Source organism: Macrosteles quadrilineatus, unplaced genomic scaffold, assembly GCF_028750875.1.
Source record: "Macrosteles quadrilineatus isolate MER2022 unplaced genomic scaffold, UCM_ALF_1.0 Scaffold_2__2_contigs__length_208266976, whole genome shotgun sequence".
In the NCBI taxonomy this organism is placed as follows: Eukaryota; Metazoa; Arthropoda; class Insecta; order Hemiptera; family Cicadellidae; genus Macrosteles; species Macrosteles quadrilineatus.
The window spans coordinates 143,025,080-144,178,512 of NW_026542595.1; the positions used below are offsets into that span (position 1 = coordinate 143,025,080).

At 33.3% G+C, this 1,153,433-nt stretch overlaps 12 protein-coding genes and 1 non-coding gene across 32 annotated transcripts; 7 read left to right on the plus strand and 6 right to left on the minus strand.

The window, feature by feature from the left end:
• Window positions 1–13,250: 13,250 nt before the first annotated feature.
• Window positions 13,251–15,351, minus strand: LOC128984987 (uncharacterized). Its single transcript, XM_054404361.1, has 3 exons — window positions 15,331–15,351; window positions 14,760–14,844; window positions 13,251–13,649 (listed from the first exon to the last, which is right to left on the minus strand). The coding sequence occupies exons 1-3, from the start codon at window positions 15,349–15,351 to the stop codon at window positions 13,270–13,272; spliced, it is 486 nt and encodes a 161-aa protein (XP_054260336.1). The 3' UTR covers window positions 13,251–13,269.
• A 14,442-nt stretch (window positions 15,352–29,793) lies between these two features.
• LOC128987911 (uncharacterized) lies at window positions 29,794–47,931 on the minus strand. Of its 2 annotated transcripts, none has more exons than XR_008490292.1 (4): window positions 40,641–40,712; window positions 37,905–38,108; window positions 30,322–30,399; window positions 29,794–29,958 (listed from the first exon to the last, which is right to left on the minus strand). XR_008490292.1 is itself a non-coding variant. In XM_054409000.1 (4 exons), the coding sequence occupies exons 1-4, from the start codon at window positions 47,923–47,925 to the stop codon at window positions 29,903–29,905; spliced, it is 363 nt and encodes a 120-aa protein (XP_054264975.1). In that variant the 5' UTR covers window positions 47,926–47,931; the 3' UTR covers window positions 29,794–29,902. The 2 variants fall into 2 exon arrangements, 1 of the variants encoding a protein (XP_054264975.1); XM_054409000.1 differs by lacking the exon at window positions 40,641–40,712 and adding an exon at window positions 47,901–47,931.
• Window positions 47,932–76,203: 28,272 nt separating this feature from the next.
• Window positions 76,204–83,289, plus strand: LOC128985436 (uncharacterized). The gene is made up of 4 exons (XM_054404913.1): window positions 76,204–76,312; window positions 79,386–79,473; window positions 80,946–81,242; window positions 83,077–83,289. The coding sequence occupies exons 1-4, from the start codon at window positions 76,253–76,255 to the stop codon at window positions 83,163–83,165; spliced, it is 534 nt and encodes a 177-aa protein (XP_054260888.1). The 5' UTR covers window positions 76,204–76,252; the 3' UTR covers window positions 83,166–83,289.
• Window positions 83,290–133,056: 49,767 nt separating this feature from the next.
• Window positions 133,057–139,958, plus strand: LOC128985334 (uncharacterized). The gene is made up of 4 exons (XM_054404749.1): window positions 133,057–133,288; window positions 137,498–137,600; window positions 138,465–138,956; window positions 139,839–139,958. The coding sequence occupies exons 1-4, from the start codon at window positions 133,154–133,156 to the stop codon at window positions 139,922–139,924; spliced, it is 816 nt and encodes a 271-aa protein (XP_054260724.1). The 5' UTR covers window positions 133,057–133,153; the 3' UTR covers window positions 139,925–139,958.
• Window positions 139,959–176,553: 36,595 nt separating this feature from the next.
• Window positions 176,554–944,035, plus strand: LOC128986310 (CUGBP Elav-like family member 1). Of its 18 annotated transcripts, XM_054406611.1 has the most exons (20): window positions 176,554–176,665; window positions 202,581–202,630; window positions 252,942–252,971; window positions 327,756–327,954; window positions 556,664–556,690; window positions 582,134–582,300; window positions 703,752–703,834; window positions 785,343–785,391; window positions 908,273–908,398; window positions 910,273–910,352; window positions 912,524–912,664; window positions 913,033–913,138; window positions 919,822–919,923; window positions 921,218–921,283; window positions 922,602–922,631; window positions 923,351–923,386; window positions 928,659–928,688; window positions 932,754–932,855; window positions 936,792–936,968; window positions 941,189–944,035. In XM_054406611.1, the coding sequence occupies exons 4-20, from the start codon at window positions 327,797–327,799 to the stop codon at window positions 941,320–941,322; spliced, it is 1,614 nt and encodes a 537-aa protein (XP_054262586.1). In that variant the 5' UTR covers window positions 176,554–176,665; window positions 202,581–202,630; window positions 252,942–252,971; window positions 327,756–327,796; the 3' UTR covers window positions 941,323–944,035. The 18 variants fall into 18 exon arrangements, with proteins under 18 accessions (XP_054262586.1, XP_054262588.1, XP_054262597.1 ...); XM_054406613.1 differs by lacking the exon at window positions 252,942–252,971; XM_054406612.1 differs by lacking the exons at window positions 176,554–176,665; window positions 252,942–252,971 and adding an exon at window positions 195,741–195,861.
• On the plus strand, window positions 264,478–264,580 carry LOC128988223 (U6 spliceosomal RNA). Its single transcript, XR_008490347.1, has one exon. It is a non-coding gene; the product is annotated as a U6 spliceosomal RNA (small nuclear RNA).
• A 12,889-nt stretch (window positions 944,036–956,924) lies between the features above and the next one.
• Window positions 956,925–959,358, plus strand: LOC128984988 (ATP-dependent zinc metalloprotease YME1L-like). The gene is made up of 2 exons (XM_054404362.1): window positions 956,925–958,310; window positions 958,993–959,358. The coding sequence occupies exons 1-2, from the start codon at window positions 956,925–956,927 to the stop codon at window positions 959,356–959,358; spliced, it is 1,752 nt and encodes a 583-aa protein (XP_054260337.1).
• A 23,766-nt stretch (window positions 959,359–983,124) lies between these two features.
• Window positions 983,125–1,010,543, plus strand: LOC128986298 (protein-L-isoaspartate(D-aspartate) O-methyltransferase-like). Of its 2 annotated transcripts, none has more exons than XM_054406589.1 (7): window positions 983,125–983,264; window positions 985,810–985,949; window positions 986,693–986,829; window positions 994,017–994,242; window positions 1,000,630–1,000,715; window positions 1,003,031–1,003,203; window positions 1,010,269–1,010,543. In XM_054406589.1, exons 2-7 carry the CDS (start codon window positions 985,814–985,816, stop codon window positions 1,010,279–1,010,281), a joined length of 771 nt encoding a protein of 256 aa, XP_054262564.1. In that variant the 5' UTR covers window positions 983,125–983,264; window positions 985,810–985,813; the 3' UTR covers window positions 1,010,282–1,010,543. The 2 variants fall into 2 exon arrangements, with proteins under 2 accessions (XP_054262564.1, XP_054262563.1); XM_054406588.1 differs by having other exon boundaries at window positions 1,003,031–1,003,199.
• A 967-nt stretch (window positions 1,010,544–1,011,510) lies between these two features.
• On the minus strand, window positions 1,011,511–1,024,496 carry LOC128986777 (medium-chain acyl-CoA ligase ACSF2, mitochondrial-like). The gene is made up of 13 exons (XM_054407298.1): window positions 1,024,276–1,024,496; window positions 1,023,231–1,023,402; window positions 1,022,699–1,022,827; window positions 1,021,503–1,021,726; window positions 1,020,938–1,021,049; window positions 1,020,243–1,020,338; window positions 1,018,847–1,018,995; window positions 1,017,438–1,017,618; window positions 1,016,898–1,017,005; window positions 1,015,735–1,015,880; window positions 1,013,674–1,013,815; window positions 1,012,425–1,012,535; window positions 1,011,511–1,011,645 (listed from the first exon to the last, which is right to left on the minus strand). The coding sequence occupies exons 1-13, from the start codon at window positions 1,024,335–1,024,337 to the stop codon at window positions 1,011,523–1,011,525; spliced, it is 1,755 nt and encodes a 584-aa protein (XP_054263273.1). The 5' UTR covers window positions 1,024,338–1,024,496; the 3' UTR covers window positions 1,011,511–1,011,522.
• Window positions 1,024,497–1,026,788: 2,292 nt separating this feature from the next.
• Window positions 1,026,789–1,043,924, minus strand: LOC128984989 (medium-chain acyl-CoA ligase ACSF2, mitochondrial-like). The gene is made up of 12 exons (XM_054404363.1): window positions 1,043,858–1,043,924; window positions 1,039,083–1,039,254; window positions 1,038,198–1,038,326; window positions 1,036,844–1,037,067; window positions 1,036,275–1,036,386; window positions 1,032,195–1,032,290; window positions 1,031,501–1,031,649; window positions 1,030,800–1,030,980; window positions 1,030,325–1,030,432; window positions 1,029,478–1,029,626; window positions 1,028,459–1,028,711; window positions 1,026,789–1,026,914 (listed from the first exon to the last, which is right to left on the minus strand). Exons 1-12 carry the CDS (start codon window positions 1,043,920–1,043,922, stop codon window positions 1,026,789–1,026,791), a joined length of 1,764 nt encoding a protein of 587 aa, XP_054260338.1. The 5' UTR covers window positions 1,043,923–1,043,924.
• Window positions 1,043,925–1,045,582: 1,658 nt separating this feature from the next.
• LOC128984990 (medium-chain acyl-CoA ligase ACSF2, mitochondrial-like) lies at window positions 1,045,583–1,069,427 on the minus strand. Its single transcript, XM_054404364.1, has 13 exons — window positions 1,069,395–1,069,427; window positions 1,061,472–1,061,643; window positions 1,060,757–1,060,885; window positions 1,059,319–1,059,542; window positions 1,057,890–1,058,001; window positions 1,056,159–1,056,254; window positions 1,050,861–1,051,009; window positions 1,050,329–1,050,506; window positions 1,049,623–1,049,730; window positions 1,048,113–1,048,261; window positions 1,047,178–1,047,319; window positions 1,046,574–1,046,684; window positions 1,045,583–1,045,759 (listed from the first exon to the last, which is right to left on the minus strand). Exons 1-13 carry the CDS (start codon window positions 1,069,397–1,069,399, stop codon window positions 1,045,634–1,045,636), a joined length of 1,701 nt encoding a protein of 566 aa, XP_054260339.1. The 5' UTR covers window positions 1,069,400–1,069,427; the 3' UTR covers window positions 1,045,583–1,045,633.
• A 23,900-nt stretch (window positions 1,069,428–1,093,327) lies between these two features.
• On the plus strand, window positions 1,093,328–1,142,884 carry LOC128986132 (ankyrin-1-like). Its single transcript, XM_054406292.1, has 25 exons — window positions 1,093,328–1,093,407; window positions 1,107,743–1,107,943; window positions 1,110,155–1,110,260; window positions 1,110,890–1,111,086; window positions 1,112,041–1,112,139; window positions 1,114,666–1,114,759; window positions 1,116,015–1,116,223; window positions 1,119,908–1,120,069; window positions 1,120,826–1,120,930; window positions 1,121,572–1,121,835; window positions 1,122,053–1,122,159; window positions 1,122,685–1,122,931; window positions 1,123,725–1,123,931; window positions 1,124,032–1,124,079; window positions 1,126,950–1,127,105; window positions 1,127,533–1,127,730; window positions 1,131,152–1,131,358; window positions 1,131,863–1,131,994; window positions 1,132,234–1,132,440; window positions 1,132,675–1,132,752; window positions 1,133,146–1,133,377; window positions 1,139,070–1,139,281; window positions 1,139,694–1,139,829; window positions 1,141,506–1,141,634; window positions 1,142,629–1,142,884. Exons 1-25 carry the CDS (start codon window positions 1,093,393–1,093,395, stop codon window positions 1,142,853–1,142,855), a joined length of 3,975 nt encoding a protein of 1,324 aa, XP_054262267.1. The 5' UTR covers window positions 1,093,328–1,093,392; the 3' UTR covers window positions 1,142,856–1,142,884.
• Window positions 1,142,885–1,147,870: 4,986 nt separating this feature from the next.
• LOC128987310 (zinc metalloproteinase nas-15-like) lies at window positions 1,147,871–1,152,271 on the minus strand. The gene is made up of 6 exons (XM_054408085.1): window positions 1,151,995–1,152,271; window positions 1,151,195–1,151,374; window positions 1,150,360–1,150,565; window positions 1,148,860–1,148,959; window positions 1,148,512–1,148,645; window positions 1,147,871–1,147,954 (listed from the first exon to the last, which is right to left on the minus strand). The coding sequence occupies exons 1-6, from the start codon at window positions 1,152,173–1,152,175 to the stop codon at window positions 1,147,871–1,147,873; spliced, it is 885 nt and encodes a 294-aa protein (XP_054264060.1). The 5' UTR covers window positions 1,152,176–1,152,271.
• Window positions 1,152,272–1,153,433: the final 1,162 nt, after the last annotated feature.

The following is a 1,153,433-nucleotide window of genomic DNA, read 5'->3' on the forward strand; positions in this document are numbered from 1 at the left end:
GTCCCCCTGGACCCAAAAAAAGTGGTTTTCGAAGTGATGTCTGTGCGTGTGTGTGTCTGGATGTGTACAGAGCTAGAGACTTCACCTGTGGCCCGATTTAGATGAAATTTGGTATGTAGGTTCTAATCCATGGTATCTCCAGGCGTTTTTTTTTTTCATTTTTTTGAAATTTTAATTTTGATGGGGATTTGCCCATAAAAACCGGAAAAATCGGATTTTCTCTAAAATGGCCCAAACGATTTTGATAAAAATTTAGTATGTTGTAGCCCTTTAAGTTCTGAACAAAATGGAACAAATCCCATTTCTGTAAAAATTACGGTTCAAAAGTTATGGTAAATTGTGTTATTTTCCCATAAAAACTCCATAAAATAACGAACAATTGGATTTATGACAAAAATCCGGTTTTGATTATTTTTTTAATTTTTATTTTTAATGGGGATTTTTCCATTAACTCCATAAAATAACTGAAAAATCGGATTTTCCCAAAATTGGCTCGAACAATTTTGATAAAAATTTAGTATGTTATAGTCCTTTAAGTTCTGAACAAAATTGTACAAATCCCATTTCCGTATATTTACTCTCACCGCTTACACATAATAAAGGTTGTTGACGAACTTAAGGGAGAAAGTATGTGCCAGAATGCTGATACCGTTTGTTTTTCGTGGTTGAGCCCTCTCTGGAAATGCATCAAATACTAGTAATATGTAACTAGCAGGTCAGCATGATCTTTTATGGTTATTATTGTTGGTGAGGGTGTTAGAATTTTGCTCAGTTAAACCGAAGAATATGGTTGTAGATTAAGGATTAGATTATGTTGGACCTAACTCCTATCGCAGGACACTGTAAGTGTTGCTAAAAAAACTAATTTGGTAACTGAGAAGTCTTAGCACTAGACTTATGTGGTATTAGATAGGAAAATTTCAGGATCAGAAATCGATTTGATCATATCATTATAGCAATATTCTAAGTGAATTATTTACATCTGGGGGTTTTAATGTAGCATAAAACTATTACCGTATGCTAAATCTTAATGAAAAAAGGAGATAGAATTTCTTTAGAAGTAATAGCGCAAAAATCAAGAGTATATGAAGCTGATATTATTTTGTTTGAATCATACTTTTATCTGCAGTCATCGGTGAGGGAAAAGCCGAACTAATTTAATTGCTAGATGAGATAAGCATTCTGCGCGAGGGTGCATCTTATTTTTGTTTAAAGTTGCATACTTCTACAGAGCACAGGCACAGCATTGTAGTACAGAGTTGTTTATTTTTTCAGCGATCAAATGTGTATGGTTTGAAATTTAAAAAAATGTTCGTAAATAATATGATGTGTCTGTTTCGGTGCACTGATTTCGAGCACTCACTGAAGCGGCAGTAGTGGGATCGCTTATCCTGTGGTGATTTCGAGCACTCACTGAAACGGCAGTAGTCTGATCGCTTATCCTGTGGTGATTTCGAGCACTCACTGAAGCGGCAGTAGTGGGATCGCTTATCCTGTGGTGATTTCGAGCATGGAACCTCCAGGTCTGGAAGAAAAATACATCTACCTGTTCATTGATGAAATAAGTTGGATTGTATAACCTTCTATAACCTTATCAGTAGGCCTATAAACTATTTAACATTCTATTTGCTTGTACCGTATCTTGAAATAAGTCAATAAGTCATTTGTTCAAATATATCATTGATTTTGGATCTTAAGTAGCCTAGGCGTTCACAGTCTGAGTTAACAAAAACGTACTAGTTACTGTATTATGAAGTTAAATAATACCGTTCAATTTTGTCTCTTAATTAAATTGTAGGTGTGAAACCATTTTAAGACATTTTTAAAGAACCAACATTGTATCTTTTGCATACTGACCCCTTTGCATGAAACCCCATAAAATAACTGAAAAATAGGATTTTCCCAAAAATGGCCCGAACGATTTTGATAAAAATTTAGTATATTGTCCTTTATATTCTGAACAAAATGGTACAAATCCCATTTCTGTAAAAATTACGGTTCAAAAGTTATTGTAAATTATGTTATTTTCCCATAAAAAACGGAAAAATCGGATTTTTCCAAAATTGGCTTGAACAATTTTGATAAAAATTTAGTATGTTATATTCCTTTAAATTCTGAACAAAATTGTACAAATCCCATTTCCGTATATTTACTCTCACCGCTTACACATAATAAAGGTTGTTGACGAACTTAAGGGAGAAAGTATGTGCCAGAATGCTGATACCGTTTGTTTTCCGTGGTTGAGCCCTCTCTGGAAATGCATCAAATACTAGTAATATGTAACTAGCAGGTCAGCATGATCTTTTATGGTTATTACTGTTGGTGAGGATGTTAGAATTTAGCTCCCAGTTAGTTAGCCATCGATGATATAGAGAAGTTAACTACTGCAATAACACCAACCCAACTGCTAATGTTTTTGTTGTTGTTGGCGAGGTATTGTGTAGGCTTAACAGCTCCAACTTTGCTGATAGTTCTGTCGTCAATTAGAATACCAAATTGCTGACTGTTCATATCACCATTGGGGCTGATTTACAAGGCCTTACTATTGACACGTAGGTCAGAGTCTGATAATATTTATTTATTTTATTTGTAATGTAATTTATATTTTTATACTAAGTATATTTGTAAAATGCATGGATGCAATATAGTGTCAAATCAAAGTTGCGTTTTCTAAGTTTACTAAATCATACTGCTTATTAAGAAACAGTAGAAGAAATAAATTTTACAAAATGAATTATGGAATCGCCACAGTTTGCTTCAAATGGTGCCATTGAATAGAATCTTTTTACAGTACAGGTTAGAGTAAATGGCGAATTATTTCCAAAAAAACTACATTGAAGGTCATGGCAGTCAAATAACCCTTTTCATTTACATAAAATCATAGAGTTTGGGTAAAGCGCGGCCTGAGGCCCCCTTTATGTAATTTTGTAGTTGGCCCTACAATATTACACTACACATTTTCACTACGTATTGCTTGCCAGTAAAATTAACAAAATATATTAGAAAATGATACATATACCATAGCGACCTAAAATGTACTGGTTAAACATTATAAAGTAAAACAACACTTGATCGGCCTTATTTCCTACATCTACATCTAGTCTTCCTGTGATTAGGTCTGTTGAATCACAATAGAAGTATTATTCACCAGTCTACTACGCAGTGTTATCAGCTGTGGCGGCCATACTGATGACGTCACGTCGTCACCTGTCTGCACTCTCGAACCCCTTTGGTTCATCTCAACGATTATTGCTTTTGCTTGATGATTATTTTTGGGCACATAATTTTCTAAGAGGCAGGATGGAATTGAAATCATGACTTTCGAAGTAAATAAGTCGGCCATAGGTAAATTATGGCACATAAGTTAACACTATTTAACATAACCTTAACATAAGTTAACACTATAAACACTGTCAGCTCCCAACAGGTAATTTGACTCAATGTACACTTTTTTGCTGTGTAAGAAAGAAAGAGCTAAGAAGTAAAGTAGTTCCTTAGCCCAAAGTAAACAGCAAACTAGAGATCGTAATATTAAAACTAATTAACGGAAGATAAAGATATTCTCCAATGTTATCCTTATGGTTCAAAATATTGGAATAATAAATAGATAACTACAAACGTGTAAATAATAAAAAAGAGAGGTGTCAGGTAAACCTTTAATGTCAAAATATGTCGCCAATAGTTTACGTGCAGTAGTAGGTAAAACCAAGTATATAAAGTTCATGAATTCCAAGCTCACAATATGAAGGCGTGTTTTGTTGGCTTACAATACATTCGAACTTCTAATGGAGCGTGAGTTACCATAAACCACTATCAACAGTGTGAATGTGCTGATGTAGCGTCTACGAATATGATTCAGTTCAAAGAAGTCCTTGTCTCTTCTGGTTTAACGGTTTGGCTGTTTGCTAACTTCTGGCTGAAAACTAGAAGACATGGCTGGTAAAAATTCACACACTAATGTTTAAACGATTGTTTTACATTTTTTACATCTCTGATTAGTAGACTACAATACAAGTTTAACGGAGTAGGTGAGTAAAATGGAAATCAAGAGAAAAAGATTTGTAAAATATGCCAACTTAACAAAGTACAAAAACCTGTAAACTTGGTTTATTCTAAATATAATTAAACTTTAGATTAGATTATGGTTTTAAACGTGTGTAAGGAAAAAATCATATATACATTCATAATACTGACCCCCCACATCTAAATAATATAATGATTTGTTTTATTTTGTTACTAATTGACTATCATGAAACATCCTACATCAGATTTTTACTCCAATAGAATTTAATTATTAATTTATAAAGAATGCCGAGGAATGTAATAATTTAAAACCCTCTCGATGTAAATGGAATTTGATTTGTATTTTTTTTATGCTAACAGGTAATTAAATAGTTGATATTATGAATTGTTAACAAATTGTCATTCAATTTGTAAAGCCTTGTCACTCAACACACGAATAACAAAATGTAAGTTGAACAGTTTTTTAAACACGAATTTAATGGTCCTCTGAGCTTAGAACCAATTTAAAAGTTTACTTGATTTAAATATTCGTATATTGAAGAAGTTTTCTTGTTTTAAAGGATCGGCATTTAAAATCAAACAATTTGACGAAGAAACCAAAGTACATCATATCAGTTTAAAGGGGAGGTTTTATCTTCATTTTCTTATTTATGGTGATACAAGACTTAAGAGTGAGAGAGCTCTTGAAATTTTGGTTATTGTCACATTGTAACCGTCTTGAGCCTACTCCTTGTTGCTACCAAGTCATATATTGCTGTTATGATAATGCACCTGTGAAAACAATGTTTCCGTAAACCCCACTTTAACCTTATTTATGTAATGATTACAGAAGGAAACTATTCGTTTATACAAACGCACCGATTATGAATCTAATAATTATTTTAGTATCAAAAATTATCATAAACTAAATACGCGACCTGGTCTAGTGGTATGACAGGGCATCGGTCCTCAAGGTCCCAGGTTCAAATCCCGCCAATCACCATTGGATTTTATCCATGTGATAATGCCAAGGCATTCTAGTACTAGCCTGAATAATGTGTAAAACGCTTCCACGGAATCTAGCGTCTTAAAGATGTGCAGGAGGGACACAAAAAAGATTGAAAAATTACAATCTTTCAGCAAACTTTTGAATAAACAATAATAGAAACAAACAAATAAATAGAGAGATAGATCAAATAATTCATTACATTTAAATAATAATATCCAAAGCACCGCCAATGGGTTTATGTGATGAGACATGAATCCTAATACAGTGTTGTGACCTTGTGGTTCGGAGCCCATGAGTTGCATCTATTGTATCTAATGAACAAACCTAAAAACAAAGCCAAAATTCAAGTTTCAAGGAGTATGTATAGTAATGTTTTAATTCGTATTATCGAATAACATGCAGTAAAATCTTGGTTTTTTTTGTCATGGATAATTATTATTTTAAAGACAAAGAAAATAATAAGCACGTGTTAATATATTAATTCCAGGTGATTAATCACGTTTGACAGTGGTTATTGTTCCAAATGCTCTCCAACAATACAAGGTCATTTGTATGATAACAATGATCCCCTTTGTTTGAGGTCATTAATTATCTCTACATACAGACGAGGATACATCGCTGGACGAGTGTGGAAAAATTAGAAATTTATGTAATGTATGTGTACATGAAATAATGTGTACATATAATACATGGAAATATGGATGATTATAGTTAAGTCATATAAAATGTGTATGAGAATATATATATTATATCAGTAATTTTTACATTTAAAATAAATATATGGCCAATTTCTAGTTATTCAGTTAGATTTTTATTGTTTTCTTCTTTTTTGTTTCTAACCTACAATCAAAAAACTAATGCAACTTTCTCAGTTTTGTTACTATCCTCATTTACAGCTATTTGTTATGATTTATTAACGGTAGAATAGGTAAGTACATCTACAGGACTGTTCTTGCTAAGACAGCTCAGCCACAAAGCTTAAACATATTATGTATCTAATTACGATGTGGTAAATAGTTGAAAACCCTCAGAATCTTGTGGCAAAACTCCATAGCAAGCTACATTACTTGGTAAATTAACCGTCTCTATATATTGTTACACTTGATTAGGAATTTCTACATGGAATATAAGGAGAGAATTACATACAAATAAGTTGGTACAATGTGTTTAATAAAGACTGCTTGGTTAAAAATATTGAGTATAAAGAGATATAGAGGTTCTAAATATTTCAATTGTTCATCGAAAACCGACAGGTATTCAGCATAAGTATATATACCCTTTATATTTGAAGGAATTGTATTTTGTAATAATAGTCCACAAAAACACGATATGTAAGATATGTATGATATGTATAAATTGGGCCAAGTAACAGAAACAATATAATACTTGAATTGTTATATCCTTGAAAATTGTGTGTAAATTTGTTTTTTCTTGTTGCTTACTTAGTTATTTATAAACCACCAAAAACAATCCAGAAGCAGGCAAATTGCAAACAAATATAAAATGATATATCGTTATTGTTCTATTTTAAATGGTTGAAACCCAAAGATATATGCATACTAAGTGTTCAGTAAACAAATTTCCTTAATGGAACAATATGATTGTTTTATTTGTTCTTATTAGATAATCAATAAGAATATATTAATTTTGTTCACAATTATTGACACGCGAAAATAAAATAATTGTGGTTAAAGACTTTTCTGTGACAAACGAAAATAAAATTCCACCAATTGTAATTTCAAATATTTTAAACTCTTATTCGCTCATTGCTTTGAGTGTTATTATATTACAAAGTTTCCATTAAGCACTCAAGTTGTCAATGTTGATACAGAACTATCACAACTAAGTTAATGTTAGTGATTTACTTAATACATCAAGTAGATGTCTAACAGCTTCATCAAGTGCTCAATTAAGATTGAGGTAAGTTTGAGAGTGTCATGTTATTTACCGTGTATACTACCAATAACTTTGCTGATTATGAAAGTTTTTTATTTGAAAAGTCTCAGTGGATATATCATGTAGAAGCTTTTCAAACATCTTACTAAATTTCTCACTGATTGTTACTGATGAATATTCAAAAAATGCGATAAACTATGTTGTATTATGAACTAACTTTCCACTATTTTGAAAGGGAAGTTGAAAGTTGACAACTTTCAATTGAGATGAAAATTGCTAATACAATTTTATTCACTCAAGTAGACAAAGACAATTTTTCTTTGACCACGTTGTGTTCTAATGTCAATTCTAACAATAGCATAGTTCAATGAACAGCATAATGTATGAACAATAGTAAAATTATGAGTAGGCCAGCAGGCCATACTGTATATACTGTTTAAACTATACAAGAGACTGTCATCTATCTTTTAGCTGTGTTACCAAAGCTATAATGGTAAAACTTAAGGCCGTTGTTAAACACGAGACCAATAGGCATGCAGGGGGCATCAATAAATGCCAAACAAGGTTACAACAGTCTAAAAAGTCCTATAACAGCGTATTTAATACTTTTCCCACAATGTACCCTTTGTGACATATCAAATGAAAGGGCGTAAAACATAATGTCGCAAACTAGAGGTCTTTACGTCAATCCTATCAAAGTTATTGAAGTTAAAAATTTAAACTTCCCCTCCCCCTTTTTTTGGTATAACACGGTTTTCTTAACGGTTATAGTTCAAAAACAGGGAGAGTTAGCAAATATTTGAGAGAATTTTCATGTTAAATTAAATTATTTATTGTATAATTTATATTAAATATCTTACTATTTATAAATATTTAATATTTTTAAATTCTACAAAACACTCATATAAGCGTTTTCTGAAAAACGCACTTCTTCGCCTTCAAAGATCACCCTACTTTTAAAATATGTAAAATTTCTCGGATTTTTGACGTGGTTTTTATTGAAAAAGTATTTTTTTAAGGTGTGTCTATGTTGTTTAAAGGTCATCCTTGTTTAATAAAAACACGTCAAAATCCTATAAATTTTAAAAATTTTAGTAGTAGGGCGTTTTTTTAAGGCGAAGGAGTGCGATTTTTTGATAACTCCAGAGTTTTGTAGACAATTTAATTCCTGACCATGAAAATTCTTTCAAATTTTTGCTAACTCTTACTAATTTTGATGTTGACCGTTTAAACAAAAACGTGTTTTTCTCAAAGAAAAAGGGGGGGGAATTGTAAATTTTGAACTGCAATACATTTTTATAGGAATGACGTAGAGACCTCTAGTTTGCACCATTGTTTTTCCTTTTTAATATTTCACAAAATGTATCTTGTTAGTTAAAAGTTTTCATTTAAGGGTAGGGGGAGAAAGGGTGTGAATAGGAACTTAACGTTGAATTCACAACAATTAATTGTGGCCTCTACGTCAATAGATTATTCCCGCAAACTGCATCCATTGCCGTTTTTACATAAATAAAGAAGCATGTTAAATAAACACCCTACAACAGCTAGTGTAGTAATACAAACTTTATATTATTTAAGTTAACAAATACTACATACATCGATGACTACGGATAACATTAGTAATTAGTACATGTGTTTTAACTCAGATCTCATCTCCATTTTTTTGCTGCATCTGTAAATTGATTCATAAATTAAAATCCTGTTTGCAATGTTGTATTTAAAACAGTTAAAACCCCATCAAGCAATGTGAACTTTTACTGGACAGTTGAAGGTCGTTTGAAACAAAGGGGTTCGAGAGTGCAGACAGGTGACGAGGTGACGTCATCAATATGGCCGCCACAGCTGATAACACTGCGGAGTAGACTGCTGACTGGTGCTGATAACGTGTATTCAACAGACCATTTCTGAGAATAACAATCTAAAACTTCGAGAGTGCAGACAGGTGACGAGGTGACGTCATCAATATGGCCGCCACAGATTATCATCAGTAGACTGCTGACTGGTGCTGATAACGTGTATTCAACAGACCATTTCTGAGAAGAACAATCTAAAACCTTAACAACAATTATCTTGTAACTATAAATTTGAAGTGATTAATTTTATCAGGGATGTTTTCTGTCACTATTATTAGCTGGTTTTCACATTATGTTTGTAGGTAAAGGATTGAAAATTGTTTGTCATGCTTTTATTTTTTTTTTTTTATTTATGTACTTGTCTTCTATTCTATCCATGTATTTTGATTATTATTTGCTACTGATAGTATTACTGCACTCTGGTACACAGGGAAGTCCGAAGAGGAACCACCGTACCTCTTTGAAAGACTGGTCACCCGCGATCGGGCGTCTCAGCGCAATACCCGGGACAAGACAAAAATATTCATTTCCCGAAGAAGAGGTAGGAGGTTAGGAATTTGAGGTTTTTCGTTCTTTGGGCCTAAAATGTACAATGACCTCCCCTGTAACCTGAAGATGCTGGGTGTGCCAGCTTTTAGATATAGGCTAAAGAAAATGTATTTTTTGTAAATAGCCAAAATCTTGTAAATAGGGGGATCAGTATTTTTGTTTTGTATTTAGTTTTAAGTTAGGATTAGTTATTTGACAAGAGTCATCCTGTAAAACAGTTTGTACTGAGGAGCGCTTGCTAATAAAAGGCATTTTTATTTATTTATTATTATTAAAAAAATTAAATAACTTCTTGATCAGCATTGTACGTGTTATTAAATTTACGGAAAGTAAACAAAAGAAATGCACATTCTTATGCTTTCTTTAACATGCCGGTCCTTGATACCTCTTTTGTTTTAGTATTTTTCTTGTTAAATTGTTGATTTAAGATTATGCATCTTTAATTGAGTTTCATTCCAATAGTAATATTTATATATTTTTATTACCGTTTGTGGTATGTTATGTATTCTTAAATTTACGCTTACTGTTAATGTACAGAGTGAGGCAGTGAAACGACACGATTTTAAATTGCACAACTAATTAATTTAGAAAAAAATGATAGTTGTTTGAACATAAATCCTAAGTACATAAGTGGAAATTAATGTTTCACCTTAAAAAATTATTATATTTTTCCATACGGTGTCAGTAAAATTGTGTGGTTGCTTGTAAGTACCTTAGTTATTTTCACTGTAAGATAATCAATATTTTTTATCAATTAAGATGAATTTGACTTGGCTAATGCATGTATATGTTGATCTGGCCTAATAAATGACTTATTAACTTATTGTATTCGGTTTTGTACACATTGTTGAATTATGAATTGAAATGAGCCCATTACGTTTTTTTAGAGTTTGCATAAAGTCTGCCATCGTTTTATAGCGCTTTGTCGTGCTAAAAGTGGCTTCAAAGAATACCATCCACGTTTTTGTAATATGCATTTACAGCAATACACACTAACATTTCTCAAAGTTCGAAAACTAAACCATTGAGGGCTAAAACAAAGTGAAGCTGTTATGATAGTGATGAATGCTATCACTTTTGATTGTTTGTGAAAAAATAAGACTATCGTTTTGATATAAAATCATTCGAATCGTTTAGAAGAACGAAAATTCATATCGTTTGGTTAGCTAATGTTTCTATAGAAACAACTGCTATATCTATAGAACTGCTATCTAACATAAGCATACAATACAGTACACACACTTCACACACTTGTTATAAAATTGGTAAACTGAGTGAAATACTATGGCTGAAAAAGACAAAGATGTGAGCTATAGCGAATTCAATCCAGAACATTATTCAACAATGTCACAACCTGAGACGAGGAACGAAAATGTCTCTGTTGCGCAAGGAAATGACGTTGAAACAGTACAAGAAGCTCATAATAGCAATGCCAACACTCCCACCAGTCAATCAACAAAGAATGAAAGTAGTCATAATCAAAGAAAAATCGTTGTTGAATCCAGTAATACTCAAGTGGATACCCCTGAAAATATTGACGGTCATAGTTATATTGGGTTTAATCCAGAATTCCATTCAACATTCAAAGAACCAGATGTAAATCAGGATAATAGGTCAAATCTGCAAAACAAATCTGACGTTGATGGTGCAAACGAAAGCTACACGAAGTTCAACCCCAAATATCACTCAACAAAGACAGAAGACACGTCAAACAAGAAAAATCGAGCTAAAATCAAAAAGACAGATAGTGTGAATAAAGATAATAGTTTTAAATCAAACTACAGTAGTTTCAAGCCAAAACACCACTCATCACTAGATAAATCACGTGGTACAAATTCAATAGACGAGGATCCAATTATCCTGGAAACGAATGATTTGCTTAACGTATGTCTACAAAAGGTGATGGCACAAGAGAAATTGTTTACCTCAATGGCATGCAGAGTGTATAACATGCTCAACGATATAAAAATGTACAAAGTATTGGTCAACCAACAGGACAGATTCGAGCTGAATTACAACTCGGTTTTTCAAGCATTGCTACAAGCAGGTGATTACGAAACTGTCTCCATAGATGATCAAAGTCCTGAAGAGGAAATTTACCAGCAAATTCAAGACACGATTTATGCTTTTCAATTAGGCTTGAGAGGTCAGAACATGGTTGTGAAAGATGTGAGTCAACAAACTCCTGAGAGGCATTCGGCTGTATCAAAGTTCATGGATAAACACGAATTACGGTTAAAGCTGCTTGAAGATTCAATTGACGAGTTGAAAAGAATAGCTGATGGAATTATAAGGCTGAAAACACAGTTACACTTCATCGCAATTGGTGAATAACGTCATGGTATCTACTGGGTCTAGGTTCACAAATTAAAATTATAGTTATGGAGGGAGTGAGCATTTTGCAAATTAAATTAGAATACTTAAAATTTTAATATTCATTTGAAAAATTATTCAAAATATAATTTTTAAATCATTAAATAACCAAAGTCACTTATTAGGGTTCTAGAAATGAAATATGCTACTTGTTCATAATTCAAGAAGACTCAGATTTATGTTAACTCATCAATGTATTTCGGATAGTACAAACGCAAAATGAAATGATCCTTGGTTTGTTTATAATATTGAGAACAGTGACAAATGTAGCCTATAAGTGAAATTTTTACATTCAAAAATCCATTCAAGTCATTAGAATTGACACTCAAAGTAACGGAGTCGAACAGTTCAGTTGAGGAATTAAAGAATCGTCAAATCAATAGAATGAACGTTTTTATTTTATCAATCCTACATGATCAAACTTTACCAGACTACAAAACAAGCTACGTCCTACTGATTAATCTACATTAAATCTAAAACAACTCTCTAAATGCTATATGGACGGCATTTAAGAAATTTAATCTACTAATGCATTATAAAAAGACAACAATTAAAAACCTTGCAGATTGTACCTACATAATTGAACTTTAAACGTGTTTATTAGTAGAACCAAAAATAACCTAGATATATTGCCTTAATGATGACACAACTCAGTTAACCAACACAAGTCAGTGATTTAATCCATAGGCCTACGTAGTGAAGAAGGTTTGTTCGATATATTATTTATTTTGATTTTTTCCATTTACTTATCATTGAATACAACCGCATAGTAAAATTTTTGCTGTAGTAAACAATGTAATAAAGAATTTTCGCGGGTGATAAAAATGTAAAGAAAAGAGCGTATTTAACAGAAAACTTTTAGAAGTGATGATATTTCAAGCATAATTGGATTTAAACTAAAAAAATATAATCAAATAAAAAAAAGCAAATCCGGTTAAGGTACAAAAAATGATAAATACACCGTTCAACACAAAATTTACTTCAGTATTCTGAAATAACATTCAGGATGCCCATGCAATTTCGAAACGCCCACATCACTTTTTAAACTACAGAGCTGTCGACAGAGTTAAAGCTTTTTTAACAATAGCACCCACCACTCGGGAGATAAAAATTTGATTTTGATTACATCTTAGTCGTAAAATGTATGAATATTAAAATCAAACTAAACTTATTCATAATATTTTTAAATACACACAAGATTCAATATTAAAATTAATTTATCAAACTGATGAATGTTTTCTAAACAACAGAAGAATTATAAAGCAGAATGTAAATTATTTGCTAAATATAATCCTGAAGCGATGGACAGTGGGCGCAGCACACAAATAAACCTAGAAGAGACACACAAATACCCAACAGATATAGTGAAAGCAGATTCCAAACTAAAGTGTAGCCACAGAAACTAGAAAACAAAAGGCACTGCTGGCTCTTTGTTTCGATATTCTACCAAGAGCCACAAAAGTAAGATAAGATGAGCAAGTAACAAGACTCACTTTCTTACTTCTTTGTGCTTTATCACATAATCACACAAACTAGAAACCCGAGCTTCGACTGACTTCTGTGGCTTAACTACTCTCCTTGTCTCATCTAGCGCATTTGATTGTAAGGACAAACTGGGACAGTGGGTCTGGGGACAGTGTGTCCTGGGACGGTGCGTTCTGGGACAATGTACACTGGGAAGGTATATTCTAGGACCATGTGCCCTGAGCAGGTACATCCTGGGAAGCCGCATCCTGGGATGATGCACTCCTGGACTATACATTCTAAGTCGTAACATCCTGGGAAGACACATCTTGGGGCTGCGGGCACTGGGTTACTGGTATACAACATGTTGAAGTAGTACCCAGAGGATGTTGGGGCACAGCCGAGGTAGAGATGGTTGTTCAGCAGCTTGGCATGGATGTTCTCGATACTGGTCAGAAGAAGGTGTTGATGATTGCAAGTGTCACTGCTCATTTGGAAGTTAGCTGAAACAGTTGCAATTATGGCAATGACATGTATATTGATATATGGGAAACTCCCAATTTTAGTTGTGATGGTAATTAAAGCAATAAATAAACTCGAGTTTGACTTCCACGGAAAGAAAACACGTACATATAGACCAACGACTCAAACTATCCACAATTTCATAAGAGGGTGGATTAAATTCACTAATTCATAGATTACTCAATACATATTTAACTGAAGAAAGATTTACAAGGAACTAAAATTAAAAAAAAATTTAAAAACCAGAAAAATAAAAAAAACTACCCACATTTCAGTAAATAAAAAAGAAAAGAATTTGAGTAGTACAACGAAACGTACAGCTCAAAATTTGCAAGTAATATTAAGATCATTTTCAAGAATAAAATATCACAAAATTTAGCTTTCAGACCTATTAATCTACTGAAATCAAAATTAGGCTATCCTAAAGAAAAACCATTAAAATTTGACATGTCTGGAATTTATGAAACTAATTGTTATAATTGTAATATGAAATATATCGGCCAAACAAAAAGAAACCCCAAACCACATTCAAAGAACACCAAGCTCATACAAAATACGGAAGACCTAAAAAGTCAGCCCTTGTACAGTAGAGGACATAATTTCAATTTGGGAAACCTTATACTTTTAAAACAAATTATAAAACTTAACATCTTAATGCGTGGGAATCTTATTTTATAGAAAAAAAAGACCAAAATTATTTGTTAAATAATGAAGACAGCCCAATTATTAAGTCGGAAATACTGAAAATAATTACAACAAGTAGAACACTGTAATGTATCAACAATTTTATATTTTAATTGTTTTTCTAAAAGTATATTTTTATATTTTCCAACATACTTTACATAATCTGTCTTAACTTTATTTAAAGTTAATTTATTATTAAGTAAATATTTACTTTTTGTATAATGTAAACACAGCCTGACGATAGAAACCTAGTTTCTGAAAACGCCTGTGAATAAAACAAATTATTATATTTTGGCCTTGTTGAACAATTAAATTTAGTTATATATTCCATTATTAATTTTCCAACACTTAAATGTAAGACGAAAAATGCTAAAACAATGAGATATTTACACTGTCATGTTATTTACCAGATATGTGTTGAATGTCGCTCTTAATGCTGTTCCTGATTTGAGTGCTGGTACGAATGGTCCAGTTACTACACAGGATTTCCATCTGTAGTGGGTACATGTAATCATTAAATGCCTCCAAGAAGATTTCTTCCAGTTCTAAAATGCCAAATCACAAAGAGAATAATACACAGGTACAATACAGCTAACAAGCTATCTAAGCTTAGGTGCATTTATCTTTACTTTTATAAGTAGAAAACTCTTTTGTCTACAAATGTCACACAAACTGGCATATTTTAAACTAAATTTAGTTTGAAATACTGCTGATATATCGAATATCTACCCTACTTGTCTTGCTTGAAATGTTCTTTTAACAACATTATCAACCTAAAAATGTAAATGTTGGTATAGGATTCGTGCCAGTTACGTCATTTGTTTGTATGTTTGATCCATACAGGTCTGTTCTAATATTTTGAATTGTACAGAATAGATTTCAGACAAAACTGTATTCGTCCTATTTTTCCTTTAGCTATTTGTATTGACCCTAACCTTTCCCCATAAGAATAAACTATATGAGCAATCTGACACATACTTGCTCCGGATCGTTTGTCATTTTGTCAACAACCCTCACGATGGTAAGCGGTCGGAGTAACTAGTATATTTTATGAGGAAATTACAACAGTTTAGAGTAAATTTTTAACCGTAACCTGGTAATATAGCTTATAGTGTAAACTATAATTTCTACATCGATAGGAGTTGTACCATTTTGTTAGGAATTGAAAGAGCTTTACGTAATAAAGTTTAATTAAACCCATTTGGGTTTTTTATTATTTGATGGTACCATTATTTTATAGATTTTTTGTGAAAATTCATCATGGAATATCAAACTTAAAAAAATTAAAATAAACACATTTGTACCCAAATTCCATAATTTCATTGAAATCAGAACACACGTGTGGTTTGTAGCTCTGTACACATCCACCAACACCCTAAAGCACACAATATTATGTGATCTGCGATCCTCACACACACACACTCACAGACATCACTTCAAAAACGACATTTTTGGGTTCAGAGGGCAGGCGAGGATTTACCTACTGGTGCAGTTGGATAAGTATTTTACCTCATCAAGTGTCAATAAAATCCAACTATTACTGGATTAAAAGGCGGAACATAGTAAAAATGGTTAGAATACAATACACACCAGCATCAGAGTATCCCGAGCAATTACAGATTGAAAAGCAGTGCACCGCCGAGATGACTTCAGCGTTGTGCTCTTCACAGAACAACATCATCATAACTGAAACAGAACAAAAAACAGAAGCAACAAGTATTTTCATGTGTTGAAACCCAATCGTGAAAGGAAAACGCACAAACTTGTACCAGCAGAAGAATGTTATAAACACGTTAAAAAGGTTAAGTAAAAGTTGAAAGTTTCTTTTGCAGCTCAATGTCAAGCGTTTAGAGTAAATTATGGCTAAAAACAAGAGGAAAGGAATTAACACAATAGTTATTTGTGCAACTAGTGAGCAAAGTGCCTCACTTTGCCCTCGAGTTGCACACTATATTTTCCCTACAATTACCATAAAACAAATAAATTGGTAAAGAAACGTGCCTTCACGTTGCAAATCCGGAGTGAGACAATGTTAACATTGTCTCACTGATGAGCGAATTGGCCACTTTCGTGCTTTCACGTTGCAAATGGGGAGTGAGACAAAGTAATTAGAGTAAGACAATTTTAACATTGTCTCGCTGATGAGCGAATTGGCCACTTTCGTGCCTTCACGTTGCAAATCGGGAGTGAGACACAGTAATTAGAGTAAGACAATGTCAACATTGTCTCGCTGATGAGCGAATTGGCCACTTTTCTTTCTCAAATCAGTGAGAGAACATGTACTTTGTTAGGTAACTGTAGGAAAAGGGGTCATTTTCAATTAGCTAAACTCAGTTTTCCTCAAATGCTATTTAAAATTTCGTAAAATGTTATTAATCATAATTTTTGTTCAAAACTGCATAAACTCGCATCTACAAAAATTACTCTAAAACAGAGGAATAAGTTAACTTTTAATTATTTTATAATAGTTTTAACTTAACAATTTTTTTTACATGTTTAACAGTTTAACCGGTTAAACAAGGTGTATGGAAATAAACGAATCATAATTTAACTACAACGTTTAAATGTGATCATGCCAAGAAAATAATTTCATTTTAAAATTGGTATTAATCGAATTATTATATAGTTTAATAAAATGACAGATCATAAATCCTGTTTGTCTTAGGCCTTCTCATTTCCTTGAAAGAGATGTTTACAGATGTTTATAACATGTTCTAGTGTTCATGCGATGTAAAAGGTTTTTGTGCCTTTTGCATGGATTTAATTATCGTCTATAAATGGATACTGGATGAAAAAAATATTACGAAAAATATTTACCTTGACGACTTTCAATGAAATGTATAATTCATTGAATAATAATTCAACATTTTTTAAATCGATATCATGGGGGTTAAAAGATGTTGGAAATTTTATTGGGTTATCAAAGGTATTTTTTAACTTCATTTCAACTTTGTAAAAGTCGATCGAATAACCACCAACCTTTTACAGCCTATTCAAGTTCAAACCTATTTTCAAATTAAATTTTTTGTACGTAAATTTGAGTTTATACATGTGTATGATACACTTTTAGATTTGGCTGTATTGCTTGAAATCAGATAAACATGAGAAAATTAGGTTTGACAATAGTAGGTTAGACAATAGTAGGTGACAATAGTAGGTTTGACAATAGTAGGTTTGACAATAGTAGGTTTGACAATAGTAGGTTTGACAATAGTAGGTTTGACAATAGTAGGTTTGACAATAGTAGGTTTGACAATAGTAGGTTTGACAATAGTAGGTTTGACGATAGTAGGTTTGACAATAGTATGTTTGACAATAGTAGGTGACAATAGTTGCTTTGTAGGTTTGGTAGATACAAAGCTTTGATGGCACTTAAATTCAAAATAAACACATTAAAAATACTATAATGAGTATAAATTGTACTGTAGCCTTTCAACAGTTTTAAATTGCTTTGATCTTAATGTTTCATTTGTTTTTTGAATACCTTGAAGTATTAGCACGAAAAACTTACTTATTTTGTTACTCACCATGACTTATGATCATTGAGTTCTTGATTCGTGCTTTGTCCTCCAGAGATCCAATGATCAAATGATGATGGCTAAAACACAAATTTTTTATGTAAACACCAAAATACCCAGCTTAATATTTCGATATTTTTTATTTAAAAATTATAAAGCATCGTTATTATCAAGTTATTTCCAATGACTACTTTGTCTTTATCCAATGTCTTCAATGTACTCTCTTTTTGGAAAGCTTTGTTATAATTTTTTTTATAGCACATGGGGTTTAATGGCAGTGAGTAATAGGAATAGGAAGTTCCGTAAGGGGAACAAAGCTCAGGCCCAGTTTAAAAAAATATCTAAAATGTCTTAAATATTTTGACCCTTTTAAACTGTCTGTTACATGTAAAAGAGCGATCTGACAGCTCACTATACAAAAAAAAATGTATTCATAATCTAAAATAACCACTTTCAAGAATTATAAGATATCTAAGTTTTGTTATAAACCATCTCAACTTTTTGTATAAATTCTTAATCAATAATGTCAACCAAAAATTTCAAACATACCCTTGAATAGCTGTAACCAAAATGTTTTTCCTCAGTTGATGAATTCTTGGAGGTTTTAGATATTGTGGTACCTCTATAAAAAGACCCTCAATAACAAAACGAATTTAAAAAAGTGTAATTAAAAGCCATCCTGGATAACAAGTGAATATTTAAACACCATTGATTTATATCAAACCCATAACTAAATGTTATTACAAACTAATATGTATCCTTGATAAAAATTAGTTTTATTTGATAATCTCCATGAAAGCTTATCGAGGTTCTAGGTACCGTATGCATAACAAAATAAAAATACTGTTGTATCTGTATATTGAGTAATTTTTGGTTATTTTTACGTTTCATAGCATGAGAAACCCGAAACCAGTCTTTTCTCAATTTCTGTCCACCTGACCTATTTGTCTGTCTGTTACTGGTAATTCAAGAAAACTGAGGTCCCGATCAAGAAAAAGATTCAAATTGTTTTACCGAACATAATCACTAGATTGGTGAGAATTGCATTAACCTATTAAAACATGGTGTAATTTCAGTGGCAAATAACGAACGTCCAAACTCCAATTTGGTAACATTTTTGACAATTTCCAATTTTAGCGCATTTTAGGACCGGAATAGATTGATTGAATTCGGCAAATCACGTTCTCTAATCCATTCTTTTTCAAGTTTGATCATTTTCATTTGGCCATGATAGCCTCCTTTGATATATAGTCTTCCATAATAGTCATGGATCATGATAGTCTTCCAATGTTTCCCTGTTTAATAAGCCACCTTGTTTGCAAAACCCCTTGTCATATCCAACATCAATTTTCTTTTCTCATAAGATACGTTTTCTTATACTCGTAGCTGCAAGCGACGTCCAAACCAAAACGGACGAAGTCACGAGACAGCATTGAATCAAATGACGTAATCATCCATTCACCAAACAAAGATACGAGTAATTATGTTTACAACAGTTGTTTACAGATATGCTGAGGCGATGCGCCCAAACGTTCAGTGCCCGCAAACAACAGCGTGCGATGACCTTCAAACACAGCAGCGACTGTGTCACCCTGGCTGCTGGCTCCAGGGACCAGGGATGTACTTCTCAAACAGTACAGTATTTTTAAAATCTCCTGGTAAGACCTGGACCCGGGACCGATTTACATTTGTTACTAAAGCCTAGATACCTGTCAATTATTCAGTATAATTTACCTTTTTTATGTAGCCTAAGGTGTCAAACATTTACGTTGTTTTGATGTCCCCAAAAGCCTTCACCATCCATTGAAATTCATACAGTATAATTCATTATAAAATTATAATACAGGGGGTTTTAGAATGCAACCCAAATTATAGCTACCCCCATTAGCACTAAAACTCATAAATTATGCAACATTGTTTTAATTAGTTATTAATTTGTCAAAAGTTATCACAACCAAATGTCAAACTCTTTCTAAGCAATAAAAACTGCTTGCGTTTGTGCCAGGTGTCAACCATAGTATAAATATCTGTCTTGTTGACGTGACAATTGCATTCTAATGTTAAGGTTGCAATTGGGTTTAAAAGATAAAATAACCATTTAATTGATCACCACCAACATGATGAATTACTGTACTGTAAATTATGTTCATATACAGTAACACTAATTATTAATATCAAACTTAAAGAGAGAATAACTGTAGTCTATTTATAATTAACGTGTACTTGATAATCTCTTTATGGTTAAAAACCCCTCTGAAGCAAAACAAATTCTAAATTACAGGCAGTCAACTTAAAAGCGCTAAACTCTTACGGATTTTAACTCCAGGCTCGTGTGGGACTGTCTTGCTTCTGTGTCTGAGTTGGGTAGGAGAAATGACCTTACGCTTTGCTGGGTGCCAGGACACTCAGGCATAAAAGGTAATGAAGCTGCAGATAGATTGGCAAACACTGCCTCTGCGACAACAATGATAGGCCCACAACCCTTCTGTGGCATCTCACGAAACAGTGCATGTTCTGCGATATTGCGTCATGGGCCTAGGCAATGAATACAAACCACTATAGTGGTTTGTATTCATTGGCCTAGGCAAACATCACAAACGCTGGGTCGATGTTTCCCTTCGCTCCTTTCACACTATACGATTTCACTCGTGCGGTTATTAATCGTATTTGTTGTATCGCATTGGAGCTTATGGCCCCTTTCACATTATACGATTACCAACCGTGTACGATTTTCACCCGCGTAGCGACCGTAGGTGCACACGGTTGGTATCCGACTCCCGCACGAGTAAAAATCGTGTCTAGTGCTAGGTGCTAGTGGCCATGTGACCATATGGCCCCTTTCACACTACACGATTCTAGACGTGTTTTCAGATATTTTGCATTTAAAGTTGTTTAATTGTTTAATTATTGAGTTGAACTCTACCTGTGCATACTGTATTTTATTACTTAGTTTTTGTTATTAATTACAGTTTTGTCTATATAGTTAAAATTATGAATGTGATTGATCTTGAAGCTTTAAACGATTCTCTTAAAATCAGAAAATACTTGAAAAACTTTTCTTCGTCATTTCTCAGGCCTTGAAATAATGTTTTAAACATCACGTCTCAAATTTAAATACGACTATTATTAATTTTTTTTTCTCTGACAAATTATCAAAGTAGCAATAATTTCCTCGCGATCCATACTACTTAAAACTTTCCACTTTAATGTCAATAAACTCTGTTCTAGTGGAGTGCGGGTTAAGATTTTTTTAATCGTACGATTACAAATCGTATAGTGTGAAAGCAACAGACCCACGATCATCTGCCCGTACGATTAACACTCGTAAGAGCAAAATCGTATAGTGTGAAACAAGCGTAGGATCAGCAAGCTTACTCTGTTTAGGCCTTCCAAAAAGGTTGCCTCTGACCTCTTGAGACTAGACAGACGAAGAATTAAATTATCTGTTGAACTGATAACTGGTCATGGGAGATTCAGGAAACATTTACAACGGATGGCCGGATGGGCTTAATGATGGTGAACCGATCTGTAGGTACTGTGATAGGTCAGAAGAGACAGCTTTGATTGTAACGAGCTCTCTGAAGCTAGACTGATAACTCTTGGAAATATGGCTAGAGGTAGATATCTTCCTGAGGATGAACTAATTGGGAAACTACAGGCATTGGTCGCCTTATGTAAGGTCAACAAGAAAACAATTGTCTGGGGTGCGCAATGATTCGATTTCAGATGAAGTGCTTTAAGGTCTGGACCTGCCCCTGTTAGATAAGATAAGATAAGACAGGCAGTCAATTAAATTAAAAGTTAAAAACAATTTTGATAATAAATCCACAATTAAGAACCCACAACCCTCTTTCCAAACCATACAAATCAAGGTATACTTTCTTCTATTAGCTAAAGTATCGGTAAACAGAGAAAGTAGCTTAAAGGTTATGGGGTTAATCGCAAATAATTCTATATAAATATTGAGCTGTTAATTTTGGGGTTCAGGATGGCCTAAAACTGATATATCCACCCAAAACCCAAACTTGAATATTCATATAACAAAAACAACACCTTCTCATAATATGCTACGTGTGTAGTGGGTTGGAGGTGGGGGGGGGGGTTTATTCTTGATCTCTGTTAAAATTAAACCTTCCGACGAATATTCAACAAAAAGAGCTATTCAGGTTAACAAGTATGCAAGCCCCAAACAAAAAGCTAAAGCAAACAACTTCATTAATATTGTTTCCAACCAATCAAACGTTTTGTGATATTGAGGTGTCAAAAAAGGAATTTCAAATTCTAACACTAATACACTCTATTTTATTTACCAAGACTGATTTATGTAAAAATTGGATAAATGAATACATCGAGTTTTATGGTAGTTTGATGGTAAAGTTTGGACAAATGTAACCTCATTAACTAGTACTGTAGTTTCTCCTTGATCATTTGAGTCCAGTAAAATTATTGTTTCCAGCTTTTGACCCTCGGTTATGAGAAATAACCTAGGTATTACTCGTATATCTGTGTAATTGTGATTTGTATACAAATTTGGATGATATTGTGATAATCTAAATTTGACTCAAGAGCTTAAATTTCTATGATTCAAAAACTTACAGTTCTGCGCCATCAGGAGTCTCTATGGAGAGGAAGGCTTTAATCTGCACGTCGCGATTTCCGAAACGCATCGAATGGAAGGTAAAGGGTTTGGTGTGGAGGTGGGTGAAGGGTAGGGAATTTGACATGGTAACCGAGGTGACAACGACAATGACCGATACACTACACAGCCAGCGGTGGCAACTGACAACTGACGAAGTGATGAAATGGTGAGCGCTCGTGTCGCGGGTCGCGGCTGTCCAGCTGACGTCCGACAAACGTGGTAGGGGGAATATGCTTAGTAAGGGGAATATGCTTAGTAAGGGGGATATGACGTAGTAAGGGGAAATATGCGTAGTAAGGGGGATATGGCGTAGTAAGGGGGATATGACGTAGTATGGGGGATATGACGTAGTAAGGGGGATATGACGTAGTATGGGGGATATGAAGTAGTAAGGGGGATATGACGTAGTAAGGGGGATATAACGTAGTAAGGGGGAGTATGACGTAGTAAGGGGGATATGACGTAGTAAGGGGGATATAACGTAGTAAGGGGGAGTATGACGTAGTAAGGGGGAGTATGACGTAGTAAGGGGGATATAACGTAGTAAGGGGGAGTATGACGTAGTAAGGGGGAATATGCTTAGTAAGGGGAATATGCTTAGTAAGGGGGATATGACGTAGTAAGGGGAAATATGCGTAGTAAGGGGGATATGGCGTAGTAAGGGGGATATGACGTAGTATGGGGGATATGACGTAGTAAGGGGGATATGAAGTAGTAAGGGGGATATGACGTAGTAAGGGGGATATAACGTAGTAAGGGGGAGTATGACGTAGTAAGGGGGATATGACGTAGTAAGGGGGATATAACGTAGTAAGGGGGAGTATGACGTAGTAAAGGGGAGTATGACGTAGTAAGGGGTATATAACGTAGTAAGGGGGAGTATGACGTAGTAAGGGGGTATGGCGTAGTAAGGGGGGTATAATGAAGTAAGGGGATATGACGTAGTAAGGGGGTATGACGTAGTAAGGAGGGTATGACGTAGTAAGGGGGGTATAATGAAGTAAGGGGAGTATGACGTAGTAAGGGGGATATGACGTAGTAAGGGGGGTAAAATGAAGTAAGGGGGGTATGACGTAGTAAGGGGGATATGGCGTGGTAAGGGGGATATGACTTTGTAATGGGGGTATGTCGTAGTAAAGGGGTATGATGTAGTAAGGGGGTATAATGAAGTAAGGGGAGTATGACGTAGTAAGGGGGATATGACGTAGTAAGATGATATGAAGGGTAGGGAAGAGTAAGGGGGTATGTAGTATTAAGGAGGTATGACGTAGTAAGGGGGTATGATGAAGTAAGGGGGATATAACGTAGTAAGAGGGTTTGCCTTTATAAGAAGGGGTATGACCTAGTAAGAAGGGGAATATGACGTGGAGTAAGGGGAAACTGACGTGTTATTGTAAACTGAGGTAGGAACTGACGTCATAGGCAGTAAACCGATGTTGAGGGGGATGAAACGGCGTGGTTGGGAGTTTTAAGTGTAGGTCTTTTGGGGGAAATTATCGTAGTAGGAAACTAACGTAGTATTGGGAAAAATTACAACACTTACGGAGTAGGGGGAAAACTACCACTGAACAGGGGAGGGGTGTCCATCCCCCCCCCCAATGTTCACGACGCTGAATCCCTCCCGAATTCCTTGTTTAACCAGGTCTGGGGGCTAACCCACAGTTAAAATGCAGGGGGTTAGTGTCCCTGACTTTTCCTGAATTTGCGCTGAAAATTTATGGGAATTCAAGCTTTTGAATCAATCTTTTGACCAAATTGAAATTGACAATTCTTTTTTTAACGGCCAATTAATAGAAAACCTAATTATAGGTGGATTTTATAAATAATTCACTATTGCATCCAGTAGTCAAATTTCGTGTACTTTTTGACAAAGTCAACTCTCAAAATTGACGGAATAGGGATTCCTTTAATTATCTAACACATTTAATTCTATAATAAAAGCTTTGCTTGAGTAACTTATTAAGTCGGACTCTAATAGCAAATTATTTGTTAATTTAATTTAAACTTCAAATGAGTTAATAATAGCTTAATAAAATAGTTAATAAAATAGCTAGACAGTTTGCTTCCCGTAAACCAATTTATTTTTTGATGAAACCATAGTTAATTATCTTAAACATCTCATATAGTTCATATAGTCTCATTTGATACTATACCAAAAATTATTTTCATAGAAATGTAAAAGACAAGTCAACAGGTCAGTTGAAATAAGTAAATAACGTAAACTTATGATACAGCCGACAGGCCTTTAGTAGCACTGTATTTTATTTAATATAAGAATAATTTATTATTAGAATGATCTTTTTGCATTTTCAGTAAAATTACTTTATATTACGTTGGTTAGTAAATAAGTAAAATAAAGTATAAGGTTAGGCCTATGGTAAGGTTGTCAAGTAAGTCGGTATAGATTTTACCCAAAAAGAAAAAAATAAACAATTATCAGCAAGCACTCTGACACATACTTTTTCGATTAACTTATGAACAAACCTTAGCATCACATGGATTGAATAAGCAGAGATAGTATGAAACTTTGATAATTTATTGGGAAAATCACAAAAAATACATGAACGTTTAAACCGTAATTTTTACAGCAATAGGGCTTTTTTATTTGAGGTAAAAAGGACTATAACATACACACAATTTTAATAAAAATTGACCAAGTCGGTATTTTGAAAATCCGATTTTCCGTGAATTGAATTAATAGGTTTTTAAAAGAGAAAATCACAAAAGTTGCAATAACTTTTGAACCGTACTTTTAACAGCAATAAGGGTTATACCATCATGTTCAAAATCAAAAGGAGTATAACATATTACATTTTAATCCAAATCGTTCAGGTATGTTCTGAGAAAATTTGATTTGTCTATTATTATGGGCTTTTATGGAAAATCACAATTAAAGATTTAAATGTTAAAAAACACCTGGAGAAGCTATGGATTAGTAACCTACATACCAAATGTCATCAAAATCGGACCACAGGTGTGGTCTGTAGCTCTGTACACATCCCCATATGCAGACAGACACAATCCGACATCACTTCGAAAACCACTTTTTTTGGGATCAGGGGGACGGATATATCCAAAGAAAACGCAAACTTGAAAATGTTTACATAAACAATTCTTTTACCATATTAACTTGTATTCAAATCAAATCAAATCATCCTTTATTCATTATGTACAAAATATAGATGAATAGTGTCAATTATTAAGAATACCAATATAAAAATAATATAAATAAATAAGCCATACAAAACTCTGCTGAAAAAGTCATCGAGCTTGTAGCAACATTTGTTACATAAAAACTTAAATAAACTTTGTTTAAATGACCTGAGGGAAGGTGCAGACTTAATGCAATCAGGCAGGTTGTTATAAAATTTAATACCCGAGTAGTGGGGCGAAAGTTCAAAGGTAGAAGATTTGTGTTTGGGATATGTAAGGCAGTCTTTGTGTCTTGTGTCATAATTGTGGTTTTCAGAACTAACAGAAAATTAGGAGAGAAAGTAAAAGTTTTAAAATTTGGAGTACATAAAGTTTGAGATATTTACCTAAATTGCCCCTTAATACACGTCTGAGTTTGATCTGCCTTAAATAGTTGTCAAATATGTATATCAGTCCCAAAATTATTACTAGGCCTAACTTTAAATAAATCATTTTTATATCTATTTTAAAGATTAATACTATTTGTTTAAAGCTCTTTCTGAAATCAAGAAAACACAATAAGACAAATGCCATTTGATTAACCCCTAGAATAGATTTTTTCATTCTCAAAATTAACACGGCCTACTAAACAGCTTAGTTAAATTTTGTCACAGTATGACAATTTCTTCCAAAGAATCAAATGACCCAGGCATAATTATTTGGGAGAGACAATATACTCTTGAGGGACATCACAAGCTTACATGTTGTTGTTCATGTTGTAAAAATCGGAAAATGATTATCACAATTCTGTACTGGTTTCTATGAATCAAGTATAGAAAACAAACCTAAACAACCAAAAATATAGGTCATAAAATGTAATGATATTATTTGAGAATGATTTTGAGAATGAATCAAACTGCAGATAAAATTTAATAAGCAAACCATAATCCTTTGACAGGAGTTGGAACGGAGTGGTTCACATCGTTAAACATGATACGAGTCAGAAAATGGAAATTCACATAAAAGTATTTAAATATAGGCCTATTTTATAGCCATTATAAAAGGATTTTTTTATCAAGATAAAATTTCAAATGGGATTTTGATTGTATAATTACCCCAGTAATAAATTAAGGAAGTCATAAAGATTATTTGATAAATGTTTTATGTGCTTCTAACCAACCAATGGCTTGAATCCCCCCTAAAATCATAAAATCTCCCCCAAAAAATCGGATGTCGCGACTTGCTATATCAAACCCCCTGTGGGCACCCTTGCCACTGAAAATAAGAAGTTGGAGGGGGCGGCCAATTGCCGCAACCTCCAGTACTGCCACAATTTTAACTTAGGTAGCAAGTAGCAGGTTGTCATGGTGGCACCTTGACGGTGAGCGGCTAAATTGTTTATAATGTGGTTTATGTTTAAGTTCATTATTGCTCATCGTTGGAATGAATAATTATTATCGTCTTGTATCACTGGTATTTTGTTAGCCTTTACGAATCTGAATGTAAGTGTGAACTAAGTCACAAATTCTAAATTCATTAATGTTGAAATGTTATGTTCTGACGTAAATCTTTTGGCATTGCAATTACAGTATATAGAATCTCACAAATTAACTACAATACTCAGAACAACTTTGATTTGAGTGTTATCTTTTATATTGAACTATTAAATATATTACATTAATCCACACATACTTTTAGTTATTTGCAAGTTACACACTGTATAAGTTCAGCTCGTAACAAATAAGATACCCTGCATATGTGTAGAAATATAGAAATTAGCATCATATCGCAAGCAAAAATAAGTACAAACAGCACAAGAACTTACCTGTTCGCTAACTAGAGATAGTAAAAAAGCGACGATAGCTTGATAGATTTTTCAACAGTCAGCGATTTGGTTTTCTAATTGACGGCAGAACTATCAGCAAAGTTGAAGCTGTTAAGCCTACACAATACCTCGCCAACATCAACAAAAACTTTAGCAGTTGGGTTGGTGTTATTGCAGTAGTTAACTTCTCTATATCATCGATGACCATACTCAATACTGGGATTAATTGGGTGAAATTCTAACATCCTCACCCACAGTATCAACTGGAAAATAAAACTACTGTACATACAAGTATAATATTTCTATGCTGCGCTTTTTAGCCTGTTTTTGTGATTTACGCTTTTTGTCCCATAAACACTTCATTGCTGTATTCCAATTTTATATCGACCCTATTTTGTGGCTAAAGTAGTTGGTCAAGTGGTCGGAAAGTGACATTAATATTCTAGAGGCTGTGGTTTAATTCTTGCCAGTCGCAAATCGCTTCCAACAAATTGGGTTTCTAAAGCCCATCGATCTTGAAAAAATAGGATAGGACAATCTGATGAGAAGAGCTGTCTCTGATTGGAGAACTCGCAATACTTAAGTTGCATACATAACATAACATACATAATAAAAATACATATTTAAGAACACATTTCTCTGAAACAGTTGGAGTTAAATGAAAACTGTAAATACAATTTGTGTAGTAAATTTTGTGTACTTTAATTTTGTTACAGCATGTGGTAAGTAAAATGTTAATACTTTATAAGAAAATTAAGAAAACCAGAAAATTGAACCTAAAATCCAATATGGGGGCAAAAGCTCAAGTCCACGTTAGGGGACTTTCATGATAAAGTAGAAGCCTTAACTGACATTTTAAGCCAATTTGCAAAACTATACCATTTTTTGTTTTTCTTTATGAATTTTAAAGCTAATTTAAAAAAAAGAACTCCACTCTTCCTAACAAACTTCAATAAAAGTGAAACATGATACAGTACTTTCAAGGGCGAAGCCAGGATCAAAACTATGAGGGGGGGGGGCAAGAAGAGCGTCCTTGAAACAGGGGCTGGCCCACAGGGGCCCTGGGGTATGGAATGCTCCCCAGTCTGGAGGGGGTCCGGGGGTTCCCCACGAACATTTTTAAAACAATATGTTGAAATTAGCATTTTTTACACTATTTTCACACGTTAATATAATAAACCTAGCTCAAAGTGGGCGGCAATGGGGTCAGGTCAGGTTGCTTAGCTTTGCAATGCACATATAACTGTATTTTTTTGTGTCCATGACAACTTTTCACATCTATTTATAACGCCAGAAATGTATAAATTATTTTTAAAACTGCCTGATAAATTATGTCGCTAGAGCAATTTTGTTGGTTACATTATATTGTTAAAAGTAAATTAAAACTAAAAAATGAAACAAAATAGGTTTATATTAATTCATTATACTACACAAAATTTTTAGTTTATAACATTGCAAGATATTGGTCTGTTTATTACTACTGTTGGAATTGTTATTTATAAAAAATCTTGAAACTTTCTTACTCATCTTTTCTCATTTTTCTTGAATCTCAATTTGTCATACCTTATCTTGGGGGGGCAGCTCCCCCCCCCCTGAACCTTTCTGGGTACGCTCATGGATACTTTCTTTTAAGTACAGTTAGAAATATATTTGAAATGTCAAAACTTCTTAGGAAATATTTTACCAAACATTTAACTAGGCAAATATAAATTTTCTTAGTCTGCAGGTTTTCTGCAGTGGGAGATTTTTACAATATAATTACTGTAATGATGATTTTCTATTTAAATGAAATAGGTAACATTTGTAGGTGATGAAATGATTCAACTGAATATTGGTAAAAGTGCCAAAAAGATATAATTATTATATAGTCTATCATTTGTTGAATTTTACCATAAGATTATGTTCCGAACCAATAAAATGGAGCTTTCAATAAATTATGTTTGGTCAACATAATTTTAGTTGATTGTATCTTAAAACAGGTTATTGTAACTATCAAACTAAATCACTATTGATATTTTCATTGTCTTTTACTATGTTTGGGTTTAGCTGGCTAAGGTGTTACAAAAACAGCATGATATAGTTATGTTGGGTAATAATACAATATCACTGTAATGATCTTAAGTATGAAATACAAATATAAGATTTGGAATGTTTTCTGTTTGATTTTTAATATGAACAATGGTACCTTGAGAAGATTGTTAAAGTTACAAAACTAAATTAAATTCATTACTTATTCCAAAATCCGATCAATTACATAAAATCAAATTGAAAATCAATCAAATATTGTGTACTTCTGATTGTCAACTGCAGGTAAAAAACTAAATCAATTCAAGCAAAACCAATTATTTATTTATTGAATAACTTTAAAGCTATACAAATACAAATGTAATTTATATAATGAAAAAAAGAAACCTTAAATTGTTCTCTGCTCCGTGTTCAAAGGAAAACCTCGTTGTTGTTGACATCAATGTAGGAGACATAACCTGAGTCATCTGAAAAAGAGCAGAGTCCATTCAGTTTAAAATGGTTACAAACACCCATTTTAGTTTTATTGAAAATGCAAAAAAGTCTACTTAATTCGGTAGACAAAAAAAGAATCATGTTAATTAGGTTAACAACACCCATGAGCACATGTATCAGTAACAATAGTTTAAGAAAGTGCACAATGCCTCATTTCTGTATATTATTAGGTATTAAGGTTATTAAAAATTAAAATAATTAGATATAATATAACTAGTCCAACTAGACTCTCAACAAAATTGAGGGATGGGGTAATATTCAATGTTTTCAGATTTTTCTCTTTAAATGGTAAAAGTAAAATTACAAAGCTAAAGAAAGTTGACAATGAGTATTACCTAACCACTGGATCATGTAATGTGGCTCATCAGCTGTTACCAAGATTGGTGGATACCTTTGACCAGTCCTGGGGTACTCTGAAAAGCAACAAAAGTTGAATTATTCGAATTGTAGAGGTAGCTATGATCGAAAAAATCAATTTTTGGTATATTATTATTTGAATTTTGGTGGTATTCTGAGGCTAACAAACATTACTATTTTTAGAGGTTTTCGAATGATCGAGGTTCGAATTGGTGAGGTTCTACTATACAGGGTTGGGCAAATGTGTGGATACCCCTAGTTAACTTTTTAACGCGTTGCAATAGGAAAACCTAACTCGACACATATTTACAACATATGAAATTGCACTTTTTCATCAAAGTAACAACTTTGCCCCAAATTTTCAAATGTAAACACCTATCATGTGACCCCTCATCTTAAAGGGTTTATTGAGAGAAATTGAATGGCGCAAACCAGAGGTCAATATCACACGCAGCCATTTTAATTTAACATGAGCAATCATGATAAAGTCTGGACACCCCCAGTTAACTTTATAACGTGTGGCAGTGGGAAAACCAAACTCGGCACATGTTTACAACATAAAAAATGCACTTTTTCATTAAAGTTAGAACTTGTACCCGGCCCCCAAAATGGGGTATTTTAGGGGCAGCCCCAATTTTTTAAAAGTAAACACCTATCATGTGACCTCTCATTTTAAATGGTTTCTCAAGACAAATTAAATGGTGCAAACTAGAGGTCAATATCGCACCCATAATCAAAATGGCAGTCATTTTGGAATATCCCCTATTAATTTTTTAACAGGTTATAGCAGGAAAACTAAACTCAGCATACCTTTATGAAAAAAGAGAATTCACCTTTTGGTCAGTATTAAAATATTTAATTTATTAAATTTCACTGGGGGTGTCTAGACTTTATCATGATTGCTCATCTTAAATAATTAAAATGGCTGCCATTTTGATTATGCGTGGGATATTGACCTCTGGTTTGCGCCATCCAATTTCCCTTGATAAACCCTTTAAAATGATGGGTCACATGATAGGTGTTTACATTTGAAAATTTGGGGCTGCCCCCAAAATACCCCATTTTGGGGGCTGGGGCAAAGTTGTAACTTTGATGAAAAAGTGCAATTTCTTATGTTGTAAATATGTGCTGAGTTGGTTTTCCTATTGCAACGCGTTAAAAAGTTAACTAGGGGTATCAACACATTTACCCAACCCTGTATATATATATATATATATTAATATACATATTTAAATATATGTGTGTGTCCATTAACACAATAATTCAAACAAAAATTATCTGATTTTGATGAAATTTAGTATAAACGTGTAAACCTACATTTATTGAAACGAGTTCGCGAACCAGCATTGTCGGACTCTGGGAAAGGGGGTTTATGGGGTAAAAATTGGTTTTTCCCATTTTTGACCCAAAAAACATAATACTTTGCAATTTCTTTCTAAACCATTTTGTAGAGTTAAAAAAAATAAATAATTTAGTATATTAAAGCGTTATTAAGCACCTAATTGTTACAGAGAAAATATAAACAAAATGTTAATTTAAAGTTTTCATCTTATTCTTATGGAGAATAAGTAAACTGTTGTAGTTTGCTTGCCTATCGACATATTTTGATGAAATTTGGAAAATGCATTTGTTTCTTACTAAACTGTTAATATTTTACAATAAAAAAAACTCTTGCCCTCCCTGTTGCAATAAACCCAAGTTCTTGTTAAATTCATTCTATTTAATATAAGGAATAAATGTGATATTTTTAAGGAGGCATTTTTTTAAGAGACCTTTTTATGGAAAAAAGTGTTGTAGAGAGTCAATGTTACATTATTTTACTTTTAATTTTACTAAGTGGCGATATATAAACAAATCCTGGACCTTTCATACACAGTTGAAAATGATTCTATGAGCAAGGAACAGTGTCCTTACTGCCTAAAATATTTCAATCGACTAAAGCCACACATTAAAGCTTCACACAAAGATTTATCAGATCAAAAATTCTCAAAATCAAATCTACCAAGTAAACAGGTCAACCAGAAATCTAAAAATCATAATAAGGTAACTACAATAGCGTGCCACTCTTCTGAGGCAGGACCATCTACTGATAACCCTTACAGAATGGCACAGGTAATACCAGCAACAAGAGATCCCCCTCTATGTACGGCCTTACTACTCATATCTTGACGGAAGCAGTGATGATGAGATATTACCAGACAGCAATGAAAATTAGTCAACTGTACTGTTTACAAATCATACTGTTCTAACAAAAGATATTATATCTCATAGCCTAACTTTTAAAAGATCTCAACCTTATAATAAAAAAAGATTGACTAGGAATGATTCACAATTAAACACCTTAACAGATACCAGCAGTGTTAGCATTGATATCACAGGTAAGGAAAAACTAAAATGTTCAATTTTTTAGTGAAGGGTCTTAAAATTCACGTTACCAAATCTCATCCAGAGAATGGAAGGTGTTTAGTATTTAGAAGGAAAAAGGAACTATTAACTTGATATTAATTCAAAAGAAGAATATTTTTTTTATATTAAAAACAAATGGTAATGCCAAACACCAAAGCCACAGAACCCAAGTCCATTTTATCTTCAGACAACAATCTTATCGCTCTATTCATGTCGTTGTCCTTATCGCTTGTCGTTCGCCTCAGACGGGTATCCTGGTCATTCTCTCTCTGTCCACGGCCCTATTAATATGGTCTAGTACTGGCCACCTCTTTTAATCTCTTTTAAGCGTTTGGATTCTTTCTGCCCGCAGCGCAATACGCTCTCGAATTTTTAAGTGTGTCATCTGCTTTCGACACAAACCACATAATAAAATTCCACTGATGGGTGATCTCCCAAAATCCCGAGTGACACCTTCTCGTCCATTTCTCAACACGGGGCTGGACTACGGTGGTCCTTTCAACATCAAGGTTCATAACCTCCGTTCAATACGTTTGACAAAAGCGTACATTTGTATCTTCGTCTGCCTTGTAACAAAGGCTGTTCACATTGAAGTAGCTACTGACCTATCAACTGATGCCTTCATTGCTGCACTAACTCGTTTTGTGTCAAGACGTGGCCTCTGCAAGAACATATATTCGGACTGCGGGACAAACTTCGTTGGTGCTAATAACGCCTTTCAAGCTCTCTTCAAGTCAGCTGAACGAACATCTTTTCTTGAATTTTCCTCAAACCAAGACATTACCTTCCATTTCAACCCCCCAGCTGCTCCTCACCAAGGTGGTCTCTGGGAAGGAGCCGTTAAGAGTGCCAAGCATCACCTCCGCCGTGTCATCGGCGAACATGTCCTACCCCTCTCAGAGTTCATGACCCTGACTACTCAAGTGGAGGCGATACTTAATTCGAGACCTCTCACACCAATGTCAAACGACCCTTCAGATGTCACTGCGCTCACTCCAGGACATTTCTTGGTCGGAGCTCCACTTGTCTCTGTTCCTGATGAAAATCTGGAAGATGTTCCTGATAATCGCCTGAAACACTGGCATTTGGTCAAGGCCCTAAATCAACGCATCTGGAAGAGATGGCAACTGGAGTACATTCACACCCTCCATCAGCGGGTTAAATGGACTGAACAAAATTCCAATCTTCGCATTGGTGACCTCGCCTTAGTACATCAGCCTACTCCTCCTCTTTCTTGGCCGTTAGCTCGGATTGTGGGTGTCTCCCCTGGAAAGGATGAGGTTGTACGGGTCGTCCACTTGAAAACTCAACAAGGACTCTTGACTCGACCAGCTCACAAGGTTTTTCCTTTGCCTGCTTATCAAGAGTAACTTCAAGAACTTTAATTTGTAAATAGTATTTTTTCTCAACCACTTTGGAAAGAAGATTTATTTTATTGGAATATTATCTTTGTGTTGATTTGTTGAATCCTGGAGGATTCAAGGCCCCCTGTATGTTTAGTATTTAGAAGGAAAAAGGAACTATTAACTTTATATTAATTCAAAAGAAGAATATTTATTTTATATTAAAAACAAATGGTAATGCCAAACACCAAAGCCACAGAACCCAAGTCCATTTTATCTTCAGACAACAATCTTATCGCTCTATTCATGTCATTGTCCTTATCGCTTGTCGTTCGCCTCAGACAGGTATCCTGGTCATTCTCTCTCTGTCCACGGCCCTATTAATATGGTCTAGTACCGGCCACCTCTTTTAATCTTATTTCCATTTACATTATTTCATCAAGTTGTTTCAGTTTTCATTTTTATTGCAATTAATATTGCCCAATCTTGTTCTGAAGTTATTTTTGTTGTTTTAGTGACAAGTAGTATTTTTATTTGCGTTTTATTAACTCACGAATCATGCACCATCAAGTAATCAAAGTGTCCTGTGCGGTGTCGCGACTTCCGTGTAATTAAAGTGGCCACGAACAATAAAAGACTTAGCGTTACGTGCGAACATCAAGCCTTCAAGCAGAAAGAAGAGCAAAAATCGTCTCATCCAACATCCAACTACCAAGGGTTCGTCACAGCGCCGACACTAATCTGAAGTTCAAATACGCCATTTTTCCCACTTCCCCGTCCCCCTACGTCTGCACTGGAGTTTGTAAAGGTACATGTTTTCAAGTTTCTTATTATTTTCCGCAATGTAATTTGCGGTGGTCCTTCGTAATTTACCTATGAATAATCACTTTTAATATTCAATTTTTAAATAAATACACTCATACGTAACAGAAGGAAAGAGATAGTAGACAAAATAGTCAACAACACAAGTAATAAAAATAAAATAAAAAAATATACATGTAATAAGACAAAAATTCTCTACAACATAATGAAGACAAAATAACAATGTCCAATCCTTCAGTGAGTTAAAATATTCAAGATAAAATAGACACATTTGAAAAGACATTTAATATAATTTTAAATAGTGAAAATACACCGAGCATTGAATACTTAAATTCAGTTGTAGTTGAGAACTTACCAGAAACTTATCAGAACTTACCAAAGCAAATAATATTCTTAATGGTCCAAAACATCCTGCACAAAAATTGTATGAGGCTAGGAAAAATTTAACAACATTTGCCTACAATGACAAAAAGTATTCAGAAACATCAAATCCTCAAAGAAGATCTACACGTGATCGAGCTACAAGACGAGAGAAATATAATCAACTGATTCAATATTTATACTACAATGAAAGAAAATAATTTGTGAGAACTGTACTTTCTGATGAACAGAAACTATGTAATATTCCAATAAGAGAATTACAAGAATCCTTTCAAAACAGATGGTCAAAAAATAATTATTGAATGTCAAATTCATATAAAATAATTGATGAAACTTTACAAAACTCATTAGACACAGAGGTTTAAGTCAAAATTATCTGTAAAGAACTTTCACAGGCCTTGAAAGGAATGAAGATTGACATACACCTGGCCCTGACAGAGTGCTAATAAGAACCTTAAAGACAAACAATTGTATCCCAACAATATGTAATTTTACAAATATTATGTTGAAATTTAATTTAGTCGTAGAAAGTTTTAGGAAAGCAAAAACAATTTTAATATATAAATGGAATGATCCTGCTGATCCTGCTAATTGGTGACCAATTTCAGTCTGTTCAACTCTTAGAACATTGATAGAGAGAGTGCTGGAGAAAAGAACAAGAAATTATATAGAACTTAATGTCAACCAAAGAAGGTTTGTAGCTCAACCTGGAGCCTTCATAAACCTAGCCCTGGTCAATAGTTGTTTACAAGATGCATAAACGAATAAAAAAGACTGTATGATTGCTATGTTAGATGTTTCAAAGGCATTTGATTTTATTGGTAACGCACATTTGAAAGATGTCTTCAATCAACAGAAATGCCTTCAATATTAAAAAAACTTATTAATAAATTTAATACAAGATAACTATACAAAAATAAGGATTAAAAATACCAAATCTGAAATTTTTTTATTGAAACGAGGAGTTTTTCAAGGGTCTCCCCTTTCTCCAATCTTTTTTAATCTAGCTATAAATAATATTTCTGTAAAAAAGTATCTCTAATTTAGACAATATTTGCATCGCTGCCTTTGCAGATGACAAAGTGTTATTCTCTAACACAGAAAAATCAATGTCTAAATTGATTAGGACAAAAAAAGAACTACGTTCTCAAATTGACCTTGATATTAATATAAATAAATCAAAAATAATTAATATTAAAAAAGGTAAACCTGTTGAAGATGACATCTAGATTGAAAATTAACAAAATGTAATTAAATTTAATACTCTAAAACTTAAGGAAAAATTAAATATTTTGGTGTACATTTTGAAATGAAATAGTATTTGATAGGTGTGAAGTTATACAAAACTTTCGAAAAGATCTCAAAATATTAGTTGGAATAAATTTTTTAGGTCCAAATCAGAAATTGAATATCATAAATCAGTCAGAAATAAGGATTACCTCTGGCCTCAGTACCTCTGGCCTAGACTAACATATATTTTGCAAGTAACACCAAACGAATTAATAAGTATTACATTTCTTGAGGACATAGATAAAATTATTAGAAGTGCAGTAAAAGAAATTCTCACTCTACCAAGTGACACATCCAATTCTTTCTTCTATTCCCCTAAAAGATTCAAAGGTCTGGGAATAATTCTAGCAAAATTGGAAAGTTCTATAAGTACATGTCACTTCACCATGTCACTTCAAAAACTTGAGATATAAATTGATGATATTTTTACAAATGATTTTGAATTTGAAGAGAAAAAAGAATTGGTTTGGATTTGGGATCAAAATTACAGTTGAAAGAATTTGAACTTTGGTCTAAATTACCATGTAAAGGTAGAGGAATAGAATTATTCAAAGAAGTGCCTAGTAGCAACACATGGATATATTTAAAAAATGGCCTTACTACAGGAGAATGGATCACTTCATTAAAAATGATATCAGATGTTGTACCAGTACGCAGCGTACCAGGGCGAAGCCAGGATGGAACCTTTTGCAGACATTGCAAGGAGCCTGAAACCCTTCCGCATGTCCTTGGCTCTTGTCCCTTTAGTGCCTTACTGTGTAATGCAAGACACCATGCTGTAAGAGCAATGATCGCCGAAGAACTACGAAAAAAGTCTGGCAAGTAGTAGAAGAAATACATTGCATTGATGATGGTGTATCGAACAGAAGATTGGACATTTCAATATATGATGCAAAATCTAAAAGTGGAATTGTAATTGATCCAACTATAAAATTTGAAACATCAACAAACCAACTCATAGAAGTAGATAAAGAAAAGAGGAAAATTTATAGTAAATGTGAAACTTATTTAAGAAACAAATATAATCTAAATTCTATATCAGTAATTGGCATAATGATTGGTGCAAGATGGACTATAAAAATTGTTTTTTGACGAATGAAATAAATATAATCTTCCATCAAAATTAAAAAATGAAATAGTCATAAAAGTGTTAAAAGGATCATGTAAAATCAAATCATTCAAAATCATTTATATGGACAACGTTATTAATCTAAGTCACATATTATTTATATCATAAATTTAAATTTTTTTGTTACTTTGTCTAATGGGCAAAGTTTATTATATAAACTCATTTTTCAAAATAATAAATAAAATATTACCACCGCGATTAAGCCGCCATATTTCACGAAGCTGCAGTTCTCCGTTACCAGAAACAGCTAAATGGAAATGGGCAGCAACGTCTGGTTGTAGAGGATCCACAGAATACGGTTGTATTTCGTGAACCTGCAGCCCTTCAACAGTAGGGCTAGATAATGTACAACGATAATAGGTAACGTTTGGTTGTAGAGGAGCCACAGGATCATCTGAAAAATACATCAATCATTTTGGTCATATTATCTTGTTATATAGTTCTTAGTATTATAAAAAAATATATATTATAAAATAACCTGTAATAGGTGTTTTGATAGGACAGAAACCGGATTTTCCCAGTGTTGTGGTTGTGGCCAAATCCAATTGATTTTTGGTGGCAAAATACCCTATATTCAACAGAAACATCAAATATCCTTAGACGAAAATTAAAGTTTGCCCGTACACCCGCGTACTCACCTTGTTCTCAGTGACCACGTCACTAAAGAACTGCGTCGCTGGTCGGTGGCTGCCATCATACTTTGTCAATTTTCTATACTGTATGTATGAACAAATAACAGTTGAGTTTGAACAGTTTGAACAAATGGTGTTTTTAGCCTCTGGGGACATCAAAATGAAAAAGTAAATTGGTCCCGGGTCCAAGGTCTTACCATGCGACCTGCAGCAATAGCTTATATAGCTTACACAAGTCAAAGCCCTGACTGACTGACTGTTTTGTCACACTGACTGATTTCGCCAACTTACAGACCTGCTATAAGACTACAATTTGGTAAACTCTATACAGGGTGACAAAAAAGTCTGGAAACGGTTTAATATCTTTTTAACTAAATCCGTTAGAAAATTCAAACCTTTCACATCAACTTACATGTATGAAAACTACTTTTTCAAAGCATTGCAATTTTTTTACCTCTACCAGGGGACGACCCATGAGGAGTAGGTACATAATCTTTAATGTAAGCATAGGTTGATGTGCACACCATTTTAAAGGGTTAGTCAAGTGGAGTTCATTGCCGGATACCGCGTCCAAAAAGGTTCATCCGTTACAAAATGGCAGCTGTCCAAAGTTCTTGTGAAATATACCTGCACAGGCCTTAGTATGGGCAAATACTCGTATTAAACATTAGCTTGAGAGCTTAAACTGTATTTTAAAGTCAACTAGCTCATAGACTAATATTATTCAATCGTCAAAACAAATTTAACCGGGTTTCAGATTTCCCTGCTAATGTTGCTAATGTTTACCAATACTAAGGCCTCTGCAGGTATATTCCGCAAGAACTTTGGACCGCCGCCATTTTGTAATGGATGAACCTTTTTTGACGCGATTTTTGGTAATGAACTCCACATAACCAGACCTTTAAAATGATGTGCGTATCAACCTATGCTTCATTAAAGATTACCAATGTACCTACTTCTCGTGGGCCGTCCCCTGCTGAAGGTCAAATAATGCTAGTTGTTATTTTTAGTAAAATACTGTATTATTAGCTTAGTATAAAACAAATTGGCCAAGTTTAATCAAAATATATCCATACACAAGCAAATTCCAACACTTAACAACATTTTCTATAAGAATAACATGGCAACTTTTAATATACTCTTTTTTTTATTTTCTCCATAACTAATAACAGTACAAAAACACTTAAATATACTAAATAATTTGTTTTTAAGCTGATTAAAATTGTCTAGGGAGAAATTGTGATTTTTTTTAGTTTTATGGGTCAAAAATGACAACCCCACTTTTTTTGGCACATAAAACCCCATTCCCAAAGTATGTTCATGCTGGTTCGCGAACTCATTCAAATTTATCCCACCCTTCACCTTAAAACCAAATTTCTTCAAAATAGAACAAAAGTTACTCCAGTTATCGCGTTTACAGACATATTTAAATCTATATGAACGGATGGTGTTTTTGGCCTCTGGGCACATCAAAATGAAAAATTAAATCGGTCCCGGGCCTAGGTCTTACCATGCCACCTACAGAAATAACTTCGAGCTTTCGGTGGCTTAGCCTTAAAAGGAAACTTACTCACAAAAATAGTCTTAGTCCTGTAACTAAAAGTTGTTTGCGGCATAATCTTAAGCGTGATGTACATAATTATATGTATAGTTTGAACAAGTACATACATATTCTTTTTAATAATTCACATTTTAAATGTAGGGCGGTATTGGAATTTAAAAAAAAAAACATTAAGTAATTATTTTAAAGTTAGCTATATAAATGATTTTGGCCCAAGAGCCAAATTTTGGTGGAGCCAAAATGATGGGAGCCTTGGCCTGTTACAACGTTCTAGAATACGTAACTAATTGAGATTATATGGACTATTTACAAGCAAATATAATCGGAAAATTCATTTAAAAATACGTAGAAATGTGTGATTTTCACTTCAATTTATGCAAATGAATTGGGGGAACGAGTGGGGGAACACTCGGACCTCCCTTTTTGATGGGGGTATTATAACCCCAGACCCCAGGTAAGTCCGGCGCCACTGTGGCCCAGTGGAAATCCCTTAAAATATGCCCTGAACCTAAACACTCTTTAAATCTAATGTAATTTAAATTTGGAATAAATAAGTCTCATTTACTTATAAAAATATTTTTGTAAAAATGTAATCAGACAAGTTGAAATTTACTTAGTCTGCATACTTTGAAATATCTTACAGAACTACATATATTTTATCATGATTTTGGATGAAAAATGAAATTTACAAACTTTTTTATTCTTGATATGACATTAAAGTCAAAGTGTTTACCTTCGTCCGAGTCTGAATTGATCCTTGATACTTCAGAAGATGATGGCGAAGAAACTCTATCCTCCTCAGAATTAGAAGAGTTGTATGACTTAGGATGGTATTCTGAAAATAGCATTAGATAAAGGGTTAGTAATATATAACAATTAAAGTTTAATTACTCTGATCATATTGTAAAAATACTAACCAAAACCAATTGTTTAACAGCTCTTCATAATCACTGCAAATTTAGGTCATGTTCAATACAACTGCACTAACTGTAGCTAAATGCCTAGAGGTGACTACAAGTATTTTTGTTTACAACATTGTGCTGCACCGCTGCACTATTATTTTTTGTTTGTTTGAATTTCCAAAATCAAGTCTACACACAGTGGCGTTGCTTGGTTAAATTCTAGGGGGGGGAGAAGCCTCAAATTTCCCAACTGCTTAACATAGATTTCCCAACAATTTTTTTTTAGAAATCAATTTCTGTACTATTTTTAAAAATCTACAAATTATACTACACTGCATTAACATTCAATTCAGTATGTATAAACTTGCATTGACAAAACATAGCTAGTTTTACATATATACAAAATTTCTAAAACTTCTACCAGTTCATAATGAAATGTTATGACTTCAAAAAACTTGAACAAGTAATGTTTCAAAAAACTTTACAAACCATTGTGGTAGCAGACGTAGCAGTGTAAAATTTTAGGGATATAAAATGAGCCTCAGAGTACAAAGTAGTATAGAAAAAATATTTTATTACAAAATAATTAAATTAAAATACTTTTAGAAGTTAAAATCAACATTTTAACATTCATAAAACTTACAACTAGGGTAGGCCTAAACAAGTTTGTAATGATGAAATATTAATATCAGTGTTGTGAATAATATTATTCTAGTCTAGAAAAGAATAAACCTAAAATAAGACTCGACTCGTATAAAATAAAAACGTTCAACTTGGTTGATAATAAACTTATACATACAATAAAAATGTTAACCTTCATCTTCATCAAACTAGAACTTAAACAAAAATCAAACTTAGAGTGATAGTCAAACATCAAATTTTAGGCTATTTTTTGTCCACGTAGATCTGTTTCAGAGTAATTAGTTGATTAATTTTTGTAAATCCTTAATTAGGAATGATACATAACTTGTGTAGATTTTTAAAATATATTCAGATAATAAATATTGCATTTAGGTTATTAAAAAATAAGAGTTTTAAAGGTAATACAGATTCACAAAACCTATCTTTAATGTTATTTTAATAACAGGGGAGCGAGCTGGCGTAGTGGCTAGAGCGCGGGACTTCGGTCCGTGAGGTCCCGGGTTCGATCCCCGCCAAGTCACCAATGGATCTTATCTAAGTGATAATGCCGCAACCCCTAGGTCTAGCCTGAAGTAATGTGAAAAACAATCCCAGGCTCGTGCCTAGCGTCCTAGGACAAAAAAAAAAAAAAAATGTTATTTTAATCTGCTTATTAGCAAGTACTCCGGTCAGTTAGCCTGCTCCAAATACCACAAAAAGGGTATAAAATATATTTCATGTGACTGACGTGAAAAATATTTTTGAATTTCTTGTAAACACTAACAAACAACATAATTAAACAGAAGGGCTACATTGATTGCACTTTCAAAATTCAAACTCGCAGACGAATCATTCAGAATCATCAACACAGGACAGGATCAAGGTAGCCAACATAGTCCAATAAGGAACAAAAATTCTCGTATACGAAATTCCAACAAGCTATACCGCTATTTGATTATTGATTTCTTAAAATAAGGCGTGTTTAGCCATGGTTTAGCCTTGTTTAATCAAAGTTAAATTAAATCTAAGAAATGTCAAGTTTATTTGTCCAAGTATTTTGTCCAAGTCAAAGAAATTTTATCTTTGATGGATTTTCGCAAATATTTAATTTTTTTTCAGTTTAAAAATATATTTTTCTTGTATCTGACTTCCCAACTGTCCCAACTCGTGGCAAGGAAATTCCCAACTTTTCTCTTTCCCAGATTCTAGGGGGGGAGGCTCCCCCCCCTACCCCCCCCAAGGCGACGCCCCTGTCTACACAACTATAAAGATACTGACGGCACATAGTCCTTGAAGTTGTCATACCTTTCGCGTCCCTATCCACTTTTGTTCCTACCTGTTGTTAGTTCTCGATAGTTCCCCAATATTTTCGTAAGTTCTCAAAGAATTAAAATGTTATGGGTTAAATAAATGGGTACACTAGTTTCATGGTTCCGGTTTCTAGCAAGTGCCGTTATCAGATGAAAAATGTATACATGCCAATTTGTTAGTTTTTTGTTAGTTCTTCATAGTTCTCCAATATTAGTTCTCAAATAATAACAAAGTTACAAGGCATAAAAAGTGCCTTAATTGTGAAATTAGCGTAAACACTTTTTATGCCTTATCACTTCTTAATTTTTTGAAAACCAGCAACAATATTGGAGACTTATCGAGAACTAACGAAGAACTAGAGGTTGCTACATAGATACAAGCATTTCTCATCAGAGAACGGTGCACGCTGGAGGTTCTTTAGGTGTCAAGTTGGTGTAACCACGTTTAATGCCTTATGCTTATAGCCTTGTTATTTGTTTGAAAACCAACATTAAAATTTGAGACCTATCGAGAATTAACAAGGAACTACCGGTAATGATATATATATATATCTAATATTTTATCAGAAAACAATGCACGTTAGAAATGCCTTAATTGTAAAGTTAGCGTAACCACTTTTTCTTCCTTTTATCTGTTTTCTTTTAAAAGCTAGCAACAATGTGATCTATTGAGAACTAAAACTAATGTTTGGTATACAGGGTGATCAACTCAAGGAGGCCAACATTGGGATATCGGAAACAGTCAATAGGGAAAACTTTAAATGGGGGACAATTCCTTTATTTTTTGTGGCAGTTAAAAATATGAATTAATTTTTTTTAAGTTCAGACACCATTTTCCAATATTGCGGTCAACTTTGAAAATTCTTACAGAACACCCTATATATATTTTATCATGTTTTTTGATGAAAAATGTAATTTAAAAACTTTTTTGTCCTTGACATTAAAATCAAAGTTAAAATAGCTTCCAGTGTGTATTTTGCATCATGTAGCTCCTAAACGAGCACGTTTAGAGCAAAAATGTGAAGAGTAAATAAGTCTTAAAATTTCATATACTGCCATAAAATACAACAAAAATATTAAATCTACTATTTAAAAAATATTAATTTTATTTAAAAAATTATAATTTTACTATTTTAAAAACATTAATTCTACTATTTAAAAGAGCCGCTATCATCCAAAATGGTAGCAAACTTGAAAAATGGAAAATTGTGTATTTTAAGGTCGTTTATGGAATGTGGATGCAGTTTTAAGTCTTAATTTTTTCTACCCATTTTCGCTCTAAACTTACTCGTTTACGAGCTATATGATGCTAAATGTACACCGGAAGCCATTTTTTCTTCGCCTTAGCTCCTAAACAAGTAGCTTTTTAGAAAAAATGTAATGAACAAAAAAGGTTTTAAATTACATTTTCTATCCAAAAACATGATAAAATATAGAGTGGTCTGTAAGAAATTTCAAAGTTGGGCGCCATATTGGAAAATGGCGGTTGAATTTCAAAAAACTAAATTCATATTCTTAACTGCCACAAAAAATAAAGGACTGTCATCTGTTTAAAGTTTTCTCTAATTCTGACAGTTTCCAATATCCCGTGGCCTCCTTGAGTTGATCACCCTGTATAGATGTAAGCAATTTTCATCTGAAAGTTGCGCGCTAGAAACCGGAAGTGTGTAGGACTAATCTTTTATCAGACTTATTCTTACAATTAATTAAAAGGCAATTTTGTGCCCTAATGCTTACTGCGCCCTTTGCAGGAGCCACTGCCTCTAATGCCTTGCTACGTCCCCAGGTGGAAGTTATGGGATGGTTAAATATTAGGTACAAAAAAAGTTAGAGCTTAAAAATATAACTAAAATTATTTTAACACATTATCCAGTGATGGGCTGCCATACAGGATATGATTTCAATTATGTAACTGTGCATCATGCATTAAAGCTCTATCATCTTTATTACTTGTTTGTAAATATTTAACTGTCACAGTGGTGATCAAAATTACTTGTCGCCTATTTACAAATTACACTATTGTTTTTCAACAATTCCTATGATTATTTTAAAAATAGCTGTATTTATATATATCTATATAAAAGGCAAAGTCCTCACTGACTGACTCACTCATCACTAATTCTCCCACTTTCCACTTACCTAGAAGGCTGAAATTTGGTACACTGATTCTTTAGGCATTAAATAGGAAAACTAAGTGGTTTTTATTCTGATCGGACTCTCGGGCTCCACCCCAGTGGCTCTGGAGATTCCCATGTTAACCTAATGAGTACTCATATTTAAATAGAATTAATGAATCTTAACAGCTGTTTCAATTAAACAAGTTGGTTCTGTTCTATGATGTTAAATAGCATTAAAGTTACAAGGATTACCAACAGAGTGCAGCACTATTATTTTTTTTTAATATTTTACAACAGCTAATTTTAAACCAAAAGTGAGTGAGCGTAGCGAACGAACTTCAATCCGGAGGCGAGTTAGCGTAGCGAACGAGCTAAACTGAAGGCAAGTGAGCGCAGCGAACGAGCTCCTACCCTAAAGGTGAGTGAGCGTAGCGAACGAACCTCAACCAGGACGTGTGAGCGCAGCGAACGAGCTCCAACCTAAAGGTGAGTGAGCGTAGCGAACAAACTTCAACCAGGACGTGTGAGCGCAGCGAACGAGCTCCAACCTAAAGGTGAGTGAGCGTAGCGAACGAACTTGAACCAGGACGTGTGAGCGCAGCGAACGAGCTCCAACCTAAAGGTGAGTGAGCGTAGCGAACAAACTTCAATCCGGAGGCGAGTTAGCGTAGCGAACGAGCTAACCTGAAGGCAAGTGAGCGCAGCGAACGAGCTCCAACCTAAAGGTGAGTGAGCGTAGCGAACGAACTTCAACCAGGACGTGATTGAGCCATGCGAACGAGCTCACATATGAAGTTAAACGGGGCAAAGCCAGTGGGTACAGCTAGTAATGTATATTTAGTGAAAAATATTTTTGTTATAGCTTTTTTATTACTTTTTATCACTAAAAGATACAACATTTTACCTAATAACCTTTTCTATTGGCCATATTTTTTGATGAAAATTACGTTTTGACTGATGTCCCATCTTTTACGGTTATCGAGATATAGTTGTTTCAATGCATAGGGCTTTCCGCCATCTTTGTTCCCCTACCCACAATTTCTTGACCACCTGAAAAGTAGGCGACATGCATATTTTTTATCACCACAGTCCGTTTTACAAATATCAGCAAAGATATTTTATATTTATTCTTTGTGACACTCACAAATTAAGTCTACTTTTGGTAACAAAAAATACACACATATAGTCCATTTTTATATATTTTATACAATAACTAGCTGGCCCGACAGACGTCGTCCTGTCCTATTGTGGTTTTATGTCACATGCTCGTTCATTTTCAAGATGAGCTCGTTCGCATGGCTCAATCACGTCCTGGTTGAAGTTCGTTCGCTACGCTCACTCACCTTTAGGTTGGAGCTCGTTCGCTGCGCTCACTTGCCTTCAGGTTAGCTCGTTCGCTACGCTAACTCGCCTCCAGGTTGAAGTTCGTTTGCTACGCTCACTCACCTTTTGGTTGCAAATTAGCTGTTCTCATAAATTTAAAAAAATACAGGTCTGCACCCTGTTGGTAAACCTATTAACTTTTTAATGCTATATTGAACATCACAGAATCAAATTGTTTAGCTGCACGAGCTGTTAAGATTCTTTAATTCCATTTAAATATGAGTACTCATAAGGTTAACATGAGAAACTCCAGAGCCACTAGGGCGGAGCCCTATCGACGGATCTGCACCAAACTTCACACAAACCATCCTTGAATAATGCTTAATAATGCCTAAAAGTTTCATTACAATCTGTCTAGTGGTTTTGGAGTCCATAAAGGACAAACATACAAATATACAAATATACAAATATACAAACATACAAACATACAAACATACATTGGATTTTATATATATAGATTGTTTATTAATAAAGATACGACCTTGAACATAATAACCATTATTGTAGTCCACATTTTTGGACATTTACATTAATAATACTTTTAAAGCGGTTTGATTTATTAAAATTCTTCTCTGAGATTCTTTCTCTGTAAAATTAAACGCCACCTAATATATTGTACAGTTACAATACTGTGTTGGAGTAGAGTAATTCACCTAGTATATTGTTGTACGTTTTGAAGACGTTGTCTATTGCAATACTGAGCACATGTTAGCTGACAATAGAGATTCTGAAATGTAAATTGAAACACTTCTAATTCGTCCATTAGTTAGATATACCTAATGAAGTATTGTTAAATGTTGTTAACGTTTCCTATTAAACATTTAATTTTTATTATCAGCAAGTTTGTTTTCTTTACCTCAAGTTTACTAAATACTAAATTGGAATGCTCGTTTTATTAGGGAAAGGGAAAATTGTCAGATAAATTGGTGGGGGGAGGGTAGGTTTAAATAGACGGCAGCATAAATTGGGGGAGAGAACTACTCCTTTGGCTTGGGGGGGGGGGGGGGTTGCGCCTCTGGGTTTGGGGGGGATGGGCACCTCTGCATGAGGATCCTCAATGGAGACACTGCATGTAGGAAATTTAGCAAAAAGCCCATCAGTAGCTGACGTGCAATAGGACAAGGTCCGCACCTACAGATTAAATCAACTAACCAATGACATAATATACAGACCGCAATAAAAAGTTAAAATTGAATTAAAACGGGCGAAGCTGAGAACACAAGCTAATCTTATCAAAAAACTTCGACTTTTTCGCGCCATAGCAGTAACGCCTCTTTCACACGAAGCGGCGCGCGACGTACGGCGTCCGCCGCGCGGCGCTGCGCCGGAAGACTACAGACACTTCACACCAAGGTCAAAACGGTCATACGTCGTTTACGCGGTTGACGCAAAAACGTTTCAGATTAATGCACTTTTAACACATATAGCAAGCGATTGATCACATAAAATGTTACATTTCACAGTAGCCGGTAACAAAATTTAATGCGTAACATGATATAAAGTTTGTTGAAATAATATATTATCTAATTCCTAAGGTATGCAAATAATAACACTTTCTTGGTCCAATTTCTTACGATTAACTTATCACCAATTATTAAGTAATATACTGCTGACTTTTCATCATAAAGGCAACAAAAAACAACACTAAACATCTACTCACCCTTGTCTTGATCGTTGTTGGCCATTGTGTGTGACTGAACCGTCTGGGTCTGGGGTCTGGGTCTGCCTGCCACCTTACGTCTCACATCACTACACACACAACTCACTGCGACTGCGCAACGCACCTACGGGCGCCGCCCCCCTCTCTTCAAACTGTAGTAGTGGGGACTTTGGCGGGAAGGCGAATCAGCGGCAAGGCGGCAAAGATGGCGGCCACACCTAGTGGCGGAACATCGTACTCTCAGATCTCAGACACGGTTTGACTCTAATTGAAGTTTATTTATTTATGTATTTATTTATTTATTACAACGGGAAATCCATTGCATTGATACATTACAAAAAAATAACAATAATAAACAAGGCAAGATGTAATACTACAAACATTCAACAACAACAACAACAATATACAATAAGTCTAAATTACTACAGCAAAAAACACGTGCATTGACCAAGTAACAATATAACATAACCATGTAACGAACAATAAACAACAAATAAATATTTTCAGATTGACAACAAAAATAAATATTTTTTTTACTTTGATCATGCAACAATAACAACAAATAAATATTACAAAATGACAACAATGTAAATAATTTAATCTTTGTACAACTAATGAACACTGAATAATTGCTAACAAAAAATATAATCTATACAAAACTAACAAAGGTACAGAGTGTGTATACATACATTACAAACTATGAGTCATTGTCGCAGGCTGTAGAGCTCGTCAGTTGCGACTCTATAGCAGGCTCCTCTTGACTGATGTGGAACTGTCGGCGAAAAAGTCAATGCGGTGTGAGACTTAGTTCCCAAGTCTCTGGATTCTATTGAGGGTGATGTTTGCATCATAGTTGGTGCTCACATGCCGTCTTCCAAAAAGGTCCGTAGATCTGGTTGATATATGTATTTACCCTATTTTATTTACCCTATATCCTCCAAATTATTATAATCAATTATAATTATTACGGTACATTTACTGTAGCTGTGTGACACCTTAAAAGACGCACTTGGCGAAGAGTTCTTTGGACAAAACCCATCCAAACAGGCGGACAACCTCTTGCTGCAGCAACAGAATCAAATTGCAGAAAACCTAAGTACTCGTTAAACTAGTTTTATTGAAATAGGGTATAAATGTGACATTTTTAAGAAGAAATTTTAGTGTAAATCCAATCAGGCAAATGGAAATTTGCTAAGTCTGCAGGTTTGCTGTGGCGGGGATATTATTGTTTTGCCTTAGCCAGTTTTTATTAAGAAAACAAACAAAATGTCTACAACATCAAGGAGGAACAGGGCAATGGAAGAGCAGGTAATAATCATAACGACAGTACACGTAACAAAAATAACTTTGTGTCAAGGGTGCACATTTTTTAATGAAAACTATGCGCAAAAGGTTAAAAGACAAATTTGTATACTGTACACAACCATTGACTATTAATCCAATGGTACAACCATAACATCGTGTTTTATAGTAACTTATATAATTCAGTTTTTTTATATTTGTTAAACTTAACAAGTACTTAGGTTTGCTACAACAAGGAGGGTAAAAGTGTTTTTTTTTTCAAAATGTTAATAGTTTAGTAAATAATGAATGTATTGTCCGAATTTGATCTAAATATGTTCATAAAAAAGCAAACCATAGTTGACTTATTCTTAAATCTTGAGGAGATATTTGTTGTTGTTGTACATTACTTTCAAAATCTATACGCTTTTTCTGAAGTCCAAATTAATATTTAATATTTTTGTTATTATCTGCACAGTACTTTGTTAATGTTATTATCTGTTATTGTTGTTACACTGTTGTCTTGTTGTTATTATTTTTGTTGCAATGCTGCTTTGTTCAATGGTCATTATGTAACGTATCTTGTTATTTTTATCTTTTCATTCTGCTCATGTGCTTAAAACACTTATTATTGTGTAAATGGTGTATAGTATTGGTTGATATGAATCTATATAAATAAAATTAGATAAATAAATAAATAAGTACAGTACAATTAATTAATTAAGCTTTTTGCCACCGTGTCGGAAGACACGGGCTCGAACGGGAAATTTAGTTCCTAAATACTGACTACATCACTGCATTTACCTGGCAGTGTTGCCATTCGGCGGGAGGAAAGTTAAATTCAGGGGCGTAGACTCGCTGAATTAAATTAGTTATTGAGCCAAACCATATATGACTAAACTATACGTGTGGCATTTGTTGTTCTACTGGCATGTTAAGTTAAACTATGGGGTCTTTTTTCATATTTTCTTGCCACAAAGCTGGTTCGAAATTGAAGTGTTACATTCGTCAACCAGCTCAGCTCCTGTAATGTTACGGCCATTTCAGCATTAATGTGCTATCATCAAACTGTTCGGCCAAAAGGCGTTGTTATAACACAGAAACATTTCCACACGAAACACACACATAGACAAAATTGGTCAAAAAAGGCCTGTTAATAAATCGACCGCAGAGGAAGGTGGTACAGTATTCTGAAAGAGAATGAAATGTTCTACAATTGCTAGGCATTTCTTGAAAATACTTAATAAAGGTATAATTGTAATGGGAATAATATAATAGTAAACGTTATTAATATGTCAAATATTCCCACAATACAAAATAAATTTTATTCGCCTCGGATAAACCCACAGAGAAGGTTCGACCCTAATGGTAACACTAAAATTTGTCTGGAGGTAAGGAAATATCTCAGGAGATGAAAATTGTAACCACATCTAGTAAACAATCGATATTTATTACATTATCATTACAACTACGGAAATATATACACTGAAAGATGTTTCAAACTATAGGTACTCAATCAGAACGATATACAGTTTGCTCCTTTCTCGCACCAAACCTACACTACACACTTCACACCTCAGGGTGAATCGTAACACTTTATTATATGTAAAGCGGTATCCCAAGGTAACCGATACACAACGCATCGATACATTTACAAGGTGAATGATAAATTGGATTTCGTGAAGAGACAGATGCCCCTCCCGATATTCTATAAAACATATATTTACAAAATGTGTCGTACGAGACAAATGCCTCATACGACTTGATACGTCAATTAATCTGAAGGCGGGTGTAATTAATTTGAATAGACTATCGACGCGCGAGACATGTGCCTCACGCGGATTAACACGTAAAAATTGCCCAAAAGATCACCGCACCTTGGAGACAAAATATTGAGTAAAATTTGCTCGACCTTACGACTAAACGCCTAATAAACTGATTGCGTTAAGCCAGATTAATCTCAAACGTGCGGTAATAATACTATGCGAGACATATACCCCACACGGAATATTACGCGTAAGACAACGTTTCGTCTAAATTCTTCGTGGGAATTTAAAATACACGTATAAGATCAAAATCAAAAGGGGCTTTAAATTAAAGAATAAACGATAACCTAACACTCTCTATAAACGTGTCGCCATGCGAGATAATTAGGCCTACCCCACACGGAACACAACCTGCAATTTAATAAATTACACACTTTTTGGGTTATTAGAATACTACTAATATTGAATAGCAATTCTAAAGGGGACTTCAAATTGATGAATACAGGATACAATAACGCTCTCTGAAAATAAAATTATGCTTTATCCTCGCTTAACCTACGGAAAAACAAAATGGAATACTCTGAAATACAATTTCACTGACTTTTCACTTTACAAAAACTAAACCAAAATTACTTCTTACTTGAAATTAAGAGGGCCTTTTTATAATCGAACCGACGAGACAGATGCCTCCGTTCGATTATAAGATGTAAAATTTGTAAAAGAATTTAGAGTCTCGAGGTGAGAGACATTTGCCTCTAACCGAGGGTTAGAACGTTCGATACTTTATGGACTCGATACTGAAAAATTAAAATCGAGACAAACTTGGAGAAAATTGACATTAAAATCTGAGTTTGTCAAAGAATTAAAACTTACGACTTTTTGGAGGGACACTTACCCATATGGAAATATGCCCCCGTCGGTAATCGGCGACACTACACTCACTTCCGCCATAAACGAAAATTTACAACTTGATTACTAGACGGTATGGCACTGAATGTCCTCTGGTCACCTCCTAGAGCTCCTTCCCTCTCAAGGTCGTGGTGGGGGGTAGCTAAATGACGGTGGCGCCTGAAGTACTCCACGACAGATCTGCGATTTACTTATCTCGCGGGAAATTTGAAATTCACTGTCACAAAGTTTCCTCATAAAAAAACGTGTTAAATACAATTGTTTTATACCATTTCTTTATTCACAGTTAGTGTGAAAAATTGGTTTAAGCAATATCCATGTCATTTATAACGTAGTGACAATAATTTAATAACAACTTAGGCCTATTTATTACTTGATTTTGATTCATTGCTTGATATACCAGTTTATTTCTTTTGGTTTAATCTCAAAATTGGACAGGTATTAACACAGTGATCGCATTACTGCCAAAAAGGTTCATCTTCAAAGATATATTCGACCACATTAGTCGCTTCTACCACAGCAAACATACGGTTAACAGTAGTACGTTTTCTGTGCTTCTACCTAAAAAAGAAATCAAACTGTACAGCGTTATTCTTGCCGTTGATTATAATACAAAAATTGTTTATTACTTTCCCCTGTGCCCCCAAACCATTGTTTATAAATTGAACCACGTGTTATATTGTTAAATAAATCATTTTTAACTCAATTACAGAGTTATTCTTGCCTTTGATTATAGTACAACAAATGATTATTATCATCGTCTCTAACATATTATACAAATGTTTATGGACAGTACATGGACACGGCAGCAACATCGTCTCTAACAGAGGATCATTGTCTATGTTGCTGAAACACCAACACCATGTTTAGAATCAGAATTTGATAGAAAAAATTAAAACTACAGGACAAACGTCACTAAGACTAATCTTCCTGAAATGGCATACGCTTCCACGGTAACTTTAGAATCCTGGTCTTCTGGTGACGACCACTTAATTACTTACTGATGGTTTGTCACAAATATCAGTCGATTTTTAGCCTCGTAGATTAGCCGCCTCCACTCTTCTCTATCCTCCGCATTGGATCACATCCTTTTTAGCGAATTTCCCTATAGGGAAGTAGGTATTACCGTACGTCTCATGGTAAGACCTAGGCCCGGGACCGATTTACTTTTTCATTTTGATGTCCCCAGAGGCCAAAAACACCATTCGTTCAAATTTGTATTTATATTTATATGTGTAAAATTTGGTTTGAAGGTGTAAGGCGGGATAAACTTGAACGAGTTCGCAAACCAGCATGATCGGACTATGGGAACAAGGGTTTACGGGGGGTTTTATGGGGTAAAAATAGGTTTTTCCCATTTTTGACCAAAAAAAACATAACATTTAGCAATTTCTTTCCAAACCATTTTGTAGAGTTAAAAAAACAAATAATTTTGTATATTGAAGTGTTATTATGCACCTAATGGTTACGGAGAAAATTCCAAAAAAATGTAAATTTAAAATTCCCATGTTATTCTTATGGAGAACAAGTAAACTGTTGTAGTTTGCTTGTATATGAACATATTTTGATCAAATTTGGAAAATTTTTGTTAAACTAATTATATTTAATAGGAAATAAATGTTACATTTTTAAGTAGACATATGTAGTTTTTATGTAGTGTAAATCCAATCAGGCAAATGGAAATTCGCTTAGTCTGCAGGTTTGCTGCAGCGGGGCATTTACTTGGTCATACCATCTTAATTTAGGCCTACCCAACGGACGTCTTCCTGTAGGTACGGCCTCACAAACCTCCTTCAGTCTTGTGCCATCCTGTCTCCGAAGTGCATGTAAATATGGTGACAACCACTGGGGTGTCAAAATCGACGAAACACTTACCGAAACACTACACTCGTAGGAGGTACTTAACGTCAAAGCCGAAACATCGGTAAGTGTTTCGTCGATTTTGACGAGTGTAGGGGTCCTGGCTACTTGTCGTAAATTCAGGGGCCATATTTATATAATCTAACCTAACCTAACCTAACCTAACGTCTATAAGCGGATTGGGGCCAGAGGTGGCCAGTTCTCCGTTTCCCGCCTCCTACATTCCTGGGACGTAAAACCCGCACCCTTCCAGATATATTTTGTATAACCTACAACCTTGCTCTGTATGCTCCACTAGATTTTTTATCTGTGCTGAGTCATGGTGGCAGCCCTGAGGGTGGCACTCTACATCGATGGCGAAATGTCAGCTAAGCCGGGTTTACACGATGCCAGTTGGCGAGACAATTGTCAGGAGACAACTGACTGGCTTGAAATTACTGGCTTCGTGTAAACACTTCTGGCCAATTGGCAAGCCAATATCCTGGTTTAAAAACTAATGGTTTAATGTAGGTTTTCCTAGCTGCCAAATAAGGCAGTGTGGTTGTTAGTATTGAACACATTTTATATTTCTAGGGCCTGTTTTTATTTGCAATGCTATTTTCCTAGAACTGGGATATTCAATTGCGGAGTTTATTTATGTATAAGTTTTTAGTGGAGTATCCACCAGTTGCATCACAAAATTACATATGTCACTGGTATCACGGTTTGACCTAGGAATTTATATTAAGGAAAGGGCACACTAAAAGGGATACACATGTTGCGATGAAGCCAGCAGAACTTAGCAGATACTTAGTAGTTTACCAAAACAAGTCTTTTCACCAGATAAGAAACTTCTTGTATAAGTTTTGAAGAATGTGATGTCTGTTCTAGATTGAGTACCCGAAAAGCAACGAAGAAGAATGCGATGACGGAGCAAAAAAAAAACGGAGAGCAGGGGTACGATGACTGAAGGCGAACCCCTAAGGCCAGGGACACACTTACCGGCGAAACCACCGAGCGCCGGATCCGGCGGATCCGCCGGAGGTTGAGGGTCAGAACACACTTGTTCCGGCGAAAACTATTTTGCCGGAGCCGGAGACAATAAATAGAGTGCAATGAACTCTGAATCAGTTTTGTCTTAGTCTAGTACAATTCTAGTACAGTTTAGTCTTAGAAATGGTGCTGTCAAGACCTCAAAAGTTGGCCTTGTTGTGTTTGATCCACCTCAGATGAAGAGAAAACACCATCACCGAACTGTTTGGGTACATCCGATTCTGGAGAACAGACAGCTACATGGAGCTTTTTACACTCTATTTTTACAGTTGAGGAATGAAGAAAATAAGTTTTTTAATTATTTTCGAATGTCTGTCCCCTCATTCGACGAGCTACTATCGAAGATTACAGTGCAAATACAAGGACAAGACACATACATGAGACGCTGGAAAGGCTGGATTCAGTGCGGCACAAATTTGTCGCCAGCTACTGCTGTCCCTTGTTTTGTTTTTGTCTTTGTAAACTTCCAAGGACCTATCACAAAGTTCTGGTTTCTCATGAACCAAACTAATAAGTAAATCCATATCAATATCTACCATGATGATATAGAAAACTAAACAGACTAAAAATAAAAAATAAATTAACTAAATAGCAAAACAAAACTAAATACACCACTTGGACACTGCATTAAATCATAAACAATCACCACCCTCGAGGGATGAACCACGACTGAGGAGTGGGGGCAGTGGCAGTCCGGCTGTTTCGCCGGTAAGTGTGTTCATCTCTATAAGGCACAATGCCCCGCTACCCGCTGCTCCGGCGAAACCGCCGATCCGGTGGTCCGGCTAGGTAGAGAATATCCGGCGGTTTCGCCGGAGCATTTTCCCGCCGGATCGGCAGATTCGCCGAACCGGAGAAGTGTGGCCTGCCCCATGCCTTCCTGTGTATCTCAACTTGCTCCGGCGCCGCCGGATCCGGCGTCCGGCGGTTTCGCCGGTAAGTGTGTCCCTGGCCGCCAGGTGTCCATAGTTTAGGCCTTAATGTCCACCTATTTTTGGCGCATTTGCAAGGTTTTATTAAAACGGATCTGAGAAGCTTAAAACAATGTTAATTCTAATGTTCTATATACCATTTTGTTTGGAACATCATGGGCTTCAATATTATATATAAAACATAAGGAACATTTAAAAAAAAAAAAAAATTTAGGTAAAAAAAATATAATTTCGAAAATTTAAAAAAAAAAATAAGTTCGCGCTCAATGAAATTGTATAAATTATAGGCCTATAAATATTTGAAAATAGCCACTTTGTTCTAAATTTTATGAGGATTACAAATATATAATAATATAAGGAAGTATATTTGCAAATAAATAAGTTATGGGCAAAAAACTGATTTCAGTACATAGCGTTTAGCTAAGAATGCATAGCCTAACCATAGCTAGGAATCTGGCTGATAATTTACATCAATATCACTACCTACTTCTTCAGGATCATCAACCAGCACTTCAAAACCACTTAAATCTTCTTATAATGCACCACGTATATCACTACTTTTGATTTTTAACACTAAAACAATGATAAACGTAATAAAACACATCAGTCATCGGTCCGGGGGAACCTAGCTGTTTACAAATACACGCACGTCAGCTGTCTGCTACAATATTTTCGGAACTAAAATGAATAGCGCTTAGAGACAGACCTCTGGAGAAAGCTTAGAATATTACGGAAAGAACGATACCTAACTCGATCCAGTTCAATCCGATTCAGTCAGTCATAGAGCCTTCGCCGTAAACGATGTCTGCGTGTCGAAAAATCGACAAGTAACACTACACAAAGTGTGCTGCTTGTCGAATTTTCGTCAAGTAACACTGGGAGGGTTTATTAATTTCTCAACTGTAAAAATAGAGTGTAAAAAGCTCCATGTAGCTGTCTGATCTCCAGAATAGGATGCACCCAAACAGATCGGTGGTGTTTTCTCTTCCTTCTGTGGTGGATCAAACACAGCAAGGCCTTTTGAGGTATTGACAGCACCATTTCTTAGAGTAAACTGTACTAGAACTGTACTAGTCTAAGATAAAACTGATTAAGAGTTCATTGCACTCTTATTTATTGCCGCCGGATCCGGCAAAATAGTTTTCGCCGGAACAAGTGTGTTCTGACCCTCAACCTCCGGCGGATCCGCCGGATCCGGCGTTCGGCGGTTTCGCCGGTAAGTGTGTCCCTGGCCTAAGGAGACCGAAGTTGTGGTAGAGAAGAAGCCTCAACCAGCAGACGACGACAACAAGTTTGAATTTGATAGTGATTAGAACACATTCAAACTTGTCCTACACCCATCTCAACGCTAATATTATAATTTTGTTAATAGTTAAAAGATAGAACTATTATAATAGTTATGTATCGGATTATTTGTTAACAATAAGATTTATACTCCAGATTTTACGACAGTGCATTTGTTTAGTTTTGAAAGGGGATTTACGATACACACATTAACCGTTTGTTTTGTACCAGTTTTACACAGCCTGAAGATGGAAACAGTTTCCGAAAGCGCTTGTGATTAAAACAATTGGCTTTTTGGCCTTTGGCCTTTTATTGGCCTCTTTGAACTTTTAAAAGTAGTTATACATGTCATCATTCATTGCCAATATCTCCAATATAAGTTAACCACTAATACCTAATATTTTCAGTTTTAAAAAGTCTTTTGTTTTATAATGTATCAAAATATCGGTTAAAGTAAGTAATTGATGTTACAGGCAAGAGTGGAGTGGCGATCACGCCTGTAGAGCAGGTCTCACGCTCACGGTCAGTCTGCTGGAAGTAGTTACAGTAACTACACAGAAGCGGTGCGGGACACGCCACGCAGGACGAGATTGTTGGTTGGGGAGGTAATGGCATTGTCTGAGAATGTTAGGACCACCAGGCTGTAAAGATTGTGATGTAAAAATCGATTCAATCGACTAAAGAATACATTGGAATCACGAAAGTAGTATCTCATTCACAAACATACTCTTCTAAGTTGTACAAGCATACTGTAACAAGGGGCCAAGCCTGATAGGTTATTTGGAGTCCATAAAGGACAAACATACAAATATACAAACTTACATTGGATTTTATATATATAGATAGCATCCACAATAAATAATGAATCGAATCTTACACAGGATACAACCACATCGGCTTTCCAATTCTTTGATTTGCGTGTGACAAAAGCCACTTATGCATTTCGTGTCGACAAAAAGGGAGCGAGAACCAATTGACTCGTCATAGCATTGGATGAAATCCACAGTGGCATTTATATATCGCCCTTATAAATACATAATATACATATTATATATATATAATATAATATACATATGATAACAAATAATAACATACATAAAGATATGAAAGGTTGGAAATCAAATTTTAATTTTACAGGAACGCGTTATCAACAAAACATATCATTCCATGTCGATGAGTCATCCGGTAGCGGTAAACCGGTGTGTCGATGTTGAACGGATTCTTCGATTCTTGTACTGTACGGTAATTCGGTGTTGACCTTGACCATGGTGAGCAGCACACACTACGCAACGCAACAGTACGAGGTGCTATCTCTCCCCCTCCCGCCTTCCCCTTATCATCAAACCTTTTTCTTTCTCTTCTTCTCTTTGTTTTGGTTTCCGCGGGACCCATAACATAAACATGCCTAGTCAGCTGTCACTGCTATCGCTGTCAGTCTAGTCTGCTAGCCGCAGTCCTTGGATGTGTCAATGTTCAAGTCGTGATCGTGCTTGTACAGTGGCGTGTGTTAGTTGCGCAGGTTGTATAGTTTTGTATGCGTATTACCATGGATGCAGAGGAATTAGATTGCAACACCACCGGGTTGGAAATGAGGTTAGTTTGTTTACCTACCGTTTTTAAGGTCCTAGCCCCTAGCCGTTTTAGTTCAGTTCTTAGAATCGAACTGTTTCACATAACAGCATTGTTAACTTTCATAACAGCATAGTTTTACCATAGATGAAACATACTGTTTTACATAACAACACGGGTAACGGACCAATGAGGTTGAGGTTCAAAGATTGATAGAGAAGAAGTAAAGTTGTAATGATTCGAACTGCAACTAATCAGCTGTTCAGTGTTCAGGCCAATTTAATTGTTGAGTGGTGCAATTAGTGTTCGGTACAATGTTTCGTTGCATCGCTGTCAGTGGCATTGAATGGTTATAAACGAAAACATAACCTCTCTTTCTTAATATTAGAGGTTATGTGTAGAGATTTTTAGTACAGTAATTAAAACACTCCCGTAGGTTGTAGAAGTTAATACCCAAGACTATTACGGATAAACAGAGGACACGCAGAAATACTCTCACTCTCATAGCTAAAACTCATCTGAACTTACACATTTTATGAACGAGAACTAAATTATTTAAGAGCCTTCTTCACCCCTGCGAAGACAATAAAAACATGCCTTGGACGTCCCTCGCGCCGTATGGAATGTGTGAAGATATAATGTTAAAACTTTTTTCCCTTACAGATTAATGTTGGTTCTAGGGCCCTCATGCATGATATATCCAAGAAAATAAATAGTAGAGTACAAAAAAATCTTAAAGTAGCGTAAATTGAGTCACATTTTTTAACACTTACAAAACTAATTATTTTTTTTTCTCATTTTCAACCTTTTGAGGCCTTTTTAGGTGTGGTTTTCGACAATCGTATGAAATGGTCTGACCACATACATTTTTAACCTCTAAATTACGTAAATATATCTTTGCATTTAGGAAACTGCGTGACATATTAACAACGCAGGAAATGAAGCTAGCGTGTTACGCCTATGTCCAGTCGTTACTTTTATTTGGCATTATCGTATGGGGCGGAGCATTTCCCACTGTTTTAGAACCTCTCTTCGTCCTTTAAAAGTTGTTGATATTGACCATGGAGCCAATATAGCCCAGTAAAGTTTCGTATTCTTAAACAAATGCACAAATATTAAATATTTTAAAGATTGTGACATACTATCGATCCCCGATCAAGCCCTCGAACCGAGCAGGGAGGAGTGAGAAGGGAGGTGGAAGGGTTCGATTTTGTGGTTGTCATTATATATCTATGATTTTGTGTCGTCAGTGTTCCCATACACCAGGCGGCGAACTAGTCGAGCAGGGAGGCAAGCACTCTGGAGGAGGTTTTTTTGGCGAAATATCAGTCAAAGAAAAGATCGATATGTACGGAGTGGTGTACGATAGAAGACGGTGACACACTATCGATCTTTTCCCCGAACAAGACCCCGAACCGAGCAGGGAGAAGGGAGAAGGGAGGTCGAAGGGAGGATGTTCGATAGTGTGTCACGGGTCCGTACACCGATCAAGACGCCGAACAAGACATCAGGCCGAGCAGGGAGACGAGCGCTCTGGAGGCGGTTTTTTGGCGAAAGATCAAAGAAAAGATCGGTCCGATGTACGGTCCGATGTACGATAGTGTGTCACGGTACATTTTTGCCCCGTACATCGTCGCGAGCGCCGCACCGAGCGGCCGCCTGCGCTAGCATCGTTAGTTCTGATTTAATATGGCAATTAAACTCTTTAATTGGTAAAATAAATAAATTTTGGGTAATATGTTGCCGTTATATATTATAATCATTTAAGATGTAATGTTTGTGGTTTGTTTGGTCAAGGTTGTTAGTGTAGAAACCGTTAAATCAATTAAATCAATAATATTAAGGTTGAATTAAGTAATTGATGTTGACTTAAATTCTTTCAAAAATAATATAAACATTAATATTATTAAAGGCAATTAAAATGATCATTCTGTAACGGTATTTCAATGAATAATACCAATAGAACTCAATAGATATAACTAAGCATCCTTTCTAGAATATTTTATTTTTGCGACAAGTTTTCAAAATGCGACTTTTAACAATAATTTTTATCTTATAGAAACTTTTTGGCTTTGGTCTGGTGTGCATTTTTTAGATTCCACGGCACTGCCTCCGCGCTCTCACTCGCACACACTCTCTATCTCTCTCCAAACTTCCTTTTGCCGCGCTCGGTAGAATTCGTCTGGTCTTGGTCATGTTCGGGGAAATGTTCGGAGTAAAATTTTGCTGATATTTATCTCCCTTCTCCCTTCTCCCTGCTCGGTTCGGGGTCTTGATCGGGGAAAAGATCGATAGTGTGTCACCGCCTAGAGTGTCACACGGTATAGTTTTGCCCCGGACGCCGTCGCGAGCGCCTCACCGAGAAGGCTTGACGAGTGTCACGGTCAAACTGTTTCACGTGCGTCGCACGTGAAAACGGAGAAACAGTCTCGCTGATTAAAATTTACAAGTGTGGCCCCGGCCTAAAAAAATTGTTTTTTCAGTCCAACTATATACCCCAACTAGCCATAACAGCCCAGCTTTAGTTTTAACTATAGCTAAAAATTTATTTAGATAGCAGGACTATCGGGGCCAAATTACTCCTACTGATTACTTGTTTATTTTTCAACCGATTTAAAATTATAAACTGTTTTGTAATCAGTATACAAGTTGTTAAGGCACTATGCATCCCAATTTTTTAAAACATTACTAAATATATATTTTTTAAATTGTATAATAAGTTAAAATTTAACTGAAATAGGTAGTCAATTTAAGGGCAACATTTTTTAAATAATTTTAAAGTTTATTTCAAACAAATCGGCTGGACAGTTTTGTCAGAAACACGTCTTTTGTTTCAACGTTGTATACTGCAAAATTGTTCACTCGTTGAGCAGAGACTGGCACACGAAAACGCCGACGGAGCGCCTTCTCTCTCTCACACGCTGTCTCCCTCTCTCTCTCTCTCACTCCCCCCTCTCACTCTCTCTCTCTCTTTCTCTCAACCCTCACTCACAGCACAGCACCAGCACGGATAATATAACCCCTACTACACACACAGGCACATAGTGTAGTCTTCGACACAAACTCCTAGCGGCTCGCAGCTACACAGCCAATGACGTATATTCAGTGAACACATCCTGCGTATTGTTGTGGGAGGGATCAGATCAACAAAGTTTTCCACATATGTATTTTTGTGGGTGATGGTTCAATCAACAATAATTTGTCCAACAATTGAACGAAACTTTTGCAATGACGAAAACGAACAAATACAAGAGCCACTATCTTTACTCCATAAATTCCTATTCGCATGCTTGTTAGTAATGAAAACCTGTTGATTTATTTTAAAGAGAATGAAACAAAATTAGTTAGTTGTGTGATGGCTTTTGATCAAAGAAGAAATTGATAAAATGATGTTCAGTAATTACTTTCACCGAATACTTACTTTTGTCAGTTAGTTCAAACACAAAATGTAAACAAAAAACCAAAGCTGTTTTCAGTACATAAATAATATTACGAGTGAGCTACAAAATATTTAATTTTCTACATGTTATAGGTAGATTATTAAAGATACTGTATTAAACAGTGTAAGAATAACGAAAAGAATGTACTTAGAATAAAAACACGACTTTCCCTGTTTGAAGCTTAGCCAGTAAATACGTACGATGTTTATATCTAAATATTGTATGTAGTCAGTACCTCTAAAAATATTTTAGTTTCAATAATTATAGATCTTCCGATTGTACCATTTAAATAGGTTTAGTTAAAATTAGCCTACCTATAAAAAAAACTTACTAAATTATTATCGGGTATTATTATCGGGGTTATTAATACTGTATCCTGGTATTTTTTTGTCATGCGTGCATATCTAAATTGAATAACAATGAAACAAACAGAATAGTATATTTCGGCAACGACTTAGATTATCTGATTTCATACAAACGTGGCTTTGTTGTGTTTATAAATCAATAAACTTGCTTTTTGAAAGATTATTATAGGCAAGCTCGTCGGTAAGGTGAAGTGGCTTTACATGTGTTTCCAGGCTGTTGTTGCCAACCTCTCAAACAAAAATTCTCTGCGAATCATGTCTCGCCCAAAAATTAGCCCGGCTTTCACATCATTGCGCTTTTTCATTCCGAACCAAAGAAAATAGAACCTAAAGCCTAAAAACCTAAAACCTAAAGCCTTTAGGTTCTATTTTCATTTTGCTTCGAACGCCGCGGCCTTGAAAAATGCCGATGCATGAATAAAGGTGGTGACACACTATCGATCTTTTCCCCGATCAAGACCCCAAACCGAGCAGGGAGAAGGGAGAAGGGAGGTAGATATAAGCAAAATTTCAATCCGAACATTTCCCCGAACAAGACCAATACCAGACAAGTTCTACCGAGCGCGGCAAAAGGGAGTTTAGAGAGAGATGGAGAGCGTGTGTGAGTGAGAGCGCGGAGGCAGTAATAATAAAACAGTTATAAAACATGAAATAACATGTTACAGAATGATACTTTTAATTGTATTTAATAATATTTATTTTTATATTATTTTGAAAGAATTTATGTATAACATCAATTACTTACTTCAAGGTAAAAATTATTGGTAACATTGATTTAACTGTTTCAACCTGTAAAATACATTTTCAACCTTGACCAAACGAACCACAAACTTACAACATAAATGCCCATAATATATAACGGAAAAATATTACCCAACATTTATTTATTTTAATCAACGCTAGCGCAGGCGACCGCTCGGTGCGGCGCTCGCGACGACGTACATCGGACCGATCTTTTCTTTGATCTTTCGCCAAAAAACCGCCTCCAGAGCGCTCGTCTCCCTGCTCGGCCTGATGTCTGGTTCCGGGGTCTGGTTCGCCGTCTGGATCGGTGTACGGACCCGTGACACACTATCGAACATGCTCCCTTCGACCTCCCTTCTCCCTTCTCCCTGCTCGGTTCGGAGTCTTGTTCGGGGAAAAGACCGATAGAGTGTCACCGTCTTCTTAAACCACATGACTTTTGTGACATGATTGTGTTAGAGCTTTTGAAGACGCCGTCAGGGTTTGTATTTAGAGGCTACCTGGGACTTGAACGAATGGGATGTATGAATGTGGTTCGGCGATATGAAGGAAATCACTTTTATCTCTATAGTTGTTCAAGATCATACAATAAATTAGTTTTATAATCTCCAACCTTAAAGTAAATAAAGATATTTTGACTTGGACTTATCTCTGTGGACATCAATCAATCAATTACCTGTGATAAAGCAGTAGCTTTGTAGTTTATAATTTTTGTGTTTTTTTTTCAGATACGAAGATGATGGGATCAGTGGTTCGCCGGAAGTAGGCCTAGCTCCGGAAATAATAGCAGATAATGACGAAGCGGGTCTCTTTGGTGGGATATTTGAACCAGAGGATACAATTGCAGCAAATGGTCCTGAAATATTTCGATGTGAAACGCAAATGATAAAATCGTACAGTGAGTATAAAATATTACAATTAACTTATAATGAGCGTGAATAGTACAAATTATTGCAGGATTTGTCTAAATTTCAAATGTATTAATTACATTTTACTTAGGATAAACAGTTTAGTTTGCTATAAGTTAAACTGCTACTTATTTATAAGTCAAATGATACAAACCCTTGCTAACATAGGTAAAGGCCGGTCAAAGTTCTATTACATGCATCTATTATCAAATATACGATAATATGATCGTACTTCAACTATTATAATTGTTGGCTCATTACATTGTAATGCTTTTCATCAATGACATATGATAATAGATACCAGTAGTATATGTCGTAGTAGTATATGTCGTAGAACTGTGATAGTGTAATAACAAAATAACATATTTCAATTTGACTGCTAAAATTCAATAAAGGTTTTTTTACTTTTACCATTGAGTATAAACATAACTACAAATGTCAGTTTACAGTGTTAAGTAGATCGGATTTATAAACAAAAAGCCACCAAATGTGTACAAGAAAGTATTAACTACGTCGTAATAGTCCTACTTTACATCAACATAAGACCAATAAATATTTACTTTTGAAAACCTCACATCAAAACTTCCAAGGTGCGTAGCCCTATGGAAGGGACAATCTTTGTGCCGTATCAAATTTAGTATTTTAGTAGTGGCAGCCGGACATACAGACACCACCTCAATTTTATAATAGTACCAGCTGGCCCGACAGACGTCGTCCTGTCCTATGTGGGTTAATGTCAAAAACTCGTTCATTTTCAAGATGAGCTCGTTCGCATGGCTCAATCACATCCTGGTTGAAGTTCGTTCGCTACGCTCACTCACCTTTAGGTGGAAGCTCGTTCGCTGCGCTCACTTTATCTTTATTTCCGTGATTGAACGTGACGTGACCCTTCATATCCACATTTCCCCTTTCCCACGAGTTCCCAAAACAGTTGACTTCCTCCCACGTACTCAATTGGCAAAACGCTTTTTTAGTTAATGTTAAAGTTAACTAATTTTAAGTTAAGTGGGCAATTAACTTAAGTCAAAACGTTTGTGATTATTCACTCAAATTACTTTGCATAGCAGCTGACTTGTTAACTTAACCAAACTTAGATAATGTGGTTTAAAAATTAAACTGTTTTCGATTGTTTGACTGGGTACAATTAGAATAAACTAATGTTTAAATATTTTTTGTTGCTGCTGGGTAAAAGATACAAAATATGTTGTACAATTTTGTATACGAAATATAGTGCGCGATCCTGTGCTAAGTGTTTAAAACTTGATAAAATGTATGCAAACTGTAAACATGTTTCTTTTTTTAAAAGTTCCACTTTGCTTACTAGTCACTAGCTGCACAATAGTAGTTTTCACCACCAGTATTGAACATTTGTTTTTTAAAGAAAAAAAATAATGATTATATGTATCGCGATTTTATTTTGCATTTCTATTACGATGTACCATAAAACGACAATTTTGCCAACGATTTAAAAAAACTAAAAACCCGAGATTTCAGTATTAGATTTGACAGTATGATGAAAATAGCTATTACATGCAAATTAAATTAAAAATGCAACTGGGAGAGTAATTTTTGTAGGAATATATGACATCCACAGTCTGTTTTATATTTCCAGTTCGCCATGAACAGACGGACCCAGACACAAAAACCAGCAGAGTAGTTCATGCATTCTCCTTCTGCAACCATTCCAACCTGCCTGATGATGGTGAGTAGCAAGATGAAATCACTTTAACTAATTACTTTTACTTGCATTTACCTCTGCAGTTTTTCTGTTTGTAAACATTTTTGTGGGCTTCACTCGCCTTTATTTTTGTCTTGAGATATGCACGACTCACCATGAACACCCACACATTTTTTATATGTACATCATCACAGCAAAAAATTTGCAATACTGTTTTCCATCCTTACTATACAGTTGTACCAGAACTCTTATTAGATTTACACTTTACTTCTTTGACGAGAGCTATTGGTCTACTTCCCCATTTCTTATAAAATCACTATTTGAGAACCATCGGTCATCTCTATAATCATCTCTATTTCGTTAAAATGATAAAAACTGGTGGTCCCGTGCCACTTAAGAAACAGGCACACTTTGGCTACACAACAACTACGTTGTGAATAACAACTAATGATTTATGATGTTTGAAGAGAGCGTTCTCCAATTCAGAAGTTCTCACCTGAGAGGGCTCCGAACAACCAGGAAACACTATAAGACCAATATCATACTTCAAGACTACCCTCCTAGGAGCCTAGGAAACTCAAGTCCCAGGCTCTTCAAACACTACCTGTCACACCCCTTGCCAACGATCTACAGTACTTTAGATTCAGAGAGCACAGAGTGTTCGCTGTTTAGATTGCACTTTTTTAGTACAAAAGTCTGCACTTTACTATATTGTAGAGTTTCGTTGCTTTTCATAACTTTACATCACTCCTAACTCTATAAGGAAGGCACAACTACACAACGACATAAAGGCGAAAACCGTTTTTGAATCAGAATCAAGCAGTTTCTCACCCTTTTTGTAGAGACCGAATTTGAAAAATAGCCTAGTAGTTTACATCACTAGGAGCGAAAGTAGCTCTTTTTGGTACGCAATCGTATTTTACGATTTAGTACTAAAAAGACACTTTCACTTCGGCTGATGAACAAATATTTTCATCGTATTGTGGAAATAACCTTATAATCGTTACAAAATTAGACCACATAATTTGAGGTATGGTAATACAAAGTAGTTAGTTATCAACGTTTACATTCTGTTGTTTACAAACATAACTTAAAATATAGTATTAGCAGTGTTTTCAAACAAATTTGGAACAATGTAAGTAAACCGAATAACTTACCATTAGTTTTTTTTCTTTATTTGAAGTTACCCAAGAACGATGATTTTGCGGACGAGAGAACTGTTTTCCGGACAGTATGATGAAAATATACTTTTCTTAACAGTAGTTCAGTTTAAGCATGTTTAAAACTTCCAAATAACATGCATATATTTATAAATAAACACCAAAAATATTTTTTAATCTCATTTTGCTATAAACTCGACAAACTAATTGTTCTTTCAAGGTCACAGGGAGTTACAGTAACTTTGTCTCAAAATTATTAAAACAAATCAAAAAGTTTCGGTCAACGACGTCAAGAACTGCTCAACCATGTTTCGGCGTAGCAGTGAGCGAGTGGGCTGTTATGTAACTTGCTACTAACCGTTCTCAAATTGTCTGGCTGTTGTTGTTACTTTCGTCATCGATCGGTCATTGGACTAGACATCGTCACACAACCCAACACGCAGCTTATATTTTCTAGGTTGACTCGCCTGGTTGAGATCGATAGGTTTGACTAATGACTCGGTTGGTGTACACGTACAAGTGAAGAGAAGAACTTGTGGCCATGGCGTAGGCGCGGGCCCGGCGGCGGCGCCGTGTCTGGTTGATGTTTTCGGAAAGGCCCGCACAAACACAAACCCCGCGCTTCCCGCCGTCGCACACACGCACACACTCAACCAGTCTCCCCCCAAGGTCATACAGTACTTCCAATACGCCACTCCCTCGGGTCGGGTGATGAACACTCTGAAATGTAGTGGTAGTCCTCATTTTAATCCTTCCCTACTGTACTATTTTAAAACCCGCCAACTGGCAATCGGTGGAAGGCATTTTTGGCAATTTTGCGGTCATATTTTTCAAAATTCATATAAACTAAACCAACAGATCAAACCTATTGAACCGTATACTTGAATTGTTCGTAATGAAATGAAGAATTTGAAAATGGTAACAGGATAAATATTTAGAAGTATGTATTGGCATTACGAAGAAGAATATAAAAAAATTGAATAAGAAAACACACCCGTAAAACTCCGTTCCCATAGTCCGATCACGCTGTCGAATAAACGTCGGTTTACACGTCTGTACTAAATTGTGTGTGTGTGTGTTTTTTTTTCTCTGATGACATCAAAACAAAAATGTATATCGGTCCCAGGTCTAGGTCTTACTATGAGACCTACGGTAAATTCTTATTCCCTATAATGGGAAAGCTATCATGGGAAGTTCGCTAAAAGAATCCATTCTAATCTGTGTAGAAGTAGGCTACATGTTTACTGTATGAGATATCTCTGGTGGCTTGTATTAAACATGGTTTATCCAAAAAATATAATTAGATACCCCTACCACAGCAAACCTGCCGACTCGGCGAATTTCAATTTGTCTGATTGGTTTTTTACAAAAACATTCTCATAATCAAGACACATGTATACCCCATCTAAACAGGATTAGATTTACCGAGTACTTAGGGTTGCTGCAACAGGAACGCTTTTAAAAGTGTTATTTACACAAAATAAGTACAGGATGAAATAAATGAATTTGCCAAATTTGATCTACATGTCCATAAACAAGCAAGCTGAAACAGTATTTATTTTGCTCTATAAGAATAACATGGCTACTTTTATAGGGAAATTCGCTGATAGTTAAAAGATCACTTGGAGACAGTTTTGCTACTGATAGAATGTTTTGTTTCAGTTATAGAAACAATGATTCGAGGTTTGTGGACGGATCTTTTTGGACTGACTGGGCGAAAGGGCAACTCCATGGGGGTTGAAATGCCTGATAAAATAAACTTTGTTGACAACTCAACATCAAGTAAGTGTCGTTTAACTTTATTTTTAGCATACAAGTGTGTGTATAATACCTACAACACATAATTAACCGGTTTAATTATTAATAACCACAATCCATAATCTATGTAGCTACCACTGACAAGTATATAATTTTTCTGTCTATGTTTTGCACCTATGAATATTGTATATCGTGTACTGTGTTGTAATGTACACTAACCACAAAAGGACTAAAAAGCAAATTTAGGATTAATGATAGCCTAAATATCCAATACAACATGTTTCGGCATTTCATTTTATGTCCAATATTTTTTTAAATCTCAACTACCATACCTTATATTTTAGTACCTCTCCAAAAACTGAAATAAACTTGTATTCTAGTTGGAAGAGAGTATTATTGTGTCTAAAAGATTAAAGTAATTAAATTACTGTTTAGTGACTGGCCAAGAGCATTAAGATGCATAATTGTATATTTTTAATCATATTCAGAAGTTAGTAAAAACAATGAAAACACAAAAACAGTACAGCCTTCTCTAGTAACTGGCTACTAAATTTTCACTTTCTCCCCGTATACAGTTGTATAAAGATAAAGTATTGTTTTAGTAAAAAATTCGAGTTTAAGTGTTGGCTCCCCATGAACCAAAAAAGTGCTTTTTGAACGGAAGAGTCGCTTTATGTGGTTGGCTACCAGAAAGAGGTCGCTGTTGGTTACAGAAATACGGACTACAAACACATGTAGTCAAATTTTTCTAAAATTTGGTTTGTGGTTACTAATTTATAGTATCCCTAGTTTTTTTTAACTATGATTTTTAGTTACGAATTTCCTATGTTGGCTAAAATCGGATATCAGATACTCACTAAAACAGCTGTGATAGTGATACAAAATTTTGTATTTAATGGTTCTTTCAACTACTGTACATACAAAACGGTACAATCCCCAATGGTTACGGGTAAGTTACGGGTAAATAGTTATTGCAAATCTTCTAATTTCATCCATAAAACACAAAGTTACTTCCACCACACCCTTTAAATGAGGGTTTTACTAGCTAAAGGGAGAAAGTATAATAATTTGTTGGTACCGTTTATTATTCAATAGTTGGTCTTATGTGATCGTTGATAAAAACACACTACACTTTCATCCAGGCAAAATCCACTAATTTGATGTAATTATTGCTAGATGTTGAGAAGATCGTTCAACCAAAAGACGAGCCAGATAACCAATGCAACAACTGTGATTGGAATCGCCTTAAAGATGTAACTAAATATTACTTACAAAAGGAGATGAAGAGGAAAGACTAAACAAAGGGGAGAAATTATAATCTTACATGTCAGTTAATTTAGCGCTTGTTTGCAAGCGCTTGCAAGCTCGAACCGGCGTGAGAAAAGTTAACATAGTATCAAGCGTGTGTGTTCACAGACAAAGCTTGTACCGGCTAGCAAGCGCTGGTTACAAGCTCTGACAAGCACGCAAGAACGTTTCGTACTTGTTTTCCGGCGCTTGTTGACCGAACCAGTCAGTTACAAACTACTAACAGTGCAGTATGGATGTCGATGAGTTATGTATTAAGTATATGTACATATATGAGTATATGTATTAAGATGATAGACAAACACATTTAATTCAATATTAATTAAGTGTTGTGTTGGATTTTTTATAGATGAAACTTGTATACTTTTACTTTATTTACCTAGAAAATTAAAACATTTGAATATATCTCACAATATTATTTGCATCATAATTAATCAGCTACATAGGGTGTTTAAAACTCCCTTCAAGTATTTTTTTAGGTTTTATTATTGGTCCAAAATTCGTTCTGGTGCATGGATAGGTTGCTTATGCCAATCCACCCAATACTTCACTAAAACACTTTCAATTTTCTTGAGGATGTAATTAAACGTGATTAACTTCCGCGGTTAATTGTGTGAAAACCTTCCTAATTATACATCCTTTTAATTAATCTACATTCTCAATAAAAAATAACTCTTCATCACTTGAGGAAGATATTGTCTCAACCAGAGCTGAGACTACACTGAGCTTGAAATGCAAGCGTTTGTTGTGAACACACAACAGCATTCTCAAGCGCTTGGAACAAGTGCTGAAAGTAAGTTACTTGCAACCAGTTTTCTTTGTGAACGCCTATTCGTTGAATGATAAAAATTAAAAGCTAATTAAAACTATCCATAATCTTTAATCACTAAATTTAGTAAAACTAATCAATTCAGTTTTCAAGGAGTCAAATATGTTATGTTATGTAAATTATTTCTTTACTGAGTGATTGTTTTACCATCTTTAACAAGTAGTTAAAATGTTTTTCACGTTTGATCTCGATGTATATAAAATTGTGTGTTTAGGCCAACATTAAAATGTTATGCATTTTAAAACTATGTGTATAAAAACTACTTATTTTAGTGCTACAGTTAAAAAAAGTGATATTGGACTTAATCGATAGTTATATAGTTTTTTTAACCCTTGAAATCTGTTACCTTAATTTGTCAAAGTTATTTCTTTATTAATTGTATAGTGTTGTGATTCTTTTGACTTTCAATATTCAAAAGAATCAATGCGTTACATTATGGTGTTGTTATGTTTTATATATTAGTTTAATAGGTATACAATGATGTATTAAGATGTATTAATGATGTATTAGTTTAATAGGTATACAATGATGTATATGTGTTCATGTAAAATTAATCAGATTTTTAAACTCATCCATACTTATTTTAGTTAGTTGTTATAAGGTTTTGTTACTGTGATCTGTTGATATACTGTAGTATATTGTATAAGTGCATTTACTGTCTGATTGTAAAATGCAAATTCTGATCAATGATAGACATTATAGCATTTGTTACATCAAGACAAAACAGGATGTGCAGATGTGTTGGATTGTATGGCCTACGTGACTGCAGATAAAGATGCAATGGAGGTAATGTGCGTGTGTGCGTATGTGTGTGTGTGTGTGCGTACGTGAGTCATGGGCTGTACCGAAACTGCCACGACGTTTTATGATCATAATCCATACCGAAACTGCCACGCCAATTAGTGAGGATTATAAGGGTGTTTTTGAGAATGCTAGAAACACTGAAACTGCCACGGCGGATTCCTCAGGAAGGGGAGGTTGGTTTGGCAACGTGCAGGGAGAAACGGGAATGAGAATATCCCTCACTCATCACAGTGACGATTTTGAAACACAACACTTTACTTAGCTCATAACTTAGTTAAATGCTTTTCATGCCACTACTTAAAAGAGGCCATACTAACTTTGCAGTTATTTAAATCAAGTATCAATAGAAAAAGTCATTTAACTACCGATGAAGTCAGAAATAATTAAATAATATGTTCTAATGGATTAAGATTGCAATGGAATGTAAAATGTTTCTTACTAAATGTATTATATGAATGCTCTTAACCTGTTATAGTGAATTGCTGGTATTAAAGAAATCGATAAACACATATTTTATCATTAGATTTGAAGTTTTCAGTTTATAAATATACCAAGGTATAGGTAGGCATCGTCAAAATTGCACAAGAAGAAACATAATCTAATGCAAATAATAGCACAACAGGATACGTGTCCTGAAGTATAAATAAAACACAATTGTGTATATATTGATCATATTTGGCGATTTTATTGATTTCATCCTATACTATTAATATTTTGATTTTTTGGGCTGCGGTGGAGGTAATGTATTTAGAAATGAGCTGGGAATACTATGAAAACATGCTTTTCAGCAATGAGTTGGAAATACTGCGCGCACTGCGTTCCATTTGTCTTAGGAATTGGCGTCGAAGTATAAGATCCTTTGTGATGACTAGAATACACAGAATTAAGTTCGAGTCTTTCCAGTTTATTAAGTTTATACTGTACCAACCTCCATGGTCTGCAGAGGGGCGTTCTCGTGGAATCTCAGTGGAATGCCCTCCTATTAGCTTGATGTAATATTTTTCAAATTCGGTATTTCTCAACAGTTTTGTGCCATCCTTCAGAGAGTTAGTAGTAAGGTATGGTCTAGTCAATTAAGTTCGAATAATGTGCAGGTTTACATTAATAATACCAGATAAAAACTTCATAATTGATAAGTATACATTTTAGATACGGTTGGTAAAAAATAAATCTTAATTAGCCTAGGCTACTTGTAGTGATAATTCAGGGTCACTTAATTCTGCCAACCTAGAAACCGGGAATAGCGCGTGAATTTTAACTATCAGGAAAAAGTCCATGAGTTGTAATTGAATTTAGTAAGAAATCGAGAAATAAAAATGGTAAAATATTTGCCGTAAAATCCACCCGAAAACCCAGAGTTTACACGTATTGCGCAATCGAAAAACGCCATTGCGAGAAACTACTGTAGAAATGACCACGGACATTGCCGCAATATCGATAAATCATCACACACTAAGCCGCAAGGGCAAGATGATCATTAATTTTTCGTCGATCGCGAAAAATGGTTACGGGTGTTAAAATAATCGCTGGAGATGAATGCTAATGTTGCCGCAATTGTGAAATCATCACCGGTCATCATCATTGCTGTAGTAGTTTACCATCACAGTTATTTCTGCGGTGAATCACTAGAAATTATCACGGATTTGGCCACGATCGTAACATACGATCACGGATGTTTGTTAAAGTTTCTTACGACGATTCTCCATTTTTAGGCGTTTCCGTGATCGCAAGTAATAATCTCGGTCGTTTCTATGATCACAGAAAATCTTCACGGATGTTACGCCCGGTAGGAAATCAACACGAATTTGCTTCCCATTTTCTCATGTTTAATCAGAATGAAATGAGACTCGGTGTGTGTTTTTGCATATTTATTTAGTAATATACCTCAATTATAAATTTTGTTTATTCACATTTACAGGGCTGGGCAAAAGTATGGACATCACCAGTTAACCTTTTAAAGGGTTACGTCAAGAAAACAAAACTCTGTACACGTCTCTATCTCACGCAAGTGAACTTTTTGTTGTATTCAAATTTTGTTCTTAAACCCAAAATGGGTTATTTTGGTGGCCACATCGAGTGACACCTCATATTAATAGGCCATTAGTCGAAGAAATATATATCGAAGAAAGAATATCGACAAAAGCTAGAGGTCCCTATCTAAACTCAACCCACTACAGTGACTGAAGAATGGTAAGCGTTAAAATCGTTTCAGTTACTGTTACTCGTTGTTATATATAATCTGTGAAGCATTTTGCGCGACATCCTCCCCGATTTTTTCTCTAGCAAACCCACTTACTAACACCACACTTTGTATAACAAAACTGTAGCCGTCTACTAACAACGCCGCACCCTTTCTCTTCGTTTCAAATATCTTATCCTCCATCGAAAGACTATCAACTAAGTATAACTAACACACCAACACCCTTACTACTAACTCTCTGAAGGATGGCACAAAACTGTTGAGAAATACCGAATTTGAAAAATATTACATGAGTCAAGCTAATAGGAGGGCATTCCACTGAGATTTCACGAGAACGCCCCTCTGCAGACCATGGAGGTTGGTACAGTATTTGTAGTTCTGCAACCTAGCGTCTTGGGCGAATAAAACTATTTTTGAATATTACAGTTTTACAGTATTATATTAGTATTTGATCACCTCTAGTGTAATTAAAAGCGTCGAACAGATCATATAAAATGCAGTGTTATATAAGTGGTAAATGAACATGAAACTTGTTCCTTAGTGGTAAATAATTATTCAGAATAATTATATTTCAGAATAATTATAAAGTAAATATATTCTCAAGAGACGGAATAAATACTTATAAAGTAAATACTCTAACAGTCGCAACACTAAAAACTTATATTAACATAAAAATAAATCCTAAAATATAAATACGAAAGGGCAAATCAATCACTTATTTTTCCAATCAACGTATTATTGTGAAAGAAATTAAAAGGTTAAGACAGAAATGGGAATTTTAAGTCTCCCGTTTCTCCCCGTCTACCTGAGGAATCCGCCGTGGCAGTTTCAGTGTTTCTAGCCCTCTCAAAAACACCCTTATAATCCTCACTAATTGCCGTGGCAGTTTCAGTATGGAGCATGGTCGTAAAACGTCGTGGCAGTTTCGGTGTCCCCGAGTCATGGGCAGCGCAGGTGCCTCCAAAACACTATCTGTCTTTTGCAGTCAAATTTACTATTTCCATTAATTATTTTCAATAAAATAGGAAGACTGATAATTTCGTTTCGTAACAAAGTAGCACAAAAGTAAAATTCCGTAACCATGTTTAAGCATACAGTATTTGAATTGCAGTATTTTGTATACCCTAAAAATAATGTTAGTGTGTTACATAAGGTTTTAACAATAAAGTTTTATATTGGAGTTGTTTGAATTCTGATTTGAATTTGTTGATTAATCCTGATGTCCCGTGGTTTCTAAATTACCTGTATTTTTAAGGTTAAATTTTAAATGATTTAATTCACAATAAATTATAATTAAATTGTCTTGACTGTTGCAGGGTTCTCAGATTTTTTTTGCGAATCCGCTGGTTCGATTCCAAGGTGGATCAATTCTGTACCCTGTTGCCATTGATCATTGGGTTGTCAAGTAACACTGCCATTAGCAAAGTCTCCTATCAAGTTTTGGGTTTAGGCAGTTTCTATAAAAAAATAACCTTATACCGTAATGCGTAACTCGTAGATAAACACAGAGAAATCATGAATCAAATCATGATTCCCAGGCGTTTGCATTGTAAGGTCAAGTATTTAAAGGCTCGATTTATCTTAAATAAAAAATCACTACTTCAATCTTTTAAAGTTTAGTTGATGATTAAATCTTTTTGTAAATGTTGCACTGTATATCAATATTCTACAGCAACAGAATTGTGTGATGCTAGAATAGAAATTTCATGCTTCAACGACAAAGTGGAAAGGAATATGGAACACGTTGGGTAAAAGAACGAAGTCTGCAATACCATTTATGTTATCATACATCTTTGACTATTAATACAACCTTATACCACAGACAATTATATTGTCTATGCTTATACTGTACAGGACGTTTCTTTTAATGCAAGTCATACGAGTGTTAAGTGTAAAGAGTAAAGGGTCACTGGGACAAAACACACTCACAAGTTGGTAGCCCTGCTAACTGTCTTTGCCTTAATGCCGCTCAATAATTTTATTTACATCCATTCGTAAATGGAATTATCGTTACAGTTGGTGATATTTTAGTGAATTCAAGTAAAATATTGTAATGTCATTTGTATTTTATAAAGAAGGAAATTACTTACGTTGTGTTTTATATGATTATCAATTGAAAATTGTAAACTTATTCAAATAAATCGCGGATTTTAAGCCTGGTGGTATAGCGTTATTGCACTTTTAAAATCAACTAAGAAAAATCATTGAAATGTCGTTTTAAAATCGGTTTCCTATTTACGTTTACGTCCAGTTTGCACTGTTATCGGGAATACCTTCTATATCAGTTTACATTGCACTGAGTTATTCATACTGATTATTTATTACTCGCATATCGAAGTAGGCGAAGGCGAATGAGCAACAGACGACTGGCCGCTATTGGCTGACGTCAAAGATAAGACGTGAGGTGACCTACAGTGGAGGGGATTCAATCTACCTTTCTTCCATTGTGCTCAGTTTCGCAGGTCTTACCTTCAGTTCAAGTGTGCAAGTGTGTATCTTCTGCTGGTGTCAAGTGTTTGAGTGTGATGGCTTCCACGAACACCAGCGCAGCGAATGTCTCAGACGCCGGTTATTTCGGCTGTCAGGTAAGGCTGAGTCGTTGAGTGTATGTACCATAGAACTACTGGTATGTACCAAGCTGTTAACAATTTTTTCATTTTGTACAGCATACATTATCATAACACCGTTAAGGTTAAATTATTTTAATACAACAACTGTTCTTTATACCCAAATTGGTTTTCCAAAGTCAGTAAGGGAAGGTTATGTCAACGATTGATATTGTTTTCATTTTTGTACATTTATTTCATCGATATGCTAGAAACGTGGGACTTCCTTTTTGAATTTACTGGTTCAAATCACACCGGCTGCACTTTACGTCCTACACTCATTCGCATGATAATACCGATCGATATATCGATTTTAGGCTGACCTAACCTAGCTAACCAAACGATATATCGAATGAAACAATCGACAAATCGATATTTTCATTCGAATGAGTGTAGGGCGTACCCCTTTTATCCATGGTAAAATAAAGTGCAGCCATCGTAACAATCAAAAATTACTTTTTTATTTCGTAATTCGATAAATTTGTGGTTTCTGAGTCTACCGTAAGCTGTAAATGCACATATCTAGAAAATAAAGAGAAATACATGTCAATTCAAATAAATAATTACTATTGGAGAAATATAATACATATAATACAACAATCTTTATTACAGTACTATATTACAGAGTTGTGGTATGATTATGTGTGGTAGTGTTATCTTGCATCTGTTTATACCATAACACCTTTGAGACTAATTTGCATAATAGTGCTGTAATACATTTTTGCTAGAAAATCTTAAAACACCTTTCCTTCATTGCAAATTACTGTATATCTTAAACATTTTACTAAAACGTTGAAGAAATAAGTAAATAAAATATATTACTTGACACAGTATTAAAATGTTGACTAAAGTACATTTTTGAGAAGAATGTTGGATGGTTACTGAACATCTACTACAGTACTTCTTCGAACTACTTTGGAATTTTTTTCTCGTGTGTGCATTCTGAAAGGATGCGAAAGCCGAGAAGGCAAGGATATCATTCAGGGTGAGTTTTAAATCTCCCCTCTACTTTTTTCTACATTTCTTAAAATATTAATCCTGAACCACACTCTAACCACAGACAATGGAAACCTCTAACCTTGTTGGAAAGTCAGTTAAGTTACCTATTTTTTGCAGCCATTTTCGGCCGCCAACTTGGATCCGCCAAATTGCCCATATTGGAAAAATATTTTTTTTAATGTAGGCCTAAAGATTGGCATGAGACCCCTTATTTAACGCTGTTTTTCAATTCTGAATTCAATCCTGCAATCCATTTTTATACCTATAGCATTATTTGGCTTTTTGACGTTACAGTATTAAGATTTTCGTGACAAAAAAGTTTGGCATGAATATTTTTACGTTTGATCATATTTTCAAAATTCCACTTCAAATATCAACAGCGTACTACCAAATAACATTGTTAAAACGATAGTACTAAATTTTTAGAGAGTTAAAAAATGTTGGCCGCCATCTTGGATTCGCCATTTTGGATACGAAAAACAATATTACATAAAGGTAGGGTTGTGACCCATAATTTTAGACTGTAATTTTATTCTAAAACCAATTACGAAACCAGTTATTTATTTTTATTTTTTTTTACCCTAATTGTTCAAGTAAATATACTTGAAGACGTTTTTTATGGTGTTTTATTTACATTGAGGACCTTTGATAGTTATTTTGTAACCTAGTTAAAGAAAGGTAATAAAAGCTTTGTCAAATTTAACTCATAACTCATTTATTGAACCAATATAACAAATACAAAATTTGCATTGGTCATGTCAATTAATAGCGTAGAACTAAAATTAAAATAAACAATAGACAATGTTGCTTCAATAAAACAATACCAATTACTTCTTAAAAAAAAAAAAAAAAAAAAAAAAAAAAAAAAAAAAAAAAAAAAAACTACTTCTACTACAACCTCATAAATAGGTTTTTATTTGTGTCATAGTTTTCTTTGTAGGACTAATTTGTATAAAACGCTACAGGTTTGACTAAAATTGAATTAGGGTAAACCTTATACAGTACTGACGTGGTCTTAAGCGGCCTACACACTACACGTGCATTGCACGCCGTGCCATTTTTTATATTGGCACGACGTGCTTTGCACGGCACATTTTGCCCACACACTTGATCTTCAGTGTAGCCTGCAACGTGCTAAATTACATCGTCTGTTCGTACAAATGAAATGCAGAACACACACATGTTTTAAGAACATTGGACATGATTAATTGATTAATCATTAAAAATAGACACAAGGCAGCAGCACAAAGCCACCGTAGTGCCTAGGTTAGTCCAGACCTTGCACCTCGCTGCCGTACAGATATATGCCGGCAGGGCACTTGGTTCACAATACTGTGGTGGAGGATGTATGCTCTATGATATATTATATAGAGATCTATGACTGCGTCTCGGGTCACGCATCACATACAGCGTGCGATCCATTGTAATCTCGATGGTCGTGCCAATTATCAATGATCAATGATCAATGGTCAATTATCAATTATCAATAATTATTTAAGGTGGGGACGCCACTATATGCGTATTTAATCTGTGTTGCAAATGGCCAAGACAAAATGCCGTTGATTCACTAATAAGAAAGTACTATTATAGGGTCAAACCGATGGTCAAACCCTGTCAAAAGTGGTTGAACTACCAGCACGTGGCACGGGGACCACCTACACACTAGCACGTCAGAATGGCGTGCTTTGGCACGGCACGCCAAAAATCAAACTCGTCTTGATTTCCACCGTGCCATGCCAATGCACGCCGTGCTTGCACGGTGTTCACCACACACTTGCACGTTTCGTCAGTTTTTGGCATGACGTGCTTGCACGGCGTGCAATGCACGTGTAGTGTGTAGGCCGCTTTAACGTCTTAACTGATCGTAGGTACTGTACTGACATACAACATAGCCTACTGTTGACTTGGAATGTAGGATTCGTATCATTATTAGGCTATTATTTTTGAGTGTTTGATTATGATCCGCTGACTTGAAATGTAGGAGTAGTACAAACCTTATAGTACAGTTATTCATTTATTACATAAATTTAAGGCCAGTCGTAATTATTTCCAGGAGGACCAATCATGTTTGGAACAAGTTGTGATTATTCTGGCTGTAGTATCGGCATTCTACATGCTGATGATCATGTTTCTTCATCAAAGTAAGTATAATATGTTTCTATAACAGATTATATATTCCATCGGTTATTTCAGCGTTAAATTGCCAATCCCTCTCTTTCTTGTTTACAACTACCAGTAGTTTTCAGTAGTCAGCTAAATTTCAAGTGGATGCCGAAACAAAATTTAGTATATAACAAATACAAACTCAGCAGAAAAATCTTCCGAATGAAAATTAATCAACGTTGATATTATTTCCTTTTTGAATAAAGAATTATTTCAGCTTAACCGCCCGAGACTATCATTATCTAGTTTATATTCATATAGGCTGCTGCTGATTGTAGTCTAACTTCGAACGAATCTGAAGGGATCGAACGAATATTCGTTTTGTCAAGGATGCTGGATGAGAGGTTTGCAGGTTGCAATTTTCTTTAGGTCGAGGTTCGCATCGGCCAATATAAGGGTTGACCTCGTAAAAACACAATTAAGTAGCTTTATCGCAACAGAGGAATGTTGATAAATCAACTAGCATTGCTGTTTCCATAACCAATCTGAAAGCAATAAAAACATTAAATAAGTCATCAAAAAGTGCACAACCTTAAGAAAAACACCAGTAAAAATATAAAGATCAATATTGTTATCCTTTCTTTTCGTTCTATTCTTTTTTTTTTTTGTTTCTTTTTATCCAAAAGTTCAACAAGTTACCATGGTTACTTGTCTAAGTATTATGACGTCATCATCAGTACCCAGCTATTGACATCTGTCTGGACAAAGCGCATGTAGGTGTATGCTGACGGAGCAGACGATTGTCAACGCTTATTTGTGTTGCCTTGGCGCAAGCGTTGTTAACGCTTTCAACATTTCATTCCCATCAAAGGAACTGTGATGATTCAAAAATAGTAATGTAGAAGGATTGTTATATCAAAAAATCATGCAGGTGATTCGATATGTGGAGGATAAATTCGCTATATTCAATTAATGTATTATGTATAGGCTTTGATAATGATCAAATCGTTGTATTGAGGTGACATATTAGCCGGGATCGTCAAACATTCGTTAAATCAAGTTTGATGATATAGTTTGTTCGTTATGTAAAGGTGAAGTGAAATGTACATTTTTTCTTATGGAGGGATCTAGGGGATCTAGGAGTACTTTATCTAGGAGTTCTTTATATGAAGGTTGGACGTTAGACTGTTTACAAGAATATATATAAAATTCCTTAAACCATACACGTTTGGTTTAGTATGAGCTCAGCTCTGCTAGAGTATAGAGTCACGGTACTTCTGTCTTTGTGACGAAGGTTCGAATCCCGTCAGTAGGTAATAGCTTTCAATGTCATTGTCATAGTTCCGTGACTCGGTTATCTGAAGTCTACGTTAAATTTTTGGCTCGCCTAGAAAATGATTCCAGACATTGAAAAACATTGTTATTTTTTCAGAACTCCGTCCTTTTTAAGCCTTACGATATCCAAACCAATTCAGCTTCCCTTAGCAATACGATGTGTTTCCACTTCCAGTGATGTACTTGGGCATGCTTCCTCCAAGGCTGGCCCGGGTTCTCTGCCCTTGTCGACCTATCGCTCCTAGAGGAAGTACCAGGATAGCATCCACCGAGAGTGACCTCACCTCGGTCAACTCACTGGCCACCATGGATAACGAGGTCAACCTGCAAAGAGAAGAGAGTCTGAGAAGAGTGAGAATGTTGAAAAGACCTCTGCCTCCGACACCGGACGAATACGAGGAAATCGGAGGTGTTGATGTAACGAAGAAGAGGAAGATTTCAAGTCAGTCTACTGCAACGTACTGCGACATAGGTAATGGAATATATAATGTGTAGTGTATTTGTAACATTCAACTCATGAGTTAAAGTTTATGAATGTGTCAGTACAATGCGAGTGGTAGTGTGGGCATACAGTAAAATATTAAAAAATATTGTAAAATATTTTGTTTTTGTCAGCATGATTATCCAAGTTGCTGAAACTCCCAATGTATGTTACTTGCGTTATCTGTATCAAAATAAAATCTTAAATTAAACAAAAAGAATGCATATCCTTTGCAAAGGTTAGGTGAATAAGTAATGGAGATATTTCATTCTAATTTTGGCGATCAAAGCTAAATGTTGTGTTATGAGTACTATAGAACCATTTGAAACTCTTTGAACGGGTTCATAATACAACTATTGTTACCATTTAATGGTATATTGATTTAACTTCATGAAAACCTGGATCTAAAGTCACAGTTTAAAATTGTAATTTATACACCAAGAACATAGCATAATCTGTTGCTAATTATCTGATAGATTACTATCTTTGGTGTCTCTTTCGATCAAAAATCAAAATTACGTCATTACCCTGACGTTTTGTTATAAAAGTTGTTGATAAAATTCGTGGTAATCACCGTTTGTTCGTTTGTTACTAGACTAAATGTAGCTCCGGTGTTGAACACAATCAAGTTCTTTGTGATTCTTTATGTTCTATTATCAGCTGTATTTCGAAATACTGATTAGATTGGTTTCCTTGTAAAATACAAACTTAGTAACGTGTTTTATAATTTTTTTATCTTTATTTCATTGTTATCAGTTTATTAATTCCATTGTGTTCTTGGTTTTATCATTGACTTTTGGATAATTCTATATGCTTATCATGTGTAGCCTACATAATATCATAGACTACCAAAACAAGTAGACTTCCCACCCCATTATACATTTTGAAGCTCGTTTGTCGTGTATAGTTCATTTCCGGTGACACTGGTTGTTAGTGCTGACGAAATTTTGTTCTATTATTTTAGAGTTTACATTCATGATTTGTGCTTTACTATTTTGTTATATAACTAGTTGATGAGTTATTGTTTATAATTTAATTGGTTTATTTGACTAAACGGGGATTTTAATGACTGAAGTAACAAGAAACAAAATACGACCTCTTCAGTTCAACGGACAGAACTAACGATAAAATTGGCTTAAGCTGTTCCATAAGAATGGGAAATCTACTAAGGGAGTATGTTTTATCTCGTAAAAATATGATTCCAAATATTTATTTAAAGGCATATTTTATCGATCTAAACCGTTTTCAAAATAAAACAGCTTCACATTACTTGTTATTATATAAAATGACACATTTCTACGCCTAATATCTTTGAAAATGTTAGGCTCAAAAGCTACAAAAGACAAACATGTCTAAAACTTTACCACGAATCTGGATCATCTATAACATAGGTGTAGAGGATTTTTTTTTATTTTACTGCCATTTTGGATAGTTATGATTATATATGAATTGGGGCTCCCAATTAAAGGGAGTCTCTAAATTTAACAGATTCTATGAGGGTGGAAGAGTTGAGTTGCTTATGTGTTTCATTAATTAACCTAAAAAATCATACAAGAAAAGTAATAGAAAAATTGACCAGATAAAAAGCAGATACTGCAGAATGAACTCCGCTGGGCTATTGCTATTGGTCCCAGCACGAAAAATTCTTGGCATTCAAATCGCACTGAGCCAAAGGCTTTAGCAACTTGCTGCGACCCTTGAGTTAGTATTCCGCCATACGCTGCAGGTCTGCACAAAAATGACTCGTTCCTATAAAATAGTATTGGTACTTTAATAAGTATATTGTTTTGTAATAAGCTACAAACGACCTATTTTGTTTGCATAGATGAGTATGGTGGTTTCACAACGGCTCCTATTGCTACATCAGGTGGAGTTGAGGCCAAACCAATCGTCGATGCCTTCATTTCTACTTAAATTACATTATTTTGGTTGATCCAAACAATATATCTCACAGTGTTTACAATATATCACTTTCTAAAATTACAAATTACCATTGCCAATGTTAGCTTTTAGTTCTGTGACTAAAAAACTGACATGATAATTTATTCCATACAATTTTTCATGACAATTTATTTGTTCTGTAGTTATTGAAGTAAATAAAATTTGATTAATTTAATTGCTGAATATATTTTTTTATTTCTTACAACCTCAAGGGTACGAATAATGGCAGTTTAGTATAGAAAATGCATGCATTTTGATAGCGTTTAAAACTTTAAATATATTTTTATAACCACATCTTCTAGTCACCAGTTGGGCAAATACTCAATAAGTGGTTGGCTATTTACTGGTATCTGATGTTGTCTAAAATTTGTTCTTTGAAGTTGGTAGGCATTGGAAATCTAGACGATTCGTTGGATATTTTACATTTTACTTTTGTTTGTGGAATTATAAAACAGGATGGTATGGAATGCTGATTGGTCTATAGTCAGAAGGGGTATTGGGAGAAGAAATTTTCTGAAGTGGGCGAACAATTACAGCTTTCCAGATGAAGGGGAAGGTAGAAGTTGCTAATGATCTGTTAAATATTATTGTTTGTAGGTACCGGGAGAGTAGTTGGAAGAGTGTCTTTAATAAACCTGATAGGAATATCATCGGACTGACTGCGTTACTTGTCATCCCCAGAATTGCCCTGTGCACCTCAGATTCACTAACTGGGGAAAGGAAAAACTGATTTTCTGGCATATCAAGTGGTCTAGATGTGATATCGGCAACATAGAACCTGCAGAACGTATAGGAATATTCACAAAAAGTTGTTAATCGTGTCAAGACTGATGGTTATTTGATGTAAATAGTCATACTTGCCGATACCAAGGTTCTTAACTTTGGTCTACAAAGTTTAGGAGGATTATTTCTGGGAGAAAGATTTATAATAATACCTAGCTTTTGAGTTTCTGATCTGTTGTTGGGATTGATTCCTGAGCCTTTTGTAACAGGCCTAGTCATCAGGTAGCTTGGTGCGCTTGGCTTTACGAAATGCAGCATCTATATTTTTTTGAAGTTGTTGAATAAAATCATTTATCCAAGGAGCATGTGGCTTCGAAACTCTTTTAGATTCTATTGGACAGTGTTTATTATGAAGATTAGAAATGAGGGAAGTAAAATGTTCAACCATTGAATTGACACCAGGATCATTAGTAACCACATCCCACGGTAGGGTAGAAGCGTCGAAAAGCAGAGCATTGAGGTTAAGATTTCAATAGTAGCCTATCTGTATTTGATAAAATTTGGGCTAAATTTGCGCTTTTTAAATTTACATAGGTACACAGAAAATAAAGTCATGTTTAGAAAGTCCAGGCACAGCATATTGACCGTGGTGGGTGATTAGGGATGGGTCACTAACAGCATTGACTATATACCACTAGTGTTATATAGTCAATGCAGCTATGATATCTAACAGTGTGTCAGCAGTGGCAGTGTGATGTGTGGCAAGTAAAGTTAAGATGGTAATGTTGCAGGAGAAAAACAAATTTGTAAGTGTGGTTTGGTCAGTAAGTGGTCCCAGTAGGTCAGTGTAAGGGCGCTGTTCTACCCCTGACGCGCAACCGAATGCAAGGGTTTGCAAGATTCTGTTTTCACCAGCTACATTGAAAGTAGAATCAAAGTTAAGGTCTTATATTAAAGGGGATGAAATTTTCTATAGTTATTTGTTTCTATATTTCAATTATTTTAAATACACACCTTATAAACTTGGGTTGTAGTACAAGGAAAAAGGGTCTTTTCAACTAGCCTTAACTTATAAAAAAAAAGGTTTTTTGACCATTTGAAAAACGCAAACTATAGGTTGGTCTTTGTACTACTATAAGCCGCTTAGAGTGCGTAGCTATCATTATTTGTTAATTCTAAAACAGTAATATTGGAAACGTCTGCAAGCGCTTCTCGCAGTGCTATCCAATGGTGAAGCATAGCTACTGAAGCCCGAGCTGATATTTTCGAGCTGAGGTAAAGCGCACCCTTATCACAATGACATGACTATAGCGAGGCAGCAGACCCACCAAATCATGTTCAAACTCCGCCAAGAACCCAATGTGAGGTGCTCTGTAACAAACACAAATAAAAAATGTGTTTTAAAACACAAATATTCAAAAACAAATATTCAGGTCTTCCCGCTGTTTCTGAGTTAGGCTTTACAGAGGAAGGAAAGTGAGACTTGACATAAACAGCAATTCTCCACCACCCTTATGGAGACGATCATTTCTAAAAATGTAGTTGCCAGATAATTCAAGACATTTGTCATTTTAACGATGGTTTGAGCAAAGTTTCAGAAATAAAAATTATGTCTATTGAGGAATCTTGAAAAATTGTACGAAATTAGTCTATGTGACAAAAAAGAGATTTTGCGAGCTGAATGGAGACAGAGTTTCTCAGAGAAGTGAGATAACGGCGATAGATTAGGACCAGGACCGAGCAGGGTCGGGGCAGCGTTATCAGACTGAACTGATAAGCATTGATAAGCAGACTAGAGGCTGCACACGACAATGGCGGAAGTGAAGCAGGTGTCACACTCTTGAAACATGTTAAAAATACAAATAGTAAACAACACAAGGGGTCCACAACGGCTATACAACATATACTAAATACAACACAATTTAGTATTTAGAAAATACTTAATTAGATAGGTATATTTTTGTTAAACTTTGTACAACTAAATTGATTGTATAAATGATTGTATAAAGCATTGATTGTATAAATTCACTCCCACCCTTCATTGACGAAGTAACTGACGATAAAGAGGGAAAAGAAAGTTGATATGTTCTGTATCTGGTAGTTTATGCCTTACTTTAAGTGTTTTTAACTGTAATTAAATAAACTTGTTGAGCATATTTGCCTTTTCTTATAACTACCGATTACTTAATTTTCAATCCTTGTGAGTACTTATTTTCTTACTATTTTTTTAAATTCAGTGTTCTTATTTTGCTTGTTAAACATTCTCACAGGGTGTGTAAACAATAAATAAATAAAAAGTAATCATTTAGTAATATTTAACTATCAGAAAACACCCTTCCTATCATTCACTTATCACCATGCAAAAAAATCAGCTTTAAATCTTTCATGTCTTTGTTGGTCTTAAGTTACTGGGCTATATATACTATGGTGATTGTACGCAGCAAAACGGAATATTGAAATTTTGAGTGTTTGTACTATTCGTGTTTGTAGAAGCAACATGACGTGTCCGCGGGTGGTGACTACATCGCTAAATTCAGGTGACATCAATAATAAAACGCCCAACTACGAAAATACTATATGTAACCACTAGGGTCTTAAATGCCTCTTTTTGACCCGAGGTGTCGAAAATTAGCGAGGGTTAAAAAGTCACTTTTTGCCATCATATTGCACCTTTATTTGAACAAACTATGTTACAACACTTCTTAGAGTAACCTGTCAAAACTACTTCTAACTTGTTTTCAATTTAATTTGCTGATGAAAACAAGCAGCTGTTTAGTTAGTGATTAATTCGTTTCGTCCATTACGATTGTGTAGTGAACACTACAGTATACCATCGATATGTCGAGCAAACGACAACTAGGCTAAAACCTCACCTAATAAATCATTTCGATCGATACGATTGCCGCAATCGAAATGTACAACTGTTTACAACAGCTGATTTTTACTCCCTAGAGAATAAAAATGCTACTTTAGACCAGCAACGCACTCATTAAAAACTACTGTTTTTGCTGCAGTATGACGAAAATGTGTTTGGTTTATTTCATCAAAAAATAGATGATGAAAGTGTTAAAATTGTCCTCGGCTGATCAGTAAGGATGACAAAAGTACATGTGTAATAAAAATGAGATATGCATAGGTACAGTAGGCTATAATTCGGAAAGTGTCAGTACCCGCGGACAGCAGGAGCAGACCCGCAGCGGCTCTGGTCGGGATTTTCTATTTGTTTTGGTGGCAGCGCGGGCTTGGCGCTCGCGCATGTTTGCCAACACACCAATGTGACTACGACTGTCGACTACACTACACCGAAGGAATTCGCCGCGCTTAGTATAGTGCGCAGGCCGCAGTGTTCGTCGGCGTCGCATCACACAAAAGGTACGTTGATTATATTTTAAGCGTTATATTTATGAGTAGTAAAAACTTTATTAATATTCTCGTTGAACGACTCAGTTGTAAACCGGTAGGGTCCTTTTACCTAATATTGTTACCATGTTTACTAGTGTTATCCAGTTATCGTCCTGAAGGCGTGTTGATGATTATTTAGCAAACCATTTAAGCCGCGTTTACACCGGAGTTTCAAACAAAAAGTTGCAAACTTTTATTGCAAACACCAGTTGCAAACAGTAGTTTCAAATAAAAGTTTGCAATTTTTATTTCATGGTTTTGTTTCCATGTTTCATGAAAATGTTTGAAATAATTTCGACCTTGATTGAAATATCATTGATTGATAAAAAAAAACTCCCACTTGGTTTTCCCATCGTCGGCCCCCGATCCAGACTTATTGCCCTTTTTAGATTCTCTGTTAAATTGAATTATGAGGTTCCTCATCCTATTTTGGACCTCTGCCTTGCTTAAGTTAATTTCCCGTGAAATGTCATTCCACGCATAGTTTTTCTTGTTTTTGTTTTTATAGTCAGAAATAGTTTGATTCCAAAGCACTTCATGTTCTCTATAAAAGCTAATTAACTTAATAATATTGTAATCTCTTCACTCCATCTCACTCAGTAGATCATCACTCACAACACGCACGATACGAGATAAGTCACAACAATAACGAGGTAGCCGTCCAGACAGGGTACTGAGTCGAGATACAGGGTGGTGCGAGTGATCACGTGAGTGAGACAGGAGGTGGTAGCGTAGGGGATGGCGGAGAAATGTTTCTGTTTTGTGTTTCATCGGCTCATAGTGACCGAAACTAGTGTTGCAAACAAAGAGTTTGCAACTCCCTTTGATCTTTACCGACTTCAAGTGGAAACAAAAATTTCTGTTGCAAACACCGAAAAACTGTTTGCAACAGCGAAAAGTTTCGTCTGAAAATGGGCGTTTTTAGAGATGTTTGCAATTTCTGTTTGCAACTCGTGTTTCAAACTCCGGTGTAAACGCGGCTTTCAGGTGATTAAAACAGTGATGTTTATTTTCTCAATTTATTTATAGTGTCTATTTACATCAGTGGCAGTTATAATGTGTGAAGTGTGCAAACCCTGGTCTTGTTACTGTCGTCGACCTATCTGGGTCTGGTGCCGGTTAGTAACGACTAGAATCGAACGAGCGACCTAGAGATTTGAAGGCGAGCACTACTGCTCGGCTACCCAGGCAATTTCATTAACAGATTTTAGTTGTGTTAATTTTCTCAGAATAATATTGGTAACACGTTTAGTGCAATTGTTGGACTACTGTCGGGATGGTAAGAGCAGTAGTTGTGTTTGGAGTTCACTAATACTCTGTGATGCTTCAGATATCCAGTGGTCCAGAATTAGAGCGCAGCTTCAAGCCGATCTCTCCAAACCGACGACAGACGTCATAGGATATTCTTTCGTCTCTAAAAGGTAATGATCATTAATTTTATTCCTCATTTCTGTATAGTTCAATCATTGAAAGTTTCAAAATTTAATACTGTGTTTACTTACGTTTTTGATAATTATTGTTGTATGTGTTTTGATACCTTGGGTAAAAATCCCTTTGTTGTAGCAAATTGTAAAACTCATGTTTTATATTTTTCATACATTTTTTAATAATTAGGCCTTGAAAAATATAATTAAAAACATTTTTTTTCCAATATTCAATCCACACGGGGCTGTATGGGGTCAGACCATAGTTCTATATGGGCCAGGCTGTGCAGTGTGCAGTGTTGTGTGGACGTGTGGTGATGAGGGGAGGGGAGGCATAGCCAACAGCAACAGCCAACTGGCATCAGTGGCAACCCCCAACTCCGCTACTCCGCCTCCTGCCATCACGGCTGTCGGCTATCACTATTCACTCTGGCTGGGCTGGCGGCTGCGATTCTGTTGTGTTTGTGTTGCAGTTGCATTGGATATTAGCGCTCTACACGTGACATTTGGTGGCTCCACTACCAGCAGCAGCAGAGTACGAACTCCAATCTGAAGCCATCGGAATCGCTACGCAAATTAGGTCCCCACCTTTTTGAACAAACTGTAAAATTATAAAAACTCATCTTGTTGTTTCAGAAAACATAATATGCCTAACTGTTATTGAACATTATGTTTTTAAACTGATGATAAATCAGCCTTGTTTTAACATTTGTTATGATAAAGTGTATGGATAAAGGTCTAACTCATTTCATTTTCCTGTTTTTAGGTAGAACACCTAAGTACCTGATGGAGCAAATGACAAAAATCTCTTTGATCATAGCAGTAGAACAGCTAAGAGATATTCTCATTGAAGCATTGTGGCGGAAATTCTTCCCAGAAAACGTGCTGGCCGGTATTGCAGAGGCAGACTCCAAACGCAACCATGGTGAGTATTAAAAACATTATAGGTTTAATTACACGGGGCTAGTTTAAAGACTTACAAGCTTTGCTAAAAACCATTGAGTAGATCAGGCTTGTAGATACAAATGCATCGGCTTTTGAACTTAATATCTTAAGTTAAAACTATTGACATTGACGTGTACTCACAGTTTTGCTTTCGCACTAGTCTTGATGATGTCGTAGGAATTGGCTGAAAACATGAGTTGTATAATGTCATACTCGAGTATGTGCGAAAGCAAAACTGTGAGTTATACGTCAATAGCTTTAAGATATTACGTTCAAAAGCCGTTTGTGTATACAGAGAAGTAAGGTCTGGAGGAAACAAACTTATGCCACAACCATGCACTTTCAACTCTGGTATTTTGTGCCGGAAGTATTCTTGAGTTGAACGACGAAGAGTCAGAACTAAAAAGAGCTGTGTGAAAATTCCTATCACTCGGGGCCTTTCTCCATCGTGAGCGTTGTAGTACATGATGGTGAGGGGGTGGTGATGGACTTTGCCCTAGACACCAGCACTAGTGCTAGACACCAGTTAAGGCTTAAAGTGATTTCAGCGATAGCCGTGGAGCGTGGGCACTGATCTGACGGAGTTTGCACTGTCATGTTTTGCTTAGAGCGACTGTCGCAGGAGTCGCTAGCTACAGTCGCGGACCATTGCCCTGGGTACCAGTTTTGCGATAATCGCGCCGCGACTGATGCGCAGCGACACATGCGCAGAACCTCAAAACAGTCCAGTTCACTCACTAGGCAAATTAATTAATATTTGGGGGTTAAAATATCCATAATTTACTTTTTTGTTTACATTAATTTTTCTATTCATGTGCTGCTACGATTGTACTGTTTTGGTTGTATTTCCATACACATTCATTTCATTTTCCACATTAAATTGTAGAAGAAATAGGCGACTCTTTATTTCCAGTAAACTTTGCATTGTCATTGCTCAAATGGTTGTGTTTGTTTACATTTTTTTTTAGATAATCCTCGTCTATTTGAATTTAAATATAAAATACTTGACTGTTCCAAGTGGATTATGAGTTATTTAGTTGTGGGTGTTAATACACTGTATCAGTTTTTTGTATGAATAAATTTGGTTTTTAGACTCCAGGTTTTATTTTCCGACATTCATGTACTCCTATTGATGTCACTAATTTTTTTTTAATTGATAGAAATATATTTTTTCATTGATTCACTACAGTTTTCTATTTATATCCTATCTAGTGACGTCCAGTGATACGTATCCGTCCCAAATCCTACGTATCACTATGTATTTTCTATCGATCGTCTATTGATACTTCCACTAGAGTCAAGTAGAGCCTCTCGTCTTCTAACTCCTCATTGAGGAGATACTTTAAAAAGTTACATTATGCACTCATGACTTCACCATTGTGAGTGCTGGTATTGAACTAATTATGAAAAATCGTGCTGCGACCAAAAATCAATCGCTCTAAGCAAAACGGCTGCCGTAACAGCAATAATCGCTGTGCGAGTGCGACTATCGCTACGGTCGCTCCAAGCAAAGTGTACACTGGAGTGTACCGGATTCTCTGTCCTTTACTTTTCTGTGGTATAAAGTTGTTAGAAGAGTTAACTTTTTCCAGAAAACTCCACCCACAATTTTGTGCAAAGCATTATTTATAAAATTAGCTATTGGGCAAGTGCCTGAAAGTATGTTCAGTTTGATACTGAAATTTATACAGAACGATACATACAATATTTTGAAATAAGGTTCGATAATTATGAGGTTCGAATAATTATTATGGTTCGGTTCTTATTTAATGTACTGTACTTTGATTTTCAAGGGCTCAAATATATTTTTTTTTTCACGAGGACAAGTTATAGGCATAAATCTGGTAAAAAATGAACACACAAACTAAATAGCATTAGACAATCACCAGTTTCAGTTTGTGGTTGTTGTAGACGATGTTTTTATTCCCATTAAGGCATGAAGGAACCAGCTCAAGTCGCGACTCGGACTTGTGCAAACGCATTTATATTCACTTTAATTGGGAACCCTAAGACTGCGAAATTCGCATGTGGTTTGAAACTTGAGGTGCCACAAGATTTTTACCACTAACAAGATTGCGGCCCATGCCGCATCACATAAAAGCTCCAAATAAGCATAAATAAGACCCAATGTACCTACAGCCCCAAAAAGCTGTGTTTCTTAGGTCCACTGCACTGGACTTGCGGGCCGCAACTATAGAACAGGCCACACCACAGTACATAAAAACACTCATTTGAGTCAATGTACTTATAGAATCGCATCAGCTGCCGCAGTGCTGTGACCTCACCCCGCAGGTGCATAAAAGGATCCTAAATGTGTGTCAAAACTGATTTTTACTTTTCTTCAAAACTTTTACTCTAATTTCAATCGTGAAAGTCGTTCATAACGAACCACTCATCAATCTATGCAAAAAATAATTTTCTTACAGCCATTGCATTTCAATCGCGATTATTTGGACAATCGGGTCTACTCGGCTTTGTTAACTACAAATCTAACCAACAATTTGATCTACGACCATTGACTTTGAGCCAAGATTATTCTAATATCATCGTGCATCGTGTTTATTCAGCCACAGCTGAGTGAAAATTTAAAAACGTACGTTTTCAGGAAAAGCACTTTGCAAATTTTTTTCCCCTTTTTTCAAAACTTTCATTATTTTTTTTATTTTATTAACATTTGAAGTTTCATAAAATGTCCATGGTAACGCAATATCTTTGATAGCTTTTTTTTTAAAGAGCATCTTTAGTGGAAAAACACAAAATCCTGTCACGACCATAACGGACGTTTAAATGAATATTAAAAATAGTTAATATTATTTTTATAACTATGTTTTGCTATAAACTAATTTACTTTTATGACCATTATACAATAAAAAGGTCACTGAGCTTTTGGTATATTTGGTCTTTCTAGAAAAAAAGAAAAAAACTCAAAAAATTGAAAAAAAGCCAATAAAATCTTTTAAAGTTTGTATAACTCCGAAAAAACTTACCAGAGACCCGAAAAATCGTTATGTTTGTATAGAGGTGTGCTTCTTTTGTGTATAAAACATTGAAATATGACGATATTTTAATTTTTGAATTTTTTATGATAGAAATCATAAACGTGATGGTCAGGGACAAGCGGTACGGTCGTGAATTGTCTGGAATAATCTAAATCTTTCTAAACAATCATTCAATTATACTGTTAGATATAATAAAATTATGTGTTTCAATTGAACTAAACTGTTCAATTTACAATTATATTGTCACGACCAAACACACTATAATCCATAAGGCTGGATTGGTCGTGAAAAAAACCGCGATGGTCGTGAAACTTTGGTCGTGAAATTACGTGTTATTTGGCTCTGTTCTGGCGGTAGCCCTGCACCTCATGTTCGAGAATACAAAGTGGACTTCTAGGTTAATCTAGCAATTGAAATATCTTATAAACAAAAAATAACACCATGTCTACTTCATCGAATGACTACGTACGGTCATGGACACACCAAAATTACAAAAAGCACAATCTTTCCTTTATTAATCTTGTAATTCCTCCTTTCAACTCGAAACGACCGGCACTACAATCCTGACGTATACCCCGAACTAGTCTCTAAAACCAACTGACTCCATCGACGCCAGGCTTGCCACTGTCGTGCTCCAAAGTTGAAAATTTTTCCCAAATGGTCGTGACGCCAAATCGAGGGACAGACTTTTTTTGTCATGGTAGTCAGTTTGCAATGACAATAAAATTATAATATGCTCCTTTTTTGTAAGTTTAATAACCATTGATGACATAAAAATATGGCTTTATATATTTCGGCATGAATAATTAGTCTAAAAACAGCGTGAAAGTTGGAAAATGTACCCTAGGGACACGTCATGGTCGTGAATTTTGAGACTTTAAAAATACGAAAAAAATACCTAGAACCTATTTAAAACCAAATAAATGTGTGTAACATGTTGCCCCCGTCCCAAAAAATATTAAAACACATAATAATAAACTACAAATCCAGTATCTACGAAGTAAAAGGCCAGGGACATGAAAACGTACGTTTTTAAATTTTCACTCAGCTATGAATCCTATGATCTACTTCTCACCTCTATATTTTCAGCCGCTAGAACTTGAGTATCTGTTAAATATAATCGTATAATCCAAAATCTAATTTTAGTTTGAATTATTGTTTAGAATGTGTTCCTGCTGACACTTCTTCTGTCATCTGCTCACATAATCGAAAAACGCATCCTGCTATCCCATGGAAGCCAATACCCTGTCCGTTGTGTTGTAAACCCCGTGTGCCACCGCTGCCTTACGAATATTATGATTATTGCAAGAAACATCACTCCTTCGAGGGATGCGGTGCCTGCCACCATACGAGGAAGGAGGTAAAAGAAGATGTGAATAGGAAGAATTCACGGTGTTTCTAGTTGAATATTTTAGGCATACATTTCATGAGTAGAATAAAGAAAAATTAATATTGTTACAGGAAATATTGTTGTTACATTATTTTTTGCTTTTCAAAGAAAATGTAAACACAAAATTAACATTTAGAACAAAGAACTCAGTGAGTATACCTTACTCAATTATTTGTGTAACCATTTCAGGGATTAATATTAGTGAATAAGCGGTTTGTCTTTTTACTTTATGTATACTAATGTAAAGGTAAAGGATACTGAATAATGAGTTAAAATTATCCCCCCCTAAGGTTGCATCAAGTTTTTTAGCTTTATCTTTTATTATTTTACTAATTATTAACTTGTTCTGGGTTCTGCCCTGTATATAGGCTATGAATACATGTCAATTTTTTTTGTAATTTATTATACTCTTTATGCTCGCCTCTAGTTTGACCAAAACCTCCTGTTATCCCGCCCTAAGGTTGCATCAAGTTTTTTAGCTTTATCTTTTATTATTTTACTAATTATTAACTTGTTCTGGGTTCTGCCCTGTATATAGGTAATGAATACATGTAAATTTGTTTATAGTTTATTATACTCTTTATGCTCGCCTCTAGTTTGACCAAAACCTCCTGTAGTCAATATTCTGTTTAGTATACACTGAACACATTACTTTACAATTGCATATTCTCTGTTTATTTATTATTATGTGTACTATTTATTTATTATGTTTAAGATTTTTCCTACAGTTACCTGATTTGAGAAAGCCAAATCACTGAATTGATTTCTCTCGAGTGAGTCAATTGCTCCCTTTGCTCACTAGTTGCACAAATAACTAATGTTGTATCAAAGCTAGTAACTGTGTGTTTAACTCAGTAGGTTGTGTTCTATTACGCTCTCTCTCGCTTTTCTGGTTTTTCTTATTTTTGACCCACAAAAAGACTCTGAAATATCTATGTAAGCTGTAAAATTAAGATTTTCTATAAAAATAAACATAACTTGTTTTCACAATTAGACTTATGATTTAATCCTTCTCACTCAAGCTTCTACAAATGCAACAGTTCATTGTGGCTGCAGATTACAAATTGCAAGTCACCATTGCAAATATGGTCTTTATTGTGACTGAGTTCATTTTAACTTCACTGTATCTCATTCACTAAAATTAGAAGGATGGCTATCTTGTATTCTGGATTCTAGATTGTCATATTATATAAAATAATTTAAACAAATTGTGTTTGTTGTCGGTGTAAACAGGAGTTATGAAATATGAGAACCTATCAAAATAAGATTTGTCAATATAGCAACAGACTGTTATTCAATGTTTGAAATTATTAGAATATTATACTTATACATGAATGATGAAACTAAATAAAAAATGTTAGCATTGACTTTGGACATGAGAATGGAAATTTCACCTATAATTTGAAGTTTGTTTGGTGTGTGTTCCACATAAATCAATTTACTCATCTGTTGCAAAGTTTATAAATTGTAGTTTATTTGATAACGCTAACAGAATATTGAAAATATAAATTATTGTGATAAAAATAATGCATCATGGGATATAATTGAAGATAAGGAAAGTTTTTTTTAACATTTTCCCAACAATTAAAAGTTGTAAAAATTGCTATTGCTGGTTTTTAAAATGCTAGACAACTGTATTAAAAACCCATAATACAAGGTTAAACTCTTTTTTTGAAGTTCGTTGTTGGTGATGGTGAGTTAGTTGTTCAATGGTTTAATGGACATTTTCTATCACAATGGTAAAAACAATACTCAACGTTTCGGGATCTGGAACCTGGTCCCGTCCTCAGGTGAAATAACAAACACCAACACATTACAACAAACATACACAAAAAGCTCAACCTAAGTTGGAATACACTACAGAGAGTAGCATTAAAAAAATATGCACTGTATATCAGTCAAGTCATGATACAACAACATGCAAAAAATAACCAATCACAAAACACTATGGTCTATAAAAGGTGTAAGGTAGGGTAGTGACTGGTGGATTCATTGCTATTTCTGTAATTAATTAGTCCTTTGTGTGAGCTGGTTATCTAAACCTTTTATAGACTATAGTTTTTTGTGATTGTTCTTTTTTTTTGCATATTGTATCATGACTTTTCTGCTATAGGCCTACACTGCAAATCTTTTGACTGCCACTCTCTGTAGTGTATTCCAACTTAGGTTGGGCTTTTTGTGTATTGTTAAATGTGATGAATTAGATATGTTTTTTTTCACCTGAGGACGGGATCAGATTCCATGTGTATTATTTTTTACCATCGTAATGGAATATGTCCGCAATAAATCTTTTATCAACGAGGTTAAAGCTGTCAAAAAAGGACCTTGTTTGTCCCAGATCAAAGTAATCCCATTAACATTGTTTACGTTTACACTGTATGCAATTAGCCACTGTCACGTGTGAGTTGGAGTTTGTGTGTGAGTGTGTCAGTTCAGTAGTCAGTTGTGGAGGGGAGAGGCGGAGCTCTAGGTTTTGGAGGGAGAGCGTGAGCTTGTTGAAGCGAACTGTCGTTGCCGCCATAATCTCTGTCTCCCTCTCTGTCAGCTGTTCTCTGTCTCTGTCTATCTAGCCGCCTGGCCTTGTCGGATCGGACTTGGAGGACAATGAGCCTTCATCATGGTGATAAAAGTGGGGTAGGTCTATCGACATCTGTTTGATATCCGGCAGAACATCTGCTCGTCTATTGAATGATGTTAATTAAATACACGTTACAACATTTTGGAAGCAGACAAACGAAAATCATTTATTAATACAAGTTACCAACACATTAGGCCTATATTATGTACTCAACTACGCTCTAGGCACATAATTCAAACACGATTGAAAGCAGTGTAGGTGGGATGCTTATTGAGTGGCTTTGTGTCATTTTAAGCATTATTTTTAATCCTTTTGGTCTGACGGGCTCCTTTAGTAACCGACGAAAAATCGGATGTTTCCGATTTTTTTGTTAATGTTGGTTGCTGGAGTAGTGAAAGCCATTATGTGTCTATCCGATGGTTCTTTATTCGCATAATCTTAATCTATAATAGTTGGTCCACAATCACAATTCAAGAACCAATAAACCACTCGAATCCATAGAACTTGCATCAAAGAAAGCAATAGAATATTTTCAGGCTGCTTTTCTTACCTACTGCTTCAATCAAATAAAAGTAGTTCGTCTACACTCATGTCATACACGAGACGAAGCAAGACAGTGACTATAGGGCTAGGCCTGATGCACGCAGAAAAATCGGATCTGACGTTCGACAACGACAACAATGTCCCAGAGGGCATCGGGGGAGGTGTCGGAGTCGGTTTGGAACTGGTGGGAGCGGAGAGCATCATATTGCGTTTCCTGCTTGCCGTGAACCAGTGGACTGGACAGACATATGTCACACTTTCCCTCTTCCTATTGGCTACAACCTCCCGTTGGATTGGGAGGAACTGCATCCACACCAACACTAGCCAAATCCAAATACAGTAAACAGATAGTCATTCTGCAAAAAGCTCCCGCAACGGGTTTAGAGTTTAGAACCCCCTCCCCTAGAATAAGAACATTCGAATGCATCTGTATCTGGGGCTTTGTGTATTTTGCTGGTCTTGTAATAAACATTGTAAAAAATAAAGTGAAGTACTGCAAACATAGTTCGAAGCTACCTGAACAAATATTGTGGTCAAATATTCATCCTGTACATACATTGGTATTGGTTCATACATTGGTACAACGAAAGCGATAAGCTTAAAGCATTAGATGTTTCAACAAAAGACCAATGACATTTCCAGGATCTGATTTTTTTTTTTTTTGATCAATGCTTTTCACCACCTAGCGTACACAGATTCTTTATATTTTTCACGCTAAACTATTTTTTAGTGAGTAAACGATTTGTTTTAAGAACTCAATAATTCGTAAAGATCTGTTGTCTTATGAATCTTAATTTTGTATTAGTTGACTTTGCATCATGCAACTTCTTCGTATGATTTTTGTGTTCAGGTTCAGATTCAATTCGTTTATGTCAATTAAATGTTATTTTTTCTCTAGAATACCATATTCATACCTTTTACCAACTGCTTCTGGCTTTGACTTTAGATTAGAAAATAAACAACAGAGTACATAAAAAGTACTGTACTATTTACAGTCGGCGAGATAACAAAAAAAAAATATATTGTAGGCATCAAAGAAATTTTCTGTACCTGATCTATAAACAAAGCCAAACCTACAAGGTGTTTTGTAATCTATGGTAATAATTATTGCACTATTAGAAATTTACCAGGTATATAATACAATAAGCAATTATTTTTATGCTAGTCACGTTATTCACATTTAGTGCCTAGTAGAGTGCAGTAATTTGGCGCGCAGGTCACCCGCCAGACAGCTGTGTTAATGTGTTATCAGCTGACGGTGTCAGCACCTGTTATCAGCTGAGGTCCGTGAAGTTAGCCCCCCTCCCATAAAAGCACTAACAATTAATTAAACTAGTATTAATGGTTAGTGCTTCGTTAGTGCTGGTTAGTGCTTCAACTCCCATCGTTAGTGCTCTTACGGTTCAGGAGCTGTAACTAGAAAAACTGTTGAGTTGTCAACTTTACGGAAGTTAGCCCTTCCTAACCAGTAGTAACATGTGAGCACTAACTTTCAAAATAGTGTAAATGGTCAGCGCTGGTTAGTGAATGCTCCTGGAGTTGTAATGAAAATCTCTAGTTACGAGGTTAGATTTTTAAGGCGATTGAAAGAAAGCTCCACACAATTATATCGACTAGACTCCACACATTTTTTAAAACTTTAAATAAAAGGTAATATTTCCCCAGGGAAGAGTACTAAGAAGCAGGGAAGAGTAAGAGCACTAACGATGGGAGTTGAAGCACTAACCGTTGGTACAGTTTTAAAAGTTAGTGCTCACATATTACTACTGGGGGGGCTAACTTCCGTGAAGTTGGCCCCCCCCCACAGTTTTTCGGTTATAGCTCCTGAACCGTAAGAGCACTAACGATGGGAGTTGAAGCACTAACCAGCACTAACGAAGCACTAACCATTAATACTAGTTTAATTGTTAGTGCTTTTATGGGGGGGGGGAGCTAACTTCCGTGAAGTTGGCCCCCCCACAGTTTTTCGGTTATAGCTCCTGAACCGTAAGAGCACTAACGATGGGAGTTGAAGCACTAACGAAGCACTAACCGTTGGTACAGTTTTAAAAGTTAGTGCTCACATATATTCACATGTTCTAACTTCCGTGAAGTTGGCCCCCCCACAGTTTTTCGGTTATAGATCCTGAACCGTAAGAGCACTAACGATGGGAGTTGAAGCACTAACCAGCACTAACGAAGCACTTTGTTTTTTCTAGCAATGTAACACTGTAACGACAAAGTGGACTGTGTATTTGTTATTTTACGAAATTAAAAACATAATTTATATTTAATTTTAACAACATTTGGCTTGTTAGAACTAGTACTATGATTGATACAGTGCTCGCAGTTTGCTTTGATTATACATGATTTAATACACCATTTCCATAATATTAGAATTGGATAGGCTATCGTGTAAACATGTCGTCAGTAGTAGTACAACACACATGCCACTACTCACACAATGCAAACATTCTTAAAACCCTTATTTTATTCGCAAAGTATGATTGAATTCCACATCCAAACAAATTGTCATTTAGGTGCCCCGTTGCCATAGCATATATATTTGAAATTTGTTAGTTATTAAATAAAAAATAACAAAATGAAAATAATATATGGTTTCATCTTTCAACTCAGCATAAATGAATTGGATAAAACTGTATATGGATAACTGTTTTGACGACGGATGCTGAACTCAAACTCACAAACCAAGAAAACAACATTGGCGGAAGTTTCCCTTGGGTAATGAAAATTTGACGCTGATCACTCTGAGAAAACTTTGTCCAAGACTCGATAAAAAAAACGTCAGCTTGACTGTGACGAGCTAAACAACTTTTGAAACTTGACGCTTAACATTTTTACTTGTTGCGGTGGTTTATTCGTCTCTTGATGATCGAAAGGGTTTTCTATCCTCAGTCCTGGTAATATACAAAATGAAACAGTAGTATTGAAAGTTTGGTAATGATGAGCTGTCAATGTTTTTTTTCAAACATAGTGTTTATATGATACATTATTTTTCATCACTCTGTATTCGAAAATAGTCCATTTCCATACAACTGAGATCTTCGAAAATCGTAAATTTCCATACATAAAAAACAAATAGTGATCAGATGACTTTTCCTGACATAAACATTACTTTCGCTACACAAACAATACTTTGCCTGACATCAACAAAGTTACAACTGAAGTTCCCGATTAGCCCAAAAGGAGTGAGCACCGTTGTGTTTGAATAAAACATACATAACTGCTGAATTTTACACTAAAATTGATTCTACAGCCGTATTGAGTTAAGTTTAGAAAAATTGATGGATTACGAATTGTCACATATTTTTTAAAAGTTTGATGAAGTAGTGTTTTATCGTGATAAAAAGTATCGTTCAAAACTCACGAAAGACTCATTTCGGGGCGAGATGGCGTTTCCGATAGTAAAACACTATCTCGCCCCGTAGTACATTTTATCGTGACTAGTAGTACAGAAAACATACTACTGTACTAGTAGTGAAATATGTAGGCCTACTATTTCCCGAACGTGTAAGTTGATGTTTTGCACAAAATTCTGATAATAGTTTCTAAATGTATTTTTTGGTGTAAAAGATATACCTGTAAACACTTCTTTTACCAGAAAGTGAAAAAAACGCAGAATTTGTAATGGGCTAATGGCTTATGGTTAAAAATTTACTTGTGAATCGAGATAAAACTGGATTCCCAGGCGTTATCATAAAGGTTGACGAATCCGTTCCCACAGATTGACAGATTTGTTGGAAAATTCCGTTCCCACCGGATGGTTTCCTATTGTGACGGTTCCAAGAACTATTATTGTGTCTCTAACAGAATTAATGTGTTTATTTTTATCGTAGTTTTATTGCTCGTTGTACAGTTTGCTGATAGTGTTCGGCTGGATCCTCAGTGCGGACGCCTGGTGTTCTAGGAATCGATCGTTATCTCCCTCAACTTCCTGGACACTACGACACTACTTCTTTACCAATGTAAAGTTACTGGCGATCTGAATCCAGCTATATGACGGTTACCCATAAAATATTTGATGTAAATAACAGTTGATGTGGTGGTAAGTAAGAACGATTATTGATAAAATAACAATTAATTGCAAATCTTAAGTTTAATTTTGGTTTAGTAGGCTATTGTTTATCTACATCATTGGGAAAAAATTGCTTACGTTTTTTGTAAAAAAAGGTTCAACTTCCCCTGGTCTGCCAATTTGATATTAGTTTTGTCAATAAATAATCTCAACCTTTTGTTTGGTGATTAACATGGCATGGCTTTGTTGATCATAACAAATAGCTCAAACTACAAAATATGGTTGTACGGTATCCCAATATGACAAAGAAATAGCATGCCAGTCAAGAACCGACCTAGCTAGAATAATGAAGTAATTAGTAAAGAATAATTATAATGTAAAGTATGTGGAAAGATACTGGGATAAGATAACAAAGAGTAACAATTAATAAGAGTAACAAAGCTGGGTTTTTTGCAATAAATATTGTGAAAAAATGTAATTTTATTGTATTGTTTTGTGTTATGAATACCATAGATTATAGAGTAGGTCATGTCTAGCTTTAGTGTCTACTCATTCATCTATGTGAATACGTAAACGTAGGTCTACGATTTGAAAGATAGTTGTTAGAGTGGAGGTGGTAGCGTAGGGGATGGCGGAGAAATGTTTCTGTTTCGTGTTTCAACGGCTCATAGTGACCGAAACTAGTGTTGCAAGTTTGCACTCCCTTTGATCTTTACCGACTTCAAGTGGAAAAAAACATTTCTGTTGCAAACACCGAAAAACTGTTTGCAACAGCGAAATGTTTCGTCTAAAAAATGAGCGTTTTTAGAGATGTTTGTAACTTCTGTTTGCAACTCGTGTTTCAAACTCCGGTGTAACGCGGCTTTACACAATTGTATGGCTGGTTATCGAGCACCCAAATGTTCATATGAAATAGGTTTATACATCATATTTCAAACTCATTGATCAATTCACTGGCCAAGCTTAAAATTATGACCCCTACTATCCCTTTAGCACGTTTAGAGTCTTCATCACCCTGCGTTTTGGGGATATGGCCTTGGGGGGAAGGAGTTGGGAGGGTAGCGTGGGGTCATTATGCGCGCCATTATGAAAACATCGACACGTCGGTGATTCATCTGCCGCCTGAGCCAAGTTTTGTAAAAGGCTAGTAGCGAAGTAGCCTCCGACAAAACATCCCCCCGTTTCGGAGGCCGTTTTTCAACAAATGGTCTTGAAATTTGGCATCAATGTAGTTGAATAGTTATATTAGAGCTCTTATACCTCAAAAGGTTGAAAATGAAAAAAAATTTATAAGTGTTTTAAAGTGACTCAATTTACGTAACTTAAAGATTTTGTTTGTACTTATACTATTGATTTTCTTGGATATATCCCTAGAACCAACATTAATCTGTAAGGGAAAAAGGTTTTAACATTATATCTTCACACATTCCATCTTGAACGGACGTCCAAGGCATGTTTTTATTGTTTTCGCAGGGGTGAAGAAGACTCTTAAGGGCCATGCCAGTTTTTGGTTTGATTACGGCTGTGCCAAACAGAATTGCATAGTTCAATTTTCAGCTTCATGATATTTTTTTTTCGACCAGTGCGCGCTGTTCCGTTTAGTTCCAAAATCTTTCACCTAATCTGGAGGTCTGATAAAAGATTGTGGCCTAGTACGAACCTTGCTCGAGAAAACGTTGGGTCCATCATAGTCTCTTTCTAGATTCATTAGGCCCATGGTTCAGAAATATGAACCACGCACAGGATGTAATTACGTCCTCCTCGTCGGTCGCCATACCAACAAACACAATCAATTATCAATTATTTAAGATGGGGACGCCACTACTATGTGCGTATTTTAACCCAAATATGAGTGAAGGATGAGTGGTTACTATTAATTATGAGTGGCCACAAAAACACTGGCTGGCTAGTGTGGACGCAAAACACATCGGAAACTTGTATCCGAAACTGTGTTGACATACAGTCAGCAGACGATCGGCCTACTGTCTGTCGACTGTCCACGTACAGTTGGCAGACAGGCAGACAGTCGGCCGACTCAGTCTTTATGTGTGGATTTGGTTCAAGCCAGCAACTGAGCGAATGGAAAATAAAAAGCATGAACGACTACTCGCACGAGTTGACGAGTGGACAAGCTCAACTGCTTCTTTAAAGAAAAGAAAAGTATTAATTATTAAAAAAAGTATTAATTAAATTGCCATCAGGCGACTTGTTTTGGGTTGTTGTTAAATTTAGATCACTCCATAGACCATTGAATGTTGCTGCTAAAATAATCACGGCAACCACTATGACAAGCTTGTCACAAAAGTTGATCCCAACAATGCTAACATAGCGTTTAACGTTAGTGTTGTTAAACGTTTTCATACCCTCTCCTCTATACTGTTGGACTTAGGTCGAACTTTTGTTTGCAAGCAGTAATATACTAACAATCAGTAATCAATCGGTATTATGCCTTCAGGGGAATCAATTGCTCGGGAAAACCAACTACTTTTGATACTTTAATACTTATTATTTTTTTTATTACCCGTTGGCGAGTAGCCTAATAGTTCGGCCGCTTAGAAAGCGACCTCCTCCAGCATTGGTTTAGCATTAGCGCGCTGGTCGTTTTCTAAGCGGCCGAACTATAGCTTGTAAACTCGCCCCGTGTGAACGAGGCTGTCAAGTGGTCTTGTTCATATGTTTACCAATATCAAAATGAAGCTGTCCTTTGGGATATAAAATAAAATAAAAATTAATAAAATAAAAAGTTTGCCATTTTGTAAACGATTTCAGAAACTAGGCCTTGGCTTTTCACAATATTGATTGCATTTTTTACCGAATCAACATTCAGACGAGTCGGACTCTGATACAGTACTTTCATTGTTAGATGGTGTTGTACATTTGTTAACTAGTTCTTTAAAGAAAACCCGGTTTATTACTTTGAAGTGCTAGTTATTTAAGTTATATCTTTGTGAAAATTTTTCACGCAAACACGAGAATTGTTTGAAGTTGTCCAATCTGACCGAGGAATACGCGGCGCATCATTTGGAATCTTAAACAATATATCTTTCCTTTTGTTTTAATTGAGATTTTGTAATTACTCTTGCATCCAGACAGAACACATCTCTCTGGCATGTTGTAGTAACAAGTTCTTATCATTATTATGGTAGTAGACGTGCGAATAAGCAAGTCGGTACACGACTCCTCCATTCATTGCGACGTTGCCAGTTCTCGCTCGCCGCGGCCTTGTGTACGTGTATAGTCAGTCAATGGTTCTAGTCACCCACGGTGTATGTTTATGTACTTGTGAGTGTATCAACTACTGAGTGAACTAGACGCAAGTGAGATAGACAGGGACTACATAGTCAGATCAGATTGATTTTACAGTATTCTTCTATTAGTCGGTAGTCTACCACTGATCTCTAGGCCTATATCTCTAGCCCTTATCGGCGATTAGGTGAAACACTGCACAACCCTGGGCACCGGCCTTAGGGCCATGTCATACGAGCGCTATTGCCGTCGCGCAGATGCCGTCGCGTTAAAGTCGCTCCAACCCGGCAATGAGGTTCTTATGGAGCATGTCATACGGACGCTAATGCCGTCGGCGAGTCCGCGTTAGCCGGACGCTGAGCGCAGCCAACGCGGACGGTCGCGTTAGCGACGCGGCGCACGTGACGCGGGACCCTGTCACACGGAGCGCTAGCGCTAGCGGGACGCATTTGCCGCGTGAGCACTGTCAGAACAACTGGAACACCTTTGGAGCGATCATTACGATATTTGATACGATGTTTGATACGGAAAATTTTATTTATTTAGTTAAAAAACTGCCACCTCTGTACGATGTAAAAGTCGAGTGATTACAGCAACAGGCAACTGAAGGCACAGTGCTGGAACGAGGTTGGGGAGGCCATGCACGAAAACTGGAATCAGATGACAGGATTATTGGATTCTTCCGATAATACTATTCATATGTACCTGAAATGTGCAAAAAACTGGATGGTGTCCATCTTGGTAATAACATAATTGCCGCGACGGCAAATGCGCCCGGAAGACGCTACGTATGACAGGCACCCGGCGTTGGCGGGACGGCATCAACGCGACGCATTTGCCGTCACGTATGACATGCAAATTTTCCGGCGCTATCTCGACGGCATCTGCGCGACGGCAATAGCGCTCGTATGACATGGCCCTTATCGGGTCGGCACGAGGGCATGTTGTTTCGCCTCACCTACAGTTTGGCCAAAACTTGCGGACCGTTCACAAATCACAAATAACTACTACAACACAACTAGCATAGCCGTCTCTGGCCTCGGCGTGCGAAATCTGGCAACGTCGCAAACGAAGCATAGTCCAGCCGGCTCCCGCCATAGTTTGCACTGCAGCACTGCTATGAAAATTAAATGTTGTAGTTCCATTCAAGAGAGATCCATTAACCATAGGGCAATGTGATTGGTTTTGGAACAAAGTGTATTTATACGTTTTGCACTGCATATAGCAGTTGTTGTAAATAAAATCATTGACCCAACACTATTGTCTGGTTGTATGTCGTTATTGTTCATGTTGTTGTATGTCGTCTGTTTGTCGTCAAAGATGTAGGGTATCGACTCGTCGTCACGTCACTCGTCCTGATGTCGCAACAGCTGAAGTGAAGGAGTATTAAGTTCCTTTAAATTTAAATTGTTTATTTTATTTTACTTGAGTTTGTGTTTGTGAAGTTATATTCTTTGCTCCCGATAGTTTTCAATAGTTTTTGTTTGTTTCATTATGTAAGAAGGTTATTGGAAGTTTTAAATCGCTTAGATCCCTAAAGAGCTCCTCCTTGTATTGATCTATTCCAAACTAGACGGCGCATCACCGGTGATTAACCCGTCTGTTTTACACAATTAGAGATAATATGGTATTCGTAGTGACAGTACAAGTGTGTCGTACCGAGGTGCAATAGTAACCTCACAAAATTATTAAAGTCTGAGGGGTATATACAATTATTTCACTTCCCTCTAGAAGGTCCACATCGAGATAAGTGGGTTGAGCTATACATTTACACTTAATCAAGAAACGCATTCTGATAAAGAAAATACAGTACACGTTTCCTTTCCTACCTTATTTAAACTAAACGTAAAACATAATAGCTAAAAATATAAAACTAAAATAGCAATAGTAATATAGTATAAACAAACACTTTTTGTACCTCTTATGTATATCAAAATGAAAAATCAATACACTATTGATACTGATAATTTAAAATATTAAAAGAGGCGAGTGCTAACATTATTACAAACAAATTTATTGAGAGCTATACAAGTTTAAAACTCACAGGCTGAGCTTAAACAACCAGAATATCCGCATTTCTATCACCTCATCAAGCAAGTCTTACAATAAATACTGAACGATGAAACTAACCAGGTTATATTTAAAAATGTTCTTGGTGAAAACATAAGAAAATTCTAATCTTAACTGTTCATGGGTCCAACCTCAGCCAATTATTATTTAATGGAATGAACTTATGGCAGTTTGAACCCACTATAAATGAAGAACCAAGTTTCCTGATTGAACTTAGCATATGAGTGTCACCGTCTATTGCAGTAAAACCAGCGAACACAGAATATAAATCTATGACTGTTATTACCCATTTAAACTGCTGAAATGTATGCAACGATGTGTATACATATATACAGGGTGGCTGAAAAGTAACTTGCACCCCCCTTAACTTTTCAACCATTTGAGATATTTGAAATCGGTTTGCGGCCACCTTCTTAGATATGAGGGGCCACAATATTTATGGTCAATTTTGAAAATGCCCTTAGGGGTAGCGGGGGTAGGGGGTAGCTCAAAATTTTCAAATGACAAGTATAGTCAAGTTTGGTATCATTTTACAGGTCTTGACGAAACTTGAACATTGACATAAAGAAAACCAAAATCGGCCCACTAATAACAAAATGGCGCCCTAAAACGTTTCAAATCCAAATAACCATGAGGGTGGCAAAAAGATTAACTTTTACCCTCTTTAACTTTTCAACTATTTGAGTTTTTTGAAATCGGTTTGCAGCAACTTCTTTGGAAATGAAGGGCTACAAAAATTATGGTCAGTTTTGAAATTTTTGCCCATAGGGGTAGTGGGGGTAGGGGGTAGCTCAAAATTTTCAAACAGCAACTATAGTCGAATTTGGTATCATTTTGTAGGTCTTGACAAAACATAACAATTAACATAAAGAAAATAGAAATCGGACCAATAATAACAAAATGACAGCTAAAAATGATTGAAACAAAGGTTATTTAAAGTAATTTTGAGCTGCCATTTTGTTATTAATGGTCCGATTTCTATTTCCTTTATGTTAATTGTTATGTTTCGTCAAGACCTACAAAATGATACCAAACTCGTCTATAGTTGCTATTTGAAAATTTTGAGCTACCCCCTACCACCACTACCCCTAAGGGCAAAAATTTCAAAACTGACCATAATTATTGTAGCCCTTCATTTCCAAAGAAGTTGCCGCAAACCGATTTCAAATATCTCAAATAGTTGAAAAGTTAAAGAAAGTACAAGTTAATTTTTTTGCTATCCTCATGGTTATTTGGATTTGAAACGTTTTAGGCCGCCATTTTGTTATTAGTATGCCGATTTTGGTTTTCTTTATGTCAATGTTCATGTTTCGTCAAGACCTATAAAATGATAACAAACTCGACTATACTTGTCATTTGAAGATTTTGAGCTACCCCCTACCCCCGCTACCCCTAAGGGCAAAATTTTCAAAATTAACCATAATTATTGTAGCCCCTCATATCTAAGAAGGTTGCCGCAAACCGATTTCAAATATATCAAAGGGTTGAAAAGTTAAGTGGGGGTGCAAGTTACTTTTCAGCCACCCTGTATTTTTAATAACTGCTAGAATTAAATATACTGTACTCGAGATTAGTCAATTTACTTAAATCCCTACAGTTTTCTGTTACAGTATTGACAATCGAATATCTTACTCTACGTGGGAAATCATCATATATATTAAAACGACAGGGTTTTTTTTATATTCACGATTCTGAATCAACCACTTGACGGATTTTCATGATTTTTTGCAATCGAACCCCTCAAGCCACATTCTAGGTTTTCACCCCAATCTAGTCTATTAAACTGAGGTGAAAAACAGAAACTTGAGATCAATTTCGAATTAAAGCTCCCCAAGACGGTCCAACAGGTCGAGTTACCTCACAAGCAACACCTCCCTTAACAACTGGTCAGGACGTGTAATTTTATGGTTCCCTGAACACGTAGAAACTGCTTTCTGGAGGTGAAATAACAGAAAGTAAATTGGCAGCTCAACGCCAAACTATTGCGATCAAGGTACAAAATCAAATTTTTGTTTCAATTGGTAATGTAATTTTATTTTACTTTTGGATGATTCGTCAAAACCAAGAGTTAACGGGTAGGTGAACATTTGATTTTTCTTTTGGAAATATTCATGCTTTTACGCACGCCAGATAAATTTAGGCATAAGCATGCGTTTAGTGATTTACATGCCACCAAATTAATTTATAGTTATTATAAATACTGAATTTTAGTACCTATTTATAATAACTATAAATTAATTTGGTGGCATATTTGGTGGGATATTATGTACTGAGGCATAAATAATTAAACCATAAATCAACAATTATTCATTTATTGCTTCAGTAGTTAATGCATATAAGATATGCAATGTTTACATTTTGTATATGAAGCCGGTCTAATGAATTAACACTTATAATAAACATAATGAAGTAAATTACAAAGAGTTTTCTGTACGAAGGTACAGGAATAAAATTATGAGCTTGTATTCAAAATTATAAATTTTGTAGATACAGTTCAATGCTAAGCATATAAAAACTATTAAATATTACAGAGTATATGGAGTGGTTTCAAAAATTAATCGTTCGTTTTAAGATTTTTAAGGAATTTCAAATTGCATGAATATATATATACATAAAATCATTCGTTTATAAATACCAGACAATAAAATTGACAATTCAAGCGATATAATGAATTGAAATTGGACTGACTACCGGCAACTTAACTAACTAGTATATTCAAGTCAACATTTAAGAGACTTGTAGTTTGTTAACTGTTTATTTTATATTAAGATGTGTTATTTGTAAAAAAGTTTTTAAAAAGTGTGCGTAGATCCAATATACTGATACAATAGCACAAGGCATAACCTTTATTATAAATCATCACATACTTAAGGCATTAATGTAATCCGTCCTGTGATCTTTAACTTTAAACCACAATAGTAGTGTTATTTAATCATATAAAAATAATACAACACAGACTAAAACTAATAATCTTAAATACAGTGTACAACGTTAAACAAGAAATCAAATTGGTTATTATGAAATTACATGTAATTTAAACGGTACTGATTTATCCATAAAAAAGCACAAAAGTAAAAAGTGTTAGGATATATACATAGTATACAAATACATTTCTCAAACCGCACAATGATTATAAACAAAGGTAATTACTGGCTGATTGTATAAAAAGCTACAGAAGTGAGTGAGACTGAATGGAGTAAAACTATAATACCACTTCATCTCCGATTGCTTGAACACACCGGTATAGCAGAGTTTATTTCCTCCCCTCAAGAATGTTCTTAGAGCACTTGAGCATACAACTGTGGGCTGCCCCTGGCCCTGCTGATCATAATGGTGCGGATGTTCTTGAGGCTGGTCAGAAGAAGGTATTCTGTAGCGCAAGCGTTACTTTCATTGTTCTGTCCGACGTGAGCTGAAACAGTTAAAACCAAGTATCGTAAGACCAATAGATGCCAGATGGAGCACACCTGGCGCCTATCCACACTCACAAATTTCTTTCATTTGTCTTGATTTTGTTATTTTGTCACCTGCATGGTAAACAATATAGCCCACAGTAATATTTTAAAATTTTGAAATTCCTTATTTGTGCTTATTTTTTTAGCCCATTTTATTTTATAAAGGGATTAGGCTATGCACATCTAAATGAAAATATATTTCCAACAGTATATGTGTAGATTTTCCCTGCGATGCACACGAGCTGGGAAAAAGGTTTTAAAGAAACCTGCATGCTTGCTTATTAGTATTTACATATAAATAGGTTAAGATCACCTTTTTGCTGTCAAAACGATCTTCAACACGCAATCTACAACAACTAAACAAGCCACTGGAGTAGAAACACACAAATAAAATAAACTAAAGACGTTTTCTGCTAAAAAAAATAACACATTGAGAATGTCTTGCTAATAATCCCACTTGTGGAGGTTCGTTGAAAAGTATTAATAAAATGGGAAATATATAACGGATACCACACACATGATAATACATTTAAATAACTGGTCAATGAGACTTGATCATGAGTTGCGGCGCCGGTGGAAGGTGAGTCATACTACAGTAGAACTCCAATTAACCGAATCTCCGATTATCCGAATCGCTTACTTCAACAATTTTAAAAACGTAAAGCTACAGTATTAAGTTTTGCAAAATATCAAAGAATTGTTAATAAACACATTTAGCCAGTGTGTAATTTTTGACTTTGATGGAACACCAAAATCACACACTGGCTAAACTATTAACTTAATAACATGTATAGAACACTTGTACTAAGAGCATTGTAAACTGTAAAAATGTTCTGATTTCATTTATTATTAATTAAAAGTTCACTTAGTACCAAAAATTTAGGATTGATCTTTAAAATTCCCGGAATTCCGGTAAAACTCTGATTATCCGAATATTTGATTATCCGAATGGGGTGTGGTCCCTATTGATTCGGATAATCGAAGTTCTACTCCTTTGACAGCAAACAGGTTAACTATATAAGTTCATTCAGATGATCCAGAGGCCATTCCATCGTGAAACTGAAACCTATTTAAGATGGAAATTTTAAATACGTTTAACTTAAGGTAATAATACGGAAGGCAATGAAATATGCATTCTGTCACAATATTTACCAGATAGGTAGTCAATATCACGGCAGATCGTGTTCCAGGTATTCGAGTACGGTTGAAAGTAACCGTTACTCAACATGTCACTCTGTAATGGGAGCATGAAATCTCTGAAGGCCTCGTAGAATACCTCGATCAAAGCTGGAACGACAATTTACAATGAAATTAAGGCACAGTTCCAGGAGACCGAGCTTTGCTCGGATTGAATTAAAGATAAAGTTTATTATATTAGTTAATTAGCTAAATTAGAGATATTTATGTACCGCGTTCAATATGAATGAACATTTCAGACTTTTCAATGAATACATTACAATACACATTTGCTTTACAAATACATATATTGTATTAAAAATAACACCTGTTTCAGATATTTTTGTTAACTGCAGTTACAAAAAGACATTGAAGATAACATGGGCACTGTAACGGGCTGTAGGGCGGAAACATTATTTTCCCAGCCTTGCGACCAAATCAGATTGATTTGTCGTAGCTAAATTGATTGATTTGCTTAATTTAAGCAACAAGAAACTTATTTTATTTTTGACGAATTCCCCATAAGGAACAAGCTATTCCTGTTGGTGACCATGGTTGTGACCTAGCTCCGGGACTGCTTTACGCTGTCTTTTTGGGGTCCCCAGAGGCCAAATCCCACATATATATCCGTTAGCACAATAGCTCGAGTAAAACCTAAGTTTGAAGTAATACGTAAATGTAATGCAGTCAACAATTTCCCATTGCACCAAGTGGATTGTCTGTGGTGAGATGACTGCCTCCATAAGCATAGTCAAGATAGTTAGTATTAATAAAACTACCGATATCCAAAATATACAACTCACCAGCATCTGAGTATCCGGAGCAATTACAGATTGAAAAGCAATGAACCGCTGAGATGATCTCAGCGTTGTACTCGCACATAAGTATGGCTGAAACACAACAGTACTTTTAATCTATAAGGTAAACATTGCGAAAAAAACTTGTACTAGCTGAACAAAGTTAATATACGAGCTTATTCAAGTTTGGTGAATGGTCAAAGTTATTCATTTATCAGCTTTATCATAGTTGTTGTGCCAGTACTTTGCAACAGGATGAGGGCGAGGATAAAAGATGTCCCTTCTGTTGTCTGAAAGAGTGTGGTACGAAAGAGGTGCTGATGAATTTATGAACATACTTCAACTATATGGTTTAATTTTCAAAAGATCCACCTATCTAAAACTTGACGGAAACCTACATATATTCCAATAGAATAAGTTAAGATTTGATCAAAGTAGATAATTATTGTTTATAAGTTAGTTGGATACAATGGTATTCACTACAACTTTAAGAAAATTTCTATTTCCTACACATAATGTTTCTAGGATTGACAGAGTAGGGTTTCAAGAGTTTGTTTGAACAGTCTTCCCACAATGTGTGTTAATTGTGTGTTTTTTTTATGTTATATTAACATTGACCATATATAACCATATATACATACAGTATACCTACTGTAGGTCCTATATATAGTCAATGATATTACTTAACACAAAACTTTATCCTTCCGGGACTGTGCCGTGAATTATAAGATAATTTTTAAGATTTAATCTCAATCACAAACAAGTATGTTACGTGTTAAACAGAATAAGAAAAATATTAATACTAAAACCTCATTACATAATACATTTTACTTTACTACCTGAAAAAAAACATTGCATTATTGTGCAATTGCACAAAAATGGTTTGTGCTGTTTCAGTTCAAACTTTATAGATATTTTAATCATTATACGTTGTACTATATTAGTTAAGTTTTGGTTCAAAGTTTTTTTCTCTGTTTAAGTATTAAGTGAACAAAGTTTGATTTAAACCCTTCTTTACTTACCATGACTTTTGATCATTGCGTCCTTGATTCTTGCCCTATCCATTGGAGATCCAATGGCTATATCATGGTGGCTGAAACATAAGTTATTTATGACTAAACCATTGTACATTGCAAGTAACAAAAACAATGCAAGTCTAAACATTGTAGAAGTAACATCCACCAAGACAATAGTGCGTTTTATATCTAATACGCACTTTATAAGCATTTGTCATCTTTAGTTTAATAGATAAATAACGATTGGATTGAGTAAAACCCACAGAATGATTAGAATTATCATCGAAGTCCCACTAATTTCATACAGATCTGTTTTACTAGTTTATGGTAATCTTTGTCAGACTACAGACCAAATACCGTAGCAATAATGTGTATGAAACGTGTAGGCCTAACTGAAAGAAAAAAAATACCACTTGCAATTAATGTACCTACTTTATAAACTTCTGAGGCTGATTGCTGCATAATGGCATTGACTATACAGGGTGTTTTTTTTAAAAACTTGCATCTTTATTTATGTAAAAACCGCAATAGATAGAAATATGCAGTTTGCGGGAATCATTTATTGACGTAGGGGGCCAAATTGTTTTGAATTCAACGTTACATTCACATTCCCCCCCTTACCCCCCTGCCCCCAACTTATTTTTTTTTAATAGGAAGGTACACCTTGTGACATATCAAATGAAAGAGCATGAAAAAAAAATGTTTGATGAAAAAAAATTGAAAATCGGTTCATAAATTTCCGAGATATTTCCCCCCCCCCCCCTTCCCCGGAACTTAATTTTTTTTTAATAGCAAGGTACCCCTTGTGACATATCAAAATGAAAGAGCATGAAAAAAGAAAATGTTTGGTGAAATTTATTTTTCATTTGATATGTCACAAGGGCGGGTACCTTGCTATTAAAAAACAAGTTATGGGTAGGGGAAAAGGGGGGGGGATTAACTCACAAATTCATGAGCCGATTTTAATTTTTTCTCACCAAAAATTTTTTTTTTCATGCTCTTTCATTTGATATGTCACAAGGGGTACCTTGCTTTAAAAAAAATTAAGTTCCGGGGGGAGGGGGGGGGGGAATATCTCACAAATTTATAAACCGATTTTCAATTTTGTTTCATCAAACTTTTTCTTTTTTCATGCTCTTTTATTTGATATGTTACAAGGGGTACCTTGATATTTAAAAAAAATAAGTTGGTGGAAGGGGGGAAAGGGGGGGAATGTGAATGTAACGTTGTATTCAAAAAAATTGTGCCCCCTGCGTCAATAGATGATTCTCGCCAACTGCATATTTCTATCTATTGCGGTTTTTACATAAATAAAGATGCAAGTTAAAAAAAAAACACCCTGTATAGTCAATGATAATGGTTAGGGGGTATCGCGAAGAAGGGATTTTCTGCCGTATTTAGCCTGTTAAAACACATTTACAATATCAAGATGCTTACAGCCGATTAAAACATATTTATGGGAGGGTATAATATTTGACCTTTGTTTCAAAAATCAACCAGCAGTTTTCAAACCAAACAGGCTACTAAAGAAAAGTAACATATTTTTTTATCTATACTCTCTATATTTTTTGGAATTTTCTGATAAACGTGTGACAGAGTAAAAAAAACTCTCTATGCACATTCCAACACAACACATTTACCTGTTAACACTGCTAAATGTAATTATAGTAAAAGTTCAGAGAAATGTTTACCAATGGCGATGAAAGAAAATACTGTTCATTTCTAAAACTAAGAATACAACTACTTACAGCTCTGCACCATAAGGGTTCTCTATGGACAGCAAGAATTCATTTTGAACGGCAGGTTTATCCGAACGAGTCAAAATGCCTTGGAAGTACCTAATGCGAGGTTCATGGGTATTGAAAATGACGGGAACAAGAGACTGCCCCATGATAGCACAGTGTAACAAAACAACCGAAACACAACAAAACCGCGTCGACAACCGAAACACCACCGCGTCGACAAGACGACGACGACAACCGATACACAACTGCGATGGCGAATGGCGAGCGCTCGAATGAGGCCGAAGGCCGAGGCGAGGCGACAGCTGACGTGACGTGGTTGGTAGGGCCGGCCGCACACTGATCCAGCATTTCACCTGAAGCAAGTGTTGCGAGGCAAAATGTTTCGCTAGGTACGAGCTCCCCATGTATTTCAATGGGACGCCGCACACTGATCGTAGTGATGGCAAATGAATATCGATGTTTTCGAAACATCGATGTTTATCGTTTCAAACATCGATGTTTTAACATCGATTTTTTCAGTACGATATATATCGAGCATCGATGTTTTTACCCAAAAACATCGATTATTGCTCTTAATAGGTTATCAGCGGTTATTTATGTAGTTTTTTGCCAAACCCAAACCTGAACCAGAAATGCATTGTTCGAGCTATAATATTTTTATTTTGAACGAAATTTTACATCAACAGTATAATTTAACTGACTAGATAAAGTTATATAGTCTGAACACAGGCCAACGAGATGGACACGGCAGACGACAGCTCGCTACAAATTACTCGCTGCCAGTCGCTGCTGCTGGCCTGCTTGCTACAGAACAGTATAATTATATTTACCGATTTATTTTACTTATTTTGCAATTTTACACCAACGTTATATAATATGTAATATGAGGCTCATTTATTTTATGTTAGTTTAACATTTTATTTTCAGTTAAAACGTTTGTTATACCAATAAAACATATTACTTAATATGGATTTATTTTTATTCAACATTCTTATACTTTTCTGTGGTGTTTCAAAATTTTTTGCAAAATCCAAATTTTTAAATATCAATGTTAAATAAACTAAAAAACAATAAATAATTGTTTTATTGTGTTCTTTTGTTGTTAGAATGTTTTTAACTTGCGCCACTAGCATTTCCCCCCTTCTTTTACATTATTTTCTCGTCGATGTTAAAACATCGATGTATTAAAAACATCGATGTTTAGGACTCGATATTTTTATGCCATCGATTTCTTTTGATCGATACATCGATGTATCGAAACATCGATGTTTTGAGAAATTTTGCCACCACTATGATCAAGTTAAAACATTTGAGAAGTTGCTCGACGAATGGATCCCATACAGTACGATGTTTGATGTTTCAAGGAGCAAAACGTTCTGCGCATGCGTCAAATCCCTTCTGGCTTGTAAAGCCTAGTGGCTTTCAAAATTACGTTGACCATTTGTTATTTAAAAAATAACTCTTCTTTGAAAAATGAATTTAGTAGTTTCGTTGAAACTTAAAACTTTATTTTGAATTTACATTGAACAATATTGTTGTTAGATTTTTCTTGCTACCACCATAGAATAAATTACTTCATCTATGCTACCCCTTTGGTAGTCATACAGCCCATGCAAAGTAGTAAAATAATTAAGAAATTAGCAAGGTGACTCAGATTATTAATCATTATTTATATTTTGTAACTCTTACGTTATTTAAAACCCTTCTTTAAAATAGTATAGCAATTATTCCCTGGATCTGATTTAATTTCTGAGAGGAAAGCTGTCTATCAGCAGATTGATTCAGTGAACCCAATGTTGTCTTTTTACTGACATACAGCAATAGCTACGTTGACTTCCTCGTCACATTTTTGTTAAAACAATTCTGTAGTATAGGACCAGTAAACATAATATTTATTCTAATATTTATTTTTCTTAATTAAGAATTCTTTATCTTTTACTTTGCTTTGAACCAAATGCTGAATCATGCTTGAACCTCCCGCACACTGGAGAATCAAATAAACAAAACGCTTCAAGCAAATCGTTGTGCAACATTTTGCTTCAGGTAAAATGCTGGATCAGTGTGCGCCCAGCCTAGGAATCGTTGGTCCAAGGTTGCCACCCGTCCCGATTCTGCCGGGACAGTCCCGATTTTGGTTCCTTATGTCCGTATTTAAGCCTAAATGCTAATCCGGGGGGGAGGGGGACAATGTCCCGATTTTTTTCTGACCTGAGGTAACAACCCTGGTAGGAACTGTATGTTGTAGCCAGCGATCAGATAGATAGACCGAGCGACTAAGGGGATACAGATGTGGTAGGGGGAGAGCATTTACATAGGAGGAGACCGATGTTGTAGGGGAACTGACTTTTAGGGGACGGGGTAAACTGACGTAGTAAGGAATGGACTTTATTGGTAGGGAATAAACTTATGTAGTAAGGGATGAACGTAATTAGTAGGGAATAAACTGACGTAGGTTTAAAACTGAAGTCATATGGGCTAAGCAGACGTAGGAGGGGGTGAACTGACTTGGTGAGATGAACTAACTTATGTAATAGGGGATAAACTAAACTGACATGGTAAAGGGTGAACAGAGTTGGTAGGATTTTTTTCTGAACGAAAGGAAATTAGCTTGAAAAATTAAGTTTCAGAACCACTTAGATCACTTAGATCATGCTCCATACAAAATAAACATAGATGATTACAATTAAAATGTATTTAAAAAATTTGGTTTATATCAAACCTGCCTTTCAACGCTTTGTTTAGATTTTATGATGGAACGGAGTTGAGTTTCGGTTTCGGCCACCCTGTATATCCAGCAGGTGCGGTGCGGCGGGCGCTGCTGACCAATCAGAATGCGCAGACTTGTGATAAGACGATTACGTCACTCTCTGTGCAGACAGAGTGTTCTAGAAAACTATACAAATGACTTCCAAGCTAGGGAGTGTTATACATTACATGCCTGTGTTATATAGTCTGTGTATAAAGTTTTAAATCCCAAAATAAAATATGTTTCAAATGTAGGATATTTTTAATACGATAATGTACGATAATGTGATAATGTTGTAACATTTAGGTATAACATAGTTGGTTAAATTGTACAGGTCGTATTCCACTCAATAGTTTTATTTCATTACAAAAGGTGATTAACACTTTTTTCGAACCAGCGTCAGGGTGGATTCCGATCAGGCTCCAAATTTACCCTAAAACAGTTTTTGACAGACTAACAAATCTCAACACAGTATGATTTAGCTGTACAGAAAAAAATATATATATAACATTTTTACACTATTTTACTCACCCTTTATTATTACACACAAGTTCATACAATCTAAGTAAACGCCAACGCAAATATTTTACTAAAACCTGGTTTACACCAGTTTACACCTACACATTATTAATATGGAAACTTTGGAGCCAGTCGGGTGGAGCCTGAAGCCCTGCTGTAGTAGAATTTCAAAATAAAAATATTCATATAACCACCTGTGGTATATTATTGGCTATATTCCTGCAAATATTCAGCTCAATTTGTTTAGTGTGTTAACCGTAAACCACAACATACGGTATTCACAAACATCCAAACTTTTACAAATTATTAAGATAACATCAAGTTTAACAAGACAACTTTGAATGCCAGAGGGGCAGAATCTTAGCAGGATTTCAAAATAACAATATAATATGCTCATCCACCTCTGGTATTTTGGCTATATTTCTAAAAATATTCAGCTGTAGTGGTTTGTGACAAATTAATAAAATCAAAATTTTCTCGTTAAAAATATTAGCAACATAAGATTACGTTATTTAAACCCTGTCTAATTAAAAATTAGGTTTGTAATAACTTAACTTTATAATGTTTCTGGTGAAGATCAAGAGAGCGAGAGAGAGGGAGAGAGAGAGAGAGAGGGGGAGAGAGAGAGAGAGGGGGAGAGAGAGAGAGAGAGGGAGAGAGAGAGAGAGAGGGAGAGAGAGAGAGAGAGAGTAAATTAGTCACCACAGAAGCCACTAGAGTGCAGGGCAGTGTCGCTGTCACATCAACTACATTACTTTAACTTTTCTTCGATTCAAAATATGTTTCTCGAAAGTAATTTTAAGTAAATTCAAAAGTAGAGTTTTCTACGAGCCTCTTACTGAGAATATTTCTTAAGGATAAAATACCTTGAAACATGATAAAAATGTACAATTGTACAACTCGGATGAGTTTTGAAAGTTTTAACTTTTTCGAGTTCTTCCGTGCAATAGAAATATGAATCACAAAATAAAATAGGAAGTTTACGATTTGCACGCTAATCCGCTATACAAAAACGATTAGGCTTGTTTTACTGTGTTTTTATTGTTAATAAAATTACTTGAGTAGTACAGTAAAAACATAATCCGTTAATGAGTGTAACACTACACTATACTACATAGGCCTACACACCTATATTTATATTTACGTTTTTAATACGTTTTTAAGAGTACAATCGGTTTAGTTATAAACAACTTCGAATACAAATTTTGTTTTTATTTAAAATTTGTCTACAAAAATTTACAACACTAAACACTAAACACTTACTGGTTTATCGACAAACTCGGTAATAACATCATTATGGTTCATTTTAGGTTTACATCTCTTTCTGTACACATGATCAGTTCCTGCAGTAGTTGTTCCTTTTTACTGTATTAAGATCGTATAATGCTTTGCTTATAAATACAGAACATTCTACGATTCTTTGTTTACATCCATGTTGCTATTTCGTTTCCATAATCAAAACCCACCTAGTGTTAAAACTTGAAAAATATGTCAGTTTTAAATCGTACAGGCAATATGAATTTAAATGCTTGTTGAATAACTTACCTGCTGTTTGTAAAATTAAACTTGGTACGTTTGGCTACAATTTTCAGCCGTTATTGATGCGATTACAAAGTTTGTAAACTGCCCGATCTCAAAGAGCTCCACTCAATTGATATGAACGTACTTGATGGAAATATAACTATTAACTTTGAAGTAATAATAAACATATCAAATGTATCTCAACGCATTGTAATACAGTACACGAAGGGGAAGGACCGGAGTTTCGGTCACGGTCACCCTGTATATTCGTCAGGTGCGGCGGCACTGACCAATCAGAATGTGTAGACTTGTGATAAGACTATGACGCCAACGTCTATGCAAACATAATATTCCATGATTAAAAAAAAAATTATTTTAAAAGGATCTTTTGATATTCGTTACACATTTTCCAATATCTGTCAATTTATTAAGTAGGCAGGTATTCTGTTTTTAAAATCATACAGTTATCCCACAGTTATCATGCAGTTCTTATGGTAATCTAAAACACGTGTCAAAAATTGCCCGCACGTTCATTGTATTGAGTATAAACAACTTTTACTAATTTGTTTAAACAATAGTCCCCTGTTATTGATTTCTCCGGTAATAAATATAAGTCGAAGGCCACTAGTTTGATAGGCTAAGGCTACCAAGCACAGATCTAAAGATTTACAGTGTAAAAAGTACTAGCTGATATGTTGAAAGTTTATAAGTAAATTGAAGTTTTTATTCTAAGTTTCATGGTGAAGACATTTATATAAATTCAAATTCTTCTTTACCGTGACTAAAATAATTGTTAACAGCAATAACGAATTCACTGACCATTGTAAAAAGGGAAAAGGTGTTGCAAAAGCCTTAAAAAACAAAAAGGTCTATTTATTTATTGTTAAAGTAAATTTAGTTATAAATGACCTATTATAGACTTTATGGCACTACACCAGATAATTTTTGAATTTATTTTTGTGTGTTTGAGCTCATCCCAGTCAAGAAAAATGTAAATGTTAGGAGGACAGAAAAAATGGAGGAGGGAAGAAGATCTGAAGAAGATACAGAAGAATTGGATCTTATTGATATGGACAAGAATTGACATGGCACGCTACACTTTTTGGGCTGCAACCAATGGAAAAATAAAAATAAAAAGTTATAACAATTGTGTTTTTAATTAAAATATAAGAGGTAATTTTTAATTCTTTTTAGAAGGCAAGTCTACAACACGAGCTAATTTCCATTTGTCGGATTGGATTTTAACAAAAAGTCATTTTGAAAACTTCTACACATTGGAACGTGAATTAACTGTTTAGGGAAACATCCCTATTAAATATTGAAATTTATATTTGAGCACAGCTTGAATTTAGAGGGACTCAAACATTCAAACAATAGAAATTAGCTTATTTTGGAATCGTAGTTCTGCAGGATTTACAGTCAACGCACAGACAATGGAATCAACCAGTAAAGTAAAGTATTATATTGTCTGTGGTCAACGCATCTACCATCAGTAGCTGTAATGCTATTCAAGATTTTGTTAAGAAATTGCCAAATAAAAAATCTCTTCATCAAATTAAAGCCTTTAATTAAAATTAATAAGCTGATAATAATGTTGTTACTGCTTTTTGACGTAGTATGGTGCAATAAATTTGGCTGTGTAAACTCCAAGGTTCTGTAAATTCAATTTTAAATGTTTACAAACGTCCGATAACTAATCAGACTACTGAGTCACAGGGTTGTACTTTTTTCTGGTAGTTACAACATGATTAACTTATCGCAAGGAAACATTTTTGTTATTCATCTACCTGTGTCACAGTGATTCTATAGAGCAGTTTTGAACTAAGGTGCTATACTGTGACTGTAAATGTAAGCACAGACAATGTAAAAGTTGTCATATGTACGTTAAAACATACATGTTGGTTGGTTATGCACATTATTTTGTTATATGTGAGTTCATATAACAGCTGTTTATCTAGGAGCTGACAGCTGACAGAGTTGTGTGAATGGTAGACATGAAGACTTCCAGTGACAACCTCACCAAGCCCAACCTGCCCACAAGGTGTTCCTCAGCTAAATATGCGTGGACGTTTGTTGTTGAACCCACTGGGGATTCTAGGCCCCCGGCCCATTCAGTAAACTTCTTGTAATAACTAAGATTTCCACTTCTTAGATAACCTCTAGCTCTTCAATATACGGTTCTTACCATGTCTGGTTATTTTATTTTTACTCTCAATTACTAACTATATTGTTACATATACCTAACATTTTAACCCCAATCGAAACAGTTAAGACTTTAAAAGTGTTTATGAAAACACGATTCACTTTTTCACAATTCTCGAATTATATTTTAGTTCATTTTATTTATCTAAAGATTAGTTAAAAAAAAAACTATAAAGATCAAATAGTAGAATGGAGAGTGGAAAGAACGGATGCTCATAAGACTGTTGTTAAAATAGAAATAATAAAAGGGACATTTAAAGAAATAAAATATACTAACCCTTCAGCCTGCACTGAAGAAATACAATTAGAAATTGACTTGACATAGGAAATTTCCTTTTTTCAGTGAACACTAATACAAGTTGTCACCTAATAAAGAATTGTATGTTTAATCTTCTACCAGGAATGAAGTTTAATTGACATATTTAATTGGCCTTGTTAATTCGAGAAAATATATACCCTTCTAATAAATAGCTAATGTACGGTAAAATGAAAAAAAAAACAAAAAACAAGTCAATGCTCAGCAGTATTTATTAATATATAAAACATTACATTAAGGACACATATAGCCACTCTACCTCTTCTGCATGTATTTGGTGATTTTTCATTCAACGATCACGTTTTAAAAAGACTACAGTACAAAGTTAATCTAGATAATAATTAGAATTTAAGAAAGTATTTTTTAACATTTAACTGTGTAAATGTCACGTCTTTGAATTAAAATATTAATGAAAATACGTTGCACTACCTTAAAAAAGGTTTAGTAGCGTTTATAAACGGTCAACGTTGATACAAAATGTCTTAAATTAAAAAAGAATACATACGACACTATTGAACCTTATTTACATAAAATTAAATAATTTCCTCACTTGATGTTAGCTGACAAATGTAAACATGATTTTGTAAAATTTTCGATAGAGGTAAAAAAGTGGTCATTTATGGTTTAAAATCTTCTCCGAGTCTTGCCGAGTCCTTTTCCGGGTCCCACTGTTAATGGCCATTCTTAGATGTGTTGAATGATGTCGATGTGATTAAATGGTGGCTCTAGAAAATAAAAACAAATTAAAAACAAATCTAAATCAACAATAACATTCAAATTTATAGGTATACCACTCACCATCTGTAGAATCGGCTGTATAGAATTTGTATAACACTTTTTATATAACTACAGTAAAGAAAACATCATACTTTGGACCCGCAACTCTTTAGGACCTTAAAGGTTATAAAATCAACAAGAAAACGTTGCGCTATGTCTATACCAGTTGTATACTGTAGAATCAATTTAATTGCCATCAAGGTGTATATTTAATAATAGCCACTGCTATAAAATTTTTTTAACATCAATGTCGGTTTAAAATTTACAGATTTGTTTCCATAGTTTTGAAATTGGCGTTTTTCACATAGGCCTAAATACAATTTTGAAATTCCCGTCATTTTAGCTAGGGATGAGATATCCACCTTGGGTTTACGTCATTGCGTTTCTTTTGACCCCTTCATTTTGAATAGTTTGTCAAAAGAAATACAATGAGGCAAACCCGAGGTAGCTATTTCACCCCCAGCATAAATGGCGGGTATTTTAAAATTTGATTTTGGAATACCCACCATTTTGGCTAGGGGTGAAATGTTCACCTGGAGTTTGCATTGTGTTTCTTTTGACAAGCCCTTCAAAATGAAAGGTTACTCAATAGAGGTTGCTATTTAAAAAACAATAAGTCAACCCCACCCCCTAACCTGTTAGTGTGGCTAAACAATTGAGGAACCTTTGTTAAGAATCAATACCCCAAACAGAATATTTATATCTATTTCGTTAAAAAATACAGATTTGTTTCGATACTTAATTTACTAAGAGTTATTGTTTATGAGTATCTCGTTTTATCTGATTAAATGAGGCTTGAAACGACTGAAATAACAAGAAAAAAATTTAACAACTAAAAAACTATAATTCAAAGAAGCAGGGTAACCTACACCATTGAGATTAATTACCAACATTGTAAACCTGTTTACAATGGATTATAGAACCTATAGCACATACAAAAAGCATTTTTAAAAAGCATTTAATGTTCCTGTTTTAAGTTTGCAAAGCATTTTTATAAATTCACCTAATGGCTAATAACAGTAGGTTGAAGCACATAATCTTAAGTGATAAAATACACAGTGGGAATAGTATTCTGTTCAAAAACATTATGTAGTATGTGTTATGTAGAAGCATTATGTATGTGTTCAGGTTGTTGAACAAAGTGAGTGGTCCGAAGTCATAAGCAGTTATAGCTCCCAGTTTAAGTACAAATAGAGAAGAGTGTCCTAATAAAGAAGATGAGTATCCTTAAAAAGGATTACGTCACGATTCCATACCATGTACAACTCCTACAAATAGCAAAATCCTGTGTTTCCAACATTTTACTGCTTAGTAAGAGTTAATTTGAGCATAAGAGTATATATTAATAATATCTATGGTTCTTACGTCAACTCAATCAGGGGTGATATTCCTCTACGGCCGTTTCGGAGATAACTCCATCGTCAGGTGCGTAGTGGTACACTACTATAGTCTTGCCACATTTAACACTAATTGTCTTCATTTGCATTGCGTCAGGGGTTGAATAAATAATAGGGCCCCTACGCACCTGACGATGGAGTCATCTCCGAAACGGCCGTATTGGAATATCACCCCTGGTTGCGTTGACGGTAAGAACCACATACAATAACCATAGATATTATTATTTATTAGAGTATCTCATTCAAGTAACAAAAATATGATAATATTTGTGATTTTTTACTTTATATGAATTTGAATAGTAAATTAAAAGTAAGGCTTTCTCAAGGTGTTTGAATCAAAACACACTAAGTCAGGGACTTCACCCACAAACCATCAAACTATCCAATACAATGGGTTAATGTTAAGCTTAACACTTAAATATTTTCAAGTCGAAATACTCTAAGTCAAAATAAAGTGAAAAGACGATTGATTAAGTCTATACTGAATCATGCATGTCAATCACCTGTAATCCGCAATCTCTGTACCATTTAGCTACTCATTAGTGTTACGCAAATCATTTTTATAAACAGAACCACGATGATTAACTATCAAAATGAGTAGGTATACCCACCTTTATTCACATATTCCCCGCAAATCTTCCCCAATTTCTTCTCAAAGAAAGCATTCAAATTCGAGTAATAGTATCGTTGTCCCATATCATGTTTACAATTTTCTTCGTTCTTGGCATTAACTTTTCCATCCTTCTTTGGGGCGTGTACAACGATTTCATCCAAATCTACCACTTCTTTGTCATATTTGGAGGTCTTAGGGGCTTGCAGAATCTCCTTTGGTTGGATGTTCTTGGGAACTTCTGGAAACTCCGGGTGGGCGCCGCTACCGAAGCAACAGAAGGATGGAGGCTGCGAGTTGTTGTTGTTGGTACGGTCCCGGTTGTTGTTGTTGTTGTTGTTGTTGTTGTTGTTGTGTTCCTGAGCTCGTTCAATGTCATCAGAAGGGGTTGCATTTCGAATAAATACCCTGATGATGCAGGTGGCTATGTAGTTGTACAAAGGGGACATCAGGTCTGTGAAAACAAAACATCATTGGTAATAAAACCAATGTTTTATTACCATAAGTCATAAGTCGTAATTTAACCAGTAAATTCTACTATTGTTGGTGATTTACGGAATGTTATAGTAATCAATCTTCATTAGGTTTTTTTCATTTTTACAAAAAATAAGTTACATTGGTACAAATTATTCAGAGAAAAGCTCCTGTAACAATTCTTTGAATAGTCTTGTTATACTCATAATAGTTAAACATGTCTACTTTAAAACAGTAACATGATTGTGTCTCTTTAATATACTTGTAGAAATATGAATCATTTGTAAAAAGAAGTATCTGTCAGAATAGATGTCAGTATGATAAAAACTACAACACATTCCGTACAAGACAGTATCACTATGTATGGAATATACTAATTTGGTTTACAGTATTTGGTATTGTAATTAGGAGATCTTATTTATTTTGTTTAGCGTCTGCGCCAGTGCCCAAGTTAATTTTAAACGTCCTACCTTGTGGATAATATATTTTTAGAGAATCTAAAACATACGTGCTTAGGCTGTGTTACAAAAATACGGATTATATAACGGGAACGGCATGTCTCATAAACATAAACAAATAAGTAGCCTGAAACAAAACAAAGCTTATTTGATGGGAATATAATATGACAGCCAAGATATAAAGCAGAAAAGACTTTCGCGGTTAATAATTACAGGGTGTCCACAGAAAATTTGTCATTAATTTCCATGACTATCCATGACTATTTACCATTGATTTCCATGACTCACAAGCTTCCCACGAACTAAGACAACTCGAAACATTATGTAATAATATTTGTACTGTATTGCAATTTGAGTTTTAAAAATAAAGTTGTAACATATTAATATACACACTGTTGCAACAATACCCTACAATAATATTAAATTATAAGATAAGTAGGGACAGATGGTATTGAACTAATACAACTGTAATTAAATTGTCGTACAATTGTGAAAAATCCTGAAAAATGCTACAAAAGTCGGGGTTACGGCCGACTAGAAAATTGAGAAGTCCCGTCAAATCCATCTATCATTGGGAATTTCCATGACTTTCTATGACTATTCGCTTATTTCCATGACTTTCAATGACCAGCATTTGTTTCCATGACTATCCCTGACTTTCCAGAATGTGCACACCCTGAATTAGTTTAAATTCGGGCCGGTGACGTAATTTATTTATTCGTGGGCTATCTACATCGTTATCCGTTATAATATCCGTATTACCTAAGCTGGAAAAAAACCACAAGCCCTAAAACGTAATTCAAATCAATAAATAACAACGAAATATAAGATTACACAGTACCAATATAGAGTTTCCAGTAGACGAGACAGTGCAGCATGATGAACAAATCCATGCTGACGAGTATAATTGTGGCGTAATCCACAATCATTGACTTCCAGTTTGCCTAAAAAAAACCACAAATGATTAGTGTAGAGATGGTCACCATGCTATATGGTGGCCGAGCTTTCCTGGAAGGAATATCAATAACTCTAAAGATTCCCTCGTTACATACAATATATTTCTCAAAATATGTCTTCATGATTGCTATGATCTTCTTACGTTCAAAAATGCAACTTTTTATTTCACATTCTGTTTTACGATATAACTAAATTATTCACCCGAAATCTGATTTTTTTATTTGATAAAAAGGAACATTTTGATGACAGAAATACATGATAATAGTAATAAATGTGATTACAAAAGTATTTAGCTTGAAACGCTGGCTTCAAAGAATGCCGCTGTGTGTGTGTGAATGATGCTGATGGTATCCATCGCCACCGGTACCACTAAAGAACCATCGAAGTATATAACCATACTTTTTTATTTGTTTCATTCCAACGGCAAATAACCAATACTTATAGGATGCATGATGCAACATGGCTACATACAAAGAAAAAAATACAGAGAATACAATACAGAAATATACAGAAATATAAATACAGAAATATACTGAAATACATATAGAGATACAAAGATACGAAAAAAGATTACGAGATTCAAAAAGATTACGAGAGATTACAACAAATGCAAAACATGCAGGAATGACTATTTACAGTGCAAAGAGACTTTCAATCCACCGAATCAATCAGCTATAGGCCAGGGAGCAGCGAGCATCCGTCTTCTGATGGTAGTTGAACTGTCACAGAATAGGTCGACTGTGTCGCAGAGACCATTCCCAAGCCTCATCGTCCTTGCCCAGCGGACCGTGCAAGTCGTGGGATCGCTGGTAATGGCGCCTGCTGAACTTCGATGACGCTCAAAAAACTCACGACGATCACAACGAATCGTCAACTTAGAAACGCAGTGTTTGTAACAACAGACAGTAAAGGAAACTAATAATAAGATGGGCATCAATAATCTCCAAATATTCTCCAAAGGAATAAATGAAGGCGAGCTCACCCCTCCCCCCACCTAAACTACTAATAACGCGAAAAAATAGAAACCAAGATCACCATGTTCATTCAACAGTATCAACTCGGGTGGCTACACAGTACAAAGTATTAGTTCAAAATAACGAACCGCTGAGCCACAGACAAAATATCAAAGTTTGGCAGGTTCCAGGTATCCATATGGATACCGTAACACTGAATGTGTTAAGGATGTATAATGTTCTAAGTTTATTTAATTTTCTACTTATTTTTCTAATTTATTTAAGTTTTAAACTGTCACCTGATTAAAATATATTATAGACTTTCTTTAGTTAAAAGTTAGAATAAATCGCCCACTATTTACTGTAGGTGTCTTATAAGTATTTTAAACTTAATTGTAACTCTTATAGGATACACTATTAATTTTGATGATAATTAAACAAACCACGTCTTGGGATGTTGCATCAATTTGCATTTTTGAATTTTTGTTTCTTAAACCACAGAGACGTAAGGATAGTAAAGGCTAAAATTAGAGTGAAACGTTTTAAGTCAACGCAAGTGTCACTCAAATGTCGACGGTAAGGATATTTTTTCGATACTGATACACAGCAATTTACATACGAATGTGAATGTGCAACTGATGTTATTTACTTTTAAATAATATTTTTCATAATTTTGTGGGTTTTAACTATTTCAAAAATACAACCAGTAATTACACGTAAAGGTTTTAGATGTTAGCCATACATTTTCCAGCATTAAAGATGCATAATACAATGGTTTATTTTTAAATTGTTTGACCCCTTAAAGTTTAGACTGTTACTTTTGTTATTTGCATGCCTTACTCCGAAAACCGCTCGATTTAACAGTGACAACTTGTCCCAGGAATATAATGAACAGCCGCTGAGTGCTGAATAGTTTCTTTATCTCTCCGAATTTCCGTTGCCAATAATTCCCACCACTTGAGGCGTCTTCAACATCTTCTGCAAACACTATATTTACAGCTACTGAGCTACAGCATTGGTGTAAAATTATAAACCATAGCAACTCTGATACTGTTCTGCGCACAGATTTTTGACCATGCATACAGGCAATTTCCCTTGTCAGCAAATATATTTTGTTTCAGTTGATGTCCTTATTTGTATATATTATGGCCACATTCATAGCTATTTGTCCTATGGTACCTCACTGTGGGCCAACAGTTTTTATGCTAACAGGTTGCTTTTTACTTTACAAAAGAAGGCGGTGAGGTTAATTTGTAGTGTGAATAGAAGAACACACTGTAAGCCCCTTTTCGTAAGTCTTAACATTCTCACATTTCCATCCTTGTATGTTTTGGCAAGTTTGTTGTTTGTAAAAGAAAACATTACTCACTTTGAAAAGATATCTGATGTTCACAACTATTGTACTAGATCTAAAGATAATCTGTCAACACTAAGGCATAAGTATACAGCCACTCAAAATAGTTTTGAGTACCAAGGTGTTAAAATGTACAATTTCTTGCCTGCATCCATCAAAAACCTGTGTGTTTTAAAATTCAAACATGTTTTAAAAACTACTCTAGCCCAGGCTTGCCTGTATAAACATGAACTTTGGTTTAGAGTTTTAGATATTTTAGTTGCCAGAGCCATCTTGATTGTTTTGTTTTTCTTTTGACGATTGTCATGAACTTTGTACATAGTTTTAACGACAATAAATCATTTCATTTCATTTAATTTATTCGGGATTAAAATGGTATTAATCTCCAGTCATTTTCATAAACATATTGTACACAATTATTCTAAATTTAAATTAATTTAATGACTCTTTACGTTTGTACATAATACTATGGGAAATACAGATTTTTATTTCATTTAGGCCTCTTGATACGAAAAATTCGAGTCAAATTTGACCTTGGCGTTTGTTTGGTGATAATATGGACCTAATGCCAATTAAACTCTTCGTTTAAATGAACACATGCCCTACAGTATGCATAGTTTGATTGCTTTTAACTTGGAAAAAATACATTTTGATTGTAAATTGTTTTAAGATAGTGGAAGTTAAGACCTCTCTGGAGAGTAGTCTTTTCTTTAAAAATATTTTTTCATTTCACACTTACAGGCAAAAACAGCCCATTAATTTCCAAGCTGTACTTATGTTTTGTATGAATTTAGGCTATGAAGCTAATTAACACGTTTATTCTTATTCCATTTCTGAAAAGTACTCCATTCGGCTCAATGAATTGTCATATGAATGATCTAGTTCTTAGAGAGATTGTCGAAACTAAAATTTTCATCCTGTCAAACAAGAAAATAAATATTGTTCAGTATCAACAATCAAAACCAATTATAATGAAATAAAACCAACCTAACAAACCAAACTTGCTGTAACATTTCAACATTCCGTTTGATAGCCTATTACGCAATCTAAACCTAACCTTAACCAAACTGCAGCCATCTAAACCTCTTGGAATAAAATTTAAATTAACTGTTTACGTACATCAAGGGGATCCATTTTGCCTAGAAGTTCTGTTCACCCGTGTTCAGGGAGCACACCGCACAAACAAAAACCGCATAAACAAAAACAACGAACGACGAATGACTTGACTCGAATCAGTCGAATGAGCGAATGAGCTATGTTGTCGTTGTGATTTGACAGTCAGGTGAGTCGAGAGTCGAGCCTCAATGCAGCCAGTGATGCCACCGTCTCGAGACAAATTTGCCCTGCAAAACTCCAGATACTATATAAAGTATAAAGTGTATTTTTATATTGATTACTGCAACGACTTAATAAATCCTGATCCTCTTAACTTACCATGTACATTTTGCAGAAATATCCCACAGAAAATCGACTGACAGTTAGTTCTACACTTTCTAAACTAAAACGTGCGACACGATGTAAAATAAATAGTATATCGCTCGTGATAACAGCTTAAACATAGATTTACAAGTTACATGTTATCACCTGATTTCTTATTACTATTTTCTAATCGTATTAATCTAAACTAAGGTAAATGCACCAGTAGCTGACAGTGCTCCAGAAGCTGACAGTTTGAGTTTCTTTACATTATAATGTGGTCTCTTAAAAATATTTACACATGATTGCATTGTTAGAAGAACATATGTTTATTCCTGATTTGCTTACAAAAAATCAGTGAAATTTAGCACATACTCAATGAATGGTGGTGGTTTGAAAGCGACCCTGTCTGTACACATCACATTTAGTCGATTCCCTTAATGAAACTGTTAAGAAGGTAAGTTTGGTTTTTTGTCATTTCGCTAAATTTCTTAAATAGTATTAATGGTTAGGCTCATTATTTTTATCAATTATACCTTTGTTGACAATTTCATGATAAAATTGGGGTGTTAGGGGTTTTTGATTTAAAATTATATCAATGTCAGGCTTTGGTACACATAAGCCATACAAGTTCCACTAGCTGACAGGGGATATTTTGCTACTTGCACAATATGAAATTGGTTTTACCCATCGAAATTTGCATGCTATTTATAATTTATGTAATCTCACATTTTTATAAAATTATTTTAATTTTTTAATTAATAAGCCAAATATATTTACAAAATTTATATTTTTCTTAAATAGGTATATATAAAATATATATATATTTTTTAATGTAAATATTTTTTATTTTAAAATATGTAAAATAAATTTTCTTAATGACGTTTTACATGGTTTTATTTAGATTTTATTCGTCTTATAAATTATAAAACCCTTAGGCTTAGCAGCTAGTACATTTATAGTTCCAGTGTCAGCTACTGGGACAACACACAGTCAGCTACTGGTACAAGCACTTTTTTCACTGTCAGCCACTGGAACATGTACAAAGGTTGAATTAAGTTTGAAAATGTTATAAAATATATTTAAGAAACCCTTTTTGTATGACAAATTTGAAAACTACACTAAATTTAGAATCACATAAAATCCGTAATATCTCTTTAGTTCCTATTTATTCAAAACCACGGATTATTAAGTGCGTATAGTTTCTTATACTGTCAGCTACTGGTGCGTTTACCTTAGTTGTTATTATTGTGCTTTGTAACGGGGTGAGGAAACAGAGAAGAATAAGATAGTGGGTCTCTAAATCTATTGTAAAACAGTTACTCACTTACCAATGATTATTGATTATTGATTACAAAGAATCAACTGTACTGATCCAATTGACTGTACTGCTTATTTTTACGAATATCCATTTAAATCATCTATTTGGAAAATGAAGAGGTTAACTCAGGAAAAAAGTAAACAAACAATTTGTAAAGAAATACCCCTGCCGCAGCAAACCTGCAAACTAAGCGAATTTCCATTTACCTGGCTGGATTTCTACTAAAATGTTCCCTAAAAATTGTCAGATTTATTTCCTATTCAAACAAAAACATTAATTTTAGTGATTACTTAGGTTTGCTACTACAAGGAAGATATTGAGGTGTGTTTTTCATTGCAATGTTGATAGCTGAGAAGTATGAAATAAACAAAATTTCCAAATTTGGTTGAAATATATCCATAAACTACAACAGTGTTTATTTATTCTCTATAAGAATAACACGGAAGTTTTAAAAATACAGTATGAAATTTTTAAATGATCTCCGTAACCTTTGGGCATACAACAAATCTTCAATATACCAAATTATTTCTTTTATTAAGCTTTACAAAATGGTTTGGAGAGAAATTATGAAAATTTGTGTTTTTTGGGTCAAAAATAGGAAAAATCCATTTTTACCCCATAAAACCTCCCATAAACCCCCGTTCCCATAGTCCAATCATGCTGGTTCGCGAACTCGTTCGAATAAACGTAGGTTTACACGTTTGTACCAAATTCAATTAAAATCGGGTCATTTTTGCTCGAGTTATATAATATAATATAATTATTCATATATCTATATAATTATATTATATTAATGAATTTGAACGGATGGTGTTTTTGGCCTCTGGGGACATCAAAACGAAAAAGTAAATCGGTCCTGGGTCTAGGTCTTATCATGAGACTTACGGTAATAAATAAAAACAATAAAACAAATGTAACTGCTGACCAGCTGACCCACATTAAATATTTTAATGTGCTTGAATACAGACCTGTGCCCTTAGGAGAGAGTCAATAAAAAAACTGAAATTTTTTGTGGTTTTCTCAAAACTTCATGGTCCTTATTATTTTTATATTTAGTTTTAGGCTATAATGTACTTATGTATTTGAAATTTTCATATTGCTGTTTTATGATTTATAAGGAAACAGTTCAGCATCTTATTTAACAATTAACGTAAAAAATTACAGAAACTAATAGTGAAACATTTCATATAGTATACAGTAAGAAGATCAATTTTTTCTCGTGGCTAGAGTGGCACACCTGCTTGACAGCTGAGCTAGGAGCCCGCCATAACATAACATCTGACTGTCATACTGTCTCTACCTCCACTCCAGTCCTCAGTTGTGTATTATATAGCCCCGCCTCCTGCCACAGCTGAGTGTAGTGTCTCAGTGTCTCAGTTAGTCTGTTAGTTTGAAAGTCTGTACCTTGTATCGCGCATGAAGATGAATACATTCAATGAAGAAGTCAACGACACAGACCTTCTAGATTACATGGACATGTCTCCTCCCCCTATCTTCAACAACACACACCTTCCGGACTACATGGACGAGCCTCTCCCTGACCATAAAAAGGTAAATTTCATTTTATCCATCTGACGACTTGAAATTATTGTATTAACTATAGTGGGGGGTGTTTAAACAATTAAAAGCCATAACTAAGCGACATAAATATACTAGCCTAGTAAAACAGCTTTGCTTTATTGTTAGTTTAGTTATACTGTAAGTAGTTTTTTGTGAACATGAATTATGCGGTATTTTACAACTTACAATATTTTTTTTCATTAATAAGGTACTGCTGAGATTGAATACTTAACAATAATTGTTCAATTATTTGGGCAGGTTGAGTCTGAAATATTTCTAAAAATTCATTATTATTGAAATGTATTTTAAGACAATAGTAGTTTCGATTGAGTGTTTGATTTTTAATATGTTACACTTAAGCTATTTATAAGATTTATCAATTGCAGAACTGGCAGCTTAAAGTTTATACAATATCGATATACCTGTATATTGGACTTCTTTTGTTATTTGCAATGCAATCAGTGGCGTCATTTCATCAAATCGTTGGGGGGGGGCAAACACCGGGGGGTATGGGGGTATAGAATACCCCGCAGCAAACAAGGGGGGTCAGAGGGTCCTCCCCCGGAAAATTTTGCAGTTTTGAAACAAAAAAGGAGGGGTTTAAGCTTATTTTAATTGTCAAAAGCACTTCAAATAAAAACAAAATTATGAGTAAAATTTATTTAAATTCAGGCAGAAAGTTCATGAAACTAAGAATTATTGACAACAGACAGAAACACAATAATTTTATGTTGGTAAGTTTGTTATCTAAGAAACGTGATCAATAGTTCCATGATGTATTAATATAATGTTTGTTATTAGATTCATGACCAATTTCTCTTGTACAACATTTAGCAATGAATGTTTCAATGAATTGTTCATAGCCTATAGTTTATAACAGTTTATTTTGGTTTTTAAATAAAATACAAGTATTTAAGAACTAAAAGTAAATACAATTTTATCACCAATAAAGTAATTTGACACAAAAGTACAAAAGGTTCTATTTAACTATTATAAATTGGTATTCCACAATGTTAAAAAAATTACGTAAAATTTATACACATGTATAATTTTAATGCTTGAATAATTCATTAAAGTAAATGACAAAGCAATGCTTCTAAAACATCTGAATTTTTATGTATAGGCCTACTGTGTATATAAACTAGAAGTAAAGTGGTTTATCGTACTGCACCAAACAGAAAAAGTAAATGAATAACAAAACTACTAATTTATGTAAACTCAAAATGTGCTATCTAAGACAATAAAACAATAATAATTTTTGTTTCAAATTACTGTACAAGAATATACAGATTTTTGTCTGCTGTGCTTTTTAAGATTTGACAGGAGAAAATATTTGTATATTGGCTAGTACAGCATATTTTTTTTCTCTAGCCCAGGATCCAGGGGGGGGGAATGCCCCCCTCGCCCCCTGCTCATGTGCTTAAACATATTATTTTGAAAATGGTGTATCCGTTGAAATGAATAAATAAATGAAACAATCTGATGTGTGAAAGATTAATTCGGTTGTTCTGTGATTGACGACTCTCTTGTTAAGGTTTCTATCTGCTGTACTGCTCCGAAAGAATGTGACCGTTTAAAAAGTCACCGGTTTGAATTAACTATAAGTGCTAAGGATGCTCAATATTGCGTAATATTAGCTTCAACAATCCACTAACAGCTTTTACTACTGTTATATTGGAATATAAAAAAACGCGTGTACAACCGTTTCGCAGTTGACACCTTTATTTGAGCGTTTTTTATAATATTTAAACTATGGCAAAATTTAACTTTCTGGATATACTTAAATTATATGCATTGCTATTTCGTCAACATTTTCGAATTTGAGTTTTGAAGCCCAATATTCGTATTGGGCCCTCCTGACGCAAAGAATGACGAGTTTTCAAGGTGATGTCTGTGTGTGTGTGTGTTAGGGGTCTCAATCCCGGGATTTCGGTGGATTTTTGATACCTAGAAATCCCGGGATTTACGTCTTTTAAACCCGGGATTACCTGGATTTCAAAACCTATGTTTATATTTATTTTTTGTGAATTTGAGGAGTTTTTCTTATGAAAAATAAAATAATAATACGTAAAAACACACTTGAAACAAATATACTGTTTATTTTTAGGACGATAAATATATATGAAATATGGTATTAACTGTGATCTATTTGGATTAGACAATTTAATTATCATCACACTCAATAGACAAACGTAGTGTAAATATATATAATTATGTTTCATGTTTTTAGACGAATTGAATTTACTTTTTGTAAATCTTATTAAATTATTTAGAAGTTAATTAAACCTACAGTACGCCTATAGGTTATTTTTAGTTTTACTTTTGACATTAACGCAAACAACGCAATTGATGTGTCAAACATAGCATGGTAATCGGAAATTAAAGTATTATTTTCCCAATTACATTATAGGTCTAAAAATGAACTATAAACGCACTGTTATTATTATTTCATTATTATGATTGCTTATTTATGGTCTAAAACTTTATCTTTGTATTTCGTTTTTAGTGTGGTCATTAAATATTTTACAATCCTAAATTAGGTACTTTGTACACACGTTACTAGAGGCCTCTCGCCGACACTGTGTCGGACCGAAGGACCGACCACATTCCGATAGTGAACTATTGGACCTTTCAATAAAATTATGGATATCATCAAGGTGTTGTTTGTTCACACGAAAATATTTTCCTAATTGACCGGTCTGGCAGTTTATTTGATAAAAATTTCTCTCCATGGCTTAGTAGCCTATTTTATGTAATCACATTTGCAAAAACATTTTTACGTTTTTCGGTTAGCGAATAGAGTAAAACTAAATTATTCAACTCACAATCAGATTCAGTTAAGAAGTACGACCAAAGCTAGGAAACCTCTATCACAGAAAATATTTTTCTGTGCCTCTATCCGCCTCGCTTCAATGTGCGCATGTGCGGTGACCAGGAGGTGACACGAAAAATTCCTCGCTCCCGCCTGCACCTAGCCTGCATCCAATACTTCGATGCATCTCGCCTCGCTTCAATGAAAATAAAAATTAAATTAAAAGTGATTTATTTAGTCAGGCAAAGTTAGGGCCACATGGCCCTCTCTTACACTTAACCTGTTTAGGTTTATACAAATCTAAACATACATACAGGGTGATTTGTACTCAGTGTGACAACATTTTTTTGATGTAAGTACAAAGTAAATGAAGTGTGATGATGCATATCAAATGTTCAAAGTCTCAAAATTAGCGTAAAAAAAAGAAATTATTTTATGTTTTTCAAAAATAACCATGCTTTTAAACTTAATACAGCGATTTCTCAGTTACCTGTATATGGATTTGAGTAGATAATGTCATTTTCGTGTTCTACATTAAATTTTGAACAAGAATAATGGAAAATGACGGAGGATCAGTTGTAAAAACTCCATTGTAAATAGATTCAAAGATAAAAATTAAGATATTTGATAAAAATTTTAAAAACAATGGTCTATTGCATTTTTCACACCCTGTATACAAGAAAGTGTCGGATTATGTTAAAAACTGTGCCATTTTATAAGCTTTCCAACCATATTCTACACTATTGAGGTTTAGATTTTTTTTGTTTGTTTTAGTGGTTTGAATACCCGAAAACAGGGAACTTTTTTACTGCTTTTACTGTTCAAGCTGAATCAAAAATACAACAAGCCGACTTTCTATGTTTTAAATGTTAAAGACACCATGCTTTGTAGTCTTCAAACCATTAAAGCGTACATAAGCAGACATAAACCTCACAAATTTTGTCACACTGAGTACAAATCACCCTGTATAAAACAAAACAATGTACAAATACATGTTCAATGTGCGGCGGGCCAAATTCCGTTGCAATGCCTGGCTGTGCACATTCTTGGCTAAACGTCTGATCTCGCATATTCTGTTGAGGCAATGTGTGGCGGTGCTCCAAAAAGAATGTTCCGTTGAGGCACAACTAAATGCATGTATGCGACCAATTAGACACTGTTTTGAAAACATCATTTTGAAAGGAGCTGGTCTAAAATAATAAATAGCCGAGACAATGCTCCAAAAGATACAATTGCATAAGGTACTGTACTGCTAAGAAATGTACTGGTCCGGTAAAAGTTTTTAATTGAAGAAATTTTTAGTTTTATTGATCGTTATATAGGCTACTTTCCAGGAAATGTCGGCTACCATATAGCGTAGTCTACAGTTAATCATTTACGTGTTTCAGTCAATGAATGCTGATTACTACTTCAGACTTATCAACATGCTTGTCTTCCTCATACTTGTGATCTGCGTTCTGAATTATGTCGCTTACTCAAAATCATTCAGAGGTACAGTACAAGAATTTAAAGCTTAAAACTCTAAAGTTTGTGACTTCTTATTGATTTACATTACAATTCGATAAGTTACGTTTTTTTATCCTTGCAAAGGTGCAAAACGTGATTACGTTTAAACTAAGAACCAAGCAAATGAACAAAGTTAAAATATCAACCAAAATCAATACAGCGATCTTTTGTAGCTTAACTATTAAGGTTTTGTGATATCTTGACTCAAAATTCAACTGTAGTGAACGTAAAATATAGCAAAAATTTACAAGTCCATCCAGTCAAAGTACAATCGAAAACAATATATTACTACATAATAAATTGTGAGTCTAAAGATATATACCACTGCCCAGTCCAAGGAGGCTGATGGCCATCTTGGATTATTTCAAACAGCAGTTGTACCCCTCAAAATATTTGTTCAAATACCAAATTGATAGTAATTTGAATATCTAGGACACTATGATATAAAGTCATTTTCTTGGGGTTTTATAATTTTATTGTTTTCAATGAGAGTCCTTGGAAGTTGACAGCCCCCTTAAACATTTGCCCGACATAAGAGCAATGTTCATTTCAAATAGTCATGGAAGGGTTATTTTTATGGAAACAATAATTGATGAAGAAGGATAACAATATAATAATATTAAGCATCCGATTGATCTGTTTATAGGAGAACTTTAGTACAATACACAACAAATTGGAAAAATATTTGAAAACACGTAGAAGCAGTAAAAGAATAATCAGAACGACGTACATACATTACCGGCAAACACTACAGCACTACCACAAACACAGTGTAGCTGAACTATGGTGAGATAATGCCTTATGACAAAAAACGAGCTATATGATTTCATCTCCATTGTTTTTTCACAGATCTGATGCACGCTTTCTACAATTTCCTTCACCACAGCATCACCAGCATATTTGTTTCGGTCGTAAGACCTTCTACTGACATTGAACGATCTCCCACCAGAATAGATCCCTCGTGGTCCTTCAACAACGACATCTTCGATGAACTCATCATCGACAACGAGGACGTTAACAACTATCTGCCTCCATCCTTCAACAACTTCCGTGGCGGCTTTCGCTCTGAGTCTTCAGAAGTTACCAAGAAAAATATTCAACCTAAGGAGAATATGCAAGCCCCTGAGACCTCCATTGAGAATGTTGAATCAATGAAAGATCTGTACGAAATCATTGTGAACACCCCAGAGAAAGATGAATGTGTTAACGAAAAAAGGGAAGAAATTGGTGAACACGATTTCGAACGAAACAATGCTTTCGACGAAAATGTTGTTATATTGAAGAAGAAACTAGCTACAGTGCCTGAGAACAGCGAGGTGGACCTGCGTAACGTAGATGAAGGTGGGTAACTTGAATTTAACTTAGGTAACTTAAAAATTAATTTTTTACTGCATATGACTAGGATTGTCTTCGAATCAGTGAATGCCAGTTAGGCGGAGCGATCACGTTTATGATATTTTTTTCTTAATGTAAGAAATTAAAACAATGTCTATAGAGAAATAAAACTAGGATGAAATCTTATCAATTGAAATGATCAGTTTGTGTTAAAATATTACTAACATCCATACTACAGGGGGAGTTTTAATTGTCGATTTAATTGTCTATTAATCACATTTCAAAATGCCGATCCAAGATGGTGGCCAAAAAATTACATCCGTCATAACCAAGTGAAAATAGGTTGACAATGACCGTATTCTTATCTTTCTAGCACTATTTTGAGGTTATGGTCTTAGTTTATAAGTGCACAATGTTAAAATGGGCTAAAGGCATAAAATATCCTTATAACTTTGGAATGGATCAATATGTCTAAAAACGGATTGTTGCATAGGATACTATTATTATTTTCACATCTACATGAATGTAGATGTGGATCAGGGTAAAAATCTTGTTTTAAATAATGGGTCACAACCCCACCTTTACATTTGAAAAAATATTTTGCATCCAATATGTTGAATCCAAGACTGCGGCCGAAAATGACCATCTTGTCAAAAGAAGTACTTACTATATCCAAATATACCAAATAATGTTTGGAAGTGGATTTTGGATTGATATTTACATTTTATGACAAAAGAAAATCCATTTTGTTACCGCGCTCGCTTTATTTTTATACACATAACAAATCTGTATAATCTTGAAATCTGTATAAATTAAATGCTGTAAAAGGGTTTGTAAATTCAAATTAAATTAAAATGACTTGTGATTTTTTTATTGTGGTTTTTTCAGAGCCGACATTTGTTTACCGTTTCCAACCTCAGAAGGACCAAAAACCTAAGGACCATGGTGAGAAGGACGTGGAGTTCTTCATATAAAGGATCCAGAAAATCACAGAGAAGAATTCAAACCCAAACGGATTGCTCTCATTGCTCTAAATTTTTTTGTTCCTCTATCGCTAAGTATCCAAATGATATTTACATAATTTTTGGCATTTAATGAAGAATATGATAAAATTTTCTGTAAGAAAGGACTATGATATTTGTCTTTGGCATTTTTGGGATCTAGACTGATGTTGATGATTTTAATATCTAGTTTGTAATAGTACTTTAACTTAAGTATCGTGGCCGTTGAATTCTACTGTATCTCAGTGCGAACAAGAGTGTCCCTTGGCGTAGTTATTGTAGTTTTATATCTTTTCAATAAACATAACTAAGCATTAACTTATGTGTTTTAATTAATTCACAAAATAATTTAGTATTTTTCAAATCCTAATTTTAATTCGCCTAGAATAATAGTACATAAGAGCTTAATACCTAATACTTTACTTTGAAATGGCGACCATATGAATGCAATACTTGATGGGGATAAGTAAATCCTTTTTGCCTGTAAAATATTATAGTAGGCTTTTAATGAAAAATAATATTTTAAACTTCAATCCCCATTTTACAATGATTTTACGATACTTTAGGCACAAAATTTTGATTAGTTGTTTATATTTTTATATGATTTTTGCCAAGGTAAGAATTTTATAGTTTCTGTGTGACTCATTGACTATTGAAACAAGAAACGATTTCCCTCTAAATTCCAAGTAAACACTTATCATTAACAAAAAATATTTTAATATGCTGAGACGTTTTAGAAGAGAACTTTTAGAGCAGTCATTTGTGTACTATCCATCAATTGATGCAGTTTTTCTTGCGACAAAAAAAGTTGACCACTAGTCATCCAAATTTTTTTTAACTATTAAGTGACTGTTTCTATACTTAAAATATAATTAAATAATGCTCAGTAACACAGGTGTACAAAACGAATTATAAACACAACTGATGCCTATCAAAGGTACAGTAATTGAAAAATGATTACAGTAAAACAAAAGTTTCATTTATATCATACGTTTTTCCGACTCAACATGTTCTTCTTCAGCTATATCTGGTTCTTCTCAGAAATGCTCTGCTGAATACACGTTATCAGCACCAGTCAGCAGTTTACTCCGCAGTGTTATCAGCTGTGGCGGCCATATTGATGACGTCACCTCGTCACCTGTCTGCACTCTCGAACCCCTTTGTTTCATCTCAACAACCATCAACTGTCCAGTAAAAATTGACACTGTTGACAGCATCGTAATAGGTTTCACTTTTTCAATGTAGGCTATACGCATTGTAAACAGAATTTAAATTTTTAATTAATTTACAAGTGCAGTTAAATATTAAAACGTTTTCAAAATAAATTTTACACACTGGATAATCAAATCAAAATACAACTTATACAAAACATTACAAGTTACATGATGTTAATCCTAAACACAAATATTAACTGTATTATTTAGTTCTATAAATGATACAACAGTTTTTGTGTAAACATCTTTTTTAATTCCACTACCTACGCAACATTATATCTCACAAAGGATCGTGTATTTACTCCTGTGCGTGGAAGAGAGAAATTCAAATAAGATCACCAAGGTCATTAAGATCTCTAAGATTAAGTAGATTTAAGGTGCGTTAAGATTTCTAAGTCTCTGAGTCGCTGATATAATTATTGACTTTTAAAATAATATCAGTATTTTATTTTTTTAGTTTATCTAATTGAACCAACTGCAGATTTTTAGGTAGGGTAGGGAATTTCTTAGTTACATTTAAAATAAAATGAGTAATTCAGACAAGAGAATATAATGTAAAAAGCAAAGTGAATGAAATAGTTAAAAATAAAAATATGAAAGAGAACAAACACGTACACACCTCTTCAAGGGTTTATAAAACAAAGATTATTTATTTTTTACAAACAAACGTGTCTCTAAGCAATATAATAAACTGAATAAATTATTTAGATAACCAATAACCGTTATTATTTGTTAAAAATGATATAGTTAAATGAGAAACTCACTTAAGTGTCCCAAAAGTTTGTTTTTTCTAATTAATTTTTGGTTTCTGTGATAGTTAATGTGACATAAAATATGCTGCACTTTTCAATAAGTTTTCCTTTTCTAATTGTTAACAAATTGGGTTACTTGCAGAAATCAGAGATTTAAATCGTCGCAATCTGTTCCGACATTCACTATGTTCATTTTTATTTGTAACCTGGCTACAAACATGAGAATAGAACCACTGTTCACCGCTACGTAATAAAAAAGACAAAAGAATTAATTTTGAACTCTCCTCTACTCTTAATATCACTGTGATCTGAACTGAATCCAAATTTTGCACTTCTGGTTCAATCTTGCTACAACTTGCTCGCCCAATCAGCAAAGTGCTCTAGGTACAATAGAGCTGTTAAACTATTATTATAAACAATAAAGACAGAGCTTAGGCTACACAGCTTATACAGATTACAGTATGCTTTACTACAGTTTACTCAACTGTACAGTCATTGTTGTACATGTGACTGTAATGCATATACTTTACATTTGTGTATATACTGCACAAAGGATTTTCTTTGACATTATTTAATGAAGATCTTTTTCTTAACAGTAGGGATAATTACAGTCTACTCTACACTCTACACCTGATGTTTCCAACTGTGCCCTGCCCAAAACAGTATATACTATGTATATTATATTATCATAGATTAAATAACTCAATAACTCGTTTATTGAACCAAGTAGACACAATTACATGTATAGGTTAGGTCAAAATAATATAATATGCACTGGAATTGAACTTAAAATAATAAAATTAACTTAAACATACTTTTCACAAATCATTCTGTCTAAAGGAAAATTAAGATTCTAGCCGTCAGTCAGGAAGTCACGGACGCTGTAGTAGCATTTATTTAATAGAAAAGATTTTAACTTCCTTTTGAATTTCAGATGGTCTGACTGTGCCTTTAGCTGCATTGGAAGGTGGTTAAAGATATTTACTGCATTGTAACGGAGATTTTTATGAACAAAGGTTGTACAGTGGGCAGGGACTGGAAGATTATAAGAAGTTCTTAAATTGTAAGCATGGTTAAAGGAGTACACATAGGAAGGAGTAGTCTACTCCTATTAATCTATGGTATTATATATATTACGGCAATAGATGTGCTCGCCTACGGTCCGGCTCGTGCGTAGACATTTCTCTCGTGTTCAGCAAAGTGCCACTGCATCCACTAGTTACATAAATAACTATTACAGTCGAATAAAATGAAAGCATGCATTTTAGTACAACTACATGCCTTGAGAGTTGTCTTTTACTTCTTGATTGTTATTTACAAATTTTACAATCGAGAATGGCTAGAAATATGAAAATACATTTATTGCACATACTTTACCATAATCACTAATCTCATAATAAAACATATAATTGCATACTTCATGACTGTGCGATAATTAACAATAAATATTTCCATGTATTTACAAACATAGCTACATTACATGAATTTTACTCTTTTCCACACTTTGTCCAGCGATGTATCCTCGTCTGTCTGTAGACATAACTAGGTGGCGTTCGCAGAAGCATCCACAAAATTGAGCGGAGTCATCAAGGGTTTATATTATATTGTTTTGGTCATACTGCAGTAATACCAGTCGTTTTAATGCATGCGTTGCGGGTCTAAAGTAGCAATTTTACTTTTTAGGAAGTAAAAAAAGTTTTTATCCTCTATGGAGTAAAAATAAGCTATTGTCAACTCAGTTGTAAATTTCTATTATAAACGATTGCATGTATCGAAATATGTATCGATTCGTGCTTCGAAATTATTTTAACCTACAGTCTACAGTCTCTTCCCAAAGCGTTTTAGCTTTGCAGATACATTAATCCATTCCCACACTCAACACGCTCACCTTTACTACTTCCTTCACCACCCCCTACGTCGTGGACCTATTTCCCTCTCTTCCCATAACATTTTAGGATTGCAGATATATTAATGTAATTGCCAAAGACAGTTCCCACACTCTGCACTGCAAGCCTTACCACTTCCTTCACCATTTCCTACGTCATAGACTTGTTTCCTTCCCTTCTCATAGCATTTTTGGATTAAAGATACATCAATCTAACTGCCACAGACGGTTTTCACACTATGCTCATACTTTACTACTTTCTAAGCTTTTTTCTACATCGTGGACCTGTTTTCATCACTTTCCATAGCAATTTAGTATTTTAGATACGTTAATCTCGTTGCCACAAACATTCCGAACACTCCGCACTGCTAGCCTTTACTACTTCTTCCACCATTTTCTATGTCGTGGGGATGCTTCCATCCCTTCTCATAGCATTTCAGCATTGCAGATAAATTAATTTAACTGCTACAAACGGTTTCCAGTTCCCACACTCCACACTGCTCACCTTACTAATTCCTTCACCACTTCATAATTCTCAGACCTTTTCTCTCCCTTCCCATAGCATTTTATGATTGCAGATACCTTAATCTAATTGTCATAAACAGTTCCTATACTCCAGACAGCTAGCCTTGACAACTTCCTTCATCACTTCCTACGTCGCGGAGCCGTTATCCTCCCTTCCCATAGCATTTTATGATTGCAGTTATCTTCATCTAATCGTCATAAACAGTTCTTATACTCCGGACTGCTCGCCTTTACTACTTCCTTCAACACTTCCTACGTGACGGACCTGTTTCCCTCCCTTCCCATAGCATCATAGGATTGCAGATACCTTAATCTAATCGTCATAAACAGTTCCCACACTCCGGGCAGCTTGCCTTGACTACCTCCTTCACCACTTCCTACATTGTGGGCCTGTTTTCCTCCCTTCCCACAGCATTTTATGATTGCAGATACCTTAATCTAATCGTCATAAACAGTTCCCACACTCCGGACAGCTTGCCTTGACTACTTCGTTCATCACTTCTTACGTCGCGGACCCGTTATCCTCCCTTCCCATGGCATTTTATGATTGCAGATATCTTGATCTAATCGTCATTAACAGTTCCCTTACTCCGGACTCCTCGCCTTTACTACTTCCTTCACCACTTCCTACGTAACGGACATATTTCCATCCCTTCCCATAGCATCATAGGATTGCAAATACCTTAATATAATGGTCATAAGCAGTTCCCACACTCCGGACAGCTTGCCTTGACTACTTCCTTCATCACTTCCTACGTCGCGGACCCGTTTTCCTCCCTTCCCATAGCATTTTATGATTGCAGATACCTTAATCTTATCGTCATAAACAGTTCCAACACTCCGGACTGCACGCCTTTACTACTTCCTTCGCCACTTCCTACGCCACGGACCTGTTTCCCTCCCTTTATGTAGCATTTTATGATTGCAGATACCTTAATCTAATCGTCATAAACAGTTCCCACACTCCGGACAGCTTGCCTTGACTACTTCCTTCATCACTTCCTACGTCGCGGACCCGTTTTCCTCCCTTCCCATAGCATTTTATGATTGCAGATACCTTAATCTTATCGTCATAAACAGTTCCAACACTCCGGACTGCTCGCCTTTACTACTTCCTTCGCCACTTCCTACGCCACGGACCTGTTTCCCTCCCTTTATGTAGCATTTTATGATTGCAGATACCTTAATCTAATCGTCATAAACAGTTCCCACACTCCGGACAGCTTGCCTTGACTACTTCCTTAATCACTTCCTACGTCGCGGACCCGTTTTCCTCCCTTCCCATAGCATTTTATGATTGCAGATACCTTAATCTTATCGTCATAAACAGTTCCAACACTCCGGACTGCTCGCCTTTACTACTTCCTTCGCCACCTCCTACGCCACGGACCTGTTTCCCTCCCTTTATGTAGCATTTTATGATTGCAGATACCTTAATCTAATCGTCATAAACAGTTCCCACACTCCGGACAGCTTGCCTTGACTACTTCCTTCATCACTTCTTACGTCGCGGACCCGTTATCCCTCCTTCCCATGGCATTTTATGATTGCAGATATCTTGATCTAATCGTCATTAACAGTTCCCATACTCCGGACTCCTCGCCTTTACTACTTCCTTCACCACTTCCTACGTAACGGACATGTTTCCATCCCTTCCCATAGCATCATAGGATTGCAAATACCTTAATATAATGGACATAAGCAGTTCCCACACTCCGGACAGCTTGCCTTGACTACTTCCTTCATCACTTCATACGTCGCCGACCCGTTTTCCTCCCTTCCCATAGCATTTTATGATTGCAGATACCTTAATCTTATCGTCATAAACAGTTCCCACACTCCGGACAGCTTGCCTTGACTACTTCCTTCATCACTTCTTACGTCGCGGACCCGTTATCCCTCCTTCCCATGGCATTTTATGATTGCAGATATCTTGATCTAATCGTCATTAACAGTTCCCATACTCCGGACTCCTCGCCTTTACTACTTCCTTCACCACTTCCTACGTAACGGACATGTTTCCATCCCTTCCCATAGCATCATAGGATTGCAAATACCTTAATATAATGGACATAAGCAGTTCCCACACTCCGGACAGCTTGCCTTGACTACTTCCTTCATCACTTCCTACGTCGCGGACCCGTTTTCCTCCCTTCCCATAGCATTTTATGATTGCAGATACCTTAATCTTATCGTCATAAACAGTTCCAACACTCCGGACTGCACGCCTTTACTACTTCCTTCGCCACTTCCTACGCCACGGACCTGTTTCCCTCCCTTTATGTAGCATTTTATGATTGCAGATACCTTAATCTAATCGTCATAAACAGTTCCCACACTCCGGACAGCTTGCCTTGACTACTTCCTTCATCACTTCTTACGTCGCGGACCCGTTATCCCTCCTTCCCATGGCATTTTATGATTGCAGATATCTTGATCTAATCGTCATTAACAGTTCCCATACTCCGGACTCCTCGCCTTTACTACTTTCTTCACCACTTCCTACGTAACGGACATGTTTCCATCCCTTCCCATAGCATCATAGGATTGCAAATACCTTAATATAATGGTCATAAGCAGTTCCCACACTCCGGACAGCTTGCCTTGACTACTTCCTTCATCACTTCCTACGTCGCGGACCCGTTTTCCTCCCTTACCATAGCATTTTATGATTGCAGATACCTTAATCTTATCGTCATAAACGGTTCCAACACTCCGGACTGCTCGCCTTTACTACTTCCTTCGCCACTTCCTACGCCACGGACCTGTTTCCCTCCCTTTATGTAGCATTTTATGATTGCAGATACCTTAATCTAATCGTCATAAACAGTTCCCACACTCCGGACAGCTTGCCTTGACTACTTCCTTAATCACTTCCTACGTCGCGGACCCGTTTTCCTCCCTTCCCATAGCATTTTATGATTGCAGATACCTTAATCTTATCGTCATAAACAGTTCCAACACTCCGGACTGCTCGCCTTTACTACTTCCTTCGCCACTTCCTACGCCACGGACCTGTTTCCCTCCCTTTATGTAGCATTTTATGATTGCAGATACCTTAATCTAATCGTCATAAACAGTTCCCACACTCCGGACAGCTTGCCTTGACTACTTCCTTCATCACTTCTTACGTCGCGGACCCGTTATCCCTCCTTCCCATGGCATTTTATGATTGCAGATATCTTGATCTAATCGTCATTAACAGTTCCCATACTCCGGACTCCTCGCCTTTACTACTTCCTTCACCACTTCCTACGTAACGGACATGTTTCCATCCCTTCCCATAGCATCATAGGATTGCAAATACCTTAATATAATGGACATAAGCAAATCCCACACTCCGGACAGCTTGCCTTGACTACTTCCTTCATCACTTCATACGTCGCCGACCCGTTTTCCTCCCTTCCCATAGCATTTTATGATTGCAGATACCTTAATCTTATCGTCATAAACAGTTCCCACACTCCGGACAGCTTGCCTTGACTACTTCCTTCATCACTTCTTACGTCGCGGACCCGTTATCCCTCCTTCCCATGGCATTTTATGATTGCAGATATCTTGATCTAATCGTCATTAACAGTTCCCATACTCCGGACTCCTCGCCTTTACTACTTCCTTCACCACTTCCTACGTAACGGACATGTTTCCATCCCTTCCCATAGCATCATAGGATTGCAAATACCTTAATATAATGGACATAAGCAGTTCCCACACTCCGGACAGCTTGCCTTGACTACTTCCTTCATCACTTCCTACGTCGCGGACCCGTTTTCCTCCCTTCCCATAGCATTTTATGATTGCAGATACCTTAATCTTATCGTCATAAACAGTTCCAACACTCCGGTCTGCTCGCCTCCTTTACTACTTCCTTCGCTACTTCCTACGCCACGGACCTGTTTCCCTCCCTTCCCATAGCATTTTATGATTGCAGATACCTCAATCTAATCGTCATTAAAAGATCACGCACTCCGAAAAGCTTGCCTTTACTACTTCCTTCACCACTTCCTACGTCGCGGACCTGTTTCCCTCCCTTTCCAAAGCATCATAGGATTGCAAATACCCTTATCTAATCGTCATAAATAGATCTTGTACCCCGAACAGCTCGCCTTTACTACTTCCTTCACCACTTCCTACGTCACGGACCTCAAGTTAGTGTCGTCATTTGATTATATTTATGATCCATACCGTTTCTGTTCTAATATCTGTGAAATAATGCTATCAGCTATTTATTTATTTACTGCATTCAAAAGTCAACAGCTGATCACATGTCTTTGTTTATGTGTCAAATACTGCTTCCATAAGGATTACATTGAAACTTTGAGACCCAGTAGGGCGGATTCCTGAGAATTATTTTTAACGCTATATAGATGTTGGCACTCACCGATATGGTCTTTATCACCATCCAAAATTTGAAAACGATTGATTCAGCCGTCTAGGAGGAGTTTGCGTATTACGAAATGCATAAAAGTCGACGTATAAGAGCTTCGCTCGCTTCGCTCGCTCCGCTCAATTAATGACCTCAAACAAAGGGGATCATTGTTATCAGACAAATGACCTTGTATTGTTGGAGAGCATTTGGAACAATAACAGTTGTCAAATATTATTAATCACCTGGGATTAGTATATTCACATGAGTAATAATTTAGTTTTAGTTAGGAATTCATGGTAGTTTACCATTGAAGAAGTGTTTCAGATGATTCTACAACGTTTAGATTTTATTGTCTGTGTTCCAAGTTCTAACAGGATTTATATTATGGTTGGTAGATTTTATATTATGGTTGGTAGATTTTATTCTAGAAGATTTGCTTGTGAGAAAGGATAGAACCTACAGTTTATGGGTTGCTAACAACCACGTAAAGGTGATATGTGTTATTTTAACTACGGGCAAAACTCCACCACGGGCGAACCATGACAATATTTATAGAAAAATTATTTACTCAAAGGTTACTTGGATTTATCATAATAGTATATTTATTAAATCCATGAACACTATGTTTGTAGAAAGATTGAGTTGTGGTACTTTTGTTATTCATGTATGTCATGAGTACGTAATGATGATGACAAAATATAAGAAATCACTGATGTGTATGAGATAAGTATTTATAAATTCGTTATTAATTTTATAATTACAACTAAATATCAACTTAACGTTTATTCAATGGTTATACAATGAAAATACGCGTAACTAAAACATCAAGAGCTTGGTTTCTGCTACAAAAAATTAAGATAAAACTTATCTTGAAACTGTTTTGATGTACTTTGGTTTCTTCGCTAACTTATTTAATTTAAAATGCCGATCCTTTGAAACAAGAAAACTTCTTCAATATTTAAATCAAGTTAACTTGTATATTGGTTTTATGCTCAAAAGACCATTAAATTCGTGTTTAACAAACTGTTCATCTTACATTTTTATATTCTCGTCTTGAGCCGTGTGAGTTATAATCTCGTGTCATTGAAATATACATCAAAATTTGCATTAAATGTCATTATTGGGCGGAACCGTACCGGTTTCATTGGTAGGGCGGTGACGTACCTATTAGCATAGATTAACAAGGGAGTATGTCTAATCTAGGCTAGTAGTACACTAGTAGCACAGATTAAACATACGAACATGTTTATATGCTAGTAGCTTCTAGAACGTTCTCTCCTCGAATGTTCCAGCGTTTCATCGCTAATTTCTGGTTTGTGTGAATTGTGTGGACCTCTTGGGTGACTTTGACCGTGACACGAGCTCGTCGTTGGTTGGATCTTTGTTCTCGTTGTAGTAGCCATCTTCTTTGTTTGTCCTTGTGTTCAATGTGTTAGTCAAATGTGGATTTGTGCAATCTCAAGTTTATCGTAATTTCTCGTATCTCAGACATCATGTTTTAGAAAACTTTATTTATGTTGGAATAGAAAACTTTTATTGGAATAGAAGGCTGCTAAACAATTAATTGTAGCAGACATTTATGCTGTAATAGAAGTCTGCTTGTGACCATGGGTCGAACCTGGTTATTTAAGGGCCGTGGGTGATACTGTACAATATACTATATAAGTTACCACAACACAATATCTACGAAACACGAAACTGATTTACAGAGAAGTTATGCAATGGTTTACAAGATGACCCATTCACTCAAGAAAGAATTACTGAGTTCTATTCTATGTCTTATATAAAATATAATTCTTTTCTATTCAAAGCAACAGTACTGCTTTACTTAAAAAAGAAGAAAGTCAGCATACCCTAAATAAATGATTAAGCTCAAGAACCTTGAACAAGTTTGTTCTAATGCAATTTCAAAATGTTCAATGTCTGTAGGATTTATTCACTGTAGCATGATAATCGTCCTTTTTCGACACACTATAATCTAGAAAAAGCTCTCTTCTACTAAATTTTTAATAAGTCAGTGTCCTACTACTTCACTTAGCCGAGAGGAATAATTTTCACATTTTAAAGCTCTATTCCATTATCATTGTTCACGCTATTTTTCTGTTTATTACTATGTAAATATCCACAAATTAAAACTATTAGGACGAAAAATACAAATTATTCTATCATCAAAACTTTTTAGATTTTCCTTTTTTCCTTACAATATGCTGGAAAATAGTTCGATACCCAATAACCTGTTATTGATGTAATTTAAATGTAAAAAAACACAATATAGCTCAATATTCCTTCTTTTAGTTAAGTTTATTTTTCTATATGAGGTTTTCTTATCGCTACATGACACATACTAAATTTGAAACTTTACATTTCATAGAATTTCATGCTGTTAACCTGTCCATTGATAACTTCACCGAATTGGTACGACACAAAAGGTTTAAAACAATGAAGATGACAAACTGCCTGTCCGTCACTACATTGTTGTTTAAATTAAATTGCCACACCACGCTGCCACGTGGGATTAAACTTTTTTTCAAATATTTATAACCTAAACAGCAGAAAACCAGTTGATAACTATACTATATCTCACCACTAGGGCGAGAGTCTATCCGACCTGATCTCAAGTTTCACAAAAAAGAGCAAGGATTGAAAAGGCACAATTTGCCCGTTTGATGAAATTATATTTTTCATCATATTGCATCATTAATTAAGAAAACCAATACAGAAAACTAAAATACTCTTCATGTTAATATAGCCACTCAAAACGACTTCCAACTTGTTTTAAATTTTGATCATTCAAACCAGCAGCAGCTATTTAGTAACTAGTAAGTGATTAAATAATAATTCCTTCTATTACGATTGTGTTAATCGATATGTTGAACTATTGACAAGTATGCAACAACATTATGTTACAACATATACACTCGATACATACTTTCGATACATGCGATGCTTACAATCGCCACTCACAACTTATGACCATAGACAAAAAAATTAAATATAGACTGTCAGCCGTGCTGTGGCTGTGGTTATCATGGTTACCATAGGTTCTGGCGCACACCGATAGGAACGCCGTAACCGCAGCACGGCTGACGGTCTGTATTTAATTGTTTTTGTCTATGTTATGACGAAACATTCTCTTAAGTTCCTTAGTTTACTTCGTAAGTAGTTCCTTAGTAAGTTACTTAGAGTAGTAAATTTCAAATGTTAAATGTAAATGTCATAGAGTGAGGTACAGTATCAACGATGTGTACTTCACAAGATGTTTGTCGTTGGTGACGTATGAGCGTTCCTCGAACTCCAGATGGTGAACATATGGTTCAGAATCAGCACGGGAAGCTGATGTCAACCTGATGCTGCACCGACAAAGTGCATATCTCTACACGCAGATGGTGAACATCCGCCGCGGATACCTCCAGTCATGTCTACCTACACATTCTACCACCCAAGTCCTTTTCTCAGTAGTTAAACATTTGTGAGTGGTACAATGTGAGCTATCACGTAGTCCCTCTGATCTAGACCGTAGTGTCATTGTCGTCTTGTTCAAGTTCCAAATGAAATATGTCAATGTCAAGCGTGTGAACAAATAGAGAGTTTCACAAATATCATGACAGATCTTCAATGCAACTTACCTAAGCAGACTTGTTACCTATAAAATGTGTTCCTTCTGGGTTCCTGGATTAACTCGCAAATTAAGGTAGCAAATCGAAGTAAACTAAAATCATTTTATTTATCATTAATATTGATACACTAGTCTGTCATTTTTCCATCTCAATCTAACCCACTGATGATACAAAAATGAAAAATGTATTGAAAACCCTTATGGATAGTAATAACAAACATGCCAAACCATATAAAAGGGGTACACTTTATGACATTGTTACTCAAATTATTCTCCTTCTAAGACTATCAATACATTAGCATGAAAACTGATCGCATTCACGACCAAACGTAGCTAAAATATATTAATATTATCCAAAACAAACTAGCAACAATGTTTCATTATCAATGAATTCCCTCACTATAGTTCGGCCGCTTAGAAAACGACCTGCGTGCTAATGCTAAACCAATGCTGGAGGAGGTCGCTTTCTAAGCGGCCGAACTATAGTATGTGTATGTGTTACCTTGGGAGGGAAGGATGTAGGATGTGTCAAATATATATACTGTAGTTCACCGATAAAAAAAAATACTACCTTGCCTGTATTATGGGACATTTTTGAGTCTTTACTGGATTTTTATGATACTTTTTTCATACTTTTATAGTGATGGTCATTTCAATCGAAAAGATTCAAAGTTTAGGCAATATTATACAACATAGGTCTAAATTAAAATGTATTTAGTTTTTAATTTGCAATGTAGGTCTAAGCTGTAATTGAATCACCAAACTAGTAGCAGGTCATTCATTGTAGCTGCAGATTACAAATTGAAAGTCACGTCAATGCAGATAGACTTCATTGTGATTTAAATCCACACTGTCTAGTGTCTCTCCTTCACTAATTGAATTAGAAGGTCACGTGTCTTATGTTCTGTATTCTAGATTGATTTATTGTATAAACCCCTCAACACAGTGCGTCAGCATTGTTAACGTGTTTGAGTTAGTTGTGAAGCAAAATTTCTAGTAATTAATAGTGCTGTGGACTAAATTGTATACGTGACCCATAATCAAGCTTAAACACTTTTAACGTTTCAAGTGCCCATGTAAAAATGCAGTTGAAATGTTCAAGAGGCTACATTGAGTTTTTTTTTGTGGATACTAAATTTATGTTTAAAGCTGACGATGTTTAGGAAAGAATAACAACAGGGTTTCCGCATTTTACCGCTAATACTGTACTTTAAGTGATGTAGAATAATATTGTAGACACCGTCGTTTGTTACCGAGCGGCAATATAGGAGGGGGAGGGGCGGAGTTCCACGTTTTGGAGGGAGAACCGTGTGAAGTGAGCCGCAGTCGCCGCCATTCTCTCTCGCCGTTTGACCTTGAAGAAACACAAATCCGATGCAGAGCATGCAGGGCGGTCCCGCTCACCACTCGCCGCTCCCGCTCATTGCTCGCCGCTCACCGCTCGCCGCTCACCGCTCACCGCTCGCCGCTCTCCGCTCGCCGCACACCGCTCGCCGCTCTCCGCTCGCCGCTCACCGCTCTCCGCTCGCCGCTCACCGCTCGCCGCTCACCGCTCACCGCTCGTCTCTCGGATCGTACCCGGGCCACTTTTGGACGACAATGAACCTTTAATATAGCGAGTAGTGACCAGCGACCACAGAATTAAAAAAAAATAATTCTGTGGTCGCCATCGATGGATAAGTACTTCTATGGTGTTCGCTGGTAGTGACCGATGATAAACTAGATGAGATGTCGATTTGATATCATCTGTCGACTCATTGGCCCATCGATATATACTGTATAACCTAAAGACCTAGTTAGACTAATACATCGTGCATCGGCCAATAGAGCGATTCTTATGACAGGCCTGTGCAAACAACTAAAAAATACACATTCAGTCAGACATTAAACCATTAAATATTGTTTGACCAAATTACCTCGCGTTTGTACCGTGAATTTACAGTTCAAATGCACATTGAAATACTGTAATTATAAAAAGTATATTGAAACACAGCCTCAACTCAGAGAGATTAAATTAAACATTCAAATCATAAGAATTAGCTAATTTTGGAATCGCAATTCTACCTTCGCTAAATTGTAAAATGCTGCGAAAGATTTTCTGGGGACAGCTAAACTTATTCAAACTTAGTTTAGCCCAACAAATGACCATTTTAAATCACTGTTATCGTCAAGTGAATATAAATTTATAATTATGTGTTTATCAGAAGTTATTGGGCTCATTAAACATAATTGGCAAAGCACGCGAAATAGTTTGTGAAATGCAGTACGTGTTCAAAGATTTTATAACTTTCCCCAATAGGTTGCAAAACTCATTATCATATACAAACGTTAGTTAAATAATCTGCCACTGAAGCACAGGTTTGACATTCTCTCACATTCACAAAATAGATTATTTTATCATAATCTAATGTTTAATGTTAAGCAATAAACCTGCGTCACACTGGTTCAGTAGAAAATGGTTTTAGGTGAACGCTACAATTGTGACTGCAAGTTAAACAAATTTCTAATATTAATATTTTCAAATTTGCTAAGTGGTGTCTAAAGATTTAATATTATCACCGTCTACCATCTGTTTATCATCTGTTATAGACCTTGTTATATGCCATAATTTCTCAAGAAGCATTCTGTGCAGTTTATAAAATGCTATTGAATTTACTTAGTAAACAGATGTACCTTCTTAATTCGTCTTGTTTCTATTTTGTTAACGATGACTTAACATTTTAAAATGATTAAACTCTAATTAACTGAACAAGAGTCAAATTTCCCATAGTGTGTTTTCTCATATTGATTTTGCTCTGTTTGGTTTATGTGACGAAAACGTACTTGACAGTTATCATGAACCTACCAAGCTATGTGGTGATATAAAACAGGTAAAAGTGTTGTGAAGATGTAAACAACGTAGTCAAAACAGTGGTGACTAGTGACAAGAGAAAAAAACAGATGGTAGGTCTCGAACTAGCATTGTTTGGCTTATCACTCCAAGATAAGACGACACATCCGAGGCGATGTTTGTAAATAGAGCACTATACTATATGAATACTTGGACTCTATTATTATCTATATCCATCCCAAGATTAAAGACACATTTTTATTGTGAACCATTCATATGGATTTTTAGGATATAAATTTACACAGACGATAAACGTTTGTAGACTACATACCAATGCAATAAGTTTAATCTTTTTTTTTAGAAAAGACAGTATGAGAGTAGTATCAAACCGTTTTCGCGTCACTTGAAACTAACAGATAGTCATTCAGCAAACAGCTCCCGCGGGGGCTATTGACCCTCCTCCCCTAAACTGTGAATAAGAACATTCGGGTGAATCTTTATCTGGGTTTAGAGAAGGTCTATTTTACTTTGTATCGTAGTATCATTTTTTAAATACCGGTACCGAAATAAAACTGTGGAAGAAATTATTTTACTGCGGATGGATTCATATAAAAATGGATTTTAATTTTAAAAGTTATCATCCTGTAGAATAGAATGGGACAAAGGTTTTGATTGTGAACACATATCAGTTCAAAAAATATTTTGTCCGTGACATAATTTTAGAAGCAAGATCTCATCTTTATTTATGAAAAAAGCAAGGTTTGACATTATAAAATAATGTCAAATAGGCCTAAATTAAAATTATTAGGAAGGAAGTCATATATGAAATTGTTTATAGCTTTCATACAAAGTCATACTTTATACTTTATACTTTCTTATGAAATGGCGACCATACTATGTAGGTATTTTAAGCCAAGTATGAATGGAGATGAGTGTAGGATGAGTGTCATGAGGGTTTGAGTCCTTGATCACTGGACTTAAATGGCCCTGGCATATGAAACAGCTGGTCTTAGAAGCTAAAAAGCTATTCAAATAATCTCACTACATTGAAACTAATTTTGAATTTATATTCAACTTAAATACGAACCCAAGTAGGCGTTGCAGTTACAAATAATTGGTAATTAATAATAATGACTAATGAATGTCAATTTAACCTTTCATACAACCACAATTTGTTGCTTAAAGGATGATCTTCCCTTTGCCAAAGCAACATTAGGCCAGTCAAATTAGATAAAAATAATAAATTTTGAGGAATTAATTCCCAGCAAGCTGGAAATCGTTTTAATACCTTCATTTGGTCCCAAATAAGTGTAATCTGAGTTTGCACCATCCTATGAGGTGAGCTTACATTATCGCAGCCTAAAATAAACTAAATTTTTGCACTTTTTCAGTTTTTTCCGAGTAGCTCAAAAACAGTGTGTCGGACGCAAACAACGTGCTTTTAATTGATTGATAAAATAAAAATGTAAAAAACTTATTTCTGTATAAGTGATAATGTGTAATGAATAAAATAATAATCTGAACAATACACCAAATTTGTCACAACCAATAAAGTAAATAAATTGTTTCTTAACTCATAAAAAATTCTCCCTCATTATTAGGTGGAGTGGGTGAGGTTGCATAATTTGGCGCGCAGATCACCCGCCACAAATGAGGACAGCTGACTGCAATGTGTTATCAGCTGACGGTGTCAGCACCTGTTATAAGCTGTTGTCCGAATTATTTATGACGTCACTGCCACGTGATTACAGCACTTTGTCTTTTAATAGTGATGTAACATTGTAATGTCTAATATTTGTCATTTTACAAAGTAGAATAAAAGTAGTATAGTTGTTATAATATGAAATAATGCAACTTTTTGTAAGGGAGACTTATATTGATAACAATTGAAATAACCATTGCAAAGAGAAACTAAGATTGATTTGGTTATACTTTTAAATAATAACAGTATCACGATTCTTAAAGATAAGGTTACGGTTATGATATTGTCATCACGTGAATACCAATGATACTACTTAACAGTTTTAGAATATTTGTTATTCATAGAAGTCACTGCTGTTATTATATTGAGCAGATACTTCAACTTCCTTACGGTGTTATGCGAGTTTGCGAGAAGTTTTTTTTTTAAACACGTTCACGGCTAGACCATTTTCCCGAGCCGTATTCCCCATCCTAGTTACCGTGGCGGCCGCTGCCGCACCCTAGCAGCACCGTCCAAGAGAGTTGCTGTCCTCTCCCATTGCAAACGCAAAGTTTGAGTATAACTGCAATACGCATTTTATACTTATATGCAAACCCCGTACGAAGGACGGGTTCTCTGCTAGTTTATCTATACAAGTAAAAAGTTTGTACGCTGAGTGTTTTGTGCACGATGTGTAGTATTTAGGCTATAAGCATGAAAAGTAAATACTGTAGTATAAAACAGTAAGTAGATGTTTTGACGACGGAAGGTGAACCAGAACTCCCAAACCAAGAAAACAACATTGGCGGAAGTTTCCCTTGGGTAATGAAAATTTGACGCTGATCACTCAGAGAAAACTTTGTCCAAGACTCGATAAAAATAAAAACGTCAGCTTGACTGTGACGAACTGAACAACTTTTGAAACTTGACGCTTACATTTGTAATTGAAGGTTTATTTGGTTATTGATTTTTCGTCCAACTCATGGTTTACATGTTTTTCCAATCCTAAGTCTCGATAATATACTAGTTGTAGAAGTTTTGAGAGTGTGTAACATTAATCAATAAATCACTGTGTAAAAAGTCAAATGTAAGGAATTCAAAATATTTTTACTTTGCTCCTTTATTTGATAAAATAACAATTATGAATTAAAATTTCCATGGGTTTGCTGAGGTCAATAATTATGAATAATTTTAGATTTTCATTTTTTATACGTTTATGATTCTAATGCTATGCAGGGATCTTAAAGCATTATTATAGTTTTCTGATTTAGAATCTTGGCAAGCACTCTCAAACTTGAACCCTCGAGAGAAACAGAAAGCGTAGTAGCCTAAGTAAAAGAATTTGTTGCTTTTAGGGTTATTGCTAGCCCATTTTCCTGTTAATTTCTGTTCTTTGACGAATGTTATTTTACTTAAATATTAAGCTGTTTAATTCTCAAAGCTCCATAACAGAATAGCAGTAAAATATCTATACCGTAATGTTAACCAGAACTTCACAAGTTTCACTTACATAGCCCATTATAAGCCTGTGACAATATGTACGTTGCTATAAACCGTTGTTGTGTGGGTCTAATTATTGATATGGCGTAACTTGGGCAGTTTCAGTTCCCAAGATTCAATAATGACCAGTTTACAGCATGGAGCACCTGCAACGTTTATAACGTTGCCTGCAACATATTGTTACTGATAATTTACACATTGCCTTAATAGAGTTGAAGTGAACGCCAGGTTCACATTTGTTCATTTGTATAAAATATGGTTGCATTTATAAAATATACAAAACTAAGTGCAAGTGGAACAATGAATCAAATAGAATTTAGATAGGGCTAATGTAAATTATAATTTTTAAAACACTATCCCCTAGATGGAAATATTCTTGAATAAGGTGTAAATAAATTGAATGGGTGTATTCTTCTATTATGTAAGAATCAATTTAAGTCAAGTTGCTGGATGGATAATAATTAGTTTTTAATAAGTTTTTACAGCTATGAGTAGTCAAAAGTATTATGTCAACTTCTGACAACAGCAACATCGACGAAACACCAGTAAGAACATATAAATAAATGGAATATACGTAATAATTAATTTTAGGGTAGCCCTTTGTATTTAGAAATAGTAGGTGTTTATTTCAATGTTTAATTTATACAAGTAATAAGATATACACTGTATTGCAAGTACTGTCCCATTTACCTTCTCACACTATATTTTGATTTTCACATTTTCCGTTAGATTCAGCCACTTATGTACGCAGTTAATAAAAATTGTATTTGAACATGCATTGTGCATATCATGGTCTCAGTGCTGAGCAGTCTTCGCTTGTTATCAGCATTCATAAAAAACTGCCGTTGTTTTGCTGATATCTAGAATATTTGGCTGGCTCCTCACCCAGACACGTGGTGTTCTGCGAATTGGTCGTTATCTCACTCAACTTCCTGTACGCTGCTTACCACTGCTTGAGTTGTTAACGTACTCCTTTTATCTATGATAGAAGTTAGATGAAACTGAAAACTATGAGGGATATGGTAGAAGTAGTAATTACTATTATAAGAATATAAATTAAAAGATGACCTGCAGGATATGTTATAATTTTATTAATACTGTAAATGCTCGTGAATTAGAGGAAACTGTACATAATGAACTCTTGTAATATTACAACTTTATTGTAACAATTATCATAACTTTATAATAACTAATTTGTAGAATTATTATATCTTTAACTAGGTAGGCTCGGTAGGCTACGATCAAGGAAACAAATTTTGCATCACATTAATAACAAGTTAATAACAAGTGCGATTTGAAAGGAAGTGCTTATTTCAAAACTGCGCGTAGCCGGATAATGCGCACAAACACATTAATTAATTTAAGTTCCTCCTACTTGTTTCGTTATGATTTTCATAATATTAGCTACTAAACCGTTCATGAAACAAATTTGAGTGTTTCTTTGGGTAGACTTCCGCATCTGTTGGCACAAACAACCGAATGAAAATATCGATCAATATGTCGAATGAACCAATCGAATAATCGATATTTCCATTTGGTTGTTTGTGCCAACAGATACGGAAGTCTACCCGATTCTTGTTGCAGAAAACATACAAATTCGTAACGCAAAGCGCAAAAGCGTAATGAACCTGTGCAAAACTAGATGAACTGGAAATGATTATTCTAGAGAGCACATGACAGCAAATTCAAGTAAAGATTAAAAATTAAAAACAAAAAAACACAATAAAGTCATAAAAAGGCGTTTTTAAAGTCATAAAAACTTACAACCGTACAATCCAAAACAGAAGCAATAAGGATAAAAACTTTTCTATCTACCAAGGTAAGTTATTTTTACCCTTTATAAAAAAACTAACCAAGGTTAAGCTTAAGATTACTCCCACCGGAAATGATACCTAAATGCGAGTCTAAACTGTTCACAAGTCTAATCTCTGACAATTATAATTTCACGGAATGAACTTAAACGTAGCTAAGAACCAAGTTCTCTAGTTCAACTTAGCTCTGAGTGTCACAGCCTATTGTAGTAAAGAAACAGTTCGTGGCGTTAAATTTAATTTACACATTTCAACTGCAAATGGTTCATACAGTACAAGAAACATCATACATTTTTTACTTGTAATTATTTTGGAAAAGTTCACATGGCAAACAATAATTAGCAGTTAGTTACATCTCGATCGATACATACGCAGTGAAATATTCTGTGCCATGTAAATATTCAAAGAGTTTTAAGGGTTCACGCAAACAAATACAGTATCTAAGTTTGTTATCTAAGTAGTTAGACTAATAATATTTCAGTTGTAGCAGCTTTGTATTTTTTATTCTCCTAATAATATAAGTATAATTAGAGGGTTCAGTGTACATGAATTAAAATTAAACATCATATACCTTACATGGGAGTAAAATATATTGTAAATGTATTTTTGTAACTAACCACTAGTATAATTTATCATACTGATTACAATATGGCCAACTTATTTTAATCACTATGGTATGATTATTGTTTTGACAATTGAAATCCCTTACTCCATAAATTATTAGCAACTGCTGTATAGTATATTACATCATCAATTTAGTTAAGTATACGTAAATATTGTGATAACTACCGTACGTTTTAACTTCTTACATCTATATCTCCTTACTTATATTGCAATCAAAATCATAAGGTCACATTGTCACGGGTTCTAGGTTTTTCACCCTAATCTAGTCTATAAATTGTGTTGAAAACAGCAACTCAGGATCAATTTCCAATTAAAGCTCCCCAAGACGGTCCAACAGGTCGAGTTACCTCACAAGCAACACCTCCATTAACAACTGGTCAGGACGTGTAATTTTATGGTTCCCTGAACACGTAGAAACTGCTATCTGGAGGTGAAATAACAACAAGTAAATTGGCAGCTCAACGCCAAACTATTGTTATGCGGAAATCGAAATAACATTCCATCCTAATATGAGTTGTAAGTGATAATGTTATCTCTTTTAATATTAGATACTGTACTGAATTAAACCAAACTACAGTTGTGCAGTTATCTCATGAATGTATTCACTGCACTTTAGAAATGAATATGAATGTTCAACAGTGAACGGAAATACTTTAATCACACAAAACATCATTTTTCCAAAATATTGTATGGTTGAAATAAATGTAATAGGAACTACTTTACAGTTGCACTGTACGGTAATAATTCTTACAGTTTTACCTAATCTGTATCCGAGAACGAAACAGGTTTAATAAGCTGTTTCAACTTGTAAGTCAGGGGTAAATTAAATAAACTTTACTCTCAGGTCAAGATCGACCGATTCACCAGAAGGTCTGGTTTGTTAGTAAACGTAAACCTTATTTTGATAAACTATTGACGTAGTTTTGCTGTTGTCTTTGAAGCGCTTTTTAGCGAATTTCCCTATAGGGAAGTAGCTATTACCGTAGGTGGCACGGTAAGACCTAGACCCAGGACCGATTTACTTTTTCATTTTGATGTCCCTAGAGGCCAAAAACACCGTTTGTTCAAATTTTTATATATGTATATATATATATATATATATTTAGACTTATATATATATATATACGTCCGTGAACGCGATGAGTAATTTTTGTCCGATTTTGATGAAATTTGGTTTAAAGGTGTAAAGCGGGATAAACTTGAGTGAGTTCGCGATCCAGCACGATCGGACCATGGGAACGGGGCTTTACAGGGGGTTTTATGGGTTAAAAATTGGTTTTTCTCACTTTTGCCCCTCAAAACATAAAATTTCCCAATTTCTCTTTAAACCTTTTTAAAGAGCTTAAAAAAACAAATAATTTAGTATATAAAAGTATTTTTGTTCGATTATTAGTAACGGAGAAAATTTAAAAAATTGTAAATTTAAAATTCCCATGTTATTCTTATGGAGAATATTGTCGAATGTTGTAGTTTGCTTGTTTATGGATATATTTTGATCAAACTTGGAAATTTTTTTTATTTTGTACTAAGCTATCAATATTTTAGTCAAAAACACACTTTATTAGTTTCCTTGTAGTTGTAGCAGCAAACCTAGGTACTCGTTAAACCTAATGTTATTAAATATATTTAACTGAAAATCAATTCAGACAAATGGAAATTCGCTTAGTTGGCAGGTTTGCTGTGGCGGGGGTATTTTGTAATACGTTTACATCGTTTACATGTCCTTACTGTCCTAGAGAAGACCGTAGTACCGTAAATAAATGGAAAAACGACTGGCCTAAGTTAACTTAATTGTGTCAACTATGTAATATCCATACATTTCCCAAAAACGGATTAAACTTAATCTAATGATTATCCACTGTGATTTGTACTGTGGTAAATCTAACACAACTGCAAGGACAAATAAAAAAAATTAAGGTAACATTTTCAACTTATGCCTTGCTAGCTAATGTCGACATGTCTCAACAACCGCCATTTTGCAAACAAATTACAACTCGATTAAAAAAATTAATACATCTTAATATAGATCTGTTTCAAAATGTTAGCCAACAATTTATACGACACACTTGTCCAGGGGTCCTTTTGTGCTAACACATTAAACACAAAAGGACGTTTAAAGAATTTCTATTATTATTTATTTTATTTAAGAGCCTCAGTGATTATTCACTAAGCGAATTCAACTGATCGAAGTTAATGGACTGTCACCACAATTAACATGTTTAATTCACGTTTATCACTCACTGCATGGACAATAATCGGGATGCTCAGTACTGCATTAATAAACCAACAGAAATTGGTCGATTCAGTAGTTTTTATGTTTATGCATATACGGCATGATTTATTCAGTCACCAAACTTTACACGCTAAGTGCTTAACACAATATTGAAAATAAATACAGTACTCAAAAACGTTAAGAAATGAAATATTGATTTCAAAATGTATTTAGTATAGCATTACTTTACTATATAGACATAGACTCAACAAACATCAAATTACATTCCCATATCTCCCCTTTATACAATCCCAATCCCATACCGACCCCAGGCCCAAAATAGTCTCATTGCTCCTTTTTGTTAATATTCCCCCATAATATGAAACATAATTTGTTATCTTGTTTGTCAAAGGAATTTAAAATCAATCATCATTTTTATTTAAGGGTATGAGGTTTTAAACATATAGAATATGATGGTACCTATTCACACAGTTAATGATACCACAAATTAAAATCGGGTTGTAATTGTGTTATGAAAGAACAGGTTTTTTTTAGGTTAGGAAGAAATTATGTACAATACAATTTTTAAATAACAAACCATTATATTTTGCTTTTATAATTGCAACTATGTGGAACAAAAAAATTCATAGGCCTATATATTATAGGTTAGAATCAATCTTAACTATTCACAAGTATAATCTCAGCCAATCATAACTAAGAATAAACTCTGGTGTTGTAGACTACCAAGTATCTGTTGAAGTTTGAGTCTGATTGTTACAGCCTATTGTTGCAGTAGGCAAAGTAGGCTACATCTGTTCAAGAACTTTCGCTGTCAATAGACCAAGAGTAAAATTGTTTAACATAATTGAAAAACCAAAGAAAAACTTTTAAATTAAACATGTCACCATGAGATAATTTTTAGTAGCATAAAGACACGTTAATTAGTGACTTAGTTTAAAATCCCATTATTTAAGGAATAAATGTAAAAATATAAGACGAAATTAGTTGTTCCCGTGAAATGTATTGTGTTCGGAAGTAAGCAATGTTGAATATGACGGAAAAAAATACCCCCGCCGCAGCAAACCTGCCGTCTAAGCGAATTTCCATTTGGCCGAATTGATTTTCAATTGATCTATTTAAATAACATTAGGTTTAACGAGTACCTAGGTTTGCTGCTACAAGGAAACTAATAAAGTAGTGTGGTTTTAGTAAAATATTGATAGCTTACTATAAAATAAATAAATTTGCCAAGTTTGATCAAAATATATCCATAAACAAGCAAACTACAACATTTTACAATATTCTCCATAAGAATAACATGGGAATTTTAAATTTACCATTTTTTTTGTTTTCTCCGTAACCAATAACCGTACAAAAACACTTTGATATACTGAATTTTTTGTTTTTTTAAGCTCTTTAAGAAGGTTTAGAGAAAAATTGGGAAATTTTGTGTTTTGAGGGTAAAAAGTGAGAAAAACCAATTTTTACCCTATAAAACCCCCCATAAAACCCTGTTCCCATGGTCCGATCATGCTGGATCGCGAACTCATTCAAGTTTATCCCGTCTTACACCTTCAAACCAAATTTCATCAAAATCGGATAAAAATTACTCAAGTTATCGTGTTCACGGACACATATATATATATATATATATATACATATATAAAAATTTGAACGAATGGTGTTTTTGGCCTCTGGGGACATTAAAATGAAAAAGTAAATCGGTCCCGGGCCTAAGTCTTACCATGAGACCTACGGTAATAGCTACTTCCCTATAGGGAAATTCGCTAAAACACATTTGCCAAGCTGGATTGAGTTTACCTATGGATACACCTACCTAATCACATTATTATTTGAGCAAATTTAGCCAATGTAACTGCCAGTTGCCTTTTATACAAGATAAAAATAATCACTGAAAAAACTTGAATTCCCAGTGATATGGCGACCGGAAGTGTACCCCACGAATCGGATATGGAAAGAGAAATACTATACATAGCTTTCGCAAACAAACCCAAGTAAACCAAACATATCCTAAATCAATATACCCTTAAATATGTTAATTAACTTTACCTACCATGACCTGACCAAACATAGCATAGCCTAAACTGACCTAACTGACCCAGAAAATATGCAAAAATTAATATATAAAAGACTTTTTCGTCAAAACAAGTACAATATAGTTCTTGTAGCCTATCAATCTGTTTGACATCAGTAAAATCTACAATTAATTATTATTTTCAAACGATTAAAAACTAATAACCTTTTAAACTCAATTTTAAGATTCAGGGAAAAAAGAAAACCTTGTGATCAATTTCCAATTAAAGCTCCCCAAGACGGTCCAACAGGTCGAGTTACCTCACAAGCAACACCTCCATTAACAACTGGTCAGGACGTGTAATTTTCTGGTTCCCTGAACACTAGAAACTGATTTCTGGAGGTGAAATAACAGAAAGTAAATTGGAAGCTCAACGCCACGCTATTGTGCTGTAGGTATCAAAATATTTCTTCAAATGATGAAAATTCAGTTCGCTAACAAGTACAATAGTAAAATAACAACAAGGGTCAATATGAGACTCTCTATAGCTATAAAAACAACGATTCTGTTAGGAGAAAAAGTAGAAAATACATACATCAATACAACCATTCAACTGACAATTCTTGCACTACCGCAAAAATAAATAATAGAGTTGAGAAACAAAGTACTGAACGGATGAATAGATGACGGAAATAAAATAAACAACAGAAACAAAAGATTTAGTGATTAACTTAGGTTAACAACCACTAGCATTACTCCATACCTACCCTTTTAAACCTACACTTATATAAGTTTATTATACATATTTTAAGCGCGACAGCCATTTCGAATTTTGTAAGGAGAACTATCGTTTGATGTCAGTCTGTTTATTATAATTTTATGGATCCGTCTACAAATTAACACTTGACAAGCATACAGCATACAGTATGTAAGAGTAAGTACAAAATGCATTGTGTAGACTTTACTGTTCTGAAGCCCCGCAATATACACATTTTAATTATTAAGCTGGCACTTAATTATCAGCGCAATCAGCATGTCCAAATTACGTTCATCACCAGTATTATTACATTGACTAACCAAAATAACTTTTTGTTAGTGGTTAATTGAATTTTGATTGTTTATCTTAAATAACCTAAAGTTTATTACATGAATCAATAGGATTTCTAACCTATCAAGGTGCGTAGAAACTATATGTAAACGATTACAGTGACAATAAAGTAGTCTAAGAAAGTGAAAAAGTAGAGAAACCTATTTACATAGAAATAATAAAAAAAAACATAAAGTAAAAAATCACATTACATCACATAACAAGAAGGTCCTCATATCTCCCCTTTATACCTCTATAATAGCCACCCCTGACACCAATATTGTTTCATCACCTTCCGTTTTCTCCCCCAAAAGAAATATTGGTAAATATCGCAAATATTTGTTATTTGTATCTGTTATCTGTTATGGGACACTTGACCATAGATATGTAATATATTGATCTTTAGTCATCCCGTATACCACGAAGAGAGTTAGGGCCTAAAATCTTTATTATGATAATGTTATTGTACTTAAATTATTGACATGACAAATGGTAGGTGGCGAGGTATGTAAATTTTGATAATTTGATTTTGTGGTTAAAAGGTTTATGATGAAAGCAACCTTTTTATTGACGAATCTTGTACAATATACATCAAGCCTAAAATAAGGGGCTATATTAATTTATGAATAATAATAGTACCTAACAGATGTCATTGTAGTAATTAGTAACTATGATAGTACATTTAGTACAGAACTGCCTTTTAAAGTCATTTTGCTCTATGCAGTTTTCAAATGTTAGAGACCCTCGTCAACTACATTAGAACCAAGCATATTACTCCTATAAAGGGCCAAATTTTTAAGTTATATTAATTAGTTTATTAATTTCTCTTAGCAAGGTTTGAAGTTTAACATTACAGTACTCTTACCTCAGGTTGTAGGTAAGGTAGAATGTAAACTATTAGCAAGGAAAATCTCAGCCAATTATCATACACAGAATAACCTGATGTTGCCAAGAACCAAGAAGTGTAGTTGAACTTAGATCTGAATGTTAGTCTATTGTTACAGTCAGTTGAGCAGTTCAGAACTGCTGTTCAAGAACTCTTTGAACGTGTAATACCTGATACGTACTAAGAAAAGTTTTACATTTATATGACCGAGTGAAATCAATTAAAATATAGCTGTGGCTGCAATTGTTTTGTATTTGTGATGAAATATCTAGTTCTGTAATCTAAGTTATCAAATGTGTTTGCAGTGAGTCGTGTAATCAGTGATTTAAATTCGGTTGTTCGCTACATAGAGAATCTGAGATTCAGCCCCAAAAAGTCACATGGCCGATCTTGTTTCTGTTTCTAATCAAATTATCACAAGTTGTACCAACGATGTAAATATACTACAGAAAAAACATGCTTAGGCACGCAATGAAAATGTTGGTATTTCTCATTGTAGAATTTGTTACCTCATTATTGTAGAAAATAACTTACTATAAATTTACTTAGGACCATCAACTAACAATATCAATGAAAAATGAATTGACTGTGGGCTATTTTAATAACGATACTTTGAAGGTGAAATTTAGGAATACTAATTGAAACTTTACCTTAGTGACGAGTAATGTGACAAAATGTTCACCTTTTTCTATATCACTGCTGTTTATAAACCCCAAGAAATCAAAGCAGGGTGGGGGGGTTAGTGGTAGAGCGCAGGGCTTCGGTACCTGATGTTTATGTGATTTTAACCATTTATCCATTTTTATAACTATCCATTTTTTCGGATTTGATCAATGTGATAATGTTGCAACCCTCTAGAAACTAACCTGAAGTAGTGTGTAAAACGGTCCCGAGTTAGAACTAGAGTCCTAGGATGTGAAGGTGGGACACAAAAAACTATTTATAAACCAAATAATTGAATTTCTTTCTTAATCATAATTTAAACCTCTGCGCTATTGAACCCATTGGCAGTGCGGACTTGAAGTTGTACCGTACCATAAAGGAGTAGACATGTCTATAATCCTTTTATCTATGACTGCACCTACATTCGAGCTATAGTGCTGTCACTACTATTGCCAATAAACAAAGAGGAAACGTGTTCAAAATATTTTACAGTAGGTCAAGACTTCTGTGTGAGAATATCGGGTTCAATCCCCAGTGTATCATAAAAGCTTATCAATGTCAGACAGTTTTACATAAGTCCTCTTAAGTGGATGCGAAATAATTTGAATTGTGTACAGTAATTATAAGATGTTAATGCGGAATGGTCAATTGCTAAGAATTAATTCTTCTTAGTAAATGCTAGGCAATTATAACTCGAACAATCTTGTAAGCTTCCAGTCACTAGCAAACTAAGAGGATTGCTGTGATACACTGGATTCATCACAATGGAATATTCTGATATAGGATTATAGAAATGGATGTTCCGCTATAATTCCCATCACCACAATCATTTCTAAACGTTCGATATTCTGTCATTATTGAAAGCATCATCGAAAATCAGTCTTCACGATAGGCAGAGAAGACATGAATACGATAGCACAGAATAGTTTTTTCAAATAAAGATAAATAAACTAACGCAAGCATCTTATATGTCTTAAATCCAGTACAGGATTACATGTGTTGTATGGGAAACTACTCATACTTGATCTAATTATTGTGTTCTAAAATTAAATTGACACGAATATTCAATTTTAACATATTTTTTTTAACATCTAAAAATAGAGCCTAATATAACTCAAAAAGGTTATGTAAGATTCATGTTATTGATAAAGAGCCCTCGTAATAATTCACTAAACGCAGTTAACGGATCGAAGTTAATGGACTGTCACCGCAATTAACATGTTTAATTCACTTTTATCACATCGCATGGGCATTGGACACTAATAGCGGATACCAAAACGGAATTGTGAAAAACTAACATTTGAACTTCTAATGGTAAATTCAAAATGTTTAAAGTTTCAAATATGGTTTTCAGGGAACCTTTAAGGTGCCAAGGTCTTTCTGAAACTACTAAACTTCAAAAGTGAATTAAATTGTCTGCAAGTTTACACAGTAGACATAATAGCTATTGATAAATTATCATACCTATTCAAACGTATCAGTACGATTGATCTCAAAATATAAACATAATATCACATAATCGTACTTGACCCTCACCATTATATTATGAGAAGGTCATCATCTCTCCCCTATATACCTCTACAAGACGGACCCCTGACACCAGTATTGTTTGATCACCCACAATATTGTTCTCTCACTTAATATCTATAAATACCACAAGCCACATTTGCTATCTTGTTCTCTCCTTGGTGGACAAAGGCATGCGAAATATTTCATGCAATTAAGGTAATTTATATATTAAAACTACTTCAATTAACTTATGCCCGAAATTCTCAACCAATAATACTTAGATGATCCTTTTCAATTTTTTTTTTTAGTACCCATTTAGTCCGTTAGCTTATTTGCTTTCCTTCGAGTAATCAGCTCCAAGTTAATTTATCCAAGAGTCCCTGAGATGTAGTTTGAACCACTTCAGGTAACAAGGGCTCTGGGAGTGATAATACAAGTTGCAACTGTTACTTGGCGACAACCGTTCCAGGAACTTAATATCTATTAAGGTGTTCAAGGTGTATTGAAGGGTCTAAAATAATGTGTTTTGCGTGTTTTAGAGAACCAACAATTAGATCAGCAGACAATTTAGTATATCTATTTATCTATTTATTTCATAACAAAATTGAGTAATGTGAAAAAATAGTAAACACCTGATAAAAAAAGGAAATATAGAAAAGAAATTAGAGAAGTATGTAGAAAAGAAAAATTGGAAAAGGAATTGGATAGGGGTTTGAAACATATGAAACATTTTTTATCATATCTTCTTCAGACACATTATACATTCTAAAGAAAATTTTACAAAACATCCTAATATTTAGTGTTATAATATTATAATTTCTTCATTGGCACATTTGTTCATGTAGTAAGACTATCATCATAAATAGAAAGTTAAGCAATGCGAGGTAGTAAACTAGAAGAAACAACAGTATATCAGAGTTAATTGTGTTAAACTCTGCAGGTTGTGTCGTAATATCGTACAATTATGTAACTCCTGGCCCTTCTACACATAAAGTACAGTAGTTCCACAACTAAGATGATATCGTTTATACTTTCGCTGTAAACTAAATTGGGGATTAAATTGTAAACCATCATATGTGATACTTAGTGATATAATGTTTAACATAAAACTAATTGTCCTGACATATGAAGACACAGTGTTACAGTAAGAGTGTCAAATCCTTAAGACTTAGATGAAAGGCGTGAGATATTGATCCCTGGATTGTGCATAACAGATATGATTTTAAGCAAACAATGTTTATATTTTGCTGATGTCAAGTAAGTTTCTCGGTTTTATAGATAATTCATTTTGTAAAAATACTAAACGCTGTACCATTTTAGCGAAATTCCCTATAGGGAAGTAACCATTACCATAGGTGCCACAAGACCTTGACACGGGGCCAATTTACCTTTTAATTTTGGTGTCCTCAGAGGCCAAAAACACTATTCGTTCATATTTCTATGGATACGTTTGGTCAAAAACACTTTATCCCTTCACCGTAGCAGCAAACCTAGAACTACTCGTAAAAATCGAATGCTATTTAAATAAGGGAATGAAATATTACTTGTTTAGGGAACTATTTGAATAAAAATCCAATCACACCATTTGAAACTCGCTTAGTCTGCAGGTTTGCCGCCGTGGGGGTATTGCAGCTTTTACCTCAGGGTCCAACGAGATATAATTTCATTGACAAATTTAAGAGCAAGTTGAGCTAATAACTTCTAGCAGTGAGCTGTTTAACAGAGTAAATGTTTAAACTTATATGCCTAGTTTAGATGTATTAATCTAATTAAATACATTGTGTATACATATATTTCAAAATAGAAAGAATTATATAGTTCTTAACACTCCTTTTTATCATAGAGTCAGTATACCAAACGTTTCTTTAAATTTTTGAATCTCAGTAGTTTACGCTACACTCATTTTACCTTTGTTACAGACTTGTAATTCATACGGCAAAAGTCTGGAGGAACTATTTAGGGGTATAAAAATAATGTGTATGATTTGTGGGGTTGGGGTTGGCCCCATGTAGCAATAACACATAACTACACTGTCCCTTCTAGTGGTGGGATGTACGTATTTGTGTTAGTGTCTAAACCCTGAACCAGGGGTTTACATTTTAAGAGGGGAAACACCACTTTTAAAAATCTTAATCCTGCCTTTTCCTACGCAAATATGTTCAAATATCTTGTTCAGAAACAACAACAAAAATGGTGTGTGAGAAAAGATTTTTGAGCTTAGCTCTTATTTGGTTTATAAATGAAGAAGAATTTGTTTCGACGCACTCCATTCGTCAGGAGGATCATTTAAAGAAATTGTATAACTACGTGCAAACACTGGTTGTACTATATTGTTATTGGTTTCAAACTAATTTCGTCAACTAAAATATGAAAGTAACTTAAGGAAACTAAAAGCGAGCGTATCAAGTTATCTCTCTCTCGGGGACAGTAAAGAGTGCCACTGTAACCCTGCTTGGAGACAAGGTTTATTTTAGGATGGTGTGATACATAAACACGCCATAAATAGTTTGAGAAAATTTGATAAGTAAACAAGACGTGTTAAAAACAAAATCTTTCCGAGAAAAGCCACTGAAACACTTTTTTACAGCCTAAGTGTTAGGTGCAAACATGGCTTAACAACTTTTAAGTAATAATACAATAGAGTTTATCAGTTATTTATAATGAAAACAAATATTAATGAATCATTTACCATTACGCAACTGGAAATTAAATTACGAACCAAAAATAAGTACAGTGATATGTCAAAGATACAGTACTTTTTGAAACAATTGTAAATATTGCATATATGAATTATTAAGCCAAACAAAGACCTGTAGTATAAACTGATAATTTTTTAAAAGTATACATCTGTCTGGTTTTACGACGTTTTACAATATACTATTAATATGTAAACTAGGGGCTAGTAGAGACATGAGTCCCTACAAATTATTGTTATATTTAAACAAACTAAGAATTAAATGATTTTTCATGCAGCTTGCAGCTGCTCTGACAATTTTAAGTTAGTAATTTTTAGACCTCTTTAGTAAAACAGAATATATTTAATTTTGTAGATTAGTAACTAACTTTCATGCACTCCATCAACAGAATTAAAATTAGGAAAAAATGATAATATTACGTGGTAATCACATATAAAATGTACAAAAATCTGACTTTTTTCGATCACAATGCATTTTAAATGGGAGACATTTTTCGTTAATTCTCATTTTCTGGTAGATTTGGAGATAATATACTATTTTCCCGACCCCCTGTGACCAAGACAGTAATAAAGTTGATTCACACAGAATACAGAATACACTCTCCCACCATCCTGTGAGCTGTCAAACTCTCATAATTTTGATTTCTGCTTATGGAATTAATAATATAGATATATTTGCAGGTACCTAAAGAATAAAAAAAGTACCTTTAAACCAATCTTATTTGTCCTATACTCTATGCCATAGAGCCTATGGTATTTGTACAAGCTTAAGAACAACCTAAAAACTATTAAATTACCTGTGCACGCATTGCATACCACTTATTATTATGAAATACGAAAACTGACAAATTATTTGTATTACATGTTTTTAATTTAAATACTTCTTGTACAATATTATTTAAAATGTTTGCAATTGTTTAAACTTTTATGTTCATAAATTACGACACTACATGTAAATTACAATACTGAAAAGATTATTGTTAAATCGAAATATAAATGTAAATATATCTACATAACATATTAATACACGATATATTTAGGTAAAAATTGCTGTTTGACAAAAATACAATAATAAGGTTTTGATCATTTCAAGACTCGATATAGGACGACAACTCTCGGTCAATATTTCGGACATCTTTGATTATGGTATTCCTTTTGATCTTTATTCCACGTCTGGGAATTTTCCGAAAATAATTTTCCTTTGAGAAAGCTGCCTTAGGTATTTGCTAGCTCGGGTATCACGTCTCTAGAAATATTTATATCAAGTGGATGAAAACCTTACAGAATATTTATTTGTGGTTCTATAGAGATTTTTAAATATAAACCACATCGCAATCACAATATAAAAATTACTATACAAATTAAAAATTAAATTATTAAGTATTTCAAAGCATAACCATTCTTAGAATACCTAAAAAGTAATTTGTATTGGTTAACTTTTTATCTTGTCACTCATGGAAATTCAGTTTAAAACTAAAAAAAATGTTTTAATAATTAAAAATATTAATGAAGCACATTACCAGCTATGAAAATAATTTATAGCTTGTATTTTTACTATTAATAAATCATTTTCAATTATATTAAACAACAATAAAGGATAGAATAATTTTATTTGTATGCTTCAATTTTAAAAACTTTTGCTATACTCTAGCAAAATGTCGAAACCCGTTTTCTTTGAATAAATTAATAATGTTTTTATCAATAATCAAAAATATTTTAACTGAACATTTGAAGTTTTCGACGTTGAATACTATTGAAAGCTATTTTCAAAACTACCGAAAATATTAAAATGCTACGAAGTAAGTTTTATAGTTTTCTCAGCGCCTGCAATTTAAAGGTTGTTTACTCGTTGCGTTTAAGTTTTTAAACAGTTTGTTCTACTGTTCAGGCGCTATTGATTGTTCAAACATTTTAAAATAAACTCTTTAAGTTCCATTATTAATAAAATTGTGTTAAACTTTTATGGTGAAAGTACAACAAATAGATGGATTTTATGATAAATAAAATATGATTAAACTATTTTTTACTTATTTGCATTTAAATCTTCTAAAGTCACTTGGACAAACTACAAAAACTATAATTGAAATGGTCAAAAGAAACTTTATTCATCAATAAACACAGATTTCATTAGTAGTTGTTAAAAAACACAAACAATTGTATCAAATGTTACCTCTTTTCACCCGTCAAGAAGTTATAGACTCAAAGGAATATGACACTTCCTGAATCGTATATTTTATACTTTTCGTTAAATACAAACATTTCAAGGATTTAGAATCGAAGTTTTATTTTGCAAACATACATTAACGTAATCTAAATGATTGTTAAAATGTTTGACGTACTTTAGACGTCGAATTGTTGAATGAAACAATTGGACAGTTACTTATTTGTGTTGTTTGGTTGCCAAGTAACTTGCGTGCGTTCCTTTAGTCTTTTCATCTGCTTCAAGAACATTTACGAAAGAAAGATGCAATTATAATGCACCACTTTTGTTGTAATTTTAATTACCCAAGATCTGAGATATTATTGTTTACAGACTGACTCGAAACGAATTGAGTAACAAAATAATTCCACCCAAACGTTTCCATTTCATGTATAATCTAGTTCGTGTAATTTCAATCTAGTAATCTATAAGAATTATTCCTGTTTATAAAAAGTTAAAACGTAGGCCTACGAATAAATCAGTCATATTTGTTGCATATTTGAAATCATACTAAACTCTTATTTTAACCCCCTTGCTGTATTCTGTGACTCAGTGTTGACATAAATTAGATATAAAGATTTATTTTAACTAGAGAAGTATATATTTTTATTTGTTCTTAAGGGTTTTGGTGGGTTTGAAGCTATTTGGTCTCGATTTTAATACAAATCTGTATATTCAAAATAGCTGAGACTAGTGCTGTCTCCTAGCATTAATAATTTGTAAGCTCTGGCTAGACCAAGAACTATCATTAAATTGTTAAGTATTTTATCTCGATAATGCTAATAGATGACATTTTACCACATAACTCTTTACAATAACACTCTATCTATTAAAATATTCTTGAAAATAGCACAATAGACCATGTACCAGTTAACTTTACCACTTTTTCAGTGGTTGCATATAGGGGGGTTTGATGTGGGTTTACATTGCGAAGGGCTTTGTAGTTATATATGTGTCCGTGAACGCGATAACTTGAGTAATTTTTGTCCGATTTTTATGAAATTTGGTTTAAAGGTGTGAGGCAAGGTAAACTTGAATGAGTTCGCGAACCAGCATGATCAGACCATGGGGATGGGGGTTTTACGGGTCGTTTTATGGGGGTAAACATTGGGTGTTTCCCATATTTGTATTGCTGTAAAATGTAGTTTGCTTGTTTATGGGTATATTTTGATTAAACTTGGCAAATTTATTTATTTTATACTAAGAGATTAAAATTTTACTAAAACCAACACTTTATTAGTTTCCTTGTAGCAGCAAACCTAGGTACTCGTTAAACCTAATGTTATTTAAATAGATTTAATTGATAATCAATACAGACAAATAGAAATTCGCTTAGTCGGCAGGTTTGCTGCGTCGGGGGTGTTTTATATGTTTAGAACTACCATTTTTAACGTGAAAATTCAATATTCTTTTATTCGATAGCGTTAACAACTATTATAATCAACGGTTATATATGAATCTTGTTGACTCGTGTGGTTTCTACATGTGCATTCTGAGGCAAAGTGTCTGCCAATGGTGATTGGTTTATTGGGGCTACCGAGCCAAGAATGGTGAGGGAATGTGCCCATTGTAGCTACCTAGACAACAAGACAGGAGAGGTATGTAGGCAGACGAGAATAGAGAATAGCTGCTTGAATGAAGAACAGAAAATGTTTGGACTATCTTATTTTATAGAGTTTTTATATAATTTTGAAGTATTGGGATCCAAAATATCTTTGAGCAATAATATAAAAATCTTTAGTCAAAATACGTTTTTATCTGTTAAAAATTCCTTATAAAGATCAATGTTATAAGTTTTCAATACCCAACTAGTTACCAATCCCATATTAAAATCATCCAAGCAAGCACGGAAGTAGTCTGTTTATTTATAGCATTCTGTTGACTATAGAATCAATGTGATGTTTTGTAATAACAGGGGCACTGGTGTTCTACAATAAATAACAATTTATAACGGGTTTTTTTAGCTCAGTGACATATTCACGAAGCAAGGTCAAAACTTCCAATACTTAACAAGAAGCGAAATTTAGAAAACTGTTATAGTAATCATTGCAGCATAACATTTAGCCAAAAGAAAATTATAATGCTTAAATATACATGACATTGATAATTTTGTAAATCGGCTACTTAGTTGTCACTATAATATTTATGAGATAAACCACAGTTCTATATTTTAACCACAACATAACATCCACCAAACGTTTTGGATTGCATTTACAAATATGGGCTAAATTCGTAATGCGTGTAATTTAAATCATTCTAACTGCCCTAACAAAAATTAAAAACACTTCATTTCATTACAATAAGCTGATAAAACCTGTATAATATTCTGGTTAAGCTCCTTTCGTTCAGAAATATCAAGGTCAAGTTTCAACACATGAAACGTCATATAAATCTACGCTGTGATGAACCAAGCTATTAACGGACGGATAAGTTATCAGCTGACCTCTAGTTCTCGCCACGGCCGCTGTCAGACAACAGCGCTAGTGTCGCCGCCGTTGCATTGTTGGAAGTTCTGTTTGTGTAGTTCGTGTCGCGTCGTGTTTTAAGTGCTCGTGTTGTGTGCGTTAAGTGTTTGTGAGTTAGTGTGTTTGTGTTTCAGGTCCATAATCTTTAAACTAAGGTAGGAAAGTTCTCTTGAGTAAATTGAACTTTTTATAAAATGGTTTGTTTATTCATCTTACCTATGTTTCCTTTTTTTTAAGAAATCAATGCTAAACAAAGGATTATGTGTTTCCAGCTATTTAAATAATGTTTTCCCTTATTGACAAAATACGTTTGTTTTGAATTGAAATACTCATTGATTAAGTTAAGAAAAACCTATCCCTACAAAACTCGTCTAACAAAGAGGACCTAATGAGTTTTTCTCAAATATACTATATTTTCCAAAATGTTACCAGCTTTATTAAACGGGCTATGTTCTAAACCTAGTTTATAGCTTAGTACATAAGTAATCTTGGTAAGCGGTGTATTTTGTACCTTTAGCTTGGTTCTAAGTTTTACCATTAATACGCTACTTAAAGGTTATAGTTTAAAGGTGGTAATTTTAAATTGCGAGGTTGATAACAATAAATAAGTTTAAATAAAAAAAATTCAATTTGTTTACCACATTAGGCTAGTATGTTTTCAGCTCAACTTAACGCAATTTTAAAGTTGAGTTTTGTGCAGATCAAGAGAAAACAATACTTCATTATGCTATTAAACACATTAATCAAGGAATTCCATTATTGGCTTGTACTGTAACATGTTACAGCCAAAGATAAGTATTTACTTTGTTGCTATCACTTAGAAACAATAATTAGCCTACAAAACGCAAAAGAGTTTATTTTAAAGATCAATATTATTGGCAGCATACCCATTACTGTTTCTGGGGCTTAGTATTTTTTCTCTGAATTGTATTTATTAGTATTTTTCGCTAGTTTTGGATCTGAAACATTAAAACTAAGTGTAAACCATACAAGTTAGATTGTATAGCTAATTATAAAGCATATTAGCTTTTTAATAAGGAAATTTACTAATTGGTAATCACGAAACAGTAATTGCAAGAATGACGTAAGCCACAACTGATTATCACAAATATTGCTAATTATTAAGAATTTGTTTTTTAAAAGTCCTACATTGGAGTTAGTGATATACCAGTCCGAATATTTTAGTTAAATACGTTTTACATTGTTCAGTTTGTGATTTCGAAAATTATATATATTCCACTTTGATTCGGCTTTTTATGTTGTGAGATCGACTTCACCTTGCTATTGTTGTTGTAGTTTGACTAATTTTTTTCATCGTAAATTTAATACAATGTGTACAATGCGGGAATAGCTGAAAAACATTTTGGTTTATGCCTGGCAATTTGTTTACACTTTCAAATATGAAAAATCTTAAAAAGGAGATACATTCAATAAAATAATAGTTTTGAAGCTTTTAACAACAGCGGAAGCTTATGTTCAGTTTCAGATACGAATGGCTATGGATAACATACAAACATGTTATACAAATATACATGTTAAATATTATGTTATGTACCTTTCATTGTTCGTAATATATACACTGACTTGTGTTGTAGTTAACCTAAAACAGAGTGGCTTAAATGGCAGGTGAACTTCTAAGGCAGTTAAAGAGGCATCAAGTCCATGGGTTAAGTGGATCTAGCAGTTTATCGTAAACTGTTTACGACGAACACGTGCCTAAAACAAAGCTTTTCGCTTGTTTTGTTTACATTATTGTTTTTTATCCATTAAAACTGTCGTGAAAAATAGTAAATGCAGCAACCTATTTAGTAGCTTCTTTGCTCACAATGGAATTTTGCATTGTGTTTCAGTAAATATTTAACCATCTAAAGATATACTCAATTTCTTTTAAACATTGTTCGGTTAACTATTCTTTTACGAACATATACTTATGAAAACAGCGTTAAAAACGTTACTAACTGAAACTTGCATTCAGTTTCTGCTAAATATTTCTGTACCAACTTACAAAAAACGATAATTAGTACACATTTTAACTTTGGAGTGATACTATTAGAGGCATGGGGGCGAGTTGACTACGAAAAAAATGACTGAATGTTTCCTGTTCAAGATTATTGAACACTACTTCAAACATTTCGTATACCTACTTCATGTTTAAAGAGTAAACTAGGCATAAATAAAACAATTTACCTACGACCGTTTTTTAAAGTAGCCATTTCAGTCCAGTTCTTAGAATTGAAAAGTTTCACTTTACAGCTGTTTACTTTCATATCCGCATAGTTTCATTTCATATCCGCATAGTTTTCTCATATCCACACAGGTAACGGACCAATGAGGTTCAAGTATTGAGAGAAAAGAATTAAAATTGTAATGCTTCGAACGGCAACTAATCAGCTGATCAGCTGATCAGTAGACCAATTTAATTGTTGATCCGACTTGTTCATGTTGATACTCGCGTATTCTTAATTAAGTTGGTGGAAGTCCAAAAATAAATGAAATATTTGCCGAATTGTACCTGATACGATATTATTTATGGTAAGAATGCTGCTAGCAATGTAATATTTAACGAAGTTTAACAAACACGTAATTACGGGAAATCAGCTGATTATACAACAAGTCGTTGCATCACTTTCAGTGGCAATGACAATACACGAAAACATAACCTCTCTAAAAAGTTATCAGTAGTGATTGTTAGTAATTAAATCCAGATTGATAGTAATTAAAAAACGGTCGTAGGTAAAGTAGTGTACGCAACTCGCGTTAATAGTCTTTACGACACTCGTAGAAGTTTTTAAGGCACTCGCCAAGGCTCGTGCCTTAAATTTTCTACTCGTGTCGTAAAGACTCACTTAACGCAATCGTTGCGTAAACTACTATATTATCATCTCTTAAAAAACAATATTGATTTAAAAAAAATAATTGTTAGGGGAAAACTACATTTCTTTTTTCGCTAAAATATATATCGTAGAGGACGTTACGATTGGCCAGGAAACTGGATCACACATATCAGTAAGAATGTAAACAATATAAGACGAAATTAAAGGTACGAGAGGGCCAAAGAAAACAGCAAGCAGCGTTGAGGACGTTACGATTGGCCAGGAAACTGGATCACACATATCAGTAAGAATGTAAACAATATAAGACGAAATTAAAGGTACGAGAGGGCCAAAGAAAACAGCAAGCAGCGTTGAGGACGAAACCGACGCTGTTTTCTTTGGCACTAGCGCGGTCTCTATCTCAGAAGATACCAAGGAAGATATTGCTTAAAGTAGTTCCAAGTGGTAGGCTTATATTTTCCATATTTGCTTTAAAACCTTGAAGACCGCTCTTGGTTTGGAAAATGCATCGGTCCATACCTTTAAAGTGGTTTTCTAATATTACTCTAGGTATTGAAATGTTCCTTATATTTAGGTTAGCTAGGTAGTGACACAAACTGAATTTTATTACTACATATTGATGTTGATATTTAATGTTTCAACATACTTTTTTCTTAGATTTTATAATTAAAAAAACACTTTGTCAACGATGTGAAAGAATAATTTAGGATTGAATATGTGATTACCGTGTAGACTATAGAAATTTTTTAGTTATATTGTTTGCAAAAATACGATCTTTAACAACTACTGACAAAAATAACTTAATAAATTGCGAAAATAAAAGCTTTAATGGAGCTTGGTAAAATTGTTTTAAGATTAATTACAACGTTGTTCTTACAAAGTAATTTAAGCATAATTATAAGTATGTGTATTGATACGTCAGTTACATTTTTTTCAGATATATTTATTTCTATTGATACATTTCTATTGGCTGAAGTGATATAAGTTTAAAGTTTTTAAGCTGACCGGACCCTTATCAATATGCATAGCTTGTCAAAGGGTAGAATCGAGTTCTGATCTCTATGGAAATGCGGGCTTTATTGTAACTATTATGGCTAAGCCACAAGTGACTTTAACTAGTTACCTTTAACTTATACCTTTTACCTTATACCTTTTACTTTTACTTATCTTTTATTCAATTTTCTTTTTTTATAGATTTCTCCAATTCAGCTGTTACAAGTTAGTATTTCTGGAATAATATCTATGAGGCATAACTTTTTCATTAGCCAGTCTATTTTATGTTGTTGAAGGGTATTTATTCAATATCATTACAAAGGTATAATCAGCATCTAGTTAGATCAGGCTGTTTTAACCGAGACAGAAAAGCACAGAAATTTTATTGATTATTATATTAATTATTATTTCGGGTCTTATTTGCTTAATCCACCGGATGCGTGACTGAAAACAGGCATAATAAAATATGTTGTGAATAATATATGAGGGGGTCAGAATCAGAGTGGTCTAGGGTAGACTAACTTAATCCAATTTCTTTAATTCATTTCTACGTACTTTATTCAGAATCAGAACGAAATAAGCCCTAGAGAAATTTAGGGAAATCTAGTTTGGGACCAAAAAGAATGGGTAGCTGCTACTAACGTAATTCATCGAACATGAAACTCATTGGAGATAGTAAATGATTATTAATTATTATTTGTACTGTATTTGTTTCAGTTTATCTGTGACCATTGTAGTCGTCCACTTTAACAGTAATAATGTAATAGAACTTATTATAAAAAAAATAATACTTGGGGCTTGTAGGTTGTATATGAGTGTATATCAACCATAAAAGGCCTACATTGCTGTAATGACATTTATTGACATTGTATTCAGTTTCTTTGTGATTTCCTTTTCAAATAAGTATTTCTTACCTTCGCCTGTTCCACTGATAGTCACGTGGTTTTATTCAACATCAACGTGACCCGTCATGTTGAGCTGTCACTCAGTACCAACAACTTATTATGTAGCTTACCTTGAAGTAAAACATTCCGTACGCCATTTTCTTTTTGAATCATCAACATTGCATGCTCAACATAGTCCCTAATCTGATTTGACATTCATAAAGTAAGATGTTTTATCCTGTCGAAGAAAATTTTAACATTTCAAAAGAAATGTTAATACAATCTTTTCCACCTACCCTTACATTATTTATTTGCGTCTACCTTTCCATTTTTCCTTGTTAGTTCTCTATTATTTATTATTATTTCCAATAATAACATTCAATCAGCATTTCTCCATTTTGGGTTAAGATGTATTGAAAAGAATTACATTTGCGTAAATAGATTGGTTTAAAAAGTAACTTGGTGTGGGGTGGACAGGTTATTGGTATAGGCCTAATCAACATCATGGAGAGTAAGGGCATTGACTATATAGTCAATGGTAAGGGCTTCCGTTACGGCAGGCCTGGATACCAAGAATGGTATTTCAATAAATATTGAGAGTACAAGAACAAACTTGGCAATTGCTGGGAAGCTGAGTAACGTAGACATCGTAACATAGAATACATTGTATAATAGTACGAGTACTACCTCAGTTATGTGATTGCCGGTTCGATCCTGAGAAATTTAAGTAACACAAAACTCGACCCATTTGTCATTACCGGTATGTGTTGCTTTTGATAAAAAGTCCTGACAAAAAAATGTTATCATAATAAAGTCAAAACTCACCCCGTTCAGTCAATACTCGTCTTTCACCCAAAAATACCCACCCTAGTGTATTGGCGTTTAAATGTAATCTAATATCCAAACGTCTGTTTACATTATTTTACTAACTACTGCCCTGATAACAATGCGATACCGTACTTAATATGATATTTAATCCAACCCATATGTTATATCATGTTCAGCGTGAGTATACATTTCACACATGTATAAAACGTAATACATTGTAACATACGCTACACGTACAGATCACATGACGCCATACACAACCTGGACTTGCAATGCTATCAGCTGTGACGGGACTATAAATATTTATTGTATAAACCATCTATCTTCAATATCTGGTTTACTGTTCCATGCGCTGTTATATCGGTGAAATGAAAACAAACTCTTGTGAGAATTTTAGACGGTTTTGTAAATGAATTTTGTATTTATTTAAAATTAGGAAATATTGGAACCTCAATATATTATATTTATCTGGAAGCGTCATTTGATTTTAATTTTTAAAAATCATGTTAAAATGTTAACCCTTAATGAATTAAAATTAAACTATTATAGCATTGCAAATATTTTTCAAAAAATCTTTTCTTCTGTAGCATCAAACTTTATTTTATATATCTAAAGACTATAGCCCATTGGATGGAATCTAGTTCAACATTATATCCCGTTATAACCAAAGTACTTTTGCTACTTGTAATGCAGTTTTATCAAGTATTAAACATAGTTTATTCCTAAAAGTAATAGTGTGGGTAATTGTTGCCCATATAATTAATCTCATTGACTACGGATTAATTTAAAAAGTCTCAAAGATCGCAATAGTAAAAAATATAAATAATTTGCAAAGAATTAATTTGCATTTTTCTTGGAATACGTTGTTCCATTTTAGAATGTTTAAGGTCTGCAGTATCTATTCATGGAAGTTCTTTCAGCAAGTAACTCATCATATTTCTTGGAAATATTTCTAAAGGGCTCCTAATTGAGAAAATAAGTCATTATAAGATACTCAAGTCATTGAAGAATGCAACATTGAGCATTGCTTCTCGAAGAACTTATTTTCCTTTTTAATATATTTTCCTCAAGTCCATATACGTAGGCTATTAATGACAAACTAAACAAACCTTATCTTCAAACATAAAATGAATTATTTATTTGATTTTCAAACAATTTGAAGGGTTTGATGTAAACTTTTAGATTTTACTTGAAAACAGAAATATTTGTATCTTATACAAATTAAATGATCATAAAAATGCATGCGCCGTTTTTTAATTTCTGTAGTAAACTTTATTGGGGATATTTCCATCATGTTACGGGGTTTTGTACGTTATTTAAAGAGAACATAGTATTTAGTCACACTGAGCATGCTGATATTAAATTAATATTTTATGTATTAGATCATACACACAGTTATTAGGTACCTAATTAAAAGAAGCTGTAGTTATACAATAAAATTCCTTTCTATTGGTACCTATGCTTGGAAATAAATGGCTTTTTAGGGAATTTCCGTACTACACACTCTGTCACTAGCACAATTAATTAAAATAGGTTTATTAACTATATAATACTGGCTACAAATTTATTTGTGAGTATGGAATGTCACTTCTCTGTAGCGTAGTAATATTGCACATAACCTTCTACTAATTTGAATAAAATTAATTTACTACCTAACTTTATAGCTTAACTTTGGAATAGATAAGGCTTGGGTTCCATTGTGATATACATACAAAGTTTAATGATAGTGTGATACTCTTGGTCACATAGTAGATTACAATCTTCTACACACGTACCGGACAATATATTCTCTGATACAGATTGAACTTCCTACGTTGCTGTCTAATACTATATGTAAACTATTTTTAAATCCACGTATAGATCCCAAAATACCCATGAACTTATGAGAACACGAAAACTTACACCCCCATAGATTATATACCTAAAATGTTCATCATGACGACTATGACGAGAAACTTTGTGCAAAACTATCCATCATCTCATAAATTGCCCTTTAAGGTCGTAATTCCTTTCTAAAGGGAACTTTCCATATACCTAATGTTAAAAATACCTTAGCTGTACTTATTTGTCTGTTCTTCTTAAATTTTATTACCTTGTTAAAATCAGGCGTGATTTACTGTATTCTGTTTTGTTTAGGCCTATTTCAGCTTAACTTAAGCAATCAATTGTTTTATTAATACTTATGAAGTCAAACGGGGTGAAGCCCGTGGGTAGCAAGTCAAAAATTTCCGTTTGCTTGGATATCCTTTTGTCTGGCGTGTCCTATAAGTTTAGGTACAACTTAGTTGCAACATATTCTTTTAAACTAGCTAAATTTGCCTTTGTGCCCTATTTTATCATTCTACATTCATATACCTCGAATGTTATTCATATACTGTTTATGTATGTAGTAGACTGAGTAGTCCTGAACATTGATTATGAATCTTTGTGCAGCCTACAATATGATTAATTAGAATTATAAAATCGGAAATAAAGTTCAACAAAGATTTTTTTCCAATACTGTTTGGAAATTTTCTGTTTGTTGAAATAACGTAATGGTCTATCTACGAAGTTTGATTTAAAATCTCATTTACTTGTTTTTCACATTTCATTTTTATGTATTAACATTATTATGTTCAAACGAAGATCAGTTTGTGATGTTGATATCATAGTATTTAAAGTGTTGTATTGCTCTTATTACAGTTTAAGTTATTTCAATTCCTTGTACAATTTTGGTTCTCGAATGTTTATTTGATCATATTGTCTGGTTATTCGAATAGTTGTAGTGCTAGCCTTCAAATTCATAGGTTGCCTGTTCGATTTGAAGCGTTCGATTTGATTCTGGATTTAGATACTATTTGCCATTGGCCTGTCAATTAGTTATTCTTTCTAACAAAATTTTGACATAACAAAATGAAAATACCGTTGGCATTCAAGCACAAACAGCCCTAATACAATACATTATTGTTAAACAATTAGTTCTAATCAAGGTCACACTGTTCTTCAACATTCAATATTAACACACTCTTTTGTTTTTAACGTAGCTTCGTCTAAAACAAATCGACAGGTATTTTCTTATAAATAATTGTTTAACACAACCATCAAGGCTTACATGGCATGGGTTTTATTTAAGTTTATTCTAACTTTATTCATACCACCATAATTCCACCATATTATTCATAACTTTATTCGGAGTAGAAGTAAGGTCAAATCTGTAGGGATGGGGATATTTCCAGCATATAGCACTTAATTAGTTCTACTTAGTGTTAAAATTAACATTATTTGGATAAAAGTTAAAATAAACAAAACAGACTAATACAAACAAATACCCACACATTTAAATTATGCAATTTTGGGTAATTTGTAAAAAAAGTGAATAGGTATTTGTAAAGTTTTAAGCCAAATTTTTAAGTATATGGGTTCCCTACTGGTGTGCCTTAAAACTTCGTTGTTACTTAGAGACTACTGTTCCTTAATGACCTTGTCAACAACGGAATGGAGTTTAAGATAGACAATACAACGTTAAAACAATTCTGCAGTAAATCTGTCAGTGATCAGTCATGCAAGCGAGTTTTTAGTCGTAAAAGCAAAGCAAAGTGTGTCGTAGTCACGTTCTGACAGTAAACCTATCACAGCCTATAGTGGAGTTGTGCAGACTTGGTGGAGTGTGACACAGCGCATTGTGTCATTGACTACACACCTCTCTACAGTCAATGATGTATGCTGTGAGGAAGGCTACAAGTTTATCTCAGACTTTAGTTGTACTTTTTGCCAAATTGGTAATCTGATTTGGGAATATTTGAATGAATAGGACATAGGTGTGGGTGGCCATGTAAAATGGAGCTACATTGTCATGACAGTAACCCGAGGTGGGAAAAATTATATAGATGTTTGTCCATTGTTTGAATAGTCTTTGTAAGATGATTAAAAACTCTTAGCTATGTTTCCATGCTCATTGGGATTAGATAACGTACTACGGCTTGAAAAGTATATTTAATCACCAGTATGGTTATTTACTCTTTACGACACGAGCTTCATATAAGGAAAATGAAGGAATCCGAAAATATACAAATTGTTATCTCGTGATGACTTGTGAACTACATTTCCCTCCATGATCAGTTGAAGCTGGCTAGTTCATTATATTTAACACTATAAACTAATATAAAAATACTTTTGTCCCATGACGTGTATTTTATAAACATCATTTTTTATGTGGATAGCTCAAGATTGTAATTGAATAAATCATGTTGAATAAACGATTTAAAATGCCAATGTCGATTGATATCAGTCATTCAGTTTTCAGAGTAATGCAATTAATTGCAAAAATGGATATAATATATATTATCGATTTACAAATCGTATATACTCCTTTAATACATGATTACTCAATACAAAAGGCCGCTTACAGTGATCGTCAATAGACAGTTGAGGTATCGGACCATCGATAAACACGTTATCGATACATCGATTACACTTATCTCCATGAACACAGTGACAAACAATAGCTGATGATAAGTGGAACTGATTATATGATAGAGAACGAAATAAAATAAAATATATCTTTTGGTGTTTAACAAAAAAGTAAATAAATAGTACCTGATAAAATAAGTATTGCGCTAGCTGTTTGGTTGTTCTGTTTTCCTAAAATATAAATTCTTGTGCTACCCATGAATTGCAGGTTGCTTTATATGTATAATATACTAAACGTTTGATGCAATAGAGCCATTGACGATGGTCCTAGAAGATTAAATAAATTCATATTATTTTCCAACGAAATCAGAAAGTTGTGTTTGATATGTACTAATTCCAACATATTTATTTTATGCCTTTTCTTTTTGTCCCAAAAAAGATATTTTCTTACTTTGATAACCCTCCCGTCATATGTGCCTATTTTAAATTTACCCATATGTTGAAGTTTATTGTTTATAAATGTGTTACTTAACCATGGTTGTTTGATACATGGTGAGATGATTTATCTAGCAATAATAGTAAGGTTGAACTGTAAGTTTTACATAGGCCTAGTATATATTATATACTTTTTAGAATATTAGTATAATTTTTGAAAGGGCACAATTGCATATAGCTGCACTGTTTTTCTATAAAAGGATAGCCCTAAAACGAACTCTAAAAACTTAGAGTAGTTGCGTTCGTTTGTAAAAAATAATTTAGGGAACTGCATTTCATAATACAGTTTAAAATGTAGCTGTCATTGATTTTACATTATATAACTATTACTCCAGGTTAACATCTAATAAATAAAATACCTAAAAATCTTTTAGGATTCTTATGAGCTTTGCGTATTAACTCTAAATTAATAGACATCTAAAATACAAACTGCATTATTCCTCCTTACTTTTAATAATTTATAATGAAAAGTATGCTAGTTTTTCATTAAAAAAATCAAGGCATTCTTAATGATGTAATATACATGCAACGATGTTTTGTCGTTGATAATAAACTCAACGTTCGATCAAAATCGACGGAACTTCAAAGGGCGCGAAACTATAAAATGCAAATGGAGACTTGCAACACCTAGTAAAGTTTATTTATTGCATATTAAACTAGTCTGTTTCATTATTAAGTCAATTATTAATATACCTGGTGATAATTGATCAAGTTGGTACTCTGAAAATTGTGATTTGTGGGCCACTAATGCCTAGAGAAGATGTTTTCTGTGACACAATACGTGTATGGGCCTGGAAATTAAGATACAAGTCAATTTGCATAAACTATTATACATACTAAAACGCACAGCTGTACGTACACAGTGGGCACTTTACAAAGTTTAATATTAATACTGTTATGCACTAACCAAAGTTGAATCGTCATCTTCTTAGATAAAAAAAAATTGGTTTTTCTTTCCCGAGTTATTTGGCTCTTCTACCTGACCGATTTTCATGATTGAGGTCTTAAATTGGAGGTATGCATGCTAAAATTTCATATCAAGCATTGGCATATATTTATCTACAGTCCCACCTGGCTTATACATAAACGAAATTTGCTCCCAATGTATTCTTATGGAAGTTAAAATTTAGGTTTTCTTTTCCGAGTTCGTTTGGCTCTTCTACCCGACCGATCTTTATGATTGAGGTCTCAAATTAAAGGTATGCAGATTTCACATCAAGCATCGGTATATATTAATCTACTGTATTACTCGTAAAAAAAAACATAAATTTCATTTGTTTTCGAATTCTTACTCCATTTTTAGTTTTATTTTACCAGTTATATTTATAAATAATCCTATATATTTTGGTCTAAGCACAGTAAAACACCGGCTTTCATTTAAGCTATTAGTTATTCAAATCGGACGAGTTTCAAGCAAATGCCATGGGAACCTGTAACTTTCTTTTATTAAAAATAGTAGCTCCAGTGCTGTTTACGTTTTTTATATGTTTTAAATTCAAAATAATGTGTAAATTATAGGCTTTAATTTAAGCTATTGATTGTCTGAATAATTTAAGTTAAAGATACTGTATTACTCGATCAAAAATCATAAATTTGATTATTTCTCGGATATGATATTTATATCAACGCTGCAGCATAGCATGGGTCCTCTAGTAGTTTCATATTAATATAATATAGTATAATTCATACTGACGTTTTACTATACATATAAATGTGATTGCAATAATATTTTCCACCTCCTGTTCTCAGAGCACTCTTTTATTTATACCTTATACTACAGCTCTATTTATTACTTCTAAAGTACAGCTACTGATTAAAATATAAATAGTCCTTTGCTGATAGAATTATAGGCATGAATGATGAGAAATTATCACAAAATTAAAATATTATGTAAAACATGTAAAATCTAAGCACAAAAAATTCAAGAATTATTTTTATAAAATCTGTGTATTGACACTTGATGGTATTCTAAATCAGGAGTCAAAGTCTATTTACTTCTTGTGTTAGTTCAATGAAGCATATTCTGAGTATTTAAGCTGACCAGACCCTTATCAATATGCATAGCTTGTCAAAGGGTAGAATCGAGTTCTGATCTCTATGGAAATGCGGGCTTTATTGTAATTATGGCAAGCCACTAGCGAGTTCAATATATCTCTGCTTATGTTGCAGAGTATTAAAAGTAACTTACCTTACTCTAATGCAGTTGCCATTTTAGCAAATTTCCCATATAGGCAATAAGCTATTACCGTAGGTCTCATGGTAAGACCTATACCCAGGACCGATTTACGTTTTCGTTTTGAGGTCCCAGAGGCTAAAAACACCATCCGTTCAAATTCATATATATATATATATATATATATATATATATGACGTGTGTCCGTTACCGTGATAACTCGAGCAAAAATGATTCGATTTATATGAAGTTTGGTACAAAGGTGTAAACCTACGTTTATTCAAACGAGCTCGCGAACCAGCATAATCGGACTATGGGAACAGGGGTTTATGGGGTAAAAATTTATTTTTCCCATTATTGACCCTAAAAATTTTCCGATTTCTCTACAAACCATTTTGTAGAGCTTAAAAAAGAAATAATTTTGTATATTGAAGCGTGGTTGTACGCCTAACGGTTACGGAGATAATTAAAAAAATTGTCAATTTAAAATTCCCAAGTTATTCTTAAGGGTAATAAATTAACTGTTGTAGTTTGCTTGTTTATGGATGCATTTTAATCAAATTTGGCAATTTTGATTATTTCATACTAAGATTTCGAAATTTCAATAAAAAAAACACACGTCACTATCTTCCCCGTAGCAGTAAACCTAATCACTCACTAAAATATAATGTTAATTAAATAGGAAATAAATCTGACAAATTTTAGGGAATATTTTAGTAGAAATCAAGCCGGTTAAATGCAAATTCGCTTATTCTGCAGGTTTGCTGCGGCAGGGGTATTATTGTTGTATTATACTTTACACATGTCAATTTCATCAAAAATTAATACAATTGGTACTGTTAATCGCTATACAATCCATGTCACAATCAAAATTCTAGGTCTACCCGTCATAGTTCATATTAATCAGTAACGACGTATTTAGCGTTCACTAAATTAATATTGCTGTTAGAATAATTTAAAAAGATCTCCTAGAGCAATCCTTTAATGCAACGTGATACCTGTTTATTACACAGATTTTCAAGCAAACAAAACATTGTTCTCACCACCTCAATAGCAGAGTTTTGTATATGTATTTGATATTGTTTCACATGATAAAGTTATTTTTACAGTATTTCCTTTCATCAATCCCCGAAAAAAACTAGATCTGCTTTAGGTAAAATATGACTCAGAACTTATGGAAGTTCACGGTAGATGACCAATGGTCAGTCGAGGCAGTGGACAATCGATAAGTATCGATATATCGATAAACGTCGTCTCCATGTAGACGGTGACAAACAATAGGTGCAAAGTGGAACTGATGATTTATTTGTGGGCAACGATGCTGAATAATGGTTTTGAGCATTTGACTCTAACAACTATTGTTGCTTTGCTCCTACAATACCCCAATATACCATGAATATAATGAATATAATAATAGGTACTGAAAAAAATGTATTATAGTTTACCGAACGTGATATTAGTATACTCGTAGTAGCGATATTAACTTGTATTAGAATACTCACTTCATTATGAATTTCACGGACACTTCCAATAAGTGGGGGCAACGTTAACTTGGCAAAGAAGATCAAAATAAATCATCACATTAACCTACAATTGACAAAAGTTTTTACATTTCGTTCATATACATTCTTATTCGATATAGATTAAACAGATTTTGTTAAAAATTATACATTTTTTCATTAAAACAAAACACGGTGTTCTGATAGAGTGATAAATATGTAACAAAGTTTTGTTTTTGATGATAAACTCTCAGTTCAGTCAAGTTTGATGGAACATCAAAAGCCTGGAGACTATAAAATGCAAACTAGACTAGTCTGAAACTCGTAGGGAACTATATTATTTGTATATTTAAATATACTAAAAATACAATAAATGAAAATGTCTACAGTTAGTTACTGCCTAAAAGTAAAAATATAGGTTTGTTAAGATTAATAACATTTTCGGGGAGGACACGGAAAATGGCCAATACAGTGTCTGTACATTGAAAGCTCTTCTTTGTTATTACATACATAAGTTCTTCATAAATTTAAACATTCGCTTAGGTTTTCCTGTTTCATGATTTCAAATTATTATTTACTAAATGAAATGATGGAAACAATATTTTTGTATATTACAAACGCATCATTATATCTATCATAAAAACTAAACCTAAACTAAAACCTAAATAATATAGACAAAATTAATACTTCCTACTGTGACCCCTAGGACTAGAATCATACGGTGTTTTATTTAGGAGGGGCACGCCAGTTCCATGCTCTAAAGGAAAAGCTGACTTTTTCTATAAACAATTTCGAGAACAACGTTTTCTCAATACTTACAAAAAGGTTGTAGCTCAACTATTTGTACAACCGGATGCACTTTATGATATAGTTAATTTTTAAACGACAATCCACATTTACTAAATATACTAATCAAGTTTGAAATAATTATAAATTTGCTTTTTAATTATTCGCTGAAAAGGCATAAATTATCGTATTTAATTTCTGAAATAAAAATTGTTATCCTTGAATTACACAAAATAAAATAAAATATTTTTCAGTGGATTTGATAAAAATAGTTTTTGTTAAAAAAAAACCTAAAATGCGTTGGTTGTCAACTTCGAGGTTCGGTCAGAATGACCATCTCTATCACAGTCTAGAGTCTGTTTAGACTAGAACCCTGGCGCACAAGTGTCACCCTCTTATCAGCTATCACTGTTTATCAACAAATCACCCACGACTCCCTACAACTGATAAGTAAACTGAATGCCCTCGCCCTAGAGAGGGACTAGGTCAGTAGCAACTTCAGTGTTTTGAAATTAATATACAGCCAAAACTTTGTGATTTGATATTTTTTGAAGTGTTAGTTTAGGCTACCAAAAGATTCATAGTAGTTTTATTTTTTGAATGAGTAATTATAGTAAAGTGATAATAATTCCCGTAAAACATCCATCATGATCATCTGTAGAAATGGTAAATAATGAAAACCAAATTACCTCACAACCTACATAAAGTTGATTTAAGAACTATTGATTTTTGTATATTGTAGCCTACGTTGTATAGACAATATTGATCATATTACGAAAAAAGCTTGTTAACCGTTTACATTTTGCAGAAATGAAAAAAAAAATGTGCGGGAAAACGTTCTAATATAACGATAATGACCTAATTAGTTACCGTAATTAGTTTTTAAAAAACAAAACACATACCTTTGTGTTTCTAAAATGAAATATTTACAAATATCATTATTATTTACAGCATTGTGAGTTATACAGGGTTAGTAAAAAGTGTGGAGACCCCCTGTTATTTTTTTAACGGCCCATACTAGAAAAACTAAACTCGGCACACCTTTATGGCATGTTATGAAGTACTTTTTGGGCATAACCGTCCTTTGGTGTACATCCCCAAAATGGGGGATTTAGGGGAAAACTCAAAAATCTCAAATACAAAGCCCTATCGAGTGACCCCTCATTTTGAAGGTCCTCGTAAAAGAAAACCAAAAACGCAAACTAGAGGTCTTTATCTCAATCCAGTAAAAAATGGCAGCCAATTGAAATTCTCAGAAGTTGAATTTAACTTGAAGCTTTCCAAGTATGGAAATCCCCTGTAAATTTTGTAGCGGCTCACACTAGGAAAACTAAACTCTACACACCTCTTTGGCGTGTTATGAAGTACTTTTTAAGCCTAAGCCACTTGCTTACCAAACCCAAAATGGGGGATTTTGGGGAAACTCAAAAGTTTTAAATGATAAGCCCCATCAAGTGACCCCTCGTTTTGAAGGTCCTGGTAAAAGAAAACTAACAACGCAAACTAGAGGTTTCTATCTCAATCCAGTAAAAAATGGAAGCTGATTGAAATCTTTAGAAATTGGAAATAACTTGCAATTTTATATTCAATTGGCTGCCATATTTTACTGTATTAAGATAAAGACCTATAGTTTGCGTTGTTAGTTTTCTTTTATTATGACCTTCAAAATGAGGGGTCACTCAATGGGGCTTATCATTTAAAATTTTTGAGTTTCCCCCAAAATCCCCCATTTTGGGTTTAAGAACTTATGAGAATTTCAATTGGCTGCCATTTTGTACTGAACTGAGATAGCGACCTCTAGTTTGCGTTGTTGGTTTTCTTTTACCAGGACCTTCAAAATGAGGGGTCACTCGATGGGTCTTTGTATTTGAAATGTTTGAGTTTTCCCCAAAAACCCCCATTTTGGGGATGAACACCAAGTGGCCGTTATGCCCTTGTACTTCATAACATGCCATAATGGTGTGCCGAGTTTAGTTTTTCTAGTATGGGCCGTTAAAAAAATAACAGGGGGTCTCCACACTTTTTACTAACCCTGTATGATAAAATAATTTGAGATATACTTCACGAAAGTTCCGCCTTCGGTACAGCATCCAAGCATAAGCGAGATAAGTTGTCTATATGAAGATATCCAGACATTAACACGACCCCCATATGTTCTGCCCCTTGTGACGTAGTTCCAATGTTATCAGCTGACTTATAACGTCATAAACATTTATTGTATAAACGGCCCATCACGGTTATCTAATCTACCCCTGTGTATTGACTTGGGACTTAAATTTACAGTTTTTGTATGTTTTAGGTTTTTAATCTTTACGTTTGTTGGGTGAAAGATTTGTGAGGTGATATTTTTTGGAGCTCTTATTATTTACCTATTATTTACTCTTATTATTTACCTGCTAATTATTTACCTATCTATACTTCTTGTTATTCCCTAAAACAATTAATTTATGTGGTCGCAATATTATTATACTGTACCCGATTATTCCGTCGATGAAGTAAAATACAACCTTTGTCATATTAACCTAAGGCAATAAAAGAAAGGTGATCTTTGAAATAAATATATAGAACAGTTAAGGTTATTAGACTAGAACCGACTTAAAGTTTTAAATTATTTCAAAATAACTAAAAATACACTAATGATTTTTACCCCATTTAGCTTTTAATTTCATAATTTTTTTAACTTACTGAAATTTCTTTTGTAATTGAGAAACAACAATGTGCGATATTTGCCTTGATTAGGTTGTATTTGACTATGTAAAATCCACATTTTTACTACCAAACCCATTTTCAGTATTGAATGTGATTAATAAAGTATGAGAAACGTTACATTAAAAACTTTCCACTAGTTGTGGAGCCAATTACTGTTAAAGTCAAAGACATTTACACTTTATATAACTGGGAAAATATTTATTTGTTAAAATTTAGCCTACCAATATGGAACATATTTTGCTGGTAAACAACTGTTATTAATAAGGCACAGAAAATAATACTACATCTTGGCTCTAATGATTAGAGCAGCGCCCTACGTTTGTCTAGGATATGCGGGTTCAAACCATGCAAACTACAAAAGATTTTATGTAATTTATTGTTCCTGGAGTTCTTCACGACAAACTTTTTAGAAGGAATAAAACCCTCTTAAGTGAGGAGATTTAGAAGTCATGCTGGCCTATATTCATGCTGGGCAAATAAACCTTTTTTATGACAAAGAAAATCTCATCCATAAAATGCAAAGCGGCATATATGTAAACACGTTTCTTAATATAAGTAAACTAAACAAAAACTACTTTTTTAAATCCTTGCCTGTAATTGGCCCTGTGGCACGTCTTAGTCATAAAGTAGAAGATATCCTGGAGTTGACAGTTGGGCAGTTACTACACCCTTGGTGTGCTTTGATTGTCTTTGTTTTGGACGTAGGGGGAAGGGGAGGGGGGGGGGGTTGTATTAAATCAACGGTATGGATGATATTTAGTTGTGCTGTGTGCGGTTAATTACGATTTTTAACACGCGTTGTAGCTAATTTCCGTCCAGGAAATGAGTTACTAGCACAATAGGAGGAGTTGGAATTTAGCTTTATGTAACAGGCTCTGCTCTGTATTAATACAATTGGGTGAGTTCCCTTTATCAAGGGTTTAACCTTTTTGAACTTAACTACTGACTTTGAATAGTAAATTATACCTATCTACAAGGAATAGTTGTAAGTAGTTTATTACTCAAAGGAAAGATAGGTAACTGAATACTCATAAGGTATAATTGAAGTTATTATTCATCCATTGTTTTCATGCTAATTTTTACCTCCGTAATATTTTAGTATCTTATTGCAACTCACTTTATGGTGCATATTCAGGTAAGTTACATTTAATAAAGTGGTTTTTCAATGAATTTTGAATTATGAATTATCATACCGTTATAACTGTGTAAATGTTTACTTCAAGTTGGTGAATTTTAGGTTAATAGGTTTGCGTTATCAGTTTCTGTACCTTTAAGATTAAAAAATATAACATTTCATAAGTCTATACATGTGTATCTTGATCATTAACTAAAGGCAATAGCTCAACTAAAAGTAACACTAAAAGTTTGCTTTGTACAAAAGGGTACTTTTATATATTTTCAGGTTTTACTTAAATGATGGTAAACTTGAGCAATGAGATGATTAACGTTTGGTCAACAATCACTGGGTTTTCTTGTTGCATAACCAAATAACTAATAATGTGACTGATTTATTGTGCATTCTACTAGGTCGTAATCTTGGTAGTTAGTCTTATCTGCTGACCTCTAGTTGCCCATTCCCCCGCGGCGTCGCCTCAGCGCTAGTGTCGCTTCGCTAACAAGGCGTCAGTCTTCGCGCAAGTGTTGTGTCGTTACCTCGGGTTGTTTTTACGTGTTGTGTTTGTGATTTGTGCGTGTTTCTTTAGTGTGTGTTCCCAAAGTTTCATTTGGGTGTGCGTTTGTGAGAGCTATTTTTCTTTAAAGGTAAAAATATTTTTTAAACTTTAGTTGTATATTAGATTATCTTATTTAGTAAAATATTGTGAGGTTAATATATATGCAACTATATTAAGTTATACAGTTTATGTAGTGGTCATTAAAACGGCGAGAAAAAACGGTTCCGAAAACAGCATACAAAGTACAAAGATATGAATAAAAAGTAGTAAATAAAATACAACTGAGCACCCTGAAATAATTGTAATATTTTGTAGATGTAACATGTTTTGGGCAAAATATAATAATTATTTCAGAGTTATATTAGCAGTCCTATTTTGTGAAACCTAAATTAGAGTATAAAATGTATTTTCATCGATTCTGTTGAAAATCAATATGAAATGTTAAACACTAGACGCCAAACAGGTTACTTGAAAACGACAATGAAAAAAATTACCACAAATGTATGTGAGGTGTAATAGTAGGATTATAAAGAAATAAATTATTTGCAACCCAACACAACTTCCCATTTGGTTTTAACTGATGTTTCATAAGGCAATGTCCTTTGTACCCACAATGATAACCTTCTATCATCTTGAACTACATTACGATGAAACTGATGCGGCACAATATTATTAACATGCACTTGAATTCAACTATAAAACTTGTTCACAATTAATTAGGATCAGTTATTTTAATTTGCCTTACTATTTAAATTAAATGTTTACCTTAAGGCTATACATTGGTGTTGCGATAAACGTTCTAATGTGTGCAAGCATCTGTTGAATTTAACATGTCCACACTAATTTTAATCACGCTTCGTATTTTGTAATAGACATGTATACGTAAACGGATATTTTACATCTGTATAGCCTACGTACGGTTTTGTGGATAGTTTAGAATATATATTTTCCACATTAAACGCGATGAGAGGCCAAATTCTCCGTCTTATGAATAAATAAATAAATAATAATGCATAAGTAGTCAGATAATTTGATAAGGAATATTTTAATAGGCACACAGCATAGCTTCATGGAAACATGAGTAAATTTAGAGTGATGTCGTGGGGACCTGAACTTTAAGTATTGCCAAATATTTAATATTGTATGGGATGATAACGTTCTAACTATAGATAAAGTAATTTGGTTACATTATGTCATATTTTACCAATAGTCGTTTAAGGTTATTGCTAAGTTCGTCTATTTATTAGAACATGAGTGTGTTTTGGAGTTGATGACCTCAAATGAGGTGGCTTTATTTTGATAGGAAATTAATAGTTAGTTGTTTTAATAGTTTTTGTGTTCATTTTGATTTGCGAGCTAGTATGCACACCACTTTCTCAGTTTAGGACTATTTATGAAAAATAATCTTTTAAACACATTTGGAAGGTCTAAATTATTTATAAACAAATCACTTACAATACTTAAAACTGAAACATCCACATAGTTCTTGTTCATTTAAAAATATTAATACGATACTTAAAATGGCATACTGTATTAAGAAGAGATAGTTAAAAGGCGAATTTAGATAATTTATATGGATGGTAAATGTGTAGACAATATATGAAGGTTGATCATACAACTATAATATACATAGACATTTAAATTAGTTACAAAATTGATTTTTCATGCATGCACGATACACAGTACAACACTAATCCAATGTACATTTTAAATTAAAAATAACTGCTAATCTCGTAGCTCGTTATAATGTTCTTATAATATTTTTTTCATACGGTAAACTATAGACGGTATATTAGCAAGCACTTCAATGCCGGAGACTGGCAAATGACTGAGACAAAGACATGAAATGGAGCGGAACACACGAGTATAGTCGCAACACACCTGTGAATGTACTGTCTCCGAAGTGACATATTTACTAACAATAGTTTAACTAACAATACACCGCAAGAGAGCAGTGGTGTTGCACGTAAGCTGGGTTAAAACTGTAAAACTGCGACCAAATATGTGTGATTAGTCGAAATATTGTTCGCAGCGTAAGTCTGACATAATAATCAAACGATTGAAAACATCGATGAAGAAGTTGATTATTAACATGTTTAAAGTATAACTATTTCAGGAACATCATACATATTTTACAATGAAGAAATTTATTGTATGTTACACAATTATTTGACTTTTAACATAATTTTTGTACATTTATGAAATTAGCTGTAATTTATGACTCGGTTGTCCATTTGAGTTCAGGTTTGTGGAATTGTATCATACTAACAAAGATATTATATTTGATGTGTATATCAACCTATGCTTGCATTTAAGACTTTCTTCTCCTAGCAGTCCGTCCCTCTGAGGAGGTAGCGTATCACTAAACGATGTGTTAAGATGATTAGCCTATTATACTCAGTTAATTTTTACTTAGTTTTGTAGCTCTATCTTGATTACTTTTTGAATTATTTAACCGTCCCTATATAATGAATGCTACAAAGAAAGGGTTGTAAGAAAATAGTTTAATGCAATTAATTTTGTGTGTGAAATTATTAGAACCTAATAGTGATAGTTTATGTTATGAATTTGTATTTTTGCTTGTGAAAGTAACTATCGGACGCTCTGTGATTGTTTTGAGGCTCAACAATAAAGCAATGTAAAATGTTTTATTAAAACAATAGTGTATTTAAAAATGATCACCAGACACGGTCAATCGAAAAACCCGATTTATCAATGGTAAAAACAATGTTTGCAAAGCACTTTATTTACCAAACTAGTTTGTGATTAGGTTACAACTGATGAGCAAATTAACCATGGTGTATTGAACAAATCACATATATTTTAAAACACAAGCTACGTTCCTTTAAAAAGCTATGTTCGCACACATCTTTTGGTTTCGACTCATATTTTGAACCAAATGCAAAAAGACACCCTCAATTCGGTATAAAAATGAAAAGGCCTGTTGAATATTAACTTTGAGTCAAAGTGGAACGCGTTTTGGGTTTAAATCTGAAGGGACAATCAATATGCATAGCGTGTCAAAGGACGAATTGTGTTCTAAACTGTATGCAAATTTGAGCTTTATTGTAATCATTTCTGGAAAGCCGGTGATGAATTTCGCATGTACAATCCTGGTGTGAATGAATTATGCTAATGCGGAGTATTTAATTAGACTCTGAACCAGATACAATCAATGTTTAATTTCAAATTTCATCAATCCCTGGTTCTGCGTGGTATTAGTTACTGCTCAACGCTGATTTTTTAGTGATTTTTATCGCATAAGGCTTATTCATGCAAAACAATATGCAAGTTTTCGGGTTGATATACAATGCAATGAAAGGCGTATTTCATACGAATCATAAATACAATCAAAGTACTCAGTTTTCATGTTGTCTACTAACACAAATGAGAGATTAATGCTGTGTATATCTTGGATAGCAAGTCCATGGTAAATTAAATAAACGATTTATGTTTACACTTCCCTTGCCGATGTATAATTAAGGTACGCAAAATTTGTGCTTGTGAGTTTTTCCTAATATGTAAACGAGCATGTTTTTGTGAAGAATTATGCATCTTGCAAATAAATGTAACTAATTTTAAGGGAAATCTGTCGATTCCCCTATATATTGTGAATATGCCACGAATGTATTGAACCATAGACAAATTGAATACATACAGACCGGCAGCAGTGCTTCGGTTAGCGTATGTTCCTGTGCCCACCGCTAGGAGTGCCGTGTAGTTACTGCGCAGTGCGCACACCGCTGCAGCGTCTGCCGGTGCTGGTAGCTAGCATACTTCTGTTCCTGCGCTCCTCGCCTGCAGCGGCGTGCTCTGTAAATTCACGGTACTCCTAGCGGTTGGCGCCGAAACCTTCCTTTGACAGTCTATATTTATTATATTTGTTTATTATTAAACTCCTCTCCAGCATCGTAGTCAACTACTATTTTAATTACTTTTTTTGTCCTAGGATGCTAGGCACGAGCCCGGAATTGTTTTTCACATTACTTCAGGCTAGACCTAGGGGTTACGGCATTATCACTTAGATAAAACCCATTGGTGATATGGCGGGATTTGAACCTAGGACCCCAGTAACCGAAGTCCCGTGCTCTAACCACTAGACCAGCTCGCTTCCCCCTATTTTAATTACTTAGCCTATCCTTAATCACTATTAATAAGTGATGTATATATATATATATATATTAATATATATTTTGTTATTGTATACATCAATGAGGGCTACTTTAAATGTTACTAAGCAAATCAAAATACCACAGTACCCTAAAAACATTTTTTTTTTTTTTTTATTTTTTTTTTTTTTAATAATAAAATAATTAAAAATAAAATGTTTTTAGGGTACTGTGGTATTTTGATTTGCTTATTAATATATATATATATTAATATATATATATATAATATAATTAATAATATATATATATATATATATATATATATATATATATATATATATATATATTAATAAGTCTTTTGGGTTGGTTGTTGTTCGTCCAGATGATTGAGTTTTTCACTGTTACAAATTAGATATATTTTGCACAGTATTTCTTGTAAAATATCAGATAAATAATTAAAATACATAGAATCTTAAAAAGAATCATCGTTAAAATATAAAAAAATATGTCTTAGCTTTGATTTGAAGTCGAGAAAATGTAAATAAAGTACAGTACGACGTAGACGTTGGAGGCATTTAATGGTTATCACCCTTAAGACAAACTACCCTCAGTCTGACCTGACTGTGGGGGTCTTTTATTGGCGAACGTGACTGTCCACGTGTTGGTTGGCACGTGACATCACCATTTACACGAGCAGTAATAGTGTTTTTAATTGTTCAGTTGCTTAATTTTAATTTCTAAACTGATTTTACCTTTTGGTTTATATTGGAATTATTTTCTAATACAAATTATTTAAAACGATAATTCAATAAGTCAGACACGTAATCTTACCTCATGCTTGACCAGTAATAAATGTCTACATGAATTACATATACATTTTATATTAAAGCATAGCTTATTCCACACAACTTTTATTTGCAACCTTGATTTGACCCCTCAGCTGTATTTTTATCATGCATAAAAAACATATGCGAAATCAATAAATTTAATATTGATCAACAGATAATCAATGTAAACAACACATTAACTTACACATACGTAAAAAATACACAATTACCGTTAAGGAAAACAGTATTGCATTTTGTGTAGGAATTGACCTACTCAGTAACTGTGAAAACAAACTTCGAGGAAAATAAAAGGAAGACGGTCAGGTAATGTACAATGCAATATGATATTGACCAGACAAGTTGTTTGTCCCAGGTATCCATGGATACGAGTAACTTGTCAATGCCATCGACGTTTAACAGACTTGTAGACTGGACATTGGTAGCCGATCGTCTTTTATCCTGTAGTTGCTTGTATCTGCTTAAAGTTAGTGAAGTTGATTGATCAAGTAAATGTCCTCAATAATATGATATTGACCAGACAAGATGATTGTCTCAAGTATCCATGGATACGAATACTTTGTCAATGACGAAACACTTATTGAAGGGACACTGTTTCGTACATACTCTTGTAATCTGTAGCTGCTTGTTGTAGAAGTTGCAGGTATAAGCCACGGTATAAACGTTGATCCGTCCAGGTTGGGTGCCAGCATGTTTCTTAAACACATCTTTTGGAAAACCACATTTCAAATTGTGATCGCCGGCTAAGCGTTGAAAACATCGTAATGACTTTTTGGATTGTGACTGTTTTTTAACACACGTATGGTACTCTCCGGTGTAAATCGAGTTAGGTGTTGATTTATAAATTATACTATAATTGTAGGATTGTGATTTATTGTACTTACCAAATAACATGTATAGCATATTTCATTTCGTAGATGTATTTATTGAATTATGTGATAATAAAACACCAGCTCTGCAATAACTATGTCTCAAAACAAATCAATAAGCTAACCGTACTATTATCGACTAGTTTAAAATATCTATCTACTTCAAGGTACTTTTTATTATAATGTTATTATATTGTAAATACTTTTTTACCAATTAAAATTACAATTACCATGTTGAAGTAAGCATTACACAAAAAATACAAAATCCTCACAAAACCATTCGTAATGTACGCAAAACCGATCTATAGCTATCGCTAAGCAAATCCAATGGGTCGAAACCCTATTCTATTAATAAACATTAACACCCCACATAATCATATGAGCAATCAATTTGTTTATTCATTTCAGGATTCAAATTAAGTTGTCAATCAAATAATCGCAATTTTCAATCAAATCAGCTGTTTTATCAACTCAGATCTCTCCCTCTGTGATCATCTGTTTCACTGACCCCCCGCTGAGAAACTACCCCTCGGCTGTCCACAGCACCGCGGGGGTCTAGTATTGCGGCACGTGACTGTACACGTGCACCCAGCACGTGGCTACTCATCACTAGGTACAGTCACTTTCGATAACACATATTTACTTAAGATTTCCTTGTAGTCTTCAATCGTGTACCAATTTGGCAAATAGGTTGCATAGAATAAACAAAATTAGATTGAATGAAAATTCTATTGGCTTCGTGTACGAGTTTTGTAGGCTATTGCATACATACGTACAATTTCCTTAATTTTAAATACCCATTTGGACTGATAATACTTTAACAACAGCGAATCCTCTAGATCTAGTAGTTCTGTCATTGATCGGTTGGATAAGATAGCCTACTTCACATTTCACCCAAGTTTCAGATTGACAAAAGTATCCGTTTTCTTACTGATGGACTTACAGAAAAGTTTTACGAGAATGATGGTGTATTTTCTGTTGCAGGTTTTACATCGTTGTGTTTCCAGCCGTTTGTGTCAGGAGTATATTCGCAGGTAAGAGTTTCTTTGAATTAGTGTGATGTTCATATGTTTTAACAAATTTAATGTATCGGTTCACAATCTTATCCATGTTGATAAACCCAAATTATCAATTTACAAATATGGATGGTAAACTTAAGCAAAGGGATTATTACAAATTCAGTTTTGGAAACTGAAATAGGCCTCATATAAAAAAATGAATGTTCTTATAAATATTGACTTTAAGTAATAAGTTCTAGAGTAATGTGAGTAAAATCCAAACCTATGGAGGTGGATCGTTTTAGATGGTTGGTGGTGGTTTTGTATAAGTGAGTGAAGTTGTTTTATAAGGCTGTTTAAAGAGTTTTCCAAAAAAATACAAAATACCAAGCAAGTTTTACAAAAATTTCAAATTTTAGCTTCGTTTTAAGTATCTTTTTCAGCTATTTTATTTTTTAGTTAAGTTGAAAATTGAAATAAATTATCTGTGAAATATAAATTATTCCATCTATGCAGTTGTATGTGTGTCTATTTGTTAGGAATACACACAAACAATATTGAACTGACTGGAGGAAATCATTTACTTGATGACAATATTCAGTAAAATCTTTGAAGCAAAGCATAAAATACCTCAGTGCTAAAAATAAATGTTCATAGTCAGATTATGATGTAGTCTCCTGTTTTTTTAGAACTCCTAAGTCTTTCTTCTCGTTGCAAAGCTCATTGCAACATGTAATTGTTGTGTTCGTGCCAAGTAAACTAAACAAGTTGTCGAGGCCTCTGATACGCTGGACTGGTGTAACGAATACCGTGTGTGAGTTATTCCTGGCCGGGACATTAGACTTAGACAGAGGCAGTGGACACTAGATCAAAGAGGCGGTTTTATTGAATCCCTCAACATATGGTGAGCCGGCCTCGCGATGTTAGTGATCATGTCTAGGCTGAAGTCACCGCCCAGCTGTTGTGATTGTTGTGTTTACATGATAAGTTGAAACAAAGTTATAGTGTATACGTGAGAAAAGGGGTAATTAAGTTATTGATTAGGTCACCAGTTCAATTCCCAGTGAGTCGTTACTTGATCCAGGTGCAATTTTTGTCATTGCGCTCTTCATTAGCTATATCAACAAATTTGTTATCTAAAATATTTAAATATTTAAACTAAATGAAATCATATACACTCCACACTATTTGGATGATATCTCTTGTAATATGTCACAATGCCCAAAGAGTAAAGTGAAGAGTAAGTTCTATAATTTATCTTATTCATATTTTGTGCTCAGTATTTTTAGCCTATTTTAGTTTATGAAAGGATGTTGCACACCTACAGGCAAATATCGTTCTAACAGTATGCGTAGATTTTCCCTGCGATTCACACGAGCTGAGAAAAAGGTTTTAATAAACATGCTCGTCTATTAATATATAGAATTAGCCCCATGTTAAATCTTCATAAGAAAAGTTTAATTTATATTTTTGACCCAATTAACATAAATATTTTCTAAATATAAATAAAACTTGTACATATAGGACCAATAACCCTTATTTTGGTACAACCCGCGTGTAATTCGGTCCAATAGTATGGTCAGGCTAGCTGTCATAAGTTTTGCAAAAAAAATTTAATCTATAAGATTAGAGTACTTTAACCAAACTGGAAACGAAAAATTACGTTTTTAAACCGGTTTTACAGGCAAGGTTGAGAAATATGATTTTACTTAAAAAAATAAAATTTGCTTTGAAATTCCGTGAGCTTTACATTCACCCTATTAATTGGTAACAATACAACAACTGAACCGCATTAGGTTTGTAATATTCGTCATTAGAAATTTGACTATAGATAGTAATTTATTCTTGTTAAAAGTTTTTCGTAAATCTAGAATAGGATAATATTTGAAATTAAAAGGAAAGTCGTGACGTTATAAAACTAATTTATGCTTTTTACATAGAGATTGTAGATTCACCCTTTCGTCGTATATTTGATGCATACATGACCAATTAACAATACAAAAAAATCCAAACGATTTAGCAGTAAAATAACTACTACAACAATTAAGCACCAGACCAAAACACACTTTTATCGCATTGTAAAAATAAAACTCAAAGCAACGAGTGTTGTTTTGATTTAATTCCTCTTATAAAGAAGGGAGTCTTTTATAAAGATCTTTAGAGGTTTAAGACACAATGCCTTTGTTTAAAATAACATGATCCCCTATTATGCTGTGTATTCAATGGGGACGATGTTTCATTAATGTCTGTAGCACCACGGCCACCTAATTGCTCGCTTCTTTTACAAACACAGAAAACATTGCAGTCTTTACACAGCTTGGGTAATTACTCACAATTGGAAAACGTTTTTACAGTTTTCTTTTAAATGTTGAGGTAAAGATGAAACAGTTTGTATAAATTTAAGTTCTATGTTTATACTTTGAACTTAAAGGATGTTTTTCAGTTTTGCTTGTTCCAGTAACGTTTAACTAAACTTAATTATAAATAATTATTAATAGTTAAAAATTAAAATAGTGTTTTGTCATAGTCGTTCCTTAAAATAACTCAAAACACATCTTCCTGTTAAATATGGGTAAATGTAAAGTTTCTGCACTTTGAAGTGAAGAGTTCATGTTAAACCTATTTTTTCAAAGAGATTATTCATCATTTGAGTATGGTTAATTTTAAAGCTTCAATTCACAAGGCATGTCTTCAATAATATATTACGCAAAAGTAAATATATTCATGGACATAATGCACTAAGTCAAGTACAGGTGATAAAATATACATTACGATTACACTTTTAATATATACCTTTACACCGAATAAGAAAATGAAAGATGAAGACTAAGGAGTAATTTTTATACAGTTAAAGATTTTATAAATTTAATCTTTAATGTTGCGTTTAATGTTATTCACAAAGACAGACATTACAAAGTAAAATATACGCACGTTGAAATGTAGAGAGTGTTTATATAAAATAAAACGGTCGGAAAGGAAACCAGTAAGTTTTGCCATGAAATTGTTATTGCTGTAGCAAATGACATTAAAATGAACGTAATATAATGTATTTATTATTTACTTATGAAAGCTTTGACGTTTGTAAAAATGCATACTTGGAATTATGATTTAATATCATAAGCATATATTTTACTTTAAAACTCTCTTACTTATTAGAATATCAACCACTTGTATATTCGATTTATGTATAAACTATTCTCATTAGGCATGGACATTAATATAGTTTTTCCTAAAATGTATATAGGCCTACTGTAATATTATCATACTATTGCAGATTACTTATCCAGCTAATTAAAATACATTTTTACTCAAATAGTTTATTCTTAGATTTGGTTTGAGTTGAATAGTTTTGGGTTTACCAATTTCAGTATACAGTTGACAGAAATTTTAAGGCTAAACCACCTTAATGCAATAAATATCAAATTTGTTTAAGGTGGCAATCTTCTGCTTAACACACATATTTCGTTTTGAACTGCCATTTGGGATGGGCTACCACGATTCAAACTTAAATAAAATAAAATTAGAATATGAAGGTCACGAATTGTCAACTGTAACAACTTTCTACGTTGGTGAAGTAGGCCTAACTAATGCGGATTTTTAACCAATCGTTAACGAACTCTGATGGACAAGATAACATAGAATCGTAGTTATTGAGAGCAGCCAGAATCATCATTTAAGAGCTCATTGATTGTGTGTGACGTCTTTCTTATTTTCCTGGAGGATTTGGAAGGGGACACAGTCCTAAAACAGCCTCAGTCCAGTAGGGTTTCAGCTCCCTGGACTAAAACGTCACGGTGACGTTAACCAGGATTCGATTACGATTGCACCCTTAATAAATAGGTTTGGATTGGGGTTCAATAGTTTACTTCCCTGAATTTAGTAATGTAAAATGAGAATGCAAGAGTATAATTGTATGGGTAGCCAATCGGTTTCAGCATTCTCTTCAATATGATAGTCGCTTCTCCGGTTCTAAATGAGATTGTCATTGGACTAAGATGTTTCGTATTTTATTATGATAAATTATTAAATAATGGTGTAATTTAAGTGAAAGGAAATTATTTGGTCGCAAGATGTAGACCGTTACCATACAAAACTAAGCCAAAGTTATTGAATTAGATATACGAATTAAAAACCATCCAACAAAGCAATTTCGTTATTTTATCTTTAGCATTTGGACTTTCTTACATGACACTTGGGACTCATTGTTTTAAATTGGCAACTGTCAATGAAAGTTGTATGGAAATACCCAGGATCATTAGCAGAAAGAATTCGCGACGAATAAACGAAACACTGGACACTAAAAGCTACAATTTTCCTTACAAAACGCCATATAACGCAGTGATGAAGTTGTATCAATTAAAGCTGCTTAGAGGAAGTCTGACCGTCGCACAAACCCTCTCTGTCCAGATATGATCAATGTAATGAAGCGAGTTATTATGCTGGGGGTGGCGGAGGCGGTGCCGAGGTCGGTCGAGTGGTGACGGAAACGCCCGAAGTCCAGAGTCGTCCCGACGCCGCCGACCGTACACCAGTTAGTGACTCGACGCCGGTCAGAGCACCGCGACGCTCAGATCAGCTGTTGACGCTCGACTCCACCTGTGTACCTTGTAAGGTACAGGACGGTCAGTGACGTCATACCTCGTATAACCAGCTGATTGTAGTTGTGTAATTGTAAATCGTTAAGATGAAATCCACTCGGATCAGTTGATCTTCAGTGATGGTCTTGTGCGGTTTTGTGTTTTGAGTGACTGTTGGACATTGGATACTCGATTAGTCGGTGAGTGTTGAAATATATATATATTTTTTATACTATATGATATATTGCATCTTAATTAATTATTTTGGTATTGAGTGCTAGATTTAGGTTAATATATGTATCTTTTTAATGCAATCGAAATAAACAAATTCGTATTGTTAATTGGAAATTGGCGAGAGTTTTTATTCCAGGAGATAGTAAATAAAGCCATTTTTAAGAGAAACGTACACTGGTTTCCATAAGTAATTAGAAAAACATAAATTAGTTCATTCGCGTTAATTTTTTAAACTTTCATTTTCCCATCCATGTGGACATTTAATATATGTGTGAAATTTATCATGTAAACAAAGGGGCGAGGTCAAAAGGGTACATCAAAGAATATGATAAAAAAAACATAATTACAAAACTTTATTGAAATCTCGTAATTACAAGAACTCTAATCATGGTAGTAAATAAACTATCCAAATATTCAATGTAAATAAAACACAACATCGGAAACATTGTAACATCGTTATTCACTACACGAATCGTACTGCATGCATATTAAACAAAAATTAATAGAGGTTTAATCAAATGGAGAACAAAAGATATTTCATTTACGGCGCTGTGGAAGCGAACGTTATCTGAAATTGGAAAATTCTAATTTAATACAATGCTCTAGTAATCGAACGCCGTGGGCAAATAATTCCCAATATTGGAATTGTCATGTTTGAACATAACAGGCCGACCTTGCTGTATTACTAGACTATGTTACTTTCTTGTTCTGTAGCGTAAAGAGTGATGTTTTGTGTATGATACGGTGTTGGAAAATATTATGTTTTATGTAAAAGTACTACAATGTTGTGTTGAAGGTATAACTGTTGTGTAAAATTGAGTTTCTTGCTTTTTTACGACCTGTGATTCGTGTAAACTAATTTAGTGTTCTTTATAGTACGATGTTTTGTTTAAAACCTGGTATATTTGTGCATATTATTTGGAAATAATGTGTCTTGAATTAAAAAATGATATTAAATAAATAATAGGTTTTTAACTTGTATCCGTTGTTGATAAAATATTTCCTTCTTTCAATAAATGACTAATGGATTTCAAGGAATGTTGTTTTCCTGTCAAATCTTCTGTCTTCTTATTTTAATAAATATATAAGTGTTCAGCAAAATAGAAGATGACGAAAGGTATAAAATTGCAATATAGCCTTAAACTATTTTAATTTATTAAAACTATAGGATTGGAGACGGTAACAGGTTATTGACACATATTAATAGTTTCTTCTGTATAATACAGTAGTATGATTTAAGACCGATACAAAGTTTTTCAAACACATGTAAATTACTAGAGTTCATTAATTTTATACTGTGTATATAGTGAAGATTGTTTAAAAAATAAATATAGTTTTACAGTCACTAGGTTTCGATATTGTATGCATATTTAGGAAGAAGATTTTACTTAGATTTTTAAGAACTCAAGAAAAATATAAAACGATTCATTAATAAATACGGAGAAACTTGACGTCAAAACAATTAGTGAAATATTGAAACTTTTTTAAAATTTAATTTACTTTTGTTTTGCAGAGTTCAACGAAAAATTAGTTTAATTCTTTTATTCATAAGATAAGAAATATAATGGTAATTTTAATAAAAATAATTATGACTGACGATTTTATATTTCCTTGTACGAACTTTAAATTCAAAATAACGCCTGGTGGACAAAAACGGACGCTATCTTGGGACTTGTTATCTTGTGGACCTTACTCGACCTTTATAATGCAAACTTCTGGGCTTTCAACTTAATTAAAAAACTTGACACGTAATATTACTAAATCATTGCATATATAGATTATCTTTTGTTGAATGTGAGTATTTTAAAAGACCTTTTTAACTACTTGTTGTCTGTATTTTGCTTTAGAATTTAATATTTGTATAACAAATAATTAAGCTATTTGAAGGTATATTCAGTTTGGAATGTATAATTTGAATGAAACTACAAATAGATTGTGTACTTTTTACAAAATATAATAGTATAATGTTGTTGGATACATATTTTTATTAATAACACTTGAATTTATTATGTAAAAAATAACACGGTACGATCTACATATATTACTCGTATATATAATCGTCTTTGTTAAGATTGAGAAGTAGTAAAGAGCAAATGATACTACCATATTTTGAAATGGAAGCACTACGAATACCTAACTCATTCATAATACTTTTTTTAGTAAACATAACAACGTATGTAAACTATTATAGGCTACTCATGAGTATTAGAATTTTTATCAATTAAACGTGAGGTAAAGGAAAGTATAAAGTTTATAAATAAATTGTAATAATTTCAACCTATTTTTGCAATATGAAAAGCAAAGCTTACAAAAAATAAACACTAGCTACAATGCAAAAAAAATCTCAGTTTGAATAATATTTTAGTTTTTAAATTTCAAAAACATTCAACGTAAACTTACTAAAAATACAATTATATTAGAAACAGAGCAGAATGCAACAATAGTGTTTTTATGTCCATTGTGGCGTGCGTGTCCACGGATATACGCGTTGGCACCCGCTACAGCTATTATTCTCTCACCACGCAAACAATAATATTTACAATTAATTTTAACTACAAAACCCAATTAGTGTGGCCACTATCCTAGATTCAGTGTTGGCTTTTAATTACTTCTGTTGCGGCTGGATTTATTTCACTGATTTTATCATCAACATGTTGCAAAAACTACGTGATTTATTTGTCAGATTTTAAATAGTGGCAGTTTTTAAATTTTTAAGTTAAGTTTTGAGTTGTAAACTAAACTAAAAACTAAAAACATAAGTTTTTTTTGTTGCAGTTTATTATTTGCAAGATCTTTAGACTTGAGATCAAAGTACATATTTTTTATTCATAACATATGTGTTTTTAAGTGTACTATATTTACTTATAAGAATCTACAGCAAATATGTCAAAGATGTTTCAGCAAATCGAACCTACCTTTTCGCGACGATGACTTTTTTAATATCAAATAAGAACCGAAACATCATTCCTACTTGCGTTAGGCATTTCCTAAATTTGGTTACCTACCCAAAACTTGTTACATAGCAATAATTGTAATCATTTAACGAACGTAAGAAAGAAAAAAAATTACATCTTGATCAGCATCGTACGTGTTATTAAATTACCTGAAAGCGCAAAAAAATAGTCTAACAACACTTATAATAATATATTTAGTTATTTACACTTAATGTTTACTCACAAGACGGTAATTACATGTAAAAGGTGGTAAGTGGTGATCAATTTCGATTGGACACTCTAATCATGAGACAGCATTTGCCTATTGGGTCTGATGATGATTGTAGTGTCCAATCGAAATCGATCGCCACCTACCATCTTTTTTATGTATTTACCGTCTTGTGAGTAATCAGTATAGATGTAAATAAAAATACTAGTGTAATATAAACATTCAAAATATACAAAATGGCCCTCTTATTCGATGTATTTGTATCACCTGTATTTTTCTGAACATATTAGTTTAACTAAAGTGTTCTTATTCTGTGATATTATACTTTAAATTTCTTTCTATGTTCTCTGCAACAGATTGTATAGAATTTTTTATATGTTAAAATTTATGAAAAACCTTTAAATATTAACCTACCTCAGTAGTAATTTTCAACTTAAACTAATATTTTACGTATAGTAGGCATACTTAGTTCCGAATGAAATATTATTTTTGTTTGTTAAATTACCGTTAGGATTTTTATTTTTATTTTATTTTTGCAAAGTACATTTAGCGATGTACACTTGAGATGTTAAAGTCTGCGCTTGAGATGCAACAAGTACTGTATTCCCCTCGCGACCGCTTGTCTGTCTCTGTGTCTGTCTGTCTATCCGTCCGTCTGTCTGTATGTGTCTGTCTATCTGTCTATTTGTCTAATGCTACGGGGACCTCATGGGACACCGTGTTGGTTTATCTAACTCCGTTTGACAAACTATTGTCAACAATGCAACTAGCAATGCTGTTTGTACTGTTATACGACTCCAGGCTATCGTTTGTACTATGAATAGGAATTATTGTATTCATGTATAATGTTTTGTATACGCATGGGATTATATTTATGGAATATAAATTGATGGAGTGTATTTGTATTTCTGCAATGTTAAGTTATCTTACATACAGCAGAAACTTTGTCCAAAAATAATCTACGTAAAAAGTAGTGTTATACACACACTTGTTTCGATATCTTGACTTATGTTTACATTCAACTAGCTTGTTTTGTTTTATTGAATTTGACTAATTTTTACTTGACACAGATCTGGTTGAAATAAGAGGAAGATATTATGTTTTGTAAATTTTAGGTGAACAGCAGAAAATTTCTTAAATATAATTTAAGGTTACATGTTTGTACGAGTATTATTACATCGTGTTCTTATGCCAAGAGTGCAGTTACTATATGTATTGCAGCATAACAAGAGTTTATTTAGTAAATCTTTCTTTGAATGTTAGTTTCAAACTATTTGAAAAAATAAATCGTCAAAACACTAAAATATTACATCGTCAACATAAGTATTTGAAGAGCAATATTTATCAAATTTTAATGTATAGCAATCTTTTAAATGCAATTACATAAGAAATGCGTATTGTTAATTGAAATGAGCTAAATCTAAACTGTTCAACTGAAGAGTAAAGACAAACCTAATTGTGAAACATTGGATGTTCTTTATTGATATATGTAAAATGTTGCCAAAACGTATTGCAGCTATATTATAAATCGTCCGCCGCAAAACTAATCAATAAAGTAAAACACAAGGAAAAAAGGTATCAAACAATAAACTAAAATCAAATAGATTTCTTGCCTGTACAAACACATTAATCATCGAGCATTATTCATGCAATTTGGTTTGAAAACCAAATTGTTTGCACCACTTATATTTTCTTTTGTATTGAATAAACACTTGAATGTGTGTTAAAAAGCATGATCTAGGTCTCATTAATTACACCTAGTTCTAGAATTGAACATCCATAAATTTGCAACCAACAATAATATTAATTAATTAATCCACCTAAAAATAAACAATAAGTTCCAATGTCAACCTCAAAATTCCCCCTACCACAACAATCAACACGTGGGGGAGGGGTAACAGATGACCCGCGGACGGTGGCGCACCCTGTGTTAACCCTTGCCATTAATTTATTTCAATCCGCCATGTTTTGTGGTATTGATACGTTCCACGGGCATTTGTCTCTGTAACTAATGACACTCAACCCTGCCATGGGATTTATGTTCTTAATTTATCAAATTGATACTTTCCTGTAGAGCAACACTAGAATTAATCGTGGTACAAATTATGCGCGTCTAGTTATAGCGACGTTGACACGGTTTAGACTTTGGATATTGTTGGATGGACACGTAGCTAGTTTGATTTGTGTCCGGTTATGACTGAATGTGTTAGTTTTGTCAAAATTATTATTTATTTAGGTCTAGTTTTACAATATGTACTTTAAATTTTGGTTATAAAACAGAAATAGTTTAAGTTTAAACCAAATCGATTTGGTTGGTTTATAGATTATAAAGTTTATGACATAACGTGAAATAGACTCTACACACATTAAAACTATCTAGTATTTACTGGTACAGTAGTTTATATAGAGATTTAAAAATCACAGTAAGATTTACCGAGATTTACCTACAACAGTTATGTTTAGTCCTCACCTGGCAGTAACATGTATGATGTTTCATTTTAAAATACAATCAGTGCCCAATTGAAGGATGGACAATACTGTAAATCTAATTTTTGTTCACCCACTGAGTTTTTAGTAGCAAAAACATTACATTTATACTTAATAAGTTCGTCTTTGACTTTTTAATTAAATTTTACGAGTATCTACCGTATATTGTTTAAGCAACAGTTTTTTACGAAAAATTAATCCTGAATTGAATTAAAATCGCAACATTCCATCAACTAATCAGATAATCGAGTTAAAAATGAATTTATAAGTCTTATCTAACTTAACTAAAAGAATTGCAACACTATCCCCACTTCATTGAAAGCTGTTCAAGATTATGCATTAAGAGACTAAAAACATATTTGAACCCCTTGGAATATATTGTACATCAAATTTTAAATCTGATCGCTATGCATAAGTATGTAAATTGTAAAATTCTCTAAGATAGGTATCCTAACGAAATTTAATACTTAATCAAGCCTAAGTTTTGACATGACCTGTTGTCAGTAATACAGATATTATACATATCTGTCAGTTTTTAAACAAATGTTTCAAATTGAGTTGTATGAAATTTACATCTACAATATGTCATATTAAAATTAATTAAATTATTTAGAAAACTTATTCATACAATGTTATATTTTTATAAGCAAATACAAATAATCCTGTATACATTGTAGCAAGTTCAATGTTGAGGCGGCTCCGACTAAAGGACAAGTTGGCCCGCATTTGTGAGAAGGTCTGTTTCAGATATAAATAAAATATTTCTCATCTCTCGGCTCACTTTGAAACATCCTTACTCTTCTATTTATCATGCATATTACATAAGTTTGTATGGATTCGTGCTGTTATTTAAAAATGGAAAATAAAATAAATTTAAGGTATTTTTATGAATAAGAAAATAAAATATTGAAAAATCATCACTTATTGGTGTTTGATCTAATGTGTTAATGGCTGGTGTACTATGTTTGTTTAAATTTTCTAGTAATAACAATGAACTAACGATTAAAATTATATTTAATCCAACTACACGATTTTACTGTCCTTATTATGAAGAGGTCACTTAATAACCTCTTTTAATCGTCCAAATACAAATTTCCAAGACAAGTTGATATTCCCTAGCCTATTCATTTAGTCTAATAAGTATACGTAATTGTAAAGTCTATTGTAATGTTGTTCGACTTCATTTCACACTACCAAATAAACATACAAGCTTCAAAGAATATTAAAACTGTTCCCTTTCAAAACGAAGAAAATTGGCGTCGAAAACAACTACAAATTTTAAATTTGTATTATTCAAGATGTTGTAATTGGTTTATGTTAAAACTGTACGTTCAATTTTCAAAGATATTCCATCCAAGCCAAAACAAGTGCAGCATTAAATAAAAAACATTTACAATATGATTTATATTAGTTCGTGTTGTGTGAGATACATTATGTACGTTGAGTTGTAACTTCAACGGCGATGCAACTACGTCAGGTTGGCACTACTGCGGCGTCAATTAGATTCGCAATGTTTATTCACTAGAAAGCATTTGTCTGAGGAAATTGCCTCCTAACTGTATGACTGAAAATGCAACACTTCCTTCAGCGAATCCAATCTCAGACAGAATCAAGTTTGGAGCTACATTCCGTGTAGGAAGAGGGATCCTGTATATGGATATTTTATCTTTGGAAATAGGTGTTTCCAAAAAGCATTTCTTTGCTATATGTTGTGCTTTAGTACATTTACCTTTTTATTTCATTTTGTATGAAATATGAGAAATAAAGTGACTTTTCGTTATTTTACTCAGCATTAATTAAGCTTTAATTAAATACAATTTTCTTAATAGTTTAAATCAAATATTATTTAAAAGGTACAAAAGATTTTAAATGTATTTTTCTAATTGATTAAATCTATAAAAATAAACGGGATCAGCATTCTGACACATACTTTCTCCCATAAGTTTGTCAACAACCTTTATTATGTGTAAGCGGTGAGAGTAAATATACGGAAATGGGATTAGTACAATTTTGATCAGAATTAAAAGGACTATAACATACTAAATTTTTATCAAAATCGTTTGGGTCATTTTTGTGAAAATCCGATTTTTCTGTTATTTTATGGGGTTTTTATGGGAATATAACATAATTTACAATAACTTTTGAACAGTAAATTTTACAGAAATGGGATTTGTACCATTTTGTTCAGAATATAAAGGACTATAATATTCTAAATTTTTATCAAAATCGTTCGGGCCGTTAACCCGTTTTCAGTTTAAACCCGTTTTTAGTTTTTTAAGCAAATAAAATAATTAGTAGAGAGATATTAGCGAAGAAACACTAACATTTTCATGATAAAAAAACTGCTTCAAAATATGTTACTATTATTTTAAAAATTATTCGATTCATATTTGGATTCTACATCCCACAAACCGTAATCAATCATAGGGTTCTTTTAAAATACGTAGCCTGACTTTCTTCCCAAAGGAAACAAGTACATCAAGAGATTTTCTCCGACAAGTATGTACTTATCTTCAAAAGTTCCCCTTTCTAACGCCTGTAAAAAATAACGTCCCAAGCAATTAATTTGTGAAACCAGTGAGCTTGCCCCAGCCACAACTTTACAACTTCATGGACGATGTAGACGTCTATACTGCTATGAAGGGCTGGAAGGGATTTTATAACGGTCGATTGAGGGGGGAGATAATATGGGGCAAGTTTTGCCGCACCTGGGAAATGTTCAGTGTCAGACCCACTCAATGTAATTGAACCAGTGAAATGTGGAGTCAGAGTCGGCGAGCGCTGGCCACGTCGTTCTGGCTTGTGTCATACGTATTTTCAACAGATAAATTAAATTAGTTGAGTTTTTTAGGTATTTTTCTAAGGGTCTCTACATATGGCTCACTACAATCCTTAGCTATGATGTTTTACATGTAGGAATATGTGTTGTGTATATAGTATAATCGGTACGTTCGTAATACACCGACCACACCGATAAATCTACTTCCAAATAAGATTTTGATTAATTTGAATGACAAAATCTTCCTAACCTGACCCAAAACATAGTCCGTCCGCAGGATTTAATCAGGTCAGGTTAGGTTTGGTTAGGTTAGGTTAGGCTTTAAGTTAGGTTAGGTTAGGCCAGGTTATAATTATTATGCTTAGTCGGTACAGAACCAAAGTACGGTGTAATCGTAGAATCTTCAGTTTATGTTTATTTTGATTTGGGTTTGGTTCTTTTAGCTTTTGTATGATTTCACGAATATTGTGGTGAACCAATACATTTTTTGTTATGGTTTACCATGTTTGTTAAATTACAATAAACATGGAAAGTTTTTGAGAAATAAAAAAGAGTGGAACAAGAAATTAAGAAGTTTGTATACATATCTTTTATACAGAGGGTTAACGATATTGTTATATTGTTCATGATAGTGATTTTAATGTAATATCTTAACACATCATGGTGTTTACATATTTGTTCATATAGAAACAAAATGCTGTTAAATTTTAAATAAATGGGGTTTGCAAAAATGTTAAAAATCTTTAAGTGACTCCATGGTGTTTTTTTCCTGGTCAGGGTATTTAGTTGCAACCCTCGGATTTGAGAATGAATACAAAGCTGAAAAATCGTAACATATTCAACTCAACACTATGAAAAAATTACTTGTTGCATTTTGATTTGGTGTGACTTTTAAAAATGGAAAGCGCGAAATATGAAAACTGTTTTATGATGGTTGCATGGAAATATATTCGGCCGTTTTATATTATGATGTACGTTAACAGTTTAGTAAATGTAAAATTATAACTATTTTCATCGTAAAACTTACTTAATACCATTCTCGCAATCAGCAATGTACTTAAAGCTCACTATAAAATACCAACTAATATTAGGAAAATTAAAGTACATCAGAAGAATGTACTTTAAACGTAGACCAGAATTATCACCAGTAAATTCACCGTGAAAACTTATATCAAATGTCCTTCTACCGCCCTTGCTATACTTACACCACTGAAAATAGCCGTGACCTGCTAAGAACGTAAGGAACTATGCCTCGCCATGCGTTACAACTGGCTCTAGTTCATCACACTCAACCTAACATTGATAAAAATACCCTAAGCGTCCCCTGAGACACTGAAAGAATTTTTTTGTTTTGTTAAAACGACACGAGGCAAATCTCTGTTTAATATGAGACTGTTCAAAAGATATTTGCTCTTGCCCAGTATATCGCTAAACACGCCGTTTCCATCTGCAGTAATTTACATATTGTTTATTGATATTTCATTTTATTATTTTAATCTCTAAGTAGAACATTTTATTATCAGACCACCAATGTGACGAGATAGACAACTGGTCGTTGGTTTGTATGGCCTAGGCGTCGTTAAATTCTGTTACCATTTATTTGCACTTGTAGTAGACATGGGAAACGTCAAGGGAACAATGTACGCAAATCACATTATGCAATTAATATTCCTTAAATAACATAAGAGGGTAAGCTAGGCAAATACATGAAAAATTCAAAAATAGTGCATGTAAATTACACTATCAAATGGTTTGTATCACATCGTACCCTTACAAAAAATAAAATCATCATCATCACTTATAGTTGGAAACATAATATATGCACGTAGTAACTAGAGTTTGTAGAATATATATATATATATATATATATATATATATATATATCTCAAATAATCGTATGTCCCTAACGTATGAGAATAACAATAAGCACAAACACTAACTTCAACCCTAAATAGGTATATTTATCCAAGTAACATTACAAAGAATTTCAAAAAAATTTAAATGTATGAATTTGTTTCTTAGTTGCTCAGTATTTATGTTTAAAACGTGATGTCCTAAACATTTGAATCTTATTAGAAAGGATAGACTAATGACAAACACTGCATCCACTTCAACGTAATCTGTGTAGCAGACGACGTACAGCTTTGTGCAATAATTACCTTGAAACCACAAAGATGCAGCAGACAGCATATCAGTGTATGTGCTGGCTGCTAGGTGTCCAGTTCTGTGGAAGGATGCCAACTCCAAGCGGCTCTCATAATATGAGATATGATTTTATCTATACACTTCTTTTCTTTTTCATCCGAATTCAGAAATATTACCGAAATAAAAGACTACAGTAGTAAAACATGTAAGATGTACATTTTTTGTGAATTTTGTGTATAATATGAGTTTTTATATCAAAGTTGTACAAGTCAGGCTGTTGGAAAACTATTAACTTTCAATGTTAGTTTTGTGGCTACTCATGTTTATTTTAATCATATTTCGGGTATATAGAACTAAAAGGACCAAGATAAAAAATATAATTTGACAATGTCGTAACACAGAATGTGCACTTTTCTTTCATAACAGATTCAAAACAATTACAGTAGCCTATGCCACTATATATTTGTTAACAACATAAGGCTTATAGGGTATGCAAACATATTTCTATCAGATCTTCATGGTAAAATAAATTGCTGATCAAAATGTTAAATCAAAATTTTTTTGTTGATCTACGAAACAGAAATCAACATTTTAAGTATAGACGCCTAGTACTAAAAGTTGTGCTTTTAAATATATAAAACTAAAACACAATAGCTATAGCGTTCATAAAAAAAAAACAAAAAAAAAACAATTCAACCAGTTGGAAATTAAATTTAATATTTTACTCCCAATCGTACATCTTTGTATTACAAATGTTTTTGGGACAAATTAAATAAAATTTGTTTACGATTCATGATTTTATTTGACAACTACGTTGAAAAAATATCCGAAAAAAAAATCTGGATTGCAAATACATACAAAACCAGCTATTTATGCAAATACCCTTAGCGAAGTTTCCGTATATCACAGACACATAAATGAGTTTGAAAGTGATGCAAACAGAATTCATCACGGGATGTGACATGTGCCTCTTGCGATTGGAGGACATACGGCTAATTGGTTAATCCCTTTAGGTCAGACGAGCAGCAGAAATTTTATCATTCGCAGTGGAAATTCAGCCGAGGTTTGTGCAGGCTTTGTTTCCATCGTGAAATAGGTTAGGTCATATTTTAAATCCTAAAGCTTTAACATTGTAAATTGTGTTAGGGTTATGAACTGATTAAATATCAAAGCGAATATGTATCCACACCATACACGGATTGTATTGGATTGAGTTAATATGTTGTACAAAATGTAATAGTATACTTTAATATAATTGAGAAAACAATATAGATTCCCTAGACAACATAACTAGGATAACATTTTAAGTAGAGAAGTATTTTTAGTGGAAAACAAATTATTTCTTGTTTTAAATTATTTTAAAATTTGCAATGCCTTAAAAACGTTTTGAGAATTTTGGTTTTTTCTTATGACAAAAATACCAATGATGGTTTACTTTCTTAATTTTGTTAAAAACATGTAGGCCTAGTAAAGTAAACATTTAGTAACGCTTGCATAGTTTAAAACGAGAATAATCAAGTCAATGTTTATCTGACTGTTGTGTAAAAACGTAAGAATTATTGTTGGACTCAAGCAACGACTATTTCGATTCCTTTCCAGGATTCACAAAAGATTATTTAATCTTGAGCGTCATCCTTACTTGGTAATGCTGTAACTTTTGTTTCCGTTAGAGCGTTATAGCCGTTATTATTCTAGGCTTACAGTGTTCTCTAACAAACACAGTGCAGTCCGAAAATATATTTCAATAACAAAATCATTTTGAGATTTTTTAATTTCACATTTTTTGACTAATATACTAATAGGTAGTACCATAATATACCTAATTTTGAATGCAGTTAAGACTCCGAATTTAGGTTAATACTAGAAAATAATGCAAGATAAAAATAAGCCAAGAAAAGCTAAAAAAATTAAATTAAATGTTTTTTAATATTATTAAAATATTTTTCTTGAATTAGAGTGTTGTATTCTAGTAACATTATTTTCAATTTTAGTTTTTAATACATAATAATTAAGTGTCAAGTGTTAGTTTGTGGAGTTATACCGACAGTTGGTAACCCTGACGGAAAGGTGTAAATAAAACATGGCTCATCTCCCGCGCTATTGCTTGCAGATTGCCGCCATTTCTTATTCATGTATATTCTCCAATTCCGCTTTATTAAATAAGAAAATTTCTTTGGGTTGAGAAAAGAATGGGCTCTACACAAATACATACAAATTATGTCTGTTTTCACTCGGGGTTGCTAGCTGTGTTACTGAAAACAAAAATAAGTTATGAATTTGGTTATATGTTACGTTTAAAGTAGTTGGGTTGAAAAATACAAAAAAGTGGGATATTTCTTTTCTTAATTTCTTGAACTGTAGTCAGGTAATATTATTAGACTAAAAACTAACGAAGTAATCGTAAAGGCATTGGATAAATTCTCTGCTCCTTTCAACGAAACTAGTTGTAGAAAGACACTGAGGTGTAAATGTAGAAGCTATATGTTATTCTTGGAAAAGATATTGATTTTTGCTGAGTCATTTGAATATTCTATTCTAGCAATCCCATAATTTTGTAAAGGTTTTTTCTGTCTATGACTTCAATGATAAACCAGGACAACGTTTTTATCATAGGAACTAACAAAACCGACAGGCAATATTCCATATGATGTGAAAATCTGCAGAAAGTTCACTTAGCATTTTACTTTAACCCAAGCATATTTACAAATAACCTAATAATTCTTTTATTATAATTTTTTACCTAATTATTCCACTTTATAAAGTAAAAGACATAAACCACAACTGATAAAAAAAATAAACAGGCTAAATGCACAAAATGAACAAAGAATCTTGTCAATAATTTAATTCCAGCATACATCCATTAAAGTTTACAAACAATTTGGCTTGTATCTCTTTCGATCCCATCATAAGATATAAACGCCATGATCGCTCGTTGATAGGTAATTGAATAGTTTTCGAGTTGCAGCCCGAATTAAGTTACTGTCCATCGGTATTGAATTACTCCGAGAGAAAAATTGTGAAACATATTTTTTATTGGATGGTTTAAATGCAGCCAATTTTTACCCACTTTTAGTAATTGATGTGTATTACTTTGGACACCACATACATATATTTGTAATTTTGTACCAGATGTTTTAATGAATATTATTTTGTAAAATACGGTATAGGTAGTTATTTTCTGCAACAAATATTTCAGTTATTGTTGTGTAAACTACTTGTGTGTGAGTTACTTGGTAATCGGTATACGATCTTTACTTATGTTACAGCCGTAAATAACAAAAATAAGGTATACTTTAACAAATTTATTTTATAACTTTTAATGAATACTTTTTTATTGTGTTAACATTAGACTAACTGCTCGTATGTTAATTGCAATCAGGTATCTTACAATTAAAACAAAATACCACTCTAATACAACCAGATTGCACTGTTATAGCCAAAAGTAAAATGATTAACAATTGCTAGATTGTTTTCATAACCAACAGGGCTTTAAAGCTTAGTTTGTTACCAAACGAACCCCGAAAAACAATCACTTTATTTATAATTACTTACTTTGTTAATTGACTAGCTGATGCAGAAATACTGTAGGACAGTGTACCCACGTGATTTGTTTGCGTTTATCATTGAGTTTTTTGTTTTTTGTGGATTTTATACTAAATAAATTATTTATAGTACTAAAGTTTAGTTTTTCTTTGTGAAATAGCGTCTATAGAAATGTGACAAAATACGATAGAACATTCTGTTTGGAACACTCTTAAAACATTTAAAGGAAAACTCATGAACTTCGTAAATGCAATGTTAGACTATTTAGCAAAAATCATGGCCTTAAGGCAGTTGTTGGATAGTGATATTTTCACATGGTAGTACATTTTATATTAGTTTGTATTGTTCAAAACTAATATTTAATTTAGTGTTAAAAATATGCATAAATAGAAGAAAACAAATTCCATCACTATATTGGAAAATAAAATACATTTACCCAAAATCCTTCATACACAAACAAACAGTTAAAAACCGAAAGCAGTCCTGACACTTCAATAACAATTACCAAGGATATCTTTATAAAAGCTCTCAAGCTTATTGATTATACATTCGTACAACATACTTTCCAATAATTAGCTGGTTATATATCTCCAACACTAATTGATGCATACATCTCCATTCCATTTATAGACCCAAAGGAGCTCTTACAGGCCGGATATTTGAAGACGCAATTTGCTCCAGAAAGGTTAACCCAATATGGCGGCACTTGTGGTATAGAATCGCATTACAGGAACATGGCCTAGACAGCCTTTACTGGTCTTTGATCTCCGTAGATCCTTGAGGTTACGTCGTGTGACATAATTGAGGTTATGTTGGGAGAAATGCTTGTGGAATTGTGAATTGCATTTTTATAACTTTCTTGAATTTTGTGTAAACCAACTCAATGTGGTGATTTTAAAGCTATACACCTGTGAGGGTATTATAAAATCTTTAGTTAGGTAACTAAATAGTAGAGCCGTGTTAAGTTGCTTCAGGGACTTAAGGTTTGTGAAATTTACCATGGCATTCATATTTAGATGAAACTACTCTTTTAAGGCAAATTAGAGCGCGAAAATGTAGAGTGACCTGTAATGTGATTAAACGCGGTACAGTAACAGTGTGTTTGAGAACAAGTTTAGTTAGTTAATTAAGTAGAAATTTAACATTCCTATTCACATTTATTTGAAGAAATGGCAAAGAAATCGAAAATAATTTCTGTATAGTTTTCTTCATAATACTTGTTTCAATAGTAAATATCTATTTAGACTTTGGCTACTACCAACACAAAGAATTTCAACATTGTTATTTTCATATTGTATGCAGAAGGATAGGTTAGAGAACACTGGGTTTAGTTAGATTGAGCTGAGCATTGTTGAGTTAGGTTATGTGATGTTACACATGGCCTAAATTTTATGATATAAGCATTTTCTGATTGAATACAAAACTATTTAATACGACAAAGAATTAATGCCCACATTCACAAAATGTATCATACGTTCATACAGATCAATTAAAAACGCGAAAATACTAATTGAAGAATGTTTTTGGCGGATCTAATTGTTTTTAGTACCATAATACCCGTTGAGTCTAGCTTGTGTTATATTTGTAGAGATAATATTGTTGAAGGGTGGTGAGGGGAGGGGGGGGAGAGGGTAATATGAGACAAGTTTTCAAGCACCTGGGAAATGTTGAGTCAAAGCCACTCTCTCTAATTGAACTTGTGAATTGTGGTGTAAGTTGTACACTGGACAGAGCCCTTTATTGTAGTACTTAACGTTATAACGAGGTTGAACACAATCAGTGAATTTTATAATAATATTTTATATGGGAGATGGGAGGGTTATATTTTTTACTATCTCAAGCTGGAAAACATGCACATTAATCTGTTTCCCTTTCTACATCCTAGGACGCTAGGTATTGGCCCGGAACCGTTTTAAATAATAATTACAATAATAACAAGGCTTAGAGGGTCGTGGCAGTATCATTATTATATAGATAAAAATCATTTAAGATTATCGCGATTTTAACCAGGTAACCAAAGTTTCGTGCTTTACCCATACCTGCTCGCTTCCCTTGAAAAAAAAAACATAGCCTATTTATATTTAATAACTAGCTGACCCGGCGAACTTCGTATCGCCTAAGTTATAGGTTTCCCCTAAGACAGACCGATGGAAAGAAAGTACCGTTACGTTTAATTTTCAAGATGATCTCGTTCGCATCGCTCAATCACGTCCTGGTTGAAGTTCGTTCGCTACGCTCACTCACCTTTGGGTTGGAGCTCGTTCGCTACGCTCACTCACCTTTAGGTTGGAGCTCGTTCGCTGCGCTCACTTGCCTTCAGGTTAGCTCGTTCGCTACGCTCACTCGCCTCCAGGTTGAAGTTCGTTCGCTACGCTCACTCACCTTTTGGTTGCAAATTAGCTGTTGTCATAAATGTAAAAGAAATAATAGTGCTGCACCCTGTTGGTAATCCTTGTAACTTTAATGCTATTGAACATCATAGAACAGAACCAACTTGTTTAATTGAAACAGCTGTTAAGATTCATTAATTCCATTTCTCATAAGGTTAACATGGGAAACTCCAGAGCCACTGGGGCGGAGCCCTTTTAAGAATTTCGAAACGGGAAATAGTTTACGTCCGATTCGCATACCTACAGAATTTACACACCAAATTTCATAACGATCGGTGAAGTCGTTCCGGAGGAGTTTGCAGACAAACACTGTGACACGAGAATTTTATATATTAGATAGGGGTTAATATTTCCATGCTATTTGATACGATATTTTCTTCTAATATTTGAAATTGGACACATTGTATTATCAAACAGAAACAATATCTCATTACATGAACGGAAAGTAGCAGCAATATTATCTATTTATTTGTCAATTTAACTCTAAAATCAAATATTTTAACATATTTCTAATTCAAGTGTCATCCAAAGGTTCTGGGAAACGATCCTTTACCATCAATTTGGATTTGTCAATAGAAATTAGAAAATTGTAAATAAAGTTTTTACACTTCAAAGCATGAATTTCCCAATGTCCAACCACTGAAAGCAGTGATTGTCAAATGTATAATCTTACTATCTTTTTACTGGTAATTCCACGGAAGTAGGTCACTGTTCGTTTAAATGTTTTAATTGAAGATTTGTTATTGCTAGCCATTTTATTAAAACAAATACTGTATTTTTTATGGTGTTAAAATAAGAAAGGAATTAAAAAAAATATGTTTCATTCGTCTTCAATTAAGTTTTTGGAAGATAGGTACTGATATTCTTCAATCTGGATAGTTAAAGTTATTTTTTCTGTAGGATAATATTAATGGTTTCCTTTTTTTAATAAAGTTATATAGCGTTGTAATGTTTTGATTTCCTTAACGATCTTTGTTAAACTATCATTTTAACCAAATACCAGTGCTTTCAGTTTTGTACACCATTTCTCTCTGTTAGCTTAAAATAAATACAGTCCATCATTCATTGTGTACAATCATTTGCCTTTCTTTCTTCATGAAAATATATTATAATTTTTTTTACGCATAAAAAATCTCCGTCGCTGAAGTGTAAGGTTGGAATGGAGACTCCGAGTCAGTGAGACTCAAATTTCGCTCGTTCTAGCGTCAGCCTTTTACTGACGATTTCTTTGATCTTCTTACAAATACCTTCAGCGTATGACAACTGATATATGGGTTTATATCTTGTGTCTTAGGAAACTTGAGAGATCAGACATTGATACCTACATTTATACTTTAATACTTCAGTACACCTATGTTCTAGTGCTGACAGATAATGACATGGATATATTGTATGGGATATTGTATAGATTAAAACGTATGAATGCACGTTCACATGTTATTGATTGATTGCATTAATATAAAATTGTTTTGGTATATCTAGTTTTTGAATAAAACTGTATTACTCATCACCATTCAAAAGTACGGTGAGGAAGCTATGATAAAAAAACAATTTCTATTACTTTGTGGATACTTACCGTAACATAGGTTTTATCTTGGTATATAATGAGACCAATTGTTAAAATTGTATTAACTAATGTCAACTTCAGAGTATTTGAATACGGTCATAATGCATCACATTCAAAGAATTTGTAATATATTTAACTCAATAAATAATCACCATTTCGCTTAGAAACATTCATGTAAGATATTGTAATTAAACTTTATCCACACATATTTACAATATAAGTAGGTAGCATGGTACTATGGTAAAATTACCATTGCATCTAAGATCTTCACACGTTTAAAAATTTAAATTGAACTCAATATAAATCTATTCCAATACCTACTTCAATTACAGTATATTATACTTATTATATATGCCAGGCAATTTTAATTCACTTGAATACATCATAAAACGATCGTCAGCTATGCGATTTAGGGATGATGAAAATTTCCAGATCAGCGAGCTGTCTTCAAACGGTTATTCAATTATAATGAGAAGTCAGTTTGAACCCCACCCTCTGGCCAAACGTCCCCCAAAACTGAACTCAACCCCCTACGTCAATTATAAATGAGTTGTAAGAATACATGAGTAAGCAATAAAATTGAGGTAATTTGCGTCCGGTGTAAAGTGTAATAGCCGATTGTATGTTTCTTTTTCAAGCAAGTAATACCTGCTGCAGGGATGGTATAGTTCAGGGGGTCTGAAATCATTATCTCCTGCTATCAGTTCAGGTACAAAAGTAATAATACAAAAACATTTTAACGTTATTTTCATGTTTTATAATTATTATTTAATACATTTTAAATTTGTTTTAATTCCGTTGGTATTTCCATTCTAAAAACAAACCATTGCATTTAGATATACTTACCTAATTACTCAATCCTATTGTCACTCTAAACTTTGTTTTTAGGTTTCGCTCATGAATGCATATAGTCTCCTGAACACCCTGATTTTACTTCTGCTTTTTAATACTAGTAAAGTCCATAAACCATAAAATGCATCAGCTGAACCATGAAATGACACTCTTCATTGTTCACTATATCAGTGTACCACAAGTTTCATGCAAAGACTGAGCGTACTTTTCCCGGGAGTTTGGAGAAGCAGCAGTTGGAAAAGGGACCGGAAGCAAATGACAGAAAGACGTCGCGCTCCCATTTGGCATAGCTCCATGAGGAATGAACAACACCTAACCTTCACCAGGCCCTGAGTATACTTTCCCAACGTGTCATTGGTTTTGGTTACTGCAAGAAAATTTGTCGACCTTTTGTAATAACCAGTTATATTGTTTTTGTGCTTTATTCTGAAATGATGACTATACGAATTATGTAGTTATTTCAAGCTAAGTAGTGTAAAATGAGTGGCGCGATATTGTAGTCTTGGTAGTGAATTGTAGTCTTGTTGTGGCCGACATGTTCCTTAGACACAGCTGTTAATTAATAGCCCATACAGCCAATGACAACAAGGGACCTACAGTCTATAGTGGAATACGAACAGCATTTGCCTTTTAATTTAAACGAATTGTTATACTTTCATAGGCAATTGCGTTTCAGTGCGCTAATGACAACTGTGTGTTTTTTGTGCTAATATAGTAATAAAATAATATGCTATTGTCAAACACTTTTCAATTAAAGCTTAATAAAAGTAACTTAAGTAGTAAAAAAGTATAAACTAAAAGTGACACTTAAAGTAACTTATAATGGACTTATGAGACGTGTGTTTCGTTTGAACAGTTCTTTTGCCTACTCAAAATCGGGTTTCTATGTCGTGCTGGTTCGTTAGTTGATAAGTAAAAAGGAATTTTCTATTTACAAGAACACATTATTTGTTGTGAATAAGAAATTGGCCTCCAGACTTTATTATTGATTGTTACGCCATATCACGTGAATCTATATTGTTTATGATTCCCTACAAAAAAACATAGCTCCTAATAATATTAAAAAAATTATTGTAAGAAAAATTACAATATTCTGTGTTTTCATACAAATAACTAATTTCACCAAACAGAGAGACATGTAGGTAGAACTCCCGCAGCAGGACTATCGACCGACTGTGTAATGGTGGTTTCCGCCTGAATATTTTATATCGATACAAATCATTATTTGTACCCTGCTATGTTTCAAATCTTGAATTATATCCATTATAGCAATAATTTATGTTTACAATTCAGTAGTCCTGCACTTCTAATTGAGTTTTTATATGGGTTCATGCATAACTTAAGTTTTGACTAAATTAAAAGACTTAACTGAATAAAAAAAATACGTCGAATAACCCTTATAACACACCCCCTTTGGGGTAACACTTATACTGTTGACTCACAAGAAATACATAAAAAATACATAAAAGTAAATACATAAAAGATCGTGATCGATTTCGATTGGACATCACCATCAGACCAAATAGGCGAATAATCAAGAAGTTATTTATTAAAATACTTACTCGAAAGATACTTAGAAGGAAACGAACTATAGTTATTTGTGCAACTAGTGAGAAAAGTGAGCAATTGACTCACTCGAGAGAAATCCTTACTCACGAGCCAGAGCCGTGGGCGAGTGAGGAATGGTTTCTCGAGTGAGGCAATTGTACTTTGAACTCGAGTTGCACATTATACTTTTCCTACAGTTACCATAAAACAAATGAATTTGTGAAGAAACTTTACACAGAAGTGAACTTTTATTATAACATTTAATGTGAAGTGACAAATACAACAGTAGAACAGCTGACCAGCTGATTTACAGCCAGTGCTGCCAACGTATTTCGCGCGCATACGGCGTTGCCTGCATGTTACGCGCTCACTATTTCGTGCCTTCACGTTGCAAATCTGGAGTGAGACAAAGTAATTAGAGTGAGACAATGTTAACATTGTCTCACTGATGAGCGAATTGGCCACTTTGCTTTCTCAAATCAGTGAGAGAACATTTACATTGTTAGGTAACTGTAGGAAAAGATACATTTCCAAAGGTTTCGTTTTTTAAAGGGGTTTTCATATTTGTTTTTAATAAAGTCAGAAATCTTTTTTGATCGTAAGCTGAAGCAAAGTATTTATTCAAACTGTAAAATCGAAATTTTATCTTTAAATTATTTGCGAGACAATGTGTTATAAAATATCCAAACAAACTTATATTAATAACATTAATAGTTATGGAAGCATAACATATGAGACCAGTTAAAAACAATTAAAAAACTAATTTGAATGAAGGATCAATAATATAAAGTGCTTATAACTAATTATCCTATACATGGCTTAGCATTCTTATTACTTAGCGAATCTATCCTTAGACTCCCATTATTTGTGTGTTGATTATTTTCTAAAAATATATTTTGATTACAAATATTTACAAAATAATAAATTTTAAATAAAACATGGGAAATTACTATGTATTAGACCAGTCTGGCAATTGTAATAATAGTTCTTGGAACGCTGGGTAATTCTGTTATCCTCTTATAACGCTCAGTAGCGCGCAATATTTGTATTATCTTCATAGGGATTCGCTGGATCAAATTATCCTTAAGCCCTTCCATGGCTATTAGTTTGTAAAGTCAATACTTCATCCACTAATTTGAAATTTCGTTGGGAAAATGTTATAAAATCTTTACTACCTTAATTCGAAAGTCAATTAGCAAAATCCATAAACAACATTTTTATGTTTAAGTACAGAGATGTATTGTACTTCTTAGGGTTATATAGAAACAAATAAAAGTCATTCTTTCACTCTGGTCACATAAATGCATAATATCTTCGCTTTGATATTATAGTAAATACAAACGTCAAGGGAATCTCAAGAACACCTAAAAGATTGTAATGTTATTACGATATAGTGAATACCTTTTTGAAATCATGCAGTCTTTTCGAATTGTTCCCATCAAAGGTCGAACCCATGCCAAGTAAATTCTAAATTACGTATTATTATATTTTACAGTGGGCCACATCAGCTGAACAAACAGTGGTAGATGTGGTGAAGCTGAAAATATGTTATTTGCCATAGCAAAATCTATTACCGTTTTACACAGACTAGCAGATATATTAGTATATCAAAGTAACAATATAAACATATGTTCAAGGAACCAACACCACCTACTTCCTTACTGTTGTGAATCTGTTTACAGTGTATTTAAGTAATTTTACATTTATTCAAATATTTATTTTGTGATTTCTTGTTACAGGTAAGGACTATTTAAATGTTTAAATCCAAAAAGAGTTGTAAGTAATATTGTTAAGTGTCCTCAAATTTAGTCATAGATATGTTATAGAAATTTGAGATCATGTAGAGACTTTTAATAGTTTTAATATGATTATGTTTGATATGTTATAATACAATTACTGTTGGATAATATTTAAAAAGTAATATTGCTGTCATATTCCTAAATTTTACTAAACGAAATTGTATTTTTAAGATGTTAACTTGTAACATTTTGGATAATCAATTTGTAATTAAATGTAAGGAACCCGAACGTACAAGTTTGTTACAGAAATATTTTAGGATTATAATTGAAAGTAAGACTTACATTCAAATGGAACTTCTACATTAACTGAAGACATTTTCCACGATGTCGCAGATTGGTTTAGAAATTATAAAGACTCGTGGCAAGATAAAGTGATTAAGTCAAATTAGTGTTTAACTTTCGAAAAACGTCGTTCTTCGAAAACTTGAATGTTACGAAAGTTTTATCAGCTAATCTCGGGTAATTGGTTTTTGAATGATGGTTTCTTTAATTTTAAATACTGATTAGAACGGATTTTTAATTGTTTGAGTACCCAATTAATGCTAATGAGGTTATTAAAGTAATAATTAATGTGATTTTAAATGGAGTGTATAGGATATTGTGTTTTTGAACGATTTAAAATCTGAATATGCTATCCAGATACTTTACTATATTTATATGTCAAGTATACGTATTTAAGTTTATGATGAGTGTTTTGGACTAAAATAAGATGGCTTTATTTGTTATGATTGTGTAGACTATTTCAAAGCCTACTGGTTGTATAGGTTACGCATAATATTGTATCTAATAAGAAAGACTACGTATACTATGAAACATTTACTCTCCTTAAACGAAAAATTACGAATAAAAAATAAAGTAAGATACATAAAAGTCTTAGGTTTATTTGTTGTACTTTGTTAAAGTATGCATACATTTTGTAAATAAATGTTTGAACTAATACTTAAGGTTACAAATAACTATTAAAATGTTAAATACAAATATTACTGAAAAAGCTAAACACAAAAACATGTATGGATATTATTGTGCGAGCAAGTCTTCTCTATCATTTGAATTGAAAAGCCTGGACACTTAAATGACTGGTGAACACAATTTTGATAAATTCAGTTCTCTACATCATTGTAGAGAGGTAGGTGGGGAAGAAAAGCTTAATTTTATATATTGAAAAACCACACGTTATACTCAGGAACCGCGATATAACCGGAATATATGCTAATAATTAAGCAAATTAAACTAGTCTGATACAATAGTATTGCCTCCGAGATGCTCCACAGTCAGCCACTTCAATCGTTCGCTCTTGGCCTCCAAGAGCGCCTGTTCAGTCATTTGGCCTCCTTCCACATTCTAAACGACGCACCTGTTAATTAGGAAGAGCATATAAAAGTGTTTGGCGTTAAATATTCTTAAGAAATACCCCTCCTTTGTTTATAGTCCTTTGTTACCAGACGAATTGAAAGTTATTTAAATAATTTACAGTGTTTAGTTGTATCAAACGATGTTATTTTACCTTGTTAGGATTAGGGGTAATTAAGAATTGTACATAACATAAAGAAAATTTTGTATACGAATAAAAGTTATTTTCGATTCATGTTTTCAGTACAAATCTATCAAAATATTAGGTAATTACAAAAATAAACGTTCTGAACACCATTTTGAAGATTTTTAGGTAATCATGTTTTGAATAATACTATAAATAGTTGTTTGATAGAACACTAGTACCTCCATGCAATAAGATTAAACCTTAATAACCTAACATTTAATTTTCAATACAAAACCCCAAAGTTTTTCTCAATGCAAAACCAACCGTCTATAGAAGCTGAGATTCGCCAGGCTGATTGGACTTCGCGAGTTCACAGTGCATGTAGATGATTGATTTCGACAATGGATCCGACCCTTGTTGTCCAATATCCCCCCCTATCAATACCCCCCTCGGATCATCCCCCGACTCTTATCCTGATTAAAATTTGCGGAGGTCATGCACCCTTTCACGTTGACTGGTGGATGTTTCGGCCACAAAATACTCCTGTGCCAAAATGAATTACATGCACGTGGGCATGATTTATATAGTTATAGTTGAAAGAAACTGGTTAAATGTCACACGTTTAAAGATTTTCCTTAAAACTACAGGTTACTTTTCCGATGTAAGAGTAGGTCCATATGCATTTACGTAAATCCTCTTTAGACAACAAACCTGTTTCGTTCTGTTGGATTGATATTTAGATGTGTACGGTAATGTTTACACGAAAATCTTAGTTATAAAACACTATTTTAGTTTGATACCTGGTTATTAAATTAAAATTGGGTACCTACTGTATTTTTGTACGAACATAACTCTTACTCAAATTTATTTTTTTTTATAAAATAATTTCTGATAATATATGATAATTTAAGTTTGCGAATGTTAGTTGATTTTGAATACATGTAATGTATGTTATTGGGCGCAGTTATTTTAGGTTGAGCGTTGAACGTAAATTAAACTACAAAATATGAAACTGTTTAAACACTTTTAAATTACTGTGGTTTATACAAGTTTTGAACAACTAAAACATAATTCCAAAATACTTTCCGGTCACATAAGATTTTCAACAAACAAAAATATGATACAGTATTTGAATTCAGTGCAAGACGCAAGACAAAAGAATTTACTGAGTGAATTCAAACAACGTTTTAAGTTGAGCGAGCGCTTGATACAATTGTATAATAATTGCAGTCACTTGTGCAACTCGGGCGAACAATGTCTACCTCATTAACTGCACCCTTTATAATCACATTGATATAAAAACTTGTAGAGTTTGTATGGCATTCGGTTATCACAAATCTATTTTGTTTAGGCCTCTCTCTCGGGTTTACACGCTCCAATAAAACATAACGACTTGTCTGCAACGACTAATCGTTACGTTTTGTCGTAGATTGAGTGGACCATTTACACGTTCCGTCTTTTTCTCTAACTTTGGCTCTCAAACAACATCCAGATGTATCTTGTTGTGAAGTAGTTAATAGGCTCCCTGTATATTTGACGATGGATGAGTTATTGTTATGGTCTGTTTACATTATTTCTGTTTTAAAGTTTAAGTTTTAAGAGGAAAAGAAAACCTAGAAGTAAGTGGTGTCGGCATTGGCTTCTGAAAAAACAGTTATCTCATGTGGAGTTGCAAAGGAGTTGAGGAACGAACCCTCTGACTGGAGGAACTACTTAAGAATGACTCTCCACATATAAAAAAAAACACCATAATTAGAAAGGCAGTATCTCCCCATGAAAGACTCAGTGCAACTTTACGATTCCTTGCAACTGGTAGAAGTTTCAAAGACTTGGAATTCACAACACTCATTTATAAAACATCCCTCTGCAAAATAATACCTGAAACATGCAAGTTGATGACAATTGCCCTGTCTGCAGACGGGTTAATTTCTTTATATTTGTTGATTAATTCTACATAGGCCTCAACTCTATTAAAAAGTCACGAGAGGCTTGACGTATGTCTGACATAGTGAAAAATGTGACACAAAACAGTAAAGATAAACTACACTACTCTACACAGTCAAAATATACCACAACGGTTAAAACAACAGTACTACACAGTGCAATTACACAACAGTTTACTGGACCAACGCGACATCGGAGGGTCTACAGGTTGCAACGATGACTGAGTCACCGTTTACACGCAACGACTTGTCGCTACGATCTACAGAGAATCGCTACGATCTACAGAAATTGGTGGAAATTCCCACCAACCTTCCAACCTCTCTCCAACTCAGATAAAACGTAACGACTACCAGTTTACACGTTCCGTCTTGCATGAACGTTTTGTCGTTGCAGACAAATTGTTACGTTTTATCGTAGCGTGTAAATCCGGCTTTATTAGTTACCGGATAAAACTACTGTATTTGCGAAGATAGTGGTTAGTGTTATCTGAGTGGGAGTGGAGTTGTTTGGTATGCTGGATTTGGACTTAAACCATGAAACACCAACAAAGAATAAAATATAATAAAATTTGCCTACTTTCAAAAATTTATTAAGTTTGGACTAAGTTGCACTGAAAAGTCCCTTTTCAGTATGAAATTTTAAGTTCGAATATAGTTTTTACTGAAATACAAATTATTGTTCCTAAATGTACAATTAGTTTTTCGATATTTATCAAAAACATCAACACATCATTTGGGAGTAGAGTTCTTTAATTTTAACTTTTACATTGCATTCATATTTTTATAGTTTGGAGGATGTGTAAAATGTTCAAACTACGATTATAAGTTTTTTTTGTATAAACAATACTTCTCCAATAATATTTAATACATTAGATCCAAACACGCTTAAGAAAGTAATGCATAGTTTTTGTTTTGTAAACTATGTGAAACAGTAATAATTCCTATTTGGGTTTTACCTGCAAAGCAAACGTATACAGGGTGGCTGAAAAGTAACTTGCACCCCCCCTTAACTTTTCAACCACTTGAGATATTTGAAATCGGTTTGCGGCATCCTTCTTAGATATGAAGGGCTACAATAATTATGGTAAATTTTGAAAACTTTGCCCTTAGGGGTAGCAGGGGTAAGGGGTAGCTCAAAATTTTAAAATTACAAGTATAGTCGAGTTTGGTATCATTTTACAGGTCTTGACGAAACAAAACAATTGACATAAAGAAAACGAAAATCGGCCCACTAATAACAAAATGGCCCCCTAAAACATATCAAATCCAAATAACCATGAGGGTGGCTGAAAATTAACTTGCACCCCCCTTTATCTTTTTAACTATTTGAGATATTTCAAATCGGTTTGCAGCAACCTGTGTAGATATGAATGGCTACAATAATGATGGTTAATTTCAAAAATTTTGCCCTTAGGGGTAGTGGGGGTTGGGGGTACCTAGCTTAAAATGTTCAAACAGGAAGTATGGTCGAGTTTGGTATCATTTTACAGGTCTTGACCAAACTAAACAATTAACATAAAATTTAAATCGGACCACTAAAAACAAAATGGCAGTTAAAAAATTACTTTTAATAACCATTGTCTTAATCATTTTTAGCTGCCATTTTGTTACTAATGGTCCGATTTCTATTTTCTTTACGTTCATTGTTTAGTTATATCAAGACCTTTAAAATGATACCAAACTCGACCATACTTCATGTTTGAAAATTTTAAGCTACCCCTAACCGCCACTACCCCTAAAGGCAAAATTTTTAAAATTTACCATCATTATTGTAGCCTTTCATATCGAAACAGGTTGCCGCAAACTGATTTCAAATATCTCAAATAGTTAAAAAGGAAAAGGGGGGTGCAAGTTAATTTTCAGCCACCTTCATGATTATTTGGATTTGATACGTTTTAGGGCGCCATTTTGTTATTAGTGGGCCGATTTTCGTTTTCTTTATGTCAATTGTTTTGCTTCGTCAAGACCTGTAAAATGATACCAAACTCGACTATACTTGCCATTTGAAAATTTTGAGCTACCCCCCACCCCCACTACCCATAAGGGCAAAATTTTCAATATTTACCATAATTATTGTAGCCCCTCATATCTAAGAAGGTTGCTGCAAACCGATTTCAAATATCTCAAATGGTTGAAAAGTTAAGGGGGGGGGGGTGCAAGTTACTTTTCAGCCACCCTGTATAGTAATCTTTATAATTGCGTTGGTCTCGAATATTGGACTAACAGCATAACCATCTTTTGCCTTGCGCACAGAAATATCTTAGGTGTAAAATATGTAAGAATATTTTCTAAATGAAGACAACAAAATACATTGTGTTGAATCATACATCATTTCTAATGTAAACATTTGTTAAAATGGAACAAATTATTGCTGTTTTATAAACAAACGTTTTTAGTGGTGCAAAACCCCGTGATTTGTGAAGGTACGTTGAAGCCAAACTTGTAAACTTTCTGAATGATAATGAAAGAGAGTGACTAAAATTGATGATACCACTGCCTCTTATCATCTCATTACTTAACGAAGAGCCTAATGTTTATAGAACTCTGACAAATTACTAGGAAAATCTTTTCCGTCTTTGAAAATAAAAAAGGTTGGACGGAATAAAATACAAAGCAGTTCTTTGAAATTTTGTTTTACGTTGGCACTATGACATTCGTTAACGAGTAAACTATAATTCGTTTAGGGTAAAACATACTTTATTGCAAACAAAGACAAGGTTGACATTAATGTATTTTTCATAAATGACTAAATTTAGTAAATTTAAATTACGTATCACATCATATGGGTTTTTTTCTAAACGCGTTACTGTATGTCCTACAAAATATTTAAAAAGCTTTAAGAAATTATTTTTAAAAGTAAAATAATGTTTAGATTTTTACGAAACGCGCTGCTAATATACTTAAGTAGTAAAACGACTTAGCAAATAGTAACATACATATCATTTTCATGCATAGCATGTTTCGGAGTTGGTCCATCTTCATGAAACGATACATTAATTACATTGCGCTTGGTTGTTTTGATGTACTACTTTAATATATATTAGCAGCCCTGTTTTGGAGAAATCAAAACATAAATTTAAATAACAAATCTCTTTTAATAAATTCTCACCTGGAATAATCAACATAAATACAACTAATGGGAAAAAGATAGAGAAAAAGTTATTCTTCTCGTGTATTGTAAGAAACACCCCTTTTTATACACAATCAATCCAGTCGTAGTTTTCTTCTTTAAATTTAATAAAAAAATTCCTAATAAAGGATGGTAAAAAGAATTTTTAAAATACAAACAAATATAACACGTATTTACAAAATATAAAAAAATAACCCTCATTATCCATCAAATCAAAATTTCCAGCTTTAACTCCATAAAGAGGAAAATATGGTATGAAAATCTAACCTCTCTCGGTGGATTTCGAACTCTTGTAATAACTTAGATGGTGGCATTGTTGATAACCGGGTATTACCATAAAGATTAGAGGGATCCATTGTGGAAGAGCTGGACGTATAATTGAATGATCCTCTTATGCCTCTCGTACCAGATAGGGTTTGTCTTGCATGGGATGGATCATTTAGGAGGGAACATGCTATAAATAAACAGTAATAAATCTCATTTGGCCTACTATAAAAAAACGTACAAAATAAAAGGTAGACAAATCTTATCGTAACATCAATTGTCAAGGTAGAAGAATGGTCACATTATCTTATTGATGTAGTATATTTTAGTATTATTATATTTTTGTAATATTTCATTTATTGATTTTTAACATATCTTTTTGCATTTATTCTGAGCTTCAATATAGTATGCTTATACTTACTGTGTTGTTATGTGCAAGGAAAATTACTTATTTCACTCTGTTTTTATGTGTCTCAAACATGACTATATACTATTGTATCCATTGATATAAAAATAATAATAATTAAATAGTTCCGTAAAATATTTAAAACGGTGTAAAATTACAAATGTAGATATTTTAATATCTATAAGAATGGTGAATAGCAGTTTTAATGAGACAAATTTGTAAGAAAATTGCATTTAGGGTCAAAAGATCGAGTATTGAAACTAGAAAATTTGGATCCTCATTTTAAAATACTCTTTCAAGTTTCCCTATATATTTTATATATTTTAAAACTTTCAGCACATTCCGAGCGTATTTCAAAACCCAAGTCATCGTAGCAGACCTCTAAGACATCAACACAGATTTAAATTTCAAATCCTGACCTGGATGAGCACCGCTTGTTGAATACTGCTGAAGTATATGCTCGGGATAAAAGGAAAAGTTTGGCTACGGCTTATGCAATACTTCTTGAAAGCAAACTCTTCGTTCTGCGGACGGAAGGATAATCCACGACGATTGCGAGGAAATCTCCAACACACTCACGCCTCAGATGAATTTCAAAACTGTGATTTTACCTTTGAATTTCAATATTCAACTTTGTATGAATGTCATGCTTAGATTGGCAATTTTAATATTAGGTATTTTATAATTTTTCCTACCACTTCCTAGGTCTTTAGGCTCTATTCTGGAACGGTTTTACATATTTCGTCCCCCTAGGTCCAGAGGTTCGTGCATTATCATATATCCTAATTCATTGGTTATCGGCTGGATTTGAACCTGATGCCTCGGTGACTGAAACCTTGCTGTAATACTAAACCTGCTCCAAGCTGGTATTTTACAGTAATATAGTTAAGCGTTTGATGTTTTTTACATCATGAGATGTCGAATTGCCCCTGAACTGTTTAGGAACTAATATAATGGTTTAAATACCTTCAGTATACCGTTCAAAGAGGAGGCTGAAGGTTAAACCATTATATTAGTTAGTGTTTGAGTTTTAATGTTAAATTTTTAGTTTTTGATCAGAGTTTAGTAGCATTAGAAGTTCAACAATTTGTCACTGTTTAGGTTGTGCGTTAAGTAATGAGAGAGTGATAAGACGGTCATCAATATAAGTCACTCTGCCGTTGTCACTCTGGCTGTCAAGTCTAAAGTCCAGCTTCATTGTTGTCTTGGAGACTCATCAGAGATGTAATGCATAGTAGTATCGTTATAGGAAATGAAAGTAGCCGTTGCCAAGTAGTGTAAACACGGACAGGGAAATTAGTGTATTTTTCTCGTCCGTGGTGCTTAGTATTAGTTACCAACCATAGGTATTTTATTAGTGGTCACGTGATCAGTTTAAAGTCTTTAACATGTTTTAAATTATCACTACTATTTTTACAATTCCAAATAAACCTTTTAAAGACTAGTTATTGCTGTTTCATGTAGGTCGTGAAGTTCAGCTAAGCTTATTCACGTGAAACTAAATCGTTCGAATGATTATTTCACAAAAATCATAAAAATCCTTATCCTACCGAATTAAATAACTGTATTATTACGTGTTTATCAATTGTTAGCCTCTATTTTACTTAATTAATAAAAAAATTAGTTCTTTTAAATATTGAAAAATTTAAAACAAATTTGCAAATACGTATGAAAATACATCAGTTTTTATTTATCACCATAACATATTATACAGTCGTTTTCAGTGTGTAGGATAATACAAAACGATAACTGAAATATGAAATTTTAAAATTTAATTATATAAATGTTGTGTTTAATAAGCGAACAGAATAGACATTCTTCAAAGTGAAACAATATTGCAATGAATTCCACAAGTTCATCGAATGATCGCTAATAATGCACTGTTTATTAGTTAGCAATAAATCTGACATCATTTTCATTGTTGTGTTTGCTCTATTGATTTGGCCTCTATCTGTTTCGGATTACGTCACTATGCGAAGTGATACAAATTAACAAACATATTCAGAATATAATTTTTTATAATTTTAGTTTTATGATAGAACAAGTTTTGGTTGTATTATATTTGAACTACAGTTATTATTTACAACCACTATGTAATCATATTTGTACTGCCAGATCAAGGTAACATTTTTAGATTACCTCTTAAGGATCAGATTTATTATCATAAAAATTATCATTTTTTGATTTGGCATGATGAAGATAAATTCTCTTCCAATGGCAAAGAGGAAATTAAAATAGTGATATGATTGTCTTAATTTTTATAATTAGCAAAAGATATTTAGTTATAGGTGTAAAAATTGGTTAAAATCTCACTGAAAAGGGGTGAAAAAATGTAAATACATAAACCCGACGAGGAATAAACAATAAAAACAAAAAATTGAAAACCCTTAAGGAAATCAAAATAAAACATTCAAGAGCAATCTTGATTCACCAAATGCAAATTCAAACACGCATTCAAGCTTTTAGCATCTCAGCATAGCAAGGTTCAATATTTCCATTTGCATTCTAATGTCTTTGTAATACTATTATGAGGTTTGATTTATTAATGGCTGCAGGTATTACAAATACGAAACATATTATATTTGAATGATTAATTCAATTCAATGGGGGGGATTTTCGAAAGCTTTATTTAGCTATTCTTTAATAATTGATGCAGTTTAATAGAAGCAGTAATCATATAAAACAATAGTAGTTAATTTGATAGATTTATTTGGAAAAAAAGAAATTTTTTAGATAAGAAATAATACAACTCAATAGGTTAATTGATTGTAGTAAAGGATTATTGTTGCCAACTATAAACTAGTACGCCGAAACTAATAATTTCCTAAGCTAAAAAAAACGTTATAATCTTGTCATTTAATAGTAAGTAGAAGATTTTAGCAAACATAACATGTTATACTGCTGCAAATCGAGATACTCACATGCAGTGTAAAGTGTCATCTTCCCTACAAACAATTTCGACTGCGAAGAAACGGAAATGGAAACGTAAACCAATAAGAGGGCTTCTTCTCACTTCCGGCGACACGCGAACCTGCACTTTCAACCCCTGAGTCGATTAAGATACTAAATACCCTTCCTGCGCTACTTCCTTCCTATTAGGACTACAAAATTACTTACTAAACTACATACTTTCTACTACTGAATATTGCCTTTCTATAGCCATATATTTTGTGTTTTTATTCAAACTTGTTCAGTTTACAAGTGTTTCTTAACTTGGCTTAAGCAAACATCTATACTCTTTTTGTCTCTTATCGTTTACTCCCAATCCATTATCGTGCTACTTATTTTATGTTGTGCCCAAACAATCTGTGTTATTTTGTTTATATCCAAAAACTAATTTCTGTGCTTCTTCATTTATGCTTGGACCTAAAAATGTTTACTGTTTCTCTTTTTTCTGTTTAGACATAGTTTCAAAATAATACAATAATTCAAGACTTGGCCTTGTTGAGAAATTGGAATAGTGATTTTATCTTGTGATAGTAACGACATTCGCTAGCCCCCTCGTTTTTAGTTGGTAATGAAAAATCAAAAGTGTACTCAGAATTTCGATGCTGCAAAAAATAAACAAAAATAAGTATTAATAAGAATTATATTGTTCTAGATTGCTACATTTGATTTGCTGTCAAAATCCAGCGTTTTATTTTATATTAACATAGAATTTTATTCTATGTCTGTATTGTAATACTGGAAGTTAATATTAGAATAACTATATATAACTTTTAATGCGTCGTATTCTAATAAAAAATATGAATATCAATGCTCAATAATGATGAATATCAAAGGATGCTTTTAAATAATAATTGATATCGATAAGAAAATGCGGTGTCTATAATTTTGCTCAATGAAACAGCTGTACATCAATCTAGTTAAAATATCATGTGAGACTTACGAGTCAAACCTTGTTTAATTTCGTTCATTCTCTCATTTATTTATCAAAACAGTCTCTTTAATAAAAATAAAATTCGGTACTCATTATTACCCATAGTGTGGACAGGCAATGAATTTAAGTTTCAATCGATCTTGTGATACAAATTAAAACAATAAACTCTTTAAAAAGTGTTGGATTTTCACAAAAAAAAAAATATATATATGTCACAGAACAGGAGGACTGAGCTCAAGTAGACAAATCCCCGGTTACTTGTTGAAGATTCGAATTTCAACCGCTTCTTCACCTGATATTGCAATCTTGATTGAATCTTTAATGGTGTCTTTGAATTTTAATTTTTGTTCAGTCAAAAGAGCGGTTCCCAAGACATGGCATCATGTTATAGTACGATTATTGAGAACTGTGAGTGTAAATTATAGAACATCTCACTCATATAAATGATTTTTACAATACATATATTGTGTAAGCAATTTATATTTTCGCAATTTTTCATTACATAAAATAAATAAAGTACAATAGATTGTAAATATTAACTAGGTACGGAATTAAACTCGCCTGAGTTATCCAAACGAAGTTCAGTATAGTACTGCTTTAGGAAATATCAGCAAAACTTTTTTGTATACAAATGTATAGCTTTTCAGTTAAAATTAAGTAAACAGAATAAAAAGGTTTGTAAAGGTTCCCGAAAATATAAAAAAAGAGTTTCACAGCTAATTAAACGGCATGGTATTGTTTTAAATATTAATAACTATCAAATTTTTCTTTTGTAAATATAATAACACATAGTTTACAATAAGTTCAGAATTACATTAAATATCCAGTGGGTTAGTTAGACGTTGATTTATGTAATCATGGTTCTAGAGAACTGTGTAACTTTGAACATTGCTCAATGAAGCATCTAACGCTAGTGTAAAATTTCGTATTTATTTTCGGATATCATATTACCTGTCTGTTAGATTACATTGAAAATTCTAATATTGTAGACATGTTCTATTTGTGTACATATACTGGTACTTACGTATTATACGGAGGCCACTTATTTTACAGCGCGCTGCGGTGGTTAGGTTAGGTTGGTCTAAAATATGTTTGTAGGACTTTCCTACCTTCGTTATGAATCGAACCAGACAAGTCATAAAAGCTTCATGATGACCAAACCTATCCGCCGCAGCGCGTTGTATAAGGGTGGCCTCCGTATAATACGTAAGTACCCATTTACTCTGTATCAATGGAAAACAAAGTCTAATGGATTGAGAAATTTTAGGGGAATGTAGTTTAAAGGTAAAGAGGATTGAGAAAATGGACAGGAGAAAGTAATGTATACTAAAGTAAGAAATTAGAATGAATTAAAATAATTAACCAAAGTTGTTTGGAGGGCACTGCATTGAGAAAGTGGGCTTTATTTAAGAAGTGGATTGGAGTGAGAAAGTGGTGTGTATTGAAGTAGAAGTAGGAAAAAAACTAAAGTGAAAGGCCACTAATCAAAAGAATAACAATTGTCAAGAATGCATGTTACGAAGAAACATTACAAACACCACGTAAAGAACATCTTCAGTCCCTCATTCCTACTCAATGTATTCTGTATTTCTATATTCTTGAGAGTACAATTGTATTATACTTACATTTAAAAGAAGTCCTATGAGAGATAATTGAATCTGAAAACTCCTTCTCAGACAATTATTATTATTTTAAGGCCAACTCTACCCGTGCCTCGCAACCTCCGCTGTCCCAGTCAATTTGGAATATCAACGCCAGCAATTATTTATTCTGTCTTGATAAACAACGTTTTATGAAGAGTTGTTTAGTTTTAATTATTTGTTCAACTTCAATAATAAAAATTACCTTTAACAGAGATTCTGGATACTCTATTACAATACCGAAGTAATCATGTGCTAACCCTAAGATGGGAAACTAATTCTGAAATTTATGTTCAGGGAACAAAATAATTATAGTTTCAACAGTAATTGTTAAAGAGATCAAATCAATTTAATTTACATTCTTAACTTTAGATTTGAATTTATTATAACAGGGAAAACGGGGGCTCGTATGAGCAATGAAGGTAATACTGATACACAGACAATGTACCTCGTGGTGAATGATCACACTTTTCGAGCACTACCAGAAAAGATTAGTTATACACCGCAACGTAGTACGATTTTATTGTATCAAACAAAGTGTACAAATATGTCTCCAACACTGGAACTTCAAGTTATTTTACAATTATAAATCGTGAGTATAATATAGCATTGAAATACGAGTAATGCAAGCTTGTAAAAAATGTACGAGGTTTACAGTATTGCTTTTGTGTCTGCAAAACGTACAAAATAAGTGAATAGACAGGCATCAGAGGCAGTTAGTTAATCTCGTTCACCACTGAAATGTGGGTCTCATTCATCTTATGTTAACCGCGCACCACCCGCATACATTGACTTTTTATATTTAAAATGTGTGATACTTTGTACTTACACAGTAAAATTAACATTAATGTTTAAAGATTGAGTGATAAACAATGTTTCTATTAGCCTATTATTTTAATTTTTTATGTCAAGAAATGTTGGTTACAACAATAGTACTATTGAATTAAACCAAATTCCTTGAATGGATTTAATACAGTTATTTTCACTTATGGACTTATCATCATCTTTTAAGCTTAACATAACATTGTTGTTTTCCATGTTATATCGTAGCAGCTCCCCAATGAATGAAGATAATAACGATATTCCTGTCATTACATTTTACCAGTTTAATAGCATCATAACATTTGACGTCCTTTATATCTTTACTGAAGTAGAGATTAGTAAAGTTTCTTTTTTTTATAATGTTGTATAAAAAGATGTATAACAGTGGTTAGCAGAGACAGCGATGAGGTAGGTAGTGGTTTTATAGATGTATAGAAGGTATAAGGAAGCAAAGACAATATAAGACAAAATCCCTTAAAGTGTTTTCAGCCTCCCAAAGAGATGGGAGATAATCCAGATTTACTACATGCAAATCCAGAAACATGTTTTCTGTGTTCCATATTTGTTTAAGTACGTTACTGCTCTTTACGCCTTTCAATGTGAATACAAACAGATCCAATACAACACTTAAACTGGGGTTCAAATAGCAAAGTTAAATATGGGGGTTAAAAGTAAAGCATACATTTTGTTCCGACGTATTTTGTATCGACGAAAGTGTATCCATTGAGCTGCGCCAACACCCATAAATTATAATTACTAACAAAAAGTAACCATTGTTATACGGTTTATAAGCCCTACGTTTGCGGCTAATAAGCCATAATTTCAATACATTTCTCACAATTTCCATTATAAAATCATCTTTTCTTCATTTCCCATGAACGGCATGTCATGTTTAGGAAAAGATTACCAATTTATTACTTGAATTACGGTAACTATTCTCTTTTACCAGAAGCCCTTCTCAGTTTTTCCTTTTATAGATCGAGGTAGGAGTAAATACTATTAAGATTTAAGTATAATAAGGCATCATAGGCTACTTCGAAAGCTGTAATATAATCATCTGTTTACTCAACCTATTGCGATATGATTTCATACCCTATTAACGTTTCCTATCAGAAGGGTATAGCTTTCAGGTACCGTAACTTCCCTAACTTTGAATCATGTAAATTAAGGGAGATTAATAACACTGTCAAGCCATACCATATTAGCATAAATCCCTTCAAAATCGGCGAACACTGTGACACATTTGAAATGAATGTATGCTAAACTTTCTTCGATGTTATTATGGTATAGATTCTATATTTATTATACATTATGCGTGAACTGAATTAATTTTGAAGTTAACAATAATTAGAAATACTGCATTGATTTATGCAGTCAACTACAAAATATGCATAACCTTTTAGTAATGTTATTACTACCGTAGGCAAACAACCATGATGGTAAAAAAAATCATGAAAATCGTACATAAATAAAATACTGAGGAAAGGGAGCTGTGAAGGCTAATTAAGGTTGTATTCGATTTACCCATTAGATCTCGACGGTTCTCCATTCATGTTTTGTGTTGCTGACAGACGACTTATGAGAAAATCGAACACTCATTATACCTAGGTTTCTTTCAGATTTCATTCTTTATTGGTAAGTATTCCTATTGTATAACACTATAAAAATAGTTTTTAAGACGCGGAAACTTTAAAATTAATCAAATGTGGTAATCTTTATAAAAACTAGATTTTTTATAAAAAACTTAAGTTGATATAGTGTGAAGAGTGTTTAAGATGTAAATAGTACCTTTTTTGAAACTATCACAATCTGAACTAATATAACTCAAATGCATTAGCAAACTCAAAAATTCTTAAAGACCCTAAGAGATTTCCTGAAAGACAAATAACGGAGAATCGATATTTACATTTTATATTTATATTGATTGTCAATAGGCTATTTATATATATATATATATATTACATGAAATAAACAGTTAATCCAATACTATACCGTAATAGGTTCTTTAAGGAACTTTGTCCTGACATAAATGTGAAGCATATTTATTGTGAATGACATAGAGAAAGATATTGAATAACACATTGAATAAAACTTACACAGCTATGTCCAGGGGTTGAATTTTTCTCTTACGAAATTTACCAATTTATTGATCACTATCTTCATTTTTTTGTCCTTTTAATCTTCACCAAAGTAGGGATTGGTTTAGACTCGAGCGAGTAAGCACTTCTAAAACTTGGCTCTAGTCCACTTCCTTGCCAACAACACCTGCAAATTAACACAGTCAGGTTTAAGTTTCTAATCTAGTTTTAATACTTTTTATAATCCAAACTTTTCCTGCTGATTTGTACTGTGGAATTAAAAAGGTTTATTTAATTTATTTAACTGTACGATAGTAGAATAAATGTGACTTTTGTAACATTGTAATTACACGTTTACTTGCAAATGTATGGTAAATATAAAAAAAAAATTAGAATAGCTCAATTTGAACGTATAACTTAATTTACTATCTTATCATTATTCATGTTTGCCTAATATTTAAAGTGCGTGATTTAGCAAAAGTGTAACTGGCAAACCTTAATGACCATAGTAAGATGAAGTTCTGGGTAGATAGTTTTATAAAATGAGAAAGTGAAAAATAGGTTTTTATGTGTTTGCATTCTTTTTGCGTAGGAGTTAAATATTAAGTATATCTTACTAACCCCTTGATGCAGAAGAAAAATACCAAAGTTATAGAAATACAAAGGCATGACCGAAAATTATAGAATACAATCCACTGCCAAACAAATTATAAATAACATTTTCAAGATGGACTCAACTGGAAAAGTTATTACTGTCTGATAAAATTATAATTTATAATATATCTGGAATTAACTAATTTAATGACAGTTATGTGTCAGTAAAAATTGATTATTTCTAGTGTATTTTAAACACCACCTTTTAAACTGTTCGTATCACGTCAAAACCGTTAAGACTCATAAAACAACTAACTAAAATGTAGACATTAGGTCTAGAAATGTAACGGTTATAAGGAAGCAAAGCCAATCTTGGGCAATCCCCTTAAAGTGTTTTCAGCCCCCCAAAGAGATTGGAGATAATCCAGATTTACTACATGCAAATCCAGAAACATGTTTATTCCGAGTTCCGTATGTGTTTTTACACTTTAATGCTCTTTCCGCCGTCCAATGGGTTTATAAGGTGATGTAAAACAGGGATCAAGAAAAGGAAATATTGTACTGAAATATTTATACTAGTAAGGTAGAATCAATTCTACTTTCCAAGTAAAGATGACTAATAGTTATTCTGGTTTTTATATAACTAAAAAAAAAACATCTAAATGTACGTAACCACAGAAAAAAAAGTATATACTAGTAAATGATTTACATATTTTCTTATTGTATTTTAACTTTAATAACACTTAATAATGATGTATCTGTTTTAATTTTTATTCCCTTTGAATATTCATGTTGTTATCATCTCACTTTCATCTTTAACCATTGTATTTGTATACTTCTACTGGCTAAGCTCTGTATTTCGTTTATATCATGTAAGAATAAATAGCTTTTGTAACACATCTGACTTCATTCGATTAAATTATACATGTTCTCCATTTTGAGCCGTTCCATATATTTAAAGGAAAATACTTAATTACAGTAAGATTTAATTTAAAACTACTTTAAACTAATATTACAATACTGTTTGGATGAAGAATAACTATAAATTTGAAAACCAACGCGTACAAAACACAAAGCCCTGAGGTACTGTAACTTCCCTAACTTGGAATTATGCAAATTCAGGGGGAATAGTAACACTTCAAGCCACATCGTATAAGCATGAACCCCTTCAAAATTGACAACCAATCTCCTTTAAGTGACAATGTGAAATCTCATAATGTTGTTGTAATATTAAGGAAACATACGCTCTTTACCCAGTACATGGGTTTTAAACTCAAACCATAACTAAAAACTAAATATTGAAATAAATTGTTTAGTACACTCCTGAAAGTTTTGATGGGGTTTGTTATGACATTTTCGATAGATTTACTTTTCTCATTGAATTTGTATTTAACTAAGAGATGCTACTTAATTTATCTTGATGCTGTTTGATGATACGAATTCGTACTTGTAGCGCTTAACCTACTTTAAGTTAAAGTGAACAGTAAAAAATGTTAATAGACAAATAAAACAGTATAACAGCAGGTTAAGCAGGTTGCAGGTTAAGTGTTAGGCCATGTGGCCCTAACTTTGCCTGTTGAAATAAAGGATTTTCATTCATTCATTCATTCATTTTTCATTCATTCATTATTCATTTTTCATTCATTCATTCATTCATTCATTATAACATTATTTCCTTTGACTCTAAAATCTAACCAGGCTACCCCTAAATGTTTCTCTATTCTCGGCTTTTTAGTATTTTAGAAATAGAACTTTCGCACTTGGACTTTCATAAATAAATATCTTTGAAAGTACAAGGAAAAGGGCTCAAAAATTGAGAAGAAAACATGCAAAATACCAATTGAAGAGTTTGACCACATATATTTCACAGTCAAAAAATAGACAAAAATAGTCTTAGTATGTAAAATAAAGTGGTGACGTAAAATTGGGCTAAAAATCAAGTTTGATGAAAACTTACTTTGTAATTTATAAAATCTATTTGCCACTCAAAAGAAAAACACGTTATAATTAGTTAAGAAAAATAAGTTAAATAAATGCTGTTGAAAGGGAGCTATGAAGGCTAATTAAGGTTGTATTCGATTTAGCCATTAGAACTCGACGGTTCTCCATTCATGTTTTGTGTTGCTGACAGACGACTTATGAGAAAATCGAACACTCATTATACCTAGGTTTCTTTTATATTCTATTATATAATTCTTTATTATGTGTTTTACTGTAAAAATATAATTTTACAGTTTTAAAATAATGTCAAATAAATATATAAATGAAGAGGGAATAAAACATATAACATATATATATTTATGTAACATTTAACATATGAAATAAAAAACTAAACTATATTCTTTTCCTCAATTGAGCATGCTCCATCCTTTTCCATGCCAGGCATTCAATTGAGCATGCTTTTCTTTGATAGATGTTGATGCAATAACCGAACAAAACTAGTAGTCAATCTTAAGGCTTATAATAAATGGTGGCTAAGAACTAAAAGCTATACGAGTCTACTTTAGCCATTAGGCTGTATTTATGTCAATATTATCATATAATACGAACACTACTCATAATAACCTAACTTAACCTAAAAAACATTATATAATACCCTAAATGCCAATTAAAGCAGTTTTACACCACCATAGAATTTAAAAGGGTTTAAGTAATTATCACTACTTTAGATATATATTTTGCGATTGTTCCTTTGGAAAACATAACTGTAGAAACAGTTTGTTTCAAAGCTTTCAAATACTGGAACGATATAATGTTTAACCAGTAAAACATCCTTACAAATGTTCATCAAACTAGGTCAGAGTTATCAAGCTTATACTCAGCGTTCCTGACAGTGTTAAAGTAAGTACACTTTGTATCTTCAATTAAGGATGAAACAGTTCCTAATTCTTTGGATGGATCTGGGTGAATGGCTGATCCCTCTTATTTAATCAGACCCTACTTAATTTAATTCCGCATGACAAAAATATTAAGTCTTCTCAGTTTTTGAACATAACAGAATGTAGTTAAAAATTACTTTTATTGAAATTCTGCATTAATAGCTATTACACGCTTATTACGATTGTATCAACTCGAACAAAGAACAATTATACTGGTTCGAATGTTAAATGTCCCACCAATCTTCGTTCGCATTAGTTGGTTTAGTTTTGACTTAATGATCTAACATAGATGGATACATTCTATACACAGAATTGCGCAAAACAAAACACACAGTGCTACATCTGGTAATAAACATCATAAGAAATTACATGTTCTATTAGAAAATTAAATTCAACAATAACAACGGAGTATGTTTTATCGGGGTGAGATCATATTTTAGGTGGTTTGAAGCAAGTTTACAATTTAAACTCCTTATTTGTATTCTAAAACTACTTCACTATATAAGCCGCACTTTGTAAATGGAAAAAATAATTCCAATGTAGTATAAGTGGGTGATACGATTGTATTCATGATCAATGAAGTGATCACTGATGTTAGAATTTGACAAGGTGAATCATCAATCGGGAGAGTTCTAACTCTGTACTCTGGCTGGATATCAAAACTGTGACATTTTGCGGCCCACATCCCTCCTCCCCAACTAGCAAAAACATACTCAGACGCTGGGGTGATATATAACCTCGGTACCTCCATGTGATTTAACATTGTTGCTCATTCTAGCATGAATATACATTGAATACAAGTTTGTAATTCGAATATGACATAGAGACATGGTTTTGGTAGCTCTCAAATCTGTAGGGAAATAACAGTTTTTTAATCTACTGATTCCGTGATAGCAAATGGAAGTTGATTTTGTAATCTACACGCACAAAATATCAAGATCAACTAATTTATTTGGAATTCAAATTTTAAAAACTGCAACTATATCTATACTATGAGAAGTAATCTAATGAGGGATCAGACTTAGTTATTCAACATCTATTAAGGGAGGGGATAGTAGACTAAAAAGCCAATACAATATAGAGGACATGATAGGAATCTATGATTATATTAAAAAAATGATTAACATTTTAAATACTGGAATAAAATGACTCATATAAACTTATTAACACACAATTTACACGGCTTGAAAATTATTTCTTTTTGCAGTTTAGTAGCCATAAACATTGATTTTGTTCTACTTAGTTTTATAATGTTATATACTACTATGTGTGGTTTAATACTTTCTGTAAATATGCTATTTTCATCATGTTCTATCTAGTAAAAGATAGTACGTTTTACGACAGTCGTAAAAAAACATAACCAAACATGAAAATGAATAACTTTAGTTAGGAATTGACTTTAAAATAGTGTGTTGCTGGATCCTAATAGGTTTGACAACCATTTATACTCAATTGGCAAAACGTTCAAAATAAGTGAATAGACAGGCATCAGAGGCAGTTAGTTAATCTCGTTCACCACTGAAATGTGGGTCTCATTCATCTTATGTTAACCGCGCACCACCTGCATACATTGACTTTGCTTTTTATATATTCAAACTCTAAATGGCCTCTGTACTTTAGTGAACAATGCATTTACAAAACCGTATTAATAACACAAATTAATAATGACTGTATGCATACTTTAATACTTAATTTTAAACCTGTAAATTATTATTTTGCTTTTAAAATTGTTTTATAACACATTTGCAATTTATCTTAACGAACACTGCTTAATGGATGGATCAAGAACTATAATAGGATCTATAGATGTATATCGTGTAAGCGTCTATTTTCTTAAGACCAGTCTTGATTGAAATTTTGTTTAGTTCAAATGTTAAATAGCTTTTAACAAATTTTTATCATCATATATAACAAATAATAATGTCAAAATAAAATGGTTTCACGATGGACACAAAATACACTAAGTATATACTGTATATCAAAGCATAACAGTACCTCTTGATTTGATGTAAGTAATTTCATTGTTTCATAAATTGTCTACAATGTTTGATGTTTTTTATAATTCCCTTATTTAAAAGTGCTCTAAAATAATAATAAACCATTAATTCATTAAATTTAATAATTTATTCCATTAAATTTATCGCCATCACTCACTGTTCTATGATCAACTAGTCTTAATGTATTAAAACTGTTTAAATAGTTTGCTTTCATTGCAAGTCTTATGCAAGCTACATAATTATTCTTGAATACAGAACCGTCAACTCTTAATTGACAAATCAAATACTGCAACTTCTTAATTAGCATTTTCTTCTTTTATTTATTTTTTTATTCTGATTACTTTACTTTGTAACTAAGTTTAAACTTTTAATCACAACCATGATTTCTATAAGCTAACTCTACTACTATCTTGCACACAGTACTATCCTGTAAGTCATAAAGATAATACGCATGGTTTTAGTTTGTATGATTGTTTTTGGACCTTAAATCCAATGTTCAATTAGCTATGTGGATTACATGTATCATTAATTGACTATGTTGCCTGAGAGGCTATCTACTGCCTCATCTATTACCCTGTGTTTAGAAAAAATGCCTATGTTTGAGATTAATTAAAAAATATTTCCAGATTTTCCTATAACCTTATTACGAGGGAAGATCTGACAAAAGAATGCATCTTTGGACTTGAGATCACGGCAAACATTAACGTAACTATAATTAATAGGTAAAGCAACACACATAAACATACTTTTTGTAAGACCTAATTTTGTTAACCATCACAATATTGTATTTCTTCTGATTGTTCTTCTGTTTGTTATTTTCTGTTCATAATAAAAACATTTAGAACAAACTCGAGAACTATAGAAACAAATTAAAGGAATTTACAATTAAACTACAGTGTTTTTGCACCTATTGTCTACAAGGACATTCGCTAGAAACTTCACGATGTCTCCCATATCATATTTATTTAGTGCTGTATTTTCCATGTACTGTACCTTCAGTTTTTTGATTTTCAGGACATGATTTAATATTTAACAACAATTGTTTGCAATTACATTGTTTTAATATTCAATTTTAATGGACCAGTTTATGAAAAGGAAACTATTACTCGACCAGGGAACAGCACAATACGTAGGTTAGCTGCAACGAAATTTATTCAATCCTGCAGTAGACAGAAGTTGCACTTAAGTGTGGAAATGCACAGGAACACGGAGTAAAAATGTTTCTGGATTTGCATGTAGTAAATCTGGATTATCTGCAATCTCTTTGGGTGGTGGCGAGCGCTTTAAGGGGATTGCCTTAGATTGGCTTTGCTTTCTTTATACCTTCTTATACATCAGGACTCGTATACGATTTGGCTGCGAATTCAAACATAATAATATGGACTGTGAAATCATTTATAAGACAATTAAATAGGCCTAAACTAAGATTAAAGCTATTATTTGGACAGTGTGTCATTAATAAGTGCAGTTACTCTTACTTTGTGTGAAAAAAGGGTATAAAACTAATTATTATGTTCTCGGCAGTCTTTAAGAATTTATTTATATGTTTTTAGGGTTAAAAACATATAAGACGTTATTTAGATATTTACTATACGAAGCAAAAAATAATCAGGATACGGAAAATAAGTTGACTTGAGTGTGTTATCTACTGTCTTCCTCCTAGTTGCATTATGTATTTGCAAATATTGTACATGTAATTTGGAATTATTATGAAATATAAACTAAATATTTAACCATTTGGATCTGAATGGTCTAAGCACGATTAATATATGCCTATTTTAAAGCAAGCCACGGAAGCCTAACCGTTGGAAGCACAGGAGAGAAACAAAAAGTGACAACTAATCCGGGTAACTGAGTTTCCAGCTCATTATCTTATAAAAACTCTCAACCAACACTTCAACTTTTCATTTGCATTACTACTTCGTCGTTTAAAATTGTCTTACAGAAACGCAATGGTGGAATATCTGTGGATTTATTTTAAATTTTTAAGAGCGTCCAAAGTAAATAATTACAAGAGTATATACAATACTGCGTATTTATACATGTAATTAAAATTTATTTTCTTCAAATTTATATACGTGATTTACAATTTTGATTTAATTCTTTAGTTTTAATTGCAATTGGTTGACAATAATGTGATTTTTGTGTTTTCAGGTACGGGCGTGATTTTCGCGTCTTTTACAGGTAAGATTTTATATATTTGTCAATTTATATTATAGAATTTAATTTTAGTTACACCCCAACTCAAGATTCCCACTAAAGCTATAATACAACATATATTTATGCAAATGGGCATTGTGGTAGGGTTCTAATGCGTTGGTTACTTGGTTTTATCACAGATTTAGGTGGTTAGAAAAATTATATAACTCTTACAAATGACAACTGTTTTTGCTAATAATATTTAGTAGAGTATTCGTGGTGTCATACACAATTGCGAAAGAAAAGTTTTTATTCATTATCATTGTAATCTAGATTATTATTTTTTGAAATTGGGACGCCACTTATGTGCGTATTTTAACCCAGACATCAGTAAAGGATGAGTGTTAAATGGAGTGTGATACCTTGTGTAGCTTTGTTATTGACTAAGACCAGCTGTTTCATTAGCCAGAACCATTTATAAAACCCTAATGATCAAGGATAGCTGGGTTTTGAACCATTAAAAAGCTACACATTAATTTAATAGTTGAGTTAAGTAATGTTTCTAACCTGTAGGGTTCATAATAAGTTACTATGCCAACACTTAGGTTATTTCTTAGACAACCGTGTTACTAATTTCCTTTCCTGAGTAAAATTACAACAAACCCTAGACTGACTGGAAGGGTTGCTAATTAAATGCGGTACCCGATTTGTCCATTAGGGTGACTCTAATCCCTTTATCTGAAGTCTGCTTGATGAACTTCTTCAAGAGTCTTGTCTCTCTATTTTTAATTCAACAACGGAAAGAAACTTAATTAATTGCACTATCTGCTACTTCTAAGCGTTAGATGAATATATGTGCTAAATATATAGTCTGATTTTGTGATAGTTTTCATACTAAAATAGTTTGTAAAAACAACTTGTTGAGTAACTTAAAAAAATTGGGTATTTTCTTACTTTGAAATTTGGCATAATATTGCTAGATTTTTCGTTTTAAATTCTAAAGTTTTTCCACTATACTTCCTTGTTTAACGAATGCTGAATCTATCAACAATGGACAATTAAATTAGTGGTACACTTCCATTATCAACTTGGGATCTTTGGAACTCAGTAAGGTTAAAGTTGAAGGGCAGATTATGCTGCAACAAATAACGAATTGCCTCCAAGCACCGAGACAGCGCTCGTATGGTATAATAACTTTCTTTACGTTTAGACCTTTAGTCCCAATAGTCGATTAAAAAAAAAAAATCATCTAATAGCATAAATTTACACATTTTCTATTTATTAAGCTGTGTTTTCCTAAATTAAGTAGTGAAAATGTAAAGTTGTTTGTAGAAATACCAGTCCTAACAGTGAAAAATTACTATATAAATCAAAACGTAACGTGTAGTCCCAAACTCTATACAGACGTATAACAGACGTCAAAAAAATCTATAAAGTTAAAATATTTTAGCATTGGTACACAACTAAAAAAAATACTCACATTCTGTTAATACCAGACATATCAATTCCATTATCTTGAGACCTCTGATTGTTTTGATAGTCTATGGTTAGCTTTCAGATTTATAAAATTTCCTTTTTTAATAAACAATTAACTTTGAGCCTTTAAACCAAAAACTGAATGACCATGAATGAATAGGTTGCGTCACAGCAGTATCAGTATTGTGCATGGTACACGATATGTACATTGTACGCAATATTTACACAATATACAGTATACACAATTTTCAGTTTACAAACTCGTAACCCCCCTCGTATCCCTGGCTCCACGATGATCGTCCCGCGGGTGATTCATTAAAAACTTTATCAACTTGTTCCGCCTGTCAGCGGCTCGTGGATTATGAGCTGTGGAATGGAGAAGTACTCGAATTAACAACCCCGTTTGGGGAATCACTTTAGCAAAATTGACGGGTTTGAATCGTGCCTGTTTACGTTATGTTTTTTCGAGACATATAGTGTAGCGATTGTCTGATAAGATGGAACCAAAGGGGTTTCTTTTACAACGTAAAATCTTTTAAGCTGTCCCCGGATTTCTTATAGTTCAATGAACTTGTCGTCAAACGGATTTTTTACACAATACAAGGTGCAATATAAACGTTTTCCAGATTTTCTTAGCGATATCAAATATATTTAATTCTTACAGTCTTCGCAACCAGAAGTGATGCTGCACTATAGCTGTTTCGGAGATAACTCCATCGTCGGATGGTAGTGGTATACTAAATAAAATTTCTATTTTTACACTTATCACAAAATGTATTGACTTGCATTACATCAGTGGTTGAATAAAAGTAATACATATACAAGATACACAATACTACAAGAAAACATTTAGAGCACGTGCAGTGTGCACTGCATAGAAACAGACGACCGACATTGATATTAATTCTAAAGTGAACACGGCATAGAAAATAAGTTTATTTGTGTAATTCTGTAAAATCCAAACCGTAAAATTTGTGAATGACCAACTGTTACCTTACATGAAAATTTGCTGATGTTGCTGAATTTCTCTAGTTAGTTAGCCCTGCTACCTTAAAATTGATTCTTAATTGATTAATTGATTCATCCCCTTACAATTAATTGAGTTATTACTTAGCATTTGTTAAATTTGAAGCACATAAAAAAATAATAACAAATAAGGCAAAAACTATGATGACTCAGAGATGAGAATCTTGTATATATTATTTTACCAAAAAGTACTTTTTCAGATTACAAATTCTATTCTTAGATATCAACAAGGTCCAGTAGACCAGCGAACCACAGAGACTATTTCCGCTACGTCATTGGGGAGGGCAAAAGAGGTGGCACACATACCAAGGACAGTGCAATCCTTCATTTAATGCCAACGATGTGTCTAGATCGGCAGTGGAGTGACAACCTGGCTTACTGTCCAATGGCATCTCACACACTACAGAATGTGTTGTGATGCTACTTTTGTTCTTGTGTAGTTGTCACACTGTGATCCAAGTTGATTATGTTTGTGGATACAGAAATGGTATTATGTTTAGGAGGCGGGGGAACAATAACACCAATCACCAATGGAATTTTTCAATGTCATACCGTAAACCAGGGTTTAATTCCAAAAATTATATGTAAGAACACGTAAAAAGTTGGGTCATTTAATTATCCAACTGTATTGGTTATATCCTTCACGGATTTCTATGAACTTCGGATTACTCATATCGTATTTGTATCTGAGAAACTGATGACTGTTAACAGCTTGTTTATTTTTGATATTTTAGTTAAGTTTAAGGAAAAAAGTATTGGGAATGTAGTAACTAGAGTCGAGGTGCATGAGCATGACACAAGAAATAAATATCTAATAGATATACCTTATGTTAGACTTAGAAAAACTCAACTCAACTGTGATATCTTAGCAATAAATCTATTTAATGCATTGCCTTATTCAGCACGAAACCTGGAGATTCGTCAGTTTAAGCGGAAACTGCAAGAATTGTTATTGGCGCATCCTTTGTATGCTATAAAAGAATTTTTTGAAATTCCTACAGCTGTTGTAAGTAGATGCTTTTGATTGCTTTTGCTGTGCCTGAAGTTTGAAGTAGTTTGTGCATGGTGTGTTTTTTGAAAGTAGATAAGAGTAGTTTGTGCACTATTTATTCACTATTGTAGTTGCCATTATTTAACTATTTATTTATTTATTATATTTGCCTGTTTTTGTGCATGGTGTGATTTAAGCTAAGTCAACCCAGTTTACTAACTGGGACTGTTAGCCTAACTGATTGTTGCCAGATGATTATAGATGACTAGTCCGATTGCATGTAACTGCATGTTCAAAAGACCAAATAAAATTCTCATTCTCTTCTCAATCTCATTCTCATTCTTATTCTTATTCTCGTTAGGCTCGGGTCTAAATACTAAAATGGAATGCAAGACGTTGCCACATAATATTTAGGTCCACGTATAAAGTAAATAGCGTTTGATGTTATTTTGGACACACATAATTTGTTATAAATTATAATCAATTACGCTCTTAAATGTATTGGCTATAAAATAAAATATAGTTAAATGAGTGAAGAATTGTTTTTGTTTATTGTAATCGTGTGCGTTCTTTCACGTCTGTACTAGGTATATTGCTTCAGACTTTAAATGCAACATGCTATTTAGAGTAAAAAAAAATTATTAACACGAACAAAATTATAGACAATTCTTATCTTTGGAAGTGGGTTTTCCAAGCTCATTTAAAAACACAGTAATATTTTAACCTTGGGTTATTTCTCTCACTGAAACAATAGTAAGGTCTAGCTACTTCCTTTGTTAAACGTTTAGCCAAAATAGACCTATTGGAATTTCAAAGGTATTTTTAAGAGGATGGCAAAAAGCAATGTTTTAAGTGTAAATTCCTTGCGCGGAGAGCGAAGAGACAGACGAAGACACATCGACCGTCCCAGATCAAGATTGATAGAGCTTGGTTTGGCTTGCCTATTGATATTTGTTCTGGCGTCCTTTCGTGAAAATACCTTCCCGATGTTCATCTGATAACTTTTTATACTTCAACTAGTTGCTTTACAACAGGGCATAAGCACGAAATAATAAAATAAATCCTTGGAACTATGTGAGAACCAGTGTTAATTTGGCCATATAACTTTAAGGAGGTCATATAACTTAAAGTAAAGTATTGTCGCAGAAATTATGAACGTTTCGCAGCACCCAGCAATATATTTTAGCTTAGTGAAACTCTAGTTCGACAATTCGTATTCTTCTAATACAAATTTGATATTCATAGTCTTACTATAGTTACGAATTGTCAGTAGCTTAACGTGTAAGCTTTAAAAGTCTAAGTGACAGAGCTTTAGGGTGTATTGAGTCGAAAGGTATAGGCATCCCTTTAATTTAAATCCCGTCACATTTTCAGAAAAGGAGAATTAATAAGCGACTTAAATACTCCTGGGAATATTCTGATTGAACTGTAATAACTTGAAAAGCTAACTTTCCATTATTGTACAATTGCGATATAATTCACTCGGTCACATAATCTGTTGCCCGAAATATTTATTCCCCTTTTTAATATAAGAAGCTTAAGTCGGTTCACCTGCGTCGTAACCATCACCCTCTCATTACACAGGGATGAAGAACCGAGACCTTGCACAGTAAGGGTCGCCTCGCTATAATTATACGTGGTATCCGATTTGGCTTTGGGTTTCTTGTGATATAATGAAGGGTTGTGGGTTTCAACTTTCATACGATTACAATGTCATAAAACCCCTGACAGACGATTTTTATTGTGGTTTTACAGGGCAAGTTTTTTTTGGTATCCACTATGAATGCCTAAATGTCTTACAAATCATACCATTTCATAAATCACTATCATGGTATTGTAAATAAAAATGCTAGTAACAATTAAAATATATAGTAAGATTCATACTGTAATCGTATTCAAGACTGTCAATAAGTTTGAACCTTTTTACAAGTAATCAATCGTTTTCGAGGGGTCATACTAATCCATGCCAAACAATAATGACATGTACTCCTTGCTGAAACAAAGATTTAACCTTCTATGCAGATGTTTAATTAACTACGGTAGTTTATTAATTATGTTTATTATACTTCACCGCTTGAAATAAAAAATGAGATTGCAATTTAAATATCAAAGTTACATACATCACATGACAAAAGCTAAACATTAATATCAGAGGTCTTTACCATTTGTAAAAGTCCCAAATTGTAACTTTGCACATTCTACATCATGATGAAAAGAAATAAAAAATATTACTGCACTGATTATCTTGCTCAACAAAATTTTCAGCTTGGAAAACTGTTTTTATAACTTTGGTTTAACATTTGAACGAGAAACTTTGGTAACGCATTTGAAGGATGTATTGCAAGGAGTTGATCTTCTAGTGACGCTCACCCCGAGGGCTATTCATTAAAAGTTTTCCACTCTTTAGAATGCCACTCACTACAAGGGATGGTAGCTCTGCTGAACTAACAGAAGACCTGAGCAACATGGACAAACAGCCAATTGGAAATGGTAACGCTTTCCTCACATTGTAAGACGACTTATAATAAAAAGTCGCTCCAAAAACCTTTCGTTATGGTATATTTCTTTAAAAGTATCCATTATTTTTATATTTATAGCTCCAAGATAGAATATATTTAAAATATAATGAGGAATGAGGAGAAAACGTAAATAGATGACAATGATTTTTAAGATAATACATCATTGAATAATTAGGTTATTAAATTAAATCGATAAAACAGGGAACACTTATAATATATAATTAAAATATCTTTGTATTTAATTTGTTATATTTATAAGATATAAACTAATAATCTTATACAACCCTAACAAAATTATAAAAAAAAAAACAGGTAACACAATCCCATTGCCTGTACTTGAACCATGATAGTTATGAGTTAATTAAATTTAATTATTAGAAAAATCCAATATACATCAAGAACCGTAATACTAACTTTTTATTTTATTATTATGTTCACATATCGAGACTTTAATTTGACTTGAATAAGAATACACAGTTAATAACTCACACTGAGTAACAAGAAATAAATTTGCACTGGTAGAAACTAACTACACACTATTTTCACAATTTTCGATACACCCAAAAATAATTAAGGTGATCTAAAGTGTTCGTTCGTTAATTAGAATATAAAAATTGAAAATGTTTAATGTTTTTCCCCAAACAAGGTGTACAATCCAATCGTTGCGAGTGGTGTTTTACAGAAACACGAGAGGTAGCCTTAGCCTTACCCTTAGATCCAGATTGATGATCTTTTGTGGATGTCTACCGACATTAGCACTACCTCTCTGAAGAAATATTGGATTGCTTTTTGCTTTTGGCTTATCATTTATTACTCCTGTTATTTCGTTGATTCAATAAATGGTTCCTGAATTCTTTATTAGATCTTTCCTAATACTGGTTAAGAAATTGTAGACTGTGCAGTAAGGTTTTTATAACAGTTGTGATTGTAAAATAATAATTATAAATAGCTATTGGTTTCATTAAAACTAAAGATATTTCATTATATTCTTAGAATGAAGTACATCATACGGTAAGCCCCCCAAATGAGTTCACTTACATTTAAATAAAATAAACTTTAATTGCCAATAGGGAAATAACACACAAGCGGTCATAAATTATTGCAAATAAATAAAACAGTTGTGAAGAATGCTAGAAGAACATCATAGAAATACTGAATCATACACTAAATGTATTTTTAATGTAACATTAGGTTCACAATACTGATAATACCACGGATGAGTGGATTGACGGATTATAAGGTATAATCCTTAACCTGAGTTATGAATTTAAATTGTGAACAGGAGGCAAAAAACAACAAAAATATCGCACAATACTATCAAAGATCGTTCTTTATTACTTTATTTTAATATGTATTAATTTTATTCATATGTACGTTTCCATTGCAATTTCAAATTAGGCTTCAACTATTGTTTTTTCTTTTTTCTTTTTTTTTCAGAAATATTAAATTTTATTAAGTAGATGTCTATGTCTATATAGTTTTTGCTTGGAGCCTCGTCTCTAAAGTTATCTGGTTCGATCCTACCAATGAATAACCTCTTAATCTACAGTATCTAAAATACAATGATCCAATGGTTCTGAGACCTCACTTAAATGCAGAACCAGCAACAAAAGAGAAAGGATACAAATATTAATATTTTTGTATTGGCGAACTAAATCTACTGAAACATATATTACGATGATTCATTAAGCTTTTCTATAAGACCTTGAATTCAATTTGAACAAAATAAATCTATTATATTTACCGACTTAATCATTTCCAAAGAAAACACAATCACAAGAAATTCTGAAGGGTTAATAGAAAAAATATAACTATTTAACCAGATTTAGAGACAAATTTCCCCTATGTGTATTTAAATATAATTTCTCTGTACATTCTTGTACTTGTATATGTTTTAAGCTGTGTTAAAATTTAAGTATAATTTTTCCTCCGTACACCCTTGTACTCGTATGATGGCAGGCAACGTTCAGATGAAGCTCATTGTACATTCCGACTGTGAGGTAGGATTATACATGCCCGACTTGTGTTGCGTATGTCAGCTGGAGTCTTATTTTGGTGAACACAAGTAAGCCCCTGACACAAAATAGTAAATGTTTGGTAAACTTTACGTCTAAAGTTAAATGTTTCATAAAATTATGGGATTTTTGTCACGCTATAACATGTTTTTATATCTATGTTATAAGCTTTCTATATCACATAATCTAATCTATAATCCTTACTTTTACCCACAATGAGAAAGTGATTTTTTTGTTTTACCCCCTCTATACATATACTACTATACTAGTTTTGCAAATGTTTACAAAGGCAGGTTTTTTGTATTTTTTCATCGCCCTAAGAAAAATTTAGTTTTTTATAGTATTTTCCTCTGGACCCAAATCTGACCCTGAATACTGCAATAATAGTTAGGTAACTATTCATGATGAGGTAATCCTTTGGGGAAATTTGTCAACAAAAAATTTTCCTGGAATTATTTATCATGTGCAAAAGCAGCTTTTCTCATCTGGAGTGCATAAAGTACAACGTACACATGAAGCACAAAGCATCTTCCCTAAGCTCTTCAAATAGCGGGGTATTCTCGGTAATACTACTCAGACAGCTGCACTTCCATACTCATAACGTCATTATAAGTTTAACCGATTACAGGTTGGCAGACAGTTCGAGTATAAGTGGTTTGAACTTTCGATTGCTTCACATTCAACTGGTCTCGAGGAGCTTTAAAGTGAGGTAGCTACGTGTAAACCACTTTGTGGAATTATTCTCACTATTTCTCATGAAAATTACCCAAGTGCTCTAACTAGTATGTTATGTATAAACAATCGCCTTTGTCACGCTAGGGGCTTGGCCCCCAGGTCTCCATTGTGGGAATGTGGATAGTTAGCAGTAGTTGGTAAGTAAAGTTTTTGGTTCAGTCAGTTTTTGAGGAATGACATTAGTAAATGAAGAAGAATTGCGAAATATCCAACGATTGCAACTTCTAATAATAAAAAAATTATAGTAATTAATTTGTATTTTGCTACTTAGTTTAAATTGTCTATTTATCCTAAATCATAAACCAGTATTGTTGTGTTAGAGAATAAAAACTGTGTTGTCAAATTATTTTGTACTTCTAACCCGAAATATTTGAAAATAAAAATCGTTATGTAAAAAATATATCACTTAAACCTTACATAAAATAAGCAATCGAATTATTCACGTTTACAGAGGCTGTTATTATGTTAATTACGGAAGCGCCCAAGAAAAATGGACGACAACGTTTTTACGGTTCAAAACGCTGGTTTTCACCAGTTACCCTTTAACAATACCACATTGTTTATACAAACAAGCTCTGTTTCAGGAGCCTCCTTTTTGAGTTTTGGTATGACGAAAAATTATAATGAGTTTGCCGTTATGTTATAAATGAAAATAATAATACAAATACTTTATGGCTTGTGTGACTCTTTTCTTTAAATTAAGGGATTAATTAGGGGGAGTAAGTAATTTTTTGTAAGAATATAAATATATTTAAGCAACTAATTTGTTGTTTCATAGTTATTTACCTTATATAGTCATAGCACTCCTAAAGTAATAAAGTTGATTAAATGACGTAACATATACTCGTGGTTGTAAAAGGCAAATATAGCAGTTGACGAAATAACCTGCCAAATATTTTTAACTTAATTATTAATTAATATTAATAACTTATTATCAATTTGTATTTTGTAATATAAAACCATCGTATCTTTAGTTGTTTTAGTAAAGTTCATAATAAAGGAGGTTAAATTATTGTTATTAGATTTTACTCATCTTGTAACTTACACAGCTCAAAGAATGGTGCATTTGTGATCTAAATTTCACCACTAAAGGGACAAAGAAAAGTATTAAAATTACAGCATTAAATATTTGCATATTAGTTTTATTTTACAAACACAAAAATTCCGATGAAAATAGAAGAAATATTGCAGTAAGTTTCTTTTAGTTAAAAATTAATATTGCGATTAATGTGAGTTTAGAGTACAAAGAATTTCTTATTAAACAGTCGCGATAACTATTTCGCAATTGAATTGTTTGTTCTCAAAACATCTCACATTTCTTTATGAAAATGTCTTATTAAAATTCAAATAACATGAGCACGTAGTAGTACAGCATCGATCTCTAAGAGATCAATGCTGTACAGATATGTAATGTAATTATATTAAATTTCCATGTTGACTACATCACTGGCTAATGTTTGTTATGACATCAGTATTTCTACCACCCACACTATTAATAGTACAATGTTTAAATGAAAATAAAATCTAAACAAATTCAAAGTAATCTCATAGTTCAAGATGTTCTAACGCATAGTTTTTGTGTTTAAAAAATTTGTATCGTGTATTCAATCATTGATAAATAAGACATTTAATTTGTACGTTGAAGCTGTAGACAGATGGGAAGTCAAAATGAGTTTAAATAAACCTTTATATTGAGTAGTGCAAACGTACATTTTAACCAAAAGCATGCTGAAATACTGCTTATCGTTATCGCTTCAGCGACACCGTAAATGTCTTGTTAACCCACCCGACATAGTTTTTTTTTTTTTTTTTTTTTTTTTTTTTTTAACAAGTGTATGTGGATGAAGTTTTTTACTTTGAAAAATCCCAAAATATAGAGTTGTTTTCTTTTTAAAGCTTGTTGTGTTTCATGGCAGTTAAATATAAGTTGCCAAAGAGCTAAGAGATTATACATTGGAGAAATTGTATAATAATTACACAATCACAGTGAAGTAACTTAAACCTACAATTTTCAAGTTTAATTTGCCCTTCGTGTGTTCTATAGGTCTATGATAATCTCCATGGAGGTTTAAAGTTTCAAAGCTTCTTAACGATGCCTCCTCCACTCAACGGGGAAATTCCTTTTGCTCGAGTCGGAATTAACCCCGACCAACACGCACTTCCATACTTTTAACGTCATTATAAGTTTAACTGATTTCGGAGCGCAGACAGTTCAAACTTGGAACGGCAAACTCCAAATCGCATCACCTTCAATGGCTGTTTGACGAGCGAGTGCAGCCGACAAATTTATAACGAGGATAGTGGATTTACTTGAGCTATAGTGCAAGAAGTTAGTAGGAGTAAGTTTTCTAGATGCTATGAGTTTTAAGTAACTTATTTCTTAAGTTTCCATATCTTGTGAAGGTAGCAATATAAGTTGGTTACAATTAAAATGTAGTTATGCTTAAAAACTGTCAATTCATGAGACTTTGTGATAAAAACGTTCTATGGAATTGTTTAAATTCGAATAATTGGAGTCTAATGATACTAAAATGGCATTTTCCTCCCACTTAATCTACCAAAGTAAATATGGAGTGTGGTGGATAAAAAAGTTCAAGTATATACTAGTATGAAGCTAGTATCTACCACGACAGGCTTTGCTTTCCCGGTATGATTAAAATGAATACCGTAACTGTTCACAATTTAAGTGCAGGTTTATCAAAGAAGTTGAAGAACGGAAATATTTTATTATATTTTAACAATAGTGAAAATCCATCAAATGCTTAATACGAAGCTATTAAAGCTATTACCTGCTTCGGCAGTACGTATAATAAAATTGGAAATATACAGAGATAACTAGCATGACCCCTGCCTAAGGATGACAAGTAAAATCGTGAAGTGTTCCACCTGTTTATCATTTAATCCTCTTTTCACAAGTGTTGATGGAATTTTTGGGAATAAATTCCAAATTTTTTTAGGGTTATGGCTGAAGAATTATCATAATAATGGAAAAAAACCTTACAGTTTGGTAATTAATGGGATACGATCAAGAACAATTTGTGCAGTTTTAAGGACAACAGGTTTGTGTATAACTAGAAAGAAATTGCGGTCAGCGAGGGAATTTGAAGATGAAGCTGGGATTCCAATTTTTTTTAATGTAAAAATTAATTGTTGAATTCTGATAATACTCTACTTAAAAAAAATCCCCAATATAATAAATTCCTGCATTACAAATACGAAGCTATTACGTAGTATTCTTTTGGGAAAATCTGGTCAAATTAAAATAGCAATTTGACATCCTGAAAAATTGCTTAGGTAGACCCAATAAAGAAGTTTTAGCCACATAGTTATAATTTCACTGTAAATTCTAATAGCATGGACTTATAACGTAACTGTGATAAAAACAATGTTCATTTTCATTACGTAAGACCAACCAACCACATTTAAATACCTAAAACCAATTAGAATCCCGGAACAAACGGAACAAAGCTTACGACAAAGTCAAAACACGATTCAACAATGGTCAGACGCGGTTTGTGGTTGAGTCAACCTTCAAATGAACTGACTTTCAAATCAAACTGCAAACAACTGCTTATATCAAGCAAAGTGCTAGGAGTTTGAATTAAATTGTTAATTCATAGTTTTTTTAGTTCTTTTTTTTGGCATTGTGTATTTTTTAGGGTTTCTAAACTTAATATCTAGAAAAAATCATATTGCTTTTTGAAAAAAAAGTGAGCTATGGGTTTTTGTAGATAATCTTATAGTTCATTGTTATATGTCGTTACAAAGAAAAAAGTAATTTTTGTAGCATATTTCCGGTTATCGAAAATTTAATATTGAGCCGTAATACTGGTTCGTTATTAGATGTGTTTTCCTACACTTTTATCTATTCTTTTTAACTATTTTATTCTTTTTTCAAAAAATCGTTTGTTTTTGTGAAGAGTTTTGATTTTTCCACTGTACATTTGAGGATATAAAAATACAATAAAATGATACTTTAGCTACTTTTTCTAGAAATTAATACAAATCGTTTGTTATGTTTTTAACATCATGTTTTGGTTTAAGCAAGCTTATTTAGCACATATACAGGGTGAATAAAAAGTCAAGACCCCCCCCCTCTAATATTTTTCCAAGTAAATATACAGAGATATCGGTCGAGCAATCTTAGCAGGAAGTTTCATTTTATCATTTTGAAATTTTTGAGTGTCCCCCCAAAAGGGGGGCAACTCAAATATTTTAAATGTAAACCCCCTTCAAATGACACCTCATTTTGAAGTGTTAACAAAAACTTAAAGAATGGTGAAAACTAGAGGTCGCTATCTCTTCTCTATCCAAAATGGTAGCCCGTCAAATGTTGTGGAAAACCAACGGTAAAATTGTTAATATTGACTGCCATTTTGGATAGAGAAGGGATAGCGAGCTCTGGTTTACACCATTCTTTAAGTTTGTTTAAGCACTTCAAAATGAGGTGTCACTTGAAGGGGAATTACATTTAAAATTTTTGAGTGTCCCTCAAAAGGGGGGATTCGGGGGACAACTAAAAATGTTTCAATAGAAACCCCTATCAAGTGACACCTCATTTTGAAGTGCTTAAACAAACTTAAAGAATGGTGAGAACCAGAGCTTGCTATCTCTTCTCTATCCAAAATGGTAGTCAATATTAACAATTTTACCGTTGATTTTCCACAACATTTGACGGGCTACCATTTTGGATAGAGAAGAGATAGCGACCTCTAGTTTTCACCATTATTTAAGTTTTTGTTAACACTTCAAAATGAGGTGTCACTTGAAGGGGGTTTACATTAAAAATATTTGAGTTGCCCCCCAAATCCCCCCTTTTGGGGGGACACTCAAAAATTTCAAAATGATAAAATGAAACTTCCTGCTAAGATTGCTCGACCACCAAAAGGATATCTCTGTATATTTACTTGGAAAAATATTAGAGGGGGGGGGGTGTTGACTTTTTATTCACCCTGTATATTGCCTTCCTGTTGAGCACTTAACTATTTTATGTTATTTCGTAAATTAAGTGCCTTTAGTTGTATACATATTGCTTTACTTGTAAAAGTGAACTTGAAGAAACTGAAATTTTTTTATAAAAAGTGGCGAAAGAATGTATCAAAAAATCTTTAATTTTCAAAAGATAAGATCGTTACCTAATATAAATCTAATAACAAACTTCTTAAAATAGAAAATATAGAGGTTTTTCCACACGGTAATAACTTATTAAAGACAGAGCGAGAAAAGCTGAGTATGTCATATGTAGCGTACGAAGACTCTTTTATCTTGTGTTCTTTCAAAACATTAAAAGGAAATATTAAAGACATCCTTGAGGAATATAAAATGACCATAAGAAGAGACTTCAGTAAGAATTGCTAACTAGGGGATTTGTTACCAACCAAACTTCAGACAGCCAGCTAATTTTCTTTAGATTGAGTAATATTTTATTATGTCAACTCGTTGAAGATGAAGCTTTACGGGAATTTTCATACAAAACGCACTAAAACCTTTAAAAACTGTTTGTTGTCCTGTAAAATAAGTTTGTTAGTTGACTATTGAGTTTGTTGTGCTAGTTATTTATTTCATTTAATGTTTTTATTTTAAGATGTACGGAGTTTAAATTAGATATAAGTTTTTTCCATCCCCAAACAGTTCGTTTCTTTATTGCCATGCAGACCGTCTAAAATGAATAAATTGGATTTAGTCTTAACTGGTCAATAATTCATAATGTTGATGACTGATATAAGAGTTATTCATAATCAGTTTCTATTTTAAAACATGTAAAAAAAAACATTTTGGTTCTGTGTTATCTTATTTTCCTTTTGCGGAACTGTAGAAACAAAGTGCTCACAATACTTTCTATAGAATATAAACATACCAAGGAAGTGCTGGTCGTAGAGTCAGCTTCAAAAACTGAAATCCACTTTATGCAGAATGCTCTAATTTATTAAATTATGAGCTGGAATATTGATTATACTGTAAAATATTTTAGCTTTACATATACTCGTATATACCTATAATTGATATTTAGCTGAAATAACAGTAATATTATATCATCTATCAACCATTTATCATTTACAGAGGACTACCAGATTAGCAAAAAAACTATTTGGTGGAACTTTTTTAAGTACTTTAAGTTAAGTTACTTCTAGATTTACATTCATGGACTATTTTTTTTATAGTATATCCCTATAAGCAATAGCCTATTGATTTTAATAAGTAACTCCTTAAATATTCCCACATTATTATTGGACACTGCAATGTAACTTACTAAGATTTTTTACGTAATAGCAATGCAATGTTGTGCTGAAATTTTTTAAAAGAGTAACCTCAGTAAGACGTGTTTTTATTACACAGGATAACATGAACTGCATTTTTGGCAAATCTGTAGATGAATATGTGAAACTTCATTATCCTAATATGGATTGTAATGAAAATCATATTACGTATAATTGTGGATTTTTTAAAGCTTTCAACTTTTGAAGCTGAAGCTTGTACTCAAGCTTTTCAACACTGTACAATGTGGCTTCTCTTTGTGATTCACCGCAATTCCAGCAAGAGTTACTTTCGGGGACAGTCTGTGGGTATAAAGGGTGCGACATAAATACCAGATTGCAGCAACGACCATCAATGCCAAACATTCGGTCCTCGATGGACAGTCTGGCAAGAGATTCGCAACAGTGTAAATAATACGGATTATTTATAGTGGAACCAAACGGTGGATGAGATCAAAACATCGGTTGATTTATATTTGAAAACACACAAGTATGTGGTGAATATAAGAGATTAACATCATGCAACACCCATGTTTACGTGAAGCGCAGTTAATTGCAACTAAAAATATATATCATTCAGCCAACATGTGGTAACTGTGTAGTGCCAGGCTGTTATCAAACATGAGCAACAAAATCTACATACATTTAAAATTTATTTTGTACACATTTTTCATATACATCTTGTAGACGTCAACAATCATTACAGCTAGGAAAAAATAAACAGATGCAAACACATAAAGTAAATATTTGCATAAGTATTTTCAACCACGAGATAATGCAATAAAAGACAAGGTCTTAAATAAAGTAAAAAATGGACAGTTGTAAAATGAGTTGGCCTCAACAAAGTTCTAGTTTTGCGGAAGGCAATTTGTTTTAAAGTTGACACAACTTGTGGCCGCACGCTAGCCTAGCTTACTGCTTCATATTGTGTTTACTATTCCATGAGCTGAAACAGTCAATTTTCATACAATTGAGGTGATCAATTGCTTGTTTAATTGTAAAAGGAGTAACGAGAGTTTTATTATTAACGTTAAAGAACAATTGATACGTTTCATTTCTATCTCTTTACTTATGTTTTATTGCATGGTCAAGCCAAACGTTTACCCTAAACTATAACTCTCCAGAATACAAAAATGATTACGTACAAAATTTCATCATAATGTATAGCACCAGGTAATTCCAGTAAGATGAACCAGCTATCTATGACCACGACTTTTGAAAGGTCGTCTAGCTAAATTCACCCCCTTCTTTGTTCTATAGAAACAAGTGAAATAATTGTAAAAGCTGTAAGGATTACAGCATATCGTTAATTTTAATAATGCGTAATAAAATCAATTTTTTGCTTCTCTACCCCTATATATTCTTTCTTGACTATCCATGTAATTTTACTGGACATTTAGTGATGACGAACAAGCCATAAACCATCTTTTACCTTTAGGGAAGCTACAACAGCAAATATTTTGTTCAGATCCCTAATAGAAAGGGAGTTCGCTATTCTTATAAGACATCTTTGGTTTTTGCACTTTGTATGCGCACCTACCACGCTGCACCTCCGCTAGTTCTTAGTTACTATATTATATCGATAATCAAATCGCTATTGTTGCTTTATGTTGGACCGACATTTATGTGGAACCAAACCTCCAGGACAGAAATCCGTGAACCGAAACGAGAACAGACGCCCATCTGATGATTAAGTTGAAAATGTTTTGACGATGTCGATGGGAATAGAATATGTTGACTTTGTTGGTTAATATTCGGTCATTGAAACGAATCACGAATAAAAATGAGTTTTCTTCCAGCAAAACCGATACACATCATTCTTTCACTCATCATTTATTTCACATTTCCCCATTCTTGGTTTGAACTTTTGAACAGATAGCTTTTAAAACAATTGATCTTGATTGCGTTATTGGTGGTGGAAGTGAGCTAAATTAAGCCAAGCAGTGTCGGAATGCTCGATATGAAGCAGGAGCAAAGTTTGGTAGCGGAGGGCAATTCATTAGAAAGTTGACGTAGTTGGACCGCACGCCGGGCGAAACGTTGTTTATAGCTCCTAGCGTTTAAAATGCACCAAGCCCTTGGGTGGAAACCAAAATATATAGACTTCGGCTCAGCTGGGCCTCCGTGGTTTTGGAATCAGTGTCAAGTCTTGACTTTGTTACTAAATAATTTGTTTAAACTTAAATATGTAGATTTTAATCACTTCGACCAATTGGTTTGCCAGAATAAAATGAACTATAGAACCACATAAGATACAGTTAACGTTTCAGTCTTCGGTGTGGGAGGGATTGGTTTCGATTTTCGACACATCAACAACACATATGTGTTTGGACTGTTCCCATAAAGCGCGATATTTTAGTACACACTGTACATTATGTATTTTGTATTAAAATACCACTAGTGTCAAAAATAAGAACAGACCCAAATTTTATACTCATTTGGAGGAGTTTCTTAATTTTGACATCACTCACAAAGGACATTCACGATTAAAAATATTTGATTCTTCCACTGTCTATTCAGATCAGGTGCCAGATCACCGTAATCGAGTGGGAAATATGGAAATGTATTTATCCAAACAACAACAACACGATTAAAGGTCAATATAAACGCATTGATGCAAATTCATGTTGAACCGCTAAATATTTAATTAACTGATCATATAAACCTTAAATTATTCTGCCTTAGGCAGGAGCTTGAGGAGATGTCTAACACATGTTTATGTTTCATTTTTTCTAACTTTTGACATTCTATGAATAATGTTTGTAACTGATTTGTTAACTAAATTATTAGCTTGTTCTCTAGTCAAGTTATTCAGACACATAATAGCTAATCAAAGGCAGACCAACACTAAAATTTGACCATAATTGTCATTTAACTAAAATGAAATAGTTGTATGCTTTATTCCAAGCTTTAAGTGTTTTAAATAGAAATAAATAAACATCAAATAAACCTGTTGGCTATAAGGTTGCATGCGATTATAACTGCCGCAGACCTATATAAAAAAAATATTCAGCTCATAAGGATTTCAGATTATAAATCGTAACCGAATTTTATTTAGAAAGTTTAAAGTGCGGAGAACAAAAGGTAATATAGAATCAAAGGCAAAGACCGGGAAACAATCGGTTTATATTTCCCTGAAGGTTGATGGTGCAAATATCAATGAACGTCGCGCAAAGACCATCAATCTTGATCTGAGGTCGGCAGTGTGTCTTTGTCTTTGTCTCTCCTCTCAGACTTTAAACATTAAATATACTTTTGTGTACGTCTATACATCCGTAATGATAAAACGTATCTTTGTTCATGATCATACTCTACTTTGAGACTAATGTTCATAATTGTTGGTAGTGAACTTGTGTATACCAAGAGAACAAATAGGGTCAACTGTATTACCTGAAACTGATAGAGTGAAATAAAATGTAAAATGTAAACTTTGTGTACGAATTAAAAGCTTAAAATAGTATCTGCTTATTTTGGAGATTATTTTGTTCTATTCCGGAGAATGTTGTGCTCACTAAATTTATTTTGTTTTCATTCAAAGCAACTAATACTGTTTTACGACACAATTGTCTTTTTCTCTCTCAGCCTACTTAAGTGACACTTTGTGAAAGACAGTTTTAAACTAAAGTTGATCAAACTTCACCAAAAAGAAAAGGATTTGATGTTATAGTGAGTGTGGCCAACAATAAACCCCTTAAAGTCAATTGTAGTATCATTGTAAATATCTAAGAATAAATAAAACCATTTTATCATAAAGATTGTGCAGCAAAAAATACTTAGGCTGCTAAATAATAATACTAGAGGGTGATACACGTCACCGATGAGCGGTCACTGGTTTCAACCCGGCAAAGGGGTCATCCCCAGGCAATAAAAGAACATAAACATACTTTCTAACAACCTCTCCGGAGTGAATTTATGACGTTCTTTCATCGCCTGAAGACGACCCCATTGCCGGCTTGAAACCAGTCGCCGCTCTTTGGTGACGTTGACCACACTGACGGGTTAAAGGTATTTTAACCTCTAGTATTAATTTTAATTGTGATCAGAAATGTGCTAAAAATATCTCTATACATTTTCAAAACTAGTAGTATATTCCAAATCAACAAAAATGAAAAACATTAACTTTAAAAAAGCCTTGTAAAATAATTTTTTTAAATATCACAATTAAACATATTTTAACAGACCGTTTAGCACGAGTAAACCAACTACCCATATGAAAGATGATTCACCTTCCATGAATGTCAGCAAAGTAAGTGCGCCGCTTCGCATTAGAGTGGATTATTAATGAGGTTTTTGTCCGCTAGGAGCGTTCGTGTCCCGTTGGATAATCTTCAACAATGGGCGTTGTTCTTCTGACCAAGCAAGAACACAGCTTAACCGACCTGTTGGGACCTTTTGTCTAAACGCGCCTTTCTTATTCCTCCTTTTTACTGGGGGTGTATAATTTAATTATTCATAAGGGTTATAATAAATTTAATCGTGTGGGTTTGAAGTTTATTACATACTCTTTGTTTTGATTTGTTGATACATTGTCATAACAACTTCATTTTATTTAATGTAGGTTTAAACATTGTACTTATACACCAATTAATTGTGGGTACTGCAAAAGCAATTATAAAATAAAATATTTGTATCACAATATTCTATGTTATTTATTTAAATATTAACACCTCAAGTATTAAACAGTAAAAGCTATGTAAACAGCTATTAAACAGTAAGTCTATATTATAACTGAATGACATATGAATCAATAAATGAAAATTAAATGAAAAATATCGTAAATGGAGATTGTTAAAAAAAACCTAAAGCTATAGATAAAATTTTAATTAATTTAAAGAGGTGAGCTATGCTGTAAGCTTGATGAAAGGCGATGAATTTGCGCGACTTGGTTGGTATCCAAAGTTTCTGCCACATATACCAAAGAATAAGGGTTAAAACTAAATACCAATAAATTTCATATGAAATATGTATCTCTCTTGCACACTTTATACCTTAAAACGATTAACCCTAATGTTGATCTGCAAATAGTGTACACATAAAAATTATAAAAGTGTATATTATCATACGAAACATGAAAATATGAGTTTTTAGTCAAGTAACATTTTGTGCAAACTTCGTTCATGGTTATGCATTTAAACCACAAAATAACTCTTCGTCCATTTTTAAAACATGCCAAGATGACTTTCAAGTAAACAAGAATTCCTACAGAAGCCTTAAGCGCACTTGTCGGTCATTTAAAGGCCTCCCTAGGCTATTTTGCTTATTGCGGTCATCTTTTATTAAATTTCTCGAGATAACAATTTAACTTGCAAAAGAATTACAGAGAAGTTAAGCTTGTTATTATATGATGGATATAATTATAGGCCTAACCAGTAAATTTAATTCTAGATTACAACAATGCAAGTTAAATTTTACTAATGTAATACTGGGATAGTTTGTAATTGAGATTAAGTGAACTTGTAATTCAATTCATTAATTTTACACACAAATTCTCACTAAGCAACGGCTAATGGTATAGACATTTCAACAGACTGCGCGTTTGTTGACACAGATCTTTAAAACCACACCAACTTTACTGTTACTCAATAGGTCTAATGAACTAGGAGTTAAGTCAAATATCGGCAGAAAGTAAACAGATGGCCTAGCAGTTCATCAGCCAGTCTCCAGATAAAGGGATTAGAGTCACCCTAATGGACAAATCGGGTACCGCATTTAATTATCCAGCTCTCAGTGGGGTCATTTGACTGTCGTAGTCTTCGTTAAGATAATTTGAAACATTTGGTGAAATTGAATATGTGTAAGTATTAGCCTAGGGGATGATAAGTAGTTAAAACGAATGTTTTACAGAAGTAATGGTTTCTTTGTTTGAAGTTCATTGTTGGAGATGGTGAGTTAATGTTGTTCAAAGGTTTACTGCGGACATTTTACATGACAATGGTAAAAAAACAACAAAAAAACAAAAAAAAAACAACGTTATGGGATCTGGAATCCGATTCTGTCCTCAGGTGAAAAAAACTTTACCGAAACATTACAACTAACAATTCTCAAAAGCATATATTTGATTGTTACTCTCTGTATGTATTCCAACTTAGGTTGGGCTTTTGTGTATTGTTAGTTGTAATGTGTTAGTTATGTTTTTTTTTTTCACCTGAGGACGGGATCAGATTCCAGATCACGAAACGTTGTGTACTGTTTTTTACCATAATGATGGATAAGGTCCGCAGCAAACCTTTGAGCAAAAGTATTGGTTTCTTATAATTTTACCAATGAAATTTCAAATCAATAGGTGGCTGTTTTCATACATTTTAATACCAACTGTAGTCACGTATACAGGGTGATTGATATAAGTGTGCCAGCCGTTTTATTCGAAAACTATAAGAGATATCGAAAAAAGTTAAACGGTAAGTGCCTTGGATTTTTTATCTAAAAAATTGTAGTCAAGTAAAAAAAAATATTTTAGCCGCCATTTTTCCAATATGGCCGCCAACTTAGATTTTTCTTATGGAACACCCTATATTTTATGATGTATTCTGGTAGGAAATGTAATTTTAAGAAGATTTTATTCTTGTGATTTTATTCATAAACCTAACCGTTTCAAAGACAATAATGGTTAAAGTTTTGCAATTTCTGCATGAGAAAGAGTTTCGATAAAGGCCTAAGCAAGCATGCCAGCTTTTTTATTCGAAAACCATTCAAAATTTCACAACTTAAACCATTATTATCTTTGAAACGGTTAGGTTTATGAAAAAAATTGCAAGAATAAAATCGTCTTAAAATTACATTTTCTACCAGAATACATCATAAAATACAGGGTGTTCCGTAAGAAAAATCAAAGTTGGCAGCCATATTGGAAAAATGGCGGCTAAAATAATTTTTCCGACTTAACTACAATTTTTTAAATAAAAAGTCCAAGGCACTTACTATTTAACTTTTTTTGATATCTCTTATGGTTTTCGAATAAAACAGCTGGCACACTTATATCACTCACCCTGTATATCACGAATAAACGAATGTCTTTATTATTTGAATTTACATAAACCACTTACCACTACGTATCATTTAATAAAATTCCTTGTTAACCATATATTCCTTAAATAATCAGTTCAAGATTATATGTTACTTACACACGGATGAGTCGTAATCAAGTAATTAGATTTTGAATTGTTTGTACTTAACCAATATCGTGGTTATTGTTAGAGATCTTACTGGACCGATGCAAGTTAAGTTACAGCAATAAACCCCAGAAAGAGAGATATTCAGCATAGATTAATCATACATAATCATAGCTAGTAGCAACTTAAGCGGTAAAAGTGACGTCACTCGGTTTGGCAAAGGCCACAGATGTGTGAAGTGTAGCTGTTGACTTTGTCGTGGTTACAGTTCAGAGTTACATTGCTGCTCTCCTATTGTTCTACTACAACACTGTGTTTGGCTCATTCTCTCTACAACAATAGAAAACAAAAACAATGTTTGACTGTGTCGAATAGTAACCAGTCACCAATGAAAAATTAAAATGTAATTTAATATGAATAAAGAGAGTTTTGTAGTACAGTATGAAATTTAAAGTGGATTTGGACATCTTGGAGGATTTATTTAGCAAAGAATGTTAAGGGGGTAATTAGTATATATACAATAATGCTTCATTGATAGTTTCTGATTATATTTCTTGTTTTTTTTTCAATCAAGTTGATTTATTGATTCAAACATATAATATAATTGTCTAAACATTGTTATAAAGTCTTAAACTTTAAAACCTAGTTTTAACTTATACTGCAAATTTCAATATGTAGTTTTGTTATATAAACAATGTATCTAAAGATTTGTAATTTAAAACTCCATAAACGTACCAACGATGAAAATCACAGACTGGTTATTGAAACATAAAAGCTGTACAATAGTGTTCTGGTTCATTTTCGTTCTGGGATGTGCCATATATTTATCGCTTTTTCGTCAATTTGGAAACTAGTTAAAAAAAAACACCTTTTGATACTAATACACGTTCCTAAAAAACTAAAAAATATAAGTACAACAGTGTATTAGAACTGCATATTAAACAATTCTCTCTTAAAAATTCACTTAATTAATTCTACAACTGTACAACTAATTGCAAACGGGCCCAAAACATACATAAACAACAGATTTTGAAATAAGTTTAAAACCCGTATAAACTAAAGTCTATTGTTATTCGACTATACATCCTTAAAACATCTAGTCAAAACGAATACAAATAAACAATCCAATAGAGCCGAGCCTTTCTAATTAGAGGTAAAATTAAGTTCCCTGAAGGGGTTTCCCTGCTAAGTTCACTCCTACCCTTCTACGTAGGGGGATTACCACCCCTACTGCTGTGTACAGGATGTGTAGTAGAACGTGGAGTAGGGTAAAACAATAGAACAAAGAAGGCCATCTGTCGCACAATTATGTACTTCGCCTCTCTTATCAATACGTCTGAAGCCTGTACATTGTACAGGTGCTTTGTCGTTGTGGCTCTTTGATAAAATTGAAGGGTTGTCTGTGAAGCAGTAATTAAAAGATGTGTTGGGAACATTGTTGGGTAAATTATGTTGTGTGTAGATAACAGTAGTAGATATTTATAGTAGTTGGTTTCAAGTTTTTAGTGATATTATGTAACCTCTACTTTGACTTACTTTTTCGCTTTTTCTCTTATTTTTTTTTTTGTAATTAACCATCTTATTGTTTGCCATCATTGGTCTGTGTGGTTATTTGATTATAGTGGAGATACGTTTCGATAAGTCCAGTGAAAAACCAGTGGTAAGCCTGTATTGAACTACCATTGTCTTGATTGCCAGTTCAAGGTGATAAAATTGTGCTACCTTGCACAAAGTTAAGTAAAGTTCAAAATTTTGGTGTCACAAAATACTTGTAATTGTATAAAGTCTTATTACGGTACCTGGCAATGACCTTTGTAAAGGTGTTTACGTAATATTCCCTAACAATCCGCCATACAGTGTGGTTATAGTAAACATGTCTGATACATCTTTCAAACATACATATTTTCTTTGTTATTTATTTTGATCAATGCCTTTATAATATGTATTTCTATATAATCTATTCTCGTACCCATCGTGTCAATACTACTTTACGTCAGTATATTCAAATTAATGATACCAAACGCATCCGAGTAAATACACAAATGTCTAATGGTCATGGGGGGACAATATACAAATTGTTAACAAACACACAACCTTCCATTGCTAATGAAACACAAGCCCAAAAAGGGCTGCGAGTGATGAACGGTGGCAACAAAAGTCGATCAATATAAAGTGGGGGCAAAGTTTGGGTTTGCGGAAGGCAATTCATTTGAAAGTTGACACAGGTCGACCGCACGCTGCTCTGTTGTTTATTGACCCTTGTTTCGGCTTCAAATCCTCACGTCGTTTTATATCGTTACTGTTTATCCATTTAGAAACACCTTTATTTGTAGATCAAACAACATTTTGTGACGATTAAATGGTATTTCGCTTATGACCATATACCATGGTAAATTGAAAATACGGCTAAACTATGTAATTCAAAGAAATTTTCCTAGCAAATAATTTCATCCATATTAGTGTCATTCTTAGGTTGTACTTGGGCAAACACTTATTTTTGCCATCTTCTGATGCAGTTGTTGAAATGTCATCGGTTCACTATCATGTTGAAACCAAAGCTTAGTTTAATTTAACAATTGTAGTAAATAGAACACCAGATTATCATTTATTTTCCACTATTCGCATCATTGTAGCCCATTTACTTACAAATTAACTTCTTCTGTAGCACTAGCAATGCCCAAATTTTAAAACTTAAAAAGTCCAATACAAAAAATATTTCAGATCAACTAAACTAATAAATAATGTTAAAATCATTACTCTTCTAAATTCATTTTTCAGTATTTCAATAAAATTAAAACTTTACATCAGGGATTAGTGAAAAGGTCCGAATTTAGCTTACATTAGTATTGACAATAGATGTTGAGAAATAAAACAAATAGGGAGAAACCTAATTTGTAACGTATGTTTCAAGCATGAAAAAGTAAACTTGATTCAAACAATAATACGGGGTGAATAATCAAGGGTTAGGACCAAACACCGACTTGGACACGGCCCAAAACCGAAGATCAATGTGGGGTTGGCATCCACAGTGTACAGACGCTATGAATAATAAAATATTATTGGAAGACGCGTTTGAAGGAAGCCACTAGCTAAGAGGCTAAGAGGATGGTCCACTTCCGGTCACGTGATGGTGAAAGATTAATGACGTCACCACGCGCTATTTCCGTCTCACTATGCTTGACACTCCCAGGATGATTCTCTGTCTCGCTCACACTTTGGTATTTTTGTTGTACGAATTAAAAGTATTTACTTGTATAAATCTCATCAGTACATAACGAGAGCTCGCCTAGTGGTCGTAAACTCGACCAAAAGTATGTTTTATGCAAACTTCTCTATTTTAACCCCACGCTGTAAATAAAACACGTGATTTGGGATTTCTTCCATTTGTTTTGATTTTCTGTCTATATTTTGTTGTTATTTCGTCACCAACATGGCAACTCATAACACTCAGGTCATTTGTTTGAATTTTAAATCAATTTGCTGTGCTTATTTTTAGCCTATTTTAATTTGCAAAGGGATCCTGCCAATCTACAAGAAAATATCTTTCATTTGGTACCAACCGCGTGTGATTCGGTACAGTAGTATGGCCAGGTAGCCGTCACAAATTTTGCAAATTTTTTGTATATAAGATGTCATAAAGTCTTAAATGTCTATATCTAATTTCCGATTGTCTTACTTTTATCCTCAGGTTTCATTGTTGTTGCTGTCAGTCGTATATTTACGAAGAGGACCGAAAATATCCTCTAGATTTTCCTTGCACTAAATTATTGTGAGGTGTAATAAATATTCATCAAAGTTTCAAACTCAAAACTATACACTCTATGTTTTGGTTGACATTTTAAAGGTATTATTCCAAAATTAAAACTGGTTATAATCAATTTATTACTCGATTTATTGACCTTAGAGTTGAAAGTGTTTTTCGATCGTATGGTTGAAATTTAGATAGCAAAATATATTTTTATTCTTAGGAAAACAACTCTGGCTAAAATTATATGTTTATTAACTGACTGGAATTTTTGTGAATGGACTTTTGAACTGGACTCTATCTATAGCTGCGGACAAGCCTACTGAGGCTTTTGTAGCTTTGTATAAAATGTATTTTGTTTATTATGTTTTTGTTGCATGAAATAAATAAATAAATAAACAAGAAGAGTAAACAGACCTAGCTTGACAATACAGTATTCGTAACGCTTAGACTAAATTTGACGAGAATCTACATAACTTAATTGCACAAATCTTGAGAATAATGAAAACTTTTTCTACAAGCAGCTTAGTATTGCAATTTCTGATGTCCAGTATTGTTTACCATCTCCGTTGTGTTTACCTTGCCTCTACATTGGCCCGATATTGAGGAAAACTACTTCACCTACTTTGTGTTGTGTTTGTGACGTATAGATACAGCTTCTCATAAACTGCTTATGAAACTCCATGCAATACAATGTCCTGAAGAAATATTATTTATGTATTTAAATGGTTGTAGCATACAGTATTTATGGTAACTGATTTATTTGAATAACTAACTTTTTTACAGGTAAGCTTGGATATCCAACCAGAGTGGTATGTTAATTTCATATTTATGTAGTTTTATGGTTGTTTGGTCAAAGTAACTCCAAAGTTTTTACTCCACTAAGATAATTTAGATAGTTATTTCAATTGTATTATATGTACAGGGTTGGGCAAATGTGTGGATACCCCTAGTTAACTTTTTAATGGGTAACACCAGGAAAACTAAACTCCACATACCTTCATAAACAATAAAACTGCACTTTTTTGACGGTATCCCATTTTTTCCCGGGACCCGAAAATGGGGGTATTTTGGGGGTAGCTCCAAATTTTTAATGTTAAGCCCCATCGAGTGACACCTCATTTTAAAGGCCTTTATTAAAGAAGAATATCAGCGAAAACTAGAGTTCTCTATCTCAACCCAGTACAACATGGCGGTCATTTTAAATTTTCATCAGCCTGAGAGAAACTTTGAATGCGGTTAAATTGTACGATGCATTTTCAAATGACCGCCATGTCGTACTGGGTTGAGATAGAGACCTCTAGTTTTCTCTGATATTCTTCTTTAATAAAGGAATTTAAAATGAGGTGTCACTCGATGGGGCTTTACATTTAAAATTTTTGAGCTGCCCCCAAAATACCCCATTTCGGGATCCCGGTCAAAATTGTGATACCGACCAAAAAGTGAATTTTTGTTTCTTATGAAGGTATGCGGAGTTTAGTTTTCCTGGTATAACCCGCTAAAAAGTGAATATGGGATATTGATGCCTACATTTAAGTGGGTTCTCTCAGGCTGATGGAAATTTAAAATGACCGCCATGTCGTACTGGGTTGAGATAGAGACCTCTAGTTTTCGCTGATATTCTTCTTTAATAAAGGCCCTTAAAATGAGTTGTCACTCGATGGGGCTTTACATTTAAAATGTTGGAGCTACCCCCAAAATACCCCATTTTGGGGTCCCGGGAAAAATTGGGATACCGTCCAAAAAGTGCAGTTTTATTTTTTATGAAGGTATGTGGAGTTTAGTTTTCCTGGTGTCACCCATTAAAAAGTTAACTAGGGGTATCCACACATTTGCCCAACCCTGTATATTGCTTTCAGACTATTTTTAATGTATCTATGTTCATTTGAAAACCATTGTTTTAAAAGTATCCATTGGTTTTGAAATTAATTTAAAAGGCAACAAATGTGGACACCCCGTGATGAATGTAATAATTAATTCAAATTAATTAAATCTATAAATTCGCAAACAAATAAATAGTTTTAATGTTTATTACTCTGGTGGATTGTCGACAACCAAAATATTTTACGCCTGACGTAACCCGTAATTATTTAGGTGCTTGGAGCTATAAACTAGAAAAATATTTTAAACCATTTAAAAAACCTATTATTTGATTTGGAAAGTATTAAAGTAAACTTACTGTAACAGTTTGCGTCCCTGTCACTCTTCATTAAGGAAATTTCACACGAAACTTAAAATATTCGCACTGACATTTAACATGGAAAGGTGTGAGCACGAAGTCAAAACAGGAGAACCCTTTTCGACAATGAAAAATTCATAAAATGTCGAGAGAAGATTAAATTGCACGGATAACACTGCATATTGTGCGTTCCCCTTCACAATACTATTAAAATTCATCGTTTCGCCGGTGTCGACGTTGTTGCCGTGTGTGTATAATTCAAGAAAACACTTAGGTTTAGTGTCCAAGGGGGAGACGACCCTCCCAATAAAAACAAAGGGTGACCCGGACCGATAGGGTGGATTAATTTGTTTGGCTCAGGACCCTGCAGGGCTGTGTCGGCTGAGTCATTTAGATGTAAACAAGCTGGGTTGAGCTCACCTTGGATATATGGGTTCATGGGATCTAGGATTACGGAAATGTTGACTCAATACCTTTGCGTACAGGGGAAATTGAAATGAATTTGGTAAAATAAGGTTGTTAGTAACTACTGTTTTTCGTATATAATTGAAGATTTTAAAATTTAATTTGACTTGAAGAACGGAACGAAGTGATGTCGTGCATCTAAAATTGCAAGGTACAATAAAGATGTCACATACCATAGATTTTTGTATAAGAACTTAATATCAACGATTTAAAATGCAAACCTTAAACTTAAATGAATATGCGTGGATAAAACTATCAAGAATGTAGCCTCTCCTCTGACGTGCCGTTCTGTACTCAGGACTAATAAAGATTCTCAATTTAGGACTTGTTAGATTCTAATAAGGAGTATGCTATTTTTAATACAGTAAATTCATAATACTCGTACTTCTGACTTGTGGATTTTAATTGATATTATCAAACCATTTAACAAACATTATAGGCTAGCATACTTTTTGCATAGTCCGCCTAAAAGAAATGGTGGAAAATAAAAGATTTTATACCCTAATTAAAATGTATGATGAATTATCAATGCGTAAAGACAGTAACATGAAATACCCGTATAAAAAGGAATATAACTGGTTAAAGTAGCATAAAGAATTCAATATTACCTATGAACAATTTTAAAATCGTATTTAACTTGTTGACACAAAGACGTTGACCTGTATATTGAGGTCAACTTATTCTCGGTGTTGAGCCAGGGATATTAACAACAGCATAATACTAAGTGACGATGATCAGCTTTCCTGCTTCTGACATCTTTATTGCCACAGAAACCGGGTTTATATCACTTTTAGCGAGAACTAATATCCCTCAAACCTCGATTTAGAACGTTTCTGTGAAGTAAAATGGATAGCAAACTTGTTGATTGGTGTTCGTAGAAACATGTTCTTGAAAGTATTATAAAGATTAGTGTATTATTTAGCAATTTTTCGGTAAAATATTGTTGTACAGTATAATAAACATTGCTGTAAATAAAATTATTTAAAAAACGGGATTTCACTTAAATATTCTTAGGTGATGGCAATTTAAATTACACGTACAAACGTGTTAGGTGTAGAGGTTAACTGTAAGAAAGGACCATGAGGTCCCTAAGTTCGCCCCAATAAAGAAGGATTTTAATTTAATTTTACTTAAGGATGAATACTATTAGTTAGAGTACCTTTTAAAACACACTACATACAAATATATATCCATGAAGTTCAGAATAACAATTTTGAGAGGTTCACATTTTTTTAAACCCTGTTATCTTAAAGTTGTCCACAGTCCACGGTTATACTTATTAAATTTTTTAACAACTACCGAACATTGATTACTTTTCAAAATTTCTTACACTTCAAATCCCTTAAACATGGAATAGTCGAACTTTCCTCTACGCTATAATAACGTTAAGTTACCCAAGGTTATCGAACTTGCCACACTTAGCCGCGCAGGCGTGAGAAAGCTTCAGCTGTTGAGAGAGACGGTTTGCTCACAGTGTTTACCCAAAGTTGCTTTACGGGGTTGAGTGAGGCATTTAAGTTTTGTGTTACCGCATACAGACTTGGGCAAACTTTGAAAGCTCCTCATAACAACATGTGAACACTTCACTTGCTGGATGAGGTGCAACTTTATCCAAACTGTTGTGTACTAGCTTAGTTTTTAATTTCAAAATTAAATCGTAGTAGAAAGTGTCAAGGGAGAGTATGTAAATTAAATTTACTGGCCAAATGTTTCTTCATGAACCATTACCACATTATTACTCCTCAAACCAATACAGTATTTAGCGTCTAGTCAAGTGAGTAGAGTCAAAGACTTTATATAAACATATTTTTGCTTTCCGTAAACAGGTGTTCGGAAACTAACACAAATTATGAGTCAATTCATCAATTCAAATATGAGTCACATTTCGGAAGACAAATAAAGTGATCCTACGGTAATAAACTATTCCCTATGAATTGCACTAAAACAAGTATCCTTATAGTAAATTGCCTCCAACACAGATTGCATACAAGGGTACTCAAGCCATGTGTGTGATGTATGTAGTCTTAAGAACAAAATTGTTAATAAATATGGAACATTTGAAATTATATTATGATCCTAAATAAAGTAAATTGTAGGTTTTGTATTGACTAGGCCTACTAAAATAAAATTTCATTCGTAAAAGTTTTTTTAAAATTTTCAAAATTTAAACCTTTGTAATCAGTCAGAAAAAACCTGAAGAAAACCAGTTTTAGTGAGTTTACAACTATAAAATTCTTAAAGAAATATGGAATTTCCTTTCACCAAAACCTCACTACACCTAGTTTTCAGTTAGAAGCTAAGCCCTCTTACAGAAGTGTGTGGTTGTGGTATGGTCCTTTTCTAAGCTGAGTAGAGGAAGTGACACGTCATGCTGATTGTCGACGCATATGTACGTGTTGATTATATCAGCTTCATGTGTGTTTCTGGAAGCAGCACGGACCTGACTCAGCGCCAGGTGGTGATGAAGCATGTGTAGGAGCTGCAAGTCTCCTCTGGCATAACTATGTTTATAAATGATGTTACTAGAAAATTTTCCTTCACTTGACATACGTGAGAGTCTTAGAAAGATATTGTTGTGAATTGTGGAATTATAAATGATGTTTATTTTTCTAAAATGCACTTCTCGTAGGACCGACGACTTCAAAACATAGGCGATAAAACGGAAAAGGTTTTTATGACACAATACACTTTTTTAACGAACTTTCTACGCAAGGATTTAGTCCAGAAAACAGATGTTTGCCGCCAACTTAATCAAATGGGGTTTCATTACGTTTACTGCAATGAGTTGTTACCGGACACTATCCAGCTGATTATATTATATTTGGCCATGATTGGCTATAAACAAAAAAACATTGTTAGTCAATCAGTTGGTGGGAATACATAGGGGTTCGTACAGATTTTTAAGTTAGTTTAGAGTAGTATGGCGTAAAATATCGTACGTCACTCGTCCAAAATGTGTTTACCGGATGGCAATCCCACACTCGACTTCGTCTCGCACGGGAACGACTACAAACGTCCAGTAAACACATATTTTCAGGGATAGTAATACAAACGTAATATACTATTTGTATAAGCGTTAGGAAATAAAAAGTGGCATTTGTTCTACTTCTTCTTACTTATTGCCACTTACTACTTAGAATAATATACGATCCTCGATTCATTTTTGCTCCATTTCTAAGGCGAATGATTGTCATTACAATGGAAACTTATTAATTAATTCTAGTACTAAAAATCAATTACTATGAATATTTGAATTACGAGTACATCACAGCGAAATATCATTTTTTAAATGATATCTATTACATTTTTTGATCCAAATTGAACTATACCTAATTGATACAAAACAGTAAGATAAAAATAGAATTTCATATGTGACATATTTATTTATTTTGTCCCATGACATTTATTATTTAATTTTGAAAGTAGTAACGTTTTGCAAGTTGTTTTTTTTTTACTGTCGCAGTATTAGCTCACGGTCAAATGTACGAGTACAATATTGTCTACACACATGTAACTATTTCAAGAAAATAATAACTTTAAATTCATATAGTCCGGTAATTCAAATAATCGATTTCTGTGTCATGCGCTAATGCTGGCGATCGTTTGTAAACTGAACGTGTTGTTGTTTGGCTCATCCATCACCAATGTTTGACTGTAGATCGCAATCGTGTTTTGTGTAAGTTAAACGACCTTTGTGTACTTTACCTGTGTGATTTAGCTATTAGCTGGGTTAATAATACTCTACCAATATAAACTTTGTGTACACCTATATCTGTGTACAAAATATATCAAGATAGATTTACCTTTAATTTTATGATAGTAACAGTAAGATTTTCTGTTTAAAAATGCGTCGATTCATATAATCACAGACAATCCCAGACAGACAATACCTACTTAAGCTCTAAACATCTCTGTGATAATTGATGATTGTTACACAAATTACTTAACGTAGTATGATAACCCTGTAAAATATAATCCATAACTTCTAGTTATACGCTTACAGACAGCTACCTTTGACAATTTTTGAGTATTAAAATATCCTAGGTTCACTAGTCAAGGTGTAAAGATTTCGTAGACCGTTTGTATGATGCAAGTAAGATACAATTAAACGAACTTATTATGAAAAGTGTTTAAAACTGTATTACGACAAGGTCGATGAAAAATAATTAAGTTTATATTAACTGCATTGATAATTCTTTTGCAGAATACTTTTGATTTAACATAGGAAACTCGTGAATATAAATAGTACAACAGTAATAACTTATCGTCGATTATCTGTTTAGTATACTGTGGAGGAAATAATTTTTTAATCGACTGTTAAACATTTGAGAGTTTGGGAACACACTCAACAAAAATATTATTTTCATAGGACTATTGTAATTTTATTTAGACCCTACAATATTTGTTTACGTTCACGATGTCCATTTTTATATTAGAAATATTTCATAATATGTCATCGGAAATTTTAATAAGAGGGTCACGAATGACGGCCTATGCCCTACAGAACACAGAACCTCTATCTAGCAGCCTTGGGTACTAATCCGGCCGGTATCAATACAATTTAGCTATCGCCTATGAAAACCCGCTTTAAGTTGTATCTTCACCTTCTTGAACAGCAAAAAAGAAAAGATCCTTCTCTTCTGGGTCTGGAGAAATCCCTCACTTAAAGTAATTTTAATAATATTAATAATATTTAAATAATCTATTACAAACAAATTACACATTACATGGGTATTACAGAGTTTTCAGTTTTACCGGTTTATGCTAATTACTCCCAAGGTACGGTAACGCTAAGGACAACATAATCCTCGTACCGAGGAGCTGGCTGAGTATATTGAATGTTCTACTCAGTGTCTATAATCCGACGATAATCCCCATCATCAATCCTAGGCAGATATATTGTATTACGGCACAGGTCGTGGGAAAGTGCATATGTGAGAATTATGTCGTACCATTACTATAGATACTGTGTAAGCGTAAATATTGATTGTAGCAGTTGTAGCAAGTAGTATTAAATAACTTTTTATTCGGAATATAAATAGTTATTGTATTAAATAAATGTAAATAATAAATCTCAAAATATATATTTACAACTCTACTGTTTACTTAAAAGAGGTATAACTTGGTTTGTCATTCCAATCGTCAACATATCCAATAGGACGTTTAGGGGAAAGGTCAATTAAATTTCCTCACCTCCCTATAAAAATACTAAGTTTATTTTGTGAGACACTCTGCAGTTAATTACACGATCTAACCTTTAAATCGACTTGCTATTTGGAATTGTAAACCACACATATTTTAGTTAAATTTAAGTGTACAAAATCGATAGAAGTAATCGATAGTGTAAGTATAAGGCTGAAGTAGGTAAGTATAATTTAACGATTTAAATCTTAAAACTCAAAGTTCTTTGATATAACACTAAAATAAATAGTACCACTATTATATTTTGATTTCAAATTTAAATTATAAATATATTAATTTATATTTAACTATAAATAAGAAAAAATTATAAAACCACCAAGTGCTGAAATATGCACAATAAAATTTGCTTTTAACGATTTAATCCCTGCTCCAGCTGGAAGATGCCATCTGAAATATCTGGTTTTAATAAACACCAAGTGGTAAAGTCCGATGGGCCAATCAATTTCAAACGCCTGGCAAGAGTTTCAAATATAAAAACCTCAAAATAGGCCAACACAAAAATAGGACAGTCATATTGGATCCCGCTGTCGACAACGGAAATCTAAAAGATCACTTGGGAACATACAAACGACGGAATACTTGTATTTTTAAAGAAATAATAATGCTACTCATAGAAGAATGAATGTAAAAAGTACAAGGGATTAAAGGTTTTGTTCTTTACCAATTATGATGGACACTTCACACAATATTCCCTCAAATACAATTCCGCCACCACTAAAACTGATCCTCAAACACAGAATGTAGTTAGGAAAATAAAGTAATCTTATTGATTATTAACTGTGGTATAACTCTGTGGCTTATATCTCTTAATGCTAATTTCAAAAGTCTACAAACTTATTCTTTCTATGGATATAGAAGACATATTACTTATGTTTATGTGTTTATAATGTAAAAGAAATAATCTTTTTACGCTAGCTTATTGGTTAGTTAAAAATATAAGTAAAACTATGCCCTATTGTTGGACTAGTCAATATTTAAATTATTTGGACTTCCTTATATTGTATTAAGATATAGAACTTATAGAACTTTGTTAATATAACTTCAATCATATTATATGAGGTAAATAATATCACAATAACAGGTTACGTCCAGAGCTTATATCTAATACCCTAAAAATTACCTAGTTCACCTAACATATAATTATCGATGACATAATAATGTAACAGTGAAAATAAATTACGAAGTCAAAAACTTTATGAAACTTTCCGAAATTATTGTCTCGAAGGAGTTTTGATTGGTCGAACATAAAGCATTTCCATTGATTAATTCAATGTAAAACGGGGATCCACTCGAACTATTTGTAAAGCTGAAATTAGTTGAAGTTGGATGTTGTTAAATGTTCAGTGATGCATATAACGGGAGTAATTTCAAGGAGTTGGGACTTATCCTGTCCATTCTAGGGACTAAACTCGACATTTCTCCCACTCTAGTTGGACTAACTGAATAGCTGTGTTCTAATCTATATACTCACATTGAATGGTATGATTAAGGGTGTTTGGTCAAAAATTTGATGTCTAATTTTTTGTTATTGTTCAATTGTACTAAAAATTAGAGATACAAATATATAAGAAAAAAATATTTATTTTGAATATTAAGCGAGATATGGAGCTTGAAAGTAGTAAATTTTTAATCTTTGGTACCAGTTCACAGGGAGAATGGGTAATACGATTCTCACCAAAATTTGCATTCAGGTGTGGAAAAATAAGATAATAATCACTAGCTATTTAAAATTAAAAAATTAAAAAAAAATTATTTTTTATTTTTTATAATTTTTTACAAAATTAAAAAAAATTTAAAAAAAAATTAAAAATAGCTCTTTGTTTTTGGGAAAAATGTATCTGTATGTTGGAATAAAAAAAAATGTGATATGTTAACTCGTTTGGGCTGTGAATTCGTACCTTTGATGCCTTGCGCTGGTGGAGCACTACTCGTTGAGAGTGTGTACACTAACACCGGGGCTTTAGAATACAACGATAAACGTATTCTTTCAATGTTAAAGGATGTTAATAATTACGTGATGTTAAAGTATTCTAAAGCCCCGGTGTTAGTGTACAAACTCTCAACGAGTAGTGCTCCGACAGCGCAAGGCATCAAAGGTACGAATTCATAGCCCAAACGAGTTAACATATCACTTTTTTTTTATTCCAACATACAGATACATTTTTCCCAAAAACAAAGAGCTATTTTTAATTATTTTTTTTTTAAATTTTTTCTAATTTTTTAAAAAATTATAAAAAATAAAAAATAAATTTTTTTTTAATTTTTTTATTTTAAATAGCTAGTGATTATTATCTTATTTTTCCACACCTGAATGCAAATTTTGGTGAGAATCGTATTACCCATTCTCCCTGTGAACTGGTACCAAAGATTAAAAATTTACTACTTTCATGCTCCATATCTCGCTTAATATTCAAAATAAAACATTTTTTCTTATATATTTGTATCTCTAATTTTTAGTACAATTAAACAATAACAAAAAATCAGACATGAAAATTTGCGACCAAACACCCTTAAATTGATCCTGTCTGTATAGAATTTTTGAATTTATATTATACATTTTTTGATATGGGCAATTCGTTAGAAAGTTGAAATTCATGAAGAAATCATTGATGTAATATATGAAAGATTTGTCAATCATAAAATTTACAGATTAAAAAAAATAATTGAGAGAAACATACCTTAGGAGTACTAATAATAATAGGTTAAATACCTTATTTACGTCTTCAATCCAAGTGGTTTTTATTCGATGACCTAAGTTTCGGGGCCAACAGCCCCATTGTCAAATCTGTTGTCTTGTTAAATTACTGTTAATAGCATTGGTCATCGTTGAAGTCCACATATACACACTACACACACACTGATACACGAAACATTTATATTTACACATAACATTGAACATTAATAATTTTGACCGGCCTAAACAAAAGTAACTATATAACAAGACAAATAAGGATTTGACAATGGGGCTGTTGGCACCGAAACTATAGTCATCGAATAGAGACGACTTGGATTGAAGACGTAAATAAGGTATTTAACCTATTAGTATTAGTACTATTTATCAATCGAGGAGGCAAAACACGGATAAAATACCTTAGGAGCCACATTCCTAAGAGTACCTTAGAGCGCATTTAAAAAAGTCAGGAGCTTGATTTGCAAAATTGGTGACATTTCAAAACAGTTTTTCTTTACTAATCTGTAAGAAATCGAAGTCTTAATTTTTCTTACGATTACGACTTCTATAGTTTTTGAATAAATGTTTCAATATATTTAATTCTTTTAAAATGAGGACTTTGATTGCAGTTTTAGCTGCCCGAAGAAAAAAACCGTTACTCTTCGTTACAAAAACTTGTTACTTAAATTCAACAGACGTATAGGTCTGTTCAAATATTAAAAGTAGTCAGTAGAATCCTAAAAGGTTTTCGCACTGGCTGGCTAAAAAAGCAATACAAAATTTAAGAACCCTATATGCTATGGGGATTGAAAATTGATACTGGTGAAATCTCTGTCACGCGTTAATATATGCGTGATCAAGCTCTACACACGTACCCCATACCCATAGGATTTGCGTGGTAAGCCACGAGGGGAAGTTATCAATCACGAACCATCATAAATTTGACAAATATTAAAACAAATTTTACAAATATTTAATTAAATTTTATGGATCAAAAAACCTTTTACAGAATAATCTTTACTTCGTACGCGTTATTTTTGTCATGTGATTTCGAGAATACGTCAATACATATGTTAATTATATATTTATTACATTAGCCTTCTTGGTACATTGCGACATTGTAAGTGTAATTTGGGAAACGAATTTCCAAATTAATAATATAATTTTAAAATACCCTAAAATTAGATATTAAAACAATTAAGTTATCAATTGCGATCCAGACTTTTAAAATTGCATAATTTATTCTTCTCACCTCAAATTAATGTGGCTAATCAACTTATTCTTCACTGGCTGACCTATGTCCTAAAAAATGGGAGTAAGTTATTTCCTTGGGTAAAATGTCAGTCGTAATTTCACAGTACCCATTGGTTTTATACGTCTGCAGATACAGATATTACCTAAATGTTTTCAACGGAATTATTCTTAATTTCAGTTTATTAGAACTAAAAGAACATTTCGTTCAGTTTTATAATATAATATCAAGGATGACGGCCTATACTCAATAGAACACAGAACTATCTAGCAGCCTTGGGTACTAATCCGGCAAGTATCAATACAATTTATTTAAGATTATGAAAACCCGCTAAGTTGTATCTTCACCTTCTTGAACAGCAAAAAAAAAAAAAATTCTTCTCTTCTTTGGCATGGAGAACTACCTCACTTAAAGTAATTTTAATAATATTTAAATAATCTATTACAAACAAATTACACATTACATGGGTATTACAGAACTGCAGTTTTACCGATTTATGCTAATTACTCCGGAGGTAACGCTAAGGACAACTTAATCCTCATACCAAGGAGCTGGCTGAGTATATTGAATGTTCTACTCAGTGTCTATAATCTGACGATAATCCCTATCATCAATCCCAGTGCAGATATATTGTATTACGGCACAGGTCGTGGGAAAGTGCACATGTGAGAATTATGTCGTACCATTGACTATAGATACTCTGTAGCGTAAATATTGATTGTAGCAGTTGTAGCAAGTAGTAAAATACTCCCGCCGCAGCAAACCTGCAGACTAAGTGAATTTCCATTTGTATGATTTGATTTGCAATTAAATATATTGTAATAACATTAGGTTTAACGAGTTACTAGGTTTGCTGCCTACAGGAAAGGTAATAAAGTTGTTTAGTATAATAATGATAGCTTAGTATAAAATAAATAGATTTACCAAGTTTGATCCAAATATATCCAAAAACAAGCAAACTAGAACTGTTTACTTAACCTCCGTAAGAATAACATGGGAACTTTAAATTTACAGTTTTCTCCGTAACCAATAACAATACAAGAAAACTTCAATATACTAAATTATTTGTTTTTTAAGCTCTCCAAAATGGTCTTCGAAGTAACGCGAGTTAACACGTTTGTACCAAATTTCATCGAAATCGGATCATTTTTGCTCGAGTTATCCACTCATATCTATATTTGAATTTGAACGGATGGTGTTTTTGGCTTCTTGGGACATCAAAATGAAAAAGTAAATCGTTCCCGGGTCCAAGTCTCATCATGAGACCTACGGTAATAGCTTATTCCCTATATGGGAAATTTGCTAAAATAACTTTTTATTCAAAATGGAAATAGTTATTGTTTTTAAGAAAATGTAAATTAAAAATCTCAAAAAATATATTTAGAACTCTATACTTTTTACTTAAAAGAGGTAGAACTTGGTTTATCATTCCAATCGTCAACGGATTCAATAACACATTTGGGGAGGGGTCAATTAAATTTACTTACCCCCTATAAAATAACAAAGTTTTTTTTGTAAGACACTCTGTAGTGGATTACACGTTCCATCCTTAGAGTCGACTTGTTATTTGGAGTTGTAACCCACACATATTTTAGTTCAATTTAAGTGTACAAAATCGATACAAGTAACCATAAGGCTTAAGTAGGTAAGTAAAATTTAAGTTTTAAATCTTAAAATCCAAGTTCTTTGGTATAACATTTAAATAAATATTATATTTCACTATTATATTTCAATTTCAAATTTAAATTATATATATATTAATTTATATATAATTACAAATAAGAAAACATTAGAAAACCCAGGGCTAAAATATGGACAATAAAATTTGCTTTTAACGATTCAAACCCTGCTCCAGCTGGAAGATGCCAGCTGAAATATCTGGTTTTAATAAACACCAAGTGGTAAAGTCCGATGGGCCAATCAATTTCAAACGCCTGGCAAGAGTTTCAAATATAAAAACCTCAAAATAGGCCAACACAAAAATAGGACAGTCATATTGGATCCCTCTGTCGACAACGGAAATCTAAAAGATCACTTGGGAACATACAATAAAGACAGAATATTTGTATTTTTAAAGAAATAATAATGCTACTCATAGAAGAATGAATGTAAAAAGTATAAGGGATTAATGTTTTAGTTTTTTACCAATTTAGATGTACAATTCACGCAATATTTCCTCATATAGAATCCCGCCATCACTAAAAATGATCTTTAAACGAAGAATGAAAAAAGTAGTTTGGAAAATTAAGCAATATTATTCATTAACTAATTGTAGTATAGCTCGGTGGCGTATATCTCTTAATGGTAAATTCAAACGTCTACAGCATATTATTTCAATAAATATAGTATATATATTATTTATGCTTATGGGTTATACACGGCATGGGTTATACATGGGTTATATACGGGTTTTATACACACGTTTAATAGGATTCAATACATACTGAATACAAGACACTTTTGTACTAGTACTCCATTGCTGACTAGTCAATATTTAAATCATCCGGACTTCCTTATTGTAAGATACAGAACTTGGTTAATATAATGTAAATCATATTATATTAGGTAAAATATCACAATAATAGGTTACGTCCCGAGCGTTATATCTAATACTTTAAAAATAACCTGGTTTACCTACCATATAATTATCGATGGCATAATAATGTAACAGTCATAATAATTTATCAAGTCAAAAACGTTATGAAACTTTCCGAAATTATTGTTTCGAAGGAGTTTTGATTGGTTGAACATAAAGCATTTCCATTGATTAATTCAATGTAAAACGGGGATCCACTCGAACTATTTGTAAAGCTGAAATTAGTTGAAGTTGGATGTTGTTAAATGTTCAGTGATGCATATAACGGGAGTAATTTCAAGGAGTTGGGACTTATCCTGTCCATTCTAGGGACTAAACTCGACATTTCTCCCACTCTAGTTGGACTAACTGAATAGCTGTGTTCTAATCTATATACTCACATTGAATGGTATGATTAAATTGATCCTGTCTCTATAGAATTTTTGAATTTATATTAAAAATTTTTTGATACGGGCAATTCGTTAGAAAGTCGAAATTCATGAAGATATCATTGATGTAATATATGGAAGATTTGTCAATCATAAAATTTGCAGGTAAAAATAATTAATTTTGAAAAACATACCTAAGGAGCCTTAAGCCACATTCCTTAGAGCCCATTTAAAAAAGTTAGGAGCTTGATTTGCGAAATTGGTGACTTTTGAAAACAGTTTGTCATTACTCATTTTGTAAGAAATTGAAACCTTAATATTTCTTACTATTATGACTTTTATAATATTTGGAAAAAATATGTTTCAATATATTTTTATTATTTTTAAATAAGGATTTTGATTGCAGTTTTAGCTCCCCGAAGAAAAAAAAAACTTGTTACTAAAATTCAACAGGCGTATACTGATAGAATCCTAAAACGGTTTTCGCACAGGCTGGCTAACAAAGCAATACACAATATAAGTTCTCTAAATGCTATGGGGACTGAAAATTAATAATTGTGAAATCTCTGTCACGCGTTAATATATGCGTGATCAAGCTACACACACGTAACCCATACCAGCGAACACATAAGACCAAGCTGAACCCATACCAATAGGATTTGCGTGGTACTCTTAGCCCTAAAGCCACGAGGGGAAGTTACTGTTCAAAACCATAATAAATTTGTCAAATATTAAATCAACTTGACGGATCAAAACTCCTACAACATTGCAAGTGTGATCTGGGAAACGAGTTTCCAAATAAAATAATCTTAAAATACCTTAAAGTTAGATATTAAAACAATTAAGGTATCAATTGCAATTCAGCCTTTTAAAATTAAATAATTTATTCTTATCATCTCAAATTAGTGTGGCTAATCAACTTATTCTTCACTGGCTGACCTATGTCCTGATAAACGGGAGTAAGTTATTTCTTTGGGTAAAATGTCAGTCCTAATTTCACAGTACCCATTGGTTTTATACGTCTGCAGATACAGATATTACCTAAATGTTTTCAACGGAATTATTTTTAATTTCAGTTTATTAGAACTAAAAGAACATTTCGTTCAGTTTTATAATATACATTTCCTTCGAAATGTTCACTGTATTAATCTGGTAACTCTTTCAGCAGGTATTAGATTTATTTGCAAAGTTTGTACGAGTATGCACGAGACAAAGTTTCCCGTATAAGTGGAAGAGAGCTACAGATTGCAATAGACGTCTAGGTTAAGTAACATTCATTCTGATTCCCTCCACTCAATACCCAATCCCAACACTTGAAGGAAACCTTGGAGCCGTATTTACTCCTCCCTTGAGAGAGGAGAGTGAGGGTTGCATGGGAATCGTAGTATATATCAACAATAGAGATGCTGAATTAAGAGCAATACCATAAAATCTATCATTTCGAAAGGTATATAGGCACGTTAACACATATTTTAGAAATACAAAAAAGAATATGTATTGGTGGTGTAGTATCCTTGATTTATTTTATTTATGTTACTATCGCTTTTATGTGTATAAGCTTAATACTAAAATTTGGAAAATCAAAGACAAACTGACTTTATATCCTACCTTAAGTTGTAAGATTAAAATTACTACAAAAGGCCTAAAATATGATTACTCTAATAAGACATTATGGCTCCAAAAGTTGACCTTAAAAGAAGACAGTATTCGGGAGTTTCCACTGATGAAATGGTTATTTACGCGTAGTTTACACTTAATATTGAAGGAGAACCAATTACGTACAACAATTATTTTAAGTAACATTTCTCATGACTGACTTTTGATATATTTTGTGTTTTTATTGCAGCGCCCTTTGCTGAAATAGAAGACTTTTTTAATATCCAGTTACAACCAAATTCCGTATACAGTTTTAAGTTGTTTATTGATGATTTTTTACATCTCATGTTCTCAAAGATATCTACAGAAATGGAGACAATGAAAACATTTTGAAATATTGGAGAAAAACAATTTATTTATTTATTTTTGAGTTGAAACCAGTTTTCATGCTTACAAAGGGTGGTGAGACAAAGGAGTTTCATACCATTACATGGTTATGAGGATTGTTATCTGGTCAGGAAAGGTTGGAGGGTGGACTTAAATACTGGGTTTCCGGCAGGATTATCTTTAAAACTCTCTCTTGGCTTTTGCAATGTATATTAGAAACGATAACGAAATGCATTCCTTTACCACCCCTTTTTACGTAGGTTGCTATTTGCAAGCAAGTATGATAACGCCAATAGCTATTGCAACCTACGCTGTTGATAGAGACATGACAAATGCCTGTACAAGGGTTGAGCCACTCCCTTAAAGAGGGGATGTTCTCATCCCCACAACCCCAGGACAAGGGCTACACGCTGGACACTGTATACAGCACACGTATGAATTAATTACGGACTGTGATATCATCATTAATAATCCACCAGCCACGCCAATGTGAACAGGAACGATGCGTTTGGAATGTTAATGAAAGACACGGGCGTAACACGTGATTAGGGTGACACAATGACATTTTTCAACGTATATTACACGTAACTTTTTTTTCTTTATGACAATTTTACAATAAGAAAGTTTATGTTACTGGACACTAAGTAAAGGTACGTTTAGGAAAAAGAATGTCGATTCATGTGCTTAAAAAATAAATTTTCTTTAATAACTTTACTTACTTTGATTAAAGTCTTATTATGTAAGTTTTTCTCCGTTAGTGTATTTTATATAAGATATAAAACGCCATTTTATACTAAGAGTAAGGCGTCTACCTTTAGTTGGTTGGAGACAAGAGTTTTTGCAATTTTTTTCCGAGAAGTCCAAACAATACTAGTAGGATTCTTGTTAGTAGTTATACGTTTGAAACGGAATATTTTAAAAATTATGAATTATTATGAACGGCTGGTGAAAAAATCTTGAACCTTTGGCAACAGTATAGCCTCCTTTTATATAAGGCAACGGCGTTGGTGTGTGGCAACGTCGCACCGGCTGACCTATTGTCTTGATAATAACAGAAATACTTTTGCGCAGACTTTATTTTGAACAAGTGAAACCGCTGTAGTAGGACGGGTTTGCGACGTTGCCACGTTTGTCTCACCGGGCCTTATAATAGACGAAGCCATGTCAACAGCAATCAAGGGCTTAGTGTGAATTATGTAAGTATTACATATAAAAATATTCCGCTTTGTAAATTTCAATTTTCATTAAATAATTCGAAATTCCATTTTAGGTTCCATTTGAGCAACAGTTAATTAATAAATTAAATCTTAAAACTTAATTAATTAATGAAAAGATATTTGGAAATTTCTGTAATCTACGAAATAAATATTAACATATTTTGCATCCAGTTACATAAAAACTTTCCCTGGTGTTATCATATAGCAGTAAGGGTTGTCTTGACCCTGCGAGAGGATTTAGTAGGGTTTAGGTCCGGAACTGTCTGACTCGCTACCCTAGTATTTCAATAAGTCCTCGACCTTACATTAGCTTACACAAGTTTAAATGAAGTATTACTTTTTGAATATTTCGCTCGCCTTCTTGGTTTTCATTCCTGCTGACTTTAATCCAAAGTGCTAATTAGTTTTGTCATCAAAATAATATGTACCTAAAGTTGAATAGTATGCATTTTACTTGAGAAAGCTCTCCAAAACAAGGAAAGCTCTCCTGATCCAATAAATCTTTCCTTGTTTGTTTTTATAAATGGGTCTGCAACTCAAGTTGTGCATTGTGCTACCTTAAACATAAACACAAGTGCCATAGCACCTGAGTCCAATTGGTTACTGTTTAATGAATTTGCAAGTTTATTCCTGTTATGTATTTAATTAGTTTTCTTACCCAAAACATATTACACCAAAGGTTACGCTAATTTTAATTTTATATGAAGCATGATTAATTTTAATTGGGTTTAAATTAAATCGTCTTTACAGCTACCAAAAGTGTAGGTTGCTTATAACAAACTGGAATATGTAAAGTGGTCAAGCCACACAGTGTTTCAAGTGGAATTCAACACTTCAGCATATACATAAGTCAACTTTAAACTGGATTCGCTTGTTAGTTGCGCATTGTTGAAAAAGTCGGGGGTTGATTAAACTATATGTAGACTCAATAAAAGACTATACAGTGGAGCCTTGATAACAAGACCCTCGATAACAAGTAGCCCTTGATGACAAGTGTCATTTTCAAATCCCCTTGAATTTATTTTACCCTCTAGTTAACATGTTATTGCAAACCTCGATAAGAAGTCAACCTTGATAACAAGTCTTATTTGATAATCCCCCTGAGAGTCTCTTTATCAAGGTTCTACGTATAATTGCCTGTGTCGAGTGGCATGTGACTTTAGTTTGTTAGTTTTGTAACTTACTGTATTTATAGTTTGATCTTGAGTTAAAAAAACCGGTTTCACTAAACGTAAAATAAAATCTACATGCGTTATTTAACAGGAATATATATTTACTTAACCAATACTCTAAATAAGCTTTAAATTTACCCATGATGTATTCAAATATTTTAATAATTTCACTTCTTTTTTGGGTTTCTTTTTAAGTTAAATTCAGCAGTTTGAAGAAAGAGATTACAGTATCTTATACAGTCTTTGAGCTGTTTTATATGTAGTATATGTACGTAATAGAACACCCCAAACAGGTCTCAACCTGGTTATGAATTATTTCAACGTTAAATAATTCACAAGTGTGTAAGTTAGTTAATCTAAGTTACTTTTAGTTTACTCTGTGAGTAATCTTTGAAAATCAATATATGAAACAATAAAGATTTTCTGATTTCTGATTTCTTTGGCACACTCAAAAACTCCTAAACATTTTAATGTAACAGTTATTAAAAATCGTTTTACAATTATTATCTTGAGGGAATCAATCACTCAAGCGATTAATATGTCAAGAACAAAGGATTTCTTTTTTTCCACACCTTGACAAATTTTACAATACCACAGAAGCAAAAATGCAATCAATTATTGAAACAGTGTAAAATAAACGAAAAAGTAAATTTAACCAAGACAGTGGCTTAATAAAAGTAAAAAAAATCTTGACAAAGTGATTTCGCCCCGGGAAATATAAGTAGTCTTTACAGATACTTTTGTTTGGAGGGTACCTGACAATATTTTTCTCTGTAAGTGATTATTTTATCCATCTTATATTTAGATAATAAACGAGTTCATAGATAAAGTTTTCCGTGTGTGTGAATATACTGAACCAATGTGAACAGAGGGAAAGGTAGACAGAGAGTCGGGTAAAGTGAGACGGAAATAGCGCGTATCCGTGACGTCATTTTTCAACACAGCTCGGTGTCACGTGACCGGAAGTAGCTAACAGTTTGGCGGGAAACTAAACACCTGAATAAATCACGTGGTTCCTCTATTGTCGTATTATTTTCTGCTACATTGATTAATTTCTGTATCGTCATTGTTAGCTGTAAATCGTGCATTTTTTGAAAGAAACAGATTTTATAGTTGAATATCTAGCGTTTCGTATTATGGATTGCGTGGGCGTTGTTTTAAATAGGTAATTTTTTACGACATTGATTCTCTCTTATTGTATTTCTATTTTTAAATTTTGTTTCCATCTATTGTATGTTTCTATTATCGTTATTTTTTATTGGTTTCCTAAATATTTCCAGAGCCACTTTTTCTATCGTGTTTACTTCGCCGATTAATGTTGTATTGATATATTAATTTAACACAACTTAAATAATTCTATCCTTTTAAATATGACAATTACAATTTTAATTATTACTCCTACACATGTTAACTCATATATTGAGCTTATATTGTAAAAATAATTAAACGGTTTAGGGTTTTCCGTATTTCTTAATTATTACATGTTGTAATTACTATCTACTTAAAAGTAATCTGATTTATTCACATCGGTGAACAGAGAGCTTAGTTTTAGATAGTAATATCGGAAACATACGGTGGTGTGGAGTTCATTAAGGTCAGTGCATCTGGAGCAGATATTTTAGTTAAACTAATGTAACCCAAGAGACCCCAGAAATATTTTGTGGATATACTATTAGTCGAACCCGTTGCTCTACACGACACAAATTACTAAGCTAACACAACCCTATTTAATATGAAATACATTGGTTAAGTGCAATATTTTCCCTTTTAATTCGTTTCTTCATGAGAGTATAGAGTCATGTTCAATGTGCTAAAAAATTTTAAACATCACATTAAAGAGATACAATAATTCGAACGAAAACTTATAGTAACCACATATTCACAATTTATTTCATAACATTGTATGTCCCAACCAAATACCCACTGATTTTCAAAATATCTGAAACTTTACTGTTATTGTACTAAATTTACTACCGTCATACATATCTTTAAAAGTTAATAGTATCTGTACTTCAAGAAACCTCTATATCGTTATTGTACTAGTTTTCAAAGAAGGGAACTACAGATTCCTATAAAAGCTCTAGCGATATAACATGTAACTTGATTCTTCCCTCGATAACATCCTCTCAATTCAACACTCGAACAATAGAGGAATCTCTGTTTTATATTATAAGACATGGTTCTCCGTTTGTAGATATGTCAGGTACAATAAGTATGGACTATAATAACGGGGCTTTCTACAAATAAATTGTATATTGATCGGTAGCACTTTTTGTTCGTATTTCTTACATTTATCGGATTCAATAAAATGAATATTTCTAACTCACTTTTTTCATCGCATACTAAAGGTTACTAAAGGTCCGTAACTAATTTGTCCATCTCATAATTAGATTGAAAAATAAACTTTACTTTTTTACCTTAACTACTAAATACTGATTTATTTAAAGCAATGAAATACTAAACTATACGTTTAACACGTTTTAAATACTGGTTATATAAATAAAATGTGAGTTTAAATGATTATTCTGAGTTCATTACATAAACTGAAAACTATTTGATAGATTAAACGATAAGCTTTGACTGAGGAAGGTAAATACAGATTTAGTTGAATAATCAATTTCAACCGTTTGTATAAATAGTGATGCTTATCTTCATGTGTTTAGTGTTATTGAATTAATTCAATCAGATTATCATATGCAGTTCGATTGGTTTTAAAGTATCATTTTCTATTATCTATTTTACCCATATAAATACGTGTTTTATCATGCACAACACGTTTTCATGTTTGACATTATTGTATGTTTGCTTAGGGATGCATTTTATAGCACGATGTGTTGTATATCCTACATATGGAGCTATATATTTTTTTTTAGTTGAGTGTAACTGGATTCAAACAAATATTGTAAAATATAACATTACACCTTAATTGTGTTTTTATTTAACACGTAATTGAAGATTTGGAATCCTGATTTCCTTCTAATATCTTTAGTTCACATTTCTAAACGAGTAAGTTAAGTGATTGAGTGTTATATTGTTAAAATACCAATTCAATTATCTATGTCAATAGTAAAAAAGACTTTTAGTAAAACATATATTTAACAAACAAAACTTATATTTAACAAACTTATTTAATATATAACATATTATATTTTAGGTAAGGAGGGATTTTTTGGTTCACCACGGTACTTAGTTTCATAGATGCGATTTTTTCTTGTACCGTACATATATTTTACGATTATTATAAAACGTGGAACCAAAGTGACTAACATGAAATGAATTAAACAAAAATATGAATGAAAACAGGTGGTGAGAGTAGAGTACAAATTAAATGTCACACTTCCAACAAATGTGTCTTGGACTAGGTTCAACATGGATATGGTACAAACATAACCTGCACTAAATCGAAAATTTTAAAAATACATATGAATTTAGTTAAAATTGGAACATCTTATCAAAGAGGGATGATATTTTTGCTATTATAATTTAAATCGTAAAACATATTTTATTACTTTATACACGTGTAATTTTTCCGTGATATTTTTATTTATTTACGCTACTTGAAACAATGTTAGAAATGGAACCAAAATTTATAGGTATTACTTCAATCTTCGTACAGGATTTTGCTTGGGGAGAGCAAAAGTAATTAAAACTGGTTTAGCTCTCTAAAGACAGTTTAATCCTTGGATTAAGACGAACCTGGGATATATTGAATGTAAACCTGGTCCAATGTCATCTTGCGTTTACTGTTGTACTGAATGTAGCAAAGTGCGGCAAAAGGTAAACATTGGAATGCTTAAAAATAAATAAATACTTAACCTGTGTTAATAGGTCATTAAGGAAAAAGGGATTACACTTGTATAGAAAAATAGTTTAGTAGGTCTAATTTAATTCCTAAATTGTCAATTATATAACAGAAAACATTATTTTAATTGACATCAAACAAATATAGTCTATCAGATGCAAAAAATTACAGGTAAAGTCAAAGTTATTTACAAACTATATCACCTCATTATCATAAATTCTCTCTTTACAGAAAATAGATTTTTATAAGTTTTATAACTATAAAAATATCACTATCATAGGGACCATTTAGGTTTATGCATTATAGGCTATTAAAATATGTTTGATCAAGTATTGATTCTATATAAATCAGTGCATCTATTCTCATTGATTACTCACTAACGCATCCCTGTGTAAGTTGAATCAGTAAATTAAAATAACACGTACTGAAATTTGAAATACTATTTTACTGTACTTAGAGCTGGGGCTTCAGGTCCTAAATTCAAACCCAGCCATTCACAATTGGATTTTATATGTGTGATAATGCTGCGACTCTTCTAGGACTAGCCTGAAGTAATTTTTCAATAGTCCCGTGCTAGAACCAAGCGTCCTAGAATGTGACTGTAGGTCGACAAATTGTTTCCAAAATTATATACTTCAAAATTACAACTAAGTAAACATTTTTACTCAGTTAGATTCAAGCAAATTTAAATTTTATGGTGGTCAACAATTTTGAAGATTAATTTCCAACATTTTATATAGGAACACCGCAGGTTGCGTCTCTAACTTTATTAGCTGAAAATGAATAGTTTTGTTATAAATTTTCACAATACTATATTTCTCAACTCAAAAGAGTTCAAAGGTGATCAATACAATGTTACAGGAGAGGTTTTTTTTTCAAAATAAGGCCTGGTAAATTAGTGAATAACCACTTTAAAAACTATTAGAATGTTAACTATATAGGTTGTAGTACTTATGCAGCCTTTAAACTGATTCTACTCATTATTTAGACTAGCATTGGTTACAAATAAACCTGGTATATCGCACGGATATGACCGGTATTTTCTCTGAGATTAATTCCCTCCATGTCCGGTACAGTGTAGTTGCCACCCTTCGGCTAATATGGTCTGTTGTGTTGCAAGGGTCCTGACAATGGTCCTTCCTTTATGGGAACGTGAATAGGTATCTGGCGATTAGTACGGTATACTTATCGTGCCTATGTAACCATTTAATTAGGCTTATGATCACCAATATAAATTGAATTCACAGCATGCAAAGGGGTTTTTTTATTTGTATTAAATGTATTGGAGTTTACATTATTAATACCTGACATCAACGTTTTATTTTTAATTTTACAACCTCTCTCACTTTTGTGTAAATACGTCAGAGGTATTTTTATTTTTTTGCTATGGTTTTCTGAACTTTTTACCATGTAACTACGATTTCATTGACCCGTTAAAATGATGATAAATTGTGTGTAAACAAAGACTTATGTACGATGGACATTTTCGCACCTTGCTCTAAAACTTGTGTTTTTATTTACGAAACTAGCAAAATTTAAATTTGTAAAGTAAATCAAGTACTATCTGGGGTTTGGAATCTATGAATTATAAAATTGTAAGATCAAAATGTTATCAATTTTTACCATTTAAATTTTTAAACACAATAAAAGCGTTTTGAAAAGAAACGCCAAGAGTAATTTCTCAAAATTTGCACATATGAAAAAATAAATGCAAAAATGCATCTTTCTTTATACAATAGTTCAAAAGATGAAATTGGTAGATGGACATTGGTAGGCTGGACATTGGACATTGGTAGATGGACTAGGGTATTATATTTGGTATCATGGGTAGAAAGACTGCCATGTGGGCAGGAAAGGTTGGAGGGTGGACTTAAATACTGGGTTTCCGGCAGGATTATCTTTAAAACTCTCTCTTGGCTTTATAATGTATATTAGAAACCCTCGTAAACTCTATAGGGAAGCTAGTGTTTCGGAAATGTGAAAATACCAAGTCTAAAAGAATTTACTTTACTGTTATTTTGTTGGTAGTGTATGTTTTTTGTTTTATCTAAGACAATAATATGTGTACATTTTACAAAATATGTAGCCTAACAATGCTTAGATACTTTGAGAAGGAATGAAGAATTCTCGTGCACATTTGAAAAAATTCAATACTTACAAATTAGCATTAGGTTTCTAAGGAGTAAATGCGTTTTTCCTTAATTATTTAAAACAAAAGTAAAATAACAATACAATTCTTTTTACAATATATGTTTTCTTATGGGTCCTAACTTTAAAGCCTCGATCGTTGATTTTAAACCGTTCGGAATCGTTATTTTTTTCACCATATTTTAAAGATTATTAAAACTGATTGACAAAAAGATTTGCCCACCTATTGTTGTAATATTTTTGATTTGGGATCATTTTGGTTTGAATTTCGATCTTAGTGCTAAATAAAAAGAGTTTCATGGTATTTGAAATCCTAACTACTTCATACCAATACTGTACTTGATTTGTCGTTATACCCTTTTATCATGCATACTTGTGGTGAATGTATATAACTCTTTTTGTCCTTTAGTATGGTTAGGAGTCGCATACTTTCTAACATGAAGTAAGGCCATTACGATGCAACATTTTTAATGCGTTGCCAAAAAATATACGTACATAGGTGATTCATGTTTTGCATAAATATCAACTGAATTACACGATACAAGTGACACCGTATTGTTAGGAATAGAAGGAATCAGGTTGTTATTAATAAACTGTTGCGGGTTCTTATGTGGTTAGAGATGCAATTGATGGTATTTATTTTTAGCAAGTGTAGTAGTTAGCTTGTCAAAGAATATGGAACTGTTGCACTACTTATTGTTGGTTCGAATCATTGTGGCAAACTTCAAAATTATTATAAAAAATTGCTACTTTAAAGGGCTATAGTTTGTTAATTTTAATGGGGTTATAGAATGAATTTAAATGTCCTCTTCTTCACTGGGTTACATATAAACTTCCCCGGTGTTATCACAGTGTATTAAGGGTTGACCTGACCCTACGAGAGGATTTAGTAGGGTTTAGGTCTGGAACTGGGACTCGCTACCCTAGTATTTCAATAACTTGGACCTTGTGTCCTTACACCGATTTAAATGTAGTATTACCAAACTAATAGGAAGGATTGGAAAACATGAATTTATGATCTTTAGGCGGAAAATTAATTGATTCGTTCAATTTTTACACATAACGAAACCACAACACATATCCTATTAGGTCTTTACCACAAACAATAGACCAACTACCAAACATGATGTAGGTAGCCACTTTATCTTCATTTGTGTAGCTGCGTTGTAATCAATATATCAGAAATCAATATATGTAGTTAACTCTCTGTGCTTTGTTGTTATCGACTGTACTTAGAAGATTATGTTTTGAATCAATTTAATATATTTTCATTAGTTTTTAATTTAAACATGATTCAATCCGGTACTTTTTGTCATTTAAAAATCTTTTGCATCGTACTTTCTCCTTAAAAAGTAACATATGTACATAATGTTTGTTTCAAGTCAAATATAATTTCGTGGCATGAGGTTGTAATGGTTGTACGTAAGGTTTTTTTTCTAAAAATTAGTGTACATAGTGTATATTAGTGTAATTAGTGTGTTGTGTGTTATACTAAATAAATTTTAGTACAAGTAAATGGATATTAGCATGTTTTAATCAAACTACATACAGCTACATAGCCAACGATTGCTGAAAGAGTACAGGCTAAGCAAGTGAACTAGAACATGTAAGGGGGCAAGTTACGCGGGAATGCAACACTTCAGCATATTACATCGGTCAACTTTAAACTGGATTATACGGTTGTTAGTTGCACATTGTTGAACAAGTTGGGAGTTTTGATTAAATTCTATAACGGACGATTTAAGTGTCTGTGTTGAGTGGATTTCGTAAAACTAAAAGCAGAGAGTTGAATACTTTTGCATAGTTTTTGATCCCACTCCAATACACACCTATAAGCTTACGATAGAAAATAATTACCTACGATTGAAAATAATAATATATTTTAGATGCTTATTTAAATGATCCAATGATAATGATATGTACCGTTTTACAATTCAAACAGGCTATAAAATAGTCCTTGAATATTTTAAGTAAATTTGTTATACTCCCATTGTAAAACACGAAGCATATTATATGTGCATCATCACTGACAAGCAGGTTAGACTCAAATAAACATATTTTATATTAGGATTAACTTTTGAGGTAAAAAATTATCCTGAAGAACAAGACGTGTGGTAAAAATCTGTTATGAAAATTGGTCAAGAAATAAGGAAGTTATGGTCTACAAAAAAAAAAAAAAAAAAAAAAAAAAAAAAAAACACTTAAAAATATAATGTAGGTATTCATAAAATTAAAATAAAGGGAATTAAAAAGGTGGAGCGGAGATGAATGCTGCGAACTAATAATTTATAGTGGATTACGTGTAATTAATGATAATATGTAACATAGGACTCATCTTCCTTAAAACACAATATCCATTATGAACGCAAAGGCACATGTGCCAACCCGGCGCTTTGCTTTGTGACATTCAATTTGCGTTTACAAACTCACCTGCTTTTCATTCCAATTTCAAGAAGTCTCAAAATAACGCACTATCGTAATTAAATTCCTGGATTTATAAATCAACCTTTGCCTGCCACTTAGTTTCATGTCTAATTTTCGAGAACCTCCAATTTTGACAAACATTTTCATTAAATCTATCGAGGTATTTTGTGATTAGTTAAGCCTGATTAGTAGTAGTAGCCTACTTATGAAGTGATATTAGTTAGCATGAAATATTTTATCATTAAATTATAACCAGCTGCTGTACCCGCGCTCCGTAATGGGAAGAAAATTCAGTTTCGAAGAGCGGATGTAGCTTTTACATCATAACATATGTAAATTTAAAGAAATAGTTAAAACTATCTCTGGTTTGATACAGCATAGGTTATATATAACCCTTTTATTTCCTAAACAAACGTCAAAGTTTTAGAGTAAATAATCAATTAAAAAATTTAAGAACAAACAAACCTACCCCATTCCCGATAAAATTTATTTATATTGTAAATTTTTTCTTTCAATTTTGCTTCTTTTGTGTTGATTCTAAGTACCATGGTTTGTATATTTCTTGATAACATCACAATTTAAAGCAAGTTTTTTACAAGTTTGTATTTATCACAGCCCAATTAACTTGAACAAACAGTACTCACTGAGGTTTTGTGCCATGAAAAGTGTTTTCGCCAGTTGTTTTTTATAACTAATTAGAAGAAAAGTACTACAATTAGCTGATTAGAATTTTTACATGAATTTTTATGTTAGAATACTTTAAAATATGAAATATATTGATTATTTATCTATTGCACATTATTTTTATTTAAATACATTTAGTACTCGTATGTTTTAACAATTTTTGTAACTTAGTTACTCGTACACACAGGGAACAACTACAGATTCCAATAAAAGCCAGCGTTATAACATTTATCTTGATTCTCCCCTCGATAAAACCCTCTCAATCCAAACACTTGTGAAAAATCCGAAGAATCTTGGCTTTATATTGTAAGAAATGGTTTACCTATGTTCGGTAAAACGATAAATATAGATGATCTTGTTTTTCTAGTAATAAGATATTTGCTACGTCAGGTGGTTATAAGTTAGATGATGTTGTACATTTTGACCACTTTAAAAAAATCTCACAATTTTGCTTATTTATGCAACCTGACCTCACGAACGAATCTATTTTTCGTCACCTTTTAACAAGTGAAAGTTACCTATTTCCCAGGTAGATCAAACTAAATGTTTTTATATAGTAGTTATTGTTAAAATAACTCCCGATATGATTTGTTTAAGGTTATACATTGTTGATTGCGTTACAACATGACAGTTAGATTGGCATGTCTCATTATATCTCGGCAATTACTTATTTTGTATTTGTTTTCAGGTATGAGTCAATAAGACCAGTGGCAAACTAGTAAGTAAAATGTCCATTTGTAGATCACGTAATATAGTCGTAATTTTGTGATATGCATATTTATAGTTTATTTTTGGGCAATTCACGTTCCTGAACAATGTGAATTCGGTGTAGCTTACGATAAACTTAAAGCAATGTACCTTAAAAACTTAAGGATTCATTTGCTACTTGATACTTGATTTTATTTTAGTTAAATAAGATGCGTATTAGACCGTGGGGCTCTGTATGTGCAAGCTTTTAATGGAATAAATGGAAAAGTGCAACATAAATATTTGATAAACAATAGTCTACTGTGTGTTCTTGCTTTACAACAGTATTTATTGAGCCGAAGTAGAGTTAGTAATTGTTTACAGTATTGCATAAAACATATAATATTAAGCTTAAATATTAGTCTTATTACTTATTTACCAAGAAGTTTTCAATGTAAGGGTTGTTTTTAAATTTCCTTGAGGATCTGAAACCTTCCGTGTTGAGGGATGAGGTATTATCCTGTGGGATTACCAGGAGAGCCTCTCCTGACAACCAGGACGTGTCCTCATGTCCTTCCTGTGTTGTTTATTTAAGAGCTTCGTGAATTTAGAGGGTTTTCCTTTGTGATTAAATTAGTTAAAAACCATCAATTGATTCATAATCTCTTGTTGGAATCATCCTTTTATAACCGGATAACCAAATATTGTTTTAGCATGTGTGTATAAATGAATATTTGTGTGTTAACGAACATAAATCAACTGTACCAGAGTGCAGCTTAGGTACCATTTTAGAAGGAAAATTAATAACTACTATTGAAGTAATGGCAATGAACCCGAAAATTATATAAAAAGATCTTACAATAGAACAATACCATTATTTAAGGCTGTTTTACCCTCCACATTTAAATATAACTGTAAACAGTATAGTTAGTATAAACAAATATATTTCACTACTTGTAAAATACTAGAACAATCTTTACGGCCTTTTCTAGCTAGACTATGTTAATACCTTATTTTGATTAAAGTATATAGCGGACACTAATGATTGTTAAGGCACTTTTAAGACACTATTGATAGTTAAGTCACTTTTAATTAGTTTTTACATCTGAACAAGGTAAGGCCAAAGTCAAACACAGTGGATGAGCGTGAAATACCTCTTGTGAACTGCGGCTTTCCTAATGTTAGTTGTTTAGCTTAAATGAATAATTTCAAAGCGAAATTTCAGGGGGTAGCATGTAAATTTAGTTGACCAAATAGGTTTTAATTATTTGGTGAAAATACCATAATACTTTGACATCAAAGAATATTACCAATATTATGAAATAAGTTCTTTTTTGATTGTGGTAATTAGAAGTATCGTTTCTTACTAATATGTTATTTGGATATGGTGGGTTTCAAATATCACTACGGTCGGATAAAAAAGAGTATTAAAATTTATTATTAACTTCTATATTCTATATTCTATATTTTATAACGAGACCATCGCTAACTTGTATAAATATTCTTTTTGCACAACTTCTTACCATATATGTACCAATTAAAATAATAAATTTATAGATTAAAATATATGTTTATCCACAAAAACACAGAAATATGTGTAGCTAATAACATTTAATTCAAATTTAAATTGTACTTATTGTACTGGCGTGAAATTATTTTGAAAGCATCGAAAACATGGAAATTATTCAGTGGATAAAACGATAAGCTTAGACTATCATAGCAAATACGGCTTTGGTGGAATAATCGATGGCATATCTGTTTGTATAATTAATAAGGTTCAAATACGTTTAGTGTTAATAATCACATTAAATCAGATACAATTCAGTCAACAGTATAGCAGTTTGTTTTTAGTTGAAGTGAAATCTGTATTATTTCCAGTACTAGTGGAACTTACTGTTAGATCAATCATATAGTGTATCCCTGCTTACGCTTTTACATTGTGTTTACACAATATTAATAAATATTCAAAGGAGTTCTCTTTGTAAAATAAAATGTAGGCCTAATATAATCATTAGGTATTTTAATGTACGCTTATTAGCGTAAAGTTGCTTAATGTTGTGCGTAACGCAATGTATGAAATTGAAATGGATACAATCAAATGCAAAACAATTCAGTTAAATTAAATTGTTTCTTGGAATAGGTTCAGAGTTATGTATTAAAAATAAAATTTCTGGGATATTATTAGCAAGTTTGTTAACTTTTTAAAACAGAAATGGTACCACCTTTTTAAATTCTAAAAATTGTTTCTATTGATGTTTGACGATTTTACGTAATAGTCGTTTCGAGGGAACTATTCCTTTTCACTAGTACTAGACGAAAGATCTCCTTTTTGTATAAATTAAGTTGTATATGATGTATATGGCCTTTTATTCATCAATATTTTGCAACTGATTTTGCTGGCTAAAGACAGTTAGTAGCCTATATAATTTTTTTACAAACTTGAATTAATTGAATTAACCCATCACATGAACTTCATGGATTTGTTGTGTTTATTGCCGAAAACCATTAAATAACTTTTAATGCCTGTAAGCTATTAATGTTTATAGAGCCTCTTTGAGACATAAGTTTTCTTAAGGTGAAGACTCTTGGTAAAATTTTAAAGATAAACTAAACATGTATATACACAACACCTTTTGACTAAAAAATCCAAAACGTAGTTAACTAAGTCACAACTTATTTGTTAGGAGACTGTTTAAACACGTAAAACGTCAAACCTTATTTTATGTATAACCCGTTTTGACGGTTTGAAAACTTTTAAATTTACAAAACTTTAATTTTCAAATCCCCTTGGTTTCATTTTACAGACATACCAAACAAAATAATGTGTTATTTCAAGCCTTGATATGAAGTCAACCTTGTAATAGTAACAAATCTTATTTAATAATCTCCATAAGATTCTTGTTATCGAGGTTCTACTGTGGTATTTCATTTTTCTGTGACGTAGTGATTTTAAATGGGATGTCTGCGCCCTTAAACGCTTAAACTCTCCCTTTATAGCCCATCCTGAAAATGATAAAAATAACGTTGAAAAGGCCAGTACGATAACCTAATACTGTACTCCCTACTTATCTCTGAATTTATGAAGTCTTCGTAAAGATATCCCATGTCGAGTTTAACATTAGTCTTAATTTAATAGCTATGTTGAATGTACCAAATAAGTACTACATATTTAAATGAACTTTCCAATTAATTCTGTAGTGTCTATTTTAAAGTTATCTTACATAATTTTACAGGCTCTAAACGTATTTTAAAATTGATTATTGTATAACAGTAGAGATGTTTATTCTAAATAATATGTAGAATAAATGCATATGTATAACTCGATTAATTCATTAATTGAGTTTGTGCTTAAATATCGTCTAAATTAGTTTCACGTTTTTCTGCTTTTGTTTCTAAATATTTACTTTATGCTGTAAAGTTTATTTTATATAAAATTTTTATAACGATAGCCTAATATATATGCTTTTATATGACTGTTTTAAAATTAAATAACCCAATACTGTATTTTAGGTGTAATAAACCCCCAATAACTTCAATTCAAATAATGTAACGCAACTTGATATCTTTTTTGATTTCAAAGAAAAGTAACGGAAAAAAATTGAGCAGTAGTTTAAAGTAGATAGCTACACCGCCATTAGTTTTCCTTACCCTTCTTTTAAATAAAAAAGAATGACGAACGGGACATTATTATGAGGAACGTTTTAACTCAGTCAGAGAAACAAGTTCGGGAAGTAGCATATGACAGTTGGTAATTGCCTGTTTATATTTACGTGAAATATGAACCAAAACAAATGGAGTTTTCCATCTGTAATTGAATGTCAGATTTATAATGTTTTGCGCAATGTTTCATCTCGTCTCAGGTGGGTATTTAGGTGTTAATATTTTTTTCTTTTTAATTTAAAATATTTCTACGACATTTTTCTAAACTATTCGGTTCAGTTCTTATAATTGATAAGATTCACTTAACAGTATTCCTTACAGCTTTGTTTTACTTAAAAACACGGGTAGATGGTCAATGAGGTTCAACGATTGAGAGAATAAAAGTAAAATTCTAATTCTTCGAAATTCAAGTAATCAGCTGTTAGGAATTGTATGTATGTTTGTTGTTTTTGTATGTTTTTTCGAATTGTTGTATGTTTAATTGTTAATGAGTACTGCAATAATTAGTGTTAGGTACAATGATTCCTTGCACAACTGTCAGTGGAAATGAGAGGTTATTAACGAAAACATAACCTCTTTTAGAAGTTATGACTAGTGATTGTTAGTAAATAAAAAAAAACTGTCGTTGGTAAAGTAGTGTACGTAACTATTGTAAATAATCTTAACGACACTCATAGAAGTTTTTTAGCCCTCGCCAAGGCTCGTGCCTTAATTTTTACTCGTGTCGTTAAAACTATCTTGACGTGATCGTTGCGTCTATAGTATTAAATAGTTGAAAACTATAAAATAATATCTACTATACAGGGTGGCTGAAAAATAACTTGCACCCCCCCTTAACTTTTCAACCATTTAAGATATTTGAAATCGGTTTGCGGCAACCTTTTTAGATATGAGGGGCTACAATAATTATGGCCAATTTCGAAAATTTTGCCCTTAGGGGTAGCGGGGGTGGGGTGTAGCTCCAAATTTTCAAATGACAAGTATAGTCGAGTTTGGTATCATTTTACAGGTCTTGACAAAACATAAACATTGACATAAAGAAAACCAAAATCGGCTCACTAATAACAAAATGGCGCCCTAAAACGTTTCAAATCCAAATAACCATGAGGGTGGCAAAAAAATTAACTTGCACCCTCTTTAACTTTTTAACCATTAGAGATATTTAAAAATCAGTTTGTGGCAACTTGTTTGGATATAAAGGGCTACAATAATTATGGTCAGTTTTGAAAATTTTGCGCTTAGGGGTAGAGGGGGTAGGGGGTAGCTCAAAATTTTCAAACAGCAGGTATGGTCGAGTTTGGTATCATTTTGTAGGTCTTGACGAAACATAACAATTAACATAAAGAAAATAGAAATCGGATCATTAATAACAAAATGGCAGTTCAAAACTACTTTAAAAAACCATTGTTTCAATCATTTTTAGCTGCTATTTTGTTATTAACGGTCCGATTTCTATTTTCTCTATGTTATTTGTTGTGTTTTGTCAAGACCTACAAAATGATACCAAACTCGACTATACCTGCTATTTGAAAGTTTTGAGCTACCCCCTACCCCCGCTACCCCTAAGCGCAAAATTTTCAAAACTGACCATAATTATTGTAGCCCTTTATATCCAAACAAGTTGCCGCAAACCGATTTCAAATATCTCTAATGGTTAAAAAGTTAAAGAGGGTGCAAGTTAATTTTTTTGCCACCCTCATGGTTATTTGGATTTGAAACGTTTTAGGGCGCCATTTTGTTATTAGTGAGCTGATTTTGGTTTTCTTTATGTCAATGTTTATGTTTTGTCAAGACCTGTAAAATGATACCAAACTCGACTATACTTGTCATTCGAAAATTTTGAGCTACCCCCTACCCCCAATACCAAGGGAAAATATAAATAAATATAAATATAAATATAAATATAAATATAAATATAAATATAAATATAAATATAAATATAAATATAAATATAAATATAAATATAAATATAAATATAAATATAAATATAAATATAAATATAAATATAAATATAAATATAAATATAAATATAAATATAAATATAAATATAAATATAAATATAAATATAAATATAAATATAAATATAAATATAAATATAAATATAAATATAAATATAAATATAAATATAAATATAAATATAAATATAAATATAAATATAAATATAAATATAAATATAAATATAAATATAAATATAAATATAAATATAAATATAAATATAAATATAAATATAAATATAAATATAAATATAAATATAAATATAAATATAAATATAAATATAAATATAAATATAAATATAAATATAAATATAAATATAAATATAAATATAAATATAAATATAAATATAAATATAAATATAAATATAAATATAAATATAAATATAAATATAAATATAAATATAAATATAAATATAAATATAAATATAAATATAAATATAAATATAAATATAAATATAAATATAAATATAAATATAAATATAAATATAAATATAAATATAAATATAAATATAAATATAAATATAAATATAAAATATAAATCCAATATAAGGGAACAATTTTCAAAATTGGCCATAATTATTGTAGCCCCTCTTATCTAAGAAGGTTGCCACAAACCGATTTCAAATATCTCAAAGGGTTGAAAAGTTAAGGGGGATGCAAGTTACTTTTCAGCCACCCTGTATAAGGACGAGATACGTAGATTTAAACTTCAATTCCTTAAAATTAAGTTAATAGGACTTCTAATAGTTTATACACAATTTATAATATATTTAATTAATACAACCACATCAACAAAACTCTGGTATGTTTACTTTACCATCCTTTTACTTATCCACCATTTATACATTTTCTCCACATTTGATATCAAAAACACTGCGGGGTCTATAACGGCCTATTTTTCTTCCATTTCAGTTCATATTTACTCAACATCAACCAAGGCTCTCTTTTAATGTTTTTATTATTTTTGTTGAGTGAACGATATTTTCTTCGATGTTTTTTTTTAAATATTTTGATGATGAGTAAATATTCCAATAATCATTGAGATGTAACTATATTTAGATGTTTGAAGATTCATGTAAATTTAAAAACATTTCTTTAATTTTTGAAAATAAATATCTTATGCTAATTGTAAAACATATTAGTTTAAAGTGACACATAATCAATAAAATTGCCATAGGAATGAGAGGTATTCTACTTGATAGGCCTACGGCTTTAGAAGAAAGCTTAGGTAAGGTAGATATTATAGTTCTACAAACATAAGAGTAAATGCAATTGTGAATCAGAGTGTAAAACTCACTGTTTGTTCATCCGTCTACCTTCACTCTTTTTGCTGTCATAAATGTCACAAAAAGAAATCAGTGTTCATATTTGCGGAAAATGATGCTTAAACATTGTATCCAGTCAGCGTAAAGCATGCAGAATTTATGTTAAGGTTGATGGTGCAATTATTTATGTGTCTCGTATTGTAAGGGGCATTTTACAGTTATATGCGTTTTTTGTTGTTGGAAAATTGATGTTCTGTTTGTTTAAATATGCCACGATATAGTCCTTAGAATATTTTGCAATTAATCCTGTCAGTGGATGGTTGTATTTTAATGAGCATATATAATGGTAGTGAGTGTGGCAAATTCTTTTTGGTGTAAGTACAAAGTAAATGAAGTGTGATGATGCATATAAGAGGTTCCAAGTTATATTAGCTTCACAAAGAGTTATTTAACATTTTTCTAAAATAACCATGTTTTTATTTTCTTGTTAAATCTGACAATTAATGTTTTCTTGTTATTTATAAAACAAGCATAGGATAGAAGAATATCTTGATTATTTTTGTGATTTAGTTGCTGGGGTTCCGATAGTTTTGCCGTTAAATTCGTTGATACTCACGGAAATAAAAGGAAATTATCACAGTCCTTTAAACTGAAGGGACGAGTTTTATTAAACTCGTCATTAGAAGTTTTGCTATTGCAATAGTTATTCAATAGTGTATCCAATAGTACAATAGTGTATTCAAATCGGGCTCCGTGTTTAGTATGAAATATATGGTTATGTTTATAGAATGCATTCCTGTAGTAAGGGCAATGAATACACAGTTTGTGTATTCATTGGTAAGGGTGAACCATTTGGCAGTGAATTCAATATGACGATTAGATGGACGAAAAAACATAAAAAAGTGTAGATAAATGTTAGATGTGGTCAGGTAGAGTGCTAGCAGTCAGTGCAATCATGGATTAATCATTGTGATTACATAACATTTACTTCTCAAACGATCAGCTATAGTACTGTACACATAAACGTAATCAAATACACCCAGGTTTTATATTAATTACATAATCACACGTTTTACAGTTTATTTTATGTTTTTTGTGGCCATTAGCTGATCTGTACACGCAAGTAAATGCACAATCGTGATATTTCGGCACACTCAGATAATGATTGAAACTTGGCAAGACAAACGATTGGCGAAGTCGAAGCTTGATTGGTTGCTACGTTCCGGTCGGATGTTGATGTTAGAGATTGGGTGTAAGTTTTGTTATTGCTGTTTGTGCACAATTTATCACGGATGATTAGAAAATATGTGAATGAAATATTTTCTTTTCGAAATAGATAAATTAAATTCTTGCTTCGTCGAAACTGCTTGTAATATCCTACCCATACAATAAATTTCTAGTTCATTTTAAGTTCAAATTTTGTAAAATATGTAACTTATATTTAATTTAATGTAGAAAAGTTTGAAAATGATAATTCACTCTTTGTGGCACTTGTGTGGTAAAAAAAATCACAATTTCTTTACCAATTAAATTAGCTACGGTGGTTATAGATCTTTCTTTAGTCTACATTCAACAACAAAAGTTGCTTTTTTTGTCACTTGTTTCAAAGTGGGCTTACAAAAGTGTATGGACATCCTAGTGGTTATAGTGCTTGCCTTCAAATCTTAAATTTCACTGGTTTAGTTCTAAGTGAGGTCGTTTCTGAATCCAGATAGGTCTACTAACGATCGTTGGGCTGTCAATTATGATGCTATCTATCAAAATGGTCGTCGTTAGATAGTAGGAAGATCAGTATTTAGACTGTTAGCAAAAAGAAACTTAAGAATATTCCAATAAAATACAAACACAAAAAAGCTACCAAATGCAGTAGTTTAATAACTGATAGAACTGCATTTACATTTCATTTAATTTATTCCCAATTGAAAAGATAAAATTTATCTTATTTATTTTGACACACCCATGGTAATGCTATAAGTTTTGTACGGTTGGACCCCTCTGTTGGAAACTACCTCGGCCGCCCTTTATAGCCCATCCTGCAACTGATAAGGGATTCATTGAAACACCGGCGGATAACGGCCGCCAGGCGCCCTCACATGGACGGTCATTGAGTTTAAATATGAAGTGGTGCTGTCTTTGTAAAATATGCTAAAATAATAGTGAAACCCTTCAGGAAACATTTGTTTATGTCGAAGTTGGCGTGAAAAAATTTAGTAACGATTTAACATTTTATTAAAAAATTTGTTTCAGACTGGAAAGATTGGTTGAATCTGTATTTCAGTTCCTAGATATTTCTCCTGTAGAATTATCGGCGAAAAGGTGATAATTAAACCCAACAAAATCACAGTGATAATTTATTTATTGGAAGATTTGTACGTATCGCATTCATTAAAACGAATAATATTGTAAAAATGTCATTCACAATTCCTGTATCTACAATATTTATTCTCAGTCTAAACGGTTAGGCATCTTTTATTCAAAGATAACATTTTTTACGAATGTTTGCTTTCAATATGAAAGATGTGAAAGTCAACACAATAAGTTGATGATATTGCGTTTCCAACAGACAGATAATAATTGAAACTAAGCAAGACAAATGATGGCCGAAGTAAAGGCTTTATTGGTTCCTAAGGTTCAGAGCCGGATATTAATGGAGTTGATTGAGAACAATTCTGAACTCTCAATATGTTTCAGCTGCTGTGTATTGAAGTTCCTCATACACAATAATACAGCATTTGGACAGAAGGGAAACGGAGAGTTGGAAATGTAAACATATACGCTATCATTAGGATAGAATTAAAATAGTATTTCTAAACCACTCGGTTTACTTAAACTCATACCATAATATTTACAAGCAATTAATGTTTTTATAATTAAGTAGGGACAATCTTTGCTTAGTTATTTGACCAAGTATTGACTACGTTATTGACTATGTAATTTACATTATACATACTGTTAAAACTATGTGATATCATGGAATATACATGACTTCTGTGAGTACACACATTAGCATCGACCTCACGAAACAACTTATAATTGGCATGTGCTAAAATCTTACAGAATTTTATATCATAAATCCAGTATATAAATAAACCCATTTTTATCTTTTAAAGTCTTCAGACTACGCCCTGTGACCGTAAGAGGTTTCAAGATGTATCTTTTAAAATAAAAGATGAATGGTTGAAAATGTTTCCATTTAAATTTTTCACACAGGCGAATGAGTTTTACCGAATTGCATATTTTCAAGCTTAAGTGGGACAGTTGAAGTTTGGTTTGTATAGCCTAATAAATGTTTGGCGTGTGAGACCAAGGGAATAAATTATAAATTAGTCTTCTGTGTACTCACCAAGTTTTGAATCACTTGTAAATATTTAGTTATTAATTTTTTTAAGAAATATTTAATGGGATAAACGTAAAAAGCAAGCTGGTTATGTATTCTCTACCAATTACTCGTTTTATTATGCTGAAAAATAGTTCAGCTATTAACTAACCCATTCTATTTAAATTAATTAACCAGGAGTGAGTTATTTTTGTAATTTTTCTAATCGTTTTCCTACCCAATTAACATTCAAAGACTAATACAGTACCTAATGTTCACATATTTTGTCTGTATTAAAGCACTTTCACCCAAAGTTAACAATGATTTCGTATTGTTTAAACTACTAGATTTTACAAAGATATTATACGTAGTATAAATACTTTTGTACCACATTAAATTATATTACGTTATAAACTAAAACGTTTACAAATCATTCACATATTTTATCGCACTGGCCATTTGAATCTCAATTAGAATTTGACAGTAAACCGTTTATTCAACTACAGCATTTTATTCAAATTGTTCGTTTTAATCGGCAAAATCAGTTTTTATTCTCTAAGTCCTAACGCAGCGTGAGAAAGCTTCCAACCCCAATAAAAGTCTCGCCTTGGATAAACATTTGTCTTCGTTACCTTTTCCCAAATTGTTTCTCCAGCTTAGCAATCCTTTTGATTCTTTGCATAAATTTACGCTGTGGATTCTACCTGTGCAAGATCTCAATTCGGTATGAAATCAAAAATATAAACTATGTGGCAATGTACAAGGTGAAGAACATATTTAATACTACACAATATTAAATTCAATTATGTTTCTACTACCAAGTCAGGTAATGCAATAAAATAATTCAGTATTTACTCACAAAAATATAACAGGTCGTGTAAAACACATGTTTAAACAAATAACGTTGTTTCAAATATCCACTTGTAACCCAGTTATAATTCTACATTCTTGGTTGTTGGCTATCTTGAATTGTAGGAAAATGTTGAACACAATATGCATACATAATTATGTGTTTTCCCGTAAATTATGCTTTGTTTCGCCTGGTTTTGGGTTTCCATATTTAAAGTGATTGTTTACCACTAATTCATGGATATAAGCATTATACAAATTGTTCTGATCGGTGTTGATTACTTTGTAAAACTATCCGGACTTTTCAAAATCCCTTGGTTTTGTTGTGAAACAAATTGCACAATTATTTAACTCGAATGCAGTAGATACGTTTGGATTCAAATTTTCATCAGTTGCATCACCAAATAGCGGTATAGTAATGCAACAAAACAAATACGGACTCGTTTTGCTATGGCATTTTGTTAAAACATAACACATTAAATAATAATTAAGATAATGCCCTATACCTTAGGGTACCAAACTATTATTCACCCTGATACTTTAGGCTATATACTTCATAAATTGTGTGACAATTTATTTTTATTTTTTATTATACAATGATACAATGATTTTATTCGGCCAATCAACAATATTGTTACAGGCTATGTCAAACATTGTACAAGCATAAACAAAGAAAAAAATGGTCTGAAGCCTGTCGTAAAGTCAAATTCTACGATAACGACTACTGTAATGGATACTTCCCACAAATGAACGAGATTAAGATATATTATCCATGAAACAACCACCTCACCTTGTCAATCCAATACCAATTAAATTTCTTGTAGCAATTTCTTTTTCAGACCACCTCGCACTATCAGAAATATAGTGTACAATCCAACAATGAACCGTGTACTTACTTCGTAATCTTGCTTAGATTTTACTACGATTTTTAAATTATTTTTTCATTTAGGATTATTGATTAACAACAGTTATAATATTTTTTTGTTGTAAGAATTATCGTTTTAACATTACCCCTACTAAAATACAAATATGGAAAAAAACTAATAATTACGTTCGATACAATACAATGTGACATGTTTGATAGCAGATACATAAAATTTGCTTTTATCATTCCAATTCAGAAGCCGATGACAGAATGACAAACCCTAGCAATCAACTTGCTTTTCTAAAATCTTTGTAATTTCGTTGCAAATCGTCAACTGAGTAGGCCTAATCCCTGGGATATGGCCGAGACTGTACCCGGGTGTGACCAGACTGTACCGGGTGTGCCCTGATAACGGTCACCAATGATAACAGCTGTTTGCTCTCTCTCTCACACATGAGGCCATATGGCCGCACCTCTCCCTTATCTTATCTACCTCCTCTTAACTCTTAACTCACTAGTTTCGAGCCATCTCCGGTGTTAGTTGCAGCTTGTGGATTACTCCATAAGGTAATTATTTTTTGAATATAGTTAAAAATTTACTTTTTGTCGGATTTTGCGTAAAAAGAGATTGAGTTAAAAAGATCAGTACTGTCTAATTTTTAAAGTTTTAAGAAATCGCAATTCTCATGAAAATAAATGCCGTTTTAGCAAACCTGCGTACTAAGGAATATTTATCCTTCATTATTATTTATTTAGCTTATAAGTTTAAGTAAGGTAGGCTAAATGCATTGCGTACATTCTCGCTTACAAGGTCAAAATGGTAAATAATCTATTGCGTTTAGCGCTTTGAAAACCTCATTGTAAATATTCACGAAATGATAATGCTATTTACAAAACGCTTTTGACTTTTTCGTTGATTTAAATTAAAATTAATGTTATTCGGAGAAAACATTATGAATCTCAATTTCCTCATTTACCCCTTTTAATGTTGGGAAATAATCTATTTGCCAACGTATTGTAGGAAATAATGTTTTAAATTAATTTGAATACAAATGGTATTATTATCAGACGGCGGTATATACGTGATTTATCGTGTCCACTGCTTTAAATTTCGGTTTTAATTTTGTTAAACTTTCTAATCTTTTAAATATTTTAAATTCAAATTGGTATTTTATTTTTTCTTTGTTTATATAAATATAACAAATGCAACACTGTAGTAAAACATAGCTATACCGGTTCTTTTAGAAATTGATTAATGTTTTACACATTAGAGTATCCGACTTAGAGACATTCAGAGACGTTTCAAAATCTGTTGTTGTTCTTTTCCTTTAACTCAACTTATTAACAATTTTTCTAGTATAAAAAGCTGAAACAAAGGGATTTATCACTTTTTTGTTGACATAGCTAGCTCATTTCCTTAAACAATTTTCTAAATAAACTAGCATAGATTATTTAAAGTACTCTATCGAATGTTTGTTGCTGTGGAAATTTTAGAATCCAATTTATCACGTGGAAAGCATGTAGTACTGTATATCAAAACACAATAATCAATGGTCATCTGATGTAAAGAAATACCTAGTATATAATCCAATTACAAGTTCAAAGTTTTGGATGTGACAAAGCTGGCCAGTTATTGCAACTGTTCCACAAACGCTCCATCGTTACCGTGATTACCACAACTCAGTGCCGCGATTGTCGCGTTAGTTTTTATGATCAATTCCCGCGACAAGACGCAAAGTTTGTTAATCTGATAATTGTGCCTTGGGACGACACTGGCTTAACACAACGGCTTTACGACAAGGACGTTAGCTTCTGTAATTGGTTTAGGGGTTGGTAATGTTGATGATTGTTGTATGGGGGTTGAAGTTCTTCGTTGTGGATTTGTACGAAATTTCGATAGTTTGTATCGTTTAGTATCTTATGTTTCTTTCATGGGTGACGAAGTTTAATTTCATGAATGCTTTCTATAGAATTATCAGATTATCATAACGTGATTTGTATATGACATTTCTATCCCTAAAATATAAATTAACACATACAACTCAATCGGGTGTAAAAACCTATTGTGAGCACACGCCTAAGTCAATAATCAAAATTTCCACATTTTACGTTTCCCTATAGACTACTGTTATAAATTATAACACAACTAGCTGAACCCGCGGGCTTTGCCCCGTTTAGCTTCATAAGTATTCGCATGGCTCACTGTTATAAATTATAACACAATATATAAAAGATAAACAACTTATAATGAAATAACTTATAATGAAAATAACTTATAGTAAATACTTCGAATAAACCATTTGTCAGTCACCCATAAGAATAGAAGGCAAATAGAGTACTCATAATATAGCTAAATGTGGCAAAATTTAATTAAAATTAGAATTTACATGATTAATCATCCTTATTCATACTTAGCCTTAGTACTAGAAGTGCTGGAAGCTATTTGCGTTTACGCCTTCATGTTAGTGTCAAGAAAGCTGTAAAGGCGCAATAAAAGAGTAGTTAAAGAAGCGATAAAGACTAGAAATGGCGGGAAAATGTGTTACCGCTAACGACGGTCCTTAACTTTCTTGTCGAAATAATCTTGATTACCGAACGTTTACAGTCAAACTTTACGGGGTACTCAAGGGCCAAGCATTCACAAGGGATCTGCTAAGGGTAGTTTGTATTGTTGTATTTGTATTCATGAAATTTATGAATCATTAAATAGCTTATGAAGCCGTATTCTTACTGTTTGGAATGAATCTTTTATGTTGTGATAAAACCAAAGATATTTAAAGAATATTATACCAAAATTTCACAAAGCAAATCACAAGTAGTCTAGCGTTTTCCGTTAGATAAGGTCCAGTTCTGTGTTAGGTAAATGCTAAACATATTTTGTGATTTCCCAAGTTTTTTAAGAAACCGTAAAATATTCTCAACAAATATCAAGTGCTTATTTGTGAAGCAATACCTCTCCCTTATTAAATCTCACACCACACAGACATTGTACGTACAATGCTACACATCTGATAAACATAAAACTAATGGTATATTAACTGATAAGTGCACAATTTGTATATAATAATCTTATAATCTATTAGAAAAAAAATAGAAATAAGCAGAAAAACAATGCTTATGTAGATTGATCATATAATTTAGCCATTTTTAAATAAACAATAATGAAGTAAAAGTATCATTTTACACAAAATAATTTACCAATACTTGTTTTTGATAGTTTGAGAAAATAATACTGATTGTACATGATTAATTATTTACTTATATACTCGTTTCCGTATGAATTAGTAGACTCATGATGTCATATCATAGTACTCCCTAATGTGATGCACAAATCTATGGAAGGTAATAATTTAACCACTTAATCGTCACAGTTAATATTTTCAAATGATTAAATAACTTAACAACCTTCATTAAGGAAGACACGATTTCGGAAAATAATCTTTATGTACAAAAATAGGCTAAGTGAATAAATTTCTAACTGAAGGAATATTAACAGATGTAAAACTTAACTAATAATCTGCCAACACCTCTGGCAAGTGTCGGTAGGTCATAACCTAGAAGATGCAGTGGCATCTAAAAATTATATCGGTCGTCAAAGACATCATTAGGGTTTATAACCTTTACCCGGTGACTTTGGTCTATAAAACTGACAAAATTGTGCTTCGACTGAGTGATAACTCTTGAGGTGTAATGTTGTAACTTTTGACAACTGTCGTTGAAAACTTTGCTGTATTTCCTCCGTTTGTTATTAAATTATGAAGTGGCCTATGGAATATGAAAAAGGCATTAATATACAGTGGTAACAAAAAGTCTGGAGACCACTTTTAACTTCAAACGGATAAGTTTATATAATCAATACACAACTCGACTGTTTGGTGAATAAAAGCCGTATATGGTTCCAGAAGTGTATATTAGTGGTTATTCTAAGTTTTAAAATATAAACTCCTCGAGATACTCACAAGTTTTAGGTAAACAACCATTATAAATTTACTATTTTATAGCTCGTCAATCGTTAAAGAATCCAATGGTTAAATGGGAATTTAATCGAAACCACAGATTGTTAGGTACTTAATAAGCAATGTTTTTTTTCTTTTAACTTCACAAACAGTTTTAGAGGCAGCTTAACAAGTAAAATATTTACTATTGAGAGATATAACACAGTTTATTTTATATATACAGTTTTATAGTTTTATTTAACACAACGAAATTATATTTCCTATGATCGCTACAGTATGTATCCATGCACATACATGTGTGAAAAATGCATTTATTTAAATTATACATCATTATAAAAATAAACATAACATATTTAAAACATATTTAAAATATACAACATTAAAATATACCTCGTGTAGCTAAAGTTAACAGCTAAGCAAGCACCTGCGCAACTCTTTTGATTACATAATCGATAAGAGTACTTATATAGACATCAGCTATCTTATCTGAGTTACTCCCATCCAGAGCACATGAGTGTAACACGACCGAACCACAATGTTGATACTTTATTAATCATATACTATACTGGATTTTTAATAAGCGAGAGTTTAAAATGTCATATTTAATTGAGTATTTTTACTATAACCATAAACTGGTGGTTGATATTATTTTTTGTTTATACCAACTGATGTAGTAATTTACGTACAACACAGTGGGCAATTCCTATAAAGTTAACACGTAATTTAATTACTATATTGCTCCGAAAAATACTCTTATTTTAAACCAGATGTTTGCACAAATATAAATGTTAGTTTGTGCAGTCGCAATGAATTGATTTACCGAATTAAACCTTCTAACGTCAAACAATGTAACGTTTAAATTTTTCCGTTCTCCCTGTTTTCAAATTATTATTCAAAGTTGTTTGTAATTAACTTAAACCATTCAATCATACCCATAAACAGTTTATAGGAACCTACCTTACTAAGAGTATCCATTTGAGAACAGTCTGTAGTAAAAAGTAAAATGATCAAACGTTTTATCTTGTAATCTATATTTCAGAAACAAATAGCTTCCAATAGTAAATCTAAACCCCAATTTAAAAGTTCAAAAATGAAAACATCATTAAATTTTGCAAACTTTTAAATATATATTAGTTCGCTATCAAAAATAATCACGTTTCATTCAAAGTACAACACAGAACTTCAATTTCCACGCAACAATCATCAACATTACCAACCCCTAAACCAATTACAGAAGCTAACGTCCCTGTCGTAAAGCCGTTGTGTTAAGTCAGTGACGTCCCAAGGCACAATTACCAGATTAACAAACTTTGCGTCTTGTCGCGGGAATTGATCATAAAAACTAACGCGACACTCGTGGCACTGAGTTGTGGTAATCACGGTAACGATGGAGCGTTTGTGGAACTGTTGCAATAACTGGCCAGCTTTGTCACATTCAGAAACACGAATCTCTAACTATCTTGGTTTGTACTTTGTGTACTATCAATCAATTAGAAAATTTTAAAGAGAATAAGAAAGTGTTTTAGGCGACAAAACGATGTATCAATAATTTGAGGTGTGCATACAGTTACGATTTGCCGACTTAAAAATCACGCTCATATTTTATATTTTACTTCAATTAGACAGCTTCATTGAATAGGTAGACACATTTATTTTACAACGTTTAAAATAAATTATGGATAACGGAGTTTTTAATGCTAGACCTCAAATCCGGAGGTAGATGGTACAATTTTAAGTGAGATCGTTTTCAGACCGAAATATTCTTTGCTATCGAGTTGTCATTAAGTTCCCTTACAAAAACGTAAATAAATGCCACATGCTTAGGTATAAATTGTATTTATAAAATTTACACTCGATTGTGAGTTACGTATTGTATGAAACATGCAGTTCTAAATATATGATACAGCGTAATTTCTCTGCTTCAACCAGCAAAAATGCTACAATCAACAGAGGAAATACAGCAAAAGTGTTCAAAAGTTACAACATTACACCTCAAGAGTTATCACTCAGTCGAAGCACAATTTTGTCAGTTTTATAGACCGAAGTCACCGGGTAAAGGTTATAAACCCTAATGATGTCTTTGACGACCGATATAATTTTTAGATGCCACTGCATCTTCTAGGTTATGACCTCGTGACACTTGCCAAGGTGTTGGCTTGTGTATTATATCATGTTAAGACTTCTGGGTGCAAATAAGTTGGGAGTATTATATTTCTCTTATAGCTTTTATAGCTTATGTAAGTAGTTGACGTTTGTATGTACCAAAGTTCAGTTCTTATTACAAAAGATTGCTCCAAGTATTTCTATATAACTGCATATATGCATATCTTCCTTAACGCTTACCAAATATTTTGTAAATAAATTGTTATCTTCCTTTCGAGTGGGATGACAAAATTTAATGATCAAGTTCTGTATGCTACTTATTTTCTCCACGTACGAATTTATGGCTAGGTTGCTGGTTTGAATAATACTATAATCATCCTCAATAAAGCTATATTTTTATACTGAAATTATATGTTTTAAATCAGTAATATATATTGCGGACCTTTGAAATGTCTTGAAAAACATACAAGAATTAATACTGAACTAGTAAACTTTATATGATACACAGCCTTGTTGTAATTTAAACAGTGGCATTTGTGAACTTACGGTATACATTTAGCGAGACAAAATTAATATCTTTGGTTACAATCCTGTTTTATCACAACATAAAGCCTGTATTTAAACATTACGGATTCCTACAGCTTGATATTACGTTTAATGATTCATAAATTTCATGAATTCAAATACAACAATACAAACTACCCTTAGCAGATCCCTTTGAATACTTGGCCCTGGAGTACCCTGTAAAGTTTGACTGTAAACGTTCGGTAATCAAGATTATTTCGACAAGAAAGTTAAGGACCGTCGTTAGCGGTAACACATTTTCCCGCCATTTCTAGTCTTTATCGCTTCTTTAACTACTCTTTTATTGCGCCTTTACAGCTTTCTTGACACTAACATGAAGGCGTAAACGCAAATAGCTTCCATCACTTCTAGTGATAAGGCTAAGTATGCATAAGGATGATTAAGCATGTGGATAGAGATAATTTAATACGATTCAATCTTTCATCATTTAGGAAAAGGTTGTAGGATTAGACTTTCTTAAAACTGTCTTATTGAATTAGATTTTTTTACGCTAAGCAATGAACTGACATCATTGTAATAATGTCTATATGGAAAAAGTTACACAATTTTAATGATGGAAATAGTTAGAGCTTAAGAAAATGTCCTTTTCCGTGTTGATATCAATCATACGTGTGTATAATACATGTAAATCATTTAAAGCGAAGCCGTGGCAATCCTTAAAAGTCTTTGTTACATCCTTTAAGCTGTAACTGGATGACTACCATTACTATTTCGTTGTTTGCTGAATTATTGGTTGAAATAAGTTATGATAAGATGTGTTTGATATTGTTTTAGACAAATAATTTTATATACATTTGTTAAAAATTTTGTATTGGACAGTGGTACAGAAATTCTTTGAAAACGCGTCACTTATCCTGTTATTTTTGCTCAAATAAATTCTTCGTTTTTGGTTTTAACTCGTTAGGAATAAAAAAGGAACTCTCCTTACAATCAAAACTTGATTTGAGAACAAATCATTCATGTAAATTTAGATAATGGTTGATATTGTACTTGACTTTAAAAATACATTTTATGACTATTTATATAAACATGTTATAAACCAATAAGTAACCACATTTAACAACAATTTAAAAATCCGGAGTTTTTAACAAATTTTATAATACTAACCCTCAATTAGTCTTTCTCAGAAGTTCCTCACGTGTTTTAAATCTACTATAACCTGAAAGACCCATTAATCATTTTATAACTATTTTAATTGAGGTAAACGGCACTTGCTCTATTTTAATATAGGAGTATGTAAACTGTGTTTTCAATATTTTAGTGTATGCATTATCTCATTTTAAGTCGTAAAACTAGATTATTTATCAAATTAATAGTTAGCGCCCTTAAAATTAATGTTTCATACAAAACCCCTTATAAAGAGTTGTCAGAATAGGCTATATGCGGATATCACTTGTAAAATACAGTTTTAATTGTATTTCGTAAAACACTTTTGGTAGATTAATGTACATTTGGTATTTACATATAAGCTATTTATAAGTTTTACAAATTACAAATTATTATTTTTTTGTTTCAGATATTGACCGTGTGCGGAGTGCAGTGCAGTGCAGTGAAGTTATGTTGCAGAGTTTGAACACGTTGGCTGGCAAAATATCGCCCAACAGCCCAACCCAGGGTGGCCAACATCCGACAACCGACAACAACGCGAACAAGCTGCACCACCTCAACAACAACACACACCCTTACAGCAAGTCGTCGCCCAACAACACTGACAAGTAAGCTTGGCTGTTGTGGTAGTATTTGAGGTGGTGGTGTAAGCCTTCCATACAAGCATAGGTCAGCTCAGCTGTACAAGTTGACATCATTGGGATTGGATAAGCATTGAAAGTACAAAACGGCCGCATAAAAATTAGGAAAATATGTTTTAATTAAGGAAATTAATTTTTGGAATAGCTAGTAACTATTAAAAGGTGGGACTATTTTCCAATAAAATTACGTCACACGGTTGATGCCACAAACATTCGGTTAATAAGTAGAAAATGAATATGTTTTGAGGAAAATATTCTCTCAAACTTGCGAATTTATTACTTACTGACACAAGGCAACACATGAAATTGATCTACGGTTACTGATGTATCCTTAATGTATCATAACCTATATTAATACAACATTTAAAAGTATATTTCTAATTTCAATTAAAAAAACTAACGGTGAAAAAATCTAAATAAGGGTGTCAGCTGAGTGGTCTTGACTGAAATAATAATTTTAATAATTATCATAACTTTTATAAAGTGGAATTTACATTACCGTGATTTGAGCCTCCAAAAATTATATTTAAAAATTATAGATGGTTGTACTACTTAATTATAAAAATAGGCCATGCTTACATATTGCTCTTACACCAGGAGTTAATTTGAAACTATGTGCACAGCATACTGACATAACATTGTGTTATATTTATATGTTTCCTCTTAACAAAATATCGTACGTACTCTGATCACTTTAAACTTTAACAGGACCCTCCAAATCTAAGATGCAGCATTTGGCCAACAGCCAAGGACGAAAGAACTGTTTGGAGTGACTGTTATAAACGCCACTATTAACATTTGATCTCTACTTTTATGAGAGGGTTATAAAACTGCTTAGAGTTCGAGCTAATGATCTATTTTTAGATAATTGCTGAACCTAATACCCTTTGAGTTGTGAATTATAAATAACCCAAGAAAGTAGGCTATATTCAACAAAATAGGGCTATAGGCTGCTTTGCTAGTATGCTATGGTACCACCAAAGTTATTATAAAACGTATAACTTGTCTTATGAGCCAAATAAAAAAAATATATGCCGTCTTTAAGACAGTATATGTATACATGGTATAAATATAAATGTATCTGATTTGTTCAGTTAATTGTTGTATATTGTTTAAAAGCTCAAATCTAATATTTCCCATATTTTGGGAAATGGAATTGTATGAATGAATGATAAAATTGTATACGTTTAAATGTAAGACATAACATAGCACAACGAATGTGGTGGTGGGGCCTTGAGTTGGATTAGCAAACTTCGTTGGTTTTGGATCCAAACAACAAAATTAACATTTTTGTGTGTTGTTAAAAATCTCAGAATTCATAGCTTACGTTTTTTGAGAATTGTAGTGATAAGATTTAATAAAGATTGTTTAGAAATTTAATTGTATGATCAAATCATTTCATATGACGCAGTAACCCGGAGGATTAGGAAACATTGTTGGCTTTAGATCAAAACAACACTATTATCTTATCACTGAAGCCACCATGACTAGCCCATGTGATTGATACAGAAACACACTTGATACTTCACAATATTGTATTGAGATAACTCCTTAGATCTACAGTGAATAAAACGGAACCTAAACACAATATAAATTAGTGGAATAACATTTCGGCATTTGATCGGTCTAAAATCAAGACAAAGTCAACAGCAATCGAGATATAATTCAAGAACATTACCTCATTACTCACAATATTAACTCTTCAGTCTGGTATACAATACATAGACCAAAGCGAAGAGCGGTCTAGCTGATGTGAGCTGTTTGTGTTTGAGTCATCAATGACTTGTTGTTCCTCAGATCAAAGACGTCTGTATTGCCGTGGTAAACCAAATGATTGACTTTACGGTTTACAGACTGCACGTTTGTTTACATTAGTCTAATCCTCTATGCAGTCATTCGATTCATCTTTCGATTCAAGTTTACTTAGTTGTCTAAGAATTGTTTGTTACATTTAGGTTTCAGCAAATGCAGGTAAATGTTATAATTTAAAGATATTCGTCAGTTATTATATTTCCCACGTAGATAAGGTCGAGAATAATGGTGTAAGTGTGTGTGTTTGAGACCAGTTGGGTCTATTTTAGTAGCTTTTATTTGGCATTTAGTCTTTGCCATTATTTAGCGAAAATATTATGTCCAAATGCTGCTAGGTGTTTTTGAACCATTAATCATATACTTAACTGTTTAGAATTAAATTGATTTTTGTACTTAGAAGCAGTTTACCTCGTTGTTATATTCCGTAGAGAGGCAGTGGTCTTCAAAATTAATTATGTAACCACTTTGGTTCAGAATCAAACTTAATCCTAGTTCAATTTATGACGTATCGAAATTCTAGATATCAATCATTACTACAATTTTGTATTAATCTATTTAATTTGGAACACCGATGCAACATCAATTCACTGATGATATAGTGAGTGAAAACTCTAAACCTTCTAACTAAATATATGTTTTGAGCTTACACATTTGATTGTTTCTATGTTAAACCCTCGAGTGAAACGTTATCGTATGTTTGATATGATCTCTTATTGTAACAAATGTAGCAATTTTGAACCTCATACACGTTCTGATGAGTTTTAGAAAATAAAAATATTTTATACAATATATAGGCTAATAAAATACGAAACGAAAAATATTATTTAACCGTAATCTAAATATATAAAAGGCAAAGCCCTCACTGACACACTCACTCACTCACTCATCACTAATTCTCCCACTTCCCATTTACCTAGGAGGCTGAAATTTGGTACACCGATTCTTTAGGCATTAAATAGGAAAACTAAGTTGTTTTTATTCTGATCGGACTCTCGGGCTCCGCCCCAGTGGCTCTGGAGTTTCCCATGTTAACCTTATGATTTTTCATATTTAAAAGGAATTAATGAATCTTATCAGCTGTTTCAATTAAGTTAAACAAGTTGGTTCTGTTCTATGATGTTCAATAGCTTTAACGTTACAAGGATTGCCAACAGGGTGCAGCACTATTATTATTTTTTTAATTTATGACAACAGCTAATTTGCAACCAAAAGGTGAGTGAGCGTAGCGAACGAACTTCAACCTGGAGGCGAGTTAGCGTAGCGAACGAGCTAACCTGAAGGCAAGTGAGCGCAGCGAACGAGCTCCAACCTAAAGGTGAGTGAGCATAGCGAACGCACTTCAACCAGGACGTGATTGAGCCATGCGAACGAGCTCATCTTGAAAATTAAGAAGTTAAACGGGGCAAAGCCCGCGGGTACAGCTAGTACAGAATAAATTTAACAAACTTTACTTTTATGATACATTGGCAAGTGGAAATGTTAGTTCTGAGTTATTGAGTTTCTTTGTTCGTCGAGATAAGAACTTTAAGTACAGATTTATTTTTCTTACCCTAAGATTATTGATAAGGTGCCGTATTGGGATTTACGAAAGACTGGGGTAATTGAATCTTGGAGAAACCGTAATAGGAAAACTGTAAGTTTAGAAGATCTCTTGAGAGTTAGAGAAAAATAATTGCCATCTCCTTCAGGGGATCTGTTCTTCCCGACTTGGTTATCAAAGTATTCCTTCTGTGAGTTATCTCTTCCGGCAAAATATACTTTTGTAAAAAACTATCGTTAAAATGTACGAGGAAGGAAATAGTTCTGCATTTTAACCTTTATAAAGATACTTCCACAGTTAGATTTTTTACATTTTAATTCAATTAAAACTCTAGACCACGAAAATACTATTTCCACGAGTTATTTCAACTATATGTGTGTGGTTTCAACTAGAATATTCTAAAACAAAAGAGTAACGAGGGTTCAATAATGAGAGTGCACATCGCGCTCGTCATTTTTACGCGACCGGGACGCTGAGTTTGCGAATGGCGTGTTTCATCTTACTTACCTTTGGTTTGTTAATATCCTAAAAGCCTTCATGAGGCTTGTAGCTGCTATTAGGTGAAATATCCTACCTATTGGGTGAAAGTATAACTGTTTATGGTATAGCAACGTAATACTATTCAACTTTCTTTGTTATTACAAATGAAGATAATGAGTGTAACAAAAAATTATCAATTTGAAGGCCTATCTGATCATTTAAATTAGGCTTGGATTAGCTTGAGTATTTTTCCAAACTATGACTAACATTGTACAATAAACATTTAAATAATACATATTTGTATGCTTGACTATTTTTTTTTTAGATTTGGAGAATTAAAATTAAAACAGTATATTGCTTACGTATTTTGTCTAAAGAGTATGTAATTGTTCAAAGCTAAATCGGCTTTAACCATTATTTTTTGTTAATAAGCTATTGCTATTACTGTATACTATTTAAATGCAGCACACTAATTTTGTAGTTTGTAAGTTTGTAACATTTAACTTTTCAATCTGTTCACCGGGGAATATAAGATTGACTTAAAATATTTAGACATATAACACACTTGTAAGAGTTAACGAAAGAGGAAAAAAATAATACACTTTAAAAATCACTGTTATTATGTTTAGTGGGAAAATGAATAACATTCTTTGTAAAATTTTGTATACGTATAATTTTACATACTTTTGGTTGTTACTAGATTTGAGAATAATTTGAGAACCTTGTCAAACTGTTCGTCTCATACTAAGGATTCGTTAAATATCTATTTTGTCAATAGCATATCTGTAAGGATTTATGATTAAGTGATAAGTAAGCATAATACAGTTTATTTAAATTGAGTCCAAATGACGGTGTTATACAACAACATGCTATTGAATTCACGGAATTGGAAAATGTTTGATAAGTAATTTTGCAATCATAAACTACATCCACTTTAATCTCTATTTAATCTGTAAACACTTATTGAATATTATAACTACTTGATGTTAGCTGATGATTCAGGTTGATAAATGTAGTAAAAAAAAACAAAAAAAAAACTAAATTATAAAATAAAACTGGTAACTATATTGAACGAAATATAATCTAAACCAAGTGATGGGAACGAGTACACTTGTGGGCTTCAAAGATTGTAATAGTAATTTTAACTACTGAGAATAAAATGTTGGTATTATACGTGTCAATATAGTATAACTGTTGCTGGTGTAACAAAATTATCAAGCTTTTTACGCTGAGCTTTAACGTTTAACAGTAGATGAACAATGAATGTGCATGTGTAAAACAACAAAACAGAACATCAACTACCCTCTGGGAATGTACTCATTATTGGCGTTGTAAATGCCTTTGTTGAAAACGGCGTTAATTAACATCATGCCAGTCCAGTACAAATATAACTGTTAAAAAACACTAATGAGCACTGTGAAGTATTTTGTATACTAGTTAGTCAAATGGTGTCAGTTGACATAGCTTCTTGACTATTTCAGAAAAATCTTTGACATGGTTAATGAAAAGATGCTGGGTTAACAGTTTAAGATGGTAACTTGAGTTGTATATGCAACCTAAGAATTGGCGTATGTAGACATAAAAAATTTGATTGTGAAATTGTGGCGATCATAATATAAAAAATGCACAAGTACTTTTATATCAACGTTAGATAATAATATTAAATTACGTTTTGTGTTTAAAAATGAGTATAAATGAATATAAAGTTAAAAAGAGATTTTGTCAGAACACAAAGGTTATCATCCCTCGTTATTCTGTGGTTTAGGTGACATCAGTATCTGACTAGTCAGCTGTTCGTGACGCTCATTATTATTATGTTCAATATCCATTTTCTTACATAAATTTCTGAACGTAGAAAAAACGTAGTATCGTAGTGTTTTCGAACATTATTCAGTGTAGTATTTTGTCGAATCACCTACACACAAATCTTCCAACACTATTTCAACGCTTTCAGTCACCGTGTAAGATCGTTCACGAGACTTTCAGTTGTTCCAGTTTACGCTTATTAACATGTTACTGTCTAGCAATTTCAGAATTAGGCTGGTCTTTAATATTGCGTACAGCTAAAAGAATTGTGTGTTAGTATATTGTTCACCTGATAGGTTTTTGATCGATCCTGAAAAAAGTCAAAATCCTTAAAATGGTCCGAGACTGGATCTAGCTGGACAATTAATTGCGCATTTAAAATTTTCTTCCGGCTCAAAGAACCAGCAGACACTTTTCAGATACAATTCTGTAAACTCATCAATTCAAAACTCATTTTAACTCATCATCGTCTTAAAATACACAAAAACATATCTCCATACATTCTTAAACCATCAGAATTCAAGGGAGATTCATAGTAAATTTAACAACCAAAAGGTTGTAATTCTGTCCTTGTTAAATATGTTCTAAGTTAACTAAATTAGAGTGGGTATGCAACTTTTGAAGATGCACCTTTAAGAACTTTATGTATTAATGTGTCAAAAATCATCACGAAGAAATCAAATATTTGATATACATTATTAACTAGCATAATTTAAGTAGCTTCAACACAAAAGCCCAGTAAGAACTTTCAAAACCAGGACAGAATAAACAATAAACACTTTAACACTCCTATTAGTAAATACCACACCAAAAGATCTTTTAACCCAAAGAGTTGTGATATTTTAAGTGTTCTCAGCAAGATTTTGACACTGTGAAACTTAAGGACTCAACGCTGAAAATTTGAGACGTTGCTTTTGTAGGTGACGTTCGTTAACGCTAAAACGTCAGGTAAATCAAGCCATCTCCCAATTTGAATAAAAGGTGTTTTAGGTTTTATTGTAATATTTTTTTCTTGCTGAGGTGTCTTACTTTGTTAACGTGCAATACTAATTATAATATTTACATGTAAAGACAATATTAATCTAACGTTTAGTAGCCTACATAAATAATATTTAAGCTTGTGATTGTAAATTTATGATCGTTTATTCAACATGTTTTCAAAGTATTTAGTAAAAACAAGCAGATAAGAGTAATCTACTAAATCTCTATATTAAAGTGTTGTTTTAATGAAATACCTAAGATTATTCAAGTTGAACATAAATCAAATCATGCAAACTATTAGTAACTATTCAAAAGTTTTTTTCTGCTGATTAAATTATACTAATATTACTTAAATACCTTTGTCTTTTTGCAACAAACAGGTGTTTCTCGTAATATTAATTTTTATTTTTGTGTATTCATATTGACTATTGAAAACAATCCTCTTTTAACCTAATAACTACTTGAACAGAAAAAGTGTCATTAGAAATAACAGTTTACAGTCGTTATAGGCTAAGGTAGGAGGGTAAGTCACTTACTTCTCTCCCCTTCAAAGATCACTTGATTGATGAGAAAACGTATTGGGATCCACCAAAGTCTTATATAATTGAATCTCGTAGAACCCCTAACAGAAACGCTGATATTCCCATGAGGACACACCATTGTATTCCGACCAGAAATAAACTATTCAGTTTTATAACTTAACTATATGGTTTGTTCTTTCTAAAAGTAAAACACTAGGAATAGTATCTAGAATATAGATGTAATAAACTGCGTTCCTCATATCTGGACTCAGTTGAATTGCAAATATTAGTTTATTTGAGAGCTTCATACAACTTAAACAGTTTTGAATCGAGTTTAAGGCTAATAAGGTGTATGATTCACTCGGTTCAGAATGCTGAGCGTTCCGTTGTAACAGAATTGAAAATTTACGAAGTGCCACAAATAATAAGTAAATGCGATTTCAAACTAACAATGTCATGTAATATTCAGCGTTTTTTTAAATACAGAATTAAAATAAATAATTCGTTAACCTTAAAACAAAACTTTTTAAAGATACTTTTACTGTAAGTATCTTGGAGCAAACCCTTTTTAGTTAGTGATCTTGATTAATTTAATATCGATTCTCGTGTACAATTGATTGCAATTACTTATAAGTAAATTATTCAAATACTTAGATACATTATTAACAATTATATCTAAACCATCACCTAGTTAAAGTTTGTTTTAAACCAGTTCAGCTTAAGTGAGTAACCTAAAGCACAATGGAAACTGTAACAAATGGGTGAAGCTCATGTTTCCTTTGAGGGTGAAATCTTACTTAAAGTATATTTTTGTTACCTATATATATATATATATATATTTTTTTTTTTTTGAAATATGGTATAATTCTTCGTATTTTTCCAATTTGTAACAATCATAGTGATTATAAGTTTCCTTGTAAAAATCATTTAGGAACAATAGTAGGTACAATAGCAGTAAGGTGCAACATTTGCTATATGTACCACATCTACATAATTAATTTTGCAATAATAATGTTTAATGTTTTTTGTTTTATTTCTTAAAAGAACATAATTAGGTTTGATCAAACTTAGTTTCAGTATAATTGACATGGGACTGCTTTGTTTTTAAATACAATATGCAGACCTATTATTGGATAGCTTGGATATTATGCTATATATTAAAATTTCAATTACTTTAAAATGTGAAACGGAATTAAAAATAGGAATTTCCCAATGCTTATAATGTTTATAGTTTGTTAACAAATAGTTACTTAATGGAAAAAATGGACTGATACAAATACGTAAATAAATCTTCATTGCTGCAGGTGGCAGGTTGTAAATAATATCAGTTTAAACATTTCACTTGACCAATCAGTCAGAAAATTTAAAATGAATGTTATGCATATGTATTTAAAGTGACAAGGAATTCCATTAAATTTTCCTAGCATGGATTGAAAGAGACGTTAAATATAATTTTTACATGTTAACTACGCTGAGAGTGTTGAACATTTTTTTTTAAGTTTTGTAAAAGGCTCCCATGTTTTATACATTTATTTAAGATAACTTGATATCGCTGAAACGGACGAAATAAATAGATACATAAGCATACCTTAGCTATAATTAATAGATTGTAATATATATAATTTTATGTTTTTATTATTTTATTTTATTTATTAGTAAGGATATTTAGATAGAATCTTCACAAAGGAGGTTGTGATCAGAGCATTAGTCAACCATTGTGTCATTTTGGTACGATCGATTTATACGTAAAGCTTATTATGGTGTCAGTGTACCCATTTTTCATCTGTACATCTTAACTTATGTTACAAAACCTATATTTTCAGCACTTGTTTGTAGTCCCACTTAAATCGGACATGCAAAGTATATGAAATCTTCATTGTTTTTGGTTGAATATACACTTAGGCCTTAAAAAAACTTCCTTAAGATTTCCCCTGTTATCTTATGAGGAGTAATTTATTTTTGTAAAAGAACCATTGCATGTTTTAGTACATTGCTTTACTGTTTAAAACTGTATTTCAAGAATAAAGATAAATTCGACAGAATTCTATATGTATTTTTTAATCGTCAAACTTTTCACTACTTTGCCAGTCGACCTTAGTACGTGGCTTGAAGACGATAGTTTCAGTCCAGAGAGGATATGCAACTATTTTGCTGCAAAAAGCATTGATGAATGTCAAAAGTTGAACCCAGATTAATTTTCAGGACACTCTTTGCTCCAAACAATATTAAAGCTCTGATTCATTTAGGCCTGACTGTAAAAGATGAAATGTCATCACGCCAAGTTTTCTGACAACGGGTTTCGAATGATATCCCTAATAGCCAATATAAACAAGCTGTTATTTAGTGATAAGATAAACTTTTAACCCACCGCATTAAACCCATTCAATTATGCTCACCTGAGATAATTTGTTTGCACGATCTTATAAGCCAGCAGAGTTTCTACACAACAGATCAATCAATTTGTTCCATCTACCAGGCAGATCACGTCGGTCCGTTGTATCGGGGCGATTAATTCCCAAAACGAACAATAAATCGTTCCGAATCCTCTACGTGCCCAGAAACATACTAACAAACCGACCGATGTGGAAGAATGTTAAACTGGAGCTTTATAAAGTTAAAGCTGTTTCTCAACTAAGGTTTTGTGCAATCTAAATCTGAATATGGGAGGTTAAGATGGGGATTATTGCAATATAGGCTACATAATTTGATTGGTAGTAAAGTGGTAACAGAAATCACAATAGATGTTAGAATGGTTGGCTCGATCAAGAGAAGGATTCATTTGACACTAAGTTACAGACTGAAGTAGTGTTTCCAATAAAAAGTACATATTTGTCATCGATAAATGCTAGCTTTTATACTATTTAACACTAAAACCTACGTTGATGCTATACTAGGCTGTAACGATAGCGTTGTTCAAACCTTTTAGTTTCTAAGTGCAAAATCACCATTGGCCCCTTAAACCATAAGATGTTTTATGATTTCGACCTTTTTCACTGATTGAACTTTATTATAACACCTTGGTTTAATACTTGGTTTTAACTCTTTAGTAATAAACATCCTATGAACATTTTCTAGTATAAAGTTAAGTTTTAGATTCATCGCCTCCGTACAACTTTTTATTATATGTAATACGATTTTAAGTACGGATACAAAGAAGTTATCTTCACATGTAATTTTATAGTACAGTTGCAATGTTAAATCACATGTGTTAGAGTTTTGGCTTGCAATGAGGATATGTTACACTCAACATTTCTTGTTATCCCCATTGGCAGACTGCCACTCTGGGAAGATTATCTGCATCTTCATCTTACCACCTAGCATTTGGTTGAAACATTTACATTGTAAAATGTAAAGCTAGTGGCTATAGTGCTCACCTAGTAATCGTACGTTGGTAGCTGGGTGATAGATTGATACTAGGGCTTGTCCTTGATAAATTATACTGACTAATATCAGTTGCATATAGTTAGTAAAATGCTACCCTTATCATCTCAATCCAGTCTTCGCTCTCCTTGCCTTCATATTCAGCTCAGAATACGCATTTAAGAGTGCGGCGCTGTAAGAAAATCGTAATTGAAACCCTAATATTTATTGTATAATTTGGCTCTACAACCCAACAAGACAGTCATGAGTAATTTCTTAAGATAAAACGCAAAACAACAAGCTAACTCAAAATACTAATTTCACATCTTAAATGAAAATATTATAAAATATTTAGACTTAAATGATAGTTGGAAGTAAACTATATTTACGTTTTATAAAAATCCAAACGAATCTTCTAAGTTACTTTGTTGTTACAAACCCACAAATACACTTGGACATTAAAAACGTATCATAGTTAATAATCATAAAATAAAGCTTGTCTGGTTTTCTGCTTATAAAGCACTGACCTAAGGTCCAGAGTACCCGTGTTCAAATTCTACCCATGGCAAATAATGATTTTAAGATATTTACAAATGCCAAAACCAATTATGATTGTTATGATTGTTGTTGATAAATATGATTGTTTGAAGCCCAAATTTAGTGTTTTCTTCAATAATAGATAGCAATGTATTAGATTAGAGTACTGTCTCGGCGTTGAAGAGCTCGTTTACCAAAACATCAAAAAATAAACTCATAATACCCTTTTAAGAATATATTAAACATGTTATAAATGTGCAAAAAGAAAACTTCCTCTTTGTAACATTTTGCTCCATAGCGTGTCAACCACGCAAGTCGGTGAAATGACGGCTACAAAGTCTGACAAGCGGAAAATATGTGACGGCGGTCCGTCTCGTGGATCTCGGTAACATTTACCTTTGGAGAATATTCTCTTTCACTCAGCTTATATCAAAGGCCGATGAACTCCGTGCATCGAAAATACTACTTGTGTCAGCTGTGGGTTTCACTGATTATGTTTTCACTTTCATTAGTATTAGACGATAAATTAAGCGATAGTTCGATTACGATTCTGTTATACTAAAAACATTAAAATCGTGAGGACGAATATTTTGGGAAGACTGTTATACGTTTAAAAGTTTTTGAGGAAAATGAAGCTCAACGACATTCATTCAAATAGCATTTGTAAAGACAAAATATTTAACCATTAGGTTTTAAGGTATTGAAACTATGACGAAACAATTCTGGGGGAGCGAGCTGGTCTAGTGGTTAGAGCACGGGACTTCAGTTCCTGAGAACCCTGGTTCAAATCCCACCAAATCACCAATAGATTTTTATCTAATGTATAGGGTGTCCCACGAAGGGGTTTAAACGTTTGATTTTATATTACGTGCCCATTCATGCACCGAACTTTTTTAAACTTTGCACAGTTTACAAAGAAGGTTCTAAAAATATTCTGGAAAAATTTCAACTCCCTAACCTTAGTAGAAACAAAATGGCGGCATATTGAAAACAATAATTTAAAAACATTAAAAAAGGTATTTTTGGTTTTATAAAATTTTTTAATTAGTGTGTTGCTATGGATGGGTTACAGTTTGAATAATTTTAGACATTAAAGTTTTCCATTAGGCTATGTTCTAGTTTTTTTTTATTTAAAAGTCATATTGCCCTGGAAAATAACGATAAAAATATTTTATAAAACCAAAAATACCTTTTTTAATGTTTTTAAAGTATTGTTTTTCAATATGCCACCATTTTGTTTCTACTAATGTTAGGGAGTTGACATTTTTCCTGTATATATTTAGAACCTTCTTTGTAAACTGTGTAAAGTTTAAAAAAGTTTGGTGCATAAATGGGCACGTAATATAAAATAAAACGTTTAAACCCCTTCGTGGGACACCCGGTATATTGCCACAACCCGACAAAAAACTATCCTAAGGAAACAGCTTAACAAATGCCAGGGGGTTTCTAGCCTAACTAGAAACTATCGAATGTTTACTTATGGTAAGGTATTACATTTATTAAACCTTCAATTACTTTTGAGTAGACAAATTCAAATGGCCTAAGAAAGGGTGTGGTAAACAAACGACCCTCGAGTTAGAACACTTAAATGGCATTACGGTTGAAAGAATCAATTCATTTTGTCATTAGAGTACTAGAAGGAGTTAATATCGTATACACAGTTTGGAGAAGAGTGAAAAAATATATCATGAGGAACTAAACCACCTTTAGGCTGGCCTAATCTAAAAAAAAATAGTTTAGGAGATATCAAATTTCCTAAATCCAATCAAGTTCATTGTTGGATACTGTAAGCAACTTGGTTAAATTACTTTAACAACATGAGTGTTGGGAATTAAATTGTTGTCATAGTTCTGAAACTACGTTGGACTTGAAGAAAGTAAACAAATTTAGAGAAAATAGCGTAAACAACTTCTGAATTTGAGTACGATCCGGCTTTAGAACTGGACGAGTCACCAGCCTCGAGTCGCATTCTATTTGACGGCGAGCGACGACGGTGGTATTTTGGCAATTAACTGCTATTTTTAACCGCGTTTCGCGCCGTTTTTCATATCCTTGGCTGGTTTCCCGCCTCAAATTGCCTACTTTTACGAATAGTGACATCTCATTCTCTTTTATCAAAGGTGTTGCTATTTCAAATGGACCGTTAAGTGTTCTTTGAGCGGATAATTTCATGCCCACTAATATTGTGCTGTTCTTTTATAATTTTATTTTTCACGACGAACCGTAAGTTGATGTTTACAAATTGGGTATTCTATTTAGGCAGTAGTACAAATTAAGTAAAAATATAATTAATACGGATTTTTGGTTACTTTTCATTCGGGTATCCACTTATTTACTGCATTTGATAGTAAACAAAACAGCTAATTTAGTAGTTAAGAATTAATTGTATTATAACATTTAAACACTAAATAGACATTACAGACCTATTATTCCAAAAGAAAAAAATATATAGGATACATGTGACAGAAAAATGTGCATCTTCTTTCCATATCACTTTGTTTCATCATTTATATTTTCAATTTCATATTAAGGTTTTCATTTTTCATGTACAGTATATGGTGTATTAATTCGTTTACTACTTATATAGACTTGGTTACACTTTTATAATTTGATATTACTCTACTAAAAGAGCCACTAACATTTAAAATCAAAATCTAACAGGTTAAATCAATAATATTGAACGCTTATGTCACCTAAATATTTTCGGTAAATTTGTAAAGATAAATTATAGGATAAAACTAAAGGTATTGTGAGATGACAAGACTAGCTCGATTTGATCTTATTGGGCAATATCTAAAACGTTAAATTCTACTCAATCTGTATATTACAAACTAACTAATACCATTCGATTATTATACTAGTCTAAGTTTTTACATACCAAATAACAAACAACCAATGATTTTTTAATGTAAAGCCAGCAAACAATCACATTATGCACTCGCAATGGGGAAGTGGCGAGACACTGTCGCTTAGACGAAGTGACAGCACATTTTTCAGACATTGTGTCACCGGAAAAGCTGTTTATCTTGTCATAAGCTTACACTGTTTAGCTGCGGGCGAGTTTCTGATAACAATATCCCTGTGTGAAACTATAACAGTAGAAAAGAAGAACTTTGAAAATAATATTATTTGGTTTAAATGATTTTATTTTTCTTACCTAAAAATGTTTGCTATAATATTTTAAGCTGTGTATAAAAATCTGTGTCTAATAAAGATTTTTTACTAATGTTTGATTAAATACACAGTTTTAATAATTTATTATTTGGGAAGTACATCATCATGTAGAGTAATAAAATAATATTCTACAGAAGGGTTTTTCCAGTTGGTGACAGAAAAGGGCTATCTAAAAAGTAATTAAAGGACGATTTAGTTAAAACTGTTCATTTACATAGTAACAATACTAATACTTGCTTTCTTTTAAATTTAAGATATCAGAGCACAAAATTCAGGGCTATAGACAATATAAATGAGTTTCCACCAAGATTGAGTTTGACCATTGTAATGGATGTTTTGTTTAAAAGCTAATCTTTTGCAAACTAAAGCAATTTTTTCGTGGACTTCTTGTAATATATTTTAAGTGTAAAAAAAATCAATTCTGGGGTATAGTAGTTATTGACCTTATTATGTTACATAAACACAAATCTAATTTTAGACATTATTAAAAAAGCTTGATTACACAATTTTTTATGAAAATAAAGTAAATAAAATAACTTTTTTCATTTAGCCTTCAGAATTTTAAATAATTTCTTTACATTTGTAAAACTAACTTAATATTATAAAAAAATATTTCCTCTTCTTAATTGTGTCCCCAAAAAAAAATATGCTTAATTTTTCCTTAACTTTTGGCTGGTTTTGGATGGGGGTTCAACTTTTTGTTTTATTAATTTTATCGCAGATTTTGTGGTTCAAGGGGTCTAATATTTGCCCAACAAAACGATCGCTGTTTATGGGTATAAATACACCAGGGAGACCTCATTTATGAACACAACCTTTTATTATTATCCTACCCATTACACCGATAGTATTTAAGTCTACATTGTATTCTTGTCATTCTCTTATCGGGCAACATTGAGAGATTTAAGTCATGAGTAGTTTCGACCACTATGTTTATACACATAAACACTTAACGTCCTTGAAAAGAATACAAAATTGGGGTCCCCACGTTATATTGCTTCGGGTTAGAAGATTATTCCCTATCTCTTTGTCTAAATTTTGCCACGTCAGCCGTAGAAGATACTTCTACACAAGTTCAAGTAACAAATGACAGGATCTCCTGTTTCCTAAGGAAGGTAACGTCCTTAGCGTCTCTTTGTCGTAAACTGTTTCTTTGTCATTTTGAAAATAAATTGTATATGACTTCTCCTATTATTCTGTTTTATATTTAAATTGAATATGATAATTATGTTTGATTTAGCTTATTTAAAATATAAAATTTATTTACACGATATTGGTAAAAGTAATATTACTGGCTGTTATGAATATTTTTTTATTTCCAACTTCTAGATGTCAGAAATCTACTTGCATTCTATTAACAATCCCAAAAAGAAAGTTTTAAACTACGAATTTATTTGTTAAGTACAATTTAATTTATGCATACGCCAATGAAATACAAGTCTTCTTTAGTTCATATTATACACTTTTCAATTATTTATAAAAAGGTTAAAACATTATTCAATATGCAATTAGTTAATTATTTATTATTTAAAAATTATTATGTAGTTTTTACCATTTACATATTAGACTAACGTTGTTTAACAATACATTTTCGGTACGATTTCTGGAAAATAGGTTTTATGTTCTAAATATTATATGGTTTTAGATAGATAAATCTGTTCTGATGACTCATACCGGAAGCTTATCACGTTTTCTACGTGTGATTAAATCCCTAACCGAACTATAAATCGTTACAAATCTTGTACCTGCTGCAATGTGTTTTGTCGCGTTTTTATTATACTTCATTTCATCAAATTTTTAGTCTTTTTTTTCAAAAACTCAAATTCAGCAATATCTGAGACTATAGTATGAAAAGTTTCAAAATTCTTTAGATTAAAGTTTCGGTATCTCATAAAGATATCTCTTCTGGTATAGTAAATCAATTTCAATAACCATTCAACTGAATAGACTTTATTTAAAAAAACATTGACTTAAATTGTTTAACCAAAGAGAAACGTATGGGTTTTACCTAAATGTAACAATATTTAGGTTAAATAAGGATAAAATCTAACCAGCCAAACAAACTCAGTGTTCACACAAAAGCACGAGTAAAAAAGATGTACAGCACATTTGTAATATACAGTATCTTCAAAATACAGAATAATTTAGGACTATACAAAAAAGTTTAATTGGTTTGTAAATTATATTTAGGTCTTCTTAGAAACTACCAATATACTATTATAGGTACATAACTTACGTCACAGTTCAACTCACATTATTGAACTCTGTTGAAGTAAGGTATGTACCTATAGTCTATTTAAACCGTTCAGGGGCTACACAATGAATGTATATACCAATTACCCTAATGTGTTTAGGCTTAAGCATATCCTCCTTAGGTTTATTGTAATGTTTGTGATGCAAACCCGTAAAAATGTACAATATCCGTTGTCTAATCCACCATAATAGTTTCCGCACAGTGAACATGTAGATTTTTCAAATAATTCCATTTCCTCTATTTTAACCATGTTTTTATTTATCAGTTGCAAAATTACATGACAAAATATAAAGTCCCATGTATCATGTGATCGCGGGTTGGAGCACGGCCAGTCGTTGACATTGTTGTTTATTTGGTGCATTGACCTTCGTAGATGAAATATAGTAGCCAAGAGATGTAGTTTGTAAACTAATTACTGCATTAAAATGCTGTCTCGGGATTATGAGGCCAAAAATAGATTTCTGGATTCTCTGGTTTGTTTTTCACCTGACTGTTAGGTATTGTGGATAAAAATGTAGGGAGTTTTTTGGTGAAATGTTTTGAAGTAAGAATGCCTGTACACAGGGTGTCTCGGAACTCTATACCAATATTTTAGACCATTGTTACTGGGTAAGAAATATATCTAAATATCGTATTTAAATTGTCCGGAAGTCCTAAGTTAATCACACAGCCACCATTTTGTTTGTTTACTTTCTAATTTTGTTCTAAAAAAATCGTTAAACGTACGAAGTTGAAACTTTTGCAGTAACAATTCATGAAAACTAGACAAAACTAAAAAAGTTATGACGATTTTCCAAATTCGGCTATAAAAGTTATTTAATAAACAAGATTTTATAGGGTCGCCATTTTCGTTTATGATTTTGGAAAATTGTTATACTTTTTTGTAGCTTTGTCCAATTGTCATAAATGTTTCCGCATAGTTTCAATTCTGTATAAAAAAAATCTAAAATAATTAATAAGTTTAAAAAAACAAAATGGCGGCTGTGTGAGATAAGGACTTAAGGACAGTTTTAATATGATATTTTGATATTTTTACTACCCAGGAACAAAAAAATAAAATACTATGAAAGATTTCCAGGACACCCTGTATATTATTTATAGATTCCATTTAGTATCTTTTTGGAAGTGCTAGACAACAATTATGATACTTCTAAACACCAACTTTATTAATCATTTATTTTTGAAGAGCTATTGTTTATACTGTAAAAGAAATATATATTTTTTATACAGTTGATGCATTGTAAAGTGTGACATAACTTGAGTTACTTGAGTTAGTAACTTGAGTTTTGTGTATCTACACTATGTTTGATTTTCACTATCCTTACTCAGTATATACAATTAAAAATTTTCTAATACTAAATTATCTCGTCTAGAACAATTTGCTTACAGGTAGGCCTATTAACTGCTTTGATTCAACTGCTTCCTATCATTTTTCATTTTCCTGGCAACAGTTCTGTGTCGGATTATTTACACTGGTTACACGCTTTGCGCTAACGCGTTAGTATTTCAAAGAAACCGTGTAGCCGTTATCGCTTTGCTATTTATGTTTTCTATTAAAATGTTTCACGGTGAGATTTGAAAATAACTCAACAGCTTTGCTACAGACTGTTGATGGACTCTACAAATTGAAACATATATTAATATGAAATATAGTAAAATACACAAAAAAAAAAAAAAACATTTAAGAAAAACATTTATTTTTTCGAAACGTTTAAGAAAAATCATAGACACTAGCTTTCATATATGTTTTTGATTTTTCAAAATTCCTCCATATCTTCCATTGGGATTTGGAAAACCTAGTGTTGAAAAAAATAAAACTAACCTTTACGTCAATTTTGCTTCTACAGTATTCAAGAGATACGTAGAACTGTAAATTTCTGAGACACAAAGTCGTCCTAAAATTAGCCCAGCGTGCGTCCCTAGTCTTGTATCTCCAAATGGCTTATTAGAGCGTCCATGTTTTACAAAGTCAACACCACTTGGAGTTTTCTATATTTCGTTCAAGACCAAAATAGCTGTCTTTGTCAGAATGTGTTGGTGACACATTTAAGTAGAGGCAATATGCCGGTTTAAAGTCACTTGGGGCGTTTTTCCCCATAAGAATAACATGGTGAGCTTTTTTTGACCACTTTTTTAAAAATCCAGCTCTCGGCCTATACAAGCCTATATAAATGTTCAATACCATTGTACAACTCTATTACTATTTCAAATCCATATGCATTCACATGTATATTCTCAAAATCATCAACTTGACAGTGCGAGGTTTGCACGTGCTCCCGGCTCACGGCGGGCTCCCTTGGACATCCTTAGTGGAAATCCATGAATTCTGGCTACTTGGGAACCCAAGCCATTTGACATATAATAAATCACCTTTTCTCCTAATAACCTTTTCTATCAAATACATGTCTTTATATTTGGTCTTTAACAATTCCTCTGTATAGAAGCCTCCCCTGATTATATTACCATTTTCATCTTTCAAGATATAAGTCACAGGCTTTGTATTCTTTACTTCTGCTATTGTAAATAGCTCCCCTGTCCAATTCGGGGTATATCCTTTACTAAACACATGTTTATACTTGGAAATTCTCACACTATCACCTACCTTATATCTTGGCTTTTTAACTTGCACTACTTTAGAAGTCAACCTCTCATGCACATATTTACTATTCTTAATACTCACTTGGTTAGGCTTCATTCCTATAGATCTATGCACCTTATTATTATATTTTCGAATTAACTTTGGAAGTAAATCCAACCATTTATAACTTCCCTGAGCACTAAATTCCCTATATAACCAATTCTTTAAAGTTCTTTGAAACCTCTCAACAATTGCCGCCTTAGTTGTAGAAAATGTGTGATAGTGATTAATATTTAATTGTTTCATTAGTTTGCTAAAATATTGATTAAAAAATTCTTTTCCATTGTCAGATTGAATGTTTTTAACCCCCTTTGGTAGAATGGTTTTAATGGCTTCTGTAACCACCAAACCCGTCTTATTCTTTAGTGGAGCAGCATAAGCTTTTTTAGAAAATGTATCTATTAAAGTTAAAATATATTTATTGCCAGAATTCTCTCTAGCATAGTTTTGCATATCAATTAAATCTATTTGTACAGTTTCGTTTATACCTAATACTTTAAAAGACCTTCTAATGAAATTCTTTCTTGCAGGCTTATGAAGTTCATATGCAATTTCATTCATTTTTTATAACATCACTCTTTCCTTGTACTGTAAATATATTACCATTAGCCCCAATCAATAGATTATCTTCCATTCTTTTAAATACATAGTTTTCTGGTATATATGGTCTATTATCTATATACTTAAATCCACTCAAAGATGTGGGGTCGGCAACTAATAAATCAGGATTGTATTCCATCAAATTAAATTTTCTTCCTGCATATACAAATTTTGATCCATCATAATACATAGCTTGTGACATTAAACAAATATCATCTAAATATTCGCCCATTGGTAGATTTCTTATATATTGTTTTTTGGCATCCCAACATTTTTCTTTATTATCAAAAGTTATAGTCTGTTCTTTTGTAACACAGTCAGTATCATCAATGGCAGGTTTAATACATACTGACCTTTTATTATTAAAATCCCAATAGCCTGCTTCTATTTTTGGAACTTGTGAAACATTCACAGCATCTTTACTATCTGTACCCTCCATCAAATCGCTAAGTTTCTGTTTCTTAGCATTCCAAACACCATTTTCTGATTCTAAAAATTCATAATTATTATTGTCTTGTACAAATTTACCATCTTCTTTTCGTATTAAAGTCTGTTGTAAAGTGGGCACATCATCTAAACTTTCACCCTTTTCCACATTAGTAATTTTCCGTTTCTTAGCATTCCAAACACCATTTTCTGATTCTAAAAATTCATAATTATTATTGTCTTGTACAAATTTACCATCTTCTTTTCGTATTAAAGTCTGTTGTAAAGTGGGCACTCATCTAAACTTTCACCCTTTTCCACATTAGTAATTTTCTGTTTTTTAGCATTCCAATTTTTATTCTTAGATTCTAAAAACTCATATTTAGTTTTACCTTGTAAAAATACATCACCTTTTCTAGTTAATGTCTGACCCAAAGTTGATACATCATCTACAAACTCCCCATCTTTAACATTACCAATTTTACGGTTTAAACAATTCCAACTATCGTCTTTTAAATTTAAAGTAGGTTCATGACTAGCCCTGGGTTCTGCAGGCTTATTATATGGATTATATAAACGATAAAATTTATCTATAAACATATTTTTATTTAATAAATAATACCACTTTCTCTCAATTCCTCAATAATGGAATCTATTTCATTATCCACTCCTGAGTTACCGGCTTGACGACTTAGCCAAAGAAGTCTTAACCTATCTACAAGCTCATTAGGATCATCCCAATAAATATAGTCTATTTTATTACCAGTCACTTGTCTCAAACCTTCACCAACAGATTTAAAAAGAGGTTTAATTATATTAAGATATTTAGTATGTCTATTACTTGAAATTGGTGCACCGTCTTTGTAACTCTTTAAATGCCCATTTGTAGCTTCCAAAATTTCTTTATAATTTTGCAAATCAGCCGGAGTATAATCCTCAGGTTCTTTTAAAGTTAACAACTGCCACAAACCTTTTGTCCCCTTGTAGGTTTTATTTGCAACTGTAACATCATCATTGGCAATATCAACTTCCTTATTTCCAATAAAAAATTTATTTGCTTCTCGTCTAATACCATATGTAGTGTCTGTCATACTACTTTTACTGAGGTAATTTCCTAAATAGTCTGATGCTAAAAGACCAAAATCTTATTTCTGTGGAGTGGATTGCTGTAATGGTTGTAATGGTTGTAATCTTGGTATCATTGATATTCTAGATGGAGTCATTGGGAGTATCTCCATTCGAGGACTCTCTGATGTGATTTTCTTTAATTCTTGTAATGGCTCTATTAAAGGTTGGAATGTTTGGAACCTCTCTTCAGCCTCTAGAAACTTGCCACGTTTTAAAGCTCTATATTTCTCTCGTATTTGATTTGCAGAGTCAACTAATTCTTGTTGAATGTTTTTCATCTTTTATTTACATTTTATTTATCTCATTTGACAAAGGATTGTACTCAAACACTTTATCATGTATTATCAAACAATATGCAGATGTATTTGCTGGCACATTTTCTGCAGTTTCAATGTCTAATTTAATATCAACAATTCCTTCCTTCACTGTTTCATTCTGTCTAGAACAGTCTATTACAATTAGTGGATATTTCTTCATAAACTCAGCCCTACTAATCATAGGATCTGGGATAGTATTATAGTAAGTCTCTCTAAACCTCATAAACATCTCATAAGCTTTAGAGACATCTCCATTTTCAAAGTCGAGATTTAAATCACTATAAGGATAATATTCAGAGTTTAAAAATACTTTGAGATTTTTTAATTTACAGTGATCAAATTCATCAGTTCTTTTTCGTGCACTATTATCCCTAGCTGTTTGGAAACCAAATATAATATACCTAGGCTTCTCCAAACTTGAAGATGTCTTTACTGACCATGTATGTCTTGTGGTATTGGGATATGATGGAAGTTCATGCAGCTCTAAACTTCTAAATGCAATTTGCAAATTTTTATTTTGCAATAACATCTTTTGTAATTGTAACTTCTCCCCATCTGATGGTATCACATGTGGCATCACCCGTTGGATTGAGTTAAGTGTAATTTTGGGAATCACATCAACAGTGCCACTGGCTGGAGCACTAGTGGTTGTTAATATACAATTCAAATCATTTTTGGATCTTTTCAACACCAATTCTTGTTTGACATTTACTAATACCTTATTAAAATCTTCAAATACACCCATTAACAGCTCTAATGGCAAACATGTACTAAACTTGCCACCTTTATGGAACTCTTTTAAATTCGTGTCAGAATCAAATGCTACATTTGACAATTTAGTTGTTTTATTGTAAGAGCTCAATATTTTCATAAGACTAGATATTCCTGGGTTTCTTACAATGTCTATTTCTTTACCTGCGACTTCATATCTAATTTCATCAAATAAGAACGCAAATGCATTATTTATAAAATGACCTTTATCATGATTTTCAATTTCTCCCTTAATATACAGATAACTCCTACATGGGAGAGTTAGCAAATCTTGATTATTAATACATATTCGAATTTCATCAGAATTATTTATTGCCAAAGTGTTGTGGGGAACATAGGAGTGATTTGTAATTTTAACCACACTATCGTCGAATTGGGATTTCCCTGTAACGTCTAGAAAATCTTCCATTTTTATTAATAGAAAATTTTAACTTTAGTCCTATTGACTTTAGGAACCTAGCATTTTGTACACTTATAGATAAATTCTTATAAATTCTCATATCTTTTTTATATGACAAGTAATTGTAGTTTCTTCTCCGTTAAAGTCAATTGCCTTGTCGTGTTGATCGGCAAATGTAATACTGACAACATCTAAACTTCTCTTATTTACAGGAAAATATATAATATTTCTTGGAACTTCAATAATTTTGTAGCCAGGAGGAACTTCTGGATAAAAGCTATGTATGGTGTGTGATTTGTTGCCATTTAAATAGGACCCGTTTGCAATATTACATTTTACTCTAATCACATTTACATTATTAATGTTTATTTTATTTGTAGATTCAAACTGAACACCAGGAATAGAAACACCTTTAAATCCCAATAAGACAGACCCTAAACATGGTTTTGTAAAATCAAACACGTGGCTAGAAAGTAATGTCGCTTTCATAGTTTTATTATTAGCTGTAAGGAAAAAGTCTGGGATTTGCTTTTGAATTTCCTTTGCAAGCTCAACCACCTCATATGTTCCTTCAGAAATTTCTATTGTAACTGGAGCATTGTGATCATAATAGAAAACATCATCACCTTCTCCAATGGTTAATTTGTTGCCTTTAAGTTGATTTAATTTTGGAATAAGCCCTTTGAATAAAAGTTTGGATTTAGTATTAATTAATGCGTCTCCATTTTTATCTATTATAACTTTAAGTTTACCATCTAATAACTGGTTTAAATCATCAACTGAGATATCTCCTTTTGGTAATGTTTTTTTCTCTACTTTATACTATGTTAAAGTATTTAGAGGTTTTTTAACATTAAATATAGAATTATAACTTTGAAAATCTACTAATCCAATTACATAATCATCATTTAATTCTATGGGAGGAAAGAACACTGACTTAAGCTCTGGCTCTGTACCCGAAAATGTTATAGTAAATGAATCCATTTTTATAAACAAAAATTTTTTATGAATGATAAACATAAAATTCCACAAATAGAACTATTTAAATCTTGTATTTGATCGGTTGTATAGAAGATTTTATATCCCTCAAAATATTTAATTACTTCTTTTGGAGGTTGGATTCCAAATGGGTCAAAATAAATTACAATATCTTTATTTTTACGATATGCTGTCCAATGTGTGCCAGATGAGCTATCCAAATTAACTATTCCGCACTCTTTTACTCTTGGTTTTAGATTTTTTAGCTCGTTTTTTAGGTACACCCCCCTGAAGTGAGGCACGTCTTTTGCGGCCTCTAACAGCTGGTAGTTGTCCATCTTTTTTATTAAATTTTAATCCCATTCCCATTTTTGCTTTTGCCTTCATCAAATTTGTCACGGCATAAGCAGCAGCTTTTTCAGCAAGACTTGCGTCCTTGGCCGTAACTCTAGTCCAAGCTAAGTCTGCTAATCTCATGTCTGCTTTGTTCCGAGCAGCGGTATCGGGATTATTCATGTAGAATATGTCATGCTCTTTACAATAAGAGTCTAGTTTATTTTTTGGAGGTACATTTTTGGCTAGATTCCCACGTATATTCGTTCCAGGTCCACAGTACCGATATGATGGTATGTGAAGTGGGAATGGAAGGTTATTTATAAGAGTATTCAATAACCCTCGACCCCTGTAAGGCTTTAGGAATAAACCTTTGCCCTTTTTACATGTTTTCTTATTAACATTTTTTACCATTTTTATTATATAAAAAATGTCTTTTATTCAACAAAAACACAAATTTAAAATAGTACAGACTAAGGAAAATATACCAAAGAAGTTGGGTCTATTTCCTACCAATATTCGATGTGTTATTTGTGGTCCAAGTGGAAGTGGGAAGACGGTTGTAATTTACAATTTAATTGTAAGAAAGGAAGGATTAAAATTTACAAACTTATATTTAATATCTAAATCTTTAGAACAAGAAAAATATAAAAAAATAATTGAAATATTTAGTTTGTGTGACGAAGTGAAATTACACACGTTTACTGACTGTGAAATCACACCAAATGATGTAAAATCACAGTCAGTTGTTGTATTTGATGACATAAATAGTCCAAATATTACACAATTTTTCTCAATGGGTCGACACAAAAATATTAACTGTTTTTACTTGTGTCAATCTTACAGCAAAGTACACAAACATTTACGTGATAATGTAAATTTCCTAATATTATTCAAACAAGATGATTTAAATTTAAAACATGTATATCACAATCATGTTGGTAATGACTTTTCATTTGACCAATTTAAAAATCTCTGTCATCAATGTTGGGATAAAACTAAATATGGCTTTTTCGTAATAGACAAAGAAAGGTCAAAGAATAATGGTAAATATAGATTTATGTTTGACCAATTCTATCAAGAGGATGGTAAGGTTAAATAAATGAAAGACTGAAGTTTTTTAACATTTGCATTGAATATATATCTACACATACAATTCATGTTTGATCAATTTTATAATGACCAAGCGCAAGAGTATTAATGCCATCTTCAAGAATAAACCTCTTGTCATCGTCAAAGGATAGTACTTTCTTGTTCATGGTCAAGGTTTGAAGATGATGATTTGTAGATTTAATTCTTGTCACATTCTCATAGTAATCTTGCCCAGTTGCAAGACAGTTCAAATAATGTTGATGTCTAAGGAGATGTTTAACTGTAGCACCATCAGCTCCTTTAGCTTTCTTCACCTCTAAAGCTTGCTTGTCTTCTTCATATAACCATTTTAGAGGAATATAAGAATATAACTTTGGTCTTAAACCACAATATTCATACATAATATGACCATCTAATTCGTCTTTAAACTTGCCAGTGACTTTTTTATTTTTATCAGAGTATAAGAAATGGTCTTTACTATATCCAGAGGTATCAAAAAAGTGCAAGTCACATTCTATTTCCTTGTAAAAGTCCTGTGTAACTATAGAATACATTAAAGAATCTGTATCTGTCATAAGAAATCTTTTGTTCTTAAATTTTGACATATAATTATAGTGGAAATCATACATTATTACTTTACTGATATCCAAAATTGTCATTCCTAAATATATAGGTTTATTAAACTTTACAACTAATTTATTTAAATGTATAGCATGTAAATTGTTATCGAACTTTTTGCTACAGTCAAACCTTGGATTAGTGACATATTTTGTTAATAGTGACTCATCCTTGAGATAAATGTCACGAAACTTTCGTTGATTCATAATTGTTCGACCAAAGAGACTATTATTTAACAATTTGTAAAAGTCTTTTTCGAAATCATTTTTAGCCCATTTTCGTTTTTCAATATTAAAATTAATATAGGGCGCAAGCCATTTAGACTGTCTAAATTTTAAAATTCTGTGGTATTTTGTAACAACCAAACCTAATTCCTCATATTTTTGTAATGCTTTATAATGTAAAATATATTTAGTTTTGTCATTTAAATTAGGTATTAATTTGCCATTCATTTTCTCAGGTGCTAATGGATAGTCATTATGTAAATCATGTAAGCTTTTATCATATTTTAAATCAACTTCTAAAATGTATCCAAACTCATCATTTTGATTATATTTGTAGTCTATCTCATTAGTCCAATGGAATTCATCCACAGGCAGTGGCTCGCACATAGCTGTGGAGTATAGCGAGTTACAATCTAAATATATTAAATACACACTCTCTTGATTGGGATCATAATGTTCACCCATATATCTATTATTGGCTTTAGCATAACGTGTAGAAATCATACTGACTCCTTCTCTGATTGCACTTTCTATGAACAAATGCATGTCAATATCTTGAAATAATTGTAATTTTATACCAGTCATTCTAAGACAGGCCTCCCATGTTAATCCAGGAAGTGAATACATATGTACGGGGTCAAGTTTATAATCCTTTAAACACAGGTCTATAAAAGTCTCAAAGACATCAGCCAGTAGCAATACATCTGTTTTAAGATATAAATCATGATATTCTTGTAAATTATTTATATTAAAATGGGTCCAGACATTTTTAGCATGTTCATATTCAATGGGAGAGATATGTTCTTTAGTTAGAGTACTGTAAAATGCTTCAATTGGGGGTAGAGACTCTGCAAACTTATCTGGTCCCGTCATATATTCATAGGGAAATACGCCTTTACGTTGTAGTAGTGGATTTTGTATGAATCTAAATGTATTTAAATTGGAAGCCAATTTATATAATGGAAGGGACAGAAAGTTGTATGAATCTAAAAATACTATATCATCTACAGAGAATGATATATATTTTTCCATATCTTTAGCTATGCAATTTAATTTACGATTAAACTTTCCCAAGTGTTGCATTATTAAATGCCCATCGTAATTTTTCAAGTTATGGAAGAATACTGGTATTTTCTTTGTTACTTTATAGTTTAAATTACAATCATTGTGGGCAGCTCCACGGTATTGCCCAGAGGAATGGCAATGATCTCTCACCCTATCAAAATATAGGGGTTTTTCACAAATATGACAATGCGTTGAGTTTTGGAAAGATGCCTCTTGTTCAGGAGTCATTACAAGAGGAATATATATCGACATTTGACGTTTAATGAAGTCATAAGTCTCAAATAACCTTTTGAAAAATACATCCATTACATTTGCACCACTATATAACTCTTCAGAAATAATCTTAGAATCTCTCACTACAACAAATGCAAATCCAGATGGTGTATGTATATTAGAGTTTATAAAGCATTCAAAATCTGCATAAATTACATATGGGGCTTTAAGTTGATATTCATAATTTTTAAATTGTAATGTATCTTGTTTAGACATTTCCACTCGTTGAGCATCAAAGTTTTTACAATATGTTGCGTGACGTTCTAATATACCATTAGTGTAAAAATGTTGCAAACACAACTTGCAAAAATGCTTCTTATGGTCATATTTTGTAGAGTGGAACATTAACATATTAAAATCACGAATTAAACAGTAATGTGATTTACGACCTTCTTGTAATAATAATAAATCGATGTGAGTATTTCTATTTAGTTTGGTTGTTCTTAATGGATATATGCATTTCTGGTCTTCAACTCCAAATACATTAACACTTATATTATTTTGTGTTTCAAATTTATCTATATCAGATATTTTTACGGGATACTTTATGTTTGTCATATTCAGCTGACTTTCATGTGGTACATAATTGGAGACTCTATTAGCATTTTCATTAGAGTTCCTTGGATATAAAGCTGCTAATATCGACCAAAGGAAGCATTTATTATCAGCATTTTTTATATTTAGAACTGCCTTTGTCAATTTAATACTTTCTGGTGTGGGGATATTTGACTTTGGAGTTAGGGGCTTATACTTGTAAACATGCAGCTGCCAATATTTAGTATGGTCATATATCCATCCACTGCCTTGGGCTTGATATTTGTGTATGGATGCATCAATCTTTAAAAGTGAATTTTCAATTTGAGGCTTTAAATCTCTCTTCTCAATAGTTAAGGTAGTAAGGCTTCTAAAATCTGCAATACATTCTTTTTCATTGACTAATTTTCCATTTTGATCCATTGAATATTTCATAAATTTAATTCTCCTAACTAACGTCCATTTTATTGGAAGAGGACAAGACTGAAGAGTATTTTTAAGGTCAGCTCTAATCGATTCACCGACAAATTTAATCATTGTATATGGACATTTGATGCAAGAATTGGCGTGTCTTTTAAAATGTCCAACAACATTCGTTTTACAGAAATTACAAGTCTTATGATTTTGTAATATATGTGATTTTAAAGCCACATTATTATCACAGATTAAATTGCAAACTTTGCACAGTTTTACCTTCATTTGATGAATTACCTTGTAGTGGCGAATCAGGTTACTTTTGGTGGAGAGCGACACGGAGCAGTGTTGACAGGTGGGCCTCATGGTCCAGAATGAAATATCACCCTAATGTCACTTCTATTTATAGACTTTTCAAAAATTTCAAATTTTTTTAACCAGAAATTGTGAAATTTTCAAAATTTTTGGCTAGAAATTAAAAAATTTTAAACAATTTAACTAGAAATTACTTCAACAGGAGGTCACCCACCCAAGGCTTAATCAAGAGCTACCACTAGAGACGAGAAAACCGACCATGAGTCGGGAGCGAGAAGCCTAACCATAGGTCGGGAGCATGACCGGGAGCCCGCCGTGAGCCGGGAGCACGTGCAAACCTCGCACTGTCAAGTTGATGATTTTGAGAATATACATGTGAATGCATGTGGATTTGAAATAGTAATGGAGTTGTACAATGGTATTGAACATTTATATAGGCTTGTATAGGCCGAGAGCTGGATTTTTAAAAAAGTGGTCAAAAAAAGCTCACCATGTTATTCTTATGGGGAAAAACGCCCCAAGTGACTTTAAACCGGCATATTGCCTCTACTCATTTACAACTCAAAACATTCCAGACCCAACCAAACTGTTTTTGTAAAACTATCACGATCTCTTAAATTTGTATTGAATCATTTTAAAATGATTTGCTCCAAAATATTTAAAATGCAATATGGACATGATATGATGAACTTTTATGAACTTGGTAAAACACGATTTTGAAGAAATAGTACAAGTGTTTTCCCCTTTTGTAAAAAACATTCCTAACGTTAAAGCCGACAACTATCAACCAAAGAATGCATACTTAACTACTAAGGCCTATTTGAAAATAAAAAATGAACTACCTACCTTGTTCAAATACAATATCAAAATATTTTTCATTTACTCAAACATGACAAAATTGTTATAAGCTATATACTTGACTTTCAGCGAAAACTTCACCGATGTGTTAAAAGGAGTTAAGAATGATTCTATTTTATTCCCATAAACCCATTTAGCTTTATCGTCGAGATCGTTTGTTGTAAAATATTGCTCAGGTCGAGCGCGATATTTTACAGCTTGGCTCCTTTAATCTCCCTCGGCTCATACAAATTATTTGGAATACTCGCCATGTAATAAACCACTAAGGTTAATGCGACATTATACGTCTTGAGCAAATTATAGTTGACAAATGCATCTATTGTGGCGACTGGTGTTTAAAGTTATTTTTTCTAATTCACTGTTTCTAACAGCTGGTCTTATTTTATATCATGTTTACTTTTTGTTCAGTTTAAAGAAATACAGTCCACTAAAAACATCATCTAGTTTTTCTCTCTTAATTATCTATCTACATCTATCGTTCAATCTAAGTTTATCCATCAGTATCTAAATTCTTTAATCATTTGGTCCTTCTGACCCGGAATAAATAAGTAATTAACAGTTATTTTTTCAATTCAGTTATAAAAGTAATCAAGAAAATTTCCTGTTCTCAGTTGAAGTTATGTCCCTAGAATCCAAACTAGGTCTTCAAGCAACACGCTTAAAAATCTTAGAAAAAGCCACAGACTATTTCAAGGAAAAGGATATATCAACTATATTGAAGCCTCAAGTACAAACCCGGATTGATGTTATCGAAGCAGAATGGAGGAAATTCGAGAGGGATCACGAGAAAATATGTGAGTCAAAAGCTGACATACTAAAAGACCTAGCCTACATAAATGAAGATCACTACAGTCAAGCCCTTGAAGCCTATATGGTAAGCAAATCTGCATTGCTTGTTCTCTTAGAAGAGTTATCGGTAAATTCTCAACAAAATCAAAGCACATCTGATATCAATACATCTAGTTCTATGAGTAAATCAAATCAACCTATACTACCTAAAATATCTCTACCTCAATTCTCAGGAAATTACCAGTCTTGGAAACCATTCCATGATCTTTTTTCTTCACTAGTGATTCAAAATCCTAACTTAACTGATGTAGCTAAGTTACACTATCTAAAAACCAGTTTGTCTGGTGATGCTGCTCAATTGCTAACAAATTTCCAAATAACAGGAGAAAATTTCATGCCAGCTTGGGAAAAACTTGTGACTAGATATGAAAACAAACGTGTTTTAATCAAAAGGCATTTGGATGATATATTTAATTTAAAACCTCTAGAAAATAAATCTGCTAGTGGTCTCAATCACCTCATGTCTACTATCAATGAGTCTTTAGGTTCCCTCAAAGCGCTAGGATCTCCTACAGATAAATGGGATCACATCTTGGTGTACATGATTGTACAACGACTAGACCCAGAGACACACGAAGCATGGGAGATTCGTTACGGAGTCTCAACAGAACCCTCCACCCTAGAAGATCTTCAGACCTTCATCGAAGGTCGTATTCGAGCCCTGGAAAGTATTGAGTCACGAGCAACACCACCAAGCGATGTAACGGTAACTACACTACAATGTAAAGGTAAACCTCATCAAAATCTTAAAGTACATTCAGCACAAATTGTAGCAAAATCTCAGTCCAATATAGGAAATGATTGTCAACTGTGTAGTAAAGATCACTATTTAGCATTTTGCAAGGAGTTTCGTGAAAAAGTACCTAGTCAACGAAAAGAGGTTCTTGTGAACAAAATATTATGTTTCAACTGTCTTGGTTCACATTTGTTAAAGGACTGTCGCTCAAATAAATCTTGTTTACAATGTAAGAAAAGACATCACACTCTAATTCATGACGCTGTTAGCCAGACTACAAATATACCTCATATAAAAAAGTCAAGTTCTCTCATCCCTAACAAATTCATCTCATCTACAGATAACACATCATCAAGCTCACACGTCTCCTCTAATCACATGCTTCCATTTAAGGAAATTAATCGACAATCTGTGCTCCTAGCAACCGCTCAAGTTAAGGTAATTGGTCCTGAGGGAAATAGTGTTATTGCCAGAGCTTTAATCGACCAAGGATCTGAAATCTCTTTCATCAGTGAATACTTAGTACAAACTCTCAATCTGAAGCGTTCATACTCCTCAGTATCTCTTGTTGGTATCGGTGGACATCAAACCCCAACCACTCGTGGTATAGTTTCAATCAATCTTAGTTCTCTGTATGATACCAAAGTTAGCTGCTCTTTATCTTGTCACATCCTTTCAAATCTCACATCAAATTTGCCATCGATAACACCAAATCATTCATCGTGGAATCATATAAAGGGACTTCAACTAGCTGATCCTGCCTTCATGAAGTCTGAATCTGTAGATTTAGTCCTAGGAGCAGACATCTACAGGTCTATTATCCTTCCTGGTCTAATTAAAGGTCCACCCCTCTCCCCAGTAGCACAAGCAACAATTTTCGGTTGGATCTTGTCTGGACCTACTGGAATGACGGAAAATAAATCTACCTCATCAATGTTTCATTGCTTGATTGAAAACAAACTTGATGATTTTCTTCAAAAATTTTGGGTACAGGAAGAAATTCCTCAAATTAAAGAATCAGTCAAGTCTCCTGATGATCAAGTATGTGAGGAACATTATCAATCAACCTTTTCTAGAGAACCTTCCGGTCGCTATCAAGTCCGACTTCCCCTGAAGGAAACAGTCAATCAGCTTGGAGAATCTCAATCGTCAGCCTTTCAAATTTTAACAAAGCTAAATACTCGTCTCTCAAACGATCTTGAGTACAAAAACTTGTATACTAATTTCATAGAAGAATACAAGGACCTTGGTCACATGTCTGAAACTATTGAAGAAATAGATTCTACCATTCCCATATATTACCTACCTCATCATGGTGTTTTGCGTCCTTCTAGCACGACGACTAAATTAAGAGTAGTTTTTAATGCCTCATTCCCAACTAGTTCAGGATTATCTTTGAATGACGTACTCTACAGTGGTCCAAAACTCCAAACAGAACTACCTGATATTCTCACTTGGTTTAGGCGCTATAAATTCGTATTTGCCACTGATATCGAGAAAATGTATCGCCAGATTCTAGTACATCCCAGTGATCGAGATCTTCAAAGAATTCTCTGGATGGAAAATGGTCATCTTAGAAAATTTCAACTACAGACTGTTACATATGGGTTATCATGCGCTCCTTTTCTCGCCCTAAGAACAATGAATCAGCTTATCGTCGATCACGGTGATGCATATCCCCAAGCTAGTGAAATGTTGACAAGAGGGAGATATATGGATGACATTTTTGGTGGTGCAGACTCGATTGAAGAGTGCAGAGAAGTAGTAAAACAGACTGACGAGCTTTGCAAATTAGGTTGTTTTCCTTTACAGAAGTGGATCAGCAATGATCAAAATGTACTATCATACATATCGGAAAGTAATTGCGAAAAAGGCAATTCCTTATTGATAAACAAATCCTCCAGTATACGTACTCTTGGACTTACATGGAATCGATTCAGCGACGATTTTCAGTTTCTTCCTACTCTAAGTCCAAAAGACAAATGCACGAAAAGAAACGTTCTTTCTCAAATAGGTCAGTTATTCGATCCCTTGGGTTTTGTCTCTCCTATTATCATAAGGTTCAAACACTTCATGCAACAACTTTGGCTAGTAAAAATTCATTGGGACCAACTTTTACCTAATCACTTGCAAGACCAATGGAAACTCCTTGAAGCTGACCTACAATATTTGCCATTAGTTAAAGTACCTCGTTATCTTGGTCTTACCCAACTATCTTCGGTAGAAATTCATGGATTTTCAGATGCTTCTAAGCTTGCAATGAGTGCTGTAGTCTACCTAAGAATCGTTAATCGTGAAAATATCACTGTTAGTTTAGTTATTTCTAAAACTAAAGTAGCTCCTCTCAAGACAATGTCGATTCCTCGACTGGAACTCACTGCTGCTACACTACTAGTAAAACTTGTAAAGTATGTTCGGAAAATGCTCAACTTAGAATCTACCCAAGCATGGTTATGGACTGACTCTATGGTTTCCCTAACCTGGATCACAAATCAACCTTCAAAATGGAAAGACTTTGTGCGTAACAGAGTAAGTGTTATACAAGAGACAGAACCGCTCGCTAAGTGGAGGTATGTAGCAGGAAATGAAAATCCAGCCGACTGTGCTTCACGAGGTGTTACTGCTAAAATCCTTAGCAACCATAAGCTTTGGTGGACGGGTCCTCCGTGGCTGAATAAAGATGTTTATGAATGGCCATCCACGTCGTTTGATCCAGCTCAAGCAGCGAAATCTGAACTGCGAATCCCTCAATCAACTTGCCACATTTTAAACTTTGAACCAGAACCAGAAATGCTAGAGCGCTTCTCAACACTATCAAAACTATTACGTGTTACTGCCTGGTGTCAAAAGTTCATTGCCAAAACAAAAAAATCCATCCCTACTAATTGTCAATCTTTTTTAACTCCTCAAGATCTCAACTCATCCCTTTTGTTGTGGGTAAAACTCATTCAAAAACATGCCTTCAAAAATGAGCTTGCGCGGTTACAAAACAACAGACCTTTAGAAAAATCTAATCTTATAAGTCTTAACCCCTTTGTCGATAACACTGGTTTAATGAGAGTTGGAGGCAGACTTGAACAATCTTCATTAGAATATGATTCAAAGCATCCTTATATCCTTCCGAAGAATTCGAAGTTCTCAAAACTAGTGATAGATGATGCTCATCTCAGGACTCTGCATAGTGGCACCCGTTGTACACTTGCAACCGTTCGTCAGAAGTTCTGGGTTGTTGGAGGTAGACCTATCGTCAAACGAGAACTGTTAAAGTGTGTTACTTGTGCTCGTTATCGCTCTCAAAGAGCTCAACAATTAATGGGGCAGCTTCCTCCTACAAGAACATCACCATCACGTCCCTTTTTGCACTCTGGTGTAGATTACGCAGGCCCTTTTGTAATCAAAACATGGCATGGAAAGAGAGCAAAAACCTACAAAGGTTATATTGCGGTGTTCATCTGCTCGGCGACCTCAGCTATTCATCTAGAGTTGGTTTCCAACTACTCAGCAGAAGCCTTCATAGCGGCTTACAAACGATTCACCAGCCGTCGAGGCATCTGTGCTACTTTAACGAGTGACTGCGGGACAACATTTGTAGGAGCTGACAAAGAACTGAAAAGGTTGTTTTCATCGTCTTCAGCAGAATCAGGTCAACTCAAATCCCTGCTTGCTAATGATGGAACTGAATGGAAATTCAACCCTCCTGCTGCTCCACATTTTGGAGGTCATTGGGAAGCTGGTGTTAAATCAGTTAAATACCATCTCAAAAGAGTTATGAAGACCCACCTACTAACTTACGAAGAATTTTCGACAGTGCTGGTACAAATAGAAGCTGTACTCAATTCTCGCCCTCTCTGCCAGCTTACAGAAGATCCAGACGATCTAGCAATCCTAACCCCTGCGCACTTTTTAGTTGGCGAATCTTTAACTACTATCCCAGAACCTAATCAAGAAAACCAACCCACATCAAGACTTACTCGATGGAAATTAACTCGCCAAATGTTGGAATCATTTTGGAAGAAGTGGTCTCGGGAGTACCTTCAACAACTTCAAGCAATATACAAATGGAGATTTCCTTCCTGTTCAATAAAACTTGGATCAGTTGTTCTTGTTGTTGATGAGCAATTACCACCATCAAAGTGGCCGCTAGCAAGAGTGACTGAACTACATCCAGGTCGTGATGGACTTACCCGAGTAGCCACTCTGAGAACATCAAGTACCTCATTGAAAAGACCAATAGTCAAGCTTTGTCCTCTTCCAATTGAAGTCAGTGATTAATATTTATTGCTCCTTCGGTGCAATGGGGGGAGAATGTTTAAAGTTATTTTTTCTAATTCACTGTTTCTAACAGCTGGTCTTATTTTATATCATGTTTACTTTTTGTTCAGTTTAAAGAAATACAGTCCACTAAAAACATCATCTAGTTTTTCTCTCTTAATTATCTATCTACATCTATCGTTCAATCTAAGTTTATCCATCAGTATCTAAATTCTTTAATCAACTGGTCATATGTTGTTCTTACTAAACGTGGATAATTTCAATTGTTATTGGTGCCAAACACACGAAGGATTGGCCTATTTGTTTACTGTGTATGAAAAAACTAAACAAGATTTTGTTTAGTTTTGTTCAGATACATGCTGTCCCACGAAAAGGTTGCTTTCTTAAAGTCATGTGATATGTACGGGTCGAACACGCTACAGACTGTAAACTCTAAAAAGACAACATTTATAACAAATGCATAATTAAGAAATAACCCTGAGTCTCTTTTGATTATTATCAAAGCTAAAAAAAAAAAAAAAAAAATACGGAACATTAGAATAGGAGCTAAATTATAAACCTGATTGCTGGTTTCATTAAAAATGCATAACACAAAAAATGCATAGACATGGGTTTAAGGTTTGAATAAAGGATTCAAATATAGTTTATTTGTAATTTACCTCCATCTCTCTATTACTTAATTTTTTCACTAAAGGGGATCATTGTTTAAAATAAAGAATTAATTTTCAATTTGCAAATAAAATTACATCAACAAGAAGGCGACAACATTTGGTTGACGTTATGCTACTTCGCTCTGACTGGCTGCAATCAAACGGGAGTTGGCGGTTTTTTACATAGTATTTGCTTTTTACAGTTTTGGAGTTTCATGTTTGTTCCGTCTTTGATACGTCTGGCATATAAATAAATACCCCCGCCGCAGCAAACCTGCCGTCTAAGCGAATTTCCATTTGGCTGAATTGATTTTCAATCGATCTATTTAAATAACATTAGGTTTAACGAGTACCTAGGTTTGCTGCTACAAGGAAACTAATAAAGTGTGTGTTTTAAGTAAAATAATTATTGCTTAGTAGAAAATGAATATATTTGCCAAGTTTGATCAAAAGATATCCATAAACAAGCAAACTACAACATTTTACAATATTCTCCATAAGAATAACATGGGAATTTTAAATTTACAATTTTTTTAGTTTTCTCCGTAACCAATAACCGTACAAAAACACTTTGATATACTGAATTGTTTGTTTTTTTAAGCTCTTTAAGAAGGTTTAGATAAAAATTGGGAAATTTTGTGTTTTGAGGGTCAAAAGTGAGAAAAACCAATTTTTACCCCATAAAACCCCCCATAAAACCCTGTTCCCATGGTCCGATCATGCTGGATCGCAAACTCATTCAAGTTTATCCCGCCTTACACCTTCAAACCAAATTTCATCAAAATCGGATAAAAATTACTCAAGTTATCGTGTTCACGGACACATATATATATATATATATATATACATATATAAAAATTTGAACGAATGGTGTTTTTGGCCTCTGGGGACATCAAAATGAAAAAGTAAATCGGTCCCGGGCCTAAGTCTTACCATGAGACCTACGGTAATAGCTACTTCCCTATAGGGAAATTCGCTAAAAATAGCAACTACTTATTATACAAAAATATGTTAATATTACTAATATTACTATTAATATTATTAAATGTTTGGCTCAGTAGCTATTTTCAAATATACCGATAGATATCATTTTACAATATCACATAACTTAAGATATTAATGTAACTGTAAAAGATTTTTTATTATTGTAAATATGTATGTTTTATTAAAATATTTTTTTCAACACGATGAAAAAAGAGATCAATAGCATGCCACTTTTCTATTAGTTTATGTTATGGAGGGTTCTTATGTCGTACATTCAACTTGACGTAAATTTTTATTTTTTAAGTCCATGATTATGGAGTGTTGTTATTTAAAATTTAATTATAATGGGCATTTATGATCGGTAAGTGTTATAAGTAGTGTTTCTAGTGTAGTTAAAACTACTTATCTACAGGAAAGTGCATTAATTTTACCACTTAACTAAACTATCAGCATTACTAAGGGAACTGCAGTGATTTAATATAGGTCTAATCAGTTTAGTATTCCAGAATTATTCTGAATTTAATACGTTCATTAGGTGCGTGTAGTTACCAGATATTTATACCTACCAAACCGTGCCTGAGCTGGAAAAACAAGTTATTTCTTTCTGTAAATTATAATGCACAAACCATTTAAACCAATTCTACTTCTTTTTCGAACCTGTTCTAAAGTTTTTTTCAAAGCCTTAAAGGTTTAAGCTTTAAATTGCGGTTTCACTAAAAACCCCGTACAGGGTAAAACACATGATGTAAACCAGTTTTGTCAACAGAAACTTTATTAACTGGCAAATTTATTTGTGGCATTAAACGAAAACAAATTCTATAATTATAACAACGTATCAAGTTAATTAGTTTTGAAAGACCTATTCCTTCAAACAAAACTGTATATTTACCCTTAAAGTGATTTGGATTTTTAACTTTATACCTTAAGGCTAATTACATGCTTAGTTAACCATGGTTTATCAATTGCTAATTGATTTGTCTATATAGCCTTCACTCAACTATTTGTATGTATACACTCATTATATTACGTGTTTATATTGCGAAAGTTGTATGACCACTAGTCACCCATGTACCGTGTGCAGGTCTAAATATACTCCCGTCCTATGTATCTCATAGTTGATGAGCTGAAGAGAGCCAAATAGAGCCATAAACAAGACGCTTCATTATAACTACAAGATGACTGCGTTTTCTGCAGTGTAAATCTAAATTATTACGCTACTCTTACGTGAGTGAGTGTGATCTTGTGAATCAGTGTAATTGATTATATTTGTGTCATCTTGGTATAGGTTACACAGTATTAGAAACTACAAAAAATCCTTGTTTGTAGAAATGAATTAATGTAACGCTTTGGGGATAGCATTTTAGCTTAGATGTTGCCAAACCGAAAATATACAAGGAAAACCAAATTAGAATACAAACGAACAAAAGCCAATAAACATGTTTTTGCCTATTCGAAAACATTATTTTTGTTGTAATACTTTTATGAGAAAATCTCCACCTGACCTATTTCACTTTTATTCTATTCATACACAAATACGGGACAAAAATCACCGATAGTACAGAACCGAGAATAAACTATCCTATTGTTGCTAGGTTGGAGAGAATGAAATATTACTAGCACAAACAAATTAAAGTCAATCACAAATTGTTATGAGTATTAAGAATATGATTCAGTGTTATACTTACCTAACCTGAAGACGTTGCTCATACAATTTCGGGTTAGTCCTGTCTTGACTCTTCTACTTTTTAGCGAATTTCCTTATAGGGAAGTAGCTATTACCGTAGGTGGCACGGTAAGACCTAGACCCGGGACCGATTTACTTTTTCATTTTGATGTTCCTAGAGGCCAAAAACACAATTCGTTCAAATTTTTATATATGTATATATATAGACTTATATATATATATATATATATATACGTCCGTGAACGCGATAAGTTGAGTAATATTTGTCCGATTTTGATGAAAATTGGTTTAAAGGTGTAAAGCGGGATAAACGTGAATGAGTTCGCGCATAATCGGCATAATCGGACCATGGGAACGGGGCTTTACGGGGGGTTTTATGGGGTAAAAATTGGTTTTTCTCACTTTTGACCCTCAAAACACAAAATTTCTCTTTAGATCTTTTTAAAGAGCTTAAAAAAACAATTAATTTAGTATATAAAAGTATTTTTGTTCGGTTAATAGTAACAGAGAAAATTTAAAAAATTGTAAATTTAAAATTCCCATGTTATTCTTAAGGAGAATATTGTCAAATGTTGTAGTTTGCTTGTTTATGAATATATTTTGTATTTTGATTAAATTTATTTATTTTGTACTAAGCTATCAATATTTTACAAAAAAACACACTTTATTAGTTTCCTTGTAGCAGCAAACCTAGGTACTGGTTAAACCTAATGTTATTAAAATATATTTAATTGAAAATCAACTAAGACAAATGGAAATTCGCTTAATCGGCAGGTTTGCTGCGGCGGGGGTATTTTATTTGAATTCATCATTTTGTTAGATCAACAACAACATTTACATTCAACTGATATTCAATGAATAACCCCATTGCAGTAACCTTATACATAGTATTTCAAGTGTATCCATACAATGTGTCCCCAGTGTATAGTAGGTGATACAACATGCAAGTCGCCACGATACAACGTTTCCTTGTTATCCGAGCAGTTGGCCCAAGTCCACCACGACACCTCATTTATTGTTGTATCTTGCTCATCTACACGCCTTGTCAAAGCTGTAAATTAACTGGAAAATTAAAGTTCATCAATATGATCTTGTCAGATGTTTTTGTCATTTTTTTCAACACAACAATTTGTCTCGGGTTTCTAAAAATATTGATCTTGCTATTACATTAGGAATTGTTACCAAAGTTTTTTTGCGATGAGTTAGGTTCTTTAGAATGAATATGTTTAGTGAAATGTAGAATTAATTTGTAGCAGAAGACAGCTATATCTATTCTAAAAGTGACAGCTATTACAAATGTTATAAAGCCCTATATTAACCCTAAGAGATTACAAAGAAACAAACAAATACGGCGGAGAAGGTCCATTTAAACATTTTATTGAATATAGGCTTTAGACTTTTTGAAATAATATTTTCAGTTAATTGGTTTATAGTATTAAAGTATTATCAGGTTGTTAAATGAATGATTTCGAAACAACATAAACATAATATATATGAAAGGTTCTTATGAATATATAAGGCTTTTGTTTGACATTCTCTTCACAAAGGCGTTGAAGCAAAACAGATTTACGAGTGAGTAACGTTTACACTTGAAAGGTCAGTCAAACGTTGTCAAATGCCACTGAGCAATGTCTTGCTAATTTGTATGTATTGCAAATTTTCTATGTCAAAATTTAATTAACAGATGTGTACATTTAAAAGAAATTTAGCAATTTACATAGTTGGATTTTAGGTTGACTATTGTCTTGTCGCTTTGGACGGAAATCAAATTTGTATATATATTTTAAGAAATATAAAATTGATTTTTGAGTTAGTTTTGACGTAAAATAATGAACAAAAAATGAGTTTTGAATGAAAAAAAAACGTTAAATGCTTCTTCTTCGTAAAATATTGGATTCCTAATATGTCTACTGTTATTACACTTGCAGCCAATATTTTCTTTATTGTTTACTAAAAGATTTACAAAGGTGTTATAAAGTATTTAATTGTTTCATGTATAAGATAAATACAAATTAAATTCGGCTTCCCTTACGAAGAACACCACAATCACACAATAGATATACGAAGTACAGTCTGATCAACAAATATTAGAGCTCCACGCGGCAGACTACGCAGATTAGAGCTGCACACTTGTGCATATACCTGATTATATTTTTCGAGTTTTCCTCTAAGGTGTACTTCAAAGCGTTTTATTAAAGTGTTAAAGCAAGAAAATCTTATGGGTTTGATATTAGGGAATAATAAATCGTAAAATAATGTGGACTTATTTCAATATAAATTGTGATAAAATCTATTTTCCATGTAACGTACCACATAAATGTAAACATTACATAAACAATTAAATGAAAATATTTACATTATGGTTTGGATGTCAAGGACATCTAGACGTAGTCTGTCTTTGTGAATTATATATACAGTATTGAAATAAATAAAGCTGAAGCACATTATATTCAAAGCTTTTAAACTATAAATGTATTTTATAAAATGTGTGAACCGAAGGAGTTATAGTTATCCTACTTTAGCTAATAACTACACCTATTACTATAAAATTTTATATTAAATACTAGTAGGTGTGTTGGGCCTAAAATTAATTTGGATAGGTGCCAAACACTGTTAAAAATATAAAATTGCACTTTTTTATAAAGGTTCATTTGATTCATAATTGAAGCATCATTTACCAATCCAAAAAAACAATGGAAACATCTTAATTCAATTACTTATTGTAAGTGTATCGTACATATTTTATATTTTATAACTTCCTATTATAAGCTTTATTTTACCATGATTTAATTACCATTCCAAAGGTTACCGCACAGGACGCTTCACTATTGTTGTGTCATTGAATCATTAAAATACCTGTTCTAGTGCCAACTGGTGGTCAATAATTAACTTACGTTGGCTAGACACCAAACAACGAACAAACTTAATAGTGCATACAGAAAAAAAAGCTGTTATGTTCATGAAAAACTGTACATATTAATATTTAATTCAGTACAGCACATGTTTTCGACAAAGGTATGTAACCTTTATATCATTCCGTACAACCAGTCATGGTGGCAAGAATGTTTAAACTAAATATTAACTTTAGCTAAAATTTTGATCTCAGATGTATTTTAACTACGAGAAAAGCGTGGCGGATCACTCATCAAAATACTGCCTGCTTTGAAGCAAATTGTAAACAACAGCAATACTGTACATTATTTCCATAAAGTAAGGTAAGGAAAATTCTTTAGTCGAATTAAATCAGAAACAGCCAATTATTTTTTGTTAATCGATCGAAAAATTTATGCAATTTAAAAATGTCACGCACATATTATTTTTGTAAAAATATTGAACCAAATATATCAACAATAACTGGCAAGCCTGCTTTTCCTAGTTGTTGCAGTTGTGAGTGCGTACAAAAAATTGAGAACATTGTCTTCCAAGATTTTTTTCGAATTTTATATTTAAAACAAATTACCATAGTTTTGGATTTTGTTATTTACCATTACTGCAGTTAGCTAGTTACCTCGCCAAAAAAAGTAGCCTTAAACCATCCAAAATCTATAGTCTTTTCTCAGGAACGAACCGGTAATCTTCTGATTCCCAGTTGAGTACTACAAGTTAATCAGCAACCCAGCTATATTTAAATGTGCATGCTCATTTTTGTTATTTACTGGTATTTTGAAAGCGATGAATAAAAAAACTATAGATTAATACTTATGTTACTTTTAAATGCATTTTGTACCCTTTAGGTGGCATACATAGTACAATTTTTGCATTACGACAATCCACAAGTCAATCTTGTGGTAACACCGATGTGAAGCTAGTATTATACAAATAAAACTGTGGGTATTTTCATGCACTATATGATACATGATACCAGTAAGATGTGTTTTGCGTGCGCTAATTGGTGATCTATAGACGCACTTTGCGTGAGGTTCCCTGGACACGCTAGATATATCATGTCTGTGAACACCGACATTGACCAAGTACTTGTCGTAGCACTTAATGTCATGTCTGTATCAAGCTATGCATTGTAACTTAGTAGGAGAGTATATTAATATTGAGTTACACATTGGTTTTTTTATATTTATTTAGTATTAAAATGTATTAGTATAATTAAATAAATCTTCCAATGCTAAACGGTACGTTTGAACCTTATTTCTCTAATGAAGGATAACATATGTCGTGGCTTATAATATTTTTAAACTAATGACAAAGGAATTCTCAACATCTGGAGGGTTCAATAAAATTATATAATCAAGCAACAGTAACAATAAGAACCAATTGTATCAATATATATATATATATATTGTAATTGTATATATTTCGCCCTGATGCTTTGTGCTTTGCTACTAAAGTAATAAAGCAATGAGTCCTCGTGAAGGTGTCTTTGGTTTTCGTACTCACAGGAACATAATGTTTTAGCTGGACAAGGAGCGGTATACGTACAGGATAGTAAATTGATTCATAACTTCGTAAATTAAGTCATTACTCATTTCAATTATATAGGTACACATTTATAGTTGTCAAAATATTGTACGCTGCAACGCGAATTGAATGCATAACACTATAATGTAACCACATTACAAAAATAGACAAGGTCATGAGGTCACACAGGTTGCACTAAATTTGAACTGAACAAGAATATTTAGATAGAGTATTTGCTAACTTCAGAGCATTAGTCAAACATTGTGGCATGGTAGGTTGATTGATCGGTTTTGCCGTAAAGCTTATTATGGTGTCATAGAAACAATATATCATACGCAACATCTTACCTGACGTTGAACAGCATAGATCCTTTATCGATGTTACTACTTTTTCCCCAACCATCATCCTAGGACGTAGACTCTAGTCGGCGCCGTTTCACACGCCATCACTTTGATAAATCCATTGGTTATTGGAGGGATTCGAATTTAGATTCTTAATGACGGAAGTTCCACGATCTACACCAATTGAAGCTCACTCCTCGTCGATGTTTCTACACAATGCATTCAAGGACATCTTCCAATAATGTTCGACGCCTTTTCACTTTATTGTTAACATTTACCAACAACATGATAAATATATTAAAAAAAATACAATAGCATGCCATTATTACCAGTAAAACTGGTCATAATTTCGAATGATTTTGACATTACTGCATAGTAAAATAAAAACAACACGTACGGTAGGATACCAAATACAAAGCTAGTCATTCGCACGATACATTTTCTTTTAAGTTAGGCATAATGTTTACCAACCAGGTTTTCAAATCCTGGTAAGGTATAGATAGATACTTAAAATAAATTGTGATGATAATATATTTTTAATATTTGTTGTGTAAATAATAAATAAAAAGGACAAAATCAAGTTTAGTTTAGGTTCAGCCCATTTTGGCATACATACATATAGAATAATTAATTTATAAAACTCATTTAAGTAAACTCAATCAAAAACTATTTATTTACAAAAACAATAATCATGTAAACAAACCAAATAGCAGATGATTCATAACTTTATAACTCAGCTGATAACAATAATCCTACATTTCTCCCCACCCAATTTAGGCTGAATTTCAGAAACTGTGTTCATCTTCAGGTTCCGTTTGCATTTTCCATTGAGGTGGATCAGTTGCACCTTCTCTTGCTCTCAGCTGGTCAGCGTGTTTTCTCTTTATTTCACCCCCAACTAAAACGTTGTATGATAGCTCTCCCGTCCTTTCTTGTACAGTTCCTGGTCTCCAGCCCTTCTTCGTTTCATTTTGAACCCACACTTCTTGTTTGGCAGAAAACTCCTTTTGTTTAGATTTTAAGTCGTGGTAGTACTTCTGTCGCCACACTTGATTCTCTATTCTCTCTCTGCTATTACACCTCCACCTATCCAAAGCTGTTGGTATTCTTCTACCATAGAAAAGGACTGATGGTGGTTGTCCTGTGGTCTTTTGTGGGGTGTTTCGATACGCAAGCAACACTTGTAAAAGTGCAAGTGATGAACTGAGACCTTCTTGTTTGCAAGCACTGTATCTACTCTTGAAGGTTCTGATAATCCTCTCTACCAAACCATTGGTTTTTGGATGATACGGTGCCGATGTGACATGACATATGTTATTGTTCTTACAAAAAGTCTTAAACTCATGGGACGTGAAGGGGGTGCCATTATCGGATACAATTTTTTTAGGAACGCCGTACCTCGAAAACCAAGTCCTTAATCTATTTACAAGAGCAGCAGTTGTCGTACGGTCCATAACTTCGATCTCAACCCATTTTGAGTAAGCATCGATTCCTACTAACCAGAATCGGTTGTCGAATGGTCCTGCGAAGTCGAGATGAATTCGCTCCCAAGGATCACTTGGCACATTCCAAGGATATAGAGGTACTTCTGTGTCAAATGATCGGTTACTCTGGCAAGGGTGGCATCTACGGACATAAACCTCGACATCCTTATTCAGATTAGGCCACCATACATAATACCTTGATAGGGATCTCATGGCCTCTATTCCAGGATGTCCTTTGTGGAGTTCTTTTAATCCATTTTCTCTCAAAATCTGTGGCACCACTATTCTTCCTAATCGCATGATTATACCGTTTTCTAATGTCAGCTCTTCTCTCTTATTCCAATATGGTTTCATGGATGGTGGTAAGTTTCCTGTATCTTTTGGCCAACCATGTTCCAGGTAATCTATAAGTTTCTTCATATTTGGGTCTTTCTTATACTCCAGTACAAGTTCCTGATTTGGATAAACGACGTCGATTTTCTCCTGAACCAATGCTCGAATCTCTCTCTCATCTGGATCCAATACTTCTTGTGTCTTGAGTGAAAATCTAGACAAAAAATCAGCCAAACAATTATCCTGTCCTTTGATGTACTGGATCTCAAAATCATACTCCATTAAATACAAAGCCCAACGAACCAATCGGTTGTTTACTACTTTGGTAAGATCTCGATGCATTCCGAATATTCTTTCAAGTGGCTTGTGGTCCGTCCTCACCTTGAAATGTCTCCCACTGAGGTATTGTCTAAACTTCTTCACTGCAAAAACTAACGCCATCGCTTCCTTGTCAACTGTAGCATACCTTTTTTCTGCTTCCGTTAGTGTCCTCGAGGCGTACATGACTGGCCTTTCCGTTCCATCCGGCATCAAATGTAACAGTACTGCACCAACCCCTTGTTCACAAGCATCACATTCAATAATGATCGGCTTTGATATGTCGTATGGAACTAATGTCTTCTCTAATGACAGGATATTCTTCAACTTGTCGAACGTAGTTTGTTCGGTGTCAGTCCATTTCCATTTAGTCTTCGTACCAGTCAGCTTATGCAAGTTCGAAGCGATCGCATGAAGATTAGGTATGTCGTAACGCCATCTTTCGTAAAAGTTTAGTGCTCCTAGAAAAGCTCGTAATTCTTTCACGTTTCTTGGCCTTGGTGCGTGTCTACTTTGTCTTCGGAGGGATGAATACCATTCCCATCTATTGTATGACCTAAATACTTTACAGATTTCTGAAAGAACTTACATTTTGATAGTTTTGCTCTTATTCCACTTGATTCTAGCCGCCTCAAAACTTCTCTAAGAGTGGTTATATGGGTAGTCTTATCCTTACTAGAAATGATTATGTCATCAAGTAGAACTCCGACATTAAGTCCTTTTAGTAAACTTTCCATATACCTTTGAAATTTTGCCGGACTCGAGGAAAGTCCAAAGGGCAACCTTTTGTAGCGAAAGTAACCTACATGAGTTGCTATTGTCAGATACTTTTGGGACTCGGGGTGTACTTTCATTTGCAAGTACGCGTCTCGAAGATCTATGACTGAAAATATCTTTCCATCAGTTAATTTGGAAGTCAAGTCATCAAAGGTTGGCAAGAGGTGTCTTTCCGGGACGATGTTTGGATTCAAGGTTGTACGAAAATCGCCACAGATTCTTACTCTGCCTCCACCCTTGTCTACGTTGACTGTTGGGGTACTCCATTCTATCGGTGTTTCGGAAGGGTCCACTGCTTCCAAAACTCCTTCCTGTACTAATCTCTGTAATTCTCGCTCCACTGCCTCCCTTAAGGGGAATGGAACTCGTCGTGCCCCGTAAGATACAGGGTTTGTTCCACTTTTTAGATGAATGACCTCATTAGAGTCAGATATCGTTCCTAGCTCATCACGAAAGAGTTCGGAAAACTCCTGAGTTAATGCCTCTACTTCTTTTTGTAACTCTTTTCTATAACTTTCTTCGTTCTTACCTGCCTCTTTACTACTTGTCTTTCCATTGTCAATACGCCTAACCATTACTTCTCTAGGTAAATTAAGATTGAAAGCTACACTCCATGGCAACCCAAATAATGGAACATCATCTTCTAGTAATACAATGACCGGCAATCGCTTAGTGCGATTACGTAAAGTAACGTCCACAAAAGCCTTACCCATGACTTCTAGCTTATTTTTCCCATAGCCAGTGATGACATCAGACGTCTTTTTGAGAGATTCGCCACTTGAATTTATCCTATCCCAAAGAGACAAACTTATAGCACTTACCCGAGCCCCGGAATCAAACTCCATTCTAACATTATACCCGTTCAATTCTACATCTATTGTAGCTCTGGGAACCTTACTCTTGACTGACCTAATTTGTGTACCACTAACATCAATATCAGAACTACACTCATCATCATAAGTTTGATTACAAGAATCATCTACTTTTCTCAAATTACCATCTGTTCTCTTGACAAAATTATTTTTACTTTTGCACATTCTTGCGAAGTGGCCTTTCTTTGAACATTTCTTGCACACAGCAGAAATAGCAGGACATCTATCTTCACTAGGGTCATGTGTAAACCCACATCTATAACACCTATTGAAGCCCGTAGATTTCTGTACCTCTGGTTTCCTCTTTTCCTTACTGTCACTTACTTTGAAAATCTCATTTTTACACGCATGTTTGGAAACTTCTTCTCTCGCACGTTCCATGGATTGAGCTAACTCTAGTACTACTGTTGACTTAACACGCTCACCTCGGTTATCAACTCCCTCGGGCCATCTTTGTCTGACTTCGACTTCAAATTCTGGACAGTTGCTTCCTACTGCAAACCTATCTCGTACTCGTTCATCTAAGCTATCTCCATATTTACAACTTCTAGCTAAAGACTTCAATCTGTTATAAAACAAAATAAATGTCTCACCATCTTTTCTTATAGCTCTTTCAAACTCAAACCTTGTTGCAAAAAGGGTCCTTGTAGGCTTGAACAACCGGTTGGCTTCCTCTTTGACTTCGTCGTAGGTGCACTCCTCCCAGGCCCTTGGATACATCTGGTCCGACAGTGCCCTGAGGTGCTCCTCTCCGATATTTGCCAACAGAAGATCTCGCCGAGCCGCTTGTTCTTCTGAGTCAGCACCACCCAGTCCCTTAACTCTGCAGGTCAACTCAAAACGAGCTATGTAGTCTTCCCACAATTGTTCACTATTATATTCTTTAAATGAAAATCTGCTCATTCTATCTTGTATGCAAGACATCTTACTAAAATCAATTACACTCTTATACTGAGACTGGTCTGTTTTCCTCGGCATTTTCTCGTCGCCAATATAGAATAATTAATTTATAAAACTCATTTAAGTAAACTCAATCAAAAACTATTTATTTACAAAAACAATAATCATGTAAACAAACCAAATAGCAGATGATTCATAACTTTATAACTCAGCTGATAACAATAATCCTACAATACATAAACACAGACTCATTACTAGTCATTCCTCTTTTCCTAGTTGGCAATCCTGCCAGTGACGTAGCATTACCTACTCCTTTTCCCTCTTATCTCTTTTTCTTGTCAATGTCATTATCTACATTCCCGCCCGCTACCGCTTATCACGCACCAGTTTGTGCCTTGAACTATATTTATACCGTGATCGGTTTTAAATTCAATAATTATCGTGTCTCGCCTCCGGGTTATCTTTGTGTCCGTGAACGACTTTATCCACTACGGCAGGATGATCTTCGCTGGACCAAGGGGCCCCTGAGAATTCTACCCTCCACACTCCAGGCCACCGACCACGCTTCGTACAGAGAAGAAAGGATCGGTCGTGAGTGATACTTCAATTTTACTATTAGATAAGACTTCATTAATTATTTTCTTTCAAGTTTCAGATGTGTCATTTTACTGCTCAATTTATTCAAACGTCATAATACAATACAGTCCACTAATTAAATTACGCAACTAATTCAATTCTCAAACAATCCATAACATATTTGGCCTTACGAGTCGGATTATAAACTATTTCGCTATGGATATTGTTATTCAATCAAATTCATTTTAACTGAAACTCAGTTTTATTTTAATCATCCAAAAAGTAAAGCTATGAACATTTCTATCTCGAACAGGAATTTTCATTCAAGATAACAAGTGTCGTGAGTTTGCCGGTATTTCCAACAGGGATGCCAATCGCTGGTGCACAAAGTATCAATATCCCTACTTTTCCCACATATCCCGTACGTTCTAGAAAAATCCCCGCTCCAATAAAAATCCCTGAAAATCCCTAAAAATCCCTGAATATCCCTTAAGATCTAAAAATATCCCTGCATCAAAAATTATCCCTATTATCCCGTTTTTACCTTTGTTTACATTTTTAAACAATGAGGTTATATTGACATTTATTAATGAGTGAAATTTATTGAAGCAAATTTTCCTGCCATTTCATTTAACTTGTGTACACTCATGAAGATTGAAATTTAAAATTGACTCTTGAAAAATTACTGAATATAACTTGAATTCTCTGTGAAACTTATATCCTTAAGATACTATTTATATTGAAGATTTTACATTTTATTTTATTTCCTGAAGAAGCATATATTCTTATTTATTTTTACAATTCAAGAGGATTTAAGATTGATCTACTGCACACATTATCCTTTGTTAATCAGTGCATAATACATGCAAGTTGATAAGCTCACAGTAGAGATTGAAGATTGTTTCTACAGTATCAATATTGATTAAATTTAAATTACTCTGTACAACTGGGAGTAACTATCAATAGATGCATTGAAGAAAAATATTAATTTTACGGTCAATTTATTTACTGCATTGAACATTACCTCAATTCTAGCACTGTGTATCCTACTATTGAATATTATCAAGTCAATATGTATGAATGAATCTGATCTCTGTTCATATGCTCATTGGATATTAAGCTTAGCCTATTACTCTATTTATATTCTGACATTTATATGCATATTCATGTGTCAGTAATAATTTCTTACTCAATTTCAATTGAACTAATGTGTTCTGAGAATTTCCTCATTGCTTAAATAGGCTAATTAATTTCTCTGTGGTATTTTTACAATTATTAGTCCTACAATTATTGGAGTTTGGAATAGTGAGAACATGCTTTACACAATCTTTTGTGGCCTACCGCTAACTTCAATTTTATGCACCTAGTGTCCATACTATTTGCCTTGTAATATTTATGCAAACAAAATGCCTCCATTGCGCTTTTGTAATTTTACCAAGCAAGCTTCTCTGATAAAACTAAGGTTGAATTCTTTTGAACAACAAGTTACTGCATTCTCAGAGAAGACGGATCCTTTACTAGAAGCAGACTTAGCAAAAATCAAAATTATTGATGAAACTGCTACAAAGAAATATAATGATTTTGAGTCAATGGTTAGTAAATTATATAGTGCTGATAAACCAGATGAAGATATTAAGGATGCTGATGTTGTTAAACTCCAAGATGAAATCTCTGATCTTTATATTAAAATCCACAGCCTCTGTGCGATTCTTGTTCCCAAAGCGGATCCCAGACTGGACCAATCTTATTCCAGTGTCAATAGTGGTACAGTAGAATTTACAGGTGTAAAACTCCCTACTCTTAAGCTAGGTGAATTCTCTGGCCAAGCTGACAAATGGATAGCTTTTTATAGCTTATTTGAAAGCACTGTTCACAAAAACTCTAAACTCTCGGATGTCGAGAAATTTACCTACTTACTGTCTTGTCTACATGGAGAGCCATTAAATTTGATTAAATCATTGCCCATTACTGCTGCCAATTATCATATTGGTTATCAGCAACTGATTAAGCGCTACAACAATTCTAGGCTATTGATAACACTTCACATAAATAATATCATTGATTTGCCTTCTGTACATAATAGCTCCGTAAAACAAATGAGATCATTTGTGTCATCCCTACAGGAAAACATTAGTGCCTTGCGTGCCTTAAACGAGGACCTCAAAGATGAGAGCATATTTATGACTATATATCTCCTCAGGAAATTTGATAATGATTTCAGATCCAAGTTTGAACATGATAGGACTGATTCACAACAGGTATCAACCATCAAGGAACTCATTGATTTTATTGAAACCCAATGCAATCAACTAGAGGCAGCTAATCTCTCACTTGTACCTTCAAGAATCTTAACCAACGCCAGTATGCAAAGGAGTTCTTTGAGTAATCAAGTAGCATTCAAGTCTACTCGTGGATCTTACCAAAACCGCACTGCCCTACTGACTGCGCAAAATAATTGTAACTTCTGCTCTTCGTGTGATCATGTCATATACAAATGCTATAGATTTTCTAATTTAACCCCAGCAGATAGACTAAAGTTTGTACAAAGCAACTTATTGTGTAATAATTGTTTGGGTCAACATAATGTCAGAACTTGCAATTCTCTCCGATCTTGTAATATATGTCAACGTCGACATCATACTATGCTTCATTTGAATGCACAAAGCAACCATCAACCCTATAACCAATGTCTCAACAGTTCTAAACAATATCAATCAAGGAATAATCCTCGTAAACATACCTCTGATGGCTCAAAACCTAATTCTGCTGCTAGCAATGCCCCTTCTGAACCCACACAGAGCAATACCTCTGCAACTAAGGACTCTACATCAAATGCTACGGTCTTAGTAGGTTTATCTCATTGCAGTAACAATGTAGTTCTACTAGGAACAGCCCTAGTAAATGTATGCACTCCTAATGGAAATAATATTGTCGCACGCGCTGTGCTTGATAGCGCTGCCCAACAAAGTTTTCTCAGTGATTCATGTGCACGCAGATTAGGAATTTCTCGAGTAAAATCATCAAGTCATAAAATTCTGGGAATATCATCTGCTACTGTCTCCACTAAAGGACTCTGTTTTTTGAACATTACTTCAATGAGAGGCCACGTGGTTGCGAAAAATCATCCAGTTGTTGTACTCGATAACATTACTACTAACCTACCTGCTTGCCACATATCAAGAGAGGTTAAGGATCGTACATTCAACCTTGTTCTAGCTGATCCTACTTTTGATACGCCCGCTCCTGTCGACTTACTAATTGGCGCTGATCTCTTCGCCAGTACGCTAAAGGGTGATGCAATCCCTCTTGGTGATGATATGCCAACTGCACTGAATACAGTCTTTGGCTACGTATTGATCGGCAATACACCTGTCGAACCTGTAGAAGGCTTTTCATCAATTAATCTACTGACAATTACAAATACTGATCTTCACCAGTCAATTCAGAAGTTTTGGCTTCAAGAAAATGTGCCTGATGCACCATCACTTTCTCCAGATGAACTGAATTGTGAAACCCAGTTTAGAGAAGGTTATAGCAGGTGTAAAGATGGAAAATTTAAAGTACGTCTACCATTCAAGCAATCTCCCTCAGTTCTTGGGAATTCTTCTTCTTCTGCCCTTTGCATTTTCAAATCATTGGAAAATCGACTAAACCGCAACCCAGAATTAAGGAAGAAATATGTAGATTTTATGAAAGATTATGAAGAATCAGGTCACATGGTACGTTGTTCATCACCTATTGCATTGGAACAACCACATTTCTTTCTCCCTCATCATGAAGTTCTCCGAGGAGAAAAAATTCGTGTAGTTTTTAATGCTTCTGCTGCTACCTCCTCTGGTCTGGCACTAAATCATATTCTTCACTCTGGACCAAAACTACACAACGACATTACAGCCATCATCATGGGCTTCCGCCAACACCGCATTGTGTTTACATGTGACATTCGTCAAATGTTTAGAAATATTTGGATTCATCCAGAGGATCATAATTTCCAATTGATTTACTGGCGATATGATATATCACAGCCTATACAAGTGTACAAGCTTACTACTGTCACATATGGCATGGCTTCTTCGCCTTTTTTGGCAAATCGGGTCGTGCAACAGCTTATCGCTGATGAAAGTTCAAACCACCCTCTAGCAGCCAATGCTCTTCGTGGTCAAATCTATGTCGATGATGCTTTACTTGGAGCAAATACCGAAGAAGAAGCTCTAGCGTTGCAGGATGATGTAATTAGGTTGATGTCCAAAGGTGGCTTTCAACTCAGAAAATGGATTTCTAACTGTCAGAACATACTAAATGCAATACCATCAGATCACCATGGCGTACCTCTACAGTTCTTTTCAGAGAAAGAATCATCATGTAACGTTTTAGGCATAAAATGGCTTCCAGAAATTGATTCATTTTCGTACACTGTTACAATTCCAAATCTACCGCTAACCAAAAGAGCAGTTCTTTCTGCTATTGCTCAACTGTTTGATCCAATGGGTTGGATCACTCCACCTTTGTTTTGGGCTAAAGCTTTCATGCAAGTCTTATGGACTAAAGGATTGAAATGGGATGATCCATTACCAAGTGAATTATCTTCACAGTGGATTTCATTTCTGAAGGAGCTACCCTCGATTGCAGAGATACAAATACCTAGGCATGTAGATACTTACCAAGCAAAAAATATCCAAATTCATGGTTTTTGTGATGCTAGCGAATCAGGATATTGCGCCTCAGTGATTCTTAGAGTTGAAAAGGAGGACCACGGAGTTACAACCAATTTGTTGATAGCAAAGTCTCGTGTTGCACCGCTAAAGCGTTTATCTCTACCACGCTTGGAACTTTGTGGAGCTCATCTCCTCTCCAAACTAATCCAATATTGTGTCTCTTGTCTTAGTACATACTTAGCGATCAATGAAGTGTTCGCTTGGAGTGACTCAACTATCACTTTATCATGGATACATACTCCTGCCTATCGCCTCAAAACCTTTGTCTCCAATCGTGTGGCAGAAATTCAAGAAACTTCTACCCCAATTGTGTGGTCTCACATCACCTCAGAACAGAACCCAGCTGATTGTGGATCTAGAGGACTCCTCCCTTCGCTATTGGCCAACCACCCACTTTGGTGGACAGGACCTGACTGGCTCAAGCTCTCTCAATCACTCTGGCCCACTACATCATTCAAGTTGTCATGTTCACATTCACTTCCAGATATAAAACCTGTGCAACCAACTGCACTGCAAACTACAACATTACCTCAGTTGGAACTTCTTACAAGATTTTCTTCATGGACAAAACTGAGACATGTAACTGCATATGTTCTACGCTTCATCAACCGCTGCCGAACTAAGATCTCCTTGAAATATTTCAAGCCAGAATCGTCTACTCTACAAGATGTTCCATTAACTACTTCTTCAAGACTTTCACTGCAAGAAATCAACAAAGCTACAGTTTGCATTCTACATCTAGTACAACAAGAATCCTTTTCAAACGAAATTTTTGCTCTTCAAAAAGGCCAGACTCCTTCATTACCTCTTCAGCGTCTTTTGCCATTCCTGGACAAAGATGGTCTTCTCAGAGTTGGTGGACGACTGTCTAATGCCTATTTAAACTTCAACTCCAAGCATCCTATACTGTTGCCTAAACAACACTTCGTCACAAATCTGATCATAGACTACTACCACATTCTCTTCCTGCATTGTGGACCTCAATCACTACAATCCCTCATCTCCCAAAGGTATTGGATTTTATCCGCAAGAAGCAAGATAAGGAACAGAATCTTCCGCTGCCTACGGTGCTACCGCATCAAACCGAAGGTCACTGCGCCCCTAATGGCTGACCTACCCGCATCCAGAGTTCTACCTTCAAGAGCCTTTGAATCATCAGCTGTCGACTTCGCAGGTCCCTTCAACGTCAAGCTTTACCCTGTTCGCAGATTACAACACATCAAAGTCTACCTCTGCCTTTTCATTTGCATGACAACAAAGGCCATCCACCTAGAAGTTGTGACAGATTTGACAGCCGATGCTTTTTTGGCCTCATTGACTCGGTTTATTTCCCGTCGAGGACTTGTCAGGAATTTACACTCAGACAATGCCACAAATTTTGTCGGTGCTGCTCGACAACTCCGGAAAACGATAGAGATTATTCTGCAATCCCATCCTGTCAACACTTGGCTTCTTGAGAAAGAAATCACCTTTCACTTCATTCCTCCGAGGTCTCCCCATTTTGGAGGACTTTGGGAGCGTGCCGTACAAAGAGCTAAATATCACTTACGAAGAGTCATAGGTGAGCAAGTTCTCACACTTGAAGAATTCACTACTTTAACATGTAGAGTTGAAGCAATGCTAAATTCACGCCCAATTACCCCACTGTCATCAGATCCATGTGAATTAGAAGCTCTAACACCAGGTCATTTCTTGACTTTTGGACCTCATGCTCTTTTACCTGAAACGGATCAGACAAGTACTCCTATGAACCGTCTCAAGAGATGGCAATTGGTTCAATCCGTTGCACAAAATATATGGAAACGATGGCAACGCGATTACTTGTATACCTTGCAGAATCGCCCAAAATGGACAACTCCCCAGAAGCACATCAGCCCTGGCGATCTTGTCATTCTTCAAGAAGATAATCTCCCTCCACTCCAATGGAAAATGGGCAGAGTTATTTCCTTATTCCCTGGAAAGGACAATGTTCCTAGAGTTGCTGAAGTAAAAACAGCCTCTGGAGTCTTCAAACGACCAGTAATCAAACTCTCCCTATTACCATCGGAATGAAGACATCAGGATCTACATCCTTCAATTCTCATACCCCCTGTTTTATTTAAAGTGTTTTTTGTTTGATTTTAACCAGAAAAACTCTTATTTAGTGTGCAGGAGCACAAGTTTCTCTTTTTCTTTTTTCTTTTGAAGATGTTCTGTTGAACCTGCCGGTTCAAGGGGGGCCGGTATGTTGTGTAAATAATAAATAAAAAGGACAAAATCAAGTTTAGTTTAGGTTCAGCCCATTTTGGCATACATACATAAACACAGACTCATTACTAGTCATTCCTCTTTTCCTAGTTGGCAATCCTGCCAGTGACGTAGCATTACCTACTCCTTTTCCCTCTTATCTCTTTTTCTTGTCAATGTCATTATCTACATTCCCGCCCGCTACCGCTTATCACGCACCAGTTTGTGCCTTGAACTATATTTATACCGTGATCGGTTTTAAATTCAATAATTATCGTGTCTCGCCTCCGGGTTATCTTTGTGTCCGTGAACGACTTTATCCACTACGGCAGGATGATCTTCGCTGGACCAAGGGGCCCCTGAGAATTCTACCCTCCACACTCCAGGCCGCCGACCACGCTTCGTACAGAGAAGAAAGGATCGGTCGTGAGTGATACTTCAATTTTACTATTAGATAAGACTTCATTAATTATTTTCTTTCAAGTTTCAGATGTGTCATTTTACTGCTCAATTTATTCAAACGTCATAATACAATACAGTCCACTAATTAAATTACGCAACTAATTCAATTCTCAAACAATCCATAACAATATTTAAATGATATTGATTAAAATATCCATTTCCGTGAGGATGGCATTTTGTCACAATTATGTACATACGCAAATTCATAGGGACGTAGGCCTATTCTTCGCTCGCCTAGCAATCAAAAGGTCGCCGGTTCGATCCTGAGAAAGGTGAATAGCTTTTTGATGGTTTGAAAATGGACCTTGCTGTCCCTGATTATTGGGCTCTAAAAAACATGATCCTAAATGATAAAACATCTGATCTTAGTCAGTAACGCAGCTACACAGATCATCTCACACCATTCTACACTCATCGCATAGAATTGGGTTAAATATTTGGGTTGAACTCATATTTTGCTTAAAATACGCATCTAGGTGGCAACCCCACCTCAGTTGCCAGTTGATAATGGATAAATAATAGTTGATAAATTTAAGAAACCTTTACAAACTTTATCGAATTTTTAAAAGTGTGAGATTATAGTAAGGGTCCACCTTACACTAGATTTTCACCAATATTTATTCATCTTGTCTCTGATATATGCAACGTTAGTAGAACTGTTTTATCTATGTTTGTTCCTGCATCCATCCTATATTCATATTTATTGTACAATAATTTTACACTGTATTTTTTGATCTCACTCATGCACTTCATACTTGTTGCCATCTATAACATAATTGTAAATATTGATATTGTTACTTCGTTTGTTACTGTTGACTATTTGTTACTACTCATTTACTATTTATTTCTAGTTGTAAATGAAAGTGGCTATGCCGTTGGGAAATAATACAAAATAAAATAAACAATATGTATATCGTGTTTTTACGTCGATGGATGATAAAAATGGGGTTTTCTCGTTCATACTAATATAACTAACTCTTTCTTTATAACTATTAACCTAGTAAGTTAAATGTAGTTTAACGTTTCTTTACAGCTTTAAAATGCTTACATATTTATCAAATGTATGGTCTTGAAAGTAACGCTCAAAAGTATCTTACGTATGTAAGACAGAGGAAGCCGTGCCATCTGTTATAGAAACCATTTCAGCTTCCGGTTGCAAGTTGTAGAACTTCCTACCGGATATGACGTTTCCCAGGAATTGTTCCAGTAAAAGTGCATGAAATATGAAAGCTGAGATTCAATGAAAACTAATGAAATGATAACCTTTATTGTATACCCAACATCTATTTGTATTAATGTATTATTAAACAATGATGCCAATTACATAATCATAACAATACAATACCCCCGTCGTGGCAAACCTGCCGACTAAGCGAATTTCCATTTACCGGGATTTATACTAAAATATTCCCATAAAACTGTCACATTGAGTTACTATTGAAAAAGCAATAATTTTAGTGAGTACTTAAATTTGCTGCTCCAGGGAAGATATTGAGGTGGTTTTTTATTGCAATGTTGATAGCTTAGGATTAAATAAAAAATTCAAAATTTGGTTGAAATATATCCATAAACAAGCGAACTACAACGGCTGATTTATTCTCCATAAGAATACCGTGGGAGTTTTAAATTTACATTTTTTTACTATCTCCGTAACCATTGGGCATACAAAAACACTTCAGCATACATGTTTTTTTTCTTTTTTAAGCTCTACAAAATGTTTTGGAGAGAAATTATGAAATGTTGTGTTTTTAGGTTCAAAAATGGAAAACCCCCATTTTACCCCTTAAAACCCCCATAAACCCCTGTATCCATATTCTGATTATGCTGGTTCGAGAACCCGTTCGAATAAACGTAGCTTCACACGTGTGTACACAATTTCATCAAAAACGGATCATTTTTGCTTGAGTATCGACTAACGGACACGTATATTATGAATTTGAACGGATGGCGTTTTTGGCTTCTGGGGACCTCAAAAAAAAAATAAATAAACAAAAATTAATCGGTCCCGGGTCCAGGTCTTACTATGAGACCTACGGTAATGGCTTATTCCCTATATGGGAAATTTGCTAAAAAGGCGTAGTACATTAAATTCCTTAAACAATCTTAAAATTATATATCTTTTTGTATACAAATTGTTTTTGTTGTTGTTTATTGTTGATATTCTAATAAATTCGCTTTTTACACGTATATGCATACTTTAGGACACCTTTACCCTACAGATCGAGTTCCCAGGGAATTTCAGTGAACCTGTTTAAAATCGTACTCCATATGTTTGCATCAGTCAGTTTGTATTAGTCAGTAAAATTTGCACTAACAATGTAAATAAAATATTTTCTTTTAACAAAAGTGAATTTTACGGGGCTTAAAAATAATTTATGAAAGCGCTCACTCACTTGTATATGTTTTATAGTGTGATGTGTTTAAGATTTGTATATGGATATTATTTTGGACAACGCTTACACACTAGGCGTACTCTGAGACAAACTTCCAGTTCAAAAAATAAACAAGTTTGATTGATATCATGGTCTTGAGATTGATCTGGTTGTTTTAAAGTGCACTAATTGGCGATACAAGGGGATATACATTGCGTGCTGAAGAAGTTCACACACGCCACGTTAAACATAATCTATGTCCAAAGTAACTAACGTACATGTATGTAGGGGCTGGTTGAATTTGCGTCTTCCCTGCACAAATTTCCACTTGCAAAATAGTTACTTAAGTGGTAGGCATGTAACTAAATTTTAATTATATATCGTCTTGGCCTGTTAACTAACTCTAACGTTTTACTATTACAGGAGTTTGGTGTATTAAATCGTTTATTAATATCCCGAGAATAAAATTGATTGTCTCATCTACCTATGTAATTTGATTACTGCTGTCATGGGGATACGTACAATTGTTATGTTATTGTTGTTATTGTATATTGAATGATACATAAAGAATGCATTGTCATAAATAGCAAAAATAGTCAGAGGAATTAAGAAAATAATGTTTATAGGTAAATTTTTATATTAAAAAAAAAGGATTCATCTAAACTAGAAGAATATTTAGAACACAGTTAGTCCTTATGGATTCGCGAGTCTCGGAATCGAGATGAAATAATTTGTCAGAGTTTAAGGTGGACTCCACAATGGGCTGAGGACACGCTACTTAGCATGGCGAGCCAGTCGTCGCTTTCGTCTATGTTGGTAACTATGCGAAGATAAAGAATAAACTATTGAATCAGTAATGTTGGTTTAAAATACCATACCTCAAAATATGATAAGGTAAGGTACTTTACTTTTTGCTACATGGATACTTGCGTATTTTACCAAAAAGCACAGGGTCAAACCCCCATAATCTTCCAAATTGTCATAATTATTAATTCGCACTAAGTTTCGTGTTATAAAATAAGGATTGTAAAGTAGTTTCTTATAAGAAACCGATAACGAATAAAAGAAAAAAAATACGTAGATAGTATTAAGATTAAACACCCATGTTACACTTATGTTATATTATTAGAAACATCACAATGTACATAGCAAAAATGTTATTGCAATGTACATTATATATTATTTGGATTATTGAAGAGGATAAAAGTTATAGGAAAGTTTCAAGGAGTTTCATCGAAGTGTTAATCGTCTTCGAGAAATGTTATTTTATACGATGCTATGAAAGTTAAGTATTTCTGCTCTAATGCCGTTTTTTGCCATTAATACGTTATGAATGGCAATAGTAGTATGATATTTTGCACCTCAAATTAAACCAAATATAACAAAATCTTAAGATAATTTTTTTTTTATTTTCTACTATCTCGCATTCTAGGACGCTAGGTTCTAGTCCGGAACTGTTTTACACATTACTTCAGGCTAGTCCTAGAGGGTTTTGGCATAATCAGATAGATAAGAGTCCATCGGCACAGACAATATAAAAGTATTATATTGTCTGTGCCATCGGTGATTGGTAGGGATTTGAACCCGGGACCTTGGACTCTGAAGCCCCGCGCTCTACCCACTATTGCAGCTCACTCCCCCCCCCTAAAAAAACGAAATTAGAGTTTTATGTTGACGATTAAAAAGTTATAGGAAATATTTTAAACCTCAGTTCTATATAAAATAAAAAGTCAAGTGACAAGTAGGCTACATAGTGCAGATTAAGTTTATACATTTAAGTTTCACCTAAACGGTATACACATTTACGCTTATATGCACAAAGTAATATTTGTTCACTTGTCTTCTCTACTGTGATCGCTGATCAGTGATTGGCAACACATTGGTCCATTGCCAACCTGGCAGCCACAGTTGTTGTTGGGTTGGCATCATTGAGAAACTGACTCTAATGGAGTGCGCGTTTATTTCACAGGTTGAATGATAGGCATACAGTTAGACACGTAATGCTAAATTAATACTATAACTGAGTAACTCTAAAAGAGTTATAATGGTTGGACTATTTTATCTTCATAATCAGTCCATTCAAATTAAACATAAAATAACTGTCAAACATAAAACATAATAAATAACATGTCAAATTATTTTGGTAAACATAAAAACCTGAAAAATTGTTTTTCGCTCAAGGATTTAGTGAAACATAAGGGGTTACATGTCTAGCTGTTGATATATAAGTTAATCAATGTGAAATCTATTTACAAGAGAATTTAGTATTTGGTCACCAATAGCCAATATCAAATTGAGTGAATTTTAACACCTATTTGTGGTGGCATTTAAGACATACAAAAGTAAAAGGAAAGTTTTTTTTGTTAACTTTTATTTTGAATTTAATTATTTAGGATAAATAGTCCATTTAGCGTAAGTGAATCTATTTTCACGTTTTAGCATCCTGGAATATTACTCCTGATGTACTTGTGTGTTGTATTTGTTCCAAATACAGTCATACAATAAATAGCTACAGTATCCACCTACATTTTCTCCACGTTTTGAACCGACTACCTTTTTGGTCTTGTGTGTTAATTAGTGAAGGTAAGGCAAGGTTAGGTTTTGGATACAACCATTCATAGAAAACAATTAATTAATAATTAGTTAGACAATATTTAAACCATTTGGGGGTACTAGGCTTTTAAAGAAGACCCCCTAACGGTGAATATTGTTTTACCTCATCTACTATTAGTACAAATAAAAACAATGACATGGTTGCATACATTGTTTCACCAACAATATCAATTCAAAATCGTCGCTATATAACATCAACAGAGATGAAAACAATGTTTTAACAACTCTAGTTTCCCTCCAGGAAATCCAAAAGCAAATCCCGGCACCCTTTTAATTGAATTACTCAGTTTACCCACGTAACATAGCGTGCAGTGTTGTTGTCTCATACTGACTTAATCTTTGGAGGAACTGTTTACTGGATTTTGTAGAATGTCTATCAAAAATATTTAACGTAAATACAAGTAAGTAAATAATAATTTATTTGGTCATTAAGTTAATCTATGTTAAATCTGTTTACTAGACATATAAGTGTTAGGCAACCTATATAAAATTCAACAAATTTCAAGATTCTATGTGTGGGGGCGTTAGTTAAACTTGAACTTACAACGGTTTTGAAGGGTTAACTTAGTGTCAAAAATCGTCATAAGAAACTAATCGTTTGTTCTCATTTTTTATCACACTTAACATTTATTTTATTTTCATTCTACGTGCAGCTTTGAATTTGACCCAGTAACAAAAATCATTTTATTCCAAGTTGTCATGCATTTTACATACTAACTCATCATGAAATTAGAAATACATGCAAATGTAAAATATTATATATGTATTTTATGTTATAAATAATTTTATAATAAATTTGGGTGGTAATAATCATTACTTAGCGTCGATACCTTTTTATTAAAGCTATTTGTATTAAATACATTATGATACGATTTAAAATTACTTTTTTGCAATTAATCTGTTAGAGTATTTAGCCTTTGACCGTAGCTCATGTTGGACAAACAAAAAAGTTAATAAAATATTTTTGCTGGGTTTCGTTAATCTGTATATACAAATATTAACTTTGCAAGAAAATGGTTTTTCTTCTTTCATTAGTGAGCATTATTTTAAAACATTTTATGATCCCACAATACGCCACATTTTTTATTCTGTTTTTATCTTAACACATCCTATTTTATAAGTTTATTTTGTTACAAATTTAACGAAGGAAAATCCAAAGCTGTAAAACTAAGAATCCCAAACTTTAAACATCACAAACAAAGCCATCTCTAGTGCCGTAGGATGTCTAGTAACATAAAGACCATAGTTAAAGTCGAAACAGCAAATGTCATTAAAGTTACACCGTCGTTAGTTTGGAGTCATGAAACAACAAAATGTCTTCTGTCACTAAATAATCAACCTACACTTGGATCTGTTTGTCAACCTTCCAATTATAACTAAATAACAAGATTTCAACTTTTGCAACTTAGTGGAACCAACAAGATCTTAACTAGAATTTCATTTTTAATCGTTACAAATTGTAATTACTAGCATCATAATGTGGTTGGTGACAGGAAACAGTTATACGAATTATTTATTAATGACGAAATGGATAGTTAATTTTATGAGGTTTATTAACTTACTTACGTGTAAGAAATAAGAATTTTAAATTATAATTATATATAGTTAGGTTAGTCGGTAGCTCAGTCGGCAACAGCACGGACTTTGGTACCTGTACCGGCTTCTCCTTTAAAGAATACGTTCCACGCATAGGCCTCTGTAGTCCATGTGGTTGGGCAAAGAGATCACCAACCTATGCACAATGACAACAATAAAAAGTGCTGCGATTTTATACAGTGTTAAGATATAGACCTCTCCCTCTCCCTATTATTCTTTATAACTGGTGACCTTTAAAATTAAATGTAACTTTATAGAGCTTTATATTTATGGACTGGCCTCAAAATACCCCCTTTTCTGGTCCCTGGCAAAAGTGGTATACCGACCTAAAAGTACTTTTAGTTTTTTTTATGGTAACAATGAACTTACTTGTACCAGTACAACCTATTAAAGATTAATAGAATATATTGATGTATATTTTTAAGTGGGGTCTTTTAGACTGATTAAAAATAGAAATGGACGATATTCTGTAATGAGTTGAGATAGAGACCTCTGGTTTTCACCAATTTTCGTTGTAACTGTTGTCTTTTGAAATAAAGTATTACTTGATGGGGTTTTAACTTTACAATATTTTAGCTACCCCCAAAACACCTCATTTTGGTGTTCCGTTAAACATTTATTTTTAATGCCAAAAAACGTGTTTTTATGTCATATAGAGTTAAGCAGAGTTTGGCTTTCCTGGTGTAATCCATAAAAAAGTTAAAATGGGATGCCCATACTTTTTCCCAGCCCTGAATGATGAATATAGTTCTAAAACTCCAAAAAGTTGAAACTGTATCACCACCATTTATAAATAATATTTAGTAAAGTATCATACTAAGAGTATAGATGTTTTAAAAGGTAGGTAGTGTAGAGACTCATAAAGAAACAGTAGAAGCTCGCGTAGCAGACTGTACGTGACTTAGAGCTTTTCTCTTAAGGATATTCCTGGTTACTTTACTCGAGTTTTCCTCAAAGATACTTCAAACATTGTCATTGTCAAAAGTAAAAAAAACTGGAACAGTCTTAAATAAAAAAAATCCGATTCTCGATACAATGTTGGACATATTTGATGACAATACATACTTGAATGAGTAGTAAATTTGTGAAGTGTTTTTTTTTTACATGATAAGAGATTTTTTTTTAATATTTATGATTAATTCTAGTAACATATAAATAATACGTTTCTATTTTACTTAAATAAACCATATATTAAAAATTGGAAGTATTTTCTCAAAAAACTTTCATTATTGTAGTTGAAACATTAGTTTGAATTAAAAATTTCTAGGAAAACGCTCCTCTATGGAACCAGTTGTGCATTTACTATTCTAATGATAATGAAACGTGATCACCACATTCAACCTAACTGTACCGAGTGGGTATTTGTAGTTGTAAACTAACAATGCAAATTAGCCAGAATAGTTGCAGTTCTGTTGTTGCAACGCGTTGCTGTGTTTTGTGTACAATGGATTAAGGCGACCTAATTTCAATGATGCATTACATTCAAATTTCGCTTACGTTCCCAGCGATAGCTAAACATGCCCTTTGACATAAACGTTTTCGATTTTGTACGTTTGATTTGAATCAAAAATTAAATCTGAATGTTTTTTATTGTACTTTTCTAGTTTTTGACCAATGAGCACATTATTGAGGTCATTTTCACATAGTTTTACGCGATCACAGAGAGTTAAAAAATCAATAAATATTAGCATGTGCGTGCATGCATTTTCTTATGTTTGTAAATTATAGCTTTAACAATTTTCAACAATTTCTTAACCCGAATAAAAACACTCTATATGTCTGCGTGTTCTTCCATTATAAAAAAAAAACAACAAAAACATGAATAACCGCGATAGCTAACACTGTTGTGAATTTTGTATAGTAAATAGAACTGTTTGCATAATATAAACTGAACTATTGCATACTAAACTGTTGCTTGTGTAAACTGCATATAGGCTACAAAACACGTAGTATAAGTATATACAGGGTGTTCATTTGAAAACTTTCCATATCTGTTGGGTGCAAAGGTAAGGCTTTTAACACTTGTTTGTTCTCATTCCCCCCTAATTTGGACATGCCAAATCCAATAAAATTATTTTCAATTTTGAAAAATTCCCCAAAAGGGCCCAATTTGGGGGTAGGGGTGCTTTTTGAGAAATTTTCAAATGTAAACATGGGTTGTGTGATACATCAATTTAAAGGTCTAATCACCCCGATCATTTTGGTGCAAGAAAAGTTTAATTATCTTTAACCGTATTTACAGGGTGGGTCAAAACGTTTTAAAAAAGGACTTTGAGGTTAAGTACCGTATTACCCTAACTACTGAACGGAACAGCGCCAAATTTCTTTCCAAGCTTATTCTTGAGCTACTCTTTAAGATAACTTGTAGTAAGGGCATTTTCCATGTTATTTTCTAATTTTTTAAAAATCTCAAATTTTAAGAATAAGAGAAAGTTGAAAACTCAAAATTCTTAAATAGCAAGGTATAACAAATTTCATACCACGTGAAAGGTCCTTTTTTAACAAACATTGTACGTATTTAAGTTTTCTTTCCATCTCTTACCGTTTAAAAATTGCAGTAGAAAAACATAATTTTCTATGGTAAAATTGTAACTAGTTTTCTAATAAAACAGCCAAAATTCGTCTTTAGACACATTTAATGGTGCAATAACTGAAGGAAACAATTCATAATTATTTATAGGCAGATAGGCAAACAAGTTATTACGTTTTACTTTGTGAAAAACTAGTTTTATGGCTGATGAGAAAAACCCAAGCGTGGGCCGCTTTCTGTAGTACCATTGACTAGTCAATGGCAGTACTAATTTCAAAAGTACCATTTCCTGTAGTATCTAATCAAATATGGTGTACACTTAAATAAATAGACTTTATTTTTACTTATTGGTCAGAACAAAAGTGTTCCAGGATAACTGCAAAGTGTTTAACAATAGATATCCAGGTAAGACCTTGAGTCATATGGCTGTAAATGATTTAGTTAGGAAGTTTTCTGAAAGTGGCTCAGTTACCAATGAGAAAAGAACAGGATGAAGGGTCCAAGATGAATTCTGACACAAGTAAAAGTAGTCGATCAATTTGTAATTTATCCTACTACATCGTTGAGCAAAGTGCAATGTCTTTTATTAGAAAACTAGTTATAATTTTACCATATAAAATTATGTTTTTCTACTGCAATTTTTAAACGGTAAGAGATAGAAAGAAAACTTAAATACGTAAAATGTTTGTTAAAAAAGGACCTTTCACGTGGTATGAAATTTGTTATACCTTGCTATTTAAGAATTTTGAGTTTTCAGCATTCTTTTATTCTTAAAATTTGAGATTTTAAAAAATTTTTATATTAGAAAATAACATGGAAAATGCCCTTACTACAAGTTATCTTAAAGAGTAGCTCAAGAATAAGCTTAGAAATTTGGCGCTGTTCCGTTCAGTAGTTAGGGTAATACGGTACTTAACTTCAAAGTCCTTTTTTAAAACGTTTTGACCCACCCTGTAAATACGGTTAGATATAATTAAATTTTTTTGCACCAAAATGATCGGGGTGATTAGACCTTTAAATTGATGTATCACACAACCCATGTTTACATTTGAAAATTTCTAAAAAAGCACCCCTACCCCCAAATTGGGCCCCTTTTGGGACATTTTTCAAAATTGAAAATAGTTTTATTGGATTTGGCATGTCCAAATTAGGGGGAAATGAGAACGAACAAGTGTTAAAAGCCTTACCTCTGTACACAACAGATATGGAAAGTTTTCAAATGAACACCCTGTATGTTTAAAAGTGTGTATGGTGTTGTGCCAGTCAATGGTTGTGCGTGCTCCGATTAGTCTTCTCCACGGTTTGCTGTGTATGAGTTTGTAGTTATTTCATGATATATAGCCTGCAAGTAGGTGTAGGGTAACTTTGAACAAGTGGTTGGTAGATGAGCTATTAACTTGTCTACTTAAACCTATAGCTGGGTAGCTGAGTGTGTGTAGTGCTCGGCTGCTAATCAAAAGGTCGCTGTCCAATGGGCAGTGTCCATGATAATTGGGCTTTTTCAGGAATTAATGGCCCTGGATTATGAAGCTACCGATTTTAGTTATATCAAAGCATCACAAGGCATCTCACTTAATTTTACACTTATCCTTTCCTCTTATTTGGGTTAAAATCCGTACTCTGGTAGTGTTCTCATCACAATTAGTAATAATAACTCTTTAATTAGTAATGTTCCATCCAGTTATTGGATATTTTGTGAACTTTTAAACAATAATATTTAAATGTCGTATTCAGTTAACTTAGGCCTAAAACTTAATTAATTTTATTTTCAATATCGGCCACAAGTTGTCCTTTTCAGATGAACAATTAAATAATAAATCAATTAATAAATTAGAAAATATAAAAATAATAAAATACGGAAAAAATTTATTCATTTTATGAACACTTAGACTACAGCACCACATAATTGTAAGGGATATAATTCTAGGAAAAAACCTAAACATAACAACGTTTATAAATAAATAATAATTCGAAGACCAACCTCTTAAACATTAGGTAATATTATACGTTAAATTGTAACCCCCTTAAATAAAAAAAAGTGTAAAAAGTCTTTTACATATGTAAGACAAAGGAAACCACCCTGTCTGTTGTAGAAACCATTTTCGCTTCCGGTTGCAAGCTGTAGAGCTTCCTACAGGAAACAAAGTTGGCTCGGGAATTGATATGGTAAAAATGCATGAAATATGGTGCAAGCATGGTAAATCGATCTTTGTTACTGTACCTCAATAAATCATGAACATTAGTTAGCAACGGAGTTATACATCATTTACAGTTGATTGTTGAACCCTATAGAATAAATAATAGCTAGCACAAAAAGAGTCGGTTGTTTGTGGAAAAATTAATAAGTGAAACTAATTCGAGTACCAAAAGTATGATAATATCATAAGTGACATCTTCCTTCATGTTTAAAAAAAAATGAAGTCCAAACACTAATTGACATTAAAGTTATACGTTAGATTACAGTTATACTTATAACATAAGAGTTCTACATCAGAATTCACAAACAAAATACGTATTCTGTCACTAGTAATCAACCTACGCTTAGGTATGTTAAAAAACGTTTTAATGTTATTAGAATAAATAACCAAAGAAATATAATCAAATGAAGTGTAGAGGCAAATAACGGTAAAACTAGATATTTCCTAGGAAAAATATAAATCAACATACTTTTCTGACATTGAATTATTTTATCTATTTCCATTGAAACCGGATAATAATATTTTGAAATATATCAACTAAGGTGTAAAGAGTGTTCTCGTACATAATTTATAATATTTATCAATTCTAGATAGCAACGGTTCATCCTTGCAGGTATGCAAACAGCAAATTTAATTTGCTATTTGACATACACATTGATAAATCAATCGGTGAAGTAATGAAAAATTATACAGGATATAAATAGCTATGTATAAAATATTTTAAAACACTAGGTATATTTATTCCGAGCTTCGGGATCGAGATGAAATAATTCTTCAGAGTTTAAAGGTGGACTCCACAATGAGCTGGGGACACGCTACTTTGCATGGCGGGCCCAGTCGTCGCTTTTGTCAATGGTTTCTATGTCCCGAGCATAAACCGACATCAATTGAATAAGCATTGTTGATTTTGGAAGTCATCAATCATCTCTGGATTTGACGTACAATTCAATGTACGTTTCGTATTTTTCAGACTAAGTAATGCAGTTGAAGTTGGTACCATTCGTATCCTTTTAGTTGCGTTTATGAAATAGTATATTGAAATGGTTCAAATCACTATAATTTATTTATTCTGTCGCTTCCGTCAATCTAACGGTTGCTTAGTAAGGAAACATGTTCTTATCGTGTATTAAAATCCAATCCCGTGTTCTAACTACCTGTGTTTTCCTAGCCAGTCTAATTATTGTCTTATGATACAAGGAAAGTACCTTTGGGTAACTCAAAGATGGTTTCTTGCAGTATCCAATGCTCAACTTTTGAAAACCAGACTAGCTAGTCCTAAAACATTGCCCAAATTCGTCGTGAGATTTTTATCAAGGTTCATATTCACATCCATTAACGAACATGTAATGGCAGCATTTAGGTCTACAAAACTGTTCTCGCTGTCTCTTCAAATGATGTAAGTTCAGGATGTTAAATAGAAGACTGTTTTGTAAATGTGTAGAACACCACTGATGACTTCTCTACTAAAAATTTTCTCCAAGGATTGTCAGTTTTAACCAACAATAGTGTATTTGTTACTAACTATCCTATTAAACTGAATTTTTTATCTCAATTTATTTCAGTAGGCCTAATACAATGGAAAACACAATTACTTATGCTATTACCATCCAGCTATTATATTCCTTTAGGTGTATACGATGCATTCATAGAGAAGGTACATGCGAGAACATCACTTTATACTATCACAGTTATATTACTGTGTTAAATACTGTATGTGATCGTCGTTTGTTGGTATTATTGATATGTGGACATTGTTTAAAGTTAGTTGAGGAGAATAAAAGTTTCCTCAAAGTTTCAAGTGGTCGTTCAAAGTGTAGAGCAACTTCCTTGAACGATCCTTCAGACTATACTGTTATCGGTTATACAAGTTATTGTCACCGTTAGCAACAGGCAATACACAATAATTTCAGTTAATTGTTATAAAATTAAATTATAAAATCTAATTTGATCACTAAAATAATGTAATTACCTGCTTGGTGCCAATCCGTGAAGTTAACAAATCATTCTATTAATAACTACGACAAATGATAAATTCATGTTCTTACATTTTTACAATTTTAAATACACGATATATTTAAAAGTGTGACAGAATATTATTGGTTAATATATTTTATAATATAACCTAAATACCTATAAATAATACCAACAAAATAGAACTATCCTTTTAAAGAGACTCAGGTATAAATTATGCTTCAACCTATCTACGTTATAAAACGATTGTCAAAATATTCGCAAAAATACAAGCATTTTTTATTAACTGTATTTGGGTATAACCTCTTAATCATATTTGTAAAAAAAGTACAATTCCTTGGTAACACGTGCGTAATTAAGACGAAAACAACCATGATTGTGTTGAATGACAAGAAGTAATACTCAGTGATTGGCAATACATTGGGTCATAGCAAACTTGGCAGACATCGTTGTTGTTGGGTTGGCATCATTGAGTAACTGACTCTAATGGAGGAAAGTGGACTGAGAGTTTTGTCCACAGGTAAACTCAGCAACTTGAATGGATACATAATATGTATACATACAACTTTATTACTAAAATTATGCAGTTTTTCAAAACAGTTTTTTTTCGCAAAAAACTATTACCAAGATAAATACACTTTGAAGGAGGCTACTCTCAAGAAACTTCAAAATATTGTACATATACCTTAAACCCGTTTACTCTTAAATTCGCACTTAAACCGCCGAAAACCGACCTACTTATTTTAACCACTTACCATCTTTCATTATGTATTTTATGTATTATTTATGTATTTATTTATATTATTATGTATGTACTTTTATTATGGTAACTTATTGTGAGTAAACAGTGTAAATATAAATACACAGTGTAAAAGTGTACTTAACACCTAATTCATAAAGTGTTTAGTGTTTATAATTGTTATTTTTCGTATTTTTTGTGTTTTCAGGCAACTAATTTTAACCTATAAAATTGTTATCAATATTGAATTTGCATTTGAAACCTGATTAACGTTAGACATTTTTTTAGTAAAAATTAATCGTTATTAGGTTGAACCGCAAGAGTAATTTTATTAATATTTTTACTGGAAAACAATGCTGTTTCTTATTTTAGTAATTATCGTGTTTTTAGTAATTAATTAGATTTTTTAATCCATTGTCAGGTCACTTGACCAATTCGTAACGGTTGATTTAGCCGCCTTTTGTGTCAGCAAACGACAAAGTAAACTAAAATCACAGTTTTACAACTCTATTTACTAAAAGAGTTCCCCTCCAGGAAATCCAAAAGCAAGCTTCAGCGCCCTTTTAATTGAATTACTCAGTTTACCCACGTAACATAGCGTGCAGTGTTGTCTCATACTGACTTAATCTTTGGAGTAACTGTTTACTGGGCTCCTAAACGTTTAATAAATATTTAATGTAACTAGAACGTAAATACCTTTAAAAACTAGTGAATACGTAACTAGATATTTTCAGGCCAGTTTCTTTGAGAAGAATATACTATTATTCCCCAGAGCCAATTTATATTGCAGTTAAACAATTGTATCATGGCTGTTCAAAAGGTAAAAATACTCTTGGTCTTTTCCCTGGCGTAAGTCCTCTTGAAGGCTCAATGGTATTTTTCCCGCACAATATTAAGGATTACTGAGGATTCAAACTATCCCAACAAAACGGTTAAGCCATGTTATGACTTTTTATATAATTTATTAAAACAATGATGATGTTAGACGAGTGAAAGTTAGAACTAAGTTTAGTAATGCTGAATTTAAAGTTATTATTCCTTATGGTAATTTATGATAAGTATTCTTTTAAGGTAGGCCCTACTATGTGTGGTTAATGCAAGTAAATAAATTGCATTATCCAAATGAAATTCTAATAGTACAGGTAACAAGGTTATAAGCGTAATCAGCAATACTGGTAGACCGTAGTAATATTGGAACCAATAATTAAATTATTCACACCTCTATAATACATGATTAACTGCTTATTGTTACAAATCTAACTAACCGATATAAGTCTATGCATTTAATATTTTGGATATTTTAACTTTCAAAATTTATAAATGTGCATATGTGATTGTATATTGTATATTGTATGTACGTTTATTCTCATTACAAAACCACGAATATACTTTTTTGTAATATTAAACAATCTTTTATTAAAAAAACTATAAAAAATTTAGTCAAAATGACTAAGTAAGTTATGAATACTGAATATAGCAATGTACATTTCTTCACATTTAAATTATTTGCTAAAAATGCTTGTCACGGTTTATGTTAATTTTCCGCACACCACTGGGTGTTTGAACCACATCATTTTACTGGAAAAGGTAATTGCAACTAGTTAATTTTTAAATATTTTAAAGTACGAAATAAATAGGTACAACAAACTTACATGGAGATTTACTTGAAAATGCAGCTGAAGTGTCAAGTTAATAATTTTATATTCTGTGCAGTAAAGTTTGGACCGTTGAAAGAAATTTGCTAGTATATTGCTTTTCTAGTACAAAAGACATCAACCTGATGTCAGCCCAAACGAATTCACCATCCACCTCCGATACACACCGTTTGCCCCGTCGCATATTTTCTAAGAATATTTTGTAGTGTGTCAAAGTTTAATCACCTCTATCTTCTATGAGAATTAATTTGTCGGATTTATATCGTAAAAACATATATTTATTTGGTTCAGCGTGCCACAATGCTCTATTTGCAATTATGTAGTGTTCGTTGGTATTTAGGTGTATGGTGTACACTCTCTTTACAAAGGTAAAATTGGTTGTATTTGGTATGTCATTTAATACTTCTTCAATCATTTTAATATTTTTATTCGTTTAACGTATCCGAAAGAATTAAAGATATTTACAACATATTTTTGTGATAAATCAAGTTTAAAAAATGTTTTACACATTTGTTCAAAAGAAATTGTAAATACATAGCCTACATTATATGCTGAAATGTCCAATAACATTTCCACACTTGCAATATTTCAAGGAACTAAAAAAATGTGAAAATCGACCTGATAGTTGCTTGATCATGACAGTCGGGTTGTATTGTTCAAATTTTACATAACAGCTGTCATAAAAAAAGATAAGCCTAACTACATCCTCTCAAGAAGTAGACTAAACATTTAATAATCGCAAATTTTTGAAATATGTGTTATTTTTTCACCAACCGCTAAGAATAGTGTGAATAAATATGAAAGTAATGAGGATTTAAATGATCTTGTTTATGTATTCATATTCATAATTTTAAAAGGAAATCCTAGTTTATATTACTTTAAAATTGATTCAAATGAATTTTCCTTTCACAATTGACATTTTAATTTGTAGTTTGCCTTTTAATACATTTTCCCTCATAGTCCACCTAAACAACCTTTATTGACGTGTTTTCTTTTTTCAGGTAAGTCAAGAAATTACATGTGGTTGAATCTTAAGTCAGGTAAGATTTGGTTTTAAATGTCATAAATATAGAGTAGTGTTTACCTTCTTGTTATTACTTACTATAAAAATCTTGGAAGAATATGAAACATTTTAAAGGCAAGCCTACTCAGTTCCAAGCCAGGTCGTATCGCCTTCTGCTTGATTACCTCTCTTACGGTTGGTTGAACCCTTACATATCGAAGATACATCTGTTGTTAGAAGCCGATACTAAGCATAACCACCAATAATATAATGTCTTGGAACATTTTCACAAAACGTACATAAAAACAGTTGAAGAGTTTCCTTAGTTACAAGAGTGTAACATAAAAATTAACTAAATAGGCACATTGCTATTCATTTATAACATTAATTAAGTTGGTAAATTATTTGTGAAGTTTTACTGAAGAATATTTCATGTGTAAAAATTTGGTATTTATGTATAATTAGAGATCCTGTATGGTTAATATAATTATTTTGAAATTGTAGTCATTTTAGTGTTCAAAACTGGTTCAAAAGGGTTGGGGACATAACTTACAAGTGATTCCATGGGTCAAAAAAGCAATACGGTTCTATGAAAATGTAATCTTATCTCATTTTACAAAAACGTACACAACTGCTTAACGGTTTGAGCTACAGCGTTGACATTCTGCATGAATATTTATTTTATTGGCCATTACCTTTGCGTAAAATAAGAATAAAACTTTAAACTCGTTTCAAAATAGATTTTCTTACGTTTAATTCAAAATTTTAAGAAAACTTAATTTACCAAAACTTTTTTGCAAGATACATGGAGTTTAGTAAAATTTATGAAGATTTCAACTATACCTTATAGGATATCTTATAAACATTTATAAATAATTACCGAGAAATAATTTATTCTTTGCTACTCATTCACTTTTCTCAATTTAAACAACGTTAGATCAATGGAAAAATCTGTAGATCAATCACTAGGGGTCTACATAAATTTTGTCAACAGGTTTTTTAACACTCTGTATGTTTAGCATCTGGCAAAATATGTTATGCAAGTTCGTCATTTTAATTACTTGTGTTTTTTTCATGTTAGCAATACCAACAGTTTATGGTTTTGACTAAGAGTCATTAATAAATTAATGTACATAACTTTTTAAACACTAGCTTTGTGTCCACAAACTTAACATCGATTCCTGGTACTTCATTCACATAAAGCACTCCCGGTAAGATGCAATATGACATAATTAAGCCATCAAAGTGATGTTAAGCTCTCAGACAAGTCTGAAGCCATCAATCGGAGAGTCTGAGCCTTCTCTGTGCTCAGTCTACATTATAAGTGATTGGATAATTTTCCTATTTAGATATTAACAGGTCGCTGGTTAGATTCTTTTCAGACCCACGCACCATTTGTCATTGACCTACTAATCAATGGTGCTACCAAACAAAAAAATCGACGTTAGATAACAAGACCAGGGTTTGGACCGCTCCCTTTCAAAACGTAAAAAAATGCATTGGCGTAGAAAACGCACAAAATATATAGCTGAGCATACTACTTCCGTGGTTAAATGTAGACTCTTTGATTCAAATCGCGGAAATTAAATGTTTAATGTGCTCACCACCAAAGTATACCATAAACATAAAATATGATTAATATTTTTTCCTCCTCCTTTTCAAACGTACAATTGTATAGTGTTTTACACGAAATATTTGTTGGTTGTTATATCTAATTAGTTTTCGTACGTCGATATTCTATTTAAACATATTATTAAAGTAATTACATTCCATGCGCTGTGAATAACAATAACTTCCACGAGATGTTTAGCTGGTGGAGAGGAGACACGAGCGTAAGCGGCCTAAACACTATCTCTTTCTACCTGGCTAACCTTATGTGCTCGGCTTGCGCTCCGTTCTATAATATCCGTCTCTGCTCTGGTGCAAATACATTGTCTCTGCAGAAATATAAATGTTAGCTTTCTGTATTTGATATACATCTGAACGTAAGTCTTCGTGAGTGCATGACGAAACACAGTTATTGTTTATCACTATGTAATATAAAGTGTGTAGGTATTACAAAAATCATTATTATGCTAACCAAAGTTCATATGGGCGTACTGCATACCGGTACCGTGAGTTTAGAGATATTTATATGTTTTTTCCTTCAATATTTTTGGGATTTTAATTGCTTTCTCTGTTTACTTTTTAAAGAAAACTCACTTGACAAAACCTCTTTTAAAAACAGTGCATAGCAGTTAAAATTTATCTAAGCCATAAAACCGTTAAGTATTACAGTTTGATGCAGTTAGCAATACAAATTTGTTGCTTTACTTTCTCTTTTACCTTCTGGATATAAACATTTTTATGAAATAATGAAAACTTAACCACTTAAAGTTTTCGTTATTTCATTAAAATTTTTATATCCAAAAAAGAAATCAGCTATTGTGAATAATGTCTATAACTATCTCAAACAACATTTTGATAAATTAAGGCGAAATAAAGCAGCTTAGTGTACGTATATTCGAACCTCTACCGTACCAAAAAGTGATTATTTAACCTGTTAGCTGTAGTTTGAATTTCGAATCCAACATTCTATAAATTACATTCGCGCACTCTTATATTAGTAATATTTTTAGTCGTATGAGTGTAGCATCCTACTTGACGACAAATTACATCGACAACACCCCTTCCACTGTCACTTGAGTTTATAATGTTGTACCGATCTCACACGCTAGGTAGCGTGGCAGTATTTGACACTGTGGACAGACTCGTAGTACCACCTTTTTATGTATTTAAAACTTGTATCAGGTAAAAAAACTATGTAAACAAAATAGGATATGGTGTGTAATTGTTTGTTCTGACATTGTAAGTAAAATCATAACTACTTGACAGTATTTGACACTGTGGACGTACTCGTATTACTACATTTTTATGTATTTAAAACTTGTAGTAGGTAAAACACGATGTAAACAAAATAGGATATGTTGTGTAATTGTTTGTACTGATGTTGTAAGTAAAATCATAACTACTTGACTGTTGCTTATTTGTTAATTTAAGCATCTGATTGTTTATTGATGCATTCTTAATGGAATTTATGTTAACATAACGCTATTAGTTAATTTATAAACATTTTGCTGTACAAATTATTTTAATCACCGTTATGAACAACTAAATCAGTTAGGCTTATGTTACAAGTTATCGTTTTATAGCTAATTATGCTTATATTTTTAAAGAATATTAATATCGTCCTTTTGTATGATATTATTTTCAAAAACACCGACATTGTAAAAAAATAGCCTAATGATGCCTCGTCATGGGTTCGCAGGAGAAACATTCGTCTTGTTAGTTAGACTGATGTTGTAGCTGTCTACTGTGGTGGTTATATTTTAATATCATATTTAAAAACGAATGCATCAAAAACCTTAAAAATTGCCCAAATCCTTTTTTTCAAAACATAACTTAATAGCTAGTGCTGAATATACAAAAATATACTCCTTAAGAAAATATAACTCTTTGTTGTAGTTTCTTTATGTAGATAAACAATTACATATTTTTTTCTGTAGTAATAAAACAGTTAAAAGCATTAGCTACATGGTGAACTATAAATTACATACTTTTCTCACACCAATCAGTTTGAAACGTGTTTTATGGTCACTAAGGAACATTGGGTACCGTAAATAATTAGGGTAATTATTAGCGGTCTGCTTGGTAAAAAACTAATTTAGTTTTTGCTTGTTTTTTGTAATATGTATTTGTTTCTTTAAAAAATCTTAGGGAACTGTCCAATACCTGTTCTTACTTATATTCTTTTCCCAACGTCCACATGAATATCCAACGTTATGCTTATGAAAAACTTTAGTTTTATTTTGCTAGTAACAAAGTAGGACTCAAGTCGCAAATGATATCTGCTAAAGTACGTGGTTTACTTTGAATACACAACAAATATCGCTACAAGATGTGCAAGGGAGCGGACGGTGTTTAGCCAGGTGGAAGGTGATATCGCTTAGGCTGACATCAGGTGTGTGTCAAATTTATAGTACCAATTTTTAAATAATTCCTTATTGTTTACGATACCCTTAAGATAATTGTATCTTACTACCTTGAAATATTACAAAATTCGCAGGAACATTTTCTCACATAAATGTTAACATTTCCTTATTATTCCTACTAAATTGAAGAAGTTTATTATTGATGTCTCTTGAGTAGAGTGCATACATTTGTTTAAATTAAAATAATATTGAATTTGCCGTTATCTGGCAAAATAAGTGTTATTTTGTACCGTTCATAACATAAATAGACTCAATTCTTAATATATAAGTGTTTAAGACAAAGAAGTATTTCGTATTACAAGCTCTATGTTGGAATATATTACTTGAAATTATTTGAAATGATTAAACTCATAACTTAACTACTACCACTTCTAAACAGAGCAGGTTAATCAATTTGTACACAACTAACGCACTAAAATTCACTACAAATTTAACATTGTTTATTTCCAGCAGTAGGAGCTAAAATGTTCACTGCCTCTGAAAAAATAAGTATGTTTATACATATCTACAATATTGTTATTAGTTTTTATGTGAGCCAATTTAAGAGAGTGAGGAATTCGAATAACTTTTCCTATTCAGAATTTCATACGGTAACGTTAAATGGTTATATAGCCCAAGGTTAATGGTTATTGCAATCTTAACCCCAATAGACTAACTGTGTACTGGAAGGGATGATTATCTTTGTATTACAATACCTGACTATTCCTTTGAGGTTATTAGGTATCTAATTCGAATCCCGTAACAAACTATACATTTATTAAATTGTATCTTTCAGGTAATTGGTTTATTCTTTAATATTAAAAACCATATAAAATAATAATAGGCAACCATAAGAAAAAAACAAAAGAAAAACGCACATAATATAAAAGAAAGCTATACATTTCTTTCTAAAAGAAATACCTATATTTGTTGACAAGTGGAAACTTGTGATCAGTTAAGATGTAATGATACATACAATAGACTTATTATCAATTATGAACCAAAGTTTTGCGTGGTCAGTATGCACATTGATTTCCATTCACATGGTAAGATACTTAGTTGTATATTAGCTATTAAAAATCGAAAACTATCGGAAGAGGCTGAAATTATTAAAGTTTAATGGTCTATTTTGTAAAAGTTTACGCAGCCCAGTAGACTGTTACTGTAAAGATTGAGTAAGTAGGAGACTACGAGACTGCATGCCATGTTGCGTGAGCATACTAGGTAATTCAATTAAAATAGAACTGGAATTTGTTTCTGCATTTCCTGTAAAGGTAACCTATATTTTATAAAGACTTGAAATAGTGAGTACTTTTTAGAGGTCTTAGAATCCTAAGGCAGTTGGTTGGTTTTTGAACAGGCTTAAGTTTGGTGAATAAAATAAAACCGAGTCAAAAGTATATGACCAATAAGGTAGTTTTGACGAAGTTGTAGACACTAGGTTTCGTCGTACTGCTAATATTGTATTAATATTTACTTTTATCAAAAATTTGTAATAAGCTAACTTAAATTCTAGTGCCAGGTAAGGAGAATCTTCTATATATTTGAGAGATTGCTCGAAAAAAATCAACAAAAAGTCAAAGGCCAACCTGTAGATAAGACAGATGGTTGATATTCAAGCCCCATTAAGCGTGAGTTTCTCAATGATGCCAACACAACAACAACTGTGGCTGCCAAGTTGGCTGTGTACCAATGTATTGCCAATCACTGGTCAATGATCACAGCAGGGAAGTCAACTGATGTTCTCGAACATTAGCATACCTATGTGTGTGTGTAATCTTCGTGAAATGCTTATAACCATTCATAACGGGTGTATGGTTTTTATTAGTAGGTACAACCATCGATATATAACTACTATATCGATGGGTACAACAACAGTAAACGTAAAAAAGATTATGTTATGGTTCTATAGCACCAAATGATAAATCGTCGATAGCCAAATAAGTCATTTATTTGCTAGTGATACGCTAGTTACACCCCTTTTATATGGTTATTACTAAAAAAAGCTGACTGATCCTCCGTCATTTTCATTTTTTTTTTATTCAAAATTTAATTTAGAACACGATAATGACAATATCTATTCAAATACATTTACAGGTAATTGAGAAATTGCTGTATTAGGTTAAAAACATAGTTATTTAAAAAAAAAAACCATAAAATAATTCTTTGGGAAGCTAGTTTTAGACTTGGAACCTCTTGCATATCACACTTAATTTACTTTGTACTTACACCAAAACATTTTTCTCACACTGAGTACCAGTCACCCTGTATAGGTAATTTTAAGTTTAAAAAGTTCCAATTACACCAAATTACCTGAGTTAATCGTCATAAGCATTAATCAAGTAGATAATGCTTTTATAATTACATGTCACACTTACTTTAATTTTGCTTATTTATCCATTACCAATGAAAATATTCTTTGTCCAGTTTCTTATTGTACAAAGGTCAACTGCACAATATCCAATTTGTCATGTCACACTTACTTTAGTTTTGCTTATTTATCCATTACCAATGAAAATATTCTATGTTTAGTTTCTTATTGTACAACAATCAACTACACAATATCAATTTTTTATTTTTATTTTTCTGTATTTAATGCTACCTTTTTACTACTGTTCCTGTATACTCATTCAAGTGTAAATCTCGTTTGTTACATAGAACATTTATAAAGATATAAAAATAAAGATATTAAGTTCGAAAAAAGGTGTGTAGTAGAGAGCGTTTTTTTTTAACACAACCCAGTTTTAAAAAAGCATACCTCTAGTCACTGTTTAGGGTCCTACTTCTTTCACTTCATTACCGATCAGCTGATATTAAATTTTGCGTTGTTGTCTTCATGGTTGATGGGGTAAAATAGACTCAACGTGGATTTTCTCTAAAACACAAAACATGTTTAATATAAATAATAATTATAGAAAAATAAGTACTGTATTTATATATGATACATTTTTCACGACCTTTAGGTGATTTATTAGGTACCTGGAAACCATATTGCAAATCTTTCTGGACATATAACGAATGATTTATTTTTAATGTATTTTTCTAAAATATCAAGTCTCTGAGCTTGAAGAAATACAGAGGTGTGTCTTATTTACCTACATTCCTAAGAACACTAACCATGCAGACAACACTGTAACCACACTGTACCAGCTGATCAGTTGGCAATGGAGTAAAGGAAGCAGGCCTGCCAACTTATGACCTTGTTTTGTGCCTAAACAGTGTTCGTAATACTCGTAAATCGGGTTACGTTTTTTAAAATGAAATTAATTTAAATTTGCATCTATTAAGATGATTTCGCCTCTACACATTTGTTAGCTGTTAATCTGAAAACAATACCTTTTTTTTATTTAATCCAAGTTAATTAGTTAGTTGTTTGTATTTTAAACACTTTACTTAAGTATTGACGAAGGACAGGATGGGTCACATGCAAAGTAGCGTGTCTCCAGACCATAATAGGACTGAGTTTTAAACTTGATGAATTATTTCATCGCAGCGTGGAATCCCAATGTAATATTTGTATGCACAGTTTACCGCACCGCATTTAGGAGTATAGTAAATCAAGTTGAAGAGTTTTACTATTTGTTTGTTATTGTTTATTGTAGTCATATTTTTCTGTACGTACTTATAACATATAAATTTATCAGTTCAGATTATTTAATTAGTTCCTTTTGACTTTAAATTATTGGTTTCTTAGAAAATTTTACAGAATATATCTGTCGTTTTTGTTCCACGGAGTTACAAAGATTCAACTCTCTTTCTCACTAAAGAAGCACGGGGTTTCAAACATAATGTATGAAATAAAAAAAAAATAGATTTATATGTTCCTACATTTTTTATTCGTATTTCATTCAGTAGGGTTGCCGTTTCAGTGATCAACTCATAAAAAGTATTTCCAAATAACATTTTGTTTTTTTATGGCTTAAAATATCTAACTTATTTTGCTCTAATTTTCACATAAGATTGATATATGACTGTCAAAAAGCTATGTTTTTTTATATTAACGTATGATGAATATAATAAAAAAAATAAGTATAAAAATTATAGTTGTTGTTTTTGTTGAACATGTTTATTTTAGGCTATACCTTTATTGGTGTTCTTTGTTTTATTTTATCACTGTCATATTGTATAATAATTGTACGTATAGTTAAACAAAATAAACAAACTGGATAAGGTGTTACTTTTATAACAAACCTTATCAAAACTCGTTAGAATATCACGTAAATTAACTAAACAACACGCTATGTTTCGTGACTAAACTTGCGCTGGTTGGTGACAAATTATTTTAAATCATTTTAGTATTCAGAGATGCGATCAACATGTGTCCTAAAACTTTACCATATAGCTTGTGACTTCAGTTTTGATGCTCTTATATATATATGTATCATATGTTTTCAATTTTTAATTTTCATTATGTATTCCTTGTTTGTGGTATTTTTTTAGAGAAATTTTAAAAATGCTAAGGTGTTGGAAAATCCAAACACAACAAACGTTTTTAAGTATTTCTTCAATCTAAATGCTACTCTTGCGCAAAAATCCATAGTATGTGTGTGTTTTAAACTTAAACATATATTTGACATTAAAATTAAAAATATAATCTACAAGAATTGAATTACTCGATTCTATTTCTTCATAAAGGTTATATCAAGCACCAATTATACAGTTACGACTGGTTCATACGTTTAGTTTCCTTTTAAGTAATGCAGACAAGACACAGAGTTTACAAGCTGCCAGTTACCTTAGCTAGAGTTACTTGGACAAGACATGTTCTGCGTTGCAAGATATGCAGTCTCCGCACACGCAATCTGAACTTATTCGTTTCGATAATTAGTGCACTTGAAAACAAACAAATCGAAGATTTAACTGTAATTCTATAGCAATGATTTGAATGAAATGGACTTCAAATTTTTACCCACTGATTGTGATCAAAATAATTGAATGTTGGATTTAATTTGTTCATTCAAAATAGCAATACTTAACTTTATATTCATTAGAATAAAACTTAATGAAGTATCAGATAAATACGAGTATTTAATTTTAAAACACAACTGATCTGATTTTTACACAAAGACAAACATTTTCTAGGCCTATTACGATAAAACAGAAAAATACAATAAACATATTAAATTGTTTTTTAACAATCATATTGGTTGTTCTAGTGCATATTTTGTCAGTGTAATTAGTTAATTAAGTTGTAATACATTCTATGTAGATGTCGTGAAAATCGATGGGGAGATAATTTTTTCATTGGATTCTGTACGAAATTCATTCAATAGAAACGAATATAGTCAATGGACAAACAAACTAATGGAATCTAAGTATAATGGTCGGGTGAAAAAAAAAATAAAAAAAAATCATTACACTAAAATAATTTAATACAAGAACTTACAAATCACAACGCCTTAGGTTCGTCTGCAATATTAAACTATATGCTTATCATATAACATTTATATGTTAAGCATATATAGAACTGAAGTATTTAGTATTTATAAATTCAATTTTACCTCGGTAAAATCTTAACGATATCAGTTGATTCTACCTAATCGTCTGATGTACAGAGAAGGCTCAGACTCTCCGATTGATGGCTTTGGACTTGTCTGAGAGCTTATACCACTTTGATGGCTTAATGATATCAGACAGACTGTACCATCAAGTGGTTTATTAAACAGATGTACAGAGAATCTGCACCTACGTATACATGGTGTTACATTAGTACATAGTGTACATTAGTGTTTAGGTTCAGGTCTACCTTATAAGGTACACTTTGTATTTTACGGTTAAAACAACTCATCCTGGTGAAATTCGGGGGTTTTTCATTGTTTATTTCTAAAATATTTCCCAGAGTCTTGTTAGTATCTATGATGCATTTTAAGGTATTAGAATAATAATTTTTTTCTGAAATCAATTCCACGTTCACCGTACAACACACATCTCAAGGAAGATATTTGTGCTTGTATTATCACTGTAAAACAATAAGTACATGTACTTATGTGACCTAGGGTTTTTTTATTTAATTTTAATTAAAAAGTTTGATTTTTGCCTAGATATATTAAAAAACTAGTAAAGTCGTAACGAAGCTTTCGAAAAAACTAAAAGTCATAGAGCATTTCGCGGGTGCTGGTGTGTCTCGGGTGGCTAGGCTCATTGAATCTTCATTTAGACTTTGCTTATAGACACTCCGTGCTGTAATGGTGAAGTATACATAAGTATTCTTGTAATATCGTTTATACGTCACGTATTTTTCTGTTAATACTGTTCTAATACTGTTCTATGAAATGGCGACCATACAAAGTAGGTATTTTAAGCCAAGTATGAATGGAGATGATTGTAGGATGAGTACCACGATCTTGTAGTCTTGTTAGTGACTAAGGCCGACATTCCTTAGACACAGATGTTAATTAATAGCTAATGGCGATTAAGGGACCTACAGTTTATAGTGAAATCCGAACCACATTTTTGCCTTGGTAATTACGAATTGGTCTAATTAACTGGACCAATATTGGTATTGAGTAGTACTGTGGATAGTCGTAGCACTCACCCTTGCCGACGTTAATCCACACTGGGGAGTATCGCATCAACAGTGCATGCCTATAAATATCCACAATTCTTTTAATATTATAAATGTTTGCCTTTTTAAAATGGATAAAAAACTTTGCCTAATAAACTGGCATCAGGGCATGTCTCTAGTTTTACAAAAGTGATATGGTGAAGTAACAAAAGTGTGATGAACGTAGTAATCCAAAATACTTAGATCAAATAGAAAAAAAAATATTGTGAAGACACACTTTTAACAGTTGTATATTCATGGTGAAGTTGTTTGCCACTTAATTATGGGTCACTGACTCATACGTTAGAAACGATCACAACACATAATATGTCAGTTGGTCACAATATCAAATGTGGATATGGTTGTGTTGGCGGGAGTCGGTGGATGTCTGTTGTCACATGTTATACGGTCGATGAACACGCAAACTGGTGCCACCGAAACAGGGATTTAAAATTGAAATATCCCAAAACAATATTTTACAAACTAACCTATGGGAAAGGAATTCAAATGAGTAAGAATTTTTCTGTCAAAACTTTCATTTGATATAATATTAATAAATAATTTTTGGCGATTTTTTCCAATTCATCCCACATTTTTGATAACTTAGAGTTTGAGTATATTTAGACTTTAGTGATTTATAATAATTATTGACAATCTATTTTAAGACATTTTAATATTGCAAATTATAACACAATCTTACATATTATAATCATAGATAATAATTAGGGGTGAGGTTCATAATGTCCAAATTTCACAAACTCCAACGTCTAAAATATTAAATAAACAGTGCGTTTCATAACCTCCAAACATCATAAACTCCAAAACTATAACTTCCAAATAAGCACAGTTTCACAATGTCCAAATTTCACAAACTCCAACGATAATATATTAAATAAACAGTGCGTTTCATAACCTCCAAATTTCATAAAATCCAAAACTATAATTTTCAAATAATCACCGATTCACAATGTCCAAATTTCACAAACTCCAACTTTTAAATATCAAATAAACAGAGCGGTTCATAACCTCCAAGTTTCATAAGCTCCAACGGTACAGTCTCTGCCATAAGTCAATCGGGATACCGAGGCGGACGGGCCGAATGAACCTCTCTGTTTTACACAAACATACATTCACTCAACCTGCTCTGCTGCACTTATTTGTTAACATAAAAATTTCAAATTGATATATTATTTTTCTGGAAAAACCAGTGCTCATTACTATGTAGCTAGTTTTTACCTTAACATAATTTTTATAATTTATTTAGGCAAATTAAAACAGATGATTGTTTTTTAACACCATAAAAAACATGAAAAATGTAGTAAGCGAGGAACTTTTTTATTTTTTGGTCAGGAAAAAAAATCCTGCTGCAAAGTTTTAGATCAAAGAATGAATTTTATTTTTTATTTGAAGCTTTTTTTGATACGGAGCCTGCTTGTATCATTTTTAAGCGATTAAAAATAGGCCTAAAATCGCTTGGCGCGGCATTGGCGCTAGGAGTTTGGCCGGCTCAGCATCAGTTTGCGGGATATAGAAACTGAGTTTCTAGCATTTAATCATCATTATATTACATCAAATATGTCATTACATTACGAAGAATGGTAACTTAATTTACAGGCGTATGTTTGTGCATTTTAATGCTTACCGGTAGTCTATAGTTAACAAAATTTTTTGATATAAATGCTTTCCCGATTGTAATTTCGGAAATTGTCTTCGTGAAATGTGGAGATAATTTAAGTTCTTGGTAAAACCCACTGAATTAGCGACCTTGCCCAGTTATTATTTCTACTTTTATTCTCCTTTCGTTAAGGTAAACTAAATTAGTGTAAATGCATCCCTTTGACTAAACTTTACCCTAGATTTGGTTCTGGTCCAAATAATAGAAACAAAAATAGAAACTACTCTTATTCTAAGTTTATGTGGTGGAATTCCTGCTAAAAGTGCGATTGACTTTACATTCTATCGAAATAGGCCTATTTAAAACGTTCAGCGGGTTCATAGTTGAGACCATGGTTGAGACCACATTACAATACCTATTTATTTGTTTCTTCATCCTCTTTAGCCATTTAGTTGTTAGATAGTATTACATGTTATATTCAATTGATATATTATAATTTTATTTTAAAACATTTAACGAGTTTATATTCATCTATATTTGAAAAAGCTAATCAACGGCTCACGACTAACATTTTTGCCACTGCAGTGCATGGTTAGGGTTTGATTACCCATTTGTCGAAACCAATCACGAAATTACGTTTCTCCAGCATTGACATGCATATAAAGAAAAGGAAACTACCTCAAAATATTATTGTTATAGGTTTTGCCCTGTACTTTATTCATACTATGCATGCTAGTCTATATGATCTTAACCCCTTTTCCTTTTTGAAACAGAATGTACCTAGTTAAAACCTTCTCCAAACAAAATTAATAAATCCCGCTCACTGGAACTTGTCATAGTAATTGCTTTAGTGAAAAAATATATTGTCTCTACGAACTTTTTTAGTTTAATTCTCAGGTTAGTTCCAGAGTAGCCGTTGAGGTCATTCCACTTTAAACAAAATATTGATTAAACACTAAAGTAAGCGTCAAATGTTCATGTCTATGCTTCAACTGTATTTTGTATTTTAACTGTATTTTAACTGTATTTTGTGTAACAGAAACGTTTAGAATATATCATCTCATTATAATGTTTTTGAAATAAAAACAAAGCAGGAGTTTTCCATTTAATATTGAATCCATAATTAATTAGTGAAAGTGGCTATTGATTGTTAAACATTCCTTCAACACAATAATACGCTTGAAATATGAAGACATGTAAACAAAGTAAAATAATTTTGTAGACTTCGTAAACATATGTTTTAAAATGAAAATACCCCCGCCGCAGCAAACCTGCAGTTGCGTTACATACATTACATACACTCCAGCCAGCTGTTATCTTATTCTTAATGTATTGTTATTGCCTATTCGTGGTTCAGGAAATAAAACATGACATTTGTAGTTTATTTTATTTATCGATATTACTTTTATATAATCAGGTATATTGACAGTATGACCTATCACCTAACTGTCCTGTTCACCTGTTTGGTCCTGTTAGGAATCAAAGAAGTCTAGAGTTAACAAAATACTGTACTAAGGCAGAATTTTGTGGAGTGAATTAAAATATCAGTAACTAGTCAAGCGGATGTACTATAAATCCGTTATGGACGGGCGTGAGAAAAAAATAATGAAGGTCAACAAGGCACATTCTGGCGCCAAATATGAAGCACCCGAAAAGTCGCAAATGTACACAACATACTTAAAACAGTGCGCGCGCGTGAGCTTTTTACTATTCTCTTGGATACAGGTTCTTTTCCTGATTATCGTATGATATTATATCAAAACTTAAATATAATTTTTCAAGTCCTCTGCTCATAGATACTACGCACTATGTTCAAGTTGAGATAATCTTCGTCCTCTACTGTTAGACTCACACAATCAACAACAATTTTATCATGAATTATTTCGCTTATTTTTTTTTATAAATAAAATCGATATTCAATCCTTTAACTCGTATTTCAGTAGATCAAGACCAGAGATAATGTTCTCCATCTCTAAGTAGTTATTTTTTCAATTGGTAAATTTAATTTAAGAATTACTAGCTCTTATGTTTGCTGTTGTTTTACTAAATGCGATGCATTTTTTCATTGTAAATTAGGCACAGTTTATCTGAAATCACCAAACACAATACAGGAATCCCACCAAAGATTGATATCTCAAACTCTTGGTGTCTTAATAATTAAACCTGTCAATGTTCAACAGTTCAATAATACACCAGCTACTCATTCACTAGGATGGACTTTCATTAAACTGTGTGACACTTCACAATAAAAAACACGGAAGTAAAATAATTCGGGAAAAAACTCCTTTGCAATGTGTATCCTTAAATTCGTGATATTACTGTTTAACCTAGCAAAATAAATGGAATAAAATACAAATAAAAATGAAATAAATGTTGATTTACGTATCATTGATTGCAGATAAGTATTAAAACGATTATAATTATTGTTGAATCGTGAGTCAGCAGTGTGCTTTAGGTAAATAATGAATAGCTCAAACGAAAGCTGGTATTTCACTAAAGGTTTTTAGTCCAAAACATATAGGTTAATGTAATTAGAACTGCTGTAATACATCTTTAACTGAAAACATAGTGTTCGCAATGTACAAATTCATTGATAGAGCATTGAAGTTTTGTTATTAATTGTTGTAAGCAATTTAAGCTGGTTGGTATTACTAAAATATGTTTTATAAATAATAAAAACTAGCGAACCTGGCACACGTAACCGTGCACCAATTTACACAGTTTACAAATTTAAATATAACGGTCTCAACCCCTACGTCAAATAATGCTGATTCACAGAGGTTATTACAAATATGATCAATAATGTAGCCATAAGGTCAATAAAAATTAGTACGTTGAGCGCGATATTATAGTCGAGAACACTATTTTTAGAGATAGCACGGTAATGAAAACTCCGACAAATCCCGTCGATAGACTTAACTTATGAAACTCACTAATCAGAGGGGAGCCAATCCATCACCCGATGTCTTCTAACGAACAAGAATGGTCAATTCAGCTTGGATGCTTATTAAAAGGGAATCGTGTGGTGATTCCCAAACAACTTCGTGCAAGAATTAATTTTTGAAAGAACTTCATGAGGCTCATGTGGGTATAGTTCGCATGAAGGGACTAGCTCGTTCGTATGTTTGGTGGCCTAAAATTGATGCAGACATTGAGAATATGACTTTAAATTGTTTGGGATGTCAACGAGTACAGCATGAATCACCCAAAGCACCAGTTCACCATTGGGAATATCCTTCAAGGCCTATGCAAAGAATTCATGTTGATTTTGCTGGACCAAATGGTTAAAATTATGGCCATTTACTGTAGGCATCCACAATTAGTAGAAAATAATGGCCATAAAATGGTCCAGCAAAATCAACATGAATTCTTTGCATAGGCCTTGAAGGATATTCCCAATGGTGAACTGGTGCTTTGGGTGATTCATGCTGTACTCGATAACTCACTCCATATAGGAGTAAAGAGCCAGTTTGCGAATTTTGAATAACGAAATATTTGCCAAATATACATGTTTTGTACGATACATACCAGCTTTTAACAAGATTTTTGTGACAACTTTCAACGATAGCCAACGGTACAAATCTTAATATATGTTTCCCTTATTTGTATACAGTAGTACAAATTACAGTTGACTAAGTATAATCATGCATACATCTTAAATGCTTCCAAACACGTTTTTGTTTATCGTTTTTTTAATTTGCCCAAGATTTCTGTACGTTAATCATACTATTTCCCTCCCTTCCCATAGCACATTAGGATTGCAGATACATAAATCTAACTGCCACAAACGGTTCCCTCATTCTGCTCTGCCACATTAACTACTTCCTTCACTACTTTCTACGTCGTGGTCCTGTTTAACCCTATCTTCCCCTATCTTCCCCTATCTTCCCATAGCATTTTAGGATTGCAGATACATTAATCTAATTGTCACAACAGTTCCCACACTCCGCACTGCTAGCTTGGTTGGGCGAGTCATCAGTCCCAACCCTAGTCCATCGGGAGAACGCGTCTCGTTGTACCGCCGTCTACTTGTACCTCGATACCTAGGGACAACTAGTCGTAGGTACAACCAACGCAACTAGACGTAGGTACAACTAGACATGTATGCCCTCTCGTTGTACCGCCGTCTACTTGTACCTCGATTCCTAGGGACAACAACCTAGTTGTACCTACGCGTATTTGGCGTCCTTATACTGTAGTATAGTTGTACCTATCCTTCAATTCGTTACCCTGTTTATTTGATTACTGTACGAGTAATTTTTAACTATACCCTTAATATAAAATTAGAAACTGCAGTGGTTCGAACGTTTTTATTTTAACGTTGCTTTCTCAGACACTATTAGATTTAGAGAAAACATTTAGGAAGCATGAACTATTTTCTTTTAACAAATACAAATCCGCTGTTTTAAATATCCCCAATATTTTCCCTTATTAAAATTAACTTTAGTATTTTCTATCTGACAACTTGTATTTTATTGTGATTTCAGCATGTAATTGCAAATTAAAACTTTTTTTAAGTTGATTTTTTTTATAAAGCTACTTCCTTGTTTATGAGTAACAGTGTGTTACATTTGGAAAATATTGGATTTTTGTGAACATTTCACATGATGTAGTTCATATAAGAATATATTGTGAAATTCGTATTCTCTTTAACATGAATCTTTATATACGGGCTTTCTATCATTGAAAATCAATACTTCTAGTATTGTTTATGTTTTTTTTTCTATGTTTTAAACTCAAAATAATCAGTAAATTATAGGCTTTAATTTGAGCCATTGAACGTTTGAAGCCTTAAGTCAAGATAATGGATTACTCAATCAATATCATGGATTTGAACATTTCTTGGATATTATAATTATTTTAACGCTGCAAGAGTAGTATGGTTCCTCTCAGGGCATACAATAACATGTTAACTGGGCGACACAAGTGTCACCCAGTCCTGAGATTTTGTCGCCCAGTGACTATGGGTGGTGCCGGCATATTTTTTTAATGGTCCACATTTTAAATTTATCGGAATTTAAAAAGTAACATTAGGTAAATATTTTAGAGTAGGGTATTTAGGAAACTTATCAGCATTTAATTATTGCAATGGTTCTACGCTTCATCGACTGTTTTTACTTATCCTACATTCATTTGAAATTAATCACTAAACGGAGTTAATAACGGCAATGTTAAAAACTAAGAGTAGTTTTGTCTGGTAGATGACGTGGATTTTATCATTTGCACTTTGGAATTTTATATATCATTTAACCAGTTGCATTATGAGAATTTTAAATTAAAACAATTGAAACGATTGGTTAATAATACAGTAGTAAGTTTTGGGAAATTGTATGTTATATCATTCACTATTGGATACAGAAGAACTATTGTATTAATAGTCAAAGGTCATATGCGTGTTATAATAACGAGACAAAGTCCGTACATAATGGAAATTGTATAAATGAACGTAAAACTTCACAAAACGTGTGGCGTGACGAAGTGGCGCGGAGGGGGGACGGCAGGTAGTGATATCTCTGAATCTAAATATCAAGTAGCATTATCCATCCGTACATCGTTATTTATATACATATATAAAAATTTTAACGAATGGTGTTTTTGGCCTCTGGGGACATCAATAAATGAAAAAGTAAATCGGTCCCGGGTCTAGGTCTTACCATGCCACCTACGGTAATAGCTTACTTCGCTATAGGGAAATTCGCTAAAATTGACACCAAAAATGATTGAAGCAAGAATTATCAGTGGTAAGTTTAAAGGAGAAATAGTTTTAATCACATGAATACTGATGATTTCATCCGAATTACCCTCTGAATTTAAGAAACTAAAATTTCCTTTGTGTCTTGCTTTCGCAATAACCATTTTAAGACACCAGGGCAATCCCTGACTGTCGTCGGTTTAAATTTAGAATATGCATGCTTTCACACGGACAGCTGTATGTTGCGTGCTGACGTGGTGGTAGGTACGCCTGAAAACTTATATATTTATACACCTAATGAAAAAACAAAAAACATTGTTCATCCACTAGCAATTAAGTAAAATATGTTTTTTTTGTATACACTTTTATTATTCGTCGTAATGAACTAATTGCCATTTAAAATAATATTTGTTAAGTGCAGCAAAGCGCGCCGGGTAACTGCTAGTATATATATATATATATATATATATATATATATATATATATAAATCTATCTATCTATCTTACTAATAACCTAATTATAAATCTGAAAGTTTGTGAGTTTGTGTGTGTGTTTGTGTGTGTGTTGCTCAATCACGCATAAACTACTGGACGGATTGGGCTGAAATTTGGCATGATGATAGTTCACATTCCCGATTAACATTAAAGCATATTCTTATCTCAAAAATCCTTTCGGGTTCCGCCCCAGTGGCTCTTTAGTTAACTTTTATGTTAACTTTATAATTTTTCATATTTAAAAGGAATTAATGAATCTTAACAGCTGTTTCAATTAAACAAGTTGGTTCTGTCGTTATGTTCTATGATGTTCAATAGCATAAAAGTTACAAGGATTACCAACAGGGTGCAGCACTATTCTTTTTTTTAAATTTATGACAACAGCTAATTTCCAACTAAAAGGCGAGTTAGCGTAGCGAACGAGCTAACCTGAAGGCAAGTGAGCGCAGCGAACGAGCTCGAACCCGAAGGCAAGTGAGCGCAGCGAACGAGCTCGAACCTGAAGGCAAGTGAGCGCAGCGAACGAGCTCCAACCTAAAGGTGAGTGAGCGTAGCGAACGAACTTCAACCAGGACGTGAATGAGCCATGCGAATACTTATGAAGTTAAACGGGGCAAAGCCCGCGGGTACAGCTAGTATATACATATATAACAATTTTAACGAATGGTGTTTTTGGCCTCTGGGGACATCAAAATCAAAAAGTAAATCGGTCCCGGGCGTAGGTCTTACCATGCCATCTACGGTAATAGCTACTGTACTTCCTTATAGGGAAATTTGCTAAATAGAAACTAAAAACTATAAAAGGTACCTATCTAATAACTTGTTGAATTATTTACATTGAACATTATTTTTAAATAGAATATGCAATAATCGTTACAACAACAACTTCATACCTTAATATTTTATACGACAGTCAAAGACTCCACTGTTTGTGATTACGCATTTTTTTGGTAAATAAAAGGTATACAATGCCTAACTCTCCACTGAAAAGGCAAATCCAAATATAAATTATCACCTTGTCAAAACTTTAACATTATTGAACTACCCACATTAAGTTGCAAGGAGAAAACGAGACTGCTGTCGAGTAAAAAAGTGTAAATACTCGAGTATGAACTTTTATTGAAACTTGACCAGTATACCTACAATATGATGAATAAGTTAAATCCTATTTATAAAAATGTATTTCTGCGTTTATGTATTTTAGTTTCTACCTTTTTATGTTGTTTTAACTCTCGTCCTTTTAGTGGGTAGAATAAATAAAGTACAAGGTTTTCGGCACTTTTCTAACAAAGGGCTATTTTTACACATAACAAAAAAAAACTACTGATGTAATCATCATGAAATTTGAACAGCTAATAGAAAATATACTTATAAAACAAATTTATATGTTTTAAAATTTTTCATCGGTAAAAAAAATCTCTTACTATATTTGTAATGGCTTTTAATTGAGAGACGGAACAGTTAAGAAACTCAGCTGAAAGCTTGAATTAAAGCTATTAAAAATATAAATATGTAATTTGATTTGCAAATTATGTGCTAACACATATTTGAGTCACACAGCTGAGTGTGACTCGTAATCCGTGTTTTTCTAATTAGTTTAGTAACTTTCCTGTATAGCTCCAAATTTGAGTATCTAAACTGTATTACAAGTGACGTTGTAGGCAGAATCTGCCCGCATGACGCCACGCGGCGCGGCGGGTAGCCCCTATATTACAATTTAAATTACAACCAAACTACGCCAGCTAAAAATTTTAAAAAATATGATCCAAAAGGTTCAACTCTTTAGCTACAAAATCCACCGTTTTTTAACTTACCTGACCAAAAAATAAAAAAATTAGCAGCCGACGAACTTTTTCATGTCATATTTTAAAACTCATTTAAAAGTACCGACTTTATTTGAAGATTTAAAATAGAAAATACTAACTTTTAAGCTTTTAATTAAAACCAATAGTGTCATAGACTTATTGACTTCACTCATACGAAGTTTCAACCATATAACTTAAGTCTAAGTAGGCTAAATGTCGAGTTATTTTGAAGCGGAACATTGAGTTTTGGGGCCGTTTAATAAGCTGTGGCAACCACTGTAGAGACTTCTGGCTCAGACTGTACCGTTGGAGGTTATGAAATTTGGACATTATGAACCGCACTGTTTATTTGGTATCTTCACGTTGGAGTTTGTGAAATTTGGACATTGTGAAACAGTGATTATTTGAATGTTATAGATTTGGAGCTTATGAAATTTGGAGGTTATGAACCGCTCTGTTTATTTAATATTTAAACGTTGGAGTTTGTGAAACTTGGACATTGTGAACCAGTGATTATTTGAATGTTATAGATTTGGAGCTTATGAAATTTGGAGGTTATGAACCGCTCTGTTCATTTAATATTTTAAGCGTTGGAGTTTGTGAAATTTGGAGTTTATGAAACGCTCCCATAATTAGTTAGATTATAATCATCATATATTATAACACTTCTAGACAGTAAACTATATGGACGATTATTTTGTATGTAACAGTATGAATCTCTCTTTTGTAAAATAAATCAAAATTTGTGTATGTTTTTACGCCGATTTTGTGTAATTTAATGATGAAAACAATAAATTTATTCCAAAAAAACCTAAAACTCCTATTGGTACGCATAACATAATTCATTTTTCAATTAAAACATAGTTCACATTTAGCATATAGTACAGTATTTTATTGATAAGGTACTACACACAAGTTTCTTCTTCACTAACTGGACTGTGGTTTTTATGATATGTGGGTTTTCCTTGCCTTGCCATTTGTACATTAACTACTGTTAAGTCAACTATAACATACAACTGACAAGAAGTCAAGTATAGTAATCTTAATGTTTATTTGATGAGACAAAGATCTAAAATGTACATTTAGTGGAATTTAATGTCTGTCTATGTTAGTACAAAGAGAATTTAATATTTTCGTTAACAAGACAGAAACTGAAGAAACTTGTTCGTGATGATAACTGCCTGCTATTTAGGGGAAATCTACTTTTAATACTTGATCTTTTTCTAAGCAAAAACAATACGTAGCATTTTTTGAAACGGTCTGAAACTTTCCGATTTAAAAAATACTGTTTGTTGTCATTAATTTGTAAATAAACTTTAAACCTGATTGAAAATTCAAAATGTCCACCAACGCTTATATGTACAATAGTTTGTTGATAATATTATGTTGTTATTCGCGTACTTAACGAAAAGATAGCAAACCGCCAACGAATTGTGTTCACGCCTATACAAGGTAAATTGTTTTTACATGGACACCCAAATTGAAGATAACAAATTATGTGACTGGTGGTTTTGATAGAAAGTGAGCTATTGATAATCCTGATACACCTCACATCTTACATTTGGTTATTTGTTGACTGAAAATCAAAGTGATCTTCTTCCAAGTTATTTTATCTATGAAAATATTGTTTTGATTTGTTTAAGAGAAATCTTTGTTGACGCTATTATGCAGTTTGTAACAACTGTCAGAATATAGTTATTTGAGTTTGAGTTTAAGTTCTCATATATGACTCAAAGGTCACGTATTATAATCAATACCTTTGGAATTTAACAGTAGTGTAAAGGTGCAGTTTTGGATATTTTATCAAAGTTAAAGCAACGTCCATTTGGCTAGGTTATTAACGACGATAAAAAAATGTTCTCTGTGACTTTTATTTACGCATATTTACGCATCGATTTTAAAACCTTTTAAAATTGTGCGATCCTAGATTTTAAATAGGAATACACTCAGGGTGGGGATGCTGCTTGCTCAAATAAATATTCTCATTGGAAACAACTGAGGACATCATTAACCGACTGGCTGCAAGACCCATCTACATATACACTAGAAAATACACTCGAACCAGAAAAATACGCCTGTAACAAGTAATTAATTTTAAACTGATAGTATACATTGCTCCATAAAGTTAAAGTAACAACAATTTCCTTAATACTGTATAATAATTCAATGTTATTATTATTGGCTCTAAATATAAAAAAAACTTCAAAAAAGTGTAAAATAAACAAAGAGGATTTCGTTTTCCTAAAACAATAAACATAAGGTATTTACCATCAGATTTATTCTTTCACCATATATTAATGTATTAAAAGGTAATAGTATACTTATAAAAAGTACATCTTAATCCAGTGTCATGTAAATTATATGAAAAATTAGTGGTACATAACAATATTATCTGGTCGTTTAATTTTATTCGGTGTTCGTTAAATTTACAAACTGAAACATTTTGTGACATCATCCATGGTTGTTGTTGTGATTGGCTGCAGTTGGGCGCTCTTGTTCAATCCACAATGAATATTCTCGCCTTGTTAGGTAGCTTCTTGGCTGTTTGGCTGTGTTGGGTGCTAGCTTTCTGTTCACTGCAACCACCTTGGGTGAAAGGATTTGTCACCGCAACTTATCCTTTGCTTGGAATATGAAGGCCTTCATGTTCTACAAATCAACCAGGATACAATGATGTGTTACTCTCTTGCATACCAACAAATCTTGGCTGCAGACTTTATCTCTTCTTCACTTCTTAGGACAAATTTGGAAAACCGATGTAGCCTTCTGTGTAGAGTACAAGCCGTATCGATAGCCCCTCCTCAATTTAAACACTCAGTCATCTCCTTCGCAGTGGACTATTGGTGAACATTTTCTAGCCATGAGCTGAAACAATACAAAAACCGTTAGCTCCTTATACATAGGTATCTAAAGGTTGGATAACAGCCACATAATGCATATTTTAAACTACGACTAAAACTATAGAACGACTGCAAACCGCGTAATGTTGCCTGGCTGCCTGTCATCGCCCAAGACTGGTCCCAGCAACTTGAAGACGACTCTGCTACACACGGGACAACACCCACATTGGGGCAGTTGTCATACGACGATTATTAGGTACTGAAGAACGACTGCTGCCGCGTAATGTTGCCTGGCTGCCTGTCATCGCCCAAGACTGGTCCCAGCAACTTGAAGACGACTCTGCTACTCACGGGACAACACCCACATTGGGGCAGTTGTCATACGACGATTATTAGGTACTGAAGAACGACTGCTACCGCGTAATGTTGCCTGGCTGCCTGTCATCGCCCAAGACTGGTCCCAGCAACTTGAAGACGACTCTGCCACTCACGGGACAACACCCACATTGGGGCAGTTGTCATACGACGATTATTAGGTACTGAAGAACGACTGCTGCAACGTAATGTTGCCTGGCTGCCTGTCATCGCCCAAGACTGGTCCCAGCAACTTGAAGACGACTCTGCTACACATGGGACAACACCCACATTGGGGCAGTTGTCATACGACGATTATTAGGTACTGAAGAACGACTGCTACCGCGTAATGTTGCCTGGCTGCCTGTCGTCGCCCGAGACTGGTCCCAGCAACTTGAAGACGACTCTGCTACACACGGGACAACACCCACATTGGGGCAGTTGTCATACGACGATTATTATGATGTTCTGCTCTATGATCAGGGTTTTACAACTAAAATGTTATTCTAAAAACTATGATTTAAAATACAGCAAAGAGGTACTTATCTTTTGTTTCCCAGGCCTTGTGATTATATATTAACGATCCTCCTGAGCAGAAATGGTGGGATCTTGCAAGAGAGTTGGGACCAGCTCGAGATATAGTGTGATTGTAGGGCTATTAGCTGAGGTCTCCTAAATTGTCCTTTAGCAGTCCATTAGTAATCTACAAATAAAAACATCGTTACAATGGCTTAAACGTTCTTATCTCATATTAAATTTAGCACCTTCAAAATTTAGAAGCTTGCATGGCATTGATTGATTACCAAAAATTCAGAGCAAAAAGATTTAGTGCAAAATACTTAGCAAAGAATCAATTTTTAAATCAATTAACAACAAACTAATGTAGCGACTATTCAAAAGTGTTTTTACACCAAATTAAATAAAACTACAATGACACCAACACATATAAATAAAAACATTTACACACATAATACTGCTGAATAAATACAAACTTACCCATGGCAAGGCCGGGGTTGGTGTTGAGCATCCATGGCAGGTTACCAGAATGTGCAGGAGGCTGTTTCTGAGTCAAGGTTTCTGACTTCAGCTAACTTTGTCCAGTGTATGTGAAGTTTGGTCAGCCCCTTTTGTACCTTCTTTTAAATGATTGCTACTACTTACAGTCGACAATTTAGTAGGATTTTTTGTTCTTCCTTTACTTTGGATTGAGTGAATTTTATAATGATTTAAAAACAATATATTTCCATGGATACAAATATTGAGGTAGTTTTATCAAGACTTGCCCTTGTGTTGGATTGAACACATTGCTGTATAAGCATTATAAACTGTATCTTGCCTATTGTCCTTACTGTTTTTATATATATAATTTCTAAATCAACAGTGTTGCAATTTGTTCAGCACATCAATTAATTGTTGAATGTATCCATCCTGGATCACTTATAACCGACTTCCAGTGTTATGTGTTATGTTCTTGTGTTTCAGTTAGTTCTTTCAGTCTTAGTATTGAGTATTAAACATGTTATCTCCATAATTACAAAAAAATGTATATTCTTGTGTATGTGTATCACTTAAATGATCATGTACTAAAATAAACCAAAATATCTCATTGGAAATTTTTTTAAATTGAGTAATTGGGATTCAAAATCAATAAAAAAATATCTAATGTAATCAGTTAAACTTTTTTGTAATGAATGAACAAATATGAAAACCCATACTTCATCATTATTATTGCATAGCAGAAGCTAAATATATAAAACCAAGTTCTGCGTTATGCAACCCGAAGCAATTGAAGTAGATTGAATGTAAATGAAGAAACCCACATTAGCTGATTAAACTTGTAATCCGCACAGCTTTGTTCAGAGGATTTGTACTCGAATAATGCATTCGGTTTGAACAGTCAATACTTTTGTACCAGAGTCGTTAAATCTTGAGGTATTTTATAAAAATAGTATGCTATATCCCTGAATTTTTCATTTATTTCGGCTGAAATAGTTTACGTAAATTAATTCAAGAGGAATTTAATTCACTTTAGTTTTGTGTATCAATTAGGGATAGCGTAAACTTGTAATTTAGGTTCATACAAGAACTCGATCTTTCCAACATATATGTTTACAACACTGCAACAATATGTCCAGTATAAACCGTCCATCTAATTTGCTTTATTATTGGTTGTAGTTGTAAAATATACGAAACAATGATGAATGATGTGCAAAATAAAAAAAATCTAATTTGGATTGCACTGTGCAGATATTCCATCTACTTCCAAAAACATACATGGATTAATAAACATCATTGGCCAAAATAATTAATTGTGAACACAGTAAATAAATTGCATAATGCTTGATAGTTAAAATTGTTTGACAAATTAAAGTATTCGATCCAAAATAATCCAATGTAAATTTGTATTATTAGTTTGAATTAGACATATAATTTCAATAACGTGTATTATTACGGTTGGTTCTGGAGCCTCAGTCTTAGTATTACCGTGAGATCATGCCACTAAGTAGTGTAAGGGCCTCTAGGGGAGTTTGCTTGATTGGAACGTAATTGAACTATTTAGGTTTGTCCCTAAGGTTCACGATTACACAACATTGGTCTGCAGAGACCGGTAAGTAGGTTGATGGGTTTAATGGATTGATGATGACTTACAGTGGAGATGCAAGATATGCGATCATTGAGGAAAAGTGAAAACTTTGGTGACAGTTGATGAGTTCATTGATGTTTTTGGTACATCATTATTGATCATTATTTTATTTGGCTTTCAGTATAGTGGTCCTGGCTACAATAGCTAGTCTGTCAGCAACACTACGGGAATTATCTCAATTTGTTTGATACACACCTAATACTCATACTTGGCTTAGATTATGCCCCATTACACTAAAACAATTTTTTACAAATGTGATTTTTTGTCTTAGGACTCTAGACACAAGCACCGTATTGTTTTCACATTACTCTAGGCTAGACATAGGGGTTGCGGCAATATTACTTAGATAAAATCCATTGGTATTTTGGCGGGGTTTGAACCCGGGACCTCAGGACCGAAGTCCTGCGCTCTAACCACTAGACCAGCTCGCTCCGCTCCTGCAACCGATAAGTGATGTAAAGTAGGGTTTGTTGTTCGGAATATAGTTGAGATATTCCGAAACCATATTCTTTCCACCTATTTTAAGGTTAGACCAGTTTTGAACCTTTTTAATGCGAGGTTAACTATTGTGAAATTCATTTTATATTAAAGACAACCAGGTATTTTCACTTTAGAAACCATCAAAACTATAACGTTTTAACTAGACTACTTATCAAGTTATAAACTGATACAGTTTTCAGAATCATGAATAAATGGGAACGGAAATGACGTGAACAAGATGAAAGCTTTTAGAAAATTAGTTCCTCTTCAAACCATCTCTAATATCTTTTGAACCTTAGCGGTGAATTTGTATCTAAGATAAATGCGTTGCTTTAATTAATTATATAACTAGGAAGCTGATGTCAAACAATATTTGTAAATGTTAACTCTGGCTATGTAATTGGCAGACCTTAAGAATATATAGTAACACGTAGACATGTTAACACTTTACAATTTACTATAAATGTTTGGTTTTCTATTACCAACTAGTTATTGTTTTATTGTAATTTAATTAGAATGAACCCTGCATATAACACAATTAAAGTTAAAGCAAATTATACAGCCCAGCTTAAATGTCTTCTGGTAATAGAAATACCAAAACTTTATAAGAGAACGTGGTTCTAAATATTATTCTATGATTGCAAAGGAATATACGTAACTAATAGAATCCAATAGTCTGCATCCCGTAAAATAGTTGTACACCTGAACTGGCTACTAAAACTGCTCTTTGATTACAAACATATAATTCTGATTATTATACGCTTGACGTCATGCTATTAGAGACTTGAATACTCTATATAGCTTAGGTTATCGGTCTTACAACGAAAATAAATTATATTTCACATTCAACTTTCAGTATCGGTCATGCTTCGGATGCTGTAAGTAGGATTCTATTGTAAAATTTTGTGCTGGACTTTTTTGCCAATTTGTTCAGAATGTTCAAAACGTGCATTTAGGGTCTTAAATGTCGATCTTAATTAAAAAAATTATAATGTAAGCTTTACATCATGGCGTATTGCCAGTTTCTACTTAGGTTAAGCTGTTCTAGTAGTAGAGCCCTTGGTTTCCAAGGTTTTGGGTATAAATTCCGCTGATCACCAATGTATTGAACTACTTGATATAACCGCAACCTGTAGTCTTTGCGTGTGTAGTGTTAAACGTTCTTGTGCTAAACCCTAGCATCCTGAGAGGAAAGTTAGGACTTAAAATAGTACCAGTTAAAACAAATATTGTACTATCCGTAGCAATAAGCTATAGTACAACAGCTTAAACAAATAATATAATCTAAAGCTTTACCAGGTGTTTTATTTCGTCTAAGTGAAAAAAACACGTCATTAGATTACACAAATGCCGCCCATTTGTTAATTGGTTATTATTAGTATTATGATGTCAGCTAATACATTAAAAATTGTTTTACAGTATTTACTTCATCGCTGAAACCCTTTGTGGTGTATGAAACCCTAACGAAGTACAACAATAAAAGGGCACATCTTTGGCCATCTCATTGCGCTATTTTATTTATTTATTCCACTGGGAAACCCATTACATTGATATATAAAAAAATAACAATAATAATCAAGGCAAAATGTGTTACTACAAATATTCAACAACAACAGCATCAACGTATTAATACAATAAGTCTAAATTACTACAGCAAAAAATGTGTGCATTGACCATGTAACAATATAACATTTTAGTTGATATAACTGGATTTTCCACCCCTGTAAAGAGCTAGCTGTATGGTATGGTAGGCCTAAGTCGAGTGCGACTCATTGCTTAGAATCGGAAACACGTAAAATCATTTGACGTAACGTCACATTCGCTTGCATTTGCCGTGTAACAGTCGCAACGTTAGGTCAATAGTCACTAAATAGCTGACATCACAGCTGTCATTGGTACATGGTTCTGTTATTAACTCCGAGAGCCCGTGATTGGCAGGTTATTATTTAAGCTTGTCCTTGGTTAATGGAAACTAATTATCATACCTTAACTCAATTACACGCAGTGTAAGTAAACTCTGTTGAAGTATTAGAGTGCTTATTTTGTCCCCGATTTTCAAAGTAGTATCTCTCGAATTAGTAGTAAACATCCGCACCCTTCTTCGCTTACTCTCCTTAGGATTTTAGAGTAAATTTCTAGTCAAAGAGTCATTGTAAGCTCAGGAATTAAAATATGCCATTATGATAGCTTTCCATGGATTGATGATGATACATCATTAAGTACTGGTAAGCCTGAGGTATATTATCCACAAAGGTTCATTGTGGAATATACTTGACCACAAGAACATTGGCTACCAAAATCAAAGGCACTCGGTTGAGGAGGCTTCTTAGCACAGTGATGGTATGAGCTACTTAGCAATAAGTATTCTTAATGAGCTACTCAATTGAGCTTATTAGTTATGTGTGCCTAACTGGAGACCCACTTGGTTTTCTTTTATTAACATTGGTATAAAGGGACAAACTATGAAGAACTAATTATATACTAGACTACTATCTATTACTTAATTAGTCCTTTACTATTGTAACTTCTTGCAAAAACTGCGAAAATTCTTAATTTATGAGCTCTTATTATTGACCACGACCAAGTAAGATATGTTTATGACAATAACCGGTATGAATATCGTAATTTCATTCCGTGAACCTATTTCAATCACGCACACCCTAAGTTTGTCATCATAATTTATTTTTGATCTGATAAATATTTTAGAGTACTATTAACAGCTGACGTAAACACTTTGTACACACATCTAACTTGAGATCAGGCAATAACGCAGTCTCAGCGGAGTTTATGCTGGTAATATAGTAAAACCCGCAGATAGCAAAGTTCCTAACTAACCAATACGAGCAAGGCCCGATCGCTCGGCAAATGTTCACTAACTTCATTTATATCAACTTCGACATCCTGAATTTTAATGGTTGTTTCAACGAGTTCAAATTATTTTTTATTTCTCTCATACAACCTTAAGCGTCAGAGCAAATATATTAGTTAACAATATGAGTAAAGGTAAAGTCAACTAACATCTTAGTGGTTAAAAACAATAGGTCAAATACGAAAACACTATTCACGTTGTTGTTTGAACTATTGTAAGGAATTCGCTCATAATATTTTCCAATTTTTACAGAAATAAACTGGTTGGAGAAACAATCTACTTTTTAAAGTCCACGTTAATCTAATGTAGTTTTGTAAAGTTTTTACAACTAATTTTCTGTAAATTGTTAAATGATTGTAAGTGGTTTTTTATGCTCACTACGTTGAGATACGTTTCGTATATACTTTCAGGTGTATAAATCAAAACGATGCTAATTTTTACTCGTAAAATACAGTAAAACATTAGTTACGTGAGAACTTCAGGATTAAATACCTATTTTTGTATTAAGAGCACAAAGTACGTTATTGCTGCACGAAGCTTTTGCTGATTGTAGCCACACATTTCGAGAGCGGCAATGACGGTTTGTGCTTGTAATACACACAAGATTTTTCCTACAACCATAATTGACTTATCATAACACACAGATAAACTTTTTGACGAATATAAACTGTAATTTAGGCTATGTTATTCGCATACCGGTTATTAAAGTACCAGATCTAAGGCTGTGTACCTTAAGTACCTTAAGGCAGTGGTTGGTGTAGAAACGTCAACTGTGAAATCAGGTGATTATCGAGCGGAAATGTCACTTTCCCGCTCTAGAGCAGAAATGAGCTATTTTGCGTACTGTTTACAGGTGTGGTAATGTGATTCCATGCAATGGTAGGAAAAGGTGTTTTTCAACATATACTCTTAAAATGTAGATGATTAGTTGTTACAAATATAACCAAAATTGTAATAGAACCTCGTTTCGATGTCTTGTTACGTTGTTGTATGAATTTAGTTCTACGACTGAACATAAATGGAAAAATGAAGGCCTGATTGACTTACAACTAGACGCCGTTGAGACGTATTACAACAGAATACTGGCTCTTCAGCAGGCTCTAACAAAGGAGGCAATATTGCAACAAAGTCAACATAATAACGAAAGACTGTATTGAAAATCCTCCTAAAGAACGGTTGTTTATCAAGATGGTATATTGGAAAACTTGTTATCCATTGCTTACTCGCAATACCAGTGTTTTTGTTTGATTTTCTACATGTTTAATAGTTAAATCTTAGAAGCATTACTGATGTGGTTAGTACAGTAAATAGACCTAGAACATTGAATAATAAAATTGTGCAAAACTAAATGTTATTCCTTGTTTTATACCATCCCATATTGTGCGACACATTTTATTTAACATGATCATGAAATGTTGTATAAATTTAATAAAGAGGGGCGCATCTAACTATTCAAATAAATTGAATTATAAGATGTAAATATCATAAACTAGCTGAAACTATTTTGCTCATACCTTTACTTAATATGATTACATGCTTTTACAGGAACAAGGAAAAAAGTATCTAAACATAAATTTTTGAAAAAAAACATTTCGGTAAAACTAGAAAATCGTAAAATTTACTTCATATAGTACATTTTATCAAAATTACTGTAGATAGTTACAACAACATTATCCATTGCAGACACTTCAGAATATATTACTTTCCACAGTTACGAGGAATAGAAAAATACACATACAAATAATTTAGCACATCATAATAATTTAGCTTGGTCATAAATATTTGCAACCTTTAGTTTTGAAAGCAGCCACTTAATGCATAAATGCATACAATTTGAAGAAATAGCGGAGAAATTGTGCGGTGAGGTCCTGAAGAATATATTACTGAAAGATTCAACTGACGGAGAACTTGTATTGATGAAACGATAAAAACCAATGGACAAAAGCACGCGATCTGGCGTGCATCGGCGAATGTCATCGGGACAATCGATACTGATACGATTGTCGATATGATGATGAGTTATCAATAGTCATGAACAGTACTATATTAGTTGTTAAATACAGGCTTAAAATAACATTAGTCGGTGAATATCGTCATTACAATCGATATCGATACGATTACCTACGATTACGGTAACGATTTGTCAATAGTCATGAACTGTACTATTGGTTGTTAAATACGGACGTGAATTACCACTAGTCGGCGAACTTCATCGAAACAATCGATACCGAACAAATTGCTGATATGATTAACATATCGTATTTTTCATAATATGAATAAATGAACTACCGTTCTTTGAGGAATTTCGTCGGGAAAATCGATATAGATACGATAACCGTTGTGATAATTAGCTATCTATAGCCATGAATAGTATTGTAAATTACTCGTCGAATACACACATGAACAGTACTACTTTAGTTGTTTTATGCAGACGTGAACTAACATTAGTCAGTGAATGTAGTCGAAACAATCGATATAGATATGATTACCGATGGCAATGACTTGTCAATAGTCATGAAATTTCGCATATTAGTTGTTAAATACAGAAGTGTACTACCAGTCAGTGAATGTCATCGTAACAATCGTTACCGTTATGATTATCGATAATAATGAGCTCGCAATAGTCATAGACATTTGCATATTAGCTGTAAAATGTATAAATGAACTAACATTTGTCGGTGAATGTCATCAAAACAATCAATACCGATACCATGATTGGTATGATGATGAATTATTTTTAGGTCAATAGTCATGAACTGTAGACTATAAGTCGTTAAATACAGACGTGGAACTACCATTATTCGGTGAATATCATCGAAATAATCGATTACCGATGATGATGAGTTGTCAATACTCATAAAAATTTGCATATTAGGTTTGTAATAATGAAGAAATGAACTTACGTTAATTAGTGAATTTCATGGGGAAAATCGATATGGATACGTCACAGATGTGATAATTAGCTAATAATAGCCATGAATAGTATTGTAAATTAATTTTCGTAAACACACGTTGCAGCCTACTCTTCTTTATTAATGGATTTAAAAATATGAATTTACTTAAAATAGATAATAAAATTCCAATAAAGTTACAATAAAATATATTTAGGTTCTATAGCTATTACAACAATCTCATTTTGGCTATGACAGTGAAATTATATTTTGGTCTAGGTTTTTGATGGGCTAGGCTAGATAACAATTTGGAGAGAAAATTATCTTAATCTAGGGGTTGATTAGTGCCGGGTATGAAATTCTGATAGGCTAATTAACTTAATTTATACAGTACTAATATAGGCTAAATAATATGAGATAGGCTAATAATGAGAGTTAAAAATTTAGGCTATAAGTTCTTAGTTTGAAAACAGTCACTTGAATTTAATCAATTCACAATGGTGTGATGGTGGTTGGAAATTGATGATGAGTTTTTGAAGTGTTAATTGAAGTTGATATTACCAATTTTTGTTGAATAGTGATTATCTTCTTTCTTTATGTCTCTTTATATTCAATATTTATATGTATTCTGAATGTTAATTTTTACTTTTGAATATTTAAATCACTGGAGACTTGGCTCCCACATCCATCTCTATCTATATCTTCCACCACAAGCCATTTTTCCTCCTTTTCTTTAGCTTTCCTTCCAACAATGCTACTTCACACCTGGACATTGGACAGTACAAAAGAAATATTTCCTACCTAGTCACTATTTAATTTTAGAATATTATTTTTGCATATAGTTTTTCTTCTTCACTAATTTATATTTCATTAAATTTAAATATTCTTTTTGAAAATACAGTAATTAATAAATATTGAAAGTAATTTAGCTACAATTCACATATGAGTACATTCATGTTTTATCTCAACGTGAACTACCGTGCATGGATAAAAGTAAACAATATGTGACGTGGTTCCTTTTAGTTCACCACTCAAAAAAGGAAGAGGAGAACTCTCTTTAAAATATCTGGATTGTAAAAAGGTAATATTTTTGTAGGCCTATGGAAAGAGATATTAAATCATAGAAGTATTTCTCGATTAGTCTTTTTGAAACTAATGTGTTTTGATGTATGATTACATTTTTCATTGCTTTACACTTTAAGTTAGAGTTTCTTAATGGTAGAATCTTTTATTGGTTAGGAATATCTTTTACCAAAAATATTAAGAATCAATTTAAGTTATATATTAAAAGGCAATAATGATAACTTATAATCGATCAGCCAAACAATAGAATATTGGGTGAATTAAATAATCATAAACTACTGTATTTTCAAATATTTGTAAAAGTATGTAAGTACAGACGGAATGTGTTTTTTGTTATTTCCAAATCACTTAAACATACATGAATCATTAGAGTGACCAATATAAATCGATAGCCATGTATTGGCTGTACTGTACGTGTGTTGTGATTTTAATCATCATCGTTGTTTTATTATGTTTTTTCATATATTTGCTATCCATATATAAGTAATCACAGTAGTATACAGATTATTGAGTCTATAATCGTTCCATATTATTTTCTCGATGAATAAAGCGCAATAACCTATTATCGAGAGCGACCACGCTAACACGCTCAAAGAAAGGTAATTAATAAGCCGTTAAATAAATGAGTTGGAAAGAACTGAAGACATTATCAGTGGAAGGCTTTTAGCAAATTAGTTTTCCTCCGACCACGACTGACTCAGTTTCCACAAATCTAACTTTATTTTATCAATAAATTACAACTGGATTATTTAAACGCAATAAAGAAATAACTAACTTAATTATTTACCGCCATTTTTAATATTTCGCATTCCTTCATCTAACATAAAATCACTTCTTAAACTTGAAATTCAAGCAATACATCTAATCATTATTAGGACATTTGCAAAAATATACAATGGTTTTCGATCCCTTGTAGTTCAACCCAATTAATTATGTTATTATGAGAAACTATATTTTAACAAAATTCTTTTTAAATTTTTAAACAGTAAAAAAGAAAACTGGATTAAATGTTATGTTGTTAGTACGTGTTCTGTTGAAGATAAATTTAAATAATTCTAGGTAATAATGTTTAATAATTGTTATTGTATTCAAAAAGTACCATCATTATTCATGTCGTTATTAAGTTTGAGCAAATACTGATAATGTCTCCTTAGTTACGAACAGTGACTTGGACCAATTCACGTTATTGACTGATTGAGGTTTTAGTGCATTTTCCTATAGAGGAAAGCTTATGGGAAATAGCTATTAGTGTCTACCTGGGAAGACATATGCATGTGTATTTTAATTAATGTGTGCATCCGCAACCACAATATACGGGCTTAGACTGGAGTAGAAATCAAAATTATTTTTATAGTATATATATATATATATAATTTTGTACTGCACATGCGATGTTTAACTGACCTAGAGATAACTCAATAACATATTTATTTGGACCAAATTAACAAATGCTATATAGTGCTTTCATAATGGCTTTAGCTGTGTCAATTTATGTTAAAAATAATCACAATGGATTTATACGGAAAAAACGCACTATTTATTAATCTTATTTTAGTTTCTTTTACTCTGAATCCTTCAGTAATATATTCAGATATTTGTTAAACACCATAAACTTTTTCATAACAAAATGTTATCGATAGAGATCGATGGTCTTACTATATCAACAATCTACTATATCTGGTATCTTGGTATATAAAGCCAAAAGTACCCATGAACTTTTGAGAAAACTACAAGTCACATCCCCATAAACCATATACTTAAAATGTTTATCATGACGAGAAACCTTTTATTTGTAATACACAAACATAATTAGTAACCTTAGAAACGAAGTCGAGTCATCTATAAATTCTAAGTTATTAGTAAATTTTTGTTGAGCGTACCTACTAACCGAAGTAATACAATGGAAAATGAAACTCTTGATGTACCATTAAACCCAATAGAGCCGAGTTCTGAGGATGCGGAGAAAAATCCTGCAAACAATGAGGAAGCTCCTGGACCAGTAAACCCAGAACCGCCAAAGCCCGATGAACCGACCAAGCCCAAGGAACCTGCTCCCGAAGAACCTTCAAAGCCACCAGAACAAACCAAGCCTAAAGAACAAACCAAGCCCAAAGAACAAACCAAGCCCAAAGAACAAACCAAGCTTGATTCCTTCGAGGTTTGTGTCTCCCCTACACCTTCCGGTGAAGACCTTCCTCCGGACGAGACCAAGAAGATCATAACGTTGACAAACGACATTTTACAACGCTGCCAGAAGAAGGTCGACGACCAGAAAATCAGTAGCCACAGTCTGTCATACATGCTACTAAGAATCAAAGAGAGTCTGAACGCCTATTTCGACGATTACGTTCCCAAGCTCAACACTTTTATACATCACGCTGATAAAATCACGGCGGACTATTACGCGGAAATGTGCTGTAATCTTCCGAAGTACGGGGACTACGTGAAGGCCATTGAGGCAGTTCAGGGCGATACTATAGAAGTTGGGTTCTCCCATCCAGTCAGCAAAAAGGAGTTGATTGATTTGGTTCAAGACGTCACTGACAACTACATGTCACTCGCGTTGTTCGTGAAAACCGCCAGAGGAAACTACAAGGACGTACACAGCCAAATGTTCGAGAGGAAGGAGATGGTGTATAGAGTAGAGATGAACATACCCGGTTGGCTAAAGCTACAGGACAACATAACCCAAGGGCTGGAAGATATTAGAGATCAAACGTTTAAAATATCGGCCTACCTTGACTTCTTGAGGCAAGGAGAATCTAGAACTTCCCCCACGCTTGATCTGTCTGCTCTAAACAAAACAGGGATTGATGATGGTGATACAGTCACTGTCTTGATGCCACAGAAAGATATCGACAAAGAGGGTTAGTGAGTCGTCTATGTTCCTTGTGTTGTGACCGTTTTGTTCATGTTTAATTTATTTAAATTTGTGTAATAGATAACTTCAATACTATCTTGCACTTCTTTGACCTAAAATAGTTTCAGAATTAACTAGATTGTTGTGATAAATACGTTAATTGGGCATTCAAAATAAAGATAAATCCCTACACATTACTACAGTGGTAAGCAACAAATTGTCTAAAGAAGTAGGCCAACGTTAAAATCAAGTAAGTGGTTCTAGTTGGGTTGGAAATAAAAAGCAGCACACCACAAATGAGTAAATTTACTGTTTATCCTTTTTCATTTCCGAAAACACTATCTCAAGTTGTTTGTTGTCAACAGTTGGCAACTTTTCGAAATAACTAAACTAGTTTAGATGAGAAAAGGGAAACACTCATTCCATTTACGATAAAAAAATATAAGTAATTCAATGCACTATAAAATGTAATTTTACAAAACCGATATTCGTATCGTAGCAAAATATTGTTTATATCATGTTAATCATTTAACATATTGAGAAGCCCATATTTAAATACGCTTTAATTTTTTTATTTACCATTTCAAGATTTTTAATTACTTCTAAATTACCGGTTGAGTTTAAAGTTCTAGTTTTTAAAATTATAACTCATCATAAAAACCTCCAAAAACAAAAATAATGCAATATTTTGTCAAACAGACACTTATTTGAACATACCGCAGGTTTATGCAGGCTCTAGATCGCTAATGGATTTACATTAGCTGTTCGGTTGATGAGAGTGATCGGCAAACATTCACGGGATTGGCCGCATACAATCACAGCGAAGTGAATGTGAGCCTAATATCATCTTTGTGAAAATCACAACTACACCTAATTTAACAAATCAATTATTCTTCTAGGTAGGACAGTTTTTGCATAAAGATAAAGTTATTTTCGTCGAAGAGACCTTTTTTGTAGAGACAAATTCTACCATTTCAATTTACTTTCTTTACATAATAGAACCCTAGGCTCTATGCCTGAACTGTTTCATGCTTTGCATCAGTCTAGGCTTAGAGCGACGCAGACGTTGACATGGTAAAATTAATTCTTGATTGCCGGGATTTGAACTCAGTTCTCGGGAATCGGAGCCCCTCGTCCTACGACAATAGCAAAACCTGCTCACAAATTTACCACTGCAGTAGGATTCGACTTACATACTCTTGTACCTTTGGCTAGACGACGATTTTCTTCGTTATTCTTGAGATGGAAAATGTTAGATGAACGAAAACGTAACACGATATTATTGTATTGTAAGCACATGTATAACAATGAAAAAAATGCAATATTTTTATATATTATATTTATAAATGCACAATGTTATACTATTTTCATAAGCATAACATTTAACATGGAATATTCCAAGAGATATTGAAATGTTGATAAAACCTGTCAAGTGGCGAAAAGCGTTGCCAAAAAAGTGCAATTTGTCAAGCATCGGCGTGGCTCGATTTATCTTCCATTGAACATTGATTCCGCTTCGCCAAAGAGGATTTTGTGAAGTTTATTGATAACGTTGGATCTTTATCACCTGGTGAAAACCTCTTCCACCATTAGCAATATTCGTACGATCAATCGTATTATTCATAGCTTCAAATCCTGTATTGACAAAGACAAAGACAAAGTTAGCTTGTAAAACTCAATATCTAACTGATGACAAATTATAATTTAAAATTGACACATTTAAGTGTTAGTTTCGTTTGGGTATGCTGCTAGAATTGGGTTTGCTTCTTGGACTTCAGTGCGGGATGGACGGGTTCAATTCCTGCACACCTTCAAAACTTTAATGGGTTTAAAGGCACTTAAGAGCCCTTACAAGAGTTTAGGCAAATTTTGACTTAAATAAAAAATGCAACTGGTGTAGAAAAAAAAATGAGTTTGTAAGAAAATATTCTACTAGGCAATGAAAAACTGTGTCCAAAGTGTCCAAGTAGAATTATGTGAACCCCAATAAAACAAAAAAATATAATATAAATAAAGTACATCATAGTAGGTACACTACGTATGTGACCAGCCCATCTCCCTACACCTCTAAGGATGAAGTATTTATGACTTAAACCTCACTTACTCCTTCGATACTGCTTGTTTAGCCCCTTTATATGTTTACAAACTCTTCAGAAAGTTTGTAAACAGACCTTCACCGATAAACATTTGCTTATTCACTATAAACGGATCCCATCTAATGTTTAATCGATTTGTCTATTTGTTGTACAAACGTTACGATTCATTAACCATTCCGATGTCACCACTAGTATAATATACATTATAACATATCCTACAAATAGCACAACTGTAGAATGCATTTAGACAATATATCTATTGGCTGTTTAAATAAAATATGAATTAGTACGTAATGAACATTTTCTTGACAGAAATTCTGAATTAATCGACCTTTTTGAAGGTGGTTGAAGGTTTATTGCTAGAGTTAGGGTGATAAAAGTGAGATAAAGTATATACATAAAATTAATAACCACTTTCAATCTTTACATTAACTAATTATTTATTGCAAAACTATAAATTTTGTTTGAAATTAAATTAAGAAGCTAAAAAAGTATTCTTTTACGTTCTATTGAAGTTTTTTTTTACTTTATAACTACTTTTCCTATGGCATTGCATTGATCTAACCGAACACACCAACTTTCGCAACATAGACGAAATACAAGAAATTGGACGTCATGCAAACTTCACTCTAACGGTTTTGGTTTATAAATGTTTGTTTTGTAATTTATTTTATACGTGATATACAAGTTGTCCCATATAGAGCTCAAGTGACAAGCATACAGGGCCAATAATGAGCGACAAAGCCGTCGATATTGCCAATATTGGCCGTTATATTCTACACTTCAATAGAGAGCCGCCGAAATAAAACACTATTGCATCCCTGGCATAACGTGCGTCAGAAAACCATACCGTTCGGTGTAGTATTTTTAATGCAACAAAAAAATATTGCAACATACTGTAGTAAAATTTTAATATGTACTGTAAACAAAATAAAATAAAACTCGTGCAAGGTCTACGTCAAATTGAAGGTCTAATCGTACAAAAGGAAAAATTAATTGCAAGCGGTCAGAAAGTAAACATTTTCTTAAAATTTTAGCGTATTATAAATGCTTCAAAGAGTTTGTTCAGAAAACCCTTTTAACTGGATTTATTTTCGTAGAATTTTGATAAGCTTTAATTTTTGTAATGTAGAGAAGGTTAAACGACAGTGTGACTTTTTATCAATACGATGGCCTGTACGTCCTAGCACTATGATCTGTAGGTGATCGATTGTCTTTTTTTCGGGACGTACTTCTAAAATAGCGTTAATTTATTGTAGCTTAGGAGCTATCAATATTATAATTTATAATTTAGGAGTCTCACTCTTTTTACGTTAAATATCTATACTGTATCATCCATCAATAATAAAATACAAATTAATGAATTGAAACTTTTTATGCACAAATTTTATGTTATATTTGGAAGGTGTTTTATGAAAAGATTTTGTATGAATTTGATTTATCCAAATAAATATTACCCAAAAAGAAAAAAAATATTCTAGTAAAGCATATGTAAAGAAATATTCCTCTATTGCTGTTCGACAATATGTATTAACAGTAGAGAAATGTCACTAGTGTACATTTAATGATTAGAAAGTACGCAATAAATAATACAAAATCTAACTAATGCAAGTAATATTGGTTAACGATTACAGCATTCTGTGATCACATCAAGTTGCCATCATGACATAAGCTCTACATGGGAGTCGGGGGAAATCTTGGAGTAGGTTTTAATGGCAGCTTGGTTGATCAACCCAAGCAATTCTCCTAATTGGTTTATCAACTTACGACTCACCTCAAACCAGAGTACACTAATTTTGCTGTAGTTTATTTCTTGTTTCCCCACATTTAGTGTAATAGGAAGTGTGATTAGTTTTTTAGTAACCGTTGGCTTGAATGGACTTCGGTGTGTCAACGTTTGTATGTAATTGAATATGGTTCTATGTGTGCATTGAATAAGTTAATACAAGTACTAACCCAATACGTTATTGATTTATTTTACATACTTTTATTAGATTTAGAAAGTATTCCTAAAAAAACTTAAAAAGTGAACATAGAAAAAAAATCCTCTACTTATTTCTATCAACGTTTTTGTTTGCTAAGCTTCCTGTCCCCAAACAAATAAAGGAACCAATAACTAAGACTGTTTAAAAGCTATACAGTGTGGCATTAAATGGACAAACAAACAAAGGAGAACAATAAGGAAATAATTAAAATACACTTTGTCGATAAAAGATTTGTTATACATACCAAGCGACTCTTCGTAGTATTTCTGTTTAGACTAATAAAACTAAGAGTTGTATTTTTACGACAAAAGATTTAAAGTATGTTAGTTGTCATTTGGTTCATTTATTGCAGTTAATAGAGTGTTTAAACTACTATTTACTACATTTTATCTAACTGTGTAAGCTCGTGTAAATAGCAAACTGGAAAAATGGTACTTAAAACCTACTAAACAAATGTAAGTTTGCCAACCTTTAGCTTGTTAGTGCTTAATTGTATCAAGCATGATTTAGAGTGTGAAGTTACCTGTAACACCTTATCATGTTGTTACACTTGGTTAATTGCATCTGCTCGTTCGTGTGATACATCTGTACCGATGTCATCCATTGTTGAAAACATCACAATACCTACGTTATCACTGATTCTGTGTGTTGGTCTGACTCAATAGAACGAGCACTATCAAAGAGTGAAACAACGTGTAAACCGTATCTGAATCAGATCCTCATTTCTATTTGAAGTATTTTTGTTTTTCCAACTATTACAGCGTTATTGACTGGAAATTTTATACCAAGCGCTTTCTCAAGGGTTGATAAATTTGGCACACATCCAGCCTGTGTAATATGTACTTTATCAATGTGTTTTGTTTAGAGAATGTCGTTCTACAAATGTATTTGTGTATCATAGTTGAACTAATTTTTACTTTTTTTCAGGTAAGTTCATTGTGGAAGACTGCCAATTTGCTCTTACTAGAAGGTATTTATAACGCAAATTACATGCAAGTCTGTTAGAATATATTATTATTTATTATTTAACCCGTTTTTGGAACATATATATATAATGTACTTTGTAGTCAATGTTAGTAGGAATTTAACTTTGATGTCAAAAGAATGAGCTTCAAGGGGCCAGCCATAATCAAACTCTTAAAGATATGCTGAAAAGCTATTTTAACTGCATTTTCTTAACACTATACTAGTTGTGGTCATTTAAGCACTCGAATATACATTTTTATATTTAGGGTACATCAGTATAACTGGCCAAACGTAAATAGTATTTAAAAATTTTACTCACATTTTATCTTTTACATTCGTAATGTTCCATATTAAACAAACATCCATCGTTATTATATTACAAAATAAATATTCGACATTTTAAGCGTTGTTGCAGGACTAAAATATACGCTACCATCATACAGGTTTATTTAAAGACAAAAGGGTTTTAACAGTTTTGTTTCTAATAATGTATAGATGGTAATATTGCAGTTAAATTAATATTTTAATTAATATTAAATTAATATTCTCTCACTGATTTGAGAAAGCAAAGTGGCCAATTTGCTCATCAGTGAGACAATGTTAACATTGTCTCACTCTAATTACTTTGTCTCACTCCAGATTTGCAACGTGAAGGCACGGAATAGTGAGCGCGTAACATGCAGGCAACGTCGTATGCGCGCGAAAAACGTTGGCAGCACTGGCTATAGCTGGTCAGCTGTTGTACTGTTGTATTTGTCACTTCACATTAAATGTTATATTAAAAGTTCACTTCTGTGTAAAAATAGGTTATGTTTCTTCACCAATTTATTTTGTTTTATGGTAACTGTAGGAAAAGTATAATGTGCAACTCGAGTTCAAAGTACAATTGCCTCACTCGAGAAACCATTCCTCACTCGCCTACGGCTCGTGAGTAAGGATTTCTCTCGAGTGAGTCAATTGCTACTTTTCTCACTAGTTGCACAAATAACTATTGTATTCGTGTAAAAATGTTAGCTGAAAATCTACCCTCAGACCTGGTACCCTTAGTACCTTGACCTGGGGAAATACACATAAAAGAAAGGAGAAAACATCGATATCATTTAGTAGTCTTCGCCAATAGAAAAAAAATGGAAGACTAAATCAAATGTTTTTCCTGATCCTGTAAATAAATTGCATAACTTTTTAAGCGAATTCTTTCTTTTGCTGAATAGGACTTGGTCCAGGGAAAAGTATTTTTTAAGGATAACCATAAAATCAGTTTGTAAAAAATTGCAATTATGAAATGAAATGAAATGAAATGAAAATGAAATAATATTTTATTTCCCATTAATTATTTACAGACAAGTACATTGTATTTTTTTATTTTCTTAAATATGAAACAGCAAAATATTACTAACTAGCTAACAAAACAAAAATTATATACTGTAGAAATAAGTAAATAAAAGTGTTAAAAAAAAATACATTCTATAAGAAAGGAAAAAGTCTACATAGGCAGGGCCTGTGCGTAGACTGAGTTGCGAAAAGATTAATTTAAATGGGATGTAAAAAATATATAGGAGAAAAAAATCGTATAATTTAAACCTTTTTTTTTGTCTTGCTTGAAGCTGAATTTTTAGTGTTCTGGAATAAATTGACGGTAAAAAAAAAAAACTCTTTGTGCAAACAGAGGTAATTTATAATATCTGGTGAAGATTGAAGAGGAGAGGTGGGGTGTAGTGTATTAGTCAGTCAGTGAAAGTGGTGTATCAGTGATTGTGTAGGGTCAACGGTCAGGTCCGCCCAACGCGATAACGGCCTCGGTGTCCTCTGTACTCAGACCAACAAGCCACCCCACAACATGCTTCTTAAATAGAGAGAGAGAGGGTGAATTTAGAATGTTGACATTTTGATATCTGTTACACATGTTACGATAAATGATTTGGGTTAAGTGAAAGCAATTCGTATTTGAAAATGATTTGAAAGTTTGTGGAACACTTACACCAACATTTCGAGAAAAGCGCGTATTGTGGGGATGAGTAATTTTTACAAAAATATTATCAAAGTTTTTGTACATGTGAACTAAAATAAATTTTAAAAATAACTGCCTGACTGTCAAAACTCCCGATTCTACAAAAAGATCGTCAGTTGAATATCTAAAGTGTTTTTTAAAAGCAACTTTAAGTATTGTTTTCTGCACTACAAACACAGGTTGCAAGATAGTTTTGTAAGCACCACCAAAAGCAATAATTCCAAAAGACAACAATGATTGAACATATGCATAGTATGCTATTTTAATTTCTTGCTCTTCGAGAATATCACTAAGTTGCCTAAATGCATAAATATATTTACGTAATTTATTTTTTAGGTATTCAACATGTTCCGACCATTTCATCTTTGAATCAAAAACAATACCAAGATATTTGTATGAATCAACTTTTTTCAATTTTGCTACAAAAACAAGAGTTATTGAAATGATTTCCACAGACATGAATAGTTAGGTTATCAAGTTTGTATTCGGTTATCTTGCGTAATGAAATTGGCATAAATTTTGTTTTAGATATATTAAGGGACAATACATTTTGATCAAGCCATTTTTTTAGTAAACAGAGGTCTGATTCTGCCTTGTTTTTAACCTCCTCCCAGGATGCTCCGGTTACAAATATTAGAGTATCATCAGCAAATAATGTTAATTTTCCTTCTGTTTGAATTTTAGAAATATTATTAATATAAATGAGGAATAAAACAGGACCAAGGGTCGAACCCTGGACTACACCATACTCCACTGGCAATACATCGCTTGCCACTTCACCAAGTGCGACAGTTTGCAGCCTATCAGAGAGGTAGCTGCTGAACCAAGCGAGCGAGGTGCCACGCACCCCGACAAGCTCAAGTTTACGCAACAATCTACTTCTGTCCACTGAGTCAAAAGCTTTTTTCAAGTCTAAGAAAATTAACATGCTTCGTTTGTTGCCATAAATTGCCTCGTTAATGTATTTATTAATATCAAATAAAGCATCAGATATGTTTTTGTCACTCCTGAAACCATACTGATTTTCACTTAAAATATTGCACTAGTGGAGGTAAAAAACAAGTTGGTCTTTTGCAATTTTCTCTAAAAGCTTAGCAATTACACTTAACAAAGAAATCGGACGATAGTTATTCATGTCTGTGAAATCATTAGATTTGTGCAATGGAATGATCTTGGCCAATTTCAGCTCGTTTGGGAATATACCAGATGTCAGGCTAATATTGACAATGTGCAGAAGAGGAGCACATAGAGAGTGGATGTTTTCTTTAAGAACAAAGGCCGAGATACCATCATGGCCCGGTGCAGACCCTCCGCGCAGACCCTGGACGTAACGTTCTATGTCAGCGTGTGTGACCGTGTTGAATGTAAAATTCGTGTCAAGTGAGAAGTCAGCGTCGTTTACGACTGGAGCCCCAGCTGAATTTATTGAGTTGGCCAATTTAGAACCTACTGATGTAAAAAAGTTATTGAAATCGTTTGCTATTTTAATCTTAATGTTCGCATTATTCGGAGAACCAGGTAAAACTTTTTCAAATGGGAAATGGTCCTTAGTGCAATTCCTGCCTGATATTTCTTTCACTAACTATGCCCCAAAATAATTTTGGATCCCTGTTAGATTCTGAAATTTTACCCCTATAATAATTTTTCTTTGCAATTTTTATGTTTTGATTTAAAGATAGGCGCAGGGCTCTGAATCTATCTAGTAGTAATAAATTAAACGGTTGGGTTTTGATCTGAACTTTGGTTTTGATTATTAGAAGTTGATAGTTCAAGTTGTATCCTAGTATTAGTGAAGACCTATATTAAGCACCTTGGTATCCAATATGTTTTGTGTAGGAAACAATATTGATGTCACCGTCACTTTTATATCGCTTTGCTTCAGGTGACAATACCTGCGAAACGAAGAACCCCCTCAGGGTGCAATATTGGGACCTACAACCCTTAACTATACATCCGTACTTTCCCATAAGGTGGAACTTATAATGCGGTACTTCGTTATAGTTGTACATAAACAGTGTTTTAAATAACTATACCGCAGAGACCAATAAGACTTATTAATTAGCTTTAAAAAACTACTGAATTGTAAAATAATGTAAAAGTATAACCATAAAACTACACACAATGAAATTTTTGCATGCATTCCTATACTGAATTCTACCTTCACAGTGGTTACAGGTCTTATGGGAGATCTTTACATGATACAAATATTTAAAAACATAATTTTATAAGTATAGTATTTCGACTTTTACATCTTTGGATTAAAATCAAAATACATAAGAATCAGCATTTATAGGCCCTGGTGTGGTTTGGGACCTTATTGAGGAAAATAATACCAACAAGCTATTAAAAATAGTGACTATAATTGAACACAATCCTTACGCCTACACACATTTGCTGAAATAAACTAGCTTACACCACGCCAATATTCTGGGAATGTAAGTGAAGCACTTGTATTCTAAACTACGAACTACAAAAACTTTTCATTGTTGTTTACCATTATGTGTCTCATATTGATGCAGTGTTTTACGTGGCATATTTATATTCGTAACCAGACTGCACGCTGATTCGTTGTGTGTCTTCAGATCATGAATGTATCTCTGATTACTTGTGAATACAAGAATATTCCTTTCAATCTTCCCGCTTGTTTGTGTATCTTGTGTCTTCATCAGACTGAGCCACACACACATTATTATGCTACACATTAACATTTGCGCTATTTATTTACATAACTGCATGTACCTATTTGGGAACTGTTTTTTTTTAGCAATAACTGGATTTTTGAGTATGTGTTGATCATTATAAAGCATAAAATAAACTAAATTATTTTTCTTATAGTAACACGATAAGCTTTTTGTTTATTCAATGACTAAATAGACATGAATTATAAAACTTTTCAATGACAAATTTTATTTATTGTTTAGTTAGCATAACATTGTGTATTTCTATATTATTGATATCCATCCTTATATTTGGGCCTAAACTCACCTATTCAAATCGATATAATAATCTATACATATTTAAAACAACATATATAGGAATATATTTATGCACGAATCGTACATAAAACTCTTATAGTTTTAAAATTAACTGACGTTTTAATCAGTACAGCATTTTTTATTATTCAATCTAAATAGTCTACATTTGATGATAGAGACCAACATGTTCACTTTTCACCCTAATATAGAGATTGGAGTTGGGGATTTCCGTTCAATTAGGAAAATGAAAACTCGACGAGACATCTACTCCGGATGTCAACAATTACGGTCAATTTTTATGTCAAGCGCTTATTTGAATACAGCACTTAATATGATTAAATTCATGATGATTTTGATAGGGATGTATCATTAATCACATAACTTCTTTTATTACTAAGTTTAGTTTCCAAACTAATACAATGTTTATGATCACAACTCCATTATAAACGTGTTCAAATTGAATGTAATCTATTCACACAGTCAATGTATCCAAATCAGCTACTCCTTTATTATTTTTTAATGTTATAGTTTTTCACTAGAAATTATCCAAAAGTGAACCTAAACAAAATGTATGCTTCTTAGTTAACGCTCTCTTTTACATTTATAAAATAAATTCAATATTTTATACTATCTTTTAAACTGTAACACCTGTAGAGCTGTGTTTTGGCTATAAACACCTAAAGGGTTAAACACATTTTATGTATTAATTTTGACAATTATAAACGAAAATTAACCAACCAGTGGTAGGATGTAAAAACTAAACAAATAAAAACATTACTACGGCAAACTATTTTTACAATTTATTTTTTTTTACAGTTAAAACTACAATAACAAAAAAACGGCGCTTAATTTTTTGTTATTATATATTTTTGTTTCTATGATGTTTATATTTATAGAACTTTGCTCTTGTGTCCAAGATACATATCTCAACACCGGACGACGACATGTGATACAGTAGATCTATGAGGTTCTTTTCACTACACAATGGAGCTCTCAGCCTCGCCAGACAACAATGGTTTGTAATGGACGACCTGTGTCTGATCCTACAAGTATATTTGACCTGTGGATACACTGTATGGGATAATACGCTTCATCGCGTAGATATAAATAACTAATTTCTGTTCGTAGTTTCCTTTAGTCACTAAGATAATGGAATATCAATATTAAATACGGAATATTTAACAAGAATAAACTGTAATAACTTCACAAAAAATCTAAAAATTTCATTTTGTAGTAGGCTACTTTTTATTTTGAAAGTAATTATTTAACTTAATTCATTAATGGTATTGAGTGTGTAATATCTTTGGCTGTTATAAAATCCAACCTGTTCATAACTCTTACTTTTTCAATAAAAAACAATATCGTTGTTTACCAGTTACAAAATTCGTTCGGAAGTTCTTTTTTAACTTTAAACATATGGATAATTTCTCAGACATAAAAAAGAACAATATTTAGGTCACCAGTTTTAGAAACGTATTTTAACTTTACACAGATGAGTAGACTTCTTATGTGCGGCTCTTTCTTCATAATTGTTTAAAAAAATTTGTAAAACATTGCTGATACGTAATGCTTAACATCCTATACATCTACAAAATATATTACTGATGACAGATATACGAAATCTATTTCCATGTAAAATAGGCCTACTATGTAAATGTAAAGTAGAAACAAGATTTAAACGTAAAATTTATGTTTACGGGAAAAGTTACAAGTTTATCGCATTAAAAAAAATGTTTGTACAATGTTTTATCTGCCAGTTAGCACGCATGGATGACTCTATGCACTCGATCAAGCAAACTATCTGTGCATTCCATTGTTGAGAAAGCATAATGCTTCTGGCTACGTACAGTCCTATTGGACGAACTAAACTGTAGATGTGTTTAGTTCTTACCAAATAAATTTTATGTTATCAAGTTTTCTTTTTTTCTTTTAACAATTTTTTTTTAAATGTTTAGTAATTTAATTCCTTGTAGGATTTTTTGGATTGACAAATTATTTTAGTCGGAAGTATTTCAGTATTCCCTCTTTGACAAATTCAATCGATCAATTAAACTTAGGAAGCAAATAGGTTTGACTGGCCAGTAATTCTTTATCATAATACTTTTACGTACGGTACTAAATTGATAACTTGGATAATTACTGTACGATTACTATTCTATCGGGAGAGGTAAATGTTTTAAGGAACGAACAGTCTCTTTCGTATAACTTTTTATAATGCAGCACGTACACTAATTAATTTGTTTTAATTTATACTATGCTTAATCTAAATGTTTACTGAATAGTTCACTAGTACAGCATTTATTGAATTGAAAGGCAAAAGAAATGCATCAGTACAAATATTAGTAGAGTAAAAATAAGCTGGGTTACAATGCTGACAACTAGTAAAGGATATTTCCTGGTCATTGGAACGTGGTCAGAATTGGTCTACAGATTGGGTAAATAAAATGATGGATAGACCCAACGTACCTGACCTTCATGACAATTCAAGGTACAGTAACAAACATCATTATATACTTGCCAAGAACATTGTAATATTTTAAGTAAAATACACAAGCTGAATTAATAACTTGTTTTACAAACTAGGCACTAAGACTACCAGATACACTAGTGCGTATTACCACGGTCTACCATTACAGTCTAGGCCTTGATAAAATTACCTTTGCGTGTTGGTTTTCCTTGCCAATAATTTCATTCCATTACTTGCCATGTGTAATTTGTACATTGCTTTATAGCAGTCCTTAATGATAATGTTATTTTTGCTACATCTAAATAAATTTCTCTTAATGTTTATGCTAATTTGGTGTAATGTATAAATAAATTTATAGTTTGCATGTTTTCATTTCAATCATAAGCCATGACATCCTTAAACGTTGTATCAGGATTTTATCACTTGATTGACCTTGATTCTTCCTAATCGTACTCATCTGGGTAAATGAGCTGTTGTATTTTAGGGGTTGCCTTAAAAACATGTTACTAGTACTCTTAAAGTTATTCATTTGCTAATTTTTGGGTAAAATACTTAAAATTGAGTCTTAATACTAGGTTTGACTATTAGTGCTATTTTATATAGCTTAAGACTTTATTTTAAAACCATGTGTGTGTGAGGTTATATTTGCAAACCAAGAATCATACTTTTTTTGTCATCAAAGAGCCGTCTCTCCCCTATAATAACAAAATATTCTGAGAAAAGGAGTTTGTTTTTGTTTTTTGTATAGCTCAGATGACAATTTTTTAATCGCAATAATTCTTAATGAGCAATAATATTCCAATGACTTTCCCCCACCAAGCAGAGCAGATAGACTCCCCTGCTGTCACATTGTAGGGAGAGACGCATCTGATTATAAGGTGACGACTGATTCTGTGGTATCAAAGCAGTGAAGTATCTCCTTTAACTCCAAGTTATCATATTACATATCCTATTACTATAATTAAATAAAATAATACAATTAATTATATTCCAGATAACAGGTTGACTTTCAAGGTGTCATTCGAATTACTTTAATTTCTTATAATCTCATACATAAAGATTATACACAATATTATAGAGCCAAAGTTGTAATGAAACGTCAAACACAATGTTACGTTGGTATGTCAGTAAGGATATTGACTTTCGTGATGTCAATTGCAGAATTATTGAAACACAATGGGACTGTAATGACAGACAGAGAATGTTAGCGTGGGGTTCCTTGGTCATTATATAGTTCTAAAACATGCGATATCAAATTGAAGAACCATATATGAGAAAAATACTAGGAATTATATAAATAGAAGTGACGCCTTTAGGGTCTGAACTACAATGTCGGTGTGTTAAACGACGTTCTCAATATTAAGGTGAATGTAGTGGACCCACAGTAATCCCTAAGTCCTAAATTACAATCAATTTAGGATAATGTACTGGATATGCACAACGTTGTATATTTTCTATTGGTAGCATTGGATCACTTGTGTCATGGAAAGTGTTTTTATCGACTGAATCCTAGATGGTGCTGTAGTTTCATCGTGATTGAGTTACACGCTTACAAACACACACACATAATAGATGCTGTTAGATTTATATTAGATAGTATATTTTATATGTAGTATAGATGTCTAGAAATTCAATTCGCGGACTAATACTAAACTATGTAAAACAGCCATGTCAGTCATGTCCACAAAAGATTTAATTTAGATAAACGTTTTTACGACTTGTGTTTTAAAAAGCCACCTTGTGGGTTTAAACTGAGGCCTTTTTGTCTCTGCAATTCTATAAAAGTAAACCGTATTTGATTTTGAATTATAAATGTTTATACAGTTTAAAAGTATACAAAAATTACAAATGGTTTTTAGATCAGGTTGTGATGTACAGTATTGACGTTTCGGATACTAACGGCCGTCTAAAAAAACAACTAAAAAACAGTATTTGGTTACAGTTAAGGTCTAAGGCTCTCGATTGTCTAAGTTATATCGACCGATGACTGATTACCTTAGCTAATAGTCATATTGCCCCGAGAGCTCTGCCGTGTAATTGTGTTGACGTATCATAGTCTAGAATAATTAAACGATGGTCTGTACCTGATATCAATCTGACATCTCTACTAATAAACCTACTGAAGAGATATAATGAACAATTAACTACACATAAACTGTTTGTATGGTTCTATTACAATTAGATTTTTTACTTATCTTGTTTGTTACTAATACAATACCATTTAGTTGTTACTATTTAGGGAGCGAGCTTTTCTAGTGGTCTAGTGGGGCTTCGGAGCCCGAGGTCCCGTGTTCACATCCTGCAAATAAGTAATAGATTTTATCCACGCAATAATGTCGCGACTTCTAGGACTAGCCTAAAGTATTAAGTAAAACAGTCCCTCAATAGAAAATAGCGTCCTAGGATGTAAACGTAAAAAATCAAAATATATATATACTGTATATATATATATATATTTGTTTTATGTTTTTATAGTATTCGGGGATGTTAAATTAGTAAAAAAACAATGTAATGTACATTCCCTTAGAGTCAAGTTTATAAAACACCTTAACGATGTTTATAGCTAAACAAATCGTTGTTTAAAATTTTTCAATCACCTGAAGTATACGCCAGAAATCAGGTGCAAAACTGTCAAGTAAGGTTTCCCTTCTTTAAAGGTGTACTTTAGGGGACGTCACAGGCTTAATACCATAGAATCAACCACCACCTGATCACCAGATACGTCACTCCTTAGAATGTGACGGATGAGAGGGGACTTAGTGATTAGATGAATGAGGGAGGGTAGTGAATAGAAAAATTGTGATGCTCGTCACACTGATGACGAGGGGAAACAGTTTATCCAAAGGGATTCATAAAGTACAACTATTTAAAAGTGAAAACTACACTAACTATTTAAAATACAAGATAACATAATAAAGATATAAATGCTGTTTGACATACGAGCTAAGAAAATATATGTTTGTTGGTCTGCATAATATAGAACAGAATGTCCCGTAAGATACTACAAAATCTTTAAAAATATGTTTTTCCTACAGTTACCTAACAATGTACATGTTCTCTCACTGACTTGAGAAAGCAAAGTGGCCAATTCGCTCATCACTCTAATTACTTTGTCTCACTCCAGATTTGCAAGGAGAAGGCACGAAATAGTGAGCGCGTAACATGCAGGCAACGTCGTATGCGCGCGAAATACGTTGGCAGCACTGGCTGTAAATCAGCTGGTCAGCTGTTGTACAGTTGCATTTGTCACTTCACATTAAATGTTATATTAAAAGTTCACTTCTGTGTAAAAATAGGTTATGTTTCTTCACCAATTTATTTATTTTATGGTAACTGTAGGAAAAGTATAATGTGCAACTCGAGTTCAAAGTACAATTGCCTCACTCGAGAAACCATTCCTCACTCGCCTACGGCTCGTGAGTAAGGATTTCTCTCGAGTGAGTCAATTGCTCACTTTTCTCACTAGTTGCACAAATAACTATTGTTAAACGGTTGCTTAAGTGTGTTTACTTAAGGGAAACTTTGTATATAAATATCTAAATAAAAAAATAACATTGATCCACTACCTGATTCAAATAAGCGTGCCTATACTCGAATAATATAATTAAGAGATTATTATAGCAATGCAGATTATTTTCAATACGACGATACTTTGAATTAAGTATTATCAAATGAAATGCGTTAACATTCAAACCAAATATATTGACTATGGTTAAATACTTATTAAATTATAATTGGTTATTTATTAATCTGATTTTCATATATGTCTATTGAATGATTACAATATTTTAGGGGTTTTTATTCTTGGCAAGTGTATAAATATTGTTGTACCTCGAGTTTCCATGTAGGTCAGGTACGTCGGGTCTATGTCCATCATTTTATTTACTCAATCTGTAGACCGATTCTGACCACGTTCCTACGACCAGAAATGTCTTTTACTTGTTTTCAGCATTGTAACCCAGCTTACACTTACTCCACTGATACTGTCATTTTAAATTGTACTACATACCTACAAAAAGTATGCTTTTGAATACAATGACTGACTAACCACTTAAGGATTGGTGGGGTTTTCGCATGAAAACCAATGAATCAATTAATATATATCTGACATTCAAAACTGCTTAAGAGAGGAAATTGTGTCAAAAGTAGTAATAGCTGTTATATCAATAAATACAACGTAGGTTCGTTATACTTGAAATACCTGTAATTCTTGATAGCTCTGTATATCTGTAGCTCAAATTAGGCTTAGAACCACTGGTTAGTTTAACAATCCCTAGACATTATTGAACAATATACAGACTGTCCTAAAAGTCCCGGACCGGTTTAATATTTTCCAAACGACAACAGATATCTCAATAAGGTTATAATGCCGCAAATTTGAACTCAAACGGACAACCGAGTCAAGAATGACAGTGGTTCAAAGATTCATTTAATTTGCATTGCCATTATACGCTTACTCCTCGGGGGGCACAGCCCTAGGAATCGGAAGGACATTGTTAACGTAAGCATAGGTCGATATGCACATCAAATTAAAGGTCTTCACTAGTAGATTACAATGCCGTAAACTCAAGCTCAAAAGAACGCCTGAGTAAAAAATGGCAGTCGTTCAAAGATTCAAAATGGCGGATTCAAGAAATCTTTGAACGGCTGCCATTTTTTATTCAGTTATCCGTTTGAGTTCAAATTTGCGGCATTATATTCTGCTAGTAAAGGTCTTTAATTTGATGTGCATATCAAACTATGCTTCTATTTAAGATTTCCTTCTGACTCCTTGCGGGACGACCCCATGGTATAACAGAAAATTTATAGTTCCTTAAAAAAGTAGATTTTTAGGTGTGGTGTTGATGTGCAAAATCTTATTGGTTTATCTGTTGTCGTTTAGAAAATATTCAACCGCTCCGGGACTTTTGGGACAGTCTGTAAAGGTGGATAAATAGAAAAGTAGGTTGTACGTTTCGTCATAATAAATAAACTAAAGGCAAATGTAAGATACAGCTTAACGATATCCGCAAAAGAATTATATGATCACATCAAGTTGCCATCATGACGTTGGGAGCTATACATGGGAGCCGGGGGAAATCTTGGAGTAGGTTTTAATGGCAGCTTGGTTGACCATACCCAACAATTCTCTTTTCCTACAGTTACCTAACAATGTACATGTTCTCTCACTGATTTGAGAAAGCAAAGTGGTCAATTCGCTCACCAGTGAGACAATGTTAACATTGTCTCACTCTAATTACTTTGTCTCACTCCAGATTTGCCACGTGAAGGCACGAAATAGTGAGCGCGTAACATGCAGTCAACGTCGTATGCGCTCGAAATACGTTGGCAGCACTGGCTGTAAATCAGCTGGTCAGCTGTTGTACTGTTGTATTTGTCACTTCACATTAAATGTTATATTTAAAGTTCACTTCTGTGCAAAAATAGGTTATGTTTCTTCATAAATTATGGTAACAAATTATGGTTTTATGGTAACTGTAGGAAAAGTATAATGTGCAACTCGAGTTCAAAGTACAATTGCCTCACTCGAGAAACAATTCCTCACTCGCCTACGGCTCGTGAGTAAGGATTTCTCTCGAGTGAGTCAATTGCTCACTTTTCTCACTAGTTGCACAAATAACTATAATTGGCTTATCAACTTACGACTCGACTCAAACCAGAATAAGGGAAATTTATAGCACCTTATTTCCCTAACGACATTAATTGAAATAAGATGGATTTTGTTGGGTTCTGTTGTATGAAATACTTGTTTAGGTTTTATTATATCGAACAAAATGTGTTACGTGCATTTTTACTTTCGTTGTGGGATTCTGAATGTAATGTTTGTATACGGATGTGTAGAGAGTTAGATTATGTTGATTGATTAAATTTGGTTTTGTAGGTATTGAACCTCATTGAAACATGTTTTAAACATTTATTGGTTTCTGGTATTCTAATATACAATGATGGGTATTCATAAATTGCAATAAATGTTTTTAGATGTAAAAAAATTAAGATATTTTATCACCTACCTCCCCAGCCTCTAAAGTACATAACCGATAAAAACTTGCGTCATAAGCTATATTGCACAAAAGAAATATAATATACAACAATTAGGAAACTGTGCTAGATAATTGATGGAAGAGTTGTTAGATACTAATTGGCACTTTGATAAGATGTTTTCTCTTTGATAATGATAACGAATAACCATTCTAAATAACACTTATTTATGTTCAGACCAAAGGAGAAAACAACGATTTTAACAAACGTGGTAAAAATCTCAGTAGAATGTTTTAATTATTATTTAATTGTTTAAACAAGTTAATAGCTAATTAGAAATAATTGCTCTTAAAATCTATTAAGAACATGTAAGGTGGCTAACCTTCAGCTTGTTAGTGCTTAATTGTATCAAGCATGATTTAGAGTGTGAAGTTACCTGTAACGCCTTATCATGTTGTTACACTTGGTTAATTGCATCTGCTCGTTCGTGTGATACATCTGTACCGTTGTCATTCATTGTTGAAAACATCACAATACCTACGTTATCACTGGTTCTGTTTGTTAGTCTGACTCAATTTGGAGAGTGAAATAGTTGATCCATAAAAAGTATTTGAACCTGTTTCTAAGAGAAGCTCTAATTTTAAACCATATTAAATATTACGTATTGTCATATTACAAACTGAATGCCGATTCATTATGTATCTTGGCATCCGTATCTGATTACTCACGAATACAAGTATTCCTTTCTATCTTCCCGCTTGTTAGTGTATCTTATGTATTCATCAGACCGAGCCGCAAAAACGTGTCCAATATTTATTTTGGCTACTGCATGGTACTCCATAATTTGACTATATCAGTTGGTATACAAATGGTTAACATTGTTTTTAAAAAGTTGAAATTATAGTTACAATATATTTGTAGTTTTGGATAGGGTTATTCTTATAGGTTTTTAAATAGGCCTATGTTATATTAATAATATGATTGACAAGCAGTTTTTGAGCATTGTTATACTAAAAATAAAGGATTGAAAATTAAAAGAGGTGCGGTAAAAACGCAACAGGGGTAAGATAAAAATAATATTGTCCATTTAACAAATTACGAACAAACAAACGATTAATTTAATTTTCACCCTAAGACCAATTAAAGACAATAAACTATAATTTCTATATTCATTCGTGGAACGTTTCTCAAATTTAAAAAATTAACTTACGTTTATATTAGTATCACAGTTTTTACCAGAAAACCTAAATAGCGCATTGATTACTACTTAGGATGATGGACACCAATATTTTCACCCTAATATAGGAGATTGCAGTTGGGAATTTCCGTTCAATTTGGGATATTGAAAACTCAACGAGACATCAAACCTACAAATGACAGCCATTGCGGACATTACTGATGTCCAGCGCAAACATAAAAAAAAAACTTTAAGTGATTAGCTTTGTTAAAATATCACGTCATTTTGAATTAATTATTCGTCAATAATTAATCCTGATCCCAATTAGTTTTTAATCTCAATTTAAGTGGTAGTTGTCAGTAAAACATACGACAAAGTTTGCCATCCATTCCCGGTCGTTTTGCACGTGAAAGTTGGCGTAACTGTGTCCACATGATTCTCGTGCGTGGCGTATACGCCACTTCCGGTAACTTAAATACAATATATTATTAACACTAATAATTTAAGTATTTAAAATAAATATTAAACCTTGCCATGTATTACGTATTTATTTATTTTTATCAAAAGGTACCTTCGCCGAACAAACATTCCCTTTCTATGTCAGTTACAAATATCCTTTACAATGTCCTCTCTTTATCAACCTTAAAGCATGTGAATCATTTCTCAGACATAAGAACACTTCAAACGGTCACCAGTTGTAGAAATGTGTTTGAAGTTTTCCCGGATGAGTACCCTTCTTATGTGCCACTCTTTTTTCAAAATGTTCAAAGCATTTTTTAAAGCTTTGCTGGCATACAGCAAACTTAAATGTTTAAAACTTTTAATTCGTATGTAAAGAATATCAAAACGTTAACGAGGTACACTATAGTACAATAAAAATTTAAGTTTCCTAATGAATTGAAATCACTTTTAAACCTACAATTGTATGTTTATAAGGAATGTAAAACGTATACCACATTTTAAAATGTGTGTGCAATGTTTTATCTGCCAGTTAGCACGCATGGATGACTTTATGCACTCGATCAAGCGAACTATCTGTGCATTCCATTGTTGAGAAAGCATAATGCCTCTGGCTACGTACAATCCTATTGAACGGACTCAAATATAGATAGATGTGGAACGTTTGCTTTTGTTCTCAATTAGTTATTGACCAGGAGTTTTTGCATTGATGAAATATTCCCTTATTCTATCCCAGTCTAATATATCTAATGATTTATTGGTTATCCAATTAAATATGCATTGATGGAACCATTTGCGTAGTTTGTTTGTGGTTTTTAATTCATCAAAGCTACTTCCTATCAACATAATAATAGTAAATTTCGTACGTAGGGCCGAAAATGAGGTTTTGCCGGATCGAGATGGTTAAAGTTCGAGACGAAATCGAGCGATTAAAACGAGGGCTACAAAACCATTTCGGTCCGTGTGTACGGACGATATTTTTCACCACACTATACCCTATTACCACTATTCACCACAATAATAATGCACACTGATAGTCAACATAACTATTTCTTTAAGGTTATGAAAAAAAGTGATTTGAGGAATCAGCAAAAATGATAATAAATAGTTGCTAGGCAGTGGTGACAATAAAATAAGTCTATTGCAATGCTATTAATACTGATTGTGTATTTAATATGCATTAATGTTTTAAGAAAGTAAGTGGGCAGCTGATTTTAGGCCCTAGGGATGTAAAAACCTGCTCGGTCCCCAAATAACGACGACAGTTGGCAAGGACAGCAAAACGTAGATTTCAGCATCCAGTTATTAACGTTTGTAAAACAGCTAAAAACATGATAGTGTGTTGAAAATGTTTTTTTTTGTACTTGAAACATTACAATCTAAAAGCAAATTTATTTTGTATCATCTTCATGAATACAAAATGAAGATTATACAAGAATTTACAAGATTATACAAACATATAAACAAGATTTATACTATTATCGACAGTATAGTCAACATTTTCTGTTCGTGCTTCACATAATTTCGTTTAATAATAGGCCTACTCTTGTAAAAAAAATCATAATACAATTTTACATTATTTAAAAATAAACATTTACAATAAAATTTCGAGAGGTGTCAAAAATATAGTCCATTATGGTTTGTAATGTATATGTGTAAAAAATATATAAATTTATGATTTGAAACGATAGATTTTTACACATTAGGCTACTTACCCGTTCATGTAGTGTGTTGAACTGTTGTCTACCATTACAGTCTAGTGTACGATAAAATTATATTTGCGTGTTGGTTTTCTTTGCAATTTTAATTCATTACTTAGCGTGTGTGGGCTACATTGGTTTATAACAGCCCTTAATGGTATTTTGACTGCTTCTAAGTTTCTCTAAGTACTATGCTACTTAGGTGTAAACTATGAATAATTTTATCGTTTGCAAGTATTCATGTGGAATATACTTGTAAATCGAATATGCAAATTTTAAAATTTTCGTATGAGGGCTTGAGCACTTAATTAAAACATCTTTTTCAATCCATCATTTGGTATTTGGGTTAACTATTGTGTTCTTATTTGTAAGGGTTAGCCATTTGATTTAAAATGTGTGAGCAGTCTTGGATGGTTCTTAGATGGCCTAGATGGTTACATACTTTCCGTGTCCGGAAATCAGAATTCGCTTTACCAAAAATTTTAGCTACCGATATGGCCTAGATGGTTGAAAATTACGCTCCACAAGAAGTTTTCTAGTTGTAAAATAGTAAATCTTATTTATTGGCATAACGAAATAAGGAAAGGCACTGTACCTGTAGTCCTAATAGACCTGGCATTAAGAGTTCACTGATTTTGAACAAGATTTTTATCATTGTAAAAGTAATTTAGAAATGTAAAACCTTAACTAAAAAACATAATTAGATGGTATCTGGTTTCATGAATTTAAAGTGGTGACCTTTCTCCCCCCCCCCCGCCCACTACCAACCTAAGAAATCCTAATATGCAGTATATAAATATTGTAAAACTCTTATTTTACAGACTTTGAGTATTGTTACAATTTAAGACTGTTCAAACAGAGAATTTTAAAAGTATGATTAACTATGACTTCTAAAAACTTCTAAAAAAAGCTTAACTACACTATCAGTAATTCGAATCTATATCCATTTGTGTTATAGTAATCAAACTTAATAACATGGCTGCATAGATCAGTCTCGGGTCTAGTTTCTACAATGAGACCTAAGGTAATAACTTATTTCTTATAATAATAATTCTTTACGAACGAAATATTAGACCTATCATGCCTATAGAATACCTATAGATAATACCTGTAGAACGCATGTATACCATTTGTCAACTGTTTGACTAACTCAGTTTTATGTGCGGAAGAATAACGTGTGTCTCTATAGAACCTGCTTGTTAAACCAATCATTAACTACAATCTTCCGGGTATTATGTAAGTAAGAGTATTGACATTTGTGATGTTAGTTGCTGAATTGTTGGAACGGAATGGGGCTGTAGAGAGAATGATAGCGTGGGGCTCCTTGGTCATTAGGCAGTTCTACAACATGCGATATCAAACCGGGGACTAGTATATATGAGTATTGATGGAGATTAAATAACCAGCACGATCGTTGATGGTGTGAACTACGTTGTCAAGCTATAAACAAAATGGTCTTAAAATGTCGCAAAGAGTAAACTCTCAGTTATACTTGAAGTACCATATTGTTATTGTAGTTATGTTACACATTTAGTACATACATAAATGTCCGATATTCAATACTTTAAATTTGAAGTTCATAAACCAGAGAGATGTAAATGTTAACGATTACAACATTATGTGATTACATCAAGTTGCCATCATGACATAAGCTCTACATGGGAGTCTGGGGAAATCTTGGAGTAGGTTTTAATGGCAGCTTGGTTGATCAACCCAAGCAATTCTCCTAATTGGTTTATCAACTTACGACTCACATCAAACCAGAGAGCGCTAGATAATTTTTACGCCTTTTGTACCACATTTAGCACGAATTCTAGAACAGAAACGGCATGGATCATAAACATAAACAAATTATGTCATTGGCCAGAAAGTAAACATGACTTATGGAACCGTCTAAACCATATATTAATGTCATTAGTTTAGGACTTGGGCCAGTTACGTCATTTGGTTATGTTTATGCTCCATACAGGTTTCTGTTCTGAAATTCGTGACATTTAGTATTATATAATAAGTTGGTATTTTTCCATTTCAGGCTCCTCTGAATAAATATTATTTTTTTAGGTTTACATGAATTTAAAATGGTTTTCAAGTGAGTAGTTGGAGTTTTATATGTACATTTGTGTATTTGGATGTCCACACATCATTTGTGTATTTAATTATGGTAGTGTAGTTACTGAACCACTACCTTATTAATCGATTTCAAGAACATTTATTAGACAGGTAATTAGTGCGTGAAAGATAACATAACAGAAAAAGGAATTAAATATACTTCTATTGTGATTTCAATAATAGTTTAAATACAATTCTTATCTCCCTATACAAATGGTACTAACAAAAACTAGGTTTCTTCCCCAAAATACTATATGAAAGGAACATATATAACACAATGAGGGAGCTGTTTTAAATTAGTTTTATTGATTTACGAGATGTTGCATATAAAGATTTGAAACGTTTGTTAGAAAGAAATTTATACAGAATAGGCATTCTAACGATAGGTTAATCGTACTAAGACTAAAAAATAAGAAAGTAGATTAGAATATGTTTTTCTCTAAAGCAGCTGTAATATGTAAAGTGATCACAAGTCCGATACCTACAATATAACGTTGTTAATTGATATGGATGACCAATTGGAAATAATTGCTCTTAAACCATAATAAACAGATATAAACGTGATTCAACCTTGTTATAGCTTAATTGTATGAAACATGATTTCGAGTGTAAAGTTACCTATAACGCAACACCTTATCATGTTGTTACACTTGGTTAATTACATCTGCTCGTTCGTGTGATACATCTGTACCGATGTCATCCATTGTTGAAAACATCACAATACCTACGTTATCACTGATTCTGTTTTGTTAGTCTGAAACAATAGAACAAGAACTATCAAAGGATGAAACAATGCGTTAAACGTATCTCAATCAGTTTCTTTTTTACATTTTAATCAAATTTATATTTGGTTTAGAATGTAATTAACTATAAGGTTGGTAGAAGATGTTTTGTATAATGTATGGTTTTCAATGCTAGAATTTTATTTTACTAAATTCAAAATAGTGAGCGTATTATTCTTTAAATGTCTCACTGACGGTATCATTATGTGATACTCTACTGTACTTAGTTTTCGTTTAACGAAAGAAACCTGAAAGCACAAAAAAACTTCAAATAACACTTGTAATAATATATTCACACTAATACTGTTTACTCATGAGGCGGTAAATACATATAAGGGATGATAAGTGGTAATCGATGTCGATTGGACATTCCAACCATCATTAGACCTAATACGTGAATTAAGTACTACCTAACCTTTTAGGTGAAAAAGTACCGATGTATTAATCACTTTAGTACGTCCACTTTAGAATACAGCTTTACTTACCTGTTGTACTAAATAGGTATATTTTAAAACCGTAATAAGTACCATTTAAAATAAAACAGTTAACACAAATGGTGTTTTGGCATTCAATAATGTTTATATAGAAAGAATATCGACGTGCCCTTCAATTGTATATAGCTTTGCAATTGTATATAGTTGGAATGATTTGAGTATTCATTTTTGACTCAGAAAATATGGCCTAAATATAACAGGTCAAAGACGATTTGGTGCTCGGAACAGTTAAATGAATAATTACTGTAAATTCATAGCTGTGGAAAGGTAACTGTAATTTATTATTGAACATAAATGTTTATTCTTGGGATGTATATGTTTAACCATAATAGTTTAAAATCTCTCATTAACAGAGCTTACAAACATAAAGATTCACAAAGAGTTATTATAAATATACAATTATAAACTGTAAAAGAACAAAGGATAAATTAATATTAAATTTTAATAAAAAAAAGTGCTAGAAGAATATTGTTTTCATACACCAAATTCAAGCTAAACATGTTATTTTTATATCTGTCCATCGTTTAATGCATATAATTAGCACCAATAAATTAATTGAAGTTGATCATTACTCCAGTTTTAATCAGGCAATCTATATAGCATACTGATTATTTCATGTGTTTTTCAGGACCAAAATATTCACTCTAATATAGGAGATTGCAGTTGGAGATTTCCCTTCAATTAGGGATATTGAAAACTCAAAGAGACATTAACCTACAGATGACAAGAATTACAAACATTTCAAATGTCAAGCGCGAATTTAAAAATAACTATCAATGCAATTAATGCATGTACTAACAATTCAAATTCATTATTCATCAATATCTTAAACTTATTTTAAGTATAATAAAACACAAATTACTAGGATTAGTAAAACTCTCCAAACGGATGTAAAGTACGCTTTCTCATAGTACTCCATAACGATTTACTATTCATAGACAATTCATTTGAATACGAATTTAAATTTCTTTACAAGTTTTACTACTAGAGTTAAACTAGAGATTTTACACATGAAGTTTCACACCAAAGTAAAAAAAAAAAGTAACATTTACCTTATGGCGTTCTAAGTTGTGACGCATTTCGTCTATCCACTGACACGTTCACTGTTCAGGTATCCGCTATAATAGATTTGGCATAGATATTTTCATAAAACAGCCATTGCACATGATAAAAAAAAAATATTATTTTAATATTTTTATATTTATTATGAAGCTATTGTGGATGTCAGTGTTTTGTCAAAACGCTTCGCAACTAAGCAGCAAAGCAGCAAATAGGAAGGACAGAAGGTAAAATTTAATATTCATTAATATTTGTCGTTTCATTTGTAAGAAAATAACTCAAAGGTGTAAATGTTAGGTAAAGTAGTTAAATTAATAGATATAAATCAAAGTATTTGTCATGTCATCACTAGTAAATAACTTCTTCATCAGCACCGTTAGTGTTTTCAAGCTACCTGAAAGCCCCAAAAATACGTCAAATAACACTTTACACTGTTTACTCATAAGACGGTAAATAAAAGATGGTAAGTGGTGATCGATTTCGATTGGACACTCCAATTATATGATACTAACCAAAAACAATATTTTAAATCTTTTAGTTCCCGTGTCTAAGATACATATCTCAACACCGGACGACGACATGTGATACAGTAGATCTATGAGGTTCTTTTCACTACACAATGGAGCTCTCAGCCTCGCCAGACAACAATGGTTTGTAATGGACGACCTGTGTCTGATCCTACAAGTATATTTGACCTGAGGATACACTGTATTTGATAATAGGCTTCATCACGTAAATAACTAACTAATTTCTGTTCATAGTTTAGTCACTAAGATAATAGAATATCATTATTAAATACGGAATATTTAACAAGAATAAACTGTAATAACCTCACAAAAAATCTAAAAATTTCATTTTGTAGTAGGCTACGTTTATTTTTGAAATTAATTATTTAACTTAATTCATTAATGGTATTGAGTGTGTAATATCTATGGCTGTTATAAAATCCAACCTGTTCATAACTCTTACTTTTTCAATAAAAAAACAATATCGTTGTTTACTAGTTACAAAATTCGTTCGGAAGTTCTTTCTTAACTTTAAACATATGGATAATTTCTCAGACATAAAAAAGAACAATATTTAGGTCACCAGTTTTAGAAACGTATTTTAACTTTACACAGATGAGTAGACTTCTTAAGTGTGGCTCTTTCTTCATAATTGTTTAAAAAAATTTGTAAAACATTGCTGATACGTAATGCTTAACATCCTTTACATCTACAAAATATATCACTGATGACAGATGTACGAAATATATGTCCATGTATAATAGGCCTACTATGTAAATGTAAAGTAGAAACAAGATTTAAACTTAAAATTTATGTTTACAGGAAAATTGTAAAGTTTATCGCATTAAAAAAATGTGTGTACAATGTTTTATCTGCCAGTTAGCACGCATGGATGACTCTATGCACTCGATCAAGCGAACTATCTGTGCGATCTATTGTTGAGAAAGCATAGTGCTTCTGGCTATGTGAAGTGCTATTGGAAGGACTAAATTGTAGATATGTTTAATGTTGGTATTTTTTACCAAATCAATTAATGTCATCAATTTTCCTTTTTATGACGATCCTTTAACATGTTTAATATTTTAATTCCTTTTAATGATATTGACTTTCGTGAGGTCAATTGCAGAATTGGAATTATTGAAACTCAATGGGACTGTAATGACAGAGAGAGAATGATAGCGTGGGGTTCCATGGTCATTATATAGTTCTACAACATGCGATATCGAATTTTAGAACCATATATGAGAAAAATATTAGGAATTATATAACTAGCAGTAACGTCTTTATGGTCTGAACTGTAATGTCGGTGCATTAGACGGTGTCCTCAATATTATGGTGAATGTAGTGGACCAAAAGTAATCCCCAAAGTACCAAATTGCAATCAATGTAGGATCATGAACTGGAACTGCACAATTTTCTTTAAAAATGTTTAGTAGCATTAGATCACTTGTGTTATGTAAAGTAGTTTACGAATAAAGCCCATACAGTTCTATAGTTCTCTGGTGATTGAGGAACACACATAAAAACACACACACTAAGACAGATACAGTTAGATTTTAACATAATAATGATGAGCCTAGCTATTTAATTGGTGGACTTATACTAAACTATGTAAAACAGCCATGTCTGTCTAGTCCACAAAAGATTTAATTTAGATAAACGTTTTACGACTTGTGTTTTAAAAAGCCACCTTTTGCTTTAAAACTGTTATGCCATTTTGTCTCTGCAATTCTATAAAAGTAAGCTGTATTTGATTTTGAATTATAAATGTTTATACAGTTTAAAAATATACATTGAATTGCTTATTAAACAAAATACAACTGGTTTTTAGATCAGGCTGTGAAGTACAGTGTTGACGTTTCGGATACTTACAGCCGTCATCAGGGCAGTGTTTACTTGGTATGATGGTAGAAAAGCTTAGTTAGTGTAACACAAATATTTACGTCACTTCGATACCGATCGGAAACAGCACGAAATTAACTCAGCATAACCAATACGGTACAGAATTTTGGTTACAGTTAAGGTCTAGGCTCGATTGTCGAAGTTATATCGACCGATTACTGATTACCTTAGCTAATAGTCATATTGCCTTGAGAGCTCTGCCGTGTAATTGTGTTGACGTATCATAGTCTAGAATAATTAAACGATGGTCTGTACCTGATGTCAATCCGACATCTCTACTAATAGACCTACTGAAGAGATATAATGAACAATTAATAAGATATACATTGTTTAGATTGTCCTTTTGCTATTAGATATTTTTCTTGCTTCCTGTCTGTTACTAATACAATACTATTTATATTAGCTGTTGCTATTTAGGGAGTGAGCTGGTCTAGTGGTTACGCTTGGGTCTTTGGAACCCGAGGTCCCGTGTTCCAATCCCGCAAATCAGTAATGGATTTTATCCACGCAATAATGTCGCAACTTCTAGGACTAGCCTGAAGTAGTGTTTAAAACAGTTAACGGCTAGAGTATAGAGTCCTAGGATGTGAACGTGAAAAATTAAAAGTAAATTAAATATATAAAGTTATGTTTCTATAGTATTGGGCGATGTTAAATTAGTCAAAAAACTATGTAATGTCAATTCCCTTAGATTAAAGTTTATAAAACACCATAAACATATTTAGCTAAATGAAGCTTTCTTCAAAAATGTTCAATCACCTGAAGTATACGCCAGAAATCAGGTGCAAAACTGTCAATTAAGGTTTACCTTCTAACGATGTACTGAAAATGGGGGGGACGTCACAGGTTTAATACCATAGAATCAACCACCACCTGATCACCAGATACGTCACTCCTTAGAATGTGACAGATGAGAGGGGACTTAGTGATGAGATGAATGAGGGGGAGGGTAGGAATGGAGAAATTGTGGTGCTCGTCACACTGATGACAAGGGAAAACATTTTATACAGAAGGATTAATAAAGTGCAACTTTATAAAAGTGAAAACCACACTACCTATTTCAAATACCAGATAATATAATAAAGAGATAAATGATCTTTGACATACGAGCTAAGAAAATCTATGTTTTTTTGGTCCGTATAATATAAATCTGCATAACCCGTAAGATACTACAACATCTCAAAAATATGTTTTTTAAACGATTGCTAAAGTTCTTATACTCAAGGGACACATTGTATACAAATATCTGAATTGTTAAAACAAACTTAAAAATAATGTACCACTTGGTAACATTGATCCACTAACAAACTCAAATAAGCGCGCTCAAATAATATAATTAAGAGATAATGATAGCAATGCAGATTATTTTCAATACGGCAAGGCTTTGAATTGAGTATTAAAGTAAACATATTTACAAGGGCAAGTGTAACAAGATTTTTCTTACCTCTAGTTTCCATGTAGGTCAGGGACGTCTGGTCTATGTGCATCATTTTATTTACCCAATCTGCAGACCGATTCTGACCACGTCCCAACGAGCGGGAAATATCCTATTGTGTCAGCATTGTAACCCAGCATTCACTTATTTGACTGATACTGTAATTTTTAATTGTACTAAATACAAATATTATGCTTTTAATACAATGACTGACTAACCACTGGTTGGTGGGGTTTTCGCATGAAAATCACTCAAATAATTAAAATATATCTGACATCTTAACTAATAAACCTGCAAAAGAGAGGATTTGTGTAAAAAGTAGTTAAACATTGTTATCTTTCAAATGTTAACAAATGTTTTAAAAAGTTACTGAATAGCTGTTATATTAATAAATACAACGTAGGTTCGTTATACTTAAAATCCCTTGATAAGTCTGTAATCTGTAGCTCAAATTAGGCTTTGAACCAATGCCAATTTTAACAATCACCAGACATTATTGAACAATATAAAGGTGGATAAATAGAAAAGTAGATTAAATAGAAAAGTACATTTAATGTTTCGTCATAATAAATAAACTAAAGGCAAATGCAAGATACAGCTTAACGATATCCGCAAAAGCATTATGTGATCACATCAAGTTGCCATCATGACATTGGGAGCTGTACATGGGAGTCGGGGGAAATCTTGGAATAGGTTTTAATGGCTGCATGGTTGACCATACCCAACAATTCTCCTATTTGGTTCATCAACTTACGACTCACCTCAAACCAGAAGAAGGGAAATTTATAGTAACTTATTCCTACCCTAACGACATTAAATGAAATAAGTGTGATTTTGTTGGGTTGAGTTCTGTTGTATGAAATACTTATTTTATGAAAAAATGTGTTATGTGCATTTTTACCTTTGGTGTGGGATTCTGAATGTAATTTTTGTATACGGATGTGTAGAGATTTAGATTATGTTGATTAAATTTGGTTTTCTAGGTATTCAACCTCATTGAAACATCTTTTAAACATTTATTAGTTTCAGGTATTCCCATATACAACGATGGGTATTAGTAACCGGAAAAATTTTACAAATGAAAATATAAATTGTAATATCTGCTTTTCTGGTTTAAATAAAAGATTTAGAGATATTTTATTACCTACCCTCCCAGCCCCTAAAGTATAGAACAAAAAAAAAAAACGTTCGTCAAAGCTATATGGCATATAAGGAATATATACAACAATTAGGAAACTGTGCTAATTGATTTAAGAGTTGTTATATACTTATTTACACTTATATAAGAAGTTATCTTTTTGATAATGATAATGAGTAACCATTCTAAATAACATGTATTTATGTTCAGACCAAAGGAGAAAGTATATCAGAGATGATGTAATCTATTTTTATCAAACGTTTTTGAAATCCCAGTAGAATGTTGAAATAATTATTTACTTCTTTCTACACATTAATAGCTAATTAGAAATAATTTCTCTTAAAACCTATTAAGAATATGTAAGGTCTAAACCTTCAGTTTGTTAGTGCTTTGATCAAGCATGATTTCACGAGTAAAGTTACCTGCAACGCAACACCTTATCATGTTGTTACACTTGGTTAATTGCATCTGCTCGTTCGTGTGATACATCTGTACCGATGTCATCCATTGTTGAAAACATCACAATACCTACGCTATCTCTGAATCTGTGTGTTAGTCTGACTCAATAGAACGAACACTGTCCAAGAATGAAACAACGCTTTGCGTATCTAAAATAAATCCCCATTTCAATTATTGTATTTTTAAAACAAATCTGTGATTATTTAGTTTTGCCATACCATTTATTACTGTAAAATACTGTCAATACTTAACTCAAGCATATTAATTTGTTTTAACAACTAATTAATATTTTATTATTGCGATACTGTTACAAACGTTTCATTAATAATATGTATGACAAGCAGTTTTTGTGCAGGGTTTCACTGAAAATACGGCATAGCAAATTAAACGTGGTGAGGTAAAAACACAACACGGTTAAGATAAAAATAATATTGTCCACTTAACAAATTACAAACAAACAAATTAACAATCTCATTTTTGTTGTAAGACCAATTTAAGACAATAAATTTCTATATTCTTTCATCGAATGTTTCTCAAAATTTACAAAATTAACTTACGTTTATATTTGTATCACAGTTTTTACCAGCAATCTAAATAGCGTATTGATTACTACTTGTGATGATAGACATCAACATTTTCTCCCTAATATAGGAGATTGCAGTTGGGAATTTCCGTTCAATTGGGATATTGAAAACTCAACGAGACATCAAACTTACAAATGACAGCCATTGCGGACATTACTGATGTCCAGCGCAAACATAAAAAAAACCTTTAAGTGATTAGCTTTGTTTAAAATATCACGTCATTTTGAATTGATTATTCGTCAATAATTAATCCTGATCCCAATTATTTTTTAATCTCAATTTAAGTGGCAGTTGTCAGTAAAACATACGATAAAGTTTGCCATCCATTCCCGGTTGTATTGCACGTAAAAGTTGGCGTAACTGTGTCCACATGAACCTTGCGCGTGCCCCGTATACGCCACTTCCGGTACCTTAAATGCAATATACTATTAACACTAATAATTTAATTATCTAAAATAAATATTAAACCTTGCTATGTATTACGTATTCATTTAATTTTTATCAAAAGGTACCTTCGCCGAACAAACATTCCCTTTCTATGTCAGTTACAAATATCCTTTACAATGTCCTCTCTTTATCAACCTTAAAGCATGTGAATCATTTCTCAGACATAAGAACACTTCAAACGGTCACCAGTTGTAGAAATGTGTTTGAAGTTTTCGCGGATGAGTACCCTTCTTATGTGCCACTCTTTTTTCAAAATGTTCAAAGCATATTTTAAAGCTTTGCTGTCATACACCAAACTTAAATGTTCAAAACTTTTAATTCGTATATATATAGAATATCAAAAGGTTAAAGAGGTACACTATAGTACAATAAATATTTAAGTTTCCTAAATAATCGGAGTCACCTTTAAGCCCACAATTGTATGTTTATAAGGAAGGTAAAAAGTATACCGCATTTTAAAATGTGTGTACAATCTTCTGTCTGCCAGTTAGCACGCTTGGATGACTTTATGCACTCGATCAAGCGAACTATCTGTGCATTCCATTGTTGAGAAAGCATAATGCCTCTGGCTACGTACAGAACGGACTCAAATATAGATAGATGTGGAACGTTTGCTTTTGTTCTCAATTAGTTATTGACTAAGAGTTTTTGCATTGACGAAATATTCCCTTATTCTATCCCAGTCTAATATGTCTAATGATTTATTGGTTATCTAATTGATTATGTATTGGTGGAATTATTTGCGTAGTTTTAGTAGTGGTTTTCGATTCATCAAAGCTAGTTCATATCAACATATCAATAGTATATTTCGTACCTAAGGCCTAAAATGAGGTTTCGCCGGCTCGAGATGGTTAAAGTTCGATAGGAAATCGAGCAATTAAAACGATCGAGAGCTACAAAACCATTTCGGTCCGTGGTACGAACGGTATGTTTCACCACACTATACCCTATTACCAATATTCACCACAATAATGATGCACACTGATAGTCAACATAACTATTTCTTTAAGGTTATGTAAAGAAATGATTTGAGGAATCAGCATAAACAATAATAAACAGTTGCTAGGCAGCGTTGACAATAAAATAATTCTATTGCAATGCTATGGATATACTGATTGTGTATTTAATATGCATTCATGTTTTAAGAAAGTAAGTGGGCAGCTGATTTCCGGCCCTAGGGATGTAAAAACTTGCTCGGTCCCCAAATAACAATGACAGTAGGCATGAACAGCATAACGTAGATTTCAGCCTCCAATTAACGTTTGTAAAACAGCTAAAACATCATAGTGTGGTGAAAATGTATTTTACCTACGACCGTTTTTTAAAGTAGCCATTTCAGTCCAGTTCTTAGAATTGAAAAGTTTCACTTTACAGCTGTTTACTTTCATATCCGCATAGTTTCATTTCATATCCGCATAGTTTTCTCATATCCACACAGGTAACGGACCAATGAGGTTCAAGTATTGAGAGAAAAGAATTAAAATTGTAATGCTTCGAACGTCAACTAATCAGCTGATCAGCTGATCAGTTGACCAATTTAATTGTTGATCCGACTTGTTCATGTTGATACTCGCGTATTCTTAATTAAGTTGGTGGAAGTCCAAAAATAAATGAAATATTTGCCGAATTGTACCTGATACAATATTATTTATGGTAAGAATGCTGCTAGCAATGTAATATTTAACGAAGTTTAACAAACACGTAATTACAGGAAATCAGCTGATTATACAACAAGTCCTTGCATCACTTTCAGTGGCAATGACAATACACGAAAACATAACCTCTCTAAAAAGTTATCAGTAGTGATTGTTAGTAATTAAATCCAGATTGATAGTAATTAAAAAACGGTCGTAGGTAAAGTAGTGTACGCAACTCGCGTTAATAGTCTTTACGACACTCGTAGAAGTTTTTAAGGCACTCGCCAAGGCTCGTGCCTTAAATTTTCTACTCGTGTCGTAAAGACTCACTTAACGCAATCGTTGCGTAAACTACTATTTTTTTACTTGAAACATTGCAATCTAAAAGCAAATTTCTTCTGTTCATCTTCATAAATATACTATAAACACGATTTGTATTTTTAGCTACAGTATGGTCAACATTTTCAGTTCGTGCTTTACGTAATTTTGTTTGATAATACTCTTATTAGAAATAATCTCATAATACAATTTTACATTATATAAAAAAAATAAAGTGCAACAATTAACATTGAAATTTAGAGAGTCATTAAAGATATAGTTCATTTTGGTTTGTAATGTGTTTGTGTAAAACTATAAATTTATTATTTTAAACGACAGTTTTTACACATTAGGTTACTTACTCGTTCATGTAGTGTGTTGAACTGTTGTCTACCATTACAGTCTAGTGTACGATAAAATTATATTTGCGTGTTGGTTTTCTCCGCCATTTTATTTCATTACTTAGCGTGTGTGGGCTACATTGGTTTATAACAGCCCTTAATGGTATTTTGACTGCATCTAAGTTTCTCTAAGTACTATGCTACTTAGGTGTAAGCTATGAATAATTTTATCGTTTGCAAGTATTCATGTGAAATATACTTGCAATTTGACTATGCAAATTTTCGTATAAGGCCTTGATTACTTGATTGAATAATCTTTTCCAATCCATCATTTTGTATTTGGATTAAATACTTTGTTCTTATTTGTAAGGGTTAGTCATTTGATTTCAAATGTGTTAGCACTCTTGCATGGTTCTTAGATGGCCTAGATGGTTCGGAAATCAGACTTCGCTTTTCCAAAAATTTTAGCTACCGATATGGCCTAGATGGTTGAAAATTACGCTCCATAAGAAGTTTTCTAGTTGTAAAATATTAAATATTAAATTATTGGCATAACGAAATAAGGAAAGGCACTGTACCTGTAGTCCTAACAGACTTGGCATCAAGAGTTCACTGATTTTGAACAAGATTTTTATCATCGTAAAAGTACTTTAGAAATGTTAAACCTTAACTAAAAGAAATAATCATGTGGTAGCTGGTTTCATGAATTTAAAGTCGTGACCTTTCTCCCCCCCCCTACCAACCTAAGAAATCCTAATCTGCAGTATGTAAATCTTGTAAAAATTCTTATTTTACATACTTTGAGTATTGTTACAATTTTAGACTGTTCAAACAGAGAATTTTAAAAGTATGATTAACTATGACTTCTAAAAACTTCTAAAAAAAGCTTAACTACACTATCAGTAATTCGAATCTATATCCATTTGTGTTATAGAGATCGAACTTAATAACATGGCTGCATAGATCAGTCTCGGGTCTAGGTCTTACATGAGACCTAAGGTAATAACTTATTTCTTACATTACTTCTTTTCGAATCATGCCTATAGAATACCTATAGATAATACTTGTAGAACGCAAGTAGTAGGCATATATGCCTAATGTCAACTGATGAACTAAGTTTTAAAATTAGCGGAAGAATAACATTTGTCTCTATAGAACCTGCTTGTTAAACCAATCATTAACTACAATCTTACAGGTATTATGTCAGTAAGAGTATTGACATTTGTGATGTTACTTGCTGAATTGTTGAAACGGAATGGGACTGTATAGAGAATGATAGCGTGGGGCTCCTTGGTCATTACAGTTCTACAACATGCGATATCAAACCGGAGACTCTAGTATATATGAGTATTGATGGAAATTAAATAACCAGTACGATCGTTGATGATAGTTAATGATGTGAACTGAGTTGTCAAAGTTATTAAAAAATGGTCTTAAAATGTCGCAAAGAGTAAACTCACAGTTATACTTGAAGTACCATATTGTTATTGTAGTTATGTTACACATTTAGTACATACATAAATGTTTGATATTCAATACTTTAAATTTGAAGTTCATAAACCAGAGAGATGTAAATGTTAACGATTACAGCACTCCGTGATCACATCAAGTTGCCATCATGACATAAGCTCTACATGGGAGTCGGGGGAAATCTTGGAGTAGGTTTTAATGGCAGCTTGGTTGATCAATCCAAGCAATTCTCCTAATTGGTTTATCAACTTACGACTCACATCAAACCAGAGAGCGCTAGATAATTTTTACGCCTTTTGTACCACATTTAGCACGAATTCTAGAACAGAAACGGCATGGATCATAAACATAAACAAATTATGTCATTGGCCAGAAAGTAAACATGACTTATGGAACCGTCTAAACCATATATTAATGTCATTAGTTTAGGACTTGGGCCAGTTACGTCATTTGGTTATGTTTATGCTCCATACAGGTTTCTGTTCTGAAATTCGTGACATTTAGTATTATATAATAAGTTGGTATTTTTCCATTTCAGGCTCCTCTGAATAAATATTATTTTTTTAGGTTTACATGAATTTAAAATGGTTTTCAAGTGAGTAGTTGGAGTTTTATATGTACATTTGTGTATTTGGATGTCCACACATCATTTGTGTATTTAATTATGGTAGTGTAGTTACTGAACCACTACCTTATTAATCGATTTCAAGAACATTTATTAGACAGGTAATTAGTGCGTGAAAGATAACATAACAGAAAAAGGAATTAAATATACTTCTATTGTGATTTCAATAATAGTTTAAATACAATTCTTATCTCCCTATACAAATGGTACTAACAAAAACTAGGTTTCTTCCCCAAAATACTATATGAAAGGAACATATATAACACAATGAGGGAGCTGTTTTAAATTAGTTTTATTGATTTACGAGATGTTGCATATAAAGATTTGAAACGTTTGTTAGAAAGAAATTTATACAGAATAGGCATTCTAACGATAGGTTAATCGTACTAAGACTAAAAAATAAGAAAGTAGATTAGAATACGTTTTTCTCTAAAGCAGCTGTAATATGTAAAGTGATCACAAGTCCGATACCTACAATATAACGTTGTTAATTGATATGGATGACCAATTGGAAATAATTGCTCTTAAACCATAATAAACAGATATAAACGTGATTCAACCTTGTTATAGCTTAATTGTATGAAACATGATTTCGAGTGTAAAGTTACCTATAACGCAACACCTTATCATGTTGTTACACTTGGTTAATTACATCTGCTCGTTCGTGTGATACATCTGTACCGATGTCATCCATTGTTGAAAACATCACAATACCTACGTTATCACTGATTCTGTTTTGTTAGTCTGAAACAATAGAACAAGAACTATCAAAGGATGAAACAATGCGTTAAACGTATCTCAATCAGTTTCTTTTTTACATTTTAATCAAATTTATATTTGGTTTAGAATGTAATTAACTATAAGGTTGGTAGAAGATGTTTTGTATAATGTATGGTTTTCAATGCTAGAATTTTATTTTACTAAATTCAAAATAGTGAGCGTATTATTCTTTAAATGTCTCACTGACGGTATCATTATGTGATACTCTACTGTACTTAGTTTTCGTTTAACGAAAGAAACCTGAAAGCACAAAAAAACTTCAAATAACACTTGTAATAATATATTCACACTAATACTGTTTACTCATGAGGCGGTAAATACATATAAGGGATGATAAGTGGTAATCGATGTCGATTGGACATTCCAACCATCATTAGACCTAATACGTGAATTAAGTACTACCTAACCTTTTAGGTGAAAAAGTACCGATGTATTAATCACTTTAGTACGTCCACTTTAGAATACAGCTTTACTTACCTGTTGTACTAAATAGGTATATTTTAAAACCGTAATAAGTACCATTTAAAATAAAACAGTTAACACAAATGGTGTTTTGGCATTCAATAATGTTTATATAGAAAGAATATCGACGTGCCCTTCAATTGTATATAGCTTTGCAATTGTATATAGTTGGAATGATTTGAGTATTCATTTTTGACTCAGAAAATATGGCCTAAATATAACAGGTCAAAGACGATTTGGTGCTCGGAACAGTTAAATGAATAATTACTGTAAATTCATAGCTGTGGAAAGGTAACTGTAATTTATTATTGAACATAAATGTTTATTCTTGGGATGTATATGTTTAACCATAATAGTTTAAAATCTCTCATTAACAGAGCTTACAAACATAAAGATTCACAAAGAGTTATTATAAATATACAATTATAAACTGTAAAAGAACAAAGGATAAATTAATATTAAATTTTAATAAAAAAAAGTGCTAGAAGAATATTGTTTTCATACACCAAATTCAAGCTAAACATGTTATTTTTATATCTGTCCATCGTTTAATGCATATAATTAGTACCAATAAATTAATTGAAGTTGATCATTACTCCAGTTTTAATCAGGCAATCTATATAGCATACTGATTATTTCATGTGTTTTTCAGGACCAAAATATTCACTCTAATATAGGAGATTGCAGTTGGAGATTTCCCTTCAATTAGGGATATTGAAAACTCAAAGAGACATTAACCTACAGATGACAAGAATTACAAACATTTCAAATGTCAAGCGCGAATTTAAAAATAACTATCAATGCAATTAATGCATGTACTAACAATTCAAATTCATTATTCATCAATATCTTAAACTTATTTTAAGTATAATAAAACACAAATTACTAGGATTAGTAAAACTCTCCAAACGGATGTAAAGTACGCTTTCTCATAGTACTCCATAACGATTTACTATTCATAGACAATTCATTTGAATACGAATTTAAATTTCTTTACAAGTTTTACTACTCGAGTTTAACTAGAGATTTTACACATGAAGTTTCACACCAAAGTAAAAAAAAAGTAACATTTACCTTATGGCGTTCTAAGTTGTGACGCATTTCGTCTATCCACTGACACGTTCACTGTTCAGGTATCCGCTATAATAGATTTGGCATAGATATTTTCATAAAACAGCCATTGCACATGATAAAAAAAAATATATTATTTTAATATTTTTATATTTATTATGAAGCTATTGTGGATGTCAGTGTTTTGTCAAAACGCTTCGCAACTAAGCAGCAAAGCAGCAAATAGGAAGGACAGAAGGTAAAATTTAATATTCATTAATATTTGTCGTTTCATTTGTAAGAAAATAACTCAAAGGTGTAAATGTTAGGTAAAGTAGTTAAATTAATAGATATAAATCAAAGTATTTGTCATGTCATCACTAGTAAATAACTTCTTCATCAGCACCGTTAGTGTTTTCAAGCTACCTGAAAGCCCCAAAAATACGTCAAATAACACTTTACACTGTTTACTCATAAGACGGTAAATAAAAGATGGTAAGTGGTGATCGATTTCGATTGGACACTCCAATTATATGATACTAACCAAAAACAATATTTTAAATCTTTTAGTTCCCGTGTCCAAGATACATATCTCAACAGCGGACGACGACATGTGATACAGTAGATCTATGAGGTTCTTTTCACTACACAATGGAGCTCTCAGCCTCGCCAGACAACAATGGTTTGTAATGGACGACCTGTGTCTGATCCTGCAAGTATATTTGACCTGTGGATACACTGTATGGGATAATAGGCCAAGTGCCATCGAATAAATCTGAAACATTGTTTTAGGTTGCCGAAGAAATATTTGCTGTTTATCAATGTCCTACTTACAACTATAATAACCTACGATTTAGTAGATTTTCCCTCTTATATAGGACGTATTAAATTAATATAAGCCCGTACCCGGAAATTGTGTTTTATTAATGGTAATGAAAACCTATGGTGATCGTAAAAAAAAAATAAAATATTGAAATTATCATTTACATTATTAAAAGGCGACCCAAATTTGTTGAATAAAGCATCCAGTGTTAATTTTCTTAGGCAATTTTAAAATTATACCTTCTACAGGGTTTAATCTTGAAAAAATACCATTTATAGTAAAAGAAAATATATCTTACTTCTATAAAAAGTTGCAACAAAACGTACCTTGCCCCTCCCTAAACAATTATATTTTTTTTGTCCGGTTACAAACATTTTTACGACGTCCTCCCTTTATAAACCTTAAAACATGTGGACGGTCACCAGTTCTAGAATAGGATTTGAAGTTTTTACAGATGAGTAGCCTTCCTATGTGCGGCTCTCTTAATTTGTTGGTTTTTAATGTTCTTTTTGTTTTTTTTTATTTGTTTAATGCAGTTCATAAAGCTTTGCTTATAACATTTAGTCTTTTAGAGCAAACTGAACTCTTTACACCCCTCATCTACACCTACGAAATAAAAAAAACCGATGGCAAATATACGAGCTCCAAGTCCATGTATGGTATAATAAAAATGTCTTGTTCTTAGTTAGATTAAATATAATGTTTAAACCCAAAAATTTTCATTTTGAAAATAAAACGTTTATTAAATGGTTCCAATATGTGTAGTGCATTCAATGTTTTATCTGCCAGTTAGCACGCATGGATGACTTTATGCACTCGATCAAGCGAACTATCTGTGCATTCCATTGTTGAGAAAGCATAATGCTTCTGGCTACGTGAAGTCCTATTGAACGGACTCAAATGTGATATGAATAACAGGTTTTTGTTGTTCCTGGGTGAATTTCACAAAATATATTCACGTTATTTACCGTATATTTTAGATTTTATTATTTTTATGGTTTATCAACAAAGTTACTCGTAATTTGACTTTTGGCATTGTAAAATTGTATTTTAACCCTAACGTCTCTAATACTTAATTGATTTCGTTTTATTATAAGATAGTTTTGTAAAGTTAGATTTGCTTGGCGTCCAGCATGTATTTATTACTAAACGCATTAATCCTTAGTGTATATTAATCCTTCCTTTGATTTTATTGATTGCTCTCAACTTAAAAAGATTCTTCCTGAATAACAAAGTGTATGGATTAATCAATTAAACGTACCTTAAATACGTTTAGGTAATTTAAATGAGTCTTTGCTCTCAAAATTGGATAGCTAAAACAAATATAGAATTTGAACTCCTTCAAGCCCGTATACAACTTACTGGTGTGCAAGTAGTTCCTCAATGAACTATGCAATTTTGTAACCAATTATACGTAAATTTTAATTTTTACTCGTAACCCCAACCAACATTTTCGTCAAGTCTTTTATTGTATTCAAAACATTATTATTACTAACAAGTTAAAACTATCAGTCGAATAAGTGTAACTGACAACTAGTAAAGGATATTTCCTGGTAATTGAAACGTGGTCAGAATTGGTCTACAGATTGGGTAAATAAAATGATGGACATAGACCCGACGTACCTGACCTACATGGAATCTCGAGTTAACAAAATTCTTTTACACAAGTGTTCATTTTACGTGTATTTGTGTGGAATTAAAAAACGATATATATGATTTGATAGGTTTTCACAAATTTATAACCAAGATTACCACGTAGTGCGTTGAACCGTTATTCACCATTACAGTCCGTTGTAAAATTACGTTTGCGTGTTGGTTTTGCCTGCAATTTTATTTCGTTACTTGGCGTGTGTATGCCATATTGCTTTATAACAGCCCTTAATGATATTCTGACTGCATCTAAATTTCTCTAAGTATTATGCTTCTAGAGTGTAAAGTATGAACAATTTTACCGTTTGGTCGCTTTAGTTTAGTTTTAGTTTAACTACGGTATGAAAAAGTTAGAAATATCTGCACTGTAATACAAAAAAAAAAACTTACTGTTTTACTTTACTCAAATTCTAAAAGATAGGTAAATTAATCGTAAAATCTTCTGTTTAGATGAATGATTAATCTTAGTGAGTAACATAACGAAAAAAACATTATTTATAAACTGATCTCTAACTCATATTGTTGTGTTAAATTCGCATAATTGATTACTTGTTACTCAGACTATTTCAGTGATCAATGTTACCTGCGGTACTGTATATGCTTTTCGATATTATTTTTAAACGATTCGGATTTTCATATACATGGTTTCCTTCGTGTAAAAACATTGTGCATGCAAACTACAAAAGTTGTACGAATTGTGAAGATTTTCCCAGATCTTCTGCCAAAGAGAATTTCTTTAGTAATATCATTGACTATAATGCTTACAAAAATAGTTTTCATTTTAAACAGTTTTATACTTTTTTGTAAATTTAGGATATACATTTTCTACACGTCATCAGTTCAACGAGGACCCTTCGATTACCTTAATCTACAACCTTCCCCCCATTGCAGCTGATCACGACGAATCCCCTCCCAGCTGTCATATTCTATCAGGTATTGGTTGATTTTATGGTATTAAACCAGTGATGGTTCCCCTACCTTTAGCATATTTTGAGAGTAGATAAATTTTTAACGATAAATATTGCAGCTAATCTAAGGCTTATATTTTACACCATTGGGAATTTTTAAACAAAACAAACTGTTTGGTTATGTATATGTATTCTGTTTACATAATTTTAATTTAAGGGCAATTGCATAAAGTTCTATAATAACACGTAGAATAGTGTTTATATCCAGGAACATAACTAGTCTAATCAAATGGTAACAGAACTATCCATAGCATGTGCTGCTACTGTTCATCACCTTTGACATAGTTTCCTTTCCTCAGTAGGTCTATTAGTAGGGATGTCAGATTGATATCAGGTACAGACCATCGTTTAATTATTCTGACTATGATACGTCAACACAATTACAAGGCAGGGCTCTCAGGGCAATATGACTATTAGCTAAGGTAATCAATAGTCAGTCAATAATTTAGGCAAGCCAAACATTGGTAGGACGTTTTCCTGGATGCAACCTTTACAATTCAAGTTATTTATAGCTTGCAAACAACATTTGTTTGCACGTGTTTATGTTATATGATTTTAAAATTAATTACTTTATTTAGTTTATTGTTCATTTAATACTAATTTTAACGTATCAATGGCGTTTTCTTGGTATTTCATAATGGTAGACGATACGAAATAGCAAAGTTTTAGTGACTTTACGTCCTACATTATCAGGGGGATTTAAATATGGGTTGAAGTTAATTTTAGTATTACTAACCGTCGTCCTGATGATGGAGGTTTGTAACATTTTCGAAACATCATTAATTTACTCCACACTGACATACAGCCTATCTTAGGAACCGTCTGTTTCTTTAAAGGATAATAATTATATAAACAATTATACTTTTTCTAATAACTACTCTATTTTTCTTTGAATAGTTTATCTATTGGAGGTAAGAATAAAAGTTGTACATGATCATATTTTTTAAGTTCTTACATCTCAATTTTTTTGTTTGCCGTAAAGGATGGTTCAGTTTGGGAAATATATACTTCATAACACTTCCAGTTCAGTGTGTTTTTGACCCTAGCTCATTTTCCGACTTCAGCGTCACCTAATTAAATGAGACTTCGGTTTGGAAACACTAGCAGTAATACTACAAACCATAAAACATCTTTTTACATCTATAAAACAAAGCTATTGTGTGGTTATAATAAATCCTTTTTTTATAAACTACACCTGGTGGCTTTTAAAACACGGTTCGTAAAACGTTTATCTAAATTGAATCTGTTGAAGAGGAACATCACATCGTTGTTTACATATTTTATGTTGGTATATAAAAGATAGAAAAGTTTAATAGAAGTATAATATTTGTCTAAAGATTTAAATAACGTCCCAATAGTATTTTAAATAAGCAAATTCGCTCTCGTACTATACTATGGATTTGAATGTTGATCAATGATCAAAAAGAAATTTCAGTAATTAACATGATAGTTGCTTTTTAACTGCTAGCCATGTACTTGCAGTCTACATAGTAAATGCACTGAATCTCTATAAAATTATTGATTACTTAACTGCTAATTTAGACATTACATTTCAGATGGCTAATTGCCTTGAGGCCACCGTTACATAAGTGCTACATATTTAATATCTAGTATTTCTTCAATTTATGAGTGTACATTTTGATATTGCATGTTGTAGAACTGTCTAATGACCAAGGAACCCCACGCTAACATTCTCTCTCTGTCATTACAGTTCCATTGTGTTTCAATAATTCTGCAATTGACATCACGAATGTCAATATCCTTACTGACATAACGATATAAAATTTTATTGTATCGTTTGTATGATTAAAATCTTGCTATGGACTAGAGGTACAAGTTGTTTTACCGCACACTTGAAAACATTGACATAAAATGAGGTTACTAACCTGTCGTCTATCAGTCCTCTATTGTCGTGGATGACTAGTTTCGGGGTTAAAACCCCATTTTCAAATCTTCTCTTCAGTCGTCAAATGTCAAACATATTTTCTTGCATAAGCCGTCGTCAAAATTACTTCACATATGCACATGCATATGCACGAAAACATTTATAATTACAAATCATGTATGAGGCCGGCCAAGGCCAAACCCGACTGCCAAAAATGTGACTTTCCCCTGGATGAATGCAAGAAAAAACTATCGTAATTTTCTAATGGGTCATAATGGTTGCGATATTTCATTAGTGGACAAAAGATTATTCATAAATTTTAATTATACGCATAAAACATCCATCCTAAAATATTGTCAAAATATACGCTAGCAGATCACCAACGCATTTGTACACAAATCTTAAACCTTTTAGTTTTTTTTTTTTTTCAAATAAAGTAACGTTTTTGAATAATCATAAACCTTATGGAATAGCTAAGCCGAAACCTAAAAAAATCTTTGGTTCGACGGGTACTAAACCCATTACTCTCAAGTGCCAGTAGCACCCCTACATACTCACGTGCTATGAGTGTATAAGAGTACAAGCAAGGGTATATTGTGATCAGTACCCTTTACCATATTACACTCGCGTGCCGGTTTACACTGTAATTTTATTTCATTACCTCGCGTGTGTAAGGTATATTCCTACGTAACAGTCTCTAATGACATTTTCACTGCACCTAAATTTCCCCAAGTATGAGCTACTTTTCTGTAGCATCTGCCAAATGTTTGAACCAACATTGTTTTGATGTATGTTTAGTAAAAGTGGTAGTAACAAACTATTCTATTAACTGAGGATTTTTAAATTTGTATTATTTTGATTTTGACTATTATGTACGGAGTTAGAACAAATGTTTTAATTCGATTTGTTTGAAATATATTTGATCTTAATGTGAATAATATTAACCACAAATATGGGAAATAAGGTATCAGAAATTTACTATGAAATTTATAGAAAATATTGGAATTAAAATCAAACCTTTTTTAATTTTAAGTAAGGTCTTTAGGTTAAATTTCAGGCTTGGGGAATCCACGATTAAGTCTTCAACATCACTGATGGGTTATATATATTCATTGTCTCTGTGGTTTTTGGTAATTTTAAAACTTAAGTTTTTCTGGAGAGGGAAATAATCCCTATTTTATTTATCGTATAAGTGTATAGCTTTATTGTTAAAATCAATACAAATATAATAGTATTATATTTAGTATGTCCCATGATAACTTGAAAAGCTCAGAACATGTATGTGTTCTGATGACACTGTACGGTTTTGAAAAGTTAGGCCCAATATTAGATAGATAGATTGTTGAATTATATCAACAATACAAATAATAGCCTACTTAATTTTCCTGATCTTACCATTTTTTATGAACTAAAGAACTCAATTAAATTGCTTTACATATCGTTACAACAACAACAATCTAATAAAAAGAGGCATTCCACATAACGCCCAACGACTATCACTTAAATTTATTCACAGACCAGCTGAGTTTGGCTTGTTCGAGTGAAGGGATGAAGTTATGCATTATCTTCCAATTCCCTAAAAGCTGGTTTCAATCACGGTATTAGTTACACAAGGGAAATCACTAATATTTTCTTGCTAAGTTATGGCATGATTACAGGCCCCAGTTTGTAAAGTATTTCCATAAAGTGGTCATGTAATATCCCTGTCTTAGAAATTGTGTTGTCCCAATTTATTATACAACTCATTATTAACAATGTTATCGTAAGTTTTGAGACATTTAAACCTCTGGTTAGATTATTTTTCTATTTGGTAAGGTGTCTCTAATCTTGGATAATATTGGGTGTCAAAAATTGATGATGTATAAGCTATGTTGTTTCATAACTCCTATACACCTTCAACTTTTCATCTTATTATAATCGCCTACAATAGGCTACTAACTGATTCAATCTTATAATACGTTTTGGATTACATATTTAGACTATATTATTTATGTTTATTGCTCAATATCAGAAATGGTTGAGATTTCCCCCGTCGTGTAAATGTTGATCATAAACTTCTTTAAAATATTAGGTTCTGTTTATTATTTTTTGTTTGACATTTAAAGTACAATACTTGTTTATTCCTTGGTTAACGTTATTTTAGTCTGAACTTTATATGAGTCTGGAATTTTAAATATACTCTTAAGATGGGATCGAGCAAGAAATTAAATATAAAAAAAACTGAAACATATTATTTTAATTGCAACTTAAGAAAAGTTTTCGATCAACGTGAAGTTCATTGTTGGACCAGACCAGTATTGTCAACTCGTGGTGTTTCTATGCCCGAGTGATACATCACCAGGGCTTGTAGATGGTAGAAGGGGACTGAAGACAATATATTGCTGTGATCAGGTGGCTAGTTCCCCACAATGATCCCTACTTTACCTACCAAAATATTCACGTACAGTAACAATCTGTCACATCTAGTTATTTTACTGTTTGATCCTTCCTAAAATATTCACAGTTGATTTTATGTAGCAAAACATATTCACAGTCAAATAATATTTTAGTATTTATTTCTCTATGGTTCTTAGTCGTAAATTGAGCAAATTAATATTACAAAATTACCAATTAATTGGTTGTTTAGCTTTCGATTGGGTTAGGGTAAATTTATCACACTTAATTAGAATCTGTCTGAGGTTAGGTATCAAAGTGCTAAATAATTACATCTTGATATCATGAACACGATAATCTGCTGTCTAGCTCGATAAGTTTACCAAGTTTATAAACATGCTTCAAACAGAACATGTCTATTTGAGTTGAAACTTTGTGATTTGCTAACTACTCTGTAAACTGAATAAAAAGATTTATCAATGCTACCCACCACATGAACTATGTATTTTGTTCTTCTCATGTTTTCCAAATGTTTCTGATTAAAGCTTAAATAAGTGACACAAAACTGTATTTTTGTGCTATTCCAGTTCAAGAAGTACAACAATTTACTTTGTTATCCTTTAGGACATTATTATTGATCACATGTCTTAAATATTTGTTTTTTTTGCAAAGAAATTATGAGTTATATAATATATCTTACACTATAAAAAATAGACGGATAACCGGGAATCACCAGGATTTTAAAATATAGTGACGTATTTCTTAATTCATATCCTTCAGGGTTTAAGTTGATGCAGTTTGGTTATGTTTATTTAAGTATATTTATTTATATTTAGATTATATTATTCATATTTATATATGCTAAGTATATTTATTTAGGGCCACTTGATGAAAGTATTTAAAAAAATTGTTCTCTAAACATTAGTGTTGATATACATAACATTGAAACAAACTGTATCGGAATCAATGCTGAATCTCGCTGACATTACAACTCCGTGGACGATTTATTAGCTTAGTTATTCAAGAATTTCACGTCACTTAATTGTTTCCCTTGTTATCCTTGACTTCTCTTCACTTCAAGATTTGCTGAAACGTTGACAATCCAAACTCTGAAGACACTTACTAATAACAAATATTTATCGCATTTACGTTTCTTTCTTCTCACAAACTTATCTTTAGTGAGGTTTTTTACAAACTGAAGAGTAATTTTTTAATGATTCGTTTTAGTGTTTTTTTTTTTAATAAAATTATCATATCTTTTTTGCTTTTTGATAGAAATATCATGTAACTTCTATTTTTATTTGTTTAACCAGATCTCTTTTTGAGTTTTAACTAGTTTTTCATATTATATAATTTATTTGCCTTGTGTTTATATATAATCGTCATAATTGGTTAATTCATTAATTTTTTCACTATGTTCATAAATTATCTATTAATAATATGAATTGCATCCATCCCCAATAAGATTGTTCAATGTTATAATCAAATATACTAAAAGGTGAACGAGTCGTGCAGTACAATATTCTGTGACTATGAACATTTTCCTGTATACAGGGTTTTCTAGAACTAGTGATTTTGATTTTTAAACACGTTCTAGGTAAAACCTAAAATGTTCACTCCCTTATACGAACGTAAATAATCTTGAAGCGTTATTCCTTCCAGATAAATGTATTAACCATGTCTACAAAAAGATAGAAAATTCAAGATAACACCATGAATTAGTGAGGAATTTGAGGTGTAATTGTCATTAAAGGTATCACAGTCTTGGAAGGCTTTATATTTTTTCAAACGAAGTTAACTGAGCTATACGTTTATTATTTCGTAAACTATGTAAACAATAGGGTCAAGTACGTGAATACACATGTCAGATACATAAATTGTAGCCTAGGTTGATTTTTAATCTTCCATTAATATTTTAAGTTTTGGGAATGGTCAACTTGTATGGATATAAATTGTAGTTAAATTCAAGTGAAACTAATGCATTCGTCAATTTGTTAAGTACGTTACATATTATGTTAAATAAGTTTAGAGTTTCATGCATGACTGCAATTTTGTTGATGTTTGTGTGAAAAGCCACTGCAGTCCCTATCAGCATGTGTACTGGATACATTACTTTCTAAGAGTATTCAGCACCTAACTTTCTAAGTTTTAAAGAGTTTAATTATTTTATTATTGTTGTAAAAAGATAATCTATGCACTTTGAGTGCAACATGTAAAGTTGAAAATGAAGCGCTAAAGTAATGAATATAGACTATAACAAATACATAGTTTAACATTGGATTTTGCGTTCAATCCGTATAGTTTCTTTAAATATATAAATGGCTATTACCGTTGTATGTGGGCCTACAAATGTTTAAGGTAATGAAATAAGTTTGTGTTTGAATATAGGCTACACATTGTTTATTTCTTTCAACAACCGAATGACATTTAAATTGATCCCATAATTTATCCAGCTAAGATATCATGTTGCACATGTTCGTTAACTTGCCACAAACGTTGACTATAATCTACTCTGATGGTGTAATTACATTTATACCTCAAGAAACACAGTCTTCCTAAGTAGTTTCCACACATTACTCATCGTAGACCGATCAAAGAACCAGTTTCTCTATTGGGAAATCACAGCATAACTTTACTTTGAAACTTCGATGATGTAATAACCAGCTTGTCATGTGTAACCTAATGGTATTCTCAAGTTTCCAAACGTACTGTGGTTGTAGCAAAACTCTACTATTTGTCTGGTTACTTCTCATTAATATAACTACACATAAAATATACATTAATTTGATCTTTTGTAATCAATGAGGAAATACTTACAGTCCTGATTAGAAATGCCTGAAAATACATTAATAAAATATTGATTAAGACATTGATTATGCTAATAAAGAAATGCCTTACTTATTGATGTCATTTACTGAATCTCTTATTGATTATAAACCATCTTTAGTTGAATTTCAAGTTTAAGTAGTTAGCAATGACTCCTCCAAAGTTGAGAATCCTCTTAAACTTTAACAATCCGCATTGTGTCTTGAGTAAGCACTTACTAGTTTCTTAAACCTTTAACGATGCAACTTGAAGTGGTGTTCATTATTGAACAGTTGTGCTTTTCACCTTTATTACATAAATCAACTATCTGAAAAAGGGATTTCTTAAGTTTATAATTAATAATTTTATAGTTAATAATTTTTATAATTATTAAAGGTTTTCAGATCTCTACATCATAACGGCCTATGTCTTAGTAATGTAGTACTATACATAGACCACAATTTAATGTCAGTGAATGCAAATTTAAGTTGGTTGACAAGTTTATAATTTAATGATTGAAAATCCAACGAAACAATGAAATTAGATACTGAATTGTTCATGTGAAATTGATATACTTCAATATCTATTTCTATTTATCTCATCTTCGAATACATCAATCATATCCTGTTTAATTAAATTATAAAATATAAAAAAATCTTGTATCGAAAACACACCGAATTTTCTGATTCCTAATATTTATTAGCGAAAAATCAATTCTCGATAAAATTTAGTAATTAATTCTGGGTAATTTGTACTGTGACAAGAAGTTTTCTTGGTATATCTGGCAGATTTATAATTAATTGTATGAATAAATTTTTGACCGAAGTTAGCAAATAAAATCAGGCATTGTCATTAATAAATTTTTAGTTACATTATGAGCAGTTAGATTAGTAGTGTCTACAATTTTAAAGTAGCTTAGGTTTTGTGATATTTTTTTTCTAAATCAAACCCCAAAAACAATAGGTAAGTGGTAAACATTAGTTACATGGTTGAAACAAAAAAGGAGAGATAGGCTGGTTTCAGTTAAATATCTTGTAAATAAACGAAGTTTGGAAGGTATAGATAGATGACACAAATCAGAAATATTTTGTAGAAACTCTTCGCAAAGGATATTAAGGCCTGTCAGCAGTAAAACTAGTTTTACCGTATTTATCGTAAGTATCAAGTGTGAGTTCTGATACTTTAAGCAATTATAGACTATTCAATACAACTGCAATGTGAAACCTTGATCTTATGAAAAGTTTGGTAACAACTAATTACGCATAGGAAACAACTGTTAAAGATGAAAATAACTAAAGATATAGAAAAAAGAGAACGGGTTGAACGATTCCTAACATTGAAAAGAAAACTTAGCTCTTAAACTTTGAATTGATGAAGTAACCATTTTGAACTCTCCAGTGGTCTTTTCTTGGAAGTCTACAATCAAAGACGCTTAACGTTTAGATATCTGTTGGATTACCTTGACGTAAACTCTTGTATAAAAACTGTGTCTCGTAGAAGAGTAGTTGTTCTAACAAATGGTAAAATCATAAACATAGATGATAATACTCATAATTGTAAATAAGTAGTTTAAATACATATTTTTCCTTGGCAATAGGAACATTGTTTTAGCTGAAAACATGCATAGAAACTAAACTTAAACTCAGCTTACTGACTGTTTTTAGGTCTTATTGAACCTAACCCTTTTAACGCCAGCCTGGCTTGAATTTTTCTATAAGAGTTTCAACATGTTTCCTTAAAATATAACGGTGGAAAACTGCTCACAAAGCATTTACATGTTCAACATGTCGAAGTTTACAAGATTGGGGTTTCTATAACTACCAGGTAAAGATATAATAGATCGCATCGGATTTCTTTTCAAATTCCAACGGCATTCACATTAGACCAAAACAAGAACATCAATACGTTACAGTTGGTCCTGTATCTGACATTTTAAGCATTGCAAGGATATTTCGTCTCTGTGATCGTAGTGAATTGCTAACCACGTGATTCACTCGCATAGCCTTAAGGTACTGTGTAATGAGCTGTCCACTAACTCGGCCTATATGCTTTATAAGGGATCCTGCATTACAATATAATGTGGGGTTATTGGAAGGGAGGGATTATGTAAATTTATTTTAAACAAAATACAAAAAAAGATTCTTTTACTGAATAACGAAATAAAATTGTTCTTATATTTTTAAATTAAAAAAGGCAGTCTCCAGTTTAAGATTAAAATTTAATTAAGAAATATCTTTCGATTAAATTGCATTTAACGCAAAAAATTTGCATTTCTTGCATTTATATACATATATAGTTTGGACGTACTGTCTGAGAAAATATTACTAAAACAAACCTTAAGATTCCGTTTTGCTTGGTGATTAATATGTCCACTTACAATACATTTCAATCAGATCTCATAAACTTTTCTTTTATCACAAATTAAGATGATAATTCTTTTTCTATTTGAATATATCACTTTAAGCTTCGTTACGATAAGGATGTGACTGCTATGGTATGAAAGATCTCTTTGTCCATTACCAATATTTTAAGCTTGTTACAAGTAGTTTGTATACAAACGGTTGTAGTAACTTCAAGATTCGTTTGGCGATGCGGTGTTTGAAAAATAATTTACATCAATACATTTACTAATTTTTAACATATTAATGTCACACAATTTGTAGTTGGGCAAAACATAGAGCTCTTAGCATGAGTCACATTGTTAGGTGTGTATTGTGTATGTATGCATGTAGGATATACACAACAATTAGCCTACATGTGGTTTTGTGCCAGTCAGATTTCCCTACAGACATCTCAACTTGCGGCTAGCCACGATACAATAGAGGTCTCGGATTCAGATAGTTGTGTTAATTCGTACACTAAAAAACCTCCTGGATCTATTTAGTTAGCTATCCATGATATGTTTAAAATCTTTGGTTTAAATTTAGTAAGTTACCTGCTACTGATATAGAAATTTCACCTCTATCAATATTTGAATAAACTGTATTACAGTACTTGAATTACGGTGAGTAGAGAATCAAAAAGTTCGATTAAACTTAGGAATACGTTTTTTTAAACATTATATCACAAGATAACATATGAATTAATTACATACTGTTAATATGCCGTGATTGTACCAGTGTGTAGGCCTAATTACTCGGTGAGATAAGCCCTTAAGCATTGCGTATTTGAATTGCAGAACCGCTCAAATAAGTCAAACAATACACAATCAATCGTCACTGACCCTTAGGGGTGAAATGTCTATATTGGACTGGTAGGGATATATTCACTTTTACTATCAAAGAGGCATCTCGCTTTGACACCTTGTAGTGAAATAAATTCTTAGGACTCGTAGATAACGGATGTAATGTTTTCACCTTTATAGTTGCGGCTGGTTTGGTAATTAGAGTGCCGGACATCTAGTCTGACGGCAAGAGTTCGAATCGAAACAATTATAAGTAGTTTTAAACCCATGAAATAATACTGTGACTCATTTTTTGTAGTCCACAATAAGCTGTAAGTGCACTGATCGAAAACCAAATCTACAACGCTATAACATTTGGCTTTCTAACTTATATTTTGTATGTATTCACTATTATGTATCCCTTATCAATCGTAGCTAATTGTTTTACTTATTTTCAAAACTCTTCTTCGTTTATTTCTAATTCACCACGTTGCTAATATTGATAGATATGTCTAAATTATTAACTTATCCAGCATATGCACCGAAGAGTAGGAAAAATGTGTCGTTAGTTTTTGAAGCTTAACACGTTTTTCTTGTATTATGACTACTATCATTTGTTGCTTATATGTTCTATGTTAATCAAGATATGCTTCTGTTTTTAACGTAAAACACTAGTTTCTGCCATCTGATGTTTTTTTGGAAAACTTATTTGTGTTTTTCATTTTTTTCTCTAATCTCTTATACCATAAATTACTTTCTCTCCCCTAACATGTCATCCTGTTCCTCGCTGTCACATTGACGGGAGTGACGTATCTGAGGAAAGCATCAGGTGGTGGGTGATTTTACGGTAATGACAGCATATCTCCTGTACAAAAATTTAAAAAATGCATTTCTCCGAGCTGTACACAAATCAAGTTATGATCTCACTTTAGTTTGACGAAACAAACGTTTGCTCTATTTAGAAAAATATGTTGTGAGCAAATTTAAAAACTTGGATCTTATTTCTTTGGAACATTTTTGTCTCACGATTTTCTTGCAAGTTTCAGCGAACTGTTCTCTGTTTACCCAATTATTTTACATTTAAGTATTTCAAATACGCTTCAATTAGATTTAGTGCAAGTTTTTTTCTTATGTTCGTATAGGTTTTTATGTTCATTTTCCATTATTAGGAAGGATAATTTGTAAATTTCAATAATTTGTTACTCATGGAAAAGTATACTGAGTTGTTTCAAAAAACGTACTGGATCCCTTCTAATAAACTTGAAGTTCATTGAACTTGTCAGATGTGTAAAGTCCACTCGTGGTGTTCTACGCCCGAGTGATGCATCACCAGGCTTGTAGATGGTAGAAGGGGACTGAAGACAATATATTGCTGTGATCAGGTGGCTAGTTCCCCACAATGATCCCTACTTTACCTACCAAATGTTTATGTTCTGCAACATTACTCTGCTATATTCCCACTTAGGATATTTCTTAGATGAATATTTGTAACTGTGAAGACAATACAAATCACCTATTCAGAGTTATATTGAACTACTAAAGCTGTGTTTTAGACAAATGAAAACGTATAATACTCTTAGCTTCTTATTCTGAAGTCTGGTTTATTAAGTAACTTTGCATATTATTTGTAAATTTTTGAATTAATATTGTACCATGAAAATATAACTGTCGATAAACTTATTTTTTTTATGAGCGACTTCTCTTTTGCTTTGTAACCAACAAGTGTTGGAAATCGTATTACAATTTAAAATACGTTCTCCTTTTGATCACCCAGTGAAGATGCAACACCTACACAAATGCGCAGTTTAAAATATCTAGTTCTTAAGTAACAGGGAGGGCATTTATTCTGCTAGAACATGGTAAAAGTATATTATACAATGATCTCCTTCAGATTTGATAATTTGAAACAAAATGTCTGGTTAAGTATTTAAATACACAAAGATCATAATGCTCTTGTTGTTTCTCTTTATTACCTTGTAAGTTAAATTATTTAAACAATTCCCTCGTCCGATTTAGTTTCGTAACATTTCTTTGGTTTGGTAATAATTTATGAAATACTAGCTGTAACCCGCGGGCTTTGCCCCGTTTAACTTCTTAATTTTCAAGATTATCTCGTTCGCATGCCTCAATCACGTCCTGGTTGAAGTTTGTTCGCTACGTTCATCACCTTTAGGTTGGAGCTCGTTCGCTACGCTCACTCACCTTAAGGTTGGAGCTCGTTCGCTGCGCTCACTTCCCTTCAGGTTAGCTCGTTCGCTACGCTAACTCACCTCCAGGTTGAAGTTCGTTCGCTACGCTCACTCACCTTTTGGTTGCAAATTAGCTGTTGTCATAAATGTAAAAGAAATAATAGTGCTTCACCCTGTTGGTAATTTTTGTAACTTTAATGCTATTGAACATCACAGAACAGAACCAACTTGTTTAATTGAAACAGCTGTTAAGATTCAATAATTTCATTTCTCATAAGGTTAACATGGGAAACTCCAGAGCCACTGGGGCGGAGCCCGAAAGGATTTTTGAAATAAGAATATGCCTATATGTTAATCGGGAATGTGAGCTATCATCATGCCAAATTTCAGCCCAATCCGACCAGTATTTTTCGCGTTCACTTGTCACAAACATACATCCATCCATACATCCAAACTTTCTCATTTATAATATTAGTAGGATTCATTGTTATAGCTAATGTATTTTATAGTAATTGTGTGTTTTATTTTCAGGTAAGTTTGCTGTTAGAGATGTTTCCCTCTATCTAGTTTTAGGTAAGTAAAAAACTGTAATGCCTCGGCAAATTCCTAGTAAAATGTGACCTTTACAATGTAAAAGTGGAGGTAAGGACTCCGGGCTTCTATCTTTAAGGCCTGATATTAAATCCTAACTCTATTTTTATATTTCCTGCATATAAAATGCTCGCCGTGTATAGTGTATAAACCATTATACATAGCAGTTCCTGAGTATCTGATCTGGGTTGTTGATCTGTAGGTCAACCGATTTTGAAATGAGGAAACCTTAAAGTTAAAAGAACTCCCCCCCATAATAAAACTGCTATCTCAAAAATGTATCCACATTTGACAATTTTTGCTACCAAATGTTATTGAAATTTCTTTGTAGTGTATAAAACTGGTTGACAAATTTACTTACTAAACCTTAAGTTTTTTGTGCTTTTTTATACTTACTAACTGTCTTGTAATAATGCTGCACAACTAATCTATGTTTATTACGTTATTACACGTAATTACAATCTGTCTGAGGTTAGGTATCAAAGTGCTGTGTAATTATATCACAATATCATGAACATGATAATCTGCCATATTGCTTGATAACTTTGCTAAGTTTGTAAACATGCTGGGAGCGTTTCATAAACTCCAAATTTCACAAACTCCAACGCTTAAAATATTAAATAAACAGAGCGGTTCATAACCTCCAATTTTCATAAGCTCCAAATCTATAACATTCAAATAATCACTGTTTCACAATGTCCAAATTTCACAAACTCCAACGTTAAGATACCAAATAAACAGTGCGGTTCATAATGTCCAAATTTCATAACCTCCAACGGTACAGTCTGAGCCAGAAGTCTCTACAGTGGTTGACACAGTCAGATAGCAGGCACCGTTCGCCAGCGCTCAACTACTGATTATACGTCCATTTTATGATTGAAGAACACTCAGCTGTATGACTCAAATATGTGTTAGCACACAATGTGCAAATCAAATTTACATTTTTACATTTTTAATACCTTTAATTCAAGCTTTCAGCTGAGTTTCTTAACTGTTCCGTCTCTCAATTAAAAAGCCAATTATTACATTACAAATATCGTAAGAGATTTTTTTACCGATGAAAAATTTTAAAACATATAAATATGTTTTATAAGTATATTTTCTAATAGCTGTTAAAATTTCATAATGATTACATCAGTTGTTTTTTTGTTATGTGTAAAAATAGCCATTTATTAGAAAAGTGCCGAAAACCTTGTACTTTATTCATTCTACCCACTGAAAGGATGAGTTTAAACTACATAAAAAGGTAGAAACTAACATACATAAACGCAGAAATACATTTTTATAAGTAGGATTTAACTTATACATCATATTGTAGGTACACTGGTCACGTTTCAATAAAAGCTCAAACTCGAGTATTTACACTTTTTTACTCGACAGCAGTCTTGTTTCTCTTTGCAATTTAATGTGGCTAGTTCAATAATGTTAAAGTTTTGACAAGGTGATAATTTATATTTTGATTTGCCTTTTCAGTGGAGGGCTAAGCATTGTATACCTTTTATTTACCAATAAAAATGCGTAATCACAAACAGTGGAGTCTTTGACTGTCGTATAAAATATTAAGGTATGAAGTTGTTGTTGTTGTAACGATTATTGCATTCTATTTAGTGTTCAATGTAAATAATTCAACAAGTTATTAGATAGGTACCTTTTATAGTTTTTAGATTCTATTTAGCAAATTTCCCTATAAGAAAGTACAGTAGCTGTAGGTGGCATGGTAAGACCTAGGCCCGGGACCGATTTACTTTTTGATTTTGATGTCCCCAGAGGCTAAAAACACAATTCGTTAAAATTGTTATATTTGTATATATATGTGTACAGCTGTCCGTGTGAAAGCATGCATTTTCTAAATTAAAACCGACGACAGTCAGGGATTGCCCTAGTGTCTTAAAATGGTTATTGCGAAAGCAAGACAAAAAGGAAATTTTAGTTTCTTAAATTCAGAGGGTAATTCGGATGAAATCATCATTATTCTTTGGATTATGACTATTTCTCCTTTAAACTTACCACTGATAATTTTTGCTTCAATCACTTTTGGTGTCATTTTTAGAGAATTTCCTTATAGGGAAATAAGCTATTACCGTAGGTGGCATGGTAAGACCTAGACCCGGGATGGATTTACTCTTTCATTTTGATGTCCCCAGAGGCCAAAAACACCATTCGTTAAAATTTTTATATATGTATATATTCAATTCAACTCAATTCAAACAATTTTAATTAATGCAATTTTTTTATTAAAAACATAATCCCTCGTGACATACAAAGCACGCGCGGGATGAAAAACATATTTTTATTAATACATTTCATTTTCTTGTTTCTGGCAGAAAAAAGCACATTTTTCCTTCTTTGTCACTTTAACAGAACAGTGAGTAGACATTTCCTATTGCAACAGTTTTAATCATATAAATAACACTTAGACAAATTAGAATAATTTAATAAGAACACGGTTTTTAGAAAGACAATAAATTCTACATGCAAATATAAATAGTTATTTATCTAAAACAAAGCTAAAAATAAGTTACAGATTAGTTATGCTATATTATGATTGATAGAAAACAACAAAGCTTTTGACTTTATCACAGACCTTTTATCATTATAAACTTCATTACCGGACATTTTTTTTAATTAAGACTTTTTAGGGTTATAGAATGTTGAAGTAAATTATTTTACTGTGAAACTTTTCAAATTTGTGTATTTTTAACGTTTTACATGAAATAACCACGTTGACTAAATAATTAACGATTCAAGATGGAAAACTCCTGCTTTGTTTTTATTTCAAAAACATTATAATGAGATGATATATTCTAAACGTTTCTGTAAACATTTGACGCTTACTTTAGTGTTTAATCAATATTTTTTTTTTAAGTGGAATGACCTCAACGGCTACTCTGGAACTAACCTGAGAATTAAACTAAAAAAGTTCGTAGAGACAATATATTTTTTCACTAAAGCAATTACTATGACAAGTTCCAGTGAGCGGGATTTATTAATTTTGTTTGGAGAAGGTTTTAACTAGGTACATTCTGTTTCTCAAAGGAAAAGGGGTTAAAATCATATAGACTAGCATGCATAGTATGAATAAAGTACAGGGAAAACCTATAACAGTAATATTTTGAGGTAGTTTCCTTTTCTTTATATGCTTGTCAATGCTGGAGAAACGTAATTTCGTGATTGGTTTCGACAAATGGGTAATCAAACCCTAACCATGCACTGCAGTGGCAAAAATGTTAGACGTGAGCCGTTGATTAGCTTTTTCAAATATAGATGAATATAAACTCGTTAAATGTTTTAAAATAAAATCATAATATATCCATTGAATATAACATGTAATACTATCTAACAACTAAATGGCTAAAGAGGATGAAGAAGCAAATAAATAGGTATTGTAATGTGGTCTCAACCATGGTCTCAACTATGAACCCGCTGAACGTTTTAAATAGGCCTATTTCGATAGAATGTAAAGTCAATCGCACTTTTAGCAGGAATTCCACCACATAAACTTAGAATAAGAGTAGTTTCTATTTTTGTTTATATTATTTTGACCAGAACCAAATCTAGGGTAAAGTTTAGTCAAAGGGATGCATTTACACTAATTTAGTTTACCTTAACGAAAGGAGAATAAAAGTAGAAATAATAACTGGGCCAGGTCGCTAATTCAGTGGGTTTTACCAAGAACTTAAATTATCTCCACATCTTTATATGCCTTTTCATATTTCACGAAGACAATTTCCGAAATTACAATCGGGGAAGCATTTATATCAAAGAATTTTGTTAACTATAGACTACCGGTAAGCATTAAAATGCACAAACATACGCCTGTAAATTAAGTTACCATTCTTCGTAATGTAATGACATATTTGATGTAATATAATTATAATTAAATGCTAAAATGCTAGAAACTCAGTTTCTATATCCCGTAAACTGATGCTGAGCCGGCCAAACTCCTAGCGCCAATGCCGCGCCAAGCGATTTTATGCCTATTTTTAATCGCTTAAAAATGATACAAGCAGGCTTCGTATCAAAAAAAGCTTCAATTAAAAAATAAAATTCATACTTTGATCTAAAACTTTGCCGCAGGAATTTTTTTCCTGACCAAAAAATAAAAAAGTTCCTCGCTTACTACATTTTTCATGTTTTTTATGGTGTTAAAAAACAATCATCTGTTTTAATTTGCCTAAATAAATTATAAAAATTATGTTAAGGTAAAAGCTAGCTACATAGTAATGAGCACTGGTTTTTCCAGAAAAATAATATATCAATTTGAAATTTGTATGTTAACAAATAAGTGTAGCAGAGCAGGTTGAGTGAATGTATGTTTGTGTAAAACAGAGAGGTTCATTCGGCCCGTCCGCCTCGGTATCCCGCCAATTCGATTGACTCATGGCAGAGACTGTACCGTTGGAGCTTATGAAACTTGGAGGTTATGAACCGCTCTGTTTATTTGATATTTAAAAGTTGGAGTTTGTGAAATTTGGACATTGTGAAACTGTGCTTATTTGAAAGTTATAGTTTTGGAGTTTATGAAGTTTGGAGGTTATGAAACACACTGTTTATTTAATATTTTAGACGTTGGAGTTTGTGAAATTTGGACATTATGAACCTCACCCAACATGCTTCATACAGAAATTCCCTGATTGAGTTGAAACTTCGTAATTTGTAAACACCTTAAGACAGAAAATATAAAACTTGTAATTGATTTATGGCTGATTTTACATAAATAATGAACCATAGGTAATTTTTACATTAAAATTAGTTAAATTCCGTTAAGGGAAACAGGATAAAAACTATAGTATCCTACATTTGCTATCAAAATCAAACAATGATGTTTACGGTGCAATGTTGTTACATAGCTTAAATATTTTTTTCAATCTAGAAAAGGACTTAGATGCTTAAAAGTAGGTTTAAGATAAAAAATATTCTCACGTGAGTTCCCCCCCCCCCCCTACTTTTTTCTACATTTCTTAAGATATCAACTCCGGACCACGTCAGATCATTAAAGAGTAGTAAGTACTTCATTTTGACTGGGTATAAATTTTTGGCCGCCATCTTGGATCCGCCAAATTGGATAAACATTTTTTTTTTTCATATGTAAAGGTAAGGTTGTGACCCATCGTTTTGAACTACATTTTTATGCTGAATACAATGCTGCAGTCCGTTTTTAAAAATCTTGATCCATTCTAAAGTTATGAGAACTTTTTATAACATTATTTTTAGCCCATTTTAACATTGTGCATTTAGAAACTAAGAACATAATCGCAAAATAATGCTAGAAAAAGATGTATGTATATTATGTGGTGTATACTTATCTTTATCTAGCACTATTTTGCGATTATGTTGTACTCATTTAAAACTCACCCTGTATAATAATAATAGAGGCCAACAAATTTGTAAAATGATAAAGAATTAACATAATCAAACTATTAAGAACATTTGCATCTTGCATGGTATGATATTTGAATCCCGTGAAACTATTATTGGATTAGTTATACGACAGTTTGTCTTGACTTATTCGTATTGCTTGTCTGACTGCTCATGACTGCTCTGGATTCACTTCAGGACTTGTTGAAACATTAATGATCCAAACTGTGAAATGACACTTACTTGTTTCGCAAATCTTTAACGACGTCAAGTTTAAGTTGTCATCCTTTAATATAATTGTCTTTTACATTAGTGACTGTTAGTGACTACCCCTAATCGTGTCGGTGATAGTTTTTTTTTTATTTTTTCATAGTGTAATTTAGGGCTTTTCACCGTAAAGTATGTTTTTTTATTGAAATAAACACATGTTGAAGATTACGATAAAAAGCTCATTCATGACACTTGAAGTTCCATCATGAAAACACAATCAGAGGCAATGTTTACTGGTCGAAATTTATGCCTAATACAAATCACGAATATTTGAAACATTCTATTGTAAGCTTTCCTTTAAGACGGTCACACACTATGGTGAACTTGTATGGTCTTGGTCTTGCTCTGGGAAAGGTTCGGATTGAAATTTTGCTTATATTTACCTCCCTTCTTCCTTCTCCCTGCTCGGTCTTGATCGGGGAAAAGATCGATAGTGTGTCACCACTCACCACCTTTAACCAATCTCGAATCTTCGGTTTAAGGATTGTTATTCATTTCGTATTTGGTTTTTGGAACAATATTGAAATTGTTTTCCAATGTGCCTATAATATAATACTGTATACGAAATGCAACAAGTTCCAACCATCAGTTCATTTAAATAATAAGTAAATAAATAATAAAAAATATAGCATTTTCGACCTGTGGTTCAACGAATAGCAACTCATTATACGTACTGCGCTGGATTCCTACCTTTCTAAACCTCAACCACGTACAAGTCATAAACCTCAGACCAACCTAACTCTCAGTTCCAACGTGTAACTTATGTTTACTGTTCACAGCTTCACATATTGTTTGCAGTTTTATTTTTACAAGATAGTATATTCAATCTTTAAAGAAATGTGGGTGGAATATTTTAGTACCACCTTTAACATAGATGTGAAATATTACTTTACTATCCTACTATATTGTCTGTATTCTTGCATATTTGACTTCGTCGAAAAGAATAAGTGGAATAATCTTGGATCTGATATTTACCAGAAATGCCATGGCCTAACCAATTTCCTTCAAAGGAAAGTTTTATTACTGTCCCACCTTCACATCCTAGAACGGTAGAACTTCGCCCGGAACTGTTTTCTACATTACTTCAGACTATTCCTAGAGGGTCGTGACATTATCACATGGATTTAATCCATTGGTGGTTAGTGGTAATTGAACCCGGTGTACCTAGGGAACCGGAGCCCCGAACTCTACCACTGGACCAGATTGGTTCCCGTTATGGTAAATTAGGTATCGCTCATAAACAAGAATACAACTATCAATAAAATGTATAGGGTGATTACTGTATAGGATTCCAAAATTGTTATCTCAAAATATAAACTTACCATTTAAAAAAATCTAAACGTCATTGAATCTGATACCTTCTCTGCCCAACCAAAAACTCATTTCTTATTTTGGTTTGTAAGTATAATAAAATGTTTAACTTATTTTAACCTATCATTATGTCTTAGTGTCAGTGACGCTTTCTGCACCGAAGGTGAAAAGCACAACTGTTCAATAATGAACACCACTTCAACTTGCATCGTTAAAGGTTTAAACTAGTAAGTGCTTACTCAAGACAATGCGGATTGTTAAAGTTTAAGAGGATTCTCAACTTTGGAGGAGTCATTGCTAACTACTTAAACTTGAAAGCCTACTAACGTTGGATTTTCAGTTAACAACTGACAGCATTAAATTACTTTACAATCGTAACTAATAACTTATGAATCAAAGAGTTGCATTGATAATGGTCTAGTTAAAAGAGAACTATGGTTGTTTGCAAGGCGTGGTTCATAATGTTGCGATAACAAAACATATACACTATATTAGTCACATGATACAATACAATATGTTCGCGAATGCAGCTTTCCATTATTCTTTTTTCAACTTGGATACTTTATGACATATATTGTATATGTTTGCAAATCTAACATTAACATTAGGTTACACATGACAAGCTGGTTATTACATCATCGAAGTTTCAAAGTAAAGTTATGCTGTGATTTCCCAGTAGACATAACTGGTTCTTTGATCGGTCTACGATGAGTAATGTGTGGAAACTACTTAGCAAGACTGTGTTTCTTGAGGTATAAATGTAATTAAACCATCAAGAATGATTATAGTTATGAGTGTATGTTCAAAAGCTACAAACGACGATTGACATAGTTTTTAATACGACCCTTTGTCTTTGTTAGCCCAATATGATTTTTACAACAGATTATTATTCTTATTTGAGATGCAATTTTCTACTAAAGGCAGCCCACTTTTATATTTTGACCGATGATCTGTCTACTTTCAAAATGGCAGAAGTAGAGTAAAAAATTTTAATATGTGTTTGAAAACAGGTCCAAGTGGCGTAGGAAGTAGTTAAGTTTAGCATCGCAGAGTGTGGGAACCGTTTGTGGCAGTTAGATTAATGTATCTTCAATCCTAAAATGCTATGAGAAGGGAAGGAAACAGGCCCACGACGTAGGAAGTGGTGAAGAAAGTAGTAAAGGCTGGCATCGCAGAGTGGGGAACCGTTTGTGGCAGTTAGATTAGATTAATGTATCTGTAATACTTAAATGCTATGAGAAGGGAAGGAAACAGGTCCATGACGTAGGAAATGGTGAAGGAAGTAGTAAGTCTAGCAGTGCAGAGTGTAGGAACTGTCTGTGGCAATTACATTAATGTATCTGCAATCCTAAAATGCTAAGGGAAGGGAAGGAAACATGTCCACGACGTAGGGAGTGGTGAAGGAAGTAGTAAAGGCGAGCAGTGTGGAGTTTGGAAATGGATTAATGTATCTGCAATACTAAGACTGCTTTCAGAGTAAGCTTATGATTTTCCCCAAGCTAAGCTCGGTTCCCGAGTACTTTTACCATAAAATATTAAATTGTTCCAATAACACATAGAGCGACATTAAAAAACTGTGAACTTTAAAAATTACGGTGTTAAGTACATTTAGAAAGCTATATATCTTTTACACATGCTAGATTAGATAAAACTGCAGTGGTTTTTGCACGCATACATCAATATAACTGCACTCAGGCACGCAACGCTCAACTTAGTTAACAAACAACTACAGTTCGAGTCATTATAGTCAGTTGTTCATCTTTATACAACATCAATACATATTTTTGTTTCGTTTTTATTCGTTGAAATTATACACTTAAGCTAATGTTTAAGTTATTTATATCTCATTAATATGTTTGTACATTATACATGTTATTATTTAATCTAAATAAATTTGTAAAGATAATCGACTTTCAAAGATTTTCGTAAAACTACCTCGTTTATATTTATTTTCTTAAGTTTATTTGGATACCAAATACATTAATTTTTGGTTCGAACCGGGAATTTGAGTTAAGAATTACTGATCTTTATCAATGGCAACTACTATATAGACATACGGTTATTTGTGTTAGTGAACTATAATTTAATCAAGTTTAAATATCAAGGTATTAATGACTTTGATATGTCTAGTCTATTCAAATACATGTTAAAGGTCTCATCAATATCTTAATATTGTCTTGTGCCCTTTGCTGGTGATATTATTGATAAATTTAGCTATAGGATACAAAGATCACCATCAACAATAAACAATCAGTAATAACAAGATGTAATTGAAAATATTGGAACACATCTAGAAATACTGTAGGAATCGAGTATATTTGTTGTTTTTCTTAAAATAGATAATGTTGATGTAAAATATTCGGGATATACCTAAGTAATAAACATAATACTGTATAAATAATCATTTTAATAACTTGTGAAAGATCGCAAACCCTTTTTAATTGACTAAGGTACATCAAAAACTGTCTTGCGTCTTGTATAAAAATTTACATTCTTGGTTTATAATTTAGTTACCTACCAGTATATGATACAACTAATGTTACTAAAATGTATTCAAAAGTAGTTTAGGCACATCAATATATCACCCAGTGTTCAGCGAGCGTATTATCATGGTAATTTAATCGTGATTAATTACAATCCGTTCTCATCTGTGGTTTACGTCTGTAATTAATTACTCTTTACAGGTAGGAAATCAAACAATTACTTCATTGAAATTATACATGCGTGTTTAGTTTCTAATAGGCTCAATTTAAACTCAATAACACACTATTGGTCTGTATATAGTCTGTTTATTTACCTAAAGAGGGGTGTATGACAATAGAACAGTTGAATCTTGTTATTTATGTATATAATTTTACATAGTGAAGTAAACTTTCTAGGTTAATTAAGTGTAGATGAAAAGGTATGTGTTAACATTTCTACTACCGTGAAATAGAGATAGTAAAAATAAATCACATGTCTATGGTTAAAAAAATGTATATATATTCAACTGGCAATCAAATGTTTATCTTAACTATTATTCTAGATTAAACAAACTATCATTCTTTGTTAGAGTATGTTATATTGTTAAAAGATCAATTAAATACAATTAATTCCCTTCTTTTTGAATAAAAACACACGAATTAGTGTATTCTTTATATCTTGTTAACCTTCGGCTTCAATCCATCTCGACATAGCACCATTGCATAGCTTGAAGATTTTTGGGAGATTTAAACACAGAACAAAGGCCTCACTCTCTATCCATAGGCTAATAGATGGATCCAATTGATAAACTAGTGATACCCAGCAAGTAGATTTGAAATAAAATAAAGTCTAGTTCTACCACTTTGAACTTTGTTTTAATTATGTTAATTCCAGAAAATGAACACATTTTAACTTATTGTACAGCGATAGAATTACTTAAAATGCTCAGCAAAGCTACCTTTGGACGGAATAAGCAAGTGAGAACAGGTTAAACAATTCCTAACACGGAGTAGAAAACTTTGCTCTTAGACGTTGAATGGACAAAGTGAACATTTTCAACTTCTTCGTGGTCTTTTCTTAGAAGACTAGATTGAAAGACGCCCAAAATTGACATAAATTTTGGTTGGGTGTAATGAAATACTTGATTATAATTGAGTTTAACAGTTTATCAGTAACATTTACAACCTTTGAGGTGCATAAACATAAATTAACAATAAAGTATTTTTGTACATCAAAATACATCGAGGGAAACGAATATTTTGTTACACGTGTAATTAATTGACATGGTATATGCACATTACTCGAAATCCCATTATATTCGTTTAATTAACTCTAAGGAGGTTTATTTTATCTAGGTAACCTAGAATATAATATAATAGTGAAGTGGTAATCAATATATTAGCATGTTTAAAGTCAATGGTAATCTATATTTGCGTCAGACATGTTATGAAATTAAGTTTCACATTATATTTTCGTACAACCAGTATTTTCTTAGTAGTAAAAAAATGTCCTAACCTCAACATCCAAAGTGAAAGTTAAACTCTAAACTGTTCAATAGTCAACATGTTATATGCTAAAAAGTTACATCGTTTTGAGCTTCGGGATTGGAGATGGAGGATAGAAGTTAAACATCTTTTACCTTTGTATTTTAATGCAATATTTTGAAAACTTTGCATTTAAGCACAATAAATTTAAAATAAGAATTGGCATCATAAATCTACGTGAAGTTAATATCTTTAATATCTTTGTTAATAAATTGAAAGGCAAATTGATTGTTTATTAAATATTTCAGATGTGTCGTATCCAAAATGTCAATATTTTATTTAGCCTGAGGTAGCACTGCAGGGGTCTTCTGTTCAACGTATTATGAACCACATGACTTCACCATTTACTTACACTGCCTCAGGGTACTGTTTAATGAACTGTCCTATTGGTCCCCTATGTATGTTCCTTCCCATATGAATGTTAAAAGGGGATTTTAGATTATTGTAAAATGTTTTTCACCACACTACAATGTTTTACCCGTTTTACAAACGTTTATTGGGGGGCGAAAGGTTTTTACATCCCTAGGTCTGAAAATCAGCATTTCGATTACATTCTTAAAACGATAACGCATACATACACAATCAGTATCCATAGCATTGCAATTGCAATAGACTTGTTTTACTGTCACCGCTGTATAGCAACTATTTATTATTATTTTTTCTGATTCCTCAAGATATTTCTTGACATAAACCTAAAGTTGTAGTTGTGTTAACTTTTAGTGTGCATTATTATTGTGATGAATAGTGGTAAAAGGGAATAGTGTGGTGTAAAATAGCGTTCAACAAAGAATTCACGCAAAATACAGTCTACATCTAAAAACAGTGTTTCCTATTATCACAGCTGTAGAGGAATCTTCTTTAGTTGTTTTATTAAATTTATTTTAGGGTTGTTTTAAAAAACACCCTTTTTAGTCTTTCCCATCCCAATGTTTATTCTCGTTTGAACCGACAAAACATCTTCATTGTAAATAAGCGAGTTTAATTATACATTCTCATCGGCTTCAATTATCGTGTATAGCCTACTTGCCTTACCATACAATAGTTTTTTCATAGTTAGAAACTGGATCCAGCTGTTTCTGATCATCTGCGTTGAATAAATGATCCTCGCTAATGAATCAGCTGGTCTTAAACAGTAACAAAGCTACACAGATCATCTCACACCGTTCTACCATAGATTAAACGGAGTATGTTTAATCTATGGTTCGACAATGATCTTTTACTTATATATAGGTTACAAATCACGCCTAGAAGGCGTCCCCATGTCGATGATAGATAATAACTGATACACTACATTGTAAATATATTTTAAGCTACAAAGTCTGAGCTAAGTCATTTTTGTACCAACTTGATACAATAACATTTCCTTGTATCATATTCATATTATATATTATTTCTACGTTATTTAAGCTATGAAGAAAGATTAATTTAGTTACTTATTTAATACAGTATACAACAAAAAGAACACTTGTGCTACATTATAACCTAATTACCTTCGACATAACGACACTACTAGCGTGTGTAGACCTACACAACAATTACATGTGGTTGTGTGCCAGTCAGATTTCCCTACAGACACTTCTACTGACTTGTGGCTAGCCTGTGTGTGATGTCGGATACTTTCGTTATAAACAATCGCCTAATGAACTTAATTTAATGTGGTACTGTAAATACATAAAGTTGTATTTATACTGTAGGGACATCAAATTTTGGCATCAAACTAAAAATTATAAATTAAGGAAATTGAATATAATGTTCTATGATAAATCTCAATATTGATTAAGCTTAAAGATCCCTTTTAGGGTACACCACAGACTATTCATTTGAATTGTACATTGTTTTTTTAAAGGTTTTAAAGTTCTGTCCAATACAACTGTTTCTAGCGTAAATCGTACACAAAATGTAAAAAAAAATTAAGTTTGCAATATTTATACTACGTGTGGACGTAAGTTCAATAAAATCTAGTGTATTATATGGTAAACATAATTTGAATACACATCCTATACAGCGATATGAGAAAAAGTGGTTTTTAATAGTTTGTATAAAAACGACTCCGACAATGGGTCAATTCCTTACATATCCACAAAATATTGCCCATAGGTTTCCATATAAATTGTTTGCATAACGTCATAGAAAGTTGTATTGGCCATTGGCCTGGGTGGAAATAGTGTGAAGAAAAAACATTTTAACTACAATATTAAAACGAGCAAACCGTATTAAAATATATGGGTAGCACCTTTCTAGTCTACCCAGGGGGTTTTGTTTTACAAATACTACTATTTATACTGTTCTAATTTAACTCAACTATTTCACAACCAGTATGTATTGCTTTCATGTGTAGTTTAACCTTTCCGCAGATTATTGTTTACAGCGAATCATCTAATATTGACAAAAGTTCTACTGAGTAACGTTACTAAGTTACTTACGTATTTTACCTCCTGCTAAGGTTTATATTACCTTTAAATCTTTGTATTGATAAAATGTTTAAAATAAGTAAAAATAATTTGCATTGTACATAGTATATGAGAGTTCTGAGAAGTGCCTATTTTTAATAGCAATTGAAAATTGTTTTACTACATCTAGAGAAATGCACTCTTACATATTATTTATTGTAAGGAATAATTGAGCCATTTGAGTGTTTGCTGTCAAAACTTCCCCTGTCTTCGCCCCACGCTAAGTCTGAGAGCAAAGTTTTGTCGCCGCGTGCTCTGAATGACTCCACCTGGCCGCTCTCACTCTCTCTTTCTCTTTATCCTTCTTTGTCTTTCCTTTCCCCTCTTCCTTTCCATTTTCATAGCGTTTACCAGACAGTGTCTTTGTTACATGTCATACTCAAAATATAGCATAATCTCGGACTTATATTATTGATACTGTATTAGTAAAGAACGGTTACATGAATGTTACGGTGTGTACGGTTCTATGTTGGCTGAAGCCAACTATTCCGGTTGTAAAAACTTTGAGGCAAATTTAATAGAAGTTGTATTCTTTTCTATTTTGCTTTTGGAAAAGTCAAACATATACATTGTGTTCGAAAGAGTAATTTCAGCCCTGGAAGATCAATCATGTACAAACACATTGTTTATGACCTGTGAAATTTTATAACAAAATGGAAAACTTAACCGTTAATGGCCAATTTGAGACTAAACGAAAGCCAAAGTAATTGGTAATTGGTAATGGTTCACAATTACCTGTAGAATCCCGACGCTTAAATCCCGTATGAACTTTCACTTGAATGTTAAACCCTTACACTGTCCGAAACTTCACTTGGGAATCGTCATTGTTTAGTAAGACGCTGAGAAATAAAATTAGACTAAGCAGATTTTTGCTGACAAGAACACAATCGATCCGCTAATTTTTGTATAATTAGACATTCACCAGCATTTTTTTGGATTTCAATTATCTAAGCTACTTTTTGAGTATTGAAATTTATTCGCTTCTGTTTTGTCCGGCACAATACGGTCAGTAATATATTCAGTGTGGAGGGGTCGAGAAGATTGCTAGGTCGGCGACGCCCCAGGCTTGGCACGCGTCAATTAAAAGAGTCGTTGGGGTGAACCATCTACCCTCGGGCGATTATCAATTCTTTATCTCTGACGAGACTCAAGCTCAATACTAGCAACTGGTAACTCCCTATCATTAGCATGAATATTTAGTACAATTAAATTGATTTGCCCATATTATACCATTGGCTGTAAGATAAAAATCTGAAAATCACAATAGTTGGTCTAAATTATAGTAAAACTGTTTGGATGTTTTTACAACCCTAATAACTTTATTTTAGTCAAAAAATTATTTAAATTTGAATAGAAACTCATCAAGTACAATTAAAATCCTCTCTGTTTTTAAGTGAATAATTAAACATAATTGAGTAGTAATTTTATACCTTTATAAGTAGTTTTTCTCAATTTTTGAACATTGACTTATTATTATAACAATTTTTTCAATATATTCCCTAAATATAATCTGTTATTCTACTCGTAGTGGTCATAATGCAGTAGGTATCAGGTACTTCATTTACTATATTTTAAATGTTACTACAATACGATAAATGTTGGACTAAATCAGATAGGACTATAATATCCTTGAATATATCCTTAAACAGGAAAATTTTGAAACACTTAGTTTACGGTATGACAAGGAATAGAAAATAATTGACTTAATTTAATAAATAATTAAAGTAATAAACAATACAGCATTCATTGTTTGATCGAACGTTTGTAAGAGTCGAATTATTATTGTTAAGTTTACGTACGTTTAGGACATGGCTTCTTCAATAAGAACATTGAAGAGAGTCATTCAAAAATTAAATAAAGATATAATAAACATTCAAAGGCGCAAACAATATAAAAGTTACTCGGATGCGTGTGCAAGTTAAAATACCGGATGAGTGATCAAAGTCTTGTTTCATCCAGTTAAAGCTTTGTAACCCACTTCACTGATCCACTCTTCACTCCTTTGTTTATTACAAAAGTTCATTCGATTCAGAAGCAATCTTGAATATGTGGCAATCGTCTATTATCTCTTTTATCCGGATTAATTAATAGTGTGGTGTGTTGAAACGGATTTGCTATGTTTTAGTTTGGTATATTTTAGTTTTAGTTTTAGAGTTAAAGTTCCTAAAACCATAGTATGTGTACATACTGAAAGATCTCCCATCTATATGGACCAGCTGTCTCCAATATTATATTAAAATACCCCCGCCGCAGCAAACCTGCAGACTAAGCGAATTTCAACTCGTCTGATTACATTTTTACTAAAATATTTCCATAAAGAAGACATATTATTCCCTATTTAAATAACATTAGATTTAACAAGTGCTTAGGTTTGCTGCTACGGGGAAGGTAAAAAGTGTTTTTTGACCATACGTCAATAGTATAGGATGAAATAAATAAATTTGCCAAATTTTATCAATATATACCCATAAACAAGTAAACTACAACAATTTTCATTTTCTCCATAAGAATAACATAGGAATTTTTAATTACACTATTTTTGAATTTTCTCCGTGACCGTTAGGCATACAACAGCGCTTCAATATACTAAATTATTTCTTTTTTTAAGCTCTACAAAACGGTTTATAAAGAAATCGCAATTTTTTTTGTTTTTAGGTTAAAAAATGGGAAAAACCCATTTTTACCCCATAAAACCCCCGTTCCCATGGTCCGATTATGCTGGATCGCGAACTCGTTCGAATAAACGTAGGTTTACACGTTTGTACCAAATTTCATCAAAATCGGATCATTTTTGCTCGAGTTATCGCGCTAACGGACACACACACATGTATATATATATATATATATATATATATATATATATATATATATATATATATGAATTTGAACGGATGGTGTTTTTGGCCTCTAGGGACCTCAAAATGAAAAATTAAATCGGTCTCGAGTCCAGGTCTTACCATGAGTACTACGGTAATAGCTTATTCCCTATATGGGAAATTCGCTAAAAGAATGTAGTTGTGTGAGCCAGTCACAGAATGAGCTTGTGTCTAAAATTCTATTTTACAACTTATTTTTTGTCGCTGACTAGGTTGAGTGTATTCGGCAGAATTTAGTAATTTAGATCAGCGCAATCTGTAGGTGGCTCACATGAATTACGACGATTTTGATCAAAACGCAGGCTACAATTTTAACATGGGGATGGAATATCTAGTCTCCAATATTATATTTTAAAAAAATGTAGTTGTGTGAGCCAGTCACAGAATTCGCTCGTGTCTAAAATTCTATTTTATAACTTATTTTTTGTTGCTGACTAGGTTGATGGGTCATAACAGTTGCAGTAACTCATCATAAGTCATTCTCTAAGATTGCCTTGGTTAAAACGATTGTGTATTCGGCAGAATTTAGATCAGCGCAATCTATAGGTGGCTCACATCAATTACGACGATTTTGATCAAAAAGCTGGCTACAAAGTTAACATGAGGATGGAATATCTAGACTATGTTATAGCCTAGGTATTGTATGGATGAATCCTGCTGGGAATCAGTTAATTGGAAATATTCACCATATGTTTTCTCAGTTAGTAGGAATTAGAAAACAGATCTAAGGTAAAAAAAAAGCTTAAAGAACACACACACACACAGTAGAATTATTGAAGTAATGCTGACATCAAGTAAGGAGATGGTGCAAAGGTGAACGTGGTCAGAATGGTGCTGTAGATTGGGTAAATAAAATGATGGATACAGACCTCCACGTACCTGACCTACATGACAAGCACTAGTAACATTCTATGTTGCATTTACAACTGTGTAACATTCGCACTGTGTAGCAAAATATGTTTAAATGTCTCTTGCTATTTTCACTATCGATTTCTTTTAAGAGTTGCAACATTTTTCCATTAGCAAATGAGTAAAGATAATTAATGAATTAATATGTTATTGCTGTACACTGTAAATCGCTCGTACTATATAGATAGGGAATCCTACTAAAAAGAGGCCCTAAAGGTAAATTATTTAATATCTTATATACATCCTGAAAACATCTATCCTAGCTTCCCAATAGATCAGTTTTGAATTTCATTTTTAACATAACTTGCAACAATTACTATTTATCAGTTTCCTGGTAAAAAATGTTACATACCAATATTCAAAAAGGAATATGCATATCATCTACAATTTCAACTAAGTCAAAATTAATAAATAACTTAAAATGTTAATATTGAAAATATTTAATTATTGATGGCTATGTACTTTTTAGTACATATACGTTTCGTTATTACTAGTGGCATGACATAAGTCTCTAAAAAGTTCAACAGCCAAACAAACTAAGAATGTACCTAATTATTTATTTGTCTAGATAATTAATAGATAATGATACATTAACCAATAAATGTATCATTATTCCTGTACACCATATCTTTGTGTTAAAAAAGTATCTCTGTTTGCTTTGGTTTTTGTTAATAGTAATATACAAAAATGATAATTTTTATCACCCACATTGAGTTATATTTTATGGTGTTTAGGGTTCCATTTCTCTTGTCACAGCCAATCACAAAATTACTTTCCATCAGAATTGACAATTTACACCAAAATCATTGGTTTGGTTTTTGGTTTTCAAAAATGATCGATTATATCGTTATCCCTATGGTTTTAATATAGTATACAGTGCGTTATAGAGTATCTGTCTAAGAAGTAAATAAACTGCGTGTATTTGAATAGTAACTTGGAGATATAGGGGTCTGACTTACGGGAGGTATAAAAGAGGCAACGATGACATCATAGTTTAGTTCAACATTCCTCCGTGGACAGCATTGTAGTAGAGAGCACAGCGCGTAATTTTTATTTCACCACTAGCTGCCCCGACAGACGTCGTCCTGTCCTAATGTGGTTTTATAAAAAATGCTCCTTCATTTTCAAGATGAGCTCGTCCGCATGGCTCAATCACGTCCTGGTTGAAGTTCGTTCGCTACGCTCACTCACCTTTTGGTTGCAAATTAGCTGTTGTCATAAAAAGATAATATTGCTGCACCCTGGTAAACCTATTAACTTTTTAATGCTATTGAACATCACAGAATCAAATTGTTTAGTTGAACCAGCTGATAAGATTCTTTAATTCCATATAAATATGAGTACTCATAAGGTTAACATACTACTACATGCTACTACAGATCCACTGGGGCGGAGCCCTTTTGACAGATCTGCACCAAACTTCACACAAACTGTCCTTTAATAATACTTAATAATGCCTGAAAGTTTCATTACAATCTGTCGAACGGTTTCGGAGTCCATAAGGACAAACAAACAAACAAACATACATACATTGTATTTTATATATTTAGAAGATTCATTTTGCCATCAGTGTTATTTGGAGGCTTCAGATTGGCTACTGATCCATGAAGTCATATTTAATTATAAATTATTGTCATAACCTTAACATACTGCTGATAATGAAAAAATCTAACGACGGTGTACTAATCGAAAATATAGTTCTGTTCATAAAATAAAATTATAAATGCCTTAAGTTCTAATAAAAAATTTACTACGGTTAAGAAGTAATCGCATTCTAAGCTAAATCGTTGACAAAATGGGTAAGTTGGTTCATAGCTTTACTCATGCGTTTAACCTAACTTCATTATATTTTAAATAGAAATAAAAATGTGATATTACATTGCATATCCGAATTTCAAAACGATAAAAATACGCCGTATGACTTTTCCCTCCATCCAAAGCGGACGATTGGCAAAACTACAATAGCTGTTTACGGAAGAAATTCAAGTGAGTTGAGTGTTTGCTGTCAAAACTTCCCCTGTCTTAGCCCAACGCTAAGTCTGAGAGCAAAGTTTTGTCACCGCGTGCTCTGAATGACTCCACCTGGTCGCTCTCACTCTTTATTTCTTTTCTCTAATTTTCACTTGACTCTATATCAGTTCATTTATGTCAGGTGAAATTGTGGGTTTTACACCTTAATTAAATTAACAAATATCTGTTTAACAAAATAAATTATACCAAATTAAACTTAAAGTTTCGGGATCCATGTGTTTTGGTATTAAAGGGACATTTATACAGATTATGTTATGCATACTGTGGAAAATGTACGTAATTTAGTCAAAGGTATACGTATATTGTAGGTGTACATACTTTAATGCCTTAATACTTTGATACTTTATCCTACTCCCAAGAATAAGTGATTTACCCTCACACTTTATTTCATTAACATATTTGACATGTGCATACTTAAATTAATACATCCCTGTTAAATATATTTCGGTAGAAGGTAAACTCGTAACAAAGTAGTAAACAATTTGGAAAGTTGATGCGTGTGTAAGTTAAACACTGGATGAACGATCAAAGACTTGCATAATCCAGTTAAATCTCTCAACCCACTTTTGTGATCTATTCTTCAGCCCTTTGTTGTTTATTGGAAAAGCTCTTTCGTCCCATAACCTATCAATAAAACATTTTTATTCTACCATTCATTCCAATCGGAGTTAAACGACCAGCATGGCCTGAATAATGATGCCTCTTGATAAGATGACATTGGTACATTAGCTCTCATGACATCACAGTAAGTCACCCGAGCTGCATGTTAATGTATCCTTGAACGTAGTATGATACAACAGAACATTAGCAAACATGTGTCTACCAGCACGGCCTGAATACTGATGCCTCTTGATAAGATGACATTGGTAAATTAGCTTTCATGACGGCACAGTAAGTCACCCGAGCTGCATGTTAATGTATCCTTGAACGTCGTATGATACAATAGAACATTAGCAAACATGTGTCGACCAGCCTTGCCTGAATACCGATGCCTCTTGTTAAGATGATATTGGTAAATTAGCTTTCATGACGTCACACCAAGTTACACGAGCTACATGTTAATGTATCCTTGAACGTAGTATGATACAACAGAACATCAGCAAACATGTGTCGACCAGCACGTCCTGTATACTGATGCCTCTTAAAAAGATGACATTGGTAAATTAGCTTTCATGACGTAACAGTGAGTACCCCGAGCTGCATGGTAATGTATCCTTGAGCGTAGTATGATACAATAAAACATTAGCAAACATGTGTCGACCAGCACGGCCTGAATACGGATGACTCTTGATAAGATGGCATTGGTAAATTAGCTTTCATGTCGTCACTATAAGTCACCCGAGCTGCATGTTAATGTAGCCATGAACGTAATATGATACTAGAGAACATTAGCAAACATGTGTCGACCAGCATGGCCTGAATACTGATGCCTCTTGATAAGATGACATTGGTAAATTAGCTTTCATGACGTCACTATAAGACACCCGAGCTGCATGATAATGTAGCCTTGAACGTAGTATGTTACAACAGAACATTAGCAAACATGTGTCGACCAATACGGCCTGAATACTGATGCCTCTTGATAAGATGATATTGGTGAATTAGCTTTCATGACGTCACAGTGAGTACTCCGAGCTGCATGTTAATGTATCCTTGAACGTAGTATGATCCTACAGAACATTAGCAAACATGTGTCGACCAGCATGCAGCATGGCCTTAATACTTATGACTCTTGATAAGATGACATTGGTAAATTAGCTTCCATGACGTCACTGTAAGACACCCTAGCTGCATGTTAATGTATCCTTGAATGTAGTATGATACAACAGAACATGAAAAAACATATGTTGACAAGCACAGCCTGCATACTGATGACTCCTGATAAGATGACATTGGTAAATTAGCTTTCATGACGTCACTGTAAGACACCCGAGCTGCATGTTAATGTATCCTTGAACGTAGTATGATACAACAGAACATTAGCAAACGTGTCGACCAGCACGGCCTGAATACTGATGCCTCTTGATAAGATGACATTGGTAAATTAGCTTTCATGACGTCACAGTGAGTACCCCGAGCTGCATGTTAATGTAGCCTTGAACGTAGTATGTTACAACAGAACATTAGCAAACATGTGTGGACCAGCATGCAGCACGGCCTGAATACTGATGCCTCTTGATAAGCTGACATTGGTAAATTAGCTTTCATGACTTCACTGTAAGTCACCCGAGCTGCATGTTAATGTATCCTTGAATGTAATATGATATAACAGAACATTAGTGAACATGTGTCAACCAGCACGGCCTGAATACTGATGTCTCTTGATAAGATGACATTGGTAAATTAGCTTTCGTGACGTCACAGTGAGTACCCCGAGCTGCATGTTAATGTATCCTTGAACGTAGTATGATACAACAGAACATTAGCAAACATGTGTCGACCAGCACGGCCTGAATACTGATGCCTCTTGATAAGCTGACATTGGTAAATTAGCTTTCATGATGTCACTGTAAGTCACCCGAGCTGCATGTTAATGTATTCTTAAGCGTAGAATGGTACATCAGAACATTAGCAAACATATGTCGACCAGCCTGGCCTGAATACTGATGCCTCTTGATAAGATTACATTGGTAAAATTAGCTTTCGTGACGTCACAGTGAGTACCCCTAGCTGCATGTTAATGTATCCTTGAACGTTGTATGATACAACAGAACATTAGCAAACATGTGTCGACCAGCCTGGCCTGAATACTGATGCCTCTTGATAAGCTGACATTGGTAAATTAGCTTTCGTGACATCACAGTAAGTCACCCGAGATGCATGTTAATGAATTCTTGAACGTCGTATGATACAATAGAACATTAGCAAACATGTGTCGACCAGCCTGGCCTGAATACTGATGCCTCTTGATAAGATGACATTGGTAAATTAGCTTTCGTGACGTCACAGTGAGTACCCCGAGCTGCATGTTAATGTATCCTTGAACGTAGTATGATACAACAGAACATTAGCAAACATGTGTCGACCAGCACGGCCTGAATACTGATGCCTCTTGATAAGCTGACATTGGTAAATTAGCTTTCATGATGTCACTGTAAGTCACCCGAGCTGCATGTTAATGTATTCTTAAGCGTAGAATGGTACATCAGAACATTAGCAAACATGTGTCGACCAGCCTGGCCTGAATACTGATGCCTCTTGATAAGATGACATTGGTAAATTAGCTTTCGTGACATCACACTAAATCACCCGAGATGCATGTTAATGAATTCTTGAACGTCGTATGATACAATAGAACATTAGCAAACATGTGTCGACCAGCCTGGCCTGAATACTGATGCCTCTTGATAAGATGACATTGGTAAATTAGCTTTCGTGACGTCACAGTGAGTACCCCGAGCTGCATGTTAATGTATCCTTGAACATTGTATGATACAACAGAACATTAGCAAACATGTGTCGACCAGCCTGGCCTGAATACTGATGCCTCTTGATAAGATGACATTGGTAAATTAGCTTTCGTGACATCACACTAAATCACCCGAGATGCATGTTAATGAATTCTTGAACGTCGTATGATACAATAGAACATTAGCAAACATGTGTCGACCAGCCTGGCCTGAATACTGATGCCTCTTGATAAGATGACATTGGTAAATTAGCTTTCGTGACGTCACAGTGAGTACCCCGAGCTGCATGTTAATGTATCCTTGAACGTTGTATGATACAACAGAACATTAGCAAACATGTGTCGACCAGCACGGCCTGAATACTGATGCCTCTTGATAAGATGACATTGGTAAATTAGCTTTCGTGACGTCACAGTAAGTCACCCGAGCTGCATGTTAATGTATCCTTGAACGTCATATGATACAATAGAACATTAGCAAACATGTGTCGACCAGCCTTGCCTGAATACCGATGCCTCTTGTTAAGATGACATTGGTAAATTAGCTTTCGTGACATCACACTAAGTCACCCGAGCTGCATGTTAACACGTTGGGTGCTGATGACGGGAATTCCCGCCATTGCTTAACATTGAAATAAATGCAATTTTCATGTTTAAACAAGTCATCGGCACTTTAAGTGTTAATGAATTCTTGAACGTCATATGATACAAGAGAACATTAGCAAACATGTGTCGACCAGGACGGCCTGAATACTGATGCCTCTTGATAAGATAACGTTGGTAAATTAGCTTTCATGACGTCACTGTAAGTCACCCGAGCTGCATGTTAATGTATCCTTGAACGTAGTATGATACAATAGAACATTAGCAAACATGTGTCGACCAGCATGGCCTGAATACTGATGCCTCTTGATAAGATGACATTGTTAAATTAGCTTTCATGACGTCACTGTAAGTCATCCGAGCTGCATGTTAATGTATCCTTGAACGTAGTATGATACAACAGAACATTAGCAAACATGTGTCGACCAGCACGGCCTGAATACTGATGCCTCTTGATAAGCTGACATTGGTAAATTAGCTTTCATGATGTCACTGTAAGTCACCCGAGCTGCATGTTAATGTAGCCTTGAACGTAATATGATACTACAGAACAATAGCAAACATGTGTCGAACAGGACTGCCTGAATACTGATGCCTTTTGATAACATGACGTTGTCGACATTGTTGAGAACTGTCAAACAAACATAAACATAAAATTAAAACAAACAAAACCAAAGCAATTTAAAAACAATTTATTCCCCTATGTTAGAACCTTATGGTAGAAAACCAAACTTTGATGAAAGCTACAGACCAAACAAGTACAAAAAAAAAACAATGTAAAAAATTCAGTGCAATAAATCAGGGCTAATGCTGTGACCCTTCAATAATAAAAATCGGTCTAAAATGATAAATCAATATTAAAAATTAGGGTGCAGTTCTGTCATAGACTAAGCAACACAAAGGAGCATGTTTTATCTGTGGTTGTGTTTACAAAATTCGGCTAATGGTAGACAATTTTTAAAATTGTACTGAGAAGCAGTACAACACTTCAATGTCCATACAACAATGTTTTGGAACCAACCTATGTAGGAAGTGCACAGGCCATGCTGCAGGATCCATGACGTTACACTGGTGGATAGACTCATTGATAAATTCATTGCCATATCCCATAGATTTTAGGTAAATGAGCTGGCTGTTTGTCAGATTTCAATGGTAAGAGTTTAGTACAACCATTGAGTATAAACATAACGTACAACTATCCACCAAAGTGACGTAGTGTTGCGCTGCCCACGCTGCAGCATGGCCGCGCTAGTGACCTAGAAGTGCTATAGGGAATACGATGGGTTGTTAATCATATGACCCACGTAGACGCATGGTGGATCCACTGCATGCAGACCATTTATATAAAAGTCACTATACTTTTATATAAAAAAATATAAAAAAATGTTTCCATTCGTCATCATAGTCCTCAGCTGACGAAACTCTTTTCTTGAAACCTAAATCTAATGCATACTTCTAATCTTTCCAATTGATTTGCTTGTTAGGGCCTGACACCTTGTGGAACTAATCCCTAATTTGTTTGCCACTTTTGAAATCTGTTTAATAGTTTCTGTTATTGTTCGTGAAACCGGTGGGTCACTGTATCTTCCGGTGAAAGACCTACTTAAGTACAAGAATCTGGGTCCTTGATTAGTGTTTTGTTTTCGGTATTGATTTTAAAAGGAAATCTCGATTTCTTCCGTTATATGGTAAAAGGAATTACGGAATAGGCTCATAGCTTAAACTCATACACACCTTTTACTTTACGTAAACCGTTTAGGGCGATGGAGCCAGCTGGTTGGTTGGTTTTTAGAAGGTCTTAGTCCAAAGTGGGTTGATTCAAGTCAGAAATACGGTAAACCTTAAACCCCAGTTCTTAAGTACTCACTTTAGGCTGCAGATGTTTTTACTACTACCGCAATTATCACGGAGCACTCATCGTTGTCACCGTCCGCTAAACTTAGCTTAAACTTGGGGATTCTAATGCAGGAATCTGAATCCTCGAGCTTTCACACCTTTTGTTCACCTAGGTACCTTTGAACATAACCAAGTGCCACAGTCCGACATCTGTGTTCTGCCCGTAAGCGTTGAAATATATGTTTGGACTTTAATAGGAAATACCAACATACCCGAAGTATGAGCAAAGTCTGAAAATTCCATCACGAATTCCTCATAATTCCGGTTAACCACTGCTAGTTCTTCTTTGAGAGCTTCAAGAATAATACGCACTCCCGCTTTCCTTTGCTCCACGTGTCATTCTACAAGTTCCCCAGAGGCTTCAGAGACGAATCAAAAGAACTTCTCCAAGCCCAAGAACATTAACGGTCTTTGCACCAGTCATCGCGTATGTGTGGTCCCTGACTAAACGTTGGGGAGTGGTATATCCTTTGGTGGGGGTGGGATTTACAGAGATGTTACAACCTATAGCAATCGTCTTGCAAAAGCCTTGAGCAAAGTTTTTCATATGTTTTGGGGATATTACGAAGAGAAATTTGCTCTACTACTCCACCCGTGAAATCCTGCATAGCTTCGTAAATAAACTCCCATTCGTCTTTGTATGGACCTTACAGAAATCTGCACCTGTTAGGAAAGTACGCCTTTTCTAACAGAGCCAGCCAGAGAAAAATATTGGTGCTCCTGTGGAGACCAATGCTGGGGAGGTGGTCATCTAACACTACACCATATCGTCTTCTGAATCTCCATAACCGAAAGTATTATCCCTGTGTATTTGCCATAAATGCTCTGATCAGAAGGGACCACTTGCTTCACAAGCTCTGGTTGAATACCCAAAGCTCTAAATAGCAGTTTGACAGCTGTACTTGGAAGACAACGGTTTGAGTCGTTTCTTCCACGAACTGTTGAGACCAGTTGAGGCTCTTTCATTATCTTCCATGGTCAACGCAAATTGTATTTCTCATCTAACTTGAAATAAGGAAAATATACACAAATAGAAATTGGTATTTAACCTCTTTACAAAAACAAATCTATCCTAAAGCTCAAATACCATTGACTCACTCATCACGAAATCTCAGAAACCATAAGACCAAGGAACCTGAAACTTGGCAGGCATCTTCCTTTTGGGTAGTAGACGCTCACTAAGAAAGGATTTTACCCTCCGACCTCTGGGCTCCGCCCCAGTGGCTCTGGAGTCTCCCATGTTAACCTTATGAGTACTCATATTTAAATGGAATTAATGAATCTTAACAGCTGTTTCAATTAAACAAGTTGGTTCTGTTCTATGATGTTCAATAGCATTAAAGTTACAAGGATTACCAACAGGGTGCAGCACTATTATTTCTTTAACATTTATGACAACAGCTAATTTGCAACCAAAAGGTGAGTGAGCGTAGCGAACGAACTTTAACCCGGAGGCGAGTTAGCGTAGCGAACGAGCTAACCTGAAGGCAAGTGAGCGCAGCGAACGAGCTCTAACCCAAAAGTGAGTGAGCGTAGCGAACGAACTTCAACCAGGACGTCAGGACGTGATTGAGCCATGCGAACGAGATCATCTTGAAAATTAAGAAGTTAAACGGGGCAAAGCCCGCGGGTTACAGCTAGTCCCTTATATTATTTACAAAATCCTGGTTGAGTAGTTTGTAAGCTGGCTGGTCTTTATTCTACTGCATTTGTTTTCCTGGCGGGTACACTTCCATATCTGTTGGCACTAAAAACCTTATGAGTAATATTGATTATTCGATTGTTTAATTCGATATATCGTTTGGTTAGCTAGGTTAGGTTAACCTTACGTAACTAACCAAGCGATGTATCGAATAATCGATATATCGATCGATATTTTTATTCGGTTGTTTGTGCCAACAGGTATGGATTACCCTTCCTGGGTATTTAAACAACTAATGTAAAATTCACTAGCCTAATAAAAACTTTCTGTTTAGTGAATCATGTGTTATGTAGATTAATATGTTTACTGTCAATAGTTTAGCCTCAGCTGTGTGCTGTAAATTTGACTGGTTATCTTTGTATAGGAGTGTTTAACCACTGACTAATAGTCAAAGGTTTTACCCTATGTGTAAGACTACTTAAACAACGATCTTATCATGGAATACCCACGTCGCATCAAACCTGCAGACTAAGCGAATTTCCATTAGCCTGATTGGATTTACACTAAAATGCCTCCCTAAAATATCACATTTATTCCCTATTTAAATATAATTCGTTTAACGAGTACTTAGTTTGCACAAACGTAAATATAAATGAATTTGAATTGACAACGTTTATGGTCTCTGGCTCTATGGACCCTGGAAAAGTAAATTGGTCCCTGGGCTAGGTGTCACCATGAGACCTACGGTTATAGCTTTTTTCCGTATATGGAATATTAGTTATACTGAATACTCTAATTAAGAGGCACAGGAAGATATTATTTTATGAGTATAAACTTTAACATTTCAAAGTTGCACTGCACTATTATTTTGAAAAATTTAATAATATTTTATCAACAAGCCCTCCTTCCTTTGGTCCCTTTAGTAAATAATTGCATAACTAAAGGATTCTAGTCAATAATAAAAAATCAAAAAAAAAAAAATCAATTAAATCTTTATTAAACATTTAAGAGTACAGTGATTTCTCCATGAACTCATCGAATGTAAACTCTGCTTTGTTAGAGACGTGTTCATCTTTCGACTTGAAAATCTCCGCCATCGCCTTTGTTTTTATAACACAGTGTAGAAAATCGTCAAAAGGTATGTTACCGTCTGTTGACGAGTACCTGTGAATAATATCTCTGAGTATACGTGTGTTGAAATTGAACCCGACTGCATCCAAAGCTTTTTTAAGACCAGATGAATTCAAATATCCGCTAGTCTTATCACTGTGCAGTTCATACGTGGATTTCAAATGTCTTATCTCATTCCACAAATCTTGAAACTCGTCGGATCCCAATTTTCCAGAATGGTCTATATCTAGCAAAGCAATCATACTTCTACAAAGGTCGTATGAGAAACCCCCAGGCCCTATAGTTTCAAAAGAACTTCTTGCTTTTTGAGATGATGAACCAGCAATGCTTTTGTATAATGAGTTTGCAAGATTGAGGATATAATTTCCCAATCCTTTAGGTTCATCCTCTGGCAGAAACACGTTATTTTTAACAGCAAAATCCAAAACATTCTTTAGCTCCCTCCAGTCAACCTCTTTGTCATCCCCTGACGCCCATTCGAAATAATCTTCAACTTTAAGTTTCACTTTCTCGTCTTTGATTCCTTCTGTTATTTTAATCGGTGGACTCATATTTTCCTCAGTATCAGGTGAAAGTCCTATTGTAGCGTCCATGTTACTCATTGATGCACTTTTTTCCGAGTAAATTCTTACGAGAAATTCCCCTTCCCTCCCTGACATATATGTAAAAGGTACAATACAATAGGTACCTAGGGGCAAGTTGAATCTATCCGCTACTTCTCTAACTCTCTTAAGAGGTACACTAGCTACTGCACGATTTCGTTGGAAAAAGTTCCAATCTAAAGTTGCTTGATTTACATCGTGCAGCTTGTAAACCTTGAACCCTATTTCGAAATAATCTCCAGCGCTCGCAGTAGCCTTTTGCAACAACGCGATAAGAACGGAGCACAACCCATCTTGGTTGTCATCGTCTGCTTCGCTCAGGATCAGTTTTATCTGTGGGTTTCGGTGGATCTTCCTTGCTCCTCCGTCGGTTAAGCCTCTCACCCACCTGTCCGTGATCGAACTCAACTGCCAAGTCGCAATTTCCGTTTTACCGTAGGCCTCGATAAATCCGCCAGGAGCCAAATGACAAACGTCCATCCACTGGAAGTTTGCCACAAAGTCAGAGTATGACATCCAGAATTCACCATCATCTTTGTTAACTAATCCTAACTGCTTCTTGGTACTTTCTGGAACCGACCTCCACTCTGGGGATCGATCACTCCAAGGTCCTTTCCACTCAAAGGACCCCCAGGGATTCCTCACGCGTATCAACACAATGTTCCCGTATTGAGGAAGGTTAATATTCACACCTCCGGTCACACTATATGAATGTCCTCTGACCAAACCAAGAGGTGTGGGAGCTTGGTAGGTCCCAGGTTCATCATCTATGAAACACCCTACGAGAGAACGTCTCGCGATCGCCTTCAATAACGAGTACTGGAAATTCTGTGGAAGAGTCTCAAGAAGATACTGTTGCGTTATTCCTCCCGTGAAGTCTTCCAACGCTTCACAAAGATTGCCAGCGTCAGCCACTTTGTACTCACCGCCGAGTATTTTGCAATATGCCTTTTCCAACAAGGCGGTCCAAAATTCATTCTGAGAGACAGACTTTGTAAAGACCAGTTCACCTCTTTTAGTTGGCAAACGGTCATCGATTACTACATCGAACCACTTCCCGAATCTCCAAAAGCGAAAGTGGAAAATACCTGCGTATTTGTATGCGAAACCTTGGTCCGGAGGAATAACTTTCTTGACGAGGTCTGGGTACATACCTAGCAAAGCAATCGACGCCAACATCCAACAGTCGCCTAACTCACCTTGAAGGACGTCGAACTGTGCAGTTCCACTAACGTACAACTGGGGGTTTCTCGTGATCTGCGTAGGTCTTCGCCACTCGTAACGACGGTCCAGTTTGAAATATGGATCCTCGAATAGGCGACCACTTCCCAAACACTGACTCCTTAATGTGTTAAAGTCTTGATTTTGATAGTTGTAAAATACTTCGCCAGTGTTTCGTTGCATTGTATGTTTGTTTATTGAAACTTGTTCTTGGTGAAAAGATACAGGAAATTTAATGATTGACTTGAAATGCCAAGTGTATTATTATGATAGTCAAATGTGTAAATAAACAAAGTCAGCTGTATTAACATTTAAGATCGTAATTGTTCGTACAGTATATTATAGAATACAATTTTTAAGGTGACATGACGGAATTACACAAGCATATTAGCAAAGATTATATATGCTACGCAGAAATTGATATAAAAAATGGCTTGGATACAATATCTATTTTGCGTAGCATATGTAATCTGTGATATTAGTAACAAGGACAAAGTTCTCCAGGTTTATATGTTCAAGCGCAGTAAGACACGACCACCTTTAACTCCAAGCTGCGGCCTAGTAGAGTTGGCAACGTCACAAGTAGTGTTGTTTAGTGCCATACGTCCCATAAGATAACGGTAATACATTGAAATGGAGTAAATATTTTCAAAGCCCAGTAACCAAGCTTTCGTATTCAAAAAATACACAAATACCATAAGCTGTCACGACTCAAAAAGCTGTAACAACACTACTTGTGACGTTGTCACTTCGAAGGCCGCGGCCTGGAGTCAAATGTGACCGTGAGTAAGGTCAGGTAATATTATTCCATCTTTCTTGGTCAGATTTTGTTGCAACACTGATATATTTTACACATTTACAGAGATATTTTGGAAGACCACAGATTTAAAGTTTTAGGTGTGTAGTTCTTCGCCGTTCAGTTGCTCAGGATATATTTTATGGGGTAGTTCCGTTCGTTATGCTTATAGAAGCAAAGCAATGACATTGTTATTGTTGTCGGCAGCAAGAAGTGAGGTTAGAACTCATACGGTGTTATAATATATCAGTGATATGTTCCTCGCCGTTTTCTTACATAACACAAGTGGTTCTACCATAAATCTATCAAGAAAGATATGGTTTATGAAAAAACACATATTGCTGGAGTAAGGACATGGGAATAGCATTGACTATAGATAATGTAAATTTAATTCCTCAAATTACGCTCTCTTTTCCAGTTGATGATTTTGGGATCAATTGTGTGGTTATTTGCAAATGCAAGTATTTACAAAGCCCTTGTAAAATCATAACATTGACCAAATTTATTTTGTAACCTGATAATAAAAACCTTTACAGTCGGAATTTGACAGTCCAATCTAAGGACATATTCTAACTACTTTCTATTAAATAATCTCAAATTGGACGGGACTCACTTGATATAATCTTCTACTTTATATAAATAAAATTACAGCTTTTTTCTTTACATTGCGTAGAATCATAAAGTTGTTGGTTATTTTTACGTGTTATACCTTTAGAAAGCTGAAACGAGGCTTATCACAATTTCTGTCTGTCTGTTTTCCTATTAGTAATATTAATTTTGTGTCAAGTCTTCTCCCTATGTTTACTACGTACGTCATTAAAAAATAATTATATTCTCTGTTCATAGAATACATCTTCTATGAAATAACGAACAGCTGTTTGGATAAAGATTCTTCTTTCTAGCTGTCACTGATATGTTTACATTTAATTTTGTTTACAAATACTGTAAACATTTTCAATCACGTTTTGTATGCAAATCCAAACCGAAGTGAGATTAGTAATAATTGTGAATTAATTGATTGATTTGGATGGATTTTATCCAAAAGTACAATAACGTGTAACTGCAAATGAAACTAAATAACTAGGTATCATCAAGGTTGGGAACCGGAGATTCTGTGTGTATCAAATTATACTTGAGTTTTGATAACCGGTGAAAAGTGGAAGTGGAAGTGTGGTTCAGTGTTATATAATACTTGGAAACTTGCATTTTTTTAATCATCTGTGCCAATAGCCTACAATCAAGGTTTCCTTTGATGGCTGTTGTGTCAAGTAAAAAATTCACAACTACAGGGGGTGATCTTGGGTGCTGCTGCGATCTTGGAAGATCTTTGCGGTTTAGTTGTGACCGTGACAAAGGTTTCTGGTTGCTGGTAAACTTGCTTCTCCAATGTGTCGCGTTCTGTATGACTCACCGCTATAATTGCGCTGCAATCGCTGGGTCGCCACAATCTGGTCCATCTATTGGCAAGTAGGCATACCAAATTATTCATCACATTACGACGAAGATTCTCGTTAACGATACCTGTCCCAAGAACTAGTATTAGTGAGAATCAATAATTTAAACCACCAACACATCGTACCACATAACTACGTGCATCTTAGTTATCGTCCGTGTCGCATTTTTCTTACAGTAGGCCTAAATGATTTTCAAGAAATGTGTGATGTTAACTTTATATCCCTGTGCAGATCCATTTTCCCGTAAAACGTTCTTGATGTGTACAAAATGTAAGTTTATTCCAAGACATTGCCAATTTAACACAATGAAATTGAACATTTTCGAGCATTTAATCATAAATTGTGTTTACTTTACGTCGTTTACATAACAATAGTCCACAGCCTGTGTAACTGTTCTTTACCTCAAATTTTTATCAAAATCACCTTTAGAACATTTCAATACTAAAAACATTTGTTCAAAAACCGGATCTGGTAATTTCGGGTCATCTTGACCAAGCAAATATACATTTTCTTACCAACGGTATAATCACTCCACGAAAAGTTGATAAGTAAATACGATACAATACAATTTTATGACAGAAAAGGGGTTTTGAATAGCAATTTAATTTGTAGCCTACATTTCTTTGGTTTAGCGTTGTAAATTTCCTAACTAGATTCTTTCTTGCTTTTGAAATTCAAATTAATTATCAATTATCAATCATTGAGATGGGGACGCCACCAGGTACATATTTTAACCCAAATATGAGTGAAGGATGAGTTTAGAATGGTGTGAGCTGATCTAGGTACAGTAGCTTTGTTAATGACTAAGATCAGCTGTTTCATTAGCCAAGATAATAATAATTTAATAATAATAATAATAATTATAATAATAATATTTAATAATAATAATTTATTTACAACCCAATGATCAGGAACAGGTGGGTCCACTTTTAAATAATGAAAATCATAAAAAATAAAATTAAAGACAGGTACAATCTGTAGAATTGTCAAGTTAGTTTCTTTTACGTTTCATAGCCTTAGAGAGCCGAAACGAGTCTTATCTCAGTTTCTGGCTGTCTGTCTGTACTTGTGTCTGTCATTGTGTCTGTGATGCTAAAATGCGAAGTTACGTGGCATGCCGATCAAATTCAAACCATTTTACCGTGTAGTCACAGTATTGGTTTCATACTTAAAATAAATTTAAAAAAATTGAAATAAAATTTCTATTGTTGAAAGCCCCAATTTTTAACAAAAAGATGTTTTGAGAATAGTTATTTGTGTAACTAGTGGTGAAAGTGGCATTTTGCTGCACACGAGAGCCCCGCGGAATGATCTCGAGTGCAGCAAAGGCCTTTTTCACTCGTGTTACACATTATATTTTTCCTACAGTCACTATAAATCATATAAATAATTAGTCTTTCAAACACTATACAACACGTTTTTAGATTCAGCTGGCAACACAAATGGCGTCCTTAGAGAAAGTAGTACCCGCGGTCCGTATCACTCCGCTATTTTTCCTCGGCAAGAAATGTGCTCCGCGTTTTGAGAATATAGTTCCGTATGTTTTTGTAATTTGAAGTGGTTTCCGCGCCTAAAAAATGCTTTAAATGTATTTTTTTTTTTATTAAGATCGTATGAATGTTTTAAAAGCGTTTAAAAGAAAAGTCCAGGAAGTTCAGAAATACCGAAACTATAAACACCAAATGACAGATTAAATCGAAGTTATAATAGTCAATCAGCTGCTCATAGTATTATTATCTTTAAGTGTTGCCAACCTATTTCCAAGCGTACACGGATTACGTGCATAATAGAACCACGCTGTTTTGTGTTGTTTCGTTGGAATCCTGATGTGCGGCAAAGTATAAACCGTACGGCAAAGTATAAACCGTACGGCAAAGTATAAATATGCAGCAATTAGAAGCTTTCTGTACTATAAACAGTACAAGGAAGCCAACTTTGTCGGGTGACTGTAGGAAAAGGTTCTTTGTTGAACTGCCTCTGTTTTGTTTACATTAAAAGCGGTTTACAAATACTGAAATAAATGGATAATGATAATTTCTGATTACGTTTTGTCGGCAAATCCAAAACCAAGGGCGTTTAATAAACTTTTTACTTAAATAACACATTTAATTGATCATTTGAAGAAATAAAATGACTATGTACCATTCAGGCCAGGAAACCTGAAGTTCTGCGTGTTTCAAAATACACTGTACTTGGCTGTTGATAACCGGGTAAAAGACTATGAATGAGATTTGTATAGGACTGAGAAGCTTATGTTTAAATATTCTTCACCAACAGCCTACAATCGAGGCTTCCATTCATTAACGGCGTTTCGATGTCATACGTGTCAAGGTGTCAAGTAAATATCACAACTGCGGTGATCATTGATGTTGTTGTCATCTCGAGGGATCTTTATGATGTCGTTGTGATCGTAACGTTTTCGCTCTCTCAATATGTCAATTTCGGTTTCGACTCACCACTATTGCGCTGCCATCGCTGGACCGTACCGCCAATAGGCATATGGCCCATTTTCTATCGGTATGCAGTATACCTATATACCCATACCCAATCGTCCGTAATCACATTTCGACGTCAGTTTTCGGTACTGGTACATTTCCCTAGAACCGGTGGTGGCGATAATCATTTTTTTGTATACCGACACATCACTATTTACTGTATAGTATTTGCCTTTTTGTCCGGATTCCAAATGTTAATTGAAGCTGTATCAATTTTAAACTCAAGGTGAAAGCGTAGGTTGTTAAAACAACGGTTATGCAATCTTACTTAATTCCATAATCAATTACAAAATCTAGAATAAATAAACCAAATAGGTAAACGAAATATGATATTTTTTTTTTCGATCAGCTGTCTGAAATTGTGAAATAAGCCTTTTGTAGTTCTGCATGTTTCCATTGAAATGTCAACGCAAAGGTAAACATCTTGAGTTTTCTCATACTGCCATGGTGTTAATATATTTAGTGCATTACTGATCAAGTCAGTGACTTGGATGGAAGACTAGTATTATACATGTACAAGTTTGGAGCATGACTCTTGGTCAATTACGTGGAAGCTACTAGACGAAAATTGGGACAAATGAAATTATATGCCTAATGGGAAAAAGTATTTTTTATTTTAACCCTATCCTAGGGCTCTGCTCTGACGCCTTCCAAAGTGTCAATGATATTCCTAAGAATATACTTAATATTTACTACAATGTGTACAATTGGATCTTACAACCCTTTATTGGTTTTATCACGTGTTACCCGATATGTGAGTGAGACATTCTCCGTCTAAATGTATCAGCTTTAACAATGTTTCAGTGCCACCTCAATTTCATGGTCGAGTGGCCATGACGGGCTTACACCATTATCCGTCTCTAACTAAACTTACAACTGGACTTGGGTGGATAAACTTACTGTAACTGTTTTAAACGTAGGATCACAACTGAGATAAAAGTTAAATATATATTTTCATGTGTTTTGTGTTGCCTGAAAATATTGCAGCAGAGTAACTTTGTATATGATGTATTACATGTTTACAGAGAGTTCAAAGAACGCAATTTTTAAAGATATTTTGATTAAGTTAGTTTGAAAAAGGTCTAAGCTAAATCGATACCGTGGTATTGAGAGTGTGATTTAAGTTTACGCATAGTTAATTTACAGAGTGTAACAAAACAACCAGACGTATCATATAATCCCGTCACAATCATATAACTTTTACAAGTCAATATACACACCCGTAATAATCACGGATTAAAATATTTTGGTAAATATACTTTAATACTTTCTTATGAAATGGCGATCATACAAAGTAGGTATTTTAAGCAAAGTATGAATGGAGATGAGTGTAGGATGAGTGGCGCGATCTTGTAGTCTTGTTAGTGAATAAGGCCGACATATCAAATAAAATCAGTTTTATTTCCACAATATAAAATTTTTCAAAAAATAAAATACTAATATACAGGGTGTTGAAAATTTCTGGAACCAACATTATATCTGGTGGGTGGTTAAAGAAAAACAACTGATATTTTGTGTACGGATATACTATGGTTTTACCTATCTTTTGGTGCCTTATGAAAATTTTTACCACTTATAGGGAACGTCCTGTCGAGGATGCAGTAAAAAGTTTTAATGGAAGCCTATGGTAAATGTTACATCATTTTAAAGGCCATTTTTTTCTGAGTAAGGAGCCACAAGTTTCATCTCAAAAGGACCACCCTAGCAAAAATGGCGACTGTTTGAAATTTTAAAAACCACTTATAGGTAACGGAATTTTTAAATTTCAAACAGTCGCCATTTTTGCTAGGGGTGTCCTTTTGAGATGAAACTTGTGGCTCCTTACTCAGAAAAAAATGACCTTTAAAATTATGTATCATTTACCATAGGCTTCCATTAAAACTTTTACTGCATCCTCCACAGGACGTTCCCTATAAGTGGTTTTTTTAAATTTCAAACAGTCGCCATTTTTGCTAGGGTGGTCCTTTTGAGATGAAACTTGTGGCTCCTTACTCAGAAAAATATGGCCTTTAAAACTATGTATCATTTACCATAGGCTTCCATTAAAACTTTTTACTGCATCCTCGACAGGACGTTCCCTATAAGTGGTAAAAACTTTCATAAGGCACCAAAAGGTAGGTAAAACCATAGTATCTCCGTACACAAAATATCAGTTGTTTTTCTTTAACCACTCACCAGATATAATGTTGGTTCCAGACATTTTCAACACCCTGTATATAGTCTTGAAGCATTCCTTAAACATATTCCTTAGACCCAGCTGTTAATTAATAGCCCATACAGATAATGGCAACTAAGGGACCTACAGTTTATTATAGTGGAATCCGAACCACATTTTTGCCTTAGTATCAACGAATTGGTCTAATTATCGGGATAGCACTGTGAATAGTCGTAGTTCTCACTAGTGCGGACGTTAATCCACACCAGGGAGTATGGTATCCACAGTGCATGCCTATAAATATCCACAATTAATACAGGGTTACAGTCCATTCCACTTATTTATCGTGTCTAAACAACAATTTGATGTAGACTCAATTAATCTACATAGTTCAACTCTTAAAATTATTATCATTGTTATTTAATCTCAATGAATTCCAGTTATACACGGTGCATTGAAAAAACTAATTACTGTACGTATACAAAATATTGTATTTGCGTGGTGAAATAAAGCTTTATTATTAAATTATAAATTGTATTCCTGATTCGGACGAGCTGATAAACTTTATTGTAAAGCTTTTTTAAATTAAAATATATTGAAAAATATTGAAAAAGTAATCGATGGAATTAATTTTCGCATCATTGTAAACATTTTCCATCTGAACATATTCCATGTAGGGGTTGCTCCCTCTAGTGGGATCACAAGTATAAGCCGCTAACGCCACATTGATTGATTTTATAATCCGAAGACTTACAAACCAATCAATGGTTGCTACTAGGCAAATGTTGCAACTCTTTTTCATAATCCTTGTTTATGGATGTGTTTTGTTTTTGATTAGACAATCGTTGTGTTATGTTTCAAACGAAGGTGCAATGTATACCATTCCAAAATAAGGTACTAGGCCCAAAAGACATTTTCTAGAGTCGTTAGTAATTACAGTTTTGTTTATTTACTAGATTTATTCAATTTGTTTTATTATACTTGTTTATAGTCCCTTCCACTTTAAACGATTTTTAGCATTGTAATGTTGGGCTTATTTCTAAAGTTTGTAGTAAAGAAGAAATTAAAGTGGTTAAAAATATAATATTTCCTTCTGATGTGGTAGTAATTTATACAGTGTTTATTTGACTGTTTTTTACGCAATAATTGCTAAATTTAAGTATTTGCCCATTTTTTTTACGCATTAATTATTTTACTGTGATATTTCTAAATACCATAAATCATCACTAACCATTTTTATTATTTTTCAGGTAAGTCACTGGAACAGCTCTTGCGTGTTTGTAAGTTAACTTTTTAATTTTGACGTAATTTTTCATATTTCACATTTGAAAATTATTTACACGGTAATATACCTTTTCAAGTTTGGATTAGAATGATTGGATAAGATTATAATTATTTACTTCTAATTATGTCACATGTTTTATGCTCATATTTAACGAAGACGGATTATAATACCATTACAGTGGTGGTGGATTACTGTTCTTGCATATAAAAAATGCAAATCTACTCTGTACAATATAACAACACGTGCATTTTACCAGTTTTAACTGTGGAAGAACGTAAAAGGGAAAATATATTACAAACAGGCCTATTACATGCCCAGTTTACCGAACGTATCCTCATTTACTAGATCCTACGTTTACCTTCCTTAAAAAGTTGTACTTCGTGTCTTATCTTTATAAATTGTCATCATATTTACTATACTTTACACTCGTTGACCGTACAGTATTGTGTAACACCGGTAAATGAAATTACATGTTCGGACATGACTTCGTTTCTAAACCTCACTTAACAGCTTCAGACCGACAAGACTGTACGTGTCCATTCAAGCTCTGAGCATCTCCTTTACAGAAGTGGACCGAGACAGAATATAAAATTAGGGTCACAGACTGAACTGCATTCACTGGATGGTTTCTAAATTCCATTGATGGACGTAAAGAAACATGGACGTTTTACGTTGTCAATTCCTTTAGAAGTAGTATTTATGATAACATATTACTGGTGAATAAATGCAGGTAACTAAAATAGGTGAATCATTTCTGATCTGGATAAGTCATTGTGAATGAAATGACTTAATGAAATAACTTATATTTTCTGAACTGATAATTTTTCACTACCTTTACCTATCCCTGTTTTGTTCATAGTTAATGATTTTGCTCATTCAGTATTTGCATTTTAAATATTATACCAAAACGTCACTAGAAAGGGTTGTTTACTGGAGGTACAGAAACGTTTCGGGTGGGCGAAGAATTGTTTTATGAAGTAATCAGCAAAGGTACAAAGACATAAATGCATGACACGTACGTGTATAGTGGATAAAGATCAGCTGACATAACCACAACAAAACGTCAACATAACACACACAAAATTGGGACTTAGCAGACTCACAGCCAGAACTTCGTCTACTTTTGAAGATTTCACAGACATAAATTGAAATCTTTAATTGAAAAAAAAATTTTACAGTTTTATCAAAGCTGTACACTACTTTGTTAATTTGTTTTCTTGAACATAATAATGTTAATATTATGTTTTTTATATGTATATTTTTAAAATCTCTTTTATGGTTGTATATTCTTGTAAACATTTGTATTGCGTAGAATTTTTTTCAAAACATAATCCTTTCATTCGTGCATATCCATTGTAATAAAAGTAAAGCGGCACAACTTAATCTCATTCACATCGCAGCATGTATAAACTAAACACCAATAATCTCGATTAAGGTTTGAGCAGTTCATTTTTTATCGTTAAGGTCCCTTGGTTTTGACAAACGACCAAATTTTCAATTATCAAAACAGTTTACAGCTTACTTAAATAGCTATTATTATATCCAGTTCAAAACATTGATGTTTGTAATGAATGGCAATATTTGGATGTAAAAAGTGAGGTTTAGTTATCCCCTGGATGACGAACGATTTACACAGTTGATTATTGAGGGATTATGAACCGTCGGCGTTATCAGTTTGGCAGCCTTCAGGGGCTTGTTATCAGTCGATTACTCAATGTTCCCGTCATCGCCAGTTCAGTTTGCCAGGAAAAATGAAACTATAAGTCAGTTCAGTAAACATTCGATTTTAACAAATGTTGAAATCAAAAAAAGGTTTTTTTAGCTGTATAATGAAGAAATTACGTACGTAACCACAATATCGGTAAATGTATTTACTAGGGAGACTCCATATTACTCTGGTTTTGAACCATAAGTAGTTGACTGTGCATTGTATTTTATATTATAACAGCTGACCGCACTATTGAATGCTTAAAGAAAGCCAGAATGTAAACAAGAGGCAACACAGTTTATGAAAATTGATTTTAAATATAGGTAACGTTTAGACAAATTGTATACTAATTGAGGTTACCTCCTTTATGCCGTTGGTACAAAAAAATTTATTTTATTTTATTGGAATGTAGTTAAGTTTCATTTACCAAATAATTGACCAAAGCATACATAATCTTCGAAAAGGAAAATGTTATATTGTTAGTAGCTTTGCCTTGAAAACCAGTTTTTAGCCCTTTCATAATGCACAATTACTCCAGGCGACCCCTTATTCTCTTGTAAATTGACTTTAACGAGGTAAAAAAAAACTAGGTTTATTTTGAACCAATTGTAAAGTTAACATGTTACACATGTTTAGTTACACATGCACATGTTAGTTGTTTAGTTATCCATGCAGTTTGGAGTGAATGTTAATTAAAATACGCTACACAACTAGTTACAGAGTATTTTAATTAGTTACGACAGAAGTCTTGCTTCCTTCAGTTTTGTTCCAAGTCCCAGGAGAGCTTGTGACCACTGCGGATGGGTTAACTTTCTAGAGTTTAATTTGTCTTGTACTTTCTTAATATTTGTTCATGTTTCTGTGTTAAGTTTCCTTCTGCTAAGCAAGTTTAACTAGTATTAAAGTTGTGTGTTTACAAATGATTATTTAACGTTGAAGAAATACTCCTACAAAGATACTTAAATGCAATTTCAAATTTAAAAAATAAAATTATGGTGTATTTTAAAATTAGCTTATAAAACTCATAGCGGTACTCTTGTTAAAAAGATCGTTTCGGGGTTAGATCTCCTGCCTTGAAGGCATGCGTTCATATTTGGCAAATAATCAATAACAATTTATTTTTTGCCCTATTGTTTTCAGTCAATCTAATACCGTAGGTACGGTATATTTATCTAGATAATCAAAATAATGGGTTCATTAGGTGAGAAGGTAAATATTTGTCCTACAAAACTCTTCGCACTTATAAAAAAACAAACAAAGCTATTATACAAGATAGAAGTAATTTTGAGGATTTCATTCAACAAAATTACATAAGTAGTAATAGTATGATTAGAATATTTTCAAAATAAACGTTGCTCTTTAGAGTAAGTTAATTGGTGCATTTTAGAATTATTTATGCAATTTACCTGTTATATAATATTTATTATAATGCTACATGCTACAGATGGAAGACATAATTCCATGTATTGCAATTTAATCGCTCAGCGTTGATAACCACCCTGAGGGTGTATTTGCAGTTTGATCCTTCTCTGAATTGCATATTCCTCTGAAACGTGCAATTTACCATTCGTATTTTATTTCATGTTTAATTTTTAAAAAGCACCATCACAATGTAAGGCAAAATGTGTATCCCACTAATGCAAATTTAAATCTACTACCAAAAATAATTTACACTTGATCAAAGATTGAATTTATTTTAAAAAATCGTGCAAATGAAGTTTCATAAGTGAAATAGAAATTGCTACTTTAAATAAAAAAAATATTGATGATTCTAATATTTCTTCTAATTACGTAGATATTGAAAAATAAATAAACTAACTAGGGAACGAACAGTTACTTTTAACAGCTAATTAACCTTTTTGTACGAAAATGACCTTTATAGGTGTAAAACTCCCTTAAGTTAAAACTCTGTTATGGGAATAAAAGCTACATAAAAAAATATAATCAGTACAAATTTATTTTGGAACTTCTTGCATCTGCAGAAACAACTAATTCCTTTGGGTCTGAGTCAAAACTGCGTGAAACAAGACTTTCTTCTCTTACTAATTAAGATGTTTTAATCGAGTTTAACATAGGCTTGTAAATTTAATAGCGATTTGCGTACTTTCTGGTAACCCAAAGTTTGTTAAACCAAGCATTACAATATTATGTTGTAGCTAAGAAAACCTTACGCTCATATAAAGGCAAGTAACTAGCCCGTCTAACAATGTTTTAGTGATTTTATGTTTCTTTGTCTAACATTACTATTACCAAGTAACAAATTTAATTTTCTTTAATAAACACCACACTACGTACTACTTTTGCAGTTATGACGATTGAAACACATATGATTTATATAATTTGACTTTGTTATCATTTATATATTTTAATATGTTATCGTAGAACAATTCATTCTAAAACTTAGAAGTAGATCTACTGAGGGTCAAGAAGGACCTCTGCCTTTGCTGGTATTCCATGAATGAAGTTCTATCTGACCCCTATTTTATATTCTAACGCAGTCTTTTCTCAGTAAAGGATTTTATCTTATTGAGAGTGGCAGTACAGGACTGAGAAAATGTAAATACATTTCCAAAATAAAAAAGGACTAACATATACTCCTATTACTAATACAGTAAATGTGTTATGTTAAACACGGTACTAATTTTATTTATTCCAGCCCAAAGTAAATGTACTGTCAAACAGAAAGATATAAAAGAAGGGATACGTTCAAGTTCGAAAACAATACTACATAGAATTTACTTTACTTCATGACAAATTTCATTACCCAAAATGATATGCCAGTTACCATCCTATCTTTTTTCTTGCAATTTATTTGGTAAAATAAGTATAACTATCATTTTGAGAAAATACATTATTTCTATCTCATCCCACAAGAAAACTTTATTTTTATTGTTCAACTATGGACGAGTGAACGTAAGAAGATATCTCCTATCGCATGACAAAAATAGAACAAAGGTTGTTGTTGCAAAAGTAAATAAGACCGTTTTTCCTGGACAGGTTTCATATTAACACTCTTGGTGTAAGTTTCACTCAATTTCACGGTTTGGCTGCCATGACGGAGATTTTGAGAAAATACATTATTTCTATCTCATCCCACAAGAAAACTTTATTTTTATTGTTCAACTATGGACGAGTGAACGTAAGAAGATATCTCCTATCGCATGACAAAAATAGAACAAAGGTTGTTGTTGCAAAAGTAAATAAGACCGTTTTTCCTGGACAGGTTTCATATTAACACTCTTGGTGTAAGTTTCACTCAATTTCACGGTTTGGCTGCCATGACGGAGAACTGGGCAAATACTTATTGTCCACTAAACTTTCCCTTCAGTCTAAGTTGCTGTTAGGTTAATGGTATGAACTTAAAAAACATTAAAACATTTTTTGTTTTGCTTGAATTTATTTAACTTTTATTTGTTTATATAGTTTTCATGGTTAATCACATGGTGGTAACAAAAACCATAAAGCTCGCGTTGAACATTAATTTTTGAATTTTAGTCTTTAAAGCACGGAGTACTTAAAGCAGCTAATTATATAATTGTTAATATATTCTTCTCCAGGCAAAGTATAAAGTAAAATAATAGCCCTGTACCACAAATTGCAGTAGTGTAAAGTAATAGGTTGATTGATTGATTGATAAAGGTAGATTTTGTCCTGTATTTTAAGAATTAAACGTTTTTTTTTATTGCGGACACGAATGCTATTTTACCACAGGAAGTTTAAAATGTTACCCAACTGAAATTTATACTAAACCTTGATATTGACACAGCCTTAAACGAAACCTATGTTTGAAACCATTAAACGAGGTTATCCCAAATAACAATGGTTTTTAAGATTTCGAACAATCAGTTTTTACTTAAACATAATACTTACCCTTGGAAGACATAGCTTCATCGTTGGATGATTAATGTTTAAGAGGATAGTCAGTCCCTCTGGTAATAAAGGGAATTTTAAAGCAATAAGAAGATTTTCTTACAAAAGCTCCTTCACTCTAATTATAGAAAGGGAAGCAACTTTGACTTTGAATCCCTTAGGTATTTTATTGTAAAAAATAATATTCTAATTATTAAAATTTGGTTAAAAGGAAAGCGTTTTGTGAAACGTGCCATATTTATATACATGTTAACATTTATTTTCGGAGATAGGCTAACATTTTTTTAATGTTAATTATCCAATTGTTAGTTACGTGTTTTCACATATAGTTTTCACGTTGACTGCTTTAACACCGTTTATAATAAAACCGAACTGTTTATATGTCAAATGTTGTTACAAAGGCCACATAATTCAAAATCGCACAAAGGATTTAATATAGTATTTTTTACACAGGCCATTTAACACTAAAGGCTGGAAGAATTTTCAGACTTAAAGTGTGTTTCAAGTTGAACACTTAATCAAAAGCGTGACAAAATCAAGAACTTTCAAACCACTTTCGTCCAAGATGGAATGTATACCTTAAAAAGTGAACAATAATACAAAACTCATTGATATACGTTGTACTTCATTTTGGGGTTATGTTTGTTACAAATAACGACAATGCATGTTATAAATTTAATCAATGGATTTAATTACAAGTTTTATAAAAGAAATTAGGTACTGAAAAATCCCCTTACAACCTTCTAAATGATTGAACGACAAAATTCAAATGATTGAACTTTTCAAATGACGTACCAAAACATCCCCCAGGGATCATAGAATGTTGTGGTGAACTTTTTAAGGTTAAAAACTAAAGGTACACTGTTCATCACAGTGTACAAACACAGCACACTAAACCAAATGTTCCTGTTATTTTTAAACTATTCTAAATAGTTAAATAGAAAATCATAAATTTTAACTCACCGTCAACAACTTTCTGAAAAGGATTTATTTGTATGTTTACGACGTTGTGGGATTCTAAATGCAACTAAATTTAATCATAACTAAATTAATACATGAATTACTCACTGATTGTTATTGCAGTTTAGAGAGCAGATCAAATGTGATTATTACACTAATACACCCTCAGGAAGATTATCAACTCTGTGAGATTATAGTGCGTGCATAATATCGAGTATTATTTAGTAGCATAGTAATTTATAAAAAAAATTTAAACAATTAAATACAATTTTAAGAACATTTACTTTTTTTCAATTATATAAACTTGAAACCTATTTATATACGTTGTCTAAATATTTATAACTAATTCGTGATGTATTGATAATATTTATATCGCCATTCGTGTAATATATTAATATACTACTGATTTTAAACCGTCGCTTATCTTATTATTATACATTTTATAGCAATACCTATTTATGATTACCAATGTACTTTATGGAATAAATCTTCTTAAAGACTTTCCCCTAGTATAATATTATATTGTGCTTATTTTTACACTGTTAAAATGGAATCGTCATAGTAGGATGTTATTTTGTTTAGAAGATTTCATTGGTTGATTGGGTACGGTATGGTAATATTTTTCAATTTACTTAACACACGAAAGAAAATCAACCCGGAAAGCATTATCGCTTATCACGAAAAAACAGATAATATAAACCATCGAGAAAGTTTACTTATCTGTTAGAAGTTACAACTTAAGACCTATTGGGATTCGGAACAAGTCTAAAGGAATCAAGACTTCCGCCTTACTAATTAAAATAGTTTGAATAAAAACATACTTGTATAAAAGTACTTGTAAATAGTTGTGTAACCATTTTAATTGTCGTTTTCACCTCTACATGCTATGAACAATTGGAAACTTACTACTTACATTCATGATCAGCCAACAAATATTAATTAATAATAGACGAACTTAATTTTCCTAAAAGTTGACTTATTTATAAAATTACTTATGTTGTTGGGTAGGCCTAGTTTAAAACAATATAAAATTTACATCAAGAAAACAAATATATTTAAATAGATAGCATTTTTAACGACCCTTGTAAGTAAATGGAACATTACATCGAGGACGTAACGTGCTATCTTTAAGACTTCAAGGCCATTAGATTCTTTCTTCTACAGCTTATATGCTGCTACGGGGGTAATTTGTCTGTTATTTTAGCTATAATTATGGATAGTCAATTTCATAATAGAAAAAAATATGTTATTAACATAGGTTGATTTTATATATTTTTACATAACATTATTTTACTTTAATTCCTCTACATTACTATAATTGATCTCATGAATCATACAATAATATAAGCCCAGACAGCACACTTTATCCCAGGGACATCCCATAGTAGTCCCCCATATGTCCTGAGAATGTCCTGAGGACCCTGGGATGACCTCGGATGTCCCACGGATATGCTGTGAGCTTATCCGTAGGACATCACTGGGCGGGGACATTACGCATTCCTGCGGATATCCTGGAATATCCCAGGTTGACCATAGGACTACTATGGGATATCTTGCATATCCTGTCGCAATATCCGTGGGATGTCCTGAGGAGAAAGTGTGCTGGGATGTCCTTGCTGGTAATGTACTGCGTTAGAAAATAAACTTATGCTAAACTGCATTCTGGGAATATAAGACCCAAATGTTTCCTCTCCGTTATTTGTAAATCGAATATTTGTCTATGTTTTTATTAGGTGACAAATTCAATATTAAAAAAATCATATCCCATAAAAAAAAAAAAAAATAGTCTATAGCTATAAAAGTTGTATAATATAATAGACAGTTGTATAATATAATAACTATTTCTGTGTGTCAAAAGTTGTGGACTATTTACTTCTAAACCCTTTTTAAAAGCTATTTACGATATAAAATCGATAAACACCTTAAAATCTTAAAAGCATGGCAACGGATTATGGCAGTTCTAGTTCTGCGCTATACTTAAACAAGATAGATTGTATTTATAGATCTTGTAAGTTGTTTGACTAAAATAACCATAACTTCAACCTCATTTCATACTACAATTGTTTACTTTAACTATAAGTTATAATTCTTAATGTTTTATAATATTTTTTGTTGGTTATTTTGTTTGAATTGCTGTTTTCTTAATTGAATCCCTTAAAAATAAAAGATTATAAATAATCTGTTCTTTTTGTGATTTAAGTATTGCCGCAATACAGTACTTAAATCTCAAAAAGATCAGATTATTTATAATCTTTTATTTTTAAGGGAAAATATTGTTTTTATTGAGTCTCTGAATAGGGAATACAGCGGTGGCTTAAAGAACATTAACTAAATAGAAACTTGTTAATTAGTAACGGTGGAAAGTCTTGTTCTACGCAGTTTTGTTTCATTCCCAGAAGACTTTGATGTAACTGCAGATGTAAGAAGTTCCAAAAGAAGTAATACCCTGATACTAGGTTTTCTTTATTTAAGTTCTATAATCCTGAAAGAGTTTTCACTTATTTTGTGTTAATCAAATAGATAAAAGTAACATTAACATGGTTGTAACAGTTGTAATGTAAGTTTTAACAAATCTTATGATCCGTGCATGAATTTTTAATGTAAAAAATCTTTGTAAACCTATTTTATGAAATGCAACTTTGAACATCATATCTATTTCATACTAATTTACATTAAACATAAAACCCTCATATGGACCTACTGGTAAAAAACATCTACATATAAGCCGATAGAAACTAATTACGCACAAAATATTCGTTTTGTTTTCAATGTTCCCTAAGTCACAGGCCCCAAGGTGCCTGTTACGTGTTTCATTTCCATTCCAATTTCAGTAACTATATTGAAACCTGTCCCCTCAAGCAACATTATTGCTAGCTGAAGAATCTACTTCAGTGTTCTGTCAATATATCGTTACCAAACAACAGTATCAAATAACATACATATATAAACTTTTGGTTATTAACAAAACATGTATGATGTCCTCATTCGATGATTGCATTTGTTGTGATGACTAATACTGTGTGTTAAATTATTGAGATAGTTATTAGATAATAGAATTATCTGGGTAGCAGTCTGGTAATAGTGCTCAGGGCTAATAGTGCTCGTCTTAAAATCTGAAGTTCGCAGGTTCGATTCAAGGCAAGATTGTTGTCAGATTCAGATCTCATTTGTCACTGAACTATAAATTCTTTCTAAGAACAGGTCGAGGTTTGATAGTGAACAAGACCAGTGTTTCCACCGTTCCTTTATAAAAAATCTCTAATAAATTCAACTGGCGTTTATAGTAGCAATACAAAATAAAAATTAACATATGCTAGTTTCACATATTTTTATTTGAGCTGTGAATAAATCATTTTCTAATGTATTTCCACATCAAAGTCAGTGTACAACCGCAGGTTAAAAACCCAGATTACGGAACCAAATCCTCTTTTAATGAAATGTTTGTGAAGTCAAACAGCTTAGGTTTTGTTCTGGCCAGACAACACAACTTAGTTTATTAAATGTATTGTTGAGATAGCATCGATTTTAAATACCTATGGTGTACATTTATGTTACGACTTTACTTTACTATACTAACATACGATAATCAGTGAAACCAATTTTGGTAGTGTTGCACATTTTGTAAGTACAGTACGGTATATAGATACTTTTATAACTATGATTCAGTAAAGATTAAATAAATACTTGTTAAGCATTTATACTTCTTCACATTTTCAATACGTTATGTTTTCACGCCTGAAGAGCCTGCATTGTCATATATTACTATTATGGAACCACGCAAACATAAAACAATAACCTAAATTTGAATAGACATATAAATATATTATTAAACCATGATTAATTAGCTCTCAGGATTTCTCAGGAAAACAAAGAACAAAGTTTTAAAGTAATAAATTCAATGAAAGTTGCTAAAATATCTTTAGTTAAACTTCTACGAAATCCTCTTTTATTTAGTTTTGAGTACATTTAAGTGATGCTTGTAAAACTTCGTTGTATTCAATTATTTATAAGACGCGCTCTTAAAAACGTTGCAATTTATACGACGTAAACTTAAGACCTTTTAATTAAAAGGCTCAGTTCCCCAATCCCGGTAGAATTCAGGGGCAACAAAAACATAAAGCGCTTAAAGACTTTCGGGAGACATTTATACAAAAGGGTTCTCTTTATTTTACCCATTAATTAGTTGGTTTTAGCATTGGTTTAGTTAAGTTATAGTACTCTAAAAATTCCCTTTGTTTTTGTAAACTAATATCTTATCTTTGTGTTTTTATAAGATCTCTTGAATACATTTGTCCTATGTTGTTATACGTTGAATAAAATGCATATCTTCTAATGATCAACCCTAATTAGTTTTTTGATAAAAAGTGAATCTTTAATTAAAAATATTAACTTAGACCATAGTTTTTTGACAGCTATTAATTACGATTCAAACCTCGTTTAATAGGGTGAATCTTTCTTAATCCCTAAAATTAATTAAACCGTTTGGGATGCAATTTGATGGATATACTACTAAATCCCGTTCAAACATTTCCTCCCCACGATTCACACACGCCTTGGGTCTTGTTTTACAGAGAACAATCTTAACCCTAACCCTTCCACCCTATCCAATATATATACCCTGATTGTCCCTTAACCCTTCCCGTTTCAAATAACACCTCCCCAGCCAACAAGTTGCGGATTTGGTGTTTATGAATATTGCAACAATTCCAGCTGATTATCTTACTAAATGGGTTTTAAGACCCACTTTGCGCATAGAAATGGGTACACATATGACCATACAGGGTTGGATAAAAGTATGGACATCCTTTTTTTAAGTTTTTAATACGTTAAACTAGACTATGCGCACCTCTATTTGGCATAAAAGTACCTTATTTTGTTGGTATCCCTATTTTGTCCGGAGCCCCAAAACAAGGTATTTGGGAGCAGCTCAAAAATGTTAAATGTAAAGTCACATCTAAAGACACCTCAATTTAATGGACATAAGTTAAAAATAATATCGGCAAAACTAGAGGTCTCTACTTAAACCCATTACAGGATGGTGGCCATATTTATTTTTCATCAGCCTCGGAGAACTCTCTTATAGACATCAATATCTCCTGATAAACTTTTAATGGTTGTATCTGGAAAATTTAACTTAGTATTACCGTAACAAGACACTAAAAAGTGCTTTTTGATTGGTATGACACTTTGGCCTGGGACCCCAAAATGGAATATTTTGGGAGCAGGTCAAAATGTTAAGATGCAAAGCCCCATAAAGTGACACGTCATTTGAAAGGCAATCAGTTAAGAAGACTGCCAGTGAAAATTTGAGATACCTATCATAACCTGGTATAACACGGTGGCAGTTTTTAATTTTCATCAATCGGAGAGACCCCACCTAAATATATCAATATCCCTATTATTATTTATTCGGGTGGTATTTGACTATTTTAGAATGAGACTGTGAAGATCTAAAGCTCCTAGCTATCTGTCTTGGAGGAACAATGAACGGGAAGCCATGTATAAGGCCGGATATGCGTCCCATAGCTAACGCTTCCCAAGGTGGCAGTTTCGCGTTTCATTTCCCATTCCAATTCCAACGACAGTATTGAAATCCGCTCCCCGAGGCTCTACTTGTCTGGCCAAAGTATTTACATTTTCCCGCCCAAGTCTCTGTAAAATCGTCAAAGAGAATTATCTGTCAAATATTCACGGTAATTTGTCTACAATCTGTAACACGTTATTTTAGAAAGTAAATATTTTTATGGATTAGGTTTCGATTTTTACTAAAATATTGTATAACTTATTGTCCTGATCCTTCAAAATCATACTGTAGTGAAAAATATTTTATAGTAATTGGAATGATTTAGCAGAAATATAATTGTCATTCGCCGATTGTGTCTGATGATTGGAGAGACCAATCGAAATCGATTACCACTAACCATAATATATATTTATTTATTTATAGTCTTGTGACTTAACAGTAACATGTATGTAGGCTTTCTTTGCTTTGAGATTTTATTTAAATAAATAAAACTATTTAATCAAGTATTAACTTCTCTAAATGCGAAAATGTTCTAGATATAAAACGTATAAATTACCACAAAAATGTAAAGATGATCACTACGAAATAATTCCTGTAACAAAATTAATTTCTACATATTACACTTACTCGTTTTTAAATTGAATAGTAGGTTGTAGTTCTTAACTGCTTCAGCAACTAATTATACAAATGGATGGCCAAAATGTCGATTGTCACATTGGACAGAGACGAGGGTCTAGACATGCTCAAGACACTGTCTAAGACCCTCCCTTTGTGATGTTGGACTGTCTTTGATTCTTGGCACTATCTTGCTACCTCACTGGTTCATCTATTGATTTCCTGTTTGTAATAGTTGGTATTATTTTTTATTTATTCTGCTCTTTACTTCTTCTTTTTACAATTTTGCAATTGTGTGTATCTTACAATTGTTTTATTGCTGTTAGAATAATTTAGAAATTATCATTTAATTTCGGTACACTTCAAATTTACATTAAGTTAGGAAGGTTTTATGTGAGTATTTTTAAGTGCACTATTTTCTACTAAGTGTTCGTGTTAATTTAGTTCGATCTATGTGAAAATAATTTACTTAAACTATGCAAAATATTATATATGAGTCATAATTTAGTCATAATAATTCTTACCTTCGTAAAGTAATGAGAAATAACGATAAGATATCAACAAATATAAGTTTTCATAGAAAGAGATAGTCATTATATTGTCCTTATTTGTAAGAAACTAATCAATAAAGAAAGTAAAATTTAAAAGGGAATGGTTGAATTTGGTTCTTTTGTAGAATAGTTAAACCATAGTCAGTGTACATAATTTATATAAAAACTTTTAAGTAAAAAAATAACAGAATTATATTTCAATTTATGTAATGCATAATTTTATGCAATGAAATTATCTAAAATAATTAATAAGTTTGATCAATTTTAATATGAGTTTACATGAATGTCTTTGACATCCAACATGACTAATATTATTGGTTTTACCACTCGAGCATTAGTTGGAATTTCACTAGTCATAAAAATCATAAAGAAACATAACGTCTATATAATGCAGCCTAAATTTACGTTTATTCATTACAGCCTATATTTGCACAATTAGTTTTCGTACAACAAAACATGCTAAAATAAATTATGATAAAACACTCAATAGAGTTACCATATTTTATTAAGTATGAAGTCATTTGACACAATATATTTCGGCAATGCTGATTTAAAATTTAAATCACCTTAGGGTGATATTACCTTCGGGTATAAAGCGGGCATAAATTAAAGTAAATATTTACATAAACCGAAACCCTTCAGTGAATACTACTGTGGGCTCCAAATGAGGGTTTAAATGGCCAACAAGGGGATTGTAGACGTAGAGACTACCTCATGGGTAGCTTTCGTAAGCTATTAATTCCGCTTTTCATAAAGTATACTTAATAATTAGGTATGTTTTAATAATTTATTCAAACAATAACGATATATTTAATTATTGTTTAGCACACCTTGATAATGTGTTCTGGTATGTTTCGACTGTGGTAGACAGGGTTTAGATCGAATACCTTGTAATTTCTTCGTTTTAAAATGGCAAGCCAACCCCACTCTCTATTCTTGTAAAATTGTTGACATCTTTATTTACCATAAAATCAAATTAACTGTCATTGCTCTGTTTCGTGTTTGTTACTCCCCCAAAAGTAAAATATGATTCTAAATTATACTGATTTCCATGCTATTGTTCAGCATTTTAAATCGCATTGCGTGCAGAACGCTTTCTTTGCGCTTATATATTACAATATTTATTAAAATATAACATCCAAACAGTTAACGTGTTTTAATATTGTTTTAATTTTGAATACATTGTGCTAGCGGTGAGAATGGATTTACAATATAATAAGTTTAAAAGATACCTTAATTTATGAAATAAAAAGAAATACAGTGGAACCTCGATAACAAGACATGTAATAACAAGTCGCCCTTTATAACCAGTGTCCTTTTTCAAAACCTCTTGAATTTATTTAACCCCTCATCACATGTTATTGCAAACCTCGTTAAGAAGTCAACATTGATAAGAAGTGACGTTTAACCGTCCCTATGAGAGTCTTGTTATCGAGGTTCTATTGCTGTTTACAGATACACCGTGAGGCCAATGAAGTCCTATAACACACTTGTTGTGCTGAACAAGCTTTCCAACATTAATGACAATGACGCAAAATTCAATACAGTATAAATATACTACTTAGTTTAAGCTACTCCAAACCAACCAAACTGAAAAGTGTGCCCCAATTTAAACTTGCAATTGCACATTTATTAAAAACTAATACCACCTCATAATATAATATTAAGTAGTATCTGTCAAAGTCTAACAGGTGAGGTCCGATTTCGTATGAAAAGGGATTATACATCACAATGGAAGTCAAGTAGCACGTACACTTGATATACGAGCCAAAGGCTGTAAGGTGACGGGAAATGGCAGTAAGATGTCAAACAATGCCTTTCAATTAAAAGTTTCAGCTGAGGCAAAACAAAACACCGCCTCGTAATCTCTCGTAATCCTCGGTTGTTGTTTTACCGTGTTTTGCCTCGTTTGAAAGTCCACTAATTACAGTGGAGTTGTCGACCGATGGTTTGTTTAACTGCTATTCCAACTGGACTTTCGTACCTTGTGTTGCGAAACAATAGCTGGAGGCTACACTTGTGATGTTTACATGGTGGTTTTGGTAGCTTAAAAGTGCACAAGTTTTTTTGTTTTTTGTTTTAACAACGTTAATTTTATGGAATTCGCTTTAAATTCAACGTTTGGCTCTAAAAACTTAAGCAAACTCTTTTTTGTGTGTTTGGTTGTTTTTTATGTGCGGAAACACAATTGTAAGACATATAACTTACGTAAATTCTGGTCAAAATTCTGAATGGTAAATTTCAGGACATGTTTCGATCGACACATGTGTGACATCATCAGCTGAGTACTATTGAAGTATATTCACCAAAATGGCTTCGTCATGGTGTTGAAAGGAACCAAGACGAAGACATTTTGGTGAATGAAATTTCGAAGATGTCACACGTGTCGAACATGTCCTGAAAATCACCATTCAGAATTTTTAGCAGAGTTGACGCAAGTAATATGTCTTACAATAATTATCTCTAGCTCAGGGGCTCAACAATGAATTTTAATAAAACACCATAACAACTTTGCATTGTCCTTTTGATATTTATGTCATTTTAAGAATAAAAAACGTTACCGAAAATTTTTTTAAAATTACTATACTAATTTAGTAATAACTCAAAGAGTATCAAATTAGTCGAATTACAAAACTGTTTCATGGTTTGTGTATCGATGTTGTTGCTCTTAAATATGCAAAATCTGTTACAATTTAATTTTGCTATGAGTTGTGTATAACTATAGCTATCAGCAACTAGTAATGTATTCGACATTATTTATTAAGATTGCATTTTCAACCATTTATTTACACATAAATAATATATTTCATGAAACAAGGAATAAACACGTTCTTAGTAAAAAAAAAGGAATTAAATTAATAATCAGAATAATCGTGGAAGGCGCACTCGGCAGAATTGATGTTTCAGTTATTGATGAAACATCCGCAACAATGCATTTCGAGATAAGGACCAGTCAAGGAAGCAGTGTTCCATTGTCTTGTTTTGAAGGGTTACGTTTGCCCTTTCAAGTCTATCAAGCACTTCCCCCTGATTGTATGTCCGTATTCATTCGAGCACTTGGAAATGTCTTATTTGCTCCCTTCATTGCGCAATATTAATTTCCAACACGAGATTAACATCTTAATATTTAGTATTGTTTCGAGCTTGTAATAGTAATCTAATTTTAAATCACTATAATGTGACTGATTGATTACTACTTCCAATTATGTATAGTTATAACATTACTACAGCCATTTTAAGAAATTTATGAAATTATATTAATATTTGTAAACAGTATGAACATGGTATGAACATTTCATTCACTACAACGGATTGAAGTTATTATATAAAGTTCTAGTAGTAAACGATTAGAAACTTAACGGTTTTCTTGTAAACAAAATGGAAAATTCAAGTAGCATTAACATTCATTAAATTAAATACTAATGATTAATTCCAAGACTGTACTATCGTGATACAGGTATTTTTAGAAGTGATATTTTTGCATTTTAACAATAATTATTTTGTTTGATTATTTTGACGTTAAAATTTTTTTGGTCGGCAAAGTTGGTACGAGTGAAGGCCTTCCGCCAGTGTTGCCACTTGAATAAATGGAGTGACACAAGGGCTGGAGTCGAGTGTATAATAAACATTCTCCCTTCATTCCGGCACTTCCAGTCCTTGTTGTTGTAAGATTAAAACGCCTCAACACTCGACACTCTTAGTTTGCATGTATTTTACCTTTTAGTGCGTTGGAATTATTCTTTCTTTCTTTTCTTGAGTAAACTATAATACCTAAATAATTGGTATAGGCTTTCGATTTTACAGAAAGGCCTAATATATTATGGCAAAGGTTAAGATGGTAGTGTGTGTTTTTGGTTTCATAGGTATAGGGTTCAAAGTTAATTGTGGTCAAGGGATACGGTTTATATTACAATTGGATATAACTACAGACAAATAAAGCAATAAAATATGAAAAGACAAGTGATTAGTGTTGAATAATTGTTGTAGATAGTGTTTCAAATAATATTAAAAACGGTGATGAGAATCAAACATTAACCTCAAAACGCAACGAACAACATGCGTGTATTTTGAAAAACTTTTTTTCAAAACAATGAAAAATTACAAGCTATGTTTAATCTATGGAATTAGTCTACAACGTAATTATTTTGTGTGTTTTGGTAATTTTAAGGGCTGTGTAAAATAATTGTACACATAATTTTTTTTATATAATTTTAAGGGCTGTGTATAATGTTGTGAGTATGTGAGTAATTAAAAATTTTTTCCTAATAATTAATTTTTGTTTTCAGGTAAGTTACGCAACCAAATATTGTCTTTGATTCGTTGGTGAGTAGCTGAAAATTTTGGGTTTACGCCAGTTATAAGAGAAAATTGAAATCACAGTTGCCAAGAAGGAAAATAATCTATCTGAATAATTTTTGAAATAATTTTTTGATTGATACATATGCATTTCACCTTTGACATCGCGTCTTATATTCGGAGAAGACAAGGGAAGTGTTTTCACATTACGTTTCCTAAAACGCCATTTATTGTTCAAAGAGGTAAAACCTATCTTCCCTGTTGGTTAAGAACAAACGGAAAGAACAGGTTTGAATCGTAAGTAAATAAGAGGATTGAGCAACCGTTAAGCTGTTTAGGCTCTTCAAATATGAAAGTAATATTCACGAATAATTCGCTTCTGAAAAGTAATACTCGTACTTCTTTAGTATTATGGTTGAAATATCAATTAGGTTAGTTATAAAAGAAAACATAGTATAATCACTGGATTGTTGGTTTTTACTATTTAATTCACTTAATTTTTGTATTGACCCAAAATAACTGTGAGGCTGTTGAAAGTTTTTCCCTCATAGACATCTTACGAGTAACTCACTATTACGACATAATAATAAATTCTGTTGAGGATGTGTTATGCCCTTAAATATATTAAATTAAAACCCATTTTGTTAGAGCCACTTCTTTCATTGTATTTAATAACAAAAACCAAAACTTAAAGTAAACATGAAACAATAATATATCAAACCAGATGACAAGCAAATAAACAAACTATTAATGTAGACCTCAGGACATCTCCCTCTTAAAGTTCTTCTATGAACCTCTTGGCAGGTTTAACAATTCTGGTAGGTCTGTGTATGGTTGAAGAATGATTATGTAGGTTGGATCTTGGTGTATGTGTCTGTCTTGGAGGAAGTGTCTGTGTATGGGGGTTTTCTTTATCAGGATTTTCTCTTTCTCCAGAGGAGAACATAGGGAATAAGAATTTTGAATTCCTGATATATCTTCCTCCCTTTTTTGTTTCAACGTTATATTTCCTGTTCTCTAACTTCTCCTTGATTACCCCTTCTTCTCTTCGGTCCGATACCCAAACTTTAGCGTTTTCTGGGTAATCCTTGACCTGGGTCACTCTATGTCTTTTATTGAACTGTTGTTCCTGTTTCCTCTTTTCTTCCATTTGTCTAAGTCTATATCTATTGTGATTTGGAGTGGCTGGAAGTAGAGTTGCTATATTCACTGGTAGATTTGTTCTTAAAATCCGTCCCATTAATAGTTGTGATGGGCTATAACCACATTCCTTTGGCGTCGTATTGTATGCCAATAAGCCCAGATGTCTATCCTTACACTTCTTTAATATGTTTTTGAAGATTTTCACACCACTTTCAGCTTGACCATTGCACTGATGATGGTATGGTGAACTAGTTTCCACTGTGAAGTCGTATTCTGATTTGAATAGTTCCCATTCTTCTGATAGAAATTGCACACCTGAGTCTGATCTAATTGACTCGGGGATGCCATGCTTTTCAAACGATGTCTTCATTGATTTAATCAATATTGCCGTTGAACAGTTAGATACCTTTTATACATCGATGTATTTGGAATAATAATCCATGAGAATTATGTATTTATCATTGTTGAATTCACAAAAATCTACTCCGATTTTCTGCCATGGTCTTTCAGGAACCTCTGTAGGAATCATAGGATGGCGAGGAGGCACTCTGTCAGCAATGCATTGCGGGCAATAGGTTACTTTTTGTTCGATGTGATGATTAATTTTGGGCCACCATACTGACATTTTAGCCCTTTCTTTACATCGTTTAATACCTTGATGACCTTGATGAATATTATCTAACATTTCTTTTCTCAAGGATGGAGGAATCACTATTTGATTATTTCTCATAAGTATATCTTCATTGATCGACAATTCTGCTTGATGATCCCAGTATTCTTTTAATCTTTCATTTAATAGGTTCTTATTTTTAGGCCATCCTTGAATTGTAATATCTAACAATTCCTGTAATTCTTCTCTTTGATTTTTTATTATTACATCTAAATTTTGAATACCATTTGGAATTCCCTAGACATCCAAGTAAGTCCTCAACAGTATTAAAAACGTTATTTTCTCTCTGAAAATGGTTGTTTAAAGCTGAAGGATCAATGCATATTCTTACACTGCCATTAGGTTTAGGTCTTACCACCATTGGATGACACCACTCCGTAGGTCCGCAAACTTCTTCAATGATTCCCGCTTCAACCATTCTTTTAAGTTCATTTTTCACTTTTTCTCTTAATGGAATAGGTATGTTTCTAGGAGTTTTTAACTCCATCGGTACCGCATTTTGTTTCAGTTTAAGTTGAGCTCCTTTCTTCATCTTACCAATCCCATTAAATAAACTTGGATATTATTCTTGATCTTCTGTAGGTCTGTGTTGATATTCTGGTTGCTACAATATTCACTTGACTGAATGTCATTTTTAACTCCTCTGATGACCCTTAAGAACCCTAGGGCTGAGATGCATGGTTTCCCAATCAATGCTTCCTCTTGACCATTGATCACATATATTGTTTGACGAGTTGTTTTATTCTTATACTGAATTACACCTTCAAATTTACCTAAAACTGTTAAATACTTCCCCCCAGGTGTTTTTAAAACAATGTTTGATTTAGTCAATAATTTGTTTCTAGCCATTCTTGGAGGCACAATCGTCACGTCGGCTCCACTGTCAATCTTGAAATGTTCCAATTTCCCATCAAGTTTTACATCAATTTCAAATTCATTCTGTTTATTGTAGTTCCTTGTTGTCGCTCTTATTTTCTTAACTTCAGCTCTGTTAATGTAATACCCGTCCTCGCTTCTATTATCCTGTTCCAATCTGTTCTCGGTATTTTCCTGAATTTGATTCATGGTTGGGTTTCTGTATTTATTGTTCTGATTTCTGTATTTATTATTCTGTCTCTTTTTACAACATCGGCTGAAGTGTCCTTGCAATCCACAGTAGTAGCATTCAATATTCTGAGCAGGACATTCCTCCTTAGGATGCCTCTGTCCTCCACAGTAAAAACAATTAGAAGTATATTGTCTTATGTTTTGTTTCAAGTTCGGATGTTTTTTCACTTGGTCTATTTCTGCAAAATCTTGTTCTCTTGATCTGTTAACAGTAATTTGTTGGTTCTTTATAATTTCACTTTGTTTCAATCTATTTATTGTTTCATGCAAGGTTAGGTCAGCCATCAGTTGAAGTTCCTTAGATAACTTTGAATCTGTTATTCCAACAATGAGTTTATCTCTAATAAGGCTGTCTTTCATGTCTTTGTAATCACATGAAGAAGCTAATTGATGTACATCTGTTATAAAATCGGATATCGGTTCATTTTGCTTTTGTACTCGTTGATTGAATTTCGCTCTCTCATAGGTCAAATTCACCCTTGGTGTAAAATACTTATTAAGTTTTTCCACCACTTTATCATAAGTCTTTTCATCTTCTTCTGTTACTCCTGCTGCTATTAATACATTTTCTGCATTATCACCCATGGATATTATAAGGAAATTTACTTGCTTTTCTCCATCTATTTGATCTAAATTGGTAGCATTTCTGTACCTATTGAGCTTTTTTAACCATGGGCCCCAATCTTCTGGTTTAAAGGAGTATTTATCAATGAAGCCCAATGTTGCTGAATGTTGTGTCATTTTAGATGTTTGTCTTCTTACTGTTATATCTGAGTTTTCTGAGTCTGACATTGTAATGCATCATATATATTAGACACCCTGTTACTCAATTTATTGGGTCTTTACCGCTGCCACCATGTTGTGCCCTTAAATATATTAAATTAAAACCCATTTTGTTAGAGCCACTTCTTTCATTGTATTTAATAACAAAAACCAAAACTTAAAGTAAACATGAAACAATAATATATCAAACCAGATGACAAGCAAATAAACAAACTATTAATGTAGACCTCAGGACAGGATGAAAAACACATTATATTCAAGGAGGTGTGTTTTCTAAAACGTAAATACTTTTAACATATTTGGTCTTGTATCCTTAATTTGGTAGTATATTATGTTAAATTACAATGAAAAAAGAAATGCTAGTCTATAATAGTTATAATTAATCATCAGTAATATAGAACGTGTGTGAATTACGTTTTGAATGCACATCTTTATTGAAGTTTACCTATTACAACAGCCTCTTTATTAACAATATTATAGAAAAAAGTATAGTTGAAAAATGTAGCTTTTCATAATTAAAATTATTAAGAATTCGGTGAAGTAATAAGAAATAAATCATAAACAATCGAGCAAAAATATGCTTATCTTTGACAACATATTTTGAAGTTATAATATCATATAGATTTCAAATCGTTTAAACACAGCTAAATTCTTGTTCTGCAGGATGAGTATTCTCAGAACTGTGGGACAAGGTTTGAAGCTATTGTCTCCAGAGGGTCACTTTTACTCTTAGAGTTAACAAGCTCTTGTCACCCCCTTGCGCGTTGCCACATAAATGTAACTGTTCATTTCTCCATGGTGGACATACTAGGACCAACTTTAACGTAGCTTGTGGTTTTGAACAAAGTATAATAATCAGTAAAAAAGTTACATCACTTTCCTCATTTCATTTTTGGAATTTTTCACCATTAGTATTTTCTGTATGATCTTCTACAATATTTTATTATTGACGATTGTTTGTGAATATCAATTGTCAACCGTAAAATAGTAGGCCTACTACTATCGCTTTCAGATCAATGAAAACCTGTTGAGCGAAGCGATCACGTTTCACGATTTGTTTTTGAAGTAAAGAAATTTAATCTATAGAGGAAATAAAACTATTTTATAAATTGGGACATAATCATGTCGTTTACTTGAACTGTTTCAAATCAATGGTAAAGAATTAAACAAATAAAGACAAATGTAAAATACCGTACTTATTTAATGAGTGGTAGTTTCCAAATGCCCTATTTATATACACGATGAGTATTTGTTTTCAATTTTCTTCACTCAAACAGCGTTTTACTTTTCTTCTGTATTTAGGTCACTTTATTTTCGTGTAAACATATATTATAATTTAGTTTACATTTACGTTGTTTTTCTAAAACCATCATGGAAACCCATAAGCCTAATCTTGAAAATGGAAATACCTCTGTAATATAAAATACCGGTAGTTTATGAATTCGTAATAATCAATTGAACTTTAGTAAAAAAATCATACACAAACACAAAACAAAAAACATAACCCAAACTGCGATGAAACTTTTCAGTTTTCATATTTGTAGAAATCGTAACAAATACAATTTTCCACCACGCTCATGAAACGGACAAATGCATTTTTAAACCCCAAGCCCCATTTACATGCATGATCCCGTTATCCGTTACAAAATCATCCAGCCATAAAACATTTCAATTACCCACGTGTAGCCCATTGCGATGCACCCCTATGATGAAGGGCGAGGGGGAAGGACGATCAACTGGGGAATTCCGCAAATTCAGACTCTTCCTATGCTCTGCACTTTTGTATTCCATCGCTGCCCGGCCTTTGAAAATTCAATCAAACCCTGTATCCGAATGTTTTCATGGGACCAGTGGAAATGCTCGGCGATAAAATGCAACGTTGTAACAGCGGTGAGTTTATTTTTTATTTTTACATTTTAAAGTGGCCATTGTCACCAACTGTTATAAGCTTGTGCTGTACGTCCATTAGTATATCATGGTTAGGAACTTGGGGTGTATTTAAAACTTACAGTATGCGAATCGTATATGGTATATTTTCAATTTTTTATACTAATATTCCTCAGTTTAAAGTTAGATTTTAATTTAAGTAGGGCCTACATGGCTTGATATTAGGGGCCTTCTTATACTCTAAAAAAGTAGACAAAATTACATTCATTAAGTACGGTCGAATTTATATTTTTACGGACTGAAATTTATACTATATATTCGTTTCATCACTATGACATGAAAACTTATCAAAACTATCTTTCAACCTATTAATTTACAGGTGACTTGATATTAGCTTGACTAATTACATGAAATAAACGGTACCTGATTTAAATAAATCTGTAGGTCCTGAGCTATCAAAAATGAGCCGGTTTTCGAAACGTCTAACTATTGTGTCAAAGGGTTGACACCAGACATAAATCGCCCTTAATTGGAGGGTGAGGACAAGAAAGCAATCAAGATATCATTTACTGCGATATATTGGAGAGGGTGCACGACTAGGTGGTGCTGGGGGAAATGTAGGGGGGGGGAGAGATTATTGTCTTCCAAGTCGGCTCTTGCAGCCCTTTGTTTCTATTATTGCTATAGACGATGTATTGTTAACAAAAATACTTGTGATGATTAGCAGATTTTTTTATTTTCGTGTTATTCTGGATAACAAATTTAATGATGGTTCGCATTGGTTTGTAGTTTTTGAGTACCTTGTTTTTAAGAAAAATCCAAGATTTCTAAACACTAAGTTATTTTATTTTGTGTAAAGTAAAAAATATAATCTGATGAATGAAAAGTTACTAGTTATTGTCATGTGTAAATATAAAAAATTAAAGTTTATAAATAAACCTTGTTATCCTAAATCGTAAGTCTATAACACACACTAAATTAACAATATTATAAATGCAATCATTTTTTTTTCTTTAAGTTTGCATATTTAACTAGCATAATTTTCAAAGTTTTTCTATTGTACTTTTATTATGGATACTAATAATAATTTGCTTGAGTTTTAGCCTCCTTATTGATTTGAATCTAGTACTATAATTGTTATGCATGTACTGGTTTCAATGCCATCCACAATGTTGAACATGACAAATAGTTGCGTCTACTTACTGGTGTGACAAATAGTTGTTATTTTCAGGCTCACTACTGGATGGTTATAAGATTGTAATATGACACCTATACTGTATATTATTGTTATCTAACATATTGTCAACCTTGAATTGAAAGTCAAAACTACATGTCTAATAACAGAATTTATTTTTCCATAAATACAAACACATTCACCGATTTGTTATTACACGAGTCAATTATTAGAACAAGTTCTTGTGGTAATGCGTAAAATAAGTTCTTGTGCATGTGTTTCGCATCCTACATAAGTTATACGACAAACCAGTGCACACATTAATATTACCGTATACGTCTATCGTCTTAATCAAGAAAGTAATTAAACAGTTTAAAATAGGAGAGGAAATCGCCCTATCGAAATCGGAACTTACCTTTTTCTTAAATATGTTTTTAATTATTTGGTAAAGATTATCGTTTAATCTTTGCTAATTAGTATATTTTGTCTGTACGTCTTCGTCACACACTTCTCATTTATGAATAAAAAAAAAATTATTTCTACAGGTAGATCCACTATTATCGTTTGTCCTTCTTCTAGACCGTAGCAACGCATTTTTTACCAGTGGTCCTTAATACAATAATTTTACAAAAAAACAAACAGACGGCATAAAACATTTTAATATCAAAAATCAATAAACAAATGCCATGTTGTAACTTCACTTACAATAGAAGTGTCAAGTTTGTAGATTTGACGCAGCGTCATTTGCTTGACAAACATTGGCAACACTGAATTCCCATTAGAGCCCGCCCGGGACTGTGCGCATTGCCGCCAACTGTCAAGTGATAAACGGTTAATTGACAGCTTGCAGAGTTTCAGTGGTGTTTGAATCCCATTATTGTTTATATTTCTTTAAAACTCATTTTTCTTCTCACTGCAGCATTATTAAATTACATTTCTACAAAAATGTGAACACTTTTCTAATTTAATCAATGATGAGTGGTTTTTGGTTAGAATTTTATTCAATTACTAAATTTTATTATCAGATTTTGGGTTTAGACAGAAATAAGAACTCTGCTTTTTTATTTATTCTAATTTTCTTTTCAACATTTTCATTTTCGTCCTTTAGGCTTGTGTTTATTTAACATGCTACAATTCATACGTTAAATATGCTCTTTTTTGTTTTGCAGTTTTGTGCTACATTTGAGATTCATTTAAAAATGGTTTACTATTTTCATTTTTATTCACAATTGTGCTTCGTATAAATCGTTCGAGGAAATTATATTTATATACTTCATGGTATGTTTATCATCAGGAAACTCTTAAAGATATTGTGTTGTGTTAATTTTAATCAGCTTATAAAAATCTTAATACTCTATTAATTACCAAACCCTAGAATAAAGGCATCTTGCTGACTATAATCTCATAACTGAACAAGCTTACTAATTTATTTCATTAAAAGACTAATATATGCATCACATTTTCTATACAAGTACTTCGTATTAATCATCTTCATTGTAATTTCCTTTTTTTAATTAAAAAACTATAATTTATCATTATACTTAATTGGTATTACAAGTAACATATTTTTACAAACTAAATATATTAATTTTACCTTTGTTTCAAACAATTAAGGTATATTATTTTGGCCATTTAAAAACAGGTTTTTAATTTCATTTTCATTTTACCGGTAGCTTATTTTATCCATTCAACAAAAGGTATGCATACTAACATTGTGTTACTGTTAACAGGCCGATTTTACGTCACGCGGTTAAGGGGTACGTAAGATATTAGAATAACATTACGTAACTGGTTAAACACAAATGCAGTAAACTCATATCGGCTTGGCTATTAAAATGGTGGAAGGTAGGGACTAAGTTACTGCTTATTGCTTTGTTTGCTTTTATTTTATGTGTACATTGCTTTAGTATAATTTTTTTAAATTTGAGTCTGAGCAAAAGTTTGAAAAGAAGATTTTTTATTTGCTCAACTCCATCTAGAATAACGCATGACCGTCGTTCTTTGATCGATTGAATTTCTCCCATTAACTTTATAGCATAATTTATCACATTAGCTATAATCCTTTATAGATGTTTATAAAATTGCCACTTTTTATAACCCTTTTCTTCTAAGTCGAATGACCTAATCGTTATTCATAACATTTAAAAATTTTAAGGCTTACTTTAAAAATTTTTATCATTCGTTTATACCCAATAAAAAGAATAATTGATAAATGTGATGCACCCATAGAATTTACCTCAATCTATTGCACATTTTCCCTCAAAACTTGATGTTTTCTCAATTATGAAATCTGAAATATTCAGACAACCCAAATCAAATATTTAATTTCACCCCAGTCAACCCCATATCAATGCTCATAATAACAAAACTAAATTCAACCTATTTCCCTTATATACTAGGATTTTACTTGTTTCTACTACTTATACATTAAGTACATTAATTAAATTTGCTTCCAAAAATAGTTTGTAGCTGATTTATAATGTAACGACTCAATATAATTTAAGCTATTTATTTTGTTGTATTGTTTATCCTGAAAATTCTGTTTACGAGTTAAGGATTAATGAAAGTTTTTCTGTTGTACAGTAAGTTTGTTGGGCTATAAAATATTTAAATTATTAAACTAAATTCATGAAATTCTATCACATAAATCAAATATTGTTTTTGTACAAAAGTATGGAATTCAACAAATTTTTTTACTAAATATGTAATATCAAACGTATTTCATTGATCAAACAGCTAGCGAGAACACTCGATAAATACACACTACATCCACAACATTAACGATCTCGTTAAAGGGGTCGTTTTATAATGAGAGGCTCAGTGATGCGGGGACAACAAAACATATCCGGTTACATGTTTTAGGTTATGTGAGAACAATGTAAATTGGATACAGTCGCGTAACATAATACACTAGAACGGTCCTCATTGTTGATGAGTTATACAATTTCACACTTTCATCATTTGTTTCACGTTACGCTGCATAAATCATTCTTGTTAGGTAAATATGAGTAGTGCTGAGTTTTTTGCTTATTACGTGGAATACAATAATTTTATAATTTGTGATTTACTGAATATATTGTGCGCTATGTTTTTGTTATCCTATTTCACTTTGAAGATTACAAAAAAAGTAATTCTTAAGACCTTAAAATTGTAGAGGAACCTTTCACCTTGGTAGAATAAGTAAGAGAACGAAAATTATATTACAACCTTTTTAATTGGTACCCATATATTTAATGAAATTTTTTTTGATGACTTTGAATGGAATATTTAATTAAAATTTTCAAAACTTAGATTATTTGGTATAACAAATAGTGAAGTTATTACCTAGATTATTTTGTTATTTTAGGCTATATAAATAAAAGATAGTATACCGTTACAAGAAAAAAAACATGATTTTACTTCTTTTTAAAATACATAAAACATCAATTGATGTTTACATATGACTATAACTGTATCAGTGTATGAGTTTGGAATTAAAAATAGATGTGTTAAGAAATTATCTCTATCTGGTTTATAAACAGAAAATAGTTTAATAATACAGTGATAAGTTCACAAATCTATAAATTATGAAGTTTAACAACATATTGTTTTTTTTACATAATGATATTAGTAGTATACCAGTACATGTCCCATAAAAATGAAAGAGGAAGTACAAATTTCTCACAACAAACCGTTGGATGCCATTGATATTCTGGAAGGGATCATGAACATAAATCTTATGACCTCTTCGAATGCCTTTGTTGACATAAACATGTTGTATGTTTTTATTCACCCGTACTTTTTAAAATCTACTTCTGTATTTATATTTAAGAACATCATATTTTGAAAACAAAAGCTAAAGCTTTTATTAACATTGGAATCTTTGGAAGTTTATATAAGTATAGTTGACAAACATATAACTATTTTAATAATTTTCTTATGTCTAAAGCTTGTAATACTGTTACTCAAAAAGTAAGAAAAATACAACCTAAATTTGTTTATTTTTATTCCAAAATGCTGGTAACCTAGTAAAATTGTGAGTTGTTTATGTTAGGCGTACAATACATGTACAATCAAATTTTTTTAAATCGTTAAATTTTTACATGCATACATGGTTAGTTTTTCAGATTGTAAAGATAAAAACCGGCGATAAACTATTTTAGAATACCCCCGGTGCAGAATACCTGCAGAGTAAGCCGATTTCAGTTTGCCTGATTATATGTTCACCAAAATACTAACTGAATCATGACAGAATAATGCCCTATTTAAATCAATAGTTTAAAATAGTAATTCGGTTAGCGAAATGTTCATAGATAAGTTTGAAATAAATAAATAAGCCTACTAAAATCAAAAATATAACCACAAACAAGCATACTACAAAAGGATATTATTCTCTATAAGAATAAAAAGATAATTTAAAATTTTTAGTTTTTGGGGATTTTCTCCTTAACCAATATTTGTAAAAATATGCTTCAAAATACTGAACTATTTTTTTTATTCCTACAACATGGTTTAGTAATAAATGGTATATTACTATTTTTAGGGTCCGAAAAAGGTAAATTTGATTTTCACCTTACACTACTGCATTCCAATTTTCTCATCATACTAATTCGAGGTCGATCTAAATAATACGTAGGTTTACACTTTTTCAATATTTTATGAAAAATGGATGTTTTTTACTCGAATCTATAACTGATGTAAAAATATGAATCCAAACGGATGGTGTTTTTAGCATAGAGTTACATTACATAAGACACAACAGTTAAAAAGTAAACAGATTCTGGATTCAGGTCTTAATACGATACCTACGCTAATTAATAGCTTATTCCTAGCGTGGAAGGTTCATCAATACTTAAGAAACCCATAGCACAAAATATATTCGTTTCAGAACCTCTTATCATGTTTCATTTCCAGGTGACTGTCGCGGTTTCTGATATGTAAACTTCATGTTTTTTTTATATTCGCATTTATCGTAAAATTATGTACACAAATTGTTACAGTGCACGAGAAACATTATGTTATTCCATATTGGAATCATGTAAGCCCGCCTAAGTGTAGTTGTATAGAGCTGCATTGTATACACAAACGATTACGGATCTTGCCAGCGACGTGAACGATTTTCTGAACCTCTCGAATGGGATTGTTTTCCTATTGCTTACCCTTATACCATTACAATTTCCCTACGAATGTTTTACAGACAATACGTATCAAAATAATCAAAATATTTGAGATAGCCTATAGCTTACAAAGTATATTTAATTATTTTCAGTATATGACTGACTTATGCGTTATTCTAAAGTAGCAAATGCTTAATTTTTATGATCAGTTTAGCACGGCGTTTTATATTACTTATTTAGTGTGTCCTTTTATTTTTCTGACTACTGATAGTAAATTAGAAAATTACCTTGTTTGGTATGGTAATAGTTTTCTTTTAATTTTTTGACCTGAAAGCAAAACGTAAAACAAAATGTATACCTTTAAAATCAATAATACGTTAATATCAATACGCTAAACGTAACAATACTTATATTAAAATACCCCCACCGCAGCAAACCTGCCATCTAAGAGAATTTCCATTTGCCTGAATTCATTTTCAATCTATATATATAATACGCTAAGCCGATTTTTGTGAACAGAACTCCTCTCTCATTTTTGGACCGATTTTGATGATTAAAGTGTAAAAAAAATTGCCCTGATCTGTAGTTTTGCAAAGTGTTTTTCGTTTTTTGATATCTTAATTAGTTTGGGCAGGATCTTCCATCAAAGTTGGATTTTTTCCCATAAGATTAACATGGTGGAAACTAAAAATTCAATTGGAAACTTTGTCTCCACTAATTTGAGAGAACGGCTGGGCGTAGAAACTTGGTAGGGGTGTCAAAATAAAGGTCTTGGTCTGTAGATGAGTTATCAAAAGAAAAACGAAGTAAATTCTCTTAAGGCTCTGCCCCAGAAGCCTTTAAAGATCCCTCTACAGATTTGTTTACATTTTGGCCATGTGGATAATACTTTTTAATGAAACAGCTGTTAATTTGTAAATTGTATTTTAAACAAGACACATTAATTGGGAGTTACTGATTTGTCCAAAGGAAGTATTTGCAATGTTATTTTCTGATTTTGAAAGCGATTTTCTTCTGTATCATGTCATGTTTTGTAATATACCCTTCCATTACGAAATCTGTGAAAAATCCTTTTATCACAGTAACTCTTACAATTATTTCTTATTGAACTATCTTATATCTATTTTACGGGTTGGTGTCTGCCTTTTTCACCACTTTTGCCTATATTTTATCAAATTATTCTAGACAGATCATCATAGGTTCATGAGATTATTGTCATACAGGTTTTCAATCTTTGGGAAAATCTTCGAGTGTGTAATACAGTACAAAATAATGCAAGTAAGAGCAGAAGTGCACGGGGGCCATTTGAGCCGTGTCCATATTTTGTTAAACTAATAGTAGTTTACGGCAACTTGATAAAACATTTTACAATATTTATGTAGAAATATGTGCATTATTTAGAACGTCATTAAGCTGGAAACCTGCAATTTACTGCAGACTTTTCAGAGAGGTTACTTTGATGTATTCATTCAGCTTAGTAAAAACATGATATATGTGTATACAAATAAGAACTTGAACTCATAGAGAACCTTTGAATGTTATTAGACTAACGAAAAGGTTTGTACATGTTTACTAGCGCTACTCAGCAACAAAAATAATTTAATTTATCTCAAAAAAATACTGTAGATTTTTAAAGTGCACTGAGCAGCAGCCTAAGAAATACTATGTAGCTTCCTCATATAGTTACAAAATGCTCAAACTCGCATTGTCACATTTATGATTCGGCTTATATTTCTCAAACATTTATTCATCTGCAGTAGAAGTTCAATGTGCTCTTATCGTGTCTAATAACATCTAAACACAAAAACCTTGCCTAAATGGTACCTATCTTGACAAAATTATTTGCAGTGGTCTATATTACGAACCGTGGCCATCCGTGGCCCACTGGGTTGGTAACATTATTGAAAGTAACATGATATTTTGGCTGTAAGAGTAAATACTATTTAAGCAGCTACTGTCATGACAGAAAGGTCATAATCCTTTTAAACTAGATCACATTATCCATTATAAGATACGTTGATTAACAATGCATGTAAACGTCAATATTTACGTAACAGCCAATTTACATGTTTTTCTCTTTGAAAGTACCACATTGCTATTTCATTTTCATTATTTGTTGCCAATGAAGCCACACGACCATATAAACGAGGAGGCCCCTTACCGTCGATTTCGACGGGTTTCACCTAGTTATATATATTTAAATAAACATTAAGTTATTTAGAGTGCATAAGAATGCTGCTACAGTGAAACTAGTAAAGTGTGTTTTAGTAAAAATATTAATAGCTTAGTATAAAATAAAAAAAATTTTGCCAAGGTTGATGAAAATATATCCATAAACAAGCAAACTACAACATCGTACACTATTCTTCATAAGAATAACATGGGAATTTTATATTTTAAAATTTTTGAATTTTCTTCGTAACCATTCACCGTACAAAAACACTTTAATATACTAAATTATTTGTTTTTTAAGCTCCTTAAAAAGATCTGGAGAGAAATTGTGAAAATTTGTGTTTTGATGGTCAAAGATGAGAAAACCCATATTTTACCCCATAAAACCCCGTTTCCATGGTCCGATCATGCTGGTTCGCGAACTCATTCAATTTTACCCTACCTTACACCTTTAAACTAAATTTTATTAAAATCGGACAAAGATCTAGTTATCGAGTTCATATATGAACATTTTAAAAAGTGGTGTTTTTGGCCTCTGGGGACATCGAAATATAAAAGTAAATCGGTCCTAGGCCTAGGTCTTACCGTGCGACCTACGGTAATAGCTACTTCCCTATAGGGAATTCCGCTAAAACAAACCAGGTTTAAGAAACGCCAACTAGATGTGACCATCGAACTATATAACACAACTTGTTGTTTTATATACTTTGATGGATGTGACGTGTACTACCAGTATCCGAAGTCAATGGTGTTATTTAAGCTGGGAATAACTGTGAGCCTCGGACACAACAGTGTCCACCGCCTCATCGATATTCTGCCCACAGCTGAAGGTATAAACCGGATAAACGTTGTACCTCTGTATATACAACCCTTCCCTCCCCCCCCTTGATATACAATCCCCTACACAATACCTCTCTACACCAAACATGTTCATCGTCACACTAGTGTAGTCAACATCACTTTCATAACAAGGAATAAACAACTATTGTTTTTACTCTGCTAGAAATCATTCGCCAAGGGAATATTTTATTACTCCAAGGCATAAAATGATGACTTGGTGCTATTTATTATGTTATAGCTATTTACGTTACTAGTGTAGTAAGAGTGTTTTACATCACGCAGGAGAATGATTCACCTAAGTAAACACGGTCTTGCGTAACGTGTAACGTACAAGATTTTACCAGACCCGACAATATACAGGGGGTTATATACAATATTTTTCATGTCCCCACAATATACAGGTGGGGTGTAAATAAGTTAATCTACAATATATAAACGTAGTTGTTTTTAACTGTTTTTATTGATTACAGGATATTTTTAATTATACTGATACTGTTACGGATACTAATTTTTAAATACAGGATATTTTTACTTGGGAACACAACATTTAAAACACAACATAAACCTTTCACTCATCTTCTAACAGATACAAGATGTATCTGCTATTGCCTATCTGTTGTAAAAGAACAGCTTTTGTCTGTTCTTTTACAGACAAAAGCTAGGGTAGGAAAATACTTTAAAGCATAACAATAACATTCAAGTGCACAGCTGATTTCTAGCGTTGAACGTCGGTGGCTCCATAGAGGTATATTTTATTAAGTTGATCACTCAATGTTATTTTAATGGATTCACCGAGTGATGTAAAGTAGTTATTTTCATCACGCTTGGGATAGGGAAGCTTAACATGGTGGGATGGATAAAAATATTACCTGTATGTACTACAGGGATTCTACTTTGACGAGAAATTAGCTTTTTCATGGATTCAACGCATTTTTATTAACTTGACCGTCAAATAAAATTCAGTATTTTTAACGTATTAATAAAGTTTTTAGACTTTCTTTATAACCTGTTAGGTTATTAACTAGTTGCTTTACAAGCTGTGATTGATTTTGTTGATTGAATTGTCTAACTTAATTTGTTATAATTTCACACAAAGAACACCACTTCAGGTTAGACATCCATGATTTACAATTTACATTGAGAAATAAAAATAGACTACTATTAAACGAGGTATCTCAAAGAAATAATAGAAAGATAATAAGGGGGTTTGGTTAATTTTCAATCAGCTGGGACTGAGTTTTAATTCCAGTTAATTACGTTAACTATTAAATTTTTCGATACCCATGTAACGGACATTCATGTATCCTAATGTATTCCGAAACTATTTTCAAATGTAACACAATCCGTTACACTACACACTCACGTATTTCCCACTCTTTTAAATACCCACATTTTCCGTTTGGAAATCTAATACACTTTCCCTCCGTACAAGCGCTATTGCCTTGCATTTGCATACAGAGAGGTTTACTTATGCTGTGGCTTCTGGTCTTAAATTATTGTCACCGTTTTGCCGCTAACCTGCGAAATAAAGTGAAAGGTCTGCTTTTGTTCTAAAGAGATTCTAGAACGGATTATTGTATGAAATTAAAAATATAATGGTAAGCTAGTACCAGGGCAAAATATTATGGTCTATTTGGCTGGCATATATACTTAATCGTAATTTAATAATCCGTATAAAAAAGTTGGGAAATTAATAGGACAGTGTGCGTTGGACAGTTCACCGTAAAATAATTTCAACTGTTCATTTATGGATTAGGATTGTCCTATAATTTATGTATTTTAAAGTAATATAGAGAACGTTATATTACAACATTTTTACCGCATTTATCCATTAATTTGCAGTCTAATTTTTCTTTGAATAATCCTGTCACCGATGGAAAAGTTTTTCACATAAAACTTGAACAAAACTTATCTTTAAAAATTAACCTTTAATGCAAAATTTGTTTTTATACATGATGAAAAATCCAGTCATAGGTCTTCATTTACAATAGGTACAATAGGTTCGTCACATTCAAAATAAAATCAAGCAAAAATCAAAATCTGTTAAAAAATGCAAAATAAACCAGCTCAAGGCAAAAATAAAAGAATACTGGTTTATGTTGTTGTAATCGAAATGATTGTAACAATATTATCCCTTCTTTAACTGAAAACAATAGAAATTTCCTTCCAGCAAGTACAATTGCAAAGACGTTGCCGTTAGATATTCGTTCCGATTGCCTCCCAAACGCTCGCAAATCCAAATCCAATCTTCCAGCAATTACCCATGGATAGGCTCAAGTACGTGGACTGTATGGAAATGAACCTTAGTCTGGATTCTGGAACAGTGGGTTTGAACCAAGATTATTGTGTTGTATAGACAATGCAAGACACGGAAAATGGTCGTTTGATTGGTGGTATGTTTCAGTTCTTCCAAGTTACATTTTAAATTAGCCCATATGGGATTTCAACAAAGACTATCATATTTTTTTCGCTAAATTTATAGTAGTTTCTATGACGATTTATTATCTATATATTTAATACATATAAGTAATTTAAACCTAATAAAATAACTTGATAATTTACGATTTGGTCTATCTACCAATTGAATCATTATTATCTATTGCATGCGCCCTTCCTTTCTCATTTTAAATCTAACAAGTATTTGTTCTCTCTACATATCTATAAATTATTTTATACTTTTTAGAGCGTTTAAAAACGTGAAATTTTAAAAATAATTTTTATTTATAAGTTAGTTATAGTATTTTATAATGCACAAAAGAATATATTATTTACTATGAATATACATATTACTTTTACCTGTATACCCCATTTTACGCTTAAATCCTTCATTAAAGCTCTCACAGAATTAAATATTAATTCTTAATTAATTCAATTAATTAAATAATTAAATATTTATTATTAATTTAAATAGTCTTGTCAATTAGTGACTGTTTGAAAATAGTAATACACTATTAACAAAAGACACTAACGATATTTGAATTCAAAGATTATTAAATTATTGTGTTGAATGATACCTTATAATACTTTATACAAAATTTTCCACAACTAATATCCTTTACGGGTAAGTCAGTTAAATTACTAAGATACCTCTTAAACACTTAAATATTTTAAACAATCCATAGATTTAAAAATCATTAAACTAAAGTTGATATCTTAGTTCCCTCTAAGTACTTACACTATTGTGATGTTGTACCTATTAGTCCAACTATAAACTGTTGCAAGTAGAAATGGGATGGCGGCTTAGACACTGCTGTTTCAAGTCGTAAACATTATTAACTTGGTTTACTGGGCCCCACTCATATGATTGCCTCGGCATCTTCCTCCCAACACTACAAGGTTTAATGGTTAGTTTGCCTGACTAATGTAAGATTATCAAAACATAATACTGTGTTATGATATGTATATGATTAAGTAGATTTATTGTTTAAAACAAACTTTAATTGCCCCTTACAATATATTATATGCTAAAAAAAATATTTTAGTTTTGATCAGGCATAACGGTCATAAACAGGCCCAACTGCAGACCATGACCTATCGTATGATTATGATTATACTATCATTAATTTGTTAAATGCGTATTTATTTGCCAATATAATATCACAAACGGGTAAAATTCCACGGATTTCTTTACAAAAGTTGGAAAAAGAATAACATCCTGACTCTCTGATGCAAGTTGCCGATGTTTCGTTTAGTATGTGTACTCAAACTCACCATCCTAGTAAATATAGGACAATCGTTTACGGAACAAAAAAATATTTTTAACATTTCCTACCCATTGCCAAATAACTATACTTGAATTATATAATTTAAAACTTAATTTTCTTATGTATACGTATCCTCTCGAACTTAGTTTTGTAAATATTTCTTTACGGTAACATTATCACTTCGAATAGGATTTAAAATACTGCGAGTGTTCTCTGTAATTTAGCGTCTCCATTGAGCTGCCAACGCGGTTAAGCATGCTAGTTCAAATCTTAGACCAACCTCGTTTACCTCACTTTGACCCCGACTTTTCTACTCGATTCCCATCATGGAGTTTGGTCTCGTCTTAGTTTTTAAAATAAATTTGAATGGAAATTGGTGTCCTCGCCAAGTATTAATCTTGTTAACTCAGATCACAAATCAGTTGCTGAAATTACTTTTATCTTATTTCACTTGTATTAAAAAAGGTATAATAATAAATTCATAGAGGTTTATAAACAATATAGTTTTCACTCCTAAAATATTTGACTACTTAAAAAGAGGGTTTTAATAGTAAAATAGACAAATGTAAAATGTATACCCTACTTGTGATACGGTAAGGAATAATATGTACGCCAACCTAGAGCAGAGTGTTAAGGCATATCCTCGCCAGCTAATGTGATAATATCTCCCGCCAATTGGCGACCATCAACTGAGAGAGAAGTGAGCGCATTTGCATTTTAATTCAAACTTAAACGCCAGAACAATTTTGACCGTACCTACAAGATTGAAAACATTAATACCTAACACCCCAGATTCGGTGGCTAGTTTACTGCATCTAGGACTTTTGAGACGATAAGGATGTATATAAGAAGATTATTTGTGTTTGCCTTTACAAGATTTTTTATAAAAAACATTACGAAAAATGTACCCCAGATTAGGGGGAACGAACATAACTGTATACTGTATATTTTATAAGTTATTCTGTATAAATGTAAACTGTATATACAATGCACGTTTATGAATGTATAGAAAATAACTTATCTTATAGAGATGGTTATATTTTCTCTCATAAAATTGTTTCGTAACGTAATATAATTGAGTTATGTTTATACTCAATGGTAATATCTTATCTCTGTTTTGAACTGGTTTCCCTTACATACATCTTAATTAGCATAAATGTTAAAGAAGTTTCAACTCAGAGTAAAGCTAAAAAATCAGCAGTGATAATAATTAAATGAAATCTGTTAACTAGGTATAATACCACTTACTCAATACAACTGTAAGTACTCCAGGGCGTTTTGGTCATAAAATTGTTTTCTAGACAAACACTACCACATAGATCCCATCTATAACATAAAAGTTTTTCGATTATGTAATTACTTAGGTGGATATTGATTTCCAAACCCATCACCTATCACCTAGAGTTTACTTGGCCGTCCCCTAGTTTCCTTTAGAGAAAATACATCGTATATCTACACTAAAAACTGGAGAACTCTCTCTATAATTTATCATTCTAAACATATCCTGAGTGATTAACCCAAGGTCGTCCAGGTATCTAAAGGTTTCCGTGGCCCTGACCCTCTTATTATGAGCAACATGACCTCACAGATCCATCTTACACGTCGTCACGACACCAACGATGATCCATCATACGGTGTCACCGGACAGGAACAATGGAGTGCTTTTATCTTCTTATAAAGATCGTGCTTAAGACTTATAATTTAAATAACTATGTATCTTTATATAACTAGGTATATACAATGTCATTTTGATGCACATTGCATAGGCTTAACTCGTTTGTAGTCCAGAGTATAAATTAATTTTTCGACCTTTAGCAATATTTAAATTCAATTTGCAAAGTAAGTCGATTATGACTCAAAGGATTATTTCATTCTTATCATTAATGAATTATCTCAACTATTATATAACTAACTAGTATCTACTACTTCAAGTTTTGCAGTCATAGTATTATTATATGTTAATTTTTTCAGTGTTTTGGTATTCAGTGTAAAATATTTTTATACATTATTATGCACTCAAATTGCGATAAAAATACACATATTGAATAGTTTTTTAGTTATATCTCACTCCTACTTCCGGCAGCAGACGAATTTAGATTTTTCTTAATTTCTTGACATTGCGTAATAAAATCTCGTTTTCCTCAACTTTTAGCCAACATACATAATGCCATTTTCAGTGTTTTTTTTTTTAAATCAGCTTTAAATATTCTATCAAAAACTTATGGTTTGTGACAGTTAACATAGAGTTAAAGCATTATAATAAATAATATTTTAAAATGTAATGTTATAATTCATATTTTACAGTCTTTTTCTATCGAGTAAATTAACATACCAATTACATCTAAGATCACAATAATATTTTAGGACTTATAGATTAGGCATCGGCAAATTGAAAATATAATCGTGAAAAACTGTACGAAAATTTTAAATTGATTATCATTTTATCTCGTAGATACTATATTATATTAAGTGTTAACTAAATTACAGAAAAGGTTGTTTTCTAAGCGTCTTATGGAAAAAAAAACACTTCCTTATCAATAATTCCATCCGTTTATCGAAGTTTATTCATTAACTACTATACACCTTTTGCAATGATTTATATTAGCATATTATATGTTCTTTTAGTAAAGGTATAAAAAACTGTACAGCAAAAAAATAAATAAAGCAAGTCAGACAAAGCGTTATAAGCAAAGTAACAAAATATTGATGGAAACAGTGGTTTTTGTAACTGCGACCACAGTCTCCCGCTCGCTACTGTTGTCGTTATTTAGTGCACAATTTACATATAAATAGGTTAGTTGTTGACGCAAATCGCTCCCATCATAAAATACTGCAACCGTTTTGTCATTTTCGTACAGTCGTCAACTTTCTGACGATTGAATTACTCTGCGTCACTAAATCACGCTAAAACGCATTTCGTGTTTTGCTTTTTCCCGCACTTTTGATTTATAGAGGTAAAAAGTTATATGGGAAATGTGATGTCAAAAATTTGACAGTTTTTCTTCGTACGAGTCCTTATTATTCACAGTTAAGGATTCATTTTTAAAATGTCATCACATATCTCTACGATATATGCTAGCCTATAGACACATGTTAACTTGAAGCTATTTTACGAGTAGTTGGGGGTTATACGCTACTAGAAAATAGCTAAAAATATCTAGTCGTGTTAAAAAACATCATCAAACTAAGGAGTCAACGGGTTAGAGAACTAGACACACAAAGTAAGAAATACCAACCAGCATCTTTTTTGAACCAACTGCATATTGCCATCGTATTAGATACCAGTATATGCATATTGAAGATAATTTTTTCTCAAGACGATAAAGTTAAAGTGTATATGTATGAAATTGTACTTTTGATATGATACAGCATAATTAATTGTACAATTTATATCCTTAAAATATTATTTGTATTTGAAATTGATTAAATGTGTATACAACAATAGGCTATTCGTACCATGTGATCTGTCGTGGTAGTTTATTTCTGTAAAAGCCACCAGTTACTACTCACTGAGAAAGCTGATTGCCATCGAAATTCCTAAGAACCATGCGTAGGTTATTAGACAAATACAATTTCGCTGGAACCAAAATAAAAGTTTGAACAATTGTAAATACAGACTTGTAATTGTTTTGTAATAGGTAAAACAAGAATTATAAGCTAAAACTATAAAACTTTACCTCGAAACTTGATAGACTATAGCCACTCACTCGATAAAATAAGGAACAATAGTTGCATACCTTTGACAAGTTGTAAAATAAATTATTACAAAAACTCTTCATAAATTCAATGAATGTACGCAATGAATGAATGTATGCAAATAAAATAGCGTATCATCTCATCGTGGGCTACACAAAACCCACAACCTTTTTACGTAATTTATTTTTGTACCCACGAAAAAAATTGGTTCCAACTTTATCTTTATAATCTCCCATTATAAGCAAAAATACCTATATGTAAAATAGTAAGTTTTTATCAAGTGTGTAAATAAGTGTTGAATAGTTACTGCGTGCCTGGTAGGTTTTAACCCTACCTCTGTCCTTGGTGGTAACTCTAGGGAGGGAAAGTTCTCCCCCGGTTCTCGTCGACGCTGTTTTATCCCCTTCATTGTTCGGGGCTGACCACAGATCCATCTTGTTACTTGTAGAGGGAGGTAGAGGGTTGCCATCTATCACTCGACAATTGACGTGTCTCCCTTTTTTGACGACAAGAAATGTGAAATGCTTTTTACAGTGTGTGAAGGCATTCAGGTGAATGCTACTAAACAAAATAAACATAATATTGTCAAAGTGTGCCGTAAATTTCTAGTATGTTCTGGAGTAACTTAGGCAAGGTAAATTATTAAAATAAATGCCAAGTCCCAGTGTAAGTGTTAAATTGTGGCTAGATTATTGTGTTACCTATCATATAAATTAGAATGAAAAATTATTAGTTAAGTTAATGTTTCAGCATTTACGTTCAGTTGGCATTCTCTAATAAAAGAAACTAAATGTATCCCAGTTAGTATAATTGCAACGTTTTATTCTTGCAAATTACAGTATAGTACAGTTTAAACATAGTATACGCAGTATAGTATAAACATTTCGTATAGTTGCTTCTCTTTGTTTTGAGCTTATGCTATAGGTAAAATCAATTTAAGCCCTAGGTGTGCGATATGTTTCGGGATATATTTAAATCAATTGAAACCTGTAATAACGGTGTCGTAAATTAATTTGTCAAACACTAGCCGCAAATTTTAATCCTACATGTTTTAAGGTTAGTTAAGCAGTTCATCTTACCTACATAGAATATTATTATTAGTATTTATTCTCAGTTAGAATTTTAGGTAGAATCAATAACAGAACGTATTAGTTTTTCCACGTAACGGTTGCTTATAGCACATTATTACTTGTTGTTTCGTAACAATAATACTATAGTGTGTAAATATGTAACCCCAAATTGCAAAATTTTTGTGAGGTTGGGATATTTAAACGGTGTCGCAGTATATTGAACAACAATAAACTAGAATATTTTCAAAAAGTAAAATTGATGATAATGTTCAAGTATGCAACAAAGTCAAAACGGTTTTAGCGTTTAACGCAGAATTTACATACAAATGGGTTCACTTCTGCCGCTTGGCCTGACGGAACCGCTTGGCTGAAAAATATTGTCATACACATAACTGGCTTGAAACTTAAGGCTCATTCATGTAAAAAGATTAAAGGTTGAAACTAGGCTAAAATACACTGTATGTATGTTTGCGATTTGTAATTTTTGTGTAAAATATTTGTTCACTAAATACTAATCTTTAACATTCAACATACTGTATACATATAGAAAGAGCTAATATAGCTTATTGTGGTAATTTTATTAGGGAACATTGAGGGATATTTAAATGTTTTATGTTTATTTCTTATTTTTCTTTACCACTCTTTATTATTTTATTTATCATTCCTTATCACTTTACCAATCCAAGGTTTAAATCAGTCAAGCTACCTTGTGTTAGCCGGTTTTATTAAAATCCTTTAACATTTTATGAATAAATGTATTAATTATACTAAGCAGATCAAGTAAAATATTTTAAAGGATTTTTCAGAGACAATTAAGTTAAATTAGTAGCTGCATATAACAATGAGAAAACTGTGTAGGCGTGTATCCATTAAAATCCTCTATAGTCTGCCATCCCAACAAACTAAAAAAAAATAAATTCTTGAGTATTAAAGTTCTATCTCGTTGTCTGGGGCAAAAAGTGTTCTGAATTGTATTCTTAACACACAGATATTTTTTTGTTAATATTTGTAATGTTTATGTGAATTATTGTTAAATATGTTGGTCTCATTGTTGCATTTTTTACCGTATAATTTAAAATTGAAAATTTGTATCGCATCGTCTTATGTGTTTTGAAAGAGTTGCGCCTTACGTTAATTAGATTTTAGATTTTTTCAGCTCTAGATGAAAAGGTCCAACGAAGCAATGTTCTAAGTTTCCAAAATTCAAAGGGTTCTTAGTTATTAAGTAATATGCTATACTATTTAGTGGGACTCAAAACATTATGGATGGATGGATGAATTGTCATCACTTAAACTAGCTGGTGTTGATTTATCGGCCTGCAATCTCAAAACTTGCATTCAGTTACACTGTTTCGTAACATATCTAATTTAATAAGTGGTCTGACATTTCCTTTGATGTGGAATGCCGGAGTTATGAAATCACATTAAATTAAGACGAGTGGCTTCAGCATTAATAGCCGCGTCTGGCGCTGACCAAATTATTATGAAGAGGGTCGGCCCTTCCAGCTTTGATGGCGAACTTATAATTAACTAATAATTTCTCTGGTAGGGGTTTAATACTTAAGATTGCTAAAGACACAAACTTAAAGCGTAAGCAGCTGTTAGGGTATCGCATATACACATTTACACTTTTATTTTCAACACATTTGATTCACCAAATTCATTTATATCCACGTTAACACCATTTTACAAAAAGTAGAACCAAGATCAAGTTTTTTCCTAACATGGGTCTCGTTTACTTTAACATACATACCAAGTTTCATAAAGTTTGGTTGAAAAATTCAAAGATAAAAATGTTTATGTAAAAAATATAAAAAGACGGATATATGGTTAACGAAGCGATTTTGGCTAATATGTTATTTTGATTTTCTTTTTATTTTGATCCAAGGAATCACTACGTAAATTATGTCCCCACCTTTGTTGAACACTCTGTATATCTTGTGTACTATATTTCCAAAATATAAGTTGTTAAGTTGGTTGCAGTGATGTGTGCACCCTTTAGTATCGCACAAAACGTAAAATTACTATTAATACGTCTTGTAAATAAATTAAAATACAAATATTGGAGCATCTTACTGATTTTGTCCATTTTACCATTTCATAATCGAGACTTCGCCTTTATGTTGGACATTTATAGAATGCAATCAAGTTTGATTACATTGCCTTTTGACAAGTTTGCAGAAACCACGACGAAAACTTTAATTTAAACTGTAGGGTATTTATCAAGTAGGCTTATAGGAGAAAACTTTTCCCACCACTGTATTTTTTACAATATTTTTGTTACAGAAAAGGATGCATACGTAGAGCCTTGGATTAAATTGTTATAGTAAAACCGGACGGTGACAGTAGCATGTAATTTATATTAGTAAACTTTTAAAATGTGTATGTGATACACTAAGGAGGGTGATAAAATGTAATACAAATTCAAATGTCACATAACTAACCCTTGATAAACATAATAACACTGTCGTGTAATTTTTAATGTAGATACTAATTAGAATGCATCTACTATTTAGAACTACTAGTATTATTATCAGACAAAATATTTAAATTATACGTAGGTCACATAAAAAACCAAATTTATACTATATTTAGTCGAACTTAAATGAAGAATTGAAGACATATGTTGCCAAAGTTATCTCCCAACTTCCTCAGATCTAACCAAGACATAAAACGCCAGTGAGTTCAAGCTTGGTTTATTGGTAGTTTCGAAGAGGTCGGTCAACAATAGTAAACATAGTAAGGACTTAACGTTTTAGCAGAAAATTAGCTTTTTAATAAACTTTATATGTTTTTTCGTAGCTTAATTTATGCTCTAAAGTCCAAAAATGGCTCTTCCTATTTTGCTATAGTAAGTTTGTATTGTATTGTCCAGGAAAACATTTAAATTTGTTTTCAAATTAACCCAAGTTTCGTTTTAAATTGATTTATATAAGCTGAAATATATTAAACCTATAATCCAATCTAAATAAAATTCGGCCATTTTATGAATTCAAAATTTCTTAAAAAGAACGCTACAGAATGTTTCAAAACTTGTCAGTACAGTGTGACTTTCATGACAATATTTTGAAAGGCTACGTTCATGTAGCATATGCCTGAAAAGACAAACATTTAGCACCGAAAATTACGTAATATAATTGCATTTAGGTTCTTTGTTTCAGTTTTTATTTCATTGTATATTCTTATAAAGTTTTCCTATTAATATTTTAAAATTAGAGTTTATTTAATTTATTGTTGGTGTAAAACAGTCGTACATTGATCAATTTGTATAATTTGAATTAAATTATTTAATGTAACAGTAACTAACAAGACATTTTTTGACCGCTTGGGACATAACTAAGATTTGCCATATATACTCAAATCTATATCTCAAATTTATTTTACTTCTATTTAACGTACTATAGTTATAGTTTTTGTTCGCAATTATTACTGTAAAAAGTATTAACTGCCCGTGACAACCCGATTTACTTTTGTGCGTCTGAACTGTTTGTTATTGAAACAAAAATAATTTTTACTATTTTAGGTAGCCTGTACTTCCAATTGTGTACACACAATTGTTGGTTATCTCGACTAAAATGTATACATTTAATCCATAACTCACCCTTACACATTACAAATTACAAACAAGCCTTTTAAAATTCATATTCTACATTCATTATTTTGTTCAAACAATTCCTGAGTTTATTTCCTTATCAAAGCGAATTATAGTTCATATTGTGATATGAACAAAAGGAGCTCATTAAGGATAACGGTAGACGCGTACGTGAGAACTGAGAAGCAACGCCTTTGAGAACTTCACACGAGCTTTCTTTGACGTAGGACAACCTCTAACAACACCTTTACACTTTGGGCTTTAGTAAGGTGTTATGTTAACACCTTAGACATGACATTATTATCATATATTTAATACACTCATTAAATTGCCATATACAGGGTGGCTGAAAAGTAACTTGCACCCCCCCCCCCTTAACTTTTCAAATTGAGATATTTGAAATCGGTTTGCTGCAACCTTCTTAGATATGAGGGGCCACAATAATTATGGTCAATTTTGAAAATTTTGCCCTTAGGGGTAGCGGGGGTAGGGGGTAGCTCAAAATTTTCAAATGACAAGTTTAGTCGAGTTTAGTATCATTTTACAGGTCTTGACGAAACATAAACATTGACATAAATAAAACCAAAATCGGCTCACTAATAACAAAATGGCGCCCTAAAACGTTTCAAATCCAAATAACCATGAGCGTGGCGAAAAAATTAACTTGCGCCCTCTTTAACTTTTTAACTATTTGAGATATTTGAAATAGGTTTGCGGCAACTTGTTTGGATATAAAGGGTTATAATAATTATGGTCAGTTCTGAAAGTTTTGCCCTTAGGGGTAGCGGAGGTTGGGGGTAGCTCAACATTTTCAAATAGCAAGTATAGTCGAGTTTAATATCATTTTGTAGGTCTTGACGAAACATAACAATTAACTTAAAGAAAATAGAAATCACACCATTAATAACAAAATGGCAGCTAAAAATGATTGAGACAATGGTTATTTAAAGTAGTTTTGAGCTGCCATTTTGTTATTAATGGTCCGATTTCTATTTTCTTTATGTTAATTGTTATGTTTTGTCAAGACCTACAAAATGATACCAAACTCGACTATACTTGCTATTTGAAAATTTTGAGCTACCCGAAACCCCCGCTACCCCTAAGGGCAAAATTTTCAAAACTGACCATAATTATTGTAGCCCTTTATATCCAAACAATTTGTCGCAAACCGATTTCAAATATCTCAAATAGTTAAAAAGTTAAAGAGGGTGCAAGTAAATTTTTTTGCCACCCTCATGGTTATTTGGATTTGAAACGTTTTAGGGCGCCATTTTGTTATTAGTGAGCCGATTTTGGTTTTCTTTATGTTAATGTTTACGTTTCGTCAAGACCTGTAAAATAATACTAAACTCGACTATACTTGTCATTTGAAAATGTTGAGCTACCTCCTACCTCTGCTACCCCTAAGGGCAAAATTTTCAAAATTGACCATAGTTGTTGTAGCCCCTCATATCTAAGAAGGTTGCCGCAAACCGATTTCAAATATCTCAAATGGTTGTAAAGTTAAGTGGGGGTGCAAGTTACTTTTCAGCCACCCTGTATAATCACTTGAAGGTTAATACAATATTGATCGTCATTGATAATGACAAGATGTTGTAAGTGTATGTAGAAAAAATATGTGTTTTTCATATCATTGTAATTGTATGTTATTTTATTAGTTAATAACTCGTTTTTAAATATAAACATTATTTCATTTATGAAATAATTCCGTGTTTTGAGGACCACAACTGAAAATCCTAATTGAACATAAGGAAAGCGAATTTAGTTGGCACATTTTACTTAAATATATTTGATAATAAAATAAATTTAAAACTCACGTTTTACAATGGAAAAATACCTTAAAGGATACCTAAGTTATTGTTGGGTGATTTACAAGTTTCCTCCTGGACAGCTAAAGGATTGAATACTTGTATTCTTTTATAAAACCATATAAAGATTAATAAATTAATTATTTTGTAAAAGTGCATTACAAGATGTTTGATTTTTATTTTGTACACATTAAACACACACTAAACAATGAAACTATATTATTTTCACCGTAGTTAATTACGGGACAGTATTAAATGTGTCCATCTACACAAACGTCTCACTTCCACTAATTATAGTAATAGTTACTCATTGCACGGAATTACTCTAAAATACAAGGCAATGCAACAAGCACAACATGCAGATATACAAAGCTTTGCTGACACTTGCTACTCTACTATTTATGACCTCAGACGAACTAATCATAAAATACATAATGTACAACATACGGTATACGAGCTGTGTGAAACATATAGTAGTTTACCGTTGGAGTATCTACATTGTTTGTGTTGTAAACATAGAGCTAGTAGTGGCTGTGTGCGAAGCTTTTAGTAACAAAATATAAGCATCTAATAGTTGTATTAATTTTAAATGACATTTTTATTTGAATAACTATCTTCTGTTTATCTAAAATATATATTAAAGTATCTATTACAACAAAAATTTATTTCAACAAAATGCATCTAGTAAAATATGAGTTTTTATATTTTCATTAAAGTACGGCAATTTAAGTATAAAAATTAATGTAATAAAGAAAGTGATATTAGCGAAGGAAAACTAAAGCTCACTAGGAAATGCTATTTTGAAGACAATTTAAAAAACAAATAAACTGTTTAGATTTGTTTTTTAGCTCAAATCATCAAAAATATGCTATTCTTAACCACTATTTGAAGAAACCTGTACATCTACCTCATATATGCCAAATTATATCAGTATTCTAACTGTTAAGCCAACACTTAGTTTATTACAAAAAAAAATACATTTAATTAAGTACTCAAGTTCGTATTTTTAAACTGCCCCCGTTATGACTAATATTCACTTTTGGAGGTCAAGGTTGCGGTGCTGTGTTTTTTATGGAATATACTTCTTGACATGCACTCTTATTAATGTATTCTAGCCTGTCTTTAATGATTCAAAGAAAAAAATCCTCTGGAGTTTTGGAGGATGTATATTGAGTATGCATACAGTACATATGTCGTATATAACAACACATCATCCTGTCGGTGTATGGGCTAACCACATCGTTACTACGAACCACAAGGGTGTGAAATAATACATACCTCGTCACAAACTGACCACATTATGTGTCAAAGAAATGTGGATATATGCTGTACATATCATGGTTATGTGTATAGTTAGTTTAGCTGCTGTAACCGTGCTTCGCAGAGGAAAGACAATTAATTCAGTTTAGAAGAACGAGTGTTCCCTTACCTTATTTTAGCGAATTTCCCTATAGGGAAGTAGCTATTACCGTAGCTGGCACGGTAAGACCTAGGCCCGGGACCGATTTACTTTTTCATTTTGATGTCCCCAGAGTCCAAAAACACCATTCGTTCACCATACGTCCCTGAACGCGATAACTTGAGTAACTTTTGTCCGATTTTGATTAAATCTGGTTGAAAGGTGTAAGGCGGTATAAACTTGAATGAGTTTGCAAACCAGCATGATCGGACCATGGGATCGGGGTTTTATGGGGTAAAATTGGGTTTTCTCATTTTTGACCCTCGAAACACAAAATATCCCATTTATCTCTAGACCTTTTTAAAGAACTTAAAAAAACAAATAATTTAGTATATCAAAGTGTATTTGTACAGTTATTGGTAACGGAGAAAATTAAAAAAAAATTAAATTAAAATTCCCATTCTTATGGAGAATATTGTAAAATGTTGTAGTTTGCTTGTTTATGGATATATTTTGATACAAATTGGCAAATTTGTTTAATTTATACTAAGCTATTAATATTTTACTAAAAACCCCACTTTAACAGTTTCCTTGTAGCAGCAAACCTAGGGTCTCGTTAAACCTAATGTTATTAAATAGATTTAATTGAAAATCAATTCCGACAAATGGAAATTCGCTTAGTCGGCAGGTTTGCTGCGGTGGGGGTATTTTATTTACATATTCATTTGCATAGTCTTAGAATTAAAAAAAAATTCAATGTTTTAGATTAAATAAACCTACCACATAGTTGTGTAAAATGTTATATTTAATTTGCTTGGACCTGTTGTCTGAAATTGTGAAAAAGCATTTGGCAGTTCTGCTTGTTTAGATTGCAATGTCAACGCAAAGGTAAACATTGTGGGGGCTCTACTTGTCCTGCCAGTGAGGCCAATTAATATTTACTGTACTTTGGAAAACCTCACCTCAGAACTTTGGACGTCCATGGGGCGTAGCCCAAGGAGAACTCATGGAAGTGATTCGGCTTAAGATATTCCACCAAATGTGTACTATCTTTGTGCCCAATTATATCGGTTTAGTATTTAGTCGTGACAGCCGCACAGACAAACAAACAGACATAAACCACCTCATTTTTATAATAGTATAGATATAACGACATATCGGTCTGTCGGTGTCATATGCTTACCACATCGTTACTACGAACTACAAGGGTGTGAAATAATACAGGCATCGTTACAAACTGACCACATATGTGTCAAAGAAACGCGGATATTCATTGGAGCGCACATAATTAAACCTGTGGAAGATTTCCCTTTATCAGGTATCTCGATTGTTTATATTTTCTTTGTCAATGAATCAATAATAATCTCAAGTGCACTGTTCAATGGAAATGCATTTTTATTCAATCATTCACTCAGTATTAGAAACATTGATATCTCCCAAACGTACGCCGACATGGAATATAAACAAGGCACAATAAAACATAGTAGGTTTATGGCCCCTCCTTCACCACTAAACTCCGCACTGGCTTATTGAGTATTTTATGTCTTACTCCGCAGTCTATGTTACGTCTGGTGTATAGAGTTAATAGTATGAAACACCTTAGCGTACCAACTGTATACTTGTGTGATGGTTTTTGTTAGTATTGCATTTGTGTTGTAACTTATTGTTCATAAATAACTATGTCATACAGTTTTCAATAGGTTTGACAAATGTGAGTTTACATCATGGATAATTTTTAATCAAAAATTTCGAGTTGTATCGCAAGAATTGTGGTAACCATATGAATAAATAATACCTAGTACTTGTAGGTCGTATGCATTTCAGACAATAAATAGAAACTATTTTTTTTCTTCAGGTGTTCAATCGTAAAATCCTTGTCATGGTTAAATACTCGTAACCGATATATCCAATAAAATCAGATCTAGATTGTCTTGTTACCACACTGTTTCTCTTATTAAATTGTATTAAACGTATCTCTACACAAAATGGATGGTAAATACCTAATCTTAAACCTAGACATGATGTTTTTAAAATACTCTCTATACACAAATGTTTCTCCTTGTGAAAAAACTTTTGACCTAACATCCAGAGAAAACTGTGCGATAAAATACTTCAACTAGAGTCCCTTTTTATTGATGATTAAACTTACTACAATAAAAAAATGTTTGCTAGGATTACAATTTATTTTATACCAAGGCAAATCTATTTGTTTTTTAATATTTCAACTAGTAAGTTACTATTGTTCAGTATTTTTTTTTTACTTAATCAAATAATCTTCACATCTAATGCACTGTGTGACGCTATGAAGCTACCATCCCGAACTGTTTTACATTATAGCCTACTCTAAGCCATAGGAATGAAACATGTATAACTCAAATTACTAAAGTATGACCCCGTTGATATAGACAGGTCGTTTCATTATTTTTGAAAATCAATTAATCAAACAAACAAATATTAATGTCTTCCTAACTACGCCAATTCTTTATCTCAATGAAGCCGCAATGTATTTTACTTATAGTTTACACCGCCCCCCACCCCACAATTTTGCGACACCTTCGCAACAGACGAGACGGAGATCAGAGCCATGATTTGTCACGTCCGAGATAAGCATCTTCACCCTTGTTTCCTAATGTTGCTTCTTATCAGATCGACAAACTCGTTTCCCCTTGCGTTCTTTGGAAAAGGTTTCTCCCTATGTAGGGATTTGTTGCGGATATTTGTTTTTCTGCTGCAGAATGGGATTACAGAATCTCAGACGTTTTCTTTACCGTAATTTATTCCTTTTCTTATAGCACACATACCGTTTCGATTTATTTAAAATGTCTATACTTTTTGAAGGTTTTGCTACTACATCATATTTTGAATTTTATAGAATGAGCTAACCTATTATGTTACAGCGGGCATTTTCTATCACGGTTAGAACAAAACAATTTTTCACTACATTTTTGGAACGATCTCCTCTGAGGATGGAGTCAAATTCCAGATACCAAACCGTCGTGAAATTCTTTCTTAGCAATCTAAAAAAAAATATCCACAATTTTAAATAACGTAAACTCGGAAAAAAATCATAAAACATAATTCACAAAGCGAGCTTCTAGTTACATTAAGAAATTATTACCCTAAATTATTACCAAAACAGTAATAATTTAGTTTAAACTTACACTCTTATTGTTCAAGAGTTTTGAGCTTATGGAGTGTTAGCACTGATACTAAAAGTGAAAATTTTTTCAGTTTCATCAACATATTCCTTGTAAGATTATGAAGACATTATTCTTTATGATGTGTTTTTCTGCTTCGAAATTTTTAGGGGATTAAATGGATAAATAACTTAAAACAGTATTAATTTCAGAATTATTTTTTTTGTTTTCCTTACAAAATTTTTGGGAAAAAAATTTATCTTTTATAAACTTACAAATACCTTATATTTGGGTTCAAAGAGTGTGAATAAGGGTTTATCCACACGAATGCCACTTGCAGTTTGTCCAAAATTTAGTAATTATGTTAAAAGAGTTTCCTCTCAATTAAACTAATGTCTCATTTATTTAATGAATATTTATAAAGGTTTCCTAACATATCTCACTTTATCTGTTTCTTCTAATACCACTAAAAAGTGTTTCTTCCTACTTGATATGTTCTTGTAATAACTACAAAATTTATAATTAGTGAATATTTGTAGTTTCACTCAATTTTTTTGCTCCTTGTTGTTTTTGTTTTATAGACAAAGCCCCTTTTAAGTCATACAGTAAAGATTTCTAACACTGCATTTCTTTCTAAAAATGTAATAACTTTTCTTTACAACACTAACACCCTGGGTTTGTTCCAGAAGTATGAACATGAACAATGACCAGCCTGACCCTGACTTCATCAAGATGTTCGTGGGGCAGATCCCGCACACCATGGACGAAAACGACCTCACAAAGATGTTCTCAGAGTTCGGCAGAGTTCACCAGATCAACGTCCTACGAGACAAGATCACCGGCAGAAGTAAAGGTGAGATAAAAATTAAACTTTTTAATACCACAAATATCACTTGTACTTAAGTTAAAAAATTTGAGAGAGCTGCTTTGAGAACCTTAAAGGACAATCAATTTACTTTAAAAAAATAATATTTATATCCTTATTTTGGCAGTGTCGTAAATATAATGATTATCTTACTCAAAGAAAACAAAATAAGACATATTCAAAGAACTTCACACAAAATGGCCACTTGTTCACAAATACTGTTATTATTTATCTTTTGAAGGCAGTCGTGGTTGGTTCTGTTCGGAGGCCCGGGCCACTTTAAAGCATTATCTATAAAAATGGATTTTTTTATGTGTGGTATGTGTCAATAAAGAAAAATATCTAATATATAAAATTCTCGTGGCACAGTGTTTGTCTGCAAACTCCTCCGGAACGACTTCACCGATCGTTATGAAATTTGGTGTGTAAATTCTGTAAGTATGCGAATCGGACGTAAACTATTTCCCGTTTCGAAATTCTTAAAAGGGCTCCGCCCCAGTGGCTCTGGAGTTTCCCATGTTAACCTTATGAGAAATGGAATTAATGAATCTTAACAGCTGTTTCAATTAAACAAGTTGGTTCTGTTCTATGATGTTCAATAGCATTAAAGTTACAAGGATTACCAACAGGGTGCAGCACTATTATTTCTTTTACATTAATTTATGACAACAGTTAATTTGCAACCAAAAGGTGAGTGAGCGTAGCGAACGAACTTCAACCTGGAGGCGAGTTAGCGTAGCGAACGAGCTAATCTGAAGGCAAGTGAGCGCAGCGAACGAGCTCCAACCTAAAGGTGAGTGAGCGTAGCGAACGAGCTCCAACCCAAAGGTGAGTGAGCGTAGCGAACGAACTTCAACCTGGAGGCGAGTTAGCGTAGCGAACGAGCTAACCTGAAGGCAAGTGAGCGCAGCGAACGAGCTCTAACCTAAAGGTGAGTGAGCGTAGCGAACGAGCTCCAACCCAAAGGTGAGTGAGCGTAGCGAACGAACTTCAACCAGGACGTGATTGAGCGATGCGAACGAGATCATCTTGAAAATTAAACGTAACGGTACTTTCTTTCCATCGGTCTGTCTTAGGGGAAACCTATAACTTAGGCGATACGAAGTTCGCCGGGTCAGCTAGTATTATATAAAATAAGGATAATGTGTCCGAAATTAAGAAATAGTTTGAATGGAATCGTTGATTTCTTTTTTTCCATTGAACGTAATTATTGGATTGTGTATCGAGAAGGTACTTTTACATTCACACAATATTACCTTTAACAATATTTTGTATAATTCATTCTAGTTCTCGGACAACTTTTCTGTGGAAAAATGTAGTTTGGAAGAAGAATTTTCTCCGTATATCAATAGATTAGAATTATTTGCTATCCATACATGATTGTTTCCATACCCTTGACTTATACCTTTTGTTTAATCACATGGTCAACCTATGTTTGTTTTGAGGGAATCCTGTTAAAAACTCCCAAGATGTATAGTTCCTTCTCTATTAAACATTTCTAAGATGATTGTATTTATTATTGAGAATTCAATTAATTTTTACCTTCGATGATAACAATTGAATTCAACATACATATTTGAGGTATGTTGCTTGTCTCAAATTAAAGAATAGATCTCCACTTAGGCATAATCACCTACAGACTAACCATCTTGTCAAGGATTTACGTCATGAATGGGCAAAGACGCGGGTGTCAGCGCGGGGCCGCCCATCCATAATTTCTTGCCTCGTCCCCAGTTTGTGAGGGTGGGGCTGTTTGTTTTGGGGGAGGAAATGTCTTATCATCTTCGGCCAACGCCTCTATATTCATTACACATCCGTCATACTCCGTCATTGTTTCGGACGAGTTGAAACATGTCAACTGCAGATGGCTAATGGCATTGCGTGTGGGGTTGACAAATTTATGAGAATTCTTGTATTTGCAGTATTTTTTCATAAAAACCACAATTAGTTACATTTGTTTAGTTTTAAGATCATCAATCTCGTGTTTAAGAACAAAAATAACTCTTATCAATTTTAACGCTGTTTAAGGTAGTTTTTTGAGTTGAGACAACCAAACTAGGAAAGTTTTCAAATATACATTATGTGAAGTATGAGTTTCCGTCTCACAGTTTCTAGACTAATCCAGGTTCCTCTACTTCGGAGTCATCGATTTGCAGACACTTTGTTACTTACTTTAGAGTTCGTAAGATGACAAGTATTTTACAAATTTTTGAAAACTTTCCAAATACACAACGTAACGATGAAGGATATATTGTAATGAGCTAATGTGCTTAAAATGAGATATAATTATTCACATCTATTAGATTTGGGTGATTAAATGAATTAACAAACTCAATTTGATTTAATTACATTCATATACCTATATTTTAAATAAATTTGAAATGTTATACTTTTACTAAAGTTGTTGTTGTTATAAACATACAACAATAGCTTGTGCATGATATCAGTCGTGTCGGCAACAGACAGTATTAAGCTGATATCTCTCACTATCTATTATTGAGTTAACATCTGTTATCGACAAACATTCATGGCAACGTTATTCTAAAGCTGTGTTTAATATACGTTGTTACACAATATACGATGGACAAAAGATAGTTTTGTTTAGAAGTTTTTTGCGTTGTATGATGGACTTTGTTCAAATGTTAGGTAATAAATTATTCACAGATAGTCTAGTGGACAGCCGATTTTCATGTATGTGCGCAGGTTCAAATTTTACTACTTGCCATATCTGACTGTATTTTAGAAAAATAGGATTAATAGGTTAAAAGAAATGACTAGTTGCTTTTGGGAACTCCTTCCACTTTTCATTTAAACGATTTCTTGTATTATTATATTATCAATACTTATATATATTCACGACCACACACATAATTTAGGATATTTAAAGATGCAATGAGCTTTAACCATTAGGAAATAATTTCGCCGAGTTTAATTTGCCACAAGCCATGTCAATTGCAGACATGTAATCAAGCGATCATCACGGTCAGGCTGGCCAACGAGAGTAATTAATTTCTCATCACGTAAGCATTTTAAACCCGCGATGGTCAAAACACGTAATACCCAACCTCGAAATATTTTAGAAATTCAGACAGCTAAAATATTTCAATCTCCAAAGACAAATTAGGGTTGGTGAAAATCATTCATCAGCCAATTGTCCTAGCTAGTCAATTGAATTTTGTTTAATATACATCGGTAAGGTAGTTTTGCCTGATTCCGTAATTGTTTGGGCATAATACTCAATTTACGCAGTATCTGATAGTTTTGTTTCATGCATCCGTTTTATAGATAAAATTTGAATCACCAATACACAAAAATATAGCGTGACACTATACTTCAAGTTCCAGAAGTAGGTGAAATATTTAAAAGATTGTGAGCTTTCAAAAAAAGTGCAATTAGTGTTTATACATACGAATGTATCATCTGCATACAGTATGAATGTTTCCACTGCCCGTCTATAGTGTAATCTGAACATCTGTTCAACGAACTAATTTTAAAAAGGTGTTCAATCGTTGTCTTGCCCCCTTAAATGGAGGCATAATAAGGGTGAAAACAGAAACAATTTTAAGTTAAGATAACGGTGATGGTCCTGCTGCGATAGTCCAAACCATCTGCTCCCTTTCTGAAGAGTCTTCCATATAACCTTCCAAGAATCTGAACTCTTGATTTGCCAAAACTCAGTTAATTAATAAAGGAATGAGAATGAGATGTTTAATCAACTGAAGAACAAGCTGATGTTTACAGTAAATCAAATCAATGTAAATCTAATCTGTATTAAAAAACTAATAGGCATTTGACCAACAATACAAAAGGTATTTGTTTTCCGCTCTAAGGAAAAAAAGGAAACATTGATGCCATTTTTAATTGAATCTTTTATACAGCACCGTATTTCAATCATAGTGTGTTAAAAATAATTGTTTCTATGTGCATAAACATAAACACTTTAATATAATATTAAAAATATTTGATAAAGTAGCATTACGTATAAATTATTAAATCGATTTTCACTAGTCGGTATTAAATAATAAAATCAACCTACTAACCCTTTTAAAAACATTTCTTCAGTAAACTGCAAAAAAGTAAATTGTTTTACCAAAGAAAGAGAAGTAGTTAGCAAAGGCTAATAAGTTTCGCGAAATTGGTTTTCGGTTCAGCCGAAGTAATCAGGTGTTTACTTCTCGCCATTTACTTGATTAAAGACCAGCTGTAAACAAGAAAGACTCTAGATAGCCATCTTTCCTTAGCTGCTTCGCCGTCTTTAGGTTGAAAAATAAATACCATTATTTAGTTACTTTCATTTAATAAATGTAAAAAATATTATATAGGTTATACTTGTTTAAAAAAATACTAGTAAATGAATAAATTGAAAAATAGTGGGAAGATGTAAGAACAAAAAGGGTTTACTCTGTCAATAAAAGATGCATCAAAGGTAATTTGTGCTATTATTATCATACAAATAATACACTGGTAGGCATACTAATGGAAACAGAACTAAGACTTAAAACCAGAAGGGTAAACGACACTTATCATAATTCAATTATAATATGTTGTAGTACAAAGCCCTTGGGGGAGCCAGCTTGTCTAGTGGTTAGAGCGCGGAACTTCGGTCCAAGAGGTCACGGGTTCAAATCCTGCCAAATCATCAATTATCTAAGTGATAATGCCGCAACCCCTAGAAGTAATGTGAAAATGATGTGTGAGTAATGTGGGCTATCGTGTCCAGCGTCCTAGGAAAAAAATATCATTTCGATGCATTTATTACCTTGTCCTAAATAATTTACCATAATATACACTAATAATAATTGATACCCTATTTATCTATGAAATCTGAAATAATATATTCAAAAAATAAATGCATCTTGTGAAACCCCAAAATGCCCTCCATGTAACTAACTTTTAATACTGAAAGGTTTACTGTGCTGGAACCGTTAGTGACTAAATTCAGATGTGAAAAATCAAAGAAACCATTATCCCGTTGACATTTAATCCGTTTTTCATAAAAACACCACCAGGGGCTTCTTTTTCATCTACTTTGATCCTAAGCTCACTAGTGAAGAAAGGTGGTCCAAATGTGACAAAGGACGGCTCATTAAAAAGACCCAAATGCGCTTTGACTGAGGACCGGAAGATTCATTCTGTCCCAAAGGACCCCTGGTTCTCTTGGAAAAATCGCCACATGGTCAGTCTTCTGTTTTACGTGGAAAAGAATTTTCAAGCCTCTGAATCTAAATAGAAGTTCTCTTGAGGTAATAACAGTATCTGATGTAACAGACGGTTTGATAATGTTCCGAATATATCTGCAAAATCATGTGTATTGAAAAACATATTTTCTCTTAGTTCCATTCTCTTAAAAAAACCACAAATAATCGGGTTAAGTTCAGGATCTCTTCAAACGAAGTTTTCAATATTTGTTTGATGATTAGCATAATTATTTTAGTAGCTTATTCAGTTTTTGATTTTGCATACTTTTATTTTTAATGTATGACATATGAAGTATAAGAACCATTACATATTTACGTACATATTGGTAACTAATTAAGCGCTCCTTCAATTAGACAATATACGTACTTTAAAATATATAGTATTTATTTATTAATCCTTATTTAATTTATTTCAGGTACGATTTCCAGTTAAACATGCATGCTGTAAGTAAAATTATTAATTAGCCATATCACTAACTTTAGATTTTTAGAAGGCATCCAAACTTTAACCTTTTACTAAAAGATATAATATTTGGTGTTACAGATTTTGTACTACAGTTATTTATTACATTTAATTTTAAATGCGATTATCGGTTGGAACCAACGTTGGAACAAAGTGAAACTTTAGTTTATGATAAGTCATCCTTCAATTAAGATCAATTTTAAAACAATATACAAGGAATTAATAGAGTTTTTTCATAAAGTTGACAAACTTGTAGAGAAATAGAGTTTTTTTTTTTTTTTATCTGAGTGCCAGCGCAAGGTATTACGTGTCCCAATATAAATTACGGACGAACAAATTGAGGTAATTACAGGTGCACAGCCATTAAATTGACATTTCTCAATCCCTTGTAAAAGCTCCGGGCAATAAGGCAATATTCATAGTCAATATTGAAGCTGCAAATTGATGTTTACAAGGCCGGCCCCTAGATCTTTGTTCGCCGATTAAAAAGCAATTTGAATTTCAATTACCTGATATTGACGTAAATCTTGTACCTTTAACTATCAGTCATGGACTTGGGAATTGAAATTTAATTTGTAAGGGAAATAATCTGGTGGTTTTTTAAAACAGGAATATATAAATACGACAGATGTGATAATTGTCAAGGTATTACTAAGGGTAGGTTTGGTAATGTACAGTTAGCCTCAGCTGGTTTCTGTATATTATAATGTGTAGGCAATTTTAATGGTCACGTTTTGAATTAAATGTACCGAATCCATGCGATATTAAATTAATAAGATCGAGATATTTATGTAATCAGTAAACAAATCAACAACACGCCTTGTCAAAAGCTGTATTGATGAATTGCTTTAAAAGTATGATTAATGGAAGAACTATATAAGGGAAATAGTTATTGGATTACAACATTACTCATTTTTCAAAGCACTAAAGTTATTTTTGTACATTCGTATATATGAAAACTTTAGGTAAAAACAGATAAGTTTTATTTCTTGGATCTTGAAATATAAATGCGTTTTATGGCATAGAAAGTGAATTTATGGCATTCACTATTTGATACTAATAGTCAAAGATTTTAACATATTGTATACAGTTTGCTGCTATTATTTCTACTCAAAATTATTTTCAGGTTTTTTTTCTATTTTGTATATTTCAACGAAATGTAAAAATGGCTTAATGTTACTTTAATATTTTCATAATCGTAAATTGAATATTTCTTTTTTAAACAAAAAATAGTCAAAATAAATCAAATCAACAACCTAAAAACCGAATATAATATGTCTATTTTAAAATATTTATTACAAATGTTTTGAAAAATACCAGTATCAGAGGACATTTCACTAAACATAGCATATTTCTGAAACTGTTAATAAAACCGAACAAAACCTTTTTATGGAGCATGTTTGTCAACCGTGTAAAATATAAAATTAATCATCAAAAGATACAGCGTTAAGAGTTTTGAGTCACTTTATTAATCATGAAGTATCTATTGCTATATAATAATAGAAATATGGTTAGTATTTAAGTTTTCAGCTGTTTATAAACTTTAGTATAATTTTTGTAATAAATGTGCTAAATTTTTTTCCCTTGTGTTATTCATGCCGACCCATACAATGGCACGTGCAGTAACATTACTGATGTTTGTTCCATGTTACATTTCCAATACTTCCAGTTTGTTTTCAAATCGGCGTTTTCAGGTAGAGCGCCACGCCGCTTCCAAGAGAATATTTATTGTTGAGACAGATGTTCTTGAGCTCTATCGACTCAGCTTTCTTGCTCCAACCAGTTTTTCAATTTTTACAAGAAAAATATTTTTTTTGAAAATACTTAATCCAAAAACCGTTTCTTGTTCATTTGACAACTTAAAAATGTTATATTTGACTTTGTAGTTATTTATCTAATTACCAGTGATATAACAATATTGTTTGCAATATTAATCAATACGGGGAAAAATTTCAAACGAACAACTTATAATGCCTAAGAAGTCAGGAAAATGATGTGTTATTTAATCTTTGGTAAACATAGGCTAATAATTAAAAGATGTTTATTGTTGGTTATAAGTATAGTGAAACTACGGCTGCAAAATCAGTGTGATTGATTTAATAGAATTGACTGTATGGTTACCCTTTGGTATTTTTAAATAAATGTAAAGAGTTCATACAATTATTTAAATTAGGTCTACATAAAAACTATCACAAAATATTCTGAAATACACTTAAGTATTTATTGCATTTAGTACTGTAGAGGAATATTTTGCTTACTCATCATATTTAATTAATTAAAGTCGAACAATTTTAACATTCCTGCGTTTACAAGGGAAGGTATGCGCGTTTTAAGTATTTTAATACTCTCCCAAACATCCTACGTTTTTCTAACATCTTCACTCTTTTACTCTCGCTTTAAATACATTTGTAATAAAATGATTAGCTTACAGAACGTATTAGCTTGTAAAGCATTACGTAAAACGTGTGATACAGTATATTTTAAGATATTTATTTAAATATATTCTAGATATTTTAATGGTGACCTGCGGATTCAGATGCAACTTAACTCGTTCGTAATATAGTATTTAATTCACATACTGAATGGAAAAAATATATGTTTATAAATTAATTACTTTTAACAATTGGTCAATAGGATCAAACGAGGAGATATATCATCATTTTGTACTTAAGATTTGGTTTGGAAACTCACTTTATCTTGTTAAATTAAATTCATGACTGGATGAACTTCAGTCATCATTCGGAAAGTAAGTAAATTAGGATAGTTCTGTTTAAACAAATACACATACAGATTAAATGTTTAACCAACAATACCTTAATATCTTAATACAGGTTATTTGATGTCTATATACCCTATCTAAGTGAAATATTAAGTGAGTTTTGTCCCTAACACTCACAGATAAAATATAATTTCAATAAACAAATGCATTTTTTTTTATTTCAGTTGACTAAAGTAATTTTACATTTTATTTTAATTGCTTAAACATTCTTTATTTACTTGTATTATAGAAAGTAATCCTGTAAACATTTCAGGTACGTGAAGATTATAGTGTGATAATATATTGTATGAACAGATGTTACAATCGCAATTCCAAAGTTTCCTTTGTCATTTATTTCACTTAAGGTTTCATACAGTATGGAAAATAATTCGGGTTATTTTCGGTCTTGCATCTAATGAATATGTAAAATTAGTAATTAAAAAATACATAAGTTAAATCTACTAGCCTTAACTCCTTAGTATAAAGTTACTTTTGTAACAAATATCAAGTAATTTTTAACTACGGCATTATCCTTTGGCACGTTATAACTTTTATTCACCTTCTATTGCAAAATATTTTACCGTTTATATACTCCCTCCTATAGCGCAATCCTACTAAATCTTGCAGCTTGCGTGTTTCCTTTCACGATTTCATGTGTTTAACACGTTATAACTCATCGGTCCCGCTGCTCTGTGTAGAAGAAACATGCTTTACTGGAAAAAATAACTGTCCTGCCAAACATTCCCCACTATGCTAATTGGCAACTAAATTAATTTTATTATATTTAACATTTTTTGGGTGCTTAAAATTGGGATAAAAGTTACATTGTGTACTTCAAAAAACTCTAGACGCTCATGAACATCTGTCAACAGGACCTTTCCAAATGTAGTCGATGATCTTTATTTCACCGCCCTTTTCGTTAGTGTCCGCCTTCCCTCCAAAACACATAGCCTAGTTTCCCGCCCTTTCAGTGTTCGCGCTCAACGATTCTAATGTTTATTGAATTGCATTATCCTTTGATTTATTGGTTCTGCTGGAGTTTTATTTGACTATGTCTCCTTTTACTTGCCATGATTACCAAACCATATAGTTTATTAAATATAATTCCAACATTTTATTTAAGTAATAAATTAGTAGTTCTTGGGATATCATAGCTATTTTAACTTTAATATGTGACCATCATCATATCAGGATATTTCGGAGCCTGTATTACAATTTAATATGTCTTAAAGGTTTTTTTTAAATGACAACGTGACGATTTTGTAATGAAAGCGTGCTCCACAAAATAAGTCAATTTTACAATTTACTGATAGGCTATTTATTATTAATGACCGTTTTGCAAGGTAATGGAATATTGTTTTAGCATTATTACATTTCCTAGTTGTACTTTGACAATATTACAACCAGAAACTGTTATTTACATTGTATTTTTAACTGTTATTGTAAGAATAAAGATACAGTTATTAACATCCTTCGATGGGATAGGATGAGAGTCTAAAGACTTCTTTAGTGAAAAAGGTTTCATGTGTAATATTGTGATAATTTCCATTAATTTTACCCTAAAATGTTTAATCTTTTGTATATTCAGACAGAGAAAAATACTGCAAAATTTGCAAAAAAAACTGTCATTAGTAATTATTCATAGATTTACTATATTTTACTGATATAAGTGAGCTTTATATTTTCAATAAGTGTATTTAGTGTACCAGGGTGGTGAAGTAAGGCAAATTAAAAATTCCAATGTCCCCTCAGAAAGGAATGCATGTTTAAAGAGGTTTTGCTAACTAAGCTCTCTCTACTTGTAAAAACCACACTCCGCCTGCCTTCTCATCCGATATTGTTTGTTTATTAAAAGATAGTGTTCAATAAAATTTTGCTCGTCTTAAATAATTAATTTTTTTGATTTAATAATTCCATACAGTTGTACGCATTCTGGAATATGTGTATCTTTAAATAATATAAGTGTATAAGTGTGTATTTGTATATTCTTGTATAAGTTTATACGCACGAAATTTATATACATTGCTTTATTAATGTAGACCTTTAAAAAATATGAACTAATTATAACTACTTCACCTTTGTGGTGATCAATATTAGAAAACTATTTTTATCTGTTACCTTTCATCTTAAAACCAGATAAGATAAAGAAAATGTATCATGGATTTTAATGATTAATCTTTCATGATTTCTAATGATTGATAGGTTTCAACACAGATTGAGGGATGAGGTTTTAACTTGGTGATAGATAATTTAAAATATGGTATGCGTATCTGTTAAGTGGTTTATAGGTTTTTTTTTTTGTTCTTTTTATATAAAGTACTATCATTAATAATATTTATTGCACAGAATGTAAATATTATTTTAGCTTACTGCAATTAAGTTATATAAGAGGTAAAATACCTGGTTGCCAAAGAATAAATCCAGAAGGAAACACCTCAACAATGAAAATAAACAACACCATTTAACTAAATTTATGGAAATTGTCTAAAAAAATCTAAGACTTTATATTTACATTATATTTAATTTCATTTCACTTTACTAAACTCCATCAAATAAGATACGTAAACGAATAATGGTGATTAAGAATTCTTTATTTTGCAAGTACTATTGTGAAAATACCGTGTGTAAAATGTAAACATGTTTTCAGCTGTTGTTCATTAAGAATCACAATCAGCTGTTTTCTTCCGTTCCCCCCTATTGGATACAAAGGCCAGTTGTAAACAAGTGTATTGATCGCCGTTACCGTCTTCAAGTAAACAAGGTTTACGTCACAGACTATAGAATACTGTATGGTTACGTGGTATACTCAGACTGATTAAAATAAAAATAAAATGTACAATACATTGACTAGGTAAAGTTTATTGAGTTGATCATTGCAAAATTATAACTTTTACAAGTTTTTCTTTTCAATTTTCATTTTAAATTTAGTTTTGACTAATAATGATTGGGAATGCCCGTAATCACTTCTTAAAAATAGTTCACGTTAGGTTAAAAAATAATCTGATGTCTTTTACACTAGTAGGCCTAGGCTTTGTATTGATGTCTTGACTTTTTAACTTCATAGTCAACCAGGGCAACTATCCTAACGTTTTTTACTGATTTCTATCAGACATAATATACGTTTACCTGAATTTGTCATGAGAACACCTGGAATAAAATAGAAAATAAATTTATGTTTTACAATTAGTTTAATATTCTTTTAAAAGAATTTAGTAAATTGAGATATCTGTTTTTCGTCATGGGCCCAATTAAAAAAAAACTTCATCATTGAAAATTTAAGGCTATAGCTACTCACTCAAGTGTTTTGACATTATTTACAATCAATTCTCAAAAAGAAAATTCTTCCAATTGTTATTTATGGTTAATATTTTGTTAATAACATATTGATGGTAACGTAGAAAAAACTTCTAATAAATAGGCGTAACCGGTTTTGATACTCATATTGATGAAATGAGATGTTTTAAGTTTTTTTTACAATTATTGCATGTATTTTGTATATTTTGATAGGTTACATTTCACATTGTGTACGCAGTAGGAGAGGTGTTGGTTATAGTAGACATTTACAGGCCATAACCCTTTAGTGCAATGTCTACATAGTGTAGTGCTAATAGGGAACTATATGTGTCAGTAGTGGCAAATGTATGGTAAATGCATCTGACATGGTTTTTACCCACATAAATTATAATAAATTTAGGTAATAATATAAGAATATTTGCGAAATTATTAAATTCACGATTCAAAATCGTTACCACTGTAGTATTGTAATCCATGAACTTATGAATATATATTTTAAAAACTAAACCCTTTTATATTATCTCGTTCAACTAGAAATATTAAATGTTCGAAATGTTTGTGCGTTCTAATCCATTAACAACACCTCTTAATTATATTTCCGTTCACTTTTTACTTGAAAGGTTCAATGAATCTCTAAAAGAACATTTCACTGGTTCGGATTGGAAATGATCGTACAAAGGGGAATGAAACAATGGCTTTAAGCTCTGGATTAATCAAGAGAGTGAAAGGTAAGGTTAATTTACTCCTTTGGTCAATAATTGATGAACTGATTCTAATTCGAGTCTAATTTATTTCATTCACCAACTGATTAAGGATTTACCGATTTAAGTTTTACTGTAACCTATGAATTGATTTTTGTATTAGTATGAAAATATCATATTTTGCTACGTTCAATTTCATTAAATGATAAAATAGTATATGGTAATCGGCATAGTTTCTAATTATTTACCAATTTACTATTGTTTTTAATACTAGCCCCAGGAGTAATTATAAAATTTTCGTATTATTTTGTTTAAGCAGAAATTAAAAATTCACCGCACTATTATAGTAAACAAATAAAGAAATACAGGTTGAATTAGGTCTTGAACCATCGAATTTTGAAATTATAATATATTTATAACAAATATTTTGGAAAAATGGGATAAAAATCAGTCGTCCGGAGCGTCAGTACCGACCGACCATAATGAGCGAGATCCATAAGTAAAATACCAGTCTACCTAAATAACATTATACAGTTAATTTCAAAACGTATGTATGGTAATGTTCAGGGCATATAACCACTGGTTTTTAATGCCTACAACACCACCTACATCTAGTGAATGTCACAGTAACTGACGTAAGTAGACTGTGTACATTAGCAGATAATGGTGACGTTCATAGCATATAACCTCTGGTTTGTAATGCCTACAACACCACCTACATCTAGTGAATGTCACAGTAACTGACGTAAGTAGACTGTGTACATTAGCAGATAATGGTGACGTTCATAGCATATAACCTCTGGTTTGTAATGCCTACAACACCACCTACATCTAGTGAATGTCACAGTAACTGACGTAAGTAGACTGTGTACGTTAGCAGATAATGGTGACGTTCATAGCATATAACCTCTGGTTTGTAATGCCTACAACACCACCTACATCTAGTGAATGTCACAGTAACTGACGTAAGTAGACTGTGTACGTTAGCAGATAATGGTGACGTTCATGGCATATAACCACTGGTTTGTAATGCCTACAACACTACCTGCATCTCGTGAATGTCACAGTAACTAATATAAGTAGACTGTGTGCATTATCAGATGTAGTGGTGACTTTCATAGCATATAACCTGTGGTTTGTAATGCCTACAACACCACCTACATCTAGTGAATGTCACAGTTACTAACGTAAGTAGACTGTGTGCATTATCAGATGTAGTAGTGACGCTCATGGTACATAATCACTGGTTTATAATGCCTACAACACCACCTACATCTAGTGAATGTTACAGTAACTAACGTAAGTAGACTGTGTGCATTATCAGATGTAGTGGTGACGTTCATATCATATAACCACTGGTTTTTAATGCCTACAACACCACCTACATCTAGTGAATGTTACAGTAACTAACGTAAGTAGACTTGTGTGCATTATCAGATGTAGTGGTGACGTTCGTGGCACATAACCACTGGTTTTTAATGCCTACAACACCACCTACATCTAGTGAATGTTACAGTAACTAACGTAAGTAGACTGTGTGCATTAGCAGATGTAGTGGTGACGTTCGTGGCACATAACCACTGGTTTTTAATGCCTACAACACCACCTACATCTAGTGAATGTTACAGTAACTAACGTAAGTAGACTGTGTGCATTATCAGATGTAGTGGTGACGTTCATAGCATATAACCTCTGGTTTGTAATGCCTACAACACCACCATCTAATGGAGTGTGTTGTCAAGCGTAGTTATGGTGTTATGTTGCTGGTCAGACGTACTTTACAATAACAATAAGTATATTTTTCTTGTAGAATAGTTTGATGATGAATAAATGACACTTTCCTAGTGTTTCCCTGATACAACTGATTTTGAGAACTATTTATCATTATAAAGCATAGGTGTACAAATTAGTGTTGAAAAAAAGGTAAATCAGTTGGATCGTTCTGATAATAAACGTGGTGGCAAATAAAAAGGCTCATAATTGTTTAATGTATTGTTGGGATATACTGCAATAATAAACGCGATCAGATAGAGCCTCGGCTTGTTTAATTTAATGAGATGAGAGAAATTGCAATGGATATCGTCATAAAAAATTTTAATGTTCGTTGCAGTTCATTGACCAATATTACAGTTTAATTTTCAAAAAAAGTATAATTGTAATTAACTCATGAATTGTGCAATGATAGTGTGAAAAACGTACTGAAGTGACCATTAAAAGGCAGTTTTTGTACGAAAATCTTTGGCCATACTGAACATTAGAGTTTGGGACGTTGAAATATTTATGTGATCATATATAATTAATTGTGTCTGCGCTAATTTATTTCCTAAACTTCTGTTAGGTTATTCATAGCGATTGTACGGCTATAAAGTGCGCCATTCAAATTCTCATTACAGTAGGATGCAAAGTATTATACATTCATATAGCACGTAAGTAGGCCTATACTAGCAGGAGAAATCAACTGTTTGTTAAAAATTACTCCGCAATTAAGAATGATGCTTCATTCAAAAGATTATGTATTGAGTTTCTAATTTTCAACAAATGCAATTTTTTAATTCTATATTCTTCAGGTGTTCAACACAAATTAAAAATATTTGCTACAAATACCACTTTTCAAATTTTTCAACAAAATACTCTTTGCTGAGGCGAACCAATGATGTATTAGATATAGTGTTCTGAAGTGAAGGTGTGCATATTAAAAATTCCAATGTTCCCTCGGAAAGGAATGCATATTTAACGATCTTCTCTTAACGAAGCTCGTTTTCTTGTTTGTAGCACATTCCTCGCAGTCTGACATGTTGTCTTATTATCTCTATAGAAATTTAATATTGAAAACCTAACGATGTATGCATTTTATATTGGTGGTAAAATATTGATGGGGAAAAATAGAGTGGCGAATTAGTGCAATGAGTTAGAAAATATATTGTTACAATATGTACATCGGCTCTTTATGATTAAAAACACCACTGACCTAAAAATGTAAACCCCTTTGCGAGATTGAAGTCATAAGTACTAATTATGAAGATAACTCTAATTTAAAAAGTACAAAGGTAAATGCAATGTTAAAGTTTCGTTAAATTTGGATTGGTTAAAAAAAGACGTAACTTTCAAATATGTTGAACCCTATTTTGGTTTGATGAAAATTTCTAAAATTAACTTTAGATACATTTTACTGTAGCCAGTGTGATATCCTATTGTTTGATGTACACTATAGTGCCATTTTTATGATACTGAAACATTAACCTTGTTTCTTAACTCTCACCGTTAGCATTATTTCTATCTTCATCTGCTTTACTGATGCAATATTCAAATAGACACTAAGTCTGTACACCCCACAGATGTAGTCTGTAAACGATACATTCAAAACGAAAACCTCCATTTGACTTTTTAATAAATATATTTACTTATAATGTATAAATAATCTTTTTGTTTGTTTGTCTGCAAATTAAGTTTCCAGTAAGCTAAGTATATATCCAACCTAGTTTCAATCCAACCAACGTCGTGTTCCTTACTTAATTCCCTAAAATTCTAAGTTTTCCAGTTACTGCTTTCAAGTTTAATTTTATTTAAACCGGATACTGGTTTCCATTGCCATAAGACAATTAGTCTCGTCATAGTATCCAAAAACGATTTGAAAGAAAACTGACGCTCAGCAAAGTATGAATAATACTTAGTAATTAAGTTTCCGTTGGAGGAGGACCGATTGTTTACGGTTACCAGGTAAAGGTTGACTTAAAAAAAAATCTGTTGGAAGTGTCCATAAGTGGCTAAGGGAGTTCACAGAAGGTCGTACACATTTTTGTTCAATTGGACCTGCAGTAGGGGTTCATCTGTTTTTAATCTGAAATTCAAGACAGTGATTAAGTTTTGAGAAACTTTGATTGCCTCGGTGTGTTGCAGACTTCCAGGACACCATAACCTTGACGAATTAGTTTGACCATTTCTCTCGTTAAGTCACACCATGATCCAAATGCAAATTCCTTCAACTTTGATCACTGATTCAAACCAATCAAATGAATGACAAAGTTAGCCTATAACATACAAAAGAAACCGTGTAAATGTTAAAGGCAACTTACGAACTCCCACCAACTCCTGCACACATTTCTAATTCAAACACTACTCGATTCAAGTCCATCAACTGCCGATAGAATTTAATATTCGTTTACAATTAAGGTAACAGATATTCAATCACTAAATACTAAAAGCAGGGTGTCAATTTTCTTTACGTTTCCGAATACTATGAAAGCACCAATCGTCTCATAGTGGTCCGAACCCCTAAAATGGTACTAGCCTTAGATTTAAACTAGCACGTTTCAACCGGAGCATGATGGAGACCTCAATTCCTGTATACTCAAGGAACACGCTTCATCTTTTATTTTTACTACTATTGTTGAATTTTTACCACGAAAACTACTTTGTTGCGAGTGTATTGTGAAGGATTGAATGTAAAATGAAACTTGTAAAGTTAACTCTCTATTTGATGATTAATAATTTTAATTAATGCTGGAACAAAGCTTTCACAATGTCATTAACAGAGAAGCTGAACAATAGAAGCTGCCATGGAAATGTTGTATTGATGTACTTGGGACTAATTGAGGATGAGAGTCAAAACAGGACAGTTATGGATAATCAAAATGTGTGTTCATGCTGAAGGTTTATTTTGGCAGAAATGCTTTAAAACTGACTGAAGTTTAAGAGGAAACTAAAGATAGAAATACGTACTGTACACTATTTTTAATCAGAATAACAGCCTATTCAATTGTTTCATGCCGATATTAGCCAGTATAAAATATACCCCTACCATGTAGCCAATTAGGTAGTATACTTCAATTTAGGATGAATCTAATTCAAGCTGGTAGTAGAAGTGAGATAAATTAAAAGACAAGGTAGGCCAAATACATATATATTTTACGGTTCTCAAATTACACCAAATACACTTTCCAAATAAAATCCATTATGGTCTTATTACTCCCAAATCTTGTACTAAATTATAAAATAGTGGAAAGATCTTACTTTAATCAGAGACACTGGTTTAATGGTCAGAACTGGCACTAGCAGATACCATGCAAAGCAACTAGAAGTGGTGCAAAAGCTACTGGACCAATCATAAGAAGGTGAACAAGAAGTCAATCTCAATATCAATGTGGTTGATTTCTGTCTGAAAACATCACACAAACCCAATAAAAACTATTCTCTACAAATTCTAATAATTAAAAGTGGATTTAAGATCCTTACAACTCCTTGTGAAAATGTGCTTCTCCTAGAACAAAACTCGACAGGTCTGTATAAACTTTACTTGTTATCTTTTCTTGTAAAATGCATTAAAAATTGATTTGAAAACTTTTCTTTACTTTACATCTTTTCCCAAAAATGATTTCTACAAATGCAGTATACAATAAATCTCCTAAAATCTTATTACTAAACAATATTAAAACTACTTACAATTTCTACAGCAACCACATATTTGTAGACCATATTTCCAGTGAACTTAACTGACAAAACTTGAAATGGGTTATCAATCGCCACTACCAACCCTACAAACTAAATCTTTTAAACTGCTGGACACTCTTTCTTAATCTTTCCTAGCCAATGGTTAAATAATATGATTTTGTTTTATTCTAATTTCAATTTAAAACTAACTACCATCGGTACAAAAATCAATCTTTTTTCCACTGACTAGATACTTATCTTCCCTTTAAATATTCACCAGGTGTGTTTACGCCATGTTATACGAAAATAATACCGTAATAAATACACTTTTGGAAAACATATGATCCAAAGTTTACTGCCGCCGCTATGAGACTATAAAACAGTTTTAACCAATAACTATTTTATAACGCTCTTTTTCACCTTCGCATGCTATATTGGACATAAAATATAGATATAAGGACATTAATTCAGCACTTAAAAAGTCTCCAGAGTCGGTTTTTTATTTTATGTTTAAACTATTATGCTGAAAACTAAATCATCTATAAAATTCTAAACACTATAACTGGGCCACCATGCAAGATTAAAGTCGTGTTTTAGAATATATGAGATAATATACAACCTCAGAAAAAAGTAGATTTATTAAACATTATTTCACTACTTATTGGGGGGGAGGGGGGCATCTCAAATACAGAAGAAGTTATCGTAGCCTGAAAAGCCTATAATTTTCTGTTCTTAGATGGATAGGTTCAACCAGTTGGTTTAAAACATTACCACACAAACATTAACTTTATTATGACTTTAACCTAAAGATCAGATAAAAGTCTCTTGCTCTTACCACTAGACCAGTGGAACCCCGTGCAAAATTTTGAAAAAATATATTTTTTTTTTCAAACTTGTTTCAAATCAACATTGAGTACGACAGTAACTTTATAAACCAGTTAAAAGTTTAATTTACTATGTAATTTTCAGCAAATAGGTATTATAACTTGACTTCATCAGTTTAAGCCATCTTAAGTCCTCATTAGGTTTATCCTGGTTGCGTGAGTAAGGATAGTAAACAGTTTATGGTCTTAACACACCATAATTCATGGGTTCGTGGTTCGTGCCTACGGTAGTTTGTTAGCTCGCGCATATAAGGCAGTCAAGATTCCGGAACTATGTAAATAAATTGATAACACTTTCTTCCTCGTCTCCAACGCAAGATCAGCAGTGCTGTCTGTACCGAGTAACATTAATTTTTTATTGTTGTAAATTAGCTACTGAAATAACAATCATTATTATTTGTAAGTTGAAAAACATTATTCTTTTTCTCTGTACAGCTGTAGTAAGATTCAGTGTATGTTTTGTCATTTTTTTAGTACACACAGATTTTTTCGAAAATATAAAATACTGACTTCTTCATATTGTTTCATATTGTTTTAAATTTCTTCTTAACACGTATAACAGAAACAAACTTATTTTATGTGTTATTTATTCAAATAGCATATTGTGTTATTTATTATATATCGAATTTATAATATTAGTAAGATTTAAATTACTTATTCAGATATCCAATAGTGTACAATCAGCCCTAAGTGATATAATAATTTCATGCAGTGGTAATTTTGCTTAAACCGCAACCCATAATTTCATGCATGATTTATATCACCATTTCAGCTAAATCAGATTAATTATGAAATGATGTAATTCATTACTGGACAGTGTTCGTGATACTGAATTCTAGGTTGACAATATGTAATATTTCAGCTGAGATTTTAATGTCGATACTGATAGATAGATGTTTTATTTATAAATTTATTTGCTCCAGTTTTGTAATGATCTTATATTGAACTTATAAATGGAATTTTTTGAAAAACATTTAAAAATAATTACTTAACATTTTTAATTATTGGTGGATTGACTGAACCCCGTCGTGGCATAATTTTTAGACATTGCCGTGGCTCACAGTGCCATAGAAAATACTTTTCCTCCATAACTCCTGCTTACACTATTCCCTGACTCTTCTTCCCAATCTTTTTGGGTATCTTCCCAGCTGGTCTTAATATTCTGGTATACCACCGTGGCATAATGTTTACGCATTGCCGTGGCCCTTAGTACCATTGAAAATACTTTGCCTTCATAACTCCTGCTTGCACTATTCCGTGTACTTTTCTTCACAGTATTTTTGGGTATCTTCCCAGTTAGTCTTAATATTCTGAGTATGCTTTATTGCTTTCTGGGTTGTTTGATGGAATTTCATATTATAAAAAAACATTGTCCCTTGTACGAGAGTGCGGAAAATAAACTCTTGTTTTTTACCAAATCAGTATGTATAAATTTTAAATTAATAATGTTTGATTCGCTATCCACCATTTCCAACTGTTGATTAAAAAATATATCATTTTTTTTGTTTAGGACGATTTTTTTTCTTCGTTTACTTATAACTATTGTATAAAAGTCGAAAAGAATAATTTATCTTTGATTGGTTTATTTATTAGTTTTGATTAAATGCGTAATTGTTGGCGGAAGTATCGGGCAATATTATACAACATAATAACCTGTAATATAAAAACTAACTTATCTTAAATAATATCACTCACAATTGTAAATAGAACATGGTGTAAATACACAATCAGTATTAATAGCATTGCAATTAAGCGAACGTTAAATCAAGTACCGTAGTTTTTTCTGTTACATGTTTTCAATATATAAGTAAACAAATTTAATGGTTTCAAATAATTTCCAATTAAGTTTGTTTTTCCAAAAACAACCCAATTTGTTTGTTCCAAGCGGCAGAACATTTCCAATGCCTCCAGTTTGTTTCCAAATCGCTGTAACAGGTAGAGCGCCGTTCCAGAATATTTATTGTCGAAACAGATGTTCCAGATCTCGTTCGAGCGCTGTTTTTCTTATTTCTCGATTTCTTTATTGTTCGAATCGGGCATACCGGTCGGAAACTGTGTATAAAATGCTAAAACCTGTGTTAGTTATTGATATGAATTGAACATCCGTATGATTATTAATATTTAAGGTTGGAAAGAATAATTAACATTAATTTGGAGTTATAGGAGTAATAGAACTATGGAATCGTGGTTTTATTTTCTTGTGATTATGACTTAAACTATAAAAAGTATAACAATTCTGATTGAATTGCATAAATTTAGACGATTAATTGTAGATTTGTTGTCAATATTACAAAAACGTTTTAATAATTATAAAAAGGAAGAAATTCAGCTGCAACCTGGTTTGCCTTTTAACATCCTTTTGTTTAGCTAGATCCAGTAAAATCGAGCTTATTAAAAATTCCTGTGCTTCATACGCAAAAGAATGCTTTGAAACAGGAATTGTCTCAAAAGAGTAGAATGGTTTGCTGGCCTTCTTTTAAAGACAACTTGGGTGAAGTCAACTTTATCCTTGCATTTAAACCTGTAACATTATGAGTGGTGTTTAAGCCAGGTAAAAATTGTAAAAAAACCATTATTCTTTATAAATATAAATTAAGTATGCAAGTAGCAGAAACGGAAAGAATAAAATATCCAACAATGAAGAAGTTTTTACATTTAATTTGACTTATATTTAACATGAAAAAAACATCCTCTAAATGTCTGTTTAAAGGGTCTTTTCAAATCAAAATTCCTTTGGTTTTTCTCTTATTTAAAAGGCAAATATTATACGTTTTAGTTTAAACAGATCCACTACATCGTAACCGTGTATAAAGCTATTAAAATAATTCAAATTTTGGTTTCCGTTTTTTAATATATTTTTTCTTGTAATTAATATCACGTTTTTTGAACTAACGTACTTACGTACTTTGAACTTGTGTGCTGCAAAATTCCGTATGAAATTGTAAAATCTTTTCTATTGTAGACAAAAAGAATGTTATGGCACTAATACTTTAGTAGTAAAATCCACTGATATAAAAATAATTAAATCACGTGTTTTTTTTTTAAATATCAAATTTAACTGCTCAATAAACATTTACGACTAGAACGCGTGTTTTTTAAACGACAACACCGTCAAGAGAGCTCGCAGGTAGATCGGGGTCGTACGTTTCCCGATATTTATCGTCGGAACAGATGTTCACAATTTCAATACAGAATATTTTTCTTGAAGCTATTTGTTATTTATTAGGTTTCCGTTCGAGAGAATACGATGTATTTTTAAATAGTTTTCCCATTCATATTTCAGGATTGATTACAATTTTTTGTATGAAATAAGTTTATGAAATTTTGTAGGTCTAATGTTGGCCGTATTTATGTATTTATTAGGTTTATAATGCTTTCCAGCCTATATCATTGATATTTTTTTTATAAATAAAAGTTGTGTGTAATTTATTACGTTGTCAACTGATTATATATCCCGTCGGCCATCATCGGCTCTATTCTGGGACTCTGAATCTTATAATTATTTACAAAGTCTCCTTTACTTTCAAATATTTAAAATTGATAGTAGTAAGGTTACTAAGCTGAAAAAGGGATAAGAAACATTGCGAAAAAAACACTGTAATACTATAGCCCGTTGGGGGAGCGAGCTGGTCTAGTGGTTAGAGTGCGGGACTTCAGTCCCTGAAATCCCAGGTTCAAATCCCGCCCAAACGCCAATGGATATTATCTAATTGGTATTGCCGCAACCCCTAGCTCTAGCCTGAAGTAATGTAAAAAACAATCCCAAGCTCGTGCCTAGCGTCTTAGGAAAAAAATAATTTAGCCCGAGGATACTATATCATATTTTTGTCACCCTTCCCTTTCTTATGCACTTCTTAAAAGTAGGTTTATGATAAAAATGGCTACGAAACTTAAATAAAAACACACATCACTGCTATAGGCTACTATAGGCTGCTATAGGCTGCTATAGGATACTATATCATATTTTTGTCACCCTTCCCTTTCTTATGCACTTCTTAAAAGTAGGTTTATGATAAAAATGGCTACGAAACTTAAATAAAAACACACATCACTGCTATAGGCTGTGTGGGATTATTTGAGCTATTCGCCATCCTATGCCCTTCTTGTGCCTAAGTTTTTCATAATAAACTTAGTATTTTTAATTAACTATTCTTGATAGCTTACGTGAACACCTGAGGGCAACAACAATTTGAACTGTTAAAACATCTTTAAGTTAATTACAATCTAAAAGCAATCCTGATTTTTACGATTGTTACTATTCAAAAATCAGGTAATGTACTATTTGCTTTTTCTGTGAAATAATCATAATATTCAAAAATATCCACTACATTACTTAAGGTTATCGGTAAATGTCTCATTAAAATTAACCAATTTAAGTAATTCATCATTTAAGCATTTCAAAAGAAAAATTCGGGACATTTGAATTTATTCAACATATTTTTACACAATAAAATATTTACTTCTAATTAAACAGTTAGAGAATACAGTTATTGTTTACAGTTTCTGTTATCCCAATAAAGATCACAAAAAATACAAATTAGTTCGCGTAATGACTGTTTGATGAACTAATTCTACCTGATTTTGACTAATTGCATTCTCAGAAACTTCCATGAATATTCGACGAATCGTTTATAAATGTTTTTTACATAATTATAAGTACACTAGTTCAGGAAAATATGGAACAATATTTCTGTTTATTTCTTTATAGATAAAATTCAACCATATTAATTCCTATGTAATTACCAGCAGAAAATTTAACGTTTTGGACTTATTGATTATTCACTTGCTGACGTGAACTCATTGATATGTATATTGTCTACTACAAGTACATGGTAAGTTTTCATTGAACTGTTACATAATTATTTACCCATGTAAATGTAATACCTAACAATACCTAACGAAAATTCTCTTGTAAATTTATTTGGTACAATTACCAATGTTATAATATGTTATAATGTTATATCGTGAGGAAAATGCGAAAATGCATCGTTTATATATAACAACAACTAACAGTAAACCAAAACATTCAGTGCTACAAATCTTGGTCATTACTGCATTGTTAACATGTGGTCTGACATTGGCCTCCCAAGTCCCTCTGCTGGCTGTAGCTTTATCACACAATACTAGTTAAACAGTAATGTTAACTACAACATACAACACAACAGCACTACAAATCTTGGTCATTACTGCATTGTTAACATGTGGTCTGACATTGGCCTCCCAAGTCCCTCTGCTGACTGTAGCTTTATCACACAATACTAGTTACACAGTAATGTTAACCACAACATACAACACAACGGTACTACAAATCTTGGTCATTACTGCATTGTTAACATGTGGTCTGACATTGGCCTCCCAAGTATCTCTGCTGGCTGTAGCTTTATCACACAATACTAGTTACACAGTAATACTAACCACAACATTCAACACAACAGTACTACAAATCTTGGTAATTACTGCATTGTTAACATGTGGTCTGACATTGGCCTCCCAAGTCCCTCTGCTGACTGTAGCTTTATCACACAATACTAGTTAAACAGTAATGTTAACCACAACATACAACACAACAGTACAACAAATCTTGGTCATTACTGCATTGTTAACATGTGGTCTGACATTGGCCTCCCAAGTCCCTCTGCTGACTGTAGCTTTATCACACAATACTAGTTAATCAGTAATGTTAACCACAACATTCAACACAACAGTACTACAAATCTTGGTCATTACTGCATTGTTAACATGTGGTCTGACATTGGCCTCCCAAGTCTCTCTGCTGGCTGTAGCTTTATCACACAATAATAGTTACACAGTAATGTTAACCACAACATACAACACAACAGTACAACAAATCTTGATCATTACTGCATTGTTAACATGTGGTCTGACATTGACCTCCCAAGTCTCTCTGCTGACTGTAGCTTTATCACACAATACTAGTTACACAGTAATGTTAACTACAACATACAACACAACAGTACTACAAATCTTGGTCATTAATGCATTGTTAACATGTGGTCTGACATTGGCCTCTCAAGTCCCTCTGCTGACTGTAGCTTTATCACACAATACTAGTTAAACAGTAATACTAACCACAACATACAACACAATAGTACTACAAATCTTGGTTATTACTGCATTGTTAACATGTGGTCTGACATTGGCCTCCCAAGTCCCTCTGCTGACTGTAGCTTTATCACACAATACTAGTTAAACAGTAATACTAACCACAACATACAACACAATAGTACTACAAATCTTGGTCATTACTGCATTGTTAACATGTGGTCTGACATTGGCCTCCCAAGTCCCTCTGCTGACTGTAGCTTTATCACACAATACTAGTTAAACAGTAATACTAACCACAACATACAACACAACAGTACTACAAATCTTGGTCATTACTGCATTGTTAACATGTGGTCTGACATTGGCCTCCAAAGTCTCTCTGCTGACTGTAGCTTTATCACACAATACTAGTTACACAGTAATGTTAACTACAACATACAACACAACAGTACTACAAATCTTGGTCATTACTGCATTGTTAACATGTGGTCTGACATTGGCCTCCCAAGTCCCTCTACTGGCTGTAGCTTTATCACACAATACTAGTTACTCAGTAATGTTACCAACAACATACAACACAACAGTACAACAAATCTTGGTCATTACTGCATTGTTAACATGTGGTCTGACATTGGCCTCCCAAGTCCCTCTGCTGACTGTAGCTTTATCACACAATACTAGTTAATCAGTAATGTTAACCACAACATACAACACAACGGTACTACAAATCTTGGTCATTACTGCATTGTTAACATGTGGTCTGACATTGGCCTCCCAAGTATCTCTGCTGGCTGTAGCTTTATCACACAATACTAGTTACACAGTAATACTAACCACAACATTCAACACAACAGTACTACAAATCTTGGTAATTACTGCATTGTTAACATGTGGTCTGACATTGGCCTCCCAAGTCCCTCTGCTGACTGTAGCTTTATCACACAATACTAGTTAAACAGTAATGTTAACCACAACATACAACACAACAGTACAACAAATCTTGGTCATTACTGCATTGTTAACATGTGGTCTGACATTGGCCTCCCAAGTCCCTCTGCTGACTGTAGCTTTATCACACAATACTAGTTAATCAGTAATGTTAACCACAACATTCAACACAACAGTACTACAAATCTTGGTCATTACTGCATTGTTAACATGTGGTCTGACATTGGCCTCCCAAGTCTCTCTGCTGGCTGTAGCTTTATCACACAATAATAGTTACACAGTAATGTTAACCACAACATACAACACAACAGTACAACAAATCTTGATCATTACTGCATTGTTAACATGTGGTCTGACATTGACCTCCCAAGTCTCTCTGCTGACTGTAGCTTTATCACACAATACTAGTTACACAGTAATGTTAACTACAACATACAACACAACAGTACTACAAATCTTGGTCATTAATGCATTGTTAACATGTGGTCTGACATTGGCCTCCCAAGTCCCTCTGCTGACTGTAGCTTTATCACACAATACTAGTTAAACAGTAATACTAACCACAACATACAACACAATAGTACTACAAATCTTGGTTATTACTGCATTGTTAACATGTGGTCTGACATTGGCCTCCCAAGTCCCTCTGCTGACTGTAGCTTTATCACACAATACTAGTTAAACAGTAATACTAACCACAACATACAACACAATAGTACTACAAATCTTGGTCATTACTGCATTGTTAACATGTGGTCTGACATTGGCCTCCCAAGTCCCTCTGCTGACTGTAGCTTTATCACACAATACAAGTTAAACAGTAATACTAACCACAACATACAACACAACAGTACTACAAATCTTGGTCATTACTGCATTGTTAACATGTGGTCTGACATTGGCCTCCAAAGTCTCTCTGCTGACTGTAGCTTTATCACACAATACTAGTTACACAGTAATGTTAACTACAACATACAACACAACAGTACTACAAATCTTGGTCATTACTGCATTGTTAACATGTGGTCTGACATTGGCCTCCCAAGTCCCTCTACTGGCTGTAGCTTTATCACACAATACTAGTTACTCAGTAATGTTACCCACAACATACAACACAACAGTACAACAAATCTTGGTCATTACTGCATTGTTAACATGTGGTCTGACATTGGCCTCCCAAGTCCCTCTGCTGACTGTAGCTTTATCACACAATACTAGTTAATCAGTAATGTTAACCACAACATTCAACACAACAGTACTACAAATCTTGGTCATTACTGCATTGTTAACATGTGGTCTGACATTGGCCTCCCAAGTCTCTCTGCTGGCTGTAGCTTTATCACACAATAATAGTTACACAGTAATGTTAACCACAACATACAACACAACAGTACAACAAATCTTGATCATTACTGCATTGTTAACATGTGGTCTGACATTGACCTCCCAAGTCTCTCTGCTGACTGTAGCTTTATCACACAATACTAGTTACACAGTAATGTTAACTACAACATACAACACAATAGTACTACAAATCTTGGTCATTACTGCATTGTTAACATGTGGTCTGACATTGGCGTCCCAAGTCCCTCTGTTGACTGTAGCTTTATCGAACAATACTAGTTAAACAGTAATACTAACCACAACATACAACACAATAGTACTACAAATCTTGGTCATTACTGCATTGTTAACATGTGGTCTGACATTGGCCTCCCAAGTCCCTCTGCTGACTGTAGCTTTATCATACAATACTAGTTAAACAGTAATACTAACCACAACATACAACACAATAGTACTACAAATCTTGGTCATTACTGCATTGTTAACATGTGGTCTGACATTGGCCTCCCAAGTCCCTCTGCTGACTGTAGCTTTATCACACAATACTAGTTAAACAGTAATACTAACCACAACATACAACACAATAGTACTACAAATCTTGGTCATTACTGCATTGTTAACATGTGGTCTGACATTGGCCTCCCAAGTCCCTCTGCTGACTGTAGCTTTATCACACAATACTAGTTACACAGTAATGTTAACTACAACATACAACACAATAGTACTACAAATCTTGGTCATTACTGCATTGTTAACATGTGGTCTGACATTGGCCTCCCAAGTCCTTCTACTGGCTGTAGCTTTATCACACAATACTAGTTACTCAGTAATGTTAACCACAACATACAACACAACAGTACAACAAATCTTGGTCATTACTGCATTGTTAACATGTGGTCTGACATTGGCCTCCCAAGTCCCTCTTCTGACTGTAGCTTTATCACACAATACTAGTTAATCAGTAATGTTAACCACAACATTCAACACAACAGTACTACAAATATTGGTCATTACTGCATTGTTAACATGTGGTCTGACATTGGCCTCCCAAGTCTCTCTGCTGGCTGTAGCTTTATCACACAATAATAGTTACACAGTAATGTTAACCACAACATACAACACAACAGTACAACAAATCTTGATCATTACTGCATTGTTAACATGTGGTCTGACATTGACCTCCCAAGTCTCTCTGCTGACTGTAGCTTTATCACACAATACTAGTTACACAGTAATGTTAACTACAACATACAACACAACAGTACTACAAATCTTGGTCATTACTGCATTGTTAACATGTGGTCTGACATTGGCCTCCCAAGTCTCTCTGCTGACTGAAGCTTTATCACACAATACTAGTTACACAGTAATGTTAACTACAACATACAACACAACAGTACTACAAATCTTGGTCATTACTGCATTGTTAACATGTGGTCTGACATTGGCCTCCAAAGTCTCTCTGCTGACTGTAGCTTTATCACACAATACTAGTTACACAGTAATGTTAACTACAACATACAACACAACAGTACTACAAATCTTGGTCATTACTGCATTGTTAACATGTGGTCTGACATTGGCCTCCCAAGTATCTCTGCTGACTGTAGCTTTATCACACAATACTAGTTACACAGTAATGTTAACCACAACATACAACACAACAGTACTACAAATCTTGGTCATTACTGCATTGTTAACATGTGGTCTGACATTGGCTTCCCAAGTCTCTTTGCTGACTGTAGCTTTATCACACAATACTAGTTACACAGTAATGTTAACCACAACATACAACACAACAGTACTACAAATCTTGGTCATTGCTGCATTGTTAACATGTGGTCTGACATTGGCCTCCCAAGTCCCTCTGCTGACTGTAGCTTTATCACACAATACTAGTTACACAGTAATGTTAACTACAACATACAACACAACAGTACTACAAATCTTGGTCATTACTGCATTGTTAACATGTGGTCTGACATTGGCCTCCCAAGTCCCTCTACTGGCTGTAGCTTTATCACACAATACTAGTTACTCAGTAATGTTAACCACAACATACAACACAACAGTACAACAAATCTTGGTCATTACTGCATTGTTAACATGTGGTCTGACATTGGCCTCCCAAGTCCCTCTGCTGACTGTAGCTTTATCACACAATACTAGTTAATCAGTAATGTTAACCACAACATTCAACACAACAGTACAACAAATCTTGGTCATTACTGCATTGTTAAAGGCCTGTTCACACCGGCGTAGCCCGACGTCTGCAGACGTATTCGGTGTATTAATACGTTGACCGTGCACTGTTCACACCGCAGCTACGTCTGACGGCTACGTAGCCGGTGAGCCGGCTGTTGTTGGTTTATTTTATTATATTATTTTATATTTGGTAATTTTATTGTTTATTTTTATTAGCGTTTTAAGGATTTCAGCTAAGATTGTCACGGTTCAATTGCTGCTTTTATAGTATACCCTGAAAAGTCTGTTGATTAATGAGTTAATGTTGATAAACATGTTTCACTCTAATTTTAGGCCGTATATACAGTAGTAGACTATAAAACTTGTGATATATTATAATATAAAATAAATATTATCAGAAAACATGCAATAATTTTGCTCATCCATGGATTACATGATAAAATATTCTATGGTGTAAGTAAGATGTAGGCCTATGTCTAAAAATAATTCATTAATGTTTCATAAATATCAGCCCACAATATGAACCATAATAAGCCATAGAGAGACGACTTTTTTGATAAGGAGATTTACAAGCAAAATGTTAGTGAACATTAGGTACTCGTATGATGAAGTATTATTATATTGATCATATAAAGTTTTCTTGGTTGTTATGTTATAGCATTGAGTATAAACCTGTTATAGTGATTTAATGATTTTTTAAAGTGATTCTTAATTTTTGTGTTATAATCCAACATTTACCGCTTAAATAAATTTATTATAAGGTGGAGGGAGGGTGGCGGTGACAGTCCGGTGTGCTAGTGCGCATGCGCGTATTCGGCGATGCGAGCTACGCGTAGCTAGCCGGCGTAGCGGCAGCGCCGTAGCTTCCGTAGCTCACGTATTAATACGCCGGTGTGAACACTCTCTATGAATTACATTAAGAGCTACGTCAGCTACGTATTTCGAAAAAGTATTAATACGTCTGGCTACGCCGGTGTGAACAGTCCTTAACATGTGGTCTGACATTGGCCTCCCAAGTCCCTCTGCTGACTGTAGCTTTATCACACAATACTAGTTAATCAGTAATGTTAACCACAACATTCAACACAACAGTACTACAAATCTTGGTCATTACTGCATTGTTAACATGTGGTCTGACATTGGCCTCCCAAGTCTCTCTGCTGGCTGTAGCTTTATCACACAATAATAGTTACACAGTAATGTTAACCACAACATACAACACAACAGTACAACAAATCTTGATCATTACTGCATTGTTAACATGTGGTCTGACATTGACCTCCCAAGTCTCTCTGCTGACTGTAGCTTTATCACACAATACTAGTTACACAGTAATGTTAACTACAACATACAACACAATAGTACTACAAATCTTGGTCATTACTGCATTGTTAACATGTGGTCTGACATTGGCGTCCCAAGTCCCTCTGTTGACTGTAGCTTTATCGAACAATACTAGTTAAACAGTAATACTAACCACAACATACAACACAATAGTACTACAAATCTTGGTCATTACTGCATTGTTAACATGTGGTCTGACATTGGCCTCCCAAGTCCCTCTGCTGACTGTAGCTTTATCACACAATACTAGTTAAACAGTAATACTAACCACAACATACAACACAATAGTACTACAAATCTTCGTCATTACTGCATTGTTAACATGTGGTCTGACATTGGCCTCCCAAGTCCCTCTGCTGACTGTAGCTTTATCACACAATACTAGTTAAACAGTAATACTAACCACAACATACAACACAATAGTACTACAAATCTTGGTCATTACTGCATTGTTAACATGTGGTCTGACATTGGCCTCCCAAGTCCCTCTGCTGACTGTAGCTTTATCACACAATACTAGTTACACAGTAATGTTAACTACAACATACAACACAATAGTACTACAAATCTTGGTCATTACTGCATTGTTAACATGTGGTCTGACATTGGCCTCCCAAGTCCTTCTACTGGCTGTAGCTTTATCACACAATACTAGTTACTCAGTAATGTTAACCACAACATACAACACAACAGTACAACAAATCTTGGTCATTACTGCATTGTTAACATGTGGTCTGACATTGGCCTCCCAAGTCCCTCTTCTGACTGTAGCTTTATCACACAATACTGGTTAATCAGTAATGTTAACCACAACATTCAACACAACAGTACTACAAATATTGGTCATTACTGCATTGTTAACATGTGGTCTGACATTGGCCTCCCAAGTCTCTCTGCTGGCTGTAGCTTTATCACACAATAATAGTTACACAGTAATGTTAACCACAACATACAACACAACAGTACAACAAATCTTGATCATTACTGCATTGTTAACATGTGGTCTGACATTGACCTCCCAAGTCTCTCTGCTGACTGTAGCTTTATCACACAATACTAGTTACACAGTAATGTTAACTACAACATACAACACAACAGTACTACAAATCTTGGTCATTACTGCATTGTTAACATGTGGTCTGACATTGGCCTCCCAAGTCTCTCTGCTGACTGAAGCTTTATCACACAATACTAGTTACACAGTAATGTTAACTACAACATACAACACAACAGTACTACAAATCTTGGTCATTACTGCATTGTTAACATGTGGTCTGATATTGGCCTCCAAAGTCTCTCTGCTGACTGTAGCTTTATCACACAATACTAGTTATACAGTAATGTTAACTACAACATACAACACAACAGTACTACAAATCTTGGTCATTACTGCATTGTTAACATGTGGTCTGACATTGGCCTTCCAAGTATCTCTGCTGACTGTAGCTTTATCACACAATACTAGTTACACAGTAATGTTAACCACAACATACAACACAACAGTACTACAAATCTTGGTCATTACTGCATTGTTAACATGTGGTCTGACATTGGCTTCCCAAGTCTCTCTGCTGACTGTAGCTTTATCACACAATACTAGTTACACAGTAATGTTAACCACAACATACAACACAACAGTACTACAAATCTTGGTCATTGCTGCATTGTTAACATGTGGTCTGACATTGGCCTCCCAAGTCCCTCTGCTGACTGTAGCTTTATCACACAATACTAGTTACACAGTAATGTTAACTACAACATACAACACAACAGTACTACAAATCTTGGTCATTACTGCATTGTTAACATGTGGTCTGACATTGGCCTCCCAAGTCCCTCTACTGGCTGTAGCTTTATCACACAATACTAGTTACTCAGTAATGTTAACCACAACATACAACACAACAGTACAACAAATCTTGGTCATTACTGCATTGTTAACATGTGGTCTGACATTGGCCTCCCAAGTCCCTCTGCTGACTGTAGCTTTATCACACAATACTAGTTAATCAGTAATGTTAACCACAACATTCAACACAACAGTACAACAAATCTTGGTCATTACTGCATTGTTAACATGTGGTCTGACATTGGCCTCCCAAGTCCCTCTGCTGACTGTAGCTTTATCACACAATACTAGTTAATCAGTAATGTTAACCACAACATTCAACACAACAGTACTACAAATCTTGGTCATTACTGCATTGTTAACATGTGGTCTGACATTGGCCTCCCAAGTCTCTCTGCTGGCTGTAGCTTTATCACACAATAATAGTTACACAGTAATGTTAACCACAACATACAACACAACAGTACAACAAATCTTGATCATTACTGCATTGTTAACATGTGGTCTGACATTGACCTCCCAAGTCTCTCTGCTGACTGTAGCTTTATCACACAATACTAGTTACACAGTAATGTTAACTACAACATACAACACAATAGTACTACAAATCTTGGTCATTACTGCATTGTTAACATGTGGTCTGACATTGGCGTCTCAAGTCCCTCTGTTGACTGTAGCTTTATCGAACAATACTAGTTAAACAGTAATACTAACCACAACATACAACACAATAGTACTACAAATCTTGGTCATTACTGCATTGTTAACATGTGGTCTGACATTGGCCTCCCAAGTCCCTCTGCTGACTGTAGCTTTATCACACAATACTAGTTAAACAGTAATACTAACCACAACATACAACACAATAGTACTACAAATCTTGGTCATTACTGCATTGTTAACATGTGGTCTGACATTGGCCTCCCAAGTCCCTCTGCTGACTGTAGCTTTATCACACAATACTAGTTAAACAGTAATACTAACCACAACATACAACACAATAGTACTACAAATCTTGGTCATTACTGCATTGTTAACATGTGGTCTGACATTGGCCTCCCAAGTCCCTCTGCTGACTGTAGCTTTATCACACAATACTAGTTACACAGTAATGTTAACTACAACATACAACACAATAGTACTACAAATCTTGGTCATTACTGCATTGTTAACATGTGGTCTGACATTGGCCTCCCAAGTCCTTCTACTGGCTGTAGCTTTATCACACAATACTAGTTACTCAGTAATGTTAACCACAACATACAACACAACAGTACAACAAATCTTGGTCATTACTGCATTGTTAACATGTGGTCTGACATTGGCCTCCCAAGTCCCTCTTCTGACTGTAGCTTTATCACACAATACTAGTTAATCAGTAATGTTAACCACAACATTCAACACAACAGTACTACAAATATTGGTCATTACTGCATTGTTAACATGTGGTCTGACATTGGCCTCCCAAGTCTCTCTGCTGGCTGTAGCTTTATCACACAATAATAGTTACACAGTAATGTTAACCACAACATACAACACAACAGTACAACAAATCTTGATCATTACTGCATTGTTAACATGTGGTCTGACATTGACCTCCCAAGTCTCTCTGCTGACTGTAGCTTTATCACACAATACTAGTTACACAGTAATGTTAACTACAACATACAACACAACAGTACTACAAATCTTGGTCATTACTGCATTGTTAACATGTGGTCTGACATTGGCCTCCCAAGTCTCTCTGCTGACTGAAGCTTTATCACACAATACTAGTTACACAGTAATGTTAACTACAACATACAACACAACAGTACTACAAATCTTGGTCATTACTGCATTGTTAACATGTGGTCTGATATTGGCCTCCAAAGTCTCTCTGCTGACTGTAGCTTTATCACACAATACTAGTTACACAGTAATGTTAACTACAACATACAACACAACAGTACTACAAATCTTGGTCATTACTGCATTGTTAACATGTGGTCTGACATTGGCCTTCCAAGTATCTCTGCTGACTTTAGCTTTATCACACAATACTAGTTACACAGTAATGTTAACCACAACATACAACACAACAGTACTACAAATCTTGGTCATTACTGCATTGTTAACATGTGGTCTGACATTGGCTTCCCAAGTCTCTCTGCTGACTGTAGCTTTATCACACAATACTAGTTACACAGTAATGTTAACCACAACATACAACACAACAGTACTACAAATCTTGGTCATTGCTGCATTGTTAACATGTGGTCTGACATTGGCCTCCCAAGTCCCTCTGCTGACTGTAGCTTTATCACACAATACTAGTTACACAGTAATGTTAACTACAACATACAACACAACAGTACTACAAATCTTGGTCATTACTGCATTGTTAACATGTGGTCTGACATTGGCCTCCCAAGTCCCTCTACTGGCTGTAGCTTTATCACACAATACTAGTTACTCAGTAATGTTAACCACAACATACAACACAACAGTACAACAAATCTTGGTCATTACTGCATTGTTAACATGTGGTCTGACATTGGCCTCCCAAGTCCCTCTGCTGACTGTAGCTTTATCACACAATACTAGTTAATCAGTAATGTTAACCACAACATTCAACACAACAGTACTACAAATCTTGGTCATTACTGCATTGTTAACATGTGGTCTGACATTGGCCTCCCAAGTCTCTCTGCTGGCTGTAGCTTTATCACACAATAATAGTTACACAGTAATGTTAACCACAACATACAACACAACAGTACAACAAATCTTGATCATTACTGCATTGTTAACATGTGGTCTGACATTGACCTCCCAAGTCTCTTTGCTGACTGTAGCTTTATCACACAATACTAGTTACACAGTAATGTTAACTACAACATACAACACAATAGTACTACAAATCTTGGTCATTACTGCATTGTTAACATGTGGTCTGACATTGGCCTCCCAAGTCCCTCTGCTGACTGTAGCTTTATCACACAATACTAGTTAAACAGTAATACTAACCACAACATACAACACAATAGTACTACAAATCTTGGTCATTACTGCATTGTTAACATGTGGTCTGACATTGGCCTCCCAAGTCCCTCTGCTGACTGTAGCTTTATCACACAATACTAGTTAAACAGTAATACTAACCACAACATACAACACAATAGTACTACAAATCTTTGTCATTACTGCATTGTTAACATGTGGTCTGACATTGGCCTCCCAAGTCCCTCTGCTGACTGTAGCTTTATCACAAAATACTAGTTAAACAGTAATACTAACCACAACATACAACACAATAGTACTACAAATCTTGGTCATTACTGCATTGTTAACATGTGGTCTGACATTGGCCTCCCAAGTCCCTCTGCTGACTGTAGCTTTATCACACAATACTAGTTACACAGTAATGTTAACTACAACATACAACACAATAGTACTACAAATCTTGGTCATTACTGCATTGTTAACATGTGGTCTGACATTGGCCTCCCAAGTCCCTCTACTGGCTGTAGCTTTATCACACAATACTAGTTACTCAGTAATGTTACCCACAACATACAACACAACAGTACAACAAATCTTGGTCATTACTGCATTGTTAACATGTGGTCTGACATTGGCCTCCCAAGTCCCTCTGCTGACTGTAGCTTTATCACACAATACTAGTTAATCAGTAATGTTAACCACAACATTCAACACAACAGTACTACAAATCTTGGTCATTACTGCATTGTTAACATGTGGTCTGACATTGGCCTCCCAAGTCTCTCTGCTGGCTGTAGCTTTATCACACAATAATAGTTACACAGTAATGTTAACCACAACATACAACACAACAGTACAACAAATCTTGATCATTACTGCATTGTTAACATGTGGTCTGACATTGACCTCCCAAGTCTCTTTGCTGACTGTAGCTTTATCACACAATTCTAGTTACACAGTAATGTTAACTACAACATACAACACAACAGTACTACAAATCTTGATCATTACTGCATTGTTAACATGTGGTCTGACATTGACCTCCCAAGTCTCTTTGCTGACTGTAGCTTTATCACACAATTCTAGTTACACAGTAATGTTAACTACAACATACAACACAACAGTACTACAAATCTTGGTCATTACTGCATTGTTAACATGTGGTCTGACATTGGCCTCCCAAGTCTCTCTGCTGACTGAAGCTTTATCACACAATACTAGTTACACAGTAATGTTAACTACAACATACAACACAACAGTACTACAAATCTTGGTCATTACTGCATTGTTAACATGTGGTCTGACATTGGCCTCCAAAGTCTCTCTGCTGACTGTAGCTTTATCACACAATACTAGTTACACAGTAATGTTAACTACAACATACAACACAACAGTACTACAAATCTTGGTCATTACTGCATTGTTAACATGTGGTCTGACATTGGCCTCCCAAGTATCTCTGCTGACTGTAGCTTTATCACACAATACTAGTTACACAGTAATGTTAACCACAACATACAACACAACAGTACTACAAATCTTGGTCATTACTGCATTGTTAACATGTGGTCTGACATTAGCCTCCCAAGTCTCTCTGCTGACTGTAGCTTTATCACACAATACTAGTTACACAGTAATGTTAATTACAACATACAACACAACAGTACTACAAATCTTGGTCATTACTGCATTGTTAACATGTGGCCTGACATTGGCCTCCCAAGTCTCTCTGCTGACTGTAGCTTTATCACACAATACTAGTTACACAGTAATGTAAATTACAACATACAACACAACAGTACTACAAATCTTGGTCATTACTGCATTGTTTACACGTGGTCTGACATTGGCCTCCCAAGTCCCTCTGCTGGCTGTAGCTTTATCACACAATACTAGTTACTCGGTAATGTTAACTACAACATACAACACAAGAGTACTACAAATCTTGGTCATTACTGCATTGATAACATGTGGTTTGACATTGGCCTCCCAAGTACCTCTGCTGGCTGTAGCTTTATCACACAATACTAGTTACACAGTAATGTAAACTACAACATACAACACAACAGTACTACAAATCTTGGTCATTACTGCATTGTTAACATGTGGTCTGACATTGGCCTCCAAGTCCCTCTGCTGACTGTAGCTTTATCACACCATACTAACTATAATACTAATAATGTGAAATTTGCAGATTTCAACGATATATAAACTGCATTATTGTCTGTTTCTCTATTTTAAAGTAAATAAACTGTATTTATTTCAATAGTTTCCGAAAGGACTCATTTCCCCCTTAATTTAAATTCAAATTTGTAAATAGAATAACTTTTTTAAATATTACCTTTTGGTCTTGTAACCTTAACAACCCTATCATACGAATACTAGTATAATATCTAATCGTCATCCAAGTATAATCCCAAAATAGTGCTAGATAATGATAAGTATACACTACCAGTAATTGTCCACCTATTTTCACTTGGTTATGACTGATGTATTTTTTTCGGCCGCCATCTTGGATCCGCCATTTTGAAATGAGATAAATTATTTTAAATATGAAGGGGGTGTTGTGACCCATCATTTCGAACTACTTTTTTTAGCTGAACTTAATTCCATAATCCGTTTTTCATTTTCATTTTTGATTTTGAAATATTGACATTTTTAACAAAAAGATTTCAATATTTCATAAATAAAACTTGATAACAAAAAATGGATTGCGGCATTGAGTTTAGCTTAAAAAAGTTGTTTAAAATGATGGGTCACAACACCCCCTTCATATTTAAAATAATTTATCACATTTCAAAATGGCGGATCCAAGATGGCGGCTGAAAAAATACATCTGTCATAACCAAGTGAAAATAGGTGGACAATTACTGGTAGTGTATACTTATCATTAACTAGCACTATTTTGGGATTTTGGTCTTAGTTTGTAAATGCACAATGTTAAAATGGGCTAAAAATAAAGTTTTAAAAAGCCCTCGTAACTTTAGAATGAATCAAGATTTTTAAAAACTGTTTGAGGCATTGTAATCAGGGTAAAATGTAGTTCGAAATAATGGGTCACAACCCCACCTATACATTTGAAAAAAAAAATTTTGCATCCAATATGGCGGATCCAAGATGGCGGCCGGAAATGACCACCTTGTCAAAATGAAGTACATACTACCCAACAATGTTTTGAAGTGGTCTGGGATTGATATTTTAAAAAAATGTTGGGGGGGGGGACAATTAAAACTCACCCTGTATATACAGCCTTATAAGTTTTTGTAAATGACATGTTCATTGTTTATTATTTATATAACACAGGCCTTCCATAAGGTAAAACCATACACTTGTATCATCATCTTTTTACAATTTAGATTTTAACAAATATAATTAATAATTGTATTAAAATCGGTAGCCTTTACGTTTTTTAAAATAATTTTTAAAGAATCGGGGTTTCAAAAAGGTGTTGATAAATACTGTACATAGGCCTACAAGAAGTTTTATATAGCAGTTACATTACGTCCCTCTAAATAACAACTATATTTATTCGTTCTAACTCTGCTTGATTTGGTGAATACATAAAAAGGGAAGATTACAAAGCGTGATATTTAATATAATTTCTTTTCTCACTTTTAGTAAAGAACTTGGCACTTAGGTTGAGGAAATAAAAGCAAAGTTTCTCTTGCCCTTTAGTCGTTAGTTATAATGACTTTCGTAAAGAAAAGACCTCACTTCTTCCTTCTTCCTACGTTATTACATCTTTCATATTGTATGGCTGGATATCATAAAAGTAAATTACTTAATGACTCTGTTAAACTAAAAAGTAAAAAAATATAAAACTACTGATAAAGATATTTTAATAAAATCCATTGCTTAGTGTAAAATATGATTATAACCTTGATGTAAGTACAAAAGTTTATAAAGCTTAATTGAATTTTACTTTATTCTAGCATACAATTTTTTGTGGTGCTTTATTACTTACTGTTTTGAGTTTGATCACTTATATGGTATATTACTTATTCATGTCTCGTCCTTTTCTCACACCCGGCTGATTACAAGAGCATTTACAATATTAACGCTTGCATAGCTGCCTTGATGCTGTATCAAAGGTAAACGTCTCCGAAGCTATATTACTAGATAATTACCCTCCTGTGTTTATAACACGATATAAATGGGTTATAAACGCTATAGAGGGTGTGTGTATTTTTAGAATGTACTACATTTAGCCTGAATCAGGTATTTTAAAATCATCAATGAAAAAACTTTTGTTTAGTATTTATTTAAATATAGCACTGGAAAATCTTCAATTATAAGGCAAACTGAATGCTACTTTTTCATCACTATGAAAGGTTTTGTTCCTACATTCTAATAATTAGATAATCCGTTCGTGCTTTATATCAACAAATAATTCATAAATGTCTAAAGGAGTTATCGTATGGATCCACGTCTACAGAACTGTTTTCAAAAGGGGAAAAGTGTAAAATGCATTTTTTTTTTTTATTCAATCGCCTCAACGATGACTTTCATAGTATCTAAAAACAATGTTTTTGGTTTTTTCGCTACACTCAAATTACTATATTGTTTCCATTTTCTTTGGGTTTTTGTCGTTTTAATGTTTTTGGTTAAACCTACAAAAAGTGTTATTTAATTTACTATTGCTTATTTGTAATATTTTTTGAACTTACACTTAGTCAGTTAATCCATCAGTAACAAACTTAATATTTATTTCTAGGAAATAATTATATATAATATGTTATAACTAGATTACCTTCAAGTGATTCTTATCCAACAGGGTCTGTATTTGAAGTTTAAGACGAGTGATAGATGAAAGTTGAATGAATTAATATGACAGATTCGTACTTGGATCAGCTGGGTATTTAGCGTAGATTAATAACTGAACACCCATTGATAAAGGTCCATTGGGTCTGTTTTGGGACCATCAAAAAAGCCTCCGACTTACTAGGATCGAACTAGCGACTTTTTAGTGACAAAGAAAGTATTATATCCACTCATATAACCTATTTCTCATCGTGTGACCTTAACTTGAGAACGTGTATACCTTAAAACACGATCTAGTGATAAAGCTATTTTATGTCGATATAGAATATAAATGTTCCAAGAACATAGAGTACAATCTATACAAAGCTGTATTTCATTTTATTTAGAAATGTGAGATCAAAGCCACAATACACCGGATCTCAAAATTACTATCGCGTTTCTTAAATAAAATCAGAGACACTGCTGTCATGTACGTGATTTCTGCTGTTGTTTCAAGACGGGTCGTTTAACCCGAGACGTGCCTAGTGTACGAGATGTCACGGCTGCCAACTTATGTTAGGATTATGTTATATGTTAAGCACAGAACCTATGTCAGCAGCTAGGTAAATATTTATAGTACATGCTTTTGTCAACATAAAATGACATGTAAGGTATGCATACTTTTGATATATGGCCGTGATCTGTGTTAAGTTGCTAAGTCATAACATCGAAGACAAAACAAATAGTATGGAAACTACATTTCGTGGGCCTTTATGGCTATAGGACCCGTTAAAATTAATGATTTTAGCTCCTGAGCCGTTGGGCATAATTTAATTTAGTGACTTACGTAGTTTATTCTTAGGACCATTCTTATTCTTATCCTTCTTAGGACCAGCCCTAAAGATACGACACCAAAAAGTTGGATTCAAATCAGTAAACCTGGCCCTTAAAATAAGAAACACAGTTTCCTTCAGATAGTTGTTGTTTAATTTTTTTTTCTGAATGAAAAAAACTTCTTTCTACCTTACGGATAGTGTTACGTTTTATAGTAATCGGCCGCAAGTATTTATGGAATACTTTGCATTATCATCAACAAAATATTAATTTGTTACAATTTTTTTATTAGAAACTGATTTATAGGAATACTCTATAATGATAGATAATTAATATTCTTTAATAATTAATTGCCTATCTTAATTAATTGTCTTTGAACATAACACAATTTATTTTATTTATTGGCATAAAAAATAATTAAGCGCACAATAAGCAAGCTTTATCTGTTTAAACAAGCTTTTTAACACTGATTTTATAATAATACTTTAATTATAGATCTTATAATTTTTTTTTGACATGCCGTTGTAATATTTTAAAACTAAATTTTCGAATGTGTTAAGCATATTTAGTGATGCAGCGATAGTCTAATACACATACTATATTTTATGGAGTAACTAGAAGTAGTGTAATGCATAATAACACTTTGTATCAAAGGTATTGTAATCACGTTGTACAACGTGTGAGATTGTAATTTCACATAATGCAGAGGCCTACTCCTTAAATTTATAAAATTCTTAAAATCAAATCGTAATGTTAACTAGGTGGCGTTTGCAGAGGCATCCACAAAATTGAGCGGAGTCATCAAGAGTTTATATTATATTGTTTTGGTCATACTACAGTAATACCAGTTGTTTTTAAAGCATGCGTTACGGGTCTCTTTAGGAAGTAAAAATAGTTTGTATCCTCTATGGAGTAAAAATCAGCTGTTGTCAACTCAGTTGTAAATTTCTATAATGTAAACGATTGCATGTATCGAAATATGTATCGATTCGTGCTTCGTAGTTATTTTAACCTACAGTCTACAGTCTCTTCCCATAGCCTTTTAGCATTGCAGATACATTAATCCATTCCCACACTCAACACGCTCACCTTTACTACTTCCTTCACCACCCCCAACGTCGTGGACCTGTTTCCCTCTCTTCCCACAGCATTTTAGGATTGCAGATACATTAATGTAATTGCCAAAGATAGTTCCCACACTCTGCACTGCAAACCTTACTACTTCCTTCACCATTTCCTACGTCAGAGACTTGTTTCCTTCCCTTCTCATAGCATTTTTGGATTAAAGATACATCAATCTAACTACCACAGACGGTTTTCACACTAAGCTCATACTTTACTGCTTTCTAAGCCATTTCCTACATCTCGGACCTTTTTTCACCACTTTCCGTAGCAATTTAGTACTTTAGATACGTTAATCTAATTGCCACAAACATTCCCCACACTCCGCACTGCTAGCCTTTACTACTTCTTTCACCATTTTCTATGTCGTGGGGATGCTTCCATCCCTTCTCATAGCATTTCAGCATTGCAGATACGTTAATCTAACTGCTACCAAACGGTTTCCAGTTCCCACACTCCACACTGCTCACCTTACCACTTCCTTCACCTCTTCTTACGTCGCGGACCTGTTTCCCTCTCTTCCCATAGAATTTTAAGATTGTAGATACCTTAATCTAATCGTCATAAACAGATCCCACACTCCGGACAGCTCACCTAGACGACCGCCTTAACCACTTCATACGTCTCAGACCTTTTCTCTCCCTTCCCATATCATTTTAGGATTGCAGATCCCTTAATCTAATCGTCATTATCAGTTCCCACACTCCGGACTGCTCGCATTTACTACTTCCTTCACCACTTCCTACGTCACGGACCTGTTTACCTCCCTTCCCATAGCATTTTAGGTATGCAGATACCTTGATCCAATGGTCATAAACAGATCCCACACTCCGGACAGTTTGCCTTGACTACTTCCTTCACCACTTCCTACATCGTGGACCTGTTTTCCTCCCTTCCCATGGCATTTTATGATTGCAGATACCTCAATCTAATCTTCATAACCAGTTCCCACCCTCCGGATAGCTCGCCTTGACTACTTCCTTCATCACTTCCTACGTCGCGGACCCGTTTTCCTCCCTTCCAAAAGCATTTTATGATTGCAGATACCTTAATCTAATCGTCATAACCAGTTCCCACACTCCGGACTGCTCGCCTTTACTACTTCCTTCACCACTTCTGACGTCGCGGACCTGTTTCCCTCCCTACCTATAGCACCATAGGATTGTAAATACCTTAATCTAATGGTCATAAACAGTTCCCACTCTCCAGACTACTCGTATTTACTACTTCCTTCACCACTTCCTACGTCACGGACCTGTTTACCTCCCTTCCCATAGCATTTTATGATTGCAGATACCTTAATCTAATCGTCATAAACAGTTCCAACACTCCGGACTGCTTGCTTTTACTACTTCCTTCACTACTTCTTACGCCACAACCCTGTTAACCTCCCTTTCCATAGCATTTTTGGATTGCAGATACCTTGATCTACTCGTCATAAAAAGTTCCCACACTCCGGACTGTTCGCCTTTACTACTTCTTTCACCACTTCCTACTTAGCGGACCTGTTTCCCTCCCTTCCCATAGCATCATAGGATTGCAAATGCCCTAATCTAATGGTCATAAACAGTTCCCACACTCCGCACTGCTAGCCTTTACTACTTCTTTAACCACTTCCTACGTCACGGACCTGTTTACCTTCCTTCCCATAGCATTTTATGATTGCAGATAACTTAATCTAATGGTCATAAACAGTTCCCACACTCCGGACTGCTCGTATTTACTACTTCCTTCGCCACTTCCTACGTAGCGGACCTGTTTCCCTCCCTTCCCATAGCATCATAGGATTGCAAATGCCTTAATCTAATGGCCATAAACAGTTCCCACACTCCCGACTGCTCGCCTTTACTACTTCCTTAATCACTTTATACGTCGTGGACCCGTATTCCTCCCTTCCCTTATAATTTTTTGAATGCAGATACCTAAATCTAATCGTCATAAACGGTTCCCACACTCTGGACTGCTCGTCTTTATTACTTCCTTCACCACTTCCTACGTAGCAGACCTGTTTCCATCCCTTCCCATAGCATCATAGGATTGCAATGCCTTAATCTAATGGTAATAAACAGTTCCCACACTCCGGACTGCTCGCATTTAATACTTCCTTCACCAATTCCTACGTCACGGACCCGTTTACCTCCCTTCCCATAGCATTTTATGATTGCAGATACCTTAATCTAATCGTCATAAACAGTTCCCACACTCCGGACTGCTCGCCTTTGATACTTCCTTCACCACTTCCTACGTAGCAGACCTGTTTCCCTCCCTTCCCATAGCATCATAGGATTGCAATGCCTTAATCTAATGGTCATAAACAGTTCCCACACTCCGGACTGCTCGCATTTACTACTTCCTTCACCACTTCCTACGTCACGGACCTGTTTACTTTCCTTCCCATAGCATTTTATGATTGCAGATACCTTAATCTAATGGTCATAAACAGTTTCCACACTCCGGACTGCTCGTATTTACTACTTCCTTTACCACTTCCTACGTAGTGGACCTGTTTCCCTCCCTTCCTATAGCATCATAGGATTGCAAATGCCTTAATCTAATGGTCATAAACAGTTCCAACACTCCCGACCGCTTACCTTTACTACTTCCTTCGCCACTTTTAACGCCACGGACCTGTTTCCCTCACTTTCCATAACATTTTATGATTGCAAATGCCTTAATCTAATGGTCATAAACAGTTCCCACACTCAAGACTGCTAACCTTTCGTACTTCCTTCACCACTTCCTACGTCGCGGACCCTTATTCCTCCCTTCCCATAGAATTTTAGGAATGCAGATACCTAAATCTAATCGTCATAAACAGTTTCCACACTCCAGACTGCTCACCTTTACTACTTCCTTTAGCACTTCCTACGTAACGGACCTCAAGCTAGTGTCGTCATTTGATTATATTTATGATTCATACCGTTTCTGTTCTAATATCTGTGGAATAATGCAATCAGCTATTTCTTCATCTGCTCCATTCAAAAGCCAACAGCTGATCATATGTCTTTGTTTATGTGTCAATTACTGCTTCCATAAGGATTACATTGAAACTTTGAGACCCAGTGGGGCGGATTCCTAAGAGTTATTTTTAACGCCATATAGATGTTGGCACTCACCGATATAGTATTTTTCACCATCCAAAATTTGAAAACGATTGATTCAGCCGTCTAGGAGGAGTTTGCGTATTACGAAATGCATAAAAGTCGACGTATAAGAGCTTCGCTCGCTCCGCTCAATAATTTCTCTTTCATGTAAAATCTTTAAAAAATGTGATTTCAAATTAGATAAAAAAAAGATGATGTGGAAAGTGATTTGTACACACCATGATCAAACTTAATTTAACGAATTTATATATAATTATTAATATTTTACAAGTTCCTACTACTTACAAACGTTTTGAAGTTGTCATTTTTTAAGCATCACATGGTATCAAATCTAATAAGGTTATCTAATTAAAAAAGTGTTACTCAAATGCAGAAGAATAATTTTTAATTTAAAATCAATGATTGAGGTTTTTCAAAAAAGAAGTAGGAGAAGGTTCTGATTTAGCAAATATAATATTCAAGCCACGACGCGTCTAAACGGTTCTCCTATAGTTTGGCGTCACGTCGCAGAAACGAAGACAGTGTTAATTTTATCGTCACAATTGGGATTTATTCAGTTTCGTTTTGTGAGGAAGATGTGCCATGAATATATTTTAAATTCTATCTGGGAATAATTCATTATTATTGCAGCCGTGTTCTTTTACCTTAACTTGTGTTAAAGGAAATGTTTAGGTCGGACTGAACTTTTATTGGAGATATTAAAGTTGTTAATACAGCTTTGCCAGTGACTTGTGGTTTTTTTTTGTGAAAAGTGTAGCGAAGAATTGATGACTGATTGTATTCGATGCATTTTGTGATAGAAGATGTTTCAAAATCGCATTTCTCCGTAACACGTACCAACCTGATTCTAAATGTTTTGCATTAGATATTTGCTAGATTTTTAAGCCCATATTTACCACTTACAGTTTTAGTGATTGTTAAATATGAAATCATTCAAGTTTAGGTTGTATGAGTAAACGGTGATTATAAAACTGAAAATATTTACTTTGGATACGAACTAGGTTTTAATACGTACTTTTTGACCCTTTGAAAAAGTATTCACGAAGGATGCATTCGATAATTATTTAGTTTTTAATTTCATAAATATTTACAGGTAATCATAAACATCACTAGTAATTTAAGTATGAAAGTACTGTAACATCGGGGTGTTTAACTCAACATTTATTTTTTTAAAGTATAATAATGCATATTCTTTGAAAATCACGTGATATATAAACAAACATAACCGTAGTTATTATTTTAAACCTATGTTGCTACAGTATATTATTAATTTAATTTAACAACTAATATCTTATTTTTAATCAAGGTGACAACCTAATTTGAATCTAAGTTATAGATTCAACAAATAATTGAAACCTTTATAATTAAGGCTACAAGAAGCCCTTTTACAAGGTCTTTGTTTTGTTTTAAAACTCTGCCCTAATTAAACATTCAAGACCTTTAAATGACGTCATAGAGACGGCAGACGTCTAATTATGGCGTCAAACACCTCCAACTGACGTTAATTGTTGTATCTGCTTTAGCACTTTCTTCTTATTTTCTCTAGATAGGATTTAATTTCACTTCATGTTTTCAACTTGATATTTATAGTATAATAGTTCAGATTTAAAATATCATTTTTTAGAAAGTTTTTACCTAAACCATACACTAAAATATATATTTGAAATAGAAGAACCAGAAACCAGAGTTAAACGTTCCATTGTCACTAAAAAGTACTAAGAAAATCTGTTGATATCCCAAGTATATGCAAATGGTATAAGCATAGTTTTTAGATATGAATCCTTCTGGTATATGCAGGGGTATTTTTAATATTTACGACTCATTTCCGGTAATTTCCTGATGTACATAAAATAAAACAATATTTTTTTGCGAATTTCCCCTATTAGTCCAGGACCTGACTAGGGTTCTGTGTGCATGTCGTGTATAGTGAATTTTACTTTTGCATTTCAATATAGGTGTCTTAGGAAGTGTTTTCCACTCGGGTGTCAAGTTCGCACTGGTACGTTTTCGAGCTATGACGTCATCAAGATGGCGGCTCAGCAATTTTTGAATGCGTATATTTCGCGAACCGTTTAATGGATCAGGATGATTTATTTTTTGTTTGAAAGATATTTTTACACCCTATCTTTCTTGTACTTACACTTTTGTTGTAAACTTAATATTTATCTCACTATATTAAAAAACGTGTTTTTTATTATTATTATATTTATTGTTTTGCTTATAACTTCTTAACCGCTGATAAAATCAAATACCACCCATTGCAAAAGTTGCAGATGATTCTATACCCTTTCCAATGATACCAAACAATATGTGATTAGACCTAAAGATAAAGCAAAGAGATTGAATAAATCGTAAACGAACACTGAAAGTGGTGTACGTTCCGGGAAAGATTTAGTCCTGGACATGACTATAATTCTGTGTGCATGTCGTGTATAGAGAATTTTGCTTTTGCATTTCAATATAGGTGTCTTAGGAAGTGTTTTCCACTCGGGTGTCAAGTTCGCACCTGGTACGTTTTCGAGCTATGACGTCATCAAAATGGCGGCCATTGATTTTTTTAAATCGTATATTTCGCAAACTATTTGTCGGATCGGAATGAATGTTTTTTTTGTTTGAAAGATAATTTTAAATGCTACCTGTTTTACATTTACACATTCGTTGTATGTTTAGTACATTCTTCGTAATTTTGCAAAAACCTGTATTTTTAAATATTTTTGAGTTGTTTTTGTTTGTAACGTTTTATTGATACAATTTATCAAAAACCACCAATGAAAAAAGTTGTAGAAAATTTAAAAATCTTTACAAAAATACCAAATTCGATATGTTTTACTCAAAAGATTACGTCAAGAAACTAGATAAATCTCATAAAAAAACCAATTTTGGCGCAAAAACGCCTATTAGTCCGGCCTCTAGGGCAGTTCGCAAGTCTTATAAAAACAGTTTCGCCATTCAATGTTGATGTACGTGTCTAAATAAGGGTTTTCAACTCGGGTGTCACGTCTGCACCCACTGCAGTTTCCGGTTATGACGTCATTAAAATGGCGGAAAGGGCTATATTAAAAATAACGATATTTTACATACCATGTATTGGATCGGAATGAACTTTTTTTGTTTGAAAGATAAGTTTACATGCTATCTTTCTTACATTTGCACTTTTGTTTTATGTTTAGTTCATTTTTCGTAATTTTGCAAAAACCTATATTTTTAAACATTTTTGTGTTATTTTTGTCGATAACGTTTTATTGATACAATATATCAGAAATAACTTAAAAACAAAGTTGTAGCACGTTAAAAGAGCTTTACAAAAATACCAAATTCGATATGCTTTACTCAAAAGATCACGTCAAGAAACTAGAAAATCGTACAAAACAACCTAATTTTGCGCAAAAACGCATATAAATCTCAATCCATGCAAATGGAAATTCGCTTAGTCGAAAGGATTGCTGCACCGGGGGTATTTATATAGTGGAAACATTCCTATGGACTAATTACATTGATTTGTTGTGCTTTTATTTGCATAAAAGAGGGTAATGGTCTTATTTTAAGTAAAATAGCTGGTGAAATCGTAACATGTAGCAATTTTTAAGACATCATAACCGGAAACTGCAGTGGGTCCAGACGTGACACCCGAGTTAAAAACACTTCTTTAGACACATACATCAACATTGAATGGTAAAACTGTCTATAAGGGTGAGTTTCTACTGACCGTGTTAACTTCGCCAGTGGGTTCTACTCACTAAAAGGAACAAAAAAGTTCCTATAAACCCATGTCCGATTTTCGACCGTTTGGCTGTTTTGGGGGATTTTGTGTTTTTCTTATGTTATTAGACTTTGCTCCACAATTTATGTAATAAAAACTTAACCAATTACTTTAGAGAGTTATAGTTAAAATCATTGGAAAGAACATTTAATTTGCTATAAATCAAAGGTTTCATTCAACAATTATACCATTACATAGTCCACGTTATAACCAAAATAAAGTAAAAAAGTCATTAAATTAATTAATTACGATAATTTTCATGGGCCTCCTTTGATACATAAACCTGCATTTATGCAATGTTGAAATGCATAAAAAACTTGGCATTTTAATAATCTTTCAAATGATATGCTATTCAATACTATTATTGATATAAACCAATGAGAAATTACTAATCAACTACAATAAAACACGGTTTACAGATTTTGTTTTTGCACAGTTTTACTGTTAATAATAATCACTGTATTCATCATGTTGGCATAATCTTGATTGGTAAAAGGCTCCATATTTTAATAAATGTTGAAAAACTCTTAATTGACTTGGAAATATAAAGTTAAAACAGCAAATTACTCAACAAGGTATGTTCAAGCAGCTGAGTTATCTAGCTATAGATGACAAATCAATAAAAGCTGACTTAATCAAGCACAAGGTAAAACTAATTACACAGCATTTAAGAATCAAACACACTACATCCTTGAAAATGTGAAAAACCTTGAGTTTATACATTTTATTAATTCAGATAATTTTAATAAATTTTTAAAAGTTAAAATAATGTACAAATTTTATCAGATAGTTCAATAAAATACATCATGGAGTATACAGTAATTATTATTAACAGTAAAACTGTGCAAAAACAAAATCTGTAAACCGTGTTTTATTGTAGTAGATTAGTAATTTCTCACTGGTTTATATCAATAATAGTATTGAATAGCATATCATTTGAAAGAGTATTAAAATGCCAAGTTTTTTATGCATTTCAACATTGCATAAATGCAGGTTTATGTATCAAAGGAGGCCCATGAAAATTATCGTAATTAATTAATTTAATGACATTTTTACTTTATTTTGGTTATAACGTGGACTATGTAATGGTATAATTGTTGAATGAAACCTTTGATTTATAGCAAATTAAATGTTCTTTCCAATGATTTTAACTATAACTCTCTAAAGTAATTGGTTAAGTTTTTATTACATAAATTGTGGAGCAAAGTCTAATAACATAAGAAAAACACAAAATCCCCCAAAACAGCCAAACGGTCGAAAATCGGACATGGGTTTATAGGAACTTTTTTGTTCCTTTTAGTGAGTAGAACCCACTGGCGAAGTTAACACGGTCAGTAGAAACTCACCCTGTATATGACTCGAACACAGCCATCGATGTCGGATTTATATGCGTTTTTGCGCAAAATTAGGTTGTTTTGTACGATTTTCTAGTTTCTTGACGTGATCTTTTGAGTAAAGCATATCGAATTTGGTATTTTTGTAAAGCTATTTTAACGTGCTACAACTTTGTCTATAAGTTATTTCTGATATATTGTATCAATAAAACGTTATCGACAAAATTAACACAAAAATGTTTAAAAATACAGGTTTTTGCAAAATTACGAAGAATGTACTAAACATACAACAAATGTGTAAATGTAAAACAGGTAGCATTTAAAATTATCTTTCAAACAAAAAAACATTCATTCCGATCCGACAAATAGTTTGCGAAATATACAATTTAAAAAAATCAATGGCCGCCATTTTGATGACGTCATAGCTCGAAAACGTACCAGGTGCGAACTTGACACCCGAGTGGAAAACACTTCCTAAGACACCTATATTGAAATGCAAAAGTAAAATTCACTATACACGACATGCACACAGAACCCTAGTCAGGTCCTGGACTATATAGGGAATAAGCTATTACCGTAGTACTCATGGTAAGACCTAGACCCGGGACCGATTTACTTTTTCGTTTTGAGGTCCCTTGAGGCCAAAAACACCATCCGATCAAATTCATATATATATATATAAATTAATTTGAACGGATGGTGTTGGTGGATGTGTGTATATATATGTGTGTGTCCGTTAGCGTGATAACTCAAGCAAAAATCGTCCGATTTTTATGAAATTTATTGTAGACGTGTAAATCTACATTTATTCGAACGAGTTCGCGAACCAGCATGATCGGACCATGGAGACAGGGGTTTATTGGGGGTTGTATGGGGTAAAAATTGGTTTTTCCCATTTTTGACCCTGAAAACTTAAAATTTAGCAATTTTTTCCAAATCATTTTGTAGACCTTTAAAAACTAATAATTTAGTATAGGCATTATTGCGTTATATGCGCCTAATGGTTACGGAGAAAATTCAAAAAATCTGTAAATTTAAAATTCTTATGTTATTCTAATGAAGAATAAGTAAACTGTTAATTTTTGCTTGTTTATGAAAATATTTTGATCAAATTTGGAAAATCAATTCATTTTATACTTAACTATTAACATAAAAAAACACATTTTTACCCTTCATGTTGCAGAAACCTAAGTACTCGTTTAACTAATGTTATTTAAATAGGGAGTAAATGTGATATGTTTAAGGTGACATTTTAGTGCAAATCCAATCAGGCAAATGGCAATTCGCTTAGTCTGCAGGTTTGCTGTGGCGGTTGTATTTAAATTCTTGCTGTTAATCGTGTGATATGAGCAAATGTTTCAAACACACTTTGCTCAATGTATTCAAAAGAGAAAAACGAGAAACAGCACAGAACTAAAGTGTTATTACATAAACACGCACCAAATGAACCATGCATGAGTAACCTAATTTGTATGTAACAATACATAGCCCGGATGAAGTTTAAAATTTAATACACCGGATAACAAAATTACTATCGCGTTTCTTAAATAAAATCAGAGACACTGCTGTCATGTACGTGATTTCTGCTGTTGTTTCAAGACAGGTCGTTTAACCCGAGACGTGCCTAGTGTACGAGATGTCACGGCTGCCAACTTATGCCTTCCAGAAAAAGATAGTTTTCATTAACAATCAGCAGATTTGCCAACCTACAAGAAATAAATAAACTTACGATCATAGAGTTTCCAATTACCATATTAGAAAAAGGGTTTGATGATCAAAGCAACTACATGTACTTAAAGAGTTATCATTAATTGGATTCAATTAGCACCCATATTCAAAAGCTTTATTTAATACTAAGCGCGTTAAAGAGGAAGCAAATCGTTATAATTTATGGATTTAGTTATCGTAGTTTAATCAATAAAAAAATTATTTTCCTGCAATAGTTGCAAACACGATTTCCCATTAATGAAGTCAAAGTATCCTTACTGAATCCTTTCTATTACCTATGTTATGGGTATGCTCTGATCTGATTTCATTATCACTTTTTAATCATGAGGACTTTATGTTTCAATTTTCCCAAATTTAATATTTATAAATTAGTTGTACAATGTTAGGGAAATTCAGAAATTTATAACTTTGCAAAGCGTAAAACATGGAACATTTAATCCATTACATTGCGCATTACTCTTGAAACAAGATACAAGAGTTTTGGCTCCGTATATTTTGGCTTTGGCCCAAACTTCCTATTTCCCCTCTTTGGGGTGAAAGTTACACGTTTTGCTTTTATTCTAATACTCTATCATTATAGCCTTACTTTAAATGTATTTTCTTAAAAGTTTCTAAATAACTGTTTTTACTTAAATCAGTCACTATATAAATCTATTTATGAAACAGTATTTTTAATATATTCCATCCTGCAGATTATGATGACGAGATTTTGAAATTATTCTTTCAAACCTATCTTTTTTATTCTCATATTACTTCCTAGAGGACGAGGTTTAACGATTAAATAGACACATACTACTTATGAAAATAAAGTTACAAAATGTCCCATTCATAAAAATTGGTCTTTATTAACGACTTATTTCTCTGAAATGTTATAAGACTACTGATTACTAGCCTAGTAGTATTGTTATTAGTATTGAGTGTTTATGGACCTTGTTATGTAGTCAGTAGTGGACATGGACGCTATTGCTAATATGCATGCTAATTAATACTACTACACATCAGCTAATTAGCAGGAAACGATTAGAACAGTATAGGTACAAACTGTATCGTAATACATGCCTCATTATTTAAACCATCCCAACAATATTTAACATTGTTATTATTTTATTATTTTACATTACCCCATATGCCAACTTAGTGGCCTAAAGTGATCATATGTTTCTATATTGTTTAACAAATGGTATCAGCTTTGATAAGCTTGTCACAAACCCTTATAATGGTTAAGCCAAAAGATTAACTATGACATTTTATGGGCAAAATCACGAAATTTAAGTTTTATTAACCCAACAGTTTTACAGCATTGGGGATGTACCATTTTGTTTAAGAGTTAGAAGGGCGATAACGTACTAAATGTTAATCAAAATGTAATTATTCCCTTGACTAGACGTCTTATGCTAGTGAAGTAGTTATTGTGATTTTGTGACATTTTGATTAGTGATTCTTACCTAGCAAATAATAAAACACCTTGCACGCAGCTAGATTTAATTCAAACGCAAATTAAAACGCTCTAACAATACAAAACGAGTTGTCTTCACAACTGAGGTTCAGAAGCACTTAGCCTATTGTTGTCGGACAATGGTCCGTCAACTAGATTAAATGCGGGGAGGTTATTAAAGAATTTTCTTCAGCCTCAAGTTATACCACTATACATGAAAATATAGCAATACATGTACACACATAGTCGTATGTCATTTCAAATAGTCCTATCAAGTTTGAATTATGTTTCATATTTTTGTTTTAATATTAAACATACTCTACAAATTTCTGGGTTGGTGTTATTTGTTTACTTTTGCTTTTCCAAAATGATGAAACTGTTATTGTAAGTAAAACGTTTATTTCCAATCAATAAGTTATAATATAATCAACAACTTAAAGTAAGCATCTTCATATATTGCAGGTTCAATAGATTTCTGTATAAAAAAAATACATCTTACACATAATGCAATGTAATCCTTTTTTAACTTGTAAATCAGTCAATACAAGTAAAGTCTCAGGATTACTCTTATGGTTTACACTTGGTCAATTTACAACTTGAGATGTAGTTTACATGGAAAAATCGTAAAGGTTTAAAGTAAGTGAGCTGGTCAATATTTTAAACATGTTGAGAAACTTGAACCTTCATCAGTTCTTTTCTCACAAAGTATTGTTTGCCACGACAACTTGGCTGTTGCCGCGATTCCTGCGAATGTCACAATGATGTACGACTACAATTAGTCTCGGTTTTATCCGGAGCATCTCAAGAAAACCAACCTAACCAGATGAAATCTGAAAGCAATCAGTATTTCTTCTTTTGTTTTTCAACCTCAACCTTATTTTTTAAAGGTCTGTGATACAGTACACGGATGCACAAGAAAAAAATATGAATATGGTTCTGAGTGTATTAGTGCTCAAATACTTATGAAACTGTTGTAAGGTACAACACATTACCTTATTTTAATACCGGTTCATGATCCCTCTTATATTTAATACATATTTTCAAACATCACTAAATATTTAATTAAATTTCAAAGAATTCAAAAGACACAAGCAATCGTTGTTATGTTGCGTAATTGAAATAAATCTGTATTTATAAAATATACCGGGTGCGGCAAAAGTCAGCGTACCGCTGCAGCGTCAATATATACAACATTAACTCACTGATCAGGTATACAAAAGATTAGGCACTTCTAGAATAGCTAGGGAGCTGAGATGTTTTGTGGAGGTCCGTCTAGGTCCCAAACCACCAGGAAAATCCCAAAAAGTTACATTTTCAAAATGCAACCCCCCAAAAAATTCCATTAAAACCCCCGTTTTTTGGGGAAAACATGTTTTTTTTAAACGGCTGTAGCTCGAAAACGGTAAGAGCTAGAAGGGATTTGAGGGAAAATCGTAGATTCGGAATTAAATTTTCTTCAAGACACTTCTTAGCGTTTTACGAAAATCTAACTCCTTCAACTTCAAAAAGTGGCCTACTTCCCAAAATTGTGAAAACATTTAAAAGAATTTGATAACGGAACATTTTGATGTTTTATTCACACCACAACTATGCAACAAAATGCGTAAGTCAGTGTTGAAAAGGTGCTACAAGTGTATAGACAATGATGGTGGTCACATTGAGCAGCTTCTCTAACAGGTACATTAAAATTATACTTTTATAGTTATGTTTAATGCTAGCTACAGTTTAACTGCTTTTTCGGTATACTGACTTTTGCCGCACCCGGTATATAGCTTGAAAATAACGTGTAGTTCACACACGCTTCATTAATTCTTTAAAAACTTAAAAAAGTTACTACAAAAACTTTAGTAACTAATAAACAAAGGAGAAGGTTTAAGACACATTTACTCTTATCTCAGAGAGCCACATTTTCCGTAATTAGGAGAGGAATTATGACAGCAATATCTCAGAAAATCTCTCGGTTTTAGGGAACTTTACCGTTTGAATTTGATTATATCTGTCAATTTCTTATTCGCCACTAAAAAGGAGTTTAATTACTAATTGATAGATGTTTCAAGTACATGGATTATTTCAGTTATTTAATCTTTATTTAAATATTTTTTTACCATGACTTTCTAAACGAATAACTAAGTTGCTATGAAAGATCATAACATTATAGCGTAGCTAAATCATTGACAAAGTAAAAGGATTTTTGGAATCGGTTGGTTGCTTGTCCGTCATAAATGTGAATAATTTTGAATAATTTTACAGCCAAATGTTGGGAAGAAAATGAACTAAATTCCAAGCTCTTTATGAGTATTCCCTACTTTTAATATGTATACCTTAATGTGTATACTTTAATGAGAATTCTCTTAACTTACATCAAAATTATATAAGTTTTTCAACAACTCTTTGTATGGGTGAAACATCTAATTTGACTTTGAAGAAGTTTTATTTAAATTGTTGTAAAATACACCATAATTCGCTCAAATACCTATATCCTATATATAATCCTAATGGGTGGCAATTATACAAGTGTTTAAGCAGTTACGTTAATGCAAAGACTACTCGTCTAAAAATAAAAATAAAACTACTACTTATTCTAGTCCTGCTTTAGTAAGTTTATATCTTTGAAACACTATCATAACGTTACAATTAAAAATAAACACATTGTAATGTCATAAAAACTTACTGCCTTTCTCTTTTCAATCATTTCAATGTCAGTTCCATAATGTATATTAGTAGATTTAAATCTTTAAAACAAGCTTTACTAATTTTACGTTTATATTGCATCAACTGCAATTTCAAATTACCTTGTTAGTTGGAATATCTCAAACATGTCTGTATTTCCTAAACTGTATTTTGACTAAATGACTTAGTTACTCTGACAAATGGTTCAACTTCGACATTATCCTCACAATTTGTAACACACAAGTTTATGACGGCTTATGAAGCTGGAGGGAAACAGCTGCAACTTACTTGGTGACCATTAATCTCCTGAATGTCTTGCTAAAATTATACCCTTCTGTTGTGCATCTCACTTCTTGATTAGTTTACAGAGACGCTGACGACACATGTGTGTAATGCGCTTCATCTAGTTGTCTATAATTATTGGTATAGTGTTATATATAAAAACTGTATGGTATAAAGATTAAATATACAGTATTAAAGCTCAATTGTATCAGAGAGTAACAACTTTACTGCGATGGATTTCTTTGTTTGATGAGTTTCAATAGTGTAATTTATTTTGGTAGCTATTTATATCAAACCTTCTTGGTTTCAGGACCTTTAACCGAATTAGATGGTAAGAGATATATTTTTAGGGGTTAAGCTATGTTTTTCAATAATTTTTCCCAGTCCCCTATCGTTTAATTATGTTCAAACAATCTCAATACTACCACTACTCAATAGAATCACTATTCTTTAAATATCTTTGCTAAAAAAAGTGTACATAATCCAATATGTTTACTAAAATTACATAGTTTAATTGAGGTTATATTCACAGCTGTCTGTTTATTGTTACATTACTTATTTTTATTTTCAGCGAAAGAAATTGAGGTGCTATCATTGTCTCACCCTGTATTTATCATGTTTATGCATTACATTTAACCACGGGAAATAAAAATCTTAACTAGAAAATGACTGGAAAAGTTAAATTGGAATGTATTCCGAGGTTTATTAGCGGGGTTGTTTTTACTCCGAGTAAACAAATTAGACGACCAAGCAGCAGCAATGTTTGTCGACCCCGGGGACGAATCTGTAACTCATTATACAAGGGGGGAAAACGGCGGGAGTCTTGTGATAAGGAGGGAAACTGTACCCCACTCCACACCCCTCCACTACTACTGTGACAGCCGACCTGTTGATGCGTGGGTGAACCTTTGGTTTCAGTAAAAAAATGTCATCACTTTTATTTTTATTTGTTTGTATACAAAAAGTCTTGTATGATATGTAGCTGATTGATTACTTTTTGTCCTATGCATTACATCTATTACAACATTTGAACAATTTGTTTTGTACATAATTTCCTGACAATACACTTTGTCTTCAGGGGTGATAAAACAATATTTTGACACATACAGAAACAAAATATCAATGAGAAACAAAATAGCAAACAACAAATGTTTATGACACTCAAACGTTTCCACTGATATTTCAATTAGTATGTTGTTATTATTGTAGATTGTTTACTTAGCCTTGATGGCTTTCATATGTGTATCATAAAGTAATGTATTTTATGTTCTGTAACACTCTTAGATGTAAAAAACTAAGGTTGTTTGGAATATATAGTCACAAGTTATAAACATAATGCACTTTAATAAATAGAGCCTTGGAACAATATACCAGCACGAATATATGATGATTTTATTTATGGCCAGTTAGTAAAATCATTATAAATTTTTAGTTTTGAAAGGTCAATTACTGATGTAAATATATTTCCTTTTCGCCAACTATCACATTTTACAGAGTTAAATACTTCTGCAAGATTAAATTAAGATAAATAACAAAAATAAGATAAGATCAAACTATTTTTAATTTGCTTTGAACTATTCAAAAGATGAAAATCAATGAAAAGTCAAGTAATTCGAGAATCGTTTACATCGTCTTCAAGAGACATATATTTTTGTAAATCTTAAAATTGTTTACTTATAAATGGAAATTTAATCTTGAACACAGATTGAAAGCGGGAATCCGTTAGCTTTGTCACTTTATGGGACGTTTTCCAAATTAAAATGTGCAACGAGGCAAAGATAATTGTGACTGTTGATGAGAACTGTTAGACACCGCCAAGAAAATTAAAACGTCTCCCAGCTTACATCTTAACAGTTTATCTGTCTTTAATTTTTTGTATTTCCCTTAATTTAATGACTTTTAAAGCCAACCCCTTTTTAAATGTTAAACGTTTTAAAAAACAACAAGATTTCGATATTTATAAACTATAAATAAATTAAATATTATTATGCTTTTGATCAACAAATATTAGGCATATTCGTTTATTGTGGAAGAAACATTCCTTTCTTTATCCTTACTTGTACTTAAAGTTCGATACATTATTTATCTGTCATTATAGGAAAGATAGTTTGATCTTAACCATATAATATTGACATTATTTACCCTAAACTATTTGTTTTGTTTTCAGGTATGGACACATTTTTATAGTGAGTCAAATAAAAGTAAAGTTAAGGTAAGTGTCGTTGTTACTTAAAAATATAAAAGCTAGAATAAACCGTTGTGATACGTATTGAGTCACTTGAAATTGGCTGAAACTTAATTCTTGATCATATTTTCTATCATTTAGTTTATGTTACGTTTAAAGCCGAAAACTACAACCAGTATCAAAGTACTTTTTTACAATCATTACATATGAATTAAATTATCACATCATTCTCGTGCTAAAACCAGAAATAACATAATGCTTACTGATCCACAATTTCAATTTAAACTATAAAATAATAGCTTCATATTTTATAGCCACATTTCCAATAACACCCTATACAACCATTTTAAGTTAAGGAAATGGCATTACAAGATATTCTGTTGTAACTAAACTTACTGGCAATGATGTAATAGATTGTTTACTTGACAAAAATAATACCAAAGCGTTTATAAATATTATGTATTCTGGACAAATACAACATCTTAAGAAGCTACATGATACGGTTTGGCTCTATACAATTTTGGCTGCCAGCCTAACTCTCCCTACAGAGGTTAAATTCGCTATTTTCGAGCTCGTTTTATGTGCAGTTCTTTCTGCAATATCCCCTATAAAAATACAATAGAAAATCTTGCAAAAGATCTCTACAGTGCGGCATTCTTTTGTGGCCCTTTTTGTAAAGTATATCCAAACTAAGCTAAATATGTTATTGAAATATTTACGTATTCATATACTGTATTATTTTTTTATTCGGGAAGCTCGTGAAATATAAAAAAGTATTCTTTATGTAACGTAACAATTCTGTGTTGAGTAAGTTTCCTACAGCGTAGGCTAAGCTCCAAAAATGTAGTCAATAGAAACATTTTGAGGATTGGTAGAATTTCAATCGAGGCGTCTAAGACAAGGGCAAACACTCATCAACTAGACCTATCGCGACCGATGCGTTTAGTATTATATCATGGGAAAACAACTTTATATTGTATAACGAAACCATAAGTTCATTTTCCATTTAGAATAAGTATAATCAGTAATAAACTTACCTCAATAATCATGAAAGTATCAATGATAACAGTAAACACCAACACGATCACATGTGAACGTCTCTGAACACAATAAATAAATAGGTTTCCCTCAAATACCCACATACCCTATCTAGTGGTGATGTGTTGAACTACAGGGGAACAGTTCCGAAATAATAGCTCTGTGTGTCTGGTTGGAAAAAAATAAAACATGTGGTGTTACACAAAGTGTAACACTGTGAAACAATGGACAAACATTTGGTGTTACATTTACTGTAACACTATGCTGCAATGAGTTAAGTAACTACATACAGTGTGACGATGAGTGATTAAGTTAAAATATCCTTGGTGAAGATTCTAAAATTTATAATGAATGAAACGCTGTCATTGGATTTCGTGGGATTTATACGGCGGTTACACATCGGATGTGTATTTCAAGGACAAGGTGTCGTTAAACACCAGGTTTATTGTTGATAGAATAATACAGTATCACCAGCTAAAACCAGAAGGTTCATTGACCAGGAATCCATTAAAATTCCAACGATTTTAAGACAAGCGAATTAGTTTATCTAAGTTTCTTTAGGAGACTTTAAGGATTGAACATTTGACTTTTTGACTACCACGAGAGTGCCACATCCATCGACCACCCTATCGACCACCTTATCGACTATTTGTGCCACATTATAAAATATGAATTTATAAGTTTCTTTACATATGTTTAGCAATGTACGTTGCAACACTGACTCAACGCGTATAGACGATAAAGCTGTTCAAACGTGACGTCATGAATACTCCATATATTGGCAGGTGTTCACTTCTGAAGGAACTGTTTAATAATGTAATGTTACCTGTGTCACCCGACACGCTACATAGCAAGTAGAACAAGCGATGAAACTGTGAACATAGCTTTATATGTTGATTCAAGTATAATATTTTTGCAAAAATTTAGTATTTTGGACAAACGATTTACGTTCTCACCGTGGATTACATTTTCCTTGTATTATGTTTTGTTCCGCTTTTCATTTTCTTGTCAGTAGTTAATAGAATATTTTATTTCGAGGCGCAAGGTCATTTCTAAGAAATATAGAGATTTCCAGGCGTTACAAATACTAGGTTGGAAACAACGATCGAGCCCTGAAATAGCGCTCTTGTGACGAGTAGTGAACGATATAGATTTCATCACGATTTAAATAATTACACAAAGCTTTTGGTTTTAGTTAATAGATCAATGAAACATTATTTCATTGTCTAGCTATTCCTTTATAATTTGCATTATAAAGTTACTTGTTCTATTTTGTAGACACAGTTCTTTCAACCATAACAAGTTCTCTTTACTTAACGTATTAATCGTAATCATAATTTAGATACTTGTTCTATGGTTTTCGTGGACATAGTTCTTCCATCCATAACATTCGTAAAAAGTAAGATCGGGGTCTTAAGGTCATAAGAACCTCTTTAAACCACTAGACTATTCGCACCCCTTTGCAAATGGAACAAATTTAACTAAATATAAAAGATTTTACATTGCACGATTAGTTCATAGTCCAGTGTAAATTATTCTTCTAAATCATTTTAAACACGAGATTAAAAAAAAAAAAAAAAAAAAAAAAAAAAAAACAACCACATGTAAGGCAAATTTAGAGGAAATTTTTTAATTGAGAACAACAATTTACTTGGTTCCTTAGCAGAGTCTTGGAGCAAGTCCTGGATCATAATGATATTTTACAGGAGCTATTAGTAATAAATTAAATAATTGAATAAATATGCAACTTTTAAAGAGGGCTTTTAGATGAAACAGCATATACAGGGTGAGGCAATGAGAACGCTACAATTTGTTTTACCTGTCACATGTTAATTGTTGCAACAATAAATGATCAGCTGTGCTTAAAACATCAATTAAACTATGCCATTTTAGTAAATATTATGCCTGAGGCTATTAACACTGAGATTTTGATGTGGAAACCTATTTATAAAATAGTGGTTCTTGTGCAAAAACCCAGAGATTGTTTGGATCGTATTCCATCTTTGGTCAACATGGCGCTGTTCCAGATTGGAAAACAATGTTGATCTGGGTAAAATTATTTAGGATAATCGCTTACACAAAAAAAAAAAATAATCGGTGGGTGCCGCAAAACTCTTTGTACACCAGCAAATGTTGAAAGAATATGAGTCCCCGTAACTCAAAGTCCGAAGAGATTTGCCAGGAAGCTTTTGTTGTTGAAAGCTTTACATTGGCAAATTTTTTTGGGAGGGGGGGGGTTGTTCTAATAAGCTACTTGACGTTCTAGGTTTTTCAAAGTCACCCCACAGATTTGCTTGAACCGAAGCTAAGGATAGTCCTAAAACTAAAGCGAGTAAACTAAGAAGTCGCTGGAGCGGTATTTGATGGAGTTTCAAGTGGCTAAAAAGGAATGTCAAGTAGGACAATGAAGTAACTTGTAGAATTTTGTTCTCAAGAAATGGAAAAATGACTTGTTAAGTTAAAATGGCAAAAGATAAGCTGTGTTTTGGTGTGCTATTTATATCCATAGGGTGAATATTATTGAGTTTATACTGTTTATAAATTGGGGCGCTTTCATTTCCCCACCCTGTATAATTAAAAATTATTAAAAGTTTTGTAACACGGTACATTGGTGAAGTACTATTGCAAATTGTCTGTAGTTCATTAATAATACACTCGGGATATGGCTGTGTCAACAGTATGTGGTCATTGCTATACACGGCCACTAGGTAGTATAGGCTACATGCTAATCAATGTATCCACATGTATAGTGGTTAGTGGGAACATGATTACTTTCTTCATCTCTTAGCATAAATTTGTCATTTTAAAATCATTCTTGTTTAATAATAAATTTAGTTAGAAAATTTCCAAAACTTAATAAATTACGTTTCGTGTTTTTGTTTATGTTTTTTTTTTTTTTACTTACTGTAATACATAAATTAAAATCTTTATATTTAACAACATGAAGAAATCTATAGAAACTGTAACTGATAAGTATAAAATCCTTATTATGAGAGAGAGAGGATGCGATTTAAGAAAGTTTTGTTATTTTAATTTTTACGGTATACAACAACCTATACCGTTAACAATAATCTTTTAGTCGTTGAATCTTTGGGTTTAGTATAGCACATCTACCATAGCCATAATGTTTAACTGCACCTAAACCCTAGAAAAAAAGTAAAGTTCATATTGTGTACCACAGCTTTTTTTTGCTAGTTGGTTCAAATTAGCTGTTGTCATAAATGCCAATAGTTGTCCTGCACCCTGTTGGTAAACCTTATATATTTTTTTTATTAAATTAAATATCATAGAACCAACGTGTGCAGTTGAAACAGTTAAAAAAAATTCTTCAATTCCTTATAAAACATGAATACTCATAATGTTAACTTGGGAAACGCCATTGGGGCGGAGCCCGAAAGGATTTTTTGAGATAAGAATATGTTTATATGTTAATCGGAAAAGTGAGTATCATCATAAAAAATTACAACCTAATTCGATCAGTAGTTAATACGTGATTGAACTTCAAACAAACAAACGCACAAACTTTCACATTTATAATATTAGTATAATAGAATGATTACTATCCTGGTTTGCCAAATTTGCAAATAACACAAGTATTGTTTGCCACGACAACTTGGCTGTTGCCGCGATTCCTGCGAATGTCACAATGATGTACGACTACAATTAGTCTCGGTTTTATCTGGAGCATCTCAAGAAAACCAACCTAACCAGATGAAATCTAAGAAGCTATTTCTCTGTTTTCTAATGTTTGTAACCTAACTAGGGCAAGTATTGTAGCAACAAAGCTTCTAGGAATATATATGGACATTCAAACTTTATTTCTGTGGGTTTCATTGTTTTATCTACAATGTTATTTCAATGAAATCAATATAAAAAAAGGATGTAATTACTAAAATGATATTTGAATCTACTGTTCTGCAAATAAAGTTTATATTAAATATATCGATTCAGTTTTATGAAAGTAACAGACAAAAAATAAAGAGACTGCTTGTAAAACGTAGTTTACTTCTTATTATTCCGTTGAAGGTACAGATTAATTCAAACCTAGTAAACTTTAGCGTACTTAATACTTGACGTAAAGTCATACTCGTTTATAAAATCATGCATTGGAAAAATTGTAATTACACATTTATATTTTACACTTAAACTTAAGATTGTATTTTAGAAACAAGTTTTTTTTTACCAGAATAAAATATCTCCTTAAAGCAATTCGACATTCAGTCGAGCAATTTCCTTAAATAATACTCAACAGGTTTACCTCATAAAAAATATATAAAAAAGTCACGATTTGAAATAAAACCGATGGTATAATTTATTAAAAGAAAAGGTCTGGATGTAAAAGTTGATCCGGAATTTCCGCTGATGTCAACGTCTGCAGGGACTTTCTAATTACGACAGCTTTGGTTTCTCTAATCGTTCCTCGTAATTTTACGCCTTGTTCGATGAAAGGTTTTGTCAAAGTCTGCAGGAGTTAGAATATTTTATGTTCTTTATCACACCCTATTTTCACGTAGAAATTTTAGATTGAAATCTATACGTCAGGAAGTTTTTCTTGTTTGCCCTATATGTTATTCTAGGGCTGATTATAGAATAAAAGTCTATTGGAAAACAAATATATTTATCTTCGACCGAAAAACTAGATTCTTTACATCTCCTTGGTAGTAGGCTATAATAAACTGATTTCTTACCGACGTGGTTAAGTGTAGTTCTTGGATTCAAGTGGGAATAGCTTTCATGTAAGTCATGCGTAGGATTAAAATTCAGGCATTTTCTCAAACAGTAAACTAGCCCTTTATAAAGCTTAAACTGGTTTTTAACTGTAGGCCTATGTTTATTTTTAATTTGTGTAATTAATGGACATAGTTTGTAATTAATTGGTCTAGGTGTGTTTCGTTACATAATTCAGTAGGTAACTACCGTGTAAGTAGGTATAACGAATTCTTGTAATTATCGTTTTAAAGTTGTCTATGAAAATTTAGTATTAAGATTCAAGTTTGTGTCCACAGTTTAAACAAATAATGCAAAACAACGGATCACAAATAGAAAACAAATAAGTAAAGAGTACCAAGAATGTGTTTTATTTATAATGCACAACCTTTGCATGCATTTGGTTATGCGCAGCATATTACGCTAACTATAAAATACCCCCGCCGCAGCAAACCTGCAGACTAAGCGAATTTCCATATGTCTGATTGGATTTACACTAAAATGTCTACTTAAAAATTTAACATTTATTTCCTATTTAAATAGAATTATTTTAACAGGTTCTTAGGTTTGCTGCATCAGGGAGGGTAAAACTTTTTTTTGTAAAATGTTAATAGTTAGTAAGAAATAAAAACATTTTCCAAATTTGATCAAAATATGTTCATAAACAAGCAAACTACAACAGTTTACTCATTCTCCATAAGAATAACATGGGAATTTAAAATTTACATTTTTTTGGAATTTTCTTCGTAACCATTAGGCGCATACTAACACTTCAATATACTAAATTATTTGTTTTTTTAAGCTCTACAAAATGGTTTGAAAAGATTTTGCAAAATTTTATTTTTTTTGGGTCAAAAATGGGAAAAACCTATTTTTACCCCATAAAACCCCCCGTAAACCCCCGTTCCCATAGTCCGATCATGCTGGTTCGCGAACTCGTTCGAGTTTATCCCGCCTTACACCTTCAAACCAAATTTTATCAAAATCGGACAAAAATTACTCAAGTTATCGTGCGGATGGACACATATATATATATATATATATATATATATATATATATATATCTATATATAGATATATAAAAATTTGAACGAATGGTGTTTTTGGCCTCTGGGGACATCAAAATGAAAAAGTAAATCGGTCCCGGGCCTAGGTCTTACCATGAGACCTACGGTAATAGCTACTTCCCTATAGGGAAATTCGCTAAAATAACTGTAGATTAACTAAAACCATTGAAGAACCTAAACTAGTTTTGAAGACCCGATGAAGAAGGTTTAAGACACATTTTACTCTTATCTGCGAGAGCCAGGCTTTCAGTAATTAGGAGAGAAATTATGACAGCAATATCTCAGAAAGTATCTTTGTTTCAAAGAACTTTGGCTTGGAATGTTAATTAATTACTGTTTAACATTATTCATCAAATTTAAGTTTAAAGTTATTTGTAAACATTTTGATGCTGCAAGAATAATTACTTTGCTTGAGAAATCATATTTTAAGTTTCGCAGTTTCTTATATTTTCAGGAGCAGTCCAAGGATTATATTATGGTAAAATGTTGCTGTATATAAAATACATGAACTTATGACTAGCTTCATAATCCATCATAAAAATCCATTATGTAGATATGTATACTATATCTCAATTCAAATCATAGGAATCATATAAAACTTGTATTTTAATTTATCACGGTAAAATTACTGCATAACAAATTTTATAGATATTGAAACTAGTTCCCATGTGTCTAACACAGTTAGATTTAAAATCGTCACTAAGATTGTCCTAGAGCAAATGTTTGCTTCAGTGAAAGAATTGGAAACATGTTAAATCGGTGACAATTACACTTTAATGCTATGGTAAATGTGTAAGTAAATTTTACAATAACTTGGATTTAAATATTACATTTTTAACTCATGTTTTTGATACTGTTGTATTTTGAAATCGATTCAAATTAGAGTCGATTTTGAATAGAAAATGTGTTTAAATATTTATCATGAAATGTCTAAAGAAGGTGAATTTTACCTAAGCCCTTCATAAAATGTAGTTTTAAGTTTTTACATAAATTAATCATTGAACATGGTATACCATAAGCGTAGCATGTTATATTGTTTTACTACAGTACTGTTACTGATACTTCTATGTAAATAACCCCATATTTCGTTTAACGATAATCAAAACTAAGCCAAAAAGTTTTAAATGAAAGTATGTACAAAACTAGCATCAACAGGTCGACGTCACAGTAGTAGTGGAAGGGTGTGGAGGGAGGGGGGTAAAGTCTCCCTCCTTATCACAAGACTCCCGCTGTTTTCCCTCCCTGTATAATGAGTTACAGAATCGTCCCCGGGGTCGACAAACATTGCTGCTGCTTGGTCGTCTAATTTGTTTACTCCGAGTAAAAACAACCTTGTTTATAAAACCAGGGCACTCCTTAACTTGTTTAGACTTTGAGTAATTAATTGCGTATTTATTTAGTCTTATAGTGGCTTATATACTCTAAATGCCAAGATTATAGAAGTTTTAACTTAAATGGATTACTATTGCTCAAAATTACAATATCTATTTTTATTTTATCGCCCATTCTGCCATCTATTCTTATATAATTGTATATTTTAAGTATAGACTCAGTTTTCTGTGATTATTCAATAAACTATAGACCCTAGTAATAACTGGACTCAGTGTGCAAGTCGAGATTATGCCATCATTGGTTGAATGTGATAAAAAATAATGGTTTACTAAAACTGGCTTATCCCATACGATACAGAAATTTAAGCATCGATTTTGACTAAAAGGAATAGGTAAACTCCTGGTGATTAAAATTAGGACAAGTCATAAATTAGTCATGTGGCTTTTGGTTTGGATTGACTCAAAGAAATTGTAATGTATTGGATTATTATACACCTAATTATCCCTACATTCACTGTGTATGAGCAAATATATTAATTAAACTAAGGATTAACCATCACTTAGTTTATAGGTTATTTTTGTTTCGACGAACAAAGCTGCGATTCCAACTGAATGGACAGAATTAAATTGAGCATCCACATTTTATAGGCAACAAACTGTCAACCTAAAATCTAAACAGTTAAGATTACAGTCATAATCGTTTTGATTGTACTGTTTCCTAAACGTTCACACATGGTAAATTTATTCATTCACAAATTGAAAGCAGGAACCCGTTAACTTTCTCACTTTACGTGGAAACGTTGACGTTTTCCAAATTAAAATGTGCAACGAGGCAAAGATAATTGTCATCGTTGATGAGAACTGTTAGACGCCGCCAAGCAAATTAAAACGTCTTCCCGCTTACATCTGTGTTGTAGAAATTCAAGTGTTGTGCATTTCCAAAATCTTTTTGTTGGGTTTCTCGAAACGCAGTTAAACATATTAATAATCATTATTTTCATGAATACATTGTAGCCAATTATTGTATTATCATATTTTAAAGGATGCTTTTGTACTTTATGAAGATATGGGTATGAGTCATTAGTTTATATTAGACTTAGATTCCTATGTGCTCAGATAGGGATTGTAGGAAGCTTATATATATACATCGTTCTAGTCTTTACCTAGGTATTTGTATTGCAACTTGGAAACGAAAAAAAATATAGAATCCATTTTTATAGATGGTGTATGCTTTAAATTATACATCGACCTGGTATGATTTGTTTGACGATCTCAAGAGTTAAGCTTCACTGAACTGGGGAAAATGCATAACAAATATTAATTGATTCGTTTGTGTAATAAGTATTCAAGGTCCATTCGATCAAAGAATGTGTATTGCCACGAAATATCAAAATAAGTAATAGGCCTATTATTGATTTTATCATTTTTATATGGTAAATATATGATTCAAACAGTGTTACACTATATTCAAGTGCAGGGTGAAACTATTGATTTTCCAAAAAATGGATTTGACATACAAAGTTTAGGTTGAAATTAGAAGTTATACACCTCATAACCAGTTACATACTATAGTCTATTCACATGCGTTCTCTTTAAGTCAATACTTGCCTTTAGTTAGTCCAAATAGAAGGGATGTAGTATCCAAAGTCAATAGCCACATACTCTACAAAATACTGAATTGAGTTCTATACTACTTTACCCACATGGTTATGTATGGGAATCCCGTTGTCAAGTTCTAGGTTTAAATCATTAATATATTTTGAATTTTTTAAATGCTAAATCCTAGCATTTTTTTTCTTTAGGTTTTTTTTTACAAAGTTACGCCTTTATTGTAGATCTCCTTATACTAAAATAATTTTAGTCAAAACGAAAAATAATTCGGCATCACGTAGGCGAGAAAAATTGATCTACCAGAACAAAGGGATTTTTCTTGTCCAATTATTATTTGCATGTAGTCCAATTACTTGTTGCATTTAAAATAAACCACTTTAAGTCAGCTTAAACAGGTAACCAATAGAACTCAACTGAAGCTTGTTTATATATGACCTAACAGTTTGCTTGTGTAAAATTATTTGAAAAGTTTAAACAATTTCAAAGGAGGTTTTGAAATCGTGATAAATCGTCATACAAAACGTATACATATTTACTTCACCGTTGTAAAAAACAGGTCCAAAATCTTATTTCTGCCAAGACTTTGGTTATTACAAATTTATCGAACTTACTTTTTCAATTATTCAGATGGAACCTGAGGTAAAGGAAACCAATAAACGTCGCTAATTAAAAGAGTTGTTGGGGTTTCCAGATTGACTTATTCCTTCGGGAGTTGTTGATTGAACTGCGACAACTTCATTCAATATCGTTTCTTTAGTTTGCTAAAGAGTAAAAATAAATATTAGTACTTATTGATCGTTTAAATATTTTCCCCGTGCGTATCCAACAGAATATTTACTGGCTATGTGTTGATATTTTTTAACATATATTCAAAAATATCTCATTGTACATAATAGGAATGGTTAACACTAATTGAGCATTTTTCTGATTATATTAATGTGGTTATTCCCAATATTAATGGGTTGTTATCTAGGTTTATCTTATGGTCGTCAGGTTCTTTAAAGTATGAAGCCCTATTTCTATCCTCGTTAGATATTACTTGGGTTGATGTTGGAATTAGATGTTTATTATGTCAGAAACTATTTTTGTTTGGTTTAAATTATGTCACATGCTAATTATGTTGAGTGTTAATTGTGCTAGGTGCTTATTTAAGGGCCTCCACTTAAATTTCCAGCTTAAATGTCCTACTTTAGAACTGGTCCAAGTGTAACTAATTGTTGACACCTTGAGATAAGACTTACTTTTATAATTAATGTCAGTTGATAAACTGTGTATATGAGCTTTAATAAATATTATGAGGAAATATAATGTAGGTATATTGAGGAGAGATTATGATTTAAAAAAGTATATCTCCTCATGAATAATTGAATTAGGATTAGTTGTGAAAACATTTATGTAGTTTCTTTTACTTTCTCCAAGTTTTCTCTAGTGTTATTTTGAATGTTTAAGTATTTAATTTTCAATCGTAGCTGCAACTATTGTCATCTGCGTTATAGATTTCTACCAATGGTTTTCAAAATTCAATTGTACACCAAACAATCCTATTCATACTAACTTACGTATACGTACGTATATGTACGTACATAGGTACGTTTAAAAAAAATTTAGGATTATACTACTACTAAGCGACTAAACTGTTTAGCATACTCGCAGGGACTTACTTATTGGCTGTAAAATAAATAGACCGATCCAACCCCTAAAACTATTTTAAAGTCACGCTTCTTATTCCAAAGTTGATCTCCAGATTTAGTTTTGCAAATGACTTAACGCATTTATTTGCTTGAGGTCCGTGAGAAGAAAAGTATCAACTGAGGCAAATTTCGTGTCTTAACAATCATTACGGATAAAATTATACTAGGATACTATTACTACTGCTATCACCCAAGTTAGGATACTAGGATGAAAACTGAACTATGTTAAGTATTTTGTACTTACGTCATCATACCTAACTACACTCTTTTTAAACCAATACGACACCTATGTTATCAAAATCTAGTATCAAAACGCTAAACAACAAAACTCCTCTGTTTAAGATAGTGTTGAGAGAAAACACTCGGTGTCGAGAAATTCATTAAGAAAACTCGTTAAACAGAAGAGAACTAATTTGCTGGATTGCATTTGAATTGCCCGTTAACTAGGTTGTTGTTACGGCTTTCTGGGATTGAAGATATTTCAATTTGGATGTAAGCAATCGCTTTATTAATCTCAGTTTACGTTTCTACCTTAACTTTAAAAGGATTTAACACTTTACACAACGTTCTTTATAGTTCCTTACATAGACAGTAAGCTAACCTATTAGTATTGTGAGATTAGGCACTACAGTTATGTGCTATAGTGAATTTGTAGTATATTATTTTAAAAGATAATTTAATTTATCCTACGGTAATATGTGTTGTTGTCATTAGTAAAATTACCATAAGACATTGTTTAAAATAAGAAACTGCATTATGAATATTTTACACGACACATTCTTAAAATTAATTTCATTTTGAAAGAAGCATAGTCTATATGATTCTGCGAGTTGAGCAAAAGCGTTTGTACGCTACAAAAGCGCCTAGGTACGAAAGTTTGAAATGCTAAAATATATAAGGAAAAAGGATAGTCCAATCAAATAAATTTAGTTTAGTCTTCATGACGTTGTAAAACATCTTTGTATCTGCATAAAAATTGAATTGTCAAAAGATTCCTATGGCGTATAATGGAATAAACACTAAACAGCACACGTGCTGGTATTTTCAGTTTCACTACAATTCATAAACGTTTTCCCAGGCTAAATGAAAATGAAAATATTAAACCTGCTACAAAAGAAACCAATAAATGTCGAAAATTAAAAGAGTTGCAAAGGTTCCGAGATTGATCTGTTCCCGTGTGGGTTGGTAATTAAATTAACGACGAGAATTGACTGTTATTCCCTATGGTACCTTAAACACCTGATTGAATAATTGAGTTTCTTATACCACCTGAAAATAGTGGAAGTTTTACGATTTTGTCAACAAAACTATCTTTATCATTTAATTTTAACTATTTTGTTTGTTATCGGTTATTTAGTGTATTACGTAAAAAATATTTTTAACTTACGGCTGAACAGATTTTTTAAGTTCGATATCGGTATATTTTTTTTATAAAACAAAAATTTCTTTGAGGAGTTTATAGGTTATTACTTTTTCGATCTTACGTTTATTTTACCAGTTTTTGTAGTTTATTTTGTAGTTAGTTTTGTAGTTTTTGTACTATCATTCGCCTATTGGGTCTGATGATGATTGGAGTGTCCTATCGAAATCAAATCGATCACCACTTACCATCTTTAAGTATATTTACTGTCTTGTTAGTTAGCAGTATAAGGGTAAATATATGTTTTAAGTGTTATTAGACGTATCTTTGATTTACCTTCCGTAAACCTAATAACACGTACAATGCTGGTCAAAAAGATGTTTAGCTTACTATGTATATTGTAAATTACAATCCAATTTATTGCCAAATGTTTGCAAAAAAATCCACTGACATAGGAATTACTAAACGTATTGTATATTGTTGGCAAAAGAAATTCAAGAATTTTGAAAATTGAAGGGTGAAGAAACGTGTGTAAAAGTGTTAACATAAAATGAAACGCCAGTCACCCAGTGCGGAAAGGAACATATAGGGGCAGTCCGCCGTTATAGTGTGGTCATTTGTATGGTCAATGTGAGAGGTGAGGGAGGAGGGGGATCTAATGGGGTAGATACTGAGATGAATTTATGAATAGTACAACATTGTACTGTCTTTGTTTTTTTATTATTATTGTTGTTTTGTTTAACAATTTTGAAACTTTATCCTAATACACAAGTTTTAAAAGGCGCTTTTCTTTCTATAAGAAATTTTTATCATAGAAAAAATTATTTTATACGGAATCGTGTTTTATAAACAATGAGGGTAATATGAATATTTTGCGTAACACTCAAGTTAATATTAGCTAAGAGGATAAAGCGTACGTTTCCATAATATTTGGTAAAAAAAGATTTCACTACAAAACCTAGAAATTTTCAAATAATCTCTTGAGCTTTTTTAAACTTACCATTAGCAAATATTAACTTTAAACAAGGAAAATGTTACATCATAGTGAGTTAAAAAATGTTAATTCTGTAAAACTAACTTATTTTACAAATTCTGAGAGAATGTATATTGTCCCTAATCAAAAATTTAAAAGACATGTTTTTAAGAAAATATAAGTGTTTTTGTGTAAATTCAACAACAAAATTACAAACAAATCTAAGGGCAATAGGTTTTTTCGTTATTATTCCAATACTTAATTTCACAAAGTATTCCTTTATATTTTCTTTCAAAAATCTTATTATTTTCAATAATATCATTATTACAAAAAATCATAACATTTTAAAATAAAACTCATACCTACTACATTCTGTATTGGTAAAAACTACAGGTTGAAAAGTCCACACGGAGGCGTAAAATGGACTTTAGCTGCAGGCTTAATTACTAGACTTGCGACAAAAGAGACAAAATCGGCCGATTGACTCTTTGATTATCCTTAGTCTGAAGTGACTCTTCATTGTGGGAAAGGGGAGATTCCGTTCACAAAATAACAGGATTATCGGACTCTTTATAGAAATGGATGCGTCAAATTTACATTGAAAATTGTTATTTACTGTGGAATTAAATGCTTGGATCGTTAAATATAAAGTTACTTTTTGGTTATATGTTGGCATTAATCGCTTTCATTTTTAAAATGAATTAACATTAATAGTGTTAAGTATATTTCAATCATACTTAGTTAAATATGTGAATCAAGGATTAGATAAATGGGAGCATAGCTAGATTATCAATTAGAAAGTGGGACTTTCAAAAAGAGTTTCTGGCTTGAAATTAAACCAGCCATCATTGACAATTCAGTGTGCAGAATTAATTCTGTGTTTATTTTTTTCGTAGCTCAGTAACTTAAGGTTCGCCTGTTAAGTAAATAATATTTGTCTCTTGGGGAGGTGTCTTTCAACTTTTACCCAAACCCATGTAATAGTTTTATACTTTTCAGTATTACCATATTTACAACTAATAGTATTCTTAAAAACTGAAATAATTTCCCAATCCCTCTAATTAAATCGAAGATATAAAAATCCTTGACTAATTTCTTAGGTAATATTTAATACTCGTGTATATGGTAATAGTAATTGTAGATTAATAAATAGATAATCGTGTAATTAACTGATGAAAACGCCAATTGATTAACGGTGAGCTTTCGTCCACAGTTCTACAGTTCATGTTTTCACCACTAATGCTAATTATTCAATCCTTTACAACACTGTTTAGTTTAGCATTATCGCCCATTTAACTAATTTGCCAATCCATTCATTGGTGTTCCAAAAAAGTGCTTACACCAACGCTAGGCCTTGATTCATTAGTTTACCATTGAAAAAGTAATTAGATTGCAATGAGATAACGATCAAATGTTTTTTTAGGTAAATAAAAGTTATTTAGTGTTCAAGTTTTTATCAAGATAGGATATTACGTTATGAACTTTCAATGAATCTTCATTTTGCTGCATTAATTCATCAAAACTATCTGTAAAATGTTCTCAACATTCACTAAGCATTATTAAATTGCTGCATATAGTTATAAAATTCAAAATTATAACTTCAACCAATTTTAAAATTATATATCACTACGTTTTCTCAATGGAAAACTTAAAACAGTGTATTTTTCTAATATGCACTTTAATATTATAAAATAATATTTTATTTGTCCCTAGTCGTATCATTATAAAATACATTCTAGGTTTATCGTGTTTCATAATTAAATCCGGTATTTATAGTGTTCGTCGTTATTTGTGTGCTCAATCTTAATGTTATTTTACTTCCTTCAAAATTATTTACGTAAGTAAAACTTTTTATTCTAACCTAGGATTGACAAACGAGAATATTTATTTTCTTTGAGCAAGTGTTTCCCAATTGGCGTATACCGACTAAAAACGTGTTAACTAAGTCAAATACAAAAACCTAAAGTAAAGAATAAAGAATTAGATACATGCTTATATTCTGAAGGTTAAGTAAATAGTATGGTCAACAGTTAAAATTTCAAACCCCTAAATTTGGAGGGGAGGTTCGCCGTCAAGATCCTTTAGTATTACCGAAAATCGCGCATCATATCAAGCTACAGTCTAAAAATAAGTTTACTTACACTACCCAACTATGTTTCACCCTCAAAACCACAAACCACATTTAGTTAACAAGTGAAACTACACTGAGAGTTTCCCATGTACCTTAAAACGTACAAGTCGAGAGCCTTGAATTGCTGCAGCTTGTTTCTAGAATGGTTACTGCTGGCGTATACGGCCTAGTTATCGTTAACTTAACCAACTCTGCCTCCTGCCTTTCTTCAGAACTAACAAAGGTGTTGTTACAGTGGGTTGAATTTATGTTCGGGAACTCTTTTCAAACTGGAGTTCAACTTTCCTAGAAATAGAGTATTTTTATGTCACAAACCTAATTGTTTTATACTGTAGAGATGTTGTAAAATTTAAGGATTACAGTAACATAAACTCTACAGTAATTAAAATGTTGTAAACCTTAAGAAGAACCGAGTACGGTGTTCACGGAAGTGACGTAGGTAGGTGGCTTTGTATAAATTTGTCAAAAAAGTTATTTAGGGGAAACTAACAGTAAAAAAGGGATAAAGGAAGTTTATAAGATTTTAGGATGAATAAAGGACGAAAGTATAAACAACTAAATTTTAACTCTATATAAAATTTTGTTACGGAATATAAAAATAAAAATATTATTTTAACAATGATTAATAAACCAAAACTGATATTATCATATGCTAATACTAAATAGAATCATGTAAGTATCATGTCGTATAATAAGCTTAATTTACTTTAGTATTTAGGAATTTAAGGAATACATTTCCATTGTAACACTCTTAATAAAGCAATAAAAGTTACAAGTCCCAAACATTTTCAAATTCCCCAACGGAAAGGGCTCAGTAAGGGCTAATAGGAAGAATTTGTCTCTCTTTTGTTAACGATTCACAAGTCTAGTAATTAAGTCTTCTTTGGAAGAGTTGCTTCTTTGTGTTGATTTTTCACTCTGTCACATTTTAGGGCTAATTAATTAGCTAACTACGACTAACTTTTCAAATTAGTCCAAATTCTACGAAATGTTTTATCAGATTTTTCCTGTTTTCAAATATGTAAACAATTTCTTAAATTATGTGTTTTAAAACAAGAATAAAAAAATACCTAAATATTGGCTATAAAATGGGATCTAAAATAACAAACTGAGAATTAAAAATATATGTTTTTTTAATATTTTCGAAATTATTTACCACTTTTGATTGCCTTTTGTTATTTAAGTTATACCAGTTACTTTTTTCGGAAAGAAAACATTAACGCTTATAAGGAAGTAGGACACACATAAGTTGTTGTATTTTAAAAGGAGAAACCCACCCTTCATGCACTTAAGAGTTCTTGAAGGCAAGCGGCTATCATGGATAGTTTCAAAAATCTGCTTAAGAGTTATTTATCGCCCAAAAATATTTTTTTTCAAATACCGAAAAGTTACTGTGAGCTTAGAAATGTTCTATGCAGTTTTGAATTGTTCTCCTAGGTAGGCCATGGAAACTCTTATGGTAAATCTTGGATTTACCTGCCATAAGAGCAATGTTAATTTTGTAAGTTTAAAATAGCCGCTGAAGAGTTATTTACCATCTCAATATATTGTTTCAAACATCATAGGGATTTTAATTTAAATATCTAGTATACTGTGAGATTAGAAGTTTACTTTGTAGTTCTTTAACTGTTTTACGAGTTATAACGTCTAGGCTCCAAGGACTGTTAAATTCAAAACGCTAAACAGTATTCCTTAACAATCCCGTAAAAAACTGAAATGAATGTAATGAGTAATTTTTCCACTGGAACAGTTATGTTTAGAGTATTGTTTGAGTACGCGAGTTCACATAAGCGCTGCGATGTTTGAATAACAGAATGTGCGCGATTTGAGTGCAGTTTGCGTTTTAATTGAATTACCTTTGCAATCCGGATAGAGCAAACAAACAAACATTCCACATGTGTTGATGTTAGCTCTGGATATGAATAAACGAGTTTCCACGATTGTATTTTTGTTGAAAATAACGTAAATTCTGTGAATATTTGTGCTTTAAATATACTATTAAAAAATTTGTAAAGAACACTTTTATTCGAAAGAATTCAAAAAATCATTGTTTTCCATTTATAAACTTATTTTATTATTGTGATAAACTCAAAATACCCTGTGAAAATGTAGCTATCCTTAGTAACACAGCAAATATCGTAATTAAACCTTTCTATACGTTACATTGCATTTTTATGTAATATTCATCAAACAATGAAAAATTCTCTTCTGCGCTGACGTTTCCCCAATAAACTATTTACAAAGTATTTTAAATATTTTGTAAATTACCTCCACCCAAATGTTACTTGGTCGAGTATGATATAGACATCCAAAAGATGGTTAGACAGCAAGGATATCTTGTCTTCGACACTTCGACTAGAATAAAGCTGCGTGTTAGATTAATGTTGCCATTTGTCTGCAGTGACTGGCGCAAGTGGTACAAAGTGTTTGGGGGAGAGGGTGAAGGATGGGGAGGGGGCAGATGGGTTAATCCTCGCAATAAATGTGACTTTGTCGAAATAACTTGTGTCTTATGTTCAGCCAATAACATTTGACAGAATGGCAATTTTAAATCATTACATTGTATCATAAACATTAGTTGTTATAGGAGTCATTTTTGCAATAATTTTACTATAGTTATTAAACAAATTAAGCCCCTGTGATTTGATACAGTAGACTATTAAGATTAAGTTGAAATATATTTCATCATTTAATCTATCTTGAGAGTACCCTTCCGGACAGAAACTGTGACTAATGAAAATAGTATTGATCAATGGAAAATGCTTGATTTACAAATAGCTATCTTTTAAAAGTAATTAAGGACACATAAACATGGATAAAAAAAGAAGTAAGCTTTGCAAACATTTTTTATTATTTTTCTCTGGTCCGTGGGAATGCGTACATGGGTATAAAGTTTCTCACTGAGAGGTTATTCTCACACACAAAAAACAACTATTAAATGTTTATATTTTTTACATTGCCTCTGCAAACAAAAAAGACATTGTCTACGAACCATTAAAAACAAAGACAACAAAATACAATGAACTCAGCAATCCAAATACAAAGCCCTAGGTTATGAAGCAATATTTCCATATTACACTAGAGTTGTAGTTCTGCTGCCAAATACTCTATTTCAGTTAAGTGCTCAAACCACCTTGGAGTAGTTTTAGATTAATTTTATCCATAAAAAAGAGGGTAAATAAAAGTTTTTTGTTACTTTTGTAGATTAGTTGGACCTCACCGTCAAGTTTTGTAATCCTGGCAAGATCGAGCTATAAATAAATAAATAAATTAATAAAGATGGATAGAATTTCAATTTAGGATTGTATAGTTCGTTGTTTGCTTCTTCCAGTTAAGCTGCTAATATAAAACAAATAAACTTTATTAAATGTACTATCGAAAATATTATTTTTTTATACAAACGGAGAGATCTCAGCTATCGTTTTAGATTCTGCTTAAAACGTACAAACAAAAGCATTTAGCATCTAATAGAAAAAGTGAAGGAAATGTTATTGATTAAACAGCAGCCAAAGTTCCACCGCAAGCAAATCCATTTAACTCGGGCAGTAAAGGGGTAGGAGGTTAACTAAAGACATAAATATTCTAAACCCTGTTCTTGTAGGGGGTGTTTTACTGGTTTTGCACACCGTAGGGACACAAAACAAATCCTTTCTTTACCTATCGGATTACCGCTTATTAAAAATCTCAAAAATCCTTTGTTACTTTGGGTTTATGTAAGTGTGGTGTGGTGTACGGTTTTTTTGTAGGTTGCGTGCTAATTGTGTTTTACAATATTTATTTTGTAATTTGTCATACCAATCAGGAGAAACATTGTCATGGTCATGGACATGGTCGAAGATAAATATGTAGGTTCTATGTCATTTATTGATTTCGATTACGATAAAAACTTAGTTACAAGGTAACTTTATCCACGTAAAATTTATCCTGAAAATAAACCAAGTTCAAATAATATAGGAAAATGAAACAATAATTACATGAACAAATAAAATTTTGAATATTCATTACGTTAATGTTACTTTAACATTATCATTATTTTGAATCCGAAGTACTTTAAAACCTTGTGTGCTTGAGGGTTGTTGCTGATCTTGAGAAAAAATATTTTGATCTATGATGTTTTCGTATAACGTTCATTTTGTTTTTGTTTGAGATGAGCATATTATACTAATACAAAACAACCTAACAGACAACGAATGATTCAGCTTTTTTAGAATTTTTTCAAAAACCCTGTCATGATTACTGAATAACCACCACCAGTTACATTTTACATCAAAGTAATAATGTGTCAATCTATATTGCATTCCCCTCTCTAAAAACAATACTTACCAAAGATAAATAACAGGGGACTATTTGCCTCTTAATGTAAACATCTATTGCTTGAAAGCCAACATGACTTAAAGCCAACGGTAAAGATTTGAAGAGCAATTAGTTACAAAACTGACTATCTTGAATCTGAAAAACGACGCTTTTTATATCAGCTCAAAGTTTCCCTCACTTTAAGTGCTCTCGGCAAAACAATAGATTATATCTGAAGTGGTTTCGAAGAATAAATGGAGTTTCCTTTATGGCATTTTTCTACCAAGACACTGTTTGTAAAATAAATCAAAGCTTTTGTTTAACCTTCCAGAAATTCTCAACTATTCTAATTTTTGTCGCATCCATTCAAAGTATCCTGAAATAAACAATGTGGGAAAGATATCAGAATTTTGTAATGGTTTACCGTCTAACATGTAAACAATTACTAAACAATTTAAGAAATAATATCATCGTGATATAGATGGTTGAACGGTGATACCTTCAAAATTAAAAACCATTACCAATACTAGCCCCAGGTAAGCTTATTAATCAGAAAATAATCTGTCAAAAAGTAACAGTTTACCTTTTTTTAGCGTGAAACAATTCTAAACACTACCAAACTATTAATTCCTATCGTGACATACATAATTGAACTGTGGTCCCTTTAAAATTTAAATCCCTCTCCAATAGGACTAGGTCCCAGGTAAGCTGGTGATACCGCTTCCCGAGAGACAACATAGCTTAGCCTGGGATTACTGCCTATATATGTCTCGGCCCAACTGCAAAGTGGTAGACATGACTGTTTGAGTTTGAGTTAGGGGAATTTTATTAAACTAAACGTGAAATTGTTTTTGAAACCATTTTGTTCTTTGATATTTATTTTCTTTTATTGTATTACGTAAGCTAATTGTTTGGGTAAGGACACTCTGTATTTCCTAAATTATGTATCAACATTAGTTTTATTGGTTTCACGATTATAGTCTATAATTATGAAAAATCACAAAATATTTAACATGAACAATCTTGAGTTTGGGGACGTATATTGTTAATGACAATGTTATAAATCGGAATAAAATATTAGTCGGTGAATCAATTGCTACTCTATTTTATTTGGGTTGACCTAGAAATAAATTAAACTAATGTGTAAGCGTTTACATCCTATAGTGCTAATTCATCACGTGATTTACAATGTACATTCAGTCATTCGGTTGATCAAATCTTTACACACTCAATCAGAGTAAAGGGCACGTGACAAAGGTCCTGAATCAAATGCTTTGATCACAAGTATTCTAATCAACGTAAGCTAATCAACTGAACTAACAAATCTGTTCGTTTGAAGGTAATTGAAAGGTTTACACTGACCTTTATGAATTGCTTTGTTTCGATATGTAAGTTTTCCATCCCACATTTGATTGTGCCAGATTCCAGGGCTGACCTTAATAGTGTCCTTTCAAGTGTTTTTTTTTTTTTTTTTTTTTTTTTTTACCGTTGCTGTACATTTGAAATACCCCTGATGCAGCAAAAATGCAAACGAAGCGATGTTCCATTTGCATGATATAATTTCCATTAAAATATTTCTTAAAAATGTTAAATCCATTCCAGATTCAAAATATAACATTGGATTGTTGAGGACTTAGGTTTGCTGCAACAGCGAACCTAATAAATATTTGTTAGTTAAATTGTAAGAGTTTTGTATAAAAAAAATAATACATTTGATCAAAATCTAATTTCTCTTGATGGGAAATTTACCAATGTACCTTGTATTGTAAATTCGCATATATTAGCGCACGCTATGCATGTTCGGGGAAAAGTTAAACATTTCAGAGTTTAACAATTTTAACCTGTATTCGCCTTATGGCTTTTTGGATTACCCACATTTGTTTATTGTGTTTCAGTATAATTCGAATATATCATGGTATTCCTATACGTATACATCGATTTTTCTACAACTATACATTATTTTCAACACAATTATGCTTGTAACCGGGAATGTTTGTCTGACAAGGGCTCGATGAAACTGCTCTTAAGTCGTTCAAGTCCCATTACCGTTACCTTACACTAGAATAGGCTTCGTTTGCTTCTTTAGGCTGTTTAACTTAAGATCTTAACGTAGGAAGTAAATGTCTGAAGGAAGATTAAATAGCAAAGGGATAGGGCAATTTGGGAATAATTTATGTAAGATATTTCAAAAAAACTGTTTAAATAGTTTGTAGAGAATACCAATTCGGTGTCATGATAATTTTTGACAATCAATAGAAATACCGGTAGATATTTGGGTACTACTTGTTTGTAATAAATGTATACTATTCCCATGTAGAAATCGTATCCAGTTTAAAAATAAAAGTGACTGCAGTTTGATTGGTTCTACGACTAAAAGTGTGTGGTTATAAACTACTGACTTTTGAAAATGCTGTTAGCTGTTTAACAAAGCATAACAGAAAACAATACCTTTGCAATAGTCAGTGATAATACCAACATCTGGTTTGTCACATCAGTTATCGTAGTATCAAACATTCAATACATTTTGTGACTGTATTTGATTCTGTGAGTAGCTAATTAACTACTTTAGTATCCAACAGTCTATCGTAGACTTTTGTCACAATATATAATTATATACTTACATTACATTTCCATTTAAACAAGTATGTTGGGCTGGTTTCTGTTTATTCTAGATAGTTATTAAAGATTTTTTTAAAAAAGAAATTAGTCTCCATTAAGAAAATTAGTTTTTTTTACCTTTGTATAAACGAAAATTTGTGCAAAAACGATTGCTAATAATGTAGAAATGGTGTACAATAAATATTTTAATTAAATTGGATACTAAAAAAGTTTTTCCTAAACATAAAAACACTGGGTTGCATTACGTTGTTGGTAATGACATAATGGAACAGGCTCCACGAATATGACGTTAGTGACGTTAACGTGATAACGTTAATGGCCTTAGTGATGGCTGGTCACCGTTGACAGGTCTTTGATGTTACAGGGCGTGCCGGAAATGTAATAATTGTGGATCTTTAATAAAGACTATTGGTGAATGTTGCTTTCTTTAAATGGAGCCATCGATTTACCTTGGTGACAAAAAAGTAATATTTCAACTATTAAATCTATTCATTATCCAACAAGTTTGCACTATAATTATTGCTAAAAGTACATTGTGCGTGTGTTGGCATCGGTTTGCTGAGGGTGATGCTTACCTCCGACCTTTGTACTACTCCACTCCTACTCTACCTGAACTCCTGCATCAATCTTTGCATGTTTCCAAACTTTCTATTTATTGCATTGTTATTTATTTTTGTTAATATAGTCTATCCTGTTGTTATTCCATTGCTATATCTTGTTCTTGTACAGAGTTTATCATATTGTTATTTTTCTGAAAGTTTTATCTGTTTTTCATTAAGTTTGTTCTGCCTCTTTACTGAAGTTTCACTCGGCTACTGCATTGCATCATTGTTATTGTTCCTATACTGGTTTTGTTTTTCGAATATCTCGTTTTGTCAACTTGTTCAGATAGTTTGTTATTTATAGTTTGTATGGTTTGTTTTTTTATAGTTGTTATTTATCGTTTTATGTCTTGTATTGAAGTCTTGTTTTCCAGTTTTTTTTCACTACTTTTGTACTGGCCTGTGATTTTTTTCTGCTTCTTCTGTATGTAAGATTATTGTATTATTCATGTAAAAATGGTGCAACCGTTAGTAAATAAATAAATACCTTGTAAATGCTTAAAAGTGCTTAAAATTTAAATTGTTATTTATCGTTAAAATGATCGTCACCCACAACCCTTGAAGTCACAAGGTTATCTCTGAATTACATTGATTGATTTGCAAGCTTTTGGATTTAGCCTTTATTTCTTTGAATTATTTTTTTTTTGCTGTTATTAAACTTGTACCTAATAGGATCTTCACATTCTAACCTTCTGTCTCTCTTTAATTTCACACTTATAACATTAATTTAATTATTTATTAACCAAAATGGTTAACCGTGTGCATTTCACTTGACTGTATCCATGCCACGGTCAGCTTTTCCCAAATTTCTAATTATTTGTAATCTGGTAGTTAATACTAGAAGTAATCTATCCTGATACAATGATCCTGTCTGACATTTAATCTTGCGTTGACTTGTGACGTATTCATTACGAGCTGCTTTACACGGGCCACAATGTGCCATCACAACCAATACAGAGATTTCCACACGTACAACGTGTTGCAATTACAAATAGACCTAAATGATGAACATAAATGACTTTTAACCCGAAATATTTGCGTTCAAAAATATGTACGTATTGATTGTTCTTAGATCTTGTAACTAAAAGAAACTTAAAAATGGTATTAGTCAAACTGTTTTCATCGTATATGTTTTAGAAAGACAAATTTCGATGCCAAAAAATAAATATTAATTAAGTTAAGGATAAATTAAGAATACCCATTAATTAAATGATAAAAGATTACCAATGCGTACTTCAAATTAAATATACTAGATTGCAACACGCCTAGACAAAGTGTTGTATATTTTAAAGTGATTGTATAAGCAAAGTGCGATTGTTTGAATAAGGTGACTTATTAGCTAGGATAATTTATTTACCTAATAGAATGTCCGGTACAGCTGAATCCAGTTTCAAATTATCAAAAAACTGTTGATTATTAGTTTTATGATTTCACTGCTATATGATAGCTGTTTTATGATTAGCACTGTATTTGGCCATCCAGTAAACCATTTATGAATTGAAATGACAGTATAGTGGCTAAACTAAGGTATATCTGGAGTTCTTTCATTAATTATATGGAAGGCTGCCTAGTGCCTAGTACTTATAGTACTGCAATGAAAATTACTTTCAAGGTTGTTTATAAACGAATCAAATTATAAATTATTGTTAACATGCATAATGTAAGGAGGCTTAAAAATACCGTATATAAATAGAACACAGGTAGGCCTACTAATGTAATCAGAGTTTAGACTTAAAAACAGAAGGGTAAACGACAACATAATTTACGTATAATATGTTGTAGTGCTAAGCCCTTGGGGAGCGAGCTGGTCTAGTGGTTAGAGCGCGTGACTTCGGTGTCCCGAGGTCCCGGGCTCAAATCCCGCCAAATCATCGATGTATCTAAGTGATAATGCCACAACCCCTAGGTCTAGCCTGAAGTAATGTGAAAAAATCCCGGGCTCGTGCTTAGCGTCCTAGAACAAAAAGTACTAAGCCCTTTCAAAAGAATGTAGTTGGATTTTATATTATTTTCATAACTTTTATGGAAACACTTAAGGGTATTTGGTCAAAAACTTGATGTCTTATTTTTTGTTATTGTTTGTTATTGTAACTTAATATCTCCCTTTCACTAAATTCATGATTTTTCTTTTCCTTTGTTTCATTCTTTGGTACAAATCCCTCATTTTCAAATCTCATGACAGAACTCCTCTACCGAGACTTCCGTCGCCTGATTGTAAAGGCTGGAGTCAAAGTCTCGTTAGGTTTGCATTAAATACAGTAATCTGCAATCATCTGTCGCTTGCATTTGCATGTCTTTGTATCCATGGGTGTTAGGTGCCGCCTTCAAAACTCCTTCAAAACTTGGAAACTTGGAATTAAGTCCAAAGGAAAGCACAAAAAATAATCCCCTTGGGCATACTACTTGATCATAGATATAATGTGAAACTATTTCAGGCTTCATCATCGAAATTATACAAAGACACCGCATTATTTATTATGAAATATACTTTTACAAATCATATAAGTTTCAAGTTAGAAAACAAATACATTTGGAAAATATTTTGGATCTTGAATAGTAATCATTAATGAGAAAATGTCCAGCGAAAAGTGTTAAATCCTTGTTAAGTGGTTACAACTATAACGGATAAAATATTAAATATAGGCAAAAATCTACTACAGAAGAGTCGTATAAACCTTTCATCTCATTACAGTAACTAATGCATCTTCTAAATAACATGCTTCTAATAGTTTTTTAAAACCTTATGAAACCTGGCACGAATCTATTTTTTGTGTCTGGAATTGGCTTGGTTGTATGCTTATCTTAAAATAATCACATCATTTATTCAAATATTTATGTATTGATGCGTAAAAAATATTTTTTACGGAGATTTCAGTGCAAACTTTGTCAATAGATGTGTATTCAAACATAACTGTCTTTTATCCATATATTTGATAAATATTTCCATATCTGCCTAAGATCCATTTATAACTAACGGATAACTATAACTTTCACCGATTACATCTGATATAAGTTTAAATAACTTTATTTTCATATACCTTGGAGTCTGGAAATATGACGGTAAAACAATAGTTATGATCCATCACCATTCTAAAACATTAGATCAATTGACTGATCAGAGGTGGTTTTTGTATAAAAGCAATACATTGGGCAGCGTTCATCACTCCATGACCACAATGGACGACAAAAACCCTTTATAAACCCTTTGTATGTTTAAATTGCTTTTGATGCCACCGCATGCTGTAGTTATATTTTCATATCACATACTCGAGTTGTATGTATATGCAAAATTGGGGTGGTAAAGATGATATGAAATGTAACATACATTGTATATCGCCTATACCTGTAGTCCAATTAAGCTGTATACAAACATCATAAGGCTTTTTGAATAAAAAGGAAATCTATGGCCACTCATAAAAATGTACAACGCTTATTGCAATATAATAGGGAAAAACTACAGTAAAATAATCGGAATTTTAACATTTTAACTTCTGATTATTTTACTGTGGTAGTTTTTTTTTATCAATATAGTTAGTTTTATTTAATAAAACTAAATATATTGATACAAAAAATATACCATAGTACTCTTTTTATTTTTATTTTTATTGACTAATGTATTTCGACTCTTAGGTCGTGGTAACCGTCATAATATTATATAAACCTAATATTATTTAGGTGTAGAAAATTAAGTGAGTTAATTTCTTCTTTTACATGTGTTATTGCAAATTTATATCTTAGGCTTGTAAAGTATCCATAGGTTATGATGGTAACAAAAAATGATGATAGACCGTATAATTTTACATTGTATAACTGAAATCTTTGAATGTGTAGGTCGGACCTATTAATTTATGAACAAAAAATATGTCGAACAAATTTTTGCTTAAAACATTGTGTACCTAATTCTACAGTTCATATATTGCATAAGACAATTAATTAATTGATTGATGACTATGTTTTTACCATCAGTTAAAGATATGTTAATCCCCAACCTAAGATCTAAAACTATTTCCTTTCTTCCAATTAGGAAAGAAGTGCATCTTACCAGTAAAGCAAGGGCACTTGATTTGGTAGTCAAAGGAATACTAATCGACCTCCCATTCGTTAGTCACTGTTTTCTCTTTAGAATTTAATGACCTTTAACCTCTTCAATTATTGTTGATGAACGTATTTCCTGATTTTGCATTACATTAAGAAACAACATAAAGAAAACGAATCTGATGAATTGATATGTGTACATTATTATTGTATTAGTAACAGCCAACATGTGTTTTTCATTTTACTCTTTGTATTTTTCAGAAATTTTATTACAGACGTATGTTTTTTAATTTTTTTAAACTATAAAAAATATGTAGTTTCAAGATTGGAGCAAATATATTTATGTAACGAAATTTGTTTATCTACAGAAATTATCTTCTTTATAAGTTAACAATTGAAGTTAATGTTAATTTATATATCAAACAAATTTAATTTAACTTTTTATTGATTTTGTTGACTAAGATCTGTCTGTACCAGGACAATTAGTTACAAAACTGACTATTTTGAATCTGAAAAACGACGCTTTTTATATCAGCTCAAAGTTTCCCTCACTTTAAGTGCTCTCGGCAAAACAATAGATTATATCTGAAGTGGTTTCGAAGAATAAATGGAGTTTCTTTACAGCATAACATTTTATTCTCTTCTTGTCAAGGAAAACAGTGTTCGGTAATCAAAGAAATCAATACTTAACGTCCATCACTTGTGCAATCTGTTTTTTTTTTTATTGCATCATACTTGGGTAATATTGTAGTTTCGTTTAATCGTTGCTATTGGTTACGTTGATGTACTCTAAACTATTACAATCAAATATTATCATCGATTCTTTGCATTTTACACAGTAAATAAGTGTAAACTAAAATTTCTATCTCCGTAAGTAACTTTGTTCGAATTTGAAACCAACCGAATGGAACCTCTTCTTTTAAACATTCTAATACTAAATATTATTAAGTATATACAGTATAACCTAAAAACTAGTTAAGGTTTTAACATTTAAATATTTAATTGAATGTGTTAAAAACAATTTATCAAAAAATCTTATCATGACGTACATAATTGATCAGTGATCTCTTTAAAATTTAAATCCCTCTCCAATAGGACTAGGTCCCAGGTAAGCTGGTGATACCGCTTCCCGAGAGACAACATAGCTTAGCCTGGGATTACTGCCTATATATGTCTCAGTGCAACTGCAAGTGGTTGCATTTCGGTGAGCGAGAATGAACTTGTTACAGTTCTCATTAATGAAATATCTCATAAAGCTATTAATTTTAGTTGATTGTTTATTGTTAACCATTTTATAGTGTATTTATTTATAAACATTCAAACAGTCATATTTTTACACTATTACCCTTATAACAATGTTTAATATGGTTTGAGGTCATAGTAATGCTATAGATGAAACATACTCTATTAGGAAATGCTATAATTAAATGAACAAAAGTTTCTTTGAAGCATGAATGATCCAACAACTTTTGTCTTTAACGTCAACCACGTACAATAAGTATAACACGTATTACTAAGATTATTTTTTAGAATAACGACATGAAGTAATGATAATTGTGACGGATAAATATTGAAATGTATTTATGCATTAGTGTTATATTTCTGATAGCTAATTTGAGCGTATCTATCTATATTATTAATACACTACATGAAACCTTGTAAACAATAAGGATTTTTTGTTTTAAGATGTAACCCTACATTTTATATACCAACATTTTTGTCTAGGTGTGTGGATTTGCAAACTGGCCTTACATTTGTTTGAAGTGCCTTGGGCTCTGCCCCAGTGGCTTTTAAAGTTCCCATGTTATTTTTATGAAGAATATATTTGTTTTCATTTTCAGCTGGATAATTTAATTGCTGTTAATATTTTGGTTGAAATTTAAGGAAACGTTTGCCACAAAAATTATTTAACTATTTCTAGATTTAGAAGTACCAATATATGTGTACATCTATGAAAACAGAAAAAAACATTATTCTATAACCACTTATTGTACATTGTGTAGTTTTACACGGGCAATGGCGGGTTTTGCTGCTAGTATTCGTTTATGTTGAGATTGTATGTATATGCACATACAACATTCATGTTTAATGTTGTTTTGATGAAATTTTTCAGGATGTATCTGGTTCAGGAAAGCCTTTAAAAGTGCAACTACAAATGTATTATTTCTATAGATTAAAAATTAAAATTGCATTATGTTGTTGCAGGTACGTTTGTTTGGGGATTTTTCAAACCGATTGCCCACAAGGTAAAGTTGAATTATTGGTTTACTTCTTCAACCAACCTTTTGTTTTTATTATACACTTTAATATACAACGCACTTTTAACGGTTATGGAGTTTTTTCCCCTCTTTTACATAGTTGCTTCTAGGTTATAAAGTATAGATAGTGTTGTTTTTAACGTTCTGAATAGCGCCTAATCTCCTGTAATAATTCATTGAACACATAATTGCGAATCAACTTTTGATCAAATCTTTACACACTCAATCAGAGTAAACGACAAAGGTCCAAAATCAAATGCTTTGATCACAAGTATTCTAATCAACCCAAGCTAATCAACTGAACTAACAAATCTGATCGTTCGCTTGAAGGTAAATGAGATGTGACGTTGACCCTTGTATACCTTTTTGTTTGGCAGCTAAGCTTCTCTGTATTCATCAATGTATTGTAATGCATGTTTAATCTGAGAGATCAGTTATATACCTTTATATCTTACAATAAATTATAACTTGTATACCGTATAGTTACTTATTTAAACTTATTATTATTCTATCCATAACATTTGCATTCATTACTGGCTACGAGAAATGGATCTTACCAATTCGCAGAAAACGTGTTCATTTTAGAAAAACTACAAAGCAACGTCTATTATTTTTATATTACTTTCTCTTTTAATAACTTTGTTGTTGGAGAATACATTTCAAATCAAAATACAAAAAGTGAAAAGATTTTAATTGGTCAGTTATCGATAGAAGGTATAAATATTTTCATCCCTCATACAATTACATAGATACTTCCTGAGATCTTCAATCATAGAGACAATGATGATGAAAAACTAAATGGAAACGCAATAATTGGGAAAGATATCAACACATACTACATTGGCATTAATCTTTTTCAATTGCAATTTTTTGACATCAAAAACCACTTCAAGGACTTCATCTAAAGGTGTTGAGGACTGATTTACATTCGTTAGCAAGTTTACAGGTTTGAAGGCGGAACCTAACAACCATGGATACAAAGACATGCAAATGCAAGCGACAGATGATTGCAGATTAATGTATTTAATGCAAACCTAACGAGACTTTGACTCCAGCCTTTACAATCAGGCGACGGAAGTCTCGTCAAAGCGACGATCTCACTGGAGAAATTTGACATTTAAACCAAGGAATGTTTATGAAATGAAATACTGAATAAGTGTAGGCAGAGGAAACACAACAAAAACATTTTGCAATATTATAATATGGTGAATGTGGCTATACTATTTAATGAATAAGGTTAGAACGATTGCAAACGTATATCGCTATCTTATACTCTAATGGCTTTTTCAGTAGATTGATTTTTTTTTTGGTTTGAGACAACCTAAGAATCTGTTTCGTCTAATTAAAGATACTTTATCTTCCTACAAAGTAAAAGCGCTTGATCTGGTATTTAAAGAATTGCATATTCACAGCCAATCGTTATTCAGAGTAACCTTGTTCTTTAGTGTCCTTTAGCTCTTCATCTGGTTCTACAGAGTGATTTACTGCTTCTGTTTAAATTGTCATAGAACACATGATAAATATTCAATGACTGCATTTTAAAATTATTAAAAGTACTATTTTAAGAGGGTTAATATTTTGCTGACCAAATTTCAGCTATTAGGTTGTTTTCAGAACAGTAAAGTAATCAAAGTATAGCCAAACTATATAAATTCTTGAATTTTTTTAATGAATATTAAGTCTTTTATGATTTTTTTTAAACCATGTCCAATGTGGATAGTAGGGTTTTTTAGTCATATAACACCTGTTTTATACGTCAACAGAAGATTATAGCTTAGATATATTTTGAATCACTTTATAAAACATTGGTTTGATGTTATAAAAAAACACATCGGGTGTGGAAGAGTGCTTAAATCATAATTAGGACAACATAGATGCTAAATACGAGAGCTCCCCCGCAAGCTAGTTGAAATCTGAACCAAAGTCGTGTTCCCTACTTCTATTCGACCTGGTCCAATCCACATACAGCGTTTCATCAGATACGTCAAGTTTCTTTCCCACCGATTTGTATTACCAAACTGAACAAACCATTGAGATGGGGAATAGTAGAAACTGGGGGGTGGGGGGTAGTTAGAATAGTAGTGAGTAAGGAAAAAAACGTTAGTTTCAAATTTGATCCAATTGGTTGGTTGCGAATGTTAATTTACAGACAGCTCTTGTATTTCCAAGTCGAGGTTTTTTAGGAACACTAAGAATTGTTGTTTTGCAATGGATTCCTCAGAAGAGGTAGCCTGCATCACATCGTTGTAAGATGTGACTAGAGATAACAAAATAGCCCACTTTATATCAACACAGTCCGTTTCAAAGTATTATTTACATAAATTAATTTTACAGAAATACATCGGTCTAAAACTTCTCAGCGATGTGTTCCCTACATCAAGACTCTTCATAAACCCGTGAAATGCCAATGAAAGGCTGCGATCGCTTCTAGAACACCGCACGTTTTATGTAGCCGATTTTATCTCTTGTTGTAAAACACGTCGTCTTTGTGAACTTCATTTGGTTCGTATTATTTATTTAATTTTATTTCCGGTTCTTCCATCGACATCTAAGCCCAAGAGACGTTACAAAATGTAGAGTTGTTTTTAATACATAGTTTGATACTAAGTTAACTTTGAATTCTACAACTTTTTTTAGCTTTCTTGTTTCAATATTTAATTTCAAAATCGTGATAAGTTAAACTTTTACGATTTTGATCACTTGTATGACACATAAATCAAGAATACTTTTGTCAACTTTTTTTATAAAAGCTTATGTTAATATTTTACTACACAATTTAATTACTTAATTATAAATTTGATCATACAATTTACAACTCATTCTAGCAACACATTAACATTTCATTGCAATTAATCTATTTCCGCTTTTATAAGAGACAACTACAGAATACCGAAAACGTCACTCGTGGTCAATTTGGAAACACCCTGTATATCTGTAAAATTAATTTATGTAAACAATATTGCGATGTAAACAATACTGTTATTTTATTAAGATTTAAGATTTATCTTACCAAAACCTTAAACTTGTTGTTTTAACATCATGGAATACTTATTCCCAACTAAAAAAAATTAGTGGCTTGTAGGGGCAAAAGTCCCTAAAATTTCAAATGTTAAACAAATTATTGTAAAATGTTAGCAAACTAAGAAAAAATTGATCAATGAGTCTGGATAATTTTCAACACATAATAATTACATTCCTTCCAGATTTTTAAATCTGCTTAAGGCAAAAAATGAATTTTTTTGTTAGTAAATACTGTTTTCCGTTTAAACACTGTTAAATTAATCATCGATTGATGTCTAAATACTTTGACACTCTGTTATAAGTCGCTAATAACTCAAATATTTAATGTTTAGAAATAACATATTATCCGCCGTTTTTAATTGCTCGGATCACAGACGAACACAATTAATGCACAAGCACGGTATTAGTGACCTAATTACTTGTTAAACTTAATATTAGACTGTTATAACAGAGTGATTTTTATACAAATCGCTTAAAACGTTGTCACTTACCCCCATCGCATAAACATCAAAATTTTTAGTTGTAAAGACTTAATTAGAAATCGCAATAAAATGCGGCATATGTGTGTTAAAAGCTCATTCCCATGACATTATGTTACTCTGTTTTCAAGTCCAAATCATACGTTTTCTTTAAGACTTGCTAATCTTAACGTACTAATTCGTGGTATAAATCTATTATATTGTGAGGATAAACGTGTACAATTTACTCTAACTCCACACGATGAAGTGTACAGTGTTGTAAACAACTGTTATCACTATTGTATCAAAATAAATTCTCCATAGTTTACCGATTTTGTACTACATCGCTTGTGTTCACTTTGAGTTTGTCAAACTTTGCCAAATTTGGCACATATCAATATAACTTAGAATTCCTTTTGACTTACAGTCACTGGTTCGATCAAATCCTTACACACACTCGATTAGTGTCCAATAGGTGACAAAGGTCCTCAATCAAATGCTTTGATCACAAGTATTCTAATCAACCCAAGCTAATCAACTGAACTAACAAATCTGATCGTTCGTTTGAAGGTAAATGAAATGTTTACATTGACCTTTTTGAATTTCTTTGTTTCAGAAATGTTTAATATACGAGATACGTTTGAAAATTACGTTTGTAGGCTAAAGGTTAACAGTATAATCCTTAGTTTAAATATCTTTGCTATTAACGCTTTAAAAATTTAATATAGTATAGAATAAGCGTTTGAAAACCTATTTGAACATGGGAATAATGTTGTTTGCATTTTTTTGCAAAGTGTCTTCAATTTAATTCATTGTGTGTTTGCGGATTTTACAATTCTTTTTTTGCTGTTTCCAATATTATAATTTTATTTTTTTAAAGTATTACAATTTGGATAAATAGGCTAACAAGTTATTAAAATGAAAAATTTATGGTTCTAATACTGGGAAAAACGTATATTTTAGCGAATTTGCCATATAGGTAATAAGCTATTACCTTAGTACTCATGGTAAGATCTGGACCTGGGATCGATTTACTTTTTCGTTTTGAGGTCCCTAGAGGCCAAAAACTACATCCGTTCATTTCGTATAAACGTGTAAACCAATATTTATTCGAACGAGTTCACAAACCACCATGATCGGACCATGGAAACGGGGTTTTATGGGGCTTTTTATGGGGATTAAAATAGGGTTTTCCCAGTTTTGAACCTTAAAACAAAAAATGTTGCAATTTCTTTCCTTACCATTTTGTAGAGCTTAAAATAAATAATTTGGTATATAAAAGCATCATAATGCGCCTAATGGTTGCGGAGAAAAAAATTAAATTTAAAATCCCTATTTTGTTTTATGGAGAATAAATAATGTTACTCAGTTTGCTTGTTTATGAACATATTTTGATCAAATTTGAAAAATAGATTAATTCCATACTAAACTACATACTGTAACAACATTTCACAAAAACACTTTTAAACCCTCCCTGCTGCAGCAAACCCAAGTACTTGTTAAACTAATGTTATTTAAATAGGGAATAATTTTGTGATATTTGTATTATTAAGGAGATATTTTTGTGTAAATCCAATCAAGCAAATGGAAATTCGTTTGGTCTGCAGGTTTGCTGTGGTGGGGGTATTTATATAATCTAATAAGTGTACAAGTATACTACAAGTGTATAGATGTTTGTCTGACAAGGGGTCGTTGGTGAAATTACGTCCAAAGTCGTTCAAGTCACATTATCGTTACCCCTACACTGGCAATGGCCTCCGTTTACTTATTTGGTCTGGTTAGCTTGAGATCTTAACTTATAATAAAAGACTTACAAGTAAAGAAGTCACATTTTCGTTTGAAGTTCATTGTTGGTGATGGTGAGTTAACGTTTTCCAATGTTAATCAACATTAATAAAAGTTTACAGGAAATTAATTTTGTATATAAAGCTAATATTGCCTTTAAAATATACAATATTGTATTAATATTAATAAATTATGTTTCATTTGTAAAAAATATTCAGTCATGGTCTATAAATTTAATTTTTTTTAATCAGCATTGTTTTGAAAAAAATAATATATTCCATAGAAACTTCAAACGTTACAAAAGATTCGTGGAATCAGGTTACTAATGCCTAATGACATAATGGAACAGGCACCACGAATATGACGTTAGTGACGTTAACGTGATAACGTTAATGGTCTTAGTGATGGCTGGTCACCGTTGACAGGTCTTTGATGTTACAGGGCGTGCCGGAAATGTAATAATTGTGGATACAGAAGAGAAAGCAGGCTGAATTTATTATACAGTAATAACCTTAATATATGTAGTTGTGAAGGTTTCCTTCGGTGAAAGGATTATATGAATGTATTAAGTGTTGCACTTTACACTAACGGCTGTACTTCTTGATTACCATACTATTTATTTTTGATGTGTGTTTGATTTAAACATTATGTAGATTTATCCCGATTTAAACGTGTTGGCACTAAACTTCCTAAGTTTTTTAATGTATTATAATAAAACTATATATTAATGACTAAATATGGTTGTCTGTTGCAAAATAAATCATTTAAGATGTTTTCAATATATAATAACATTTGACAAAATAAAAAGTTATAAAATTTAGGAGACGAAAGAATTAAACTAAAAAATAATTCAAAAGCGTTTTTTTTAACTTTTTATCCCTGAAGCACATTGTGTGTTTTGTTCTAATTAAAAAACTGCAATTACTAACTGCTAGATGATAGTCACATTTTAAACGGACATAACATGTTTACCTATATACAAATACTATTACTAATTATAGAGCACCTTGAAATTATCTGTCCAGAGTGTTGAATGAAGAGGTTGCTAATAAGAAACCAAACCTATTAAACACGCTACTCACTCCCCAATAAATAGGACATTCGGTAAGAAAAAAAGTACCACCAAGTCCCATTTGATTCGGAATAATCAGAGAAAAACGGCGAGGCAAAAAAGTAAGGTTGGCTATTGTAGTAAAAGTGCTTGGCCACTTATAGACATCAGTTTGAAGGAAAGTCTACGAATCACAATAACTCAATTTATGATTTACTTTTATTCCATCCCATTTCATCAATTTTATTTACGATATAAAATTGTAAAAAAACCAGCCAGAATAATTTGAAGTAGTTTTACAAACAAAATTAATTTAACGAAAACGCACCATTAATCTGCTACACCATTTCGTTGAGATTGGTCGGAATAAACTTGAGGGTGTGTTATTTATATTTTTGTTTATTGTAGCTTTAGAGCCAAATTTGCAGCTTGTTTAAAGTATCTGGAAAATTGGTTCAAAATATAAACCTCTTTGTAAAACACCCTAAATATGCTGAAAAGAATAAATAATGATATTTTTACAATTTTAATTTCTTAAAATAACTGTTACGTATTTACCGAAACGTAACTGTAAAGGCCGTCTTTGGATCGTTAGAGCTGAATTAAACACGTTAATTTGCAATCATGTAGCCCTTAAGATTTGCATCTCTTTGTGCCTCTAGTGTTTGATGCCGCTCTCAAACTTGGATCATAAATGGGTTAAACATTGTCTTCCAGATGTTTACATATTGACAAGGTAAGTGGACGATTTTAGAAAATGTGTACAAATTTTTCGTGTGAAAATTTTAAAAAGGTTGTTTTGAACGATAATCAGAGAAAGTATGGTAAGGCATATCGATGTTAAGGAAAAAATACTCTTTTTTTACTGAAACTGACTTAATTTTTTCAAAGCTGCGGGTAGTAGTTTTTTAGAACATAATAATAATTTTAATTGTAGACTTTCTTCAAAGTAGAAAATTATAATTATTACAAAATTATACCTATCTACAATATCTCATGCATAGAAATATTCATTTATGCCAAAGTAAATACATAAGCAATCCCTAAACAGTTGTAATCCCTCTTTAATAAGTGTCTTCTTTGTAATAATTTTTACCTGTACCAATAAGTAACCAAACCAACAAACATTAGTATTGTTTACCTATAGGGTATACTTTTTAGTAGGGGGAGCGAGCTGGTCTAGTGGTTAGAGCGTGGGACTTCGGTCCAAGATGTCCCGGGTTCAAATCCTGCCAAATCACCGATAGATTTCATCTAAATGATAATGCTGCAACTTCTAGGTCTAGCCTGAAAGTAATGTGAAAAACAATCCCAAGCTCGTGCCTAGCGTTCAAGGACAAAAAAAAATACATTTTAGTAGGCAAATACATAAAACCGCAATTGGAAATTAAATGAGAATAAATACCTTATATTACTATTCTTATTTTGTATACCGAAATAACACCTACAAATTTCACGTAATTACAACAAGCCGGGTGTTTAATACTAGAAGTCATCCAACCTGATACAACTCAACCTGACGTGTAATCTTGCGCTGACTGGTGATGTATTCATTATGAGTTGATTTGTACACGAGTAGACTCTCGATGTTTTGGTATTATTAATGAAAACAGATGCTCAAACGTATACCATTCTAGATTAATCAGAAATCAAGAATATTAAAACAAGGGTTACTATATATAAACATTTTGTATATAATTTTTAACATGTAAACTGAAATGGAATAAATATATTTCCTTCGGTCAGTCCATTATTAACAATGTTTTGCATTCTATATTATATCGTATGACACATTTGTATTATTGTATTTAGTTTTGGATAAAACAATGTTTATATTAAAGCTTTAATGCAAATTTAATACAGGGTGACAAAAAAGTCTGGAAACGGTTTAATATCGTTTTAACTAAATCCGTTAGAAAATTCAAACCGTTCACATCAACTTACATGTATGAAAACTACTTTTTCCAAGCAAAACCATTTTTTGACCTCTACCAGGGGACGACCCATGAGGAGTAGGTACATAATCTTTAATGTAAGCCTAGGTTGATATGCACATCATTTTAATGGTCTGGTCAAGTGAAGTTCATTGCCAGAAACCACGTCAAAAAAAGTTCATCCGTTACAAAATGGCGGCTGTCCAAAGTTCTTGTGGAATATTCCTTTACAGGCCTTAGTAATGGTAATACTCGTATTAAACATTATCTTGAGAGCTGAAATTCTATTTTAAAGTCAACTAGCTCATATACTAAGTTTATTCAATCTTCTTTAACGCATGAACCTTTTTTGACGGCAATGAACTCCATTTGACCAGACTTTTAAAATGATGTGCATATCAACCTACGCTTACATTAAAGATTATGTACCCCGGATCATCCTGATAGGCCGTCCCCTGGTGAAGGTACAAAAATGGTAATGCTTGCAAAAAGTAGTTTTCATACATATAGGTTGATGTGAAAGGTTTGAATTTTCTAACGAATTTAGTTAAAAAGATATCATGCCGTTTCCAGACTTTTTTGTCACCCTGTATATTTACCATATGTTTATGTACTGTCCATCAACCGTAATTGATATATTTGCAGCTAAAGATAGTTGCATATAAAATTTAACAAAAAACGTTATACAGCATTCTTCTTTTTATTTAGTTTCTGTTCATGTATTAACGAAAGTTGATTAAACCAGTGAGAGTTAAAGGTCCAAGTAAAGGTTGGGATCAATGTTACGCCGCACAATGTAGTTTTACAGTCCCGACTTTATACGCCACAATAAAGTAGGGCCAAGTCCAACGGGTTTTGCTGATTTAAACAAAACCCCAACGCTCCAAAAACGTTTCAAAAAGTTACAATAGTTTCATAATATTTCAACTTTCCATATTAAGTTATTAAACAAATTTAAATGTATGTCCAAAAAAGATAGGGTACAACAACTAGAAAGTAATTATTAATAATCGTTTTTTACCTGAACATGAATTACATTATATTAAATACTCTTCACCCTCTTCAGCTATTATGCTATAATAAAAAAAAATTATAATACTTAGTCTAAAACGTATTTCATCCAATGTACTACCCGTTTTCTTAAATGCGTTACTAACAATGTATTGCTTATACATTATGCTATCCAAAGTAGCATGCTATGAGAAATCAAAGAAATATAAATATGAATATTGCCATTAGGTTGAGAGCTCTTAAATTGGTAATCAAAGGAATGGTAATCACTAGAACTGTTCGTTAGTCAATGTTACTTCCGTGAATAATCATCAATGACCTCGTGAGTTATAAGTATGTTTATAGAAAAATAATCTAGGTGTAGTGCCTTTTTGGGCTTAATCAAAATTTCACAATGTCAAAGTTTGTTGCTTACTTAAATCATTTTAATTTTTTACATTAAAATATCACGTAGACGTTTTGTAAAATTTGTCTAGCTAGACTACTTATACTTGGAGATATATTAATGTATATCCTACGTTTGTAAAACAGAATGGATTAAGTACTTGACCATATAACATAATAACAAACGACGCAGTTAATCTTACAAGACATTTCCGATCCTGGGGTTGACGCTAATCTTTCCTTGGAGGAACGGGAGTTACTTTTCAATTACAAACAGGAGATAGCACCGAACTATATTTTCCTCTGTTCCATATCTTCTTCTAAGAGTGTTTTCTTTTACAACATTACCTGCCAATCTATAACCATTAAATCATATATGATCAAACATTGAATTTTTTATCTGACTTAACAGTAATTTTTCGACTTGGTTTTGAATCTTTATTGTTTATTACATTTTTTTTTAAACTAGCAGTGTACCCGTCTTTTGTACGGGGTTGGCAGATAAGTATAAAAAGCTTATTGCAGTTATACTCGTCCTTTGTGTTTGCAATGGGAGAGGACACGGTTTAAGAAATTTTTATTATTTTACTTTACGGAATGCTATAGAATAGCACATCTACCATAGCCATAATACCACTGTCCCTAAACAATAAAAAAGTGAAATTATTATTTTCACAGCTTTTTGTCGCTAGTGGGTTCAAATTAGCTGTTGTCATAAATGAAAAAATAAATAAAAAATGCTGCACCCTGTTAGTAAACCTTATAACTTTTTAATCCCATTTAATATCATAGAACCAACTGTAGTTGAAACAGCAGACAAAATTATTTTATTTCTTTGAAATATGAATACTCATAAGGTTAACATGGGAAACTCCAGACCCACTGGGTTGGCCCCGAAAGGATTTTTGAGATAAGAATGCGTTTATATGTTAATTAGGAATGTGAGCTATCATCACACCAAATTTCAGCCAAATCCGATCAGTATTTTTTGCGTTTACATGTCACAAACATCCAAACATCCAAACTTTCTCACTTATAATATTAGTAGGACATTCCCCTTGAAAAGAAGTGTTAAGGAACATGACAAGATCTTACTTTTTACAAATACTGGGCTCAAGAATGTTAACACTGCACCTATTATAAACATTGCTTCTTTTACCTAAAGCTGTGCTTTTACATAAGAAGATAGAAATACGCCAAAAAAGAATATTGACAAACAAAAACTATTCTATTAAAAATACATAATGAGTGGAATATCAAAGTTAGTTTTACCCATCCACAACCTGTATTTTCTGCTACCTCTTATCAGTTTCAAGATAACATGTCAATTAAATGATAATGGATTTCGAAATAATAACAAAATTGTCTTTATTTTACTGTTTTTAAAATTGGTCAATTTAATATTTACTAGAATATATTTAAAATGTGGTCAATTTAAAAAAGGTTTAACTGTATGTCAACATATATTTCCATTATGATAATGAGAAATAACCCTGTTTTCATTTAAAAACGTAACATTTTTCTAAATTACTTCTTGTTGACATTTTAAAGGAATCATAACAAGACGAAATTCATTAAAACCAGTGTTAATTGGTAACGGATCTGATCACAGACGACAACAATTAATTAATGCAGCATCACAGCCCCGGTGACGTCATTACTTGACGAACGTTACAATAACACCTATTTTTTAATGAGAAACTAAATTTAAATGTTACGTATTTTAAAAACTATTATTGCAACTCACTAGTGAAATGTGTTTCCCGTGCAAATGGTAATCTATGAGTAGTTTTCGTCTTGGTGTTTCATGTATAGCCCAGTCACAGTAACGTATGTGTGTATTTAAATAATTTATGAATGAAGTATTTAATATCATTTCAAACGAATAGGGAAAACAACAATATTGTAATTTGTTTGCCAAATGAAATGAACTGAACTTACAACAATGTCCTTTGATAATTTGTAGGTGTATACAAATTGCAAACTAATTGACATTGAAATAAAATCAATTATAAATTAACAATGGACATTTATTTACGTTAAGATAAAACGGCTGACATCGCAGTAAACAGGCAGCGTCATTATACAGCTCCATTGTGAATGTAATGATTTCTGGTTGGATTGTCGTCTACGCCCAGACACACAATGGTGCTAATTTGGCCACCGTTATTTCACCATTGTCTAAATAGATATAAATTCTTTAAATACTATAGTCTGATAAATTACATGTTATTAATAGAAACATAGTAAAAAATACGCCCTTTAATACTTTTTTATATCTTAATTATTGTATTCCTATAATATGTGTCAATATGTAAACATTTTGCAAATCAAAAAGTGATTACCTTATTACGGGTTCTTCATCTTTCACCCCGTAGGGGATTGATAGCATTATATCTGCTTTTAATACAAATGTGTAATTTGCTAATCACGAAACTATGTAAGCGTACGTTAGGTTTTTATATAGTAAGGAAACTTTATTTAATATGTTTTAGCAATGCGGTTGCATTAAATATATCCACAATTAGTACTATTAAAACTATTAGCCCCTCGTTTACAGAATTTCATTATTAATGTGATATACTTGAATGATGTAATAGACTATTGTAAAAATAAAACAATAACTAATTTCTAACCACCAACCTACATTTAATTACACGTAAAGCCTACAAAATAAATACAACCACATTATATCTACAGGTGTCAATATAAAGTAGAATTATTTGCTATACAAACACAGCCTGGGTAAATTTAATACAATATGTTCCTGTACTGCACCATAACTCAACACAGCAACCCAATACTGGCATCCACCTTCTGCCATGATATATCACAGGATTTCATACACCCTTGCAGTATGTTACAAAGCATTTGTACGAACACAAATATCTAATATTAGTCCAGAATACTTATTACTTAATTAGTTGTTGTTTTCTTTACCTTAAATATATTACCTTTTATCTACGCATTAATTCAGTTGTTCAACTTGTTATTATGTACATTTTTATTTTTTTATCAAGACTACTTTGTTCAAAAATATATTTTTATCTATTTATTTGTTCATTTATTTGGTTATAAATATTTTGTGACAACACTGTTCCTGTTAACCATTTTGTAGCCTAAATTAATAAATTTTTAAATATCAAATAGTTAACAATTTTGTTACTAGTATGTTTTTTTTTTATTTTTTTATTTCCCCACCAAATTAGGGTAGGATAATATAAAATTTCGTGAAATTACAAACACTTACTTTTCATACACCAACAGTTTATTTTCCAGGACTTGTTTTAGTAATAGGCAATTTTAGGTACTTGTTAATTTTTATGGCAGTTCAACTGACCACAAACGTCAGATCCAAACCCTGCTTGGTATTCAGTGGCCCTCAACCAGGTCCTTGTCAGATGTTGTAGTCCTAATGACAGTCTCATCTCAACACATTCATACAGTGATTGTACCACTATTGTTTCTCTATACAATGTAAGTGTATCCGAATAGATAGAATTAAAAAAAAAAATTATCGCATGTTGTCGCAGAACTATTTATAGAATTCTAACATTAATTTGTAAAATGTAAATAGATTATGAAAACACAATAATACTGACATGACATAAGTAGCGAATCTAAAATTCATTCTTATAAATCTTTTGAACATTTAACTGAAATAAACATGAACAAATGTATATTATGATAAGTAAGATAAGATTCGGGGAATACATGACTTATTGTACACAACAGAACTAAAACTGTTCTCTAACATTTTAAAAAGTCTGTGTTTATAAATATTTAGATACATTTGCAATTAAAATTAATTTTAATAATCATCAACTTTCTTTACAAACTAGCTGCAATTGAGTACGAGCTATTAAACCGTAACAATAGTAGTAATAATATGACATATCAAATTACAGTTTTCCCCTTTATTGTTAAGTTCGTCTAGTAATGACGTCAGCAGGTCTGTGTTGCTGCATTAATTGTCGTCGTCGGCGATGTGAGCCGTGACCAATTAACAGTAAATTTAATCAACTTTTCCTTGGCCTCATTTTATTATTTTTTTAATAAATTTATGTTTAGACCGCTATCGCTGACAGCGTATAAGTACTTCTTCCTCTAACTCTTCAATATTAAAAATGCCACTTGCGTAGACACCAAGAACCGAAAGAAAGCTGTTTTTTTTTACGAACCGAGAAAAAAACTGCGATTGTGGACTATTTCTTATCGGGCTTTGATTAAGCCGATTTGATTAAAAGGTTAATATTTAGAATAAGGTATGTAAGAATGATACGTATGCCGGTATAAATATCGCAATGCCCATGCTCAGTGTATGTTTCAAAATGTATATTTACTATTTATTTAAGTGATTTATTCTGAAAGCTTTACCTAATTCAACTTTTGATAGATTACAAAAGATAAGATACACCCGGTGTGTGAATTATTTTTACATACAATTATGACGTCGCTTTGATTACAACCGAACGTGTTACAAATATTTATGATACGTGTATTTTTTATTTTTTTTTATTTTTTTTTTTGTAAACAACAATTAGTGTAAGCAGAACACTATAGTGGATGCGTACTAAAACATTTGTTGGATTAAGAACGATTGGATTTTTATAGGCAATAAAGCTGATTACCCTTGAAACTACTTGGAGGAAATAAAACAAATTACCTCATCTTGTTTGGTAATGTATTTTCTCAAATACAAATTATAGTTAAAGGTTGTATTGTATCATTAATCTTACACCATCGGGTTAAAAATCCACATAAGTTAAAATGATTTTCCATTTTTAGCGTTGATAGACACTTGCAGCTCCTTATTAAGCTATATTAATTGATTGTTTTGTTAATATAACCACTAGAAACATAAGTTACGTAAACGGCTAACTGTGTATGTATTTTATTGATTCATATGTCTTGATTTTAAAATATTTATATTTTACCATGCGTTGCACACACTACCTTATAGATTAATAATTCCATTATGAGCTTAGGACAATTTTGAGTAAGTTTTTGTCATGTATCGAATGAGTGTGATAATCTTTTCTTATTAACGTATACAACGTATATTTCCATTATGATAATGACAACTAACCCTGTTTTCGTTTAAAAACGTAACATTTTTCTAAATTACTTCTTGTTGACATTTGAAAGGAATTATAACAAGACGAAATTCATTAAAACCAGTGTTAATTGGTAACGGATCTGATCACAGACTACAACAATTAATTAGCAGCATCACAGCCCCATTAACGTTATTACTTGACGAACATAACAATAACACCTATTTTTTAATGAGGAACTAAATTTAAGTTTAAATGTTATGTATTTTACAAAATAATATTGCAACTCACTATTTTAATGTGTTTCTCGTGCAAATGGTCATCGAAAGAGTATTGCAAACGTGCATTTTATATTGTTTGTTCGATTAATTGTTAAAAGTAATCTTGTCAAGACCTTTGAATGTCATTGATATCCAAGTCTTTTAGTGTGATATGCTGCGTATTTCTGTTACGGACTCACTATTATTGTGACTGTGCAGATACATTTTACTGAAAAACTACTATTGAAGTTGAGGTTATTAAGTAATTGTGTGTTACTGTTTCATGTGCAATCCAGCCACAGTAACAGTGTGTATTTCAGCTATTTAACAATGTAGGTATTTAATATCATTTCAAACAAATAGGGAAAACAACCATACTGTAATTTGTTTGGCAAATGAAATTTTTGAACTTACAACAATGTCCTTTGATAATTTGTAGGTGTATACAAATTGCAAATTAATTGACATTGAAATAAAATCAATACACTAACAATGGACATTTATTTACGTTAAGATAAAACGGCTGACATCATAGTAAACAGGCATGTAGCGTCATTATACAGCTCCATTGTTAATGTAATGATTTCTGGCTGGATTGTCGCCTACGCCCAGACACACTAATGGTGCTAATTTGGCCAACGTTATTTCACTATTGTTTAGATAGATATACATTCTATAAATACTATAGTATGATCTGTTACATTTTACTAATAGGAATAACATTTTATTATTTTATAGTAAAAAAAGCCCTCTAATACTTTTTTATATCTTAATCATTGTATTCCTATAATATGTGTCAATAAGTAAAAATTGTGCAAATCAAGAATTTATTACCTCAATACCCGGTTCTTCATCTTTCACTCCATAGCCATTGGTGATTGATGTGTTTACTATATCTGCTTTAAATACTAATGTATACCTTACTTATGTTCAAGAAACTATGTAAGGGTATGTTAGGCCTCTACTGTATACTGTGTGGGGACATTGTTTTTATTTTCTAGCAATAACTTTTATGGTTTTATGTCCTTATTACCATGATACACTTGAACGATGTAATAGACTATAGTAAAAATAAAACTATAGCTCATTTCTAACCACCAACCTACATTTAATTATACGTTAAGCTTCCAAAATAAATACATCCACATTATATCTACAGGTGTCAGTATGAAGTTAAATTATTTGCTATACAAACACAGGCCGGCTAAATTTAATACAATACAGTGTTCCTGTACTGCACCATAACTCAACACGGCAACCCAATACTGGCATCCACCTTCTGCCATGATATATCACAGGATTTCATACACCCTTGCAGTATGTTACAAAGCATTTGTACGAATACAAATATAGTATAACATATTATATAGTAATAATAATACAAATATCTAATATTAGTCCAGAATACTTTTTACTTAATTATTTGTTGTTTTCTTTACCTTGAATGTATTACCTTTTACACACGCATTAATTCAGTCGTTCAACTATTTACTATGTATATTTAATTTTTTTTATCAATAATACTTTGTAAAAAAATTTATGTAGTTTTTTTTCGTACTAAACAGTAGCGTACTTTTCTGTCAGTAATATTAGTTTAACTATTTATTATGTTTTGTTTATTTATTTATTTGTTAATTCGTTTAATTATAAATGTTTTGTAACTGCGTTTCAGTAAACTATTTTGTGGCCTAAATTAATAAATTTATAAATATTAATTTGTCATAATTTTTGTTGCTAGTATGTATTTTGCATTGTAATGTACGATTTTGTGAAATTAGAAACATTTAATTTTTCACCAACATTTTACTTACCAGGACCTGGCTTACTAATAGGCAATATTAGGCACTTATTAATTTTCATGGCAGCTCAACTGACCACAAGTCCTGTAATGTCAGATCCCTGCTTGGTATTCAGTGGCTCTCGACCGGGTCCTTGCCAGATGTTATAGTCCTAATTACAATCTCACCTCAACTCATTCATACAGTGATTGCACCACAATTGTTTATCTATATAATTTAAGTGTATCCGAATAGATAGAATTTTAAATAAATTACCACATGTTGTCACAGAAATATTTCTAGAATTCTGACATTAATTTGTAAAATGTAAATATGTGATGGAAACACCAAAATACTGACATGACATAAATCGCGAATTTAAAATTAACTTAGAAATCTTTTGAACATTTAACTGAAATTAACTTAAACCAAATGTATATTATGATAAGTAAGATAAGATACGGAGAATACATGACTTATTGTAAACGACAGAACTAAAACTGTTCTCTAATATTTTAACAAGTCTTCTAAAGTGTTTATAAATATTTATCTATATTTTAGATTTAGATTGATTTTAATAATTATCAACTTTCTTTACAAATTAGGTGCAATTGAGTACGAACCATTAATCCGTAAAAGTAGTAGTACATAGGATATATCAAATTACCGTTCTCATCGGTATTGTTAAGTTCGTCTAGTAATGACGTCAGCAGGGCTGTGTTGTTGCATTAATTTTCGTCGTCAGCGATGTGAGCCGTGACCAATTAACAGCAAATTTAATGAACTTTTCCTTGGCCCCATTTTATCATTATTAAAATACAGGAAATACAGAAGTTATGAAATTATTTCGTTAAAATCCGATCACATTCACAACACACAATATGGGCTTTAGACAGCTATCGCAGAAAGCGTATGAGTACTTCTCCCTCTTACTCTTCAATTAAAAATGCCGCTTGCCTAGGACACTAAGAACAAATAGAGTGCGGTTTTTGGGTCCTCGAGGAAAAAAACATCGATTGTTTACTAATACTTAGCGGGCTTTGTTTAACACAGATTTGATGTAAAGACTTATTATTTAGAATAGAATAAGGTATGTAAGAATGATACGTATGCCAGTATAAATATTGCAATACCATGCTCAGTGTATGCTTCAAAATTACATTTAAAATTTATTTAAGTGATTTATTCTGAAAGATGGATTACAAAAGATAAGATACACCCGGTGTGTGAATTATTTTAACTTACAATTATGACGCCGCTTTTATTCCAACCGAACGTGTTACAAATATTTATTATACATGTATTTTTTTTATTTTTGTGAATAACAGTTAGTGTAAGCAGAACATTATTGTGGGTGCGTACTAAAGCATTTGTTGGATTGAGAACGATTGGATTTTTATAGACAATAAAGCTGATTACCCTTGAAACATCTTGGAGGAAATAAAACAAATTACCTCATCTTGTTTGGAATGTATTTCCTCAAATACAAATTGATCGTTACAGTTTTGATTTTATCATTTATCTTACATCATCAGTTAAAAAAACGTAAAGATGTTAGGATGAGTTTCTACTCTCAGGGTTGATGGACACTTACAGCTACCAATTAGTTTCAATAGTTCATTATTTTTATTAGAACTACAACTACAAACATGCAATTATGTGAACTTTTGTGTGTGTATTTTATTGATTCATATGTCTTGATGTAAAAATATTCTTATTTTACCATGCGTTGCACACACTACCTTATAGATTCATAATTTCATTATGAGCTTAGAATAATTTTGAGTAAGTTTTTGTCATGTATGGAATGTGTGTGATAATCGTTTCTTATTTTTATGTTTATTTTTCCATCTTTAAGCAATACCGTACGAAATAATAAAATATTTTAGTACATAATGTAATGTGGTATAAGGCATGTAAATTCACTAAGTTAATGTATCGTAAAATAAAAACTAAATAATTATTCAAAATCTGGTTACTCAAAACTACCGGGAATGAAATACGAAAATATAAGCAACATTAATTGGATTAAGCTAAATAATTTAAAATTTTGAAGATAAACATCTAACTAATTTCTAGATTTTACAGTATGGAATAAATATAGTTTTTACTCTTGTAAATAACTATTTTAACCCCTCTCTCAGCTTTTGTTACATTTATTTATTCATATCAATGGTAAAACCAATACATAAATGACAAAACGTAAAATATGTACATGCTGCAAAGTTATATAAAAGTATTATGAAAGTAGAAAGTTGAAGGATTAACCATTAAGAGTATCTTTGTCCACTAGACAGCATTAAAGTGTTCTGATTGTCAGTGGAAATCAAATTTGTCAACTTGTTTTGTCTCCGCTCTAAGTATCTTTTTCTTCTTTTTCAACTTCATTGACACTTATTTTACCTTGAACTTTTACGTGGATTTTGTACGATTCTACAACATATAACCGTTAGTTGTTAGTTATTAGTACTCAATGCTAGGGCAGTAATATTGATTATATTATTTAGGCTTGGAGGTAACTTTTTGAGTCCCAACCAAAATTTGTTCCAATGAAAGATTTTATCAATACTGTTAATTATTTAAAAACCCATCAATCTTGTCGATCAAACCAGACTCGCTGCGTAACTGAGTGGTTATAGTGCTTCTCTAACAATTAAAGAGTTTCCGGATGGATCCTGAGAAATTCAGTAGCTTTTAGATGGTTCGAAACTGGACCCAGCTGTTCCTGATCATTGGGTTTTGAATACATGATCCTCGCTCATCTTAGTAACATAGATACACAGATGACTCACTCCATTCTACAATAATCCTACACTCATATTCAGGTTAAAATACGCACCGAGGCGTCACAATTTACAATTTGTTCTTAAAATACGAATATCAAGCCTACATTAAAAACATACCCGTCCGAATTCACTCACACAAAGCAATGTGTTGTAGATATTTAAATATTAAATGCACAGAATGGAGAGGAATTACACGGATGATGAGAGAATTGTAATCCAACGTTCACGAGAGAGAATTATTCAAACGTTGACACAAAGGTGGACACGTGATGCAACTCTCTGAATATTGTATATAAACTGTGTCACTGTCAAATATTGTATATAAACTGTGTCACTGTCAAATATTGTGTATACACTGTGTCACTGCCAAATATTGCTAGTATAAATGTAGAGAGGTATCTAAATACGTTACCAAGAATATATGCGGTTTTCATGATGTGTAAAACAATTAAAAATAATAGACAACAATAGTTTGATTTTAATTTTATATAGTACTTATAAGTGCTTAGTATAGTAGTGCTTATAAGTTATCAAAATATTTTTCATCTGCAACTACATCAAGTGTACGAGGGTTCTTGCTAGTTGTGACTAGAGAGTATTGAGTAGTGAAAGATGTTAATTTGTTTTAATCGAATCAATTACTAATATTATAACTACCATTTAGTTGGCAAAAAGTAGTAAGGTAGGTTTTTGAGTTATCAGTCATAAAAAGTAATTGGTCTATTGGTTATAAATAGATTTTTCTGAATTAAAGATATCTCTCCACTATAAATCATACGTGGTACCTTAGTGAAAAATAAGGTAAATATGAAAAAGTGTTATAAAGTCTCAGCATTTTCAATTTTAACAATACATTTTGATGATATATAGGGTTTCTTGCAAAATTATATTTTTAGAGCTGTTTAAATATTACAGTATTTTAAAACGTTATTTTAACTTGGCTATGCAAATTAGCCAAATTGAAACACGATTTGATTATAATTACATAATTTGTTGACAAATATGTATTTATAACTATGATTAGCAAAATCTTTGATATTCCTTATGTCCCCCCTTTCACTTTATTAAATACTCGTACTTCAAACTATAAGTGTAATTTATAAGGTAACTATAAACGATTTAAAAATATATAACCGTTACGTACTCATTTCATAATACCTCCTACTCTATGGTTAATATTATATGGAATCGCACATCAAAAACATTTAATCGAATACTTTGTTTTGTGTGGGACTTAAAACTCAGATCCTGAGTGAAAATTTATTTTATCCTAGCTGCAAAGTTGTCTCACCTCGACATAAATATCGTTCGATAGCGGTCTTTATGGCGTCGTAAATAGATCCAATATAAAAGCGTAACGATACTTGGGAAACTCGCGGGGAAAGTTAATCTCAGGAATAATTTGAATTTGGAACTAAATTAATATGTGACAAAATAAAAAAAAACCCATTATTATAGTCACATTATAGTTTTAATAATTTAGTCTCAATTTCATAATTCAAGAATTTTACCTTTTAAGAGGCAATTACAATATCGAATTTGATCCATAGTCACCTTTAGACACACCATATTGATTTATGGTCTTAAAATACGAATATTGGAGAAATTTTCTACTTGCAGTTGAATTAATCTTCGTATTGTATAATATCGGTATAGAATCTGATTAATAACGATAAAAATGTTTGTTCGGACCTGAAAATGTTTTTTCATCACGCTCAAAATATTGTAATCCAATGGAACTTAAAAAAAAGGACAACACATAATATCAATGTGTTTCATGGCTAAAGTAATATTCAAATAGTTAATTACGTGTATACATCCCAAAAAATGTTTAACCATACCTACTTTCCATATCTATTATTTTTTTTTTTTATTCGGTTAGCTCATTGGTTCGTTAAAGACGACCTTTTTTTTAAATTTTATCAAACAAAAACCAAACATATGATGATCAGAACAATTCTAAGTTCAGTAAATAAAAGGTAATAACACAATGTAATAGTTAGAAATATGCCACTTTGATGAATGGTAAATTATATAACACGAAACCTTTCGTAAATTCCATTCACACTAATCAATTATAACATAATTTTGCATGAGCTACGTTTACGGCAAAAGTAATTATTTACGTTATTTTTAAATTCACTCAAATGATTCATATTGAATGCTTCAAGTTGAAAACATAGGTAAAATGCGAAGAATACATTCTGTAAATCTGTCCAAGCAGAAATCCGTTGATAAAATTTTGTTTGTACAAACAGAATGGCAAAGACATTTTCAACACGAGTACAAAGGAACAAGTGAAATAGAAGTGTATGTGATTGTGACAGCTCGATTGAAGAACAAATGTGCCATGCAAAGAATTCGCAGCTGAGAAAATATGGGTCAAAACTTCTAGCTGAATTAACTTTGAACTGTTATAAAATGTAAATAAGTATGAATGGTTAATGTATTTGCAGCTGAGGAAATATGGGTCAAAACTTCTAGCTGAATTAACTTTGAACTTTTATAAAATGCAAATAAGTATGAACTTTCGATGTATTTTCAGCTGAGAAAATATGGGTCTAAACTTCTAGCTGAATTAACATTGAACTGTTATAAAATGTAAATAAGTATGAATGGTCAATGTATTTGCAGCTGAGGAAATATGGGTCAAAACTTCTAGCTGAATTAACTTTGAACTTTTATAAAATGCAAATAAGTATGAACTTTCGATGTATTTTCAGCTGAGAAAATATGGGTCTAAACTTCTAGCTGAATTAACTTTGAACTTTTATAAAATGTAAATAAGTATGAACAAATATAAATACTTGATCAGTTAGAAAGGTAACATTTTTTGGTTGGAACAGTAACAACATGGAATTGCAAATTTTGAAATCAAAGTTCAGAAACAATTTTTGTGAGAAATTTTATATTGCTTTGAAACACTGAAATGCCTAAGCTTGTAATTAAAAAAAGGTAGAATGATGTTGACAAAATATAAACAGATTACAGACGTACCATGGGAATATTTTCAAGTATAAGTTATCATTTCCTGGGGTGTTTAATTATTTTCCCGGTCAAAAAGCATAAAGTGAACACAATGTTTTAAATAAGTGAATTAAAATATTACGCGTTTGGGAAAACGAATCTTGGGGCTATCTAAAAGTTTAGTATGGCTTTTTTTAAGTAGTTTATTTTGCAGTGGTAAACAAATATGTGTTGTTTGCATAGTTATACTATGAAAAAAGATATTATGTTATTTATTTTGTTTTGGCGCAATTCTTAAGTTATTATATCTGATAAAATACGGAAAATAGAACAAATTATATTTGTATCATTTATCTAACTACAGTATATAATAAAATTTGAACCTTAAAAGTTACTGTAATTGACAAAAAATAACTAGAAAATAAAATATAGATTGTATATAGATCACAATAGTTCTTAATTTTTGTAAAAATATAACATCTTTCTTGATAGGCATACATTATAATATTTCACAGAATAATATAATAGGCAACTCCTCAGACTATTTTATAAGCTCTATATTATTTAGACAATGGTGATATAATGGTGGCCAAATTATCCCCATTAGTGTGTCTGGGCGTAGACAACAATCCAGCCAGAAATCATTACATTAAAAGTTGAGCTGTATAATGACGTCAAGCCCTGAAGTTTATTTTTATTTGTTCGTATTAATTTTGTATGTATGTTAGTGAGGCAACAAAATATGTAGCAATTAACAATATGTAAATATGCAGTAATGTTAATATGTAAATTAGGCAACAAAATATTAAGAGAATCTATATGGAAATATTAATTAATATTTTGATTAGAATACAAAAATCTGATGTTCCAAACTTCATTTAATGATGAGCTTTGTTTATTTTTAATGAGATCTGAGATCCAAGTATTTCTTCCCCATTAACAAGTTGGCTAACATGCACCAACTATTCTTAAGTTTTTTTTTATGGAAAATGTTCTTTTTACAAAAAAAAAACTTAGTTTTGTGCTTATGTCATTGTTCTTCTTAAATTTAAGGAACATAAACACGAACTTTATTTCATTGTTAATACGAATTATATAGGTTAGCATTTTCACGTTTTTCCTCGTTACGTTATAAATAAAAAGGCTAAATACCCGCTGTAGCGTCGGTGATCCGTTTTTTTCTCAGTCTGCGACCAAGTTTAGAACCTAAAAGTTCATTCTCAAGCAAAAATACCAACTGGTTAGAAATAAATACCACAATACCAACTTGGAATTGTGAGTGGTGTAGCTGGCAGAAGATGAGTCGTTACGATGAAGAGGATTTCTCCAAACACTTGGTATATTAGCTTGAGAATGAACCTTTAGGTTCGAAACCTTGGTGGCAGACTTAAGAAAATGATCACCGACAGTACAGTATGTATTTATTTGGAAAAAACTTGAATTTACTATGTAAATTGCTCCTTGCACCATCCGCTGGTAACATTTAAAGATATTCCCCATCATCAATCCATAAGTTAGTATTTTTCTTACACTGAAGCATTCGTTTAAAACACCAGAGGCGTAGAGAATCTTTTCAGCGCAAGATTTACTTTTTATATCGAGGGCTCTAAGTCACCAAGACACTTCTGTTAGAGACAAGTTCAAGAATCTTTGTCTCAGCGGCGTTATATTATACGCCACATTATAGCATTATAAGTTTGTACTGATCAACTTTATTCAGTTATATACCTGCGTTTGGGTTGTACTGGTTGTAGCAATATCAAAACAAGATATTTAGGAAGGGTTTTTTGAAGATCCAATATCACTCTTATAAAAACACGAATACGTTAAAACTGTGATTTTTTAAATTTAATAAAATAGGCTACTACTTTTTAAACAAGTAATGGTAGAAAAATAACAATGTCAAATGTTTTCATTACACAATAACAATGTTTGCAATACAATTCTCAAACATGTGAATAGTTATTACAGCTTAAAATATTATACCGCAATACATTACCGTTATAATATTCGTAGTTCAGCTTTAGTGCCGTTCTTCTCTCAAACCCATAAATAATTCTCTGTTTTCAGAACTGGGTTATCATTCTTACCTTATAACTAGCTTACCAACTCAATAACCTAACTTGAACTTTATTTGCAAAATAAAATAAAATCACTCCTAATACAGAGTATTTAGTATTTTGTGTTACGTATTGACTAGTTATTATCTGATACAATAACAGTTTAGCTTTTTCATTAATCTTCATTTAAGTTTCAACACGTGAAAGAGGCTACCGATGGTTTAGTTTCTAAGTATATGATAATTTCTTTTAACTTTACTTTCAACAAAAGAGGATAAGACTTAGGCAAATACATTAGGCTAAAAACCACTAAGTTACCAGTATGTTAATTTACTGATAGAAACATGTTTAACCACAAAACCAATCAAACTTTCCTGAAGAAACGTATATTCCTTTCTGGGAATATTTCAAATATTCTCTACAATGTCTACTAAGAAGAGTATTTATATAGTACATTTAAACTTATTCCCATGGACAACATTGAAAGACTAATACCATTTTAATGGCAATATTTTTTCTAAATTTCAAGTTTCCTTCACATAACAAAAGGTTTTCGTTCGTTTCTTTGACCTCTTAAGTCATTGTCCTTAATTATTGTAAAATATGTGGGAGTTTTAATAACATTAAATTATATATTAGGTCATTTAATAGTTGTATTATAAAATCAAATACCTTAACCTGCTGAGAACATAATTTCAAGAAAGACTTTCAAACCTGAAGTAAGAGGCCATCAAGGTAAGCGATGGACAAGTTGACAAATGACACGACCAAGAACAATCAGGACTCCTATTGGACCTGAACAGCCTCATTTTTTATTTCCTCAATGGATAATGTTCTATTTATATCATGTTATACTTCATTTATTGAAGTATTTTATTTTCATAACATAAAAAAATAAAATAATATTACATGTGTTCGGGTTCCAGATTTTTTAAGCAATTTGTACACACTTAAATAAAAATGTGTTCCTTTTAATGGACACATATAACTTTAACTTTTCATTTTAAGGAACCATGGCCCAAAAATTTCACTATAGCCTTTAAAGGTTTTATTAAAGTAATCTTGTATTATTTCTTCGAGCAGTTCATATTTACAGGGCGTTATTCAAAATATGCATTTAATTAATTAAATAATAAGATTTTGTAAATTTTCTAAGAATTTTCACTGTCTGTAGTTTGTCTATGACAGTGTTATTTATTATACATCATAACTGTTATATGTATAGCCCTTAATTGCTCATTCTTATCAAACTCCAATTAATTACAAATATTTATTAGTAAAAATAGAATAAGTTTTGGATTCAAACAGGCTTGCAATAATAATAAAATGTGTAGTATTAAATTTTAATATTTAATGTGTGGTTGTAAAATGTTTTCTTATTAGCTATTCATTCTAATTTACTTTGGCGTATCCTTATATAATACATTATGGGAAGTGGTGTTAAGCTCTAGTTGATAGTAATAATATCATAAATAACATTTTCTTTCTTTTCCAATATTACACCTTTAACTTCTTTAGGTATTTTGTGTATCAAAAACTGTTTTACTGTCAAAGAATGTCCATAAAATAAGAAAATACAGTTGTTATCTTGTATTGAGATGTGTATTTAGTTCAATTCAGAAACAATCACTGTATGAATGTGTTGAGATGAGGCTGTAATTAGAACTACAACATCTGGCGAGGACCCGGTAGAGAGGCCCTGAATACCAAGCAGGGTTTGGATCTGATGTTGTTTGTGGTCAGACTATCTGTCATGAAATCAAATGTAGTGTGACTATTGCAAAACTGTTAAACATAAGTTACTTAGCAAACATTCTTTGCCTTAAATATTTTCATTATCAAACAAAACAAAAACAACCCCTTCAACTATCCATGACTGGTGCTTTTTAAAATTCACAGTTAAAAAATACACTATGTTTATACGAGCAGCTATTAAAATATGCAATTAATTTTTCCTTGTTATACTTGGTATTATCTGAGGCATTAAATTTGCTTAGCTGTAAATAATCTAGTGTAAACAAAAGTGCCTGATGGCTTTATTTAAATATACTACCATAGACAACAAGATACTACCTAGTATAAAGTAGGAGTAGAAGAATTCTACAAATATCTTTATAATTTATAACTAAAACGCAGTAATTAGCGTCAAACTATATTTTAATACAGTTCACATAGTAGGTGACAATTAAAAGTAGGTTTTTTTTAACTAATCATAAAAAAATATGTTTTTTTTAACAAGCTACACTAAAGTTACATTGTCCTTCAATTGTTTTACTAATCCTCAGATACTCGTTATAGATAGGCAAATTTATTTGTAGATGAGGATTTAATGTTTTTGTAAACATTTTTTGTATGGTTTTAATTAAAGAAGATAAATTTATAAATGTACTAACGAGATCGGAGAACTGTCGTGCATGGCAACCCGTCTCCCAGACAGATCAATATGTGTCATACACTAGCTGTCAGTTGATCAAAATGTATTTCAATAGCTGTCAGTTTCATCAAAACTCGTGTTGTATAGACAGTAAATGTAATCAAAATTTGTGTCAACCTTTAGCTGTAAGATACACACCAAGTTATATTAAACACACCAGTGGTCGATGTGGATATTTTTTCCACTAACCAACCGCATTTTTCATCAAAATGTGTTTGTGTTTCAATCTCTTCCGCTTTACTCAAAATATGTGTCTTATAAACCATCAGTTTGGTCAAAATGAGCGCAACACATTCTTTGACAACCTACTCAGGTTTCTTTTTACTAGATTAACAGTTTATTCATCCATAAAACAACATTATACATTGTTTATCCTGTTTTTTTTTCTGTTCAAGATTGGATTAACTCAGCTGAAGATAAATCGGATTGGATTCCTATAAATAGTGTTTCTCCGAACTTTACTTTAAGAGTTACAGTATCAGAATAAAGTACCGGAGGGAATGAAACTTAAGCTGAATGAATATTTTAGGGGACAGGTATATGCTAAATAGTTTTTAAACATTCCAAACTTATTTGGTTGCTAATATATAGCTGTAAATAAATTTCCTAAACCTTACAGAAGTTTCACTAAAACGACTAACTGTTATATAGCTGTATAGCGCACGTTAAACGAATCCTAAAAATATATTAATTTACGAGATATTTTTTTCACTCTCTAACAAAAAGGCTGAAAAAGTATGAGAATTTCAAAAGAGATTGATTGAAGAGTTTCTCTATGATTTGTTATATCCGTATGGCATTTTAATTCTTTTCTAAGCTTAAAATTGAACCTTCGAAAATCCTAAATAAATAAATGTAAGTTCTCCTAGATGTTTAAAATAAAAACGTCCATATTTGTGACCTGTATTTTTGATTGACAACGAAAACATGTACTTTGTATTTACTTAACTGTGCTTTATTACTTATTGAGTATCTTTGTATTTTCTATCTAAATCTCAACCACAGTTTCATTACATTCAATAACACTCCTAGGATCGTATCTAGGTTTATTTCATCTGATTCAACAAAGGTTGTCTCACCTTCGCTATAAATTCTCACCAATGCCGCCACTTCTGGTGTCATAAAATAGCAATGGAGGTAAAGATTTAGGGCACCGTCTTGTCTTTTATCCTTTGTATTATTCTTAGTATACAACTTTTGAACTGCAGGTTATTTTAATACATATGAAAAGATACGAGTTTTCAAATTTTTTTTATTCTAAAAAAATATTTTCTACGTACCAATTTTCTGTCAATAAATAAAGGTTAACTATAGCATTCCAACTTTGGGTCGTTTGTTCCGACAGTACACCGTTGACTCAACAGTTAATCAATTTTTTATTAATATAAATTTTATATTCAAACTTAAGTTTTGTAAATTGGTAAAAATTTAAAGGAATGATAAATAGCATTGAATAGGTTCCAGACATCTGGCAAGGGCTGGGACCTAAAGGCCACTAAATGCCAAATAGATGATAGGGGTAGTTGTAGCGATGTAGCATTAGCATCTACTGTAAATACATCTCTGTATCGCTAATAGCAAAACGCAAAATGCGCATAGTGTCAGAAATCGGCCATATACGAAGGTAAAATAGTAGACAAATTTTAAAAGGATGTAAGTTAAGTGATATTTTGTACATTACCATTGCTCTCTGCGGTGAGAATGGTTCTAGTAATATTGTAAGTTTCAATACAAATTTAGTTGTGTGTTGTGTTTATTTCATGATAGTTATATTTAACCAAGTTATTTTGTTTTAGGATTTGAAAGTCTGTTTTTCTTTTCTAATCCTTGGTTGGCCACATAAGCCAAACCAAGAATAATTTAAAGAAAGATTCTTAGCATGGAGATAAACGTAGTTTAACTTATACCTTAAATGTGAGTAAAACTAGACGTTCCATTCTTTTGTTAAATTAATCACCTTGTGTATGCAACTGAATGTATTTTAAATTAAACCACCGATAGAGTGTGCTGAGGTAAATTATTTATGTAGCAAACGCCACCTTTTTTCACTGAATAAACCTATCGTAGCACTCAATTTATTGTACGTAATGTATCGTAACTTATTGGACAGTGTAAAGAATAACACGTTGTATTTCACCCTAATTTTCCAAACATAAAATAGGATAGGGGAAAACAGAGTTTTGGCAGTTATTGTCTCTATTGGTAGCTTGTCAATTATCAGCTTTAAACTTCAATATCCATTTTTTTTTAATTACTGAATTATACAACCATGTTTATAGAGGTGCAATTTTGCTCCAACAGCCAAACCTATTACGCCTTTTGAAGGATTTAAGACGTTTCTTGAACTTATTTTATGTGCACTTATAGTAGTTAGATAAATTATATCAATGATATAATTGATTTAAGTGATTAACTTTAATCAACTAAAAAATAAAATTGTATGATACAGCTGCAAACAACCGTCTCATAAACAAATATTGTATGGACTTATTATTTATTGTAAAATGTATTTAACCGGTACTAAGGCAGTGACATAGTGTTAGATATTCAATCACCCATCAGAACTTGTGGATTACATTTTACTTTACAAAATATGATACGAATAAAAATGGGAAATAAACAGGTAAAACTGGACACGATAATTTTTTTAACTCTTTAAAATTAAAGACTACGTAATTGTACTACAATTTTAATAGCTACTACAGCAAAGACAATTTAAATACAACAAAAAACTTTGACGTCCAATGGAATAGCATTCCTTACATTAAAATATAACTAAAATATTTTATCATTTAGAGTATTTTGAATTTGAACATAAACAAACATAATATATTCTGATAGCTTCAGCGACGAAAAAGTCAGGAAACAATTATAGCTGAGGGTCGCTTTAAATGCTGCTATTAGGGCTAAAACAGAGGGTCGGACCACCCGGCCCTCCTGAATGTTAACCACTGCACTCATTCTCTCGTCCTTAATTTAAAGAAAAAAATATAAATGCTAGACTGTTTTTATCGCTGTAATTAGTGTTTAAAATATTGAACCGCAGTGGCTCTTCAAGTTATTTAAAATACAATGTAATTGAAATGGTTTCATCATTTAATTTACTTATATTGAATAATGAAATTGTTCCAATAATTAATTTTAGTGGCATACTTATTATACAAAAATAATTATTGGATTGATGAAAACAACTAATTTATGCCTAAACTTTGAATCATGAATAATTGCTTAATGAAGTAGATAAATCATCTCAAAACATCGAGAGTTTGTCAAAATATAAAACAATAAATCGTAAGCAACAATATGTAGGATGCCACTAATATTCATAAAATTGGAACATAGGCAATAACGTTTAAAAATAATGTAAAAATCTATAATATTAAAACGAAACAGTGTTTTTTTTTTTTTTTTCACGATTCTGAATCAACTACTCGACGGATTTTCATGATTTTTGTGTTGAAAGAAAGATAATTTTGTGAACTAGGGAATGTCGAAGCCATAATTTTAGTTTAGGGTCCCAGTTTTTTTTTTAAATTAAGTTTTAATTTTTTTTTAGTCTAGCAGCCGACGCTAAGATTCTAAACTAGCTTTTGGCATAAAATAATTTGCTTAACATAACAGCTGTAAACATTCAGCTTTTGTGTCACAAATTCAGCATTTGGATCAAATTAAAAAACATACTAAGGGTTGACTTATTTATACTATGTGTAATGCTAATCATTGATACGTTCAATCCTTCGATAAGAGGATGACGGATTATTTAAATATACATAGTAAAATACTAGGATGTTCAAATTATTGTTTAAAGTAATCTTTGTAATCTTCGGTTTGTTTTAGTGCAATATAATTTGTTTTCACTAACAGCTGGTTCATTATAAAAATGCCTTATGGAACTATGGGGTTATTTACTCTGATTTTGTCATTGATTATAGGAAATAAGTAAGATTAGTAGACCACCGAGATAAGTAACACCACCGATGTGTACAAGTCGAGGCTCTGTACTCGAGTTTTTAAAAAAGATTATGCAAATTATTTTACTGCTCAACTTTTTTGGAAAGGGTAGGGAAATCACAATATTTTCATGTTTTAATTCAGCTTGGCAGCTTTTTGTTTACAATCAATGTTTTTGAATGCTTGAACTTTGTTTGGATTAGGCCTGGAAATATTGATGTCATAAAGATGGAGATCAAGAATCCTCAGGAATACGATTTGAACGATTTTTACGAGACCACAACCTCAGACGGGTTTTATCCAAAGATATACAGATGAATGATATAGATTGGACACAACGTCATCATTGACCTTGGATACTGCAATTAGACTAACCATGAAATCTAAAAAGTTGTTTGGCGTGTGTTTAGTTGTGGTTACGTTTGGAGGCGCTGAATATTTTATAATTTAAATAAATGAATATGGGGAGTTATAATGTACATTGATTCAATGAGGGTGGTTTAGCTAGCAAGGATATTAGAACTGATAACGGAATGGATAATAAACATAGACAATGGTAATTAATTACGTCACTAGCTTTAATAGGGAGTTTACTTTTTAAATTCCTTCAACATTTGACCAGTTCTTTTGTTCAAATGAATATTATTTTATTTTTGACTCAGCTGATATATAGCTGTTTACAAAACAAACTAATATGTTGTTGTGTTTACTTTTCTTTGTTTACATTTATTTATTTAGCAATTGATGCAGTGAAATTGACATAAATGATGTGTGTGGACGATTCGTTTAATGATGTCAGGACACCAACGTTAATTATGTGTACTGTGAATGTTATTGGATGTTTTCGTTTTATTTTAGGGAGTTTCAATTCAGACCTACTGGAAATTGTGTATAGTATGAGTAATTGTATTGTGTTGATATTGATTAAGGATGAGGCAGGTATGCGTTGGAAGGTGATATCATTGACTAGGCCTATACACTTTTAAATTGATAATTACTCTTTCTACTGTAGGCTGCAATAAAATTTGTCTTTGTACGTTTAAACTAGCTGTTCTGAATTATAGGCCTACACAGTTTTAACTGTCTACTCCCGTACGTAGGACGGGCTAACACCTCGTGTATATTAAAAACGCATATGACAATAAAGTTGTTAGATACTCAACCTAACAACCTAAACTTAATACATAAGTTTATGAATAATACATTTATGAATTTACGGTTTAATAAATTTAAAGATAAATTTAAAGTGTGGAACGTAATACTATTTTGTGGGGGAGGCTAAATTCATACTTTAAGTTATTGTTAAAATAAATTCATTAAATTTATGTGTGACCTGTGTTCCAACGTAAATAATAGTATTCTCACTGAGAGAGAGGCAAATATTTTTTGTATAGGTATAAGGATTATCAATGCTAGAAAGCATTTGCTGTAGTAAACCCATCAGTTGAATCCAAATAAATTTATAAGATAATTTTGGTGTGGAAAATAATACAATTTTGTAGGAGAGGCTAAATTCATAAAGTTTAAGTTATTGTCAAAAAAAAAAAAAAAATATTGATGTGTGTCCTGTCTTTCAACGTAAATAATTGTAGTATCCTCACTGAGTATCCTCACTGATATATATAATGTTTTATAGGTATAAGAATATGCATCTCAGAGGGATCAAGGATTATCACACATTGTGTACTATTTGATCCCTTACGTTTAGAGCAATGAATGTTCCTCTTGTAGCTAAATAGCAACTTAACACGATAGTATCCTCCACTTATAAAATCTTATTTGTTTTACAATCGATGCCATTACCGTACAACATGTCCTTCCTCATCTCATTTTTGAGCTCACGCTTAAAGAAAGTTAAGCATCTAGCTTCCGTCGTCACTTGACGCGTCACAATCTGCGGCTTCCGTTTCCGCTATCTGGCCAGTTCCGGTACTCAGACGTCGACAACTTACCGCGCTTCCGGTAGGAAGTCGTTCGCTCATAATGTTTCTCCCCTCTAACTTTTCCCTGAATCCCCGCAGAAACCGCATTACGATATTTATGCCGCTTGAAACTTCAGCTGCAGCGATTAAAATCAGATTCATTGTGTTTTTATTCTTCTCTCTAAAACGTTCTCTTTGTTCCAGGATGCTGTTTCGTCACGTTTTTTACGAGAAAAGCCGCCCTCGAAGCTCAAAACGCCCTCCATAATATTAAAACGTTACCTGGGGTGAGTATTAACTATTGTTTCATCTCTTGTGCAGTAATTGTTTTTACCCTCTAGCAGTGAAATTTGTTTTATTAACAAAGAAGATAAAGTTGTGAAGTTTTTGCTTTCACGTGAGTGTTTTGTAACGTTCATTTAAATGCAGGTAATTATTTTTATTTTATTGACAGTTAATATTTTGTGTGAATTGCATTTACGCTTTTTATATGCGTAACGAGGGTACACGTGCGCAATTTGCGCCTTTTAAAGGGTTCAAAACTTTGTTTCCGAGGAAAAAAGAATAATGTGATACCCTTTTTCTATTCAAAGATCATGTATGCTTTAGACAATTATTATTAGATGAGTACACCTACTATTTGAAAAAAAGCTTGGTTAAATTTTACTCCAACAGCTCAAAGATCAATTAACTACCTCAATCAGGTTACAATTTTCGAAAATTTACCTATTTAAAATCCATTGTAATAATCTGGTTCCTCTCTTCTTTACAATATGAGTGTTGTTAAACATTCAACTAAGCGATAGGTGGTTAAATTGGATTTCACATGTTGGTCAGCATTATTGAATCATTGAAAGTGAACTCTAGCATAAATATAACGTTAGGGACAAAACCTTGAATATTGCCTTTTTTAGTTACGATAGGTCAATCCACTCGATAATAAGGTTGTAAATTACATTTTACATATATCAATTTATCATTTTACATGTTTTACATCAATCGTAAAATTTTGTTGGAAAAGGGATGTTACAGCGAAACCCATTATTGTATTAGGTATACAGATTTTAACTAATTTTGTCGGATTTGGACATCGTTCGTATAATTTTCTGCGTTTAAATTTGATTTTTGAATAAAAACTACCCATTAATCACTTGTAATTTGATTTTAATGATGACCTTCCACACTAAAATACACAAAATATTTTTTTAGGTCATTAATGATTTCAGCAATTTATAAAACCAATGTTTTGTACACACACAAAACCATACTTAAAAATTCCTCTAAAATCCCTTAAACCACTCAAATAACTTTTCAAACGCAATTCCGTATAGAAACTACTTTACTTATCATAGAGTAATGAAAGATGCATGAAAATGTAATGAATTGGTAATACCATATAAAATATTGTCGAGCACAGTTCCTGAGGCCCCACTAATGAAGCCGTGTTCTTATATAAGCAGCAGAGGTAGGTGTAATCCACTGGGGGTCCTTCACCGGTCTCTCCCTTATGAATATGCGTAAACCTTCCACTAATGTCTGTAATGGATTTTATTTCTCTCCTGCACAAATTTATGACATAAAACATGTTGGTAGTACTGGACGTAGTAAAAACACGACGTGTAACCATTTCTAAATAGGTGAACAAATATTTTTGTTTTGTATTTCTTTAAAATATTTTATTGGTTTATGTCTAAAAATTGTTATTTTCAACATCAGTAAAATGTTGTATATGGAATTATTTTCACTAATGTAACAGGTATGATTTTAGAGAAGATGAAAGACAGAATAACTGAAAGACAGAGTCAGAAACAGGTAAAATCCTATAGAATGTTTTACCTATGACATAATTTGTCTTGGGACAAAAACTCCTTAGTTAAAAATAAAGAAAAGTCATGTTTTATCATATTTTATACGAAGGTCTGGCTAACAATAGTTTCTCTTTATCACCGTTTAGAAACTCTAGCAAGAGCAGTAAAGAAATTTTTAAACTTTTTGACATACAAAAATTGAAAACGTGAAAGAATATTTTTTTTTACTGGATCGAATTTGCTTGGGTACTTAGTCCTTGGAAAATATATAAATACAGGTTTTCCCTACACATTTAAATGTGCATGGCTAAAATAAATATCTTGTTTGATGCGAAATTAACTAAGGAAAACAAGTATTTATAATTACAATACCCTGGGTGGATTATGATTTCTTTGGATTTCAAGTGATTGATATTTTGAAGTATATCGTCGTGAGGTACATGGCCAGAATCGTTCCATTATAATACGAATTTTTTGTAAAATCAGAAAAAGCATGTACGATTCTATAATTTAGGCTTAACGCAATTATTTTATTATGAATTTGAAATAATCGTTCATTGTAATAGTTCGTCATATTGTTTGTTGGTTCCTCATATGTTGGATGTTTGAGAGGTAATAATAGACAAATAGGTGGTATAAATGAATATTCATGAAATAACAACATAATATATAATAACGTGTATAATAATATTGTAGTACAATGTATAACAGTAACACGCATTTTTTTTGAAAATCTTATTTTAATTACTTTAGAAACGTTAAAGCATGGTTCTAATGTTTTTAAAAAACAAAACATCCTTACTACTTACAACAAATATGATCTTCTGAAGGGTACGAAATATACTTATTTCTGTGTTTGTTTTCTTGAAAACCATTTCGGTTGTTACAAAAAAAGGAATGAAGAAGCAATGCGATTATGGTTCCAACGCTTGTTGTGTTTTAAAAAGCTATCTGGATGTTATTGGCTCATTTCAACCGGTAATAGCGTATTACAACCGGGTCGCATTTCCGAAACGAAATGTAAAACTGATTGGCCAATAAAATGCCAATTGGTAAACCACTCTTTCAGTTCATTGGAAACAATCATTATTTGTCGTTCTCATTGAAACTCTATAAACAGTGCTATGTGCAGTTAGGTTTTAGAATGACTAGCGTTATGTAGGAACACTTACAATTTTTAAATATCATTTTTTTTTACAAATAATTCGATTGGGTATATTTTTTCCCGATAAAAATCGTTGTTTGAATACATCCGATTTTAAATTTACACGATTGTACTACTGTTGGATCATGTGAAGATCTTGCCTATTATTGGATGCACATTGCAGATTCCTTACATCATTGATCAGTAAAACAAATATAACTTCTATTATTTAAAAGTATGGGAAAATCCTTAATACAGCATTGACTTATAATCACAAATAAACTTATAATTTTCTTAATAAAACATAATTATTCATTCATTTTATGAAAGGGGATTTTTTTCACATCCAAATTGTTATTCACAAGTCAAATGTCGACGATGCTTTACTGTCTTAAAAAATCTCCTTTATTGCTCATAAAACATACAGTTGTATGTTCATGAACCATTATAAATTAATGTAAATAGTTAATTCATTGGGCTCTCATTTAAATAAAAATATTTAGACAGCCCCTATTTTTGAAACAAACCTAAATCAATTTAAATCAATTAATTATGAACAAATTAGTGTATTTCATTCTAGAAAACGCGTATATAAATAAAATTATGAACATTAATTTAATACCAAATATTGTATGGATCTAGGATATCTAGAGGAATGTTCATGTTATTTATTTATTGTCATTTTTTATTCATTTTCATTTCATATTAGTGAGGTGGAAAAACTTCAATGTTAAGCAAATGTTTTTATTTATTTATAAATGCATTTGGCATTATTTTTCATGGAAAATGCATAGCTTCTATGTGATAAATAAATTAGTTGAGTATATAAGTAATGAAAAATAACTATAGACTTAAAAAAACATAATATTTAAATATAACTACAAAACAATGCATCAATGTAAATAGAGAGCAGGATTAATTGCATAATGAACTCAACGCAACAAAGATAAATAACAACACAATAACTTGTACGCAACAAAGAATATTTAGAACTCAATAAAATCCATGCAAAAAAATAGCACGAAAAACATTATTTGCGACAGATATAAAATCAGGGAAAATAATGTTGAGGAAAAAATAGAAGTACAATTGGAGGGCAAACAACAATTACCTAACGTTGTAAAAGTGGTCTAGACTCTAAACGAAACAGATTTGTTAAATATTTACTGTTTTTTCAAGTACAACAAAACATATGTATTCGGAATTTATCGTGGTTGCTTATTTGTGCATTGGTGTTGGGTTCAAGAAATATACTAGAAGAATTTATCCTTCTTATTCAAAAATGTACCATTATTTAGTAACAGATATCAATATATTTGAATACATAGGGAAATATTTACTCGCAGCAACACAGCGACCATCGTGAAATCGAGAGAGGAAACATAACCAAACCAAACAGAGAACTGATTGGTCGTAAAATGGTAATCCGTCCGATCCAAGTTTAGTTCATTGGAACAACTCACATTGGTGGGCTACAAACAGGTTTATTGTTGAAGATTGCCTCCACAGAAAAACACATACACACACACTTTGTGAAAGTGAACAAATAACTTTCAAAGTATATTTTAACTGGTTAGCAGTCCTGGAAAGGTCAGTTACTAAATAATAGTTCTAAACGTAGCCAATCTGATATTTACCATATGGTTTTTAATAATTTACACTTAATCGTGGGTTTAGACCATCTGAGTAACAAAACCACACCTTGAAACGATAGCTTGATTGTAATTAATTCCAAGGCTTTTTATAACCAACAATTTTTTCTTTGATACATTTTCCTCTCAATGAAATCTATAACCCTAATTTATCTATTAAAAAATAACATCCAATAAATGTCGATTGCTTCCAAAGTTATGTGATTTCATTTTGTGTTTTGTGATTTTAACTAGTCAATTAACTAGTTTTCGTTAATGTAAAAATTTCTTTAGAAGCAAAAATAGTAGCCTACGTCATTTTCCCATCATAATCATATTTTTCATTTCAACAAGACCAAATCAATTGCCTTATATTTATCATATCTAAACTGATATATTATTGAGTAAATACTCTTGTGTTGACCTATTTCTCATTCACAGATATTACTATTATTCTTTATTTATTTTATATAAACAGCATTTAATTCAAAGATTTCCTCGTTCAAATGAAGTTATTTCCATTTACTAAGGGACAAAATCCTCGGGAGAGAGGGAGCTTAACCCCAAAACAAACCGTCAACTCAGATCCGGCTAAGGAGTGAAATAAAGATTACTTCGGAGACAAAGGTCAAGAAACTTCAGTAAAGAATCTTCTGTTACAAATATTAGAGTGCATTTCTAGATTTAACTGTAATATATTCCAAATTTATATAGATAAAAAACTATCAATATAAAATCCTGCGTACTACTTTAGGATTACAGGTTTAAGTTTACAGACAGATTCTTAAGTTACTATCCACTCTTTATATAATTAAGTAAAGGGTAGTTCTTTTAGTAATTGTTGCTAATATCGTAGATTAAATGAGTAGACAATATCTTACATATATTAAAGGAGTATACAACGTGAGAATTTATATAATGTATAGTGTTTTTCCGTGAAGGTTGAGTTTTTTTTAGATTTTTCCGTATCGTTTATGTTTGTTGAGGTCTAATCCATTATGAATAATTCTGTTGTCCCAACATTGGGTCAACGATTTAATGTACTAAATTATAAAATAACGTTATTCTAGCGGACTTACTTAGTAATTGAATATGTAAAAAATTATTCATAGCAGTTCTTAATAACCTTTTATAACAGCCAGGATAGCATGTATAACCTGTCACGTATTTTTCGTAGTGTATTTTATTAGTAAATTTAAGCTGTTTAAAATATAAAAAATATTCACATTAAAAGACAGCCAAAATTGGAATTTCTTTGAGAACAAATATTTGGGTAGTTGTATTACTAAACAGAAATAAATTCATTTCAATCAGCAAAATCGCACATGATAGTTTGCAAATTCGTCATTCAGAGCGAACACACTGCATTATATGTTATTTAGTGATTCACATAAAATTCAATAAGGCAATAAACACACTTCAAAGTGTAAAATACACGTCTTGTTACGTTCAAGTGAAGTGGATTTCACAAAACACAATTAGGGAATGATTAATATCCAATCGGTGGATTACACTTTTTCTATGAGCAGCCTGTATCGTTTTTACCACAGGATAAATCGACGCAGGACTGCGGCCTCTAGAGAGCTTACCGAGGATAATTTATATTATCTGGGGTAGATTGCAAAAACACAATCCCTTTGTTTGGTTTGAAGGCATTGTTTGTTTTGTTTCGGGCTGATCCTTCTCCGTCTGTGGCGTTGTTTTCCATCAATTCCTGCACGTTTTCTTGCAACCTGGGTAATCTTCAGGATCGTAAACGAATCAATAAATATTGTATTGGAATGATTCGTTGGTAATTAGCTATTTTTCAAAATGGAAAATGTTTTATTGGTAATAATGATTAGTTTAATATTGTGTAATTTTGGTATGTTATTAAATAAAGGAAATTCGTATAGTAAATTTTATTGTTAAACTGTACAAGGGCTTAACATTCCTCTAATGCTAAATGGCGTAGATATAAAACAAAATAAAAATATAAACAAAACATCAAAACATAAATAACCATTCATAGCGTTATGGAATTTTATGGTTTCAATACTCTTTTGTACACTAATAAAGTTACAACAACAAATCATAAACATTTCTAAGGAACAGTATACAAACCTTGGAATTGAAAAATATTCGTCAATTGAGGAAAAGTAACTTTATACTCAATTTATTTTATAACGCATATTTAGGAATAATTAACTTATTAAGAGAAAGAGTAGGAAATTAAAAAATGATATCGTATTTACTAACATAGAAGACTCTGCTAAGCCTACTACATATTTCTTAAATTTACGTATCAGTCCTACTGGCCAAAATCACTTTTAGTAATAGTGCCTCTACTTAGTATTCACAACAGAGTAAGACCACACGGATAGATAAAGTAATTTTCTTAAAGCTAGTTTGGGGTCTAGTCAGGATATCTAGGAAAAATTATAGAAAATTATTAGATTACATAATTAATGGTCTCAAATAGGAAACGTACATTGTTAGAAATATCAAATGTCATTATTTGCAATGAAATCCCTTTAGGAATTGACATTCGTCGCAATTTGTAGCAGTGGATTGACGTAATCAAAGGATATGTAGGCCTAAGCAATGCAATGCAATTTTCTGTCAGTGCTTATGGAGACCAATAAATATATTACTACTAATAAATCCAAGTCAGATTTTTTTAAGTCTCGGAGCAGAACCTTAGATCAAATTTTAAAGGAAACTAGTTTATTTAGTTTTTTTTATATATATATATGATGTCTTTTGGTAAAATGTGTCACCCTGTGGGTTTTGTGTTATAAAAAAATCAAACGATGACATAAATTAATAAATGTATAGATTAATACCCCTTAAACAACACTAAGCACGATCACAAGGGTTTATTTCATCATAAGTAAAATAATAACATAATAAATCAGACTCAAAATTATTTTTATAATGTAAAAACTAAAACAAGCTCAGACGAGGGTGCGGCCTCGCGGTTTAAGAAAGGTCTCATTAATTCATCAGGGAATCCTTAATGTGGAGGATTAATGCCGCAGGTGTTTTCCTGCCGTGGTTATAAATTAAGGCTTGGAAAGAAAACAAAATTCTGCAATAACAAGAGAGTTAATACGCATTTACTGTATTACAATTTACAGAAAGTGTGTTGAGTTACTTTCTACCCCTGATATGGTTAAGGAAAGATTAGGGTAACTGTTATGTAATATGCACATCTAATATATTATATTAGTACAGTATATAGCTTAACTTCGTGAAATATGGAGAGAATGCTTTCCATAACTGAGTAGTCTGTCTTTTTCTGAGATTGGTGAACATCTTAACATAACCACTTGTGATTGGAAGGGAGTTACAGAATTATCGAAACGAGGCATTGGCATTAGGCTGGATTCAAAATAAGGACTCAACCATCGTATCCAAACCACTAAAGTAGAATTTCTCAGATTCAGATATAAACCGTGTAGAACAACCATTAATAACAGCAAAATTATTTTTATGGATTATTGTGGACGTTTTCATCATTAAAAACAATTTTCATGACATTTTGGGCACACATTGGGTGCACAATCAGCTGTTCTAGCTGCGCTGCAATCCCATGGTTACTTAAAGTCTGGCCCTCTATAAAAAATGACATTTTGGGATCCGGAATCTGAGCCAATCTTCGTGTTAGAAAGTACAGTTAGTAGTAACAAGATTTGTAAACAAATCCAGCTTAATGCGGACAAATACATGGAATAACCACTCATAAAACTGTATAGTAAGGAAAAACAACATACAAAAAAGATACCTAAACAATTCAATAATTAAGAACAAATGTAAAAACAAAATATACAAGTTTTCGCGGTGATCAGATTCGGAAACTTCTAGTGTTTTACTAACTGTGATGGAAAATGTGCACAAAAATCCCTAAATACCATAAACCCACCATCAACAAACAGTAATTTCAAACAAATGCTCAATTAATTGTTCAAGCAATAAAAAAGTAGCAAATTATTTAAAATATATACTCTTATTGTACGTTAAAACGTAAAATTTCCAAATAGGGTAATTGAGAATCATTGTAAAAATAACTAAACTAGAAACCACGAAACCGAAACAAATAGTTAAATAATACATAAATAAACAAAACTAATTACTTTAACTCTCTATACTACAGTGTTTTCTAGTAAACATATTTTAATAAGAGATTTAACTGCATTGCACCGCAGAGTAGGTATATCGTTGGTTGATGTTAACCACTCTGTCTAGGTTGTGGTGTGCAGACCTTAATCCTTCCGTTAACAATGATTACTTGCTATGCAGTAAAAACCACAGATTAAACTCTGGTGGATTATCATCATCAGCTGAATACATTGATAAAATGTTTTTTCGTCTGGTAACGCTAGAATGCGGTGTCCTATTTTGATGTCGTATACATTATTTATACATCTTTTATATTATTTGAAACAGAGCTTTTAAAAAACTGGTTTCAAAACCTAAGTAAAGCACACAGAATTTTATTGGACATGAAAGTGTCCCAGTGTCCTTATTGTACCCTGGAGAGCACAGATTGTATCAAACAATGTAAAAAATTGATAAAATTGCATTTCAGGTTTTAGTTTAATATTTAATTACTGTACATACAATCTGTTAAAAGTTACATAGTATTTGTAAAAATATAACCTTTATTGAAAAAATGTCACCATACAAACGTTCCAAATTAACATCTACGATTTTTAAGCTCTAACTTCAAAATGTTAGATACCTAACAATGATTAACCAATTTCTACTTTAAGATATATATATTTTTTTATTTCAAATAGATCTTTCCAAGGCCCATAGGACAATTTCACACTCTCATATCATTTACATTACGTATTTATATGTGATATTTTCTCCCGATCCATAAACTATTTTATGACCCAAGTCCATTGTTGTGGACAATATAATAGTTTTATGAACACCCAGAGCACAAGAGCTACTGTCGACTGGTATTGGTCCATAAATCAATGGGTGATCGGATTAAGAGGTTAAATAACAATTGTATGATAAAATAATATAAAAATAACAGTGTTAACCGAACACTAAATAGAGCTCAATACATTTTCGCACTTAAAAATAAAATTATGGAATTTGCATATTTCATCACTTAATCTATATTTGTATACACAATTAATTTACATTTTTATATCCACATATAACATTTAGTCCAATTATTTTATGATTGAATCAGGGGTTTCTCATATAAATTATTCACTTGTACTTTTAATTCAATTATTTTTGTTTCGATGATTGAAATGTCTGCTATATCTAATTTTAAGTTTGACCTAATAGATTACAATGTTGTAACTTGTGTAAAGACAATAGATCTTTCTGAAATGAATATTTTAATTTACAGTAAACCATCGAAGCACTCGATGATTGTATAACCATATTTATAACTCTGTTATCATTTGCATTGAGAATAATATGTCTTATTTGACTTAATCCCGTTGACTCCTTATGGAGCATAGGACCTCCACTGTTCCTCTCCACCGGACCAGTTAGTTGCTTCTTTTTTATCCCTTCCTAGTTTTATGCATATAATTTTAATTAATCCAGCACATAAAGTGCAGCAAAATCATATTTCTAGAATAAAATACTATCTGCTGTGCTGCAGTTACCGTTACAAAGCGCGTACGCCCTAACTACACGGCGATCCCAGTGGTGTACGCCAGAGCCTATGGTAACCACAGCAGAGCTGACAGTATATATTTAATTATTTTTGTCTATTTTTATACTGACCTGATATCATGCTATAGTATTATCTTGCTCACAATACCTTTACGGTAAATATGCTAATACTGATCTCATTAACAATTAGTATTGACTCTTATTACAGTATAACCATCGCCACGTTAATTTTTACAAACCACAATTCGTCGAATGATGTACTTTCATACCAACTAATCAAAAGATAGCTAACTTTTATGACCTGGGATTTTAAAAATATCCCCTACTACACCATAGCAATTTCAAACCCAACTAAATTACAAAAAACCAAGAAGCCATTAGAGGTAGCATCTTAACCGCAAAGTCCTAAACAATAAAGTGGGATCTTATTGTTCAAAATGAAAGGATCCAAGGAGACATTGGGTAATCCAGATATTGTTTGGTTTCAAGGGATTGTTGTTTTGTATCGATACTGATCTCCCGCTTCAGAGTGGTTCCCTTTCAATCAAAAACGGACACGTTTTGTAAAGCTTGTTGTTATTGCTTTATTTACTTGGTATATCGCACACGACATTTCATCAACTTGTTATACTTCTGACTCAACCAATAGCTTTTCGTGTAGAAGGTTGTATGATACACAGTTAGCTTTTCTAGTTTAAAATATATGTCTTTCTTTTATACGTAGACCTACAGCTTTGTGTGGTATCTATGCTACTGAAACATAGTCTTTATAGGGAGCGAGTTGGTCTAGTGGTTGAGTGTAGGATTGTGGATCCCAAAGTCCCACGTTCAAGTCCCGCCAATCGCGAATGGAGTTTACCCATGCGATAAAGCCGCAACCCTCTAGTACTAGCCTGAAGTAGTTCTGTGCTAGAATGTAGCGTTATAGGTTGTGAAGGTGGTACATGAAAAAGTCTTATTATCTGGATATAATCCATTGGTGATTTGCCGGACTTAAACTTAGGGACCCTAAGGACAGAAGTCTTGCTCTTCAACACTTGAACATGCTAACCCTCACATGTACAAAATATGTCAATACTTTTGATCTAGCCCATTTTTTAAGGTTGTTTCAGTTCGTCTAATTTCAATATATTTGATAAATTAATTGCAAACTTAATTCAACTTGAAAGTACAATCATAAATTTAATGATTTGAATATTTTATAACACACATCCTTACTAGCAGCGAGCTACAATAAAACAACAAAACAATTTCGTGTTCATTATAAAGAAAATGTGTTCATTTTGTTTGTTATTTTATGCTTAAGTTCTATTCATAAGGAAATAGGATATAAAAAACATTATAAGAGGCCAATGCACAATACTTATACAGCATTGCTGTTCTAGTACTGCACTAGATAGATTGCCATATAGTGTGTTGGGTTTATACATAATTATTATTCTCATTACATTAAATATGATACTTTTATTTAAAAATTCCACGAGTAACATTTAAGCTTCTATATTTTTTCTTTCAATCACTGATACACGAAAGAATTTTAAATGATATTATGTAAATTATGACGTAAACAAAAAGATTAACGGTTATTTTCTATTTTATGCAGAATCAAATTGTCAGTGTATTTATACTTTGTTGCATTTGTATGTTGAATATGTTTAATGCATGCAGCCTTTATAATTATTTAAAAATTAAATTCAATTAGATAATTTGTTGCAAAAAAACCCTGAAATATTGAACTGGTACACGTCGGCGTTAAATAACCACATATCAGACCAGGTGTATGATTTCACATTACGTATTTATGTGGTGATATTCTCCCCGAGCCATAAACTATTTATCACCACAGTCCATTGTTGTGGACCATATAATAGTTTTATGGGGGCCACAACGTTAAGGGCATTGTACACTGTTATAGGTCCTTACATTACATCCCTTAGTCATTGAAACTAGGGGTGGAGTGGAAGTTGGATTGACTTTTGTAGATAATTTTTTTTTTAATTAAATAACATTAAAATAGTAACATAAAATACAACTTTTAGATTCTTTGGTAAAGATCAAGTACTAAATTACTAAATTACTAAATTTAAGTACTATGCAGACGATCTTACTTCATGCTGGACAATTTACAATTAAGATTGTAGTAAAAGGTATGATGAGTGCAGGAAATATTTTTATTGTGAAAATACTTGTAATATAAAAATGCTTATTAGAATGATTAACTAATTAAGTTGATTGGATTTTTTGGAAGACGTGACATAAGCCTTGACTCATGTCTATGACATATTCTTCCCGCTTGGATAGATATGACATTGAGAATATAAACTAAACCCTATCAATTTTTTATTAAACCTGGATTTTATCATTCAAGACGACAAAAAAATTTTGGACACTTATTTGTACCTATAACTAAGCAATACAAAATATTTTCCAGATGGTCATTGGTATTTATTGTAAAAAAGACGTTAAATAGATGTTCAAAAATACGTTACCTTATATGACACATAATTTGCACTTGTCCTATACTTGGCCTATACTTAAACTGGCATTTCCTTTTTTTCAAGCATTGATAATTAAATTAAGCTTTAAGTTTTATTTGTTACTTACATCTTAATTTCAAACTATGCTTTATTTACTTATGTGTATTTAATAATGTCTACTACTATTAGCTTAGCTAAAAATTATGAAACTCAAAGATAAGAAATAACGCACCTAATTACTATTAAAAGCGTAAATAAGATAAAATTCCTAACAAACCAAAAATATCTTTCAAACTATCCAGTACGATGCTGAGAGCTACATACAATACCACCAATTTGGAGGGTAAAGTTCTATTACGGGGTAATTGCGCGGGAATTCGATCGTTCGGTTGTTACGGACGATTACGAAATTCCCTATTGTGAACTCTATATTCTGACCGAAATTGCTCAATTAGTACATAGAACTGTTTCCCATCAAGACAAATCTTCCTGGTACGAACTAAAAGTTATTTTAAATGTACAGTAAAAGAATAAATTAATTTTGTCTCTTCATATGTCATAGTTACTATCAAGATCAATTTATTTTAGGAAGATCTCCAAAAGATAGTCATTTCTCCTCGTCCAAAAGGTATTTTTTTTCCTTTTTGTCGCAACTAAGGAAAGGCTCTGAACAATTAATTGTGGTGCAACATCATCCCATGCTAAAAGCATAGATATTAAATACTCCCTTAGTAGATTTCTCATCCTTAAGGATCTGCTGAAGACAATTTTTTGTTAGTTCCGCCCGGTGCACTGTAGGTATCATGTTTTGTTTACAATTTTGTTTCTTGTTATTTCAGTCATTTAAAACTTCATTATACCAAATAAAACAATATAATCATAAACGATAATCGTCCTCTAGTTATACATAGTGGCTGAAAAGTAACTTGCACCTTCCTTAACATTTAAACTATTTGAAATATTTTAAATCGGTTTGCGGAAACAGATATGAGGGGCTACAATAATGATAGTTATTTTGAAAATTTTGCCCTCAGGGGTAGTGGGGGTAAGGGGTAGCTCAAAATGTTCAAACAGGAACTATATTTTGGTATCAATTTATAGGTCTTAACAAAACTAGATAATTAACATGTACATCGAAGAAAATAAAAATAGTACCACTATTAACAATATGGGGGAAAATTGCTTTTAATAACCAGCGTCTTAAACAATTTTAGCTGTCATTTAATCTAAGGTCCACACAAAGAACCAATGTAAAAAAAAGGCAACCCTCAATGGCAAAAAATTTATTTTATTTAATCAAGAACTACCTCAGCTAGGCTTGCCATAGTTAGTTTAGAATAAATGATAATACTACAATGTTAATAACTACAATATTATTGTAGTTGGAAGACTTCTGTATACTTCAATAGCTGTGCAATTTCTTGTTCAACAGTTAATGTCTAATTGAATGTTTTATTCATGATTTCGTTCTTGAACTACACTTAAACCATCTGTGTGGCAAAATTAATAACAGTCAGATACAGCCGAAGTTGAATGCCACATTTCATTAACTCACTTACATTATACAAAGTGGCGCTTAGCCCCAGTGCAGTGCTTAACATGGAAACTGTTTAGTTCTACAACTGTTATTAAAAGTCTGTAGAAAAGTAATAGAGCTTGTTCAATAGATATGTTATACATTTTGATAAAAGCAGATAACACTCACTTAACACATTCCTTATCAGTATTACATACTGTATGTTGGTTACACTAAAATATTTAAAGGACTTATTTAATTATTAGCACATTATATATTTTAAAATATCGTTGATAAAATAAGTTTTTATACAATTTTGAAATATTTGAGGTTTATTAATACAAAGGAAGAATTAGTCCAGTCAAAATATATACATTAATGAACCAACCTCCGAAAAAATTCCAAAGGTTTGAAACTTTGCACACTTATTTCTATGTACCTAGGGAAAATTACACCAAAAGTCCCCATAAATATGAGGTGAGCTCTAGTGGCGATTAGCGAAAACAGGGCTCATTATTTGGTTTTTTGCTAAAATCTCGAAAACCGTTTGTCGGAGCTAAAAGGGACCACACTAAATGGAAGATTGTTAAATTTTCAACAAAAATGATCCTTACACTTTTTTTTATTCCTTATGGTTAACGAGTTATAGGGTGCTAAAATATGACGTTTTTTCTCAAACTGTAAGTTCAGACAATTATGGACTGAACTTATATTTTAGTTTAATTAAACATATAATTATAAATGTTTTGTTTTCGCAATTACATATCTTAGATATTTTAAATATTGAAATATAATTGGGAATTTTTACGCACGAGATTCTGTCCAGTTAGATTTCAAACTTTTTAAATTTTAAATACCACACTAAACTTATAGTACGGTATTTGTATAGAAACATGTTAAATATTGTATGTAGGCCTACTCGTCATATTTAAAGTGATAACCGTTGTCGACTACGAGTATCGTCAAAGTTGGCCGCCTGGTTCCATTACCTCAATCACATTATACAAAGTGCCCCTTGGTCTCGGTATTTACACAGTTCGTCAGAAAGGGGCAAACTGGAATGTGAATCAAGTAATTATATTTAAAATTGTATACATGTTTTAACATTTGTAAATAATGTACAGTTATAGTATTTTAGATATTTGTTAAAAATGTTCATTTGTATATCAACACCATTATTTTACTGTAATATTTTTGCTGTATTAAAACGTAAAAGGTATCGGAAACTTTAAAAAAGGAAGTATCTTTTTCCAATATTTAACTAAATATATAATGCTTAAGGATTTTTTTTATGTCCCAACTTCATATTCTAGGGTTTACAGTTCAATCCTAGAGGTAAAATAGTTCTCGCCTGGAATTGTTTTACACAATACTTCAAGCTAGTCATAGAGGGCGCGTCGTTATCATATAGATAAAGTTAATTTTTGTTTAGTTTTTTTGTCCTAGGACACTAGGCACGAGCCCGGGATTGTTTTTCACAGACCTAGGGGTTACGAAATTATCACTTAGATAAAATCCATTGATGATTTGGCGGGATTCGAACCCGGAACCCCAGGTACCGGAGTCCTGCACTCTAATCACAAGTCCAGCTCGCTCCCCAGATAAGGTTAATTTGCGATTGGTAATATTTGAACCCGAGACCTCTACCTACCTGTCGGCTTGTACACAGTTGAAGTGTTGTTATTTGCTTAATAAATGCCCAAAACAACAAAAAAATATCTGTCCGGAAACTCATACATCGTTCACAGTTTGAGTTAAAATTCTAAAAGGTACTAAAAAAAAATTCCAGCGTGCTACAGTTTACAAAAAGTATTACAAATATTTTATCTCAAAAGTTTTAATTACAAATATTTTGCCCTGCAAAAATGTTGGTCTTGAAATAAATCAGCTATAATATAATTAGTTGTATGAATCGACAGAAATATGCACGGGGTTTGCATATACGTCAGCTAGACAGCAAAAAATGTGTACTTAGTTAAACCCATTTACTTTTCGTAGCTATGAAATTCGCTGATATCTAAATTTAATGAAACATTTTAGAATTCAATATTCATAAAGGATTTACGTGTATTGCCGGATTATATAAACTTACCTTTTAGTATTGGAAACTAAATATTCCATCTTTATTGATATAATAGATCACCACCACATACCAACCACGCAAATCGTTGTTTAGCCATAAAAGTTTAAACGTTTACCACAACGCCATATAACCCGAGTAACTGATACAGGCCGCAACGGTCTAATTGGGGTTTATTTGCAATAGTCGATTCAGATGTATATTGCGATATATTGAATTCGGTAAACGCGGTTTGGAAATGAGTTATTAGTTCATTGTAACCGAATATGAGCAGCAGAGTATGAATAAACGTATGAAATGTATATTTTGTAACGAGCGGCCAGTATCATTCATATCAGTTTTCATTAACAGTTTTTATACTTACGAATCATTTAGCTATATATTGTGTCTTTTACATCATGTTGGTATAGTTTTGGTATTTTTTGTATGTTCAGGAACTGAAATTGATTCCTTTTACGGTAGAATAAAAATTGTTTTTATCTTTAAAGTTGTAAGTAAAAGTTTAGCGTCAAATAGTTTGTGCTTCATAAAAAGTCTATTGAGGCGAATTGTTTGGAGTAAGAAGTATTTCCCGTCTCATAAAATATACTGTCCATCAAGGCTTATACTGTACATTTCTTATACGTAAATAAATTTGGTCAAATAATATTAGATAACTATTTATTTATTTTAACTTATAGTAAAACAATTGCAATTTCTTAAATGTATTTCCTATACTATATTAATGATATGTGAAATAATTCAAACATGTTAAACCCCCTTTGTAAAGCATGTTCCGTACATAATGATTATACCAAGTTACATTATACGAAGTAACATTGGCCTTGGTATTTACACAGGGAAACTGTTTACTCTTAACTTACTTAGATAAACCCTTCTGTCTCCTTGTTGGCTTGGAATACTCAAAACTCCATTAGCAAATGGAATAGAAATACCATATTTCACCGGTAGATAATTTTAGTTTAAATATACCCTGTAATAGTTCAGTGAATGAATTATTCTAATCTAAATAAAAAAGACAAAAGTATTAATTCCTTATCGTTGTAATATGCTTTGCAAATTTGTGCTGATTCAATAATAATTATATTGATTGATTTAACATTAAACACCTTTTCTTGATTTTTTATAGTCTAGGTTAAACCATAATTTAACTATTAAGTTTGAAATATGTGATTGATTGATATTGATAATAGAACATTTAAACGTATCAACGTAGAAATAACATGAGTAAAGTCTTTATTTATTATCAAAATTATTCCAATATAGCATTTCTATATTGATAGGCAAACTTATTTATTATATGTTTGTAACCATTCTGATGAAATGAAAATTTAAATATAATTTTAAATAATAAAAAAAAAACAACGGGTGCTAGTTTTTGTTATTTAATTAAATATAAAGTGTATTTATATGCGTATAATAATAGTAAACGTAAAATAAGACGAATTAATTGTTTCACAACCGACTGAAGAGTGTACCCCCCCACCTAGAAAAACAGCGGGGGGGGGTGTATACCCTCGAGCAGACTACGTAAGCTCTTCGCCCACTGAAGAGTCACAAGAAGTATTTATATCACGCTATTAGTTAAATTAACTATATATTAAATATATTAAAAGTAATCCTTAATTTTACTTTTGTAAGATTAGAGGGAGTATTTAGGCTAACACTTAAATTAAAACTGTATCCAACATTTTTTACAACAGATTTACCTCAAATATTTTACTTTTTACCTTCGATTTTCCTCAATTGTATAACTTAATATTCTGTCTTGTGCTCTTCCTTTATCCAGCTTAAAGCCAATAAAAAACATTAACGGTAATTTAATTTCAATCTAATAATTTCATTCGTTTTTTTTATAAATTTTTAATCAATTTTCTGTTGAGTATATTTTAATCACATTACTTGATTGATGTGTTCTAATCTCCTTCAAGTCCCAGAGATTTAGCTCTATTATCCATCAGCAATTTAGAATGAAGTTCTCAAGATCGGGCCGCCATTATATAATATCCGATCACTCAGCCATAACAGTGGAGTCTGCAGCCTAGTTATTGTTCACAGCATAACTTTAGCCATCGGAAATGGTACATTGTCTTTCCATTAAGATGAGAATTTACAATGGATTAAATATCCCACCTTAGAAGTATGTCTTTCTTAGGGATCATCTTAAGACAAAATGTCCAAGTATGTTTAGAACCGATGATCATACTGGATAGTTTAGGATTGTAATGAATATCTTGTTACTTCCCCCGATTGAAAATAAAATGTACCAAAAACTTCTATACAAAACGTGTAGGCTATCAAAATAAAATAAAATAATAAATTGATGATGAAGAATGCGTAAACTGTAATAGGATAAAAACCTTAGGTCTTATCCAGAATTGTCAGTTAACCCCATACATGACACAACCTTTAAATCAGCCTTTAAGTTTGGGAAACAAGTCTAATTACGAAATACATTGTTTTACTTAGGCATATTTTTGGCTAACCATATTCAAAATATATACGATGCCTAATCGTCATATTTTAATGGATGATGGACTAAGGCTTGACGACTTCTAATTATTGTTTCATTTTGTTATATTTTTTAGTATACAGGGTTTTTATATTAGGAAAACGGAGCATTTTCTTTGTATGTAGCATGGCTTGACTGTAGCCATAGCACTCAAATTTGTATAACCCTCGCTATACCCTGGATCCAATCATGCATACAGGGTGTAATGGTTTTACGGTGGGCCACTATGCGTTATGAACCCCATGTAACCATTAGGGACGCCATACAACTAATGGTGCGTCCTACCGGTGCAGTGCTATCAATATAAGGTCTTGCTGATTACTCTACTTCAGGTAAATGGCTTAATATCCAGGATCCAAAGCCATTGGACATAATTTCCTGGATATCAGCATTGCCTAGCTGAAGCACTAAAATAAATTGTGTTTATGTCCACATTATTTTTTATACCAAATCCAGGTCATAGAAATTTGTTAATACTTATAAACCAACAACCTTTCGAATGGGCAGGTTCAACTAAGACAAACATAATGAAAACGATAAGGAGGTTTTGAGCTCTAACTTTATATAATACTCTTGATCTGATTTTAAATTATATAGTATATTACGTTACTAGTCCTGAAAATAAGTGTTTACCGGACGAGTGTGGTCGTTCCCGTGCGAGACGAAGTCGAGTACGGGATTACCATACGAGTCCGGTACACACATTTTGGACGAGTTACGTACGATAGTTTACGCCATACTACTTAATCCGTACAAATCCTTATATATTTCCACCAACTAAAGGACTAATAAACACTAGTCATAACCTCTGAGAGAGGTTATGTTTTTGTTTATAACCACTAATTGCCACGAAAATACAGTATAATCAGCTGATTGGTGTCCGGTAAAACTCATTGCAGAACAGTATTACGCAATGAAACCCCATTTGAATAAGCTGGCGGCAAACAGCTGTTTTCTGGACTAAATCCTTGCGTGGAAAGTTCATCAAAATAATGTAGTGTGGCGTAAAAGAGTTTTACGCCACACTACATTATTTTGGCGAACTTCCCACGCAAGGATTTAGTCCAGAAAACAGCTGTTTGCCGCCAGCTTATTCAAATGGGGTTTCATTGCGTACTACTGTACTGCAATGAGTTTTACCGGACACCAATCAGCTGATTATACTGTATTTAGGTAACAGTGAGTGGTTATAAACAAAAACATAACCTCTCTTAGAGGTTATGACTAGTGATTTTTAGGAACTTTAGTTGGTGGAAATATATAAGGATTTGTAGGGATTTAGTAGTATGTCGTAAACTATCGTACGTAACTCGTCCAAAATGTGTGTACCAGACTCATATGGTAATCCCGTACTCGACTTCGTCTCGCACGGGAACAACCACACTCGTCCGGCAAACACTTATTTTCAGGACTAGTAACGTAATATACTATTACAGTTTAAAATTTTCAAATACTATTGCCATATGTATTTTTCCATTACAATGCCTACTGATTACCCTGTCTAAAGCAAGTTAATGCTGAATGTTACATCTAATTTTATTCTAATAATAGAGAATAAAATACTTATTTATTAAAATTGCTTGTGAATGGATATACCTCTATAATAATTGGCTAAAATCTTTAATTCTTTGTATCTGTTACAATTTAAGTAAATAATATTTTCGTTATTGTTGCTTAGCTTATTTATAATTTATAAAATTTCGACCATACCAATGTATTTTTTACGTGTTATTTCCTTGTTGACGAACCAGTAAAACATTAAATAAAGCCAACTTAATAACTAATAGGTCGTTAAAGTTTTCCATTATTCTTTTATTATTACAACTAGTTGGAATTATATCTGTTTTGTCAGAAAACAATAAAGAACATTGCCAAATCTTATGTTTAATAAAATGTCTTAACATGCAAATATCTAATATACGTTTCAAACTTTCCAGCCATGAACATTATGGACAGCACTTTCAGGCAAATAGTTTAGTTTTACCTAGGAATATCATTTTACAGTTATAGAACAAATTAAGTCAATAAAAACATATCTGACTTAAAAACACAGGGGTAAATGTATACAGTATATGTTTTTTAACAGTGTTTTGTAATATTGTAGGAAATGCCCTAAGAATTGACTGGTTGGATAAAAAAACGTAGAAGGTAGAAGATAAAATTTGATTGCAATTTTCACCAGTTTCTGAGGGCATCTGTAAGACGCAGTCTTCCTTTAGAATGCAGATTGTGCTGCATTCAGTAAACATATGGGTTTGCTCATATTTATGCAAATTGTTCTCTACGATCGGATGCCTATACGGTATCGAATATTACCTTATGGTTTAAGTTTATTTTATTCATGTTACTTTGCATCGCATATTTTTACCAAAAGATGAAATCTTTTCCGACTTTTTTATTTAGATATGAACTTTTTTGTTTTTTATTTACAAAACAATTGTACAAACTGTTATCAGTTTTTAGTTTTAAAATATAATGAAAAATCTTATTGGTCAGTGGCTTAAAGTATTTGTATTTCATTTCTTGTTTCTTAAAAGATTTATAGAAAATATAAGCGGCCATAATACTCTTTTTGATATTCTTTTTCTTCTAACTAGGATATCTATCGTACAATACAAAATATATCATCTGAACTTTAAAGTTACATAAGACTTAATTTTTACCCTTTCGGTCAATACTAATAAAGTTGGTTAATAATTTACACCCAAATCATATCCAAAGAAGCACAATACAGGCTAATTTGAACTATATAACTAGTATTGCATTTTTTGATAGCTCATCAATAAAAAGTAATTAGGTTACTATTCTATAAATTAAAAAATTTATGAATGGATTATTGCAACAAAATATTAAATTTCTCATCCTCTTATACTCTAACAGACCTTACAGTATGTAGTATCTACAGTCACAGTTGTTCACAACTATTTGTTATTTTACTGAACATATTTGACCTTCTTACTCTTACAATTACCTAACTTCTGTTTTTTATTCCAGGTAAGGAAAACATCGTAGGCTGGGTTAAGCTGTAAGTCATAAGCATTATTTTATCATTATACGCTCATACAGTATATATTGCTTAGTAAACTGTATTTTAAGTAACTTTATTTTAAGTAAATTGGTCAAATTGCTGAAATTTATTTCAAATTTTTTTTATTGTTATTACGAACGGGTGCATGTTCATATTTATGTACCTACCAGAAGAAAGACATATGTGAGTTTTATGATAGGAGCACTTTCCCAGAAATCATAAAACAACTTAGTGCTCGTTTGAGGTAATTTAGGCTCATGTTAAATGAGAGTGGTTCTTATTAAAAGAGGTGATGCTGTGTTTTTAAAATGGCTGGTGTATAAGGTATGGTAAATTTGTAAAATAGTATGGGAAGAAAGTAATTGTTATATTGTTATATCAGCCAAACAAATAATGAAGCTGTTGAATAGTGGTTTTCATGTTCTGTCATAATGGTTTTTGGAGGCCTGGTTTCAGAAGCCTGAAACTCTATAATGACTTTTTGCAATTAGATAATTGCGTAAGACAGTAATTTCATTACCAGCTTGGATCGTAGCAGTTTACATATCTTTAAAACAAGAAGATATGGCTCTCATGTAATGACAGCATTCTTTGTGTTAGAAAACACCTTTCACTACAAGCTATGCATTTTCCAATTTATAAAAACAAAATGTTTCATAAGTTTTTGCGTAACTGACAAACTTTTTATGTTTTATAAAAATAAGTATTTTATTGTTAAAACCAGATAGAAATTATCACTATTTCTTCACGAAATCTTTAACAAGAAAAAGCTTCAAATTGGTATAAAATAAATTAAGTTAATTGACTAACCTGTCTTACAACAAATTCTAACACACTCTAATAAATGGCTTTAGTCAGCTGGTCCTGGGTTCAAATCCCGCCAAATCACAAATGGATTTTATCTAAATGATAATGCCGCAACCCCTAGGTCTAGCCTGAATTAATGTGAAAAACAAATCCCGGGCTCGTGCCTTGCATCTTAAGAGAAAAATATGTTGTCTTGACATTTTATTTTCCAAATCCATATATTCGGATTGTATGTATGAAATGCCACAAGATGAGAACCTCAATATATCCGATCACTCAACCAAAAACCACTGACTCAGCAGACGATACTTTGTCGCTGACAACGCCGCATTTTTAGTTCCTGGATTGATCCGTTGTCTTCCTCTGAATATTTATGAATTTTCATTCAAACTAAAATGTATGTTATTGATAATTTTTTATCACGCAAGAACAGGGTGATGTTACTTACCATACGTAATGTATCAGGTCCATTAAGAATGTATTGTTAAGAATGTGTTTGTTTAACAAAATATATTCTTTCCTATTTTTTTATAATGTATCTCCCTTAAGCTACTATAAGGAAAATGCTCCTTAATAATTTGAACTGTCTTTAATTGCTGAAATAAACTAAAAGATGGTCTAAGTGATGTAGAATGAAAGAAATTTCCGGGAAATCCTGGCATTGTCTGTTCTTAGCTTCAGCTGGATTTGTTTTGTCACAAGCTGGTTTGTTTCATCATCAATCCACTCGCTAAAAGATCCATCTGTTATATAAACAGTATCAGTTAGTACCTAGTATTTAGTTAATAGGTTCGAATTATTATTTTGGTCAGTGTCAAAAATATGAGGGTTTTTGACTAGTATGAAGCTATATCAGATTATTTTCTCTCGGTATTTTGTTTCTGGATAAGGAAAGAATATCTATGAAATCTTTGCTAAATTATGAATTCGTTCAATATTGAGAAAGGAAATTGTCTGTTTGGGAAATTCGTGATGGTGTATTTTATTTTCGTGGATTAGATAAAGTTATCAAGCTTCAATATAACCTCTTATATTTTTTATATTTCCATTTACAAAATATACACCTCAAGATTCCTTTTTAACAAGTATGAACTCCGTTTACGATGCAAATTGTGCAATGTACAGTAAATGTGGTGCCTCGCATATGGGTTTTGCTCATATTTATGCAAATTGTCCTTCCGATCAGTCTACACACATGGTAGGCGAGGCATTGGCTCTGTAGTCTAACCACTTTGTTTACAGTTCTATTTGGGGTTTCTTTCTAGAATGAAAATTGCAATTTTTACGTGTAAACGCTTTTGAATCAGAATAGTTTTAGAATTGTCTATCGTGCAACTCCGGTTTAACTAGGTTGTGCACATTTGTAAACATATTATTTTCTCTTAAATTGTATTGCATTTATTTATTAAGGCACGAAACAGTAATGCATCGGTTTGGCTTGTGAAATTTAAATGGAACAATTTGCACTGTTTCGCACAAATTTGATTGGTTAAAGTCACATGTCCCAAATGTTCTTTAGTTAATCAAAAATACAACGTTTGTCAAGTTAAACAATGGTTTAACTGTTTTGTTATCAATTAAAACGAAAAGTCGAAACGGAATAGGTGTATATCATCAAACAAAACACCATCACTTAAACGTTTATGAATATGAAACATGATTGGTTATATTTTATTTTACCTATTGTTAAGTCGTATCACTTTAATTAATATCTGTCTTATATTCTCAATTCTTAGTTGTTAACTTTTACAATTTTAACTAAGTAAATCATGAAACGATAGGAAACCATAAGCATTCCGTTCTTAGGAGATATGTTAGTGTATCTGTCCGATAGTTAGTTTTCTTACTATTATTTGCCAACTTCACGTTTTCAAATCCAGAATAGCTAGTTTGAAAGATGTTTAGAACTAACTCCACGGTTGTTAATTTAAGCTGCATCCAAACTTAGAATTAGCACTTATAAGTATAATAGATAACATTTCTTCAATTGAATACCTCACAAATACCTTACTTCCATATTTAAAATATACACGTGCAATACATCATTGACTAAATGACAGATACGTAATGTTTTGTTTTTCCAACTAATGTACTGACTTTACGTTACTAAGCTAATACATTCTTTGCACACAACCCTTGCATGAGAAGAAATGCTTTAAGTGAATTTTATGATAGAAGCCACTTCCCCAGGACTCATAACACGACTTAGTGCTCGTTTGGGGCCATTAAGGCTCAGGTTATGTAGGGGTGACTTTTATTAAAACGCGAAAAGGAACCAGCGCTATGAGTACGGTGATAACATATGTTTTAACCCAGGTAAATCTTCTATTCCATCTTAAGTATGTTATTTTTTTGTCTGTATACGTATATATTTCTAAAATGTGTGAAAAGGACTTATATAATTTGTTTCACAAGTGACGTCAGATTAGTATTATTTTTATTTTTAATGGAAAATAAATCAATTATATAACATAGCTATTTAAGTGCAAAATCTATAGGCGCTTGAGTCCATGGTACAATACATAATCTAAAATAAAAAATTAGTCAAGGAACTCAATCTACCACTGTTAAGCCATTACAATGTTTCTAAATTTGCTACTTGCGCCTTAATATGTTGTAAAGAATAATGTAAAGTTAATTTAATTTTTTTTTTATTTCTTGAGGGATGAGAAACTAAACTATACAAAAGAGCAATACAAAAATAAAAGTCTTACCTTTAAGTTAAAGTTTCTTTGAACGATACAAGAGTGAAATCCTTTTCGTTACGATACAAAAATAATAAAACATGTTTTAATTATGATGGAAATAAGTGTTATTAAGTTTGTTTGGCAATTAATTCTTTTGTTACGTTTTCCTCCCTAAAAGATAATCGTAATAGAATATTTTTTCATTAAAATATTGGTCTTAGATCGTAGAAACTAAAGTTAACTAAGAAAAAAACTTAAGTGAAAAAAACTTAACTAAAAAAACTTAAGGAAAAAAAGCACACTAGCTAAATCTGCACTAAAAGCTGGTGTTATTTAGTTATTTTTGTGTTCATGCTCTCCGACATTGAACACTGCAGTAGAATAACGTTTGGTTAACCATCATGCAGTAATGATTATATGGTGGTACATGTATCGCAAAAGCCACTAAAAGCATTACAGGCTCCTGACCGACAAAGGCAAATCCCCCAAAAGTATGTCAAGTGTCGATATTGTCAAACAAATCTTGTTGGAGGATTTTGTACTAAAGTGGTGTTATTATTTGGTCTTTTTATCCGATTATCATCTATTCGAGTTTGAACTAATGCATCCGGTTTAGTAATAGTTCTTACATAGTGTAACTTTTTACTATGAATTAATTTTTAAATAACCGGGAGAAAATTGAGTGACAACAACTAATTAATCGTATAAAATAGTACATAAACTCTTAGAAATTCTAGATGTAAACCTCGTCAGGTCAATGTAGAATCAGGGGAAGGTTCTTAGTAAGTTAAGAGTAAACAGTTTCCCTGTGTAAATACTGTGGTCAAGTGGCACTCTGTATAATGTAACGGAGGTAATGGAACGACTAGGCTAACATTGGCAGAATATATTTACGTCATAGAAAGATTTGATGGATAACTTAAAATTAATCAGACGAATTAAACTTTAAATTTGTATTGCAATAGGGTTAAGCGTCGTAAAACAGGGTGTGTTTTGTTTTTATTTTTAAATCCTATTTCATTAATCAAAACTAGTTTGGTCACTTAAACAGCATACAAAATAAAACATTCATTGAACCTTAACTACATCGAGGTTTTTAAGTGAACTTTTCAACATTTATACACGTGTTCGCTAAAGAGAACAAAGCCAAGTGACAAAGAAAGTAGTCGTGTAAAGTACAAAAAGAAGGAAAGCAGATTCTGTCAATCTTTGTCAATGTCAATAAACAGCTGATTTTGTATTCAGCCTCTCCGCAAAAATAATAGTGTGGAAAGGCTCACGTTCACCCGTGCGGAGAAAATGAATCTTGCGGCCATGAATTGTTTATTATGTACCGCTTGGAACTTTGGGATCAACTTATTTTGTACAACAGTACTACAGAAATATTCAATACTAAACAAATATAAGGTACATACTTTTACGTCAACAGTCCAAATGTTGTAGAAAGTAAAACTCACGACGTGTTTCGCATATTCATGAATCGTCTGGTGATCTCCTAACAAGAATGTTTTATCCATTATAGAGTCTTCAAGAAACATTCAAATAAATACACAAAGACATAACTCACAAAAAACAATTAACGTTTAAAGTAGGCCTACTATCAATCGGTTGCCGAACGGAGGCAGAGTCTGCCTTGTGCCAGAGTCTGAAAATGTTTTGGATGGAGATCTCCAGACGATGCCTGAATAGGCGAAACATGTCATGAGTTTTACTTACTACAACATTTCAACTGTTGACGTAGAGGTACCTTATATTTGTCTAATTAAACAGTTCAGGGGCTACATCATGAATTATATCTAATAAATACAAAATTCTTTTGAGGAATTATGAAGTCTAGATTAAGCTTGACCTAAAAGAGTAAGAGATATTTGGATTCTTCGGCTACACGTACGTTCTCCACTATTAAGTTTTACAAAAAAACTATAACATATAAAAAAATAATAAAACTAAACTATACAATACACAACTAAACTATACACAATAAACACTATAAACTAAACCATAAAACTAAGGTACATCTAACCTATAAACTAAAAATAAGAAACTAGGCTATAACATTTTTATATTCTTGTGTACAAGAAGTTTCAAAAGTAACCATGTAAAATAAACTTGATGTCATTTGGGTTTCCTTCCTCAAAACAACTGTTAATTTTAGTTAATTATAAAAATGAAAAGAACTTGTTTATACGATTGTTTTGATATAGTTATGTCAAACTTTTAGCTGGTGCGGTTGTGACTATGAACAAAAAGGACCGGAAATATTCAGGAAAGATACCTTTCATTAACTGAACGAGTTTGAATAAAACGTTTAGTTTGACGGTCACATGGAACAAAGTGAGATTTACAAAACACATATTCTCTCTTTCCAACAGTCAGTTAATAAAAAAGTATGCCAAGTAATAAAATTTGTATTGAGTACCAGGGAAGAAACATAACCATATCAAAACCAATGCATATTCAATATCTTTCCATGCTAAACATTAACAGCCGTTTGATTAAGCTTAACAGAAAATACACCTGTTTATGCCTATTCTTGTTAATTCTTTTAATGTTCTGTCTATGAAACCCCCTAGATTCTCAACTCGAAACTCACAAATGTTCAGAATGATACAAAAATAAAATTTAATTAAAAGATTGTAACGAAAGAAACTTACTATACTAAGAAACAACACTCGTCTTGGTAAACTTAAAAAAAAAACTAGTTTGTTTTTCAATGGATTTCATACATTTCTTTGATAAAGTTTTTATTTCATAACTTTTGTAATCTTTTGAATAAGTCTAAGTTGTCCAAGAATATTTAAAAGTAAAGAGCATTTGAGAAATATAGTTAGAAATCTGGAATTTGCCTCAGGAAAGAGAAGTAACGATGGAATCCCTAGAGATCGCTGGACAGTCTGCCGCAGTTTTACAGGGGACGTTGAGGACTTTTATTGTTACCGACATCCCTTGATACGGATGACGTTTAAATCTTACCTGTAAATGTCAAATTCTTATTTTGTTCTATCGGGCTGTAAGGCGTTCTTCAAATAAATAAGTATATATACTAATAAGAGTTAAAATATTAGAATTTTTTATTTAGCTGCCATCTCACAAAATGTCGACAGTACATATTAACCATGGTTTGCAATATTCTCTTACATATAAAAACGTGTCTAAACCTTTTGTATAAAAATGATTTAGGTGCATTGTGGTAGTTTTTTGGGAAAATATTTAAAAAAATATTTCTTGTAAGGATTTTGGGCAGTTCTCCATCACACAGGCAGTCCTCATTACATACCGTACAAGATTTAGCTATTTGTTATAATGTGAGCCTAAAGTGGGCTTTATAAAGTGGTTATCTGTGTTATCACATAGTTAGTAGCTATTGGCGATAGGAAACATTCGATCCTTGGTCTTCCACAATACCAACTGAAAGGGAGGTCAAGGCTTTTATGTTATGCATTAGTTATATAATAAATATTAGAAACTCAAATTATTTAAATGGTTTTATAACATTTCAAAAGAATGAACCAAAGCCTGTCAAATCAAGTCTCAACTATGACTGTTTCCCATTTTGGCAGATTTATTGTTCATCTCGTGATTGTTGTCAGATCAGACATTGTCAGTCAAATTGCTGAACTGCAAGTGTTTACGTTGAATAAATTTCAATCCTAACAAATGATATTATTTTAACAAACTAATTTGACTTACAAACTAAAGGTTTAATCCTTTATAATTTAAAAATATATTATATGTTTTTACACTGAATATAACTTTACGATGCAACTTAAGTGGGAAAAATAAATAGGGGTTTTGAAAATGTTCCTAATTTTAGTAAGTAAAACCCCTACTCAATGACATTTGTTTGAAAAGGCGTTGTCAGGTAAAAATTTAAGATCGATTCCTCTCTTCCCTTTTTTTTTGTAGTTTGGTCAGTGTTCGCACATTACAATTCCAGCATAATGTGTTATTCCAAATCATAGTTGGAGAATCATGTAATTTAAAGATTACGTGTCATTAAGTGATATATGTGGAAAGTTTGTATCAATAATTTGTAAAACAGAAGTTTATTATTATCAGTTCTCGAGTCTGATTTTATCTTTATAGGAAAGGAACTCCCTACAACTCTGAGGACGTATTCAGGTAGCCAATATCTTCTTTGGTATTTATGTCTTTCAATACTTAAAAAATCTGTACATTACCTGTATTGTGGATGTGAATATTGTAAATTCAACAATTTGATGATATACAATTTATAGGTGGGGAATTATCGAGAAGTGATGTCTGCCAAGGAAGGCTGACAACTCTGTTTTATTCCAATATTGAGTTGATAACCCTCTCTAATCCTACACAGGATGATCCAGATCTAGCTTAATTCAAGCGTACCTCTCTCGCTGAATAAAATTGTAGAGACATTTAAAATGAAAAATTGGTTTTGTCATTGCTTAAGATTACGAAGATATATGTAGTTGAAACTTGATTTGTAAAATGATGAATGAAAATTATGATGATATCTATGAACACTAAGAATGATTTGGAGAATGAAAACTAGTTATTAGGCATTAGGGTGAATGTTAAATAGCATACAATTATTACAGTAAATTTTTCAGACAGAAACATTCTAAATGCATTTTACGTTGTTTTATTTACAACAAAGAGTATACAAAATGAAGTGAGTTAAAAAGTGTTATACCCTGTGAAATGAATGTTAAATAGCAAAACTCTGTTAAACCATATCCTGTATTTTCTAACCATACAGTAAAATAGTCCACGAGACTAGATACGTTGAGTTTACGATGCAAACCACTTTTCCGCGACCTCATAAGCGACTTGGAGCTCGTTTGGGACCATAAAGGTGCAGGTTATGTGGGGTGACTTTTATTAAAACACAAGCTGCAAAACTCTCAGATATACTGGAGGGCGTTATAAACCTTATCTGGAAACTTTAAATCAGATTTAAACTCCCGGTAATGCTGTTACTTGCGGTTGATTATGAAAAGCTTATTTTTACAAAACCCCTAGATACTCGTATCGCTTTTAAGTTTTGCTTTTTTTCTTTATTCAAATTGCATTTGACGTTAATGAATTATTAGCAGTAATGTCAGCTATGTAAGATTTAGAGTACTTAATTTAAGTCGACGATTGTTTCACTAACTTAGAGGTACACCCGTAAGTATAAATTACAGTCTTAAAGTGTCAATACGTTTGTTGAAGTAGCGCAGTAAACTAATAAATATTTCTAAATATATAATTTGCCCAAGCTAAAATTATGGTAGTTAGTCTTCTCATAAACATTTTTTATTAAAAAGATTTTCATCCGCTAAAAAATCAAAAATTATAATACCGTACCATGTTTGATTAAATTCAAATAATTAAATTAAATTCAAACATAACTAAACACTATATGTCCTATGGAAAATTGCATACAAATGTTACAAAATTCCAAGGAACGGATATTAGAGTCACAACGAAAAACGTGTAAAATATTTTGATTTTTAATGAGGCATACAATTTGAATAATAAACCAATAGCCAACGCGTATAATTCTGTTCTAATATAATATTGATTTCAAAAGTAGTTAATCATAATTCTTATGAATAGACCTTAAAGCAGTACACGATTTTAATTTTGTTTTTATACTTTTAAAATAACTTTTACATTAATAGCTCTTTTACTAACTTATATATTATTTTAAAATCAAATTTATAAAAGTTACTATTCAATCTCGACACGTTTAGCTCAGCAGTTTGTGTGAATGACTGACAACGTCAGATTTGACAACAATCACAGACTGAACAATAAATCTGCCAAAGCAGAACAGATTTGACATCCGTCGTTTGAAATCTCTTTTTTGAGATTTTCCAAAGCAATCAACAATAGGCATTGGCAATGTTTAGGACAATGTGGCAGATAACAAATGTTATGGCAAGTAACCTTATGAATGATAATATTATGTTTTGCACGTTAGAGGGAGTTTGTTAATTCTAAAAATTATCTTTCTGTCTTAGACCTAGTAAAAATACCGGCTGACAATATGGTACAGAATATAATTTTTTTTGACATTTACAGGTAAGATTTAAACGTCATCTGTGTCGAGGGATGTCGGTAACAATAAAAGTCCACAACGTCTCCTGTAAAACTGCGGCAGACTGTCCAGGGATCTCTAGGGATTCCATCGTTATTTCTCTTTCCTGAGGCAAATTCCAGATTTTCCAACTTGATTTAGCAAAGGTTCTTTATTTTTGAATATATTTGAACGTTTGAATATAAAAAAAAACTACATTAATGAGGAAAATATTAAAATATGATAAAAACACCCTTACTTTATTTTAACCCAAATTAACCTATAGCATCTTTGATTAAAACAATATATTTTTTTTAGCAATGGGATTTCTTCCTTTAACACTTAAGTCGACAATCATTTAAATAAAGATTAAGAGGCCATTTTTTTACGTTTTAATATACGACTATTGGCTTATTTTTCATGCATAAGAAAAATTATTGGTAAAACATACTACGTCCGTTATACCTGGTATTACTTTACTGTATTGCTCTATTATAGCATACATAAGCTCTACCCGAAACCACATTCTTCTATTTACTACATTTACACAAAATAAGTTGAACCCTGAGGTTACAAGAGCTACATAATAAACAATTCATGGCCACAAGATCCATTTTCTCCGCACGGGTGAACGTGAGCCTTTCCACACTATTATTTTTGCGGAGAGGCTGAATACAAAATCAGCTGTTTATTGGTTTATTGACATTGACAAAGATTGACAGAATCTGCCTTCCTTCTTCCTAAGGTAAGTATCTTCCTCGTTCACTCTCTTGTATCCTTTCTCATTTCAAAGAACATATTTTTTTTATGCCGACGAAGATAATGATGGGTAACCTGTAACTAAGCTTTCGTTTTTAGTGGTCTTAGCTTAAGTGTTTGTATACTCTATGTCCTAATAAATCTTAGAGTGTTTTCCTATTTTGATATGGTACTGAATTTGAACTAAGCATACTTCTTCAAGAAGAACTGTTAATATTGGAATTAATACTAATTTGAAATAATAACTTCGCCAATATTTCAGAATTTTTAATTTTTATGAGGTCTTTCGCCAGCTATGCTGGCATCATCAGACACATCACAAAACTGAAGGTTATGTTTATGTTTACAATTATAAATTTTAAAGAATGTAACATATGGGTAGTTAAAAATAAAAACTATTCTGATACAAAAATAAATCATATATGTATTAATGTAATACATATATGATTATTTTTTGTAACAGAATAGTTTTTATTAATGTAATACATATATGATTTATTTTTGTAACAGAATAGTTTTTATTTTTAACTACCCATATGTTACATTCTTTAAAATTTATAATTGTAAACATAAAAATAACCTTCAGTTTTGTGATGTGTCTGATGATGCCAGCAAAGCTGGCGAAAGGCCTCATAAAAATTAAAAATTCAGAAATACTGGCGAAGTTATTATTTCAAATTAGTAAGCATACTTCATAAGACATTATTCGTCAGCATGTTACTATTGGTATAATATTTATGTGTCAAAGAGTCTATGTTTCCCGAAATTGAATTGAATAAAAAATATATAAACTTGATAGTACTAGGCCTAAAACTAGTTAAGTTTAGTTTAATAATGTATATTAATGTACATGTGTTATATTAAAGTATGTATCAGTGAGTCGGTGGCTCAGTCGGTAGCGTCGCGGACTTCGGGCCCAAGGCAGTAGTGTCGTGGGTTCGGATCCTGGTCACTGCCGATAACATTTTATCAGTACAGTTCACCTTTGTACTGTACCGGCTCACTCCTTGCTTTGCTATAAACGATCCACGCACGGGCGCTTAGTCTATGTGGACGGGCAAATGCAAGGTTAAAAGAGGCAGCCAACCTCTTTTTAAAAAAAAAAAAAAAAAAAAAAAAAATATTATAGTCTAGTTCAAAATCCCTAATTATTTTCGAAAATGTTGATGGGAATTTGAGTGAATTTAAATATCACATATTGAATGGCAGTTTGGACCACTATCACATTTCATTCGAAGAGGAAACTTTTTTAATAAGAAAAAACAGATCTCTAAAAATGTAGGGCTAAAGAATTAAGTTAAATTGCACTACATTAACAAGTACATTTCAAGGGTGTACATACATTAACTAATTGTATAAATCTTCTTCTTACATAAATATATCCTGTTTAAGTTAGCCTAGTCGTTCCATTACCTCCGTTACATTATACAGAGTGCCACTTGGCCCCAGTATTTACACAGGGAAACTGTTTACTGTTAACTTACTAAGATTAACCTCCCCCTGATTCTACGAAGCGATGCAACTTCTGGTTCAAAATAACTGCAAATACATCAAAATTAATTTAATAATATTCAAGGATCAATCTTATAGCTAAGAGTTTAATGTTTATTATTTTAGATATTAGTGTACGACTGCGTGGCGAGTAGTAAACGATATTTATATTACGATGCAAATCGCGAGAAAGCTTCTTGGTTTTGAAAAATCAAATATTTTTCAGTAGCCTAGTAAATCTTGTTAGTTTTCCAAGCATAGTAACAAATAATCTATACGTCAGCTGTTTGAAAAATGTTCTCGTTTAAAATGATACATACACATGTACACCTGTAATCTTAACGGGAACTTACCTTGTTAAGAACAGGCCAAATATTGTTTGCAAAAGAAAAAGCAATATTTAAGGACAAGCAAAATCAGAAGAAAAGTCAGGAGAATGCAAAATCAGGAAAAATACAAATGTAACCACACTGTCCAATCAACATGATCACTACCACACAGTCCAATGAGTCGAGCGACATGTCGCTTACAATTTAGTAACAATATGGTCAGTTTCAGTATTGTATTGTCGCTTGACAATGCTGCGACATTTGGCGACATTGCGGCCTACGGGAGAATCCATCCCCGGATTGGATCTGGTAGAACCAATAGAGTTGTTTGAGCGGAAAAGCTGCTGGCTCACATATTGTGGTTCGCGATTCGGGAAATGTCTTGGCGATTGATTTGAACGAGTAATATGTATTAGGCCTACACAATAAATATCTAAGTGTATTAAAATTTTATATTATTTAAAAATAATCACTAATTTTGCATTCATAGTTCGATTTAGTAGTTTTCTTTCGATTATTGGATAATGTCTTATGATTTTTTTTTTGTCCTTTTTTATGAGTGAAAGTTATGTTTTATGACAGAAATAATTGAAAATATAGCTTATAATACGCAGATATTTACGAATAGTATTGAAGTAATATTTCTAAGTTAGTCTCTATGTTTAATTTTCTTCCAAAAATATCGTATAATTTTATAAATAACATGCCATAAACCTTATTTAAAACTGAATAGATCTTTATTGATCTGTGGTGTCACTATCTTGCCAGAGATATTTATTTCAAACATGTGTTTTGTTCTATAAATATTAGTTAGTTGTTCTTTTATTATTTAGTAGTCTAAAGCAAACCAGGCACATTGCTGTTTTATTATTCTAGATGACGATAAAAAATCTTTCCTTCTTTGTACATAAATTAATATTTTCTACCGGATTGAATTTTTCCAGTGTACAAATTCGCGAGAGGTCGGTGAAAAGTATTAATTTTATTTATTCGTGCAGATCATGTGCAATTTGTTTGCTTCATATATTAGGCATTTGGGTGAATGTTAAATAGCATACAACATTACAGTATATTTTTCAGACGGAAAAGTTCTAAATGTAGTTAACATTTTACGTAAAGTTTAATTAACAATAAAGATATAGGTCTAATACAAAATTAATTAAGTTAAAAGTATTATTTTCTGCTATATGAATTTGAAATAGCAAAACTCTGTTAAACCATAACCTGTATTTTCTAACCAAACAGTAAAATAGTCCACGAGACTAGATACGTAGAGTTTACGATGCAAACCACTTTTCCGCGACCTCATAAGCGACTTGGAGCTCGTTTGGGACCATAAAGGTGCAGGTTATGTGGGGTGACTTTTATTAAAACACAAGCTGCAAAACTCTCAGATATACTGGAGGGCGTTATAAACCTTATCTGGAAACTTTAAATCAGATTTAAACTCCCGGTAATGCTGTTACTTGCGGTTGATTATGAAAAGCTTATTTTTACAAAACCCCTAGATACTCGTATCGCTTTTAAGTTTTGCTTTTTTTCTTTATTCAAATTGCATTTGACGTTAATGAATTATTAGCAGTAATGACAGCTATGTAAGATTTAGAGTACTTAATTTAAGTCGACGATTGTTTCACCAACTTAGAGGTACACCCGTAAGTATAATTTACAGTCTTAAAGTGTCAATACGTTTGTTGAAGTAGCGCAGTAAACTAATAAATATTTCTAAATATATAATTTGCCCAAGCTAAAATTATGGTAGTTAGTCTTCTCATAAACATTTTTTATTAAAAAGATTTTCATCCGCTAAAAAATCAAAAATTATAATACCGTACCATGTTTGATTAAATTCAAATAATTAAATTAAATTCAAACATAACTAAACACTATATGTCCTATGGAAAATTGCATACAAATGTTACAAAATTCCAAGGAACGGATATTAGAGTCACAACGAAAAACGTGTAAAATATTTTGATTTTTAATGAGGCATACAATTTGAATAATAAACCAATAGCCAACGCGTATAATTCTGTTCTAATATAATATTGATTTCAAAAGTAGTTAATCATAATTCTTATGAATAGAGCTTAAAGCAGTACACGATTTTAATTTTGTTTTTATACTTTTAAAATAACTTTTACATTAATAGCTCTTTTACTAACTTATATATTATTTTAAAATCAAATTTATAAAAGTTACTATTCAATCTCGACACGTTTAGCTCAGCAGTTTGTGTGAATGACTGACAACGTCAGATTTGACAACAATCACAGACTGAACAATAAATCTGCCAAAGCAGAACAGATTTGACATCCGTCGTTTGAAATCTCTTTTTTGAGATTTTCCAAAGCAATCAACAATAGGCATTGGCAATGTTTAGGACAATGTGGCAGATAACAAATGTTATGGCAAGTAACCTTATGAATGATAATATTATGTTTTGCACGTTAGAGGGAGTTTGTTAATTCTAAAAATTATCTTTCTGTCTTAGACCTAGTAAAAATACCGGCTGACAATATGGTACAGAATATAATTTTTTTGACATTTACAGGTAAGATTTAAACGTCATCTGTTTCGAGGGATGTCGGTAACAATAAAAGTCCTCAACGTCTCCTGTAAAACTGCGGCAGACTGTCCAGGGATCTCTAGGGATTCCATCGTTATTTCTCTTTCCTGAGGCAAATTCCAGATTTTCCAACTTGATTTAGCAAAGGTTCTTTATTTTTGAATATATTTGAACGTTTGAATATAAAAAAAAACTACATTAATGAGGAAAATATTAAAATATGATAAAAACACCCTTACTTTATTTTAACCCAAATTAACCTATAGCATCTTTGTTTTAAAACAATATATTTTTTTTAGCAATGGGATTTCTTCCTTTAACACTTAAGTCGACAATCATTTAAATAAAGATTAAGAGGCCATTTTTTTACGTTTTAATATACGACTATTGGCTTATTTTTCATGCATAAGAAAAATTATTGGTAAAACATACTACGTCCGTTATACCTGGTATTACTTTACTGTATTGCTCTATTATAGCATACATAAGCTCTACCCGAAACCACATTCTTCTATTTACTACATTTACACAAAATAAGTTGAACCCTGAGGTTACAAGAGCTACATAATAAACAATTCATGGCCACAAGATTCATTTTCTCCGCACGGGTGAACGTGAGCCTTTCCACACTATTATTTTTGCGGAGAGGCTTAATACAAAATCAGCTGTTTATTGGTTTATTGACATTGACAAAGATTGACAGAATCTGCCTTCCTTCTTCCTAAGGTAAGTATCTTCCTCGTTCACTCTCTTGTATCCTTTCTCATTTCAAAGAACATATTTTTTTTATGCCGACGAAGATAATGATGGGTAACCTGTAACTAAGCTTTCGTTTTTAGTGGTCTTAGCTTAAGTGTTTGTATACTCTATGTCCTAATAAATCTTAGAGTGTTTTCCTATTTTGATATGGTACTGAATTTGAACTAAGCATACTTCTTCAAGAAGAACTGTTAATATTGGAATTAATACTAATTTGAAATAATAACTTCGCCAATATTTCAGAATTTTTAATTTTTATGAGGTCTTTCGCCAGCTATGCTGGCATCATCAGACACATCACAAAACTGAAGGTTATGTTTATGTTTACAATTATAAATTTTAAAGAATGTAACATATGGGTAGTTAAAAATAAAAACTATTCTGATACAAAAATAAATCATATATGTATTAATGTAATACATATATGATTATTTTTTGTAACAGAATAGTTTTTATTAATGTAATACATATATGATTTATTTTTGTAACAGAATAGTTTTTATTTTTAACTACCCATATGTTACATTCTTTAAAACTTATAATCTATATATATAAAATCCAATGTATGTTTGTATATTTGTATATTTGTATATTTGTATGTTTGTATATTTGTATGTTTGTCCTTTATGGACTCCAAAACCGCTCGACAGATTGTAATGAAACTTTCAGGCATTATTAAGCATTATTCAAGGATGGTTTGTGTGAAGTTTGGTGCAGATCCGTCAATAGGGCTCCGCCCCAATGGCTCTGGAGTTTCCCATGTTAACCTTATGAGTACTCATATTTAAATGGAATTAAAGAATCTTAACAGCTGGTGCAACTAAACAATTTGATTCTATGATGTTCAATAGAATTAAAAAGTTAATAGGTTTACGAACAGGGTGCAGCACTATATTTATTTTTAATTTATGAGAACAGCTAATTTGCAACCAAAAGGTGAGTGAGCGTAGCGAACGAACTTCAACCTGGAGGCGAGTTAGCGTAGCGAACGAGCTAACCTGAAGGCAAGTGAGCGCAGCGAACGAGCTCCAACCTAAAGGAGAGTGAGCGTAGCGAACGAACTTCAACCAGGACGTGATTGAGCCATGCGAACGAGCTCATCTTGAAAATGAACGAGCATGTGACATAAAACCACAATAGGACAGGACGACGTCTGTCGGGCCAGCTAGTTGTAAACATAAAAATAACCTTCAGTTTTGTGATGTGTCTGATGATGCCAGCATAGCTGGCGAAAGGCCTCATAAAAATTAAAAATTCTGAAATACTGGCGAAGTTATTATTTCAAATTAGTAAGCATACTTCATAAGACATTATTCGTCAGCATGTTACTATTGGTATAATATTTATGTGTCAAAGAGTCTATGTTTCCCGAAATTGAATTGAATAAAAAATATATAAACTTGATAGTACTAGGCCTAAAACTAGTTAAGTTTAGTTTAATAATGTATATTATAGTCTAGTTCAAAATCCCTAATTATTTTCGAAAATGTTGATGGGAATTTGAGTGAATTTAAATATCACATATTGAATGGCAGTTTGGACCACTATCATATTTCATTCGAAGAGGAAAATTTTTTAATAAGAAAAAACAGATCTCTAAAAATGTAGGGCTAAAGAATTAAGTTAAATTGCACTACATTAACAAGTACATTTCAAGGGTGTACATACATTAACTAATTGTATAAATCTTCTTCTTACATAAATATATCCTGTTTAAGTTAGCCTAGTCGTTCCATTACCTCCGTTACATTATACAGAGTGCCACTTGGCCCCAGTATTTACACAGGGAAACTGTTTACTGTTAACTTACTAAGATTAACCTCCCCCTGATTCTACGAAGCGATGCAACTTCTGGTTCAAAATAACTGCAAATACATCAAAATTAATTTAATAATATTCAAGGATCAATCTTATAGCTAAGAGTTTAATGTTTATTATTTTAGATATTAGTGTACGACTGCGTGGCGAGTAGTAAACGATATTTATATTACGATGCAAATCGCGAGAAAGCTTCTTGGTTTTGAAAAATCAAATATTTTTCAGTAGCCTAGTAAATCTTGTTAGTTTTCCAAGCATAGTAACAAATAATCTATACGTCAATTGTTTTAAAAATGTTCTCGTTTAAAATGATACATACACATGTACACCTGTAATCTTAACGGGAACTTACCTTGTTAAGAACAGGCCAAATATTGTTTGCAAAAGAAAAAACAATGTTTAAGGACAAGCAAAATCAGAAGAAAAGTCAGGAGAATGCAAAATCAGGAAAAATACAAATGTAACCACACTGCCCATCAACATGATCACTACCACACAGTCAAATGAGTCGAGCGACATGTCGCTTACAATTTGGTAACAATCGTATGGTCAGTTTCAGTATTGTATTGTCGCTTGACAATGCTGCGACATTTGGCGACATTGCGGCCTACGGGAGAATCCATCCCCGGATTGGATCCGGTAGAACCAATAGAGTTGTTTGAGCGGAAAAGCTGCTGGCTCACATATTGTGGTTCGCGACTCGGGAAATGTCTTGTCGATTGATTTGAACGAGTAAAATGTATTAGACAATAAATATCTTAGTGAATTGAAGTTATTATTTAGAAATAATCACTAATTTTGCATTCATAGTTGGATTTAGTAATTTTCATTCGATAATTGTATAATTTCTTATTTTGTTTTTCCTTTTTTATGACTGCAACTTATTTTTTTATGACAGAAACAATTGAAAACATAGCTTATAATACGCAGATATTTACATATAGTATCGAATTAATATTTCTAAGTTAGTCACTATATTTCATTTCTTCAAAAAATATCGTATAATTTTATAAATAACATGCCATAATCCTTATTTAAGAACTGAATTAATTTTTGGAGACATTTATTTCAAACATATGTTTTGTTCTATAAAAATGGTTAGTTGTTCCTTTATTATTTAATAGTCCATAGCAAACTAGACAACATTGCTGTTTTATTATTCTAGATAAAAAATAAAATTAGTATTTACTCCAATTTTTTATATAATCTTTAAACTTATCTTTATCTTTACACGTTCCCATAGCACATAGTAAATTTTTATTTAATTTTAAACTTTTTCTTCACTTGCAAATTAGCTCAAACAAATATATAATTTTTAACAACTCGAGTATACGCACAGACCACTGAGGTCTATGTAGACTCATTTCCATTACCTATTACATTAGTTATTATTCTAGCCGGAGCAAACATTCAACTAGTATTTAAGTTTTTACTAATATAACTTTATAAATTTAATTTTACTAGAATTATTTTACGTAAACAATTTACTGTATAATGCTTCAAGACTATATAATGTTCGTATTTTATTTTTTTGAAAAAATGTAATTTTTTATATATTGTGGAAATAAAACTGATTTGATTTGATGATAAACATGTTTTCCTTGTTTGTACATAAATTAACATTTTCTACCTAATTAAATTTTTGAAGTGCACAGATTCGCTAGAGATCCATGAAAAGTATTTCATTTTATTTATTCGTGCAGATAATGTGCAATTTGTTTGCTTTCCCTTGAATTTTTATGAATAAACTAGCTGGCCCGACAGACGTCGTCCTGTCCTAGTGTGGATTTATGTAAAATGCTCGTTCATTTTCAAGATGAGTTCGTTCGCATGGCTCAATCATGTCCTGGTTAAAGTTCGTTTGCTACGCTCACTCACCATTTGGTTGCTAATTAGCTGTTGAAGTTCGTTCGCTACGCTCACTCACCTTTAGGTTGGAGCTCGTTCGCTGCGCTCACTTGCCTTCAGGTTAGCTCGTTCGCTACGCTAACTCGCCTCCAGGTTGAAGTTCGTTCGCTACGCTCACTCACCTTTTGGTTGCAAGTTAGCTGTTATCATAAATTAAAAAAATATAGTGCTGCACCCTGTTGGTAAACCTATTAACTTTTTAATGCTATTGAACATCACAGAATCAGATAGTTTAGTTGAACCAGCTGTTAAGATTCTTTAATTCCATTTAAATATGAGTACTCATAAGGTTAACATGGGAAACTCCAGAGCCACTGGGGCGGAGCCCTTTTGACGGATCTGCACCAAACTTCACACAAACCATCCTTGAATAATGCTTAATAATGCCTGAAGGTTTCATTACAATCTGTCGAGCGGTTTCGGAGTCCATAAAGGACAAACATACAAATATACAAACATACAAATATACAAACATACAAATATACAAACATACAAACATACATTGGATTTTATATATATAGATATAATTGACAAAATAATATGGACGAAAGGTTTTGACAGTTCTAACAATATTAAGGCCCCGACGACCTGGCTAACCCCAGGGGAATACCGTCGTTATGTTGTTCTCAATTGGAATATTTCAGGCCTTTCAAGTCTTTGAATCGTTAAACAGAAAATCTTTTTTACGTAATTTAATATAACCCTTAAATATACCACATTTTAAACCACCGACTGCGACCAAAAGCACCTCTTTTTTAACTACTTTAAACGAACATCAAAATTATCGTTTTTAGTGCTAGAAATAGCATTAGAAGTCTTTTTGTAGTATTAAATGTCATAGCCTAACTCTAATCCATAGATATTGACAGTAATCATCAGCAACACATTTTGAACGCCACTTCAAAGAAGGTTCACATGTCTATGTTTTATTAACAAACTATTATTTGTAGCTCCAAGCAATGAGCAAAGATTTTGTAAATTACGAACTTAACTATTTCAATTAGTTTTTAAGAGTAGCTTAAAATTTAGAAAATTCTTATGCACTACCTTACAATTCACTTTAGTTCAAATAAACCGCAATTTAATAATTTTCATGCCTAATTACATTTTATGCTTTTTTAGTTACACAAAGGCCTACCTATAAAAAAAATACTAAAAAACTTTTTTCATAAGTCTCTTTTTTAAGAAGAGTGAAATGTTATTAGTTGACGTTTAAATTGTTATAAGTGCTTCTTTGTTTTAATTTTAAAATGCATGTTATGATGAAAGCATACTAAACATGAACCTGAATGAAAGAAATATGAAAATCTAGAAATATCTGAGTTTATTTTAGAGTTGTAATTTCATTATTTCGAAAACTTAGTTGTTCTCTTATGAAACAGTGTGATCACTAAATCTCTCTTATTAATAAAGGGAACCAAAACTTTATATTGTAGGAAAACATTCTTTTTATGCCATTTAAAATGCCTACTCAAAAAAAAAAATCGCGTTGCCTCTGTCTGTCAAATTTTAGTCTCGAGACATTGATGGCTAGGAGAACACAATAAATAGAAACACTGCTTGTGAAAAAATTAAATAAAGTTTTCGAAAAAATAAACTTAATTTTATGTTCCGGTTCCTTGTTGTGGACTGATTTGCAATTGTCTCAATAAATACACAATTTACATCACAAAATTACATATAAGATTTCTCAAAATCTCTTTTAGCTGAATCTTTTCTGCCAATGATAACATCTATTCCTTTTTAGCTATGTAGGAAATGCATCGCAATACGTATAATAGGCGTTTGCTGTCATTTATAAGTAAAATAACAGAATTCTTCGAAGTAAGCAACGTAAAAGTTTTAGTTTTGAGAATAAACACGGGAGAAGGGCTAAGTTGAGTGGAAGAGAAGCTCAACAGTTGCTCCTGTGTAAATACTAGGGCCAACACCAACAACCACTTTGTATAATGCGGTTCCAGACTTGGAACAACTGTCTGGGGACTTTTATAACGGCAGCGTTATTATTTCTTAGTCATTTTCTTCAACTTCAAAATTTTTCAATTTATTGTTCATACGATTCTTATAAATTATGCTGAAAATAAATATATAGAGCTTAGCAAAAATAAATTGAGTCTATAGTCTTAAAATCAAGTTTAAATCAAACCAATAACTAATATTTTATAGTATTAATATAATAGCGTAATGAAAAATCGTTGTCATTAAAATTAAAGATATTCAAAGTACATTGGCTTGCAATGTGGTGATAATGTTGTGACTTAAGTTTGTTAAAGCTTAAAGGTTGTTATTCATGTTGTATAAACAATGTGAAATATTAGAAATCCGATTCCGTGTTTTGATGTTACTCCCTTATGTAAAACAAAACATTGTAAATATTAAATTTGTATTTCGAGTTACCATCATTTTAAAGTAAGAAGATGTGATATACATTTACATATTCTTAGACACATAATTTTAAAAAAAGTTTAAAATTATTATTGGAAAAATGCAAATACTGTTAGTGCTAATTGTTTATATAAATCTAACATTTTGTATTACGATCAGTTCTTGTTGTAAATTATGCTATACTCTTATGAAGTACTATTAAAATTTATGAGAAACTATTTGTTACATTTCACAGTTTTTTACCTTTTTACCAAAACCACTTCCCAATTGTTCTTATTTTTGTCACAACATAAAACAAACTGATGAAGTGAGATAAAAAAGGAACTTTGATCTATATCTCCTTCACATCTATTATTTACTGTCTCGGACTTCTGTAAACACATCCATTTGTGGACTTGTGCGTTTAGTTTTATTTTATATTGGTCGATTGAAAAAAAAATACTTTGTGACTACAAGAATTAACGTTTTATATCACCAACACAATTAATGTTACAACCAAAACTACTACTAACGCATATACTAACTTATTTTAACTACTGGTTCTAACAGTATTTAATCTTTGCTTGCAGGTGAGTATCCATGCATTTCTGACGTAAGTATTTGGCATGTTTCGTTGCATACAAGGTTAGTGAAAATCAGGAAGGGAAATATCAAACTCTTCCACAACTTTCAAAGTAGAGAAATAACAGGATTGGTATAAAACTTACTAAAGTAACTGTAAATTTGCTTACTACTGTGTATGGTTTTATTAAAATTGAGGAGTATTAAGGGGAGAGATTGTTTTCTAGAATTGATATGCTTAACGTAAATGTTTTACATGTCCATATTTAGTATAAGAGGTAATGGTTAAGGTATGTTAAGCTCTCTATCAGTAAACCTTAAACTTTAATTTTTTTAAACATCATTTTACTTTAATTTTTCAAACCTAATATTTTGAGGGACTATACTTGGGATTTAAATACCTCAAAACCCCCCTACCTCCATGTTACCCTTATGTAGCTTTTTGTTTACCATGATTTTAAAACAAAATTGATCATAGCCCCACCATCAAACGAGGAAAATCGATACATTGTCAATAAAAACTTGTATATTGATTCTTTAAAATAAGTAAATAATTCGTCCTGTGGACGTCTTTAAATTACTAACACTTACACTAGTGAGTTTAAACTTAGTAAGTTCAACTTCTTCATTTAAATTTGCTACACATATGACGTTTGAAATTCGACGACCACTGGAAAAATATGTAATAGGTACAATGGCTTAAAGCGTATGAATCTTCAACATTCCAGTATAGCATGTAAGTTCCGTAAACCACTAATTATTATTACTTACATCATACAATTAACATAAAACCCGCAGTAGGAGATGCGAGGGGCTCGACAGACAGCTGTAGGTGTATGTTTATAGCCTATAACGTGGCACTGGTGGCTTTACTGTTCCTCTATGATTTACTGTAATGCCATACCCAGCGTTCCTCTGGGTAGTAAATCTATCTGATACCTACCTGCGCGTTATCCTGGGTATTTGGGTCGCATAGGACAGCTAGTAGTATATACGTTCATTGTAGTAAATACGCTTTCATTCATAAGTTTTAAACAAAACGCTTGTCATTTGCTACAATTTAATTTGCAAAACACATGTTTTGTAATTTTTAAAATTAATTAAGTATAATAATTTGCCGTTTTTAAAGTAAATACTTTTTAGGTATTTTTCCTCTTTAAGTCGAAATTCTAAACATTTTATTTAAAAAAAGTACAAAATATTAAATCAAAATTCCTACTTGAAGCAATCAAATTTTTGATGATTTTCTCTTTATGCATTAAAATAAATATGTATTCCATGTTAATGTGAATGTTACTGTCCAAAAGATTCACTTTGGTACAAGAGCTAAACAGTAGATCAATTGTTAAATTAAAACCCTTTATATACATCAATTCAACAAGGAATCCAACAGTATGAAAATTTATTTAATTCTAAGCCTGGTTCTGTAATAGTATATTACGTTACTAGTCATAAAAATAGGTGTTTACCGGACGATTGAGGTCGTTCCTGTGCGAGACGAAGTCGAGTACGGGATTACCATACGAGTACGGTTAACACATTTTGGACGAGTGACGTACGATATTTTACGCCATACTACTAAATCCGTACGAATCCTTATATACTTCCACCGACTAAAGGACAAACAATCACTACTCATAACCTTTAAGAGAGGTTATGTTTTTGTTTATAAACTAACCACTCTCACTAATTGCCAAATACAGCTGGTTGGTGTCCGGTAAAACTCATTACACTAACACTAGTACGTAGGCTAATTAAACCCCATTTGATTAAGCTGACGGCAAACGGCTGTTTTCTAGACTAAATCCTTGCGTGGGAAGTTCGTTAAAACAGTGTAGTGTGGCGTAAAATATTTTATTGGAAACTGCTCATAGATGGGTTAAAACCAATGATCGATATGACGTTAGTATGTCCAGTCATCTGATCGCTGGTGGTATAGTGCAAAACGTTGTTACACTATCGTGGCAAACACTAGAATCACAAATCAAGTGCACTTCCCCGATCGAAGCTTCCATGTGCTTTCACTTCAATTTTTTGAGAATTGTTCAGTAGTTCTGCTGTAAGTGGTTAATTCTAAAACTGCGCGACCATTGTACATATTTACTGTACACATTATTCTGAGACTCTAGAAGCATAAAAATGCAGTATGTTTAAATTGTATACGTACTTATGTGGGGGTGTATCCGTATAATAGTAAATTCATTTTAGCACTGTTGCTAACTTTCGTATACATTCTCTGCTTTTGTTGATAGGAACCGCAACATGTAAAAACATGTAGGATACAACATGTAAATTAAAAGAGTATTTTAACTAATAAAAAACGTGCTCAATAATGTCTTAGGAAATAAACATATAAACATACACCTTTTAGATTACTGTTTCAGGGAAACAATGAAGTTATTACTTTACTATTGTCAGAGTCGTCCTATAAAAAATTCTTTGAGACACAAAGATTAATATCATTTCTAGATGAGTAAATACATTTACAAGATAAAAGGTATTAAAAAAAACGAGCTTGCGCTGTGTAATAAAATCTAAAAATAAAAAAAGATTGTAAATTTAACCCTTGTTTAATTTATTTAGTTGGTAGTTCTTTACATCGTTGGTTGGTACATGTAACAATTATTTTTGTTAGAGGAATCAATTTACATAAACAAATTTATTTACGCCATTCAATGACTTAAATACAATTTTACTAAGTGCCACATAAACTAATGGTATATTTTGGTTTGACAAATAAAAATATGTTTTATAGTATCTGCCCTAGATTCCACAGGCGATAGACCGTGGTGAAAAGGTTGAGGGTTATTTAATACAATGGTATCTAGATCGATAGGGTCCTAGCTTGCTGCTTCTCTTTACTTAATATGACGCTAAAAACCAAATACAATAAAAGCTGTTTTAAAGCAATTACTCACTAAAATATTTGTAAAACTATATACAGTATGCGTGTTTCTCAATTATTGTATAGGTGTTTTACCTAAAATAATACTATGTCTTCTTTTTAGTCACAAAACAATAAAACCCTTATTTTTTGCTTCTTCGATAGTTAATAGAAACGGCATGCACTTTCATATGTGATCTTAACTAAAAAGTGAAATATAACGTGTTAAAAATCTGTATGCATAATTTGCTTCCTTTAGTGGATTGGCTAAATATGGAGGTCAGTTTAAATATTTTATAGCAACCCCAGCACATCTCTATTAAAGGCAAAGGTTAATTTTTATTTTGTGTTTGGGATATTTCATTCGTAATTAAAAAAAAGTAGGGCCAACTTTTAGTAAACACAATAACTACATTTTTGTCAAATTTTGATGAAATTTAGTTAAAAGCGAGATAAACTTAAATGAGCTCGCTAACCAGTATAATTAGACCATGGGAACGAGGTTTTACGGTGGGTTTTATGGGGTGAAAATTGGTTTTTCTCATTTTTGACCCTCAAAACAAAAGATTTCCCAATTTCTCTCTAGACCGTTTTAAATAGCTTTAAAAGCAAACAATTTAGTACAACGAAATGTTTTTGTACAGTTATTGGATACGGGGAAAGTTGAATTAAATTTAAATTTTAAATTCCCATGTTATTCTTATGGAGAATATTGTAAAATGTTGTAGTTTGCTTGCTTATAGATATATTTTTATCAAACTTATTTTAACAAAGGTATTTACTTTGTACAAAGCTATTACTATTTTACTAAAAAAACATTTTATTACCCTCCATATCACAGCAAACCTAGGTACTTGTTAAACCTGATGTAATTTGAATATGTAATTAAAACTCCAATCGTGCAAATGGAAATTCGCTCTGTCCGCAGGTTTTCTGTGGCGCGTGTATTATTCTTCGATACTTTAAAAATCAAACACTTCAAGACTTTTTTTACTTTAAATACGTGGGTTGTAATTTATGTTTGACAAGTCATTTCTAGAGTAGTTAGTCAAAGTCTCTAGTTCGGGAATTTTCCGCAGCAGCGCCACAGTGGCAATGATTATTGTTGATTAATCTCGTTGGTAAATTAAAGTAACAGAAAAATTGAGAGTATTTAACAAGTTAAAAGAACACCTCATCGAAGTTTATAACACCAATGGTTTCACATCTTTAATACAGAATTTAAATCAAACATATGGTTTGAAGTTTAGGAATTAAAAAAACAACTGTTAAATAACTAAGGGATAAAGGTAAAAGTATGTGTTTTCCTCCTAAGAAACATTTTAATGTTTGACACATAGAGTGTTTCAGATATCAAAAAAGCCAATACACCAAAGGTCAAGTCCGTCTCATCAGATATTTATCAATATTTCCTTCCGATATTTCTTTGGACTGATACCTTTTTCAATAACGAACAAAACAAACCAGCTAAGTATAAGCCCAATATTTTGAACATAGCGGTTTACTTTGGAAAATTAAACATTTAAAACTTGCTTTATATAAATCGAGATATGAAATGTGTTTGTCTCTTTGTTGATGTGTTTTACCTTTTATTTATTGCGGAAATGTTTTGTTATGGGAAATAAATTATTTTGATTAGGTTAAGTAATCATTTTATTACACGATCTATGACTACCTTTAATATAAATAACGAAAAACTGCAAATTTAATAAAGCCTTGTGTTTTTACACCTGTAGCACTTTCAGGTTAAAACATATTTACTGTATTAAAAATAATTCTATTTTAAACCTGGTAGGGTGCGTCCCATTTTCAACCATGGATTTTTTTGACAAAAAAGCACGATAGGGTAACATTATAATCCATACAAAAGCACACATGGACACTTCTCAATGGTATCATCATACACACTATCGTACATAAAGGCTAAATAAGTCACGTCATAGCTTTATGGTACTAACTGTTACAAAAGCAAACAAGATTTCCTGTGGATCACCTTTTAAGGATGGAAAAGTACGTTTATCGGATATCTGAGCTCTTCAATTCCAAGATATTGCAATAAATGAAATGGGAAGTTATGAACCATAAAGTTGAAATCTTTCTTTGTCAACCATCTGTCTTTGTGGCTGTAATGCACTGTTGTCAAGTTTACAAAATCTTAAAAATATTATTAGTAGGATAAAATGTATATTTTTAGTTAGGTATAGAGGTGAGGTAATTTCTTTTTTATTAAAGATTATGTTAAATAGATCTTAAGACAGTTTTTATCATTTTTTTTTATTTAATAGTTTGATTCTGATTCAAAAGTTAAAATTGAAAATCCCATTTATTTGTTTCCTTCTTTTAATTCTTATGTTCAGAAAGATTGGATATTTGTGTTGACTAAGCATGTGTTTTTTCCAACTTATTGGCTTTTGAAAGTTCAAGACTATTTAATTTATTAAATTAAACTCTCATAATTTTAAAACAAAAACTTTCAATTTGCTTTTTGAATTGTAAACACCTTTTTTCAGGATGTGTCAATTCTTTAAGTTGTTTAAACATTCGATTTGTTCCTTAAAATACATTATTCCACATGAAAAATACAGGTAATGACACAGTCGTTATATATTTCTTGTAGAAGTATCCGCTTAACCGTCCGTTAAACATAATTTACTTGTCCTATGTAACCTTATATTTTGGCCAGTTTGTCGTCTATATTGGCCATTTGCATCCCAAATACGACAAACACAAGTGCCTTATGGCCTGGAAGAGAAGTATATTCCATGAACAAGACTTTCAAATATCTTTCATCTTTAATGTCTTTACTTTTTTAAGGCCATTTTTGCTTGTGGTGGGTTTATGTAATTTAAGAGATTATGGCGCAGATTTTCCTTTACGGTTGGTAAAATAGCGTACAAAGTTTTCATGACGTTTTGGGATCTGCTATCTTATCCCGTCTTCAGGCAAAAAGTACGAAAACCCGTAGTAAAACATAACAAAATTAGTTCAAAACCCTGCCAAAGTTGGAACAACTCAATCGAAGGTACTAATTTTGGATATGCTAAGGAAGTTTTTCATCTGAGGATTGTATCAGATTGCAGATCATAAAACGACATGAAAACCATTTTGAACTAATTGTATTTGGAAATCTCGACAATAATCTCTATATTACATTAATTTTTATACCGAACAATACGTTACAATTACGAGTCAAACTGTGTTGTTTAGTTAATGAAAAGTGAAATACTGCTAATAAATGTCATAGGAAATATTTGAATGAAAAATAATTCGGGAATGCCTGGAAATATTTTGTAAAAATCTTGCAATTTCATTATACTTAATTGAATATTTTAATTCATGGATTTATAATTTGTATTAACTAAAGATTGTTCAGTTTTTTTTTCTTTTAGCTAACTTTTTCCCTTTTTTACCTGTGTATAAATTAAACTAACGACAGGTGATCTTTGTAAAACAATTGTTTTTTTTTAGAAATAAACATTCCATTCTGTTCTTCTTGTTACAATGACTTGAATAATTTTCTCTTTTCGTTTGTCATTTATTATACACAAAAACTCTACAAAGATTAAAGCACATTTTGGAAATTTTTAACTTTGTGTGTTTGACTGATAACAAGTCTAATACGACTATGCTGGTGGAACCCAAAAATAGTTTTTTCGTCATACTGCAGCAAAATCAGCCGTTTTTAATGCATGCGTTGCTGGTCTAAAGTGGCATTTTTATTCCCTATGAAGTAAAGATCAGCTGATGTCAACTCAGTTGTAAATTTCGATTGCAAACAATCGCATGTAACGAAAGTATATGTATCGATTGTAGTTTATTGTTGCCTTATTGTAACTGTAAATAGTTTGACATATTGATTATATAATGTACACTACAAACAATAATAATAATGTGCACGCAAATCGACAAAACCAAACAGCTACTTGTTTCCATTATCAAATTAAATTAAAAATAAGTTAGAAATAGTTTATTGAGATTACTTTAAATGAAAACTTTTTAGTTTTGTTACATATTTTATTCAAATAATGGTGCAATATTACGAAAAATATAGTTCATCACACGCGCAAAAAGTGTCTTTTCAACCCTCACTTATTTTCCGACCTCGGCTTTGCCTCGATCGTAAAACATGACCTCGGGACGAAAAGAGTCACTTTAGGCCCTAGTGATGAAATATACTATCATTGATAATATTACAGAGAAGAATGTAGAACCGCATTGAAGTAGTCATTGAGCTGAAAATATTTTACATTAAAACAACACTTTACACCATCCAACAATACATAATCAACAGCAAAGTCCACAAACCCAAACAACTACCGACGTACAATATTACGTTTGTTCAGATAATTAATTTTTCAAAAAAAAAAACATTAAACCAAATAATGAAATTAATGAAAAAAATGTTTCCTCTTTGTAGATGAAAGTGAAACTCACACAGATTGTTGATTGTGTATTGTTTGTTGGTAAATCGTCAACAATGCTGATGTCAAAGCAAGCTGCCCGCGGCGGTATTATAACATTCTTTAACTTTCACGCATAATAGGTTGTATTAAAACAGAAATTAGGCTCACAACACCGTTTGTACTTCAAAGCTTTATCAGCCGGATGAAATGTAAAATATTGTGAATAGTCTTTTATTAATTGTATTTAACAAACGCTACACAATTTACTATAACTTCTAATTTTAAAGCTGCAGACTAAGTCTATATTAAACCTCGTAATTTGGTGTGTCTTTATATTATTAGGCTATTTATTATGTTTATTAAAACTATATTTAGGATAGGGAACTGAATTACTACTTATCATTACTTAACTATTATTTGCCAAAGATAACTAATTTGTTAAAAAAGTGCTTTGGAAATAAAAAAATGCACTAGTGCTTTACAACCTCTAGTATGAATTTACTTAAAGATTGCTTTTAAGTCCACTTAAACAGCTTTCAAATTATTTTAAATTTTACATAGATATTAAAATCTGAGGCAATAAAAAGATACCAATACAGAGCTTAAATAGTTATATAATTTGTTATATTCACCTATGTTGTAAGTGTAAAGGATAAAGCATTTTATAATGTAGTTAATGTGACTGACGAAATTGCAACCGTATCATATTTTTCATAAAACCTATCAATAAAATAATTCTCATACACTGGTAACTCTGAAAGCACGGGAGGCAGATCCATAAGCGGTTTAAGGACCCATAATGAATCTCATGAACACATAAAATAGTTCCCCAAAGTTTTACATTGATAATTTGGTTAACCATATAATACAGACTGATACTAGTGGATTTTTTTTCTCTAAATAAAGACATTTCTCAATGTTATTTATTTGTAATAAATTATTAGTAAGCTTACATAATGTAACAATAACTATTTTGTAAGACCTTCGTGTAGCATATTTAAAATGAAACTATACAAAATTACCAAAATTCATAGTAAAATAAGAAGTAAAAACATAGGATGGAAATCCTTTGGGCGTAAATCAGTTAAACAGCTTCCGTGCTCGAGTTGTAGATCATCATCAGAAATATTACCACCTTGGGAGGAAGTTCCCTCCAATAAGTCAGTTTTGTGCCGATATTTCTAAACTCTCGTTGGAAATATGTATTTCAAAGTATGTTTTCCTCAAATGGCTTATAGGAAAACTAGCGTTCCTATCTTAAATCCGATTTCAAATGGACTTATGTTTGTATTTATTTTGTTTTTACAGATGTATTTGTTTATTTAAATATTACTTTTGTATTTAATGCAATTTATTTACTTCTCAGAAAATAATTAGTTTATTTTAATAAAATAATGAAGACAACTACACTAATTAAACCATGAAAATGAATAACAATTACAATAATTATAAGGAAATCAAACAGAAAATAAACAAAATAAATACCGTAATAAATTATTAATTAATTTTTATTATTTTTTGTACTTTCCGTTTGGTTTTCTTATAATTAATTGTAATCGTTAGTCATTTATATAGTTTAGTGTAAACTCCATTTGAAAAGACAACTTCTTTTGTTACAAATAGTGTAGGCTTTTGAAAAAAAATTTTTAAAAGATAAATACATGAGATTGTCTACCACATTTATCGGTTACTGTTCCATTATGGTTTCCAGGTAAATTATTATGGTACAAGTCTGAAGCTACGTTTTATTTTATTAGTCAATATCGAATTGTTATATGCGGTTGATTCGTTATTTATTAGTGTACCTGTTGCTCGATTTCGAGCAATTGCGACGTATTACATGCGTTATTTTAAAACGAATAACAGATAACAGTCGTAATTTCCTATGACTTTAAAGGAGTAGACTCAAAGATTATGGAAATACTTTAGATGTACATAACAGTTCGATGTAATCAACATTTATTGTTAATAACTTATCATTTTTCAAAAGCTTGTTTTTTAGTGTTTTCTACAAATATTTCCCACTCGTAGCCAGATTAGGTTGTCCATAATAACGATTAGAAAGTAAAAAAAAAAAACGTTATTTCTATTTCTTTTACTTAGTACTGTTATAACTTTCCTATGTTTCCATAGTTTGCAAATCGGCTCTTTCAGTGATTGCTCAAGAAATGCAGCACAGTGTTAATTCAGTTTTATTTTAAGTACATCAAATTGTCTAGTTATTCTCGCTTTTTTCAATTGTAATATTTACCCCAACCCAAATTAAAAGAGTAAATACTTCGTTTTAACCAAGTCAGTAAAATCTTTGAGCACACGTTTCCTTCAATTGTAAATCAAATATTAACAGCAATAAAATTATCCAGCTGATCATAATATAAACCAATACGTTCTTTATAAGGATAACATGAGAACTTTAAAAGCCATTGAGGAAGAGCCCGAGGGAATTATTAAAAAATGTAAGGTCAACTTGAAAATTTGCACACATATAAGAACATTTTTGTATATAGTATGTGGGGTTAAATCTTAAAACAAAAAAGCCTTATTGTTTACAATGATTCATGTAGCGTATTAATATAGATGGACCATGAAAAAATTTTCGATAGTCAATAAAATGCTTAGGAGAAATAAAATTTATTATACCTTGATAACATTTCAAAATCATCTACATCATTCTTCATCATGCACGATCTAATACCACTAGGCTGACACGAATTCATTTCTGGTGGTAGCAGCAAGTATAATGTTCGATTAATTCTCACCATTGATATATTAGTTTACTGTAGTTTATTCCTACAAATCTAACAATAGTATTTTTATTTCTATTTGAATTATATCTTTTAATACATTTGTCATTTCTTCTTTTTAATACCACGGTAAACGAAAAAACTCTAATGATTTCCATCACTGGTGCACCTGCTAGATGAGACTTATTGGTATATGAAACATGGAATTGCGACATAAAGATGTTTAATATTTATGTCGAGTATGCGCTGTATATCAGCATATGAAATATTGAAGGTAACGGTTCACTAAAAGTTTATTGCTGACGTCATGTGAATTATGCACATGAACATGCTGAGTAAGGAGGTTGCCGTCATTATATTAAACTATAAGGTATATGGTGTCTACCAAATTAAGAAACTGTTTGTTAACTAATTGAAGTAAGCTATGTAAATGATAACAACTTTTGTATTTATCAAATTAAGTGTGAAAATTAAATTTTTGAATTTAATTTACCAGGCCAGTTAGTTGTGAAATGGGTTTCAACATCACATTTTTTTAAGTGAAGGTTTTTAAAAACTCGTAACATTTTTACGAAGCTATTAATTTTATTTTTTTTTACTTATATGTACCGAAAAAAGAAAAATTCATCAAGATGACATCTATTTCATCAGTCCTCATAAAACAGTTCAACTAACGTATGTATCACCAATCTCATCAAAACCTATAATTAAACACATTTGTGAATACTCAAGTTATAGTTGAAACATCAAAGCTAAAACAACCATGCATATTGTTCATTCTTGTTTTATAATCATCCCGTTGAGTATGTCACAAACATTTTTCCAGAATCAGTAAAATAACTAGCCTAGTTAGTAATCACAAATATATTTTAAACATAAGCGGTCAACCATTGCCACTTTTCAGTATTGCACATTTTTTACTTCAAAATAACACTTTTACGATTGGTATTGAATTTTTACCCTGACAAATATTAGAAGCTGTTAAACTACCAAGATAGTGTATGGATAATCAGCAATACGAATTCAGACGTTGTTGTGCCTTATAGTATTTTTGTACATGTACTTTTCATTATTTTTTTAAACAAATAGTTGAAGGAGGAAACCAATTACACAATGCATTACGGTTATAATTAACTTTATGTTTTTACAACTGTTCATTAGATAGGATAATTAGGTAGCCAAAGTCATTAGCTCGAGTTCTGGGAACGACCGCATAAGCGCCACCGTCGCAATCCTCCATATTGTATTACCGTCTGTGTCAATTAATTGAACGGTTAAAATCTAAAAGATTAAGGAATTGTTCATTAAATTTTGTTTTTACAATCTCGACTAACTTAATAAAGGAATACTTAGCTATATAAAGGGCCTGCAATCCATTTTTTTACCATTCTGAAAAAAAAACTAAAAAATCTGTATATTATTTTATTTTACTCTATCAACAAACTATCAATGACACAATACACATAAAATACAAAAATAATTTTTAATACCCAAGCAATTTGTACTTCAGATGGAAATTTTTGACAGTAAGTGTAGTAATACCGCAACCTACATTATATAAATCAGGACAGCTGTGTGAAAATGCAAATCGTTGCCTTGTTTTCTTACGCGTCGATGAGTTCAATCCAATGGCGGGACCCAAGGAAAGAGGAATTAATTTGAATACGTTTGAATCTAAAATTACGTTACGTAAATCCCGATTGTCTTGTTTATACTCCACTTATAAATATTGTGACTTCAAAATCAAGTAATCTTCCATTACTAATTAAAAATACAGACGGTTCTGTATAATTAAATAGCTTTTATTACGAAGCATATTTATAAGATTATAAAAATCCGTAGTTATAGTTGATAATATTTTTTGGAGATTTGATATATGTAAATACTGCCATATATTCTTTCAATAATACATTTTAGATTTTTTTCTAAATTGGAAGCAAAAATAATCCTATGAGAAGGTAGTTGTTATGTTTTCAAATAATACGTTCATTATTTCAGTTGAGTTAAGCTCATAATTTTATGTAAGCAGGAAATCTAATACAAACGAAACTAAAACAAATAACAGGTTTAATAATACACCTACACATGGTCCTAAGTTAATTACATTAGTTATACTCATCAGTAGTAGACATTAAGTTTCAAGTTCATTGCTTTGGGTATTTTTAGATTAAATGTATTAAGTTTGAAGATTATTAAGTAGGGACATTTTATCCAATTAGTTGAGAAAGAGACGTTCATTGGTACTTACTCCGTATGTATACCAATAATTCTACTACAAATCACACTCAAAGTGGTTATTTCTTCTCTGCATCAGGTTCTCATCGTCGTCTGCAACATGGCCGGTGACCTGTTGATTTGTAATTGTGGTATTTGTAAAACTAAAGTTTTAGACAATGACTATGCTTTAAAATGTGATGGTTATTGCAGTTTTTGGTTCCACTCAAAATGTGTACACATTAATAAAAAAGACTATGAACAAATTAGCCGACTCTCTGAGAAAGTTAGATGGTATTGTGCCGACTGTGATCTACGTGTGCAATCTGAAGTCCAGAGAAATGATAATAATTACTGCGATCTGAAAATCTTACTTGAAACAGAGCTGCGGGATATCAAAGACATGGTAACTTCTCTAACTTCCACTCAATTAAATATGAAAAATAAACTTAACGTTCTAGTGAATCATGGTATCAAAACCAAGTCTAACATTAACCTTATTCTAGAACATTGTGGTCTCACTACCGATGTAACGGCAAATTCTGATGAGACGAAAATCATCGAACCTTCGGACAACTTGGTTGTTACATCTGATCCTGCCGTAGGCCTACTTAATTCGTCCATGAACGTTGCCCAAACTGTTTTAGATGAGTCTGCTAGTGTCAAACTGCCAAACGTCAACAACAGTGTATTTGAGGTTAGCCATTCTAACCTTCAACTAGTAAATAAAAACAAACACTCTTCTACCGTGGTGAATGTGAATAAACAGTCCACGAAAGTCGATCTATTACAACCAGGTACTCTACAAATTACTTGTAACACTTATAACAAAACTAACCCTAGTGAAGGATCAACTGTCACCAGTAAACCTAGCATTCAGCCTAGGCCTAGGCCTACTCGGATCTTCTCTAATACTAGTGAACGTTCTTCTGTAACTCGAGGTAATGTCCCTTCATATGCGGACGTTACAAAGCTTTACATGCCTACTCAAAACTACATGCCTAGAGCTCGAACTCAAGCTCATCAAGATAAACTTATCATTGGAACTAGGGGAATGAGCAGCTCATCTAACCTCAAAGTAGTTGAGAAGAGGACCTGGATTTTTGTCTCAAGACTGTCTCCTGGTATGGATTGTGAAGATGTAAAAACTTATTTAATGGACAATGGCGTACAAAATGCTGCCTGTCAAGAATTGCAAACTCGTTACTCGTCATACAAATCTTTTAAAGTTGGTCTCTATCCTCTGGATGCTGAGAAAGTGTTGGTGAGCGATTTTTGGCCTGCAGGTACTCTTGTATCCAACTATGTTCAACGTAAAAGAAGAACTTACGTTGACTCAGGGTCCCTGAATGAAAATGAAACCTCCGCTTCTTTAAACGAAGAGCGTCCCAGTCCCCCTGCGAAAACCTAGGTAATGTCCGTGTTGAGTTACCCACTGTTGACCCTAATACTGTTACAAATTTGACTGACAGTAAGAAGACGTCTGGTTTTAAGATTGTCTATGGCAACGTCCAGTGCTTGACAACCAAAGTTAATGAATTGGAAATGTTTGCAAACATCGAAGAGTACTCCGTCATTTGTGTAGTTGAACACTGGCTAAATGCTGAAAACTATAGCCTTTATAACCTTGAAGGTTACCAACTCGCCTCCATTTACCTTCGTAAGCAACACATCCATGGTGGAGCTGCTATTTTCATTAACTTGAGATTGGACTACCGTGTCATTGATATTGAGCAGTTTTGTGTTGAAATGCATTTTGAGGCCTGTGCTGTTAAATTAACGAAATCTAAGTTAATTGTTGTGTCTGTCTATAGGCCATGTCGCAGCAGTGTTAGCATATTCTCGAGCAATTGGAGCTGGTACTCAGTGTATTGGCTAGCTACAAATTAAAAGTTGTTTTGTTTGGTGACTTGAACATTGAAGCCAACAGTAGTGATGCGAACACAGCCACATTGCAAAATATCTGTAGGTCAGAAGGATTATACTCTACAAATTCTCTGCCCACTAGAGGTAATGCATGTTTGGACTATATTTTTACAGATTTATTACCAGTAAATTATCATCTAAAGGTTCTTGATGTACCCATTTCAGATCACTGCTTTATGTCTATAACAATTAATAGCAATGGTAGGCCTAAATCTGATCTTACTGACAGCTTGTCAATAAGGCCTACTCTATTAAGAAAAATATCCGAACCTAAAGTAACTGAGTTTAAGCTCTGCCTTGCCAATATTGACTGGGAAACTGCTTTGGCTAATCTAGGGTCAGAAGAAATGTATAACCGTTTTCACGACATTTTCTGCTACTGGATGAACATTTATTTCCCATTCAAGAAAGCAGCGCACCGAAACTCAAATAGTTATCTAGTAAAAAATTGGTACTCTCCTGATCTCAACAACTTGAAATGTCTTGTCATGTCTCCGTTTACTAAGTACAAAAATAGTAATTTACTCTGTGATAAAGAACTTTACCTAAATGCTAAGAAAGAATACAAACATGCCTTACAACAAGCCAAAAGAAATTCTTATGAAAATAGAATAAACTCTGCCCAGAACAAAGCGAAAGCTGCTTGGCAGATAATAAAAAAGGAGTCCGGCCCCAGCTCAACGATGAACACTGGTCCTGCAGCGTCTGACTTCAGCAGCTACCTGAACACTGTTGTTGAAGATGTCCGGAGCAGCATCCCTGCTAGCGCCTCTCCTACGCCAGCCCTCAGGACCCAACATAGAGCACCCCCCACAAACCTCAAATGGCAGCTTGTGAATCCTGGTGATGTGTGCAAAGTTGTATCCAAGTTTAAGTGCTCAAAAAGTGCCGATATTTATGATATTTCAAATTATTTATTGAAACAGGTCATCAGTGTGATATCAATTCCTTTAAGCATGTGCATTAATGTATGTTTATCTGAAGGTTTTTTCCCTCAAAGCTTAAAGTTTCAAAGGTTATACCTATTTACAAAAGAGGGTGTCGTGATTCTGTCAGTAGTTATAGGCCCATCTCTCTGGTCCCGACTTTCGGCAAGGTTTATGAATCGATTATTAAAACTCAGGTCAGTAATTTTTTTGAAGTTTTTAGCCTTTTTTCAAAGAATCAGTTTGGCTTTAGATCAGGAATGTCCACGATTGATGCAGTCGGAGAGCTAATCTCATCTATATTAACAAACTTTGAACTTGGTCAGCCTACAGGCGCAATTCTTTGCGACCTAACTAAAGCCTTTGACTGTGTGGATCATGGCATTCTTTTGAAAAAAATGGAATCATACGGAATAATTGGCATTCAAAATTGTCTTTTTAGATCATACCTCAGTAATCGGCAGCAAAAAGTTTATTCCAATCAAGTCTTCTCGGAACAAACTGAGGTGAAATATGGGGTACCACAGGGGTCGGTACTAGGCCCCTTCCTTTTTCTAGTCTTAATAAATGACCTAGATCTGAATGTGCATGCTAGTTCTATCCTGTTTGCAGATGACGTAACCTTTTTTAAGACAAGTCCCTTTACTGCCACAATTAGGGATGAATTCAGTAGCATCATAAGTGAAGCCAATGAGTGGTATAAGTCAAATCTTTTGTTTATGAATGTAGAGAAAACTCAAAGCATGATCTTCTCCTTGAACCCTGGCTTAGTAGATTCTAGTCATAGTGTTAAGTTGCTTGGTATTCACTTAGACCCTAAATTATCCTGGAATGTGCATGTAGAGTTTGTATGTAAAAAACTAAGTAGAATTAATTATTTATTGAAACACTTGAAGAAATATGTATCCTCTGACTATGTTAAAACTGTCTACTTTAGTCTATTTCAAAGTGCCTTTTCCTATGGTCTCTTGCTCTGGGGAAATAGCCCTTCTGTGATCGATGTACTTCTCGCCCAAAAGAAATGTATTAGAATAATGACCGATTCTGATTATAAAGATCACTGCAGACCACTTTTTATACAAGAAAAGATTTTAACTGTTGTAAATCTCTACATCCTTCACTGCATGCTCCACACAAAGAAAAATCTTAACAGTTTAACTCTTAACAGAAATGTTCATAGTTATAACACAAGAAATTGTAATTCAATAGCTAGACCCTACACCAGGCTGAGCAAGGTGCTCAATTCTTTTGAACAAGTTGGTGTAAAATTGTTTAACAGGCTGCCTTTTGAAGCCCATCTGGCTGATTTTGACCACTTCAAAAAAGTACTTCAAAGGTGGCTTTCAGTCACACCCTTCTACAGTATTGAAGAATTCTTTGCCTGTGATATTAGCCTAGTTTTTTAACCACATTGATTTTTTTTTTATCTGTGATTTTATATTGTGATTTTATCTTGTGTAAATTTCTAACTTGTAAAACTTTCATTGGTAGCTGCTAGCCTATTGTATTATTTATTCAAGTATGTCGCCCACTGTGATTTAACTTTTTTATACTTAATTACTATTGCATATATTATTTAGTAAGCCTGTCTGTATTATTCATAATTTATCTTATAAGTATCTATTTTTTGTGCATGTAAACCTTAATTGATGTAGCTTGATTGCATGTATCTCTCTGATTACGGTACCTTGTAAACTATATTGACATGATCTATTGCATTTATGTATAATGTTTAATGATCTAATAAAATCTATCTATCTATCTATCTATCTATCATCTGTACACATTTATTTATTTATTTATTCATTCCGACGGCAATCGCCATTTAAAAAATAATACATTAGACAAGATTTACATGCAACAAGATACAATAGAAAACATTAATAAATGAGTAAGAAATTTGGTGGTGGTGGTGAACAGTTCAGACTGGTATAAGTCTAGAAATATTATTACAAGTGTTATACAGTAGAACCTTGATAACAAGACTCTCATGGGGATGATGAAATAAGTCTGGTTATCAAGGTTGACTTTCTTATTGAGGTTTACAATAACATATGCTTAGAGGTAAAATAAATTCAAGAGGATTTAAAAAATACATTTGTTAGCAAGAGTGACTTGATATCGAGGGTCTTCTTAACGAGGTTCCACTGTATCCATCATAAACGTGTAGCTAAAAATGAGCTATTTTCTGCTCGATTCTGTCTCTACAACACTTACTTAATAAAAGTATTGGCAATGAAAACGTACACATAAATGTATCCATATTTTTTCTCCAGCTTTAAAAGAGATATTTTAAACGTGGTCTGTTATCGAAATAGTAAAACACAGGCTAAATATATGAAAATGCAAATTTTATTCTCTTGTTTTTCCCAAGACCAATCTAGTGCAGTGTCGTAAATTAGGCTGATTCGGAAATAAAACTGAATTATTTCCAATCTGGAAATTTAGATGTAAGGATTTAATAGAAATCATTTACAATAACACTATTGTTATGTATCAAGAAATAAGTCCATATGTTTTATTTATAACATCTGTCAGATGACTGTTTATATTATTATGTTTTGTTTACTTTTTAGTTTAGTCTGATTTGTGAGTTCAATAAATTCAGTTGTGTTAATTATGTTTCAATTTACTAAACTGGCGACGAGGATAATTGGATAATGGATCTCAATAAGCCTGATCGTTTTGACCCCCATACAAATCCTGCAAGTGTCGCACAGCGTTGGGGTACATGGATTAAGCAATTTGAGAGGTATGCTTTAGCTGCAGACATTACCAATGATGTAAGGAAAACTGCACTAGTACTTAATCTAGCTGGTGAGGAAGTGGCTTACATTTTTGACAGTTTACCACAACCTAATGAAATAACGTACAAAAATGTTATAAAACTATTAACTGACTATTTCGCTCCTTCCAAAAATGTCCTTTTTGAAATATTTAATTTTAGGAAGTGTCATCAAGCAGAATCGGAGTCGTTTAACTCTTTCTATTCTCGACTAAGAACATTAGCTGTGAATTGTGAATTCAAAGACTTGGATAGGGAATTAATTATGCAAATTTTGATTGGATCTAGAAGTGATGAGTTAAGGAATAAAATTTTTAAAGATCCTACTATTAAACTTCAGGATGTTGTTATTGCAGCTAAGTCAAATGAACTATTTCAAACTCAAAGTAAGGAACTTCCTTTTCCCCTCGAACCTGACTAAAAGCACACAACCAGGAAGGCGTATTAGAACCATCTTAGACAGAGTTCACCCAGATTATTCTTCAAGTGACAAAGAAGAGAAAATCTTGGATAAAGCGCTTCACGATTACCAACAGTCACCTCAGAGGAAATTTAAAGAAAATGACTCCGTATTTGCAAGAAACTATAATCAGCGAGGACCAAAGTGGATTCCTCCTAAAGTCACTAGAATAACTGGGCCGCTGAGCTACCATTTGATAACAAAAGAAGGCATTGAAATACGACGTCATATTGACCAATTGAGACCTCGCTCAGAAACATCAAAAGCATCTACTAACTCACACTTGGATAATCCTGAATCTCCAGTAAACCCACCATTCCACCCACTACTCCAGAATCCTATTCAAATGAGAACACCAGAAGCACATCATATCTCACTCCAGTGCAACCACCATCAATGGTTCGCAATCCTGTTATGATGAGAACACCAGACGTACAACCAATGCGACCATCAGTGATGCAACAATCTCGCAATTCCTTTAGTGGTATAGAAGGTTCAATTAACCCTCATCAAGAAGATGCTGGTTTCAACGTTTCTGGTTTAATTCAAGACTCCACTAGCATGAGCACGAGTCCACAACCTGTTCGGTCACGTGTCTCTAGATCAAACTCCCAAAACACTTCAATGAGCATGAGTCCTCGACCTGTTCGTATCCGTCGACCACCGGCATATCTGAAGGACTACCTAACGGGGGGAGGAGTGTTATGTATCAAGAAATAAGTCCAGATGTTTTATTTATAACATCTGTCAGATGACTGTTTATATTATTATGTTTTGTTTACTTTTTAGTTTAGTCTGATTTGTGAGTTCAATAAATTCAGTTGTGTTAATTATGTTTCAATTTACTAAAACTATCTCAATTTTTTTTGGATATTGATTAGTGTTACGTAAAAAATTTTAGAATATTTGAACTTTGTAATACGGTGAAACTAATTCTAACAAATGCATAAGTCAGGTCTAATGTATTTTTATTTCATACATTATTTACTTATGTAACTATGAGGGTACAAATTGATAAAATCGTATCAATGTCAAAATTAATTTCCTGAAATTCATCAAACCGTTAAGATAGTATATAGTTAAATATAAGAAAAAATTAAATAGGAAAGTAAGAAATGAACATTTTTTGTACATCTAGTAGTACGAACAAGAAGGAAAATGAAACACAATATAAAGGTGAAACTAGAAAATATATTGTAAGGACAAATAAAACTAGAAACCCTTGACATTTTCAACCCAATGTTTACGATAAAGGACGAAACTGAGATTTAGAAGACAACTCGGGGATTTCGAGACTGAAGCTGAAGTCCATAAAATAGTCAATACTCCAATATCTGTGAGATCGGTTGGTCCGACTCATCAATTATGTATCTATATATCTTCAGACATTTCTTGTGCCGTCTTCTATATCCGATGGACTTTAAAAAATAAACTCAGTTATGAACAGTATTAAGTATAGGCTATAATAAATAAATAACTTTTTGAAAACGATAACGTAAACAAAAACTTGATCTTGAATATTTGCTGTGTAATAGTTTTCCTTCACTCTAGAGATCGGATGGTCCGACTCATCAATTATGTATCTATATATCTTCAGACATTTCTTGTACCGTCTTCTCTATTCGATGAACTTTGAAAATTATCTGATTAATAAAAAATGAAAACGTTAACGCAAACAAAACTTTTTTTGTGAAATATTTTTCATCGCTCTACTACCGTAGCCAATCAATCAAATTGAATAACGGTTTATTTTTGTTTTGTACAATCACTGGGTTCAAACGAAAATACTGTGTTTAGGTTGAGTTGAATGTAAAATGTTAAAAATGCATATCCATAAGGATCTGGCATCTTTTAAGGATCTGGTGGATGTCTGATTGAACAACATGATTGAACGTGAAAATTATATTTAAAATTCTTTAAACATGATCAAGTTGAATAGACGATGAAAATCTTAATTTCGAGCTACATTCATTTATTTGAAAAGTTTTATATTAGAACTACATGTAGTAGTAAAACAATAATATTTAAAATAATTGATGCAAACAGAATCTTTTTTAGATATGAATAAAAAAATGACGAATACACACATAACTATTTTCGATATAGTAGAGCATTTTTATTCGTATAGAAGCTTCAGTAATCAATTCTGGACAGGATCATAAACTAATTTCAAAGTTTTGAGGCTGGATTTAGCCGTCATGTTCCATTAGTCCCATCAATACTGTTTCTATGGACAGGTTTAGATAGTGAATGCAATAATTGAACAAGTTGCACTTGAAAATAATGTGCATTTAAATAAAAGAATCGTAGATATTTTACCTTGATCAATAAATATCCAAAATACATTTTATTTAATCTTCACATGTATATATATTTACTAAACAAAATAAAAGGTAAACCAAGTAAAATTCCAAGTAACCAAGTAAAGAATATAAACCAGTTTGAATGTAGTGGGCATGGAAGACTTTAAGAAAGTATTTTAACCCATTGTCACAATATTTAAATCCAAGATTGTGTTGTTAAATTACTGATTAAACTGTCACTCAACTCTAATAACGAAGTAATTAACAAAAGTAACTAGTAGTACGCTTATTCTGCGCGTAACGGGATGAGTGAACATGAGCGCAATAATGAAAGAGTCCACCCACACCTAGCATACTTACCGGTGTCACTGGTGAACACAATAATGTTATTTGTATGGGCAAATCAACCCATGAGTCGGGGCAAATAATGGTGAGTCGGTGGCTCAGTCGGTAGCGTCACGCGGACTTCGGGCCCAAGGCAGCAATGTCGTGGGTTCGGATCCTGGTCACTGCCACTAAATTTTATCAGTACAGTTCACCTTTGTACCGTACCGGCTCACCCCTTGCTTTGCTGTAAACGATCCACGCACGGGCACTTAGTCTATGTGGACGGGCTAATGCAAGGTTAAAAGAGGCTGTCAACCTCTTAAAAAAACCAAATCTCAGTCAACAACAATCCTAACTTCTCGTCCATTAATTAACCAAAGTCATTGGTAATATACGTAATGTATTTCCTCTTTCCCTCCCTTCCCATAGCATTTTTAGAATTGCAGATGCATTATCTAACTGCCACCAACGGTTCCCACACTCCGCACTGCTCGCCTCATGCTCGATACTGTACATTATTCTAATTATCACAAAGGGTTTCTACACTCCGGAATGCTCGCCTCGACTACTTCCTTCACCACTTCCTACGTCGTAGACCTGTTTCCCTCCCTTCCTATAGCATTTTAAAATTTCAAATAGATTAATTTAACTTTCACAAAGGGTTCCCACACTCCGGACTGTTCACCTTGACTACATCCTTCACCGCTTCCTACGTCGTGGACCTGTTTCCCTCCCTTCCTATAGCATTTTAGAATTTCAAATAGATTAATTTAACTTTCACAAAGGGTTCCCACACTCCGGACTGCTCACCTTGACTACATCCTTCACCGCTTCCTATGTCGTGGATCTGTTTCCCTCCCTTCCTACAGCATTTTAGTATTGAATGTATATTAATCTAACTGTCACAAAGGGTTTCTACACTCCGGACTGCTCGCCTAGACTACTTCCATCACCGCTTCCTGCGTCGTGGACCTGTTTCCCTCCCTTCCCATAGCATTTTAGAATTGCAGTAACACTAATCTAACTGTCACAAGGGGTTTCTACACTCCAGAATGCTCGCTTCGACTACTTCCATTACCACTTCCTACGTCGTGGACCTGTTTCCCTCCCTTCCTATAGCATTTTAGTATTGCAGGTATATTAATCTAACTGTCACAAAGGGTTTCTACACCCCGGACTGCTCGCCTCGACTACTTCCATTACCACTTCCTACGTCGTGGACCTGTTTCCCTCCCTTCTTATAGCATTTTAGTATTGCAGGTATATTAATCTAACTGTCACAAAGGGTTTCTACACCCCGGACTGCTCGCCTCGACTACTTCCATTACCACTTCCTACGTCGTGGACCTGTTTCCCTCCCTTCCCATAGCATTTTAGAATTGTAGTTACATTAATCTAACTCTCACAAAGGGTTTCTACACTCCAGAATGCTCGCCTCGACTACTTCCATTACCACTTCCTACGTCGTGGACCTGTTTCCCTCCCTTCCTACACCATTTTAATATTGCAGTTACATTAAGCTAACTGTCACAAAGGGTTTCTACACTCCAGAATGCTCACCTCGACTACTTCCCTTACCACTTCCTACGTCGTGGACCTGTTTCCCTCCCTTCCCATAGCATTTTAGAATTGCAGTTACACTAATCTAACTGTAACAAAGGGTTTCTACACTCCAGAATGCTCGCCTCGACTACTTCCATTACCACTTCCTAAGTCGTGGACCTGTTTCCTTCCCTTCCTATAGCATTTTAGTATTGCAGGTATATTAATCTAACTGTCACAAAGGGTTTCTACACCCCGGACTGCTCGCCTCGACTACTTCCATTACCACTTCCTACGTCGTGGACCTGTTTCCCTCCCTTCCTATAGCATTTTAGTATTGCAGGTATATTAATCTAACTGTCACAAAGGGTTTCTACACTCCGGACTGCTCGCCTTGACTAATTCCATTACCGTTTACTACGTCGTGGACCTGTTTCCTTCCCTTCTTATAGCATTTTAGTATTGCAGGTATATTAATCTAGCTGCCACAAAGGGTTTCTACACTCCGGACTGCTCGCCTTGACTACTTTCTTTACCGCTTCCTACGTCGTGGACCTATTTCCCTCCCTTCCTATAGCATTTTATTATGGCAGATACATTAATCTAACTGCCACAAAGGGTTCCCACACTCCGGACTGCTCGCCTCGACTACTTCCTTCACCACTTCCTAAGTGTCGTGGACCTGTTTCCCTCCCTTCCCATAGCATTTTTAGAATTGCAGATACATTATTCTAATTGTCACAAAGGCTTCCCACACTCCGGACTGCTCACATTGACTACTTCCTTCACCACTTCTTACATCGTGGACCTGTTTCTCTCCCTTCCCATAGCATTTTAGTATTGCAGGTATATTAATCTAGCTGCCACAAAGGGTTTCTACACTCCGGACTGCTCGCCTTGACTACATTCTTTACCACTCCCTACGTCGTGGACCTGTTTCCCTACCTTCCTATAGCATTTTATTATGGCAGATACATTAATCTAACTGCCACAAAGGGTTCCCACACTCCGGACTGCTCGCCTCGACTACTTCCTTCACCACTTCCTAAGTGTCATGGACCTGTTTCCCTCCCTTCCCATAGCATTTTTAGAATTGCAGATACATTATTCTAATTGTCACAAAGGCTTCCCACACTCCGGACTGCTCACATTGACTACTTCCTTCACCACTTCCTACATCGTGGACCTGTTTCTCTCCCTTCCCATAGCATTTTTAGAATTGCAGATAAATTATTCCAACTGTCATAAAGGCCCCCCACACTCCGCAGCGCTCGCATTGACTACTTCCCTCACTATTACCTTCACTACTTCGTACATCGTAGACCTGTTTCTCTATTTTTCCATAGCATTTAAGTATTACAGATACGTTAATTTAACAGTCATAAAGGTTTTCCGTACTCCTTTCTTTTCACTGCTCACCTTTCCGCTTCCTTTACCACTCTCTACGTCGGGGACCTTTCCCCCCCCCCCTTCGCATAGCATTTTAGTATAAAAATATACCAACATCTTTGAATATTTAATATTCAATGCCAACATTAAATTATTGGATAATATAAAAAGCTGCTTTGTTCTAAATACATACATACCTATATACTTTTAATTTAAAGGCGAATTTTAATACTGAAAATAAACGGTATATAACTGCCAACTAATATTGTTAAGTTCAATTTATTATTCTGAAAGTTGTGAAATTTAATTAGCTTAAATAACATTATTCTGAAAGCTGTGAAATTATAATGATATATATTCATAGATGCCAAACTGTTTACTCCATGAATGAAAGAGCTTAGAGTAAAAGTCGTTCTCTCTGTCTTAAGTAGACAACAAAATTGTTGGTCGCAAAACGTAAACAAATAAAAAGAAGAAGAAGGTAGCTCCTAATGTTATTCTTATGGGACAAATTAAAAAATGTTTTTTAAGTATTTTATTATTACTACTGAGTGGAATCGTCTAGAATTTTAATGGTGTCTTTACACTGGTGTCATAACTATTTGTGCAAAATTTGAACGCTATAAGTGCAACGGTTCTTGAGTTTTAGGTGCGAACACACGCACACACACACACACATACTCCAGCGGACAACCTTTCTCCGACTCCGCTATACACGATACATAGATTCGTTCACTTCGTTCACTCATCTATTACAAAACTATATATTCACCACAATTTTTATAAAACCACATATATTAATTTTACTATGGCTCAAACCATTTCGTCCAAAACAGCATTATATCTATTAATTTACAGGGTGATCAACTCAAGGAGGCCACCATTTGATGATATCTCAATGGTGGTCTCCTTGAGTTGATCACCCTGTATAATAGGACATTTCAATGTTTATTATAAATACATACATACAATTTCCAGAACTTTGTGCAGGGGTTCATTTCAAAATATAATTTTTATGAACATTTCTTTATGTAACAATATTTAATTTTTTTATGCCCTAATAATAATCTATGCACTGTTAAAACTCCCATTGCCGCCAAACCATAATAACAATTGGCTCAACAGAATTACAACAGACATGTTTGTTTAAAAAGGATCGTACGGTTGATTTAATCATGAAAGATTGTATTCGTTGTTTAAATATCCTTTGAAATAAAGATATCATCAGCCTTATTGCCGACTTTGAGAATCTACTATATTGGGGAGTAAACGGAAAGTGAGATCTTAAATTGCATTCGCTCTTTTTATCAAATATTCCTCGGAATCCCTTTGAAGGAAGGGGCCAAATGCGCTCCCCTATAAATCTCAAGTCTATAAAACACTTTCCTTCGGTATGATATGTTTATCAGATAAATTTATCTTATATTCTCATAGTAAATCTAACGTTTTAGTAAAATTTGTGTGAATATAAATGTATGTATTCTATTATTACACATTGTAATTAAAACGTGAAATAACTCATGTGTCCTACTGCATAATGTATAGAAATTACCTCATAATACTTTTCAATCGTGATATCAATAATATTTATTTTAAAATTACCGTCATATATAAGCTTGTACTTAAAATTATACTTATAGGGGTGATTTTAGTAAAATGTATTTAGAAATTTATATTACTTTAAGCAGAAAAGATTATTTAGATTTGGGAAACTTATAAAGCACTTTACTTACATGTATTGACGACATTATTGACAATATAAGTCAATTAACAGCTTAAATTGTCTTTGTCTGGTAAGTATATCCTAAATGAAACGTTTGCATATTTAAATGTTCTTTTATAATATATAAGTGTTTACTTGGCTGGAAACGACAAGTTCAATACCTCAATCTTCCGAAAGTTTCATAAACAACACAACAAAAATGTATCTTTTAAAAATCAATTTTCTTAATTCGAAAAATTAAAGTAACAAGTTCTAAACCACCGAAACAAACAAAAACTTTGATTTGCCAACATTACAGCTTGAAACAATTTAGTTTCACAATACTTAGAAATCAATTTTTGTATTTAACTTCAAAGTAAGTTTTACACAGTTATTCATTTAAATCTCACTATCCAAGTAGGTTTTGGTCCAACATAATTTGCCAGAAGTAGAGTGTAAGTAATGTATGACTCACAAAGGTACAGCCCGGTGTTTGTGAAATATCGGTCCATAACTGACTTATTGGCAGAAACTTGGTTTCTCGAAGCTCCAATATTGCCTGATTTACAGCCTTAGTTTGTGACTCACTCAGACTGAGAAAACTGGTTCAAATTATATTTTCAGTTACGGTTCCGGTTTGATCAATTCAGGCAGTCAAATTAATGATTAAGTTTGTGTGTTACGTTCCATAAAGTGTTGTATGGGCTTGTAAATGTTTTTTTTCTTTTTTTACTTCGTGATTCGCCGTAGGTTACTCTTACATAGACTAGTAAACCTTACACGCTATTCGTAAGTTTTCACCCGATTTTCATATTAGAAAAATTTACTACCAAATCAAAGGAAATATGTCTCAGAAGGGCATGTACTACTAGTTGCGTCCAAAACTTAATAAAAATGTAATATAACAGAAAATCTCCGTGAACTAGAACTCGTCTACTACAACATTTTGCTTTGTGTCAATATGGCATAGTGAGATTGTTTATTAGTGGGGAGGCGAATGGCCAAAATTCCAAAGTTGGCTCACCCCGAAAGGTAACCGGTGAACACTATGCTAGATGATATTGTATAGTAGTAGAGATGATATTTTGACCGGTGTTCACTCTGTATGAGTGGGACTCCGTTTTCTGGACGCCATTTTCCAAAATGGCGGATGTCACTGTTTGATCTTTGTATAACTCGAGCAAAAATGAACTGATTTTGATGAAATTCAGTATAAACGTTTAAACTTACATTTATTCGAACGGGTTCACGAACCAGCATGATCTGATCATGGGAACGGGGGTTTATGTGGGTTTTATGGGGTAAAAATGGGATTTTTTTATTTTTTGCCCCCAAAGCACAAAATTTTCCTATTTTTCTCTAAACCATTTTAAAGAACTTAAAAAAACAAATAATTTAGTATATTAACGTATTTTTGTACCCTTATTGGTTACGGAGAAAATTCAAAAAATTGTTAATTTAAAATTCACATGTTATTCTTATGGAGGATATCGTCAACTCTTGTAGTTTGCTTGTTTATGGATATATTTTGATCATACTTGGTAAACTTATTTATTTATACTAAGATATTAATATTCTACTAACATTCACGCTTTATTAGCCTCCCTGTAACAGCAAACCTAGGTACTCGTTAAACCTAATGTTATTTAAATTGAATTAATTTAAAAACGAATCAGGCAATTGGAAATCCACTTAGTCTGCAGGTTCGCTGTGAGGCGGGTATTTTATTCTTGAAATTTCTTCCTATACCTAGTGGTTCAGGAGATATAAGCAGTTAAAGCTGGGGTTTCCTCCATGTTAATTAGATTGATCCGTTTTAACTGTCACCCTATGTATCCCGTTGGGCCTTCGCACTTTTCAATATACACAATTTATCTTCTATTTTTAAAATAATGGACCTCAATACAATGAGACATTAAATTAACTTTTATTTATTTATTATCAGTTATTACAATAATATTTCTTTAAACATAAATTCTTTACTGTTCGTATTTAACTTTATTCTATCGTGCTTAGTTTTGTAAAAATTTCGGATTGAACAGAGCGGCAAATCCTCATTTGGAGGGTTCGGCAGGTGCTAGCCACCCGCGGCTGTCGTAGCATCGCATTCGTACTGAAGCTTAGTCATAACCATCGACATATAAAACTAACTAATGTTATAGTTTTATACATCGATGGTCATAACTAAGCTTATACCCCTCTGATATGATATTCTTTCTACTTTCACGTAATTAGAAGAATTGTTACAGCCAACAGAACCGCATGTTGACATTTTTATGTCAGGTTTATTTACTACAATCGAATTCTATAGGTTCTACACTAACACAGTGCAGTCTCTACAACTCAAATTAAATGGTGTAGCCTAATACAGAAACTAATTTTAAATCGGTTTTAATCATTTTCTTGTAGTTTATTATTAATGTATATGATTTATTCATGTTGTCATTTATATGCAAAGCCCTTAACAAACACATCTTCATTTAAAAAGGTTGTCGTGTGATACATCAGAGTAATCTTTGGACTACTACAGGCATATGTAATGTGTTAGCATAGGTAAGGTAGCTTCGTGTACAAATTTACCAAAACAGAAAATTAACTAAAAGATTTCCAAATATGCATTTTAGTACAATTTGACCCACACATTCAATTTTTAAAAAAAAAATTGGACCAACATTGTACAACGGGTTGTTTGTTGCCTATCCACCAGTATGGTGTAAAACGTTCTCAAAGGCAATATCCAATGAATCTTATCTATCGATTTCGGTACATTGCAGTCAAGAATGTACTGTAAATCAGGCTGAGGTAGACTTGTCAAGGCTATTACGTAGAATTGTCAAGATTAAGAACAATTTAGGGCTTGTATGTTGAGCCATTTTCTATAGAGAGAGTGAAAAGCATAAATAAGAGAAGCAAATGGTAAGTAAAGAAAAAAGAGATGGCAATTGCTTATAACGATGGTTTAAATTCATGAGGTTTATTGATCAATAACATTTACTCATGTTTTTATTTTGTAATCTATAATATTTTTTTATAAAAAAATGTATTTGTAAATAAGGTTATTTGTTTATATCAATGCTCACTCCGTTCAATTGGCAGACAAGAGGCCACATACCAAGTATTTTAATGCATCGGGCGAATCTGAGATGTGCCTGATAATCTAGATTTGTTATTATATGTCAAGTCAAAAGTGTAACGAAATAGCACAGGAAATACATTAGGATTAGGTTGACAGTTAAAACGGATCAATGTAATTAACATGGAGGAAACCCCGACTTTAACTGCTTATACAGTATCTCCTGAACCACTAGGTATAGGAAGAAATGTCAAGAATAAAATACCCGCCTCACAGCGAACCTGCAGACTAAGTGGATTTCCAATTGCCTGATTCGTTTTTAAATTAATTCAATTTAAATAACATTAGGTTTAACGAGTACCTAGGTTTGCTGTTACAGGGAGGCTAATAAAGCGTGAATGTTAGTAGAATATTAATATCTTAGTATAAATAAATAAGTTTACCAAGTATGATCAAAATATATCCATAAACAAGCAAACTACAAGAGTTGATAATATCCTCCATAAGAATAACATGGGAATTTTGAATAACACTTTTTTGAATTTTCTCCGTAACCAATAAGGGTACAAAAATACGTTAATATACTAAATTATTTGTTTTTTTAAGTCCTTTAAAATGGTTTAGAGAAACATAGGAAAATTTTGTACTTTGGGGGCAAAGAATAAGAAAATCCCATCTTTACCCCATAAAACCCCCCATAAAACCCCCATAAACCCCCGCTCCCATGATCAGATCATGCTGGTTAGTGAACCCGTTCGAATGAATGTAAGTTTAAACGTTTATACCAAATTTCATCAAAATCGGTTCATTTTTGCTCGAGTTATACAAAGATCAAACAGTGACATCCGCCATTTTCCAAAATGGCGTCCAGAAAAGAGAGTCCCACTCATACAGAGTGAACACCGGTCAAAATATCATCTCTACTACTATACAATATCATCTAGCATAGTGTTCACCGGTTACCTTTCGGGGTGAGCCAACTTTGTTATTTTACATATTTTACTAAATTTGCCTCCCCACTATATGTCCTACTTTTACATTTCACCTTCCTGGGACTTTAGACTTTAGATCATACTAGGGTGGCAGCGCTGATACGCTAAAAGCCTTTGGTACCTTGCGGGATTTGAACCAAAGAATGTTCTGCGCACTACCACTAGACCTCCTCGCTTCCCAAGGCGTGGTTATAGTATATCGACGTAAGGTTTGAGTTTTCAACAATATTTTCAAACAAAAATTTCATATAATTCACAGTGCTGTTTACTTCACCAGTGACACTCCAAACTACTTCATGCTGGATTGCGTGGCTAGGGGAAGTTTTTTCTTCGACAAGCTGGCGAAGAATCTTTCGCTAATACCCGAAAATCTCCTAGACCTGGTTTAACGGTACAGATTACCCAACCAGTCGTTGGAGATGGATCATGCACAACAAGCTACAATTGACTTGGCTGGGCAACAGAGAAGTAGGGTACAGACGAAACACGCTTACTGGACGAACATGCGCTGTTATGGTTTGTTGTGCTGGAAATATACTTGTAAAGTTGCAGGTAGAGCTTGAGTGGCGAGCAAACAAAAGAGCACAGCGTCTTCCTTTCCCAGAAGCGTTGTAGTAAAATGTTTTGCAAACCGAAGCGGTCATGGTTTTAGAACGGCTTCAGTCCTGTGGAGTTTTGGCTCCCTGAACTGTAACATCACAAAACTAACTAACATGATGGTGAGTGGGCGGTGTTGAACTTTTTCCTAGACACCAGCACTAGTGCTAGACACCACTTAGGTGTACCATTACATGTTTCCCCTGTACCCAGAGTCTACGTCTTCGATTGCAACCAATCAATCAACTAACAAAATTATATGTTTTCAGAACCATGACAATAAATCGTAAAGTAAGACAGGTTCCAGCGACCCACAAACTAACAAGGGGGTGATAGACACTTGCGCCCTGGCCGTAACTTGGGGAGATTGAAGTCACCGGGGCGTAAAAACAAGGGCGCTGGATTTGCATGACATTGGAGAGGCGTCGATGTGTACTGCTAATCAAAGCTACACTCAAACTCTGGTGAAAAACTGTTAACATGTTCGGACATGTATGTTTTGAAATTTATATGACATAGTGGTTGAAACGCTGTAGCATGCACACTCACGTACCTCCTCGGTTAACAGCTGTTAACATGTTAGGACCATGTTTTTAATTTCATATTACATTTAGTTTTGATGAAATGCTATAGAGCTGTGTGTTTTTGTTTGGTTGTGTTTTTCTGTTGAATGTGTTAGTAAATGAGCAAAACGAATAAAATAGTTACTTAATTGATTTTTCGAATTATAACAATTTAGTTGGAAACCTAATTTAGTAACACATTACTGTAAAATGTAAAACAAGGGACGTAGGAATTTTTCAACATTCTTTATTGTCTTTATCACATTCACTTTTGTTAGTTTCAGTTGGTAACGTAGTGGTCGGTGAAAATTTGTGTTCTATAGTATGTTGTTAGTAATCTTTATTGGTTATAATTGATTACCTTTGAAAAAGCATGAAGATTTTAACCGTACCCAATAATGTCAACAAATAGATTATTAGTTCCACACTTTTCTAAAATAATTACCATTATTTGTATTCTATTGTAATTGACACAATAGAATTCGTAAGATAATATCTCAGAAGGTAAAGTATGCCGATACCATGTTAAAAATAAAAATACAAAACTACACAGCCACTTGACGCTAATTTGTAGGCCCTAGTACCAAGTTAGACCAGTATAAAATACAAGTATTATTTTACACCAGTTATAAACTGAGTTGTATCCTCGTGCGTTCAAAAACAGAAAAAAAACCTTCAATGACATCAAAACTCTTATAATTCGTGCATAATAAGCGAAACCGTTCAAGTGACATTACGCTCAACAAAGATATTGTTCAGGCGTTGCATTGTTGTAAAAACCGACGATCTATTCAATTTTCACTGAAACGGAAACTTTTTTCATTAAACTACAAGGCTTTCCACGACAATAGTTTAGTCGATAAACATGATGACGTTTAATTTTACGTCTAAAGGGGTTTTGATTGATATTTTCACATCATATTTGAATATATTACAATCATTTTGCTGGTGGTTTTACTATTAAAAATTATCACAGTAACAGAACAATTTCATTGTAAATTCCAAGTAGATTTCGCTCGAGTTATCGCGCTAACGGACACATATACAGGGAGATTTTAATTTTGTTTACTTTTTTATTTTTTTTATGATGTAATATTGTTCATAACCAAAAGTTGGCACACACGTAGTGTGCCAGAATTTCAACCGTTTTGCCGTATCTCAAACCGTTTTCGAGATATAAGCGTTTTTAAACAGTTTTATGGTATTAAACTGAATCTTCAAAATAAAACAAGCATTTTTCATCAAGTTGGAAAAAGTAATGCTTAGTGAAAAAAGCAATTATTTTTTATAAAGGGACCACTTGCATTTTTGAACTTTGTGTACTCCTCCAGCGAGTGACCCCCGGCGTATACTATGATTTCTTCAACCCCACGGAGGCAATGTGCCACTGTCAAGACCCATTCCTCAGTTATAATCGAACCTGTGCACAAACCTGCCATTTCACCGCCTTGTAGCATGATGAGGAGCACAGAATACGGGTATTGCTCTGGTTCTGTCAGGTTGTAAGAATCTCTTCTTCTTCAGTCGAAAGTGTCATGGTATTCACTGTTTTCACTGTCAAACTGCGAGTCGTGCAAGATTTCCTGTTCTTTTTTGTTGCCTAATTGAAATTTTTCAGTGGGATGAGACAAATTGATCAAATTTCCATCTTCGTTAAAATATGCAGTTGGCTTACTATGCAAGCCTACTATGCTTACTATGCTTGGGTGACGTTGAATTGAGTGCCTTCCGTGTGCCCAACGTCTGAGGGATGCATAGCGAAATCTACGTTTTGACCATTATTGTAAGACCCTTCGGGTTCTGTTTGGATGACGTCTGATTCAAATGTTTCTTTATGCATATCATTTTTAGATATCGTTGTAACTCCGTCTTCAACGACTTTGCTAGGAATCTTAATTTGGTTGAAGACAATCCTTTTTGTCTTGTTGACTTAGAATGCACTAATTTTGTGTTCTTGTTACAGGTACATCTTGAGTTCTCTCCAAAGCATAAAAATAAGCATATCTTTAACCTCTTTAGTAAAATTACCATCAGCACTTCGGTTGGTATTTAATAGATGTGTTTCATCGTTTGAATTTTTTGTTCCTGTTGATAAAGTTTGGGTCTGTTCTCCATTTGATTCCCCGGCTACAATTTGGTTAAATACGACTATTGTTTGAAAATAGAAAATAAATAATCCAAGTATCAATTTCATTGATGATTTTGCAACCGAAACAACAAAATTTTGAATTTAATGCGACGGTGTTAGAAGTATTTATGTTTGTTTACTAATAATTGTATAAAACGACGACATATGATCTAATTGACAGACTGGACGATTTATATTAGCCATAGTCATAGATAAAACATACTCCCTTGCGTTGGTTAGTCTATGCTTCTCGTTATTTCTTAAAGTGAATATTTGGAAATATAGTTTACTTGTAAAATAAATAGGCCATAAATCAGAAGTAGTTTTAGCATATTTGTATGCTAAAAACAAGTTTTATGGGCTGAAATTAAACGCTATTGTTTATATGGTTTGACAACGTATAACTGTAGTTAAATGGAATATTTTTACAAGTTTTTAACATTTCAGTTAGATAATTTTAGATAATTTAGATAATAAAATCAATGTTAGATTGTTTTTAACTGTGTGTATTTTCTGATGAATTTTGATGGCGTGAATTTGCCATCATATATTGAAGTAGTGTTTTACTTCAAGATGTTAGGTAGGTTTTTGAGGGTTAAACTAGTAAATATACAGTAATAGCCTTTAGTTTACATGTGTTTATTGTTACCCAACGTATATGATAGGGTGATCTAGCATTCAGGTGTCGACAACCTTTGAAATTTCTCTGTATTTTTTTGTAAAAAGTTAATAACAAATAATTATGTTCATAAAATGAAATTATAAATGCCTCCAATTCTAAAAAAAGTAGTCTACAGTAAAGAACAAATCACATTCTAAGCAAAACTTTTGTCAAAAAGATAACGCTGCTGGTGGGATTCGAACTCGCCCCTCAGGTCGACAGCCGAGCACTCTAACCATTATACCACGACCGCGGTTGGCTGTCAATCCGTATCGTTGCGCTAAACGTGTTCCATAAAAGAATTACCAGCTCGTTATACACATGTTTTAGCCACCTAAAACTACATATATTATTTAAGACTAGTGCACCTGTTGCTCAAATTCGAGCAATTGCAAAGTATTACAGGCGTTCAAAACTAATAACAATCGCGATTTCCGATGACTTAAAAATAGTCAACTCAAAGATGATGTAATCAATCACTCAACTGCTGTTATCGAAACTGGAAACGAACTCACTCTGAATACGAACACTCTTGGATGTATCATGTGTTTACTATGAACAGCTGTAATTAACACAAATAATTCGTCTGTTTAAGTAAACAAAATCTTTTCTTCATTAGAAATACATTGGGATTTTGATCGCCTGTGGGGCAAAGCCTGAGGACTTTTATTACAGGATTTGGTGAAAGAATTGGCCTACACAAAAAATACTTAATTTTGACACATCGTTTGTAAAAATCCGTCCATTATTAACGGAGGAGTAGTGTTTCGTACAAATCGCCTTCACGTATTATATATAAGGATTTTTTAATTACTATTAGCATTTGACTTTAAACAGAATGCTATTAGACAACTCAAGGCTATGCTAATGGTTTTTCTGAGCAAAACTTTGCCTCCACGTAATGTTATTTTAAATGAAGAATTATTGAGCGAAGCCAGTGAATCTCGTATACTAAATACAAGGCCTAGCCTACCACCAATTTATCTATACTTACTAATCTGTAACAATGTATCTGCAATTCTAAAATGCTATAGGAAGAGAGGGAAACAGGTCCACGACGTAAGAAGTGGTGAAGATAGTAGCCAAGGCCAGTAGTCCGGAGTGAAGGAACCCTTTGTGACAGTTAGATTAATGTACCTGCAATACTACAATGCAATGGAAAGGGAGGGAAACAGGTCCTCAGCGTAGGAAGTGATAAAGGAAGTAGTCAAGGCGAGAAGTGTAGAGTGTGGGAACTATTTGTGACAGTTAGATTTATGTATCTGCAATGAAACAGTTGCAATACTAAAATGCTATGGAAAGGGTGGGAAAAAGGTCCACGAAGTGGTGGAGGAAGTAGTCAATGCGAGCAGTGCGGAGTATGGAAACCGTTAGTGGCAGTTGGATTAATGCATCTGCAATACTAAAAGGCTATGGGAAGGGAGGAAAACAGGTTCACGTCGTAGGAAGTAGGGAAGGAAGTGGTAAAGGTGAGAAGTTCTGAGTGTGGGAACAGTTTGTGGCAGTTAGATTAATGTACATGCAATACTAAAATGCTGAGGGAAGGGAGGGAAACAGCAGTGCGGAGTGGGGGAACCGTTTATGGAATTTATATTCATTATTTAGATAAACATATATTGGATTTTTAATCATTTTTAGGTGATATAATAGCGCTATCGTTAATATGTGTTATATGTCATCATTATAAGCCATACGATATTTTAAAAAGACTCCTTTACACCGTGCTGTGGCAATTAGGTTAAGTTAGATTAGTTCAGTTTAGCTTAGTTTTGTTTATGATAGTCCTCATAACAAATAATGAAATAGGCTTCAATCAATCAAATGACGTTTTGTACAGGAACGATTGATTCCTATCGATAACTGTTGGAAATCCATTACGTATATTACCAATGACTTTGGTTAATTAATAGACGAGGAGTTAGGACTTTTGTTGACTGAGATTTGGTTGATTTGCCCATACAAATAACATTGTGTTCACCAGTGACACCGGTAAGTAGGCTAGGTGCGGGTGGACTCTTCCATTATTGCGCTCACGTTCACTCATCCAGTTACGCGCAGAATAAGCGTACTGTACAACTAGTTTTTTTTGTTTTTGTTTTTTTTTACTACTAGTTAAGTAAGTACCTAAATAAAACAGTTCATTACCCGAGAAATGAGTTTATTAAAACAATCAATACGATATTCATAAATAATAAACCATATGAGTTATTTGTTCGTGCTGATCCACTATATTTACATTTCTTCGAGATTTTCGTTCCATTGAAGACGTTCGTGTGCTCATTGATCCATGGAAGAAATGGACAGATATCCTGAAACATAATCAATATGAGACTGGAAAAACGTCATTATAGAAGGTGCAGTAAAACCTCTATAGCAAGCCTCTAGGGATTATCATATACGACTTCTTACCAAGGTTGACTTCTTAGCGAGATTTACAATAACATGTCATTTAGGACATTATAAATTCAAAGGGTATCATTATCAAGGGCCTTGTTATCAAAATTCAAATGTACCAGAAAACAGTGACCTAGGATTACAATAGTAATAACGGACAGCAGTATCCCGATTAGAACCATCACAACGCTACTGACTTTTCTCAGGAATGGACTACCGATCGTCTGGTTAATACGCGAGCAATATAACCGATAAGCTACCCAGCTCTATAAAATATAAGATAGGGAAAACAAAAATCCCAAATACCCCCGCCGCAGCAAACCTGCAGACTAAGCGAATTCAACTTATTACATATTTACTAAAATATTTTCACAAATAAGATATATTTATTCCCGGTTTAAATAACATTAGATTTAACAAGTGCTCAGGTTTGCTGCTGGGGAAGGTAAGCAGTGTTTTTTGACCAAACATCATACCAAACATGGTATAGGATGAAATAAATAAATTTGCTAAATTTGATCAACATATATCCATAAACAAGTAAACTACAGCAGTTTTCATTTTCTCCATAAGAATAACATGGGAATTTTGAATTTTAAATTTTTTGAATTTTCTCCGTAACCATTAGGCATACAACAATGCTTCAATATACTAAATTATTTCTTTTTTAAGCTCTACAAAATGTTGTTCAAAGGTGTATTGCGGACATTTTCCATCACGATGGTCAAATGTCAAATAAACCATAAATCAAAATGTCTGCAATAAACCTTTGAACAACAAAACTCCCCATCACCAACAATGAACTTCAAACAAAGAATCTACAAAATGGTTGGGAAAGAAATTTCAAAAACTTAAAGTTTTTTGGGTTAAAAATGGAAAACCCCCATTTTACCTCATAATAACGCCTATAAACCCCCGTTGCAATGGTCCAATCATGCTGGTTCGCAAACTCATTCGAATAAATGTAGGTTTACACGTTTATACAAAATTTCATCAAAATCGGATGATTTTTGTTCGAGTTATCGTTCACTTCGAAAACCACTTTTTTGGGTCCAGGGGGGCCCAAAACGAATATATCCACTCAAAACTCTAACTCGAAGATTTTGACGAAAACAATACTTTCTCCATATACTATGGTATAGGGGGAAAAAGTAAAAAAATTATCTGAATTTGTAAAAAAATACGTATGGACTAAATTAAATTTATTTTATGGTACAGAATTCAAAAAGTGGATTATTGGTGATACCCACTCTTCTTATCATCGGATCAGGCTGGTTCACAAAAGTATCCAAATAGAAGTTACTCCGGTCTTGTGTTGATTCGGGGAGAATACAAAAGCTGTTTCCTCTATTAGGACATCCACTTAAGATTCAAATTTAAAATCAAAATTTTGTCAAAATATACATAACTCGCTGCAAAACCATAAACTATGATGAATTGTGTCTAGCTTACATCAAAACTTTAAAATATCTTCAAAAGCTCATTTCCACTCTTCAACGTAATAAATTAATTTTACCAAAGAGATTTTGACTAAATAAACTAGTCGGTTGCAAACAATGGCCGCGATCTATTCAATTCTGTACTCCGAAATGGGAAAACTTTTTTCATTACCGCCGCAAGCCCACCCTTATAATGAACTGTCAAAGGTAATGAATGCTTATTGTGAACTAACCATGCCGGGCGGTTAGGTTAACTGGGTCTGGATGCGGAAGTTAACACTTGCTGTTTGTCGCAAGTGGAATTCCGGTTTAAAAAATGAGTACATTAATGTGAATATTCAATGTAAAGTAAATTTTGTTTGCAAACATAATGTTAAGCAATTTTTTTTTTTTGTTTCAGATGCATCATCCTATCCAGATGAAACCAGCCGATAGTGAAAACAGAAATGGTAAGTAAAAATGTCAGTGATTTTTCGTTTATCAACGACTTTAGTTGTTATTACGTTATGTGGTTGTATGGGAAAGGTATTGTAAATTTAACGTCGACCTTTTGTTAAAGCAAACACCAGTATTATTTCATTGATAGGTCAATTAAGAACCGATCTCTCTTGGAATAGAACTAGGGAATTATAAACTTGGAAGCGACCAAAAATACCAACCAGTTGGCTTCCTAGATAATTGTAATAAAATTTAGATTTACTTTTAGTTTTAGGTGTAAAATTGAACTTAATATTTCTAATGTATTGTATAACAGTCAAAAGAAGAAGTTTAAACTTGAAAAATCCTTAAATAGTATATTTCATTACTAAGACAAAAAGTGGCATTTTCCGGCGCACGCTCAAGTTTTTGTGCGAGGCGAAGCCGAACACAGGGAACCCCAATTTCACTTGTGAGGCGAAGCCGAGTACGGGAATAATGGAGCAAGTGCCAGATAATAACTTTCGGTACAGGTTATGAACGATACTTTTCATCACGACGTAAAAATACACGAACACAGAATAGCAAACCGCAGTAATATTGCAACTATTTTATCTCTCAACTAATTTGATTGAACATCAAAATAAAATAAAATCTTCTAAAAGGAAACCTACATATATTTTTGATTAACTTTTACAACAAAAAATAGGAGAAAATATTCTAAAGGAAACCTACGCATATTTCTCAATAGATTTTGTTTAAACATCAAAATATAAGATTAAAACAACTTTAACAATAAATACAGCTGATTCAAATCATTAAATTAAACCGTAACAAAATACTAGCACGCGTAGTGAATAAATGTAGAACTAACTGAGAGCGAGGGAAAATCAACTGATCGATTGTCCCTCGCCCTAAATTAGAGCTTGAAAAACGACTACTTTCATTGATGTCAGCTGTTATCGAAAATAGTTACTTTCGTTACGGAGTGATGAAAAATAAAATCTTATATCATCGTAATGTTTGAATTACTTTATGTATAACATTAATGGCTTTAACGAATTTCCCATATAGAGAATACACTATCACCGTATATCTCATGGGAAGACCTAGACCCGGGATCACTTTAATTTTTCGTTTTGAAGTCCCCCAGGGGCCAAAAACATTATCCGTGAACTCATACATATTTAACGTTTTAACTATAAAAAATATTCATATGTTTAGTTGTGTACCGACGTACCGTATATTTAGTATAACACTAGCTGTGTGCCCGTTCTACGCACGGGGATCTTATAGTAATTAGTTGAAACCTTCTTTAAAGAAAGAACAGCAGTTGGTTTGCATATTTTCAGATATGCTGGCCAAACTATTTATTATACATAACTTCATTTTATGTCGTTTGTTGTTGTTCCGGATCGGTATGACAATCAATAAAAGGCTAAATTACCTGTGTCCGCTGGTCGATCCTAATGTATCCTATTACAGGAGATGCATTTCGGCGAAATTAAATCGCCATCATCAGTCCTAAAGGTCTTGAGCTTCCCCATTAGGTGCGTCTTGGAGTTTTTGAAACACATACACGAACTGTACACTTATACACATGACGAATAAAACATAAATACACAGTAGGCCTACTTTTAGCGAATTTCCTTATAGGGAAGTAGCTAATACCGTAGGTGGCACGGTAAGACCTAGACCCGGGACCGATTTACTTTTTCATTTTGATGTCCCCAGAGGCCAAAAACACCATTCGTTCAAATTTTTATATATATATATATATATATATACATCCGTGAACGCGATAACTTGAGTAATTTTGGTCCGATTTTGATGAAATTTGGTTTAAAGGTGTAAAGCGGGATAAACTTGAATGAGTTCGCGAACCAGCACAAACGGACCATGGGAACGGGGCTTTACGGGGGGTTTTATGGGGTAAAAATTGGGTTTTCTCACTTTTGACCCTCAAAACACAAAATTTCCCGATTTCTCTTTGGACCTTTTTAAAGAGCTTAAAAAAACAAATAATTTAGTATAGTATATAAAAGTATTTTTGTTCGGTTATTAGTAATGGAGAAAATTAAAAAAAATTAAATTTTAAATTCCCATGTTATTTTTATGGAGAATATTGTCAAATGTTGTAGTTTGCTTGTTTATGGATCTATTTTGATCAAACTTGGCAAATTTATTTATATTGTACTAAGCTATCAATATTTTACTCAAAAACACACTTTATTAGTTTCCTTGTAGCAGCAAACCTGGGTACTCGTTAAACCTAATGTTATTAAAATATATTTAACTGAAAATCAATTCAGACAAATGGAAATTCGTTTAGTCGGCAGATTTGCTGCGGCGGGGGTATTATTTTTACTATAGACAAGTAGACGCGCGTCAGTCGTGTGCCGAGTCTCGACTGAAAACGCTCATTTAAAAAATGTAAGTTTCCCAGCAATATACAACACTGATTCAAGGTCTATTTAACCCGGTTATCAAAACTCAAGAACAGTTTTATACACAAAGAATCTCTATTTTCATTTACTGTTACCCTACATATTATTGCACTTACGATTAATTAAATCCGTTATGTAAGGAAAAACGTTTTTAATCTTAATTGGTTTGGATTTGCTTTCAAGACGTGATCGGAAATGGTTGCGGTATTGGTAAACAACATTCAATGTAAACATATCAATGACAGCTAGAAGAAATAATCTTGATTTGAACAGCTGTTCGTTATTTCATAGAAGAATATGTGCTAAACGTTGGGAGAAAGCTTTACAAAAAATCGCACAAAATTGGGTTTTTAAACGTCCGTTATTTTATTTACAAAGTGGTAACGCCATATTTTAATGGCTAAAGACAATCTCGCCAATCCAGTGAATACATTAAAATGATTTGGAACTTGATAGGTACTCTCGTTTTTCAGGAGAAGGCAGCGTAAAATGGCTCTTGGGTCGTAACAGACATGAAGACAGACAGAAATTTAGATGAGACTTGTTTCGGTTTCTCTAATGTATAAAACGTAAAAATAACCTAAAAGTTTATGATTCTGAGCAATGTACAGACAAAACTCTAATTTTATTTATATAGATTGTACCATGACGCGTACAAAAAGGTAATAAAGATACTCGTATAACAGATAAAGATAAACCGATGGTTTTTACCCCGCAAACCAGGTTAGGGCTTAATCATGGACGACATAATTGGCTATTTTCCGAGTGGTGGAATTGTAAAAACAACAACAGCTTGGTGAAAGCGCCTTTTAATTGCCACTCACCTCTGTTTGGACGAAAACCCGATACCTTTTTTGAATCGACGTGTTTTTGAACCAGTGAATACTTAGTTTTTTTTTATATATATATATTATATTAAGTAAACCGTCGTCTGTATTTAAAAAAAAATACCCTCGCCACAGCAAACCTGACGACTAAGCGAATTTCCATTTGTCAGAATTAATTTTTAATTAAATCCATTAAAAAAAAAAACATTAGGTTTAATGGGTACCTAAGTTTGCTGCTTCAAGGAAACTAATAAAGTGTATTTTATTTTTTTTATTTTTTATTAATAGGTTAGTGTAAAATTAATACATTTGCCAAGTTTGATCAAAATATATCCATAAACAAGCAAACTACAACATTTTACAATATTCTCTAAGAATAACATGGGCATTTTAAATTTACAATTTTTTGAACTTTCTCCGTAACCAATACCCGGACAAAAGAACGTTGATATACTAAATTATTATTTTTTTATCTCTTTAAAAAGGTCTAGAGATAAATTGGGAAGTGTTGTGTTTTGAGGACCAAAAATGAGAAAAACCATTTTTCTCATGAAACCCCCAGTAAAATCCAATTCCCATGGTCCGATCATGCTGGTTCGTGAACTCATTCAAGTTTGTCCTGCCTTGCTCCAATAAACCAAATTTCATCAAATTTGGACAAAAATTACTCAAGTTATCGAGTTATAGGACCTATAAAAGTTTGAACGAATGGTGTTTTTGGCCTCTGGGGACATCAAAAATTAAAAAGTAAATCGGTCCCGGGTCAGGGTCTTAACCGTGCCACCTACGGTAATAGCTACTTCCCTATAGGGAAATTCGGTAATAAATAATAATCTTATAGCTTTTAGAGAATATAATACTTTGTACAAAAGACCTCACCTGAAAGTTGCATACTTTTTACTGTGTGGAGCTTAAGGTGGGCTTCGCATAGTAATATTAAGGTAATAGTGGGAGTAGTAATATTAAACGCCGAAAACCAATGATAATAACTACTATAAATATTTTTGATTTGACGAGGATTTGAACTCGGCCCTCGTGGCTGGAACGGGGTTTTAATTAATAGACCGGCTGGTTCCTAATGTCAACAATATGAAGATATAGTTAAATTAATTGGTATAATAGAATACATTTATTCTCACAATAATATTGTACTATATTATATTTAATAATTGTTTTCGCAAATCGTCTGTTTAGATAAAACTATAGAGTTTGTATATTGTTTGATACTATTCTTGGATATTAATCCAAAGCCACTAATCTACGTATCATAAAATCCGTTCTTTATTATTTTTTTTTTATATTGTTCATATTTTTCAGTCTAAATTTTAAACCATAGAAATTTGAGCGATTTCATTTAGTAACACTGCTTTGCAGGAAAATATGTATTGAATCCATTTAGATATTTTTACATAAAAATATTAGTACGCTATTCCAAATTATTAGGAATTTCATAACGCCTGCTCTTCAGTGAATACCTACTACGTACAAATGAGTACGGTAAGTGTGCGTTGGGCTATTGCAGGCGCCAGAAAATGCCAAAAAATACCATTGTTATTATGTATATCAAAATTACGTTTTTTGATTAACTAAAATTCCTATTCTTTGTGTTTTAAGCAAAATAGTCATAGTTTCATTCAATCTGATAAGTATGACTTACAGTTTTTATGAAAGCAACAATATAAAGTATTTTTTTTTACATTCAGATATAATTCGGACTATGTAAATAGATCCAAAAATATGTAAAAAATAAATGAAGTACTCTATTTTCAAAATTAGTTTACTTAATTTATATACTTGACAGAAATTACATAATATATGATATAAGCTATTAATATAACATTACTATTAGTTTAATTGATGCTTTTGTTCGTTTGAGTATGTTTTGAATGCAGGATTTTGTAGTTGCGCCGAAAGTGGTCACTTTATTTTCATGTAGACAAGTCAAATATTTCATGTTAAAGACGAATATACTGGTCGACCCATATGAAAATCTACTAACTACACAATCATAATTAAACATAATAGGACTTTCATGTTATAAAAGAAATCGGATAGAAGTGTAGTGTCCTTATGATATCGTGCAGCTAAAGCGCTCAACTTTTTTTAATCATTGAAAATGTACATTTTTTAACCAGAAAATATTGCTACTGTAACACTATTTTCTAAACAATGCTGAATTCAATTTAGTAACTATTCATTATACAGTACAGCCATTAATTTCTCAAGAAGTACAGAAGTGTAAAATGGTGTAATGAGTGCATTGTTTGTCTCAATAAAACGCATTATGTGTGCTTTTATTTGCCTGCGTATTAGTAATGAATTGTGGCGCGGTAGTTTGGCTTTCTGCCACCGCGCGCGCCACTAGCAATGTTCCGGAACTGGCCGAGTGTTTTGTTTTGCTTCAAAGGTGGAAATCTAACATCTCACTTCAAAGTCAACGACATTTAATTAGCAGACTCCTCCTTCACCCTCCAATTTACAATGTTGCTAGATAACGCGTAGAATAAACATACTCACTTTAATAGCTTTCATCACTATAGATCAGCGAAGACTTGAGCACTATTAGCCCAATGTAAACGTTATTGCATGTATATACAGTAGTATTAATATCATCCAAAATTTGATATGCATGTAATTGATGCAAATTGATGTAATTGATTCATGGAAATTTTGCCATGAATGAATAAATAAATATTATGTTGCTACTTCGCAGTATCTTAAATACATGCTTACCGTAAGGTAGTTTCCTTTTACTTGTCCTGCTGTTGCCAACCTTTTGGGTTTTAATTTAGGCCTATATATATAAATTTTAAAATTAGCTTGGCCTATTTTCTGTGAGAAAATTGTGTAAGAAATTTAAAAAATAATTAAAAACACGTTAAAATGAAACTATAATTTTAAAAATAGTTATTGTGTTTAGCTTACGTCTGTAATGTTCTATATGCTGTCCAAACTACGTTGGTTCTATACAAAACAAAACTCAGATCGGTTTGTGGTGCCTACTAAAGCATTAGAAAATGAAAGTTGTTGCGCTTAATGTGCGACTATTAAATTCATTGTTGCTCAAAACTCTCGTATAATTCGCAAGGCAGAAGCAGAATCGAAGACTATATTTTTGGCAACTCCAATTCATTTAATAACAATCAGCGGACGGCTAGTAATTTTTTTTTTATTCCTTCACTCAAATTCAGAATGAATAGGTATATTTCAATTTCATCAATCCAAAAAGCTAAAAATAGAAATACCCAGAGGAACTTTAAGAGTCCAGTACACCCTCTCTACGTTTCACGCCAATGTTTGTCCAACTAAACCTAAATATCCTAATAATACACAATTAGTAATCCACAATACTATCAAACTAACCAAACAAAACAGATTTCTACAACAATGACTAAGCTGAAGCAGACGAGTCAGCTGATAAGGCAGTGGCTGTCTGCGCGTGCGCGTGCATAGACCACTGCCATTGCGATTGCGGGAGCGCGCCAGTCCATCAGTGACCAGTGATCAGTCTTCGTCTAGTCCACGACAGTCGCTGGTCGCTGTGTGTGTAGCATCGCCATTTCCCTCGTCAGTTCTGTGTCTTGTGAAGTGTCCTCCACCACCACGGGCGTCCCGGGATATGCAAAGATGAAGAGCAGCCATAGAGCCGCACCTTACCATCTACCCTCCAGCACCTCTAGCAATTGGTCCGCCTACTATGGCCCAGGGTTCAACAATTGGCTGGATAGTTCGGCGTTGTCCTCCACCTATTGGCCTGCAACATCTACTACCCCTGTGTCCGACCCTCCTGGACAAGGTAGGGTTGATTTGGATATACTGTACAATTAAGAGGTTTTGTTTTCGACTATTACCTGATTACCTTCCTCTTCACCAAGACCAGCTTTGCCGGGTAGGTTGTGTCATGATAAAATAAAAGTTAACTAGCCTAACTTGAACTTAAGACGATTAAAAACGTGTTTGCAAAGATGAAACTTGGTTATGTCTACCCTAGGCTAATTCAAGCTCGTGCCTCTTCCACGTGTTGTTTTTATTATCTGTTTAGGTATAGGATTCTGTATCCAATAGTCAATGGTATAGGCTAGTACCTAGTACATAAGACAAAAACGATCTAGATCTAGACTATGTACTATTCAGACCTCTCTAACTGCAACTAATCACAAACTATATTCGAGTGCGTTTTGGTAATGTCGACCGGTCTTTTAATTCCTTTTGGCGAGTTTAGAGAAAACCTCCCAGTTTTGAGAACTTAGCGTAGCATTCGTTCTACTATAGTTAAAACATACTTGGCATTTAGTTTATGATTCTACTCAACTCAATTATAACTGTCGAGTAAATACGAAATGTATAGTTCGTAAAATTTATAGTCAAGACTGTTTAAAGGAATAGGTTATCAAAATAATTTATCGTAAACTGAACATTCGATGTGAGACTATTAAAATTAAATTGTTGCGACTTTGGACAGAGTGACTTTGTCTAACTTTAAGAGATTTGGCCGCACGCTATTGGTTGGGGAATCGATTAGTTTATTGCCCTAGGAAATATTGAAATATAAAATCTTTCAAAGCATGTGTCATTTTTTTAGCCAGCATTACACAATAGTATCTATGTAGGCTCTAATAAAATATTAGTTGGGTGCTACGTTGCTAGTAATGTTTACAGACGTATGTTGTACCTTTTTAAAATGTTGTTGCTTGCATGTTGACAGAATTTATAAATGTAATCACTGTAAACCGATCAATTTATGGAATTCCAGATATTTTTATTTACATTTTTTTATTCAATTCTTGTAAAGTTAGTTTATATGCCCTACATTTATTCTTGATCATTGTTTTGCTCGTTAATATTATTTTCAGTTATGTATGATCCTAGTAAGCTCCGCCGTGTTTGTGCTATGCAATGAGATGAAATGGTGTTGAACGTTAATAAATAAACACATAACTTATATGGAAATATGTATTCATATTCATAAATTTGGGCAGCTTCGTTTTGGTATCGGATTGGTTAAAACTCTGGTGCCGTTTATTCGGAAGGAAGCACGTGGCCTGCCCTATCTCAATCAACCCACATTATTTGGGTGCAAGTTTTGACTAAGATAAGCTGATATAATTGTGTATAGCCTACTAGCTAGCCTATATCTCTTGTTTGGGTTAGGATTAAAGTTCTGAAAATTAGGTGTAAATATATTTTTTTTTACTTTGTTCCCTTCTTAATAATTTTGGGAAAAGTCTTCAAACCACCTCCTCCGTTAACCTTTTTTTTCAAATGAGCCCTGTATAATCCTAAACTGACGCTGTTGATAATGATACGAAATTAATTTAAGATTTTTAAAAGCTGTAAACTTAACACGTGAGCCCATTTGATGACAAAATACTGTTTGTGTAGGCCTATTCCCTGAATATTTTGGTTAAAATCCACATGCACACTTCAATATTTCTTTGAGAGTCGTCCTTATAACGGTTGACATTGTACGGAGCGATGGCGGCACAGTACATATCTTATTTTCGGCAGCATCAGCGAATTAAACATACGTATACTGCACTGCTGCAACGCATGAACTACAGCAACATGGTGTAAAATAAGATATGGGCTGCATGCATCGCACAATGCCTATTTAGTAGTAGTATACGCCTACTTCATACTTGCAAGAGTGGCAGGGAATGCGAAGTCATTTTATTGCTTTACACTCATTTTTTACTCATTAAATAAAGTTAAAAGATTTTAATAGTATCACCCTGAGTGGGATGAACTATTGTCAAAATCAAATGAAATCAAAAATCACTTTATTCAGCTTTAGAAATATACAGGAATACATTATTAGTGGTAGGAACAGTATTCCCCCGAATGGACTGCAAGTCCGTGCTCGAGGGAAGAGCTCTTACCAGCAGGAAATATGTTTTGGTTACTGTCCATAGGTCAAAAAACATGTGCACACTGTTTATAAATAATGTGTACATCTATACTTAAATACGTATCAGGAGCTCTTAATGCTATATATTCATATTTTATACTAGAATATTATTTAACAATAAACAGCCTTAAACAACAGTAAAAATATTAATCCATGAAGAAAAATTTATTTTGATAGCTATTATGTAAACCTGGAAATTAAGAGAGGATGGATAAGTAATGGTTTTACCCTAAGATTATTTTCCATTTCAATCTACGGAAACTACAACTTTACACACGTTCTATTTTAAACACGTAAATCATAGTCATAGTGAGGATTTTCCAATCTCTACTTTTTCTACACAGCCACAATTGATCGATACTAAGAAATAGGCAGCAGTGGTGCCAACTGCCAACACCGTCTAATTACTGACTTGTCTGTCATGTTGCATCACTGGGTTTGCGCATACAACAGCTGATAGCGCGTGCGCTGACGACCTTCGCGCCACTTTCTACCTGTATAATCACAGCGTGACCCGCGCTTTCTGTCATTGCGCATTCTTCTTCTCCGCTCTTCTTCATTCAAACTCTTCCCACACCGCAATCTGTGACATTTCGCACTTGTGACATTCTCGGGAAAAATGTGTTGGCCTGGGCATACTTAAGTGAATTTTTGTTAAGTACATTTATTTTTATAGTAGACGATTACGAGGCATGTCTGGTTAAATCACTCGATTTCTCTTCTTCAGGTGCAGGGTCAAGTACTCAGCGAAAAAATAAGTTATTATGAATGAAACCCTCATGTAAAAAGACATATGTTTTTGTTGTTAGTAATATTGTCTCATTCTTACAAATGTTTGAGGAAAATAGCAGGAGAGTGAAATAAGTTGTGGGCTTAAATATAAAAAAAAACTTGCTCAAATTTAGTTGTTGGCTTCCAAACCATGTCAAGTTTTGGCCAATAATTGTCATCCGCCTAAAGGGGATGCCCATAGGGACGATGGAAAATTAATGACAATTTTAAAAATTGACGTGCTGCGATGCAACAATTTTTTTTAGATTGTGTTTAATGAAACACTATGAAATATTTGTTTTTATCACAGGTTATCTTTGCACTATTCTTTTGTGTATCTACACTGAGCAAATTGTTTTCCATATACAAAGGCACTGATTAGTTTACAAAACAAGACATTTTGTTGCTGTTTAAAGATGAATGATTAAAAAAATAATAGCCTAGATATTATGTACCGCCTGTACAAACATCAGACCATCATACAACTGCACTGATGTACCCTTTGCAATCGATAAGGTAAAATTGTGTATATCCTATACTAAAAGTGACGTTTGCGCAAGCAATGATTTCAAGAGCGGCTCCTCCGATTCCCTCTTAGGCTAATTGTTAGAAATAGCCCTATCATAGTATCAGGATAAAAACAATAATACGGGCTCTGGGAAAGTTCGTTTTTCGCATTTACTTTGGATTGGCCCAGCAAAGCGAAGATACCACGCGTCTAGGCTAATATTAACCAGCTGCAGGTATTTTACTCAAAGATAACTAAGTAGAATGGGTTTTTGCAGAGAATGTTACAATTCAATTGAAGGGATGTTTGTCCTTTTATTACCGTACTATGATAGTTAATGGGGAAAGGAATTACAAAGGACAAAGTATTTGAGTAAGCCAGAGGATCGCGGTTAAAAAGTTGGTGTGTGTATCCCAAACTGCTTTTTAGATCGATCCACAAACCTTCGTTCAAACAAACTATATGAAACTTAGTAGGTACACATTTTACATCATAACATATTTTTATCTTATTTTTTATTAAAGACAGCAGTGTTTGTTTATTGTTGAAGATGAAATTCATTGTTCGATTGTTACAATTTTCAAACCCGACCTTCAAATATTATTCAGTGCAGGAGATTCACCAAAGTCGGTCAGTGTTTCTTTTCCATTTCCCAGATGGTATTGACTGCTTATTTTACCCGACGAGCAGGCACAATATTTTCTCACCCCCTGTTCGTATATTTGCCAGGTTGGTTGTTTAGGACTTGCGCTATGTTTGGTAAACAACGTGCAGTGGCTGCACAGGTAATAAACACTGCTGTGTTTACCAGAGAATGAAATTGAAAGGCCAAGAATAACCTTTGTGTTTTCCTCTACTGTTTGAGGAACTTGTAACTCAATACGAGCGTTGGCAGTTTATATCTAGCTTAACGTGTAAGCAATTTATACGAGGTGTGACATTTTCAAAATATGAGTTAATACAGTCCTAGGAACTAGCATTTTTCGTAAACATATTCCCAATATATAGTATATACTGTATAGGGTACAGTAGAACAACCTTAAAGATAGATCGTCAATTTGGTGTTTAATATTAAAAATGAAATCCAAGTGTTATTTGTTTTCAAACAGACTTAGTTAAAACTATTTTAATTTGCGCACAATTAAACAAAATTGCACAGTTAGTTCAAGGTGCAATCCCCTTATGCCAAATCGTAACTTATATAGTTGGTAGCCTATAATTTACTAGTAAAATATAAAACATGGAACCTCGATAACAAGTCCCTCTTGACAACAAGTGTCATTTTCAGATCCCTTCAAACTTAATTTACCCCTAACCACATGTTATTGCGAACCTTGATATGAAGTCAACCTTGATAACAAGTCTTATTTTATCCTCGTGAGAGTCTTGTTATGGAGGTCTACTGCAACAGTAACTTTGTTTAAACCTTCATTTATACAAAGAAACCATAAAAATTATTGTCAATTGTAAATTTGATATGTACAAAATGTACAATAAAACAACGTATAGGTACTGGTAAGTTGTTAGAAACGGGTCTTCTGTAATACATGTTCGGGTTCAAATCCTGCTTATCACAAAGTTTTACCAATGTATGTGTTTAAGCCGGGAAGAGGTTTAAGCTTTAGGTCCAACTATCAAGTAAACAACTAGGCCTGGCGATGAGATCTGTTTCTAAATTAGAGATTTTTAATCATATACAAGTCACCATGGCCATTCAATGGTTTTTAAACCTGTTCAACGTGAAGCAACAAAACACAGGCGGTATGAACAGAAACGTTTCAGGCCTGTAGAGTGTAGAGTATGACACTCCTATGTTGACAGGTGTTTCGTGTTAGGTGTTAGTCATCACATTCTTTAGCTGAGCAACCCAAACCTATTATCTCTACAGTTTTTACACGGAGAAAAGTAGATATCACTACACTGAGTCTAGACACTGTTGCTTTTTCGTTTTGTTGTTGAACTATTTTTTTAGGCACGGGGTTCAAATGTTATACTGTAGTTAGTTTTTATTGCCAAATTACTAGTAAAGACTTTGTCATATAAAAAAGTAGGCAAGCCTACTGTACGTACGACTGCAAAAAACTAATAATTTTTACGGCTACGACGTTAAAAAAACTTGATTCTTGTAAGATACCCTTCCTTTTATTATGAAGTAGGACCCAAAACTTATATGTTGCGCTCATAACAAACAGGTTCGGCATTATAACATGGTAAAAGCCATTGTGACTAGCGAGATTCGAATCGAAACCTCCAAGATTGTGCTCCAACCGCCATACAAAACACTCTCTCAGGAAATAAGGAGTTCGAGAAAAACAATATTACCCAACCAAGTAATTAACAACCGGTTTATTCCTCCTGTCTTTTTTATTGCTCTTATTCAGATTATACAAAGATATCAATGCTAATGTTGTATATTCCTGTTACACGATAAATGTTAGTTTTCCTACCTGTTATTGATGTAACTAGTTTTACTCTGATCGCTTCAATCAGTATTTTCAACATCAATAGTAAACTTCACAGAGACGGTTGGAGAGTGCTACGAAGGTTGTTTGGATCTTCTTTGTGTCACTAATTATCCGAGTCATTAATTACTGAACAGGGGTCTGGCGTTATTTGTGTCAAGAGATTGTTTATTCAAATTACACATTGACGTTTTTAAATATTTAATTATTCGACGTTGTTAAACGGTGAACAACAACAACATAATCAAAATAATTGATTAAGATTATTAATAAACACTAAACAACTGCCTGTTTGAAATGAAACACTTAAGGGAGTTCTAGGGATGACCAGAGATAAGTTGTCTACCTATTTCTTATGGTGTAACATCCTCTTCGTCATAAACTCACCGAGTTCTAAAGCGTTAGATTATATTACTTGACAAATTATTTAAGCATACAGTATGTGCAAAAGTACTGCTTCAAAAGTAAACCGGTTTTAAAATTGGTCCATTATAAATATTTCAGACTCTCACTTCCTGGAATAAAAAAAATGAAAAAACTGTTGGTCTGTGTAGAGTAAACCCCCCCCCCCCCTTCTACTGTAATATACACACTCGCTCCTATGGTATAGTTATGCGCGCTCGTCAGTCAGGCCGAGCTAAGTCTGTATTGTTTGCTTCAGGCTATCTTTGGCCTCCAGGTGTTTCAGTCGCTCCACCCGCGCCGAGCCTCTGTCTCCAGTCTCTAGTCTCTAGTATCTAGCCTCTCTAAATCCCTAGCCTCTGCCTAGAATCTCTAACTCCCTTGCCTCTGCCTAGTATCTCTAAATCCCTTGCCTCTGCCTAGAATCTCTAATTTGCTTTCCTCTACCTTCAACATTATTTAGTCTCTGGCCTCTATCTAGTTTCTCTAATTTTTAGCCTCTGTATCCAAATCCGTCTATTAAATCTTGTTCTCTAGGTTAAAATATCTAGCCTCTGTCTAGAAGCTCTAATCTCTAGCCTCTGCCTTCAACATTCTCAAGCCTTTTAGTACTTTTTTTCTCTAGTAGAATATCGAATCAATAGTCGCAACTATAGTGTCATCTAATCCCTAGAATCTGCCTTAAACATTCTTTAGTCGTAAGAAACTATAACTTTAGTCTCTAGTCAAAAAATTTAAATCCACTTTTCTCGAGAGTCTCTAATACCTAGACCTTCATCATTCTTTAGTCTGTAAGTAGGGTAAAAATGAGAGAGCTAGCACCACCGTGTTATTAAACGGCTGAGAGAACTGGCACGGGGAGAACGTACATGGGTGAGAGAGCTGGCACGGTGAGAGAGCTGGCACACGGTGTCGGAAGTTTTCGTCGGCGTGTCGGGGTGGACGGCTGAGAGAGCTGGCACCGCGGAGGCTGGCACACGGGAAAGGTGTCGGAGGTGTGTCGGTTTGGAAGGGTGTTTGTTACCTGATGTCGGGCGTACGACAAGATGTATTATAAATATTTTTATTTAAAACTCGATTTTTAAGGTGGTAACGTTTGACTGACAAACGCTTCTCGCTTCTGCCATTTAGTGTTGAGTGTAGATAGTTTTCCAAATGTGTGGAGTAAATAGAATGTTAAATTGTTAGCCTTATGTAAGAAATAATGGATAAATAATAATATCTTAATAAATTAATTTAAAAACACTTATGGTGGACTTAAAAGCGCTTTTATGGCATGTCATTTAACGATGACGTTGTTTACCATGAAAACAATTTGTTTAATAAGGATATTTGTACATTTATATCTGAAATTCATTTATATCTGAAATTCATTTATATCATAAAACTACTGTTTGTATATTTAAATAAATATTTAGCGCTGAGCTGATAATTATCCTTGATGATGCAAGGCTTATCGTGGCGTGCAAAAACTCTTGATAGGGATTATCATGGATGCAGCATTAGTTTATCAAAACATAATAATTTGCGTAACCATTACAAAGTGCAGCGTTGCAGCGTGTGTGTTTAATGACTTCCGACTGATAACGTAAATACCACGTGTGGAGGTTAAGGTCAAAGACGTCATATCTTATCAGTATATATATAGATATATAATTCGCGCACACAAAATCATTATCATCATGTCTTCCTCCAACGCGCTGACCACACCCTCCACCTGGGACGTTTCCATCGTCGAGGGATCAGGCCTGGAGAGTCTTGAAGATCTCTACATTATCTTGAAGGCAGTGTTCCCTCAACCTAATGTTCAGGTAGGAAAAAAATAAAAATATTATTGATAAAAAACTTTAGATTTATAAACGTTATACTTTATATCTTTAAAATGTTTTCAACCAAATTCACCTAAGATTCAATAGTGATGATATGTTATATCACTATCTGATAAATACACTGTATATTAAACTTATTTGCAAGTAATAATACCCTAAATTAAATAATCATACTTATGAATTAAATTATCAATGTCAATTTCTATTTTTATATCTACATTTTGAATTATGATTATTTCAAAAATGATTGCCCAAAAAACTAAATTGTCATTGTATGGAACAAGAAGGCTTTAATTTATCGTTTCATGTTCATCATTATTTTCTTTGTTAATTAATGTTTAGGTTGATTAATTATTTTTTTACCTATAAATTAAACTTATGACTAAACCTATAACTAAACTTTGATATATTTCTAGATAAGGTACAGAAGATAACAGCACTTAATTTATTTTAACACACGTTTAAAAAATATTATAAATTAATTTTATTTTACATGTTTGTTTAAGTTTGAACGGAGGGATGACCAAACATACAGAGTACGGCTGCCGTATTGTGTGAAGCTCACATCGCTCCAGGCCAGGTTTGGGGAGTATGCTGGGGCAGTGACAATAATCTCCGCGACGGCAGACCTCACGTTGGCTCAAACCAGACGCCTGGCTGAGCTGCGCTCGAAGATCATCAATAGTAAGAGATAGTGAAAAACCATCAATTACTATAGTACAATTCATCGTAGGGACTAGCCAATTATAGAAAAATACATTTTATAATTTGAATAAGAAATACTCCATATCATTGTCAAATATAAATTACTATTCTATTGTAATCTGTTAACGATGCAAAACTATCTTGCAACGATTAAACTCAAATTTTGTAAACCATGTAATACGTGGTACAGAGAATCTGACAATCACCCTGCAAGTAACACTCATTTAAAAAATACATTGGGCTATTTGCCAATTATTGAGACCGAGTCTGCTGCAAAATGTAGGCTTAAAACCTATTACTTAACAAATGGTGAAGGATACATCGATATAGGTAATTTTTTAAAATATCACACGAAACCTTTGATTATTTCAAAAATTCAAGAACACCTTCTTAAGTCGAAAACTCTGAAATGTAATATTATTTTAAAATGTATCTATGCAAGAACTGAAGGAGAAGAAGATGAAATCAAAGAACTGTCATTTAAGACTGCAAACGAGCCCATACTACTAGGTACAGATCTAAACACGTATTGTAAAAACGCTTTTGATAAACTTTTAACAGAACAATCAGAACACCAAGGTAAAGGTTCAGGATGGAGTCTAAAGAGTATTATAGGGCTGGAACTAAGAATTAATAAATACTATCCATTAAGAGGATGTAAACATATATCCTTACCAGCTTTCATTGCAAACAAGAAAGCTGTTGTAAATGTAAAGAATCAGGATGATTATTGCTTCAAGTATAGTATATGGGCGAAAAATGTACCTCGTAATCCACAAAGAGTCCGCAATTATATTGATAATGCAGAAATGAATGCAGCGTATGACTGGGACTGTATTAACTATCCTGTAAAACTTAAGTCAATACCTAAATTTGAACAGATAAACAATATGTCTATAAATATATTTGGAATAGAAAAGAAACACAATAGTGAGGAATATATTGTATATCCTATTAAAGTAACAAAACAAGAAAAAGATGATCACCGTGATTTATTACTATTGAAAAATGAAACAACATCTCACTATGTGTGGATTAAAAACTTTGATAAATTAGTAAGCGCGCAAACCTCTAACCACAACGGAAGAAAATTTGTTTGTAAATCATGTTTAATCCATTTTAATGATAAACCTACCTTCGATGTACATAAACAGCTATGTAACAATCATGAACCTGTTGCTGTAGAAATGCCTAATGAAGATAATTGTAAACTTAAATTTAAAAATTTCAAACACCAACAACAAGTCCCGTACATTGTATATGCTGATTTTGAAAGTATATTAATACAAAAAAGTCCATGTAATAATTGCAATTCTTTTACCTGTAAAAATCCCAATGAATGTTGTATTAACTGTTTCCGAGTCAACTGTAAAAATTTGAATCAATGCTGTTTGAACTGTAAAAGACCGAATTGTAAGAACTCCCACACCTGCAAAACTAAACATGCTACGCAAAATCAATCTACCTCTTCAACTGTTGACTATCAAAAGCACTACCCATCAAGTTTTTGTTATTATGTTGTTTCAAGTAATGGTGAAAAATCAGAACCAGTCCTTTTTCGCGGAGAAAATGCTGTGAAGGTATTTTGCCAAAAGATCAGAGATGAAGCTCTTAAAGTGTACGAGACGTACAAAAATAAGTTGCCTATGGAGTTAACGGATGAAGAAGTGGACATGTTTGAACGTTCATCTTGCTGTCACATATGTGAAGAACAGTTTACTGCCGATAATTTAAGGGTTAGAGATCACGACCCTAATACAGGGAAATTTAGAGGTGCAAGTCATTCAAATTGTAACTTGTCATATCAAAATCCACACTTTTTGCCCGTAGTCTTGCACAATATGTCAAATTATGACCTCCATTTTATTATTAAAAGTCTCGATTATGATGAAATGGAAATAAAGGTAATCCCTAATACAGAAGAACGGTATATCTCTTTATCAAAGAAAGTTGCTGCTAGATTTGAAATTCGTTTTCTTGATTCGTACAAATTTATGTCTAGAAGTCTTGATGAACTAGTCAAAAATCTTGACAAAAATCAATTCAATGAAACACTTTCTTATTTCGGTTATGATAAACTTAATATTGTTACAAAAAAAGGCTGTTTTCCCTACGAATACATAGATGGCTGGGAAAAATTTAATGAGACTAGCTTGCCTTCTATTGATCAGTTTTACAGCTCTCTAAATAAGTCAGAAGTTGCTGTAGAAGATTATAATAGGGCTGTTGAGGTTTGGAACAAATTTAACTGTCAAACCTTAGGAGAATTTTCTGATATCTACCTTAAGACTGATGTGTTACTATTAAGCGATGTATTTGAAAATTTCCGAAAAGTTTGTAAATCCAATTATGGTTTGGACCCAGGTTGGTATTTCACAGCTCCTGGCCTTTCGTTCGACGCGTGTCTTAAATTGACTAAAGTTGAAATCGATTTGTTAACAAGCTATGAACAGTACATGTTCATAGAAGCTGGTATTCGTGGTGGTATTTCTATGTGCACTAAACGTTACTGCGAGGCATCAAATAAGTATTTAGTTTCAGAAACAAATCTTGACTCGGAATCACAACCTGGTGTCAAACCTATGGATCAGGGACTCTGGACAGTTGATAATTCAAACTTTATATTATTCCTAGATATAAATAACCTTTATGGGGCTGCAATGGGAGAAAGTTTACCGTTAAAGGACTTTAAATGGTTAACCCCTGTTGAAATTGATGAAGTAAAAAATAAAATTAATGATATTGGTGAAAATGATGAAGTAGGGTTTATACTTGAGGTAGATCTAGATTATCCGGCACATCTACATGAACAACACAACGACTTACCATTTTGCGCCCAAAGAAAAGTACCACCAGGTAGTAAACATTCAAAATTGTTAACAACTTTAGAACCTAAACGTAATTACATAATTCACAGCCAAGCGTTAAAACAGGCCGTAGAGCATGGATTGGTTTTGGTTAAAATCCATAGAGGTATGAAATTTGTTCAGTCTAAGTGGTTGTATGGATACATCGAAAAAAACACAACATTTAGAAAAAATGCGCAAAATGAGTTTGAAAAGGAGTTTTTCAAACTCATGAACAATTCGGTTTATGGCAAATGTATGGAAAACGTAAGAAACAGAATGAATATGGAAATAGTTTGTAGCACTAAAGGCGGTGACACACTATCGATCTTTTCCCCGATCAAGACCCCGAACCGAGCAGGGAGAAGGGAGAAGGGAGATAAATATCAGCAAAATTTTACTCCGAACATTTCCCCGAACATGACCAAGACCAGACGAATTCTACCGAGCGCGGCAACAGGAAGTTTGAGAGAGATAGAGAGTGTGTGCGAGTGAGAGCGCGGAACTATCAATGCTAGCACAGGCGGCCGCTCGGTGCGGCGCTCGCGACGATGTACGGGGCAAAAATGTACCGTGACACACTATCGTACATCGGACCGTACATCGGACCGATCTTTTCTTTGATCTTTCGCCAAAAAACCGCCTCCAGAGCGCTCGTCTCCCTGCTCGGCCTGATGTCTTGTTCGGCGTCTTGATCGGTGTACGGACCCGTGACACACTATCGAACATCCTCCCTTCGACCTCCCTTCTCCCTTCTCCCTGCTCGGTTCGGGGTCTTGTTCGGGGAAAAGATCGATAGTGTGTCACCGTCTTAAAAGGCTCGATAAGCTTATTGCTAAGCCTAATTTTCGTGATAGAACTATATTTACAGAAAAACTGATAGCAGTTCATCTAAATAAAACTAAAGTAAATTTTAACAAACCCATTGCAGTAGGTATGGCTATTCTTGAACTAAGCAAAATCGTAATGTATAGATATTTTTATGATATTTTTCCTCGTGTATTTGGTCAAGGAAATGTAGAACTATTATATACAGATACGGATAGTTACCTTATAAATGTAAACTCAGTTGACGTATATGAGCAAATCAAGGAGAATATACATTACTTTGACACTAGTGAGTACCCAATAACACACGCTTGTTTCTCTCTCGATAATAAGAAAAGACTTGGTGTTATGAAAGATGAAACTTTATCAGTTCCCCTAAAGAAATTCATTGGTCTTAGGACAAAGCTATATACTACTCTTAGTAAGAATTATGATTGTAAGAAACGTGCTAAGGGTGTAAAGAAAAGTGTTGTTAAAAATGAAATAACTTTTCAGGACTACGAGAGAGCTTTGTTTTGTAATCAAAACCAGTACAAAGAAATGAATATAATTAGGAGTAGGAAACATGATGTATACACAACGAAAGTACGAAAACTAGCGTTATCGTCTCATGATGATAAAAGATTTGTATTAAATGATAATATCCATACCATGGCATATGGCCATTACAAACTAATTGAGAATAAAAAAAGGAAAATTGATTTACACAAAGAACTGATTGCAAAAAAAGCTAAAATGACCAATGATTCTTGTTAAGCTCAAATTATTTGTTAGATTTGTATGTAAGTTAATTTAGTTTTTTACTTTTCAGATAATGTTTTTTTGGAAACTGTACCGGTCAGGTACGAACAACTTTCTGTTGACGAGGGCTTCCTTAATATGCCTGAATACGAGAACATGGGTCGGGTTGCTATACCTCTGCACGCATTTTTCCCTTCCTGTATTTACACTATAACCTTAAATCCTGGAGAAAGAAAAACCATATCTGCGGGTATAAAAATTAGAATACCTGAAGGTTATGAAGGACAAATTCGACCGGTAGCATGGCAAGCGGAAACTTTCGGGGTGACAGTTTTAGACTCTCCAGCGTCTATTGACTCCAACCATACAGACGTAGTCAGGGTTAACCTAATAAATCATGGAAACGAGCCGTTCAGCATTAATTACTGTAGTCACATCGCAGATCTTGTCCTAATAAAGGTTGCTAGGGTGTGTTGGGTCTTAAACGGTGGTTCCGAAGATCACGATGATCCGGACTGTAAATTAGAGGAAATAATTGTTGACAATCATGTGTCTGTCATTGTAAGAAGGGACATTATCTAGTTACAAATAAATCAAGTAATTTGAGCTTTACAGTAAATTTATGTAAATAGTGGAATAATAGAAAGTATTATGACTGTAATGAAAAAAACTGTAAACTTAACTTATCTATTTAGTTTGATTGTTTATGTTTTTAATTACTGTAACCATTGAATCTTCAAATTAATACATAGATTTTTTTTCATAATTTTGTAAGTGTAACAATTATATTTGACATTTGTTATGTATATTTGTAATTTTGATATGTTTGTAAATAAATATAAATTATTTTGACATACAATCTGTGTTCAGTGTTATTTATTACCTACCTTGTTTCAGATTAATTTATCTCCCTTTCATTTATCTGATATAAATATATATTTATACACAATTAAATATTACGTCATGAATAAAAACATAGTTATATCAATCAAAATAAGAGAATAGCATCATTTGATGTTTGACTTTCAAGACGATGAAACCAAGTATCGACAAGTTTGGAGGTTATATAGGTTTTACTTCCAAAGAAAACGTTGTAGTAGGACCTTCAGGAATAGGTTTCAAGCTAACTGATAAACAAAATTTTAATATTGAAAACAAAAGGTTAACAAACGTAGGGGAAGCTGTCGATTCTAGTGATGCCGTTACTTTAAATTATATTTCATCAAAATGTCTATTGTTAGAGGATAAACAAGTTAATTTAAGAAAGAGAAAAATTGTTAATGTCAATGATCCTGAATCAGACATGGATGTTGTTAATAAGAGGTACTTTCAAAATAGTATGGACAAAGAACTACGAGATACTATTAAGTTTGATAGAAAGAAATTTATTATTGATTGCGAAAATCATAATATTAAAAATATATCAAACCCTGTAGATGGAAAAGATGCAATATCTCTCGATTATTTCAAAAGCAATACTTTAATGTATGAAAATGGCAATTTTAATGCTAAAAGAATGAGAATTAACAATATTGGAGATCCTACCGAGTTAACGGATGTAGTTTCTAAACAATACATCGAAAATTATGTTAATTCACAGATTAATTTAAAATGTGTGACTTTTGGTATCAATGATGAAATTAATATGAAGAATAAACGATTGAGCTTTTTTAAAATTGAAAAAGATCCAACCGATGACTCTGATGCAATAAATAAACTTTATCTAGATAAAGAATTAGTTAGGGTAAATCAAATAATTAGCAAGACGGTGGAATCCTTCATTAAACCAGAAAAAGGAGAATTAAACTTTAAAAAGTTTATAATTAATATAAATGAAGCCATAAATAATTATTCTCCCATTACTTTAGGTCAGGCAAGAACACTCATGCAGAAGTATTTATACATTGATGACAAAAGTGAAGTAAATATCAATAATTCAATAATAACAAATGTCAAAAAGCCAATTGAAAGACATGATGTTGCAAACAAAGAATATGTAGATGAAACAGTACGAAGCAACAATACAACTTTAGTTGAAGTGGTACTGAGGGAAATGATAAAGGATTATATTAAACCTGATATGAATGGTGTCATAGATTTAAAAAAGTATAATATTCAATTGGTTGTCAAAGCGAGCGAGAATGAAAATTCACCTGTGACTCGTAAACAATTAGATGCTTTCAAAAACAGGATAAACTCTGATATGTCACGTATTGATGAAAAGCTTAAGGTTTTTTATCCAGCTTCTTCGTTGACTGCAAGGTCCCGAAATAGAGAAGGTAAGCCCATATCAGATGTCATGAGTGCAATGATAAATGACTTAGCTTATCTTAGGTCTGAAATAAAAACCTTGAAAGAAAGTAAATCAACAGAAGATGATGATAAAGACGACTTTTGGGATAGGGTAGGTAAGTTGAATAGCAAGTAGGACTGGTCATCAGTATGGTTCTGAGCTTCAAACGAGGTGGAGGTCTAATTAATAAGCTTATTGATAACCTACCTTTTGAGGCACATCTGTTGGGTGGATACCAATTTTGTGGGGCTGGTACTAAATTGGAGAAACGTCTGGCAAGGGGCGACAAAGGGATCAATCCACTTGATAGTTACTGCAAGGAACACGATATAGCATACGCTCAGAACAAGGATTTAACGAGTAGACACAAAGCTGACAGGCTGCTGGCCGATAGGGCGTGGACGAGAGTATCGGCTCCGGACGCTAAACTCGGTGAAAAGGTAAACGCTTTTTTAGTAACGAACGCTATGAAAGCAAAACTTAAACTCGGTGCTGGTATGAAGAAATCGAAGTCAGAAAGTGTTACAAAGAAAAGGCAGAAAAGGAGTCCGAAACATGACAGTAAGAATGGAAATACACAGAAGAAACACCTCAAGGATGCTATACTGGCGGCTAAAAACGAACTTAAAAAGAGTAAAAGCAAAGAACTTAAGGTATTGGTTCCTGCAGCGTTGAAAGCTGCAAGAAATGCGATGAGGGGTGGTAAAAAGGATCAAATAAAAAAACCTAGAATCATACCCATACCCAAATCTGGAGGAGCGTTACCGTTCCTGTTGCCATTATTTGCCGGACTGTCTGCCATCGGAAGTCTGGCCGGCGGAGCTACCTCAGTGTATAAAGCCATAAACGAAGTTAACAGAGCAAGAAAGGAAAATGTAAGTGACGTTAAGATTAAAACAGGAAAAGGATTGTATTTGAGACCATACAAACAAGGGATGGGTATTTTTTTAGATCAAACGCACTAACCAATCTGGATTTGGAAAGGTATGCTAAACGATTGAAAATACCTTACTTTAGAGGAGTATTCTCTAAGGATAAACTGCCTTTGCATCCATGGAATAAAGAAGCGATAATCATAAACTTAGACGATGATGATGGGCCCGGGACTCATTGGGTCGCTTTACGTAAAGATGGATCACATGCAAAGTATTACGACAGTTTTGGGAACCTCAAACCACCAATGGAAGTTATACATTATTTAAAAAACTGTATTATTTTGTATAACTATGTTAGGGATCAAAATTTTAACACTGAAATATGTGGACAGTTGTGTTTGAAATTTCTGTCTGATTGTAATTAAAATATTCTCCAATAACTATCTCAGTCATTATTTGACCATCGTACAAGCAACATGTCTCACCTATTTGTAATTTCGGGAAATAGTTCACTCTTAAGCTGTGAAATATTCCCCAAAATTGAACTAGAAAATGATCGAGATTACGTGTTAGGGTTCATCAATTTTGAAACATTTAATTCAATTCCAAATGTTGAGGAAGGGTGTAATATGTTTTATTATCTTACCGATAAAAATGAAGAGGTGGGTATAGAAATACCTACTGGATCATATGAAGTTAAAGATTTGCAAAAGTATTTACGAAAGGTTCTTGGAGATAAGAGAGGTGAAACAGAAACTGACATCGATACTAGCTTATCATACAAAAATGCGTATCCCATTAATCATGATGTACTGATAACAATTCAACCAAACAATAATACGTTAAAAAGTGAGATAAAGTGTTCCAAAGACATCGACTTCACTCCTTCAGACTCAATAGGTCCTTTATTAGGTTTCAAAAATAGAAAATTAAACAAGTTTTTCACTCATGTGTCGGATGGAACGGTAAACGTCTTAAAAGTCAATACTATAAACGTGGAGTGTAATATAATTACGTCTTCGTTTGTAAATAGTAATCCAAGTCATGTGATACATACATTCTTTCCCACTGTTCCACCAGGATTTAAAATAGTTGAAACTCCCGCCAATATAATCTATCTTCCAATCAACACAAGGACGATTGATAACATATCCCTTAAAATAACTGATCAAAATGGTAAACCTATCAATTTCCGTGAAGAAACCATCACAGTAACATTACATCTTAAACGTTTGTAATCATGCCTATGATCTTCACCCCAGTTAAGAACATACCGTATTTGAAAACCGTGAACATTTCTACACCGGACACCGTGAAGAGAGGTTCTCTTTCTAAGAGTAATAGAGACTTTTTAGTATCATTAGGCTTAAAAATTAAACATGGCTGGTAGTATATTACAAGTAAGAGAGCAAATTTACTTTGACGAATCGATAAATAAAATAGAAGTACACGCACATCAACCATATGCTAATTCTTCATTCAACAATAATGATGAAATTAGAATACCAATCCAACATCAAGATATCTATACGTATCCCTGCAACAGTACTCTCTACATCGAGGGGGTGGTTAAATCAACAAATACAAAATTCATTAATAACGGATATGCTTATTTATTTGATGAAATACGATACGAAATCGGTGGAGTTGAAATAGATAGGGTGAAAAACGTTGGAATTACAAGTACAATGAAAGGTTATCTGTCTTTTAATGATAGTGACATTAAAATGTTAACTAATGCAGGCTGGACGAGTGAAAAAGGTAGTTTATTGACTCTCAAAGAAGACAGTACAAATAAAGGTACTTTCTATTTTAATGTCTGCATTCCTCTTAAGATTTTAATTGGGTTCGCTGAGGATTATAATAAAATTATATTAAACGTTAAACAGGAACTTATACTTATAAGATCAAGAACTGACCTAAATGCTATGCTTGGTGAGGTTAAGACTGAAACAGGAGCTGCAGGTACAAGTACAAGTATCGAGCCAACGATGGACATTAACATCAAGAAAATTCAATGGAGAGTTCCCTACGTATTCCCATCAGATCAAGAAAAACTATCTTTACTCAAAGTTATTGAAAAAAATCAATCAATTTTCATCAATTTTAGAACATGGGAGCTTTATGAATATCCTTTATTACCACAATCAAATAGACAGACATGGAATGTAAAAACATCAACTCAGTTGGAAAAACCACGATATGTTGTATTAGCATTTCAAACGGACAGATCAAACAATATCAAAAAAAATGTCAGCGAATTTGATATATGTGACGTTTCAAATGTAAAACTTTATTTGAATTCAGAGTGTTACCCGTATGACGATATGAACCTTGATCAGTCCAAGAATCAGCTAGCGATTCTTTATGAAATGTATGTAAAATTTCAAGAAAACTACTATTTTAAAAAGGGCGAACCCCTATTCACATATAGTGAATTTGTAACACATGCTCCGTTAATTGTAATCGATTGTTCCAGACAAAACGAATCCATAAAATCAGGACCAGTGGATATAAGATTAGAGTTTGAATCGAAAAGTACAATCGCAGCTAAAACTACAGCATATTGTTTAATATTACACGATCGTGTCGTTGAATACAACCCGATGACAAGTTTGGTAAAAAAGTTAGTATGAGGTGAAAAAAGGAAAACAAAAGGTCAGGAACAAGGTCAAGGGTTAGTAGGTTGAGATTAAACAAGTTGTAACGTGATAATTCACAATTTTTATTCCAGTTGCTAACAAGATGTCGAACAGAACAGTCGTATGTGATATCCAAGGGTTCCGTGGACTAAAAAATGAGTTCATCGTGAAGGAAGCAGCTTTTCTCACAACTTCAGGTAGTAAAGTGCAATCGATTATTTTCAAACCACCTTTTCCATATACAGCGTTACCTGAAACACAACAAAAGGTTGCAACATGGGTTAAGCAATTCTGTCATGGAATTGACTGGAATGACGGTTACACTCCATATTTCGAAATGAAGAATATTTTTAACAGGATATTAGGATCTTACGATGTTGTATTAGTCAAAGGTATGGAAAAAAAGATTTTTATTGAAAATACTTTATCGAATAAAACTGTGTCCGTGCGGGATATGGATGAAATTTGTTGTCCAAGAATCAACGATCTGAGAAAACAGATGAGCTTTAGAAAGTGTTTTTACCATTCTCGAACGACTGATCAATGTGCAAGTGAAAATGTTAGACTGTTGTTACACTGGTATATAAACAAGGTTGAAAAGAAATCCACATTATTGGAGATCGAAGACAAAACAGTTGACAAGATTGGAGAAATTATTGATAAATTCAATACGCTTGATAAATACGGTAACAGAACTTTAGCCAATTTAAAAATACAAGAAATATCTTACCTACCGAAAGAGTATTTTGTACATCACGTGTCCCCGAGTGACCTATGGCACGTGTGGGACCTTCTCCCAGATCACAAAAAAGATAAGCTAAAGGATATAATTTACTGCTATGAACATTACAACTCCTCAGGTGCGGGTACAGATCACATCGACGGAAAACCTCAGAGAAAAGAAAATTGTGCAAGATGTACGCAATCGAATTAGAGCTTTTTATTCAAAGTAATCCACAAATCGTTCAACATTTTAACGGAATATTTCACGCTGAAGGTAGAATACCTTCATACATCAACTATCCCTCATCATATATATTCAATACTGGAGACCGATGGGTAGCCGTTTACATTGACGAATTTCATCGGGGTGAATATTTTGATAGTTTCGGTTTACCTCCACCTTACAAAATATTTCTCTTCATTCAAAATGCTACTGAAAAATGGAGTTACAATCAACATCGAATACAGAGTGAATCATCAGACTACAGTGGATACTACACTTTGATGTATCTGATCCATCGATCTTCTGGGCAAGACATTGAGGGGTTTACATCATTATTTTCAGACTGCACAGACGAGGAGAAAGATAAGCGTATCGGTGATCTGTTTTCAAAAAGCTTTAATAGTTCAAAAATTAAGTCAGTAAAACTTGCTGTAGAAAAAATGAAATCTTTATATCATAGGATGGAAAATAGAACCATGTGGAAATAAAATAGTTTTCATTTATATTTTTTCGTTTATTATTTATATTCCCTTGTGTACTACTTATAAGATTACATAAGAATTTAAGAATGCCGATCAATCTCATTTCTGCATAGAACGTGGTAAGAGAAGGTTATCTCATAATAATGAAGGTGATTAATCAAAAACAAAAATTAAACATTGAAAGTTTTGATTTAAAACCTGTTGATAATAGACGAAGACATAGTGGGCTCCTTCCAAATCAAATCAGATGTTTAATTACAGGACCATCATCTTGTGGGAAAACTGCTGTGATGTTAAGCCTAATTACAGATCCTAATGGATTAAAATTTGAAAACATATATGTTTACTCAAAGTCCTTATATCAACCAAAATACCAGTTTTTGGAAAACGTTTTAAAAAATGTAAAAGGAATTGGTTATTATAAATTCTCTGAAAATGAAGAAGTAATTCAACCTTCTGAGGCTAAGAAACACTCGGTGTTTGTGTTTGATGATATAATATGTGATAAGCAAAACAACGTAAGTGCATTTTTTAGTATGGGTCGACACAAAGACGTGGATTGTTTTTATCTTTGTCAATCTTATTCCAGAATTCCGAAGCAGTTAATTAGAGATAATGCTAATATGATAATTGTTTTTAAACAGGATAATAATAATCTTAAACATGTTTATAACAATCATATTAATCCCGACTTAACATTTACGGAATTTGTAGATATGTGTCAAATTTGTTGGAATAAAAAATTTGGATTTTTCGTAATCGATAAAGAAAGTGATCTGAACAATGGTAGATATCGCAATGGGTTCGATAAATTTTTTATAAGGTAATATTGTATGTGATACCACACAGTCTTCATCCAACTTCGAAAGGAAATGGATGTTAAAAAGGAGTTAATCAAAACAAGTAATACGGTAAGAAAAAAATATTTAGCACTGAAACGAGGTATTGTGGATGAAGAAGAAATATTCAAAAAGAAATTTAAACCTATCGTCGATCCTATTAGTGAAATAGTAAAAAATATTGAAGAGAAAAAGAAAAAAAAGAGTGACAAGAATTCATCAATTCTTGATAGTGAACAAACTCCGTCGTCATCACTTAAAGTTATGAATGAAAGCAAACCTTCACAAATTCAAACCAATGAATCATTATCAGAAGAATCGGATTCCAATAGTGAACATGATGAAAACGAAGAAAATTTTAACGATTATATCAATAAATCTATTAACGATAGTAAAAATGAAATGGATCATACGTATGGTGTATATTTAGGTGATAATGATGAATGGATGATTGGAAATAGTAAAATTAACTACGATCCATCTGATAGTTTCATTAAAATAAAAGGTCAAAAATTTAAACCAACAATTGGTTTGTTGGAACTTATGTTTAAGAAGAAACCAAATAAGACACTTATCACTAAAGATGATCTGAATTCTTTTAAAGATATATTACTGCTTACAAATGCTCATTTAGTGAGACATTCTGATGGAGAGAAGGTTCAAGCTACAAATACATTTAAATACAGAAACTATATAAAAAATATTTTTAAGAAAGGGAGTGGGTTAAAAACTCCCTATTTAAAATTGGATACTTATCCATGTGCTCCAGACTATGTGCATTATGATAATATAAATGAAATTGTGGACAGGCTGCGATTATTGAAATTATCAGAGATTTCAGGTAATACTAGTCACAATAACGAAGTTATAAATATAATATCAGAGCTCAGAGATAAAGGAGTTATAGAGTAACTAATATTATGGGTATAAAAGAAGATATTGCTAACGAGTTACATAAGTCGGTAAGAAAGAATTTTCCTCGACGAAAGGTAGTTGTGAAAGGGTTTGACGACCTTTGGCAGTGTGATTTAATTGATATGACAAAATATTACAAGGTCAATAAGGGATTCAAGTATATAATCACAGTAATTGACGTTTTTTCAAAATATGCTTGGTCAAGACCTCTCAAAACTAAAACCAGTAAAGAGGTTACTTTTGCAATGGAAAACATATTAAAACAGGGAAGGGTTCCAAAAAATTTACAATCCGATTTAGGAACAGAATTCTACAATTCCGAGTTTAAAAAGTTGATGGGTGATTATAAAATTAACCACTATTCTACCTACAGCATTTTAAAGTCGAGCGTGGCAGAAAGATTTAATCGCACGTTAAAAAATTTTATGTGGAAAAAAATTTACAATTAATGGTACTTACAATTGGATCGACATACTAGACCAACTAATGGACTTCTACAATACAAAGAAACATTCGACTATAAAAATGAAGCCGTGTGACGTATCAAAGAAGAATGAAATGGAATTACTAAAGACCATTTATTCATATAAACAACCCAAACTACGAATGATACCTAAGTTTGAAATTAACGACTACGTCCGCATTAGCAAATATAAAGGGGAATTCGCCAAGGGATATACTCCGAATTATTCCACAGAAATATTTCGCATCACGCAAGTAGTTCCGACAGAACCCGTCACTTACAAGTTGGTAGATGCCGAGAACCAACCCATTGCCGGAGGATTCTATCAAGAAGAGCTAACTAAGGTTAAACATAAAGACGTTTACTTAGTCGAAAAGATTCTCAAGAAGAAGGATGATAAAGTGTTTGTAAAATGGCTTGGTTTTCCTTCGTCCAAAAACTCCTGGATTCAAAAAGATAATATTGTTTAACATGATATATAATAGACATTTTTTATACTGTAGTACTACTGCTTATTGTGAATAAATATATACTAAACTCAAAAACATTTCTTTTATTACATATATAAATTACAATTAAATATAGTAAAAATAAATTATCCTAATATACTTACCTTCGTCAGTCCCGAACCCGGTCCCGTGGCGTCGAAGCCCGAGACGATAACCGCTCGTCAACCTGAAACATGACCTACACAACCTACCTCGTATCGATATCAGTATAAAGACTTGCTTCAGATTGTAAACAAATAATTGGTATATAAATTAGACATCTTATCTGTTGTTTGACTCAAATGAATTGATGATGCACTCGCAGTTATCACTATCGCATGTTTTCTGCAACGTCACGATAAGCCACGATGCAAATCCATTAAGCGCTTATCTAAATACTATACAATCTGTAAATTGTTTAACTTATTTTAAAATACAACATATGTCAGTCCTAAGATTTTTTAAACAGATGAAACTAATATTTTATATATATATTTTTTTTTTTTTTTTATCACATGGTAGTTTTTAAAATATAAGTTTCGAACACAAATTCCCAAACAAAATATGTCACATATTTGTGGAAACAACCTCAACGTTAAATGATATACGAGCGCATGCCATAAAATCGCTTGCGATTCCACCATAATCGTTTTTAAATTAATCTATATAAACATATTATTTATCCATTATTCCTTACATCAGGCTAACAATTAAACACTCTATTTACTCCACGCATTTGGAAAACTATCTACACTCAACACTAATTGACAAAAGCGACAAGCGTTTGCGAGTTAATCATCACCACCTTAAAAATCAAAATGTTAATTTAAATATTTATAATACATCTTGTCACACCTGTACCCTCCACGGTGTCAGCTCTCTCGTCCGTCCACCACGACACACCACCGACACCTTTCCCGTGTGCCAGCCTCCGCGGTGCCAGCTCTCTCAGCCGTCCACCCCGACACGCCGACGGAAACTTTCGACACCGTGTGCCAGCTCTCTCACCGTGCCAGCTCTCTCACCCATGTACGTTCTCCCCGTGCCAGTTCTCTCAGCCGTTTAATAACACGGTGGTGCTAGCTCTCTCATTTTTACCCTACTTCTGTAGAAACCATAGCTAGTCTCTAATCAACGAAATTTCTAATCACTCGCCTCTATCTAGTGTCTCTATTTGTAGGCTGTATCTAACAGTCCTATTTATTATTTTAATACCTTATTTCAATTTCTAGCCTCTGTCTGGTGTCTCTAATGTTTTTCTCTTTAACAGAATCTCCTCATTGAAATGTTGCTCCACACACTTTCGCTAACCACAAGTAACTCTGTGACCTTGACAAATGAATTTGAAGGAATATCAGCTTACATCTTGCTTGAATAATTCATTTAAAATATGCATTCATCAGATTATTTCTTCTAATTTTAGAACGCGATTATGACTGAAACATAATATAATGCTGAAATATGTACCGTAGTTAATTATGATAGTCGACGAGACAGTTGAATCGTCTATTTCTTATTAAATTTTCCCGATATCTTTACATCATTGCATCATTTCCAATGCCAACATACAGTATACAAAGGCTACTCTCAGTTTTCAAAACAGTTCCAGACTAAGGTTTAACTGGTTAGTTCGTTAAGCCAACAAAACTTGTTAAGAAGTGTTATCAACTCATATAGCAGTTGTAACAACGTTGTGATAAGCTCAAATGGTGACTTGCGGCAGCCATTTTGTTTTAATTGCATGGTATCGTTTCTTTTCCTTGGTTTTAGTATTTTTTTCCTTCTTGGTCGCTCGAATTTATGTACACCTATAAAACTGTTACAAATTAACTCACGAATGTAAAGAACTTTTTGTACTGGTAATCAAAATTAATAAAATATTACCAATATTTTTCGTGTGCCAAGGGGACATAATACAAAGATATTTAAGTGGACAGTTACAAAATAAAAATAGGAAGTGGGAAAAAAGAAATCGCAAACTAACGAAAACGATAATAGTTAATACATTGACTTTGGTTATTAACTTTTTGTTATAAGTTTCATCCTTAGATTGATTTTATGTCTGATGTTCTTGTGTCGATGAACTGCCTTTTACTTATTTTTTGTAGATTTTGTTTAGATACCATAGGACTTGTCTAGTCATGTTTGCAATAGCTTGTAAAAAAATATGTATTGTTTTTTTATTTAAATGGTCGTACAGTTAGTGAACTTACAATAAACAAAAGTTATCGTCTAAACGCATACTAAAATTATCTTCAGCTTATCCATGCTAACGTTCAGGGTAATTACCAAATATACAAATTATCTAATGCATCGCTCAATTAATGTAGAAAAGCAGAGAAAATACGTGGTACATTATGGCATAGATGAAATAATATAATGGTTTGAGCTAAACCGAACAATAAAACAATGCGTTCGGATAGAACATTACCTAAACATAGGTTAGTTAGCATATTGTCAACAAACATCAACAAACGTCGCTTTTGTTTTGTTTTGCCTATCACGTCGACGTACTCCCCCCCCCCCTCTTTCATTGTGACGTCACATCCACCTATCACGCACCTCTATCTCGTGACCAGACTGTTAATGATGGATTCCGAACCACCACGACTCTTGCACGTCCTACGCATCCGCAACCAATGACTATCTAGTTACCACTGCAAAGGTTGAGGTAATGACGACGGAAGTATGGCCAATGGAATAACAACTATGGTCTCAAGGGAGCGGGTGATACATTGATTGGCGAGTGACGCAAAAAAAGTTTACTTGGTATTTTTGGGACGAGGCTGTTCTATTGGTTAAATGACAGCATTCCTGTTAAGGAAGTTTGAGTTCACAGTCCTACAATCACCATTTTGCTTAATTGTGTGACAATTCCTAAAAAGTGTTATGAAAGACTCCAAAAAGTCCAAAGAGAAAGAAATGTCTCTTATGCGAAGCAAACTGTTCATCTAATAGATATTCCATTCCAGAAAAAGCAATACGATTACTATTAAACTCTATAAAATCTAAGCTTCGCAGAGGTTTTGATGATAAGAATGTGCATGTCAAATGAGACATAAGAACAGTATTTTTGCTTAAATAGTTTTTTCTTGAAAAATGAAATGTAATGGTTTGGATTTTGTGTTAAAAACCTATGACAAATCACTATTCGGTCTACGTTACTTGAGAATGGTCACTCTTTTAAGTTTCTCTTCGTAAGCATATCATTTTGTATAAAATTATATTTACACTTTCTTAGTATTTAATTTTTTGTTTGGGGTACGAGACTGGCCCTACGCCTTAAAGCCCTGAATATTGTTGACGATTTACTGTCCTTTATACAGTATTGTAATTTATACATTGATTATTGAGTACCTATTTCGAGTTTGTGAAACAATATGTATTTGTAATGCATGTTACTTGATATTTATTTATGAATTAAATCTAAAAACACACAGAGAACTAATAATCCATAATAATAATTGCTTAACCTATTCAAAATTATTGCAGTTTCAACACTAGTTGTTTGTTTAAGCGAACAAAATTCGTCAATAACTGGAAACCTCTAAAATATCCACAGATCAACGGAAGTAGGCAAGTTTGTTAATACCACTTCTAAAAGCGAGACTTGGTGCCCAATCCATTCTGAAATGTTTACCAACTAGGGCTGTCTAGTGTTTGAAACACTAAAACAAACAACGGTGTTGAGGTACGTCTTGCCTACTGATCTAAAACCAATATCTTTGTACCAAATCTCCCGTAAGTGCCTCTTCGAATGCTTGTAAATTATGGATTCTAGCAATTCTGGCGCTAAACCATAGGCCAATATTTGTGAATACTATATGTTTTCCATATTTCCATTTGTTGCGAAACAAACATTCAGCTAAATAACACTAATTAGCAGCAAACCATAAACAATCAAGACAATATATTAGAAGCACAAATATACAGTCTAGAAGTGTGGAAGATTTACTTCTTCTAGGGACGGTACATTTGCAAGGACTGGGGCTATGCCAGTGTCTGGAGATATTCCAGACCATTCCAGACTACAAACTGTTCCTGCTCTAGCTTTGGTTGTGTTGGAGTACAAGGTAATCCTTGCTCGAAATCGAGCAAAGTATCTATATGACATATTATTTTTTCATCCATGGATAGTAGTTGGGTCACTGCATCATTTTTCTCCCTTCATAGCAATAAAATTGCCTGGATGCAATAACTCTATTAAAAGTGCATTCGTTGCTCGAAATCGATGTGATGTCGGTTTCTTTCTGGAAAATGTCAGTTTCCTTTGTTTTTGTTGTATACTCAGGTATACTACTCATTTTGCAAATACCTAGTTGATTTTTTTTATTAGATGTTTGTTAAACTATTAAGTCTTTTGGAATACTTGCACTACTTGAGGAAACCTAAACAAAACGTTACCTGAGGATTTGGAAAAAATTGGTTTAAAATTGTTGGAATCACATAAAATACCTTGCTTTGAATTGAAACTACTTTTATAGGCCTATCAAACGTAAATTTTCGTAAGGTTTATTTCAGCAGTTATATCCAGGAAGTATATTTTTGTAGACAAAAATCACCTCAATTGATAGTTTTGTAAAATTTTCAAGCCACTCATTTTAGAGTGCAAAACACTGAACTTGCAGTAAAAAGTTGCGCAGTCAACTGTACATGATTTACAGCTCGTTGTCATTGATATCAGGTGACGTAATCCCCAAGCCATAAAGCATATTTTCGCTCGTCACGTGTCTTAGTTAAATCACAACTGAAGCGATTATGGCCTTAATGTATGTTACGAAAAGTTAAAGTTGCAGAACAATGTCAAAACGACCTCCATGAATAAATTGATTCATAGCTTAAATGAGATTAAAAAATATTTTAAAACCGTTAATGTGTTTTATGGCTTGGTCATTTAGTTGTCACTTCATAACTACCGGTACTGTTGTAGATAACGAATGTATTTATTTATACATTTATCATACATACGGCAAACGCCAATTCCAATGGTTGACACACAAACAGAAGGCCTGAATTCGATAATAAATTTAACCATAGAATAAACTAAGCTGAACAATTTGTAGAAGGCTGACAAAAACGATCTAAGATGATTATTTAATCGAAAATGTGTGTGAACGTTCAACTTAAGATGGTTTTCTCTTCATGAAATATGTATGCTTACAAATTGTCGCGTGTTTCTTGTAGAGGAAAATATAAATTAAAATTAAAAAAATTAAATTCCAGATTTTTGAACATTTTTAGTACCGAACCCCCTTAAGTGATTGTAAGAACCATATTTCGTTCACAGCTCCGTGTACCTAACCAACAGCTGGGGTTTGTCAAAACATCAATCAACTGCAACATATAAATTACTATACTCCGTTCACAATATGTAGGCGGTTTGACGGGAAGAAATCTATCCCCTGCACTCTATCCTTACCTTTAAAATAGCTTAACAGGTGATTAAGCAATTTACGCACAAAAAATTGTGTAAGGGGCTACCCCTAAAAAATCGAAATATTGTAAACCGAGTATAAGCAAAATAAGTAGTGGGACAACTTACCATTAAACTGTCTAAATTTTGTGAACAGGCTATAATCAGAATCGCTGCCGCTGGGTAGTCCAGTCATTCAACTGTCGCTTGTTGTGACGCGAACTGACGTGTTTGGCCAACATAGAGGAAGTATCAACAAACTATCGTCACTGCCACTGACCTTCTTCTTCTCTTTTTCTCATAGTTCACAAATTTGTCGATTCCGTTGTCCTTTTTTATTCTATTCTCTTACATTTGTTGCTGTATTGATGATTAACAAGTTTGATGAAGTTAAATGGGTTGTTGAATACCTAAGATTACTTGATAAATTTTCTAAAAACTGACGTTTCTGTTTATTTATAGTTCAGTTTTTTTAGTATGAACTAATTATTATTAAAACATTCCACAGCCATATATCGGGATTAAAAAGATTGATCGCTCATCGTCCTGCAAATTTTATTCATCTTTAATTAAAGATTAACGATTTAAAGATTAAAGATTATTTTTTTAATTATCTGCACAACTCTGCATTGTTAAGGAGTTAGATCAAATGGCTTCAAAAAGAAGAAAATTTAATTTAGGATGGTAAAGGAATTTACTTTCATGGTCAAAATACACAAAGTCTTGCTCTCCAGGAGAGGGCAAAGATATAACACTTTAGCTTAAAATTGTCTTCAAACCAATATTTAAAACTTATTTACATATTTTTTAATTATTTATTTAAGCGTGGTTTGTTGCAATGCACTAAGGCCTAAACTTTTTAAACTGGTTGAATTATATTTATTTTGTAACAAAAAAATTAACTGATTCTTCCTCATTGAAGAAATGTTCTGACAGTGTCGCCGCAGACTCTAATTAACCTTCTTATTGCAGATATGTATTTAGAGGGAAGCCATTTCCTAAACCTTAAAGGTGTCGATTTCGTCGTCCCGCACACAAGGAGAACACCCATCTCTGACTACGCATAAAACATTTTCTTATTTTCATAATAGTTAAAGCTGAGCTAGCTAAACAACTCATTATTCTAGTAACTCACTTGGCTACTGAACGAGTGATGCAGGACATTGACATATTGTTTCTGGAAGTTTGTGAGACAAGATAGTCCTGTCGAGCATTACCAAGTCAAATATTGGACCAAGATAAACTACGACCAGTTCAAGGTCCACTCAGACAGCCATTATACACTCGTGCTAGACGTTAGAAGCTAGACAGACACTTGTCAACGCTGTAAATATTCTAAACGGAGGCCTAACTATGTCATCGGTCGAAGTTTTGCCGCCATTTCAGAACTGACGAATAGGTTTCAGGGAACAATGTTTGAAAATCAACCAAAGGTGTACTGAGAAGTCGGATAACAGTATCTGTAGGCTACTATATTCTAAAAACAGAAACTTTTCTCATATTGTATATACATCCATAAAATACATCGTAGTATAATTGATACATACATTGAATTTGAATACTATAGTCAGTCCGTTTATGAGACCCAACTGTAGTCACAGTTTAACTTCAAGAACATCAAATACTCAGGTTATTTTCTCTCTTTGTTTCTTTTATACTACAAAAGTCGATACTAGGAATGGGCAAAGATGTGGGGCTTAAGAAAAAAATTGGGAAGCATGTCCATGCCCTTTTTATATACACACTATAATATACTAGTATTATAATACTAGTTTAAAATTGATCAAAGGAATGCGGTTTACACAAGTGTATCTGTAGCCTAATACTAGACGGAGTATATTTTTAAAACAGGATTTTCCTGGATATCTTTAATTTTACGTAATGTAACTTAATTAAATCTATTACACTTACTACATTAAATATTTTTGTCTGTATTGCTTATTGTTAAACATCTAGAAATGCTTCTAGGCGAGGAGAACTGAATCTAAATTGAAGATGTCGCTCTAATAAAAGTCTATCATACGCATAAGTCTCTTTATGACTCTTGGGACATTTTGCCATTGTAAAAATGTTACTAGTGTTATTTTTTTGTAAATATTTGTGGAAATGATTTCGATTTTCTACGTTAAGTGTTGTGATCGAAATCCTCCCTCGTTAAGGGATGATAATGTTTGAGATGTCTGCTGCAAGGTTCCCCACCCACAAAACATGAATGGGACAACCCATTGTACTAGGTGTTGTAGTTTGGTATATGATCTCAATGCTGGTTGGCTGCCAACTATATCTTCTGTTCTCCTTTCAACAAGAAAGCAAAACCTGCAGAATGTATAACTGTTTCTTAAAATTTATAATTTACAAATTCTTTTCTTTACGTTTCTTTATCTTTGCGCCCTTCTCTGAGCGTAACAGACCAATCAATAGTGTCTTATTCTGGTTAGTTTTTCGTTTAAACAACTTTAACCTTTTCTGTTACGAAGTATATACAAATTATTGTAATTTGTCAGTGTAAAATTTCGATGTGGGTTGTGTTCTTATGTGTAAATGGTTAATAGACCACGATGTTAGCAAAGATGAATCACAGATGTATTTTAATCCATTGTTGCTCACAAACAAAGTTTTTATGGAAGCAGAGTTCTTCTATCAGATGTCAGGGTTTACCTCATGATGTTATAAGTACCTAAAAATCAAATACATGTTCGTTTTGTTCCTTAAAATCTTAACTTTAAATAAATACTCTGCGTTAATCCTAATAAATTTAAATGTTCTTTTTTCTGTTATTTAAGAAGTTTTCGTGAGAAAAAAACACTTATCCCAACTATATATTTTTTTTACTCATTGGTAATAAATAAAAAAAAAAAAAAAATTTCTTTTGCACATTTTGTAGTATAAATAGGGGTTTTAACCAATTTAATTTTTTGAAGCAGAAAGGCAGTTTTCACAAATTAATATCGTTAATTAACTCCAACATGAAAAACAAAACAACAAACCTGTTTTATTCTTTGCGTTGCGTCAATTATGATCCTCCAATAGTCATTCTATAAAATTGACAAACGAAATAAAAGAGCAAACGACATGAGAAGGTAAACAAATAAATTGAAATGTCATGTAACAATTAAAACAAAAGCTTTTGAGCTCTAAAATATCAACGGTGCAGTTGCGCATTTTTCAATTACGGATGCCGAGCCGATAAAAGCCGAATCCCGAGAGAATTTGATGAACAAAATATTCCCGGAAATGTATTAATAGTTATATTGAATCCGTGATTAAAATTGTTGCTGAAGTCAATCATCTGTACGAGAGTAAAGTTCGTGACAATGTTTAACGAGAGGAGTGTACAGTTTACAATTAATGTTTTGTACACGTGGTTTCGAAAAACATTTTTAACTCTTAGGTATTTAATACATTTGAACATTTAAAAAATGTAATCTATATCTTGCGTTCGGATTAATATTTGTTTCATATCGATCGTTGTACTTTTAATACAAAATAGATATTCACTCTGTTCGCAATTGTGATAATTTAACAATTTGTATTTATTTACTATTAGGGAATGGTATAAAAACCAGATTGTAGTTATTCCAATTTATATCTAATTGAAATCTATTGATGGAAACTTTGCGCGGGTTTTGATCGGGAAACGGAGCGAGTGCCGTTCTATTATTTGCCGTGGGCTATTGCTATTATAAACTGTCAAAACCGTCAGGTAGGCCGAGTGCCGTTTGACTCCCCAGAGCGAAAGAGGGATTCAGAGGAGGGGTATTAGTGGAAGGGGGTGTAGTAGTGGGCAGTATTAATGGAGACCGGGTACAGTTTCTTTAACTGGGCTACCCTAATATCGATTGAAGATTAATATAGATTCGATTAGTAAACCTTCATTCAATATTTTCATAATCAGCAAGTTTGGTTGTGTTAGGTTAGGTTATAACAGTTTCATTTTATCCCTAGAACAAATTTTGCTCATCCCCCTGGTCGATCTTTCCACCCCCATACCCGCCGAACCGTGGAACCAAACCGGTCACTGATACTTGGCCGGCACTCATCGCCCAAAATTCAAGTGAGTGCTTCATACAAACAAGTTAAGCTTGCAAACAATAATCAGTTACTTTACGATTAATAATTAATGTTTTCATTGTTCTAAAACATTAAAATAACGGATTTAGATAAAATCTTAACGTAAAATTTCATTTTACTAAATTTCCATCATGTAAAACTTTAAGCACTGAGTTATTATTATTATGCACATTCTATGTATACAATTTTTATCTTTAAGTTTATATAAATTTTACACACAAAACAAAACTTTATAATTCTACTTAATAATTGAAACCCCGCAACATCTCTTATTTAAGCTATCGGAGCCCGTTACCCTCGGTTAGCAAATACAGTATATAGACTAGGGAGTGAGTAGTGTTGTAGTGGTTAGAGCGTGGGACTTCGGCCATGAGTCCCCGGGTTCAAACCCGTCAAATCATCAATGGATTTTATTTAACTGATAATGCCGCAATTCCTAGGTCTACCTGAAGTAATGTGAAAAACATTCGCTGGCTCGTGTCTAGTGTCCCAGGAAAAAATCTAATCTGCTCTGTATTTTTATAAAGTAGGCCTATACAAGTATCAAAGTACCTTGTATGCCTACATACCATGCAGACTCCCCAGACTCCATTTTGTCTAATTGAAATGGAGACGAAATGTCTAAAGTCACGAGACGAAACACAAAAAAACTTTGTATACGATATTTGTTATTAAACCCAAATAAACTTTAAACCTCTCCCCGTCCCGCCAGAGTTATGGAGATGAGTCAGTGAGTGGCACTCTTCCCGTGGAAACGAAAAGCGAAACCGTGTTCCTCAAAAAGTGCACACATCATAAACACAAACACGCGCCCTACTTGGTGACTTGTGTTTGAACAGTTTGTTGGTCTTAACAGTATAGCTGAACCTTGAACTCAGCCTCGGTATCTTGGTCAAATATTACATATATTTGTAATGATTTTAAACAATGTGGAAAGTACCAAACGCAGGCCTTTTGTTCTAGAGGCTGCACTTAGGTTTTTATTCGTTGGTCGACTACATAGGCTCAAAGAAATTTACGTTTCGTCTCTACTAAAACGCTGAAAATGTAATTTGAGTGAAACACAATTAAAAACTACTTAGCAGTATACTCCTTTTATCTATGCTATGATCAATAAGCAATTCAGAGTTTCTGTGATTGACGTTTTTAACTTTCATCCAATGATGTAAATATTTATTTGATAGATCACAAATAATAATAATAATACTAATAATACAGTAATAATAATAATAGAAGCATAAATACTTGAAAAATAACCCATAAAAAACTACCAGCAACGCAATACATGACCTTTAGTAACCCTATTAGAACACGAAACCTAAATCTAAGCTAAATCATTAAATATAACATTTTTGATAACTATTACCTAATGATCATTTCAAGCACAATAAATGCGAATCCAACAAAGAAATTAAATACAAAGTTTTATAATATATTTTTTTATCTTGTAATAACATAACTAGCAATCTAAACAAAATATTTTGTTGAACGAAATACTGGTGCATTGAAGACCGATCAGTCTTTAATTAGCATCTTCTGTGTCTTGTAATTAAACACAAACTGAACAACACAGGCTGTGAGATTCGAGTTCATTATATGTACTTAATAATCAACCGAATGTTGTAGCAATAGGACATCTTGTGATATGCTTATTGCCAAAAGAGGTATACGGTGATGAAAATAATCCCAGTGGTTCGGAATCCAACGTATGCGTAGGTCCTCGTATCTAGGAAAAATAAATGAAGTTTTGATGAGCAGAACATTATTCTTGTGGCCATTTATACCATAGGTGGTGTTTAACCTACCAACAAGTTGCCTCAATCTTCTCTGAATATTCTTTGCTCTCAATTTTCGCAAATCTTTCTCCACCTGGTCCTTCCATCGATTCTTGGGTATTCCTCGGGGTCTTTTTCCTGCTGGGGTTTTCTCCAAACTTCTTTAATTAGTCCGCCATCTTCCCTCCTAAATACATGGCCAGCCCACCTCAGTCAAGGCTTTACACATTACACATTACTTCAGGGTATGTCTAGATGGTCGCGATATCAAATAACTGAAAGTTATTGGGGATTGGTGGGATTTGAACTACGTTCTTCAAGAAATGAAGTCCTTGCTCTGCCACTAGACCAGTTAGTTAGTTCCTTCAACATTAATTAACTGTGAAGCGCTTGTCTAGAGACACAACTTTCTTTTATTGTGTTTCGTAACATGTTATTGTATTTTAATCCGCTAACAGATCCATGATTCATTATCAAAACTGTTTACGACAAGTGTTTAACTGTTGCCTAGTCTAAAGGATATTAATTGTAGGTGGGTTTGAGGAAAAAAATTCTAAGCTTTGTAAAGAAAATTAATAGGCTACAAGGTCATCATTTATTTAGATTATACAGTACGTGCTCTATTTTTTGGACGTTATTAATTTTATTATTCAACAGTATTACATACTTTTAACTTTTACGTATACTCAACGTTACTATTTATTCTTGGAAAATTAAGATACTTTACGAATTTCTCGATATTTGACTGGTACATTTTATGTTGTAATCTGCATTTAAAAGCTATACTTAAGTGTTTTATATATAGTGTTGATATATCAAAACTATGACTTTGAATATAATCTTGTTCTAATCTTTACGTTATCCTATTTACTTTAAATTATATACTTTACTCCATATTCTATGCGTTGAAGAATGTATAATTTATCTGGCACACTTTGTTTGATCGGATTTACTGTTGTACTAGTCAATACGAAAATTAATATAAGTTTGGAACCCTGTTGTTTCCCATGGTCTACTTACAAATTTTCCCACAGACTGGTTAAACGTTTAAGCCCATGAAAAAATATTCCAAGATGTTTTAATCCTTTAACGTCACAGATATAACTAGTTATATCCACATAAATGCTATTAAAAGATTGACGTAATAACTATAGATTATGCAACTGTGACGGAAGTGCCGCGGTTCACCCAGTGCGCAGATGGAAGTTCCAGGGTTCATCCAGTGCGCAGATAGAAGTTCCTGTGAGTCATTGATATTCCACAGCTCCCGATCCCTAGGGATTTGTTCCTGTCCGTTAGATTCAATCGCACACATCGGTAAGTCCTGGATGACTGGGACACGTACAGCAGAATCGGGATATCGGGATATGGTAATGGCGACTGCAGGACTAGAGTAAATTGTTTTGCCATTTTTATCTCTCGTGTGTAGGGGAAAACTATTTGACCGACCTTTATCACAGCAAGTTAACTTTAAATTTATGCAGCTGATTTAGATGTGTTTTGTAGCTTTTTTTATTTTATTTGCGCTGTTTCTGTTATTTATCATGCGCTGTTTTACGGTTATACTAAATGGATAAGGACAGTTCATAACAATGTTGTTGTTTTGTTCATTACGTCTGCGTATTATATTGCCTATCAACTTTTTTACGCATATCAAAATTGTAAGACTCCACATGGTATTTTTGCAATCAATAGAGTATCTAAACACTACACACCACGTTGAGTCTTATTTCCAATAGATTCCCGTAATACTCATCCTCATACTGTAGACAACTATGTAACAACGCTTAAATGATATAAATTGATCGGCAAAGTAGTAAATAAAACAGGAATGCCAAGACAATAGCTAGTTTTGTCACTAAAACGTGTCTCACAGTGTTTGTAATTTCGGTTGTATTTTTTATCAACATTCTGTATTTAATCGCCTAACCTAGTAAGGAGAATCCTAGGAAAATCCACCTTTCTTGCGTCGTCGTCAAAATCTAAACACGATCCTCTCATCTATTGTCCGTATTTTTACCGCGTTTATAAAATTAACAGTTACAGAGACTAAGGCTTATTATAGTCTGTTTCTGTGTTGATTTTCTGGCACGAACCTCTTTAGGGTTTTAGTCGAAGTATGAAAATAAAATAGTAGCTTGGCCCGACTCAGGATGGACGAAGAAAATCTAGAGGTTAAAGCGCAGAACTTCAATCAAGTTTAAGGTGTAAGGTGTAAGGCTCAAGTTTAAATTTCGCGTAACACCAATTTATTTTATCATGTGTTCCAGTTATTTGAAACCCATCCTTATGTAGGTTGGTTTATTTATGCATCAAACCAAAAAGGATAGCATTATTAGACAGCTATTCTTTCCCAGCATTTTCTATGAATCGGCCTGAATCAGTAATGAACTCTCTTCACTAAAAACAAAACAATATTTTACCGATAACAAACCATTTATTTCACCATGCAACACATATTGCCCTCAATCACTTCAACCGTAGATAGATACTAATTCGTCCCCAGCAAACGTCTTTGATTTACATTTCAAATAGACAATTGATGCAGCAACAGTTTCCCGGTTATTAAATAAATTTGATTCTCGCTCTTGAAAATTGGAATCGTTGAATAAAACATGAAACAAAAACAAGAGCGGAGATCTCGTTTGGTGAAATACTTAAATAATGTAACGTCTCGACCTAAGGGCGCCTTCTGTGATAATTGGTTCAGCTATTATTTTTTGTTTGTTTGAGGAAAGTTGTAGTTTCTGTACCTTATTAAATTTAACCTTTATCTTCAACGAGAAGAATGTAGCAATGGAAGCTACTTTTGTAAAACCCTTTGTAAGTCAAACATATCAAGTATCCTTGTAAGCCGTATGTACACTATAATGTTTCGTTTGGTCGTGGGAATATGTTATTCAGTGTACATTGTACATAAATTAATGCATATTATTATTTACCTGTTGATAAATCTGTTTTAGTTGATTAAATATACACAGTATAATTAGCTATTTGTTTCTACAGAAACATTTGGTTTAACGTTGCAAAAAGCGAATTGTTTATTACATACTTCTTTGCAGATCTAATCTCCAACCAGGAGTCCAATGATTACAAGAAAGTAAATTAAATCTAATCCCCAAAAAACTTAACATGTTTCGTTAATCGTATTAGTTATTTTACATTGAATTGATTAAAATACAAAAAAAAACAGTGATATTACCTCGAAAAAGTATTTTGTAAACAAATGTCGGATCATGAATATTTTTACGATAAATATAAAGATTTCATCGTCGTCAGTATAAACCAATTTTTGAAGGTAGTGTCGTTAATTTTAATAACTGGCAAACATGTACAGGTTTCTTTTCAATCCTCAATGATCACAACATTCATAGTTCAGCAAAGAGTTTTGTTCTCTTTACTATTGTGTGGAAAACCCGTGAAGATTTTTACTCCAACACTTTTCTTGCGTCTGGTGAGCAACCCAAAACCTAGAAGGATTTAAATGTTTAATCCTCCTTGCCCAAAACGATGCGTGTGTTTCCATCTCAACCTCACGCGTGTCTTATGTTAACAGAAACGTCTACTTAGATTGATGGCGAGATATAACTGTGTAGCATCCGTCGTTCAAATGACTCGTTTACACAGATAAGCGATCGTTATCAGGGACAATGGATCGTTAAATGATACTTGAAGACTACACTTGTATTTATAGCTGCGAGCTGTTGCTTCCCTTCTCAATCGCTAGTGTCCATTTTAACACTGTCTAATAAGAGATAAGAAAATTTTACATTCTGTATTGGTGCCGTACGAATTGTGTAGGCTCGTCAAAGTTTAGAAGGACTTTGCAAAGTGTTGGTCAAACTGTACTATATTTATTCATTCTAACATGAAACGTTTTTAAATTTTGAAAAGGAAAGAGTTTTTTTTTGCAAACGTACATTACGATCAACCATTGGTTACTGGAAAGCCTTCGATTCTTGCAGTTCATTGGCTTATTTGAAAGGACCCCTTACGTAATACGTCTACCATGGGTTTAAATAGTACAATTATCTGAGATTCCGTTTAGGTCTAGGTCATTTTAGGGGTTGGTTTTGGTTAAGTAATGATAGAACCAAGACATAACCTAAAACTTTTAATGTGTATAGTTATATACAGCTTACGTAGTGGTAATCGTTATAACAGTGTTTTGAAAACAACTGTGTTTTCTTGTACCTAACTTATTTGAAAATGGCTTTCATGATGATAAAGTATTTGAAGAAATCATATTATATCAGTTGTCACCATGAAGATTTTAAATTTCACACACACTTATGTAACTCACGTGTAGCCAACTACTGCTAATAGTTGCATGTAGTAGACGCCTGAGTCTATGTCTAATCAGCATCTTTGTGTGCTGTGGACTTCTCTTTTCGTTGGCACCTGGCCAGCGGTGCGTGCGTTTGAAATGTTCCGGCCTGTCCGTTTTTTGGAACTGTCCCCATTACCATTTTAACATTGATTAACACCAACATCATTATTATTTTAATATAACTTGTCCTCCTGATTTCTTCTGAAATACTAAAAAAAAAACATTTAACGAGACATAGTTTTTGAAACTTTTTAGCTTTACCATTGTCTTTAGATACAACTACTGGACCAGTTTTAGTATGTTACTTACTAAAGAGAATATTGTTTAATTTGCCACTCTAGATTGTACTGTTGAAATATATTTACTCGTTTTCATACCGTGATTATTTTGATATGAACATAAAATATATTTACAATAAGTTGTCCCTTCAGTTTTTTACATGTTTTTTTTTGTTTTTTATGTTTGGCGTTTAAAAAATAAAAATGTATTTTACATCAGCACAACCTGTTAGTGGCTAAATTTAAGTAGGATATTTTCAGCTACAACTTAGCCTACGTGTAGATAAAGGGCCAACTTAACTTTTAGTATATCCATAGCCAACACTATACACAGAAAAATGCAAAGACTTCACATTAGTAGTATTTAAATGTGACCCAATTGTCAATGTTTTCTGTTTGTTACTCATACTCATGCATAAAATAGCTGCTATTGACGCAAACTTTAAGTTCATCACTAGCAGAAGTAACGGAACAATGCTTTCAATTATGCAGTGTTAAATCAGCTGTTGAATTAATGAAGTATTGTGCCAACTTTGTGGCATGAAATCACCACATGTCAAGCAATGGGAGTAATTCACTTGTTTTCCAATGTAATATCTTAGTTTTTAAACGAAAATGTACTGTTCTGAAATAATTTGAGTGTATGTTTTGTTTAATTATCGATTGAATAGTTTTGTAGCACTGTTCTGTGAGTTCTGTTTGTAATGAAATTGAGTCGAAATGTTATAATGTTGGTTTGCAAACATATCCCATTGAATACAAAAATATGTAGGTTATGGTGGACATTGGTTGCCCATTGATGAGATATTTTCACGTATTGCTTTTTAAACTTTTTAAATTATGAATTTACGGAAAGTAAATAAGAGAAACGTCTTATAACACTTAAAAGATATATTTACGCTTATACTGTTACTCAAAAGACTGTAAATATACAAAAAAGATGGTAAGTGGTGATCGATTTCGATTGGACACTCCAATCATCATCAGACCCAATAGGCGAATCCATCTTTTTTGTATATTTACCGTCTAGTGAGTAACAGTAAAAGCGTAAATATATCCTTTAAGTGTTATAAAGACGTTTCTCTTATTTACTTTCCGTAAATTTAATAACACGTACAATGCTGATCAAGAAGTTATTAAATTATGAATGACCATTCATCGGATGCAAAATTATTTATCCTTTTATTTCTGTTCTATTTTAGAGACCAACGATAAGTTTATTGTGTTAATCCCTTTCAGAACGAACAACGAATTTCAAATATGTCTAGTAACTCTTTTTGATTTGCCTTTCTTCTATTTTAGCCACCGAGTTGTTATACTAGTTAGAAAGTAAAACACTTTATATAAGTAGACTACTGAATTGGTTTTCTGTACCTTGCTTTTGAAGTTAATACAAATATATATTGTTAAAATCAACGCATATTCATTTTTAACGACGGTATTTTCCACAACAATGGTTTGTGGTTTATATTCCAGCGTTCATGGTTCAAATACTGCCAATCCTTGGGGAGCGAGCTGGTCTATTAGTTAGAGCACGGGACTTCGGTCCCAGCGGTCCCGGGTTCAAATCCCGTCAAATCACAAATGTATTTTATCTAGGTGATAATGCCGCAACCCCTAGGTCTAGTCTGAAGTAATGTGAAAAACAATCCGGGCTCGTGCCTAGCGTCTTAGAACAAAAAAACTGTCAATCCTTAATTAGGCTGCTTGATGCGTTGTGATAATTTTGTCGTCAGATAGCTCGGAGTTAACCTTAAGCTTTGGATTTACCACTTATCTATGACATAAAACTGGAGGAATTTCTTATTACGCCACAAACTTCCCCCACTAAAATACACACGATGTATTAAAAATAACATAATTGAGACGGATGAACAGCTGGGCCAATTAAAATCTTGTTAAAGGTACTCGACTCTTGATAGAAGTTGTAAACTAAGACGAGCGAACAAATTGTCTGGATTAAAACCTTATTAGGCGAGAGCTTTGGGCGGAGATGTTTATTTTGGAATTTCATCACAAAGTTTACTCCGCCCTGAAAGTTACACTTGGAAACATACGCAATAAATTAAACTCGCATAGAAAGACAAACATAAACCTTTTAACGTGTTTGGTTTGAAGATGTTTTAGGAAATTACATTCCAACATAAGTTGGCTGCTTTTGTCTGTGGGTTGAAATTCACTGTTCAAATCTCGCCTGGCTACGTTATGTTTGATTTAAAATTAATTTTTCAGAGGAAGGATATTTACATTTTATGTTTGGATAAATGGGTTGGCGAACTACAAAAAAAAGTGGTTGCCTACAGTTAGTTTATACAGAAAAAGAAATTTAAGTTAAGTTTGTTTTGGGTGGTTAATGGTAAGGGCAAGTCAACCTGATATCATATTATCTATGTTTCAATGTAATTTGCCAATTTTGTTGTTTTTACTATGTATCAAAGTTTCTTATTCTTTCTTATTACAATATAAAACGACTCGCTCCCACGCACGGGTTCTCCCATGCGGGATTAATTTCGTATATTTTTAAGTTATTTCGTTATAAACTTCTATTGTAATATTATATTTTGTAAAACTGTAAAAAATGATTATTTTATACGAAATAAAATAAATTTTGATTTGATTTGAGTATACTAACGAAAGGTGTAGTATCAAGCTCCCTCCGGTAGCATAACATTAATGTTAAATTTTTAATAGCTATATCGCATGATTTTAAATAGTTTTCAGTATACATAACATGTAATACATAGTAATGTAATCCCAAAATCTTCTTTGACCTATTAAAATTTATTTTATAAATTTTATTTTGTACTAATCACGCATTTTTTCTTTTCAGGTGAGGACTTTTTCAGAAATTCTTAGTCCCATTGGGTGAGCGACTAAATATAAGTTTTAGATTGCTTTAAGAAACAATATTCATCATCAAGTGTCCCAGAACAGTTGTAACAGTATTTCAACACAATTATTCCAATTTTTATTCCAAACTATGTTGCAATTCCACCCAATTTAAGTGACGAAGAGGTTGTTTCTTTATTGTTCGTATTGCGAATTAATTCAATAGCCAGAAGAGATGCGAAACAATTGGAAGAATATTTTAATGAATAAAATATCCCATCACTTGAGGGACTGGTGAATGTTTTATCAGGATTTTTATTGAAAGTGCACAGCTGTTGATAGGGGAGAACACTGATGTTTTATTTATATTTTAACAACCTTTTAATTTTATTTCATCCCTTGGCGATTTACAATATTCACAAAGTGGTGAATTCAGAACATTTTTGAAATATATTTTTTTGTTCTACTAATAAAGATTTATAGGGGGTTATTTTAATATATGTTGTTAAGCTTTTATTTCTTGTAATTTGTTTTAGTTTGGTTTCAAGATATTTACTTGTAAGCTCGTTTAGATGTAGAGTAAAATTTCCATCTCACAATTTGAAATATACACATTGAAATATACACATAATTTGAACTACAGTATGCTAAATATAGTTTAATTACACGTCCCTGTCGTATTATTCCAAGTATCATTCCTACTTGATTTATAAGTGAAATAGTATACGTCCCGTTTCTCAGTACTCGCTGCAGCCCTTTCTTTGAACTGGAAATTCGAATTATAGAGGTAATATCCATCAGTAGATTCCATAACTTCTATTTATGCTATTTAAGGCTCGTGGATATCATTATTAGGGCTATACTTTATCACATCCATAACCCTTTTTGTACTTTACTGCTTATTTAAAAACACATTTAAAAATTACATTTTATAGCTAACATTATAGGCATAAATATCAAGATTTATTCAGACAACTTTGTAAGTAATGTTATGTTGATTACACACTATCCAACAGATTGTTGTAGTTTGACCGGCTTGAAGATAGCTTAATAAAGTTTTCCACTATTCATTAGGTAGTCTACCTCAATGTGGCTTAACGTACATGATACACCAGAACGTCACAATAGATCGTTAGCTGCAGCTGAATCAACAGTTCCACCATTATTGCTACGTACTTCTGTTTGTAGATGAGTAGCTTATAAGATTTCAGTAACCATCTTTTTCGATTATTTTATCACCAGTACTTTTTTACTTAAAACACCCTAGTAGTACAGGCATAAATTCATGCTATTAACCACATAACTTTTCCACATATATGTTTGAAAACCTAAATTCGTATTATTCAGCTTAACAGTATAGAGTAATAATAAACAGTAAACGTTTTAGGGTATTGAGCAAATCTATTTGCAAATGAAACAAACATCTAAGTATGGTAGGAAATAACCATGATTGCACTGTGTAAAAACTGTATTAATACCATAGAAAACCCGCTTTCGTAGCCACATTCAATACATTTAGGTGAAAAATAGTCTGCTTATTATTACAGATTCAAATTAAGATCGTGTATGCATTGATGACTCGACACTTACAAAATCACGGTTGTATAGACATAATTTCAATTTATTTTAAACGTCCCACCTTCACCTAGGCACAGAATCGTGTTACACATTATGGTGTAGAGAATTTGTGGCATCACCACCAGGATGATTCCATTGGTGACTGGCGGGATTTGAACCTGGGACACATGAGATCCCTGCGTTCTACCTTTGATTATATATACACTTTGTGTATATAGTCAACACCTTATACATTTATATAGTGTTTATATATATATATATAGTCAGCCACTATACCAGCTCATTCGGTTGCCAGACACTCCCTAGTTTACGTGTTAAAACGTTGTGTTTGATATTGCAACGCCAAAATTGATAAGCGTAAGAACGTTTCAAAAAGTACCAGAAATATCGCGCAAATAACCACAACTGTTTTATCTTGTACGAGTTTCATAACGCATCATTTTGCAATTTAACCGTGGTTTTAGTCTAATTTATTAAGTTATAAGTTATGGCGGCATTGTACACTTTATAGTTTTCCTGTAGCAAATATACTTTAGACGAAACAATCTACTCATAAAGTTATGGGGGCAATGTACACTTGTGGTTTTCCTGTAGCAAATACACTGCAGATGAAACAATCGGCTAAGTGGTGGCGAAAGTAGATGAACAAGTACAGGGGCTGTCGGCAAACAGAGACGATCTAACACAAACAAGTAGAAACCGAGTTGTCCCCTAATATTTGTCTTCATATTTGTTCTCTGCGAACGGGAACGATTTAATAGCTTTAATTTACATAACAGCGGGCTTGTAATGCGATTATGTTGGATTTAGGTTTAGTCTTCGTGCATTGTACCTTAGTTCCTCAGGTAGAAGTGGGGGTGTTTGAAAATGTTCTAGAGTGAAATGTATTTGAATAGGTACTTGGGAACAAATATATTTATCTTTTATTTTGTCTGAAATTATTTTCTATGCTGGGTCAGATATCTTCGTCTACATTTTCTGGTAGGTGGTCCCACAGCTTATAGTGGACTCCGAATCACAAATATTGTATACACACAGCCTGAATCAAACTGGTTTTGTGGTGAAATTTTGAGGTTTAAAATAATATTTATACATCTTAAAAATAAATATTTTTACTGTTTTGTGCTACGTACTTAAAGTTTATTTCGATTACATTTTCAGTACTCATTTTTAATAAGAGTAATGAAACATGACATATTTACTAAGTGCAATGGTAACTGATTTCAAACTGATTTTACTTTGTATAACTCAAAATCAAAATTAACATAAGTTTAAAAGTCATAATCCTTTATCATGAATATATTTATCATCCTTTACTTGAATGTTGACGAAGTAACAGAGGTAATGTTATGCCTGAAATAATTGTATGCATAATTTATAATTTAAATTTTTCTTTTATTTATAATATGCATATTTTAATTTCCACAACTTGAGTTGAAATAACCTTTTTAGCTTGCAGTTTGAAACAAACAGTTTTAGAACTATGAAACTTTATAGAAAATTAAAATACTCTCTCTTTTGATGTTTCTTTTTACTCAACAATCATTACATTCCCGTTTAGATTCCTTACAACACTGACGTACGTGGAAATTTCAACCTGATATTCTACCCCTTTGTTCACCGTCGACCTGTCCAACCCCCTAAGGTACGCAAAATGTATCTGCCCCAGATGGTTTTCCGTTTAACAGAACCTCTAAAACCTTGGAAATATTAACAATGTTCTATCGTAAAGTGAAGGTCCCATGAGATTATCAACATAAGGTAGAGAGGTAAGGAGACGGTAAACTCTACCAGGCTACGATCAGGTCCAAACAATATGTGGTGTCGGTGTAGTGATCGGTTTTGTGGTAAGTTACCGTACTTTGTACATTGAGTAAGAATTTCTAAAATAAATGAGATACATAAATATATACCTACATAGTTCCTACCAAAATAGACTACTTTTGAATCACAGGGTGGAAATCGTTAGTTTTGCGTACCGATTTCAAACGATTTGTAAGTTTCGCGTTATGCGTTGGTTCAACATAAGCATTATTCTGCATCGACAGTTGTGTTTGCTTTGGCTGACTTAAACGCAAAAACTAACGATAAAATATCAACTGAGATGTTAATATTGCAATTTGTAGTTGGTGAATGTTATATTTTAAAATAATATATAAAAAAACTTGAGTGCAAATAAATATTTTTAGGAAAAAAATTCAATTTGAATTATTATAATCGTTACTTTTTGTAGGTGACCTGAATCTCAAACTGTAAATTACAACGGATATAACAAGATTTCATTTTTTATTTTTTTATTTGCTCGGAGTAAAACAATACATAAATGCTTTCAGCTCAAAATACATTTACCTGTGTATTTCATACTGGAGACAACTTATCGTTGTTCAATATGCTCTGAAGGATATTGTATTTCCGCCAGCAGTTCCATACATTACGTACCTTGGCTACAGAGCCCCAATATGCAGTTAGCCTGAATCTATGTATAATAGGCAATGGGCGTGCATTTTGCTGGGTTTAGACCTTTATCTGAGTAGAATATATTTTATTTTACTATGTCTTATCATATTACTACATTTTAAATACTACTGTAGGCCTAACTGTTACTACATATTACTACTGTTAAATTTAATGTATTTTTTTGTTATACACACTAAAAGAAAATTCATCTAACATTAATATACGAGTTAGTTTGTATGTTTTAAACAAATTTTTGCGCTTTAGTCAAACAGACATTGCAGAAATATCAAATCCGTTTGAAATCTCGTTGAGTTAGATAAACAGAGCAAATCGTCCAAGATTAAAATACTTAGGAAGCACCCTAGGGTGTTAGCTAATATTTAATATAGATTTTGTCGGGGTTTTTTACTAAAGTTTTTGACTGTTGGTTGCCTGTTCTAAGTGTACTTCGAGGAACATTCTTCTGACAAAAATGATAGTAAGTAATTTTAAGTTCTAAATAAGTTGAATGCGAAAATGTACCAAAATACTGCAATGCTCCTTCGATTTTACAGGGGGGGGGGGGCAGTTACATTTTAGTATTTTGGTATTATGTACTATTATGTATTAACATGCAAAGAGGCATTTTCATGTACCCCTAAATTGTACAAAACAATATGAAACATTTTAAGTATGCAATTGTACAGTTGGCCTTTTGTTTGAGCATAAAAGAGGATGCTACGCTGACCGTACTTCGCAACGGGTTACGAATACTGTACTAAGACAATAATATCTCTAAATGGTCTCTAAATATACTGTAAAAACAGTCACACACACTTACCATAGATTATACAGGCAAATTAACCGTATAAACAGCTTATTTCGATGAACATCTCTTGTGTATTTTGAATTGTGTATAGTGGCAGAATCAAAATGATGAACTTGAATAAGAAAACAAACAAACTATAAATTAAAACAATTGTAACAGCGAGTGCATCTTCAATATTTAAAAAATAATTCAATAGCTCTTTTTTTGAGGTTCGTGCCCTTAGGAGTTTATCGAAACACTTAAATGTTTTAGGGGATGTTTAACATCAAGACCTTATAAGTATGCGGGTAATGGTTGTGTAGCTTACAGTTTTCCCAAAAGTATGTCATAAAAATTTCGTGTTTTCTGAAAACTCACATGGTGTATTTAATTTTGTAAACACAACCATAATATTTAACACTGTTACAACTCATAAGTTGAACGGTTTTAAACAATAGCCGTAAAAAAACTCCCTGCCGTGTTTTGGAACTAAAATTTTAATCTAGTGAAGGTCCCTAGGGTAAATATTAAGTTGGTTGCGTGTATTGGTCGTTCGGTTGGACCTGGGGACGAAATATGCGTTAATTAATACAGAGAATAGCTTTGCCCAGACCCTTTGTGGACGACTGTTTATATTGCTTTCACTTGTATTGTAGGCTGTATTGTTGTTCTGATAAGTTTTACCATTGATTAAACATATATCATACGTATGAGTCAGTTGAATGTTTTATAAGTGTTTTCATTACACTCTCTAAAAACAGCTCTCTTACGGATCGTTTTGAGTCCTAAAAGATAGCTTTTTGCGGACTAGTCCATAACAGTTTACGGACTCGAATCATATGGTTGTGTCGAAAACAAATCAGTTGTTCTGATCCTTTCAAATGCTTCAACAATATATAAACGAACTTTGTTTGTTTCTTACATAACCTAATTCATTCAGTGTTACTGTATTTTGGGTTTTGGCTATATTTTGTTTTATCTGCTATAATATATGACAATGTAATGAAAAATATTGTCCGCAACTCAACTTAAAATCCGTTTTTGTGACTTAAGCCGGGTTTTCCTAGGCGCGGAGTCGGCCAGCCGAGAGAGGAACACGGAGAGCGGACTCAGCTTGTCTTAGGTAATTTAATGTTACTGTTTTCCTAGCAGCGGAGCGGAATGCCATGTTAATTTCAATTCCGCTCTCCGTTGTCCGCTCTCCGCTGGCCGACTCCGCGTCTAGGAAAACCCAGCTTTAAGCTGGGTTTTCCTAGACGAGGAGTCGGCCAGCGGAGAGCGGACAACGGAGAGCGGACTCAGCTTGTCTTAGGTAATTTAATGTTACTGTTTTCCTAGCAGCGGAGCGGAATGCCATGTTAATTTCAATTCCGCTCTCCGTTGTCCGCTCTCCGCTGGCCGACTCCGCGTCTAGGAAAACCCAGCTTTAATCGAATTTCCGTTAAACACGATACTAGTCCCAAAAATCCTACTTTAAGGACTAGTATCGAAAGCTACTATATCTGACACGTTGTAAGATATTTTGTGTAGAGATTGTAGAGGTTGTAAGCACTACGTGGACATAACAAGTACAATATAATACATAAACCCATTGTGTTGTATCGATTTTTTTCGAATTTTACACACCCAATTTTTATAAAATTATGAAATATTCTTTCCTCTTACAAAGTGTAAATTACTAAGTAAACACTGTATGAATGTGCGAATGAAAAAATATACTCCGTAAATGAAATGACATGAAGGTAAACAGTATCTACGTTTGTTTGAGTTTGTTTTCCGGCTGAAATGCTGTTGACGATGTTTTTCAAGCAGTATTTCTTTCGTTTGGAGAACATAAAAAAGGCAAAACGTGTACAGAGATAACTGCAAAGGAGGAAGGTATTTTTTGGTAAAGAGGCTTAAAAATTTCTGGCTATTGTTTTTAAGTGGTAAGCTGAGCGGTGTGCTAAAGTTGATATTTACTTATTTGTCGTACTTGGGGTAGATCAGATATGCAATAAATTGAGTAACTTTAATATGGCTCTTATTCTCAAAGAAGGTTTGAGGCTGATACAAAATAAAAGTAAAGTTATTACAAAGAAGGTAAAACATGCAAAATTTTTGAGTACTGAACGTATTTTCGGTATAGTATTGCTAGAATTTTTAAATTTTGTAAAATGGTTGTTGGCGGAATGTTCGTTTAATATTTTGATTAGTCCTTCTCTTAGAATAAACGTGTAATGTAATGGATTAGTGTAATTTTCATTCAGTTTTGTATAAAACTCGTAATTACAACAGGGTTTTAGATGAAAAAAGATAACTTGTGGCAGTAACGTTTACTGCTCCTTTTACAACAATACACTTTGAAGAGAACGTATGATAAACTAAATAGGTACTAGCAAAGTAAATATCATTGCAGTTTACGAAAATTATACTGCTAGTACGGCATTGCAAACCAAGCAGCATTGCAGATAACCTAGAGCAAATGTGATCTCAAACATACACTCATTTGCAGTAGTGGTTATACGCTCTTGTACACACAGCAAATACAGTTAAAACGTTTATGTTCATCTTGCATTGCATTACTTTGATGATATTCGTTATGGAAACTAGGGAAGAATATGACTTCCCATTATTGAAAGATAAATACATATCCAGCAACATAGTGTAACTGTTATAAATAAAATGTAATAGAATATACGTAAGTAAGGTTACAAATTTTATATAGTGGAAAGGTTTCAGTTTTTCGTTCGCTATTGAAATTATTCAATTTCTTAAAAAAATCCAGAAATATATCTGAGGTATGACGTTGATTTTGTAACCAATTCGTTAAAATGTACCAATGGAATGTAATGTTACTTCTGCCATGTTACCTGTTAAGTGATTCAATTACCGTAAACTCGATTAGCTACACTTCTCTGATTGCGTAATAGGTATTAGCTGCCTAATATCATAAATATTTTAGTTCAATTACCTACAATTACACTCAAGCAAATACATTAGTAACTATTGTTAAGTAGGCTACTAACATACATAGCAGTTTGTAACCAACACAAGTAGACTTTTCACACCATTGTAAAGTAAATCCTTTATTTTTTCATGTCTAGTTCATGTTGGTAACTTTGGTCACTAGTGTAGACGAAATTTTGTTTATATTATTTCACGGTTAATTTAATGATTTTGTGCTTTACTGTTTGGTTATAAAATCAGCAAACGAGCTATTGTTGATTATTAAATATTGTTTTATTCGGTAAAAATTTTTTAAATTACTGAAATAACAAGAAAAATATATAAACAAAACACGATCTTAGTGGGTTTATGGAGGGGACTAACAAAAAATAACTTCAGTTAATCCATATCGATGACAAATCCACTAAGGTTAGGTTATGTTTAATCTATGATTGGATTATTGAAGGTTCGTGAGTATCATGGGGCAAGGTTAGAAAATATACATTTGATCAATATCTTCGAATCTTTGAATAACCGACAACAATAAAGCCACCCATGTGGATATCAAAGATGTGAGTGTGAAATATAAATAATTAACAATTCCATTCAATTATTGATACAGCCTCCACTAGAGGAGGTGTCACACACAATATCTTGTTACTGCTGGCACACGGCCCGCTCTGCCACTGAGGAACAAGCACTTGGTTGTTGTGTGTAATGTTCTGTGATACACTGACAATTCATTCACGTCTTTTCGCTAATTGCTGGGTTTACTTTGTAGACGTGCAAACCCCCTATACTCTCATTTTAAACTTTTTTCCCAAAACTTTTAGTACTATGTCTAGTTTTAAAATATGCGATAGTGTAAGTATGTGTAGTGTGTGTTTAGTTCACCATGTTGTAAAAAACTATAAGCTGTAGGCCATCTTCAGGAAACCGAAAAATTGACAATTTTAGGTGAAGGAACCTCGCTTATATGTATGAAACCAAGAAAGACGAATGTATTAACTGTAACTTTATCTTTAAACCCTAAATGTAATTTTTAGCTGAATACAAAACCCAAAATGTACAATTTAGAGGAAATATACTCAGAGGAAGCGCATTTTGTTAAAATCCCGCCCTCTCATAATCCTTGCTTTTAGATACTACGGAAATTATTTTAATGCTTACGTACATGCAAGTTTTTCCCATGGATACATGGAATTTTTAAATGCATTGAGAAAGAATAGATTCTCATCAAAGGATTGCGAGTAGTCTCTGAATTGTTTCTACGATAAGATTATGTTTCAAGTTCGCTGATGAAGTTCTGAAGAGCCAAGTGCATTTCGCTCGTAAGATGAACTTTTCGATCGCATTACCCCGACAATATCTCTCTACTCTAGACGTTCTTTGATAAACGACGTTTGTTATCAAACAACAAGAACCATTCTTCAGGAGGTTCATTAATCTTCGAGCTTTTATATTTTATTTATAAATTTCATAAGCAGGGAGTAGAGTTGTTGATCAAACTTTAACATGAAGATAAGTAGTAAAACGTGTTTTTGCGTTCTCCAGCGGAAAGTATAATAACACCATTAATTTGGATAAAATTGACAAACTATTTAGTTCATTACCATTTAGTACATTAGTATATCAAGTGCATTGAAAGCGACATTCTCAATACCTAGTGTTCGTTATCTATAGTAAATTACCTGTAGATTTCTTGCTTACGGTTGTGCCTTCAAAAATTTAAACATTTTTACTTTGCTGTAAGTTTTTAAAGATTTTACCTCCCTCCTTCCCATGTTTTTTTTTTTTTTTTTTTTTTTTTTTCATGACAGCAATGGTAAATCCTTAATCGCCCAAGTGTATAAATTATTTGCTTAAATCTTAAATGGAAACACCTTTATTTAAACCTAGGTGTGAAAAAACAATTCTCGAAATACATAATCAGCATGTATGATTAGGACATGTATTTATTTTTACTAAAGAATTTCTTGTGTGTGGTAGGCAAGAGAAAAACACACACACCCTGATCCAAATCCACCATAGAATATAACAGGTTTTTATGTTCACTTAAACATGGAAATAGATTGTCCTTTCACGGTTATCTACGAGAATCAAAGGACAACTCAAGGTGTTAAAAGCTTGTTGTACTATCTTATAATCTTCGTCATTTAAATATTCTACCAAAACAACTTTAGATTTTACCGTATACGACAGTTACAAATCATACCATATTGGTAGGAAGGAAAAATCTAGTGTCTTATCTCTATGTCTAATCTCTTTTATACAATGAACTTAACAAATATAGGCTAGTTTTTTTTGGATATACACTATACAGTATATTTACTGTATTTTTGTATTGTAATTTGTTTAGTTTTGTACAAATAAAATAATTCTAAGTCAAACATTATTTTCCTTCCATAACCCACTTAATTCACTTTCCCTCCCTATCTTCACTGTAACTTTCTTTTGTCATTTCCGTAAAATATTCAGCCCTTTACAAAGTGGTATCTTTACTGTGTGCCGTGTTCTGTGTATTGACCGGGATTGACACATACTTTCGCCCTCGCCACTGTACGATACGCCCCTACTCCCTTTGTCGGAGAAAAGTTTTGATGGTTTGACATGTTTTGGATGCTTCAGTAAATGTTTTAGGCCAATATTTTGCCCTTTGACAACTGATCAGTTTTTACATTTAACTTGTCAGTGTTTTTCCTGATATTTTTAGGGGTATTTTCATCATTAGCTTTTGAAATACCGATGTGATTTTGCTAGGGACATTAATATTTTCTGAATACCTCCACCGTTTAAGGGTTCCGAAGCTTACATAATTATCACATCGCAGGAAATCATCGATTTGAAGGATTTAAACTCGTTGCTCTTATCATAAGACAACTAACTCCTATCTTATTCCTAATTCAATTTTGTTTCTCATAAATATTTCCTTACGCTTATAAAATTATTTTCAAATAATCGACGAAGCTACAGCGGGTTTTCTTGACAAAATGTGTTCGATAATGGTTCACTAGCGGAAACATGTAACACCAGGTCAATCGTTGAAAACTACAGTCGACCAAGGCATTTATACTTTTAGTGTCAACAAGGTCTCGGGGAATAAATTTGAAGTTAATAATCCATACACTTATATACATTGTTAGGCTACTTTGTGATTTAATAACCTACTGATGTTTTGGTATTTCCTGTTTTACTCAAGTCCCAGGAAAAATCCCTCATCATTTCTCTATCGGTCCAGTAAGTACGTTATACGAGTGAAGTATGTTTAATAAAAAAAAAGTTCGCTTTTTGTAATCACCTCTTTATTTCCATCCCTGATATAATTCCCTAAGTGCATACGAACGAACTTTCAAGAGATTGTAGAAACTCGAGATACGATGGGAAGTAGAAATGATGCAATAATAATCCGATCATAAACTCTATCATCGACGCCGGCGAGTCTTAAATAACTAACACCCCTTGACTGCGCGATGAACCGAGGCTAACGATCTCGAAATGTCGAGTAGAGATCGCCCTAGGTAAGCTGCACTCGAAATGTTCAACTCCACTTAAAAATAATTCGAAATTTGTTTTTTAGGAGAGGATTAAGATGTATGTGAAATTCAAGAATTAGTGAGGTTCCAGGAGGGTTTTATATTTAGTTGTTTTTTACTTTGCATGTATGGGTGGTTGGGTTTTCATTCCTTTTTAAACATGGAGGTGCTTAAAAGCTTAAAACAAGAAAAATTTAATATATTTTATTTGTATTAAAATACACAAACAACATTCCATAGCATTGCTCTCGAAATGTTCAACTCTACTTGAAAATCATTCGAAAGGTGTTGTTTTTTTAGGAAAGGGTTAAGATATATGTGAAATTCAGGAATTGGTGAGGTTCTAGGAGGGTTGTGGATTTAGTTGTTTTTTACTTTGCATGTAAGGGTTGGTTTTTCATTCCTTTTAAACATCGAGGTGCTTAAAACAAAAAAAATTTAATAGATTTTACTTTTATTTATTTGTATTAAAATACACAAACAACATTGCATAGCATATACGATGTCAACTCAAAAGTGGCCAGGTAACTTGATGGGTTATAAATGTGTCATTAAATTAGCAGAAATAGGTTATTTCAATGCGTTTTCGGACTTGTAATTCTATACACACTATCAAGCTATTTTTCGGCCCGATGTACGTATGAGTGCTATTTATTTTTACTAATTATGTAATCAAATAGTAAACATATATTGTGACACTACAAACGACGTTCTCTAGTACTGGCAAACGTTAAGCATTGCCTAGTTAATTTCTTCCTAAGATAAAACGAATTATCGACTAATTCTTTAAATAGCCGGACTTTATGCACACACACAGTAAGCTAATGTTATAACAAGATTACAATACCCACTTTATTTATAATGTTAAAGATACATTTAAAAAATTTAATTATGATTCTGCAAAGGGTCTAGATTGTGGTGAATTTCGCGATGAAATTTCAATATAATACCTTCCATTTTGCGAGAAGCTAATGAGGGTTTAAACACTGGAGATTATCCTGTAAAACTGTTTTCAATCAAACCTGTCTGTTAAAAAAAAATCGTATTACTTTTAACTAAAAAAAATATATAAATGTATGTAACAATTAAAAATGTATCATAGGTAAAAATGAGGTTTGTGTTGCTTTGTGTTTTAAAATATTTTACATATTTACCCAATATTATTTGCCTCAATATACATCTAGATACAAACATAGACTGATTGAAAATACCTTATAATATTTTTAATGGTAAACCACTCCAATACGTGATGAAATAAAGCATGGAAATTAAAAATATACTTGTAGGAAAATTGTACACAAATTGTAGGAAAATGGGTTAGGTAATTATTTCTATATTTTGGGGAACTATGAATGTTCATTATCAGTATATAATGAATGAATGAATGAATGAAAATACTTGTTTATTGAGGCCAACAATTAGGACCTCATGGTCCTTTCTTACAGTTAACCTCTATACCTCGTCACCTCGATATAATAACCTAAGTCCTAATCTAATCTACGCATGATTTTTTAAACGTATTAAATAAAAAATAAACAAAACAATAAATTGTGTAATTTTTCTGCCCTAATAAATGTGCTGATTATATGCAATAACGTGTTAATGAAAATATTTTGTCGACGCACACAAAGGTATTCAACGTAATTTTTTAATTCAGTATCAGTTTGAATGATACATTTCTTGAGGTGGGAATATTCATACAACCTTGCAGTTCATAGATCCGAGTATTCAGTTATTCGCTTCTATGTTTTAAATTCATTGCTCAGAACAAATTTCTGAAAAAATAGTGAGCAGTGACCAAACAGCTCGATTGTAACAATGCAGGCGCTGCTGAACATGAACATTGAACTTAGAATGTTGTACACATTGAACATTGAACATTTGTTGGAATGGACAGAACCACCTCTAGGGATTTGAGTCCGTGTTTATTCTGTTGTGAGGCCAGTGTCACTGAACCAGTCCAATCCACCTCTCTTATTTTATCTTAAAATGTTACATTTTAAACTGACATTGTCTCCTTAAATACCCTTTACCTATTTATAAAGGTAGGAATTCCATTCGAATTTTCAGTTGGAGTCGGTTTCAGCACAAAACTTTTCTTTATTATTGGCCACCAGATGCTTTTTGTTATTTTTTACCACAGACAAGTACGTACCATATTTTCTATCTCAGATCTGAATCGTGTTTAATGGATGACCCGAATAAAAAACTTTGTTGTCCTAAGACGCTAGGCACTATCCTGGGTTTTGTTTTTTTTCACATTACTTCAGGCTAGACTTAGGGGTTGCAGCATTATCGCTTAGATGAAATTAATGTCTTGGCGGGATTTGAACCCGGGCCTCAGAGAACGAAGCTCCGCGCTCAAGAACTAGACCGCTGCCTCCACATACAACTAAGTCAATTGAAGCTACAGAGTGTACAGATTTAAACTGCTGATTCGTGTGGCCAAGGTCACCTTTTAAACCAAGCTTAACTGAAAGGTGTAAAATAAAACTTCTTGTATACCATAATTAGCATATTAGGTCTATAAAAAGCTAATGAAAGAAATATAATTTGATTATCATTAATGTATTTATATTTTAAACATTGAAAATCTTACAAGTAATTTTGAATTTTTAAATTTTAGTTAACTTTCTATATTTGATCAATTTTTATTTCGCTACATCATTTTACATTGTGAAGAAAGAATTTACAAAGTAATCAACAAAATATTACATTGAAGAGGTCGTAATTCGGTTATCGTCGAAGTTTGAGAGTACTTAAGTGAGATATAGTGAAGATATTGTTTTAGATTATCGTGTTAATTTTGTTTAAGTGCATAACTCAGTTAATAATCAGCCCCACTCTAAACTAATATCGTTATGTAGTTATAAGTGAAACTTCGTATGAAAATATTTCTTTTTAACAAGTTTTGGAGAGAAGTGGGTTTTTTAACATGTCACAAATTCAAAGTTTATTTTATTCTGCTCTAATAAACTTTTAAAGAACATTACCCTTGGTGACTTGAGGACTCCATCCATGCCTTAGTAAAATGGTTTGGCAATAAAAGAGAAAATTTCCTTCTCTAAAAACTTGCCTGTGCTGATACAAAGGTGGACCAACTTCTGGGTACTTATTTTTAAGCATACCTAAATTTGGTAATGGCCTAAATTTGAACTAGGGCCGCAAAACATTTTAAGTACTACGGGCTGGAAGCTCTATTAAGAGCCTCGAAACTTTACTTTATGCCTATTACTGTATAGTAAAGTTTAATACTATTGTAATACTATTGATAAGCGAGTTGGTCTAGTGGCAGAGCTTGGGGGTCGGATCTCAAGGTTCTGGGTTCAAATCCCGTCAATAAATAATGTATTTTATCCATCTGATAATGCAGTTACCCTCTAGGACTAGTCTGAAGTTATGTGTAAAGCTTGGGGCTACAACTTAACGTTTTAGGATGTGAAGGTATTAATCACTATGTTACTTTTTCCAGGGGAAAACTTTTAAAAGTCCCCAAGCATTGCATCAGTATTTTCCACAACAAATTTATCAAACGTATTTTCATCTAAAGTTTGGTTTAAATATACCCAAACAAAGTAAACCAAGAAACGTGACGTAACAATTCAGTTTCAAGACGGGACAAGTTTATTTAATAACAATTCCATCAGAAGTTGAAGATCGGTTAGAAAGTTGTATCACAAAACAAGCGTAACAAGTTGAACATTTAAAGTGAATAAGTTCCAAGTCAAACATTTCAACATAACTCGGTTTGTATTTACGATGTTTGAGAATAATGTCGTTTAAAACGACTCCGATGACAAAAGGTTGGCGAATCAACCGTCTGTTTGCTGAAATATTTATGTCTGTGGTTTATTATTTTCCACTTTTCCTCCAAAGTTTTTTTTTGTTTGGTTGTGGTAAAGTGTGATATTTTGTAATGTTAAATTTTTAATGCACTTCATTGACTTGGAGGTGGAGTAATATGACAAACGTAAGTTAAATAAGTTTGAAATCGTTTTAAGCTATTGGAAAAAAAGATTCATGCGACAAACCTAGGTGCGTATTTGAAGGCAGGATGTGTGTAGGGTTAGTTTTGATTTTATTTTATTACAGTATAGCCTTTTTACTGACTGAAACTATACAACTCATAGCCAGATTCGTATATTAAAAGCTCGGTAGTTATAGGAAGTTTTCCATATTAATTTAAAAGGTTTGTAAAATTGCATGTAAAATTTCAGACCACCCGCATTAAGCTATATAGTCATAAATTATTACAAATTTAAGAATAAAACAACAATAAATTACTTCATTGTATGCTGTTTGTTAGATATATATTTTTTTATTATTGTTACAAAAAAAAATAACAGTAACGTTAAAAAAGTGTGTTGTGAATATCGTTAGTTAAAACAATCACACATTTATTTACCATTCAATTTAGAAGGAATATAATCCTCTTGTTAAGGGTCGACAGTTTTAAGTAAGTCATTTCGAGACCCAAGGTTTTCCAGCTATGTGCTTCGAGGACTTCGTTAAATCCCACCTTCAGGTCGAGTTCACTTCATTTAAGCCTTCGCTCCTTCGACGCCATTTTCTCAACTAATTGATCATTAAAGGCGTACTGAGTGGGTGATTGGAAAATTGATAGAAAAACGTTTCTTAGTTTGCAATAATTATAGTAGACTATTTCGTTTCTGGCCCCCCACTTCTTTTAAAAATAATTAATGTTAAATGAAAAGAATTCCCTTTCTTACCGTTGTTTTTTTGGCAGGATTCGTGTTAGCGATATTTTGTAAATTACACGTATACCTTAAAATATTACGCATATTTACAGGTTTCGTTTTGTCAAAAAAAGTATTGTTTTTGTGTAAATAATGTGTTAAATTGGATATTCTATTTTATATTTATAATTATGTATGCAGGTTAAGTGTAAGAAAGGGCCATGTGGCCCTAACTTTGCCTGTTGAAATAAAGGATTTTCATTTCATTTCATACCTGTTTTTAATTGTTATTCTAAACGAGTTATATTTTTACACGTTATTTCCTTTTCTAACTCTTTAAAATTGTGTATATTACAGTTGCAGGTAACGAGAATGCACTCATAAACTATTTTCGTCATCAACGATGTGCAATCTTACAGCTGATTTTGAACACAGTCAATAGATGACTAGTTATAGTTGTGCATTTAAAGCGTGTCTATCTGTATCTTACCATTAAAGTAAGCATTGCAAAAATTGTCATCAATATAAATAATGTGGATACTCCAATGAATTTATGAAAAATAATTATTAATCTACACAGTACATAATGCAGAATAAACTATTAAATACAATTCTTACAGATTTTACTCTTACGAAAAGAACGTATCTTTTAACACAGCATACGACGAAATTCTTTAACTAAACACCCAATTTATATACTTTTACCACACTCTTCTCACAGCAAAGACGCTGTGTGCTATATAACCTATGGTGTAATATTGACGTCAGGGTTCTAATAACTCTTTGGTATAAATCACACCACATCTCATCAAAGTACAAAGGCAAGAACGATCGCTTACAGCGCATCTGTTCTTTGTGTATCCGGTTATAATGTGATCTTTATGAGATAAGGATGGAAATAACTGTTTACTACTCTCTTTCAAAAGTAACTGTAACTAATTCTTTCATCCTTTGTGGTGTGTTGGAGAATATATTATGTTACCACATGTTCTTAGTGTTGTAACTGGTAAGTATTTGCAGATTGGGATGTAGTTGCTGATAGTTTTAGTTTGAAGATAGTATTTTAAAAGTTTTCAATTAGTGAAGAGATAGTTGTTGGAGTAAATATGTTTGTTTGTGGCATCGTTTAATCTTGTCTCTTGTCAGAATTGGTAATCATAGTAATCATAGGAGGAAAGTGCAACTTAAACTTATTAGGTTATTTTACTAACGTTTAATATAGTATCACTGAAAAAATATTCACTGTATTTTTTCAATTGCAAATTTTAATTTTCAAATTTATTATTAAAATCCATGAACACCATTTACAGTATTGGCATGTGTTCGAGCTAAAATTTATTTGCACGTCTTCAGTTTTGGTGCTACTCTAATGATTTTAACAAATTTGTGTTTAGGATTAGCTATGACCGTACGTATAACACAAAGAAGTATTGTTAAATCTAGAAGCTAAGAGATTGTTTTGTGTAGACTCACATAAAACTGAATGGTCACACCTATTGGTTACAGAATTATTGAACAAGCTAACCGTAGCTTTTTGTTTCAGTATACCATCCTCTTGGGAAATTAATTAGGAATCATTCATTACACATAATCCTACTTTTAGGAAATTGCTTTATTTCATAGTAATGTTTAAACAAATCAAAACACTTTTGGGTGTGTTTGTGGCAGCAATGACTGAATGCCTTGATTCTGTTAAATACGCGTGGGCCTACAATATGTTTTATGTTATGTTTTTTGTTATGAGTAGGCCTGCAATCTGTTTTTTTTTTCTTCGAAATATTCAAAAGCTATCTTAAATTTTGTATGTGTGCGTGCTACAACCGGAGTATGTAAATTATTTTTGCAAGACGTGCATTTTAAATATTTGCCATGACTGGCAATCAGTATGCTAATTTAGAAGTAAATTAACTGCGATTTTCGTTACTGTTTCATGCAATAATATAAAGTAATTTTTATCGTTCAGATCAAAATTTACCTATCATTTGTTTTTATTTCTATGTAAGATTTTCGCTAAAAACATTATTTTATTATAAACTACTTGATAATTTCAGAAAATTTTTACGTGAAGAGCATTTAAAATATAAACTACACTAGGCGACCTGTTACAAGTTGTATAAACTAGGGCTACAAGCGATACAAGTGACAGAGGTGTCGGAGTTTGATGTATGACAACTGCAATTGGCGCGACCTTCGGAGCGTCTGCTTGCGTAACTGCTCTACCTGGCGCAAACTTTGTAACTTGCTTAGCGTTACTGCTATACCTGGCGCAAACTTTGTAACGCTTGCATTACTGCTATGCCTAGCACAAACTTTGTAACTCGCTTAGCTTTACTGGTATACCTGGCGCAAACTTAACTTGCTTAGCATTACTGCTATACCTGGCGCAAACTTTGTAACCTACTTAGCATTACTGCTATACTTGGCACAAACCTTGTAACTTGCTTAGCATTACTGCTATACCTGGCACAAACGTAACTTGCTTAGCATTACTGCTATACCTGGCGCAAACTTTGTAACTTGCTTAGCATTACTGCTATACCTGGCACAAGCTTTGTAACTTGCTTAGCATTACTGCTATACCTGGCACAAACTTTGTAACTTGCTTAGCATTACTGCAATAACATAATAACAAATATTTTATATCTTTGAGATAAGGTTTTACTGTGTCACAAGTGCAATTAGATCTGCTCGCGTTTCTAATATATCTGGTGCAAACAGACTAAGAAACTAGTTATTGGGCATGTTTTCAATGAATTAGTTATCAAAACAAACGTAGAATACTTTGCTTACGTACCGATCGTACAAATAACTTATACACCTGTTAAAACTGACACGATGTTACGATAGATTTGTCAAACTTTCTTCAATTTTGATTTTTTATAACTTCGTCAATAAGTATGCAAGTTTCTTTTATTGCATAGTTTGATTGTTCAAAAGGTATTGCTTACTTTCAAACACAGCCTTATTTATTTTTAAACCTGTTGTGAAAAGTAATGTACATCTTGATTGCATTCATTTTTCAACGTTTATTTAACGTTTTACTAAATGACATACTGTATTCAATTAAATTGAAACTATTGCTTGATAAAAGTAACTTTTAATCTGTTGACTTAAAAATTATTCGGAACAAACCTATCCTTAAAAGAAACTTTCGTTGTCGGAAGGTTCTATGATTGTCATTTTAATTATTCTAGTTGATTGTGCATTTTTTACTCTGCCAAAAAATTTGTATTCTTTCTCAATTCTCCTAGTCGACAAGAAAGCAAAATGTTTTATTTCACACGTAGGTAACATTGGTATTGTTGTATTGTTGTATTGGACGGACCAATACGTTATGTTACAATGCTCCATACACACACGTTGTCCTCTGGGGGATCAACTCCCTGTACAATTATTGCTTTGTTTTGTATCCAGAACACAACTTGGCACTGTGTGTGTTGTGTATCGTAACACTTTCATATATATCTTATTACTATGTCCTTTTGGTCAAGTGTATTATTTTATTTTATGCAAAGAAGATACAAGATTATTTAGTAGAAAGACCAGTTACTTTATAAACAACTTTTTACACGCCCAAAAACCTTACCACGCGAAATTAAAACACAGACCATGAGCCTCGTTAAATGTATTAATGTAAAAATGTTAATATTTGATTTAATAATGGCTTTATCGCTGTTTATAACATACAGTCATGAATCAACCTCGTCTTGTAGAACTCAAACCAAGTTCAGCGGGATCGAGTTATGTTTGATTCAGAACTTATTCACTTTAACTGTTCCAACTTGTTACGCTTGTTTCGTTATTTACAGCACAGAGCTCTTTTATATCAAAGGATTTATTCTTAAATGAGGCGGGTTGTATTTCGTTTTCAAAGCTGTTTTGCGTTTTGCTATAATATAACGTAATATTTCTATCTTTAAAGATTATTGATCTATTTCGCATACATTTACAAACCTTTTTGTCCTAGGACGCTAGGCACGAGCCCGGAATTGTGTTTCACATTACTTCAGGCTAGACCTAGGGGTTGCGGCAATATCACTTGGATAAAATCCATTGGTGACTTAGCGAGATTTGAACCCGGGACCTCAGGTACTGAAATCCCGCGCTCTAACCACTACGCCAGCTCGCTCCCCTACATTTACATACTATAGTAGCCTACAAATAAACTTGTTTAGTTGCAGATTTAATTGTCAACGAACTGTGATCTAATATTTAAACTTGATTTTTCTAGAGATTGTTGTGTTATATCATTTTAACTCCCTCCCTCTCTACATAGTCATATGGAAAAAAAATATCGTTTTCCTGTTTTTCGAGTTTGAGTTTTAGATGGATGTATCCGTTTCGGGTCCTCTTGAATGCAAAAACATGGTTTTCGAAGATATGTCTAAAATGACACAGCAATCCTACAAATAGTTTAAGTAGGACAGCTGAAAAAGGTGTGTTAACAGAGAACCCCCTTATTGTATTAAGTATAAAGATGATTACATAATAACGTAGAATAATTTGTCTGAATCGTAGATGTATATTCCCAAAGCAATTGTTACAATTCGCTTACCGTTTACCCAATATCAGTTGCCAGTTTTTCATATGTTTTAAAACGTATTGTTACAGCCTTGTGCGTTTTGGGACCGCAGTTTGTATCCCAAAACAATGTGTTCCATCGGTGCCCAAGGGACTTTCAGGCTCCAAGCAATTATCATGGGTTTTGTGTCACGAGTAAAACCTGTATTTTCCTGTCAACTGTGCTAACTGCCAAATAAGCTCATGTAACTTGTGAAACAATAAAGTAGTATTTTAGATCGAGAAACGATGATTTTTACAGAGAAAAATTAATTTGATAAGATTTTATATGAATATTTCTATCATTCAATGAATGTTCCATATCCGTACATTATGCACTACATTTCAAACAGCCCCATCTCTACGTATTGTTCCACATTTATACTTGTAACAGAATAAACTAACACTATAATCTTTTAACTGTAGTTAACTGTGTTTACTGTAGATTGTCTCACAGTTTGCTGCAGGTAACGTAAGCTCGACAAGCCTGGAGAGCGACAATCCCTTTATTTCGCTGTGTCAGCTGGAAGCTACAATGACACAAAGACTACGCACAAAACATACTAAACATTCAGCATCAAACGCTTTGACTCTCAACATATGCGTTGTTACTTTTAACATGGAGTTTCCTACTTTAGTTGTCTTTGCTTTAATTAACTTGTTTCTGTTTCTCAAAACATTTTCCTGTTGTAGTTGGTCTTGGTTTCTTTTAATTTTGCTTTTTGTTTGCGTGTACTTTCTCTTCGCCATGTTAATAATGTTATGCCCTTAAACATTATATGTGGTATTTATTAACTATATAACAATGAGTAATTAGGCGAAATTTCCAATGGTTTGATTAAAATTTTGATTCTGTTATGATATAGTTTGTTTATGTGTACAACTTTTATTTTAAATTACCGTGTGTTGGTAATCGTAAGGGTGTTTTGTAGTACTCTTTCGTTTGTAGTTGTTTTTACTGTTCAGTGATTCTATAGTCCAGGCGCTAAACGGGTTGAGTATGCACTAAAAGTCTGACAAAATTTGACTTTTGATTATTGTTGGGGACATCTAGTAGATGAAAAAAATCGATGATGTCGCATTTCTAGGGTGGTCACAACTCGGGGGGGAGGGGGGGAAGTTGCGCGGGTCATCGGTTTACGTTTCCGCGTCTAACTCACAAACGGTTAATGATAGAAAGGTGAATTAAGCGTCTATCTATGCCTAAATATATTTTCCTTCAAAAAGGTTATTACAACCTTTCTTCTATCTCTTATACTTTAGGCGCTAATCTACAATTATTGCAAAAAATAAAATTTAAAAATACTTTAAAATGAAATATCGGAAATATTGCGCTTGTTTAGGGCATGTTACAAACTATTTATGGTTAGAAAAACTAACAAGTAGTACAACAGCACCAAGTTTAAAGAAATCTGTGCAAAAACAACAGAGCTACGTTGATTTCAGTAAGAGTAAACGTGGAAAATTCGTAGTAGTATCTAGGCGCGCATGGATGGTACGTAGCCTACAGTCAATATAGGTTTGATGTTGTAAGTAACTATGGGAAAGCTGAATTTTTCTATGCTGTTAGACCATGTTGAGATGATAATTTTCCCGATAGTCAACACTCCTCCCCCCTTGTGCTTTCCTCTAACCCCTCTTTTTAGATAAAGTTACAGCCTCTTAGCAATTAAGCTATAACTTTAAAACGGGTAAGGACAATAATGCAATCTTTAATTAATCATTTTGCGTTACGATAATATACAAAAAGTATTATGAGATAAATAAATATTTAAAAAGAATTATTATAAACTTCTGAAGAAGAAGAAGAAGAAGAAGAAAATTTGTTCATTGTAATAAAATATCAATACAGTGTTTTTTTTTTATTTTAAATATTTTAAAACAGTTTAAAAGAATTCCATGAATCACATACAATTATTCAAAAAATAAACTGATTTCAACTACAGAATATACACAAATAGCACTACATACTAATAAAGATCAGATAACAATTGAATGAATAATAAAATTTAAATGTAGCCTACTGAGAATCTGAATTTTTCCTACAAACAGTTAATAATTCATAAAACAAACCTGTTACTTTTATAATTTTTATAAATTATAAATTTTATAAATTTTTTAAATTACAAAAATTTTTCAATTTTTGTATTGATATCTCAATTCTTAAATTTAATAATTATACTCCATTATCAATTCCCACCCTTTACTCCACGCCTCTTTAAGATAATTTCCAAGTGCCCGCCAATCTTTGCCATTTAAAAATTCAAAAAAACTCATATTCATTTAAATATAACTTGTTGGACCAAAATTGACAGATCTTTTTAAAATTGGACATTCTGCTATAAAAGGGTACACGTTTCATCCCGGTTGAGATTACATAGTGAATATACATAAATTTTATTTTCCATATAGAATTAACTTTTTATTAGACGACCCCCTTTATTTGTAAAAAACGATTTTAGGGATGATTACGAATAAAAAAAAATATATCCACCATTTTCCAATATGGCCACCAACTTTGTTATTTCTTATGGAATACGCTGTAAATTAGTATTCTTGTAGAATTTAAAAGCTATTTTTTTATTCGTGACATTTTTTCTCTAAACCTACCCCATTTAGGAGTTACAGCCTGTTATATCTAAAAGAAAGGCTTGTGGTGTACATTCGGCATCCTGTAGCTCATAAACGAGTAAGTTGAGAGAGAAAGTGCAAAGAATAAATAAGTCACATATAAGTCCTCGTTCAAAAAAAGCTTACTTTGATATTGGAACAATTTATTTTATGTTTTTTTTTATGTAGATGTGATTTGAAAACTTGTTTATTCTTTGTATTTTCGCTCTTAAACTTATTCGTTTATGAGCTACAGGATGCAGGATGTAATCACAAACCACATGTTCTTCGATGTAACTCCTAAACAAGTAGCTTTAGAGAAAAATGTCAAGAATAAAAAGGTTTAAAAATTGAGAGTTTACATTCTAAAACAATCATAAAATACAGGGTATTCCATAGGACTAACAAAGTTGTCAACCATATTGGAAAATGGCGAACATATTTTTAAAATTCGAAACTACTAAAAAAACATCTTAAAATAAAGGGTAGTGTCCCATAAGAAGTTAACTCTATATCTCATAATAAAAAGTTATCTATTGGTTCACTTTAGGTGAGACACCCTGTATAATAAAATGAGGCTCTAGCGTACAGCAGCAAATGCACGATATTCATTCATATGTATCCACTATAGTCTGTATATGTACTGAATGAGCTACATAACGTTAATATAATCTATATAAAGCGGCAAATTCAAATACAAAAACCATAATATACGTAATTTTTTTCATTGTTGCGGTGCACAAAAAAGCCAGAGTCCTGTAAAATCAATATACTGTACTATCTATAACCACTATATGCAAACAAACTGTTAATAACTATGTATCATTTTAAAATGTAAGCTATGCACCCCAAATTTTGCATCAAACATTTTGTTGTGCGACCTCGTATAAAAAATCTACAAAGAAAAGTTTCATAAATTAATCCATAAAAATTACTTTTTTATGTTTATGATATTTTTTAACTATGAATATTTAGGATACCATGGTAAATACACTTTTTGTAGAATATCGTAACGCAAAATGAATAATTAAAGATTGCATTATTGTCCTTACCCGTTTTAAAGTTATAGCTTAATTGCTAAGAGGCTGTAACTTTATCTAAAAAGAGGGGTTAGAGGAAAGCACAAGGGGGGAGGAGTGTTGACTTTCGGGAAAATTATCATCTCAACATGGTCTAACAGCATAGAAAAATTCAGCTTTCCCATAGTTACTTACAACATCAAACCTATATCGACTGTGGGCTACGTACCATCCATGCGCGCCTCGATACTACTACGAATTTTCCACGTTTACTCTTACTGAAATCAACGTAGCTCTGTTGTTTTTGCACAGATTTCTTTAAACTTGGTGCTGTTGTACTACTTGTTAGTTTTTCTAAACATAAATAGTTTGTAACATGCCCTAAACAAGCGCAATATTTCCGATATTTCATTTTAAAGTATTTTTAAATTTTATTTTTTGCAATAATTGTAGATTAGCGCCTAAAGTATAAGAGATAGAAGAAAGGTTGTAATAACCTTTTTGAAGGACAATATATTTAGGCGTAGATAGACGCTTAATTCACCTTTCTATCATTAACCGTTTGTGAGTTAGACGCGGAAACGTAAACCGATGACCCGCGCAACTTCCCCCCCTCCCCCCCGAGTTGTGACCACCCTAGAAATGCGACATCATCGATTTTTTTCATCTACTAGATGTCCCCAACAATAATCAAAAGTCAAATTTTGTCAGACTTTCAGTGCATACTCAACCCGTTTAGCGCCTGGACTACTATTAAATGCGCAGTTTGAAAACAAAGAAATATGCTTAAACTCCCTAAAGAAGAAGAATCGTTAAATCTACTTCATCCAACAAACATATTTTTCATTTTAATTAATCAACTACAAATTTATTAAGGTAAAGGAAAAACTAAAGTAAATGCAGGTTCAAAATATTACACTTTTTAGTTTATGAAAGTGCAGGATATGTTCAGATGATATTATCCCGCTGCTACGAGCTTCGAGTGCCCAAGGGAGAATATTGAATTTCGTTGATTAAAACAACCAACAATAAAAGTCCCTAGAGCCCATTGTCATCGCATAGGAAAACAGGAGGCTTTGGAAATTTTAGAGGTACACGGATATTTCTGTCCCGCAACGTGTTTAAATACATTTTAATAAAAGATTTCATTGGTTTAGAATAGGTTACTAAAACCAACCTAGTGATTTGAAGCCCACATTCAGCTTTTTACTTCTGTCATTTTAATTATTTTTTCTGAGCTGTAAGTAGGCTACATGTTTTGAAAGTGGGAAATTTTTCGTTAGTGATTTTACATACTGTAGTTGACGTTGGTGATAGGCTATATAAGTCTGTAAAGTACTATTTTTTCTCCCTACAGTTAAATTAATGTCTGTTCGTCAACCTTGTAAAAGTGACATAACTATTTACAAAATTTTCTATTCATATTAAAAAAGAGGCTCTAACAAGGTTTTACAAGTCATGCTGTTAGAAATAATTAAGTAGGCTATAAAAAATGTTATTACTGTGCTATTTTAGAACCCTGACTACAAAAGATAAAAGAGCTTTCCACAATATCGTTATTTTATCACTCGCAGCTCTACAATGTATTTGACTAACTACAAGTGAGGTTAGAGAGTCATTACTGAGTCCTGTGTCACCTCGGGTGCTACGTTGGTGGATGATAACGACGCCTTCCACAATATCGTTATTTTATCACTCGCAGCTCTACAATATATTTGACTAACTACAAGTTGAAACCTGTATCACCATAATACTGTATTTAGTAAGTGAGTTTTCCCCTCTCAGTTTTTCGTATCGTATTATTTATTGGTGTGATACAAAATACACCAAATGCACAATTTTTTCTTGATTATGGGTATAGAAGTACATATTGCGTTTTAGTCCTTGTAACATTTAAAACAGTTACTAAAAAAATTACAATTACATTACATGATTGTAAAGTGATATTCTAGTATGGTGATATTGGATTATGGTTGATATGGTTGATATATGAATTATGGTGATATTATTAAGTGCTAGTTATTTTTAATAATTATCAATAAATTAGTCTACCTTTTGCATGTTTTTGGTTGTCATTATTGCAGTACTATTTATAGTGATTCTTATTTATTGCTTGTTGTTAATTTATCCCAGAGTTTTTTTCGTGATTTCATTTTAAAATATTCCGTCAAATCTTAACCCATTTTTATCTATTGATTTCGCTTTCTTTTTTTCAGGTAAGAAAACTCAGAATTTTCAAATGAGGTTGTAAGTAGCAGTAATAATAGGTATTTGAATAATTTAGTGTATGATATGTCTGTTTTTGTTTAAATAAGCACGTGTATTTAAAAGTTACCGTTTTTCAGTTTCCATTTTCAATTAAGTCTAATTGTCTACGTATATATTTTGAAAACCCAACTAGCCTAAAAAATCTAACTAATTTAATGCCAATCAAAAAACCTGTTCATTAGCAATCACTGATGGAAAATTGTTTCGCAAAAAATAGAAACGCGGCGACAGTAAACGACATTAAGGGAATTAGTAACGAAATTAACAATTATGGTAATTAGGCCAGGCTGAGGGCACCTCTATGGCTATTACCCCCCCCCCTCCACAACACACACTACCCATCGCATAAGCTTCATGGAAACCAGTGCTACCAACCAAAGTCAATAGTCGCCTGAACTAACTTTGGTGAGGTTTGTCGATGTAACAATCTTTAAGTTGGCAACTAATTTTTGTTCTTACAGTTAAACGTACATCATAGCTTAAAGATAAATTTTATCCTTTGTAATTTTGTTGTAAACTATTATGTCAAAAATATTACTATTTGGCACATTATTTTAGAAAATGTATAAATAACGTTTGAATGGTATTTTAGTCTCAGTCTTATCAGTTGAAGATTCGTATCAATATTAGAATGTCCAACTATATGGTCGATGAATTGTATTTCATTTCAGTTAGTTACAGTATTTGGGGGTTGAATCTAGTAAAATCCTATTTTTTTGTTTTGTTCTTCTGCTAGAGCTTCTCGTTGAGAATTTTCACTTAATTTGCTTAGTAATTAACAAAAACCTATTGTTACGTTATTTTCTAGTAGGCTATCCCTTCTAAAATTAAACTTATTTTATTGGTTTTACCAGGTTATGTGTCAAGGGACCTAGTTAACTAGTTTTATATACCAAATCCACTAATGTGGTAATAATACGACACGGTCGTAGAATTATCCAACAACATAACAAATATTTGTGACCCAACACAATAAACCCATCAACTGTGCCCAATGTTAAACACAATTTTCATTGTTGTATAACTTCATGTGGGTGATTATCTACTACTATTTTTACACTAGCTTGTGTTTCCGTTTTGAAATTAATCCATCCGAATTCCACGAGGGAAACGTTTTGAACGCAATCTCGGTAACGCTGACAGTTGGCGTTTTTATCATCAGTCGCCCATTTTAATGTCAGACGTCAGTTTTATCTTCAAAAGTCCTTGTCAAAGTGACGTCATCTGTCATGGCGGCTTTGCTTTGTTTCGTTGTATAGTTATCATTATGTGTTTAACAATGCGAAGTTAATTACTATTACACTGTTATGTACAGTGATAACATTTAAACATACATCGTCATACAAGAAAATAAAGGTTATGTATTTACTGCTTTTATTCCAAACAGCTTGTTTTCCCTTGATCTGAGTCATTTGTAACCATTGTCCCTGCATCTTAAGAGACTGGGACATTTTAGTTCGAAAAAATCAGCTGTTCTTAATTTTAACCATGCACACTAGTATTACCTAATGTCCTAAGCGGTACGGTTTATGTAGTTATGGATTATTATGGACATTGTTACATCAGTAAAAAACTTAATTGCATGTAACGTTTTAGAAAACATTTATTTTATACTCCATTCGAATTTAAAGTCGTAACATGTTGTTGCGAAGTGCTTATTACTCACTATTGGTTTTGCTGGTTGGCACACCTGCGAGTGTGGTTTAACAACTGATTATGCAAACTGCAGTGTTGCCAACATAACGTTTGTCACCACATAACGTTTCACATTATCTGAACTCATGATTTACACCAGTTATAGACTTATATCAGTGTAATCAGTTGATTGACCTATCTATGGCAATGTCCTGTGTACGATACTTAGGCCGTAATCGTCATTTCATACGTAATTTCTTCGACACACGCATTTTTCATAGTTATTCAAATGTTGAATATCTTAACGACATTTTATAAAGTTAATTTGTTTATAAGCTGCGTAAAGAGCTTAAACTTCAATATGCAACCTTTGTTGCCGAAATAAGTGTGTTTTATATCATTTTACACATTTCCTAAATTTTTTTTCAACGGCGAAAGTTAATGTTGCTTTGTGTTTTTAGAGTAATTTAATTTCGGATTTACCAATCTTAGTTTCATCGTTAATCAATATAAAAAAGTGCAACCAGAAAAGGTTCCATTATAGGTTGAAAACCAATATATCTCAAATTATTTTACTATTTATTGAAACTATGAGCTATTTCTTTTTGAAAGTAATACTCAATATCGTAATATTTACTGATAAGACTTAAACACGTTACATAATTATTTTTCATACTTCGGAAGATAATAATTTTTATCCACCTAATTTGTTTAGGCCATAAAGCCGTGTGAGTTCAATGGTTTCGAGGGATTTTGGATCATAAATACCTTAAATTTGTGGTGTTGAATCAACTATCATGTTTTCATTTGTATTATTTGTTTACATTTTATGTTTTGTATACAGTTTGAACATAATACATTAATCAGACATTAGTTAAATCTACCTAAATAAATGTTCGCTAAAACCAGTTTGTTAACTTACAATGCAAAACTTTACAATCTAATGTGAACGATAAACATTTCTTAACCAGAGGTGGAAGTATCATGTGTAAATGTGAAGAATAGGATCGTTTGAGCTGGTTATAAATAATTCCTATCGTTCACAACGGCCTTTAGTCAATGTTTTGAATATTCATGTGCCTAAACGGCGTTTGACTTGAAATAGGCCAGTTTTCACATACTTTACTTCCCAGCTGTGTGTTTTGTTAGTCAAATCCATAATTGGGCTTTTCAATACTAGTCAAGATAGGTGGTCTATGACTTAATATTTATTCATAGTATACTAGTGTTTGTGGAAATCACTTTTATGGACAAATAAAATATTTGTTTTGTAGGCCTAGTCTAGTTTTTATTAGAGGTTAGTATTTGTATTAATTTTATTGCCCTTGTAATTGCCCTCAGCAAGATTAGTTGCATTTTAGCGAATTTCCCTATAGGGAAGTAGCTATTACCGTAGGTCTCATGGTAAGACTTAGGCCCGGGACCGATTTACTTTTTCATTTTAATGTCCCCAGAGGCCAAAAACACCATTCGTTCAAATTTTTATATATGTATATATATATATATGTGTGTGTGTGTGTCCGTGAACACGATAACTTGAGTAATTTTTATCCGATTTTGATGAAATTTGGTTTGAAGGTGTAAGGCGGGATAAACTCGAATGAGTTCGCGATCTAGCATGATCGGACCATGGGAACAGGGTTTTATGGGGGGTTTTATGGGGTAAAAATTGGTTTTTACTCACTTCTTACCCTCAAAACACAAAATTTCCCAATTTTTCTCTAAACCTTCTTAAAGAGCTTAAAAAAAACAAACAATTCAGTATATCAAAGTGTTTTTGTACGGTTATTGGTTACGGAGAAAACTAAAATAATGGTAAATTTAAAATTCCCATGTTGTTCTTATGGAGAATATTGTAAAATGTTTTAGTTTGCTTGTTTATGGATATATTTTGATCAAACTTGGCAAATTTATTTATTTTATAGTAAGCTATCAATATTTTACTAAAAACACACTACTTTATTAGTTTCCTTGTAGCAGCAAACCTAGGTACTCGTTAAACCTAATGTTATTTAAATAGATCAATTGAAAATCAATTCGGCCAAATGGAAATTCGCTTAGACAGCAGGTTTGCTGCGGCGGGGGTATTTAAATATTTATGAGCATCTGACAGACTAACGTGTTTATTCCCTTTCAGTCTGAAAAATAATTAAGTTCACTGTTATAACTGTCTTCAACTCATCAAATAATTCAACTATCCTTGTAAAGAAACTGGTTCTTTGGTTTTCTTTTCATTCAAAGTAAGTCTTACGAAACTCAATATTCCATTTGATTCAAATGTTATGAACTGTTTGAATTCTTTTTTGGAAGTGAACTTCCAACAGATACCCGCCTATGACATGTGTTTTGATGCATCAAAGACAACTTTTTTTAACTTCACTTAAAACGAACCTGGTTAAAAATTGATGTTCCAATATATGTTACGTGTTAATGTTAACATTGACCATGGAAAGTAGACATTTATATGGCAGAATGGTTTTAGCATGGATTAAAGGAGTAGACAGCAGTAGAGTGTATACTCCTTCTATGGTTTTAGTGCTTTCTTATCCAATGGTGTCCAGTTCGATCCTGAATAGGGTCGGTTATAAAGTAATATTTTCCTTAAGGAAGTTCCATTTGACCTTACGATGAAGTTTAAAAGGGTTAACTTCAATAGACACCGCCTAATAACAACGAATACGACCTAATGTTTTCTAATAGGAAATTATGAGGTCGTAGCATAATAACTAGAATAAGTTTAATGACGTCCCTTGAAACCACTTAAAACCCCACCAAGTCCACATACACTAAATAAAAATATGTATTTTTTTACAGTGATTGATTTTTATCAACAAAATATCGACTGATATCGCTCCTGACCTTACGCTGGCTGGGATTCTGCTTGGGGATTACCGAACAGCGCTTGATTATTTTCCGATCGTTTTTGCAGAGATTGTCCAAACATTTAGCAGGATTATCGTTGCTAATTGGAATGGGAATTCTGTTTTTATACATTCAATAACGTAACAGATTACGTAAAGCCGGTTAAATCAAATCTAACCGTCGGTTCAAACTTTTACGTCCAGAATCCTGCATTTGTTAACTGTATGTGTATTTTACATGTTGACGATGTCACGTGTTGTTTTGACAAAAATTAACACACAGTACTTCATACTATTAAATTGTTTAAATACATCTTTTGCTCTGGAAATAACATAAGACTATGCAATAGTTAGTAAAAATGTAATTTATTGTTATGTACACAACATAGCCATTTCATTTTATTAATTACTGTAGTACCTTAGGATGCAAACCTAGCATAAATTTTCCGTAACCGTACGAACAGTATGTAAGCTCACAATTATTATGATATACCTCTACGTATAATACCTAGACATTAATTCCATTTTACCACAATCCCATACCGTGATGTAGGCCTTAGACATTTAAGGCGTTGCATCTGTAAATTCTAACGTTATACGCGGATTACCCACTACTGTATTTGGAGATATTTGGCAAATCGAGTAGTTTAATTTACCTCTTTAATTTTGTACTGAAATAGCTTTTTTCATAAAAAACATATCTTATGCATTTAATTGATCGTCTTGAAGGGGGTATTCTTGCTTTAGACTGCATTTATCGAATGATATGTGAATGATATACAAAGTGGGGGAAGGACCCCGCAATACAAATTTAAAATGATCTAGCCGAATTGTATATTTTAAACTTTAAAAATATCACTCAATATTTTGATGTAATTCAGTGCAAAAATGAATATTGTCAATATTGTTTGGCTAAGAGATGATTATGAATCTGTGTAGTTTGGTGCCCACTTGAGGCATATATAACAATCCACCTCAATAATTCATAGAGGGGTCATAAGTGTGGTCTTTGATCATTATAGCATTAGAGGTCAAGTTATAGTTTATTACAGTAGTAGATGGTAAAACTGTGTTTGATAGTTAATGCAACTTTAAGAAACAAGAAGAAAAGCTAAACTAAGAATGCACCGGACCACACCGTACAGAAACACGTCTTGAAATTTTCTTCAGCTAATTTATATCAAATTCAAATCCATATGGAAGTATGTTTATTCTATGGAAACATTTTACGTGTTGACCCTCGTATCCAGCTAGCACACTATCGAAACTTTCTGCACTCGTTCACTGGTATTTCTCTTGTTGAATTGCACCTCACTGCACTAAATTTTAACAAGTTTTTCCCTGAGATCGTAACAAATCCGCCAATAAGCGGAAAGCAGGAAAGTTGACCGCAGAATAGCAGCAGTGTCTTGCGAACAACAACAACAGTTATCCAAGTTCCAACAACGAGCACGTGTCTAGTGGGACAACTTGCGACTGGAGTTTTCAACTTCTTTTATTTGGTGTCGGGACGTTTATAGGTGCATGAAAAGAATATTCTTCCCCAAACATTCGTGGATTATTTCTTTGTCAAGAAAAATATATATTATTGGCTAATACTTTGTTCTACTATGTTTATTCATAAAGTCTGATTCGTGGTACTTTAAAATCTCGTTAAGTGTGGTTCAGTTTATAATTCAACCGATAAAAGAAAAAACAATATTAGAATAAAATGCATCTCATGTTGGGAAAAATCTGCGTTACCGTCCAAACTGATTTAACTTCGTTGCGAAGGAGACAAAATATAGTTGGTCGTGAAATAGCAGACTCCTTTGGGAGCTTTTAGTTAACGAAACGACGCTAGAGTGAGCACGATCATTAGGAACTAGAACTGTAACAATCCCTTATCAGCTGATAATAGAGATAACAGATGACAAGATATCTGTGTGACTAACCGATCAGATAAACTGCCAATCTGTGCGTATGAGACATCACTGAACTGATTGCCTAATCAGCTGTGTAATTATATCAGCTGATTACCAGCTGTTGAATGTGACAGGTGTACCTACTGAAGCTAAATGCAAAACTAAATTGGCTATGTGTGATATAGTTTTGTCCGTGTGCGATGTATACGATGTAAAATTTTGTTTTTAATTTGTTTAGTATTATGCTAAAAAATAGTTTTTTTATTAGAATTTTTATAACCTTCGACACCATTTATTTTGAATATTGAAGAAGACATTTTATCTTTGTTGACTAGCCATAGGTGAAATGTTTAAATGGACATGAAATAGCTATTTGTGAATTAAGAACGCAATGACTATGCCCGCAATGCACACAATTTTTCCTACCACCATAATGAACTTAGCATAACACCGTTGACTATACTATGTATAGTCTATATATACTATGTAGACATACCTACCAATACATACACAACACCTATACCAACCTATACATACTATAAGTATGATCAACGATGGCACACGGATTAACTACATTTCCTTTTTTAGGTTATTTCATTCGCTTACCAAATAGACCAATAGTGTTTTATAGTAATGCCAAATATGAAATCAGCTGATTCAGTAATTAAGCAAGCGGGAATAGTCATTCCCGCTCTTGAGTGGAAACGAGCTCTTTTGCGTATTGTTAACAGGTGAGGCAATGTTATTTTTGCATTGCAGTTGTAGGAAAAAATATGATCCTCGCCAAAATTTGCTAAACGTATATCTTATTTTTTCATATTATATTATGTCTTTCCATTGTTGATGTGGTATAAAATATGACATAGCTTCGTTCACAACATTTGGAAAAGTATTGTCTCCTATGAGGCCTATAGGCTGTCCTTACAGTTTGGTCTAGTTAAAAGGTTTTTGGTTGAAACCTTCTAGAACGTCACATGCAGTTAAGGTCAACTTTGTGCAATTCTACCGCCTACAAATTAAGCATGGGAGGGTGGTGATGACACGAAATGAAACTAGTGTATCCATAGAGTTATTTCAAAAGAAGCCTCAGCAACTTCTGAGTTTCTCAACCCGACTCTGTTTTCCGAAGAAGGATTTCAAGAATCACGCAACACTGTAGTTATCATACAGATAAGATGTGTTACACCGTAGGTTATTGACCCATGACGGGTGAATGGTCAACAAGGAGTCATCAGGTATTCTGTCACCAAGCGTCCGTTATACAACGTGGAATACTGATTAACAATGTTCAATGTTCCAGTGGAACTCTCCTGCTTAGGACTAGGCAATGATCAGAACAGTCACCAGTAAGCATTGTACAGCAACACATATTAAAACATCAAACCTAAACAGAATTTTGAAGAAGAGTCGTGACATCGAGGTGACTGATATAGTTGGGAGTAGGACTTCAAATCGCTTTATGTGATAAATGTCAGGTCGTGGTTCAGATGCCACACTGAAGTTGCAGCCCCACTATGTAGTCAAAACAAACGACAGGTCTTTCATTTGAGGCATTCTCTCTCAAGTAAATTAAAGGCTAGTTTTGTGACAATTAGTGTCTCTCAAACATGTATACGTGAGTTTTCAAAAGAATCTACGTATGTCTACACAGGAGCTGTCAGTATATTTCACGAAGAAGCTCTTAGTGACATAATTACCAAAAAACGGATGTTCTGGTGGACAAATCACAGTAATCACTCGCGTTCAATCTTGAAGATATTGTCGAAAAGTTAGTTTTATATGAATTTATAGCTTTTTGTTTAATTTTTCCATTGTTGAAACGACTCAAGAGTTTCGTCCGCTTTCCAAAATCACTCGACCGCGAAGGTAATTTGCGGACAGATAACAAAGCGCGTAACGAGTCCATGAATATGTAAAATCTGTCGATACAACAACGCGCTGTCGACTTTGGCAAAATAAGAGTCAGCACACCTTGCATGTCACCAGTCCTTTCTATAGAGCCCATGCACCACAACTCATTCTTAAACACGAATAAAGGCTAAGAGCTTTGAAAACCCTCTTACTAATTTTATCTTGTTCATGTTTTTTTTTTCCATAAAGATACAATAAAATATTATCTAATTAATTATAATAGGTGTTTCCAACTGATATAATATTCTGAGTCTCTCGCTTTGTCGGTAGCGCGGTGGACTGTTTAAATTCAGTCAGAACTGAGATCATGTTATTCCTTGGTCGCTGGTGTACGTCTCTATATCCATTATCGACTAAATACCAGATTGTCAGTCGTAAGATACATATTCAATGCTACTAGTCTATCTTGTAGGAGTAGGCCTACTGTAACGACTAGTAGTCCAGGCGCTAAACGGGTTGAGTATGCACTAAAAGTCTGACAAAATTTGACTTTTGATTATTGTTGGGGACATCTAGTAGATGAAAAAAATCGATGATGTCGCATTTCTAGGGTGGTCACAACTCGGGGGGGAGGGGGGGAAGTTGCGCGGGTCATCGGTTTACGTTTCCGCGTCTAACTCACAAACGGTTAATGATAGAAAGGTGAATTAAGCGTCTATCTATGCCTAAATATATTTTCCTTCAAAAAGGTTATTACAACCTTTCTTCTATCTCTTATACTTTAGGCGCTAATCTACAATTATTGCAAAAAATAAAATTTAAAAATACTTTAAAATGAAATATCGGAAATATTGCGCTTGTTTAGGGCATGTTACAAACTATTTATGGTTAGAAAAACTAACAAGTAGTACAACAGCACCAAGTTTAAAGAAATCTGTGCAAAAACAACAGAGCTACGTTGATTTCAGTAAGAGTAAACGTGGAAAATTCGTAGTAGTATCTAGGCGCGCATGGATGGTACGTAGCCTACAGTCAATATAGGTTTGATGTTGTAAGTAACTATGGGAAAGCTGAATTTTTCTATGCTGTTAGACCATGTTGAGATGATAATTTTCCCGATAGTCAACACTCCTCCCCCCTTGTGCTTTCCTCTAACCCCTCTTTTTAGATAAAGTTACAGCCTCTTAGCAATTAAGCTATAACTTTAAAACGGGTAAGGACAATAATGCAATCTTTAATTAATCATTTTGCGTTACGATAATATACAAAAAGTATTATGAGATAAATAAATATTTAAAAAGAATTATTATAAACTTCTGAAGAAGAAGAAGAAGAAGAAGAAAATTTGTTCATTGTAATAAAATATCAATACAGTGTTTTTTTTTTATTTTAAATATTTTAAAACAGTTTAAAAGAATTCCATGAATCACATACAATTATTCAAAAAATAAACTGATTTCAACTACAGAATATACACAAATAGCACTACATACTAATAAAGATCAGATAACAATTGAATGAATAATAAAATTTAAATGTAGCCTACTGAGAATCTGAATTTTTCCTACAAACAGTTAATAATTCATAAAACAAACCTGTTACTTTTATAATTTTTATAAATTATAAATTTTATAAATTTTTTAAATTACAAAAATTTTTCAATTTTTGTATTGATATCTCAATTCTTAAATTTAATAATTATACTCCATTATCAATTCCCACCCTTTACTCCACGCCTCTTTAAGATAATTTCCAAGTGCCCGCCAATCTTTGCCATTTAAAAATTCAAAAAAACTCATATTCATTTAAATATAACTTGTTGGACCAAAATTGACAGATCTTTTTAAAATTGGACATTCTGCTATAAAAGGGTACACGTTTCATCCCGGTTGAGATTACATAGTGAATATACATAAATTTTATTTTCCATATAGAATTAACTTTTTATTAGACGACCCCCTTTATTTGTAAAAAACGATTTTAGGGATGATTACGAATAAAAAAAAATATATCCACCATTTTCCAATATGGCCACCAACTTTGTTATTTCTTATGGAATACGCTGTAAATTAGTATTCTTGTAGAATTTAAAAGCTATTTTTTTATTCGTGACATTTTTTCTCTAAACCTACCCCATTTAGGAGTTACAGCCTGTTATATCTAAAAGAAAGGCTTGTGGTGTACATTCGGCATCCTGTAGCTCATAAACGAGTAAGTTGAGAGAGAAAGTGCAAAGAATAAATAAGTCACATATAAGTCCTCGTTCAAAAAAAGCTTACTTTGATATTGGAACAATTTATTTTATGTTTTTTTTTATGTAGATGTGATTTGAAAACTTGTTTATTCTTTGTATTTTCGCTCTTAAACTTATTCGTTTATGAGCTACAGGATGCAGGATGTAATCACAAACCACATGTTCTTCGATGTAACTCCTAAACAAGTAGCTTTAGAGAAAAATGTCAAGAATAAAAAGGTTTAAAAATTGAGAGTTTACATTCTAAAACAATCATAAAATACAGGGTATTCCATAGGACTAACAAAGTTGTCAACCATATTGGAAAATGGCGAACATATTTTTAAAATTCGAAACTACTAAAAAAACATCTTAAAATAAAGGGTAGTGTCCCATAAGAAGTTAACTCTATATCTCATAATAAAAAGTTATCTATTGGTTCACTTTAGGTGAGACACCCTGTATAATAAAATGAGGCTCTAGCGTACAGCAGCAAATGCACGATATTCATTCATATGTATCCACTATAGTCTGTATATGTACTGAATGAGCTACATAACGTTAATATAATCTATATAAAGCGGCAAATTCAAATACAAAAACCATAATATACGTAATTTTTTTCATTGTTGCGGTGCACAAAAAAGCCAGAGTCCTGTAAAATCAATATACTGTACTATCTATAACCACTATATGCAAACAAACTGTTAATAACTATGTATCATTTTAAAATGTAAGCTATGCACCCCAAATTTTGCATCAAACATTTTGTTGTGCGACCTCGTATAAAAAATCTACAAAGAAAAGTTTCATAAATTAATCCATAAAAATTACTTTTTTATGTTTATGATATTTTTTAACTATGAATATTTAGGATACCATGGTAAATACACTTTTTGTAGAATATCGTAACGCAAAATGAATAATTAAAGATTGCATTATTGTCCTTACCCGTTTTAAAGTTATAGCTTAATTGCTAAGAGGCTGTAACTTTATCTAAAAAGAGGGGTTAGAGGAAAGCACAAGGGGGGAGGAGTGTTGACTTTCGGGAAAATTATCATCTCAACATGGTCTAACAGCATAGAAAAATTCAGCTTTCCCATAGTTACTTACAACATCAAACCTATATCGACTGTGGGCTACGTACCATCCATGCGCGCCTCGATACTACTACGAATTTTCCACGTTTACTCTTACTGAAATCAACGTAGCTCTGTTGTTTTTGCACAGATTTCTTTAAACTTGGTGCTGTTGTACTACTTGTTAGTTTTTCTAAACATAAATAGTTTGTAACATGCCCTAAACAAGCGCAATATTTCCGATATTTCATTTTAAAGTATTTTTAAATTTTATTTTTTGCAATAATTGTAGATTAGCGCCTAAAGTATAAGAGATAGAAGAAAGGTTGTAATAACCTTTTTGAAGGACAATATATTTAGGCGTAGATAGACGCTTAATTCACCTTTCTATCATTAACCGTTTGTGAGTTAGACGCGGAAACGTAAACCGATGACCCGCGCAACTTCCCCCCCTCCCCCCCGAGTTGTGACCACCCTAGAAATGCGACATCATCGATTTTTTTCATCTACTAGATGTCCCCAACAATAATCAAAAGTCAAATTTTGTCAGACTTTCAGTGCATACTCAACCCGTTTAGCGCCTGGACTATAGTCCCTTGCTTAGCTTGAGACATTCCACTACAAAAAAAGTGTCTGCGTTTAATTGTTGGTGGTTCTATACACGGGCCTGATGTCCATGTGGACGGGCGCAATCAAAGTCAAAAGAGGCCGCCAACATTGTAACATAAAATCAAAATATGAGGATGAGAAAAGATTGATCGTGACATGATTCCGTAAACAAATTAGGAAATTACCTAGTTATGGATTATGGATAAATGATGAATTGATGGCTTTTGTTTTGTAAAATTAAGTTTCATTACTTTATGCTTAAGTTGAGGAAAAAGTTATTTTGTTCCATGCACGCCTCGTCATTAATCACATAAAAATATAAAAACAACTCGCAAAGAAAAACTACATAACGAAAAGCGCAGACAAAGTACGTGGCTTAAATAAATAAGTTATAAAAGTAATAAATTTATTTCTGATAATGTTTTTGTTTCAAAAATGTAGAGTAGAACCATGTAGAACTTAATATTATCAAACAATGTTTCTGAGCGGAAACTGTCCCAATGCGTCAATTACAGATAATGTAATCACTTAAACAAAAGAAATTATTACTCACATACCCTACTATCAGTGAGCCATACGATTGATAAGTAGGACAAAACAAAAGATTTCGTTTACATTTGGTTGTTAGTTTTCTGTAGTCAAATCTAGATCGTGTAGGATGTTTAAAAAGATCGTATAGTACAAGAGTAGTTTTTAAATTGGGTAACATTAAAAAACAATAAGTTAAAACCGGATGGTAGTTTCCATAATGGAGTATTTGAGATATTCCCCTCCTGCTATACGTAAAATTCAATTGTTATAGAGTATTTTCATTGTATTTATTTAATTTCCTATCTTCAGAAACATATTTAGGCTAAGTTACTCCAATCCAACTATTTATCAGAATTGTTATTACTACAGAAATAAAACATATACAAGAACTCAATACAGATTTAGTTTTCACTATTGTTTATTGACCAAAAACGATTTCAAGTTGAAACAGCTTGAATGCCAGGGGTTGGCACTAAAAGTGTAAACATTGCAGTACAAACGAAGATTGGTGTACAAGAGTTCTTCAGTGATGCAGCGCAAGTGTAGTGTAGTGTAGGGTCTGCTGCAGTAGTCGTAGTCGTAGACGGCGACTCAGCAGATCTGATTGCACCGTGCTGATTCAGCGAATCACACGATCACTGCCAATGCTGATACTATGCTGATATGCAAATTCCAAAACCTATAGAACTATCAGTACCTACATGTGTGCTACGAGAAACATTTGTTTATACATTTTTAGTGTTTTAAAGTATAAATTAAAGTACTTTAAAAGTAAGAAGCTATTAAAAGTACGCAATTTTATTGTAACTAAAGTTTTTAGATTTGTTTATGTGTAACTGATATGATTATAGCTGTTTAGTAAAGATAATTGTAGTAAAACGCAGCATCTCGAGATTCCCTTTCTTGTTATTACTGTCTTAATATCCTGTGATCCAAAATGAGTGAGTGTAAAATTTTATTTAGAATTATTTGTATATAGACTATTACTTGTAATAAAAACTAAGTTGTCAATTTTCTTTTCTATGTTTATTCACTTTTAATCTAATATAGACAACTTATTTTGGAATCTATTATGCATTTTATATTTTTAGTATTTTCGAATTGTTTTATATAACCTCTACCTTAGTCAAGGGTCTTTACTGATTTAGTTCATGTATTTCACAAGACGTATAACTTAACTACTAGTATCCACAATGGTACTTACTGATTACTTACTTACTCTTTACTGATTTAGTTCATGTATTTCACAAGACGTATAACTTAACTACTATAATCTACAATGGTACATGTTCTTAACAAATAGTTTAACAAATAGATTTGGTGTTAAACTGGTTTATGAGTAAACAACATTTGATCGTTTTCAACCAAATTATACTTTTTGTACTCATTTAAACAATACACTATATACCATTCATTAAATATTATTATATACTATATACTAGAATGTTGAAAATATTGCCAACATAAATTCAAAATAGCCTTGTAAATTCAAATTGAATTAATACTACACATTTTTCTTCCCACCCCATTAATAAACTGGATTAGTCTGGTTCAAAGGTAAACACAAAGTAAATGTAAAAGTACACATGTTCGATTGTAATCCGCGAATGTGTAGCGGTGAGAAAAGTTTTTTGTAAAACATGTTAAAACATGCAGCGATCACGCAGCAGGATTACCAACCCCGTGAGTGTTACTTGCGGTTTAATTCCGCCGAACTGTTTTCTGGTTTATTTTTCTCCTGAAAGCTTTTAAACGCGTGTAAATCCGGTCCGGACTTTAATTCGGTTCAGGTGGGAACTACGTGAGGGATGAGTGGGGTGAAAAACAAAGGATTAACATTTTATCCTACGGTGGTGTTGATCTACTGGGTCAAACTTGGTAGTTACATACGCTGAAAACACTAGATGTATTTCAGCTATTTGTTTGGATATGCGGAAAAAATAACGTTCTGGGTCAGGAAATGGTCCTTGGTTCTGGTGTCCTTGATAGAAGCAAAATTACGCAATGATCAATGGAAGATTCCAAGACATAACCAATGTGATAATGTGCAAAGACATGTAAAATACCCCCGCCGCAGCAAACCTGCAGACTAAGCGAATTTCCATTTGCCTGATTGGATTTACACTAAAATGTCTCCTAAAAATATCACATTTATTCCCTATTTAAATAGCATTAGTTTAACGAGTACTTACTGCTTTGCTGCAACAGGGAGAGTAAAGAGGGTTTTTTGTAAAATGTTAATAGTTTAGTATGAAATTAATGCATTTTCAAAATTTTATCAAAATATGTTCATAAACAAGCAAAATACAACAGTTTATTTATTCTCCATAAGAATAACATATGGGGATTTTTAATTTACAGTTTTTTTGAATTTTCTCCGTAACCATTAGGCGCATAATAACGCTTCAATATACTAAATTATTCGTTTTTTAAGTTCTACAAAATGGTTTAGAAAGAAATTGCTAAATTTTTAGTTTTTAGGGTCAAAAATGGGAAAAACCAATTTTTACCCCATAAAACCTCCTATAGACCCCTGTTCCCATAGTCCGATCATGCTGGTTCGCGAACTCGTTCGAATAAATATAGGTTTACACGTTTGTGCCAAATTTCATCAAAATCGGATGATTTTTGCTCGAGTTATCGTGCTAATGGACACATATATAAATATATATATGAATTTTAACGGATGGTGTTTTTGGGCTTATTTCGTTTTGTAACCTCAAAACGAAAAAGTAAATCGGTCCCAGTTTCAGGTCTTACCATGAGTACTACGTTAATAGCTTATTCCCTATATGGGAAATTCGCTAAAACTGGTTCAAAACATTGTTAAATTAGACAAGTTTATACTTGCTGACTTCCAGTATTACTCCAAGAAAATATTGTCGTTGTAGGGGAATTTGTGAAGAAAGGAAAAAAAATTGTGTACATTGGGTATTTGTTTATGTACATTCGATTTCAGCCTATTTTATTAAGGTTATTACCATATATAGCACTGAGTATTTAAAACTTTCATACGTGTTTTGTGTAACTCTTGTATAGTTAAAATCTGTCTAACTAACAGTCCTACCAACCCTGAGTATTTTAATGTTTTACTTGTGTAAACCACCTTCACCTGTTTCGCTGTACCCGCTTTTACTTTTGTGTACCGTTGACTTTGACTACAAATACCTACTTTACAAAAGTTGCCCAACCTCTACATATTCATGCTCTCATTACCCCTTTTGTCAACATCCTGTGTTGCGTAGAAAGCCGGCAAGTCGTTTACGCTTAATTTAAAGCATTGACTTTGGATACTGCAATTAGACTTATTATAACAGCGTAAAATCGAAAGCTTGATTTGTGTGTTCCATCTTCATGGATATGCTTCCACGGCCGTCACTGATATTTACACAATCTTGGTTTTCGGATTTCAACCGCGTCGTTTGCATATGTAGGCAACTATGTGCAGAAACTACCGACGTTTCGTCCACATACAGTCGGCCATCTTCAGGGCGAGCGAGCACTATCACCGTAGTCACAGAATATGTGTGTTCCAATTTTAGCTGGTGATCTCGACCAAATAATTAAATACAGATATATTCTTGAGGAGATCTTGGTAGAGTTTATGATGAATGAAACATGAAACAGAGCAAATTTTCGTTTTATACAAACGTGTTCAAGCAAAGAGAAATGAAAAATGTAAAGATTTCTCTTTGCTTGAAAACGTTTGTATTAAACGAAAATTTGCTCTGTTTCATGTTTCATTCATCATAAACTCTATCAAGATCTCCTCAAGAATATAAAAGTCATTTGGCATTTTCATCAAGAAACATAAATACAGATATATTTAGACATATAAGCTTTGACTTTGAATACAACTTGAAATCATAATGTAAACGTTTTCCCTAGGATTACTAACAAAAACCAACGTAGTTCAATCGAGTCACTGATAGTGTTTTTTTTTGTTTTTTTTATCACGGATTTCTCTCAAATAAGCGAAACTTATTTATGTATTTACTTATTTTTAACGAAGCGAAACCTAGATGACAAAACATTTCAAACTAGGCCCAACCATCGAGAGATCGATGGGTCCTACATCATCTGAACACAGTTACTACCAATAAAGAATAAAATACATTTGTAGACTGTATCACAAACTATGTTGACTCATTCAAACGTAGCCACATCTATTATACAGTTGTGTCTACAGTATCCAATAGTCAATGACAGTTTTGTGTTATATTTCTGTCTTTATTTAGGTTCAGTGTTACTCTCAAACACCTTTGGAACCTATTTTTAGCTAAATCATCTTTTAACTAGACCTATATCCCGCCACCAGCAAAGTAAAACTATAACTTCAACAATAAGTTAGCTTGTTTAATCATGATTTTGCAACAAATCCCATTTTATAAAATCTAGCCTCATATAAAATGGTCTATATGAAGTGAGTGTCCTTCCAAAAGAAAAATGCAATACATGCAAGTGTTCACAAATGTGCTGTGAGCACAGTTTCCTTACATACAACATAAGATTGGCAATCAATTCCTATAGAATACCTGAATAACAAATCCAGGCGACAAGAAAGTGTTTCAGCACAACATTTTCATTTACATTGTTGTGTTAAGACATGAACGCCTCTCTGTATTATCTATTTTCACTTTGCCAGAGTGTTGTGCGCTTCTGTTCATTTCCGGACTCTCTCTTATCTGTTTTCAATATCCGAACTGTCATCCCCCACATTTTTCATTTCATACCTTCGCTCGACTCCAACCCTTCTGTCCGGACTCTCCGCTTTTTGTTCCCCAGAACTCCTAATTTCCCATGAGAACTTGGCTTGTACGTGTAATCAGCGTTTTGACGATTCGTTTTAATTTTACTTTCTTTCAGTTGGTTTCTTTGTGGAAATCCAAAAGAATGGCACAACTTCTTTCAACAAACACAAACATGCGGAAATATTTTGTAATTATTCTGTAAGGAGCTTTCCTTAACACAATGACAAACTAATTAACACAGATTTCTTTGCGATTGTTATGGTAGTAAATAAATTTAGTGGTATTACGACATTTATTAGTATTAAGTGCAATTAATTTAATTAGGTTAACTCAGTTTGGTAGGAGAAAATCACTAAGAATAGTAACGATTTTAGTTCTACATAGAGTACAATGATCCAAGTCCGAAAAGGTAATTGTGTAAATAAGACGATCTTTGGGGAGTTTTTTCGAACACAAATTGTTCTACGTTAATTTCTGCCAAAAGTTTGAGATGTATTTACATTTTGTTAAGTAGATAAAATTTTTTTATCGTAACCAATTTTAGTATGGAATAATTCAGGTTAGTAATATAGCAAATAAAATACAGTTTTTCGTCAATATGAGCATTAGTAAGACAAGATTTTATCTATGTTATTATGTGGGCATAGGTAATCACATTACATATTATCAATGATCGTTGCACATTCGATAATCACTTGAGTCTTATGTGATCATTGGCTACACTACAAAGGTAAATTTTTACCTGAATATGAGTGAAATCTACAATGTGACGGATTTTTATTTCACACTTTGTTGTTCACTCAGACCAAATATTTATTTCGTTAAAATTATTCATGAAAATCTCAATGATAAAGGATAGCCGAGTAAAGTTTCTATAAAAAAATATGACTTATTAGGACCGAACTGGCTACATCTTACTTTAATGTGAATACTAAACTTCTGAGCTACCCAGCCATATAACCATGCATTTTGATAGAGAATATAGACAGACTAGATACGGTAGTATGAAGATAAATTACAAAATAGTATAAAATAATCCTAAAATACTGTTTATACACGTAGTTTTGGCGTTAATTAAAATGCAACCGGTGTAATACTATTATTTCTTGATTTATTTACCAAGTATCACATTTTTAGGAATAATCTAATTTCAAATTGGTTTTAGTGTTACCCCCAAAATATATTTCTCAATGTATAAAATACAAGAAAACAATTCCGTTTCAGTGAAAACGGTTATCACAGAAAAAAGGTGGGCAAAACCCCGAGCGCTGCAATATGCAGATACTCCCCCCTGGTCCATCCTGGATGTGGTTTAACCCCCCCCCCCCCCCAAATAAAACCCCACTTTTCCGGCGGGCTTAAACGTATTACTAATTTAATATGCTCTTAGTTCGTTAAACCCAGGTGGTTATTTAACCGCTTCCAAAGTTTTATTGCCCGTAAAACAATGTCTGGTTGCAATCATTTTTGCACCGATGAATAGCAAAATGTTATGGCTAACGATTACGTGAGGGCGTAAGGGGATAATGGGAGGATTTTTTAAACCTAGATCGATTTCTTTCATAAAATACCAAGTGTTTAGCAATCTTTGTATTATGTTTTTGACTACTTCACAAGATTCAGAAGTACAGGCTTATACTTAATGTACATAAAAATTTAGGGAATCAAGAATTAATTGGGTAATAATTTCCCAAAAGTGAGATGAATTTAGACTTATTTTTACGTGGTAACATATAAGTTAAAAATTACACTATGGCATTTTTTACATGTTAGTAGTAACTAATAAGAAGATTCGCCCGTTTTTTTTTGTTTTTTTTTTGTGTATTCTGGATATTAACCAGCGATTTAACTCGCACTTTATTTAAATATATACTAGTGTCCCAAAGGTAAAACCCCTTAGCTACTTATTGAAGCAAAATCGTAAATCTGTTTACCTAAAAGTGTTATTCCCCTACTAAAGTAGTAGATATAGGAGAGCAAGATTATTGACTACGTAATTTTGTTTAGTGACGTTAAATTAGGGTCTAGTGTTTGTTAACTTCCAACGCCATTTAAGTATACCACAAAATGTGTGACAAATTCACACGTTTGATACGTTAAGAAATTATTGTATTTATAATTGATTGACTATTTCGTAAGTCCCCTTGTTCGTTTGTTATGGAGTTGGTTAAATAGTAATTCCCTGTCGAAATACTGGATAGTATAGTATGAGTATAACTGTATAGTATGAGTTAAGGGATGTTCTGGTGGAGGGGGTAGAGTGATGTTGAACTTCCTGTTACGGCAGAACACTCCCCACTTCCGGTCTTTACATCACAAAGGCCGGGGCCACACGACGCGGATCATCCGCGCGGACGGACCACGCGGATGATCCGCGTGGTCCGACAACACATTGAATCAAATGAGAGTGGCCACACGGGGCGATCCTAAGCCGCCTGGGCGGATTGTCCGCGCCATGTCGCGGATTGTCCGCGCGATCATAAGCCGCGTTGGAGGGGATGACACACGTAGTCTTATGAGAGTGGCCACACGATACGGATTGTCCGCGCGGTTGGAGCTCATTTTCAAGCATTTGTATTGGTTTTTTTGTAGTTTGTGCTTGTGCATTTCGGTTTATAGGTGTAAAATGTTCGATACAGACATATCAGTAGAACTTGTTAAAGATAATGTGGGATTTCTCATGTTGTACATTTCTCATGAGTATATCTTCCTTAGTTATATGCGGTCAAAGCAATTGAAGTAGATTGTCAAACGATGCTATCTACACGCTATAGTAACAAAAAAAGACTCCGAACTATGGTTTCGCATGTGCTCGTAAAAGGTTTGGAACACAAATGGTTTATCGGTTATGAAATGATGATTTCGGTTTGCCTTCGGTTGCCTTGTGGTGAGGCTCTAGCTCACCACACGCTTCTAATGCACAAACTAACATACGTGTTTCTTCCATGACTACAACGAGGACGAGTGAATTAAACCATGTTAGAATCTCAGTAGGCCTACGTAGGCTGAGAAACCTCAACCGGAAGCGGTTCATCCGCTACGTGTGGCCGGGACATCGTCGCGCGGCTTATGATCGTACGATCATAAGCCGCGCGGACGATCCGCCACGTGTGGCCCCGGCCAAACATTAAACCAATACAAGATAACCACAAGAGATTAGTCCGAGCACAATACATGGGGATATGAAATGTTATGAATACTATTGCTGCCTATACAGTATGCTATATCTTTCTTTTACCACTTTTGTACGAACCCACTGCTGATGAAACAACATTTTATTTCAAAATAGCCATAATTATATTAAATTGGGAACAAAACCCGTTTGGTAAGTTAAGTTGGCTTAAATACACTCGAATGCTGGCCACAGTTCTAAAATATGATAATGGATTTTTTTTCTCTATATTGGAGTTTATTGTACAAAGAGGTACTTTGGTATGATACCGACCACAACGAAAAATTAACTTCCAACAATGATTTTAATTAGTTTAAAAAACAAAATCTTCCTAACCTAAACTGACCTAACCTAACCTAAACCATAGTCCACACTTAGGTTAGGTTAGGTTATAATTATTAAGTGTAGTCGGTATAATACCAAAGTACCTACTATTTGAACATTGTTGGAAGTTTATGCGACCAAGCAATCAAAAGATTGCAAGGCTTTACAAAAGTTACAAGAACTATTTTTTATCAAAGACAAAATTCTGAAAATCACTTGTGATGTTGATAAGTTACCAAGTAACATTGTATAAAAGTTTCAAAGTCCTGTAGTTAATAGTTTTCTTTGTACAGCACGAATTTTTAAAGTGCAAAAATACTATACATAAACTGTAAAAATCGGATCACTATAATAACTTTGTAGCATAGGTTCATACTCAATATTGCTTTTTGAATCGGACAGTAGAAAGGTGTTGAATATTGTATTATATGACATGGAAATATTGATTTTTTCTTCTCGACATTTGCAAACTTTATTCTTCTCATTTCAGGTAAGAAAAACAGATGCTGAATACTAAACTGTAAGTCATTATTGCTCATTTATTGTGTCCATCGTAAGTTTCTTTTATTACTTCTTCTGGCCATTTTTTTACGTCACGTAAACGCTAAACAATTTCGTAATGCTGTTTGAAAACTATGACAGCCTGCTTCCATTAGTAGGCTATGCAATGCACATCTTCATAATAGTCATAAAAATAATAAAGTGCGTATATTGCTAAGAAACGGGGTGTGCCACAATGGGTAGTTCAGTTCCACTAGACCTTGGGAGTAGTAAGAAGAACATATATCCATGTTTCATTGGGACTTTCTGAGCGCAAAACGCGTAATATCACTGCATAGTTCGAGCTAGTTGTGTCTGATTTTGTCCTTTCCTTCTTCACAAGTGGACTATGAACAGCTAACTTCATTTAACCACACCCAGATTAGTATCACCATTTGAAAAATACTAAACTACAGAGAAGATGTAATTACTTAACCTCTGTGATCCAAAGGTCATATCCCTCCAAATTTGGTATATTTTCCATTTAACCCTTTTTAGATTGCGAAAACAGACAGTTATGCAACAAACCAGTAAAAATGTTTTGAAATAAGCTGAACACTTACGATGTATTGACAATGTTGTGTGTTCACGGACATCTTATCACCTACCTGAAGACATTATCACCTCAACAGCTGTTCGCTAAAACCTGGTGATGTTAGTATTTGTGGTTAACTAACACATGACACTCTGTAACCTCAATACTCTTGAACACTACCCACGCATTTTTGCTAAACCCGTTAAGTTGTTAACTTTTCCGTTGAGATATTGCAGGGTTTCAAATATGTTATTTTAAAAGATCGACACATTTCTTAAGTATTGCTTTGAACCATATTTCCCTATGAAAATTCCAACCTATCTGAGTCAAAATGGTTTTGGTGGTCGCCTGGTTATCAAAAGGTTCGATCCTAAAAAAAAGCGTGTAGCTTTTATATGGTTCGTAACTTGACCTGTTTGCCCTTGGCTTTTAATAAATGGTCCTGGCTAATGAAACAGCTGATCTCAGTCAGATTTGAGTAAGTAAAAAGCACACAAGGCATCTCACTCCATTCTACACTCACTGGGTGAATATTTAGGTTAAAAAACTCAATTAGGTAACGTCAACATCTCAACTGAAAATGGCAATAAATTATAATTATAGTTTTTTTTTATTTTTTATTGTGAGCTAAGAACATAAGCGTATGCATTGTACAAAATACAACACTGTTCGCTAACAATAATATATATGGAACCGTTTTGTAGTTTTTTTAGGCTACTTGTCCTTAGTTTCCCAATATCACACTCGTACAGAACTTTGTTTTGTTTGCATTGTTGTTAACAACTGAACTTTGGTCCGGTTTATCTTTTATCATCTGCGAGGTACTTGAAAACTTTCGCTTTATTCGCATTGAATTCGTTATAAGTTAACGTTTAGAAATAAAATAATAAATGAAAAAAAATTCATGTTTAGAGGGTTACAACGAAAAATGAATGGATATGATTTTACTTTGCATAGATATCCAATTTTTTATATTTATACTATTTTACACGTGTATAAATATGCTTGTTTTTTGTTTATTGTTTTTTTTTTTTTGTGTATGCATGTTTTTAGCGTGTTATGGCTATTTTAAGTTTTTTTAAACCTTATCACCTATTAGTTTTTATTTGTGACTATTTTTGAAGAGGTGAAATATTCATTTTTTGTTTAGAATATACATAATCCATCATAAAATGTTGTGGGTTGCAAATTATTTTATTTTTACAACTTTAAACTGCTTAATCATGCTATTGCAGCGTTGTAAAAACACTTAACGTATAAACACAAATGGGTTTAATTTATCATGTCATATCCTTACCTGATCTCGTCCTAGGAAAAGACACCTATATACACATGTTTAAAATACACATTTAGAATACAAGAATCCCTACATAGAACTGTTATGAAAGAAATAAATATTGCTAAACCATTTGAAAATGAGATAATTACATTTACCCAACAATTTCTTCTACAGTAATGCATTTTAAATCAAATTTCACTAGGATTTACCTATAATCTCAGTTTGGGCAAACGTAAACTTATCAGCTAAATTTAATCTGGGAATGATACAGATACACAATACCGTATTGGAACCAAAGTCCTCTGCCTTGATGAGAATCGGGTTCCCTCCTCCATTTCCATTTCCACATTCACAGTCACATTTTCATTTCCATCCGAGCCACGGCGACTGCTCATTCCCTTGATTAAATCTGCCCTTTGCACTCATATGTATATTGTACCGAGCACAGAGTGCAGGATATATCTAAACATCGCTTTTCCAGCTTATGCTCTATTTTTGTGCTTTTTGTGAGAAAAGGCATCCGTTGCTTTCAATTTTAGGATTAAAGAATGATTAGTTTCGATGTTCTTTTTGGTTTCTGATTTCCTCGTTTTGATCCTTTGCAACAAATATAGCACAACGAAATATTAATATTTGCTCTATAGAGTATTAGATTAATCAGCAAAATTTTAACATTTGTTATCATCTAAATTTTGGTGTTATTATTTTGAATTAATTAGACACTAAAATCGTTTTCCAAATAGCATTCGTGCAGGTTACATTCATTTACATTTCAAGTAAGGCTTTTGAATGACATAAATTACTGTCATATAACTGTATATGTTAAAAATTTATTTTTGATTGGTAGTCAAATTGCACTGTCATTTCTTCACATATGTCATTAAATATCACATGTGCAATTTAATCACCCGAAATATAAAACGATCCTATTTTTTAAATTTTCTGGTTCCGTACAATTATTTGGTTTACAATTAATTTTGTCACTTTTATTGTCTGAATACGTATATTTAATTTTATTCTAATTAATCTTTAAACAATTATAATTATTTGCGTGTAAGGGTGTTCGAATTAGCCTATACTTTTCCATTTATTCTTTATTAAATTTAACAGTTATGTTGTCCTAGTTGGTACAAAATAACACAGGATGCAACTGATCGCTAAGTAATTCAATATCATAGTCTACTTTATATTTATGTACCTCATATTTATTGCTATTAGTTTTTTAAATTCATATCTTTGAAACGATTTAAGGTAGTTAAAAATTGCAAATTTCAATCTAGCATGTCATTTTAACCTATTTTTTCATGATAACGAGTAGAATGACTATTCTGTTGTTACCTTGTGCATGTTTTTTTTCCAGTACGATGAATTACTTATTTTTTCCTCCAAATAATATTAAACTTAGAAATAATGACAAAATTAGATAAACTGTGTTTCCATTATCTTAGAACCGGAAAATAAATCATTATATCCCGCGCACGTTCCGGGCTGAAGTAAAAAGGGCTTAAACTCTCTAATCAACTTTTAGGGGAGAGAAGGATCAGCAAACTTGGTCTAAGAGCGAATTGTGATATAAATATACCATTTATATCACCTAATGGGTGTATTGATGTAGTTTATCTATGGTGCACTGATAACTTGTGTTTTAATAATTTTAGGAATTTGTTTGTGTTCATGAAACTTTAACACATTAAAATAAGCATAGTTGAAGCTTTAAAGTTAGGTGTAAACAGATTTTACGGTAAATTATGTTTGAATTTTCAAACGTATTGAGCGTGAAAAAAACTAACTTTCTTTTGGTAAAATGAGTTTGGTAAATTTATTCGGATTTCAACAACTCTTCCTCCAGTTAGCGGATGCACTGGCTCTACACCAAGTTTGAACAAGCTTTTTGTCTTGACTACTACAGTGATAACTTACTTCCTTAAATGAGGAATTTGCAAAAGTACCTACTTAAAACCAGTTTTTACCCTAACTTACTGCAATATTTCAAACAATCGGACAGTCCACTCCCCCAGCGGAAAGTTAGAATCATGCACCCTTCCGTGGCCCAAATAAGCGCTAAAATAGGTATCTAAATAGTTACAATAGAATCATAGAGCATGAAATGTTGGCAAGAGATACGCTAATAGAAACTAATAGTGCAGTAAGTTGTGCAGTTATTGTAATTCTGGCGAAGAATTCACCTGGAAACGACAAAGTAAGCAATCACGTACGGGAAATAAAAATGAATTCTTCTTGGCACAACCTCTGCTCGGGCTGTATTTTACTCGAAATGGCAGTTGAGATGCTACCGGTGTCTCATTTTTAAATCTGGGTATATAACTCTGATAAAGAGATGTTTGTTTATTATCTCATTGCGTGGCCACAGTATACTTGGGCATTGTCAAGTCTACTTTTTTGTGAACAAGGTTGTTCAAGTCAAAAACTTAAATGTGTGAACTTAACTCACGTAATTCTATCAGACTTTAATTTTTTCCACGAAATGTCCCTACTTTTGTATTTATTAATTTTATTGGTTATACTTAATTTTTTAACTAAGCTTTGTCGATGTATTTTATTTTATTTCTTTAAAGCGAAAAAGTAATTTTAACGCATTAGGGTCTTGTTACTGTGCTAAAATTCCAAACCGACTGTATTCAGAATAGTTACAAATGCTGTATTGCTGTGAAAGATAGTTATTCATTGACAAACAATGGTAACCAATCCCAGAATCAAATCTTCTCAAGGTCTAATCGACAACCTTTCAATTTTAGTCAAACAAATTATACCTCTCAGCTACCTAGTCTAACTTTTGACTCGTCAAAATCCTCTGACGTCATAGTTGGATCTGGCTACAAAGGCAGGCTGTGTGAGACAACAACATGTCAGATGTATAAACAGCTGTTGATGAGCAACACCTGTAACTAACACACCTAGCCTGCGATATACTTGGAGAAATACTAGTGGCTATATTGAGACCGAGGCATTTATTGAAAGCTGATCCTGAATGTAAAGTGAGTGGTGGTTAGAGCACTGGACTTCAGTCCCTGAGGTCTCGGGTTCGATCCACGCCAAGTCATCAATGGAAAGGTTTTATCTAAGTGATAATGCCGCAACCCCTAGGTCTAGTATATCGATGGTCTAGTCTGAAGTTATGTGAAAAACGATCCCAGGCTCGTGCCTAGCGTCTTAGGAAAAATATATATATACCTCTTTCTGAAGCCAGGACCACATGGGTTCAGTTATAAACAATGAAAAAGTTACTTTTATCAGGTTTTAAGTACGTAATGTGGTATTCGACTAGTGGTAAGAGCATCGTCGGCTTTTCCTAGTTCTGGGTTAAATCTCACAATCACCAATTACAATTTGCTGTGTAACGCTAACCGTATTGCTCTGAACCCTCCAAGTCTACATAGCTGATTTTCATCGAAAATGACTCTTATTGTTTTCAATATCTTCTCTAATAAAGCCAAACGGTAAATTTTGTATAAGGTAATGATAACTCTATTATTGAGTAAGTTCTTCATTTCATAACCAAGGGACTTTTCTTACTTTCCCTACAACTTAAGGCAGTAATCGAATAATCTGACATGATCACTTAGCATATTGACACAAACGGTGGGCACAACTTGAATCTGTACTTCCAGTAACCGTGTTCTTATCACTAGACCATACCGTTACATTGGACAATATCATTTCGAAAAAATAACAAGTTGTTGGAAAGAAGCATGGTCAGAAACATCACATATTGATAAAGTGAGGTGAGAGTAAGTATTCTCTGTCCTTGTCTGCTCCAAGACTAGTTGAATATGGATGGTCTGAGATAGCTGACACAGACTGGCTACATTAACATAGGCTTTGCGTTGACAAAGGCTTTCTAATACTTGCTAAACAGTATGGTAAATCGATGTTTAAAAATCTTCTAGACAAGTCTTAATAGACTTGGATTTTTCTGATTCTTGTTGACACCTCAACAGAAAGGTGGTTTATGGTGTTTGCTAGTAAAACCAAAGTAGCAATGGATCTTTTCTCCTGTTCGTGCTATAACTCTTACCGACAACTGTAATAGTAACTTTGTCAATGCCACAATTTCCGTCAATCTATAACCACAGATAAAATTGGCTCGACAATATAATTCTGCAATCTCAGCGGAACACTAGCTGCAATCTGTGGCTGAAAAAACTTGACGGGAACTTCCGGTTAGCGACAGACGTCTAGTTGACTTATCAGGATGAGATAAGATTGTCTGATGTCTAGTAACTGACAGCTTCTACAGGTCCTTGCAGGATTGATGTTGGACATCCTCGTTTATACATCGACGTAGGAACCCTGTTGATGTATGTGGAGATGTAGTCTTACGACAAGAATGTATACTGTACATTGCAAACGTTGTCCGTGGTGTATCGATTAGAATTAAAACTTCTTTAACTTAGCTGATGATTGAAATGTTTGTTTAAGCAGGAAACCATTGATTATGCTACTAATCATAGCAACTTTAAAAACAAGAGTTTTAATACTTTTGCGTTCAAAACGGTAAAATATTACTCGACCAACGAAATATTCTAGGTTATAATGGGGGTTTAGAACAAAGTGTTTTGTTGATCGAATAGCGGGGGAAACAACATTAGATTTAATTTTAAGTAAAAAATTCGGTCGCTGTCACCAACTCGTCTTTCGTAAATTAGGCGAGGAAAATGTTTTATAGGAAATGAAGATCCTGAACTAATGCTACACATAATAGCCATAGACGTAAAAGTTAAATCAGCAGAGAATTAGTTTGTATGGATTAAATTCAGTAAAGTCATTCGGATAAATCAACGTTTTATTACTGTTTGCGGGAGATATTACCTTCACTTGCCTCTGGTTTAAGTTCCCTTAATATATCAAGTATTATATATTTTTAATCCATATGCATAATTAATCCAGGGTGTAACATTTGTACCTTACTAATTTGAGTTAACCAAATTGTAAGTAGGCCTCAGTAAGCATTAAGCAAGATTGTAAGTTAGTTCACTCACCATTTTATGATCACAATCATATTAAAGAAGACCTTGCAGTTGGCTTACTGAAAAAGATTAAATCAATATTTGTTTGACATACTTTGGCACTAATCGGTCGGGTGGAAATGTGGGAATGAACGTTTTTCTTGGCTCCAATCTTAGCAGGTGGTTCCCATCTCTAGTTTAGTATAGGTTTACGATCGAGGCAAATTATACTTAAATGGGGAAGTACCGAAATCGTTAGGTTCTTCTCGATTATATTTACCGAAGGTAATTTTTGTGGATGTTACGACTCCTATTTAAAGCCAAACAGAACCACTACATTCTACATTCTCACGAAAACCATACAGTAACTCAGTTAGCGATTCCCTTCGAAAAGATGTAAGAAATGAATTTGACGGTCATGTAATTGCAATTTCTATAGATCCCCAATGGTTGTTAACTGCACCTACCTGTTATGTTCATGGTCACTGGGCTTTTAATAAATCAGCTGATCTGAGTAAGTTAAGAGACCACGCGAAATCTCAGCCATTATTTTTTCTGCATTCAAAAATTCACTGATTTTAGTAAAGTGATTACTTATAAATATGATCTTGAAACTGATCCGATGAACGTGATTCTAAACAACATCGTCATAATTCAATCTAATCACTGTGAAGACTTTTCCACACACAAGGGAGAAACCAAAACTCAATAAACTAATAATAAGTTTTCTTCGTGTTAGGCTGAAAAGTGAAAACATGATTATACTACTTAAGTAACAGTTCAAGACGTCTTAACTGTGAGTGCAAGGCTTTGCAGGGGACAAAAATACATCTCAGTAAGCTGCTAAAAAGGCGCCCAAAACAAACAAGTTCGAATTACCAGTGGCTTGTACACAAGAACTTTTTAGTTCGTAGACCTCTGTGCAAAATTTAGATAGACCTTTAATGTCATTCTTCATTACTTACACAGGGTTACGAATTGACATTAGCCTTGTATGATATGTGCTGTAAAATAAACTAAGGTGGAATGTAGATCATTTTACAAGCAGAAGACTATGGGTCCATAGAAAACACTGACAAAATAAGAATTAAGTTATCTTCTTATCGATTAATCTTTCTACAGTTCAACCTTCAATTATCAATGTATAGTTTCAATGAGAAACATAATGTTATTTATCTGTAGTAGGTGCAGACAACCACCCTTTTTCAGGCTAGCTAGCATTAGCCAAGGTCAGGGTTGAGTCCATTTGTAGCTCACAGGGGAGGAAACGTGTCCAAATCTACTGAACTCGTTTTCTTTCGTTGTTTTAACTTGTTGGTCGTTGAATTTAATTTTAAAAGTTTGTAGTTTGGGGGTCTTACCACTTGGTGACAATCGACCTGTTAAATTTCAATCACAATCAAAAGGCAGACCGCGGTAAAATAATTATCTGCTAACATGTATGAGTTTTAATCACAAAACTTATAGGGTATTGAATAAGTATAGAACCAGTAGTAAATACTACCCTCATACCTAGATTAAACAACTATCTTATAGTTCCCATTACAATGGATAAAATTAGGGAATTTAAGGTAAGATTCCGACCGGATTATGCACCTTGTGTTATAATGTTTAATATTTGTCGTTGTTATTTTGCTAACTTAGTGTTATCTACATCAAACTAGATTGTTAATCTATTTGGAACCTTAACGAGAAAAGAAAATTTAGTTGGCATCGGCCTAACTAAACCTAACCAAACATGAAACACAACAGAATAGCTTGGTACAGTAAGATGTAAGTCTTATGGCAATATCATTAGTTCAATCAATTGTGAGCGCACAAAGTAAAAAGATTAATTTGCTAAGGTCCTGCCTTTGAGGATATCTGCGAATCTAAAAGATTCCCTACCAATAAGATCTCTAACAACTTTAACACATAAACTTGGAGCATTTTTGCAACACATTTAAAAGTTCCAAGAATAACAGGACAGTAAAACGTGAGGGAGGTTTATTTCTTTGATCTAATCCAACTTTCTCCATAAACGACTAGGAAAGTAGAAATATTCCAGAATTGAATTTACCCTTTTGGCGGGAGAATTGTCGGTGAATCCCAATACAAGTTTGGGCGAAGTCGTTCCGCGCATAAAGCAAACTTTTCTGCGGACTTTCTCTACACAATATATAGCTATTGTGAGAAATAATTTCTGGTTCTTCACTACTAGTAGTGCACTGGTAGTTAAACTCATAATTCGGGATTTTTATCAGAAACACATTTTTCTATGTGAAATAAACAAATTTCGAAATTCTTCTCAGTGATTACAAAAAAATGTATATTCATGTGTCACTTTGTTTTTCTGTGTTTCTGTACTTTGAATGGTTGATTTAGATTTTCACGAGTCCGGGATTGTTTTTCACATTACTTTAGGATAGATCTAGGGGTTGCGGCATTATCACTTTGATAAAAAGTCCATGGGTGATTTGGCGGGATTTGAACCCGGGGCCTCACGTACCGAAGTCCCGCGCTCTAACCACTACCATAGATTAAAAGAGCCACTACACTAGCTCGCTCCCCTGATTTAGATTGCAGTATTAACTTTGTAGGTATATACTGCAAGCTTTACTGAAAGCTATACCTGCTAAGCTTTGAAACATTTTATTTGAATGAATGGCAGTGTAACGTAAAAATGCACGGCGAATGTAGGTGTTCATACTTTTTTCGTGGAAACTTATCATAAAGTATTTGTAATTAAGTTTACTAATACTTCTCAATATCCTAAAGTGTTAACTTAGTAACCCCAATGATAGGGTTTAAGGAGATTTAAGATCGAGTGTAACACAAAACATCCCATTGTATTTGTAAGTTCCTTAAAGTTTCATAGGGATCGGATGGACTGTTTTTAACGCATATGAAACAAACAGGGAAACAATTTTATATAGAATTATTTTCAAATTTGAATTTACCAATTAAACTTTTAATTCTTGCCATTCCTCACAAAACCTCTTTGCCGAACTCAGTTTCAGCAGAGCGTAATTCACAATTCTGCTCGCGATAACGCTCACTGCTTGTATTTATACCCCAACTTTTACCTTCCAACTTTACCCATAAACTACGGCCAACTCAAACAAAGAAAGGAATTGAATTTGGCTTCTTTACCTTCGCACCGCCTTTCTGCTCTCCTCCCGCGAATATAAAAGAGTCCAGAGAAACACGTGACTTTTTCGTTTTCACTTCAATTTGAGCGTTTTAAGGAAACTTTAGTCAGCAGTACTGGTAGAGGTGTTTTGTAAATACTGTTTAAACTCTTTGGTTTAGTTAGAAATGTATTTGACGAATAGTCTAATAAATTGAGTTCAGGGTTAATTACATTTACTAGTAGAGTTTCTGGCTACAACCTAATATTTTGTATTTGTGTTATTTCCTTAATAACACAAAAGTAAAAAGTAAGTAAAAATCCTATTTTGTTATACTCCATTTTTACTTCAAAATAACCCCCCTAGTTCACTTGTAGGTTTTAATTATTTGCGGATCCCCTAATTTCAACCGATTGTAATAGTTATTTTATTGTTTGGTTACGTTTGTTGTTACGTCTAGAAGAAAGGTTTTCTAGAAGGAACATCACCCTAAAAGGTACAATCTGTCTTTGAACTTAACATTCACAAAAAGAATATAATTAACGCACATGTGCTTAATATTTTTCAAATGATTGATAAAAACAGGCAAATTTCACTCAAATCCATAATTATTGTGATGTTTTGATAGTTTTTAAATTATACAGAAAATAAAGGGAACGTCGGGGCCATTCAGGACTGCACTTAAAACACTAGTTATACATTTAGGAAGTTAAACTTTTGCTTATGGTTTACATTTATGAAATCTTACATTAGAAAAATGTCCAACAAACTTTCTCAAACCTAAATTTAAAAACGTTTCTCTAAAGCATTGTTTACTGAAATATATTCCTTACAGTGCGAAGTTCTTGGACAGCCAAAAAACAATTATCTTTCCAACACTGTTTACTTTTTTTGAGTTTTTAGGCTTTGTCAGTTGTTTAATGTGTACAATTGGATGTTTCGTACTTTTAGAATACGTTGATATGTTTTCTTTAATACTGGAATTGCGGAATCCCTGGAATCTACTTCGAGTAGCAGGCAAATTTATTGTTAAATCGGATATTTTGCAATTATGCTCTATGGTTAAAAATACTGTAGCTCTAATTTTAAGTGAACCCCTGGTATGTGAGCTGTTCCAGTTATGGAGTGCGGAAATGCTGTCTCTGAGGTACAATGTTCAAATCCAGTCAATCACTAATATTGATTTGTATCTAAGTGATAACGCCACGACCTCAGTACCTAGCGTTCTAGGATGTGTAATGAGGACATAAAAGAAAAATAATTTTTTGTCTAAACACCAGTCAGTGCATATAGTAGGAGGACACTTGTAAAGGAAAATACGTCCTATACACCTCGGAGCCAGAAAGAGTCGTAGGTAAGAGTGTATAATTGATTGTTTATCTACGTCTAAAATAAGAGAGGTCTGGCTCCGTTGTAACAGCAAGCTTCGATGTTCGGCCCAATTACATTTGAACGCTCGCCAGATGTAAGACAATACACAAATACATAGTATTTCGCCCCACCCTCTGGCTGTTAGAAATACAAATTGACCTCGTCAAGTGTTCTATTGCTAAAACAACGAATGGATATTCCGAAATATGTGTGTACAATTTTTATAAAATTCTCCTCTCCCTTTGGTTTAAATACTTCCTCACCAATTATGTACTTGACCACTGATTATGTGCACACGATACATTACGTGTATATTCATTGTCCTAACCACCGATTAACATTGGTAAAATACACTAACTTACTAATAACACTTAGTGTTAATGATGTTAACAAAACGCATTTCCAGTGCCAACGCCTGTGACATTCGTCTGCGTGTACCAAAAACAAGTTTTAATGCTCGAAAACTGCGAATTTGTTTAACATGTTACAAATTTTCAAAGTCTAACTTTGAAAACTATGAAATAACTATTGTTTTAAGTCATTTGTGATATAAGTTCAAATTGGAGATGTGTTATGTGTTCAATAACACTGAAACACTTGTTATTAGCCTCTTGATTTTACTGATAATTATTTAAAAAAATATTCCTAACAGCATAAGGAAACCAATAAGGTTTTACATATTTAACACATACAATCACATTGTGCTTAGATTTAATGAAAATAAAAAACAACCGCCATCGATAAATTATAGTTACAATTCCATGAAAGTAATATCGGTTGGATCTTAAAAATTAACTAGCCGATTATAAATCCCTCTCATATTCAGATAGGTGATTTTGATAAAAGTTAATTCTGTGAAATATGTCGTTGAACAATAGATACAAATTACAATCAAATTCGGTCAGGTAGAAATGATAACAGTTAGTTGTTGTGGATTTAACTAGCCGATATTGCATGTATAACAATCAAATCCAGTCGAGAAGTTGGGAAAACATCGCTTATCAGTTCAGCTTTTCAGCTATCGGATTTTTCAACGTTTTGCGTTTTAACGTGATTTTTGACCGGAGATAATTTAATCCTCACCATCGCATTATGGATTCAATCTGTTTTACAAATAATTAAGCTGACAATTTCCAATTCACCTGATCCGGATTTCGGCCAATTGTGAATTTGTTAAAAGCAAATTGGATTCGTGTTTTTGTTGAAGTGTTAATTTTGACTGTGGACGAGCTGGGGAATGTAAATGTATAGTGAAATGTTTCTGTCTGTTATAAATAAAATATTCGGTACCTTGATTTTTGATGGATTTATCTAGGAAATATTTTGTGGTGCAAGTAGTTCCTCAATAGTGACGAATTTGTCCTAAAACTCACACAAAGCGTTATTTACAAGTAGGCGTTTCTAGTAGAGAATTTAATTTAATTTGGTTACCATACGGATCAATTACTACGAGCTTTTGATATAACGTTCTGTATTCTTTATTTTTTTTAACTTAACAAACCCAGAGGTTTATAAATCTGTTACGAAAATGTATCCCATTGACAAGCGTTAACTGGGTAATAATTTTTGTGAAGTAGTAAATTCACACGCATTGACTATAATGATGGGATTTGATGGATAAGGTGTAGGAAGTACATTCTAGAAAAGTTCTAAATTATAAGACTTTTGTTAAATGCTTTAATGAACAATGTGCATTTTTGTACACAGATTAATTATAATTTGAAGAGTTTCCCCTTATTTAGGAATACTATTATTAACGCATCTGCGTTCAGTTCAAAATTATTGATGCGAGAAATACACAAAATATACAACTATCATTTACCAATCTATGTTTGTTTTAGTATTATATAAGCGAGAAGTATAACAAATATACAACCAAAAACTTCGTGATACCATACCACTTTCGATATTCTAACCTTACAACTATTTCACAAAAATCCTAACAAACGTATTTTAAGAAATATCTTTATTCAGTTCCATAACAAAACGCCCCACAGAATGTTGTTCCCGAGGTAAATTAAACTTTGTGATAACCTCGTTTTACTGGAAGAGAAAAGAAGACAAATATCTAAATCCGATGTGAATTACTTTGCGCGAGTTGAGGATCGGCGAAGTTGGTAGACCTGAGGCGTTCCTGCAACTCCATTCCTACAAATGTCCCTTACCTTATCTCCTGAGTTGACCTTCTGTCCCTAACTCCCTTGATAGCTCTGGGCCTTATCAGTCCTTACCTTCGTAAAGTACTATTCAGATTTGAATATTCTGGATTCGATTCTTGAACGGATTTGGCGGTGTATTTTTGGTTTTGCGTACTGTGATTGTATTAATTTATCCTAATGTTTTTCCATCTATGTCCTTTAAGTTTAGTAAATTCTGTTTAACTTTGTAAATGTCACATACAAAACATAACAAGACGGAAAGTGACTTTAAAATAGCGATATTGTTCAGGAACCGGGGCCAACTTATTTGTATTAGTTATTCAAGGTTTATTTATTGAACTGTAACTACAACAGTTTTTTTCCTCAAAATAGGAGGGATATTGACTTCTACAACTACTAACAGAAGGAAAATGCTTTTTAAAAGTTTTACGAATAACCATTTTTAATCACTTTTCACAGTTCAATTAAGCTTTGACGAATATTATACTTACACGATAAGAAACTTAATTTATCGGCCTCATATCTAGTTAATTGTTTTGTTACTAATTTAATCAACATTCCGATTAATTTAAAAGAAAATGTATTTACATAAAACCAAAATCGTGAAATGTGTGTTCAATTATGTTTTTCCCCCCAAACTCCTACATCAATCAGGGGGGGGGCAGATGTATAAAACTGTCCATACTAAATGTTTGAATCTAATATGAAAATTTAAATTTTTAAAAAATGCCAAAGCTATGAAGATACTTGAAAACCCAGATAATTATAATTTATTTTGGTAAAACTTGGAAGGGCAATCATAATCATGCCCTTCTTTAGTGGCCACCCTCTTTTTATCTTTTGCGGAAACCACATCACGTTGAATAATGCCTTACTAAGACACAAACTTATTCTGATTGGTTCTTAGTTTTAGGGGTTCCTGCAGCAAAATACGAGTACCTTAATTAAAAAAAAGGAAATGTTAAACACTCTTCAACTGTATTATAAGCCAGCAGTTGACCGTCGATTCCTAGGCCCGTTGTGTCCCCAGCTAAAGAAAGTGTACCAAGCAATAACCTTTTTATTGCTTGGCAAAGCTACAAAAGACCAATGAATACGTCCATAAGAGTAATGGCTTCCGAAAATAGCTAGGTGTTCGTCCAGCCATTTTATGATGGCGGAGTAAATATAGGAAACAATTAACTATAGGGAATGGAAAAAAATTCCATTTTTAAGGAGTTATTTTCTTAAAGTTAATTCAAATAGGTTTTGCGCGTATCCAGTTCTTTATTATCGGCGTACTTATTGAACATACATTGAAGTTTTGTGACAAGAACGTTTTAAGGCGATTTTTATGATTTTTGTAATGTGGGATGGGTTTTAACGTAAATTTATCTTCTCAAGTTGTTTAAATTTCGTCATGGACTAAAGGATCTGTCCTTCGATGTTACACGTTTCCATAGAAATATGAGTTATTAGGTTTTTAAGGCATAAAACTAGTATTTCAGAAAATACAACTTAAATTGTACATAGATCACCTTTATGTTTTTATAAACAAATGCCTAAAGGTTTAAAAAAGAAAATACTACACTAGATGTACAAATTATCGCATTAAGTTTTATATTAATTTTATCTTTTCTTGACAAACGAAATTACATTTTCCATTTTACCTTTGTACGCTTAAACTTATAACACCACAAAACTTGCGTTTGTCACACTTGTGTTTTCATCATGTATTTAGATTTTCATTGAGTGTTGTTTTTACCGTGTCAGCCACGTTGCTTTAATTTGACAGGGTTGTTGTCGTTTTGATGACAGTGTCAAATATGATGACAGGGTGAATACATCATCCCTGTGGAAACTCACCCTCTGTTGGCAAACCCTGCATATTTAACTTTGTAAATTCCACAAAACAGTTTAAAACTGATAAGCGTTTTTTAAAATAGATATTCCTTTAATTTTCATAGGAAGAAAGTATTGTTGGGTTTAACTAGTTACTTATGATATTGTTCTCTTACAGAAAGGCGCTTTAAATTATTTTTCAAGTATTTGTTGGTGCCAGAGTACTTATGCTAATTTTTTGTCATTAGTATAATGCTTTGCATTATTATACAGGGTGATTTGAAGTTGGTGTGACAAAATTTTTTCTGGTAAATTATGTAACAAGTCGAGTTCAAATCCACAGTTTTTATTGTTTTATCCCTCGTGGTCTCTTACCTATGATTTTTTTTAAAATTTTCAGAAAAAAACTGTATTAGCAATAGAAAAACTTACATTTCTCCACTTTCCTCTCATCTGATGATAATTATAATGGTATTTTCTGAAAGCTCATCAAATTTACATTTAGTCAAGTCAGTTTTGTGTCGTTAGTAACAGTTTTGTAGCGAAAGTGGTGTTGTAAATACAAGAAATATGTTTTTCAAGAAAAAAACTAAATTTTTAAATAAATAACATGTATGTTATTTTTTTGTGAAAAAAGTGTCAAATACGTTAAAAAACTTGTCCTTTTCCTGAGCTTTAATTTGATATAAGCATATTGTATTTTCCTTGGGAAAATGACTATGAAAATTATACTACAAGTGCAAAAAACATGGGTTAATAACAATACTCATAAACCAGTTTTTAAACTTTATTTCCCGTAAGGTTACACTATGAAAACCTTGAAAATCACACAACAACACTCGATTGCAAAAAAAACCCCAAAAACTATTTAATATTATGTTCAAAGTGCCTGCCTCCTTTTCTAATGCAAGCCCTCGCACGCTTTCTCATGGCTCCAACCGTTACGTTAAAACTTAATTTTTCTCGAACAACTTGAGCAGCTGCTTCAACTCGATCTGTCAACTCCTCCACTGAGTTCACTGGGGTCGAATAAACAATGTCTTTCATTGTGCCCCACACAAAGAAGTCCAAAGGAGTGAGATCAGGAGACCTCGCCGGCCAAGGCACAGGTCCTCCGCGTCCTATCCACGTAGGATAGTTCAGTGTCAACCAGTTCCGCACATCTTTGGAGAAGTGGGGAGGGGCTCCATCCTGCTGGAAAATGATATTGTCTATTTGGCGTTGGGTGAGGTCAAGACCATCAAGAAGATCGGGTAGGCTATGTTGAAGGAAGTCCAGATAAGCTTCACCACTTAGGTTTTCGGGGAAAATGTGAGGTCCTACAAGCTGGTTACCAATTACTCCAATCCAAACATTAAGATGGAACCTCGTTTGGTGAGAACCCTCCCGCATCACTTTGGGATTTTCTTTAGCCCAATGGTGATTGTTATGAATGTTAAAAACACCATCTCTCGTGAACCTTGATTCATCGGTGTACAGGATGTTTTTTAAGAACTGAGGCTGTTCAATGTCAGCATTTAATAGCCAACGACAGAATTGAACTCTTGGAGCATAATCTTGAGGTTCCAGACCTTGAACTTCGATGAAATGGTACGGATGAAATTGATTTTTATGTAATATGCTAAGAACTTTGCATTGAGAAACTCCTACATCATTGGCCACTTGTCGAGAGCTAATTTTAGGATTTTCTTCGACCATATTTAGAACTAATTCCTCCGTTTCCACATTATGACCTACAGGACCTACCTCATTCGGCTGTTTGAAGACTGTACCTCGTTCTAAAAGACGCAGATGCAATCTTGAGAATACTTGAGGACTAGGCACTCGTCTGTTAGGGTACCTGGCACGGTATTCTCGTTGCGCGGCTCGAGCATTTCCATTACAAAAACCGTACACAAAATGCATTTCAGCATACTCACGCGATGTGAACTCCATGATTGAACTGCAATAATAAACTTCTTATCCTTAATAACTGGGCCGCATAAGGTACGAGAATTGTGTTTTCTATTAGATAAGGTGTACTATCCTTTGTGATAACGATTGAGGTATGTTTTTTATCTATAAGTTTGATTATCTTATCTTTTATGGGTTACACTGAAAGGCACACTGTCCAATGGTGTAACTTAAGTACCAATTCACTTTTATTTCTTTTATTTAGTGATAAAAATTTAAATTTAAAATGTAGGAGGCATTGGAAGGATTTTCTTATAAAACATAATTTAGTCTCTTTACGTCCCACTAGTTTTTTAATCCATGTTTTTTGCACTTGTAGTATAATTTTCATAGTCATTTTCCCAAGGAAAATACAATATGCTTATATCAAATTAAAGCTCAGGAAAAGGACAAGTTTTTTAACGTATTTGACACTTTTTTCACAAAAAAATAACATACATGTTATTTATTTAAAAATTTAGTTTTTTTCTTGAAAAACATATTTCTTGTATTTACAACACCACTTTCGCTACAAAACTGTTACTAACGACACAAAACTGACTTGACTAAATGTAAATTTGATGAGCTTTCAGAAAATACCATTATAATTATCATCAGATGAGAGGAAAGTGGAGAAATGTAAGTTTTTCTATTGCTAATACAGTTTTTTCTGAAAATTTAAAAAAAAATCATAGGTAAGAGACCACGAGGGATAAAACAATAAAAACTGTGGATTTGAACTCGACTTGTTACATAATTTACCAGAAAAAATTTTGTCACACCAACTTCAAATCACCCTGTATTTGAGTTAAAATTATATTTTATAGTTAAATTGTTTAATGTATGTTATGTACTACTGTTTAAACCACAACGTCAAAGGGATACAATAAAAGAAGCTAGAGAATCATAATACTCGCATTTGTGAGTTTTGAGAGAATGTCAATTAAGCTTAAGTTCAGCTTAAACTTTTCAGTTATGCTAAATTACCAACAATTTAGTATGTAACATTATTATCCTGCGCCTGTTGGTTACCGTAACATTAAAAGCTTAAAACAAGACTTTATCTCCCAATTTCTGTTCTCTTCTGGAAAATTTACTGTTCAACTACTGTTTGTCTATAAATATATATCATCCATGAACATAAAATTGTTCCTATTCCAATAGAAATATACAGATAATCCGCATATTTAGGTTTGTTGCAAGGAAAGCATAGTTTTTCCTCCACCTTGTGACGTATATATATTAGACTGTGTGTATACGAGAGTTGATAAACAATGTTCCTGATGTCACATTCGCCGATGTTTGTCGTCAGTGTCATAAGTGTCAAACTTGTCTCGCTTCCTCTACAAACATTGCACCGCGAAAGTCCAGCAAAATATTGTCCCTCCCAGGATGTACCAACGTCAACAAGGATCCCCTACCTAATCCTGATAAAATTTATTATATTATTTTATTTTTAAAACATTTTCGTATTTGTGTCAATAGGTTTTTTGGGTCACGTCCTGAATGTTACGACTATATTCATGATACTTATGTCAGAATTGATACACTTATGTTATCAATTTGAGTGAATGAGTTATCAATTTATTTACATGTCCTTTTGAAGGTATTTTTGCTTTACCGTAAGAACACAAATTATTAAATTTGTATCTCAGTGATCCAAGTACAAATTTAACTATGCGAATTCAAACCCTATACAGTAATGAAACGTACCGTACGATATTATGAAGGAAACATTTCCTGTTTCATGTAATTTCTAAAGTGCTAATCTACATTCGACCAAGATTGAAGCACTTTTCACCACTCGATGTTATTTTAAATCTTAGTCCGTTTTCGGCCAACATTTTCGGACCTTGTGCGGATTTTTTTTTCATTCACTGATAAACGTAAAATAAATCTTAAACAAAAATAGCATAATTTATGTGTTATTGACTGTCGTAGCATTAAGTGAATAAACATCAATTTTCCACATCAAGCTGTTTCTCTATTCTATGGACGTAGTATCGAAAACTAAGAGAGAAATAATACCTTTTACAGTAGCGCATAGTTTAAGTATTAGTGGTTTTTATTCAACGTCAATGTAGGTGAGCATTATATAAAGAGTCGACAGAAAATAGATTTTGTAATTATTAATCCCCAGTTAATCGTTAAAAAAACGTTCAACTTCAAACTTTTACTAGCTTTATGTAGACGATTTCTAATCATTATATTTTGTTTGTTGTAGTCATTCTTGCAAACAAATGTTTAATTCCAGTGTTTCAGTGTCTCATTGTTAAAGAATTCAATTTTTAACCCAAAAGAATGTAGCAATCTAATGACTAATAGAGTTGAAATCCCGCCAGTGATAAAGTGTTCCGGGAAAGTGGGAACCAACAATTGCAATAGAAGTGCGGCAGTTTACAAAGATTTACACACATTGCAATACCCTATTTAATGGGGCGGAAACCTGAGGGCTGGGGATTTATAAAACTACCAGAAAACAACCTTCCACATATTACAGGGCTATGAATGAGTCGGAACGGTGTTTACCACTTGGAACTATCGTGAAAAAACGTAATCCGCGGAAATTGTAGTGGAATTAAATCAGCTATTTATAACTGTTTTAGTGACGGTAAATTTATTCAATTAGATTTAATTTTGAACAATTTTGTACATGAACATAAAAATAATTTTTCAAATGTGTAAGATTCACTTGCTGCTGATTCATTCAGTAACAGATTGCTTTTTAGTTTAAACTAATTGATAAAAATAGATAAAATCAAATCGTTTCCGTTACAGACTTCTATACTTTGGTGAAATTAGGTTTTATGTACAAACGTGCAATGGGTCCAATGGGTAATTGTTTCCATTGGTTTATTTTTAAATTACTATATTGATTAGTACAAATAAAAACGAATCAGTTACACATTTTTAATCGATCGTGAAACTGATAATCACTCGCATTGTAGACTTGCTGCATCATGAATAGGCATATTTGTTCATGTATTAGAAATAGTTTAATTTTATAAATCTATTAGGGTAAAAGTGTAAGTTTGTAGAAACATTATTGCAATTCTAACCCTAAGCTTGCAGTAGCCAGTAATGTGGATTTAACTTCTATAAGGTTAACTTTTAAAATATCCATCTTAAAGTGGTTGTAGAGAGGAAATGCTCTCGTCCCTTCCTGTAACCATGGTTATCTTGACCGGAAGTGGCGGGATTGTTAGCTGCCTCAAGTGGGCCTATTTTTGGAACAAACACAACCAAGACTACTTAAACCATTTGGTTAAACCTATTTAATTATTTAAGCTAACGGCTTTTATCTTTACCTGCAAAAACGTCTTCCGCGAAGTAATTATTTTATTCCCGTGTCAATTTTAGAATAAATAGATTAACAATGATGCTGTAAATTACAGTGTAATTCTTATACAGTCCTTTACATCATGCAAGATTATTCATATTGCTATGTGAAAAAGAGCAAAAATGCTGGAATATGAAACTAATTTAATAAAAAAATCACTAAAGTCACTAGAGGGTATTTTGAATGATATTTTTGTTGTAATATATTATGTAAAGAGTGGAAAGTGTACATTAAAATGCATAGGTTTTTTCCCCGATTAAGTTAGTTTTTGTATAAGACGGATACTCTTTTCTGTCAATCTAAGGCAAAAATGTATTTGTTAGAAACAAGATGTTTTTTATCCAATGGCAAAGATTTTAGGTGAAATTTTTGTGTTGAAATAACACACAATTGTTTTACATGAACCAAGTCACTGTTTGACTTATCAAAAGAAGCAGGGGTTAAAAAATATCTTCCTCTTGATGGGTCGTTCCAGTCTCGAGTTAATATTCATTTACACGAACCGCCGCGCCGCTAACTGTGAAAAACTCCACTCTTAAATTGTTCTTTCCAGCTTGAACCAGTTTTGTAGATTTCACGCGAATTTTTCCGTAATTGTACACATTATAACATCCAAGGGAATCTACTACGATCGTTTTGCATAGTAAAATACCCCCGCCGCAGCAAACCTTCAGACTAAGCGAATTTCCATTTGCCTGATTGGATTTATACACTAAAATGCCTCCTTAAAAATATCACATTTATTCCCTATTTAAATAGAATTAGTTTAATGAGTACAGTACTTAGGTTTGCTGCAACAGGGAGGGTAAACAGGTTTTTTCAATGTTAATAGTAATTGAGCTACCATCAGAAGTCACTGTTGTAAATTACAGATATTTTTTTAATACGCCAACATTTTAACCAAACTTAATTCACAGGACAACTTATATTATACTTTTTAATCTTGTAAAATTAACTAACTAATGGAGAAAAAAATTTTTTTTGTGAATTCCAGAATTTCCTTTTTTAATAACAATTTTGCTACGGTACTACAGTACTATTTAACCACCAGGCAAGCGATGCAGAGCCAAGTTCCAAATTGTAACGAGTTTGCTCTAAATGGAGAATCAAAAAATATTTCTAATATGACTCGAGCAGTGCGTCAAAAATATAAAAGAATAGTTGGTATGAATGCATGTATTAATTACTAACTAATTAATTGAATTTACTCGTTTCAAAATATGATTTTCATCACCTATTACAATACAACAAAGTTAATACAAAGCACCATGTTTACTAAAAGTGCTCATCTTGCAATTTTCCATTCAGGAAAGGCAAACATTGATTCTCCAAGCTAATTCTTTTGATGTAATTAACCCCCAGTTTTTACGTGGCCTCTACCGGCGAAGAGACGATAACGAAAGCGATTAACCGTCCGATGTAATGGTTATGGCGGTTTGATGACAATTTGTGGCAACGTTTCGTTTTTCCGTCAGACTCAAGAATTTCTTGTACTCTTGATAATCCTCCTCTGGAAAACCTGATTGAGATCGTTAAAACCAAATTTATAAGCATAAATTTTGCATCACGTATAATTTATGACAGTTATATGATGTTTTTCAATATATTTCATCATATAAAAACTATGCTGTATTAATTATTTTGAAGACATTTTACTCGTTTAGATATATAAAAGGCCAACTGTTTCATCAGCCAGTGCCATTTTATTAAAATCCAACGAAATTTGAACATAATATTGTTTAGGTAGCGGTAGCGAGCAACTAACCAAAATTACACAAAAATATGTTACACAACGAGTAATAAAGAAGGTTTTTACGGGTTTTAATAACGTCTAACGTGTTTTTTCTAGTTCTGTCGTCATTGAAAGTTAATTTTTAGTCTACTGTATGTATACAGCTGTATGCAATAGTTGATATATTTTTAATATAATTATGGGAAAAAATAATTAAATGTCCGTAAAGACGAATTTTAAGATTTATCTGCATGCATCTCTGAATGAGGAAGCTGTTTTATTTTTTTCAGTTTTTGTATTGCAATCCTTTCAGTATTATTTGAGAATTTTTTTTGTTAATGGTATTTGCTCACAATCATTGATAACTAACTGTGGTACTTAGGAGTAAACACTAGTTTAAATACACACTAGTTAACCGCCCGTGCTCCGCCACGGGAATATTGTCAGCAATAAAAGAAATAATAATTAACAAATACTGTTTATCTTTGTATTTTATTTAGGGGTTGTTTAATTTTTTACATGAAATAGAACTGATAGTTTGCCTGTATAAACTATTTTATGTTAATCAAACCGATATATTATTTTAACCAAATGGATGTTTAATATTAATTCGAGTTTCATTTGAAAAATAAATAGGTAGTATACGAACTGGGCAATGCTGATAATCTAATAAGCAGCTATTTATGATATTTAGATAATTTGCTCAAGCATATTCCTATATTCGTCGTTTTTTCATTACATTTGTTGTATGGAATAAAGATAGTCACTTAGCCTACATGTAAATCACGCATCAGCAGTCGGTCACATTTCACGAATCTTTGACCCATACTGTGAGTAAAAGCTGTGTTTACGTCGTATATATAAAGTTGGGCATACTTTGTTCAATGATAGAGGGTATTAACGGTCCAATTTGATGGAAAAGGAGTCGTGGATTTTAAAACTATGTAGACTACCATTGCCAGAAAGATGTTGATTCAAGTGAGACTTAAAACTGGCCATTTCAAATGCAGATTTGTATTATATTTTACTCAAATAGTTTTTGTCCCTTTTGACCCTTAATACTTTTTTTATAGTCGCTGTTGATAAGATTTTCCATAAACTCAAAATTTTGATAAGGAGTTCATTTTACCTTCCCCTTGTGACAACATAAGGAAAAAATATTTGTGTCCCAGTTAGTCTGTTCTGACTCAAAATTCATAGATTTGCAGTACTGACAAATCAAATCTAACGACCCCAATAAAAAAAATGGTATTTTTTAGAAGGGACTTCCAGAGCACATTTAACACCATCACTGCTCTTAACCTTTTTAGCTCGATGGTTCTCTACATGTTTTTTTTTCGATCTGTATGTCTCTTTACGCCCAGTTAATGATTACCTTTTCTTTTTCTTTTCGTACTTTTCACATCATGGGGTTAATGATAAGGTTTTATAACGCTATAATGACCCGAGTCAACATTGCCATTATATATCAAGTCAGATACTTCTTCGCCAGAACCGAAATCGTAAGTCACAGTTTCTCAAGCAACTTCCCTGTGTAGGCCTACTCGAACAAATATAGTTAGAGTACCTATGCCTATAGTTCACTGATAAATTGTAGTTCCAAATATCCCAGCGTACTCGCCATCTCGAGAAGGTAAAATTTGGACGTCGAACACTGGTCTTGAGTAAGATTAATCACTTACGATAAAATGTTTGTATGTTTACCAATCATTAGCAATTATCTGTACAACTTGCAAGCGGATTTCCCTATGATTGTGCTGGTGGCTATAGAGAATAAATTATATTGATCAAAACAATAAGTTTCCGTCCCCTATGGGTATTATTTCACATTCCATACTCAAACTTAAACACAATTACCACTTTCCTTCAGATCACTTTGCAAGAAAACTAAAACATTTTTGTGTCCCAGTTAGTCTGTTCTGACTCGAAATTCATAGATTTGAAGTAGTGACAAATCCAATCTAACGACCCCAATTCAAAAGAGTTGGTATTTTTTGTAGGGACTTCCAGAGCACATTTAACACCAACACTGCTCTTTACCTTTTTAGTTCGATGGTTCTTTACATTTTCCCCATGATTATTCTGGTGGCCGTAGAGAATAAATTATATTGATCAAAACAATAAGTTTACGTTCCCTACTATGGGTATTATTTCACATTCCATACTCAAACTTAAACTCAATTACCACTTTCCTTCAGATCACTTTGCAGGAAAACTAAAACATTGTAAAAATAAGTTAACAAATACACTTTCCTTGATCAAAATCGTGTGTTCATAAACAGAAACTCCAAGCTTAATAATTAATTGCATACTTAAAGTGAGGTTATAAAAATAATAACAAATGTCTGACAAACATTAAACAGCTGACGAATAATTTATAAACTGTGTATTATATTCTTCAATAAGAATTGTATTGACTCGACCTTTAAAGGGCTGTAGGTCGTAGCCCTTACAAAAAATGTAAATTCTAAGGAAGTTCGGCAAAGCTACACACTATCCCCTTTAATTTGAGACATAAATCTTGTAGATCGGTCCAGTAATTACTGAGAAAACAGTGTTACAACTGTGTATTAAATATATAGATTTAATATTAATAACTTTATAAAGCAATTACTGGAATATTTTAATTATTCATTGGTTTTTTCCTCTCTCGATTGAAAAACCAGAAAGTTTTCTTACTTCCATAACTTACCATCACCTATCCCTATCGAGTGCCACTCAAGTTTGTTTGGATCCACCTGACTGACTACCGAGGTACAGTCCCTGATGGTAGGAGGCACTTCTGGCTCAGACTGTACTTTAGCACGTGCTTCAGGTTAGAATAGAGGAAGGCTAATTCAGTGTCATGCTCCTCACAATCCCTTTGACGCTTGCTTACCATAAACTCTCCACTCCAACACGGACGCGGGAGTCAAATAGCTGTTTAAGTAATGTTGAAGAGCAATATTACTTGTCCTGATTTACTTTAAACACTTAACATGCCATATATATAAATGATCGGAACTAACATTAAAATTTTCTTCAGCTTAACTATGGATGATGAATCTGGGCGTATGTTTACTCTGTGCAACCATTAATAAAGAATTGACGGTAAAACAGCAATTCCTCTAAACACAGATCCGAATTACCAAATGCTAGATCATATCACCACAGAGAATAGACCATATAATATCACAGACTTTAAATACTCCCTATAGGTTTTGTGGAATTTTCTTGTTACCCAAATTTCAAACCTGTTTAACACAAAAATTATATTTTATACCCATTGCTACCATTGTAACGAAAGATTAAAGCAAAATTCGAGATAAAAGATAAGAGAAAATTATTTGAGCCAACATAAAACACACCTAAAATAATCGCCAAACTTTACTATAGCATGAGAAGACTTGTTTATTCAAAATAAATCCTACTATATTTGAACGTTGGCCACTCTTTCAAACTTTACATTCTAAAAATGAACAGTTAATTGAAAAATGTAATGCAATATTGTTTAACTAACATCTTGTTGATACTTCTGAGTGGTCTGAAAATCAGTTCCTAAAACAGTTGCTTTGTAGTATTTTTGTAGCTGAAGAATACTTTTGATGGCTTTGATTCTCGAGGTCCCGGGTTCGAATCCCGCGAATCACCATTTTATCTATGTGATGCCACAGCCCTCTACCCTATCTTGAAGTAACAGGGGCTAGATCCTAGCACCATGTAAAGGTGGGACATGAAAAATGTTTTCTTCATTCAATTTGACTCTCCCCAGCTCAATTGTATGTTGTATCATTGTCAATGGTTGTATAGACATATACAGTGTAGATCATCTGATGGTTTTGTTGCAGAACGGAAGCTGTTCGTGGGGATGCTGGCTAAGAGATGTACGGAGTTGGACGTAAGAGGAATGTTTGAGACGTTCGGACACATAGAAGAGTGTACTGTGCTGAGGGACGCCAATGGCCAGAGTAAAGGTGAGGCAGTGTTGCCAAGTGTACGTAATCATCGTATGTTTACAATAATTTTATTCATGTTGTAGTATGACAATAATAATAATTTGCACAGTATTTTTCTACAATTTTTTTTTTCTGTACAATAATTTTCATTTTCTCCCAATCAAAGTTAAGTATCACAATCATGCAAAGTATTATTGTTTTGAAATTCAAAATTAAATTATTAATTGTACATTCTCATAAGGAATAATTAGTATATTAATTTTTGTGAATACCAGTCAGTAAAGAATGATTTTTGGTGATCGAAGACATAAATAAATAAAAGTTAGAAAATGATAAAATTGTCAATGATTGTAGATCTCGTTTACAAAGAGTCACGTAAAGTTTTTTTTATAAATCTTAAACTTTTATTTGGTGGGTCTATTTAGTATCACCAGATTTTAGTGAACAGTTTATAATTAGCCCTGTTTTCTGTTTTAAAACACATTTTTCCACATGACTTACAACTACTTTAATTTTTCAGGTGTTATTTTCTCTAGTTTTTATGTGTATGTATTTTTTGAAATTGTGTATGCTCACATTCTCTTCACAAGTTATTGTTGCAGGTATTTTAGTTTTGCTATACAGTTTTCATTTAAACTGTTATTATAGAATAGTAAAAATCAGGTGTCAATATTCTTGGTTAAATGTTGATTGTAATCATCCATGCATTTATGTTACGCTTTACTAAACTATGTTTGTTAATGTCTCTTTTAATGTTCCTTACATTTACAGATGTTCACTCATATTGAGCAAACCACAGATTCAGACATTGCTTTCATCTAATGTTGTTTTACTTGTCAAAGATCCAAGTGAAATATCAATAAATTAAAATGAAAATGTCTTTGTTTGTTCTTTTAACAATATTCTGTAAAAGTTGTAAGCTCACAATTGTGTTTACCTGTTTGCTCTATTATTGAAATTTTGTTGCATGAGTATTTGCTTCTTTTCCCATTGTTATAACGCAAATCTTTCTTCTTTTTCTGTTCATCGCTTTACAAATACCTTGTATATTGTGTGTATTAAAGTCCAGTGTAAGCACATAATAATTCACACTTTGGGCAGGGACAAGAGAACCATTTTGATTACTTCTTTTGTCTGTGCTTTAAGGTAATTTTTGTAAAGTAAGTTTTTAAGTTTTGATATTTTTGTTTACAATTTTTATAAATTTAAATGTTTTTATTTCATTTAATTATTGAAAAAAACATTCTTTTAATCTAATTTTGACCAGTTTACATAATGAATTGTCTCTGGCTCAGTCTTTAACCATAATAAAACTTTTTTTTTTTAGTTCACAATCCTCGATTTACCAAAAAAATTAATACAAAATAGTACTGAACTGTTACGGAACGTGCGGTTAATGTTATGGGAAAAATTTATTAGAAAACTTGATGTTCAACATTTTTAGCCCTCTTTTGTCAGCCAAATATATTTTGTTTTCAGTCCTTTCCTGTACTATTTCACTTTCCTAAAAGAAAACAGTTTGTATCAAACAATTGTATCGTGCATTCAAAATTGTAAGTCCAAACCAAGCAATTGGTTTGGACACAAGAACTTTTAATGAGAATATTTTCTGTTTTCAGTTCTGTTCTATAGCACCTTAAAGGAAAAATATTTTTACATTTTTGATTTCATAGCGTTTTAATTTGAATCTAAACGAGTAGTGCAAGTACATCTAAAGCATAAACACTGTCAAATTAGTTCTGATTGTAGTATTTTCAATTTTAAAGTCTAGACTAAGCAAAATCAGAAGCATGGGTTCCGCACTAACACGTTCCGCTTACACAGAAGGCAATGTCAGATTCTGTGTCTTGTTTGATCATGTCCTGTATGTGTTTGTTTCTCTGTTGGCAAAGGTTGTGCGTTTGTCACTTATATGACCAGGCAGTGTGCGCTCAACGCTATTAAGGCCATGCACCATTCTATCACCATGGAGGTAGGGCCTTCCCTAGTCTGTAGTTAAGGTTAAGCATGGGGCCGAGTTACCTTACGTTAAATGTGTAGTATTGTTTTCATGTCAAGTAGTAAAAACAGTGTAAGTCACTGAAGTTTCGTAGGTCTTTATGGATGAGAAATCTATAAGGTAGTATCTTTGACTATTGGTACAACTAGACATTCTATCCCCCGGTTCACAAGTTGATGTGAGCCACTGGATTGTGGTGATGTAAATTAAAATTTCTGTCAAATACAACAATACAAAACAAACTGATCGGGGCAGTCAATGATGATGTCTACACGACCGTGGAATATTTTTATGATTTTGCCGCGATCGCGGACGATGACGTTTCCGTGACCGGGGCAGTCAATGGAACGGGTTTTTTGAGCTATATCATGGACTAACCAACACAAGTAGACTTCTCATCCCATTGTAAATTTTGAAGCTTGTTTTTTCGTGTCTAGTTCATGTACGTAATACATGGGCGCTAGTGTCGACAAAATTTTGTTTCTATTATTTTATGGTTAATTTCATGATTTGTGCTTTACTGTTTGGCTATATAACTAGTAGTAGGAGACAAGTTATCGTTTATGATTAGATCGTTTTATTTGGTTGAACGGGGCTTTAAAACACAGAAATAACAAGAAACAAATTGTAAACAAAACGCTACCCCTACAGTGCACTGCACAGAACTAACAATAAAATTGGCTTCAGCTGATCCATAAGGATGAGAAGTCTACTAAGGGAGTATGTTTGGTCTATGACTATATTTATAGCAATTTTATACTTTAATACTTTACTTTGGTTACGAATAATGTTCTCATAATCTATGTGTAGATGTTTATTTTACTTTGTTTAATGTAAAATGATATTCATTTAATCTTTTGAGTGTTCAAAACTAAATCGTGTAAGAGATAAAGAAATCTTTAATTTAATCCTTAAAACTAAACTGTGTCAGCAACAAAAAATAAGGTTGAACATTATAATGTTAGACACTAGAGCATTTTGTGACTGGCTCTCACGACTACGTTCATTTTTAATAAAAAATTTGGGGACAGCTAGTCCATAGAAATGGGATGTCTACCTCAGTATCTAATAGTCAATGGTAGTATCTTTAACCTAAATACTCCCTGAATAAACCTGTATTATGGGATGAGTTACTTAGAATAAGGTGTATATTATGTAATGGTAATAAAACATGTAATGCTGGAGGTGTTTTTTGCTCAAAATTTGTTGTTGTACAGTATGTAGTTTTTAAATTTTGAAAACATTCTCTAATGCCCATCATGTAAAATAATTATTATGAAAAATTATTGAAACTTATGAGTTTGTAAGTAACTCTGCCCCACCTCTAGTTGTATAAGAGACAAATTAACACAAGCCTCGTCTTCTTGTAGTATGAATTAGTTCTGGTAATAAGTTTGTAAGTGCTATTTAATCTATGATCAAAAAAGAATACTCTACAGGTAGAACATTTTTGGAACGGCTAATATCTGTAAAACCTGTTGAACTCACTTGTCAAATAATGTTTTCAAAAATTACAAACAAAAAGAATAGAAATGTCTACATTGCATGATTTTCATTATGTGTCACATTGTGTCCGAGTTTGTGTTCAATGTACAATATTGTCATAGAACTGTATATACCGCTTGGAGTAATCTCACCTCGAGCGAATTTCTCATGTGTGAGGTGTCTAGTATTTTAATTGTGCAGCTTTTACTAACAACGGGATACCCGAAAAGGAAAATTTTACAAAAAGAATAGTCGAGATGTTCTGCACACCACATATACCTCGTGTATTTTGCATGATATTTGTATTGTGTAATATCAATAATTACGCTTTATGTGATTCATCAAAACTGTGTTCCCCTTAAATTTGTGTCAGGTTGTAATAAATATATCAGGTTCTTGAGAGAACCTTTTGCCTTGACACGGTTTAAAATGTTTAATTTGTTTCCTCATTGTTATACCTATGTACAAAAATAATGTCTAAAAAACTAATAATCAAATATTTTATCCAATTAAATAAACCTTAGTAAGGCTATGTTATTTTATCTAAATCACAAAGTCATTTAATGTAAAATAAGCTGGGTCCTAAACTTATTTTAAATAAGCAAAATGTTTGTAAACAAATTTCTCAGACACATTTCACTAAATGTTAATGTCACCAGGGCTGCACTTCATCTCTGGTCGTAAAATTCGCCGACACTCCAAAGGAAAAGGACCAAAAAAGATATCAGCAGCTGCAGTCGGATCTGTGGGCTGGGTTGAACGCCTTACCTTCCTACGTAACCATGGGTCAGCCAATAGGGGTGAGTCTTTACTTTAATTTGAGAGATAACAGTTTCGATAGAGACTGAGATCAGCTGATTTTTTTGCCTCAGTACCGCCCTTCAGAAACAATTGTTGCACTAATCCATTCAAAGCGTCTGCGCAATGTTAGTTTACATGTTTGTTATAACCAAAGCAACAGGCCTTGTAATAGAGAAGGCTAAGATATGGTCCTATTGCAGATTATCTAAAGAATAGATCATGACACTTCCACAAGTCCAGATCAGCACAGTGAACATGTAATAGTTTCAAATGTACAATTACATAAAAAAAAATTCAATTAGTTTGTTGAAAATGTTAAATATTACTGAACCATAGAAAATGTGACAGTTTGTGGTATGTTTTCCAGACTGATTCCCAGTCGTACATCACTGCGTCACAGCTCCAGCTGCTGTCTCAGCTACAGAACGGCAGCCAGAACAGTCTCGGCACACAACTGCTGCTGCAGAACTCCGGTATGTAACTAGAGTAGACTAAGGGGCTCCGGTATGTAACTAGAGTAGACTGAGGGACTCCGTTGTTTAACTTAGGAGGGTAGACTAAGGGATTCCGGTATGTAACTAGATTAGACTGAGGGACTCCGGTTGGTATGTAACTAGATTAGACTGAGGGACTCCGGTTGGTATGTAACTAGGGTAGACGGAGGGACCCCTGTATGTAACTAGAGTAGATGAGGGACTCCCGTTTATAACTAGAGTAGACTTAGGGACTCTGGTTTGTAACTAGAGTAGACTAAGGGACTGCGGTTTGTAACTAGAGTAGATTGAGGGACTCAGGTTTGTAACTAGAGTAGACTGAGGAATCCCGGTTTGTAACTAGAGTAGAGTGAGTGATTCCGGTATGTAAGTAGAGTAGACTGAGGGATTCCGGTATGTAACTAGAGTAGAGTGAGGGACTCCGGTATGTAACTATAGTAGACTGAGGGACTCCGGTATGTAACTAGAGTAGACTGAGGGACCCCTGTATGTAACTAGAGTAGATGAGGGACTCCCGTTTGTAACTAGAGTAGACTTAAGGACTCTGGTTTGTAACTATAGTAGACTGAGGGACTCCGGTTTGTAACTAGAGTAGACTAAGGGACTGCGGTTTGTAACTATAGTAGATTGAGGGACTCTGGTTTGTTACTAGAGTAGACTGAGGGACTCCGGTTGGTATGTAACTAGAGTAGACGGAGGGACCCCTGTATGTAACTAGAGTAGATGAGGGACTCCCGTTTATAACTAGAGTAGACTTAGGGACTCTGGTTTGTAACTAGAGTAGACTAAGGGACTGCGGTTTGTAACTGGAGTAGATTGAGGGACTCCGGTTTGTTACTAGAGTAGACTGAGGGACTCAAGTTTGTAACTAGAGTAGACTGAGGAATCCCGGTTTGTAACTAGAGTAGAGTGAGTGATTCCGGTATGTAAGTAGAGTAGACTGAGGGATTCCGGTATGTAACTAGAGTAGAGTGAGGGACTCCGGTATGTAACTATAGTAGACTGAGGGACTCCGGTTTGTAGCTAGAGTAGAGTGAGGGACTCCGGTATGTAACTAGAGTAGACTGAGGGACTCCGGTATGTAACTAGATTAGACTAAGGGACTCAGGTTGGTATGTAACTAGAGTAGAAGGAGGGACCCCTGTATGTAACTAGAGTAGATGAGGGACTCCCGTTTGTAACTAGAGTAGACTTAGGGACTCTGGTTTGTAACTATAGTAGACTGAGGGACTCCGGTTTGTAACTAGAGTAGACTAAGGGACTGCGGTTTTTAACTAGAGTACATTGAGGGACTCTGGTTTGTTACTAGAGTAGACTGAGGGACTCAGGTTTGTAACTAGAGTAGACTGAGGATCCCCGGTTTGTAACTAGAGTAGAGTGAGGGACTCCGGTATGTAAGTAGAGTAGACTGAGGGATTCCGGTTTGTAACTAGAGTAGAGTGAGGGACTCCGGTATGTAACTAGAGTAGACTGAGGGATTCCGGTATGTAACTAGAGTAGAGTGAGGGACTCCGGTATGTAACTATAGTAGACTGAGGGACTCCGGTATGTAACTAGAGTAGACTGAGGGACTCCGGTTTGTAGCTAGAGTAGAGTGAGGGACTCCGGTATGTAACTAGAATAGACTGAGGGACTCCGGTATGTAACTAGATTAGACTAAGGGACTCAGGTTGGTATGTAACTAGAGTAGAAGGAGGGACCCCTGTATGTAACTAGAGTAGATGAGGGACTCCCGTTTGTAACTAGAGTAGACTTAGGGACTCTGGTTTGTAACTATAGTAGACTGAGGGACTCCGGTTTGTAACTAGAGTAGACTAAGGGACTGCGGTTTGTAACTATAGTAGATTGAGGGACTCTGGTTTGTTACTAGAGTAGACTGAGGGACTCCGGTTGGTATGTAACTAGAATAGACGGAGGGACCCCTGTATGTAACTAGAGTAGATGAGGGACTCCCGTTTATAACTAGAGTAGACTTAGGGACTCTGGTTTGTAACTAGAGTAGACTAAGGGACTGCGGTTTGTAACTGGAGTAGATTGAGGGACTCCGGTTTGTTACTATAGTAGACTGAGGGACTCCGGTATGTAACTAGAGTAGACTGAGGGACTCCGGTTTGTAGCTAGAGTAGAGTGAGGGACTCCGGTATGTAACTAGAGTAGACTGAGGGACTCCGGTATGTAACTAGAGTAGACTGAGGGACTCCGGTTTGTAGCTAGAGTAGAGTGAGGGACTCCGGTATGTAACTAGAGTAGACTGAGGGACTCCGGTATGTAACTAGATTAGACTAAGGGACTCAGGTTGGTATGTAACTAGAGTAGAAGGAGGGACCCCTGTATGTAACTAGAGTAGATGAGGGACTCCCGTTTGTAACTAGAGTAGACTTAGGGACTCTGGTTTGTAACTATAGTAGACTGAGGGACTCCGGTTTGTAACTAGAGTAGACTAAGGGACTGCGGTTTTTAACTAGAGTAGACTGAGGGACTCAGGTTTGTAACTAGAGTAGACTGAGGATCCCCGGTTTGTAACTAGAGTAGAGTGAGGGACTCCGGTATGTAAGTAGAGTAGACTGAGGGATTCCGGTTTGTAACTAGAGTAGAGTGAGGGACTCCGTTATGTAACTAGAGTAGACTGAGGGATTTCGGTATGTAACTAGAGTAGACTGAGGGACTCCGGTTTGTAACTAGAGTAGAGTGAGGGACTCCGGTATGTAACTAGAGTAGACTGAGGGACCCAGTCCTGTATAAAGTGGAGATAATGATGAGTGTGCCATTCTTATAGAAAGCGAAGTTGGTGATAAGATTGGCCAACCTAATCTTGTACAACGGATTTGCAACCACAGTAAGAAAAATACAATTATTTTCATTTCCCATGAACAGTTACAGTATGGTACATTTATGGAATTTTTAAACTTAAACTAAACAAAGAAATCCCTTACTGACAAATAGATCTAAGTCTATAGAACATAGAATTATTGAAATAAAAAAAGTAACTAAATAAAGTTAAGTAAATAATTAATTTCCTGTCTGACGTTGAACATAAGTTGACTTGAATAAAAAAAGTGTAACTAAAATAAGGAAAATCCTACTTGAGTAGATATCTGTGTTTTGGCTGGGTTACAATACATAGGAAAATAACTAAGGGTTAATTTATTTTTTATGTAAGGTACTTGAATAAAGGTACTTTGATGAAAACCATCACATGATTGGTAATTCTAATGCCAGATTTTGGTTATCAGAGAAGAGCATTGGGCCATGGGGGGACTGGGGAGTATACCTGAGTGAGTCAGTGATAGTGAAGATAGTAGGCAAAAGGTCAGGTCTATAACAATGCTCAGTTATAAAAACTGCCTCAATGTCCTCCAAACTAAGCCATACAGCCTACATGATTTTGAGACATAATGGAAAGATAAGGTGAATTAAGAAGTTCAACATTGTTTCATGTACATTTCTGTTATATTTGTGGGACAGTTGTTATTCCTCAAGTGGATTCGGTGAATATAGATGTTCGCTAGTATTTTTTAATACCTAAGTAAGTCAGGAAGAGGAATTAGTGGGGTCGTATAGCTGCATATGATGGCACTCGATGGCAGAATATTTCAGTTCTGGCAGAGAGGCTGCAATTTTAGGTAGTTATAGTATACAAGTTTCTGAACCTAAAACCACCCAGACCCCAATTTTTAAGGACCTCGGTCGTCCGTAATGACGTCATAAAAATGGCGGCCCTAAGAGGATGCTGGGTCCCCATGAATTGGCTATAATGACCGAATGCCTGAACCGATTTTCATGAAATTTGGCACACAAGTGCTTGAATACATTATCTCGGCCTGGGTTGAATATGGTCAAGTTTCATCAAGTCATTTCAAAATGGCGGCTGTTCAAAACTAAAATAAATATGAGGAAAATAATTGTGAATTGTTTTAAATACAGGGTGAGTTTCAAATGAGTTCCCCCTACTTTTTAATACATTTCTTAAGATATCAACTCCGAACCAGGTCAGATAATTGTAGAGTAGCGAGTACTTCATTTTGACTGGGTTTTATTTTATCCGTTTTTTGTTATCAAGCTTTCTTGATAAAATATAACAATTATTTTGATTTAAAATGTCAATATTTCAAAAACCAAATATCACAATGAAAAACGGATTGCGGCATTGAATTCAACATAAAAAAGTAGTTCACAATGATGGGTCACAACACCACCTTCATTTTTAAAATAATTTATCACACTTCAAAATGGCAGATCCAACATGGCGGCTGAAAAAAATACATCCGTCATAACCGAGTGAAAATAGGTCAACAATGAATGGTGGTGTCCACTTATCTTTATCTAGCACTATTTTGAGATTGTGGCCTTAGTTTGTAAATGCACAATGTTATAATGGACTAAAAATAAAGTTATAAAAAGTTCTCATAACTTAGGAATGGATCAAAATTTTTTTTTAACGGATTGCAGCATCGTATTCAGCGTAAAAGTCTTGTTTGAAACGGTGGGACACAACCCTACCTTTACATTTGAAAAAATAACTTTTTATCCAAAATGGCGGATCCAAGATGGCGTCCAAAAATTTAAACCCAGTCAAAATGAAGTACTTGCTACACTAGAATGATCTGACATGGTTTAAAGTTGATATCTTAAGAAATGTATAAAAAAGTAGGGGGGGGAACTCATTTAAAACTCACCCTGTATAAAACAATTCACAATTATTTTCCTCAATTTTTTTTATTTTTGAACAACCACCATTTTGAAATGACGTGATGAAACTTGACCATTTTCAACCCAGGCCGAGATAATGTATTCAAGCACTTGTGTGCCAAATTTCATGAAAATCGGTTCAGGCATTCGGTCGTTATAGCCAATTCATGGGGACCCAGCATCCTCTTACGGCCGCCATTTTGATGACGTCATTACGGACGACCCAGGTCCTTAAAAATTGGGGTCTGGGCGGTTTTAGGTTCAGAAACTTGTATACTATAACCACCTAAAATTACAGCTTCTCTGCCAGAACTGAAATATTTTCCTGCTACCCAACCTGACTAAATATAACACTGTTGATAGTTAAAAAATGTAACAAAGAAAGAAATGTAATTCATTGTATCTCTCATTTTATAACAATTGTAATTAAATGGTAAAACATTTATTGTGTAAGAGTATCCAATAGTCAATGGTTGGATTAAGTTCAACTCAATTATTGTGATATTGCATAATTCTTCTAAATAAAATCATAAATACATACAATCCGTTGACAATAAGGCTGAAATCAGTGCAGTATACCAGTTTTAAAGTGTTAATCAAATAAACCACTACTCTACTAAGTGTTGAAGATAATCAACCTAATCGGATCTTTGTAGTGCAATAGAAGCAATGGACAAAGTGAAATGGTGGCAGTATTCGAGTAGCATTATTTCACTAATGTTGCGGTCCTTCCAATGTAATTGGCAACTACAATTGGTATAATTCCATTTGCTCATTATCTTCTTTATTTTGTTTTACAATATTTTTTGACATTATTCGTAGAGCCATTTCTGTTACCATCCTTATTTACTAAACACTCATAACAAGTCTGTTAATCTTTCTAGATAAATTAATCAAAATCTAAAATTAAGAACACCTAAATAAAAGTCAATTTAATTAGCTAATATCATTATTGTGGGTTTATGGGTAAAATTGTTCATGTTTTTTATTGTAACAAGAAAAAGTTTAGTGAGACAACGATAAATTTTGTCAAAACATTTCGAACTACTCCAGTGTAAATTAATTACTAAAGTAATTCTTAATAACTCAATAACTTTCAACATTGAGTTCATTGAAAAGTATAACAAGATTTAAGATTATTACAGCTTGAGAAACAAAATGAAAAGCATCGAAATAAATCCTCCAGCGAGAAATATTGTTGCCAGACTTATCTATTGTGCAAACAGAAAAGTTTTTGAAACATGTTTCAGTAATTTCCTCGATTTCAAGTTCCCATCAGAAAGTTTGCCTTCTTGTCTACAGGAGTCAGATGTTAATGTTTGAGTGTTACTCCTCAAAATTTACATTGTTTAATATTCCTCAAACTTTATGAATTTCTGCTTGACTAATGCTGTTTTGATACATAACATTTGGTTGTAAAACTTTCTCTTGCAATACCTGGAACTAGTGTAGAATACAGCAAGAAAATATTAATATATGATAGAAGGATTGGTTTCAGCTTCAGCATCTCCTTGGTATATCTTACTATAACTTAATTATCAGAGGTCTAATGATCAATAAAGCATGGATTAAACATTTTTATTCATCATTATTAGTCATCTTGAAACTCAAGAGAGAGCTGTTCCTCTGCCTAAATCATATTTTAAGTGCAAAACTAAGATGGGTGCGGAAAATGCAATCACACCTCGGAATACTGATTTTAACCCAAATGATACATTTACATAGTTTTGCTAAGTTTGTACCAGAAAGTAATTTTTTTTGTATTGACTTTACTATGCTGAAGTGGACATCCCATCTAAATGAATCATTCAGCTATTGCCAACTTTATTTCTCCCTTAATTTTGGTAGCTGAGATAGTTGGTGTGATATATAAGATGCTTAAAAAGACAGGTGAACATAATAACATTAAATTGTTCTGATTTGGAGAGTATGGCCTAAGGTAATCTCCGTGTAATATTTCTCATATTTTTCAGCCCTGCCTAACCTCTCAGCGCTGAACAGCTCAACAGCAAGCCTGGGAGAAATCAATCCTGCCAACCTCCAAGGCTTGGCCTCCTTAGCTAATTTCCCTGCTAGTGAGTAAATCTAGATTGTGGTTTAAGTCTTGAAGATTTGATATGTTGTGATTCAGATATAAAATCAATTAACAGAATATAGATCCAACACACACAGTATTTTGTCAAATATTGTCGATCGGCAGATTTTTATCCTAGTTTTCATATTATTTTTTATAACGGTAAATTGGCACCACAATATTTGTACCCTTCTTAACTGTCTACATTATTGCACATCCAGCCAGCTATTACTGTACATTATTGGATTCGACCAGTTGTTTTTTCTTTGCTGAATTCACAAGATTGATCTGTGAATGTTGTTTATAAAGAGCTAAATTTAATTGACAGTCAGACTCGAAACTTGACTGAAAGCTTCAAACAACTGTCTAGTGCTAACAGTCTCGCTGGCAGTCCATTGTCTTCTCATGCTAAAGACAAGCCCAAAATAATTAGTGGACATCAGCCAAATCATTTAAACACTAAAGAACACATTATGACTGACAGGGCTATTTTTATGTGGCTATTGCTGTATTGAAATCTAAATTATAAGGTTCTTGATGACATCCTTGTCACTTGTGCTTTGTCACTGAAATTGTGAACTTTATGAAGGATGAGGAATACCTTTTTATTTTACAGCACCACACACATTCAGTGCTCCTTTTCATTCTAAACTGACTGCATCTTTTACCAGATCAACTCTTATCATACTGTCCATTTTAATTTATATCTGCTTAAGATCAGTTTATCTAGGGTAGGGTTGTCACAATTAAACTGTTTCTGTCAGGACAGTCCCAACTTTAGTATTTTGACCGTTTTTATATCTATGCTAATCCTAGGGGGATGAGGTGGATGAGGACCCGCCCTGACTTTTCCCTAACCAAAGGTGGCAACCCTGATCTAGAGTATTAAGTTATGGCTAACTTAAAAAAATTGACAACTTATATCATGGTAAAATTTATTTTTTGTCTGTTCCCAATCTAAAAGACTCCTTTAGCTTTTTGTGTTTAGAGTTGCATATGACTCTTGCCGTAGGATAATTTCATCTTTTTATCATTGTAGATCTAAATGACTACTAAATAAATACTATTTAGTCCTCTGACAAAGCTAGGGTACTCAGTGAACTGAAAGGATAAAATTTAGTAGCTACTGCCAGGAGACAAACCGTCATGGTTTTTATAGCCAGTCATGCTACAAATTGAGCCTCCAACTCGGGTAGCTGTCAAATAATACTCATCGAGTTGCAGATTTCTTTTGTAATATTATTTATGTGTTGGTTTTCACAATATAATCTACAAGCCAAATTTAAATTTTGCAGTTAACCCGATAAACATGCAGAATCTGGTCACACTGGCGGCAATCACTGCGGCAAACTCACCAACAGGTAGGAACTTGCTAACATACATAGCTGTAAAACAACTGAAAAGTTTCTCTGGCTCAGATACCCAAACTAGAATAAAACATCAGATCGAAGGTTGCCACAATGTAGACACCGGAAAATGGTATCCAAGTCCCAAAAAAGTAGTCTACAAGGAAGGTACTAACAAATAAAGGATAAAATTCCCCATCATTAAAACTATATCAATCCAAAATTTTAAGAATACTGGAACAAAATCATCTAAATACATAGGAGTCCTAAATGTTCAAGTTGTGACATTTTAGTCTACATGACTATGAACAAAGCTACCAAGTAGTCATACATGTTGTTGTCCAATCCATCCTTAATAAGTCTACTGTACTAGTAATTGGCCAAAATTTTGATTTTGTTATCCGTTTTTACCATTATCAATTGAGTATCATGAATTTTCAATTAGTTCTCATGATCGATAACTGTGTCTAGTAAAGTTAATATTTTCAAACATGGTTTTATAAAGTTCCATGTTTCCTGGAGACAGTAAAATGATTTAAAACTGGTTGGAAGTAGAATACTCTTGTACTTTACAGCAAGTTTGAGAGGTTTTGAAATATAAAGAACCTATATACACAGGGAGTGTGAACGTAATAATGACAGTTTGTATTCTTTGTTAGTTCTCTGTTCTAATATCTCCATCAGTAGGCTTCAAAAACACACTGGTAAATGTTACATCGTGTTCATCTAAATAGAAGTAATTTATTGTAAGTTTACACTTTTAACACAGAATATTCCCAGAAACATTGTCTTTTAACAAAACGCTACATACAATACCCGTACAACCGTACGGAATACAAATTAATGGAATTCTTTAAAAGGAATATTGTTCAGCTAGATTAGCTGAGGAAATTAAGAGTCCAGGGGCTAAAATACACAGTAAAAAAAAACTCAAAACGTGTCAATGATATTTCCTCCTTCTTTAGATAATAAGTTGAAAAAAATTTCAACTAAAGTTCAAAACTGGAGATATCTTGAGTTTTTATAATCTTGAATAATTTAATCACCACATAAGTATTTTAATTGGCATTTCTCATCAACCTACGCTCTGAAGTCTCTACATCAGAACGAAATATCAGTGTTGTGTGTGTTCTTTTATTGTGTTCTTTTGTTGTGTTTTTTTCCTGGACTCTTAATATTCTCAGGGAAGATAGCTGAACTATATTCCTCTTTCCCTCTCAAAACATTCCTTACTAGCCAATTGGCTTTCCTTTAAATTATAAAAATTTACGTTAACAACTAAAGAATTTGCTTTTTCTGGTCAGCCAGCCCAATGAATATTCTTGTTTTATAGGGTCCAGCACATCTAGTCTCAGTAGTCCAGGTCTGTGATATTTCAGATCCCCCATTTTACCCTTTGTATATTATATTTTACCCTTATTCAGTATTTATAACAAACTTATAATTTGTATTTTGGAACATCCTTTTTATGAGTAAATGATTGTGCATGACCCCAAGACTTTTTTTTAGAACTTGCAATGCCTTTTTTCTACCTGTAGAATAATTGTAGCTCTAAATCAATGTGTTTTTTCATTGCATCAGAATTTTTGTCAACCTCTTATTATATGCCACATGAATAAAATGTCTTTTGATTTTTTTCTGGTAATGATTTTAAAGTAACATTTTGATATTTTTGTTATGTAGACAATTTTGTATCAGATTGAATGATTGGAGTATTTCTTTTTGAGTAAACTACAGTATATTCTATATTTTCTCATACTTATTTAAACCAACATATTTATGTGACAGTAATTGTATGAAAGTCTGATTTCACCCAAATATAACTGGGTGTATCTATTTTTACAAGAATGCTGTGTACTGTAATATTGAAATACACGTTACTTCTGTGTCATGATTATATTTGTTTTGTTTTTATAATAATGATTACAAACAAAACCAAATACTGATAATTTGGGATTTATTCTTGACGTTTTCAGATCTTAGTTTATAATTAAGCCAGAAATCCCCTAAACTTTGGGATATTTTTTGGGCTTTTACCACTACCTCAAAAATATTTTTGACCTTTTTATACTTTTGTTTCAGCACATTCAAGTTTAACTGGTTCAGCTACTGCAGCAGGTTCGTATTAGATATTTTATCAATAAGGTGTTACTAGTGTACCTGTTGCTCGAATTCGAGCAATTCTTTATTTTGAGCCTATATAAAATTGTCCAGGATTTCTCGCTCTTTTCCATTGTAATTATTACACCAACCCAAGTTTCGTCTACAGATGCAATATGCCAAAGAATATCACCCACGTACAATCTCCAAGAAGTGGTAAAAAAGACAGAAACCAACCCATACAATAGATATAAGTTAACTCCATAAGAAATAATTTTAAAAGTTACTGTGATATTAGGATTTTCCACTGATTTGGTAATGGAACATTATATTGCAAAACATGACACGATGCAGAAGAAAATCAATTTTTAAATCAGAAAAATCCATTGCAAATACTTCATTTTGACAAATTCAATAAATCACAATTTAAATATTAACAGCTGTTGCATTAAAAAGTAGTGTAGAATTATGCATATGGTCGTAATGTAAACAAATCTGAAGAGGCAACTTTAAAGGCTTCTGGGGCAGAGCCCCAAGGGAATTTACCTCTTTCCTCTTTTGATGGCTCATCTACAGACCAAGACCTTTCTTTAGAGACCCCTACCAAGTTTCTATGCCCAGCCGTTCTCTCAAATTAGCTGTGACAAAAACCCCGTTTTCCTCCATAAGAATAACATGGGATGGGAATTTAAAGGCCACGGGGGCAGAGCCCCAAAGGAATTCACCATGTTTCTCTTTTGATGGCTCATCTACAGACCAAGACCTTTCTTTAGACACCTCTACCGAGTTTCTATGCCCAGCCGTTCTCTCAAAATAGCTGTGACAAAGAAAAACAGTTTCAAATTAATATATAGATTTACAATAGAGAATTTACCATCCAAACTGATAAAGACCAAGTTGTGGTTCTCATAATGAAACACAATTTATTCAGCTTTATATCAATTCAATACTAATGGAAGTAGCAGGATGTCTTCTAGTTTCTTTAGATAAAAATCCATGAGTTTCTATGATCTTTTTGTTCTGGGGAATTATCCTTCACATTCATAATTCTCTTTTATAATTGGGGAAATTCATTAAATTCCAAAAGTCATGAGTTCAGTATGAATTGTATGTTCAGTATGTTTTGAAATGTTTTGTTTTATTAATTTGATTATGTTGAAAAATTACACTTATCAATATAATACCCGAAACAGGAATGATCTTCAATATCCTGTGAAATATATAGTACAGCTCTGTATGAAGGATCGCCATGGTACACGGGTAGGAAAATTTACAATAATCTCTCAGAAAAAATTAAAACGGAAGAAAATATGTTATCTTTACAAGAAAATTAAAATCTTATATTATATCTCATCTCAATACACAACTTAATTAAATGTAAGGATGAAAGTCAAGCCCTCCTTTCATCAGGTTTGTTATCATTTATTACATTTCTTATAATAGTGCGTGGAACAAGTGTAAAAATCTTTCACTTCCGGAGACCAGCACTATACTTTGGGAATCGACTAAATACATGTAAAGGAGTGAAAATCAGCCGGGAGGCAAGCTTTAAAATAATTAGGTCACGGGCAGTGACGTCATCAAAATGGCCGCTCATCCAATAATAATAATGTCGCATATCTCGTAAACCGCTTAACCAAATTTGACGTATGACATCTTATTTGGAAGGTCTAATCATTGTCTATAAAAAAGGTTATTACACCTTTAGCGGTTAAACCAACGGTTTCCTTGTATTTAAGAAAATATTAATTTTGTATGCCCCAAAAAATAGGTTTTTGCATTTATCATTTGGAAAAATCAAAATAATCTAAATTTACTTTCCACCGTTGAATCCAGCTTTAAAAGATGAACAATTTAGTATTTTGAATCATCACTCTATGTATATTGGTTACCTAGATATTGAAAGTAGTAAACACAGAACACTTTGTCCCCCATGTTATCCTTATGGGAAAAATAGCATTCTATATCTCAGTTATTTTTTAACGTATCTTAATACAACTTGGTATGTGGTTTAACCTAGTTGAGCTACTTGATAATGACTATAAAATATTTATATTTTACATTTACATGGCAGCAAACCTACATACTCATTTCCCATATTATTTATATGACGAATATTTATGCATGATTATTTATGAACATTGTACTGTACTTTCTCAACTTTTCCTTACTTTACAGCTTTAGACCTTTACGGGAGTTATCAGGACTCAGATTGACTGAACACTTGTAGGAATTATGATACATTTATTATTCTCAGAACTGTTTACAAAAACTATTTACAAATGACTTCTACTTCGAAACCCCATAGACCAGGACAATTTATCAGGCGGTCCCTTAACGTCATGGTCGATCGGCCCGAGACCCTTCTGTCCCGTTTTGCTGTCCTGGGTTCCCCACGTTGGTTCTCCTTCCTGACGCTGTCCGGTCGTAGCGACTCACAGAAGTCCTATCGACACGGCTCCTGCAGTCCTCCAACTGGCTCCGTCTCGGAAAATGCTGAGAAAATGAAAATGGGTTACTATCCTAAACGCAGCAGCTACCGTCGTTGTTGCCCGTTCCTTTGGCAGATGCAGACTGCCATCTCTCCCAGACAACTCTTTCTCTTCTTAAATAGTGGAGGTGGGCTTTCTCTTCATCCCCCTCCAGACAGATCCATGGTCCCGGGAGGCAGCTTTTTTGGCCACCGGGGACTTAAACTGAAATAAAACGGATGCCGGGGCTCAACTCGCCAAACAGCTGCACCGGGCTCAAGACGCCTCTAGTGCGGGGGTGTACCGGGGCTCACCATGCCTCTAGTACAGGGACGGAAAGCACCGAGCTCAACACGCCTCTAGTGCGAGGTGTACCGGGCTCAGCACGCCTCTAGTGCGGGGGTGCCGGGGCTCAACACGCTTATAGTGCATACCCCAACGGTGGCGCCTACCGACGGGGTCGGGCCCGGAGGCCCAACATGTCAACGTCCCCCAAGAATGCTCCTTATATAGGGTCGTAACTCGTAAGATGCTTGGAGAGTGGGGGTAAGTACCCAGTATCCGCCCCCGGCCGAAAATACTGGGCACTTTTCCCTAATCACTTTCCCTCAGTACTTTTCCCTCGGGTCACTGAGCACCATTCCTCGGTGCTTTGGTGTTTTGGCCCATATTACATTACCCAACCTTGGCCTTCTTAAACACTTCATTAAAACATATGCTGTTAAATCTTGACGTTAAGCGTTTTTTTTATTAATTATCGAAGTATTTGAAATTCCCTGAGTATGCAAGTTTTTAGTACTTTGCAGGTGGATTTTGTATCAAATGGAGTGCAGCGTAATCTTGTCTTGAAATAGTTCGTGCCTCCGTCTAAATTATTTTCGGAATTTGTCTGGGGGAGATTGTCATCCCAGCATATAATATCAAAGCGTCGTTTTTTTCTTAGAAATTGAGACGAATCTTTTGACACCTCAAACGTTGAAATTTGCCCACAAATAAGGGAGGACTAGTGTTAACAAAAAGGGCTTCGCGTATTATATACAATAAATATATAATACAATTTTTTAATTTGTTAAAGGGAAATAACAGAGACACCAAGCCATATTTCATACTATTCTTAAGTTCAATACAAAGATTAAATAAACAGTCTAATGCTATGTAATAATATGTTTAAGTGAGGAATCCACAGTCCAAAGCCTGAAATGCATACTATTCTTCAGGTAGGGTAGCCACAAAAAAAAAAACAATCCATAACTATGTTTTGTAAAGCCCAAAATATTTTTACCCAAAAACAAAATTACTCTGAATATCATATTCTTCAGGTAACCACTTTAAAAATCTAAACGATCAATAACTATGTTTTAATAAGCACAAAAGACGTCAAACCCTATATGAAAATTACTAGAAAAATGTAAACTCAAAAGAAACAAAAACAACACGTTAATAAGGATTTTATCACGTTTCTTATTCAGCAATTGCGACATATTGCCATCAGATCTCTTGTCGGTTATCAGTCTGACCAACCCAGGAAAAAAATATTTCCCAAAATAAAATTACTAATATTTATAAAACCCCCGTTACAGTAGACCTGCATACTCAGTGAATTTCAAATGCTTATATAATTAATTAAAATTAAGCTCAACGTCAAGTTTTGTCAACATATGTTCATAAATAATCATGCATAAAACTTCGCGATAAGAATAACATGGGAAATGAGTATGTAGGTTTGCTGCTATGTAAATGTAAAATATAAATATTTTATAGTTATTATCAAGTAGCTCAACTAGGTGAAACCACATACCAAGTTGTATTAAGATACGTTAAAAATAACTGAGGTATAGAATGCTATTAAATAGTATCCTTATCCTTATGGAAAAAATTTTTTTCCATAAGGATAACATGGGGGACAGAGTGTTCTGTGTTTACTACTTTCAATATCTCGGTAACCAATATACATAGAGTGATGATTCAAGATACTAAATTGTTCATCTTTTAAAGCTGGATTCAACGGTGGAAAGTAAATTTTGATTATTTTAATTTTTCCAAATGATAAATGCAAAAACCCATTTTGTGGGGCGTAAAAAATTTATATTTTCTAAAATGCAAAGAAACCGTTGGTTTAACAGCTAAAGGTGTTATGACCTTTTTTATAGATAATGATTAGACCTTTCAAATAAGATGTCATACGTCAAAATCGGTTATGTGGTTTCCGAGATATGCGACATTATTATTATTGGATGAGCGGCCATTTTGATGACGTCACTGCCTGTGACCTAATTATTTTAAAGCTTGCCTCCCGGTTGATTTTCACTCTTTTACATGTATTTAGTCGATTCCCAGAGTATGGTGCTGGTCTCCGGAAGTGAAAGATTACTAGGTAATATGTTGCTTGTTCCACGCACTATAAAATGTTAAGTCTAATTTCACATTTAGGATACTTTTTCCAGTTTGCTTGTTATCAATCTATCATGACTTACTTCTTATTTAGCTAAATTTATCTTGTTTGCAGATTAATTTACAATAAGTACTTCTAACATCCATGTTTTAACAGATACCAACCCTTTATGAATTATTGCAATTTGTTTCCAAAAGTCCCACATAATCGAGCCTTTATTAGATCTAGTGCAATCATATTTCAGGGAAATGTAACAATCAATAATTTTTACTAAATATTAGGTTACACTTTTGGCATTGAACAATTTTTTCATTATTATAATCATTACTATCCATTAATTCTCTTGTTATTAGGTTTCAAATTTACAATCACCATTTTTTTGATAAGGAATGAATGCTTTTACTATTAGATTTATCAAATTTTTCAGCTGCTTTGTTGGGGAAAGCCACAACACCTGGTAAGGCTGAAATGGGTTCATCAAGCATTTTTTGGCTTTGAAGTTTGATTTTTTTAAATAGCCAATAAATTTTTGTATTAGCATGCTACTCATTTCATTTTAGTTATTGGTTTCAAATGAATAACGTTTATGTAAAGACTTCTCGAATAGATATACTTCTTAGTAACTAAAAATACAATACTGTGTTAGTGAAGTATATACCACATTCCCATGTAAAGTTGTATCCAGTTGTAGAACTAGGGATGATCGGTGGATCGTTAACACGTTCGCGGCGGCACGTCAAATGGCGGGCGTATCCCAGGTGCGGCACAGCCCTCAGCATCGAACAAACCCGATTGCCGCGTGTGATTGGCTTTCCAATTTCGGTCTGACAAATAGCAAATAACATGCGAGGATGTCCTGCTTTACAACGAGAGTCGACGTAGTTCGCTAAACACCAACAGATAGCAGCACTGCTTGTAACGTAGCCGGTCCCATTGGAATTGTATTGCCAAATGGAGGGAAAAAGACGGAACAAAAGTAGAATTTTGAGATTGCCAGACGGGGATTTTACGGGGAAATTTACTACCAACCTACACCACAACAAAATACAGTATACTATTGAGCAGTGCTGTGCGAGGTTTCAAGTTTCTAGCTCTAATCCTGGCTTAAAAATAAATCATTTCGTACTGCATTGCAGCTTGGGAGCGATCGCACCCACCAGGATGGCATTAGGGTTCCGTATGGGAGCGATCGCTCCCATGCCACCGCAAACGTGTTAACCAGTTTACAAAACAGACATTTGAGTAAATTTTGGTTTATCGATCGCAGGGCATGATGATGATGATGTATTTAAAACCGCGGGAGATGTTCAAGATTTTTCCATGATTGTGGAAGATGATTACAATAGTGTTACAATCTTTGGATTAAAGTCATGATGGCATTATTACTAATGCACACTCGACTAAATGTAGGCCTATGGTTACTAGCTGACAACTGATAAAATTACAACCCACTCATCCCTATGCAGAATGAAAACTAACATACGAGTATTTCAATCAATCCACTTGTTTTGCTGCTGTGCATACTTTTTTCTTTATTAAACGTGAAGCACATTTTCTGTGGATTAAAGTACATTTTATAATGCCATAAACTTATAGTATGATAAACCAGAGCCACTTTAATGTTTCCCAGGGGCGTAAGATGTTTTAGATTTGTAAGGGAAGAAGAGAATTTTTTCCACAGAAGGAGAGGGTGGACAGGGCACAAACAACTCTAAGGCACATAGCGAGCCACATACAAACTAGGGGTCTGTGATAAACCAAAGGGTAACCTCTATTGAAGGATCATTCAACTATGTTCTCCCAACTGGTCAATCATTAAAGTTATTTTTTCTTTGCAAGGGATAGAATTCTTTGGGCTCAGTGTCAAAGAAAGACAAATAAATGATATGATATTACAAATACCTAGTAGTTATCATAGTGTATTGTGACTTTGAGTATAAACATTATTCATTTGGGATCCATAACTTTGTTGTGTAAGTTGCATGTAAATTGACAAAACACTAAAAGAAATCTTTTAAATTAAGAATATGTTTGAAATGATTTGGACCGTTCCCTTTCAAATTGTAAAAAATGCCATTGGTGTAGATAAAAAACACAAAAAAATATGTGGTTGGCGGATGATGTGTGGTCCCATATACAGCGAACAAATTTATTCTTCTACACCAGATAATTTTTAATCGTCATAATATAAGATGTAATTTAATTTTTCAGTTTTGTAATTAAGTATTTGTTTCTTCCATTTTAAGTTTATTCAAGTTTTTAGGACTTCATGTATAATTCAATTAAAAACCATGAAACTAATGCATCATATCCACATGTGTCTTCTTCTACTTTCATGGATTGACTGAATACAAGCAAAATTCATTTAACAATACATTTTAAGAATTAAAAACTGAAAAAATAAATTACAACAATAACATCTTGCTTTTTAATAAAACCCCCAAAGCACATTTTTCAACAAACTTTGTAGACATATTTTGTCTCTTTTCAGCAATCATTTAGAAGATTTTCAGAAGCAATTCTGTATACCTTAACGGAAGACCCTACAGAATAGAAAATATGCTTTTCTAAGACATTTTTGAGGTTGTGTAGCTAATGGTTTTTTTGTAAGATTTTGCTTTTATTTGGGGTAGTTTGGATTGTTAAATTATTTATTTACTTTATGTTTTTGCACTCATTCACGTTTGTGTGTTCTGTTTTTGTTTTATACTTGTTAAATGTGTGGTTTGTGAAATCCTATATATTTAAAATCATTACCGGTAATATCCTACGTATAATATTATAAACATACTAATACCATGATCACACCACCAACAACTGGGCCCATACAACTGGGTCAACTGTTAGGATACTCAGGACAGATTTTGTTATAATTCTTAAAACTTGATACAAAAGATAGCCATTATTGAACCTTAAAATATTATCATTGTTGAGTACCAAAAACCATAATTATAAAATTGTATTAAAAATTGTATTATAAATTGCTACCACTCTCAATTAATTCCCATGAAATATTGTGTATGGATGTGTGGAATTTCAAAATTGCAGACTTTGTTCACCATTTTTTTTTTTATTTAGAGTTGAATTGGTTTACGCTTATTATTAGCACATTATATGCTTCTGGAATTAAACCTTACTATCAGGAGCTAAATAAAAGTGTAAACATTTCAAATAATTTGTACTGAACTTATTTTATTATTTATTATCATACGGTACCAATATTCTTTTGTAAACTGCTCTGTATAGCGTGTTCAATTGAGTAACAATTCAATGACAATCCCACAGTAAAGATTGTGAATTGAGCTATAATTTAGTTTCACTGTTAGAATACTATACAGGGTGTTTTTTTAAAAACTTGCATCTTTATTTATGTAAAAACCGCAATAGATAGAAATATGCAGTTTGCGGGAATCATCTATTGACGTAGGGGGACCAATTGTTTTGAATTCAACGTTACATTCACATTCCCCCCCTTTACCCCCCTGCCCCCAACTTAATTTTTTTAAATAGCAAGGTACCCCTTGTGACATATCAAATAAAAGAGCATGAAAAAAGAAAATGTTTGATGAAAAAAAATTGAAAATCGGTTCATAAATTTGTGAGATATTCCCCCCCTCACCCCCCCGGAACTTATTTTTTTTTAATAGCAAAGTACCCCTTGTGACATATCAAAAGAAAGAGCATGAAAAAAGAAAATGTTTGGTGAAATTTATTTTTCATTTGATATGTCACAAGGGCGGGTACCTTGCTATTAAAAAACAAGTTATGGGTAGGGGAAAAGGGGGGTGATTATCTCACAAATTCATGAGCCGATTTTAATTTTTTTTTCACCAAAAATTTTCTTTTTTCATGCTCTTTCATTTGATATATCACAAGGGGTACTTTGCTATTAAAAAAAATTAAGTTCCGGGGGGGTGAGGGGGGGAATATCTCACAAATTTATGAACCGATTTTCAATTTTTTTTCATCAAACATTTTCTTTTTTCATGCTCTTTTATTTGATATGTCACAAGGGGTACCTTGCTATTTAAAAAAATTAAGTTGGGGGCAGGGGGGGAAAGGGGGGGAATGTGAATGTAACGTTGAATTCAAAACAATTGGTCCCCCTACGTCAATAGATGATTCCCGCAAACTGCATATTTCTATCTATTGCGGTTTTTACATAAATAAAGATGCAAGTTTTTAAAAAAACACCCTGTATAGGCCTAGAGCTTTATTGTATGACCTAAGGGAAGAAATAATCCCATACATAGATACTTCACCTTACCTGAAAGACCTTATTTTCTAGACAGATAGTTTCCGTAAAGTGAGTTCAGTACCACATTCTCACATCTTTACCACGTAGGAAAAGCTGATTGGTGGGTTTGAACCTGGCCCTTGAAGATAAAAGTCCTAGTTCTAACATGGACCAGTCTGACATTACTTTGAACTTCGTAGTCCAGCATGCTACACCACATGTGGCATGTCCAATGCTGTACAGAGACTTCTGAATCACTGATTGTACATCGCATGTCTGTTATAGCCACTGGATCCACCACCTTGAATGCCTTGAACTCTCCATTAAATGGACTCACCTCTGCAGCATTAAGTGTGCCTGACGCCTATTCACATTTCACAAACAACTGTAAGTATTGAGTGTGTAAATGTGGGGCTAGGTGGTAGAAACACTAGTACGTGATTAATAATCACTCGAACGTTAAACAAGTCATAAATATAATTTGAATTACATAGTGATTAACTGGAGTAGGATTTATCAAGGTTATGTCAGATTTAAAACGTTAGTGTTTAATTTTGCTAAATTAAAAATACAATTATGGTTTTCATGCTGTAGTTTGATATCACCAAAGTTTTTAAATTCTCAATTGAAAATTAGGTCTTCATTGGAAAATGCCACATTTCACTCTTGTACTAATTTTTATTTTTTGTCTCCCTTTCAATGAAAACGACTTAATTTCATCACACTAAAAATATACAAGATATTTTAAGAGAGACAGATGAACAAGATTTAACCTAGTAAAATTTTGTTTTGTCTGTTTAGTAATCTTGTCTGTTTAGTAATCTTGTCTGTTTAGTAATCTTGTTCACAATGATTACTATGCTGTTTTATGAAAACTGTTTGAGCTTTAAAACTTGTAATTCACAGTTCACGATTCGCTATCCATTCATTATGGGAGTAAAATTATAATATTGAATGTTTTAAATTTATTCTGCAATGGTGTTAGGACAGCTTTACCTTAGCATGTTCTATGTGATGAATGTTATATGTTTTATTTGTGTGAATAATATTAATTAACTAACGCTTCTTGCATGGTAAGGTAAGCACTAGGTTTATATTTTGTTTAAAATTAATAAAAAAATGTTTAACATAGTTGCAATCTTGACAAAAAAATCTGATTATGTTAGTAATCTTTAGTCTATGATTGTATTTAACTGACAATAGTTTGTCACAAATTTAGTGTAGTTTAAAAATGTTTGTAGGGTAGATTTTAAAATAATTTTCACTGGCTATTTTCCCTCATTTCTCAACTCAAATTTTTTTCATTTAAAAGTTAAACGTCTCTGTATTATTTCTACAACTTTAAACATAAATATTTTACTTACTTTTCACTAACAATTTTATATTCTGTAAAAATAAAACTAACAAGATATTGTTATTTGAGATATTTTTATTTAATATTTAAAGACTGCATACTTTAATTGTTTGATTTATATAAGATGCTTTAAGTTTTAAACACCGATTGGTAAAGATGTAGCCTAGGTTCTGTATTTTGTGACTTAATAAAAGTAGTGTTTCACAATATTTTAGTTGTAAAAATGTTGAATGAATAATAATTGTGGTAGCAGGAATTGGTTATGTTGTTGACCCTTCTCTGCAACTAAGCGTATTTTAAATACTTACTCATATTTTTATTTATTTATTTTAAGAGAATGTTTTCCTATCTGTTTTTTTTTATGAGATGTGCTTTTATAACTTTTGTGTTTTGTGTAGAATTTGCATATTTTACATGAAAATATTTGATAAATCTCTAATAATCAAAAACAAAATTTGTAAATAATACCAGCACGCTCACATTTTACAGTGTTTGCACATATTATGTCCAACACACTAAAAGTACAGTTTTTGGCTAAAGAAATAGTTTATTTGACAAGAGTAATTTATTTAATGTGTATGATTTTAAAACATTATACATATTACGTAAACTTGTATGACGTTTTATCATTATAAATTTCTTTTAAATATATTTAATTTAATTATTTAATTGATTTAATCTAATAAAATGTTAGTTTTGAGCCTCTTTACACATTTTTCTAATTTTTAAGATCGGGCAATCCCAATTGTAATAAAGAGTACAGTATCTATTTTTTATCAGGTATAATTCCTTACTTTATTCGTTAATTTTGTTTTTGCTTTTAAAAGTAGGAATTTATTACCATTACCTCATCAATCGGTTTCAAACTTTATTTAATGTAAATAATTTGAACTGTGCTTAGAAGATTGGTACTACTTCAATATTGTCGTCCAGTGGGATAATCAGCATGCTAAAATTAACTTATAATTTTTACTGTTTACCTACACCAATGTTTACCAACCTTTCAAACATTTCCAATCTAGTTTTTAGAATGGTCCAACCCTGGTTTTGTACTATTACAAACAATTGCAAATAATTGGGTTTTTAAACATTTCCAATCCAGTTTTTCCATTAATTTGATAGTTCAATAAAAGGCATCTGGGACCAGAATGGCTACCTTCTGTGGTCAAATCAGCAACCTTCAGGTTTGAGGACTAGTGCTTTAACCATTTGGTTACTCAGAAAATTTATTAGGGAAAGTAATCTTCTCCTGATCATAGTTTTGCAAAGTAGTCTGTGAAATACTAAGACCCATTGCTCTGTTACGTATTGAACTAAACATAAATCCTCTTGTGAACTTTCTTCATTGTTTAATTTTCTTTATTTCATGTTCCAACGCTGTTGTCATTTCCTAAAAATGTTTTGTAAGGAACGGCCCAAACTCATTCTGTTTTATTTTGTTGGGCATTTACACAAACTTTTTTAGACATAATAGGCAATCATTACAAATGACTGTTGGATCTATATTTGATTCTGATCGTGATTGAACCAGCAACTTTCGTATTTGAAGGCAAGCACTACAACCTCTGAGCTCCCCTGTCAGTTATAGGGCCGCCACACAGATGTCAAGGGACAGTTTAAATTCCGGAACTGTCAAGATACATAAAATAATTACAAAACCATTCTTTTTCGGTGTCCTTCAATATTTCTATGACTGAGCATCTTCCTTCCCAGTATGGAATTCACCATACAACATATTCTCTATAACACTGTGTCAAGCAAAGGCAACTATGGTGTAATTTTAATTAAATGTGAATGAACTGTAAATGTGTTGAACAAATACGAGTTGATGCTTTGGTAAGGACCATCTTTCAAAACCGATTGTCATCTGAATTCAGTTTTTAAAGTCAATACCTCTTATGATTATATTATTGAAATAATCCTGCTTTGAAGTCTTACATTGCAAGCTTAGAGCAATCTGTTTTCCAATTCACATCTTCTACACTCTCTTCAGCAATAGATTAAGCATTATCTTCATTGAGTACCTATATCACTAGAATCCTGATAGAATCTGAGATTGATAGCATATCACTGGAGATAGCATATCTACCATTATCACTGTTATTAATATTTGTTGGGATTCAATCAAGTTGATTCATCTGTATGGGTGTCAGTCGACTAATAGTGTCCTTACACCTTGATGTTTATTTATATATTTTACTCTATATGTTACATGAACGTAAACCCTTATTGCTCAACAAACATTAAATATAAATCCAAGTTTAAAAAATTCCATTTTTCTCTATCCCATAATCTAAGCTAACAGTTTTATTTCTACTCAGTTCCTTGGTTTACTAATGGTGTTCCAATGTTTTCTGGTTTGACTTTTTTATGATTTGCTACTGGGACTGCGAAAACGTCATATTCTAAATAGCAGAAAACCCTACATTCTCACATCACTGCACCATTGGTAATTAATATTCACTGTGATCAAAATTATTTAAATTGATTACTCCAATACCAACATAGGCTCCTCTAATACAAGGCCCGTTGTTGTGTGTTTAATACGGTAACAGAAATGACAAAAGTGTAAACATAAACATTTCCTATACTGTCCATTATAAATTAGTTCAATAGCCGTTTTGGTTTGACGAGACAGCGGTGTTTTTTTTTTTTTTTTACATATCAACGGACAACTCCACAGTGTTGCCACTTATGTCTCGCCGCGGCCTTGTATTAGATGAGACAATGATACTAATATTACTAAAATGAAGGCAATGTTTCGAAGATCGCCTATCTTTTGGGACGCATCTGTTTGAAGTCGAATACAAAAAATAAAACTTTATCCATACACATAAAATCCGTCAAAATCGTTGGAAGCCAAAACAAACCTCATGTTAAATAAAGGGTTGACATTGAGCAGAACTGTACTTTGAGTGTGTTGGTGTCGTGTGATAGATCTCCACTGAGGAGGGTTGGGCATGTTACAGCCGCCAAGCACTATCATCAAAAGCAGCCACAGGGGCCCGACGGTGCTAATCTGTTCATCTACCATCTCCCCGCCGACTTTGACGACACCATGCTCGCTAAGACGTTTACCCCTTTTGGCAACGTCATATCTGCCAAAGTATACATCGACAAAGAGACAAATATGACCAAATGTTTCGGTGAGTGGCGGAATATCGGATAGTTTTATTCGGGTCTTTTCCATTAGTCGCGTTTGATGTTTTTGGCTAGCTTTACCAAAAAGAATGTGTTGTTCGGTATTCAATGTGAATGTTACCTCGTAAAGGGATACACAAATTTTATTCTTGCCATAGACATTTAGTTTAGTTTTAATTGGGTGCATCTGAATTTTTATCGAGGTATCTAACAAAACAGCCATAAATTATACGTATAAAACTTGTATTCTACTGATAATTCTAGAACTAATTACCTCTCGTCTTCTTATTATGGGTTATAACACCTTAACAGTTATACAGACTAATGGAAAAGATTCAGTTATGCCCTATGTAGTTTTAACTGTAGGAATTAAGATACAAAGTAAGATACCTGGTGTCACTGCCATGATAAAAGACATTTGATTCTTTTACAGGTAAAATTATTTGAAACAGCTTTTTACTAGTCCATTGTTTCTTAATTTGCAGTTATGATTACCTAATGATTAAACCAATATGCATGGTTAACTTGGTTTAGTAGTTAGAGCTTGGTTTGGAGTGCTGTCCCGTGATGTCTTGTTTTGTCTTGTATTGTCCATGCTAAGTAAAGCTGTCTTGTAGCCATTACAAGAAAATGGCTTGTACATAAACTTGTAACGAATATCAGTGAGGTTTTCGGTCAATGACCATAACCTCTCTCTTGAGTTTTAGATAAAGACAAGAATATTCCGACTCAACAATGATAAATTTGATTCCATCACAGTATAAACTCGAAAAGTACAAAATAAAAGTGTTTATGAATTTTAGATGATTTGTCTTTTACTTTGGCATAGTAATTATAGAAACAAAAACATTTATTTTTCTTAAAGATGTATATCCTTAGTTAAGTTTTTGTTTCATGATGGGTAGACTCTGGACCATACAGCAACAATAATAATGGTTTAATTTACCTCTGTCAATATGGTCCTTGCGTAGTTTGTCACTACTGCAGTTTCGTGCTCGTGGAGCACATCATCAGGTGAAGGTCACAAAAAGTTAAAACATTTTCCTCACGTGAAGGTCGTCAATTTAACACACCGAAAAAACACATAACACACGAACAGTACGAAAAAACATTTGAACTTGGCCAATACATTAAAGACGTTACACACGGGGTCCGGCGCCGGTAGAAGGCAAGTCATGACTGACGTGTGTTGTAGTCGGTATAGCCCCCCCGTCCTCACTTCTCTTATCAGAACCTTTTCTTTGGTCTTGTTCCAGGATGTGAATGGCGGTATTATAAATAATGTTTGACTGGAATGAGAGTTGTTCATTTAAAATATGGTTTGGATGTACTTTAGCTGCTCGGTAAATCTCAAATTCTTCGATGGTGTCCATGTATTTACTTTTATGACAAGTATGCGTTACTTCTAAATTTGTTTGTATATCGGTATAACTATGGTTTGAATCAATGATATGGTTGGCAAAAGCTGATTTATTCAAACCATAGTTATACCGATATACAAACAAATTTAGAAGTAATGCATACTTGTCATAAAAGTAAATACATGGACACCATCGAAGAATTTGAGATTTACCGAGCAGCTAAAGTACATCCAAACCATATTTTAAACAAACAACTCTCATTCCAGTCAAACATTATTTATAATACCGCCATTCACATCCTGGAACAAGACCAAAGAAAAGGTTCTGATAAGAGAAGTGAGGACGGGGGGGCTACCGAGTACAACACACGTCAGTCATGACTTGCCTTCTACCGGCGCCGGACCCCGTGTGTAACGTCTTTAATGTATTGGCCAAGTTCAAATGTTTTTTCGTACTGTTCTTGTGTTATGTGTTTTTTCGGTGTGTTATATTGACGACCTTCACGTGAGGAAAATGTTTTAACTTTTTGTGACCTTCACCTGATGATGTGCTCCACGAGCACCAAACTGCAGTAGTGACAAACTACGCAAGGACCATATTGACAGGGGTAAATTAAACCATTATTAAGTTTTTGTGCCTAAGAAGTGTTTAACTCTGAAAAGTATCCACTCATGAACTGCTGGTATGGAATTGTTCAATGTTTAATTTCAGTTGTTGAAAACATTCATGAAACATTTTTTTAGTTTGTCATTATTTCTTAAAACTTTTCAACTGTTGGCAAGCAATGTTATGAAAGTTGTCCCTTAATAACCTGCCAGTGCCAATATATACAGTAGCTTCATTTTCTTTCATAAATGTATTGTATTTCTTTTGTTCTTAACCAGTTGCATTGTCATAAGTGGCAAGTAAGCTAACCACCAAGTATGGAGCACATGTCATCAATAAGAAAATAAACTGTTTAGTTTCATACACTGACCTTAAGCTATTTCTAATGTAACGTTCTGAATAAATATGAATTTATACACTAATTTGATCAAAATATTTTCTTGAAGTTGTTGAAATCAGATAAATGAATTTCTTATTTTATTTTAAGTTAAGGTGGATCCAAAGCATTATTGTATAAAACATTATTGTATAAAACATTATAGTATAATAATCCTTCTCTTCTGTGAAACACCTTATTTTTTGGCACGGGTGAAATAAACATCTTATCTGACATGGGCAAAAAAATCTTATCTGACATGGGCAAAAAAAACATCTTATCTGACATGGGCAAAAAAACATCTTATCTGACATGGGCAAAAAAACATCTTATCTGACATTGGTAAAAAAAATTTGTCACAGGCTCTTTCAGTTAATTATTACAGTATTATTACAGTATAATACAGTAAATTACAAGTAATACTTTTTACGCCACAATACACTGTTTTAACAAACTTCCCATGCAAAGATTTAGTCCTGAAAACAGCTGTTTGCCACCAGCTTAAACAAAATGGGGTTTTCCTACAGTCACCCGACAAAGTTGGCTTCCTTGTACTGTTTATAGTACGGTACAGAAAGCTGCTAATTGCTGCATATTTATACTTTGTCGTACGGTTTATACTTTGTCGTACGGTTTATACTTTGGCGCACATCAGGACTCCAACGAAACAAGACAAAACAGCGTGGTTCTATTATGCACGTAATCCGTGTACGCTTGGAAATAGGTTGGCAACACTTGGATAATAATACTATGAGCAGCTGATTGACTATTATAACTACGATTTCACCTGTCATTTCGTGTTTATAGTTTATGTTCTCTTTTCGGTATTTCTGAACTTTCTGGAATTTTCTTTTAAACGTTTTTAAAACATTCCTACGATCTTAATAAACAAGAAAATACCCTTAAAGCATTTTTTTAGGCACGGAAACCACTGCAAATTACAAAAATATACGAAACTATTTTCTTAAGTCGCGGAGCACATTGCTTGCCGAGGAAAAAATAGCGGAGTGATACGGACCGGGGACTACTTTCTCTAGGGTACCTATTTTTGTTGCCAGCTGAACCTAAAAACGTGTTGTATAGTGTTTGAAAGACTAATTATTTATATGCTTTATAGTGACTGTAGGAAAAATATAATGTGTAACACAAGTGCAAAAGGCCTTTGCTCACTAGTTACACAAATAACTATTAATTACATACTACTGTACTGTAATAAGCTTTTACTGAACACCAACCAACTGATTATATTTGGCAATGAGTAAATATAAACAAAAACATAACCTCTCTTATAGGATATGAATAGAGATTGTTAGTCTTTTAGACGATTGGAATATATAAGGATTAGTAAAAATTGTTTATTGTTAGGTTAGCAGTAGTATGGTGTAAAATATTGTAAGTCAATCGTCCAATATGTGTTTACCACATTCATCCGGTAAACACCTATTTTCAGGACTAGTAACTTACTATTTCACAACACTACTTAGTTTATGGACTTTCCACGCAAAAATTTAAATTCGGAAACTGCTGTTAGCCAGCTGCAAAATCAAATGGGGTTTCATTTGTGTACTCTGTGACATGGTAATACATTTTTACCGGACACCAACAATTGGCAATGAGTGGTTATAAACAAAAACATAACTTCTCTTGAAAGTTAAGTTATGATTGTTAAATCCTTAAGTGGGTGGGAATATACTGTATAGGATTTGTACATTTTTTTCATTGTTAGGTTAGCTTTTAAAGCATAAATATCATATGTCACTCGTCCAAAATGTGTTTACCATACTCATCCAGTAAACAACTATTTTCCACACTAGTAACGTAATATACTAGTACAGTGTACTGTGCAGTGGGCAGCGTGCATTAGATGTAATGCTTGTTGCAGGTTTCGTCTCGTACGACAACATTCTGAGCGCACAACTAGCCATTCAGAACCTCAACGGGTACCACGTCGGGGGCAAGAAACTCAAAGTGGAGATCAAGCGCAAGAAAGGACAATCAATCTCTAAGCCATACTAACCACTTGTTCCTACCTGCAGAGAGTTCACCTTATAATTTAGTGTTTTGTTTGATTAGTCGTTCATTATTATTTTGTGGTTTATTTTTGTCTTCACGCTAGAAGTCTTACGGGTTGGAACCCGATTTTTGTTTTCTTCTTTATCGTTTTCTTTTGATTATACCAAATAGATGAAGAATCAAGTCTGATATATGGTCATGTTTATTTATTGCTAGTTACGTCGGTTTAGTTGTTTTATTTTGTTACCAGTGTGTTGTTAAAGTGCCGGTCCAGTGCCACGCACCGAGTAGTGTTTTTATCGCCTCTGTACAAACGCCCGATCCACAGATGCTGACTGATCTTTTATGGACCAATTAGAGACATTCGACGGATTGGATAGTAAATCGTTGTTGTTGAAAATTTTGGAAAACAGTGATTTATAGTTAAATTATGTGACTGTTTTACATCGTGTGTTCGGACAAATTTGTTAGTTTTGTTTTAGCCACCCCAGTGAAGTGATTAGATACGTCGTAGCTGTTTTATCGTAAAATCAAGATTAGTATATCGGAACCACCTTTGGCCTTTCATAAACGGTTTGGAGTCGTTCGTTCATATCAAAATAGTCAAATTACGAATGTACAAATAAAATTTGTACGATTTAGATGAGGCTGCGATGTTTAGTTTTTATGTAGTCGGTTCTAATATGTTTTAGAAGGTTTAGATTTTTCTGGCAATACTCGAAAATTGTTTATTATTGAGCTTGAATGTTGTATTCGATACGTAATATCGCGGTTTTAATTATTTGAGAGTGTTTTTGTTTATTTAAAGTTTCTTTTTGTAACATGTGTATGTAATTTTTGTGTTTCATTAATGTTATAAGTCAGTGGACGTTTTTTTGTTGTGTTTATTTTTATTGTGTCAGAAAGATCTAAACCCTTTTACGTAGTTATTGAGTAGTCATTATGGGGAATTTATGCAATTTATTGAGTTGCAAACTTTAGTGCCATGTATTTGTTATTACATATATGGCTTTTCTATAAGTTACTCATATTCCTTTCTGTAAAACATATTCCAGTTTGTATTTTTTCTTTGCCGCATAGTGAACATCACTTCAAAGGAATTGAAAGTTAAGGTTTTTGTTGTTAGAAGAGTGCGGAAAGCCTTATTAATTAAGACCATGTGTTACTTTATTATACATTATTATTTATTATTATCACTAAGTGTTATCTTTGATGTAGCTTCATAAGGCTCTTATCACAAGCTATTTCATGGTGAACGTGGTTATTGTATAGCCAATGGTTACTGTAAACTGATCATCAAGTTATCCTGTTTTTTTTTTAAGGTTTTAGTACTTAATTTTATCCAAACATCCTAATTTATAGAAATAATTTTATATGTAAACTAATTGTCAGCTATTTTGTTCTTCTAAGGTTTTAGTACTCCATTTTATCCAAACAATCTAATTTATAGAAATCTTACATGAAATAATGTTATGCTATTGAATAGCTTGTATTTAATAATTTATTGTTTAGCGCTTATTGAATTCTTTAATTCAAAATCAATGTGTTTCTTATTAATGTCAATGTATAATGTTTTCCAGTGAATCATAAGTTTATATTTTATTTGTGACAGTAATGTTATTGTTTATGTTTGTTGGAGATTAATTGTTTTATTTATGTTTTGCTGCATTCAAATTAATTGAATAAAACCACTGAAGCACTAAAAACGTTTTAAAATTGAGTGAAACATTTTATAAAAACACTTTTACAACACTAATATACATTCAATTTGTTTAACTTGCATTTTGCATTTTATAATATAATTTTATCTATTGTATGTTCGCCAGCAGTCATTAATTGTAATTCAATTTATTTCTGAATGCTGGGTCAGTTCTGCTATTGTTTATTGAATTTAAAACATATTATTTTTTTCAAAATGGTCTACTACAAATTTACTAAAGCTTATGTTGTATTTGATGTCAACAAACGTTCTTTTCATATAAAAAAGTCAAAGGTTGTCGAATCGTATCACATTTTTCATGTTTTTACTATTTCATAAAAAATTAACAAACCAATAAAAAATGTTATCCTACATGCTACACGTTCACATCCAATACTTGTGCTAAAAAGCTACAATCTAGTGTAAGAAATATATATATTGTTTTATGTGTTACAATCGTTGTGTTATTCATCTTAATTGTGGGCGACAATATTCAACCCTAAACCAAAGATTATGTTGAAGCTGTAACTATGGATCGATTAGTTGTTGTGAAATTTTTGTTGACCTTGTGAAAATACATGTTCCTACGTAACCTTTTGTCAAAAAACTCTTCATGGTGACCACTTTTACCGGTGTGAATTTTTCGTTGTAAAATTTCCATCCCAGTTTGTAAATCGTTACAAAAGGTTACAATGATCTCACTGAGCGTGTCGTAAGTCCATAGTTGCGACCTGAAGCTTCTCATGAGCCTTACAGTACAATCACCCAACCACTGTAGTCGCTTAGCTTCAGTTACGATGTCCGTGTTCGCCAGTTGCAACTTGCGTGTTATTGTTAATTGTACTGTAGGCTGTTTCATTTGTACTTAACCTTATTTTCCTTGTGTCAAAGTACTTAGAAGCGGTTCTGTTGTCATGTTAAAGATGAATTACTATTGAATAAAAGAACTTTATGACTTTTTCGATACAATGTAAAGTCTTAGATTGAATAAATACATATTTTGGAGAGAAAAACAGATATCTTTTCCACCAATGTGTTTTATTGATTCCCATTCCATGAGTGATGTTTGTTTTGGGTTGTTTAATAGTATTTTGTTTACTGAGAATAAAACATTTTGTTTTAAGAAATGACAATTTTACTACAACTGCTATTTGTGTATTTTTTATGGATCGTAACCGTAAAGAAAACTACTTCAACCCAATAGAAGTTTAATAGACATACTGTACTGAAGGAGGATTTAATTTTTGCTCAACTTCAATTCTATGTACAAAACTCAGTCTTAATAACTTAAAAACCTTAAATTTCTGAGGTCCAATTTGCAATAAAACTATAAATTGTAACAATAAACATGCCTATGAACCATGCTTTTAAACAATGTGGGAAATATAAATAAAATTCTCCTTTCTGTGACTTAAAAAAAGGTTCTCTTATAATAATTAGTTGGAAAGACAAGGTCATAAGACATTAGTGTAGTCATTTTAAATCAAAATTTCTCCATTACCTAAAAAAACTCTTATAAGTGTAAAACTTGGTACGTATATTGAATTTTACTTCCGGAATAACATACTAAAAGTCCTCGAAAAAAAAACTTGTGCTACGGCCACCATCTTGGAAAATGGCGTCCAAAAACCAGTTTTTCCCCGATTACTCAAAAACTATTTATCTTATAAAAGAACATTGAAGTAAAGAATGTTTGCCAAAGAAAGAGCTACAACTTTTGTATGAAGAATATTTCGATATAATTAACCGTTTACCCATAAAATGCAATATTTATAAAATAAATTTGAAAATTCGTAAAAAAAAACATTATTTGCGATTTAAAAAAGTTTTAAATAAACTTTACTTCAACTTAAACTTTCTTTTTTAGGTTTTTTCTTGTTTTGTAAATAAACAAAAAAATTTATAAATTAAAATCAACTTAAACCTTACAAGAGAGGTACCTATGCATTTGTCTTAGTCCTCTATATTTCTCTGTTTTATGCCTTGCCTCCTTATGCCTGCAGTACACTATCGCCGAATGTAGGCGAACTAAGACGAACGCGATAGTGTACTCGGTGTGCTCGTGTACATTTGGGGTAGTTCGCATCACCAACATTCGTGTTCGGGTGCGCTCGCTTTTTTGGCGGTCTCCCGGCACGAATCAAAGGAGACGAACTAGGACGAATGCCGAGCGCAGACGGGCACGAACATTGCCAGTACACACTCGCTGTCATTCGTAGTCACGGACGCTCTCTTTATACAGTATTTACTGCAGTGGTTGTGTAGTTAGAGTTACTTTTAGTTTTTGTTATTTAATTATTTTCTACTAGATCTTATATAGATAAATTAATTGTACAAAGTACGGAGTGTTCTAATGAGGAAACACTGTTATTTTTGGAACTGTACCATAGTGAGCCTGTTCTGTGGCCGTGGGATAATTTAATTGAATATATACATATATTAAGTATCGCTTAATAAAACAAAAATTTTAATAAAAAAAGCAAGCATTCATTTTAAATTATTAAGCCACAGAGAAGTAAGAATCTTAGGATACATTCAAGTGGTGTCTAACACCAAACGGAAATTATAGAATTTCCTCTATAATTATCTAGAATAGTCTCTGACGTTAGCGTCCATGTTGCACAAAGTTTGGTGCGAATGTTTTGCCGCGAATACGCAATATTGGGTTCAGCACAGTTCGGCCGAAGTTAGCCGATAGTGTACTTGGTTAGTTCGGGATGGTTCGGGCTGCGCATTCGTCAACATTCGTGGTCGCAATCTGACCCGAACATTCGGCGAAACATTCGGGCGAATGTTCGGCGATAGTGTACTGGTAGCATTATAGTTGCTGGATCATTCAGGCTCCTTTAAACTCTTTATTTCTCTTATTTGAGAGCGGCAGAGAACTCTTTATGTTTGCCATAATGGCGTCTGTACTTGTTTTTGCCTACTGTTTTTGCATTTTTGTTTTTGAAACCGAAGAAAGCCATGTCATGATAATTTCAATGGGATTTAAATACATGACCCATTTTCATGGTAGACACCTTTCTTAGGAGCAGCTTGTAGACAGGATGCTGCAGTTCATCAAGCAACTCTGGTTTGACGGGATCTGAACCACTAAAAAGGAGCCCTAAAAGCCAACTTGTGGCTGACAAGCACAGGAGGATACTAAAGGCGGTTTCACACTGGCATCCGCGGACGATTTCTTCGTCCGCGGACGGATGCGAAAATAAATCGCTGCCCATGTTATCAGATGGGACCGTTCACACCGCACATTGAAACGTAGCGTCCATCCGCGGATGCAGAAATTCGTCCGTGGACGATTTGGTGGAATCGCTCTGGGAGCGATTTTTCTAAAACGTCCGCGGACGATCACGCCCTCGCGCATGCGCAGACAGAGCAGTAGCTCTCAGCGAGGCATGTGTCACTCGCATCACAGTGTTCAGTAGTTTGTGTTTACAGTCATAGTGTTCATCTAGTTGTTGTTTTGTGTCCTCCCTTGTTGTTTGTTATGGCTGAATTAATTGAGGCTGTCCGTGCCTACCCAGTTATCTGGGATACAACTATAGAAATGTATAGAGATCAACAAGAGAAAGATAAAATTTGGTTGGAAATTGCGACTACACTCCACAGAGATTATAAAGAGAATAAAGTATCCTAACCAATAACCATGTATATTATACGAATTACTGTACAGTAAATCATTATTAGATTTGTATTACTTTGATTATTTGCATTATTACAATGATTCACCAAATCGCTGCCGCTTACTGTTAATTGGATGAACCCACTTTCTCCTTTTTGATAATAAGTACAAAAGTAGGGCCTACAACCTCGTCGTCACTATCATCACTACTTGAATCAAGCCACAGAACAGAAAATCTGGGTTGACACCATGGGACAGAAGGCTCAGACATTTTGCACACCTCTACTGAGTTGTAAGAGGAAGTATTTTTAATCTATGATTGTAGTAGGAATTGCCAACTTCCCTATGCGCATGCGCGAATGAGTGGACGTTTAAAACGTAGCTCGCAATGTGAAGGGGGCGCGTAGCATCCATCCGAATCATTTCATCCGTCCGCGGACGAAATTATCGTCCGCGGACGCCAGTGTGAAACCGCCTTAAGGTAGGTCTGCTCCTTTCAGTCAATAACCCCCAAATAAAAATGGGTATATAAAAAAACATTTGATATTTAGCTCTTTAAACTTTAGACATAATATCTATATTCAATATTCATTTTTTCATATTGTTACGAAAATTTTATGATCCTACCATAATCCTTTAACTATTTTAAAAATAATAGTTTGAACCCTTGATTTTTTCATGATGAAATGTAATAATGGTATTGAAGAGGGGAAAATCGTAGTTGTTTTTATTGCAAACAAATATTTTTTTTATTTTACACAAGCATAATACTTGTAAAAACCATGGAAGCACTAAATATTTAATGAATTATTACATAACCCGGTTTGTAGACAGTGGCGGATCCAGAGGGGGGGCGAAGGGGGCAAATTGCGTAAAATGATTAATTTGTCACACTATCTTTGGAAAAAGAAATGCTCATGACAAATAACAGATCAATTAAAAGGTTTTTGGACACAGTTCTAGACATTAACTTAATAATGGCTTTAGAATGTCGCCGAACAGCTTTTAGGAGGATATGGCCGTAGCTTTAAGTATGTTTTGAAATTTATGAATGCAATCGTCATAGTTTAGTTTTAAAAATGTCTACTTAAGCATAACAAAATAAAGGGGAAATGGGAGGTTTTGGAAACAGCAGTTATAGATGTTAAAAATGGCTTTAAGAAGTCACCAAATGGCTTTAAGAGGATATGGCCGTAGTTTACAGTATATTTGAAATACATGAATGCAATCTTCATAGTTAGCCAAAATTTTTTTAATGTCCACTTGCTCATGATAAACAACAGGTGAAATGGAGTGTTTTTTACAATAATTGAAGTTATAAGCTCATTTCGGCGGAAAAATTCCAGTCTGACTGTTCTCCATAATATTATTAAGCATTTCGCTTCTCAACTCAATCGGGTTTGTATTCATTGGCTAAAGCTTCGTACGGCTATCTACAGTTCTTGGTGGCAATGACGTACTTTGCGCTCATTCATACACAATAGTTATTTTTGTACCAGAGTACGAAGTGGCACTTTGCACTCGCGTTGCACATTATATTTTTCCTACAGTTAATTTAAATTATATAAATGATTTCAAACATTATACAACAAATTTTTAGGTTAGGTTAAATCCAAGCGCTGAACTTTTCTCAGAATTGAACCAGCAAACTTAGTTTTGAACGTTCAGCGAGCACTAAAATTACTCCAAGCCAGTTAAACAAAGATAAAAAATATAAAAAAAATACTGAGAATAATAATATATCTTAATATGATGATCAACACAAAATCATCACACAGTTTTAGGCGTTAAAAATGGCTTTAGAAAGTCACCAAACTGCTTTGAAAAATACAAAATTGCTCCACACCCCCCCCCCCTTGACAAGGTCCTAGAACCGCCACTGTAGCCAATGGTAAATAGTATATTTCATCACGTTGAAAAGACACTTTTTGCCTGAGTGGTGAACTGGGACACGCCAAAAAAGTGTCTCATCATAAGGTGCTTCGTCATATTGCATCTTTAATTGAACAAACTATGTTACAAAACTAAACAGCAGGTAAGTGTTGAGTTGTTTCGTCAATATAAAATTATGTTAGTGTACATTATACTATTGATATGTTATGAACTACTTACAATAAGACAACCTGACAGGGCATAAAATAACATGTTAACTGGGCGACACAAATGTCGCCTAGTGCTGGGATTTTATCGCCCAGTCACTATGGGTGGTGCCGGCATATTTTTTTTCAATAATTCACATTTTAAATGTATTGGAATTTTAAAAATAACATAAAGTAAATATTTTAGAGTATTGATCGAGCTATGATTTTGGCCCAAGAGGTTGTGAAGGGAGCCTTAGCCAGTTACAAAGTTCCAGAATACGTAATTAAGTGAGATTTAATGGACTATTTACAAGCAAATATAATCGAAAAATTCATTAAAAGATACGTAGAAATGTGTAATTTTCATTTAAATCTATTCAAACATTTTCGGGGGGGCCTAGGACCCCACTTTTTGATGGGGGTATTCCAGACCCCCGGGTAAGTCCGGCGCCACTGTCGCCCAGTGGAAGTCCCTTAAAATATGCTCTGATGTCGGGTTCACATAAACAATATGTTTATTTGCAGTACCCAAACTCAATGGCACGTTTGGTTAAATAAATCATAAATAAATCATTTTATTTGGCCATTAAATACATAATGTTCAATGCTAAGTAATATCAAGCATTACAATTTAACATGCACAAATCAAAAATCAAATAATAAAAAGCAAACATGCAAGCATACAAAATAAAATCAAGAATTCAAAGAAAACAGCATCTGCAAAGCAGCAAACCATGTATCTTACCAAGCTATACATTACTTGTATACTCATTTTATTTTGCCATTAAATACATGATGTACAATGCTAAGTAATATCAAGCATTACAATTTAACATGCACAAATCAAAAATCAAATAATAAAAAGCAAACATGCAAGCATACAAAATAAAATCAAGAATTCAAAGAAAACAGCATCTGCAAAGCAGCAAACCATGTATCTTACCAAGCTATACATTACTTGTATAATCTTTCTTATATCATCATGCTAGAGAGATCTGCTTCATAAAACTCATCCAATAATAACAAAAGTCATGATTTTATAGTTTTCACAAACTTAGTTTTACACCGTTTTTTTACAGCTGTTATGGGAGGCGATTTCATACCTGAAACAGGTCAACAACTCGAGACCAAACTTAACCTAGATCTGCTCATGTGAAGATTATTTCTATTCCTTGTATTATACATATGGATGTCGCTGTTTGTCAGAAATACCCTCTCATTATTTTTGATTGCTACTAGGCACTGAAAATGTATAAATCTATACTTATTTAATACGCAAGCAGGATTTTTGTGGCAATTACTCCTCTGAAACTACTAAACCGATTGACATGTTTTTGGTCTCATTGGAAAGAGCGTAACGTGAAGTTGTGCAGGAAACTTTCTTTTTAGGGGAATAATTAGAGAGTGAAGCCCTGGGGCCCTTTAAAGTTTCGTATTTCTCCATAAGATTAACATGGGAAACAGACATTGTTTTGAAACTTCAGCTGTTGTTAGAAATTAAACATTAAAAATCTGTCTCCATGGAAGCATGAGAAAATTCACAATGTTTACATTTGCTTTGACATTTAAATGTAAACAACCAGAACTGTCAAATGCCTATTTCACAATTTCAGACAGCTGATCTAAAAAAACAAAACAACTATGTGGTAGGTTTATTTAATCTTAAACTTTATGATAGATTATTTATTATAAATCTATTTCAATGATTATGAAACAGATTTTTCCCGTTGCGAACCAAAAATTAAAACTGAGAAGAAGAACATATGTTAATTGTAAACAGTCAATGTGCAAATTAGCTATGTTGTATTACAAAGGGCAGGGCATAAAATAACATGTTAACTGGGCGACACAAATGTGCTGGGATTTTGTCGCCCAGTGACTATGGGTGGTGCCAGCATATTTTTTTTAATAATTCAAATTTTAAATGTATTGGAATTTAAAAAATCACATTATGGAAATATTTTGGCTCCGTGTTTAGCCCGGACGTGTTTGACGCGGACACCCTCAAAATGGTGGTGCGCGCGGACGGAAATTTAGAGTATTGAGCTATGATTTTGGCCTAAGAGGTTGTGAAGGGAGCCTTGGCCTGTTACAACCTTCTAGAATACGTAATTAAGTGAGATTAAATGGACTATTTACAAGCAAATATAATCGAAAAAATTCATTAAAAGATACATAGAAATGTGTAATTTTCACTAAAAATTATGCAAAAATTTCCGGGGGGGGGGCTAGGACCCCCCTTTTTTGATGGGGGCGGGTATTCCAGACCCCCCGGTAAATCCGGCACCACTGTCGCCCAGTGGAAATCCCTTAAAATATGCTCTGACAAAGGGGTATAGTTTTGGATGTTGGTTTGTGTTTAATGATATAAGCTATTAATTATTAAATTTTTATTTTAATGATTTGGCATGTGAGTATGCTTATGATAAATAACACCATTTCAGAGTTCTGCCAGTTTTTGCATAACTCTGTTCTGTAGAGTTTAAAGTAGCCTACACCTTATTGTCTACAAATTGGCTAAATAGCTTAGGTATATGGTACATTATAAAAGCTGACAGCCTTTTTACGTTGACTTAAATTGTAAGCTTACCATTTCCCGTCCATGGGCAGTTTGATAGTTAAAAATTAACTCTTTAAACTGGAATAGGACTGTTATGTAAATTGTGAGTATTTCCATTGGTTAATACTCTTTGTCGACTCTTTTAAAATAATCGGAAATTATGACTGTTATTAGTTTTTAATCAAGCCATTTATTTATAGATAACTCCTGTACTTCTTTGCAATTGCTCGATTTCGAGCAACATGTACACTAGTATTAATAATAGTCATTGCACCACACAGTTTGAACAATGGTTTGCAATGGGTTCGGTGTTTGGCATAATTCTTACTGCTATTTTTTGCAACAGAAGAACACTGTTGGTCCTGCTAGAATGACCCCATAGCCTAGCACCATACCCAATGTGAGATTGGAAAAAAGCAAAAAAAAACATATTCAAGGAAAACAAAAGGCATCACTTTTAAGTCTACGCAACAAGAAAATGATTCTACTTAACTTTGACCAAAGTGAGTTTGTGGTCACTCGATCCAGCTTAAGACAGAGTCAAGAGTCAAGAGAAAAGCCAAGCAGATTTACTGGAACAGGCAATGGACTCTATGTGTTCAGGGCCGAGACATCCATCATTATGAGACTAGGGGCAGGGACGATTACCGGACTCTGCAGCATAGAAGTGGGGCGTTCGAGTCTTTGCCATCGCAGATTGGTATCACAATCCTCAACAAACTTCCTGCCAGCATCAAACATGCCAAAACAAAAAAAAATTCAAAATTCGGTTAAAACGCCTTTTGGTGTCCAATGTGCTCTACTCTGTCGACGATTTCATGAACAAACGCTGGGATATCTAAATTCTAGGAAATGTCGCGAAAAAAATTCAGGCACTGGTGTGAAAAAAACCTCTGACCAAATGTAAATAATAACTTGTATTGTTTTTTCAAATATTATCTGACATTTGTAATGCAATGTATTTGTCGACTACAATAAACAAATTATTATTAAAATACTTATTATTATTATTATTATTATCTGGTTCTACTTAAATAAAAAATTATTAACTGTGTTTCTTTGTCGGGTGAAAGCTTACTGGTTAACGTAAATGAATTTCCTACTTTGCAGAGAGAATCCAAGACAATGGTTCATTTTCACATAAATGGAGTGCCTAATTGCAATATCCAGAGTCAATGATCCGTCTGGCTCACGTCAATATGGAATGTCTACTTTCAGTATCGAAACTCAATCGTATCTTTGGTTCACTAATGGAATTCCTATTTGCAGACTATCTACACTCATCCTCCACTCATCCCATTTTTCTTAACGTTTTATATCTATCATATTTATTTGTGCTCTATTTTTAATACACCAATTTAACAATACACGTGTTAGTGTATTTGCAGAGCAGAAATAAAACACAAGTTAAAAAAAATTGAGCCAGCTGCCATCAGAAAATATCTAGAAGTCTGAAAGAAAAAGAAAAAGAGTCGTGACAAAAACCACAAACTTTGATGTGAGAATAAAAGAAAAAACCCCCGCCGCAGCAAACCTGCTGACTAAGCGAATTTCCATTTGTCTTAATTGATTTTCAATTAAATATATTTTAATAAGATTAGGTTTAACGAGTACCTAGGTTTGCTGCTACAAGGAAACTAATAAAGTATGTTTTTTGTAAAATATTGGTAGCTTAGTACAAAATAAATAAATTTGATCAAAATACAAAATTTATCCATAAACAAGCAAACTACAACATTTAACAATATTCTCCATAAGAATAACATGGGAATTTTAAATTTACAATTTTTTTAATTTTCTCCGTTACTATTAACCGAACAAAAATACTTTTATATACTAAATTAATTGTTTTTTTAAGCTCTTTAAAAAGGTCTAAAGAGAAATTGGGAAATTTTGTGTTTTGAGGGTCAAAAGTGAGAAAAACCAATTTTTACCCCATAAAACCCCCCATAAAACCCCCCGTAAAGCCCCGTTCCCATGGTCCGATCATGCTGGTTCGCGAACGCATTCAAGTTTATCCCGCTTTACACCTTTAAACCAAATTTCATCAAAATCGGACAAAAATTACTCAAGTTATCGCGTTCACGGACATATATATATCTAATATATAAAATTCTCGTGTCACAGTGTTTGTCTGCAAACTCCTCCGGAACGACTTCACCGATCGTTATGAAATTTGGTGTGTAAATTCTGTAGGTATGCGAATCGGACGTAAACTATTTCCCGTTTCGAAATTCTTAAAAGGGCTCCGCCCCCGTGGCTCTGGAGTTTCCCATGTTAACCTTATGAGAAATGGAATTAATGAATCTTAACAGCTGTTTCAATTAACACGTTCGCTACCGAGCGACGCACATTTGCGTCGGTCCGGTCACTCTTACAGACTAAAAGGAATGATCATGACGTTGCTTACAGACCAAGTGATATAGGAATAACATTGCCGACAGACCAAAAGAGAAATATCGTTTAAATGGACTAATTGACTTCATAATAACCTTAAGTGAATTAGTAAGCAATAAATATTGTTTTTATTTTTCGGTATGAGCGAATTTTAAAACGCCGCATATATGCGTCGGTCAGTCTATTTAACGAAATCCAGTTAAAAATATTACATTTTCGTTTCAATAGACCAGGTGACGCACGTAAGCGTCGTTGTAAATTTGGTTGTTTCAAACTTTTACACAAACAACTAAAGAAACTACACTAAACACTAGCCAAAACTTCAAAGGTTATAACGTTTACATCTGTTCTGTGATGTCGCGGAATACACAATGTAAACAACAATGTTGCCAACTGTTGTGTGACGTAACCAATCGTCATATCCACGGACCAAGCGACGCACATTTGCGGCAGATATCCCTCTAGACCGATACGATAAAATCCGGGTTTTAAAATAGACCGTTGCTAAGAAATACGCTGTTTAATAACATTAGAATACCGACGCAAATGTGCGTCGTTAGTCCATTTCAATGTGACCAGCTGACGCAAATATGCGTCGGTGGTCTATTGTGAGAAACGAGTCGACGCACAATTGCGTCGCTGGTCTATGCGAACGTAAATTCCATATAATTGTGGTAGCGAACGTGTTAAACAAGTTGGTTCTGTTCTATGATGTTCAATAGCATTAAAGTTACAAGGATTACCAACAGGGTGCAGCACTATTATTTCTTTTACATTTATGACAACAGCTAATTTGCAACCAAAAGGTGAGTGAGCGTAGCGAACGAACTTCAACCTGGAAGCGAGTTAGCGTAGCGAACGAGCTAACCTGAAGGCAAGTGAGCGCAGCGAACGAGCTCCAACCTAAAGGTGAGTGAGCGTAGCGAACGAGCTCCAACCCAAAGGTGAGTGAGCGTAGCGAACGAACTTCAACCTGGAGGCGAGTTAGCGTAGCGAACGAGCTAACCTGAAGGCAAGTGAGCGCAGCGAACGAGCTCCAACCTAAAGGTGAGTGAGCGTAGCGAACGAGCTCCAACCCAAAGGTGAGTGAGCGTAGCGAACAAACTTCAACCAGGACGTGATTGAGCGATGCGAACGAGATCATCTTGAAAATTAAACGTAACGGTACTTTCTTTCCATCGGTCTGTCTTAGGGGAAACCTATAACTTAGGCGATACGAAGTTCGCCGGGTCAGCTAGTATATATATATATATATATATAAGTCTATATATATATATATATATATATATATATATATATACATATATAAAAATTTGAACGAATGGTGTGTTTTTCCTCTGGGGACATCAAAATGAAAAAGTAAATCGGTCCCGGGTCTAGGTCTTACCATAGATAAAACATACTCCCTTAGTAGATTTCTCATCCTTATGGAACAGCTGAAGACAATTTTATTGTTAGTTCATGTACGGTTTATGTAGAGGTCGTGTTTTGTTTACAATTTGTTTCCCGTTATTACAGCCATATAAAACCTCGTTTAACCAAATAATACGATTTAATCATAAACAATAACTTGCCCCCTAGTTATATAACCAAACAGTAAAGCACAAATCAAGAAATTAACCCTAAAATAATGGAAACAAAGTTTCGTCGACACTAGCGCCTTTGTGTCACGTACATGAACTAGACACGAAAAACGTGCTTCAAAATTTACAATGGGATGAGAAGTCTACTTGTGTTGGTTAGTCTATGGTCTTACCGTGCCACCTACGGTAATAACTACTTCCCTAAATGAAGTTACCTGTAATGCATGTATTGAAAACTCCTGTTTTTGCTGCAGTATGATGTAAGAAATAGTATAGGTACTTTATTTAGCTCAACATTACATTACAGTATACCATATTTCGAATTTTTGACCACAGTCTAGTTGTAAACAAGAGGCAAAAAGTTAATATTTTAATATTTGAATAGGCTACTTTTATTAATAATTGTAACCTTATTGGAGCAGGTAAATCACTACTCTTTATGCCTTCATACGGATGGAACTGTGATCGACATATTTTTTAAATATTGTAAATAGTAAGTTTTAGGTTTTATTCATTCATCTTAAAAACCTATTATTCATGTTATGATGTCTTTGTTGAATAATGATTTGTTAATTACAATGTATGTAGTATTGAAAAGGTAAAAGGATATTGCATTATTCGTCTCGCTACAGTTACGTGTTTTGTACCCTATCATAATGTGCTATCTGCACACATGCTTATTTTGAATGATAATTAATTAAATAGAAAATCATATTCAGCGGAAATCATAGTTGGGGCTCCCTTGTATTTATTTCCTCAGCTTACATAAATCTCAAAGAATGTCTGCAAGAATTCGAGGCTACAGGTGGCTGCTGGGTACATTGATCCGTTCCACCCACTCTCACTCTATCTTTCAAGATTCATTACTGGACAACTACCCCAAATCACAATCCTAGAGTTGGTACTAAGTGTTTTGTATACTTTTTTAAGTAAAATTAAATTTAAAAAATGTTTAACCTTGCATCACATACCATCATCTCTTTTCTAAAATGGGTAAAGATTCTTTTCATAAATTGGCAAGGGTATAGATAGTTATACTAGTTGGTTGTGACTTATTTTTTCTGTTTTTATCTAGAACGTCTTATCTACAGTAGTATAGAGTCTATGTTTCATGTTAAGTTTAGATTGTTTATTAACCTACTAACTGGTTTAACCCCCAAAACTAAGAAAATCTTCAACAGTCTTTGTTTAAATAAAGTCATTTTTTCTTAATAAGAACCAATAACAATAGGTCTTCATATTGGTTGGGGTAAGAACGTAAGACTCACTTAAGGAAGAAATTCACATTCACATATAACATATAATAGACCATGACAAAATGTAATAAGAATATGTTTTTCTTCCATGAAATAACTCTATGGTTCTTTCTTTTGCATTGAATAACCTGTTGTTAGAAAAAAAAACACCCAACAGCTGTTAGGAATCTTTCAAATAATCATCACAAACACAATTTCAAAAACAAATAATGAGAAACAGGAAAATGGAGGATTATTTGAGTGGCAACGATGATGGTTACGGCGATGATACTGATGATGGTGGAAATCATGTCCTGCATCTACCTTGGACGATAGAGTTGTTATTAATAGTATCACTTTTGTTAATCATCATTTTTGTCTTATCATTGGTGTTTATTTTATATTCATGTGCAAAAATGATAAAAATGATTTCTCGTGAGGTTCAGTCTCTGGAGTCAATTCCTCAGGTCCGCACAGATTTGACAAAGTCGAGTTATAAATTCAGTGATGTGAAAGGAGCAGACGAAGCGAAACAGGAATTGAAAAACATTGTTGAGTTTTTGAAAAATCCCGAAAAGTTTACTAAACTTGGAGGAAAACTACCAAAAGGAATTCTTCTTGTCGGTCCGCCAGGAACAGGCAAGACTCTCTTGGCAAAAGCTATTGCTGGGGAGGCTGGAGTGCCTTTCTACAACAAATCCGGAGCTGAGTTTGATGAAATGTTTGTCGGCCTCGGAGCAAAGAGGATTAGGGATCTGTTTAGACTAGCCAAGAAAAACACCCCGTGTGTTATCTTCATTGACGAAATCGACTCTATAGGAAAACAACGAACATCGAGTGATATGCATCCGCACGCTAACGACACAATCAACCAGTTACTGATAGAAATGGACGGGTTCAAAAGCAACAGCGGAATCGTTGTATTAGGAGCAACAAATAGGAGAGGTGATCTAGACACAGCCCTCCTGAGGCCAGGAAGGTTTGACGTTGAAGTAAACGTTTCTGTCCCGGATTACACAGGTAGAACAGAGCTGCTCAATCACTACTTGGGTCAAGTGCCCCATGGTGATATCGATTTAGGAAAAATCGCAAGAGTAACCACCAACTTAACTGGGGCAGACATAGAGAGCATGGTGAACCAGGCCGCATTGAGGGCAGCTGTGTTGGGAACAGAACTCGTCACTGCAGAACATATAGAATACGCTATAGATAAGGCGTTGATGGGACCGGAGAAACTATCGAAAATACTGGATGAAGAAACGAACAAGATCACAGCTTACCACGAGGGCGGACATACTGTGGTGGCTTACTTCACAGAACACGCACAACCTCTGCATAAAGTCTCAATCATTGCTAGAGGGTCTTCTCTGGGACACACGTCTTTCATCCCCAGCAAAGATGATTACCATGTGACAAAGACACAACTACTAGCCATGATTGACACCATGATGGGGGGCCGGGCCGCTGAGGAACTCATATTTGGAACAGAAAAGGTTACCTCTGGAGCATCTAGTGATTTGGAGAAATCAACTGATCTGGCGTCGAAGATGGTTCAAAAGTGGGGAATGTCAGACGAGGTTGGGTTATCGAGTTACAGCAACCGGACCCTGATGAGTCCTCAAACTGCAAACCTGATAGATGCAGAGGTCAACAAAATCCTGAAAGAATCTTACAAAAGAGCTAAAAATATCCTTATCGCTCACAAGGACAAACTTAGAGAACTGTCTGAAGCTCTTTTGAAGTATGAAACACTCGATGCGGAGGAGATTAGTTCAATCATGGAAGGCAAGACTATTAGGAAGCCGCAAGAAGTAAATATTGACCTATATTAAAGAAGTAAATTTCAATCAGTGAACATTGATCACTAATCGATGTACATAAATAATAAGTATACAAGTGTTTTGAAGTTAGTATAAATACTAATCATATGAACAAATATAAATTGATTAACCCTGCAATGTTTTTTTTTTACATCCATTTTCTATAACTCACTCGTTTTTCCTTGATACCATAAGTGATTGGTTACCAGAGATTTAGTACTCGCCTTAATAATAGTTTCTGGTCAAATAAACAGCTAGTCTTGGTCACTGGTCAACAACAAAGCTACAAAATGTTTCTTGCTCTATTCACTCTACATTAAAATCTAGTTAGAAATAAATACACAAAATGTGTTTCCTTAATAAAGTGACTTTAACAAATAATTCTTCACAATTGGTCTCTGAGATACTATCATTCTCCTGTATGTGCCATCTTAAGACCAATTATTTAGGTATTTTTCTGTACGATACTTGTTAAGTACGTTAAGCTGATTACTATTCATCATTTCTGATTTCAATAACTTTAAAGTCAAAATGGTCTATTTGTAAACTAGGGATCTGTCGGTTCTTGATACCAATGATATTTTTATATTGGTATCAGTATCAAGAGTAGATCGTCAAAAGTCTATAGCGATTCCGATACCTGACACATCTGCGAAGACTAATGGTTTTGCAGCTTGCGGGTGACGACAAAGTCTCCGTGACTGCGGAAGACGACGATTATGTGCTCACAACCACCGGAGATTATCAAAATGTTGGCACAATCGCGGATGACAATGATGATCTTTCCATTACTGTGGAGGATATTCAGGATTTTACCCGATCGCAGGAGACTTTGATGATGTCTACACAATTGCAGGAGGTGATCAGAATTTTGCTGCAATCAGGGGAGATGATATCAATGTCAACACATCTGAAGGTGATCAGGATTTGGCCGCCATCGAGAGAGACCACGATGATGTTTCCGATACCACTGAGCTGTACTAAGGATTTGGCGCAACCACAGAAGACAGATTATGTTTCCGTGACTGAAGAAGATTAAGGACTTTGCAGTGATATTGGAAAACGATGAAGATGTCTCCATAACTGTAGGAGATGATCAACATACTACCTTGAGCTCAGCTTGATTAAAAACTTTGTTAGACCTTCGATATGGTAGCTATTTAATGTGTTTGGAACGGTTTAAATTTGAATTGGTTAGTTAGAATTTGTCATTGCTGCATTATTAAAAACCACCCCATTACCAAATAATTACTTTGAATAAGGATATAAAATTATAAAGAGAGGTTGATATAGGATAATCATAACCATACAGAAAATTTAGTAGGGTCTAAAAAACTGTATCAGTATTGAGAATCGATAAATTTTGGAATCGATACATCACTATTGTAAACCATTGTTTATATTTCAACCAAGGAGTAAAGTATGCAATGCAGAGTAAAGTTATACGCTTAGATAAGATAGAGGAAATACACATCTTAACATCCCAAGTCTTGCAAGTCCTAAAGTCTTACAGTGGTGGCGATGTCCTGTAATCCAACTACTAGGAGGTCACAAATTGTGGATATTTATAGGCATGCACTGTGGATGTGATACTCCCTGGTGTGGATTAACGTCCGCACTAGTGAATACTACGACTATACGCAGTACTATCCTGATAATTAGACCAATTCGATAATACCAAGGCAAAAATGTGGTTTGGATTCCACTATGAACTGTAGGTCTCTTGGTTGCCATTAGCTGTATGGGCTATTAATTAACAGCTGTGTCTAAGGAATATGTCGGCCTTAGTCACTAACAAGACTACAAGATCGCGCCACTCATCCTACACTCATCTCCATTCATACTTGGCTTAAAATACCTACTTTGTATGGTCGCCATTTCATTGTAAAGTATCAAAGTATCCAACATTAATGGTATATTAGTTTACACTTTTAATTTAACATATTTTTTTAACTAATTGTAATGTGTTGAAGAAAACAAAACCCCAGCATCAACAATAAGAAATAATAGTTTAATGACACAAAAATCGATGTACATAAATTCATTGACTAAGGAAATAAAAGATTGACTTTTGATAAGTTTCCCTTGTCTGTGATAAATTCAATTATCTAAAAACAACAGATACATCACCATAGTATTATTAGAGTCCATTTTATATACGTATATAATTTACAATCAGAATTGCATTGCTTGTGCAACAAATACATATAAAAGGTATTAATTTTATGAGTTTTAAGGTACTACAAAAAAGGTTAGAAAAACACTATGGATAGTGATCAATAATTTTCTTATAGGTAGCCTATCTATAAAATAATTTAACATAAAATAAATGTTTACTTTAAGTTAACATGATTATAATAAAATTTAAAAAACTACTTCTCGATCCTCCAACAACAAATCAAATTTGCAATAAACATTTTCACAGATTGAATATGTCCAACTTAATTATATAAAAGTTAAAGCAAAATCAAACCCACACAATCTAAATATCTTGCCTTAAAGCTCAGGGGAGTAGCAAATTTACACAAATTTCTATACATTTGCATTGGACTTGCATACAGCACCATATCAAATAAAGTATACAGCTATACAATGCTACATACCGGTACTATTACAATACGCTATGTTAGTATAGAACCACTTAAGTGAACACTCGGAATGATCAGGCTGATATCAGCCGTAAGGCAACAGTCAGTCGAACCGATGTTTAATTGTTTTTTTGGCAGCATTTCATTTAGATAATTTAATGTGTGAGTAATAAAATCATATTTTAATCATGCACATAAAAGACTTGGTCTTCCACAAAAACCATGAGCCATTCAGTCTTATTGAGCGGAGCGAAGCGAAGCTCTTATACTACACTCCTGCTTTTGTTTTACAAATACTCCTCCTGAATGGCTTAAGCGATCTGCACCAAATTTAGCACAATTATAGTAACCGACCATGGGAAGGTATAAATCTGAAATGGTACAAATTGGACCACAGGGGTTTTCTCTACGTTAATTCAAACTTTTGGAAATTTAACATGGGCCTTATGGGTTAATTGGTTGCCATGGCATTATTTGCGAGATAACAATAAAAAGGTAAACAAGAGTCGCAACATATGTTAGTCAACGAATCATCTAAATAGCATATTACAAATACCGTACAGAGAAAAAGGGAAGAACAATCGGATTAATATCATTGAGTATAATTTACTACAAAATGAAATACCAATAATTATGGGCGACGGAATAAGGCTGATGCACCATTGACTTTAAATAATCCAAATAGCAATTCCATTTATGTCAACCAGATCTAGGCCTACATACAATTGAATTTGGATACTGCAAGTAGACATTCCATTGACGTGAACCAGGCGTACCATTGACTTTGGATACTGCAAATAGACACTCCATTTATGTGAACCAAATCTAGGCCTTCATACAATTGAGTTTGGATACTGCAAGTAGACATTCCATTGACGTGAACCAGGCGTACCATTCATTCATTCATTTATTCCAACGGGAAACCCATTACATTGAAACATTACCAAGAAATAACAATAAAAATCAAAGCAAGATGTGATACAAATCTACAAATAATTACAACAACAGCAACAACGTAATTAATACATTAGTCTATAAATTCAACAGCAAAAAATGTGTGCTAAGTACAAGTAACAATATAACATCACCATATACCATTTAAGAAACCATTAACAACAAATAAATATTTTCAGAATTACAACAACAATAAATATATATATTTTTTTTTTTGATCATGCAACAATAACAACAAATAAATATTTCAAAAGACAACAATATGATAATCTGACTTATGTTAAACTAATGAATACTGAATTGCTACACAAAATATAATCTGACTTATTCAATACTAACAAAAGATTGTGTCTACATGCATTACAAACTACTGTGTCATTGTCGCAGGCTGTAGAGCTCGTCAGTTGCGACTCTTAGCAGGCTCCTCTTGACTGATGTGGAACTGTCAGCGAAAAAGTCGATGTGGTGTGAGGCTTTGTTCCCAAGTCTCTGGATTCTATTGAGGGTGCTGTTTGCCTCATAGTTGGTGCTCACATGCCGTCTTCCAAAAAGGTCGGTAGATCTGGTTCCAGTACGACAAAGGAAACCAATCTGGCCTAGCAGCTCCGGACAGTCCACGAAACCATTCACCAGCTTGTGCAGAAACACTACTCCAAAAACATCTCTTCTGACTTCTAAGCTTTGAAGGTTGAACAATGGCTCGAGATCTCTAATAGGAACTTCTCTGAAGGCAAACCCCATCCGACAGCCAAGGAGACGTAAGAACCTGTCTTGGATGGTCTGAAGCTCCCGAACCAGGGTAATCTGATGCGGCGACCATACTACGCAGTTATATTCAAGCAGCGGACGTACAAGGGCGCAATAGAGTGTCCTAAGAGAGTTGAGGTCATCAAAGTCTCTGGACGAACGTGCTAACAGGCCAAGAGATCTAGACGCTTTCGCACAGATGTTTTGGATGTGTAAATTGGGTCTCAAATCCTGAGCAAGCATTACACCAAGGTCACAGGTACTCTCACAACGAGTCAGTGGAATGTTATCTAGTTTGTAGTCGAAGATGATGGCAGATTTAATTCTATGAAATGTAATGCAGTTGCATTTCTTCACATTGAGTGACATGTTGTTTATCTGGCACCAATTCACAATAGCCTGGAGACTCTCCTGAAGCAACAGACAATCAGCCGGTGAGGTAATTCTTCCATACACTTTCAAGTCATCTGCAAAAAGCAGACAGTCAGACCCAATAACCTCAACAATATCATTCACAAAGGTGTTAAAAAGATACGGTCCCAAATGCGAGCCCTGGGGTACACCCGACGTCACTTCAAATTCAGTTGATAGGTGTCCAAAGAATCTAACTCTCAACTTACGGTTGGAAAGATAGGATCCGAACCAATCTAGGAGCTCTCCAATTATTCCATAAGCTTTTAATTTAGCCAGGAGATGGTGGTGGCTAACTCTATCAAACGCCTTAGAGAAATCAAGGTAGATAGCGTCTAATTGCTGGCGAGCATTGAACGCCTTAATTATTTCAGTTTCTATCACAGCCAAGTTGGTAGCGGTAGATCTACCAAAGGTAAACCCATGTTGTCTCGGAGAGAGGATACTTCTAAATAGAGGAGTGAGCTTCTTTACGACCAACTTCTCAAACACCTTAGCCACAGCAGATTGAATAACCACAGGTCTATAGTTGTTAACATCCTCCTTTGAACCTGCTTTGTGTATAGGTATCACATATCCAAGCTTGAGAATATCAGGGAAAACACCACTACGAAGGGATTTGTTGAACAGAACATGAAGAGGGTCACACAGTAATACTCTGCAATATCTTAGAACACTTGAAGGAATGAGATCAGGTCCACAGCCTTTAGACGTATCCAAATCTCCTAATGCTTCAAAAACTTCATTTGTAGTGAAAGAAAGTTTACTCAAGCAGTTTACAGTATTAAAGTTATACTGAACTGTAGGGATTGATGGAGGAGAGAATACAGATGAAAAGAAACTAGCAAATAGTTCACACATCTGCTCAGGCTGGGTTGACGACAGATCATTGTGTGTCAGTTTACTTGGGACGATCTCTTGCCGTTTTAGGTTATTGACAAATCTCCAAAAAACTTTGGGGTTATTGGGAAGACAGTTTTGAACATATACAATGTAATCTCTGTAGCAATGCCTCGACTGCCGACGGCATTCTTCTCTTAATCTCGAAAACTCTAAGTAGGACGATCTATCTAGGGTGTTCTTGTAAATCCGGTGAAGTCGTTTTTTCTCAACGATAAGGTTGATTAGATCAGTAGAGAACCAGCAAGGGAAGCTGGTGCTACCAATTTTCTTGAGCGGTGTATTTTGAAGAATAATATTCTTCAAGGTATCACAAAATAACTGAAACGAGGTATTTAGGTCAGAAGAGTCAACATCAGTAGTAAGATTCGCCTCAAGGAGACTGTGAAAGATATCAGCATGACGACACCCCATTAGGTTTGGAATGAAAGTAAATTTAGGCTTAGACAGGAATGATTTAGGTTGAAGAACTATGTCAAGTGCTGGATGCTGAGTATCAATAGGTAACAGGGGTGCTACCTCTTCACGAACACACAGATCACTTGATGAAAGAACCAAGTCCAGGAGTACTCCTCTTGCATTGAACACTTTGTTGAACTGTTTCAGAGTGAGGATGCAAGCCAGCTCATTAACAGCTCTAGATGAAGCAGTAGGGCACAATGGATCAGGCATGGACCAGTCGACATATGGAATATTGAATACTGCAAATAGACACTCCATTTATGTGAATCAAATGAACCACTGCTTTGGATCATGCAAGTAGACAATTCATTTACATGAATTAAATGCACCATTGAGTTTGAATACTCCAAGTAAACAATTCGTTTACGAGAACCCGACGTATCATTGACTTTGGATACTGCAAGTAAACAATTTGTATCATTAACTTGGAATACTGCAAATAGGCATTTATTTATCCGAACCAAATGTATCATTGCTATTGGATACTGTAATTAGACCTTTATTATATGAGAACCAGATGAAACATAAACTAGGAACAATTCATTTGCGTGAACCAGACTTATATTGACTTAGAATACTGCAAATAGACATTCCATTTAAGTGAACCAAATATACCATTGACATTGGATCTGCAAGTATTTAATCTTATTTGCGAGGAACAGATGTAAAATTGACTTTAGAAAAGTATTGGATTAATATGCTAGCTCCGCTCAATATTGCAAGCATACAACTGCATTGCACACCTAGTACTAATACTAATATTGACAGTTTTTTTTAAGTAGCCGCTTCAGTTCAGTTCTTAAAATTGCAAAGTTTCACATAACTGGTTTAAGTTAGGTAACACTTAAAACCTCAAGAAAGCCCAGGACAAATTTATACCGGTACTACAGTCGATATATAAGTTTAAATAGTGTAGTTACATGTGTCAAAACGAAGTCAGCTTTTTATAAGAACACAAGAAAAGAAGGAGAAAAATAAAAATAAAAAAAATAAACATAATCCAATCCTCATTGGATAGTGCTGGGTTCACAACAAACATTCGTTATCACTAGGGGAAACCCGTCGAAATCGACGGTTACTTTCAAGGCTTACGTTAATTCATCTAACTGCGATAAATTGGGTGAAATATACATATTTTGAGCATTTAGCATTGTTTAAAGGGTAGTAAGTGTGAAAACAATAATGATTTTAATTGCGTTAGTTGCCAAATTTGGTTGATCATTCAATGATTAAAATATTTCCCATACCGTACGTCATTTGACTTATCGGAGTTATTATTAGTATGTTATATGATATCTCTTCCTTTGGAAGAACCTTTAAATAGTATTAAAATCGTATTGGTGGGTCTTTTGTAGTTAAACACTTCAGTGATTTCATCAGTGTAATATGATTTTATTTGAAAAGAAAATATTTTTTGGGAAGAAATGTTCTAACTTCAAAGGGAGGTATGTCCGTTACAGTGTAAGTTTGATTTTTCCTTCGTCACGTCGCGTCAGTTCATATCGTACTTCTGTGCCAATGAATGAACCCTCTAGCATAGTTATGAGAAATTTATTGTGGGGTTACTGTTAAAGCTGGAATTCCTTGACGTGGGGGATGTCAGTTAGTTGTCTCAGCCTTATCAATAACATAAAGTTGTCAATATAATCTCTCTACGGAATGATAGGTGTAGTGGAATACTTGAAGTGAAGTTGGCTTTTATTCTTAAACTGTTAGGGACCTCCTAGTTTATATGGTCTTGCGGCTTCATTGGCAACAAATAATGCAAATGACATAGCAATGGGACATTTCCAAAAAGAAAAAATACTGTAAATTGGCTGTTGCGTATATATTGACGTTTACATATTGTAAATCAACGTATCTTATAAAGGATTATGAGGTCTAGTTTAAAAGGAATATGACCTTTCTGTCATGACAGTAGCTGCTAAAATAGTATTTTCTCTTTGTACCATATTTTACAGCCAAAATGTCGTGTTATTTTCAATAATGTTACCAACCCAGTGCGCCAAAGTCCGTAATATAGGCAGGTGCAAATAATTTGTCAAGATGGGTACCATTTTAGGCAATGTTTCTATGTTTGGATTTTATTAGACACGATAAGAGCAGATATTTCTACATGAATATTTGATATGTGTAGAATAATATGATAAAATTTAGGCAAAAGTGGTGAAAAAGGCAGACACCAACCCGTACAATAGATATAAGATAGTTCAATAAGAAATAATTTAAGAATTTCTGTGATCAAAGGATTTTCCACTGATTTCGTAATAGAACGTTATATTGCAAAACATGACATGATAAAGAGGAAAATTTATTTTAAAATCAGAAAATAACATTGCAAATACTTATTTGGTACAATTCAGTAACCCAATAAATATGTGAGGCAGTGACCCAAAACTGGCTAAGTGAAAATACATAAATTTTTCAGGAAGCACAAAAAACATATATCTTTTGTTCTGTTAAAGTTATTGAGTTGTAATTTTTTTTGCAAGTACATTAAGTACTTAAATATCTTGGGAAACAAATATTTTTCAGCTGTTACTATTAACTAGCCAGTAAAAATACATTAAACATACCACTTAGCCAGTTTTGCTGTGACAGACTAAAAATAACCAGTTTTGTAACAACCATTGTAATAAAAAAACCCAGTTTTGCTTCGGCAAACATTTTAAAATGGCATATAAGGATTATAAAATAAAAGCATAGGTTTGACATATAAAACCTTTTAATAACGTTCTTAACTCCCTAGATTAGCATGACGTGAAACAATTATTTTAAAAATCAAGACTAACTCAAAAGTTGATGTGTACACAAACTGAAAGTCACGTGATCATAAGCTGTGCTACCATTGGTCGGTAAGCAAATGACGAGTTCTGCTACAAAAGTCGGGATGGAAATGGCAAGTTTTGATGCAACGGCTAAACTTAAAAACGATTTTTAAATAGGAAATAGCCAGTTTTGACATAAAGTGAGCACACGGTCTGGTGTATTGACTCCCATAGAATAATAAAACGTCAAAATCTCAATTTCGAAAAAAATGTCACTTAGCCAGTTTTGCTATGACCCGCCTCATGTGTGGTTTGAAATACAATTTAAAAATGAACAGCTGTTTTATTAAAAAGTATTATTCACATGGCCAAAATGTAAACAACTCTGTGGAGGGATCTTTAAAGGCTTCTGGGGCAGAGCCCTAAGGGATTTTGCTTAGTTTTTCTTTTGATATCTCATCTACAGACCAAGACCTTTCTTTGGACACCTCTACCAAGTTTCTATGCCCAGCCGTTCTCTCAAATTAGTGGGGACAAAGTTTCCAATTAAATATTTAAATTCCCCCATGTTAATCTTATGGGAGAAAATCCAACTTTGATGGCCTGTGGAGCAAAGCCCGAGGGTTTTTATTACATGAATTGGTGAAAGGGGGCGTCTACACAAAAAATACTTTATTTTGACACGTCGTTTGTAAAAATCCGTCCATTATTAACGGAGGAGTAGTGTTTTCAAGAAATCGCCTTCACGTATTATATATAAGGATTCGGTTGCGTGTCGAAGAATATCGAACATGATATGTCACTTAAAAGATGTCTACTGTAGCACAGAAAACGTACTACTAGTACGTTTTCTGTGACTGTAGTTACAGGTTCTAAAGTCAATAGTACGGCTGGTTCACGTAAACGGGTTGTTTACTTGCTGTATCGTATCAAAACGTAATGGTACATTTGGTTCATGTAAATAAATTGTCTACTTGCTGTATCCTAAATCCAATGGTACACCTGCTTCACATAAGTGAGAAATCTACTTGCAGCTTGCAGTATCGAAAGTCAATGGTCCTTTATTTGCTTCACATAAATACAGTAAAATGATGCCAATTTAGTATCCAAAGTCAATTGAAGACTTATCTAGGCCATTTAAATGAAAGGTCTATTTGCAGTATTCAAATTTCAAAGTCAATGATACGTCGGGTTCACATAAACGAATTGTTTATTTGCAGTACCCAAACTCAATGGCACATTTGGTTAAATAAATCATAAATAAATCATTTTATTTGGCCATTAAATACATACCTACTCTACAATGCTAAGTAATATCAAGCATTACAATTTAACATGCACAAATCAAACATCAAATAATAAATACCCCCGCCGCAGCAAACCTGCAGACTTAGCGAATTTCCATCTGCCTGATTAGATTTAAACTAAATTGTCTCCTTAAAAATATCACATTTATTCCCTATTTAAACAGAATTAGTTTAATGAGTACTTAGGTTTGCTGCAACAGGGAGTGTAAACATATTTATATTTTAATTAAATTCTTAAATTTCATCTTTACCCATCATATCTTTAAAATTCGTATTAGGCCCATTTAAAACTTGCTACTGATTCAAGTAAATCAAATATTACAATTTTCTAATACAAAGAGACATGTAGAATGGCACCGACGAGTCTACTAGTATCATATTCAAGGTCCCGGGCAATGGACGCACAACCTGACGTCTACAGTGAACTGCTGATCGAAGTGGCAGCCAATCACAACGTTGAGCACCAAAGGGATCAACTATGATTGGACACTGTAGGCGGGGTTAATTAGAATGATGGGAAAATCTAAAAAAAAAAAAAAAAAAAGGAAGGGACAGGAGGAGCAAGATGGCATCAGTCTGGAAGAAGATTTGCGAGGCTTAGGACGGGGTCGGATCGAGTAGGCCCAACTCAATATATCAGGATTGGTAAAATCTGCCACCTGAATATGTCCTAGGCCAAACTACTTCACCAACTCAGCCCACGCCAGGAGAAGAGGTTCCAGGGGTCGTCATCCGCCATCGAGGACCAGGATCAATTACCGAGTCATCCGACAACGGAGACAAGGGGAGGCCTGGACATCACGAGACGTACCCTCGGAGGAATCTTCTACCCTCAAGATCATCTCATCGGTATGTTCCAAAATTCAATTATAACTTCCAGGACCAAAATTTAGAAGAGAGAAGATAAAATTAAATCATATAAAAAGGGCCTAAGTTAAATTACTACAAATAAATCATATTAAACCTAAATATTTTAAACCTAAATAATCATTGAATCAAATCATAAATAATAATAAAAATATCATTTCCTGCTAAATAACAACAACAAGAATTTAGCCTTAAAGGTTAAACCTGTAAAATAATGTATTTTATATAAGTTAGTTCTCATTATATATATTATTTTCAAACGTGTATTTTTGGTAGGTTGCTAATGTAAATGTTCTTTGTTTGTAAAGCGTGTTAATTTTCAGAATTTCATATTAGCATTGTGTTTTAAGTTTTGTGAACTGGACTTTGGCCAAATGGCAAAGATGTAGATAAACAACATTTTATGAATATTTATAATTTTTATGTAAAAGGGTTTAATTAATTAAGATTGAGTCGTTTATCAATTATATTATATCTATCACTTTTGAACTTGATATGTGTTCGATTCTCTTAGTTTAATACTGGGGCCCCAACAATATTTAATTCCTTTGGTAAATACGCCATCTCATTTATTGATTATTATTTAAATGTATTGTGTTTTAAAGGGTTATAGATTAGAGTGAGTGGTCAAATAAAATTTAGTAACTCATACAATGGTGTCAGTTCAATCAGTTCCTGAGTATTCTCACATATGCCAAGCGAGTATACTGAGCTTAGTTGTAGTCATTTTGTATTTTTCACATTTAAAGTAAAAGAAAACCCCCAAAAGTTTACATGGTGGAGGCTGCCGATTTGATTTAATTATCAACAATGATTGGACTGGCACAGATGAGTTATGCATGTTAAAATAAGTGTTGTATGATTAATATGTTTTAAGAAAGTGACAATCGCATAGCAGGGATTTTGATTTAGCAAAGCGACAAAACCGTGTATATGATTAGATTAAGTTAAGACTTTGTCAGGTTATAGATGTTCAACACATAAAATACCTTAGGGAACTTATAAACGATCTAATAGGTAGTTAACACAAACCGTTAATAGCAAAATATAAATACAGTAGTAAAAAAATACACATTTAGTTTTAATTAAATTGCAGTCAAGTAACTAATCATAAATAACATACTCTGTTTAGGAATTTTTAAACATAAAAAATGAAATGCCATTAACAGAAGTTGATCTACCTTCAGACATATATAGGGTTAAAGAGGAGCAATTACAGCTTATTTTGTCAAAATTTAACATAAAATATAGGGATGAGGACCTTGTAGCCGAATTGAGGCCCATTGTAGCTGACCTTAAAGCTTTTGTAAAAAATAATTGGTCTGAAGAGAAAAAGTTGATTTTAAAGAAACTTTTAAGTAAAAGATGTCTTTCGGAAGCTGAACTGTTAAAACACCCTTCATTGAATCGCATACACAAATTCATCAGTGACAGGGAAAACTTGTATGACACCCCAGCTAGTGACAGTGAGGAGGACGACAATTACGAGGACATTGAAATAGCATCAGAGGACTTAGGAGAGATCCAATTAGCCGGCACACCTTTAAACGTACATTTACCACAACCCTTAAACAATACGGTTTGTTACGTAAATCAGCCACCTTTAGCAAACAACATGACACAACCCAAAGAAAATTTACCATTAATTTCTGCTGGTACATACCACGGTCTAGTCACAGAAAACCCCAGCGATTTCATAGACAAATACGAAATCGCAGCTCAATCAAACAATTGGCAGGAAACGTCAAAATTAAATCTATTCCCAGCCCACTTAGCGGGAACTGCACTCACTTGGTACCAACACTACATGAAAGGGAGACTAATTAATAGTTGGGATGAACTTAAAAACACCTTTATAAGTACATTTACACCCGTTGCGCAAGCACAAACACTGCAAAACATTTTGGATGAAAAAGTACAAGGGCAGGATCAGCCGGTGCTGACGTATTACTTAGAAGTACTAACACTATGTAAACGGCATGACCCCGAAATGTCAGAGAAAAGGATAGCTCAATACATTATACAAGGTCTACGACCTGAATTTTGTGACAGGGTTTTGTCCGAAACGTGTGAAACATTAGAACAACTAGAACAAAGCTTAAGAAAAATTGAACTACAACTTCAAATCAAATTAGTTAATAGGGAAAAGTACAATAGAGCAGAAAGAGAGGGATTAATTCGAGGGGACACTGACAGTAGAGAACAAATAAACAATTTACAAGAAGAGATTAGGTCCTTAACTCAAATAGTATCCAACATGACTATGGCAGGAACACCACGAAGACAAGTACAACCAGACTTTTATCCACAAATACAGCAACAACAAAGATCATTTCCCAACAACAATGGAAGAGAACACAGCTTCAGAAGTTCAGCGATCTACAGACCTAGACAACAATATGGAACGCCTGCAGAGTGGAATCCGCAACACAAAGTACACAGAGGAGCAAATCAGCTGTTCCAGAGTTCACGGAGTTCACCGACTACCTCCGGTCATAGACAGCCAGCGCCACACTACTACAACTACAAGACACATCAACCATCATCTTCATACATGAGAAGAGATAATGTATACTGCAATATCTGCAAAAGAAACAACCACAAAACCCAGGACTGCAGATACAGGAACCACAACGATAGGAATAACAGTTCACCCACTACAACTAAGTACTGCGACCACTGTAAAATGACTAATCACAGCAGGGAACAGTGTTTTAGGCTAAATCCCACTCACAATAGGTCAAAAAACGTGTAAAATGGGGAGTTCCTAATACTAACTACACAAGGCAACCTCCCCAGCCGTTTAGCATAAAACCTACACACAGTAACACACACAACCAGTTGTATATAACCAATTATGATAGTGAATTTCCCACCTTAAATGAAGCTAGATATAGGAAACAGTATAAACGTAAAATTTTTACTCAACCTACGGGACAGGAAAATAATTACGGATTTTCCAGAGTAACTGTACATAATACAAACCTTTGTAAATATAAGACAAGGAAGATACGAGAACATAGTAACGGTTTCTCTTCACCACAACCTAGAAAACCCCATGAGCAGAAGACTAATGAAGAAAGGAATGGAGAGGAAGAACTGACTTCAAGAGAAGAGCAGGAAGACAGGAAAGTTGAAGAAAAAGAGCTAATAGAAGAAGATAAGAAGAACATTTGCATAGAGCTAAATGAACAAGAAACCAAACACATGATCCATAGCTGTGATATTTCCCTAGTCTCAGACGGAAGGATACACAAGCCAAGGAAAAAGGAGAATTTAGGGAGAATAGAACTACATGATACTCTTTTTAAGATACAACAGACGGAAGATAAGAGACTATCAGTGTTAACACTAAATGCTAGGTTAACTCAAAATCCTAACAAAGTAATTAACTGTATTGTAGACACAGGCTCAAATATAAATTTGATAAACTCTAACTTGTTATCGGGAAATAAAATTGAGACCGAAAAGCTACCAACTGTAGTTTCAGCAAACGACTCTCCTATAAATATTATAGGGACAACGGAGATTGCGTTAGAGATAGACAACATAATCATTAGAGACAAATTTTATATAACACCTGATACCAATAGTGAAATAATCTTAGGTAATAAATTCCTAAACAAAAACCGAGTTGAACTAAACTTTGACACCAAAGAGATTATCATGAACTTAGGTGGATATAAACACAGAATAAAAATGCAAAAACAGTGGTTAATTCAAATTGAATCTATTAACACTAATGCAATAGTCCCTAAAAGTAAAATTACTGACATAAGAACTGAAGAGGATATGGTGATTGCACCTCATCAACATAGGAAAATTAAATTAAATGTTGAAATAAATGACAAAACATATTTTGAGTCGGAAAAATCTTTAAAGGAAAAAAAGAAATGTCACGCATACTTAATTGATAAAGATAATGATGGTAATAGCTATATAAACCTATACAATGCATCAAACTTTCCCAAACACATTAATGCAAACACTCTACTTGGCTACCTCACTGAGGAAACAAATACTAACATTACGAGTGCTAAAATAAAACATGAATCCCAAACGGATCCCAATAAACGGCAATTATTTGATAATGATGGTATACCGTTTAACATATCACCCCATCTCACGGTAGAACAGCACAATAAAGTAATAGACTTATTACAAAATTATAAGACAATGTTCACTACAAAAATTGAAGATTTAGAACCAGCTAATTTGCCACCAGTAGCTTTAGAAACAGTTCCAAATTACAAAGCGGTAAACTCACCCCCATATAAACAAAGTACTCAAGAAAGACAGGAACTTAACCAACTTTTGGACCAACTACTAAAAGCAGACATTTTAGAGGAGTGTCCCGACTACTGTGAAAACTCTTCACCCGTATTTATTACAAGAAATAAAGATAAATCGCCAAGACTTGTAGGAGATATGCGTAAAGTTAATAACATATTAAAGAACTGTGTATATCCAACTCCATCAGTTAACCTAGTCTTAAATTGTCTAAACAAAGCCAACACATTCACAAAATTAGATCTCAAAGGAGCCTTTCATCAATTGTTAGTAAGAGAAGAGGATCGAAATTTACTTGCTATAAAAACTCAAGACAGGCTTTTAAGATATAAAAGATTAACAATGGGACTTAAAGTTTCCACAGCTTTATTCAGTAAGGCATTACTGGCATTATTAAACAAACACTTGTACAACAAAGTTATAGCATATATAGATGATGTGATAGTTTATGGGACAACTTTCAATCAAGAAATAGAGAATTTAGCAACTATTTTAGAAATTTTACATAAGGCAAATTTAAAGCTTAATACACAAAAATGCAAGTTTTTATTTGAAAAGGTAGACATATTAGGATATACCGTGTCTAAAGAAGGAATTTTACCACAAGAATCTACGGTTAAAGCCATCCAGGAATTTAAAAGGCCAGACTGCATAAGACGCGTGCGTCAATTTCTAGGAGCGTCATCATTTTTTAGGAAACACATAAAGAACTATGCTCAAATAACGTTACCCCTAACAGAACTAATAAAACAATCAAATCAAAATTTGCCTTTTGAATGGAAAGATGATTGCGAAAAAGCTTTCAATGAAATCAAACAAATTTTAACAAATCCACCAATCCTTTCACATTTTAGGGAAGATTGGGAAACAGTAATATTTGTTGACAGCTCATTGTTTGCACTTGGTGCTTGCATACTACAAATTAACCCTGAAAATAATCAAATGCATCCTATTGCATATCTATCTAGAAAATACACTGACACTGAGAAGAGGTACACTAACGCGGAGAGAGAAATGCTAGCTGTAAGTTATGCGGTTTACTACTGGAGAGAATTCACTTTAGGTAGACAAACTACAGTTTTCACCGACTGTCAAGCACTCATACATTACAAGAATTTCAAGAACACTTCTTCACGCCTAAATCGTTTAGCTCTTTCTTTGGTCGATTACGACATTATTGTAAAATATAAACAAGGAACTTCAAATTTATTAGCAGACAGTCTTTCAAGAAACCCACCCGAGGAAATAATAGATCAGGGACTAATTGAACTAACTTTAAATACACAGGAAATTAAAACCGAAAACTTTGAAGAACTTCAAGCAAAAGATCCGTATTTAAAACAAATTAAGTTAGCTAAAATATCACCAGATTCAGTTCCCAAGAAAATAAGACATGAATCCAGAAAGTATATAGAGCGAGATAACATATTGTATTACAAGCATTTTAACGGAAGTAACACTGAACATTTATTAGCAATACCTCAGGAGAAGGTTAACGACATATTGAAAACTTTTCATGATAACATTTTCTCAGGAGGACATTTTTCAAATTTTAAAACTGCAAAGAAAATCAAATCTCGTTATTATTGGCCTAACATGAATCAAGACATTGAACACTACACAAAAACATGTGAACAATGTCAGTTAAGGCGATCTCCCACGTATAAGCAATATGGTAAATTAAATCCCCAAATACCTCCAATAACACCATTTGAAAGGATTATTATAGACTTTTTAGGGCCAATAACGCAAAGTCATGGATACAAATACATTTTAATCATCACAGACCCTACCACTAGAATGGTTTACACGCGTGCAACACGAGCCGCGGATTGCAAAACCGTGGCTAAAGTACTGCTAGATCTGTTTTGTTTATATGGTGTGCCAAAAATCATAACCCACGACCAGGGAACACATTTCATGGGACAAGTTCTTAAACAGTTGTTACAAAGTTTAGGGATTGAGCAAAAAGCTAGCCCACCCTATGCACAAAGAGTTCAAGGTTTAACCGAAAGAGCCAATTTAGTTATTAAAACAGCAATTTCCCACTACATTGAGGAAAATCCACACAATTGGTCCGACATTTTGAAGTATGTTACATTTGCCTATAATACTACCATAAACAAGAGCACAGGTTACACGCCCTTTTACTTAAACTTTGCACGGGAAGCTAGACATCCATCTGATTACATCTATACACACGAAGATCAGGACACGGACATCATAAAAGAAATCAAACTAATTCACAAAATTAGGACAGAGGTTCCCAAAATCTTAGAAAAGGCCCAAAATAAGCAAAAATCTTTCTTTGATCAAAATAAAAGAGATTTAGACTTACAGCCAGGGGATGAGATATTAATTAAATATCCTACTGATCACACAAAGAAATATAGCAAATTTCAAAACTGTTTCAAGGGGCCATATCACATTACCGGGAAAATAAATGAATTGACCTACATGGTAGCTCTAGAAAAAAGAGGTAGATTGTGTGAAGAGCCAGTACATGTACAAAATATTAAGCCATTTCATAAAAGATAAATACAAATTATTAACGTTTAACCCTCACTAGCATCTTTATTAAGCTTGTAAATATAATCATAATGTTGGGAGATAAAGGAAAGTATGATTTAATTTGTATCAAATCCTGAAGAGTATTATAATTCACAGCATCATATTTAATAACGACACAAATAAAAATGTTTAATTAAGTCATAAATAGAAGTTACTGTTCAAGAATTCATAAATGAAATACGTGACATTACGAGAGGAATACATTTATCAACTCATAGCAATTATAAAACGATCAGCATAAACGAGAAGAACAATAGCCTACCCATCGTGTGAATATCCAATTGATACACAAGAAACAACACAGCAAGAAACACGAGAACAGAGGCACAAACAATAAGAAATCAAATAACGCACATAGCTTCACACACGACACGGAACAAACATCTCACTGAGTTCTCAAGCTTGGACGACAAAGACAGCAGCTTCATGACTCCAGCAGAAAGATGATATCAAGCAGACTCAGCATCTAGGTGCATTGCCTTTGTACGCAATCTCATTCAAACATTGTGAGATTGTATGTTTTCCGAGTAAAAAAACTTAACATCACCACTTCTATATGAAATTATATTCAGATCAAAAATATTCCCCAATTTATATTCGAACCCTAAAAGATACTATTAAATTCAAAATAATTTTATGACTATTACATCTTGCGAAGATATCTAGTCTAAGCGCGCAGTCTAGATGCTTCATGACATTTAATAGGGTATAAACAGAAATGATGATTAATTGCAGTTATAAACAATCAACCATACAAATAGAAAGCTGTTCCATACACAAATACAATTATTTAATATATCAATTTACACAAAGATTTTAAGTAACATATATTAAGAAAATGGAAATTATCAAACAACGAAATTGATCTACTTATTAGCACAAATTTATACAATGAGTACTGATAGGATTTCCTCTCGATGGTAATTTTAATTATGAAATATATCGTTCTTATTCAATCCATTACAATTCAAATCATGTAAACCAGTGGAGCAACAAGAGGCTACACAACAGGCTGACGCCGCACAGTAGCACAATCCAATGGACGATGCGAAGACACCTTCGAGTAACTGGGGCACTATAGATTATTTTTCGGGGACGAAAAATTTTCCCGAGCAGGGGAGTGTAAACATATTTATATTTTAATTAAATTCTTAAATTTCATCTTTAACCATCATATCTTTAAAATTCGTATTAGGCCCATTTAAAACTTGCTACTGATTCAAGTAAATCAAATATTACAATTTTCTAATACAAAGAGACATGTAGAATGGCACCGACGAGTCTACTAGTATCATATTCAAGGTCCCGGGCAATGGACGCACAACCTGACGTCTACAGTGAACTGCTGATCGAAGTGGCAGCCAATCACAACGTTGAGCACCAAAGGGATCAACTATGATTGGACACTGTAGGCGGGGTTAATTAGAATGATGGGAAAATCTAAAAAAAAAAAAAAAAGGAAGGGACAGGAGGAGCAAGATGGCATCAGTCTGGAAGAAGATTTGCGAGGCTTAGGACGGGGTCGGATCGAGTAGGCCCAACTCAATATATCAGGATTGGTAAAATCTGCCACCTGAATATGTCCTAGGCCAAACTACTTCACCAACTCAGCCCACGCCAGGAGAAGAGGTTCCAGGGGTCGTCATCCGCCATCGAGGACCAGGATCAATTACCGAGTCATCCGACAACGGAGACAAGGGGAGGCCTGGACATCACGAGACGTACCCTCGGAGGAATCTTCTACCCTCAAGATCATCTCATCGGTATGTTCCAAAATTCAATTATAACTTCCAGGACCAAAATTTAGAAGAGAGAAGATAAAATTAAATCATATAAAAAGGGCCTAAGTTAAATTACTACAAATAAATCATATTAAACCTAAATATTTTAAACCTAAATAATCATTGAATCAAATCATAAATAATAATAAAAATATCATTTCCTGCTAAATAACAACAACAAGAATTTAGCCTTAAAGGTTAAACCTGTAAAATAATGTATTTTATATAAGTTAGTTCTCATTATATATATTATTTTCAAACGTGTATTTTTGGTAGGTTGCTAATGTAAATGTTCTTTGTTTGTAAAGCGTGTTAATTTTCAGAATTTCATATTAGCATTGTGTTTTAAGTTTTGTGAACTGGACTTTGGCCAAATGGCAAAGATGTAGATAAACAACATTTTATGAATATTTATAATTTTTATGTAAAAGGGTTTAATTAATTAAGATTGAGTCGTTTATCAATTATATTATATCTATCACTTTTGAACTTGATATGTGTTCGATTCTCTTAGTTTAATACTGGGGCCCCAACAATATTTAATTCCTTTGGTAAATACGCCATCTCATTTATTGATTATTATTTAAATGTATTGTGTTTTAAAGGGTTATAGATTAGAGTGAGTGGTCAAATAAAATTTAGTAACTCATACAATGGTGTCAGTTCAATCAGTTCCTGAGTATTCTCACATATGCCAAGCGAGTATACTGAGCTTAGTTGTAGTCATTTTGTATTTTTCACATTTAAAGTAAAAGAAAACCCCCAAAAGTTTACAGGAGGGTAAAAAAGTTTTTTTAATGTAAAATATTAAAAGGTACTATGGTTTAGTAAGAAATTAATGTATTTTCCAAATTTGATCAAAATATGTTCATAAACAAGCAAACTACAACAGTTGACTTATTCTCCATAAGAATAACATGGGAATTTTAAAATTAAAATTTTTTTGAATTTTCTCCGTAACAATTAGGCGCATAATAACGCTTCAATATACTAAATTATTTGTTTTTTTAAGCTCTACAAAATAGTTTAAAAAGAAATTGTGAAATTTTGTGTTTTTAGGGTCAAAAATGAGAAAAACCTATTTTACCCCATACAACCCCCCATAAACCCCCGTTCCCATAGTCCGATCATGCTGGTTCGCGAACTCATTCAAGTTTATCCTGCCTTACACCTTCAAACCAAATTTTATCAAAATCGGACAAAAATTACTCAAGTTATCGTGCGGATGGACACACACATATATATCTATATATAGATATATAAAAATTTGAACGAATGGTGTTTTTGGCCTCTGGGGAAATCAAAATGAAAAAGTAAATCGGTCCCGGGCTTAGGTCTTACCATGAGACCTACGGTAATAGCTACTTCCCTATAGGGAAATTCGCTAAAAGCAAGCATACAAAATAAAATCAAGGAGTTCAAAGAAAACCGCATCTGCAAAGCAGCAAACCATGTATCTTACCAAGCTATACATTAACATTACTTGTATAATCTTTCTTATATCATCATGCTAGAGAGATCTGCTTCATAAAACTCATCCAATAATAACAAAAGTCATGATTTTATAGTTTTCACAAACTTAGTTTTACACAGTTTTTTTACAGCTGTTATGGGAGGCGATTTCATACCTGAAACAGGTCAACAACTCGAGACCAAACTTAACCTAGATCTGCTCATGTGAAGGTTATTTCTATTCCTTGTATTATACATATGGATGTCGCTGTTTGTCAGAAATACCCTCTCGTTATCTTTGATTGCTACTAGGCACTGAAAATGTATAAATATTAATAATAGTCATTGCACCATACAGTTTTGAACAATGGTTTGCAATGGGCTCGGTGTTTGGCATAATTCTTACTGATATTTTTTGCAACAGAAGAACACTGTGGGTCCTGCTGGAATTACCCCATAGCCTAGCACCATACCCAATGTAAGTTTGGAAAAAAGCAAAAAAAAACATATTCAAGGAAAACAAAAGGCATTACTTTTAAGTCTACGCAACAAGAAAATGATTCTACTTAACTTTGACCAAAGTGAGTCTGTGGTCACTCGATCCAGCTTAAGACAGAGTCAAGAGAAAAGCCAAGCAGATTTACAGGAACAGGAAATGGACTCTATGTGTTCAGGGCCGAGACGTCCATCATTATGAGACTAGGGGCAGGGACGATTACCGGACTCTGCAGCATAGAAGTGGGGCGTTCGAGTCTTTGCCATCGCAGATTGGTATCACAATCCTCAACAAACTTCCTGCCAGCATCAAACATGCCGAAACCAAAAAACAATTCAAAATTCGGTTAAAACGCCTTTTGGTGTCCAATGTGCTGTACTCTGTCGACGATTTCGTGAACAACCGCTGGGATATCTAAATTCTAGGAAATGTCGCGAAAAAAATTCAGGCACTGGTGTTAAAAAAAACCCCCTGATCAAATGTAAATAATAACTTGTATTGTTTTTTCACAAATATTATCTGTCATTTGTAATGCAATGTATTTTGTCGACTACAATAAACAAATTATTATTAAAATACTTATTATTATTATTATCTGGTTCTACTTAAATAAAAAATTATTAACTGTGTTTCTTAGTTCGGGTGCAAGCTTACTGGTTAACGTAAATGAATTTCCTACTTTGCAGAGAGAATCCAAGTCAATGGTTCATTTTCACATAAATGGAGTGCCTAATTGCAATATCTAGAGTCAATGATCCGTCTGGCTCACGTCAATATGGAATGTCTACTTTCAGTATCCAAACTCAATCGTATCTTTGGTTCACTAATGGAATTCCTATTTGCAGACTGCAAATAGGAATTGCAGTACCTATTCAGTCTAGTTCACATAAACGGGAAGTCTTCTTGCAGTATCCAAAGTCAATGGTATATTTGGTTTACATAAATAGAATGGTTATTTGGAGTATTTAAAGTCAAGTCAGTCAGCTTAATTCCGACGACCCTTTATTGTCATTCATTTTGTAGTAAATTATGCTCAATGAGATTATTCCGATTATTCTTCCCTTTTTTTCTACGTACTGACCTTTGCCCTATAGAATCAGGAATCCCCCATGGAAGCGTACTTGGACCATACTTGTATTTTATTCTCTATACATCGGACCTACCAGAAAGTGTAAACACTATGGTTGCTACATTTGCGGATGACACGGCGATTTTATCTGTCCACGACAATCCGGCTCAGGCTACAGCAAATTTACAGCAAAACTTGGATGAAATTTCACATTGGTTTAAAACATGGAGGTTCAAAATGAATGAAAATAAATCAGCACACGATATTACTTTTACCGTACCCTAAATCAGGCTACATGTCCCCTAGTAGCCATGATCAATATTCACCTCCCTCAAGTAACAGAAATAAAATATTTGGGCATGCACTTAGATGCAAAGCTTAATATTGGAAGGCACATTTCTATAGACTAAAAGACAACATGTAAATTTAAAAACAACTGAACTTAATTGGCTTCTTGGATCTAAATCAAAACTTAGTACACAAAATAAATTGTTACTGTACAAAACAGTCCAAAAAACAATTTGGACTTATGGTATTCAGCTTTGGGGTTCAGCAAGTAGGCCTACCTCCAACATTGAAATTATACAACGTTGCCAATCAAAATTATTACGTAAAATTGTCAACGCACCTTGGTTTGTTACCAACAGAACACTACTTTATAATGATCTTCAAATGCAATTATCAATAATTATCAATCATTGAGATGGGGACGCCACCTAGGTGCGTATTTTAACCCAAATATGAGTGAAGGATGAGTGTAGAATGGTGTGTGATGAACAGTCAAAGAATAAATTACAAAATCTAGTGAAAAATCTATAAGTATAAAAGAGGATGTTTGTATATTTGTTTGGCAGTGATAAACTCAGACACCGCTGAACCGATTGCCACGAAACTTGGTACATACGTGTAGAATGTCATGGAATAGGTTTATACACCATCAGTTTCGTGATCCGTCCAATCGGCTCCGCCCCAGTGGCTCTGGAGTTTCCCATGTTAACCTTATGAGAAATGGAATTAATGAATCTTAACAGCTGTTTCAATTAAACAAGTTGGTTCTGTTCTATGATGTTCAATAGCATTAAAGTTACAAGGATTACCAACAGGGTGTAGCACTATTATTTCTTTTACATTTATGACAACAGCTAATTTGCAACCAAAAGGTGAGTGAGCGTAGCGAACGAACTTCAACCTGGAGGCGAGTTAGCGTAGCGAACGAGCTCCAACCTAAAGGTGAGTGAGCGTAGCGAACGAACTTTAACCAGGGGCCCATTTCATAATAAACTACAAGTTACAAGTTACAACTTGTAACTTGTAATTTCTATAAGATTTGCATTGGGCGATCAGCTGATTCACTAATAATATTAGTTTGTACTTTATTATGAAATGGGCCCCAGGACGTGATTGAGCCATGCGAACGCTAGTGTCGATGAAACTTTGTTATTATTTTAGGGTTAATTTCTTGATTTGTGCTTTACTGTTTGGTTATATAACTAGGGGGCAAGTTATTGTTTATGATTAGATCGTATTATTTGGTTAAACGAGGTTTTAAATGGCTGTAATAACGGGAAACAAATTGTAAACAAAACAGGACCTCTACATAAACCGTACATGAACTAACAATAAAATTGTCTTCAGCTGTTCCATAAGGATGAGAAATCTACTAAGGGAGTATGTTTTATCTATGGTTTTATCTTTTTACCTTGATTTCATATCACAAAACCTTGTTATGAAAATATCTGACAGCGTTACGTTAGGGGAGAGGGAGAGTTAAAAAATTACGAAAAGCACGTTACGTAATATGTGAACGGCCAAATATCAACCTTAAAAATAGTCCCAGGTGGCAATATCAGGGTTTGATAGACTGTATGTTTAGTGCTTTTTATAACAATGGAAAAATGCAACCGAAAGAAATTTGCACTAAGTGTCGAACAAATTAAATGTTATTGTTATTAGACAAAATAACAGGAGTGGAATATTTACCGATGCAAAAAGTAAGCAACAGACTGAGAAGCTACAGGACTGCATTAAACAAGCCTGAGCCTGTTCGTAGAAAAAATCACCAAAACATTTTGCACAGCGGCTGTTTTTTTTTTTTTTTTTTTTGGCTGTTCGGTATTTATTTTGTCGCTGTTGTGATTGTGAAACCTAAACCTACCTAAGCCACTATCATTAGGTTATGTATGTCATATCATATTATAACATTACGATTACTTTATTCTGTGGCGTAAAATTAAGTTAATCACCGTGATACTTAACATTTAAACATCATACATTTTTTTAAGGTTTGTATAATACCTTTATTTTTAAGCTGTTTAAAACCATTAGCCTATTTAATTAGATTATAGGCCTACCAAAAGCCAAGTCTTCAGATTCTGTTGTAGGCCTAGCCTAGGCTAGATTTGATCAAATTACTGTACAGGTTTTGGTGATTATCATCACTGTCATTTTAGTTTGATCTATGTTGTAATCCCCCCATATAAAAAGTCAGATAGGATGTTAGGTTAGACCTACCATTTAAACATTGATAGGCCTAACCATGGTGGAAGTAAATAAGGTGTGCTACTCAGCCGGACGGGTTTGAGACCGTTCTGCGCATCGCGACGTGACGTCACCTTGGGGGCAAACCGCTTCGCGCGCGTATATAGCTCAGCGTGACACTGCTCTATTAACATCAACATTTTGAACTGTTAGAATTGAGGAAAAATTATGAAACTTGACATGGACATCAATTATAAGTGGACGATGCGTGTTGTGAAAAAATAGTTTGTAATTGTTAAAAACTTAAGCGTGAAATCACTCTTTATACTTGGCCTTTCTTAAAACTAAACATGCAAAAGTTAGTCGGCTACCAAATCACGTACTATTTGGTTAGAAGGATTTGACCAGCGGGAAAGTTTTAGATAAAGATCCAAATTTAACTTTCCTTCAAACTATATACCGTTAGAGAGGCGTTATTTCCTGAGATATGCTAAGTTATATGAGCGCGTGATCGGAGCGCGTGCTGCGAGTCGAGTCAGTTGCCAAGTATTAATCACACATTGCCATCCAACAAATAATGTAGTTTCATGAATATAGTATCATTGATATTTTTATTCCTGTATTTATATTTTTATGTGAAAAATTGTTGTTCTTGTTGACTTCAGTGTGTTTTCCCCCGTTTGAATATGGGTTATTTCGTAATAGTTCGCAGAGAATATATAATATTGTCTCCATGGTGAATAGGGTTAACGTTGCCAAATTGCATTTAAAGTATTGCAAATCGTTGTTGATTAGTTAAAACCAAAGTTTGCAAATAGTGGTTTAAATAATAAATTATCTTTAACGCAAAGGAATGTATTTAACGTATCATGTAAAATAAAATATACACTGTTAAAAAATAAGTTGGTGATTAAACATTGTATTTATAATCAGGTTAAAATATAAAATTGTTTCACTCTTGCAATACCATGATAATAAAATGTGATATTCCAGTTCGAGAGCTAGGATCCTATTTCACTGGGGTTGTTATCTATGTCGCAACTTTGGCTCGGGTGCGTTGTTGTGTGCGGGGGATGATCACGTGTTGTTTTGTTTTCGTTTCTGTGTTCACCGCGAGTTGCAGTAGATGTCAGTTTTCCATAGGGCACACATCTTTCTACAAAAATGCCCCATTGTGCAGTGTACGGTTGTTGTGATAGTTCGAAAAATAAGAAAACGCAACCAAACGTGCGATATTTTAGTTTTTCTCAACAAATCAACAGGAGGCTAAGACAATGTAATTTTGCTAGTGGCAAAAAAAGAAAATTTCTAAAGAAACTTAAAAAAGTTTAGAAAATCCAGAGGTGATGAAATGTTTAATTTTTTAGATGTTTACTTTCAGGTCGTAAATATTTTTATAAGATTGCAAAATGTAATAAACTATGTTTTTGGTTAAGGAAATGTTATTCATTTCCGATCCTACAAATTGTATGGCCACTGTTATCAAAGAGAGTTAATTTGTATAAAAACGAAGATGTTGCAACACATTTTAATGTAAAACTTGTTAATGTTACATATTTAATTTAAAATGTAGAATACAAAGTATATCCTTATAACATGTAGCTACAGTGTTTTGGATAATAAATGCGTGGCCTTATTATCCAATAAACGGTGGCATCTGCTGAGCGTGCGCTCCGTTGCCGATTGATATAATTTTTCGTAGCTAAAAAAGTAATTCTTTTATCGAAATCCAACCGATACTACAGTTAAATTAGAACCTTTCCCTAAAACTTTCCCGCAGGTCTCATAAACCTGACCAAATAATACGTGATTTGGTAGCCGATTAACTTTTTTGTGTTAGTATGAAAAAGTTTGAAGTTTGATCTGTGGTTGAATGGTTTTTAATTCAAATAAATTAATAAAATTTAAATCATAAGCATCCTATGTTAATAGTCCAAGACTATGCAAAGTTTCAGGAATTTTTATCAGTTCTTACTATTAAAAATTACAATTTTATTAGAGCGACGTCACTGCTCGATTATGGTCGCAAGGCATGTTTGCCCCCAAGGTGACGTCACGATACCCCTCCCCCGCACCGCCTGCAGCCGGCTACGATGCGCAGTAGCACACCTTATTTACTTCCACCATGGGCCAAACTACCGAATTTATTTCCCACAGTTTTACGAGATTCCTAAGCTTAAAAAATATTAAATTTGACACTTGTTCTGTTTTCTTTTTTGTTATGTAAGGGAATAGCCAAAAGTCGAAATAATTTTAGCGATCCAAACATTAACCCCCAAATTGCTTAGGGTAGTCCAGTAAGTTTGGCCTGTTTAAAATGTAAGTTACCCAAATTTGAATTGGTTTCAGGTGTATGGTAATCTTCAGAAAAGTGGTGCTTGGAACAGGAATTTTGACTAGTGTCTCGGCCCTTTTCTACTTATCTTATTCAACAATGGCATGGCGTTCCCATGGGCGCTCAAATTTAGATCTAGTTAAAAACCTTAGAGGTGAGCTCATACAGTCTAATGCAACTGATGATTTAATACCACATTTATCAAGCTTGTGGCAACTTGAATGAGTTGACAAAAGAGTTCAATCAATCAATCAATCAATAAATCTTTACACAATACATACAAAACAAGTGTACATGAATGTGTCATCAACCTAAAAACTACTTCACATAATTTAACCTACTAGTTATGTATCTAAGTGGCCCAGCAGTTTAACTTGCCTAACTAAACTTAGCTTGGTTAATTCAGGCTATATCCATTTACCTAACTTAAGTCTTATTTTTAAATTCCATAATAAGGCATAGGCCTACATATTAATTCCTAACAAACACAATTAACTTAGCACACATCAACCATCCACAATATCGTGTAGGCCTGAATTACTACTTATCAATAACTTAAAGTAAAATGAATCCACATCAAATTAATACTTAAATTAATTTAATCCATTTTTTTCTAAAACCTATTTATCAGTTGATTAAAGAGTGAGAGAGTAATTAATTATTGATAAAATATTGGACGGTCAATTAATCTGGCAATTTAACAAATTTAATTTTAGCTCTGTGGGACATGGTTTTGATTTATTTTATTCTCGTGATGTGTGCCCAGTAACCAGTAGTTCTATTTATTAATTTGGCTGGTTTGTTTTTATCTTGTTCCTTTCTCTTCTTTTTCTTAGCTTAAGTATTTGAAGACTAGCCTGTTTATCTTTTTTAAAACATATGCCACTTTGTTTGTAGCCAACAAGGTTATACACAGCGATGATGTGGAAAACGTCTTGGCCCAGGTTGACAGAGGCAAGTACGTAACTCACAATCCGTACATGGACGCGCCACAGAGTATTGGCTACGGTGTCACCATCAGCGCTCCTCACATGGTAAAGCTGATTTTGAGCTAAATTAACTTTTAGCAACTAACTTAGACCTAGGCTAAATGACTTTTTAAAAGTTTGATTGGATTGAAAATATTGTTATTGTTCTTTTAAATACAATTCAATATATAATTTTGCACTGAAGTTGTACATAATGTTATTGTATCTGAACTCTAATGGGCCCAGTGGTGGATCCAGCCAGCCCCCCCCCCCCTCGGACATAAAAAATGTTATACTATAGGGTAGGCCTAACATGTAATAAGTCTGGCCTACACTCTTAGCAATTAATAAGGCCTACTTAACTGCCAGAAATTGACAAATTTATGTATTTTCCCTCGTAACTTAGGCCTAGGTACTTAACCCTGCAAGTGTATTCCACTTTAGTAGCTTTTATTTTGAGGAAGCAGTCACATTCGACTTAAAAAAGGACAATTTGCCTACTTCAGAATGCGTTGCACTAGATCCTCTCCAGTCCATATGAACTAACTAGATTGAATTCAGTGTGACCGTAAAGTGAAATTCTAAGCTTTATTCCATAACCTGTCTTAAGATTACCACAGTTTAGTTGTCCCCATATTGAATGGTTCTGGCATTGACATTAAATCATACGTAGGCTATGTGGGATTTTCATCCTATTTTAAATTGTGAAGCTCATTTTGGCTGTTTTCAAGGATAAATTAATTTATATAACCCAATATTATTAATAGTCAATGAACTTGGGTTAGTGAGGTTTGAGAGTGTTGACTAAATGTTTTTTTCTCAATTTCTTTTTATGGGAAATTACTTTATTTGGTCAAAATACTAATGGCTAAGTAATGGTTTTGTAATGGATCGTTTTATTTGGTTAAGAGTTCAAATAGGTTAAAAATAAAATGGAACAAATAACAATCAATAAATTGCCATCTACATAAACCGGTAGGATCTATATCTAACCTTAAAATTGTCTTCAACACCATCTCCCGCGATTACGTAGACAACGCTATCCTCTCGGCGATTTTGGCTATTCCTGTGGCGGATTTGAGAGCATCTCCCATGTACACCTCTCTCGTTATCCTTTCCTGCAATCCGGACAATACCCTGAACACCTACCTGGGTAAAAACTTGAAAACAGGACAATTGCTGTCCCATATATCTGAGAAAATTAATACTCACCAATATAAATTAAGTCTATTTTTTCCTAATGTGTAGCCTTGTTGTAGTTCATAAATCTGATCTTATTAGCTATAAAACTAGTAGTACGCTTATTCTGCGCGTAACGGGATGAGTGAACATGAGCGCAATAATGAAAGAGTCCACCCACACCTAGCATACTTACCGGTGTCACTGGTGAACACAATAATGTTATTTGTATGGGCAAATCAACCCATGAGTCGGGGCAAATAATGGTGAGTCGGTGGCTCAGTCGGTAGCGTCACGCGGACTTCGGGCCCAAGGCAGCAATGTCGTGGGTTCGGATCCTGGTCACTGCCACTAAATTTTATCAGTACAGTTCACCTTTGTACCGTACCGGCTCACCCCTTGCTTTGCTGTAAACGATCCACGCACGGGCACTTAGTCTATGTGGACGGGCTAATGCAAGGTTAAAAGAGGCTGTCAACCTCTTAAAAAAACCAAATCTCAGTCAACAACAATCCTAACTTCTCGTCCATTAATTAACCAAAGTCATTGGTAATATACGTAATGTATTTCCTGTTTCCCTCCCTTCCCATAGCATTTTTAGAATTGCAGATGCATTATCTAACTGCCACCAACGGTTCCCACACTCCGCACTGCTCGCCTCATGCTCGATACTGTACATTATTCTAATTATCACAAAGGGTTTCTACACTCCGGAATGCTCGCCTCGACTACTTCCTTCACCACTTCCTACGTCGTAGACCTGTTTCCCTCCCTTCCTATAGCATTTTAGAATTTCAAATAGATTAATTTAACTTTCACAAAGGGTTCCCACACTCCGGACTGCTCACCTTGACTACATCCTTCACCGCTTCCTATGTCGTGGATCTGTTTCCCTCCCTTCCTACAGCATTTTAGTATTGAATGTATATTAATCTAACTGTCACAAAGGGTTTCTACACTCCGGACTGCTCGCCTAGACTACTTCCATCACCGCTTCCTGCGTCGTGGACCTGTTTCCCTCCCTTCCCATAGCATTTTAGAATTGCAGTAACACTAATCTAACTGTCACAAGGGGTTTCTACACTCCAGAATGCTCGCTTCGACTACTTCCATTACCACTTCCTACGTCGTGGACCTGTTTCCCTCCCTTCCTATAGCATTTTAGTATTGCAGGTATATTAATCTAACGGTCACAAAGGGTTTCTACACCCCGGACTGCTCGCCTCGACTACTTCCATTACCACTTCCTACGTCGTGGACCTGTTTCCCTCCCTTCCTATAGCATTTTAGTATTGCAGGTATATTAATCTAACTGTCACAAAGGGTTTCTACACCCCGGACTGCTCGCCTCGACTACTTCCATTACCACTTCCTACGTCGTGGACCTGTTTCCCTCCCTTCCCATAGCATTTTAGAATTGTAGTTACATTAATCTAACTCTCACAAAGGGTTTCTACACTCCAGAATGCTCGCCTCGACTACTTCCATTACCACTTCCTACGTCGTGGACCTGTTTCCCTCCCTTCCTACACCATTTTAATATTGCAGTTACATTAAGCTAACTGTCACAAAGGGTTTCTACACTCCAGAATGCTCGCCTCGACTACTTCCCTTACCACTTCCTACGTCGTGGACCTGTTTCCCTCCCTTCCCATAGCATTTTAGAATTGCAGTTACACTAATCTAACTGTAACAAAGGGTTTCTACACTCCAGAATGCTCGCCTCGACTACTTCCATTACCACTTCCTAAGTCGTGGACCTGTTTCCTTCCCTTCCTATAGCATTTTAGTATTGCAGGTATATTAATCTAACTGTCACAAAGGGTTTCTACACTCCGGACTGCTCGCCTTGACTAATTCCATTACCGTTTACTACGTCGTGGACCTGTTTCCTTCCTTCTTATAGCATTTTAGTATTGCAGGTATATTAATCTAGCTGCCACAAAGGGTTTCTACACTCCGGACTGCTCGCCTTGACTACTTTCTTTACCGCTTCCTACGTCGTGGACCTATTTCCCTCCCTTCCTATAGCATTTTATTATGGCAGATACATTAATCTAACTGCCACAAAGGGTTCCCACACTCTGGACTGCTCGCCTCGACTACTTCCTTCACCACTTCCTAAGTGTCGTGGACCTGTTTCCCTCCCTTCCCATAGCATTTTTAGAATTGCAGATACATTATTCTAATTGTCACAAAGGCTTCCCACACTCCGAACTGCTCACCATGACTACTTCCTTCACCACTTCTTACATCGTGGACCTGTTTCTCTCCCTTCCCATAGCATTTTAGTATTGCAGGTATATTAATCTAGCTGCCACAAAGGGTTTCTACACTCCGGACTGCTCGCCTTGACTACTTTCTTTACCGCTCCCTACGTCGTGGACCTGTTTCCCTTCCTTCCTATAGCATTTTATTATGGCAGATACATTAATCTAACTGCCACAAAGGGTTCCCACACTCCGGACTGCTCGCCTCGACTACTTCCTTCACCACTTCCTAAGTGTCATGGACCTGTTTCCCTCCCTTCCCATAGCATTTTTAGAATTGCAGATACATTATTCTAATTGTCACAAAGGCTTCCCACACTCCGGACTGCTCACATTGACTACTTCCTTCACCACTTCCTACATCGTGGACCTGTTTCTCTCCCTTCCCATAGCATTTTTAGAATTGCAGATAAATTATTCCAACTGTCATAAAGGCCCCCCACACTCCGCAGCGCTCGCATTGACTACTTCCCTCACTATTACCTTCACTACTTCGTACATCGTAGACCTGTTTCTCTATTTTTCCATAGCATTTAAGTATTACAGATACGTTAATTTAACAGTCATAAAGGTTTTCCGTACTCCTTTCTTTTCACTGCTCACCTTTCTGCTTCCTTTACCACTCTCTACGTCGGGGACCTTTCCCCCCCCCCCCCTTCGCATAGCATTTTAGTATAAAAATATACCAACATCTTTGAATATTTAATATTCAATGCCAACATTAAATTATTGGATAATATAAAAAGCTGCTTTGTTCTAAATACATACATACCTATATACTTTTAATTTAAAGGTGAATTTTAATACTGAAAATAAACGGTATATAACTGCCAACTAATATTGTTAAGTTCAATTTATTATTCTGAAAGTTGTGAAATTTAATTAGCTTAAATAACATTATTCTGAAAGCTGTGAAATTATAATGATATATATTCATAGATGCCAAACTGTTTACTCCATGAATGAAAGAGCTTAGAGTAAAAGTCGTTCTCTCTGTCTTAAGTAGACAACAAAATTGTTGGTCGCAAAACGTAAACAAATAAAAAGAAGAAGAAGGTAGCTCCTAATGTTATTCTTATGGGACAAATTAAAAAATGTGTTTTAAGTATTTTATTATTACTACTGAGTGGAATCGTCTAGAATTTTAATGGTGTCTTTACACTGGTGTCATAACTATTTGTGCAAAATTTGAACGCTATAAGTGCAACGGTTCTTGAGTTTTAGGTGCGAACACACACACACACACACACACACATACTCCAGCGGACAACTTTTCTCCGACTCCGCTATACACGATACATAGATTCGTTCACTTCGTTCACTCATCTATTAATTAATAACATTTATTATTGCTAGAAGAGAAATTCGACCTCTGGTTTTTGAGTAATCTGGGTCACACAAACAATCCTAAGTTTTGACAAGGATATCTACAATGAATTATGCAAATTATGATTCCAATAGCTTTTTAGACACCCAATAATACCAAAATGTGAGAAATGTGATTGCTATAAATATACAAGATGTTAAACAACTGAAAATAAAACTCTAAAAAAATTGCCGTAATGATATCAGGATCCTTCTATATTCTTTACCTAACTCACAATACAAATTATAGGCTGCAATATTTTTTTCTTTAAACAATATACTGGGAAGTATAATTTTTAACTTAAAAATGACCATTAAAGTTAGCGATTTTATTTATATGCATACAAACACCATGTGACCCACCATTTCAAGAGTGACCCAAATTACAAGTAGGCCTAATGTAGGTGACGTGACTGACATTACACGTAATGCAGGTAAGGCGACTGACATTACACAGTGACTCAAACGCATAAATGGGGAACTTCTGTGTATTAAACAAAACTTTTGTTATCCTTTATTATAAAAGTGTCACCTTTTCATTATTATCGTCTGCTAATAACACTAGGCGAGGTTCGTAATTTTCTCGCAAATCTAGGAGCCAAATTCTCACCGCCCACATTGTTGTATAATCCCGCCCATCATCAAAATAGGTAAAGTAAAGAAAGTAAACAGAAATAATTTTCAAATATATTGTGGGTTACGGAAAAATTAATTCTCGACATTGAAAACTCATATGAGAAGTAATTTGGGTCACATAATTCACCAAAAGTAATGTAGGTCATACATCAGATTCTCAGATTTTGTGACCCAAATTACAGTGACCGACATTAGCATTTTCACTCTCGTCATTTACTAAAATGGAACATAGAGGCCATGGTTCCCTTTACTGGCCATAAGTTTGGTTAAGTATGCGTCTGTCTTATATTTTTGTAGTTTTCAATAAGCTGTTTACCTTATTGCAACAGTTATTATTAATACCGATCATTACACAAAAACTTAACACTTACAAAACTGATTTTAAATCAAGACTTTCCGTATAAACTGGAAAGCCTGGCATCACATTACGTCTAACCTACTTCAACCACAGTCAACAACGAACTGAGAGAGGCCGAAATATTGATCTGCCCGGAGTCGATAGGGTTGAAAGACCTGACGAGAACTCAACTGGTTTCGACCCTCGAACCCAGCATTACATTCACGGCTAGGGACACGACTTTTAACGATCGTTATTGCCAGTATAATTTCATTAAAAAGCCTGTTTGGTAATTTTTGTTAATATTTTAACATTATAAATTAATTGAAACCAAATATTTAAACTTTTTTGCCTTAATATTACTGAAAATATAAGTTAAAATGTAGGGGACAGGGTTTTTGCAATAAATATAAATATACCCATTTTGGAACTTTTCAAACACTTTTTTCTTTACTACATACGGTAATATTAAAATTGGGAAACATAAACATTTCTATTCAAAGGAAGGTATAGTAAATTATTTAAAAACTATTTGGAGCAGGAATAGATGGCGGAAGAGGTATAAATAGCTAGGGACAGCAATTGTCCTGTTTTCAAGTTTTTACCCTACTACGGTTGCAATTTGCAAAGATGTTAATACTGTTCTATGAAATGGCGACCATACAAAGTAGGTATTTTAAGCCAAGTATGAATGGAGATGAGTGGCGCAATCTTGTAGTATTGTTAGTGACTAAGGCCGACATTCCTTAGACACAGCTGTTAATTAATAGCCCATACAGCTAATGTCATCATTGTACATTGTGTTATGTGATCGCAGCAAAATCTTCACGTCCTCCAAGATCACGGGGACGTAATTCGTCATCCATGATCACGTTCAAAGTATTGCATAACAAGTACAACTAACAACCATTAAACCGAAACGTTTTTTACCAATTTAGGTTTTTTTCAAATACCAGTAAACGGAACCAACTTCAAAAACGGGTTTTATTTTGAACCCTCATAAAGTTCACACATTTTTGTTTATATAGACCTACCTATTACCTATGGCGAAATTTCTTCCACACAATATGTAAACATTTAAGTGCGCCCCTCCCCCTCAACAATAGTAAATGATAAACCATAACAGTTTGCTATAACTTTTAATAGGGAAGGGAAAGTCATTCCATCAGTTTGGCTTAGTAAAAAAGTTTAAATATGTTTGACTGAAATCAGTATTTAAATTAGCCAATCTGGCAGTGGCTCACATCAGATTCTGACTAAAAACCTGGTGACAACTTTAACATGGGAATGGAATGTCTAAATCTATGCTATTGGTGCTATTGGTACCGTATTGGTTTAATACCCACAGTAGGCTATGCTTCTGGACAGTTATTGTTTATTTTTTGTTACTGTTACCTAAATAGTTATTGTTTACCTAAATATAATTTTCCCTCAGTCTAAGATAACATATTCACTCATGTTTTCAGCATGCATATGCTCTGGAGCTGCTGAGGGACAGACTGACGGAGGGAGAGAGAGCACTAGACGTGGGCTCTGGCTCAGGTTTTCTGACCGTCTGCATGTCACTAATGGTAGGAGAGACCGGACAAGCTGTAGGGATAGACCACATACCTGAACTGGTCAACTACAGCAAGGACAACGTGATGAAGGACAAACCTGAACTGCTCACCTCTGGACGAGTCAAACTTGTAGGTACGTCTCATGTAAACAGCCATATCATGATGTCGGGATAGACCACATACCTGAACTGGTCAACTACAGCAATGACAACGTGATGAAGGACAAACCTGAACTAATCACCTGTAGACAAGTCAAACTTGTAGGTACGTCTCATGTAAACAGCCATATCATGATGTCGGGATAGACCACATACCTGAACTGGTCAACTACAGCAATGACAACGTGATGAAGGACAAACCTGAACTAATCACCTCTGGACGAGTCAAACTTGTAGGTACGTCTCATGTAAACAGCCATATCATGATGTCGGGATAGACCACATACCTGAACTGGTCAACTACAGCAAGGACAACGTGATAAAGGACAAACCTGAACGGGTCCGCGGAATTGGCTAACTCTGGAACTCGCTAACCCCATGTTAAACGCCCTATCTTCAAATTTGGTCGATGAGAGGAACTCGCTAACTTGTTCGGTTTCGGAATTGGCTAACTCCGGAACCCGCTAACCCACTCTAGAGCCGGGTTAGCGAATTCCGTCCTCGCACGGAAGTCGCTAACTCGGTCCCTCGGCGGAACTCGCTAACTCCCAATCAGAAGCCTCGCAAGCCGTCCGATGGGAGCCAAACACGAATATTTTTGGCCAGTGTTGCCGAAAGTATAGTACCTATATCGAATCGGTACCATAATGTCGTATCCTACGATTATTAGGAGTAAGAGCAACGTAGTCGATAAAATAAATATATTTAGAAGTATGTTTAACATTATTCCTATGATTATTATTGTGGAAAATGCATTATAGTCTTACCATAGACTAACCAACACAAGTAAACTCTACATCCCATTGTAAACTTTGAAGCTCGTTTTTCGTGTCTAGTTCATGTTCGGTGACACTGATCGCTAGTGTCGACAAAAGTAAAGTGTGTTTCTATTATTTTATAGTTAACTTCATGATTTGTTTTTTAATGTTTGGTTATATAACTAGGGGACGTGTTATTAGTTGTGATTAGAACGTTTTATTTGGTTAAACGAGGTTTTAAATTACTGAAAACAAGAAACAATTGTAAACAAAACACGACCTCTAAAGACAGTGCACCGGACAGAACTAACAATAAAACTGTCTTCAGCTGATCCATTAGGATGAGAAATCTACTAAGGGAGTATGTTTTATCTATGACTAGCTGTAACCCGCGGGCTTTGCCCCGTTTAACTTCTTAATTTTCAAGATTATCTTGTTCGCATGGCTCTATCACGTCCTGGTTGAAGTTTGTTCGCTACGCTCACTCACCTTTAGGTTGGAGCTCGTTCGCTACGCTCACTCACCTTAAGGTTGGAGCTCGTTCGCTGCGCTCACTTGCCTTCAGGTTAGCTCGTTCGCTACGCTAACTCGCCTCCAGGTTGAAGTTCGTTCGCTACGCTCACTCACCTTTTGGTTGCAAATTAGCTGTTGTCATAAATGTAAAAGAAATAATAGTGTTGCACCCTGTTGGTAATCCTTGTAACTTTAATGCTATTGAACATCACAGAACAGAACCAACTTGTTTAATTGAAACAGCTGTTAAGATTCAATAATTCCATTTCTCATAAGGTTAACATGGGAAACTCCAGAGCCACTGGGGCGGAGCCCGAAAGGATTTTTGAAATAAGAATATGCCTATATGTTAATCGGGAATGTGAGCTATCATCATGCCAAATTTCAGCCCAATCCGACCAGTATTTTTCGCGTTCACTTGTCACAAACATACATCCATACATCCATACATCTATACATCCAAACTTTCTCATTTATAATATTAGTAGGATAGTAGCTTATTGGTATGCAAAAAGATAAAAATGCACATTTAATTTGGATCTATTACATGTTATGAAATATCTATTTTCGAAGTCCGCCATTTGTTTCTTTTATTCGAATAAATACCATTTTGTAAATTTCTGCAAATAAAATTATTGAGTTCGTATTTTATATACTGGGCTTGTAACCTTGAATCATAAATCAAAATAAAATTTACACGTTAAACGTAATTAAAGAATTACATTGTAGTGGAAATGTATTTTTAAATAGAGCTATTGAATTTAAATAAATATTTATCAATACATTATAAAGTGGTAGGCCTAATGTATTCATGGATTGCATTAAAAGTTAGTCTATGCATAAATACAACTTGTAAATTTCTTTTATCGTAGGCTATTAGTGTAGACCCGGGGTCATCCTCTTAATTTTGTTGAATTAATATTAATTTTACGTCTTTCAGTAGGCCTACTTTTTAAAAGTCTGGAGTTTTTCTCTAGGCTGATTCTAAATAGATGCAGGCGTTCTTGTTTGTTACAATTCTATGAATTGGTGGTCATAGCTAAAATTACTTAATCTTATCCAAAAACAAAGCTATTGTCTATTGTGAAGCTCAGTACTGGGCAACGGTGAACCGAGCAATGGCTTGGTATAGTTTATATCGATTGTGAAAGCAATATAAAGGAAACCCAACACTCAAATCAGGAAAATCCGTCAATTCGTTTATTAAGAATCGTGAATTAAAATTACCGTGTCACGTTTTATTATATGAATATTATATCTTTTACTATTTTTTACTAGTGGTGCTTAGGTGTACAATCTAAAAACGGTTTTATAACATGTAACATAAATCTGTTTTCCGTGTTTAAGAACTTGCGTGTATTTTAGCTTAGTTTTGTAGAGGTTTAATTATTTAGTACCAATTAAACTGAAATTTCAATATTTTTCATATTCTATTATTTTCTTTTATACTGATGGCATTTATATTTAAGATCGAAATCATAAACATTTAACTGGCCATTGTACAGTTTAATAAAAAAAAACACTTTTTCATGATTTTTTAATTGTCTTTGAATTACTTTGGGATAGTTATCTGTTAAAAGTGGAATTGATAACAAAAATCAATAATATTTACTGTATCTTTATTGACACTGACATTTTGAAATACGGCAGTGTACGATTATTTTGTCGTACAAGGTTGGCAACGCTCCGTGCAGTGGGCGCGGCCGGGTTAGCGACTTCCAGAGTTAGCGAATTCCGCCGCTAGACAAAATCGAGTTAGCGGGTTCCGGAGTTAGCCAATTCCTGACTGAGACGGTTAGCCAGTTCCAGAGTTAGCCAGTTCCGACACACGACCGAGTTAGCGAGTTCCTGAGTTAGCCAATTCCTACGTCTCACCTGAACTAATCACCTCTGGACGAGTCAAACTTGTAGGTACGTCTTATGTAAACAGCCATATCATGATGTCGGGATAGACCACATACCTGAACTGGTCAACTACAGCAAGGACAACGTGATGAAGGACAAACCTGAACTGCTCACCTCTGGACGAGTCAAACTAGTGGGTACGTCTCATGTAAACAGACTTATTTTGATGCGATGATCCTTTAGTGTGAAGCCCAAGCTGAGTACCAAGAATAGAAGAGTAAGGACTTGCAATAAGTTGAAAAATGTCCTCCACAAAAAGTGGCATGGTTTTATAACTTCAGGTGTGGCTCAATCACAGGTACATGTGTACTACTACAACCATCTGCTGTTTAAAAAGCTAAAATATAATTTTTTAATTCCAAATGTTTTCTCTGAAAATTTTTGTTGTAGGCCTTAATAATAGTTTTCTAAACTGACCTCACCTAATATAAATAAAACTACCCTTTTATCCCCGTCTGATGCATTATAATCACAGATGGAATATTACTCGATCCATAAATATCCTATATCAGGATTTACTCACTGAAGATAGCCTAGTCTTGAAAGGGGTAATCTACCACACACATAGAAAATGGCATTGAACTATCTAACAAAGGAAAATATTATATTATACCTAGGGGTCTGCGGTACAGAAAATTTAAGGTCGGTACGGTTCGGTACGGTACAATATTTTGTACCTCGGTTCTCGGTACAAAATCGGTACGGTACGCGGCTACCCGTATTTTTGCGGTTTTCTTCTCAGAACTGTATCCAAACCATTATTTTTAACTTTAATACATAGACATTACTATGAAAATGGATAGTATCCTACATTCATGGTTTTCTAACAACAATTACTGTACCACATATTATTAAAACAAAACCTTTTACTAACGAGGATTGTGTCAAGAAAAATCACAGTTGAGATAAAGGCTTTACCTATTTTACTCTGAGATACTTTGAATAGCCATGATAAAGTAGTTTAAAAATAGGATGAGAGTTTTTATGAATAAACATGTTTGAAACATTTATTGACAAGATAATTTCACAAAACTGATAAATTATTTCCAACCAACACAATGTCTAGTTGTTTTTATTTTTTATTTTAAAAACATATAAAAGCATTCAGTAGAAGACAGTGTAGTTTTGCCAGCTGTTCACAGCAGATGACAATGAAAAACTGGAGGTTATGATGAAGTAATGGCAAAGACCGTTTTTTTTTATCAGCTTCAAAACTACTATTATGCTATTATTATTATTATTATTATTATTATACTATTATTATGCTATTATACTACTAATATGCTTCATGCTACTTATTTTATAATCTAAGTATTTTGACGATTGCAATGCATGTTATATTATGTTAAAAGCAATAAAGACATTTCATTTCATTTCATTTCATTTCATTTCATTTCACTAGTTAAGTTATAAGATGGATACAATTCTTGCAAAGTTTTTTTCTGAAACTAAAATTTGGATTATCACAGAGTAAGATTTGATGTTGGGCAATTAGACTTTATAACTGTGTAAAAGGTGTGTATCCCTGAATTTATAAATTGCATTCTACACTTATTCACTGCCAAACATAATTCAGTAGAACCTTGATGAACCGAGAATTACACTAGCCTACATAACTTCATTACCCCAAGTAAAATACCAAGATAATTTTTATAATTGTATTTGAATCGTATAATCTTAGTTTGTTAAAAATGGATTGTATGTTCAACAATAATTGCAGTCCATTATTGTTAAGCAGTATGGTCCCAAATTATTGTTTTTGATTTTGAAACATCACAGTTCATTTGACAAAATTATAGTTGAAGCAGCTCAATGTCAAGTCACGCACGCTTGTGCAATAGTTTGTTTACATGCTTTCTCCAGACCACGGGGGAGGGGAGGGTCTGATAAGCCGTCTATTGTTCACCCCCAAGAAGGTCCGACCCTCATTAGTGCCGCTCGGCTGCACTCAGTGGGGAACCCAATACCACAAATCAATCTTTTAAATGAATACAAATATTTGGTAATAATTGTTTTATTAATATTCACCTTGAAATTTCAATAAATTTGGTGTAAAATTTGACAAAAATCTGCCATTTAGACCGATTATTAATACAATACCAAATACCAATAAAGTAGTACCGTACATTCATTGGTAATTAAATAATAGGTAAAAATTTACCGATTTTCGTCAAGTTTTACCCCCTGCTGTGCGCTATGTCACAAAAGCTGATAACGACATGGGTGATTAGTAACCATGGCAACTTGTTGAATGCGTGATGAAGGGAAACCCAAGAAATAGAAGAACAAAGAGAAAGAATGACGTTGTTATCTTTATACCCTTTTTACAATTTCCGTTATTGTTATCTTTATGTAAGATTTTATGATTTTGTTTTATAGGTTTATAAAATAATTCTTTTTAACTACGGGAACATCAATTTATAATTTATCAACGTGCTTCTCTTCTGAAACAGCAATACCGGATGCATAATAAAGGTCAATGGCCTAAAATATCACGATTGTGCAATATTGTATTTTGATGTTGTAATTAAAATTACGACAAAAGTTTGTATATATCCATGGTCGTCAATAGAAAGATAAAATATCCATAACAAATATTTAATTTATAAAATAAGATTGTAGATTTGTTACAAGTTTAATATGTAGCCATAAACAGTTTTATGGCAGTAGGCAATGGCCAGCGGCAAATTCAATATTCACGAAAATACTGATTAAGTTAGAGATAACATTTAACAGTCATCATAAAACTATTATTTTTATGATAAAACAGAATTGGGGAAAGTCGTAAAGAAATAAAAGTGATAAAACTCAACAGTTCTTGGAAGTACTTCAATACAACAATTATTGTCGTGATAAAATGTTAATGGATTTGGGACTGCTAATGGGTTTTTTATTGCATCATCACGCTAGTAATAAATTATGAAGATCGTAAACAAACATCTGATAAGACTTTTATGTGCTCGGAACCAACTGCCGTTGACTACGATAGTAAACTGAAAGTAATTTATTATTATAATAGGCTGTACCGAACCGAATTTGTACCGTGTAAAATGCTGTACCGAACCGATGACGGTAATTAAGCTTGTACCGTACCGTACCGACTTTTTCGGTGCACCGCAGACCCCTAATTATACCACAAAATAAACACATTTTTGTATTCATTCTACTTTGATGTTGATGTTACAGTTGGTGACGGCAGGTTGGGATACCCTGAAGAAGCTCCCTACAATGCTATCCATGTTGGTGCTGCGGCCCCCACTCTACCACAATCTGTGAGTATGGTTTATTCTTGCAGCTTCTGTAACCTGTGCTAAGTTCTGTCATCTTATAGACTTTTTTCAAGGGAGGGATGATTCTAGAATTTGCACACAAAAGCTGTTTTGCATTGTTTTTGTTACAGGAGCACACTGATTTTGCTTTTAGGCTTTTATTTTGGTTAAACATATTGTATGGGCCCTCATTATTCACCAAATGTAATACTGTAATGTAGGCCTAACCATTGTACCTGCAAAACATTAGAACTTGTTTTACCTAGTTTTATATAATACCTGTTCGTAAAAATGAGTCATGGTTTAGGATAGTGACTTTGTCAGTTTTTAGCATTTAGTACCTGGATAGGAAATGAATCACTAAAACCACAGTATAAAATTGTTGCTATAACTTAAGTATATTTTTGGTGGTTTATCATTAAATTCAATGAATTAGCATTTAATTACTCATCTTTTTTATTTTTATCAGGACACTATAGGCCTAAACCCGCTATTTTTAAAATAATATATAATGATGGTTTTATTTTGTTTTGTTTTCCTTTGGGGATATAGCCTCTAGATCATTATTGAACATAGTTTTGTATATATATATTATTTACCCACCCTCTTTACCTACTGTCATCTCTTCTACTTCTACTAGATAAAGTTATAGTAATTTGTGTTTAGATAATTTTCTTACAACAGGATGACCTTCAATTTGGTATCGCTAAAGTAAAGTTTATTCACAGTATGACTTTAACTTGGTGGTCAGGGAGGGAAATATGTTGAAGGAGCAAAGGATTAAAGAATGAAACTTGTTTGGAAATTGAAGTAAAAGGATGAAGGACTAAAACTTCAATTGTAAGTTATTTTATATTACACAATAACATCAATAATGTTTACGTCATTCATAAAACGCATGACTGGACTTGTGGGAATTCATGTTTTCATTCTACCTAGCCAGATGTATCTACTCATATGTTGTCATAAGGATTCTTGGAAGCATTGTTCATCACTATTGGGGAAAATTTCTGCAATAATCCTTGAAATTTACCATCACGAATATTTAACTCCAAACATTGAAATGTAGCTAACTGGTTTTTGGTTTATAAATTAGTCAGAACTGAGTAGACAAGATGGGAAAATTCATGTTTACTGTCTGTTTCATATCTAGCCATAATTATGTACCCTACAGTTGGCATGTTATTAGACATTGTGTAATTTTTTCAATATTTTGACATTTAGTTTGATGAAGCCAATCCTACTTTTTCTAGTAAAATTCATATAATGTGGGGTCAGTTTGAGTTTTACAGCTCGTGACACCTAAGCTTGCACTTGGCCTAGCGCGGGCAGTGTAGGCGGGAGGAGGGTGGAGGTAGGGAAAAGACCGGACTGCAAACATTTCCGCTGCCTCACGGGGTTGACTCCCCTAGTATTATGTACTTCAGCGCCTTCAGATGGGTCACGAGGACAGTTGATGCAACCCGCATAACGGGACATAATGTTTTTGAAATAGGTACTAGTAGAGATCGGCCAAGTGCCAGCTTAGATGTCACGAGCTGTACTGACATAATGAATAATTCCTAAAAAATTAGGTGAATATGAAAGTGGATAGGCCTAGGCTGCTGATAAATAAATAGGTATCAACTAAATTACTAATAGACAAAAGTATGCCTCAATTGTACAAAGAGAATTGGACTGATTTAATTGTAAATACAATTTAAATCACAGAATTTTACAAGGCCCTGAAATTTAGTAGGATATAACAGTTAATTTAATTTTTGTATCAATGAAAAGAAAAATTAGAATCAATGGTGAAAAAACAATAGGCTACAGTTTATTCTATTTAAAAAAATATACCTTTAAAGTGCACTTAAATTCACTTTCATATTATTTACAATCAATTCCAGGTTTAAAAAATGCAAATAATTTCCCCTATAATAACTGAAAAGCCACAGATGTATGTTTTAGAACTTGTTGACATTCTTAATGTTGATGGTATGCTTCCACAGTCAAAGTAAATTGGATGTTGCATCTTAGTCTTGACGACCGCCTCGATAAATGTTCAAAAACAGTAGTTGACATTTTGGATTTATTACAGTACTTCATCTTTGTCGAGTTGAACTGTATTCTTCCCAAAAGATCGATTGATGCAATGCTTCTGAAACATCGGCTGCTATTTTTTTCCAATTCAATGACTTGGTCTTCTGGAGACCCAGATTTGTCAGTTGTGTTACCGTTCTATAAAAAATGTGGCACCTTCAAGATAACAATGAAAGTCAAAGTGAAAACAATAATGACCATGAAAAGACCTTTTATAAGGAATTTTCTGTTTGTAGCTAGTGGACCAGTTGAAGCCCGGTGGTCGGCTGATTGTGCCGGTCGGCCCAGCCAATGGCGATCAGAAGTTGGAGCAGATAGATAAGAACGAGGACGGGTCTGTAACCCGGACAACACTTATGGGAGTCGTCTACGTCCCTCTGACAGACAAGGAGCGACAATGGCCTGGCAGGTGATATAGCAGGGTGTATACCAACCGGGAAAACCGGGAGAACCGGGAAATAACCTTGAATTTGAAGGGACCTGGAAAAAACCGGGAAAAAGCCGGGATTTTTGGACCGATTCCGGGATTTTTATTTTAGCCCCGGTAGAAGATTGTAGTTGTAAAATGCGTCTTGCCGCGATTGCGGGCGACGACGATGACGTTTTCGTGACCGCGGGAGACGACGATGACGTTTCCGTGACCGCGGGAGACGACGATGATGTTTCCGTGACCGCGGGAGACGACGATGACGTTTCCGTGACCGCGGGAGACGACGATGACCTTTCCGTGACCGCGGGAGACGACGATGACGTTTCCGTGACCGCGGGAGACGACGATGACCTTTCCGTGACCGCGGGAGACGACGATGACGTTTCTGTGACCGCGGGAGACGACGATAACGTTTCCGTGATCGCGGGAGACGACGATGACGTTTCCGTGACCGCGGGAGACGACGATTACGTTTCCGTGACCGCGGGAGACGACGATGACGTTTACGTGACCGTGGGAGACGACGATGACGTTTCCGTGACCGCGGGATCATCGATGATGTATACACTGCCGCGGGAAATATCCATGATTTTGCCGAAATCGCGGACGACGACGATGACGTTTCCTTGACCGCGGGTGACGACGATGATTATGTCTATACAGCCGCAGATGTTTATGATTTTGCCGAGATCGCGGACGCCGGCGATGACGTTTCTATATCTGCGAGAGGCAATGATGATGTCTACACGGCCGCGGAAGATTTTCGTGATTTGCCGTGACCACGAAAGACGACGATGATGATTTCTACACGGCCGCGTGATATGCTCATGATTTTGCCGTGATTGCGGCCGACGACGATGACGTTTCCGTGACCGCGGGAAACAACGATGACGTTTCCGTGACCGCGGGAGACGACGATGATGTAGACACGGCCGCGGGAAATATTCATGATTTTACCGAGATTGCGGACGATGACGTTTCCGTGACTGCGGGAGGCTATGATGATGTCTACACGGCCGCGGAAAATATTCGTGATTTGCCGTGACCGCGAAAGACGACGATGATTATGTCTACACGGCCGAAGATAGATGTTCATGATTAAGCCGCGATCGCGGACGACGACGATGACGTTTACGTGACCGCGGGATCAACGATGATGTTTACACTGCCGCGGGAAATATTCATGATTTTGCCGAGATCGCGCACGACAACGATGACGTTCCCGTGACCGCGGGAGTCAATGATGGTGTCTACACGGCCTCGGAACATTTTCGTTTTTGCCGTGATCGCGGTCGATGACGATGACGTTTACGTGACCGTGGTAGTCAATGATGATGTCCACACGGCCGCGGTGGATTTTCATGATTTTGCCGCGATTGTGGATGACGATGATTACGTTTCCGTGATCGCGAGTGATAATGTATACATACCGCGGGAGATGTCCAGGATTTTTCTATGATAACGTAAGACTGTGATGAGGTTTTCGTCACCGTGGGAAGCGACCACACAACCGCAGGAAATATTCAGGATTTTGCCGCCGTTGATAATGTGTTCATAAAAAATGAAGATAATATTCGTGATTTTGCTGCTATCGAGAGAGACGATGTTTCGGTGGACTTAAGTAATGATGATATTGAAAATTATTACTATAATAAGGATTATTACTTTTTCAACACTAGCTCACTGGACTTTGAAACAAATTTGATGTAAGTTTATATTGTATACTTAAGCTGCAAGTCTTAAATTGATTATTGTTTAAGTGGAACCAAACAAATACGCGGGAACCTGGAAAAACTTCGAAAAACCATGAAAAAACCTGGAAAAAACCTGGAATTTCACTTTAATAAAATAGTATACACCCTGTATAGGCTCAAATAACATACCGTAAAATAGTCTATTATGATATTGTTTGTGGTGTTTGGTTTGGGGATTGTTGTGTCAGAAAGTTTACAGGAAATAGTCTATAGACTATCTAAAAGGTAGCTCTAGTCCTGGAAAGGTTTAAATTCCTGGGTAGGAAAGGCAATTTTGAGGCCAAAGGAAACAAAAGAAATGGGTGTCCTGACAGCTATAGACACTATAGCTGTTTGTAAAACTGTCCTTAGGCCTAAGAGCCTTTAACACCGAAGGGTGGTGGAATGAATTGAGGGTTGCCATAAGGCTAAACTATGGAAGTAGCCAGGGGTAGCTACACAGAAACCCGCATAAAAAATTACTATAACAACGTTTGTTTTCTGAAACCTCTCATGTAAAAAGTTAAAAGTAAGTAACAATTTACCAACTATTTTAAATATTTTTCAGAGTTAATTATCACACAACGAGCCACTCTTGCTGTTAGTATGACTTTTATTGAGTTTGGTTAAACTTACTGCCATGGCCACTTGTACCCAAGCTGGTACTTGGCCTCGCCAACACGTTGTCGCCAGTTCTCTCAGTCCTCCGAATCTTTCTCTACTAGTCTCATCTGTTTCCATATCCTTCCGGACTTAGTCCCACCAAGCCTTTGGTCTTCCTACTGGTCTCCTTCCCCTCGGATCTCCCCTTTGTACCTTCTTTAACAAGCTCTCTCATTTCTCCTAAAGATATGGCCAACCCACCTTAGCCTTCGGCTTTTTGTCTCTCCTACAATATTGGGGTCTCGGAATGATTCTTTTAACTCTTGGTTGTGACGGATTCTCCATATTCCATTTTCACACACTGGACCATTATAGCTCTTAGAATCTTCCTGGATATGCTTCCACGGTCACTTAATGAAGAATCGTGGTCTTCTGGCGACGACTGTGTCAAAAACGTTGAAACACTAACACTCACCAACGTTTCGGCCTCGATACATAGTGCCATCTTCAGGCCGACTTGACTCCGCACAGATGAACAGAGCAGTAAACACATCAGCCCCTCTACACATTCCTGGGACGTCTAACCCCCACCCCTCCAGATATAACCTGAGACCTCTCCACTTGACTATTCATCTATACGGGGTCAAGTTGCCCTGAAGATGGCACTCTGTATCGAGTCCGAAACGTCGGTGAGTGTTAGTGTTTCATCGTTTTAGCGAATTTCCCATATAGGGAATAAGCTATTACCGTAGTACTCATGGTAAGACCTGGACGCGGGACCGATTTTTGTTTGTTTTGAGGTCCCTAGAGGCCAAAAACTCTATCCGTTAAAATTCATATATATATATATTTATATATTTTTATATATATATGTGTCCGTTAGCATGATAACTCGAGCAAAAATGATCCGATTTTGATGAAATTTGGTACAAACGTGTAAACCTACATTTATTCGAACGAGTTCGCAATCCAGCATGATCGGACCATGGGAATGGGGGTTTACGGGGGGGTTTTATGGGGTAAAATAGGTTTTTCCCATTTTTGACCCAAAAAACATAAAATTTAGCAATTTCTTTCCAAACCATTTTGTAGAGCTTAAAAAAACAAATAATTTAGTATATTGAAGCGTTATTATGCGCCTAATGGTTACGGAGAAAATTCCAAAAAATTGTAAATTTAAAATTCCCATGTTATTCTTATGGAGAATAAGTAAACTGTTGTAGTTTGCTTGTTTATGAACATATTTTGATCAAATTTGGAAAATGTTTTTATTTCTTACTAACTATTAACATTTTTACAAAAAAAAGTTTTACCCTCCCTGATGCAGCAAACCTAAGTACTTGTTAAACTAATTCTATTTAAATAGGGAATAAATGTTATATTTTTAAGTAGACATTTCAGTGTAAATCCAATCAGTCAAATGGAAATTCGCTTAGTCTGCAGGTTTGCTGCGGCGGGGTGTAAAGAAAAATAAAAACAACTCCCTCCTACTACTTTTATATATTTAAATATTGTATTTAAATATATTTGCTCCTTGCAATGCTCTCAAATGAATCTTTACAAATGTTGGTTGCCCCTGGGTTGGGAGAACTCCAGAAAATAAAAATATCAGACAGAGCTTTTTGGCAGTGGAAGCTTGATGTTATTGAAAAAATATGAGTGGGCCCTGCAAAATATAAATATTCCCAAAAGGTCCTTAGGGGACGCCCTTGGCACTGTTTGTAGTTCTTCCAAAAAAGTAATACCTTTAATGAGAGCAATTTACCAGTCTTAATTCTACACCGAATTTACTTGCTCACTACTACACTAGTGTTTAGTGTTGCACTTAAAAGGTGAATCTTTTGTAGTGGCCTATTATTTACTGAATTACCTTTTGTTTACCAATTTGATACTATAGCATATAATAAAGAACTACCAGGTTATTGAGAACTAAAAGTGAGTACAATTTGATTTATTAAGCATTATTTAAGATTTACAATGATTCCAGTTTGACAGTTTCTGATTGTGTGGTGCAATATAAAAATATGACCTTGAGTGACACAATCAGACGGAATTGATCTGTCTGAGAATGTTGAACGGATTTATTCAAAGGGGAATATTTGGCGCGGTTTCACACCGATCTCGAAGGTGTCAACGGAGGAGTGGTATTTAATTTAATTTGAGACGACCAGTGCCAAACAAGTCCTGTTCGTTGGCCAACGATGTAAATATGAAGGTCGATTCTCGAAGGTCAACTGATTAAACAGTATTGCGTTTAATCGTAATAATATTTACTGGAACGTTGCTTATTGTTTTATAGCTAATTTGGCACTTTGGCGGTTCGTCTATATGCAAACTGGCACAGCCTCCGATAACACTTCCCGATTCAGCCGAACCAGCAACCTAATCCCTCCTTTGATATTAAATGATTCCCCCAAATTAAAATGCTGATTGTGACACTCTGTAACGAATTGTACTTTTAATAATGACTCTGTGCAAAATTCAAATACTATATAAAAATATTACAAAGCAACTCTGAATTACCCTATAAAAACATTTTCATATATTTATTCTTAATACTATAGAAATATCACAGTCTAATAAATAAAGCGGATTGCAACAATATGAATGGATTTAAAAATCAACAAATTGTGATCGAACCTATGAACATGTGCTTATTCTACATGAATTGACAAAACAAGACAGGAAAATTTACCAAAGTGCGACTCACTGAAAATCTCAATTTAACAAATAAATACACAAAATTACTTACAGTTTGGACGTCCACAAATATAACACAAAGGGGAAAGGATGGGAAAACGTAACTAGCCGGTATACTACAACACGCGATCAATTGAACTCGTGAATCGTTTGAGAAATTTTCAAATGGCGGACTGCGTTTGGCCGGTAACGAACTTTTGCACTTTTTGACAAAAACACTGATTCTAATTTCCGATCGCGAGGCAATTATATCCCTTAGGGATATAGGCTGAACGACTTTAAGGAAATTTAAGATTGGCCGACCAAACGCCGCGAAATGAATTTAATTTCCACGAACGATAAACAATTTTACCGAACTAGCTACGATGAGACTTGGGTAAGGACTGAGTACTGATTTAAACAGATGGCCGCCCGGCTAAACCTTATCCCCTCTCCGTCTTTAGTGCGTGGTGCATTCTGGTCTATACTGATCTATTGTTGAAACCAGCTGACTGTTCTTCGCATTAACCTGTATTGATTTGTTGCCTTTTACAACAAAATCGGTACAGGGGGTATTTGATATAGTCGCCGCCACAAGACCACGATTCTACATAGTCTCTTAGAACTTTATTCTCAAAGGTTATAATCTTTTTTTTGTGTTTTTTTTTCAGGATCTAATTTTCTCCATATAAAAGTTCTGGTTCAGTTATTGTTTTGTAGATTTTAATTTTTGTTTTCCTTGATAACAACTTTGATTTAATTAGTTTTCCACATGCATACCAATTTTTAATTGCTGCATTTATCCTATTCTGAATTTCTATGTCTTCTGTATTTCTATCACCTAGATATCTGAAATAATAAGGTAACTCTTTGGAATTTGTGGTTGTTTATTTTGAGAAAATTAGCATTATTTTGATCTTCTTCCCTTGCTACTCTCATGAATTTTTTTTTCACGTCGTTTATCTTCAGTCCTACATATTCAGTTTCATTAATTAATATCTTTGCAAAACCCTTAGATCATCTTCCTTTTCTGCCATCAGTACTATGCCATCCGCAAAAGCCAATATATTAATATTTTCCCCCAGTTTTAGTCCTAAGGGTGAATTTTGTACTGCTTGTAGGGCTTCCTCTAGAGCAATATTGAACAGGAGGGGGAATAGTCCCCCTCCTGTCTTTCTGGTGTTCCCTGTCCCACCCCTGTATAACTTAGACGTGGTTTCTCCATCTATCTTTACTTTACAACCTTAGTTTGAAACACACATGGTTATTAACTTTATAAGCTTATCCAGTATCCCAATTTTTTCCATTTTCTCCCATATCTTTGGTTAAACATTGAAATGAAATTAAGCCGTCTTCTGGATTTCTTTTATTTAAAAATGATATTTCATAATTTTTTTCCAAAATTATCATTAAATAGGCCCTACACAAACAATTAAATTATATGCAACGCCCCATCAGTTTTCCTCGATAGCTTACAGTGAAACAATGTTGTTTTAGCTTAGTACTATCGTAATGGTATTTGAATCATATGGACAACAAACATATTATCATTTTAGACAATTTGGCATTGACATTTGCTATTTAAACACAAGTAGAGGTTTTTGGCCTATATGCAGCAGACTTATGTCAAGATTAGCTACAGATTTAAATAGTTGTGCCAAGCTTTTTGGCTATGTCTTGAGAATCATCATGTATTTTAACAATTAATTTTTGTTTGTTTAAAATTTATCATCAATAACTCGTTACAATCTTAGAGAAGAAAATAGAAGAAGATTGTATTCTAAGAATGGTGTCTGAAAATCTCCCTGGGGGAAGAAGACCATTAGGACGACCTCGGCTAAGATGGCAGGGCCAGGTGTGAAGAGACATAGGGAAGCTAAGAGCTGAGACAGAATGGATGGAATACAGAGAGACGTGGAGACTTTTTGTTGGTGAGGCCAAAAACCTACTGTGGTTTGAGTGGCCACATAGGTATTGTAAGGTAACTTCTTACAATATTGTAATCCTAATAAAATAAATTTTGTTCTAGGTCAGACTTGTGAGGTATGCTGAGCCAAAATCAAATCACTTTAGTTCTAAGTTCTAAACACAAATCCCATTTCAAACAACACAAATTTATTTCAAGCTTTTTATTTTCATCGAGGGATTGGAATGAAACGACGACTGCCACGTGTTGTTATTGTAAATAAATAAACTGAATGTTTCATTGTTTACTAAGTTATTTGTTTTGTTGAATTTGCGTGTGACACAATAATAGCTTTTGCTTTGTTTGTACTTTCCAATAAAGGAAAATGTTATTTTTAACATGTATTCTATTATTAGCCTTTTTTGTAAACTGTCCATGGCTCTACAACTCTCTTTGGTTTGATTTGTGTTGTGATAGATTTCGATTGGACACACCAATCATCATCAGACCAATTGCTAATATTGGTTGACGTTGATTCGCCTATTGGGTCTGATGATGGTTGGAGTGTCCAATTGAAATTGATATATCGATACCACTTACCATCTCTTTTATATGTATTTACCCATTTACCGTGTTGTGAGTAAACAGTATAAGTGTAAATACTATAAGTTTTATTTTATGTATTTTTGTACTTTCAGGTATTTTTATCTATGGTCATGTCATTAAGTAACTGGGTCCAGATCTATCTTTCTTACGATTGAGCTGTTAATCTTCCGTTTTTAAGATGAGCTCTCTACCCACTTAGCTATCTGTAATTTGTGATTAATTAATTTCAAAAAGCTACTATAACTTGGCCTTTAAACTTTTGGTTAAATATTTGTATCAAGTTACTCTATATAGCCTACTAAATTGTGGTACTATTTGCTTTATTTTTTTCTGTGACACATATCCAAGTTTTTCGTTTCTTGCTTGTACAGTGGAACCTTAATAACAAGTCACTCTTGATAACACGTGTAGTTTTCGAATACCCATGATTTTTAGACTACGCTTAATCCCACATCAATTGCAAACCTTGTTAAGAAGTTTACCCTGATAACAAATTGAAATCTTATTTGATAATGTCACATATTCATTGCTGATTTTCAGCCACTGTATTCTGAATTTCCGTTATGAATAAACAGATTTAAATTGAATACACCTCATAAGACTTGCTATCGGGGTTCTGTACTTTGAAATGTGTATACATTTTTAGGTTTTCTTAAATTATTAACTTACAATTATTACTTTTGTGAACATTTCAGTGGAAAATGTGCTCTTTAACGTTTCCGTAGGTCAAGGAAAGAATAAGTTTAACTTTTCTAGAAACATAAATCATATTTATTTCACTGCCAATTTCTTCTCCATTGCCTCTCGCAACTTGTATTTTTGAATTTTTCCAGATCCAGTTTTTGGAAAGTCCTCCACAATTTCGATGTATTTTGGTATTTTAAAGTAAGCAATCTGTAAAAAAAAAAATCTTAATATGTTTTAAATTGACTTAACCATCATACAACTCAATGATTGAAAATCAATAGGCCTACATCTCTATATAAACATTTATGTAAATATTTAAAACCAGTTACTATAATTTTAAGTAGGGTAGTTATAATTTGCTGAGTATAATATGCAGAGTTTTTCAACTTTAAATCTGTAATGAATCTTGTTAAAAATCTTAAATTCTATTCTTCCAGATTCTTGACATTCAGTTAAAGGCTTACTTTTCTCAAACAGTCAATACTTGGCCAATAAACCTTTCCATGAGTGTTTTATGTCATTTGAAAAGAGGTATGGTGTAATATATACGCTGAACTGAAGAGTACAACTTTTGTTATAGAAAAGTACCATAAATATTGTTAACCTAAACCTAGTACAAGGTTTGTTACAATCATTCTAGTAATTAAGTAGCAATCATTACCTAAACAAATGAGAGAGCCAGGGACATACAGATACACAAAAGTCTCCCACAACACTTCATGTATTGTAACTTTCAGTATCCCGTCCTAGTGTCCAATACTCATACTTATACAAAAAGTGGAATTCACTAAAAGCAAACTAAACTCTGTTCTTGTTAAAAAAAATTCTAGACATGTGAAATTCCTTAAGGTATTTTACTACAATTAGTATTTTGTTTGTAAAGTCATCATAACAGATCTATATCCTACACAAGAAATATTGTTTTAACTAAATATGTTACAAGGACGGAGTTTAGCAATGCGTTTTTGATTAATCAAACACATCACCTTGTCTTTACAGAAGTCCTTGACCTCTTGTTCAGTCAGTTTAGCTCCGGGAGTCAGTCTCAAGCTGCATCCAACCTCTTCTCCTAGTCTCTCATTGGACACTCCGTACACCTGTAGTAGGGCCATTAACTTATATTCGGAGTAGATGCAAGACACGGCAGGTAACATTGGCTCCCTGCTATCAGTCACACAAACTATCACAATTTTATTACCGCTGATCCTGGCCATATACCTTAAAGAAAGTTGGTTTTTGATCTACGATCATAACAAATCATCAAGTTAAACATTTTGCCACAGAGAACTAGATAAAGGTAAACACACCTCGTCCATTCAGTCCTATGAAAATTAGTCTAGGATTAGGTACAGTTTGGTGTCATGTGACCCATTATCAATCCAAGATCAAAATTGAAGACAGCCCATAACATCTGACAATGTCTTCGCCATCATACACGCACCAAAACAACAGGATTAATATTTAAATATATCTCTTGGGGAATATGTAAAATTTATGGTAGCACGTTTAATGACTGTTGGGAATTCATTTGGCAATAATGTCTATTTAAATTTTTGATAGTGGTAGTAGGGGCAAGGGCAAGAGTATCAAATCCAAGGATTTTAAGCTGTGTGTACAAAAAAGTTAAACAACACATGTTTTGCATCAATTCATAGAACACTGGATTTTTTGGAAACAGTTTTTCATCATACTGTCTGGAAAAAAGCTGGTTTTAGTTCTCTGAATTGTCTGCAAAATTATCGTTTTCGGGTAACTTTAATAGGGCAGAGAAAAAATGTCTATACATTTTTTGGTTCCCTAACATCAAAATTGGTTTATGACACATTAAATACATTATAAATTAATGTTGTGTTAAGTTATGTTTGTAAACAACAGAAATGTAAACAGTGATGACGAATTTGTATAACCTCAAACTAGGTGGTCTAATTTTGTAACCGTTAGAAGGTTATTCCCACAGTATGATGAAAATAATTGTTCAATACACAGAGCCAAAGTGTCATTTACTTAATCGTATTCCCTTTTTGTTACTCAATCGTAAAACATGCTTGCATACCAAAATGAGCCACTTTCGCTCCTAGTGATGAAATATATTTCTAAAAAAGGCTGCTTACAGTACCTGTTTCAAAAACCTTGTTTACACCGTAATTTGTAAGAAAAACAATACTGGTTATCAACATGTTTTTTTTTTACATTTTGTTGCAAACTCTGATGTAAACGCAACTTTAGTTTGCATACCTGTGCATCCAAGATGTTTGGGTGTGTGACTAGATAATCCTCTACCTCCCTTGGTGATATGTTTTCTCCTCCTCGGATGATCATGTCCTTGATTCTGCCAACAACTTGTCCATATCCGTCTTCCCCAAGTACAAACCTGTCTCTGAACAAGTGATAGGAAAGTATAGTTTGAGGGATGATAAATATACCTACAAGAGTGTTACCATAAATTCGAAACACGTAATTCTGTTGGATTAAACTCATAAGGCACATTGAGATATTGTAAAACATTTATAAAGTAGTATAGGTACTATATACATTATAATCTATCGTTCAAAACTCATAGTTTGAATTCTAAAGTTTTATTTTTTTTTATTTGTAGATTTTTGATTATATGGGTGAAGTGCCTATTCTCTCCCTAGAAATGGTACTATCTGCTAGGGAAGAAATTTCTCTTCGGCAACAGCACTTTGCATGCTCAAAAGGTAATTCAACCTTTAGATTCTATGGTTTGGATAAATTTGGTCTACAAATATTTTTTTGGAATGTTGGTTGTGTCTAAAAATAAATTCAGGATACCTCTTGAACATTCATTTTTTAAAGCAATTCTTTTCACAAATTATTTTGAATTCACACGGAATTAAAATACTAAGGGGTGGTATACTCCAAAGAATTACCACCATCTGCTTCAAAAAGCTCTTGTTAGATAAATATTTATTTCCTCCAATTTCACGTCTGTACATAGACGATATAAAATACTATTCGGAACAACTAAACCCTGTTAGTTGTTATTATCAGGGCCGGTTCTAGGAATTTTTCAGAGTTAAGCGAACACCCGAATCAGCGTCACCTAGAATCCCCCCACCCCAACCGCAACCCCCATGAACGTAACTTAACCCTATTTGTTAAATTTTATTTCCAAAATTTTGGAAAGAACTTTTTTATAAGTTTAGGTTAGAAGAATACTTACAATAAAAGACTTTTTTCAACTACTGTTTATTACTCACAGCAATTTAAAATTTTTACTCATCATATACACTTCAGCAAAATCCAAAGTTAACAATTTATTTCTAAATGTGAAATCAATTTTTACAGGATAACTTGGATACGATATAAGTTTTTATAAAGCCTATATTGCAATGAAAAACAGGCATAGGGAGATGAAAAGAGAGGAATTTTTAATTGAATACATTAATCATGTAGAAAACATGACAAACCAAATTGAAGTATTACCTTGACAAAAAGAATACAGATTGTTCAATTTGAACAGTTCAAATTAAAAGTCCTTACCTGTTTAAAATTAACTCTCCTAGCTTTGATCTTGGCAAATTCTTTAATTGCTGAGTCGGTATCAATCTGGTTCAGAACATCATTTTCTATTGCCATTAGTGATAAGCCTACTAGAGTGCATTACAACGTACTGCTCTGCTCTAGGAGGGGAAGAAAAGAGGGGGAAGTTTCTTGTTGTGACAAGTGGCGCTGCGCGCTTATCTCGGGCATGATTCATGAAACATGAAATGAAACCCACAGGCGCCGCGCTGTACTCTGCCGAGCGTCAGCTCACTACAAATCGAAACTGCAAATCCAACAGCAACCTTGAGTTGAAGTGCTGTTGGTACAAACAGAATAAATGCCTTTGGTGTGTTTCTTTGGATACTTGAACTCTGAGCGAAAAAAACAAAATTTAGTTGTTCACTTGTCAGTAAATTTGTTTCCAATTTTGTCTTCTGAGAAAAAAAATTGTGTCCCGTTGGCGCCACTTTTTCGTAGCGCCATATGCGACCGCGTAGTTCGCGTATGGGTTAAACCGGCCCTGGTTATTATTGTATCAGAGTGGGATAAGCTGATTCGTAGGGGTTCGGGCTTTGGTTCCTGAGATCTTAGGTTGAAATCAAGACAATCATCAATGTCTCATGGTGATAATGCCAAAAGCAATGCGATCTCCTAGGCCTGGTCTGAAGAAAGTAGTAAATTGGTTCTGGGTTCTAGTTCTACAAAAAGTGGTAGGTCTTAAAAAAGTATTACATAGGGTGTGCCTAAGAATAAATTCCAGGAACTTTTATCACTACACCTCGTACTAACCCAGTCTTAATCCAGCCATCTCTTGTAAGTGTCATATCCGTAGCCACTGTATCTTCCCAATACCCTGTCATGTTGTATCCCCTCATCCACAGCTCTCCCGGTGTACCAAAGGGTACTGTCAACCCCTCTTCGTCTACTACCTTTGCCTGTGAGAGAACACTTCATTGATGACTAAATCATTGATGTATCATAAAATAATTTCTTCAGTTAGTCAATACAATATGTCAACAAGCTTGTGTTTAATGTCATTACTTAAAAAGCAAAGTAGCTCAAAAAAGTCTCTGACACTCATCTCATAACCGAATTAGCTTGAAAAAAGTTAAGAAGCTTCTTGATTTAGAGGTTGAGGTGGAAGGAAAAAAGGACTACTGTTACACTCAAACTTATAGCATAGCCCTCCTATAGATGATGAGATTTAAAGCCAATTATTTATAAACTATTTTGGTGAAGATTAGGGGCAACACCTACTAACTTCAAGGCACATACCTCAAATACTACCAAACACAGAAGCTCAGAGATAGTGTCTGCAACTGATAAATGGTGCAAGTACACTCATCTTCACCTTAAAATACACACCATGGTGTGGCGTCATAAAAGTTCAAACTTATCTAATCAGTATCACAGGGGGTGACAGTTAAAACTGAAACCAATCAAATACTATCATTGTTGCCTAGTCTAATAATTAAAATATCCTGGCCGCAGCAAACCCGCAGAGTGCAGACTAAGTGAATTGCCATTTGCCTGATTAGATTTTCATTTCACTACTATATCTCTTTAAAAATGGCATTCATTCCTTATCTACATAATTGTAGATGGAGTTATCTACATAATGTATGTCAGTTATGTATTACATGAAACCGTTCGCTACATATTTGAATTTGAACCGATGGTGTTTTTGGCTCTGGGGAACTCGCCACAAAAAGTTAATTGGTCCCGGGTCTAGGTCTTACCATGGGACCTAGGATAATACTGTAGTAGCTTGTTCCCTATATGGGAAATTCGCTGAAAAGATAATTATTTAAGTTAAGCAAGAAACTGTATTTCTATACTGTACCGATACCATACAACAATACTGTATGACCTTTTTAAAATTTAGAAAACAAGTGAGAAAACCAGTAGTTCCAAAATTTTACTAATAAATAAATAGTTATTAACCACCATACCTCAACATTTTCAGACACCTTTCCAACAGTTGAAGTCATGTGGAACTCTGAATCTTCCCTGGTTGAAGTGAAACACATCGCTGTTGTTTCTGTCAGTCCATATACAGACTGAACAAAACAATATTTGAAATTAGATGCACTTGTAAAATCAATCTTGCACTGAATACTTGTCTATATCATATCACTGATTGAATAGTGTATTACCATATGATTTGGATACCAAACAATCTATTTTCATGTGCCTAGTCTTTACTCAAAATAAATTACTTGAATGGACTTCTCATAAAAGTTGCAAATCTACTGAAGTTACATTTTCTTAACTTATATAAAGTTAACTTTTATAGGTACATCTCATTCATGCTGAGATAATAGGTTGGCTCACAAAATATGTAGTTACTATTCATAATATTGTTTTTCTGTCACATTACATGGTAACAATTTTCAGGAGGTACTCCTGAATAAATGTCAGGTAGACCCTTCTCCTTTCAGGTAAGCCTGTTACCCCAACAATCCTTTTACACCCTTTCGAAATCAACTCACCATGACCCTGTCACAGGAAAAGGTGTTCTTCATCTTGCGGAAGAGTTCTGGAGTGCACAGAGCTCCACCACTGACGGCCATCTCTGGGGACTGGTGCAACAGTTGCTCATCAGCTGGTAAGTTGGAGACATGACTGCACAAGTCTACGTACATGGTGGGGGTTCCCAGCAGCATTGTGCAACTGGAAAATACACGATAATGCTACCATTGACTTTAGATACTAGAACCAATGACTTAAGACTAACATTGACTTTAGATACTACAACTAGTGATGTGTCAAAACCAAATCTCAAATTTCAACACCATTAAAACTTTGGAAAAGTTTCGGTTTCGAGATTCAAAAGTTTCGAAATTGGAAGTTTTGGCACTTTTATTTTTGAAAATGCTGACATTTTTTGTGTCATTATTATTGTTTGTAACTTGTTTACACACAAGCTGGTAGCAATGGAGCAAACACATTCCATTACCTAATACTAATGAAACAAGTAAATTATACTCAGAACTGAACTGCAAAAGGCACCTTAAATACTGGAGCAGCTTACAATTCAGTTTCATATGAATATTAAAAATTGTTTAAACAAAAAGTAATATTTACCACTAAATGTTCTAATTAATGTAATATTTATGTTTATTTCAATATCAAGAGTTTCGTCTATTTTAATGTTAACTTTTTTGTAAAAAAAATGTTATTTTGGGTTTGAAGTTTATCCGTCACATTTATGTTATTATGTCTGGATCAGGAGTCAAATATCTTTCAGTTTTGACTGCATAATCATAAATGGCAATGTTATCATTATAGTACCTGTATTTTTAACAACTTGACCAGGTAACTAAAAGTTTCGCGTTCAGGTTTTGCGAGATCTGGGATTCAATTTTTTAAGTTTCGGTTTTGGTTTTGAGATTTGAAATTTCTGGTTTTGACCATCACTAACTACAACCATTGAATCTTAGATACTAGGATCATTGACTTTAGATACTAGAACCATCGACTTTGGATACTACAACCATTGAAGTTGGATATTAGGGTCGGGTTTTCAATTCTGCAAGTAGATTTGTTATCCAGTTGTAAAAGCTTAAGACTTTCGTTATTTACATTTTATACACTATAATGTTTGAGTACACTGATGTTAGCTTTGTTATTTTAGAGTGAATTTTTAAGTGGACGCTGTACTCTACTAAAACCAAAGGACAAGCTGTAATGTTTCGATACACTTTATAAGATTGATTATGTGAAAACAGGTTGAAACCTCAAAATGCTGACACTACATCTGTAGGAAAGATACATTCCTCAAAGTTGTCTAAAACTATAAGGAACAGATCAATCAAAGGACAAATTGAATATATGCGTATGCATTATGTGACACTAGTTTTGAATTATTAGTCTACATAAATTAATCTGAGTAACAAACCTCTCTCTCCTTACTGCCTCACATGATGCTGAAGCATTAAACGTGGGTGATGGCAAGACTAAGGTGCTGCCGAAGTTTAGACTTCCTAGTAAAGCACTGATGTAGGCCAACACATGGAAAAACGGGGGTTGTACTAGGATCTTGTAATGCTGCAGAAATAACAATCTAGGTAAAATATGTATACAGTATTCATGGTTTTAGCGAATTTCCCTATAGGGAAGTATAACTATTATCGTAGGTGGCACAGTAAGACCTAGCCCCGGGACCGATTTACTTTTTCATTTTGATGTCCTCAGTGGCCAAAAACACCATTCGTTCAAATTTATATATACATATATATACGTCCGTGAATGCGATAACTTGAGTAATTTTTGTCTAATTTTGATTAAATTTGGTTGAAAGGCGTAAGGCGGGATATACTTGAATGAGTTTGCGAACCAGCATGATCGGACCATGGGAACGGGGGTTTATGGGGTAAAAATTTACTTTTCTCATTTTTGACCCTCAAAACACAAAATTTCCCAATTTCTCTTTAGACCTTTTTAAAGTGTGTAAAAGCAGATAATTTAGTATATCAAAGTGTTTTTGTATGGTTATTGGTAACCAAGAAAATTCAAAAAATTGTAAATTTAAAATTTCTATGCTATTCTTATGGAGATACTGTAAAATGTTGTAGTTTGCTTGTTTATGGCATATATTTTGATCAAACTTGGCAAATTTATTTATTTTGTACTAAGCTATTAATATTTTACTAAAAAAACACACTTTATTAGTGTCTTTGTAGCAGCAAACCTAGGTACTCGTTAAACCTAATGTTATTTAAATAGATTTTGATTGCAAATCAATTCAGACAAATGGACATTAGCTTAGTCGGCAAGTTTGCTGCGACGGGGTTATTTTTAATCAGGAAAAAACTTAAAACGTTTGTGCCAAGTGTTTGTAAAATCAAGATCGCTGTTACAAATGCATACCTCGTTATTGGAACATTCCATGCAAACAGAGTGGACACATCCATCAAAATGAGTGCTCCATCAAGTTCACATGATGCCAAAGCTGGGTAGATATAACTTTTGTAGATTGAAATGAGGAGTTAATTTACCCTTGTCTTGTAGCTGTGGTGCAGAGTTTAGGACTGAACTACTGGCATTGACTATCTACTGGTCAATGATTTCACTTATGGCTCTTGATATATTGCAAAATCTTCACAGTATAAGGGAAGCTAGACTTAAATCACTCAGTGCTTTGGATTTATCTTTAGGAAGGGGGCATCTAATTTTTGGTAGGTCAAATTAACTAGAGTAAATTGTTGTAGGGATTTCTGCACAACTTGGACTATCTATGGGTGTGACTGAAAAAGCCATAAAAAATATTAATTGCTTTAAAATCAATGATGTACCTTTTCTCCCAAGCCAAGTCTTTTTCCGCAAAAGTAAGAGTTATTTATCAATAAGAAGTGACTCAATGGAACTGCCTTGGGTTTTCCTGTGGTACCCTGAAATAAAGTGAAAATAATGTTTATAAGCATGGTGTTTATATTTTTAAAAAGTAAACAAATCTTTCCTCAAGATGGTATTGGCAAACCTGTTTGGGGTGTGAGTGCTATAGTTTTTAGTTTTCCACCTTTCGTTTAGTTTTCCCTGGTGACTTACAATGCCCTGTAAAGGCATGCACGCTTTGAAAGTAATATATTATGAAAAAAAATCCTAAAACAGCAAAGAAGTAACCTCACTTTTTTGTTTACTTTAGATAAGCCACCACATAAAAGCTCTTACAACATTATGCATTGTTATTATTTTGTTTCAAAACAATTGTGAATTGCTGGATACGTTCCACATACAGGGGAGTGAGTTCTATGTGGAGATAAAGTTAAAGAGGCCGCCAACCTCTTAGAAAAATAAATAAATAACGTTAGTAGTTAAATAGTTTTACCAAGTGAGGTAACCTGGCCGAATAATGTTTTACAGACATTTTGTGATCAGCTGCTTCATTTATGCCTGCAAAAGAAATACATGTTTCAAATCCATACTATACTATCAGCACTCACTAAACTAAAGGTTTTACTGAACTAAAAGCTTATACAGAACTACCTACTGATGTGAACTGTATATTCCCAATATGTTCTGGACGCAGCCTTTGATTTGTCTCTTGCAATTTCGTTAAGCTATCTGTGCTATCAGCAACATCTGAAAATCGAATCGTTCCCCTGAAATAAAGACATAGGTTAGTAAATCAATCAATCCAACAAAATTTATGATTGTGATTAACTGTTAGATCCCACGTCTAATACCAGATCAAAAGGTGATGAAATTGTGAATTGACCAAATTCAAATTGAAGTGATAAGGTAATACAGCTAAATGATGACCATTTCTCAGTAAACAAGCCAGCATTGTCAAAACATCTGCCTTTGGGACTTGAAGGGTTAACATTTCAAAATTAGATGTTTATATTGCATACTTCTGTTAAAGGGATCATCCTAATAGAATCGTTACAGCCTAACAAAATGTGATTTATTTGCAAAGTGCTTAACCTTTGATATTCTTAACAAAGAGTACAGCACACTATAAAATTTACCATAGAGAAACATTTAGCTGAAGTCAGCCCTCTCAAGCTTAGAGAGGATTCAGATTTAATAGCATCATATAGTGTCATACTCACGGTAAACTCTCATCCGTGCTGACAATTATGCAGGAAAAGTAAGGTAACTTTGTGCTCGTGAGTTTTGAATTGGCTGGAGATGTTGGAAGTTCAGGGAAGATCTCACTCAACATTTTGTAGTAGTTTATGGTTTTGTAACTTTTAGGTACCACCAAAGCTTTTACTCTTACTTTTTGCAGGCAGTACTCTAGTTCATGTGCCATGTACGAAGGGTTCATGGATACCTATAGTGACATAAGTACAAAATATAATTGTAGTAGCTATTATCAAAGGTATTAGGTAAAAAAGTAGGCTACAAAAATGCTCAACCAGAGAAACGCTCTTTTATTTCAGACATCCATCAATCAGACACTACCACATTCAAAACTACTGTCAACCGCCACAGTGGCAAAATTCTCATCTTGTCCCATGCGCAAGGATACTATTGTTCTCATGCAATAGCCAAGAAATCAAGGACATCTTGCATGACAGTTGCCCAAATTCATGAACATTTCCTTCAGCAATTGGGGTAAAACCACTACCATCGTAAATCGTGATCGCGGTGAAGTCAAAAACAGTTGAAACAAATCCTGTCCACACAAAATCTTGAATTAAGAGGAAAATGACAGAGCTGTTACGAAACTTTAAGAAGAGTTTGATTTACAAATACAAATCAGTCTGTCTTCAGACTGGAGATCTGGCAAACCTGGACAAAGAGAGCTACTGGTTGCTATACTGGTTGTTACCTCCAGTTGGACTGGGACGGGTGGTGTCTTCCTGTAATCCAGCTACTAGGAGGTCACGAATTGTGGATGTTTATTTAGTGATGCACTGTGGATGGGATATTCCCTAGTGTGGATTAACGTCCGCACGGGTGAGTACTACGACTATCCGCAGTACCTACTATCCTGATAATTAGACCAATTCGTATATACCAAGGCATAAATGTGGTTCGGATTCCACTATAAACTGTAGGTCCCTTAGTTGCCATTAGCTGTATAGGCTATTAATTAACAGCTGTGGCTAAGGAATGTCGGCCTTAGTCACTAACAAGACTACAAGATCGCGCCACTCATCCTACTCTCATTTCCATTCATACTTGGCTTAAAATACCTACTCGCCATTTAATTGAACAGTATTAACAGTATCTACCTACTGGTTACTGGTTGCTATACTGGTTGTTACCTACTGGTTACTGGTTGCTGGTTGCTACTAACCAGAATGAGTCCAGCCTTGGCTGCTGCCACCGCAGTAAGGAACCATTGTGTAGAGTTTGGACTACAAATACCTAGTCTGTCTCCAGGCTGAAGACCCAGCTCTAGAAACCCAGCTGCTAGCTTGTTGGCCTGTGAATACAGTTAAGGATGAATTAGATATTTTATTAATAAGAATATAAAATATAATATAGTATTATCTGTGTGTATGATTTCTACTAACAGGAGTTCTTGCCTGAGAAGTAATGTGAACTTATTGGTTCATAAAGACAAAGATCCAACGACCCTCAACCCATTCTGGGTATGTATTCACATAATCAATTTTGTGAGAGAGAGAGGGCAGAAAAAGAGGGCTGGATTCCTCAACTGTGAATTTTCAGGTCAGCAGTAGAATTAGGTATTAAAAAAAATAGAGTCAGTCCAGTTCCTGAGGTGCGGAGAACTTTCAGAGATTTTTCTATACGATCTTCCATCTTAATAGTGCTCTCTTTCTGCTTTTAGTTAAAGTTTCTGTATTTCTACAGCTGTAGGGTACCTGATGTTCTGCCTGACTGAAGGTTAGTGTCTGGGATTGCTGGACAGACACTACCACCTCAGTGTCTGGCCATTTGTCTGCAGCTGTGGTGGCCAGCTGGCCGATTGTCTGGTAACGCAGAGGCTCTGACGTTGGTTGGTGATAGTAGCTCAGCTTTACACTGCTGCTTTGTCTGGGAAATGTAATGCAATTGTACTTTAATTACTATCATAGAAACAATGAGCAGTATCAATGAATTCTAAAACTAAAATAACAAATTATAAAGCATAAGGAGGGTAAAATATAAAGTAACAGAAAAAAAATAATGGACACTCTAGAGTATTTTATCTAAACTACTAAATTACTTGAGGGAGGTGGAGAATTCTTCTATAGAATAAATAACGTAGATTTAAAATGTACTCTTTCAATAGTTTACGGAATTTTGTAAGATCTATTTCTTTTCCTATGCTATTTGGTATACATTTTAAAATGCTTGTCTCTTAAGCAAAAACATTTTCAGTCAATTTATTTAATTTATTTTAACCTATCCTCGAGGAGTACCGATAAACGGAGAAAGTACACATTTTATTCCAATATACTACTGTATCTTACGTCTGATTCATCGAATAATTAGGTAGTAATATCTGGCAAGGGAAAAATAAAAGAATTAGCTTTTAAAATATAATAATATAAAAATAATAATGTAATAATAATTAAAAAATAATTAAAATAATAATAAAATAATTTTTTTTAAATAAAAAAATAAAAAGTAAAGCATAAAATGTGCAATGGTCCTGTAAAAATTACGTTAAAATTGGTTAACTACATTAATATGAGGATTTAAGACCTTTTATGTCTCTGAATAAGGAATAATTTTGAATCGGTATTTATTTCCATTATTGTTAAGTTGTTCTTGCAAACGTTCTGTTACTTCTGTAAACATATTACGTAAAGAGTTTTTAAATCTAACTTCAAACAAAGATAAAACTACCGTTACAGTTCGTTTAGCAATTTTGCTACTTATTTAAATATGAAAAACCTATTTAAATAAGTTATTTTGACTTACCTCTTTAACATCTTGTATTCACTCAATAGTTTCCTCAAAATATGTCTCCCTCTTACTGCCATTGTTCATAAACAACAACTAATTCAAATTCACTATATTATATACCGATCACTACGAAACCACACTTTAAACTTTTAGGAAAATATCTGTTCTGTATTTACTGTTAGATTTCTAATCTACAACTTATTCAACTACTTCACTTCACTCCTGCTTTCATGGGTTACCTCACAGTATTGACTGAGATAAACTGTGATATAAAGTATCTTTGACCTTGGCTTACACTGCCATCTGTCAGAACATAGCATAACTAACAGGATGTTGTTAGGTTTACAAGTATTATAATGGAAGTACAATCATCCAAAATAACAATCACTGGGTTTATCTCATTTGGTGATAATTTCTAATTTTATAAAATGGGCTTTATCATTGTTTGCTCTGCTTATCTTTTTTTTATGGCATTGACATTTTTTGTTAAGTTCATAACTTAACGGTGCTAATTCCTTTGTAATTCTCAACAGTGTGTATTTAAAACAATGTTATTGTTATTTATTTTTATGATACTAAAAAAAAAGCTTTAGATTTGTGTTTTAGTTTATAAAATGAGAGTATTCAAGTAAACCTTTAAACCGTATTATTATGAGGAAAATTAATGAGGGACATTAAAGATGTGCAAAAATAGTTGTAAGTCCTTGCAAAAGATTTGTTAAGCAGCCGTGTTATAATAAAGACTACTAGGTGAACCCGTGCGAATTCGCACGAATAATAAGTTAGGATATTATAGCAACGTCGTAGAAGTTGCGTCGTTGTATCGACGTTGGTCTTGAGCTCGATCGTTGGCTATATGCATTCTAAGTTCTTTTTGCTGTTCAGTAGGAGTATTTTGCAGGATGGAGCTCATCATGCTGATAACTTGCGCGTATGGATTAATATCAACCAAATGTTGAGTCAAAATGTGCATGAGTTCAGTGCTGCAAGAGCCATTAGCTTTGTTTGGCATTCTTTCTTGAACAGCGGTTTCGACGTCGTATATATAAATTTGGGCATATGTTGGATGCTCCCCTTCTGACGGTTGAAATGTGCCAATTGAGTGATAAATTTTATCGTGCACCTTCTTATACAGAAATGCCTCAACCGTTATGTTCTTCAATTTTAGCTCGATTGCTGACCATTGCGAGCGCCGAGTTGTACGATCTAATGTTCTCTTTGTAGTTTTTGCTCAAATGATTTGTAGGCTCTGGATATAATAGATTTATCGGGATGGTGGTAGATTCACTTTTCATTTATGGCAGCAGGATGAAAATCCTTCGCCTCGTCCTATTTGTTCTTCTTTAAAATGTAGCGCACCTCATTTCTGATATTTCAGTGCCATCTCGCCAAGTGAATGCTGCTGAATTCTTGTACTGTATTTGTCAGTGTAATTTGTAAGTACACGTTGCCACTCACGGTTCCAGCTCCTCGTCTGGGCTCCTTACGTTTTGCATTGCTTGCCGTATGTTGACTCACCGTGTCCGACCGGCTATATTTCTTTGTCGTCGGGTCCTTGGCATGTTTAAACGAAAATATTATGTAAAACTTTTCTCCCGTCATGTCCTATAGGTAACATTTCTTTGCCAGGTTTCTAATTATTTTTAAAAACATGCAAACTATTTACATTTCAAAACCAAACAAAACAGCTGGGATTTAATTTTTTTAAACTAATGTATTGACATCTGTTTTAGAATATAATAACATTCAAATCAATCACAATGTTATCCTTATGGAAGGAACTTTGAGGGCAGCCCACGCCCTTAAAAAGATATATTTCAAAAATCTGAAGCCAGTTTGCACATCTACACACCTAGACGAACATTTTGGTACATAATATGTGGGGTTAAATCTTAAAACAAAAAAGCCTTATTGTTCACAAAGTTTCATGTCGCGTATTAAATATATAGATTAATCTATAGGCTACTGTGATATATGTATTACTGTACTATGTACTACTGTAATATACATTATCAATCAAAATTACATTTAATTATTAACATTATTTCTTTTGGGTTTTATTAATCATTATTGGGTTTAACTGCTGTGCCAATGAAAAGAAAACATGTCAAGTCTTGTTAATTTTTTAAAGTTAGTTACCGAGAGTTTTATAGTCCAATTTCATTGCCTTCTTATCTTTTTTCTCAAGTTAAGTCTACCTTTTATCTGACTAAACTAACAGGGTAAAACATAGTGCTGTACAACTACTCATCGATGGTTCTTTCCCAAATTTCATAAAAAATACAAATATTGCATAGGTAAGCTAATTTAAGGAAAAGCACAATTAGTACCGGTAGACTATTTGATAAAAACATTAACCAACATTTTATTGAGTACTTGAATCTATTGTTATAACATATCTGTTAAAACAGAGCTGATACACAAATTTATTTGATCATAAAGAGATTTTATATACAGAACTTTGTTAGTCTTATCATATTAATGTAAACAGGGAAAACAACAACAAACAGTCACTATTGCCATCAGATCTATTTTCTTAATCCTAGTTTTCTCTCCATTGCCTCTCGTAGCTTAAACTTTTGTATTTTTCCAGAGCCAGTTTTGGGGAATTCCTTAAGCACTTCTACATACTTTGGTATTTTGAAGTAGGAAATCTGTAAAAAGATATTTGTATTAAAACTACTTAAACAATAAGAATAACAATAACAGGATGAAAAAAGGCCAAAACCTAAAAAAAAAAACTGTACACAATTTTTTAAGGAGGATTAAAAATTCTCAAATGGGATTTGAGACAAGAATATACCTCAAATAAAAAGAAAGAAAGAAGAATGAGAAAGTACTTTATTGTTGAAAGCTTGTGTACAGAGTCAGGTACCTAGTGCACAGAAATTTGAAAACTCAAACACTCCTTGAAGTTTGTCAAATGAGCCATCTGCCGGGTTAGCACCACAATATCAGAAGCAATTTAATCAATACCACATAGTTGGTATGCAAAACTAAACTGGGAATGTTTTTTAAACTAAAAAAAACAGTTAAGTTACCAGTATACTAGAACTTATACATAAAAATAATATAACATATCCATGCTCAAAATAATAGCCTTTGAGTTACAGAGCAATAAGAGGAAGGAAAATTGTTCACGTCTTTAAGGCGATTTCTTCGTCCGCGGACGGATGCGAAAATAAATCGCTGCCCATGTTATCAGATGGGACCGTTCACACCGCCCATTGAAACGTAGCGTCCATCCGCGGATGCAGAAATTCGTCCGTGGACGATTTGGTGGAATCGCTCTGGGAGCGATTTTTCTAAAACGTCCGCGGACGATCACGCCCTCGCGCATGCGCAGACAGAGCAGTAGCTCTCAGCGAGGCATGTGTCACTCGCATCACAGTGTTCAGTAGTTTGTGTTTACAGTCATAGTGTTCATCTAGTTGTTGTTTTGTGTCCTCCCTTGTTGTTTGTTATGGCTGAATTAATTGAGGCTGTCCGTGCCTACCCAGTTATCTGGGATACAACTATAGAAATTTATAGAGATCAACAAGAGAAAGATAAAATTTGGTTGGAAATTGCGACTACACTCCACAGAGATTACAAAGAGAATAAAGTATCCTAACCAATAACCATGTATATTATACGAATTACTGTACAGTAAATCATTATTAGATTTGTATTACTTTGATTATTTGCATTATTACAATGATTCACCAAATCGCTGCCGCTTACTGTTAATTGGATGAACCCACTTTCTCCTTTTTGATAATGAGTACAAAAGTAGGGCCTACAACCTCGTCGTCACTATCATCACTACTTGAATCAATCCACAGAACAGAAAATCCGGGTTGACACCATGGGACAGAAGGCTCAGACATTTTGCACACCTTCACTGAGTTGTAAGAGGAAGTATGTTTAATCTATGATTGTAGTAGGAATGGCCAACTCCATATGCGCATGCGCGAATGAGTGGACGTTTGAAACGTAGCTCGCAATGTGAAGGGGGCGCGTAGCATCCATCCGAATCATTTCATCCGTCCGCGGACGAAATTATCGTCCGCGGACGCCAGTGTGAAACCGCCTTTACAAATTATAAATTGTTTTTTTTTCAAACTAGAGACCATTTTGCCAGTTTTCCCTTCGGAATTGTACCTAAAACTGACTATTCCTAGGATACTTAAAGTAAATAGCTTAATAATCTTCTAACCTGACCCTTGCAGAAGTCTACGACCTCCTGTTCGGATATTTGAGCTCCAGGCTGCAACCTTAGACTGCAGCCTACTTCTTCCCCGAGCCGCTCACTTAACACTCCATAAACCTGGGCTTCCAGGATATTAGGATGTGTCGCTAAAAAGTCCTCAACCTCCTTGGGTGAAATATTCTCTCCTCCTCGGATAATCATGTCCTTAATCCTTCCAACCACTTGTCCATAGCCATCAGGGGAGAGGACAAACTTATCTCTGGAAATTGTAAAAATGCAAAATTCCTTAATAGTTTTTTAAGAAAGCTGTTATACAATTATATTTTTATTACTAAAGGATTAGCTTAATGGTACGGGATGGGAAGGTAAAAAACTAACATCATTGATAAAACGTACTGACAGATAGTTTTAACTGTTGTTTCTCCAACAACAACAATATCCTCAAATTTTGTATTGAGATTTGTTCTCATATGCAGAGAATTTTGACTGTCGATACTGTTGTATAATGAATAACAAACATTGAAGTAATCAGATAAATTTTTGTGTTGTGAAGTAGTGAAGTAGATGTTATCTTTCCATGTTGAAGTTGTACCTACTTTTAACATAAGTTCAACTAATTTAAATCACAGATAAGTAAGGTATAGAGGAAAAACGCTTATGGGACAAACATGCGCTTTCAACTCTTGGTGTTTTGCCAGAAATATACTTGTTACTAGAAAGGAAGAGCCCGAACTGCGAGCACTGTGCAGGAATTCCTATTACACAGGGCACAGGGTCTTCCTCCACCATGAGCGTTGTAGAACAACAGGGTGAAGAGGACCCTGTTGGACTTAACCCACACCAACACTACTTGCTAGACACCACTTAAGAGTACCAGGGTGTATTCTCTGTTCCTTATTTATCTGTGGTTTAATTGAGCATGCTGCTGGAAAATAGTTTTTTTGCACACCAACTTTTAAAAATTTTAAAATAAAAGGAGATAAGTAATGTTGGGGATAAAATACAGCAGTGGCTAAATTAATTACCCAGTTTTGATCCAGTAATCTCTGGTAAGGATGTTTTCTGTTCCATGAGGATCTTCCCAATATCCTGTCATGTTGTTGAAGGATCTCATCCACAGCTCTCCTGTCTCTCCCATGGGAACAGTCTTTCCGGAAGAATCCACTACTTTGGCCTGAAATAAGGACAAATTTGAGTTAGTGGCAATTTGTTCTCCTTGCTTTACCCTTAACACCATTATTACTTACTATGATAAAATCCTTTATTTTCTGGCAGAAAATGTTTCACGTTTATGATTTATTATCAGAATTTTTTTATTTATCTAAGTACAAATTTCCAAGAAACATTACATTTAGTGCTGTGTATATACAGCAGAAACAATGTTTTAGTTAATAAAGAGCTAAATATAGCTTTCTAATCTAAGCTAGTGTTGTGTCAAATTTGGCTAAAGAGTCAAGTTATTCTAGCTAAAATGACTGTTAAGTATGACTGGTCCAGATGGCATATTGTAGTACCGGTATGAGATACAGTTTACGGTCATGTGTTATTGTTCTGAGACCTGTCCTAACTCGAATATTCAGAAGTCCAAAAGTTTGGGATAGGGAAAGGACGTCTCCAAAGATTGCTATTATTCCTTGTGGAGTAAAATGATAAGAATTATGACAGCAGCCATCAAGTTTACCTTATGCAATGGTCACTAACCTTCTACAAGTCATAACTGGACTGTCAAATATTTTGAACTTCCAGCTCATTGATTTACCATATGCAAGTTTGTGCTCTTATATTTTGTCATCCAATAAAGTGTAAGTTTCAGACTACTAAATCCCTTATTTTATCGAAAAACGTTTAAAATTTCCTACTTTAAATTTTTACCTCAACATGATCACTGATCTTTCCGACCGTAGAAGTCATCTGATACTCAGAGTCCTCTGGTGTAGATTGAAAACACATTGCTGTCGTCTCCGTCAGTCCATACACTGACTGTTGGAAAAATGATCAGTGGTAAATCGTCATTGATGCTTCCATCGCAGTTAAGGCTAGTTTACAATGAATTCTGTGATGCAAAATGGAAGTTATGAAAAATGTTTAATTTAGACTATATTTGCAATAATTTATGTTTTTCAATTGGTCCTTAGATGATTCAAAGATTGTTACCTGTCAGTAAGCTGAACCTTTTCATTCTGTGTAGCAACAAAAAATACCACAAAATTAGTTAATACCTCCTGAGGTATTCATTAATCGATCACCCAATCTCAAAAGTCAAAGTTAGTACCGGTATTGCAGTAATTCTTTGAATTTTGCTAAAACAAACAGAGGAAACTTAGAAAAGAGCCCAATGGACACATACCACTACCCTGTCACAGTCGAAGGTGGTCTTCATCTTGCGGAACAGTTCAGGAGAGCAGAGTGCTCCACCACTGACAGCTACCTCTGGAGACAGGTGCTGCTGTTGCTCCTCTAGTGGCAGACTCTTGACATAACTACACAGGTCCACATACATGGTGGGGGTACCTAGTAGCATGGTACATCTGTAACACAGTTATATGTAAAAACTGTAGTGTTTTAAGTGATTTTGGCTGTTAGAATAATAAGGAGGTTGTATGGAAAATTCAACAAACGCAGAAAAATAGTGGGAAGATTCTTCGTTGAAGGGTATGAGGAACTCTCCCCTCTCACTGGGTACCACCTGGAACGAAGGTGTTGGGCACCAGGAAGTCACCTGGGGCTACTGGCCCGATCCCTCAAAATGAGCGTGCTTAGTCAGCACTGGTGTAGGACCTGTTGAGACCCAGACCCTGGCACCTCCGCATGGGCATATTGAGCCCCTGGCACCCCCACATAGGTGTGTTGAGCCTCTGGCACCCCTGCATAAGCACGTTGAGCCCGTGGCATGGTCAGACGGCCATTAAAGTGAGCCACTATCATTATGATGATTATATTTGAACTACATTTGTAATTTTTAACACCTTTAGAATAAGCTATTGAAAGTTCTACTGTAGCAATAAACTACATTCATTTTTATTCTAGCCTAGGAACCAGAGTACGTACTTCTCCTTCTTGATGGCCTCACAAGAGTCAGGCACACTGAAGGTAGGCGAGGGAAGGACAATCGTACTACCAAAGTTGAGGCTGGCCATGAGAGCACTGATGTATCCCAACACATGGAAGAATGGAGACTGAGCTAGAATCTTGTAGTGCTACACGGTACAGTACACAATATAAATACTCAGACTCTGTATTCATATGGTAGAAATTATCAAACTAACCAAGTTGGTGAAAATAAGGGAAAAAAATAATAAGAGTAAATCTTCTCCTTCTCACTGAAAATGACACTGGGTTTGGAAGTAAGTCATTCTGTTTTTTAACGATTGTTATAATTTGGAATTGATTATATCATTAAAATATCATTTGTTTGGGCAAGAAAATGATTACTAAGTCAATAATTATTAGTTATATATTTGACTATCAATAGTCAATGGTTATATTTACTTTTTTGTGGCATTATTAGAAAAATTGTTTCTTGGTGCTAATGGCTTCTCCAAATTGAGTCTAGAGGAGAGTGTTTTCTTGTTGTATGAAGCACTGTCTGAATATTAAATATAAGGCATTTAACTGTAAATTAGCTTGGAGCTTTTAATAACATTACCTGTAATATTCACTAATAAAAACAAACAAAATTTAATATAGCCTACTTAAATTAAATTTGAACCATGTGTTTAAAAGTTTGTGCGCTTGGACTTACTTGTTTGTCCATTCCCAGCCTTTTACCGAAGCAGTAAGAGTTATTGACAAGATTGAAATGTGTCAGTGGCACTGCTTTTGGCTTCCCTGTTGTACCCTGAAAATGTATACGGATTTACGGATTAACTAAGCATTGTGGGATAACAGAACTAGTATGGTATGTATGTCGTCAGTATTGAGCAATTGTGGCTTAACTTGAGATAATTATACTGAGGCTAGTAGCCTGCCTGCCTACTAGCCTTGTGAAAGCAAGGATATAGACAATAGACAAACTCTTTATTGAAATATTCCTAGAGAACATTCATGCGTCAGGTTACAATCATTTGCAATTAGGCCTACAATTAGCATTTTATTTTTATAGTAGCTTCTTATTGTTTAGGAATTCATCCTCTGAGTACAACGACTGGTCCATAAGCCATGTTGTCAGGTGCTTCTTGAACCGATTGGGTTGTTCTCTCTTAAGGTGCTCTGGTAGGTTGTTAAAGTACAGAGCACCTTTGTAGGATGGTTTCTGCTTGTACAGACTCAGGTGGTGTTGTGGGAGGGAAAAATTGGTGGCATGTCGTGTGTTGTGCTGGTCTATGTCTCTGTGTCTTGGCTGGGCTGTTTTAGTGGTGTGGATAATGACTTCTCTTATGTGGAGTGAAATTGATGTGAGAATTTTAAGGTTCTTGAAGGCTTCTCGGCATGTCTCTGTAGTTTAGATCGGTTTTCTAGTGATTATTTTTGTGATTTGTGCGGTATAGATGCGTCAGATAGTCCTGATTTTATAACTGATGTTTTTACTTGTTGATTATCAATGTTTGAGCATATCCAGTGTATTGATGTTTCTGATTCACTCGTAATTCGAGTGGGAGTTGGCCTCAGTCTTGAGATATTGAAGGAGGTTAGGAGTTCTTCAATTTTCATTGTCATCAACTAGGTTGTTTACATTGATGTCCCACATTATTAATATTTGCTTATCCATAGTGAGCACTGTTTCCACAGTTTCACAAGTCAGTTCTGTTCCCTCGCTACTTGTGCATATGAGTGATACATGCTTTTCCCAGCCACTTACTTAAGCGACCACTCCTCCTTTGACATGGTATTTCCTTGAGAAGCCTCCAATAAGTGAGTAATTTTCTACCCACGTGTTTTGCAAGTTTTGTTGTGTTACGCCATGCTCTGTTATTATGATCCAGTTCGGGTCTTCATCTTGGAGGAAGTGTGCTAGTCTATCAGTTTATTTAGATAATCAATTTATATTTTTTTGTAGAATTTTAAGTTCTTGTTGGTTATTAGGTGTTTGGAGTTTTAATGTACGGAATGTCGGAGGGGATGTGTTACATATTTGAGCTGGTTTTTGTGCCTTTCTCTGGGTTGAGGGTGTTCTTCTAAAAAACGATGTTGGGAGGTGGTAGTGTTTAGGGGTTCTTGTGTGCAACTTTGGTTTTTGTTAGTTTGCAGTGTGTTTTTATGCTTTGGGAGGTGTAGGTCCGCGATTTTCTCTATGTTGATGTGGTATTTGGAAAGTTCCTGAGAGCTAAGCAAGTTTGATTGTTGTATCCAACGGCCTAGTTTATCATTACTGTTGGGTGTTTTGTAAAGGAATGAGTGTGTGTGCCTTGAGATAGCAACGATGCAGTGGTGCTTCATTCGATTCATAAATTTCTTCTCTTTTAGCAGATGTTTTTATGACAGCTATGTTTTCTGCTTGCCATCCTTGAAATTCATGTATCGTAGATGCGCTGAAACCTAGCTTGTTTAGTTCTCTTTTCTCAGCTTGTTTGAAGACCAATCATTTGCATTTATTTTTGTTGAGAGTGAGGTTCAGGTTTTCTAGTCCCTGATACTGCTGTGTCGCCAGTTCTTTCTCTGTCTGGTTGGTGGTTTGCATTCCTTGGCTGTAGAATTTTTAAAGGATGGCTGTGGTTCTCTTTGTACATTTGTAAGTGGTGTTTACTATTTTTGTTGTTGTGGCTATTTATGTAATGTTGTGGTAGTTAACTTCTAGGTTCTCTGCTCTGTTTATATATGGTATTTAGTTAATGTTGCCAATAAGCATTACTTCTTTAGCAGTTGATAAAATGGCTGCAAAGAGTATTTCTCCGGCATGCATCTTTAGGGCTTCATCGATGAAGAGCCTGTTATAGGTGTTTCCTCTCTTAACACGTTCACTGCGGGCGTATCCGATCGGATACGAGCAGGTGCTGCCGTAACCGATCGGATACGCTCGGCAATGCCTTTAGTATCTATCAATCAATCAATCAATAAAATCTTTATTCAATATTAGTACTCTGTACATAAAATGGTGTCAATATTAATTAATACTAAGATACATTATAACTAAGATTGGTTAATACTAAGGCTGTCAAAACAAAAGATATAGTTATATGCATGAAAAGAAAAACAGAACTAAAAACTTTCTTTACACTTCATTTTTACATGGGAATTTAGAGAAAGAATATAATGTTAAATCAATAAGATATTTTTTTAGTTAATTTTTGAATTTATTAATATTTTTCTCAGATATAATGGCTTTTGGTAACATATTATAAAATTTTGACCCCATATACATTGGCTTTTTTTCATAAAATCCAAGTTTATGTTTGTCAATGCCAATTCTATTCCTGAATCTTGTATTATAATTATGCGTATCTCCAACAAAATGAAGTTGGTCCTGGCGGTTTTTCACAGAAATTATAGTTTCATAAATGTACATTGCATATACAGTCATGATACCAATTTTAGAAAAAAAGAGTTTTACCGATTCATTATAATTTAATTTTAATATTATCTGAATTGATTGTTCCTGAATTTTTAGTATTTTGTTCAAATTTTGAATGGAAGTTGCCCCATATAATGAAAGACCAAAGGCGATATTTGAATGAATATAGGCGAAATACACTATTTTCAGAGTCTCTGTTGAACAAATTTTTGAGAGCCTCCTTAGTGCATATACCCCAGAGTTTAATTTAGAAAATAGATTATTGACATGGCTGTTCCAAGACAAGTTGCTATCTATAGTTAATCCTAAAAATTTAGATTCATACACCTTCTCTAATTCAGTTTTATTTAGAATGATGGTAGGTGATAGCATATTTTTATTATTTATGTATATTATTGTTTTTGCTCTAGCATCGGTCGAAGGCAGACCTATTCCACGTTAGCGTGTAGTGGGTGACTTGCTTTTTGTTGTGTTGTAGGTTGGTAGTAAAATTTAAATTTCCCCATAAAATCCCCGTCTGGCAAACTTAAAAATCAACTTGTTGTCCCGTCTTTCTCCCTCCAATTGGCAATACGATGGGACCGGCTACGTTCCAAGCAGTGCTGCTATCTGTGAGTGTTTAGCGAACTACGTCGACTCTTGTTATAAAACAGGACATCACCGCACGTTATTTGCTATTCGTCATACCGAAATATGAGAGCCAATCACCCAGCAATCGGGTTTGTTCGACGCTGCGGGCTGCGCCGCACTGGGGCTACGCCTGCCATTTGATGGCCCGCAGCAAACGTGTTAAGATGTTGGGTGGAGTTTATTAAGAATGAATGCACGCGGTTCAGAAGGTGTCATTGCATTTTGCCTGGCTATGGTCTGGGTGGTTGGTTTTGTATCTCTGTCGGAAGTCCATTGCCGCATCTCTTGTAGGAAACAGGATGAGGTTCCCTGTAGCATAGTTGTTGAGTAGGAAAGTTGTTTTCCCACTGTCTGCCACACCTTGGACTAAGTTCAGTTTAGTGTTGTATGAGTTTTTAATATCAATGTGTTTTTTGCTATTATAGAGATGTAGTTCGTTTAGGAGTATTGTCTCGTCTGATACTAAGGTGTTTTGTTTAATTGCTATGTTGTTTAGAGCAGTTGCATGATTTCCATTACATTTTCTTAGTAGTTGCACTAGACGTGCTCCATCGAAACCGAATTGACAAGGTGTTGGGTGTGTTGTTTCTTTTTGGGTAAGGAAGTTTCCAGTGTTCAGGTTTATAATGGTGTATTTATTTTTTGCTCTATTACAGTAGTCTTGAAGTTTAGGTCGTCTTTTTGGAGGCTAGTTCTATTGGACATTTTTTATTCGGAGTGGTTATAATCAAAGATATAATTTACCGATGTAAATTGAATGTTCCCATTGTTTTCAGGCCTCAATGTTTTACTTATGGCTTGCAATTCTTGAAGGCTGCCTGAAGCTTCCATTACGTCACAATACCGGTAAGCCCCTCTGTAAACAGAAATTAACAGTGCATACAAATTATCATAGGCAATTAAGATATTCTTTAGTATTACATTACTAGCCCTTTTCTTTTCTTCTAGTTGTTAAAAATCTAGAATTCTTTAGTGAAGTTTACTACTGTAAAAAATCTATTTTGACTTTAGTTAATTCATTAGAAAAACTGACAGTTAGTAAAATTTTCTATGGTTTGAATCTGCACCCACCAGTGGGCTTTTAATGAACTATTGTGTTTTCAGAACCATCCTAAACATTAACTATAGAACTTGACTGTGAAGTTTATGTATACATTAGCTTACTCCATAGGCGGCTCATTAGACTATGTTGTCTTGAAAAAATTCTACTTAAGTATCAAAAATTGTTTTTACTCATCTAAAATTAATCGTTATGTCTTCTTAGTTGCATCTACATTGTAAAAGTGTCAAACCGATGTTGAATTTATACTTACGGGAAGACCTTCTCAGAGTTGACAATCAGTACAGAAAAGTTTGGCAGTTTGCTGCAATTCACTTTAGAGTTGACTGGCGAGTTGGCTAATCCAGGCACGATATCACAGATCATCTTGTAGTAGTTTTGGACTCTGTAGCTCTCATCCGTCACAATGGCGCGAACCCCAACTTTATGCATACAGTATTCCAACTCGTGGGTCAAGTATGCGGGGTTCATAGACACCTGGAATGTTCAACACTTATTTGAAATATTTTTATGTGTTTTAATTAAGGATTGACTACGTAAACCTATTTTAAACTGTCATAAATCAATATTGTCAATATAAAATAGGTTTACATACTTTACTTTTGCAATCCTAGCTTGACAGGGGGACTACTTTAGAAACAATTGTTCAGTTTTCAAGCATATTGTTGTCTTACATACAGTAGACTCCCTCTTATCCGGACTCCTGGGGACTGAGGCCAGTCCGGATAAAGGCTTTACCGGTTAAACCGACGTTCCCAAAAACTTGTTAAAACGGACCGTTTAAATGCATACTGTATAAGCCAATAATGATTATTACATATTTAGACACGTGAACACTTTCTCAAATCTTTCCCACGAGAACAGTAGTTTAAGTACTGTCCACTTCCTGCCGATCTAGTCCGGTTAAACCGATGTGCTGATAAAAATTGTCCAGTTAAAGAGCTGTCATTTCCACCGAGTGTAGTCCGGTTAAACCGATTTCCAGTTAAAAGTTGTCCGGATAAGAGGGAGTCTACTGTAAAATTATTTGAACATGTTGTCGTTGTCAATACACAAAAATATACAACAGGACTGCATATGACGAAGAACATGACTCAACTATCCGATTGTGGTCTTTTATGTTTGTGACATAACAGTTGTTGTGTATTAATTATTATTGTTTGTTATTGTTTATGTTTATGTGAGTTGAATTTCATTGAAATAAAAATCACTTTACTAGAAAACTATTGTGTTAACTGTTATGTTAACTCTATGTATCGGTGTTTGTGTATGTTAAATGTTATATTTGTGTTGTAACAACAACAATTTGCTCATTCAATTTTATGTAAGACAACAAGAGGCTTGAAAATGAAACAACCGTTTCAAAACTAGTTGCCTGACACTAAACTAGGATTGACGTAAGGAATGAAAACCTATTTTATATTGTCATAAATCAATCCTGTAACACTGAATGAAATCTTTTATGTAAATTATGCAGGAAAGATTGAAATAAACCTGCAACTGGCTAAAGTAGAAGGTATGACACTGTATTTTACCTACTGGCTACTGGTTACTGGTTGCTATACTGGTTGTTACCTACTGGTTACTGGTTGCTGGTTGCTACTAACCAGTATGAGTCCAGCCTTGGCTGCTGCCACCGCAGTAAGGAACCATTGTGTAGAGTTTGGACTACAAATACCTAGTCTGTCTCCAGGCTGAAGACCCAGCTCTAGAAACCCAGCTGCTAGCTTGTTGGCCTGTGAATATACAAGGTAGTAGTTACATAGGTACCATTCACATATAAATAGTTGTCTTGGAAAATGTTAGACATTTCCCATAACTTAGGATGCTGTACTTAATTATGACAAATTTGAGGTTATTAACATTTGTGTTTTTTTTTTTATCAAGAAAACCAAGGAATCTCTATCTTGATCTTTGTTTAAAAGTGCATAGACTTTCTGATAGTTCAGGAAAGTTTGACCACAGACAAGGGAAACGTTTGACGAAGAATTGGATTAGTCAAGTCCAGAATTATAAAAGTTTATACAACATTGAAGTAATTTTCATTGGATTTGGACTATTTTCATGGATTTTTTTTTTGTAAAATAGAAAATTTATAATTCAAGAGTCATGTGTGTTTTCATTGTTCAAAAAATATCTGTAACTTCCTTCAGAAGTAGGATGATAGTAGTAGGATTAAGTTGAAATAATTAGCCTACTAATTAAACATAATTTTCCCCTCTAGTCGCTAATGTACCGATAATGATGTAGGTTTAGGTACTATCAAGAATACTAAAAAAAAGTCTCTCCTGTGGAGCGTTTGGTTATGGAATGCATTTGAAGAAGAAATAAAACACACAGCGAATACAACTGAAACTCCAGGCAGTTATAAAAGACTTAAACATTTTGTGTCCTCATTTTCTTCAGAAATAAGAAATAATAAGTCCAAAACGGACAATACTTTTATCAACACCATGAAGAGCTATCTCAGTAAATTGATGCATTATTTTTACCTGCTGTTCAGCCTGACTGAATGTGATTCTGGAAGAATCGACAAGGGATACAAACACTTCCTTGTCTGGCCAGCGATTGGCCGCTCTACTGGCCAGCTGGCCAATGGTCAGGTAGTGGAGAGGCTCATTGCCTGGGTTGTGGAAGTAGGAGAGTCCAAAGTCACTGCTGAACCTTTAACATAGAGGTGTTTATATGAGCTAGGGATTAAAAAAAAATCTGAAGACAGACAACGTGGTTGCCGACTAAAAAGCACTGTACAAGTTTAGCAGGTGCATAATTTTACCGTCCATCAATTGCATATACAGGAGGATTTATACAGTTTGAGAAAGAAGTTGGCAATCGCCTTAACCAACAACCAACAATACTGAAGCGAACACTGAATACATAAGATGAGAATCAACCTGACCAAAACCAATAACTTGGTTTTTATACATATACTTCTTTGTTACAAAATCATTTACCTCTGCTCTGCTGCCCCATTATGTGTTATTGAACTATTGAACAAATAGGCATATTGTTATTTAATGGACTTAAGTAATATGGTATGGCTGATTTTATTAGTTTATTTGACATACTTTTCAATTTTCAAATTTTGTCAATTAGAATGATATTTACAGACTGGTCAAAATTTAGTACTGATCTTTGAAACTCTGACACTTTTTAAATACCCCCGCCGCAGCAAACCTGCAGACTAAGCGAATTTCCATTCGACTGATTGGATTTACACTGAAATGTCTACTTAAAAATATAACATTTATTCCCGATCTAAATAAAATTAGTTTAACAAGTACTAGGTTTGCTGCATCAGGGAGGGTAAAACTGTTTTTTTTTAATGTGAATAGTTAGTAAGAAATAAAAACATTTTCCAAATTTGATCAAAATATGTTAACAAACAAGCAAACTACAACAGTTTACTTATTCTCCATGGGAAATTTATAAAACATGGGAATTTTAAATTTAAAATTTTTTGGAATTTTCTCCGTAACCATTAGGCGCATAATAACTCTTCAATATACTAAATTATTTGTTTTTTTAAGCTCTACAAAATGGTTTGGAAAGAAATTGCTAAATTTTATGTTTTTTGGGTCAAAAATGGGAAAAACCTATTTTTACCCCATAAAACCCCCCGTAAACCCCCGTTCCCATGGTCCGATCATGCTGGATCGCAAACTCGTTCGAATAAAAGTACATTTACACGTTTGTACCAAATTTCATCAAAATCGGATCATTTTTGCTCGAGTTATCGTGCTGACGGACACACATATATGAGGGGTTGAGAGGCCAAGGGAGATATGTGACTTTTTAAAAAATGTTGTCATGGTAACGGGTTTTGTTAAAAAAGGGTGGAATTTCAACAAATAATTCATTTATATCCCTTGGCCTCCAAACTAAACACCTAAGAGTTGGAAGCCAAGGGGTATAAGTGAATTTATTTTTATTTTTATTTTATTTTTTATGACTCTGAAAAAAATACAATGACATTTTTTAAAAAGTCACTTATCTCCCTTGGCCTCTCAACCCCTCATATATATATACTGTATATATAAATATATAAATATATATATATATATATATATATATGAATTTGAACGGATGGTGTTTTTGGCCTCTAGGGACCTCAAAACGAAAACAAAAATCGGTCCCGCGTCCAGGTCTTACCATGAGTACTACGGTAATAGCTTATTCCCTATATGGGAAATTCGCTTAAAGTGATAAAAAATTGTAAATCACCTGATAAATCAGCTGTCCGATTGTTGCGAAATAAGAGTCCTATTACTGTGGCCTGAGTTAACAAGTAACATGTGTTTTATATGGGGAAAGCGAAAGCATATAATTAGTTGATACCTCAAAAACAAAAAATATATTGATATGATTTAAATTTGAAAGTTTCTTGGTCCTTGGAATAGCAAGACCTATAAAATTATGTGCTGTTTGTTATATGATGCTATTTGAATTTTGTTGACTTTTGGCTACCGGTATGTAAATATTTTCAAAAACAAATTCGTTCGAACATTTTTATTTTTAATATAATATTATTATGTTGGATACAAAAATAAATATTAGCTCATAAAGAATGCAATATTTGAATCAGGTTAAAGATTTCTACAATTAAAAAAAATACAGGTTATTCCGTAAAAATTAAACTTTTTCAAAGAATTGGCCGCCATTGATATTTCCGAGATTTTAACTAGTGACCCTCTGGTTTTTGAACACGCTGTATTCAAAAAACATTAAAAATGTTGTACGTTATTCCTTAGGGACGTTAATTGTAATAGTATGTTAATTTACTGGGAAATAATTTAATTTCATCATTGTAGGACCAACAGTTTGTCTTAAATCAATTTGGGTCACCTTACGTGAACCACCCTATGTAAGAAAACTTCAAAAATATGTTTTTCTTTGTTGCTGTACTTTCTTTTATTAATCTATCTTAAACTTATTTACCACAACATTCTTCAAATTATTAAGTTCTTATACTTGTTCTACTTGTATATAGCTTGTTTTACATTTTAAAAGTTTTAAGCAATATTTTTAAACGAATAGTGTTTTAAAACACTTGTCAGTTTATCAACTTAACATTCACAGGTCGACAAGCTTTGTTTGATCATTTTAGAGAGTTTATCATGTCAAGAAAAGGCTATCACATTTCTTAAAGACGGAAATGATCAAGGCATTGATTCAGAGAAAGGGAAGTAGTCAGTCAGTTTTTAAAAGTATAATTTATCATTTACTTTTGTTGGTTTTGGCATCTATAGTACATATAACATTTTGTTTGCCTAAAAATATGAATTGTTTATTTTAAAAGCATTAATTAATTCAATTCTAGTTATTCTTTCTCTCGATGTTTTCTCTTTTAAATTATTTAAATAATGTTAACCCAAACGTTAAATTGGATGGCAAATAAATTCTACTCAAAATTCTACAAAAACTATTGATCCTAAAAAACCTGACAAGGACTCTTAAGCAGCCAATTGGATTCGCAAACACATCTTAAAACAATATATCTGTAGAGTGTTGTACACTTAAATATTAACATTGTATTGTAAACACTGATAGACTAAAAACCAATAGGCAAACAGTAAACATTATGTAAACTATGTTATATAACTAAAAGTTATGAGAAGAAATCCTGTCCTTCGTATGGGGTTGTTATACAAGTATTAAATGCTTATTGCAGTTATGGGAGAGGACATGGTTTAAGAATATTTGGTTCTATTAATTTATACGGTATGCTATAGTAGAGCACATCTACCATAACCATAATGCTCTACCACTAAAACCATATAAAAAAGTAAAGTTCTCATTTTGAACCACAGTTTTTTGTTGCTAGTTGGTTCAAATTAGATGTTGTCATAAATGTATAAAAATAATAGTGCTGCACCCTATTGGTAAACCTTATAACTTTTTAATGCTATTTAATACCATAGAACCAACTTGTTTATTTTGAAACAGCTGAAAAAATTCTTTAATCTATCTATATATTAATAGGCAAGCATGTTTCTTTAAAACCTTTTTTCTCAGCTCGTGTGAATCGTAGGGAAAATCTACGCATACCGTTGGAAAGCTATTTTCCTGTAGGTGTGCAGAATCCCTTTATAAATTTAAATAGGCTCAAAGATAAGCACAAAAAATGAGTTTAAAAATTTGAAAAAATTAACATGGATCTTATGCGTTGCTATGCTGGTTACGAAATAACAACGAAATATAAACAGAAAATCAAAACAAATGGAGGAAACTCCAATCACATGTTTTATTTACAGTGTGGGGTGAAAATAGATAAGTGAGTACATTACATATTTTTGGTCGAGTTTCGACCACTGGACGACCTCTCGTTCCTTTTAATATGAATACCTATAAGGTTAACATAGGAAACTCCAGAGCCACTGGGGTGGAGCCCGAAAGGATTTTTGAGTTAAGAATATGTCTATATGTTAATCGGGAATGTGAGCTATCATTTTACCAAATTTCAACCCTGTCGGTTTACTATTTTTCGAGTTTACTTGTCACAAACATCCATGCATCCATCCATAGATACGAGTACTGTACATCCAAAATTTCTCACTTATAATATTTGGAGGAAAACAAATTTACGCGACACGTTTTATTACAAAAAATTTACAATGATTAATTTTTTTTATTTCCCCAACGTCATAAATTACAGGTTATGCTTGAAGAGAAATTGAAAAATTAAAATATAATTATTCAAAAAACTAATATATACATAGCAATATTTTGTGTTAAATATTTGATTTTACATATACATTTTTTATTTCATTATTGATTTCATTCTTCCTTGCAAGCACTAATTAAATAAAGTTTATTTATAAAAAAATATTTATCGGGTTTCATCTGAGAAAAACTATTATTCTAGTTTTCAAATTAATCTTTTCAATGAACCAATTTTTACAGCTAACTTAGTTTGTATAGTTTTTTCAATCATGCCAATGCCAGTGGTCTTATTTTTAACTTTTAAGCATAATTATAGTAAAACTAATTAATTTACAACTTGTAGTGATTGGTTTGTTCATATTTAAGTAGCATTTTCTATGCCTTTATAACTTAATTATGAAGCTATCCTATAAAAAATAAAAAAAATAAAATCAAAGATTCAAAATGAGCAACACAATATTTTTTATGCACAGATACGGAAAGCATAATTGAAATTTATTGTATAGAGTAATTGATTTATTATTTAAAAAATCCTTTGAAGTAACAACAAAGCCAAAGTTTATTACCAAAGCAACCAAAATAAAAAATAAACCTAGCACTGTACCTTTTTAATTGTTGACAACCATTTACCACAGTTTTAAACAAGCGAAGCCGAACTCTTAACCCCATAGCAAGGCTGGACTAATAGTGATAAAAAGAATGCTTTGGATAATGATTATCTGATAGTTTTGTTTTCATTGACTGATGCTGCCATCTATCTATAAGCCGAAGAACTGACAGATCATCCAAACTTGTTGTAGACTGTTGTTTGGAATTTGGGTTCAAGAAACTGATAATATGTTTTTTTTTATTATTGTTCATCTATTTACTTATAACTTTAAGTAATATCCTGTACGCAGGCTCTCACCTTAAAGTGGGTCACAAATTAAAGTAGCACTCACGAATACTAGAACAGTTTCTGTTCTGGTATTTGTGGTAGTACGAAACTTTTAGGGGTAGTCGTGAAAATTCATTTACACACAGAGGTGACCAGCCATATTACTTCATCTATGCCTGTAGTTTGGGACTCAAATAGGTATAAGAGCCATCGACTTCCCACTAAAAACAAAGTCTACTCTTAGAAAAATAGCCTGGGAACACCTATTTGATGTTCCAATCCAAAGATCTGAAACCCTACTGGACTGAGGCTGTTTTAGGACTTCGTCCATCGCACTTCATGAGAACTAGGGCAAGTTTGCCCAAGCCCAAAGGCTCACTCCCTAGGCGTTCATTTCTTACACGACCTAGACACAATCCGATCTAGGGCGTTCTTTTTTACTAGGAGGAAACGTTCCGAATTAAGTTATACTAGCAGTTCAAGTAAAGTAGCACATACTTAGCCACAAATATTAGAACAGTAACGGTATGGATCATAAACACAAACAAATTACGTCATTGGCCTGAATCTTATGACAATAACCTTAACATCTGGTTTTGAAATTGTTTACCTTTCCATTTGAATAATATAACCAGTTACGTAATTTGTTTATGTTTATGATCCATACAATTAATGTTCTATTAATATTTGTGCAGTTATCCATCTGCATAAATAAAAATATAATTTCGTCTGTAGTCTATATAATATAGACTACCGACTTTGAATCAAAGAGAATACCTAATACAGAACTAAGAACTCTTTCCTGTATTCACTAAATTGGTGAGTAGGTTTTTTGGCATGGCCTGACCTATTTTTAAATAAAATGACAAACTTTAAAATCCAAGATTGTTATGATAATAGACATATTTTCTCTTAAGTTTGACTATGTACATCACCAATAAAGTACGAACCAGCTGTTCACTGAAACTTTCTTTCTGCAAATTCACTTAAAGGTTTAAAACATTTACCCATATTAGGGATTTGTTATTTTTCGGGATAAGTGATATGTTGAACTATACTGTATATCACAATCCAAATAACCACGATTTGTGTAAACTGAAATAAATAACAAATGCATACTGTCTGGATAAAAACAACTGTTTGCAGTCAAAAGTTAAACAAACGTTAGTAACCCCTTTTCTTTCCCAATGATTTAAATCTGAATCATGATTTTGAAGCCAGATTCCTGATTCCACTGTTTCCCAATGACCTAAATGTGAGTCATAATTGAGTAGGAATTCAATTTATTTTATATTGGCAGCAAAATGGTCACATGTTTGTTTCAATATTTTTTCTGTCATTGCATGAGTTTTGGAGGCAATTCGCCAGTGTGAGGAATGTGAGATATAGCGGACCTTCTTGAATTATTTTGTGTTAGATATTGAATGTGTTCAGTAATATAAAAACAATATGTAGTGTTCTTTGTAGTTTTTAATCAGCTTATAAAAGCTAAATACATCATCATTACTTTCGTAATCCAAGTTTCTTCTCCATTTCTTCTCGAAGTTTGAACTTCTGCACTTTGCCCGAACCGGTTTTTGGAAACTCTTCTAAAAATTCGAAGTACTTTGGTATTTTGAAGTAGGCAATCTAAAATCAAAAGTCGAAAATTACATTTTGAATCTACGGTGACAGTCTTTACATTGATTAATAAATAGTTTATGTAAGTTAAATAGTAAACATCAATTTATTTCGAATTAATTTCAAGATTTTTAGAAATATAATTGAGTAAAAGCAAATCTATTATAACTACCTTTAACTAGGAAGGAGGACGACAAACATGTTAAAGTACAAGCAGCGTCAAACCTGATTAGTTACATTAAATTAAGAAATTAGTAGGCCTACTTTAAACCTATTATTACCTTGTTATATCATAGCTTTGTCAAAATCTTAGAGCCAGTCCATTGTAAATATTTTTATTTTATATAATATATTTCTCATCAATTTATTGCAGTCTTTCAGTCTTTACTGAATAAAGTAAAGGATTTGTCTGTAACTTTTTTCGACCTACTTAACCGATTTTTATTATTAAGGTGTCATTTAAGCTTAGGCTATCCCCCCCCCCTTGCCTTAAATTTATTTGTAGAGTGCGTTTCAAAGATTGCTGCAGACAAACTTTCTGTATAACGGTTTTAAATAGGCTTCTTTTTTAGATAACTATAATCTGATTGAGTTAGTTAAATCCCTCTTAATGTATCTACAAATATTGTATATTCGTAGTTTTATCAATCTAATAACTATATTAAAAATAATATTGTTTTAACTAGCTGTCTGCCCGTTCTACGTACAGGAATCTTGTAGTAAGTTGAAATCTAATATACAAACTGATCTTTGAAAGACACAAAAAAGGGTAACTGGTTGATAAAAGGGCATTTTCCGTGAAGCTTCAATTAGATTTACTCACTTTGTCTTTACAGAAGTCCTTGACCTCTTGTTCAGTCAGTTTAGCTCCGGGAGTCAGCCTCAAGCTGCATCCAACCTCTTCTCCTAGTCTCTCATTGGACACTCCGTACACCTTAGAATAGATAAGATGGTTTATAAAGTTAAATAGTAAAATAAAACTATGGGTAGTGGATGGTATTTCATATTGATATATTTCTATTAAAAGTACAGTGTGTATGTTTTCTTATATTGTACAAGATGACCTTTTTAAACCACTTTAATCAGTATATCCAAGCAAATTGTGCGAATTGAGTATTTCATTAGTAATGTAAGGAATATGTAGCTAACAAATGTAATATTTGTGAGATATTTTTCCAAGGAAAATATTTCAAATTTTCTTAATGTCATAAAATAAAGGATTAGTCTTACTTATTTCAGAAATCGTACTATTTACTATCTTATGTAATGATTATTTTAAGACATTTATTCATATTTTAAAACTAAATTTAGATGGCTCTTTTCCATTCGTTAAGGCTAAAAATAGTCTGACCAAGGAAAAGTTCCATAATCGTGAAAAATATGAATTTTGGTTCAGTAAATGCTTGAAATCAAAGATACAACAATACCTGAGCATCTATGATGTCAGGATGAGAAACTAAATACTCCTCCACTTCTTTTGGAGAAATGTTTTCTCCTCCTCGAATGATCATCTCCTTGATCCGACCGACCACCTGTCCGTACCCGATCTCCCACATGATGAATTGGTCTCTGTAAATCAGATAACCGTAAAAAAACTGTTGTAACACCTTCTTTGAAAAAAATCAGAGGACTAGTAGTGGTAGGAAATTTAATTGTAATAATTTTAAATTTAGTAGAATGACCTAAAGAAGGGTCTTTTTTCGTTGAGGCTACACACTTAATCGGATACAAAGTATGTTAAATTTGGATTTAGGGTGTTTTGTTACTTAAGCTTTGATTCTTTTTATTAAACCAGCTGAAAATGATGTTAACACAATTTCGCAGCTACACACCTAGGATACAAACTTACGTTAAATTTGGCTTTAGGGTGTTTTGTTACTTAAGTTTTTATTCTTTTTATTAAAGCAGCTGAAAATGATGTTAACAGAATTTCGCAGCTATTAGTTTGTCCTCTGGTATATTAACTAACCAAAGTGTAAATAACACGTTGTAAAAATCCTCAGAAAAAAGATACTCACATTCAGTCTTAATATCATCGCAACTAACAGAATGCAACATGAAAAACGGCTTTATATTTCAATGTGTTGAAGATCGTTAACAAATAAGAAGTATCGATGTACTATTCAAAGTCTATGGTTTTATTTATGCCTGTAGTCGACAGCAATATTTATATTTGTTATTGTGTTTGGATGAATCCAAATTTATTACTTATCATTTTAGTATTTTGTCATTTTAAAAGGTTTTTTTTTAATTCTTGTAAGAAATATTTATAATTGTAATTGGTTCCAGTATCTATAGACTGAAATCCAGAATCACAAACTTAAACCCTTTTAACACCAACACACAATTACTTCTAGTATACCCGGATTTGAGCCAGCCATCCTGGTTGAGTATTTCGTCGGTATTCTCCTTGTCCTCCCAGTAACCTGTCATGTTGGAGTAAGATCTTATCCAGAGCTCACCTGCCATACCGAGGGGAACCGTGAACCCGTCAGCGTCAACCACCTTCACCTGGTCAAAAATTAATACAGTAGAACCTTGATAACAATACTCTCGTAGGTATTATCATAGATAAAACATACTCAAGACTTGTTATCAAGGTTAACTATCGAGGTTTGCAATAACATGTGGTTAGGGGTAAATTAATTTCAAGGTAAAAGACTTGTTATCGAGGTTCGAAGCACAGTGGGAAATTCGGGAGTAAGAGCGAGGAGACACAAGAACATTTTGGTAAATGCAAAGTATTTGTACGTAATATTTATATTTTATATACTTGATTGGACGACTTTTTGAGCTCAAAAACAGTTGACAAAAAATAATTCAAAATAACTGGGACTGATGGATGTGCAACTGCGAAAACTCATTACTCTTGAAAAAGCACTGAAAAAGTAAAGTCTAAAAAATTAAGTAGTTCATAAAACAACCACCTGTTCTTCAATTTTGTTTACTCTTAACCTTCTGGAAAAAAAAAATTATTATATTTATTTAACAAATTTGATTTAAAGCGTTTCATGTGTTTGTATGGATTGTATATGATATATGGTATATGATATATATGATATAATTGTATATGATTGTTGTGGAGAATCCTCCAATACAAGTGTTTCTTGTCAACTAAAAGACCAGTCCATTCTAGAACGTTGATCCATACAGCTGTTTGGCATCAAACTCTCGGAGCATTCTTCCGAGACGTTAGCTAACAACAGTTGGAAATTGGAGGAATTTAGACCAAATCCCAAAACAGAAGATTCGTGTTCTAACCATTAGACAAACACCTTCACATTGAATGACACTCGGAATAATATTTATTTTAAACTTTTACATACGATTACAGTTGACAAAAAATAATTCAAAATAACTGGGACTGATGGATGTGCAACTGCGAAAACTCATTACTCTTGAAAAAGCACTGAAAAAGTAAAGTCTAAAAAATTAAGTAGTTCATAAAACAACCACCTGTTCTTCAATTTTGTTTACTCTTAACCTTCTGGAAAAAAAAAATTATTATATTTATTTAACAAATTTGATTTAAAGCGTTTCATGTGTTTGTATGGATTGTATATGATATATGGTATATGATATATATGATATAATTGTATATGATTGTTGTGGAGAATCCTCCAATACAAGTGTTTCTTGTCAACTAAAAGACCAGTCCATTCTAGAACGTTGATCCATACAGCTGTTTGGCATCAAACTCTCGGAGCATTCTTCCGAGACGTTAGCTAACAACAGTTGGAAATTGGAGGAATTTAGACCAAATCCCAAAACAGAAGATTCGTGTTCTAACCATTAGACAAACACCTTCACATTGAATGACACTCGGAATAATATTTATTTTAAACTTTTACATACGATTAGACAACACCAACCTCCATATGGTCTGAAACCTTGCCCACAGTTTTAGTGATTTGGTCTTCGTTGTCTTCAAGGGTTGATTGAGCTACAGCTCCTGTTGCTTCAGTAAGGCCGTATGCAGACTGTAAAACATGGTAAAATTGTAAATAATATTTACCAAAAACAAAATCTAAATATGGAAATGGCACATTATGTTGTAAAATTATATTTCAAACGAATCATAAATGTTCGTAACTTGGTTTTGATTTAATCTTTTACATTTAACAGAGAGGTGTTAGCAGTTGTGTTCTAACGTTCTATGAGCACTGCTTCTTTTCTATGCTCTATTGTTAATAATAAATTGTTAACAAATTACACGATACAACTTCAATGCAACCAAATCACAACAATATTTGACGGTCGTTTGGGTGGAGACAACATTTAATGACATATGAACCGAGTCTATAGTTGGCACATAAACTATGCTGGATAACCGATACAGGTACTTGTTTACATCCCACCTTTACATTCGATGACACTACTCCTTAGCCCGGAAACGTTTTATAAACTAACCAACTTGAAGCACATTAGTGACAAGCGGGATTTGAACTCAGGACCTCGGGGTCAAAGTTTCGCGCTCCACCACTATACCAGCTCGCTCCCCAAATACATGTACTGAAATAGGTACTTTATACTATTTGGTAAATCAGGAGACTACACACATTGCAGAAGATTTCTAACCTGGACTTTGGCGTTGAATATGCTTTTGATCTTCCGCACCAGTTCCGACGAGCAGATAGCTCCCCCACACAGGACGAGTTCTGGGGAGATATACTGTCTCCTCTCCTCCACCGGGATACGTTCCACATAGCCACACAGGTCTAGGAACATGGTGGGAGTCCCTATCAGCATCGTGCATCTAAAGAAGAAGTTCAGACATCTATTTGTGTTTTTATTTGAAAATGTCTCAGCTACTTAATTGACTCTTTCTAGAAAGTTTCCCATTAAGATTACTGCAGCCTAAATGGGACTAAATAACAGTCTACGAAAATATATTTTCTAATATGTCGTTTTCTGAAGATAAGTATGTCTGCTGTAAATCGAAGATTAATAGGTCGACGAATTCTTCTGGCTAAAATAATAATCAACTTCTAAAGAGTTTTTTATCTAATGAATAGAAACCCTTTCAAATACTCTATTGTTTTTATTATTGACAAGAGGTGTTTATTTATGCTCTTATTTATGCTTATATAATCAGTGTTCCATTATTTACTTTTCCTTTTTGATGGTTTCGGCAGAGTTGGCAACACTGAAGGTCCTGGATGGAAGTACCAGAGTAACGCCGAAGATGAGGCTTGGTAACATCGCTCCGACAAACCCTAGGACATGGAAGAACGGCGACTGAGCAAGGATCTTGAAGTGCTGCAAGAAAAGGGCTGAGAATAACTACAACTGGTAAGTTAATTGTAATAAGAATATCAAATCTAGGTCTTCGGGTGATGATCGCATACAGTAGTTGAATGAGTAAGACCAGAGGCCGACGTTTCGGATGAGTAACATCTATCAATTTTCATAGACGTTCTCCAGTTATGATAGTGGTTGGCTAACCACTATTCAGTAAGTGGCCATCACCCGAAGACCTAAATTATTGACAATCTGCTGTGACCGTGGAAGCCCATCGTCTAGATGTGATGATAGGAATCCTAATAAGTAATTAAGATGGTGGCTTGGTGGCTAACGAAGAAAAAAAGGAACAATAGGATGTGGGGAGGGGGTGTATTTATTTAGGTCATCATAATAATTTTTGAGCATAAAGAAAATTTTTTTCAAATAAAAGTATGTTTGAAGTAGTTTTTGAGTGATTAAATAATAGAGCTTGGTTCATAAAGCACCCCAAATAATCCGAGTGTTACATTCTATAATTAATTAGTTGGGTATTTGTTTGTACTATTTTTAATTGAATGAGATATTTGAAAATTACTTTATTTGAGACAGGAATTTAGGGCAGGTCATCTCAGCTGCTTGACTTCTTAGGCATAAATACAAAAGTTTGCTTAAAAAAACTAAAATGACTTGGATGCAATAGACACAATAGCGACTAAAACGATATCATCCACATAAACCGCCGATCCGTTACACATAAGCGCTTGCTCCTTAACATAATAGACTTGATATCTTCCCTAAACCAAGAATAGTTTTCTCTGGTAATGCAAATTTTACTACTATTAGGCTAAGTATAATGATTTAAAACGTATTGTAATGTGTAATTGAATACTGTGTGAACGACCAATATCAAATGGGTCATTCAAAATATATAATTTTTACGCTGTTTTTAAAGCCTCTATAGCAAAAAGGAGTGCAGGGCAGAGTGCCGTTTGCCTAAACACTTTGACGGGGGTAGCGGATTTCTACCCCCGGATATTTACCCCCATGAAAAAACGCCTACGTCATTTTGACGTCACGAGGGGCGGGGCCTAAACACGGTCGAGAAACAGCCCGCGACTGGAAATTTACCCCCAATATATTATTAAATAATCAACATGTAATTGTTTGATTATAAAGTGATGTAATTGTTGCCATAGCATGGAAATCTACCCCCGGACATCTACCCCCAGAAATCCACCCCCGGACATTTACCCCCGGATATCTGCCCCCAGACATTTACCCCCGGATATCTACCCCGGACATCTACCCCCGGATATCTACTCCCAGGCATCTACCCCCGGACATCTACCCCCAGTGTTTAAATCATAAATATCTGACCCCGGAATTCTACCCTCGGAAATCAACGGCTCTTCGGTTAATCATTGTCTTATAATATCCAGTATAAAGCATGCGATATGTCATTGTCTTGTTTAACATTATCTATCTTCCTAATTCAATAAGCTGTAACAGTCCTTTTTCACCCGACCTAGTTCGCCGATTGTTACGATTTAGGTGTTATTTTAAAGCTTAAGATCTTGCGCAGAGCAAAATGGTAATTCAAAAGGATATTTTGATTAGGGCTTCAAAAGGTTGACCCCTAAGCCTTTCATGTTAATTTTCTATTAGAAAGACGTTAAACAAGCGTTAAAAACTATCTTTTTGATTGAAAATTCACCATTTTTAATTTTTCAACTTTTCATCTTTCACAGCTGTTCGTTATTTCATAAATGTCGTATTCTCCAAACAAATTATTAGTATTTCATAAATTACTGGTAAACATTAGGAGTAAACTTGACAAAAATGCAAAAAATTGGGGGTTTGAACAAAATTTTTTTAATTCAAAAGTAGTGAGGCCATATTTTTATGGCTTAAGACACTCGTGTCAATCCACCGAATCCAAAAGACTATTTAAATCTAATCACGATCGATGCTCTAGTTTTTGAGAAGAAGGCCACGTAAAATGCCTTCTGGGCCTTGACAGACAAGACAGAAATTGAGATAAAGACTTGTTTTGGCTTCTTTAATGTATGAAACGTAAAAATGACCAAAAAATATATAACTTTGAGCAATGTTCATACTAAACTCTAATTTCATTTAAATAAATTCGTAAACCCAAAAGAACCATGAGGTAAAAATACCTTCCCTATCCCGAAATATCAAATTTTATTCTTTACATTATTCTCCGTTATTTCACAACCAGCATTTACAACCAGAACCAATTATAAAATATGTTTATGTTTTATTTTTTACAATTAATTATTTGTGTAAACAACTAGACTTTTTGGCCAATGTAAAACTCCGGATAGTGTCTACGACATAGGGATTATGCTATTTCGTATTACTAGAAGGTAATTGATAATGGAAAAAAATATTAATTCATTAATCAACCTGTGGCAGGCATTTTATCAACATTTAATTGCATTTTTTACCACTAGTAATCACAAAATAACCTCCTTCAGTGACATGTTTTAGATTTCACGATCTGCGCTCGTACATGTGCCGTTAGCTATTAGTGTATGTGAAAATTGTTCAACCATTTAAATCACTGTCTGAAAATAAATCAAATGCTTATGGGTTAAACTTTTGAAGCCCTTTAAGCCCTGCACACACCAGAGCGATACTCCGTGCGATACTGGAGCGGGCGCGATACTTTTTCTTGGAAATTCTCTTGCGATACCAGTGGTCCGTGCGATACCATGGAGCCTTATGGAGCCGCACACACCAGAGCGAACCGCGATACGCGATACCGAGGCGAATGCGATACCGTAGCGATAGTATCGCGGTAACGCTGCATGCACTGTTTGCAGCGCTGTATCGCGACGATACCTATATGTGGCCAAACGATGAACTACTCAGTTTTGTCTTTTCTCTGTACGTGTAAAAACAACAACAACATGTCGTGTATCACCGAACATTTACTTGAAGTTGTTTATACATACCCGATGCACTATGATTTATATCACGTTTTAGCAACTAGAAATTTAAAATAGGGTTCGTCTTCATTATTTGTTATTAAACTACGTTTTTCTGAAGAATTTACAATAGAATTCCCAAACATTCAGACATCTTGGATTTATTAATTATTTTAACACTTAAACATTTGATTTGAATTATCAATAGTTTTTCCAGTGCCGCTGTCAATCCAATGTTGGGTGATTGCTGACAGAATAACGTATTTAATACTGGTTTGATGATGATTCAAATTACTATTTAATAGTTCATACAATATTGTATTAGCTATAGCACAGCATATTGTAGAGGTTTTGCTAGTCAGACTAGACGAACTAGAGAGATGGTAGGTAATGGTAATGGTAATGGAGGTGGGTGGAATGCTAATTGATCCGTCAACTCATTGAAAAATATATCTACATACCAGTCTTACCTTAAAGTGATTGGGGAGCGAGCTGGCGTAGTGGTTAGAGCGCGGGACTTCAGTCCCTGAGATCCCGGGTTCGATCCCCGCCAAGTCACCAATGGATTTTATCTAACTGGTAATGCCGCAACCCCTAGGTCTAGCCTGAAGTAATGTGAAAAACAATCCCAGGCTCGTGCCTAGCGTCCTAGGAAAAAAAACCTTAAAGTGATTGCTAGCCGTTCTTCGGCACTCGCTTCACGGTAGTGGGTACTTTCCTTTTCGATAATGCCAGAAATCAAACTCAGAAACTCGTCAAAACATTCCTGATTAATTCCAGAATATGTAGAATCTTGTTTAATCTTTTCTTAACTGGGTCATGGGCGTATACTCGGCAAATCGCAGCCGTTATTTATTTATGTCGTATACCCACATTTTCCTTGCTCTCTCACCTTTTATAATAGCACGGCTAGTTAACAGAAAAGCTTCTTCTTCATCAGACCATGTCATAGTTTTAAGTTTACACACAGTACAGTATACAAACGCTAACTATAACACAACACTTTTGCAACTAGAGAGTCTCACAACCACCGCACCCTCTGAGGTGTACTGGCTTTCCCGCGCGTCCCTTTCCCGCTCTGGTGTGGAACCACCTGTTTTCGCTGCGATATTATCGCCCAAGTATCGCAGATAAAATTCTAGGAATAGTATCGCGCGTCCCCAGCGATAAAGTATCGCTCCGGTGTGTACAGGGCTTTATCAAAATATCCTTTTTGATTACCATTTGCGTTGCACTGAATCTTAAACTTAAAAATGACACCTAAATCAGTTACAGCTTAATGAATTGGGAAGATAGATGACATTAAACAAGACAACGACACATCACATGCTTAATACTAGATATTAGAGGGTAATTATTAAACGAAGAGCCATTGACTATTTGTATACACCAATTACTAAAATCAACTACAACAATGAATATTGGCCGATACGTAGTGTAGCACGGGGGGTAGATTTCCGGGGGTAGATTTCCGGGGGTAGATTACCGGGGGTAGATGTCTGGGGGTAGATGTCCGGGGGTAAAGTTCCGGTGTCAGGTTTATTAGCATTTTGATTAATTACAACTGCTAAGTTAACCGTGAAATGCGAGTTGATTGAATAAATAATAATTTATCCATCCTAAAAGTTCACGGCCGGAAATCTACCCCCATACATGTGACGTCAAAGTGACGTAGGCGTTTTTTCATGGGGGTAAATATCCGGGGATAGAAATCCGGCGACCCCGGGTCATTTTACAGCCATGGCGAGTGCCGGCCAGGTATTAGTGACCGGTTCCACGGTGCGGCGGGTATGGGGGTGGAAAGATCGACCAGGGGGGATGAGTAAAATTTGTTTTAGGGATAATATGAAACTGTTATAACCTAACCAAACTTGCTGATTATGAAAATATTAATGAAGGTTTAGTAATCGAATTGATATTAATTTTCAATTGATATTAGGATAGCCTAGTTAAGAAACTGTACCCGGTCTCCCACCACACCACAAATACGCATTATGACACAGTTTAGCCACTTAATTCACAGCCAAGGAGCAATCTTTTGAAAAACAAATGTATCACAATTCACAACAATAATTCGTCCTATTCCAGGCATTACAGGACAATTTAAACGACCCATCAAATAATGGAACTATTCACACGTTTCGTGTGACTGTGTGTAACGAAGATCCTCCATTAGGCCACATACGGTCTCGGTAATACCATAGATAAAACGGTTAGTCTATGGTAATACTTACTTTTTTGTCAAAGCCAAGTCTCTTTCCGTAGAAGTAAGAGTTGTTGGTTAACGAAAAATGAGACAACGGTACAGCTTTGGGTGAAGCGGTTGTTCCCTGAAACAAGTTATACTAGCTTACATATCTAATATTGCTTAAACCCCTTTAATACTTGAATTAAATGATCTTTTATAAAAAAAACCTGGCTGAAAACAGTTACTTTATACGTATTCCTTAACAACATTCTTTGATCCTTTTAAACCCTTAAAGGTTTACGACCAAAATGAAATTAATGCAGAATTTAGCTGGATTCAATTATATGATAAATAATTGGCTGATAAATATATTTTTCCTACAGTTACCTAACAATGTACATGTTCTCTCTCTGATTTGAGAAAGCAAAGTGGCCAATTCGCTCATCAGTGAGACAATGTTAACATTGTCTCACTCTAATTACTTTGTCTCACTTCAGATTTGCAACGTGAAGGCACGAAATAGTGAGCGCGTAAAATGCAGGCAACGTCCTATGCGCGCGAAGTACGTTGGCAGCACTGGCTGTAAATCAGCTGGTCAGCTGTTGTACTGTTGTATTTGTCACTTCACATTAAATGTTATATTAAACGTTCACTTCTGTGTAAAAATAGGTTATGTTTCTTTACCAATTTATTTGTTTTATGGTAACTGTAGGAAAAGTATAATGTGCAACTCGTGTTCAAAGTACAATTGCCTCACTCAAGAAACCATTCCTCACTCGCCTACGGCTCGTGAGTAAGGACTTCTCTCGAGTGAGTCAATTGCTCACTTTTCTCACTAGTTGCACAAATAACTATTTCCTACAGTTACCTAACAATGTACATGTTCTCTCACTGATTTGAGAAAGCAAAGTGGCCAATTCGCTCATCAGTGAGACCACTCTAATTACTTTGTCTCACTCCAGATTTGCAACGTGAAGGCACGAAATAGTGAGCGCGTAACATGCAGGCAACGTCGTATGCGCGCGAAATACGTTGGCAGCACTGGCTGTAAATCAGCTGGTCAGCTGTTGTACTGTTGTATTTGTCACTGGTCACTTCACGTTAAATGTTATATTAAAAGTTCACTTCTGTGTAAAAATAGGTTATGTTTCTTCACTAATTTATTTGTTTTATGGTAACTGTAGGAAAAGTATAATGTGCAACTCGAGTTCAAATTATAATTGCCTCACTCGAGAAACCATTCCTCACTCGCCTACGGCTCGTGAGTAAGGATTTCTCTCGAGTGAGTCAATTGCTCACTTTTCTCACAAGTTGCACAAATAACTATTTTCGCACTATTGAAAAGGATGTAAGATGTTCTAGCACATTTACGTAGCATATTCCGTATTTTTGTGTACAAAGGTAAGGCTTGTAAAATTTGTTTTTAAGTATTGTGTTGAGCGAAACACTAGTGTGTGAATACATTGAATAATGTTCGTTTATTGTTATTTAACCGAATATAGCCTATAAAAAAATAAATAAAAAAAATAAAATAAAAAAACTATTTCCACCATATAAGCCAATCTTTATCCTTGCTCGCTCTTTGGGGGTTTTACCAAAGAGAAAATAAAAGCCTTATCTTATTTTAGTCATCGGTATTCATCAACACACCTAAACATGTACTTCCATTTACAAAACAGTAACAAGATGATATAATTTTCTTTTATAATGTGTATGCCACTAACTCCATCTCCTTATCATCTTAAATCTATTTATTCATATTTCACTTGACTCTTACAGAGGTGAACTGTATGACAACTATGTCCTCAGGCCTCAGTTTGGCCTGTAGTTGTAGAACTCTGTGGTAGTTGGTGGTTCGTTCTAGGATATCACAAAACCTGTAAGACCCCCTGTAACATACAAGTAATAAGTGACATAGTTGATAGTAATTTGTAATATGTTTTTTTTTTTCAATATGGTTGGCCAGCCAATGGGGAAAATATTGATAGATAAAAGTTATGTGCTACTAGAAAAAAAATTATCTCCTTTGAATTCCGATATACATTTTTATCATAACTCTTTAAACCTTCAAATTAATTGCACACTGCTGGTGTATTGTTTGACAATAAAAAATGTACATACGATTGGTTGATTGATTGTTAACACAAATAACTTTCCTAAGCCTATGTTTTATACTCTTAGAAAACTGTTGTACTACTGATATTGAACATAAATGGGGATCAGTGAAAAATTGTATGACCGATGAAATACTTTGTTTAAAAAATACAGCTAATACTTTTCATTCAGCTGTATGATAGGTAATATACGTGTATGTTTGAATTCCAATTTCCCAAGTTTCTCCTTGATTGATTGATTGATTTACTTATTGATATTTACATAATTTATTTGGAAGGGATTGTTTTATGAACAAAACTCCTCAACAGTTGTCAACCGATTTGGACGTTTTTGGTGTAATTTTAAAGAGTTTACTCTGAAGTTGTGCAACCTCAAAAATGAGCTCAATATGTGGTAAGGGCTTCGCCCCAGTGGCCCTCAAAGTTGCCATGCTAATCATTAGGAGTAATAATATAGAAATCAGCTGTTTTCAATGTTATATTTGTACTAAATCAATAAATAAGGTTACCTTCGTCAATCAGCTCATAGAAGTTGAAACATTGTTACGGCCGTTTCAGCATATCCATGCCATCATCAGACGTTCAGCCAAGTGGCGTCGTTAATATACAAAAACACAAACTGTCACACGCGACGTACATATACATAAACATAAACGGGGTTTTTTTACTAAACAGGCCTGTTGATTAGACATATCCGCACAAGAGCAAGTAGCTGACTCATGTATTGCTCATGTATTGATAATAATAATACTTCAGCTACTTGCTCTTGTGCGGATATGTCTAATCAACAGGCCTGTTTAGTAAAAAAAAAACCCGTTTATGTTTATGTATATGTACGTCGCGTGTGACAGTTTGTGTTTTTGTATATTAACGACGCCACTTGGCTGAACGTCTGATGATGGCATGGATATGCTGAAACGGCCGTAACAATGTTTCAACTTCTATGAGCTGATTGACGAAGGTAACCTTATTTATTGATTTAGTCACAAGATCAGCTCAGGGGCTAAAAAATATGGATTTTAATTATATTTGTACTTTAACAGTTGTTTCCAACTTGTATTTTTTACATTTTAAATGCGTGTATATACTTACGGCAAGTGTTTTTCAGACAGTACAATCACATGTGACAGTTCTGGCAGCTTGTTGCAGCTGATAGTATAGTTTTCTGGCAGAGACGACAAGCCCGGTACAATGTCACACAACATCTTGTAATATAACTGGGTCTTGTAGCTCTCGTCGACTATGATAGCCTTCAATCCAACTTTGTGTAGACAATGCTCAATCTCGTGCGCCATGTATGACGGGTTCATAGACACCTGTGAGGGTAATTTGGTTTATTATCGTTTGGCTTTAGGTTGTTGGAGTTCTCTTATAGCCTAAAGAGAAAGTTCTCAGAAACCTATTTTTTATTCACTTGAAGTGAAAACCTACAGTTTACGGTGGCTGAAAACAATATTGTTAAAAAACTATTGGCGAATGGAGGGATTTGAACCTGAAAGCTCGGTGTTATAGTAACTTGAACAGTTGAACCGCAAGGGGAAGGGGGTTTAATTTAAAAAAATCCTTTCTATATTTGCCATCCAACTGTAGAAGACTTTAAGGCAAGTTCGGTAACGCCTTAGAGATTTTTGTATTTACAGTATTAATTTACCACCTAAAACGTGTCATTAAAACCGACCACTGTACTTAACTCAGTGGTTAATTGAGATGAGTTTTGACAGCATGTGATTACAATTGTCACTGTCCATTTATTTACGTTTTTATTCTCCTTACCTAATTAACCAATGTTTATCTCTTGTTTACGGTTTGGAAAATTGATAACCTGTAACTTACTTACTTTATTTTTTAGTAAAAAAAAATAATTACTATATGTTTTAATTTAGCAGGATTATTAACTTGCATTTACTGATTTGCTACTTGTTTTTCGACGAGCATACTAGCAAAACGCCCATTGTATTGTTGTTTTCACAATTTTTATAGTTACGGTATAAACGGCCCCTTTGACAAAGCAACTATTATAGTATTATAAATTTACATGTTTGAGGGCTGCCACCTATTAATACATATTATATTAGTATGCACATATATTATACATGTATATTACTTTAGGCTCACTTAAATATCCAGATAATCCCACGATATGCAAGCAATCGAGTATGATATGAATATTGAAATTGATACTAGTGCTTAACATTGAAATGAACAAATTTGTCATTTATTATTCGAATCTGACGATGTATTAGTGTTTAATATTTACAATATAGGATTCGTGATAACCAATAAATCTTGCAGCTTTGAGGCTGTATTTATGGGGTGGTAATACAATATCTTATATTGATATAAGTAAAAGCAAAGTATGTCTTCGGAAGACGACAAGTTCAGTAATTCAACGACATAGTCATTTCTTGATGACAAATATTCGACAGAATGAAACTGTTCATGTATTTACACTGTACTGTCGACACAAATAAATGGACTTTATCGTATTTTTACAACAATTATTGATTCAAACAAGTTTATTGTCACTTACCATAATCAGACCAGCCTTAGCAGTCGCTACCAATGTCACTAGCCATTCATAACAGTTGGGACTGCAGAGTCCGACCCTGTCTCCAGGCATTAGGCCAAGGTCCAGCAACCCTGCTGCCAACTTGAGAGCCTGTCATTGAAACCATAGATTGAACACACTGTTATAGACTTGTCATCCTTATACACCAAGAACAGTTTTAAAGAACGTTTCTCTATAGTCTACATCATGTATGCGTTTTGATGTTTATGGTTGATTGTTGTTTCACCAATTTTCAAATTGATACAAAATTTACCAAACCATTGCTTCTTCCCTTTTATTTCAACAAAATAATTACAGACACGCATTCACGAGCTGTAAAATGGATACTAAGATAATACAGAAAAGCACTATAGTGTGTATGAAGAAACCTGTTTTCTGACACTCCGTCTACCTGGGAGTGGTCCGGGCCACAATTGGGCCAGTACACATGTTAAAAGGTTAGGAGATATACATACATACATTTGTACACAGCACACTATAGTATCTCTATCATTGGAAATTATCATGAAAGCATCTCAAAATATTTTAAAGGAAAGCAAATCAACCCACTAATAGTTTTTAGATGCGACAGGGATCGAACGCGCACCTCCCACACCAAATTCAAGACCAGCAAAACCCTTCAAAATTTGGAATTAAATCAAAATAAACGAGTCAACATAAGAGATAAATCAAGTACCTGTTCATCTATGTCACTGAAGGTGAATCTGGCCTCGTCCAGAACTGATATGAAGGCCACATTGTCTGGCCATCGTGTGGCCGCTGTACTGGCCAGCTGACCAATGGTCAGGTAGTGGAGAGGCTCATTGCCCGGGTTGTGGAAGTAGGAGAGTGCAACATCACTGGTGAACCTTTAGACATTTATAAATATCAAGGCCAGATTGTCTGGGCAGTTCAATTGGTGGCATAAGGACGTAATGAGAGGGGTTTTATTCAATAGATATTTTTATGAAGTAGATATTTGACCCTACGATACATCTGGAAAGGGTTTAAGCTACATTACTGTATGTTCTAGGTTTACAGCTTTGTCAATATTTTATTTTGTACAACCAGAGTACCTGTGATTTTCACGGGCGAGAATCTGAAGAAGACGGCCCATTTGTATTAACCAGCTATTACAATTTCTTATTTAAAAATGGTTAATAGTTCCCTTGAAATTCCTTCTGTTTTCTAACTTATGTTTTATTAATATGACATAAAATATGCTATTTCACAATGAGTTGACTCAGTTAAGCTTGTTAAAAAAAACATCATATTCCGACAGAAATCAGCCATTTATATCTAGCGCAATATGTCGGTGGCATTTTAAGATTTACCCCAACCTCGGAAATAGTTTTTATGTTCAGACACGTTTACGTTATTTTCTCGAGTGCAGTAAAAATAATTCGCACATGAATTGCACGGTGAATTTTCCTGTAGTTACCGTAAAACATAACAATAGGTAATAAGTGACGTAATAACCATATGTTTACAGGGGTTAACTTTTATTGTGACGTTTTACACTGCTTATGTTTTTGTCACTGCTAATAAAAAACCCTCGAATCTTACGAATCCATACTAATTAAGCACACCGGAAAAACTATATGAGGCAATTTAATGACTAGCTTAATTTTTAGCATGCAGTGAGATCGGTTGTAGTTTGTTTAATTTGTTTGGCTAGTTGGGTTAACCAATTTCAAAGAAAAAGGAACATCCTTCTCATCATCATGGTCGGCAAATGTTATAGAACTGCGTTGTTATAACAGAATTGATCTAACATTTCAATTGGAAATTTTTATGGAAAATATAGATGTAAGCTGGAAACATACAATAGATTTACAGTTGGCGTATGTGGTATTGTTGCAGTAATCATATGCAGCTTCAGTGTTGATTTACGGGTAAAAGTCATGCAAAAGGCAGGAATAGCCACAGACTTCTTTTCGGGCTTTTAGATTCATCTTTGAAGTTAGAAAAAGTTGTTTATTTATATTTTCGTGTGCACTGAATGTGTATAAAATATAACTAATAATGTAAATAAAAGCCGTTTCTATAGAAGACGATTTAATCTTATGCAATGATATGATAATGGTGAAAACTCATTTTACGAGAACTAAAGAATGACATTTATTCAAATCCCAATTTAGGATTGTATTCAAAGTACTCTACAATTTTTATAGCATTTTTTTATCCAACCAAGTCTTTGGAAATAAATACAGTGTTTACATACACGTAATCGATTTTATAGTTTAAACCATTTATTTTAGTATGATTCTGTCGTTTCTTATATCAACCTAAAAAGAAGGTAGAAAAATGTTTCCAATCATTTAAAAGTATTTTCGTTCTTAGTTTCTTAGTTTAATTTAAATATTCGAGTATTTTATAACGTTGCAATCTTATAAATCACTTATGTTTTAAAAAATAGACAGGTAGAAATCAATAAATTTCCTTCAAAGAAACATTTCACGCCAAAATAATGAAAACCAAAACCGTTTTTGGCAGACAGAACAGCTAACGAACCCTAAAGGAAAGGAATAGAAAAATATCTGAGAGAAGCAATCTAATAAAAAAAATTGGTATTGTAATTGATGAATAAATACAACGTGGAGAAATTAACAGGTCTCCGTTATCAATGACAGGTCTCAGGCCCAGTAGGTACATTACAAGGTAAGAAAGTAACCGTTCCTTGCCACCCCCTCCCCCTAAGTCAGGACGTGCGCCATTGGGGGAAATCTGTATTTGGTCGAAGCATGCAAATTCCCTCCCCTAACCCCCTCAACAAAGTACCGTAGCCCAACTGGAGCGGAACCTTAGTTTCTCCCTCGATCCCTTCACTTCACCTATAGTCACGTGTCTGATTAGAAATACCCCCTATCGAGAGTACTGTAGTCTATACAAAACTTGAGTGAGGTGAGGAAATATATAACATAGAAAAGTTTACTAACCATCCAAAACGTTTATTACTCATCAGTTCCAAACCATGGGGGGTTGGAGGACAGTGCTGTTAATGAGTGTGCAGCTACTTCTGTTGAGATGTTAATTGTGCTTAATACATTTACGTTACAAATATGTGTGTAAGAGTTTCCAGTGCGTATTTTGGACCAAAATGAGTGACGACTCAGGGTAGTCGGAATGAACAATGTTGCCTAGCGCCGGTAAAAAAGGCGTCGGGAAAGGAAACAATGACGACAAAACTTCTCAGGGAAGCGGTGGATCTAAAGATGACGAGAAGAAGGGTAAGAGATACATCTATGTACTTACAATAAAGGTTTTATATATAGCACCCCTTTTTCAGCCGTAATAGTGACCCGATTTTTCAGCTTGATTGTGCTTATGATCTAGCGAAGTGACGAATTGTGTCTAAAAAGGTAATTTTCTTTACGGTTTCACCCCCTTAGCGTATAATTTATTTCTTCAGTTCACTTTCAAAGATCCAGTGATACTGACCAACTTTCTTTATGGTTTAAATTTTAATCCATTTAACAGCTGATCCTTCAGTTGAATGTTTGACCACTATATTGTAAACAAGGAACAAAATAGTTCACGAAAATAAATGTCAAGGCTAATTTTATTGACGGTTGAAACATAATATAGGTACGTAAATTGATTATACTCTTTTAAATATTGTAAATGAGTAGTTTTATTTATTTAATAGGTATATTTGCCTCTTAAGAACATTCAGATTATATTAATTTTGTCATGATTGTTTCTTGGATATTAATTTTCTACTTTGACGTTATGTTTGAAAGGTAAAAGAGTCTTGCATTATTCTTTATGCCTCGGAGACTTTGAACTCTATTAAAATACACAGTTTACGCACGGGCCTCGTATGAAATTATTTTTGTAAACTGGATGTTTTCAAACACTCTAAACCATCTGAACCCTTTTTCTATAAATAGTCTATAACAAAGCACATTAAATAAAAGATTCACGTTTTTACCTTTAAAGTATAAAATCAGTTTCATCGTCTAGTGTTTATTTTAAACTATATTTTACCATTGACTATAGGTATATATAGTCAATGATTTTACCAAGTAACAAATAAGTTGATCCACTAATCAATTTTCTAACTATTATTAAGATTGTTGGACACACAAAGCAGATTTTAGTACTTTTAGGGAAATTGACTTTATCTTTATCTAAATCCAGCTAAACAAAAATCCATTGAGACGACTTCTTTATTTCCTAATTTACAATTGTTTAACTCACAATAATATTTTTATGGATAGAACTTTTTCAGTTGTTAACGTATTGATGCAGTGACAAAGTTAAATCCTTAATCTACAATTAAGCCTTGAATTAAAGCATAATCATAAATTCAAGATAGCCTAGTTTATTGGCTAAATGATCACTATGGTATAAGGGTCGTAATTATTTTAGTTCCTTGGCAAATCATAATCGATTTCGAGCAACAGGTATACATTAGTTTAGTTGATGGTACTAATACGTTACTAATCACATGTTTATCAAATACGTTTTATGGGCCTCGCTATATGTATATAAATATAAAAAAAGATTATATATATAAAATATATATAACAAAATATTTTCCTACTTATTTTATAAAGAGCATGAGTCTTTAGAGAGATTAAAGTTAAAACCCTCCGATGAAGCATATTACTGTAATATGTTCACTGTGATTCCTGATGTATATAATATCAATAATATTAAAGTTCTTTTTGTGGCAGGTGTTAGTTTAAAAAGGGTTTTCCTGGGATTAAAGATTTCATTTTTACTACATTTTAAATTGATGTAATAGTACCATCTATAAAGTTGATAAGGAACCCACATTTTTAAGAAAACCGTAAGCAGCACACCTATCAACTGCATACTTGAATAAACATAGGTCTTGACGAGAAACTTCCTGAAATATTTGTTTTTCGGTAACCCTCCTTTTCTTGTGCACGAACCTTAATTAAAGGGTTGTGTTTAGTCACATATAATACTGAATATGCATCGGTTGTTGTGTTTGCTTTCATTTATAATTTTTTTATTACTTTTTACTGGGTTTAATTCTTTAGGTACTCCTATTAAATATCTTTAAACTACGATAAAGTTATTAGTTTTGATATGGCCACACAGCTCATTGCAAATACATTAACAGTAAAAAAAATCCTCATTAAATAAGCATTGAGTAGGACTTAGCTTTGTCTTTACAGTCGATAGTGGTCGTGTAAACGTTTTTTACATTAGATTTTAAGGACCCGCAATATTCTCTTCTGTATTTTTACGCCACAGCAAAGCTCGGGTAAAGCAACTTGTTTTAATACCAGCTGCTTCTTATATTAAATACCATTCAAGACACTGGGAATAATTGCTTGAAAATTTTACAAAGCTAACAGAACATTGATGGAGATAAATGTTCACAGAAACAAATTTTAGGAATTTCAATCCAAAAAGTTTTGAATAGAGCACATTAGTACGTTAGTGACTTTTAATTTATAGAATAATCAGAAGTTAAAATTGTTTTCCTACAACCCCTTTTTAGGATGATAAGCTATCTATCCTTGCGTTTTATTTACATTTAATGGTATGACAAACATCTGTAGGCAAAGTTTTTATCAAAGTTTTGTTTACATTACATAACATTACATTACACAGAGAGAAACCTTTTCTTAAGTTTAGTTGATTTATTTAAAGATCACAAGTTACGTAGCCAGGTTATTTCATGAGCTGTGGGAAAATTTAAATTTCTTGTTATGAAGTGCCTGAATATGCGTTATGCCTTCACTTAACCTTTGGCTTTTCTTGCTTTATTTAAGATGAAACTTTTTAACTTAAGTAGTCTAAATATTAGACTATAGCCTATAAAGTTGTTGTATTTAATTTGAGTTCACATTATTAATATTGTTGTTGGAATTAAATTATAAACTAAACAACATAATTATACATTGAACGCAATTTAAAATTGCGAGTTCTTAATAGATATACTATATAACTCTCTTTTGTGTATACAGTGTAGAGTCCATATAATGTTAACTAAATTTATTTGTAAGAAACCAGCGCCGTCGTATCTATGTTATAAACATTTTACTTTGTCAATAAACCCAGGCTGGTATTTAATAAACTGAAATTAAAAATGAATGGTTGAGACAGCCTATTTGGATTGGATTTTTACAAAAGATATTCTATACTTTATAATAACTCCAGTCTTTAATTTAAATCTACAAACTCAATGTATCAGTAATCCATAACGTAACTAACTTGTCAAAATACAGCAATTCTTAGAACTTAGCCTTTTAGCGAATTTCCCTTATAGGGAATAAGTTATTTTTATTTATAGCCTCCAGATTTATGAGTTGCACCGAGTCTGACGTCACGAAGTAAACAAAGTGTTTTTGTTCCATGTCAGACTGTGTTCGATCACGTGTTACACGACGTAATTTGTATTCTTACACTGACCAGAGGCAGCACTTTTAACCCGCCGCATGATTTAGTATAAAAGCTCGCGTTGCCCGGGCCTTTAACTGTATTAAAGGGACCGGCCCCGCCTTTCCGGTGAGCTGGATATATAGGGTGGGGGAAAATAAATAATTCCCTTTATAAATCACACCACTATTCTTTCGTCCATCGTGGTCAGTCTCTATAATATCTTCGAGGTGTTAGGTACGTAGTTCTTACCCGTGAAGAAGATACTATGGAGAAGAAAGAAGAGGACAAACGTGGTGCGGATGAGAAGAAAGAAGAAGATGATGAGAAGAAAGACGAACCAAGTTTGGCGGATGTTACTGAAAAATCTGATGATTATAAGGATGATGATAGTATAAGGAATATATTCGGTGAGTTTGATGACCGTGCGGGATATTCTAAATACTTGTTTGACGAACCTGAAGAAGAAATTATCAAAGTTTTTGGCGAGGAGTTTAAAATTAAAATTAATAATGGAAGCGGATTTGGTTCTCGTAGTCGCACGAAGGAAATGGAAATGGAGAAAGAAAGAAAACCAGAAAAACAAGACAGAAAATTTGACAAGGATGAGGAATTTGTTCAACTGTTTGGCGAAGAAGTGAATATAGCAAGTGCCATTAAAGAACAATCTTTAGTTAATAAAGATGAAATTCCGAACACAGAAGTTAAACAAAGTGAAGAAAGTGTAACAGAGAAAAATGCCACTCCACCTATTCCTAGTAAATCTGCAAATGTAGGAGTTTCAGAAAGGAGTAGAAGTAGAGTCAAGAAGATTGGAGAGGCAGGAAGAAGCAAGAGTGTGGGAAGATATGTCGGAGCAGAAAAGAGGAGTACAAGCCGAGAAAGAAACCCAAAAACATATAAGAGTAAAAGCAGGGAAAGGAAAGTTAGATCAATGTCAAGAAGCAAAAGTAGAGATAAAGATCCTAGCCAGGACGAAAAAGACGAATCAGTTTTACCTGATCCTGGGCATGAACCTGAAGATATCATTGTAACCTTTGGGAAAGGAGACAGTCAAGGATATTTTATTGCTCATGCAGTAGAAAACGCAAGAGGTTTTGCTAAAGGAACAGGTAAAAGTGAAAAAGGAACGGAGAAAAGTGAAACGAAAGAGGTCTCTAAGGTATCCAAGAAACCATTGTTGAACCTGAAAGTTAAGGATGAGCCTGTAAGAAGATCGAAGAGCTTTGAGAGAAGTCCTGCTCCTTCTAGAGGAAGGGTTCCAAACAAAATTACAAAGAAGCCAAAGGAGATGGTCAGATTGCCGAGACAGGCGGTGAAACCGAAGGAGAAGAAAGTTGAAGATACAGACATAACAAAGGAAGGTGAAACGAACACTGGCATGACAGACAACCAAGAAACTAAACAATCCGAACAAACCAGTAAGTTTAATTTAGTATAAAATATTGTAATACACGATCGACAAATTCCGGAATCGGTATATGTTATAACATTCACATTATTTCACCATTTTATTTAGTAGAGTTTCAACCTTTCCAGTTTGGGTTTAGTTTATCCTCAAAATATTTAGTGTTTAACCAATTAATAACTTGATTTACTCATACAATGTTATCATAAAATCAAAGCTTTATTAGCACAGTATGAGGTTTATTTCCCGCTTTTAAGTCAGAAATGTAAAATAGTAGTCGATGAATTGTTAACTTGTAAACAATTTGTTTAAAGTCTCTATCTTGAGACTGAGTAGTGTCAGAACATTTTCACCTAATAAATGGCCTGTGAACTCCAAATCATTAGTTGTAATACTGAACCTTGTTACGTAAACATAGATCGCGTTAATTGTCAAACCCGAATTTATACCAACTATTTCGAACATATTGAGCATTCACTTTTCCTTTAAAGTTTTATCTTTATTAAACCAGACTTGTCCGCTGGCAGCTAAACTAGACCACAGAGAACAATTTTCTCAAATGAAACATAAAACTATTTAACACAAACACGAAACCATCATGATGAAAATCAATAACTAAGTGTTAACATATTATAGTATAAAATATTATTTTACACATAAACAAATTATTTATGAAACAATACAGTAAGATTGTTATCCACACAGTACATAGAATTGTTGATGTAGGGATTATCAATTTTCATTCGTGTTTAGGATTTTCGTACTTAAAATAGCAGAAGAAACCAAAATCCAAACCTTTACCCTTCTATTTCATCGTAAAAATATAAGAAAGTACAGTAAAAAACTCACATCATCGTTGAAACAAGACTCACTCATACAGTGAATGTTCCAGTTAAGACGTTCTGATAACGGTTGTTTGTACTTGATAGTGCTGATAGTTTGTGTGAGGAAAAGTAGCGAAAATTCCTCCTTTGTTGTTGGTTGTGATTTAAAAATAATGTTGTTTAACATTGTACTTATCTGATATTCAGAGGTTCTAGCTGAAATAATTAATTCAGGGGGAAATATAGTTTTGATAATAGTTAATATTGATAGCTGGACGTCTAATTAGAATAAGAGATGTAGGTGTCCTCAAAAGATTTACACAATTTCATATTTTGGTCACACTGTTAGTATTAAACGTATTATGTTACCTGTGTTAGTTGTATCAGCTAATTTCCAAAGTTCTTTACTAATGATTGTTGTCGAGTTTGTTCATATAGATATTTTTACCTTAAATTAAAATGCTTAAGCAGATATATGAGATTTCAAAATAATATTAAACAATATAACAATGATTGTAAGCATATAATTCCAGGCTCCTGGTGAATAAAGCTCAAAAGGAAATTATTCACCATGTGGCTCAGAACGTTGATAATCAGCAGATGTTTTTACATCTACCAATTTTCTATATACTGTAATCTATGTTGAGTGCACCAAATGAATGGCTACTCACAAATGAATGATCGTTGCGTATAAAAACGTCATATCAAACGTTTTGTTTTGCGTAGTCCATCGCAAACGGTCTTAAAAGTAATTTTGTACTTGATTTTAATCTACCCGGTCACATGTTCAAAAATAAAGCTTCAATCATCCTTTTGTAACATAAACAAAATTAAGTGTTTCAACAATTTCATCTTCAAGCTCCCCACTAGCGTCTTTTACAAACTATGTTACTTGTATTTTGTTTGGGGTTTTTTTATTGAGGGAGACTGCAATATATTATATTTAGTTCATAGTTAAGATTTTAAGGTGAAATTCTGTATTAATTTTAGGATGTACTACAGTTATTAAAATAGTCGGTCATTAACTATATCTTACAAAATTCTAATTATATAGTTAGTACGGTAATTAACTAAAGTTACCAATTTTGAGAATTTCAAGTTTTGGCAACGTTATTTTGTGACAGATTTGAGTCCTAAGAAACATAAAATCTCATCAGAAATAATTTGTACACTCTATAGCCAGAAATTAACCATGGATTAAATTTTACAGCAATTTACTGAAAGAAAAATGGTTAATCACAATAATCTGTATTTTAACGATTTTGCTATGGTTATTTTTGATAATATACAGGATGTCTGGCTTCAACGTGAGAATCCGGAATAGGTTATCTTAGGACAAAGATGGTGGTAAATTCTATTTTTAAATGTTATTAATATGCGGTGCAATTACTCATGTTAAAATTGCATTTTTTTAAACTTTCTGCAAAAATAATACATTTAGCTTTATCATAAGGACGTACAGGAGAATGTGGACAAGACGTTTGAACTATTATTAACACTATAGCGTAAATAAAAAACCATGCCCAATGTACACTAGGAAGACGTTTTCGATTCAGTGAATTTTGTAGAAGGGAAGCTGCCATATGCCTATAGCATAAATGGACATGTACAGGCGAAGGCCTTATTGTGATATATCACATATAAAATATACCGAAGGAAGGTAATTTGGTTTTCAGCAAAATATTAGCCACTAAAAAAACGAATTGAGTGAAAAAAACTTGTAGAAAACTTAAGTTAGCACAGTCAAAGACAGTTTAGGGGTTTACAGTTCAAGTATAGGTAGTGTTCTAAATACGAGTAAAGGTCTGGTCAAATTGCTAAACTAAAGATTAAACAAATATTCATAACCTTTAGGCTTTACGAAAGTTATTATCCCAGCGCTGTATAAAATTCTTACATGTTCACTACAGTCAGATAGGCCAACCAGGCGCAAAGATAAATCAAAGTAGATTTGGGGCGCGATAGCTGCGACGTTAGCTCAACCCGCCCACATTGAAACTGTGAATAGCGAGGGACCCAAACACCCGGGTTGGGCTAGGCCATGCAAATTTACTGTTGAAGTAGTCTGTTATGGGAACTTTCGATCGCCAAACTTTTGCCTGTAGGTTTGCTACAAATATCTATTTGGGTGCGGTCGAAAACAAAAACTGAGTTTGCAAATTTTTTAAAGGAACATCTAAAAAGATATTTAGCTTCTAGTTTTCCATAATCCATTCCATAGTCCATAGTTTCCATTTCTATTGTGAGACTCTAAAAACTGATCTTAAACTGATTGTTAAACTAAATTTAGTAAAATACACATAAATATAAATTGAAAAAGATAGCTCTTAGCTGTCTACAATGAAAATACTAAAATTGCTCAAATCAGCCTTGTTGAACATTTTAAAAGTTGGATAATTAATATCGCCAGCAGGGTATAACTTGGGATGTACTTTGTTGCATGTTGCAAATTGCAGTAAGTTGGCGTCACCACATACCGCAACACACCTCATCACTTCTCTTGTTGGATAATTCAATTACCTACCGAGAAAACTTAATACACTCCAACATTTCATCATTGAATTTTCTTCTTCTATAATTTTTCTTCAGCGTGACACTGGATCTCTTTCGTTTCAAAATGTTCAAAAGCAACACAAAACGTGCTGGAGAAAGTGCAATTTATACGTCATCACAGTTTTGTCATTAGGACCTAAAGTGACTGTTTTAGCGAGGGTTAAAACCTTTTTTTTGCCCATGTGGTGAACTATAATTTTCGTCATATTGCATCTCAATGATTAAATAATCAGGCTGCATCTACTCAATGATTCTCTAATGAATTCAAAACTTTACCTACTTATTTCAGAGAGCTGTCAAGCGTGTTGCCTTTTTTGCACGAGGCAGATACCATCGCGTATTAGACATAGTTAATTTACAACCAATAATTCTATAAGCCTTCCGATGCTCTATTTACTTAGTATTTACCACTTCATTTCGTTCCTTGGCCTGATTAAGTTGAATTTTCCATAACTACAACGTCACCATTCCCAATATTCGTCCTCTTAACCACTAAACAATTTTTAAACATTACAGTTTTGTCACAGCTCGTGTGCCATACCATAGTTGACCCACACATTTAGTGTCACAGGGATGGCGAATTAATAAATTTCACACAAAATAAACAATTTCCACCATCATTTAAAGCTTCTGAACGGGAAGCTAGAGCTCAACTGAAGTAGACAGTTTACCGGAGAGTGACTACTGTAATGCACCGAATTGTCCATCCTTTTCACTAATTCAAAAAATCATCTCCTGGAATCCAAGATTTGACCATCTACCATTGGTAGGCCTTACCATACCATCTAGTGTATCTAGACTATTAGTCTTGTCTTTGTTCTTTTTCCAAAGCTTTATTTTTGTCACACCTGGTTCGACATTTCCATTTCGTGCTACAACCCAGATGAAGTTATGAGACTGAAATAATTTCCCTTACACTGGTTCTCCGATCCATCCATAGTTTACCTATGTCACAATCTCAGCTTGTTTGCAACACCACGTTTACCCCCCCCCCCCATGACGTGCCACGGGGCTGAGCTCCGGGCTCGCATGCCCCACTTCTTACGTTTCACTCGCGATCTCGTCTGGATCGATTTTCGCGTGGCCTTGCGTCTTTTTATCGCCCTCCAAACATTAAACATGTGTTGTTTGGCTCAGTAAAACTACTGACAAAGCATTTTGCTAAACTGGATGGAAATTACAAGCTTAAGGGGATACGCCACTATCTCCAACTTTTTTTTTATTATTTTATTTTTGTCAACCTAGTTAGTATATTTTGTTTATACTAGACTTAGTTAGAAGATTTAGGTACAAAAATATTGAATTTATAACTTATTTACTAAATTTATATGCGTTTTTAGTTTTTTTCACCAAAATTTTTAAGAATTCGTTATTGAGAATAACTTTTCAACTACTGATCAGAATGACATATTCTATTTATTTCCTGATTCAGGATGAAATAATGAGTAATTCTGTGTATAATCGTTATGGTAACTAAAAAAACCAAATTTTTAGGACACCTTTTATTCAAAATATAAAAAAGCTGAAAAAAATATTTAAAATTTTTGCGTAAACATAAATATTTTTAGTAAATGTAATGCTATAGGGCTTACTATACACACAATCCTTTATTACTATATAAAGAAGGTCTGGTGAAAATTTGAATACTATAAGTATAGTACTAACGGTTATTCAAACTTTTGTACAATAATAACCTAAAAAACACGGTATTGAGATAATCGCAGGTGATGTAACAGGTGGTTGGCAGGAGAAAAATTCCCATAACTACACTAATTTATTATTTTATATTATATATAAAAATAGCAAAGTACTTATTTTGTTTTACATAAATGTACCCTACTTTATACCTTCATAATACATAATTATGATACACAATTAAAAGTGTACATATCAGGAACAAAAAAAAATAGTTCAAAATTTTGTTAAATTGCTGGTTGCGGCGTTTTATATTTTATTTTTTTTATACTAGAAGGAGTTGTCAGATTGGCAAACAATTTTAGCTAAATGTTCACATTTAAATGACCTATCTAAAAATGCAACTTTTGGAAAATGTAAAAAAAATTTAAAATATGGCCTACAGATAGTGGCGTATCCCCTTAAGGATTCACAAAATGTTAAGGTGGTGTTTCAGTTTGGGATGCGAAATTTGTTGAGATATGAGAGAAATAATTCTTAACATGTCTAATTTTGTTGGGAGTTGCTGTTAAAAGTGTTTGAAATCTAGAGATTTTTTTTAAATTTAGAGTTTCCGTTTAATAGGTGAATTTTTATGTTTTGGTGATTCATAAAGGCGAGTTTATAATGTAGAGGTTCACAGCACTGTAGCGAGTGCATTGGTACTTGAGCTTTTAATAAATGCATTTATTTACATTTTAAATATACCTACATCTTATTTGCACTTACAGATGGGGCCAACGGAGGAGCGGCCAAGCCCGGGAGTGCTGGGGCCACTCGGGAGGCAGCGATGCGGGTGTTGCAGCTCTGCCAGAAGGGCGAGTGGCCACCCATGGACCAAGTACTCAAGGGGCTGGAGAAGACCGTGGCTGCCGGGGGAGAAGACGTCAATCCCTCACCACTGGCTGGGATCATGGATCCGGTACGAATCTCCCCTGCATTACCATTGACCATACTGAAGTAGACGATTAATAAACATTCAATCTATATGGACCCAGCTGTAGGCAATTTTCTACCATAGATAAAACACACTCCTTTGGTAGATTTCTCATCCTTTTGGAACAGCTGAAGCCAATTTTATTGTTAGTTCTGTACGTTGCACTGAGGAGGTCGTGTTTTGTTTACAGTTTGTTTCTTGTAATTTCAGTCGTTGAAAACCTAATTTTACCAAATAAAACGATCTAATCATTAACAATAACCAATTTCCTAGTAACATAACCAAACAGTAAAGCACAAATCATGAAAATAACCATAAAATAAAAAGAAAATTTCGTCTACACTAGCAATCAGTGACCACGTTCAACTAGACACGAAAAACGAGCTTCAAAATTTACAAGAGATGAGAAGTATGGTGTGTTCTATGATAGAACGTAGTGTTATGAGCCACTTACAAAATGTGATACCACGTATATTCTATTTTGTACCTTCGTTTTCAGTACTGCGATGATTTATGGGACTCCTGTAGTTTACAATAAGTTGTCATGTCAGTTTGGCTTGGTAGGGACTACGTGCCATCAACGTACTTTGTCGATGGCACAATGAAACTACAACTATTTTTATATTCGAAATTGCTAAAATCCTAACATTGGATTAGAATGCCATAGTAAAATATAACACATAGGATCAATTAGCCTTTGAAGGGGTTTCCGTTATCTTTCGACCATATATGTGCTGAAACAGTACCCATGTGTGTAAGCTATAAGCTGTAGAAGGTTCTTACATAAGAAAACTCAGTTTCATTAGTAGTTTATTGTCTCTAACTATAGAACTAACATGAAGTTACGATTTATTTGTTAACTTTGTAGATATATTTGGAATAATAGATAATTAACTACATTTGATTTCAAACACCAAAAGAGTGTGGACACTGAAATTCACGACTGTTTCTTTAACACCAAAAGTTTAGTCAGGCAAAATAAAATGGACAGCAAACTGTAAGCTGTTGCATTTGCTATGACCCCATAAACCATCGTAGTTTTAGAAATTAGAATATAGGCTAATTCAACATTTGAAATTGTTATAACAAATAGGACTATATTCACCCATTTTTGTGTTTTGAAAGAGCATAGATGAATATGTGTGTTCTACAATAAAATAATATATATCATCACTAGTGCGTAAAGTGACTCTTTTTGAACCGAAGGTTTAAAAGACACCCTTTTCCCTTGTGATAAACTCTATTTATCTTCATATTGCAACATTATTTTTATTTAACAAACAAAAGTTAAAGTCGAAAATACATATAATAGAAAAAAATATGATCTTGTCGACGGCTCAAATCATCTGGGTCAGCTTTTTTAAACTTGATTATGCTTAAAAATTTTAATAAATTGACTTCAATCAATAGACAAAATTAGGACGTAAAATAACCCACTTATGAGAGTCACATCCAAATAATTTCATCTTTGTTTAAAATCAAAACCCTGCAACAACTGATCGATATCAAGGGGATGTTTCCTTCTATTTTATGTATAAAGTTTGGAAAATATAACTATTTTTTCTTGTTAGCTTATCATAGGACAAATAATTCAACTTTTGCAGAAATATTTATAGTTACATACAGTTAGTTTCTTTCTGGACCTCATAAATCATTAATTTCAGTTAAACTTTAAAAATATTTACGCTATAAAATATATATACCAAATTTTATTAGCTTATTTAGAAAAAAAAAGTTTCTTTCTATGTTTTTCTTTCCATCAAACCAAGGCTGATTATGTAGGCTATTTGCTACCATCTGCTCGGACATGCTAGACTCCACTCACCAAATAAGTATCGAGATTGACCTCATTCTTATCTCCTCAATTGTTTACTTAATTATCATTCTCCCTGGTTAAATCTGACTTAAGCTGATATTAAAATCTTGATTCCATTCGTATATTTTATGAAAAAGTTATAAATATTTATTTGATTAAAATTTTCGATTTGCTAACTTCAAAATTTGTTGGGCACGAAACACACTGCAAACAACACGATATTTTAAATTATGTTTGTAAACAACATTGTAAACATTAAAGACGACTTAAAAAATCCTTAAATTGCGTGGTCTAATTTTGTAGCGATTAGAAGTTTATTTCCACAGTAGGATGAAAATATCTGTTCATCACACGGAGCGAAAGTGTCTTTTTGGTACTTTTTCGTATACCAAAGCTTCTAGTAATGAAAACTACTATCACTATTAATTTCTACATTAATCTTATTTTATATCAATGGTTGTATTGGAATAGATTTTGCTATTTTTGACTACTTGTCTAGAGGATCGGACCGAATCACTAGGTGAGTTCTTGTAACCCACCAAAGTAACATATATCTTGGGCGTGTTAAAAATAACGCGTTCCTCTGTCTCATACGGCCTTTGAACGCATCTGTTATCTCTCACTATATATATAGTGGCAAAAATATATATTTCTTATGTATTCATATTTTCAACCAACGGGACATGTCTCCCTGCTGCACCCTGCCGTTGCATGTTTCCCCACAATTCCTATCTGGTCGATACGTCCATGTACTTTGCGTTTATCCATAACTTCTCTACCCTCCAATCCGTCGGATTCTCCAATTATTTTTACATCGTGTTTCTATGAGAAAACGAGATAATGTATCTCTTGATCGAGGTCACTTTCATTACAAGATTGTCAGTGTAGCTTACTACATTTTGTACCCTTGAATGGCTGGTGAATTGTCAATGATTCGAAAAGTTGAAGACATATCACAACGTTTCTTTGTGTAAGCTTTTGGTTATTTGAAATACCTACAGCTCATTTATTGATGATACAAGGAAAACATTCATAGGCCCATCGCTTTAGTTGTATTCCAGTACCTTTTTCTACGAACAAAAATGTTATATTTATTTAATAATGTTTAATTTTTTCCTGAGTATTGGTTTTTGATTCCTAAAATTAAATACTGCTTTCATTTGAACTAAATTAAATAATCACCCCTGCTCTCCTCACATCCTATGTAAAATATTACATTTACACATTTTACTATGGAAAGTTTTTAAGTTTTTCCCCGAACCCCCATTGAAACCAATGTTGGTAGCTCAGTACAGTATGGTGAAGAAAGGGGTTTCGCGGTCTTACTCTTATCACAGCCTAGCGTGACGTAAAACCTGATAAGATCTCTCCGGCGCGAAAATACTCATTGAAATATGTGTCAACACACCGAACCCCTTGACCTGAAACACTATTGATTACATTTAAATACATTCTTACACACTGTTACATTTTCGAGTTTAGGATTTGTTTTGTTTGATATGATTCACCTCGGAATGTATTGTTTTAGTTTACTGATTAATCACACCCCGAATCAACTCTACGTGTAGTGTAAGCAAAATGATTGGATCAAGTTATTGGTTTCATCTTTTGTAATAAAAGAGTGTTGCACAGTGTAAACGTGCTTGTTGGTTCTAAAACCACTATTTACATAATTGACTGACCGATTTATTACAACTATTGCATCGATTTTAGAGGAAGAGGTTCTCACAGAGAAAGTGTTCTTAGCAGAGGAATAATTTGCGTTTCTTCTAGATTTGTAGTTATGTGTTGGGCTTCAACCTACAGTCTCAAAATTGTAATACAGAAGTAGAAATTATATTAATCCAAACTAGCTGAAGCCAGTTTTTTACTCTAAGAAGCCAAAGTTGAATGAACCATTCATAAAGTTGATGTTCAATTTTCCTTTTTGAGTTTTTAACTTTTTATACAATGAAATAAAAATTCAAAAGATGCGTTAAATTTCTAAAAATACCAATCTAGTGGACAACTTTTTTGACGGACATAAAAGATGCTTTAGTATGGACAGGTTGCCCTCTAGATTAATATTTTTAGAAATTGTCTACAACATACAGAGAAGCATCACTATTTGTCGGTGGCTCAAATTAGGTTAGGGCCTTTACTAGCTGCAACTTGAATATGTGAATAGTACTTATGTTTCTACTCTATAGTCAAGGGTGGGTACTGTTTTGATCCTGAGAAAGGTTAGTGGCTTTTCACGGTTTGAAAGTTGCCTCAGGTGTCCTTGGTCGTTGGACATATAATAAATTATAACTAAAACCAGTTTGACTTTATCAGTTAAGCTGCACACGCTCTATCTTACTCAAATCATTCATTCTACACTTATTTTACATTTGCATTCATGATAACATATACGTCACAGTTTTCCTATATAATAAATTGATGAATTATTTTAATTGTATTATGAATGGGAAATACAAGGTCTTTAAGATATATTTACTCTTTCCTCCCCCCCCCTCGTACCGAACAGTACATGAGTAGTTTTCTCTACCACAATACCACAAAACCAAGTATACTTTCTTTAACACATATACTACCCATTAACCGCTGTCACATGACCTGAAGTTCTCATAAGAGAGTCAGCTTGTAGTGAACGTGTTAATGATATTCTTTCATGTCCAATGCAGGACTGTGTGCTATCTATAACTTTTATACAATTTCACATATAACTTGTTGTTCAGGCCACCGGGATGACGCCATTGATGTTCGCTGTGAAGGAGAATCGAACGTCGTTCGTGGACCGCATGATCGAGCTGGGCTGTGACATCACTGCCAGGAACAATGTGAGTACAAAGTAGAAATTTTGATGAAAAATCCTTTGTTTGCTGTAATACAAATATGTACTTATAGCACAGCCCTTAGTTATTACTATTTTCTTCTAAGTATAAAGAGTGAGATTAGCCAGTAAAATAAAGTATGCATTGTAAAATTGACGCTTAAAAATATAAGAATATAAAACACGTGATGTCGTCGTCAGAGCACTCCAATCCAACAGAACAAGAAATACACAAATTTGCTTTAAATTCTACAATTGGATTAAAAGTCTACTTACAGAGCTAACATAATTGGAACAACGTAACCTTACAAATTTAAGCTGTTCAAACGCAAACTTTGTCTGAGTAACTCAGTTCACACTTCTGTACGACACACTTCTGTTGTGTGTATTCACACTTCTCACCCTTTTATGTAATCAGGAGTATTTTTGGCGTAAGTTTGTCTGTCAACGCTTCAGGATGTGTGTTTCGAATGAATATTTCTGAGTAAAATATATTTTGTGACTGTTGGTTACAATATTGGAGGATAAACAAATATTGGAGGAATATGTTCACAAATAGTTAGTTTTTTGACAATTGCTAATTAGACGGAAATTCGTCCAAAAGATGTTAGAATAACCTATAAATAACCAGAAAAAGCACGTCCTTACAAAACATACCAAAATTGTCTTCACCTGAACGTCAAGATGATAAATCTATAGGGAATGTGTTCAATTTAACACTATTGTAAAAACTGTGAACCATTTAGGTGTCCGCCGTGCACAAAACTGACTTAACTATCTTTTCTTTTGACTGATCCGTGAAACATCACTTCACTTTTGACTGATATAAACATACTGGTCACCTACTGATAATGTGTCAGTATGCTCGGTGGTCAGTTATCACTCCAGGTCATGTTATACAGGTATCTGATAATGTGTCAGTATACTCGGTGGTCAGTTATCACTCCAGGTCATGTTATACAGGTATCTGATGAAGTGTAAGGCCAGTAGCCGGCCTACTTCCGGACAATAAGTGACCCACTGGACAAGCCTGTGTACAGAATCGACCGGGACCTTGGGTGTACTATGTGAGGAATATGGTGTAGGGTTGAATCGTAAATATGGAAAAGTCTAAAAAAGTTATGTTGGAATACATGTCAAAGTTTAGAGTTATAAAATTCAAATAATATCTTCGAAATTCCCTTCTTTGCAACGTGATTTTCGTTTGAACAGCAGAATCATGAAAATCCGTCAAGTGATGGATCCGGAATCTTTGGACAAAAGACCCTTTAAGTTTGACCATATAAGATTTATGTCCTGCTGCGTTTTTATGCTATAACGTTTGAGGACGACAATGGTGACTCTATGTCTCAATCCTAGAATTAGTTGGAATACCTACCATCTACTTTCCCTAATAACCACAGAACATACCGCTACTGCGCCTGTAAAGTCAGTTAATCTTAAATTACCTAAATTACCTGAACATAAATACATCAACACATTCAGACGTTACTATACCCTTAGCAATATGGGGGGGGGGAGGGGTGTGCTCCTGAAAGCCAGGTGAAATACATAATGTTCAGGGGCACTTCCATATTCCATAAACATAACAATCTTCAACAGCTGATACACAACAACGACAAATATAAAATAGTATGTGTATTGTAAAATACCATCCTAATCCTCGTCATCAGTCATCATTAACACATCACATTTCAGGATTACTTCAATACACCATGGATGTGTTTGTTCAGATCGACAAGAAGATTAACCTCAAACATATTCACCGGTTGTCGTGTCGCGGCACACCCACCCAACCTTATCTGTTTTATACATATTGTTCCGCAACGTAATGACGATAGTTGGCAACTTAGGTTTTTGCAAGTGTAAAAACTTGAGCTACAACTCCATAGTGTTGCCTGGCTGATGCAAATGTGGCGTGTGTTCTGGGCATTTTAATTATACGTGCCAAGGTCCCGGAGTTGCATGTGCAATCGGTGACCGTTAAAACCTCCTTCAGATATTTCTAAGGGAAATTTCTTAATTTTATAACTTTCAAGTATTTTATTTTTTTAGTTACGTTTGGTGTATCCCAACGATATTGATGTTTTGTGATATTTTTCTTGGAGACAAAAATCTGGTCTTGTTACTTTGTAACGTTAACCTTTGATTTTATATTAATACTATCAGAGTACCCGTCCTTCGTACGGGGTTGGCGTAAGAATGCTTATTGCAGTTATACTCCTGCTTTCTGTTGCTGTTTGGCTCAAATTAGCTGTTGTCATAAATGCAAAGAAAATTAACAGTGCTTTTGGTAAACCTTATAACTTTTTAATGCTATTAAATAACTTAGAACCAACTTTTGCAGTTGAAACAGCAGAGAAGTAAGGTAGGACCATAGATAAAACATGTTTTATCTATGGTAGAACCAACAAAATAGTGGACCAATATTCATATCTAAGTGTGCTAAGCCTAATGATGCACTTAAAGCGAATTTATTTAAAAAGTCTATGACCAAAATGTGTTTAATTCTGTGGCTAACCTTAGCGTGAAGGGGTGAGAAACCTTCACCAGACTGACCGGAAATTACCATCTACTTCCGGTAACTTCCCTTCTTTCACCCCTCCCCCCTTCACCAACAACACTGATAGGTTAATGCAATGAGTACACAAGTAATTGATCCAGCCGTTGTGGCTTTTAATGAATGAAGCTTTAACAAAGAGTAATAATAGAACCTTTTACGTGATCGTTGGTTTAATGTTTCACGTCAGTCAGCTGTTAAATTAATGTAATCAGTGTCAGTTTCACCGTAAAAAGGTATTTAAGTAGTACTAGCAACCTGCTTCACTTTGTGACTTCAAAATCCGAAGGGTGAAAATAATTCCTTCTCATCATATCTCTATTATTTTCATTGCGAGCCCTATTATTTACATTGAGTCTACGATCTCTTCGAGATATCTTAGAAAAAGAAAAAAAAATACTAATGAAAAATACTACAGAAACACAGTCATTTTCTTCTTTACATTTTAAACAAAAATCATTACAACATTTTACTTGAATTCCCTAAAACTTCACCAACTGTAAAGATAATCCCATTTTCTGTAGGTATGTAAACAAAATTGTATCACGTCCATCTGTTTTGATGTAAATTTGAAAAAGTTCAGATGATTGACTACAGAATTCAGCACAAAATATGACATTTTAAAAGTCTATAGTACGAAGGGCTTTCACGTAATATCATCCAAACCCGCAAAAGGCATATCTAGAGGATAAGAGCTTTAAATTGATACCAAATGCCTATAAAAATAAATATTTATTTGCTGCACACAAAAATCCAACAAATTCTTTTAATAATATAGATTCCTTTTTATTGCGCCAGAGGCTATTTGCAATAATCGAGGAAATGTATGTTTGACTAGGGTATATCAAAGTATTTTATATCCGAATAGTTTTTCAATAGGCATATTACTTGTTTACATTTGTTACAACAATGGTAAACTCCGGGCTTTAAATTTGATTGTAAATTCTAGCAATATTTTATCAACAACGTCAATGTTAGCGCAACCAACTTTCTCAAAATTGACAATTGGCGTACCTGTGGAATAGTCAATGAAAATAGCCTCGTTGTCAATATTACTAAATCGTACCAAATAAATTGGGCTGGCTGTTTGATTTATATTGTTTTATTGGGACCCATTAAATGCTTTAAGCAATCCCCCCACTACAAAATTAACTGGATATTAGTGTTAGCAATCAGTAAAGGGATTCTTTGAAATAAGTTTAGTTGTGTCAATTACGGATTTATTTCAAACTACGTACTCGACTGGTAACATGCAAAACTGCAATAGTTTACTCTCTCGTTAAGAAATTGGCGTTCCAACCAAATCTGATTGCAAGTGAAAGATTTCTATCAGAAGACGTTGAACAAGGCATAGATACCACGAACGTTGCTCTGATGAAACGAGATTTCGCGTGATTCCGTAAAAATCTGCAGTTTTATTTTGTCCGAAACAGGTGCTGATTAACATATCTTCTGAATCAAGACAGGAACGCCTTGTTTAATTGCGGAGGTGCTAAATATTCCAGACACTAACCGATTGTTGACCCTCTCGTTTTAGACCGGGTGCTAAATAGTCTGCGGTGTAATTTTAAACGAAATAACCAGCTTGGTGGTTTATGTTATTTTTGTAATGAAATTCCCTGAAGTTCTTTCTTCACGTTTCTCAATTAATTTTAGCATTGACTATAGTTAATTATTTAAGGTTCACTTTTATCGTTCTAAAAGCCAGTAATGAGAAAAAGAACAAATTAGGAACTTAGATAATTGAATATAGCCAACTATCTATAAAGATTTTCTCTACAAGAAAGTAATGACTACCCAAAGAATTAAGTAAAGAATCTTCACGTTATACCCAGATTCTTGCTTACTTTCAATGCACGATTCTTGTACAGGATAGTAATTTGACCTCATTGTTAAATATTGCTGATTAACTTTATACCGGGTGAAAGAAAAACTGGTATAATCGATCACTAAGCTAAATATTAGTTTGTTTGCCCTCCACAATAAATAGAATGAAAAACATTAATACATGTAGACTAATTCATCGGTTTCCATAATACTGTGCCTTGTTCCGTTTATTATTTGATCTATATTATAGTTAATGGATTATTAGATGGCATAACTAGACTAGTTGTTAGAGGATGGGACTCCTGTCCGGGGGGCTTGAATCATATATTCAATGCTTGAGAATAATCACCAATGAGGCCTGTGATAATTTTCTAATTTTAAATGAAACTGCTGCATTTTGAGGATATTCCTCTGCCGAAAATAGTTAAACAAAACCACATCGTGTACATCATGTGTACTCAACTTTGTCCTTACCATTCCATTTTACATCATTACATCATTTCTATTGTTTTTATACAGGGTGGCTGAAAAGTAACTTGCACCCCCCCCCCAAAATCGGTTTGCGGCAACCTTCTTAGATATGAGGGGCTACAATAAATATGGTCAATTTTGAAAATGTTACCCATAGGGGTAGCGGAAGGAAGGGGGTAGCTCAAAATTTTAAAATGACAAGTATAGTCGAGTTTGGTATCATTTTACAGGTCTTGACAAAACATAAACATTGACATAAATAAAACAAAAATCGGCTCACTAATAATAAAATGGCGCCCTAAAACGTTTTAAATCCAAATAACCATGAGGGCAGCAAAAAAATTGACTTGCACCCTCTTTAACTTTTTAACTATTTGAGCTATTTGAAATTGGTTTGTGGAAACTTGTTTGAATATGAAGAGCTGCAATAATTATGGTCAGTTTTGAAAATTTTTCCCTTAGGGGTAGCGGGGGTAGGGGGTAGCTCAAAATTTGCAAACAGCAAGTATAGTCGAGTTTGGTATCTTTTTGTAGGTCTTGACGAAACATAACAATTAACATAAAGCAAATATAAATCGGACCATTAATAACAAAATGGCAGCTAAAAATGATTGAGACAACGGTTATTTAAAGTAATTTAAAGGGCAAAATTTCCAAAACTGACCATAATTATTGTAGCCCTTCATATCAAAACAAGTTGCCGCAAACCGATTTCAAATATCTCAAATAGTCAAAAGGTTAAAGAGGGTGCAAGTAAATTTTTTGCCTCCCTCGTGGTTATTTGGATTTGAAACGATTTAGGGCGCCATTAGTGAGCCGATTTTGGTTTTGGTTTGCCCCTAAGGGCAAAATTTTCAAAATTGACCATAATTATTGTAGCCCCTCATATCGAAGAAGGTTGCCGCAAACCGATTTCAAATATCTCAAATGGTTGAAAATTTAGGGGGGGGGGGTGCAAGTTACTTTTCCTACAGTCACCCGACAAAGTTGGCTTCCTTGTACTGTTTATAGTACAGAAAGCTGCTAATTGCTGTATATTTATACTTTGCCGTACGGTTTATACTTTGCCGTACGGTTTATACTTTGCCGCACATCAGGATTCCAACGAAACAACACAAAACAGCGTGGTTCCATTATGCACGTAATCCGTGTACGCTTGGAAATAGGTTGGCAACACTTAAAGATAATTAAACTATGAGCAGCTGATTGACTGTTATAACTACGATTTAACCTGTCATTTCGTGTTTATAGTTTCGGTATTTCTGAACTTTCTGGACTTTTCTTTTAAACGTTTTTAAAACCTTCCTAAGATCTTAATAAACAAGAAAATACCTTTTAAGCATTTTTTTTAGGCGCGGAAACCACTTCAAATTACAAAAACATACGGAACTATATTCTCAAAACGCGGAGCACATTTCTTGCCGAGGAAAAATAGCGGAGTGATATGGACCGCGGGTACTACTTTCTCTAGGGCACCATTTGTGTTGCCAGCTGAACCTAAAAACGTGTTGTATAGTGTTTGAAAGACTAATTATTTATATGCTTTATAGTGACTGTAGGGAAAATATAGTGTGTAACACGAGTGAAAAAGACCTTTGCTGCACTCGAGATCTTTCCACACTCGCCTGCGGCTCGAGCGTAAACATTGCTCTCGTGTGCAGCAAAGTGCCACTTTCACCACTAGTTACACAAATAACTATTTCAGCCACCCTATAGACACCATAAAAGCTACTGACATTTACACGTGGAAGATTTTTAGTGTGCCTAAATATTGAGCGTAAAATTACCAAAAAACCGGCAAATAACACGAGTCGGAAAACGTACAACTCTTTAATGTCCTTGACTCTTGTTTGAAAAATGACTTTTGTTTGGAAGAAAGTAGAGCAAACAAGCGTAAGCAAAAACGCGATCTCGGTTACGGATGGCAGAAGTAAGTGAACAAGGTGTAGTTCGCGGAAGGGGGGAGTTTGAGGGGGAGGGGTGCGTCAGTGTGCGTGACTACCCTATGGCCAGGGAGGTACCCAAGGGGGGTAATCACTGCAGAACTGTTTACAGCTTTACACATTAACCGGCGACTGTCTCCTTGGGACTATTTCGGTTAACACTACGGGAAGATATGTTTATTTTACAGTCTTTGACTTTTGGAACAACCAGACATTTCATCCCCAAAATTTGTAGTCGACCCTAGAATGCATATAGCCATACATGGTCGTCACCATAAGTTTTGCCGCATTTTTATGTACATACAAAACGGATTTTTTGTAAATAAATAAATATGAGTGTCCCAGATTGACAGATAAGTTACGTGTACAGGGGTGCTCCCATATTGCTAAGTAATATCCAATTACTTACTATATCAGTGGCTACCCTTTTGAAACAATCAAACAACTGTAAACAACTCACACTTAAAAAAAAACTTGTTTTCAATTATGTCATGTTTTACGTCACATATACTATTAGTGTGTTGTTGTTACTTATTTAAGAGAGAAAGTAGATAGAAAGTTTTTCGACAGTAGCATACAGGCTTTGGGTGCTCATTCAACAATTTTCTAATATGAATAAAATATCTGCTAAACATGTTCTATATAGGTGAGATTCATACGTTAGTTAATGATGAAATCATATATACGGATAAGAAGATAGTCCGTTTACACACTTCTAGAAAATATATAAGCCGATATTACAATACTACAAGGCCAATTTGTCATTTTTATGTACAAAAAATTGTTAAATCCTTACATTACGGAACCCGGTGGTTCTACACGTATCTAAAAATGATACATCTCTAAGATACATAGATTGTATGTAAGGACTCTTGAAGTAAAATTCTTACGCCTGGTTGTTGGATTTTTAAAAGGGTTATTAGGTTGTTAGCCGAATACGATCAGGCTTGGTCATGATATTTTGTGTATTTTTTTGTTATATTTATTTGAAAGTAGAAACAGACACTGCGGTAAAATGAGTTTGTCAATATAATGTGAATAATTTAAGCCTACTTGTTTATACTTGTGGTTTATCCAACTTGAACTAACATGCAGTAAAATGTTAGTGCGATCAAAGTTAGACATCTACTGCCTTTTCATCGAGCAAACAAATTAAAAGGAACACACTTAGAGGACATTAATTTACCTACTAAGAATTACTAGGCATATTCCCCTTTAGATGTCGACTTTGAGCTCTGCATATCGGGTATTTAAACTTCTTAGGTAGGATGTAACAATATTTAAGAGGTTTCAAAAGGCATTGTATGCTACAAGATCCTAATGTATGAAATAATTATTTTAATTCATAATTGGAATATTTATTCGTATATTGGCCTAGATACACTGTTGCTCATCAATGCATTGTAAAATTAGTCTTCTATATAAGACTATGGATTTGAGATTTAATTTACAAAACTCCTCCTAAACGTTGTACAACAGTTAAGTGAAGCAGAGTCGCAGCATTCACCGTTACTTTTGATGGACAAAGTTTGACTGCATTGTTATTGACATGACTAAACTAAACTGTACCCCGACTGTCGCCTCTACCTGTTATTTCATCCCCGTTTACTACCTTCTTGTATTAAATAAGTTTGTACCTACCTTTTATCAGCTTGAAAGTTGTTTGATTTTCATCCAAACTTTGTAATACAAACTTATTATTCACAAAATGGTTTGTTACTTATGCAAACCATTAAGCCAAACTACCTGTATAGTTTTCTTTACTTTGTTTTACAGTATTAAAAGTCTGATTTACCTTAATTTCGTTAATAATTATCAATATTAATTTTGTTAATAATTTTAAATAGGTATTATTATTGTTAATAGTTTTCAATTTCCTACTATGTACTTCTTTACAGATTAAAATCTAAAATATATATCCTCAACCCTGCAGACTAAGAGAATTGCCATTTACCTGGTTGGATTTTCGTTCAAATACTGTCTTAATGTCAGACTTATTTCCTAATGAAAGATACATTAGGTTTAATGAATTTGAACGGAAGGTGTTTAGGCCTCTGGGGTCATTAAAACGAAAAAAAGTCTGTCCTGTGTCAAGGTGTGACCGACATGCAAAGTACAGTAATAGCTTATTCTCTATATGGGAAATTAGCTAAATATCCTGAAATAAGTGTTTCATCATCAAGGCGCTATAACTCATAACTCATTCATTGAATTTTATTAAAAAGAATCTTTCAATACTCAATTTGATAAACCCACTATTCAAGGAAGATTTCACTCTTATAGTATTCATACCTACAAACTTCATCAATGATGACATTTACAAATTCCAAGCTACACAGTATTGCAACCGGATCGCTACCGGCGAAGTTAACTAAACATATTTCTGATTATATGTGATATGATGAATATTGAAATAGATTATCAATATTGGATTAGCAATATTGGAATATTTTCCCACTAGAAAAATTAATATCCTTGTGGATCAGCTAAATACAATTTAATGTATGTTTTTGTGTGGTAGTGCAATGATGTCTCATTTACGGTGTCTCAAGGTGTTATCTTATACCATGTTAACTTGTCTATTTATATTTTAGAAAGAATCTTTAAATTGTTGTAAAAACTTCGATAAAATGTTGAATCATTGTAAATGCTTTCATGACCAGTATTCGGGCGTGTTAATGCCCACTAAATCTTTCTTCCTTGTTTTAGTGTTATACTTACCGCGCAGAAACATACCTCAAAATTATCTTCAGCTAGCCCATAATGGTGATAAACCTGCTGGAGGTATACTGGTTTAATCCATGATCTTATATTTCATAACTCTAAACCAAAGTTATATGTTGAATTTATTTTAAACACAATTCTAGGAACAATGTATTATGAAGTAGGACATTATTTGTAGTGTAGGCTAGTTAGTAAGTGCATGACGCAATGCAGTTTTACATAATCTACCATCGTTTCCAGCTGGAAGTCATAAGCAGCGTTTATCAGTCACGTGATCTTGACCTTTGATAACGCTGCACTCGTTATTTCTACAACTTCACCTATTCTTATCTGATTTCAATCCAGACTTCAATATCATTCATATTGTTGTCACGCAAAGTCATATAATTGATACAATTCCCATTAGCTAACTTTACTTCTTGAGTTGTGTAATTGTTTTCTAAAAAGCTTAAAGGTAAATTGTTACTTTTTACCCCAAGGTATAAAAATGCCTAATACTTAGGTAGGTGAATTATTGTCGTAGATCTACTCTCAGCACGACCTCTGGGTTTATTAGATTTTTTTAGACTCTGTGATTTTCTTTCTTTAGTTGAATCTATTTTGCTTTCTCTACACCATTGTACAGTTTTTTTAAGTGAGTATAACCTATATCCTATCATCACGCAAAAACCACTAGGCCGCTTGAGTTAACATTATACAGACTTCCTAGAATGACATCGAAATGTTCACATTTTCATTGTTTGACATTTCCCCTAGACTTTAAGGTTTAGAAGTTAGCCTATTGTAATAAATTATAGAATGATCCCAGGCCACAGTCCGGAACCGTTAACCCATTACTTCAGATTAGCACTAGAGCGTCGTGACCTAAACACTAGATAAAGTCAATTGGTGTGATTGGCCGGATTTGAACACTGAACCTCGGGGACCGATTTAACGCTCTCTACCGCTGTACCACATTTTCACCCCGGGTTAATTAACTACACCAACTGACCTGAGTCAGGTAGTTGGGTATTCCTGAATTGCGCCATCTACTCCAGGGAGCCACCCGATATGTCATTAACTGTACTAAGTGGCGGCCCTCTTTGACTGTATAGTTGAGTAGGTTAGGTAAGGATATGTTAAGATGACACGTAAACAAGGACATTCCTTCTGCCGCCTACCCACCCCTACCTAGTTTGGGGTTGGCGCGACTAAGGCACATTTTTTGGGACCCTTTGAGGGCTTGGCGCAATTGAGTAACTCTTTGGCGCAAATTGCACGACCCGCTCCCCTGAGTGGAGCCTGGGGAGTTGTTTGAAATCAAACAATAGGGTACGTAAATAATTTTTAAACGTCATCTTCCATACTAAAAACCCCAACCAATCTGTTGAAACCTTATAATTGCTCCCTACCATACCAGTTCACGTAAGACGGCCCAAACCTTTGCATTTGACTATGTGCTATTATTGATCGAATGCAGCACGACGTGTTGACGTGGTGTTGAATCAGTTTCTTGACCGGCGTGACTCAACGGACTCAACATAGCCTCACGTCTCGATCGACCCACAATGACGTCATAATGGCAGTATTGCGTGACGTCACCACCTTGACCCGTCCCCGTTACATAATCACCCGAAAATAATCTTCACCCTCTATATGTGTCACAACACCCCCAGCTAGTGGCTTATCAAAAGTAGATTATACAAAACGGAGGAGATTAAAGTGATTTTAGCACAACTCTAAATACAGTAGTTCTATGTTACATAGGAACTCGAAGGATTTTTATATTTATGAAGAACCCTCTTTATGTGTAATAAGCCCCTCTACCAACTATAGCACATTACACCAACAGTATATAACAAAAACTATGAATAAGACCATACATACGTGTAATAAACCCCACTATCTAATTTTTCTTATATTACCTGAGGTCGGGATCAGAATCCAGATTCAGAAACGTCGTGTAAACTTATTTACTAATCAAGATGGAAAATGTCAGCAATAAAGTCTTAGGTAACGTGCTCACTAAGACTGACTTGCAACTGTAATTATATAGGTACTTATGACATTTTTTTATCTGAACCATAGGCAAAAGTGAGAATTTTTTCTGCATCCAGCCAATGATAGTCAAAATATATTTCTTGAAACAGTCTCAAAACCAATTGCAAAACAAGACAGACAGCTCATAGGTTTTCAAATTTGTTTAAACTCGTGTAAAGACGTCGTACGTCGTAGCATGAAAATCACTCGTTATGATTGCATTACAGAATTCGTAAAATTAGGTCGGCGATTCCATTGACTGCTAGAATCAAATAACGGTCATTGGTAAAGGAACTCCGCGATTTCAAGCACTTTTTGTGATGAGAAACTTTCCAGAGAGTAATTGAAGATCAGTGACTCATTTTGTTCGCGTGAGGACAATGTTTAGTCTTTGAGAAAACTTGGGTTTCAGTGTGATTATCGTAAACATAATTTGGTATAGTTCAGTGAACTCTATAACAATTCTGGGTACAAACTATCGTAATGTTTGCCAATAAACCTAATTTTATGATTCAACTATAAACACATTCCCTACTTGTGTATAAAAGTTAAAACTGTTGTATAGCACACTTTTATTGTAAAATAAGTTCAGTCACCAAGGATGCTCTGATTGTTTTAGCTTTGATGTAACTCAAATTTAGCATTTTTATTACACATAAGCAAGTTTAAATACTGAAATATTATTTGAATAGTAGTATATCTGGAAAGAAATATGATGGTGTTAAACAGGTCTAGCAATTTAAAATTATTTATGATCGTCCTTCGACAATTTATCTGTAATACCCCTAGCTTTAACATTATATTTATGGTAATAACTGCTTTTATTTATGGTTATATGACCAAGCGTCTTTCTATTTAAATGCCTTTGCGTGATGTGGTAGTTAAATTAGGTAGTTTTCATCTCCTAAGTTTACACATATTTATTTATGTCTTTTGTAGCTTGACGATTTTAACTTGATAGCATGTGTAAATCATTAACACATTCCCTCCCAGCCGTCAAACCCCTCTGTATGGTATTTCGCCACCTGGTAGTGAGTGTGTTAAATTCTTAATTATATTAGGAGTAATATTAGTGTTAATTCCTTCTAACTACAGAATTAATACGTAGGAAGGTTTGATGCACTCAACTGTTAATTCTAAACAAATGAGTTTAATCAGTATTTCAAAAAAATTTAACTTTAAAAGCTCCCTCTTACAACATACTTCAATAAATACAACAATGGATCATTTCCCTTGGATAAGTTAGTATCGTGGGTAGCTTTGTGCTAAAACCACATTTGGAACAATATTGTCATTCAAATCATGGTTAAAGCGCCAAATAGTTGACTGAACTTCATCCTCTAGTATGCTGATGATATTTTAATCTGTGTTATCTACAGGACAACTACAATGCGCTGCACATCTCGTCCATGTTTTCCAGGGAAGATGTTGTCAAAGTTCTTCTCAACAAGAAGGGGGTGGACGTCTACGCTCCGGGAGGGGTGAGTTATATACAGGGTGGTCAGAATTACAAAACAGATTAGACAATAAAATAAAGAGTAGTTAAGTAGCAGCAGGACAACATGGGTTGGATGTATAAAAAATCTTCAGTGATTCAAAAGCGGCTCCTGGAGAGAGCGGCAGAATAAAAGGAGCCTTAAGTGTTAGGAAGACTTGCTGGTAAAACGGTCTTCAGGACCGATTGTCGAGCTCATCTGGGTGCCATATGCTGAAAAGTGACTAAGCACGAGCCTGAGCATGATCAACCGATCCAGTAATTTTATTCCTGTTACAAAATCTCTAATATCCTATAACTTTAAGACATGTTTTATTTCCCTATACAAGCTTATTAGAGCAGGTATAGGAAATTATTTCATTAATCAGTGGTTTATTCATTTCATTAATCAGTAAAAATAGGTGATTGTGAATCATAACTGCACTTTTCAATGTATTTATTTTATTTTACATTGATACAAAACGCCATATGACAACATTGTAACATTGTAGTATTAGGCATACAAAACAAATGTTTACAAGAGTAATCAAAATTATAAATTAAATATAGATAGGGGAAAGATGTGCGTCTTCAATGATGAACCTACCCACATGGTAATCCAATCGAGTTTTGTCACAAAGAAATTTACCTTTTTGCCGGGTGAATAATATTTTAGTAAATGCTCGTCTATTGAACCTTCAATACAAATTTAAACAAAAAATATTTACTACAACAAAAATACAATTTTTTTGATTTTTTTTTAATTTTGCAAGTCACGTTTTTTATTAACATTTTATTAACTTTTAATTGTCACATTTTAAAGAAAGCTAATATGTATACCAACATATCGGAGTTGGCGTTTTTTTAACTAAAACCCACGAACAACTCATTCTAATAACGCTTAACATTTATAATCTGCTCTATAAGTACATCACTATTTTTTTTTACATTCTCTCTTTCTCTATAAATACATCAACCTTCTATTAGGGTGCGTGTGATTGCAAACCCCCATCGTTATGATTTTAGTGGATGGAAAAATAATTTTTGTATTTTACAATAATTTATTATTTGAGATTTAATTTACCAACAAGATATACTGTATGTCCAGGCCAGACAGCAGACAGCAGTACACTTGGTGGCTAGCAGACAAACGGGTACAGCCACCTCCATACTGCGAGTGCTACTGGCGGCCGCGGGCAAGGAGATCAGAATGCGGGCTGACTCGGTACGTTAGATATTATATTTTTGGGACACCATGTATTCATATTTACTGTTTATGTGTGTATTATTTATACGTATTTCATAATTTCCTGTAACAAAGATGTTAACAATGGTATAGTAAAGGTTTAGCATAATTAACTTAAAACTAGGAAATGATTTTTGGTTTACATTTAAAAATAGTTGTAAATTTGAACAAACGAGTTTCAGTTTTTGAAATATACCTTGTAGTTAAGGTGTGTCCAAAAAGTAATGAAACTTCAGAGAGAGCTAAGATGAATAACTAAAAAAACGCACCATCCTAAATTCAAACCAAGAGAAACCAACATAGTTTTTTTATGTGGATCGACTTTGTGAAGGCCAATTAATAATCATGCAAGTAGGTAAACATCAGCTTAAATAATGGCTATAGTGAGCAGAATTATTATAAGTGGGTTTCTTCCATGCTTATTTACCACATTAAAACGGTGGTCTGTTTGACTGTGAAAAGGCTTGAAGAAAAATAAAAATAGTTTTGAATCTCCTTAAACATAAGTAATGGACTTTCTTATATTCTTGTGAATCATCTCAACCTTATAATCTTCTGGAACCTCGAAATATGAGTTTTAGTGATGCAGCACAGCTATTTTCTAGTCATCCAAAATAGTGCCCTAGTAGTTTTGGATTTGTAGTTATACTTTCGACCCATTGTCGCTTATAGCAGTGCAATACGTTACACGTATGACCTCGTCTGATGATGAGCAAATAATAGTTACAATTCTATAGTACTACTAACCTGGTTCGTAGTAGTAGTAGTTAGTAGTGGATCTTGTGCCATTTACCATCAGGAGGCTGAGCATTAATGCAAATTTCTCATGGTTATAAGTAGATACTTTAGCGCTGACACGAATGAGTTAAGGTTTCATGGTGGAATAAATTCCGAACGTGAAAAAGAAAAGAGTAACTGAATAAAGAAGCTAATAAACAATATTATTTATACTATTTCCTTGTTTCGATCGACAACTGTTTAAGCTAGTGATGTAATGTGATAAAACCCGAACATTTAGTCGACATTTTCACATGATGACTTTCTTTTAAAATTTAAGTTTTATGTTTGAAAGTTGCATTATATGAACTGGAACGAGCATTCCATGTGACGAGGCATGATTTTATTTACCATTTGTGTAGTCGATATGTTTTAGGGTATTCTCGCGTGCTACCCCTATCTCGACTTGGTACAACCCCCTCCCCCAACACCCCTCCAGAGCCTTAACATACACAATCCTATATCTCTTCTCATGCAAAAATGTGTTCCCAGTTTGAGGGTATTCACACTAAAAGTAGGCAAAAAATATTTTTTGAGGTCCAACGAAAATGAAAATAAAAAGATAAAATTGAAAAGTATTTCTGTTTTGCTGACTCAATGCTATAAGGTTAGACAAAATAGTTTTTGTTTTTTGTTTACTTTTTTGCCGCAGTATTTTGTTCAATGTGATAATTAGCATTTCTTTATGCGGGAAACAAAGTCGAGTCAAATATCTCTCAACAAAGTGTTCACAGAATCCACAGAAACAATCCCTCCCCCAAAATTTTACATTGGTAGGGTGCTGTCGGGAATCATCATACACAAAAGTGTTTTAAAAACAGTTCTAGGGTTAGACATAAATATGAAAATTTATGAAAGTAACTTCTATAAACACATAAAACAAATTATTTGCAAGATGTAGCGTGCCTTTCTTCTAAAAAAATGCTTTACTTATAAGAAACATCCCGTTGCTAATACAAACTGTATACAAAATAGTGTTCCAGGACCCTAATTTATTATTATCTTAATAGTTTCACATTCACAGGAAAATTTACTCTATCTTCACGTCTAAGATAAACAACAATATTCTCAATAAGTACTTTTGTACTTTGAGGAGCACACAAAGGGGTATATTTTATAAAATTTTAGTTACCTGTAATCTTTAAACCAAATGTCTTGTTTAGAAATTAAGTAATCAAATATAAATACGGTTGTTTAATGGATGGACTGGTTCTGTATTATTACGTACTGTGTATTAAAGTAGTATGTCTCGTATTCAGACAGCCGAACTCTCTGGTGAATGGTTCTTTGAATCAGAATAAAGAGAAAATAAAGAATAAATCTTTGCCAAAAACACCTTTTTATCCACATATCCGACATGTTGTATTCTTTATATGAATATTTTTATCTTTGAAATAGTTCAATCAATATTTTAGAACGTTTGTATTTGTTGTAAATTGAAAGAGACCTGTACTAACAAAAATTTTTATAGCATAGATATTTTTCAATTTAAAATAAATACCAAAAGTTTCATAAACATCGGTTGAAAATTCAAAGATAACAACTTTGATGTTAAACGAAAATGGTGGATATCAGGTTAACGAAGCATTTTTGGAGGAAACCTAATTCTGTTTTTTCGCTTTGTCCTGACTCATTAAACCATTTCCCTAAGTTGGGCTGTTTAGTGTTTACTTATATTAAAACTTACATGCAACATTCTTCCACTTAAAAATAATTTCAAGCCAACCTCAACCTCGGTTATGATTTTATGATTCGACTCTATGACAAGGATTAATAATAAGACATACGACGATAACTGGGGGAAACCTGGGAGACTCTGTCTTGTATAAATATTGACTCCTATCGACGGAAACCAAAGTATCATAAATACCAACACAGATGTAGCTATAAATCATGGGAGGTCACGTAACCCTCTTAGTCCGTTACAGGTCCTTCCTCCCTTTATGATTGAAACAGACGGCTTAAGTCTAAAATGTAATAAATAAATTCTCCTGTTTTTTTTTTACACCAATGTAAAAAGACGGATGTAATTTATTCAATTTCTTAAATTTAAACTTGTCAGTATTTGATTATAATGAATAATTTTAGTTTTGCATATCGTTGTCATAAACGTTTTATGTTAATCAGTAATTTTTGCCTCTAGAGGAACAGCTTTTAAATAGACTAATTAGAAACGTTGAAATACAAATATTAAGTTAGGTTAGTTTTTTATTAATAAAAAATGCAAGTAATGATTCCCAAATACAATTAATAACTTCTCAAATAAATGTGGAAAAGGTGTCGAGGTCACCCAGTGGTCGAAAACTTAAAAAAATCTAATGTACAGACTTCTCTTTTCATCCCACGCTGTAAATAAAACATGTGATTGGAGTTTCTTCCATTTTTTTTATTTTCTGTTTATATTTCGTTGTTATTTTCTCACCAGCCTCATGCTAATTTTTTTAAATTTAAATTCATTTTTTGTGTTTATTTTTTAGCCTATTTTAATTTATAAAGGGATTCTGCACAACTACAGGAAAATATCTTGCTAACAGTATGCGTAGATCCCCCCTACGATGCACACGAGCTGAGAAAAAGGGTTTTAAAAATATATAGAAGATGTTGTTGCTATGAAAATAATTTTAAGGTTCATTTTTTTGTATGTAAAATCATTACGAATGGGCTTTAGTATACTCTCCCCTCTTAAATATTTTAATCTGGCACATAAGCAAAAAATCTTAAAAACGAATTTCACTTTCTGATTTTTTATTCCAAAATGTTCAGTTGTTGATTCGCAAAAAGGCTGGAGCTTCAAGAAAGAAAAATAATTCAATAAGACAAAAATTTTAACACATCTTTCAGAAAAATAAGTATTCCACAAACTCAGTACGTTGTATAAGATGAATTAGTAATGAAATATACTCTTTATCGTCTAATTGGAAAACTTCTTGCGCAATTCGCATAACATCTTGTTGAAATCCATATTAATTGTAGTGCATGATTTTTAAGCCTACCATTTATTAGTCCGTTTTTCAACATTTTAAATCATTATTACGTTTAACTATTGTTAAGTTGAAGTTTGCTCCATAACCTCAAAATGCTGCTTCATAACTCCTTAAACGCAGTTATTCCTTCATATTTTTGAAATAACGATTTTGAAATGTAGGTAAAGTAGTTGCAGAATGCACACGCTATAAATAATTTATAGCGTGTGCATACTATAAATTATTGAATTATTCAATAATATTATCCCGCAGTATAATGAAGATGTCACGTTATGCAGTTGCATACTTGTTGCATCATCTGCATACATTACAGCTATCTACACGTGGAGTTCCGCAGGGAAGTAGACTAGGGCCACATATCTTTGTAGTGTGTTTACTGCATATACATCTTGCTTGACCTTGGTTATAAACTTCGGAAGACTTACTGCGTCTCTGGAATAGAATTGTTGAATATTATAATTTGGTAGGATATGTTATGTTCAAAATATACTTACAGCTAATATAGTATGTGTATGCTACAAACTTGTTTGAGTTTGATTTAAATATAAGTTTAGTATCTTAAATGTATGAATGCCATGAAGATGTGAGTTTTGAGAATGAAATTAGTTTAAAAGTTAAAGTATGGAATCAGTAAAGCTATTTAATCTTTAAAATTAATAAAATTAATTTCGTTTTTTCATTAACTTAAATAAGACGATGTTCTTGACGCTGGTCATGACAATGTCTTATTTTTATTTATACAATATTTATACTTTAGTTAATAGAAAACTAGTGGTTTGTTATGCATTTCAAAATTTGGATTTTAGATCATTCAATTTAATTCCATTCAATTCAATTCATTTATTCAGAAAAAATAAATATTAAAAATAACCTTTTACATTAAATATTCTGAGATTAGGTCCCTGCGAAGCTAAGCTTGAGTGCAGGGACCGAGTCGCAAACATCAAGTGAAATAACTATATAATAACAAATACATAGAATATCAATTTTTAATGTAATTGATATTCTATGTATTTGTTGACAAAAATTTATTACTATTAACTATATTATTTCTTAAATTCTAATAGATAATTAATACATCTATGTAATAGAATGCTGAGGTAATGTAAATCCAAGATTCAATTGTCATTATGAACTATATACAATTTTTAATCTGAATAGTAATAATAGGAAACAATATTCAAAGTTTTATACAAAAGGACAATACTGCACGTCAAAGAAAAAAATCGAGCCTTAGGAAGGTTTGTATATAATACATACATACAGTATACAATTTTTGCTCAAACAGGCATATGAAGTATTTCAACGTTTTATTCATTAAGTATTCCTCTGTTTACATTTATTTCACAAAAGCCCCAACAAACTATTTAAATAAATTAGTTTTAGTTAAAGTATAATAGTATAATTGTATTTGTGGAGTGAGTCAAGGAAATTCGCCTTTCTGCAGGTGTATAAAAACTATCGTAATTTGTCACATTTATTTTAATGGAGATTGTTCTCCAATTTAGATATAGTTATTCCTAATGTTATAGTGTGTCTTCTAAATAGGATGAAACTAGGCTTAAAGTGTGTTCCGAGCCACTAGGCACGATCCCGGAATTGCTTTTCACGTTACTTCAGGCTAGACCTAGGGGTTGCGGCATCATCAAATACATAAAAATCCATTTTTGATTTGGTGGGATTTGAACCCGGGACCTCTGGAACCGAAGTCCCGCGCTCTAACCACTACACCAGCCCGCTCCGAGGACGTGTAATTATTGTATACCTATTTAACATTGGCGATTGGTATCTAGTGATTGTTACCTGGCTATCTAGAACTAAAGTCCCATCCTCGTACTACTAGGCCTATCCTAGTCACGCTCCATTAATTTAAAATTATTTTAACGCATCTTCCATTTTATTTAAATACATTTGGTTTATGCTGTATTTTTTTCTTTGTATCTAAACATGTCTAACTAAATGAATTGTATTTTAGCCTGAACCACCTGCAACAGTAAGTCATTTCGTTGTGAATAAATGTGCCATTTAAACAAATACTACACAACTACACCTAAAATACATCTTTAATGTTGTGTTTCACAAACAAACAGATTTTATGTCAGCACAAATAATATTAAATGTCTATCGAATGTTATAAGCATCCCATTGCTACACACACCATGCACACTTGTTGTCAAACACATTTACTCAATATATTTTTTATATCAAACATAAACTTGAACAGTTATATTTGTATGAATTGACTAACCCTTTTGAAAACACAATTTTACCAGCCTACTATTATTTGTTAAAAAGTTATTTAATCTTATCCATGAATAACAGAATCCAACTACGAAAATGTACAAGTTTTTAACTAACGTATAGCTTGCACTAAATTCTCTTTGTGACAAATCTAGGATTTTGTAGTTGACATACTATTCATACAGACCAGCCAAAGCTAGTACTTAAATTGACTGTTATAACAATAAGTTAAATTTGTCACACACAACGCACGCAAGCCAAGTTTTTCGGCGCAAGCCACGCAGCACACGAATTTTTGACTAGCGCATGCTGAGACGCAGCACACGTAACACATGCAGTCGCCAAGTAGTAACTGATTTTCAGCTGTTGTAAACAGTTTTAAATTTCGATTTTGGCAATCGTATCGATCGAAAATATTTATCGATTGATTTATTAGGTACAGTAAGGTAAAGCCTATTGTTGTCGATTGCTCGACATTCCATGGTATAATAACACAATCGTTATAGACGAAATAATTGAATCACTTGGGTAATTTGCATAGTAGAATTGAAAAAAAGCTGGAAGTTGTTTTTAGAGGTTATCTTTACATAACAATTATTTCGTTTTCTAGCTCTGTTTGGTTAATTAATGATTCAATATGACGAAAAATATAGTTTACGAAACGGGCAAAAAGTTACTTTTTAACCCTCGCTGATTTTCCGACCTCTGCTTCGCTCGATCGTAAAACTTGACCTCTGGTCAAAAAGAGTCACTTTAGGCCCTAGTGATGAAATATACTATTTATCTTAAATTCTTTTCTAAAGCTACTGGTGGTCTCTTGTCTGTGGTTGCACCTAAGAAAATATGGCACGTGGTGTACATTCTGCTCCTGTACCTCCTAAACGAGTAAGTTTTGAGAGGATATTCAAAGAGTAAATACGACTTGGTACTTTAAATAGTATCTAAGAGACCATAAAATACAGAGTGTTTCAATTTTAAAGTTAGCTGTCACTTTAGGCAAATGGTAGTCATTTTTAAATAAATTGAATCAATATTTTAATGTATCTTTTAGAATGTAGACACTATTTAGGCCTAAGCCTTATTTACTACTGTATATGCATTATCCTCTCCAAACATACTTGTTTATGAGCTGCAGGATGCAGAATGTACAAAGCAAGCCACTTTTTTAAAGTGCAACAAGCCGTAACTCCTAAACGAGTAGCTTAATAAAAAGAACTTAAAGAATACAAACTTTTTTAAATCGCATTTACTTTCCAAAACAATTATAAAATAGGCTACAGGGTGTTAAATAAAAATATTTAAGTTGTCAGCCATATTGGAAAATGCAGTCATATTAAAAAAACTCTCCTTAAAAAAAGGGGGAGCGTCTCATAAGAATGTAAACCTACGTGTATTCGAACGTTTTCGCAAATATCTACAGGTTGGTACGAATGCGGCCGCCTGTACCGTTTCCTGCTGAGATGCTGGAAAACCAATGTAATGCAAATAAGTTGCATAGTAATGTTTTCTAATATAAAATGTGAATAATGCATTGATAAAATATTAATTCATGTTCTGAACTAGTTAATTAACGTATAGGAATTATATAGGTGTTATTGAGGCATTTCCCTAAATTACGAAGCTATGGCTAAATATACATAGTATCACAAAAAAAGTAGCAGAACCAGATTCTACATACAAAAATAAGATGAGAATAAGGAATATAATTTTTCCCAAAATCGCTTAATATTAATATTAAGTTTAGTTTATGACCTTTGATTTGGATTTTCAGCTCTAAACAGGATTTTAAGAACAAGTACAATATGTGTTACGTGGATTCAAAAATGGAAATAACAATATTTTTAAATTATAAAGCTCCGTTCCGATAGTCCTATCATGACGTTTCAAAACTGCATGGTTTACTTCATACACCACAGATAATTCACATTGGAACTCAATCGACGCTCGTTTGTTTGTTGTCGTCGTGTGTCAGGCACATACACGCGTGCGTCTCAGCTTACGCGGCGCCGTAAGTTAACATGACGGCACAGTTTTCTGCCTTGTGCTGTGTTGCGTGCGTTGCGCCGCGTGCGTCTCAGCATACGCCCGGCCTTATTACAATGCTACTTTCAATTTTCTATTTTACAATTGATGTTTATGCGATTTAGTTTATTACGTAATTCAAACAAATACTACTTGTAGGATTATTGTTACCAGCTGAGTTATAAAGTTATGAATCATCTGCTATTTGGTTTGTTTACATTATTGTTTAGTTTTTGTAAATAAATAGTTTTTGGTTGAGTTTACTTAAAATGAGTTTTAATAATTAATTATTCTATATAATAATTAATTATTCTATACTACTATTTCACAGTCTCATTCCCATGTTAAAGTTGCAATATTTTGAGAAAATCTCCTATTTAATCTACGAAGTAATGTTATGTACTATATTTTATTTGATTACGAAAAATGGCTAAAGGTAGTCCTTATTTACTCGGATGTACTTCACTATCCAAAGTTTATCGTAAATACTTAGCGTGAAAAATAATTGTTTACCACCCGCTCGTCAAAGTGATAACATACAATTTTGATTTAATCCAATATTTGAAACACGTCTAATTAAAATTCATTTTGTATTTTTGCATTCTTGTTTATTTTGATCAAACCATCAAATCCATTGACGCAATATATATATATTCTGTTTATAATTTACTCGGCAAATATGAAAGTTGACGAACAACGCCCTGTTAACGTAATTTTGAGTTGTTACTGAATTACTTTCATTATTATAGCAATACTTGATAACTACTTGGTATAACATAATGATAATACTACTTATAAACACCATCCTCTCATTAAAGCTCACAACATCATTTCAATCCACCATATCAACATGACTATTCCACATGGCTTGCACCGACTCATAACCTTCCCCACATTTACATTAATTAACATTTAACAGCACAAGTCTCTCTCAATCAACACTATCGCATGCGACAGGTTCTGTCTTGATGTCGTGACTATTACACACACTGTATATTCATTAGGATAGTGGGTATTTAAGTCTACTCCACACATTCAGGGCTATATTCCAATGACCGACAAAGGTTTAATGCATTTGTTGTTATTTGTATTTTCCACTAATAGGAAGGTTTGGTTTTAATTCAGATAAGCTTTTGTTTGAAATGCAAACAATAACTTAATCCTCTTCGATGTCATTCAAAATAATTTTATTTGCATCCACTTTTTGCTTTCAAGCCTTCAAAACATACGATGCAATTTAGGTGCTGCTGATGATTTGCGTCGATCCGTTTGAAGGCTTGTAGCAAATGCCACGTATGCTTTTATCTTTTTAGTTAACCACTACGACAAGCATTGGCTATTACTATTATGGTACAACAACTAGTCAATGCTACAAGTTTACAAAAATATTTTTACTAGCACACAATAATACACGATCATACTCTCTAAAACGTTTCAATTCGGAATTGTTTCCCATCTTATAAAGTAAAACATTATTGACTTGTTCGATTTAAATACAGTAGTACCCCGGTTAACCGAAATTAAGGGAGGAGAGCCGTTTCAGATAACCAATTTTTGGTTAACCTATCATAAGCTAAAACTAGCCAATGTATCACCACAGTGTGTAAGAAAAAGGAATTTTAGAGAATGTCTATATAATTCAGTGTTTTATTTCAGCTACAAAAATGTTACAACGGGATAGAAAATACTTTAAACCAGACAACTGAAGTTATTAAAGAATTTTACAGCTCTATATTATTTTATAGAACCATTTCGTTTGGCTTGATCGATTAAAATCAATAAATATCTTATTTTGTAACATTTCACAGTGTGACTTAATAATTGTTCTATATTGTTGGACCTACTTATTTCACAATATTAATCTACTTCACTACTTATATATTGTTTTTAGCTACTACGTTTTGTAACATAGTAATACAACATAAGAACTGTATTACAGTACTCTGTTATATAAAGTAGTAGGTAAAAATATGGTTTTTTTTTATTTTTATTTAACATGCCTCGGTTAAAAAAGTAAGTAGAATAATTAAAAATTACTTTTCTACTTCTAACCTTTAACATTACAAATTTATGCTGCATTCTTATTGCATTAAAAACTATAATTGAAATGTTTTACTTTTCTACATTCGGTATTTAACCTCGCTAAAGTAGGTGTATAGTTTTGTATCAAAGTTGAAATGTCTCATTACAAAGAGCTTTATATTTTTCAAATAAAGTACGTTTTATAAAACCATATCAAGTGATACTAAGCAAATCATGTTTTTCACTTCATATCATTAAGTGTCACTTTAAATAAATATTCCAAAATAAATAAATAAGTGTAAATATTCTATTTCATTATAAGTGTTAATTATATCACAAAATAAAGAGTTGACACTCATTATCCGTAGTTATGTTTATAAAAAACCATCTTAATCTTTTGAATCCGTTAAAAACAAAACTGACATTTCAAAATCTAATATTCTAATGTTTTTACTACCGGGTTGAAAATATTCCGAGATCACACAAGAAAATAACTCAACACGATGTTCGGTAGGGTACACAGGGTAGTCGAGGTAGTTTCACCATTCTCCGGTAGACAGTGCGCAATGTCACAAATATTTCTTCTCCATTGTTGTAACCTTGTAAAATAGTAAACTATTGTTTATAAATCGGAAATTATAAACCAGTATACAATTAATAATATTGATTAAATTATTAAACTATTCTAGGTTTTATTTGACATTGTAAACTTCTTTAATCTGCAGGTCAATCAATAATCATTTTATTTAGTTGAACTAGTTCTTGAAATATGAAAATTAAATCAAGATCATCAAACCTTACTCAATGTATATGAGTGAGGTTTATGTCAGCAGTAAACACCATAAAGATTAGAAGAGTCTTTAGTTCATCTGAAAAACAATAAATTCAACTATTTGACAAATTCAAAAAAGGTGAGAAAATTGGAGCATATTGAATCCACAACTTCTGATAGTTTTAGATTAAAAACATATAATATAAAGCCACCAACTTAAAGAGATTCTGTAAAATACAATTTTGTTTTGTATACACCAACATTTTAAGTAGGCCAAACTGGAAGAGGTTCACCTCAACTCTCATAAATAGATTACTAAACGAAAAACCAGTAATTAAATAATGAAACACTTTGTATAAGGTTCATATACTTTCTTTTGGAAAAAAACAGTGTATAACTTGGCCAGTTGTCTACTTTCGTATGCCACAAACAATGAGTATATACTAATTCGTAGATATTTATTATGAATTCAATTTTAGTACATAAATGCTTTGACATTTTGATTCAGTGACAACACAAAAGTAGTTTAAGTACAATACCATTGGTTTAAACAATCTTTGATATACTATACTATATACTAAGCATAGTAAAAACGATCCTTATGATACATCATCTTAACCAACCAAACACAACACAAAGACCAATACATTATTTGATGGAGATTAAACTAATAAAAAAAGTGATAGCATACTGGCAATCAGTCAATAAATTTAAATGTCAGACAAAAATGTTTATATACTTGTAATAATACGGTAGCAAATCAAGATGTTAATCCAATGATATTAAAAATCTGTGTTGTGTTTTACTATTTCAAACAATATTCTCTTCTAAACATTTTTAATAATTTTAATTTCAAGATTTGTATGTAGTATGAGCCCCTCCTTAATAGCTTAATACAATATGCATAACTTTTATTTAAAGGTAAAAACAAAAAAATGTAATCTATTCAATTAAAACTCTCAGCAAAATTATACAATAAATCAATTAATTGTTGAATGTTTGATTCTTGGTGTGTTATACTCTTACTTGTATTTTTTATCGGACAAGATGGTGTTACGAAAGATTTTGTTAAAACATCTTTGAACGTAAATACTTCTATGATCGAAAGATATTGTTACATATTGTTACATTGTTGATGCATAAGGCATTGTTGCAAGCATTCCCCACCATAAAAACAATATATAGTTATATATGTTGTTTTTGTTAGCTACGTCTGACTTTTTCAGTTGTATATCAGAACATCCTATGTTATAGAAATGTCTTATATGTATATGTAAACAAGATGGGAATCTGAATCTCCGGCCGTCTACCTTTTAAGTTTTCTCTGACGAAGTATTACCACAGAAATTACTTTATTAATTATTAAGTGATGACTTACACAATACTCAACACGCATGTTTCACTTCGACTGCATTTTGTGACCCTAAGATCTAATTAATTATTGAATGAATACTCTAATCACAGACAATATAATACTTTAACTTTAATATTACTTACATTAAAGTATTATATTGTCTGTGCTCTAATTATATGATAACAGGATTTTCACAAACAAAAATTATCCATGATGTTTTAGCAACTCCGTGTACAAATGAATTGTTCACTACTCAAAGCCCCCTAATTGCAAAGCTCGCAGAAGCGTCCAATAAAACAAAGAGGAAGAGCGAGAAAGACAAGATGGTGTTCGTGCCAGGACTGAGAGGGTAGTAGTGCCATTCCTCTATTCTATTATAGACTGTATCGTATCTCACAGTTATAGGAAGCTCGACCAATACCAACCTCCGCCCCCTCAACCCCTCCCTAATCCGGTCCGCCATTTTATTCCTCTCCGTTAAGCTTTGTCAAAATCTTTTTCAGTAATATTTAGCGAGTGCGAAAGGTTGGTAACGCCGTATCCGCGTGTTCATGTGGTGAGATTGGCACAAGTGGGGTGGTCACATGTGCAGGGATTGGTGGCGTGTTTGAATTGTTCAATTCTCGGATCTTCGAGCAGACAAGTGGTGCAGAATTTGGTTTTGTGTCAGTGTTGTTCTTGGTGTCAAGGAGTGTTGTTCCTGCTCGCAGTCTTTTGTGATTTCCAAGACTTTTGTCGGGGACAGCAGTTTATTGGATCTCTTCCATAAGCATGTGTTATTGTCCTAATTTGGTGTTGACAATGTGACCGTTAGTTGTATGTCGCAATACAACAAATAAAATATCATATAGGTGTTTAGTTATAACAGGCGATGTTACACAGGAGTGTTAAGTAGCAATCATTTAAGGCTTGTAGGGAACTTATCACAAGAGGGTAAAAAAATTTCAAGATTATGGATTTTTTATCAAATTAAAACACGATCAATCGTAATATGCATGCAAATTTTGTAGAATGGCCTTAGTTTTGTACCAGATTTCATCAATAACACCATCTTCTAATTTCCCCTTTTTACATTCGCTCACCACCGCTTAACCCTCGTTTTCAAAGACACACATGTATCATCGATTCACTGGTTTGGTAAGGAAGGTTATACCAGGTCAGCCAATGTTATGATTGACACTCCAATTTCAGAGTTGCCAGGTTGATATACATATCAAGCCGACCCAATCCGAAGCCAGCGCTCCCACAGTTGGCATGCAACTAACCTCCCCAATATCTCCCAGTTTTCCTCGTGATTATCTATCGTTGTGTTCCTCGTACAGGGATGCTCGTCCACCACAACACTTGGATTAATGATGAAACGTGACAAGAAGGTTATTGAGTATCTTATTAAGGTGAGTTTTCTCTATTTTGCATCCTACAAGTAGTGGGTCACTGTCCTTATTCTTCTAAGTCGATTTTCAAACTCTCAAGGATGATATATGTTCAATACTCAATCAAACATCGATGTATTTCAGCCATGCTTGAATGAGGTATGAGGTAGGATGGTTGTTTTGTAGCTTTGTTCTTGTCAAAGATCAGCTGGATTTCGATCTAGGATCATTATTGAAAAGTTTAATCGTTGATGATAGCTGGGCTTAGAGTACAACTGACAAACTTCTGACGTACGTCATGATCAAATGGCTATAAGTTAATCTGACTCAATGCGAGATCTACCCTCTCAAGCACCCTACGAATTGACTGTACCGTTTGAGTAAAGCGTGTGCAAATAGCGCATTCACAGGTGTGAACCCCTTTAAATTCTCTAACAAAAAAAGTTGAGTTTATAACAAGCGAGAACCACCCGAAATGCTCTACACCTCTGAGTTCACCTAACGCAATGATCAAGCAACGCGCGCGAAAATTGTTGATCCTCGGTAGAACGGTAGGGAAAACCGGACACTTGCAATAATGTGGAAGAAGAAAAAGGAAGTAGAAAAACCGGATCTGGCGAACAATCTGATCCCGGCTCTTCTCAACAATGACTTTGTCACAAAGAACAAGCTTCAGGCTGGGATACCGTCACTGGGGGCGGCGGGGAAGAGGGATTCCCAGGGTCCCGGATGGAAGGGTTTGCTCAGTTCTGCCGTTAAAAATTTCCAGAAAGGGAAGATACCTCTGCTGCTTGCTGTCGAGGCGGGGAACCAGTCTATGTGCAGAGAACTGCTGAGTCAGCAAACAGCTGATCAGTTGAAGGCGACCACAGACAACGGCGACACCGCGTTACATCTGGCTGCTCGGAGGAGGGATGTGGACATGGTGCGCATCCTGGTGGACTACGGGGCCAATGTGGACTCGCAAAATGTGAGTAAACACATTAGTTTGTTTTATGGTGTAAATACTTGCTTGGGGTAATAATTAAAATAGTACGAGGTTATAGGCTGCATGATGGACCCTCTCTTACCCTCCGTCTACCAGGGGACTCACCCGAGCCATCACAGGTAGACGGTTACGAGATTGGTTCCATCAAACTTGGTATAGTTTTGGTACCGAATCGATTACATTATCATGTTTTACTACAAGACTATTCGTCTACTGTAGTATATTTGGCTAGAAACCGTCGTCACAAAAATTACGTAAGGGAACACACAAACAGAAAAAAGAGCATCATAACATTCACCGTTCTGATACATTAAAAGTGGCGGGTTTTCTGATTACTCGAATAGATTAATCTTCAGGAAGAAGAGGCTACAGCTTCTGAATGATTATCATTAGCAGGTATTTGTTTATCTATATTTTGTGACAATCCACAGGCTATAAAACCAATATTAACTGTATTTGCCATAAATTAAAAAAAAATATTTAGGTTTAATTACCTAATACTCCTGTAGTTAAGTGCCAACTACACCTTCTAATACTACTATTACCACTAAGCCGAATGGTATTAACATGTAGGGGCATTTTCCTGAAATCACCAAAAATGCTCGCTTTTAATATCGGTTTGAAACTGTTGAAAATGTTGTTTGGTATGGTGTTTACAACAAATTAGAAAATAATTTGCATGGGAAAGTTTTTATAATATTGACTTTTCTTACAAAGGTAAATCTCTTAAACAACGTAAAGTTCCATTGTTAATAACTGGTGTCGAGATTTCCAGCAGAACTCACAACCGGAAAAGTAAACTTATTGTTATCTGTCACGAAAAGCACGCCTTGCGCTGAAAATTATTACTCCTAAAAGAAAACAACGACCCGTAAAAAAGACGATCGTTTGTAGCAAGCAAGATGGGTGACAGCAGCGTTTTTGTCTCACTTAACCTCAAAACTTTTGTTCAGTAAAATTGTTTGCTGTGATTACTCCTAACAAAGCCTGTGCAATCCATTATTATGGTAATAGTTGTTGTGGTCTTAAATTCTTAAAGTAATTTGGCCTGTCCGAATGTAACTTTTTCAATATTCCAAAACTTAAACATTTAGATGTTTGAAGATAATAATTCTCTACATAATCACAGACGATCATGGACAATACCAAATGTGTCAGAAATGGCCAACATTTTTTTCTTTATTATTACCTTTATTATTACATCGTTAAAACTTGAAATATTTATACAATATTTATTACAGCATTTCTTTGAAAACTTTTCAACAATTTTGTAACTAAAAAATAGAGTTTTAATCCAAGATCATTTCCTTAATTATTGGCAACATTGTACATTTCGCTATCTTACTTGCAAGCTTCCTATAGCTTATGGATTGTGCCAAAACCATTAAAGTGTCCATTAAAGACGCCTTTAATGGTCATTAAAGGCGTCTCAGTACTTATGTAGGTCTAAATAAAATATAGGAAATTTGGTGAGATTCGACTTTTTTAGGGAACAAAGTAGATTATAATCTTCAAACTGTATGTTTTGATATCATCAGTAGATGCATTTGTTTTCCTAAAAATATATTAGTTGAATGTTTGAGGTTGTTCTAGCATTGAACTGTTGTGTCTTCATTTCCATGTAGGCCTAGTACTAACTTCTTCGGTCTCTTGTAGAGTCGGGTTTTAACCAGTTAATATGTTGTAGATTTGTCAATTAATTTACCTATCTTTGATTTTTCAAAATCTTCTACTAGCCATTTTTTTATAAATATTCCCGAAAACATATATTAAGAAATGGAAAAAATATGTTTCGAAAAATAACTGGACTATTAAACTAGTAAAGTTTAGTTGTGTTGAAAATTATTTAGTTGTATTAAAATTGAAGTAATCTTTTAACGTAATAATAAAAGCATCGATTTCAATCAAGCATCAATGACTAGCAGGCTTACAAAAAAATGTTGCAAGCTTGTAATAGCCATAACGATGATCTATTACATCTTAACGAAAGTAAATATAACAACAACACATAATCGTTGAGGAAGAAACAGAATCAGGATTGCCAAACTATAAACTTTTACCCTCCACAACACATTGGTTTCTTATGATATTCATTATTGATTTATGTTTTGTTTTAATATACTTTGAAGATATAGTTTTAATCTGGGACCTACTTTGGGATAGTAGCATTATTGTATGTTGTTTGTTGAACAGTCGGAAGGGCAGACAGCTCTACACATTGCCTCTGCTGAAGGTGATGAAACTCTAGTCAAGTATTTCTACGGGGTCCGTGCCAGTGCTTCCATTATTGATAATCAAGGTAGGCACCATGAAAAACATCACATGAATTTAATTAGTGGGTTCGGTAATTCATAGAGTAAGTATAGCTGTTTTTGTTCAGGTCGGTTAACATTTTTCTGCAAAATCATCAGGGACTTAATGTTGCCTATTTTAAGCTGAATATGTGTGTGTGATGAAAGAGGGTAGAATGGAATGGGATGATGCTTTGATCATAGAAAAATAGTTATATATATTGCGACCTCTTTTAACCTTAAATTTGTACATTCATTGTAAGACTTATTACTTACGTTATTAGCTCAAATTATTTTATGGCGAAGCTCAGTTCATGTTTCAACACTGTACTGTGACAATGAACTGAGATTCGCCATAAAATATTTTGAGCTAATGACGTAAGTAATAAGTCTTACAATAATTATTTCCAGCTCAGGGGCATAACAATGAATTTTGTACATTCACTAAGACCTCAGCCATATGTGTGGAAGATATACAGCAAAGCAAAAGGGGTGAGCCGGTACAGTACAAGAGTGAATGAAACTGATAACATTTAGTGTAGTCATAAACTTTTCTCACTGACTCGTCAACTTTGAACTTATATATCAATGAAGTTCTGATAAAATAATGAAGAACTTCCGTTTCTTCTCCCCGCAGATCGGACCCCAATGCACCTTGCGGCAGAGAACGGCCATGCTTCCATCATAGAGCTGCTGGCAGACAAGTTCAAGGCTTCCATCTTCGAGCGGACCAAGGATGGCAGCACGCTCATGCATATAGCCTCTCTCAACGGCCATGCTGACTGTGCCATGATGCTGTTCAAAAAGGGTGTCTACCTTCATATGCCTAACAAGGTGATTAAATTGACTTTGTATATTACCTTTCCTTGATATATTTTATGTCTTACCTTCACCTCCTTCCTGTCTTAGATTGAAACTGTTTAAGGCTAGGCCTAGAGGATCAGACATTATTTCACAGGTAAAAATCAAAGGTACTTGGAAGGATTTGAACCCGGGACCTTAAGGATCGGGTTAGATAACAATTTTTATTATTTGTTTAAAATAGCCAAAAAAATTGATAAAACAAGAAAAGGAGACTAAACACACCTAGTTAGTCATACAAATAAACTAAATGCAGTTCAGAACAAATTTAAACAAGTTTATACTAAGTTGAGGAATCAGAAACTGTGTTTGCGTATCTGACATTGATAATTTGTACCAAGAATCTTACACTTAAAAAAAGATTCGTAAAAGTTCGTAATTTTAGACTTTCTCTTAAACCAGTCTACAAAGATTCACAATTAATCCAAGAAAATTGAGTTTATATTAATTCTTTATATTTTGTTCATAATAAATCAAACAGACAGACGAGCCAAGCTATTTCTCTGGCAAGATGCCAGCAAACTAGATCAATATGAATATCTTTTACCGGTCGGACATGAATCAAACTTTGCTCTAAAACTATTTAATCCAGGTGGCAGTGGCTTTCACAGAATAGTAAAACTTCCGTGTTAGAAACTTAAGGAACACTTTTTTAATAAGGAGACGCTCGATTGACAGGTTGTTAAGCTTTTCTTGTACAGTACATTGTTTAACATATGATAAATGTTAAATTACCAACCATACCTATGGTAATAATTATGTGGTTGCATTTTGTTATGGATCTAGTAATGGGGTTTACGTGTTCTGACTTTTGCTCCACAAAAGTGATTAGGATTCAAACAAACGTTTAACAACAGTGATGTTTAATTTACAGTTTAATTCCAATTGTATATTTATATTTAAACTATTTTATTATATGTATTGTAGAACGGTGCTCGCAGCATACACACAGCAGCAAGGTACGGCCATGTTGGAATCATTAACACTCTTCTACAAAAGGGGGAGAAAGTTGACGTCACTACTTCGGTGAGTTCCGTATTGTGATTATTTGTACCATTGATTATGTATATTCAATTATGTATATTTAATTATGTGTAGTTAGTTCAATGGTGTACATACTTTTATGATTTGATATAGTCTTTTTATCAAAAATAGTTGGTTTATAGATTTGATTAGGCTATTATTCGTAAGATATTAGTTATTTTCCTCCACTTATGATGGTACAAAATTAAGCGTCACTGCTATAAAATTACTAATCCATAACATATTAACTATATTGACGATTTGGCATAAACTTAGTATTTGTATTATTTTTTTTTTTGTAACTATCTTAAGTTTGTTTGATTCAAAATCATTAAAAGATTTACAGATTTTGGTTTTTTTAAAATAATGTATACAGGTTTCATCTTAAGTTTAGTATATTATTTTGGCTCTTACTTTGAATAACTATAGATTGTTTTTTTTATTAATTACTTTGTAAATGTTTTATTATGAGCCTAGAACTGAGTTGTAAAAAACTGCCTGAATACCAACACTAATATTCAAGATTTTGTTATTACTTTTATAAATTAAATAAAACTGGTTGATGGCCTACTTATAACTTTTTCGGTTTTCCGAAAAACATTTAAATCTATAGGTATACATTATAATCCTATACCCAAAAAGTGTTGTATGTTAACCTTTTTTTATCTTAATTTTATTTTGATGCAGTTGGTATTTCATTAACAATTAGTTTTATTTATTTTAGAGTTATATTTATGGGTTTTAGCAGATTTTATACAGTTAGGATAATCGATTTGTATGTTTTTAGGATCCTTTGCACCAGGATGTAAGTTTTTACTTAAAATGGTTGTATTTTACCACTTACACAATTTGTGACATCACACAATTCACACTTCTCACATTTTGACCAATCAACATATGAAACACACACAATGCTATAAATGTTTTTTACTCTACAAATATTTTTATTTTTGTCAGTTTTCTCACAAAACGTCAGACTTGTCTGTCTCTTCTATTTCTGTCCGCTATTTTCAAACTTTTAGTTACATTACTATTATAAAACAAAGATTTTGGATAGGATAAGTTATTTACTACAGTTAGCATAGTGAAATTAACATTTTTCTTTAAACCTTTTGCATATTAAAATTCATTGTAGTAGTCCCCGAACTGTAATAATGACTATTACCTATTGGTTTTATATTAACTGTAGTCAGTTCCAAATTGTAAGTTTCGTCAATTTTATATGTTTCGTTGAGCTGCCTTTTTCAAGCATACAGTCGAGGAATGTACATAAAAAACCTTGTACAGCTTAGTTGTTGGTTTACGCTCATGACACTTAACACATGACTTCAGAACGAGAAGCTATACAAGGGGATTTTTTAATGTACATTCCTCGACTGTATGCTTGAAAATGGAAGCTTGTCAAACATATTGCATTGAAGAAAGTTACAATTTGGAACTGACAACAGGTAATATAAAACCAATATTAGTCTTTTGCAAAGCTGAATTTATATTTGTTATTCAAACTATTATTCTGGTAATTATTTTACAATTTACTAAAAACAAGTAAAATTCTTTTAAATTATTTTATTTCCATTAGACTTTTTAAAGAAAATATATTATAAAATCATCCATCCATATTTTTAGTTATATTCACATTCACTTTTGCCTCCTCGTTCAACAACTTAATGATAACTATCTACTATAGGCCGCATACAATATGGAGTAGCCTATGTCACAAAACATGTACAATAACCATCAATAACTAAATATCAATGTACTCGTATGTAAACGAATTAATATAAAAAATTTCAATTTTGTTTTATATTTTGTTGAGGTTTGTTAATGAGGTGTCTGCTATTGCTTACCACAACTAATGAGTTTGCTAAATAAATAATCATTAATACTTTAACGTTCAGAAGGGAATGATTTTGAGAAATGCCAAACTTAAAATTAATCATAACTAAAAAACATAAATAAGAAAAATTTAAGGAAAGTCCTAAATATATTGGAATTAAATTCATGCATTCCCTCCCCAGCAGTATTAAAAACGAAAGTAGCGTAAATAAATTCAAAAATAAACTTAAAAAAAAAACTCAAAAATTTTGAACATTGTAACAAAAAAACTGTATGACTAAGCAATTAGGGAAGCAGGTGAAATCATGTGAAGTAGTTTTAGGTTGATGATACATTCATGTACACTTGTTTTGTATGTATTGAATAAAGATTTATTGATTGATTGATTGATTGAATTGAAAGGATTTAGGTAAAAAAATGCACAAATTTACAATTTAAATATTAAGTTAAAAAAATTAATCACTAAAATAGGTTACAAATTAAAACCTTTTTATGTTCTGAAAATGTTACTTTCTGTAGATTTAACAGATAGGCTAGCAGATTTATGATAAAAAATGAATATGGAAAAAATCCTAAATAAAACATAGGTAAACATTTTTTATTTAATTTACATATACGCAAACATAGCATGTTCCCTGCAAAGCCTGATGTCAGAGGTCGGATGAACTTGTTTCAATCAGGATTATTTTACAGGACAATTACACCCCTTTGCACATTGCTGTGGAGTCTTGCAAACCGGCAGTTGTGGAGACATTGCTGGGTTATGGGGCTGATGTTCATATAAGAGGTAAGACCCCTTACAGTACATAAGTATGTGGTAACTGTTCCCCAAAGGACCTGGTTTACTAAAAAGAAGAGAACAGTGTAAATTAAATAGTGTTTTTTATCCTAAAGATTTTTTTTATTTGTTAATTAGTAAAGGGTAAGGGATAAGGTTATCCATGTAAATAATACATAAATAATATGACAAGGTTTGTCTGTGAATGTAAATAAATGTAATTTTTAGGAGACATTTTCTTTGTTCTGGGTTTCTGTATTTTTGTGTGTGTTTACTTTGAAAAAGATCTAAATTTATCTCTCATTCCTCCTTAGGACCAGTTAGCCTGGAATTTTGGTTTTATATAATAATGGTTTTTACCCTATAAGAACAGATACTTTTGCAAGAGCGACCCAATTACTATATAACAAGTTGTTATTAATATTTAATTAATAAATATTCAATTACTGAAACTCAGCATAACCGTAAGTCTAAATATGAATGTTTTCCCTGTTCCTCCTTAACATTTCTCATAAGCATTACCTTTTAAACCAGCTCTTTTTGAACATCGGTGTTTCAATAAATGTCCTGGGCTATAGAAACAGCTGGTCTTTACTCCATTCTACACTCATCCATCACTCACATTGGGGACTTTAGGGTTGTATTCAGTAGTATTTTGATCATATTTTGCTCAGTTGTTTACTTATATCATATATTGGTACATAATCTAATATATAAAATTCTCGTGTCACAGTGTTTGTCTGCAAACTCCTCAGTGGCTCTGGAGTTTCCCATGTTAACCTTATGAGAAATGGAATTAATGAATCTTAACAGCTGTTTCAATTAAACAAGTTGGTTCTGTGTTCTATGATGTTCAATAGCATTAAAGTTACAAGGATTACCAACAGGGTGCAGCACTATTATTTCTTTTACATTTATGACAACAGCTAATTTGCAACCCAAAGGTGAGTGAGCATAGCGAACGAACTTCAACCTGGAGGCGAGTTAGCGTAGCGAACGAGCTAACCTGAAGGCAAGTGAGCGCAGCGAACGAGCTCCAACCTAAAGGTGAGTGAGCGTAGCGAACGAGCTCCAACCCAAAGGTGAGTGAGCGTAGCGAACGAATTTCAACCAGGACGTGATTGAGCGATGCGAACGAGATCATCTTGAAAATTAAACGTAACGGTACTTTCTTTCCATCGGTCTGTCTTAGGGGAAACCTATAACTTAGGCGATACGAAGTTCGCCGGGTCAGCTAGTTTACTATAATAATATTCTCGTCCAGGTGGCAAAAACAAGGAGACCCCGTTACACATAGCCTCAAGAGTGAAAGACGGAGAGAAGTGTGGTTTGATGCTGCTCAAGTCAGGAGCTGGACCTAACCTAGCCACAGAAGACGGACAGACTCCCGTACATGTGGCGGCAAGCAACGGAAACCTGGCCACTCTGCTTCTACTCCTGGAGGATGGCGGAGACCCTATGTTTAAATCCAAGGTACATCTTCAGAGCTTTTCTGAACTAGAGAATTACTAGTTTAAAAAAAATGTTTACTATTGGTCTCAGGTATATTTGAAGCAACAAATACATTTTCATTATTTATTTAATGGAAGACTTATACTTTTACTTTTGTTCATATTCTGTCCAAGAGTGTCAACCATTTTATAATACTGGATTCTGGAGTTAATCCTGCCAAAGTCCATAACTACCTGTTTTATCCCTCATGAAACTCTGCATGTGTTCAATAAAAGTCTCTTGTAGTGTAAGGTTTTTAACTTAAAAACAAACAAGATTTTATTGAATCAATCACACTTTGACTTATACTTTCTAAAGTGACACACATTCTTAACAGAACCTAAGTTTCTAAATTGACCCTAAATAGTTTTGGTTCTGTGTAGAAGCTGGGTACGAAGGAAATCTCAAATTTGCTAGTTCATTGATTGAAAAAACTGGAAATCAATTGTTCAGCAACTAGCTAAGAACGTGTGCTTTTAATTTTTAAAACACTCTTTGTTTTAATTCACTAAGAGAAGTAGTAGTGCAATGTCAACAAAATTCTCTCCATCAATCGTTACTAATAATCATAGATGAAGTGAGCAGTGAGCCACTAGAATCATTGTATAGTTAATTTTGTTTTTATGAATTTAAATTCCTTTATAAAATCGGCCTGGTTGGCCTGGGAGCAAGAGGTTAAATAACCTTATTTTATAAAATAAGGTTATTGGACCTCTTGTATATTATTTGATATGTAATCCGGAAGGAAACACACAAAATGAAGAGGTTTTAGGTTTGTTGGGGGCGCAAGAACGAGAAAAATTCCCCTGCAAAGGATGGGGGAAAGGGGTGCAAGTATATCTTGGTATATCTTGGACGTAACAGAACTAGAGGTCCAAAAAGGAATAAATGAAATAAGCTCAAAAGCAAAGGGAAACGATGGTATAAATATTTTCATGATTAAATCAATGAGTCCGTACTGTCTTGCAGCAATTATTTGATAAACCAGTCACTAGCTACAGGATACTTCCCAGATGCTTGGAAAGAAAGTATTGTGAGCCCACTGCCTAAAACTAAGCATCCGACGAATGTTAAAGATCTAAGACCTATATCAGTACTGCTAACATTATCAAAGGTTCTAGAGAAAATTGTAGTCAAACAGATTTCAGAATTTATCGAAAAAGAAAGCATTTTACCAAAACAACAATCAGGTTTCAGGAAACAATATAGCACTTGCACTTCGCTTCTAAATTTGTATAGTGATCTCTTAGAAACAAAAGATAATAGTAAATGTAGTTCTTTGATCATGTTGGATTACTCTCTGGTTTGATTCATTATCTCATACATTGTTGTTAGCCAAACTACACTATTTCGGATTTAATAACACAGGATTAAAATGGGTCGAATCTTACCTCAAAAACAGAACTCAGGTAACAAAAATCATCGGTAAAATCATCCCCCCTGTCAAAAGAAAGAGGAATTCCCCAATGAACATGCTTGGGTCCAATATTCTACAATATATACACTGCTGACATCACAAAAATTGTAAAAACGTGCAATTTACATTTGTATGCTGATGATTGCCAGATACACCTGTCCTATGTTACCTAAAACCTTTGATATAATTAATAATGAGCTGAATGCTATATCTGTCTGGTCAAAGAGCCATGGATTGAAACTGAACAACGATAAATGTTCAGTTGTCCATATTGCACCCCGACATGTATTAAACGAAATTAGGCAAGACATGGTCAGTAAAGTTAAAATAAATGGGACAGCCATCAATATGCGAGAAACTAAAAACGCTAGGAGTAATTCTTGACGAAGACCTGACGCTAACAGACCATGTAAACCTCATGTGTCAGCGAACCCTTGGCCGGCTGCGGAGTCTAAATAGATTGAAAGGAATTTTACCTGAGAACGCCGAAATAAAACTAGTAAGGGCCTTGGTATTGTCAGTTTTTGATTATTGTCTTCCAGCATATGGAAATAGCATTACAAAAGGCGACCTAAATAAAATCCAACGACTACAAAATGCATCACTTAGATTTATTTATAATTGCACGAGAAGAGATCACATAACTCCTTACAGAAACGCTGCAAACATTATGCAAGTTAAAGATAATTGAATATACCTAACCTGCAGCCTGATACGTAAAGCTATAGAGCACGGCCAGCCTGAGTACCTGTGTGAGAAACTTCTCTCTCGCCGAGATGTCTCTGTCTGCAGCACGAGACAGGACAAGTTGTTGCACTTTCCTAGAGTCAGACATGAAGTGGGGAGGCGTGCCTTCTCATACTTCGGCCCTACCATGTATAATGCTCTCCCCTGATCAAGTAATAAGGGCCAACTCTTTGAACACTTTTAAAAAAAGGTTAAAGGAATATTTGTTTGCTAAAAGTAGTTGTCTAAAGTAAATGTATGTTTTTATTGTTAATTGGTCTAGTCCTAGTATTGCAGATTCAGGTTATTTTAAGTAATGTTTGTTATGGATTTTTTATTATTTTAAGATTGTTAAATAGATTGTTGGTATGGATTGTTTTGCATTGTTTTCATAGATTCTTTATATATTGTTTTATAGTTAGTTTTAGTTGATAGTTGATTAGTATTACGCTCCTTTCACACTATACGATTTCGCTCGTACGAGTGTTAATCGTACGGGCAGATGATCGTGGGTCTGTTGCTTTCACACTACACGATTTGTAATCGTACGATTAAAAAATTCTTAACCCCCACTCCACTAGAACAGAGTTCATTGTCATTTCAGTGGAAAGTTTTAAGTAGTATGGATCGCAAGGAAATCATTGCTACTTTGATAATTTATTGGAGAAAAATAAATTTAATAATAGTCGTATTTAAATTTGAGACGTGGGGAAGTGGGGATGTTTAAAACATTATTTCAAGACCTGAGAAATGACGAAGAAAAGTTTTTTTTTAACTATTTTCGGATTTCAAGAGAATCGTTTAAAGCTTTAAGATCAATCACATTCATAATTTTAACTATATAGACAAAACTGTAATTAATAACAAAAACTAAATAATAAAATACAGTATGCACTGCACAGGTAGTTCAACTCAATAATTAAACAATTAAACAACTGTAAACGCAAAATATCTGAAAACTATACGCAACAAACTGCACTTGGGGAGGGCTCCCGCACGACTACAATCGTGTAGTGTGAAAGGGGCCATATGGTCACATGGCCACTAGTAGTAGACACGATTTTTACTCGTGCGGGAGTCGGATACCAACCGTGTGCACCTACGGTCGCTACGCGGGTGAAAATTGTACACGGTTGGTAATCGTATAATGTGAAAGGGGCCATAAGCTCCAATGCGATACAACAAATACGATTAATAACCGCACGAGCGAAATCGTATAGTGTGAAAGGAGCGTTAAGGACAAGAGTTGTTTTGAAAAGCAGAAATATTGTATCTGAAAAACGCTTGCTAAATAAAGACATTATTATTATTATTATTATTATTATTATTATCTTGAGCCCATAACGTACGTGTCACAAACTGCGGGCATGTTTAAAAACTTGTTAAGATTTTGATTTAATTTGGAAAATTTTCATACATTTGCTTACCAAGAAATGGAGAGTAAATTCTTGTTAATAAGTAATATTATTCCTTTTTTGCATAATTTTTTTATTTGTTTTTAACGACAAATACTATGATTTTAGAAGGGAGAGACGCCTCTACATCTAGCATGTGCCAACTGTCACGCTGACATAGCCAAGCATCTCCTAGACTTTGTGAAAGCCAATAACAGTACAGAGGTATCGACTGGGTTTGCAAACACCGTAAATGAAGATGGCGCATCAGCGCTACACTACGCGGGACAGGTAATCATCCAAGTCCATCATCAATGATATATCTTCACATAGAAGTAAGGTACAGAGGAAACATTCAGTGGTACACTATGATAACACACACTTAAGTGGTGTCTAGCACTAGTCGCTGGTGTCTATGTCAACATCCAACACCAACGACCTCGCTCGTCCTCTTGTACTACAGTGCTCATGGTGGAGGAAGACACTGTGCTTTGTGCAATAGGGATTTCTGCACAGTGCTCACTGTTTGGACTTTTCCTAGCTCGTCACAAGTATATATCCAGCACAATATACCAGAGTTGACAGTGTGTGGTCGTCCCATAAGCGTGTTTCCTCTGTACTTTATTTCTCTGTGATAGTTCAAATCTGAAGTCTCTGTAGCGGTACATCAGAACTCTAATGTAACCAAACAAAAGTATGTAAAACAAAGTAGTTAAGACATTAATCTGGACAGTGCCCACACTGCCCATAACTTTATTTTACTAATTGGCCATTGATTTCACTATAGTATTTAACTTTACTACTACTGAACACTTTGTTATAATTAAATATTATATCAACGTTTTAATTTGGACTCTTTGTCAGAGAGAATACAATATAGAGCTCAAGAACTGTGAAGAAAAATCTACTGATATTTTTAAGCTAAGTAGAAACAAAATCAGGATTTTTTTTCATTCAAACAAGTTAATATTTTAACACTTCTCAGTGTGAGAATTCAACTGTTGTTGATTTGTGTTGCTGATGTATATGTCTTTGTTTGCTAACAAGGTGACGAAGGCTGAGATTGCCCACAGAGAGAATCCACTGGAAGATAAGGAAGTTGTGAGATTGCTATTGGAAGCTGGAGGAGATGTTAACATCCAAACACATAAGGTAAATAACATAATCTTTCTTCAAAATGGTATAAGGTTTGATTGAATTTTTGAAAAATATTGAGAGTTCTCATGGTAATGTACAGAACACATTCAGCGACTAGCTTTGGCAAAAAAAGTGGTGCCAGCCTTTTGAAAGCTCTATTGCAGATTTTAAGGACGTCAAAAGAACATTATTCAAAATATTGTAGATGTTTGTTTAATCTTTTTGATAGTCTTCAGGGAAAGATGACAAATTTGAATATGCAGCTACTATAGTCTGAGGATGGTGATACTTAACAAAAACTAGTTAATAGCTACAATCTGAATACTATACGTAGGTTTACACAATTTTAAATCTTCATTCTTATTATAGTTATATTGCTTTCATCATTCTATTATGATTAAAAGGATACAACATAAATTTGAATGGATACCATTTTCAAGCTCAAAAGCCTACCTTCAATCAAAGCAGTCAGAATGAGTTAGCTTTCCATCTGTGAAGAATCCACCCTATGTTGACAAACTATAACTAAAGTTAACTAAAGCTAACAAACTATTCATTAGTACTCTCTGGGCGATGTTCCTTGCTTGATCAGTTTCTCTGTTTCCCAATCCTAAGTGAGGAACTGTAATCCTAATGAAGCTATTCACATGATCCAGATGATGGAGTCAGCCTTCCACTACATCGCAGTGACTGGCAACAACGATACCCTGCTGGAGATGCTGGCCCACATGAGCTCTACGGAGGCTCAGAAGGCTTTGAACAGACAGAATGTGATGGGCTGGACTCCGCTGTTAATAGCTTGTCATCACGGACACACAGATATGGTTAACACTCTGCTGGCCAATCACGCTAGAGTGGACGTGTTCGATATTGAGGGGAGGTCTGCGCTGCATCTTGCTGCAGAACAGGGCTACCAACAGGTATGTATAGATTTCTAATTTCAACCTTAAAAAGGTTTTTGATTTAAGAGGTTGGCAGTCTCCTGAACCACATATTTTCTTATTCTTGTAAATCACAATCTTTATTTGAATGCAACAGTACAAGCCTGAACTCTACTGATAAATTTAATTGGTGGTACGAGCCACGAACGGAATCCTTTGAAAAAATATTTTTGTAACAAGATCATGATTGTCGCAGGTCTGTGACGCTTTACTGACCAACAAAGCTTTCATCAACAGCAAGTCCAGAGTTGGAAGAACGGCTCTACACTTGGCAGCCATGAAGGGATTTGCAAACCTCTGCAAGTATGTATTTGGTGCTTTAAAACCAAAATACTAGAAATATAATCATTGATAAGCTCGTAACTTGACCGAAACAACTTGTAAGCATTTCATACACATCCGCAAAAGATAGTGTAAGATTTGTAACCACAAAATCTCTCACTATCTGATTTTTCCTATTCAATATTCATTTATTTCTGAAACTATTCAATATGTGAACTGTATATTCGTTTGGTATTGGTGCAGTTTCATTTAAAATTTTTGAAAATATCCATATGTGAAGTTTCATGTTGATAAGCGCTTTTTCCTAAGATAAAATAAAATCAAATATTTGTATTCATTTAATGAGGGTGAAGGTGTTGCTCTATGCCCCTTTGTAGCCCTCAGAGTACTGTTAAAATGATGAAATATTGAAGAGAATTTTCATCCTAAAAAGTGAGGTTTCATAGGACCCTCTATTACAATGTGGTGATAACGCTCATTAAAAAAAATTAACTGAATTATTCTCCGATTCTGTGAAATATTTATGATATCTAATACAATATCCAGGTTCCTGATCCAAGACCACAACGCCATGATAGATGTGTTGACACTCCGCAAGCAGACGCCTCTACACCTTGCAGCTGCGGCTGGTCAGCTGGAAGTCTGTCGCCTGCTGCTGGAGCTTGGTGCCTCCATAGACGCTACAGACGACCAGGGACAGAAGCCTATACATGTGGCTGCACAGAACAACTTTCCTGAGGTCGCCCAACTATTCCTTCAACAGCATCCTAGCTTGGTGATGGCCAGCACTAAGGCAAGAACAAAAAATGTAGTTTATGGTAGCTACCAAAGTTTACTTTTGGGTTTAAAAATGATCCATGATCCATGGGTTTCACAGTACAGTACTTCAATGATTGGAAGTTCTGTGCTTACAGTTTAGTTCCTTATTGCATATTAAAATATTTTGGTTCAACAGGTTCCAGAAATAGTTTCAGTGTTACTTCAAATCCACTTGTATTGAGAACCCTGGGCAACAATTTAGTTTCTTGTTCCATATGAAGATCTCTTTTTTAAGTTCAAGAACGTTAACTGAACTAGTACCGTAGTTGTAAAGGTTCTTAGCTAGAGGCAAAAACTCTAGAAACGATTCAAATTCCACTTTATCAGCGTTAAAAATATTGCATACCTTATTTTACTCACTCTGTATTGTGTAGGATCAAGCTGTTGAAGTATTTTTTTCATAGTAAGTTAATAATGTGTTCCGTTCCTGCAGAATGTTGAGATTTATTTCATCTTCAAAAACAAAATTTTCTGTTGGAGGAAAAAGGATGATGAAAATATAAATTAGTTTGTAGTCATTCACCAAAATTGATTGCATTGTCTATCTATTTTATTGTGTTAATTTTTTTGTTGTATCTATTTTATATTAATATTTTAGAAAAAGGCCAGCAAAAATTGGAGGAGAGTACTATAACATAGTTAATTAGTTAAAAGCAATTGGGAATCAATACACTAATGCATTAACACTGAGTAACTTTTTAAAGTGACTTCTCATCTTGCATCACTTCACTGTATCTAACAAACCTAACTGTCACAATGGCCCTCAGGATGGCAACACATGTGCCCACATAGCAGCCATGCAGGGTTCAGTTCGTGTGATCGAGGAGCTGATGAAGTTTGACCGCACGGGTGTCATATCCGCCCGCAACCGAGTCACAGAGGCGACTCCGCTACAACTGGCAGCCGAGGGCGGACACGCTGATGTGGTCAAAGTGTTGGTGCGAGCTGGAGCTTCCTGTACTGACGAGAATAAGGTAGGTGTTGATCTTGTAATCTATATTTTGATTTTATACATAGTTGGTTGATGCAGCTTACTAGGCCTGGATTTTATCTTACCAATCTTATATTCTGCAGGCCGGATTCACCGCAGTCCATCTTGCAGCACAGAACGGCCACGGCCAAGTTTTAGAAGTTATGAAGTCTTCCCAATCTCTACGTGTTTCTAGTAAAAAGCTCGGAGTCACGGCTCTTCATGTGGCAGCTTACTTTGGCCAAGCAGGTACCTACTTCATCATATTTAACTATATAAGTGAAATAACAATAGTAACTGTGAATTCAGTAATAAAGTAGTTATAAAATATCATTGTAGAGTATTCTGCAATAACCTCCAGAAATTCTGTGCAGTAAACTAACCATTGAATTTAAATTTAAGATTGAAAACAACAAAGGAAATTTCCTCCTGAAATTTTATAAAAATCTATAAGTAATAGTTTTAAAACTTCTTTCAAATGTAATTATTTTTCATATATTTATAAAATCGATATCATTCATCTTTAATTGAATATTTATTTGTTTATCACTGACAGCATCATTGGCCAGGAACTGTTATTAACAGTTTTTTTTTTTGTGAAATACTTAAGGTACAATGTAAATATTTCTCTCTTTTTGTCTCTATATTTATGTACCTATCAAAGTTTATAAGTCACACCAATAATGGTCATAAAGTATAGGTAAACAATATAATAAATTTTTTTAAATTATTACTTTTTAGACCTAACCATTAATGTAATGGTCTTACTATAGGAAAAGTACCTAAGACCTTATCAAATTGCTGACTGATTTCCAAAAATATTTGTAATTATTTTTCAGCTTTCCAGACAGGTATATAGTAAGACATTTGTGATACCTTTTTTATCTTTTTACTTTCTTTCTGTAATTCACACAGTAATGTGTAACATTCTTTGGCTCGTATTTTGATAAACCTTATTAATAAATCTGGCATGCATGCAAGTAACTTTTTTAACAGTATCTAATCACATTAAAAGATGTATTGCATCAAACTCTCAACTTGCTGGTTTGATATAAAATGAGGTAGAAAATTATAATTAATCCAATATTTCCAAACTTGTAAAGTAGTTCTAATGTCCTTACAAACTAACCGCCAATTTATTTAGCATACCAATTTTATGTGTATGTAGTTTATAATTTAAATTATACTTCATGTTAGATAACATTTTGTAGTTTCGATTTTTGTATTTTATCAAATGTCAAAACAATTAAAAGCAATTATAGTGTTTTTATCTTCATGCTCATTCATCCATTTTCTCTCTGTTTTATTTTCATACTTCACTTAAATATCATCTTAATTTTTGTCTATGTTTAACTGCATTGTAATATAATATTATTGATCCCTTTCACATTTATTTTGATGAAACGTCATTTCACAAACAGTAATCAACATGTCTTCTAGTTAAACTTTACTATCTCCTGCACGAATTTCAGTAATTTAACGTAACCTCTTCTTTTATTTGTTTCTTCTTTCCATTTTTCCAAAATCCATTTTTTAAATATTTAATATAAGTATACATAAATCAAAATTTTCACCCACAATTTGCATCTTGTTTCCTGCATTATTGCATTCCATTTTCATTCTTTGTTTAGTTTGGTTGCATTTTTCTTTATCACGCATACACATCAAAATGCCATTACAGAGTATTTTCATAGATAAAACATACTCCCTTAGTAGATTTCTCATCCTTATGGAACAGCTGAAGACAATTATATTGTTAGTTCTGTACGGTTTATGTAGAGGTCGTGTTTTGTTTACAATTTGTTTCCCGTTATTACAGCCATTTAAAACCTCGTTTAGCCAAATAATACGATCTAATCATAAACAATAACTTTTCCACTAGTTATATAACCAAACAGTAAAGCATAAATCAAGAAATTAACCCTAAAATAATAGAAACAAAGTTTCGTCGACACTAGCGCCTTTGTGTCACGTATACATGAACTAGACACGAAAAACGTGCTTCAAAATTTACAATGGAATGAGAAGTCTACTTGTACTATTGTATTTTCAATAGTAGATGGGGAGTGGTTGAAATCCCACCCATCAGAAATTACTAATTAAGCTATATGCCATAACTCGGTAATTCAAAGAGACTGATAATTATAGGTCTATAGACAAAAACCCTGAAAAGAAAAGGTACTTCGCAAATGGGGTGAAAACACTGTTCTATCCTCGAAGTAAACTTTGAGGCGCTTTTTTTATTAGTTTATGAATGAAACTGTGTTGGTAAATATATATAAAATACCTACAAACAACCCTAGTTAAAAACTTCTGAACCTTACGTTGGTTTTTACCACGTCTGTAGTTTTACTATGAGAGTTGCTCTTAGGGGAAGAAATAAAAGTCATAAAAATAAGCACAAATAAAATCATACCTCACTTTTCTTTAAAAGTCTTATTCAAAGAAACATGGCTAAAACCAAAATTTTAAAAGTATATCATTTATATGTGAATGGTAGGCTATTAAACTGACTTGCTTTTAATGTAAGGGATGGTATTTATTCTTTCTTATTATAAGAAAATCGAAAATTTCAAATCGACAAGAATAATATCAGAACACTATATCCTACAAACAGTAAATATTATTATGTTAAAATTCATTGTTGTATTTTTATTTACTACATTAATAAGTGAACCATAATAATTTTGCATACTCGGTAGAGCTCTTTTAGTAAACCATCTCAATATGGTTAACCACCGTAATATCTGTTATAGACCACTCAAGCCATCTAGTACATTAGATAAATCAAATACAATAATTTTAACCACAAATACCTTCTATAAAACTAACATTGATATAACCACAACAATGCTATTGAGGTGGTGCCTCATTTGTGTTCTTTACTAACCAAATAGTTTAACACCTAAGCAGTTTTCTACCAGGCTTACAGCTTCAAATGTTTCAGACAGTAATTTGTTTCATGGTTGCCCCTATAGACACTGTTCGAGAGCTTCTAGCGAGTGTTCCGGCCACAGTCAAGTCAGATCCGCCAACCGGAGCTAGTCTTGTGGGCGAACTGGGCAACGAGTCAGGGATGACTCCATTACACTTTGCCGCATACTCCGGCAACGAGAACGTCGTCAGGCTGCTTCTAAACTCTGTCGGGGTGCAAGTGGACGCAGCCACCTCTGAGAATGTTAGTATCTAGTAGCATAGATTAAACTCTCACCTACATTTCTTATACTTATGAATACACTGACAGTTTTAATTTTAGTTCCATCTGGTTTATGTAGGGTTGTGCTTCTGTTTCTTGTTCTTTCAAAACTATCTTAGCTATATAAAACTATTTAATAAAAAACAATAGATTATCCTTTAGTTTTATAACCTAGTGAGTGAAGTAAAAATCATCAAATTAAAAGCAAATTTTGAGAAAAGATTTTTTTTTACTAGTGTTTAGTGTCACCAACATAAACTACACATAAATAAAATAGGCTTTACCTTTGTCAATCAGCTCTAAAGTTGTAACTGTTGTAATGGTCATTGCAACATCACAATGCCATCATAAAATTTTAAATGAAAGACTGGTTTTACATTACACCTTCAACATGAATGGTTGTTTTCAGGGCTACAACCCGTTGCATTTGGCTTGTTTTGGTGGTCACATCACAGTTGTGGGGCTGCTGTTGAGTAGATCCTCGGATCTTCTACACTCCTCTGATAAGCACGGAAAGACAGGACTCCATGTTGCAGCAACCCATGGCCACTACCAGATGGTGGAGGTGCTGCTGGGACAAGGGGCGGAGATAAATGCTACGGATAAGGTAGGTGTAAAGGAAACAGTTCTTTTGATGTGTACTGTGACACTCTGGGCTCGGATTGCTCAGTATGGGGGGGGGGGTCGATGAATATTATACACAGAGTGTTTATCCTTGATCAATAATTCTTCATGAAAAGGGGCGCCACCTAGTTTTTAAACTTCCTGGGATCCAAACTAGGAAATGTTCCAAGGAAAAGGAAAATTTAAAATAATTTCGAAAAACAAAATACTGAAAGGAATGGCAGAGGCTAAACCCTAAAGTTAATTAATTTAAGTCCTTGGCTAAACACACTTTTCAGCAAAATCTACCAAGTGATACTAATTAATAAAATATTTCAAAAATTGTCTTGATAATATGGCTTAAGATATCTGCTTATCTTTTGCTCAGATAAGAATGTTGATGCAAAATACTCTCTGTCTAATTCCAGAAGTTAAAAGTAGATAATAGGGCAAGTTCAAATAAGATGTTTTAAATAAATGTGGTTTCCAAGTTAAAATTAAAAATTCAAATAAATCTTATAAATCTAAATTCAAATTGTATTCAAAATATTCAAAAATACTATAACTGTTGTATCTAATCAAGATAGGGCACACCAGGTGATCTGAATGACAACTAGAATTTTCAATCACCACAAAATTATTTAATATTGAAGTAAAGAATGATATCTCAATAACAATTGCCCATTAATATTCAATATTCAACATTTGCAAAAGTAAATCCACTGAATTATACCTAACTTATCGGCCGACACTAACTAGTGGCAATAAACATAGAATTCCCACTTAAAACTAATTAGAATAATCCCTGAAAATGTACAAAAGCAATAGCAAGTTAATTTAAATCATCTAAATATATACATATAATACAAAAGAGTGAAAATGAAATTGTCCTATCTGTGGTTTGAGTGCGTTGGTTAAGTCTGCGACGGTTAGGTGGAGCACGGTACACCCACAGGTTGACGAGTGAACACCAATGTCCAGAGAAGTAGTCCAACACGGTAAGTAGATGTCCCAAAAAGGTAGAACTGAACCAGAAACTCAACAGTCTAGCACCGAAGACCACATCAGGGGAGGTAAGGTAGCACCAAGTAATCACTAGGGTCCAAAAATTCCCTGTGCAAAACCCATACACATACTAGTACTCAGGTCTAATAATATAGTAGTCATGTTCCTAGTTAATTTTTGCTGGTAGTATACCATGTCCCAAACATGAATAACTCAACTAATCTTCACTAAATTGAATAAAGTTCACGATTGTTATAAAGTCTCCTTCATTTAGGCATATAAATTTTCACATAACCTAACCTAAACATGATATTTACATACAATGACAAAAGTGAAACGCTAAATATATTTAAATCAGTTCAAGTGAGTTTGAGTTTAAAATATAAGTTAAATTACAAAGTCCATGAGCTATAATTCAAAATATTTATCCAAAATAATGCAATTAGTTCTTGTATGGACCCCTTCACTACTAGAATATGATTCACTCTCTCAATTAGCACCCAAAAATGTATCATAGGTTGCTTTAATTTAAGTTTAGACTCACTAGCTGCTAATATATTCAAATTAGTTCATGTACAATCACGGAGATGATAAACTGTAATGTTAACACTTTCAAAAATTAATAATAACACATCTTACCCTATTAAACATTTAAATACATACTTACACACTTTGACATACATTGGTGAGACTTTGGAACGTTTATGTAAATCTTTACAAAATAATTCACTTTGTTTTACAGTTATTAATTTGCTAAATTAATTCATCATTTTGTCAGACTCAAAATTCACAGATAACATTGAACATTTAATTTAGTTGACTTTTCATTAAAACACATAATAAAACAATATTTTAGATCAAACTATATACAGCACTATTAATAAGAAATTGCAATTGAGCATTTTAAAATGTGGAAACTTCTATAATTAATTGCTTCTAATGTGATTCAGCCATAGTGAGTGTACTGGTCTATGTGAAAATAAAATATGGATTGAGAGTTTTATAAAAATACAACAAGGGCTATATTACAGGAACATGATTATTAAACATTTATATTTACAGTATACTACAACATAATCGTTAACATTTTTAATAAAGAGACAAATTAAAAGATTTTAAGTAATCAGTTACCAGCTTTCATGTTTCATCCTCAAAACAGGTTTTAGTTGGCAAAATTTTCCACTGTTACTAAGAAATAAATTGTACTGATCAAAAATACCATATAATTTGTGAATTCTACATCAACTACAATATTTATCAGACTAAATCACTTTAAAATTAAAGGTAACAATATTAAATAATAATTCTTAAAATATTCCAAAGCCTCCTACACTGCATGTCTAGCCAAGATTTCATCATGAACAAGTTACACTGAAATATATTTTAAAAGTTAAATTTAATAATTCATATGATTTCAAAATCGGTTAAAATCAAATTAAAGTATTTACAACTATTCTCACCTCTGCCAATAAATCCCTAAAGGTGGTCAGGAGGGAAAGAATGATCCAAAGTAGAAAGCTTGCAAATTGCTGACACTTCTTCTAGGCTTGCTGACTCCAAAATGGCTAACTTTTAACTTTAAATCGCATAAACGTCCTCAATTTAGTTCTGGAAATTTCCACACTGTTCCTGCTTCATGTATAACTTCAGTCCAGTTTGCAGGTTTTCTGCTATGAACATGTTTCAAAGGGGGAAGGAGTGGGGCGGACAAAGTTCAACTCAAATCCTGAGTTATGGACTTTCCTTAATGCCTGCAGAACTTTATTTGCAAAACCAATGTTTAAATGTAACAATTGTGGTATCCCTCATGGAAGGAGCTCCTAAAATACCATGAATGTGTTTTATGATCATGGCCAGTGATCATGTTGGGAAACTGTGGCAATTATTAATTTAAATGGTTACAGTACCTACTTAGTTTTAAGTTGCATTACGGAACTAAAACCTTTTATTGTTTAAGCATGGATCAATTAAAAAATCTATTCTATATATTTTCACTACTTTTAGTTTGTTTTTCAACTTGTTATTGTGCATTAATATGTAAAAACTGGTGCCTTAACCTGTGCTTTGTCATAAAAAAAACAGCCAGGATTACCAATGGTAGTAGAATTTGATTCATGTTCTTCTGTCAATGGCATCAATATATACATTTTAAATACAAGCAGAGATATTTAGTTTTACACTATTTTGACTTACTTCATTTGTAAATGAGCTAGACCATTCCCTTACAAAACATGCAAAAATGCTAATGACGTTAAGACCAAAAATAAAATATAGAAGTGGAAGTGACTACTAAAATAAGACATTGCATATCACCTGGATCTGACCAGCCTAGTCTGGTTTATGTACCTAACAAAATACCACTAAGCCACTATACCACTATAAGTTGTTTTTCTCCACACAAAATGTCATGTTGTTACCAGAACGGATGGACGGCGTTGCACTGTGCTGCCCGCGCCGGCTGTTTCGACGTAGTGAGGTTGTTGGTTGAGTCTGGTGCATCTCCCAAGTCAGAGACCAACTACGGGTCTGCGCCAATCTGGTTTGCTGCCTCCGAGGGTCACAATGACGTCCTGGAGTATCTGCTGACCAAGGAACACGACACATACAACCTCATGGAGGATAGAAGGGTGAGTAGCTAATTCTCTTCTCAGTTATTATGTTACTCTGTTATTGTATGGTGTTATTCACTTGGACCGCTAAAGTTAAGTTCTCAAGTTTGGCTATAATTAATTACTACCTAACAGAACTATTTGGTATCCCTCACATCACACTAGAAAACCACATATAATTCTGTATAAATATATTTTGAACATTAAAAAATTTATTCTCCAACCAGTATTTTTTTTTCGAGGTAACTTGTAAAAAACATGGCTAAATATTTAGGTAGTTATATATTTATAATCCAAAGTAAAATATTTAAAACTACTGCTTGTATTGTATGCAATGCTTTATTAAAACTGGTCGTCAATTAATATCAAATCTCCTCCTTGGATTATCTGTTCTGGAAATTTTGAATTGTTTATAACAATTTATTAATTAACACCTCATTACAAATCCTGAGCACATGTTGAAGAATATGTGCCTGGACTTTTAAAAATGAACATACTTTTACAAAATGTTTTACATTTCAGTTTGTGTATAACCTCATGGTGTGCAGCAAGAAGCACAATGATAAGCCAATGCAGGAATTCATCCTTGTGTCTCCAGCACCTGTGGACACAGCAGCTAAATTGTCAGCCATATATATACAACTGTCTAGCAAGGTGGGTACAACTGTCTTAATTAGAGTTTCACCTACTGATCATTGCAGCATTGGGGGAGCTACTTACAAAATTAACTAGCAATAGCTATAGTTAATTTGCTCCATCTAGTGAATTGGATTATCGAATCACACAGAAAAAAGTTCGATGGATGAGGCATTGAATCACACTATAACATGGCTATCCTATAATCCACTTTGATTCTTACAGATAACCATTTTTCGTTTTGACGTTTTTCACAGGAAAAAGAGCGAGCCAAAGATCTAATTTCGGCAGGTCAGTTCTGCGAGGGGATGGCTACAGAGTTGTTAGCTCTTGCGGCCGGCGCAGACTCTGCAGGTAGAATACTCACAGCTACAGACCGTAGAAACATGGAGTTTCTGGACGTACTCATTGAGAATGAACAGAAGGAAGTCATCGCACATACTGTGGTCCAGAGATACTTGCAGGTGAAAATCAAACATCTTTATTGCTAAACTAGTATAAACTTCAATGCCATATACATCTGTTTAACAAATTTACTACCGTGGGTCAGTACACTAAATATACAGAGTGGTGTGACAGTCGGTACTGAACCTAAGTTATGTTGGATAAAATGTTTGTAAGTTCTGATATTTGACCAGTTGTTACTCATATTTTGGCAATTGAGAAAGTTTTCCTCCATACATGTACATCTTTGACAGGAACTGTGGCAAGGGAGTCTCGGCTGGGCAGCATGGAAGACGATGCTCCTCTTCATCACGTTCATCATTTGTCCTCCGGTCTGGATCTACTTCACTCTCTCCCTCGGCCACAAGTACAACAAGATCCCTATAATCAAGTTCATGTCCTACCTCACGTCTCACATCTACCTGATGATCCTGCTGATGTTGGTTGGCATCACACCTATCTACCAGGTGGTGAGATCTACTCTCAACCCGTACTGGTACGAGTGGGCACTGCTAGTGTGGCTATCGGGGCTGTTGTTATCCGAACTGACCAACCCGAGTGATAAAACTGGCCTCGGCTGGATCAAAGTGACAGTGTTACTGTTCGGAATATTCGGCGTAGCTTTGCATCTAGTTGGCTACTTAATAGAGAGACTTTACTGGCCAACGCTGATGTACCTGAGAAATCAGCTGTTTGCGTTGTCGTTCCTCTTAGCTTGTGTACAGATTTTAGACTTTTTATCGTTTCATTACCTGTTCGGTCCTTGGGCCATCATTATCGGTAATCTGATGAAAGACTTGGCCAGGTTTCTAGCCGTGCTGGCAATTTTCATTTTCGGTTTCGCTATGCATATCGTCGCGCTGAATCAACCGTTCAAGAATCAAACTCCAGAGGAGATCAGAGCGGGGCAGCACAACCACAAGTATGTTCCTCCAACGTACGGTTACTTCGCTGAGGGTGAGTAATTCATTAACAACTGTACCGTGTGAATCTTATTTCCACTTTAAGTGTAAATACATCTTGCATTATCTATGGAATGTTGATTCAGTCACTGTATAATAATTATTTGCAATATCCACTTACATTAAATACTTAATTTTGACTCAACTCTATTCACACTTTTCATAAAACACCTTCTCTAAAACTATATTTCGTACTAACAACATATAGTAAATGTAGTGAGAATCATAATATTGCAAGTTATAAATTACATTGACAAATAATATTGATTGACACAGTTAAACCAGTCATAAAATAATCATTGGATAAAAACAGCTTATAAATAAAGTGTATTGAAAACAATCAACAACAACAAATCAAATAGATGATATTTCTAGACAAAACCTTCAATAAATTAATATTCACAATACAGTTTTAACTTGCTGACTGGCATGATAGTAACACATTAGATTGCACTCAATTTTGTCTTATTTTCCTTCATTGTTGTTAGAGTTCAGTACTTTTGATGTTCTGATTGTTGTGAACTAGCTGTGTATAGTACGATAGTACTAAAAGATCAATGTCAAAGTAAACCCATTTCTTCTCAAAACCATATTTAAAACTGGACCCAGCTGTCCTAAATCATGGTGCTTTTAATAATTAGTCCGTGCTAAAAAAAAAACAAAAAAAACAGCTGATCTTAGTCAGTAACAAAGATACACAATTAGGCACCCCACTCTATTCTACACTCATCCTGTATTCTGATTACTGTATCCAAAAATACAGCCTTTAACCGAATAACACACAATTACACAGAATCACACAAAGCTCAACAGTTCTGAACTTTATCAACAAGCTTGACACACTAGCGGATCCTCTTCAATTCCTAAGATGCCAATCAAAAGCTAAGTCTTTGTTACAATAGAGAACTTGTCGTCAACCACTCCCCTCCCCCAGCTGGAGCCAGATACCGTCTATTGTTCATGGTATACGAGGAGACGGAAATGTGTTTGGCGGGGAGGTGAAGACTGTAAGTTTGACGAGGCTTCTAGAATAGTCTTGATGTCGTCTCACCGGGAACCTTGCTGCTACGCTCACTAAATGTCTAGGATAGGGCTTTCAATGTCAGCAGGGATGGTAATGCAAGAGAAAGATTGGCTCCCGTTAGCTTAGGGCTTTCAGTGTTTGCATCCTTATTTGATAGTTTATTCATTTACTTTATGAGCGTTTGGCATTTACGAATGCAGTTTGTTATGTATAATGTGAGAAATGTAATTTCTATGTGTACCTTAAAAGTAGGTTATTGAAGTAAGACATACGGTTAAGCGATAACCAAACTTATCTATTTTTTTCTAATAATATTTTGGCATAGTTTTTTTTTTACACACTTTAGGCCTTTCTTATGAAGACTAAGATTTGATTGGCATTGAAGAATTGAAGGGAAGTATTAAACATAACAAACTATCATTTATCTTGTAGGATGAAAATGCACTCATATACTATTTTAATAGTTCCATGTTCATGTAAAAAATATTTTAATAAAAGGATATATTTTGTTTATTTGTTTGTATATTTTATGTAATAAAATGTTAAAATATACCCACTGATACCACTAATACACTGATCTCGCTATAAATACTCAAATACTTAAATCATAATAAACTAGCATTGACTTTAAAAGTAAGACCAACTCACGTAAAAATTAGATCTGATCTATATGTAACTTTTTATAACTTTACATAAACATTTTTGAGGTATAAAAAAGCATCTTGAAAATATTTTTCCAGTATTGTTAAGGTATGTTGACTTATATTTCATTGGCTTTGCATACTTTAAAATTAGTTAACAAGAAAGTGATACTAGTAAGGTTGTAAAGTATTGAACTTCTATTGCACGCAATAACACATTCGAATGTCTGCTTTTTGCTATAGCACTTCAAATTGTTTGACAAGATTTGTGCTTTAAGTTTCAGCAATTATTAGGTACATTTTTAAGTCACGGAGTTTTTTATCCATCTAAAGCATTTCCATCCAAGGTGAGTGAATGATTTTTTGCCGTTTCCCTAAATTTGGGGCTCAATGTCATAATTTCTCCAAAATTAAGTATTTTTGGGCTTCGAGGAAAGAGATATGTATTGGTGAGGAGTTACTTTAAGCGTCGTTGTCCTTCTGGCTAAAATGCTTTTACGTACCTCTTTAAAAAAATTATAAAAAGTTTGAATGAAATTTTAGTTTTTTAACTTTTTGTGTTGATTGATTAGTAATGTTTATATTATTGATTTAATACTAAAATATTTATATAAAATGTTAAAAATAATGTTATATAATGTTGGTTTTTAAAATAACGAGCTGTTGGCCTGTCCTACGTACGGGAATCAAGTACTCAATTAAAACTGAATATAATTCAGAAAAGCTAGATTACAGGAATAAAGACAAATTCTGGCATCAGTTTCAAAAGCACATTAATCTTGTACAAATGTCACGTGACCACCTATTTCTTTCATTTGATTAGGCCATACAATATGTATTTTAAATCCATATTTACAATAAAACAGCAATTGTGTAGATTTGAAAAGCCTTGAAGTGAGATTGGCCGTTGATTGACACACACTGGTTTAAAGTACAAATAGCTATACCACATTCCATTGCATACTATCACTTATTGTACCTTATTTTGCCTCAATAGCCACTGAAACCTTAAGAGGATTTTGGCCTCCCATTCTCTTCTATCCCTTGATCATCTAATGTAGATCCCAGTCTGGATAAGTCTTTCATTGCTTGGTTCTCCTAGTGGTCGTCTTCCTTGTGGTACTCCTCAGAATACACTTTTATAAAGTGACTAGCTGGCCCGACAGACGTCGTCCTGTCCTAATGTGGTTTTATGTCAAATGCTCGTTCATTTTCAAGGTGAGCTCGTTCGCATGGCTCAATCACGTCCTGGTTGAAGTTCGTTCACTCACCTTTAGGTTGGAACTCGTTCGCTGCGCTCACCTGCCTTCAAGTTAGCTCGTTCGCTATGCTTACTCACCTCCAGGTTGAAGTTCGTTCGCTACGCTTACTCACCTTTTGGTTGCAAATTAGCTGTCGTCATAAATTTTAAAAAATAATAGTGCTGCACCCTGTTAGTAAACCTATTAAATTTTTAATGCTATTGAACATCACAGAATCAAATTCTTTAGTTGAACCAGCTGTTAAGACTCTTTAATTCCATTTAAATATGAATACTCATTAGGTTAACATGGGAAACTCCAGAGCCACTGGGGCGTAGCCCTTTTGACGGATCTGCAACAAACTTCACACAAACCATCCTTGAATAATGCTTAATAATATCTGAAAGTTTCATTACAATCTGTCGGGCGGTTTCGGAGTCCATAAAGGATAAACAAACAAACATACATTGGATTTTATATATATAGATGTATCTTCTCTCCACTACGCATCTAGCCTGCAAATGAGCCTTTTACTTTCTGAAAGCACCCACATATCTGGGTGTTTAAAACGTTTCTCTTAGCTCTCTGTTCTTTCGTATCTCAACCTCCCTTATCTTGAAATAGCCAGTCAATCTTTTCTGTATTCTATATTCTCAAACCCAGCAATAAGGTTTTTCTGTTCTTTGGTCAGTCAGTGCCCAAGTTTCTGAACAATACAGTACTGCTGGGATAATATGGTATGGATCAAATTTGGTTTCTACTAACACCCTGCAGCTTATTGGACAGTTTTCAGATCTACTACATCGGTTGACGTTTTCATTACCATCCAAAGATTTGGTTTGCCAAAATAGTCCTGACATCATTTATTTAAATCATCCATACTTATCCTTTACTAGCTGGCCCGACAGACGTCGTCCTATCCTAGTGTGGATTTATGTCAAATGCTCGTTCATTTTCAAGATGAGTTTGTTCGCATGGCTCAATCATGTCCTGGTTAAAGTTTGTTCGCTACGCTCACTCACCTTTTGGTTGCTAATTAGCTGTTGAAGTTCGTTCGCTACGCTCACTCACCTTTAGGTTGGAGCTCGTTCGCTGCGCTCACTTGCCTTCAGGTTAGCTCGTTCGCTACGCTAACTCGCCTCCAGGTTGAAGTTCATTCGCTACGCTCACTCACCTTTTGGTTGCAAGTTAGCTGTTCTCATAAATTAAAAAAAAATATAGTGCTGCACCCTGTTGGTAAACATATTAACTTTTTAATGCTATTGAACATCACAGAATCAGATAGTTTAGTTGAACCAGCTGTTAAGATTCTTTAATTCCATTTAAATATGAGTACTCATAAGGTTAACATGGGAAACCCCAGAGCCACTGGGGCGGAGCCCTTTTGACGGATCTGCACCAAACTTCACACAAACCATCCTTGAATAATGCTTAATAATGCCTGAAAGTTTCATTACAATCTGTCGAGCGGTTTCGGAGTCCATAAAGGACAAACATACATTGGATTTTATATATATAGATAGGCCCATATAGAATGAATTTATAAAAGTAAACACTCTAGTAAGCTAGTCACGTAATTTTTCCATGTTTATCATCCATACCGTTATCCGTGATAATTACCCATCCTCATTGACATCCTAATATCATTCATACTCATTTAATTTATTCAAACTATAAGATATATAGATGAGATAAAAGTTATATTTTGCCTACATCAGCGCACCCAACGTAACCAACAGATGAACGCCAAACAACGTTTTAGATTTACAAAAGATACTTACAGTATCCTAGGTCAATGATAACATTGTGTTTAATGTATGTCATCCATATGTTTATCCCTGGATAAAACCCGTCAGGAGATTGTGGTAGTAATCTAAAATCTCCATTCCTGATCATTCTTAATCTCTTTGTTTTATAACATCAATATTTCCAGGACTAATCCAAACAAAGGTTAAGCAGTCAAACATTTCATTGTTAACAAGAGGCTGCCAAGATTATTTAAAACTTGTAAGCTCTGTTATTTCCCTACTCTTTCCTAAAAAAGTCGAGCAGTAGAACAATTTGCACAGGCTTTTCTTTGAAGACTCGAAGGGCAGAGCCTCCCGATTGGTATACAGCAATGGCTTACTTAAATCTGTGGTCTAATTATCTCTACGAATCTTATTTATTTCCTATAATCAAGGACAAAATCATAGACAAAATAAAAATAACCTCATAGAATATTTAAATAATAGAATACAATATTTTTATATCCATCCAGCTGTTAGTTCAAACAAATTTGCAGTGAAACATCATCTTAACACCAAATAAATGGACGGATCGATGATTATAGCATTACACATAGTATAAACAAATCAACCCTATGTATGTCATTTTTATCCAAATGCTGAATTTGTGTCACAAACGATGAATGTTCTATTTCAAATCAGTAAAGTGGTTGATTCAGAATCAAGAAACAGAAAAACCCCGTCACGTTAAAATATGTGATAAAACATATTAAACAAATATTTTAGAGAGTGCAATGGATTGAAATCTGCCTCTTTAAAAGAAGATTTTCAATTCCTTCTAAAAAATACTATTTAAATATTCAAAGGGTCCGGATTACCTTATCTCATATAGCATCCACTAAATGATGGTGTCAACACATGATCCTTTTTGAGATTAGCACCTTACCAACCATAGGTTTGTATATAGTCTAAATCTGTGTATCGCTAAATTTTAATATTTAAAAGACACAAATGCCCAACAATAACAATTTAACATACAATCACTCCCTTCCAGTGCGACTGAACCCAATGTCTGCCCTGGAGTTCCTGTTCTTTGCTGTATTTGGTCAGACAACGCCAGACAACTTGAAGACAAAAGACACGACACAGCCGGAGTGGACGTTGTACTTGTTCAAATTTGTGTTTGGTATCTACATGTTGGTGTCGGTGGTTGTACTCATCAATCTACTGATTGCTATGATGAGTGACACCTACCAGAGAATCCAGGTGAGATTGTGTTTGTAACTTATTGTTTCATATAGTTTTTAGTATAGTTACTACTACTGTATGTTCTCTTTCGAGTTCAAAAAACTACTTAAAAGCTAATTAACATGGGATGTCTAGTTCAATATCCAAAGTCAATGGCTTTGGCTTTATTTAAGGAAAATTATTAGCCCACTCAAAATCATAAATAATCTCTAACAAATGAAAATATTACAAACAAAACCATACAAAACATGTCTTTTCAGGCAATTTCCTTGTTTAACAATAAAATTACTTAAGTATTCCTTGGAAGTCTTTATTTTATATAATGTTAAGATGCTAAACAAAATGTGTAGTTATAGAGAACATCTTACATGTGACAAAGCTGTACATGTTTTAAAACATCTGTAGTTTTGAATCATCATTTTTTCTACAGGCACAATCTGACATTGAATGGAAGTATGGTCTGGCGAAGCTGATTCGTAATATGCACAGAACCACAACCACTCCTTCCCCCATCAACCTCATCACAACTTGGCTCATGTATCTCCTCAGAATATGTAAGCGAAGAAGTAAGTATCGATTGTACTCATATTTCTTTGGGAGGGTCATTCTATATGGAGGAAGTCTAAAAAAATGGCAAACAAGTGTTAATTTAAACGTAAAGGTCAAAATTGAAAGTCCTTTATTGTTGCAAGAAAATATATTGCCACAATCCCAACTGAAAAGATCATTTATTTAGAAGTAGCAGCCTAACATTTGTTTGATTTTCATATCAAGTCTATTAAAAATCTCAGTTGGCAAGTAATTCTTTCAGTTAAAATTTTATTTTTCATTGCATCAAATACCAAACTATTCGCAACAATAGTTTCCTGTGTCATTTTCTTAAAATTTCATTTAAAAAATCTATTAGTTATTCTGGTCCAAGTTAGCACTACAGTAGACTCCCTCTCATAAGGACTCCTCGGGACCGAGGTAAGTCCGGATAACGGGTTTTCCGGTTAAACCGACATCACCAAAAACTCGTTAAAACGGGCCGTTTACTGTGATATTCGACTTAAATTTAGGAGAGCATTGTATTTAGATATGTGATCACTGGTCTCAAATCTTTCTTAGAGAACAGTTGTTTCAGTACCGCCCACTTCCTGCCTATCTAGTCCGGTTAAACCAAAGTGCTGATAAAAATTGTCCGGTTAAAGAGATGTCATTTCCACCGATTTAATCCGGTTAAACCGATGTCCGGTTAAAAGGTGTCCGGATAAGAGGGAGTCTTATGTACCTCATCTCCGTTATAGAGTTTAGCTCATTCACTATACTATTCTGAGATCCAGTCACATGATTGATCCCTCATCACTCAGTTCACCTAGTTTTTGTTAATCTCCCTCTATGGAAGTAGCTGTTACCATGATAAGTAATATGACAACTAAGACCTGGACCTGGGACTGATTTTGTTTTTCATTTTATGTCCTAAATATATGTGAATATGTGTCCCTGTAATCAAAAACTCAAGTCATTTATTTGGTCTGATTTTGATGAGATTTGGCATAAACAAGAGATGTGGCATCAACTTGTATGAGTTTGTGAACCAGCCAGATCAGGTCATGGGAACGAAATGTTATGGGGTTTTGAAATGTTCCAAATTTTGATCAAACTAGTTAAATTTATTTATTTTATACACAGCTATTATTAAAAATAACAAAAACACACAGAGTGTTTGATAAAAAAACACTTTAAAAAACTCCCTGTAGCACCAAACCTAGGTACTTGTTAAACCTAATATTATTTAAATAGATTATTATTGAAAATCTAATCAGGCAAATGGAAATTTGCTTAGTCTGCAGGTTTGCTGTGGCGGGGGTATTTGACTATGGAAGAAGTTATTGCTACAGAAGATTTCCTCAATATTATCGTGACCGCCGAAATTTTTTTGATCTTGCCGTGACTGCCAAAGATGTTCTCGATCTTGCCATGACCGAGTGTTTACGATTTTGCCTTGTCCACGAATAACGATCACAATTTTACCTTGACCAAAGACTAAAACAGATTTTCCCAGTTCAAGTTCAAAATTTCCACATAATTCCTGATTCAATAAATTTACGCAAACTTCCAGAAATTCTCAGACTGTTTGGTCACTCTGGAAGGGTCAAAGGTGGGGGGGGGGGGGGGTTGGGCCCCCTTTTGGCCCTTATGCATGGACGCCCATGCACTTACAACTTTAAATGAGACATAACACATCTTGGTCCAACAGTGATGCAGAGGAAGAGGCCAAGTTTGGTGCAGATGATGGGGCTACAGTCACGCTCTCGAGTCAGCGCAAGATCCAAAATGGGCGCCAAGTGGTTGGCCAAAGTCAAAAAGGGACAGGTGGCGCCGAAAGGTAGAGGTACATTTCTTTTCTTCACCTTTTTTCAACTTAAGCAGCTTAATTTTAGTTACAAGCAAATCATTTTACAAGCAATTTTGTCTGTTTGGACCACCTCAAATTTGGTCTTTGTTCACACAATCACTTTGCTACTTGGCTACACTTGGGGTTGCTAATATTCTTGCCATTAGTAATTTTTTCATCATATAGTCAATAAATGAGTCAATACCTTTTTTAAATTATGTCAGACTGAAACATTTTGTTTATGTGTTCTTAACATCAGTATCATGATTGACACAACAGAGTATTTACTCCTAACACATCACAAAAGCATGATTTATTTTAACGCGTACCTAATCACTTCTCTGATTTGTTTGCATTATTTGGTAACAAAGCATAACATTCTATTTTTTCATCAGATTAATGACTTAAATTTGTTTAGAAAGTTTAATAAAACAATTAAGGTTTAAATACCTGTGTAATCACTATTTAGTACCCATAAATGTGTAAAAAAATACAATGAATACAATTTTATTCCATGGAAAAGTTGCTGAAAAAAGAGTGTCAAAATGAGATGTTTCTCAGGAGCTTCTTTTTTTACTGATTTTGACCTGGTTAGAAAACCTCCATACAAACAACGTCGATCAGCACGGAAAATTTAATATTGAGCTAGTGATACTAGCTGCAGAGGTAAAGAGACAAATAAATACAAAACCCATCAGCATAAAACAACGGTGATTAAGTATATTACATTACATAAGTAAAGTAATTAATAGGCTTCCATGTAGTGTCAAAAATGTTAATAGATAACAGATGAAAGGCCTAATACAATGTAAAAAGTTCAAGATTGAGTGGATCTTTATTTACAAATGAAGCAATTTCAGGGCACCAAGTCAAATGTATTATGCAAGTGCAATGCAATAAACAAAAACTGTAAACATTATTAATTAACGTCATGGTTAACAATGGATTTTTTTAACAATACTAATGTAAATTTGTTGTTTTTCAGAATCCGTGGCGTTGAGTGTGGTTCACCTCAGCCCTCTCGGATCTCAATTGAGTTTCAGTAACGCTGCGACAAGGATAGAAAACATCATTGATTGGGAAATGATCGCGAATAAATACCGAGCTCTTATTGGTGAGCTGAATGAATCCAACCAATCAGGGGGCGACAACGGAGAACCAGCTAATGCTTCCGGAGACTCTACAGCTCCAGCAATGACCAATCAGAGCTAAAAACCAACATGTTGCATAGAGTATGAAGTTTAGTGACCAATGAGTTATGGATTCATTGTGAACTTGGTATTTGGACTGCTGGATAAAATGAACAAAGACAGCACCCGCTGTATTAATCGTTATAGGATGTCTACTGTCTTTCAATTGTGATGCTGGAACAAAAACAATTGTTGGAGAAAAGCTGTAAACTTATATTTGCTGCCAAATGTGTGTATAATTCATACACCAGGGTTGAATCTGAATTAAATAGCGTCAGCCTTTTTTTATTGAATTTTTGGAATCATCTAAAAAATTAAATCATTGGAGAAAGGGATAAGTTATGTAAAGAAACGTCTTAACTTTTAAATTCTTTATAGGCAAAGTTTTTTGAGCGCTTAGCTATAAGAAAAATCTGTATGCCTACTTAAAGACTAAAGATTAAATTGGTCTTTTGAATGGAAATTTCAGTTTAGACTGTTTCCTCATTCAATAAAATTTGTGAATTTTTATTGTGGGAGCCCTTAGAGGCTGCTCCAAGACTTAAACCGCCCTAACTTGGATGGTGTAGGAAATTTGACAGGCACTGAATCTTGCCTAGCAAGAACCGAGTTTAAGATTTAGCAGTCTTTTGCAGCACTAGGAAGTGAGAGTCCAGTTTTGGGGCTAGGCAGTGTAAATATAAACTTACTCAAGAAATGATAATGTTCTATGCATTTCAATACTGGCATAATCCTCACCCTCACCCAAAGAGTTCATCTGTAAATGCAAACATTTTGTTCCTTGGTGTCTTTATTTTACACACATTTAGAGCAACTAGTGAAATTGCTAAGTGTAGTGATTAAGGATAAAGATACCGAGTGCCATGGACAGGTTCTCTGAGTCAGCCATCAATCAAAATAGGGAATAAACATATTTGTATCATAATGTTGTCTTCATAATGAAGGGCAACAATATTGTTTTAGCCAAATATAAATAATATTTTAGTGTGTTTTGTACTGTAGAATTTTATAAGTGCTATTTTACATGTGCCACAATAATACTATTGTCTTTATTTTTATACAGGTAACACGTCAGCTTTTTGTTTCATATACTGTCTTTGACTCATGTAAAAATATATAGTTAACTGTTTAAAATGTAAAATTCAAAATTACGAATTTGAAGTACGGTACTAATGGACTGAAATGTTGTATGATTGTTTGCAATTTCTTGCCTTCTAAGAGTGTTTCTGAGAACTGATATGGGACACGGCTGGTCAAGGTGCTTGAGCGCGAGACCTCTGTGTAGAATCATGGGTTCAACTCTCTCCAATCACCAACGGCGTTCAGCCGTGATCATGCCGATCTCAAGTAGCATATCCAACAATCTAGAAAAAAGATAAGTCTCTTCGTTTGAGAACTTTCTCTGTATTGAAGAACACCCTTCACTAATAGCCATACTGTTTTGTATCTAAAACATTCTTGGTAAAAGCAGTAGTATATTGAAGTTTTGGGTCTATCACTCTGCTTCCAGGTTTTTTGTTGAAAACAATAAATTAAGATATTAATTTCAGAATCAAAGCTTATATAACAAGAAAAGATTTTGAAGTTTGCTTGGAACTTGTTCTGAAGTTTTACTGCTATATTTATTAATTTTGCATTTGTGTGTGTAGAATGTGGAACAAAAACTTAAGGGACACAATCAAGAATCAACAGAAGTAGCCAGAATTTCCCATCAATATATACACATTTTAGAACATTGTTTTCAAAAATAAATTCATTTAAACAGTCCCATGAAGTGAAATTAACTATATAGACCTCGTTCTACTAAAAACTAGTTCGTGACCAATAAGAACTTTAAATCAAAATAAACTCACTGCCTTTTTTGTCTCAATTAGTTTTAGCTACCTTATATTTTTATTTGAGTTAACTCATTAGCAAACATCTATTATAGATAAATTGATGAACAGACCAAAAACCCCTACTATAATAGTAGGTTGGACTTATGTACCTCCAAAACAGTCTAATTTGAAGTTATTGATGAAAATAAAAATTTTTTATTTACTTTTGAATAAGCTACAGTAATACTGTAATTATTAACTGTACAATTTATTGTGTGCAAATACCAGAGACTCCAAAAACAAAACAGTTCTTGCTTTCAGAAATGTTAGTTGAGTTGAGTCTAAACTAATTAACTTGTAATATTAAAAAAATAATTGTTTATTGTTTAGTAACTAATTTGTATTCATGATTAATTAATAATGTATCACAGGATTATTGTCAAATGATGAAACCCCCAAATGAAAGGATAAAGAAATAATAAATAAAGAATTTTTGATTTGATTTGATTTGAAAGGATAAACGGTACAAAGTGTGTCATAGAATTTGAAAATGTGTGAGTACAGTAGTTATTATTATCTGAGATAAACAAAGACAAACTTTTTTGATTATTTATTTTTATTATTACTATATTTTTATAACTTAATATTTATTTGTTGAATGTTCATAAAAATATCTTGAGAAAAGACCTACACTGAATAAAAAGGCATAAAAGTAAAAAAGAAAAATTATCAATTTGAAATACTTTATTGTTAATCTGTTGTTATTATATGTTGCTAATATGTTTTATATATTGTTTGTTATTATAAAAAAAAGGATACCTATGATATTTTATATATTAGTTATTAATTATTGTTATTATTATAAGTATAACTTGTTCTGTTATTATCTTTGTTGAATCAGTGGAATGGTACCTTATTTCAGTGATCTGCCTTATGAAGTGCTTGATGTATACTTAAAATACACTGTCATCCAATCAGATTTTAAACATTTGATAAATAAATCCATTTTTAAACTTGTATCTTGATAATAAACACCCCCAACAAACAAAATTACCGAGATTTAATTTCTTACTATCAATTTAGTCCTAAATATTAACTGAATTATCAAAAGAGAAACAAATATTGTTCAAAAGTCAATCTGTAATAGTATACTGCATTAAAGTTTTTGATTTTAGCGAATTTCCCTATAGGGAAGTAGCTATTACCGTAGGTCTCATGGTAAGACTTAGGCCCGGGACCGATTTACTTTTTCATTTTAATGTCCCCAGAGGCCAAAAACACCATTCGTTCAAATTTTTATATATGTATATATATATATATATAGGTATATATATATATAGATTTATATATATATATATGTGTCCGTGAACACGATAACTTGAGTAATTTTTATCCGTTTTTGATGAAATTTGGTTTGTAGGTGTAAGGCGGGATAAACTTGAATGAGTTCGCGATCCAGCATGATCGGACCATGGGAACAGGGTTTTATGGGGGGTTTTATGGGGTAAAAATTGGTTTTTCTCACTTCTTACCCTCAAAACACAAAATTTCCCAATTTTTCTCCAAACCTTCTTAAAGAGCTTAAAAAAACAAACAATTCAGTATATCAAAGTGTTTTTGTACGATTATTGGTTACGGAGAAAACTAAAAAAATGGTAAATTTAAAATTCCCTTGTTATTCTTATGGAGAATATTGTAAAAGGTTGTAGTTTGCTTGTTTATGGATATATTTTGATCAAACTTGGCAAATTTATTTATTTTATAGTAAGCTATCAATATTTTACTAAAAACACACTACTTTATTAGTTTCCTTGTAGCAGCAAACCTAGGTACTCGTTAAACCTAATGTTATTTAAATAGATCAATTGAAAATCAATTCGGCCAAATGGAAATTCGCTTAGACGGCAGGTTTGCTGCGGCGGGGGTATTTTAAATAAGAGCAAATTACAATATTTTAACCTTTTCAAACAACAATACACACCAATCAACATAACATTCAATAACATTCAAGTCTACTAATGTCAAACCTTAAATTTAAAAAATATATATAAGGCACTACAGAGGTTTATAATTATAGCCTGTGCCTTAGACTATATCATCTATCAAGGTGTTGCTATTTTTATAGTTTATATTTCTTGTTATTGATCTAAAGTTGATTTATAAACTGGAACAATGTACTGCATATGCAGTGTAGTATAACCACTTGTATATTGTATAGAGAGTATATTGTATGTAATTTACCATTAATTGTTTCATTTTACCTTGCAACTTGTTTAGTTTTTCACATGTTTAGAGTACCTATTGATATTCATAAACTGTGCTTTTTTTAGTCAATTATTTTTTTTACACATTTGCTACCGAGCGTCTCATATTTGCGATGCCACGATCATTGCCACGGACCGAGGTATACAATTTAATCTTACACATAGACTGGCTGTCATTTGGTTAACAATACATGCAGACCACGGGCAAAAACCTGTCAAACAGTGATCATTTACTTTGTAATACTCTGCAATCTTGTTTATAAATAATATATTATGTTTTTTTTTTATATTTTTGATAACCTTTTGTAATGTTGCATATTTGCGACACCCAGTATATACTGAAGACAATAGTGAAAATCATTATATTTTTCTTGAAATATCTCCAAACGCCGCATATACAACACACAACACAGAACAGTACATACGTTTTGATAACATTGGAACACCAATGCAAATATGCGACGTTAGTCTATTTTAACGTGACTAGCCAATGCATACAAGACGGCAGTCTATGGGTAGAAACCAGCCGTCGCATATGTGCGTCGCTGGTCCATATGAATGAAAAATTTTGTACTATTGCGGTAGCGAACGTGTTAAGCTGGATCAATTTATAACCAATCTTTGGGAATAAGTTTAATACAGATAGGTCTATCATACATTCATGTTACTGTGTCATATCGCCAAAGATTCAAATGTATAGGATTCACTTTTTAATGGACTCATTCGCTAAAACAGAGGTGGGAGTGTCATTAGATGACTATGAAACCTCGACAGAGCTTACTTTGATTTAGAATAGGCCAATGTTTAAAAACAATAAGTATGAGATATGAATTTCAACAATATAGTCTTGTCAAGCTTGCGTTAAATGTTTTGAAAAAAAATACAAGTATAAAATACAAGAATTGAGATATAAGGGGTTAAAGGTTATACACATAGGATGCAACATAACAACTTTTTTATTTGCATTTGTACATGTGGCGTATTTTCTGAACATCTTTTCTACTCAGATTTTCTCTTTGGCCAAGTGTAACTCCTCTTGTCTGTAAACAATAAAGTTCCGAAGAAAATGTTACAAAATTACAAATTACGTATAATATTGTGCTATAATCTGCACTGGATTTCTAAAAATGGTAATCTGGGACCAGAGATTATTATTGTCAGTCCTTAGAAGACTTTTAATGTTTGGGACAACCACTGAGCTAGAGATACAACTATGGAGGCTGCACCGAACGAGAGAACTGAGAGACGGTATTGGTATTACTAGGGGTAAGGTACATTATAGGTGGACATTGTATTTAACACATTGGAACTAAGGAAATGAATAGGGGGATTGTGTTGAAATTATGAGCCAATGAACAGGTTGATTTTTCTCTAGTTGGTACCACCATAACAAAATTTTACAGTGTCGATTTTCTATAGCAGAGTTGCTGTGCAAGTGCTACTTTTTGTCGTATTTTTTGCTCAGTGTGGCAACACATGTGTGTTTAAATATGCTGTACAAGGTTCTCTAGCTCATCACCCAGTAGCATCTCTCACTTGTTGGTTTCATTGTGTTTTTCAATTATATACTCTTTTTGATCAGTTATGTCTGACGTACCTTGGGGACTATGGTTGGTTGTCCGTTCCTAGAAAAAGCATTGGCAGAGTAATGCATCACACTGCGATAGTCATAAGCCACTCCCTGGTTATCAGTTTCCTTCTTTTTTGCTTTTTCAAAATTGTTTTCTCTGCCTGAAACATTTTATAATGCTCTTAAATGGATTAGTTACATACTAGGTTATTCTGGGGCTAAGTGTACTTCCTCTACTCTAACTTAATTTTTGTAAATCGGTCATAGTGAGAATGACACCGTGTCATAAATGCTGGAATGGTTGTAAAGTGTTATATAAGTTAAGGAAAAGTGTCGTGACTGAACCTGTAAGAGATGTTTTCAGTAAGCACTCACCGGACTGGATGTTCTGGTAGTTGACTGTTACATGCTTGTCCCTTTCCCATCTGTTTTGTTCATGGAGAAAACCAATTGCGTGCATCATTTCATGCATGACCTAAAAAGCACATGGTACTTTACTTCATGTTTTTTCTATATATAATTCATAAATGTTTCATTTCTTTACCCTCAACAGTGGTTTGATAAGCCTTCCTTGTCTCATGTAAAAAGACTGTTACGATTTTACAAAAACCAGTTTAGTGCTCTTGATGTTGCAACACAGTAGGTGGTGGCATCTGACGATGAATTAGTGAACGATTTCAAACTAGGACTGTACAGCAAATGTTCGATCTTTGACGGTTAATTTTCTCGATTGTAGTGAGTGCGACAGAGCTAGATAGATGTATTGTTTCCAAATTTGAAACCTGGAAATCTATGAACACATTTAGTTGTGAATGTGGACCTAAAGTTCTAGTTGATAGCCCCCTAGATATTTTTTACTTTTTTTTTACCTATTTTTATGGTGAACTTATAAATTTAATCATGACTAGCACTAACACATATGCCGCAAAACGAGATATGGTTTGTTATAATTTGGGAAACACTAGGCTACTGTAGCAAGGTCTCGAACGTTAGAAATTTTACCTTGGAGGGTTGTAAATGTTCATACTAGCCATGTAGGCTATACCATCTTTCAAAATATTACAATCATAATAATATATCATTCCCCATCATCAAGACAGAGACAGAACATTTCACGATTTAAGCTGAAAATGACTGTATGCCTTGTTACTTGTTCAGATGTTAGCTCTTTGTTTTATGTTAGGTACCTTTCTTTCAGATGTTAGCTGGTATTGACTAAGACAGGCTGTTTCTTTAAACAGCACCATTTACTATCCAAATGATCAAGGACAGCGATGGGTCCAATTTCAAACCATCAAAAATCTACCGGCTCTTTTAAACTGGCTCATTTCTGACAACGCAAGAACTGTGACCACACTTGGCTAACTATAACCATACTATATATTCTGAAAGAAAATATTACGCAACTGTTAAGTTAAGTGTTCTTTCAGTCATAATCTTGGATGATGGTTTCATTATTACACTTTCTGACTGTAAAATCGAAATTTTAAATAAACATGTTCTTGTTGGTTGTTGTGTAAATCAGCTAGTTTACAATTACAAAAGTAGTAGTTACTTTTGTAATTGTAAAACTTTGTAATTGTACTTTTGTTTGTTATTGTTGTTGTGTTTTGTAGCTGTAGTAGCTTATGCTTCTCTTATGGATACATTTTAAATGCAAATATTGTTTGTCCTCACAGTGCTGAACTTCCAAATGTTGTCAGAAACACCACGTTAAATCCCATCAAAAAATGTAAAGATAAGCCCAAGAACTGAGAGAGAGAGAACCAGTCACACAAATGCAGGGCATGAATTAAGTATGATTACAAACTTACTTAAGTGTTTAAACTAGAAATAATCTTACTGCCTGTTACTTTTTGCCTACTCTATAATCACCGTGCCCTTCTTGGTGAGGCATCCGGGACTCTGAAGGTTCAGTTCTTGTCGTCCGCCGATCCGGCCCACCGAGGACCAACATCCAGTGTTGCTGTTAGTGATGTAAACATAATCTCTCTCACTACCAGTCCGCGGCACCCACTTGACACAGGTTAGCTTCCGATACTCGGCAATGGCTTCGTTAATCATGGACTGGTCACGCTGATCTGGAAACAGAATCTTTTTTGAACCAATGACAATAAACTGTAGAGCTTCTTTAGCTGACCGCCTGAGATGGTTTTTAAGTACACTGTAAGTTAATAAAGTTGTGTTGATTTGTTTTAAAAGGTGATGATAAATTTAAATAGAGCAAAAAGTATCAATTAAAGTACCTTTGCCCCAATGCAGACTGGACTATCCGCGACCAAGATCAAGCAAAACAGAGGAGGGGGGCTGTACTATGATCTGACAATTCTTCACCCAAAATTGCATGACAGATTATCTGTCATTACCTTTTTAACCTGAAATAGTAACACCTTAACACCTCCACACCTTAATGCGAAAAAGTAACAACATTTTACTCAGGAATAGGTGAATCATGTTAGTAAGTAGGTACAACAATTCTGAACATGTTTTAAATCACTCCATTTATGGTACAATATTACAATAGGATGTACAGGTTACTATTAACTATAACAAAGTTTGGTGGTGAACTAAGAGTCTACGATGCTTCTTTGAATGCACATCAAACCCTGGAGGAACCTCCCTGTCCCTCTTGTCATTTTGTTAAAGTACCTCCCCTTCCCCTAGAGCCCCAATTCACTTTAAATAAAGTAGTTGACAAACCAATACTCACTGAAGTACGGGCTGATCTCATATGGGACAATGCCCTTAGGCCAGTGTGTGGAAGCAGCCTTGAGTCCATTCCGAGCTTCCCTCTCGGAGGTGGCTGGTATCAGCAGATCTCCCTGAGCGTACTCCCCTAACTCCTCAGGGTTTAGATCCATCTCTGGACTCCATCTGGATACTGCATCTCCTACAGAGGACAATAAATTGTGGATTTAACTGGTGGAGTGTACAATGAACGTTTGATAAGAGGTGTTCCTTTCAAAACTGTGCATGTCAGTTGAACTCTTTTTATTCAGCCGTGAAAATAAAACACTCATATTATTGAGATTTTCTGGAATTTAAATTTTTTTTTTTTTGTAGCGTTATTAATTATTTAGAGACTTGAGAGTGATTTTATAAATCTAAAAAAGAAGAAAAGCATTTATTAATCAAAATAAACATGTCTAATTTTAAAAAATAAGGTTGCCAATGACACAGAAAAATATGTACAAAAAACATTGAATGATTATAACAGCTATAAGATTGATGAATTTTCATGTTTTCTATATAAATGGTTTCTCATTAAAGTCAATGAACCTCTTAATGTTTCGTGTATAATTATTTCAAAATGGATCTAAGGTCCAAATCATATTGTTCCCAAAACTTGAAGTCTTTTTTTGTCCCATTCATTCTAAACATGGTCTTGTTGTTATCTAAGTCAGACATTTTGTTCAATACCATCGCATTAAATCATAGCACAACTACAATATTGGTGTCTGGGTCCAAAATCATTCAGATTTTTTTCGTATGACTTAAAACATAACCAACCTGACTCAGTCTTTGGCATGCCAAAAAGTGACTCTCCAATCTCCATGAGTTGCTCAGTCAGTCCTTCATCGGCCTCCGTTTCATCCTCTTGGATGAAGTTTTCCCAGAAAGGCGAAGGAGCAGGAGACGTCCACACTAACACCACCTGTAGCAGGAACACCAAAACTACTACAGTACGCATCGTCTGCTATCACCATAGAGTAATGATTACCCAGTATATATGTGAGTGGGTCAACAGATAGAGAACGAGGTGCCATTACTGCTGTCCTCTGATACATAAGTTTGCATTCTGAATGACCGTCGGAAGTGCAGATAACACGGTAGTTAATAAATTCTCTGCGGAATTTTCGGTGATAACCCTCATGTAAACACGGGTAATAAATCGTTGAAGGGACTTTGTACTCATCAGCGGCATTGCTATCTGTAGTTTTACATTTTTAACAATTAACTGTTTTGTTACGTTTGTCAGATACCAGATTTGCTTAGGTCTTCTGATTGTTTTTTAAATTTAAAAGTTAAAATTAAATTTTTGTCTTATAAATTGTTAACTTAATGTTCTTCTTTTACATTTATTAGAGCGTTGTCTAAGGGAAACAAATTTGAGATTTTAAAAAAATTCTGAAAGATGTACAATCCCTGCAATTAGGAAACAGAAATACTGGTACATAAAACAAGCAGAGAGGGGTCTTGTGCGCAAATTGCACATTAGAGTTCAAAACTTGTATCTGAATAATGCAATACCCTTTTACCTTTCAAAGATACATTTTTTGTTATATGTTGAAGATGTTGTATCAGTTAGGTGGACAAAATTATTTATTTACAATAAATTTTATTTGTTGATAGTAAAGGGTGATTCACTACCTAAACTAGGTTATAATTCATTATCACTAGCTATTTAAAATCAGTTATCATAAACTGTTTCGACTCTTGTAAACAACCTGACTGTAAACATTCATATTATTTATAATTCAAATTTAAACTTTTTTAAAGAAAGTTGATCATAATTACTGGATCTTTGAGGGTAAAACCATAAGGGAGTATTCTTTATCTATGGTAACACTCAAGAAATAAATGTAAACGGTTAGGGGGGGACCTACCTTTTTAGTTTCCATTATTGATCACTCCACTAAATCATAAGCTTTAAAATGACACCTTAATCGTAAAAATTTGTTAAGTGGGAGCGGCCGGACGGTTGAAAAAAAGCATGTTACAAAGAAACCCCTTATTGTATTCAATAAAGACTATGTGGAGTGACATAAATCAAACTTTTAAAATTATATAATCCAGCAGATTATAAGTCCTTTGTAAGGGGTTGGCATGGTATAAAATGCTTATTGCATTTATAGGAGAGGACACGGTTTAAGAAAATTTGTTTCTTTTAATTTATACTGTACTAGCTGTTGTACCCGTGGTTTGCAACGGGAAGAGGACACCAAATA

What these genes read in the sequence shown, in the direction of transcription:
- LOC128984987 (XM_054404361.1), bottom strand. Translation starts at nt 15,351, where the DNA reads ATGACAAACGATCCGGAGCAA. An exon ending in TGACAAACGATCCGGAGCAA is followed by an intron (nt 14,845 to 15,330) that starts GTATGTGTCAGA and finishes TACCCACTACAG; the next exon opens with ATGGAAATCCTGTGTAGTAA. An exon ending in CGACATTCAACACATATCTG is followed by an intron (nt 13,650 to 14,759) that starts GTAAATAACATG and finishes CAACTGTTTCAG; the next exon opens with CTAACTTCCAAATGAGCAGT.
- LOC128987911 (XM_054409000.1), bottom strand. Translation starts at nt 47,925, where the DNA reads ATGGCCAACAACGATCAAGACAAGG. An exon ending in ATGGCGGCTTAATCGCGGTG is followed by an intron (nt 30,400 to 37,904) that starts GTAATATTTTAT and finishes GTTGCTTTTCAG; the next exon opens with AGTACCCCAGGACTGGTCAA. An exon ending in TTACATGATCCAGTGGTTAG is followed by an intron (nt 29,959 to 30,321) that starts GTAATACTCATT and finishes GCTCTTTTTCAG; the next exon opens with ATGACTCAGGTTATGTCTCC.
- LOC128985436 (XM_054404913.1), top strand. Translation starts at nt 76,253, where the DNA reads ATGGCTTCCACGAACACCAGCGCAGCGAATGTCTCAGACGCCGGTTAT. An exon ending in GATCATGTTTCTTCATCAAA is followed by an intron (nt 79,474 to 80,945) that starts GTAAGTATAATA and finishes TTCCACTTCCAG; the next exon opens with TGATGTACTTGGGCATGCTT. An exon ending in TGCAACGTACTGCGACATAG is followed by an intron (nt 81,243 to 83,076) that starts GTAATGGAATAT and finishes TTGTTTGCATAG; the next exon opens with ATGAGTATGGTGGTTTCACA.
- LOC128985334 (XM_054404749.1), top strand. Translation starts at nt 133,154, where the DNA reads ATGAAGATGAATACATTCAATGAAGAAGTCAACGACACAGACCTTCTA. An exon ending in CTCTCCCTGACCATAAAAAG is followed by an intron (nt 133,289 to 137,497) that starts GTAAATTTCATT and finishes TACGTGTTTCAG; the next exon opens with TCAATGAATGCTGATTACTA. An exon ending in CCTGCGTAACGTAGATGAAG is followed by an intron (nt 138,957 to 139,838) that starts GTGGGTAACTTG and finishes TGGTTTTTTCAG; the next exon opens with AGCCGACATTTGTTTACCGT.
- LOC128986310 (XM_054406611.1), top strand. Translation starts at nt 327,797, where the DNA reads ATGTTGCAGAGTTTGAACACGTTGGCTGGCAAAATATCGCCCAACAGC. An exon ending in CGATAGTGAAAACAGAAATG is followed by an intron (nt 785,392 to 908,272) that starts GTAAGTAAAAAT and finishes GTTTTGTTGCAG; the next exon opens with AACGGAAGCTGTTCGTGGGG. An exon ending in CCATGGGTCAGCCAATAGGG is followed by an intron (nt 912,665 to 913,032) that starts GTGAGTCTTTAC and finishes TATGTTTTCCAG; the next exon opens with ACTGATTCCCAGTCGTACAT.
- LOC128984988 (XM_054404362.1), top strand. Translation starts at nt 956,925, where the DNA reads ATGATTTCTCGTGAGGTTCAGTCTCTGGAGTCAATTCCTCAGGTCCGC. An exon ending in CTATTAGGAAGCCGCAAGAA is followed by an intron (nt 958,311 to 958,992) that starts GTAAATATTGAC and finishes ATGGTTTTGCAG; the next exon opens with CTTGCGGGTGACGACAAAGT.
- LOC128986298 (XM_054406588.1), top strand. Translation starts at nt 985,814, where the DNA reads ATGGTAATCTTCAGAAAAGTGGTGCTTGGAACAGGAATTTTGACTAGT. An exon ending in TCTAGTTAAAAACCTTAGAG is followed by an intron (nt 985,950 to 986,692) that starts GTGAGCTCATAC and finishes CTTTGTTTGTAG; the next exon opens with CCAACAAGGTTATACACAGC. An exon ending in TGGACGAGTCAAACTTGTAG is followed by an intron (nt 994,243 to 1,000,629) that starts GTACGTCTCATG and finishes TTGATGTTACAG; the next exon opens with TTGGTGACGGCAGGTTGGGA.
- LOC128986777 (XM_054407298.1), bottom strand. Translation starts at nt 1,024,337, where the DNA reads ATGGCAGTAAGAGGGAGACATATTTTGAGGAAACTATTGAGTGAATAC. An exon ending in GGAATATACAGTTCACATCA is followed by an intron (nt 1,020,339 to 1,020,937) that starts GTAGGTAGTTCT and finishes ACTTTATTTCAG; the next exon opens with GGTACCACAGGAAAACCCAA. An exon ending in GATGGCTGGATTAAGACTGG is followed by an intron (nt 1,013,816 to 1,015,734) that starts GTTAGTACGAGG and finishes TCACTTGTTCAG; the next exon opens with AGACAGGTTTGTACTTGGGG.
- LOC128984989 (XM_054404363.1), bottom strand. Translation starts at nt 1,043,922, where the DNA reads ATGGGGTTAAGAGTTCGGCTTCGCTTGTTTAAAACTGTGGTAAATGGT. An exon ending in GGTTGTCAACAATTAAAAAG is followed by an intron (nt 1,039,255 to 1,043,857) that starts GTACAGTGCTAG and finishes TCTATGTTAAAG; the next exon opens with GTTCAGCAGTGACTTTGGAC. An exon ending in CCAAGGCTGGACTCATACTG is followed by an intron (nt 1,037,068 to 1,038,197) that starts GTTAGTAGCAAC and finishes TGAACATTCCAG; the next exon opens with GTGTCTATGAACCCCGCATA.
- LOC128984990 (XM_054404364.1), bottom strand. An exon ending in CTAAGGCTGGTCTGATTATG is followed by an intron (nt 1,059,543 to 1,060,756) that starts GTAAGTGACAAT and finishes TTACCCTCACAG; the next exon opens with GTGTCTATGAACCCGTCATA. An exon ending in CTGTCTGAAAAACACTTGCC is followed by an intron (nt 1,058,002 to 1,059,318) that starts GTAAGTATATAC and finishes TGTATGTTACAG; the next exon opens with GGGGTCTTACAGGTTTTGTG.
- LOC128986132 (XM_054406292.1), top strand. An exon ending in TTCCATTATTGATAATCAAG is followed by an intron (nt 1,110,261 to 1,110,889) that starts GTAGGCACCATG and finishes TTCTCCCCGCAG; the next exon opens with ATCGGACCCCAATGCACCTT. An exon ending in GGGACAGGTGGCGCCGAAAG is followed by an intron (nt 1,141,635 to 1,142,628) that starts GTAGAGGTACAT and finishes GTTGTTTTTCAG; the next exon opens with AATCCGTGGCGTTGAGTGTG.
- LOC128987310 (XM_054408085.1), bottom strand. Translation starts at nt 1,152,175, where the DNA reads ATGCGTACTGTAGTAGTTTTGGTGTTCCTGCTACAGGTGGTGTTAGTG. An exon ending in CATGCCAAAGACTGAGTCAG is followed by an intron (nt 1,151,375 to 1,151,994) that starts GTTGGTTATGTT and finishes TGTCCTCTGTAG; the next exon opens with GAGATGCAGTATCCAGATGG. An exon ending in AACCAACCATAGTCCCCAAG is followed by an intron (nt 1,147,955 to 1,148,511) that starts GTACGTCAGACA and finishes TATTGTTTACAG; the next exon opens with ACAAGAGGAGTTACACTTGG.